The 1,114,129-nt window shown below is 41.9% G+C and overlaps 7 protein-coding genes, 3 non-coding genes and 1 pseudogene across 17 annotated transcripts; 7 read left to right on the forward strand and 4 right to left on the reverse strand.

Moving 5' to 3' along the window:
- Positions 1 to 6,342: 6,342 nt before the first annotated feature.
- On the forward strand, positions 6,343 to 624,209 carry PARD3B (par-3 family cell polarity regulator beta). Its single transcript, XM_074967987.1, has 23 exons — positions 6,343 to 6,711; positions 47,102 to 47,203; positions 220,820 to 220,991; positions 249,605 to 249,714; positions 287,998 to 288,089; positions 301,485 to 301,571; positions 305,737 to 305,862; positions 315,164 to 315,522; positions 319,838 to 319,977; positions 321,069 to 321,197; positions 337,765 to 337,950; positions 346,595 to 346,765; positions 352,502 to 352,631; positions 358,086 to 358,191; positions 359,667 to 359,782; positions 390,216 to 390,260; positions 442,890 to 443,096; positions 444,156 to 444,393; positions 498,508 to 498,618; positions 516,743 to 517,048; positions 555,749 to 555,884; positions 586,689 to 586,768; positions 619,787 to 624,209. The coding sequence occupies exons 1-23, from the start codon at positions 6,592 to 6,594 to the stop codon at positions 620,130 to 620,132; spliced, it is 3,615 nt and encodes a 1,204-aa protein (XP_074824088.1). The 5' UTR covers positions 6,343 to 6,591; the 3' UTR covers positions 620,133 to 624,209.
- Positions 624,210 to 660,202: 35,993 nt separating this feature from the next.
- NRP2 (neuropilin 2) lies at positions 660,203 to 781,780 on the forward strand. Of its 5 annotated transcripts, none has more exons than XM_074967988.1 (17): positions 660,203 to 660,699; positions 681,444 to 681,621; positions 700,501 to 700,682; positions 706,644 to 706,874; positions 707,562 to 707,717; positions 710,009 to 710,178; positions 713,463 to 713,618; positions 722,491 to 722,635; positions 723,228 to 723,577; positions 725,197 to 725,341; positions 730,102 to 730,218; positions 732,593 to 732,745; positions 743,878 to 744,140; positions 745,854 to 745,950; positions 750,103 to 750,144; positions 775,762 to 775,830; positions 778,255 to 781,780. In XM_074967988.1, the coding sequence occupies exons 1-17, from the start codon at positions 660,627 to 660,629 to the stop codon at positions 778,557 to 778,559; spliced, it is 2,832 nt and encodes a 943-aa protein (XP_074824089.1). In that variant the 5' UTR covers positions 660,203 to 660,626; the 3' UTR covers positions 778,560 to 781,780. The 5 variants fall into 5 exon arrangements, with proteins under 5 accessions (XP_074824089.1, XP_074824090.1, XP_074824091.1 ...); XM_074967989.1 differs by having other exon boundaries at positions 660,204 to 660,699; positions 750,103 to 750,123; XM_074967990.1 differs by lacking the exon at positions 775,762 to 775,830 and having other exon boundaries at positions 660,204 to 660,699.
- Positions 781,781 to 817,327: 35,547 nt separating this feature from the next.
- On the forward strand, positions 817,328 to 825,529 carry LOC141995856 (E3 SUMO-protein ligase KIAA1586-like; annotated as a pseudogene).
- Positions 825,530 to 879,098: 53,569 nt separating this feature from the next.
- Positions 879,099 to 935,624, reverse strand: INO80D (INO80 complex subunit D). The gene is made up of 11 exons (XM_074967993.1): positions 935,381 to 935,624; positions 921,722 to 921,816; positions 921,378 to 921,624; positions 914,035 to 914,783; positions 910,364 to 910,472; positions 900,584 to 900,808; positions 898,367 to 898,476; positions 895,531 to 895,664; positions 893,854 to 894,071; positions 893,121 to 893,278; positions 879,099 to 891,627 (listed from the first exon to the last, which is right to left on the reverse strand). The coding sequence occupies exons 3-11, from the start codon at positions 921,593 to 921,595 to the stop codon at positions 890,459 to 890,461; spliced, it is 3,090 nt and encodes a 1,029-aa protein (XP_074824094.1). The 5' UTR covers positions 921,596 to 921,624; positions 921,722 to 921,816; positions 935,381 to 935,624; the 3' UTR covers positions 879,099 to 890,458.
- Positions 899,603 to 899,724, reverse strand: LOC141996321 (small nucleolar RNA SNORA57). The gene has a single exon (XR_012641528.1). It is a non-coding gene; the product is annotated as a small nucleolar RNA SNORA57 (small nucleolar RNA).
- A 15,697-nt stretch (positions 935,625 to 951,321) lies between the features above and the next one.
- NDUFS1 (NADH:ubiquinone oxidoreductase core subunit S1) lies at positions 951,322 to 980,520 on the reverse strand. The gene is made up of 19 exons (XM_074967994.1): positions 980,376 to 980,520; positions 973,948 to 974,015; positions 972,223 to 972,314; positions 969,086 to 969,193; positions 966,682 to 966,758; positions 966,019 to 966,100; positions 965,765 to 965,895; positions 964,665 to 964,850; positions 963,974 to 964,108; positions 963,357 to 963,471; positions 962,215 to 962,360; positions 961,333 to 961,461; positions 958,138 to 958,267; positions 957,374 to 957,534; positions 954,298 to 954,452; positions 953,403 to 953,578; positions 952,469 to 952,603; positions 952,216 to 952,288; positions 951,322 to 951,736 (listed from the first exon to the last, which is right to left on the reverse strand). The coding sequence occupies exons 2-19, from the start codon at positions 974,009 to 974,011 to the stop codon at positions 951,645 to 951,647; spliced, it is 2,187 nt and encodes a 728-aa protein (XP_074824095.1). The 5' UTR covers positions 974,012 to 974,015; positions 980,376 to 980,520; the 3' UTR covers positions 951,322 to 951,644.
- Positions 980,521 to 980,800: 280 nt separating this feature from the next.
- EEF1B2 (eukaryotic translation elongation factor 1 beta 2) lies at positions 980,801 to 987,340 on the forward strand. Its single transcript, XM_074967999.1, has 6 exons — positions 980,801 to 980,958; positions 981,727 to 981,849; positions 984,080 to 984,203; positions 985,222 to 985,288; positions 986,247 to 986,372; positions 987,148 to 987,340. The coding sequence occupies exons 1-6, from the start codon at positions 980,879 to 980,881 to the stop codon at positions 987,300 to 987,302; spliced, it is 675 nt and encodes a 224-aa protein (XP_074824100.1). The 5' UTR covers positions 980,801 to 980,878; the 3' UTR covers positions 987,303 to 987,340.
- LOC141996322 (small nucleolar RNA SNORD51) lies at positions 985,070 to 985,150 on the forward strand. The gene has a single exon (XR_012641529.1). It is a non-coding gene; the product is annotated as a small nucleolar RNA SNORD51 (small nucleolar RNA).
- On the forward strand, positions 985,693 to 985,826 carry LOC141996323 (small nucleolar RNA SNORA41). The gene has a single exon (XR_012641530.1). It is a non-coding gene; the product is annotated as a small nucleolar RNA SNORA41 (small nucleolar RNA).
- A 3,166-nt stretch (positions 987,341 to 990,506) lies between the features above and the next one.
- Positions 990,507 to 1,022,255, reverse strand: CMKLR2 (chemerin chemokine-like receptor 2). Of its 4 annotated transcripts, none has more exons than XM_074967997.1 (3): positions 1,022,142 to 1,022,255; positions 1,019,599 to 1,019,690; positions 990,507 to 994,492 (listed from the first exon to the last, which is right to left on the reverse strand). In XM_074967997.1, exon 3 carries the CDS (start codon positions 994,474 to 994,476, stop codon positions 993,412 to 993,414), a length of 1,065 nt encoding a protein of 354 aa, XP_074824098.1. In that variant the 5' UTR covers positions 994,477 to 994,492; positions 1,019,599 to 1,019,690; positions 1,022,142 to 1,022,255; the 3' UTR covers positions 990,507 to 993,411. The 4 variants fall into 4 exon arrangements, with proteins under 4 accessions (XP_074824098.1, XP_074824096.1, XP_074824097.1 ...); XM_074967995.1 differs by lacking the exon at positions 1,022,142 to 1,022,255 and adding an exon at positions 1,019,795 to 1,019,890; XM_074967996.1 differs by lacking the exon at positions 1,022,142 to 1,022,255 and having other exon boundaries at positions 1,019,599 to 1,019,752.
- Positions 1,022,256 to 1,034,725: 12,470 nt separating this feature from the next.
- ZDBF2 (zinc finger DBF-type containing 2) lies at positions 1,034,726 to 1,063,037 on the forward strand. The gene is made up of 9 exons (XM_074968006.1): positions 1,034,726 to 1,034,799; positions 1,042,944 to 1,043,065; positions 1,044,771 to 1,044,822; positions 1,045,029 to 1,045,106; positions 1,045,398 to 1,045,449; positions 1,050,926 to 1,051,031; positions 1,052,974 to 1,053,101; positions 1,061,724 to 1,061,811; positions 1,062,990 to 1,063,037. The coding sequence occupies exons 3-9, from the start codon at positions 1,044,771 to 1,044,773 to the stop codon at positions 1,062,990 to 1,062,992; spliced, it is 507 nt and encodes a 168-aa protein (XP_074824107.1). The 5' UTR covers positions 1,034,726 to 1,034,799; positions 1,042,944 to 1,043,065; the 3' UTR covers positions 1,062,993 to 1,063,037.
- The last annotated feature ends 51,092 nt before the right edge of the window (positions 1,063,038 to 1,114,129 follow it).

Here is a 1,114,129-nt window from a genome sequence, read left to right on the forward strand (position 1 = left end):
TGCTGTAAGTAGTATGATGTTTCTGGTGTATGCTGTGTAGTTAGACTGGCAGAATTCATTTTTGCAAAAAATGTCAGTGGAGAATATCTGTTTATTTTTAAGGATTTATTGTTTTACATTTTCACAGTTATGCAACATTATGGGTTTTAAACATTTTAATTTTTTTAGAGAGCTAAATTTTCATAGTTATGAAAATGTTGGGGGGGGGTTGGATCATTATTTAATGACAGTAGACACTAAGATTCAAAAAGTTAAATATTTATAACCATTAAAACAATAATGCCTGGTCTACACTACCCAGTCAGGTCAACATAAGCTGCCTTAAGTCAACCTAACTCTGTCAGTTTCTCCACTGCAATGGTGCTCCCGCCGATGTAAGTCACCCACTCTCTTGACTTAAGCTATGTCTACAACTGAACGACAAAACTTTTGTCTTTCAGAGGTGTTACAAAAACACACCCCTGGAAAGACAAAAGTTTTGCCAAGGGCAAGCGCTGGTGTGAACAGCTCTTTGTCGGCAGGACTGCTTCCCTGCCAACAATGCTAAGGCCGCTCGTTGGGGGTGGAAGTTTTTTCTCCGGAGGAGAGCAGAAAAACAGCAGCTACACTGCATGCCTTTTAGCAATCTGTAGGAACACAGCCCTGTTGCTAAAAGCTTCGTAGTGTAGACATATCCTAAATAACTCCACCTCTATGAGAGGCATAGTGTTTAGGTCGATGTAGTTAGTGCGATGCAGTGTCCTTGCAGAAGTGGGTATTCACCCACGAAAGCTTATGCTCCAATATGTCTGTTAGCCTATAAGGTGCCACAGGACTCTTTGCCACTTTTACAGATCCAGACTAACATGGCTACCCCTCTGATACTTTACATCACCTCTGGCTGTCAGATGGGCACTGGGCTCACAGCTGGAGGCCCCCTGCCGCCCCCTGGCACCAACAGCCCAAGCTGTTATCCTGGTGCGTGGCTCACAGTGGGAGCACCCCCCTGCCCTGGGGCTGACAGCCTGAACTGTGAGCCTGGTCTGGGGCTCAATTTTACAGCAGGGAGCCTACCAGCAGTGAAATTGACATTCTTGTCAGTTTTATGGCTGCTATTATTTCACATTTCATCTCCGGCTGTCATCCCTGGGGAGGGGGGCTCCAGCTGTGAGCACCATGCGGGGCTGACAGCCAGAGACAAAATGTGCTGTATGTGGCTTGTGGTGTATTATGGTGTGTGATATGCTGCTGGATGATGTGTGATGGTGTGTAAGATGCGGCATATGGTTTGTTACACTGTGGTATGGTATGTATATACATTCTTTGCTGAATAGTGTGTATGGAATGGAGTGTAGTGTGTGCAATATGCTATGGTGAATAGCATGGTGTCTTCTGTGCTGTGGTGAACTCTGTGTGTGTGGTGTATACTATGTTGTGTGGTGAGATGCCATGTGGTGTATGCTGTGGCACATGTGGTGTGAGATGCTGCATGGAGTATGCTATGGTGTGTGCGCTAAAGCGTGAGATGCTGATTTGTGTGTTTTGTATGCTGTGGCATGTGTTGTGTGAGATGCTGCGGTGTATGTGGTCTATGCTGTGATGTGTAGCTGTGTGGGATGTGTGACCTATGCTGTAGGGTGCAGTACTGTGGTGTGTGGTGTGTAGCAGTGTGGTGTGTGGTGGGTATAGTGGTGCTGTGTGTGGGATCTGTGCTGTGAGGTGTAGCCTTGTGGGGTGTAGCTGTGTGTGATCTGTGCTGTGGGTTGTAGCTGTGTGCGATCTGTGCAGTGCGGCTGTGTGGAGTATAGCTGTGTGTGATCTTTGTGGTGGGGTGCAGCTGTGCGGGGTGTGAAGTGTAGGTTTGATGTGTAGCCGTGTGTGATCTGTGCAGTGGGGTGTAGCTGTGCAGGGTGTGAGGTGTAGCTGTGTGTGATCTGTGCAGCAGGATGTAGCTGTGCGGGGTGTGAGGTGTAGCTGTGCGTGATCTGTGCGGTAGGATGTAGCTGTGTGGTGAGGTGTAGCTGTGTGTGATCTGTGCAGCAGGGTGTAGCTGTGCAGGGTGTGAGGTGTAGCTGTGTGTGATCTGTTTGGCGGGGTGTAGCTGTGCGATGGGGAGTGAGGTGTAGCTGTGTGTGTTCTGTGCAGCAGAGTGTAGCTATGTGGGGTGTGAGGTGGAGCTGTGTGTGATCTGTGTGTGGTGTGAAGTGTAGCTGTGCGGGGAGTGAGGGGTAGCTGTGTGTGATCTGTGCGGGGTGTAGCTGTGTGTGATCTGTGCAGGGGTGTGTGAGGTGTAGCTGTGAGGGTGTGTGTGAGGTGTACTGTGTGTGATCTGTGCTGGGTGTAGCTGTGTGCGATCTGTGCAGTGGGGTGTGAGGTGTAGCTGTGTGTGATCTTTGCGGGGTGTGTGTGAGGTGTAGCTATGCAGGGGTGTGTGAGGTGTACTTTGTGTGATCTGTGCAGGGGTGTGTGAGGTGTAGCTGTGTGGTGGGGTGTGAGGTGTACCTGTGTGTGATCTGTGCAGGGTGTAGCTGTGTGTGATCTGTGCGGTGGGGTGTGTGAGGTGTAGCTGTGCAGGGGTGTGTGAGGTGTACTGTGTGTGATCTGTGCAGGGGTGTGTGAGGTGTAGCTGTGTGGCGGGGTGTGAGGTGTACCTGTGTGTGATCTGTGTGGTGGGGTGTGAGGTGTAGCTGTGTGTGATCTGTGCAGGGGTGTGTGTGAGGTGTATTGTGTGTGATCTGTACAGGATGTAGCTGTGTGTGATCTGTGTGGGGTGTGAGGTGTAGCTGTGCTGGGGTGTGTGAGGTGTACTGTGTGTGATCTGTGCGGGGTGTAGCTGTGCGTGATCTGTGCGGGGTGTGAGGTGTAGCTGTGTGGGGGTGTGTGAGGTGTACTGTGTGTGATCTGTGTGGTGGGGTGTGAGGTGTAGCTGTGTGTGATCTGTGTGTGATCTGTGCGGGGGGGTGTGAGGTGTCGCTGTGTGTGATCTGTGCGGGGGTGTGTGAGGTGTAGCTGTGCTGGGGTGTGTGAGGTGTACTGTGTGTGATCTGTGCGGGGTGTAGCTGTGCGTGATCTGTGCGGGGTGTGAGGTGTAGCTGTGTGGGGGTGTGTGAGGTGTACTGTGTGTGATCTGTGTGGGGTGTGAGGTGCAGCTGTGCGGGGGTGTGTGAGGTGTAGCTGTGTGTGATCTGTGCGGGGTGTATCTGTGTGTGATCTGTGTGAGGTATAGCTGTGTGTGATCTGTGCAGGGTGTGAGGTGTAGCTGTGCAGGGGTGTGTGTGAGATGTACTGTGTGTGATTGACAGAGCCAGAAGAGTACCCAGAAGTCACCTACTACAGGACAGGCCCAACAAAGAAAATAACAGAATGCCACTAGCCGTCACCTTCAGCCGCCAACTAAAACCTCTCCAACGCATCATCAAGGATCTACAACCTATCCTGAAGAACGATCCATCACTCTCACAAATCTTGGGAGACAGGCCAGTCCTTGCTTACAGACAGCCGCCCAACCTGAAGCAAATACTCACCAGCAACCACACACCACACAACAAAATCACTAACACAGGAACCTATCCTTGCAACAAAGCCCGTTGCCAACTATGTCCACATATCTATTCAGGGGACACCATCATAGGGCCTCATCACATCAGCCACACTATCAGAGGCTCGTTCACCTGCACATCCACCAATGTGATATATGCCATCATGTGCCAGCAATGCCCCTCTGCCATATACATTGGTCAAACTGGACAGTCTCTACGTAAAAGAATAAATGGACACAAATCAGACATCAAGAATTATAACATTCAAAAACCGGTTGGAGAACGCTTCAATCTCTCTGGTCACTCGATTACAGACCTAAAAGTGTCAATTCTTCAACAAAAAAAACTTCAAAACCAGATGCCAACGAGAGACTGCTGAATTGGAATTAATTTGCAAACTGGATACAATTAACTTAGGCTTGAACAGAGACTGGGAGTGGATGGGTCATTACACAAAACTATTTCCCCATGTTTATATCCCCCCCCACCACTGTTCCTCAGATGTTCTTGTCAACTGCTGGCAATGGCCCACCTTGATTATCACTACAAAAAGTCTCCCCCTCCTCCTCCCGCCGTCTCCTGCTGGTAATAGCTCACCTTAAGTGATCACTCTGGTTACAATGTGTATGGTAACACCCATTGTTTCATGTTCTCTATGTATATAAATCTCCCCACTGTATTTTAAACTGCATGCATCCAATGAAGTGAGCTGTAGCTCTCGAAAGCTTATGTTCAAATAAATTGGTTAGTCTCTAAGGTGCCACAAGTACTCCTTTTCTTTTTACAAATTTGTTAGTCTCTACGGTGCCACAAGGCCTCCTTTTCTTTTTGCGAATACAGACTAACACCACTGCTACTCTGAAACCTGTGTGTGATCTGTGCGGGAGGGCGGGGGGTGAGGTGTAGCTGTGCGGGGTGTGTAAGGTGTAGCTGTGTGTGATCTGTGCAGGGGTATGTGAGGTGTAGCTGTGCGGGGGTGTGTGAGGTGTAGCTGTGTGTGATCTGTGCGGGGGTGTGTGAGGTGTAGCTGTGTGTGATCTGTGCGTGGTGTGTGTGTGTGTGAGGTGTAGCTGTGTGTGATCTGTGCGGGTGTGTGTTTGAGGTGTAGCTGTGTGTGATCTGTGTGTGAGGTGTAGCTGTGTGTGGTCTGTGCGGGGTGTGTGTGAGGTGTAGCTGTGTGTGATCTGTGCGGGGGTGTGTGAGGTGTAGCTGTGTGTGATCTGTGTGTGATCTGTGCGGGGGTGTGTGTGAGGTGTAGCTGTGTGTGATCTGTGTGTGATCTGTGCGGGGTGTGTGTGAGGTGTAGCTGTGTGTGACCTGTGTGTGATCTGTGCGGGGTGTGTGTGAGGTGTAGCTGTGTGTGATCTGTGCGGGGGTGTGTGAGGTTTAGCTGTGTGTGATCTGTGTGTGATCTGTGCGGGGGTGTGTGAGGTGTAGCTGTGTGTGATCTGTGTGTGATCTGTGCGGGGTGTGTGTGAGGTGTAGCTGTGTGTGATCTGTGTGTGGGGGGTGTGAGGTGTAGCTGTGTGTGATCTGTGTGTGATCTGTGCGGGGGTGTGTGTGAGGTGTAGCTGTGTGTGATCTGTGTGGGGGTGTGTGTGAGGTGTAGCTGTGTGTGATCTGTGTGTGGGGGGTGTGAGGTGTAGCTGTGTGTGATCTGTGCGGGGGTGTGTGTGAGGTGTAGCTGTGTGTGATCTGTGTGTGGGGGGTGTGAGGTGTAGCTGTGTGTGATCTGTGTGTGATCTGTGCGGGGGTGTGTGTGAGGTGTAGCTGTGTGTGATCTGTGCGGGGGTGTGTGTGAGGTGTAGCTGTGTGTGATCTGTGTGTGATCTGTGCAAGGTGTGTGTGAGGTGTAGCTGTGTGTGATCTGTGCGGGAGGTGTGTGAGGTGTAGCTGTGTGTGATCTGTGCGGGGGTGTGTGTGAGGTGTAGCTGTGTGTGATCTGTGTGTGATCTGTGCGGGGTGTGTGTGAGGTGTAGTTGTGTGTGATCTGTGTGTGATCTGTGTGTGGGGGTGTGTGAGGTGTAGCTGTGTGTGATCTGTGTGTGATCTGTGCGGGGGTGTGTGTGTGAGGTGTAGCTGTGTGTGATCTGTGCGGGGTGTGTGTGTGAGGTGTAGCTGTGTGTGATCTGTGTGTGATCTGTGCGGGAGGTGTGTGAGGTGTAGCTGTGTGTGATCTGTGTGTGATCTGTGCGGGAGGTGTGTGAGGTGTAGCTGTGTGTGATCTGTGAGGGGGGTGTGTGAGGTGTAGCTGTGTGTGATCTGTGTGGTCTGTGCGGGGGGTGTGTGAGGTGTAGCTGTGTGTGATCTGTGCGGGGGTGTGTGTGAGGTGTACTGTGTGTGACCCGCGCCGGGGACCCGGTTGCCGTGGCGCCGCAGGCCCTGCAGCCAGTCGCTGCGGCCCCTTTAAGAGCCGGAGCCGGGCGCGCAGGCCAGGCCCGGCTGCGAGCGCAGGAGCCGGCACAAAGTTTTCCCCTCACGCCTCCGGGGCGCAGCGGCCCGGGCGGCGGCGGCACCGAGCGCGCGCGCGGAGGGCAGCCAGGGCCCGCGGGAGCCGGTGGCCGCAGGTAGGAGCCGCCCCGGCATGCGGAAGAGCCGCGGCCGCCGCATCCCCGAGCTCGGCCCGGGCTTCCCTTGAGAGCCAAGCGGGGGCCGCGCCGCAGCCGCTTCCCCTGCCCCCGCGGAGAGAGCCGCCGGCCAGCGCCCTTCCCAGCCCCCGGCGAGAGACTCCGCGCCTGGGGCCGGCCCCCGTTCGCGCCTGGGGCCTCCGGCTGCGTTCCCCGGTGCCCGCTGTGCCCTTGTCCGGAGCGCCCCAGGGAGGCCGGGACTGTGGTTAGTGGCCCTCTCCTCGCCCTGCCCCCGGGGCCGCCGTGGGGCCCTCACCCCCCAGAGCCTGGGACAGGCACCTGCTCCTGACAGCGGGACTCGCGCCCTCGCCCGGGGGGCTGGGTTTGTCTGGAGGTGTGTTGTGACTTCCTGCCCCACGGTTTCAGGGACGCACTTCCCACCTCCTGCTCCTCGGCCTGCTCTTTGTCACCCTTGTTTTAATGAGCGGCTGGGGTGAGTGGCTGAGATGAAAGTGACTGTTTCGTTTGGGAAGACGGGGATTGTGGTCCCCTGTAAGGATGGGCGGCTCCGTGTCAGAGACTTGACCCAGCAGGCTCTTCAGAGATTCCTCAAAACCAAAGAAAAGGTAAGGAAGATAAAAACTCACCATATCCACTTCACACCAAGATCACTTAAGAACAGGGCACCTTTAAACCAGACGGTCTGTTTATAGGGGAGCCTCTATGTACCTGTAATGTATATATTTTATTAGTACCCCAAGTATAAGGCTGGTTTTTTTTTTTTAAGGTGTAAATTTTGCAATTGGTGACTTCTCAGTTGAAATAGTAGGCGGATACGAGTGGGATGCTGAATCTGCAGGTCCAGAATGAGATGCAGCACAGTCACTGAAGAACAGAACTACTCTGTTTTGAAATAGAAGTTGGGGTTCAGTAGTTATTGTAATAAATAAGGACTAGAAGTCAGAGCTTGGTGGACTAGTGTTGTGAACAACACTGCCAAAAAGTTGCATGAACAGTTGATATAGACAAGCTAAAAATGTGTTCCCTTTAGTTACAGTGGCTTCGTAGAAATGTGTAAAGTTTCTTGTATTTTAGGTTGTATGCAGTGCTACAGACGCTGTGCCACAAACATAACTTATTTATCTACAATAAAGTCGACATAGTATGGTCAGACTTTGGTTCAGACCTTATGATCCTAGGGACACCGCATGAATAGAGGTGCCACTTTTCAGATGAATGTTGATCAACGCTTCTTGTACCTGGGTCTGGTTGAGATTAAAAATAGTAGGACTGGCCAGTGAATCAGTTCAGTATTGTACTGATCAATAGTTTCTGTTCAAAGACCTGATTTTGCAAACACTTATTCAGATGAATAGTTTGTTACTTCATTGAGACTGCTCACATGAGAAGGGCTTGCAGGGTTGGATCTTGAGAGTGAGGGAGATCTGAGTGCTAAAGGGCAACCCATGAGACTTGATTATCTCTGTTGCTGACTCATTCTGTGACTTTGGGCAAATCATATGACTTCTCTGCCTTTGTTTTCTCATGTGTAAAAATGGGATTATAATATTTACCATCCCTTCACAAGAGTGTTTTGAATATTAATGTATGAAAACATCTGCTGAAGTGCTAACTTTATTATTGTACAAATCTGTATTAACTGTGGTAGTTAGTGACTTCCATGTTTTCCTACACAAGCGCCTGTAGTGCTTTGCCTATCATGTAAAATACTTTCCTAAGTGAGATACTGTATAAAACAGTACTATATTCTTTCTCTCCATACTGGTACACTGTCTCTCTGTGTGTGTATATCACTACTGTAAACTGAATAAGTTGAGGATTAAATATTGTCATAATAGTGTTATGGAAATTAGCAAATATTATTTAGGCTAACCAGTTTATTTGAGCATGAGCTTTCGTGAGCTACAGCTCACTTCATCGGATGCATTTAGTGAGCTGTAGCTCACGAAAGCTCATGCTCAAATAAACTGGTTAGTCTCTAAGGTGCCACAAGTACTCCTTTTCTTTTTTCTTTTTACGAATACAGACTAACACGGCTGTTACTCTGAAACCTGTCATTATTTAGGCTGTGGGCCATCAGGATGCTTCAAACTGTCCAAATATGCATACACTTTGCTGAGGTTTTATAAGAAGCAAAAGGACTTTTGGCCTAGGTAAACTTTAAAAAAAAAAAAATACAGAATTCAGCTCTCTCCTTATGGCAGTGAAGTTTGGACTAAAGTGCTGAGCCATCTGAACAACTAATGAGGAAAGCTGTAAGGTGACCTGCAAAATTTGGCTTGTGCTCTGTCTGTGGTGTGTAAAGAAGGACCAAAAGAAAGAAGCGGGGAAAAAACCTTATTCTAGAACTGCATATCCTGGCTAGTCTAGAAGTCTTGCTGTGGTGGCTGGAGAATTAATGAAATGATTAACAAGTGTTCAGAATGAAGGCTGAACAACTGAGTGGAAAGGAATTTTTAGCCAGACTGTCACATTGTTTTGTTTGTTAATACCTAACTAGTTAATCAAGTGAGACAAGGTGGATGAGGTGATATCTTTTATTGGACCAACTTCTGTTGGGGTGAGAGAAACAAGCTTTCGAGCTTACACAGAACTCTATCTCTCTAGTATCCTGGGACCAGCATGGCTATAACAACACTGTATATAGTTAAGTAATGTTTCAAGAAAAGGAATTTTTTTGTTAACGATTCAACACCTCTACCCCCTTAAATTAAGGTGTGAGAACTGACACTATATACCTCTGAAACATCCAGTAGGTTCTTCAGCCAATCTTGGGGAAAACCAGACATTCTTGATATTTCTAAGAGAAAACGAAGCAGAATCCATTCTCACACTTCTCATCTCTTCTCAGACTTTTCAGGCTCTCTTTATACATCATAAGGAAACCAAAAAGGGCATAAGCCCAGTTTATTTTAAAACTCTGGTGAGTTTTAATGTTGGTAATTTGAAACTACAGTTAATACACATAATGGAAAAATCAAAAGAAAACAACATAAGAGGCTCAAACAGTAAGTACTGAGCAGATTTGGATTTAAATCTCTAATTCAGTGGCTGAGATTTTGGTGTGTGCTTTTTCTAGTTCACCTTGAGTTGCACAGTAAAATTTCTATGCACTTCTTTGAATAGCCAATAAGATTTGCCAGAAACCAGCTATCTTAGACCTTAATGCAAAATATTAGGTAACTTCGGTTTATTTAGCTAACTGTCATTGGAGGTTGTACTATTAGAAGAACTCTAAAGAATCGTTACTGTTGTATTTTGGCTTGTTTAATTATACAGTATCTTGAATTCACTAACAATTCTAGTGGCCCTGTGCTTTTGTTTGTTCATTGTCTAACATGGGTGGATTAGGCCTGTTATCACTTTGTTCCCAATTTAAAAAAAGTAATTAATACACTTACAGATATTAACATTAGTAAAAACTGGATACATACTGGGACTCTGTACCACTAGTCACTACCTGAAATCTGCTGTAAAGTATGGGTATATTATACATATGAATTTCTAATAGGTTTGTTATTAAAGATGTTTACTGACTTAAGTTTAAAAAATATGTATTTAGAATGTCTAGATCACTTTATTTGGACTGAAGTTAGAGTACAGAATAATAGTGATAATACTTGAAAACTGCTTCTGATATGATTACTGGGTATAAATAGTTTAAAATGTATAATGTCAAGTCGGGAAATTGGGATGAGAAAAGGGCCAGATGTAGCGATGGGATAGGGGAGGAGGAAAGTGGACCCAGGAAGGGAATGTACCAAAGTTTCAGAATGAGAGGTTTAGGAAGGAAGAGAGTTGGATAGGACAGACTTAGAGAAGAATTTTTATTTCTGTTTTATTTATATAAATGTACTGTGGTGCCATAGTTACAATACTCATAATGTGTACATAAGGTTTTAATTCCATCTTGGGGGTTCTACTGATCTAAACAGAGAACTTGAACTTAGCATTTGTTTCTTATCTTTCTATATTCAGTTGATGGAATTCTAGCCTTTGATAAAGCTGAGGGTGTGGGAGTAGTATTCTTTTTATTTTGTATAATATTAGTCAAATTCATAATGGTCTCAAGAATTCAGCTCCTTGTTAAACTATGGTTTTATAATATTTGTGATAGGGCCAAAATTGTACAGTAAATGGATAGCTATTCCACTGCAAAATGATTTTACAAATAAAATAGCTGAAAATCTTGGAGGCACTTTACTTGCTATAGCTTGCTGCATTTTATAACAAACTTGGACTAATCACATGGCAGACTCATAGCAAGATTTGACCATAAAGACTCATTAACGGTTACTGTTGTTAAGTCAGAATTATTTTATTTATCAGCTGAAAAGTCATGCAATAAGACAATTTTTCATTGTTGTGCATGAAGGTCAACTATTGGGACCGAATTCCCAATAAATCGGTGCAATTTTAAATGGTCAAACCTCTTGCTCTACATCCCAATTGACTCATCAGAGGTTAAAAAGAACTTTTCTGGACATTAAATTCTGCATAAAACAGAGGTAAATTCTCTCCATGAAAATATCAGTTAAAAAAGGCTATTATACTTAGGAATGTTATGTTCATGAAGGAGAGAATTCCAGATATTTTTGAAAAAAAGTGTGTGTGAGAGATGGGGGGGGGGAGAGGGAGAGAATTATAAGAATTCTAGTACTCGTTTTCTTGAGAATCAAAATTTATTGTTCTGAGAAGGCAATGTCTATTTTTGCTTCATCTCAGTCAATATTTACCTCTCAAGTAAACAAATCTTCAGTATAAGTCAATATCTGCTTTTGTTATTGTTTTGTAGTGTGTAAATTAAGGTTTCCTATGTGTAGTTATACCCAGTAGGACTAATAGCTCCACATAATCTTTCTGGCTGCCTTCATACCATCTCTTACTTAACTACTCTCTTTGTTTAGATATTTCTACGATCTTAGGATATGTCTTCATTGCACAGCTCACTTGAGTTACCTCTCTTGAGTTAGTCAGGCTTCAGTGAGAGAGGCCACACTGCAAAATAACGCTTGAGTTGCTGTGTCCATGCTGGTGCTGTTTGCGCTTGTGTGCACTGCTAAGACTTCTAAGGGTAAATATCATGGTAAGTAAAACTGAGTGAAATTCTTTTGGACTTTTTTTCATGCCAAAGCATGTATCTGACTGAAACATTTTGCAAATCTGTGACAAATTTGCTGAAGTGTTTTAGTTTATAACAAAAAAAAAAAAACCCAGACAAAAAACAGCACCTTAAAAAAAAAAAATCTAAATGTGTTTTGGCGCTTTTTTTAAAATAAAATGTTTTTAATTCTGATGCAAAGTGAATTTTTTGTTTCAGGATATTCACGTTTCAGATAAAATTACTCTAACACTTAAAATGGTCAAAATCTAAATGAAATGTTTAGTTTGACCCTAAATGATTATCTCTTTCCCCCCCGCCCCACCCCCGAATTGCCAGCAAATGGAAAATCTGTTATTTGCCTAGCTCTAACAGTAACCCAAGTCAGTTTCTGAATTCTTTCCCAATGAATTGGTGGAGAATTTGTCTGTCTTTTCAGGGCACGGGAAATTCTAGGAAGGTACCGTAAGCACTCCAAACATTTGAGTGCTGTTAGCCTGTGTCTGGACTGCAGAGTGTTGCGTTAGCTGATGCGCTGTGCTCACTTGAGTTTTAGCCAGTTCCCACTTTGGTGCCAGCCTACTTGAGTTAAAAACCCAGTGCACTTGAATTACAGGGAAGGAAGGAATTGAAGTTAGGGGCAATGCTTGAATTATGACTTGAGTTAATTTTGCAGTGAAGGCAATCCCTTAGTTAAGGCTGGACATTGAAACTTTAACTATAAATTGTTTTTGTCTTGTTAACTTTAAGTCAGACTTTCAATGGTATTTTAAAAACTTAAAAAATGATGAGTTTTTGTTCTCATGGATGTTCAGTAGAAAGGAACAGCAGTGAGCCTGGAGAATGCAATGTACAACAGCCCTTCTTCTAGATAAAGTGACATTTACTTTATCTCCCTTTGAAACAAAATTTACAGCATTCCTTTAAACTTTCTCACTTTCATAAAAGAACAGGCAAGTATGCAATAGGGAAGAGCCTTGCATGTAGATATGATCATATTCTGTTTGAATGCATATCAGTCCTCCAAGATAGAAACATTTATGTTCTGTCATCAAAACAAAGATGGACTGTGTCCATAATCCGCTTCTCAAATCTGGGATCAGTTTTTAACCATTGGATGATTCACTTTGCGGGACCACTTCAGAGGGTGACTAAATTGCTGTGCCAACTGAATGCTGGCTTCCGTCCTTGGAAAGCCTACTAGAGTGTCAGTTATGGTTTTGTGATATAGGTACCCACTGATTAGAAACTATACCGAAAACACTAATTTGTTCCACAGTAGTAGTGGTAAACTCCTTGACTACCAAACTGGATATCAGTGACACTGTGTGAAGGCAATACAATGGTCACACATCTCTAATTGGACAGGAAATAGTGTTTATTAGCTTATTTGTGTATCGTCAGCATTGTGCTCAAAGGTATTTAGAGGGTTAATGTTATAGGCTGACTATCTATGTCACCTTCAATTTTTTTCTAATAAAATATTTCTCTCTGTTGTAACTTCATAAACCTCTGTTCTCATGGCTGCCCCATAACATGACAATCACAGCTTTTGGAACAGTATGTGGCTGCTGCTAAGCAGCCAGCAGAAGGAGTACTAAATGTTCTTTTGCAGTTTCTTTAAAAACAGAAGCTTTAAAAAAAATATTTTGACCCAAAACTCAGTATCTGACTTGCAAAAACAGTCCAAGTTTCCACAGATACTGAGGAAGATGTCAAAACGTAGAAAATAAACGGTGTTTTGCACACTCTTCTGTTTGTTCAAGTGTTTGTGTTTTTAATTTATGAGCAAAGTAGAAGGCGGTTATGTGACATGTATAATAGAGACAGAATATTAATGGTAGTATTTGTACTGCTTGTTTCCTCTTCCAGAAGTAGGTTTTAGCTTTTGTGGGCTCTTCCATGACCAGGTAGATTATGTGCCCTAAAATGGTTCATTCTTTTTACATTTTAATGCCATTTGTATTTATCCACAATCTGCTTTCTACATCAGGAATAATTTACATATTTCCAAGCTCTGGTTTTAAACACTCAGATTTTTTTTTAAAATTTTTCATCCCCATATCTATATTAATGTTCTCTTGTCCTCTTATTAACTGCAGTTCATTATCAAGTTTCTAATATGTCTTTGGGACTTTGATATATATTTTTGTATGTGAAAATCATAATTAAGCTGTTCAGCATTCAAGTTTGCTCATTATGATAGCGCACTAATAAACTGGAGTATAATTTGGTATATTAGATTTCCCACGTTATTATGGGTGACTGGTTGACAAGTATAGGATGAGAAGTCCTCTTCCAGATAAGTAAGGGGAGAAAAAACCATATTATTTCACTAACCTCAGTATTAAACAGGAGTTCATACAGGGGCAACTTGACAATGGTATTACTATTGCCAGTAATAGTGGGGAATATAACCTTCTGTGGCCTCTTTTTTGAATCTTTTTAACACGCATATACGATTGGTTGAACTGAGGCACAAATTTGCCATTTGGAAGATTATTTCATGTTGACATTAGCTTTTTCTGTGACCAATGGTTTTATTCTTTCATTTTTTTGTTTGAGTGCTGGTAAAGACGAACCCATTGATAAGCACAATAGCTGGAACTTCTTCAATGCTTTGTATTTAGACTAGCATCATAGTTAAGATAGTAAATCTTTCTTGGCTGTTTAAAAACACCTGCTTTGGTATTTAAACAACACATTTGTGTGGGAATTTCTTTAGATGATGGTTTCATAGGAACAAAGATGCTTTTGATCTAGGGCTAACAGTATATTTTTAATACAATTTTAAAATTGCTTCCATATCCTAGTGTATTCCTTCAATGTCCTCATAATTTAATTTGTTGCCTCTTTGATAAGATGCTACCAGAACTATTGTTTCTAACTGCTCTAGGACATCATTCCAATGCATAATTTTTTGGGGGCCGGGGGGGAGGTGGAGGAGACATTTTAGCCATTTAATATCAAAGGTATTCTGTCCTCAATTTTGCATAAAGTCTTCATTTTGATTAGTCTGATAACTGTCAATTTGCAAAGTTATAGTTAAAACTTAAACATTTTTTCTGTGCAACATAGTTTATGGAATAGCAATAATGGTTCCTGATGCCCTTCATGACTCCCATTAATGCTGATATACGGTTAAGGCTTTTTTCCTGTTCCTTACCTGCCTATCATAGGTGTTTATAAGTTGGCTAGAAAAACTGCCTTTGTGCTGAAAATCAAACTTGTCATACAAGATGTTGTTCTGTAGGGTTTTCTTTACTTTAACTTAAAAAATAAAAGATCTTGCCACTTTTCAGGTTTGATCAGTAAACAGAGAGAACAGGTTATTGGCTTAACTTAATATTGAGTGCCTTGCTTAAAACATACAGGCATCAGGTAATCCTATCAAATAAGTAGAGATGGATGAAATTGATGAAAATGCAGTATGTCCATTCAGAATGACCCACCCTGGAAATACTATAAATGTGTATGCTACATACATGATGATTCTAGGATCTATACATTAAATCTTTGATCTTGTTTATCAAATTCAAAGTGTTAAGAGTTGTCTGAAGTGTTTGAGAGCTCGACTAGAATACTTAGCTTCCTTCTAGAACTCCATTTTCAATATCTATTAGAGGGCTTCATAAAGTAGTACATACTGATAGGTTACAATTCACCCTTCATTTGGGTAAACAGCAGTAGAAACCAATCTAGTCTCAATTGATTTACAGAAGATAGAGAGAGACAATTAGCGGGCAAAATTTCTATTATCCATTCACTTCTTCCAAATCAATGTGCACACACTCTCCTTCACTGATTACTTGCTTTATCATCTTCGAAAAAGCTTCTGGCAAAGAATGGAATTGAAATAAATGGATCGAAACACTTATTTCCCACAAAGGGGGAATATTTTTGCTTGTATAGAACATCAGTTTAACATGATTTCTAACAAGCAGTTGACAATGACAGGCAGTATGTATTCTATTGATATTGCATAAAATGCCAAACTATTCTTGAAAAAGTGGCTAAAGTTACTTGCCAATAATAGTTTGTACTTTCTATGAAATATGCTTTCCCCCATATTTGTTCTGTATGGTGCATCAATTGAATTGCACCATACTGTGCTGGGCCTTGTATCCTGCTGTTGAACGAACAGACGTCCTCCCACATGGAGCACAGCATTCTTCAGGCTTTCCTAATCAGTCTGATGCCATAAGAACTGCAGGTTTTGGTATAAACACCTGTCTTATCTAAAATATCCTCCAGTATTAATTAAAATGTCTGTCTTTTACTCTTAAAATAATAGTGCCAAAGGGCTATAGCAATGGATACAATGCAAAAGCTGTTTTCAGCTGTTTTCATACTTACACTCCTGCCTTTATAAATAGAAAGGCTCAATAACATTTTCCTATTTCAAGACAGCTTTTTAAAATCAAGTATGGTTAGACTTGAACATCTTGATGAGAAACAAATTTTTGAATGCTAGTGAACACTCAGATCCATAAATTCACTAAAGGAAGGGAGCAAGTCTTTGAAAGTCAGTCTGTACAGTACTACTTATCCAGGTATCATGTCCGTGTATCATTCTTTCCTCTTCTTGGGCATGCACACTTTTCTGGTTGCTCTCTGTGGAACCTTTTGCCACTGGTGCTGGCACAGTTTGCATGTGGGGTGTGTGCTGAGAGCCACTGAACTGAACTGTAAACCCTCTATATGATAGAAACAACGTCAAGCAAGGGCGTGCAGGAGCACCCCTAGTTCCAGCACCTAGGCCGGTGGCTAACTTTTCATACAAAGTTACTTTAACTGTGAGGAAAGGAGAATTGACAATAGTAAAAACCAGTGATTGGATTCGAAGGGACTTCTGCATCATGCATCCTTCTTCAGGGTCCCTCCTTCCCCCAAAAAGTAAGACTTTTTTTTCCGTAAATGTATATAATTTTTCCTTAGATACCTCTGGTGATTGTGCCTTAGACAGGTAAATTACTGCAAAGTCTGATCTTATCATCAGTCTTTGCTCTTATCTAAGATAAAACTATCATTTCTGCACCATCATCAGTCCTTGCATTAGAAGTGATGTCTGTTCATGCGGTGGCAGTACCATACAAAACCCTCACTTAATATTGCACCCTGTGATACTCCTGTGCTTTGAAGTCTAAACCAGTTGTTCTTTGGCTTCCCAAGGATAATGGTAGCAGCTGTTGCTGAATAGACCTTTATTTTTAATTAATAAAGCAAAATGTCATCAAATTTTTAAGACCAAAAAATGCAATCTGCTTGACTGCAAATCATATTTACAAGCAACAGCAGACTCGCACCTAGGTTTCTCCTTCCTTTGCCCCTTTATGAAAGGTTGTCTTTGCAGGTTACTATGATTTTAAATGGCTGATTGTGGTTGTCTGCAGGTGAGTCAGAACTTCAGTGGTGGAATACTTGCTCCAAGTCTGTTGGATTGCAGCCTAAAGGACTTTGTTTGGTTTTGAGTAGCTATGCCACTGCTGTTTATGGAGGGAAATAAATCATTTGTTTTTCTATGTGAGGTGTTGACTAATGGAACTCTTCAGAGAGGTGGGTGTACTGACCAATTCCAGAATGTCTACTATTTGTAAACTGAAAATAATGACTTAATGAAGTACGTGCCAGTGTGACATATTTGTAAAGGTTGAGTTGACCTTAGAAGTTAGATGTTTTTCTCCCTGATTCTGTGTTTGTGTGTTTTGTTTTGTTTTTTAATTACAAAGGATTAGGACCCTTTAACTTACTGAAATTTGAGGAGGACTCATTGATGAAGCCAGTTTTTTTAATTTACCTAAACAGTTTTAAATATTACAGTAAGTTTAGGTGTTCATTTCAAATTTAATTCCTCTAGCTCAGTGCTTCTCAAATTTATGACAAACATTTATTTTTAAAAAAAGTATTTTAAATAAAAATGTTTTTTTTTATTTTTTTTTTAAAATCCACCCACCAAATAACACTTTTTTACATTTTGCCTTGAGGACTCATGACCTGTGGTAACCTTTTCTTTTAGGTTAGTCACCCAACTGAGCATGACCACAAAAGTGGTGGTAATTTTGGTAGTTTTTTGGGATAGATATAGCAATATTCTGATATCTGGTTGACATGCTCATCAGCATGTTTTTCAAAAGGCAGATACTTCGTATGTCCATCTGGTATTCTAATTTTTTTCCCCCTCAATAATTGTCTCTTGAAAGCAAGAGGACCTTATCACTGACTATTGTAAAACATTCGGCGATGTTCTTAAACATCAGCCTAAATAATTTTTTACCCCTACTGTCCTACCCAAAACACAGAAAATCGGAAACCAGATAAGCTACTTTCAGGAAATGGTCCCTTTCTGAAAGGTTACTTCCCATTGGTCTCCTTGTATCTCGTGTGAAGGTAGAAAGAATGGCTGGGATTCCTTGAAGTAGCCTAAAGGAGAGAGATGTGCAACTTCCATTTAATTATGGCCTTTTGAGAAGTCCAAGTTGCTGCCAATTTAATTTTTTTTTTCTTGGTCCTAATAAGTTTCTGGAGAAGTTGCTCAGAATGTGCTCAAATCTCTGACATACAAAAGGAAAATTTCCGAAGAGTTGCAGGCTTTATGAAACTAGAATAGAAAAGTCGCAAGCCATCAATACACGTGACAGGCAGCTCACGGTTTTCAGTACGCAAGCTGAATTCCCTTCCCAGGCTGGGAAGGGAACTCCCTAGTTCAAAGTCTTTGTCTTCCAGATCTTCCAGGTATTGAGATGGAGGAGGAGAGAGGCCAAGTGACGATGTCACTGTCCCTCTTTTATACTTTCTACCAACTGCTAGAAAGATTCTTGCTGTGACATGGGGTCCTAAGCAGCTCTCATTGCATATGTGCCCTCTCCAAGGAGTCTCTGAGATATTGGATTCTTCTTGATGGGCCATCAAAGCCTGTCTGGCCAGTGATAGTTGCTCCTTTGTCGCTATTGAAAGGCCAGCTGTGGGCATCTCCCAATCTCACAACATATTTTAGTAACACATATAGCAAAAGAATTCATAACTTCACATACAAAGATAGTGCATAGAATTCAAGAGGCTGTTAAGGTTCAACTGATAGACTTTTGAAATAACTCACAAGGCATGGATTGTAAAAAGCATATCATATGACAGTGGTGAATATGGGGGTTTCAGGGTGCTACTTTGAGGTACAGAATGTTTATCCGCATCAGTGGTTTTCAACCTTTTTTCATTTGTGGACTCCTAAAAAAAATTTAAACTGGAGGTGCCAGACCCCTTTAGAAATCTTAGACACAGAGCAGTGGTTTTCAACCCGTGGTCCGCAGGCTAACAGTTGTGTTAGACACAGACAGAAACCAACCTTTGCATAAATATCCCAGAAATAAAATCAGTCACATTTGAAAATTTTATCCCCAGTTTTGACTTAAAATTGGCTTTTCTTATCAGGACTGTCCACTCTGTCCAACATTAACTTTGCTAAATAGGCAACAAGAGATGAGAGCAGAACCTGTGCTTGTAAGCTCTAGAAGAATTTGAACTCTGCTGGAAATATCCTATTGATAGACGGGGAAATTATTCCATAATAGGTACACAAAGCTGGCAAAAGGCTTATTTGATTGCAATCCACTTTAAAGTTTTTCTCCTATGTAATTTTTGGGACAACATCCTTCAACTTCAGGGGTCTCTCATTTACTGATTTTTCTCCGTTAAAACAAGCAAGTCCCTTAGAATTCAAAGAAGGTGGAAGAATCTGATAGCTTATTATCCTTTTTATTGCAGGTTTGACAATGTTTATTATTGACAATGGATTTGAAATGAGCATCTTACTAAATGCGAGTCTTGGGCCAGCCTCTGTCCCTTTGTCTTAAAGGTTTGAGAACAGATAATGCGAAAGAATACATTTGTTTCCAGATGGCTGCATGCTTGATGCTCCTTTATGTTTAGCTGTCATTCAGATGTGAATGCTGTGGTGATTATAAGTGTCTTCCATTTTTCTGGGTAGAAATGAAACCTTTTATGCATTGTGTATTAAGAGATTAACTGTTTGGCTGATCAATAGGGAAACTAGAACAATAGGAAGCAACTAGATGCTGTTGTTGTAGCAGAAGAATATTCTGCTAGCTGAGAGGTTGGGGTTCGGGAGGAAACTTAGGAGCTCTCTTCTCAGGTTTGGGAAGTTAGTTCTATTGGAGAGATGAGATTGGTTTGTATCATTGTGTTTCTTAAACTGTCTGTTGTAGTGTGTCACTGCCATCCTGTAAAATTTTGCCATATTCAGTCATGATGTTGCTAACTCATGCTTAACAACAAATTATACTAGTGCCCTGTCTGGGTGAAAATGTGATTGATTCTAGTTAACGGTGCGTGGGAAAAGAGAGTATAGAAGGTTTGATGTTAGAATGAAGCTTGAGATTCTTTTATGCGTGTGTGTGAAACTTTAGGTTTATACTGACTTCACTAGTGCTTTTTATATAGTCTGTTGTAAAACTAGGCATATATTTAGATGAGTTGATGTAATCCCTGGAAGACCACTGTGTACTACCAGGGGCACTTGTACCCTTGGATGAGAACCACTACTCTAGCAAGTGTGGTGCTCTTGGTAAAATCAGTGCAAGGAGATTAAAGCAAAGGAACATGTATAGCCACGTGAAACAGGGTGACAAACTAAGGCCTTCTCTACACTTGTTGGCCTCTGTTTCAGTCATCAGTGTATCTGTACCAGTGCAAACCACTAGCTTAAACAAGAAAAGCTGTTTGTGGAGTTTACCTGTCAGGGGGAGAATGACTGGGGCCGTAGGGGAAGTGCTCTGCCAGGAAACTGAATTTCATCTGAGGCAGCAGTCATCTTGAAAGACAAGCTTCTTAAGACTCACTTTACACCCATTTTTCACAAATTATTTGATATATATGGGTGTTCATGCAGATGACTTTTTTTTTTACATCACTATAAATGTCATCACAATATTGATTGCCTCTCATCTTGTATTCTGTCTGTAGTGACGAGTTCTTAGTATTTTTATATGTATGTATGTTTTGGAAAGGTTTATGTGGTCAAAAACTTGTTGTCTTAATGACTGTCCCAATTATAACCTATCCAAGTAGACTTAAAGAAGTGAAGCAGCAACCTAGGTGGAAATTTTGTTCAAATATAGAAACCCAACTTGTGAATTAGATTATTATTGCTGCATCTTGTACTTAAAAAAAATAATTAAAAACCTAGTTCTCCAAAGTAGTGTTAGCTTTTTGGTTAATTTGAAATACTTGGTATCTGATGTTAATATTGTGTTTCCAAAGGTTAGTGATGATTCTGTTTGCTGTTAGTGTAATATTGCTCAACAATAACCTTACTGTTGAGAGATCCCTTCTGGCTCGGCTTTTATATGTACATGATTACAGGGTTATCCATGGAAAAAGCCAGTGAATGCAAATATTTCACATACCTCTTCCATAATTGCTTCTCATTTTTCTTATTAAACTTTCAGGGCCAGATCTTGACCTTCAAAACATCATCATAGGATCAGAAAGTAGAATTTTGTGTTTTGAGCATATAGCAGCTTTTGTCCGAGGGTCATCTTGAAATCCTGATTTCCTGTTTGGTTTTGTTTTGTTTTTTTCTTTTTAAAAAAGTACATGAAAATAGCCTCATGTCTGTATTAAAAGGTCCCTAAAGTTGTTGTCCACAGTTTTTCCCGAAGTAGGAATCTTTATATCCTGCCATGCAAATATAACCCTTCTGCCTGTGAGAGTTGGCAGCAACAAGGGCCGGGTTCAGTATCTAGTTCCATTCCAATACACAATACAAAACCGGCTCGAGCCCCCACCCAGTGACCTGGGACAAATCTATACCACCCCCGCTGGGCGCCTCCAAGAGGCAATACTTCCCTGCTCGCAAGCACAGAGTCGGAATGTAGCCAAAAGCCTTTTAATAACAGAGAGAAACAATGTGGCATTATGTTGGGGAAACACCACCAACAGGATTCATAACACAACCCATGAGCAAAAAACCCACCCCAAGCAAATTGGGGCGTGTCCTTTCCCCTTGGTTCTTGAGTCCAGCAACCCAAAATCACCCAAAGTCCCAAAAGTCCAACGACCCAAAAGTCTCTGTCCCTGGTCAGGGCAGCCCCAGAGTTTGAAAGTTTATCTGCAGAGTTTATCCAACCTGGGTGGAGATGGGGGTGGTGGTGGTTAAGGGGCACCTTATGTGGTCCAGAGCTGATTGCCCCACCTCTCCATGGGGCTCCGCTCTGCCAGCCGCCCCAATGAGCTGCTCCAGCCGTCCTGCAAACTGCTCTGCTCCAAGAGCCACTCTGTTCCGCTCTGCCCGCCGTCCCACAAACTGCTCCGCCATATATCTTCAGGCTCCCCCACTACTTAACACAACACTCAGTGTTTTCAGCTTGTAGTAGGGGAGCCTCAGTGCTGGTGCACCATTAGCCCAAAGTGAATTCAGCTCAGCGGCCGGTAACTAGACTCCTAAAGGAATCAAAATTAGCTCTGATATTCCACAGTGGAGAGAGGAGGAAGTGCAACTAGCATGTAAGGCCCTCACCAGGGGGCCTATACCACCAAGTATTAATACCTGACCCCAGCCTCTCTCCATTCACTGGGTTTTGGAACCCATGATCCTTGCCTAGCGAGTGCTGCTTAGTTGATGGTGAGTCCCTCCATCATGACAAAAGGCCAAGTACAGTTCCACTGTCCTTGATTCACATAATCAGGTTAATAACAGTTTATTCTTGCCCCAATAACAGAGAAACTGGGGCTCCTACAGCAGCCAAAGTGACCATCTAGGCAGGGTGGGTGTGCCTATGCAAATGAGATCAGCCCCTGAAGTTCTTTTCCACAACCCACCAGGACTCGCCACCAGATGTCAAGGTAGAGCTCATCCTGACTCTGCTTACACAAACATCCATGTCGGAATACACTTCACTTTATTTCATGAACCAGTTCATAAATGTTCTCTGGTTCAGTGGTGGCTTCTTCAAAACTTTTAATGTCACTAGGAGGCTGTCAGTTTTCATACAACTTTTTTCCTCCATATACCCATACTCTACCTCTTCCCTTACCCCACCTCCAGAGATTTAAATGCAAAAATCCAGCTCTTGGTTGACATGGATTTTTGTTCTTCTCTTTGGGAATGTAAAGCATTAAATATTAACTTATTTTCAGACTTATTTTTCTGTCAGACTGCCATTTATATACCTCATCTGTATAAAGCAATGCATAAGTTAAAGTTAAAATTAAAGTTTTGTATTAAAATATCACATGTAGAAGACTGGAGATGACTTCTACAAATGTGAGTGGGGAAAGGTCCAGCATGGAGATGAAAGGTATTTATCTTCTTTGACATTCATGTTACATGTGTCTCACTACTATAGTTTAGGATAGGCTTGAGCATATAGGGAAATACTTCTGTAACCCCCAAGGAGATTACATAAGTTCCTGGGACTCTGTCTGCTGGCAACTCAAAGAGAGGCACACTGTCCCTGGTAGGGAGGGGGAGCCAAGGCAGACTCAGAGTCCACTCAGCAACCAATAGGGATTGAGAGGCCCTCCCTCTGTGGCGGGATTTACTAGCTTCTCCCACTTGTGAGTCCTTTGGGCTGTACTGAACCCAGTCAGCCACACTGCTAAACCACTGCAGAGAGGAATTTTGTGGTTATAGGTCATCAAGGGCGCCAGCAAAGTACGCGTACCAATGAGACAGTAATTTTACATTTGCTGCATCAAGTCACGGGTATTTGCAGTGTGTGCTGAATACACTCACCTCAGAATCTGGAATAAATCAAAAAATTCCTGAGTCTCTGCTGTCAATCCCACTTCCTTCTTGTGACTGACTGACATTGTGGATGGGCCCATCTACTACTGCTATCAGTCACTCTGATAGCTGAAGTGACGGAGTTATGTACTCTGGATCTGAAGGTTCCAGTCCTGCTCATTAATCATGTGAGAGCTGATATAATTCCATATGAAAAAAACAAGTGTCATCTTGATTTTATAAAAATATTCCCTTCGTATGTATGTCTTATGGTTAGGTTTGGAAAGATTAGATTTTTATTGGTCGATGTCGTGTGTGTGTGTGTGTGTGTGTGTGTATGTATATGTGTGTGTGTATATATATATATATATATATATATATATATATATATATATGTGTATATGTATATAGGCATGCAAGTGGTGAAGTCAAAGTTTACTGACATCTACAATAAAATATATGCATATGCACAGGCACAAAGTGATGGAAATATTTTTTCATCGATAAGAATCTAAACTTAAAAGTAAGAAAAATGCTGTTTGAGAAATTAATTTATTTTAATATTTGTTGTACATTTTGGTGTGGTATTGACAATTTGTGTTTTAACAATTATAAAGCTTTAACTTTTTGAATCTGTGTCTACTGTTACTAAATAATTGTTTGCCCTTCTTGTAACTTCCTGCAACTGTGAAAATTTAACTTGATAAAATTTGAAAAACTTCTAAAGCCCCATAATTTTGCACAACTCTGAAAATTTATAAAGTAAAAATCCATTTTTAAATGAAAAATGCTTAAAAAGCGTTATCATCTTTTGAAATTATCAAATTAAAAGCTCTAATTCTGCCAAACCTGATTATGGTATAGTCAACCTTAATTCTGGACCTTCCTAAGCTTTGAGTGCTTGACTTTGTAACTTTTATTTTTATGTTATGTATAAAAGAGGGTGGGGAGAACCCCGAAAGCCTAAAGTGGGCTTTGTCCAGACTGTAGGTGTTGCTCTCTTTTGGTTTCCCCTTGACAGCAATGGAGAATGTGGGTATTGGCGGTGTAAAATATTAATTCCAAAAGTGATGACTAAATTATTACCGTGGTTCAGGGTTAAAATATGAAAAAAATTGCCCAGGATTTCTTGAGGGATTCACGAGAGAATGATTTATGCTGCTCAAGAAATGACTGCTGGCATTATCGTGCATTATCGTACATCAGATAAAGAACAGAATGTTGAGAGGACTCAGTGAAGCAAACATGATGTAAGGCTTGCTTGACTGTTGGAAGACCTGCACATGGCTTTTGTGAATCCAGTTGAGATCTGGATTCCACAATTGCTAGAACTAGATCAGACAATAGATCCTGTGCATGTGAATGGGAGTTCCCAATATTTTTGTCTTGCTGAAAGCAGCATTTGTCATTTAATGAGTGCAGTGCAGCCTGCTCTCTCCCCACCCTCTCCAAGTTTATCTGGCCAAAGTGAAGGCAATAACTTTGAGTATTATAACTAAAATGCTTTGGGACTCCTCATTCTGCTGAGAACCTGCTGGGAGACTGGAACAAATGTTTGTTCTCCGTGAGGGAAAAATAGTGCATCATTGTTTTTGATTGTTGAAATGTTCAGAACAGGTGTAGGAAGAGGATATGACAATCTGCGGCATAAAATGAAGAGCTTTAGTAGGTGCGTTGTACATGGGGTAGGGAACATATAGTTGGAGAGTAGAAATATGTGGAGAACCTTGACCATGTTGGGCCCTGATGGTCAACAGTGGACTGGAAAGAAGTTCTCTGCCCGCAATAGCAGTATTAAGGAAAATAGTGAAACTAATATTCCATATAAGCTTTTTATCCATACATACTGAGTCACTTTTCAAATGAAGGTAAGTATCATTATGCTAAAGAGCTTTAGATCATCTGAGTTTTGATTTGTTTTTTTAATTGGCCCAGTGGCATCTGAATTGTATCTTAAAGGAGGATGGAATCAGCTACTGCAGTTGCATATTTGAAAATCCAGTTGTGCTGATTGACTGAAGGCAAGCCCAAAGAGTTGTAAATTAGATAACCTCAAACTGCTTCTGAATACAGGAGTGAGGCGTTGAGAACATGACTTTTCTTTGTTTCAGAACTGTAAACTTGAAGCCCTGTGTCCTTTTTCAGTATCTCAGTTGTTGTAAATCAGCATGGCTTTATTAACTTGAGTAGAGCTGTACAGATTCACTCCAGCTGAGATAATACTAGCCCTCCATTCTGATTAAATGTAGTGGGATTAGACAGTCTGGGTGCACAGTATTTTTAAAATTGGCTGGTGATATTACTGTACACTTGCTGATCATATTTAATTTCAGCTGACTCATAAAACCTTCCCAATAGAGTTTAGGAAGTGGTAACTTTCTTAATTACTATATTGTGAAGTGATGAAGTATTGGCAGATTTAAGAAACAGATCAAGTTTACAGTCCCGTATGATATTGTCATTATATTAACTTGGAATTTTGGAACTATGTCCTAACTGTTTTTCAGTAGAATTGCCTGATTTAAATTTTTTTTATTCTTGTAAATACTAATAAACAAACATTTTTTCCAAGGTATTTTCAGCTGCTTCAGAAGTTGGCCAATTTAGTGTTCACAGTACCATTAGTGAACATAAAAAACAAAAACAAAACCCAAACTCATTTGGCATACAAATCTTAGAATGCAAAAGCAACAAAATATTTGAAATGTTTTGGAAACGTGCAGAAGGAGTTTTCTTGGAGTTGTGGCTACGTTAACGTTTATTTTTCCAGTTACGTAAGATGTGTGTATCTTTGGAATATTTGCCTTTATGTTAATGATACAGTAATGTAGTTCAGCTTAAATACTAGATATGTATTTTGGTCATCTGGTCTGATTTTTTTTTCTCTGAAATACGGCAAGGTGGGGGTTTTTTGTTGTTAGCATCTTGTAAATTTCTCTCTGTAAAATGAATACCAAAAACTGGTATGCAGCTCAACCTTTTAAAAAAAGATTCTGTTAAAAGGGAGTTGGTGTTCCCAGGGTGAGAATTGCATGCCCGTGTCTATCTGAACCTGTGTTTGAATAGCCAATCTCTCTCAAATATTTGATTTTATTTTAAAACCTCATGTGTTTGGAAAAGAGCAGAAAGACTGGCTATATGATTACTTGGAGTAGGATACTGTTTGTCAGTTATTCTCAGGAAAGTGTGTTTCTCCATTGCTTATCCTCTACAGAGGATTACATTTTATTCCTCAATGTCAAGATATATGCTTATTTATTGTATGATTTAGTAGAGCATCTGTCTTTCTTTCTGAAAGATCTCAAAGCTGCAGATTGAATAGCAACTTGCAAGCAGCTCGTATTGGATCCACAAATCCATAGTTTGGCCACTTACCTCTTTTTAAAAACCCTGTGTTGGGGAGTTACCTGGCGACCTAATTCTTTTACCCCAACCAAGTGGTCAGTTCCTTGTGAGTCACTGCAGACTGTGCTTGCCCAATCTTTTTACATGGGGCTTGTCAAAGGAGTACACTGTCTCTTTTCCAAAGAGCTCCCCATGTATTGAGTGGAGACACATAAGGAAGGCTTTATAGTGAGAGGTAAGGAACAGCAGAGGAGAAAGGGGAGGAGAAAAAGAATTGTTCTCAGCTGAAATACTGTGTAGGTAGTCTTTTTTGTTTTTGTTTTTGTTTTTTGTTTTGTTTGGGATCTTTTAAGCAAAGGTGTGGATATCATACAATGGTGTGGGGAAAGGCAGGAATAATTATTAATCCCTGTTGTTTTGCCCTGTTGTTCATTTCCTTCTGATGTTGCTACTATGTGTCCTGCTTCTGTCTTTTCCTTCTTGTCTCTATCTCCTTTTAAAGGTAATGGAGTTATGGCTTTTGGCACTAGGCGGAAAACTTGGCCAGATCTGCCTGACCACGTATAAATACAAAGTATGTTAAATGGTCAAGAAATCATTAGATATGAGGCCTGATTAGAATGAACCATAATATGCTGTGTTTATTGAAGTGCAAAGATTATCAAAGAGAACATTGAGATGTAGTGTTCCAGGTTTGTAAAAGCGGCAAAGAGTCCTGTGGCACCTTATAGACTAACAGACTTATTGGAGCATAAGCTTTCCTGGGTGAATTGGGTATTCATGAAAGCTTATGTTCCAATACGTCTATTAGTCTATAAGGTGCCACAGGACTCTTTGCCGCTTTTACAGATCCAGACTAACACGGCTACCCCTCTGATACTTGTTCCAGGTTTGTGTCTAGCGACTTTTTTATACATTTCGAATATCTAGCAAGGTGTTGGGTTATCCCTTCTCTTTGCAGATATTGAGAGCAGGTCAGACCTGTTCACTGGTGATTGTTGCTTAGTCCCTCCTCTGCTGACCAACTGCAGAATTGCTCTGCTTTTCTCAAGAGGTACAATTTCCTTGATCTCTTCTAGAGCATGAGAAGATAGGACTATCCTTCCACTTCCTTTTAAACCAGTTAAAAATTAATCATTTGAATTGGATTGACATTGTAAAAGTATTAAACTTTTCCCTTTAATCTCTGGATGAGTTACATAAATAGGAGCCTTTTGACACCCCTTGGAAAGCACCACAGACATAGCTCCTTTCGCTGACTGAGTCCATCTTTAATACTCCTGACAGAAGTAAGGAAATTTTAAGCAATGCTCTGCATAGTGTATTACTTATTTCACTTTCCTCCTGCTGTGCATCAGTAGCCAATTCTGCCTTTCTGTCTAGGTACTTGTATGCTCTTCATCTTCATCATCTGTCTCTCAATCATTGAATGAATTTTTCCTCGAACATCTATTTGAGGTTAGGACATAGTGCTATCCTCATTTTCACGCATAAGCCAATGCAACTGGAGATACAGCCCTGGTCTACACTACAGAATTACTTCAGTATACCTACGTTGCTCAGGGCATGAATAATTTGTGCCCTAGAGTGACATAGTTATACCGACAAAGTGCTGTCTCTGCGAGAGAGCTTCTCCTGCCAACATAGCTACCGCCTCTTGCAGAGGTAGAGTTATTAATCTGATGGGTTTAGAGCATCTTCACCATAAGGGTTACAGCAGCGCAGCTGCATCAGTGTAAGTTTCTAGTGTAGACAAGACTCTGGTCCAGCAAACGTTTAGGTGTATACTTGACTTTATTCACGGAAGTAGTCCCATTGATTTCAGAGGGAAAACCTGGAAGCATTAGTGAAGAAATATGGTCTTGTGGTTAAGGGCATGTCTTGACTAGCAACGTTAAAGCGCTGCCGCTGTGTAGTCGCGGCACAGCGCTGGGGAAGAGCTGTCCCAGCGCTATTTTTAAAACAAAAAAACAAACACCCCCCCCCCCCCCAAAAAAAAACCAAAAAAAACCCAACAAAAAAATGGCCCACCACCACCTCCACAAGGGGAATAGCTACCAGGGCTGGGAGCTGCGGTGTCTACACTGGCACTTTACAGCGCTGAAACTTGCAGTGCTCAGGGGAGGGTTTTTTCACACTCCTGAGTGAGAAAGTTGCAGCGCTGTAAAAGGGCTTGTCTACACTGGCACAAGTCACTAAACTGGGGCTCAGGAGACGTGAGTATAGTCAGCCATGATCTTCCTGTGTGACCTTGGACAAACTGTAGGTTATGATTCTGCAGACATCTTTTGCTCTTTCCGATTTGACCCCTGCAGCTAACAAGACAAAAGGGGAGGTGCAGAGCTCAGGCGCTTTAGAGCCCCAGTGTGTTGGAACCAAGTTTGTCAACCCTAAATCACAGCAAACTAAGATGAATGAGCAGATTTTAAAAATATTATCGGAGTCTTCTTTGAAGACTCATTTTGGCATGTCCATTAGGAAGAGTGTTCTATGGTTGGAACTTTCAAGAGGACTGCTATTCCTTTTACTCCTTCATTTTGACTTTTGAGTTTGCTGACAACTGTAGTGTAAAAGCCTTTTTGTATTTAAAAAAAAATAAAAATGTGACTCACTGGTATTCTTAAGAGATCAATGCAGTCAATCTTGTATGAATTCCTAGAGCGCCCATTGCTAGTTTGTGTTCTGTTGAGCTTGAGAATGAGTTCTGCTGCGTTAACTCAATGGCTATGTTAAAGTGGCCTTGTAAAAATTCTACTCTCCCAGGCCTGCTTTATTTATTTTTGATAAATGAGGGATTTTTTCCCTCCATTCCCTCTCCTCTGTGTCTTTTTATCATGGTAAAAATCAGGTGGGTAGAATGTTTTGGGGTGATAATTTTTCATGACAATTTTGTAGTCCTGGTAAAGCCTGTGATTCTATAAAAGTCTGGCTTATATGAAGTACATGGTGTAGAAAAACTGGGTTTCAGACGTATTTTGCTTGCTTCAAATGTCTCGAGTATATTATGAAAACCAATCTTCTAAAATGTAGAAAAAAACGGATGTTCGTCCTTCTGTTGCATTGTACCATTTTACTTTTGCTTCAAATTATATTTGTTTATGTAGTTTCTCTACTAGATATTGTGGGGATTTCTATCTTCTGATTGTCATCTTGCTGAATGAATGAAGCCATTTAATTGTTTCTCTAACAATCAGTAGCCATATTTCGGCAGCAAACCAAGTAGCGCACACACATTATCTTGAGAGGTCTTCTATTCCATGACTTTGCGTATTTCCTAGATTTGATTCCAGACCTAGCTTATGTATTGTAGGCATGAGCAGATCACGTTTTCCAAAGTAATCTTTGTAGCTACAAACACCCTAGCAAAAATGGCTGTGTGACGGGGTTTCCAGGGCCACATTGAAATTGCCCAATCAGGGCAAACCCCCAAAAATGGGGAAGACGATCCCCAAAATTGGAGGTTCTTTCTAATAATTAGATTCACCAGTCCAGCAACATAACAGCTTTTACAACACCTTACTGGTTACCCAGAAGCCAAAAACAGTTTCTTTAAAACAATCCAGCCTTGGGCTCCCACCCAGACAGCCAAGTCATATACAATGAGGATTACTGAAAATCTTGTTAATCATATAAAAGGTCTACCAATCCAAAAGGATCGGACACATTACCCACCAGCTCAGATCTTACCCAAATACATGCTTACAGCAAATTCTTGTTAACTAAAGTAAGATTTATTAAAAAAGAAAAGAGAGTATTGGTTAAAAGATCATTATACATAGAGATATGAATAAAGGTTTTAGGTTAGTTTCCTAGTAGAGATGGTGAGTTTTAGAGTTGCAAAAAGTTCTTTCAGAATAGGTTCCATAGGTTATAGTCCAGTGTCCAATATCAGGAGGATCCAGACTGGTGCTGGAGATCTCAGTCTTGCGACTCAAACCTCCCCTGACAAAGTATAAATAGATCTGAGAATAGGGCCCAAGAGTTCTTTGTATAGTTCTCTGGCAGTCTGTTGACAGCATGCACTCCTTGGGTGAAGCTGTTAAGGTTCCCTCCCCACTCTGAACTCTCGGGTACAGATGTGGGGACCCGCATGAAAGACCCCCTAAGCTTATTTCTACCAGCTTAGGGTAAAACTTCCCCAAGGCACAAACTCTTTGCCCTTGGAGGGTACTCTGCCACCACCAAGTGATTTTAACAAAGAATCAGGGAAAGGACCACTTGGAGTTCCTATTTCTCCCCCCCCCCCCCCCCAAGCCCTTATACCCCCTTTCCTGGAGAGGCTTGAGAATAATGTCCTAACCAATTGGTTACAAAGTGATCACAGACCCAAACCCCTGGGTCTTAGGACCATAGAGAAATCAGTCAGGCTCTTAAAAGAAACAGAACTTTATTAGAAAGAAAGGTAAAAGAAGCACTTCTGTAAAATTAGAAGGGAAGCTAATCTCACAGGGAATCAGATTTAAAACACAGAGGATTTCCCTTCGGGGCAAAACTTTAAAGTTACAAAAAGAAAACCAGGACCACACCTTCCTCTCAGCACAGAGAAAATCGCAAGCTAAAACAAAAGTAAACTAGCGCATTTCCTTGTTAGTACTTACTAATTCTAATGGAGTTGGATTGCTTGCTTTCTTGATTTCTCTCTGGCAAGCACACAGAACAGACAAAAGCCTCTCTCCCCTCCCCCCCCACCCCGTTTTGAAAGTATCTTGTCCCCTTATTGGTCCTTTTGGTCAGGTGCCAGCTAGGTTACCTGAGCTTCTTAACCCTTTACAGGTAAAAGGATATTGTGCCTCTGGCCAGGAGGGATTTTATAGTAGTGCATACAGGAAGATTGTTACCCTTCCCTTTATACTTATGACAGAAGCATTGTGGCTTTGAAGTAGAATCACCTATTTCCTATTTATACACAGGTAACTAGTTTAATTCATCAGCATAAGGTAAATTATCCATTAAGCAATTCATAGATAGTTTACTACAAACTTCAAAGAGAAATATAGACAGTGAAATTTTTACACCCAATTTTCATCTAAATGTTAGTATTCCCTTTTGATCTCTGAATCAATAGATATAGTAACAGATAGGAACCCTCCGTTTATCTGATTAACATCTAAGAAGGTAAAAGTAAACACAGAGGACTACAATCACTATCTTCTTCCAATTCTTTAACAATACAAGTCTACATTTCAATGGTCTAGTCTATTTAACATGGCTTTGCTATATATAGCCCTAATTACCATTTACATACTTTTCTAATATGTCTTTAAAGGTAGAATTTGGGTCATTTAGCTTGCAAGTTGCTTAACCCTTTCTGGTTCATGTCACAGGTGGATTTTTCCCTCCCTCTGTTTTGGAGATCAGTGGGCTTGTAGTTTGTGGACGGTGTAATGGTTGAATCAAAATGCTATCTTTGTGTGTGTGTGTGTGTGTGTGTGTGTGTGTGTGAAAAAAAAAAATGCAGTTGTTTTGTTACTTCTATTCACAATTCACCTCCCTGGTTTTTTTTTTTCGCCAACTATTCGAGTGTAGGGTTTCTTCCACATTACTTTAGGCTGTCTATATATGTATCCTTTGAACATCGCCTGTATGCATGTTACTTCTAAAATGTACTTCCTTTTTCACTTGATATTATATGATCAGGTATGACTTTCACTCAAATTCTCTTTAATGCCATTAAACTAACCACTGTGAATAGAACAATAGGTGATGGGTGAACTTGAGTGTCTGGTATTGAATGAGGATATTGATGTAATAAGCATCACAGAAACTTGATGGAATAGTGATTATTAAGGCTATGATTTAGGTATATTTAGTAAAAGTCATGGGCAAGAAACAAAAAATCATGGCCCATGACCTGTTCATGACTTACCATAAATATCCCTGATTGAATCTTGAGGTGTGGGGGGAAGCCTGCAGGCCTAGCTCTGTGTGGGGGGGGGGGGAAGAGAAGAGAAGAGAGGGGCACGAGGGGAGCCTGCGGCATCAGCTGCAGGGGAGCCAGAGCAGCGGCTGATGTGGCTGGCTGCAGAGCCGCTCAAGCAGCGGTTGGTGTCGCTGTCCCAGGGCTGCCTGTGTATCTAGGGTCAGCCACACTGGGCACTGAGGTTGCAGGAAGTCATGGAATCCGTAATTCACATTGGAAAACATAATCTCAACTATGCATACAAAATTATGGGGTCTAAATTAGCGGTTACCACTCAAGAAAGAGATCTTGGAGTTATCATGGATAGTTCGCTGGAAACATCTGCTCAATGTGCAGTGACAGTCAAAAAAGCTAACAATGTTAGGAACCATTAGGACAGAGATAGATAGATAGAAAATATCATAATTCCACTATATAAATTCATGGTATGCCCATATCTTGAATACTGCAAGCAGTTCTGGTCACCTCATCTCAAAAAAGATCTATTCTGTACTTTCTCCAATTCTAAAAGGACAACAAAAATGATTAGGGGCATGGAATAGCTTCTGTATGAGGAGAGAGTAAGAAGGCTGGGACTGTTTAGCTTGGAAAAGAGACAACTAAGGGGAGGGGGGTGGGATATGATAGAGGCCCACAAAATCATGAAGGGCATGGAGAAGGTGAATAAGGAAATGTTATTTACTCCTTCACATAATGCAAGATCCAGGGGTCATGATATTGTATAAGAGGACTGGTTTCTCAAACCTATTTAACATTTAGTAAGGTTCTCCTTACTCATAATGTTAAACTTAATAGTCCTTACTACATAGCTCACTTTTGGGTGATGTTATAGGTGGCAGTGTAGCCAGGTATTTAAAAAACGTGATAAGCTACTTCTATCTGAATATATTATGCAAGTTTGGAAGAAATGAGGATCGGGGGGTGTGGCATGATTTTTCTCTTTTTATTTGGTTCAAAACAGTGTATATGAATAGGTCCCAGGCATTTCAAGCTGTAGAACTCCTACAATGAATGAGTAAACTAACTTGGTACACACAATGCAACTTTAATTAAAAAGACAAACCATGTACTCTTACGCTACATCCGGGCACTTTAAACATTTGCTTTTGACCAAAATAAATGAAATGTAACAATCTAGTACAAGATTATGTGCAACATCTTTGCTGTTGAAGTTGGCTGTTGCCATATAGGAATATTTTAATTTTAGCAAAAGCCTAAATTTATTGGCTGAGTGAAGCAAGGTCTTATACTCAATCCAAGGATATTTCTGTGCCTCCTTGTTGTTTGTGCATTCATGTGACCTGGCTGTAATTTATCATTTGGAAAATATTTGCATAGTAATTCCTAAAATGCTCTCCCTCGCATAAAGGAATAGACAATAAACAGCTGTTTGATGTTAAACATAAACATGGCTTGCAGCCCTACGGCAGAATGAATATTGAACAGTTGTATTAATGTGCATGTGTATTTGAGAAATGCTGAGGTGAATTAGACCAGGTAATGTCAATATTTTTTTCTTTAAATTTAGGATAATGCCTTGAGTAAAGGTATAGATAGACTGTATAACACATGTAGTGTTCCAGGGGATATACACCCCCATTCATGTAATTAGGATTTCAGGAGCTATTCAGAAGAGGCGGCTACAAATGTTTTTCTTAAATGACCCCATTAACACAGGAGTGCACTGAGTGACACAAGCATACTGTATGCATTCTTCAGCCCTTGGAAACAGTTTCTCTGTAGCTATTAATGTTTTTTATGTTTTCAGGATACTCGTTTTCTTGCTCCACTTAAAAAGGGAACTATATTTGGACTTGCAAACTTCCTGTCAGGAGGGCTTAGAAGGGATCATTCTAGCAGTAGATCTTCCTTAGAAGATAGTTACCAACAAGAGCTGTGAGAAGTAAACAACAACAAAAAACCCTCCACATTTCCCCCCTGCCCCCATCATGGCTTGTTATGTTTCTGAGTAGCCTTAGCAGTGGTCAAGTAACTTTTTCCTCCATTTTAACTTAGTGGAAAAACTTTTATCCTTTTGTCAGTGTTAGAACAGTTGAAATTTTCCAACTAGCTCTATCAATCTAGATAAATTCATAACAAATTTATAATTATTATAGTTGATTCAGTATCCAATAAACAAGTTGACCTCATTTGACTTGTTTTCAACTAAACTCATTGAAGTGATGCTGGTATGTGCACTGAATACTGGAAATCATACCATTTAACAATTACAACCCGTATGCAATTGAAAGTATGCAGCTCTGATAAATCTTGAGTTTGGCTTTGGTGTGGTGTTTTGATGATTTCCAGACTGTATTTAAGCTCCTGAAGGTGTTCCTGGCTTTATTGATTTTGTTCCGGATGTCCTGGCTTGTTCCTATAACTTTTTCCACAAACAATCACTCTCTATATATGCTTTCTGTCCTCATCCTCAAAGGAAACCTGTACAACCCCTTCAGAAGACGAGCCTCAAAGCTTAAATTCATAATTTTGCTAGACACTAAAAATCATGGACTGAACAGACACTGGATTTATGGATAATTACAACAATCAATATCCCCCTCCCCAGGACTGACAGGAGGGGTGTTAACGGGCCACTTCATCTTGAATGGTCCCTTAAAATATGTTTAGCTACTTACGCTAAACAGTCTGTTCCACCTTGTATTTAGCTGTGGCACTCTGACTGGTACATTTACCAGACCTGAAGAAGAGTTCTGTGTAAGTTCAAAAGCTTGTCTCTCACCAACAAAAGTTGGTCCAAGAAAAGATATTTGTAAATATGGTAAAGGGACTTGATCTGGCATGGGGATATATTATTTAGGGTGTGTTCAGGGGGAATGCACTGTCATTTTCCTATGGAGAGGAGGTGGTCCTTCCACCCAAATGGAGGGGAAGCGACAGTTGGAGAAGGGGAAGATGGTTGAGGGACTGAGGGAGCCCAAGGCAGGTCTACAATATAAACTTATATCAGTATAATTGTGTTGCTTAGGGGTGTGAAAAATCCACACCCCTAAGTGACATAACTACACTGACCTAACCCCCAGTGTAAACAGCACTATGTTGACAGGAGAGCTATTCTTTTGGTTTAGCTACTGCTCTTCACAGAGGTGAAGTGCTACAGCAGCGTAGCTGCACCAGTGCACCATTTTAAGTGTAGACCTGCTCTAAGTGTGTGTGTGTGGTGTGAGAGAGAGAGAAATAGTCTGTGAGTAAACAGATACGGGGGAAATCCGTTCTTTGTTCTTGATCATTGGTTCTGGTCGTCTGCTGTAATTGATCCATGTGGTCCTGGAGATGTGGAATAGGAGACCCAAAGGTACTTTAGATCCTGTGGGTCTGGTCTAATGTCCTCCCCCACTGGAGTCGAGTCCGTGCAGGGCCGGCTCTAGGTTTTTTGCTGCCCCAGCACCCAAAAAAAAAAAAAAAAAAAGCCAGAGTGCTGCTGAAGCAAAAAAAGGAGGGGGGGCCATAGTGCCGCCCCAAGCACATGCTTGGCTTGCTGGTGCCTAGAGCCAGCCCTGAGTCCGTGACTTCAGGAAGTCACAAGAGGCAAAGTAAAGCTCAAAGACGGCCTTGAGCTTTTGATAGTACCCAGCAAGATATCTGGGGAAAAGAGAATACAATTATAATTATCTATAATATAATAGCCTGTGCATACAGAGGTATAGATGTATTTCTTTATTTAGAGGATTATATGTAAGTAAGTACCCTTCAGTAAGTTATTGTGTGTGTGTGTGTATTTGAATTATTCTAAATTTTTATAATAAATATTCTTCTTCAATTTAATGAATCCAGGTGGAATCCAGTTCCATTTGTTCCAATTTAAATGAAATCTTTTTTTGTTTTTGTGGGTTTTTTTGGACACCAGTTGTTGTATCTTGGCTACCATTAAATAACCTTTTATCGTGGTGAAACTTCTGTTCTACCACCCCTTCCCCGCCAAGTAAATTGTATCACCACTGGGACAGACCATTACTAAATCTTAGTGAGTGGTTTTGGAATGGGGTGACCCGCGGCTGTATTTCGAATTATAACACAATAACTGTACTCTGAGAGGTCTGTTTACATATTGCCTCACCCACCTGGTCTCTCATCTCCTCAGACCAACGCAGCTACAACACTGCATATAAAAAATGGTAATATTCAGAACCTTTGGATCCCCACGTGAAGTTTCACTTTCAAACCACAACAACCTCTTCTGTAAACTCCAATTTGGTACATTTTAAAAAAAAACCAAACAAACAAAAAAAAACCCCAAAAAACCAAACAAGGCAATTGTGCTGGACATGCAGCCAGAAATACAAGAGGCAAGGGATGTGGATTAACTAGGCCACAACTGCATCGACTTGTTTGGAACGATCTGTCAGTAACTCAAACAATGGAAAGGTCCTGTTTCATTTACTGACCTGTTCAACCTTGTAGAAGGGCTGCTTAGCAGCCCATTGTGGTGTGGGTGAAAGGGTTGGGGAAAAAGGGGCTGTGTCCTTGCTGTAGCCTGAGCCCCATCCACCAGCTTCTTTAGGGAATGGCTTCACCTAATTCAGCTTCTGTCATAAATATAAAGGGAAGGGTAACCACCTTTCTGCATACAGTGCTATAAAATCCTTCCTGGCCAGAGGCAACATCCTGTTACCTGTAAAGGGTTAAGAAGCTCAGCTAAACTGGCTAGCATCTGACCCAAAGGACCAATAAGGGGAGAAGATATTTTCAAATCTTGCTGGGGGGAGTGGTGAAGGCTTTTGTTTTGTGCTCTTTGTTTACATGGTTGTTCTCTCTTGGGACTGAGAGAGGCCTGACAGAAATCACTCTTCTCCCACCCATCCTAATCCAAGTCTCCGATATTGCAACCAGTATAGGTAAGCCAGGCAAGGCGGATTAGTTTCTTTTGTTTTTGTGAATTTTCCCTGTGTTAAGAGGGAGGTTTGTTCCTGTTTTCTGTAACTTTAAGATTTTGCCCAGAGGGGGATCCTCTGTTTGAATATGAATACCCTGTAAAGTATTTTCCATCCTGATTTTACAGAGATGATTTTTACCTTTTTTTTTTTTCTTTTTTAATAAAATCCTTCTTTTAAGAACCTGACTGATTTTTCCATTGTTCCAAGATCCAGGGGTTTGGGTCTTTGATGATTTTTGTAACCAGTTGGTTAGGATATTATTCTCAAGCATCCCCAGGAAAGGGGGTGTGTAGGACTTGGGGGGATATTTTGGGGGATGATGTCTCCAAGTGGTCTCTTTCCCTGTTCTTTGTTTAAAACGCTTGGTGCTGGCAGCATACTCTTCAAGGACAAGGCAAAGTTTGTACCTTGGGGCCGTTTCTAACCTAAGCTGGTAGGAATAAGCTTAGGGGGTCTTTCATGCAGGTCCCCACATCTGTACCCTAGAGTTCAGAGTGGGGAAGGAACCCTGACAGCTTCTAATTCTGGTTTACCAAGGAGTGGGAGCCCCACTGCCTTGTACACCTGCCAACAGAAGGTGTCAGCAATTAGCTTGTCTGCCTGCCCTTCACCTCCTGCTGAGTTTGCAAATAGTTAACTCCATTTCTGATATCAGCCAACATATATATCCACTCCCTGATCAAAGAAGTGTTCCCCATCTTCTCTGCAAACTTGGGCACCAAATATTTTTGGTGGGTAATCACCAAACCTCCCTGCTTGCATATGAATGTAGCCACCTCCGAATTCACACATACTATGGCTTGCTCAACTTGTAAAGGCCTGCCAGGTCCCTCACATATCATCTGCTACAGCATTTCACTCCTGTTTACAGTTACCTCTGGGAAAAGGTCTCGTATCTACACCTACCCTAAATCTCTTTGCTCTAATGATTAAGGCTATGTCTGTATTACCTTACATTTTGGGCCATAGGAGTGTGAATAGCAGTTTGTACCAAACTGCCATGCTGTAACCTCCCCTGTGTGGACACTGTAGGCAGGAATTAAAAGGTTCCTAGTTTGCATTAATATAGTCCTGCTGGAAGAGGACTATGTTAATCAGGGTGCTGGAACAATTTGTATAGTGGGAGTGCTGAGAGCCATTGAACCAAATATGGGTGTCAGGTTTGTGTAATTTTTGGTGGTGCCCAGAACGGGTCCAAGCAGAGCCATCCCATCCATGGGACGGACTGGGGAAACCACCCTGGGCCCTATGATTTGCGGGGGCCCTGCGCTTCAGGGGGAACATTGTTATACCAATAAAATAAAAACCAGCAGGATCTTATTAAAGGAGAAAAGGCAAAATGCCACATGTATTGTGAATACAGAAAGAATCCTAGTAAGCAGTTAGTTATAGCTATAACATTCCATTCAATTTCATATTTACACACACACACGCGCGCACACACACACGTTCTGCAAGGTTGTTATCATAGTTACCAGCCTTAGAGTTGCTCATGCCAAGCCACTGGCCAGGTGGCTGGACATGAGGAGGGAGCAGGGCCTTGTCAGATGCTCATCTGATGCTCCTGGGAGTTGGTTTGCAGAATTGGACCCAAAAGTTCTCACTTTCTAGAGTCCATTTTTATAGGAATTTCTTCCTATGCCAGTCTATGGGAATTGCTTCATCATGCTGTTGCTGAATCAATCAGCAGATGGCACGTTCCTGATGGCTCTGTGCTGCCAGATGTTATCTTGTTCTTTGGTTCTCCCATTCTTGAGGCTGTTGGGTGGATTCCAGTCTGCCCTCCGGGGGTCCTCTGATTATTTCCACTTGACGCCTTCTTCAGCCGATGGACACTGGATTCTTAGGCTGGCGCCTCCCTTATCATTCAGTTGTTGTTCACACCAAGCATCCATCCACATGCATCCTCTATCTCTATTTTAATCACAATTGTTAACAAAGCAAGATGAATACAACAAAAGGGCGGGGAGTCTCTGGGTGCTGTTTCTGTTGTTACAGAGTATTGCTTTGAGTCTCTCTCTGTGTGAGTAGTTGTTACAAAGAATTGCTTTGAGAACAGACTCTGTCTCGGAATGTACTAACACAATTAGCAGCTTGCAAGTTTCACACACAGAGGGAGAGAAACAGTACCAAAAAGCAAGAGACCTCTTAGTTTAAATTCCAGGGTATTACTAATTATGGGGAATCAAACTCATTTGTGATTTTAATACAGAACTACTTTAATATGATCCAACAACATGGGGCCCAAGGTGGCCTGGGAGGTTAGCAGGGGGCCTGGCACTGGCTGCAGTGTTGCTCGGCAACCGGAAACTGGAAAGAGGCGGGGTGGAGGCTTGGGGGAAGGGGTGGAATAGGGTTGGGGAGGGGGTGGAGCAGGAGAGGGCTGGGGTTGCTACTGCTGGCACCAGGCCCCCCACTAACCTTCCAGGACCCCGTGTCCCCCTGAAGCGTGGGGCTCCCCAAAGCGTAGTAAGCCCGAACAGTGGTGGAGCTGGGCCCACGTTCCTAAATATTGGTGGAGCACGGGCACCACGGGCCCATATAACTAGTTGCTTATGGAATCAAACTGTAAACCCTGTATATAATGGAAACCACTTCAAGACAGGTGGTGCTGCAGCACCCTCCACACCGTTAGTTCTAGCACCTACGATGTTAACGCAAACAAGGAATCTTTTAGTTCGTGCTTGCAGTGTTCACACGAGGGTTACAATGCAGCAGTTTAGTACAAATCTCTTGGTCCAGACTGGAGGGCAGTGTAGACGAGCCATTACTCAACCCCTTTACAAAATCCAAAACTGTTTTCATGCAGGTGTACAATAATTTCAGATAGCTGCTTAATGGCTGCTGAGGAGGGGCATCTGCTGGTTCCATAGCATGTGCCTCTTCTTCCATGCCAACTCAGAATGACCTTACCACTGAGACCTAGTTGTGAACCTTCGGGGAACTGGCTTTCGGCCTGTGGGCCCAATGCACAAATCTGTCACTGGCTGTTGTACCCCATTTCCTTGCTCCTGAAAATAAGGTAAATAGCAAAAAGTTAACACATTCATCTTCATATGTTGTTTTCATTAAGGATATGGTCGTTGCCTTTGAAGAAGACATGGTTACTGATTTTTGGGTACAAACCTCATTTGAGTCTATCAATAAATATTTTGTATATTAATCCATCCCTATCTTGAGCAAAAATGGGGTGATGTATGTACCCTGTTTTTCATTTTATATCAAAATTAAAAAATTATTTGTTGATAGACTATAGTTTTTGAGTGTGTGGGAAGCAAGGTGCTACTTCAGCTAATAAACTTCACAAATTGTTACAGTCAGCCCTTCCTTGTGTATATAAACTGTATTTCTTTGGTACAGTCTGTAACTTTACTACTTAAACTCTAACTTCCCTACTGCAGTCAGGGAACTGTGCCTATTAACTCCGAATGAAAATACTTCTTCTAGTTCTAGTGCACCCTTAAAAAATGGTCTGCAACTCCAACGGTGGTACTCTTCAAAAAAAACTATCCCATGACATCAGAAAGACCAAGACCTTTAAAGTCCAGCACGACCCAAAGTATTCTTGACTCTCATAATAGAGAAGATCATATGGAACCTGTCTAATCAAAAAGTTTAAATAAAATAAACTTTCTAGATCTTATGGTTTATATTTTCCTTTACGGAAAGTTTAGATTCTTCAGCTGTTGACGGTACCATCATAGAAGTGCTGGAACTGCTTTCAGGCCTGTTCATACTCACTTTGAACTCTGGCTGTGAATTTTTTTGTTTGTTGTTTGCACTTATAGTCCTTCCCTTTTCTTAAAATAAAGGTGATGTTTTGGCTTCTTTAATGTTAAGGGATGGGCGGGAGGGTAGGGGTGGGTGTGTAGGATAGTTGTTCTCATGGCATTTGACTTCACAGCCACTGGAGGTGAATGGCTTGTGCCTAATTTGCAACTCTAGAGGTTGGAGTGGGGGAGGGTATTACATTTATTGCAACTATTTAGACTTTAGGTGGAAACAGTTTTTTCCTTCTTGTGCCATAAGAATGTTTGGAGTTTGCTGAGAGAGTAAAATATTCTTCAGACTTGAGATGTATGTGGAATGGATGGGTGATTTTGCAAATCTGACTGATTTATTTGCGCTTTTGGTGGTGAACCAAAAGAATTTTCTGCAATTAGAATTGTCCATAACAAGTTGATATTGTTGTTTTGTAAACATCAAATATGAACAACATCTTCTCTTCTCTTATAGCTAGGCTTAAAAGTCATTAGAAACATCAATATGAAATTTGATCTCTTAAAACCAAATGTTTAATGCAGCTGTCAAGGTTCCTTCCCCACTCTGAACTCTAGGGTACAGATGTGGGGACCTGCATGAAAAACCCCCTAAGCTTATTTTTACCAGTTTAGGTTAAAACTTCTCCAAGGTACAAACTATTTTACCTTTTGTCCCCGGACTTTATTGCTGCCACCACCAAGCGTCTAACAAATATATAACAGGGAAAGAACCCGCTTGGAAATGTCTTTTCCCCCCAAAATCCTCCCAAACCTGGGGAAGGCTTGATAAAAACCCTCACCAATTTGCCTAGGTGAACACATACCCAAACCCTTGGATCTTAAGAACAATGAAAAAGCAATCAGGTTCTTAAAAGAAGAATTTTAATTGAAGAAAAAGTAAAAGAATCACCTCTGTAAAATCAGGATGGTAAATACCTTACAGGGTAATCAGATTCAAAACACAGAGAATCCCTCTAGGCAAAACCTTAAGTTACAAAAAGACACATAACAGGAATATACATTCCATTCAGCACAGCTTATTTTATCAGCCATTTAAACAAAACAGAAACTAATGCATATCTAACTAGATTGCTTATTAGCCCTTTACAGGAGTTCTGACCTGCATTCCTGCTCTGGTCCTGGAAAAAGCAACACGCAGACAGAGAGAACCTTTGTTTCTCCCCCCCCCCTCCAGCTTTGAAAGTGTCTTGTCTCCTCATTGGTCATTTTGGTCAGGTGCTAGCGAGGTTATCCTAGCTTCTTAACCCTTTACAGGTGAATGCATTTTTTCCTCTGGCCAGGAGGGATTTAAAGGTGGTTAGCCTTCCCTTTATATTTATGACAGCAGCCTTCTTTGGAGGTTACTTTCTTGAGATCATGATGCTTCACCAAGTGCTGGTCTTCTACTACAGTGGTCTCCAAACTGGGGTGCACGAGATGATCCCAGGCGGTGTGCGGTGGTAATAGCGCCGCCAGACGGCACTCCGCCATGTTTTTCTTTGGCGGCAGCTCTGCACGTCCACGGCTGGTGTTCCCATCTGGCGGTGCGCCCCTCCGGCCGCGTGCCTGCGGCTGGTCTTCCGGTCTTCTTTCATTAGCGGCGTGCCTGCGGCAGGTCACCCTGGGGATGCGTGAGCCAAAAAGTTTGGAGACCACTGTTCTACTATATGGAAATGGCCAGAAGTGCTAGGCAAAGGAGGAAAGTAGCTCCTGCGCGCATCAAAAAATTATTATTTTTTCTGCTAATGTTGTTTAGTTGCTCATCTTTTTATTTTCGTGTAAATCTTAACAATTCCTTATGCTCACACATGTGAATACGGAAGAGTCTGTTAAAGTTACTCTTGAATGTCTTTATTTATTTATTTATTTATTTTTTGGTATATCTTGTTTATGAGAATGAGAAGCTAAATTTTATATTGGCAGTGTTTTGTCTTAGGATGCTTGTGGGGAAAATTAAACTCTGCTGCATCAGACTCGTGCAGGAATTTGCTTTCTCTTACTTATGGCCACCCACACAAGCGTTCTGTTACTGGGTTCTTTTTGTGGTCCCAGGTTACAGAAAAGTTAAGACTTTATTATGGCATGTGGGGGTGGCTTTTAGTTGTTGTATTTTGGGCAGCATGTTGCATTCTTTAGGACCACACAGCTTTTCTTCCTAAAACATTGGCATCTTGGATTATAGAAGCTATAAAATGTCAAGTAGACACAATCAGTGAAAAACACAAATATTTTCACCAGCTGTTTTTTCTTTAAAAGCATCTTAAAACCATGTACAGCAGACTTACGAAATAGCATAAAATTTATAACTTGTTTTAATATAGTTTGATATAAACACACTACCCCCAGAAATTTGTGTAATTTGCAAGTGTAATATTTAAATCAAAGGTCCCAGTTTTACTAGCTATGAATACATTTATGTGACCATTGAAAGGTAGGGGATAACCTGCTAATGATGCAGATCGAGTCATATTTTATATGTTTATTATAAGGGTCAAGTTATTCTTTTTACAAGGTTTCTGCATTAAACCAATTGTTTTGTCCATGAGATCACACATTTGTTTGTGATGGATACGTTTCTGCTTTGACTTTTTTTTTTTTTTTTTTTTTTTTAAATCTCAGAATCTGGAAGGCACATTGAAAATGCTCAAAACAGTTGAATTCTTGGCTTTAAAAAGTAATGTTTTGAGGTGTAATAGTGGTCTGAAATTCAGGCTAAGGTAATTAATAGACTGAATTTCATCATTATGCAAAGACAAAACCAGTATTGATATTTTTTAGTAGATTTTTGTCATTCAAGCGTTTTGATATTTAAGATGAACAATTTTGGAGGGTGGTTTCAATGCAACACTGGAGGATGAAAACTCTGCCAAATTCCCAGAATATATAGGAGTTTTGCAAATAAAGATATTTTTATTGAATTATTAGCTTGTTAAGCCACACTGCACCTTACAAACACCTAATCAAGGAAGAACAAGACATAATATTGAGTATATGGCTAGTGGTCAACATGTGGGAGTCACTGGACTGAGAGAGAGGATACCTTGACCATAGTGAGCATGCTAATGTATTGTATCATATTACCCTGCAGCTGAAGATGGGAGATAGACTGCACTAACCTGGAACTAAGATTGGGCCAAATATATGTGAAAATTGTAATGTTTATAATTAAAAAGATATAGATTGAGGTTTAAGTACAGAAAAAAGGTGAAATGAATTTTTGCTCAGGCAATCGGATATTAACATATGTGAAAATTCTCTTTGAGAGCTGTACCAAATACTCAATTTCATTTAAAATGGCATGTGGTAGTAAAGATGCTGTTAATTAGCTATTGAAACTATATAATGGGAAGTAAACTTGCCTATTAAGTGTTCTTATGGAAACCCTTTTTACTGGTTTGTAAACTTCCTTTTATTAGTATAAAATTAGTTCAGTGTACAACTTGTAGGTAAAGAGAAGATAGACAAGGTTGCTAGGGAAAAATGACTTGTTTAAACGTTACCTATGGCAGGGTGGAATTGGCTGGCTTCCCAGTAGATGTTTGGGTTTTATCAGAGAGTTTCTGTGGATGATTATGTGCTAAAGCTCTGAAGTGTGTGTGTGTGAGAGAGAGAGAGAGAGCGTGTGTCAGGATTGGGACTTCTTTTCACTTTTATGACTGTTTTGAAACTTACGGGTTTAATTTTACCTCTTCTCCCCTTTTGGGCATTGGGTCATGTTGTACCCAGTTTGAAATTTGCATGCCAAAAAATAGACTAAATTGGGTCCCCATATGCAAATTATATTGCAGTGATAATTTTGGTGTGACATCCTGTGTGCAGGATGGGTTTTGGGAATTGAGATGCTTGCTGCGTGAGAGAACACGGACTCACTTGGAAACTTCGCAGTGCAGACAAGGTGGTAGTATGTAATGGACGGATACCCCAGCCCCCTTCTGATTTTTTTTTTTTTTTTTTTTGAGGCACTTAGCACTTCTTGGCTTTGGTACAGATGATAAAAACAGGCCTAGTCAAAATTGGTCCATAATGTCCATATATAGTCAACCAACCTGTCATTAAGGTGTCTTGCTCATCTGCTGTAGGGTTTCTTCAGGTGGCCAGAATACGTAGGTTTTTATGAAAACTGTGACAAAATATCACTTTATATAAATATGGTGAGGGACAGTCTTAATTTTCAGGGTGTTATTTTGTTGCTAGTATCATAAGAGCACCCCAGCCAAAATTGAGTTTTCATTGTGCTAGATATTATACAAACTTATGGAGATGTTCCCTGCTTCAAAGAACTTAAAATCTAAATAGACATAATAGAGACAAGAGGGTGGGAGAAATGGTTACATTGCAGAAGAATCAGAATGGTGGGTGACAAACCTCTGGTTAGTTCAGTGCGATTCTTTTTTCCCTCCTGTAGCTTTTGTCAGTTTTGTGATTTTTGTGTGTGTGTGTGTGCGCATGGTGGGGGGGTGGGGTAGATTTAAAGAGTATAGGAAATGGGATGGAGAGGGAAGGCTGGAGGGGAAGAATTAATAGAAGCAAAAAAGGAGGGGAAAATGAAAGGAGTAGAGAAGGTAGGAAGAATGGTGATGCGTGTGGAAGGCAAGAAGAGTCAGGTTGGGCACATAGGTCCTGAGAGGGTGGGAGGAAGTTGGAGCAATCAGCTGATGACCAGAGTTGGGAAGTCAGGCCATGTCTACACTACAGGAACTAAACCACGATAGTTAGAGCACCATAGCTATGCTGGCATAACCCAGAAGGGGGTTTTACTTCAGTGTAGGGATACTACCTCCCTGAGCTATGGTAACCATGACAACAGAAGCATTCTTCTGTCCACCTATCTGCAGCTATAGTGGGAGTTAGGTTGGTATTGCTACGGCACTTGAGCATGCTTGCATTTCCCCCCACAATATTTCAAAATTTTCACTGTAGGTCAGGCCTCAGTCTGACGTTACCAACATCCAACAGGTTATAGAGGTACAAGGGAAGCCCTGGCTGGACTGCTTCTTTCTCAGCCTGTGATTTTGCTGTTTAGCACCTTATTGATAGGTGGTAGCTCTCAGTGCTGGTTCCACCCTTAAAGGAGCTGCTTTTGCTTTTAACTTCCCCACGGATTTAAAATTACCCAGTCTTCTAAGATGTGGATTTAATTATGAACTACTTTATTCAAATTCAGTGGGGTAACTTAAGGGTAGAATGGCATAATTTAACTAAGCAGGTTTGTCCTTTTTTTAGCCTGCTACAGAGAGGAGTTCCAGGCCCGCACTATGTCTGCCAACATTATTGATGATTAACTCTGGTTCAGTGCTTAACCTCAGGAATGACACTTGGAATTCTTTAGTAAGCAATTCCAAACCTTCTTCCATTGAAGTTCATAGAATATCAGGGTTGGAAGGGACCTCAGGAGGTCATCTAGTCCAACCCCCTGCTCAAAGCAGGACCAATCCCCAATTTTTGCCCCAGATCCCTAAATGGCACCCTCAAGGATTGAGCTCACAACCCTGGGTTTAGCAGGCCAATGCTCAAACCACTAAGCTATCCCTCCCCCCAAGTTGATAATTGTGCCATTGGCTTCAGGGGAAGCATTGTGTAGTGTTCTGTTAAAGTTGTGGAGGGGAAGGTGCTGTCTTCAGAGGACTGAAACTTGGTTCCTGTTGCACCATGTCAAATTACATGAGTAAGCTTGTTCATTCACAGACATTGTCTTCTGAATTTTGCCTCAGTGAATCCCATTATTAGTTGTCTCTGAGGGAGAGTCTTTTGTAAGCAGAAAATTCTTGGTGGATGGTGTAGGTGAGATGAGGTACGGTATGAGTGTGTGTTTTGCAAAACTATATAAATTTTCCCCAAGTTGTCAGGCAGCACATTTTCTTTAAATTACAGTGGTTTACAGTGATATATCATGGTTTCTTTACATTTCTTTCTTGTAATGTATAAAAATCTATCTAACCTCATTTACATTTGGTAAAGAATTAAAATGTACAGTAAATTAATGCAGATATACATATTGGACGTTATTCCACTGGTAGTAATCTGATGTACAAATAGTATGAATTTTTATCAGTAGATGTTTCTTTGAACTCTTCAACCAGAACTAGTCTGTGTAAAATGGAATATTTAGTAAAGATGTTTACTAAAGGAGAGAGACGTAAAAATGGAATACAAAAATCTTATTGACTTGATAGAGCTAAAAAGCTGAAGTTTGGTTTGACAAAATACCTTGTTTTTTTGTTGTTGTTCTGCAGGACCCTGCTTACTGGGTGAACATTCACCACCTCGAGTACACAGATGGGGGGATCCTGGACCCAGATGATGTGCTGGCAGATGTTGTTGAGGACAAAGATAAGGTAGATTAAAAAGGGAGAGGTGGTGGTGGTGGTGGTGGTGGTTGCAGAGTTTGAATTACAATATTGTACTTGCGTTTCCTGTGTACCTTCAATAACCATATGCCTGGTACTTGAGTACCAAGAGTGTGGTGCAGTATTCAGTAACTTTAAATCAAACACATCTGCCTAGACATGTTGCAGCTATGTTCTTCATTCAGCGCTACTGCAAAAGGAAAATGTATGATGAAAACAGCTGATATATTCACATAAGATTAGTATTTGATTTACAATTTAATCCGTTAATTCAGGACATTTTATGGTTCTCTTGTAGTTTTATGAAACAAGGGTGGTTTTTGATGAGGAGAGGATGTGGAGTTGGATGGGATATTGAATTTTATGCCAGTAATATTTCTAACTTTTAAAAAATCTCTCTAGAGGAAAGTTTGAGAACCACTCATGATAGGTCATGGATTAATGTGAAGAACTGCAGCAATTCTATCTTGTAAATCACATAGACTCAATTTGCTTCAGAACGGAACTGAAAGTCTGGGCAGGCCACACCCACTCCAGTTCACTCTATTGTGTGTTTTTATATGTATTCCCAAAGACCATGGGTGTCCAGCTTGGGAATTCCTGACCTAAGGTATCCTATATGTACATAGAAATAGCTCACCTAAAAATACCTAGTATTGCTGCTTAATTACCCTGGCAGACTAGTGTAGTTTAAGTGAATTCATCAATAAATTACTTGCCGTATATAGTCTGAAGAGTGTAGTTCAGATCCGATTAACATTTCGTTATTGTGTTTGAATTAAAATCTAAACCATAAGAGTATTGATGCCAAGAAAAAAATATTAAAGCAAAAAACTCATTTCTGTTTACATACTTCTAAAAATGTGAAATTTTGTTTTCCTATCCTGCAGAAAAAGCCTTTTCAATGTAGGACTCGTGTTCTCATAGGGTCATCTTTTCCCTGACATCAGAAGCACCAATAATAATGACAGATTGATTCATAGATTGCTAAGATAATTTATATCGTGTGTGTGTGTGTGTGTGTGAGTAGTGCTTATTGAAAGAAAACTGCTTGACGGTTACAGATGACTTGCTGCTTGGAATAATTCTGACTTCAAAACAGTAGATTGCTGTGTAACACTACAAAACATACTTTAACATCGGAAGACTAGAACTGCATAATTTTAAAGCTCAGTGTATACAGAGTGGCAGCAGCCAGGTCTTTCAAACATTTCATGTCACATTAGCTGTATTTCACTAAATTAACAAATGCAAGAAAACAGTTCCACTGTTGACATTTTGTTATAAAGTTGACATTTGTAATACATTAGATAATTTAGCAGTGGTCTCCCTTGAATTGTGCCTTGTTGTGAGATCTCATGAGGTTGCCACTGAGATCATGATGGGCCATCTTACCATGAAACCTTGTTTTAAAACAAAACAAAACAAAAAAACAATAGCTCACATTCAAAAGCGTTTCATTTTGATATAATGGTGGGAGTTTGGATAACTCAAGAAATGGTTTTGGAATTTAGACCCTTCACCTTTGTCACTTTGTTCTTTCTGTATCTGTGGTAGAAATAAGATTCAGAACAGAAAATGTTCCAGGACTTTTTAAGACACTTCAAAGAATGACAGGAGAATTATTGTATTATATGCTCAAATAATTGTTTCCAAGCATTTGCGTATCATACTTGTCCTGGTTTTATACTCACACAAATCCAAAGAACAATGCAGCACCTAAATCCTTCAGTTTGTCTTTCTGAATAATCATTGGAAACTTATTTTTACATCTGATATTGCTCAGAAGCAACTAGCAGTGCTATTGAGCCCTGCTTCACAAAATTCCCAGGAACATTTTTGTATCAAAACAGGAACAACAACTGGATGATGGTGGCATACATAAATTGCCAAGGAAGGACACAGCAATAATCTGAAGCACAGGGCCACTGGAATCCTTTTATACTTAGAGAAACAGAACCTCTCTACCACAGCTTACATGGATGCCAGGCAAAACAAGAGTCAAGGTCAAATGGCTTAATTTTCAAATGCTACCAGCAGGGAAGTGGCAAGCTAAAATAGGACATGTTTGATCTTTTGTCTCTTTGTGGCTTTCTTGCTCATCTAGACTCATTTGTAACTTAAAACAGCAGGCTAGTATTTTGCTCTCAATTAATGGAATACATGAACATAGAAGATGGACATCTTCACTTTTTTTATATATGTACTGGTATATACATTCTCTGAAATGACTTGGAAAAAAAGACTAAAGTATGTGTAAAGTATGTGTAAGTATGTGTAAAATTACAGCATATTGGCTTCACAGACTAATATTCACTAGGCTCTTAAAGATGGAAACTGCAAAACCAGGAAGCATCCAGTTTTTCAAAAGCTAGCTTTTTATCAGTACCCACTTATTCACCTTAAACGTCATAACATTTGAGTGTTACATGGATGCTCCTGTTAACTAACTAACTAACTAACTATCCTATTTCAAAATCTCAGAGATTTCCTACAGTTGGAGCATACAAGGATTTGCGGGGTGGGGGTCTTTGTCACCTAGCGTGTAGACTGAGGCCTGTCACAGATTCAGTTTCTTATGTGAGGCCTAAGGGATGAAACCTCAGTTCTTCATTGAGTAATGGTTCCTTTTGTATCCCACTGTGGGTTTATGCATGTGCCCAGAGCAAGAGAATTTGAAAGTAGAGTTTGTTGGTCTGCGCCTTTGCCCTGGCTCTCCTCATACTTTTGGCTGAGGGGATAAAGGGCAGGGTGAACTCTCAGTTTCTCCAGTTACTTCTCACTGCTGCATGTTCTAGGTTGGAACCTACAGTGTCGGTAGCTTTGTCTTCATCCTACAAGATGATAAGGTTTAGATTTTGCTTTGTAAATAGTTTTAACAGCTTATGTAGTTTAGTGCAGGGGTAGGCAACCTATGGCACGCGTGCCAAAGGCGGCATGCAAGCTGATTTTCAGTGGCACTCACACTGCCTGAGTCCTGGCCACCAGTCCGGGGGGCTCTATATTTTAATTTAATTTTAAATGAAGCTGCTTAAACATTTTAAAAGCCTTATTTACTTTTACATACAACAATAGTTTAGTTATATATTATAGACTTGTAGAAAGAGACCTTCTAAAAACGTTAATGCATTACTGGCACACGAAACCTTAAATTAGAGTGAATAAATGAAGACTCGGCACACCACTTCTGAAAGGTTGCTGACCCCTGGTTTAGCGTTTGGATTGTCTCTTTGGGAGACACCCTCCACCCATCCCCTTGTATCACGTTCAGGTACCTGACTATGCCCAGGACTCCAGGCTTCAAACTCTGTGCTTCTTGCCCATAATCCTTCTTAGTCAGCGATGTACAAGCCTGTACTGGCTTGGGGAAGCCCACATGGCGATGAGGTGCAATATCTGCTGATCGTTCTCCAGCTGTACCTGAAAAGAGTCGGAACTTTGTCTCTGGAAACACCTCATGGAAAAGGCCATGAAGCCTCAATCAGACCCAGGCCAGGGAACCCTCCCTCTACATCTGCCTGATTCAGCAAGGAGAATGCCTCCTGCTGCGAAGTTGAACTCTGGTGTGGGAGTGTCTACTCTCACAGGCCCACCAATAGAATTTTTGTTTTCTCACCTGCTCCCAACTCTACTGCTGGTTCAGGCCGCTTTTGAAAGGGCTGGACAGCAACATCCCCAGTCTACTCCTATGGATAAGGAGGGCAAATGTCTGGACCTGTTGGGGAGAAAGTTTTGTCATTTAGCCTCCAGTTCAAGGTAGCCAATTACCAGGCACTATAGCTAAATACAACTTCCTGAACTATGCCAAGTTTGCTAAGATTACTGACCGGCATCTGCAACAGGACACAGCTCCTTTCTAAGCTCTGATAGATCAAGGCAAAGGGATAACTAAGACCATGCTCCAGTCTGCGGTTGACAACTCTGTTACCTCCTCTAGAGCTATGGTTACTGCCGTTATGTGCACGGAGTCATGGCTCCATGCATCAGGGTTCCCTAGGGAGACCCAGAATACCATTGAGGTCCTCTCCTCTGGTGAATTGCAGCAATTCAGCCAAAAGATGGATGAGTCCCTCCATACCCTAAAGGGGACCAATTGATCCTACTTCCAAATTTTCCAGCTCTGGGTGTATAGTGCGCATGCATGTAGCCCACAGTGGAATACAAATAGGGACTACACATCTTGAAGAATCTTCAGTTGCAGATCAGTAACTTCCTCTTATCTAAAGGTTCAATTTTTCTACCCTCTGGTTTATTATTCAAGATTTTTTTGTACTCTTCCCACATCTTTTTTTTCAGAGCTATTACATAGTTGAGACTTCCAGTGGGACTCCTGCACTTCATCCTGGTTCTGCAGATCTTCAAAATACCTCTGTGTAATCTTCAAGAGGGTGCTTTGTCATATTTTTGTTCCCTTCCCTTCCTTATAGAAATGATGTCACAAGGGGAGAGTGTTGGGAGTTCTGTCTGTTAAGGAAGCCTATATTGAGTTTTTCCTTGGGAAGTTTGTTCCAGGTTCTAACTGGTACACAACCAACATACAGTTTCACACTTTGGATTTGGAATCAGCTTGCAATGTCTTTCTACACTTGAGTGGAGAGAATTGGGTATCTTCTTGTTTGTTCATGGGGATCTTAAATGCTTGAAGGGCTCAGTCTCTCTGAATGGACTAATTCATATATATCAAGCATGTAGAACATCTAGTAAGGCTTATGGATACATCAAAGTGCATTTCAGAAGGTGCTTCTCAAAGGCTTGGGCTGTGAAATCTAGAGCTTCGTACAAGGAGACTTGCCATTTGACAACTGGAAGTTTGCAATTACTTCACCAAATGGTACAATAATGACATTCTATCCTTGGGTTAGGCAGCATTTGGCCATTCCATCTTCTTCCCTCAATTTAAATTAAGGAAGGAAGGAAATTAGCATTAATTCTAATTTCCATTTTTATATTTCCTATGGGGTTTTGTGGCTTAGGATGTGAAGTTTTTTCCCTTTCTAGGAATTGTTTGGAAGCTACTTCCTATCTGTAATATCCAGACAAATGTACAAGAGGGAGAAAACTAGTTCCCTGGACTGTACTTTCTCAAAATGAAGGGCATTCATTGATCTGGGAAGACTCTCTCTGTAAAGTAAATGCTGCGAACCAGCTGAGCAGCAAACAGCAGAGCGACTAACAGAGGGAGTTTGCCTGGGGAGAGCCTGCTGAGGCTTACATCTGGCCGGCTTCTCTGAGTAGTTACTACAACTCCTGAGTGAGCTTGTAGAAGGAAGGTAATATGGAATGGGTGGTGGTCAGCTGTTGTGACCTGCACTGGATGTGCCATGTTTGTCTTTCTTCCAGAGGACAGAAGCGACTTTATCTGTACAAAGTGCAAGCTAGTCTCCATATTGGAAGAGAAGGTTCAAGGTCTGGAGCAACAGGTATCAACCCTGCGTTGCATAAGAGAAACTGAAGATTTCCTGGACAGACGTCAGGATATGCTTCTACGGGCACAATGTTCTGAAGATGCAGAGCAGGCTGTGCAGCAGGGACAGGAGGACGGTGAAGAAATTTGGCAGCATGTGACCTCCAGAAGAACAAAGGGGAGCGTCCATGTACCAGCAACGCAGATACAGGTAAGTAACTGTTTTCATGTTCTCTCCACAGGTACTAATGCGGAGAGTGGACTAGATGATACATCTGAGGGAAGGGAACAGAAGGAGACTCCGCCGATTGGAAGGCATGAGATGCACTGTCCTAGGGTTGGGGGTTCCACGATCACCGCTCCCAAGAGAAGGAGGCGGCTGGTGGTGGTCGGGGACTCTCTCCTCAGGGGGACTGAGTCATCTATCTGCCACCCCAACTGGGAAAACGGAGAAGTCTGCTGCTTGCCAGGAGCTAGGAGTCACGATGTGATGGAGAGACTGCCGAGACTCATCAAGCCCTCGGATCGCTACCCCTTCCTTCTTCTCCACGTGGGCACCAATGATGCTGCCAAGAATGACCTTGAGCGGATCACTGTGGACTACAAGGCTCTGGGAAGAAGGATAAAGGAGTTTGAGGCGCAAGTGGTCTTCCCGTGGAAGGAAAAGGCCTGGGTAGAGACCGTCGAATCGTGGAAGTTAACGAATGTCTACGCAGGTGGAGTCGGAGAGAAGGCTTTGGATTCTTTGATCATGGGATGGTGTTCCAAGAAGGAGTGCTAGGCAGAGATGGGCTCCACCTAATGAAGAGCGGGAAAAGCATCTTCGCAAGCAGGCTGGCTAACCTAGTGAGGAGGGCTTTAAACTAGGTTCACCAGGGGTAGGAGACCAAAGCCCTCAGGTAAGTGGGGAAGTGGGATACCGGGAGGAATCAGGAGTGCGCGAGAGGGCAGGGCTCCTGCCTCATACTGAGAAAGAGAGACTATCAGTGAGTTATCTCAAGTGCCTATACGCAAATGCAAGAACCCTGGGAAACAAGCAGGGAGAACTGGAAGTTCTGGCACAGTCAAGGAATTATGATGTGATTGGAACAACAGAGACTTGGTGGGATAACTCACATGACTGGAGTACTGTCATGGATGGATATAAACTGTTCAGGAAGGACAGGCAGGGCAGAAAAGGTGGGGGAGTTGCACTGTATGTAAGGGAGCAGTATGACTGCTCAGAGCTCAAGTATGAAACTGCAGAAAAACCTGAGTGTCTCTGGATTAAGTTTAGAAGTGTGAGCAACAAGGGTGATGTCGTGGTGGGAGTCTGCTATAGACCACCGGACCAGAAGGATGAAGTGGATGAGGCTTTCTTCTGGCAACTCACAGAGGTTACTAGATTGCAGGCCCTGGTTCTCATGGGAGACTTCAATCACTCTGATATCTGCTGGGAGAGCAATACAGCGGTGCAAAGACAATCCAAGAAGTTTTTGGAAAGTGTAGGGGACAATTTCCTGGTGCAAGTGTTGGAGGAACCAACTAGGGGCAGAGCTCTTCTTGACCTGCTGCTCACAAACCAGGAAGAATTAGTAGGGGGAAGCAAAAGTGGATGGGAACGTGGGAGGCAGTGACCATGAGATGGTCGAGTTCAGGATCCTGACACAGGGAAGAAAGGAGAGCAGCAGAATACGGACCCTGGAGTTCAGAAAAGCAGACTTTGACTCCCTCAGGGAACTGATGGGCAGGATCCCCTGGGAGAATAACATGAGGGGGAAAGGTGTCCAGGAGAGCTGGCTGTATTTTAAAGAATCCTTATTGAGGTTACAGGGACAAACCATCCCGATGTGTAGAAAGAATAGTAAATATGGCAGGCGACCAGCTTGGCTTAACAGTGAAATCCTTGCTGATCTTGAACACAAAAAAGAAACTTACAAGAAGTGGAAGATTGGACAAATGACCAGGGAAGAGTATAAAATATTGCTCGGGGATGCAGGAGTGAAATCAGGAAGGCCAAATCCCACCTGGAGTTGCAGCTAGCAAGAGATGTTAAGAGTAACAAGAAGGGTTTCTTCAGGTATGTTTAGCAACAAGAAGAAAGTCAAGGAAAGTGTGGGCCCCTTACTGAATGAGGGAGGCAACCTAGTGACAGAGGATGTGGAAAAAGCTAATGTACTCAATGCTTTTTTTGCCTCTGTCTTCATGAACAAGGTCAGCTCCCAGACTACACCACTGGGCAGCACAGCATGGGGAGGAGGTGACCAGCCCTCTGTGGAGAAAGAAGTGGTTCGGGACTATTTAGAAAAGCTGGATGAGCACAAGTCCATGGGGCCGGATGCGCTGCATCCGAGAGTGCTAAAGGAGTTGGCGGATGTGATCGCAGACCCATTGGCCATTATCTTTTGAAAACTCATGGCGATCTGGGGAAGTCCCGGATGACTGGAAAAAGGCTAATGTAGTGCCTGTCTTTAAAAAAGAGGAGGAGGAGGATCCTGGGAACTACAGGCCAGTCAGCCTCACCTCAGTCCCTGGAAAAATCATGGAGCAGGTCCTCAAGGAATCAATTCTGAAGCACTTAGAGGAGAGGAAAGTGATCAGGAACAGTCAGCATGGATTCACCAAGGGCAAGTCATGCCTGACTAATCCAATTGCCTTCTATGATGAGATAACTGGCCCTCTGTGGATGAGGGGAAAGCAGTGGACGTGTTGTTCCTTGACTTTAGCAAAGCTTTTGACACGGTCTCCCACAGTATTCTTGCCAGCAAGTTAAAGTAGTATGGGCTGGATGAATGGACTATAAGGTGGATAGCAAGTTGGCTAGATTGTCGGGCTCAACGGGTAGTGATCAATGGCTCCATGTCTAGTTGGCAGCCGGTATCAAGTGGAGTGCCCCAAGGGTCGGTCCTGGGGCCGGTTTTGTTCATATCTTCATAAATGATCTGGAGGATGGTGTGGATTGCACCCTCAGCAAGTTTGCAGCTGACACTAAACGGGGAGGAGAGGTAGATACGCTGGAGGGTAGGGATAGGATACAGAGGGCCCTAGACAAATTGGAGGACTGGGCCAAAAGAAATCTGATGAGGTTCAACAAGGACAAGTGCAGAGTCCTGCACTTAGGATGGAAGAATCCAATGCACCGCTACGGACTAGGGACCGAATGGCTAGGCAGCAGTTCTGCAGAAAAGGACCTAGGGGTTACAGTGGACGAGAAGCTGGATATGAGTCAACAGTGTGCCCTTGTTGCCAAGAAGGCCAATGGCATTTTGGGATGTCTACGTAGGGGCATTGCCAGCAGATCGAGGGACGTGATCGTTCCCCTCTATTCGACATTGGTGAGGCCTCATCTGGAGTACTGTGTCCAGTTTTGGGCCCCACACTACAAGAAGGATGTGGAAAGAGTCCAGCGGAGGGCAACAAAAATGATTAGGGCACTGGAACGCATGACTTATGAGGAGAGGCTGAGGGAACTGGGATTGTTTCATCTGCGGAAGAGAAGAATGAGAGGGGATTTGATAGCTGCTTTTGACTACCTGAAAGGGGGTTCCAAAGAAGATGGATCTGGACTGTTCTCAGCGGTAGTGGATGACAGGACAAGGAGTAATGGTCTCAAGTTGCAGTGGGGGAGGTTTAGGTTGGATATTAGGAAAAACTTTTTCATTAGGAGGGTGGTGAAACACTGGAATGCGTTACCTAGAGAGGTGGTGGAATCTTCTTCCTTAGATATTTTTAAGGTCAGGCTTGACAAAGCCCTGGCTGGGATGATTTAGTTGGGGATTGGTCCTGCTTTGAGCAGGGGGTTGGACGAGATGACCTCCTGAGGTCCCTTCCAACCTTGATATTCTATGATTCTATGAATTGTTAGTTTATTAAGTTTTCTAGTAGTTGATGTAATTTCAACTTTGGAAGTCATGTTTTGGGATCGGGGTGCAGTGCTTCAGAAGTTCAGCAAGTGAAGATCTGAACGGTGGCAGGAAGAGTGAAGGAATATGGAGCAACCTAAGTGGCACTGATTTGTGGTTGCATGAGCAAGTCTTGAGTAATATCTAGGGCAGGGAATGTTCTCAATGATAGAAAATCAGAAATATTTATCTGAGAAAAGTATGTAAGGAAACTCTCTCCACTGAGAAGTTCAGATATAGCCACCGCCACAGAGATTCCCTAATAGAAGATGCAATAACTGTACTAAAGGATGAAATAACAATCAGTAGAGGGAAAGCTGGTGTGAATTAAGTAGTGTTCCTGTGCATGTAAGACGACAATGGTGGTGAAATGTATACAAAATATAAGGTGGCTTCTATGCTGGAGGAGAATATGGAGGGCTTGAATGGCAATTGAAATCTTGCAAACAAACCAGAGAGAGACCAAAGGGAACAATTATCACGAGAGACAAAGCAGATTGAGACCTTCAAAAGGGAGAATATATGGGGGGAAAAATGAAGGCATGTTGAATCAAGAAAACCAGCATGTTACATGTTGGAAGAGCAGGGGGAAAATGTGTGTGCAGCTAATTAATCTTCATATCTATAGTAGGAGTGCTGACTTTGACAGAATTGTGGCTTGGCAGAGAGTCCAAGTGAGTTCAGTAGCCCAACCAATGATCAAAAATGCAATAAAAGGCAGCCATCAGAAAGAAAGGGAAAACTGTCCTAATTGGTGACGCTGTGTAGAGGAATGTCACCTGTGACACAGGAAAACGGCTGGCATGTGTTTCCGCCCCTCCCTCCTGGATGCTGCCACAAAAGGTGATCAGGGTGCTGGTTGTGCAGCAGAATGATGGGCAGGGTGGGGGTGGGGACACTACTGGTAAATTAGGCTAGACTATAAACTTATTTATTTATTGTACTACTGTAGCTCCAAGGAGCTCCACTCATGGGCCAGGACCCCATTGTGCTAGACACTAGCACAATGGGGTCCTGGCCCATGAGTGGAGCTCCTTGGAGCTACAGTAGTACAATAAATAAGCAGAGAACAACTTCAGGGCTCTCTAGGATTAAAAAAAACAAAACAAAACAAAAAAACCCCCAGGACTGATGCATGTGACTTTTGCTGACAACTCTCTGGTGAGAGGTGTGAATAAAAAAAGAAGACTGATACTAGAGACCAGTTTATGGGATCTGTTAATGACCAAAAAAAGTTTCCTCTTTATAACGTGTGTAGTCATTCTTCACCCACTACACTTGTCTTTTTTATTTATGTATTTATTTTGAGGTAGGGAATGAAAAATTATTTGTCTGGATGAGCTTAATGATCAACTAACAAATGGTGTTTGACTTATTTGAGCTGTGAGGAATGGTAAGAGTAACATCCTTTTGTGATAAACTTAACATAGCCCTTCTCTTAGTACCAACTCACTGGTAGAACTGCTGCCTTTGGATCCCAGGTTCCCAGCTATAATTCTGATTTGCAGTAATAGGCAGTACATGTATGCAGGCATGTCCCAGAACTTTTGGTTTGTCTAATTCAGTTTTAGTGTCTGGCAATTACCAGTGTCATAGCTGGCTATCTAATGTGTTTCTGACAGGATAAATCACTTTTTTTTAATTGGATAAGAAACATAGTTCTAAAATGTTCTTGAAGTCTGTCTTGCGCTTTGTGCATTCGTTTTTTTATTTGTTCACCTCGCTTCCTAAGATTCATAGGTCTTTAAGGTCAGAAGGGACCATTAGATCTAGTCTGACCTCCTGTATAACAGAGGCCAAAAAATTTCACCCAGTTACTGCTTTACTGAGCTTGATAATTAAGTGCTTGTATAGGAGAGAAAGTGTATTTTAGTTCAAAAACGAAGACCTAAATGTAGGTTATACATGTAAATTCAGACCAAATAATTTCTGTCTACAAGCAAAATCATGTATTCAGGTAATAATTTTATAAAAAGGAAAATTTGCTATATTGCATGGAGTAATGCCAGGGTTTTCCATGCTGAAGAGCACAGAGTGATTTTAATATAGCTATTAAATGGAAAGTGGTTTACGAAGTTAAAACTCTAGTTGCAAAGAAAAGGCTTCTCTATCCCAGTGCACCAACAATGAATGTTTACAAAAAAAGCGTACTCTGTGTACCTCTAATGGGATCCATATGGATGTGCTTAAAGACAAGGAGACTGTGCTTAGCATGGATTCATTTGCTTTCTGACACGTTTCTTTACTTACTGCAGAATATTTTTAGGCTGTTTAAAACTCATTTAATTAGAATCTAGAGAGACTTAGCACTGGAATCCGAAAATGAATGTTTACATGTATTAAGCATGTAGACAGATTTTTTTTTTGTGAGCAAGTTCTATTGTGGTATGTTAAATAATCAAAGCAAAGGAAGCTCTTTTTTCATAGTATCCCTGAAAAAAGGAAAATCAGCTTGTAACCAATTTAAAAGATACCTAAAAGTCCCGATACAGGAGCTCTTCAACTTACAACAATCGTTTGGTTAACAAGTCATATTTCACATTTTTCAAACTTAATATAAGGGAGAATTATTGTGGGTTTTTAAAAGTGTAGAATAAAAGTTTTAAAAATAGCAAGCATTAAAAATTAACCCTTTTTAAAACTTGGAAAAAAAATTTCAGCCACTTCTAATGTGAAAGTAGAAGATATTGCTGAACTTCAAGATTCAGACAGGGTTTTTTGGGTGCATGCTCATATATTATAATTCTTGTTTCGTTTTTTTTTAAACCAGAAGTTGCTAACAGTCTATACCAAAATGGACTGAATCCTCAAATACAAGCTCTTATTTCCCAAGGTTGGAAGTTTTACTTACTAAGCGATAGCACTTTCTTTCAAATGTTAAGTGCTTGACAGCCTTCTGGAACTGCCAGGAGTTTGGGTTCAGTGTCCCCTCCTCCTCCATGAACTACCAAGGGATCTGGGATAGGGCCCAGAGATTGAGGAGGCTCAGCTGCCTTTGGCAGCTAACAGGGAAAGATAGAGGGAGGAGTATGGATTTGGGAAAATAGGAACATAGAGGGGGGGCTAAGTGAAGTCTGGAGCTGGGCTCTGGCCTGTGGGTAGACCCGTCAAGTCAGGAGCCTATCCTAGGTGCTCCTTGAGAAACTGCTGTCCCAGTAAAGACAGCTTTAATACTCTTTTCAAACTTTCTGTGGGGAGCATCCTTTTATGGGAGCTGGGATGCTGTTCCTCTTGGTTTGGGTTCAGGCATCTCTATCCCCACCTGTTGCCAAGTAATTTGCTCCTAATGCAGCCTTTGCTTTACACAGCTCAGTCCCTCTCCAGCTACCTAGTGGCTGTCTAAGGAGCTCCTGGTGAAATGGATCACTTAATGGTGGTAGCATTGCTTTCCTAGCGGGTGGGGAGGCCAGCTCCTGAAGCAATCTTTTTTTGGAGGACCTTTTCAGCCTGCTGTTTGGGACCATCACCATTCGCTGTGATGCAGGAGAGGCTAGAATAGACATGCACATTCCCCTTCCCTGATTAGGTATTGGGCAGGTGGTTGTTCTGGTGAGGAAGATGCTGAGACAGAGACCTTAAGAAAGGCACAGTCAATGAGGACGACAGGAAGACCCCAATATTTACTTAGGTTGATCTTTTAAGTCTACGCTTGTAGAGCCCTTAGGGGCGGAGGGGAAGGTCTGCTTCTTACAGGACTGAGGGGTTGAGCTGTAAGAATTACAAGGTGCAATTATATTTCCTCCAGAAGGTATTCTACAAGTAGAGTAGGCCCCATTCTTTCTCTCTGGCCTTGTGCAGAGTCCCAGTCAGGATGGGACCTTCCCACAAGGAAAAGGGTATTGTGGTCTCGTCTCGGTTCCTTGACTCCTATCTTCCCTCCTGTGTCTTCCAAGAGGGAAGTCTCTCCTCCCACACGCCCAGTGGGAGAGCAAGCCAGAGGTAGGGTTGCCAACTTTCTAATCCCACAAAACCGAACACCCTAGACCCGCCCCTTCCCTGGGGTCCTGCCCCCCTGCTCACTACATTCCCCCTTCCTTGGTGACTCGCTCTCCCCCACCCTCACTCACTTTCACTGGGCTGGGTCAGGGGATTGGGGTGCGGGAGGGGGTGAGGGCTCTGGGGTAGGGCCAGAAATAAGGGGTTCAGGATGTGGGAGGGGGCTGCAGGTTGGGGCAAGGGGTTGGGGTGTGGGAGAGGGTGAGGGCTCTAGGGTGGGGCCAAGGATGAGGGGTTTGGGGTTCAGGTGGGAGCTCCAGGCTGGAGGGTGGGGCAGAGGGGTTCAGGGTATGGGAGGGAGCTATGGGCTGGGGCAGAGGGGTGAGGTGTGCAGGCTCTGGGGTGGGGCCGGGGATGACGGGTTTGGGGTGCAGGAGGGGGCTCCAGGTTTGGGGGGGGGGCTCAAGCTGGGGCAGGGGTTTGGGGCTCGGGGTTGGGGCACAGGCTTATCTCTTGCGGCTCCCGGTCAGTGGCGTTGGGGGGTGGGGGGGCGCGCAAGGCAGGCTTCCTGTCTGTCCTGGCATTGTGCACCGTGTTGCACCCCGGAAGCAGCCAGCAGGTCCAGCTTCTAGGCAGAGGCGTGGCAGGCGGCTCTGTGCGCTGCTCTCACCAGCAGGCATCTCCCCTGCAGCTCCTATTGACCGTGGTTCCTAGCCAGTGGGAGTGCGGAGCTGCAGCTTGGGGCGGGGCACCTGGTCATCTTAGCCAGAACACTGGCAACTGAAGGCCTCAAATACTTTGTGGAGGCAGTGTCCAAAGTTCATGATTTGTCTGAGGAAGATTCCCATAACAGAGAGTCATGATGCAGGGGTCTTTCATGACTCAGGAGTTACACCAGATCTAATCTTTTCTGGTTATAAATATGAGGAGATGCTGGAACAAATTGCCAGATTTAAAGAACAGGTGGACCACCAGAGCTTTATGGTATTCATTTAAGTGTTCTGAAGAATTTAAGAATGGGGTGGCTGGGGAACAGATTTTTAAATCAATGGCAGTTAGGCATGTAAATACCTTTTTAAAATCTGGCCCTTAGCTCCTAGCAAAATAATGCAGTCTCGTTAAAATCGTTACACTCCAGTCCTTTTATAGAGTATCAGAGATTGTCTTTTAGAAAAGACATTATGGTTATTCTTGGAATTACCAACCAGTAAATTTTGCTTCAGTACAGGTAGCCTAGTTGAAGTGATGATTTTAAAAAAAATAAATGCCCCTAGATCATCGTATGATAGCAATAAATGAGCACAGCTTCTGAAAAAGAAAACATGATCACTGACCTATTAAGTCTTGTAGTGTGTGAACAAAATAGCAAATAAGAGAATCAGCAGATATAACTTATTTGGACTTTCAAAAATCCTTTATCAAAGTCCTCCACAATAGATTAAGGAGACAAAGTACTCTTGGAGGTGAGAGGCAAAGTACTGTCATAGATCAGAAATTGGTTTAGAGGCAGAAAACAAAAAGAAATTTGTTTAGAGATGGGATTAAATGGTCAATGTTCAGAATTACAGACTGTTGACTGTGGGACTCCTAATGTGTATAATGGTGGTGGTTAGTATATTTAAGAATGCTTTGAGTAATGAAGTGACCCAAAATTATTTGGGTTGTTAAGATTGTAGAATGCTATAGGGGTGTTGAGGTACGTAAAAAAGCTAGCTGAATGAATGAGCAGCACAATGTAAGATGGAAATTAATTTTTGACAATTATTAGGTTGTTCACATTGGAAGCGATAACTTGAAATACTCAGATACGTTGCAAGACCCTAAATTAACCAGATGCACATGTGGATGGCTCAATGAAACATTTTCTCAATGTGAATTTTTCTATTCTCAGTGTCTGTAGCGATGAATTTGTTGTCAAGACTGGAGTCAATTGTTTAAAAGCTATTGGAATCTCAAGCTAGTTTATATAGTATCTGATGGGGTTTTGTGTGACTGTTTTAATGGTACGGTCTTTCTGGTTTTGAATTTTACATAACTTTAATAGACCATAACAAAGGTTTTTATTTTGTCTTTGGAAATATTCTGATATCTCTATCACATGCTAATTTTGCAAAATCTCACTTAAGTCACTGGTTTTCTCCTTTTACTTGTGGGGAAATAGCTTAAAAATAACTTAGTTTCTTTATTGAGGGCCACATTCAAGGGCAGAAAATTTGTCTGCAGTAAAAACGTGGGGGAAAATGCATTTTTTCCCCATAGGGCTGTGTATATTTTGACTGTGTAGACATTTGCATGTACTGTCCAGATTTCCATCACGTTTTAAAAAAAATGTAAATCTGTGTAAATACTGAAGATACAATCCTGCTCCCATTTATCTCAATTGCAAAACTCATATTAACTTAAATGGAAATAGGAATGGGTATTTAATGTCCATAATATGTCATCATTCTATTTGGAATTTTGAAGTTACGTTATTTGTTAACATTGCAGGAATAAGAATAAGGAACACAAGAGCCTATCTTCATGATGTTCTGTTTTGTAAATTTAGAATTGCCTAAATGCTTGCAGATTTTAAAAATGGCCCCGCGCACACACTTAAATCTAGGAACAAACATTTAATTCCCCCGATGAACTGTCTCCGATTTAATAGGGTTTTTCTTTGAGGGTTATTTTTTGTTGAATACTTGAACATTTAATTATTCACTTTATTTAGAAGTCTAAAGTTCCAAAGATGGAACAAAGGGCTGCACCAGAAAAATGAGCATTCATCTGATGGCTCCACAAAGTGATCATTTCCATGAGCAACTGGCACTCAAGATGCAGTGACGAGTTTTTAAAATGCAAATGACTGTCATGCACAAATTTATTTTTTATTTTTTTTTTAGTTGCAGTTTCCACCTTTTAAATGTTTTTAACTTCTTGTTAAACCTGTTTAATCTTATGAAGATATCCCCCTCCCCCTGGTGTCTGAATGTTGTTTACAGTGTTTCTGTTGTATACATGGCTTGGTTTTCCTCTGCGGGTAGAGTGAGTAGTTTAAAATGAAAAATTACATTAGGGTTTCCTGATAAGAAAATATAAACATAATCTCAATTTATACACTTACAAGTGGTGATTTTGCAGTCACTGAAAATTTAAAATTGGCATCTCCTTATTCAGTAGATCTGGTTTCTGTGTTTGTTTAAAACCATGTCGTCATGCCTCAAAGAGAGGTGTTTTTTAATCCTCCCCGTCATCTCCCGTTTTCATTGCAGTCTCATGCAATTGAGAGAGTGAGCAAAATCACGGTCTGTCTTGTATACGAGCAGAATTGGTTTTTAATTTTCAGGTATGACCAAATTAGAATGGTTAAGAGTGCACAGGTGAAACTGGTAGACAGAATTTGGGTTGTGGTTATTACTACTGATAATGCACAAGTCAGAAAGAACATGGCTTGACTTGAAGATTCCAAGGTGGGCTTGCAGGCTGGTAGTTAGAAAAATTATCTTGTAAACTAAGCATATTTCAACTTAAAGTTTTAACGTAATTAATATAGATCCCCAGTACTATTTTTTGTCTGTTTCAGAGCAGAATTTCACTTTGAGAAAAAGCTTATAGTATTAATGATTTAACATTAACAAACATTAGTGTAAATTCTTGTCAAACTGTAACAGAAACTGCTTTTTAAATTAAATATAATTGTATTGAGCACCTAAGAATATTTTTCTATAAGCATTATACCTATCCCTTCTTATACAGTAATGGTGTACATTTTTGCTATCGAACTTGACCAACATTTTTAAAAAGTGCCAATATCTATAACTTACTTTGCCCCACACTTTTCTGTTATCATGGAGCTTGTTTCTCACTCCCACTTGCCTCCTAATATGTATGGTTTTTTTTCTCTCTCCTCATCCACCTACCTTTTATTGTAGTCCTCATATCTCTGCATGTGAGAGAGGTATAATAATTTTTTAAAATTGTCTTGGGTGAGTGTGAGCCAAAACTTTCGCAAAAGATTATGTACATACCTGTTAGCCACGTGTAATATTTGCACTGGAGAAAGAAGTTGGTGTAATAGTCTCCTCAGTTTTTATGGAGGTGAGAAAAGGAGTATGACTGGCTGATGAGCTCTCCAGGCAGAACTGCCATGGGCAAGCTTTCATATTATGGGGTGTGAAGGAGTGTTAGTGTATGTGAGTTTGACAAGACAGTATTTGGATTTGCACAGGATCTCCTTAGGAGGTGGCATGGAAGGTGGCGATTGGGATTTGTCCATAGATGGCAAAGGATTTTTGGTAGCTGCTAGGATGGGGCGTGGGAGAAAGCAGTTGCAGAAGGGGTGCAGTCTTCCCCTGTGAATGAGAAGAAGAATGTTGGGGAAGAAGTTAAGCATGTTGAGTTGAAATGAAAAGAGTGTAAACATACAGACTTGCAATATCTTAGCAATATTCATGTCTATTTAATAACATTACTTGATTGTACATTCACTTTGCTGAAGATATACCAACAGTGCAACTGCATTACATGTAGTTCTTTAAGAAGTAGAAAGAAAAGGTTGCATGATTATAATTGTCACCATACTGATTCACAAGAACCAAGATCTTAATACTGTCTTAGCTTTTTATTTTGTTGTTTACATTTGAGTTGACATTTGACTTAAAATTTCACTTTTAAGTTCTAATTTTAATAGCAACATGTTTTCAAATTGAGTCACAGAAAAGAGACAGCATACAATTTATAGAGTTACCCTTAAAGAATCTCATAATAGCTACTGCTCTTAAGATGGTTACTCTGAGTAGATCAGATGAATGCAATAAACAGGGCGTGGTACAAAGGATGTCAAATAGATGAATGTTTTAACTGCTTATATATTAATCGTTAAATATACGAAACAGCAAAACCTCTATTAGGGTGATGTAAGGTTCTTGTATTCTTGAAGCAGCCTTCAACTCTTAGGGCTTGTCTACACCACAGTATTGCTCCTAACCCAGTTCCTGTCCACACAAAACTCTAGCTCACCTAAGTGGTGCTCAAAATTCAAGTTAGCTGGCCCGTCAAGGGATATTGGTTGAAGCTTGAGTTTTGAACTAGTAACGCAGTTAGGGATGCAACTACTTTGGGCTGCTGATCCATTCGCTTGCGTAGTTGGAGTGAACGTTTGTTTTACGGTGTGACCTCTCGAACTTGAGCTAGGGTAATGTGAGAGAAAGTAAGTTCAGTGTTAACTCCAAGTTGTCTACATTCAAGTGAAGATAAGCCGTAAGAGATCTCTGTGACATAAAAACCTTAATAACCGTATGTGCCATCTGAGGGGTTGCATTCTTATCAACCTTTAAATGTACTATGGCCTTATACCTGGAGAACACACAACTGCTGCTGTGCAGCTTATTCTCATGAGATTGCTCAGATCTCTCACAACCCAAATGAAAAAGGGTCTTTTTAAGAGGTTCCAGAGCACTATTCAGCCCAACTCAGCAATGAGAAAAGCCCACCATAAAAGACTGAGTGCATCTGACCTGATGCTGAGCCCCTGTGTCCATGTCAAACGTGCAGTTTGACAGGCAGACAAGGTCAGCAGCAGTTTTCTCTTACTGACAGGTTTCAGAGTAACAGCCGTGTTAGTCTGTATTCACAAAAAGAAAAGGAGAACTTGTGGCACCTTAGAGACTAACCAATTTATTTGAGCATGAGCTTTCGTGAGCTACAGCTCACTTCATCGGATGCATACTGTGGAAATTGCAGAAGACATTATATACACAGATACCATGAAACAATACCTCCTCCCACCCCACTCTCCTGCTGGTAATAGCTTATCTCAAGTGATCATCAAGCTGGGCCTAATAACATCAGCCACACTATCAGAGGCTCGTTCACCTGCACATCCACCAATGTGATATATGCCATCATGTGCCAGCAATGCCCCTCTGCCATGTACATTGGTCAAACTGGATAGTCTCTACGTAAAAGAATAAATGGACACAAATCAGATGTCAAGAATTATAACATTCATAAACCAGTCGGAGAACACTTCAATCTCTCTGGTCACGCAATCAGAGACATGAGGGTCGCTATCTTACAACAAAAAAACTTCAAATCCAGAGTCCAGCGAGAAACTGCTGAATTGGAATTCATTTGCAAATTGGATACTATTAATTTAGGCTTAAATAGAGACTGGGAGTGGCTAAGTCATTATGCAAGGTAGCTTATTTCCCCTTGTTCCCCCCCCCCCCCCCCCCGCCAGACGTTCTGGTTAAACTTGGATTTATGCTGGAAGTGGCCCACCTTGCTTGTCATGCACATTGTGGGGAGAGTGGTCAGTTTGGATGAGCTATTACCAGCAGGAGAGTGAGTTTGTGTGTGTGTGTGTGTGGGGGGGGGGGTGAGAACCTGGATTTGTGCAGGAAATGGCCCACCTTGATTATCATGCACATTGTAGGGAGAGTGGTCACTTTGGATGAGCTATTACCAGCAGGAGAGTGAGTTTGTGTGTGTGGTTTTTGGAGGGGGGTGAGAGAACCTGGATTTCTGCAGGAAATGGCCCACCTTGATTATCATACACATTGTGAAGAGAGTGGTCACTTTGGATGGGCTATTACCAGCAAGAGAGTGAGTTTGCCTGTGGGGGGGCGGAGGGTGAGAAAACCTGGATTTGTGCTGGAAATGGCCCAACTTGATGATCACTTGAGATAAGCTATTACCAGCAGGAGAGTGGGGTGGGAGGAGGTATTGTTTCATGGTATCTGTGTATATAATGTCTTCTGCAATTTCCACAGTATGCATCCAATGAAGTGAGCTGTAGCTCACGAAAGCTCATGCTCAAATAAATTGGTTAGTCTCTAAGGTGCCACAAGTCCTCCTTTTCTTTTTTCTCTTACTGCTCACTTTGAAGGATAAAACTATTAACTACATAGCTTCACGGGCTCCCTGACATGGAATATAAACAAAGACGTGGTGCCCTCTGAGAAACTCAGGTTGACGGACCATAATCCGGGTATGGTAATCGGACTAGGGTTCTCTTTAGTCCCATCTGCAACTCCTGATGAAGAGAAAGCTGAAGTTCTGAATAGTTAGAGAACTATGAGGACCAGGCCAATAGTAAAAGAAGCTCTGTTGTCTGGCTCTTTATTAAAAAAAGGTCTTTGCTATCCAGTATACGTTGTCTTTGAATAGCCCCTTAGCCCAGTATGGCTCAGGCTGAACACTGTGTATTCTGCTTAGCTGATTAGACTCTTCACTCATGACAGGGACATTTCTCTTCAAATAGCCTTGAGGCATGCCTATTATTTTAGCAGATGCTCTAATCTTTCCATTACTCACAGTTAGGAGTAGTCATTGGGAAGATGTTGTGCTGGTATTGTACAGTGGTTCTCTACAACTCTATTTGCTTTTTTCTCTTCTGAGTTGAGTACCCCTGCCATAGATAAAAGTGACAAGCACAATTGTCTGTGCATTGTAGTGCCACATTTATTAATATAGACTGTCTAGTAATGCCCAGTTTTTCCCCATTATTCTTCCTTGTATTCAGTTGTGCATTAGGGAGATTAGAGAGGCTATCAAAATAAAAAACCAAATAATAGTGGGGGATTTCAGTTATCCCCATATTGACTGGGTACATGTCACCTCAGGACGAAATGCAGAGACAAAATTTCTCAATACTTTAAATGACTGCTTCTTGGAGCAGCTGGTACAGGAACCCACAAGGGGAGAGGCAACTCTCGATCTAGTCCTGAGTGGATCGCAGGATCTGGTCCAAGAGGTAACTATAACAGGATCGCTTGGAAATAGTGACCATAATATAATATTTAACATTCCTGTGGTGGGAAGAACACCTCAACAGCCCAGCACTCTAGCATTTAATTTCAGAAAGGGGAACTATGTAAAAATGAGGAGATTAGTTAAACAGAAATTAAAAGGTATAGTGACTAGAGTGAAATCCCTGCAAGCTGCATGGACACTTTTCAAAGACACCATAATAGAGGCTCAACTTAAATGTATACCCCAAATTAAAAAACACAGTAAAAGAACTAAAAAAGAGCCACCGTTGCTTAACAACGATGTAAAAGAAGCAGTGAGAGATGGAAAAACATCTTTTAAACAGTGGAAGTCAAATCCTAGTGAGGTAAATAGTAAGGAGCATAAACACTGCCAAATAAAATATATAAATGTAATAAGAAAAGCCAAAAAGGAGTTTGAAGAACAGCTAGCCAAAAACTCAAACGGTAATAACAAAAGGTTGTTTAAGTACATCAGAAGCAGGAAGCCTGCTAAACAACCGGTGGGGCCCCTGGACGATCGAGATACAAAAGGAGCACTTAAAGACGACAGTCATTGCAGAGAAACTAAATGAATTCTTTGCTTCAGTCTTCACGGCTGAGGATGTTAGGGAGATTCCCAAACCTGAGCTGTCTTTTGTAGGTGACAAATCTGAGGAATTGTCACAGATTTGACGTGTCATGAGAGGAGGTTTTGGAATTAATTGAGAAACTTAACAGTAACACCGGGACCAGATGGCATTCACCCAAGAGTTCTGAATGAACTCAAATGTGAAATTGCGGAACCATTAACTGTGGTTTGTAACCTGTCCTTTTAAATCAGCTACTGTACCCAATGAGTGGAAGATAGCTAATGTAACGCCAATATTTAAGAAGGGCTCTAGAGGTGATCCTGGCAATTACAGACTGGTAAGTCTATTGTCAGTACCAGGCAAATTAGTTGAAACAATAGTAAAGAATAAAATTGTCAGGCACATAGAAGAACATAAATTGTTGTGCAAAGGTCAACATGGTTTCTGTAAAGGGAGATTTTGTCTTTCTAATCTGTTAGAGTTCTGTGAAGGGGTCAACAAACATGTGGATAAGGGGGATCCAGTGGACATAGTGTACTTAGATTTCCAAAAAGCCTTTGACAAGGTCCCTCACCAAAGGCTCTTACGTAATTTAAGTTGCCATGGGATAAGAGGGAAGATCCTTTCATGGATTGAGAACTGGTTAAAAGCCAGGGAACAAAGGGTAGGAATAAATGATAAATTTTCAGAATGGAGAGGGGTAACTAGTGGTGTTTCCCAAGGGTCAGTCCTCGGACCAATCCTATTCAACTTACTCATAAATGATCTGGAGAAAGGGGTAAACAGTGCGGTGGCAAAGTTTGCAGATGATACCAAACTGCTCAAGATAGTTAAGACCAAAGCAGACTGTGAAGAACTCCAAAAAGATCTCACAAAACTAAGTGATTGGGCAACAAAATGTCAAATAAAATTTAATGTGGATAAATGTAAAGTAACGCACATTGGAAAAAATAACCCCAACTATACATACAGTATGATGGGGCTAATTTAGCTACAACTAATCAGGAGAAATATCTTGGAGTCATCGTGGATAGTTCTCTGAAGACGTCCACCCAGTGTGCAGCGGCAGTCAAAAAAGCAAACGGGATGTTAGGAATCATTAAAAATGGAATAGAGAATAAGACAGACACTATCTTATTGCCCTTATATAAATCCATGGTACACCCACATCTTGAATACTGCGTATAGATGTGGTCCCCTCATCTCAAAAAAGATATACTGGCATAAGAAAAGGTTCAGAAAAGGACAACTAAAATGACTAGGGGTTTGGAACGGGTCCCATTTGAGGAGAGATTAAAGAGGCTAGGACTTTTCATCTTGGAAAAGAGGAGACTAAGGGGGGTATGATAGAGGTATATAAAATCATGAGTGGTGCGGAGAAAGTGAATAAGGAAAAGTTATTTACTTGTTCCCATAATATAAGAACTAAGGGCCACCAAATGAAATTAATGGGTAACAGGTTTAAAACAAAGAAAAGGAAGTTCTTCACTCAGCGCACAGTCAGCCTGTGGAACTCCTTGCCTGAGCAGGTTGTGAAAGGCTAGGACTATAACAGGGTTTAAAAGAGAACTGGATCAATTCATGGAGGTTAAGTCCGTTAATGGATATTAACCAGGATGGGTAAGGATGGTGTCCCTAGCCTCTGTTTGTCAGAGGGTGCAGATGGATGGCAGGGGAGAGATTACTTGGTCATTACCAGTTAGGTTCACTCCCTTTGGGGCACCTGGCATTGGCTGCTATCGGTAGACAGGATACTGGGCTGGATGGACTTTTGGTCTGACCCAGTATGGCCATTCATATGTTCTTATGTTCCCCCGACCTCAAAATATTTCTTGTGAGAGAGGGAATGTAGCTAAAGGCTTTCTGAGGCCATGGATGGTGAAGAAATAGATAACCTGCATGTTAGTGTTGGACCAGTTGAAGTGTGGCAAGGATCTACTTTAATACTATCAGTGTAACAAGACAAATAGAGAAGAGTAATCTGAACAATAAAAGTGATGTGGGAAAGGTACGATGAAATGAAATATTAACTTTGCTATTTTAGAACAATTTTACTCAACGATTCACTTGGGGAGACATAGACATTTAGACTGTTCAGGCTTTCTCTCTTTCTCAAACGGAAACTTCCATTTAAAGAAGGTAAACGTTTAACGACATTCACTGAACATAATGGTGTTACAGTTTATACTTGGCAGAAATTTTTGCCTGAAATGAACCTTATGCTCATATATAATACATACCAGTGTATAAAACCTTTCCACTTGGGATTTAAAGTCTAGTTTTTTGTGAGTCTGGGCTGGGTTCCTTGTAAACCCTTCTAATAACTAAGTCAGGTAGAAATTTATTTATTTAGTTATATTGTGCTAATCATATGCATTTTGAAAGTTCTATTAAAATATTAAAGTTAAATATTGAGAGATTTTTTTTGTGATTCTATGAATTTTTTTTCAACAATGGAGGTGTAAACTAGACTTTCTATTTATTCTGTTTTATCAGATTTTTTTCCAGTTACCCAAATCTTTCCTTTGGAAGGTACAACATTTTTCTTTCTCTCTCTGAAAGGCGCTGATGGGATGGTGTAAAGCAGTGGTTCTCAAAGCCAGTCCACCGCTTGTTCAGGGAAAGCCCCTGGCGGGCTGGACCGGTTTGTTTACCTGCCGCGTCCGCAGGTTCAGCCGATCGTGGCTCCCACTGGCCACGGTTCGCTGCTCTAAGCCAATGGGGGCTGCGGGAAGCAGTGTGGGCCAAGGGACATGCTGGCTGCCCTTCCCGCAGCCCCCATTGGCCTGGAGCAGCTTATGCTTAAATAAATTTGTTAGTCTCTAAGGTGCCACGAGTACTCCTTTTCTTTTAATGTTACCCAAAGAACTAGTAACTCACCTCAGGTCAATTGCACTTCAGATCTTACACCAAAGTCAATGCTTCTAGCCAATGCTACAGTAAACTAACTAAAGATTTATTAGCTGAGAAAAAGAAATTAGTTAACTTACAAGGTTAAAGCAGGTGTACGCATGCTCTCAGAAATGAGTTAGTCTTAGGTTCCAAAAGGTGGTAGAAGCTTCTGTAATATGCAAGCTCTGTATGCCCTTTAGGGCTAAGCAGCTGGAGGGGTCTGTTGCTTACTCTTGGAAATCGTGCTCTCTCAAAGTCCAAGCAGCATAGAGGTCCTCCAGTTTCTTCCTGTTGGGGATTTCTATTCCAGTCTTCCCAGAGTTCAGGCTGATGGGATGAGTTCACACACAGGTCTCCTCTTCATGGGGGGTGGGGACAAATGCAGTTAACAAAGTCTTTGTTCTTTGATGTTTCACAATGGCTCATTTGTTTTCAGCGGGCCTTCTTGGTGGGCAAGACCTACCACTTTCTGTAGGAAGCCAGCATTTTACATTGGTTAATTCTTCTGTCCTGTTACTGAGTTAGAGGTTTACAATGCAAACATTCATAACTTTGTAACATTGACAGGTTTCAGAGTAGCAGCCATGTTAGTCTGTATTTGCAAAAAGAAAAGGAGTACTTGTGGCACCTAGTGAGCTGTAGCTCACGAAAGCTTATGCTCAAATAAATTTGTTAGTCTCTAAGGTGCCACAAGTACTCCTTTTCTTTTTGTAACATTGAGTTATAGATGTTATAAGTGAGATTAATGCATGCAGCATCCTACAAGCATTTGATAAAGTTTAAACACATTTTTACATTTATAACCTCTATTTTAACACTGCTAACACATGGTTGAGCCACACTGGTTTCCAGCTGTTCATTGGTCAGTGTTTAGTTGACATGTAGGGGCGTTGGCCTGAGCTGGCATCAGGTCTGCCAGCATCACAACACAGATAAAATAATTTTATTATTATTATTATTTATGTATGATATGTATGTATGATGATTTATGTATGATAGTACAGGCCAGTGTATTGTAAAGCAAACTTTTGACTTCAATGAAACTTACACCAAACAAGACTTTTTTAAAAATTGTTTTTAATTTTTTATAAAGAAAATGAGTGCTTTTCCTTATTAGGTGTGGAATCCTGTTCTGGACTGAATTTTTGAGACACAATCTCTTATTATGACTTACAATTAATTTAATACCATAGCAAAAACATTGTTTTAACATATCTGCTTTCCCTGGACATTAAATCTGTTGCTGCAGGCATGCATAGAAAACTGATATGTGCGTCAAATTTTTTCAGTTTACTTTGGGCTTCTGCCAGTATCCTAGTTGTAGTCTTGAAAGTTTGAATGCCTTGTTTCAGAAAACTATTCTTCCAAGGGCAGTCAGTTCTTCTATTTTAAGTTTCTTGGTGCTAAAGAGATGATGCAGGGATTGCCAGTTCTAAAGTCAGGGATTTTCAGGATGGAAAAGGGAGAATGTAATAGATATGTAAAAAGAACCGATAAAAATCTTTCAAACTAGTTTTAAGTGTCATTTTGAGGCAACAGTTAATATCCCTGCCAAAATATGCTCCAGATATCAGCCAAAATGACACCTTGCTACTCAGTTCTTCGGAGTTTGCACTCCTATTTTGTGTTGCTTCAGTAACGATCTAATGAATGTTTTCCCCCTACATACGTGTAGCAGAGATTGGTAGCTAAAAATGTCATTTTTTTCAGCTTTTCTTTAAAATCAAAAGTCTACATAAAAAACTGTGTGTGATTATTCCTAGTAATATGACTGTAGCTTCTAAAAGCTATCATTCAGTATATTTGTCTGTGGTTCTCCATTCTGTATCTATATAATGTATGTGAGGATATGCTTGAGTTAACACCAATAATATAAGATGTATTAATAATGTAACATATGTAAGATGACGTTGTAATGTTGTTTGCCCATGAGTTTAAATACTCCCTCATGTTTTGCCATTTATTTAAATTTCTTGGGTTGAAAATCTTTTACCCATATTAGGAAAGTGTTGATAAATTGTATTTACATGTTCTTAACTTATTCTCAGCAATCAAAATGTAAAAATAAAAATGTTTTTCAGAATCATTTGCATATTTTAAAAAGTAGCAGTTACGTTCAAAATATCCTTCAGTAGGAATAAATATTATACAGTATGTAGTTACTAACTATGTAGCTGCCACTTGGGGATATCTTTCACTTAGAAGGAAGAGAATTGGAAGGAAGAAAATAATTTTAAAATAAAAAAATTAACCCTCACTACTCTTGTTTTAAAGCAGAAATACATTTGCAGGAGCCGTTCTAATAGCTCTTCCCAATATTTCATCAGTGACTTTAAATTTGATCTGGAAAAAGATTCTGACTTCTTGGAAAAAAAAAATAGAGCTGTGTGAATCTCCACACTCTTGGCTTGCGGGGACTCTGAGGACCTTTTTTCTCTCATCTTGATTTGTGTTGGATTAGACGTTCTGAGTTTGTCTCTAAGTTTTTGGATTTGTTTTAAAAACACAAAGCAAAACTCTGCTAAAACTAGTGATTTTTTTTTCCACTGGATTTTGTATTGAAACCACTGAATGCATCCGATGAAGTGAGCTGTAGCTCACAAAAGCTTATGCTCAAATAAATTTGTTAGTCTCTAAGGTGCCACAAGTACTCCTTTTCTTTTTTCATGTAAAAACTGTGAGTTCTGCATGATTTTGTGAAAAAATCATTAGGTCCTGGTTTGTTACCTTTTTGATGAACTAAGACAGAAGGTTGTTTTTTAAATTTATATAACACTATGCCTTGAAAAAGTCCTCTAGTTCCTGTTTTATATTTACCCCCCCCCCCCCCCCACCAAACCACACCATTTTTAAGTGGGGAGGAGGGAAGAGTGATGCTATGGGGTCAATTCTGCACATTTAGAGAACAGAATGTCTAGTTTAGCCTCTCTGTGGAAGGGTTGTGCCATGAACATAACTATATTTCAAATGTAGTTAGTCAGTTCGCCTGAGATAGGATCTGACCGATGGGTGCTAGAGGGGAAAAATTCAGCGACATTGAGTACTTACTGGACTAAATGTTGCTCAGTGGCTCATTGTTTGATGCAGAGTATAGATTATGAATTTCTGCATTTTTATGAAATTTGTTTTAATTTCTTGCAGCAGAGGTGCCATGCATTATTCAAGATTATAAAATGATTTGGATTTCAGGAGCAATTGGATTTGCTGATGAGGATTTCAAGCTGTGTAATTATGAAACTGTATCCACATAGGCTGGAAGTTCAGAACTCATTAGCCTAATCATTAAAATAAGTGTAGTATTAAATTCCAAGGTATGCAATTACAGTATCATATACTTCTTGGATACTGGAGGCACTCTTGTGATCAACTTCATGTTTCATAATGTGCTTCATAGTGTTTGTGGCCACTTAACTGTACAACTGGTCATATATTACTGCTTAGCATGTTAAAGAAAAATCACTTTTATAAATTTTAAAGCCATATTACAATTACTGTTTGAGTAAATTAACCTCTTCTTCATCCATTGAAGCTTTAAACTTCTTTAGGTTTAATGCTGTAAGTTCAGGTGACATGGTATTTTGTTAAAATAGATATTCTTGGGGCATGCTGCAAAGAATAATTGGTTATTTCAACTAAACTATCGGAAGCAAGTGTGATAGAAAGGACACTTATGAATGCCAACATTTTAATTTTTTTCTAAAGTTAATGTAATATTTTTGTACCATAAAAATCTTTTATCCCAAATTTTCTGTGAATTTTTTTTTAAAGGATCAGTTCAGACTGAGAAGGATCAAACATGTATCTTGAATAAATAGCAGCAAATATTTCAAAGCTCATAAATAGCAATTTGTACAATTAAAAACTTTGATCAGTAAATATGTCTGGTAAAAATGGGACTACCATGGATCTTTGACTGTCACTAACCATCTAATATCAGCCTGTTTTATTAGTTAACATAATTGGAATTTCATTGCCTGTTTTAAATGTGAAGAACAGGATTTTACATCTAGCAACCTTTCCATTTAAAATTACACACAAACCTTAATGGACTCTGAGAAGATAAAAAATATTTTCCTCAAATAATGCTTTACTAAGTTTATTTTTAAAACAAACAAGAAAAGTACTGATAGATGACACACAGATTTTTTTTTAATTTATTTTATTTTATTTTTTAATTTTTTTAGTAGGGAGAAGGTTGTGGGGCCAAGTCATTTCATTCTTGGAAAAATTCTAAATGTCAAAACATGATAAAATCCTCAGCCTAAAGACAGGAACACCAAGAACTGCAGAGAGCTTGAGAAAGTCTTCATGTATTAGTGTTTATTAGCATTTCCCAGTTTTAATGTTTTTTCAACTATTTATGTATTAAAGTGGGTGAGGAAAGGGGGGGAGGGGAAGGGAGGAGAAAAATGCATCATGAACACAACAGTGTTGAGCCCCAGTAGTGGGATCAATTGAAAAGTAATGTACCATAGAAACAGAACCTAAAATTTTGCTTGTGGAGTATGTAACACTTCATTTGTAAACATTATGCTTAAAGTCAAATAATATACACATTTGATAGTAAGTATTTTCCAAACATTTAAATAGGGGTGTGGTTTGTGACAATATATGCATTCATTCTGAGGGAAAAGACTTTTGAAAGATTAGATTTCAAATTCTCACTTTTAAATAAATTCAGTAGTAAAACACACATTTTTGCAAATATATAATAAATTTTCTTATATGCATTTTGAATATTTATAATGTGTACTACTACAGTATATTTCTTTTGGGGAGTGGATTTCAGTGGTGATCTAAGTGGGAATACTCGTGTGTTAAGTTATGTCTGTGCTTAAGTGTTTGCAATGGTACTTAATATAACAAGACTAATATACTTTGGCATAGCAACTGCTGCAGTATTCTTAATTAGATATAAGGAGGTATTCTGTGTTTTAAGCAATTAAAACATAATTATGTGATTTGGGCAGCTGTTTCACTGCCTACACTATCTTGTATTAGTATTGACATTCATATGGCTAAAAATGTATAGAACATTTGCTCTATTAATTTCCACGGGCCTTTTTGTAGTAAGCAAATATGGTGCTAATGAATCTTATGTGGCATTTGAAGTGGGAATACAAATCACTTTTACACTGTGGCAGGCATGAAGAGTTAGGGACATTTGCTTTGTGACTTTCCTCCTTTTAATGGAAGTATACTACGATTGGGCTCATGTGTAAGCATTATTACAAGGCAGATGCTTCATAAGAGAAAGCAAAGAACATCAGTTTTTGAGTTCAGGCTGAGACTACTTAAACTTAAAGAATAATGGACTTAAACTGTGTCAAGTTGTGAAGTAGATTAAGGCAGCATCGCGCTTCTCTCATAATATTTGCATAATCTTTTTCATAGTAACTCCCATATCTTATGTGACACTGATTCTTGCAGATCGCTCCCTTCAACTTAAATTGGTAAGTACAAATGAGGGGGCAGTATTTCTACTCTTAAATAGCTGACGATTGTCCCACAGAGGCCCAGTGAAAAGCATTTGGAGCAGAGTGAGCAGTTCTCTCGCCATGTACATTCTCCTAACCTGGTGGAATTCCATAAGGAAAGTTCCATAGCCCTCTTGGGAATGGGATAGAGATAGGAAGTTGTGGAGACATGGCAAGAGACCTGTTGACAGTGTGGTTCCTGCCAAGGCAGAAGACTTGGCCACTGTGCAGAAGGGACAGCTGAGGACACTATTGGCTCTTGAGCTGTGGAAAGGCAGGGGATGCTAGCCATGCTTATCCATTGTGAGTTTAGAAACCCTTTCTCCTGCAGGGGAGATGTAATTTCTCCTCATCCTCTAACTTCAGTCTCCTGCAATAGGTTTTTTTCTTGTTCCCTCTTGTAACAAACTCTTTCAATGTTGGTATTCACTAATGGTTAAGAGACCAATGTAGGTAAAGCCTGGGATATTCCTCAAAGTGTCTTATTTATTTCACATCGTAGTTTGAGTTGCAAATGGAAATATAAAAGTAGAAATTCAATATTAAACTTATTGATTGAAGCAAAATAGTTTATTAACTAGAATATTACTAGTATTTTATGCTGTCTGTATATTCAAAATGTACAGAAGAAAGCAAGTGGTTGTCTATAGCTCTTGCTCTCCCTTCCCACCATGGCTCTCCCCTCGCACCATGTCGCTCTCTGATACCATTAAATTTGTTAAATGATTAATTAACTTGCGCTATGGCAAAAAAAAAATTTGTTTTGGCCTGCAGTGTACTATGAGATTGAACAGCTATAGCTTGTTGAGACCATAGTTTTGCATTGGTTTCACTCTTCAAATCCTAAATTGAATTATGAGCTTTGTTTGTTTTGTTTTTTGTTTTTTTTTTCAAAATATGCAAGACAACATAAATTGTGTTGCTTTTAATGGCTGAAATGTGCTGAAAATTTAGATTCTTAACAATCCATAATGGCATATTGCAGAAGATAAAGAACATTTATATACAGTGTAGCCTGAATGAGAGTAAGCTGAAGGGCCTGGTTTACACACAAATAAGGTAATTCATAGTTAACCTATACTTTTAAATTGTTTTTGTGTCATATGATCTTTGTGCCAGACACTGAGTTATAGTATCCAGGCACAGTCGATGGGTCAAAAATGGCTAGAAAGCCTCAGCCTTTTTTCCTTGCTTTTCTGTCGTAAAAGACAGGGCCTTAATTTTAGTGTAAATCTTTTTGCCTTGGTTGAAGTGGTTAACTTTGTGTGAATTCCGCTGCATATTAAAAAAGAAATTACTTTTTTTTTCTTGAACTGAAACAAGTTTTAGGTTGCTGGACTGGTTTTCCTTTCAATCCTCCATTTCTAGAAAGTTGTGCTGAAGTCTTGATTTTACCTGTCTTTCACGTCACATGTTTTCTGAAGCAGATGCTGTTTTGTTACCCTTGCCACTGTTGAGGAACAAAAAATATTGGTATTGCCACTGTTGACAGCACTTGATCAATTAAGTGACTAAGCTTGTACCCTAAACTTTCTTGTTGTGTAGCTTATACTTTCAACACATGACTTCTTTGCAGTATAAACACTTTATTTCGCGTTTTAATTTTTAACTTTCTGCTAAAAAGGCTTTAGGAAAAAAAATTAACTTGAGATAATTTGAAAATTCAGGTCTTTCTCCATTTTGATTCCCTTCTGCTCCCCCCACTTGCTGTACAAGTGCAACAGTAGCTCCACAATATGGCTATAGTTTCCCATTAACAAACAAATGAACATAATTGCTGTTTTGAGGACCAGTGTTTAATGCTTCTTTTCTCTTGTCAAAGTTCAACTAATTATCTATAAAAAGTGAAATAAAAATCTCTATTACGTTTAAAATGTTATATCTCTTCATACAAGTAATCTGATATCCAGGAATAAAACACTTCAGCTGCAAAACAAAATCAAAAAGGTTAAAACATTCATAACTCCATGGTATCATAATAGCATAACACATGCATTACAATTCAAGAAATCTTGATTAGGCCTGTTCCTATCTTTTTTGTTTTGTTTCTCTGATGTAGCTCTGTACTTGGGGTGTAATCTCAATGTAATATAGCTAGCACTCTCGGATTCATTTTTTTTTTTTAAATAAAAAAGATATCCCCTTCAGACAGTTGAATTAGAATCTGGTTTAAAGGAAGCTATTACTCCCCTCTCAGACGAAATTCAGATAATCAAGAGGCTATCCAAAAAGGTAGGGGTTGCAGCCAAGGCAAAATAATAGACCATGTAAACAAGATGATGAGTGGAACAGCTGTGATAGGAACATAGGAATTGTTGCATCAGACCACTGGTTGGTTGATTTAGTCCGTTATCCAGTCTCTCTCTGACAACAGCCAGTCCCTGATTCTTGAGAGGAAGGTGTGTGGTTGGTTGGTTGGTTGATTTATTTATTTAAAAAAAAATCTATTTTATAACATTTTTTTTTTTAATCCCATCTGTTTTTTTAACCGATATACTGTGTAACTATGGATGTTCTCATTTACTCACTGTAAGGTGGCTTCGTGTTACCACACACCTGTGTCTTTCTCTGTGGAATCTAATACCAACACTTATGTCTGTGTCTCTGTACAAAGTTTCACTTTCCCTGAGTGTTGGCGTATGTCAGAAAGGTTGATTCCAGGCCAGAACTCTCACCTTGATCAGCCTGGAAGCAACACTGGCAGGAGCTAAAGCACAAGTGTGCTCTAGCCTCTTTCCCTGTGCTCCCATTGGTCCAGGGCTGAACTGCACCTGGGGCACTGCAGACGCCCCTCTACTCATGTGGAGCCTCCCTCACTTGGCCAAGGACTGTTTCAAAGTAGTTCTCAATGGCTTGTGACCCTCCCAGGAATGTTTTAGAGTCCCTTTTCAGCAGGCAGCCAGAATGGGTGACACTGTGGCACTGAGTGCTGTTATCTAAGGTGCGGGGGTTGGGATGGGAAGGCTGATTCATAGGAGGGGAGGTAGAGGGTTTTCCTTGATTGGGATGGGGCCTGTGTCTGGCAAATAGGGCTTTGGGGAGCCTGATTGCAGTTATTTTCTGCATCTCAGATGAAAAGATAGATAAATATAATTCTCTCAAATTTAAAAGGAGGAGTGGATGGGAGGAGGGAGACCAGAGCCTGGAGATTAAATGTTGAGACTACAGGGCCTGAGGCCACATGGGAAGAGAGGAAGGGGAAATGTTGAAGGGTCTGAAGAGGCCATGGGCTAGGTGAGCGGAAAATCCTTGGCCTGAATGGAAGGTGTGGGGGTCTGTGCTAGGGACAGAAACAACCTGCCACAGTAGCTGTCTAGGTGGATTGATGGTCTGGGCACTTTTTCCTGGTAGCAGAAGCCTTTCAATTACTTGTTTGGTTTGGGAGGTGGTGGTATTGGAATGTACATTGAAAGTAGAATTCTGAATGGAACTGCTGTCTGAGTAAAGTCTGCAGGGAATGTGGATAAAGGTGAGCTGGCAGATTGCACACAGGTGTTGTGTAATAGGCCGTTGCTGGAGCAGGGAAAAGACCGCTATTTCTGAGCTGCTATCCTGTTGCTGCCATCCGATATGGAGGAGTGCTAGGCTTGGAGACTATCTCCACGTTGTTCAGTTGAACCTTTGTCTAAACTACAAACTTATGTCAGTATAACTACATCACTTGAGTGTGGAAAATCCTCACCGTTGGGCGACGCAGTTATATCAACCCAACTTCCCGTGTAGACAGCACTACGTCGATAAGAGGACTTCTGTCGGCATAGGTAGCATCTTCACTAAGTGCTACAGCGGTGCAGCACAACTGGGGCAGCTGTACCACTGCAGTGTTGTAAGGATAGACAAGCCCCAAGCTGGAAGACACCTGGATGCCTTCCTCACCACCCATAATTTTGATTTTCTGTCCCAAGGGAAAAGTTAGGGCAAAAAGTATGAAAAGTCTCTTATAACGGGTGTAGGTAGGAGACAGTGACACTCTAGGAAGATCAGAGAGAGGAAAAGAGACTTCACTGGAGCATGCTCCATGTGTCAGACAAGAAGCATGTTTTTTAAACGTGTTACTGCTAAATTTGTTCCATCACATGTACTAGCAGTTTAGCAGTGGGGTAGGCTGCCTTTTCTGGTTATCGTGTGTGTGTGTGTGTGGTGGGGTGAGGGGGACTAAAGGGAGGAGGATGCAACACGGTGTGCCAATCAACTTCTGTTGCAGCAGTTGGGTAGCTAATACATAACATCACTATATATATGTATACCTGTTTGTAACAAATATACCATATTCAACATGAACAATTAAAGTATCTACGTGGGGAACAGAAATTTGAGAGAGGGCTATTCAAGCTATCAGACAAAGACAACAAGATAGTGTCTGAAAATTGAAGCTAGACAAATTCAGAATAGAAACAAGGTACACATTTTAAACTATGAAATAAATTGGTTAGTCTCCAAGGTGCCACTAGTACTCCTTTTCTTTTTGCGAATACAGACTAACACGGCTGCTACTCTGAAACTTAACTATGAAGGTAATTAATCATTGGAACAACCTACCAAGGACTGGGGTGGATTCTCCATTACTGGAAAGTTTTTAATCAAGAGTGGATATTTTTCTAAAAGACGTGCTAGTTCATAGAGACAAGGTGTGGGAGGTACTGTCTTTTATTGGACCAGCTTATGTGGGTGAGAGACACGCTTTCGAGCCCCACAGAGCTCTTCCTCAGGTCTGGGATCCCCAGAGAGTAAAAGAGAGTACCTCCCGCACCATGTCTCTCTAATAACCTGGGGCTGACATAGCTACAACTACATTGCACACAACATGTGCGAGTTCAGGCACAGCTTTTTGGACTTGAAGCAGAAATTAATACAGGATGGTCCTATGGCTGTGTTAAGGCCAGAAGGGACCACCATAATCCTAAAATCAGTGAATCTACGAACCTCTTACAGTCATTCACAAGACTTTAACTTGTGAGCAGTGCAGAGTAGTTCAAGTATATGGTAAAGTTGTTGCTGTTGATAACACTTCTCTGCATTAATTTTCACTAAATTTTAAAGGTCTAATTTTACAAGTTCCTGTTGTTCTAAGTTTTATTGTCAAATCTTCTAGCATTTTATTAGGAGTTGTCATTTATGGGTGTTTTGTAAAATATAGTTTTTCTTCACACAATTGGAATTTACATTTGTTTCATATCCATGCTTAAGTCTGTATTGGAAAGATGTACATAGTAAATGGTGTCTACCTTTATAGTTTAAGGGAACCCAATGTTGGTAAAACAAAGAACAGAAAAATGCTGCTTTAGAGAATTTATAATAGAGTAGTTTCTAAACTAAAATTACGTATTTCATTTATTATTGTAGGGCCTAAAAGCCCCAACTAGGTTTTGAAGCTTCATTGTGCTGGTGCTGTTACTGCCCCAAAGAGTTTATAGTCGAACTTAAGACAAAATAGCAAAGTTTATTTTAGTCAGAGTCAGGAGATATGATTTGTAAATGCACAGATGGATTCAGTTGAGAAGGAAGGTGTCATTTTATACAATCTCTTCTTCTCCAATAGAGTACTGAAGTAAAGCCAGCTAACTTCCATGCATCACTTTGGAAACACAAATAATTTTTCCTATTGTTGCTTACTTGACTTCATGCTGCTTTGTTAGAAAATAGTTTGTTTTTGCTTGTGTTGATAAAATAAAAGAATCAGTATTCTAAAATGAGATGGCCCGCATAAAAAGGGACATGAAAGAGGAAATTACCTGCTGAACTAAAGCTCTTCTCTACATAAAACTATTTCAATAGGTTACATTACTTATTTTTCTTTTAAAACACTAATTACTATTTCTTTTCTAGTACATTAATTATACCTTGCATCACTAAGTTATAACTGCAAGTGGATAATAAAGCTCTTTCAGGTAGACCATTGGTGCAATCCAGTTGATACTCCCTTTCTTGGAAGACATTTCATTACAGAAGGTGAAGACTTGATCATCTTTTGCAGAAGCAATTGTCCTCATTTGCTACTGATTTGAGGTCCCCGGCGCTTTTTTTTTTTAAAGGAATGAAAAGTGGTTTATTTTATACATAGATCTTTATTAAAAAGTAAGGCTGGTAGTGGAACTTTTAATTTTGATGCATAAACTTGATAAAAGTTGAATGTTACAGAAACGGTGTACAATGCTGAACAAACTTAAACTGCTGGGATTAGTAGGTTATGGGCAGTCCTTCTTTAAAGTTATGAATGCTTGGCCTCCTGGGACTACACAGTGATTAGTGATTGTCAAGGAATCAAAAAACAGTATTTCACAGTCCTGAGATTTTCCTGATCTCAGTGTTTTACATGTTAAAATCTACGGAGTCTTTTGTTTGGTGCAAATGTATTTTGTATTAAACTTTTTGAAAGTGTTCTTTAGATTGGTATGTGTTTCTTTTTTTCTTTTTTTTTTTTTTTTTTGAATTTACATTCAGCCTTTAAAGAATGTTTCCAGAATTTCCATTTATATCTAATATTATTCCATGGCAACCACTGTAAGTATGGAAAGGCTTGTATGGCCAGGAAGTCCCTGTAGCCTAATATAGCATTATGATGATTGGATCAACAAACAGTGAGGCAGCAGGGACCAGGTGTCTTAAGATATATTGCTGTGCCTTTTATGAAATTTAAGTTAACCTGTTGGAATAGGTAGAAAATACAGTATGTGAGCAGTTTTGATCACCATGTATAGGGCACTGAGTTTCAAGATATCAGATCTATATGAAATTAAAATGGCATTTTGATTTTACTCGTAACCCTTATGTAAATTTATGTAGTTCGGTCTTTCAAAACTGACTACAGTCATTGCGATAGTAGTGAATAGATCTAAGCAATCCTTTTTTTAGATGAGTGCCATGCTTCTGTTTTACCTTTCTTGTCCTAGAGACCCTACAACTTATTTCTCAAAATCTGTTTTGTTTTGATTGACACAAGTAATAGAGAAGGTACCTTTCTCAGCTAAAGTGATCTAAGATGAAAACCAATCTTGGTATAATTTTTATTTTGGTAACAGTGATTATTATTTGGAGACAGTGTATAGACCTTTTGCCACCATTGCCCGTACCTCTGCCCCAGGAACGTACTGTAGCTTTAATACTATTTTTCTCAGCTGTGTAGCATTATGTATTTACCAATGGTACAAAGTTGAGCTATCTTGTGACCAAGTTTTTTTTTTTGTTTTTTTTTTTTCTTTAAACAGATATTTATTAGTAGAAGAACTTATACTATTTAAGACATGACAAATGTTTTATGGGGGGGACAACAAGGGGAGCTTTCCAGTCCAAAAATATCAAATTGTTTGGTCCTGGTCCTGGTCCTGATCTCTGCAGTATGATTTACTCAAACTAGTTTTATCACCGAATGCAGCATATTGTGAGCAATGCTAGTGACAAACTGACATACATCATGCAAATTATCCTATTGGTATAGCACATTTATGCCACTGTGTTTTATCAGTAAGCAGAGGAAAACATAAAACATTTCCTTTTGATTTTCATAAGTATTTATCTTTGGTACTTTTAAAAAATTGTGCTCGAGAGCAGTTGGAGTCTCTCTTCATATGGTATAGTAGATTAGCCAGTGCCTTTACATATCAAACCTGCGTTGTTTGAAAAATCTTAACACTTAAGTCTTTCTTGTAATATAAGATGATCATACTGGGCAAACTGGTTGAAACTATAGTAAAGAACAAAATTGTCAGACACATAGATGAACATAACTTGTAGGGGAAGAGTCAACATGGCTTTTGTAAAGGGAAATCATGCCTCACCAATCTGCTAGAATTCTTTGAGGTGGTCAACAAGCATGTGGACAAGGGGGATCCAGTGGATACAGTGTACTTAAATTTTCAGAAAGCCTTTGGCAAAGAAAGCTGTCATGGGATAAGAGGGAAGGTCCTCTCATGGATTGGTAACTGGTTAAAAGAGAGAAAACAAAGGGTAGGAATAAATGGTCAGTTTTCAGAATGGAGAGTGGTTAATTGTGGTGTCCCCCGGGATATGTGCTGGGCCCAGTCCTATTCAACATATTCATAAATGATCTGGAAAAATGGGTAAACAGTGAGATAGCAAAATTTGTAGATAATACAAAACTACGCAAGATAGTTAAGTCCCAAGCAGACTGCAAAAAGCTACAAAAGGATCTCACAAAACTGGGTGACTGGTCAACAAAGTGGCAGATGAAATTCAGTGTTGATAAATGAAAAGTAATGCACATGGGAAAACATAATCCCAGCTATACATATAAAATGATGGGGGTCTAAAATAAGCTGTTACCACTCAGAAAGTAACAGAAAGAGATCTTGGAGTCATTGTGGATAGTTCTCCGAAAACATCCACTCAATGTGCAGCAGCAGTCAAAAAAGCTAACAATGTTGGGAATCCTTAAAAAAGGAATAGATAATAAGATAGAAAATTATGATATTGCTTCTATATAAATCCACGGTACGCCCACATCTAGAATACTGCCTGCAGATGTGGTCATACCATCTCAAAAAAGATGTACTGGAATTGGAAAAGGTTCAGAAAAGGGTAACAAAAATGATTAGGGGTATGGAACAGCTTCTGTATGAGAAGCGGTTTATAAGACTGGGGCTTTTCAGCTTGGAAAAGAGACAACTAAGTGGGGATATGATAGAGATTTATAAAATCATGACTGGTGTAGAGAAAGTAAATAAGGAAGTGTTAGTTACTCCTCATAAACACCAGAACTAGGGGCCACCAAATGAAATTAACAGGCAGCAGGTTTAAAACAAAAGGAAGTATTTTTTCACACAACGCACAGTCAACCTGTGGAAGTCCTTGACCGAGGATGTTGTGAAGGCCAAGGGTATAGCAGGGTTCAAAAAAGAACTAGATAAATTCCTGGAGGATATATCCATCAATGGCTATTAGCCAGGATGGGCAGGGATGGTGTCCCTAACCTCTGTTTGCCAGAAGTTGAGAATGGGTGACACGGGATGGGTCACTTGATGATTATCTGTTCTGTTCGTTCCCTCTGGGGCACCTGGCATTGGCCACTGTCAGAAGATGGGATACTGGGTTAGATGGACCTTCGGTCTGACCCAGTATGGCTGTTCTTATGTTTTTAAACCAATACTTTCATAATGAGAACTTTACTCCAGTAATATATCTTGTAGTTGACATAGTTGTATTCACAGTGGTTTCTTATGGTTGAAGGTAACACCATCAATCTCATGGTTTCCCTAGTAGAAAAGTGAGCATTATAAAGGGATTATTTATCACTTCAGACAGTGGCTTAAAATGGGTGCCCTCTCCTTTATATTTTGTGTTCTTAAAAGATACCACTAGGAATGTTTTAAATCTGATGTGTTAGCTTTGTACCATGTTACTTAACAATAGCAGGAACAATCTCACTTTTTCTTAATGAGTTAGCACTGAAGCATGCAATATAACTTGTGGATAATTTCAAATACTTGACCAGTTTTTTATAATGTAAGAAGGTGTCACTATTACACGTTGGCCAAAGAATTTTTAAGCAAACAGTCCTGTTACAAATGGGAACTTTTAGTTCCTATTCAGCAAGGAGTTTAAGCAGACTGATTGATTAAAATGGGATTACTCATATGCCTGAAATTCGGCACATACTTGATCCTGATGCAGCAAGATATTTAGTGCCAAAAGTCTACATCGGAGTTGTTTCTATGATATCTGGTGGCCTTGAGTCTGTTACCAGTTAGGCCAGGTCCTTGTCTGGTGTAGTTCGGCCTTGCTCTGTGGACATTAGCAGAACTGTGCAAATGTGTACCAAATGAGGATCTGGTCTGCTATATTGCTAATATATTGGCCAGTAATTGCAGAAGGGAAGACTTTGGTCTTCAATTATCCACATGCCATTTCCACTGGAATCTATTAGAGTTGCTCGCGTTTAAGGACCGAATTTGGCCCTTCGATTTTTGGTTCAGTAGCAGCATGGATTGACTTTTTTTTTTTTTTTTTAATTTAATTTCTAGATCACTTCCATCCTTTCTCTATCTAGTGAAACCTTTACTTGGGATACACTGAAATCAGACAGAAGGATAACCCGTCCTGTCAGTGTAGGTACTGTCTACATTGAAGCATTACAACAGCATACCAGGATCACTTCAGCTGTTCTGCTGTGACATTATATACCTCAAAGTAGCACCCTGGAACCCCCATATCCACCCTGGTTATATTATTATGATATGTATCTTGTGAGGTATCTTTTTAAAAGTCTTGATCTGTTGAACATTAATAATCTATTGGATTGTATGTACTATCGTATTTTAAATTATGAAGTATTGCTATATGTGTTACTGAAATAGTTTGTTTACACCCACAACCAGCCTTTCGGTTCCAACAAAGAAGTAGCCATCGATAGCCAGATGGTGTTAATGGCTCATCAACACACAGTCCACTATCCTCGAGACTTCTCGGAGGAGGCATGTTCGCCATGCGGGTGGACTAACATACATCACAGTAAATATCTTTTCAGCAAGCTGAAAGAAAATATTGGAGAGAGAGAGAGACATCATCACTTGGGCTCTATCATCCCCCAACTCAGCACCTGGAAGAACATCTGGAGGACAAAGACTTTGAACTAGGGAATGGTGCTACCAGGCTGGAAAGTAGTCCCATCCTGTGTATTGAGGAACTGTAACCTACTTGTACCATCTGTCAGGGTGAGACACTGCTTGATTCAAATCCTGCTCAGTTTATAAAATGTAGACTGTAAATTTATGTTTATTTGTTAACTAACCAACTTTGATATTTTGTGCTTGCTATTTATAATCACTTAATCTATCTTTCTGTAGTTAATAAACCAGTGTGTTTTGGTTGAAGTGCTTGGAAAATGTCAGCTCAGGTTAACAAGAGCTGTTGCCTGTCCAATACGCTTTTGTCAGAGTGGTGAGCTAGCTAATGAACTTACACTGGCCAGGCTTCTGACCGGTGCAAAACGGTACAGTTCTGGGGTGCAAGGAATTCGCTGGAGCCTCCCCATTGATGGTTCATGAGTGGCTGGGAGATCAGTCATGTAACAGTTGGGCATGTCCCTGCCTGTGGATGTCTGTGTAAGTGCAGTGCCTATCAGAGGCTTCTAGTCTGACATCAGTGTGGAGGATACTGCTGGCTTGTAGATTTTGGAGGGCTCTGTGGTCCCACGGTCTAGGTTGCACCTTGGGACCCCGTCACAGCTGCTGTGGCATTTTAAGTGTAGACATTTCCTCTATTTCAGGATTAATGCACTCTCTTTATAGTACCGCTGACGAGAGGAGTAAAAGCTTAATTTCAGATATTTTAATGTCAGTTTTAGTAGACATATTTTATTATTGAAAAGGTGACCTGAAAGGGGTGGGAATGGGGAATTGAGCTTGCACATATTATATGATGTAGAATGGAAAACAACAAGATTAAGTGTATTGTTCCCCTCCTGCCCTACTTTTTTTTTTTTTTTTTTTTTTTTTAAATTCTGCTCTTGAGGGAGCTTGTCTGAGACATCAAATGCTGGTCATATATGCCCTGCTCATTGCTTTACTTAACCACTCCCCTTTCCTCCTATCCCTTAACATCTATGGATATCTGTATTTGAACAATGACAAGAAGAGGAGATTACCTTGACTAGGGGTTAGAAACACAAATATCTACATAGAAATGTGCAGATTAAATCTGCACACACACACCTCCCCCCCACTTCCGGATTCCACCAACCTACTTTCTAGTCAGGTTTGTTACAGTCTGCTATGAGATTTTCTGATAAGTGAAGGAGCAATAAAAACCCTAAGTGGAACCTGTTAGCCAGCAAACCCTTCTCTACATGGGGCAGTGATATTGCAAAAAAAGTTCATGTCTCTACGGCTGGAAAGAAGAAAGGTGTTTTTTTTTTTTATACTCTTGTCTGGTATAGCATAAAGGGACTCACCGAAAACTAATGAGCCATTCCACTGCAGAGTTTAGGAAATTGAACAGTTGGCTATGTACAGAAAATTTGCGCCTAAAGTCAAACCATCTAGAACCCTGGCATTCTTACTTGAAAACAACTGATGGGAGTAGAAATGATTCCACAATATTATAAAGTAAAACCTATTAAAAATATAAGAGATACCTGGGGGTAGAGACTATAGGATCTGGATGGAAAGAAAACAATCAGATTCTGAAAATCCTCTTGCCTGCTTGATCATAACTAATATCTGAGCATCTAAAAAGCAAGAGAATCCCAGAATGAAGAAAGTTCATGTGAGTTTGAAACCAGTATCTTTCCCCCATCCGCTCCCATATTTGTGCAATATTATGGCTCTAGATGTCTGCTGTGATAAAGATCTCTTGAAAATTTCAAACAAATCCTTCTTCTGTCTATTTTCTTCTACTTTTTTTCCCCAAATGGAATTCAGTTTTTGTTTTCTGTTTTTTTTAACTGTTCCAACTGTCCCTATAACACATGAATAAACACTTCCCACTGTTCCCGGTTTACAAGCCATTTGATTAGTAACAGTGGCTGCTCAGTGGAGGATGGCTGAGAATATAAACAAACTTTACATCTGTTCTAGTTATAAAAGGTAACGTTATTGAAAATATCACAAAAATAGAATATGAAATTTTATTTGTAGTACAGTCAAATCTTAGGAATTTAAACAGTAGGTGTTACTGTGAATTATAATACTTGGAATTTTCCCCAGTGTGCTCTTTGCTTCAATTTTTAAAAAAAAAAAACCGTAAAGAAATTCTGAACATTGACTTGATTGTATTAGGAGAATGCTATGTTAAAGTTACCAAGTCATAGTCACTTGGTAAACCTCTTATACAGTACAGTTTCAAATAGTGTAAAATAAGTATCCATTCTCTGGAATGTAGAAATTGTTTACTACATTCTACTATAGAGAAAATGAAAATATTTATTAAAGATAATGAACTATTGATTTCCAATCTGTTTTGAATGTTCAGGAGGAGGAGTGTAAAATAAAAATATTTCACTATGGAAAACTAACAAATGCCTCTAATAGTCCTTTGCCATCTTTATTTGGGACAGAGGGATGCCTCCTTGTAGTGGTCCACTAATTTTCAGAAGGGCATGGTTTTTGTGTCACCCTATTCCATGTAACCTAACCATTATTTATTATTCTTTCAAAGCCTTTTCTTTTGTGCATTAACTTTAACTAAGATATTCTTGGTATGTGCCCATTTTTTCCCCAACACTAACCATCTTCCCAAGAGAAGATCTTTCCCACACAATTATAATACTTAGCAGTTTTTATATCTTTTTACACCTTCCGAGCTCTATTAACATTAACTAATCCTCAATGTACAGATTACAATATGGATGCAGTCAGGTTTTTAGGACTTTGCTGTAGAATATTCCAAAGTATATTTTCACCTTATTAAGGATGTTAACATTAGATTCTTTGTGTGTGTGTGTGTGTGTGTATATAATATAATATAAAAAAAAAAAAACAACCCCTAAACATTCCCTCAGGGTGAGTGAATGCAGCACTTTAAACAAAGTTACGAGATACTGGTGTGCTGATGAAGAACTTTTTAACAACTAAATTACTAAACTCAAAATTTTTTGGTTGCCTGATACATTACCTTTGAAATTACATTAGTCCCCCAAATAGCTTATTGTTAAACAAAGTATAGTTGTGTAGATTTGTATTATGCACAAAAAGTCATATAAGTGCTTGGTGTTTGTGGCTGCATCTGTACTGGTTATTGTGTCTGGTGATTAAGAACTTTGAAAAATAAAAAGGAGAAAGTGAATGTAAAAAACCCTGTTTCAGTGTACAACTACAATGTCTGAATTCCTTTTTAGTAATTGAAAAGAATATTTAAAACTGTATTAGCTAATCAGTGTCGCCTCAATCCCAAACTCGTCATCCATTCCCACTGGCACGTTAAAATATAGTGCCTATAAAAATGTGTTTTTTATGGAATTCATTGTTCCCTTTTTGGTTAGTTTCCATGTTTATAGCCAGAGATACGGACTAAGTTAAGTGCCTAGCACATCGCTGGTTATACGCACATATTTAAAACATTAAACTTTTCTTTAGGAGTTCTGATAAACTAAGTCTAGTCACATTGAGGCCTATGGGAATGTCTCAAGCTAGTGTAGTCTGAGTACTTGTTAGTATTTATTTCAATAAATTTTAAATGTGTTAATTTTAAGGCCGAACACTTGTCCGGTTTTATAATATTTACTTTAAGGATTCCATCAGTCCAATACATTTTAAAACAGTTATCACTTAACCTAACTTTTTCCATCGCCAGTTTAATTACAGTACATTGTAATTAAACTGTTTACATGTGTAATGTATTATGTCACAGCCCACATATACCAGTCTTTCCACCCTAGTCCAGGAGCACCACTTCTATGGACTCACTGAAAACAAAATACATTTCACATCTGTTAATAAACAAGTCAATAATGACTGACCAACAGTTAATACGAAGTCTGAGGTACATTTATCTCTTCTCCTTTATAACTTGGCAATTTGAGAGTGTAATTAAGGAAGGAGACTGTACCGTTCATGTACTGAGAGGATAACTATTTTTGATTTTAAGTTAACAAGTACTTAATATGCAAATATATACAGGGAATTATAATCCATTTGTAAAACCTGGGAAATGTCAAGAAAACAAAGACTGGAACACTTTTCAAACTGTTACACTAGTGATTTTGCTGCATTTTAAAATAGACATCAATTTGAATAACTCAGTTTTTTAAACTTCAAGAAAATTACAGCATAATTTAAACATGGCAGTTTTCGCGTTTGCAGTGTTGCACTGCTAATTAACTGACTAACAGCTGTTTGAAATAATAAGTGGAAAGTATGTTTTAGGTGATCGAGGTGTGTGTGTGAGAGAGAGAGAAAATAAGTGGAAGACTAAATGAAGTTTTGTAAAATTAAACTCTTTAAATGTTTGCCCCCATAGTACAAAGAAACTATCCTTTTACAAAAAGAAAAGGAGTACTTGTGGCACCTTAGAGACTAACCAATTTATTTGAGCATAAGCTTTCGTGAGCTACAGCTCACTTTAGCTCACGAAAGCTTATGCTCAAATAAATTGGTTAGTCTCTAAGGTGCCACAAGTACTCCTTTTCTTTTTGCAAATACAGACTAACACGGCTGCTACTCTGAAACCTATCCTTTTACAGAGAGCTGTATGTCTTAATCTGCCACAAAGATGTGAAAAACTGTCAGTGATGGCTCATGTAACTAGTAATTTGTTTATTTAGTTGGTCTTAGTGAGGAATGGTATAAATCTTCTTCTTTTTTTTTTTTTTTTTTTAAAGCATGGTGGGAGAGAGAGAAAGGGACTGAATTATGTACGTGGCTTTGCCTTTCTTGGGTGGCCATTGTATTTTGTACTTCTGTATTAACTTTCATCAAATAATCACAAAATGCTTTACCAAGTTGTAACTGACTTCCAGCCTTTCTATGAGGTAGCAAATTTTATCACTCCTGATTTGCATATGGGGTGGGGAAGTGAGTCTCAATGAGGTTGACTTGTCCAAGGCCGTGCAACATGGGAGCATCAGACCTAGGGTTAGCACCCAGGTCACTTAGTCCTGTATGTAACTAACTGTGAAGAAATACACTGTTTTCATGCATGTCACTTAACACCCTGGGGCCTCTTTCTCTGTCTTCAACATGCATACGTAATACGCACACACAATAGGAGTTTGTTTCTGTAGAAATTTGAAAATGTGTACATAAATGTTGTTTGAAATATTCTGTATATGTTGAAAAACGTGAGAACAGCACCGCATCCAAGAGAGCAAACCTCTCGCTTGTGTATCCTGGTTCTGCCGTCTTCAAAAGACTGAGATCTAGGACCCAGGGGCTAGAGATGTTAGGGGCATATTTTACTTCAGTTTTTGCCTGTCATCACTGTGCACCCTCCTTACAGAGTTTGATGCATGGCTGACCAGTATCACAGCTAGTTGACATGCTAAGTCCATGTATAGTGATTTCACATTAAACTCGGGGCTTGAGAAAAATACATAATGTTATCTCAGTATTTGCTGCATATTAATGAAGCAAAATTCCTTTTGTGTTTTCTATAGTAAGTATAGGAAATTACAGGGCAGTAAATCCCAAACTACTACTTCTGCTAAAATATAGTCCAAACTAAGAGGTGTGAGAACCTATGTTCAAGGAAATGCTATGAACAAACTACTTATCTAATGCAAAACGCTGACAAATTTAAGGGTGACATATGTATCCTGGTAGTTTAGCCAGTTACTAAGGTGCCTTGGGGCATCTTAAATGTCAGATGTTTTGGCACTTCACATACAACTGTGGATTTACTAAACCACATCAATTGCTGTTTATGCAGTAGACTATATGTGGTGAATTGCAAGGAGTAGACATTGTTTGAAAATGTCACAACCAAACTAGCATAGGCAGTTGAGGATTGAAAATGGTAAAATGTCCAATGCTTAGAGCAAGGAGAATATATTTGGAAGGTGGGTTCTTTTCTTTTTTTCCTCACTTTTCTTTCTTTTCCTTATTCCAGTTTTCTTCAATGTTCTATGTCTTTTTCAGTGTTGCTCACACCCTCTCTTCTCCTTTTGTCTATCTTGAGTTCTTTATCATAAAATCTCTCCTCTCTTCCGGTATGTCTACACTGCCCACGTTACAGCGTGGCTGCTGTAGTCACGCTTTGTCGCCGGGGAGAGGTCTCCCAGCGATTTAAAAAAAAAAATAAAATAAAATAACCACCCCGAGTGAGGGGTGGTAGCTTTGCACTGTCTATACTGGCACTTTTCAGCACTAAAACTTTTGTCATTCAGGGATGTGAAAAAAAGTTTTAATGTTGAAAGTGGCAGTGTAGACACAGCCTTCCCTCTTCCCTTCAGTGCCCTCCCTTGCCTTCAGCTCCCAGTTTTGCAGCATTCCTGAGGTTCAGCTTTTTCAGCCCCATGATTGTATAATCGTGGCCAACAGTTTCCTTGTCTTTAAGAACAGAGGCTGAGCCATGGTTCTGTCACCTTCTGCTCCAACTTCACTCCACACTTCTCAATCTGATCTTGATTTCTAGTGTTGCTCCTTCCCTGCTCCCTCATCACAGAGAGTTTAGAACCAGATTTGTTGGCTCCTCAACTCTGTGCTTACACAAATGTGGCAATAGTGCTGTGGCTGACTATTAAGTGAACGTTTTACTGCTACAAATAGTGACCACTTCAGTGTGCACTGACACTGCTGATTTTGTCAACATGATCTTACAGTGTTTGACAGCTGCTGCAGAACACTCATTTGTTGTGGACTTCGCCAGCTCCTGCTCCCCAAAATTGTTAGATTTCTTGGTTAGTGTTCTTTTATGTTTCTAATCTTAAAAGGCCGACAATTAATTATCTTTAAAATGTATCAGTTTGACCAGAAAATAACCAACAGCAAATTTTAACTTCAGAAGTTAGTACACTGTACCAAGGAGCCTGCTTTATGAATGCCTCTTAGTAATAATCAGAAGAAATAGTGCACTATATTTTTCAGTAGCATGCTGAAGAAAAACATTCCAGACAAAACAGACCTGGAATTTGAATTTTGCATTAGTAAGGGAAGCAATAAAGCAATGGATTCACTAAATTTATTTTCTCATGTTGAAAATATAAATTTTATGTTAGTTTACAACATAATTTTTGCATGTGTGAGGGCTGCTTTTATTTGATTTACACTGGTGTTGATAAACCCATGTTAGTGGGTCTCAGCATAGGCAGAGACTCATTTTTGTGTAGAGGAAAAATTTGGGAAGAACAAGGCATTTGCAACTGGTCTGTGAGACACCTTCATTTAATTTAGTAAAAAAAGCAGTTTTTATACAATTAGATTTTAATCTGCTCTTCCAAATTCTTAATTTGTACTTTATTTTAGCTTTGTTTTATTGCTACAGTTGCTCAGTTTCAAAGAGACAGAATTTAGATAAATGTCCAAATAAATAACATAGAGCATGCTTGTATGATGTGTTTTTTTTTTTTTTTTTAAATGTAGTACAGCTCTGGAAAAATATTCTGTAACGGATGATACTCTATTTCTTTGCTTATCTACCTGGAAAAGTTTGATAGCATTTTAAAAGTAGACCTTTAATTCCTGGTGGATTACAGTAGAATTCTTATTCAATTCTGTTCACATACTGTATCTTCCAAAATAATGTATCCAGTTTAAATATTTTCTACAACAACTATGAATGGAACTAATAATAAACAACAGCAAGGGATGTTTTAAATTTTCAAATAAACGGATCATTGAAAGTATTTTTTAAATGGAAATAAAAACTCTTTCCTTCAAATACTCTTTACTCTAATTTGTCTTTTTCTTTTTAAAAGAGGGTGTTTAGAAGGATTAAAACTTCTGGTCCCTAGACATGATACCGTTTAAACCGTGTAAAACAGTGCATCATAAACACTGCCTGATATCTGACATCGTTACCAGACCTAGTCTTGACCCATCTCTGGATTATTTAGTTTTTGAAGAATTAGTTCTGCTGTGCAGTGTGCATTGTGTACACTTTTTTTGGTTTGTTTTTTTGCACAGACTTTTTTTTGGATGTAGCTATTTTTGAAAGACCATTTTCAGTCTTAAGACCTACTAGTGTAACAATCAGAAATGGATATTGTACTCTGATGTCCAAAATGCTGTTGAAAGAAAGAGTGCAAAATCTGTTGGTTTTAAAGTATATGATAGATCTCTTTTTGTTTTATAACTGAATAGTGTGGTGGTTTTTTGGGGGGGTCTGGGAGGCATTGGTACAAGAATGATGTGCTTTCAACTATCTTGACCTTGAATGGCTGACTAGCAGAAATCCAAAAATGTGTTTACTAGTGGTACTGCTAATATATCAAATTTAGGAGTTTGAAACAAATGTTTCACAGTTTTTGTTTTATTTAATTGGAAAATAAGTACCGTTCTATTGGACCAATTTCAAAGAGCCTTCCAAACTGTGCCTACAAACATTGTTCATGCATCTGGTTGCTTATGAAAAATGGTTAATTGTGCAGATTGTGCCCGTAACTGTATGCACATATTTGGCTCCTCTGAGAAATTTGGACTTCTGTTCTAAAACAGTAACCTAATAGCCTGGAGGGTTGTACCTTTTTTAAAGAGTTAATTTTTTTTCAGGCTTTTTGTGCTTCATTAACTTTTCTTTTAAAAAAAAAAAAAATTTGAGCTTTGTACCTGATCACAGTACATGATGAGGGCTTCTAGGTGCTATGGTAATACAAATAATCAATAATAAATGTGTCTTATATTGGTTGCTGTAAGTGTCCCTTACCTACTTTATCATATATTTTGTAAATGTGAATTAACTGTACATCCTAGAGTCAGATGTTATCAAAAGATTATAGAGAGAAAAGCAGACTAAAACAAAAAGTCTGAACATTTTAACAATGTGATACTTCTTGGCTTGTTTTATGTCCGCTTAGATTTATATGCTGGAGTGGGAGGAGGGACCAGGCCTAAAAATCTCTTTTCCCCCCCCCCCCCTTCACGTTTTTATGGCTTATCCCCACCCTTCACACCTGCCTTCATGCTCCTTCTGTCACCTTCTTCCATGCCTAAAGAACTGAATGGAAATGGAGTGGAACACCCTTCCCCATTCTGGTATGTGAAGCTTCTATCCACTCCAAGCAAGCTGTGAACTGCTGATAACTTGAAGTTTTTGTTGGTGGTTCTTAATGTTCTTTCCCCGTACCTTGTATCTTCTCTATCTATTCCGTTCTGAATTTTTTGTGCGGTGGGGAAACTCTTTATTTTGTGTCTTATACAGTGCCCAACACACTCTCTTTTTGGCTAAAAATAAGTAAGAGACCCTTCAGGACTTAACTATGTTTGTGAAATAGAACCACGTGAACCAACAATGTTGAGAATTCTGTGATTTTTGTACTTGCCTTTACAAACTGATGAAAATTGGAATAAAAGTGGATTAGAAGTCAACTGTTAATTTGATTTCCAGTTGATAGCTCTACACTGGACTGCTGCTGTCTCTGATTTCACTTCTTTAAACACTGTTTTACAGCCAAGTTAAAAATAATTCTTTTACACGTGGGAAATATTGAAGTAATTAAACACATTTGGGTTTTATGCATAAATTTTCTAAAATTAACTGTCTTTTTCACACTAATCTTTCTTGTCTCTAATTGGGTTGAAATGTGTGAAAGGGAAAAAAACTTTGATAGGGAACTATTTTTCAAAGAGTAGCTTAACGACTGTATACATACAGGTGTTATTAGCTATGGTTTGAAAAAACTTCTCTGTTCACAGGAACAGTAGCTTTTGTATTAATATCTGTTGCATAAGTTTGAGTAAAAACCTATTATTTCCAGATTGCTGTAGCTTTCATTCATGTGAAAAACTTAGACATGTCTCATTTGAGGATCAAATACTGCATCATTTCAGGAATGAAGGGAAAAATTCAGGTTCTGTAATCAGCATGTCAATCACAGTAGATTTTCCTTCCCATATATTCAGAAAGTTACATCACATTGTTAGATACATTTATATTGGATTTGGTTAGTTTTTGCTATTTTTTTGATTGCATAGCAAAGAGCAGTCTACAGCAGTATTCCCTAGCCTTTTCAGTCCTTTAACCTGTCTCTAACAAATATAACCAACAAATGCCCCACTTACATGATAAACCATACTATAACATGTCTAATATTAGGAATAGATACATTGATTATTTTGTATCACAATATTGTTGTAGTTGAGTAATATATTGCAGTATAATGAAACCAGTGGTTGAAATCTTTAGACCAGTGAGTCTCAGCCATGGGTCTGGGGCCCCCTGAGGGGCCCAGAGCAGGTTTCAGGGAGTCCCTCAAGCATGCCGGCCCTGGCTTTTATATACAGAAAAACAGCTGTTATGGAATTTTTATAACATGTTGGTGGCAGGGGGCAGGTTAAAAAGAAAAAAGCCCTGCTTTAGACTATATCATCAGTTCTTCTGATTATCATGTTATTTAAGAACAACGAGGAGTCCTTGTTAAATTTGTTAAAAATTAACAAATTTATTTGGGCATAAGCTTTCGTGCGATATAACCCACTTCATCAGATGCATGGAGTGGAAAATACAGTAGCAGGTATAAATATACAGCACATGAAAAGATGGGAGTTGCCTTTCCAAGTGCGGGGTCAGTGCTAACGAGGCCAATTCAGTTAGGGTGGAAGTGGCCCATTCCCAACAGTTGACAGGAAGGGGTGAATATCAACAGAAGGAATAACAACGAGGAGTCCTTGTGGCACCTTAGAGACTAACAAATTTGTTAGTCTCTAAGGTGCCACAAGGACTCCTCGTTGTTTTTGCTAATACAGACTCACATGGCTGCCACTCTGAAACAGAGGGAAAATTACTTTTCGTGGTGCTAACTACGCCAATTCAATCAAAGTGGATGTGGCCCATTCCTAGCAGTTGACAAGAAGGTGTGAGTATCAACAGAGGGAAAATTATTTTTGTAGAGACCCATCCACTCCCAGTCATTATTCAGACCTAATTTGATGGTGTCCAGTTTGCAAATTAATTCCAGTTCTGCAGTTTCTCGTTGAAGTCTGTTTTTGAAGTTTTCTTTGGTTGAAGAATGGCGACTTCTAAGTCTGTTGTTGAGTGTCCAGGGAGATTGAAGTGCTCTCCTACCGGTTTTTGAATGTTACAATTCTTGATGCCTGATTTGTGTCCATTTATTCTTTTATGTAGAGACTGTCCGGTTTGGCCAATGTGCATGGCAGAGGGGCATTGCTGGGACACAATGGCATATATCACATTGGTAGATGTGCAGGTGGAAGAGCCCTTGATGGTGTGGCTGATGTGGTTAGGTCCTATGATGGTGTCCCTATGCGGACAGAGTTTGCAACGGGGTTTGTTGCAGGGGTTGGTTCCTGGATCAGTGTTTCTATTGTGTGGTGTGTAGTTGCTGGTGAGTATTTGCTTCAGGTTGTGGGGCTGTCTGTAAGCGAGGACTCGCCTGTCTCCCAAGGTCTGTGAGAGTGAGGGATCATCCTTCAGGATAGGTTGTAGATCCTTGGTGATGGGCTGGAGAGGTTTTAGTTGTGGGCTGTAGATGATGGTTAGTGGCGTTCTGTTACTTTTTGTTGGGCCTGTCCTGTAGTAGGTGACTTCTGGGTACTCTTCTGGCTCTGTCTATCTGTTTCTTCACTTCAGCAGGTGGGTACTGTAGTTTTAAGAATGCTTGATAGAGATCCTGTAGCTGTTTGTCTCTGTCTGAGGGATTGGAGCAAATGTGGTTGTATCTGAGGGCTTGGCTGTAGACAATGGATCGTGTGATGTGGTCTGGATGAAAGCTGGAGGCATGTAGGTAAGTAGAGCGGTCAGTAAGGTTTCTGGGATGGCCCCAGAGTATGCCAACATTTTTATGGCTGACTTAGAATAACGCTTCCTCAGCTCTCGTCCCCTAGCACACCTACTCTGCTTGCGTTACATTGATGACATCTTCATTATCTGGACCCATGGGAAGGAGGCCCTTGAGGCATTCCACCTGGATTTCAACAATTTCCACCCCACCATCAACATGAGCCTGGATCAGTCCACACAAGAGATCAACTTCCTGGACAATACAGTTCAAGTAAGCGATGGTCACATAAACACCACCCTATACCAGAAACCTGCTGACCCAGGAACCAACCCTCTGTTGATACTCACACCTTCTTGTCAACTGCTGGGAATGGACCACATCCACTTTGATTGGATTGTCCTCGTTAGCACTGACCCCCACCCACGTGGTAAGGCAACTCCCATCTTTTCATATGCGGTATAGTTATACCTGCTTACTGTATTTCCCACTACATGCATCTGATGAAGTGGGTTATATCCCACGAAAGCTTATGCCCAAATAAAATTGTTAGCCTCTAAGGTTTCACAAGGACTCCTCGTTGTTTTTACTGATACAGACTAACATGGCTACCCCTCTGAAACATGTTCTTTAAGTGGTGCACACGTTTGTTTATGGCAGAAACCCTAAGCATTTCCCTATGTAAGTCAATAGGAACAACTTTTCTCTAACAGTAAATGTAAGAGACTTCTTGCGTTTTTAAATTCTGGGTTGCACAGAGTAGGAAGCTTCATTGTGTTTCCACAAACAGTTTGCACAGTTTTCCTGGTTAACTTTTGTAATATGGGACTAACTAGAAGTGACTTTTCTAGTCTCAAGTCTCAGAGAAAATTCCTGACCCTGGTTGGTATTTTGGCCCAAAATGTAATTATGCTGAAATGCTGGAAGCTGCTTGAAATTTATTTCCCCATCCTCTGCAGTGGAGCCAAAGGTATTACATAAAAACCTAAAGGAGAATAAGCCAGATGATTCCAACTGTGCAAATGCTAACTGATAACATTTGATCTGCACATAACTAATTTCATCCTTCCAGCCAATTCATCTAATCTTTAGAAGTTACTGATTGAAAAGAGAAGGTCTGTGAATTACTGCTCCTAATAGAGATTTGATTTTTATCTGTAGATCTGTGATAGAGGTCAATACCACATCTTCAGATACTTTGGATCAAACAGCTGGGTAGCTCTTTAAAGGAATTATATGAGTTCTTAGTCTTGCGTGGTATTGTCTACCTACTATGTCTCACTATTACTTTTATTGAATGAATTGCTGTGCTCCTCTCTCTTCCGCACAAGTGTCCCCATGAGGCAAGAAGTTCTCTGGCTTACTAGACATGGTATCCAAACACATGCTTTTGACTCATAAGTCAAAAAAGAACAAACTTTAGCTTATTTAGCATATATTGAATTATAAACAAATTAGCTTTCAACCTCAAAAGCAGTTTTTGCCTAATGATGGATAAAAGCTCAATGAGATCCTATTTTATTTTGCTTTTTTATTTTTACAGTTTAATTTGATTCATGTGTCAATAGTAAAATATAAAGAACAGTAAGTTATAAATCACCAGTTTGTACTATAATGATTTACAGTTCACAGAAGCAGTTTGTAAGTATTCTGTATTTACTTTTGTGAGCTTAAGAAAATCCACAACGAATATCAAATAGTTTAGGAGAGTACTGTTTTAAATAGCAAAGCAGAAAGAATTTGGAAAAATCTTGTTTTGTTGTTTTCTCATTAAACCTTCTTCTGGTCTCAAGTCCATGTCTTAGCACTTTGTGCAAAATTATTTTGGTGTTTTAGCTGTCTTTGAAGTGTGTCTTTCATATATCTTTAGGAAAGTCCTCTTTTCCTTCTCTCCCTAAAGTAGTTGGCCTATGAATTGCTCTTCGTGTGTGCTCCATATGTTTCTCTCCCTTCCCAGGCTGCACAGTACCTTGACTATACTGTGGCATCCTCAGCAAAAGACAGGCTACCAATGCAGGCTTCTTTGCCTTCTCTTCAGAGACAACACACTGTGTAATTGCCCCAAGTGTAAGTTACCACGCGGATCATTCTAAGAAAGACCATTTTATTCTCAAGGAAAAAGCATTACAGAAAAAATATTAAAATCAATAAAAGAACATAAACACATGCTAATAAGTTTTCCAGAGATTTCTCCAACTCCAAGATGGGCGCTGGCAGGTGAAGAACAGTCCTTCAAAACCCCTCCCAGGGTTTTCCTGTAGTTTCAAGTTCATAACACCCTTTGCTCAGAAGAACAACGCCAGTGACTGAGGACTTGTCTACACTACCAAGTTTTGTCGCCAAAACTGCCATTTGTTGACCCAAATAATGAGTGCATACACACTGCGAGGTGACTTTTGTTGGGGAAAATGCCCAGATTTGGCGACAAAATACATCCACCATGAGAGATTTCTCTTTTTCCTCTACGTTTTTGTCGACAAAGTGGCAAGTGTAGAAACCGTGCTTCATTTTGTCGCTTTAATTGGCTTCCAGGAGGTTTCCCCACAATGCCCATCCTGACCGCTCTGGTCAGCAGTTTGACCTCCACTGTCCTGCAGCCAGCTAAACAGCCATCCACTCCTCCCCCTTAAAAGCCTCGGGAATTTTTGAAATTCCATTTCCTGTTTGCTGGGCGCAGAGAGGTCGCATCGCATCTTTCCAGGTGACAATAGTGGGTTATTGCAGCAAACACTCTCCCGCTTGGACCACTGCAGAGTTGTTGGATCTGCTCAGTATAAGGGGAAAGGAAGCTGTGCAGTCCCAGCTGTGCTTGGGCCATAGGAATTGGGATACTTATGGGCAGATTTCTCGAGGTTTGTGCAGAAAGGGCTATGATCGGGACGTACTGCTGTGCAGAGTGTAGATTAAGGAGCTGAGGCAGGCGTACCATAAGGGGAGGGAGGCAAACCGTCGCTCAGGTGCTTCACCTAAGATCTGCTGGTTCTATAAGGAGCTGGATGCTATCCTTGGTGGCGACTCCATCTCCAAGAGCCCCGTGGATACTTCAGAGGGCATGGAGGCAGTGGAAAGAGGACCTAACCCGGAGGACAAAGTTATTGATGAAGAGATGGAGTTCGATGAGGATGTGCAGCTCCCAGCGAGGTCACCTGGTGGGGCAGGCAGCCAGGAACTTTTCTCCACTCCAGAGGTGTCTAGCCAGTCTCAGCAGTTGCTCTCCGGTGAGCAAAAAGCAAGAGATCTGAGACTCCTGGTAAGTGACTGTGGCTTGTGTAGTGCGGAGGTAGGTTCAGGGCAAAGAAATGTGGGAGGCTGGCTGTGTTTCTGTGAGCTGGACGTTTTCTTGTGCAGCTAATCAATATGGTGGAACAGGGTGTTGATGCCCGCTGAGATCTCAGGGGAATCCTTCAGAGAGATCTCCAGGAAAGCTTCCTGGGAGTACTCAGCAATCCTCTGGAGAAGGCTCTGTGGCAGAGCAGCTTTGTTCCTTCCCCCATTGTAAGAAACTTTCCTGCGCCATTCTGCAATCACTTGTGCTGGAACCAAAGCGGCACACAGGCAAGCAGCATAGGGAGGAGGGGGGAAGCCACAAGCATGGAGTAGATGTACCCTTGTTTCCCTGCTTACCCTTAGCAGTGAGATGTCTGCTAGAATTACCCCTGCCTGTGGACAAGTGTGGGAGAATTTTAGAATTTGTTCCCTAGAATGCTGCCCCACTACCCTTGCAAAGAGTGTACTCTTTTCCCTCTCCCCTCCCCCTCACAAACACTCACCATGCTTTGGGTGTTCGCAGAGATGTGTGCCTGGCTAGGATCAGTGAGAAAGTGATGGCAGTGTTGCGAAAGGTGTATTTAACTGAAATGTTTCAATGCTGTGGGTGAATTTAGCAATCCAGTTTCTGTGCATTGTCCCCTGTACTTCACCAGATGTGGCCTTCAGGAACACCCCATGCACCCTGGCCAAGTGTCTCCATCAGATAAAAAAGTGCCCAAGATGCAGCGAAGAAGACATGTTCCGGGAGGTCCTGCAGTGCTCCAGTGCAGAAAAAAAGGAAGGAAAGGAGTGCTGGGAAGCCGAATGGCAGTACAGAAAAGAGAATCTCACGTTTAAGGATGCTACTCAGTGGATGATTAAAGTAATGGAGGAGTGAACGTAGATGCTGACGTCTTTAATAATGCTGCAGACTCAGCAGATCAGTGCTTGACCTCCACTGCAGCACATTCAGAATTTCTTTTCCATGCCCCTCCTCCACAACTCCGCCTGCACCTTCCTTTCCACTTTTCGGGACTTCTTGGCTTCCCCTTCACTCCACCCCCTTGGACAACTTTCACAATGATAGCTGGACCTACACACAGCTGTGAAAGTCTGCCCTTCCCTGGTTCCTCCTTTCCCGCCAAGCATGTGTGTGTTTGTGTGCGCTGTTCCTTGTGCAATAAAAGCAAACTTTTATAATGGTAAATCATCTTTATTTTTTTCTACAGGGTGAGATTTCAGGCACTGCCAATACATGCAGAGGCATTTTTATCACTTTATTACAGGAATATAAGGCCACAAATGTCACCATTGCCTCCTAGGAAAAGTACATGTAATGTAAAATTAAAGCAGACAGACAGAGATGTGTGTTACTGGTGGTCACTGTCAAAGTGCTGCCTCAAAGCCTCCCTGATTCGAATAGCCCCCCTCTGGGCTCTCTGACAGCTTCACAGAAATTAAGTAATGTACAATACGTGACTATGACCATAGGAATATTATCCCCAGTGCGGTCCAACCTGCCATAAAGGCATCACCAGCGCACCTTTAATCTGCCAAAGGCACAGTCAACTGTCATCTGGCACCTACTGAGCCTGTGGTTGAACTGCTCCTTACTGCTGTCCAGGTGTTCAGTGTAAGGTTTCATGAGCCGTGGCTGTAAGGGGTACGCTGGGTCCCTCAGGATCACTATGGGCATTTCAACACCCCCCACTGTAAACTTCTGGTTAGGAAAGAAAGTCCCCGCTTGCAGCTTTCTGAAGATGTGTGGGTCATTCACGGATATCAACGCGGGGTGGTCTGGGAAGGTGCAACACCCATGGTGATCCACAAGTACCTGCAATACCATGGAGAAGTACCCCTTCCTATTGATGTACTCTGTCGCAAGGTGTTCTGGTGCCAAAATTGGAATATGTGTGCCATCTATTGCCCCTCTACAGGTAGGGAAACCCATTTCTGCAAAGCCGTCCACTAATTCATGCACATTTCCCAGAGTCACTGTCCTTTGTAGCAGGATGCGAATTATTGCCCTGCACACTTGAATTAATGCAGCCTCAACAGTCGACTTCCCCACTCCCAATTGATTTGTGACCAACTGGTAGCAGTCTGGAGTTGCCAACTTCCATACAGCAATTTCCACACGCTTCTTTACCAGGAGGGCAGCTCTCATTCTGGTGTCCTTGAGCCGCAGGTCTGGGGCGTGATCTGCGCACGATTCCAGGAAGGTGGCTTTCCAAAAGTTCTGTAGCCACTGCTCGTCATCCCACACCTGCATGAGAATATGATCCCACCATTCAGTGCTTGTTTCACGAGCCCCAAAACAACAGTCTACCCTATGCACCTGCTCTGTGAATGCCAAAAGCAATCTAAAGTTGCTCCTATCCATATCACTCAGAATGTCGGGCACCTGCAAGTCTTCCTCAGTTAAGAATTTCACGATTAACTGCACTGCCAGCTGCGATGTCTTCATGACTGTTAACAGAGCACAGGAGAGGAGTGCGGTACCCATCCCTTTTCACAAAGATGCCGGGGTGCACAGCAAAGAAGGGCTATTGAAAAAATGCCGCGAATGAAAGCCAGAAGCCTATGGAATGTTGGGACAGAAAGCAATGCACCACGGGACATTTAGCACTTTCCCAAGATGCGCCGCCATCTGCTCCGTCGTCCCACAATACCTAAAAAGAAAAGGAGTACTAGTGGCACCTTAGAGACTAACCAATTTATTTGAGCATAAGCTTTCGTGAGCTACAGCTCACTTCATCGGATACATTCAGTGGAAAAGACAGTGAGAAGATTTATATACGCACAGAACATGAAAAAATGGGTGTTCTCATACACACTGTAGGGAGAGTGATTACTTAAGATGAGCTATTACCAGCAGGAGAGCGGGGGGAGGAGGGAGAGAAAACCTTTTGTAGTGATAATCAAGGTGGGCCATTTCCAGCAGTTAACAGGAATGTCCGAGGAGCAGTGGGGAACATGGGGAAATAGTTTTACTTTGTGTAATGACACATCCATTCCCAGTCTCTATTCAAGCCTAAGTTAATTGTATCCAGTTTGCAAATTAATTCCAATTCAGCAGTCTCTCTTTAGAGTCTGTTTTTGAAGTCTTTTTGTTTTAATATTGCGACCTTTAGGTCTGAGATCGAGTGACCAGAGAGATTGAAGTGTTCTCCGACTGGTTTATGAATGTTATAATTCTTGACATCTGATTTTGTGTCCATTTATTCTTTTACGTAGAGACTGTCCAGTTTGACCAATGTACACGGCAGAAGGGCATTGCACATCACATCAGCCACACTATCAGAGGCTCGTTCACCTGCACATCTACCAATGTGATATATGCCATCATGTGCCAGCAATGCCCCTCTGCTGTGTGCGTGGTTTTCTCTCCCCCCCCCCCGCTCTCCTGCTAGTAATAGCTCATCTTAAGTGATCACTCTCCTTACAGTGTATATGAGAACACCCATTTTTTCATGTTCTGTGTGTGTATATAAATCTCCTCACTGTATTTTCCACTGAATGCATCCGATGAAGTGAGCTGTTGCTCAGGAAAGCTTATGCTCAAATAAATTGGTTAGTCTCTAAGGTGCCACTACTACTCCTTTTCGTTTTGCGAATACAGACTAACACGGCTGCTACTCTGAAACCACAATACCTAGTGACCGAATGACTGACTGTGGGATAGGTACTCACAGTGCATTGCTCACACTGTTGTTGATGGTGCCCCCACTGTGGACGTGATCTGTTGACAGAGGGAGCAAGTGTGAACACGAAATTACGATTTTTATTCTGTTGATTTTTGGGTCCACATCATTGTTGTTGACACAAATTGGTAGTGTAGACATGGCCTGAAAGTCATTTGTCCTATTTGGTCTGTTGAAGAGACCTTGAATAGGTAATCATCCAGACAATGGTTTTCTGCTCAAGAGGCATCTTCAAAAGGATGGATTTGGAGGTGTCATTTGCATTCCCTCACCAGTGATTTTCTAGGGAAATCCACATCACATGTATTGTCCCAAAAGGTCTGCTGAAGTTCCTAATACTAATACAGAGATTGCATTAATCCTGTCTTCCACCTGAAAAATAGTCGATGCAATTCCACAAGAGTACATAGCCATTTGTATTTTTAACACAGTCCACTTCTAAAATACTTAATTTAGTAAGGTGTCACTAAATTCCGTAAGATTTGTCCAGTATATTGCAGGATATTCTCATCTGTCACACCTACTTCTAAAGGAAAAACAGAGTATGAACTTGTTCCGTACCAATCCTCTTGCGGTGTTGTTAACTAGAAAGAATTTCCATAACCCGCATTTATAAATATTTTATTTCAATAGGTTCATTTGTTTAGTTTTATAGCACTATTCATAATATTGTATATGCCTTCCATCTTCTAATGGGATTGCTTTGTTGTTGGTTTAAAAATCCATTGAGCTTGCTCAAAGAAGCAAAGCTTCCTGGCTCTGAAGCCTGGAAATATTTTTCATATTTGCACCAATTTTAGGAATTCTTAAACCAGGAAAAAGGCTTGCCTTGTAGCTAAATATCATCAAACTCTTTGATGTATTTAGATTGAGTTCACTGGCAGTCTGTGTAATGGGCTGATTTGTGGGGGTGGGTGTGTATATATATACTCACTCACTCACTCACTCTCTTGCTCTCGGTCTCCTAAAACTTTCCATATAACTGGGGAATAATTAAATATATATATATAGATAGATAGATAGATAGATAGATAGATATAAAAAATTATTCCCCAGTTATATGGAAAGTGAAAATAGATGTATTTTTTTTGTCCAGTGATATTTCAACTTTCACTTGGAAAACTTGTGCTAGTGTTGTATATTTAGTAGGGGGTTGGAGTACAATATCTGTACAAAGGAAAAATAGGGGAGGGGGAGACTTTATATCTGCCCCCTCCTGGTTCCCCATCTCAAGTGAATCTTTTCTATCAGAAGTCAGGAGGCCAAGCTGCAAGCAATCTCTTCTCTTCTCCCCACTTCCTCTGAGCTGTTGGGCTGCAAAACACTGGTAATTTCAAAATTACAGCAATGACAACTGATCTTTTCCTTTTTGCCTCCCATTGCTGTTGAAAATAAAAGAAATAGTCCTGAAGAAACAATGTGTAGTATTTACTTGTCCAAGAGGGAGTGGGAGGTGGAAGGAACAGTGTTGGCAGTCATTCTTGGGCAGTAAACTAATAATGGAAGACATAGCTCTGTCTCTATAAAAACCTGGTCAAGGATGAATACCTCTCTGTGGCTGCACAATAGGCATTTTAGTTAGACTGTGTTTCACCAGGCCATTGTGGTATCTGTTTTGCAAGACCTATGAAATCAGTGGTAATTTAAACAATTTAGAGATGACTGAACGGTGCTACTATAGTTATAGTTTGTGTCGGCAACAAATGATGAATGAGGAAGATGTGATTATTTGCATACCTGTGAACTTGTATCTAAAATACAAAAAATAGAAAGGTACATAATGTATAGAATACTGTATTGTAGATATACCTAGAGCTTTGTAAAACGCTTCAGGATTTAAAGTCTCTGTTCAGAAGGATTTTTAGTATAGCCCGGACAAATTTAAAAGACCAACAGTTCGGATATAAGATTGGAGAGACAAAGATGGTGAGAATAAACATTACTGGAATCTTAGAATTTTTTCCATATTACTTTAGGTAGTAATTGTAGATTTTATATCTTCTTCTAGACTCGCAAAATAGAAATACTATATTGAACAGCATTTGAATACTTAATATTTGCTTTATATATTTCTGTAGACAATAATAAAGGAACAGGCAGGCTTATCTACAAAATGAGCAACTTAACATTAGAAACAGAGTACTATCTAGATCTGTGTATGTGTGTAATGTGTTCTTAATATAATCAGACAATAAAATGTCGTCTCAGTGTCTAGGATTCAGAGCCTCTATGTTTCATGTTTCATAATTTATACTTCATTGTCAAAGCCTTATTTTGCTTTGCAAACTAACAAAGACTAATGATACTGATACATTTCTGTGGCCAAATTCCAGCCTTCGCAGGCTTTGAGATGCTGTTAGGTATATGTTAATTATACAAACCCAACATTGATATGGGCAAGGTGGGTGAGGTAACAGCTCTTGGTGAGAGAGAGAAGTTTTCGAACCACACAGAGCTCGTTTTCAGGTCTGGGAAAGGAACTCTCAGCTGTGTCGCAGCAAAATGCAAGGTGGAACAGATTGTTTAGCCCAAGTTGTTAGTACATACTGTAAGGGATAGAGTGGCCCATTAACACCTCTGCTGTCAGAAGAGAAAAAGAGCGGGTTAGTGCATTACAGATTGTTTATAATAAACCGTAAATCCAGTATCACTACTTCAATCCATGATTTTTGGTGCCTAGCAGAGTAATGAATTTAGGCTCCTATGCTCATCTTTTGAAAGTGTTGTGCAAGTTTCTTTGAGGATAAGGACAGATAGGTCAGATACAGAGTGATTGCTTTGCACAGTGGGCATATATTTGTTCCATGTGCAGATTATTTTTATAAAGGGCAAGAAGAAATCTGGGTGAGAGATTGGTTTCGGGTTTGAACTAAAGCTGCCCCTCTGCTGTGCCCAGAATGCACTCTGCAGATCTAGCCACAGAAGACCAAAGAGGCAAACAGTGGGGAAATCCAGAGAGGGGTTGCAACAGCTATGTCCCACTTGGCTGCCTCTCTTTATGTATACATGGAAGAGCAGCTTATATATAAAGAAAAACTAGTGGCTAAATTTAAAATATGAATTCTCTGAAACCTAGTTTAAATTCAACTCTTCGTTTTTCTGTTGGGAAGTTTGTTTTAATATCCATAAAATATTAATGTAACTTCTAGTAAGATGCCCCAGAATTTTAGAAAATGGTAGGTAAATTTGTGGTGGCAAAGCACAGTATTAAAAAAAAAAAATAAAAAATTTTACAGCGCTCTTGCTGAGCAGCGCTCCTGCTAAGGTGTGGTGTGGCTTTTGTGTCTCTTTATTACATGAATCTGTATGATGGTTTTGTCTCCTATTAACACACTTAATCTGCTATTGAAAAGCATCAGTAATGATTTTCCACTTTTTGCACAAGGCTATTTTTAAAAACAGTTCCTTTAAAAAAAAAAAATCGGCTGTACAATTTTGGCAAACAGCATGAGCCCTGCATTTGATAACAAAAGTCACAGATTGTAATGTTTTTGTTGGGGGAAGAAAAAAGTGCAATCAAAAAAAGAATTGAAATGATATAAATTAGCTTTATTGTTCAGCAAATTGCAAGAGTTAGGTAGGAATTGTAGATAAGAATAGCCCTTAGCCCTCTTAAGGATCACCAGAGACGTATGTGCATGCATGAGAAAACCAAGCCTTTGTTAGTGTCCTTTCTGAAATGGCTATTAAAATAATTACAGTAATTTATAGATTTTTTTTTTCCCCCCCAATTTAAAATGAGTTCCATTTTTTCTCATTCTTTGTCTTGATTTCCTGTTTTTGTGGTAGCAGTTGGGTAGCCTTTGAATTATCTATACCCATTGTGAATTAGGTGTGGTATGTAAAGAACTATAATGTTTTGTGGAGATTGGAGAGGTAGTTTTGTCAGCTTTACTGTCAGGAAGACTTGGTAATAATTTTAATGTACAGTACTGTGGTTTAATGGTTAATTATAGTTTGTCATGGGACCATTTAAAATTGCTGTTTTGATTTTAAGACCTATTTTAAGATGCCTTTAAAAAAAAAAAAACCCCAAACCTGTTCACAGCGATGGATTTTGCTATTATCCTTTGTTGCTTTTTATCATTTAATGTTGTATGGATATCAGAGCAGCATTACTTAATGTGCGAGGTTTTTAAGTGGTCTTTCTTTCTGTCTTTTAATATAACTTTAATATAATTTTCTAATATATAAAATGGTCTTAAGGCAGGTTTCTGTTAATATAATTAACAGAAACCTGCCTTAAGACCATTTTATATAATATAATATAATTTTTTAACTAGCATGCTAATCTGAGAACATTCTGATTTTTTTTCATTAGACAAACTTAAATCTTTTACATCGACTCTTTTAAAGCTATTTTTGTTAAATGGACAGCTTACCAAGCATTTGGACTAGGGAGAAAAATACTTTTTTCAAACATAATATAAAACATCTTAAGAGAGAGATGATAGCATATAGTGAGTGAAGTCGGGGTGTGTGGTGGTTGATCAGCCGTTTGCATTACTGTTTAATGTATTGGAGGCGGAGCACCCATGGGGGAAAATTGTGGGTGCCGAGCACCCACCGGCAGCCCCCCATCAGCACCTTTTTCTCCTGCCCACTGACAGGCCCTGCCAATCAGTGCTTCTCCCTCCCTCCCCGCACCTCCCGCCTGCCACAATCTGCTATTTTGTGGCATGCAGGAGGTTGAGTGGGGGAGAAAGGGTGCAGCATGCTCAGGGGAGGGGGCGGGAAGAGGTGGGGTGGAGTGGGAGTGTGGCCTTGAGGGAAGGGGTGGAGTGGGGGCAGAAGTTGAGCACCCCCCAGCACAATGGAAAGTCGGCACCTGTGACTGCAAAGCTCTCCAGGCAGGGAAGCCTTGAAAAGACCTTGCTCCCTAAGCGGGGGAAGAAGAAGAGAAAGAGAAAACTTGTTGTGTGGAATTAGGAATGGACTTTTTTTGGGGATTTTGAGTTTTATTTACAGTTTATTTTATATTAATAAACCTAGTCACAAAGGCGGGTTATTTTTGACCAAGAAAATGCTTGAAGGAATAGTTTTTATTTGAACAGTCCAAGAGGGGAAACTGAGGCAGACTGCCTGACGCATAACCCCAGGCCACAAGGAGGCGTAGAGGAGACAGCTATCCCTGTTACAGTGAGCATAGTTGGCAGGATCCTGCAGACCTCCTCCCATCAAGGAGGAAAATTGAAAGTGTGGGACTTGTCAGATGCAGAGAATGGAGGAAGCTGGTCATTTGTTGGCTGACCAGCAGCAACAGACATAGGCAGTTCTTCTGTGGAATGGAAGGTGCAGCAAAAAGTACAGACAGCAGGGTTAAAGGGCCCTGAAGAGGGGAGAAATTGGTAGCAGGGCACTGCACAGGGACTTCTGACCATGAGGGAGTGCTCAGGAGTTGGCCATCCCAGTTACACGCAGTAACCATGTTTACTGTTTTTTCCACTTAGTCCTAGCAGATAAGCATAATTATTGGTTAGAGTAATTCATAGAAGCCAACTTGCTTTTTGATCCCAAAGGATTAAGAAATTAATTATATTTAACTATTTTGGGTTTAAAGTTAGTACAGTGTTAACACTGAAATTTGTTTCCAGTGGCTTCAATTGCAAATTGATTGACTCCCAAGTTTTTGATAGGAAGCAAATGGAATATCAGGCTTGAGCTCAAGTGAGGTTAGTTCAAAATCTCCCATTGACTTCAATATGCTTTTGGATCAAGTGCATAGTCCTCTCCACTTGTCAGATATAGAATGTAAGGAAATTAGAGTATATATTAAGAAGTGGGGTAGCAGATAATATGCAGGAATAGTTTCGCACAGTTCAGCACAATTAGTGTAAACTACTTTTTAAAAGTTTTTAGTAAATGATGTTGCACTACATACATATAACAATAGAAACATCATGCATCTCTTCGGTTGTTTCTGACGAGTTATTCAACATATACTATGAACCTTTAAAGCAGAAATTTTAAAAGCATGGCTTTAATTTTGTGTCTAAAATATTCTTACATCTATTCTAATTTCACTTCAGTTTATAAAAATTGCCTTTTTGAAGCTTCTTGCTGTATGTTCTGAAAAAAAATGGACTCATTCAGTATTAATACTTTTGTCAAGTAGATTACCAAGCTTTGCTCTCACTATCCTTCTTTGTGGCATTATAGCGAGCATTGTGATACTGTACTTAATATATTTAATTTGAGATTAGGATGGGGTTACATGAAATGTTTTCTTTTAACTCCTATTTGAGCATGGATTTTTGTTCCCTCTCTCCAAACACTAAATATAATTTGGAGGAAGCTTTGCTGGATAGAAATCCTTAAACTGTATAGGGGTTGTATTTAAAATATATTCTAGATTAAGGGTTCTTAACCTTTTTCTTTCTGAGGCCCCCCCCCCCCCCCAACATGCTACAAAAACTCCCTGGTCCACCTGTGTCACAACAACTGGTTTTCTGCATATAAAAGCCAGGGATGGTGTTAGGGGGTAGCAAGCAGGGCAATTGCCTGGTGCCTTTGCCACAGGGCCCACGAAAGTATGTTGCTCAGGGCCCTGGGCTTCAGCCCCATGTGGTGGGGCTTCAGCTTTTTGCCCTGTACCCTAGCAAGTCTAACACTGGCCCTGCTTGACAGACCCCCTGAAACCTGCTTGCGGGCCCCCAGTTGAAAACCAGTTGAAAAACACTGTTCCAGATTATCTGGATGGGTCAAGTGGTTGGTAATGCAATGCAATATAGGGAGTCTTTCATCTCTAAAAGAAAAGGCGTACTTGTGGCACCTTAGAGACTAACGAATTTATTTGAGCATAAGCTTTCGTGAGCTACCGTATGGTAACACCCATTGTTTCATGTTCTCTGTGTATATAAAATCTCCCCACTGTATTTTCCACTGCATGCATCTGATGAAGCGAGCTGTAGCTCATGAAAGCTTATGCTCAAATAAATTTGTTAGTCTCTAAGGTGCCACAAGTACACCTTTTCTTTTTGCGGATACAGACTAACATGGCTGCTACTGTGAAACCTTTCATCTCTAAGTCATCAGTTCAAATCCAAACCTGATCTGTAGTGACCAAAAGTATTGTAATTACCATTTGATGTCTGTTGGTGCCATTGTGTGAAATAGGTTCCTTGTAGACAGGGTTCCATACAACAAATATTTGGCATATTTTTTTCTTGTAAAGTATTTTTTGGTTTTGGTAGATTTGTAGAGGAGGCAAGGGTGGACTGACGTGCATCCAGGCCAATCCACTGTCCCACTTAAGGGTGAGGCACATTAGTGAGCAGCTGGGTAAGCTTCCGGGGAGGAGGGGAGGGCACACTGGGGTTGCTCAATTAGGAAAAACTGCGAAGAATGGGGCAGACAATCCCCAAAGCTGGTGGTTATTCTAATACTTAGATCGCCAAACTAGCAACAGAACAGCTTCTACAGTTACTGGTTACACAGAAGCCATCATACTTGACTTGGGTGTCTGACTGGAAGCCAAAGGGTGGATTGCTTTGCTACACCTGTCTTATGGGTAAATAGCAGGGTAGGGGGGGTTCGCTTTTAAAAGTGAAAAAAAGTGCTGAAGTCCAAGTAATTTAAATATAATGAAAATGATACATTTTCAACCAAACATTTTTTCACTGAAAGTCTTATTTTCCCCTTCTGTTTGTCTCTCCCCACCCCCATACTTGTCATGGACTTTGAAGAGTTTCTTCCAGAGGCTGTGAGCATTCTGAAGCACTTTTAGAACCCCCTGAGAAAGAGATGTCTCTTCTGTCCCTTTTGAGCATCCACCTAGAGGTGCATTGATAGCCTCAGAAAAGAGCTCTCTTTGCTGGTAAGAACCTCTGGCAGAACCCAGAGCCTTTGATTGTAGCATTAGGGTAGGAAGGTTACGAGTAATTTAAGGCATTTGGGGGGGCCCTAGGAAGGTGCAGATCGTGTGCCTATGTAAGACGTGTTTGGGCAGATCGAGGCAGTCAGATATTTCTGAAGTGTGTTCCACAACTCTTAAGAATCCCAACCCATTTTTTTTCCTTTTTGCCAGCGCTTCATTGCTTACTTTTCACTTCACGTGTTGTTGGTTTTTTTCCCCTCCTTGGCGAATATCTGGCACAGCTGATGTAGGAATGTAGTAATATTAATCATTTTCAAGTGTTGTGCTTCCTTCTGTGACATTATATGCATGTGTGCAAAATGGAGTATATTTTGTTGAAAATATTGAATGTAGACTATAAAAATAATAAGACATTGAATTAAATAGCATGTGGTATAAAATGCAACAATCAATGCTAAAAAAATTAATATATCCTATGTGGATAAAACACTATCATTTACCCCCAAAATCTTTGATTCATGTTCACATCGGGAGTATATCTGATCTTACATTTTATATTTTCCATTAGTCAGGTGGTTTTGGTTAGAAAGTGCTGTGTGTTCAGCACATTTGCTATTTGCTGTTTGGAAGTTCCTTGAAGAGATGGCTTGGCATAGAGATGAAAACATCCTTGTATGCTATGTTTTGAGGGTGGGGGAGTGGTGCATAGGGACAGAGGACAGGACTGAGGTGCCTTTCCAGAACAGGATTATGGTAATTAGTTGGGCTGTGTTGGGGGGGAAAAGGATGTACTGGGGCTGCCGGCTGCGTACTCTAGTTGGCTTCTGCATAAGCAGAGACTTTCAATTCCCTGTGTTGCCAGAACCCAAAGATACACTTTTATATTTGTATTTGACTAGCTTATTTGAGGACCTGTGCTTAAAAATTTAGCTCTATTTGTGTTCTCTGCCACTCCAACAAGTGTTCTGTGCAGTGGGGGATTCAATGCTTTACCTCCTGCTAAGAATTTGAGGTCTTTGCCCAATTAATCATTAAATGTTGTCAGTCTATCATGATGTGGTTAATTATGAGCGAGACTGTATGCATTTCAGATAGTCATGACCCTTTCATGAGTAACTATAGAAACCTAAGCAACAGTAGTTATTAGCTAAAATTATGGAATTTAAAAGCATTTCAGCCTGTGAGTGTCTGTGGCTAAAAATTTGCAAGTCTGAAATAACAAAGAAAAGCTTTCTAAAAACTATATAATTCTGGCTCATTTCTTTTTTAAACAGTGAAGTTATCAAGAGATACATTTGTTGTAGTTTATAGATTTAGCTTTATAAGGTCTCCCCTTCTTGTCTTTCTGAGGAGTTACAAAGTACTTGAGTGAACTGTTGCGGGGTATCAAACAGCACAAGCTTCAGGCTCAGCAGCAGATTCACAGTTCCTGGAATTACCCAAATAGTAACTGAAAGTCTTTTATAAGTTTCTAAAACTTGTAGGATAGGAGGAAGAATACCTTTTAAAAAATGTATAAAAAATGTAGTAAATACGGTGGCTGGAACCTTGTAAAAAGCTGCAAGCAACTGTCTTCTCCTAGTGAATATAAAGGTGTCTCGCCAGAATAAATCGGAAGCTGTGGGAGAAGCTGGCCTGGCCTCTTGAAACTGCATCTGTCTGAAGAGGAGAACAGGATCTGGGGGGCCTAATTGTCAGTTTTCTCCCTATGAAGCACTGTCATCAGATTCTCTGGAGAAGAGTTTCTTTACTAGCAGGCCTGCTTGCCAACAAAAGCTCTAAGGAAGAACCTAGTCCACGACAGGTGAGGGGCAAGAAGAAAGGAGCTATAGTTTACATAGAGCATAAATATTTCAGAAAATAGGTGCTTACAGTATTGGTGTTCCCTCAGCAGTGATTGGTGGCGTTGGGTTTCAGGAATTTATTTTTGCAGTAATTGAGTCTCTCTAGTTCTTTATATGCCAGAAACTGTTATATTTGATGTGCAACTTAAGCCAAATATTTTCTTTACTTTTTCTTTCCTTTTGCAAGTCCGTTTACATTCAGGTGAAACATGAAGTGAGGAGAAGTGGAGCATTCTTCTATGTTCTAGGTGCAATAGCATAATACTAGATTATGGATGGCTGTTAATTATAGTCCCATGGCTTTTAATTCCAATTGCTTGTAATGAAACCATAGTAACATACTTACTATAGGGGTATGATACAGAAAAGAGAACTGATGTAATTTTTATTTTAAGGTATTGTTATAGTCAAAATGATTGGAAATAACAATGTGGAATTGTCTGTAAATTACAGTTGTTATTTTCCTGTGATCTTGATATATAAACTTTTTGTTCAGATGATAACCAAAACTTTTTTTTTCCCAACTGCCAGTGCCAGGCTTTGATATTAAGCCATGTTCTTTCTGCCTATTGCATCATCACTAGTCATAAAGATTCTGGAATCAGAATCCCACTGACAATTCGATTGAGGCAGAATGGAAATTTGCTCCCTTTAATAATAATAAATAAAAAATAAATAAATCTAGTGTAGTTCTGCAGTACTAATAGCGATGCAAATATGTTGAGTACTAGGTTTCTATATGAAGTTATTTCCTGTGTGTAAATGTACATTTACAAAAAAAAGTAATTTGCTTAGGTAAGAGGAATGTCTGTGAACTGAAACTCACTAGTCACCATGCTAAAAACACTGAGTATATTTGTTTTCTAAAATCAAGCTTTTGTTTAACAAGTCAAAATTTTTGTGATTGTGGACATCAGAAACTGGTATTTTTAGGAATATCTATACACTATGCAATAAAAGTTTTTTGGGGGGCTTTGTTACTTACATGCAATAACTCTATTTTCATTACATTATACAGTAACTTGCTTTGTAATTCTTTTAATTCTTCAGTAATAAGTGATATTTAAGATAACTAGATGTATGGTAACTTTTTAAAATTCACTTAAATCACAAATATACAGTGCTTGTGTTTAAATTTTAATTTGTAGAATGTAATGTGATGCTGGAATGGTGATCAGCCTAACTATCTGACAATCTTGTTGTGTAGTATGCTGTAGCTGTAACTCTTTCTTTGTGCCATATTCTGAATTTCATTTACGTTGTTATAAACCTAATATAACACCATTGAGGTCAATGAAATTCCCCCTTTTAAAGTGAGTGCAGCAGTGAATTTACACATTGCTTATGAACTTGAGAACATTTTATCTGATCACTAAATTACTTATGAGTTTAATTAATGGATGAATTGATGGATAATTAAAGCATTTTTTTCTCTACATGATGTCTGTCATACCTGTAATGCAGGTTATGGAGTAGCTTTAACCTAAAAATGGTTTCCTTATAGGGGAAAGAGGGAGACATTTCAGGATTTTACAAAGCCCTGGCTGGGATGATTTAATTGGGGATCGGTCCTGCTTTGAGCAGGGGTTTGGACTAGATGACCTCCTGAGGTCCCTTCCAACCCTGATATTCTATGATTTGGACATGGCCTATAAATATATAATTAAACGGTGGAAATCGTGCCACAGGATGTTGGTAAAATTGAACACGACTGGGGGGAAAAAGGGGGATTGGACGTTGATATGGAAAGCAAGTTACAATAATTAATGATTTTGGAAGAAATATTAAACATCATACTTCATGTTTTACATGAATCTCTAATTGTTTAGGGATTAGGAGGAACCTTTAATGCGGGGGGACAAACATTATCTCTCTGTTGCATGTGGTACTGACCACTGTTGGAGACAAGATACTGGACTAGATGGACCACAGTTCTGATACAGTATGGTAATTCCTGAATGATGCTATTGCAGTTAAAAGCTTTAAACTAGGGTCATTCTAACCCAGATTTGTGTACAGTGGTGTGGGTTAGGAAATGGGAATATATTGTAGCTGCTTTCTTCAGAGAACAAGAATTACACATTATTTTGAATATTGGCTCTTTAAGTAGTTTTAATCTGGTCACTATGGATATTTTGAGATCAGGTTTAATTCCTGAGATGAGGCTCGGGGGGTTCCAGGTTTAGGGGCAATGAGACTCTGCAGGGGATCCAGGTGGTGGTGGATGGGCTCAGTGGGGGGGGGGGGTCTGGGTGTGGGGAGATGGGGCTTGGTGGGGAGGTGTGGGGGCTTCGGGGGTCCTGGTGCTGGGGGAGTGGGGCTTGATTGGGTGAGGGTCCAGGTGCAGCTGGTTGGGGCTCAGTGGGGTGGGGGTCTGTGTGTGGGAGACTCGTTGGAGGGGTCCAGGTTTAGGGGGGCAGGGCTTGTCAGGGTGAAGATTCGATAGGCTCCCCCCGACGGTGATCATGAAGGCACACATGTCCAGCCCCTGTCTCTGAGGTTGTTCCAGGCATGCTGGAACAGACACGCTGCCTAAGCTGCTGGGGAAAAGGCACGTGTCCCCCCGGCAGATTTTTTTTTAATGCATTTTTCTGCTCAGGGAGCAGAAAAATGCAGGCGCAGAACTCCCCCAGGAGTAGATAATGATAGTTGACCTCCTTTGTAAAGCACTTTGAGATCTACTGATGAAAAATGCTGTGTAAGAACAAGATATTGTTATTTATTGATGTGCCCCAGGAGATGACTTTTTGCACCAATATATGGAATCTAATTTAACAGAAACCATTATTCTGAAGGGAAATCCTGTTACAGGACAGACCTGTGGAGTTGAGAGAGAACATTATCTGCAGTGGGATAGGACCGAATTGGCTGCCTACTGAGTCCGAGCGTTAGTTGCAAGATGCCGAGCATGAATAATTGGCATGGAAGGAACAAGCTAGCAGACATGAGTGCAACGTTTCATAGGCAGTCAGCATCTATCACTGCAGTGGGGAATATGGAGATTAAAAGATGCTGTTAAAGATCAAATTCATAGAACCAGCATGTGTTTGAGGTGCATCCAAATATTTAAGTTCCAGTAAAACTACTTATATCTTCTTCTAGTTAATTATCACTCTGAGCCCTTTGACTCAATCAGTTCGGGCCAGATTGTGACTCCTTTTGCCACACTGGAGACCTGTTACGCATGTGGTTCCATTGAAGTCAGTGGTACTATTTGTGTGAGTAAGGGTTCTCAGTCTGGCCGTGAGAGAAGCATTGATTAAGTAGATCATAAGTAGGAGTGCACTATACTGCATTAAATGCTCGTCAGAGAGAAACAGTCGTCTATACTATTGTGCAGGGGAGGGTTGGTTTTCTTTTGTTTCTTTTCGTTTTGTTTATTTCTATTTTTCCTAACAATATAGTTTATTATTATAGCATGGGCTGTTCTATGCACAGGGAAATGGATCGCTTGATGATTACCTTCTCTGTTCATTCCCTCTGGGGCCCCTGGCATTGGCCGCTGTTGGAAGACAGGATACTGGGCTAGATTGACCTTTGATCTGACCCAGTGTGGCTGTTCTTATGTTAACAGGAGCTTTTCTGGCAGAATGCCATTGGCTCACAGAAGAAGAGCTGCCCTCTAACATAAAAAATTACATCTCTCTAGGTGAAAAAGTCTCTCTGAATAACATACAATACTTTTCTAGGGTAGGAACAGTTCACAACCAACACCTAGTTTAATAATGACTCTCTTGCCCTCTCACTGGTGGTGAGAGAACCTAACTTCATTCTTGTGTGTCCAATCAAAAACAGTGTGTGTATGTATGCATGTAATATAATTATGTATTTAAAAATATATAACTGGTGTGTGTGCATATTCTGTATTTGCAGGTGTTATCCAGGTGGGTGTGTGTGTATTTCTGATGCACCTTTGAATGCGTCACTTGTGTTCCCCAGAATAATCTATCCACCTTCTTCCCTGGAATTTATTTCACCATTCCAAACAACTGAGAATTGTTAAATAGCCACCAGTTTTTTGTAAGCACCATTTCAGAGAAGCATTTCTTACTTTCCCCCTCATAAATATACCTGCCTGTGGTCCAAGTTAATTACAGTTCAAGGTCTGATATTTTGTGACCCTTATGTTGGATTTTATGCCTTTGGAATGGAGTAGATCTTCCCTTTTTTTAAAAAATGAAAACGAGCCCCTGCCTTTAGCACCACTAGTATTTTGATTTTTAGGTTTGAAAATGAAAAAGGATGTTTATATACATAAAAGCCATATTAGGTAATTCTTAAGAGGCTTTTATGGCTATCCCTATGCAGTTGGCTTTTTAGGTTGAGGTATACAGATTATAAAATTTCTGTGCAACATGTGCAATATTCAAAAATATATTATTGGCATGATGTTCATCACTTAGGGCTTTGCTGCTTATGAAGAATGAGACCATGCCAAGTGCATGCAGATAAAACCTTTATATACAACATGTATTTAGCATGTGTGCTTACCCATAGACATACATAAAATTTAAGATTCTCTGACTTTATATGTTTGTGTGATTTAGCTTGGAAGGATTAGATTTTTATCAGTAAACCTAGATAAACAATTTCACAGTACATACACAAACTGACCCCAAAAATAATTTTGATAACTTATTAGAGTTTGGTTTAAGGATATTTACTTTATGTATTTTGATGTGGTGATGACAATTTTGTGATTTAACTTTTTTAATCTCAATGTCGAGTCATTACATAATTGTGTGACCCTTCATAATTTCCTGAAACTGTAAAAAATTAAATTAAAGGGAAAAAATCAATATTATCCATCAAAATTAGAAAAAATTAATTTTAGCAAGTCTATATATTGCATTGACTCAAATGTCTTGCATAGAAACATATTTTCTAAGATGTGGGTAATTTAACACTTATTAAAACTGCATAGGTTTTCTAAAGCTGAGGCCCAGCCTGGACACCTGTAATAAAATAAATGGACGTGGCAGCATTCAATTTTTATTTTATTTTTATTTTGATGGATAATATGGATGTTTGTTTTTAAGCATCTTTTCATTTTTTATCTATTTAAATTTCCACAGTTATGAGAAATGGGGTGGTGATGGTGGGGAAATCAGACAATTATTTAATGACAGTAGACATTCAGATGCAAAAGGTTAAAGCTTTAGAACATTAAAACACAAGCTGTCAACATCACATGTCAAAATACACAAAGTAAATATCCTTAAATCAAACTCTTAAGTGTTCAAGCAGCATTTTTTTTTAATTTTGCTTTTGTGTAAATTTTGATTATTCTCAATGGAAATATTTTTTCATCGGTTTGTGCATATACCAATAAAAAATCTAATCCTGTCAAGTCTAAAAAATCAGCCAGCCAGCAATCAAATAATGGTATGTAGAAATAGTAAAGATCTGTAACTGGTAATTTCTTAGTCTCCTCATGTTGTATTTTACAGATACTTTAGTATGTTTGGACACTGTTCTAGGAGGTTTTTTTTGGGCAGGGGGGAGGGGGTTTTCTTATTGGAGAGATTCCTGATGATTTCTTCCAGTTCAGGTAGAGTTGTGGGAGATGGATCCTATTTCTCATTTATACTCAGAACTACTTTGTTGTTCTTTTACAAATGATTCCTTTTGGTAATTTGGTAGAAAATATTCAGTTCCTTTAGATTTTCCGACTTGTATTTTGCAGCGTCTAATAATTGTTTCTTGTTACTATTCCCTTTACCATTTTTGGGGCTGAGGGTTGCACTGGAGTTCACAATGGTATTTGTTTTCCTGATTCTTTGTGTATGTTAAATTTGGTCATTGCTCTAACCCTAGTGTCTAATTTTCTGTAGCACTCTTTCCATATATTTTATAAATTGAGCAATTTTGGCTGTCTGATCACCTATTTTTCAGTGACTGTGTGTCTGGTAAAGCTTGCTTCATTTCACATTCACAAGTTAGTTTTTCTTTGAAGTTATTTCATACAATATGTTTTTATTATATGACCAGATCCTAGGCTCAAATATCATTGTAAGTCATCTAGTTTACTGATATGAAGTGGTAATGTCCTTGCTCTTTCTAACAAAATTGAAACAAAGGTATATTTAATGTAGAACATGAAAATGTTTAATTGCAAATTGATTTTCCCCTCAATCAAAATAGAAACAAAAGGAGTACAAAATAAGGCAGATTCCATTGATTAAGGTGTTTAAAGTTAAAGTATCTTGGAGAGCCAAATTTAAGTATAAATTTATATTTCTATATAGTATATTTGGGGGTTTCTGTAGCTTTTGTGTGGATGCAATACAGAAATGGGAGGTAGTTGTGTAGTTGAAGTGGGCTCATGTTTCTGGTTACTGCTAATATTTGAAATTTCATCATTGATTAGGTTTTGGCAGTGATGGCGGAATTTATGTCCTAAAAAGTAAAGGAGGTGATGATTTAAAAAAAAAAATTTAATTTTATTTTAAAGTAAAAAGGTAGAAAATGGCGGGGGTGTTTAAGTTCAATAAAAATCAGTCTCTTGAGATTTGTTTTTACATACTATTTAAAGAGAAGTTCGAGAGTAATTACTGTATTATGTGATATTCTTGAAAATAATTTTACCAGTGCATACGTTAATCCTGTTTAAAATACAGTGCTGAGGGGGAAAAAATGAGAATATTACTAAAGAATAATTAGCAGAATGACATTGAGTTAATAGGTGCGACATCCAATTATTTTCTGCCCTGGAGATAAATATCAAGTGAAGGTTGAATATTACAACCTTAGTTTGGCACTCCTGCTTGTTCAAAGTCAGACTGAATGGATAGTAGCCATATTGTGTAAGGAAAGCGATTCACTGTCTCCTACCATTACTGCTATTGTGTGATTTAGACTGCTGCTTTTATGAGGAGTTCTTGCTTTTATTTGTTTTGAAGCTGGCATCATGGCAAGTTAATTTAAGTGTTTCTATGCTATGCAAGAAAACTATTCCAGGGACAATACTTTTGCAAAATGGTTAAGTCTTCCTTATCTGAGTAACAGTTTAGTACATTTGCACAGCAGATGTGCTTTTGACAGAATTGGTGAATCCTCGTGCATCATCTGTTGCAACTGAGGTGGTATCCCTGCATTCCTGATACACACAGTCCATAATTCCTACCATTATTATTAGGAGTGCTGGCTTTTGGCAATTGCTAAATACAATTGCACTGCATTATGTAGTGGAGTTTGGAGAATGGGACTAAGCCAGTGCAGCTGCAATACGTTGGCTTCCTGATCCATATTGAGGGGGAAAACACTATGGCTTGAAACAGGTTAGGCAGAACTGAGGTATAGGCCTCACCTTCATTACAACCAAATTGTACAACCATTGCTTGTAAACTACCATAGATAGCTGTGTGAAATTTATTTCAAGTTCCTCTGAAACATTAAACAGACCTTGACTCTCGGAAGTGAGATACATTGAATTTTATACATTTTGCATTTGCTGTTGGTGTGTTTTGTATATTTTTGTCAGTTTGCTAGTATTGATCCAAGAGTTGGTGTATGTGGACCTCAGTTCTGACTTCTGATATACTGCTAATGCAGTCTTTCACCTCCTCATCATAGACCAGTGGTTCTCAAACTTTTGCATTAGTGACCCCTTTCAGACAGCAAGCCTCTGAGTGCGACCCCCTTATAAATTAAAAACAATTTTTTTATATTTAACCCTACTATAAATGCTGGAGGCAAAGAGGGGTTTGGGGCAGAGGCTAACAGCTCACGACCTCGTGACCACTTGAGGGGTCACGACCCCCAGTTTGAGAACCCCTGGACTGTCAGATGTCAGACTGCGCCATGTTTTATGGAAGCTTTATAATGCAGACAAGTGTCCACTGGGGACTAGATTTGAGAACTTCAAACTCATTTGATTTGAGTGTAACACAGGCATACAGATGTGAAGAATAAGTTTATGAACTTAACATATAATTTCTAACACCAAACGATTTAAAATCTTACATGAATGGAAGATGCACTGAGTGAGACATTAGTAAGGAGACTGACATCCATCACTCAAATGGAAAAAAAAGTTTCAGGAATAATGGAAAGAATAACCTTGTCTTTCAAGTGCTACTTGGAAAATATGTAAATACTTCTGTAAAAATTAACAGAATTAATTTCATTTTCACTTTGCTTGGATGAAACTTCAATTCCCATACCTTTCAATTTTTCCTGTTGTATTTGTGTGGATCATTAACTTTTCTAGTAACTGGAAATAAGTGTTTGTTTGTTTCCTAGGAATAAACACAAGCAAAAAAAATCTGTGGTACTTTGTATAGAAATTTGAATAAAGCAATGATCCATACTCACTGTTGTTGAAATATTATTGTGTGTAGAACTAATGTAAGCAATCCAACATTAGCTGTGTCTTGCTGCATTTTTTTCAGATTTTGTCATATTGATTGAATAGGCAGAAAACCCCAGAGTATTCTAGGGGAATTTACTAAATGTATCCTCTGTTGCACAGGAAACAGGAATGGTGGTGAAGACCTGTTCATTTGTGGTAATGAAATTCTAATTCCAGTGCTTTCAGAATCAGTTCAAAAATGTATACAGAGTTCCATATAGAATAAACAAGCTGGGGAGAATTGACTATTGAGTTGTAATTTTTGGGAAACAAACCATTCCCTACGTTATAGGGTTGCCAGGTGTCCAGTTTTCGACCGGAATGCCTGGTCGAAAAGGGACCCCAGCGACTCCGGTCAGCACTGCTGACGGGGCCGTTAAAAGTCTGGTTAGCGGGGCTCCCTATCTGGCTCCATGTAGCTCCCCAGAAGCAGTGACATGTCCCTCAGCTCCTAGGCAGAGGTGCAGCTAAGAGAGCTCCATGTAGTGCCCTCATCCTAGCACTGGCTCCACAACCCCCATTGGCCGGGAACTGCAGCCAGTGGGAGCTGCCAGGGCGGTGCCTGCGGGCAGAGGCAGCATGCACAGCACAGAGCCACCTGGCTGCGCCTCCGCCTAGGAACACGTTGCTGCTTCTGGCGAGCCCCTCGAGGTAAGTGCCACTCGGAGCCTGTACCCCTTACCCCCTGCCCCAGCCCCTCAGCCCCTCCCGCACCCAAACTCTGTCCCAGAACCTGCACCCCCTCCTGAGCCCTCTCCCACACCCAAACACTCTCTCCTGGAGCCCCCTCCTTCACCCTGAACCCCTCTTTTCTGGCACCACCTGAGAGCTCGTACACCCAGCCCAGTACCCGTACTCTCTCCCACACCCCAACCCCCGCTATCAGCCTGGAGCCCCTTCCCACACTCCATACGCCTCGGCTCCACCCCCCAACCCGGAGCCTCCTCCTGCACCAAGGCCCTCATCCCTGGCCCCACCCCAGTGCCTGCACCTCGCCCTTTAGCTCAGCCTGGAGGCCCCCTCCTGCCCCCCTGCACCCATAACTCCTCATTTCTGGAGCCCACCCTGCCAGCCAGAGCCCTCACCCCCTCCTACACTCCAACCCCAGCCCAGTGAAAATGAACGAGTGAGGGTGGGGGAGATCGAGCGACAGAGGAAGGGGGGATGGAGTGGGTGGGACAGGGCTTCGGGGCAGAGCGTTGTGGAAGGGCCAAGGAAGGGGGCGGGGCAATCCTACCTATGTAATGTAAAGCTTTACAACTAATGTCTCTCTTGTGAAGTCCATATGTATCCCTGAGCTCTTCTTAATAGCAGTTACATACTGTAATGGTAAACACCTTAATTATACAGTCATACCTCTCGGAACTGAAGAATGAAACTCAAAGTTTAATCAGAATGGAGGGTGAGTTAATATAAAACCCCAAGACAATTTGACATTTGTTCAAAATAGATTTCAGTGTTATTCAATAAGTAGTGAACTATGAACTTGTTTTCTTGGAATTTCTGGCAACTGTTAATGCGCCATTGATTTGAGAATGTATAGCTTCCCCCCACCTTGAAAAAAACTGTCTCACCCACACACACTCTCTCTCTCTCTCTCTCTCTCTCTCATATTATGGGTAGATAGCTACCAGAATTATGAAATGTGAGACCATTTTTTAAAAATAGCCCAGAAACAAAACAAATCACATATTCTCTCCATGTCAGAAGCAGAGGCTCAGATGAAAGGAACCCAGCTATATTTATGGCTCATCCTGAAATCCTTACTTAGGAAACTCCCGAATGATCAGAGTTTTGTCTAAGAAAATCTCAGTAAGAACTTCAGAAAAGCCCTAATTATGAACAGTCCAAGGGCTTGTCTACACAGTGCTGCAATGTGCACTAGAGGGGTGTGATTTCTAAAGCGCACCAATGTGTTGCACACTAACTGGCCCATGGGGTCCCTGCTGGCATGCACTAAAAGTTCCCTAGTGTCGTTTACAGGATTATGTTAACGTGCACTAGGGAACTTTTAGTGCCCACCAGCAGGGTCCCCAAAGGCCAGTTAGTGCACAATATACTGGTGCACTTTAGAAATCACACCTTCAGCTTATGGGCCTTCTTGCCCTCCCTCTGCACAAACGAGGTGTCCCTTTACCTAGGGTCTTGGTCGTCTTAGCCCACCGAAGCACTTCTCCAAACTCTCTTCTTTGCTTCCCTCCAAACTGCTCTCTGCTCCAATACCAATCCACTCTGTTTCAACTTCTCCTCTTGTCTGATGGAAGCAGGGGGTTTTTATCATGTGACTGGCTTCAGGTGCTTTAATTAATGTATAGCAAACCTTCTTCCCTCTACAGGGAATAAGGCTCCCTTCTAACACTCTCCTGCTGCTCTCTGGCCATGCTGTATCACAACAGGTATGCAAGGAGAGATTGAAAACTAGCATCTTGAGTCTTGTTTTGGTAATATTTTTGTCAATCAACTCTACTAGGAGTGGATGAATACTGTTTCATCTCCCTTTCTATTAAAGTTGCCAGTTACTCTGTATAATGTGTTCATATATAGTTTTAAATATTTACAAGGAGATGGGTGGATGTCCTCAAGATCTAGAGAACCTTTGCTAAACAAAGGGGACTTCTTTCTTAGTTTGAGTTGATTCTGAAATCTGGGAGTGTTAACATTTTTTTAAACCACAAAACAACTTGTCACTTTGTAAAACTAACCCTAATTAACAAGCATTCAGGATAAGAGAAAAAGAAAATTCAAGGTTTCTTATAAGATTTGTTGGAACCTCCTAATCTGAGTCATCGTTAATGATTTCTCAGGTTCTTCCTTGGCAGCCATTTCCATGTGCTGTAACACTTCGTATATAGGGGGAAAAAACGTGTCTTCCTAAAGGGGAGGAACTTCCTTTTTTATGAAAAGTTTTATAAAACTTAATTGCTAAATGTTCCATGGTGGTGGTCCTCACTATATTTTGAAAACTTGGGATTTCCAGTAAAGTCTTTAAAAAAATTCCTTTTTAATCAATACTTACATTGTCAGTGTGTCTCAGCCATTTTTAAGAAGGTTCCAAAAAAATTGTCTGTGGGGACATCACAGAGTTCTGATGGTGGCAAATTCAAAGGCAACTGATTCCCCCTTTGCTTTCTCCACCTTGCTATCTTGCTCCCACCTAACACTGCGGGTAAAGTCTGTTAAAACCAATATTTCTTTCTGAGAGGAAGGAAGTAAAATACCACACTACTATAAAAGAGCTAAAAACACAATTTAGAGGAGTTGAGCAACACAGTTGTTCAGGTATTTGTTGACATTTTAAAAGTGTGTGTATTCTTGCTTTGCTTGAATTTACTAAATTGCATCTGAAGTTGTTAATGGGATACTTCAAGCAGGCAGAGATTAAGACAAATATGTATATATTTTTAATTCTTGAAGCAGTATAGCTTCACATCAGTATGTTAATATACACCATACATAACATATATATAGTTATATATATCATTGAAAACATTCTCATTTGCCCTTTTTAATTAACTCAGAGCAATAATAAAATGCACATAAATATTTTAAAAGTGCATTACGTTTGAGATAATGAAATGATAACCAGCTTACAACTTAACAGGAAAATCCAAAATGGTATAGGATTGCAAGAAGAAGAATACTTGAAGCTCCTGTTCATCAGAGATTTGTTTGTTAAATTATGTTTTCACTCATCTTTAGAGGGGAACTTTAAAGAACTGTGTTGATTGCCAATTTGTACGTAAGTCTACATTACCATGGCTTCTCACTCCACTGGATTCATTATTTTAACATGCACAGCTATTAAGATAGATCTGAGAGATATCTTGTCTTTTGTGGATGAAGGGACCCTTCTGTTCTCTGGGGAATTAGTATATCAAGTCAGTTTTTAAAAATCTTTTGTTTGCGGATCTCTTTTCAAAATATTTTCTTTTGTGTGTTATCAGTCATCAGGCTCACCTGGCTCATGTCGAAAATGCTATAGGCTCTCTAATGCAGGCATGCTTGATAATAGGCTCAGTCGGTAGTTGGGTTTACAGACACCGTTTACAGTATCTTAGTTCACAGAAATGGTTTGTTCTTGTGCAGCTTTCTTTTTTTTACTGAGGTCACCATTAAAAAATCAAGTTACCCCACATCTGAAATAAGTTATTTCCAATCCTTAGTTTCCAACTCTTAGTTTCTCAGATACAAAGGTGTGGTAACTTTTCATTTCAGCCTTCATTAACATAAACAATCCTTATGGAAAAGTCCTATAGAACTTTTCACATAGCTTTTCGGTAAGATATTTTTACCATTTATTTAGGGTAGTAATTAACATTTGCTATTAAATAGTATTGACTTTAAGCTCTCTGGGCAGGGACCATCTTCTTTACATGCCTGTGCACTGCCTAGCACAGGGGTGGCCAACCTGTGGCTCTGGAGCCACATGTGGCTCTTCAGAAGTTAATATGCGGCTCCTTGTATAGAGACAGACTCCAGGGCTGGAGCTACAGGTGCCAATTTTCCAGTGTGCCACGGGGTGCTCACTACTCAACCCCTAGCTCTGCCCCCTACTCCACCCCTTCCCGCCCCCTCCCCTGAGCCTGCTATGCCCTCGCTCCTCCCCCCCCTCCCCCCCCCGAGCCTCCTGCATGCTGCAAAACAGCTTATCGGGAGGTGCTGATTGGTGGGTCTGCCGGTGGATGGGAGGTGCTGGGAGCGGGGTGCGGGGGGAACTGATGGGGGGGGCTGCTGACGTATTACTGTGGCTCTTTGGCAATGTACACTGGTAAATTCTGGCTCCTTCTCAGGCTCAGGTTGGCCACCTCTGGCCTAGCATGATCCTGATCCTTGTATGAGGCTCCTAGTCTGTCCCGTAATACAAACAATAATATTAGTTTGTAGAGTCATTTCCACAGATTTTCTGACTTTATCCCTGTTAAATTCTGTAATATTTTTACATATGGGTACAATTTCTGCTCCAGCTATTCAATGCAAATTTGCATTCACCTTGAGACTGGAGGATTTGGTATCTTCACTGAGTGTTGCTGTGTGGCTGCAAATGTAACTGATTGTTTGTGAAAGGACACTGTTAAGATGGTGCTGTTTTGGCAGCTAGGAGCATCACTTAAGATTTGTACCAGCTTCAGAAGAGTCCTCAAACTTCTCATCTACCTGCATCTTCCATAGGACAGTGCATAACACTGCCACTTAAGGACAATCAGAACCACTTATGGCTTTGGGAAAAGTGGAGGAGGGTGCAAGGAGCCCTGTGATGTGGTGCTTGCACACCCAGAACTGTGAGCCATTGTGTTATCACTCTGCCTTAGCAAGAATGAGAGCTTTGCTGCTGCCAAGTTGTCAGTTCCCTGATGTACCAGTCTACCGGCCTTGCCAACGCTCTGCCAGTCTAAATCTTGCCTTGCAGATAACAGTCACTGAATCCAAGTTCTTGAGTTCCCCAGAGGTGTTTACGTGCAGTATCCAGGCCCTATCGTTGCCCACTCAGAAATTAAGTTCGCTGCCTCCAAAGAGACATAGCACACACCAGCCTGCTAGGTTAGCTGAAAATTCACCTTTCTTTTTAATGCACAGCACTGAAATGGCTTTGTAATAAAACCAGAATCAGTTTATTAACAAAGACTAAAGATTTGTGATGCTAAGCAAGAATAAAAGAGGTGGGTATGATTACAAGCAAAACAAAATATGCCCTCTGATGACTAAAACTTTATTTCAGCAACTTACAATCTTTATCTAAATAGGTCTCCTCACTTACATCACGTTTCCAGAAGCACTTGGCTTTCAGACCTACAATTCTGGCTTTCATAGGTGCAAAGAGTGCTGTACTCTATTGTCCCCTCAGTGATAGATAACTGTCTTTTTGCTCCCCTTACTTTACCCAAAATTCATTTTCTCTGCCTCAACAGCCAGGAATGATTTCTGGGGTGCAAACTCTATCTCTCGGTGTGCTCACAAAGCTGCCATTTGTTAGCTTGCTTGATTTGTTTGTTATATGTAAATATACTTTCATTGTCTGCACCCCGATTGTCACAAGTCTACACTCTTTGTACTCCTCATGCAGGGGCCATCTGGAGGAAAGAACTGCACGGGACTAGACCTACTGTTGGCAGTAATGATCCTAATAGGGTATCACCACCCATTCTGCCTTTGACTAGTGAACAGATTTGCCTGTTTATCCATGATTCCCCTCAGCACCTGGAAACTCGAGGAGACAAGCCTCCCTGAAACACAGTGACTTACAGGCATAAGAGTTCTCAACCACTTGACCCTGGAATATTTTCCTCATTAGTATTAAAAATAGAATGTAGTCAGTTCAGAGCTGATTGACAGCTCCTGTGGTTTATGCAGTTGATGGCTACTTAACAATATTAGATTTATATATAGCTGCGTGCTGAGAATATGCTACAGAACTAAATTGTTCATTATTTTAATGGTAGTATATCACAATCACAGCTATATGCATCACCTGTACAGCCATAACATTTGCTGTGCTAGCCATTGTTGGAAATAGGACACAAACGAAGAAATCACAAATTCAGGTGTCAATGGGTTGATGACACTTTTTAAATTAATAGATATTAAATATTTTAATAGGTTTTTATTTCAAAATTCATAATGTTTGAGGCAACTGGATTTGCCCTGTTTCCAACTACTGTTGCTTTATTTATGTTTTCTGAAGATCAAAACATCAAAGGTCCTTACTTGTTGATATCACATGGATATTTATGATTTAGCAAGAGTATGAGCTCTTTTATTTAGCCAAGATTTGCCAGAACAATAGCTGGAAAATGCATCTAACAACCTGTCCACCTGCTTCCAAATGGATTATCATTTTCAGCTTTTTAGCTGTTAAGCATTGTTTTTTCTTTCCTAAAACTGACAAGTCATTAAAAGAAAGTTAACAAGAAATATTTGATTAATAATGATATCATTTTATATTTATGAATGTCTTGTCTCCTGACCTTTAATGTCGTGTGTCTGGTAGCATCCAAAGTAAACTAACACTTTCCACTAACAACTTTCCCAAACTTGAAGACCTGATAGTGAGTTATCTATTGCCAACAGTATGGCTCAGCAGTCAAAGCTCATTCTTTTCTAATGTCAGTATCTGTGTACACAGTTGCCAGATTTTGTGTCTGACAAATTTATTCAATAAATGAAGAATTAGTGTCTTTTTAAAAGGCTCCTCTCAAGAAATCCTACAACTAATTCTTCAAGAATTCCAGATAGCATATTTTATATTTGATTTTAAGTCAGTGCTGCATTAAAATTATCCTGGATATTAATTTGTTGAGTACAGTTTCTCTACTGTGCATATTTTGTATATTGTCATCTCAGATGAAGTTCCCCGTGATGACATTGACTCAAAAATAGGTTTTATAAGATTAACTGAAAAATGAACCTGACAAGGAAAAAAATTGTAAAGTAACAGTCAATTTGGTATTGAAAGAAGCTGTGCAGTTCAACTAGATCTATCTACAAACCTGTCTGGTTTGTAGTGTTTGTGGGGTGTGTGTGTGTGTGTGTGTGTGTGTGTGTGTGTGTGTGTGTGTAACTGCATGTTGATGAAAACACCTTTGCAGAATATTAGTACACATTCTCTGGTACTGTAAACAAATGGCTTCTCTGTTATTTTTTAATAATAAATAATTTTGACATTTCACCACTGATACCATTTCTTTTTTCCTTTTAGATCAGAGTTAGCACTTGCATTGAATTAACTGCCTCAGTGCAAAAGCATGAGTCTAAGACTCAATCAGTGATGAAATTGATTTAGAAAGCAGTACAGTGGTGCTGCAGATAACTAAAGCAATTGGATTGGAGTGCTAGGGGGTAAGTCCTTTAGTGTTATGTGAAGGGAGTAAATAAAATTTAATCACAGACAAACTGGTTTGATTCCTGCTTTAGGTCTGTGCTGTGCTCATCGGCTGAACAGAGTACGGCGTTTTCTTGCAATATAAAAAAGAACAGACGATTGTATTTGGTATCATTTGGTTAGAACTCATTTCACATCTGTTTAAGTTTAGGGAGGGGAAAAAAAAAAGAAAAGAAAACCAGACTGAAAATGTTGTGATTGTGTATTAAACAAGAATTACAAAGGCAGAAAGCCATTTCTCTCAATCAATACGAGCTGCCTGATGGTAGGAGCCTTTCAGAATGTGCCTTGAGTACTGCAACCTGCTCCTCTCAGTCTTGACTGCATCAGTATTGTTCTTTTTTAGGTTAATTCAGAATGCTGCAGCTAGAGATTAAATACTTAATAAAAAAAAAATAGAGCAAAGCTAAATTGTGAACCTCTTTAAGGGTAAGAGCAAGAAACCTGTATTGATTATAACTAAGTTAGCAACTCCAGACACTTCATTCTTAAGGCCTGAACCAGGAAAGCACTTGCATAAGTGAAATCAACTAAGCATGTGAGTAGCCACACTGACTTCATTGAGACTACTGAGGACAAAATTCTGATGGCTCTTTAATTTATAACCTTCTTCCAACATTTCCTCCTTTGACACCTCAGTCGCTGACAGCGCTTCGCCCTTTGTTACTTGGAAAAAGTAGTATTAGAGAAGAAAATAGATATTTTTAGTATTGATAACTCTGAAAGTTGGTGTCACTACTATTTTCCAGAAAATGAAGAAGATTACATATTACTATACCCCTTATGGTAGTACAATATTTAGAAGTACTATCATGGTTCAACTGCACATGTGCCTGAACACTCAACCATAGTATCAGCTCTGAGTTTTGGTAACGCAGAGCCAGAGTGCTGTAGATACCAAAATTACAGCTCAAATCATGCATCAAGGCACCTCATATGTCCAACTAACTTTGTGCACAAGGGGTGTGAATTTCTTCCTCTTGCTCTTCCTCTAATCACAGGAGGCCAACTGTGATATTCACATGTATGGAATGCTTGCAGGGCATTTAAGGTCTGCTGTTCAGAGATACTGACCCCTCACGATGTTAGCTGATATCTATGAAATCTGCAAGTGTTCTGCACCTCAGAAAACCAGGCCCTTAATTATTGTGCTGTTTCATTGTAGCTAATGTGGACAAAGAGGCTGGGATACTAGTGTAACCCACGCAGCACCTCGGTGTGGTGCTCTGTCCCCTTCTAGTGGCACTGAGAGCACTTTAGAGATTAATGAGTCTGCCACAGCTGTAGCTAAGAGCCATGTGGCTTTTAGTTCATGCAGTAGAGGCTCATGCATTAAGCTTCTGAGGTCCCAGGTTCGATCTCTCCCGCTGACGGCCAGCGTCTGTCGGGGTTACAAGTGAGGGCTCATCTGGGATATTAACTGGAAAGTCTCTGAAGCTTGGGACGCACTTCTTCAGCTAGGGGAAGTATGTAACCTACACACCACCTGGGTGTGGTACACTGTCCTGTGTAGTGGCACTGAGACCACTTAGAAATTAATGAGTCTGCTACAGCCTTAGCTAAGGGCCATGTGGCTTTTAGCTCCTGCAGTAGAAGCTCATGCATTAAGCTTCATAGGTCCCAGGTTCAATCCCACCTGCTGACGACCGGGTCCGTTGGTGTTACACTAGCACTACTGCTAGTGTCTGTAGAGGGGTTTCTCAAACTTGATTGCACCGTGACCCCCTTCTGACAACAAAAATTACTACATGACCCCAGGAGTGGGGACTGAAGCTTGAGCCCACCTGAGCCTTTCCACCGGGAGGAGGGCGCAAAGTCAAAGCCCAAGGGCTTCAGCTCCAAGTAGGGGGCCTGTAACTTGAACCCTGCCGCCCAGGGCTGAAGTAGAAGCCTGAGCGCCGCTGCCAGGGGCTGAAGCCCTTGAGCTTTGGTCCCAGGCAGTGAGGCTTCGGCCATGGGCGATGGATCTCGGATTTCAGCTTCGGCCCAACACCCCAGCAAGTCTAATGCCAGCCCTGGTGACCCCATTAAAACAGGGTTGCAACCTAACTTTCCTCTAAGCTGCATGGCTATGCAGCTGCGCAGCTCCCAGTAAGTTCTGCGCAGGGGCTCAGGACTGCAGTGGGGAGAGATGCCTTTCCCCCAGTGCAGACCTGCTGCAGCAGCCGGGAGAGGCACCCACTGGCCCCAGAGCCCACACTCGCTACACCCCAGCCCTGAGCCCCCTCCCCCACCCCAATCCCCTCAACCCTGACCCCACCCCAGAGCCTTAACCCTTAGCCAGAGCCCTCACTCCTTGCACCCAACCCTCTGCCCCAGCCTTGAACCTGCCTCCCAAACCCCTCGGCCCCACCACACGGCACAAAACAAAATTCATTCTGCACATGGATGTAAAAAATTAGAGGGAACACTGGTTGTGACCCACTTTGGGGTCCTGACCCATAGTTTGAGAACCACTGCTTTGGAGAATAGTCCCTGTCTGCTGTATTGCAATCATGTAGAGATGTTATCTGCACTCGTCTCTCAGACTCATGCCCAGTAGCACTCGGATACTGATTCTTACTTTCAAGTAGTTATGATGATGTTATTTGTATTAAAAGGACCAAACTTAATGTGACCCTGTAAATACTGAGTTGGGATGTTGCAGAAAGAAACTTCTTTTCACTTAAATGTGTTTGGTTTCAGTGGAGAACTGTTAATAATACAATTGGGTAATCTTAGAAATTAATTTCCTAACATTGTAAAAAGTTGTAGGGATAATGTATGAAGCATAATGGTGTATGTGGAATTCAAATAAGCGAGGTAATAAAACTTAAATTGGTATTTTTTCAGTGGTCTTGTTAACTTCATAGACAATTTACTATCAGAATAATTTACTGTTGAAGACTGAAAATAACTTGAAATATTATGTTTTCATGGTTTCCAAGGGATTCTTTGGCATCATGAAAATTCAGAAATGTAAATATTGCATTTATTTTTCTCATGTTCTTTTTAATCAAGCCAGTCTCTGGTGTCATAAAGTAGGAGGCATACAACACCCAGGCGGGTACTAAATTTTAAATCTGTTAGCAATGTCAGAAGATAAAAGATGACTGAAGGATCAAATTGGGTTTATGTGCTGTGGAATTAAAAGTAAGACCAGGTTGTTTACTTGTTTGTAAAAAAAGAAAGTAAATCTTCTCCCAAATGTACAGAATGAAATAAGAGATGTGAGTAGTTTACTCACATTTGTGTGGAGAGTGGTAAATCATACTATGGATTAACAATAGAGGAAAATTTAAAAGCAAACCCAAAACCCAGCGAACAAAAAAACACACAAACAAGTTTTGGAAAATAAATACTTATGATGAGTAGGGGAGTGGAATATGTTAAGTTGTCTTCTGTTCATCAGGTTCCTAAATCATTATTTTCTGTATATAACTGTTTTTGTTGTTGTGTATTGGATGATGATGTGAACATATGTTGGTGGAATTTATAAAGGTTACTTATGAGTATAATAAATAAATCACTCTTGGTTTAGTATTGAATTTAGTAGGTATGTCGTTCAATTTTAGAATTATAAAAAGAATATAAGCTACTAAAAGTAGTCTAAGTAGTTCTGGAGTTAGGAAAAAACACATCCTGACAACCATAATGTCAGAAAATAAAATAATTAAAACACAGAGCACCTTTCACCTGAAGCTTTCAAAGCACTTCATAGTGGTGAATAAATATTATTCCTGTTGTTTTACAGGTGGGGAAAATGAGGCCGGGAGGTTGAATGACGTGCCTAAGGCCAAACAATGGAGACAGTGGGTGAAGTGCAGTTAGAACCCATTTGTTCCTGGCTTCCATTGCTGTATTTAGGCTGCTAGACAACGCTGTTTTTCTAGTTTGGCTTGCTTTTTAGAACAGTATAAATATACTGATGCCTTCATATTGTAAGTGTGAAGAAATGCATACATTTGATACATGTAAAACTCATACTTCAAATTTAAATTTATGATCAAGTGAAGCCTGGTTATCTAGAAGTCTTTTTATAACAGATCGTAGACCAATATAATTGATGCTCATATACCCAGGAAGTTAAGTCAGTGTTAACATACTTAATTTGACAGACAAATCTCAAAGACAACAAGTAGGAATAACCTGCTTCTGAATGGAATTTTAAAATCAAGTCAGAATCTGCTTAGTATTTTAAGATTTAACTGGTCTCCTTAACATTTTATTTATTTATTTATATATGTATATAAATATATATAAAATAAATAAGTAATTTGGAATACAAGGAGAATTTTGTATTCCTAGGCACCTTCTGAAATGGTATCTGTTAAACATTAATTATAGAGTTGGGCAGAGAAAGGTATCCTGTTTCAAGGAGAAAATTGAACCATCTCAGTGCAACTTTGATTTTGAGAAATCGAGTCATTTTTAATGAAGAAGTGTTTTGTTAGAATTTTTCCTATCAGCTTTAAGTACTTTCAGTCTTTTAGAGATGGTATATTCACCATGCAAGACCTAAAATATGTTTTTAACATGAGGTAAATTCACACCTACATAACTAGAAAATAGGAAAGAAACCTTAAATTTGAAAACGTTTGTCAAATTTTTGTTTGTAAGTGGTGTTAAAATACTTTAAAGAAGTTATTAAAAGCCCTTTATTTTAAGATTCACAGTGTTCCTTTTAATTTGTTCAAAATTCTTTTAATTACAAAAGGAAAGGCTGTGACCAAATCGCCCCTTCAAATATATTAAATAGTAAATTTTAGTCTATATATTTATCTTAACATAAAATGTACATGTCTGCTGTTTCAACTCAAAACATGAAACATGTCTGTTGTTTCAATTCAAAAGTTTCTTCTGCCAGTTAAAACCATTTATTACCTTGAGGACGGAAAAACCTTATTTATGCAAAAGCTTCAGGTCATGAAGAGAAAATCTCCACTTATTTACTAATACCAGTTAAGGTCAATCACTGATCAAATACAAATGGTTCCTATAAACAGCACAATTACCCAATAAGTCATTTGAAGTCATGGTGTTTCTAAAAGACCAAACAGTAAAATGCACAATTTAATTAAAGCACAATTTGAATCAATTAATCTTGAATTCAGTATGTATTTATGAAATGTGTTTAGTAATTTCAGTTCACTTGCACTTATACAGATATTTACATGTTGATTCTCCTCTTCTATTATATTGGACAGCCCTGGCAGAGAGACGTACCGAATTTAGACATGAAGCCTGAATTATTTTTCCTTATCCTGAGATGTGGTCCCTTTGATGTCTGTTCATGGGGCAGTCTGGTTATGAAGTTAATATACCTAATGGTAAATAAGGCCAGAGAGTAGAAAACAGCAAAAGTCTTTTACAGATTTTTGAACTCAACTGTGTTCTGTTGAAATGGCTTCTTTCAGTTAACATCATTGCAGCTAAAGTTTTGTATCTACAGTTGCTCTCTTCTTAAATTTCACTAAAATTGGGTGATTACATTTTATTATTTGATTTCTTGGTTCCAAGCAGTTCACCTACTATACCATGGAAAGTACTACTAACCATTTTTAATATAAAATTGCTGGTACTGTAGCAAATTTCTGTAGTACTTGCTTCATGTTCATTTTGTGTGTGTGTGTGTGTGTGTGTGTGTGTGTGTAAATATATGAGAGAATTAGCTTGTCATTCCCGCGCTTTGCCCTGATGCTTTAATACAAGGATGGCAGAAGCATATGTGCAGGTGTAGTTAAACAAACAAGTACTTTTCAAGCATAAGAGATTCAAGAATAAGGGCAGTTGACTTGACCTAAGCAGAGAATTTCTGTGGATTATTGTATTTCCCAAGAGGCTAAGTAAATTTCCTTTGGCTTGTGCCTTAATATACCAGACTAGACAAGTAGTAAATCTGCAGAAATGCAGTGCCCTAGAGTGTCTTATGTCTTAATTGTATAAGAGTTCTAATTATTCCACTCTAAGTGCTGACTTATTTAAATTTCTGCATGTAACTTAATTGGAATGTGAACATCCTGTATGAGTCCAGGTAAATCAAACGAGGCTCACAAAAGATGATTCTAGAAAATAGACTTAAAGGTATTTTAGAAAGTAGTAGTAGTACTTTACATAATGAAAGGAACCCTCATTGATTGTATTAAGGATATTATTTAGAGAATCTAAGACTTTTAAATTATCAAAATCTGTACCACTTGTTTCTATTATGCCACCAACTCTCCCTAGTTAAGCAGAGTCTGACCAAACTTCTATTTAGGACTGGAAAATTGCAAGGAACTGCTAGAGCTAGATGCATGCATTAGGAAGCAGTTATGTTGAGTCAGTAAGTATGCAGCATAGCTGTATCTGTGATAGTCCCAGGAGAGACAAGGTAGATGAGCAAAACAACGAGGAGTGGCACCTTAGAGACTAACAAATTTATTTGGGCATAAGCTTTCATGGGCTAGAACCCACTTCATCAGATGCATGGAGTGGAAAATACAGTAGCAGGTATAAATACACAGCACATGAAAGGATGGGAGTTGCCTTACTAAGTGGGAGGTCAGTCTAACGAGACAATTCAATTAACCGTAGGATACCAAGGGAGGAAAAATCACTTTTGTAAAGGTAATGAGTGGCCCATTTCAAACAGTTGACAAGAAGGTGTGAGTAACAGTAGGGGGAAATTAGTATGGAGGAAATTAGGTTTAGGTTTTGTAATGACCCAACCACTCCCAGTCTTTATTCAGGCCTAATTTGATAGTGTCCAGTTTGCAGATTAATTCCAATACTGCAGTTTCTCGTTGGAGTCTGTTTTTGAAGTTTTTTTTATTGAAGAATTGCCACTTTTAGATAGAGATTGCCCAGTTTGGCCAATGTACGCGGCAGAGGGGCATTGCTGGCACATGATGGCATATATCACATTGGTGGATGTGCAGGTGAACGAGCCCCTGATGGTGTGGATGATGTGGTTAGGTCCCATGATGGTGTCCCTTGAATAGATATGTGGAAAGGTGCCACAAGGACTCCTTGTTGTTTGTTTTTGCTGATACAAACTAACACAGCTACCACTTTGAAAGGTAGATGAGGTAATATCTAGAGAGATAGACAGAGAAGCTTTTGAGCCACACAGAGCTCTTCTTCAGGTCTGGGAAAGGTATTCCCAGGGTCACAGTAAAATGCAAGGTGGAACAGATTGCTTAGAATAAGTAGTTAGCATGTACTGTAAGGGACCATTGAAGGCACTTTTCCTTTGAAAACAATGCTCTAGCATGGTGTTTGGGGACATTACACTGCTGGAGTTGACATAGTTTAGATGAAACCTATAATCATTTTTACTGATTGTGATGATTGAAGAGTCAAAGGCCTGTTTTTGTAACAGTGTTGCTACTTTGATGATCAACTTCAGTAGCTTCTCATTGCAGTGTCAGGTGGGTACAGTAACTCCTCTCTTAGTCATCCTGGTTAACGTTGTTACATTGCTGATCAATTAGAACATTCTTGTTTAAAGTCTCTTATAATGTCGTTTGGCAGCCGCCTATTTTGTCCACTGCTTGCAGGAAGAGCAGCCCGTAGGAGCAAGCTGATGGGGGCTTGGCAGCTGCCCAGCAGGCTATCAGTTGCCAGCAGTTAAGCTGTCCCTCTCCCCGCTACCTTGTGCTGGTCCTGCCCTCTGCTTGGAGCTGCTCCCCAGAGCCTCCTGCTTGCTGTGCAGGGGTTGGGGGGGAGGAGGAAAGAATGGGGCTAATGTCAGGGTGTCCCCCTCCCTGCTGCTCCTGGCCCCCGCTTACCCCGGGGGTGGGGGGGAATGGGGGACATGACAGGGCTCAGAATGGAGGGAGCTTCCGGGCAGCAGTTTCTGTCTCAACTTGCTGATCTACTTAAAAAGGCAATGTACATAGAGTGGTGTCAGCATACTTAAAGGGGCAATGCACATTCTCTTTTTCTTTCTCTCTCTCTCTCTCTCTCTCATATGCTGTCTCTCCTCCCTCCATTTGTGCTGTCTTGTAGCGTGTGAGGCTACATTAACAACAATGGGTTAACCCTTGAGGGCTCAGCTGATTGCTACTTCATCATTTAGCAGTCAGGCATTCTCTGGGAAATATCCCACCCTCTGACTTCACCACCTCAACCAAGCTTCACAATCATCATCGTTGTGTACCAGTATTAAATTGTGTGTTTAAAACTTTGTGTGCGTGTGTGTAGTCTTTTGTCTGGTGAAAATAATTTCCCTGGAACCTAACTCCCTCTATTTACATTACTTCTTATGGGTAAATTGGATTCGCTTAACATCATTTTGCTTAAAGTCGCATTTTTCAGGAACATAACTACAATATTAAGCAAGGAGTTACTGTACATGTTATCTTCATTTCTTCTTCTGTAGTATTGCTGTGTGCAGTTAAAGCTACTTTGTGCTCTGTTCTAGTGGTAGCTGTGTTTATGGTGGCAGGTGAAGTGAACCTGATAATGATTACAGGTTGCCAGGAAATTACATAGGGTCCAGGACTCACTTTTAAATGTCAGGTCAGATGATGAGATTTATCATCTCAAATCCAAGAAGTAGAAGAGGAGTTGGAGCCTGTCAAGGTTACTCCCCCACTCTGAACTCTAGGGTACAGATGTGGGGACCTGCATGAAAACCTCCTAAGCTTACTTTTACCAGCTTAGATTAAAACTTCCCCAAGGTACAAACTATTTTACCCTTTGCCCTTGGACTTCCACTGCCACCACCAAATGTTTATCTGGGTTTATTGGGAAAAAGTGGTTTGGAAACATCTTTCCCCCCAAAATCCTCCCATCCCTTGAACCCCACTTCCTGGGGAAGGTTTGGTAAAAATCCTCACCAATTTGCATAGGTGACCACAGACCCAAACCCTTGGATCTTAGAACAATGAAAAAAGCATTCAGTTCTTGAAAAGAAACATTTTAATAGAAGAAACAGTAAAAAGGATTACTTCTGTAAAATCAGGATGGTAAATACCATACAGAGTAATCAGATTCAAAACATAGAGAATCCCTCTAGGCAAAACCTTAAGTTACAAAAAAGACACACAGACAGGAATATCCATTCTATTCAGCACAGCTTATTTTCTCAGCCATTTAAAGAAATCATAATCTAACGCATATCTAGCTAGATTACTTACTAAGTTCTAAGGCTCCGTTCCTGTTCTGTCCCCGGCAAAAGCATCACACAGAGAGACACAGACCCTTTGTTTTTCTCCCTCCTCCCAGCTTTTGAAAGTATCTTGTCTCCTCATTGGTCATTTTGGTCAGGTGCCAGCGAGATTATGCTAGCTTTTTAACCCTTCACAAGTGAAAGTGTTTTTCCTCTGGCCAGAAGGGATTTTAAAGGTGTTTACCCTTCCCTTTATATTTGTGACAGAGCCTCTCCGAGGTAGAGGGAAACTAGGTGCACAGACAGAGAGGGATCCCATGAGGCAAACCCTAGGAACAGCCAACCTGAGGAGAAAACCTCTGCCGAGGATGGGTTTTTGTTAACAATAAATTCAAATCCCGGGAAAGGTGCTAAGTTCAGCACATTTTTAGTGTGTACGTACTCTTTGTGGAGCAGGGTATGAATTCCACTTAATTACAATGCTTTACCTACAGAACCTCAGAAAGGATGGCAGGATACTTAATTAACTAATGTTTGTAAAACGGTTTGAAATCCTCCAATAAAAGGTTCCATTTATAATATACTTTGTATTATTTTATTGCTATGCTTTATAAGAAATAAGCCACCTCGTGATGATCTCGTGGTATTTTGTTTACTCCATCTACCCTTAAGTAACTCAATGAACAGAAAGCCAATTAAAAATAATAAGGGCAGAGATTTTGGGCCATCATGTTCTATTGCATGAGGGTGCAGTTCCATAAAAAAAAAGAACTGTCTGGTAGAGAATAATAATAATAATAATTTATTAAGCTTTGTTGTTGCTATGCAAGTTAATTGTTTCTGCAATGGTGGTCTAGGATTTCTCACTTGGAAAGTATCCATTGTTTTACATTCTTCAAAACAATGTCCTGAGATTGTATAATGCATCATAGCATCAAGGCAGTGTGTGCATTCATGAGAGAGCTCTCAGCGGAATTATTTTAAGACAGTCATTTCAAGTCCATAATTTTTGGTTCCCTAACCATTTAAATCACAGAACTAGCTTTCCCTAGCTCTATGGAATGCTTTTTTGATTTTAAGAAAGGTAGTATCAGTGCATATTCTTGTCTGCTCACTTTCTCAGTGCCTCTAACTCTGTCTGTGGCTAATGATCGTAAGTTTTCAGAAATCAAAATATCTCTACACCACAGGTGTCGACTTTCCAAAGTGCTGGGGTTGCTTAACCCAGGCTCTTCCCACCCAGTTCTGTCCCCTCCCCCCAAGCATGTTGCATCCTCACTCCTCCCAGATTGTGAAATCTGGTCTCCCCCGTGAAATCTGGCTATTGTAGGGCGGCTGTGGTATTGCCACCCTTACTTCTGCACTGCTTTCAGAGTTGGGTGGATGGAGAGCAGTGGCTGCTGGCAAGGCATTTCCCCCCCCCCCCCCCCGCAATAACCTTGTGACCCCTTTACCACTGTGATCGTCAGTTTGGGTTGGGGCCCCCACGGTTACAGCATCGTGAAATTTAAGGGTTAAATATCTGAAACCATGAATTTCAAGCTTTTTAAAAATGCTATGACCGTGAAATTTACCAAAATAAACCGTGAATTTGGTAGAGCTATAATGACTAGACCTTTGTTCTATATTAAATCTTTTGGTGGTGGGGGGGATCAAAACAATGCATTTTGGTAAGCACTTTATTGGAACAGAACACTTCCATTTTTTCATTTCAGAATGACTTTTTGTTTACAAACTGACATTGCATTGTATATTCATGAAATAAAATACTATAAAAACAATAATATAATAAAAATATACAACTAATGTATACAAAGTCTAAATTGAAACAAAACTAGATCCAATGTGAGTTTTTTAGAAGTTTTATTTTATGGGAAACAGAAATTACATTTTCCTCAGATTCAGAATGAATTTTTTTAACGTCAGCATTTCCTATGGAATGGAAATGCCAACTTTCGACCACCTTGAGTAATGAGTCTGTTTGTTTTGCCCTCAGCAGGGTAATCTATCTAGTTTTAGTGTGTTTAAGAGTATTTTAAAATTTTGAATTTTTTTTGTTGTAATTATTCAGTTTTCAACAGACTGAGACTCAATAGTTTCCCTGTGAAAGTGTGATTCTGGAAGGCAAATTTACATGTAGAACAGCCTGTTCAGACCAAAATTGCTTGGAAAGATGTTAAGTAATGTAACCTCCCACCTGACTGGTACTTAATTCTTTAGGGTTCTGTACATAAACAATTAAGGAAGTAATCACCCAATAAAATGTCAGGAAGTCCTCTTCTTTCATAAGGAAGTAAATCTGAATATTGCCTTAATTCAGGAAACACCTCTAAATAACTGAATATAACAAATTAGGTGGAACAAGTAGTGGCTGCATTCTGTCCTACCTAGGAAGGAGAGTAGCTATATTAATACAAAAGACCTTAAGTTTTGTAATTACTTCAGTCATTGCAGATGAGAGAGGATGTTATCTCTTGTTTTCTAGTATACTGGCAATAATGTCTGATGAGGGTATAGATCTCCTGATGAATCTCTCAATTTTCTACCGGATTTATGTACCAGTTATTCCTGTCTAACAAGTGAGTTCTTATTGGGAAAGACTTTAGTGCTGTGAAAACACAAATTCTATACTAGCCCCCTCCCCTCCAATTTCTAGACAAACAGAAAATCAAACCCTCAGTTCTGTCTTTGTGGAACAAGACTACTTCTATATCTGAAGGCTGCTAAATCCAAGTGGTAAAGACTTCATTTTTTTATGCCAAAGTACATGATTCCTCAAATAGAATACAATTTTTCAGTAAAAGTGAAGAAGCTTTAAAATATTTAGTTTCTAAGATAAGCGTGGTACCTGTTTCAGATGATGCACCAATATATGCAGGGGCAGATTCAGAAATATTTTAAAACAAATTATTTATCTTGGGGGTTTATACTGCTGCCTGTCATCACTGTATCTGAGCGCCTACCATATAAAATCAATAGCAATAGTGAAGTCGTTTCGGGATTTCATGGAGTCTCTGGCACCTCTCCATTTTCAGGGTAAAAACTCTATCTAGGATAGGGTTTATTAATAAATTTTTATCAAATTTATTTGACTGGTTTTGGTTGATTTTTTTGTTTCCGATTTTTTTAACTGGTTGGTGTGTTTTTTGGTAGAATGGGGTGTCAGTGTTGTCATTCTGTTGTGACTGTCATCATGTTGAAAGGGCCTTTTCAGAGAGGAAGGTTTTGCACTTGATGTTCTCATGCTGGTCTAGACCATGGAAGAGATGAGCGACTTTCTGTACCAGCCGGAACCTGCACATTATTTTCATATTAAGGGCTTGTTTCCACTACTGGGGAGATCAATGCTGCTGCAGTTGATGTAGCAGGGATCGATTTAGCGGGTATAGTGAAGACCCACTGCATCAACGGCAGAGCACTCTAGCTATCCGAGAAGAGTAAAGGAAGTTGACTGGAGAGTGTCCCCCGTCGTTGCAGCGCAGTAGAGACACCGGGGTAAGTCTACTTGAGTTATGTTGTTCACATAGATGGGGTAGCATAACTTAGGTCGACTTACCCCAGTAGTGAAGACCTAAGCTTCAGATACAGTGAATTACAGCTCTCCAGCCTAGAGATCACAAATTCGGGGATCACCATGGCCAAATTCTCATCTGGGAAGAAGGGACAAAGTTTCCTAGTGAGCTAGAGGTGAAAGGCAGAATTTTTAGAAATGGATGCTACCTTTTATCCAAGCTTTGTGAGGAGTCAGACAGCTTCTCAACACTTTGAATGGAAGCTATATGCCTTCATTGGAAGGTAGAGACACTGTCACTGCTAGCATCACTTTGTTCCTGCCCAGGTTGATTTTGATCCAGTTGCTCTTCATCCAGTACCTGATTTCTTGTGGATCTTTTTGACATCTTTGTTGGCAGTGTTGTTGTGGCCATGTTGGTCCCAGAGCAGGGGTGGGCAAACTTTTTCACTCGAGGGCCACATCTGGGTGAGGAAATTGCATGCAGGGCCAGGGCAGGGGGTTAGGCTGTGGGAGGGGGTGCGGTGAGCAGGAAGGGGCTCAGGGCAAGAGGTTGGGGCAGAGGAGGGGTGTATGAGGGGGCTCAGGGAAGGGGGTTGGGGTGCGGCGGGGGCTCAGGGCAGGGGGCTGGGGTGCAGGGTGCGGCAGGGGGTGCGGGGTGCAGCAGGGAGTTCGGGTGCAGGAGGGGTTTAGGCTCCGGCCCGGTGCCGCTTACCTGGAGTGGGTCCGGGGTGGCAGCGGCACGCACCGGGGCCAGGGCAGGCTCCCTGCCTGCCCTGGTCCCGGTCCCACACTGCTCCAGGAAGCGGCTGGCACCATGTCCCTGTGGCCCCTGGGGGAGAGCGGGGGCAGAGAGCACCGCATGCTGCTCTTGCCTGTGGGTACCTCCCCTGAACTCCCATTGGCCGCTGTTCCCCGTTCCTGGCCAATGGGACAAACACACCATGAAACCAATTATATACCTGAGATACATCAATGATATTTTTATCCTCTGAAGAGAGGGTTAAACTCCCTCATAGATTGTCCACAACTTCAGCAACCACCATTAAACTCTCTCTGGAACACTCCCACGCTAGCATCAACTTTCTGGGCACCATGATCAGTTTCACCAATAGAACCCTAGAGACAACTATATACAGGAAATCCATGGATCACCACACCTACCTTCATCAATCCAGTAACCACCCCAAATGCACCAGGAAATCTGTTATCTCCAGCCAGGCACTCAGTACCACAGAATATGCTCTGAGTAGAAAGTACAGGATACACTTGTTAACCCACTTTTTTCACCAAACAAGGACACTCCACCAGATAAGTAGATCACATCATGGAACGGGCCACCTGAATATTGTGAAAGAACCTGCTTCAATTTAGAAATAAACCCCCCTGCGACTGCACACTCCTAGTTGTTACCTACCACTCCACGCTGGAACCCATATGGGGTATCATTAAACAACTACAACCCACACTTGATGGGACCCCATTTTGAAATAAATCTTTCCTGATCATCCTCTTCTGGCCTTCGGTCAAAAACTGGAACTACCGTGTGCTGGGCTATCTACTAAATTACAGTCATTCTGTAGGTTTTGTGGAGAGATTTAAGGAAATACATTATAGGAATAACAATTATATATGATGCGAATCATAACACCCCTTTTAGTAGAGCAGTTGATCTTGGAAAGGAAATTGTAACTTAACATTGCTGCTTCCTAAGAAAAACTCAAGGCAAAGAAATTCAGTTACAATTTTAAACTCTCTTGCATGGCCCATAAGAGATTGGAAATACTGTATGGTTTAATATTATGTTAATGACCCAGATGTCTAACCCACAGTTGTAATGGAAGAAAACAAAAAATGATTTAAAAAAATTAAGCACTACAAATTTTTTCATTCATTCTTGGAACCTCTTACTGCAACACCAAGATAGGTGTGGGTTGTTTGTATATTTGGGTGATGTGTGTGGCGGGGGAGAGTCAAACCTAAAAATAACAGGTTACCAAATAGCAAAATACTATTAATTACTGAAAAACAAAAAGTACAATTTTGAACCAGATGTAGTAGATGTAGAGGAAGTTCTCAATTCGGCATAGGACCTTCCAAAAAGTTAATGTGCAGGGCCGCAGGTCATTAGGAGGAAGGTTTATAAATCCTTACAGAAATTTAATACTTCAAATATTTTAAAGATTTTATCACTTCTTTTGAACAAGGAAAATTGCCCCAAATCCAGTTTAGAGTGCCAGTGTAACTGTACTTCTAAAAAAAGGCTGAAAATGCCTTTATAAAAAGACACATCAGATTAATCCATATAATTAATTTAGACAATAAAATGTATCAGAAGTCTTAATAAATGTGCTGTTACTTGCCCTACTGTTATAATTCACACAGACCCATCTTGTTTTATTCCATGGGAAGCCACAAATCCTAATATTCAACAAGCACTGAACCGTTCATCACATTAAACGAGTAGATTAAAACGGTCTTCTGCCATCATTAGATGCAGAGAAAACATTCAATCGGATTTTTTTAAGGACTATCATTCTGTAGTAGTGAAGAAATTTAATTTTAAACATCCAATTTATGTCCTCCATCATACTGTTCTAGAATTTTCCATGTCCATTCTTTCATTTGAGCTGCTTCCAGACAGACTTTCTCTTTGGAGAGCAGCGCCAGGCCAGGCCATTTTTTATCACCATTCCTCTTTTGCTCCATTAGTTGAAACTTGCAATAGCTATCAAAATGCCCACTACAATGTCTCTACAGTCCAGTGCTGGCTGAGATGACACCTTAAACAAAGATTTGTAGCTATTTATTTGTCTTATTTTCAAGCTACGCAGGCATTTCTCGAGTTATTCCTAACATCGCCAGTAACTCTAATGGAAGATGTAATTTTCCATGGTGACCTTCTACAGTAAATTTCAGAAGTTCAAAATGTGACCTCTAACAATTCAATGAAATCTACTTAGCCTTAATAAAAATAGCCCTGTGGACTAGTTTGTGAAGCAGATTTGATTCTAGATCAAGTCACTTTGGATTTATGCTTTTATAAACATTTTCTAAAAAACAAACTTTTTTTGCAAGATCAAGTCCCTTGTTTTTTTGATTAACCTCAAACTTTAAAGAGCTTTGACCCTATAAAAGAATTTTTGGGAAATACGGAAAGAAAGTTCAGTGATTATGGGTACAAAGGGGAAAGGCTGTGGTTTTTTAAAAAACAAAACAAAACCCCACAAAACCACCTTTTGCCCCCTTTCCGACAATTGGGAAACTGAGTCATTATCTTAATTGTGGACCCTAAATTATGGATCATTGTGATAGACTATAGCTTGTTTTAAAGGCTTGAGTTCTGCTTCTGAATACAGTATCTGAAAGGTAGATATGGAACTGCATCATTTCTCACAAATGAGCCTGATAATGAGTTGACACTTTATTTCTGTGACAGGGAGAGCCAACTTTGCAATTTTCCAGATTTTACTGTTGCTGTGTTATTCTGGGACTTCTGATGAGCATCTCAGAAAACAATCCCTGAAACGATCCCCACTGATGTAGACATTAGATAAACTCATTGTAGTAACAGACCTAGAAAGAAATACCCCGGGGTATAATCCACAGCAAAACCTAAAACTCTCTTGCTTTAAGGAATTTCCTAGTAGCCTTAGGGAAGATATTAATGGAACTCCTAAGGTTTAACCTTGTTTTAAGACTATTATGCAGCCCTTGCTGTTCATGCTTTAAAGTGAGGTATTTTAAATAGATTAACATGACGAACAACATGGTACAGCATAAAGTTAGCATAACAATGTTGTTAATGTCCAGCTGACTTATTAATTATAAGCATACCTGCTCCTTTAAAATCATGCAGATCAGTTCCTGAAGTTTTATTCTTTTTGGTTTAAGGGAAATATTTGACCTTCACTTAAAGGATGTTTCTTAAAGAAAAATAAAGCAGTATGTATTTGATAAATTGTTTGGCATTTTCACTTTAATGATTTTAAGTATGAAAGAGGGAGATCAAAATATATGTAACTTACTCTAAAAGCATAATGTATTTGATTCTAATAGTAAATTAATAATTTACACAGAACATTTCAAAGTACTGTTTAAAATTTACCAGGAAGTGCATCAAACATTTCTTTGATACCTACGAATTGGGCAGCTAATTTCTTGGGGATACTATATTAAAACCGTTAAACATACAAGTGGGATAGTTCACAAGCACTCTGTCTTTCGCTGGGATTTTCAAAGGAGTCCAGGGGAGTTAGGTGTTCAGTACCATTACAAGTCAATGACAGTTGAGTGCCTAACTCCTTTAGGCTTCTTTGAAAATCCCAGTCCAAATCCAGAAATGCATATTTTATTTGTATTGGTGAAATAAAGAATAAGAAAAATACTAGTACCAGTAAATCATGCTATTGTGGTTTAAATCTTTCCACACGTCATTAGTTCTTGGTTTTTTTGTTCTCCCTCATAGTGGGTGGCTAACATGTAGTCATAACTAGTTACTTAAAAATTTGCTTCTAACCCTTCTAAACCCTTAATCTTTTTCAGTAAGGAGTGCATTTGTACATACTTTACATCACATTCTTTTTACTTACTGAAAGTATATGGTGACTTAAAGATTTCATTAAGTACTAATTTATGAGTAATTGTGATGTCTACACATCTGTATGAGTATTCAAATTCAAAACTGTTTTGTATCAACTGAATGCTTTGCTGGGTGGATCTAATTTAACAAAAGGAACTAGCGGAAGGTCTTTTTTATGCCTATCAATTGATCTATTCTGTACTTCTAGTATATAAAGCAAGACAAGATAGAAGGTGTGTTGAAACAAAACAGGAAGAATTAGAGCACAATTTCGCTACTCAAACACGAGGAGCATTGGGGTCAAGCAAGAAGAATTGGAAGTGAAGCGACACAAAATGATGAAGGATCTAGAGAACATAACAGAAATTTGGTTGGGAGGATTCTCATAACAAGTATGTCACTATAGAGTAAGTAATATGAGCTATAAAGAAGAGATTAAGTGATGAAAAGGAAGGATATCAAAATTATGTACAGTGCTATTGAGCTGCAATCTGCCAGTGAGTAAATTATTTCAGGAAAAATTTAAAGAATGAAAATAAGGAAGTGACTGAGCATCTGCTACAGACTACCAGGACAGAAAGGGAAAAAAAAAAAGGGAAGAATTCGCAGACCTACAGTCAATGTACTCTAAGTTACAGAGCACCATTTTATTGGGAATTTCAACAATTGGACATGTGGTAGAGAACAAACAGTCTGACGGTTTTCATCAAAGAAGTTTCTAAATTACAATGAAGGGAAGTTTGATTTGGAAAAATAAAGATTCCAACTAGGGAAGAAGTCATTCTGTATCATCTACTTACTGATAGGGAGTTTAGGACTCAGTGGCCATGAGTTTCTTGAATTCAGCATATTAAGGAATGAGTTCATAGTACTTTGCTATTATAGTTCAAGGAAACAAATTTTGAGGAATTAAGAAAGCTATTGAATAAGGTGGAGTAATAGGGAGAAAGCATTCAAACAATCAGTGCTGAAGAAGACTGGAGAATCCCAAAAGACCTTTGACCTTGGGCCCTGTAGACAACACTTCTTTGTTGCGGGAGATGGGGTGGGGAGTCTGGCCAGTCTGGCTTCAATGGATTGCTCTTTAATATGTATCAGTGGTTGTTGGGGTGTGTGTGTGTGTGTGTTAGTGTACTAAAATTTGAAAAAGGGGTTAAACAACAAAACAGGAATATCAAGCTAGTTCAGGCTTGCAAGTTAAAAGTGAGGGCAAAAAACATTGAGTTTATGCTAGCTAAAGTTAAGGGAAATTAAAATATGAACTTGTGGACAATTTTGAAAAACCCTCAACTAACTGAAGAATTAGTGGAAGTTTAGAAGAAAAGCAGATACACAGATTTCTAATGTGAGAGAGTAACTCACAGGATTGTTCTCTCTTTTATCTCCTATTACAAGTGGGAAAAAATGGAACGATTATTAAGAGGAAAAAATAGGCACCAGAAATGTATAAAGAATATGTTTGGCTAGACAAATTTATCCTTTATTGGTGGATCTTTGTAATTAGATCATAATTTAGTCGGACGGTGGCAGTCTGAAAGTGTCCAAATAGGAATTAAAGGATGTAAACCAAAGATTAGATTCTCTTTTTATCCAATAAAGGCATAGACTAGACCAGTTGGACAGGTAGGTATCTACTACCTGACCTGAGTGATCCATAGTAATAAAAACCTATTTCCATATAGACAACCCATACCATTCCTGATAGGGATTGGTAAATTCAACTTGGAATAAGTCACCTTCTTGACTTTCTAGAGCCCCTGCAACTGACTGTAGGGATTTCCACTGGAGTGAGAATGGAGTTTTTTATGTATTTACTGAATTTTTTTATCTGCTGAAGAAAACTTTATATAAACTGCAGTGGATTTGGTTTTCTTTTGGCATTTCTATGGTTAGATACATGAATTTGTGTTTGTAAAGATATACCACAGAGCCTCCCAAATTCTCACTTTGCTAATCTCTAAATAACCACAGTAATCATCACAAAGAGCATAGTTTCTGTCCTCTAACTGGTGCAGTCAGATCTTATGTTACTAAAACTGACTTATGCAAAATATACACAGCATGCTATGATTTAAAAATACTGTAAATGACCAGTGTAAAAATTAAGTAATGTAGTAAATTTTGTACTACAGTGCAAAACCCTAAGGTTTTTAATATTATTTGTTTGCTTATTGGATAGTTTGCAAAAGTCTGTACCCGACAAAGCATCTCCTAGTTGTACATACAAATCAGTGAAATACTACTCTGTTGTTCATAGTGAGCTCATCCTGTCTCACTATTTTATCTGAAATTATATCAGGAATCTGAATCTATAACAGTTCAATCATTTCTTTTGTAAGAAAATATGATGTAAAAATGCATGATTTTGACTAACTGAAGAATCTATCAGACAAAACTCTCCTGAGTCCAGCTTACACTTCTAATTAAATGAGTATCATCAAAAATAGAAATTGAGGAAAATAGTGATAAAGAATATTTTTTAAATGTTCTCTTTAACTGCTTAAGTTTTGCATACATTCTTACTGACACTTCCGCTTTCAGATACAACATAGAAGTAGTGGATGAGTCTGGCAGCAGAATGGCTAATCTAGTAAGATAGATGTTTCATTTTAAAAGTTAATAACTAATGACAGAGTCTATATCTTAGCTGATGATGTTTAACCCTTACGATAAACTTGCGTGCTAAATATTGGAAAAAGTGTCCTTGAAATAACATTTTCAACTGGAAACTAACTCATGTATTTGGGAGAACTTGGAGTCTTTTCATAGTGTTTTGCGGGCTGCATATTTCTCTGAGGCCTCAATTGACAGGTTGAGCAGTGCTCATCCTGTAGCTCAGTGCATCTAAAGCTGCTAGGTCACTGAGCATTAACTTTGGAAAGGGTTTGATGCTTTTTTTTCTTGTAGGTACAATGCATGTGAAACCAAGTGTGGTATTGCAGAGCATTTATAGGTTAAAAGCAGGAGAGTCCTAATTCGCTCCCTTTGTTTTGGCAAATGAAGGATGAATTTTTGTATATCAAGACTGCTACCTAAATGGAAAAAGATCAGAATGGAGAATAGTCATATACATAAAAGAAATGGTTAGAACCAATTGTTTCATTTAAAAAAAGTAAATTCACACCTATGCCAGTTATACAGTCAGTATTTATATTACATTATTATGTGCAAATGATGCTGAAATTTCCTGCTTCTGTATTTAGTTACTGCATTGAGTTCCGTTGTACAGAGCTAGATGGAGCTATAAGATCTTTTGTGGATAGATACAAGGCCAGGGACTTTTCTTCAAGTTCTTTTGTATCACCTACCAAAATTCCCATTTTAAGAGGTTTCGTGCCACCTTTCTCCTAAAAAGGGTGTCAGAAAGTGATTCTTGAGAGTTGCAGGTGCATCGTTCAAGTAGGAATATGATTCTGAATTTCATTATGGATCATTTGTCTGTGAGAAGCTTCTGAAAAGTAAAAACATGCACTAGCCAAAAAAGGTTCTCTAACTGAAGAGAGATTGTCTAACTCGCATTTTTTTAATCTGAAAAATGTGTTCCATTGAGGAATGCAGACATTATTGAAACTGACAGGAGAGTGAATGTGATGGTAGCATATATAGGGCCTGTCTGAAAAGTATGAGAGTGGAGGATGCTGGAAGTGCAGACAACTTGGAGAAGCTGATAAACAGCTTTTTCTTTTCTAAAAGCATTTGGTTGGTATAGATAATTAACTGCTCCATTCTTCATAAGTGTAGGGGCATGATGAGTAGTAGCAGAATGTCATTTGTCAGAACTGTTCTAGTAAACAAGTGCTTTCAGGCTCATCCTCTTCCCTACATTGAGAGAGCCATAATTTTGCCTTGTGCCTCGGAAAGCACCTGAGGCATGTGAGCGTTCAGCATGATGCACCGACTTTGTCTTATTACTTAAATAGGATTCCTGTGTATTTGTTAAGAGGGTAGTTTATTAAAGGTCACCTTCTTCCTCTGATAAATTGTAACAAATTACTGTGGTGGATGCTGTAACTGGATTAGTTATGTCCTTACACTATTTATGTATTTGGATAGTCATACTAGTGAGTTACTGCAGTTTTTTAATTTTTCAAGCACTATTGGAATAAATTATCTCTTATTGTGTGCTTTAGCTCTTTAAATGTTGGTACACATGAACAATACCAGGCTATAGATCAGGGGTGGGCAAAGAAAGGCCCACGGGCCGCATCCGCCCCGCCAGCTGTTTTAATCCAGTCCTTGAGCACCCGCTAGGGAGCAGGGTCTGGGGCTTGCCTCGCTCCAGCTGGGCAGCAAAGTCAGAGGCTGCTCCATGTGGCTCCTGGAAGTAGCAACATGTCCCCAGTCTGGCTTCTACACCTAGGGGCAGCCAGGGGGCTCAACTGCCCCTCCCCAAGTGCTACCCCCAGAGCTCCCATTGGTCGAGAACTGTGGCCAATAGGAGCTGCAGGGGTGGCGCCTGCAGGTGGGGCAGTGCAAAGTAGAGCCACCTAGTGAGGCCTCCACGTAGGAACCAGAGGGGGGATGTGCTGCTGCTTCCGGGAGCTGCTTGAGTTAAGTGCTGCCTGTAGCCTGCACCCTTGATCCCCTTCTGTGCCCCTGCTCCAGCCCTGATCCCCTCCCACTGTCCAAACCCCTCGGTCTCAGCTTGGAGCACTCTCCTGCACCCCAAACCCCTCATCCCCAGCCCCACCCCAGAGCCTTCACCCCCTCCGGCATCCCAACCCCCTGCCCTAGCCCGGAGCCTCGTCCCGCATCTTGAACACCTCATTTCTGGCCCCACCCTGGAGTCCACACACCCAGCCAGCACCTTCACCCGTCCTACATCCCAACCCCAATTTTGTGAGCATTCATGGCCCGCCATACAATTTACATACCCAGATGTGGCCCTTGGGCCAAAAAGTTTGCCCATCCCACTATAGATTCTTTGCAAGGTAGCAGGGAAAAGGGCATAGAATTTTTACAGAAATATTATTGTGGTGGTTTGGATGTTGTAATGTACTTAATTCTGATGTTGCTATGCTGATAGCCATGGCGACTAAAGTCCTCTATGTACAGAACATACAGTGACTGTGCAAAGTTCCCTAGATAAAAGATATGCTGTTGTCCCTCAACCCTGGAAGGGCAGCTTCTGAGTGTGAGTGTGTAGTCCAGTCTCCAATCCTCTGCTGGATTGCCAACAAGTGTTTCAATATTGGTGTTTTGTTTTCTGATGTGCACACATGTCCCACTGGGTATTTGACTGAGGCTTCTCTTTATGTAGGAACATAATTGCCACTGTGGATCAGATCCTTTTTATTTTTGTATTTTTAATTTGCTTATAGGGTTTTTGATGGCACTTACAATCTTAGTATGTGATTACTGTATGTGTTTCAAGTGGATTTGTTCCCACAAGTCTCCCCATGAGCGAGGGAAGTATTATTTATGTTTTACAGATGGGGTACTTGGGCACTTGCTTAATGTTACACACACAGTCTGTAACAGACACTGGAACAAAACATAACTTTCCTGAATTCCAGCCTCATGCCTTAACCATAAGAGCATTCTCCTTTTTCAGCAATGGGTCAGTGGTCCAACTAGTCTGATAGCCTGTCTCTGACTATGGCTACTATGAAAGGTATAAAATCCATATAATAACAAATATGAAATAGCTTGCCCATGGTTAAAATTTCTTTCTAATCCCCTGCAGTTAGTGATTGGCTTGTGCCTGAAGTATATGGGTTTATATCTTTATCCATTTTGATCCTTTCTAATGTTGTTGTGGATGTTCTCATTATCCATATAGACAGCTAATCCCTTTTTTAAAATTCTATTAAGCTGTTGGTTTCGGTATTTTATGGTAGTGAATTTCATAGGGTCATTATGTACTGTGTTTTAAAAAAATGTTTTATCATTTTTAACAGTTTAATTTCATTGATTGTCCTTTTTTGCTTTATGGTCCTAAATGAACCTTTCTATGCTACTCATAATTTTTCATAGCATAGGCCATCAGCTGACCATTAGATGGTGACAAGTTTTGGTCACTCTGATTTCGGACTGTATTTGAACTGATAACCTAGAAAAAGATTTCAAATCCCATTACCCATCTCATGATCCATCTAATTCCCTTGTTTGCGTAACTGTTATCCAAATATTACTGTATTACATAGTATAGGAACAGAATAGTGCTCAGAACTTTACTGTTGCTTCACTTTGTTTTAATTGCAGTTGTCAAGGTTCCCTCCCCACTCTGAACTCTAGTGTACAGATGTGGGGACCTGCATGAAAACCTCCTAAGCTTACTTTTACCAGCTGAGGTTAAAACTTCCCCAAGGTACAAACTGTTTTACCTTTTGGCCTTGGACTTTATCGCTGCCACCACCAAACGTCTAACAAGTATATAATTGGGAAAGAGCCTGTTTGGAAACATCTTCCCCCCAAAAATCCTCCCAACCGTTACACCCCCTTTCCTAGGGAAGGCTTGATGATAAAATCCTCACCAATTTGCATAGGTGAACACAGACCCAAACCCTTGGATCTTAAGAACAATGAAAAAGCAATCAGGTTCTTAAAAGAAGAATTTTAATAGAAGAAAAAGTAAAAAGGATTACTTCTGTAAAATCAGGATGGTAAATACCATACAGAGTAATCAGATTCAAAACATAGAGAATCCCTCTAGGCAAAACCTTAAGTTACAAAAAGACACAAAAACAGGAATATCCATTCCATTCAGCACAGCTTATTTTCTCAGCCATTTAAAGGAATCAGAATCTAACGCATATCTAGCTAGATTACTTACTAAGTTCTAAGGCTCCGTTCCTGTTCTGTCCCCGGCAAAAGCATCACACAGAGAGACACAGACCCTTTGTTTTTCTCCCTCCTCCCAGCTTTTGAAAGTATCTTGTCTCCTCATTGGTCATTTTGGTCAGGTGCCAGCGAGATTATGCTAGCTTTTTAACCCTTCACAGGTGAAAGGGTTTTTCCTCTGGCCAGAAGGGATTTTAAAGGTGTTTACCCTTCCCTTTATATTTATGACAGCAGTAGAATACTGCAGTATTTTAAGTGGTGGTGTAGCCCTCTTGGTTCTAGGATATGAGACAGACAAGGTGGGTGAGGCAATATCTTCTATTGGACCAGTATCTACTGGTGAAAGAGACAAGCTTTCAAGCTACACAATGCTCTTCTTCAGTTCTATAAAGCTTTTGAGCTACATAGATGTGAAGAAGAGCATTGTGTAGCTTGAAAGCTTGTCTCTTTCACCAACAGAAATTGGTCTAGTAAAAGAGATTATCTCACACATCTTGTTTCTCACAGTACTGTAAGACAGTAATCCTGTAACATTTTCGTAAACTTAAGTCTCCCCTTGCTTATTAGTTCATAAATACTTGTTACTGGTCCACCACCCAACTACAAATTAATAAATACACTAAATTTTCAACAAACACATGTAAAACCTTTTTGGGTTTTTGATAGTATGTTAATATATGATAAAGGCTATTTAGTTGTAAAATATTTGAATGTGACACAGTGTGTTTGTTTTGGAATATCCTAGTTATGTGATAACTAAATATGCAGACATAGCTAAAATTGGCTGAAGCATCTTCATTTAAGTATTTGTCATAATTCTGTTGCTGGACAAAATTACTATGATGCCTACCTTGAACTGATTCCGCTTTCTCTTATTTATAGACTATACGTTTGTCAGAATACGTTTACAATGGTTCTCACAGGAACAAAAGATTGAACACACATTTTAGCAGGAGAGTTGTAGGCAAGACATGAGAGAGAATTCTTCTGCTCTACTCCACACTGATTAGGCCTCAGCTGGAGTACTGTGTCCTGTTCTGGGTGCCACATTTCAGGAAAGATGTGGACAAATTGGAGAAAGTCTAGAGAAGAACAACAACAATGATTAAAGGTCTGGAAAACATGACCAGTGAGGAAAGATATTTTTTTTAAAAATTGGGTTTGTTTGGTCTGGAGAAGAGAAGACTGAGAGGGGACATTATAACAGCTTTCAATTACATAAAAGGCTGTGACAAGAAGAAGGGAGAAAAATTGTTCTCCTAAACCTCAGAGGATAGGACAAGAAGCAATGGGCTTAAATTGCAGCAAGGGCGGTTTAGGTTGGACATTAGGAAAAACTTCCTAAGTGTCAGAGTGATTAAGCATGGAATAAATTGCCTTGGGAGGTTGTGGAATCTCCATCATTGGAGATTTTTAAGAGTAGGTTAGACAAACACCTGTCAGGGGTGGTCTAGATAATGCTTCATCCTGGCATGTGTGCAGGGGACTGGACTAGATGACCTCCTGAGGTCCGTTACAGTCCTGTGATTTTATGATTTATCAGGAAAATTCTGGTTTTGTTACCCTATTTTATTTATAACTGAAGGCATGTTAATATCTAGCTTCTGTGTAGTTTAGCTCACAATATTTTAAATGGTTTTTGGTTTTGAAGTACTCAGAAAAGTGGCTCCACTTTACAAAAGTAGGTACTTTGCCAAAACTTTCAAACCTGGTTTCCTAGAATTTGGTCATCTGATTCTATATTTAAGCAGCTAAATAAGTAGCCTGACTTCTCAAAGATAAGCACCCACAGGTCCCATTTTCTGGCATCTCCATCTCCATGGGATAAATCAGGTCTCTCGCATAGGTGTTCAGATGCACACTTAAGTAGCTACCGTTAGCCACTCAGGTTTGAAAATGTTGACTGTTGTCCTTAAATAGGGCAACTGATTGATAGTTTGCATCGTGTTTTCTTTCTTCTTGGGTGGAGTCCTATAACATGATGTAATGGTGTTCTGTTTGTAGGATTGTTGCTGGGGGGGGAAGAAGAGGACCTTGACAAACTGAACTAATTAGTCTTTTGCTTTAATAAAAAAAAAAAAAAAAGTGAAAATTATAGCAATACCAATAATACACGCACAGTACATCTGCAGTACTTGTTTAGGATTACAAGAATAACTTTTTAAAAGAAGATTCTGCATTCTAAGCTAACCTGGAGGTTGTAATTGTTGGGTGCTGTAGCTGCCCTCTGTTATTTGTGCCACATCTACATCAGCCTACAAGAGTGCTGCTATAAATGTTCTACTCCTATAATTTTCATTGCTGCAGAACATTTCATTTTCAGTTAGTTGCCAGGAAAAGCGGTAAGCAAATGGTATATGGTAGCCTAATAAAATGATGGCCTTTCAATTTAAAAAACTGCAAAAATTAGCACATTTCTATATGGCGTGATCATTATGTTGTTAAAAGAAAGTAAGGTATAGTACAGATACTCTCAGTTTCAGAGTTTTTCATTGGAGTTGGCAGCAATGAAACTACTGTGTAGAAGTTGTGACACGCTTATTGCTCAATGGGGTAGTGGGTGTCTGTCTGGTCATCTAAAATTTTTTTCTTAGCATCACAATTGTAATCTTTTTATTGTTTAAAGGTTTTTATATGAAGGACGGGAAGGAAAATGGCAGTTTGATAAAATTGATGCAATTTGCCATTCTCTCCCCCGATCTTCTTTCCTCCATTACTTCTCTTCATTTCCTGCGCTGAGCAGGAAGCGGGACCCACAGGATTCATGGGGGATTCATGGAGCACCCACAAGATTCATGGAGGATAGATCCTTCAGTGGCTGTCAGGGACCCAACCCCATGCTCTGTGTGTCCCTAAACCTCCAACTGCCAGAAGCATCTGGCAATGGCCACTGTCAGAGACAGGATACTGGGCTAGATGGACCATTGGTCTGACCCACTATGGCCATTCTTATGTTCTGAAATTAAAATTGCTGATCCAACTCAGGCAGAAGGGAGATTTGAACCCCGGTCTCGTGCTCTAATCTCTGTGTGTGGATTTAGCTGTACTCTCAGCATGCCTGTGGATCAGACCCCAAAGACATTATAGGCAGGGAAATGCCTAGTTTGTGGGTCCTGATGGAGCGTAGATGTGTTCAGTGCTGAGCTGCTGGGCTGCTACTTAAATGGCTGTGTGCATGCCCTGCCCCTGGAATTTGGGCACCTCAGGGACTTTAAGTGTGGAAACTTAAGTGCGTAGGGACTTTAGGCACCTGCAGGGATAGTGGCAGCTGAGGAGAGGTTTTTGAATGCTAGTGGCTCCTAAGTGTTGAACTTTGGCAACTAAGTCCCCCTTGTGAATCTTACTTTTTTCATCACCTCATACGATTCCAGCATAGGCATGGCTTCCATGGGTGCTTCTGGGCTGGAGTACCCCCAGGGAAAAAATGGTTGGTGCTGAGCACCCACCGGCAGCCCCCTATCACCGCCTCCACCCCTCAACCCCCTCCCTCCCACCAGCGGGCCCCGTGGATCAGTACCTCCCCCTTCCTCCCCTCACCTCCTGCTCGCTACAATCAGCTGTTTTGCGGCATGCAGGCAGGAGGCTCAGGAGGGAGGGGGAAGGAGCGAGGACGCAGTGTGCATGGGGGAGGGGGCGGAACAGGGCAAGAAGAGGTGGGGTGGGGGTGGGGCCTTGGGGGAAAGGGTGGAGTGTGCACTGGGCCTGGGGCAGAGCCAGGGGTCGAGCACACCCCAGCACTTTGGAAAGTCAGCACCTGTGGCCTCCAGTGTCTAGGACTTTAAGAAAAGCATCAAATATCATGAGATTTGTGTTAAAATGTTGAGAATTGTCAGAATGAACTGCATCTTGGGCTGTTGCGTGTGTGTGCGCGCGCGCGCACACTAGAAGGATTCCATCTTTGGTGGCAACAGCTCTTCAGTATACTATGGCTTCTTTTGCTATAGTCTTCTGAATCCAGTGAGCCCTTTAGGTATCTGTGCTTTGACACCACATGCCTTTTAATAGATTTGTGGTTATTCCCTAAATTGGCATGCGACTAAACTTTTTCCACCTCAATCCGTCATAACCTGCTTATTCAAATTATTTGAACATTTAACTATTGTCTCTAGCTTTTAGATTTATTTAAATATATTTTAATTGTACTGTGTGTGTTTGGGGAGTGTGTGTGTCTGCATCTTCCAGAATATTTCCAGAAAATGCCTTCTGCTTGAGTGGGGATGTGGGTTGTCCTCCAGGAGGTCTTGTTAGAGAATGCAGATGGGCATGGGGAAGGGCAGAGAAAGATGGGGTGGGGGGAAGAAAGGTGGGAGGGAAGGGGATTCTGGATCTGTGAACAGGAAGGAGAGAATCTGTATGGGGAATACGAATGCCAGTGCTGTGTTGGTGCCAGATTTATTTAAGGTTAGGTAGACTTCACATGTTTAAACCTTTGTATGCCTAAGAAGTTCCGAGCAATCTGAGGTTTAACCAGTACAGTTTTAAAAAGATTAAATAGAAATTTGTATCTGATGATTCTGCCAGTAGAGTGCTATGCATGTTGTGATTTTGGAACTCAGACTGCTGATCATCTTGCTGGAACTCTTGTTGCTAGTACCAGATTAATTTTGGATGGGAGTTTGCCAACTATATTTCCAGGGGCCAGGCACTATTTAACTGGACACGTACTGATGTCTTTCAGGAATGTTAGTTTGGAGAAGAGAGACATCGTGCCTATGTGTTTGAAATAATTGGTGAGATTGTGGAATGTTTTCTTAGCCTTAAAAGGAAAAAATATTGTGATCGTATTGCTGTTGGATGCGTTTCATTTCTTATGTACAACAGAAATTCCCAGCTGGAGATAAATTGTATTCCTGGAAAGAGAGAGGGTGTGGACCATTACCTCTCTTTACCAAACCGCTAGCTGCTAACTGGCTTTTTCTGCTCTGAATCACTCATTTCTAGACAAGAGTTTGCCTGGTTTTAATATTTCTTGCTATTTAATACAGGGTATGGGAGACTGAAAGCATGTAAATGAAAGCTGGTGGTGACATCCCGAAGGAAAGAGCCTAGAGGAGGAGCTAAAGATTTAATGTAACTGTATGCCTTCAAAGTCATCAGCTCCTCTATATCTCCATCTCCTTTGGCTAGTTGCCTGAATGTTCCACACAGCATTTTGAAAATACTGGGGAGTGGTGTAAAAAGCCTCGTTATCTCTCAGAAACTTACAGCTGATGTGTAGCTGCACACAAATTACTTTCCCATGGACAGGATAACTAGTTTTTTTTTTTTTTTTAAATTTGCATAACCCTATAGGGAACAGGGGCTAACTAATGCAATAATTACTTAGGAGCAGAGCCAGCATCCTGCAATTATTTTAGAGAAAATATGCTGCAGTGTTTCTGTTTATTGATGTACTTCTCTTGACTTCTTGAATCAATGTTTTATAATCTTTCCTAAGGAAAATATCCAGTGATAGAGACTGGGGAGTGAAGTGGGCAGTTACCATATGTAGCAAGGATGGGAAATGATTCTTTGAGCCAAATCTGAGACATCTTTGCATAAATGAATTTTACTCCATATATCATTTAAAACACTTGATACATACATTTGTGTGCTGAGCTGAGACCAAACAGGTTCTATCAGGTCTGTGAATGAGGACAGAATAGAATTGGATGGAAATTTTGCTTAGAATTGTGATGGGTTACACCCCGTTCTGGCGTGCCACATGATGTACTGGGGTACCACTAAGCCCACCTATTCCACCAGCCTGGACTCCCTTACACTGTCCTACTGAGCCAGGCCTTTCAAGCCTCTTCCAGCACATACACAGGTAGGGGGACACCCAGCTGCAGAAAGACACAGACACTGAAATCAGCTCTGCATGGGAAGACTCAGCTAGAGAATTGCCCAGGACTCAAGTGCACACCCCCTCTGGGGTGCAAACCCAAAATTGCATTGTCTTGCGCTGCACAGAGAACTGTACAGCGTAAGCTCATGAAGTTCTCCCCCTACCTCAGTGTGGCGGAAGATATGCTCAGCTTTTTGCCCCAGTTGTGAATTTCACAAACTAGTTTTATAGAAAACAAAAACGAGTTAGGTTTTAAGTGATTATAAGGGATAGCAAACAGATCAAAGCAGATTACTGAACAAATAAAACACACACAAACTAAGCTTAATATACTAAAGAAACTGGTTACAAGTAGGAATTTCTTACCCTCAATGTTTTAGGCATTTCTTTCATAGGCCAGACCCCTTTTCAGCTGGGGCTCAGCTCTTCTCCCCCACTTTTGTTTTTGTTTCTTAGATGTTTCCAGCAGCCATCCTGGCGATTCAGTGAAGAGTGACCCTTGATTAAGTCACTGCTGGGCCTTAAATAGGTTTTACATACGGTGGGAACCCTTTGTTTTCTAGTGTGGTTCTCCTCCGCTCCCTGACCCCCACTGGAAAAGTACTGGTATTCTATCATGGAGTCCAGTACCAGGTGACATGATCACATGACCCTGCAGTGTCAAAACAGCCATAAGTCAAGGGCCATTCGCTGAATCCCAGGAAGGTGGGAGATTAACATCTTCAAAGACCTATTGTTCTCCCTAATGACCCATCCAGACTGATTACATTCTGTCTGCTGGGCATTTCCCAGGTATAAACCCACTTGTAATTGATACATAGTCAATATTCCTAACTTCAGATACAGAAATGATACATGCATACAAATAAGATAATCATATTCAGCAAATCACAACCTTTCCGTGATCTCACAAGACCCATCTTGCATAAAACCCATTTTAGTTATGCCATATTCATATCCTAACAATATCTCTATGAAGAATATGGGGTGTAGTGTCACATGACTGTTTCAAGGTTAGGGTCTAACCCTACAAACTCTTGAGCATTTACTCTGCCATGCTGAGTTTTCCCCAGTTTCCATTAAAATGGTAGAAATTCCTATGGATGCCTTTTGAAGTCATTGTGAGTTGAAGACGCTCTGAACCTTGCAGGATAATGCACAAGTTTTTTATTCACCATTTACATTTTTCAAAGAGTGGGATTTATTGTCTGATGTATTGCATCTGTATATAATATTGTCTAATTTACTGTATGCTGTATTAATATAATATATATAAAATGAATTAGTTTCTCATCTGTGTTCTTGTCCCTTTGCACAACTCTCTCATGAAGTGGCTGGAAAGGCCACTACATTTTACAAAGTGGGGATTCCCCCGATTCTGGGGAGTCCCCAGCTGGCGTGGAGCCAGCACCTCCAGCTCCTCTTGCAGCCCACAATGCTGGGGGTGGGGTGTGACTGGAATACTACTGTTCCAACTATTTTTAGGTGGTATACTGGCCCTTCAGGTCTATAGCTAGAGGGCATGGCTAGTTTCAGTGTAGAAATGATCTCAGGAGCCACAGCCAGCTCCTTCGTATGCAAAAACCTTCCCTGTGCCTGTACCCAGCAGGGAATCTAGAACTCTCTATCTCTCTCCGTGTATATGTGTTTATATCTATATAATCTATCTATATCTATACCTATACAAGAGAGATGCACTGAGAATATATACAACTACAGATAACCCATGATGATGATGCTTGTTAGGTCATGGTGTGTGTGTCTATATGTAGTAAGTGTTCATTATTTGTTTAGAACTTTTTTGACTTGTTAGACAAAGAGGAGTCTATAATGAGAGTATGCTGACAACTTCAGTACTGTGTAGTAGTAGTAATTAATATTTAGTGTGGTATATGGTAATTTTCAGCTTCAGTGCACTTCACAAACATTAATTAATAGTCACAACACCCCTGTGCAGTAGGTAAATGTCTCTTTTCCTGCCATTTTATACAGTAGGCCAGCAGCCCTGAGATTTACAGATTTGCTGGGTTTGACTTAAAGAGCTGCTTTTTTGGAGATTTTTTTTTTTTTAAGAAAAATTCTTCTGTTAAATTAGGATAATTTTTTATTGACACTGGGTAAGATCAAAGTGATTGTTGTATTATCATAGCATCAGATTCTGTAGGGTTGTCTTTCTCTGTTAGAGCCAACAGATTACCAAAAGAAAGCAAAATGTTTTAAAGATCATGATTGTTTTGTTTGTGTTTAGATGTCTTGTGGATGCTGAGTCACCCCTTCCTGAGCTTTTCTTTGTTTATTTGAAAAATATCAACTGAACACTGCTGAAACTGATATCTTTATTATGATTTTCAGTGGCATTTATACCCTTGCGTGTGGGTATCCCAAAAGTATTCCTTATCTCTTTTAAGAACATAAGAACAGCTATACCAGGTCAGACTAATGGTCCATCTAGCCCAGTATTTTGTCTTCCGACAGTGGCCAGTGCCAGGTGCCCCAGAGGGAATGAACAGAACAGGCAGTCGTCAACTGATGCATCCCCTGTTGTCCACTGCCAGCTTCTGGCAAACAGAGGGTAGGGACACTCAGAGCATGGTTTTGCATCGCTGCCCACCCTGGTTAATAGCCATTGATGGACCTTCCCTCCAGGAGGTTATCTACTACTTTTTTGAACCTTGTTATAGTTTTGGCCTTCACAAAATCCCCTGGCAAGGAGTTCTACATGTTGACTGTGCATTCTGTGAGTATGCAAATGCGTCTTTTGTTGCGTTTAACCTGTTGCCTTTTAATTTCATTGGGTGACCCTGACTACTTGTGTTCTGTGAAGGAGTCAATAACATTTCCTTATTCATTTTCTCTGCATCAGTCAAGATTTTATAGACTTTTATCATATCCCCCCTTAGTCGTCTCTTTTCCAAGCTGAAAAGTCGCAGTCTTTTTAATGTCTCCTCATATGGAAGCAGTTCCATACCACTAATCATTTTTATTGCCCTTCTCTGTACCTTTTCCAGTTCCAATATCTTTTTTGAGATGGGGTGACCAGATGTGCGCACACTATTTAAGATGTGGGCGTACTGTGGATTTATATGGAGCCATTATGGTATTTTCTGTCTTATTATATTTCCCTGTCCTAATGGTTCCCAACATTCTGTTAGCTTTCTTGACTGCTGCTGCACATTGAGTGGATGTTTCCAAAGAACTATCCACAATGACTCCAAGATCTTTTTCTTGAGTGGTAACAGCTAATTTACATACAAAACGATGGGGTCTATAGTGGGATTATGTTTTCCAATGTGCATTACTTTGCAGTTATCAACACTGAAATTCATCAGTCGTACTGCTGTTCTTTTTGCGGCTACAGACTAACTCGGCTGCTACTCTAAACCGATCAGTCGTTTTGTTGCCCGCTCAGCCAGTTTTGTGAGATCCCTTTGAAACTCTTTGCAGTCTGCTTTGGATTGAACTATCTTGAATAATTTTGTATCGTCTGCAAATTTTGCCACCTCACTGTTTATCCATTTTTCCAGATCATTTGTGAATATGTTGAACAGCACTGGTCCTAGTTCAGACCCTTGGGGGACACCACTATTTACCTTTCTCCATTCTGAAAACAGACCATGTATTCCTACCCTTTGTTTCCTATCTTTTAATCACTTACTGATCCATCAGAGGACCTTCTCTCTTATCCCATGACTGTTTGCTTTGTTTAAGAGCCTTTGGTGAGGGACCTCTTCAAAGGCTTTCTGAAAATCTGAATACACTCTATCCATCGGATCACCCATGTCCACATGTTGTTGACACCCGTCCCCTTCCCCCCCCCCCCCCTGCATTCTAATAGATGGTTGAGGTATTTCCGTTTACAAAAGTCATGTTGACTGTTTCCCAACAAATCGTGTTCATCTATGTGTTTGATAATTCTGTTCTTTTACTATAGGTTCAACCAATTTGTTTGGTACTGAAGTTAGGCTTGTAATTGCTGGGATCGTAATTCTGGGACCTTTTAAAAAAAATTGGCATCACATTAGCTATCCTCTAGTTATTTGGTACAGAAGCTGATTTAAATGATAGGTTACAGTTAGTAGTCAGTTAGTAGTTCTGCAATTTCATATTTGCTCTCCTTCAGAACACTTGGGTGAATACCATCTGGTCCTGGTGACTTTTTACTGTTTAATGTGTCAATTTGTTCCAAAAACTTCTCTAATGATGCCTCAATCTAGGGGAATTCCTCTAGAATTCCAGATTTGTCATTTAAAAAGAATGGGTCAGGTGTGGGAATCTGCAGTGAAGACTGATGTAAAGAATTCATGTAGTTTCTCCGCAATGGCGGAATGTTCCTTTAGCACCTCAACCGTGCAGTGGCCTGGCCCCACTGATTGTTTAGCAGGCTTCCTGCTTCTGATGTACTCAAATTTTTGTTTCCTGTTTTCATGCTCTTTTATTGGTTTTCGTGATGCTCTTGCCTATATTTATAAGTATATTGCTCCTCATTGAGTCCTGGAACTCTTGAGGTATACAGTGGAGTGTCCCTTTCTGGCCACTGTAATTGAGAAACAGGCTACTAGAATTCTGCTAATAAAACAATATTGAACATATACTTTTGGTGGTAAAAATCCAGCCACACATAAGTGACATCTCAGAGTCCTGAATTATATAAATCATGGCATGAAGTCCTTTGTACATATGTGCCTGGCTATTGTCCGCAGTCTTCTGTTGTTCACCTCTGTATAAATCTCAAGCATAACAGCTCTGACTGAAGACTTCCTGCTACTGTATTGCTTCACTCTACAATCCAGTTCTAATTAGAGCTGCTGACACCTTATGAAAGCATTTGAAAAACATTTTGCTTACAGGAACAATTCTACTGACATTTTCTTTCCTATCTTTTCATTATAAGTAGCATTTCCATGAAAACAGGGTCTCTGTTTATTGAGAGTTCACAGTCCTCAGTTTGACAACATAATCAGATCAGTGTTCAACTTTCATAATGGAACTAGATGAAACTCCCCTGATTTTTCTCACTAACCTGAAACTCAGGCCCAATTCAATGAGTTTGAAGCAAGTATGGCTCAAGTCATAGTTGGAGGTGGAAACCAGGCAAAAATAAAAAAAGAAACTTGAGGGGTTCACAGGAAACCCCCCTGCTATAATTCCATTTCTGATCCGTGTGATCCGTCTCCACAGCAGCTAATTGTGATGTCTTTGTAGGCTAGGATTTTAGGTGAGGAATAAGCAGCAGAAGCAGATGAACTTCAGAGCAGCAAGTAGCCTGTTATGCAGATGTAACTCATATAGTTTTAAAAAAGGTGGTGGGCTGGATGTGAAAAATCAGGGAAGGATTTACACAAAATGTGATCAAGGTAAACAAAATTGTCTGTAAATAGAATTTCCAAGTAAAAAGTGGGTCTTTAATAGCGAACAAAACAGCTGTCTTGACAGTGCCTAAATCTGTTGCCTCTGCCTCCCCTTAACACAGAAATCCCTAGTTGTTTGTGCAGAACACAGATGCATAGATATGCAGGATTCTGTATTTTATGGTGAATTTTTTTAGGAATTGTCCAGTCCACCCATGACAAAGATGTTTGATAGTGTGCAAATGTTTCTTCATTGCTCTTTACTAAAACTATTTGTTTATTAATTCACACATGCATCTTTTCCAAGCTGTATCTGGTGTTAGGTTTCAGAGTAACAGCCGTGTTAGTCTGTATTCGCAAAAAGAAAAGGAGTACTTGTGGCACCTTAGAGACTAACCAATTTATTTGAGCATAAGCTTTCGTGAGCTACAGCTCACTTCCGTGAGCTACAGCTCACTTCATCGGATGAAGTGAGCTGTAGCTCACGAAAGCTTATGCTCAAATAAATTGGTTAGTCTCTAAGGTGCCACAAATACTCCTTTTCTATCTGGTGTTAGTACTTTCAGAGGACTGGAGTGTTCAGTGCAGATTTTTGCACTCCTCTGGTTCAGATTAATACCTGCTGGGTTCTACTGCTTCCACAGTTTGGAGGGTTTTTTATTTTTATGTTGTTTGTTTTTTATTATTGTTTGGAGTACCATCTGTTATTTCTTCCAGGTAACTTTTAAAAAGAAACACAGATTAGTTACTGTAGTTTCGTAATCTTTTCCCATGATTATTTTTAAGGTGTGCAGTAGCAGAAAATAGCAAAGATGGGGGTGGTGGGTTTAATGGCGCTCTGCTTAGAGAGCTTTCTGAAAGTAGATTTTTGGATGGGGAGAAGGTACATACTCTGAAGGCTACAGTGATAGTATTGGAATGGCAGCAATATATATTTTTAGAAGCTCATGTTCTTCCATTTTTTCAGAAGTGAACAGTATAGTTAAAAGATTGCAAAACACTTTCAGTACTTATCGCTTCCTATGTCTATTTTTGAAATTGTAGAGTAGTGTCATATTTTTTGCTGTGTTCTAGAATGTTCTACCAGTGTGCTTCCATTTTTTTCTACATTTTTTTTCTACATTTTTTTCATTTCAAGGAACAGCTATCTGACTGTAAACAGATCTGCTGCCTTGTTACATAGCCTTGCAGTAAATTGTCTTCAGTCAAGTTATGGACTTGATCCTCTCGACTCTTACTCATGTGAGTAATGGTTTGCAGGATTGGACCCTATGACAGTAGCAAAAATGTAAACTCTAACCCCTTGTCATCTCTTTTATCTTAATGAAGTGTAAATTTCTTCTAAATGTAATTGAGATCCCTGATTTATGTTGTATCAAAGTCCCAGGCCCCAGGCCATCTGCGGCCTGGGAACATCCCCACTGCGGCCCGCGGAGGAGAGACGCATGCAGCCACCCTGCCGGCTCTGTCTGCTGCAGGCGCTACCCTCCCCGCAGCTCCCATTGGCTGGGGGAGAGGGACAGAGCTACCATCACTACTAGTTGCTGGGCAGAGTCAGCGTCATTTTTTTCCACAAATGAATATAAAATACCAAACACAACTATCTCATGCACACCTTGGTGCGATCCTGAAGGTTTCAACTACTCAGTCACTGAGGCCAAACATCAACAAACTGACAGAACTGAAGCGTTGCCAGGTGTCTGGCAAACACTAAAAACCCTCTGGCAGGCGAAGAATTGTATAAAGTTGTATGACAGTTTTATTATTTCTAAGAAATTCAAAATAAAAAATACAATATAAACGTTTTCTTTTCTGAACACCATCTTCAGTGACATTATTGGCCCACTGGGAGGATTTGAGGACTGGCACTGGCCCGAAGGTAAATTGAGTTTGAGACCCCTGACATAAATGCTAATTTTAATAAATATTAACATTTTCTAGCATTTCCCTTTCTTTTAAAAATAAACAGGGAGAACGATTTGCAAAGAGCAGTTCTTTTGGCCATTAAAAGGTTTCACTGTAATATTTTGTGAAGTACTCTGCGATGTTGAGATGAAATGTGCCGTGTAAGAATAAAGTGTTAGTATAAATTCATCCTATAATTAACGTAAAATCTTAATTCTTTTAACAGATGTACCACATGATTTTTCGTGAATCTAAATTAATTGTCTAAAAGTAGTTTTAAAACAATTCTATCTGTTAATTTTTACATTTTCCTGTGTTGTAATGGGCCATTTTGGAACTATTGAAAATAAATTGCTCTAATAGTTTTCTTAGCTTATATTAAGACAAGATACATTTTTGCTTATTTGCTATTATTTTTTAAATGGCGCTATAAATGCATGGGAATTATTTTAAAAGCTTTATTTTGTATGCATACACTAAAATGTTTCGTTGTTTTCATTATATACCAGCAGATATGAGATTGAGAGCTCCTGAAATGGTTTAGTTGCTGCTACAGATCAGACGAAACTCAAAGATAGTGACTACTTAATGTTAAATTTCTTAACAATGGAGTGGTACAATAGATAATTAATAGTGTGTGTGGGGGGGGAGCTCTGGTCTATACAAATTTGAATATTCAGTGTTTACATAAAACTTTGCAATTATCAATGTTGTTTATCCTTTTGATGCATAGTTTAAAAAATAATGGGTCACTGCAGGAAGTATTATCCAGGGCCAAGCCATCCCCCTGTAATTGCTTTGGGATATTCTCAGGTACTATATTCTAACTGCCTCTTGCAAGTGAAGCAGAATGAATAACCACATTTCCTTTTCATGTCTGTCTTATCACACCAAATGGGATTATATTCCTACTTGGTGGCTGCTGACAAAATTGCTGCAGCACCACTTGTAACATCCATGACTTGCTGGCAGCTCTGTTAATTCCTGTGATACAGCTGCACCGTGGCTATTTTTTGGGGAACAGTATGCTATTAAATACCTATATATCCAATTCATCTTCCTGCAGCTCCATTTGTTTGATTAGTATTACGATGGCATGACAAGGCAATGTATCAGAAGTAATCGATCTGATTAGTATGGAGATGATATAAACACAGATTGTATGGATGTTTAATAGCACAGGCACCCAGGTGCTGTCAATATTATAGACGTTTTATATGCTGCACAAAAGGGCTCTATAATGAAGAAGCAACCACAGCAGATTTTTGAGCCAGATGTTTTTCTGCCAAACTCCGCAGTAGGTCTTGAATAGTATATGACTCAGCTATGTTGGATATGGTGGCCAGATAAGCTTGCACTAAATGTTTTTAATTGGTTCTCAAAATATGCACACATTTTCACAATGCAGATAGTAATCTTTACTACTTAAATTTATTTACATTATTAACAGTTTATCGCAACACCGTATTCAATATTGCACACAGATTTACATGAAAACAAATGCCCTTTTTCATTATTTGTTATCTTCATATTATATTTCGATTTCCTATTTCCACTTCTAAATCTTGATCTGTAGAACGTTTTTCATATGAGGGGAAACATTGTTGCCCCCCTCCCACCCCACCTTCTTATTCTGTTCCTCTCCCTGCCCCCACCCCGGGGGGAAAAAAAACTAGTAAGAAAATGAACTATGGAAGATAAGATGTAGATAAATAGGATGAGGTCCAATAATAGTACAAAATATATATGGTAGCCTATTTTACAATGATCTCAATGAATAAATAGAAATTAACAAGAGGTGTGGAAATAGAACTATATGGTAAAATTATGGAATAAAGCAGATATATTTATTTACTTTGAAGAGGAGGAGGATTAATTCAATATTTAGTTACGAGTACTTCATTGGAATAATTATTTTAAAAGATAGGTTTCAGAGTAGCCGCTGTGTTCGTCTGTATTTGCAAAAAGAAAAGGAGTATTCGTGGCACCTTAGAGACTAACGAATTTATTTGAGCATAAGCTTTCGTGAGCTACAGCTCACTTCCTGTAGCTCACGAAAGCTTATGCTCAAATAAATTCGTTAGTCTCTAAGGTGCCACGAGTACTCCTTTTTTTTATTTTAAAAAAGAAAACTGAGATACAATTTAAGTAATGTAGAGTAGTCCAATTGCATTACAGAAACAGCATCCTTAACTATTGTGTACTGGCATCTGCTAATAGCACATTATAATTCTTATGGTTCAAAGTGAGGGGGTGGGGAAATCAGTGGTACTCTTCCAAGCTTCTCTCTCACACCAATCTCTAACCACCTGAGACACAGTATGAGATGCCTCTCACAGTGCAGGTGTAAAGATTATGTTAATATATGTCCCCTGGGCTCCTCAAAGTTTGCACTTTTTAGGAGAGCTAATATGCCCAGCTGGGCTACTCAGGCTTCATTCTGCGTTGGTGGAGAATCACTCAGATGCTGTCCTTGGACTTGGCTCAGTGGAGGTGCCCTGCTGGTCTCCTTTGGGATGCTTGATCTTGGCTCTGCTTTGGTGGGCTCAGATGCCCTTCTGTGCTGTGCCAATCCCTTCTGGCTTGTCTCCTTCGTGAGTCAGAGTGGGGAAAGTGCATGTGGGCTGGGTTTCTTTGTAACCATTAGGGCTAGAGACTTGCAAACTCTTTGAACTTCAGAATTTCATCTTTCATTTAAAAGTGGCATCCTTAAAAAAAAGAAAAAAGAAAAAGTCCACAGAGCTGCCACAAGCTGGCTCAATTTGAGCCCTGAGCATGCTGCAACTGACATACTCCAAAAAGCCATCTTCCTCTTGTAGTTCAGCCCTCCCCCACCCCCATTATATGACAGACAGACACACAAATAATGTATCCATGCTGCCATTTGTGTTTTCTGCACTTGAAATCTTTTCTAATTTTTTTCTATCAAGCTGGGTCTTTGGAGGAATTGCAAGAGGTGATTTTCCCCTTAGTTCTGACAGTGTCTTGGCATGGTTCCTCAAAACTCTAAACTAGAAAATCCAGATGAAAATATTATTCTTAAAATGTTACTGCAGTTCAAATCTTCCTGCTAGCAGGGGAGAAGGGAGCAGGTCCCAAGCTGCAGACTCCAGAAAAAGGATTGGTTTGTAAAATGGGAAGTTGTGTGGGAGGTGGAAGTGGAAATGAAAACAACACTTCAGGTCCAACTTTTATTAAGGTCTACATCTATGTAAAATTGTTTGAAGTTTAATATTTTTTCTTACTAATGATCGCTATTGTTCCTTTTACATTCAAGGGCCATAGCCAGTGCTGCCTAGTAGTTACTTCAACCCCTGTAAAATCTCTTATTTTTAATAAACAAATAATGTGCAAATAGTGGAAGAAAAAATGCTTACATTTCAAAGGTGTTGCTTGCAGATCCTATATTACCATGTTTAGCTTGACCATTTTAAATGGAAAGCCTTTTTCTTACCTGTCTATTTTTATAGCTATTTCTTATTTATATAACTGAACTGTTCTCTTGCTAACTTTGCTTTTAAAAAAAAAAAAAAAGTGAAAATTTTTGGATCAGATAATACCTAATCTGAACCAGCCGTCTGGTTACAAATTCAGTTGAGGGGGAAAAAGAAGGTTGATTTACCCAATTGCCTTAATATGATTGAATATATGTCATAATCTGTATTCAGCTACAAAATTGTTTGGAAACAGCTGCAGATCAGTGTATGTTTTCTATTTGTATAATTACAAACAAAAATAGTGACTGAGGTTTTCAGCCATTGATAGGAACTGACAGTTTTTTGGGTAGAGCTTTCGTGAATTCCTTAGCAAAAGGAATTTAAGGATAGATGGAATACAAATACTTGTGTGGCTAAGAAGGGAGTAAATCCATGTATATTAATTTAAAGTTTTGGTCTATAAAATGTAGGAGAGACTTGTTTAGGAAAACGATTCTTTTAAATAGCTGTTTTCCAGTGGCTTTTTTCCTAGATGAAAGGAATAATATAATCCAAGATATTTTGGGGTCTGAGTGGTTACGTTTTTTAAAAAAAATTATTGGGTACAATTCCTAATACTGGATTCAGCTTCCAATATTGTACCTTTGCCATTTAAGGAAGATAAACATATCGCTGTATTTGAGGGGAAAAGAGTACCCTTCAGGTTCTTATAGCCATCCTTGGCATGACATTTTTGGGTCCCTTCTTCAACCTGTAGAAAACAGTGCACAGTAAATCTTTTAAATATTAATTTTGGTGGAGGGATAGCAATGCTATAGTTAAGGACATGGCAGTATTCATTTGGCAGTGTTCATTTTAATGGGATAGTTTAAGCCTTCATTTTTAAATGTTTTTTTAAAAGAGGTGATAAATAAAACACAGAAATTACAATGTACATTATATTTGAATTTTCTGTGTTGCTTTCATGTGGTTCAGGTTCATACACAAAGACTAACAAGACTTCAGAAATTGTCACTATACAAATTTTTTAGTGGGGTGCCTCGCCATTTTTGTATCCTTCCTGCAAAACATCTGTAGGACTCACTTTCACATTATATTCTTTCTGTTTATGTAGAATATTAGAGAGAAAGAGAGAGAGAGAACGAACACGAGTGCTAGCTAGAACAAGAACAATTAGAAGTAATATTTTTTTAATTTTAAAAATTACTGTTAAATATCTTGATTTCACCTTATTAGAGTGGTGATGATATTTTCAGCAGTTCCTACAACAAAGTGTTTTCAGCATCGATTTTAAGTTAACATTAGACGATACTATGGCAGTCATTTACTTAAGATTTACGTATCGGAGATGATTTCTCTCCACCACCTGATCTCAAGGATTTCAGGTATTAGCGTCCCTTAATGGGGGGTAGGGATGCACCAAGGAACCCCTCTGCTCCCCTATTCTGAAAAGCAAGGAATGTTGGAAACTCACTGTGACTCAGGTGCTTACTTGGCTGTTGGTCTCATGCACAGGAGTCCCTCATCCATGTGCATCTGTGGCCTGCTGACCCTCAAACCCTGATTTTTGACTCCTTTCTCCATGATTCTTGCTGCTCTGGCAGATTGACCAGCCTTATTTAGGCTCCAACTGAAATGTCTTCACTGTGCGCGTGCATGTGTTTGTGCATGCTTGCATGTGTTTTAAGTCTCGAGGATAAATGCCGTTTAATCCGCAAACAGTCGTGTGGGAAAATGTTTTAATACACACATTTTGCTCCCTTCTCACACACTTAGAATGCTAGTCATGTACTGGCAGATTTGAAAGCTTTAGAGATGCATTTCACACTGGTAAAGATGGTGGACCCAGAAGGAGAGGAAGGAGAGCTCTCTGTTGCTGCAGTCACTCTTGTCCCATTTCCAGACGTGCATGAGAGTCGGCAGTATGTTCTGGGAAGTGAGTGATGATGCAGATTCCTTCACAGAGGTTCTCTTCGGCTCTCATTGCTGCTAAGTATGGTGGGTTGTTCCTGGTGTACATGCTTTCAATAACTTTAAGTAGTTATTTTAAACAAGGATAAAATGTTATAGATACAAAGACCTTCCTGACGCACATTTCAGGCTTTCATGTCTTCAGAAGGATTAATATATTCAGGAGCAACTTCAGAAGTACAGTTTATCCCTCCAATTCCCAGGCAGGTGCAGATAGCTGATGCAATCTGGAACATGAATTAGCCAGAACTAAATTGGCTGCACAGTAATGGTCAGCACCATATCCTATAACTCAGCGTTTCACGCCTATCTTCAAATGTCTCTGGTCACCCATCTTGAGTAACATTGCTAGGAACTTTTATCATGTGCTAAATGATGATACTGTTAATGAGTAAATTTATCAAAAATTATTTTGTATAGAAATAGATATTTATATAAAACAAGTGCTTTAGTGGATCATGTCACAATTTGGTATTTATGGTGTTACATTTTACTCAAAGTATAGAAAATTAAAAGTTGACATTGGAACTTCTTGTTTAAAATGTAGCTGTAGAAAAATGATTGGGAATGTCATTGTTATTAATATTATGCAATTGAAGAGTACCTATCTTCAGTTTTTTCATAAATCAATCCCCTTATGGTAACATTTTCCCAAAGAATTCATTTCAAAATGCAGTTGCAGTAAAGAAAGCAAATATACTGTGGGGATATATTGTTGGAAGGCTGAAGTGTGAATAAAAGGTAATTCTATGAATCAAAAATAACTGCCTGCCATTCAGCTCATGACTTCAGGTCAGTAACTCCCAAAGCTACTTCATTCTCAGCATGCTGCTTCTTTCCATTTAACAGTATTCTCCATGTTTATTCTTTCTTCTAAACTTTTTCTAAATTTAGCTGCATCTTTTCAGAGTGAAAATACCTATTGACTGCGCCGTTCTCACAAATCTTTTCAGTTGCCTAATTTGCAAACATGAAAAGTCCCTCTTCTGCCCTGAGATGCATGTACACAATCCTCATTGTCTTCACTGAGTGTTCCATAAGTTCATATGAGAGCAAAAGTCTCAATATCTTTCTCTAATTCTCATGCATAATTGAATGTGGAGATCCATCATTAATTCTTTTTATTAGTAATCATTTTCTAAGTTGGGAAGGTTCCATATATGCTTAAACCTTTGTTTCCTTACCTCAGTACTGTTTGGTATCTGCTTGTTTCAAGATTTCCTCCCCCATGTGGAATTCCGTCAACCATTTTGTTGCAAATCTATATCTAGAATTTTTCTGATTTATTCTGGCAGTAGTGTCCTCAAATAATTCCAACATTAGTGAGGCATGATCTTTTCATAAAATTGTCAGCGATCTTAAATTAAGTTTAAATGTGCCCATGACCGGTATAATGAAATAGTTCTTAAGATTGTCTACAACAACTGAAGTCCATAGAACAGGCCCATTATAAGCTTCATCCTGCAATGGGGCTGCTGTTCTGTCCTCAGAACAGTAAAGTACTTAAGCAAGTGCTTAACTTCAAGAATATGCGTAGACCCACTGACTTCAGTGGGATTGTTCATGTGTTTAAAATTGAGCATGCATGTAAGTGCTATGTTGGAATGGGGGCAGAGTGCTCAGCACCGTGGAGGATGGAGTCCCCTATTTCTTGGTTTATTTTTAATAATGTTGCATGGGGCTGGAAGTTTATTTAAGGTGAAATAATTGGCTATATGTGGTTGAATTTTAATTAAATATTTGTATGTGAAATTTCCCTCTAAATGAAGAAGAGCATTTTGGTGACACATCTCTTTGTCCCCCTGCAGTGCAGTGTTTCAGCTGTAGAGATTAAGGCAAATTTTTGCACCACAGCCGTTTTTACCCTGTTCAGAGAAATAGTCAGAAACACCAAAGTTTAAATACAGTTCATTATTTGGTGCAGATTACAGATCTCACAATGGAGACCATGTCCCTTCCAGTCTGTCTTGATACTTGACTGATTGGGTGATTTAGACCCAGCCTGTTGGAGAACAGTGTCTGATATATCGGATCTCAAAAGTGGAAACCTGGATAATTTTCCCTTCCCCCTCCGTAACTGTAATTACCAGCTTTCTGCATATCTCCTTTTTGTCTCTTACTGAGGCATATACCTGTGGCAAAGACTTCCTGATTAAAAATTTAAAATGCTGTCTGTATGCTATGCTCACTTGGGAGAATGGGTACAACACATTGTATGGTTCTGAAGCAACAGTGGGACTCCACTTTAGCCTGGTTAGGCTATTAAGCAGAAGTTATTAAATTACATTAAATTTCAAAGTAGATGAATTGTTTTAAAATTTTATGGGTTGCCTTAAATAGAGGTGGTTATGATTCAAGCATGTTTGGTGTGGGATGGAATGTTGTTTAATGAATTCTCTCCTAAGGGTATGTCTGCACTACGAAATTAGGTCGAATTTATAGAAGTCGGTTTTTTAGAAATCGGTTTTATATATTCAAGTGTGTGTGTCCCCACAGAAAATGCTCTAAGTGCATTAACTCGGTGGAGTGCTTCCACAGTACCGAGGTTAGAGTCGACTTCCGGAGCGTTGCACCGTGGGTGGCTATCCCACAGTTCCCGCAGTCTCCGCTGCCCATTGGAATTCTGGGTTGAGATCCCAATGCCTGATGAGGCTAAAATGTTGTCGTGGGTGGTTCTGGGTACATATCATCAGGCCGCTGTTCCCTCCCTCCCTCCGTGAAAGCAAGGGCAGACAATCGTTTTGCGCCTTTTTTCCTGAGTTACCTGTGCAGACGCCATACCACGGCAAGCATGGAGCCTGCTCAGGTAACCGTCACCGTATGTCTCCTGGGTGCTGGCAGATGTGGTACTGCATTGCTACACAGCAGCAGCAACCCATTGCCTTGTGGCAGCAGACGGTGCAATAGGACTGGTAGCCGTCATCGTCATGTCCGAGGTGCTCCTGGTCGCCTGTGTGAGGTCGATCAGGAGCGCCTGGGCAGACATGGGTGCAGGGACTAAATTTGGAGTGACTTGATCAAGTCATTCTCTTTAGTCCTGAAGTCAGTCCTATTGAGGAGGCAACGTCAGCGCAGTCACGTGAGTGATCAGGACATGGACACTGCTTTCTCTGAAAGCATAGGCCCTGCCAATGCATGCATCATGGTGCTAATGGGGCAGGTTCATGCTGTGGAACGCCGATTCTGGGCTCGGGAAACAAGCACAGACTGGTGGGACTGCGTAGTGTTGCGGGTTTGGGACGATTCCCAGTGGCTTGGAAACTTTCGTATGCGTAAGGGCGCTTTCATGGAACTTTGTGACTTGCTTTCCCCTGCTAATCCACTTGTCAGGGGTGGAGTAAGGAAATCGATTTTAAGAGCCTTTTAAGTCTAAATAAAGGGCTTCATCGTGTGGACGGGTGCAGGTTTACATCGATTTAACGCTGCTAAATTCGACCTAAAGTCCTAGTGTAGACCAGAGCTAACAGTTCTAGTGTTTGGTCATATGCTGATTCATGAAGAGCTGTACAAACATAAGCTCTTAACCAGGGAAAGTGTGAGGGTGGATTGTTTTCCATAATTTCCTTCTCGGACTTGTTGTAGTTTACATTTTGGAATATAAGGTTGTGATGGATTTTATTCATTATAATTTTGCTTTGTAATCAGAAGTGATTCATGTTCTATTGTGATCTTCCAAGATGCCTCCTGTGAAGTGCAGATCACAGTTAACTCCCGTTGCTGTTACTGGGAATTAAGAACAATTAACACTTCATTGGATCACACCCGGAAATTGGGCTGCAGTTATTGCTCTTTTTGAAAAATCTAGGCCAGATGTGTATCTAGTATAATAGTTCACCAAGATATTGTTACTCAAATAAAATTTGTTATTTTTAAATTGTTGATTTTTTAAAAAAAAATGCTTCAGTGTAAGGAGACATAAAATAAAATGAAAATATATACTATTTTATCATCAGTTTAACATTTGAAACACTATAGTCTTTGGAGCCTGCTTTTTTACTTAGGAATCTCAAGTGGCACCCTCAGCTCAAACCTACAAGAACTTGTAACAGTTTTGCTATTGGTGGCCACATTCTTTCTGCTCGCGATTCCATGGCAACTGACCTCAGATTGGCAGAACCAGAATGACTAACTTAAAATAATCACCTGAAAGGGTAAATGTTTTAAGGACTCTTGCCTCATTTTTGCAGATCCCACATTTGTTTCTGTGAAAACAGCAGTCGGCATCCAGAATTGTTAAAACTCTTCCACATTTCCTCTGGGGTTCCCCAATGAACTCTGAGAGTACTATATTTCAGACATCCACCTACAAACATTAAGATCCAGTAGACTGCTAAAGAATGCGGATTTGAACTTTACAAAAAGAAAGAACTGACTCGAGGGATGGTTAATTAGCTGACTAGGAAGTTATACTGGGGGAGGAGCATGGACTAGAGCTGGAGCTGGCCTGTGGGTGGAGAGGGAATGAGAACAGAGCTGGGTTGAGGATGGAGCAGGAGGTGGAGTGGAGCTGTGTCTGGTGCTGGAGCTGGACTTGGGGTGGAGTGGAGCTGCGGTTGGGGCCATTGCTGGGCTGGGGGAAGAGCAAGGCTGGGTGGTGCTTCTTTCCTCCCCCTTGTGAGGGCTGGCCCATTTCCTGCTGCACCCCTCCAAATGTTCCTCTGTTCCCCCCATAGAGGTGTGGGGACCGCTGCATTAGAAGGTGTTGGGGGTTTTTGTATTTTTCAAACCTGGAGAAGAGACCAGCAGCTGCAGAGGACAGAGAGAACAAAATAAGAAAAAGACAAGCTTGGGGCTTCTTCATGTCTTATGATCTCTGTTTGAACCACCATCCGCTCCTCCTTTCATGGCTACAGGGAAGTCTTTGTAGAACTGGGTACAACCAATTGCAGATTAAAGCCACATCTACGTATCTGGGACCTTGTGCTGCAAAAAATTCCCCGGAGGAATTCACATAATCAGTCCCAGCTCATTCATTAATATATCTCTGGTTACTACTGGCCAAGGTAACTGTTGATTCCTCTTCTTCTTTGTTGAGTAATAGTATTTTTTTGGGGGTGGGAGTGGGTTCTGTGCATTAAGGAAAGAGGCATTTTTAGTGCAACTGCCCCTGCTTGTGAATTTACTATTGTGTGGTGCTAAGTGTTTCATGCTACGTTATGTGATATCTATATAAAGTGCTTTTTAAAAATATGTACTGTTCAGTGCTGTGGCCATTTTTAAAAGTTGAGTTTTATCAACTGAATATTTTGTGGAAAATATTAATATATTTTTTATTTATGCTGATGAAATTGAGATTAGATTGATATGATTTATGGGAAGGCATACACACTTTGTCCACTTTTTTCCTCTCTTCCTATGTGCTCAATTCCTCCAAGCAGATGTTGAAACAATGATTAGTTCTGCTCTCTCTAAAAGTTTGGGATTGTTTATTTTTTGGTTTCTGGAAAATACGGTAATATTGTTTGTTTAATGCTGATTTTGGAGTACTAAAAACGTATAGCTTTTTAATAATGGGGATGGTTTAACTAACATTGCTCCCTTCACCCCTCTATTGAAGGTTATTTTCAGTCCTTTTAATTGCTTCTCAGGAGACAGAAATTTTCTTCTTGACTCATGAAGAAACCAAGGGAAGGTGCTCTCCCATGATATAATGAGATTGGAAAGCACAAACGTAGCCAATTAACACACACAAAATATGTTTAAGTAACATTGAGGTTTTGACACAACATGACAGATGCAAGGAAATTAAAAGGTATGGCTGACACTTGGTTCTTAATTCAACACATTTTGTCTAGATTCCTAGCATATATGATACACAGCAACATCATTTATTGCTTGAAGTTCCATGCAGTACCTCATGAATGGTGCCCATAATGGGACAGGTAGCCTTAACTTGGAATTTCCTTGCTTTTGTCTGTTTACATCATATCTTCATTAAATATTCCTGAGTACAATTTTTGTTTGTAAAGCTTTCAATGAAAAAAAACTCCTAAAACTATGAGAGTCTTTGTATTAAACCAGATCAACTTAATACCATTTATTGTCTAAGAAGATTAGAATTTAAGAAAATGTTTACAAACTAGATAAAGATGGAGGAAGCTACTTGTACTGAATTCTGTTACAATGAAGCTCCAATAAAAGAGAAACTGTTAAATTGACTTATTTAACTAATTTCAGAAAATTCCAGTTTTCATTCAAATAGTTGACACTGCACCCCATAGTCGTCATAGTAATATTAATAGCATAATTATGATGCATTTTGTATAAGATGGGTCATGTAAGGTGTCATTGGAAAAGTTATGATTTGCTGAGTATGATTATCCTATTTGTATGCATGTATCATTTTTGTATCTTAAATTATGACTATTGACTATGGATCTGTATTTCAAATGGGCTTACTCTGGGCCCTGGTCTATACTGGGTGGGGGGGATTGATCTAAGTTACGCAACTTCAGCTACGTGAATAACATAGCTGAAGTTGACGTACTTATACCGACTTACTGTGGTATCTTCACCCTGGTGAGTCGACTGCTGATGCTCCCCCGTCGACTCTGCCTGCGCCTCTCATGGTGCTGGAGTACAGGAGTCGACGGGAGAGCACTCAGGGATGGATTTATTGCATCTAGATTAGATGTGATAAATTGATCCCTGTTGGATCGATCGCTGCCTGCTGATCTGGAAAACACCCATCACCAGCCTTTCGGGTACAACAATGAAGAAGCCAGACAGTGCTAATGGCTCATCAACAAAGACCATGGGGTGTGGAATAGCTTAGCCTTGCTGAGAAAGATCCAGACAACCTGTAAGTAACGGCTGCTATGACTCTGCAAGGGCATGTGACCGGACCACATGTCTCTGGACTCCATTTTGGGTACCTGTATTTTTCCACAAACTCCATCCCGTCGTATGGTAAAGCTATATAAGGCAGGGAATGACATTATCTGTTCTTCATTTCCCCACAACTGAGTACCTTCTCATGCATCCGATGAAGTGAGCTGTAGCTCACGAAAGCTTACGCTCAATAAATTGGTTAGTCTCTAAGATGCCACAAGTACGCCTTTTCTTTTTGCGAATACAGTCTAACACGGCTGCTACTCTGAAACTTCTCTGAAAGAGAAGGACTTGGAACAGGGGTGGGGATCCCAAGCTGCAAAGCAAGTGCAGCTTGTGCCTTGAAAATCTGCAAGCCTGCTTGTATCATCAGCGAGGGTGAGAAATTGCTAATTCATATCCAGTCATTCTAGCACCTTAGACTTAGTTTGGGATTTTGTTTATTAACTAGGTAATCTGCTTGGATCTGTTTATTGTTACTTAAAATCTATCTTTTTGTAGTTTATAAACTTTTTGTTTTAATCTAAACCAGCGTGCCCTTGACTGAAGTGTCTGAGGAAAATCTCAGCTTTGTTTAACACAAGCGTATTGTGCAAATTCTTCTCCACATTGAGGGAGAGGCAAACGGGGTAATAAATTCATACTGGTTGGGGTTTCGATCAGGGCAGGACGGTACAGCTCTGGGGTCCTAGGCTATGGGACTGGGGATTATTTTGGCTGTAGCCTCTCTATTGTTGTTTCATGCAGTGGCAGGTCTGCCTGCATGTAACTGCAGCTGGGCGTGTCCCTGCCTGTGTGAATGCTGGAGGAAGTGCAGAACTGGGAGTGGTTTACAGCTGTTCAAAGCAGCACAATGCTGAGAGGGAGCCCAGGCTGGTGAGTCAGACGTCTCAGTGGTACCCCAGTTCCAAGTGGCACCTGGGGGGGAACCTGTCACAATAGTAAGGGCTTTCTGTTCCCCTGTAGATGTTGTTAAGGGCCTTTTCAATAAGAGACAAATTGACTGACTGTTTATACTGGGGAAACACTAAAAACGAGCCCAGTGGTGGCGGATGCACAAAGTTAACAAACAAGAGAAAAGTAATTGGTGGTGGTGAGACAAGGGGCTCATTTTAAAACAGCTTTCTGTCTTCTCAGTGACCAACTTTCTGCACAGCCTATCTGTCCCTCTCTTCTTGTAAAAGATTTACTGCAGTCATCCTGGTGTACTTTTGGGGGAAGGTAGAAGGAATAGGGCCTGCTGTGTGAAAAAATATGTATAATACAGCTTTGGAAAAGCTGAGGTGATTTGGGATGGGGCAGCTTTGCCTTCAGCCCAATCAAAACCCATCTTTCAACCGTAAATTACAGCTCTGTCTTGGATTCTAGGGACATTTTGTAAATTATTGGATCTGGTCATTCTTCTCTGCTCTCACTCTGCTGAGGAAAAACAGCCTCCTTACCCCAATGGTACTGTGGTTGTGCTGTCTACTTTGATCCTCAGCTGTCATGGACTGTGTTTCTGGGGAGGGAGGATGGATTGATGACCATGCTTGTGCGATTGTTCTCTACACATAATTCAGTTTTGTCTATGTGGAGCATAGGCAGACTGCCTTCTCTGAGAGCTATACCATGGAGGAGCCACTCCTTCAGATTCATGAAGTTTCCATTTGCTATTCTTATTAGAAGCAGCAGGTCCCACTGTACTAATTTCCATGGAATTCAGCGATGATCACATGCCAGATAGGTGTCAGAGTGATTCTACTCTGAAAAGTCTCTTTGTAAAAACTATATTCAGCTCCATAGTCATTGTATTCCACTGATTCCACGTGAAATTGGCTCAGGTTTAAAATAAATAAGTGGTTACTGTCCTGCAAACTTGCCTTATGCTCTGACACTTTAATCTCTTGTCATCATCCCCAGTAATGCAGGTTCTGCAGACAAAATTGGGCCCTCATTGACAGCTTTTCAATTTCATTGGGCCTTGAATCATTGAAGGAAGGATCAGAAGACAACAGGGTTGTTAAAGGTGTAGATGAGGGCCTATTTTGCCATGGCTTCCTAAGGCTGTACTGGTGGTGCATGAGGTTGGAAAAAACCCAGGATGAATTTGCAGGTCTATCAAAATATATATCACTGATATAATATTGAAATTGCAGAGTTTGCAAATTTGTGTGCATGTCAGTATAATTTCTTGCAAACTTCATAATTTTAATATAAAATCAGTGAGATACCATCTACTGTGTATCAGTGTTTTTCAACCCACAGCCCGCGGGGCCACTTGCGGCCCAATCAGCACATAGCCGCAGCCCATATCACATCCTCAGGACCATACAGGTAGTATATATATATTGTATGGATGCAGGCCACATATCACAGAGAGAGCTGCCTATGCGGCTCACAATGGTAAATAGATTGAGAACCACTCATCTATATAGAACACTATAGTACTATTTTCTTTTAGACTGTCACATTTTTAAGGTGTTCCTACATTAAATGCTGCATTTGAAGGTGATTGTCACCTTCTGTTTATCTTCAGCTATAGTAGAAGAGGAGAGAGATAGAAAAGAAGTTGCATTTATCACATGAATTCCTGACTCCTGGTCTTGATCCTGCTATTCTCAGCCATTGGTGAAGACAGGCTGATCTTGTCTTGCAGTGGGTGTGTTTGTTTGGGTGAGTTAACGATAAGGGCTTCCATAGCATCCTCGCATCTGTTGCTGCCACAGGTCCCTGTAGCTGTAGGGAATTAAGTGACCTTGCCACTGCTTCCTGAGTGAAGGGTAGTGAGGAAATCTTTCGTTAGGCAGGCCCATATTGAGGAAATCCAGAGCCTTAGGAGCATTAATGGGGCTACCTGTGGCTCCTCTCTTAACTCCATCTCTGTGCCATATCCCTGACCTCACTTGAGACTGTTGGTGGCAGAGGTGCAAGAGCATTGGCATATGCTCCCCCCTTTCCTTCCTGGAGTAGCAAAAGGGTTCTGTTCTCCTTTCTAGACAGAGATGTGTGACTGCAGAAGGGGCCCCTGGTATTTGCTTTAGCAGGTAAGGTGGTGTAGCTGTTTGGATGAATGGGCCAGGCTTGCTGCCATGCACAGACTCTTTTCCTGGGGTGGTGTTGGGGAAAATGAAAACACATGCACACGCTATTTTTCTTTCATGCTCTTTGCTGTTTCAGATATCCCGACATCTCCCACACTGTTTTCAACCTTTTGTTCACAACCATGATGCCTAAAACCTAATTTTTCTTTTAAATGAAAGTTGAGATTCTGGTCTAACCACATGATTCCAGGAGCTGTGGCCCGAACCACAGACATGCAGTGCCTATGCCTTAATCTACTTTTGCTGACCCTTTTCTTGTTACGGTGACACTTCACCTGTAGTGAAGTGTGTTTTGATTTTTAAATGTTTGGACTCACTTACTGTAGCAACTGTTTTAGTGTAGAAATCAATGCTGAAAATGAGCAGGCTCTTCCCCAAACAGAACTTCAACCCTTGTTTTGCAGCAGATCTGTATACCAGTGCCACTCTTGAAAATTTAAGAGAATAAAAAGTTTGTTTTTTTTTTTTAAACAAGAAACCTACCAGAATTAAATAGAAGATTAAAGGAGTAAAGAATGGTTAATTCAAGTCTTGTCTTATCTGTTAAGTGCTTGCTCCAGCATTACCACATTGCCTATGATCTACTCCTCAGCTCAGCCCTGTGCTGTAACGTTACAGGACTTTCTCTCACGCAGTAGTGGAGATGAAAAGGTATTATGAAAATGTTTTAAAATATAGAATTGTTAAATGAGTATCACGTCTTCAAATAAGCCAGTACCAACTGGTCATGCTTTTGTATCCAGACCAATTGTGAAATGCTAATTGGGCTATCTGTATAATAATAATTAACCTTTTCAAAAGTGTAACCACAACCCTCGTAAATATATATTTTATTCACAATATATAAAACCTATGAGTTGCAATAGCAGTTATCAGATCAGTGTTCTGTTTTCTTTAATACCATAATAATACGTGTAGTTAAAAAATATAACCAAAATTGTGCTGTTAAGATATTGTACAGCATGTTTGATCCTAGAGCAAATTTTGATGGTGCAGTTGTGAGGAATAATATAATTTTAACTTTAACGTTGCTGGTAGTGTCAAAATAAACTCTTATACCAGAGTATATGCTCCTAATGTGTTTTTAAATGACTGTTAACTATGTGAGGTAGGGTATCATTAATAGGAGCTGTATAGCTAAATCTCTGTACCAAGACATTAAGAATTTGCCTCTAACTCTTACTGGCCACATTTTCAGTGAGTTCTATTTTGTGCTTCTGGTATGTTTCCATATGAACAAATACCAGTTGGTGCATATAAATGATTGTGTGCACAAATATTGCATTCATGCAAGGGAGTGGTCAGATGAAAATTTGGTACTGTTAAGATTTTTGGTAGATGTCATCTTTTAAAGATTCTGATATATTCTGTGATTTTGTTGTCACTGATGCATATTAACATAGTCAGACAAACGAAGTGCCTTTCATAATTGCCCATTTCAAAGCATTGTAAAAATCCAATATGAAACAATTAAAAAATCATTTGAAGTTTATGGTTGTTATTTTGACTGATTAAAGGTTGAGAGATCAGTTCATAAATGTTCTTCGGTAGACTGAATTGTTGCTTCCCAAGGATATCACTTCTTCCCTCTGTTGGTCATTCACTGTTGATATTAAAGTGTCATATGAAGATATGCCCTTTTCTCGTTATCCAAAAAAGTTAAACAAAATATTGAGATCCATTCAGTGAGATGGAGTTCAAAAAACGAAAACTGGTCCAGACTTGATTGCCAATCTGGGGTACAGCCCAGGTAATATCTACCAATAACACTTTATTCTTTGTACTTTTGGACAGACCTGTTACACTCCAACAAAAGAGATTAAGATGACATTTAATACAGACTGTATAGCATATGCCGTCGGAGAAGGGTTCTCCTCTATATAGAAATATTTCAGGATTTTTGCTTATTAATGTATGTATTTAGAAAAAGCAAAATACAGTTATTCGTGAAAAGTAAGTCACCTGTGCAGTATGTTTTGGCAAGTTGTAACATATCCTCATCATCCAGTTGGTTCCTAGGCTACACTGCCACTGGGAAGCAAGGGAGAAGGTCATCCAGTATTTCTATTGTTTCCCTCAAAGGAACTCCCTTGTACATATCTGGCTGCTGGTGCTGTACTTGGGCTAGGATTTGGACCTTGGGCAGTTCCCTTCCCTTGGTTTCTAGCTAGCTGTTTGCAGGATCTATTCTTTCATATTAGGAAGGTTATCTTCATAACTGTAAGGGCTAGAAGCTTAACCTGGGGAGATGGAAAATTTAGGTTCTACAGAAACTCCTGGGTAAAACCCCTGCTAGCCTTTCTCCATGGGCAAGTGGATTTGTCAAGCCCTATTTTTATTTGTCAATATATTTGATAGCCTGGTTAGATAATGAATAATTAAACTATGTGACAGGATAAAAATGGCTGGATTAAAAGAGAGTTCATGGTTTATGGCCTCAATCCTGCATTGTGACACAAGCAGTCACCTTACCATGCCCACATGGAAACCTAGTAAAGTCTATCTCCCAAATCATGATGTATTCAGTGGGTCTCCGTATGCGTACTGCAGCGCACCTGCATGCTATCAGTTGCAGAATTGTAGCATAAATAGCAGCTATAAATGTTACAATCCAAGGTACTTTGTTTCTGGAGTTGCACAAAACTTTAATTTAGGAGCAGTGAATTGGTAAGGCTGGACCAAGTTAGCCATAGTTGTTTAACTAATTTGGCCAACATTTATTATTTTTGCACACCTATAAGTGTGCATATAGATATAGCCATGTAAAGGTATTATATTTTAACTTAGTATGTTTTTATTTGTGAAATGTTTAGCATCGTGCATAAATTATTTTTTTTAGTTAATCTGTATCAAGAAGATTCATTTCACATTAATTTTTTATTTTTAAATGTATTTAGGGTACTTTAAATTGACAGTGACATTCTTGTAGTCCAGTTCTGCTAGAAATTTTAAGGTGTAAAGAGATAACAGCCAATTAGTTTTTTCCACTATGGTTATCTTTTTTCTTTAAAAGTGTAGGTGTTTCTCAAGGTTTTCTCAGACGAAAGCTGATCTTTTTAGGATTGAATTAAATTTTAATATTTAATTTAATAGAATATTAAAGTTCACTATCGTATATAATATTTTAATGTTAGATAATGTTGGTGACTTGAAACAATGTAGCCCTGCAACAGAAGTACAGAACTGTATATGCCAGGTGAAATACTAACAAATGTTTCACTGTCTTTTCTCCTTTTAGAGGAGGCAGAAGGTATTGTAATTATCAAAAATCCTGAGTAAAGATGAGCGCAGTAATACTTTTTAGGCAACTTTTTAACAATAATTTTTTCTACTTTGGCCTTTTTTCATGGTTGTCTGTTTGTGAAGATCAGTGGTTTCATGTGCACAGATGCATCAACTGTTAAATTAGCTCAAAGTGCTGGCAGACTCACCATTGCTAGCTGTCTAGATCTGGAGAAGAATGGTTTTGTAGTTAATGCACTGGCTGAGACTCAGGACCTCTGGTTTAGTGACTGGCTTTGCCAAAGACTTCCTGTACAGCTTTGAGCACGTCACTTAATCTGCCTGTACCTCAGTTCCTTTTCTATGTAATGGGGATAATAATAATAATCCTTTTCTCCATCCTTTGTCTGTCCTGTGAGACTTAAACGGAATGGGCAGGGATGGTGTCCCTAGCCTCTGTTTGCCAGAAGCTGGGAATGAGCAACAGGGGATGGATCACTTGATGATTACCTGTTCTGTTCATTCCTTATGCAGCACCTGGTTTTGGTCACTGTTGGAAGACGGATACTGGGCTAGATGGAGCTGAGGTCTGACCCAGTATGTCTGTTCTTATGTTTTTATGGAAGGTCTTTGGGTCAGCATCTGTCTCTTAGTATGTGTTTATAAAGTACCTAGCACGGTTGGTCCCGAATCTTGGCTGGCGCTTCTAGGGCTTACTCTAATACAAATATCTAATAATAATAGTAATAAGGACCCAATATTCTGCCAGATTTTAAGTGTGGGGACCATTCTTTCAGTGTCTCTGAACCATATGTGAAAGAAGTGAACTCTAAATGTTTATGGCCCACAAGATATCTAGGAAGGGAGGACCATGGTGGATCTGATGTCACTGAACCACATGAAATACCAAAGCCTGAAAACCAAGTCTTTCTGATCTTTACAGCCTTTCACAAAGGAACTTCTTTGCTTCCATTGTGTGTCTCTGCATCCTGATTGTGTAGTCCCATCAGATTCCTTAGGTATGTGTCAGGTTATATTTTATCTTTCAGCAAGTACAGGTTCTTCTTCTTTGATTTGGCCTCATCCCTTGCCCCCCATACACAGTTACCAGACTTGTTAGTCATTGCAGAATCCCTCTAAAAGGACAGAGTCTGTGTGATCCCATGCTCAAACAACACTGTCATTTGGGCAAAATCACGTAGAGAAGCAAACAGTGCAGTTGCCACATAAATCCTGATGTTCTGGGCCATGGTCTCCTAGTGGCCAAGAATAGAGTTCTTTGGAAGCTTCAAAAACTGACATGTCTGGGGAGAGGATGCAGGAAAACTGTCCCCTCCCAGAAGGGGATTTCCATGCTCAAGTCCATTATCAGGCACACTTAGGACAGCCACTTCATCAGCATGTCCTTGATGCAGATCCTGCTCTTGTGTCAGGTTTTAATCCTATGGACACAGTTCCATTCTTGTCCTCTCCAATAACTCCCTTTGGCACCCCTTAGATAGACATTTTAATAACATCTACTGTTTTCTTTATTTGGCTTTTGAGTTCTTCATCTCACAACCTTAATGTTGCTCGAATACTAAAACAGTGTGTGTCTAGTGATCACAAGAACAGTTATAATGCATCCTTACATTAGCCACTCCTACTAAAGGCTCAATCCAGTGTGGTTTAAAGCAAGACATTATTTGATTTGATTAAATGCAAAAATCTTTTTTTCTCCTCTTATGAGCTTGCTTGCTTTTTTCCAGTGTGTGTATTGTATAGGCTTTATATTTACACAGCCAGATTGACAAGATTATAAATGAGAGTTGTATGTGGAAGCCTCTAATTTTTCATAAGTAAATGAATTAATTTATCATAGCTGTTGTGTTTTATTGCTGTCTCCATGCCAGGCTGGCAAGCTCCTTTATTCCCCCTTTTACCTTCTAAATACTGAATCCATGTCATTGTGTTTGACAGCTTTCTGATTCCCCTGTCAGATGCAATTTGGCACTAATCACATTTCCTTTGCTTAGTGTCAATGCTACAGGCCATGCATAATATTCCTGTATGTCCACTTACTTACTTGCCACAAAGCTGAAATGTCTTGGGCATTAATCTGATAGAGCTGCTACATTGAAATGCAAAATGATGCTTGAGTAGTAAGATAATGTGGAATGGCAGATGTGCAATAGATAAGTGAGACTAAACTGGTGATCTTCACCAAGCTCTGTTGCATTTTATTTATCAGTTTTGAATACCTTTCTGCAAAATGGAGACTCTAATCAGTACTGGTTCAATAGAGCCACAAAATTTATAACAGACTTTCTTCTGTGTGGTCAATATCTGAAATAATTAATTTTTATTCCTCCCCCTTTAAGCAGGCTATAGAATTTTTAAAATGTAGGGCAAAATGTTATAGATTGCTAACTAGTCACTACTAGCTATTTGCTTTTTGGGGTTGAAAATGAATTTTGACTTTAAAATTCAGTATCCTGCATTTAAAATTATTTCTTTCAAGTTTTAAGCTTAGTTCTTGCATTTTTTTACAGTTTTCTCTTCACAGCTGTTGTATTTAAGTGACTGCTATACTTTAAATATTTAAGTTTTATAAATATTAGTAGCATGCAATAGCTGGTGGCGGAGGTAGGTACTGTGGGTGCTCTTAGTCTGTTGAATTCCTGTCAAAGTTAGTTTGCAGCACATAGCCAAAGCTATGTTTTATATATTTTCTCCAGTATACTATTTACATTTTTGCTTTATGGGTAATTTTTTAATGTCTTTAACCCTTCAAAAGGAGATGGACATTCCTATGGGATGTGAAGCAATAGAATCCTTTGAAACTTGGTTCCCTGTGGGGTATATAAAAATTTAGGTAACTACTAATGAAAGTGTAAAATTATTTTAATTATGCAATTTCTTTAGTTTCAGCATAATTTACATCTGCCCTGAAATACTGGTGCCTAATATGATATTTCCTTTTAACAGCAGTGACCCCAAATGATGGGGCAACTCAATAAGATTATAGCTGCTTTGTGTGGTTACTGAAGATTTTCTCTTCTTTCTAAAAATGTATTCTTAATGGTAAAATTGGAGAAAGAGGACTTTTTTGGTGTGTTTGTGGCTCTGTCACCTAAATTGACTTTTTAAAGATATGTATATTTTTAGAATGTTTTGCACTTGTCATCTGTGCAGTTAGTTGCTTATTTAAGAAGTTTTCCTCTAACATTCGGTCTGTTTTCGTCTTCCATCCTATGACGAGCTTCAGTGAGAGGATTTATTTCTTTGAGGATCTGTACTGATGCCAAAGTGAGTACTTCACTATACAACAGTATAGTTCATCACATTTAAATCTCCTGTGCATGTTGACTCCTTGCTCAGAAATTCCAGGCTGAAATAGTGCCCGATGGAGAACAACCCAGTCATCCAAGAAGAGTAATATGAACTAAATCTCAAGTTCCAAGTATTTTAATGAAGTGGTAAGGGGATTATACAGCTAGAAGTTCCACAACAGTTCAGTCCCATGCAAAAATTCCCTGAAAGTCTCATAGCAACTCAGGAGCAATATTCATGAAAACTGGTGGTTCACCAGTTGGAAATATTCAATTAATCCCATTTGATGTTTCTTCAGTCTTTGCAGAAATTGCCCTTCAAAACCTGGAACAAAAATGCTTGGATCCTAGACCAGTAAAGTTACAATTAAAGAATGTGGATTAAAATGTCTAATCATGATCTGTAGCAGTAGTGTTTATAAGAAAAGGAGGACTTGTGGCACCTTAGAGACTAACCAATTTATTTGAGCATGAGCTTTCGTGAGCTACAGCTCACTTCATCGGATGCATACTGTAGCTCACGAAAGCTCATGCTCAAATAAATTGGTTAGTCTCTAAGGTGCCACAAGTCCTCCTTTTCTTTTTGCGAATACAGACTAACACGGCTGTTACTCTGAAACCAGTAGTGTTTATATCCACTTTGCTGATGTCTAGCCACTGAGGGTGCGTGACCATTGCAGTTTGTTGCTAACATATTTAATATGAGCTGCTGTACGTTTTTAATCTGCTACAAGTCTAAGACCTGCATATCTATTCCCAGTAGCTCACAAGTTTTAGGAAGCACAGTATTGTGTCTCAGATTGGCAGGTGAGCAAGCCTTTTCTGTAGTGGGCACTTGTGTCTGGATATCACTCCCGTGTGACTTCTGCCTAAGTCTGTTTCTGCCTACTTGTAAGAGACCCCTTTTAAAACTATGTATTTCTTAGTATAATCCTTTGTTTGTTTTTGGCATGGGAGTGTGTTCCAAACTGAGACTGTAAAATCTGAAAGGGAGTGTTGGTATCTAGGTGAATAAGATAGTCTTTCCACACCTCAGCTTTTGTCTAACTGGTGCCCATAATGTTAAGTGTATTGGTGAAGTGTGGGTCAGTTGAAAAGCTCGGTCCAGCTTCAGGAAGATAAAATGCTCACATTCATGTGCAGTATTGTCATTGTGTTTCGTATTTGCCCTTTGCAACACTTAAGTCCTGCTTTTTTGCTAATAGAAATTAGTTGCAAAATGTCATGGATCATTAGATTAGCTGAAGCCCCAATTCCAGTGGGAGGAAGGTCAAAGCACTCCAGGCAGTAAGAGCTTTTTAAGAGTTCTCCAACTCAAATCTTACATTTCTGGTGTGAAGACACGCTTTCTTTGAAACTTCAGTAAGTAATGTACTTGCAATCATTTTCTAACAATAACTGTTCTCATCATTAGAATTAATAAAAAACACAGGGCTCTGTGCACATATCTGCTTTGGGTAAAATTATCCCTAGCTGTAGATAAATGAAACCTACAAAGAAACTAGTGCAGATGAGTGAAGTACTGCATTGCATAGTTACACGAGCCGCAATTAATGTACAGTGGATTTTAATTGATGGGACCCTGTGTTATCGGAGCGTTTTTAAATTAAAGGAACTAGAATGTAGGTGTTTTGAAATATTGGTAAATGGAAATAGAGGAGGTTTAACTAATGAAGTGTGGGTTTATTAAACATTTGATCTATTAAGGGAAAAATTTGAGGAATTTCTGTAGATTGTCTTCTCTTTGCAGGCTTAAAAAAGTAAAGTATATAGATGACTTTGCGGATAGACTATTTTTGTTATAGTTTGTATAAAAATTTACACTATTTGTTCTACTAGAAACCTACATTCAGTGGAAAATCGGGAATATTTTTGTTTCTGTTAATTTAATATTTAGTTATTTGATTTATATTTACTTTTTTTAGACTATTATCAGTAGGGTAGATACTTAGGTACAAACACACTGATACTTCAGTAGTAGAAAGACTTAAGCTCAATTGTGAATTGCATTATTAGAACCAAAAATACTTTTTGTAGAGTTTAATAAAGTGAGCTCAGATTTATAGGACAATACATAGAGCTACAAAATTTGAGTGCTAACACTCTGTCCCCTTCATTGTTTAAGGTAACCATAATCCTGATATCTATGTGGTGTTTTTTATTTTATGTATTTGGAGTAAATTTAATAATCCTGAAAGTGTAAAATTGACATCCCTGTAGACCAGTCTTCTGTTTGGGAACCCTTTTTAGAGATAAAAAGATGCTTCAGTATCCATTCAGTACTTGTTCTTTCTGCTGAGACTCCCAGTAGTAGTGGTACATTTTGTAATGTGGATACTTGTCCATGAGAAATTGGACTGAGACTCCCAAATTTTTCATTTTGGCGATCAGCAGTCAAAGAGATTTCACATCCTTGCTAATGTGGATCAGGTTTGGACAAGTGACTTAGATAAGGCTCCTTAGCTACTAACAAATTCATGAGCCAGTTATACCCCTGGCCCTACTCGTGGTCCTGCTGCTCAAAGATAATGTATATTTGTGTTATTTAATGTCAGAAAATTATTAGTAGAAGGGTGATCAGCAGGGTACTGTGCTACAAACTGTTGTTCAGATACATATGCATACACTTCAGGAAATGCTAATTTATATTCAGTTTCATTTAATAATATCTGGGGGAATCCAGTTTTAAGGAATGTTGTAGACTAAGCAAGATGATCTCTACAGATCAAAGATGCAATGATGTTTCTCTAGAACCCTGGAGAGAGAATATGAGACTGGCATACACATATAAACTGTGAAGGTAGGTGAATTCAGTGTATGCAGTGCTGATTAGGGAATCTTGGACTTGCGGGATTGTGCGTGAGAGAGAACATGTAATGAATACTGAAAGGGGTTCAGATACCAGAAAAGAGCCACTCATCATCTACTAAAAGTTCAACCTTCCTCTAAAAGTAAAGTTTAGTTCTCCCCCACAATTTCCTATTTGTCCATTCTAAAGAGTGGAATTTTAGATGGAATCTTCCATGTTGTGAGTACTGGTGAAATTGTTTGATGGTAACTGGTTGATTTAGCCTCTTTTTTTCAACAGAAGATAAGTCTTTAGAATGTCATGTTTAGTCTTTTAAAGGAAAACTAGAAAGTCCATTTTGTGCTGAAGGATATTTGGTATAACAACCCAATGTTTTGGAAGAATATCATGATCAGGTTTAAAAACTTAAAGAAAACTTTCTAGAGGTATGGTCATGAAAGCCTCTTCGGAGGGAAAATACAAACAGGGATGCTGAAGAAACTGTTTGTACAACTGAGTTTGGTGCCTTCATTAGCAAATTCTTGTATATCGCATTCATGACAATGAGTTCATCCTGTTTTTGCTGGTGCTTTTGTAAGGGAAAACTTTCTGAGACAGTTAGCTGCATAATCAAAATGGCAAAGGTCACCTGTTTGCTTAGCCATAGTGTCTGCAATATCTTCTTCATTTTTTGCAAACACGAGTTAATATTAGAATTAATGTCTGATGATGGGCCTGAAGAATGGCTTTGAATGTTAATGCTATTATGCATGCTTTATCTACCCCTTTCTGCTTGCATTCTAAAAGGGTTGGCAAGAATTTTTTAGTTTTAATGGCATTTGAGAAGTTCTGTCTAGATTAAATGTGTGGGTATCCCATCAGTGATGCACAGTTTTGTGAGAAGCCCAGGTCCCCTCCATTCTCAACTTGCATGCACACACATACACACACCTGATGCTCTTATTTACTGCAAAGATGGAAGGTGCTAAGATTTGTTAGGATTCTGTCCCAGGACCGTGGTTGGTGACAGCAGCTTTTGTAAATGGCTAGTAGGATGTGTGATAAATTTGAACTTTGCTGCTCCAGGAGCGGATGAGTTTCCATTCTAGCATTTCCCTCGTCTGTAAGGAGGGGAGAGAAAAGTGATCTGTTTCTCCACCATTCCTGTAGCCATTATTTCTGTGCCCTCCTCACTGAGTAACACCTGTGTCTGCCTCTGCTAATGTCCATATCCTATGTTTACAGTTCATTTAAATGTTAAGATGTCCCTTTGATCTCGGAATTAACAGAATACAGCATAGACTGGGACTGTTTGATTACATTGTTGACCTCTACCAATAGATATATAAATACACAAAAACACAAACATTATCTACCATGTCTTTAAGGGTTGAATATGAGTCATTTATCCTGCAGGATGCTTAACCCTTTCTGGCTATGCGTCACAGTCAGGTTCTTAGGCCTGGTCTACGCTACAAAGTTAGATCAATGTAAGCAGTTTTGCATCAACTGAGTTGTGCATGTGTCTACACTTAAATTTGTCTCCCACTGATGTAAGCACTCCAATATGCCGACATAGTCATACCACCTCCATAAGCAACAATGAGCCATGGTTGATGCAATGGGAATGTAGACACTGTTACCTGTGTCAGCCCTTCCAGCAGCTGTCCCATGATTCCCGACACTGATTGCTCTGGTCACAGTTGTGAACTCCACTGCCCAGGAATTATGGCGACTGGAAGGCCTCCCCAACCTTTAATATCCTGAGAATTTTTTAAGTGTCTTTATTCTAATTGTCCCGCTTGGCAAGCACACCTGCGAGGTCTCCAATGTTGTGCGCAACTGCCCAGCTGACCATACTGTCTACACACTCCCTCCGTGCTCCGGCTTGGAGTAGACAGGAGATATTGTATCTCCTGGGCCTGTAGGGAGAAGAGGCTGTGCAAGCACAGCTATGGACCAACTGTAGAAACATGGACGTCTCCAAGCAGATTGCATGGAGGATGCAGGAGAAGATGAGAGGGATCAGCAGCACTGCTGCGTGAAAGCAAAGGAACTGCTGCAGGCATACCAGAAGGCCAGGGAGTCCAGTAGTCTATCCAGTGCCGAGCCACAGACCTCTGCTTTTACAAAGAGATGTATGCCATACTTGGCGGGGACGCCACCACCACCACCCCATACACCACCGTGGATACCTCGGAGAAGCCCAAGTCACTGACCCCTGGTGTGAACAGCGAGGAAACATGAGGAACATGTGACCGGGGAGAAGGGGGGTGCAGCAGTGCGATGAGCCAGGACCCATTTGAGACTCCGCTGCAGTCCAGTCAGTCTTGGCAGGTGAGCATAGGCAAACTTGATTCAGGAACAGGAACCTCAGGTGAGTGTGTAAATTTATTTCTCATTCCGGTGGTGGCACCCACAATGTAGCAGGACACAGCTATAGACTTTTCATTGATTTACTCTTAGTAGAAGAGAGAGCAGTACAACAAAGAGAGGCAGAGTTATCTGTTTTTCATTCCTGTGTTCAGTGAGGTGGGGAGGGCATGCAGAGTAGTTTATGTACACAGGGATATCTCTTGAATCCTCCTGAGAGATCTCAGTGAAACTTTCATGGAGGTACTCTGCAATCCTCTCCTGAAGGTTTCTAGGGATTGCAGCCTTATTTCTTCCTCCATGGGAGGACGCTTTCCTACACCAGTTTGTGAAAACTTGGGCAGGCACCATTGCAGTAACAGCAACGTACGGGCCTGGGATGCCTTAGGGACTCCTGCAGTAGCTGTGCTCTCTCTGCCTTTGTTACCCTCAGGATTGAGATATCATCTAAAATCACCACCACCTGTTGAAAATGGTGCCAGTATTCACTGCCATTGCCCTCTACTCATAGTTTCATGCAACTGAGCAATTCCCTCCTCATCCTGGTGGGCTATATTCACCATGGCTGGAGCCATGAGTGGCTTTGTGCACTAGCACTCTGGAGCAGAAGTGTCAACATGTCACCTGTGAAACTTCAGGGAAGCAAGAGAAGGGAGTTCTGAATCTTAACTTTCGCTTTCTGTTGTGACTGTACTGACAATGGTACCTCTGTATGTTCGTTATCTGTAGCTGCTGCTGTTGTGGCCTTGAGGGGTTTCTCCTCCCCTCCCCTTTCCTTCTTCTCCCCCTCACCCCCCCCACGGAACACCTGAGCCAGATAAGAATGAGAATGGAGATGACTCGGAATGACATGTTCAGTGAGATCCTGCAAGCCTGTGCGGCATCAGAACGTGAATAGAGGGCCTGGAGGATGAAAATTACAGATTTTATGGAGAAGGAAAGGGCAGACAGGAGAGAGGCCAAGGAGTTGGAGATGATGTACCAGGACATAATGGGGCTTCTGTGGCAGCAAAAACAGATGCTGCAGACTTGTGTACCTACAGGTTCAAAGATCAGACTCACCTCCCTATGCAGTCCCTGCAGAATTACAGTATAGCACGTCCCTACGCCCCTCCCCCCGACAAGTGGCATCAGGGACTGTGTCCCTACCACTCCACCGCAGCTTCACATACACTGACCTGTGAGAGCCATAGCTGCTGTAGGTGTAGCTAAAATGCACATGAATGTTCCTTCCCCTTCTTTAAGCTCTGTTCCATATATTTATTAGAAAGAAAAAAAAATGCACTCGTGATGAAATGTTCTCTGAGCTCATGCTGTCCTCCCACACTGACAGAGCACAGACGAATGCGTGGAGGCAAATAATGTCAGAGTGCAGGAAAGCACAAAATGACGGGGAGGAGAGGTAGCGGGCTGAAGAGAGTAAGTGGCGGGCTGAAGAGAGGGCTGAAGCTCAAATGTGGCGGCAGCGTGATGAGAGGAGGCAGGATTCAATGCTGAGGCTGCTGGAAGATCAAACTAGTATGCTCCAGTGTATGGTTGAGCTGCAGCAAAGGCAGCTGGAGCACAGACTGCCACTACAGCCCCTGTGTAACCAACCGCCCTCCTCCCCAAGTTCCATAGCCTCCACACCCAGACGCCCAAGAATGCGGTGGGGGGCCTCCGGCCAACCAGCCACTCCACCACAGAGGATTGCCCAAAAAACAGAAGGCTGGCATTCAATAAATTTTAAAGTTGTAAACTTTTAAAGTGCTGTGTGGCATTTTCCTTCCCTCCTCCACCACCCCTCCTGGGCTACCTTGGTAGTCATCCCCCTATTTGTGTGATGAATGAATAAAGAATGCATGAATGTGAAGCAACAATGACTTTATTGCCTCTGCAAGCGGTGATTGAAGGGAGGAGGGGAGGGTGGTTAGCTTACAGGGAAGTAGAGTGAACCAAGGGGCGGGGGGTTTCATCAAGGAGAAACAAACAGAACTTTCACACCGTAGCCTGGACAGTCATGAAACTGGTTTTCAAAGCTTCTCTGATGCGTACCGCGCCCTCCTGTGCTCTTCTAACCGCCCTGGTGTCTGGCTGCGCGTAACCAGCAGCCAGGCGATTTGCCTCAACCTCCCACCCCGCCATAAACGTCTCCCCCTTACTCTCACAGATATTGTGGAGCGCACAGCAAGCAGTAATAACAGTGGGAATATTGGTTTCGCTGAGGTCTAAGCGAGTCAGTAAACTGCGCCAGCGCGCCTTTAAACATCCAAATGCACATTCTACCACCATTCTGCACTTGCTCAGCCTGTATTTGGGCAGCCTGGACAGTAGTCAGGAGCTGTTGTGTATGGCTTCATGAGCCATGGCATTAAGGGGTAGGTCCCCAAGGATAACTATAGGCATTTCAACATCCCCAACAGTTATTTTCTGGTCTGGGAATAAAGTCCCTTCCTGCAGCTTTTGAAACAGACCAGAGTTCCTGAAGTACCCCTTGCGGTTTATGTACTCGGCGGCTTGGTGCTCCGGTGCCAAGATAGGGATATGGGTTCCGTCTATGGCCCCACCACAGTTAGGGAATCCCATTGCAGCAAAGCCATCCACTATGACCGGCACATTTCCCAGGGTCACTACCCTTGATATCAGCAGATCTTTGATTGCGTGGGCTACTTGCATCACAGCAGCCCCCACAGTAGATTTGCCCACTCCAAATTGATTCCCAACTGACCGGTAGCTGTCTGGAGTTGCAAGCTTCCACAGGGCTATCGCCACTCGCTTCTCAACTGTGAGGGCTGCTCTCATCTTGGTATTCATGCGCTTCAGGGCAGGGGAAAGCAAGTCACAAAGTTCCATGAAAGTGCCCTTAGGCATACAAAAGTTTCAAAGCCACTGGGAATCGTCCCAAACCCGCAACACTATGCGGTCCCACCAGTCTGTGCTTGTTTCCCGAGCCCAGAATCGGCGTTCCACAGCATGAACCTGCCCCATTAGCACCGTGATGCATGCATTGGCAGGGCCCATGCTTTGAGAGAAATCTGTGTCCATGTCCTGATCACTCACATGACCGCGCTGACGTCACCTACTCGCCCGGTATCTCTCTGCCAGGTTCTGTTGCTGCATATACTGCTGGATAATGCGTGTGGTGTTTAATGTGCTCCTAATTGCCAAAGTGAGCTGAGCGGCCTCCATGCTTGCCTTGGTATGGCGTCCGCACAGAAAAAAGGCGCGGAACGATTGTCTGCTGTTGCTATGACGAGGGAGGGGCGACTGACGACACGGCTTACAGGGTTGGCTTACAGGGAATAAAAATCAACCAAGGGGTGGCTTTACATCAAGGACTATTTCAGGCAGGACTTCATGGCGGGTTCCAATAAGAAATGGTGCACCTAAGTAATTGTTCTTATTGGAACAAGCAGGTTGGTCTGGCCTCTGATTGATACATGGCTAGATTTACCTTGCTGCACCTTCTCTGTGAGTGACTGCAGTGTGACTTAGAGGAATGAGTCCCGTAGACTGGCGGGGGGGGGGGGGGGAAGCAAATGAGTACAAAACAAATCTGGTCTATTTCTTGTTTTGATCCACTCCATCTATCTTTTACATCTTTGGCTGGCAGCAGACGATGCAGAAGGACTGCATGCCATCCACATCTCATGGCTGCTCGGCAGAAGATGGTGCAGTAGGACTGCTAGCCATCCTCATCTCTTGCCTGCCTGGCAGAAGATGGTACAGTAGGACTGCTAGCAATCCGTATCACCTGCGTGCTCACCATAAGATGGTTCAATAGGACTAACTGCAGGACTAAAGAGAATGACCTGATCAAGTCACTCCAAATTTAGTCCATGCGCCCATGTCTGCCCAGGCGCTCCTGGCCGACGTGGCCAGGAGCACCTCGGACATGACGATGACGGCTACCAGTCCTATTGCACCGTCTGCTGCCACAAGGCAATGGGTTGCTGTTGCTGTGTAGCAATGCAGTACCACGTCTGCCAGCACCCAGGAGACATACGGTGACGGTTACCTGAGCGGGCTCCATGCTTGCCGTGGTATGGCGTCTGCACAGGTAACTCAAGAAAAAAGGCGCGAAACGATTGTCTGCTGCTGCTTTCACGGAGGGAGGGAGGGAACGGGAGCCTGATGATATGTACCCAAAACCACCTGCGGCAATGTTTTAGCCTCATCAGGCATTGGGATCTCAACCCAGAATTCCAATGGGCAGCAGAGACTGCGGGAACTGTGGGATAGCTACCCACAGTGCAACACTCCGGAAGTCGACGCTTGCCTCGGTACTGTGGAAGCACTCTGCCGAGTTAATGCACTTAGAGCATTTTCTGTGGGGACACACACTTGAATATATAAAACCGATTTCTAAAAAACTGACTTCTATAAATTCGACCTAATTTCGTAGTGTAGACAGTCCTGTGCTTCAGGAGACGATTGAAGGCCCTGCACTCTTGCATGACAGTGGCTCTCACTGTGGAATTTCAAGCTCCAGAATGATTTCCTTCTGACCGGTAGCAATCTGGCTTTGCAAGTTTCCACAATATGATCGCCACTCGCTTCTCTGCTGTCAGAGCAGTCCTCATTTTGGTGTCCACGCACTGGAGGGCTGGAGTGAACTCGTCACACTGATCCAGGAATGTGACCTAGCACATCCGAAAGTTCTGCAGGTACTGCTCATCATGCCGAACCTGCATTATGATGCAATCTTAACAGTCAGTGCTCATTTCTCAGTCCCAGGAGAGGCGCTTCATCAGTTGCAGCTGCTTCATAAACGACAACAACAACTTTGAATTGGTTTTCACTGTGTCCCATGGCAATCTGTCCTCTACAAAATCATGATTTTCCCCGCAGCTCTTCTTGTGGCTCTGCAAATACTGGAGTATCATATGTCCTGTGCTTTCAATGCTTTTGATGACAGTGCAGAATTGTGCAGGGTCCATGCTTCTGTCACAGATGGCAAATAGTGACAAGTTCTGTGCAGGTTCATGGGATTTTCCAAATAGGCACACAAATTATAGAGATGGCATTATGGGGTGGAGAAAGTTGCATGATGGGAATTTGCGCCCTTGTTCCCAGTCACCTCTGTGTGACTTGTTTCTGCCCCACCATGCCTTGCCAAAATTTCCAAAAAAGACACTGTGCCTGGATGGTGATGAGTTGCACATTGGGATACCTACCATGGTGCATCATACTGTGCATGGGAACAAGCGTTCCTGATGAATATGTGCATTGCTGATGCAAGACACCAAGTATGCATATGCATGAGCCTAACTGTGGTGACTTTATGCTGACGTAACTTGTGTCGTCCAAAGTTTGTATTGTAGACATGCCCTTAATACACTATTTTATTAACCATAGACTATATTTCATAATTTGAAGCCTTTCTACATAATGTGCTGGAATATCATTTTTAAGATATGTTCTTTTATCCTTTAAAAACGTCATTAGTTTTATTGCTGAATCTCTACCACTGTAATATTTCGATCCACTAGAAGTGCTGTATTGCCGACAGAACTATAGTAGGTGAACGTACCACTCTAGGTATCTCCAGTAACTTCCTATACTTAGAATAGGAGGTAATTTAGTACAATGCACTGTGAAGTAGCAGATCAGTTTTTATTGGTGCCCTCTTGTACTATAATTAAGGCTACGATTTAGTCACAAGTATTTTTAGTAAAAGTCATGGAGAGGTCACGGGCAATAAACAAAAAGTCATGGCCAGTGACCTGTCCATGACTTTTACTAAAAATACCCCTAACTAAATCTTAGGTGCTGGGGGAGGCAGACGCTGCTGCTCTGGGCGGTGGGGAGTGGCCCGGGGCAGCACCCAGGATCAGTTGCCTGGGGCATCCCGAGCAGTGGCTGGTACAGCTGGCCCCAGAGCTGCCAGAGCAGCAGCTGGCCCCAGGGCCACCCCCAGCTGCTCAGGCAGCCCTGGGGTCAGCTGCTGCAGCTGTGGAAGTCACAGAGGTCTTGGAAAGTCACGGAATCTGTGACTTCCATGACCTCCGTGAAACACTCGCAAGCTTAACTATAATGAATACATCTGCAACCACTGAAATCTCCTGTCTTGTCTATTATTAATATTTATTTTTGGGAATATGATATCTGTTGTCTTAAATGAAATAGATTTTGTAACAGGTTGAAGTAATTAGGGATCTGATTGTGCAACCACTACTCACCTTGAGTGGCACTTACATGAGAAGACCCGTTGACTTGAATGGTTTACAGTAGAGCTATTTACATGCGTAAATGCTTCTCAACATGAAGAATATAGACAGACTAGAAAGTGGGAGCACTACTCTTAAGTTATAGTGACAATTTAAAATATTATCAAATACATATAATTTCAGGAACCGGAAAATTCTTCTTTGGCCAAAAATGTTTATCGCCCTGGAGGAACATGGTAGAGTTTGCTTAACTTTGGAACCATAGAATATTGGAGTCTAGTTCATAAATCATTTTTGTGCATGGGAGTGCTAAAAGTTCTGTCCATGTTTTATGAATAAGTTCTTAAAACAAATGGCCAGCAATTATCCTTTGAAGAAAACTCCATTTTAAATTTATTATGTGTGCACTGACCGGTCAAATGCGATTGTTCCCAAGGTGTGTCCTTGTTTTGTAGAGAACTTGAGCTAACTTGATGAAAAGTAAACTATTGCCTAAACATGCAAAAGTGTTACAATGATATGAGGTCTTACTGATCAGTGAGACTGATATTTTATCAAATAATAATCTGGAATTTGGATTACAGTTTTTTGCCAAGTGTACTTTTGAACAATGTTCTTGCCTAAATATTAGGCATTTTAGCTTGATTTAATTGGCAGATGTTCCGTATGTTGAGTTCATTGGTAAAAGTGTGCATCCAACAGGATTGTTTCCCTTTGTTTTGTTGCCTTCCTAGTTTTAACTGAGGAAGATGTTCTCTAACTTTTTTATGTAGATTTACAGTAAGAATAGTTTAAACCATTGTTCATACTGGAGATATACAGTATTACAATGCTCCACTTTTTATAACTAAGTCAAACAAAAAATGGGTACAAGTCTGAAGAATTCAGCAAAACACTTGAAGTAAAGGTACTGTGAAACAGCCTGGCATTTAGGAGCAATTAAGAATCTAGGGGAGAAGGGCAATTACAGCACAATTTAAGAAAGAAATTCTATAGTGTTATGTTTTGAATCCTGCATTTCATTTGGGATAAAAGTATTCCTAATACTGCTGTCTTCTGAATATTCATTATTCATCATACGTATTCTGTTTGGAAAGGAGATGTGCATGCTCTGAATATGAAATGCAAGTGCTATATCACTTGCAGTAAACAGAGGAAGTGGTGCATTCTCGAAGCCCTGCTCATTCACAAATATCTAACAGCATGTATGTATGCATATGCACATACAATATGTATGCCCATGCACACCTCTCTCTAACTTTACATCAGCAGTAGTATTCTGAATTCACGGTGAATTACATCAGTTTAAAATATCGTATTTAATATTGTTATGAGTTTTGGATGTGATGTCGACTTTCTAGTTGTTTACTAAGAAATTGTGAAATTTAACTATGAAATTAAACTGTAGGAAGCTAATGCCAGGGAAGAAAACTGACTGAAATTTGCAGCATGTAGACCATTCTTTTAAGGACAATAATAAGCAAAGCAGCAGTAGGATGTCTGCTACGAATTGATTGCTGAAGTGAGTAATTGTCACTGAAGGGTTGTGGTGGGTATTTTTTGTTTTGTTTGGGTTTTGGTTTTTTTTTGGTTATTGCTAGAGCTGTGACTTTATCTCTGGAAATGTTACTTTTAGTTTCATTATTTTCACAGTAACGCTGCATTAAGATGTTGAGTCAGAATAGTTTTTCAAGTCCTTCTTTTTGATAGTTTGTTTGAGAATTAATATTTCTAAAAATATAGTGTTCAGGATCACAATTCTTCTAAATAAAGTTTCTAAATGTCACATGATTTTGCATTTTATTGATCTCCTCCTAAGAGGAGCATAGCTTGACAGAAATTTTCTTTTTTGCCCATTCTAGACATATGGATATCTTTTTTTTTTTTAAATCTTTGCATTTAGAAAGAAAATAGATTATATATAAACACAGGTCAGCTGTGTGGGTCTGTAATTGAATATGCAGTCAATTACTAATTTATGTGGTAATATGAACCTTATGAACAGGCCAATTATTTAAACCAGTTCTGAAGATTTCTGTGCAATTCCTGTTCACTTTTTTCCTCTTATGACTTTTATCTTTCATGAAGAATGTATTCAAGGAATTATTAGATGGTTTCTTTAGGGTCATACCTGCCTGAGACAAGGTCACTTTTAGTGCACTCATAAGGGATAAGACTTTAGGGTTATTCCTGGTATGAGACTAGGTCACTCACAGTGCACATAAGACAAGAGGAAGTGTTTTTCTTGTTTCAAAAGTGTTTATGGTTTTTATAATAGACCAGGAGCCCCCCAGAATATCTTCTGGTGTTAGAGGGCCCTCAAAGATTTCTAGCATCATCTTACTATTGGATACAGCCTTGTCCACATCATAATGAGTCTCAGTTCTGTATAAACTGTCGGAGGCTGGGCAAATGGTACAGACTTTGGAGGTGGGGGGGGGAAGGATAGCTCAAGGGTTTGAGCATTGGCTTGCTAAACCCAGGGTTGTGAGTTCAATCCTTGAGGGGGCCATTTAGGGATCTGGGGCAAAAATTGGGGATTGGTCCTGCTCTGAGCAGGGGATTGGACTAGATGACCTCCTGAGGTCCCTTCCAACCCTGATATTCTATGATTCTATGACTTGCTAAACCAAACATCAGTAAGACTAATAGTTGTGGCCGCTGTAAATAACAAATGTTTTTCTGCATGAACAGGGATAGTGTTGAAGCTCTGTGATGTGTTGGCAGCATCCCAAGATTTATCACGTCTGCATGTACTAATGAAAGTTGTCATGCGTGTTGTGCTTTACAGATGATTTTATATTTTCTCCTAGGCTTGGCCAGTTTAAGTATTCTTTGCATTTCTTTTCCTTTTCCTTCTGTCCCTCAAGCTTCCTTATCTCCATTTCCCCTCCTCTCCCCTCCCCACTAAACCCTGGCATCAGCTGACAAAAAAACACCGCCACCAAAATCTTAATTTTATTTTCAAGGTTGATAGATGTTATTTCAATCTTACATACCAAGGATGACAAATGTGGCTTAAGGACAGACCATATTGTCACACCTGGTGTATACTTGAAGATTCATATATGTGTGTGGGGGGAGAATAGACTGCTAGAAGTTCCCCCAGGCCACTTCCGTCCCTCTTTATTTTAATAACATCTAGCTTCTATTTAAAGAGATTTTTGCTCTGGTTTTATGAAGATAACCAACAAAATCATTTGATGATTTTTACAAAAATGGGATTGAAATCTGTAAAGAAAATAAAACAGTAAAATTATAAAAGCTTAATTGATTAGTTTACAGAGAAGCATGGCAATTTTTTGCTGTTTTATGTAATAAATATTTTATGAACTAGGAAGGCCAAGTAAATAGCTGTGCAAAACCTACAGAGGCTTGGAGGAGGCAAATAACTGAAGTTTATACTAACTGAAAAATTATATAGTGTCCTTTTATTATAGCTCTTGCTTAATGTATACTAATGAAAAATTCTCACGTGTCTTAGTTGGAACAATCCTTATTTCCAAGGCTCTGCTTTCTTTAATTTTGTGTCCATAATGGAGAGAGGGTCATATGTTGATGAAAAACAGAACAAACAGGTATTTCAGTTACAGAAAAATAACTAGCACTGTACATAAGGCCAAATTTGGATTTGTTATGCAGATTTACAACCAGGTGCTTACACTTAGCTTGCTGTGGTTTGAAAAATCAGAACACATACTGTAAAAGGTACATACAGTTCATATTCTCTCTCTCTCATATGTATTAAATGGAATTATGCTCTCTCCAAATACCATTCAGTCCACTTCCTTTAGAATGTGCACTTTTGTGTTTCTACTACTTTTGAAATTCTTTAGTGCATTCCTTTGGAGGATCTCCTGACACTGGACTTGCATTTAATTTAGCATCAGAACAATTCTGTGAGATTGATAAGACTCTACGGTGACCTACTTTTAAGAAGTTAATATTTGCCAACAGGTAACCCAGACCACAGCATTTGAGGATATCTCTGTACTTTTCTATGTTTTCATGGTTACCAATTTTGGTTGGACGTATTCCTGGAGGTTTAATCACATGACATAATTTTTAATTAAATATTAATCTTTAAATCTTGAAGACTCCAGGACAATCCTGGAGAGTTGGCAATCCTAATAAAGATATAGTGATGTATCTCAGACATCATAATGCAATAAAAATTGCATGTTTATGGAAACCATTTGACAATCATACTTATTATAGCTAATATAGTCCTTACAGTCTGATTTGTATGGTGTATCTCAGTGTGACTTTAAAAGGTGTTCTCCAAAACCAGCCAGTCTTCTATAAAGTCCTTGTAGGTGACAGTAATCAGTTTGAAGGTAAATCAGAAAGCAAACAATCCATCTTGAATTTAATAGTGTTTCCTCTGTTTTGTTTTTACTGGGACAGATGAAAAATGAAAACAAAGGGCATTTCTTATCGAGCAAAACTCAGAAGCAGTATCACATGAAAACATAATGAGTATGACAGCCTACAAATAATACTGAATGTGAATTTTCTTACCCAAAAAAGGAGAGAGGTTCTTTGGGATATTTACTTCAATCAACACTAATAAGTCTTGCTTTATGTATTTTATGCATCTGCCATCATAATTTTAAATCCTTGACATTTTAGCATGAGCATTTATGTATGTCAGGAAAGCAGCCTACAGTCAGCCTTAAAGGAATGGCTGTATTGTTACTATAGATCTGCGTAACTGTATTAAAATACTTAGTAAGTGGTTTAAGAAAATTATAACTCAGTCACAGCTGAAGAGTTCATCAGCTAAATTTTGCCCCAAATCTCAGTTTTAACTACTTAATCTACTGTCAACCATGCTAACCAAAGCCAAAATTGGACTGAAATGAATAAATGCAGTCTCATCAATCAGTTAGATATGCACACCTGGCACATAAATACGATGGGTCAGAAGGTGCCAACTTTGGCCAGTTTTGAAAGGCAGTGTCTCAGATGATTTGAGAGATGAGAATTAGAAACATTGAATATTTTGTCTGTTTTGCAAATTAACACTTTATCACATTGTGACACACTTTTTAATTTGGTTTGTTGAGAAGATTTGAAGATTCCGCAACATGCTGTCTTTGCCATTTTCAAAAAAATGGTGGAATGTATTTAGGAAGTCAGTGGGGTGAATTATAAATGTCCGAGTTCACTGTCAATGCATGAAGCCCACCAATGATTCACAGATCTGTATGTAACCAGAATGTCAACAAACATGAGGACAACGGTGACCCAGTGGATATACTGTAATTCGACTTTCAGAAAGCCATTGACAAGATTCCTCACCAAAGGCTCTTAAGCAAAGTAGGCAGTCGTGGGATAAGAGAGAAGGTCCTCTCATGGGTCAGTGACTGACTGAAATATAGGAAACAAAGTGTAGCCATAAAAGATCAGTTTTCACAGTGTAGAGGTAAATGTGGGGGGGGGGCGGGGGCGGGGTCCTCCCAAGGATTTGTACTGGGACCGGTGCTGTTCAACATATTCATAAATGATCTGGAAAGAGGGGTAAACAGTGAGGTGGCAAAGTTTGCTGATGATACAAAATTAGTCAAGATATTTTAAATCCAAAGCAGACAGCAAAGAGTCGTAAAGGAATTTCACAAAACTGGGTGACTGGGCAACAAAATGACAGATGAAATTCAGTTTTGGTGAATGCAGAGTGGAAAAAATAATCCACACTATATATACAAAATGATGGGGTCTAAATTAGCTGTTACTATTCGAGAAAGGGATCTTCAAGTCATTGTGGATAGTTCTCTGAAAACATCTGCTCAATGTGTAGCGACAGTCAAAAAAGCTAGCAGAATGTTGGGAGCCATTAGGAAATTGATAAGACAGAAAATATCATAATGCCACTGTATACATTCATGGTATGCCCACATAGACTCATAGACTTTAAGGTCAGAAGGGACCATTATGATCATCTAGTCTGACCTCCTGCACAAAGCAGGCCACAGAATCTCACCCACCCACTCCTGTAATAAACCTCTCACCTATGTCTGAGCTATTGAAGTCCTCAAATCATGTTTTAAAGACTTCAAGGTGCAGAGAATCCTCCAGCAAGTGACCCGTGCCCCACACTTCAGAGGAAGGTGGAAAAACCCCCAGGGTCTCTGCCAAACTACCCTGGAGGAAAATTTCTTCCTGACCCCAAATATGGCGATCAGCTGAACCTTCACTCTTCTGGTTAGAAACCTTTGTCTAATTTCAAGTCTAAACTTCCTGATGGCCGGTTTATATCCATTTGTTCTTGTATCCACATTGGTACTGAGTTTAAATCTTGAATACCATGTTGCAGTTCTGGTTGCCCCATCTCAAAAAAGATATATTAGAACTGGAAAAAGTACAGAGAAGGCGAACAAAAATAATTAGAGGTATGGAACAGCTTCCACGTGAGGAGAGATTTAAAAAAACTGGGACTGTCCAGCTTGGACAAGAGACGACAAAAGGAGGATATGGGAGAAATCTTGAAAATCATGAATGGTATGGAAAAAATGAATAAGGAGGTGTTATTCACCCCTTCAAATAACACCTGAATCAGGAATCACTAAATGAAATTAATAGGTTTAAAACAAACATAAAGAAGTCCTTCACACAATGCACAGTCAACCTGCGGAACCTGTTGCCAGAGGATGTAATGAAGGCCAAAAGTATAACTGGGTTAAAAATAGAATTAGCCATTGATGGAGCTATCCTCCATTAACTTATCTATTTGTCAAAATGGTCAGGGATGCAGTCCTGTGTTCCTGAACTTCTGAGCGCCAGAAGCTGGAACTGGATGACAGGTGATGGATCACTCAATAAATCTCCCTGTTCTCTTCACTTCTTCTGAAGTATCTGGTATTGGCCACTGTTGAAAGACAGGATGCTGGATTAGGTAGACCATTTGTCTGACCCAGTGTGGCCATTCTTACGTTATGTTCAAACTTGCAAAGGATCTGATGGATTGGCAACTTGGCCAAACAAATGCATATCAGACTTCAGCAGAACTGCTAAGCCTCACAAAGGTATAGCAGGCATTGGAAACCATAAATTCACTACATGGAGCATCCTAATCGCTACAGAACTCTTGAGGCCTTTAGAGTCTGATACAGAGGTTCTGCATGGAATTCAGAATTTAAGAAATTTTGAGGTGCCCCTTGGAAAATACTTTGGTGCAGCTGTAACAAGAAGGCAAAGAAATTATGATGATTAACATGGCTTTCACCTAAAGGAGGGTGTAAATCTGTTGACATATTTGGATGTGACTGAGTGCTTCCATATGGCATGCATTTTTGTATTTTTCCTAGGCAGCTTTCACAAAAAGCTAAAGAAATTCCAAAACAAAACATCATTAAATAAGATTTAACATTCAAATACATGTCAATAACTTAGGGAAAAATACCTTCACTCTGAAGAAAGATATTAAAAATCCAGGAAAGTTTAAAATTAAATAAAAATGATGTGTGGTCACTGAAACCATGATATATTCTAGATCTGCAAACTTTCTTGCAGTGGACAGATTTCTTACTGGTGCAGTTACATGTTAGCTTGACTTTCAGGCTGTGTCTAAGGTCTCAGCAGAGCCATTTATGACTCTATCACCTTTTCTTGACACTAGGCACACCTGAGCCACAATGTCTCAGTACTTCCCAGATGCATTATTTCATAAGATGGGGAAGAACATGTCCTCTAGGGAGTTTCCTTTTCATCTTCCTGCCATCTGCACTAGTAGTTCTAGAAGGTAGAAAGGGTTCTTCTCCATCCATTCCCAGTTTTGTGATCTTGGTAGGAGATGTGGCTGCCGTGTAAAAGTACTGGAGCTGAGCTATTTATCTAACCAGCAAGGCTTCCTCCTCTTCATAAAATCCAAATCTGTGTAAATTGTGAAGGAATGCACTACACAGACCACCAAAGGGGTTCGTTCTAGCCAGCTGAGTCGAGAAATTTGTTATTAATAAATTCAGTATCCTCACTGATCAGGTTAAGATTTTGCCATCGTTATTTTCAGTAAAAGTCATGGACAGGTCACGGACAATAAACAAAAATTCATGGAAGCCCGTGATCTGTCTGTAAATTTTACTAAAAATAATGGGGGGAAGGGTTTGACGGGGGGACTGATGGAGCTGGAGGCCTGCCGGGGGTGGGGGGAGGGTGGAGTGGTGAGGAGAAAGAGCCCGAGCCTTGTTGTGGGGGAGGGAGGCATCTAGCACCCGTTGCAGCCCCAGCAGCTCAGAGCTCTGGCACCCCTGCCACAGCTCCAGGGTCTCAGAAGTCAGGCCTCCACGATCTGCAGCGGCTGACTGCTCCAGGGTCCTTGCGGTGCCTCAGACCTCCAGTATCCCTGCCGACCGCGGTGGCTGACAGCTCCATGGCCTCTGCCACCTGCGCTGCCTTGGAGCTCTGAGGCCTTCTACTATCTGTGGTGGCTGACAGCTCCAGGTCCCCCTGCTGCACCAGGGCTGAAGCAGAAAATATCACATATGTCACAGAATCCATGACCTCAATGACATAATCGTATCCTTAATTATAACAAAGTTCTCTGACTATGAAAAATATGACACCTGCCTCCTTAAATGTAAATGAGGCTAAGGGACAAACAGATGTTGTAGTGGTCTGAAAGAGATGGAGATACCAGGTATCTTACATAGTTAGGAAGGAGATGCAGGCAGGATCACCTGTTTAGTAAGAATGCAACTTGTATTGCAGTTTCGCTCTTAAAAAGTCAAGAATGGCTTTATAGAAATATAGTACAGAGAACTAATCTGACCACTGTTTAAATGGAAGACTATTAGTTGTATAAGCAATAAAATTACAATACCAGAGTTTATGCTAGAAGGGGACGACACACTGAGGATGAGACAAATGAACCCATTCTTCAGTATTTGCAATACATCCCAAGAATAACAATGCCAAGTTTAGTCCACATTTCTGCAGCTCTCACAGCAAAGTACTACCCCAAGCAGCTTTAGGTATATACTGAGAAACTCTGTCAGAGATAAGGTTATTTCAAAATGAGGAAAGATTGTCTATCTACACCAGTGGTTGTAACAGAAAAATAACTAAATGTCTCTTGGCAGAAATCCAAAAAGGTAGGTTTTTTGGTCTCTTTTGGGTGGGTTTGTTTGTTTGTTTGTTTTTTTAAACTATCCGAAGTATAATAATCTAGAACAGTCAAGGAGGACCTTATCAGATCCACTCACTCAGATGCTGCATAGATGAAGAATCTGTTTCAATTCACAGTATATGTTTGACTGATCAAAGACATCTCCTTTTTAATAAGCTCTTTTAGACCTCAGAATAACACTCAGAATCAAGAATCCCAGAAATCTGGAATTGAGATGCCAAATGTAGTCTGTTGGGTCTCCTGCCCCTGAAATAAGCCTCCGTGATCATTTCAAAGGCAGGAGACCCAGCAGTTTGGAAAGCAAAAATTTATGGAAGTTAATCTCTTACCCAGGATATTGAATGACAGAATCACCAATCTTTAATGATGTCTAAGGATAAGATTGCGTCACGGAGGTCACAGAATCTGTGACTTTCAGAGACCTCCATGACATTTTCTGCTTCAGCACAGGGGAAGAACTATCAGTCGGTGGAGGGCCCTAGAGCTCCAAGCTGCTGCGGGCGGCGGGGGGAACCAGGAGCTCTGAGCCGCGGCGGGAGGGACCCCACAGCCGTCAGCTGCCAAGGGTGGTGGGGGAGGTCTGGAGCTCTCAGCTGCTGCGGGCAGTGGTGGGTCCTGGAGCTCCGAGGCACCACGGGCAGTGAGGGCCACAGAGCAGTCAGCCACTGAGCCACTGGATGCCCACCCTCCCGCTGTAGGGCTTGGGCTGCAGACCCTTCCCCCTACTCCCCCCCCCCCGCCCCGTTATATCATTGGAATACTTCGGGATGTAAGGGGGAGGGGGGGGCAAGTGGCTCCAATCTACATTGCGTTTCAGAATGTTCAGAAGCTCACAGTGCAGGCGCCCTGATCTCACAAGTAGTAATATGCAGAGCATCATCTTGAAGAAGTCCGGTTACAGTTAAGTAACCTTCATTTATTTTTGTGAAGTAGGAAAGTGACAAAGTTGTATGAGACTGTACTGAACCTCAGCTTTTACTTCCATCATTTCTATGTAGGTCACAGAGTTCAATGGCAAGCCCATTGAACCATTCATTTACTATGTACCCACAATTTTTTTGTTGAAACATGAGTGATTCTTGATTGAAAATTCTTTGGTGAATTAGGAAATGTGTTTATTATCAGGCTTAAGATGTTGAGAAATAGTGTTCCTGCTTGACAGTGCTCCTTCAGGACTTGAACATTTATAGTTTGTTTAAAAATGAAGGTTTTTTTTAAAACTTTTTTCCCTGCAGTGTTTGCAGTCACAAGCATGTATCATCAGAACTGAAACAAAACTGATCGTAAACAAAGCAGGACCCTCTCTAGTATGCATTCATAGTCCAAACTGAGTGAAGGGCATTTAAAAAACCCCAACCAAACTATGACTGGTGAAAACTAATTGGAGGGAGATCAGGTTATCATCAAAGGCACAAAGGATAGTTAGTCACTGATCTCCAAATGAAAGTTAGTGGAAGTTGGGCACCTAACTCCTATTTGTGTCTTTGAAAAGTATTCCCCTGCTTCTTAAAAAATCCTTCCTTTTTAATCTTCTAATGTGCTATTAACATAGGTGTAAACATTTACTTTTTAAATGATTTTTAACCTGTCAGTACTTGAAAGCTGATGAATTTAATTGCATGCAAGTTTTGTTATTTTCCTTTGAGGTTTACACCAAAGTGGCACTATGTATATGAAGAATGTTTTGGGTTGGAGAGGAAATAGAAGTATCTCTTTAGTTCCACTTATGTTGGTTGAAATTAGTGAAGTCATATGTTTATGCCTGTTCTTGTACCATGAAGACTCTTATTAAAAAAAAAAAGAAAAGAAAAAAGATTAACAACACTAATCAAGTTGTCAAAAGCATTTTTTTAAAAAGAGAAGTCACGATGAAGTCTTTGTTTAACAGGGTATATAAAAAAGCCAGTTGCTGTTGAGGTACAGATAGACAAATGTTTTCAAATAAGTCTGCAATGTTCCACCATTCATTCAAAGGTGATAATTTGTTTTTCTCTCCTTGTGAAATTGTGAAACTTCACAGCATTATTTAGATTTAATTGTGCTTGGTTAAAACTTGTAACTAATCAGATTTTTCTTTGGAACCTATTATGTAGTTTACTACTTTTTATATTGTTGCATGCTAATAAATACAGTGTATATGATTAAAGAATTTGCATACTGTAGGTGTAGCAGTATATGTATGTATATGTTTATATACGCAAGCACACTCTGGAAGTGGGGGGTACATGCAGTTGCTGAAGGTTATTAGGGTAGAATGTAACCAGTTTTGGAAAGACTGATAGCCCTTGGGAAACATGCCATTTCTTATGGGGAGCAGGGATGAGGGAACATTTTATCTTTGGATGACTCTTAAATGAAACAGTCCATCAATTTTCTGCATCCTAGTGGGCCACTGATTCCCTTAGGTGCAACACTTTGCTGCTCTGTATTCAGTCCTTCTCATTCAATAGCATTATTTTCCTTCTATTGTTGTTTACCCTTCTTCTTGTATATGAGATTATATCTGTATTTGTTGAGTGCATGTTTGTAGCTCTGTGTTTCGGTATATATTCTCTAAACTTGTACACAAATTTTGTATTTTTCTGTAAATCATGTAATTGGAATAATTATAAAATGTTGATAGTTTTAGTACCTCTATCGTACGCCTTTATCATAGGACACCCTTACAAAATCAAAATTTGACTTTACTAATTTGCTTTACAATAAGCTTGCCACACTTCCTGGCAACTGTAGTGGTAATAAAATATCACTGTTCAGTGTTGCTATCTTATGGTGGGTTTTTGTCTACTTAAAATCCTTTATGTATAAAATAACAAGTAAGTGCCACAGGTTCGAAAATCTATTATTTGTCTTGGTGATTGATAGATTATTAAAAGGTGCTAGATTTAAACAAATTACAATGATGTGTGGAGTTGAAGTCCTAATTATACAAAAATGCCTTTTAAAGCTACTCAGTGATGACAAATACTTTTATATTTTTTCCTCAAGTCACTTTTTAAAAATGGAATTTTTTTAACAAATATACCAAGTGGACAATTTTTATCAATAGAATAATGGGATCACATTTCGCAGATTATTTGTACATATTGATGGAATAATCTTTTGATACACTGATGTATTTAAAAGAATTAGTATGCTGATCCACATAATGGCTTATTTTTTTAATATACTGAACTATTTAAAGAGCAACTTGACAGAGTGACCAATTGAAAACATGAGGATATTTGGTAATATATGTTAATGTAGGATTTTTTTTTTTAATCTTGCTTGGAGACCATCATTTCTTTCCTGATGTGAGAGGATAGTAGTCTTCTCCAATTAAAGAATTTTCCATACTGGAAATGAGCAGTCAATTACTAAAATTATTTTTGAATACCTAATTTGCATATCCTTAATTGTATTCATTCCTTTTTGAAAGGCTGAAGTTGATATTTATAATGTTTTGATTGATTAGTAATGCATTTGTAATGTTAATATGGTTACGAGCTAGGTGCTGTTGTAAATGGAGTCCTGAGTAGCTCTTCTGAATAAATGTTTTTAATAAATAAATTAGTTTTTGTTTCATTGGTGAAGGAAGATCTTAAATTTTTTACCTATTAGTATCCTCAGTTCATGAAATATCACCTCTTTTACATGGTGTAAAAGGTGGGAGTTTAAGTCTAGATCAAATAACTTAATTGGTGGTGACTGTTATACAAATGCCTATAAATAATTACTGTAATATAACAAGAATCTGACAAAAAGATGCACAGCTAAGAGGACTTCTAGACTCTTCATTGTTACTGGTTTCTCAAATAATGACAGGAGTAGAAAATACTTTTACTAATTTGGGCTGGGTAGGGGACTACAGTCCACTTTTGCATATAGATTTGGTCAGAATTATCGGCTCATCTGTAATCTCCACATCTGATTAGTGAGTTAAAACCCGGCTCCCCCTTACAGCTTTTCCATTGACTAAGGCCATGTCTATACTAGGAAAGTACTCTGATATTACAGAAGTCGATTTTTGGGAACAGATTGTATAAAAGTCGAGTGCATGCGTCCATACGAAGCACATTAATTCGGCGGCGGTGTGCGTCCACAGTACCGTGGCAAGCGTCGACGTTCCGAGTGGTGCAGTGTGGGTAGCTATCCCACAGTTCCCGCAGTCCCTGCTGCCCATTGGAATTCTGGGCTTAGCTCCCCGTGCCTGTTGGGGCCAAAAATTTGTCACGGGTGGTTATGGGTAAATGTTGTCAGTCAACCCTCCCTCCCTCCATGAAAGCAATAGCAGAAAATCATTTCATGCCCTTTTCTTTGGATTGCCCGAGCAGATGCCATAGCACGGCAAGCATGGAGCCCGTTCAGCTCACCGCAGCAGTTATGACCATTGTAAACACCTCGCACATTATCGTGCAGTTTATGCAGAACCAGCACCTGAAAAACCAGGCAAGGAGGCGACGGCAGCGTGGTGATGAGGTCATGAACACAGATTTTTCTAAAACCGCGGTCCCCGGCAATTTGGAGATCATGGTGTTATTGGGGCAGGCTCCTGCCGTGGAACGCTGAGTCTGGTCCGGGAAACAAGCACAGAGTGGTGGGACCGCATAGTGTTGCAGGTTTGGGATGATTCCCAGTGGCTCCGAAACTTTCTCATGTGTAAGGGTACTTCCATGGAACTTCGTGACTTGCCTTTCCCCTGCCCTGAAGTGCAAGAATACCAAGATGAGAGCAGCCCTCACAGTTCACAAGCGAGTGGCAATAGCCCTGTGGAAGTCTGCAACGCCAGACAGCTACCAGTCAGTCGGTGATCAAATTGGAGTGGGCAAATCTACTGTGGGGGTTACTGTGATGCAAGTAGCCAACGCAATCGTTGAGCTGCTGCTATCAAAGGTAGCGACTCTGGGAAACGTGCATGTCATACTAGATGGCTTTGCTGCAATGGGATTCCCTAACTGCAGTGGGGTTATAGACGGAATGCATATCCCTATCTTGGGACCGGACCACAAGGGCAGCCAGTACATAAACTGCAAGGGGTGCTTTTCAATGGTGCTACAAGCACTGGTGGATCACAAGGGATGTTTCACCAACATCAACGTGGGATGGCCGGGAAAGGTACATGACGCTCGCATCTTCAGGAGCTCTGGTCTGTTTGAGCAGACTGCAGACTGATCTGTTTGAGCAGCTGTTTGAGCAGTCTGGGAAGGGATTTACTTCCCAGACCAGAAAATAACTGTTGCGGATGTTGAAATGCCTATAGTTATCCTTGGGGACCCAGCCTACCCCTTAATGCCCTGGCTCATGAAGCCATACACAGGCACCCTGGACAGTAGTAAGGAGCTGTTCAACTATAGGCTGAGCAAGTGCAGAATGGTGGTAGAGTGTGCATTTGGACGTTTAAAGGGTTGCTGGTGAAGTTTACTGACTCGCTCAGACCTCAGCGAAACCAATATTCCCATTGTTGTTGCTGCTTGCTGTGTGCTCCACAATCTCTGTGAGAGTAAGGGGGGGATGTTTATGGCGGGGTGGGAGGTTGAGGCAAATGGCCTGGCCGCTGGATACGCGTAGCCAGACACCAGGGCTGTTAGAAGAGCACAGCAAGGAAGTGCTGCGCATCAGAGAAGCTTTGAAAATCAGTGTCATGATTGGCCAGGGTACTGTGTGACACTTATTTGTTTCTTCTTGATGAAAACCTGCCCCCTTGGTAGCCTCTAAATTCCCTGTAAGCCCTCCCTCCTTTGATCACAGCTTGCTTGCAAAGGAAATAGTCACTATCGTTTAAAAAACATGTATTCTTTATTAGTTGATTATAAAAATAGGGAGATAACTCACGAGGTAGCCCTGATGGGGGGTGGGAGGAGGGCAGGAGGGAAGGAAAAGGCCACTTCAGAACTTGTTGAATGACAGCCTTCTGTTGCTTGGGCTGTCCACTGGGGTGGAGTGGTTGGGTGCCTGGAGCCCCCCTGGCATTCTTGGGCGTCTGGGTGAGGAGGCTGTGGAACTTGGGGAGGAGGGAGGATGGTTAAACAGGGGCTGCAGTGGCAATCTGTGATCCTGCTGCCTTTCATGAACCTCCACCAGATGCCGGAGCATGTCCGTTTGATCCCGCATTAGCCCCAGTGTTGCCTCATGCCTCCTCTGATCTTCCTGCCGCCACCTCTCCTCACGTTCATTGGCCACTGTCCTGTACTCTGCTGTTGTGTCCCTCCACACATTCTGCTGAGCTCTGTCAGTGCCGGACGACTGCATGAGCTCAGAGAACATTTCATTGCTCGTGCATGTTTTTTCGCCGCCTTTTCTGAGATAGCCTTTGGGACGGAGGAGGGAGGCTTGAAATGTTTGCAGCTGCTGGAGGAAATAAAAGGACGTGAAGTATTTTAAGAGAGACATTTTACAGAACAATGGCTATACTCTTTCACGGTGAACAACACTATTCACATTACATAGCACATGTGATTTTTGGTACAAGGTCACATTTTGCATCTTATATTGAGTGCCTGCGGCTTTGGTGTGAGAGATCACACATGCAGTGCCGGGCAACAGAATTCAGCTTGCAGGAGGCTATGGTAAGCCATAGTCTTTCAGCTTCTGCAACCACAGTAACCCTAATTCGAAACAGCTATGTCGATTTCAGCACTAATCCCCTCGTTTGGGGAGGAGTGCAGAAATTGGTTTTAAGAGCCCTTTATGTCGAAAAAATGGCTTCGTTGTGTGGACGGGTGCAGGGTTAATTTGATTTAACGCTGCTAAATCCGACACAAACTCGTAGTGTAGACCAGGCCTAACTGTGTGACTGTATCTGGGAAGAGGCCGTTTCAAAGACATCCAGGGCCTGGCTTGTAGATAACTTCAACAATCAAGATTAATATCTTTAAATGATTTGATAATTGTTGGGTAGCCAGTGAGGTGAATGGAGCATGGGAGTGATGTGTTTTTGTCACCCTGTGTTGGTCAGCGGGTGATGTATTGCATGTTATACATGTGGAATTTCTTCACTACCTGTGGTTTTATTTCTCAGTACATTGCAATAATATACTATTATGATTACAGCTAATGTTTCATTTAATTTGTGTCTCACTTTACGGATGTGTAAACTGGGGATGATAATGCTTTACTCACCTCCTGTAAAATGCTTCAAAATCTACAGATGAAAAGTGCTATACCATTACATAGTAGTAGTATTATAAAAATCTATTGTAATGTGTGCTGTTGTATTGAAATATATTATACTATTGTCATGCACCGGGGAATGAAACCACAGAGAAACTCCACCTGATGCAACACAGAACAGTGTGCCTGTTGATTATCACATCACACTCGTGCTCCATTCACTTCACTATTTACCTATCAAATACCAAAATGAGTTTCAAATCCTGGTGTTGATCTTCAAAGCTTTCAGTGAGTTGGACCTGTGCTATCTTGCTCTCCTTCTCCCTCAGTAACAGCTGCAATCCTCAGGAATGAAGGAAAGTTATCATGGGAAAGGTGAGACTTGTAAGAGCTGAAGACTAAGCCTTCTGGGAAGCTAATTCACAACCGTGAATTTTCTTGAACTTGAATGATAGTCTTTACAACATTCATGAAAAAATGTGACACATTTTTGTCAGAGCCTTCCCATGACTTTAATGTTAATAGTTATTTAACAAACAAGAAAAGCAACCATACTCTTGGTCTTGATGTGCATGTTTCGCTTTAGTTCCCCCATTTGGATTTATCTATTTGGTAAGGTGCACAGATACTATGATGGTGAGTTTCCTTGTACTTTACTATGATTTACATTGCAAAAAAAGTTGTCTGTTACTAGAATAATATTTTCTAATAAGTTTAGGTTAAATACAAAACAAATTATGTGTAGTAAGAATATATGCGTGGTTATGGAAAGAAAACAGTGTCTAAAAAAGAAAGCAAGTTTTCTTCCTAATTATTCAGGGTTTTTTGTGTGTTGTTGGAATACGTATTGGTAAACATGAACTGACACATTTCTAGCAACCAAATTATAAATGAGTGGGAGACCTAAAAATGTCAGTTTCTTCCTTAGAAGCACTTCAGCTTTTTCTCCTCTTATTCCCTCCTTTATTTCGTGTCTCATTCCTTTATCTTGTATACTTCTTTATTCCCTTAGGCAAATGAGTGTCTTTAAATGTTTGTCTCTTTGCTTCAATATTTTACTTATCTCTGTGTATCTTTTTGACACAAATCTTCAAGGTATATCTATGTACACGTGCGCACACACACGCACTGTATATGTAATATTTATAAAAATTAAAAAATAACCCCAACCTTAATGCTTGGTTTTTGGAATGATCTAGAAAGTGATTTGTGCCCTTTACAAATTTATTCATAGACTAAATGAATCTCTTAATAAATCCTAAGTATTAACGGAAAAATTTGTACACCCTAAACTGCAGAAACCATTTCAGATGATATTCAGTGGATAACATATGTCAGTTTAAAGCATAGGATGAAATAACTGCCTCAATGAAATACACTGATTATGAAGTTAATACTGTTGCAGTCTCATCCTCTACCCTTGATGCCTGTGGATACTCTGAGAATGGATCAAAAGACACATGTGCCTTAAATTTAATCCCCAAAAGTTCTCTGATGTAAATGACACTGGGATTTTAAAACTGGAAAAACAAAAGAGGTTATTCAATGATATTTTGTATTCTTGAACGTGCTGTCTTATAAATACCTTAGGTTATTGTAAGAACACAATATTCGTCTATTGTCCTTTTTTATTTACCAGAAGATAAACCGAAAACAATAAAAAGTCATGTATACCTCACTTACGTGTACTTGCGTTGTACTCTGGGATCCCTTTTTTTTTTTTTTTTTTAGTGTTTAATTTTGGCCAACTGGATTTTTTCCCCTAATTTTAGTCTCTGAAAGTTAGCCTAGAAGAGCATGGAAGCAGTGCTTCAGTTAAGTTATTTTTTATGGCTGAAATAGGGATTTCTCTAAGTGGAGGTTTGTAATGAAAATCCTAAGAGAAATTTTCCGCTACACTAAGGTGCTAGCTAATGATGACACCACATTGTGGTCCTGATTCAGAAAAGCATCTCTTTTCAGGTCGCCGCTTAAGTCCCATTGAAGTTAGTGTGTTTAAGCACATGTTTACGTAGTTTCCTGAATCTGTGCCTTTATCATCTGTCATTTTCAAATCTGTTCGATACTTTTATCCTACCGTCAAGGCAATATTTGTATTGGAAATCAGTGTCAGCCATATTTTAAGTATCAACTGTAATATCTTTTGTTTTACAGCTGATTGCTGTGTATGATGAACAAGAATTGCACAATAAGATTGACAGCACCAGTGGCGGTTTGACAGACACACACAGCCCAGACCCTTTTGAGATGGAGGTGGCTGCCCAGCTGGCTGCCTTTCAGCCAGTTGGTGGTGAGATTGAGGTGACTCCTACTGCACTGAAATTGGGTATGTGCGCATTGTCTTCCAATTTTTAAAATGATTACTGATCATCATCTAGGAGGGGATATGTGCCATAGCCTCTCTACATTGCTGGTGTCTTGCCTCTTTATTTTCATCCTTCCTGTTGGTGTTTATTTGTTGCATGTCTTCACTGGTGATAATGCTGTGGTGAGGTCACACAGAATCTTTCAGAAACAGGTGACTCCCATTCTGGTGTGCCCTCAAAGCAGCAGCACTGCCTGACAGGTATCCAGAAAATTGACAGTGAGGGATGTTTTCCTGTTTTCTCCTAGAGATCACTAGTAACATCTTGAATAGAGAGGTCTCCTGAATAAACCAAGTATGAGGCTTAGAACACAAAAAGTAAGAAGTAAGGCTACTACCCTGCCTTACTTTACCCTAATGTGACTATGTATTGTAGGGGTCTCAGAACAGTGTGTGATTAAAATTCCTGAGCACAAGTGGGTGGGTTAAGGATGGAATTTAAGTCTTGGATCTGAAATGTTTGTGCCTTTGTTGGTTTAAAGTTAGACCACTTATGACTTTTTTGAAATTGCATGTTTTGCATTCTGTTTGCTTTGGTTTAATTTCGTTTTTAAAAAAGGAAAAGACTGATAAATAAACATTCCACCAACATTTTTTTGAAAAGAAAGTTAATGCTGTGAACAGAACTTAGTGTTCTAGTTTGTGCCTGTCAGGGAAAGCATTCAATTTTACTGAAGTCAATGAAACCTTCCAGACTAAGGTTTACATTATAATAGGTCATTTAGAATGTTTGTAATTTCAACCTTCTGCAGGATTTCTTCCAGCCTGTAGTCTTGGGAAATGATGTGTTCTTGCTGTAGCTTCCATATATTTAAGAATGTTATGAACTGTATTCTTGATATGTATGGAAAGGATTCATCTGTCTGAAGGACCTCTAATTGAATGAGTTAACATTCTATGTTACACACACAAGATCTAGCATGAAATGTAAAAGATATCTTAACATGTTTTGAAAAATAAATGCTATTTAGATAATCACCCTGATGCATATTTTAATGGACCAGTAAACATGCCTCGTCTTAGCTCCATACTGTATTCACATCTTGGGAGAAGGACGGAATTATATTTCATATTTTAGCCTTATGCAAACTTATGTAAAAGAACTAAATTGAATTTTTGTTCATAATGGCAATGCCAGTAGACCTTTAATTTTAGCAGTGCTGGAGGTCACCACTATGTCATTTACCAGACAGTTTCATTTTCATAACAGAAATGATGCTAGGATGTTCTGGAGTATTAAGGAAATGAAGATAGTGTAAAAAGATCATCCAATTATGGTCCCAGTTAATTTTCAATCTATACACATGTTTCTCTGGAAATAAAAGTGAATATCTCCTCTAAAAATGGAATATGTAAAAATGAGGATGTTGGGATTCCATATTTGTCTCAATGATTGCATTTCAAATTGGTTTCATTTAAATGAAGGGTTTTCTAACTGTCTGCCCTAAAAACTCAATATGAGTTCTGAAAGTCCACCTGTTTTCTTTCTGGCTATTGTATCTCATTGATGACAAAAATTCTGCAAAGCTAATTTTGCCCTTATTGTCATCTCTGCTAGTCTATTGTTTTCTGTCCTCCGTTACACTAGATCCAAATCCAAAGACAAATTGAATTAAAAATGCAAACAAAACATAGTTATGGATACTATTGATGTATGAGCCAGGTTAGAATATGGTGCATCCTCTTGATTCTGCATTGGCTACCAGCAGCAAAAGGTAGTAAAGTGTTTTCACTGAAGAAAGATATGATTCTGAATATACATAGTGAGCAAATTCCTGGAGTAAATCACTTTTCAGGGTAGGAGTGTACTTTAAGCATGTGCCAGAGTTCTCAGACTTTTAAAGAGTCTCTGAATGTACAAAAGATCTCTGAATTTACTTAAATAGGGATTATATCTATGTGGTTCAAATGGACAAAATATATAGTTATTGTGTGCTTTAAAAATTCATTGAAGAATCTATACTTTAGAAATCTGGGTCCACCATATTGTCCATATGATGGATGTGTTTTTAATGATGTCCCCAGAATAATACCTAGCATATGGGGCTGAATAAACAGAAGATACTAAATTATTTCTTTTACAAACATAAGGGAATCCATATAAAATTTAAGAAACTATATCGTAAGTGTTGGCTGATCAATCTTTATTTATACTAGATATGTTACAAGATATATCTCTTCTGTTATTTTTCCTCTTTATCTTAGAATTACTTATTTCATATCCCTTGTGATCGATGCATTCCAGATATTAACCAGTCCTCCTAATACTACGATTTTAGTTTTCCCGTTACTGAGTTAGTTATTCTTGGTTTTCTGTTAGCAAGTCACTTGAACTTTTGAAAATGATCCAATACTTATTTCAACAACAACCCTATATTTGACTTTAAAGCTAAAAGTACCTCAACCCCTATATTCTTTCCATATGTGCGTTAACAAAAAAATCCAAAATAGTATTTGGACCTTGGTTTTTATCTAATTGTTTTCATAATATTTAGCACTTATCTCTTTTCAGCAGTTTACAGATAATTATATAACTGGATTATTGTCAAATTTAATATCTTTTTCTGTTAAATCAAAATTATTGCATAGAGAAACACATGGAAGTATTTGCATGCACTGTTATAAAAAGCTAAACCTCTCTTCTGGTGTTGTCTTTAAGAAAATGAAGGGGAATGTGATGCCTTTAATTAGGCCACAGCGTCTAAATATCTGACATGCCCAAAATATGAGGTTAACTATTGGCATCTGATCCTAGACAAACATACTTGCACCACATGCACAGCAGAACTGAAGCAGGGTATCTGGTATTGCTGCTGACAGTGTCTGAATTCAGACTACAAAGCAAGTAAGTTTGTAATGGTTTCTTATTGCTAGAAGGGCTTTGCTGAAGTCTTTGGAATTTAGGACTGAAATTTACTGAGGGAACTGGAGTCATTTGCTTCAGTTAGATCCGTAAGTCATAATTTGGTCCTGGGCTTTAATCTTATTGGTTTCTTTTTAGGCCTGATTACCAAACAATTAACACTGAGGACGAGGCCTTTTTCTTAGTCTAATGTCTTATCCATGCAATAGAGGAATGATCTAGTAATTAGCTATGGCAACTTTGTACTTTTCTTTCATTCAGGTACAGATACATATGTATCTATATCTATATACAGATGTATGAAGATCTGACATACTTTCACGTGACCAATTTCCTTGCTTCTTCAAGAAGAGTAGCAATGTTATTTCCATTCTGTTGGGCGGGGATAGGACTGTAACAGGAAAATTGTGGTGGGACTGAGTTCATTCTCCCCGTTTCTTGCCTCTCTTTGTTTTGTGAAATGGAAAGTACTCCAGTATACTGCAGGGCGCTTGCCCCTTCAATTCATAACTCAAATATACTTCATAAGAATATCAGGGCTGCCGAGAATCACTAGCTACACTGAGTTGCCCTAAAACAAAACCTGCCTTTTAAAACTCATATTGACAATATTAATTGCAAAGGTACTGTCCAAAGTTAAGTAAATTTAAATCAGACTTTCAGAAATAAGTTTCATACCCATTTTCCAGTTATTATTCAGGAGGTGGGAGTGGGAGAGTGAAGAATTTTATCTTCTCCTCTTCCTCCTCCCTCCCCCCACAAACCCACTTCCTGACCCCTCTTCAGGGACCACTGTCATGAGGAAATCCTCCATCAGGAGGTGGACTCTTCCCTCTAGTGAGGGCTATAGAGCAGAGTTCCCCAAACTGTTGGGCACAGAGGAACATTTTGAGGGAGGGAAGTTGTTGCCCAGTCCAGCCCCACCTGGGGGTGGAGAAGATGCGCCATCCAGCTCCACTCCTGGACCCGACCCCAGCTGTTCACCCTGCCCCTCATCCCAGGTGTGGCCCCAGCCTCGGCCTCCCTTACTCCTGTCCACGTCTCCCGGCTCCAGCTGAGGGGGGGCTGCGGACAGGAGTAAAGGGGGGGGCGTGACCCCAAAACATTTGGGGACTACTGCTCTAGAGCAAGTGCAACCTCAGCATCAAGGGAAAAAGGTTTTTTCTCCCCATATTTCATAGTTTCAAAGAGAAGAGGAAGGTGGAGACCCATTCTTCATCTACACCAGTTGAATCTTTATTTGCAAATCTAAATTTCACTTGCTAACATGGGCATCAATAATTTCTTCCCTGGAGAAGGACAGATGGTTCGCGACTCTTGACATGAAAGATACTTACTTTCATGTGCATATTCATCTATCCCGCAGAATGTTCATCAGATTCATAGTGGGACAAGACCACTACTAGTATACTTCTAGCATACTTCTTGTTCAAGCTGGCAACAGCACCCAGGGCCTTCTCGAAGGTTCTTTCCGTGACGATGGCCCAGATGAGACAAAAAGGCTAGACTGTCTTCCCATAACTTGGATGATTGTCTCCCAATGGGCAGATCCAACCAAGAAGTTCAGTCAGCAGCATTATCCTTTATCCATCTTCCGGCATCATTGGGAATCTGTGTAAACAGAAAAAAGCCTCCTTTGACTCCCACAAATACTGTAGACTGTATAGAAGCAGCCCTAGACTCAACCTCAGCAAAAGTCTACCGCCCCGTGAACAGATTCCAGGCCATGAGCAGCCTGATAAAACAAGTAATCCTCTGACCTCCAACCACAGTCAAGATCTGCTTCTCCCATTTTAGGTCACGTGTCCTCGTGTACCTGCATAACACTGTTCAGCAGGCTTCACCTCCATTGCTTACAGGCCTGGCTCTAGTCTGTTTACTCTACAGGTAGAGACAACATGAATACCAAGGTAACAGCTCCTGCCAAGGTGATGGCTTCTCTCGTATGGTGGATGAACCCAGAACAAGTGCGTGCAGGAGTCCCTTTCTTTCCACCCACACCTGACACAACCATAATCAGAGGTGTATCCCTTGTAGTCTGGGGAGCACACATGGGTAGTCATGCTGTGCAAGACACATGTTCTCTTGTCAATCTCCTAGAGTTAAGGGCAGTCTGCATAGTCTGCAATGCATTCCTCCCACTTAGAGTCCTGTCGCATCCAGATAATGTCAGACAACATGGCAACCGTCTTCTATATAAACAAACACGGTGGGGCCAGATTTCTTCCTCTCTCTCTATATATAGAGGCAGTCAATTTATGGAACTGGTGCATCAGAAACCACAACACACTTTTGGAAGCATAGCTACCAGGTATTCAGAGCTCTCTAGCAGACAGTCTCAGCAGTCACTTCCTCACAGGCCAGTGGGAGATACACAGATCCACTATAAACAAAAATCAGCCCTTCCCTCCCTCCCCTCCCCACACACAATGGGAAACACCACCTGGGACCTTTTCAATTCCCAGATGAACAAGAAGTTCAGTTTATACTGCCACAGAGCAGCACTGGGTTGGGGCTCCAGGGGCAATGCCCTTCTGTTATCCTGGACAGAGCACCTGAGATGCACCTTTTCTCCAATGACACTGCTACCACAGATCCGGAAAATTATTCATCACAACAAAGCTTAGGCCATTCTCATTGCACCAGCTGGCCCAGACAGTTTTGGTTTTCTGACGTTTTACGAATGTCAACCTGTTCTCCAATCAAAATTTGTCCCTTCCTGGATCTATTAATTTCAGAGATTGACAAGATCAAGCATCTCAACCCAGACCCTCACCACCTCACAGTCTAGTATTTGGAGGGGCATGAGACCTAGAACGTTCAGAGTCAGACACCATTCAATCTATTTTCAATCAAAGCAGAGAATACTCCACTGGAAAATGCTGTCTCATTAAATGGAGGCATTTGTCTACCTGGACGCAATAGAACCAGTTATCCCCAGAAACAGTGGGTACTCCTGCTATTTTAGATTACTTCGTCATCCTCAAGGTATCAGGGCTTTCCATTTGCTTCCTGTATGCCTATCTAGCCGCAATCAGTGCCTTCCATCCTCTGGTTGAAGATTATTTTATTTTTAAATACCCCACAACAGTCACATTCCTGAAAGGTCATCTTTGGACCTTTCCACCGTGATGAAATGAACATTGCAATTGGACCTCATTCTTGTACTCTATTTACCAGCCCACACTTTGAACCACTGGCCAATTTCCCACCTATCCATGAAGGTTGCCTTCCTAGTTGCCATCATGTCAGCCAGAAAGGTGAGCAAATTGGGAGCATTCATGGTTGCCTTCCATATACCATATTTCATAAGAAGGTCATGCTATTTCATTCATTGAATGCAGAATGTCTTTAACAAAATAATACTGGTAAAACCCTGGACAAATTCAACAGGTTTAACAAATTTATTCCACTAAAATTAGTACCATTTTCATTTTGAAAGGGCACTTCATTTCCTTTCTTTCTCTTCAAAACAAACAAAAAATATTGATGCAGAACTACAAAATGTCTGTGAAACTCCCCCCCCCCCACTTTCCCCAGAGATGAACATTTTCTCACAGATCTTTACTAAAGACTGCTGAAAGCACTCTTGTAAAGCACTCTCAAAATGCTTGTCTAAAGAAGTCCTTTTAAAATGAAGTTACTACCATATAACAGCTCTATGTAGCCAGGTGCAGGAGAAGCACAATTTGAAAACTCTCATACAAAGGCAACAAAGATTTAAAAGAAAAAAAGATTGTTTGAAACCTGTGACATTATTATTTTATACTTCAGCCAAGTTTTTTTTTTTTTTTTGGCCAGTCAGTCACAGGGGGGAAAATGTGTTGATTGGTTCTGAAGCTAGAATATATTTATAATAAATGTATGCACTTGTGCACAATATGTCTCCAACTTTTAGACGAAATGACGCATTTTTCAATAGTGTGGGTGTCAGTTACAGGGCGAGCTGTGCTTTCGACCCCTTTTAGTCCCCCTTGAGTGCATCCATCGGGTAACAGGCTTAGCTTCTTTAACCTCTCTCAAAGGGTAGAACCCCATGAACCAATAACTGTTGGACTAGATCTGGTTTCTTAACCATGTTAACACAACAGGCCTAACTGTGTCTGGCAACTGTAAGCCCTTTCACTCCAGGGACCAGCAAGCTGATTAAAGTGACTCAAAAGCAACTTCTTCAAAACATTATTTATTTTTCCACTCACAGGTATATAGCATTCAGAGGGAATGGTTAAAACAATAAAAACCATATTTCCTGTACTTGATCCCTGATCTTTCCTTGCAAATTTTGGTAAGTTCCATTCAGCTCAGTTACCTCCATCTCTGGATTTCGAGAAGCAGACTGCTGCTGTAGAATGCTGTTTCTCTCAGAGACTAACCTCAAGTTGATGGCTGATCATCCTCCTTGCTGCCTAGTCTAGGATCTTTTTTTGTATCCCCTTGGATCCTAAATTCTGCATGGGAAGAATAAACCTTGCCAGATTAGTTGGAGCCAAGTTGTAGCTACCCTGTTGTTTCCCCACGGCCCCTAAAATAGTACCTCATCTTTGCCATTGCTGTTGGTTTCCCTCTCACAGCCTCCTTTAATGTTAAAAGGTAAACTGAGGTACACATTATATTTACAAAACATAATACAGATATTACCCTCATTTTCCGCAACAGGTATTCATTTTGGTGTCCTGGCCAAATTTCTATTTGGCTGATTAAAAATAACAGTAGTTAGGTATAATGGTGTGTGTGTGTGTGTGTGTGTTTCCTTCCCAGGTATCCAACATACTAACAAATGTTCAGAATTGATAAACACAGCGGGAATCAGAAACTACCTGTACAAAGCATTGTAAATGAGCTGTGGAATTAGTTATGAGTTTTATCAGCTCTCTGAATTTTTACATAATTTTTTTTCTATTTATTGAGTTAGTGTTTTTGATTTTTCAGTTTTCCATTTAGTGATGCTTCTTTTTGGCTAGTGGTGGTTTTCCAAAGACTTTATAGAAAAGGAACTAAATTCCTTTTGTAGATTTAATTGACTGGTACGCTTCAATCCTTGTTTTAAGCTATTGTTATAGTGGTATTAGACACTTAGTGTTGTCATGTTTCACCTTAGAGGTAGGTTCCCTTAGCAAACTATATACCTGCATTTCATCCATTACTTAAATGCTTTTCTATAGCTCAAGATGAAAGGGGTTATATAAATGTAATAGATACTAAAAATAAATAATCTACAGTACTATCGGAGTATTTTTTATGCTAAGAGATTGAGATGTTAAAGTAGATAAGCACTTAATCTCAGGACTATTAAAAAAATGAACCACTGACACAGGAAGGGGAAGATTTGCTTTCATTAGTAAAGAGGGGTCTAATGTCTTATATATCAATTGATTCCAGTACCACAAAAATATTGTCAACTCTTTTTTTCTTTGAGCTGCTTACCAGTATTGGACCCATATTGAGTCACTCTCTACAAATCTCTTCCAAAAGAAAGGCCAATCACATACAATACTGTGCTCATAATAGTACAGAGTGTTCATGAATTTTTTAAATCTCTATTGCATCTTGCTGCTAATCTAATATCTAGTGAAAATATGCTTGCTAAACACTCAGCTATAAGTATGGGAATACTTTCAGTGTGATCATCAGCTTCATCCACCAGGTGAAGCTTCCTGCTGTTCACAGGAAACTGATAGTGTTACCAGAAACCCCTCAGCACCTAACATTTCACTATATTTGCAATTGTCCTCTGCTTTCTAAATATTGTTACGTATTACTTAGAGTATAGTAAGGTTTAGCATTTCTATTTCTAAATGTAGCCACTCTTAAACAGAGGAATATCATATATGTCTGAGAATCTAACATTTGTAATTTATTCTGATCCCATAACCTTGCCTTGTAATTAGACATGTACCCACAAATGAAGTCATCATGAGCACCCTCCCAGTTTCCTCTTGTAGTTTTTATTTAAGTATTCTCAGCTAGTATTTTCTTCTGCAGAGTGAATATTGGAACTGAAAAGGTGAGTTAAAAAGTTTAGCTTTTTGTTTTTTTCTGATGTCAGTTGGTTATTTTCCCTTTCAGTCCAGTTGGGCAGAAAAGAGAGCACTAATATAATTATTTATGGAAGATCCATCTTATGGATATGTCACTTTGAGTCAGACATGCCTTCGTGATTTGCTCAGGGTTTTCTCATTTGTTTTATCTAATAGATGATGGTCCACTGTGCACGAATGTAGTTGTTTCCTTTCTACTTTGCTTCTCCTTTGCATTAAGAATCATGATTTTGCCCAAATTGAGAGAGAACTAGCTAATACTTGACATGCCTGCATTCTGAGGTGGGAAGATAAAGTAATGTGTGCTTAAGTGCCATCATGAGAATTTCTACAAATGGGCCTTTCCCATTCTTCTTTCCTCTTCCTCCCTTTTTTTTCTAATCAAACCCAAACAGGTACCACAAACAATTAATCGCATGCTATCTGATTTGCTGGAAAACAAATAAAGTTGGGTTTTCTCTTACAATACAGTTCTTAGTATATTGTTAAATGTACGCATTTATAAGTAATATTAGTATTTGGCAAAATAGAGTCCAGACAAAGATGAATCATAGGACAGGAAGGCACCTCGAGAGGTAATCTTGTCCAGTCCCCTGCACTCATGGCAGGACTAAGTATTATCTAGACTATGAAGCAGCCACACTAATCTTTTATGAGGCATCAGCAGCTCTTGATTCCATGAAGTTTTGTTGACTTATTTGTATCAGTGTGCATTCTCCTGCGAGGTCCTACAGAGATTTGTTTTATCAACTAATTCTGTATGTGAGATAGATGGGGGAAATAGTGAGACTGCTGATTACACTCTTTTACTCTTAGGCCTGTTCTACACTACACAGCTAGATTGATGTAAGGCATTTTACGTCGACCTAATTATGTCAGTAGACACACTACAGCCTTGTCCCGCCAATGCAAGTGCCCTCCTATACCGACATAAGTCCTACACCTCTTGTGGAGGTGGAGTCATTATGTCAGTGTAGTTAGGGTGATGCTGTGCCGGTGTAGACACTGTGTTACTTACATTGGCTATTGGTTGTCTTGTCAATTTCAGGCCTTCATGCTGGAGCCCTGAAATTGAGAAGAAAGCCAGGCAGCTAGAGCCCAGCTGCCCCTGGTTCCCCGCTCCCAGCCAGGCTTCACCCACCAGGCTTCTGATTCAAGGAAATGTGCACATGTATATCTTTTTTCTTAGAGGCTAGTTGGTTTTAATACAAATGTATTACAAAAGCATGAAACATTGTTTACTCTTTAAGAAAATATTACTTCGATCACTTTCTCTGCCTCTGGAAGCTTCTTAGTAGTGGTATCATTCCTGTGCATTGTTTGTTTAGAGGATTTATGTGGATGACAGCATGCTTGATAGCTCTTCTCCTCTGCAGCATTGTTTAATTTGGTTTTAAATAATTGTGGTGATCAATTAAGGCCTACTAGTGCTTTTTAAAACAAATGGTGCCTGTTTCTGGAAATCTGAAGGTTTGATGATAAGTTCTCTTTTCAGTCATTGTGTAGGCATGATGTACTTTGAGTTTGTGACTTAAGGTTGAGCTTGAATCATGGAGTTAAAGTTTGTACTAGCACAGGTGAAGTTTACCCTCTTGATAGAACTGGAATACTAATAATATAGTATTCCAGTTCTATTTATAAAGAAACATGGGAACAAGTAATATGTATGTCTTCTGGAACATTAAGTAAGGAATTATGACTTTCTGTCTTGACTTCTATCTCCTATCCAAAAGTGGCGCCATATCTGAAATGTCCAGGCTTTCAGAGCTTATAGGGTTTTTTTAAAGATATGATTATTTTTCTGTGGAAACTACAATGCATTTTCTGGGTATTAGGCTCCTTTTAAACATACGTTTTCTGTGCGGATTTTAACCTCACACAGATTGTGTTTCTTGATTCTCTCTTTTAGTGAGTATTATTGCATCTCTTGCTATGAAAATTGACAACTGTTCTTTTAAATACGAAGAAAAGCTATATTTTAGATTAATAATCGTAGAAGTATTGTTATATTGATTAATAATTTTTCTGCTGTTCTAGTCAAATTAAGACTGTCTTAGCAAAATAAAAACCCCTAAATAAGGCCAAAAAAAAAAAAAAATCTTGGCCTCATGATAGCAACCCCCTTTTTTTCTTTTTTAAATCTGAGTCCAGATTCATAAATTTTTATGTATATATTTAATTTGTATTAACCTATGTCTGTTTGCTATAGACATCAACATACCCATTGTACAGTTTGACCAAAATAAAATACAGTTAAGGGATTCACACAGTTTGCCCTCTGCCATATAATCCTTACTCACTTTCTATCATCCACTGTAACTGTAGCACTTTCAGACCCTCACATGTTTAATTTTTGTTAGCCATTGTCTTTGGGAGAAGCATCCCTTCGTATCTTGTTGGTTTTTAGGACAGACATTTAGCGTCTTACCCAGAACTGGAGAAAGAATCATTCATTTATTCTATTTTGGAGTACTTGGTTTTCCTTTTCCTTGATTCAGTCCACGGTTTCCCCAGATGCACTGTGAGCTGAACTTTATTTTGTTTTCTTCATAACTCTGTTACCCTAGTACCGAGAACTCTATTTTCAGTAGACATTAAGCAAATGAAGAATGCAACTGCAGGCAAAGATGTCTCTCTTTCATGCCAAGGAGCTCTCTGCATATGCTTAATGAGATCTGTGACAAGATGAAACCACAGAGAATATTTGGATGGAAAGCATAAGGGCTCTTATTACCCTTTGAGACTTGTTTGAAAGGGAGTAATGAATCCCTTCCCACACACTCCTTCACAAAGCCCATTGGTATTGCCAGGAGGAGTTCTGAAGCTATTGGGTCTGTTATCATTGCCATACTACATCCATGCCTAAAGCCAGTCCATAAGGTCCAAGTATGCCTATGAGATTGTGAATTGATTAGAGCAGCTCCAATACCAATTTAACCTTCCCTGAGAAATGGGAGATTAGACAAAGTGTAGCAACAGGTGAGGTTAAAAATGAGATTGGTTCAGGCAGGTGTTTGACCTGATTAAGGATAACTGGTACCCTGCCTTCACAAAGGGAAGTGGTTATTCTTGTCAATAATGGGCCCAGAACCTCCTTAGCCACGAGGAGGCAAGGGTCTCATTCAAGCTATGTGGAGCAAAACAGGATGAAACCCATCTGGAGACAACAGTTTGTTTGATCTGACATTCATGGTTTCATCCAAATAATCTTGGATACAATCTGTGTTTTCAGAAAAATCCATGGAAAATTTCTTATAGTAAGAAGCTTGATATTCTAATAAAGTTAAGGCAACTTGTTGGTGACATAAATGCAGACAAAAAATTATTTCCGTTCTCTCACCATCACACAGAAATGTGTAAATTTTCTATACCCAATTGATAGCACTTGGAGTGAGGTTTTTCACAACTAGTACTCTAGCCTCTTTCCTTGCCACTTCATTAACCATCGGTGTTCTATAACTGCTTGCCTACACATGAAATTTGTTGCAGGATAACTTGAATTATGTAATGTTTAAGTGCCTTATTTCCACAACCACATTTTTTTGTTACAAATCATCTGGCTTTTTAATATGGGTTATTAAAGTGGGGTTATGAGATGTGGGATGAGTTTATCTGCAGCAGAGTAGAGGTGGATGTACCCCTACCCCGGAACAACTGTTGCACATCTGCCAAGACCTCCCACTGTTGTTCCACACAGTGTTTCTGGCTACCTGGGTTGGCCTGTCTGTTTACCTATGTGGGCTATACTGTTCCAGGGTCATCCTGACCAGATGTCACCTCTCCGTTTAAATGCTTACGTGTAGCCAGGTGTTGCCCTTTGCAGTTCCAGAAAGTGGAGAGTTTAGATACCTGTGTTATACTCCTATTTATTGATCAGGCATGCCTCATGCTTCATCATGGTCTGATGCAGAGGTCCTGGACTTCATTGCTCTTTGCAAGAGGAGCATGTACAGGCCCATCTAAATTATAGCCACTGGAATGCACAACTATAAAGCAGCTGTCTGAGTAAATGAAGGAAAGGGGGTATAACTGGGACCCAAACCAGTGGCTCAGTGTGACAGCCTGTATTGCTATCATCACCTTTTTTAACAAAATGGTAGTGTATTTTGAAACAAAATATGCCTTGTGAGGTATTATTTGAAAACTCCTAATTCGCTGATGATTATTGTCCTGGTACAATATGTGTGGCAACATTGTATGTAAAGTTATAAGATTCTACTGTATGACATTAGTGAGAGATATTATAAGTCTGCAAAAATAGCAACAAACCAGAAACAAAAGGCAAACCGACACCTCAGCCAAATGTCAACAAGATCAGATAGATTATCACCTGGTCAACTGACCTCAGGTGGAGATGATTTTCAAAGAAAGCGAACTATAAGAATGGGGAACAGACACCCCAAAATATCTCTCCCTTCATCTCTACTCTTGGCATCGACAACACTTGAAGGACAAAGGAAGCATCATGGGACTGGGGAGGGATCCTGTCTGAAAGATTCAGCTAGTAACACTGCTAGAATATGAGGTGAGAGAGACCTTTTGCTTTGAATTCATTTAGCTTGTTACATTAGATATTAATTGCGTTTTACCTTTGATTTTCTTGTAACCAATTCTGACCTTTATGCATCATTTTCTGTAGTCACTTAAAATCTATCTTTCTGTAGATAATAAACTTGTTTTATTGTTTTATCAAAACCAGTGTGCTTGGATTAAAGCGTTTGGGAAACTTCATTTGTGATAACAAAATCTGTGCATATCATTTCCTAATTATAAAATGACAGACTTCATATGAGCTTGTATTGTCCAGGAGGGTGCTGGCGAGTACAAGATGTACATTTCTGGGGGAAAGTCTGGGGCTGGGAGTTTTCTGGTGTTGCCCTGCAGTGTAATTAATGAGTGGCTGGTTATAGCACTCATGCAGTATAGCTGTGAGCAATTTACATGCTGGAGGCTCTGTGTGGGCAGACCAGGAGTGGTTGCTCTCACAGCGAAGCAGTGTAAAAAGTCAGCCCCTGCTGGAGAATTGAGGGGGGACAGCTGTTTCACAGTCCAGATTGTACCCTGGGTAATGTGTCACTCAGTAAGGGAAAGAAGCTCAGTCTGGGTTATAAGAATGTGAAGGATAGTGATAGGGAGAGCTGTAAATTTTATATATATAAAAAAGAGAAGTTCAAGGGTTGAGATTTTTATGAACTCTTGTGTGCATCCCAGGGGAGGGATAGAAAGACAGAGGAGTGGAGGCAGGGGTTCCTGGAACAAGACAAAGAGAAAAGGACAGAAAAATGGCTAGATCCTCACAGGCACGTCTGCTGAGGATGGTATTGACGCAGACGCTCCTCTGGGCTGTTTTCTGATCAAGGGCTGCACCGCAGCTCAGGCGTCCCATGTAGCCTTCTACTTCTGAAATCTCCACATTCTAGGACACACCATTCACTGCAACAGTGCCCAGGAAAAGGGCCTTTTGGAGGCATTCTACACCACAGAACAACAAAGGAAAACAGGAGACAATGGACGTTCTCACCCACAAGAGAGAAGCTCTTCTATTGCCATTCCAGGATGCAGAGAGCAGTTTTAAGTGCCCTGTGTGCACACATTTGTGACCTCAGAAGTGCAAAATTGTTTTCACGCTACTCTTTACGACTTCTTAAGGTTTTGTTTTTTTCAATTTGCACATTATGTATGTGTAATAATATTTTTGTAGTGCTCTTAGAATGACTAGGGGAATGGCAATGCCATGAATGTCTATAGAGACCATGGGAGAAGAAGTCCGACTTGTAATGACAGCAAACAGTCCAGAGTTTCTAAAGGTCCTGGTATCCTGTATCTTTCCAGACCACCGTGCATTAATAGTGCTGAGCCTTCTTCAGTGATCAACCAGGTCTTGCTGTATCATGGAGAAATAGCCGTTTCTGATTCTGAACTCTGAGGCCTGGTGTGGGGGGGGTGGGGCAGGCAAAGAATAGACGTGTGTCCCCCCTCAATGACCCCAATGCAACTTGGGGACCGCAACAATGCCAAACCATTAATAAACTCCTGTGCATTGTCCAGCCTTATGACCTTTATGGGACAGCACCTTGTAGACAAGAGTGCACTCCTCCTGGACAACAGCCTTGATGGTTGATCTGTTAACACCAAACTGGTTAGCTACTGACTGGTAGTGTTCAGCTGTGGCAAGCTTCCAGATGATGATGGACATTTGCTTCCCGTGTTGAGGAGAGCTCTCTCATAGGTGTTCTGCTGCCGCAGCTCCCGGACAAATGCTGCATAGATTTCCGGGAAAGTGTCTTTTGATACCTTGCAGAACTGCCATCACTGCTGGTCATCCCAGGTTTTCATCATTATCCCATCCCACTAGTCAAGCCCCAAAACAGCGATCCATCAAGTGAAACCGCTTCAGGAAAAGATGTAGGAAAAGTGTCATCTGCTCAACTTCAGCCTCCTCCTCAGGTGCCCTCATTGCCCTGGTTCTGACGTCATTGCACAACTTTAGATATGCTTGCAACAGCCTGTTGATATTTGATCACCATGAGGCTTGCAGCTCTTGCCAATGTTTCCTCCAGGCTGGCTGACAGTGCTTTAAAAATGGTGCTGGCTCGCAAACTCCGGATGGATGATGGGAGGAAAGGAGAGTAATCAGGGGAATTATTTAGTTTGAGCTGAAGCCACTGAGTTCCATTGCCTTCTGGGAGGAATACCACAATGCGCAGTGAGAAAAGTCCCAGCATTTATGAAGCACAATGACAGAGCAATGCACTATGGGATGTCTGACCAGAATGCTAAGTGTTGATTTTGAACCATCGCTGTGCTTTGTGGCTGCAATCATATGGGACAAATATATTTTACTTGCGAAATGATGTGATGTGTATGCATTGCTTGTGCAACAGGTGTTGCGGATCACATGACATAACATGGGTACACCAAACAAGAAGTTTCAAGTTTAGACAACTGCCTATGATCAGCAGTGATTCAAGGAAGAATTGTCCCTCAGAGGCACCTTGAATTCAATTCAATCTATACACTTCCTCGGAGGAGCATTAAAAACGGCTGCTCCACGATGACAGAGGTGATCGTAGGCCTTGATATCAATCTGCATCTGGCAAATGTAGTGATTTAAACCAGGATCTATTCAAACTCCAAATTTTGGTCTTGAAGATAAGATCTCTTTTAAGCATGATACATTAGGGAGAAAAAAAATGTCTACAAGCAGCACAGTTATTGGTAATTCTTCTGTAAATGTGTAATGCCGTAAGATAAGGAGGCATTAACTTCTTTACATGCTGATATTTCAGTTCTGAAGTTTAAGGGTCTGGATTAACTGTACTACGGAAAATTTAACATCCAAGATTCTTGTACTAGTAGGTAAATGTGTGAACCCAAGATGATGTATTTTAAAACTTTCAATCCCTTAATAGTTCTATGATGTGCCACTCTAAACCGTGAGAACCCCAAAGCAGTTTGGCTGTGGACATATAAAGCATAGGTGCAATTACTGTGTTTTAAAAAAAGGAATAAATGAAAATAAGTGTTTTATAATGTATGTGACAGGAAAAGATCATGCTGTTGAAGCTTCTTTGGGCATCCTTAAAACAATATATAAATAAAAGGCAGCATTTGTTAAAGCCTCTTTAAGATTTTACTTGCACTTGCTTTTTCCTAATATGAAACCCCCCCCCCCCACTTCACTTGATGGGGGTAGGGTTGCTTTATGAATTAATCCAAACTGGAGCATACAAAAGGGTTCATACTACAGAAAAGGATTTACTTCCATTTGGAGGATTGGATTGAGTCAATTGCCTGATTGTTTGTTTGCCTAGTTCCAGTCTGTTAATCTAATTCTTGTACCCATGAGAATTTCAACATCACGGTGATAGGCACTCTAAAAATACCTAGGACAGATAGTCAAACATCTTAAATTATATAGATAGCTGCTATTATGAGTAATTAAAATTGACTTTAACCTAAAAAGTAGAGGCGCATTACATAAGAGAAAGTGGCATAGCTTTGTAATGAGGCTAGCATGGACTGCCTACTGAGAGTTACATTTTAAGTACATGTTAGGACAAATAAATGCACATTGCCTCAGGTGATATTAAGTAATGAGACTGAAGGCTGAGTGAATTTAACCATCCTAGTTAATATGTGCTGTCTTAAAATGCACTGACTGGCTGGAGTATCTCTTTGATTGTAACATGAAATTTCTGTAGAAAACTAAGGAAAATAGACCTATTTACTGGCTACTAAGGGTATAATATGTCACAGACAATCAAACTGGAGTTCTAATTGTATCTCGGGTTCTTAGGATATTATATAAGTTGTAGTAATGTGCTTTCCTGGATTAAAAGAAAATCTTATTTTGTAATGCTTGCTTTGTTTACAGTGGCTAGGTTGATTCATTATAAAACCAGTTTAAAAAGCCAGTGTGAGCCCCGGTTTGAATGGTGGTTGTTGTCTGTTTAGTACGCCAGATATTTTTCAGCCAATAATTATCCAACTACACTGAGACTGCAATTTCAGACTTATATGGTGTTTTGTATTTTTGTGTACGTTCAACACTGGATAAAAGTTTTGAGATTTGAGCAAAGGCAGTTGTAAAATTTCTAGGGGTGTGTGTGAGAGAGAATTTTTGTTGCCTGCTGTAGAATATGTAATGCAGAGCCAGTCAAAAGAGTAGTTGTCATTGGAATGACCTCTCCAATTGACAATTTGATACACACTTGATGGGCAGCTTTTTCCCATCACAGTCAGCCTTTTAGTGTGCAGGAACAAAATTTGAAATTATGACTTTAATTTTGTAGATGGTTTATTACAAATCTCCTTTCATCCAGTTTATGGTACTCAATCCAAGCATGTATGCTTGCTTCTATAGTCATTTTTCCTTTTTATTTGAACAAACCAAGGCATAGGCGCCGACTCCATGGGTGCTCTGGGGCTCAAGCCAGCACCAAAACCAAGTAGGGGTGCTCAGCACTCACCAGCCACAGCTGTTTGGCAGGGCTGCTGATCAGCTGCTTGCGGGAGAGCGGAGAGCTGTGAGGGGGCGCGCTTCGGGGTAGGGGGCAGAGCGGGATGGGAAGAGGCGGAACAAGGGCAGGGATATTGGGCGGGGGGAGGAGGGTGGGGGGAGGACGGGATCTGGGGGAAAGGGAGCAGTGGGGGTGGAGCACCCACTGGGAAAAATAAAAGTCTGCGCCTATGAACCAAGACACAATGTATTAGAGAGTTAAGACCTGCTAACATGATTTAACCATAGTATTAGTATTTTGTACATTTAACATTACTTCTCTGGGCTGTTTCATCCCAAACTAGTGGTGTAGCCACTTGGTTGTATTCACAATAACCAACAACGATAAAACTCACTTTCAAATTCACCATATGTGATTTGATATTCACCTATCCAGCACTGTGTTTGTGGTGGAGGTGGACAAATGCCACAGTGGACCAATACAGGAACTGGCTAATGATCTCTTCTGGGGACAAGGCCCCACAACACCTACCTGCAACACCAAGCCTAGAGGAAATAAAAAGGGAGGAATCGGATTTCAGAGTTGATGCAGAGAGAAACTAGACATTCTGCTGAGTAGTCGAGAGCAAAGAACTCTAAGGATATGTCTACACTGGCAGAGTTACCGCGCCACTCGGAGAGCGCTGAAGGGAAACCGCTATTGTGTGTTCACACTGTCAGCTGCCTGCGCAACAGCGTGTTCACACTTGCGGCACTTGCAGCGGTATTCGGAGCGGTGCACTCTGGGCAGCTAGCCCACCGAGCACCTCTTCCTCTTCTGCCGCTAAGAGTTGTGAGAAGACGGAGAGGGTCGCGGGGCATCCTGGGTCCTGTCCCAATGCCCCATGATGCATTGCTTTGTATCCCAGCAATCCCTGTACTTTCATCCACATTTGGCGCCATCTTTCAACGGTTTGTGTACTGCGCGCTCTGCCTCTTCGGGCTGCAGGAATGGATCCCGCACTGGTGACCAGTATTCTGCTCGCTCTCACTAACATGCCACGAGTGGCAGAGGGGTTATTCCTTAAACTACGAAGGCAAGAGGAGTTCGACATTAATCTCGCCACACGTAGTAGCTACGACACGAGATTGCTTGTGGCATTCACGGAGGTGCTGACCACAATGGAACACCACTTTTGGGCTCAGGAAACAAGCACTGAGTGGTGGGATCACATCGTGATGCACGTCTGGGATGACAAGCAGTGGCTGCAGAACTTTGGGATGAGGAAAGCCACATTCCTGGGACTGTGCGATGAGCTCGCCCCAGCCCTGTAGCTCAAGGACACGAGAATGAGAGCTGCCCTGCCATTGGAGAAGCGCGTGGCGATTTCACAGTGGAAGCTGGCCACTCCAGACTGCTACCAATTGGTCACTAACCAGTTTGGAGTGGGAAAGTCGACCATTGGACTTGTGTTGACAGAAGTGTGCAGGGCCTTAATCGCATCCTGCTCTGAAAGACTGAGACTCTGGGCAATGTACGTGACATTGTGGATCGCTTTGCACAAATGGGCTTCCCTAACTGCAGAGGGTGATAGATGGCACGCATATTCCAGTTCTGGCACCAGACCACCTAGCCACTGAGTACATTAATCAGAAGGGCATTTCTCAATGGTTCTCCCGGCGCTTGTGGATCACCATGGGTGTTTCACGGACATTAACCCAGGTTGGTCCGGAAAGGTGCATGACGCACGCATCTTTCTGAACACTGGCCTGGTCAGGAAGCTTCAAGCAGGGACTTTCTTCCTGGACCAGAAGATCACCGTAGGGGAATTCAAAATGCATTGTGATCCTGGAAGACCCTGCCAACCCGTTAATGCCGTGGCTTATGAAGCCATACATGGGGCAACTTGACAGCAGCAAGGAGCAGCTCAACAACAGGCTGAGCAAGTGCAGAATGACTGTTTGTGCTTTTGGCCATTTAAAGGCCCAGTGGCACTCCAGGGCTTTGTTCTGGGGTGCCATGTTCTCCTTTCGGTCCCTCTTCTCGCTGTCCCGCCACTCCTTCAGTTCTTGTTTTTCTGCCACGGAATGCATCATGATCTCACGCAGAAAGTCCTCTCTAGTTCTTTGTGGCTGCTTTCTAATTCTGTGCAGCCGTTCAGCCAGCAATAACAAAGCGGGAGGCTGGGCTCCCATGGTCATATCTGGGAAGCCAAAATGCAACATTTTACGGAAGCAGTATTGTTTGTAACACACAGACCACTGATTCAGTGATTTGAAACACAGCCGCTATTCACATACATGTCACTAACTGGCTGACCCCAGGCAAACACACATGAGCCACAAGATCCCCAAAATGGTGAGTAACCACAGGGGAAATCAGTGTTTCAGGACCATACTGTACACTGGGCACGTGGCTCTTGGGGAAAGCCAGCATTGTAGGGGGTGCTTTATAATCATTACTGTCCCCACATCTTCCACAGGCTGTGTTCATTATGGAAGATATCTTGCTGCTGAGGGTGAGCAGAGAATCAAGGGAGGGTCTTCTCCAAGCCTGTGGCTTCCGCCCTGGCCCTTATGTGGCTTACCTGTGTACAGCAATGGTGAAGGAGAAGGCTTGGAATAGACTGTTGTGTTATTGCTCACTTATGCTCTCTAAAGTCAGACACCAAGAAAAGTGTTGAGTTTGAGCCTACACAGAGCATGTGAATTGTGTCTTAGAGCAGAGGGGAAAGTAACCTGTTTAGTGTATGCATTCATATCTCATAAAAACATTTAATGAACTTTTTTCTGAAATAAAAATAAAGTAGTGCTTCAACGTATTCTGTATGGAGATGTTTCCTCTGACATTGTATTTATCCAAATGTTTCAGTTATTAATTGGGCTCAAATAGCAGAACTACTCTCCTCTATTTTCCATAATGTAATTAATTTAAAATCTATGTGTAAAAAGGGCTGTGGTTTATAACATATGCTTGTTTCAACTATTATTTCAGTTTAAAAAAAATTCTTTCCAAAACATAAGGGTTAGTGGAAAATGTATTGTTAACAGTGAATCTCTGTAGATACTAATCCTTTGGCAATGTGGTGCTAGATAAATTGAATATGATGGATCTACATTAGTTGAAACTAGATAATACACAGTTTACTTTAAGGGAGAAAGATTGCAGGGTGTTTTCTTATCAGCTTTGTCAAAGTTTAAATATATAATAATGTTGACACAGCCAAGTGTATATTAGAGCATTTAACATCCAATAGGATGCTGAATTTTTGGTTCTACATTAAAACTATAGAGTAGGCGGAAAATCCCTGTATTAATTGAGGTTATAAAATATGGTCACAAGGGGGCATTTGCAATTTTAGAGGTACATTTGAATTTGTCATCTGGAATTTGTGAATCTCACAGAAGATGAGATAATACTTTCAGTTCTTGAACATAAGTTTGGGGGGTTTACAATACCACCCAATACTTTACCTGCAAACAATAGTGTATCAAGATAATCTGATTACTTGACCTGCCCAGAAAAGGATGTTGTGTTTTGGCATTCAAAGAAAGAACTGCATTGTGTATCTGATCTTACATGGATTATTATAATAAATATTCAAAGCCAATGCCACAGCATAAGTAGAATAATATAGAAACATAAGGTATAAAAGGAGAGTAAGGAGGGGGAACTCTCCACCCCCTTAAATAAGACTCAATAAACCAACAAGATCACTTTGTTCCCTAATTGAGGTAAGGAAAAAGATGATAGAACTGCCTGTCTTTATTTAAAAAAAAAAAAAAAAGTGTCCAATTATCTAAACTAGTTCTGCACTGTATGGAAAAAGAATGATGGTGCTCAGTATGTATTATCCGTGTTCTCAGGGGGGATAGTAGTGAATACATTCAAGATAGGTATGTGTAATGGGCACACGCCATGCTTTGACTGAATCAAGGTACCGTTATCTATGTGTACTGTACCGCTAGGTTTGGAAGGATTCAGTTTTTATTGGTAACTGTTGGTAAACATCGATTTCACCACACACACACACACCTACCTATGAAAACATATTTCCATCAGTAATAATCAAAATTTACAGATAGGCAAAGTAAGAAAAATGCTGCTTGAGAATTTATAAAAATTTTATGTAAAGATATTTACTTTGTATATGTTAAAAATTTGTTGTAACAGTTATAAAGCTTTAACTTTTTGAATCTCAGCATTTACCGTCATTAAATAATTGTCTAACCTTTCCCCCATAAGTTTGAGGAACTGTGAAAATTTAAATAGATGAAAATCTAAAAATAGCTTTAAAATAAACATGGATCTTATCCATCAAAATTATAAAAAAACATTGAATTCTTCCAAGCCTATGTACATCCTTATTACAGTTCTTTAATTCTTGTTAGCTTTCTCAAACGGATTTTTTAAGTGTATCATGTAAAGTGACAGTAGACCCTTGATTTCCACACTATTTGTCTCTTTCACAGGGTAGTAGCCAGTGACTTAGTAGGAAAGCATTTTTATGAAATACCTGAAACAGTAAATGACATACCAAAATAGTATCTGGTTTTCCCATGGCTGGCCATTTAATTGCAGAAAACAAATGGCCTTGGCTTTATTTATTGCAATAAGATAAGCTTAAATAAATGCCACTCACTGGGTTCTGATTACTTTCTGTGGCTTTGTTCGCATGCTACTTAGCTGGGAAATAGGATCAGTTGTATCTGAAAAACTAGCATATGACTGAGGTTCCCAAACTGTGGGGCGCGCTCCCCTCGGGAGGTGCAGAGGAATGTCCAGGGGGTGCGGTGGGGCCTGGGCCAGCCCCCATGGGAGGTGGGATGGGAGCACCACCCAGCCCCTCCCCGTCCCCAGCTCTGCTCTGGCCTGGCCCTGCCCCCAGCCACGTCCCCAGCCCTGCATCTGTCCCCATCCCCAGCCTCGGTGCAGCTCATTCCTGCCCCCAGCTTGTTCCTGGCCCAGGGCCAAGGCTGGGGGTGGGGCTGGGAGCAGACCACACCTGGCCCCGGGCCCAGTTTCCAGCCCCGGGCCCAGCTTCCAGCCCCAGCCCCACCCGCAGCTGCAGCCCCTCCCAGCCCGTGCTCCAGAGGGGTGCGGGGGCATGGACAGGGTAAGGAGAGGTGCAACCCTCAAAAGATTGGGGACCACTGGCATATAATGCATGGCCAGTGTGTGGTACTGAACTGTTAAGACTATAGTTATCACACACACACACGCTTCAGATTCTTTACCACTTACGTGTACTGTAGCTTTGCTTGATCTTTAACCTTTTATTCCGTGAAATGAAGAAGAAAATGGAACACAGCCAGTACAGCAATCAGTTTTTGACTGTTTTTTCGTAGGTTCATAATCAAGGCTAAAACTGTAAACTTTTATGGGAGCTATTCTTATTACTGGACCAAATGATCCAGGCCATAGAGGCAGCAAAAGTATAAATGATATATCTTCCTCTAGTTTAAGTATGGTTTGTGAACCATGAGAAAATGCAGTTTGAGAGAGTGGGAACCACAGAATTGACTGGGTTTATTTCTCTGTTGCAAGTTTCCTTTCCCATTTTGTTGGATTCAGTTTGAGGTTGATGATGATCACCAACCTTTATAATGTTGGGACTGGTTGATGAGAGTTCAGTGGGAAATTTGCCCAAGTAAGTAGAAATATAAGCTAAATGTTGAGTTGATGCAAATTGGTGATATGCTTAGTGTATGAAAGGAAGAAAACAAAGTAGTAACTGCAGTAGTAATGGAGTAGTCATAGAGCTGGGTGGGAATGTTCTGCCAAAAAGCTCTAGAGTTGGAAAATGCTGATTCGTCAAACTGAAACTATTTGCAGGAAATGGTTGGCTTTAACAAATCTCCCAATTTGACATTAAAAAAAAAAATCATTTAAATGTCCCGTTGTGATGTTTTCGAAGCCAAGTGTTGTTTTTTGGTTCAAAATGACTTTTTTTTGTTTTGGAATTTCATGCCAAGAAAGGTAAACATTTTTAAAAGGTCAAAATTAAATGAAATGTTTCAGAATTATCAAAACAAAAATGTTTTAATTCACACAATCCAAATTTTTTTTGGATTATCGGTTTGTGAAAAAATTTGAGATTTTTTTGACTTTGTCCCAATTCAGGACTGGAAAAATGTTTGAAATCTTGAAAATTTTTGCAGAATGGGAAAACCATTTCCCTCCCAGTTCTTAAGCAATGGGCCTATTACACTGTTAAGACATGAGTCATGTGCCAGATGGCACTGTTACAAAGTATTTTTATTTAAGATGGGAGCACATATGAGAGCACCACTCAACCTTTTGAAGGAATCCTTTGTATTGTTAGTTTTTTTTTGTTGGGGTTTCTTTTTGGGGGTAGCTGTTGCAAACAGCAGGAAAGTTTGCCTTCTGCCTTAATATCACCAATTCTTGGGGGCGGAGCTGTTCCTGGAGAACCTAGCACTGCTGTCTGAGCTGAGATTTCTGAAGTATTTTAATGGGAAGAGGTCTCAAAAACAGAAGCTGTGGCTTGAGTAGAGTAGGGGAGATCACCTTGCAGCAGCCGAAAAGTTAAGGGAAAGGTAGAATAACAAACACACATTGATTCATCCTATTAGCCAAGAAGCTCTTGGATGAAAGAGAGAATGACCCTTCTCCCAGCAGTCTTGGGAGAGTAGAAACTTCAAATATGTAAGTTACTATCCAGAGACTGATATGGAAGATGGAGCCCCTGAGCAGGGGTCCAGCTACAGCAACTTGGTAGGGACACTAGCACCTTCTACTTTCACAGCACTTAGGTTTAAAGAGGGTGGTGTTGGCTCCTTTATGTGTGCATTGTTTTTGGACTGTAGGCCAGCCCATCTTTTGTGCATGTCTTTTGGCTGATAGGTCATCTAGCTATTTTCAGATAAACTTTCTAAGGCTTGTATGTGATTAGATAAGTGGGAGGGGATGGCTGAAATCCAACAGAAAAGCGAGAGACAGAAGTAATAACAGAAAACAGCCAGTTAAAATATGGGGGTAGGAAAGCGCGTACAATATAGGAAAAGATATGAGAAGATGATGGGATGACAAGGAAAAGACGAAGCAGCCACAGAAACCAATACAAAAAAGGGAAACATTTTTAAATGGCAGGAGGTGTGGTTTTGGAAGGGGGTGTGACCTAGGGGGCTGGGGCTGATGTTTTTCTCCCCTACTAATAGGTGTTGGGTAAATTCTTCCCTCCCTGCAAATCTTGATTTGTGACGCTGAGAGGAGGGAGTCATGAGGTTGGGATAGTGGCCTTTAAAGTATAATTGTGTTTTTAGCTTTCCTTTTAAAAAGTGTTTTGGGTAGAGTTAGAGTAAGAATCACTGAGTTTTGGAAGATACTAACAAAAATACCAATCTGACACTAGCCTTGGTAGTTTAGAGATCTTTCTTCTATGGTGTTTGCATTACATGAAAAGGGAATGGGCAATTATAAGACACCAACTGATTCAATTTTAATGTCTCAAAAGTTGTTTTGAAATCATTACGGAAGAGAAGAGAAAAAGGAAATTGTAGACAGCTCTTTCGAAACTGCCTGTTCCTACAAGGAAAAATTTTCTTTTAAAGAATAGGTAGCATATCTGAGCAATCAAGAAGTGGCTTGTTTGTTCAAGTCTGAGTGCTTTGAAGCTGTTGGCTTGTCTATAAAATAAATGTTTCGCACATAATTTTATCAAGACCGTTAGTTAATCTACAGTTAGGTTTCAGCTGGCATTTCCATTATGAATCCAAAGTTTCAGGTTTAATATTTCACTGTCATCTAACAAACTATCAATATACAAATGATCAACCACCATATTTTTATCATTCAGATAATTATCTAGTTAACTACTGTTGTGGTTCTTGAGGTTTAATATATTTTTGAATCCAGATCCGCTGTTTTACTGAGTGAGAGGTAATGCCCCAATGAGTGACCTTATGTCCTGCAGGATTCCAGAATGTTGACTGGCAGGGCTTGCTAACAATAGTTTCACTTTGAATAGCCTGACAATAAAGTTACCGCTACACAGCCAAATAATACTTGTAGAGAGAGTAAGAGAGAAAATGAGACATAGGCAAAGGAGGAAGATAATTTCAGCTGAGATTTGAAATAAATTGAGTCAGTGGGGCAAAGTGACATAGTAAGGCTAGTCCCGACATCCAAAGCTTTTGAGGAGAGCGCGGTATGCTCACGATGGTGAGACTGAATGAAGGGACAAAGAGGTTAATGCTGGGTCACCAAGAAAGGGTATGAAGAGAGACTGGGTCAATGAGAGAAGCTGAAGTATATCTATGGAGGGCTTTTTAAAAAAAGAGGGCCAGTTTGACTTGGCAGTGAAGTTGTCTGAGGATGGGAGGGATGTGGACATACATACTTCTCTGCACATGGGAGGAGGCAGGCAATTGCATTTGGCACATGATACAGGTTAGCTGTCATTTGGAGAGGCCACAGAAAAGGTACTGCAGTAGTTGAAGTGAGCGGAAATTAAGACATGAGAGATGTGGGAGACTATCAGAGTCCAGGATGATGCCAGGGTTACGGACCGTGCAGTTAAATGGAAGGTTAAAATCAAGGGAGATGAGAGTTTTTATGTAAGATTGAGGATGTTTCTTATGCCCACTACAAGCTCTTTTATTTTGAGATATCTAGCTAAAGGAAGTTGAGATGAAGATGTAGTTTAATTTAGTTTGTAGAAGATGTAGTTTGTAGTTTGAAGGCAGGCAGAGAAAGTGGATGGATTAGCGTTGGAGGTCAAAATTTGTACACGTAATATCGTTGGTATTAAAATATGAGTTAAGGGGAAAAATAAAGACAGGATGACCAAAAAGGTAAATGTGCCTATGGATAAAATAGAGCAGTGTTCTGAAATTTATGCAGTGCAATAGAAGAGGGGTCTTGAAACATACGTGGACTTGTCATTGAAGGTAGGTAGGAATTTAACCTTCACAGGAAAGAAACAAACATGGAGTCTGTCCAAAAGGACTGAATTGGCCAATTGCAGTAACTATGCTTAGGTCAAGGTTAGATGAGGAAGGAAAAGTAACTTTCATAAGCAGAAAGGTGTGTGACTAATTTTGTGGAATCAAGCAGATTCTGTGCTATTGATAGACCTGAAATTGGTCCAGAATGTTACTGTCAAAGGCGTCTAGAGAGAGGAGGAAAGCCTACTGTCTCAAGCACTAGGTATCTGGCTGGTGAATCTTGCCCATATGCTCAGGGTTTAGCTGATCGCCATATTTGGGGTCGGGAAGGAATTTTCCTCCAGGGCAGATTGGAAGAGGCCCTGGAGGTTTTTCACCTTCCTCTGTAGCATGGGGCAGGGGTCACTTGCTGGAGGATTCTCTGCTCCTTGAAGTCTTTAAACCACGATTTGAGGACTTCAATAGCTCAGACATAGGTGAGAGGTTTTTCGCAGGAGTGGGTGGGTGAGATTCTGTGGCCTGCATTATGCAGGAGGTCGGACTAGATGATCATAATGGTCCCTTCTAACCTTAGTATCTATGAATCTATTTGAGATATGACAGGTTAAAGAAAAGTGGTAAAGTTACAGGACAGATGTGAACAGGATGTTTGGAATAAACATCAGTTCAGATGGAATTTAATGTCACAAAAATATGTGTACTGATATCATCTTGGTCTTCTGGGGTAACCCCAGATGGAGTGCACTGGCAGTCATAAAGGCGTGAATAACTTTGGTGAGATCCAAATCAGAGAGAAGTGGCTGCAATAGGTGAGCCAAGTGCGTGCATAGATAGATAGATAAACTGCATTTGGCCACAGATGCTACCTTAGAATCCAGGCACGAGTCAGGGATCAAGAAGAACTGCCAAGGTTGTGAAACTTGTTGACAGAGGGACTAGGCATGCTCAGTAATGTGGAACAGATACTGCTACTACTACAATAGATGTAGATGCTGGCTACCACCACCTCTGTTTTGTCTGGACTGTGTGAGCCGCAGGCCCCTCCTGAGTCAGGCATTGGGAAAGCAGAAAGATTTAAGTCTTGTGGAAAAGAGACTTAGAAAAGTAAATTATTTCTCTGCTTGTGGCATTGCAGCCCAAATGGCCTCACATGCATGTTGAATAGGGGACTATAATCTTTCAGAGCATTGCATAAAAGGCTTGAGACCGATGAGTAATTGCCCATACTGCTTTGGGATACCTTTTGATGAGAGGAGAGAACTACTGGAATGTGATCCTGAGATCCCATTTTACTAAGCTAGTGTCTGTAGTAAAACAATAAAATAAAAGCTGGCCTGAGACATGAAAGGCTGTTGGTACATCTGAAAATGTCAGCCTGGACACCTAACCACTATTTATCACTAGAAACTAACAAAACTAGCAGAGTCTTTGTACCCTACGGGATTATTCCTTAAAGTGGGCATATGGTTTGCATATTGGAATGTGGTTATACATATGGCCATAAAGCCCTGCAGTGGTTATTTTATTGGTTTTGAAAGAATGTCACTTACCCCTGCTTTCCAGCATTTTTTTATTTTAGCGTATGTTTGGTCAATTTAGCATTGCCATAGTGGAGGATTGTGCAGTTGGGTCTACGGCTTTTGTCATGTCTACATGTCAGTGGATAATAAATGACAGAATGCTATCAGATCTAATAATTTACAGGCACCTATTGAAAAAATTAGATTGTGTGAAAAAGTAAGCTGTACGTCTTCTGAATTAGATTGCACAGAGCTTTACCCTGAAGCTCTTTTGACTCTTGACCTTTTATTTTGTCTTCTAGGCACACCGCTGCTAGTGAGGAGGAGCAGTGACCCAGCGCTGGGCCCACCTGCTGGCTTCCACCCAGGTGCTGCACACCCCACCGACAATAGTCTGAAATCCGTTGTGGCTGTAAGTATCATGTCATTTATATTCTTAAGAAGGGTGAAATTGTTTTTACTGGCACATATACATATACATATAGCTTTGCTTTGTGAACTAAATTAATTTGTCCTTGAAAAAGGGGTGTCCAGCTCATTCTGTGGAAAGGGCTGAATTCTATTTACGCTCTGTTAGATAGAGTATAATTTTTGGATTATATAATATCCTTAATTCACAGTGAATCTCTTCTCTTATTAGTTGGAGATTTAAGTAAAGAGTGTGACTAGACTATGACTTTTGTGCAGTAGCTGAACTTTTAGTAATTATCCTCATTCATTATTTGTTCAATACCATATAGTCCAATTCAGCATCACTCAGTGGCAAAATTCTCTTTTTTAGGACCACCGCTGTTTGTATCCTTTGTTTATTTTTCTTCATCCTCCTTTCCTCCTGCGCTTTCTTTCCTCCTGCAGCATCCAGTCACCATTCTCCGAGGCCTTCACTTCCACCCACTTCCTGATTTTACAGACTATTTAACTGCTGATCACTTTAATGTTGATATAGCTGTTCTCATTAGGCATTAGTGCTAACATACAAATAAGATGGCGAGGGAGTTTATACCTCACAGGACCATTGTTTCAGGCTGTGTGCTGTTTCATGAAAGCACCACAGTTCAGTTACAGTTGGGTCACATTTGGAAGGTTTTATTTGCAAATGTAAGGTAAAAAACTAAGACTAGATTCTGCAGAATTTGAATGTCAGATGGGTCATATAAACATATCATGCAGGAGAGAGAGAGAGTCTGTGGGCTTGGTTTTTGCTCAAAAAGCTCAATGCGCCTGATTCGGCACTCCTTTACTTTCTTTATATGCTGGTGTAACTAATGAGTTACAGCATTATATAACTGAAAATGACGGAGTAGAGAGTCAGAATACAGATGTAGTAATGCTATGTATACTAGTCTTAATTTGGCAAATGCTGCAGAATAACACTGTATTATCTCTTTTACTGGATATTATTTAGCTGTCCATCGATCCTGTTCATGACTCACTCTTTTTACATCCTATTTTCTCATATGCATCCTAGTTTATAGAATTGTTGTGTTGATTATTTGCAAAGTAGTATGGTTAGTGTGTGCCAGAGATCCTCATGTGTATAACATCTTGTTCAACACTCTACAAGGTCAATGTCCTAATTCAGTTGTCAGTTCTTTTTAAGCTGAGAGTTAGATTTTCCTTGTCAGATGCCCATTGCCAACAACAATGAATTAAAAAGGGTCAACTTTAGGTGACACACAAGAATTCTCAGTGCTTTAAAACACCTGGTTTTGTTTGAGTCCTTGAGTGGCCTGCAAAATAGGTACAGTGATACATAGTACCATCTGCGCTATAGATAGCTGTCAGGGGCAAGCTGGTAGTTCTGGCAGCTGAGTAGGGGCAGTCATCGCTTTTGGCACATGCGGAGCCGTGGGAGACCATTTTAGATTGTGAGGTAAGCACATTTTTGAATATTTCTGTTAAAATGACCATCAATGAAATATTTGAAAATGTTAGGATTCAAATGATCATCTTTGGGTTGAAGATTTAACACCCAGTTGAGGTGAATGGAGCAGCTCACACCCCTCAACTATTCTGTAGACTCAGAAAGGGTTTAACTCTACCATACCTCGCTATATCGCTCAGGGCTGTGAAAAATCTCTGGTACGTACTTAGGTTGATCTAACTCCCACTGTAGATGTAGCTAGGTCAATGGAAGTATTCTTCTGTTGACTTAGCTACTGCTTCTCGGTGAATTTACTGGAGTGACAGAAGCCCCCCCCCCCCCCCAGTGGTATAGCTGGAGCTGTGCTGCTGTGGCGCTTGTAATGTAGCCATACCTCTGTCCGTTCATATTGTCAGGGTTTTCTTTGCAACCACGAGGGCTAGAAAGATAATTTTTTAAAAAACTTAAAGGTGAGATTCTGGGGTAAAGCTTTGCAGCAAATGTGAATTTCATGGCATTAAAGAATACATGGGACTCCTACTTCCCCACTTTCTATGGATGGGAGAGGCAGAATGGTAAAGTGACTTGAATCAGGTCACACAAGATGCCTCTGTGCCTCAAACACAGGACAATCGCTCCCATTGTGCAATGAGAAAAACCAAACACCTAAGAATAGTGGGGAAGGGCATCAGATTTTTGAATATCATCTAATTATTGCTTAAAATCTCTTCTGGTGTCAAGAAGACAGAGAGGATAAAGGTAACTGTTTTGTGATATAAAAAATGTTCTGGTATAGTACTTAGTGCAGCCTCTTTTTGTTGCAGCAGCACGAACAAACCCCATTCCTAGAACTTGCATAGTTAATAGTGCTGATGCACAGGAAGATGCTTTGTCAAAAAAGTTATTGAATTAAAAATCGTTATTAGTTAAAGATTGTTTTAGAACACAGGGAGAAAAAAACCAATCTATGGCAAACTAAAAAATGCAGTATCAAAAACTTACTTTGAACATCTATAAGATCTTTCAAATGTATGCTTAAAATTATTTTAACAAAAATTACATTGTTCTGTTCTGCTGTTGGAAATCCAAATGATCTCTCCCCCCCCCCCCCATGTAACATTAATTTAATTTAAATTACCTTCATGAATGCAGAGTCAAAGGTAAGTTACATCTGGTTATCCCTAACAGATGATGCCAAATTAGAACACCTGTGTGTAATGCAAATAAGTATACATGTTCATGGCGCAGCTGACTTTCCTTAAAGCTTTACATTTATAATTGTGGTTGACTTTTATAATTAGCTTGGTTTATGCTGACATTTGGACTAAGAGTAGAGAGAAATAAAAGTTAGTGTAGAATATATAGTTCAAAAAGTTGTATTCATTTGTTATATGGATATGTATTTCCTAACACAACATTCTGTCTGTTAGTACTGTTATATTGGCATACAAATATATTTCCAGAACTTGAGAGGTGTATTATCATCTGAGTCCCAATGGAAGTGAACACTGATTTGGCTTACAAAGGATACAAACAGATGTGAGAGGATATTAAAGAAAATAAAATAACTAAGGTTGTCAAGTTTCAGAGTAACAGCCGTGTTAGTTTGTATTCGCAAAAAGAAAAGGAGTACTTGTGGCACCTTAGAGACTAACCAGTTTATTTGAGCATCAAATAAATTGGTTAGTCTCTAAGGTGCCACAAGTACTCCTTTTTTTTAAGGTTGTCAATTAATCTCAGTTAACTCAAACGACTAACTCAAATAAATTAATTGCGATTAATTGCAGTTTTAATCATATAGTTAAACAATAGAATACTAATTGGAATTTATTAAATATTTTGATGTTTTTGTACTCTTTCAAATATATTGATTTAAATTACAATACAGAATACAAAGTGTACAGTGCTCACTTTATATTATTTTTATTACAAATATTTGCAGTGTAAAAATGATAAACAAAATTAGTATTTTTCCATTCACCTCATACAAGTACTGTAGTGCAATCTCTTTATTGTGAACGTGCAACTTACAGATGTAGGGTTTTTTTTGTTACATACTGCACTCAAAAACAAAATAATGTAAAACTTTAGAGCCTACAAGTCCACTCAGTCCTACTTCTTGTTCAGCCAATCCCTAAGACAAACAAGTTTGTTTACATTTACAGGAGATAATGCTGCCTGCTTCTTATTTACAATGTCATCAGAAAGTGAGAACAGGCATTTGAATGGCACTTTTATAGCAGGCATTGCAAGGTATATACCTGCCGATATGCTAAACATTCATATTCCCCTTCGTGCTTCAGCCACCATTCCAGAGGACTTGTATTAGGTGAATTGAAAAATACTATTTCTTTTGGTTTTTGTAGTGCAAATATTTGTAATAAAAAATAAATATAAAGTGAGCACTGTACACTTTGTATAGTGTTTTGTAATTGAAAACAATATATTTGAAAATGTAGAAATCATCCAAAAATGTTTACAGGTATTCTACAGTATTATTGTTGAACATTGTGATTAATCGTGATTAATTTTTTTAATCGCTAGACAGCCCTAAAACTAACACACATTCAGTAATTTAATAAAAGGAAGTTCTATCTTGCAGTTCTGGTGACAAATCACGTGACAAGCTCCATGTTTGCTGTTTATATTGCCCGCAGGACCTAAATGGAAGTATTTGTATTACATGGTTGTTTGTCTGTAACACATATATAGAAATGAGTAAATTACAATATGTGATAACTGAAAATATTACAACTAATGTTTAAGCAAGACGTAATCACATAGGTTACAACAACTTAATCTAAAATATATTTTTCTTGAAATTCACAAGCTGCAGGTCAGAAGCTTCTATGTGATATCACATAAATATCACTGATGTTAAGTGTCATAACTTTCAAAGAGATGCCAACAGATATGTTAATATAAATTGTTGGAAGTGGTAGTAAAGGAATACTGAATACGTGTGAGTTTGCAATGGAATGCCTCAATGTGGGTATGGATTACATTTGGTGTAGCCAGTAGGCTTTACAGCGGTGGTGGCCAACCTGTGGCCCACGGTCCACACGCAGCCTGTCAGGGTAATCTGCTGGCAGGCTGCCAGACAGTTTGTTTACATTTGCACAATTGCCCAGAGCTCCCAGTGGCTAGGGTTTGCTGTTCTGGCTAATCTGAATCTGAAATCATTCTAAAAATATTGATGGATGAAATGTTCCAACCAAAGTCTGAATCCAAAATCATAACCCCATGGTATCTGGCATAAGATAGCATAGTTTGATAAACCCACAAACAAGGTTCACTTTGAGAAATCCTGGCCCCAATGAAATTAATGGGAGTTTTTCCATTGACTTGAGTGACACCAGGATTCCACCCACAGTGAACTCTCTGGCCTGATCTGGGGGCACATTATGACTTCCTTTATGTTGTCTTGGTCCCTGAGAAGACGTTTAGCTGACCTCTGAGTTAATCAATGGGCTGCTTAAATTGCATTTAATCCATATTTTAAAGATTAAGGAGTCAGATCAATTTAAGAGCTGCTCCCGTGGCTCAACCTAGTCTCAATTTTTTGCTAAACATGTCAAAACTGGTTTCATTTTATATATTGTGGACATGTAATTTGCCATTTTGGATAAGGTTCATATTTAATCGGAACCTTTTCATGTTTCAAGCCCTTGTTAAAAAGGGTCAAAACCTCCTCCAGTTCTTCCACCGTTAACTGTGATTTTATCAGCCTTTGTGATCAAGTGTCTGAAGATTAGCATAAAGCCTGTGTGTGTGTGTGCACCAGCCCAACTCAATTGTTTGTTCCCTTTACATATACTTCTATATAGATGTGTAAACACAGATGTAAATTAATGCTGCAATTCAAAGCTTTTATTTGAGGTAAAGATTTATCAATAGTTTTTTCCAAAATAAAAAGACATAAATATTATAAGAAAAAATGGGCAAATACTATGCTTTTTAATCTCATTATTTAAAAGCACTGCAGGACAGGAAAGGTCTTTTTGACGCAATGATTTTAATAATAGCTGTAGACTTTGTAAATCCAGCAGTTCAAGCTGGATTCTGATAAGACTAGAGCTAGGAGCCTGCATTGCAATGAGGCTTTTTCCTATAGCTTTGTTTTTAAAAGATGAAACCTCTGTCCGATATGTTTAGCGGGGCCAAACATTTACTCATGCTGGTCAGTTCAGGCAGTTTTAATTTCTGGTGTCTTTGTACATGATAGAATTTAAAGCTGAAATTCTTCCACGACTCCAGGAGCTGTGGCTTTAGGAAAGACACTAAATATCATGAGTCCTGTAATAAAATTGCAAGAGTTGGCAACACTGGCAGGGTCGTACACTTGATTTATTTCATGAAAGAAGGGAGAGGGAGGATCATATTTTGAGGATTTGTGCAATCAACTATGAGTGACACCTCACTTTACGATTACAAATGGGACAAGGACATAATGCCTTCCACTTCCCTGTTCTTCCCTGGGTCAAGAAGGAGCCTAGAAGGGCCCAATGGGGTATCTGAGGTTCCCTTTGCCTTGCACCCCCAATAGGGAAACCAAGGTTAAAAAGGACAGTGGGGCATATGAGCCTCAGAGGGGGAAAGCCAAGCACAGGCAGCCCAGTAGAGCGTGGGTGTCCATGGACCCCACTGAGTGCCAAACCCAATTTGTTCAGAGACCATGTGTAATTGTATTTTCAACTGCTACAAATTCTGCTGTAAGTGGCATCTCCTGTAGGCTGAGCCTATTGCATGGACAGAGTTTGAAAGCATATCACTAAGTTTTTTCACCTGCAATCTGCCTTCTGATCAGATATGACAGTATTAGAGACATAGATGGAAAGTAAGCAAAAGTGGGGGATATCTTTTTTGTGTAAACTGTGTTTTGAATGCCAGTCTGTTTTCTGCCAGGAAATCTAGTGGGGTGCTTATACTTATGTATGAAAGAAATGCAGCCAGGAACATCTCTTATTTCTTAGATCCCACCTTCCCTGGTACAACAACAAACAAAAAACTAAGTGGAACAATTGAATTGGGACAATCTGACACACAAAGCCTGGATCTGTGTGACCTGGGTCTGCAAACTGGTGTTTCCAACTCCATGCTTGAGCATCCATTAGTGTCATAAATACTAATTTCATTTCATAAAGCACCCTTTCACGTTATTGTACCAATTGTAGCAGCTAAAATAACACTGCACAAACATTTTAGGAAATCCTAATACCCACTGATTGTGTGACACCTCCCTCTCTTCCCAATTCGCATGGGCTCCAGGATGAAGAGAACAGGGCTCATGGGTGCTGGGTTCACAGGAAGGCAGCAGGGCCTCTCAAGTGCAGGCGGAGCCCCCAGGCAGGCAGCAGACCAGAGGGTTCAGAGTGAGGCACTCACGAGTCCACCAGCACTTTGAGGTCTGTGTCAGTCTGGTGCAGCAGGAAGTTGATGTGACAATGCTGTGCAACCTCCTCCAGGGTTGGGGGAGGCCAGGTCGAGGCAAGGTCACCCCCAGCTGGGACCAGCTGCTTTACTTAGACTCCAGCTGTACATTATGCTATGGGGGAAGCAGCACATCACTTGGGCAGGAACCATGTGAGGCCCAGCTCCTTGCCCCAGGAGGAGCTCTGATTCCCTCTGCCCCAACCCCATGCTGAGTGGAGCTCTGGTTATGCTCCAGCATCACTATGTCCCTGGCCAAAAGACAGGCTACTGAAACTTCCCGGTGCATTCCCATGCCTCATAGTTTGAGAACCCCTGCTGTATTGTAATCCTCCAAGAGAAACCCTCCGAGGTACCCAAGAAGCATGGTAGAACACTTTCTTAGGCAGGACAGTAAGGTTGGTATGAGTATAGAGGAGGCAAGATTCTGGTACACTGAAGTACTGCAGCACCCAATCCTCTCCACAGAGAATGGCAAGGTTATTAGAAGTTTATAAGACATGAAAAAATTTCAGTATCAAGTTCTCCTATTTAACTGCTACTCTTGAAACATTTGCCATTGCAGTGTACAGAATATTTTGGGGAGGTTTAAAAGATTTTTCTGTCACTCAGAAGGTAGAGAATTTCTTCTCTGAACTGCTCATGTGTTTTAAAATAGAATTCTGATTTAGATGAATCCCATTTTTAAAGTAGCAACACTGTGTGTGCATGTGTGTGTGTTTATGCTGTGGAAACATATATAGAATACTTATAATCAGTGTGAGAGCTTGTCAGTGTACTGTGTTTGATGTCTGATTAGATGATCATAGGGACATCTGGAGTGAGTTAGTTTTGAAGTTGTTGGCGTGAGGCACTGCAGAAGCCAAAGCTGTCTGGCAGTTTTAAACCACAAAAAAATGCTACTTTTAAAAGAATCTTTGATAAAGCATAGCATGCAACTAGCTGAGGACTGTCAAGTTAACCAAAGCTGCTCTTTCTTCCTGATTTTTCTCTTGTTTCTCAATCCTGTACTAGTTTTCCCTTCTACCTTTATTGTGCAGTGTGCTATGGTATATGTACTAAAAGGAAACCATATGTACTTCAGAAGAAAGGCTAGGAGATTTTAAAAATTATGTTCAAATATTCAACAAGATTCCAGTACAACGAATTGATTAATTGAAAAAGGAGGTGAAAGTGTCCTGTGCTAGGGATGGGGGGTAGGCGGAGCGATGCTTTTAGTTTTTTGTGATTGCTTGCACTATTTGAACATCAGATTTTACTGTTTTTTCTATGCTTTTGAGTACCAACTAGGGATTAGTGGAGATAAAAAGGCAAAAATAAATACATTTACATATGTTTCCTATTTGGAATGGGCAGCTAGACCTTTCTGTGATATTTAATAAAAGCTAGTAATTAACAGTTGCTATTTTAGTAAAATTATTAAAGTAATGTGTATGTTTACTCACACTTTAAATGTATACATCCAGTAGAAGCAACGGGCATTATCCATCATGAACATGCTACTTTCCATAGTTTGAGAGTTCCCAATGTGAGAAACATAGTTGGTTTTTATGAACATGTATGAACAAAAATATGTAATACATAAAAGCTTTCAAAGATGGATGTTTGCTTGGTGCTGGAGCTGTACTTATTGTTAGTTTTTTTGGGTTTTTTTTCCTGTTGTAAAATACTCACTGGATCTTCGCTCTTCCTTCCGAGTCCTAGGACCTGATTTATTACCACCTTCTACCTTGTGCAGTTGATTGATTGTACAAATAGAAGACAGTGGAGAATCAGGCTCCGTGCAAAAAAGGAGAGAGCATGTTTTGGAGAGAAAAGAATAAAAAAGCAGGTGAGGGAGGTGAGACCTGGCTGACCAAAAGCATGACTGTTTTTCTATGCTGTTTACACATTCCATCTCTCCCCACATCTTAGAGGTCCTACCAGATATTATTCCATCTGGGAAAGGTTTTTATAGGCAGCTTAGTTAATCGTGAGTTTCATAAACTGCACCATCACTGGCTTATTGCACAGATGTTAAAGTAAAACTTTAGTAAGTTACTTCACTGACAAGCTTGACAGTGAAATTTAAAAACTGAAGTGGAGAACAGTCAACATGTCTCATGCAGTTCTCTCGCCTACAAGCTCTAGAAACATTTTGTTAAAATAAAGTGGAATCTTACATGAGTCTGACCCAATAAAATGTATATTTGTCCATCTGCTAGTCCACTCTGAGAGTAGTGGCAGAGGTCTTACTGAGTGATGCATTGGTAACTTCTAAGAAATATATGGAATTTAAGAAAAACAGCTCAAACGTTTTAATATAACATAACTTAGTGTACTGAAATATGATGCTCATCTCTCAGATTCTAGGTCATTTCTGTATGCCATTGCAAATGGTTTCAGTGGCTTTTTTCAGTCTCTAATTGACAAGTGTACAGATACTCAGTGCTTAATTTGGCTCAATTAGCTGTGTGTGTTTGGGAGAGTGAGAATGGATTCATAATGACCTGTCCTTAGAGATTTTTCAAGTCTGAGGTTCAGTCACCATGGTACCCAATGTCTCCCCTAACCTGTAGTTACATCTCTTGAAATTATCATGTTGGCCTGCCACGGTTCAGCACATACATGAGCACTGGAAAAATCCTGATTCTTGGCAGTCATAACTTACTGTAAGTTCATAGAGCAATTTAGTAAAAACTGAAATTGGAATATTCCTCTGAAGATTCCAGTTTTTACATACCGTTTATACTTTTGATGTCACTTGCATTTGTATTTATACTAGTGACATACCAAAGCTGGAACTAATAATCTTAGACGCCTTTAAATTTGGAAGGCAGGTGGTGAAAAAGAATCAACAATCAGGATTTAGAGCCAAATGTATGGCTTTGCTTGCATGTCAGATCCAAAACAAGGAGGGGCCTATTTTCCAATTCCAGTTTAACTGCAGTTAAAATGTCACAGGAGAATACAAATTTTGGCCCAAAATAGGAGAATCTTGCCATAACAGCTGATATAATCAGGAGATTTCTGCAACTTTGGTTGAAAAATCAACTGGGAATAGCTATGAGATGTTGGTGGTGCCAGACATTGCGTTGACTCAGCCCATAAACCTCAACTTAATCTAGATCTGAATCCAAACACCTCGATCCCCATCTCTGATTTTTATTAGTAAAACATACAGATATGTAGGATCTTTTTCCTACTTGAATTAGTCATTGATCATACAATCATTTGTGAGTAATATTTTAAATGCATAAATTGCAAAACATAAGGGAATTTGAAAGAGTCTCGGGAGACCTAAAATAGTTCCATATTACTCTCCTGGCTAGTCAATAATTGTTGGCATCCAAACTATTGTCTATTAAGCAATTGGCTGAGACAGGGTAACATGACCCTGTAACCTACAATAAAAGAGCCTCTGCACAAGGTAGGTCTGCTACAGCTCATTGAAGGCTAAATAACCCCATATTTGAGGCAATCACCCTAATTCTACATTTAATACTCTTAGAGGTAAAATGGGCTCTTTTCCTTTCTCTTCTGCTGCTTTTTAGTATTATTACTAAAAAATTAAATAAAAATGGCATGAAAATAACATACATGTTAGCTTTTCTGAAAGAAAGGTAGGTCCTCCATTTCTGCTGGCCTAATGTAAATCTAGGAAATATGATGACTGCTCTTCCAGTCTGGAGTTGGGGGTTGGAGGGGAAGACTGTGCAAGATCTGCTGTTCTTCAGACAGCAGAATAGACATCAAATGGAAAATGCTGCCTTTGGGTGAGTGCGGTTCTGTGATCAGCAATGCTGAGCAAGGGCCAGCTGTTCTCCATCTTCCTCATCTTTTGACATTTTCCACAGGAGCCAACATTTAATTATTCGCTTCTGACCCAGGAGAGGCGTATTCCAAGGGGGATTTTATGGAACACTTTTTAGAGAAGTTGCAAGGACATTGGGGTAAGAGGAAGGTCAAGGAACAAGACAAAGATTAAGTAGTTTCTAAAATCATGAAGGAGAAATATTTCCATTTACCAGTAAAAGAAATGATGTTATTCCCTTCTACTTGGTCTGAAAGTCGACCCAAAACTTGAATGTGCCAGCAAGAAAGATGCCAAACAGCCAGTATTCTTAGTAACAAATGTAATTATAGTGGTCGGTCAAAAATTCATATTCCCCTTTGTGGCGGATTGGGTCACAGAGGCTCCCTTGGGACTGCCACCTGATGTGCTGAGACTACCTCTGAGCCCGTTTTCCCTGCCAGCTTGGGACTTCAGTACCCTGTCTTGTTGAGCCAGACACGCTAGCCTGCTGCAACACAGACCCAGGTCTGAACCACATCCCCCACAAGCTTCAGACTTAACTGAAAACTGCTTAAGAAGTACTCCTGTCTCCAGCACCCAGACACCCAGCTCCCAATGGGATCCAAACCCCAAATAAATCTGTTTTACTCTGTATAAAGCTTACACAGGGTAAACTCATAAATTGTCCGTTCTCTATAACACTGATAGAGAGAGATGCACAGCTGTTTGCTCCTCCAGGTATTAGTCACTAACTCTGGGTTCAATAGTAAGTAAAAGTGATTTTATTAAATATAAAAAGTAGGATTTAAGTGGTTCCAAGTAATAACAGAAAGAACAAAGTAAGTTACCAAGCAAAATAAAACAAAAACACGCAAGTCTAAGCCTAATACATTAAGAAACTGATTACAGATGAAATCTCACCTCCAGAGACCTCTTAAGCCAGCTGAAGACAAAATGGAGAGGCTTCCAGGGCCTTTTATATTTTCTCTCTTGTGGGTGGAAACCCCTTTGTTCTTCTGTACAAAGTCACAGCAATAAGATGGAGTTTGTAGCCACCTGGGCAAGTCACATGTCTATGAATGATTCAGCTTTTTGCAGGTCAACACCATTTACATGTTAGTTTGAACGTTCCCAGGAAAGCTCAGATGTGGATTGGCATCTCCCAAAGTCCATTGTCAATTAAGTGTTTCTTGATTGGGCACTTATTGAGAATAGTCCTTTCTCAAGAATCGCCATTTAAAAAACCAATAGTTTGAAAGACAAATTACTGCAGTATTCCACTAGATAAACCAAACAGGCATTTGTTATTGACAAGTAAAGAAAGAGACATTTCTAATACTAATAAACCTTTGCAAACAAACCATTGTGCTCTCACTTAATGCTCCCTTTGGTTTTTACTGAGGTGCCATGTACATAGATTACTCCAATTTTTGAGCTTTTACTCTGACTATAATATGTACTTAAAAATACGATGGTAAATATACAAAATATCAAATTATAGGTCTCTGGCCTGCTAACACTTATTACTCTATATAGCGCTTACTGCCGCAAGTGGTCTCATTTACCTATTTTTATGAGTTTCCCAAATATAAGTTTCACACACAGGGTTTATCTGTAAATGGTTTGTTTTATTAATACCTTGTTGGTGGCATCATTATACCCCAACCATGGAAACACTTTTTGGTTATTTCTTCAATGTATTAATTATTCATACTGAGTTTGAATCTGATTGTTCTTGCTATGAGCTCAGCCAGAAGGCTCCATATTTGGGGCTAGTTTGCAACTTGGAGGAAGTGTAGGGATAATACCCAAAGACACATGGTTAGTAAGTGAAAATTAAACCTCAGAAACTATATTTGTTGTTTTGATATGTACAGTTTACTGTTGATTTATTTTGCATTTTGAATAAGATTAAATAGTTTTGGCTTTTGGCTGGTGTGTATTAACTATCTCAAACATTGTTTGCAAGAGGAACATTTTTAAGTGGTATAATATAGATTAACCAGGAATACAAGTCCTTGCACTTATTGGATTCTGGAAACAAATCAGAGTCTAATAAAAATTAAAAGAAGACACTAAGAGCTCTGTTTATTGGTGAAGACATGCTACATCATTGGAAAACAATTCTAAGCAGTGCTGTCCTGTGACTTGTATCTATCAAGTGTGCATTCACCTAATACATTGTATTACCAAGATATATCGTAAATTCAGTTATTTTCTTATCTCAGATATTTTGTTTGACAAGAGTGGACTAAATGTATGTGTTTAGTTAAATTTAAAAATATTAGAAGATAGTAACCAACGCTGTGCCTTCATTAGTTATAAAACATAATTGTATTCTAGCAGCATTGAAATGATCATTCCAGCAGGAAATCAGTCAGCCAGACACTAACCAAAACTCTTTCCCACCCCTTCTTCATCTAGGAAGCATTCCCTCAGCCCTCTCCAAACACTGTTTCAAACTGGGGCCATTTGCAGTGTGCCTGAAGATCACCAAACATGGGCTATTTGGGGACAAGCGTGGGGGGGGACAAGTTCCAGGGTCCCGGAGCCCTCACAGAGATCAATTGAACAGCCACCCTCTCTCTTATAGTGAGGAAGATCCAGCTCAGGTGTCCCTGCTGACCTGCAGGTGTGTCATGGTGCGAGAGGCAATCCCTCAGGCAGACCTGTCCCAGGCCATATAGGACTTTTTATGTTCTAGTCAACACTTTGAACTCCACCCAGACACCATCAAAGACCATTTAAAAACTGTAAAGGCTTTTTGTGATGTGGAATCACTTTGGCCCTGATGCAGCGAGGTATTTTTGCATATGCCTAACTTTGAGCATGTTAGTGGTCTAACTGGCACATGCTTAAGTACCTTGCTGAATTGAGACCTTAATTATTTTTTGTGGGGGGTTTTCAGTTAATTCCAGTAAACAAGGGGGACTAAAATTTGGGACTAAACTTTGAGCTCTCCCTGTTGGTAATTCTAACCAGAATGAGTGTGAAAAGCTTGCTGTATTCTACATATAACTGGCATAGGAGAACAGAAGACTCCTGCAAAATAAGACAAATGGTACTGAAAGTGTTTAGCTTCTACTCTAATATGTTTTTCCCACTGCAAATGGCACTCCTGGGTTCATTATAGTGTGTACTCTTGTAAATAGTCTTTTCTTACTCAAGGCTGTTGTGCCTTGCAATTTAAAGCAGATAGAAGAAGCTGGCACATTTTTTCTGTTTTAATTTTACAAAGATGTCAGATACTGAAACTGTTCCTCCTACTGGAAGTGCTTTGAAGTGGGGAGATAAACAAAGAGCTAAAATAAAATTAAAAGGAACACAAACAACTTTTCATCTTAGTGCTTTTTGAATTAATCTGAATGGATGTAGTAGCCTTGTGCCACTGTAGTAAGTCTGCAGACGTTATCGGATCAATCTAAATTGAGTTAGTGTATATGCAGTAAGCAGAAACAGGTGGAAATTAGTTTATCTGTGCCAGACTCTTTCTATTTACTTTGAACAGTGCAACATAAACTAGTTTTTAGACCTGATTAGTTTTGTTTATTTTCAGAGATGGGTGGAGGCAGAGCATGTGCTAGATCTATACTAGCTATTAGGACAGGAAACCATTATAAAGTCATAGCTGCAAGTGCGACATCTGTAGATAAGAGGAAGGTCTTTCTATAGCTAAGTTTGAAATGAAGCCATGACCCTGGTCTTCCCAAGTCTCATTTTTATAAACAACTGGATTTCTCTGCTCCTTTCTTCATGGTATACTAACAAGGGGAAGAGAACACCACCACCACCCCCACCCCGGGATCTGGAAACATTAAGCAACTGTAGCCTGGAAAAAGGTAAAAATCACCTATGCCAGTTCTGCAGGTTTGCTTTTCTCCTCCATCCTCCACAGCAACCAACACAGGAAAGAACATGTTTAGCATAAGCAAATGGTGTTTGAGCATCAACTCTTATGTATATTTGTATACATATGTATATTTGTATGTATAACACTAATTTTTCAGCTTAATGGGATTTAGGGATCCAAATCCCTTAGACATCTTAGAAAATCTTAGCTATCCATATATAACCTCTCTCCAGCAATGAGAAGTACTCACCAGACTGAGCATCACAGACCTCCCAGAAACAGTGGAGTGGGTCACCTCCATGCTACCAGGAACTAATTTCACTTCCTGGGTCTGATAGTGTCATTGAAATTAGTAATTCGCACTTCTCCTTCACAGCAGGCAGCAGAGCACCTTCTCCTGCTCAGGCAAGAATCAGCACCACCATGGGACATAGGCTAAGTCTCCTACTACTCTGAACCTAAGGTGTGAAAAAACACCCCCAGAGTGACAAAAGTTTTGGCGCTGAAGAGAGCCACTAGAGACCGTGCTTTATTGCCGGGAGAGGTTTATCATTCGAGGTGGTTATTTTTTATCACCGGGAGAGCTATCCACCTAAAATCTCCAAACTATCCACCTTAGGTTGCTCATAGGTAAACTTTAGACTCTCATGCATTGCCATCTATACCCCGGCCTGTATGTGTTCATAAGAAACTCAAGAATTGTGTCTCCTTCTCCTTCTCCCCCTCCCCCCCCTTTCGGATTAGACCAATTCCTCCTTCAGGTGGAAATAGGAATTCCTCCCATTGCAAGACAAGAAGAAATCACCACCATGTTCTTCCCCTGAAACGTCTTGGGCTATGTCTACAGACTATGCGAGTATGAATTGCAGAGTGCACCAGAGTGGCTCTGACTGCCCCAGGTTGGCACTGCTGGCACAAACTAAAAGATACCTAACTTGCAGTAATGTAGTCCTGTTTTATTTCACATCAGTGGTGTTCACGCAGGGCAGTCTGAGCACAGCAATTTAATGCGCTCTGCAGTTCACACCCATGTAGTCTACACTGTGGTGCAGTGTAGACAAGCCCTAGGACTCCTAAATTACAAAACTTTGCCCATTCTAGAGGCGGAGGAATGAGCAAGCAGTACAATTTCTGGACTGCCTCCACTCAGCCCCTGAACTCCACATTTCTTAGAGTGAAGAATTATTTTATTCTGCACAGATTAGATCTGTCAGATCCAGGATGGCTTCATGGGTCACCCAAGAACAACAAGCTGAACATAGGACAAGAAGCACCATGTCCTCCTTTCAAGAATTCAGCTCACTCTCACAAATAGTAGTCTTGAAGCATTGATGGCATTTGGGTTCTCCACTGATGACTTTGACACCTGTTTATCTTGGATAGCAAAAGCAAATAATCTTACTAGCTGAGAGAATCAATGCTTCCTTTGGCAAAGGTGATCTATCACCACCCTAAAATGTGCAATAGACTGAAAAGTATTAATTGCTTGGCACTAATTACTTCCCAAACTACTACTTGCCACCAGCCTCCATTTTAGAAGCAAGCTAATTGCAGACTGGGTTTTGCTAGCTTCTCAACACCAGTAGTCAATATACAGACTCCTGTTTAATCAGGCTTCCAACAAGACTATGGTACAGATACAGTCCGTGTTGTTTTTGTGGATGACCACCTCCTGTCTACAGAGGAGGGAGGGACATTCATGCTCATTGTGTTAGTTCTCTGGCATTTGATACCATTGATTATCAAATACTCCTGCCCTGCCTTCAAGTGGTTGGGAAGGTGAACAGGAAATAACTTGACGTGGCTCAGGTCTTTCCCATCAGACTGAACCTAGAGGTGTATTATGGGCAACTGTTCCTCCACCTCTAAAGCCCTCACCTGCAGAGTCCCACAAGGCTGTGTTCTTTCCTCCTTTATATTATTCATCATCTGTATGAAGCCAATGGAAGGGCTGGTGAGGCCTTTGGAAGTGGAGGAACAGTTGTCCATAATGCACCTCTAGGTTCAGTTTGACGGGAAGGACCTCTGCCACTTCGGGTTATTGGGCTGAAGTTGCAGGTGACACAGAGGTCAACATCTTTATGTCCAATGTAAGCAACATTATCTCCCAACTATCTCATTACCTAGACAAAATCAGGCAAGATTGAGGTGTTGTTACAAGCAGAGAGAAGAACTTAAAGAATTTGGCTGCCTCTTTATTATCCCTCACTTTCAACAGCATCTGTGTTCAGGCTTTTAAGTTGGTCTGCTGTATTGGGGTCTTATTGGACTGCTTGTTGCTGTTGATGTGTGAATAGCCATAATGACACAAAGATCCACTTAAGTCTGATTTGCTAGAAGATTGTGCCCCTTGATATGGGGCTCAGACATAGCCATGCGTTCATGACCTTCAGGCTTGTTTATTGCAATTTATATCTAGGAGTGAAACCACATACCCTCAAAAAGATCCAGTTGGTACAAAATGCAGCAGTCTGTCTACTTAGCCACACAGTTCAGCATGATCACATTGCCTTAGTTCTCTGTATTAGCTATTCCCTATTGAATACAGAGTCCCATACTAGGTTTCTGTGCTGAATTTCAAAGCATTCAGTGGGATTATACCCAGCTACTTGAGATTAGTGCCTTTCCCTCCGTGACTGTGACTTCCACTGGATGTTACATTGCCCTAGAAATATGAAACTCCTGCACTCTCGAACCTTGATTGAGAGAGAGAGAGAGAACTTTGACAGGATCTTAGACTAGGGACCTGGACTGTGGAGTGAGTGACTACTATCCCTTGCCCCATTCAGAAGTAAAAATGCAAAACTAAATCCTTTGTCTTGGCTTTTGTTAAATAAGGGGTGTGTGTTAAATACACACATACGAAGTATTTAAGTTGTTTCTCCTACACACTGGGAAGAAAGCATGAGAGATAATATTTTTACTTATAGTTTTTAAATACATGGAAGGCATTCACATACTACAGTGACTTTTGTAGGCTATTATTTATGCAGATAAATAGAAACTATAGTGTTCACTATAAGCAAAACTGCAAGCAAAGTACAATAGCCCAAAATCAATTGCTCATACTATTAAAAAGATCTGTGGGAAATGCCTTACAATTCCATGAGGCAAAGTGGGGAAGCTTTAATGTGTGACCTCAGTGCACAAAACATTCTACTAGCTAATTTATTTTTACCAGGTGTTTGTTTCAATTAGTTTAGCATAGATATTCTTGTTTTCCAATAGGTGCATAGACATGTTGTTGTTCTTTCAGCAGTTCTGCCTGTGAAGTATTTCTAATTATAATCAGACCTGGATAATTCATGTTTGGTTTATCTGTAAGTAATAATATTTGAAATAATCAAGTGATAAACAAAACTGCACTATGTGCTGTGTATAAGCTTATTAATCTGAAGTTTTAAAACCTAAATAATTCACACACACACACACACACACAAACTTTAACTTAAGCAACCTTAAATATAAGTTAATTTCCTATCAACATAGTCATTACAAATCAAGGAAATCACCAGTTATGGCAACTTTAATAGTTAAGATGAACTTCAATCCACATTCTAAGCATCATAAGTACTCAGTCTCAGACTCCTTGTCACTTCCAACATCCACCCATCATATTCCTCAGTCACAGGCAAAACTTAAACTCTGACTGTGAAACTTTTTAAGGTGGTACTAGATTACAGGCTTCTGAAGTAAAAGTTTAGCAGTAAGATTTTGAGGAACTGGAAGGGTGTGCATTACATTTGGGTTGCATGTTGAAAGTGAGGAGTGTGGGGTTTTTTTGGCTGGATTTTAATTTCTGTATGAAGATGTGCTCGTTATATCATGTCATTACTCATTACTTCCTCTGTGCAAAACAAATCTTTCAATCAACCCTACCTTTCCCTGGCACACCTGCACTAAGTGACCATACTTAGGTTCTAGGAGCTACTTTGAACTTTAAGCTGCCATGCTTTCTTTTCTCTTCTGCTATTGCCAGGAATGAACTGATTTTAAAAATATAAACGAGCAGACAAACAGTATAAAAAAAACCACTTCAGACCAAGGTAGTTTGCAAACTAGTGGATATTAATGGCATACTCTTCTTCCATTTACTTCAGTAACACTTCGACTTTCGTCTGCAGCAGGGAAAGGAAATTGTCACTGGACTAGGGTTGCCAACTGTCTAATTGCACAAAACCGAACACCCTTGACCCGCCCCCTGCTTCGCCCCTTCTCTGAGGCCTCGCCCCTGCTCACTCCAGCTCACCTCCCTCCCCCCGTCACTTGTTCTCCCTCACCTTCGCTCATTTTTACTGGGCTGGGGCAGGCGGTGCGGGTGTAGGCTCCAACTGGGGGTGTGGACTCTGGGGTGGGGCGAGAAATGAGGGATTCAGGGTGTAGGAGGGGGGTTCTGACCCGGAGCAGGGGGTGTTTGGGGTGCAGGCTCCAGTTGGGCGGTGCTTACCTCAGGCATCTCCCAGTCGGTGGCGCAGCAGGGCTGAGGCAGGCTTCCTGCCTGTCCTGACTCCGCGCTGCTCCCAAAAGCGGCCGGCATTGCTGGCCCCTAGGCGGAGGGACCAGGTAGCTCTGTGCGATGCATGCTGCCCGCTCCCGTAGCTTCCATTGGTCACTGTTCCCATGCAATGGGAGCTGCGAAGGTGGTGCTCGGGGTGGGGGCAGTGTGCAGAGCTTCCCTGATTGCCCCTGTGCCTAGGGGCCGGACATGCTGGCTGCTTCCGGGAGCTGCGCAGAGCCAGGGCAGGCAGGGAGCTTGCCTTAGCCCCGCTGTGCCACTGACCGGACTTTTAACAACCCGGTCAGCAGTGGTGACCAGAGCCGCCAGGGTCCCTTTTCGACTGTGTGTTCTGGTTGAAAACCAGATGCCTGCCAACCCTACACTGGACTACAGCATTCGATATGCTGAACACAGCCCAACGTCTTAGGTACATTTAGTGGGCAGTCAGTGGAATTTCTCAGATGTGGCCTAAGAAGCTGACCAAAATATAGCTACCTGCGTCTAGTTAAAAAAAAATGTCATAGCACTTCATGGAAACCTGAACAGAAAATCACAAACATGTTAACATGAGCAGCAGTCTTATATGCTACTCAGATATAAGGCTTTTTATTATTATACATTCAGTGCATTAGTTAAGGTGATCCTAGCATGGAATTTGACTGACTGTCATGAAGTGATTTGTTTCGACTGAGATTTAAGTGCGGAAAGACCAAGTTGATAGAATGACAATTTAGTCAACACCTACTAACAACAGATTAGGAATTTGGTTTGATGATGTTATATGGAGCCAGAACGTTGGTAATGGAGGCTGTACTATGAAGTTCATTGCGTCTCTGAGATATGACTATCCCTTATTTGAAGGAAGCAAAGAAAAGAGGGTTACTCTGTCACAGTGGATGTGTTTCCATTGAAATTGAAACCAGCTTGAAGATCTCCTACAGAGGCGTGGGGAGATGATGGAACGAGTTAATGGCACTAGCGGAGATAGATTAGATGTTGCCTTTCACTTTGTATCACAGACGTCTGTACTAAATATGCTTCTGGGGATATCTTCTTTACAGGAAACCACCACTATAAGTGGTAACATTTACTTAAAAAACAGATACTGCTGCTGGAAGCCCATTTTATTACTAACTATCCTGACAGCTCTCTTATTTCCCTGTCTGACCAATGGGAGACCAGTGAGCCATAGAACTTTGCATGTTTGTGTACATACATAGGTACATACATGCATAGGTACATAAGAAATAGGAGATCTAATAACCTGTTCTATTGTCTCTCATATCGAATAGTACTCATTTGCTCATGTCACTTGTCATGCTTACCTAAGCAGCAACAATCTACTCCCTGACCCTTGCTCTTGCAATTAAGGATGCAGGTCTATTAGTTTAGAGCTATAGTGCAATTAAACCCTTCTATAATCCCAAAGAAGTGATTTCAGTCAATAAACATACCTGTATGATATGAAAATGAAGTTAGCGATGGGGATCGTGTTGTTATTTTCCCAAAATTAATTAGAAATCAGGCGCATTAGTACCAGGTCTTGCAGTACTTGTGATTGGTCCCTTTGTATTTATAATGTTTACCAGTAGGAGATATTATGCAAGACTCTGCTTGTTATAGTATTTCAACCCTAATTAATCTATGTGGCTTTATTATTGCTGTGCTGGTTTGTTCCCAGTGAATTTCCATCTGATGATCTGTCTTTGCTTAAAAAATTTCAATGCACCTTAGCTTCTCTCAATCATTTTTTTCATAAAATAATTATTTTGCTTTTTCCATTGCAATTTATACCACCATGCTGTCAAATTATTTACTCACCCAGGTTGTTACTTCAAAAAGGAGTTAATAATTAACATAAAACCAAAGGTATTTTACAAAAGGTTATTTTCTAGTGTATTTTTAAATCCTGAGAGAGGTTGAAAATACCTTCATGGATTCAAAAGGATTTGTTAAAAATTTTTTCTCAGGTGATTGCTCTTTGTGTTTTAAATTACCTTGTGGATTTAAGATAAGCCAGTAGTATTAATGTCTTAGTCATGTGAGTCAACTCCTATGGATTTATTATAAATATCCACTCATAAATGTATTGTAACACCACAGCTGCAATTTCAGATCTTAAAATGAGGTTTAGAATATTGCACGTTTGTATACAGAATTGTACAAAATTAAAATGCTAAAATTGAATTGTACAGAATTAAAATGATACAGAGTTGCCTTCGTTCCCATTGAGGATTAGGATCAAGATCAAGAGCTCTATCTAGGGCAGTATGTTTTCTTACGTTTACATGGCAATCCTTAATTCTTCGAAGGGATTCAGGCTTTCATTTAACCCTTATTATACCTGTATTGTGTTGGCTGTCTTAAACTCCCCTCCTTCCTCCACTCTAACCAAGGAGAATGTTTGATTGGACTTGCAGGGGGGAGAGACCCACAGGAGTCTTGAAAAGAGGGGCATGACTGTCTACTCTAGGGCTTCTCCCTCTCCCTGAGTAGCTATAGATGGATATCTTGCCTAAGTGGTGGTAAGCGGTGAGTATTCTCTACCTCTCCCCACTGCCATTGTTTAGGCTGGGGGTAGCTGATTGTCTCCCATACCTTTCCCTTTCCTGTATATGAAGTCCATAAGGCGTGCAGCGTGCATTCTGCTGTGGTTGCTTGTTGCTGCCCCACCCTCACACTTTTATGATGGAGGAGTAGCTTGAACTGGTGCTGCGGATCTGACTGCCAGCTTTTGGGATCAGGAAGGAAGTTTTCTCTCAGTGCAGGATTGGCAAGATGTCCGTCCAGTGGACTTTGCCTTCCTCGCCACATTTTGGAGGCCCAGATTTAGGTTAATAAAGAGTAAGAACAGGATTTAAATGTTGTAAGTGAGTTAATAATTAAAACACGGCTTATGCTGGGGTCCTATGTGGGTGAGAGGCTCAAACCTCCCAGCGCTAAATGTGAGACCCAGGAGATCAACTGGTGGACACTATTAGACTGGAGGAAGAGCATAAGTTTTTGCAGACTGATGTACCCTCATTCCACCTCGTAAAATGGGCTTGAATGCTATGGGTTAGGTTGACGAGGGCTAACCTTGAATTTGTGATTTGATATGGAGGCTATTTAACACTGCTCTGGACTTAAATAAATGTTTTATTGGTTATTTTCTTTATTTAGCCCCAGTAAGGCTAAAAGTGAATTGTCCTTCCACTTCAGAAATTTATCCCTATGTTTATGTCCTGTTCTCCTGCAAGTTTTGCTCAATACCCAGTTATCTGTGTGCACACTAGGCCAGGAAGATCACATTTGGTGAATTTCTTTTTTGAGGAATTCACGTGTCTTTGAGGATAGATTCTGCAAATATGAATGTGTTCAATATATTAGCGTTTAACAGGAAATACTTTTTTTTAACAAGCAATGTACATCCACAAAGTTAACGGAGGTATTGGCTGGCTTTACATTTCCCATATCCTGGTGCAGAATAAAGAAAAGCTTGGGACCCTGGGGATTTGTGTACTGTACTGGGAAATGTTGTGAAGCTTTTTATTGTCCTTATGTCCAGATATAACTTCGGGGGGCTTTTTTAGCTCTAGTTTTTTTAATTTCTTATGAGACTGAAGCCTCTTCTATAATTGGGAGGTAAGGGCTAAACTGTAAATGTCTATGGGGATCATGCTTAATGTGTTACAGATAAGCTACTTGCGTTGAAGTGAGCTGATAAATCTTTCATTAACTCAGTGCCTGAATCTACTGAAGAGCAAATACGTTTGCAGTCTACCCCCACCCCCCACAAGTGAATACTTATGAGGTAGGCATGAGAGGAAGGATGATCCAGTGGTTGGGACCTTGGATTCAATTCCCTGCTCCATGACAGACTTCCTGTGTGGCACTGAGCAATTCACTTAGGCCCGGGTCCACAAAACTCGTCCTTTAGTAATGTTTTCAATATTGCTTCCCTAAAGTGAGAGTGGGTGCCATACACTAGCTCAGAGAAATGTTTAGTGACTGACATTAATTGGGGGACAGTCAGACCGATGGTTTGAGCCTCAAGTGTTCTGAAAAGAAGTTATGAAAACCTTTTGATTTTTGTTGCTCCAATGACTCAAAATTTTCCCCACTAACGCTACGATGTACCCCCAGGAGGCACAGGAAATTACAAGACAATCCAAGTAAGCATGCAAATTTTAGAGACTTAGAAAACCTGACCTTTAAATAGAAAGCCATTCTCAACCTTAACCCGAGAGGCTGATACTGCAGCCAGGGGTCAGTGGTGTACAGGGACACCTTGGCTGTGCCTTGTTCCCTAGGCCACAATTCCTACATTGGTGACAGGGAAGAACAGATGGTATAGGAGCTATGGCATTAGAGTTAGATAAACCTATACACTGAGTTTATCCTTCCATGGCCAGGTATAGGACCATAATCTGCTAGCGATATAACGTAAAATAGCCTCTCTATACTGGAAGGTCAGGGCCATGCTGTCTGCTTCTTATCATTTCCAAGTTTTATCTGCTGAGTTTATTGACAATTGGCCACGTCACTTCCTTACCAACTGAACCTAAATCAATATAAGGGACTTTTAAAACAAAGTAAAGGCATCCCCAACCAGGGGATTGCGGTGATTTAACTAAGGGTACGTCTTCACTACCCGCTGGATCGGCGGGTAGTGATGGATCTATCGGGGATCGATTTATCGCATCTCATCTAGACGCGATAAATCGATCCCTGAATCGACGCTGGTACTCCACCTTGGCAGGAGGAGTAAGCAGAGTCAACGGGGAAGCCGCCGCAGTCGACTCTCCGCCGTGCGGGTGGCCAGGTAAGTCTAGCTAAGATACTTCAACTTCAGCTACGCGAATAGCATAGCTGAAGTTGCATATCTTAGTTCGGGACCCCACCCCCACCCCCCATGTAGCCTAATTTAGCTTCTAAACCAATTTAGCTAAATCAGCACAATTTTCTCATGTAGTCAGGGCCTAACTTTTGCCCTCCTTCGCTATAGGATATTAGGTGTTGAAGACATGATGTGCCTGAAAGACGAGATATTCTTCTTCTCAGCAATGCAGAACTAACAGAACAGTAGAAAAGCAGGCCACGCTATTTTGTGCGTCACAAGTGTTAAGCTGTGTCTGATTTTAGAATTGAAATCATTGGTGTGAAGTGCAAACAAAAAAAAATACATACCTTGAAATTTTAATAATGGGCAAAACTGGTGCTGGTTTGGATTTTGACATTTGAAAACCAAGCTCACTGCAGTTTATGGTGAGGGGGTGGTTTCAGATAAATGCTTTTAGCACCATCACTATTGATTTTCAGATACCAGAATAAGCTTGTGAGTGTGTTATTTTAAAAAAAAAAAAAGGAAAAAAGGAATTTGTTTGTTTGACTGTGAAATTCAGCTAAATTTGATAATGAGTTAACGGAAGGGAATAAAGATATAACGCTAAGCTGTCATTTGTACAACCAGTTTTCAGAATATAAGTGTACTTTGAGGCATTTCAGATTGCACTGAATGCACATTGGTTGCTGTTAAAGGGTTTAGATTTTAATTTGTCACTACTAACTAAATTTGTAAAGATTTTTCCATGTAACTGTATGTAATTTTGAAAATATTCCTTCTTTAGTCTCGTATGGTAGTACTAAAATTTGGACTCAATTTTTCAGTGATTGGAGATGTGCAATAGCATGCATGATTGCACAGATGCAATTTAGAACATTAACTAGATTAAATAAAATTTTGATAAAGAAATAATTCTGATTTGATTTGTATAGTGCTTTTAGTGATTATTTTTAAAAGGGATGTGACCTATTACTCTTTGCACAACTGACAAAGAAACCAAACTGTAGACTTGTAGTTTTCAAATCTTGTCTATACATAATGGCGCTGCAGCGGTGCAGCTGCACAGTGTATGGTAAAGATGTTTCATGCCGACGGGAGAGAGCTCTCCTGTTAACATAATAAAACCACCTCTGTGAGTGGCAGTAGCTTCTCCTGCCAACATAACACTGTCTACACCGGTGCTTATATTGGTGTAACTCATATCCCTGAGCAACATAAATTATACTGACATAAGCAGTAGTGTAGACATAGCCCAGGAATCAACTTTCCCCCACCCTCCAAATACTGTCGAGCCAAAGAAAAGTACCGTTCCCAAATAGTGCCATTTAGTGGTGTTTTCTGCTGCTTGTGGCAGAAATACAAAGAAAAAAGTACAGTAACTCCTCACTTAAAGCCGTCCTGGTTAATGTTGTTTTGTTATTACGTTGCTGATCAATTAAGGAACATGCTCGTTTAAAGTTGTGGAATGCTCCCTTATAACGTCGTTTGGCAGCCGTCTGCTTTGTCCACTGCTTGCAGGAAGAGCAGCCCATTGCAGCTAGCTGGTGGGGGCTTGGAACCAGGGTGGACCGGCAGCCCCCCGTCAGCTCCCCATTCCCCTAAGTTCCCTGTGTGGCAGCCGCCCAGCAGGCTATCAATTGCCGGCAATTCAGCTGTCCCTCCCCCCAGTGCCATGTGCTGCTCCTGCCCTCTGCCTTGGAGCTGCTCCCATGAGCCTCCTGCTTGCTGTGCAGGACAGGGGGGAGAGGAGGGGGAAGAGGGAGGCTAATGTCAGGGTGTCCCCCTCCCCCTGCTTCTGCACCCCACTTACCCCATTTCCATAGAGCAGATGGGGACAGGACAGGGCTCAGGACAGAGGGAGCTTCCTGGCAGCAGCTTCTGTCTCAACTTGCTGATTTACTTAAAAAGGCAATGTACTTAGAGTGGTGTTAGCGTACTTAAAGGGGCAATGCGCATCTCTCTCTCACACACATGGAGTGGGTCTCTGTCTGCCATGCTGGCTCCCCTTCCTCCATTCGTGCTACCTTGTAGAGTGTGAGGCTACATTAACAACAATGGGTTAACCCTTGAGGGCTCAGCCCAGTGCTAGTTCATCATTTAGCAGTAAGGCATCCCCTGGGAAATATCCCACCCTCTGGCTCCACGACCTCAACCAAGCTTCACAATCATCATCGCTGTGTACCAGTATTAAATTGTGTGTTTAAAACTTACTGTGTGTATATACACACACACACACACACACACACACACACACAGAGTCTCTTGTCTAGTGAAAAAAGTTTCCCTGAACCTTTCCCCCGCCCCCCCTTATTTACATTTAATTCTTATGGGGAAATTGGATTCGCTTAACATCGTTTTGCTTAAAGTTGCGTTTTTCAGGAACATAAATACCACAAGGAGTTACTGTATATCTGAAGTTCAGGAAATAAAATAAACTTATTGTTTTTTGGTAAGTCATGTATGCATACATATTGTTAATGTAAACCATTCAATTGCAAATATACTAGTTGTAAATATACTAGATAGATAAAATATAGATTTCCAGTGTGAATATTCTGAGCACCCTTCCACTAATTTTCATTGCTAAAGTCTTACAAGCAAATTTATTTGCAGTTTGTGCAAATGCTGAAAATGAACTAAGGTTGTCTTAGTGCCAAGATGCAAATAATAATAAACAAAAGTGGAGGATAAAAACTACCAAGTTTAGTTCTGTTGTTTAATGGACAGATGTCACAAACTGGAAATAGACTATCCACCCTCTCTAACTGATATGTCTCTAGATGTATTATACATATGTTTTTTCTCAAATAACATACTCCATTCTATGCCTTTAAATTCAAAGACGCTGCTTTATATTACAGTGGGGAGCAAAGGAAAATGAGCACAAAGTACCCAAAAGTAATACAAGTGCAGAGTGGGCAACATGACAGAATAATTTCCTGTTTCTCCTCCCCCATGCACTCAGCGGGAAAGTCCTTCATGTAAACAGTGTTTGGGGCTCTGGATTTTGAGGGGCTGGAGGTGGCATGTCAGGCTGGAAGGCGATGACATTAAGTTTTGTTCATTTGCTCTGAGACCAATTGGTGGATTTCCTGGCAGAAATATATGTGAGTTTTAATGCTAATTTTTGCACTTATTTATTGCCCCAAGGGAATTCCCATCCAGCTGGGAAAGAGGTAAGTGTTTATGGAGCCAACGTAGTTTCGGAGTGATCTTTGTTCCCATGTGAATGCTCCAAAACAACTCTGGTGGGAACTCAAATGTCCAAAGGTTATGCACCATACTTGAATACAAACCTCTCATGTCCAAAAGCGGGAAGCAGTGGGAACAGTAAATTTAAACTCATAATACCTGGTTCTTCACTGTCTTGCACTGTTTAGTGTTGGTACATATTTTCCATAAATAAATTAAGTCATGGATTTGCAGGGCTGTTAATCTAGCACATTTCTACTAAATCCACTTCAAATTAATTAAAAGACCAAAAGGTAAATAAGGTATTAAAATTAAAAAAGTACATTTGCACAGCTGGAACCATCCACAGTGCCTGCCCATGTGATATCTGGCTCTTAGCAGTGCTTTCAGTGCTTTATTTACACAAGCTCGAAAATCTACAAAGTAAAATCTATGTTGCTCAAAGATAGAGCAGTTTTTATTATCCATAAGACTTCTGCCTTAGGTCTTATTTTTATTTTTTCTTGAAGCACTTAGGGTAAGTGATTGATAATAGATTTATACGTTTTGAATAATTACTTTACTTTCTCCGTTAACATGCATCCCATTTAAAAAAAACAAAACAATTCTTTCTGCAGTTAGTTTGCTGATCTAGTATGTGATATAGTGCAGGCTTCTAACTGTGGAAAGATAGTCTTATTTAAAAAAATTATGTAGGTCTAATTACACACCTCTGCTTATTAGCCCTGGTCTACACTAGGACTTTAGGTTGAATTTAGCAGCGTTAAATCAATGTAAACCTGCACCCGTCCACACAATGAAGCCCTTTTTTTCCGACTTAAAGGGCTCTTAAAATCGATTTCCTTACACCACCCCTGACAAGTGGATTAGCACTTAAATCAGCCTTGCCGGATCTAATTTGGGGTACTGTGGACACAATTCGATGGTATTGGCCTCTGGAAGCTATCCCAGAGTGCTCCATTGTGACTGCTCTGGACAGCACTCTCAACTCAGATGCACTGGCCAGGTAGACAGGAAAAGAACCGCAAACTTTTGAATCTAATTTCTGGAGATTGCGGGAACTGTGGGATAGCTACCCAAAGTGCAACACTCCGGAAGTCGACGCTTGCCTCGGTACTGTGGAAGCACTCCGCCGAGTTAATGCACTTAATGCACTTAGAGCATTTTCTGTAGGGACACACACACTCAAATATATAAAAACGATTTCTAAAAAAACGACTTCTGTAAATTCGACCTAATTTCGTAGTGTAGACATACCCTTAGATTCATATAATCACATGACTGGCCCATTCTGTCTTCCTGGGATTTATTTTAATCTTCCAAATCCCTGAGCAACTTCAAACAGCTGCTATGTTTTTTTCTTTCCACAAATGTTTCCTTTTCTTCATCCCAGGCTGGGGCGGGGGAGGGTTGGGGTGTGGGTATGGGCTCTGGGCTGGGGGTGCAGATTCCAGGTGGGGCCAGAAATGAGAGGTTCAGGGTGTGGAAGAGGGCTTCGGGATGGGGCATGGGGTTGGGGTGCAGGGGGGCGGTCAGGGCTCTGGGGCGGAGGATGAGGGATTTGGGGTGCAGGAGAGGACAGAGTATTGGGTGGGAGTGTGGGCTCTGGGAGGACGTTTGGATGCAGGGGGGACTTGAAGCTGGGAGCAGGCTTATAAAAGGCAGCTTTTATACCACCCTGGAGACTGCTCATGTGTAGCCCTGGAAGCTCTCAAGTCTCAAGCCCTGGACTTAAGTCATGACATGTTTTATGTACAGAGGAGTGATGTGACATCATTTCTGATGATGATCACCAATATTAGTATTGATTTTTCTCTTCCTTTGAGCCCTGCGCTTAATTACACTAGGATTTGCTCTGTCTGTTCTTCCTAGCCTCCCTCAGAAAGCAACTGACTAAAAAAGGTGTGAACCCTAATACTATTACAGCTAATGGAGAATGTCCTTTACCTTAAGTGTTAAGAGGCCTTTGATTTTGGTGCTGAGGCCTTGTGTTTCATTGCCCTGGCAGCTTTTATACAGTTTGATGGCAGACCAATGCTGTGTGTACTAGTTACAATTCTCCAGGCCTGAAATGATCCCTGCTCTACTTAAATCTGTTTAAATGCATAATTTACTCTTCACTTGCATCATAATCCCTTTCCTTTGAAGGAGCTCAAATAATATTATTTCTACACCATCTCAGATTTTGTATAGTTCTGTACAAAGATCTTTAAGATACACATTGTTATACTACATTCAAATGTACACAGAACAGTATTTCTCTGGCCTTCAGTATTTTAGGGTGAGATATAAAGCAGCCTCTATCCAGCTTTTCATGTTATGATTATTTCTGCAAGTGTCATGATGCAATGCCTGAATTTTCAAATATTTACATTGGCCCTTGTGCAGTATAGCTGTGTAGAGTTTTTACTGTAGCAGAAACTTTCCAATGACAGCATGGTTTAATTTTAAAAGATATCTAACATACTGTATATTGACACAAAGCTCTGTCCTTGTGTCCATGGGTCCCACATTTCTTGGCAGATTTCACTAGCCTCAGAGGCTTGCTGTGACCCTCCACGTAATTCTTCTCTCTCTAGAGACAACGGTCACAGTCTACTGAGCCATTTTCATCATAAGTCAGCAAGGGAGGTGAGGAGAAGCTATCCTTCCTTGCACAGTCTCTGTTGTCTCCCAGTCTCCGTGATTAATTGGGGGTGGGGGACAGGGGAGCCCGGGCCCACCCTCTACTCCGGGCCCCAGCCCAGGGACCCTAATAGTATCAGCTATGGTAGCTGACCTTTTAGAAACATGACATGTACAATTCCCTGGGCTACTTCCCCACAGCAGCTCCCCCTTCCTCAGGCTCTACTTCACCCTTACCTCAGGGCTTCCTTCCTTGTGCCTGATATGGTGTGTACTGCTCAGTCTCTCCAACAGCACAACTTCCTCCCACAGCTCCTGACATCCACACCCACCTGACTAACTGGGAGGCTTTTAACTAGTTTCAGCCAGCCCCTGATTGGATTCAGGTTTCCCAGTCAACCTAGCCTTCTCCCTGCCTTCTGGAAAGTTCTTAATTGGCCCCAGGTGTCTTAGTTGACCTGGAGCAGCTGCCATTTAATTTATCCTGGTACCAGGGATTTGTTTAGCCTGGAGATAATATATCTATCTCCTGCTACTTTTCTATAGCCATCTGGCCTTGCCCTGTCACAATATGTATAATTTTATTAATTTAGAATTTAAAATTACTGACCATAGTGATTAATACTTATAATAGAGAAAACTCACAAAGAACGTGTGCAAACCCAAACTGATAACTAAACCCAGATTAAGATATTTTAAAATAAATACGGGCAGGATTTTTTTCCTTTTTTTTTTTTTTTTTTTGCATCCAATAAGTTTTTTTCATTTGAATTTTTGTTTCCTCTCCCCTTGCCCCCTTTTGTCAAGTTTTCCAGTGTTATTTTGATGATGGTACCATAACAGGTGTTCCTAACCATTACCTCTTTCCTTCCCTTTCCCAGTTCTTATCCTGGCACCAATTCAGCAAGGTACTTAAGCACATGCTTAACTTTTAAGCACATGAGTAGTCCCACTGATTACCTAAGCAGATGCTTAGGAACTGTCTTATTGAATTGGAGCCTCTAGTGGCACTTGCAGACATTCAGGAAATCCCTGTGTAGTCGTGGGGGGGAAATGTTGCTGTCACCATTTCTCGACTTACCACATGTTGCTGGAAGTCAAAATATATATGGCCTAAACATAGTTACTAAACATCAGATCACTTCTGTTAAGAACATCTGAAGAAGTACATTTTTTCTACTTTTTTAAAATGAGCCCTTTGCTTAATCAATCTACCAACTGGCCTCATTCTACTTTCCCAAATCATATCAAGTAGTCCAGTGGAATACATTTCAATTGACAAAAGTGAAAGAAGCTTTAAGATTCATGTTTTCATATTTGTTGTCTATGCCTGCCCTAAAATCATCTTCATCAAGTGATTAATTGCATTTGTAGACACTGCACAATTCCATCAGTTATCCATTTCAAATTAATTTTATTCTGAATGGTTAAGAGGATGATATAGTTTAATCAGTAAGTGAAATGGAAGTATTGCGGGCTGTTTAAAAATACATATCACGTTTTATGGTGGCAGAATCATCTACATTAAGCACTTCTGGAAAGATTGGAAAAGTCCAGTAGAAAATATTGCCATCTTTTCCTTCGGTTTAGCAGTATTTTATTGACTGGCATGTACATTAGTTTGACTAATTTAAAAAAGAGTCTAGTTGATGTTTTGATGGTAGTTATGATATGGGGCTCCTAGACGAATGGATGTTGTACAATTAGGAATGTTTCATTCTTTTAAAAATATATATTTACAGTTCTAAAAATATTAGTTAAAATATGGCAGATTAGATGTCCATCAGTCAACATCTTCATCTTTAAGATGGACTTTGCAATTAAGAGCATGCTCAGAAATACATTTTTCTCTGACTGTCTGTTTTTCAAGAGACTAGTTTCATGTTTGAATTTAGTGGAAGAAATAAATAGCAAGGTGTTAAAATGAAGCCAGAATTCTCTTGAAGCCTCTTTTAGCTCTACATATGCAGTACTAAACATTCTGCTTGCAAACATCTATTTCAGACAGCTCTTTTCTCCTTTTATTTGTTACTGTGTGGGTAGAGACAGACAGGGTTGTGATAGCCTAATGTTGAAAGATTTGCTGAACGGATGAAATGCTGATCTTGACTTCAGTAGTTTTTGTTTCTGGTACCTAAATGAGTTTAATCTTTTGTGTAGTCCACCAAAGTATATTTAATACACAGCAGGCTTGTGTTTTTTCTTTGCTGTTTAAAAATGTCTTCTTTTTTTAGTTGATGCATCCTTTCTTCTACAGAGATGGCAAAGAACAGATTGCTTATTTTGTAAAATACGTCATCAGTCAATATATTGTCTAGCTTTAAAATATCCTTACTCTGTAGAAGAAGAAATAGCTAATGGTTAATTTAATTTAAAGTAAATGTCTGTTTAATGTTCCTAGATATTAGCTTTCCCTGTGGTGCTTTCTTAATAACCAGTTAAAATTTACTCGGAATTAGGCAACTGGTAATATTTAACTGTAAGCTACTTCATACAGACTTTTATGTTGTTAAACTATTTGCCTAAATGCTACTGGATTAGGGCTGGACCTATAAACTTAAAATACCAGTAGAAGTTTTGTAGTAATAATGCTGCAGTAGTTAGAAATGAGCCTGAGATCAGTTATTTAGATTGGAGTCCTGAGTTTGAATACCTCCTCCCAATTATTTTTCCCACCTAAAACTGAGAAGTGTTGGCATCCAAGGTTTAGATTAGGCCCATTGTAGAATTAGGGACACTAAATGTGCAGCAGGACAACACAGACAAGGTTTGGATTCTGAACCCTTTCCAATATTTCTAGGGTTTTTGGATCTGATACCTGTAGTAGTAATGTAATAATAAAAGACACTGGTTATTGTAATTCAACAAGGAGTGCTTCCTTTGATTTTTATACACACACACACGGTGGAAAAAATGTTACGTTTTTCTGAGGAAATGCATTAAGACGTGGAATCATACTTTCAAAATCTTAAAAGCTGTACAGCAGGTGTTTTTGAACAGTTTTCAGTGGCACGTGTGTCTCTGTGGTTCAACTGATTTACATTAAGGTTAAGTTAAAATATTTTAAAATTAAAAAGGGAAAATTTATATTCACCCCTTGATAGTAGATTGGGCTTGTGCTCTTTTGTTTCTTATGTGCAGTCTGTAAATTGTTGGGTCTAGTCCTAACTAAATGTAAACACCTTTACTTTCTAGCTGCTGCTAATTGGTTTGGGAATATTTATGAAAGTGTTTATTTTTAAAGCTAAAAATAGTGCTGCGGTGTTTAAACTCATTCTGGCTGTCAAAAATGCTCTCCTGATCCTGAAAGTGTTGCTAAAAATGTTCACTTTTTAAATGTGGTAATTAAACTTGTCTGTGAGAGCAACAGATGATACATTTCCTGCATTTGTAAACTAAGTATCCCTTTAAGCCCACAAATTTCCTTGCATGTTTCTGTTTGTTAGGTTGGTAAGATCTGAACTCCTGCTGAACTTTCTTGAAAGGAGGGCTGTTATTGGCCAAATAAGGAAATAAAGAGCTATAACCTGCTGCTGCTGCTTTGTGACCTTTTACTTTTAGGATTAGGATTTTCTGGTACTGCGTTTCCTTTGTTAATAAAAGCCTGTGTCCTCAAGGGATGCAGCACTGTAAGCTTGAACTTCAAATAACTATTTTCATTTTTAACTCTTTCAATTAAAATTACGTTCCAAATCAAGATATTTCACTTTGGGCTTTGTCTATATGTACATAAACTCCCCTAGTTGATGCATATATTCATTTGCATTCTTCAGATTGATAAAAGATAGTGTTAAATGCACACCTTATGCTTTAGGTGCAAGGTGTTCCTGCTGCAGGGCTGCCACCTGGGGTTTTCTTCAGACATTTATACAGCACTACTCTCTCAACTCAGCATCTGATTCTGAGACTTGTTTTGGGAACCATCATCATCATGGCAAATCCCAACGGAATGTGGCCGCCTAGCAGACTGAGCAGCTCCCAGAATGATCTTTAGATAGGTTCTTACGGTAGTCTGGCTGGATATTCAGTTTGTCCATCCCTGGAAATCTTATCGCACCTCTGAAGCTTTTGGTGACCACCTGATCTCCAGCTGTGTAGCGGCATTCTTTGGTAAAGACGCTTCAGAATTAGTTGGACTTCCATTCTAATAACATGTCCATACCAAGAAAGCTGCCTAAGCCGAACCAGTGCTGATGATGGAGGCAATTGCTGTGTTTGGCTTAGAATATCCTCATTTCTGATCTCCTCCTGACACTTAATGTGGAGCAGTTGGCAAACACAACAAGAATTGAAAATGTCAATCCAATGCTCTTCAGACTTCGTCAGTGCCATGTTTTGCTGCTATGCAACAAAGTTGGTATAACCAAGGTTCTATTGATCTGCAACTTTGTAGCAAGCTTTGATGTTGTGGCATTGCCACAGAGGTTGCTGAAGGGCCAAAAATATGGTGGCAGCTGCTGCTATACAGGTGTCTACATCTCTTGAGCATCCTCCAGTACTGTCTATGATGCTGCCCAAGTCCTCAACAGTTACCACTTTCCCGATGTCCTGTCCGGACAGGTTAATACTGAGCTGGTTATAATCTGGAGCTGGAGGCTGCATGACAGTGATGGTCAGGGTCTTTGTTTTATCCTGATAAATAACCAGACCTATGCGTACTGCTTCTTGCCCGTCAAGATTGACCTGTCCGTGCAGCGATTCACCAAACTGAGCCAACAAGAAATGTCATTGGCTTATTCAAGATCTCAAAACAGAATAGTGCTCAGCTCAGCAGCATCGACAGCTGCCTCCTCAAGCTTATCCATCACCCACTCAATGCTAATATTGAAAACAATGGTGGCAGAACTCCTGTGGAGGTAGGAAACCACGCTGTGTCTCTGCCATTGACTGGAACACAAGAAGAAAATTATGGTTACTTGTCATAACTGTAGCTTTTCAAGAGTGATGTATGAGCATTTTCACACTGTCTGCCCATCTTCCCCATTGCCTGTAACTACTAATCTTACAGCATTCTTGGTTTACCAGGAGGAATTGAGGTAGTTGGGGGTCCTTTGATAACCTGAGCTCTGAATATTTCTGAAGTTGAGCATTGCTGGGTTGGGGACGCATTCCTCTCTAGTGTGACTATGCAGACACAATGCTGTTGAAGAATCACAATAAAAGGTAAGTAGCCATTTTATCATGCTAGCGCTGTAATGGAACATTTTTACACCTGTTTGCCTGGTTATCTCTAACATCTTTTCAATATTGTGTGTAATGTACAACAAGTCTAAACATGGTATTTTTTGTTGAGAAGGAAAGATAAGGGTTTCTGATATATCTCAGTCAATGGTTTACACGCGCGCTCTCTCTCTCTCAGGCACATGCAGGCGTGCACAATTTGAGAGCTGTAGATAAAGGAATACAAGAAATTTTCAAGCATTTGGGTTATATGTGTTTGTACAGGACTGGTCAAGAGGATAGGTTTCAAAGTTGACTATATTACGGAAGGCTTGTTTTCTCCCTTCTGGTTCTAATTTGAAAGACATGGTTTTTAACAGCACTTTCTTTAAATTTCTTAAATTGAAAGTAAAAATATTTTCCCTATTTTTAGATATGTGCAATTTCATGACTTTCCTTTCACCACGTGATTTAGCATGTTATACTCCTTATTTGCAGAATAAAACCTGTAGTGCTTTTGTATTATGCTGTCAGTTGACTCTGAGTAAATTATGTGGTGACACAGTTATTACTTCTGCTGCTGTTGAAAAATCTAAAATCAGCTCTGGAAGCATTATTGTGGGATTATTTATTATTTTTTTAATGGTTCTCATATTGCCATAAGCTTATGCGCTAGCATTCTCTCATTTGGGCCAGAAGGTGATGGGCTTAAACCTAGTACAGTTCTACAGGTTAGCTGAGGTATTATGTGGAATTCCCTTCTGTCCATTTCTGATGATTATCGCCCTGAAACAAGAGATTCCATGCCACTTCTCAGATTGTAAACTCAGTGTTCTGTTCCACCTTCCCTCTGTCAATAAGAGATTTTAATATGTAAGGCTGCGTTTGTACTATTTTTCAGCTCCTAATGATGACTGTTGTGATTGAGTGCCTTATGTCTTTGAGTTGAGAGTACAGCTCAAACAGAAGTACTGGGTTTGATGCAGAAATTACAGGGTGAGGTTCTAAGGTCTTTGTTATGCTGGAGATCAGGTGATCCAAAAGGTCCTTTATGTCTTAAAATCTAGGAATACTTGTGAGTAAAAGGTGCAGTATGAGATCAAATTCTGATATTTCTATTTGTGTTACTATTGCCAACCCTATACAAAGGCAAGAGCGTCTTCAGCACCAGTATTACCATGTTGTTATAGGGTTTGCTTTACTAGTGAGTTGCTAGATCTCGTACATTCTTGTTAATTAAGTTTGTGTGCTTGTGGACCTTATTGCCATCAAGGCTGGATTTGCTAGGAAGTAGAAGTCATCGCTTGGAGACTGTGCGTCAGATTTGCATCACTTACCCTTTGTTTGAGATTGCTTTGTTGATTTATGAGATAATACAGAGTAGGGAATTCTCAGAGTTTATCAGAGAATTGTCCCTTGAAGAGTGGTTCCACTATGAAAATGACTGCAAAATATCTGCCTCCTCTGTGTACTCAGTGTTATTTACTTACTTTAATTACAAAAAATAGCTTTTATTCTTATTAGCTGTATTGGTTTTGCTATTCTACATTGGAGTGAGCTGACTTCTATTCAGATTAGGCAACAATTCTGTCGCTATGTTAGATTCCACTTACAGAATAGTTCATGAACAAGATAAAACCCAGCTTGATCTACCAATTCCAAGCTTAGCTTGCAAGAAAAATCCATCTTTTTTTCCCTTGTTACTTATAAACTGAACAACTTGTCATAGAAATCGAGACACTATATATATATTGACCTCAACAATACCAGTCTTACAAAATCATATTTCTGAGAGAAATGGAAAGTTATAACATAGTTTCTTCTTAGGCCGTAAGCTCTTATTATTGAGAAATAGAATAACCAGTCCAGCTGCTATTGTTTTTAGATTTGGCATACAACCTTGCCACTCTGGTTATCTGAAGACAACTTGGTAACAGTAAGAATATACACTGGAAGAAAGTGTTCCATTGGGGAAAAAAATTAACTTTAGTTTTTATCTGGTTAAGATCAAACAATGAATTGAATTCTCTTTGTGTGCTGACATCTGAAGATTTATATCTTCCAGCTATATTCCTGTTACAAGAGCTGGCAGAAGTGACCTCTCCAAGGAAGGTCTTTGTTATGGATTTTGCTCTGTTTACATTATTGCCATGAGGGTCACAGTGAAGTACAGTACATTAAAGCTAATACATCACAAGCTGACAGTGGTCTTATCTCTTTGGTACCTCTTCCCCTTCCCAATAAAGAAAAAAGCAAACACAAAGAAGATGAGGTTCTGGAACAGAAAGTTAAATGATAGTTTCCAAAGTGCTTTGGCGTTAATGCCAGGTCCCTGTGTGCAACATATTTTGTGTCTGGTCAAATGGCTGCGTAACATTCTTTTCTGTGAGGTTGTTGCAAAAAACTGCTTTTACCACGTAAATATTCTCCTTGCTGTAGCACTATTGCAAAAGCAGATACTGAAGAGCCAAAGCTATTGGGTTTCTTCAAAGCCAGCCAGTTGATCATTGGCTGAGGAGGTGGCTCTGGATCAGAAAAAGTGAGAGTTTCAGGCCAGATCTGTACCTCTATGGAGCTCAGAAGCACCAGAAAAATTCAGCTTCAGGTACTTTCTTTCTTCCAGAGTTTCGGTGATTTTTCACAACCCTTTCCCTCCAGCCATTCCCCCTCATCCTCTGGCAAATAGCATTGGGGAAGCCAGAAGGCTTTTTCTGTTCCCAAGGAGCTTTTTGGGTATGCAAGCTCTAGTCTGCAGCTTCTGCACTGTCTCTTTAACTTGGAGAGCGCTGTGGGGGCCACATGAGTATGTTATGCCTCTGTCCGACTAATGAGGGTAGAGGAAATCTAGACTTGTGGGGCAAGATGGCCAAGTGAGCTGGGCACCAACAGAATCAGTTTTCCTCCTCTCTGATCCCCTTCCGTTCTGACCTGGCAGGCACTGAGCATATCTGAGTCACCAATGGACCATGTAAATTTGGGGAGGAAATGAGCCACTCAGGGAAGGGGAAGAAAATGAGGAATTAGGGCACAACCACAAGATGAAAGAGGAGGCGCCTCACCAAATCCCTCAACAAGCCAAATAAGTTTGGGCAGGGGAGATTGCCGCTCTATAATATAGACCTAATGTACTGTAGAATACATGTGGCCTTGATTACTGTACAGTATGTTAGCATTTGAGTTCTGAAAGCAGATAATGATGATGGACTTCCCAGAGTATTAAGCCAGAAAGTCATTGTAAGTGCGAAGGACTCTGTTCGGTAAGGAAAACACCTCAGATACAAAGTGCTCAGAGAAACAGCAGAGTGCCTTACATTCTATATATAGAACAGAACCTCTCATTTCCACTGCCAACTGGAATGCTGAGATACTTCTGCTTGTTCTTGTTTTCCATTTCAAGCGGAGATTCAAATATCATACAACTATTGTTTCAAACCCATCAAAATATATTTTATTTCAAAATGTGACTCTCTCAATAGGGTGCAACACAGTTATCTTTTGAAGATGGAGAAATGGATCTCACTGGGCACACTGAACAGCTGACATCTCAGAAGGCCAAGTTCACTTTCAGGTATGAGTATTAAACCTTCTATTTAATATTGATTCATGAATATGTTTCCCAGCATACAGGACAAGAAGACTGTCATTTTTATTTTAAGTACATGTGCTCATCATAGTGCCTTCCTCCTTTTTTCCTTTCCACCCTGAAAATTCACTCCACTGTATCTTTTACCTTGGATGATGAATGTTAGTGACTTTGACCTGTATTGTATGTTCTGACTGATTGTGGGTTATGGGGGAAGGAAGAAATATGCTGCTCTTTTATATGTTCGTGTTTTGCTTTTTTAATCAATTTCACAAGCAGCTTAAAGACTAAGATAGGTGGAGTGCATGTATCTAAACAAATAAAGACTCCTCTGATCCTTAATGTCCCACAAAAAGTAAATAATTTTCTTGGTTAAAATGCCATCTCTGTTTTTATTATTAAGGTTATTTCTTCAGTTGCTTTTTAGACTTTTATTATATTTGTAGATGCACTTTTATAACCGGTAAAATGCTATATCTAGATCATCCATTGTGCAGGATAGGCAAATTTGCAGAGGCACCTTTTGTGAGACCTGTTCTTCTAGGACAGTCAGATGAGTAACTCCTCTTTCTTTCAGTTATACTAGGCAGGAGATAGCTGGTGCAGAAGTCTAACACGGTTGTTGTGATCTAAGATGTCTGTTAGTTTTTCTGACTGTCTGGGAAAGACTGCTGAAAGGGTAAACTTAGGCCAAGTTTTGAGTGAAATAAAGATGATTTACAATTTGGGTTGGAAACCATGCAAGATTTGGTATGAAACTTGGGGAAACTAGGTGGTGTTTCACTTTGAGTTTTTGGGTTTCTTCCAATCTGAAATTCTAAGCAAAACTCAGAATGTGAACCAAAACAAAAAATAACCTTTGTGTAAACCCACTGAACCAAAGTCATCAAGTTTCAAGGTGGATCAGATCATCCACTAATATAACTGATGGCAGGCTGAACTTCATTAAGGACTTAGCCTAGTGAGTTCAGAGCAAAATGATTCCATGCTAGTGTTCACCTGTCCTTATGCCAGGTTAAATCTTAATCTTGAGAAGTTATTTGTATGAATCACAGTACTGTGAAGTCACTTTTTAGAATGTGAAATAATCTGGTGTCCATTAATATTCTTTATTGTAGAAAACTAGTTATGACAGTACATTGCCTAACTGTGAACTAAAAGATGTACTTTGGAAAACTAAACATGACTGCTAAGATATCATAATCAAACTAACAGCTCAATTTTGGTGAAGGCAAATAATCCTTTACTATAATTTTGCATTTTCTAGTCAGTTGTCAAAACTGTATGAACTAAAAGCCCTGAGCAGTATGTGTAAAACTCCATCCCCACATACGTTTTTGCTTTCATTTTGTTCTCTCTTTTGCTCATTCCACTCCGTGCCATCTCATTCATCTTTGCCTTCCTTAAGTCTGCTCCTATGCTTGGAATCACCTACTATTTCTGTGTACTAAGCACCTTCCATTTTCTACTTTTAAATACCTCCTTAAAATCTACTTCTTTCATGTAAGCTTATTACACTGATTCACTCTGAAATTGTCTCCGACTTCTTGTGACTAAATTGTTGTCCTGTGTTTCACACTTTAGCAGAGTTGGATAATAAGCTATTAGAAGCAGTAAACTTGTTTTTCTCCACATTTGTTTTGTACATCTTCTGTACCATCGTATGGTGCTCTAAATCTAAATAAAGATTTCCCCTTCCCTATCCTCCTTACAGAGTAGATGTATATTCATGTAAATGACACAGGATGCCACAGGGATATTTAACCACTGTTTCACACTCTTTTTAGGACCCTTCTGGACATATGACAGCCTGTTCATGGAATACTTTTTCCTCCTTATTGAGTAGTCTTTGTTTTGAAATCTGTTTTCTAATCACAGTATTGCCAACTTCTCTGATTTTTATCATGTCTAGCAATTTCGGGGTATTGTTTAACCTGTCTCATGAAAACGTGATGAAAGGCTGCCAATTCACAAATTTTCTCTTATTCAGAATGGCCACCATCTTCTATGACTGTCAATGGGGCTAAAGCTAGTAAGATAGCCACCAATCTCTCATGATTTCTGAGAGTCTGACTCATGATTTCTGAGCTCTTGAAATTTGCCTTACTGTAATCAGCATTGTCATGAAGATTTCTTATCTAATTTATCTGTCATGCTTATATGGTCCCCATCACTCTAGTACCTGAGCCTATCGCAATGTTTAATGTGTTGTTCTTACAACTCCCATGTGAAGTAGGGAAGCACTATTATCCCCATTTTACAGGTGGGGAACTGAGACAAATCACACAGTAAGGACTTGCCCAGATCACACAGGAAGTCTGTTGCCTGGCAGGGAATTGAACCCAGGTCTCACAAGCCCCAGGCTATCAGGTCATCTTTCCTTTTAGGGCACATCACCAATTTCTTTTTCCGTATCAATACAGATGCTTCTCTGTCTTTGTCATTTCATGTTGTGTCTGGCTTTCTCCTCTTTTAAGGAACATTGGGGAAGGCCGTGGTCTTCAACCCATCTGTCTGATTTGTTTTGTTTGTTTGTTTAGCCACCCTCTTTGGGGCCCTGGTCATCACCTGGATGGTATGGCAATTTCCAGTTTCTTTTTAAATCCTTTCTGGCATCAGTCTATTTGTAGAATGGTAACGTTGTTGTGAAGCGGTATCAAAGTTTTTTTCCAGCTTGCTATACACCTGCCAGGTCTCCAAGCTATATGCTTGCTGTTTAGCGTTCATCAGACATGTATTGAACCTAGTCAGCTTGGTTGCCAATGTTTTTTATAAAATTTAGTGAAAGGCTGCTACAGCCTGTTTCACCTGCTGTAATTATTATGCATCGCCAAATCTGTGCATTCATTTGTTTCTTTAATGTCTCTTTAATCCCAATTACAAATTAATGGGATCATCAGGCCCTGCTCACGATATATTCATGATTATATCATGAAAAGAAAAGATTATATTCATGAAAAGAAATCTGATGAGGTTCAATAAGGATAAGTGCAGGGTCCTGCACTTAGGATGGAAGAATCCAATGCACCGCTACAGACTAGGGACCGAATGGCTAGGCAGCAGTTCTGCGGAAAAGGACCTAGGGGTGACAGTGGACGAGAAGCTGGATATGAGTCAACAGTGTGCCCTTGTTGCCAAGAAGGCCAATGGCATTTTGGGATGTATAAGTAGGGGCATAGCGAGCAGATCGAGGGATGTGATCGTTCCCCTCTATTCGACACTGGTGAGGCCTCATCTGGAGTACTGTGTCCAGTTTTGGGCCCCCCACTACAAGAAGGATGTGGATAAATTGGAGAGAGTCCAGCGAAGGGCAACAAAAATGATTAGGGGTCTAGAGCACATGACTTATGAAGAGAGGCTGAGGGAGCTGGGATTGTTTAGTCTGCAGAAGAGAAGAATGAGGGGGGATTTGATAGCTGCTTTCAACTACCTGAAAGGGGGTTCCAAAGAGGATGGCTCTAGACTGTTCTCAATGGTAGCAGATGACAGAACGAGGAGTAATGGTCTCAAGTTGCAATGGGGGAGGTTTAGATTGGATATTAGGAAAAACTTTTTCACTAAGAGGGTGGTGAAACACTGGAATGCGTTACCTAGGGAGGTGGTAGAATCTCCTTCCTTAGAAGTTTTTAAGGTCAGGCTTGACAAAGCCCTGGCTGGGATGATTTAACTGGGAATTGGTCCTGCTTCGAGCAGGGGGTTGGACTAGATGACCTTCTGGGGTCCCTTCCAACCCTGATATTCTATGATTCTATGATTATTGTTGTCCTTACGCTGGTACCCAGTGTGTTTTTGATAATGTCACTTCTTCCCTGAGTCATATTGTTCTTATTTGACAACATGTTGCTTATCAAGATAACCAAGACCCTGCCTCTACTCAGGGTTCTTCATAATTGTCTGCATCTCCTCCAGCTATCAATCACTTGTCTTTTTGCATTATTGAGGTGCTTCCCGAGTAAATTAGACTTACAAAGTGAGGTCTCTAGTTCATGGAGTCTTCTCCACTTCTCTTTCCCCCTAGTAAAGGAGGCTATATTGTTTGTTTTCATTTAATCTCTGTATCCTGCACCTCATTCTGGTTGTGGTGTGAAGACTTTCACACATAGCAGGGTCTTATAGCATGCCCATAAACTGGTCAAACTCTGAATTAGTCTGACTTTGTCTGGAAGCTCATTTCACAGCCATTGAATGAGAATAGTTGATCTCCAGATCTTATATGATTCATCTTGAGTTTTGTAAACTCTCTGGCAGTTCATGGATGGAGAGATGCAATAGGAGTTGGGTCTTGATCCATTGAGGACTTTGAACATTGAAATCAAAGCTTGAACAGGCAGGGGAAGCAGATTAGGAGCCAATGGAGGGGCCAGAACAAAGGGATGATCTGTTTGTAACAAACTCTTTCTGTGTTGCTTCTACCTGCAGTCACACATACAGTGAGCTACCATATCCAGTCTGGGACTGATGAATTCAAGGATCATGGTGGCCAGATTTGAAAGCGGGGAGTAGGAAAGGGATCCTAATCAGATAAAAAGCTGCAGTAAATTAATCTTCTGGCAGAAAATACCTTATTCATGCGTATCACAATTTTAAACTTGTTTAAATGCAAGAGATTTGATGTATTTAAAAACAATACTTTCCCCCTTCCCCAAAATATTAAAATGAGGAGTCTCAAACTCTTCTCCCCATAGTTTGGAAATATGTACTGGGGTAATTTCTTGAGTTTTAGTGGATTTAAAGTAAATTCAAGACAAAGATTTAATTCTGAAAAAAAAAAAAAAGGTGCCCTGCAATTTCTGTGGAATTCAGCCAGATGTGGGTTATAATCTATTAAAAACTCCGAGCAAAATTTCAGTTCTTAAATTTCAAGGGCTTTCCTTTGTTTTCATACATGCTTTACCTTAGTAAAGAAGAGGAAGACTACCTGAAAAAAATTAAGTCTTTGCTCTCTAAACAACTGACTTCTAAAGAAAATAGTGAGAAGAGTACTGAAGATAAACTATCCACCTCAAATTGACTGGCTGAATATATTAAAAATATTAGCAATATTTGTAATAATAACAATTCTTGCAGAAATTAGCAAAATAGTTTTGTCTTATATTAAGTTTCAGATTAGATCATTTTACTATGTTATTTCTGGAACAATTATTTTCCTGTATATGCAAGTATTATTTCTTTTCATGTTTTGCTGTCTTCTGTTTTTTTCTCTTTAATTGTCTAAATGTATCTCATGTTTTTCTTGAGGACTTTCTAAATGTTCAAGACTCTAAATTGTTCCTGTCAGATGAGAATGATGTATCTGGAAATAACATGTTCAAAACAAATCCCACAAACAGTTGCCAAAGCCACCAGAACCCAAACCTTGTTGAATGCTGTTCACCATATTCGCAAACTGCTTTTTTTTTTTCCCCAACTGTGGCAAAATTGTTTGATTTTGAGTCATGCAAATGTAAAAATAAATAAATAAAAGTCTTTATGCATATGTTATGATTGAAATTTTATGACTTTGTAACTCAATCAGGTTAAAAGCTTCAGACAACTTGTTTTATACTCTTCAGTGAGGTAGGAAAAACTATTCCATTTGAGGAAAAGCAGTTCGTTTACTGAAAGCTATGAACATTTATGTGGCATCTCATGAAAATAGAAATAGAAGGTGCTGAGCACTTTCAGGTGGTGCTAAGAACCATATAGGATGAGGTATTATCTGCCTAGACTGTCCAAGCACTTTCCCTGTAAAGGTGCTTTGATACCCTGTGGATCTTATCCTGTAGGGTTCTGAAACTTTTGAGAATTGAAAGTGTTCGGCACCTTGCAGGAGGAGAACCTGTGTTCTATCACTGACACTTGCTAGGTTTTCTGTTTGTTTGGGTGGCATTGGGTTTGGTTTTTTTTAACTTACAGTATGAAGGGTAGAGTTTGTTACAATTCACTGTAGGTCTATTTTTTTTGCAATTTTTGAAGGTGTCATTTTTATTTTGGATCTGCTACCAGGGAAAGAAGGGGGTGTTTTGTTTGTATACAAGGTGGGGAAAATAATGGTCAAAGGGGAAGGAACAAATTGCATTGTTCAGTAATAAATGCTCAAATAAACATGTATAAAATAAAAGAAACACTTATTAAAATCAAATCCATATTTTTCTACTTAGAATGCAGATCACAATTTTATGGATTGTTATACAAGAACAATAATACATTTGTGCAGAAGAAATATGGTATTTCTCCTCACTACCATTCCTCTTTCCTGGCTGGATCTACTTGAGTGAAGTGGTTTACAGCTAACAGTAGGATCTCTGGACTCTACAGTAGTTCAGTAGGAATTTATCGCCAGCCCTGAAATTCCACCCGCTTGGCACACCATGTGGAAACAGAAGTGTTGTTTTTGCAGACCTCATTTAAAAAAGTTTTTCCACAGTAAAAATAACCCTGTTAACAAAAAATAAACCTAATCTATTTGAAAGTAGATATTTAGTTTATTAACATTGGATTACTTGGAATTCAGAGAATATTTCATACATGGATAATTCATTAAGTGTTTAATTACACTTGTTCCCTCTGGCCTTCCATTTCTTTTCAGCAGAGGCGAGGGTCACAGTTCCTTGACCCACTTGATTTAAACGCAGTGAATATATAAATAAAGCATATCTGTAGCACCTTCCTTCTCCTCCTCTGTTCACTTTGCTTATGTTCTTCTTTGTCTTGCTGTATCCTGACAGCCTGGAAAGCAGAGGTGGAGCATGTTGTTAAAACCTGGTGCCTTCAAGCTGTATGATATATTTCTGCATTTTTAGGTAGTTGATCTAATGTGAATTAAGCAAAAAACAGGTTTTTAGTGGACAGATTCTTGATTTTGGTGCTCAGTATTTTGAGTGTCTCCTACGTAAATACATTTAAGTTACATAAATGAGGTGGGGAAGGTGAGGGTTCTTTTTAAAACTGATTTTGGAGGTTTCTTAAATTCTTTCATATTTAATCTATTTATTTTTCCTTTTTTTGGAGGCAATTAATTTGTAGGGTGGGGTGACTGGAGCACTTCTCTCCTCTTTTGTAGGGGAGAATCTGTGGTCCTCTCTCTGGCTGCAACTCCCACACCATGCTCTGAATGTTCAGCTGCCTTCTTCATCTCACGACAATGTATTCTCCACTACCTTTTACTGTTGTTAAGATCTTTCCCTTTACCTTCCACAGCACTCATCCCACCTAGCATCGCCATCTACAGTCTCTCCTTTTGGGTCCTACGTCATTTTGGTTTGATTCTGACCATCCTTGCTTTAAAAAAAAAAAAAAAATCAATTTGTCTTCTGACTGAGTCTGTTGGAACCACTACTAGAAGCAGATGCTGACATCCTGGGGGCAGTATACTCTCTCACCCAGTGAGTCTCAGCTGGCAGCTTTTAAAAATTCCAGGATTGGTGTAGAAATTGAATTAGCATATGCAAATACATTGGTATAATATGTAAATAAAATATTGGGTCAGAACCATGTACATTCCCTATATGGATAAAATATTTATGCTTCCTCTGAAATTCCCATTAGTAATTGGGCACAGAGCATTTTTTTTTTGCCCGTGAAAAAGCACAACCCAGCGCATGCCAAACAAACAGCACAGCCAGTGTTTGTGAGTGCTTTACTTTGTGGATGTTTTCCCTTATGGAATGCTCATAGCAGCTGATGTGGCTGGATATGCTTGGGTAATGCAAACAGGGGATGAAAAGCACAGTTCCGTAAGTACGTTTAACCTCCCTGTCTTTAGGAGTAAACATTTCCTTTGCTTCTCATTTGTCTATGGTCACTGTAGACCCCACTGGGTATGCTCAGGATTGCAGCTCTGCATTCCTACTTGTTCTGGAGCATTCCATTCCAGAGGCAGCAATTTCATAATCTGCATTTTTTTCCTCTTACAAATTTTCATGGAATTTACAGTTATCAGCCCAAGAAATGCTGCCTCACCTAGTTCGGCCTGTGCTAAGGATTACTTGGCACACAGCCTGGACAAGGCTGTAACAGTACTCAAGCCGAAGGAATAAGTAAATAGCATGGTGGGTATTTGACTTTTACCTTATTTATTCGGTTTGTTGCTGCTTGTTGGGTTACACGCAATCTCAGATACGGTTGAATGAGAGAGGTTTTCTCCTGTCCTCAGTCTGGAGGGGAGCTTCTTCCAGCTGAGATTGGGGATACTTCCCCAGCATGTCCTGAGGCAAACAGTCATATGGGTCCAATCCATCATACTCCCCAGGAGAAATGGAATTCTATCACGGCACGGTTCCTCACATTAACTTTATGAAAGTCAAAAAGAACAGGCTTCATTAGTTGTCTCCGAACAAATCCCATACAGCATTCCAGATCAGTTCTCTGTGTTCTTCTGAAAAGTTTGTGTAGAATGCCTTAGCTTAAGAACACATCAGATTAATTTTCCCATTTTAAATTTCACAAAACATTAATTCCTAATATAGTATTTTGGGGGGTGGGGGTGGGGGGGACGGAAAGGTTCAGGTATCTGGCTACAAAGGCACTGAAGGCGCACAGCAACTCTGAAGATCAGGCTATGTACTTAGGCACCTAACATTAGGCCTTAACTTTGAAAATTTTGCCCTCGGTGTTTCAAATGAACTATTGGGCATGCATGCTACTACATTTTTTTAAATAATACTCATCAGCACTTTTAACAATGTGCCTGGAAGCCCATCCTTGTGATAGACTGTAAAGGATCTGGCAGAGATCAATAAATATAGAGCAATGAAGAATTTAAATAGTAAATGATAATAGCACCTTTGGTCCATGGTATGTCAGACTGTGGTCTCAGCTACCACAATATGGTAGCATCAGGGAGATATTCTCTTTTTAATATAGACCACCGTAGTAGATTTAGCACAATAGACTTAGAGACACACAAGCACATACTTAAATTATCCTAAATATGATTTTAATAGTGAGGGGCGAACCTTGAAAGGCTGGCAACTTTGATTCAAATAAATATCTAAAAAAGTGCTTGTTTATTTTGCATCGTATGAGAATTTATCTGTCCTTTTTTGTGTAGAAATTATTTTGAAAGTCTGATAAGGACTGTAATAGGTGCTATGGAACCTAGAAAGAACCTTCCATGCATCATTTGTGTAGGGACTAAATGCTCCAAAGTTCCCATTTGTAGCTGGAAGGCAGACTCCGTGTCTTGCTTTTCTGACTTACTGCGCCAGACCTGCTCTTTCAATTACAAATATATTACAATGCTCAAGATATGTAGGATGGATTTAAAACATGGTTAAGGCAAAACAATCAAACATCACAAACATTTTGTGAGGGTGTGTTTCCCGTGGCTCCACTGAGATGGAAGTGCTTGCTTACCCGTTTTCTGAGCCTTCACCCTTCTGTATACACTGGGTGGCACAGAGTCTATAAAGAGCCTCTCCTGTAGGTCCTACTCCTGGGTTCTTGTTTTGTGGGAAAACTTTTTCTCTCTCTGAATTTTTAAACTTCAGCTGTCAAGAATTTATAAGGCCTGTGAGCACATTGTCAGCAGAGCTTGTAATTGCTGTGAGCCCCTCAGTCTACTATATGTAACTGTGCCTGTGGAATTCATTAATTTCTGAGGCCTGAAATTTGGGGCTTATTCATGTGATCATAAGCTCCAAAAGCTATTTCAGCAAAATTTCTAACTATTGCTTTCTACCTTCCCTCAGGTTATTCACCAAGTGATATGACCTAATCTGCAGGGGCAGAGATACACCTATTTCATCTTTTTTTCCCCTCCTCAGTATCAGCTTGTGTACTGCTTGTTGACAAAACTGTGATCCCTTTTCAATCAAGGGCCTGAATGTGAAGGCTGTAAGCACCCGTCTTTAAAGTACCCAAAGATCCCTTCTATCCAATGTGGGCTGACTGGACGTGTGGAAGTGTAAACTGTTGTAATTCATATACTCTAAGGCAGTGGTTTTCAAACCTTTTTTCTGGGGACCCTGTTGTAGAAAATTGTTGAACCCAACAGAGCTGGGGATGAGGGGTTTGGGGTATGGGAGGGGCTCAGGGCTGGGGCAGAGTGTTGGGGTGAGGGCTGCAGGGTGGAACTGGAATGAGGGGTTCAGGGTGTTGGAGGGGGTCAGGGCTCTGCGGTGGCGGTGCAGGCTCTGGGTGGGGCCAGGGATGAGCGGTTTGGTGTGCAGGAAGGGGTTCCAGGTTTGGGGGGTGGGGCTCAGGGCTGGGACAGGGGATTGGAGTGTGGGATTGGGGTGCAGACTTACGTCTGGTGGCTCCCGGTCAGCGGCACAACGGGGTGCAGAGCCAGGCTTCCTGCCTGTCCTGGCACAATGGCCCACGCTGTGCCCCGGAAACGGCCAGCAACAGGGCCGGCTCCTAGGCAGAGAAGTGTAAGCGGTTTCGCGTGACACTCGCCCGCAGGCACCGCCCCCACCCCCCCACAGCTCCCACTGGCCGGTGCTTGGGGCAGAGGCAGTGCACGGAGCCCCGTGGCCCCTCTGTCTAGAAGTCTGATCCACTGCTGGCCGCTTCCAGGGTGCAGCGCAGTGTCAGAACGGGTAGGCACTAGCCTGCATTAGCTGGGTAGCACTGCCCTTGGGACTTCTAATGTCCCAGTCGGCGGTGCTGACCAGAGCAAGGCGACCCAGTGCCTTACATGCCGCGACCCAGTAGTGGGTCGCGACCCATAGTTTAAAAAACACTGCTCTAAGGGACAGACTAAAGTGACAGCTAGCTACTCCAGTCTGTGCGTACAGGATGCACACTTATATAGGGAAGATGTTGGAAGTTTAACTACAAATTTCTTGTGTCTGCTCTTCAGGATTTTTAAACCCATAAAGAACTATTTTCTGTTCTTGCACTGTAGCATTTTCATAGGTTGAATGAAAAGTAGAATTTGGTACTAATAGTCTATTAATGTTGTTCTAAAGGGCAATATCTTCTCATCTTTAACTTTCTCTTAACCAAACTGTGTATCTGGGAGTAAAAATTGATTTAGATAGGGACTATTGATCATTTTTTGGATTAAAATAGGTTTAAAGTATTTTTTCCTAGTGCATATATGAAATGTGCTCTTCCTGGTTTAGGCCTCAATATTGCAAATACTCAGCACACGGGTAACTGTTAAGCACATGCTTAAGTGTTTGCAGAATGGTGACATTAATATATTAGTTGTCCATCTCCTGTTTTAAAAACCTTGTATTTCTGTTAATTTGTTTTTATGTTCGACTTAAAAATAAACTTGTATGTTTTCATTGGCCTTGAGCCTAAGTTTTTAACGGTAAATATATTAATTTAAGGTGACAGAGAACCTATTTATCATGATTACCCTCACAGTGTTCCTCTATAATACATAGAAGGAACGGGAAGACAACACCTAGCCCACAGAACTTAAACAAAATAGGAGTTACTTGGAGAAAGCTGTAATTCTTGCTAATTTTCCCTCTACAAATCAAACACCAAAGTCACTTCTTGTGGTTGTCTTTTTTGGGTCTGTAGGAGTCAGCAGCTTAATTTCTTGGTATTCTTTGGTTCTGAACAAGTGTAGAATATCAGAAAAGTAGTCGTCTTGTATTTTGGTGATTCCACTTCTATCTGAAAGCAGGAATTGGAGGAAAGTCTGAATGGAACTGAAAAAAATTAACCAAACTTTTTCACACACAAGATTTTTATCTGAGTTTTTGACAATAGTTCTGATCAGACCTTAATTTTTCTGAACAATTTAATCAGTTAAATTCAGTCTATTAATTACCTAGAAATCCTACATGAATTTATACTAATACTTTACCAGTCCACCCCTCCCCCTCTAAATCTTGAAGGTCAGGTAAAGAAAAAGAGAGAAAATATGTAGCAAAATAAAGCAGACATTTGGAAAGTGTATTGCTTGTGACTGCTATAGGAATAAAATTCCACATAAGATAAAAGTATTTCATAGAAGACATTTATTTTTGGGACTGATTTTTTTAAGTGCTCTCCATTCTATTTTTAGAGAATATACATTTTTTAAAACAGAAATATTTTAGCAGTAGCTATATTGAAAAACAAAGTTGCAAAAGATTATGTGACAAGGCTACATTAATTAGCTTTTCATTTCCACATTATCTTTAGCAAACCAGCCTAATTTCTAAATCAAGTTGCTTCCAAGTCATCATTATGCAATTGAATAAAGAATCTTAACCAGGAAATTTACTTCATTAAGGGAAAAGAAATGCCTAAATCTGTCAACGCTCACTTGCAATCATTGTCCTCTTCCTGGTCAGAGAGGGTGGATGACTCACTCTTGGCAATATGTGAAGTGGCCCCCTTGGTTTAACTTCACACTTTCTCTAAACAGTGGATTAACATCCATTGGTTTATGTAACTTCTTGTAGTGTGATTAAATTTGGATCTGCTTAAGGTTGAAGAAACATCCAGCAGACTTTTGTTAGATGGCGAGCCTTCCCTTCTGCTCTTTTCAACACTGTTTTTGGAGGTTCCAACACCCTAAATGACATAAGGAAATGGAAATCAGACTGGCAAAGAGAGTGGGAATTTTTTTCTACCTGATTATTTTTCTTGAGATTTTACATCAATCCAGATGCCTTCTTTTTTCAGATTAGCAACTGCTGATGTATAGTTTACATTTTAATGCCTGCTGAGAAGCCATGTGTTTCAAGATATTCTGTAAGCAGGTTTCATGTGACCCTCATTGAGCCAGCAAGCAGCAAAAAAATATTAGCATCATCTCCAGCAGCTAGCAGGGAGGTACTATATTCCACATCTGAACCATCATAGAGGATCTCAAAAATTTTCAGGAAGGAAATATTTCCCATTTAAGTGGGCCAAATTGTGTCTTCAGAGGTGCTCACTGTGCCTTTCTAACTCAGTAGGGTTGCATGTATCTAATTGGTGGCACAGTGTATGGACCACTTTGTTGTAATTATATGTTGACTGTTTTTCATATTGGTTTGATATCCTTAAAATATGGTGTGCATAGGGAAATTGACTGAAATAGCTATTGCAGTCAAAGCTATTCCGCAGTATTTCCCTGTGTGGATATCCTGTTCTGAAACAAGTCACTTTATTCTGAAACAACAATTATTCTGCACTAAAACAACTTTTATTCCAGAATAGAGTGTTCACACGGGGAGGCATAGCTATTCTACAATAGCTGCTCCAGTCAGTTTCCCCATGTAGACAAGCTCTTGGGTAAATGACTACTAATGTAATGTCTTCCTTTCTCATTCAAAACATATAAATTCTCATCCAAAGATATGTCAGCCATTTCCAGTTGCAACATCTCTTATGTACATTATTGAGTTCTCCACTTAAATTCCTTTGACTGCCTTTCTTGTCTGTCTTAATGTGTTTTTTATAGATATTCCTCATGTATTCCTTAGTACAGGTTCATGTGTGTTTTTGCTCCCTCTTTCTTAGTGATATGACAAGAATAGTAGAGATTTCTGGGGAAGGTGGCCCTCTGGGGATACATGTAGTACCCTTCTTTTCATCTCTGAGTGGAAGGTAAGATGTTTTCCATATTTTAGAGAAGCATGGTAATGAAAAAGGCGTCAGATATGTTTGTTTATCTTAAAATATCTCTACTGTGAAAACATGAGGGGGAACTAAAACTGTTTTTTTAACAGCGGATAACCAAGCCCAGTATACTGTATTCCTTCACTGACATCTATGTTGTTATGTGTGTAAATTCAGAGAACAAAACCCATTTCTGTTATATGTTCATAATGTTTGTACTTTCAAGGATCTCTGAATTTTTTTCTGAATGAAAACATGGTAACATGGTCTTTAGTTAAGATTATTGTACTTCTTGAAAGGTGTTTTTTTTGGCCCAGATGGATTTTTCTCCCCTACTCCTTATTGCCAAATAGCAGAGTAGACATAGAAAAGTCAAAATGACTTGCTTGCTTAATTTTTTTTTTCAAGTCACCTTTCAAATTAGGTTCTTTAGCATTTATAAAATGTGCACTATACCGTGGATTTTTCTTTTGCATGGTAAGATTATTTTAATTGTAAATTATTTAACATAGTTTATTGAGATCACAAAAGACTACCATAGTGGAAAGTTCATATTGATGTACTGTAGTCGAGTATATGTCAGCATTTTCATTATAACTCCCTATTTTCCAAGTTATGTAACTCGGATGTAAAAATTTTCTCTAGACTGAAATTTGACAGATGAGGTCTCTGCCAAAGAACTAATTTGTAGTGCTGGCAGTATAAGAGCCCTGTGACAGGGATGGAAAATTGCTAGTGTCATAAATGGCATCACTTTATAGTAAAATGGCTGCTTCTAATATAAGACCAATTATAATTACAAACTTTTAAAAAGGTCACAGTCTAATTATGAAGAGAAATGTTTCTTAACTTACAAATTTTCAGACTGTTGAAGTGAGGAGGAAAAGTGTTTTTGTGTTTTTTCCTTTTTTCTTTTTCTTTTCAGGTAGTATATTGTTTGTGAATATTTTCTCAGCGGGATCTGAGACTTCAAATGGACTCAAATTAAACTGGGGTATTTTAGTTGCCAGATCAAAAAGCAGGTTGACCATCTGCTGCTGCTTGAAAAAATGCCATCACCTTATTTCAGGAGCAAGGGTTGGAAGTCAGGAGTTCTGAGTTCCATCATTGGCTCTGTCTCAGACTTCCTGTTTTACCTTGGGCAAGCCACTCTGTTCCCCCATCCCTAAAATCTAGGCAATACTTCCTTATGTTATAGGGGCATCGTGAGTCTTAATGTGCTAATTCTTCTTAAGTACTTTGAGACCCTGAGGTGGAAGGCACCATAAAATTGCAAAATATTATCAGTAATTTAATATTGCTGCAATACATGTGATGCTGGATTCTAACGGCTTAGGGTTCATCTTTAAAAGAATTCACTGAATAACCAGCAGAGCTCCTTGGTCTACTTTCTGTGCATGTTAATATTCTTGTTTACAAATGCTGTGGAGCATGGCTTACAACAAGCTATTTTTTGACAGACAGGCTGAGTGTTTACCCAGTTGTCTCGAGAAATTCTAATGACACTTGGCAGAATTATACTGGTGTCTTTATAAAATATCAGAATGGTTTAACCACTTGTTCCTGTTATTTAATCAAACAGAGACTAGTGCATACATTTCATAATTCATCAAAACACAAGAAAGAACAGAAGAAGCGTTTTCCATTTCTGTTGATGACAGGGCAGGTTTTATCAAGCATATTGGCCATCCACCGTGACTGGTATTTTTGTTGTAACAGTTTGTAGAAAACTGGTATTTTCTAATAAGAATAGTATTGATATTACACTAATACAGGTATCCATCTTGAGTGAATAACGTTTAGGCATTTTCACTGTAATCCTATTCTGTTTGTTTTTTCAGAAACAGTTTAAGCAAAATGCTTGGTGCTTAGGCTTTAGTATACAAGTGAACAACAATAACTAGTGGAAATAATTTCTTTCATTTTCTTTGCACTTTAGACTTACCATAAAAGAAAGGAAATTAAATTTAAAAATCACATTAACGTAATGTTAAAGTTGAGACTGCATACAATAAAAGTAATGACAGGTTTCAGAGTAGCAGCCGTGTTAGTCTGTATTCGCAAAAAGAAAAGGAGTACTTGTGGCACCTTAGAGACTAACAAATTTATTTGAGCATAAGCTTTAGTGAGCTCATGAAAGCTTATGCTCAAATAAATTTGTTAGTCTCTAAGGTGCCACAAGTACTCCTTTTCTTTATTTAATAAAAGTAATGAGGTTAGGCTGTCACACCATATTTAACTCAACCCACGTGTCCAGATAATGCAGCACATATGGGGAATATCAGGCCAGTCGGTGATCATATAGTTCGATGTGGCTGCAGAGTCTGGGCACAGTGGGATTAGTTAAGATCACAACAACAGACTTAATTTTCAATTTCTTTAATTTCATTATTTTTACTAGATTGAATCTTAATGTAATTATTTGAAATTAAATTGTAACATTTAACTCCTTGGCTGCAGCTAATTGGCTGTTTCTATTGGTATTCATGGAAATTGTCAATTTTTGCCTGCCCTCAAATAAAAAGCTTTCTTTATCACAGTACAATGTTATAAGGGGATCTTCTACATGACAAATTTATCACAATACAAAATTCCAATCTAGTAATGCTCATTAATGGAAAATGCACCCTTTAAAAAAAAATAGGTTTGTAGATAAACAAAACTCGCATCTTTTTGCCGAACTGTGAAGTTGAAAATTACATATTGGTGCTTTACTGAGTGAAACCAAACTTGATTGTCGAAAGGAAGCGAAAGTTGTTCCATGGGATTGTGGGATGCATTTAGTGATCTCCCAGTGCACAAGTCTCCTAAGGCTGCGTATATACTGCAGAGCAATAGGGCTTGGACCCTGGGTCTGACTTGACTCAGGTTTGGACCCACCACCCCTGTGGGGTCCTATGACCTGAGTCCAGGCCCTGGATTAGCACAGTTTTGTGTGTGGATGGAGGACAAAGGTAGGCTTGAGCCTGGTTCGAACCCTGATCTTACATTGAAGTGAAGACATATCCTAAATGTCATCTATGTTTTATGCTCATATGGCAGGTGTAGGTTAATGCATAAAAACCGGATTATAAGGGGTTTGTGTATACACAAAGTCTTCAGTTATATGGAATGTTAGACTAGTCTTGGTGACACCCCAGGTTTTTAATCCAGTCTCGTGCAAGTACAGTTTTCTATCTGAAATCCTTCCCATTTGCTGATTTAATTCTTAGCATGCTATGAGAAGGACATCAGCTTCTCTAAGGCAGAAGTCTGACTCTTTATATAATTTACTTTGCACTTCTACAACACTTTCTGTTTGAGCTTTTGAAAGCACTTTACAGATATTAATGTAGTAAACCTCACCATACCCCTGTGAGGTAGGAAATTAATATTGATCTCATTTGTCAGGGAAATGAGGAAACTGTGGGTCAGTGGGGATTTAATTAACTCAAGAAACGATGTATAGGAAGTCCACAGGAATATAACCCAGATCTCCTGACTAGGGCTTTTCAAAATTTCAAAAATGCACACTGCCCCTCCACCTGGATCACTGTGGTTTGCAGAGGTTCAAGGAACCCTAGGCCGCAATAGAGGCAAGGTTAGCCTAATTTCTTGGTTTCTTTGGACTTGACTACAAAGAGATTGTTCCTTGCGCATGTCATCCTTTCCTCAGCAGAAATGGGCTTCCAATTTCTTGTAGCAATGCCTCTGTATTTTGATTTAGTATAAATAGAACCACTGTTTTGCACTTAACTTTAACCTTTTCCTTGTAATTGATTCCATCTTATTTGTTAACATGTACCAATCCTGCATAAATTCTATCCTAACATTTTGTCTGAAAGGATGGGGCTGGTTTCCCCCTCCCTTTCTCCGACCCCTGATTAATATGGTTAGCACTTTCTGAAGTGTTAGGAAGGGTTACCAACAGTGTCAGCAGACTAAAATTATACTGGCTAGTTTCATATTCTTTTTGGAGTCCTTGTTCATTAATGGAAAATAGATTTTGGAAATCTGTCCTTTAGACTAATGACTTAATATGGTGTGATTAGTAGACAATAAGAAGAACTTTGTTCCTTCCTCAGTAGAGACCAATATCTATTTGTAATTATTATAAATGTCTTGTGTACAAATCTAATACAAAATAATCATCAGCTTTATTATTGCTTTTCAGGATTCTAGGACTCTTTATCCGTGGTATTGAGGAGAACAGCAGATCTAGGCGTGATGGTCTTCTCCATGAAAATGAGTGTATTGTGAAAATTAACAATGTGGACCTCGTAGATAAAACTTTTGCACAGTGAGTGCTACTTAATTACTTAATTGATTCTGTTAACCACCAGAATTTTATATAATGTTGTACTTATTGAGGTGATTAATGTAGCATGTTGCGAGTAAAATACCATAAAATATGTATATAACTAAAGAATCATAATTCTTTCTGAAACTTCCAAATGCAGTAATATATAGTTCCCATCGTAGACGCAAATCATGGAAATTATAATATTGGAAAAACCTTCACCTGCCAGTGAAGTAGAACTTCCTACAATATATTCTAAATTGTTTTGTCCACTCCAGTTTTAAAGAATTCCAACAATGGAACACTACTTCCTATGAGATACTATTCAGTGTTAGGAAATTTTTCCTTACATCAGTGCTATTGTATTTCATTACTCCTTATTGCATGCCTTTGGAACTTCCTAAATAAATCCTCTCCCTCCTTTGCGTTTACACTTCATAAAGTTATTGGCTTTACATTATTACCTACTAGTAATTGTTTAGCCAAACAATACTGTGCAGATTTAGTTTGCCTAACTTTTAAAAATAAGTCAGTCCCTTTACTCTCACTTACTTTTTTTCTCGTCTTTATTTCCTTCCAATTTTTTGAGATATTTCTAGTATTAAGGTATCCAAAACTGAACATATAGTAGTTTTGGTGGTTCCCACAACTTCTGAGTGTGATGTTTCTGTAAATATTTAAGAAGAAAGAGAGAATCTCTTGTGCTACAACTTTTCAGGTGTCTAAAAATGGTTAAAAATTAATGTTTTCTCACACAAAGTGTAAAGCAGTTGAACTAAGTTGCAAGGCTAACTTTGGGTTAAAAGCATAAGGTAATACATTTTATAGTTTTGACTTAAAATCTGTTGAAGTTATTATTCGTCCCTAATTGGCTTATGTAACAGAGAATACTTTGGATAATCTGTGCATTCAAGAAGACTTTGTTGCTGGAATGAATAGTCACAAATATTTGCTTAAAAATTAAACAGTAATTCATTTTTATTTTTAATCCCTATATTAAAAGACATGAGTGATATTCATCAGACAGTAAAATCTATTGAGGGCTCAGGGGAGTTGATGCTTAACATTTTAAACCAGAAGCCAAATGCTCAGTGTTTATGCTCAATGCAAAATTTCAGTGTTACATATGAATATGTGAAGCTCTACAGTACAGTAACTCTGCGCTTGACGTTGTAGTTATGTTCCTGAAAAATGCTACTTTAAGCAAAACGATGTTAAGTGAATCCAATTTCCCCATAAGTATTAATGTAAATGGGGGGGATAGGTTCCAGGGAAATTTTTTTTGTGAGGCAAAAGACTATACACACACACACACGCACACAAAGTTTTAAACAATTTAATACTGTACATAGCAATGATGATTGTGAAGTTTGGTTGAGGTGGTGAAATCAGAGGGTGGGATATTTCCCAAGGAATGCCTTACTGCTAAATGATGAACTAGCACTCAGCTGAGCCCTCAGGGCTTAACATGTTGTTAATGTAGCCTCACACTCTACAAGGCAGCATGAATGGAGGGAGGGGAGACAGCATAGCAGAGAGAGACAGAGACACACACCGTGGAGAGAGATGCACATTGCCCCTTCAAGTACACTGACCGCACTCCAAGTACATTGCCTTTTTAAGTAGATCAGTAAGCTGGGACAGCAGCTGCTGCCAGCAAGCTCCATCCTGAGCCCTGTTGTATCCTCCCCCAGCTCTATAGAAATGGGGTAAAGTAGCGTGGGGGGGGGGAAACACCCTGACATTAGCACTCCTTTTCCCCCTCCCCCCCACTCCTTGCACAGCAAGCAGGAGGCTCATGGGAGCAGCTCCAAAGCAGAGGGCAGGAGCTGCACATGGCAGTGGGGGGAGGGACAGCTGAACTGCCGGCAATTGATAGCCTGCTGGGCTGCTGCCACACAGGGAGCTGATAGGGCGGCTGCCAGTCCACCCTGGTTCCAAGGCCCCACCAGCTAGCTTCAACGGGCTGCTCTTCCTGCAAGCAGTGGACAAAGCAGGCAGCTGCCAAACAACGTTATAAGGGAGCATTGCGTAACTTTAAACGAGCATGTTCCCTAATTGATCAGCAGTGTAACAACGAAAAAACGTTAAGTGGGACGACTTTAAGTGAGGAGTTACTGTAGTTTGCTGAAAATAGTGCTGATTTTATGCTTTAGTGGTTAAGGTGTTTGTGGGGGGGGTCCCCCTTTTTCCCTGGTTGTACTTCGAACATGTTCAAAATATCTGAAGATAAACCTATTCCATGGTAAAGAGGTTCATTTTCATTTTGGTGATTGATAAGTGTCCAGAATCTAAACAATCTTTTCTCCCCTGCAGTGGAAAATAGTTTCCACATCATAACAGAGATCACTAGGGAATTCCCTCGCCCCATGCATCCCCTGCTCCCACCTGCCAAATGTTCACAGATGACGCTAGGAGAACCTGGTCACTTCAGCTTCACATCAGCAAAGTGTATGCTTAGGAAAAATCCTTATTCAACATGTTTAAGCACATGCTTAGGTAGAAGTATGTACTCACGTGCTACTGTAGTTAATGGGATTTGGCATGTGCTTAATTTTAAGGACCTTCTTAAGCGCTTTGCTGAATAGCTATGGACTGCTAAATCAAGGCATTGTCCCATAAAACTGAAATGCCGAAAAAGGTTTTAATGCTACATTTGAATGCCTTCTGCATTTCTAGTCCATGCCAGAAAAGTGAAATTTTGAGAAACATGAAATTTAGGCAAGAAAAACAATAGACTTAAATGTGATGTGTAAGTTTAAACATAAAACCCCATCAACCTATATTGTTTGTATTTTCATATGGATATTTTTAGCCTACTACATAGGTAGATATGTTTGGTGTGGTATTAAACAGGTAAGAATGCAAGTATACAGACGTGTTGCAGTATGAATGTAGATGTGGTCCAGCATTGTTGTACACAGGTAAACATATTGGGATTTGGTGCAGTATTGTTATACGCTAGTAATAAGTCAATAAGTAATTGATGTAAAGCTTTTATATATAAATAACGTAGGTATTTGTTGCAGATTAGTTTTTGCAAAATCAGTCCCTTTTACTTATTTAGTTATCAATTATACCACAAAATAATTTGATCCCTTGTCAAATGAATTTTAAGTTATGGGGTTGTAACCTAAAGGCCAGTGGTTTCACCTAGCAGCTAGTGTTTTGTTAAGAAAATAAAATACATCTTTCTCAAGTGATTATCAAATTATTTTTTGAAATTTTGAATGATTGTGTAGAAGTTTGTAGTCCCCTTCCTGTCTCCTCTGGAACATACTGTAGATTTTGAATGCCTCTGGGCCTGTAGCAATGTGGAGAATTTCACCCTCTGATTTCTCTGCAATACTGCTTGCTTTCTGGAATACTTGGAAGCACTGCAGTAACTGCCAGTTCTCTGTCAGTTTCCCTTTTAAACTGAGAGATTCAGGAGAGTTCACTTGCTCAGTTTTTGCCAAAGATTTAATTTTCTTCTGACACTGTGTAACCTACAAGAGTAAGATAATAGTCTTTACTTCCTGGCCCCATCACCTGAAATGAATCGGGGGTACAAAAGTTTGATGCCTCTGTCAAATGACAGGGGTTTATAGCCACATGTTCCAATGGCTACTGATACAGAAAGAGTAATCAGTTTGACTGTATTAGTGGTAAGGTCATGGTTCCTCCTGCTGATTGCAAAGGGTCCTTTAATAGTTAGCAAGACTGTAGTGATTACATGTTTTTTCAGTTTGTCTGTTTTAGATGGAAGTTTTTGAATACTGCTCTGAAAGGTTGCTTTTCCTCAGCTGGAACACTAGAAGGCAATTTGTTGTTGTTTCATGTTCATAATGCTTTTTTTATACATCTCTACTGTGAGTTTCCTTTTTCATTTAGTGTTGATAAATTCAGTTATATTCTGCTGTGTTTTGGAGATTGGAGCACTTCTTTTGGTTGAGTCTTTGTCTTTTATTTCTTTAAGTATGCATTTGGGGGCTCAAAGAATTTGACTTTCACTGCCCGTTACATTTTTCTTTTATTAAAAAAATTGTCCTGGCAGTTATTTCCCCCTCAGGTACTGCTTTTAGGTTTCCTACAGATTTACTGGTGTTCTCACCATTATTTTTAGTTTGTGAGACATCTCCTATTTCTATCTCTCTGATATGTTTAAAATATGCATCTCCTAAAAATGAGCTTTTAAGCCGCCATATAGTGTATTGTCAAGTGGCTGCTTGCAATTATATGAGAATGGGGAGTGATCTGAGATAAATTAAGTGAGGATTTTACATTCTTAAATATCTATTAGCTGGTGGTTTAGGGATGCGAAAGAAGTTTGTTTTGAAATAAACAATGTACGATACAGAAGCAGACATAAGCTACAGCGCTGATGTCTGTGGAGAATATGGACTGAGGGGCATAGTTCTTTCACTACTGTACTTAAAGCATTTTTGAGCTTTATCTTGTGTGTATAATAGAGTTGGGGCACTTTTAAACTCTTCTGCCCAGATTAATCTAGAGATAATTTGGTTCAGAGATCCAATTCAACATGTCTTTGAAAAATTGTGAAGGGATTTTTCTTAGTGAATATGTAAAGTATACAGTGGTTGTGCTTAAAAACTTTCCAAATTTTCCGTAAATAACTTGACTTTAAAAGCAGCAAAGAGTCCTATGGCACCTTATAGACTAACAGACGTAGTGGAGCATAAGCTTTCGTGGGTGAATACCCACTTCTTCAGATGCATAAAGTGGAATTTTCCAGAGGCAGGTATAAATATGCAAGCAAGAATCAGGCTAGGGATAACGGGGTTAGTTCAATCAGAGAGGGTGAGGTCCTCATCTAGCAGTTGAGGTGTGAACACCATGGGAGGAGAAACTGCTTTTGTAGTTGGCTAGCCATTCACAGTCTATAAGGTGCCACAGGACTCTTTGCCTCTTTTACAGATCGAGACTAACATGGCTACCCCTCTGAAACTTGACTTCAGTGTTTTTTTTATTTCCTTATTGTTATAGGATATATTGTCAATACTGAAATAAGATTATCTAAGGAAATTGACAAGTTTCTAATTGTGGCCATGCTGTTTAAAATCGGCAACTATCATTAGTTTTTCCTCATACTAGGATTGTTATCTAATTGCAAGCATTGGCTTGGAGTAGTAGGTTTTTGTTAATGAGATAGTCTGCTCTTCTTTTCCTGCTTTTACATTTAGCAAGAGTAGGACATTGCTTCTACTCAGGGCCCATTTGAGTTTTTCTTGTATGCCCATGCCCTGATTTGTGCTGCTGCTACAGGGTTCTGCTCTTCAATATTTGTTTTGGAAGCAGCTATGCACTTTCCTCTTCCAGTCCTCTGGAGAACCCTGCGGGAGAAATGCTAGGCCCCACCATCTTTCCCACTACAGTTCCTCTCCGGTTATGAGATAACTGTTTTAGTCAGTGTTCTCCTTTAGAGCCTTGCTTCCTACTCCTCCTCACCCATGTTTATGTCAGCTGTCTTCCCTGCATTGACTCAAACTTAGGAGTTTGCAAGTGGGCATCATTCATAGCAGCCCAGAGATCTTGCCAGCTTCACAAATCCCAGTTCCTATTCAAAGCATAGGAAAATATTGTGATGTAGCAAATCTTATTGCATGTTTACTGTTGACTTTTGAAAGAGCGTCACTTTACTTTGAAAAGTATAGTTATTTCTGTAGGTAGAATAAATGCATAGCTGTAAACAATTTCTAAGTATGCAGCAAGATGTGTAGAAATATTGCACAGTGTGACCCTAAGCACCCCTGTATTCAGACCTTAAACACTATTGTAGTAATCTTTGTACAAAATATGACTTATGAGGTACCATTTGAAAACTAATAACTCTCTGATCATTAATATTCTTGAGTGGTGTATGCACGTAGTGTGTGTTAAGAGTTTTGAATATACACTGCAATTAAAGTGTGTTTAAACTGGGCAACACAAGTATGTAGGGACAGAATTAGAAAGGCCAGGACACAAAACAAGATTAAACTAGCTAGAGACATAAAAGGTAAAAAGAAAACATTCTACAAATACGTTAGCAGCAAGAGGGAAGACCAAGGACAGGGTACGCCCATTACTCAGTGAAAAGGACGGGAGGAGGCATGGAAACAATAACAGAAAATGTGGAAATGGCAGAAGTGCTAAATGATATTTTTGTGTCAGTTTTCACCAAAAGGTTTATTAGCAATTGGACATCTACCTTAATGAATGCCAGTGAAAATGAGGTAGTATCCTAAATTAAAATAAAGAAAGAACAAGTTAAAAATTACTTAGACAAGTTAGATGTTTTCAAGTCACTGGTGCCTGATGAAATATATTCTAGAATATTCAAGGAGCTGACTGAGGAGATGTCTGAACCATTAGTGATTATCTTCTAAAAGTCATGGAAGATGGGTGAGATTCCAGAGGACTGGAAAAGGGCAAATATAGTGCCAATCTATAAAAAGGGGAATAAGGACAACCAGGGAAATTACAGACCAGTCAGTTTAAGTTCAGTACCAGGAAAGATAATGGAGCAAATAATTAAGCAATCAGTTTGCAGAAATGTAGAAGATAATAAGGTGATAAGTAACAACATTGATTTGTCAAGAACAAATCGTGTCAAACCACCCTAATAGCTTTCTTTGACAGAGTAACAAGCCTCATGGATGGGGGGGAAGCAGTAGACATGGTATATCTTGACTTCAGTAAGACTTTTGATACTCTCTTACATGACCGTCTGATAAACAAATTAGGGAAATATAACCTAGATGGAACTACTATAAGGTGGATGCATAACTGATTGGAAAACCATTCCTAGAGGGTAGTTATCAGTGGTTCACAATTGAGCTGGAAGGGCATATCAAGTGGGGTCCCACAGGGATCAGTTCTGGGTCCGGTTCTGTTCAATGTCTTCATCAATGATTTAGATAATGGCATAGAGGATAATACCAAGCTGGGAGGAGTTGCAAGTGCTTTGGAGGATAAGATTAAAATTCAGAAAGACCTGGACAAACTGGAGAAATAGTTTGAAGTAAATAGGATGAAATTCAATAAAGACAAATGCAATATATTCCACTTAGGAAGGAACAGTCAGTTGCACACACAAAATGGGAAATGACTGTGTGTAGGAAGGAGTACTGGAGAAAGGGATCTGAACGTCATAGTGGTTCATAAGCTAAACACGAGTTAACAGTGTAACATTGTTGCAAAAAAAGCAAACATCATTCTGGGATGTATTAGCAGTGTTGTAAGCAAGACATAAGAATTAATTCTTCTGCTCTACTCCGCGCAGATTAGGCCTCAACTGGAGTACTGTGTCCTGTTCTGGGTGCCACATTTCAGGAAAGATGTGGACAAATTGGAGAAAGTCCACCAATGAGCAACAAAAATTATTAAAGGTCTAGAAAACATGACCTATGAGGGAAGATGGAAAATTTGGGTTTAAGTCTGGAGAAGAGAAGACTAAGAGGGGACATAACTGTTTCCTCGTACATAAAAGGTTGCTACAAGGAGGCGGGAGAGAAATTATTCTCTTTAACCTCTGAGGATAGGACAAGAAGCAATGGTCTTAAATTGCAGCAAGAGTGATTGAGTTTGGACATTAGCAAAAACTTCCTAACTGTCAGGGTGGTTAAGCACTGGAATAAATTGCCTTGGGAGGTTGTGGAATCTGCATCATTGGAGATTTTTAAGAGCAGGTTAGACAAACACCTGTCAGGGATGGTCTAGATAATGCTTAGCCCTTCCTTGAGTGCAGGGGACTGAACTAGATGACCTCTTGAGGCCTCTTCTAGTCCTGCAATTCTGTGATCTATTTCAGCGGGACTGGGTAAACAGGTCTGCTTTAGACAAAGGAATGTATATTTGATTCTCTGACCAGCCTGGGTTTCAGGCAAAGACCATGAATATCAATTTTTACACATTAGGTAAACCGAGTTATTAAGATAACAAATAGGGGGAAAAGAGTATAGAGCTTCCTTCACCACCAGACTCCATGTCACCTTACTCACAGCTTGAGTAAACTTTACATTGTAGGTAACGTTTAGAAGAACCCATTTTAAAGTTTTATTGGTCTGTGAGGACTGGAGAGGAGGGACTGAACATAAGGTGACAAGCAACTGAATCAACTGATTTATACAATACTACTGTATTATAAAAGTGTACAGAGTGAGGTCTTTTCTGAAATAACACACTGGGGGTTAATATTATTGTGAAATGTATGGATTAACACTATATGAGGAAATATGGATACTTAATGATATTATGCTTTAAAGTCTGTGGCCAAACAGGGAGAAACTGGTTCCCTCTCAGAGAGGAGAGAAGGCAGCTATTTACCTGTCTCCTATGTATATTAAGAATGGTGAAATGAAAACAGTGGAAGCCCCATTAATGTACAGGGGGATGGGAAATCCAAAGGAAGGGAAAAACAGAATGAGGTCATCATGCCTCTTGAAATAAAGGCACTGAACTTTGGAAGATGTAAGCAAAAATAGAAGCCATCTTTGTCATCCCTCACTAGACGGACACTGGAGGCCAGAGCTCTTGCAAGCTGAGAAATATGAGTCCTTCAACTATGGAGGGTTGAAGTCTCTGGAAACTGAATATAGTTGAGACACTTAGGAAGAAAAGGGAAGCCAGTGCCTTGTCTTTTGTGGCTGTTCCTGACTGAGAGAAAGTCAACCATGGTTGGAAAGAAGGAAGACTGATGAGGGAAACCATCTAGAACAAAATGTATACCTTGCTATATTAAGTTTTAGACTTTTAGGTTTGTGTTTTGTTTGTATGTAGCCCTGTCTAGCTTTATTCCTTTAAATTGGTATCACTTAACCTATGTCCAATTGTTAATAAATTTGTTTCATTTTCATTATAAACCAGCTCAGTTCTGTGTTTGTAGAGAAGAGTGTATTTACCCCAGTTAAGTTAATAAGCTGCGATGTGCTTTTGTCTTTAGAGGAACAACAAACCTATTGTTTCTCTGAACTGTCCTGGAGAGGGCTGGACATTGCAGAACACATGGTTTTGGGAAAATTCAGTACTGGGAGTGCGTTGGGGTCACCCTGCAAGTAGTAACTGATTCCAGTAGAAATCCATGTGGGGCTGCAGACAGGCAGCTAAGGTCAGAGCTGCAGAACTAGGGTGTGACTTGCATGCTGGTAGGCTGGCTGTGAGTGACCCAGGCTGGAAGCTGCAGCAGCAAAGCATGGTAAGGCACTCAGGCTTGCAGGCAGGCTGTGACTCAGCCCCTTACTGGTCTGCATTGCACCCTGAACCCCATAACGCGTAGATTTTCTGGTTTTGATGTATTTGTTTTCATGCTTTTTCTTTAAAGGGCTCAGGATATCTTCCGTCAGGCAATGAAATCTTCAAGTGTCTTCTTGGAAGTGGTTCCTCCATATAATCGTGAACAATATGAAAAGTCTGCCATTGCTCCCCTTTGTTTGCTCGATAATGATGATGGAGTTCCAAAAACAAAGGTTCCACCTCCTGTTCTTATGAAACCAGCTGTGAAAACAGTAGATCTCTCTGGAATGAACAGCCTGGAGACAGATCTGCAGGCAACGCTACAACACACTAAGAGCCCCAATCTCCCAAGGTTGGGTAAGAAACCATCTTCACCATCCCTGTCTCCTGTGATGGGCTTCGGCAACAAGAAAAATGCAAAGAGAATAAAGATAGACCTTAAGAAAGGTAAAGGTTCAACAATCAGCACTGATGTACTGTAACAACTACATGTTCTCTGTATTGGTACCTTAACTTTTAACTGAACTGGTGACATGGGGCCAGCTGAGTGTTTAAACAGCTTAGTTATTGATACTTTACTAAAAGATAAACAAAATGTTCTGAATATGTCACTGGGGACTATTGCCAAGTTTTTCCTGCCCTGTTTTGTTTTTACATGTTGGTGTGACATCATTGTGGGAGGAAGTTCATATGAAGTGATGTTGTTGCATTCTGCACTTAGGGAAAAATGAGCAGAACAGGAAAAACAAATCCAAAATTTCCATGGCTTTGTCGTTAGAAGATCCAGTGGCAACCTAATCTGAAGTGAAGAAGAAGCTGTGTAGAGTGTGCAAGGGGGATAGTTTAAAAGAATGATAAAGTAGAGCAAGTACATGGGATGCAGCAATTAAATTTGAGAATGCGCAGTGCAGCCCCACAGATTAATTGGAGTGGAGCTTTCAGGAACTTCCCTGTAATTCATGGATTTTGAAGCCAGAAAGGACCATTATGATCATTTGGTCTGACCTGAGAAGTGATTCATGATATGTAACACAGGCCAGAGGAGTTCCTGTTATGAATGCATGCATCAAGACCAGTAGTTAGAGCACATCTTTTATAAAAACATCCGGTCTAGATTTTAAAATTTCTGGTGATCGAGAATCTCCCACAACCCTTGATAAATTGTTTCAATGTTTAATTACTCTCACTTTTACAATCAGCCCCTTATTTCTAGTCTGAATTTGTCTAGCTCCATCTCCCAACCATTGGCTCTTGTTATACCTTTGTTTGTTTAACTCAATAATTCTTTGTTCTCCCCGTGTAGATACTTATGGGCTGTGATCGGGTTACCCCTTAACTTTCTCTTTGATAAGCTTGCGTCTCTCACTTTAAGGCATGTTTTCCAGTCCCTTACTCATTCTTTTGACTTTTCTCTGAATTTCCTCCAATGTAACATCCTTCTTGAAATGTGAATACCGGAACTGGACAGAGTGTACCAGTAGTGGTTGCACTAATGCCCAATATCGAGATAAGATTACTCCCCTATTCCTGCTTGATATTCCTTGGTTTATATATCATGACCCCCTAAGTCCTTTTCAGAGTCACTGCTTCGCAGGATAGTGTCCCACGTCCCGTAAGTATGGCCTCCGTTCTTTGTTCCTAGATGATATGACCTTATATTTGGCTATATTGAAATCTGCCTGCACTCTCCTTGCTAAGCAATCCAGGTCTATCACCTTCATTTTTTACCACTCCCACAATCTCTGTGTCCTCTGCAAACTTTATCAGTAGTGATTTTATGTTTTCTTCCAGAGCATTGACAAAAATAGTAAATAGCTTAGAGACAAGAACCAATCCCTGCAGGACCTTGCTGGAAACACACCCTTTTGATGATGATTCCCTATTTACAATTATATTTTGCTATCAGTATGCTAGTTTTTAATCCATTTAATATGTGCCATGTTATTTTTTGTAGTAGTCTAGTTTTTTAATCAAAATGTCATGTGATACCAAACCAAATGCCTTCCAGAAGTCTAAGTGTATTCATCAACCAAACCTATTATCTCATCAAAAAATGATACTAACTTAGTTTGACAAGATCTATTTTCCATAAACCCATGTTAATTGGCATTATAAAACATTAATTCTTTATTAATTAAGTCCCACATCAGCAATTCTATTATTTTACCTGGGATTACTGTCAGGCTGGCAGGCCTATAGTTACTCAGGTCATCCTATTTACTCTTTTTAAATATTGGTAAAAAGTTATCTTTTTCTGGTCCTCTAGAACATCCCCAGTGTTCCAAGTCTTACTGAACAGAAGCAGTTAACGCTCGAGAGAGTTCCTCAGTCAGCTCTTTTAAAACTCTGCTGATTTAAAGATGTGTGACTTTAGCTGCTATTTAACATTCTGTGTAGTTATTGTTGGAATGGAAAGAATTCCATCATCGTGTGATGGGAATACATCATCTGACTTTTCCCTAAGTACAGAACAGAAATATCTGTTGAACACTTCTGTCTTTTCGTTATTATTACTGACAATTCTACCATTTCCATCGAGTAAAGGACCCTGATAGTTGACATCATTGTTAAGGTTTCTTTTATTTGGGACGTTTTCAAAAAAACACAAAACGCTTTTTTTTATTGTGCGGTCTCTGCTGGCCATATATTTCTGCTTGTGTTCTTTTTCGTCCCTTATCAATTTTCCACAATTCCTAGCATCTGACTTCTATTTATTGTTATTAGTGTCCCTTTTTTCCATTTATTATATATGGGGTTGTTTTTGTTCTGTTTATGTTGCTGCTTTTTTGCTTCTCTTTTGAACCAGGCTGAGGTTTATTTTTTGTTTGTTTTTAAACTATCATAGCCTGCTTTCTCAATTTGTGGCTTTGTGGGCATTGAGTAAAATGTTCTTAAACAGTTCCCAATTATCATTTATATTTTTATTTAAATTTTTTCTCCAAGCTGATTTGGTTCATAATTGTTTTCAGCTTTGAAATATTGACTCTTTTAAATTCTGTTTACACATAACAAATGTAAGAAAGTCATGATCACTTGTACTAAACAACCGCTAATTTTTAGTTCTGTGATATATTCTTCTTTAGCTGTCAAGCTGAGGTTCAATATAGAATTCCCCTGTTGTAGCTGCCACACTTTTTGTGTTAGGAAATAGTCATATATGGCTTTTAGAAATTACAAGGATGTTGTAGTACTGGCAGCATGAGAACTCTAATATATGTCACCCAAATTGAAATCGCTCGTGAGTTTTCGCTATACATTACAGATGGGTGCTTAAGGAGACAGTTGTCTTCTTCTCTCTTGATTTGGTGGTCTAGAGCAGACATGCATTAGCAGCTATCTTGTGCTTTAGCTGTTAAAACATTGATCCATAAGCATTCAAGATTGTTTGCTTCCAACATTGTCAGTGACTTGGAAATAGGCAATGCCATCATGACACACAGTGCTACTCCTCATCCCCTTTTGCCCACTTGATCCTTCCTTAAATAGGTTATAACCAGTGATGTTGACATTCCAATCATGCACATTTTTCCACCATGTTTCAGTAATATCAACAAGGTTGAATTTATGCTCATAAATGAGCAATTCTAATCGCTCGTTTATTACCCATACTCTTAGCACTGGTGTACAGGCAATTAAAAATTTTCTTCTCTTGGTGCCTTGATTAATTTGGTTCATGGCATCTTGATTTTGCGCTAAATAAATGCTCATTTGTACATCCTCCCATCGCTTCACTCGTTCCTTTTGTTTAACATCCTGCTGTCCCCTAGAAGCTTGGTTCCCCTTCTGCTAAAATGGAGGCTATCCAATCTATACAACCATTCTCCCCATAAGAGGTAGGTCAATGTTCCTCACAATTAAAACCTGCTACCTTACGCTACTTAGTCAGCAGTTCTCTACCAGAATCTCCTTCTTTCCGTCTTCCTTCACTTTTGGGGCAGAAAGGATCTCAAGAAAAGTCACTTGGACATAGCTCCTTCAGCACTCTTCCAAGTTCTCTGAAGTTGTCTGTAACTTGTGAGATATCATGTGAAGCAATGTCTTTAATGCCAATGTGCATGGCTGGCTTTGATAACCTCGATCTCCCAGACCCTTGCCAGACAGATGAAAACCTGTGTGTGCATAGATTTCTGCTTAAGATAATATTGAGTCATTCCACATTACTAAGACTTAAGTAGAGTTTTCCGTACGCTTTGAATGGTATAAAGTTTCTGTGCTCTTCATCACTGTCACCATATTTCTTCCTTTAACTTAATTTTGAGCATATTTTGGGCAACAATCATGCCATTGATTATAGGCACACAAGATGGTGTCAGTCAGTCCCCCTTCCTGTATCTGTGCTGCTTTGCCTAATTTTTTTACCATAATTTTCTTTGCTATACACCACTATACGCAAATATTTTATGAGATGATTTGACTCTAAAGGATTAATATCTAAAGCAGTCCCAAAACTACCTGGGAAAGAGGCATTATATTTAGAGTGAGCCCTCCATTTAGTTTCTGATTGGAGCATGGGTAATTCAAAACTATTTTAGTTTATGCATATTAACAGCAGGTCTGAACCTGTCTCTTCTGACAGTGTCATAATACTTACTCTTCTGGTCTTCCATGAAATCATGCTCAATGGCTGAAGCAGCTCTCATTGAGAGGTAATCTAAATGCTTGCTCTTGATACTTATGTTTTTAAATTTTACTGTTCCATTATTTTAATTAATATAATTTTCTTGTTGAAATTTACAATAAACCTTCTCTGTCTGCACTCTAGGTCCTGAAGGACTTGGTTTCACTGTGGTTACCAGAGACTCTTCGGTTCATGGCCCTGGTCCTATTTTTGTGAAGAATATTTTGCCAAAGGGGGCAGCAGTCAAAGATGGTCGTTTGCAATCAGGCGACCGAATACTGGAGGTTAGCAGAACTGGGAATATCAAACATCCTTTCCTTTCTCACCACTAAATATTGTTTATCGACTTTTCAAATTTATATTTTATATTTATTTGTATTTTCTGTAATTACTAGTGACCAAAATAACATAGCATGTTTCTAATTTAAACCCCATATTGTAGGTTGTTGGGGTTTTGCTTTTTTTAAACACAGTGCTTTCATACTGCTTGTTGACTTAAATACACAGTTCAGAATCAGGTGCCTGTGAAAATAGTCTTGCAAGGCATTCAAACAAGGGAGAGCAGATAAAATGGCTGCCCGATTTTGAAAATAGATACATCAATTGAAAAAAACAGTCTCTGAAATAATATCCAAGGATCTGTGTTTTCACTGTGAATGTTTTTCTAATGCACATTTTAAATCAGTTGCATTGTATTTTCTTGGTTTTAAATGTTCATATTTGTCTGACTTATGAACTCATTATCTATGGGGCTATTTTTACTTGCTAACCTCAAAGAGCTCTAATGTAAACAATATTAATGCTTAACTCTTGTTTAGTGGTTTTCACTTTCAAAGTGCTTTACAAACTGATTAATCTTCACAAAACCCCTGCCAGGTAGGTGTTATAAACCCCCATTAACAGATGGTGAAAAGCAGCAAAGAGGATAAGTGATTTGTGCAAGCCTGAGAGAAAACTCACTGTAGCAACCAAATTAAGGGCTTGGGTGCATGGCTCTGCAGCGCAGATTATGGGGGTGTGAATTCCAGCACACACTGAGGTGTTGCTCTGTAACTGCCCCATGTAAACCTTGCTAACATGAACTAGCAGGTATCTAATTTGTAGTAACGTAGTCCCAGAAGACTACGTCAATGCAAGCTAGGTACTTTGTGGTTCCAGCTAGTAGGGTCTACACGGGCAGTCACAGCTTAACACTTCAGTGTGTGCTGCAAATCACGGTCCCGTGGTCTGTGCTACAGGACCATGCAGACCGCCCTTAAAACTCAGCCTTTCTTGGTTCTCAGACCTCTGAACCACACCTCTCCCAGTTTAGAAAATCAAAGACCGCACTTGTTAGTCAGAGTTATTTTGTTTGTTTCCTAATTACATCCATTAGGTGAATGGCAGAGATGTCACTGGCAGGACCCAAGAAGAACTAGTGGCTCTGTTGAGAAGCACTAAGCAAGGGGAGACTGTCTCTCTGATCGTGGCTCGGCAGGAGGAAGCCTTTCTGCCTCGAGAGCTGGTAATGTTTTTTCCTCTATGCCAAATCAGACTAGTTCTCTGTTTAAAAATTGACCTAAGAAATACAAGTAAACTGTCGCTGGATGAGAAGCCAGTGAAGGGCAATTATTTAAAGCTGGTCTTGGAGAAGTATTTATATTTAATTTTACCCATTATTTAATACAATTCTTTGACATTTGATTTTCATCCCAGAAGTGACATCATAGGCATAATTCACAAGGGAATACTATAAATGAATTATGTAATGATGAGATTGAGCATGCCTGAAAATAAAGTACTCTTTTTTTTAGGCTTAGGGTTTTGTTTTAAGTGTACATGGTGAATTTCATTGCTTGTGAAAGTAATGGACTAATGACACTGGTTGCTGACAGGCTCTGAAGCTTCCCTACACAATTCTGACAATGCCTCTAAAACAGACATTGTTCAGTACTGGGCATCTCCTAAACTGGGAATGCCAATTGTGGCACATTATGTGGCGGTTATATGAGCTGAAGGGAAAATGCCATAGTCGTTCTCAGGGCTGATAGGGGAGAACCTTGCTTTCTTGGCAAACATTCTTTGATTTTAACAGAAAAAGTTCTAATATGTGCGAACTGTTCTTAAACTGTTTAACAGATTTCACATTCATTTAATAATAAAGCAGCGCTTTGGGAAACCTTGAATGTGAAATCATATTCCTTCCCACCCTAAATATACATAGGAGGAGTCCATTAATGTAGAGCTACATACTTGTTTCCTCTCAAAGAAGACCATCTCTTTTCCCTTATCTTGACTGATGCATATATTTGTCTTTTCAGTGAGAGCTCTGCAGGATAAAGGAAGGACAGCACTTCCTGCCTTTGTCTCATTCTATTTTCTTTAAAGAAAACAAATGGCCTTTCTTGTTTTCTTACTTGAAGAATGAGCCTTCTCCCTTTTGTCAGGACTTCGCTTTTCCTTTTGCTTTACCCCCTGTTAGCACCATCTCCTTCTGCAATCCACTTTGGTATGTTTTCTCATACTTTTCCTCATGTTTCCTTGTTATCACTTAGTCCTTGTTGAGCAAAGTGTGTGTGTTGCCTGCACTCCTATCGGAAGCCCTGGAATAGGTTAGTTGCTGTGATATGACCCTCTGTCTTTCTGCAGTTGCTAGCCACTGCTTCCTGTACATGTACTACTGATCCAGAGCCAAAATGAAGTGTGCTGAGCTAATCTATTTTTGTTTTAATTTTCCTTTTTGCTTGAGCAATTATGTAAGGGGGAAAATTAGTGATGGAATGCTATCAAACCCATCCCAGGTTTATTAAAGAGATAATAACATTGCTAATTAGTGGTTCCCAGAGCTGCCAACCATGCTGACCTTGGTGAGGCCCTATTTAGAAAGATCCTGAGCTCTAAATTCACTGTGTGTATGGGCATGAAGGAGAGAGTTTCTACATAAATGTACAAACCTGTCCATCATATTTAGGATCGGAACTCAAACGTAATTCTCCTTCCTCTCCCCAATTTTTTGAAACAATAAAGGGGAAAAAAGCAAACAGTTTTGTTATGTAAGTTAGAAAGTACCATTGCTTGAGAAGTGTATGGTTTTTTTTAAGTGTGCCATACTTTTTTTTTTTTTTAACCATTTCTGTGTCAATGTCTTTCCCACCTAGTGTTATGTTTTCTGCTTTGCTGTTGTATGCCAGATTATCCTGGAAATTACAGCAACCCCTTGTGGGTAAAAGAGGCTGTCGAAATTTTTAATGTATTTATAATTTCTATCTGCCAGGCTTGCTTGCTATTCAATTCTAGACCCTATAGCAAGGATTAGCTATATTTCACGAGTTACTCCTGACTGGCAAGATTGAGACGTAGAAGGTAGCCACATTTATCCTTCTGGTTTGGCCTTCACTTAAATTGCTTTCTCTGTGAAAGAGTGATGCTCAGATGGCCCTCAGAGCAATAGTGATGACATGTGAATTCTAATACGGTAGTGTAGGCCTTGTAAACCCATTGACCTACCATATAACATATTTTAGTAGCTGAAATTTGTGTTGGATGCTTTTAAGGAACATGTCCTTCTAATTTAGAAGCCTTTCAGTAATATCTACTTGGTAGCTTGCTATAGAAATATGGCTTACAATACTGCCAGGCTACCAGATGTTCAGATTAATGTGATGTTTGACGGAAGTCATGTGGCATCTGAAAATAGTCTCAGCAGAGATTTGAAAGGAATCAAAAACTAGCTGATGTGCCTTTGTTGTTGTTTTTAATTTTAAGATTGAATTAGAGTAATCCTCTGCCACCAACAATACATATTTGATAGAGGAGAAGAAAACACAAACCAACAAAATAACTTAGACTGTTTGTTTTTAGGAGGAAAATAGATGGTTAATCCAATATTTTCTAAGGATGATGTTAGCTACAGGCTGAGACCCTATGTACTGCATGTAGAATATGACCCAAAAGTTTGTTGTGGTGGTGATTTTAACAGTAGGGTAGAGTAAATGCTGCTACAGCAAACCTGTTCTTCGTTTGAGCAGTGCTCTGAATATATGAGTTCAGTTCAAGATGTTGTTGGTGATCTCAAAAGATCTGAAGGGTTTGGCAACCTTGCTGTTGAAAGGTCCAATTCAAACACTCCGTGTCCTCGTGGCAGACTGTCTTTCACAGTCTCCAAGGCATGGTGCAAAACACCTTTATTTTGTTTATCATTCCATTGTTTAAATAAACATATCGGCTGCTTCAGCACTAATCCCAATAGAAATGAGTAAAATAACACAGGGTGACATTCTGTTAAGTGCCTGCCCCCTAACAGTAGGAGAGTTTGTTATAAGGTAAGGTAATAGGAAGGGTAAAACAAAGCCTCTTTTTATGAAAGATTGCCTTCAGTAACATTTCAACTGTATTAGATTGCACAGGAGCACTGTTTGAGGGTTTTGCCATTCTGATCTTATGCTGATAATTTGCTATCAAATATAAAAGTTAGATATTGAGAGTAGTAAACCTTTATCCTGAGTGTCTCTTGCTGCTGGTATACATAAGGGGATGTTGTGAAAAAGGGATGATATTGGATTGCAGAGGATTGGGATTTAGTTATACTAACCCTGTCAAAGTTAACATCTGAGAGCTGCATGGTTACACTGTTTGTACGTTAGAAACATTAAATAAAACCGAAAGCACGCTCTTTGAGTTATTGTCATTACTCAAAAAGAGAATAAGGGGCTCTTATGAGATTTTCTTATTGAAGTAGATGAGGAGAGTAGAATTTGGACCAACCACAGACTGTCCAGTTAGCCAAAAGGTACTAGGAATTCCTGCCAGTTGTTAACAATGTAATAGATGAGTAAGGAGCTGGTTACAAACTCAGGATGAACTTGAATTGCTTAATTACCCCCGACTACAGACTAGCCTGTGATTAGTGCATACTACGGGTGCAGTTTGGATTTAAGCTATGCAATAGTGTGTATATTTTCTAAAGCATGTTTAAAGATTAGAGAAAAAATGACTCACTGATCAGGGTTGGATTTTCCAGCTATTATCAAAATAAATAAAACATACATCAAATGAAGGCTACTGTTCCATCCTATTCTGAAAATATACACACAGTTTTGATCATGTATTTATCTGTCTCTCTCTCTTCTCTCATTTTCCCCAGGAAAAAATGTGTGATCTTAAGGTGGCACTCTCTTTTTTTAAATGATTTAAAGATCGTTTTCCTTTTTCTCGAAGTTGGTAAAATACAAAGCCACTTAAATTAGAATCAGCTAAAACTTAACCCTTCTATGGCATGGCGCTGTTCATTCCCGGGGCAGTGGCTTTTACAAATGTTCTTGTTATTTTTAATGAGTGTTCAAGCTACGGGATGTGTATGCACAGAGGCAGAGAAGTGCCCTTCCACCAAACTTGTCACAAATAATAAAGCATTGAAAAGGTTAATATGTATTTTTATGTATTTTAAGCCTCGGCATGCACATTACTGTAAGCTTTGCATCTCTGTCATTTTAAAGATGGTTTTGAACAATCAGGTCTAGTTGTGATCATTATTTGTCTTGTTATTACACACATTACTTCATCCCTTGGGGGGAAAAACAAAGCACAACAAAAACAGTCGCACTGGTGTTTTTATAACAAATACTATTGGAGAAGAACCTGTGTAATTTAACTGTTGATCTTTAAATCTAGAATTCTCTCTTTTTACATATTTACTACACAGTGTGGAAGGAAGCACAGTTAGAGGCAAGTTCAGTTATGCTTTTTCTTCCTCTTGCTCTGTTGTGATTAACTTTTACGTTTTAGCTTTTTCCTAATTAATTCTTTGCACTACCCTGGAATTCTTCACCTAAAGGAAGATTTCTTGCTTATCTGAAATGTTGTCCTTTTTAATTTAGGTATTCTAAGCTTGATTTCTTTATTGTTTCTTACCTGTTAATCTGCAGGAACGACAGCACCAAATTTCAATGCAGCCTTAACCATTATTCGCAAAAAGAAAAGGAGTGCAAATACAGACTAACACGGCTGCTACTCTGAAACTTAACCATTATTGTGTCTCCAATTGGTTGTACTCACAATTTCAATAATTTATATGTTTAAAATCCCTGATTAGTAGATTAAATTAGGAACTCCTCTCATATACAAGTATCCTAAATTATGGTTCAAATAAATTAGTCACCTCAGCAATTAACTGTTCTCTCTCAAAAATGAAATCTAGTTTTTGAAAATCTGGCCCATGATACACATCAAATTTTAATTCGTAAAGAAATTGTATTATATATTCTTTAAAAGAACATTTTTGTACCTTATATAAATACAGGGGAGAAAAATCTTAAATGTATATAGAACCTTTCATTCCAAGATGCTTTATAAACTATATACATACCAAAATCACATCTCCCTCAAGAATTTCTTGTGCAGAGAGTCTCTCCTAGGCTGGAACAATCTAAAAAGTATTGACAGAGGGGACCATGCACATGCATCTTTGTACATTAGAACGTTTTGCACAAGGGTATAGTAGTCAACCTTTAAACTCTAGAGATTACATGAACTAAATTTATACACTTACCTCAGTATTTGCAGTATTAACTATCCTTACTATAGGTAACAGCTAGAGTACTAGAAATATTGTACTGAGGCAAAGTTACGTAGTTATCTTGTTCATTATCTAAAATGACTATCCCGTTTTTATGCAGGGGATCATAGCATGAAGTATGGAGAGTAGGTCTTGGTATCATCTACCTGTTTATTTCTGCTGCCTGTTTTGTTTTGTTTTCCTCCTTAGCTTAGAATAATTTGTTTGAGTTGTTGAGTTTTTTTGTTAAGACATTTTTTTTTTGTCGAGCGGGTGGGTTTTTTGCACCATTTTGCAGTAGCAGAGTGAGGTTTTGGCAATGCTGTTGTGTGTCAGTCTAGCTCCCATGAAAACAAAGAATTTCAGTTCGTTCCCAACCTTTCTCAAGGAGGGTCAGCAATATCTCTGTTGAGAGCTGCAGGGGAACTGACTTCATTTGGAAACTGGCATTGCTTTGGACCCAAATCCTTTAAAGATGTTTTAGGGTGGCTGTCTTGAACTTTGAATCAGGATAGTCTGTCTGTTTCCAAACACTTATGGAAAAAACCCTTGAAGATCTGCAGATAAGATCAGTGTATTTGGCATCATATACACTGCAGAGCTCAGAAGTCTTAGTTGGCATCACGCTTGAATCCATGAAATTAGAAACCAGAAAGACTTAAGAATAGGAGTGGAGACACTATAACATATGGTTCTCAACAGAAACTTAGTCTTTGTGTGCCTCAACTCCCAGCTATCTGGGCTACAATATTTATTTGCCGTAAAATCAAGATTTGCTTTGGCCATTACTTAAATCCACTTGGCATCTATAGGAGGTTACCATCTGAAAGCATCATCAGATCTGATTCATCTACCCATCAGAAATGATGATAATGGTCCCTTCTGGCCCAAAGATCTATGAACGTATCTATGAAAAAGTTCTTCTAGCACAGCGGTTTTCCAATGTTTTTTCTGGCGATCCAGGTGAAGAAAATTATTGATGCCTGTGACCCAATGGAGCTGGGGATGAGGGATTTGGGGTGTGGGAGGGGCTCAGGGCCGGGGCAGAAGGTTGGGCTGTGGGGGGTGAGGGCTGCGGGGTGGGGCCAGGAATGAGGGGTTCAGGGTATGGAAGGGGGGGCTTTGGGCTGGGGCAGGGGGTTGAGGTGTAGGGCGGGGCTCAGGGCTGGGGCGGGGGGTTCGGGCACAGGGTTGGGGCTCTGCGCAGCTCTCGCCCACAGGCACTGCTCTGCCCCCACGAGCTCCCATTGGTCGGTTCCTGGCAAATGGAAGTGTGGAGCCGGGCCTCGGGGTGGGGGCAGCACGTGGAGTACTGTGGCCCCCCCGCCTAGGATCCAGACCTACTGCTGGCCGCTTCCGGGGCGCAGCACGGTGTCAGAACAGGTAGGAACTAGCCTGCCTTAGCCGGGCAGCATTGCCAATGGGACTTTTAATGGCCCAGTCGGCAGTGCTGACCAGAGCCGCTGCGGCCCACTGCCTTACATTCCGTGACCCAGTACTAGCTTGTGACCAACAGTTTGAAAAACACTGTTGTAGGATATGACTTCTTATTGTGAACCTCTCTGGGATTTGAAGTGGGTAGACAAAACTATCTCTTTACCATCCCTACTTTAAAACTATAGCTATTAAGTCCGTTAGAAAAATTAATAAGATTTGTATGTGGCTGACCATCTAATAACAGTATTCCCGTAGAGCCTGGGTAATATCTCAGCACTGTGCTAAACTCTTCTTGAAGGTAGTGTGCAAATTTAGGCCCTGATTCAACAAGGTCTTCAACCACATGCTTGCCTTCAAGTATGTTAGATGTTAGTGGGATTACTTGCATGATCAAATGCCTGGCCTAAATGGGGCTTTAGTCTTAACTAGTTAATGTGCCTCCCAGTCTACTTCCCAGAGTCTCATCAAAAGGAAGTGAGGCTGGATAGTTAGGTGTTAAGAGTGCAGTTAGGCACTGAGCTATTACTTATGACAAAACTCTTTCACAAAGGGAAACCATTTTCTCTCATAACAATCACCGTGAGGTTTTGAATAAGTACACAAAGGAGGTTGAAGGATCTTGTTTTTGAAGTCTCCTCTGATGGAGTCTCACATGGTAAACTGTGAAATGCAATTCATCATCCTTGGAGGATTGAAGTGCTGAATCTGATTTGGTCAGTATTCAAAGCTGTGGTTCCAAGGCGTCTAGGTATTTCAAACTAAAGCCTTTCTATCCAACATGACATGAACTTGCAGTGCACTATATTAATGTGCAAAATATCCAAGCACAATATAACATTCACCTCTGGCCTTTTAACAGGAGGTACCATTAGTGACTATTTTTATCACAATATGGTAGGTAGATAAATGTAGATAAAAAGCTTCTGTAAAAGTGTGGTAAGGGATACATGCAACAGTGACTTCAGTTATTTACCACATTGTGACATTACATCAGACCATTACCTTGCAGCATTGTTTTCAGAAGCATTACAGTATATCTGCCACAACATATAGTGTTGGTTTTTATGGTTTCAGAGTAACAGCCGTGTTAGTCTGTATTCGCAAAAAGAAAAGGAGTACTTGTGGCACCTTAGAGACTAACCAATTTATTTGAGCATATGGTAACTCGCTAAATAATCAGCCACCAAAAGTGTGTGTATGTGTTTTTAAACTGTATCTAAGTTCTTATTGGAAGGAAGGTAAAGAATGGTGTAAACAATACGGCATGTTTTTTTCAAACCTTTCTGTCAAATAATAGTCAATGTTCAGAGAGTGCTCTTTAACCTGTAAGGTTTCTTGCAGAAAATAGTAGTGAAAGCATGTAAATGTCTTATTTCCTTCATAAGCCTTTTAAAATAATCCTCATGGGTACATTGCCTCTCACTCTGAGCTCTGAATGGCACTCAAGGGAGCTGGCATCTCTTATCAGAACTGAGCAGCCAGGCAAGGGGCAGCCAGCACATTGAGAGGCCATGATAGTGTGCTGGTCAAGGGCATCAGTCAGGTAGTGAAAGGCCTCTTGTTGTGTTAAACAAATGCTATTTCCTTCCTGGCTTCAGTGAGAACTAGGGTTTGGTTTTTTTTGTAAGCTTCTCTTGGCAAAAGAACAATAGAGATAAATAAGGCAGCCCTTCCAGTCAGGGAGATGTGCATTAGATTATCATAAATCCACAGATAAAAAGTGCAGTGGTCAATGAGAACAGGCGTTCTTAGATTAAATAAGAGGTTTAATTGAAAGTGGTATCTCGGGAGATGGGGGATTGAGCATAATGTTTAGTAGATACCATGGACCATATTGAGAAGAAATAACAGAATGAACAGTGCTTATTTTTAAAACCTTCCTGTTCTGTTTCTGTTGTAGATAAAAGACAGTTTCTAGTGTAGACAGTGGAGAAGACTGAAGATGCATTTTGACTGTGCCCTGTAGGTGTGGAAAGATATTAGACGTATATAAGTAGATATTACACTGTTTGAAGGATTATATATAGCTTTTTAATTAACAATGCAGAGATCTGTAACACAGATGCACTCGTTAAAGCTAAGTAAAAACCAATGGTAACACTTAGTTAGCTAGCAGCGTTCTCAAGTAAGTCTCCCAAAACTCTCAATTGAAGATTTTCCGTCTACTGCATTGACCATTGGTTTGCTATAGTTATAAGTTTTTCTGCTATTATGTCTAACAAGTTTACACAGTTCTCTCACCTGTTTTTGAAGTGCAGTCCTTTATGAACTTTGCTGGCCATTTTCTGACTAATTTGACTATTAAGTAAGAGTTTGCAGGAGAGAGGGCTTTGGGGTGTTTTTGTTTTGCTGTGTTATCAAACTCCAGTCTTCAATCCCAGGTTTGGGAGCAAAACTTCTCAAACAAGAGCCTTGGTTTTATTGATATAACAGTGAAGTCATTTGTATTTTGAGACTATTGATTCTATTGTTCAGTCATATCAGACAAATTATAAAATTGCTGCAGATTGCCCATATCCAATATATATTGAATTTTCGGAGGTCTGCGATAAGATTTAAGAGATTTGATTACAGCAAGTGTTTAATTTTTGGAAAATTACTGTTTTCACTTTTTTCAAATCCTGTAGTTGCCAAGTAATAATCTATGTATGAATATCAATGAATGCCTACCTCCACTGGAAAACTTTTGAAAAGGATGCTGCAATCAGATCTTACTGCAGATCCCAGGGACACTTTTCAGTTCTTCGTTTACATGGCCCAAAAATTAAAAATTGATGAATTTATAGAAGGAGAGACGTGCATTAAGGATGTCTGTCATTTTCCATGATACGCCCCTCTTTTCAGATGCTTATGTCCCCACACCCCCAATTTTTTTCTTATTGGGAAGTCTTTAACCAGATGAGTACCCATCTCCAGGACGTGAGTTACTGCTTCAGCCACCAGAAGTGGAATACATGGGGACAATCATTCAAAGAAAGGCCGGTTAATTTACAGTACAGTAACTTTGTCTTCAAGATGTCAGAGTGTATTCCATAATCTCCGTTCCTTCTCTGCTACTATGGAGTCATTGGCAATCTGGATTCTGTTTTAGTTAGAAACTGGAGAGCGGTTGTGGTTGCCCTTTCCTTTGTACCCTCAGCTACAGGGTGCTAGAGGGCCCCACAGATACTACTATTGAAAAGATTCCAGTTTCATAATCATGGAGCACATGTGCACTAGAAGAGGAATATCTATGGACAACACATCTCGAAGAACCACAATCACTGTAGGCTAAGTTACCATTCTTTACTCAAGCACATCCCTGAAGTTTGTTTGTTTCCTTTAGGTTCATGAATTTATCTAGGCAGAATTAAAATTCAGCACCTTTTGATTCCCCATACTTGTAATTTTAATATATATATATAAAAGGATACTAGGGACATCTTGTGACAGATGCATGATGTCGGGAGCCTGAAAACTTCAAAAGATTATTATATTGAAATGTGCCAAATACCGTAGGCCTTGGGAGTAGTAATACATTTTTGTATCTATAAATGTTATATATATCCTTGTGAACTAAGGATTGTATACTAACTCTATTGGGGAGGGTTACTGAGTTCCCCCAAGAAGTAAAATCAGTGGGGGATAATTACTGCAGACCCTAGGACTGCGAAACAACTCCAGAGAAGTACCACCTCTTGAGGTGACTTACATTTACTGGTTCAGACTGCGTTCAAGAGGTCCACAGACAAAGAGCTTGTGGTATAAAGGGCCAGACTGAACTGGCTGAGAAGGGCCCTCATTTTGATCCAAAAATGACATAGGATTGTAACCAAGAAGGAAAAACCCTGCTGGAAGGTTTTGAGGGACTGGAAACCTACCAGCGTCTCCGTGTGGAAGATGAGTGACCCTTAGTAAGCTTAGCATTCATATAGACTGTTTTTTCTTTGTAATACTTTTGTCCTAAAATAGACTGTATTTTGAGAAAGCTGGCTGGTCACTGGTAACTCAGGCATTGTTTCTGAGAGAACAATCTGCAGATGTTGGACTGATGTCAAACCTGCTGGGATAGTCGCAGTGAATTGCAGGGGACTGCACCTAAATCCCAGATCTGGAGGGAAACACGCAGGTCCTTTCCCATAGAGAGGTGAGGCCTAAGACCTAAAGAGCACCCTTGAGGATACTGTGGAGGGAGCAGAGGTGCAGTTAAACACAGAACTGACACCCCCCGTGCCACTGAATTGCTTACGTGGCTCTGTGGTGGAATGCAAATTCAACACGACACTACACTTTAAGAGATGTGGATGTATATTATATATATTGTGGAGGAAATGTCACCTTAATTACTGCCTGGAGTAATTCTAAAATATTGGTTGTGTTGAGAGAAACCCTAAGGTGATCCAGCAGAAACTCACATTTGTATCATTTTGGACACTCACTGTACTGTTTCTGGAACAGAAACTTGTTAGTGTGGCAGCTCATTTCATTCACATCATCCTCAAGTGAACTAGGATTATAGGATGATACCAATTTTGAAGTAAAGAACTGAGAGCAAAGGTATTTCTAATAGAATTGAAGACTTAGTGCATCAGAGTGGAGTTGCTTTACCAGACCGTAAGTCTTTCAGTCAAGGATTATTGCTCTGCTGTAAAATATTGATGCACTGGGATAGCATTCTAGCAATGTAAGGGAAATTTAGGATTTGGGAAAGTTGTTAGTAGCAATGAATAGTCATGATGTATGAGACTGGTTTCCCAAAAAAGGCAGTTAGCTGGACAAATTCCCTTACTTTTAGGAAGGTTGCAGCTGTTTATGGTCACCAGTGAAGGGACATCTATTATGAAGAACAGAAGGAGTATGAGGATGAGAATTTAAAGTTACTGGTATATTGAAAGGTTTCAGAGTAGCAGCCGTGTTAGTCTGTATTCGCAAAAAGAAAAGGAGGACTTGTGGCACCTTAGAGACTAACCAATTTATTTGAGCATAAGCTTTTGTGAGCTACAGCTCACTTCATTGGATGCATCCGATGAAGTGAGCTGTAGCTCACGAAAGCTTATGCTCAAATAAATCGGTTAGTCTCTAAGGTGCCACTAGTACTCCTTTTCTTTTTGGTATATTGAAGGAAACCAAACTTTTAGGAAATGTATTTGTATTTCTTCCTCTGCCAACAGAAATTTTCAGTAGGTTTTTCATTGCTGTAGTTGTCTGTGATGAATTAATTGCTACTTGCTATGTTGAGCATCCAAGCATTTGTGGTTAGATTCCATGGAATAGGTAAGGAATGGTATGTCTTAAGTGAAGAGATAAGGACAGGGCTACTGTAGTTTCATGCTGAGCTGTGGAATTGACTTTTACATCTGATGCAGCTTTCCTTTCACCTATCCTGTAAAGCGTTCTGGTCAGTGGGGTTTCACTTCATGGCTAGCTAGTGTGTGACATTACAGTTAAAACAAACCAGACTTAGTTTGGTTTTAAGTCACATTTAGCTGGATCTTAGTGTAAACGTCACTTCATTTTTTGACTTCTTTTCCAATTTACAGTGGATCAGAGGTGCCCAAAATTCTTTGCCACTCCTTCCAGTCCATGGCATGGGTTCGTAGGTCTTGGAGTTCAATTCCTTTTCTCTTCAAACTTCTCTTAACAGAGTCTTTCCACCGTATCCTTGGACTTCCATGTCCTTTTTTGCTGTCGTCTTCCTCTCATGCTTTCTTTGCTGGTCATTATCACATGTGCCGCCCACCTCAAACATGTGCTCCCCAGGCTTTCCATCACTAAGGGTATGTCTACACTGCAGTTAGACATACCCTGTCTGGCTGGCTGGCCTGTGTCAACTGACTCGGACTTGTGGGGCTTGGGCTAAGGAGCTGTTTGATTGTGGTGTAGACATTTGGACTTGGGCTCCAGACCCTCCCCCCTCGTGAGGTCCCAGAGCTCACTCTCCAGCCCCAGCCCAAGCCCAAGCCCAAACATCTACACTGCAATTACACAGCCCCATAGCACAAGTCAGCTGACATGGGCCAGCTGTGGGTTTTTAATTGCAGTGTAGACATACCCAAAGAGTTCCAAGTTAATCTCCCCACTGATTTCTTCCATGTGCCCTCTAACCTCTGCTTGTCTTCCATTCTCCTCAGTATATTGTTTTCCACTACCTGTATGTTTTTTTTTTCTTCCCTTTCTATCAGATCCACCCTTTCCAAACCGTAGAGCAGGCAGGGACAAACACATGCATTGTACATTTTTCCTTTCAATTTGTTACTTAAATGCTGGTCCCACAGTACTCCTGCCACCTTTTTCACTGCTGCCCATGCATGCTGGGTTCTTCTTTTCAATTCTCCAGATTTCTCTCCGATGGCAGTAAGTGTATTTCCCAATAAAAAATTCTTTCTTCTGATTCAGCTTCTGTCCTGAAACTCCTATCAACAGCTCTTTGTCCACCTTCGTTACTTGCATAACTTCAGTTGGCTTTGCATCTACCTTCAAACACAGATGCCCACTCTGATACCATATTTACCACTTCCTTTTAGCTATCAGCCAAAAGGGCCAGATTGTCAACATTCATTGGCTGGATCTTAAGGTAAAGCTGAATGTAAATATGCACCCAAGAAGGGGCAGTTTTTAACCAATTTAGTTCTACTGGATAAGGAGCAGTTGTGAAAGGTATTGGGGGGATTGTCTGGAGAGTTCCTTGAGTAATAGGTACAAGCAGCTGTTGTTTACATTGAACTTTAATTTACTGAGGTTTTCTTATAATAAAATTACTCGATCCTTAGAGTGCTGCAGTGAAAGGGTTGTGAAACTATAAGGATTCCAAACTGGGTATTGAAGGAGAGCTGAAAGAAACCTAATACTGAAAAAAATTAGTATTTATATCTCACTGAACATATTTTTAAGATCTCATTTGGTACAGATAGCATGTCTAGGCACTCAGACGATAACCCAATGGATTGGTGAAAAGCACTAATGCACAGAATACGTTTATGAAATAAACGTAAAAATGTTACACAAAACTTGAAGAGTTTGGTTAGCTTTTCACATGTTTTTAGCAGTCTACTTGTATGGGAATCTAGTGTAAAACTGAACTCACTTATATTTAGAAACAATGATACAAAGCACGTGTTTGTAGTTATTATTTATAGTGTATAAATGTACAGTAATTGTCTAGTTATTGTTGTCCACTAGAATTAACATCATTTTGTAACTTCTGTTATAAAATATTCTATCATTTGTAGGGACATGGCAAAAAAAGAAAAAACACTTGACAGAGCAGTTCAGGAGTGAACAGTCTGTTTTATCCATGCTGTCTCTCCTGTCATCATTTGAGGACACGAGCAATTTTCCAACTTCTTCACTATAAAGATCTGTCTTACAGCCAGACTTTCTTGCACTGTGCTGAGGGGGCACAAAGGTTTCAGTTGTACTGGCTTGATATGATGATAGGGAGTTGTTTTATGTTTTGTGGTATTTCAGCAACCATTTATTTTGTGATCCAAAAGGATGCTGACAGAAAATCCCAGAGAATATATAAGTGAATGATGTCAGCAAGTGCACCCAATATTCATGATGCTAAATGATGTGATTATATGAGGTGGTATGGATATTACCTGTCCATTTCCTATGCTGTTAGTTGAAAATAAAGCTCCTGTTTGGTGCAGCAAGCAAGTAGCAGGCAGAAATGTAGGTGATCCCATTTATATAAGGCGTTTGGGGTGCTATCATTGCATTAGGAGATAGTTAAGAAGTTTGCTGTGGTTGGGGTATATATTTCAGTGAGAAGTCATATTTTTTGGTTGGTATTTTACTTTGGATCCAAAATTTAGTGCCACTCCTCCCTTCCCTCCTCCCCACCCCCCATTTCAAATGCTATCAATAGAAGATCTGGTAATCTCTGTCTCCCCCCCCCCCCGCCCCCCATATATATATATATATATATATATATATATATATATATAATATTTATTTATTTATTTAGTGCCCCTATCTCCATAATATCTGAGTATTTATGCTAAAACTCATCCTCCCTCACACTGATCCTGCGATTGTCAGATTTGGGCTGCAGTTCATTCCATATCTAAGATTTCTTATGGCTAGGTAAGATACATCTTAGATGAAGGATTCCCTCTTTTGAGCCACGTTGTGGGATGCATACCTTAGCAGTAGATTCCTAGCAGCCCCATTGTGGTAATATATTTCATAACTACAAATCATTAATCAATAAGATCGAGTCTAATGAACTTCAGCTAGAGGGGAGGCTGTGGTGCTGCTCGTGAGCCATGTGATTAAGTGACTTGACTGAACTCCTATGATGAGTCATTGTCCCAGGCGACAATACAAATCCAGACATACAACCATATTCTCTAACCACTCTAGCTCAGTTTCCCTTATTTATTTTAATTCATTGGCTTTGGGAACTTTTACAGGACTGTTGCCTCCATATGTTATAATTTTGTTAATTACTTATGTAAGGAAAAAATGTCACAGAAAGTTGTGTACTTCAGGTGAAAAAAGGCAAGCGCACAGAAATGGAGCAAAAGTAGTGGAGATAAGCTAATGTCATCAAGACAGTAATTATCAGTGTCAACACCGTGCCATTTTTGTATTTTCCAATTAAATGAAATGAATTGACTTCCATGCAATTAATTTTTAATAAATATTTGTATTTGGTACATATTAGAATCAAGGTTTATGCTTCTAGCTCACTGAATAGTGTGACCCCTCCCTCAGACAGTAGTTACTTTCCATCAGCAATAGTGGCGTCTTAGATAAATGTAGGTGAATCATGTATTCAATTGACACTATTTCAATGATTGACATTCACTTACATTTAGTTTTTACCCTTATTGTTTTTGATCACACCTCTTGCTGCCCATGTAGGGTGTTAAATGTATTGTATAGTGGTCTCAGTCCACTGCCAGTTGGACAGAATAATAAACTTTAAGGTCATAAAGGAACCATTATGATTATCCAGAAACCAGCCCCACAACTGGCACACGTTGATGCTGTGTGGACAATCTCAGCAGAGACGGCAAGGATGTGGGGCGTGAACTTCCTTGGACCCATGGAGGTAGTACAGGAGAACCTCAGAGTTACAAACCCCTCGGGAATGGTTCGTAACTCTGAACAAAACATTATGGTTGTTCATTCAAAAGTTTACAGTTGAACATTGACTTAATACAACTTTGAAACTGTACTGTGCAGAAGAAAAATGCTGCTTTTATGCCATCTTAATTTAAATGAAACAAGCACAGAAACAGTTTCCTTACTTTGCCAAATATATTTTTTAAACTTTCCCTTTATTTTTTTAGTACTGTGCTGTATTTGTTTTTTTGGTCTCTGCTGCTGCCCGATTGTGTACTTCCGGTTCCAAATGGTTGATTGGTCAGTTCCTAATTTTGGTGTTTGTAACTCTGAGGTTCCACTATACCTCCAAGTTAGGTTTGAGGAATGTTGGCAGGACAGTGTTGAGAAGTTTCCACTCCCACTTCCTGTGTGGTGCCCATTCTGTGGATTAACAGAGGACTTCAGTCCAGCACCTTTGAGAAATGCTAACTTCACGTTCTGCTTTTTAAAATGGTATTTTTCTGCATATACCATTTTTCTATTAATTTTGTTTCTTACACTGCTGCTCCAAACTTTAAAAGAGATCCAAAGCATGCACCAATTCATCCACTAAGGGTGCAATAATTTTTTAAGGATTTAGCTTAGAATGGTGTGGAATTGAACCACACAACTCTATTAAAATCAGTGAGCGTACATGTAAAGGCAGTATGAATTATGAGAGTACGTTTTTAATGTAGCTGTTTGTATAAGTTTGAAATGCAGAGTCCTTCGCCTTAAATGTCCTGTAGTATCACACTTGTAGTACCTTGTGCTAAAGTGTTTCCATATTCCATGTAATCATATTTATAAATATTTTTAATAATCTATATTAGGTCACAGAATCATGTGACCAAATCATAGGCAATAGCCCAAAAGCTGTTGACTAGATAAAGGAACTATGGTGCAAAACTATTTTTAGTTACATGAACCTGTCCAAAGAATTAGATCTGGGAAACCTAGAATGTACTGTGTGTGTAATATTCTCTTTTTTTCCTCCACTGTTTTCATCTTTCAATTTCTCCAACAGAAAGGAGAGCCCAACTGCAGTATTCTTTCACTGGAGACCACAGAACAGCTGACCTTTGAGATACCTCTGAATGATTCAGGTTCTGCTGGACTTGGTGTCAGCTTGAAAGGCAACAAATCTCGGGAGACCGGGGCTGACCTTGGGATTTTCATCAAATCCATTATCCATGGAGGTGCAGCTTTTAAGGTATGGAAGAACTGTATTAGCTCTTGTCTGGTAGCATTCAGATGTTTACATGCTCTTCTAGGAGTTTTTCGTGAGAGAGTTCTTGTCTTCTAACTTCCAGAAAATTACTGGAATGCTCTTCTAAACTGTGCTAATTCCAACACATCGCATAATAATATCCTATGTACATTAACATATATAAATATATATATTTAGCTCACATACCAATATTTACCTCATAGTTAAGATTGCTCAAGTGTTTCTTTATTCTATAAAGAGATCTTACAAAGATGCATACTTGTACTGAAAAAAAATGTATACTTTTTTCTTTTTTTTTTAAAGTGATGTCAGAGTTAAGGCTGTGCATTTGAGTGAACTTTTGCAGAATTGACTGTGAGCTTTGTGGTTTAGTGTATTTTGGAGTGAAATAGGCTTTGAGTAGAATTTCCAAAAACGCCTAAGTGAAGGGGACTTAGGCCTCCTTCTTCACATAGGCATTTTTTAAAAGTCTACCCTATGTCTTAGAGTTGAGGAGTCTGTGATTGTATTTGGTGGGGGTAAGAGATGTGAATTGAGGTTGGTTTGGATGTTAATGTTTGCCTAAACTGGTGATTTCCTTGATTTTTTAATTTGTGCTTATAGGAAATACACTTGAGCAACTTTAACTGTACGTTAATGGCATCTTTGGTGTGAGAATTTCCTTGGTGTGGTGGTGGGTTTTTTTTTTTTTAACAACAAAAGTATTAAGTAGGCTTGGTGTGTAAGGACTGAAGGAGGAAAACTAAGCTCTGGTAGATGCCATGAGGTACACCACAGCAATGGTGGTTACTGCAGTGGGACTCTTCTGCTTGTAGATTTTTATATACGGAGTGTGTGTATTGGGGGCGGGATTTATAGTTTTGTGGAATGTGAAGGAAGGAAGATGATAAGGGCAAGCCTTTTTTCCAAGTTGAAAGTGCTAAACTTTACATGGTTAAAATGTCTAACATGGAGAAAGGTGTTTCTCTGTCCCTGTGCCTCCTATGCCTTCTTTTCATTCCATGTCTGTCCCTGACCCCTACAGGTGCCCTCTGTACCCTCTGAAGCTGAGGCTTCCTTGTTATCTGTCATCCTCTAAATCACCCATTCTCCTTAGTTTTCTGTAGACTTGCTAGAGTTTGTGACAGAAAGCCCTGAACTCTCATACCTAGCAAGGTCTGTCAGAATGAATGCCACTCTGGAAGGTGTTGAGACTCCACAGTGCAGTGGTGCAGTGTAAGAACCTGGATAGCGTTGTCAGATGGGGAGGTGGCCTTCCTCGTGACCTGGGAAGCAACCAAAGCTGGCTGTGAACATTCAGTGCTCTGCCAGCCTCCATGGTGCAAGAAAACCAACCAAAACAAAAGTTATAACAGAAAAGCCAAATCACATTTTTATTTTTATTTTTCCTCACAAATAGCTCCATGCTGGGCTTTAATGTAAGTTGAAACCCTTGTGAAATTGTACATTTGTAACTTGAGATTGTGATGTTATGTGACCCTGGGAAAAAAAAATCGGTGAAACCTGAAAAAAGCATTTTTTAAACCTTCTTGAATTGTACCACAAAGGCACTTAAAAGTGTGAAGTGCCATGGAAGATTACAGTTCTTGCAAAAGCCCATTTTTGAGAATGATTTCTGTGAATGTTCCTGTTTTAATTAAGGGATTCATACCTTGCTTTAAGTGGAGAACTCAAACAGCCTTAACTACTGAACCATTAGGGCAGTGATGCCCACACTGTGGTGCATGCCCCACTAGGGGGGAGCAGAGGAACATTTTTTGGGGCGGGGCGGGGGAGTGGCGAGGCCTAGGCCAGCCCCTATGGGAAGTGGGGATCGCTGCCACCAAGCCCCGCTCTGCCCCTGTCCACTGCCAGGCCATCTCCGCCTCGAGCCCCAGCTCCTCCCCCATTTCCAGTTCAGCCCCCAGCGTATTGCATGTAACATTCTCTCTGGGCTGCTTTTAGTCTGTCCAGAGTTCCAAGGGTGACACAGCTGGACCCATAAAGCAGTGTAAAGACAATGAAATTACAAACTCATTTAGCGTTTACAAGAATAAAAATTCAGCAAGCCTGTGAGATGGAGAATAATGTATTCAATCTGAACTGTCAATGGAAACCTAGTTTGTCATATTCTTTTTACTTGCCAATCAAAATATTGTTAGTATTATGGACAAAGCGTGCCTTAGTTGAGGTTAACAACAGTTGCATAGAACTGATGTCTGAGCTGAACACAAACTGATAAATCACAACATTATGACTTGTTCATCTCTCTCATGGAAGTAAGGACTCTTGTTCACTTTTTTGATTAAAAAGCACTTGAATAACTTGCTAATGTTTACGAAATTTATTGGCAGCAAGTTCACCAAATAAAATTTGAATAGAGATAGCTTTAGTGAAATTAAAAACAAGAGTCTTAATCATCTTGTCATGTAATACATTTAGCTGTTTTGGATCTATAATGTAATATTTTCTTTTGTGTTATCTCAGCAGATCCTAACAATTCTGTTTTCTGTAGAAACACCTTTAATTCAGTCTGTGTAATTTCCTCTACTGACACTAACGTACTGAGTAAGACAATTCACAACATTAAAAACTACACAACCACATATTTACAGATGGTGTTAAATGCCAGATGGCATCAATCAAGGCTTTAGCCTTTATATGACTGTTTAATACTGAGTTGTCTTTATTTACCTTTCTAAAAAAGGAAGGGGGTTGTTTTTGTGACAGCAGGAAAATTGGTTAACCAAGAAACAAAGTTTATTTCACTGTTGTTTTTTAGTTTGCTGGGGTTTTAAACATCAGAATTTTACGCACATGACCTACTCCCATTTTACCAACAATGGGATGAGCATTTTCCCCTATTCTCCAATTCTAGAATTGTGTGAGGGTTTTAAACTCTGTTTATTGTAGTACTGAGAATCCATGTATAGTTAGAAACATACATAGCAGATTTAAACTCAAATATTAACAATTAACATGTCCGCCAAATTCCTCCAACCATCTCCCCAACTCTTTCCATTGCTGTTGTTTATCACAGTACATTTCCCTTTGTAGAGGGTGAAATTATAAAGAACATAAGGGAAAGAATACATATAATTTCTTTCATTCTAGGGTCACTGTTTCTTTCTTTTTCCATCTGTATAGTTGCTAGTGCAATACTTCGGGATAGATAGCTATATCAGAAATGTATCTATGGAGGTGGTACTAAATTGTATGTTAAAGATATTTCATAGATTTTAATCTATGATAGTGCAGCCTGACTATGGTGCTATTTTCCTCATTTTATAGATGGGTCACTGAGAGACACAGTAACTTGGCCACGACCACAAAGGGTAGGGAATCCAGGTTTCCCAAGTCCTAGGCTAATCACTGGACCATCCTTCCTCTCACTGTACTTATATATGCGTGCACTATTAACTACTGAGAAAAATCTGCTTACATTGCTCTAGGAATGAACCACCCAAATGACCTGTTAACAAAAGTTCCATTTCACAAGTTGCTACGTTAGGGCCAGTACAGCCCTTAAAAACAGACCAGATACAAAATGTCCTTTCACAAGGAGGCATAACATGCCGCAGTGGAAGGGGGCAGTCCAAAAAGAGGTTGCTCATTGTCCACACCTGCTTGGAATGGAATGATAGATGAGTTTGACAAAGCAAACGTGGTAAGATAATGTAAAGGATATCAGAACTTATAGAGCTGTTGACATAAGGAACATAACTGTTGGAGGAACAAAGAAGCCAGGTTTTCCTATAAAGTCTAGGGACTTCCTCAGACAGACACACACACGCTGCTGCTGGACATACAACCCAAGCTCTCTGGCTACCAAGGGGACAGCTCCTCTTTCCTGTGTAAAGCAAAGACTGTGGGAACTTTCTAGGTACTATGAAAACAGCCTTCTACTGGCACAGATAGCAAGTCCCACAGTCATTCCCAAGTCTGGATCTTCTTCGAAGTAGCCCAGTACAATACAGCCAAGTCACCAGTCTGAATTGTGTTATGTAAATAAAGGCTACTCTTTCTGGGTTTCCAAGTCTCTGTATTCCTGTGGTTGGCTATCTTGCACAGCACAGTCGTCACCCAACTGTGAACAATTATAAAATTCCTTGCATCAATTTAAAGTGTGTGTGTGTGTAAATCAGGACTTCTAACATTTATGTTAAAAGCCTTGTGTATTGGGAATTTTAAATTCAAAGCTTTTATTTGCACTTACTCTGAGCATTTGCCCCTGCAGTTTATTGTACTAGATTCTAGAACCAAAAACACTTGGATTTAAGCACATGTATTGCTTTTCAGTGAACCTAGGTTCTTTTGTGATATCGTGACTACTGAAAAATCAAGAAGTTTATAACCCTTTAGGCATGAGAATGATCTCACAGTATCTCACTTTTGTGGCTGGAATGTAAAAATGAATCTGGTCTTTGTTATATTGTTAGATGTTACAGTTTTGAAAAACAACCTCCTCCCACACAATCACAATTTGTCTTCAGAAGAGCATGAATACAAGATTTGCAGATCAGCTTGAAGTCATCAGATTATTTCTTACCCTTTTACAGATCACATATACCAGCAAGAGACCAACGAATTTGTCTCAGCATTGCAATAGATGTAGTGCTACAAATTGGATATTTATTCACGGAAAGTGCCTTTTTATGCTGTCCAAATGTCTTTAATGTGTCAGAGTTTGAAAGACTTCTTTCACCGATGTCTCTTTTCCAGAATGAAAAGAATGTATTAGGTTATGTACAAAATGCAAACAATTTTGGTTGGTTAGTATTGTCTCTTATCAGTCTGGACAGAAGGTCTGAAGACAGGCCAACGTTTTTCAGTGACTTCTGAAATTTTAACACAATGATTTAACTCACTTGTTTTAGCAGGCAGTGAAGAAACCCAGTAAAGAAGTTGTGAAAAACGTAGGGGGAAATTGAAATCTTTAGGCTAATTTTTATATAGAAAATTGAAGTGTATGTTATAGATTTTAGAGAATCGCAACTCATCCAGTTTACCCACAAAAACCAGCAGAATACCTAGTGATCATTGGATAACTTAACTCCTTCGGCAGTTAATGTCTTACATTTTTCCATTGCACTATTTATTTATTTTTTAAGAATCCTAATGAATTTAAAGAACTGTACAAGATTAAACCACTATTATACTTGATGATTGCTCCTTGAAGACCCACATCAACATCCTTTTGTGATTTTTGCAAAGAATGTACTCTTTGGCTTCAATAGCTATAAGTGAGGTATTACTAATATTCATGACATTTGCAGTTATATAGCACCTTTCATCTGAGGACAAGATGCTAAAGTGCCCATTGGGATGAATGTGTTTAGATGCATCCTCTTACACTTTAATTGTATTGTTTTCAATTTCACGTCTTGTAGCATGTTGGCAATGCACTTGGGATGAAATCCCACTCCTACACACATCCTCCTCTGTAGCTAAAATGCAGTAGAACAACTACTGTAAGCTTTTTCAGGGCAGAGATTGTTTCTTCCTATATGTTTGTACCACACCCAGCACAATGGAGTCCAAGTCTCTTTGGAGGCTCTAGATACAATCGTAATGTAAATATTAGTAGTTAATTGTATGGGGTGGGTCAGGGAACAGAATGGCTGCACTGAATGCCAGGAAGCAGTTTGCTCAGAGGGAAGGAGGTCAAAGGTGGTCCCGGGTAGTGGCCAGAGTGTGATTTTGAGAGGGCAAACTCCATGTAGGAGAGTACAGTGCCATAGCCACTATTACAGTCAAAATGCTAAGTGTCCTGTGGCCTGCCTACAAATAGAGGTGGCCACAAATTTACCTTTTACTTTGATTCCCCACATAAATCACATTTACTCAGACTATGCCAGGGGACAATAATTTCATTCTTAATGATTGTGGCCCACTTGCAGGTTCAAAGATAGAATGAAAAAATACCGAATTTGTTCATACTCTAAAAGTTGTTTTCCTAATCAAAAGGCAGAAAGAAACCTTTTAGAGATAAAAGGAAAAGTACAAATATGTAGCCTGTCTTGAGCCAAGCGGATTATCTTGCAGTACAGTGTACTAACAGTAGACCATAACACCAGTAATGTGAAAATCTGAGTTTGAGAGTTGTTCAAACATTTTCCCCACTCTTCAAAATCACAGAAAGTCTCTGTGCTAAATAACTTTCTCCTGATGCCCTGCAAAAACAGTATTCATCTGCCTTCCAACTGTTTGTCTTTGGTGGGATGGTTCTGTAGTTATAAATGTACTGCGTTGTAAAGCATGTAGGACTGCTTTGCTTTTGTTCAGTTCATCAGATATGTCATGAGCTTTGCATTTAAGCCTCATTTAAAGAGGTCAAAAAAGCTTTTAAGAACTGAGTTTATAAAAGACAGCCAACATTTACAGAAATACTAAATCTCACATGAAAGGATTTCAAAGCAAAACCAAGAAAGTACTGGAGTTTCTAAGACTATACTGATTAATTTAAAATAATTTATTGGTATATTCCTGTATGTAGGCTAAAATTTGAAAATGTCTGTTGTATACTTGTACATATTTGTACAAGCATCTTCGACAGATTTTTAAGCAAAAGGGTTTATTCAGAGATATATCCACAGAACAGGAAAGAGACTATGGGATTGTATGAGAAGAATATGAATCTGTTTTTTTAAAAAAAAAAAAAAATCAAAATCATTAGAGACTTACAGATAGAAGGCTTTTTTCCCTCAAGCTCCCGTTGAAATCAATGGAATCATTCATTTTAGTGAATTTTATTAGGACACAAAGGGATTAAAACTGATGTGCAAGTAACAAAATGGCCCTGTCCCAAAGTGTTAATTCTTTTCTCTCCCTTCACCTTCACATATTCTCGGGCACCATTTTTTTATATGTGGTGGAAGGGTGGGGCTATATGTAAATTTATGTTGGCATATAACACAAACAATGGAGTGTTTTCCACTATATTCCTCCCAAATGGCACTACTGCTTCCTGTGCTCCTTTCCTGGCCCCTCTCTACGAAGGTCATAATCCTCCTTATTTTCTTCTGTCCTTTCACCCTCCCTCATTGTTTCACTCATCTTCCAGTCCTCTCCTTCCTCCTTTTCCCTCCCTGTTTATTTTCCTTTTCTGGCCTCTGTTGTTCCTTTTAATACTATGTCACTGCTTTCTAATTGTACCCTGCTCTGGTAACAGAGATTGATTCCCTGTTCCAGCAAAAATAATACTTAAGAAAACTGGGTTTAACATGGCTGCTGTCACTCACACAAAAATCATTTAGTTAGACTTGGCAGCAATGCTATAAGAGTTAATTGAATAACAGTGTGATAGAAAAATAAAGAGAGAAAAGTATATACATTTTGGATTACACAGCTATGAGATGTACAAACAGTTCTGACGAGGACATTAGGAAGAACACATGAGCTCATGATTGAACTGAATTCATGTAAAGCCAGCTAATGTTTTTTGATCCCACGTCCTTTCCTGCTATTCTTTCAGCCCTTCTTCCCATTCATGCTAGATTTCTTCAGTCTCAGCCCCTTTCTCTTCCTCCTTTCAGAGTTCTGACACCAACTTGATAGTTGTGAACTCTATGGGTATGTCTTCACTACCAATGTTAAAGCGCTGCTGTGGCAGCTCTTTAATGTGGCTGTGTAGTCGCGGGACCAGTGCTGGGAGAGACCTCTCCCAGCGCTGTAAAAAAAACCCACCTCCGCGAGGGGAGTAGCCACCAGCACTGGGAGCATGGCTACCAGTGCTGGCGCACTGTCTACACTGCCACTTTACAGCTCTGAAACTTGCATCGCTCAGGGGGGTGTTTTTTCACCCCCCTGAGCGAGAAAATTTCAGCGCTCTAAAGTGACAGTGTAGACAAGGCCTAAGAGAAACCTTCAATTCTTGATCAGCGGAATTTCTCTGTGTTTTTATTTCTCTGTATTCTCTGCGTACAGAAACGAAAAAATCATTCACAGATATTAATAAAAACAAGAATATGCCTACTAAAGGCAGAAAATAAGTGTCCATACGTTTATTATGCCTACAGCTGTCAGCAAACTCTGGCAATGAAAGTGAATGGATTTCTTCAAAAACACAAACCGCTCTAGATGGCACAACTTCAATTTTGTTATTGGCAGCAGGGTTAGCTGTTAAAATACATGAAGAGCTTTTCGTTATGATGTGGATGCTTTCGTCTTAGTGACCTTTCTGTATGAGAACACTTCCTTATATGGTGGCATATTCACTATGGCATGGTGAGCACTGTAGGACAGTGTCATTTGTGGAGCTGTATCGTTTCTTAGCAGATTCTGACAACGGAAGCACAGAATTTTAAAATGTGCTGCAGTGTTCATTCTTGGTTGTACAACGGATCTTGACAGATGTGGTGGATGTTCTCTAACCCAGAGTCCATATTCCCATTTTCTCCTCTTTAGGACTCGTACAAAATACAGTGTGGACGAAGAGGTGCTTGTTTTTGTAAATGTCTTGTGAACCATATTTCTCAAATACTGGGAATTGGCCAGCTTGAGCGATCTAGACTTTTTATGTAGACTTGGTGATATTTACAACTGGATTGTATGTAGCTTCTAAGAAAGAAACACATGACTGTATCTTGCTCTCCTATATATGTTGCCCCTACATTGTATTACTTTAATATTTTTGGTTGCCTTCTAGGATGGCCGCCTGCGAATAAATGACCAGCTGATTGCAGTGAATGGAGAGTCTCTTCTGGCGAAATCCAACCATGAAGCCATGGAGACACTGAGGCGTTCCATGTCTATGGAAGGGAACATTCGCGGGATGATTCAGTTAGTGGTTCTCAGGAGACTGGATAGACAAATGCAGGTAATGCAAAAAACTTGTTCATGAGTTAGGCCTCCTTGTGGTAAGCAAAGAATTGTATTCACAGTTTCATTAAGAATAGTTATTGGGGCAATTCTCCATCCACCATTTTGAAAATATCTTCCTATTTCTAAGTGTGTGTTAAAGATACTGGGTGAAATCCTGGCCTCATTGCAGTCAATGGCAAAACCCCTAATTGATTTCAATGGGGTTACAATTTCACTCACGGTTTGGCTTTAACTAACACTTAAAAAAAACTCATTAAAATTATAGTTCTGACTCCATAAACATGGCACATCCCTGCACTGATTCAAAAGAGCACATTAGTACTTGCATTAAGCAAAGCCACTTTTTAAAACATTTACTACAGTTTTGAGTCCTTAAATTTTTTGAACTCGGCTCTAGGAAATGATGTAAGCGATCTGTCTGTGTGACTCTACTATGCTTGTAAAGAAGTGTGCTGTCTGTCCTTGGCTTCTGGAGGTGCGTATCCACCCGTCACACTAATTTTTACTTTCACTTTTAAATAACTATTTTTTACTGGATTTTCAATATATATACTGTTCACAAGAAACAGCTACAACTGTGATTAAGAATAAAAAGAAAAAAGGGCCTTTAGAAATCACAGGATAGTACTCTGGGTGAATGTTTGAGAATAATATTTTGTGTGTGTATTTATACGTAAAAGATAAGAGAGAATGGTTGTTCTGGGGAAGGGAAGCTGTCTTCCCTTAAGCTGTGGATAGTTAACTCTATATTGTAGATTCCACTTCACTAGTTATATTTAAACTTGCTTTACCTCCCACCTGGATTGACATAAAAAAAAAAAACAAAAAACCCCAAACTTGCTAAATTTTATACTGTAACTGCACTGGGAAGTTGCTTTTCACAAAGGCTTTACACTGTGACATAGCAGAGAGGGAGACATGGAAAGCAAGTGTGTAGTTTCCCTGGGGCATTTTCTAAGATTATTGGCTAACATTTTCAAATCTTTTCCTGTAGGAGACAGACCCTTTATAGTCTTATTACCACAATTAGACAATCAATGGTGATACCGCTCTAGACAGGTTGAAAGCATGTTCTAGGGTTATTATTCTTAAATTTAAGAAAGCAAATTGATTCAACTGCTGTTATCTTTCATGGTCTGTACCTTATGTAAAACTAGTATTACACATTTATATTTATTCTGTGCTCTGATGAGGTATGAATGATAACCCACCTACAGCGAAAACTAGAAAGAAAGCTTATCATTGCTAGCTTCTATTTTTAAAAAGTCAACTTTGGCAAAAATACTACAACTGAATTATTGATGTAATAAAAATACAAGAAGCTGCTTTTCATCGTCAAAGTATATAGTTTTATACATTATCCAGATGTATGAAACACATAAACAATTCTGACACATGCCCTGTGAAGAATACATAATGAGCTCTTGATTGAATCAAATTCATTTTAAACAGAAATTAATTTTTATAGAATGTGCTCGAGGTTCAATTGTAATTCCATTTGAGGCTGGAGACTATAGGAAAATGGGCCATGACCCATTCTTTCCCTTCCCCAAAATCGTTTCCTACCTGCTACGTTCCAGCTTGGTATGAACAGAATATGTTTTAAAATCCATTATTTGTTTTATTGGTCAGGACACTAATGGAGGCCTTCCAAGACAGCTCTGTTTTACAAGCTGAATACTCTAATTAAGCTGGTTACTGATCAGTTGTTGGGATATCGATTGTGTCATTTATCAAAGAGCTGGAAAAGCAGATTTTTTTTGGTTGTTGTTGTTAATTTAAGGCTGCCTCTCCCAGTGGGTCCCCATCTTTAATTTAGTAGTAGTAGTTTGTATCAGTGCAGGGCTTGATTTAGCCGACAATATACTTCCAAAAGGTAATAGATGTGGATCACTTGGCATAAGGAATAAGTGGTAAATCTTCCCAATGTAACTTGAAGAATTCTGGTACACCAGAGGCACATACAATTGTTAACAATGGGTCTTCCCCATAATAAAGAGCCTCTGAATATACTATTTGACTGGCTGTGAATAAAGCATTGAAATGAGGAGGAGGGGAAAACAGACAACATGTTATTTGGCCAGTGGCTACTGAAAGAAAAGAAGAAGCTTATGAGACTAGGTCTGTAGCTGTCTCTGTGTTGTCACCAGTAGGCTCTCAACATTGATGAAGTGGTCTTAGTTAATCTGGCCTTATGGCCAGCCTGTCTTTCTCTGGGAAATCACTAGTCTTATAAGGCAAAAGAAGAACCATATAATGATCAATAGCAAATGGCGATGCTCACTTACAGATGTGAAAGTGAGAAGGGGTGCAGATGTTGGCAGCGACCACAACCTTGTGACAGCCTCAATCAAGCTAAAACTGAGAGGTGTGGGTCCACCAAACAAGGGACATAGACATTATGATATTGACAAGCTAAAGTCCCTTGAAATACAGACCGCCTTCATTCTGCAGTTAAAAAACAGGTTTCAAGCACTTGCAGACCTTGATGAAGAGGAGGGGAATGCAGATGACGAGATCAACAAGGAGTCGGACAAAGTAACAGCAATTTATAAACAGAGCAGTAAAGCCTGTCTAGGCCACAGGCAGAAGAGAAGGAAGGGAGTGGATTACACCCAGCACATGGAATGCCATAGAAACCAGACCAGTCCTGAAGAAGAAAATTTTAGACACACAATCCCAGAAACCAAAGGACAAATACCACAAGCATATTGCAGGGCACACCGGGAGGTCAAATGCCTTGTGAGAGCGGACAAATGGCATTATATTGATAATCTGGCAATACAAGCAGAGGATGCAGCTGCTTGTGGTGAACAAGGAACTGTCTACAAAATGATGCGGCTTATCAGTGGTAAAAGGCAGACAGCAACAAACACTCTCATCAGGAACAAACAAGGACACTTACTAACAACCGAAAAAGAACAAGAAATGCGCTGGACAGAGCACTTCAAATAATTGCTGAACAGGGAGCCACCTAAAGAGGAAGCAAACATCCAGGAGGCAGAAGAAGATCTTGAGATCAACACAGACACCCCAACTAAGGAAGAGATCATTCAAGCTATCGAATCCTTAAAAAATGGGAAATCTCCTGGCAAGGACAACTTGAATGCAGAATTGTTCGAGGTAAATCCTAAATTAGCAACATCTATCCTGACCCCTCTATTTACATCAGTCTGGGAAAGGGAAAAAGTGCCAGATGAATGGGGTTATAGTGAAGATACCAAAGAAAGAAACTCTCAGTAATTGTAATAACTGGTGTAGTATCACACTTTTATCTGTGCCAAGCAAAGTATTGTGTAAGATCTTAGTCCATCGTATATCAGAGGCAATTGATTGCATTCTGAGAAAAGGGCAAGCTGGTTTTCGGAAAGGGCGTGGATGCACAGACTAGATCTTCACTATACGAAACATAATAGAACAGTGCTTAGAACGGCAACTCTACGTAAATTTCATAGACTTTGTGAAGGCTTTTGATAGCATTCACAGGACCAGCCTATGGCACATTCTGCAGGCATATGGAATTCCTTTCTGTATAATGAACGTTATCAAAAGCTTCTATTTCAACTTTACATGCAGTGTTAATCACGGTGAGCTCAGTTTTGAAGTCAAAACAGGAGTATGTCAGGGGTGTGTCATGTCTACAATCCTCTTCAACATTACCCATCGACTGGGTAATGCGACGTACAACAGAAGATATGCCAAGAGGCATTAAATGGACACTCTTCTCATCCCTTGAAGACCTGGACTTCGCAGATGATGTTGCTCTCCTATCACATACCCAACACCATATACAAGAAAAAACAACTCGACTCAATACTTTCAGCCAGCAAATTGGACTGAAAATCAACTGCGATAAGACAGATATCATGACCTTTAATATTGCCTCACCATCACCAGTATGGATAGAGGATTATGTTCTCACCAATGTCGAAACATTCACATACTTGGGCAGCACCATCAGCCAGGAAGGTGGAACAAGCCAGGACATCCGGAACAGAATCAATAAAGTCAGGAACATCTTCAGGAACTTAAATACAGTCTGGAAATCATCCAAATACAACACCAAAACCAAACTCAAGATTTATCAGAGCTGTGTACTTTCAACACTGCTTTATAGTGCAGAATGCTGGGGAATGAGGAAGTCTGACATGTTCAAACTGTCTTCATTCCATACAACCTGTCTCAGAAAAATCCTCCATATCTTTTGGTCAAGAACAATCTCAAACCAAGATCTATTGGCGCAGTGCAGCGAAGAGGATCTGAGCACCATCATTGCCAGGAGGTGTTGGAAATGGATCGGTCATGTGCTTCGGGTGGAAACTGATTCCGTCACCAGAGTAGCAATAAGATGGACACCTGAAGGCAAGCGAAAACGAGGCCACCCAAAAACAACAGACAGGAGTGGAAGAGCTTCATCACTGCCCTAAACACCAAAGGTGTAATAGGAACATGATGATGATGATGAAACGTTTCAAAGGCAATTTAACCCAGTCTCTATTGCTTTGAGCATAACTTCGCAGGCATGCTCACATGCGTGCAATTTTCAGTACTATCAGTTGTGCGCATAGAAGATAAAAGTTATAAACACATCATCTGTGTGCACAAGTGATAGTACCTAAAAAGGGATGCATAAGTGTTGGTGCCTGTGTTACACACTCAGGACCAGACATGCTGTTTAAAACTGAAACATTTTATTAAAACTGTAATCAGAATCAGGCAAACACAGAGCTTGCAAAAGTCCACTGCAATAGTCTTCCAGGAGTGCTAGACTCTTCTGTCACCACACCCTGCTCCCTTTGACCTTTTCAGCACAGTTCCTTGCCTTAAAGGGACAGGGTATAGGGAAATATAGCCTTGGCATTCCATCCACTTCTTACAAAAACTTACAGTGACACTAAAAGATTCTAACATACCTGTTCTAAAATTTATAAGTGCTACACCTGTTATATGAAATCCACTGGCCCAGGTGAAGGCAGCTTTGTAAAATGGAGGCCAAGTGGAGGCTTCTTTCTGGTTATGTATTGGCTTTTCAAAGAAACGACAATGTTGAGAATATCATTCTACCTTTTAATAATTAGCCAAAGAATTTTACTGTCTATATTAATAATTTCCCCTGTACAACGACGACAGACGTGCCTTTTGGGGTTTGTCCCAGTTTGATAAATTGTGCATTTTTTAACAGCAACTGTCAGGAGAATAAATTAGGAGCTGCAATATGGATATGGGGGGAGGGGAAAATATCTCAAAAGAAAAACAGACTAGAGGTGTGGCAAAAGTTTGTTCAGCTGCCAGCCAGAAGACCTGGGTTTAGAGGTTACAAGTCTGCTTTAGTGTGTGATCATCAGAGCATACGCACTCAGTCTCTGAGCGAAGGGAACCAGCTGGCTGGCAAAGAAATATCACTGGCATTGCCTGTGCCCTTATGTTGACAATGCCACAAGCTGCCCTCACAGATGGAGGAATAACATGAAGCCAGTTGTGGGTCAGAAAAAAGAAGTCCTTTTCTCTGTTTATCATCCTTAATGATCATTTCTAATGTAAGGGTACTCTCTTGTTTCATGGTCAGCAGTGGTCTGAAGACATCTTTCATGTTTCTCATTGCAGAGTTAATAATGTGCAATAAAAGCCTGACAAATAATGCACAAACCCCAGTGTGATTTAGTGATTACTGTTCCTTGGCTCTGTTGGACATTTATTTTTTCAATTAAAACATGATTCTGTTTCTTCTTAGGAACGCTCAGATCATGGGTTTTTTCAAAAATCAGCACTTGAGGGCAGTCAGACCTTTACCACTATCTCCAGGCGCAATGATGCTATCCTGCAACAATTTGTAACTTACAGTCCTCAGGAAAGACTAAAAGGTATGTACTGTACATCCTTCTTCATGCCTCCCCCCCCCCCCCCAAAAAAAAGTGCTCTTTTTGTTTTCAGAAATCCACATCAACTAGAAAAACAGTTAATTAGAGTAAGTGCAGGCTCTGTTACTTTGAAGCTTGAAGATCCAGGGAGGGTGGGAGAGCTGACTCAGAAGTTGTGAATTAAATTCCTGGCACACGTTCCAGTTTAAGTAACAGTTTCTAGCTCACTGCCCAACACGTAAGTTTGGATAAAAAACAAATGATGGTTGCAAAATATATATTGTCAAAATGTTTATTTTCTATACATCCTTGATGGATACAGTAATTATTTTAAAAAGCAAATTGTCTAGTTTGTGTCCTGTTTTATAATCCAGTAGGAATTTACACTATACCCTAATATTCATAAGATTTGCTATTTTAGTTTACTGAGACTTAAAATATTTTAAGGTTAGAAACAGACCCTTAGTGTAAAATAGAATTAGGACATCATATTTACATTCCCCATTCCAGACTTTGAAACTTTTTTAGTAACTATAATATTCTTAGTCTGTAAATAGCTGACTAAACACCCAGCTTTAATACTGACACTTTATCTTCCTACCTCCTCCCCTTACCAGCAGAAAAATCCCACTGGCTGCTATGTATGGCCCTGATTCCACCAGGTATTTAAGCATATGCCTAATTTTAAGCATTTGAGAAGTCTCATTAAGTGTTGTCACCCATTCAGTGGGACTGCTCATGTTCCTAATCAGGCACTTTTAAAGTACTTAGATAAGAATCAGAATAAGGCCTGTTTGGAAGAGCTGTACTTTCCGAGGGATCCTAGCAGCAGAGGTTGCTAGTGTGTCTCTTTTTGTTTTGCGCGTTCTTTGTTTTGCATTTTTGAGGGGCAAAAGGAAGGAGACAACCCACCACAGTGTGAGGGGTGAATGGATGTTAGATGTTGAGAAGACACCACAGACATAGGGCAGAGAGAGAGAGAGAGACCCCTTTATGAGGGAAAAAAGAGAGAGACGAAAAACCAAGGCCTGGGAAGATATGGGTGGTGTCAGTCAAAGGGCTAAGGAAAGAGATTTTTAAATTTTACTGAGAAACTAAGTGAAGTATCTTTGTATTGTGACTTATGTTTAAAAAAAGACTTATTTAGTGAAATCAAATAGAATGCCAGCTGTGTGGGGCAGGCGGAAGAATGAGACATGTATTTGCCCGGCAAAAGACCTAGTAGAGGGCTCTGTATAGCAAAGCTGAAATCGTTCAGGTACATGTGAGCAGAGAATATGTCCCTAAAATAATACAGTGCACATACATGTAGCATGTATTTTGCTGTAAAATATTTGTTTAGTTCTGAACATTTAACCTACTTTAACCCACATTCCTATCAGCATTACCCTTTTCTCCACACCCACCCCCATATCATTTGTTACAAACACTTTTTGCATTTTCTTTTATAATAGGCTCCGATCCTACAATGGTATCTGCACACGTGAAACCATGCACCCCCACAGGGCCCCAGTGAACCCAAAAGTGCTTATGTGTCTTCCCACAATGAACAAGTTGCAGGATTATAGTCTTATATCAGATACAGGGATTGTCTCTTGATATATATTTTCATGGTGCCTTGCCCATTGGGGTTCCAGTCCTGATCTGAAGCTTTGGGTGCTACCATAATGTAAACAGTAATAAAAGACAGCAGAGATGTCAATACAATACTGTGCCCAATGCAAAAAATTAGTGGCAGAAGTTGAATAACTGAGAGTATGACATTTTATTAAACATAAATGTTTTCAAATAAGTTACTCCTAATGCTAGTCACTGCTCTACACATAAGACTGTTCTAGAAGCCCAACAAAAATAGATTGAAAAAAATAATTGGCTTATTAATACTATATTTTTTTTAAAAGGATCTTTTTTATTATACATGAGCAAGACCAAATGTAATGTCTGGGGAAAAGCTGTTATAGCCAAAACATTACATTTTGTCTTGCCTGTGGATATTTCAATTAAGGAGGGTTTTTAAGCCAATATTGAAATGCCAATGTTCAGTCTATTTTTTGCATGAATAATGCTTGCCACCCACAGGTTCCTGCTTTTTTTTCTTGCCAAGCTGTTGTGCAGAAATAGCAGTTTTAGAACAACCTCTTCGAGAAGCAATACTTCAGTGCCAGCAACTTCACATTTCTGGTGCTGAAAGATTACTGGAATCTGCCTCATCAGAAGCTCTTTTACATCCAAAAAATGATCAGGGTTGTAAGGGAATTGCTGTCATCTCTCTGGTTAAGAAATATTGTAAAGATAAAGTATCTACTCTACAATAGCGTGGCATGCTGAATCTCCATGGATGTACAAGTATCTACATTTAGAAGTGTAGCATGTGCTCATGAAAAGATTAATTGATATAGAAAATGACTATAGATGAATACATTAATTCAGGAAAGTCTAATAGCCCAATATACTGTAACTTCACCTCATTGACCAGTTCAAATGTGTCATCATTTTATGAATATTATATCAGTATTAATAGATTATTCCATGGCAGCTCAGCATCAGCCACACCAACCCTCAGATGTACTGAGTACGCACCATTCCCATTGAATTTCAGTGGAGTAAAGTCAGTGGGAATTGAAGGGCACTCACTATATTGCAAAATGCACTTGGTAACTCACAGGATCAGGGCCTTTAGGGAGGGAACCAAAGTTGTGGATTAGCTAGGAAGGAAAAAGGGCAGGTTGGAAGGATGAGGGAGTGAGAACATGCAGTGGAAGAAGTCAGTATAGTCACTAGTTTTTCTCCAGAGATGCTCAGTCGTGTGAGACCGGAATGGAGGGAGCACAGAATGGGAAGGTCACGGGTGGGGTTTACGGAGCATTCAGAATGGCGTGAGAGGGAACGAGGAATTACGGGGGGAGGGACAGAGTTGAAAGTGGCAATAATGATGCTGATGGCAGTTAGTGATGACAAGGAGAAAAGGTGAAGGCCAGGAGAAAAAAAAGTCAGAGATGTTCATAGACTGGTGATCACAAAGGGAGTAAGTGATAGGAAAGTACAGAGCACAAGGAAGAAATGATGGTGAAGAGGAGCTTGTCCATGTTCATGGTCGTAGACAGGGACTTTAGGAGAGAGGGAAGAACAGTGTTTTTTTGACAAGTCAGGATGGTGACTGAAGTTATGAGTTGGGTTTCATGGTTCAGGACAAGCTGCACCTTTCAGCCCTCTCAAATCTCTGAGTGCACCCCTTCAGGTGACCGTCCTCTTGCCTACAACTATTTTGTGTTGGAACCCTCTGAATTATCCCACTCTTAGACCAGGTCCCCAGGGTGTAGCACCATGTATACCAACCATGATTACTCAGCAGATCGAACTGAATTTGGCTACCTGCAAGACTTACCTTTGGTAGTTGACTGGTGTGTGAATTGGCATAGAACAGCCTTTCCAAACAAAGTATTGTTTAATCTCAAGGAACAAAGAGCAGAGAGGTTGTAACACAGCAAACAGTCTGCACATGTATCTGATCTGTCTAACCTGAAAGCTAGACAGGCCTGGCTTATGCCAAAGACCCCAGCCTCGGGGAGCTCAGGGAAGAAGGGCAGAATTGGTCAGCACCCCAGCAATCCCTGTGTCTCCCTCCATCTTCAGGAGCAGACATTTTATCAGTCCCCTCGTCTGTGTTGCCTGTATCTCTTGAAGCTGGTCAAACTAGTTTATGCAGCGCACTTGGGTGGGTCAGGGATAGACTTCCAAGCAATTCGTTGTCCTATAATTATCAGTAAACAGGTCATTATCAAAAGTTTGCCCACTTTTCTATCTAGATGCAAATTAACCCACATAGCAAAAAACACAATAACAATCAAACACATAGATGTACATGCAATATTAATAAAATATCATGAGCATCTTCCTCCTCTGTCATATTGGGTCAAATTGAAGCTTGGAAAGAATGAGGAAGTTAATGAGATAATCCAGAAACAGTAGAATTAGAGGTGCTGGCAGTGTGGAAACTGAAGAAACATGTTATGAATATAGAGTGAAGAGCTGAGAGTAGTTGGAGGCTGATATCAGATGAAGAAAGTGAGCCTCTCTGAGGGAGATGAAAAGGACCTCAGAAGAGGCAAAGGGGTAGAAAGTTGAAGGGATGGAATTGAGAGGTGGAGGGTGAAAGGCTGGAGCATACTGCAGTCATGAGATCGGGGCTGCAGTAGGAGGAGATGCAGCAATACATGGTGAGCTGCAGGGAGAAAGCTAGGTTTCAGTGAGTGTGAGGAGGTGCAAGGGCCTGGGGGATAGTCACAGATCTCGGCAAGCATGAAACATGGAGGGGAGACTAGAAGAAAGTAGAAGGAGAGAAGATGGGGACTTAGATGGAGAGAGTTTTTGGCTGGCAGGGTTAGAGCTTGATGAGTGAGGGAGAACGTATAGGAGGAAGAGTGTGAAGAATGGAAGGAAGAGGTAAAGACACTGAGGTGAAGATGAGAAGAGGATATTTGTTAGTAGCAAAGAATGTGCGAGATGGAGAGGAAGTGGTGATAGGAAAGAGGAAAAGAACCAGAACAAAACTTGTGAGTAATTGTGAAAGTGTGAATGTTGAGATGGCAGGGGTGAAGTGGAGGTGTACCATTTCCCTGGACACAATGAAATGAAGTTGCTGGCAACTGGGAGAAGGCAGTATGTTTGAGAGAGGTGATGGCCCACTGAAGAGTAGAATGGGGAGAAGAAAAAACGTGATTTGACCTTAGAATCTGAAGGTACCACTCTGGCTTCCACTCTTTGCTGCTGTTGAGTATACTGGGCAGTACTTCTTCCTAAATGAAGGAGACATTGACTCAATCTCAATTATCATGTACTCTAACATCCACAACAATTCTATTAAATATGTATTTGTTGTAATAATGGTTCGTTCAAGCATGATGACTACTTTAACACATGTTTCGGGGCCAAACTCATCCTGGTGTAAATTGATTGCCTTGAATGGCATGATAGGAGGAATTTAGACTGTGATCCAGGGCTTCTTGGTTAGCCCTCCTGTCATGGGACAGCAGCAACTTTTCTTTTCTTCTATTAAGAATGGGAAAGGAGGTGACGCCTGCAGGTTAAGGTGCCTTACTCCCTATCTGGGAGGTAATAAATGTTGCAAACCAAAAAAATTAAACCAGTTGAACTTACTATTAGTTACGTTAAAACTATATGACGGAAGTCAATATCCATTCAAATGCATTAAAGCGATTCAGGACTTGCACTGCACTTCACTATCAGCAGAGTTTCACTAATTATGCATCTTTAAAACAGCAAATCAACTCTTTTGGAATTCCCAAGGCATGTACTTTCTGCTTGTTATGATTTTAATTCTTGTTTAGTTTAGGTATTTGTATAATTTGTGGATCACGTCAGGCCTCCCTGTCCAGGTATGGATCAGTGACCTGGTGTCATGTAATCGCGGCTACTACTTTGTTTAACCCTTTTTAGGTTCAGAGCTGGCTATGTCTGATCGTGGTAGTGCTGAGACTGAAGTTCCACCTCCTCTGCCCCCACACCCCAGTGAGGAGCTGCTTTCTGAAGATTATAATCATAGGTTCGGATGTACTTTTTATTGCCGTTACTTTTGTTATTTATGGCTAGAATGGCTCAGTTCTCACTGATAATTGTGATGTTATTTTCTCATTGATTAAAAGCACTGTTGTTGTGTATGTAAATAGATGTGGAATCTGCACCACAATAGCTATGGTCAAGTTGACATTTCTGCAATATAAATCATGTTTGGTTATTTTTGGAATTTAATATCTTGTCTATTTCAGTAGTTTTCAAATGATGGCACATTTGTCACTGGTGATATGTGAGCTGTCCTCATTGGTACACAGATTTTTAAAAAATAAATTATTTTCATAATCATGAACTAGTTTTCTAAGAAAATGGTATATCATACAATTTTTTCTATAACCTTAAACCAGTGGTAGACATCCCGCGGGCCGCACTTGGACCGTCAGGGTAATATGCTGGCAGGCTGTGAGACCGTTTCTTTACAGTGACTGTCCACAGGCATGGCTGCCCGCAGCTCCCAGTGGCCGCGGTTTGCCATTCTCTTTTTAAATACTTGGGATATGCTTATCTGACATAATGATTGAGACTATGAGTAGAACTGGTCAGAAAAACTTGGAACCATTTTCTGTCAGAAAATGCAGTTGTAACTGAATTGAAATGCTTTGCAAAACTGTGTCTGTCTTGCTGAAATTCCCTTTGGGGAAAAAATGGGCCGGGGGGGGGGGAATCAAATTCTTAAAACATCCTTTTTTAACACTTTTTGAATGAAATTTTCCAATCTTTCATTTTGAAATGACTTTTGTTTAAAATAATCTTAAATTTTGAATGATATGTTTTAATATAAAATCAAAAAGCAAAATGAAAACGAAAAGTTTTCATTGAGCCAAAATTACTTTGGGGGTGGGGGGAGAGAGATTTTCCCTTCATAGAGAATTTTGAAATTTTCAGGTTTCATTCCAATTCTAAACTGAACCAAATTTCAAATCTCAGTCCTTTGTGAAACAGAACTTTGCTCCTCCATGCAGGTTTATTTATGGGGAGCTTCTGTGAAACGGTGATGGGTAGTGGTGGTCTTTTTAAATGCCATCATTCACATAGATTGTTGACATGTCAGGGAGAGTGAACCAGATGCAGGGACTGCATTTTGTGCAACCTATTTGGTAAACAATTCAGACAGGAGGTAGTTAAATAGAGCTCAGCAGAAGAGAAAACAAGACTGTTGGCACTGGATATTTCCCCTTCTGTTCTGTTAAATAAAATCATATTTAAATATTAAGCGTGTAAAAACAGCAGTTATCTTCACAAAGAATCTGTATTTAAATATATATAATTAAATACATGTGAGTAGAGGTGCTAAATCTCACAAAAGAAACGTGACAATCAGAGATTGATTTTAGATGCATGACTGCAAACAACTGGAGGGGAAAATACTTTTATATTGTGAAAGTTTTAATTACTTCACTTGGTTTTGCATTAGTGCCTAAATGTTTTGCATGGCTTTTTCCATAGCTCTGTAGTGGATTCAGCAGCATATTTAACAGATCAGAACATCAACTTCAGATCTTTGACACCAGCCAAGCAGCCTGAATCAATTAATCTGAAAGCCTCCAAAAGCATGGATCTTGGTAAGATGGAGGGGGGAAGGGGTCATCAGGTCATCGTTTTAGCCATAGCACATCTGCAGTATCTCCTTATTTTCTGCTTTTGTTATTTAAACAAATACATCAGCGAGCATATTCTTCAGCAGAGCTGCTGTGGTAGGGACTCCTATCACATCTAATCACAATTACCATTTTTACTGAAGTTGAATTAAGGATATTTTCTCCCAAAATATCATTTTGTGGTCCTGCATTGTCTTGAAATCTCAGCTGAAGGAAAGAGAGCTTTTGTGAAAATAAGTTAGAAGAATTGCCAGAGTTATGTCTTTAAAAAATCCATGCATGTCTAAGTCTATAGCAAAACAATAAACATATTATTTTCTGATAGAATTTAGAAGATTGCAAAACTGCATTAGGCAACAGTTGACTTTCTTACGACAAGATCATTGACAATAACAAAGTTGAACAATCAAAACATCACAGTAGGTTTTCAGAGATACTTGAAAAGGAGTAAGGTTATGGTCCACTACCCATCAGAGCTGTGCAGAAAACTTTGCAATGTGGGTGAAACTGAGAGAAAATTGTTTTCACAATATTAGCAAACCATTTGTGCAAGGGGTTTTGTTGGTTTTTTTTGTTTTGTTTTTACTCAAATACTTTTCTATGGGGAAAACTGAGTTGTATTTTAGCAGTAGCAAGGAGAAAAGTCTCCAAGCCTTTTAAAACTCAAAGAATCAGGAGCCAAGTAAAACCTTTTATATTTCTTCAGTGTGGCACCCCTCACTCTTTTTCTGGGTATTTCCTATTTAGGTCCTGATCCAGTAAGTTTGAGTAGTTCCACTGGTGTGGCGCTAAGCATGTGCTTAGGTGCTCTTCTGGATGAGGGCCTTAAATATACCATGAATGGTTTATTTATACACACACAGAAACGCACACCCAACATATTAAAACTTCTTAAATGGTGGTCGCACTGTATTTCCTTCTAACAGTGCAGATTTGTCTTAGAATTTTGTGTTCTGATTTTTTTTTTAATCCAGAAAATATGTGCATTTTCATAGTGGGCAGGAAGTGAGCAAAGGGGGCAGAGTCTTGGAGCGGGGGGGCGGGGGCCTGAGGGGAAGAGGTAGAGCGGGGGTGGGGCCTTTGGGGAAAGGGGTGGGGCACAGGGCAGAGCCTCGGGGGTCTGGTTACCAGCATTTAGAAAGGTGGCAACCCTAATAGAACTGTGGAGTAAGATTAGACATACTGAAGTCTGTGAGGAACCTTTACAAACATGCCTTGTATGCAGCTTTTTCCCTTTTAAACCAGGGGACTCCAATTTGAGTCCCTACATGGATACAATTGCTGCATTATCGCATGGTAGAGATAACCAGTCTCTTAAGTTGCAAGGTCCAAAACTATTTAAGGCTTTCACTGTCAACATTTAAATTCCATATACAACCAGTACAGAACATGGAGCTCTGGTGAAACAGTTTGAAAAGTCGCTAGGTGTAGCCAAATGTACAATACGTTACAATAGCCTAATCTCAAGATGACAAAGGCACACATAACTGCAGCAAGGTCTGCATCAGAAAGATCACCCAGCACAGAGGACATAACTATGTTGGGCACATCCTGCCTGCCATCTGGCATCCAGGAGCAACCCCAGACTGTGAACTTGTCTGACACATGCCCAAAATCCGGGATCCCAATACTATCCTCAACACTTCTTCTAGTTGCTTCTCCCTTCCCACCAACATTGTATATCTGAAGAGACTGGGTTATTTGCTTCATTGCACAAGCCAGGTCAAGCATGGAGAACAGTGAGTTGGAAGTTGCCATCATTCAAACACACCACTGCCCATGTCCCTTCACTGTCCCTCTCAACTAACTTGCATACGTGTTGATGGGGAGGGTGACAAAATATATTTCTGAGGTATCCTGCATGACAGAGCCCTTAGAGCAGGGATGGGCAAACTACGGCCTGGGCTGCATCTGGCCTTTCAGATGTTTTAATCCGGCCCTCAAGCTCCAGCTAGGGAGTGGGGTTGGGGGCTTGCCCCGCTCCGTGCATGCCGGGGTTCTGCGCGGCTCGCAAAAGCAGCAGCATGTCCCCCTTCTGGCTCCTACGCGTAGGGGCAGCCAGGGGGCTCCACACACACTGCTCCTGCAGCTCCCATTGGCTGGCAACTGCGGCCAATGGGAGCTGCAGGGGCAGCGCCTGTGGACGGGGCAGCATGCAGAGCTGCCTGGCTGAGCCTCTGCGTAGGAGCCAGAGGGGGGAACTTGTTGCTGCTTCTGGGAGCTGCTTGAGATAAACGCTGCCTGGAGCCTGCACCCCTGACCCCCTCCTGTGCCCCAACCCCCTGCCCCAGTCCTGATCCCCCTCCCGCCCCTGGAGCACCCTCCTGCACCCCCAACCTCTCATCCCCAGCCCCACCCCAGAACCTGCACCCCCAGCCGAAGCCCTCACCCCCTCACGCACCCCAACCCCCAATTTTGTGAGCATTCATGGCCCGCCATACAATTTCCATATGTAGATGTGGCCCTCGGCCCAAAAAGTTTGTCCACTCCTGCCTTAGAGCACAAGACCAGTTGTCCAAAACTATCCATTGGGATATCTCACAAAGACAATAACAGTTCTGCTTGTCCTGTTGGGTACCACAGATGAGCCCATATCTGATGATCAGAGGTATCAAAAACTGCTGACAAACAAAAGAATTGTCATGAATACTTCATCTTCATCCATTGTTAGCAGATCATCAGCCAGGCCACGTTCAGTCTTGTACCCAGGCCTGAAACTTGTGTGACTTGAAGTCAAGGAAACCTGATTGAAAAAGGATCATAGTTTCCCGCCAAAAAGGGAGATTAGATCCAGATGGATAGCTGTCAAGACTGTCCCTGTCAATAATTGGTTTTCTGAATTCGCTGTCTTACAAGAACTACGTTAAAATAAGTCACACCCTACTCCCTCTTCCATGTTTCCTCATCCCATAGGGAACAATCTTAGCCAGTACTGAGCCCAGTACTTCCCTACTTGCCTTCCTTTGCCACCAAGATGGGTCAGGGTCCAAATTACAGGTTGTAATCTGGAGCACCTCCCAGAATCAAGGTGAGCAACCCTGACTGAAACTGCAGGGGAAACAGTATTTGTAATCTCAAAAAAACCTGCCTCATCTCCATAGAGGCAGACAGCTCAGTTGTGATCTGACTAATTTTATTTACAAAGTATAATGAAAATTTTTCAGTGAAAAATATTCAGCTCTGATAGTGAATATTGTGCAGGCTAATCACCACTCAAAAAGATCTGTTATCTGAGAGTCTGCAGACGCTATGGGGGTAGAGACAAAGACAATCTTCTTTGCCTCCTGTACAGCAGTGAGAAAGACTTCAAAAATGCTTTGTCACTATCAGTCAGGCTCATCATGGGATTTCCACCATTGGTATTCTAGCCATCTTCTCACTCATTTCATTTGTTGCAGATCATTAATAAATCATAGCAGCCTATGGCTACAGATCCAACAAATGGTCATTTAGGATCCACAATATCAAAAGTCAAGGACATATGGTTATTATAATATTTTAGTAGTGGCTAGTGTGGTCTGTCGGCAAAATAGTATTCTTCAAAGCCAACTGGAATATGATATGCTCCATCAGTCTAGTAGGACAGACCCTCAGGTCTGTCACCATGATAGAAGAGGAGTCTTACCATTTATTAAATCATGACCCTCGCAGGGCAGCCTTTTACACAAGTTGGAGTTGAAGTGGGTACTCTGTTTTTATGTCCCAAGAAAATCAGACCTTGGTAAATCACACTCTCTCTCTTGGATATGGGACATAGTCCAAAGTGGAATCTGTTTCTGTCCTAAGGCTGTGTAAACTGACACCTCCTGTGAAGAGACTCATGTTACAGCAACAAAAGCTCCCAAGACTCATTTTACCAATGTTACGATAGCACAGCTACTGGGAGTTTTGTGCAGTTCTGCACATCATTGCTATTTAGCTGCAGAAGTTAGGTCAAATGCTTGCTTGTGGAATATCACTAAGTTTATTTCTCTGTCTCCCTTTGAGAGTTTACACCTCACTAGTCATCAAGGCTGGACATCTTAGATGCAAATGTTCTGATGCTTTCAAAAGTTTACTAGAATATGCTTTTAAATGATGCTTTATCTTATCCTCGTTATGTACCAGTGCTCTCTTTGTGCAGTTTACTTACAGCAAAAGGCAGATACTGCTTAATTGAAATACCAGAGAAACTGGGACACTGACATTAGTCATCCACAGAAAGTTACAGACACTTACTAAAATGTGAAAATCAGCAATAATAGTTTGGATTTCTGTGCAGTCATTGTATTAAAGTATGTTGTGTACCCACCGTTAGCTTTTATTGCATACACAGAAGTATCTCTGGAAGATAGGCTACATGTAGAAACCTGCATCTCAGTTGCACAAGGGAGACATCTTCCAGATATCAACAATAGTCTACGTCAGCTGTTTTTTGTTGTTTGTTCACTCGCCCGTTCCAGCTACACAGTCTTCACTGCGGTTGCCCAGGTGTCACTGATTAGACCTGTAATTGGAAATTAGTAAGCAGTTCTATTGGTGACACATGAAAGAGCAGAGCCTAGCTCACTACCTCTTATATGGTTTGCACTGTGGAGCTAACAAGTTTATGAAATAGTAAAAACCTTTTTGTCTCTAAAATGAGCTGATACATACACCAGGAGCAATTCTGTTGAGTAAGAATATGCTGCTGTTATATACTCACTTTTCCAAGAAGAATCATGCATAAAACTATTGCTATTTTCCCTTCACTTCTACTTTTTTTTTTTTGTAGGTCTGAAAATCTTTGTGGAAGACCAGTCTGTTTTCCAATTGTGGCAATACAAATTAAGTTAAATCATTACTAATACCTTTAGTGACTGACACTTAATAGCAGGAAATAAGAGGGAGTGATCAAATAATATAGGGGACTTAATATACAGCATCACTTTGTCATTTTCAATCTACTTTGTACAGTTGAGGAAGCTGCAGATATGAAGGTAAAGCTAGAGATTACTTACCAGTAGCTACTCATCTTTTACTGTAGTGCTGTCTCCTCATTTCTGTCTCCATCGCTGATTATACACACGGGCAGGAACTAAGGGGGTTGAGCCCTGGTACCTGTTTTTGTAGATGCAGCCTCTGTAATGCACATGTGATGAATCATGTAGTCTGACACTGAGGTGCATATGGTATAGCATTTGACTTCAAAAATGAGGATCTATGGAGATTTTATATTCGGAGAAGTCCCCAGTTACTTGTAGGATACCTAGTTTTCACTGGAATACACTAGCAGTGATTGAAGTGTTTATTGTTGGAAGTACTAACTAAATTTTACATCCTTGGAAGTCTGAGAAAAATCTACATAACAAGTGAGCTGACACTGTTTTTCAGGGAGGTGAGTGAAAGCGTACCTTTTCTGTGTTGGTACACAACATCCGTGTGTCAGGATACTTGTAGATTGTTCTGCTGTGTGTTTGGCTCACAGCCCTAGCCTCCATTATTGTAGGGTAAAAGTCAAGGGATCTCTCAAACCTTTTATTGCCACCACTGTAGCGGCAGAATGCAAAATGGTTCTAAGCCACCAGCAGATCCTAGTGACATTTTGCCTGATTCTGTGGTGAAGGAGCCAGAATACCTCCAGGAGCATAGGGGACGCTCACACAAGAGCAACACTACCATTTGAAAGGTGTGGTATATGTTTCTTTCCCTCCCCGCTCTGATTTGAGTCCAACAGCTGGTGCAGGAGGAGGGTAACAGCGTGATCTTTCCCCCTTTGTGGAGTCTGCCGCTCCTTGTGCTGCAGGGACACACACATTTGGTATGAGTGATGCCCCTTGCTCTGTTGTGCAAAGAGGAGGAGGGCTCCTTACGCCTTGCTTCCAGACACCGCTGCAAAGCCAGCCAAAATCTGATCAGGACGCTTGCACAATTAGATTTAGATTACTGGCCAAATTTAGACCTGTGCATTATGTACCTTTATAAACCCCAGCACAACAAATTCGGAACTGTAAAAATGAAAATGTGTTGGATCTTCCACTTCACAAATAAGTCAGACACTTATCTCAAAAGATAATGGCAGATGAGAAAGGAGAGGAGGCAATCAATAATTTCTTTGCAAGTCATTGAAAGAATGATTTTTCCCTCTCCTTTAACCACCACCTATACATGCTCATTTTCCCCACACAGTTGTATAGAAAATAACTACCATAATAACTCAACAACATCCATTTACACTAACTTCCCCCCCCTCAACTGTATTTTTTTCCAAAAGTAATAATATATGGCAACATGGAGTTTTTTGTTGCTGTTTGTTGACCTGGAGGGTGAAAATTAGTGTGCTTTCAAAGAAAAAGGAGTGGTTTATTATTTGCTTATAAACCCCTTTGATTTCCATAAATTGTTACACATAGGAATAACTTAGGCTTTGCATAAATATACTGTAAAAACTACGTCCATGGGAACTGTATGCAAAACACGAAAGTGCTCCTTGCTTTAACCTGCAGCCACATGAAATTGAAGGATATTAGTGTACAGTAATTTTGTTGTATGTCAGTTCAAGCAAAATACTCTGTAGCCTCGATATTTAAAGATCTCATTTTTATGTGCAACGCAACACCCATGACCGGTATCCTATGGTGCTGCTCAGAACACCTTTCTACAAAAAGCAACAACCCACAGACCTCAGCTGGTTAGGCTGCATGGCCTGGAAAAACAGAGAGGTTTTTCACCTGTTTTTAAATGTGGGTGAAGAATTAGCTGTTATAACGTCATTAGGCATACTCATAGAGTTCTTCTTCGAGTGATTGCTCATGTGAATTCCACAATAGGTGTGCGTGCTCGCCACGTGCACCGGTGTCAGAAGTGTTTCCCCTAGCAGTACCCATAGGGGGGAGCGCCCCCTGCGACCCCTAGAGTGGCGCCTGCCTGGCGCGGTATAAGGGGAGCTGCGCACTTCCCGCCACCCTCGGTTCCTTCTTGCCGCCAGTGAAGGTGCGTCGGAACTGCGCTTTGCTGTAGCTCATCCCCAGAACTGTTCGTTCGTTCGTTCAGCGTTAATACCTGTAGTTAGTTAGCTTTTTAGTTAGTTTAGTTAGTCAGTGAGCCTGGGCCGGGGCATGCCCCGGGGTTTAAGTCGTGCGGCTCTTGTAGGCGTTCTGTGCCAAGAAGTGACCTGCACGCAGACTGTTTGCACTGCTTGGGAGAAACCCATATCAGCGAAAGGTGCAGGATTTGCAAGTCGTTTAAGCCTCGGACCAAAAGAGAAAGAGACATTAGGCTCCGGGCCATCCTGTTGCAGTCGGCACTGGTGCTGACCCCGACCCCAGCATGCCACTCCGAACCAGTACCCGGCACCGCGGCATCAGTATGCAGCGACCCTTCAGTGCCATCGGCCAGTCGGCACTGCTCCCCTTCCACGGGGGACACCAAGAGGGCCAGGAAGACTCCCTCTTCGCAGCAACACCGAGGGAAGTCTGGGACAGAGACTAGGCCCATGTCAGGCAGTCCTCGATCCCCACCGGGCCCCAGGCCTCCGACTCACGTTGAGCGGTGTAGCCTGGCCCCTTCGGGACAGGCCTCTCCAAATGTCCGAATGCTGTCTACACCTGAAGCTCTCCAGTCGGCCTGGGACATTATGTCCATGCCGGTGCCCGGAGCACCGCCGATGTCGGCCCCACATTCCAGGGCAAGCCACCGCTGAGATCTCTGCAGTTGCCTCTGGCCCGGTCTCGGTCGAGGGAATGTTCCCAATGCCAATCACCACCCAGCAATCGCTCAGGGCAGAGTCCAGGTGGATCGCCCTCAATGCCGACCAGACTGGCTGGCTGGGTGTGGCGGTTCAATGATGAGACAGAACACAGGTTTATCCAAGCAAGCAAGCTGGTTAGCTGAAAAGGGCTGCCCCCTGTCAGCTTTCCACCTTCCCTTTTATTATATTTCTCCCCCCTGCGCATTACCTACTTCCACCGCAAAAAGACACAACAAAGGAATACATGACTTTGATTAATATTCTTATTTTCCAGCCTCTATCTACTACAATCCTAATTCTCAGGCCTTGAGGCCAGGCCAAGGAAGCTTCCCACGATTACTGTCCTTTAATTAACTTCCCAGGGTTCATATCTGGTCCTCGTCCTTGGATGGAGCAATGTGTTGCTCCTACACAACGGTCAGGGTGTGCCCTGACTGTTTCCAGGTGGATGGACTAAACATGAACCCTTCATTCCCCCGATTTTTGTTTAATTATACTCGGCCATCTCATGGTAGCCGTCAATTTGCTTTTGCAAGCAATTTAACTCCCAGACTGACAAGGACATAACTCGGGGAGCTTGCCAGGGCGAATCTCTACAAAGCCTTAGCAAAGAGGGAATACATTGTACACAGCAGCAGCAAAAAATAAGCCCAATGATCACAAACACAGCATAACCGAAAAGTTGTCGCAGCCATCCTAGAGATGGCAGCCAACCTGTAAGCCAATTCCAAAAGCCCTCAAACCCCACATCTTGACGTATGTGTGCCGTAAGATTGGCCAACTCGGCCAATCTAGATTCTATGGAACGACTATTATCAGTTAAATTAAAACAACACATATGCCGAAACGTGGAACAGCCTAGGTGATGTTTTAAGAGCAGAAAATCAATGGCTGCTCTGTTATCCAAGATTGCATCCCTTAATTCATGTTGCTCTGCATTAAGTAGGGCAATTGCCTTGGATGTTGTGTTAATTGCCTTCGCTGCAAAGCACGCCAGGGCATTTAGGGTTCTAGCTGTATAAGTGGCAAGCGCGGGGACCCCAACAATGGAGGCCGCTAAAGCAGTATACTCAGCGCGACTAAAAAGCTCAACATCTGCAACACAATTATCTGAAAGGGGTACACTTCTTTTACTGTGCCTTTGGCTGGCAAAAGGCAATATAAGCGTCATTCTGCTAAGACAGCAAAGGGTGCCATCACTTAAATTTGCAGGAATATAACTAAAGGTGCGTGAGCCACAGGTAAAAAACCACCCTGATGGTAGGATGATATGGCCATAATTGTATGAAACATTTACAGCGTGGGAACAATTTAAGAGGGGTTGAGGAATTTGCCGACAGCCCAAGGGCACCTTTGTACTAGTGCAATTAACCACACGCGCACAGGTGACATTGTTGGCCCCGGCCGGGTACGGTGTGTGGAGGGATATAGCCGTGTGAGGCAAGGTATAGTTGGCCGGGCCCCAATTAGCCATGCCAGAGTACTGGGAAGAGAGATTCGCATAAGCAGCGAGCATCGTCTCATTCCCTATTTCCTCAGGGTGATGACATACTGGTATAAGGCATGTACCTAACAATTCTCCGGCTGCTACAGAATCAGACAAACAAAAGTGGGTAACATTTGCTATTGAAGCCAATCTTTCCCATATGTTATATGTCATTCGGGCCCGTAACGGGGGAAGCGCTCCCGAACCAACCCCTACAGGAAATAGCAGACACAAAAGGCATACAATCAGCACAGAATTAGCAGTGATTTGGGCGAGAATCGCCACAAACAAAGTCTCAGGAGTCTCTGGCTGTTGATTTGCTGCCAGTCTTCGTTGAGCCGCCGCGACCAATGCTTTTACTGCTCCCCATGTCACGGGCTGGCTTGGGACGCTACGCCTCTTCCGTTTCCGTCCCGCCGTTGTCGACCCGGGAGGCACCACGTTCTCCTCTAGGGTCAGCTGAAACTCCGGTATGGGGTTCGACAGCCCCTGGCGCCACGCCATGCTGTTTCAGTGCTGGTCGCACACACCGGGCTGGAACCCACAACGGTCCTGCAGGGAGAGACACAGCAGCATATCCCCGACCCCAAGTGATTAGAGGTACTGGGCCCAGCCACTGCGGATCGGGCAGCTGACGGTAAAAGACACGCGGTCTTTCCAGTACCTCAGATTTGTGAAAATGGCGATCCGCGGGGGTCTGCTGATCTGCGTTCAGTGTTAAATTATTTAAAGTAAACAAAAGGATATGCATTTGTTGTTGAATGTCTCCTAAGGTTCGGAGACGCAGCTCCCCATGTTTTAATTGTTTATCAAGCAAGGTTTTGAGCGTGCGATTGGCACGTTCAACAATGGCTTGGCCCGTGGAATTATAAGGGATCCCGTGTTTAAGACGGACGTTCCATCGGGCGCAAAAAGTGGAGAGGGCTGTGGAGCAGTAAGCTGGGGCATTATCCGTTTTAATTTGGCTTGGGCGACCCATAACAGAAAAACAGGCTAGCAAATGGTGAATAACTTTAGCAGTGGCTTCCCCACGCTGTGGGGTTGCCCACAGAAATCCCGAATAAGTATCAACAGAAACATGTAAAAAGGAATAGGGGCGGAACTGTGGCACATGAGTGACATCCATTTGCCATAGCTGATTTGCTGCAGTACCTCTGGGGTTAACGGCATAAGAAAAAGTAGGAGCAGCAGCGGCACAGTGGGGGCAGGAACGAACAATGGAACGTGCATGATCAGCAGGAATGTGAAACTGCCGGGCCAAAACAGAGGCAGACTGATGGAAAAAGGCATGGCTTTCAATGGGGTCAGAAAAGAGGGAATTTACCTGACCACGTAACGCGCGATCAGCGCGTGCATTGCCCTCAGTGAGTGACCCAGGCAGAGGGGTATGACTGCGAATATGAGCAACAAAATAAGGGAAATTACGAGTGGAAATAAGATATTGCAAAGACAAAAATAGGCGAAGGAGGTCCACATCGACCTGAGGGGTAATGAGGGCAAGGGGTAAATGATCAATCACTTGATAAACATAATGGGTGTCCACAATTAAATTAAAGGGACAATCAGCGAAAAGTTGAAAGGCTAAAATAACAGCAGCCAGTTCTGAACGCTGCGCGGAACGCTGAGGCAGTGTAAAACGAGAACGCCAACGAGGGGGGTCACCTGATTGATAGGTGACGACACCTCGATGTGGAGAGCCATCAGTAAAAAGAGTAACAGCAGAAACAATGGGTTGAGAGCGGCTAAGACGATGAACAATTAGAGGCACCTTTTGTGTAATTACCAACCGAGGATCTTTTGGGGGATTATAAGAAATTTCTCCCACATAATCACAAAGAGCAACCTGCCAAGCCAAAGAGGTGTGGCACAAGGAATCAAATTCACTACGGGACAAGGGGAACACAATATCAACTAAATCAGTGCCAGTAAGTTGCACTGCACGGTGGCGGGCTTTACGAACAAGATCAGACAGGGCATCTAGATATGGGTAAATATTCCGAGGAGGAGTGGAGGAGAGGTACAGCCACTCTATGATAGAGACGGCTGTATTCGTACGGGGTACAAACAGAGCCGCAGTGGGCGTATGAGGGGTGGCAAGAAGAATCAGCCGTAGGGGACGGACCTCAGGGGGTCTGTCCACAAACTGCTGACTTAATGCTGCATTAATTTGTCGAATGCAGGCAATGTGCTCTTTAGTGATGGCAATAACTGCACCCGGTGCTCGGGCTCCACGTAGGAGCTCGAACAACGGCTGCAGCATTGAGGTGGGGAGACGAAAATAGGGCCGAATCCAATTTAAATGACCCAAAATCTGTTGTAATTTAACAAGGGTTAGGGGTTGAGGTAGAGTTAGTGCCGGACGAACCGGAGCAGCATAGGTTTGTAAAACCTTATGGCCGAGGTAGTGGTAGGGATAAGAGCGTTGGATTTTTTCTGGTGCCACCAACAGGCCATTTTGGCCGAGGATTTGAGACAAAGATTCAATCTGTTGTTCCGTGACCTGGGGACCACTAAGCAAAATGTCATCCATATAATGGTAGACCTTTAGCGTAGGGTACCGGGCACGAAAAGGGGTGAGGGCCCGATCCACAAAAAGCTGACACAAGGTTGGACTATTTTGCATTCCCTGGGGTAAGACCTTCCACTGATACCTTTGAGAGGGTTGCTGATTATTATATTGTGGCACCGTGAACGCGAATTTTTCGCGATCTTGTGGGCAAAGGGGGATGGTGAAAAAACAATCTTTTAAATCTAATACACAGAGCTGATCGGTTTGAGGAATTAAATTTGGATTTGGTAATCCATATTGCAAGGGGCCCATAGGTTGGATGCATTTATTTATTTCCCTTAAGTCATGTAACAGCCGCCATGCACCAGATTTTTTCTTAATAACGAACACCGGGGTGTTCCAGGGACTAGTAGAGCTTTCCAAGCGCTGTGCCAGCAAATGCTGCTGCACAAGCGATTGAAGCGCTTTTAGCTTTTCTAGAGGGAGGGGCCACTGGTCAATCCAGACGGGCTCTAAGGATTGCCATACCAAGGGCAATGCGGAGGGCAATGTGGGTGAGGGAGGATTTTGAGCCATCAGATATTAATATCGAGGGTGGTGTCCAGCTTTGCGAGTAAATCACGGCCCCAAATATTGAGGTGGACAGGGAGCACAAAAGGGCGGATAGTAGCAAGGGTACGGCCTCCCGGTTTAGAGACTGTGACCCAAGACAAACTCTGTCGCCCGGGTTTACTACCCCCGATCCCCCACAACTCTTTAGAAGGAACCGTAGGCCAACTAACCGGCCACTCCGGATCACGAATCACCGTAACGTCAGCTCCAGTGTCCACCAGCCCTGTGAAAGGAACATCATTTAAGAGAAGTGTTAACTGAGGTTTCGAGGGGCGGACTGACATTGTCAGAGCAACAAGTGGAGAGGACGTGCTGTGAGACGGCGAGTGAGACAACGTTGATCCAAAGTCGCCTCCGCCCCGAGTTCGATCCTCGGCAGCTGGCACCTGATAGGGGACTAAAATCAATTGTGCAATTGATCGTCCACGCGGGAGCGACTGTGGAAGATGAGTCCACACCTGAACCTTAATAATGCCGGTGTAATCGGCATCAATGACCCCGGGGATGACAAAAAAGCCCTGTTTCCCAGCATGAGAGCGAGGGAGAACGAGACCCACAAAGCCGGCAGGGAGAGGTCCCGTCACCTGGGTAGGTATGGCGCAGACCTCCCCTGGCAGCCGAAAATCAGTGTCCTCCTGCATGATCAAATCAAGCCCTGCACTTCCAGCAGTCGCCGCCCTCATAGAGTCTATGGATTTTAAGGCAGAGGAACGGTTGTCTGAGTGGGAAACACCCCCGTTTGGCCCTGGGTTCGGGGGGGACCCGCCGCGCGGTTTCCCGGCCCGCTACGACACTGATTAGCCCAGTGATAGCCCTTTTGACACTTGGGGCACTTTTTTGAGGGTCGGGCGGGTGCCTTTGATGAGCGGCACTCCCGCTGGAAGTGACCCTCCTTGCCACAGCGGTAACAACGCTTCCCCTCTTTTCCGGTTCTTTTTAGGGCGGCAGCCAGAACTCCAGCTTTATGGGCTTGTGTGCCGATGTTTTGGCACGCCCGTAGCATGTCTGAGAGCTCTAAAATGCCAGAGGCTTGCGCCGTCTGGAGAGCGCGGCGGCAATCCTCATTTGCATTTTCAACTGCCATTTTTAACAGGATTTCCTGAGCTGCCGCAGCGTTATCCACCTGTCGGAGGATAGCCTCCTGCAATCTGTTGGTAAAATCCAGAAAGGACTCTGATGCACCCTGACGGATACTAACAAAGCTTTTAGTAGGCTTGCCTGAATCCGGGACCTTCCGGAAAGCATGCTGGGCGCAGGTGGAAATAAGGGGGAAGAGGGCCTGAGGGAGTTGAGTTTGCATCTCAACGGTAGCAAACGGTCCCTCCCCTGCCAAGTGCTCAAAAATAATACCTTCCGCTCTATGAATCTGGGCCTGGCGTTCCGCCTCCTGCCGATACTCACTAATCCAAATAACATATTGACTGGGTGACAGCATCATGCGCAACAGCGCCTTCCAATCTTCAGGGATCAGGGAGTATCCACTACCTAGCCCTTCAATGACACCACGCACAAACGTGCTAGTCAGACCGAACTCGCGAATTGCTTTCTTTACCTCTCTAATCACCGAGTAAGGCAAACTGACCCAGGTTCCAACCGGGTTGCCCTGGTCATCGTTTTGCCAGGTCACCGGACAAACCGAGACCAGCTCAGCCAGCTCCTCTGCTGTAAGATCTGAGCGAGCCTTCGCTGCGTGCACCATTTGTTGCACCAGCGAAAGCCTCTGAGCAGATGCAGACGACCCCCTGGGGGGCCCCGAAGCATGGGGTTTCAGGGGGGGATGGTAATCACAGACCGGCTCTGGTGGGGAAGGTAAGGGAGGCGGTGGTAATAAAGGCACTGGGGGCGAAGCAGGGAGAGGGATGGCTGCAGGAGCCGACGGCGGTGGCGAAATCGGCAGCCCCTCTGTTGGTGCGGGAGAGGGTTCTTCCGAAGCGACACACTGTGTTGCATCGGTAGGAGGGGGGGTGGCTGCAGGAGCCGACGGGCGTGGCGAGATCACCAGCCTCGTGAGGGAGGGCCTGTCCGAGGCAACACGCTGTATCGCATCGCGGCAGAGGTGCCAGGCATGTAAAGCCTGCACGGGCGCCCGAGGCTCTTTATGCAATGTCTGGCCCAACCGCTCCCAGTCCGCTAGCTTAAGGGTTCCGGCTTCAGGGTACCACGGGCACTGGGCACTCACCTCCTGTAGCAGGAGAGTGAGTTCTCGAGCGGGGCAGTCATGCTGAGCCTTACGCAGCAGATACTGTAGCTCATTGCGGTGTTGCACTTGCAAAGCAGAGAGGGAGCTTCCCATACTTACCACAATGAAAAATACTCACCGGGATCCGCGAAGCGGATGAGTGACGCGTCTGAAACCCTTGCCGGGCGAGGTGAGTGCTGAGGGCCCCACGTTTGGGCGCCAGTTGTGGCGGTTCAATGATGAGACAGAACACAGGTTTATCCAAGCAAGCAAGCTGGTTAGCTGAAAAGGGCTGCCCCCTGTCAGCTTTCCACCTTCCCTTTTATTATATTTCTCCCCCCTGCGCATTACCTACTTCCACCGCAAAAAGACACAACAAAGGAATACATGACTTTGATTAATATTCTTATTTTCCAGCCTCTATCTACTACAATCCTAATTCTCAGGCCTTGAGGCCAGGCCAAGGAAGCTTCCCACGATTACTGTCCTTTAATTAACTTCCCAGGGTTCATATCTGGTCCTCGTCCTTGGATGGAGCAATGTGTTGCTCCTACACAACGGTCAGGGTGTGCCCTGACTGTTTCCAGGTGGATGGACTAAACATGAACCCTTCAGCTGGGTTCCTTCCAGCCGAGACTCGTGGCACTGCTCATCCTCAAGGAGCTAATATTGGTGGGACCGTGACGGGCGTCGCCATCTGTCTCGTCTCGGAGAGGGTACTGTACTTCCCGCTTGGACCCCCGCTCCAAGTCTCCGCCATGACATCGCAGCCCCGGGCATCTATCGTCGGCATTTCGCCATCGTGGGTCCGCCCGTCGAGGCCGTTCGTGGAGCAGCTGTTACCGCCGGTACCGGTCCTCCATGTTGAGATCGCGGTCCCGTGCCCATCGTAGATCCTGGCACTGCCGCCCTTCCCAGTCCAGAGACAGCAGCAGATCTTACGCCAGCCCAGTCTCCATTCGTAGCCGTCCTTCAGTGGGCCAGGCCAGCCAACCGAACAGCCGGCCCTGCCGGTGCCACAGCAGGTGCAGTGGCACCAAACGTCGTGGCCAGCCGAATGGTACCAGTGGGCATCATGGCCTCCGGCGCAGCCCCCAGTGGGAGCTTGCTCGGTGGCCGGAGCGTTGGAGGCACCGTTGGCCTCCCTCTCCAGACCCCCGAAAAAGGAGGCGGTGGGACATGCGTCCTCGGCACCGTGCCCGGAGTCCGACCAGGTGGTGGACCCTCTGGTGCTGGCCGACACCCAGAGCACCGCACCGGCCTCTTCACCCCGCCCGGAGAAGGCGATTGCGGCCCCGCCCCCCTCCGTCCCGCAGGAGGACTTCAGGGCCCACCAAGAACTCTTAAAGAGGGTGGCAGTAAGCCTCCACCTCCAGGCAGAGGAGATGGAGGAGCCCTCAGACTCCCTGTTTAATGTGTTGTCCACATTGGTAGGGTAGCCTTGCCTCTCCATGAAGGGGTGGCTAAGATTTCAAATGCCCTGTGGCAAACACCGGCCTCGTTGGCCCCCATCTCTAAAAAGGCGGAATGCAAGTACTTTGTACTCGCTAAGGGACAGGAGTACTTGTATACCCACCCGGTGCCCAACTCCCTGGTGGTCAAGTCGGTCAACCACAGGAAACGGCAGGGTCAACCAGCCCTGACCCCAGAGAACAAAAACTCTCGGAGACTGCACTCTTTCGGAAGAAAAGTTTATTCATCTTTGAGCTTCCAGTTACAAGTGGCAAACCATCAGGCTCTCCTGGGCTGGTACAAATTCAATCTATGGGGCTCCCTGTCCAAGTTTGAGGACTCCCTACAGGAGCGCGATAGGAAGGAGTTAAAGGCACGAGTGGAGGAAGGAGCAGCAGCCACTAGAGCGTCCCTGGAGGCAGCCTCGGATGCTGCGGACACGGCCGTATGATCAGTGGCCTCCGCAGTGTCCATGAGACAGGTGTCCAGTGAGGCGCAGTCTTCCATGCAGGATCTCCCGTTTGACGGGAAAGCTCTGTTTTGGGAGGAAACAGATACAAGGCTGCATGGCATGAAAGACTCCCACACGACCCTCCAGACTCTGGGCCTCTATGTCCCGGCTCCGGCAAAACCTAAGTTCAAGCCACAGCAGACTCCTGCCCAGGCCGCCCTCATGAAGTTTGAGGCCACCCTTAAGAAGCAGCGGGACTATCAGAGACGCCCTTGGAGGCAGTCTTGGCCTGCCCCCCAGCCTGGGTCCTCCACGGGCAAGCAGGTGGGAAAAAGGCGTTTTTGACGGGACGCTCGGGGGCACCCCACCAGTCCTCATCAGGGATCCACCCCCAATGACGTTTCCCTTCTCCAACTGGTTGTGTGCTTTCCTCCCGGAATGGTCACGGCTAACCTCGGACCGATGGTCCTCAACACCACCTCCTAGGGTTACACCCTCCAGTTTACTTCCTCCCCACCCAACCATGCCCCCGTCCCCCTTGGGGGACCCCTCGCACGAAGTTCTGCTCGAGCAGGAGGTGGGGCGGCTCCTAGGTCTAGGAGCGATAGAGGCGGTGCCCGAGGAGTTCGTGGGCAAGGGGTATTACTCCAGTTATTGCCTTATCCCGAAGGCCAAAGGGGGGCTCAGGCCCATCCTGGACCTCCGAGGTCTGAACCAGTACATGGTGAAGCTGAAGTTCCGCATGGTCTACCTGGCATCCATCATCCTCTCCCTGGATCCTGGGGACTGGTATGCTGCCCTTGATCTACAGGACGCATACTTCCACATCCACATATTTGAGGGGCACAGGCTCTTCCTCCATTTCATGGTGGGACAGAATCATTACCAATTCACGGTCCTCCTGTTTGGTCTGTCCACTGCCCCCAGGGTGTTTACAAAATGCATGTTAGTGTTAGCGGCCTACCTCAGACGGCGAGGGGTCCAGATATTTCCCTATCTGGATGATTGGCTTGTCAAGGGCACCTTCTGGTCGCAGGTGAGGGATCACGTGGTGCTCCTCTTGTCCAGGTGCACCATCTTGGGTCTGTTGGTAAACAATGCCAAGTCTACATTAGTCCTGGTCCAACGCATAGAGTTTATCGGGGCGCTCCTGGACGCAGTGTCGGCCAGGGCCTCTCTCCCGCCAAACAGATTCAAGACCCTAAAAGGTCTCATCAACTCGGTCACAAGGTTCCCGGTGACAACAGCCAGGGTTTGCCTACAACTCTTGGGTCACGTGTCGGTGTGCACGTACATGGTCCATTACACCAGACTCAAGATGAGGTCCCTCCAGCTCTGGTTGGCCTCAAAGTTCTCCCAGGCCATGGACAGGATGGACAAGGTCCTCATCGTGCCGGACTCTGTGATCACCTCCCTACGATGGAGCATGTTGTTTGGGGCGGACCACCAAGGGGGCTCAAGACCTCACCTTACATATAAACGTCAAGGAGCTCAGAGCAGTGTGGCTGGCCTGTATGGCCTTCCGCTCGCACCTGGAGGGCAAGGTGGTCAGGGTCCTCACGGACAACACGACCTCAATGTTCTATATCAACAGGCAGGGAGGGGCCCGATCCTCTGCCGCAAAGCCCTCAGGCTGTGGGACTTCTGTATAGCCCATGACATCAACCTGAAGGCCTTCCACGTACCGGGCGCCCAGAACGAGAGGGTGGATCACTTGAGCAAGGACTTTTCCTCGCAACATGAGTGATCCCTCCATCTGGAAGAGGCCCACTGGCTCTTCTGAAGGTTGGGAACTCCCCAGGTGGACCTGTTCGCGACTTGGCAGAACCGGCGATGCCCCCGGTTCTGCTCCAGGGGGGCCTGGGGAGGGGTGCTATCTCCGATGCCTTTCTCCTGTCCTGGTCTGGCCGGCTTCTCTATGCTTTTCCCCCGTTCCCTCTAATCAGCAGGGTCCTGGAGAAGAGAAAGACAGACAAGGCCCGGGCCCTCCTGACTGCTCTGGCGTGGAGCAGGCAGCATTGGTACAGGACCCTCACGGGCCTGGCGGTAGCTCCGCCATGGCCGTTGCTGCTCTGCCCAGACCTGCTCTCTCAGGACCAGGGCCGCCGCCTCCTCCATCCCAGCCTGGTGGCTCTTCACGTCGCGGCGTGGCTGCTCAGTGGTTAGGTGGAGAGGAAAGGATGTGCTCAGAGCAGGTTCAGCACATCCTCCTCGAAAGTAGACGGTCCTCCATTCACTCCACTTATTTGGCGAAGTGTTCCCGGTTTTCTAGGTGGGCGGTGGACCAGGGTGTCTCCCCAGTGACCGTCCTGATCCAGCTTATCCTTGGTTACTTTCTCCACCTGAGGGCCCAGGGCCTGGCGCCCTCGTCAGTCAAGGTGCACCTGGCAGCCATATCGGCCTTCCATCCGCCGGTGCAAGGGCACATGGTATTTTCCCATGCTATGACTGGCCGGTTCCTTAAGGCTTTGGACCGTCTTTTTCCGTATTCTAGACCCCTGGTCCTGCAGTGGGACCCAAACCTGGTTTTGGCTCATCTCACGGGGCCCCTGTTTGAACCACTGGCCATGTACTCCTGGTCTCACCTCTCGTGGAAGGTGGCCTTCCTGGTTGCAATCGCGTTGGCCAGGCGAGTCTCAGAGCTCAGGATCCTGACCTCCGAGCCGCCGTACACGGTCTTTCATAAAGAAAAGGTCCAGTTCAGCCCACACCCTGCATGTCTACCACATCAGTCAGGACATTTTTCTACTGGTCCTCTGCCCCAAGCCTCACGCATCCAGTGAGGAGCGCCGTCTCCACACACTTGATGTGAGGTGGGCTCTGGCTTTCTACCTTGAGCGGACCTAGCCATTCAGAAAGTCCTCGCAACTGTTCGTCGCCTTGGCTGAGTGCGTGAGGGGCCAGCCGATTTCCACTCAGCGACTTTCCAATTGGATCACTTTGTGCATCGGTTCCTGTTATGAGCTGGCAGGTGTCCCCCGGCCGCCCATTGTGAGGGCACACTCGACTTGGGCGCAGGCCTCGTCGGCTGTCTTCGTGGCCCACGTCCCCATCCAGGACATTTGTAGGGCCGCCACATGGTCTTCAGTTCACACGTTCACCTCGCACTATGCGATCATCCCCCAAACCAGGGATGCCGGGTTCGGCAGGGCCGTACTCCGTCCTGGGAACTTGTGAACTCCTACCCACCTCCAACAGATATAGCTTGGAATCACCTATTGTGGAATACACATGAGCAATTACTCGAAGAAGAAAAGACAGTTACCTTTTCCATAAGTGGTATTCTTCAAGATCTGTTGCTCATGTCTATTGAACATCCCGCCCTCCTTCCCCTCTGTCAGAGTTGTCTTGCAAGAAGGAACCGAGGGTGGGGGGAGTGCTCAGCTCCCCTTATACCACGCCAGGCAGGTGCCACTCCAGGGGTCGCGGGAGGGCGCTCCCCCCTACGGGTACTGCTAGGGGAAAAACTTCCAGCACCGGTGCACGTGGCGAGCACACACACCTGTTGTTGAACAGACATGAGCAACACATCTCGAAGAACACTAGTTACGGAAAAGGTAACTGTCTTTTTCTTAACCTTGTGGCATGATTAGTAGAGACACCAGCCAACTCCATTTATGTATTTAGGGGTAATTATTAAATGATGTGCTAAAACACAGGGTTTGGCATGTTCTGCAAGGAGACAAACATTTACCTAATTTAGCATTGTTCTGGAACCTTCCCTGTTACCTTACCCAGGGAAAAGGGACCTACTTAACCTGGGGCTAATATATTTGCCTTCTATTACTCTCCTGTAGCCATCTGGCCCGACCCTGTCACAGTATGTATTGATGTTGTGAACATGAAGGGACTGGTGGTAATCAAGTTTAAATTTTAGATCAGTTTCAAGATAATTGCATTATAAACCTTATTCCCCACCCAGTGGCTCTAACTTATAAATGACAGATTTGATTATGAACTTTTGGATTAACTCTGGGAGCCTAGGAGAAGTGATAATGACATAGTGTAGGTTTATCGTCAAGCTAGATCAGTATTAATGTTGTACTGTGTTTCATTAGAAAGAGATTCATCTGCTTTGGTAGAGGTTAGAGAGATTTAGAAAAGGCAGCTTTATAATGTTGATGGGTTGATATTGCCAATGGTATGTCAAACTGTAGAAGCCTGTGCCAAAGGTTTAAGCTCCCTAAGAGCTGCAATATCTGAATTAGCGGGTGACAACCGTTAATAGAAATATCATTAGGTTTGGAGACTGTAGGAGCACACGGGGAGCAATAGCAATGACCACAAAAACATTCACAAGTTATCAATCTTCCCTTTATTAAAAACCCTAATACACAGATAATCAATGTTTTATATACATAAATGAAGATGGAGGATTACCATAAAATGTCCAGCATCATAGTTTTCAGACTCACATCCGCAATGGTACCACTGAGATAGGTGGATCTCTCATCAGATGGTCGTCTGTGGCAGGTCTCCTGATGGATTTTTCCTCCCTGTTGATGCTGAGGGAACCCTTTTATTCTGTGTTACACTCACACCCATAATCATTATGCAGATGCAGGATAGTTATAACCCCCTTTCCCTTATCAGGACTTTGACACCCCATAAATGTTGGGGAGCCCCCACTTTCCATAGCCTATATTCTGAGTTCCCTGTATCATGATTAACATTTACATCAATAAGTTCCCATGGTAACTTGCAGTCACTGCAGACTTTTCCATGATGTTACTATCGCGCAGCTTGCGGTAATGACCAGCACGTGGTCGCATATTTTCCTGAACATCACCCATTAACACATCTTTTATGATAATCTTGCAACTTTACTGGTACAGGGTTACCCTTGGGTCAACTAGTCATGTCAACTTCTTTCAGGCCTAAGGCCTGATATGGCTAAGCTGAAATTTGACACATCTCACTTTACAGTCTTACCGTACTTGTATACCTAACACACTCTTACCAATAATATATGCTTATCAATCCTATACCCCTATAATATTATCCTACATATTCCTACACTATTACCTACAACATAAATCTGTTCATCTCACGTTGATTACATATGAATTAACCCCAACAATAGAAAACAATTAAATGATTATATAAGGTATTTAGCTGCATAACAAAGGTGTGAAATAAGGGGGATGGCCTCAACTGGCAGTTTTCAGAGTAACAGCCATGTTAGCCCTGGTCTACACTAGGACTTTAGGTCAAATTTAGCAGCGTTAAATCGATGTAAACCTGCACCCGTCCACACGATGAAGCCCTTTATTTCGACTTAAAGGGCTCTTAAAATCGATTTCCTTACTCCACCCCTGACAAGTGGATTAGCGCTTAAATCGGCCTTGCCGGGTCGAATTTGGGGTACTGTGGACACAATTCGACGGTATTGGCCTCCGGGAGCTATCCCAGAGTGCTCCATTGTGACCGCTCTGGACAGCACTCTCAACTCAGATGCACGATTGTTTGCTGTTGCTCTGACGCAGGGAGGGGCGACTGACGACACGGCTTACAGGGAGTTAAAATCAACAAAGGGGGTGGCTTTACATCAAGGAGTATTTCAGGCAGGACTTCACAGAGGGTTCCAATAAGAAACGGTGCACCTAAGTTATTGTTCTTATTGGAACAAGGAGGTTAGTCTGGCCTCTGATTGATACATGGCTAGATTTACCTCGCTGCACCTTCTCTGTGAGTGACTGCAGTGTGACCTAGAGGAATGAGTCCCCTAGACCAGGGGCGGGGGTTGGGGGGGTTGCAAATGAGTACAAAACAAATCTGGTCTATTTCTTGTTTTGATCCACTCCATCTATCTTTTACATCTTTGGCTGGCAGCAGACGATGCAGAAGGACTGCATGCCATCCACATCTCATGGCTGCTCGGCAGAAGGTGGTACAGTAGGACTGCTAGCCATCGTCATCTCTTGCCTGCCCGGCAGAAGATAATGCAATAGGACTGCTAGCAATCTATATCACCTGCCTGCTCACCATAAGATGGTTCAATAGGACTGACTGCAGGACTAAAGAGAATGACCTGATCAAGTCACTCCAAATTTAGTCCCTGCACCCATGTCTGCCCTCACAGAGGCGACCAGGAGCACCTCGGACATGATGATGACGGCTACCAGTCCTATTGCACCGTCTGCTGCCACAAGGCAATGGGTTGCTGCTGCTGTGTAGCAATGCAGTACCGCGTCTGCCAGCACCCAGGAGACATATGGTGACGGTTACCTGAGCGGGCTCCATGCTTGCCGTGGTATGGCGTCTGCACAGGTAACTCAGGAAAAAAGGCGCGAAACGATTATCTGCCCTTGCTTTCACGGAGGGAGGGAGGGAACGGGGGCCTGACGATATGTACCCAGAACCACCCGCGACAATGTTTTAGCCCCATCAGGCATTGGGATCTCAACCCAGAATTCCAATGGGCAGCGGAGACTGCGGGAACTGTGGGATAGCTACCCACAGTGCAACGCTCCGGAAGTCGACTCTAGCCTCGGTACTGTGGAAGCACTCCGCCGAGTTAATGCACTTAATGCACTTAGAGCATTTTCTGTGGGGGGACACACACTCGAATATATAAAACCGATTTCTAAAAAACAGACTTCTATAAATTCGACCTAATTTCGTAGTGTAGACATACCCTTAGTCTGTATTCACAAAAAGAAAAGGAGTACTTGTGGCACCTTAGAGACTAACCAATTTATTTGAGCATAAGCTTTCGTGAGCTACAGCTCACTTCATCGGATGCATACTGTGGAAAATACAGAAGATGTTTTTATACACACAAACCATGAAAAAATGGGTGTTTAGCACTACAAAAGGTTTTCTCTCCCCCCCACCCTACTCTCCTGCTGGTAATAGCTTATCTAAAGTGATCACTCTCCTTACAATGTGTATGATAATCAAGGTGGGCCACTTCCAGCACAAATCCAGAGTTTAACAAGAATGTCTGCGGAACAGTGGGAGGGGGGGAAAGGAATAAACAAGGGGAAAATAGGTTACTTTTTATAATAAATCAACCATTCCCAGTCTCTATTCAAGCCTAAGTTAATTGTATCCAATTTGCAAATTAATTCCAATTCAGCAGTTTCTTGTTGGAGTCTGTTTTCGAAGTTTTTTTGTTGAAGGATAGTCACTTTGAGATCAGAAATCGAGTGACCAGAGAGATTGAAGTGTTCAACTGGCAGTGTAACACTGAAGAATGAAGGGTTGATGTGCCACTAAAAGAAAGGGAAGAATTTGGCGACTGTGATGGTACAATGATGCTGCCAAATAAAAACTTTCATTTAAAAATAGAAATGTGATGCTTGTGTACGGTTCAGCACTTGAGTGTATATAGTTGGTTCTTTAGTAGTAATGGTTGGTGCAAGCAGAGGCTTGTGCTAAAGTATAGGATGTATTGCATCTACAATGTAAGGGAAGCTCTTCGAACATAACTGAATTAAGCTGTCAAGTTAATTACAGTCTTTCTTAAAAGAACAGTTTAGAGCAAAGCAGTACAGCTGTGAAAAAGAATCTGAGAAGTCTTTCAGATCCTTGGTGCTTCAGGCTCTAAGTAGCTCAGGTTGGGCACCCAAATATTAAGGCACTTTGGAAAATGTTGCCCTTTGTTATTACTTAAAGGCCGTACTTTATCCTGAGTCTTTGTGCAAACCTTTCATTATTCTTCATGCTGAGGGGTGTTGGGTGTCTGTACCTCCCATTAAAGTAAGCAGAGCTAGCCAGTGCTCAGCATCTCTCAGGATCAGGCCACTGCTTTCAGTAGGGGAAAGTGGTTATGAACTGTGGATAATTTATGTCTCTCACTTTGTAGACCTGGCCCATGATCACAATTAAAATGTAATATGGCCCTTGCCTGCTTTAGAGCATCACTAGAAACTGTAAATTCTAGAGGAAAAGAGGTATGAAATACGACCAATTAGGGAACTGATCTGAGTTTTCAGCTTGTATCCTACCATGTAACAGTAAACCATCCTCCCCAGTACAGAGGGGATAAAAGTCCACAGCACTTCTAAAATGTAGTAGGGAGATTCCAGATAAATGGAACAGCTAGCAAAACATTCAAAGGGATGGTTGGGAGCCAAAATTTGACACAGTCCCTGTGAGTAATTTACCCTCACGTCTAGATTGGGAGCCACTGCACCAAAAAAATAAAAGCTGCAAGAGAGTCATGTCATTGGCACTATCATTGACTAAAATTAATTGATAGTGCTATGTCTTTATTATGCTGAAAGGGCTGTGTAAGGATAACATCCATCTGGAAAGTCAGTGACCGATTTGTTGCCTTGTTTTACTGTAATATGTTTAGATCAGAAAAAGTGATTTATTTAGATTCTAAAAAGCTTGTAAGCAGCGTTAGCATATGTAGCTAGGGAGTAAGGTCCATGCTAATGAATTTGCTTATTATAAAAAGTTTTATGGTAGGCTTTCTCAAACAGAGAACGTTGTTTGAGGAATTAGTTTTCCAGGAAATTCCTTGATGTTTTATTGGTTTAGGTTTTCTTTTTTTATTTTTGTAATCAGAAATGCAGAACTGGTCTTCAAAAGCATGTGTAATTTTGTTCACAAGAAGTATGGTACTATAGCCTTCACACATTTTGAAAGGTTTTTTTAAATAGATATCGGTCAGTATGCAAAAAACATGATGTAAATTAAAGAGGCACTGTAAGTTAAAATAGTAATACCCTGCCTTTGGTAAAGAAGAGCAACTTGATTTTTTTGTACAGAACAGATTTATATTAGTTTGAGAAAAGAAAGGTATGGTCCTGAAACTGATCTGCAAAAAAGGAGGAACGTTGATTATCACTATTGGCAGATACATTGATTTTGATTTTCTAAATAACTGTTTGAAATTAATTTACTGACCATTAAGGAAAGTGTTATTGTATCCAGAGAAGCAAAACTCTTATGACCCTATTTAGAATATGCACTGCATGCTACTCCATTGAAAAGAAAGAAATTGATGTAAAACTCATAACTTGGTTGCCTTGAGCATGGCATGGAGATGCCAGTCAAAGGCTGAGTAGAAGGCAGTACACAAACATTTTTACCATCATGGCTACTTCTACTGATACTAAGCATTACATCATATTCTAGAGTGCTGCTTTACTTCAAGCATTTCAACATGAAATATTGGAAATCATACCATAATTGCATATTCATGTTATAGAGTTTTTCCACCTCTTGACACAGTGTTGGCATTGTAAAAAGAGTAATGCTAGCTGTGAGTGTTTAACTGGAGAGATTTCTGCTTATTAGCAATATGCCATCTTCTGTCATCAGAGGATGATCATGTGGGTCTTGCTAACTCCCCAAATCTGTACATTTTTATTAAGTGGTTGTAGTCCTTACTCGTCACTTACATTTCAATGAGCATTGCAGGTGCTGGCTGCAAACAAGTGGCTGGTTTCACCAACTATAGTTAGGGCTACGATTTTTTCACGGAATCCGTGACTTCCAGAGACCTCTGTGACTTGAGCCCATAGTGCCTGGAAGCTGCAGGGTTCCCCCACCACCCATGGTGGCTGGGAACTGTGGGGGCCCCGAGCTCCCAGCCACCGCAGGCGGCACGGGTGCCCTGGAGCTTGAAGCCGCCGCAGGTGGCCAGGGTGCCCCACAGTTCCCAGCTGCTGCAGGTGGTGGGGGTTCCCTGGGAGCTCCCAGCCCTCATCGGCAGAAGGGACCCTGGCAGCTCCCAGCCGCTCCAGGCGGCAGGAGTGCCTCAGAGCTCAAGGGCAGCTGGGATGCCCCAGAGCTTGGAATCACAGGCAGTGGGGAGATCCTGCAGCTCCAAGCTGGGGCCCTGGAATGGTGTGGGGACCCCGTAGCTTCCCAGTTCGTCATGCATCATGGGCTTCTGTAAATTTTTCTTTATTGCCCGTGACCTGTCTGTGACTTTTACTAAAAGTATGTGTGACAAAATCTTAGCCTTAGTTATAATGTATTTCTTGAGTTGGGCAAATAACTGTCAAACAAATAAAGCATATTATGAAAATAATCATAACATTATATAGATGTATCCTACAGTGATCCAAATGTATGTCTCTCTTTTTTTTTTTTTTTTTAATTCAGCAACAGAAAGTATCATCTTTAATGTGCATACATTTACTCCTGGATTCTGCACCAAAAAATAAAAACTCTGCTCACAATATTTTAAAATTCTGCAAATTTTAATTGTCAAAATAGCACTGCATAATCACACCAGTTTCAATTATTTTGATAATTTATTTCAAAATACGTGTCAGCAAATATGTCTGTAACAATACAGACACACACAAAAAAACCCCTATGACAACCTGGTCCCTGTTTCTCTGCTCCCTTCCCTGCCCCCCAGAGCCCAGCTGGGGGGGTGGGGCAGACACCCACAATCCCTCCCCCCAAAGAGCCCAGCTATGGTCCCTCCCCGCCCCAGTCAATACACCCAAACCCCCTACCCCTCAGAGCCCAGACTTGGCACCCCCCTTGCCCAGATAACCACATCCCCTCCCTCCCCAGCCCAGACACCTGCCCCCCCTTCCCCACCCAGAGCCCACGGATCTAGAGGGAGAAAGAGCCTGATTCTGGGTCCCAGGCTTGTGTGGAATTTCCAGTGCGCTCCCATCTCCTTCCCTCAGGGCAATACTTGGAACTGCAGCTGCCGGGAACCCTCTACTTCCCTCTCCCTCCCTCTGGCAGTGTCTTCTAAGTGTGAGCTGGGCTCTCCCAGGTCCAGAGGCCGCTAGTGGCTGCCAGCAGAACTGCAGCCCATTTTGGTAGGGAAAAGGAAATTCTGCACACACACAACATTAATTTCTGCAAAATTCTGCATTGCGCAGTGGCGCAGAATTCCCCCAGAAGTAATACATCTTTATACTGCTCATTTCCATTTGTTTGTTTGCTCCCCATTCCTTACTTCCTGGTCCCAGAGATAAATAGATTTTTTGTAGTTTATCACATTTAACTTTCTTACATTAAAAACATACATATGTCTATATAGCATTCTCATTAGGGAACGTTATAGTTGAATTTTTGTACTGTGTGACGTTTTCTGTATTCACTGCTGTCTTGAGATGCTCAGAACGTTTTCAAGCATTTCCCTCTTGGGCTGAAACTTTCCATGGTTAGCCTTTGTTATGATTTCAGAGGTAATTTCTTCTCTAAATGTTTCTTCAAAAATAATCCAGCCGTTATTAAGTTGGTAGTGATGTGGAGAGAGGGGTTTCCCTCCCCCAACTTTAAAAAAAAAAAATCTGATGCCTTTCTGCAGAGATATTCCAACAGTGGCTGAAGCTTAGAAATAAAACTCTCCATGTGGCTAGGCCTGGCTGAGGAAAAAGGAACACAAGTGGAAAATGAATGTTGCCATTATTGTGCAATACTCAGTGGATTAATGTTTTTTTATATTACTTAGGTGTGAGGCATTATGATGGAATACACCCCTTTATTCACACCCTGTACACTATTGTAATAATCTTTGTACAATCTGTGCCTTGTGAGACATCATTTGAAAAGTCATAACTTGCTGATTAGTAATATCATGGTAAAGTGCTTGTTTACAACATTATATGTAAAGGTATGAACAAAAGCTGAAATTATGACTGAAGTGTGTTTCCCAGTTAAGTCTGGAGAATGTTTAAACCAGTTTCTCAAAGACAAAGGGCAAGCTGACCGTATATTTTTGTAAGATTTTTCAGTTTATAATCATTTCACTCTTCCTTTTCCCCTCCAATATTAAAATCTAATTTTTATGTGTGAAGCCAGTATGTAAGGTATGCTTCAGTTATATGGGTTTGTGCCTTTTAATAATATAAACCTGTCTCCAGCAAATCCAATCATCAACAGAGTTTTTAAAAAATCTATGAATCTTGGTATCTTGTTTTTTTTATAGTTACCATGTACTGTAATACAGCCTGCTTCAGGTAATTACCATATATTATAGCGGTTTGCCATTAGTGACTGCTATAATTAAGGTTGCAAATCAGTTTCCATTATAATCCCTTGTTTTCACACAATCATAACTTGTCAAAACATTAACCTTTGGGACTGAAGTTTTCCATGCTTACTTTCAGCTTGAAGGTAGATATTTTGGGGGGCAAAGTTTGAAATATCATGCAGGAAACTCATTTCCAGTCTTTTTGAGTTCTGAGGGCTGTTTAACTGGGTAATGAAATGTGTGTCTGACACTCATCTCCTCCAGAGACCATGTGCCCTAAAAGAATGAGCATAGGCCCTGGAATCCAGAGCTCTTTTTGTGTTCCATTCCCACTTCGACCTGGCCTCAACAATACTTTGCACTTATACAGAAATTTACAAAGATTACTTGGCCCTGGCTACACTACCACTTATCTCAGCAAAACTTATGTTGCTCACTCAGGGGTGTGAAAAAACACACCCTTGAGCAACCTCAGTTACACCGACAAAAGTGCTGGTGCGTACAGCACTTTGTTGGTGGGAGAGCTTGTCCCGCTGACATGGCTAGTGCTGCTCATTGGGGTGGTTAAATTATGTCGACGGGAGAGCTCTCGCCTGTCCACATAAAGGGGTTACATCATGAGCGATCTTACAGCTGCATTGGTACAGATGTGCCGCTGTAAGCTCTGTTGTGAAAAACGACTGGGAGTATATCTACACTAGAGTCTCTCCCCATAAAGTAGTCCAAATTAAATTGTCGTTTTACTGATGAGGAATGTGGGCGGTGTGTGTTGAGAGTGTGGGGGACATAGTGGTCTAGTGACTTGATCATGGCCCTGTGCATCAGGCGACCTGGATTCTAATGCTGAATCTGACGCTGACTTTCAGGTTGACTTTGGGCAAGACACTTTACCAGTCTGTTCCTCTGTTTCCCATTTATAAAACTGGGATGATATTTACCTTCCTTTTAGATCTCCATTGAGACTTAAACGTTAAGCCAGATCTGACGGCTACATACGATACTACAGCTTATTGTACGGTAGTTGCTATTCAGTTTAGTCATTTACCACACAGTGGTGTCTAAGATGCTACAGTTGTTCTGCTTGTATTACAGGTCTTACTGTGGTCTTTCCTGCAACTGTGGGTAAACATTGAGTTTTTAATGGTGGTCGCAACAGGGAAGGTTGTATAATAAATACCAGTTTGTATTATATTTTGTATGACTTGACAATCTATTATGCTGTAAAGGGAGACCAGGCATAAGTCCAAAGAGGTGGCTAGGCAGGTAGAGTTAAGGATAAGCTATCAGCCTTAATGCTCATTTCTCTGCTTGATTCAAGAGCCTTAACATTACATTAGCACTTGTTCTTTTGCATAAAATTATTTTTAAGAAAAGGTGATTGGTTTTTCCACACAAGCTTCTGGGAGAATGTTTTAATTAGTTTCATGAGATATAGGATAATAAACTGAAGTATACTTACTATGCAAAATTGCAGTTTTTGTTAAGTTTAGAAATAGTTTTCCACTATTTATTCTGTATGCAGACTGACATGACTATATAGATCCATTCTTTGCAAGATGATGTAGGCTGTAAAGATATGAGTTATAAACCAGTTTTTTTTTCATAACATAAAAAAGCACAGATCCTACAAAGGGATCTGCTTCCAGGAGACCTGATGCCTGCACAGAGTCCATTGACTTCAGTGGGACTTCCTGCAGAAATGAGAATCCCCACTTGTGGATTCTTTTCCAGGATTTTGGCCTCTGACCTGAAAATGCTACAATTCCCTAAAGTCCTATGATTTTTCTGGCAAAATATGGTATTTACAAAATCAGTTGCCCTGCCCACAACTGAACTTCGAATGTAGAAATGCTATGGGCCTGATCCATGGCTCACTAAACCCCGAAGAAGTCATTCCATTGAATTCAACAGGCTTTGGATCAGGTGCTAGGTCTCTGAGGTATCCCAGGTGGATCAGAGAAAAAAAGCCTTTATGCAAACCATTACAAACTCAAAAATTAGTATATCATGTGTGTGAAATTATTTCAAAGACTACTGGTTTTAAAGGAATTTCTGATCTCTGTCTCTGTCTCTCTCTCTTTGTCTCCTCCAGTGGCAGATGAAAGCCAGGTTAGTTCATTGGCTGGACACAAACAAGGTAAGAACTTTCTTGCACCTTACTTCACCTGCCCTTCCCTGAAAAAACAGCCAATTTTTGAGCAACAGATGGATCTTGCTTCTAGCAACTGTGGTGGCTGAAAGGTTTGCAAATTAATGCATAACTTCACTTCCACAGTGATAAATTAAGGCTTACTTATTGCTTGGCAGTATATGTAGTTGCATACATAGGCTGCGATCACTTGCAGGAAAAGTAATAACGGTTTCTTTAAAAATATATCTATTGAACACTGAGTAGAGTGTAAGTTAAAATAAGTAAAGGACAAAACCTGTAATCTTTTCACGTGCCAATGTAGGCACTTAAACAGTGTAAATTATGAACAATATAAATGTCTCATTCTCTTTGTCCTCCTGGAAGAATTTCAGTTTTCCACTCTCACAGTCTGAAATATTGAAGATAGACAGCCCTACTGAAGCTTTGACTATTGTTTTTTCATTCCCATTTATTCATCTGCCGAAGTTGTCCTTTCAGTATGACAATACTAATGAAAGGATCCACTTTTTCTTAAAAAGAAAAGGAGTACTTGTGGCACCTTAGAGACTAACCAATTTATTTGAGCATGAGCTTTCGTGAGCTACAGCTCACTTCATCGGATGCATACTGTGGAAATTGCAGAAGACATTATATACACAGACACCATGAAACAATACCTCCTCCCACCCCACTCTCCTGCTGGTAATAGCTTATCTAAAGTGATCATCAAGTTTTGCCATTTCCAGCACAAATCCAGGTTTTCTCACCCTCCCCCTGAAGGTCGAAACAGCAGACTGGACTTCTACATAGAGTGCTTCCGCCGACGTGCACGGGCTGAAATTGTGGAAAAGCAGCATCACTTGCCCCACAATCTCAGCCGTGCGGAACACAATGCCATCCACAGCCTCAGAAACAACTCTGACATCATAATCAAAAAGGCTGACAAAGGAGGTGCTGTTGTCATCATGAATAGGTCGGAATATGAGCAAGAGGCTGCTCGGCAGCTCTCCAACACCACTTTCTACAAGCCATTACCCTATGATCCCACTGAGAGTTACCAAAAGCAACTACAGCATTTGCTCAAGAAACTTCCTGAAAAAGCACAAGATCAAATCCGCACAGACACACCCCTGGAATCCCGACCTGGGATATTCTGTCTACTACCCAAGATCCATAAACCTGGAAATCCTGGGCGCCCCATCATCTCAGGCATTGGCACCCTGACAGCAGGATTGTCTGGCTATGTAGACTCCCTCCTCAGGCCCTGCACTCCCAGCTACCTTCGAGACACCACTGACTTCCTGAGGAAACTACAATCCATCGGTGATCTTCCTGATAACACCATCCTGGCCACTATGGATGTAGAAGCCCTCTACACCAACATTCCACACAAAGATGGACTACAAGCCGTCAAGAACACTATCCCCGATAATGTCACGGCTAACTTGGTGGCTGAACTTTGTGACTTTGTCCTTACCCATAACTATTTTACATTTGGGGACAATGTATACCTTCAGATCAGCGGCACTGCTGTGGGTACCCGCATGGCCCCACAGTATGCCAACATTTTTATGGCTGATTTAGAACAACGCTTCCTCAGCTCTCGTCCCCTAACGCCCCTACTCTACTTGCGTTATATTGATGACATCTTCATCATCTGGACCCATGGAAAAGAAGCCCTTGAGGAATTCCACCATGATTTCAACAATTTCCATCCCACCATCAACCTCAGCCTGGTCCAATCCACACAAGAGATCCACTTCCTGGACACTACAGTGCTAATAAACAATGGTCACATAAACACCACCCTATACCGGAAACCTACTGACCGCTATTCCTACCTACATGCCTCCAGCTTTCACCCTGACCACACCACACGATCCATCGTCTACAGCCAAGCTCTGCGATACAACCGCATTTGCTCCAACCCCTCAGACAGAGACAAACACCTACAAGATCTCTATCAAGCATTCTTACAACTACAATACCCACCTGCGGAAGTGAAGAAACAGATTGATAGAGCCAGAAGAGTTCCCAGAAGTCACCTACTACAGGACAGGCCTAACAAAGAAAATCACAGAACGCCAATAGCCGTCACCTTCAGCCCCCAACTAAAACCCCTCCAACGCATTATTAAGGATCTACAACCTATCCTGAAGGATGACCCAACACTCTCACAAATCTTGGGAGAAAGGCCAGTCCTTGCCTACAGACAGCCCCCCAACCTGAAGCGAATACTCACCAACAACCACATACCACACAACAGAACCACTAACCCAGGAACCTATCCTTGCAACAAAGCCCGTTGCCAACTGTGCCCACATATCTATTCAGGGGACACCATCACAGGGCCTAATAACATCAGCCACACTATCAGAGGCTCGTTCACCTGCACATCCACCAATGTGATATATGCCATCATGTGCCAGCAATGCCCCTCTGCCATGTACATTGGTCAAACTGGACAGTCTCTACATAAAAGAATAAATGGACACAAATCAGATGTCAAGAATTATTACATTCATAAACCAGTCGGAGAACACTTCAATCTCTCTGGTCACGCAATCAGAGACATGAAGGTCGCTATCTTACAACAAAAAAACTTCAAATCTAGAGTCCAGCAAGAAACTGATGAATTGGAATTCATTTGCAAATTGGATACTATTAATTTAGGCTTAAATAGAGACTGGGAGTGGCTAAGTCATTATGCAAGGTAGCCTATTTCCCCTTGTTTTTTCCTACCACCCCCCCGAGACGTTCTGGTTAAACTTGGATTTATGCTGGAAGTGGCCCACCTTGATTGTCATGCACATTGTGGGGAGAGTGGTCAGTTTGGATGAGCTATTGCCAGCAGGAGAGTGAGTTTGTGTGGGGGGGAGGGGTGGGGGGGGTGAGAGAACCTGGATTTGTGCTGGAAATGGCCCACCTTGATTATCATGCACATTGTAGGGAGAGTGGTCACTTTGGATGAGCTATTACCAGCAGGAGAGTGAGTTTTTGTGTGTGGTTTTTGGAGGGGGGTGAGGAGGTGAGAGAACCTGGATTTCTGCAGGAAATGGCCCACCTTGATCATCATACACATTGTGAAGAGAGTGGTCACTTTGGATGAGCTATTACCAGCAAGAGAGTGAGTTTGTGGGGGGGGAGGGGGGGAGGGTGAGAAAACCTGGATTTGTGCTGGAAATGGCCCAACTTGATGATCACTTTAGATAAGCTATTACCAGCAGGAGAGTGGGGTGGGAGGAGGTATTGTTTCATGGTGTCTGTGTATATAATGTCTTCTGCAATTTCCACAGTATGCATCCGATGAAGTGAGCTGTAGCTCACGAAAGCTCATGCTCAAATAAATTGGTTAGTCTGTAAGGTGCCACAAGTCCTCCTTTTCTTTTTGCGAATACAGAGTAACACGGCTGTTACTCTGAAACTTTTTCTTAAACTGCTTAAGATCTATATTCGTTAGCAATGAAGGTTTATATCCAGCAGTGTTACCATAAAGTCTTGTAATGACAATTCTGTGAAACAAGTTGCAATACTGTACAAGATGCAGTTGCTTTATTACAGTAACAAGCCTTGTGGATAGGGGGGAAGCAGTAGACGTGGTATATCTTGACTTTAGTACTGTCTCGCATGACCTTCTCATAAACAAACTAGGGAAATGCAACCTAGATGGAACTATTATAAGGTGGGTGCAACACTGGTTGGAAAACCATTCCCAGAGAGTAGTTATCAGTGGTTCATAGTCAAGCTGGAAGGGCATATCACGTGAGGCTCTGCAGGGATCAGTTCTGGGTCCAGTTCTCTTCAGTATCTTCATCAGTGATTTAGATAATGGCATAGAGAGTACACTTATAAAGTTTGCGGATGATACCAAGCTGGGAGGGGTTGCAAGTGCTTTGGAGGATAGGATTAAAATTCAAAATGATCTGGACAAACTGGAGAAACAGTCTGAAGTAAATAGATGACATTCAATAAGGACAAATGCAGTGTACTCCACTTAAGAAGGAAACGTCAGCTGCACACACAAAATGGGAAATGACTGCCTAGGAAGGAGTACTGCGGAAAGGGATCTGGGGGGTCATAGTGAATCACAAGCTAAATATGAGTCAACAGTGTAACTCTTGCAAAAAAAGCAAACATTCTGGGGTGTATTAACAGGAACGTAGTAAGCAAGACACAAGAAGTAAATCTTCCGCTCTACTCCGTGCTGATTAGGCCTCAACTGGAGTATTGTGTCTAGTTCTGGGTGCCACATTTCAGAAAAGATGTGAACAAATTGGAGAAAGTCCAGAGAAGAACAACAAAAATGAGTAAAGGCCTAGAAAACATGATCTATGAGGAAAGATTGAAAAAACTGGGTTTGTTTAGTCTGGAGAAGAAAAGACTGAGAGGAGACATGATAACAGTTTTCAAGTACATAAAATGTCGTTGAACATGTACATAAAATTTATGTACATAAAATGTTATGAAAATTAATTTTTCATAAGGCTGTTGTTTTCCTAGTGCAAGTGTATATCTAATCATTTTTTGACCATTAGAGCAGTGGTTCTAGTAAAAAAAAAAAAAAAAAAAAAAAAAAAAAAAAATTAATCAGAATTTCTTCAGTGTCAATAAAATTCTTTCAACGTCTAACTCTGAGAAAAGTAGCAAATGAAAATTCCAGGCTCGGGCGGGGGGGGAATGTCTTTATGAAATGTCCATCACAGACCAGCATTTGCTCTACTTATTAGGTACAGTGACAATCCCTATGGAGTCATGAGCCTGGTTTGTCACTGATTGTCTCTCTCTGATCTGGCACAAGAAATGTCTGTGCCCGTGTTCTGTATCTTCTCACATGTGTGGAGAGCTCCAGGTTTGTTTTCTGATAGTTGTTCTCTCTATTTAGGTCTTCTGGTTTTCTCATGAGATGCTTTTCTCTGTCTGGAACATCCACTGGTGTCCTGATTCAGTGCTCAAAGAGTTACTGTGCAGCTTTCCTTACAGCCACTTTTGTCTCCAAAAAATGGATTTAAAGGCCAGTTAATAATGAGATTTCTACATGTTTATGGTGTACCTGGCCTATACAGTCTTACATGTCTGCTGTAGCTTTGTTAGTATACAGCTCTCTGATTTAGGCATTCCATACTTGAAGACCATTTCCTTAATTTAGGGTAAGCTCCCTTTAAATTCTTCCTCTGTCTTCCTCCCCTCGTCTGTGTACCTCAAATATTCTTTCTGAAACTGGAGGATCAGCTCATATGTCCTGGTCCTACAGCTGAGGGGGGAACATTTTCTTTCAGCTGCTTCTCCTTTGGGTATGAAAAAGCTTCTAAAAATGACTCATTGGATTGAAAGGTCTTTGGGTGTGAACCTTTTCTCCAGTTAGGAGAAGGTTCACAAATATTGCAACATCATTCAGTTTGCCAAGGATAAACAGAGGGTCTTCCTATCACCGAACACTGGAACAGAGCCTGTTGAGATCATAACTTGTTGGCAGTCAGTTGCTAAAAGGTGCTAATAACCTAGAATATCAGGTTCCTAAGCAGCACTTCCAATTTTCTTTACACACCCTTCTCCAGATTCTCTATAGATGACCTAATGAAAGATGCAGCAGTCCCAAATCTTTTATTGTTTGCGGGGGCGGGGAGGGGGTGTGTTAGACATTTCGGCCAATTTTAGGGGGACAAGAGTAACTGCTATCTTTTGGATTTATCTGACCTCAACATGGAAAGCAACTCTGTCAGCAGAGGATTGAAAAGCACTTTTTCCCATGGATACCAGCGTCTAGTATTGCCTAAACCACTCTTCAAAAAACCAACCAAACAAAAAGCACCAAACTCCTCCTTTCAGATTCTTAAGCACCTTCCTGCATTGTCCCATGCAAATAGTCATATTTGAAATTTGCTCAAGATCATGGAGTTATTTTCATACTGTTTCTGTTTGCCTGACACATTCTGTCACTTCAGACTATTGGGTCTTAAAGGTTGAAAGACCAGGGCTATACTTTCCTGTTTCATCTTCCATCACATACCCTTCCTAGGTTTCCCTTTTATGAGGAACTGTTAAGAAACCCGTAGCCATTTCTGCTGCAGGGAGCAAACAGCCTGTTATTTTCTCATTGCGAAAAGCAGAGATTCCACCTCATCCTAGACTTCAGGAAATTAAACATATTTCTCTAGTGAATTAATTATCACATACTGACAATCAATGCAATTATCCCTTCTCTTTTTCAGCATGACTAGTTCTATGAGATGTGTGGTTCAATAACTCTCTCGAAGGAAAAAGCCTTCTGGTATCTAGTGGATGGAAAACGCTTGCATCCTTTAGTCTTGCCCTTTGGTCTAGTTACAGTATGGATGGTATTTACTCGTTACTGGGTAGAAGTGATAGCACATTTTGGTTTCCTAGGTCTACCTCCGTCTAGGCAACTGGTTTCTCAGAGCTACGTCCCAAGGCAAGGCATTAGAAGCATGTGTGGCTATAGCCTCCTATTTCTATTTCCTGGTATATTTCACCCACAAAGAATAGTCTTTTTTTATTCTCTCATGAAAATACGTACTTTTAGATACATCCCTGGATTTCCCCAGGACTGAAGCATTCCTATCGGAAGATATCTCCCTGCAGGTGCCTCTATTTCACTCACATGCACCACAAACAAGAAGAGTATGACTATACATTCTGGTTATTGTGGCATTGTGCACCTTCACTGTGCGCGTTGGCCTGTCTGAGAATGAAGCTACTGGAAAACCTATCTAAGTTCTTAGAATTGCAGATGTTTTCTGCAGAAACTTCTGCTCGTTGCAGTGGAAAGAGAAGAATCCCTGAACTAGTGTGTTTACATGTCCCATTTAGTTTGCTCTGGAAAGAACCTGGATCTGCAAAGTGTGTGCATTGGGGTGTCCTCAAAATTCCTTCAGGAAGGCAGGAGTGTTTCCTTATCTCCACCTCCCCTTGTGGTTAACATAGTAAACTTTTTCCTTCTCTAAATCTCAGTGATAACAAAGTTGAGAGGGAGAGCGACACAAGCAGTGCCTCTTTAAAAATGTGAAAGACCCAAAAATATCCAAAAGGTCAAAATCCAGAGAATATTAGTTCAGTTTTGTATGAACTCTTCCTTAAACTTGTCTTTTTCATTTTCTTTCACTAGAAGAACAATAACAGGAGGAGGAGGAGGAAGATATTATTTACAAGATCCTGTTGATGTAGAAAAAATACTGCCCTTCCTTGATTTTATAAAAAGACCCAAATTATGTACTGGTAGCTTACAGCTATTTGTGTTTTATTTTCCTTTTTTCCCCACTTTCTTTTTCTATTTTGATTTACTGCTTGAAATTCTTTTAATATGTATTGACTGTCTGCTGAAGTCCTTGCTGACACAGCTCTTTAAGATGATGCAGTACTGGAGAAAAGCTGATGAGTTCTTCTTTATGAGCTTTGACATATTAATTAGTAAAATGGGCTAAAAAAGCTTTCCTATTTCTGTTTTAATGTCTCATTTTCCAAAACACCCATCTGTATAGATGTAAAACAGAAAGGCACCATAAAAGCACCAGCAAGTGAAAGGGTAAAGCTACTTGTTAGCAAGTTTATGATCTATGTTTTACTTTCAATAGTCTAGATCAAAAGATCAGGTTGAATGGGTGGATGGGGAAGCTGCAGTGTCGTCTTCTCATAAAGGGTCTTGCTGTTTTACAAAGCAAGTGATATCTGTGACACAGTTATCATTGTGGCTGGAATTTTCAAAGGGGCCTATGGGCACTAGGCACTCAGCTACCATGGAATTTCAATGGGAGATAGATACCAAAATGCCAGCCAAAGAAAATAGTTTAAATCACTGCTGACCCACTTGACACTTGCAGTTGGAAGCCCTGCTCTAAAGAGGACCTCACCACCATGTGACTGGAGGGGGGCAGTGTATAAAGTCCTGCCATTTTCTTTTAGTTGTGGGGGCTTGCTTTCTTTCTTTCTTTCGATGATGTTGCCCAGATGGGGGTCTCATTCTTGTTTGTGTGATTGGCTCTCTCAGGGTTTGAATCTTTGGACTGTGGGGTAATGTTGGATGACTTATTATTGTGCAGATTTTGGCAGATAATCTTGATGTTTTTTTCTTTACTCATGATGGATTTGTCTCTTTGATCCATTTTTTAAGTTCTGTTAAAGTTGGCTTCTCTAGGCATATTGGCACAAAGAAGAAGTTGTCACCTGAAAATTCACACCATCACATGCAACTGGGAAACCTGAAATAAGGGTAGCAGGGCATGAGTGAGGCCTCTCTTTCAGAAGTTTGCTTTATGGTTTTCTACCTCCCAGTCACGTAGATTGTGTCTCCCGTGGGATTAGAATCAATAGGTAGGTTGAGAAATAATCTGCTCAATCTGCAGCAAGTGAGATTTAGTTTAGATATTAGGAAAATTTTCTAACTAGAAGGATAATTAACATCTGGAGGATAGGGATAATTTCTTCTTGACAGGTATTTTGAGTCCCTTCACCCAGAGCTCGAGCTGTGCTGCGATGAATCTTTGTGCAAGTCTCCTTTTCATGGGTATGGGGGAAGCAATCAACAAAGTCTTTTGTCCACTGATGTTCCATATTGACTTATCTGGTGTCTATGGGCCTTCTTTTGTTGGAGAGGAGATGACACCTCTTGTGGTAAACTAGTATTTCACACTTGGTAATGCTTCTCTCCTGACTGTGAGGGTTTACAGTAGTAGAGAACACTTTTATAGTCACGAAGCACACACTTAAATATTATCCTATAGCATGGCATACAGACATTATAAGTGAGATTAATGCATAAAATCTGAACACTCAACACATGTTTATAAATCTAATACCTGTGTTGTTAATGCGAACACACAGGTGAGCTGGACTGGTTTCCATCTATGCATTTGTCAGTGTTCAGTGAGGCCTACGGGCCTTGGCATGAGCTGGGACTTGTTCTGCCTGCCTCACAGTATAACTACACTGATACCACAAAAAAAAAAAATCACACCCCTAACCCACATAGTTACACTAGTATAAAAACTGTGTGTACACCAAGGCCTAAGGGACAGGAACAGAGCAATACTGAACTGCTGAACTGTAAGAATCTTTATGGTATCTTAATACAGGCTAATGTTACATTTCATCAGAGACTGGAGGCTCGAGAGGCCTCTAACTTTCATTAGGTCTTAAGAAAGAATATGGATGAGATGATCCTTTACTTGCCCTAGTACTACAGGTACTGACTATCAAGTTTGAAACTTTTGTTATAGAAAAAACATGTCTTCCTACTCAAATTTTACTGATGCAATAAGCTGTTAATGAGTAAGCAGATTGTATATTGTTTGGACGGTGTTTGGCTCTGTTAGAGACCAGGAAAGTGTATAGAAGGATGCTAGGAAACAAAAAGACTAAACTTATCAAGTTCTAATGTTTCCTAATTTAGCAAGGGAAACTCAGACTGGGTATTCCAGATGTTGATTATTATAATGCTATACAAAAATTGGGACTGATACATCAATATTTCCCCCCTACTAAACTGTGTATTCTCTTACATGCTGACTTAAATTTTTCACTGACTCAAGAGGTGACAGGCTAGACACTTACTAGTTCTTGTGCCTCAAATTGTTAGACAAGAACTTTGAGTTAACAATATCTGCTGTATCATTTAATTTGAGTAAATAGCAACTTCTTCTTTAGAATCTTTTCTGAATGCATTGCTGGCAGTCTTCACTGATGAGCCTCACTGCCAGAGACTGGACTCAGGCTACTAGGAGATCCATTGACCTGCCCTGTTCACAGCACTCCTGGGTTACTTGGCGGGGTGATCTTCCACCATGGAAGAGAACAGGCAGTCACTTCAATCCTTACAAGGACATTTTTTTTTAACCTAAAAACACCTTCCCACCTCTAGCTTTTCTTGTCAAGAGTGCAAAGTTGTTTCTTGCCAGATGGTAATCAGTTTAGCCCCTTTTACGTTTTGGCATTTAGATGGAGAGAGAACTCTTGGTGAAATGTTTGCCCATTGAGGTCAATAGCACAACGGGCCAGTATTTCACCCTCTGTAAGCAACCTTCCCAGAGGAAGGGAAAGGGGGTGACAAAATGATGGACAAGCCTCAGCAAGAAAAATATGTTTCCTCATTTTTTGGTTTGCTAGAGCAAGGTGCCTGAAAAGATTTTTGTGCGTCAAGAGTCCCACTAACAGTGCTCTTCTCCTGCCCCTATGAATCAACTGGTATAGGGAGCATTGCAGGACAATAAGGATAGTCCAGCCTCAGCAGAATAAACCCTGATCTTGGGCTGTGTTTGAACTGTGCTCAGCATAACTAGAGAATGGAGACAAAGGGAGCTTTACAACACCTTTATTTACCTTTCTTCCTTCTACAGATTAGTCTCTGATGTAGATTGGAGAAGCTTCAGGTCTGCTCCAATTTATATAAATCTGCAAAGGGGTTGTTCTGGCATCCAGGGATTACTGGGGCAATGTCCCCTTTCTCCAGATATATCCCTATTCTGGGGGCTTGTAAGAGATGTTTTAGCCACTAGAGCAGTATTACACTACTCAGGGAATCCTCCACCAGTCTGTTAATCCAACTTTATAGCTTCCATGTGTTCCTGGAGCAGAAAAAGCAGCTGAAGACCTTGCTGTCTCCTGCCCCATGCTTCCTCTTCCTGTTTGGCCCCCTCTATTCCTGTGTTTTTCTTTATTTAAACCCCTTCTGCTCACCTGGTGTCTCTTGTTCTACTCCTGGTAAGTTTCTATTGCTCCTATTTTCCTGTTTGAGGAATCAGCTAAAGTGGTTTTCTAAGGAGGCAGCTCACCCACTTTTCCAGAGGTTTGCATTTTCTGTTGTATCTGTCTGATATGCACTTTCTACAGGGCTTGTCAGCGGTGGTAGATCCATGCATGTATAAGCACTGATAATACAGCAGTGTTTCATAATACAATTTCACAATATCAATCACAATTCATAAGTTGTACAGACGTAGCCCCCGTTCATCACAGTGTTTTTCTTTTATCTTCCCATTACATAAACTTTGCTAACCATATTTTATGTTGCTGGAATTTCTTCCTGTTGCTAGGCATTACTAGATGTTGTTCTGTATGTAATTCAGTGAAGCCAATCCAATTGGGGAGTGGCAAAATACCACAGGAGCATTAAAACAGAAAAATGTTTTATTAGTGTAACATTCAATAAAACCATTCAGATTTTTAAGAGCTGTAATTAATATTTCTGTTTCGCATATGGTCTGTTAGTGTTTAAAATGAACACCCCCCTCTTTTGAGACTGAATGTGTTGGCTGTCAGATTACAGTGGACTAAAAGGAGTCACACACGTAGAGGTCTCAATCTGTTGCAGGCTGAAATACTCATCCTGGGAATGGTGCAATGTCAGTATGAGTGATTGTAGGGTGCTCACTGCTTGCATGTTCCCGCTGAAAATCACAGCCCTTTTTCTTATTGCCTACCTGCACTTGTTCCTAGCCTGCCACATTTCATGTCCCCGCTGCAGAGTTCTGCTTTGAGTCTGAGCTTTCTGCTACAGGTGCTCGTCTATCATGTTCAGGCTTGAGGGCAGGACAACTCTTAAACACTGTGTCTCTGATTCTCCCTTATTTGTCTTGCACCTTGTTGTTGCAATTTATACTTGTGCCATGTGGATGCAAAATGCTGCCATTCTGATTTGGTAGCATTTATACCCACTTTGCACTGACATATATGAGAACCGAGTCTGACCTGCCTGCCACCCAGTCTGCTGGCAATGTGAAGAGGTCAGAGATTTCTCAGAGAGAGCTGTTCATCGAAACTGTCTTGGGGATGTAATATTCCACCTACCTCTGCAAAGTGAAAGGGACAGGGAACTTTCTGATCTGCCTTCAAAGCTTCCTGAATGCTGTGAAGGCTGTGGGGAGGTCTGCGCTACTATGCCACCCATACACACCTCACTAGAGCCTACTGGTTGACTGGGGGAGAGGAGAGAGAGAACACCTCAATTTTGGGATCTTCCTTCTCCATGAATATCTCCAGGCCCACCACTTGCTGCTACCCCTAGCTTTATCAAGCTGCTGCTTGATTCTTGTCAGTTTCACCTCTTCCCTAGAGGTTCTGAGTAGCAACTATTATGACTAGAAACAATTATTTTTAAATTAAACTTTTTAACTTCTGCAGAAATTAATACTTTATGGCCCCTGTAGCCTGCCAGAGACAGTGTCCCACATGCTGTGAATTAGGTTTTGGGCACACTCAGGGCTCAGTTTGTTGAATATAAGTCATAAACTGATATGTTTTCATGTGCATAGTATGTGCAACTAAGGCATTGGTTGGAACTACATGAAATGAAAATCAATAGAGATTAGATTGCTGACATTGCACGCACAGTTACAGGAATACACGCATACACACACGCAACCAAATTCTAAAATGATTTACGGCTGGTGCAATCACACTAGAAAGGGGATGTAATGGGATCTAAGTCAGCATAGAATACATAAGTACTTAATGCAGCTCTTTATGATACTCCAAACCACTCAATCTCTACTCCTAGCAGCAATGCTGTGAGTGAATGTGTGACGTTTCACTCCATATTCTTTCTGAAAATATATGATGTGAATATGACATAACTGACATATACTTTATGCAAGATGGCTCATGTGAGATATCATTGGAAAGGTTATGATTTAATGAATGTGATTATCCAATTTGTATGCCTGTATCATTTCTGTATCTGAAGTTAGGAATGTTAACTATATATCCGTATTTCAAATGTGTTACTTTGGGTGTCACCCGCAACCAGCCCTTCAGGTACAACAATGGAAAAGCCAGACAGGGCTAATGGGCCATTAGCAGAGACAATGGACTGTGAAAGGGTTTAGTCTTCCTGTGAACACTGGAGACAGCTTACGAGCAATGGCTGCCACAGCCATGCAAAGACATGAATCCGAGTCACCTGGTGCTGGATACCCTTTATCCTCTTTCGGAATGCCAGTAATGTTCCAGGAGAAGACAAAGGGTTCCCGCCTTACACAAGAGCTATATAAGGCAGGGGAGTGACATCATCATGGTTCTCCTCTGCCTCCCCATCCAAAGAGACACTGAAAAACACCTGGAAGCAAAAAACTGAACTGAGGGGAGAAGGGTTGAGCCCAAGCTGGGAGGGCGTCTAGCTTGTGAGTAGTAATACCTGAGGTCTCAAGAGGGAGACCAGTGCAGCTAAGTGCCTTTCAAGACTTTCTGTAATCTGCCTGCAACAATATCGAGGGTGACAAGTACTATTTGTAACCAATTTCTTTAGTGAAACTAGCTTAGTTTCCATGTTTGGTTTCATTTGCTTAGTAATCTGCTTTGTTCTGTTTGCTACCCCTTCACGCTGAGGGAGGAGGCAGATTTCATAATATATCTGTGGGTCTGCACTCCAAGGGAGGTGGACACCTGTGTGCTGGGGCCAGTCCCTTAAGCTGAGCCTTCCCAGAACTGATCTCAGTGTCTGTTTTGTTCTGCAGTTGGGTGTGGCCCTGCCTGTGTGTGTGTTGGAAGAGGCTTAATAGCCTAGCTCAGCAAGACAGGTAAAAAGGTTGCCCAAACTGGCATAACAGGCAGGCTCAGTGGTATCTCAGCACATCGGGTGGCATCCTAAGGGGGGCAACCTGTCACAATAGGATTAAAAAATAGTACCTAGAGTTTTTCTGAATGAGCAGTGATGGTAAAATCTTAAATATAACTGAGTCTGCATTAGCTGTAGCCAGAAGAAAAGGCCTGATATTTAGAAGTATTGAGGTCTTCCAGCTCCCATTCACTTCTGTTGGAACTGTGGATGCTCGGGACCCTTTAAAGTTAAGCGTCACCTTGGGAGCAGTCAATAAGGCGAATTTAACATTTAGAATCTTGGGGATTTTGACGTTCTGTTAATCTCTAAATCAAGGATCGCTTAACTGCTCGTTGCATCGTTTCATCTGAGCATAAGCAAAACGCTCCAAGGACCTGTATTTGGCTGATAAAACTTCAGTTCCTACATGGAAATCCTCTGATCTAAAGAAAACTGTTGAATCCTGCAAATGGGTCAGGCAGTTTCCATGCATTTATAGGGCCTTCTAAGCAAAGGGCTCTTCAAGAAGTGATGTTGATCAGATGTGGTGACTGATTACAGCAGGCAGACGGAGTCCATTGCGGAAAGCACAGGGAGTGGCTTGAGAGCCTGTGCCAGCCATTAGTGAGAAGAAACTGTTCACGTGATTCTAAAAACCATTGGGCTATATATTTACAAATGTACAAATTCAGATCTTACTGTGTACCCTCATCACCAGTCTTTCTTATCTGCCTCTCACTGCTATGTTTAGTCCCCCAGGTAGTGTGTGTACATTTCTCAAGCCCTGTTCATGACAACGGTCTGCAGATGTTTGGGAAAACTCTTGAGTGCATTAGGGACTGAAAAGCATTGGCATTTACTATCGTTCTTTTAGTTGTTCATTGTGACTGAAGAAACCTGCAGCCTCTGTTGAGTGCCTCATTTCTTAATCCTTTCCCTCCAGGAGTTAGGTTTTTATGGGCATAACCGCCAGTGCTGGCAATGGGCGTACTGAAATCACTGGCGCCAAGGAGTTAATGAATTTGGAAAACTTCCCAGATGATACATCTGCCCCTCTAATTTACAGTTCAGCGGATGAGGCAGTGAAGGAGGATTAGTGCACAACTGTATACCCCCTTTTTCTAGCTATGCAACAAACTTGGGGGGAAGCAAGAATGGGTTATTGGTGACTCGCTGGAAAATACAAAATGAAATAATTCATAGATTTACCTGTTTTTTTCTGCTCTAACTCCATTGCTTACCGTATGCATCTTGCTCTACTTTCTGGGGTTTGGGTCTGTGGGGGAGGAGGGATCTGTAATCCCCAGCAGAGTTGAGAATGTTTTATTATTATTATTTAAATCCTCTCATCTTTCTTTGCTAAGATGGAGGTTTTTAAGGGTAGCAGCGGGTAATTGATATTCCAACTCCAGCTCATTTCTCAAACGTTGTCTTATGTAGTATTTACTTTTCATAACATTTTAAATAAGGTTTTATTGTAAGAAATAGGTTGCCAGTACTATTAATATTTGTCTTTGCATAGTAAAAACTGTACACAGTAATATTACGCAGGGGAAAAAAACTTTGAAGAAAGAATTGTGTAGTTGCTCATGGAACAGCATCAATCATTTTTAGCAGTTCTTGCAATAATAATAATACCTAGCACTTTTCATACAAATCGCTTCCAAAAGGTTACTAAAATACTTTTTACCGTCTATAGACAGCATGCAAAGGACAGTCAGTCTTAATTGTATTCCTGTTTCTGCTTTGCATTTGTTTGATCTTTACCGTTAATTATGAAGGGTGGCACTGACTGGATTAAGCAGTAATCCTTTAAATTTAGTTATCTCCAGCAGTTCAGTTGTTAGTTAACCAGAAGAATTGAAGATGAAGCCAATGGCAGTTACTGCAGTTAACAATCAATTCTGGTTTCACTATAATAGTGAACAGTCTGTGTGTGCATGCAATATGCTGTTAAGGAGAAAGCCAGTTGTAGGTTGTTTTGATGATATCTGATTCCGTTAGAGACCAAGAAATAGGCTAGAAACAAATTAGAAAACACCAGCCAGGGAAGGTGAAATCACACTCTGAAGGCACAGCTCCAATTCTCTTTTCAGGGTTTTTCATTATTAACAAAAGGTTCAAAACAAACCCATGCATCCCAAAGCAGCCTCACAGCCCTGCAGGGTCTTACCTTTGCTCACATCTACAGGGCTTCCCAGCTCTTCCCAATAGCCAGTGCCTGTTCCCTGCAAGAATCTCCTTTTTATGCCCTTTGCCTTACAGATGTGGAATCAACCTCTCTCTAGTCTTTCCCTGACCTGGATATCCCCCTACCTGCTCTTATGTCTCAGAGCAGGAAGCCTTCCGTAGGGCACCTTACTAAGCGCAAGCAAGTGACCTACAATGACAACGCTCAGTTTTAAAGGGCTATAAAAGTTGTATTAGGATGTAACAGGCCCAGTGCCCTGTTACAATGAGTCTGTGTGCATATGTCTGTACGTATACAGATAAAAACATCATACGGTAATGTATGCATAATTGTAAAATAGATCATTGGAGCCAGACTCTTTGGTTGGGCCTAAAGGATAAGGGGTGAAAAGGCAGCTTTAAGCCACCTTTGCTTTGAATTTAGCCACCCTGTAGCCATTCTAGTACTAGTCCACTCCCGGATGCTACTTCAATGCAGCTCCGGTATAGGCTGCCCACAGCCCCAAGGGGCCATCAGCTAGGCCCAGGGATTATTGACTATGGTCTGATGCTTGCAGAGAATTCTCATTGACACTGTTAATACTGTATTGACTTCCTGTGCATGATCTCATGCGTTCTCGTTCGTACTAAAGGCATAAAGTGTGTTACTTTAAGTTTGAAAACTCGACAGAGAATATGAGGGAGATATATTGTGTTCATTTTTGAAGGGCTCATTAGGATCAAAGCACCTTGAGAGGAGAAGTTATTACAGAGACATAGAACCTAATCCTGCAAAGTACTGAATTTCCTCATCACCCACTGACTTCATGGGGGTTGAGGTTGCTCAGTGTCTTGTAGGCACAAGGCCAAAATTGTGATGCCACAATGAAGGTTTTCTTCATGAGGGCCAGTTCCTTCATTTCAGCCAGGCTACACTCTTATAGCAACCCTTTAGGGGCCATTACACGAGTGAGGATTGCAAAAGGAAATCCCCAGGTAACCTGCTAGGGCAGTTTTCCTGCTCCTTTGCACTGTGGGAGTAGTGCATAGGGGCCAGAAAAGGAACTGAACATCTAGCATGGATTTGTTTCGGATTTTGATGTAATTACAGTATTTGTAATTATATGTGATTATATGCTAGATATCAAGCAACAAATATCAAAAGAAGATAAAAAAAGATTTGGAAAAGGTGGCACGTTTGGCACTGACAAAAAACATGAATCTTTAATACCGTCATCATGTCTGTCCTCCTTTCTGGAGCAGAGTCAAGGAAACCTACATAAGAAATTGATAAGATCAATTCATTCCAAAATAAATGCCTGCAGATCTTCTGAGTCCATTGGAAAGAGTTTCTTGCAACTTCAGAAATTCTAAGTAAAGCAAACCAATCTAAAGTGTCAAATAGGGATAAGAATACAATGATGGACATGTTTAGGACATACTTTAAGGAGCCACCAACACAAGTTCTACGGCAAGTATATAGACCCCACCTGGAAAGAGAAAAAGAGGATGTCCTAGAGATGCAATGTACAGAACAATAGAGAAAGAATCCATCAATGTGATCATGAAATGGTAGAGCTCATGATTCTAAGGAATGGTAGGAGGGCGAACAGCACAATAAAGACAATGGATTTTAAGAAGGCAGACTTTAGCAAACTCAGGGAGTTGGTAGGTAAAATCCCATGGGAAGCAAGTCTAAGTGGAAAAATAATTGAAGACAGTTGGCAGGTTTTTCAGAGAGACGTTATTAAGGGCAGAAGAGCAAACTATGCCACTGCGTAGGAAGGATAGGCAGTATGGCCAGAGACCACCCTGGCTTAACCAGGAGATCTTCAGTGACCTAAAACTCAAAAAAAAAAAAAAGTCCTACAAAAAATGGAAACTCGGTCAAATTACAAAGGATGAATATAAACAAATAACACAAATATGTCGGGACAAAATTAAAAAAGCCAAGGCACAAAATGAGATCAGGGACATAAAAGGAAACAAGAAAACATTCTATAAATACATTAGAAGCAAGAGGAAGACTAAGGACAGAGAAGGCCCGTTACTCAATGGTGGGGGGGGGGGGGACAATAACAGAAAACGTGAAAATGGCAGAGGTGCTTAATGACGACTTTGTTTCGGTTTTCAACAAGAAGGTTGGTGGCGATTGGACCTCTAACATAGTGAATGCCAGTGAGAATGAGGTAGGATCAGAGCCTAAAATAGGGAAAGAACAAATCAAAAATTACTTAGACAAGTTAGATGTCTTCACCAGGGCCTGATTAAATGCATCCTAGAATACTCAAGGAGCTGACTGAGGAGATATCTGATCCATTAGCAATTATCTTTGAAAAGTCCTGGAAGATGGGAGACATTCCAGAAGACTGGAAAAGGACAAATATAGTGCCCATCTATAAAAAGGAAAATAAGGACATGCCAGGGAATTACAGACCAGTCAGCTTAACTTCTGTACCCAGAAAGATAATGGAGCAAATAATTAAGCAATCAATTTGCAAACACCTAGAAGATAATAAGATGATAAATAACAATCAGCATGGATTTGTCAAGAACAAATCATGTCAAACCAACCTGACAATTTCCTTTGACAGGCTAACAAGCCTTATACATGGGGGGAAGTGGTAGATGTGGTATATCTTGACTTTAGTAAGACTTCAGATACTGTCTCACATAATCTTCTCATAAACAGACTAGGGAAGTACAGCCTAGATGGAGCTACTAATAAGGTGGGTGCATAACTGGTTGGAAAATCGTTCTCAGAGAGTAGTTGTCAGTGGTTCGAAGTCATGCTGGAAGAGCATAACAAGTGGGGTCCCGCAGGGGTCTGTTCTGGGTCCGGTTCTGTTCAATATCTTCATCAGTGATTTAGATAATGACAGAGAGAGTACATTTATAAAGTTTGCAGACGATACCAAGCTGGGAGGGGTTGCAAATGCTTTGGAGGATAGGATTAAAATTCAAAATGATCTGGATAAACTGGAGAAACGGTCTGACGTAAATAGGATGAAATTCAATACAGACAGATGCAGTGTACTCCACTTAAGAAGGAACCGTCAGCTGCACACACAAAATGGGAAATGACTGCCTAGGAAGGAGTACCGCGGAAAGGGATCTGGAGGTCATCATGCATCACAAGCTAAATATGAGTCAACAGTGTAACCCTGTTGCAAAAAAAGCAAAAATCCATTGTGGGATGTATTAGCAGGAGTATTGTAAGCAAGACGCAAGAAGTAATTCTTCCGCTCTACTCCGAGCTGATTAGGACTCAACTGGAGTATTGTGTCCAGTTCTGGGAACCACATTTCAGGAAAGATGTGGACAAATTGGAGAAAGTCCAGAGAAAAGCAACAAAAATTATTAAAGGTGTAGAAAATATGACCTATGAGGGAAGAATGAAAAAATTGGGTTTGTTTAGTCTGGAGGAGAGATGACTGAGAGGGTACATGATGCCAGTTTTCAGGTACATAAAAGGTTGTTAGAAGGAGGAGGGAGAAAAATTGTTGTTCTTCACCTCTGAGGATAGGACAAGAAGCAATGAACTTAAATTACAACAAGGACAGTTTAGGCTGGACATTAGGAAAAACTTCCTAACTGTCAGAGTGATTAAGTACTGGAATAAATTGCCTAAGGAGGCTGTGGAATTTCCATCACTGGCGATTTTTAAGAGCAGGTTGGACAAGCACCTGTCAGGGATGGTCTAGATAATACTTAGTCCTGCCTTGAGTGCAGGGGACTGGACTAGGTGACCTCTCAAGGTCCCTTCCAGTTCTGTGATTCTATGATTCTAATGTGACACTCAGAAGCCTGAACACACATGACTGAAATAAATGGTGGAAACTGGTGGATGCTGAATATATGGTGCAGGAGGATAAAGAAAAAATTTAGTATTTGTTGCCTGTGTGCAGTTGGCATGATTCCGATGTTCACAAAAGGCTTATTTTTTAGTTTTAGATAAAAGAGAACTTAAGTAAAATATGGCTATTCAGATGCCTCTATTTTCATTGCTTTATTATCTGTTCAAATGTTTAAATTCTGAAAACAAAATAGCAAAATTGTTTGACTGAAGCCCTCTGGAACTGATACGTTATTTTAAAACAAAACACTTCCTATTTGTTGTACAAATACAGAAAATAGTAAAAAATTACATGTAGAGCTAAGTGTTTTCATTTATTATATAAAATAACTTGCTGCTTATTTTTGAAACCTACAACACAATAAAAATAAATGCAAATAGTAGTCAAAATATCAAACCTATCATAACTAAATATCTAACTAAAATATCAAACTAAAATATCTAACCTATCATAACTATCATAACTATCATAACTAAATATCCTAAATATAACTAAATATCAAACCTATCATAACTAAATATCTAACTAAAATATCAAACTAAAATATCAAACCTATCATAACTAAAAAAAAGTATTAGTACAGGGTGTCTAATATACATATTAGTGTATTCTTTTTAACTACTCATTAAAATTTCATGAGCCCTTTTAGCAAATGAGTGAGAAAATACAAATAAATTATACATTTTATTTTTTATATGGTAGATACTGTATTATAAGGTTGGTAAACAAATTAGAATGTAGAAAGATCCTAGTGCAGTCTATAAACAATATCTAGTTTAAAAAAATATTCACTGCTACTGAAATGAACGGTAGCTAACAATGAGGGTAAATGCATCAGCTTTTGAACAGTGTAGAGCAACAGAAGATAATTATAGAGTACCTCTTGCCATTGAAATAAATTTGTGAGATCATTACAAAATCAAGGGCCATGGTTTTCAGACGTGACTAGTGATTTTTGATGTACAACTTGACACATTAAAATGCATGTTTTTGAAAGGGCAGTATCACAGTTAACTGCACCTCTGCTCTCTCTGTGGTCTCCTCAAGGGTTCTCCTTTAGGCCTCAGACCTCCAGCTGTCACCTCTCTGTGATTGGGACCCATGTTCCTCTCCCTTCAGACCGGGGATTTAGGTTTGCAGTCTCCCTGCAATTCACTGTGACTATCCCAGCAGGTCTGACCTTAGTCCAGTACCTGTGGTTCTGCTTTTTCTCAGGTATGATGACAGGGTTACCAGTGACCCTCTCACAAAGTGCCATACATTGATTTTAGGATAAAAATGCTATAAAGAAACAACAGTCTACATGCATGCTAAGCTTACCTAAGCAACCCATCTTCCACATGGAGACCCTAGTAGGTTTCCCATCCTTCAAACAATTCCAGCTGGGTTTACTTTCTTGGTTACAATCTCATGTCATTTTCTCCAACCAAGGTTGGAGAAATTTTGACAGAACCATATTCCATTGGTATATGTGGTTCCATCGAAATTGGGTTGATTTTCACAGAATTTTGTTTTGGAAGAAAACTGGAGAAAAAAGTTCTGCCAGTGTCGAAGAACCTGTTATGACATTTTTGGAATAAAACATTTTGATTTTTATTTTGAAATGACTTTTTTTTTTTAGAATTTGTTAAAATTTTAATGTGTAATGTAATACAAAATAGTCAAAATCTAAATGAAACTTATTGATCAACCCGAACAAAACAATATGGGGATTTTCAGTCACAGTATTTTTCAGTTTTATTCCAGTTCAGAATGAAGCAATTTCAAAATTTCAAGTCCTCTGTGAAACAGAACTTCCATCCTCTTCACACATCTATTGAGCACTCTGAAAATCCTGTCCATTTAAGGGGTTTAAAGTTGGGCACCCAACAAATTAAAGCACCCAAAATCATGAGCCACTTTTAAAAAATCCTGACCAGGGCATTTACCTACTGAAGAAGTTAAACACACCAGAGGAAAATACTGCTTTGTTTTATGCCTCTATTTTTCCAAAGGCACCTGTGGAATGGAGGAAATTTAGATAGGCGCAGTGCATTTACCCACACATTTAAGAGCTCAGTGCCCAAACAAAATAATAAAAGAACTCTTAAGTGACTCCTATTCTTCAGAGTCATGAAACAACTTTCCTAGTAGCGTGTAGACTCCCAAAAGATTAATACCTTATTCTGACTGGAATTTCAAGATAAAGCCAGATTCTGACATCCTTTCACACGTTTAGTATCTTATTTTCACTAGGGGAATAAGGAACTCCTAGTATCTAACATCAGTGGTAAAATTGCCAGATATGTAGAAGCAGGATTTCCCTTTACACTTACAATATACAGAGTGACTCCACTTACACTCTAATTTACATAAGTAGAAAAGAAACTCCCATTTTGCGGGTTTTTTAGAAAATGGAAACCATGAGTGGATTCTTGAGTAAATAGAATCAGTAAACACTGAAATTAAGAACATTACTAGAATCACTAATGTTGAGCTGTGCTTTAACAATTTTGAATGTGTCCCCCAAGTGTGTGTTCTCTTTGATAGGGAATTATTTTTAATTTCAAATAGAATTTCTCAGTGTCTTTATATAAATGAATAGCCTGAAGTTTTCAAGATAACCAGTTTAATTTCTAAACCAGAATAAGAAAATCTAGTGATTGAAATGCAGCAGTCATACATTATATAGCAACATCAATGTTGGTTATTAATCAAACTAGCTGTTTTCGATTAAACTGCCGAAATACTATCCTTCCAATTTCTTCAGTGCGCTCCACTGAATTTGAACATCATTCAAACCTACTACAGCAGGCAAGAATGCTGACATTGAAGAGTTATATAGTTAACTATACGAATGTATTGATGCTGTGCCAAAATGTGAGCTACTGATGACTAGGCTGTCAGTGCTAAAGTAGATTACAGGCTTTTGATTAGAATGTACAGTATTAGGAAATTTACCCATTTTTGTAAAAGTGGAAGGGCAGAGCTATTAACACTGACTCAGAATAATTGATTCTCCAAAATTATATTAAATATATAAAACTCCAAAACAGTTTACATACCAACAGCAGAAAATTCTGTGCTTGACTTCAGGAGCCAAGCTGATTGTATTATTTTTCAGAAGAGATGAACCACTTGTGAAGTTGACACTGACTCAATTACAGGCTGACACTCACAACATTCATCTGAAATACTATACTTAACAACAATTCAGGTTCAATCTCAACATAAATCTGAGAGAATTAATTTTACATCAAAATAGTTGCTTATTTTCACCTTAAAGTGGAAAATATCTGAGTGGGCTGGAGAGAGAGAGACACGGGCATGTAGAGGTGACATGCTCATAAAGAGGAGGAAGGTACCGTATACTACACTTTTGCAGCTCATACAATGCTGAACAATCATCTGCAAGGAAAGTATAACCCTGCAAAGACAAGGAGACTACAGCCTAGCCATTCAAAAGGAATACTGTGCATTGAAATTAGCCAGGGCTGCAAAAGGGCAATGAAACACTCTAGGCTGTAAATGCTTTGGGGAAGTACCGTCTTTTTTGTTCTGTGTTTTCACAGCACCGAGCCCAAGGCGTTACTGCAATACAAATCATAATAATATAATCGAATGAAAAGTGTGAAGGGATGTTAGAAACAGCAGCCCCCTTTGTTGGTTGATTTTAGTCAGAAATTTCACAGAAGACGTTAAAGCAAGAAACTATTCCACCAAGCCAAGAAGCAAGAAAATCATAATAGAAGGCAACGAGATTGAGAAAAAATTAATGAATAATTGGTTATTTTTACGAATATCCTTGATTGCTGGTTTTCCCCCTTATTGAGAAATCAGTCTGCTCTATAGAATCTCTCGCACTGGGAAATTGTGTTATTCACTGAAATTTCTATTTCAAGCGGGAATTATCCAGGCAATACTGGATTTACTGTGCCAGCACTTCTAGGGGAAAATATCAGGCCCTACAATTGGAGCAAAAATATTCAGTGTTACTACTGAGTGGAATGTCCACTGTTCCATCATATTTGGGTTGCATCTCCTTACTTTAGAGATGCAGGAAACTAGAGCTCTCAAAGTGAGTGAATTAAGGGTTCCCTACAACCAACTTCCAGTCAAAAGTCTTTGTCTCTGCGAAGCTGCAGCCAACTGTAGTGGCTCCAATTCACTCATCTTACCAACCTGCAGGAAGACCTCAGTGACTGACTTTCTGCTGCTTTATTGTCTGAACTATTGCTTCATATTTTTTCTTTTTTCACTTGCTCTCCCCTACAGCACAGACTTTGGGGAACTCGGGCAGCCAGCATGTTAAAGACGGTAGATTTCCAAGAGACTTTCTGTTTTTCCCAGCGTGGGGAGTACATCCAGACATAGTTCCAACTGTCTCCACTTGCTCACAGGCACCTGAGGCTGACCTGGAACTCCTCAATTTGAAGAAAGTGAGTCTAGGAGTGGCCTGGTGCTTCCCTGTCAAGGTCCATGTGCATAAAGACTTCAGCTCTACCCTGATCTATAACTACATTAAATAAGCCTAGAGAGCTAATGGGATGGTAGCTTTGAAGGGGCTTAGAGCTTACTCGACCAAATCCTTTGGGACTTATTGGACAGAGAAGTCCTGTTCATCATTCGAAGAAATCTGTGAACCTGGTCCGTCTTACACACATTCATATACAATTATATACTGGATCTCCAAACTTCAGCCAATGCATCATTTGGCTTCTTTATGCTTTGGTATCTCTGTAATCTTCTTGTGCCAGTATTTTTAACTTGCCTCAGTTTTGTTTCACATCCCATTTGTGATGGATCAATGGGCATGTAACTTGGAAGAGAGACTACTTTTGTCTTGCCTGTTAAGTTCTTTTATTTTAGAGAGACATGCCCTGCCTCTTATCCCATGTCCACCATGCATGTACACATGCTTTCTTGACGGGGATATGATTCCGCGTGCTATAGTACAGTTGTTCTATTATTGGTGTCACACAAAATTAATCTTTATGTTCCAGATATTTGAGTTTAGCTTCCTGGTCTGAGGTAAACTCCTTAATATGCATACATATCAGTTGTGAGTTACCGGAATACTTGTTGAAACAGATCTTTAATGGCCCACAGTGGGGCAGATTGTTACCGGTGCCAATGAAACTTTGGATTCAATTTGCTCAGTGCACAGCAATTTATTTGAGAGAGAATCACACAAGCAGTAAAAGGTTATATAAGACGTCTCCCTAATAAGCTTCAATTCCCCAAGCATAAACCCTCAGTAACTATGTTGGCCTTACACAGTATCCTGATTGGCAAACAAAGCAGGTATTGCTACCAGTCCTAGATGAAGACTTCTTTTCCTCTCTTCTCTTACCCTCTCAAGTACTTGGTCTGTCAAATGTCCCCCGAAGCAGGGTCTTGGTTATCCTGAGGCTCTCTGTCTTACAGCATCACAGACCTCTTCAGATGTTAATTGGGGAACTACTAACTAACTTACTCTGCTTAGCATTTATACCTCTTGTTCTCAAAGGAGTCACATGTCCCAGAAATGTGCCCTGTGGGCATTTCATTACTGGTTTTTCTAATTAATATTTTAAAGGAGACTGCAAAACAGAGACCAAAGATCAGTTGACGTTTACCCTCTCATCAATCATTCACTTGAGCTCCTCGTGCAGTGTCACCCAAAAGGGGTTATTTTGACCTGGGTCAACCTGTACCAAGCCCACTGATCACGTGTTTTTGCGTTTTCTTTTCTTTGTGAGCTGGTCAATCAGCTGACATGTTTCAAAGTCTCATGTTGAAACATGCACAGATAGAGCCTCAATTAACCATTAAGTGCAATTCAGCACTCTCAGTAAATTTCCACACCACCTGTCTGATGCTAAGAGAATCCTTCTCCCAGAATCCTCTAGCAAATGGAGACATACCAAGCCATACGAAATTCGTGTTCACCACATTCATTCAAAACAATCACAGTAGTTCATAATAATAATTTGTTAAGCATAAGGAGAAAAAGCTATTGATTAATAGTAGTTAGCCATGCCATCGTAAAGTTTTGGAAACTTTATAAATATTGAAGTAATTGATCATGAGTTAGTCCCCAATCATAGTCCAGGTTGCTATTCTTTACCTTTCCAAAGAATTAGAATAGAATGACGTCTATAGATTAGCAAAAAAAAATCCTCTTATTTCTAGTGCAAATGATATATTTTATTGGTCTATAGAGAGAGATTGCAGGTAAAGAAAGAAAAATAGGATGCACGCCAAATAATGGAATACAGGTTCAGGTATTCAGTCTTCAGATACTTACAGAAGAAACAAAGGCATAAAATAAAAGAGTTGATATAATTGTATGGGTTACAAAAAGGTTTGATTAAGCTGATCATGGAACGCTCTAGAGAAGCTATTTTCCTCCACATTTGGTCAACTTAAAGTGCAATTTAAATTGTAGCAGTAGTCACAGTAACAAAAGGTACAATAAGATGTTCTGACATTGGAAAAGAAGTGTAGCAGAGCTGTTTAATATCTTTGCAATTGTTCAAAATGCTAATGTACGTTGTTCTTAATGGTTATGAGGGAGGTGTTAACTTTAGTGGAAGCAGAAGCTATAATCTCTGGTATGTTAGCGATATTGTCATTATTTAGTCTTAAGACTCTATTAAAGAGCTAGTAACACAAGTAATGACATCTAATGTGTATTTCAGACTCTTCTAACATTTAGAAATAAAATTGATGCATCCAAGAGGCAGCATATTACCACAAGAAGTGAAAGTTTGTACTTTTAGGTTGTAAATAAAAGTGATGATGGAGATAATTCAGATAAAGAAAGCAGAAAATATTTTAGCAAAGGCCTGTTAAGAGTTTGGAAGGGAAAGGCTTTATCAGGGGAAAGGAACATGTTGAGGAGCTTGAAGATATGGAGAAAGCAGTGGATGTGATATATCTTGACTTTAGCAAAGCTTTTGATATGGTCTCCCACAGTAGTCTTGCCGGCAAGTTAAAGAAGTATGGAGTGGATGAATGGACTATAAGGTGGATAGAAAGCTGGCTAGATTGTCGAGCTCAACGGGTAGTGATCAACGTCTCAATGTCTAGCTGTCAGCCAGTATCAAGCGGAGTACCACAGGGGATCAGTCCTGGGGCTGGTTTTGTTCAACATCTTTATAAATTATCTGGATGATGGGGTTAATTGCACCCTCAGCAAGTTTGCAGATGACACTAAACTTGGGGAAGAGGTAGATACACTGGAGGATTGGGATAGGGTCCAGAGTGACCTGCACAAATTGAAGGATTGGGCCAAAAGAAATCTGATGAGGTTCAACAAGGACAAGCGCAGAGTCCTGCACTTAGGAAGGAAGAATCCCATGCACTGCTACAGGCTGGGGACCGGCTGGCTAAGCAGCAGTTCTGCAGAAAAGGACCTGCAGAAAAGGACAGTGGACAAGAAGCTGGATATGAGTCTGCAGTGTGCCCTTGTTGCCAAGAAGGCCAATGGCATATTGGGCTGTATTCGTAGGAGCATTGCCAGCAGATCGAGGGAAGTGATTATTCCCCTCTATTCAGCACTGGTGAGGCCACACCTGGAGTATTGCGTCCAGTTTTGGTTCCCCCACTACAGAGAATCCAGCGGAGGTCAACAAAAATTATTAGGAGGCTGGGGCACATGACTTACGAGGAGAGGCTGAGGGAACTGGGGTTATTTAGTCTGCAGAAGAAAAGAGAGAGAGGGGATTTGATAGCAGCCTTCAACTATCTGAAGGGGGGTTCCAAAGAGGCTGGAGCTAGGCTGTTCTCAGTGGTGATAAATGACAGAACAAGAAGCAATGGTCCCAAGTTGCAGTGGGGGAGGTCTAGGTTGGATATTAGGAAACACTATTTCGCTAGGAGGGTGGTGAAGCACTGGAATAGGTTACCTAGGGAGGTGGTGGAATCTCCATCCTTAGCCGACGCCACTTCCCCCTGCGGCCAGTGGAGCTGCGATCGGCCGAACCTGCAGACGCGGCAGGTAAACAAACCAGCCCGGCCTGCCAGGGGCTTATCCTGGCGGGCCGCGTATCAAAGGTTGCCAGTCCCTGCCTTAATCTATCTCTCTCTGCCTCAGCTCCCCACCTGTAAAATAGTGATAATATCACCTTCTCATTTCAAGGGTGTTATGAAGATAAATTAATTGTTTGTAAGCCACTGGGATACTATAGTGATGAGCACCATAGAAAAGCTCAGGAGGAAATTATTCTGTCTTGAAAACAGGGTTTGAACAGTGTGCACTAAATAAGGCCGTGGGTCACAAATTGAACGAAGAGAAAACAAAATATTGACCACCTTCTCACACATTGTGTGTGCGTGTGTGTAGAGAGGGTGGGTGAGTGGGAGGGCAGCAGTTAGAGTCAGACCTGGAAGCCAACTGATAGAGAATGTTGTGCTGTCATGCGAGCACTAAGTAATCAGAATGTAACAAAGAGAGATTACTGGAAGGGGGAGCATTTATTTCTGAGAATGCTTGAGGATCTTATAAAGGACATTGTAAACTAAAATATCACACTTGTATCTCAAAATTTTATATCTACACCGAAATTTATATAACACCGAAAATTACCAGAACAGAAAGAGATAGGAGAAAAATATTTTTCCTCCCTTAATTCCTGCCATCAGTATTAGAAAAATAACTTTGTTCCCATAAAAGTGTTGTGGTGAGAGATCATGTCCACAACTTTTCCTCAGGCTCAGCAAGAGGGTGGTCACTGGGAACGGCAGCAGGGAAACTGAAGAGGCTACAAATAGGCATTTGCACTGAGAATGGGTGACCCAAAATATGTTGGAAGATGTTATCAGGCCAAAAAAAGCCATCTGGACGTCAGCTGAAGAGTAGGGAACCCCATATATACTGTTTAAAAGGTGCTCTTATCAAAAACATATTTCCCCAAAATAGACATTTTAAAAAAAATTCAAAATGACTGTTGTTTTTATACATATTGGAAATATCTTTATAGCTAAGAGAAAATGAAAACTAGAAGAAGAAAAGAATATGCAGAGAAGAACTTGCTGCAAATAGACTCAAAGAAATGAGTAGTTTGGCAAAGTCAGATAGCTAGACCTCACGAGAGTAGAGGAAGCAGTAATCAAGCTTACTTTCATGGAGTGTAGTTTGCAGGAGTGCCCTCACAGATGATGGTTGCACATGGTTATGTACTTTGAGGTATAGGATAATAATATTTCATGAACCACTGATAATCTGAGAAGGGGTAATTTTACACAGTTTTTAAAAATCTTTATGCTCTTATTTCTTTCCTCATGGTGTGAATTTCTTGAATAAATGAAAACAGAATTTACAGAACAGTAAAAATATTTTTGTGGCACTGGAAAAAGAAAAGCCTTGATTTCATGGTTATGGGGATTACCATAGCTTGACTAAAAATATTTTTTCTGGGGAACTAATATAGATGGCTTAGTGGATTGTTAAAGCAATGAAAAGCTTTTCACATATATAGTAGAACCTCAGAGTTACGAATACCAGACTTACTAACTGACAGTCAACCGTACACCTGATTTGGTACTGGAGATACGCAATCAGGCAGCAGCGGGGCAGAGGAGCAAATACAGTACAGTACTGTTAAACATAAACTACTAAAAATATAAATGGAAAGGTTAAAAAAAAGATTTGGTAAGGTAAGGAAACTGTTTCTGTGCTTGTTTCATTTAAATTCAGACGGTTAAAAGCAGCATTTTTCTTCTGCATAGTAAACTTCCAAAGCTGTATTAAGTCAGTGTTCATTTGTAAACTTTTGAAAGAACAACCATAACATTTGTTCAGAGTTATGAACATTTCAGAGTTATGAACAACCGCCATTCCCGAGGTGTTCGTAACTCTCAGGTTCTACCATAAGTCACTCATATGAATTCAACGCAGGCTATAGTTGTTAACATCTGATCTTTGTGGTCTAATTTATATGAAATGGGAAATGCTTTATACTCTGTCTGACTTCTTGTGGGCAGGTGTCTCCTGACAAAAAGTAACACCAAAATTTGGTGCCTGTATTCCAAATGTAAGCAGAGAGACCAAGGGTAAGATTCTCAGCTGGTGTAAATTGGTGTCACTTCATTGCAGGATGTGGATATCTGATGATTTACACCAACTGAGGATCTGGGCCTTGGTCTCCAGCCCTAAATATGGTCCCTGATGGTCTGGATGAAGGTCTATTAGGATAATAATTGTAGAACGGCCATCATCCACCCTTAGGTACATGAACTAAACAACCGTTTCAGTGTTCTCTGCTATTTATCTTTCATATGAATCATCTCACTTTAATGGGAGCAACAAACATTTCTGTGAACTGATTTTTTTTTTTTTAAGACCAGAAGGGATCATTATGATCATTTAGATTTGCTTTCTGTATTGCACTGACCTTAAAATTGCATCCAGTGATTCCCCCATCTTTGCATCCCAACAACTTGTGGCTAAACTATAGCATACCTTTCAGAAAGATATCCAACCTTAATTAACGATTTCAACTGAAGGAGAATTTATCACATCCCTGGATTAGTTGTAACTGTGACCTGTCCTCAAGGTTATTAATCATCCCACCAATATTAGTGTCACCTGCAAACTTTTTCCCTGAGTCAGGAAAACACTTTAAGTGCCTGGTTCAGTCCATTCCTTTTCAGTATTTAAGCACGTTTTACCAAATGAGGATGCTTTCCTAAATTTGGGGCCTTTAACTGGGCAGATGGATGGAAACATAGCACTCTCATACACACACAGAACTAAATGTTCTAAACTTTGCACAGGTGAAGTGCAGTGGAAGATCACAGTGAGTGACTATATATATTACATGAAGACATTCGTTTGCTTGAAGTAGTAGTCTTGCCCGCTGTATTTAAACCATGTACATAGGTGTGAACTATGCAAAAAGGGAGGGGATGGAGAAGGAGATTCACTCTTTTGGAGCAACAGTCCTACCCACATAGTTATAATTTGCAGTTAAAACAAGTCTTAGCAGTACAGAACTGTGTATGTATTTGTCAACTGTTTAAACACACAAGTAATTAGTAGTATGGTAAGGCTTATTTAACGGTTTTAAAAGGCAAACGTAAAAATCCTCTGAATAATAATATTGGGAAAAGGCTGTAATGGTAATGGAGACAGAGGAGACTAACAAGAAGAGATTTAGGAAGGCTTAACCTTTCAAGATGATATTTAGGGTTAGAGCATATTTTGTAAATGTGTCAGAGTGGAGTGGGTTTTACAAAAATACAGATTTGAGGAAACTAGCTTTATTTGATCTCTCATTCTCTCTTGCCAATTTCTTTTTAAAAATAACTTTTTTATTGAAGGAACACATCATGACATAATACAGGCCATGGGGGAGCTACAAAACTCTTTTAAGAAGGATAGTACCATGTACCCAAACAGATGTAAAACACAAAGTAATACATCATAGCATTAAGCCTCAACCTTAATCAACATAAGGTAGCTAAGGAGGTATTTTTGTTTTATTTTTAGTTGAGGCTTGGATTGTAAGCCAGTTGTGGATGCCAGCTAATCCCAATAAGGCTGCCAAATGTCATATTAGTCCATGTCTTTGCATATTGTATAATACTTTGTAAGACCTTCTGTTGTAGCTGCTTAGAAGAACTTTTTTTTTCTTTCTTTTTTTTTTTTTTTTTTTTTTTTTGGCCACTTTCTGCCTGATTTGGACATGTTTTTATAACAATTCACTTTCATGGAAAAAGCCACAAAATGTTTTTCATATTTTAAGGACGTATTAGATCAGTCTGCTCAGTACTAAAGTTTTTCTTAATTGACTTATTTTTCCCCCACGCCCCTTTTGCCTTCCAGAGTTTACCCTTGTATCTTATCAAATTTGTCGGTTGAGGAGCATTTGAGAGTATCCCTTTATAGCGGTGGGTGGGCGGATGGACAGATAATTGCTTATTAATTGCTCATCTAAGTATTGCTAACAATGAATCTGAAATATGTCTGCATATTCTCTTGCCTGTGGAAAATGTTGTATAGGTGCAAGATTATTGCCAAAATTACACAGATCCAAATAAAGTTAGAGGAAATAAACCAGACATGGAAATTAAATTTCCCTTCTCCCCAAATCCTAGAAAGGAATCTAGTTCTCAGGCTATTTACATGCAAAGTTTGGAAGACTTTCTTCAGTCATTTCTGGTTATTGGTGAACGGGGAAAGAGTATTACGCTTCTGGAAAAATGTTCTTTTTCCACTCCTCAGTAACTCAAACATAGTTGAAGGGAGTTTTATTTATTTTTCCTCCCATTTCCCCCCCCCCTAAAAAAACCCACCAAAAACAAAACAAAAAAACCAACAAGACTTCATCTCTGGGCTGGGACCATGCATGGAAAGTTTCAGGATAATTTCAAGAAATTGTCGAGCATTTAAAAAAAGAAAGAAAAAAAAAAAGGAATTATAAAAAAAGTCCTAATGTAACTTCAACTGTAGCTCCAGGTATTAAGAAAGCTATAATAAAAATGCTTTTATCAAACTTTTTAAAAAATCAGATAATCTTTGTAGAACACAGAAGGAGATAAAAAGGACCTTCTTTTGATGAGGGCACTTTTGTTGAAAACCTACATAATCCTTTCCCAAATCTTTTGGACTTTTTGAGAGAGAGAAGTACCAGAGAGCCCCTTTTCTTGATTAATAATAGGTCTGATAAAATTCTGTATTTGCCAGTTTAAGAGCTGTATTTTTGCTTTAGTTTAGGTACACTGGCTTTTTTAACACTTTTTCAAGAAAAAAATTATTTAATCTTATAAACTGTAATTTCAAATGCATCAATGTTTTTGTGAAGTAACCTGTGTATATGGGCCTCAAATGTAGCTGCATCTTTTATGTCAGGAATTTAAAGGCATCTTCTGGCAAAAAGTGTGATAATTTCCCAGGCTGAAACTTAACCAGCACATTTCCTCATAAACACATGTAGATAAGTACAGAAAAATGGGTTTGCATGATTACTCTTGAAAATCTAGCCACAAATTGAGCCAAATTTAGATTTAGGATTAAGGGAGTTGAAATCAGTTCTGTTCTTTGATTCTGTTTTGTTTTAAAGTGCAATGAAGATTAATCTGTTAAGGTTTCTGTACTACTGGACATACTAATTATTGCTATCGGTGATTTTGTTTGCATTCCGGGATTACAGTTAAGGGGGTAGGTGGCTGAAATGTACTAGGTTCAACTGTGAGTAAGCGCTTAAGTCTGAAAATCTCAATGTCCACTGGAGCTTTTATGCATAAGTGTTGCAGGGTCTTCACAGACAGAGGTGCATTTGTGTTTGTAGTCTGCTAATCTAGAAGTGGTTTTCTGATAAGGTTAATGCCCACATAATTCCTCAGGGCCTTGACATAGGGTTTAATTGCCACTTGGCCAACAAATGTTTGTTTTTTGTCCTGTGTGGAATTCAAGGGGACCCAGCAATGCAAACTATTGACTGATGGAGGACAAACAAAGTAAATACAGTATTTTATGTTCTTTTAATTCAGGTCCAAGTGGTTTTGGATTAAGTGTTTATTCAGTTTGCTGGCTGCTTCAGATGCTGTGGCATATTGATTCCTTTTATTACTAGCAGCCATTTAACCTGACCTCTCCCAGATCCAGTATTTTAAAAGCCATAAATTTTAACTTTACTTCTGAGCAAAGGCTGAAATGCTGTGAAAGCCTTTTTATTAGCCAAGCTTTCCCTTGCTCCGTGTTCATGTGTCACCCATGGCAACAATATTTAGAGCTTCTTAAATGAGAGTGGCTGTTGGGCAGTTACAGGAGAAGGGGGGAGCTGCAATAAAATGAACTCATAAACATCTCCAGTGTGTGGGATTCACTGATCAAGGAGCGGGCAGGTGTACATAAGAAACAGTTTATAAGCAAAGGCTTTCCCCCATTTATTTTGTTAGAGATTTCGTTTTCTGCTAGTCTTCTAATTCCTGCAGAAGAAGGGGGGGAAAAGGGATTATTTTATGCAATGATTTTTTTTTAATTGCAGGTTAAATCATCAGTAACATTGGAAAGTTTTTCTTCCCTCTCCTAACCCTGGCTTTTCTTTTATAATAATAATAATAATCTTCCCATGTTGCTATAATACCCTTGATTAATCCCCAAAATGATTCTTGAAAATTTTTAGCTGCAGAGCCCCATATCGGTATGTGTGTTTTTAAAAATGTATCCAGACTAAAACTTACTGTACAAAATTGGCTTGGCACTTCTTAATTTAATCAATTGTAAATAAGATGACTGATTTAAAAGGATTTTTTTTTGCATTCGCATGCAAATAACTCAGAAACAGCTTCAATTAGAAAACACTGAAAAGCTAGAAGTTCATAATCAGATTTTTTTTTATTTTCTGTTTTTAATTTTAATATAGATATTTTATAAGGTATGTTTTAAAAAAATCTGATTGCAAGATCGGAGCCTAAGATGGTTAAGTGGTTACTCTGGCCCTGATTCAACAAACCGTTTAAATACATGCTTAAATCCCACTGAAGTCAGTGGAATTTAAGAATAGGCTTAACTTAAAGCATATGCTTAATTACTTGGCTAAATATAGATGGATTTAAATATGTGTCTAAAGTTAAGCATTTGCTGGAGTGCTTTACCAAATCAAAGCTATAAATATAATTTCCATGGACTTGAAGTCAATGGGATTTTTACCTTTGATTCTAATGAAATAACATCAGGCTCCATATTTCCAGTCCCTGGGGCAACCGTGCTTTGTGTCACTCACCAGATCTCTGTCTTGTTCTACACTGAAATATCCCCATTTGTGGACCTACTGTGCTCTACCATGATTAACATTTTGAAAAGATGTTCCACTTTCTTTCTTTCTTTGGCATTAATCCACATCTAATACAGAAAATTAGGGCAAGCTTTTCACATTGAAGTCATTGCAAAAGGGGCAGTGTTCCCCAATGTATAGATAGCCTAAATTTAAAGGAACAAGGAAATGTCACACTGGGGAAAATATGCCTGTCTTAAAACAAATCCATGTACCTTGTATTTTTCTTTTTTTTTCTTTTCTTTTTTTAAGAAAAACTGCCTATTTTGCTGATTATCAGAGCTATGATTGTTTGAACAAGCGATTTCTTCCTTAGCCTATCAGCCCTTATTGTGTTTCACATGGGTAGCTCCCTGTGCCCACACGGAGCCATGTTGAAGCAGATGCAGGGGTCCTCCTGTGCATAATGCATTGCAGAATCAGGGTCTGAATTTGTTTCTGAGACAAGTCATTATTGTGGATTTGAGATATCTGTCATTTCCTTAGCAACAGACTGATATAATAAAAACAAGGTTATTACTTCACTGCAGTATCAAGCAAGAACAGAAGCTGAGTGAAAAGGCTCAAATGAAAATATTTGCACCTAAAAGACAGGGAAACTGAAACTAGCAAAGTAAATGGCATTTTGTATAAATGTCCACTTTTTTCATATTTCTCAGTAAAAAGAAGTTTCTCTCAAAGAAATGTGTCATCTAACTGATTTGCCTTATTTTCCCCCGTAGCATCCTTCCTCCTACAGTCTATGAAGAAGCATCCTGCTGTGCTCAGAAGTAAAATTTAACATTCTAGATAGCCCCATGTTCTCACATACTTACAGAAGTGAAGTTTCGTGAGCATTGGGCCCCTCATTTATTGTGCAGCTTTGGTTTGGGATCAAAAAGGTTGTTTTAAAATGTCTGTGCCTTTGTAATCTAGATCGATTTATCGAAAGCATCACGTTCTCTGCTCATCTGTAGCATGGAACCGATCTGTGATTTTATCAGAGAGAGGGGAGAATTGAAGTAAACAGGACACTGGAATTCTTACTTCTCTTCAGTTTTGGACTGATCAATTTACAAAGAGCCTGAACTCGGAATCATATTTTTTGAAACCTGGAGATTTTCCAGTCTGTTCGGCCTTTCCCATATGCATTCTCCACTCGTAGGTTGTAACAGCTAAATCCTAGAAAGCATTTAATAGACATAAATCATCCTTAGGAGAAATCTCCTGTTTTGAAGATGGTAAAGTAGCTTAATTTATTCCTAGGGTCACACTGACTGCAGGCCCCTAAATTTGCACCAAATGGGAAAAAAACACAAGTTATCTTGGGGTAGAGACTCAAATTCCTATGAAAACATTTTGCCGCTTATAGTGCTGTGGTATAAAGTAAAAGCTTGTGTCAGAGGTTAAACTGTGCAATCAAATAAAGAAAGCTAATTATTCTAATAGGTGGCATCAAATTTTGTGATGAGACTAACTTAGTTTGTATTTTGTCTAAAATGTTCATCACAAAACTAAATATGTATTTGCTTTAAACTAAATTTCTTCTTAATTCATACTCTTATTTCTGTGACTGTGTGAAGCTCATTAACGTTTTGCAGAGATGTATAGAAAAACTCATATTTAGTGACTGGCAGTTTTTCTTCTTGAAATATTAACACATTGCCTCACAACTGCAGTATCTGTTAGTGGTAGACTGTCAAAAATGGCTACACCAGTGTTCGTTCCCAACATAGTATCGTCCTGCATTTCTGACTTATATCTAGTGACTTCATTAGTCTGTGCATTTCCTCCTCAGCTAGTGAACAGCATCCTTTCCTGGCCTTCAAGATGTAAACCGCCATTATTCATGGTTGAAATTGTAGATCTTACAAGTATGAACTAATTTGCAATAATCATATACAGTAAAGTAGATTGAAATGTCAGTAAATCTAAGTCTGTAGCAAACTTTTTCAATCAGAGAATTTGTTAAATTCCCCGATGTGTTGATTTTTCTTTCTTAGATGTATCTGTCAGGTGTAACATTATTCAGCACTTGGTATTTCTGCTTCTAATTTAGGATACTTGGCTTGAAGTATAAACCAACTAGAAGATGCATGTTATCTCTTATTTGTGAGTGCAGGAAATTTAGCACATTTTCCTTGCTTTTATCAAGTCTTTCATAATGTCTTCCATGCTTACTAAATGAACCAGTGTTGAAAGGGCCATAGCATCATTAAGGTCTCTCTACAGAAATAGTCTCTGATAGCTACTTGCTTGAAAAGCACAAACTAAACAGTGCAATGACTTTGAAATCCCTCCTTTCCAAATCATTCTGAGCATCTGAGTAGTTGATGTTTCAGGAAGTTTGAGAGTGAGAGAGAGAGAGAAGTCCTTTTCAACTGTATACATTGTGACGCCTACCAGAAATATATGTAATCATATTAAACTAAGACTGTTAGCAAAAAAGTGAACATGAATTAACTGAGTCACTGTATAATCTTATGTGACCCTTGTGGGCAGGGACCATGACTATCTTTCTGCTTTCTGAAGTGCCTAGCGCACCAGGTTGTTGTTAATGACAGCTACTTTTTCTTGTGACCTAGTGCTTGTTAAGAGGGAAACTTACACTTTTTTTCTTTTATACATCAATTTATTTAGAGGAGGATTTTCACTGGTTGCCTACCTCCACTTTTGCCTTTGGAGATCCTCCCCCTGACCTTAAGTTGACCAAGTCTGTTGTTCTTGTATACTTTACTATAGTTTGAATACTTCTCTGTGTGATTTTTGGGAAGCCTGAAGGCACTGTTTTATGAGCTTGATACCAATACCTTAAGATTCTGTACAGTTGTAAGCCTGCCTTACTCTCCTTGACTGAGAGCTACGGTGCTTCTGTAATTCTGTTTTCCTTTCTGTATGCCAGCCTCAGCTCTGCTGTGTCAAGTTAAGAATAGCAATACATTGTCTGCTTATTGACTAGTGTAAATTAATCAGTTGACCAAACACATTTTTAGTTTAACATCAGCACACACATGGGTATCAGCAGCACAGTCATACAAAATTCAACCTATTCCATCAGTTCCTTTGCATGTAAGCAAAAGATCGAGGTCATATGCCCAAGTCAAGTCATGGCAAGTCAAGTTTGGGTCAGGTTATTCTCTGCCCAATGACTCTGTAGTTGAGTAGTCTAGCTGCTGGGAGTGGTTTTGTTAACAATCTTCACATTGTCCCAGTTTCCAGAGGCGTAAATGGTAGGATATCCACTCTCCTTTGGTAAAAATTCTTTTTTGCCTGTTCAGCTATAAAAAAAACATCCTCACCATACACCATGCAGCAGAAAGTAGTAATACATATTCAGGGTTTCAGTAAATCTAATTCCTGACCATTCATAATCTAATACAATATTGTATTTAATAATTATTCCATTCCCTTTTCCCTTCCGTTTTTCCTCAAAAATGGTCATAACCACATTATAGCTCTAAATACTCTCTCTAAAGTATGTTGTTATCATTTTTGTTATTATGAGGAATCACTATATAAAATTAATGATAAATACAAGTTCAGGCTGTTTTAGGGGCTTTTTTATTAACATGGCCAATACAGGTTGATACCTCTTCCTATTCCCCCTCTTTCTTCAACCCTCTTCCCCCCACTTTTCTGGATGGCCACTTCTCCCCATAATAGTTGCATTATTTACCTATTTACCAGTCTTTTAGGTGGCTGGACAAGGGGCAGCATGCTTGAACCTGGTCTGTTCCCATCCAGCATAAGAGATTAAGGGGTAGGTTTGTTTGCATGTTGGAGAGAGAGAGATGGGATGTGAATGGAAATGTGTGACCCATACAAAGATGGAAAGGTAGTAACAGGAAAAAAACTTGTCATCTATTTGTATATCAAAGAAGAACAGAGTCAGTAATGGTATTGGTGTCAAAGAATGAATCAGGCAAACAATAAAGCTACACCTGACACCATTTCCCTGTTAAAGATAATCGCTTTGACCAGGGTCAGTAAGAGGGAAATTGCCCACCTAACATATGGTCCAGAATAAATGTTGGTCTCCAAGGAAAGAAATCACTGAGATCAGAAAGACATGACCTCCAATACTTTGGAAGTTAGCCTAGGAGGTAATTATTCGAGCCATCATGGAAAGAAAGAAAGATCTGTATAGCCTAAGCTAAATTTAGATCTTGGAATATTGCACATAAACACTGTCAGAATTATTCATTTTGAATTGGTCCTGTTTATAAGCTATTCCTGATTTTATTAATGTATTTTGTTCATACGTATTCACTGCATCATCTAGACTAGCAGTTTTCAACCTATGACTTTACACAAATGATTCACCTACACCATTCATTATTTGCTGTTTGTGATGTTTAATTGGTCATCTAAGTCCCAGGTATTGTTTCTGGAAGAATAATGAATGAAGAACCCACTTATTTGAACACAAATATCCTGGTCTACATGTGAGTTCAGGTATTCATAAGAACAACAACCAGTACCCAAAGAACATTGTGGAAAAAAAACTGCTTATGAATACTGTATAAATAGCATGGACATTGTCAAACCAAACAGCCATTCATAACTCAGAGGATTTTTCACATATGCTGCTTATGCCATATTCAAACAGCTCTACTAACAGACGTTTTTTAAACTTAGTGTATTAGGAGCAAAACAGATTTATCAAGGGATATAAGAGAACCGATTCATCAGTAAGAAAAATCTAATAACAGACTATGACAATCTGAGTAAAGATGATCTACAAAGGATAATAGAGAAGGGTTCACCCACTTTTTGGATACTGCAGTTAAGTTCAGATCAGTCTATCACAAAAGGGTTGTGGCATCAACAGAAAGTGACCTGAGAGAGGTCAAAAATTGTCAGAAGAAAGGAAATATGTCCATAGGAGAGGAGATTTTAAAAATTAGGAATATGTATGTATGTATCTTAGATATGTATGTATCTTAAGAAGTAAAGGATTATAAAATAATGAAAAGTTTACAGAAAGTAAATCAGGTGCTCCTATTTACCCTTTATCATATAACCAGAACAGGGGAACATCCAATAAAATGAAAACACAACAAATTTAAAACTGATGATAGGTAATATTTAGTACACAATGAATTAACCTGTGAAACTCATTGCTTCACTATTTGTGACCCAAATCTTAATAGGAATCAGAAAAGAAATAAGAAAAGGAGTACTTGTGGCACCTTAGAGACTAACAAATTTATTTGAGCATAAGCTTTCGTGAGCTACAGCTCACTTCATCGGATGCTGCATCCGATGAAGTGAGCTGTAGCTCACGAAAGCTTATGCTCAAATAAATTTGTTAGTCTCTAAGGTGCCACAAGTACTCCTTTTCTTTTTGCGAATACAGACTAACACGGCTGCTACTCAGAAAAGAAATAGGTATTTACATGAACAATAAGAATATCTACAGTTATTGCATAGGATGGATTTTGTACAAGGGATATAAATTCTCATGCTGCAACATATAAGCCAATCATAAATTGCTGGGGGGGAGCGGGTAAAAGGAAAACTTCCACAAAGAGCAGTCTATTCCATAATTGTTCATTATGGGTTTTTGTGCATCTTAAAGCATCTGGTAATGGCCACTCTCTGTGAAAGGATACGAAAGCAGAGGGGTCATTGGTCTGCCTATTTGTGGCAGTTCCTACATCTCTTAACAAGTAGATTGACTAGCATGATTGTCACAGCCTCACAAAGAAAGATGAAGGAAATAAAAACTGAAATGGAAAAGGTGTTAACTGTAAAACTGTCTGAGAGTTAGACCTAACTCTTCTCTTAAAGTAAACACCTTCACTAAATATTCCCATTTTAATAAGGGAATAATTTAATAATTGATAGCACCATCATCAATAATGAAAAATTTAATCAATGTTCATCTGGATTCAGATATTCTTTCATTGGCAGATTTTAGTGCTAGAGTGGGAAGTTCCAATGTTGCCAATGAAATCTCAGACAAAATGATTATAGCCCGAGGAAAAGGGCAACTAAATGCTCAACTATTAATCTGTTCGAGCAGGGCCTTGATAAGCTTTTGAATAAATGAAGATACCTTTTAAAATGACAGAATATGGGGAGCTCACAGATGAAATTTCACTTTCATTTCTAGTGAGTGGGAAGTGTAGTTAATCTTTAGTATTTCACCACATTTTTTGAAGGTAACACAATATTTTATAATATTAGGCCATGAAATGATCACAAGCTATTGAACTTTTGCTTTAATTTTAGGGATATTAGCAATGATTTCAATTATTTAATGAAGCATTTGACTGACTTTACTAGATAAATAAATAGTGTTCTGGCTTTTTTTCTTTTTGAACAGCAAACCTAAATCACTGCCTGAAAGTGACTAAGTGTTCTCCTTGGGAAAAAAAACAGGAAGTTCCTAGTTATTGCTAAAATTAATTCCTCAGAGGGACTTTCACGGTAGGACAAGCTGGCAAAATATAGAATGCTCATACTAAAAGTTGCATACTTTGCCAATAACTTTGTGTTTCCCATGCAATTGTTGAAGATTAAAGAGTCTTCTCTCACAACCCAGATTGTACTGGATAATATGGAATCATGTAAGAAAGACTGCATCTTAATATGTGCACACAGACTGTCTGAGGGGGGTGGTGGGATGGGCAAGAGGTGTTGGGTAGAGTGATGGGCAGGAGTTCCATAAGGTGGGGTATAGAAACATGAGCAGATGAGGGGACAGGGTTAAAAGCTTGGGGACGGGACAAATTAAGGTTGTACAAGTAACTTTAATTCTGGCATTTCCTAACTTCTGAGTGCTTGACTTTGCAACATGAACAATGCTCTCTCTCTCTACGTAAGTGACTGCATTTAAAAAAAAACAACTTAAAATTTAAAAAATAACCGTCGTTTCTTTATATGGAATTATATTGACACCCACCCCCACCCACCCCCGCACATGGGTCATCTGTAGAGCTGCAATGTTATATCCATAGAACAGTCTTCTTGAGCTAATGGAGCAACTGGTAGCAGTAGAAGGCTGTTACCTTCTGTGTGGACAGGGGTGGAGACATACACTTTGCCAGTTGGCTTCACAGCTGTTTGCTACACAATAAAGGAGTATAGAGACTCCAGAATAGTGGGTTCAATTCCAAATTCTGTAACGGATTGCTCTCAAGGGGTTACAGAATCATCTTCTTGTGTCCCCTTCTGCTTCCATCCCAGCCCTTCCTACCTCTTTCCCCTCCTCTGTTGTGCATCCCCTTTGCCCTATTCTTGTTCCTATCCTCCTCCCAGGTTCCTACCCTATCTTTCTCCAGCTTCTGCCTCTATCATTTCTCTTGTTCCTGTCCCCCATCTGCTCCTGTTTTTTAACACACTGCCCTACTGAGTTCCTGCCTGTCATCCCACCCTCTACTTTTCCCCCTCCCAGATCCCATTCCCTACCCCTCTGCATTTGAGTCAGACTGTTTCCTCATCATCATCATTAGTGCCTAGGCACTGTGCTGTAGGGTAAGTCCTCTAGGGAGTGTAGAGATGTCACACTTGTACCTTCTTCATGCAGTCTTTGATTCCTTGGCACACTTCCTGCTGGTGGAGAAACTAGGCAGCCCAAGTTGGAGCAGTTGCAGGTTGCAGCTACACAGACCAGTAAGGAGTTCGTTACCTCTCTGCTGTTCATAGTTCCTGTTCATAATAAAGAGTGTATCTTGATGCCACTCTGCTCAGCAGTGAGATACAATGTGGTGCCAGGAATGGGGCACAGCGTGCTGGAAGACCTAGTGAGAGATAACATTGAACTGGCTATTACAGAGCATGTGCAGCTGCAAGTGACTCCTCCACCAGCCATGAGAATCAGTGGAAAAGCTGAATATGCCTCGAAACAATTCAAACAGCAGTATGAGCTGTGTATGAAAGCCACTGGGGCAAATAAACTGGAGGATGAGCAAAAGATTGATCTGCTCTTAACAGTGGCAGGCACAGAAGCCTTAGATGTATACACTGTGTTCCGTACAGATGGTGGTGGGGAAGGAGAGAAAAGCTTTGCAGAAAAAATGAAAATGTTTAAGGATCATTTTGTTCGTAGAAAAAATGTACTGATGAAAGAGATGTCCAGGATGAGACCACAGAATGAAGGGGAAACAACAAGGGAGTTTGTCAGACTTAAAACTAAAAAGTCAGTCCTGTGAATATGGAATATTAAAAGACTCTCTTTAAAGACCACATTGTTCTGGGGTGTAACAAAAACAAAGGCTATGAACAGTTACTAAGGGAGATGGATTTGACACTAGAAAGAGCAATATGTATGCCAAGCAATTTAACAAACAACAACAAAGCCTAGAGAAAGACACACACCACATAACTGAGAGTATCAGAACTTAACCAGCAAGGGAAAGTTCACAAAAAATAAATTGGCCAAGGACGGGCACATGGAAACCAAGAAGCAATGCCAGCGATGAGGCAACCAGCATATGTATAGGAAATGCCCAGCATTCAGGCAAATATGTAGAAACTGTAATAAGCCCAACCATTGTGCTAAAATGTGCAGAGAAAGTGCATGTATTGGGTGCAGAAAGGAATTCCTTAAGTGAAGAGAGAAAGCTGTTCTTAAGCACAATATTGGAGGAGGCTGAAAACTCAAAAAGATTGGCTAATGAAAATGTGCACAAATGGTGCTAATGTGAGATACAAGATAGACACTTTTCAGAGTAGCAGCCGTGTTAGTCTGTATTTGCAAAAAGAAAAGGAGGACTTGTGGCACCTTAGAGACTAACAAATTTATTTGAGCATAAGTTTTCATGAGCTACAGCTCACTTCACTGGGGCACAAGTAAATGTGATAACAGAAAATGAAATTCAGATGCAAGGAGCACAAGAACGTGGGATTTTGAAAAGTGTCCATGAAAGACTACAATGGAGGAACAATTCCAGTGCTGGGAGAAAAGGAGTACTTGTGGCACCTTAGAGAGTACCAAATTTATTTGAGCATAAGCTTTCGTGAGCTAGTACAGACTGATGCTTCAATACAAAGGGAAAACATAAAACTAGAGTTTGTGATAATGCACAGAGACAAGCAACCAGACTTTTGCCTACACACAAGAGATGTTTAGTATACATCCTCTTAACAAGACCATAGAGAGTCAGAAAGAAAACATAGAACTGGATATTCAAGTATTGCTATATAAAGCTGTATTCCCAGGAAATGGACGTCTCCCAGTAACATACAAGATATGGTTAAGAGAAGATGCAGGACCTGTGGTTCATGCTACATGAAAAGCTCACCAACCTTAAAAGGGAGGCTAGAAGAGGAGTTGCAAAACATGACATCAAATACTATCATTTGGAGAAAAGAAGAGTCAACAGGTTGGATTCGCTCTTTAATAATTGTAGAGAAAAAATGGCTGTGTTCAGACCCTAAGGAGCTGAACAGAAACATAAAAAGAGAATACTCCCAGTTGCCCACAAGGATGTGAACTGTTGTCTGAAACGGCAGGAGCCAAATTCTTCAGCAAGTTAGATGTATCGAGGGGATTTTGGCAAATCATCTTTTGAACACTGAGAGCTCCAAGATCTGCACTTTCAAAACAGAACTTGGCAGATACTGCTTCCTAAGACTGCTTGTTGGTGTATTTTTGGCTCAAGAAGTATTTCACCCTACAATGAGCCGTTTGCTAGAGGGTCTGGCAGGCATAAAAATGTACATTGATGATGTAATAATTTGGGCCAATTCTGTCATTGAGCATCAGGAATGAGGAGAGTACAGTAAATTGTCAGAGCTAATAACCAATTGAATAAGACCAAATGTCAATTTCAAACAACAGAAATTACATACTTGGGAGAGATTGACTTCCGAGGGGAGCTTTCCGATCAATCAAAGATTCACGTAAACCTGAACATGACTTTTATGACTTTCCCTATAGTCGGAGTGTCAGAGCAAAAACTCTCACAAACCACTGACTGCACTACACAAAAAGGTGCCTGGAGAAGCACCACCAATGGTACAGTAACTGCTTTTGAAAAAGAAAAAGTATGATGTAACTCTGGAGTGCCAGTTGTTTGCCAACACAGGTGTCAGCCCAACCCCGCTCAGCCCCAGACCCCACCTGCACTCCACCCCTTCCCCCTAGACGCCGACCCAGGCCCTAGCCCCACCCATCCCTTCCCCCTAGACACCGACCCAGGCCCTAGCCCCACCCACCCCTTCCCCCAAGATGCTGCACCGCCTCTTCCTTTCCTGCCCAGTTCCGCCCCCTCCCCCGTTCCTCCCCTTCCCTGCTAGTGCCTCCTGCATGCCGCGGAACAGCTGATCGTGGCGGGCGAGAGGCAATGGGTGGGGAGAGGAAGGAGTTGATCAGTGGGGCCACCAGTGGGCAGGAGGCGCTGAGGAGGGGGCGGGGAGGGGCTGGCTGCCAGTGAGTGCTAAGCACCGACTAATTTTTTTCCATGTGTGCTGGAACCCTGGAGCACCCACGGAGTTGGCGCCTATGGATGCCACATTAGTAAAGCCAGACACTCTCCCAAGAGCACAAGCTCCATCTGACAATACATAGCCTGGAACAGACAGTAAACACGCACGTGAACGTGACAAGTGGCAGGTATATGGGATGAATTGTATACAGAAACAGTTAAAGATGAAATGCTGCAAGGAGTGATACAAGCAATAACCAAGGGAGTCAAAAATCAACCCTTACCTCCTGCATACCCCTACTGTAAAAAGGAGGTTTCAGTGATCTCCGGAGTGCTCTTGAAGGGAACACAGATCGTGGTTCTCCAAGGGATGAGAAGGAAAATATTGGAATGAATACATGGAAGCATACCTGGGAATAACCAAATCAAAAAGGAGAGCTAGCGAAGTTGTTTTCTGGCCGCAGATGAATAGTGACATTGATGGCAAGCAGCTGTGGAACATGTCAGAAGTACAGAACTCCTCTACAACCGATGTACAAATACTCCATTGCCAGATAAAAACAAAGGATGACCAAGGCTATGGCTACATTACAGCATAAGTCGACATAAGTTATGTCACTCAGGGCATGAATTAGCCACCTCCCCCCCCCCCCCCCGAAGCAATATAACTTATGCCAACTTAAGCACCGGTGTTGACAGATGATGTCAGCGGGAGAGTTTGATTTCGCCACTCGTTGGGGGTGGATTAAGTCAGCGTCAGAGGTCTCTCCCATTGGCTTAGAGCAGCTCCACTAGAGAGCTCTCTAGCGTAGCCATAGCTGAAGAAGTCTGTCGATAGTGAGGAAAGGACTGGGAAAGCACGATCGGACAGAATTTTACAATAAAAGAGCAAGACCTTCCACAGTTAAGAAAACAAAGAGTCAGTGAGAAATGGGCAAGAAGGGCACTGGCCAGTCAAAGTTAAAGTATGGGTGAGGTGACTCTTCCATCACTCAGTGATCACAGATGAAGGCGCAATCTTACTAAGGAATCATAAGTGTCTGCTCAAAGATACCTGACAACTTGGCACAGATGTGTGTCTGCTCTCACTTCACTTAAGATTAAAGCAATTCATAAACTGACCCTGTTATTGACCATGAGATTGACCAGTCTGTTACAAACAAGGATTTGACAAAAGAGGGTGTGCAATACAGCAGATTGGGAAGACTGCTGAAATGCCCTAAGAGATTGAATGAGACATATTAGGGTTGTGTTTAAGTGACCTGAACAGTTGAGTCAGAGTTACTGTATTTGTAATAATTTGATAGTGTTTTGAAGTAAATCTTCCAGAAAGTGTACAGATGCCACACTTCCTGTACACTCTAGATACAGTCTTTGTTTTCTTAGATACACTGCACGGCTGGGGGCAGAAACAAAGAACACCAGCACAAGGCTGCAACTACACAGAATAGTAGGAAGTTTCTTGCCTCTTTGTGTACATAGTTCTATTCATAATAAAAAACTTACCTTGAAACGGGACTGCCCATCAGTGAAATAGAACAGGCACTAGCAATAGGGGTCGTTCACAGCATCGGATACATGGTTACTCTACTCTCAGTTCCAGCACTGACAGCCCTGTGTAACGGGATGACCAACTGCAGAAAAAGTCCTGATTCATCTCTGAAGATCTGAGATGTATCGTGCTCTGTGGAGATGGCATATGTGTCGTCCACTCAGTATGTAGGAGTTGTGAGAGGCTAGAACATGCCCAATACAATTGGAATCTTCAGAGAATTTAGCTGCCAGACTTTAACAAGTCTTTATTGAGCATGGGCTAACCAAGATTTTTCAGAGGCTTGTAACTTGACCAAATTAGATCAAATTTTCATGAACATGGTAAAACACAAGTCTGACAGCAGAGCTATTCCCCTGCCAAATTTCAAGTCCCTGCTCCAAAGCATGGAGGCACTAGAGCATCTCAGCTAAACAGCTGTAAGAATATTTTTAACATGGACAAAAATACCACGGTTCCCTAACCTTGTTCTCAAAAAAAGCTGAACCATTTTAGCTGAAACTTTCCAAAAATAAAACCAGCATGAGGCAGATACACAATGTAGGAAAATTCACCCTGAATGGTTATATTTAGTGTGATATAGTTTTAAATTCTCCATTTTCTCTAACCTCTCTCACAGTGCCTCAGTATAAGTGCAAATGCTGTGTAAAATTTCCTGCTTATTTGGAGATTGATTGATATGGACTTCACTGATCAGTTAAGGATAGTCTTCCAGCCTGAATTGCTTGCTTATTTCTATGTAAGACAACCTCTTAAGAGTATTTAAACCTAGTTTTTTATGTATTACTTCTTTCTTGTGGAGGTGGGAACTCTGTGCATAACCTTCTCCAAACCCGCTGTTAATGATGTTCTATTAATTATTTGCCAGTGATGCAGGCAGTAGCTGCTCCCCATGGAAATCAAAGGCATCACCTCTGTAATAATCTTGCCTACATTTGTCCAGACAGAAGTCCTAACCCTAGGTCTGCTTCATGGCCTTGTCCAGTTCCAGGGTTGTATTTAGTTTAGCTGATGCAGCGTACCATGCTCTAAGTTATTGAGAGCTGTGTAGTGGCTTCCTGTCCAAACCTAGCAATCAGAGCTGTTTTCTGACTGAAAAGCTCTTTCTGTGCTGATCAGAGAGGTTTTCACTTTGCCCTTTCTTTTGCAGTGATTATGCTTCCCTTGTCTCTTGTTCCTCACTCTCCGCCTGAGACAGACACCACAGTGCCTTTTACTGTTGCACACGTTTTGAGTGATTTTAAGCACCTTTATGTTGTATGCAAGTCAATGCTCTAAATCCATTTTAGCACTCACTAATTTGGCAATAATGGCAGTCTCCAGAATGGCAATTAATGAACAAAAGAAGGTTGCATTTCGTGACCTAGCAACCAGGTTTCCCTTAAACTGGGTTTCTGTCTTTTCATTTTTTTAACCTCATGTCAAAGTCCCTAGGGAATGGCAGTGTAAATTGCTTTGTGTAGACTCTTATGATGATTCGACATTTGGTGCCAATGCTTAGCTTTTCCCGTTTCTTTTAAGATTTCACTAATTTATTTTTTTATTTCTCAGCCCTTACTTTTCACACAGAAAAATGGATATTTAAAATGACTGAGACTTACTCCAGAATTGCTGCAATAACAGCATAATATCAATATTTCTGCTTTTCTTGTGATCCTAGACTCTCTTCAGTAGTGACAGTGAAATTGTAGGTGAAAGTCTCTTGTTCTGATGTCATCCAGCTACTTGTGGTGGTAACGCCTATCGACGCTGTTTTATCTGTTGTGCTTTTTAGTATGGCTTAGAGTACATAAGCTGCTTTTATTTTCTACCTTTATTGGTTCCATTTCCTGGCTTGTCATATACAAATTAAGTGAAAACCAAAATACTATTTCAAATCGAGTCAGATCTATGCATTTCCTACATTTGCCTCCTGATTCGTGTATCTCAGAACTCTCACTTTCTTTTTAGCTTTCCTGCCTCTTGAAATCCATTTTTGTAAGTGAAAAATCTTGGTAAATTGCAGTGCGGCACAGCTATTATATTAGCAGTAACCTCCCCAAAAAATTCTGTCAGCCATGATCTGGATATGTTCATAGACAGAAGACGTCTCCTAGGAATCTAGTTGATTTCTCCTGACAAGGAAAGAGGCCGCATCTCTGGGCAAATAAGTTTGTATTTTGTTTGTTTTGCTAGAAATTTTTATGCTTTGTTCCTGAAAAACATGCCGAGTGAATTGATAGCATAGCATAGCCTTCAGCTTACGTGACTTGAAGCGAAGGTTTTGGATAAAGACCTTGTAGGAGATCTGGGGAGATATTCTCACAAGAAATTTGTTTGCAAATAGCTACCGTTCATGCAATCTGAGCCATTCCAAAAGCCAAAAATTTGTTTTTCATAAGTATTTTTGTGAGCTCTAAGGATACGTCATCTCTAACAGGGACCTTTCAGCAGTGTCCTGAGTTGGGGTGATTGCTGTCAAAGGTATAGGAATCATTGCAAGCCTTATGTTTGGTCAGAGGGGAGCTCCAGAAAACCACTGGTAAAATGTCTCTTCCCCAAATCTTAGCTGGAATCTCTATAGAACTTTGTTTATCTTGATAGGTTTCCGAGTAGCAGCCATGTTAGTCTGTATTTGCAAAAAGAAAAGGAGTACTTGTGACACCTTAGAGACTAATAAATTTATTTGAGCATAAGCTTTCATGAGCTATAGCTCACTTCATCGGATGTATTCAGTGGAAAATACTGTGGGGAGATTTATATACATAGAGAACATGAAACAATGGGTGTTACCATACACACTGTAAGCAGAGTGATCACTTAAGGTGAGCTATTACCAGCGGGGCGGGGGGGGGGGGGAGGGAACCTTTTGTAGTGATAATCAAGGTGGGCCATTGCCAACAGTTGACAAGAACGTCTGAGGAACAGTGGGGGGGGTGGAATAAACATGGGGAAATAGTTTTACTTTGTGTAATGACCCATCCACTCCCAGTCTCTATTCAAGCCTAAGTTAATTATATCCAGTTTGCAAATTAATTCCAATTCAGCAGTCTCTTGTTGGAGTCTGTTTTTGAAGGTTTTTTGTTGAAGAATTGCAACTTTTAGGTCTGTAATCGAGTGACCAAAGAGATTGAAGTGATTGAAGAGATTGAAGTGTCCAGTTTGACCAATGTACATGGCAGAGGGGCATTGCTGGCACATGATGGCATATATCACATTGGTAGATGTGCAGATGAATGAGCCTCTGATAGTGTGGCTGATGTGATTAGGCCCTATGATGGTGTCCCCTGAATAGATATGTGGACACAGTTGGCAATGGGCTTTGTTGCAAGGATAGGTTCCTGGGTTAGTGGTTCTGTTGTGTGCTTGCTGGTGAGTATTTGCTTCAGGTTGAGGGGCTGTCTGTAAGCAAGGACTGGCCTGTTTCCCAAGATCTGTGAGAGTGATGGGTTGTCCTTCAGGATAGGTTGTAGATCCTTGATGATTCGTTGGAGAGGTTTTAGTTGGGGGCTGAAGGTGATGGCTAGTGGCGTTCTGTTATTTTCTTTGTTGGGCCTGTCCTGTAGTAGGTGACTGCTGGGTACTCTTCTGGCTCTGTCAATCCATTTCTTCACTTCAGCAGGTGGGTATTGTAGTTGTAAGAATGCTTGATAGAGATCTTGTAGGTGTTTGTCTCTGTCTGAGGGGTTGGAGCAAATGCGGTTGTATCGTAGAGCTTGGCTGTAGACAATGGATCGTGTGGTGTGGTCTGGATGAAAGCTGGAGGCATGTAGGTAGAAATAGCGGTCAGTAGGTTTCCGGTATAAGGTGGTGTTTATGTGACCATCGCTTATTAGCACCGTAGTGTCCAGGAAGTGGATCTGTTGTGTGGACTGGTCCAGGCTGAGGTTGACGTTGGGATGGAAATTGTTGAAATCATGGTGGAATTCCTCAAGGGCTTCTTTTCCATGTGTCCAGATGATGAAGATCACCAATGTGAAATGTGATATATGCCATCATGTGCCAGCAGTGCCCCTCTGCCATGTACATTGGTCAAACTGGACAGTCTCCACGTAAAAGAATGAATGGACACAAATCAGACATCAAGAATTATAATATTCAAAAACCAGTCAGAGAACACGTCAATCTCTCTGGTCACTCAATGACAGACCTAAAAGTTGCAATTCTTCAACAAAAAAACCTTCAAAAACAGACTCCAACAAGAGACTGCTGAATTGGAATTAATTTGCAAACTAGATACAATTAACTTAGGCTTGAATAGAGACCGGGAGTGGATGGATCATTACGCAAAGTAAAACTATTTCCCCATGTTTATTCCACCCCCCACCGTTCCTCAGACGTTCTTGTCAACTGCTGGAAATGGCCCACCTAGATTATCACTACAAAAGGTTCCCTCTCCTCCCCCCAGCCCCCGCTCTCCTGCTGGTAATATCTCACCTTACGTGATCACTCTGGTTACACCCATTGTTTCATGTTCTCTATGTATATAAATCTCCCCACTGTATTTTCCACTGAATGCATCCGATGAAGTGAGCTGTAGCTCACAAAAGCTTATGCTCAAATAAATTTGTTAGTCTCTAAGGTGCCACAAGTACTCCCTCTGTTTTTGTTTATCTTGATGTTGTTGTTAAAATTAATTACATTGGTTACATTGTATTTTAAAGCCACTGAGTGTAATGGATATGTACAGTTAAACATATATCATTGTTAGGGCTGTCGATTAATTGCAAATTAATTGCAAACTGCGATTCACTCAAAAAAATTAATCACGATTAATCGTAGTTTTAATCACACTGTTAGACAATAGAATCCCAATTGAAATTTATTAAATATTTTGGATGTTTTTCTACATTTTCAAATATATGGACTTCAATTACAGCACAGAATACGAAGTGTTCAGTGCTCACTTTATATTATTATTTTTTATTACAAACATTTGCACTGTAAAAATGATAGACAAAAGAAATAGTATTTTTCAATTCATCTCATACAAATACCATAGTGCAATCTCTTTATAATGAAAGTGTAACTTACAAATGTAGATTTTTTTTCTGTTACATACCTGCACTCAAAAGCAAAACAGTGTAAAACTTTAGAGCCTACAAGTCCACTCAGTCGTACTTCTTGTTCAGCCAGTTGCTAAGACAAACAAGTTTGTTTACATTTACAGGCGATAATGCTGCCCTCTTCTTACATGTCACCTGCCCTCTTTCGAATGTCACCTGAAAGTGAGAACAAGTGTTCGCATGGCACTTCTGTAGCTGGCATTGGAAGGTATTTACATGCCAGATATGCTAAACATTCATATGCTCCTTCATGCTTTGGCCACCTTTCCAGAGGACATGCTTCCATGCTGATGATGCTCGTTAAAAAAAGAATGCTTTAATTCAGTTTGCAACTGAACTTCTTGTGGGAGAATTGTATGCCTCCTCTGTTTTACTTGCATTCTGCCATATATTTCATGTTATAGCAGTCTCGGATGATGATCCAGCACATGTTGTTCATTTTAAGAACACTTTCACTGCAGATTTGACAAAACGCAGAGAAGGTACCAATGTGAAATTTCTAAGGATAGGTACAGCACTTGACCCAAAGTTTAAGAATCTGAAGTGCCTTCCAAAATCTGAGGGACGAGATATGGAGCATGCTTTCAGATGTCTTAAAAGAGCAACACTCAGATGCAGAAACTACAGAACGTGAACCACCAAAAAGGAAAATCAAACTCTGCTGGTGACATCTGACTCAGATGATGAAAATAAACATGCATTGGTCTGCACTGACCAATTTTGTATCGTTATCGAGCAGACCCCATCATCAGCATGGAGTCATGTCCTCTAGAATGGTGGCTGAAGCACGAAGGGACTTATGAATCTTTAGCGCATATGGCATGTAAATATCTTGCGACACCGGTTACGACAGTGCCATGCGAATGCCTATTCTCACTTTCAGGTGACATTGTAAACAAGAAGAGGGCAGCATTATCTCCTGAAAATGTAAACAACTTCTTTGTCTGAGCAATTGGCTGAACAAGAAGTAGGACTGAGTGGACTTGTAGGCTCTCAAGTTTTACAGTGTTTTATTTTTGAATGAAGGCTTTTTTGTACATAATTCTACATTTATAAGTTCAACTTTCATGATAAAGAGATTGCACTACACTACTTGTAATGGGGGAATTGAAAAATACTATTTCTTTTGTTTTCAAAAATAAATATAAAATGAGCACTGTACATTTTGTATTCTGTGTAGTAATTAAAATCAATATATTTAAAAATGTAGAAAACATCAAAAAACATTTTAATAAATGGTATTCTATTATTGTTTAACAGCGGGATGAATCGCTAATTGCGATTAATTTTTTTAATCGCTTGACAGCCCTAATTGTATTATTTTTATCTCTATGTACTTTAAATGTAAACATTAACTTTTCCTTCCCCAGAATCTCCTGGCAAAGATTTTGGTCCCACTCTGGGCTTAAAAAAGTCCAGCTCCCTGGAGAGCTTACAGACGGCTGTGGCTGAAGTCAGGAAGAATGAGCTTCCTTTCCACAGACCCAGGCCTCACATGGTCCGTGGTCGGGGCTGTAATGAGAGCTTCAGAGCTGCCATTGACAAATCATATGATGGACCTGAAGATGCAGAACAGGGTATGCTGTTTCATGTACTTATTTGTGAAACTTCCGCCTCTTAGTACAGACTAAGGCTCCATTAAGCAAAACATTAAAGGAGGTGCTGAAATCCAGTTGAAGGCATTAGAATTTAAGCATGTTCATAAATGTTCTGCTGAATTAGGGCCAAATTACTCTGTATGCTGTCCTAGGGCCTGAGCCAACTTCCACTGAAGTCTTGGATTGACTTCAGTGGTGGGGTGGATCACGCCCTGAATCCACAAAGTTTTGTGGAACTATTTTGTTTTCAATTTGTTTTAAGTAGCATCGGTCTTAATAACTTCTGCTGCTGTTTTGTTTGTTTTATGGCAGTGAGTCTCATCTTTTTCCTTTGCAGCTCCCTTTTCCATACTGAGACCACATCGGAACCCCCTTCCATCTAGCAGGAGCCCTGTTTAGCAATACAGGAAGGACAGAGTGGCCACAACACCTTGACCCCACTTGTTCATGACACCTATGGGGGTCACAATTCCCAGACAGAGAACCCCCTGCTTTACAGCATGAACTGCATCGTTAGGTTCAGTTCTTGAGTTCCTAAAGTGAAACTACACTCGCTCTCCCCTAAGCAGTCAGAGTAATTGTCTTGCTGTTCCTTTTAGAGACACCAGAAATAGCCTGAGAGCAAGGAGTGACTGCATTAGTTTTGTATAGTAGTTAGGATATGCAGGTTCTTAGAACCTCTTGTTGAAATAAGCTCTCGCTGTTTGTGTCCCAGCTTGTGGGCTTTCTTGACTTGATGGAGGTTAACAAGCCAGATTTCAAAAAGAAGAATGTTTTACTACATGTCAAGATTTTCATTCCAGAAATAATAACTAGAAAATAAGTAGCGATAATAATTCTGTGCTTAATTTACAATAGAGCCCTGCTTGAATTAACTAGATATGTTTAGTCTGCTTTTTAAATGATACAATTAAATGAACGTGCATTGTGAACTATTGCAGCACTTTATTCTACATTGATTCCATATTGCACGTTTGCATTTTCCTGATCATAAATGGCCCCTAACTCTTTTTACTGATTCTCTTTCTGTCTCTGCAGATGGTCTGTCTGATAAGAGCTCTCTCTCTGCTCAAGAAACTCAGAACTTTGAATTAGTCCCGCAAGGGAATCCTGAACTAGAAGATGTAGAAACCAAGGCAAAGAAAGACAAAAAAAAAAAAGAGAAGGAGAAGAAAAAAGGAAAGAGCAAAGCTAAAGTCAAAGAGAAGAAGAGGAAGGAAGAAAATGAAGATCCAGAGAAGAAAACTAAGAAGAAGGGTTTTGGTGCCATGTTGAGGTATGGTTCTTGTGCTTAAAACATATGCGCACACGCGCATACAGACACACACACAGATTTTCCTGAAGAAGCTCATGAAAATATTCTGTGAAATCACTGATGATCTCATGAAACAGCCAAAAATGTTTGTCAGCCAAAAATGTTTTTCAGTTAAAAAGAAAGCACTATCTATTTTTATGCCAAACCATTAGCTAAGGTAAAAGAACTTTAGCAGGCAAAAAAATTTGTGCCCCTGAAATTCATGTGCATTTGGCAGGAAAACTGTATGAGGTTTGAGGATAAAGAAAATGCATTTGGGGGCAATGTTTGCTGTTTCCAGGTATTACATTAAACTTTTGGAGGCTACTGGTATATTCTGGCCTGTAGGCCAACCTAGTATGGAAGAAAACCCTGGTGCAGAGTTTAAATGGAAGAAGTGTTTTGCTGTAACCTCAGAAATTCTACTTCAAAAATGCCCTACAGATCATGCTTTTCAAAATATAGAGATTGGGACATTCAAACTAGAGCTTTTGTTTCCTCTTGATGTCCTAGACACACAGCATAAGGAGTTTGTTTCTGAAGTGTTATGTGCAAGGACTTAGCTCTTTTTCTTCCCCATAATGTCAATACAAACCTACTAAATCTGTGCACACCATTTAGACATTTTCCAGGTGTTTACGGACTGCCAGGGTATGATTGTCCAAACTATACGTGCACAAGTGTATGCTTAATTTGCACATACAATTACCACAATGATTAATGAGAACAAGATAGCTGTCCATAAATGCACAGATATACATACTATTTGAATAATTATACATGCTAACTAAGTGTGCAGTTTGCACACACATTTGTATTCATCCAGTTTAAAGAAACCTGGCTTAAAATAACGAAGCTGTCATTTTTTTTTAAAATTAATTAGAATGGTGAGTTCTTCAACAGCTCTTCTCTTTGTGTATCTTTAGTCTCATATCTGCTTTTGTTAACCCTGTAGAGCTAATAAAGCTGTGAGAATGGAAATTGGATTGCACGCTAATTTGGCAAAACTGTCATTATTCTGGCTCATGCATCACCAGCAGATCTATTGACTAAGATCTACATTCCAAATCTTTATTACTGGTGAAGATGTATGCTTGATTTCAGATCCAAGGTCGAGTTTGTTCAGTTGGCAGTGTTATTGATTAACAAGAAACATGGAACCACAGGACTCTAGTACTACTGATTCACTTTTTAGAGTATAACTTCACTTCAAGCAAAAGAAATACTGTTTTTCTAGAGAGAGAAAACAACATGAAATCTGCATGTTTCATATTTTGACTACATGTATATATTATTCATCTGAACTTTTCCCACAGTTAGACTGAATTTTGATAGGGAGTCTTATTGACTGATATTTTTCATTATTACTGTTATTATTTATCCATCAAGCACCACAAAAGGACAGGACAAAGATGGAATTCCTGCCCCAAATTGTTTACAGTCTAAATTAAGACATACGGAAAATGGAGGAGACAAAATTAGGTGGAAAAGAAGGGAAGTTTGCAGGCAAGGACAGTATAATTGTGTACTCACTTGGGAAGTTTGTAGATGCTTCTAAAGAGTAACTAAGGGTTTTCTTTTTGTTTTTCTTTTGTTTTGTGTTTTTTAAAGCATGATTATAATTTATATCTGTTTTAATGTTAGGGGACTATCACTTTAAAGCTTTCTTGAAGAGTGGATTTTGAGAAGGGAATTGGAGGAGGAGCAGGTAGATGCATGATAGGTGGGGTCAGGAAGGGTGTCCCAGCCATAGAGGGGAGCATGAAACAAGGAATGGAGATGAGCAATTTGGGCTGAGCAAAGAGGGCATTTGAGGAAATAAGAGTAGGACTTAGCAAAGAACCTAAGTGACTCAGAACACGTCTTACTGACTCTCAAATCAAACCTAAATGGGGGAGGCCAAATGCAGACTAGTATCGGGGGGGACGGGAGCCAATTTGGATGGCCTTAGAAGCATGAACAAGGAGCTTTTGCGGCACAAGTGAAGGAATTTTAGAAAGAGACTGAGTATTGTGATCGCATTAGGTATCAGAGGTGATATTCACAGCAAGGTTTTGGATTGATTAGAGTGAGGAGTGTGTCAGGAGGGTCAGAAGAAGGGATTGAAGTAAGAAAGGTACAAGATGATCAAGGATTTTAGCAGCAGGAATGTAAAGAAAGAGGCAGATTTTTAAGACGTTACAGAGGTGAAGCTGGCATGATTTAGTGGTAAAATATCTGTAGGGGGAGAGAGAGAAGCTGAAGATGACACAAAGGTTGTGAGTCTCTGATACATGGAGGAAGGCTGATAATAGTTAATATTTATAGTGAAAGAAGTGGTGGGAAGTTTGGGTTTTTTTATAAAGAAAGTTGAAGTCAGTTTTTGACATGTTGAATTCCAGCTGGCAGCAGGACATGTCATAGGAGCTATCGGAAATACGAGTGCAAACAAGAAAGAGAAAGTTTGGATGGAGAAGGAAACCTGAGAGTCTGTTCTAGTTCTAGTTACGAGGTTGCCCAGAAAAAATGTAGAGTGAGAGGAGGGTGAGGGCAAAGGACATAACCCTGTGGTAGACTGACAGAGGAAGGGAGGAGGCGCCAACAGAGGAGACACTGAAGGAGCAACTGGAAGAGGTAGTAAGAGAACTGGAAAAGCATAGTTGTTGAAACCAAGGAAGGAATAGGCTTTAAGAAGAAAGGTTCTGCCATATTGAAGGTCCCAGATCTAGGAAAATAACAATGGAGAAGCAGCCTTGAGATTTGGTCAGGAAGAGATCATTGTTAACCACAACACAGGTAGTTTCAGTGGAATGGGAGGAAGCTAGACTGTAAAGAGAGAGTTAATGAAGAGTTGTTCAAGGCGCAAATTAATCCACTACCTACTAGGAAAGTTACACTAGACTGTGGAGGATATTTGTATGCACTACAGGTATACTTACTATGCTGTATATAGCAATTGCATATTTTTCATATCTGTAATATGTCCATGTGAGCTTGCTTGTTTCTCTTGTCACCAGCAGTGCAGCTTAATGTATTAAAACCACCCCTAACCTTTGTCTTTAGTACGAAAAAAGTAACTGCTGCTATAGCCTTTCTCAGCTGAGATTTCTGAACATACTGAAATCGCTCCTGAACACTCCCTCCCCCCCCCCCCTTAACAACAAAAAATATCAAAGCTGTTACCAGTTGCTAACAGATTTCATTTAGTTCCTCATCTGTTGCTCAGCTGCTATTTACTTGTGGATTGTGAGGTTTTTTTTAATTAAAAAAAATTGCTTTCCTGTTAAATTTCTAATGGATTGAAGTTTTATTTAGGTGGATATGATTCAGGGAGACCATCAAGCAAGCATGTTTTTATTGTTCTAATCACTGTTTAAAAATTCAGTGTTGTGTTTTACACAGTTAAACAGGAATTGTCAGCTTCCACGTTTTCTGTGATTACCCCTTTTGGCCAGGTGTGAGATTTTTAAACATAGCTGAAGTGGGTTCTCAGTTTGTCTGTTTTTTAAAATCCATAATAACGTTTGACAGTGTTTAGTTGCAGGACACTTTATTGTACGATGTTTGGTGTTCTACCTCTTGGTGGTAAGGGCTAGGTATTGTGGGTAGTGATGTATTTATGACCTCCCTCGGTATTAGCCCATATATGCACTATCCAAAGAACAACAGAAATCTATTTGAGTACAATGTTTGCATTTAGCATTAGCTCACATAGCATCATTTTGTCTTTTACCATACTCTGTTACATTGCCTCATAATGACTTATAAAGTGACCCAACGTAGGACAATGTAATGAAAGTCATTTGATGTTATATATCAGGTAATAATTACTGTATATTAAATATTGTCATTAATGGAGCTGTGATTGAATTTATGCCATAACGTCAGGAAAAGCCAATGTCTAGCACTAAGCAGTTATTCTTTTTGACTATACCAAAATATTCTCATTCGGTTACACTCTAAACTTTTATATATTCCATAGAGACCCGTAACAGCAGCGAGACTAGACAGTATCCCATTAAGTGCTCAGTTCAGCCCTTTCTTCCTGCACTAATCATTGTTTCAGGCCAAGGCAAGGTTTGGGAGGCGTGCTCTTCCTCAAGTCAACTCTCTTCATCTTGAGGGATTCTTCATTTGCATGAGAAACTGTATGCTGTAATGACATACTTTATGCTTTAAATAAGGCCATTGTGTCATTCATTGTTTCAGAATTGCATCTGAGCCCTTTCTAAATTACTCTTTTGGCTATTTTGAAGGGTTAATTAACTCCTTGGTGCAGGGCATTGGAATTTCCTGATGTTGAACATTAATGTAAAATGCATTAGCACTTAGCATTGGGAGCTCTGGACAGATCTAACCGAGAAGTTAATCTGAGGAAAATATCTTTTTCCAGAGTTTGCTAGGTGATGGACTCTAGATTCTTAATTTGTGGTCTATAGTTATTTAATTGTCCTGCCTGTCATTATAGACTTTCCCCACAAAGCTGGGCTTTAATTCATTTTTTAAATTAAGTTAAAGACTGAACCTTTAAATCACCAAGGGAATGTGACATCTGTCCTACTCTGACCCTGATCCCACCTCAGCTGCTACGGGCCTAGTATATAATAAATGTAACATGTCTATGGCCCTGTTATTACCTTTTCCACATAGTGGTTGTAAAATTTCTGGGTAGCCATTCAGCTTTATGGGTGAGAAGGTAAGTTAGCTAATGGACTGCAGCCGTGCCAGTGAAATTTTAATAGCTAGTTCCTTATAGGCAAAGGCCAACAGGCTGCAGTCATGATGTTTTGCTGTAGTACCAGACCAACTATGTACTTGATGATGATTCAGAAGCAAAAAGACAGCCAAACTGGCACTCACAGGGAAGAAGCTTCTCATTCTCTTTTCAGTCTGGGTTCAGAAGCCCACTGAAAAGAAGAACTCTTGTCTTAATGTAACACAGCTCCATTTGTACGGTTAGCTTTACTGGATTGGTATCAGTAAAAAACACTAGATTTGCATGTCAGTGGCCACTGCCGTTCACATAAGTGGTTCTATGTGCATGCCCATCTCTGAGTGCTGAGAACAAGAAATAGAAAAGAGAATATTAGTTACAGTCACTTTTTTCCTCTTTGGAAATGCTACTTTTCCTCACATAACAATTCATCTTAAATTATTTACTTTCCTTTCCACAATATGAGCCATGAATATTTTATTTTTTGTACTCTTAATTTACCAATTTTCCTTTGAGCTAAATGCCCTGGTGATTTTAAATTTTCATTTTAGTTGGAAGAGAGAAATGACCCTCCTTCCCTCTATTCCCTCCCCCCGTTATTACCATTAAAAGGCCTTGTGCTCAGAATGATACTTTTTATGACCAGTGGTGTTGATCCTGTAATGGTATTGCAGAGTAGATAGCATAATATTCAGATATGGACTTTCATTAAGTGTAGTGGTGTGATATCTTATATTATAATTTTTTTCTAGCCTGTGTTGCTCTGCAAAGTTAAGCATTTGTGAGAAAAGTTAGCAATATAATGTAGACAGATAGGGCAAATAATAGCTATATGCTGCATAGAGAGAGATTTAATATGTATGGAGAGAGTGATGGAAATAAATAAGTAGACATGGGTAAACAAAAAAGAGACAACTAGATTAAATTACAATCAGATTAATTTAAGGTGATTTTAGAGTCATTTGTATCTCAACTAACAGAGAAATCGGAGATACATTGTGTCCTTTTGCATTTGGTGGAGAGGACCAGCTGAGGTGGCCAGTGTTCTGGGAAGCTGTTAAGCTACTCTGAGACCTTAATTTCCTTTCGTCTGTTAAGCACATCTTCTGTACAAATATGTCAGTAAAATAAAACTGTTTGTTTTAGTGTGTACAGAAGGAGGAGGGGGTGGCTACAGCTAATGAATTTAAAAATGTATTTGTGGTTTGTCAAATCATTTTTTAAAAAAACCTGAATGATGTATGACATGTACTTCCTCCTCCTCCATACTATTGATGACTACTTAGGTATGTTTATAGTTTGTCCAAAGCAGAGACAAGTGGATTTTTCTGTACTAAAAATGATCATGCAGACTGCCTACTAAAGACTTATTTGTTTAATTAGGGGTCTGTTCTCCTCTTAATATGCATGCATAAATCTCATTAATGTTAATGAGACTTATACAAGTGCACTGAAGAAGAATAGACCCCTTATTCTCATTACTTCACTTGGATAATGAGATATTTGCTTAACAGATCAGAGCACAAAGTCCGGCTTGATTACTTTTAAAGACTAGAAATCATAAACTTATATTTTGAAATGCAAAATATACTTCTATATAATAGCTGCATCTCTACTTCAAGTTAAAATACCATTATGTAAGCTGTAATTAAATGAATACAATTGAGAGCTGTATCTTTAAAGGTCAATTTGCATACTCATTTCCATGAGATATCTACTTAAATATACACACACACGCTTAATTTTCATGTCTGTGTATGTAGTGTTTGTTAAAACAAATGGAAACACCAGTGCTGCTTAAAATATGTGCTCTAATTTAACAAGCAAGACTTTCCTGGGGATGACAAGCTTCTCACAGGCTTCTCTGGGCTTGTATGTTTGAGTTAGTGCATGACTGAGTCTACAGGGCACTAGCTTGCTGTGCACTAACTCGCCGTGTTGCTCCTGCTGCTGCATTCGTTATAGAACTAGTGTGCAGTAGCAAGGTCCACACAATGTGTTAATGCAGTGGTGCCCAAAACTTTCCTGTCAAGCCCGTCCCCTTCACAGTAATGCATCTGTCTGCGTTCCCCCTCCATTACTGCACAGTTGGCTCAGCAGAGAAGCTTGGGCTGAACTGGTGATGGGAGGAGCTGAGGCTAGAGACGGAGCTGGCCTGTGGGTGAAGAGGGAAGGAGGGCAGAGCTAGGCTGGGGGCGGAGCAGGGGGCAGAGTGGAGCTGGGGCTAGGGCTGGAGCTGGACGGGTGGCGGAGCAGGGTGCATAGTGGAGTTGCGGCTGAGGACAGAGCCGGGCTGGGTGGCACTCCCTCCCTACTCCCCGTGGGGGCTAGGCCAGGTGCCACCACATTCCCCCCCATCCTCCACGCTTCCCTTGTTGGGCATGCCCCACAGTTTGGGGACCACTGTGTTAATGCATGGCAGGCTAGTATGCTGCACATTCACACCCTGGTTTGAAGCGTATAAACCCACCATATAGACCAGACCTCAGGCTCCAATTTCCTTGTTTCCCAGAGTACTCCTCTGCGGAAGTGGCCTAATACAAACTGCAAGATGAGTCCTTGAAAGTGTTTCCTCATTGGGTACACTTTAGTGTTGTATTTATTCTTCATTCAATATACTTTTCCATTACTCATTTTAACAACCTTTATCAACAAGAAATAAATACGGTACAAGTACCAGACATTAATTCTACTTTTAAAGAACAAATTCAAGTATTTTTTCTTTGACTCATGTACTTCAATCATTCTTGCTACATAAATAAAGAAAAAATGCTTAACAGCAAATTTATAGAAATAAGGACATATAATGAGAATGCTAAGAGACTCCTTAAATACAAAGTTCTGGCAGGTGCCAGTTTAACAGGTATTGCCATTAACAGCCATCTGTACAGAAAGTGAAATGTACTTATCTCATTGAATTATGATTTATGCCAGACAAAGCAGTCAAACTAAAGTAATATTTATTTTATAATACAGAGACCTTGATTAAATGCACATGGCATCTCAAATCCAATTGACATTTTAAGTCGCAATGATTACAGACATGCAGCCATTTATTTAACTATTGCTTTAAAAAATATGTCTCACTGTTAATAGAAGAAAGTCAGGCCTTGCCAGTATTTTAGTAGGCTGACCTTTTGTTTTGCTGACATGTAAAAGGGAGCAAAGCTGACTTTTGGGTAATCATAATTTTAGAGCATGTGGAGTTACAGTGGCTTAAGAATACCAGACCCCTTTGAGCCACTCTTCCCCACACTCCTGCTCCTTTTTCTCAGTGCAGGATTTTAGAACAGGATAGTCCAGAGAGGAAGAATAATCCAGTGGATACAATATTAGCATGGGACTTGAGAACCCGAGATTCAGTTCCCTGATTATCTGTGGCACCTTGGGAAAGTCACATAGGACCAGATTTTTAAAGGTATTTAGACACCTAACTCCCATTGATTTTGATTCCTCAGTTCTCCACTTGTACAGTGGGGATAATATCACTTCCCTACCTCACAAGGTAGCTGTGAGGATAAATACATTAAAGATTGTGAGGTGCTCAGATATAACATTAATAGATGTCATATAAGTACTTAAGATCGTTTTCTTTCTTAAAAATATAAAATGATCTGGCATGACTGCCCGCAGCCCTTTTTCCTCCAGCTCCCTAGTATACTCTCCTCCTCTTCTCCTGTCACTGAGACTTTCTGCCTGCTTTCTTCCAGACTTTCATCTCTTTACCTCCATCGTCTCTACTCTCACCTCCCCTCTCAATTCTCTCCTCAACTTCTCATTCTCAGTAGGTTCTTTTCTCTCCAGGTATTAGCATGCTTTCAACTCCCCTATTTTAAAAAATGACCCACCCTCAAGCCATTACCCTGTCTTTCTCCTCCTCTTTGTCTCCACCTCCTTGAACATACTGTCTACAACCATCGTCTGAATCTCCTTTCTTGCAGTTTCTTGACCCTACCTAATCTGGCTTCAACCCTCTACAGTCCACTGAAAATGTTCTTGCCAGAGTCTCTAATGACTTCTTCTTAGCCAGTCTCTGGGCCTGTGTTCTTTTATCCTCCTTGACATGTCAGAAGCTTTTGGCACTGTTAAGTTCTGTCCTTCATTAGCTTCTACTCTCTCTTCCCTCAGGTTCTCGTATTGCTCTGATTGCTCCAGCAGAGTCTTGTTTCTTAATTGTCCTCTTCACTTTTTTCCCTTTCTCTGGGTATCTAGCAAGGCTCCATTTGTGGTCCCTTCCTCTCCCTCTGCACCCTATCTGTACATGCTCTGATCTGCAAAAGCATGTATTTGATTACTGTTATGCCAGTGGTACCCACAAGTCTCCCTCTCTGTTGATGAGTGCTCCCTCTATACCAATCCAGCATTGCAGCCTGGCTGTCTGACTTCTTTTCATGGACATTCAATTGTCATCTAGAACTCAACATGGCCAAAATTTAGCTGTTCATCTGCCCCAACAACAAGCCTTCCCAGCTCCCTCTCTCTTTGTTTGTCATTGTGAACAGCGGCACCATCCTCTCACTCACTCAGGCCCATAACCTGAGTATCATCTTTGACTCAGCCCTTCTTATAGACAGACACATTCAGGCAGTGGCTTAAATCTTGCCAATTCTTCCTACACAACATCTCTAAGACCTGGCCTTTCCTCTCTGACCACAGTGCTAAAACTCTTGTCCAAGATCTTATCATTTCACATATTGACTATTGCAACCTTTTCCTTTCTGGCCTTGACTTCTGCAGCCTAGCACCCCTCAAGACCATTTGAATATCTGTTGTTAAAATCATTGTCTTGGCTCATCATTCTGACTACAAAGAATCCCTCTGCTGCCCCTTTCCCCTCATAAATTTCCTCCACCTCAAACACAGGTTTCTTGCATTTCCCTTTTAAGGCCCTTCTCCATTTAGCCCCACCCCACCATGCTAATCTACTAACTTTCTTCTCCACCAGCATTCCCAGTCTTTACCGCCCAACAGTCATCTTGTCTGTTAAACAGCTTTGCACTTTCTAACCCAGCATGCATGGGGAAAACAGCTTGATACCACATCATTACCTTTATCCTCAGTCTCATCCTTTCTTCAGCTTCACCTCTGCTGTTATTCTTCCAAAGCCCTTACGCCTGCTGATTATAGCTAGGCAGATTGCGAGCTGTTATTCCTTCACTCCCAACTTCCCCATTCCTTCTTCCTGTCTCTACTCCTCATTAATAACAACAACATGTTTAATTGGCATATGTAACTAACAAAGCTGTGCAGTTCATCACCGTGTTCATTTGTTATATCCCCACCCTCTCCTGTTCATCTCTTTCGTATCTTTTCAGATTGCAAACTGGGCAGGGATTGTCTCTATGTATGATTGTAGAGCACCTAGCACAATGGGAGCGCAATATTGATTGCAATACTGGGCACTCTCCGAATATAAATATTTACTAATCTGCTACAACATACAAGTAATAGGAATGCCCTCCACTTTGGTAGCACATTCAATCTCATCACTCCAAAGCACGTTACAAATGTTCATTTAGCCATGATAATGTAAGGAAGGTAAGTAGGCATTTATAATGAGGAAACTGAGGCACAGAGAAATTAAGGCGAGGTCACATAGGACATCTGGCAGCCATCGCTATGTGGAACTCTAGGTAAATGATGAGTTTGCTGTATAATTTGTGGTGAGATATATATTGCTGCCTACTGGCAGTTGTCTAGGAACTTTAAAAAATGTGTTTTGAGTCTTGAAAGTTGACTCACAAGTTGAATAGTAGCCTGTCTATCTATAGTATTTGCTATACAAAGTTCTGAGGCTGTACTCTAGCTCTTCGCTGTTTAACTTCAGTGTTAGGTTTGAGTAATATACTGTAGTTTTGTGCCCTTTATTGTTCTGTATTTGAAGGTAGTGGACACCTGGCCTTGCACTAACCCCGGATTACCAGATTTATAGGTAATAAAGTGAAAATAGAGTTGTAAAAATTATTTTCCAGTGACAGGTGGATGGTAGAGTTGTATAGAGATGTATTTTTTCTGGTAAGAAAATAACAAGGTAAAAGGCAAGCTGTACTTTGTATTCTTTCATCTCCACAACCACGTTTTGTTTTTCCTTGTCTCGAAACCTGGATGCTTTTGCTGTTGGAGTTGTTTAATATACCTGACATACTAATGTTCTGCATTGAATTAAAAACTAGGTTGATGAAGTAAACTATTCAAAGAAATCCACTTTCCTCTCTTGTTGTGAAGGGGTGTGTCCCTTAAAGTGCCGCTCAGCCTCCCAGACAACCAACAAAAGGTGACTGTGAGAGTTCACTGTGTTAAAATGTATTTAGTCTTGTTAGTGATACATGTTAACACTACTCATTTTTTTAATGTGATGACACTATAAAATAACAATCCAAATGTGAGCGCTTTGTGACAAAAGGTGGAGATTTTGCAGTACAGTACTTCCCATTGCATTTCTGTAAAGCAATAATTCATGCTCCATGAAAGGAGATCATTTTTACTAGAACCAGGAAATGTGATATTTCCTTGAGGCGGGAAGTAACCTGTTTGACCTAAATTACTCTAAAATAAATTAGTAATTATTTCTTTCCCGTAAAAAGTTAAGAGCAAGAGATTAATTCACTAGCCTTTCTCCTCTGGACACAATTTTTCTTAGTGTCTACCTGTTTAGTCTTTTCCTGCTTCCTAGTGGATATTTGTCTCTTCATAAAGCCACCCTTCAGCTGGAACACTTGAGGCTTCTTAAGAAAGGGTTGGGACGGAAATGGTTTGAAAAGTTACAAGAGAAATTTTCAAGCATGGTACTCTGTGTCTGCCTATAGCCACTAGTGTTAACCACTTTCATCTTGTATAGTAAATATTCGCTGAATTCATTTAAAATCCTTCAAACCATAGATGAAATTGTATCTGTGGCATCCTTAATATGAACACCTGTGGTGTTTTGTGAAATCTCCCCATTACGAATTTTGTAATACTTGCAGACTGGTTCTGTGTGAAACTGCCTAATTTGTTGATTTGCATGTGACGTATGTTGTACCCAGTGACTGGTGAAAACCGATTTGGCATGCCGCTTCCTAGTTCTGAATGGATAACTGGCTTTAGTCCCTGCTAAAGTCCCATAATTCAGTGTTCTAGAAGGACCTTTCTGGATTTTTGGCAAGAAGAGAGAGGAAGCCGTGCTATGATGTAATATGTGATCTATCGTCCCAGTTAGAAGTGCATCACATTTTAGACAGTCTGAAATACACTAAAAATATTCCAATGGATCTGTGTGTGTGTGTGTGTGTGTGTGTTTGTATAATCCTTAACATTTATTTTAGTTGAAATACTGGCTTCCTCTTACCTTGTGAAAGTACTCAAACTGGAGGGAATGGGTTTTAGTCTTCTCTGGGTTTAGCGCAGAGTTACAATTTTTTTTAAGTGGATGATCCTGTCGTAGTGAAAAAATCACTACAGACTAGGGCCTACTGTTAAAAATTTATGTCATACCATAAACTGCTGTCCACACACTTGCTCCATTTTCAGTTGGGTACACAGACAAGTTAATCTGTCACTGGAGGAAGATTTTTTTTTTTAAACTACCAAAAGTAAAAAATAAAATCTCAGTGGGGTGAGGTTTGGATAGTTAAATAGTTCGGGACTTACCTCTGCAGTTTATTAACTTACAGATATCTCAGTCCAACACTGAGCAAAGGAATATGCAATAAATACAACTGTACTATCAATACATTATCTTTTTTTGGTCTAGATTTTTATTAAAACACTGTACATACACACATAGTAAAAGTCTACAGCAAAGCTAAAATTGGAGCATTTAGCCATCTCTTCTGAGATGTGTGTAAGTATATAATGTATAATTTAGAGTGAAGGTCCATAACATTGTTTTAAATTCCTAGCTATATTCACACAGAGACCTTGTGGATCAATATGAGTCACCTGAAATGTCATTAATTTAGTTTTCAGAAGAACACTACACATCTTTTTCTGAAAAATTAGGTATTATTATTCTGTCTCTTAACTCTTATATAATGCTTTGCATCAATTGATCTCAAAATGCCTAACAACCATTCATGTGTCTATTCTCACCATACCCTTGTGAGAAAGGGAAATGTTATTATCTCCATTTTACAGATATGTAACTGAGGCACAGAGAAGCTAAGTGACTTGCCCAAGATCCCACACAAAGTCTTTGGAAGAGCAGGGAATTGAACCAGGATCTCCCAAGTCCTAGGTAGTGCCCTAACTATCAGCCGTCCTTCATATCAGCGTTTGTTAGCAAGTACAGCACATTTGAGTTGTGGGATGTCAGTATTTTTTGTGGGGTTTTTTTGGTGTAGGAAGAATGCCTATCACAGAGAGACAAAATTAAGGAATAAAGAAACCAAGAATAATCTTGTGGAGAAGACTCATTATGAAGTGTTTCATTGGTCTGCCCACAGGAACTGATGGACCCAAATCTTGTAAGACATCTCTAAGGGAAGACACTGTATGGCTAGTGGATCTTTGTATTAGTGGCCTTGGGGGATATTGTAGCTGTTATTACAGTGATTCTTAATTGTCCTTCTCAGATATTTATTTATTGTAAATTGTCATCTCATCAGTCACCTTGGTGACCGCATGACCTGTCAGAATTTATTGGGAAGAGATTAGATCACTCATGATGGTTCTGTCACTGTGAGGCTCTTTGTGGCAGCAGTGTTTTGGTTTTTTTGACATCTGCAGAGCACTTATCATAGTTGTATCCAAGCATACAGGAATTAAAATACAGTGAGTGCAGCTGTTCCAGGTGGTGGGCAGCTTGGTGAATTTGGGCTCTCATCATTTGGAAACAGTCAAAAAAATTCATTGTGAAGAGTTTTCTGTCTTCTTTTTGCAGATCAGATTTAGTCTGGATCACTCACTTCTATAAAGGTGGGTCCATTCCTAGAAGGGGCAAACATTCCATCATCTCTGGTTGAGCTGAGATCAGTTTCATTCATAAGTTTCCATAAAATTAAATGGGAAAATAACTTAAACAGTTCAAAGGTTTAAACTTAATGAAGCAGGGAGGCAGAATATAGACTGAAAACAAGCCTTGCAAATATAAAGGTGTAGCAGAGATCTGTGCCTTAAATATCAGAGAGAATTCTAAACCTTAATCTTTAAAATCTAGAAGCGACCAGTGCCTGAAATGAGTAGTTTAAAAGAAAAAGGGAACAATGAAAATGCAATGGGCTGTGTAATGCTATACCAATTTATAAACCAAAAGAAGAATGTTCGTGAAGACTAGCAAGAAGATCATGCTTGTGATAAAGCAGAGATACACTCAAGAGCTTAGTAACAGAATCTATCAGTCAGTCTCCAGTTTTGGAAATATTTAGCGAATGCAATCTGAAGTTTCCAATTATTTATTTGAAATTTGAGTTTAAAAAGTCAGAGTTTAAAAAATACTCCCAAATGTTACAGTCTACAAACCAGTTAAACAGAAGGAAGTGTTTTTCTCAAAACAAAAAGACTAAAAGTAGAAAACTGGAAAACTTGTATAGCCTCCGTTACCTCATATTCTTGCTCAAATAAGAAGCTCATGCACTCAGTTGCAAAGATCAGCCAAAGAGAGAAACATTCTAAGGTAGAAGCCTTCAGAAAAAGACCCCCAGGAGGAAACAAACAAACACCCAACACCTAGAAAGAAATGTCAATTGACACATTATCTACATACAGATAAATGAAGCAATGAGATTTAATTAACCGCACCAAGTGACTATTGCTATTACAAATAAAGCAGTGGGCCCAGAAAAGAATCCCACTGAATATCCACAGGAAATTTAAAACCGCAAGATAAGAAAAATAATAAATTTACCACAAACTACACAGAAAAAGACATTACATGAGGAGGGACTCAAACCATAAGAGTGCAAAACTACTGGATATCAAATTTAGATGACAATGTATAAACCTCTTATGATCAATTGTATTGAATGGTGCAGACAAGTTACATAGAATCAACACAGATGACAATCCACATAACTGAGCAATAGTAAGATCATTATAGACCTTTAATAAGGCAGTGTCAGTTCAGTATCTATTCAGTCTTAAAATCCAGTTTTTAAATAATCATGTTGGTCTTTTGAAGAAACAGCAAAATTTGATTCTGGTCAATACACTTGTGCAATTTTGAGATACAGAACAAAGAAGTTGGGCAAAAATTACTGACAACATTCAGTTTTATATTAGACTTCTTTAGAACCGAGGCTAACAATACACAGTTAGATGCTGATGGAAAAATCCCAGAAACAAGGAACAAATTAATATCACCAGTGATGGGGCTGACAATAAAATAAGTTAATTGCGTCAGGGGAAAAAACAGAAAGAATAGGGCTAAGCTGAAAAATACCCATATTCAGCTTGACTACAGAACTCAAAACAGCAGTGTCAACTGCAGCTGAGTAAAATGGTCAGAATGAAGCAAAAGGTGCTAAAGGAAGCCATTGGGAAGCTGGATGCTAAATAATACCCCTAATCTAGCAGAGGGCATCCTGATGATGTTAGAGAAGAAATTAGCAAACTTGTCAAGCTAATATGTATTGATGTGAAACCATAAAACCAAGAAGACATTGCCTTAAACAGTGTCAAAGTCATTAAGGGCCAGGTTCAAAGCTCATTGAAGTCAATGGGTATCTCAGTTCACTTCAGTGGGCATTGGATCAGGCCCTCAACATTGCCATTGGTTATGCCTTTGTGATTCAAATGAACCAATATAAAACTGTTGTTTAGGACTAATGCATTTTCTTTTGGGTTACAAGGTTACAGTGGAATTTACTTGGAGTTCTACCAAGACTTCAGAGTGAAACTTTTCTCAAACTTCTTAGAAAGAGCTTAGCTTGAGATAGAGGACTCTCTACGTGCACTTCTTCCCTGAATAGTGACTCTAAAAGTGGCACAGTCAAGTTCTGTGTTTCTCTCATTAACTCCATATCAGATTTTCTCAGTTCACAAGTAAGTTTTAACTGCTAGCCCTGCGAACTCTCCCTAGGACGTGAAAGTCAAGACATTTCTTCCTGCACAGTCATTATCACCCAAATACAAAGGTTTTTGAGGCCAGGTGGTTATTCACTTTGTTAAATCTGTGCAATCCCATTTTCTTTAGTGGCATTTCACAGGTGTAATTCAGAGCAGAATTTAGCCTGTTAATTGGAATGGAGTTTGCAATTCTGTTGATAATTCACAAATGGGAATAAAATCCTGCTCTCCCTCTTTTAGCTGTGTTGGATCTGCTAGGTTAACCTAATAAAAAGTAGTAAAAACTTGTTTTATTTCTAAAGTAAACTGATATAACTGAATTTGGGGGAAGCAGTTATGTAAGAAGGTAACGTTTATGTAAGAAGGTAACGTTTCTCTTTTGTAGAGCTGGGCAAGGAACAGTTTTCACTCCCCACAAGAGTTTGAGATTGATTTCAAAAATTTTCCCATCTTGAAATGGGACAAAAAGTCAGTCTTGAAAATTTTCACAAACCAGTACTCGGGAGGGTTCCAGATTGGGTAAATTTAAATATTTTGTTTTTGATAATTCAGAAATTTTTTTTTCCATTTTGACCTTTTAAAAATTTTTTACCCTTTTTTTAGGGTAAGTTAAGTAACATTTCAAAACAAAAAGGCATTTTGAATTGAAAATGAAATTTTTGTTTTGAAAATGTCCAAACAAGGCATTTCAATAATTTTTTTTTTGGGGGGGGGGGGATAAAAAAAATCAAATTGGGAGCATCTTAGAAACCACACTTTTCCCTCAAACAGTTTCTGTTTTGACAACTTGACATTTCCCATCAAAAACATTTCATTTGAAAATGCCCACCCAGCTCTACTCTTGTGTTACTTTTCAGAGTAAAATTTACTAGCTGGGAAAGCAGAGGATTATTAATATGTTAGGAAAATAGCTGTTTTAATGTTGAACCCAAGAGTTAAAGTAATAAAATGTGTGCAAGATGTGGGGGGAGGACAAAGTATACAGGGGGAAAGTGAAGGATGGTGAATAACAGCTGTTCTCGGAGTATGGAGAGACTACTAAGCTTGAAACTCAGATTCATCTATTTTTCTTCTTTGCTTCCTCTCACTTTATTAAAAGATTGACTCAGGAAGAGCATAATCTTGATCTTATTTTTCCCCTTCCTCCCGAAAAGGAAAAAAAAATGATGATTTGAGGGCTTCCCAGTAACGCGTCTCATCTTTCTGTCACTTAGAGAAGGTCCAATGAGCAAACCCCCTGCATAGGGCGAGCTTTGCTGCAGGGAGGACACAGAGCTCTGCCATTCCCCTTCTCTATGGCACCAAACACAGTGGGCTTGGTTCCTGCACACATGTGTAAGGGGATTAAAGCTCCTTGCATCTGCTTTCTTTTTGCTGCCTCCTTCCCATGCAGGTATGGACACAAGTCGCAAGATTGGACTTGCATAACTGATCCCTCGCTGTATGAAGGGAAAACAAGCTTAGAGTTGGCTGTATTAGCCAATGTAAAGTGCCCATGTTAGTCTTCTAAAAATATTTAAACATTTAGCTAGAGAAAAGGTGTAAGTCATCTTCACTGCCTTTTCCACTTTACATAAAGGACAGCAAGATAATACATTGTGGGGTGGAGGGGCGGGGATGGCAAAGTCCTCTTAACATAACCATGGCTAGTCAATACAAAAGTCTACAAGAAAACACCAATATAATACATATGAATAAGTGAAATAAATATAATTGAAGACAAAATTCTAGGTAAATTAAGGACAGAATAGTCATTAAAAATGTGATTGCCCTTCATTACTTAACACTCATTTTTTTCTTAATTTTAACTTTCTGGCATGCTTTTCTCTTAGTCCAGGAAAGTACTCTCTTTATACTGTACCTCCCAGAATCCTCGATATGGGATTTTCCTTTGTGTTACTCACTCATGGATTTGTGTCCAGATCTCCTCCTCAGCTTGTTTCTAAAATGAAAGTGGGAATTATGCTTGTTGTTGTTCAGTTAGACACAAAGTGAAGCAGACTTTGAAAAATCATTTACAGAAGAATTGCTATGACTATTGATGGTTTTTGACAGTCTAATTTCTTCCTACAGGCCTTCTTGCTATCCCTGTCACTGAACAGCAGAAATATATGTGGGGCAGGGGAAAGGATATGAATCCAACTTTTAAGTATTCTTTAACTGACCTTAGGTAGACACTTAGATGGAGCTGAGTTTGCAGATGGTCCATATTAACAAGTCTGTTTATATTAGATGATGATGTGCTCTGAGCCTGGTGATGGAGTAGTCTTTTGTGGAAATGAGCATTTACATACAATGCATAAGGAACAGGCTCAGTCCCATTCATTCTTAAAAGAATATGGTGTAGGTTTCTCTTAACATAATCTAGTCCTTTTGATGAGGGGGAAGTTTGTCGCTGGTTTAACAGAAGATAGCTTTTCGGGGAAATGATGCTTAAAATCATAGGTTCTGCTTCAGAACCTATCTTTGTCGTTTTGGATACTGATATAAATGCCTTATGTTTTCAGAAAGAAAAGAACAAGAAAGTCTGGCGAGTCATGTAAAAACTGGATGTTTGTGGCTTTTGAAGTAGACAATATAACATAGGATTGTGATTCAAGCTAACTTTAAACGTTAATCTGAAAATTTAGCCACAAACTAGCCCATATAATGTAGCAGGATATCAGTAATACCATGAGCTTTATTGCTCACATTATGTCAACACATGATCATTTACCTCCAAAAACCTTCATTTTTACTGGGGTAATCTTTTAATCTTGAGTAGCTGAATTGTCTATGTAATTCATTACCCCTGAGCTGTAGTATGAATGGGATATGTTATGGGTTGTCATTATTCTCCATGGTGGCATGGAGAATAGACTGGGGATTTAAATTGCCTTCCACTGCATGAGCTAGATACATTCTGATGACTTGCTGTGAAATTGCATTTAGTTTTGGGATCTCTGATGCTTCAGAATATAGTACAGTCAGTTGTACTGATGAACAAAGGTATGTGATTTATATAGGTAGACGAGGTAAAATGAAAGAGGACTAGGGGAAAATAAAATTAAAATGTTAGTTGATGTTATTTTTAAAAGGGACTTGTTGAATACATGGAATGAGTAAAAAATTGATATCGAGAGGAACATAAGTGTAATAGCAGAAATATTATATAACTATGGATATCTCTATATATGTAAAGATATAAAATGTGAGACATAGTATAATCTTAACATTGACATTGTACTCTTATGACTGCAGTGGCTCATTACCCATTGCATCAAGGATCCTAAAGTGTTTATTATGCCATTTACCAAATGATTGTTATTTCCAGAACAACTGGCCTCTACTGAATGTACTTGTATTCTGTCCATCTTTAATAATGAAGCCTGCACTTTTCAGCAGAGAAATGATCTGCAGGAAATAAGAGAGAAATTGGTAATCTCTTTAGCTCTGCTGTTTTACATTTTCATTTGCTTCTCCAAGCGTTCATTTAGGGAACTTGGGTGTTATGGATCGGGCAGATGGATCTCTTAGTGGATATTTGAAAGCAGGCTAGAAAACAAATAATTCTCAAGTCAATTCTCAATCATATCTAAGATTTACCCTGTCCATCTTGGTCTTGTTATAATAATAATAATTAATAAACTACAACTGTATAGCACTTTATAAGCATTAATTAATCATTACAAGATCCCAACCAGTAAATAATTATTGTTATCACCGTTTGATAAATAAGTTAGGCAGGGCCAGTAGAGGTCAAGTGAGTTGTCAAAAGTTCAGGCAGTGGCTTAAGAGCACAACCAATTTAAGAACTCATAAAGTTCCTGGCTATATGCTGAGTCATAGATTATATTAATCCAGTGGTCATGGTGCTGTTATAATAAGCAAATTTCAGAAATTAGATGGAGAAAGTTAAACAGTTTTTTATTGTCATATCTCTTAAAAGTACCACTGATGTTTAAAAAAAATAGGTTTTAAAAAATGAATATATGTATCTTGGTTTCTAAACATACCTTAGATTAACACTGAAAGAACTTGAAAAATCCTGTCCGCTGTTTACCTTTTATGATGTGTGTTTCATTTTTTCCATTTCGCTCATCTGGGACATTGAGAATAGATGAGTCAATTTCACTTCCTATTCCTTATGCTTTAGGACAATGCCACAATATCTAAGCCTCTGCAAGGCTGTTTAGATCTAATTATAAAAACAGTTTTTATTTTATTTTAACATTCAGAAATATGTTTCTCATAAGTTTTGAGAAAATGCTCTAAATAAAACCTTTACTTTGGAACAATGTCATTTAAATTATATATATAAAAAAGCTGCAAAATACCTTCAATTGATGGGGAATGCATTACAGTGCGATAAATGAATATTTTGATTTTAATTTAGGATCTTTCTTTCTTTTTTTTCAGGGAAACAAAAGGAGAAATGTGATTAAATTACCCAATGAGAATTCTGGATAAATTTAGTATACCAAATTGCTGTGCGTGACATTTTGCAAATAATTCCAAATTAAATGCTGCTTACGATATGGTTTAGTCAGGAAAAAACGTGGTTTTTTCCTTTTTAAAAGAAAAGGTAAAAGGACTGCTTTTCTTCATAAAGAGTTAAACATGGTGCCTTTTGAGTCCTTTAAAACATACTGAGTAATTACACAAAACTAGTATTCTCAAGGTACCAGCAGTCAACTCTGAAAGTTGGTTGTTTCTGTGTAGGTGGAATACAGCTGGATCCTCTTCAGGTTCTGAATGTTTTTTCTCTTCTCAGTACTGTGTGTACTCATTGCTGTTGTAGTAGAGAGCAATGGTCTGGTTTGGGTTATTAAAAACTTGGGTTTAAGTTAAAAGTACATCAGAGACAGACATGTGTTGAACATTATTCTGTGTCTGGACTTTAAGAGCACTCAGGTATATTTAGGATTTTGTATGATGAGAAGCTGAATTAGGTTTTAAGGTACTTGAATCCACCCTAATTTTATTGCCAATCTTTTTCTTTACAAGAGATGTTCTCCAGCCCCTAAGTCTATGCATCTGCATTTGATAAGGCTGACAAATGTCTTTGATTAGACTTTTTGGAATAGCCATTCAGAAGCAATCTTCTCCTGTATTCTGTTGCTCATAAAGAAAGATTTTTCACATTATTAAAGCACTTGATTACACTGAAGCAACATAGTTCTGTGTTATAAACTTGTTTGGATTTAAAAAACAAAACAAGTGTTGCCATATTTTGTTCTGATTTGATTTTCTTTAGTTCCTTCTGTGTTGTTTCATCCATTCTGTCCTCTTAGAAGTTTTATCATGATACTTAAAGCACCTAGTAACTTCAAGGCAAGACGCAAGAGATCAACTTTTTCCCAGGCAAGATTCCACACTTGTACTGTGAATTTAGAATTGCTACAAAGGTTAGCTAGAGCTCTAACAGCACTTTTTTCCCCCGAAAAGAGAACTTAAGACAGCTATCATGTCTGGAAATTTCTGTCTTCGTAGAGGAAAATGTGTCACTACTGTGCATGTATTCTGACCTGGCTGTCCTGGAGATTTGTATTCCTTTTATCTCCTACACTCGTATATAACGAAGGAAGTCCTCGTAGGCATGATCAGCCACAGTGAGTGAGTGATACATAATGGTTTCAATCAAGGCTTCTGCTAACTCAAGTTAGTTGTTACTCCTTTAGTCAAAGGTGCTGGCATTCACCTTGGAAACTGAAGATAACGATTCTGTTCTCAGACATGTTCCTCGGATATTTTACTAGTGTGTACTATGGAGCCACTGATCACATCCTTACATTTAAACTTGCAAGATATTTTTCATTCTGAATCCTGTTTTTTTCCCTTTCTAAAAAATAACCTACTTGTGCTCTAAATTTGTTCTTCGTTTCTGGAATTTCGTGATGGCTTCCACTGTGCATACATAGCTAGATAGGAAAGATTTCCAAATGCTTTGTGTTGATCTGCCTGCATTCCAGATGTGTATGTGGTTGTTCAGGAGGCACAATTGTAGTTAACTGAGAGAAAACAGACTTTTTATACAGCAGATATCTTTCTACAACACTGAAATAGCTGAAGAAAGATTTACAGTGAAAAGTCTTAAAGCTGCTGCATGCAACACTGTTTATCATTACCAAGTTATCCCTAAGATCCTTGGATTGGTGTGTGTGTTATAAAAAGATGGTATTTGTAATTAAACTCGGTGTTCTGTGTAGTGGAGCTGGGTGGAAAAAAATAATTCCATTTTGCAGAGGATTTTGATATTTCAGAATTTGGTTTTGTTCTGATTAGGAACAAACCTCCACAGTTTTAAATCGTTGGCAAAAGGAAATAGAGCGACAGCTCCAGAGCAGTCCACGTGGTGAGCTGCCCCTGAAAGCCCATGTGGACTACTGCAGACCAGGCAGGCTGCTGAGGGGGTGAGCTGGCCAGAAACCAGGCAGTGTTTCGTCTGTCTGGGTTCCATTGGAACACTGGCAAAATCAGGCTATCTCCAGGAAAGGTTTTCATGCTGCCAAATCAGCAAATTCAGACGAAACTGTGTTTCATCAAAAATTTTCTGACCAGCTCTACTTTGTAGTGGCTGCAAATCATAGATTCCCTTATAATGATAGCAGAATGCAACAGCAAGCACAAACCAAGGACTGAATATTTAAACTTTATGTGTGTAACAGAAAATCACAGCAAAGCTTTTCTTTACATTGTACAGTTATGGATTATCTTTTGTGCTGGAAATTCATTGCAGACCTTTGTGGTTTCTTGTGTCCTGGATTACAGAGAGTTCTGTAAATAGGTTTCATATGGTTAATGCATGACTCTAGAAGTTTCTCTTTAAAGGTAGTTATTTTCATAGTTTTAGTTTGATCCTTTCTACCCAGAAAATGACTTATCTGAGCATTTGTTAGTGGCCTAAAAGTTTAACTTAAAATAAAATAGATTCTTTTGAATACTTTTCCCCTGGTTTTGGTGTAAATTATTTGACTATTAGTAGGGCGATCCAGAAGCTGAAAATAGTGTGAGTGAAATGGCCCTTATTTCTCTTTCGATTGAGTTTGCAAGAGCAAAGTCCAGCTTTTGCAGTTTGGAACACCATTGCAGTAAGCTATGCCTGTGTGTGTGTATATATAGATATTGACTAAAGGTATTAGCATTGATATAATATACTTCTGTTAAGACATTTGACTTGATACCACACAACATTTTGATTGAGAAATTAGGAGGACACAAAATCAACATGGCACACATTAAATGGATTAAAAATTAACTGATGGGTCTCAAAACGTAATTGTAATTGGGGAGTTGTCATTGATGGGGTGTTTTTTAGTGGCGTCCTGAAGGGATTGGTTCTTGGCCCTATGCTATTTTAACATTTTAGCAATGATCTGGAAGAAAACATACATTTATTACTAATAAACTTTGCAGATTATACAAAAATGGGGGAGTGGGAAATAATGATTATACTCCACTGATACAGAGTGAGCTGAATTGTTTGGTAAGCTGAATGCTGGCAAAAAATGTGTGTTTTAACATGGTCAGATATAAAGCCATACTTGTAGGAATAAAGAATATAGGCCATACTCTCCGGTTGTGAGACTCTATCCTGGGAAGCAGTGAATCTGTAAAGGGTAGTGTAATGTTGTGGCCAAATGGGCTAAAGCTAGCCTGGAGTGTAAAAACGGGAATATTCAGTAGGAGTAGGGATGTTATATTACTTTTGTATTTGGCACTGGTGCAACCACTATTGGAATGCTGTGTCAACATTGGTGTTCACAATTCAAGTAGGATGTTGATAAATTGAAGAGAGTTCAGAGAAGGGCTACAAGAATGATTCAAGGAATGGAAAACCTGCCTTATAGTAAGAGATTCAAGGAGCTCAGTCTGTTTAGTTCCATAAAGAGAAGGGTAAGGAGAGACTTGATCAGTCTATAAGTACTACTTGGGAAACATACATTTGATAATAAAGGGCTCTTCAGCCTAGTAGGCAAAGGTACACCAAGATCCAATGGCTGGAAGTTGAAGCTAGACAAATTCAGACTGGAAATAAGGCACAAACTTTTAGCAGTGAGGATAATTCACTATTGGAACAATTTTTGTGATGCATTCTCCATCAATGAAACTTTCTAAATTAAAATTAGATATTTTTCTAAAAAATATGCTCTAGTTCAAATGGGAAGTAATTCACGAAAATCTGATGATCTGTATTATACAGGACTTCGAATTAGATGATCACAATGGTCCCATCTGGTTTATAATCTATGAATCATCAATTGTTGTTAGACCCATTTTAGCCCTAATGATATATGATACATGGATGTTATTCTTACATAAGAAAGTGAGTAGTGCTCCCTTACTGCTTTTTAAAAAAGATGCACTTTGAAATTTGAATCTCTTCCATGAAGTTAGAAACTCCTTTCGCATCTCCATGGGCCACTGAACTTGCAAAAATCCTTCTTTCTTGGATGAAGACTCTTAATTTCTTTTCTCCTTCTCTGATGAAAAAAAGAACTTGAAGTTAAACAGTGTCACTTAGGTTAAAAAAATATTCAGTGTAGAGAGGTTATTGCATTAGAAGGGAAAAGATGTTTGGATGAGTGGGCAAAATTGGTAGTAATAATAAGAAGTTACATTTATGTACTTAAGAAAAAAAGTTTAAATCCTAAACTTTAACTTTTAATATGAAAATATCAGCAAATGAATAATGAAAGTGCCAGTATGTGCTGGATACCGATAAGACTCAGTATCCATATCAATTGTCTAGAAATGGACTGCAAACCCTTCTAACCTTTGATACTTCAAACACAGTTTTGTCCCCTTATGCATAGGTATTACAATACTTTTCTGAAATGAGCTTTTGATATGACTCTAGCTCATTCCCCCTGGTTCAGAGAGCGTCGGAAGGTAGTGACATCTTGGAATAAATTGGAGATAACTTTTTGTTTTAGGAAGTGGAGCAAGTAACCAGGGGGACAGCCATTTTAGACTTGATACTGACTAACAAGAAGGAAATGGTTGTTAATATGAAGGTTGAAGGCAATTTGGGTGAAAGTGATCATGAAACAATAATGTTTATGATTTTAAGGACAGGAAGGAGTGAGAACAGCAGAATAAGGATAGTGGATTTAAAAAAAAAACACCCCAGACTTTAACAAATGCAGAGAACTGGTAGGCAAGGTCTCATGAGAAGAAAGGATAAAGGAGTTCAGGAGCGCTAGTAGTGTCTCAAGGAGACAGTATTTAAGGCACAACTGCCAACTATCCCAATGCAAAGGAAAGATCGGAAAAATAGTAAGAGGCCAATATGGCTCCATCCGGAGTTTCTTTAATGCCCTGAAACCCAAAAAGGGACCCTACAAAAGGTGGAAACAGGTGAATTTCTAAGGAGATGTACAAAAGAATAACACGAGTATGTCGGGACAAAATCAGAAAAGCTAAGGCACAAAATGAATTACACCTAACAAGGTACATAAAAGGCATAGAAGAGGTTCATTAAATACATTAGGAGCAAGAGAAAGACAGAGTAAAGTGTAGGACCTGTATCTAGTGGGGATGGAGAGCTAGTAACTGATGACATCAAGAAGGCTGAGGTGTTAAATGCCTGTTTTGCTTCAGGTCTTCACTAAAAAGTTTAATGGTGACCAGATATTCAAAACAATTAATATTAACAAGAAAGGAGAAGAAATGCAAGCCAAAATTGGGAAAGAATAGGTTAAAGAATATTTAGATAAGTTAGATGAATTCAAGGCTTGATGAAATTTATCCTAGAATACTTAAGAGACTTGCTGAAACAATCTCAGAATCGTTAAGTTATCATCAAGAAATCATGAAGGATAAGTGAGGTCCCCAAGGATTGGAGATGGGCAAACATAGTACCTATTTTTAAAAAGGGGAGCAGAGAGGACCCAGAGAATTGTAGACCTGTCAGTCTACCTTGGATTCCTGTAAAGATACTGGAAGAAATTGTTAAACAATCAATTTGCAAGCACCGAGAGGGCAATCGGGTTATAAGGTACAGCTTGCATGGATTTGTCAAGAACAACTCATGCCAAACCAACCTAATTTCCTTCTTTGACAGAGCTAGTGGATGGGGGAAGCAGTAGATGTGATATATCCTGATTTTAGTAAGGCTTTTGACACAGTCCCACAATACATTCTTGTAAGCAAACTGGGGAAATGTGGTCTAGATAAAATTACTGTAAGATGGGTGGTTTGCTATCAAACTGGAAGCACGCATTTAGTGCAGTCACGCAGGGGTCTTTCCTGGTTCCGGTACTAGTCAATATTTTCATTTATGACTCCAAACTGGGAGGGGTTTCAAGTACATTTGAGGACAGGATTAGAATTCAAAATGACCTTGACAAATTAGAGAATTGGTCTGAAATCAACAAAATGAAATTCAATAAAGATAAATGTAAAGTACTACAATTAGGAAGGAAAAATCAAATGCACAACAAAATGGGGAATAACTGGCTAGGTAGTAGTACTGCTGAAAAGGATCTGGGAGTTATAGTGGATTACAAATTGAATACCAGTCAACAATGTGATGCAGTTATGAAAAAGGCTAATATAATCCTGGGGTGGATTAACAGGAGTGTTGTATGTGAGACATGAGAGGTAATTGTCCCACTCTACTTGGCACTGGTGAGGCTTCAGCTGAAATATTGTGTCCAATTCTGGGCACCATGCTTTAGGAAATATGTGGATAAATTGGAGAGAGTCCAGAAGAGAGCAACAACTACGATAAAAGGTTTAGAAAACCTGACCTCTGAGGAAAGGTTAACAAAAAAAGGCATGTTTAATCTTGACCAAAGAAAACTGAGTGGGGACCTGATAAGAGCCTTCAAATATGTTTAGGGCTGTTTTAAAGAAGATGGTGATCAATTGTTCTCCGTGTCCAGTAAAGGTAGGACAAGAAGTAATAGGCTAAATCTGCAGCAAGGGAATTCAGGTTATATGTTAGGAAACATTTTCTAACTATAAGGGTAGTAAGTTCTGGAATAGACTTCCAAGGACTGTTGTGGAATCTCCATCCTTGCAGGGTTTTAAGAACAGGTTGGAAAAACACGTGTCGGAAATGGTCTAGGTTAACTTTGTCCTGCCTCAGTGCAAGGTCCCTTCCAGGCATACATTTCTATGATTCTGTGATTGGTATCTCTGATCATGTTAAGATGGCGAACCGGGTGATGAATATATAGGTTGAGAATATACGTGCAATTTGTAGGCTTAATTGGTAACACTTAAACATCTAACTGCTGATAAGCAGCCCAAACAGTTAATTAGTGCTACCAATTGTGTCTCTAAAATTAGAAGCCATTGCTGACAATTAGGACCACTGGAGAAATAACCTAGACTAACCAACTGCATAATGAATTGTTATGGTTTTTTGTATTTATCTAATCTAGAAATGTGTGTGTGCTTAAAGAGGGAGGGGGAGATCCCCACAGACACATGCACATTTTAAGCCCCAGATCTCCCTTTTCGCAGCTGTACAAGGCCTCAATGTCCCTACGATCCTAATCCAAGTGTCATAAACTGTGTCTTGTAATGTGTGACCCAGGAAGGAAGAGCTGAGTTTTGGGAGGATTTTGGCAGTGGCGGGGAGTGGCATTGTGGGTTTAGAGGGCCCGATCTAACACCCTTTGAAGTCAATGGGCAACTTTCTACTCATTTCAGTGAGAACTGGATCAAGCCTGTATTGAGGCTAGAGAGAGGGAAATTAGTCTCCTGCTTGGGATTCCTATTTAAATATGCACATATTTAAATAAGGGAGGATTGCAAAATGTGGCTGTGTACATATGAGTATAATTATGTGTATATTCAAATATGTTCATAGCGAAGACAACAAATATTTACATACATACCCAAGCAGTGTGCCACCTCCATCCCTGCCTGGGGGATATGGTCTTAAGTGGTTATCTTGTCTCCACCACTGCAATGGAATCTTGCCTGAAGTGGGTGGGGAGAAGTGTTCTGTGCCTTTTCAGAGCCAGTGGGTGAGTTGCACTCATGGAGAGTGCCATTATTCATCTCCAAGTACCTGCTTCTTCTGCTGCCTGTTGTTTTCTGCATCTGCTATTGTCATTGGAGGTTGTAATTTCTGTTGGCACTAACTGACTCAGAACCTGGCAGTTAAGAATTCAAAAGTGAATAACTCTTTAATATATAAATCCAGCCTCTTCCACTGTGTACTTGAATGTATGGAGGGCTAAGTACGTGAGATATAAAGCAGATGAGTTAAAAGGTACCCATTATGTTTGCTTCTTTGTGTGATATATGCTACAACTTTCTGTACATTTTCCGAAAACCACATTTTTACACTTTAAAAAAAAAACTGAAAGGAGATTTATTTTTAAGTGACTATATTCACAACAGGTACTGTAGGGTCATCACTGGCCTTAGGATGCCTACATAGGCTCCATGGTTGATCCCCTACCTACCGCTAATACTAGCGGTAATAGTTCACCGAGTCTGCACACATGCTTACTTGCCCTCCGATAAGCTCACATGGAGGGTGGATTGATTTAAATCACCAGTTTGAATTGTGTTTTCCATTTGTACTATGCTACTTGCTAATTTGGTGCTTCTTTTTGCTAACCAGGAGGACACGCTATATCTATACACATTTATTTAAGCAATTATGTAGCTTTATTTATATTTATTCAGATTCTTAATTTTTCCATTTTTTACTATCTTAGAAAATGGTGATGCATTTCTTACTTGATGATTAAATTTTTACTTATGATTTGTGTCAAGCTCTACTTGGATGGAAATTCAAAATCAATTAAAAATGCACTGAAAGAGCATTTTTTATGAACTAAAAGTTCCTTACATGTGCTGGATATATTAGAAAAACATCAAAACATGTTTTGCATTTAAAACTAACTGCTTTATTAAACAAAGGAAGTATTATCTGTAGTTAGTGAATTGAACTGATTTATTTGGTCACTCTATCCTTCAGAAATTTAAAACTAGTAGATCTCATCCTCTCAACCTGCTTTTTATTTATGGATTGGAAGAGGAAAACAAGCTTTCCTGCTTTTCCAACTCCCAATTGTTTACTTTGAATGAACTCGTCATTGAACTGAACTAATTGAATAAACTGAAATGAAGAAAATATTCTCTCTGCATCTGCAGAAGAGGCTACTGCTGTCAAAAGCCAGTGTGGCACTTCAGCAAATTCTGCTTGCAGATGCTTAGCCAGTTCTTTAAAACTTGGCAGCAAATGTTTACTGCTTAGTAGTATTTTTGTATTTAATTTAAATTATTTGAATATATTATAATAAGTTTAGTACTTAGCCCTGCTTGTCTACTTCAAATAGTTTTTTTTAAATGTATCTAATTTAAATAATAAAAAGAAATCCTTTTTTCCTGCCCAAATGTATCCATCTTAATACAAGCACTGGTGCTTTCAGTATTCCTCTTGCTCCTCCATTAGCTCTGTATTAGCAGGAGCTCTGCAGGAGTAGATTTAAATATTTGTCATTCAACTGGTTTACCTAGATCCATAGGTGCTGGAACTAGGGCTGCTGCAGCACCCCCTGGCTTGAAGTTGTTTCCATTATATACAGGGTTTACAATTTGGTTCAGTGGCTCTCAGCACCCCCTGTATAAAAATCGTTCCATCACGCCTGCCTAGATCATTTGGGATGTCAGTTTCTGCTTAAGGCAAACTTCACGCACTTGCTCTTACTTAACCAGCTGTTGATGTTGTCCCACTGCCAGGATATGAAATGTGAGATGTTGGGGATTGTGGCAAAGGAGAATCTGAGCGCTGGGACCCTCCTGTGAATTGTGGTTCTTGGGAAGCTCTGTGAAACCAAGGCAACAAAGATGACTGAGTCCTGAGGGCAGGGCTTGGGCAAGGACTCCCAATAATGGCCACTCTTACTTTACATTTGTCTGATTGCTGCTCGTTCTATGGAGCACCTGATGATTCTACCCCTCCAACAGAGTTAATATGGGGGGGCAGGAAGAGCACTATGATAGTTCCATTAGTAGGGAAGCATGTGAGGGTGTTCTGGATATGTTTGCCCAGCTCCATTGTCCAAGCATACTGTCATGGCTGACTGTCAGGCTCTTGGGCAAGGACAGTCATTCTAGCATTCAGCAATGCCTGATTGCACCTACCATGGTAACATGGAAACCAAAGAGAGAGACAGTAGAAGTCAACAGGTGGTGCTGTTGCATCTACGTAAATCTGCAGGTAGCTCTCTTGCTATCTACAGGAATCAGCTAAACTACAGACTGGGTCCGGTGTGCATTATTTTAGAGAAAAGTTCAGCTGAAAAGTCCCCAGGATTTATGACCGTACAGGTAGCTGGCAGTGTAAAAGCAGTAGTTGGAGATTTAAATATTTTCATGGTTTCAACCTTGGCATGCACAATTTGCTCACAGTGTGAAACAGAAGCCCTACTATACAATTAAAGGCAGAACAAAATAGCCTAGTTTTATTCTGATTTTGTTTTCCATTGTTCCAGTTGATATTTATTCTTGGTGGTACAGCTTCTTGTTCAATACGTTATGCAGCACAGCTGATAGCTTGTTAAATAACTGTATATAGTCTCTTGAAATCGTATGTAAAATTTTGTAAATAAGTGAAAGGCTTGCGGTGAAGTTCACCTACTCGAATTACGCCAAGTATGTGTTCGTGTTTGCCAGGTTTAGGACAGGATATTGCAAAGATTTTGCAAGTGCCTTGAGGATCTAGGTTCCATCTTCCTTTTCCTCTTTGGCTTTACTAGTGAATTTCACTTTAGTGCAGCTGAATTGGTTAATATATGCTAACAAATCAAAAGTGTCATTGCCTTATGAGGCAAAGTGCAGGCTTTTTTAGGATGCTAAGAGATCTATGAAATTTTGTCACCCTTTGCCCGGGAGGGGCAAATTCTCTCATCAGTTTGTAAAGCTTAAAGAGGATGAATTCCAAGGGCAAAAAGAGGAAATGAACCCTCAACTTCCACCAATTCAGGGAGACCAAACTCCTTTTTGGGCCTTTGAATATCACACTATTAAAGCCAAATTTAGCATTGGGCAGGATGGGTGGAGCATGTTCCATGCCTATGTGCAAAAAGTTTTTAAGTTTCATTTTTTAATTTGTTTAACTTAAAGTCTTTAAAGCTGTAAAAGGTAAAAAAAAAAAAAAGTAAAAACAGTGTCTTACTCAGGGGAATTGAAAATGAGAGTCACAAGATGGTGTGTGGAGAGATCATGCTCTTTCCCAGGATGAGAATTTTATGGCAGCTGTAGGTCCAATACTTTCAAAGTGGTGGCATTGTAGTAAAAGTTCAGTCTGCATCACTCTCTGTCAGTCTTTGATGACTGGCTTTGCAGCTGAGGAGGCTGCTTGCACTTATTTATTTAGTAATGCTTAAAAGCATTTACTATGGTATGTACTTGCTTTTATAAAAAATTAGAAACCTATAAAATATAAAACTGCCCATAATCATTAGCATAAGCACTGCTACTGTAATGATAGGGCACATTCTCTTGCTTTTCCCTCACCTCCCTTTAAAAAAAGAAAGACATCCTTATATTGTGCTCTGAAGGTCACCTAACTCTTGACCTGGCAAAGAGCAACAGATTCCAGAGATGTGGGTCCTCAAGCAAGAAAGTCAGTCTCAGAAACAGGGCCAGCTCTACAGTTTTGGCTGCTCCAAGCAGTGAAAAAAACTGCTGCCGAGGATGGCAAAAGGGGAGAAGCTGTGGCCAATTTGCCACCGCGGATGCAAAGGGGAGAAGTTGCTGCTGAATTGTCGCTGCGGCCGGAGGAACTGCCGCCCCAAGCACCTGCTTGGAATGCTGGGGCCTGGAGCCAGCCCTGCACCGAAAGTAGAGCAGCCCAGCTGGTTTTAATTGCTGTGGTGAGATCTAAGGTGAAAAGCAGTTTCTTGGGTAGCCATGGCCCCGATCTGTGTAGTACTGTTAACACCACTTGAATGGCACCCAGAAGCGAACAGTGAGTCATTGCAGGGCCTGGAGCAGATTTGCTATGTGCTCATAGCAGGCCCCACCCAAACCCCTGCAGTCTATGCCAGTTGACTTCTTAGGGTACGTCTACACTGAGATGAAAAAATCTGTGGCACAGAGCATCAAAGCCTGGGTCAGCTGGAGCCTGAATGTCTATACTGGAATTTTATAGCCCTGCAAGCCCAAGTCAGCTGACTCAGGTCAGGTGCGGCCATGCCATGGGTCTTTTATTGCAGTGTAGACGTAACTTATCCTCTTCAAGGATCCTAAAGCAGACTAGCCTGGAGATGACAAAGGTGTGAATGAGTTATGAGGCCTGTATTAGGTTTTGTCTACGCTGCTCTTTTGTCGGTAAAACTTTTGTAGTCCAGGGGCTTGAAAAAACGCGCACACACCCGAACAGCAAAAGTTTTACCAACAAAAAGCACTAGTGCGAGCAGCACTTTGTTGGCAGGACAGTTCTCCCAGCGACAGAGCTACTGCCTCTTGTTGTGGGTGGATTAGTTTTGTTGGCGGGAGAGCTCTCTCCTTCCGACAAAGAGTGGCTACACTGCGCGCCTTTTAGCGGCACAGCTGTAGCAGCAGAGCTGTGTCGCTAAAAGGTGTATAGTGTAGACATAGCCTTGGAGAGGAGAGATTTCAGTCTCTTGGCTAGTCACCTATGTACAATGGCACTGTGGGCCACCAATGTGCCTTGGCGATCAGAGAGTGGTAATGGATACATTAGTGCTATAAGGCTGTGAACCATCTTGACAAAATGCAGACAACCCCCCACTGCAGAGAAACAAACACTGCCTTTCCCCATTCATCTCAACACTTTCCTTGGCAGACAATCATCACTTTTGACCTGTCGAGATTAAATTGCAGCCAGTTTCTTTCAACCAGATCCCTATCTTGTTCAGATACTGGGAAAGTAATGTGGCTGTGTGGTAAATCTAAGTTCGATGACCGGGGAGACAGAATGAGTATTGCTGATATGATCACTTGATAACTGCAGGACAAGCATAATATTTGAATTAGTTCTGAGCAGCTGTTTTGTAAAATGGTAAATTCTAGCTGTACTAGGGAAAAAAGATGCATTAGAGTGAGAGACTTTTTTGTGTCATTTGTCTCTGCCTCAGGGAAATGGAATTCCTCTGAACACACCATGGCTGGAGCCAAATAGACAGGAAAAGGCTTAAATGCCTACTCGCTAACCCAGACACACATGTGCGCATGCTCACACACACAAAACAATGCAACTACTAGAACTAGAGGATGGGGAAGGGAATTCCCAGCAAATTTATTGTTCAGACTTCATTACTCATTTCTTTCTATTTAATTGTATTGATAAAAATAAATTAGTATAGACTACCTAGAAAATAACTAAATTTAAAGTTGATGGTCAGATATAAATAAATCTGACTTCACTCTGAGAGTCACTATTCTGGGGGTCAGGGGTTGGCGATTCCTGCGCCAGCTTCCTTGAGAATAGTTCAATTTAAGTATTTTCTCCTCTTGTATTTTGTTTAAATTGAAGTGACATAAATAAGAGACTTGTTCCTCCCTGGTGTACTATTTTCTTTGTCCGTTATTGTTTAAGCCTAGAAATTACATCTGAGTCCTTTTGTGTTCAGGTGACAAAAAGCATGTTTTGCATTTCAATGCAGTTAAATCCTTAGGTTACTTCCTTTCTTAAATTGTCCAGGCATTTAAACTCTCAAACTTTCCATTCTGCCTCCTTGGTATTTCTGAGGAAGAGAAGAGCATTCAACTATCTCCACTGCAGAGGCTTCTGAGTGTCAATCTGTTTCTAAATAATACTGATCATATTACACGAAGGATGATTTTTCATTGTCATGTATTTCATATGAAGGTACAATGCTTAAAGTGAGGTTCTATCTGCCAGAAGTCAAGCAGAGCTGATTTTTCAAAGGAAATTGAACTAATCGTGGAAGGTTCTTTAGCCATATAATTAAAAAGAAAGTAAGGAAAGAATAAGTGGGACCACTGAAGCACCAAGGATGGGGTGGTGTTTAAAGATAATCTAGATATGGCCCAACAGCTAAATGAATATTTTGCCTAAATTTTTAATGAGAGTAATGAGGAGCTTGGAGACAGTGGCAGGGTGGGTACTGGGAACAGAGATATGGAAGTAGAAATTACCACATCCAAGATGGAAGCCAAACTCAAACAGCTTAATGGGACCAAACCAGGCGGCCCAGATAATTTCCACCCAAGAATATTAAAGGAACTGGTACATGAAATTGCAAGCCCAATAGCAAGGATTTTTTATGAATCCTAAACTCGGGGATGGTACCCTCTGACTAGAGAATTGCAAAATCAGTACCTATATTTAAGAAAGGGGAAAGAAGTGATCCGGGAAAGTACAGGCCCGTTAGTTTGACCTCAGTTGTATGCAAGTTCTTAGAACAAATTTTGAAAGAGAGAGTAGTTAAGGACATATAGAGGTAAACAATAATGGGGATAAAATAAAATCTGGTTTTACAAAAGGTAGATCTTGCCAGACCAACCTGATTTCTTTCTTTGAGACAAAAGAAATGCAGTAGATCTAGTCTACCTGGATTTCAGAAAAGCATTTGATACAGTTCCACATGGGAAATTATTAGCAAATGGAGAAGATGGGGGTTAATACAAGAATTGAAAGGTGGATAAAGAACCGGTTAAAGAAGAGGCTACAACAGGTTGTGCTGAAAGGTGAACTGTCCAGCGGGAGGGCGGTTACTAGTGGAGTTCCTCAGGGATTGGTCTTGGGACCAATCTTATTTAACATTTTCATTAGTGACCTTGGCACCAAAAGTGGGTGGATTTGTGGATGACACACATGAAGGAGGGCTGGAATACCATAAAAGAATATTTGTACAACCTTGAGAAATGGAGTAATAGAAATGGGATAAAATTTAATAATGAAGAGTGAAAGGTCATGCACTTAGGGACTAACAGCAAGAATTTTTGATATAAGCTGAGGACTTACCAGTTGAAAATGACAGACGAAGAGAAAGACCGGGGTGTATTGATTGATGACGGGATGACTATGAGTCACCAATGTGATGCAGCTGTGAAAAAGGCTAATGCAATCCTAAAATGCATCAGGTAAGGTATTGCCAGTAGAGAGAGTGAAGTGTGATTACCATTGTACACTGGTGAGACCTCTTCTGGAATACTGTGTGCAATTTTGTTTAAGAAAGATAAATTCAAACTGGAACAGGTGCAGCGGAGGACTACTAGGATGATCAGAGAAATGGAGAACCTACCTTAAAGGAGGAAACTTAAGGAGTTGGACTGGTTTAGCCTGCCAAAATGAAGGCTGTAGGGGAGACATGATTGCTCTGTAGATAGATAGATAGATAGATCACAGAGATAAACAACAAAGGAGGAGAGGAGTTATTTAAGATAAGGGCCAATGTTGGCACAAGAACAAATGGATATAAAGTGGCCATCAACAAGTTTAGGCTTGAAATTAGATTAAAGTTTCTAACGATCAGAAGAGTGGAGTTGTGGAACAGCCTTCCCAGGAGAACAGTGGGGGCAAAAAACCTAACTTGTTTCAAGACTGGGCTTGATAAGTTTATGGAGGGGATGGTATGATGAGGTTGCCTACATTGGGACATAGTTCATCTACAGCTGCTATTAGCAAATATCTCCAATGACCAGAAATGGGACACTAGATGAGTAGGACTCTGAGTTACTACGGAGAATTCTTTCCCAAGTGCCTCACTGTTGGGTCTCACCCACATGCTCAGGGTCTAACTGATCTCCATATTTGGAGTCTGGAAGGAATTTCCACCCAGGTCAGACTGGCAGAGATCCTGGGGTTTTTTGTATTCCTCTGCAGCATGGAGCATGGGCCACTTGCTACTTTGAACGAGAATAAATGGTAGATTCTCTGTAACTTGAAGTCTTTAAATCAAGATTTGAGGACTTCAGTAACTCAGCCAGAGGTTTTGAGTCTATTAGTAGGTGGGCAAGGTTCTGTGGCCTGCAATGAGCCAAAGGTCAGACTAGATGATTATGGTGGTCTCTTCTGGCCATAAAGTCTGTGAGTCTGTCTTTCCATAAAATTCACAGAGGCTCCAACTGACCTGGTAAATAAAGTGTTCGTTATCGGCTTTGGCTAAAGATTTCTAGAAATTGGCTGAAGATTGGAAATAACCCTAATAATGATGGAGAAGTTATTCAGTTTTAATATTATCTTTATTTTAGAGAAATAGGCAAGATATCTGTTGTTGTAAGAATATCTGGCAGCACAAAAGAGGCATTTGTTGAATTCAGCTGTTGTAACTGAACTCAGCAGATTTTATTTTCCAGGTATACAACTTTCCAGATACTGTAGTTCAGGACCTTGGATTTGACCATGATTTTTTGCTTCACACTCCTGTGTGCTGTTACTCTTCTCCTCCAAAGACTATTAGGCTATGAGTTTCTAAGGATAATCTCCCACCCAGAAGCAGCTGGGAAAGAGACACAGTGGTACACTTCAGCAGCTACTTTTGAAAGAGTGGAGCAGAAAGTGACAGGAAATTGTGTGACTGCAGAGAAAAGAATAGCAGTGACTTCATTCCCAACCCCTGGACCCAAGCAAGGGGCGGGGAAAACTGAGACCAGAGCGCTTTGGTTATATAATGCCATTATATAAATCAATAGTACCCCCTCACCTGGAATTCATGTCTGGACAGACTAACTCAAAGGATATAGCAAAAATATAGGGGGTCAATAGGATGAAGGAAATTATTAGTAATGGGAAAACTTCCAGATGAAGAAAGTTTGAAAAGGCTGAACTGTTAAGTTTAGAGTAGAAAAAGAGGAGGGGACATTATAGAGAGAGATCAAATAATGAATGAATGATATAGAGAAGGTAAATCAGGAACTGCTTTTACCCTTTTCATAATACAAAATCAAGGAGACATCCAGCGAAAATGAAAGCAAGTGTTTAAGTCTTTTCAGGATCAGGGCTCTAATTTGTTCTCCAGCCCAGATAGTTTCAGTGAGATATAATTAATCAACTGTGAATGGATGCATTACAGCTGGTCAAATAGTGTAAAAGCCTGTTCACAAACATTTGCATGGCTGAACCTTTGTTCATACAGTTGTTCTCATGCAGCAAATTTTGGGCCTATAACCAAAATATATTCAATCAAGAAATGAAGTGTTTAGGGAAATAGTTTCTAAATATTAGATCACCCAATCAGGGAGCAGAAACAATACTATGTGACCAATCACAGACAACAAATATCCAAAATGTTCAGTATGATGAATAACCTTAATGTGCAATTCATGGATAATCCGTTAACTAAATGTGTTCACACAAATGATTTGATGAACAAACACTGATAACTAACAAATTTAGGAGAACCATGATTGATTTGGGACAGTTTGAGACAAAAAAATTGTTAAATGAATTGACTACATTATTTACAAATAGTTTGCACAGCTTTGGTAGTTATCAATACAATTTCCTTGTCATTCTTACAGTAATAATGGTTTTTGACATACCATGTAACTCATTAAAAAATTTGTCTGAACTCCTCTGTCCTGTGTGTTGCAATCTCTGTTTTTAGAGATCTCACCACTTTTTTGCGGAGGGTAATTGTGTGCATAATTGGGAGGTTTTTATGTGCTCATACTGGCTGGTCTCTAAATAAAGATTAACACCACTGTATGAAGAAAAGGAGTACTTGTGGCACCTTAGAGACTAACAAATTTATTAGAGCATAAGCTTTCGTGAGCTACAGCTCACTTCACAGCTGCTTCTATGACCGCTGTATGAGTATCACAGAGAGTAAAATGGAATGAATGAATAAAATCTCAGATAATGCAAGGGGGAAAGTTGTGAACAGAAATCAAAGGGAAACCGTGGTAGCAAGCATGATGTCACTATATGTAAATAAGAAAGTAGCAGAGAGAAATTAGAGTTTTTAGTATATTGTTTCATGGAAAATAATGGCAGGATGTCACTGTAAACTTGTTAATAAATGCAATAAAATGAGTTAAAACAGATCTGTGTCAAGTAACCAAAGCATGATGGACAAGATAGTGCAGGGAGAGAAAAGATTCTGGGAGCCAGCAAAGCCTAGCCAAAATTAGAATGTTCATATTGTTTTAAGCTACCTTGTTAATATGTAGTTGGCAATACATAAGTACTTAATGTTTTTAAGATCTGTTCTACAAATTCTCCATGCCCTTGTCTATCAAAATGAATGTATCTGACTGTTAGCTCAAAAAGCAGGGCTTCTTTGATATTAAAGCAATAGAAATGATCAAGTTTTTATTGAAACCATATGTATTTGGTAAGCAATACCTGAAATATAATATTGAAATTATTGTGTCTACTGTATAGCAGTACTGGGTAGTTCATATAATAGTGGTCATAAAGTTTTCAGCTGTGACTGCAGCTTCCCATTGTTCTGAGATTTATTTTTGTACATAAAGCAGGCACTAAGAAAAGTGTTTAGTATGTGTGGCCTACTTTCTTCAGAGTTTGATGAGAGAATGTATTGTGTATCACAGATGGACAAGTCCTCCTGTGTCTTGAGCTCTATCACTTAGATGCCAGAGACGTCTTGTGATTATGGTATAGTCCTCAGCTTTTACCTTTATTGATTGGTCACTCTACTGTCATGAAATTAGCAGCAGAGTGACCAAAGAGTTATAAGTTGTACTGACTTGTTTTTATACACACAGTTTTAGATTATCCACAAGAGGAAATAACTAGTATCCAAAGCTACCATGAACTGAGTCCCTCCGTTGAAGGCACTTTGTCATTCTTTCCAAAACTTAAACAGCTGTAACTAACTAATTTGATTTCTAATAACTACTTTCAAAGTCCACATAAATTCAGTAGCAAAGGGTTAGGGCAAAGAGACGTTGAAATTTATCTGCTGTGCTTTTCCCTTAATGTCATCCTCCCAACAGGGAGCTCTCACCATTCTTGACATTTGACAATTGGCTTTGTGTCAACCATGGCAAGAGCTCCCTCTTGAGATTGACAATAGAGGTTCTTGTTTAATTAACTAGCAGAGATGCTGCCTGAGAATGACAGACTGTACCTCCCTCAGTCCCCAAAATGAGGTGCAGTTAATCTCCTGCAATATACAGTACATGGGAGCATGTTCTCCTCAATATGTTTGTATAATTCCTAGTAATACTAATGAGATGTACGTGCTTGGATCAAAGGGCAAATAGCTAACTCTGCTCCAGAGTTCTGTCCTAAATTAGGTTCTTCTAGTGAACAGTGTAATTGCAGCCTTCAGCTAGCTGTTTTTTATGTATTATATTTTTCAAACATTCCATTATTTCCTCTCCTATTTAGTAACACTGTAACTGTCTAAATGTTTTGCTAAGAAGTCAGCTACAGAAATGAGCCAGAGCCATATTTGTCAAGTTGTCCCATTTAAACTCCTTAAAACAGGAAGCTGTGGGTAAGGCTGTCAACGTTCCTCCCCCACTCTGAACTCTAGGGTACAGATGTGGGGACCTGCATGAAAAACCTCCTAAGCTTATCTTTACCAGCTTAGGTCAAAACTTCCCCAAGGTACAAAATATTCCACCCTTTGTCCTTGGATTGGCCGCTACCACCACCAAACAAATACTGGTTACTGGGGAAGAGCTGTTTGGACACGTCTTTCCCCCCAAAATACTTCCCAAAACCTTGCACCCCACTTTCTGGACAAGGTTTGGTAAAAAGCCTCACCAATTTGCCTAGGTGACTACAGACCCTTGGATCCTAAGAACAATGAACAATCCTCCCAACACTTGCACCCCCCCTTTCCTGGGAAATGTTGGATAAAAAGCCTCACCAATTTGCATAGGTGACCACAGACCCAAACCCTTGGATCTGAGAACAATGAAAAAGCATTCAGTTTTCTTACAAGAAGACTTTTAATAAAAATAGAAGTAATTAGAAATAAGAAATCCCCCCTGTAAAATCAGGATGGTAGATACCTTACAGGGTAATTAGATTCAAAACATAGAGAACCCCTCTAGGCAAAACCTTAAGTTACAAAAAAGATACACAGACAGAAATAGTTATTCTATTCAGCACAATTCTTTTCTCAGCCATTTAAAGAAATCATAATCTAACACGTACCTAGCTAGATTACTTACTAAAAGTTCTAAGACTCCATTCCTGGTCTATCCCCGGCAAAGACAGAATATAGACAGACACACAGACCCTTTGGTCTATCCCCGGCAAAGACAGAATATAGACAGACACACAGACCCTTTGTTTCTCTCCCTCCTCCCAGCTTTTGAAAGTATCTTGTCTCCTCATTGGTCATTTTGGTCAGGTGCCAGCGAGGTTACTTTTAGCTTCTTAACCCTTTACAGGTGAGAGGAGCTTTCCCCTGGCCAGGAGGGATTTCAAAGGGGTTTACCCTTCCCTTTATTTTTATGACAAAGGCTTTCTGGGGAAAATATCTCAAAGGGAGTTTGAGAAGACTAGACACTGATTCTCCTGGACTCTAGGTTGAAAAATCATAGTGCATTTGTGTCATGTGGGCAGATGTTTCTCCCACGGCCCCTCTGGCTCAATAGAAAATCACTCAGACCCATGCATCACTTGAAATCTCTACTACCACCAAGATATTTAAAGGAATTGTATTTATAGTTATAATTGATAGCCATTGTTTTGACAGGCAGATAGATTTCTCCTCCAAGTGACTTCTTGTGATTGGCCTCCAGTGGACCTTAACATTAACAGAATTCTCCTGAAAAGAGTCTACAAACGAACAATAAATCTCTAGGAAATGATGTTAACCACATTCTGCTATGTCTAATTAGAAATGTACAATAGCTCCATGGTTATGGCCACGGAGGGAAGGTATTTTTTTACCATGCAGCCTGATTTTGACAGTTAAAAATGCAAAAACATCTATTATTTATTATACTGAAACACATCTTTCAAATGATAACACAACAAATCTTTTTTTGTTGTTGTTTTTTGCTTTGTTCTGCATTAAAACTAAAAAATTCACATATACAAGAGACTGTGGGGTTGGAATTCGTAATGGCTAAACCATAAAAGTTCACTGTGGATCCTACTGTGAATCTTTTAACGTCTTCTCTTTGCCTATACTCCCTCCCTTTCCTGCTCTTCCTATCTATCTTTCCCTCTCTTACAGACCAATCACTGGAAGGAGACCCAGGAGCTCTGTTTTTCCTGCTTTCCGAGAATGATCCCTTTTTGTGGTGTCTCCAGCAGAAATTTCCAAATGTCAAAAACTTGTATTTCAATAGCATCCTTCACAGCCACATTTCAGGGCACTGTAGAATAAACCATGAAAGGGGAATGGAGGAAGTGGAACATGGGGAGAGAGAGAGAGGAGGGAAAGGGGAAATGAAAGGCAGAAGAGATTTAGAAAATGGAAAAAATAATAGTAGGGGAAAGAGGCACTTAAACTGATAGAAATGAGGAGGGCAGCGATGCAAACTAAACAGAGTCGTATCTATTGGATGGAATATGGAGTGGGAGCCCAGTATTTCTTCAATTCTTTTCCTGGCTATACAATTAAATCTCTGTGTGACCTTAGCCAAGTCACTTAACCTCTCCATCTCAATTTCTTCATTTGTAAAATGGGTATAATAAAATCTGCCTAATGGATGTTGTGAGGATTGATTGTTTCTGAAGCTTTTTGAAAGGTTTGAAGTGCTATGGACATTAGGGTGAACGTGTCTCCCTGAGAACACAGAGGAATGTCCTTAGTGTCCATGTCAGTTTTACGAAAAAAAAATATCACTGTTTTGTCCTGTTTTTGTTATAACCCTGCAGGCCCTGGGGGCTTCCAGTGAGCAGCCCCATTCTACAGAATCCCCCAAGCCGGCTCATCCCGAGTCAAATCCACAAGGTGGCAGAGAAGGAGAGAAAAGCATATGGCTTGGCTGAGGAGGGCAGTATTGCCAACCCCAAGAATTGGAAAAATTGTGAATCTGGAACCTCAAAAAATGATGAGATTAGCTTTAAAACTAAGATTTTTTTAAAATAAATGTTGGGGTCTTTTAATTTAATTCTGGTTTCTGAACCTTTAAGGTACACCCACTTCACATTTTCAGGCTGTTCTCCACAACCATGAAGGCTAGAAACTAACTTTCCTTTCAAATCAGAGTGGCGATTCTTGTGCAGTCTCTTGATTCTAGCAGCTGGAGCTTTAAGAAATACCATGAGACTTGTCAACACTGGGAGAGGAAATGTCTCCCTTAGCTGCAAATCCCCTCCTGTGTACATCTCGCTGATTCCCACCAAAACTATCCACAGTGTACCTGCTGTGACCTGTATCCCTGCTTTCTACTTAGAAATTCTGGTCAGCCCATATGTTAAGTAGGAGCAGCATTACTAATAGTAGAAAGAAAGTGAAGTGGAATGAAGGGGGGGGGGGGGAAACAAGGGAGACGTGGTAGATTTTTTAATTGTTTTATAGTTTGGATCTCTAATGGCTGTCTTATTGCAGCCTTCATATGACAACTGATTCTTTTCCTTTCCACACCCTCCAAACTTCTCTGACCTGTACTGTTAGGGGGTGGAGGCCTGAAGCAGAGCACATCAAGGAACAGTGTCCTGGTGTAGCCTATGTAAAGTAGAAATTACGCTTTGTCCTAAATTAGCCTAAGCGTAGAGAAGTATGGAAAATTGAGTTCTAGTGTGCGTAGAAGTTAGAGATAAGTTGGAGACAGTAAAATGGGGAAAATGGAAGTTAGCAAGGTTATGTTGCTGCAAAGTTTCAGTTACAACTGGTTTGAGCAAGGTTTTTAATGCGTGCTTTGGAGAATTGTGAAATGTATTGAAATGGTATCTGTATTGATGGTATTGGAAGGTCATTGGTGCAGGTGTTAATTTAAAGAACGTGTAATTTAAAGAGCCAGTAAGGAGATAGCAGAAATGTGAATATGGTAATGGGGAGGTTTAATGTTAACTAGTGTTATAATGGATTATAAAAGGGGTAGTTTTTGTTAATTTGGGGAGAGCGCCTGTTAACCTCAGAATGGTACTGTTAGGTTCCAGGGCTCTGAGGCTGTGCTTCACTCCGTTGTCAGTGGACTGATCTCCCACTGATACGCTATTTCATCTTTGAGTGTAAGTGTAATTGGACTATTGTGTAAGTGGTGATTGCATACCTGTTTGCTTAATTAATATTTTTCTTCTGAGTAAAGTTTGGTGTTATCATTCAAAGTGTCACCCAGTGGTCGTCTACTAAATACATTTTCTGTAACTGACCCAGAAGCTTGAACCTGAAAAATAAGTTGGGTTTTATTGCACCCTTATCTTTAACAACTTAATATTAACTGGGAACATTTCAACATAAAGAGTACAAAGCATTACACCAACTCAGCAGAATCCCCAGCCCCACCCAGAGGGAGCAGCAGATTTAGCAGGGAGTGACAGAGACACACCTCAACTTGAAGCACCAATTGATTGCTCTGTGAGTCTCTCTCTTCACCCTCTAGGTTCAGCCTTGCCTCCCTCAAAAGCTAACACTAGGAAGGACAGGCTCCAGTCAGAACCTTCATTTGTTTCCCCCGCCCCCGCATGAAACAGGGCCCCAGACTCCACAGAATGGAGAAAGGTAGGAGGCCATCCTGGCTACCAGCTCGTCCTGTCAGGATTGGGAATCCATTGTGCTGGGTGCTGTACAAATAGAATGGAAGGGCTGGGCCCCACTCCTAAGATCTGTTTAAAATTGGACTCAATCCAAAACTTGTTTAATTTGTGAATTGAGCTATTACTGTTTTGCAGTTGCCTCTATGACACAGTGCATTAGTGTATTTAGCTGTTAACTGAAAGATTGGTGGTTCGAGCTCACCCAAAGACAGTTTTCTTTATGGACCTGATAACAGTCTTCACATATGTGAAGGGCTCTTATAAAGAGGACGGTGATCAGTTATTTTCCTTGTCCACTGAAGATAGGACAAGAAGTAAGGACTTAATCTGCAGCAGGGGAGATTTTGGTTAGATTTTAGGAAAAACTTTCCAACTAGAAGGATAGTTAAGTTCTGCAGTAGTCTTCCACTGAAGGTTGTGGAATCCCCATTATTAGAATTTTTAAGAAGAGGTTGGACAAACACCTGTCAGGGATGGTTAGGTTTACTTTGTCCTGCCCCAGTGCAGGGAGCTGGACTTATGACCTCTCGAGGTCCTTTCCAGCCCTACATTTCTATAATGCTGCTATTCTATTTTGATCAGAACTAACTTAACCATCAGTACTTTGAAAAAGCCTTCCCCCTTCCTCTGTGGCTTTCTCTCCCCCACCCTCACTCACTTTCACTGGGCAGGAGGTTGAATGCAGGAAGGGGTGAGGGCCCTAACTGGGGGTGCAGGCTCCAGGGTGGGGCCAGAAATGGGGGGTTCAGGGTACAGGAGGGGGCTCCAGGCTGGGGCAGGGAGTTGAGTTAGGGTCTGGGCTCTGGGGTGGGGCTGGGGATGAGGGGTTTGGGGTACAGAAGGGGACTCCAGGTGGGAGGGTGGGGCTGAGGGATTCGGAATGTGGGAGCGGGTCTGCGGGTTGAGGCAGGGGGTTGGGGTGCAGGAGGGGATGAGGGCTCTGGGGTGGGGTTCCCGGCCAGTGGGAGTGCAGAGCTGGTGCTCGGGGCAGGGGCAGCACGCGGAGCCCCATGGCCCCTTTTCACCCCCTCTCCCAGCCCCAGGAGCCCGATCTGTTAGGTGCCAGGACAGGTAGGGACTAGCCTGCCTTAGCCCTGCAGCACCTCCAACTGGACTTTTAACAGCCCGGTAGGCAGTGCTGACTGGTGCCACCAGGGTCCCTTTTCGAATGGGTGTTCCGGTCGAAAACTGGACAGCCGGTCACCCTAGCAAGCACCGGTTCCTGCCGCCTGTAATCCCTGGCCACAGGCCCACCCCATCCCCAGCCTGGGCTCCAGCCACGGCGGAAGAGCGGCAGAGCGCCAGTGGGAAGCAGGAGAGGCCCTCGAGGGTGGAGCGTGGGCAGGATCACACAGGGCTGTTTGGGGAGGCACAGCCTCCACCGGTCTTCAATGCCCACCACTGATGTGAAGCATCATTCACTGGACCATCCCACTGACTAAGAATAAATTAATTCAAGTTCTATTACTTTACTACAAAATTAGATATAAATATTTTAGTAGAAATAAATACAGTTGTTATGGGGGATGGATGTTAGTGCACATAAAAATAAGGGAATGACAGCACTGAATGAGGCCAAGTACATATGAGCAGATGCTTTGCAAGCCTTATGCCCCTTACTCTGCTGGCATGTTTCAGTCCTGACCCACAAGAAGTTTGTGATTCCATCTCTGAGTGTTCTGAGGAGAGGTCACCAGTGGCGTTTAAATGTATCAGATTATGTTAACATTGATGTATAAGTAAATGTTCAGTGAGATTTAAAACCTCCAACCTCATTCCTGTTTGTGACTTAATCCAGATTTACCCTAGGTGTCCAAAAAGGGGGGCTGGGGGGAATAAACACAACAGCATATTAACTCACTTTGTCACTCAGCCACTGACCCAATATTAGGCATCAGCAAGGTAAGCAGCTCCTAGAGTGCCAAAATATTAGGGAGGGCTTCCTGTGAAATCTGCCTAGCTTTGTAGTGGCCTGGCACCAAAATCTCTCAGGAAGCTCTTGCTATTGGCCTTCTGATGCGAATAAGTAGGGGGCTTTAGTGATGCCTGTTATGCAACCTAGTTGTCAGCTTTATCTATTCTGACTCTGCCTACCCCCATGAACATGCCCACAGTCTTGCTAAAATGTACTAGGTATCACAGCTGATATGTTTTTCTGACCACAGATTTCAGATTCATTATATGATGCTTTTTAGGAGTTGACACTTAAATTTAATACCAAAACAGTTTAAAAACAATAATAAGGAGCATTTTCAAAGTAACATAAGTGACTGAGGAGCCTAAATCCCTTTTCAAAAATGACTTTTAGGCATTTAAGAGCCCAAGAGTTATTGAAAGTCAGTGGAAATTAGGCTCCTAAGTGCCTAAGTCATTTTTTACTATGGGACTTAGGTGCCTTTGAAAATGGTATTCCTGGGCTACCACAGGGATTACATTTGCGAACTCCATGTAGGCTAATATCTAGAACAGTATTTGCTTTCGCTTTCGATGTAATTACTTGCCTGTGTTATTGAACCAAGGGGAAAAAAATCAGCCACTGGTATGGGAAAGGAAGAAAATATAAGAATATATGGGAGAATGGTAGTTACACAGTCTAGTGGACAAGCAAATAGAACTTGGTGGATTGGACAGACTATAAATCAATTTCTGATTCCTCTGGTCAAGCTGTAAATCATAGCTGTGCCACAGTACTGTAGGCTTTTACTTGTTGATATGCTTGATGTGGGGGTATACACTGCTTGGAATGGGTGCCCCTTGCAAGAAAGAGAAAAAAACTTGAATTCGGAGATCTGAGCACTAGCGTATGCTGAACATGGAAATAGAAGCAAAGCCACCATTTGATGTCACAGATTTCCTATAGTTAGTTAATATCACAGGAAAACACCACTTAGTAAAGGCACAATTCCCACTCCCCCCCCCCCATACAGTGTGAATTCATTATCACTTGCCAGTTGCTCCATAAATAAATATCTTAAACTGTTGTTATCCTTAATAACCACCCTTTGTCCCTAGTATAACATAGCTAGAGATGCTAATGAGAGTTATTCCATGCAACTGATTCAGTAGATTGGCACAGTGCTTTTGCAGATGGCCTCTTCTAACACAGAAGACCTGAGTATGAGAGCGCTTTCAGATGTCTCTTCCTTTCTGGCTCTAGTGGAACTACTGTATTGCAGAGGTGTTGCTCGGCTTTTTCAGTGATGGGGGATAGAGCTGCCCTCCTAGATGCGCATTTCCTACAGCCAATTCACAGAATGTGGTATGGGGCTCGCTGCTATCTAAGTTGAGGGCAAATTCAACATTTAAAAGGAGGGATTTGAGGCATATAGAGATAAGGATGACGATTCTGGAGAAAAAAATTGTAGGGACCTGTCTAGACCACCTTTAGTCTGCAACATCCGTGGAAAAGCGCTGACTCTCAGAAGACTAGATGGGGTGTATTTGTTTATCTGATATTGGAGCTTGTATTCTGTCCAAAACACCAAAATCAGGAGACATTTAATCCTAGATGACCATTTTTTATTGTTTTTCACATGGATGCTACAGTATTAAGCTTCACTGTGTAATGTAGGTCTTGCATTTGGCATTTAGCTTCTGAATTTGATCCTCTGCGTTTAATATAGATATTTATTTGTCAAGTACTACAGCAAAGAAACTTCTCAGAAGATTTGATACTAGGAGTTTCTTGACTGACCCTTAAAGGTAGTAACAATTTTGGGAGCCAAGCACTTATATAAATGCTATTAAATATCCTCTCTGAACTCTGTTTGCTTCATTCTATTGATGCCTCTGAATTTACGTAAGCAGCAGTATGTAAAAATAAACACTTCAAGATTTGCATGTTCCAATGGAAAAGTTCTCTGCTGTGGCAACTTTTGAGGCAAGAGTCTTTTTCTTTCTAGAAGAACTTCAGTAGGAAAAATATTTCACTATTGGTTTGTTTTGTCAGGGAATTCAGAAGGCGGGTAGTATGGGATGTAGAAAGTTACATGGAATATGGAGGGTTAATGCTCTATGTTCTTAATTTTAAATTCCAGTAAATATGATTTCAGCTTTGATCCTATCAGGACTAATTCCTTTGTCACTCTACTAATTAATTCAGCATGCTGGAGAAAAGATGCTAATTTGGGCATCAAAGAAGTAGAGGGTGGGGGGTTTTTTTGTTTTTGTTTTTAATCAGAGTTGTTAAAACGATAAGTTTTACTCCCATTAGACTGAATCTGAAAGCTGAAAGTCATTTTAGTCTTGTTCCCAACAGTTGAATATAATAAAAAATATGTCCTTGTTTCTCTCAAAATTGGCATAAAAAACCAGCAGCAACCAATATTGGTGTTAATAATGTAGGCTTCTTTAATGAGACTGCTTCATCCTCAATAAAGAAAGAAATCTTCTGAATATCAACTTTTTCTGCTTAACCTTTCCTTTTCCTGTTGCCTGTTATCAGCTAAACCCCATTGTTTTATTGCTGCAATTGAACTCTCTCCAAAATGGATTTGAAGATGGTTAGCATGAGCATACTTTGATTTACCAAAATGTAGCTGAATTTAGAGCTTAATTTAAAAAATTCACATCAGATTTATAGTTACAGAAAATCTAATAAATCGACCTGGACCGCACATGACTAAATTCATTAGCCTGTGGCCAGATCAGTTTTCTCTTTCCACAGATAGTCTCAGCAGCCCTATGAATGCAGAGTTCGATTGTGTTTATTGCTTAGAACTACAGTACAGTACTTCCATCTGCAAATAATTCTATGCTCAGTGCAGCTTTTGAAGTGATCCAAAGCAGGTTAAATGGGTGTGAGAATCCCAAGATGTCTATGTAACCACTCCCTTCTGGCAAAAGAAACCAAATCTGCTTACAGATCCTATTGCTCCCTCATAGCAACCTTTTCTTAGTTTGTGGCCAGGGTGGTGCCAGTCATGAAAGAAAAGGAAGGCGGGTACCTGCCTTTGCTGAACAGGGGCAATTATTCTCTATAGTGCTTTATTTTAAACTATGACTGACTTGCACTGTATAGTTGTGTCGTGTGCACTTGTTCTCCAATCATGGGCTGCTTCTACTGAGACCTGCTACGTATTCTCTGTAATACAGGAGCTTCCGTAAAACCTTTTCTCCCAATAATACTATACGGCTTGCTTTTAGGTATTTAGAAAAACACTAAAAATATAAAACAAATATTTAATTAACATTGCTGTTAAAAAAAAAATATAAACATAAAATGAGTCCAGAGCAGTAATCACAAGCAGTTAATCTGACTCACTAAAGATCTTTACAGCAATGTCTAATATCCTGTATAAGTGTATGTATGAAAGTAATTAATCAAAGCACAGCATTGCTTCTAGAGAGTATTTCTTCTGCTGTAAAGCTGAGTGATAAAATAACTTAAAACTCATGGCAGTAGCGGCAGTTAATAAGCTTTTTATAGTCCCTGTGTGGACCTGAAAATCATACCTTATTAGTATCTTTATCTTTCTTGCTCACCCATCTTACTTGCATTCAGATTTAATTTTGAGGGTTATTTTTATATTTCTAGTCTTTCATAGTGGAGCTGCTTTAATAATCTCAGCATGGGTTTTTGGCTGTGAAATGGGTGTTTCTGTTATATACACTTTACAAATCACTCTAGGTTTTTTCCCAAATCGTTTCTGGAGATACCATGGCATTGTTGGGATATGTGCATGTTTGTTTTTTTCATGTCTTGGACTAGTTGAATTATTTTTCTTTCACCACAGATGTTTGCAATTCCGTTCTTTATTAGCTGCAGTGACACCTACCGATAGGGGGAACCTAATTAACTAAAGAATTCCCAATTGCTGAATTTAGCTAGCAAGCTGCTTGGGACTCTACCCAGCAGATGTTTCTCCTGCTTAGAAGTGTGGGGACTTTATAGACCTCCCTGCTTGTTAATCCATGAAGCAAATATCAACACATTTGAGATCTGGAAATTCACTGTTTAACACAGAAATGAAATGTTGCCATGACCACAGTTTTAGGTCTTGCATTTAAGACATTTTTCCCAGGAACAACAGGGCAGGACCATAGAACAGGAGGTTTGCTTTTGTCCTTGAAATCTTGAAATGTAAAAAGGGATGAAGACATTGACAGAATGAACAGTCCGGGAGCCTTTTTTCTCTATCTCTTGACATTCACTGTAGAAATATAAACATTCCCTCTTTATATACCAGAACCAATAATAATGTCATAAATATTCCAGTAAGAAATCACACATTTGGTATTCAAGGAGTTGATTCACTCAGTGTTTCTAATGGAAAATACCTTAATTATTCTCAGGACGTTGGTGATTTCTTTCAATGGGTAAAGCTAATACTAGCAAAGGGAAATCCATCTGAGTAGAACAACGTGTTTTCAAGAATAGTACGTGGGTTTTCACATGAGGATGACTCACTCATTTTCATCTTTCTGAGGGCAGTTCACATAAAGAAAATCCCTCTCTACTTCTGCATGCAGGAGTAGTGCGCTCAGAGCATTTGGAATATTGTCCTTGTATAGTGAAAAGCATACTAATGATTCTATGACTACAACTTCCTTCATAGGCATTACACCAGGTAATCACTATATTGCGTAGGACACATAAACGCATAACTTTGCTACATGTTTTTTTCCCCTCTATTATTATTTTAAGTGGTTTCATTCCACACAAAACAATCTAAGCAGATGCACACACTCTATTCATTTTTCAGGTCTTCTAATTATATTCCTCCCTTTGCTATGTAAGTTTTTGAATAAATAACAAGTGTGTCAGATAGTACCTTAAGAGAATTTCCCTACATACAGTGTAGTAGAAAGAGCTTTTAAAGATTGGTGTGCAATAAATTTATTCACTAATGGTTTTAGTCTTATATCAATCATTTTAATATAAAAGGCAGGTTTTACTGTAATCCAGTTATTTGTTGTCTGCAGATTTTGTAAGCCTTGAGGCCAAAAGCCATTCACTTTTCACAAAATTTTCATCTTAACTTGATTAATACCATAACTCAGTTGTTCCAACAGCCTTGTTCCCATACATTAAGCTCAGTGGGAGCTTAGAATCAGGCCCAATGTGAGGTTAGCAAGGAAAGAATTTTGTCCCCTAAACGTTAGAGAAATATTAAGCCTGGAATGCACAAAATTATGCAAAATTACAATAAGTAGAAGTTAATTTCATCAGCATATGTCTGTGGTAATTTAGAACACATCAGAGAACGCAGACCTTTGCAAATACCATAAATTTCAGGGCATGGTGTATTCATGCAGTCAGAGAAGATGCTGGATATTTTGTGGTTTTATGTAGTACATATGTTTTTTTAAATTGGTGTTGGATTTTTGCAAATATATATTTTACACACACACACACACACTCTCTCTCTCTCTCTCTTTCTCTCTCTCTCTCTGTCCCTTAATGTCCATGCTGGATTTTTGCTGTTCTGCAAAACATCGTGATAATAATAAACAGTAATAAGGAATAGGTTTTTAAGAGTTTAGTAATGAACGGAAGAGGCCAAAATCAGAACATTTTCCCAGCCTTAGGCAACATACTGTGTATTTAGTGTGGAAGGTAAATATTGTAAGCCCACACAGCTCCCGGGTGAAGTCAAAAATAGCAGAAAAACTTGTTTTCATCAAGACCAATCCACCATTGCTAGTTTATAATTAAATTTGACCTTACCAATTTGTGGCAACAGCCGCTATACTAGCAAACAGCAGTGTTTGTGCAGAGATTTAAAACTGGCACTTATTACAAACAAAATTGTCATTTTATTTAAAAAATACTTCCTTTTGTAAGCAACAAATAATACCCAGACTTGAAACTCAAAGGGGTTCAATTTTTTTTAAAAAACATTTTTGTATGCTACATATCTAACTTTACCTCCCTACAGCAACACAAAATGCCCAAGAATAATGTTTTCAACATCTATAAATACTCAAGACAAATACTAGACTCCACAAAGCCGTAATTGATACTATGGGGGAACTGTAGGCAGGAAGAATATAAACAAACTGCCAGAGTCAGATCAGGGCCAGGACTCAAGAGCTAATACATTCTCTCTTGAGGATACTGCCAAGCGAGATCCTCAGTGAATATGCAGGGGCTGGAAAACAGATTATTTTCCCATCCATCCTGCAGGTGTTGGACTAAGGTGTGTGCGTGGGTTTAGTTTGGTTTTTCCTTGCATTCCTATATGAAATAACATCTGCAAGGTCCCATCTAGCTCTTCTTTTCACCAGTCTCTGTGTCCATCCCTCTTTCTCTTTCTCACACACATGCTCTCTCAATCACTCTCTCACCTGTACATATACACACCCACACGCCTACCCTTAACCGTCTCTTCCTAGCTGCTGCGTTCTCCCCTCAGATTGTGGAAAACTCCCCATCACATGTATGCGGCTCCACAGTCTCTGGAGACCACAGGTGATAATGGAGCCAGAGTGTAGACTTTCCAGTCCTGAAGAGCGCAGTTATGAAATGTAATGATTCCGCTGGCCCCGTAGTGAGATAGGACTCTAGAAGGAGAATCAAGTATGGCTGGTATGTTTGAAAAAGTGGTATGTATTTTCTGGAGTAGCAGGCTATTACTGCTTTAAATAGGACTTGGGGCTGTGGCTGCTACTGCAGAGATGTGGGGAAGAGTAAGATGAGGTTTGTACAGACAAACCCACCATACCACCAGTATGTCCAGTCTCCCTCCTCATTCCATTGCAAAGAGCCACCCTGGAGCTCTTCTGTACCCTGTGCAAGGGAGGATCCAGTCCTCTTGCCTGGCACCTCTGCTGCTTCCCCCCTCCTTCTCCACCCTCACCATGTCTTTTTCTCTCATTCACTCACCCACGAACATGCAGTGGTGCTGGAGCATTTTCAGTTGTGGGGGGTGCTGAAAGCCAGCCCCCTGACCCCTGTCCATGCCCCTCCCCCGAGCTGAGGCTGGGAGCAGGGCTGTGTCTCTGTGAGGGGGGACCCGGAGAGGGGTAAGGGGGCTGAGGCTGTGGCCATAGCTGGGAGCAGGCGTAGGGCCAGGAGCAGAACCCCAGGCAGGGTCCGGCAGCCAGAACCCCACGTGGGGCCAGGAGCAGAGCCCCAGCCGTGGGGCCAGGAGTGGAGCCCTGGGAGTGTGGAAACCCAGGCATAAGGCCAGGGAGCAGAGTCCTGGCCATGGAGCCAACAGATGGGGAGTGGGGCACAGGGCCGGCCCCCAAGACCTGAACCTGGGGAGTTGAGTCCCGGGCACAGGGCCAGCAGTCCCACATAAAACCTGGGGGTGCTGCATCACCCCCCGCACCCGTACTTCCCTCGCCTGTGTAAATATGGCTGCCGTCATAACGGAAATGCTGTCTTTATCTGCAAGATTTGTCCTTTAGTGTACTAGTGACTTCATTTTTCTGTAGGCTCAGGCCCATTGATTAAATTCACGAGCAATCTGGATCATTACTTTGGGAGTCAGAGGGTACGTTTACACTTGGAGCCAGGGGTGTGATTCCCAGCTCACACGGACATACTCACACTAACTCTCATCAAGTGAGCGTGGCAAAAACAGCAATGTAGCTGCAGCAGCACATCCTAGTCACTCCAAGTACAAACCCCCTGGACCTTGTGGGTAGCTAGTCTGTGCCGCCACTCCCCACTGCCTCTGACACCAGGGCTATGCTACTGTTTTTAGTCCACTAGCTCGATGAGAGCTAGTGTGAGCATGTCTGCTTGAGCTGGGCCTCACACCTCTAGCTCCAAGTGTGGACGTCGTCCGACTGAACAGACACAGTTATTCCGCTTTGGTCAAAGGAGTTATGTGATTTACAACTGAAGTCTGTGTAGTGTACTTCAGCTATCGTACTGAAGGCAGTTTGGACTGAAATGAAAAATAAAAAAGAGTAAAGGAAAGATCTCCAAGGAAATGTTACTGACTTCCATAGAACTATTCAAAAAGTTGTGAGGCGTATTAATGAAGTTAAAATACAGCAAGCTCCGTGAAGAAATAATTTTTCTAAATCGTTAGCCTTAATTTGCATGTAAAGGCACTTGAAAGGTTGCAATATGATAAAAATGACTGATCATTTGTGACCTATAAAATTCAGGATTTCAAATTTGGGGGGTGGGGGGAGGGGTTAGCCCATAATGCTTTGTGTATCCAACCTCAAGATCTAACTCAATGAGAAATGAAATCTAGCTCTGTCACTTAATAACCTCTTGCAAGCGCTGCGAAGAAAGGAATATAATTTTGCATGTCTTTGCACAGTGCCTAATACAATGGAACCCCAGGAGTGACTGGGATCTCTGGAGCACTCTCATAATATAAATATTAAATAATAATATATTATTAGATAGAAAGTAAAGCATTTAAGAGGGGACTTTTGTGAAGTAGCTCTCTCTCTCATCTTGCAATAGGGCAAGATTTATTTTTCATCCTGATTGCACCTTCCTGTAATTTTAAACAAAAATCAACTCTATACCTTTAAATTAAAGCCATATGCGAACGAGTGACAATTTTTACCAATAGGAGTAGAACATATGGCCAACTCTGTATGTTGGCACATAAGATTGTTCTGAAGATTGTTTTCAGAGAGCCTATTCTCTGGTAAGAAGAACCTTCAGCTACTTCGAAATGTATGCTAATAATAGCTTAGCATCGCAGCTGCTTTTGTTTCAGGTCTTGCGAGGTGGTAATTTCTACAATGCACTCAAGGTTCAAATACAATTGTGATCAAATACTGTGTAAATGGTTCTTAGTCAGAATTATTGGTAATTTATTTTATTATTGCAATAGGGCCCTTACTCTAGGCAATCGCTCATTACGTTGTGATTGTGTAAATCTCCAGCTTTGTTGTGTACTCAGTAAATATTGCATTTTTCCTCTACTAATTCTCTCCTCTTCCCCTGACTCTTCCCTAATGTCTTAATCAGATTTGGAAAGAGGAAAGAGGAGAAAGGTGGGAAAGTTGACCAGAAGGGAAATCCAAAACACGGCACACTGAGAGAAGAAGAACTAGAAAAAATGAAAGATGAGCGTGAAAGGTGAGTAAATCATGTAAACATCTATGTTGATTAGAAGAACAGAAGGCAAGGACCTCCTATGTAGGAAGGAAAGCCAGGACAGTTGTTCCAGGCCTGGACCGGTGATATGCCCTCCCAGCCCTCCGCCTATCGGTCTCTGCAGTGCAACATTGTTAAGCCAGTCTTCTGGCTTTCCCTTTATGAGGCTGATGCCATGCTGGGCTACTGCATAATAACATCTATTCTGCTTCCTTTACTTCTGTGATAGTGCTTAATGCATTCTCTGCACAGCCTGGTGCAGCAGCTCCTCTTCAGGGCCCACACTACCCAATGCCAGTAAGGAGACCTTCTCCTGAGGCCTGGCCTCATTTCTCCTCCCCTCCCTCCCTCCCTCCCAATGCTACGTGAGCTGCTACTTCTGGAGCTCTGTGCACTGGGCTTCCCCTCTCCTCCATAAGGCAGTAGGAGCAGCTTCTTATGGGTCTCCAGGCTCCCTTTCTTCCTGCAACCCTCATAGTGGTTTCCAGCACTCCAGGCCTCTGCTGACTATGGTGCCAATCCATAGGTTTTCTGCTTTAAGTGCAGCTTTGGTATATTAATCTTTATGTTGTTTCCTCCTTTTTTGTGTTTTGTTCACTCAAGGTTATAGAAGAAATTAACCTCTTAGATTCGTGTTGTAATAATATAAAGTACACAAACGCTGAATATGCCTAAGGACAATGGCAATAAAGTAGTACCCAAAGGTTAGGGAATGTCCTGAGAGACTGAAGAACCATTGTAAACCAAGGGGGGTTTATTTTACTTCTGTTGGTTTTTTTCCTCTCTCATAAAATATGCCTGTCCCATCCATAATCTCAAGAACCTCGCTGCCTTTCCAGCCCAATAGAACTAATAGCTTTTACTCCTCCTGCCTCCCACCCTCCTGAGTTCCCACTCTTGAAAAGCCTGGAAAAATAGGTAATCCTTGCAGTGCTGCCCTGAAGGTGAGAAAATTCTTCTCCTGCTCCTCCCCAGTAAAGACTAGCCTTCTGGGTGCAACCATATTCCCACATGGTGGGTCTTTGTTCCCCTCCAGTAGATGGTGCATGTAAGAGGTTAATGAGTCTGCTAAGGCTATCCAGTTACTGCAGTACTGATATTGGATATAGTTACCCAATGTTTTAATAGGTAGTTTATCTAAATTAAATAATATCAGGGTAGGATTTATACCATTTGCTTTAAAATTTCTGTAGCATGTCCCTGGTTTTGCCAGGCAGTGGAGTGCCGCCTTTATTTTAAACTGCTGATTCCCAATTTGGATGCTGGCAATTTGAGAGGTATTTGTCCTTCATTTTAAAGAAGCCAGTGTCTTTTATTAGGATACTGGCAAGCAAAGAAGTATGTATCCCATCTGTTAAAGGGCCAGTGTCATTTACTAAAATGTTGGCAGACTGAAAGGAATGAGCCCTTCTGTCTAAAGGGCTAATGTTCCAATTGGACATGAGATAATTGTTCTTAACATTTCTTAAGTGTTAACTGCTTTTTAAAAATCCATAGTCACTGACTGACGGTAAATTGGTAAGGATGTATTAGAAACAAGCAGCCTAATGTCTTCATCATTCTGTTTTCTCTTCTCTAATAATGATTTAACTTTCTGCCCTGGAAGTGTTTGAACTGAAATGGAGAACAGCAGGTGTGTTGAGAAGTTGATGAACTTAGCTGATATTTTTAACTCACTTATTTGATTCTTCTTCCACATTGCAAATGAATAGAAATATCACCCTCTCTCCTTCAGGTAATTCTGCTTACATAAAAAAATTCCTCGTATTATCCCAAAAGTGGTATAACATATATTGTACATACAAGCAGGTCATGACGCTTCTCTAACTAAAACAAGAACATAGTTCTCTATGTTTGGTAGTTCAAGACTATCTACTAGTTGACTTGAACCCTGTCTTGTATTGCTAGTCACAGGGGGGCAAAGATTGTAGCAATGATAAAGGGAAAGTGCATACTGTAGCTGGTTTTCTCACAACACATTTCTGTGTAAGAATGATATGAGGGGTTGATTAAGATCAGCCTCAAGATAAGTAACCCAGTTTAAATGAAATTGAGTACTTTATATTGTTGTTGACTATTCACCGAATGATGATGCTTATGAAGACAGTATAGATGAGTTTTATAACTGTGTCCCAAGATTCAGTAATCCTATAATGTATAATGTAATTCAAGCCTAAGATTTTAATGCACATATTGGCAAAGAAAACCATGCGGAGAGCCTACACCATAGATCTCACTGCTACTATGACTTCACTAACTGCAATTCTGCATACGTTGTCTCATCTTTAACAAACCAAGCTTCACTAAAGATTTACTAGAATGTAGGCATCATATTTTCAACTGCACTCTTGTTTGGAGTGAAATGTATTTATGACAAAACTAACAAGTACTTGACTGTAGCGTGATAGACTACAGAACTGTAAACAAAACAATCTCCTAACTAACCTTGAGCAAAGTATTAATTACTTTTCTAATTTTGACTTTCATAAGTGATATTAATTACCTATCTAATTTTACCTTTCCATGAATAGTTACATAGTAATTTTTATTCTGAAGTCTCAATTCCATCCCCTAGAATAACAAACTTAGTTTGGCTGCTTGAGGTTGTATGTCAGTTAAATGCTGACTGCCTGGGTTTTTCAAAGGTCTACCACACTAACCAGTACCCCTTCACCACATGTGTGTATACATCGATCTGACACATTTTTTTAAGACCCTGAGCTATCTATATCAGGTGTTAGTGGCAGACGTCCAAGTTGTTGATTTTTGGGGTGGGTGGGATAGGATTAATGATCAAGGGCATTTCAGCATCCTAGCAGCTGTGTGGACCTTGCATGATGTTGGGAGGTTGGTTTTGCATGCACTGCACGTTTGGCATGCCTCCAAAGGCACAAGATCTCTGTGGGGTGTGTTTTCCAGTAGGAAGTGCATTCGCAGCTTGGAAGAGTAGGATTTCTTTTGGAGTTTTGCAAAGTGCAAATATCCCCCCCACCCAATAACATGATATTTCATAAAATCCAGTGGGCATCAGGCTGCACATATGACCCTTACGTACAAGGTGAAATGTTGTTGCTGTACTCATGTAAATCTTATTTCCATTCCACATCTTTCTTTTTTAGTCCTTTCTTTTCTGTGTTTCCTTTCCTTGCTTCTCTGTACCAGTTTTGTACCACCAACACATCCTACACTAAAATGTGAAGGTAAAACATCATTATTATTTATAGTGCTGGCTGGAAAGCAAGAATTTCATTCCGCAAAAAGAATTTGAGGTTTTGAAATTTGTTTTCATTCCACATCAGAACAAAAATAAGAGCTTTCAAAATTGTTCATGAAAAAACATGAGAGAGAACTAATTAAATGTTCACTGGGCTAGAGAGAGACTGACTCCATAGCCTAGTCATTGGGGCATTTACCAGCAATGTAGGGGAACCAGGTTCAAGTCCCTGCTCCAGGTTCAAGTCCCTGCTCCAATTCAGGCTGAGCAGGGACTTAAAACCTGGATCTTCCATAGCCCAGCCCTAACCACCAGGCTATTGGCTATTTTGGGGTGGGTTTCTCTGTGCTTTTGCTAGAAATTGCTTCCTGGACCTGAAAAACCTTCCCAACGAAGATGATAAATTTCTGCAAAAAGTTTTTTTTTTCGATAAACTGGCATGTTCTGTTGAAAAACTCTCGACCAGCTCTAATTATTTATTGTCTATGTTAGAAGTAGTCATTAGAGGTCCCAACCAAGATCAGGTCTTCGTTGTGTTAGATGCTGTAAAAACACATACCAAGTCTCAGACCTTGCCCCAAGAGCTTACAGGGTAGATATAAAAGACAAAGGGTGCGAGAAAGAAAATAGCATCATTATTCTCATTTTACAGATGCCAGTTCAGTAATTTGTCCCGGTTCACAAAAGGAAGTTTCTATCAGAGCTGGGATCTGCACCCACATTTCCTGATTCACCACTACTACCCTTTCTTTCTGAAACCTGGATTACATTCAATGATTGATGCTACTGTGGGCTTGAAATGGTTCATGGGAATTTAGGATGTGAGTTTTACTTTCTCAGTAATAGCCATATCTGTATCTAATTGCATATGAAGTCAGCACCTCCTGTAAATTTCACAGTTTATTCCTTTTTTCCACTCTCCTTCAGTCTTTCATTGCTCATAGTAGCACATACAACTAAAGCCTCACAGAAGAATGTCAGAACTTCATGGCTGTATTGTATTGGGGGGTTTTGCTTACCCGGCTATTTGATTCTCTGAGCTGGTAGTTTGGCCTTTCTAATGCAAGTCAACGGTTCATTGGACTGAGGCCCTATTTTAAATAAACTCATCATTTTGTTCGTGCTTCGGAGGCTTTGGCCATAATAAAACATCAGCTCCAAAGGTCTAGAATCTGCCCATAAAAGGAATAAAAGCAAATACTATGTCTAAGGCTGATTTATTTATTTTTTAATCTGAGTCAAATTTATATTTTTAGTGTGTTCAGAGTCAGTTACTACCAAATTGTCATTTTTTACATTTTAAAAACAAGCTGTTGTTTTAGTCAATTATCAAGTACCAGAAGAGGTGGTCATTTTATTTATTTAATTTTTTCAACCCAGGCTTTTCCCCTTCCCTTCCTGTCTAGCTCATGTTTGGATGCCTTTTAATTTTTTAACATTTGAAAACTATTGTAAAACAAACGAGAAAAATATATTAGGTACTTGAGTTTTACGTGTAGTAATTTATTCTCTTTTCAAATGCAAATAAAGTGAGTATCAGTTGAAAGAGAGCTATTTTTCCCTGTTTGTTTAGGATGATTTTACTGGAGCATCCCTGCTGAGACCAAAGTCTCCTTTCCAGCAGTCGAACATCTTACAGACGTTAGAATAAAATTTCCCTAAATGAAGCTCCTCATTGACACTGGGGTGATTTTAATAAATAACATATGACTTAGTGAGTATAAAGACACACTGGGTACAGACCAATGCTCTGCACTGGGTTCCTTATGGGAGGCACTAGTTTATTTTGTTAATTAAACCTTAGTTTTGTGTTTCTCACTGGAATTAATTGAGGAGATTTCAAAAGTAGCATTTAAGTTTTTGTGCAGAAAGGAAGAAAAGCAAAGGGAATGGCCCTTATTTTCAAAAACTGGCCTGAACTGAAGGTAGGTAAGAGCAAATCTCAAATTTGGAGAAAGTTAATTGGATTCAATCTCTACATTCAGGATTCTAAATTTTCCTTCCAAAAGCTGTGCGACCTTCTCCCTTGTCTTATCGGCTGCTGCATTTGTTGCCCATTCTCATAGTTTAAATCAATACATGTGTTTTTGATATTTGGCAAACTGAAATTTAATTTTGCAGCTGCGCGATCCCTTTAGAAACTAAATGCGTCTTACAGAAATAAAAACATTCAGAGAGAAAACATTTTGAGAGAATACTAGTTTAGTGAAAATCTATTCCTGTTCTATCAGCATTTATTTCATTTTATTTAATTACAGAGGATTTGTGTGTTACTGGAAATGAAAATGAAAACCGGAATAGCCAAATGAGCTGCAATCTGATAAAACAGCCAGCTATTGTTTGGAATGAGAAGTGCATGCTTGTGGTGTTCAAAACCAGTACATTTTAAAACCTACACACACAGATTGCTAACAAACCCATGTGGCTTTTGTGCTATAGTCTGCTAAGTCTTGGAGTATTATTGCTATTATAAAAATAAAAACCTGGAGATGGTCATATTGATTCTCTGATAAAATCTTGGTAATTTATTTCTATCACAGCTCAATTCTGGGACGACCATACCTGTTTGGGACTCCCGTGTTTTTTGCATCACTATTTATTAAGGGTTAATCCAACCTGGCATTACTGTTCATTGAATATTCCTGACTTTGCAGCACAGCTAGGTCCTGTGGTTTAGACAAAATAAAGTGTTGGATGGGATCCCAGTTTTAATAGTCCCAATTTATTATAACCATTGAACCCTGATCAGATCACAGATTGGATTAGATCCCAGTTTTTTAAATGTCCCAATTTATTGCTGCCTTGGAACCCTGATAAGAATATATATTTGATTAAGGCTTAGGTTTTAAAAAAATTCCAGTTAATTACTTGTAGATTCTTATTAGATCATAGCAGTGTAGCATGGTATGTAGGAGTTATGAAAAAATTACTGGATGAAGTTACACAGGTCAAGGTCAGCGCTTCATTTTGTGCTGACAGTATGAAGTTATCAGATTTCTGTTTATTACAGTGGCAGCACTTGCACTGGACAGGAGGACAGACGAATCCCATCCCATTGATTCTAAGTGATTCTCATTTTAGATCTGCTGCTGCTATACATACCAGAAAGTGTAATAAAAGCCTACCATTGAGCAGTGAGGGTCTGATATGTGACTATGACTGATTGATGTCAGGAATCCTCTCCCACCTTTCATAGGGCATGACATTGCATTTAAACCAAGTGGTGGTTTTTGAGCTTCTGTTTCCAATTTATGTTGTTGCTAAAACAGAATTTGCTCTGACAGACTCAGCAAGCTACATACTGCTAGTCCACAAAGAAGGACACCTTCAGTACAGTGCTGGTCTGTGGCTTGAACCCAGAATGTTCTGGCTTAGAGCTGAGTACTGTACTGGATGTGGGAGTCAGACTGATGCATGGTGTGGATTATTTGACAGATGATCCTTTTGTCCAGTCACCAGGTTTCTTTCCCAGATGTCGCAGTCCAGTCGGTACTTTCCAATACGTCATAGCCTGGCCCTCTAAAGAACCCCAATGTTTCATTCCCGTAGCATAGTCTCACTGGCTTCCCCTTCATTGAGACAATAATTTCACTATGATTTGGATGCTCTTCTTCAAGGACTATGCTCTCTGGCCACCTAAAGAGTCAGAACATTTTGTTGGTAATGGCCTGGCTCTCTCTGGAGTAATATGCCAAGCTGTGACACTTTTTTTTTTTTTTTTGAAGATACATCTTTAAAGTGATGCTGTAAAAGAGAATTATAACTGATTGCATTACTGACTGTTTACAAGCCAAAGGAATACTTCATAGGAAACATGGGATTAAAATGGAACTTGGAAAAGTAACATTTATTAAGAGCTATCAAGTTGTTTTGTTATTGCTGCTGGAAAGCTTAGTTGCAGAGACAGAGATTCGGAGAGATCCTCCACTAAGGGTAATTCTCTTTGGTACTGCTCAAGCAATGCAAAGGGCACTTCAAGTTGTCTTGATGTAGAGCTGTAAAGTGCTGTAAAGCTGGATCTACGCATTCTGCTGCACACAGGGGACATTCAAAGATGGGTCTCACACATGTCACTGTTCTAGTGATTCTGGACTCACAGAATGGTTCCTAGGAGACTGTTTCATCTGGCATAAGCTAGAGAAGTCTGCTGGCTGCTCTAATTTACCATTAGAGCTAGTTCGGCTTCTTGCCAATGCCAGGATCAGAGGAGGCAGAAAAATGGCTCAGAAAGCCCACTCCTGCTTTCCCGCTCAGTAGATAGAAATCTATATGACATCAGCACTTTGCGTGAGCATGTGCTTGGGGCAGTACCATAACTACAGACTTCCTCGTCACTCTCCCCCTCTCTGTCAGAGAGTCTAAGGCACATATTTGTAGGCATGGGCAGTTAGCAAGGGAGTTTTTCATAGGATCGTTGGACTGGAATGGAACTCGAGTGGTCGTCTAGTCCAGTCCCCTGCATTCACGGCAGGACTCGGTATTCTCTAGACCATCCCTGATAGGTATCTGTCTAACCTGCTCTTAAAAAGCTCCAATGATGCAGATTCCACAACCACCCTGGGCAATTTATTCCAGTGCTTAACATGACAGGAAGTTTTTCGTAATGTCCAACCTAAATTGCCCTTGCTGCAATTTAAGCCCATTGCTTCTTGTCCTATCCTCAGAGAATAAAGAGAACAATTTTTCTCCCTCCTCCTTGTAACAACCTTTTATGTATTTGAAAACTGTTATCATGTCCCCTCTCAGTCTTCTCTTCTCCAGACTAAACAAACCCAATTTTTTCAATCTTCCCTCATAGGTCATGTTTTCTAGACCTTTCATCATTTTTGTTGTTCTTCTCTGGACTTTCTCCAATATGTCCACATCTTTCCTGAAATGTGGCACGCAGAACTAGACACAATACTCCAGCTGAGGCTGAATTAGCACAGAGTAGAGTGGAAGAATTACTTCTTGTGTCTTGCTTACAATGCTTCTGCTAATACATCGCAGAATGATGTTTGCTTTTTTTGCAGCAGTGTTACACTGTTGAGTCTTGTGATCCACTATGATCCCCAGATCCCTTTCTGCAGTACTCCTTCGTAGGGAGTATGTGTCCAGCTGATTGTTCCTTCCTAAGTGGAGTACTTTGCATTTGTCCTTGTTAAATTTCATCTATTTACTTCAGACCATTTCTCCGGTTTGTCCAGATCATTTTGAATTTTAATCCTATCTTCCAAAACACTTGCGACTTCTCCTAGCTTGGTTATCATCCACAAACTTTATAAGTTTACCCTCTATGCCATTATCTAAATCATTGATGAAGATACTGAACAAAACCAGATCCAGAAATGATACCTGCGAGACTCTACTTGATATGCTTTTCCAGCTTGACTGTGAACCACTGATAACTACTCTCTGGGAACGGCTTTTCAACCAGTTTTGCACCCACCTTATAGTAGCTCCATCTAGGTTGTATTTCCCTAGTTTATTTCTGAGAAGTTCATGCGAGACAGTATCAAAAGCTTTACTAAAGTCAAGCTGTACCACATCTGCCGCTTCCTCCCCATCCACAAGGCATGTTACTCTGTCAAAGAAAGCTATTAGGTTGGTTTAACATGATTTGTTCTTGACAAATCCATGCTGACTGTTACTTATCACCTTATTATCTTCTAGAGGGTTGCAATTTTTGTTTGTGTGTGCAGTGCACACATTTAGTTCTCCACAACAGATTTAGTACTGGAAAACTAAAAAGTCCTGTGTTCAGCTTAGTTTTAAATTAGAGACTATTAATTAAAAAGTCAACCTTCCATTCCCAAACTCAGGTGAATTTGTCTCTCTTTCTTGTAGGTAGACTCTGTAGATGTGTCTATAAACATGAATTGAATATAATGTATAATGAAGAAATTTTTAGGGGAAAATCATGTCACAGGAATATCGTTTTGAATCTTCCACTCTTAGAATTTCTTTCAGATGGAGAAAAATAACCTAATATATGCACTCCAGTACTTTGTGCTGTGAGCTCATAAGATCTCACTAGCCTAAGAAAAGTTGTGACAGGTTAGCGTTTGGCCAGGAGACTTTCCAAGAACACTTAGCGCTACAGGAAATGGTGTTGGTGATTGAGTAAATGTCAGTCTTCCCTCTGAGTTGGTCCTGAACCAATGTTGCAGCATGAAGTTTCAGGCTCTGTCTTTTGAATGCAGTGTAAAATCAAAATCTTTGCATCCTGGGATCAGTACTGATCACATGGTATTTTTCTTTAGAACGGTGGTATTAACCTCAGTGTTTTTGCCAGATTCCAACTCTGATACTCACTAGAGCTGAGCAAATAATGTGCAAGTATATTACAGTTTCCTCACATTGAGTCATCATTCAACTTATCTGGTTGTTTACTTATGAAATGTTTACTTTATGGAAAGATCATAGATATTCAAACCTTGAGCTGTGTTGTAGAGCTGTGATTGTTCTGTTTCTTTTTCTTGATTGGTTAAATTGCAAGGACTTTGGAGAGAATATTTGCATCTGCAAATACTTGCCTTTTGCAATTCTCTTTCTATGGCTGTTTGCTCCAGTAAAAGTTGATCCCTTTTAAATTGACATAAACACACAAACACGCACGGGATAAAACCATGATCAAAACAAATTCACTGAAAAAAATGGAAATTACGTTAATGGAAAACCTTATATAGCCTTCACACTGCTGTTCAAAAAGTAGCAAATGTTCTAGGAAGTATGTTTTGCCTACCTAAATTTCTCCTGTAATTTCAATTCGACAGTGTTGCTGTACACTGTTAAACAGCCATGTTTCACCCCAGAGGTGGTTGCGCTTCAGTAGTGGACAAAGTAATCTCTCTAGTATGTATCTCCTAGCTACCTCACAGGAATGATGAAGCTTACTAAATTAATGTTTGATCCTACATAGCACAGGTTTGGGAGCAGGAGAGGAGGTGCAGGGAGTATGAATCTGCATTAAGGAGAGCGCTGCAAGCATTTCCATGCATCTTATTACAGTTACCTATAGTTATGCAAACTGGGTGTAATATACTCTACCAGCTTAGAATAGTAGAGTTTTACACTTGTGCAAGGCAATTGAAAAGAAGCCCTAGTAGTCAAGCTGGTTTCTTTCCTTTTTATGCTTGATATCTAGTAATAACAATACTGCAGGAACACTTACACTGGTCCAACCCAGTTGCCTTCAGATGTTACCTTCAGTTACCCATCGTTTTGGCGGGTTGAAGACTAAAGCACTGAATTAGGAGAAATACTTAACTTTCCACTTTAAAATATTGGGCCTGACCAGAGAATTAAAGATTGGCAAAACACAAATGAGACTTTTAAGGGTAACACATTCAAGTTATGAATAAGATTTGTTAATACTTGTATGAAAAGTTCATGCATGTTAATAATGATAAAATAAAAAGTTTAAAGCCTTTCACCAGATGCTGCCCTCAGATGGTCACATGAAATACTCAATTCACTTTGCATATGAAGGTCTAAAGGCAGAATTTCTTTGGTCCGCTTTTATGTAGATGAATGAAAATATGATGTTTTAACCACTGAAATATATTGTGCTACCAGATAGAAAAAAGTATTAAAACCTTAAACCCAACTGAAATCCGAATGACCTCCTGGGGCAATAGGGTACTTTCTCCTAGACAACACTTTTCTCAATCTATGTGTGAATTAGGGAAATGAGAGACAAAGGCAGAAATGTTATGTAAAATCACAGCTGAGATATTAAGACTCTAAATCAGATGTAAATTAAGTAATCATTGCAGTTTGGAGATCTCAGGCAGCATCACGTGAGTGGAAAAATGCAGTGGCTTTTATTCGGCTGCACACAAGGAAAGACCGAATGAATGGAAGAATGTGTATTACGCCAATTAACCAGATTAAAAGACTCACAGGATTGGGCCTTTTTGTGAAATTCGAGCTACATCTCAAGCCGCTTTCACAGCCACTCCCTTTTCACTATATTAATTGCAAATCGAATACTAATTATCGTAAATTACCTATGCCTCCTGCCTATCTATTCCTATGGTATCCTTCACCTTTGCTAGTTATTGTTCCTTCTCCTATTCTGCCTTTGGGAATTTCCTTCACTTATGCGCTGATGCTTGGTCAAATCGCTGCTTAAAAGACACATTTTCTGCAAAGCCTATCAATTTTTAATCCTTTGTATCAAAATGTTTTGCTGTACTCTATTAAAAATGAAACAACCCCTCCCCACCACCATTGTTTGGTCACCAGGTGTGTTTTCTGTTTGACTGTACTGTCTCCTTAGCTTGGCACGCTGGAGCGTAGATCGTGGCATTCCATGTGCTCTACCCAGCATTGGGGGCACAATCTGTACTCGACACACAATAAAACAGATTGTTGTACTACTTGTTGTATGTTTTCAGCAGGAAGTTTGTTCATGCTGGCTAGAAGAAAATAGTACATTCTCTGCCTTTTGGGATCCCTCAAGCCATTTCCGTGCTGTCAGTAGGAGCCTTTGAGCTGTGTCTACATAACCACAACTTTAACTGTAGCCTTTCTGCAGTAGCTAGCAATTTTTGTTCGTGTTTTCATTACAGATGGTAACTGGCAACATTTGGTTTGCATGCTGCACATTGTGCTAACCAGTTGTTCATCTCACCTGAGATGCACAACAGAGAAGAACTTGAAGGCTGGAATGTTCTGTTCCTTCCCACTAAGAAAAGATGTGGTTATTGAATAGAAGTTCCTTAGAGAGTTCATACTGGTGGTACACAAAAAAGGGGCCAACTATGGAATTTGTGTTAATGGATCATATTTAGGGCCCTACCAAATTCACAGCCATGAAAAACATGTCACAGACCATGAAATCTGGTCTCCCACCGAGAAATCTGGTCTTTTGTGTGCCTTTACCCTCTACTATAACCGATTACATGGGTGAGACCAGCATTTCTCAAATTGGGGGTCCTGATCCAAAAGGGAGTTGGTGGAGGGGTTGCAAGGTTATTTTAGGGGTGTCGCGATACTGCCACCCTTACTTCTGCGCTGCCTTCAGAGCTGGGCGGCTAGAGAGTAGTGGCTGCTGACTGAGGGCCCAGCTCTGCAGGCAGCAGCCTAGAAGTAAGAGTGGCAATACCATACCATGCCATCCTTACTTATGCGCTGCTGCTGCTGCTGAAGGCTCTGCCTTCAGAACTGGGCTCCTGGCCAGCAGCTGCCGCTCTCCAGCTGTCCAGCTCTGAAGGCAGCAGCAGCACAGAAGTAAGGATATCATGGTATGATATTGCCACCCTTACTTCTGCGCTGCTGCTCCTGGCAGGGTGCTACCTTCAGAGCTGTAAGCCCAGCCAACAGCTGCCGCTCTCCGGCCGCCCAGCTCTGAAGGCAGCGCAGAAGTAAGGGTAGCAGTACTGCAACCCCCCCACAGTAACCTTGCCCCCTCTGGCAACTCCCTTTTGGATCAGGACCCCTACAATTACAACACTTTGAAATTTCAGATTTAAATAGCTGAAATCACTGACATTTATGATTTTTAAAATCCTATGACCATGAAATTGACCAAAATGGACCATGAATTTGGTAGGGCCCTAGTCATGTTGGAAGGAGGTCTGAGGAATAAATGAACTTGTATACCATAAATTATTATTTTTGTGCTGAGCAGCCCCACGGTACTTTAGATATGGGGTAAAGTTTTCAAAAGCACGTACGTTCCATTTTTCAGAACTGACCTAGGCATTTAGAAGCCTAAGGCCCATTGACTTTCAATGAGATTTAGACTACTTCAGTGTCTTAAGCAACTTTTGAAAATGGTACTTAAGTTATTTTGAAAACTTTACCCATATTCTTATCAGGGTTATATAAAAAAGGACTATCTTTTCCTTGATCTGCAATGTGAGCGTTTGGCCTTTGCAGCCCAAAATTATTGGCTTATTTGTGGCTAGGAAAAGTTATGCATGATAGATTCTGGGCCATGGGACGCTACGGAAAATCTTTAGGCAGGAACTACATGTTTGGCTTTGGATGACAATTAAAAGAGAGAGGGATCACAGGAAGTTAAGAGGGCAGGACATGCTACAGCATTTCTAAGATGCCTGTGCTCTAGCTACCTAGGTGAGAGGGCTGTGTTTGCACAGATGCACAGCTAACGGAAGTTGATATATTTGTCAGGCAGTGATTTAACTGAATGCTTGGTTTCAGGTGGCAGAACAGAGTGAGCAGAATTGATATGGGATACAGAAGGGAAATGTCACTGGCTTCCTTCCATCCTATGTGGTTTATTTCCCATTCCCTCATCAGGAAGTTTATATAAACTTAGTATTAGGCTAAACTGTTCAGATTGTGACCTGTGCCTCTCCTCTTTAGTTTCACTGCTGGTGTCAGGGTGGTGAGTGACATGTAATCTCTTGCTTCCACTTGTTTAACCAGACCCATCCTGTGTTACATGTTGGGCTCTTCTGTAATTGTAGTACTCTCATTGTAGTTCAAGGCTGTTTGCTGTGACAATTCTGTTGATCGGGCAGATTTTTGTGATGAGGGTAAGAGATGGAACTGGTCTAAATTACAAGAAAAAGCAACAAAGAGAAGTAAGAGAAGGGGAACAGGGTGAAACACTACAAATGTGCAACAGTTAGCAGGTTTGGAAGGCAAGACAGAATGTGATATGGGAGAGGAAGGTAATAGGGTAAAGCAGGATAAAAGATTATTAGGCACTCATTTGGTATGTTTTGTAGAAAACAAATGTTCTTAAGGATTGGGTCAGAACATGGTGATGTTATGCAATCAGGATATTTAAAACTTTAGAAAATGGAAAATGGAAAAACTTTAGAAAATAGAAATGACAAGGGTAAGAGGAATAAAGGAAGGTTTAGTAAAATAGGTAGATACAAAACTGAAATTGTACAGCCGTGTAGTTCAATACTCACGTCGGGTAGAGCTTGGATTGAAATGAAAAACAGAAAGAGTAAAAGAGAGATCATTGAGCAGAAGTTATAGATTTCCATGGAAGAGTGAGAAAGAAACAAGAAATATTAATACAATTATAATAGCCCTCTTGAAAAGATGAGACATTGATCAGCAAGAAATTCACATAAACTGGCATTGACTGGTCAGCATAATATAGAAAGGGAGTAATTGTTCTTGAGCAGGTACAGATCATAGCAGTGAAAGTGATTGTAGGCTGCATTCATAAGGAAAATTTGAAGAAGCTAGGCTTACTCACAGTAACAAAAGAAAATTGTGCTAACCTAATTCCAGCTTTTGTTGCGCAGAAGGTACCAGTACTGATGGCAGAACAAATTACTTTCACTGTCCAACATGAAAGCAAGTTACACATGATGCCACTGTGTCATGCTACTCTGTTACCTTCAAGTCTGCAATCTCTAAGGGGTATGGTATGTATCAGTTCACAGTCCATTTCAGTTCACCATTGCAATTCCGATGAGTTTCTCCAAGTCTTCTCCTCTGGAGAATGTCATGTGCTGCTGCTTTTGCCCTCCCTCCCTCATCCAAGGAGATACAACATCCCATCCTTAAGGCTAGTAGAAAACCTGTATGTTATCCCACCTGTAGAAATTCCCTGATGTGCAACATAAAGGTATTGGGCTAGATGTTCAGCTGGTGTCAATAGGCGCACCCCCACTGAAGTCAATGGAGTTATGTCATTTTCACCAGTTGAGGATCTGGTCTACTGTCTTCAGTTTCCTGGATATATTTGCAAATGCTCAGCATCTCTCAGGGTTTGGCCCAATAGCAGAAATAGTCTTAATTGCTATAAAAGCATTTAATGGTCAAAAGGCAGAACTTTCAGAGACAAGGACTATAGAACTGATAAATGTATTGGGTCCAATAGCTATAAGCTATTTTGGGGGTGGGGGGTAAACAAATAAAGTGCTTTCACCTTTACATTTCTAAACGTAACGCCATGTGGGGCATGTAAAATATTAATCTTTCTAGAAGATGATTTCTTGTGAAGGCACTTTATGGATAAAAGACAGAAACCAGTGATACAAACTCCCTGCTGTATTGATGTCCATAGCTGAATTGCAAATGGAAATCCATCCCTGTCATCATAGTACAGTAAGCACTCCCTGACAATAGGATCCATACTGCACTCACCCTGGAAAGATTGTTTTGTTGCAAGAATTGATCAGGGTAGAACTTTTTCCAAAATTACTTAACATAAAATTTGGTGAGTTTGTTCTGGCGATGCTGACGCGGGCAGGCTGGGTCCCTCCTGCTGTGCAGTCTTTCTTTTATCGTTATTCAGGAACCCGCAGAGGATGAAGCCTTTTGCATATTTTCATCTACTCACTAATTCTTCGTGCTAGGGCTGTTCTGAGGTTTGACGCTACAGTATAGAAAGGAACACCAATCACTGCTTATTATTGTTTGTTTTCATCTGTAGTAATTTCAGCATAGACTTTAGTTGTATATCCATGCTTGCCTTTTTCTCCACCCCAGAGTACCCATGTGTCCCTGAATAAAGCAATGTTCCTTTTCCTCAATATCTGTCCCAGTGTCCCTGTCTGTTTTACAAAAACAGTCTTCTCCCCCACTTTATGTAAACTCCATCAAACTCTGACCCTCTGAAGGAGCCATAAGCCAGCTGAGCCAATGAAATGGACAACAGACTAGCTGGGAGCATGTGTGCCTCACTGACCAGCTCTGTTATATGTCAACACCATGATATACCCTCCATGAGACCCCCCGGTGAAATCTCCCATTCACATAGTAGCAGATCCATGGGGAATCAAAGACTCACTCTGAATCCTGGCATTGCTATGAGTGGTGAGCCTACAGGCTGGTCAGCCTCCACCATCTACACAAGGCTACTGACCTGGCTGGGCCAGCATGTGAATGAGAGGCAAAGAATGTGTGTGGTGTAATGAGAGAATGAGGGGGGTAGAAAAGCAGAGAAGGCTGAAGGGTACAGAGAGAACAGGACTGGATAGAGGAGAGAAACAGGAAAAGGCCAAAAGAAAAAACAAACCATAGAAGGTATCAGAACAGAAAGCCCAAGTGGTTTGAGGAACATAGTAGGATCAAAGAAATAAAAAAGGAAACATGAAATATGGTAAGAGTCAGAAAAAATAAATAAATGTAACCTTATCTGCAGATAAATTACAGAAAATGCAGTAAGTGGATCGGGGCTAGAGGACTTGGAGAAAACAGTAGAGAGGACACAGAAAACTACTGTTCTTTGATCCACCTGTTGCTGACTGTACATGTTAGGTTTTACTCTGAAAGAGGGAGGGTGACCTAGGAGAGGAGTGTTACATGACTGAGGAAGGGGGAGAGAAAAAATTGAACGCACTTTCCTCTTTTCCATCCCTTCCTCCTGCCAGCTGCCAAAACCGCAGTGTGAGCATCTCAGTGACACCCATCAGAGCTGTCTGCTGCATCATCCCACCCCATGACAAGATGCATCTTGGTTTTTCCTAATGAGATATATTTTCTAATGACTCAAAATAAAAATCCTCAGGTACATATTCCAGTTGGTGGCACATATCTGGAAAGAATGGATCAACTGGATGTACAGCAATGCATTAATATCCCAATTTGGTGTAGTCGTCTTATTTCTGAGGCTCCGTATCTCTCAGGGCCCTTCCAAATTTTCTCCAAAACCTCTTCTTTTCTCATCTCCAGGCTTTTGACTATTTGTCCTGCACACGCTGTTTGTGTGTTTTTGGCCACAGTCATCACCAATGTTTAACCACATTGAGTATTTTCCTACCTCCTATTCTTTCTATAGACTGAGTCACTGTATTTATCAAGTAGGGGGAAATGCTGCTATACTTCAGATACAGTGACAGTGGGCAAATGTTGACTTTTTAATGGCAGCCAGTGCAGGTGTGATGCATGCTTTTGCCTTGCATCTTTTCCTGCATCACACACTTCCATAAGTACAGTACCATTTACTCCACGGTATTCTTCATACTATGGTCAGCATGCTGCTATCATTCTTCTCTTTGTGTTTAATTATGCCATCTTAAAGAGGAACTGAACATTTAACAGAAGTTGCACATTCATGGAACTTTATTGTATTTTTTGATTCAGGAGTAAATGTTGAATCATTGAAGTTTGGGTTTGAAATTTACCTGAATCTGTTTTACCATTCCGATTCCCCACAGATTACATAATGGCACTGATTAGCAGAAGCGTTTTGTAATACCACTTAAGGCTTTATCACAGTGGAGCACTGCCAGTAATAGTCTTTAATTCACTTATATGTACCAATCCATCTCTGTCAGGTTTCTATTAATTTCTTCCCTGTTTTACTCTGTCCCTAGCCCCTATATAATGAGGCATGAGGTCTTCCATTTATGGAACAAATATATACATATATATTTATTTAAATCTCAAGCAAATTACTTTTGCTACTGCTTTTCAAACAACTGTGCCATCTTCACATTTATTTCACGTTTAATCCGCTTTTCGCAAGTTAATTTATTTAGAAGAATATGTGTGGGTCAAGAGGCCAAAGAGGCAATAATATTTTTCTTGGCTAATTTAGATGAAAAGTTTGAAGATTAGGTTAGATATTTAAGCCTGCGTTGTGGTTTTAACACAAACCTTTAGTAGAGATGTATTTCTAAAATATTAGATCTGTGTATGATTAAAGCGGTGATACAGTGCACGCATACACAAACAACACTTATCAGGAATACTTGTGAAAAATTGCACCCTACTCTGCAATAATCTGTTGTCAGAGTGCAGAATGACAACATGCCTTGTTTACAAAGCTGCATGCCAAAGGAATAGAACCTAGAGATTTCTGCTTGCATTGGAGTTCTACTGTCCTGAATTATACAGCTAGTTTACATTTATAACAGCTGAGAGATGTTTTTAAAATTTTGCTTAATGCATCACTGGTTTGCTGTCATTGCCGGAGTAAATCCAAACGTGTTGTTTGTTTCTTTGTTTCTTTCTAACGATTAGGATCGGTGCAAAACATCAGGAGTTACGGCAAAAGCAGGCAAGAGGGCTTGCTGATTACTCCACTAGTCCTGTAGGTCCACCACCTGATGATGATGATGATGATGAGATGGACCCAAATTATGCCAGAGTGAATCACTTCAGAGAGGCTTACCCAGCAGCAAATGTCTACAGGCCATCGTCTCCACCTGTAGCAGAAACCTTTGGATACCCACGGGATATCCCTTCAATACCAGGAGAGAGGGAGCATTTGGAAGGACTGTATGCAAAGATAAACAAGCAGCACCATCCACAGACTTCTGCTGACAGGTAATACTACCCAATGGCTGCAGATCACCTGATTTTTCAATTTCATGTGCACTTGTATTTACTGAGTAGAAAAAAATGGTTTTACTCTTGATTTCCATCATTTTAACCAAGAACAGCCTTTGCCCCAACAGTACCCCTGAAGCGTCTACATAAAGCAGCCGTCAAAGAAAAATCATTATAGAAAGGTCCATATTTCACAAACAGAATGAATGAACCGCCTCCAATCCAATTCCTATGCTGCTGAGAAAGTGTGTTTTTCTCTTTTAGATAGGAAAAGTTCTTATTTTTCAGCAAAACTCTGTTTTTCAATCCCTTTTGGTCCTGATGATCACCCAGTGCCCATTCGTAACAGGGTTTTGTGTGATAGTGTGATATATTGCATATGTTTACAGTTTACATTTCCCCAGCTGTGCAATATTATGCACTTTCAATTAGGTTGGGGAGAGAACTGGGAATCATGGCATTTTATGCAGACTGTAAAGTGTAGCTTCACAAGACTGATTACCTTTCACAGCCTTTCCAATAACCAAGTGAGAAAGAAGGAGCAATCTTTAATCCTTACTGTCAAGCTTACGGGTTGATAGCATTAAAGAAAGATGGTGAAGTTTTTCTTTGAATTAAAAAGAAAACCCTGTGATGCAGCCACCACTGTGAGGTTTCTAAAGCTGGTTACTTCTGGAGTTCGGGGGTATAAGAACTATATGATTTCATTAGTGGTCATGGTGTTAATAAATGTACATGGGATTTTTCTGTCCAGTATGTGACTGTGCAAGGAAGATGGGTGAATGGCCATTAGAGGAATTGGGAATATGAGGTGGGGAAGCAGTTTAAATATTAGTGAATGAATCTTGTACTGGGGCTTGTAATGTGGTTCCTCACTGCCTCATTCTATGCTGGATGTGTGTGAGAGGCTGTGTGAGCACAGACATGGGAGAGTTTTGAGTTTGTAGAGATACAATACTTTGGATATGTCTTAGGTCATTCAGGTACAGCTCATCAGAAGTTTGTGACATGAACAGAAATGTAAGTGTTTAGCAGGGAATATGCCAAATTCTCTTTCTCATTCATCTGAATACAGTATTGGAGAAAGCTCTCAATCAGATAGTCGAGAAGAAGATAGCTGCCATACAAAGGAGAGACAGCTAATTGGCATCTTTCCTTCCATACCATCAACACCCCATGCATAGGAGCCAGTTATGTCAACTCTATGCTAAATGTAGAGGATTCGAAATCCAGATCCAAATCTGAAATTTCTCACATTGAAACATACTTAGATTAGACCCATTATTAGGTGTGGTGCTAGCTGCACTAGACCTAATTAGGGTTAGAGTTCTGTTACAGAGTTCCATTTTAACAGGACCATTTTGTACCATTCACATTGAAACGAACGTTGTGGTATGTATTGCTTTTTTGTGAAGGTGAAAAGGAATGTACAGGTCTCTCCCATGAACATCTAGGATTTGGCTGGAGAGAGAGTGTCTTGCCACTAAATGAGACTTTGTTTGCTATTGTGATAAGATTGAGCTGCAAACTCTGATCCAAATCCAGGTCTGGTTGCAGTGTTTGGAGCTGGGATTTTAGCATGAACTCATGTCTAATTCCGAGCCATGCAAGCAACATTTACTGGAAAACTAAAACCAAAACTTAAACAGGAAAACCCCAACTTAAAAAAAAAGAAGTTGATGATAAGATGAGGCATGAGGCAGAGGTAGCCCTGGGTGAGCCTGTTCTCCCTGGGCTGGTCCATTACCAACCTACTAGCAGGAAAATCTTATTTGAATTTCTGGGGCTTGTAGAGCCTGCTTGACTATATTGGAGAAATTGGAATTCCTGTTAGACTGCCTTTGCCAGTATTAAATCTATCTTTCCTCTCTCTCAAAGACAAAAGTTTGTATTCACCATTAGAGTTGTGCCAAACCTGAATAAACGGATATGAATTTGTAGAATGGCTTATGACATTATAATCAACAGTTACTGAAAATTCTGACAACTGCAGGCAAGGAAATCCTGTCAGTGTGGGCTATTGAGAGTAGATGTAGTTTTTCTTTCCACATCTCCATTAATTACCAAACAAATCTATCTTAGGTCAGGTGTGAAAACAACCTTGTCTGCCTCAAAACAATGGGGAAGTGGAAAATGGATGCTTATTAGCCAAACAAAAGTTATTTTGCTTTTATGAGGGTGAACATTTATCAGCAGGTTGGTCATGGAATACTTCATGTTTTGCTAGGTTTCCCTCTGTGTGTGTGTCATGATTTTTTGCTGTTAATTTTTCTCCAGAATACTGTGGGGTTTTTTCCCTCCCACCTCTGAATCACAGCTAATGATATAGTGTGTGGGGGCTTGAGTAGTGACTAAAGTAAATGAGTTTAAAAAAAAATCTTTCTTTTTTGGTTTCAACAGCGCATAGATGATCTCATTTTAGTCTGGGAATTCCAGTTATGTGTCATTGCCAGAGAGAATTAAAACTCATCAGTTGAATCAAGCAATCAGATTTTTAAAAAAAAAGTGTTATCATTTTTATGACTTTTATAAAATTATAAGGCCACTTATAATGAGAGAATCTCTGTGGCCAGATAAGTGCTACTAATAGCTGATATATAATTAACCGCCTTTCCCTTCACCCACTAAAAAACACATAACGATCTCAATTTATTCTTTTACTGTAGTGGCCCACTCATGGGTTGTCCCATACCAACCTGGGAACCCTCTACAGCAGTGTTTCCCAAACTTGAGATGCCGCTTGTGCAGGGAAAGCCCCGGCGGGCCGGGCCGGGCCAGTTTGTTTACCTGGCACGTCCGCAGGTTCGGCCGATCGCAGCTCCCACTGGCCGCGGTTCGCTGCTGCAGGCCAATGGGGGCTGCGGGAAGCAGCGCGGGCCGAGGGACGTACCGGCCGCCGGCCGAGGGACGTACCAGCCGCCACTTCCCACAGCCCCCATTGGCCTGGAGCGGCAAACCGCAGCCAGTGGGAGCCGCGATCGGCCAAACCTGCGGACACGGCAGGTAAACAAACCAGTCCGGCCCACCAGGGGCTTTCCCTGAACAAGCAGCCTCCCAAGTTTGGGAAACACTGCTCTAAAGTGCACAGTGCAGCCAGCAGTGCTCTACACATGTGCTGAAATTATTACTCAGGTGATTAGGAAGTACATGATTAACCCCTGCTATGTAAATGCACACATCCAGGGCAGGTTCCTCTTGTACTTATTGAAAAGTTAACAATCGTGTCATGGCCAAATTCCAACATGCATACTTACATCCCTTCTACCTCAAACTCCATCTGTAATTTCAGTTTTGCATCGTTTTCTTTTCTTCTTGTTTTAAACTGCGAGGTAGCATTTCTGTGCACTGTTAAACAGTTGGTGCATTTCTTCTCAGTGATGGCTGCATTGCAGTGAAGGTGAAGTAATCCTATGTATATTTTGCCAAGATCTTTGGGACACGAGGTGCTATAGAAATTTAAGTGGTGGTTCTTCATGAATGTAGCCAAAGCATTAGTATGATCAGTGTACTGTGTGAATCCTAAGAACTGACATAAGTTAAAAATAGGAACACATTAACTTGAAAAAAATCACCCTTATTTCTTTGTCAATCAACATTTTTCTGTTTATTTCTAATCACCCTCAATTTTCGGTAATGCAACCTCTTGTATGTATCCGGGGCGATGCCTTTTAATAGTGCAAACTTTCTATGAGAAGGTAGAGGAGGGTAGGACCTCAGTATCAAAAAGCCATATAGTTGTCTCTTCAGAGGACACAGTCCATTCACAACCATGTAGTGTAAAATTTTCAGAAGTGTTGAAGGGTTTGTCTCCATAGGAAAAATCACCAGAGACCAGGAGGCAAACCCTTAAGGTATCCTTTACGTGATGAGAAAATGTCTTAGCCATTAGAAAGTTCACTCCTCCTTATAGTCCAGTAAACCTTTGCAATGTATTCTTCTGAAATGTATCCCCACAGAAAGCTCCTTTTCCCTGCTGGGTGTGGATGCCATGCTGTCTGGTTGTGATGGGGTGCTCAACTCACCACTAGGCTGGCACCTCCTCCTGGTCACTCTGGAAAATAGCTCATGAGGTCGATGCTCCTTTCCGCAGTGGCATGCTGTCTCTCTGCCTCTCTCTCTCTGGGTCTGCAACCCCTCTCTCGCTCCATGAGCGGCTGCTCCCTCTTCATGACTCAGCCCTCCGGCCAGGTCCCTATACATGTTTTCCTCTTCTGGGATATCAAAATCTCCCTTCAGCAGTCCTAGGAAGTTGTCCCATTCAGTGCCTCGGTACCATTCCCTCAGTGGCTGGCAGGGGAACCCGGGCCTACCCTCTACTCTGGGTTCCAGCTCAGGTAGCCTCTAGACAGCAGTCAAGGTCTGTTTCCTTTTAGTCCTTTCCCTGAGCCCCTTTCCTTACCGTCTGGCACTCTGCCATCTCTGGGTTTGCTGGATTCACCATTCCCTCCTCCCAGGGAGTAGCTGTAGGCTATATGTCTCTGCAGCCTCCAAACACTCCTCCCTTCTACCAGGGAGTGACTGCAGCATACTTCCCTACTTCCCCTTTCAGCAACTAATTTCCTGGCTTTATAAATCCAGCACAGCTCATTCCTCCTAAGCTGGGCTCCCTCCTTCAGTCAAGGGATTACTCAAGCCACCTGATTCCTATCAGCTGTGGCCTGTCTGGTTAATTGCCCCCTTCTTAGCCTATATCAACCCTTTCCAGGCAAGTGTGGGGTGAACACCCCATCACACTGGTACAGACTCCATGCTGTCTTTTCTGCTGCTGGTAATTTTTACAATACAAATTATCTCTTCCTGCAACTTCTGATACAAATGAATAGCCCATTAACCAGGTATGGCTAAATTCAGAGGAGTTAGCCTCTTTCCTTTGTCTGAAGAGAGCCTGTTTATCAACACCCCCTGACATACCTGGGGGGAATTTAAACATTTTTAGTCACAGACTGTGAAGCATAATATCAGTGAGTATCCATAAATCCACACACAACATTGTCACACACATTTCACAATGATATTATTGAACATAGTGGTGATAGTTTTCAGATGTACCTCACAAGGCATATTTTGTACAAATATCATTGCAGTAGTGTATAGGGTGTGAGTACAGAGATGCCTCAGGTCACTCTCGCTCACTGATTTTCAGTGAGACTTAGGCTGTCAAGACCAAGTCACTTAAGCATTTTAGAAAATTTTGCCCATTGTACTTTTAGAAGTACACTACAGCTAGGCAACTAGCATCGCATGTTCCCCTCCTCCTAAACCAAGTTTGATGATGTGTGATGTAGCTGATCTGCAGTTCTATGAAGAAAAGGAAGAAATTCTCTTTGCTTCAAATCCATGTCTTCACCATAACAAAACAAAATGTTTCTTTTGATAGACCAAGTTCCCAACACCTAATCTGAGAGAGAGGTCAACAATAGATTATCCCTGACAGTACTGATAAAAATGCCACTTATCACAGATGTGGGTCAACAGTATATACAAAAATGAAAGGAAGCCTCTTTCCTGTCAATACCATGGGATAGCTTGTATGGACCATGTATAGGTTGGCATGGAGAGTGAGCAGAGAACTTCCCTCAGTCCCTCTGGTATGCCCTATATAAGGACCAGCCACAGTTATGTTTATTGCATTGGGAGGAGCACAAGGTCTTCTCATTTACTGTGTCCGTATGCCACTCATATCACCCTACCAGCCTGTGGAATACCCTTAGCCTACCAAGAGAAAGCTATATCATAGCAAAGGGTGGTGCAGCCTGTTCCACCACCGGGTGCAGCTGGGGAACTCAGGAGGGGCTGTGCCTGAGAGAAATGCGTATTGTCTCAATATGCAATAGTGGCTGTAGTATTTTGTGGTACATATGTTACTGAAAGGAATAGTGAGTCACGCATCTCTTTACAGTGCTTAGTCATCTAGGCTGTGTCATAATATTGCTAACTTCTGCCATAGCGCAACCTAGGTGTCACCGTGCCGCAGTGAGGATTCCAGATTCAGGACAAACTGCTGAGAAATAGGGCAGACTCACCCTAAATTGGTGGTTATTCTTCCATAAGATATACCAAACCAGTAACAAAAGTAAACTTCTGTCTCACCACACTGGGTAACAAGAAGTCAGATATGCAGTATCCTTAGGTATCCTAGCCTTTGTTTCACTGTCCAGACACTACACTTAATGATGAGTGGTTATTTAAAACCAATTTCATCAACCAAAGGGTTCTTCTGATCCCAAAGGACCATCCACATACCAGGTCAATATATAATTTAGATTATATATATTATATATAATATATAATTTACTCAATAATCACGCTGTTGCCAATCCTTTAGTATCTAATATCCAAAGGTTTGTTTATAAGAGAAAAGGAGGAGGAGAGAGTTAAAATGGTCAAAGGAATCAAATACATACAATCATGGCAAAGTTCTTGGATCAGGTTTGTAGCAGTGATGGAATAAACTGCTGGCTTATAATGTCTCAGGTAACATCCAAAAGATTAGACGGTCCTCAGTCCATTGGTTGTAATACTCCTGTTAGTGTAAATCCATAATCCAGAGATCTGAGCCGGAATGAGGCAAAATGGAGATGCTTCCAGGGCCTTCTGTACTTTCTCCCATGTGGAGGGAAAACTCTCAGTCTTAGTTTGTGGAAAAGTACATGCACAAGATGGAGTTCACGGTCACATGAGCAAGTCACCTGTCCTTGCATGCTTCAAGGAGTCGGGAGCAGCCATTACCCATGTTCTGTTTGAAGTATTCCCATATTCAGGAAGGCTCATCGAGTGGGGATAAGCTTCTTCCTTGGCCCATTGTGTTTGTTGATGGGCCATCACAATGAGCTGGCTAGACTAGATGTAAACTAACTACCTTGTGGGTGTTACCACAGGCACAAACACATTTGAGACACAGGTATATCATCAATATTCATAACTTTAAGTACAAAAATGATATACACATACAATAGTCATCAAACCATAATTTTCCATTGACACCTTACGACACGCTTTGTACAAGTTTTGTTCCAGCTGTATAACAGTGGTAGCAACAATGATATACATGGTCATACTTTAATCAGGTGTCACACCATAGTCAAAAAGTGATATATACGACATTCCTATCCCTTACATGACATGCATGGTGCATGCTGCAACCCCATTTCACACTTTAAAAAAGCAATTTCCTCTTTTTCCTTTAAAACATAGTGATGTAAAAGATTTATGAAACACTTGATGTATCTCAGGAGCGGTGCTAAAGAAGAACAAATCGCTCAATGTGTTTGCTCAGCCCAGTAGTATGCATTTTAAAGTATGCCAAATTCATTGCCAAATATAGTTCTTTATTTATGCTACTTATCTTTGGAAATTTCAAAGTGCTAGTCTGAGGAAAATGAGTACAGTTTTCCTTTACATAACATGAATAACTTTGAAGCTGCATCTGCTGCAGATTAAAATTAACTATTTTATTTATATAGCAGTAAAGTCTAAAGCCATAGTCAGAACCAGTGTTCCTCTGTGGTAGGTACTAAGATGGTCACTGCCTGGAAGAGCTTACAATAATATATAAATTCTTACTGTAAGCCATCCTACTGGTTAGCAGACCTAATATCTCCTGGGACTGGTCACAAATCCGGCCAGGGACATTCTGAGTGCTAGGTTTGCATTTGGATCATCTTACTTATCGACAGATGTGTAAAATCTTATATACTGTAATCCAGCAACTCCCTAGGAGCTGCCCTGCTGTAGATGCTGATGAGCCTCAGTTATTGCAGATATGATGAACATTCATGTATATCAGATTTTTTTTCCTCCAGATCCACCCTTTCTTATGTGATAATACTGCCTGGTATCATTCTGTGATAACTCTGCCTATTTACTGTTAACCCCACGTCCTTTTGTTGCAGTCATTGGACACGCATGCAAAACACATGTATGTGTCTGAGCATCTGCCCTCGCTTATATTGGAGGATGGTCTTTCCAGCTTCTTAAATGTATAAATAAAAACAAAACTTGAGATCTTCCATACAGCTTGAATGGTATTATATGGCCCTGCATGTCTCTCTTCCATTGCTGATTTTTCTGGCTGTGGGCAAAAGGCCCCAATTTCTGTGTTGTACAGGAGGTTGTTTGACCAAAAGCTGGTTTTTGTACCTTTAACAAGCAGCAGAATAATCTGAGTATTAACTTTTCTCTGCACATTAAGTCTCTTTAAAAAAACTGCCATTTAATTTTAAATGCTAATATGTATGTGGTTAATTAAGAAGCCAAAATTGACTATAAGGTTGGTAAGCTCTAAGAAAGAGAGAGGGAGATCATTACGCTACTGCTTATGGATAGCTATTTGTGAACCAGCTGATAATGTGCAAAATTAAGATTTCGTAAGTGGCATTTTAAATGAATGGTTAATGGCTGAAGATTAATTAAACAGTCAGAGCTGTTCAAAAGAGAAGCTGTTAAAATCTTGTTTATAGGCCAGTCACTTGCATATTGAAAGTGCAAGCCTCTAATAGCCTGTGGTATTTCCATTTAGCAGGCTAGCTATTTAACTAAACAGTTCTTCTTGAACAGGAAAATCTACCTTAGTAGATGTGCAGCAAGGAAGTACAGTTTTTTTCTACATTTTTTTTTCATAATTAATAGCTGCACAATGGGAACATGAACAGAGAAATACATAATCTCTGGGATATTGGTAAACCTAAATAAAAATACCAAATCTAATTCTAATTAAAAAGTGGAGGAAATGATTAAAACTCTCATGTAATTTTATTTTCCCGCTAGTTTCCAGTGGTCTGTAGCTCTCAGCTAGAGCTGGGCGGAAAATGGTTTTCCTGTCCCACAAGACATTTTGAGATTTCAGAAATGTTCCTGTTCCACATCAGGACAAAATCGAGACCTTTTGAAGTTTTTTGTGAAAAATAAGAGAAAATGAGATACACCCCATACAAGCTCGGTAGTTCAGGCACTCGCTTGGGATGTTCAAGACCAAGGTTCAGCTCCAGGCTGATTTGGAGCAAGAACTTTAATGGCGTTTCCTACAGCCCAGGGGAGTGCCTTAGCCACCAGACTATTGGCTAGTCTAGTATGGGTCTCTTTCAGTTTCTCTCCTGCTGGAGCTGTTCCGCTTTGTATAAAAAATTGAATATTCATTGGGCCAGAGAAAGAGAGTGGGGCTGATTCTATAGCTCAGTGGTCTGCGTACTCACCTGGGATGTTGGAGACTGAGATTTAAGTCCCTGTTCCAATGTATATTTAATTATTTATTTTTTAAAAATGGAACCGCTCCAACAGGAATGTTATCCACCCAGAATAGCCAGTAGTCTGATAGGTAGGGCGCTCTCTTGGAATGTGGGAGATCAAGGTTCAAATCCTTGGTCTGAATCAGGCAGAGTCGGGAGCTGAGCCTGGCTCTTCCACATTATATGAGTTCCTGAACCACTGGACTGTTGGCTGTTCTGGGGAGGAGGGGTGTCTCTCTCTCTCTCTCTCTCTCTCACTCTTGTTTTGTCCAGAAATTGCATCCTTAACCTAAGAAACCTTTTCTGATGAAAGTTTAATCAAAACTTAGGCACTCCTGCAAAAATGTTGATTTTAGTGAATTGAAAATTCACAGTCATCTCTATTCTCAACTAATACTGGGAAGGATTCTCACCCCTTTCCTCCTCTTGGAGTCAATGGGAATTGTTGCCTCATTGGCCCAACGGGCTAGCCAATTTGTAGGACTTACAGGATTGTTTCCAATAGGGAGAGAAATGGATGATAAAAGTTATGTATATTCTTTGGTACAATCCTGTTTGTTTACAAAGACTGTTCACAAAGTCCTGTTTCCCTGAATACAGTAGGGAATGCCTTACTCAAAATTTCCACATCTGTCCCTCCAGTCAGTTATGTGCCTAAGCAGCTCTGGTTCTCTGCTCCCTCTAAAGGCCGGGCCCACAATTGTTACTCTCGCTGCCTGATGCGTTTTTTCGGTGGTGTGGAGGAGAGGGGGAAGTAGACACAAAATTGTTTTGCTGGCCCACCCCAAAATTCTAGCTGTGTTTAAGACAGCACAGAGATCAAGGCCAATAAATAGGAAGAACTGGTTCCTAGACTTGGCAAGGAAGAGTGACATCTGTGGACATGGATTGAATGGATTTGAATGAGAGAAAGTTGAGGTACCAGGAAAAGAGAACACAATAATCAAACTACATCTTGAATGCAAAACAAAACAAAAAAAAAAAGTTTTACCTCCATGCAGTTCTGGATGGGACATTGACTGCCAATAATATTTTCACTTTCAGAGTTGACTCAGACTCTTACTTGGGTCTCACTCCTAACTCTTCTCCTGTCCACACACACAATCTCTGACCCATGTTTAGTGGTGCTTTCAATCTGAGCTAGCTAGCTTGACTGGGGGTATAGGCTTAAGCTTGAGTGAGGACACCCACTTTGTAGTGAGGACACATGCTAAATAACTCGAGTGATGATAGTGCTCCAGTGTTTTCCCACAGTTCCCCCCTATGTGCCCAGAATAACAGACAAGTTCTCCCACGATTCATTGGGAAAGAATTATTGAGCAGCTCACCTTACTGCAGCACAAAGAACCAAGGAATCTACATTCAAGTGAGCAAAGCACCAGTGTGGAACACAGTGATGGCTTTGCAGTGTGGCTGCTAACCTGGGTGCGCAGACCTGGATGCCAATCACCTGAGTTAACTCTGAAGTGGAGGCATATCCCTAGGTGTCTATAAGTAGATAGAGTTCTTGCTCTATTCTGAGCAGAATAGACAGATACTGGATTTACAGTAGTACAAACTTATCCCCTTCTTGGGGCTTACATTTATTGTTAACTTAAATAATAGCAAAACATAAACTTCAGCCTAAGTTTTCTCCCCAGCTTGGCTGTTCTCTAGGATTTTCCCTGCAGGACCAATGAGTTTCCTCTGTCTCAGAGAATCAGTCAAATACTTTTATATCCTGGGCTAGAACTAATAGGATCCACCTGATCAGAACTCAGAGTGAGTCAACAAAAATAACACTGCATCTTTATGCAGGGTCAAGTGTGTGACATTAGGAGAGATCAATGGAAAAGCCTTATTATTCCTAAGCAGAGTCCAGGACCCTGATAGTGTCAAAATGTCATTGATGGAAAGACAAGCAAAGATGGAGTAACACTGCAGTAGTATTGATGGCAAATACAGACAGCAACAAAAAATTGGATCCTGTAGTCATTACAAAAAACAAGAATCTATCTTGTTTTTAAAATGTAGTCATTACTATATGTTACTAAGAAAAATATTTGGATGACTGAAGAGATATGGAAGAACTGGGTAGAGGAAAGATTCACTATAAAAAGAAAGAAATTGTGATACTGCCTGGCAGTTGTGCAGTGCATGCAGTTGACGATCGACTCAGAAACGTTATTTTTCTACCAGTGATCATGATGTCATTTATACAGCCAGTGGTCCAAAGGGTCACAGCAAACTTTGAGAGGCAGTGTGGTATCATTCTCTTATTTCTTCATCAGCTTAGGCACACTATTGATGTTAGAAGTGATAAATGAGCAGCTACTCTGGTAAAGACTCTGAACTGTTTGACTGCTTACATCTACAAAGGGAAGCCTGGCACCATATGGCAACCAAAGTAAGTGCTGCTGAGGGGCTCGACTCACTAACAGATTCTCTACCAGGTGTGACATTCTGCAGCAGATTTGTTTTTGACATTGGTAGTCCAATAGAATTTTGACCATTGTACAGAGACTGACACTGGGACTGCTACAGAAAGAAAAATAACTTGTTTGTAACCATACTCTGGATTGTATCCCAGAGAAAGCAAGGTCCCTTGTGAGGACCCAGGGACACGGGAAAGTCCTATTCCTTCAGCTACCCAGTGGCAAGTATCTTTATATCACTACACATCCTAGATATCTGGAGTCCATTTTTAGAGACCAACAGAGAACACTTACATGAAACATTTTGTGCTGTCCAGTTACCTACAAAACAGGTGGCTGCCTCTGTTTGTCACTCCTTCAAGCTGAAGGAGAAAAACTCTCAAATTAATATGAAAAAAAAATTTTTTTTTTAAAAAGCAAAGCGAACCAACTTTAGAAACTTCTGGAATGGTTTGAATGCAACTGTGAAAAAACAAGCTTATCCAGTCTTTGGCTCATTTCCTTCTTACCTCCCATCTCTTCCCTGATCATCTCTTCTTTTTCCCGCAGGCCGGCAAGGCTCTTCTCCACAGAATAGCAGTCAGACGTTGTGTTCACGTTGTTTGTTTGCATTGGAAGAATCCATGCTCTTCCCTCCCAGTTCAGTGTGGAGGGTGCACGTCTCTTCTTGACTTGTAGGGAGGGTGTGGAGTGGGAGCAAGAGAATAATGAGAAGAGGAGGGCTAAGGAAGCAAGGAAGGGCCAAACAAATGTTTTAACTTTTTAAACACTCATTTGACAGCCCATTTTTATGGTTGATGTTCTTTGTTCATTTAAAATTTCAATTTTAAATTAAAATGTTCAGTGTCGTCATAACTTGAGGGTGTTTCCTATCAATGTGGTATTAACTAAAGTACATCCTTCAGCCTCAGAGTTTATCTACCATAAACACGTCTGCCTTGGGCCTTAGAGTTGTATTCAGCCCATTATTGCCTCATAAATGGGAATCAGCCTCGGATAATCATTATGGTATCTACATAAAGTCCATGGAAAACAAATAATGAGTCTGAGGACAGTCTAGAAGTTTACTAGTCTAGAACACAAGTATAGTGTGAGTGTGTAAATAAACTTTAGGGGTTTAAAGAAAATCTTGAAAACAGAATAACCTGGTGATTCTCGTGCAGTTTTGTTATTGCCCAGCTAGAAAATGTACAGCTTTGATGGAGGGGTGAAAGCACATTCTATTTTTGAGGGCTATTTTCTATGTCTGAGTTGCTGTAATGCTCAATAATGGTCTGAAAGGGCTGCTTTAATTGAGCACTTGTATGCAGTAAGTGTGCTGCTAACCAGGGAACCTGAAGTGCTTCTGCTCTGTTCTCAGGTAATGATAGAGGAAGCTTGTTGCAATGCAAGTCCTTGCTTTACAAATCAGCAGCTACTTCCTTAATAATATGACAGGGGTATGGGTTAGTGTAGGAAGGCTTGGGGAACAGCATTAAATCAGCAAAGCGCCTGTTCCTAATTGTTATTGATTGTTAAGTACACAAATTACAGGCAGATGGTCTGCAGTCCCTCACCTGAAGAAAGTGTTGTTTTCTTTCTTTGAATTTTTCAGTTACTGCTATCCCTGGTTTGAAAAAATACAAGAGACAGTTGCTTTATGTTATATACAGTGTTTATGCAGCTGCTTCAGAAAAGGGAGAATAAAGGGGGTGGGTTGATCTTTTCCTTCTTTTCTCTGTAAATGCCACTGTCTATATCCGTGCTGATGCTCTGACCTCCTTGCTGCATAGCTTGAAAAGGCTTGTGCGCCTTACCGGCACATTCTGACTCCACCGCTAAACAGGCAGACATCTAATGATCATTCCGGAGCCCCACTGCCACCTTGCCCGCTCTTTACCAGTGACGCCCAGTATCTCAACCTATTGCCACCAAACCCAGTTCATCGAGACTAAATATTCCCATTTATCCCACGTGTCCATGTGACAAGCAATATTTATTTTGTGTCTTTGATCATCTAACCTGCACTCTGCCCGCTAATTCATCTCTGCTAGGACTACTTCTTATATGGCAAATCTCTGCACAGCTTCTAACAGCTGTATTTTTTTAAAAAATAACTTCACACAAACATGTATTTTCCTTTCTCCCTAGATGTGAAAATCTATCCCCTCCCATGGATCCAGACTAACAGTATTCAATTCTTGGCTAGTGAAAGGATTGAGGATATCTTCTGAATGCTTTCTCTCACTGGAGAGTGTTTGCAGTGACAACGCATTTTAATCTAGTCCTGTTTTTTCCCATAATGTATTATAGCACATGGCAACACCACTGTAGTTAAGGTTGTGTCAAGTTCTGTTTAAAGGCTGACCTTTCTAAGTCCTCTCAAATCAACATGCTTAGTTGGATTACTTTGAAATTTGGTGTACCTCAGGAGAGTGCAGAGTAGGATTTGTGACCCAAATTTTGGGTCATTTGAGATATAGGTTGCAAAGATATATGCCATGGAAAAAATAGCCATTTTTCAGACTATTTGGAGCTGGGTTTTGGGGGGTTTTTTTCTCAGAGCTAGGGATCAAATTATTGATGTTATGCAGGAAAAAATTGTCACAGTCTGTTGAGTTTTCCCCTACATAGTGCATGTCACCTACTAAATCTTTGGGGCACCCAAATTGAGAACGGCATTTAAGAAGATGTTCACTACTACGCTTACATAGATGTGTAATCTGGAAGGATTCCAGTGTGCATGCACCAATAAAGAGAAAACAGAGAGGGTTTCTAGGCAGCCCCTTTATGCGTGCCTGGGTAGTTCAAGAGAATGTGCTGATGCCATTACCCCGGTGAACACCCTGCCACTGATGTTTCTAGTCTGAACCTCTGCACACCTGTGTACTAAAGATTTATTAAGTCATGTTGCTTGCTACAAATTGTCTCAGTTATAATATAGAGGCTCAGACTAAATATATACCCCAAATCAAAAAGACAGTAGGAGGAGCAAAAGAATACCACCATGGCTAAACAGCACAGTAATGGAGGTCATTAGAAGCAAAAAGGCAGCCTTTAACATTTGGAAATCAGATAATACTGAGGAAAATAGGAAGGAGCGCAGACCTGGAAAGTAAATTGAAAAGAAAGAGTTTGGGCTTGTCTACACTGGCAATTCACAGTGCTGCAACTTTCTGGCTCAGAGATGTGAAAAAACACCCCCTTCAGCGCAGCAAGTTTCAGCGCTGTAGCTCCCAGCGCTGGGAGCCGTTCCCCTCGTGGAGGTGGGTTTTTTAGAGCCGCGACCACACAAGGCACGTTAAAGCGCTGCCGCGTTGCCAGTGTAGATTAGCCCCTAGAGAAGCAACTTGCCAAAGACTCAAAAACTAACAATAACTTTTTTTAAGTACATCAGAAGCAGGAAGTCTGCCAGTCAGACAGTGGGGCCACTAGACGACAAAGGTGTTAAAGGAGCACTCAAGGAAGACACGGTCATTGTAGAGAAGCTAAATGAATTGTTTTGCATTAGTCTTCGCTGCAGAGGATGTGGGGAAGATATCCCCATCAGAGCTATTCTTTTTGGGTGACAAATCTGAAGTTCTGTCCCAAATGGATGTGTCAGTAGAAGAAGTTTTAGAACAAATTGATAAATTAAACAGTAAGCAGCCACCAGAAGCAGATGGTATTCACCCAAGAGTTCAGATGAAACTCAAATATGAAATTGCAAAGCTGCAACCTGTAGTATGTAACCTATCACTGAAATCAGCATTTGGGTGAGTAGGCAGCAAAATGGCAGATGAAATGCAACATTGATACGTGCAAAGTAATGCACGCTGGAAAAAATAATCCTGACTATCCAGATACAATGATAGGTTCTAAATAAGCTTGTTAGCACCCAAGAAAGAGATCTGGGAATCACTAAGTTCTCTGAAAAATTCTGCTCAGCGCACAGCAGAAGTCAAAAAGGCTAACCGAATATTAGCAGCTATTAGGAAAGGGATAGAAAATAAGACAGAAAATATCATAATGGCACTATACAAATCTGTGGTGTGCCCACATAGATGAACATGATTTGTTGGGGAACAGTCAACATGGTTTTTGTAAAGGGAAACCATGCCTCACCAATTTATTAGAATTCTTTGAGGAGGTCAACAAACATGTGTATAAGGGTGATCCAGAGGATATAGTGTTAGACTTTCAGAGAGCTCTTGACAAGGTCCCTCACGGAAGGCTCTTAAGCAAAATAAGAGGGAAGGTGCGGTCATGAATCAATGACTGGTTAAAAGATAGGAAACAAAGGGTAGGAATAAATGGTCAGTTTTCAGAGTGGAAAGAGGTAAATAGTGGTGTCCCCTAGGGGTCCGTCCTGGGACCAGTGCCATTCATAATGTTCATAAATGATCTCGAAAAAGGGATCAACTGTGAGGTGGCAAAATTTGAAGACAATACAAAATTAGTCAAGATAGTTAAGTCCAAAGCAGACTGCAAAAAATTGCAGAGGTCTCACAGAACTGGGTGAGTGGGCAACAAAACGGCAGATGAAATTCAGTATTGATAAATGCAAACTAAAGCATACTGGAAAACAAAATCCCAGCTATACATACAAAATTATGTAAATAGTGCCAAGAAAAAATGCTTCTATTCAAAATATTTCCGAATACATTTTCGGAATGTAAAGTGTGACATGACATAAAATACATAACATAAGGTTTCTTGGCACTTGTTTGGGATGACCTAACTCACTTATTGTTTCACCACTTGTTTGATAATAATACTTAGTGTTTATGTAGCACTTCACATCTTGAAAGCAATGTACAAAACATTAATTCCCACACCAACTCTGCCTGATAAGTGAGAATACAATAGTGAGCCTGATTGAGCAATATGCACTGGTATAAAATTGGAGTAATGCAGTTGTGAATCTGGACTGGTATAATTTGCTTTAATAGAATAGTTTTTTTAAATGGACAGAAAATCAACCTGTTGATTTAAATTTAATATGTATGAATACACATATACTGGGAAGAAATGTGATAATCCAGTGTCAGAATGCAGGTAGGCATCTTTATAAATTTAGTTAATAAATACTATAGACAGTAAACATGTAATCACAGCGGTATAAGGTATGGTAAAAGGAATTACCACACTACATAACCACATACAGTAACATGTGAAATCATTATTGATTTCATTCTCTATTCTCTTATTTCGGCTAATATAGCATGCTGGTGCTTAAGGATGTGTATCTTTGAAAATCAGCAGGTGTGATTTTCCAGAATACACAGAAATGTGTATCCAATATCAGAGGCAAAAATGATCCATTAGATCTGACATCTGAAAAAATTGCAAATTATGTCCTTGTTACTTTTATCTAGTCCAGATGTTGTAGGTTTCCTTTGTGCAACCTGAAATGAAAATAATTGTTGCCTATGGACTCATATTGTTTGTTATGAAGGCTGAATCCTAAAATACAATCCTGACCTCATTGAAGTAAATGACAAAACTCCTGTTGATTACGATGGAAGGATCAGGCTTTCACCCCTAGTCCCTGGGATCTCCCTGTAAAGAATGATGAAGTGATGTTTTCTTTTCCATTTTATACTCATTAGTTTCACAGCCAGATTACTGTAACCTGAGCATTTTTTGCCATATTCCTGCAGGGCTGTTTTTTGTTAACTGTATTTTTTTTACCTTTTGACCTGTTCTTTTAAAGTCATGCTATTGGGGGAAAATGAGTTTTACATTGTTTTTAAAGTTTAGAACTAGTAATGCAGAGAAAATTCATAAGAAATTGTCTGCAACATTAATTGGACTAGACTACAGAATTTAAAGTAACCTGTTCTATCGTCCATTTACCTCCTATGTGAAATGAAAACTCTATTTTGATCTGAACTGTCACAGATAATTTCTGCACATAAAACACATCCAGGGACAGCTTTCAAATGGAGTTGTCACTTCTTGTTTAGCAGGCAGGGGACTCTCTATTGTTGTCAAACCCTCTTTGCAAAAGCATCACTAACACACTGATATGCACAGTTACGTGTAAGAGGGGAAATGATTGCACAGTCCTGTGAAACAAAAACCTGTGTGTATTGGATTCTCCTTCACTGTTGTAGATGCTAGTATCCTCTGGTCTCGCACGCATCGACTCTTTAGGGACAAATGCTTTTCAAAGTGTTTTACAAAAGTGATGGAGAGTAGGAAAATCTAGTTAAGTGTGAATAGATTAGTAGGTCTTTATTCATTAAAATATTTTTCCTTGGCAGTGATTTACAGTATGAACATTGTATGCATTGTATAGTATGCATTGGAGGATGTCAGCTTGAGGAATGCACTAATCAAAAATAAGAAAGTCAAACAAAACCCTCCTTGAGCAGAGTATGTTTGATTTCGTATGCATCCCTCTTTGTCAATTGTTTTCTTTTCATTAGATGTAATAATAATGAATAGTTCTTTGTGCTTCTGTAAAGAGAGTCTGCCATTTTAGGATCTGAACACAATTAGCAAATGTTACAGTAGTCTCTCAACTCGCTTTTGAGGTAGGTAAATATAATGTTTCTGTCTCCTGATTTCTGTTCCAATCCATCATTCATGGGCTTTGCCTTCTCTAAACTGATCTCTGAGGCAATTCATAGTCTAGGTGAAAATGCTCAGTTTCTTAGGAGTAAGAGTGTAGTCTGTGCACAGCATTAATCTGGATTTGAGGGATTGTGATGGTGTATCACGGGCTTTAGACAACAGCCAAGTGAAGGAAGCACATCTGACTGATGCACTGTATCTTACACTGGCTATCTATACATTTCTGGATCTTTTTCAAAGTGTCAGTCCTGATCTTTAAATCTCTTGAGGGGCTAGGTCCATATTGCTCAGAGACCACCTGTGTGCGTGTCTCTCTCTGTCTGCCTCTGTCTCTCTGTGTGCCCCATCATGGCAGCTATGATTAAACAAGACTATGCAGCTGACAGTCTCCAAGCAAGTTATCCAATCAGGTAGTAGAACATTCTAGACGAAAGGCCCTCCTTGGCTATGGAAGTACCCACAACTGGAGATCAGGATGAGTCTGCATATTAAGCATGCTATGAAATTCATCTCTTTATGTAAGCTTCCCTGCAATAGCAGATTGAGAACTTGTTGCTGATCTTTTGGAAAATGACCTACAGCATAAGAAACAAGGGAAGAGTTGAACTGGGTTTGTTCTATTCCAGACACACAGTTCATTGTGAATCTTAGGGCTTGTCTTCACTGCAGTGTTAACTTGAAGTATATCTCAAGAGTTGCCCATAACCTGACTCCTGTACACGCATAAAAATCTCTCGCACAAGTGGTGCTTTAAACTCGAGCTAGCTGACCCATCAGGGAGTCGGGGTTGAAGCTCAAGGGCTGCTGATGCTCAAGCTAGAAATGCTGTTAGAGCTCAGCTACTCTGTCATTGTCATTGACTTCCACAGGACCAGTATGTCACCCATAATCTTGTTACAGATTTTTAAGAATTCCTAAGAAAGCACATTGAGCGCATATCTGAATTATAAAATCTACCATCCAAGCATATATTCCAGCCAAGAAGCAATGAAGAGATGCAGATAAGAACTCGAGGAAGCTAGTTTCAAAACTGCTATTCTGATGCAGACCACCATCCTCTGGAACATCACAGCTATGAAATACCTGAGTAAGCTAATACATTCTTTGGGATATTATTTCTCTTTTAATTAAATGAAAAGTTGAAATACCATTCTGCAAGGATTCTATTTTTATACCACTTGCAAAGCACTGGAATATGATCTGTTTTCTTAAAGGAAATTTGCCCACGGGTCCAGATTGCACCCACATGAGTATATGCTGTTGGAATGCTCAGCTGAACTGCAGTAATATAGCACCTTTTACTTTATTTTTCTCTGCAGGACAAAGAATTGGCTGATTCTGCCCTAGGATTTAGGGATGGAGGATTTAGTTAGCATGATGAGTGAGCCATAGGCACTTCATCATTGTCTCCATGACTACCATAGGCAGTACGGAACTATTCGTAATGTTCTGTTCAGAGTGGTAAACTTGTAATTGGCACAATTCTCATAGGGCCTGATGTCAATGGAACCTTTGCCATTGTCTTTAGTGGGCACAGGATCAGGTCAATATTTTACAGGTGGTCACAATATTGCAATGCAAATGTGGACATATTGTCCTGTGTTTTCTTCATGGGTGTGAATTCTGTGGCTGTCTCCTTCATGTCAGTTGTTTTGTTTTGTTTCCTATATCCATAAAAAAGATACAGCAGAAATCTGGAATAGAAAACAAAAATGACAGTGCAAAGCAGCCTGAGGGATTAGGGAGAGCACATTTTGCAGCTAAACAGGAAACCCAGGACCAAGATCAGATTCTGATTTCCAAACTGAGTGCCTGAAGATTCAGGGCATATTCAAGAAGCATATATTCAATATGTCACAGGGTCTCCATTGGAGAGGGGTAAGATGGTAAGGATGTATCTCTGTTCTTGCTTTTGCCTGTAAATGGAGCTAATTCATGGAACAGCCTTAATGACTATTCCATAGGGAGCAGTGTGTCAGATAGAAAGAGAAGGAAGGGTAATTTTGCATATTAATAAGATCAGAAATCCATTTGATTATCGAAAAATGGGTTTCAAGGGAAATGAGAAATTTTAAGGTGATTGTGCTTTAGACAGTAATAATCTTCCTCCTTTGGGTCTTAAAACCACTGGTCATTACAAAATGCATCAGATGGAAACTTGATATCCAGGTTTTTTTTTCAGTCTGGATGTACAGTTTTTTATGACCCAGCTTTATTTCTTCCCTACAATTAGTGCTTGTGAAGGATGCTGGAGAGACAGCACTAAATAATGACATTCTCTGTCCACTGAATAGATACAGTCCGGTCAGCAGTGCAAATTCCCTCAATCCAATCTGCCAAAGTGCATCCTGCAGGAACATCCTTGATGGGTGATTCTCTGGCGTAGGAAGCTCTGATCTATTTGTATGCTTATTTGGTCCTTGATTTTTCTGCTGCGATTGCCAATTGTGATATGGGCATCTGTCCATCATTACTACCTATGCTGGGAAACTGAAATGCCTGAGACTTTACTGTTGGCTGACCCTTACACACTTCCCTTCCACCAAAGTTGATTTTTCCAGTTTGCCAAGAAAATATGTCAAGTTATTTAAAAAAAAAATCAAGAAAATAATATATGGTAGACTTTAAAGAGAATCCAGACAACAGTGGGTCTCAGGCTCATGAACTGTCTTCTTTGCGCCCTGCCTAGGCAAGACTCATCTCTCTTTCTCTTCTAATATATTCAGCATCACTGTCACACACATTGCTCACCAGTATTCATTGCTACCTTGTGCCGCCACCCCGCCCCATCTTCCTGTTGTATCCGTCTGCACCCGCATCTGCTGTTGTATGCTTCTTGTGTCATACTTAGATTGTAAACTCTTTGGGGCAGGGATGGCCTTTTTTGTTCTGTGTTTGTACAGCACAAGCCGCAATGGGGCTTTGTCTGTGACTGGTGCTCTTAGGCGCAACTGCAATACAAATAATAATAGTCTCTTTTATGTTTTGTACTACTGAAAACCCTAAGATTTTGTAAGCAGCTTCATGGGCCAGAGAAATTTCCAAAAGCCTGTGTTTAGGCAAGTATGCTATCCATTAGAAACTGGAGTAAGACCAGCAATGCATTTCACATAAATGACACTGAAAAACCATCTGATGGTAATGAATTTTGGTCACAATTGATCAAAGCCAGATTCAGATTTGTGTCCAAGAGGCGAAAGGTTATGTATATCTTATTATCCTTGAACTATACATTTCCCAACATAAACAAGGGCTAGTTTTAGTTGATCAAACCAAATAGAACCAGAGGAGAAAAGAGAAGCTAGGGCTGGAGAGAATGGGTGTGAAGGAAGGGAGGAAGAGAATGGAAGGGGGCAGTGAAGTTTATGAGAGAAATTGTAGAAAAACAGGAGCAAAGATAGAAAACAGGAGAAAAATTGAGAAGAAAGAGGAATGAAATGATTGAGAAAATGTGTGTGGTGCACTTCTTGTCATTGACAGACAGGGAGTTTAGCCTAAAGAAAAGTTAATTCAGGTATTGAAAATTGCAGGAGCAGTCTGGGAGACCTGAATTACATGATTAAAGTGAATTCTTGGAACAGAAACGAAGGTAAAATACTATGAGGGAAAGAGAGAAAAAGTGGGTATATATCTCTTGCACTTCCAAAATTATTACTCCTCCCTGTCAGAGCCCTTTAATAACATTGTAGCTACCTCAGACATGGTTAAATATTGTTTTTTAAATGTTCATGGATATTAATGTTAAATTGGATCACTCTGTTGGCATCTGAAAATATTTTTTTAAGTTATAATTATATTTCAGCCTCTGCATTTTCACAGCAACTTCTGTGCTTATCGAACACTGCCAATATCCATCACTGCAGTAAGAAATGTACCATTCAGTAGACATGCCGTGAGAATCCTCTGGTGAAGACCTGTTAAAGGTGTCTTCCAGTAACAAGAAATCCCATTCAAATGGAAGTGGCTGCAGCATCATTCATTTCTACGTGTTAGGGCAGAGGTGGGCAAACTATGGCCCGTGGGCCACATCCGACCCACAGGACCCTCCTGCCCGGCCCCTGAGCTCCCGACCGGGGAGGCTAGCCCCCGGCCCCGCCCCTGCTGTCCCCCCTTCCCCTCAACGCTCTCGGCAGCTGGGCTGCGAGCTCCTGGGGCAGCTGCAGAGCCCGGCCTGGCCCAGTGCTCTGTGCTGCGTGATGCTTGGCTGGCTCCAGCTGGGCTACAGCCACTGGTGCTCCAGGCAGCGCGGTAAGGAGGCAGGGAGCGGGGGGGTTGGACAGAGAGCAGGGAAGTTCGGGTGGGGGGAGTGACAGGGGTCAGGATGGTCACAAGGCGGGGAACAGGGGGGTTGAATGGGGGTAGGGGGCCCAGCGGGGGCAGTCGGGAAGGAGGGGGGGTTGGATGGAGCAGGGGTTCTGGGGGAGGACAGGTAGAAGGGGTGGTTGGATGAGGCAGGGGTCCCGGGGGGGCTGTCAGGAAGCAGGGGGGGCTGGATGGTGCGCCGGGGGGCAGTCAGGGGCAGGGGTTCCGGGGGCGGTCAGGGAGAAGGGGTAGTTGCATGGGACAGGGGTCCTGGGGGGGCAGTCAGGAATGAGAAGAGGGGTTGGATGGGGCAGTGGGGGGCAGTCGGGGGACAGGGAGCGTGGGGGGGTGGACGGGGCAGGGGTCCCGGGGGGGGCATCAGGGAACGGGTTGGATGGGGCAGGAGTCGGGGAGGGGGGCGTCAGGAGGCGAGAAGCAGGGGCGGGAGCCGGGCCATGCCTGGCTGTTTAGGGAGGCGCAGTCTCCCCTAATAGGCCCTCCACACAGTTTCCGAAACCTGATACGGCCCTCAGGCCAAAAAGTTTGCCCGCCCCTGTGTTAGGGTATCACCTATTGCATTTCAATATACTGTGTTTCATATTATTATTATTTATTGTTTGTATCACTGTAACCCCAGGAGCCCTAGTCATAGACCTGAACCCCATTGTGCTGGGTGCTGTACAAACAGAATGAAAAGACAGTCCTTTCCCCAATACCAAGTTACTTTCACTAAAAACTTAGTACTGAAACAAATATAAATGTAAATACAAAACTTCATACTGAGGGCCATATACGATGATAAAATAAAGGACATTCCCAACAATAAGGCAGCATGGCATCCTTAACCCAACCCAAAGTGTGTCTAAATGTTTAAGGACTACGTTCTGCCCTGATCTACACTCCGTGCAACCCCACTGCAGTCAATTGCATCACTGTAAAATGGAGGCACAATTTGGCCCTTAACCCTTTATTAAGCTCTATAAGTAGGGCCCTACCAAATTCACGGCCATGAAAAACATGTCACGGACCATGAAATCTGGTCTTCCCCACTCTGCCCCCGGGTGTGCTTTTACCCTATACTGTACCGATTTCATGGGGGAGACCAGCATTTCTCAAACTGGGGGTCCTGACCCAAAAGGGAGTTGCTGGGGGAGTGCAAGGTTATTTTAGGAAGGTCGTGGAATTGCCGCCCTTACTTCTCATTGCCTTCGGAGCTGGGTGGTCAGAGAATGGCGGCTGCTGACTGAGGGCCCAGCTCTGCAGGCAGCAGCGCAGAAGAAAGGGTGGCAATCCCGTACCAGGCCGTCCTTACCTGCGCTGCTGCTGGCGGCGGCGCTGCCTTCAGAGCTGGGCTCCCGGCCAGCCGCCGCCGCTGTCCAGCTGCCCAGCTCTGAAGGCAGCGCCGCCGCCAGCAGCACCACAAACCCTCCTACAATAACCACCCCCTTTCCCCCCACACACAACTCCTTTTGGGGGTCAGGACCCCTTACAGTTACAACACTGTGAAATTTCAGATTTAAATAGCTGAAATCATGAAATTTACAATTTTAAAAATCCTGTGACCGTTAAATTGACTAAAATGGACCATGAACTTGGTAGGGCTCTCTAAGGGGACTTCACAATGCTGGGGGATGATATGGCTCTGTACAGGCTACATTGCCTGCTAACACTGGAGAAGTGATTGCCCAGTGCCATGGTGGCATATCCCATTACTGACCATAAATGCTTGCATATGTATACCTGCTTCTGGAAATTTCCACTACATGCCTCCGACGAAGAGCTTATGCGCCAATGTGTCTGTTAGTCTATAAGGTGCCACAGGACTCTCTGCCGCTTTTTCATAAATGAGTAATATCAGCTGTTTGTTTTAAGTGCTTATTTCAGAAATTACCTTGGAGTGCGTGTCCCCAATAACCTTTAACATTATCCAAATTTAGTTATCAGTATTTAATTTTATGTATGTTAGCTCAGCAACAAGAGAAGAAGAGATTTCTTTGTTTTCCGATTCTTTGCCTGGAATAAATGTTACTTCAGCACTGTGTAACTCCTCTTTAACATTCACTATTCAGCTTCAGCTATGCTCCCAAAGGCTAACATTTCGATCATGGTATAATAAACAATGAGACTCATAGGCTTTGTGTTGCCACCAACACTTACATTTCAGATTGAGCTGAGCATCAAAGATCATGGTAATGTGTGATGATAATCCTGCATAAGAATTAATCTAGACTTTTTTTTTCTCTGTTCCACTTGGACTCTTATATCATCCCCATCATCGTAGTATCTGATTGACCAAGCAACTCTGGGATGTAGATAGCGAGAACCCCTCCAAATGTAAATTCATAAAGCAAATCACAGTGACCCATCGCTTGTTAAACTGTTAATGTGATATTTCCTTTAGCAGTATTTTCGGTATTATGAATGGAGGGATTTTAGGAAGAATAATACTCTTATCAGTTAAGGAAAAAAGGAATGTTAAACTCAAGTATGGATATTCTTATGACAACACAACATTAATCTGTCATGATCACCATCAAACCTTTTTGCATTTTTAAGAACTGTTTCTGTTAAAAAGGTGTGTATATATGCATACACACACATAAGTAGATATACACACAATTATATATATAAACACTTTGAAAGCCCACACCTTACTTGCTAGTCTCACGTTCAGTTGATAGACAGCTAACTCAGCCTCTTTTTATAGTCCATTTCTAAAATGAAACCATAAATTTTAAAGCTGGGCTTCATCATTGCAGAGAAAAAAGCTTTTCCAGCCTATTGATGAAATATAACATTTGATAGGATTTATGAGGCCCAGATTCAGGAAGATCATTTGCAGAGCACTTAAAACTGATTTTCCTGCCCTTTGCCTTCCCTCCTCTCAAATGCACATACCAAAAAGAAGCCATTAGTAATGAAAAATTATGAGGAAGATTTTGCTTGATTCCACACAAATGTCAGTTTAAGAGAGAGAGAAAAAAAGTCACAGGGATTTACAGTAAGGGGTCTGTCTAAACCCAGGCTGACTCTTTGTGAGAGGAATACTAACTTTGCTGCAGAAACAAGCACCTGGTATGTTTGTTTGTTCTAATAAATTCATATATACAGCATAGTGCAGGGTTATGAATTTATATTGTGCTCCCACCAACAGACATTTGCAGAGTAGCTTCCTAAAGTTAAAAATAAAATAAAATGATACCCTGCTTCTGTACCTTGATAATGTTTCCTTCTGGCTAGTTTTACTGGAACGATAATTTCACAGAGGAAAATACATTCTCTGTAACTTGTGATCACAGTATCTGTCAAATGGTAGGAAATGAAGAAAACTGCCAGACAGTGTCAGATTTATTAGCAGCTCTAAGAAGTCCAAAATTAATGCATTTTCTTGTCTTTGATGGGTGAGAGATCCATGTGCTGTACTTATCCTAATGGACACGTGAAGGAAGTAGCACTCGTCAATTAGCTATCTCATTAAGCTGACTGCAGCTTCAAATGGAACACATGCAGCAGTGCTACCTACTCACCTAGCCAGCCCTCCAATTTGTTGTTGTTGTGTAATATTTAAATTGTGGTTGTGCTCAGAGGTCAGAATCGGGTCTCCACGGTGCTAGATGTTGTACAAAAACGTATGATGATGCTGTTTCTGGTCCAAGAAGCTTACAGTCTCCAAAGACAGCTCACATGTGAAGAGTGGAAGAAGTATCAGTCAAATATATACCACTATTATTATAAGCAGAGATTGTAGTGGCACTTTCCATTATCAGACTCTGTTCTCACTTGCTTATGACTTCGCTGAACTTTAACCATTCAGATTAAACTTTCCCATGTTCGGTGTCTGCCTCAGGCTGAATTTTTTTGGAAAGCTAAAATAGTTTATCTGTTTTCACTGATTCCAAGGCCAAAAGGAATCATCGTGATCATAATATAGTCTGACCTCCTCTATAACACAGGCCGTAGAAGTTCCCCAAAATAATTCCTAAAATGTATCATTTTAGGAAAGCATCCAATCTTGATTTAAAAATGGTCAGTGATGGAGAATCCACCACGATCCTTGGTAAATTGTTCCAATGGTTAATTACCCTTACTGCCAAAAATTTCTATCTCATTTCCGGTTTAAATTTGTCTAGCTTCAACTTCCAGCTATTGAATCTGCCAGATTGAAGAGTCCATTATTAAATATTTGTTTCCCATGTAGATACTTATAGACTGTAATCAAGTCACCCCTTAACCTTCTCTTTGTTAAACTAAACAGACTGAGCTTTTTGTCACTATTTTGACAATGAGATTAGGGGAAAATATATTGTTTTGCCCATATTAAAAAAAAAAATTCTTGTTTCATTGAGTAAACTGTAGTGCCTCTGTGCTTTGGAGTAGGGGCTTGGAATTTGGAAGGGAAGTCAGTCTAGTCTCAGTGATGTGCCTTTTGCCCAGGAAAATCCACCCCAGTTTGGCCAAATTATAAGCCTTAGAAAGTTTGCAGTTCTCTAATACTCGATAGAGAGACAAGGGCGAAGGGGGAGAATTTCTCTTTTATTGGACCAATTTTTGTTGGTGAAAGAGAGAAACTTCACACAGAGCTCGTCTTCAGATCTTGAAGAACTTTTTCTAACTTTTAAGTGTTTGACTTGACAGTATTAATATTTTAATGAAGTTGTTGTTACTGAACTATGCACTATAGCCATTAGCATTTTAAAATTGTTGAGAAAGATAAAGGATGTGTCTACTATCCCCATCTGCCCCACAATCTAGCCATTATTAACCGACTGACTGCTTTATGAGTATCTCTGGAGAGATGGGTCTCCTGGGTGGATTTGAAGGCAGAGAGGTAGTCACTTCACACACTAGAGAAGGCTTTATGCGTAAGGCCAGCCTAGGGGAAGGGGAAGAGTTGGTGGGAGAAGCTAAAAAATGGGTGGATGAGGCTGGCATCGTAGCCTGCAAGGCATCCAGGAGGGGATGTCAGAAAGACAGGCAGAGGTGCAAGAAGGAGGGGAGAAAGACAAGTCAGGTATGGAAAGATAGATTTGTAAGTCATATCCCAAAGGATGGTCGCTGAAACAGTGTGATCAGATGTAACTGGAGAAGAGAGAGGGTTAAGGACAAAGCTCTGTGGGCGGGGGAAGGAAGACCCATTGAAAGATACTCATTAGAGATAGCCCTGAAGCAGAAGACTGGATCCAACCCTTTGGAGCAGTGGTGGGCAACCTGCAGCCCACAGGCCGCATGCAGCCCATCAGGGTAATCTGATTGCGGGCTGCAAGACATTTTACTGATGTTGACCGACCACAGGCATGGCCCCCCGCAGCTCCCAGTGGCCGCGGTTTGCCGTTCTCAGCCAATGGGAGCTGCGGGAAGCAGCGGGCCACAGGGACATGCTGGCTGCCGCTTCCCACAGCTCCCGTTGGCCGGAAACAGCGAACCACAGCCACTGGGAGCTGCAGGGGGTCATGCCTGCTGATGGTCAATGTAAACAAAATTTCTCGCAGCCTGCATTCAGATTACCCTGATGGGCCACATGTAGCCAACGGGCCGCAGGTTGCCCACCACTGCTTTGGAGTAAGTTCCAACTCAAAGCCAAAATGTGTGGCTTGTTCCTTTCTCTACAGTGGGTCATATCAATGCAAACACCTTTAACTTCGGGGAAATTTGGAATGGGGTCTGAATCCAGAGCCAAACTCTGTGGTTGGGTCCAGTTGTAGTTTACACATTTTTGACTGCCTGGTTTAATTTAACATTGTCATAATAACTATATATAAGAATGAAGCCAGAACATATGCCAGGGCAGATGTGCCATTGGGCAGGTAGAGGAACACATAAAAGGGGCCAACCGAAAGATTCCTTCCACCAAACAGTACTTAGAGAGGGAAAACTTTTGGGACTTAACAACATAAAGGAAATGGAAAGAGTAGCCCAGACAGGAATGCCCAGGAATGGCAAAGCCTTGTTAAGTTTCAAAATTTACCATAAAGTACATTTTATACCTTGAGATATGTCAGTCTTGTTGATGTGAACTAAGATGCTTCTAGAAAACGTGCATGTGCAACTTTGCACACTAGCTTTTGGGCACACAAGAGACAATGTTTAGATCTTACATGTGTAAAATCTATTTGTGCCTCAGTTGCAGACATAGCCCTTTGTCTATCATGTGCACACCTGTGAGAATGCATACATGTGATCCATAGCTTGAAAATGTGACCGTATCATTTTGACAGCTAAAATGAATTTGTCTTGCTGCACCATCCATGGCAGAGCTAATGTACTGCGATAGAGATTTTAGTCCCTTGAACTGCTGCTTCCCCAGGGAAGTAACTCTTTTAAGCCCACCTTATGTATTAAGTGTAATTTTGAACATCCATGTTGCATCTATATTAAAACCCTCTTGTATCATTTCAGTGATATATTTAAGATGAGTGCATTTTGGATCATTATATTAGACCTGGGATGTTCCAAAGATTTCCCGTAAATGATATGCATCTCCAATAAGAAGCCCCATGTTTCATAAGGGCTATTCTAGCATGCTTGGATACTACATAGTATGGTTTTATCTTGCCACACATTGCACTGACAGCTAATGAAATACATTAAAAGCTATTTCATTTGCTATTTACACTATTCCTCTTTGTTTTGTACTTAGAATATTATATTCTTCCTTGTAAGGTTTACACTTTTCACCTTACACATGCTGGTGGCTTATTGTCTTTCTATAGAAAATGTGATTTTCTCTTTTCACATGTGTTTGGTTGTACAGAAAAGTAGACTCTAGACAAAATTAGATGTATGTGAAGATGCACATCAAATTGGAAAGAGCAACAAGTAATATCAGCTCTTCTGTATTTCAGATTGTCAGGGTTCTGAATTGAAAACAAGGCCATGAATTCTCCAAATAACATCTTTATTTACACAGCAAGGTGTATCCGAGTACATCGTAACCTAGTTAGATCTCTGATGTTCTTAGGAATGGGCTGTATATCCACTACTGTCTCAATAGTCCAGATTTGTTCTTTCATTATATCGGGCTTGTTATACAGTGAAGCGTAGGAGAGCATTACTCCAGATGTCTTTATTTGTTGGCTCCCTTGACCATTTTTGTTGCTGTCAGCAGCAAAATTCAGTTACAGCTCAACAGTGCAAATTCCCTGTAAATCTTTGGATGCCCTAACCAGTTCAGTGTTGGACTATGTGTAAATGTCTGCACAGTATGGCAATTGGAGTGGCTGATGTAAGAGAAGCTAGAAAATGGCTCCAGCTGGGGAACATTCTTGAGGGAAGCATAAAATTCTTTCCAAAATATCAGCATGCCGCTCAGTAAAAACATGAGAACTAGATAATTCTTAGCCTGCTTTGCTTTCTTTAATGCACATACAGATGTCACCAAAGGAGGCAACTTTAGTTTTCAACAGTTTTTATATAAAATAGTCCTTAGGTTTTACTTCCATTTTTCAGTGTTTATGAATATATTTTTTCCATCTGGTCATGTGTGTAGTCTTAGTGTAGGTATATTTGTATAGATATTTAACACCATATGTGTTTTAATAAGTACTATGTATTTGTCCATTAATAATATTTATATGGAACTGAGAGCTTTGGTTCTTGTGATTTTTAATAAACATTGATGGTGTTACTAGTTTGTACTAAGCATTCAGTATGCTCCATCAAAATGGCAGCTCTAATTAGGTTCCTTGAATTAGCTAATGGATTTTGAGAAAGATAGCTTACGAAGCTCTTACAGCTGTCCAAGATATTCCTGCTATGGCAGAAAGACAAAAGGCCCCTGGAAGCTACAGACTTTAAAGCTCTAGAAATGCAGCTGACAGTTAAAGAGATAAATTACATTTGTATTTTTTTTTCCCGTAAAAGTCCTAATACTAGATTAATGTTATCCCAGTAGTGATCATCCATTAAAAAACCCACTTTATAATAACGATGCATTTTGACCATATGATCTATCTTCCGCCCTCCCCACCCCCCGACGTTTTGGGCAGGGTATAAATACTTTTTTTTTTTTTAAAGAAGAGAGGAGTACCTTATTTCTTCGACGGGGTTACAAACTCAGTGAATTGTAATTTTAAGTTTAGGGAACTTCACTGGTGACGTTTTAAATGTACAATATTTTCTACTTAGGCCAGGTATTGTAGAAAGAATCCACACAGTGAATTAGTTCCTGCTACTCTGCAAGTAGTATGGGTTTGCATGTGTGTAACAGAGCAGAACGTAGTCCCTTGTGAATAACTTGGAGAGGTGCTTTCTTTGACATAATAGATAAAAACAGCCCTGGGTTTGCTGGTTTCATCAAAATATATTTTAGGATGTGGATTGCATTGCTCACTATGCTTGAGCTCTCTGATCCTCAATCTCTTACTTCACATGGGAGCTCAGAAATTAATGCTTCAGTGTATTGTCACCCAGTATCCCTCCTGCTTTTGTTTTTTGTAGTAAGTGGCCTCCGAGAGGGCCTCTTCCTAGAAGTCTTCAAGGTGTTTTATTGAATTTTTCTGCCTTTTTAAAAAAAGGTTAATAAACTCGAGTGCAAATAAAATTTAGTAGTGCAGTAGTGTGCAAATAAAAAAAACTAGTTGCCAATTGCATACAGGTGTGATAACCATTAAGAAATGTAACTGTATTTCCTTGCAATGATTTAATATTCAGCATTTGCTTTGTTGAATTGTTAAAGCTGCTGTAAATGGGGTGGGAGGGTTGAAAATGTGCACTCTGTGTTGGTGTGACCTATACATTGCAAATATGCCAGCTGCTTTTCTTCAGTAAAATAAAAGAATAAAATCAGCTTGTAATACAAAGTGCCAAAAAAGGCAATTTAAGTACTTTGCCTTATAAATCCAAAAGAAATTACCTCAGAGAGAAGGCCCTCAATTATGCCTAGCACATGACTTTATCATGATGGATAAAACGCATAATTGATATCATCTTTACTGAAGAAACCAGAAACTTTTGCATTGTCTAGAGGCTACTGACAATACCAGGAAAGTCTGGTTTTCATTATTTTCACTGTGTATTGTTTATGGAGAGTTCAGTTGTTGTCAGCACCCGAGTCCCTAATCTTTCTGCTCTTCCTAACCCTTCTGAGACACATTCACATCTCAGACCAACAAGACAGAAGTAAACTGTTCACATGCCAGAAACTCAGGCATTACCGTTAGCTAGACTGAGCTATAAGCCACCTTTTTTTTTTTTTAATTAATTAAAATCTGGTGATTGCTTTCCCTTAACAGGCATATTCAGCTGAGCAGAACAAAACAATCACTTTCCATCACAAAGAATACATGCTTGTTATGCACAAGAAATGTTGAAAAATTGTCTTTCCCTCCCATTTGATCACAAATAACCTGTTTTAATTGGAATTACATATGTCTCTCTCTTTTATACCTGCCCATGATGAGGTTAACCCTACAGTATGCCAGCTTTGTTTTTCTAAGGCAAAAGGAGGCTGACTTCCCATTCTCATGTGACACGGTGAGAGCCAGCTACAGGTTGTAAAAGGAACAGGAATGGAGACAAAATGTGGCCCTGAATGAAGAGATGGTCCTCGCCTGAGTGGCTGGGCCATCAGCCACCACAAATAGGAAGAGGTGCTGCATGTCACGAGAAAGGAGGGGACAATAAATAGATGCTTCATGTCCAGTCACAGAGAGAGATTTTATAAACAGTTTTGATAGAACTTATCTATCCGTCTTAGTCTTCAGATAATTCTGCGAGGTTCCTGTGAACACATTGTCAGCTGGTTTGAGCAGGAAAAGCTTAATTCTACAGCTAATTGCCCTGGTAAGAATAGGAAAGAAAGAGAACTTTAAAAAAAAAATTAATCCACAGGAGCCTAAGAATATTATCTGCCTTCTATCCACTAAGCTTCTAATGTCAAAGGGTCAACAATAATGTTATAAGGTCAGCAGGGCTCAATTTACATCCTGACAAATGATGGTCATGTGCTGCTTGAGGAGTCTTTGACCTTTTGGACAGAAGTGGTTGTAGTGCTTTTATGTTACCCTGCCGAGTTGAAAGGTGACCACGTATGTGCAGCTGAGGAACTTTTATGACTTTTTCTTTCGGTATTGTAGAGCAAATTATGACTCAAGGATGCTCGTCAGAAATTTTAGTATGTAGACTTAAACTTATAAATGAAGGTTTCAGAGTAGCAGCCGTGTTAGTCTGTATTCGCAAAAAGAAACGGAGGACTTGTGGCACCTTAGAGACTAACCAATTTATTTGAGCATCAGCTTTCGTGAGCTACAGCTCACTTCATCAAGTGAGCTGTAGCTCACGAAAGCTGATGCTCAAATAAATTGGTTAGTCTCTAAGGTGCCACAAGTCCTCCTTTTCTTTTTATAAATGAAGTTCTCTCTAATTTGGTTTTTCTCTAATCATCTGTGTATGCATGCAGCTTGGGATGTATTTGTGCACGTTTCTAGGTATAGAGAGATATATGTACTTCCCTGTATCTATCTGCTATTTGTCTATCAACCTGTCTATACACAGACCTCTTAATATATCCCCATTCAAATGGTTAGGCAGAATCACAGACTTTGTTCCCAGGATCTGACAAGCATTTCACAGTTGCCAAATGAAGCATCCTGCGTGGCCCCTTTTCCACTGGTGAAGTCTGTAAGTACATACACACAAGGTACCTTCCTGCTCAGATCAGAAAAGTAAGTGCTGCCGAGTCCATCAAGCTCATGGAATTTCCATAAAGATTTATATTTCCCAGATTTGGTTGTCAGTGCCTGACGTATATTCCTAAAATTTGAGCTGTCTCCCTAAGAACCTTGAAGATATTCTATTATCTTGCAGGTTCTGGAATTGTCAATGAGAATTTTTCTGACAAGCTTTTTATTGGAATATCATTCATTTACTCAAGTGCAGATGTCGATAACAAAAGCTCGTTGCTTCCTAAACTCTCTTTCTCTTGGCTGACAAAGATGGACGTTGAAATATTGTAGAATTATGTTCTGACTATGGATGTTCTTCTTTTTGTCATTTTTTCAACCATTTTTTCTCTTCCCTCCTCTTATTGAGGTTGCTAAAACACCTTGATAAACAACTTAACATTTCAGCGTAGGGAAATAAATGCTGGCACCATATTGTATCCTTTGAAATGCTTTGGTCTTGACTTCTTAAATGAGAGGTACCATAGATGAACAGTACTAATCTACAGTGTGGTGTATTGTGTTTCTTTGTATTCTATATGTATGCTCAAGGCAGTAAATTCTTTTCAGTAGCTATGATATAATTAGTTTTGTGTTATAATAGTAGTGAATGGAAGATTCAGCCCATTCTTTTGAATCAACATGAGATTAGTTTTGTATTTTATTCATTTGTGAATGAAAGCTTCAGCAAGTATTCATTTTTCATAATTGTTGAAAAAAAAATTTAAATGTAACCACAAGTTGCTTATAGGCTGCCAGTCAACTGGGTAAAATTACATCCTGAGGTAAGTGGCTGAGAAGAAAAGCTTTGCAATATTAATGCATTTAGGAAACCCACTGGAAACAAAATGTTCATTGCCTTTCAGAAATATATGTATATGTCTTTAAATGATTCAGCGGAGTCCTTACATGCTACATTTGTTTGTAATTTTGCAGTGTGTTTAAAGAAGTGCAGAGACACAAATCTAGTGGAGCGCCCCCTCTTGGCCGCTCAGACGTCTGTGAGGGGATCCAGCCACTAAATCCCCAGCTGTCTTAGGCCTCTGGAATCTGAACAGAGTCCATGCACTGTCCATCTCTTAAGGGCCCTAGACACACTTCTGAGGTGCAGATTCTCTGTCTAGCACCCTCCCTTAAGAGCTTCAGCCAGGGTTTACTGACTCTCCCAGGGGGTCATGTGGCTCAACCCTCCAGCTGTGTGACTGTCACAGTCCTCTTCCAAGGCAACAAAAGCCCAAATAACCCAAGTACTAGGAGAGGAAAGCCAAATGCACAACTACAACATGGGGAATAACGGGCTAGGTGGTAGTACTGCTGACAAGGATCTGGGGGTTAGAGTGGATCAGAAATTGAATGAGAGGCAGCAATGTGATGCAGCTAATATCATCCTGGGATGTGTGTGTAAGACACCGGAGGTGATTGTCCTGCTCTCCTCAACACTGGGAAGGCTTCATCTGGAGTACCGTGTTCAATTTGGGCATCATACTTTACAAAAGATGTGGGCAAATTGGAGAGAGTCCAGAGGAGACCAATACAAATGTTCAAAGATTTAGAAAACCTGACCTACGAGGAAAGGTTTAAACTGGGAATGTTTAGTCTTAAGAACAGAAGACTATGGGGGGGAGCTAATAGGAGTCTTCAAAATTTTAAGAATTGTTATAAAGAGGACGGAGATCAATTGTTCTCCATTTCCACTGAAAGTAGGACAAGAAGTAATGGGCTTAATCTGTGGCAAGGGAGATCTAGGTTAGATATTAGGAAAAACTTTCAAACTGTGGGACCAGTTAAGTCTGGAATAAGCTTCCAAGAATCATAGAATCATAGAATATCAGGGTTGGAAGGGACCCCAGAGGGTCATCTAGTCCAACCCCCTGCTCGAAGCAGGACCAATTCCCAGTTAAATCATCCCAGCCAGGGCTTTGTCAAGCCTGACCTTAAAAACCTCTAAGGAAGGAGATTCTACCACCTCCCTAGGTAACGCATTCCAGTGTTTCACCACCCTCTTAGTGAAAAAGTTTTTCCTAATATCCAATCTAAACCTCCCCCATTGCAACTTGAGACCATTACTCCTCGTTCTGTCATCTGCTACCATTGAGAACAGTCTAGAGCCATCCTCTTTGGAACCCCCTTTCAAGTAGTTGAAAGCAGCTATCAAATCCCCCCTCATTCTTCTCTTCTGCAGACTAAACAATCCCAGCTCCCTCAGCCTCTCTTCATAAGTCATGTGCTCTAGACCCCTAATCATTTTTGTTGCCCTTCGCTGGACTCTCTCCAATTTATCCACATCCTTCTTGTAGTGTGGGGCCCAAAACTGGACACAGTACTCCAGATGAGGCCTCACCAGTGTCGAATAGAGTGGAACGATCACATCCCTCGATCTGCTCGCTATGCCCCTACTTATACATCCCAAAATGCCATTGGCCTTCTTGGCAACAAGGGCACACTGTTGACTCATATCCAGCTTCTCGTCCACTGTCACCCCTAGGTCCTTTTCCGCAGAACTGCTGCCTAGCCATTCAGTCCCTAGTCTGTAGCGGTGCATTGGATTCTTCCATCCTAAGTGCAGGACCCTGCACTTATCCTTATTGAACCTCATCAGATTTCTTTTGGCCCAATCCTCCAATTTGTCTAGGTCCTTCTGTATCCTATCCCTCCCCTCCAGCGTATCTACCACTCCTCCCAGTTTAGTATCATCTGCAAATTTGCTGAGAGTGCAATCCACACCATCCTCCAGATCATTTATGAAGATATTGAACAAAACCGGCCCCAGGACCGACCCCTGGGGCACTCCACTTGACACCGGCTGCCAACTAGACATGGAGCCATTTATCACTACCCGTTGAGCCCGACAATCTAGCCAGCTTTCTACCCACCTTATAGTGCATTCATCTAGCCCATACTTCCTTAGAGAGGTTGTGGAAGCCCCATCAATGGAGGTATTTAAGAACAGGCTGGACAAACACCTGTCAGGGGTGGCCTAAGCTTAGTTGGTTCTGCCTCAGTGTAGGGGACTCCTTCTAGGCCTACATTTCAGTGATTCTGTGATTCACGCCAGCCTCAGCCACTTCTGATTCAGTTGCATTAAATTAATGAAAATCATTCTGAAATCTGCTACAAAGTCTTCCGGCTTTGTATGGAGTAGGCAGTTCACTTGAAATCTTTTCTTGACAGGTGACAACTCCCCAGCCTTCTTAAATTTTTTGTGTGAATGTGTGTGATCAGGTGTATTGTATAACTCTAAGTGTGAAGAGCTTATTGGGTGAGAAGCTAAGTCAATGAAATTAACTATGCACTAAATTGTGTAAGCGGTGAAGTCTGTGGTCATTTCGAGCTCTTTCAGGAGGTGACCATCAAAATGTAGATTGGGCTCCTGCAATAGTTCAGTCTCCTTCACTCACAAGCCTAAATGAGCAGTTCCAGTGGGTTTATTTAAGATAAATTGACTTTGATGGGGATATTGTTTTTATATTTTTTCTGTAAGGTCAGGCTTCTTTTCAGCATAAGCAGACATGCATCCTAAGCATTTGAATTGGTATTCTTCCACTGTTCTCCTACTTGAGAACTGCTATCTGATCAAACCCATATTTTTTAATTATGTATTTATAGGCAGATGGGAGAATAGTTTACAGGCAACATATGATCTTCCCCACAAATGTCGGAAAATTGTGGATTTTTTTTAATATTGCCTTATCAGTTTCTTTTTTTTATTACTGATGACTTCATTCTGTCTGAATTCAATGCTTCAGTTTCTTTGGGGTAAACTAATAGATTATGTATGCGATATTTGCACAGCACTGATTGAATTCATCTGGTGAGTTTGAATGTGGTTCATATATTCACATAATTGTCAGGAGCCAAGTTGAAATTCGGAACTGTTGCATGAGCATTGGAGAAGGCATCATATTCATCTCACGTTACTCCAGAGTCAGTGAGACTGTGTTATGTTACACTAGCACAGCTCGAAGTTCTCTCCCAATAGAAAGGGGGGGACTTAGGCCTTAAAAAGCAAGGATCTTGTTAAATGTGTTGATAGAAAAATCAGGATTTTTTTCCCCTCAAAAGCTATGCTTATTGTTTATATGTTATGGATAAAATAGGGCACATTGCTGAGGTCTGCCTTTATTAAATGAGTAACTTTCCTTTCTAAAAAAGGAGGACTTGTGGCACCTTAGAGACTAACCAATTTATTTGAGCATAAGCCTTAGCAGATAAGAGCATAAGCAGATAAATTGGTTAGTCTCTAAGGTGCCACAAGTCCTCCTTTTCTTTTTGCGAATACAGACTAACACGGCTGTTACTCTGAAACTTTTCTTTCTAAAGCATCTTTAGCTTATATTTGCCTGTTGAATCTTATCGCTGCAAACTGCAGGTGAATTTGGTTTGACTCTTTGGTTTGCTAAAGAAAAAGTGCCAAATACAGTCTTTAACATATATCGGGGTGAAGATTCCCTGCACTGTGCCCTGGCACACCCATGCATGGTTCATGTGCTTATGTGATTAGCATCTGTATTGTTTTGCATACACACAAAATGGAAGAGTTAAGGTTGCAGGATAAGAGAATATATGATTATGTGCCTCAATATTAAGGTTTTGTTCCTATGAGCTGGAGTTTGGGGTGTCCACCATACTGCAGAGCCATTAGGCACATGTCTCAAATAAATGCCAATAAAACCTTTATTCTGCCATGTAGTCTGCATTTTCCATATACAAAATGTTACAGAAAAACTATTTTAGAAGAGTTCCATAGACTCGGACTAGCGGGGCTTGCGCTAGTGCTCTAAAAATAGGTATGCAGACAGTGCTTCTAGTGTACCAACCCTGGGAAATAGAGGGGGGGGAAGTCAAGCTATAAAATAGTGACATTATTATATATGGGAAAGTAGTAGCGGATCATTTTAAATGTTTGTCAAATGTATTCAGCCCTAATCCTACAAATACTTGTGCATGTGCTGAACTCACGCGTTGTCAGTCGCTCCATTGACTTGATTGCGACTATTCTCAGTACATAAAGTTCAGCACATGTGTAAGTCTTTGCAGTATTAGGGTCGAATACATTTTACAAACATTTAAAAGTACCAGATGCGACTCTTCTGTATGTAATAATATCACCATTTTATAGTTGGACTCTCTCTCTCTCGTGTCCCCCCGTACCCTCCATTTCTCAAGGCTGGAACCCTAGTTCTTTTTGTAATTGAGAGTGGGATTCCTGTCTTTTTTTATGGTATAGAACTTTTTTGTTCCTAGCCTTGATAGCTCATGAAATGTCAGACCAGAAAGCTTATACTGCTCCAGGTCTGAATGCTACTTACCTCAGCCAAATGCTATTTCAGGGAAAATTTCATATTTGGAGTAAAAAGTAAATATTTCTGTGGTAGATTATTATTATTATTATTATTATTATTATTATTATTGTTTGTTTAAGTATGGGAGCCATTTGTCATTGTTCACAGGAATGAATGTGCAGAGGGTCAGAGTTGCATGGTACGTTTATCACATTGGTATCAGCATTATGTGGAGGGTGGGGATTGTACATATGTAATTTATAATTTTATTTTCCAGTGGCTGTCCAGCTGGTGGGAATGCAGACCGTATCCAGAAGTTACGAAAGGAATACCATCAAGCCAGGCGAGACGGTTTACCTTTATACGAGGATGATGAGATGAGAACATGGCCATCTGATTATGATCAGCACTGGGTAGGTTCATAGCAAAATACTAGCCAGCAAAGGAAAAGCTTGCAGAAGACACCGGCTGGTTTGTTTTTGTTTTCGTTTTCCAGATACTTTGTCTCTGTATCAGTTTAACATGAATATTTGGGTAACTTCCAGCCCATCAAACAAATCATTTATATAATTTAAACTCTACTAAAGTGAGTCATTTCCAATGCTGTCATGTCCACCCACTGTTAGACGTAAGCACCGGCCCCAGATTTGCACCATCCCCGGGGCAACTCGCTGCACGTGGTCCCAGCCAGCATGATTCCTCCCGAAACATTCAGGCACACAAGGTGACACTAGGTCTCTTAGCAGGATGCAGTACGGTCCCTCTGCTCATCCTGCTCTTTCTCTTTGGGGGTGACGAGGGGATTAGGAGAACACAGACTCAAATTGTGCCTGGTTGCTGCATGGGAATGAGGAGACGCAAGTGTTGGGGGGCAAGGTTACATACACCCTCCACTTGCACACCCGTGCCAGGGCCATTAACAGTCCGGGCCAAACGCTTCCCCTGCCTCTCCTAGTTTCATGTTTTAAGTGAAAAAATTAATATCTTGCCCTTTTATAGAGCCTTCACTCAGCGGATCTCTAAGTGCTTTACCAATAGGATTGAATTTAGTCTAATAACACAACTGTCTAGCAGGAAAATTCCGTTTTCCCCATATTACAGCTAGGGATGCTGGGAAACAAAGTGCTATGACTGTCCCAAGGGCATACCTTGCCAGTGTGGGACAGAGCCAGCAATAGACTCCAGTGCTCCTGACTCCTCTGATGCCTTAAATATATAGAATGTCTTAATATCATAGGAGACCATTATGGGGTCCTGCAGCTCTCTGAGTTCTGCCTGGAGAAGAATTTCAGGGTTGCACTCGGTCTCTAAAAATAAATAAGGCCAATCAATGTTCAGACATGCAGATCTCTGGCATGCTGCACTACGTGGTGCAATTTAAACTAAACTCAAACTTCATTTTAAAAAACAAACGTAACAATTTAAAAATTGTTAAAACCCAAGTATAACTGAATTTTTGTAAGTACTAGCATCATCAATGTCTCCAGTATTCCCCAGACTTGCCAGACTATCATTTTGAATGAAAAGTTGAAATCTTCAGTTACTGTGCTTTGTGTTCCTAAAAAACAAAACATGGCTGTATCACAATCACAATTGTATATTACGCATGCGTGAAATTATTTTTCTAAGTTAATTTCAGAAATATCATCCCCAGCAAGATCCCTTAGAGCAATTAACTTTATTCTGTGGGCTTGAAGGTTGTGAACCAAATTTGGGAATCTGTTAAATTTCCATTCTTGGTTTTAAAAAAATCTTTTTACAAATTTATAATCTAAATAAAATATATCTATCTATCCAAGACAGAGGCTAAAGAAATAATCAGCGTCTTGGCAGATACTCCAGACCTGGCCAATGATGCGCCTAAAGCAGACTGAGGATTTCCACTTCTTATCTGAAACTGATAAGGCTTTATTACCCCTCGGAAGAGGTTCAGATTTATGGTTCAATATAATTTCCAAAGATTCACGAAGGTCCCTTGTAGGTAATCCCTTTTAAGCCTTTTCTATTAAATGTAATGCCCAAAGATTACCGATTTTCCAAAGCTTCGTTTTTCCTGTGAGGCAAGATGTCCTTAATCAAAGCACCCGAGAGAGCTTTAAAGCTCTCAGTCTTAGATTGATTAATATTAGAGGCATCAAGATAGTTTCTGTTCCTCTTTCTAAGTCATGAATTTTTAACTGTTTTTGTTGAGAGGAAGACCTGCTATATAGTGTCTGCTCTAAACTTTAACTTTACCTTCATGGCTGAAGTTTGTTGCAATACCTAAATAGTTCCACCAGTCGAAGTCGCTTGTAAAGTTTCAAAGGCCTTGAGTGCCTGACCTTCTCTAAAAGGTACCAACAACTGGGAGGATACGAGAGTGAAATCTCCTGCCTGCCACAATCTCTCCATCCCCAGTTTGGTATTGCACCATATTCTGGTCCAGGAAAAATGGTGGCCATTTCTCCTCACACTTGTTGGTAGTTCAAGAGCAGCCCTCTGATTTAGGGCCCTTACACTGCTGGTTTTAACACTGACCCCTGGCAGCATTATGGTAACACAGATTGAGCAACAACTGATTGTCTCTTTACTGGTGAACAGAGGTTGAGGAAATCTGATGACTAATTCCATCACTTTAAATAAATAAAAACTTACTTTAGTCTCCACTTTGTCAGATCTCTCCCCTAAAGAGGTAGCAGGCAGCTGAGCAGGAGGAAATCCTGCTGTTATGGGCTTTATGGGCTTTTCTTCTCACAGCTGGAGAAGAGGAGAGGCCTCCTGATGTATTTTTAATACTAGATAAGTTTAATACTATGCTTTTGTCAGTCAGCATGATACCTAAGCCAGCTTTCCTTTAAGATGTCTTGCTAATGTACAGCAGCTGCTGTAATCACTGTACACCATCTAATGAAACATTCAGATAAATTGAAAAATAACATAAGATAATTTAAGAAGACACTATCCACAGCCAAGCAGGAGGTTCAGAGATGGACGTCAGGGCTTGTTCTCCAAAAAATAAGTCTGAGAGCTCACGCCACACATTTCTATCTTATAAAGCTGACATTGACAAGTGGCCTTTAGCTGACACTATAATGGGACAGAATTTCTGGTGGAAAGGGTATTTCTAACAATCTACTTTTTAAAAAATGGGATAAATCAAGTTAAAGTGCAGAGCCAGCTGAAAAGCCAGCATTGTAAGGGAACATAATCTCATGACAGGCAATTGGGATCCATAAATGTTTTAAAAATAAGGTCAAAAATTCATTTTAAATAAGCTTGCTAGTCTCTCTTCATTCCTCCCCCAATCTCCAGGTTTTTTTCAATTCTCCTCTGTTCTTCTCATTTGTTGTTGTATATATTTTTGCTCTGTCGCTCCCTCGCTCTTTTTTCTGCTCTCCCTCTTTCTCAGACTGGTTTTTCTTTTTCTAAGGAACAGCTGAATAATTCAGTTTAGTATGTCTAAGAGATACATTTATATGGCACGGTTTGTTCTATCTAGCATAAAACTTCAAAATTATTTCCAGTTACTCTGTTTTTTGGGGTTGTTGTTTGGTTTTGCACTCTTTAGTGTCTCTCTCTCTCTCCAGCTTCATAATTCTGGGGGAAAATGAGAAGCCAGATTCACAAGGGGTAGATGGCTTAAAGTGAAACATCTTTGTTTCTCTCGGCCCAGCTAAGGAAAGAGAGATGTTGACTGTAAAGTATAAATATTTTCCAAGAAAAAAATGGCGGCTGTTTTATTTTCATTGAAAGAACTGAAATCCACTGGAAACAGTGGGGATGTATAATTGGAGTGTACTGGCTCTCCTGTCAGTGAGTGCGTGCATGCACGTATGTATAAGTCTTAATAGCCCACCAGTTAAATAATGCACGTTTTCATGAAAATATTGCTTTAAGAGCCTGATCAAAGACCGTTAGAGAGTCCCATTGACTTAAAGTGAGCTATTGATCAAATCCTAGGAAAACTTTGTTAGAGATGGGCCATAGGAACTTAGGACAGTCACTTTAGGAATTGGAGGGAGTTACAGCAGGCACATTTTATGGGTGCTGTCTTTCCCATTGCTTCACTGAAACAAGAAAACAAAAACAAAAATGTGAGGGGGGGAAATGAATGTTCAATCAAAGCAATGAAGTGTGTGGGGGGGGGAGAGAGAGAGAGTTTAAAAAACTAAGAATAAAAAACCTATTTGTGGATTTACTTGGTTTGTTTCACAGATTTCATACCAATCCTGTTATTTAAAACCTCAGTCCTGTCTTCACTATGACATTAAATTCTTCCTGCAGCCTTATTTTGTTCATGTTCTTCCAGGGACTGCGTATAATTCATTACAAATTGAGCGTGGTTCTTCATCTGTAGGTAACTGTAGCAGCCTGACGATATCCTATAAGATACCTTATATACAGCAGATCTTACAATTTTTTATTCCTCATTTGCAAATTAGATTTGTACGTTGACAAAAATGAAAGGAAAAAAATCCTTTCTTCAGCTATCTGATCTCCACTCAGATCTGTACATTAGGCCTTAATATATTATCTGTCAACAGGTTTTGATTGAAGCAAATTTGTAATGTAGTGAGTTTTGTCAGTTCCCAATTAAGGTAACGAAAAGAAGAATCATACCCTTTTGTGTTAAAGGCCAAGCAGTTTATTGTGCATCTGGCAAAGGTCCAAACCTAAAAACCAAACAGAGAAAAGGAAGGTTGAGAACTGCATTATTTTTCCATAATGTGTCAAAAGGTTCTATACTTACTTTGGAGTGAAAAGGGAGCTCTTTGTGTTTTAATGAGCAATTAATTCCAGCTTCAGGATGTTGAGTTTAGAGCAGGTTAGGTTCCCAAAAACCACAAACGTTTGTGTTGGATCATGGTTAAAAACCAAAATTCCAGCTTCTAGAATAATAACATTCTTGTCTTCTAGTGCAATGGGAGAAATGACAATTTTATGTACTATGGGAAACCATAGGAGAGCTCCTATGAATTCCAGATTTTCTGAAAGGCTGCTGACTACTACTCAGTTGAATACATTTAATTCTTTTTAGGGGAAAAGAAAACTCATTTAGACTAGAGCAACTTTGAAAACTAACATTCAGAAACATTTGTGCTGTTACGAAAGCATCATATGACTAATGAAGATTAAAACCTCCTATTAAAATGTGTTTTTACCAATCAAGAACTCTCCTTTGGCCAATGCTTCTATTCTGTCGGACCTGTGAAGAGTTTGGATTGGGATAATTCTGAAACGATGTCATCTGCTCTGACTAAGCAATGAGATTCTGATTTTTTGGGGATGCGGGAAGATTGTTGTGGTGAAATCTTAACCAAACCTCATGTGAAAAATAAACTGTTCCCCAGAAAGGACACACAAAGAGACCCAAATCTACCCATTATTAGTGGTAAGCGTGAGTGATTCCATAAACTTCTTTGGAGTCACTCCTAGTTATGCCAAGGTTGAATTAGGCACAAAATATCTAAATCAGAGCTGAATCTGAAATACTGATGTCTCTGAGCTAACGTTGTCAAAGTTCTCTTTACAAGGGAAGCAATACTTTTACATAGCATCTTAATCAACTCCACTGGGTAGCCGACATGCCTTAAAAATTATGTTGAGTTCCAATAATACGTAGTGTCGCTTATTCTGAAAATCAAGATGTTGCTTTTCACAATATTTAAATGTAGAAGTTGGCGTCTGAGGGGAGCAAATATTAAAGCTTCTCTGTTACGTCGCCAAGTAAATGATTTAAATAGAAGCAAATAATATCCTGTTTCTTTCCTCTGCTTACTGCTGTAAAAGACTACTACTTTGATACATCAGCAGTGCCTCTTGTATATATGGATGAAGTCATCTTTAAAGAGCTCCCAGCACACTCAGGAGAACTTTATATATTAACACATGCTGCAGTGGTCACGTCTCTTGCAGTTAGTGAATGATCATCTCGTCTCTCTCAAACTGAGAATTTGAGCACAGTATCACAAAAAACATGACAGCTGCTGCCGCATGTGTTGATGTATTATAAAGAAACCCAGAGGTTTTATTTTATAATTTTTAAGTACAAACTAACCCACTTAGCTGAAATCTTTAAGGGACATCAGAAACAAACATCTAATTGGTGATTTAGATGATCAGTGGAGTTACTGAATAAGTGATTATGCCATGGGATGTGTGAGCAATTACTGCCAGTTGTGTGCTCAACAGGCATTTGCATGTAATTTGGTGCATAGTTTTCTGCATACAAAAATGGCCCTTTAAAAGCTTGAACCTACGTGTATTTAGTTGTGGGTTTGTATTTGCTAGTGGGGCAATGTGGTTTACCTGAGTGGTAAGGTAGCTGGCTCTTTGAGAATTATTTCCTTTATTTTGGCAAACCATCTCTAGTCCAGCTTTTCCAATTTTCTAGCCACCTGCTGGCTTTTCTAAGAATCACTACACACATGAGCGTGTGTGCACACACTCATAAATATGCCAGCTCTCAGGCTGGCCTCATATGTGAGAGAGCGTGAATCATAGGGAAAGTGAACGAGGATTAGGGTTTTAACACTGAGCATTCATGAGAAGTTGTCAGAGCTAGTATTTCTCTCTTTGAACCTTCCCTTTCCCTTGCAGAAATGTATTCCTGGATGACAGCTTAATTCCTGACCTCCAGCAAGTCAATGCCCCATATACCATAGGATCAAATATAGCTGCTCACAACTCTGACTACAGTGGGGACAAAAAGTAGACTTCCTTTTAAAAATGATCTCCCTCTTCCTCAGGCCACTATTAAGGGACTTTTTCTTACTTCTGGAATGGGGACTTGGTCAGCAGAGCACTTAAATTTAAGCACCTGAAATCAGTGGGACTGTGCAGGTACTTAAGTATTTTGTTGGGTTGGGGTCTGAAAGATCTAAATCAAGGCTCAGTCAGATCCCCATATGGTCAGGAGTTGCAAAAGGTTTCACTTTTAATATTAAATATCTATTGTATTTTAAAAATAAATTGACATTTTTGGCTTCTAACTCTTGCAGTGTTGTATACAAATCTCTCTATATTGTATGTCTTCATTTTTATGTGATACTGATCTGTCAAGTTCCCTAAAATATCTTACAGAAGATCCAGAAAATTACCTAGCTACTTTGAATGAGAAGGTAAATGTTGTTCCATATCCCTGCAGTCCTTACGTAGGAAAACTTCCTGAAATCAATAGACGTTTTGAGTAAGGACTTTCAAAACTTTGTCCATTTAAGGTAATTGAAGGCAGCTTTCAGAATAACTTCAGTGCAGCGGCCCACAGTGGTTTATGCCTAGCTCATGGAATAAAGCAGAGGCCAAAAATGAGATGGGTCATGCAGAGCAACAATTTCATTGAGAGTGTGCCAAAGTACAGCTCTCTCATTTGTAAAATAACATAGCTATAGTTAAATATGTGACTACTGAAGATATTTTAAAATATATTTTCAAAATATTAATTTTTTGGACTGACCTTTTTATGATATATCTATATAGTTGGGAGGTTGTGGGGTTTTTTTGTTTTGTTTTTTGTGGTGTGGTTTGGGATTTTGGGGGGTTTTTTTTATGTTACAGCATAAGCTATAAGATGTATTTCCTTAAAGTTTCTCTGAAGGAAATGCTCACTGCAAAATGCATTAGCAGAACTGCTTGTTAAATTACATCATGGCCACAAGTCCAGTAGCACTGAGCTTTGAAAGTAGCGTGGGTATGTTGTTGTCAGGCAGTTGAGAACACTAGAGAGTTCAAGATTTCTTCACAGCAAAGATGTGAAAAGTAATTAGAATGTATCGCTGGATGTTGTGTATAAGCAATTATCTATGAATATATAGAGGCTTGATTTTTCTCAACAAACAGGCGACATTGTTATAATTATTTAGAATGAAAAATAAAGTCAGTGACTCAGACACCGAGAGATTGGGTGGATAACTTTATTAGTTCCTAGTGTAAGGTCTGAAGTGCAGATGCTAATCTAATAACAAGACAGCATTGAAATACAGTACAAAAAATGGGAGAAGAAAACTCCATTTACCAGGTCAGGCTGATGCATTTCATGACTTTGGTTCTTTTGTCCAAGACCTATTCTCTTTTTCAATTTTCAGTCCACATGTTTGTGACCAACTCTAGTTGTCAATGGGAGCTTGGAAAAAGGAGCACTGACCCCTTAATGCTAAAAATGTGATGTAATGAAAAGAGTGAGAAGGTGGGTGAAGTAAGATCTTTTATTGGACCAACTTCTGTTGATGAAAGGGACAAACTTTCAAGCTCCACAGAGCTCTGTGAAGCTCAAAAGTTTGTCTCTTTCACCAGCAGAAGTTAGTCCAATAAAAGGTATTACCTGACCCACTTTGTCTCTCCTAGCCTGAGTCCAGCATAACAACCACAACACTGCAAACATCTAATTAAAAATCATTCCCCCATCTAGTGAATGTGCTGCGTTAAGGAGCTCTGCAAAGAGTCTTAGTTAATTCTTTTTGTGTTTGCATTTCTAATTTTAAAATCTTTTTTTTTATGTGCATGTATACTTTAGTAAATTGGATTTTTTTTGTAAAGTCTCTGTGCTTAGGAATTTACCAGTACAAAGAAGGACTCTGTCTGAGTCATGATAACAGACACTTGTTCAAAGTAACCTGATCTGAGGGATCAACTTTGATGTTAAGCTGGTTTTTGTGTTTTTATGGTACTTGCTGATCAGCCATTTATTTATTGGGCAATTAGTGTGGCAAATGCGCAGTTTATGTTTTGTTACCTTTTTTCTATTGTTGTGATGTAAATAATGGTCTAACTAATGTGTATATGTATCACAGCCACTACATTGCTGCTGAATTTCATGTCCTATGTCCCACACTGGCAATAGCTAATGAAATTCTCCTTTAACTCAAGTGGTAGAGGATTGAATGCTTTTTGGGGCAGAAGGTTATGGGTTCCATAACCTCCTCCATTAAGGCCCAGGTGATCGTGGTGTATAATCTGTTAACCTTGAAGTGCTAGGTCACCACAAATGCGTTACCAATAGTATATTAAATTCTGTATTAATACCATCAGTATCTGCTAGTTGTGTGTGTGACTGTGTAAAAGAGAGGATATTCCAGGATTTCTGCTGACATTCTGTTTAGTCCAGTTTTGATCATGAGAACGTTGTTCTACCTATAAACGTTTCAGCATTATATTTGCTGTGCCAAAAGTAGTGATTGTCATAATTATTATACATCGTATTATTGTGAACAAAATAATCATATATTCAGCAGGCTATTAGATGTGCCCCCTTGTAGGTTATTGAAAGTATCTGTAATTAATGTGAGCGTAGTTACTTTGGGACATGGAGGCCTTTGGTATCTGAGAACAGAGTGAGTAAGTTTTACACATTAAGCTATTCCCAAGAACAAATCACAGCAGCAGCGGATGAAGATCAGGATGAAATCTTGACCCCGGTGAAGTCAATGTCAGAAGTCCCATGTCACCCAAGGTCATTCAAAACAAGCTAAGCAGAGCCTGACCCCTGCAGACACTATTGCTTCTATTCAATGTGGATACCTCTACTTGAATTACATTTAAGGCACAGTAATTTTACAACATATTTTCCAAAAAAATTCATACACATGTATCATCCAAAGTACATGACCTTGCCCTACGTCTCTGTCCTGCCGTCAGCAAAACAGAAATTTTGACAATCTAAATTCCGCCTTTCCTGAGGAATGATTTCACAGGAATTAATAAAGTACTTTTTGGTGGCTACCAACTAGCAGATCCACATTAACATTTCTATTTGCATTAGAAGCTAATTTTCAAAGTATTTTTCCGTTAATTTGCCAGGGAGATACCTGTCAAGTTAGCAATTAAACTGTAATTGGTCACCCAGGTGCTTGCAGGGATTAATAGATCTCTCCCTTCAACATATGTTCCCAAGTTTGAAATAATAGCTATACTGTATGGGAGCATGACCCCACTTGAGTCTAACAAAAAAAAAAAATCAAATTCCATCATATTTTAATGCAGATTTTACCTTTGTAAATGATGGCCTGAAAAGAAAGAGTTTCCATGGTAACCTTAGGGAACACATAACCTGTTTATCATAACTTCTCTATGAAGCAAATTGGGGGTGGGGAATATGCTTTGATGTGCTGATTTTCTATATTTTCTGATATGCTATATTTTCCATCAGACATCATTCTAGTGCTGAGTGTATAGATAATTTAACTAAGCGCGCCTGTATTTTCTTAAGTAAACTTAGAAAAAAATCTTACAAAATGGCATTGGAAGTAACTGTGGTATGCAGCATTCAGAACCACTAACTGACCTTTTTACTTCTGTCTCCAGTTTGATAATCAGGTCAACATCTTGAAAGACCCAAATCAAAAATTAATACTTATAACAGATCTCCTCCACTGCTTTCTCTCTTTTTTTTCTTCTCTCTCCATGCTTTGTGCTCAGTATTAAGGTATCCCTGATACTGTTCAGAGGCACTTAAAAGTTGTTGTTTTCTTGTTATTCCATTTTGCCACTAAAAATACTGTTTGAAAGCTGCCCTACTGTATCTCTGAACTTCTGTGTTGTGGCACTATCACAGAAAAGGAATATATTGATTATACTTCACATTCAGTCCTGACCGTAGTAGTTGAGGTGGTAGCTTCTGGAGCTGCCATTAGCCAGGAGTGAGTTTGATGTCTGCAAGCTGCTGGAAGGTTGTATTTTCCTGCAGATGTATTGTAACTCCTTGGGTAAAGGAAAGTATGACTATAACATTTTTTTAAGGTCATTAGGAGTAAGGAACAGATGTTGAGATTTTTCAGAGTTCTGCTTTGAAGTGCCATTTAGGAGTCCACTAACTGACAAGACTGACCCTCTCGGCAGTGATTTCGGGACTGGAACACAGGGAAGGCATTGCCCACAATACCCCATCTGGTATCCATCTGGTACCAGCAAACAACAGACAGTACCAGATCACAGAGAAACTATACCAACTGCTCAACTGGTATCAGCACGCAAGGAAGGTCGCCACCCAACAGCAGTTGCAAGCATGAGAAACAATGTCTGTAGCATTTGCAGACTGGTACCACAGGATCCAAAAGAACCTGATGCCAGAGCATATGGAAAGCAACTGCTCTTGAAACCTGCTCGTGCTGATGCAGTTTGCTCAGTATTAATCCAGGGATTTTTTTTTTTAGACAGATTGAATTGGCAGTGTGGAGAGCTTTTGTCATAATGCCATTGCAAGAGAGAGAGACTCTTTAGTCATATCGGTGTTTAACAGGATTAAGGTGGATTTAATACCCGGTGATGCAGACTAACCATTGAAATTCTAAGAAGGTTGTTCCAGTGTGCTGTTAAATCACAATAGAAGGAATTGGGGTTAAATTTTAACAACTTGATGATAACTGTTTGCTGTTTTCTTTAACATGAGCTGTTTGAGGGGCGGGATTGTGGAGGGGGTTTGTTTTCCACTTTTATCTGCTAGCTTGCTTGCTTTTTTTCTTCTGTTTTTCCCCCTCTACCTCCTTTTTCTTCCCTGAGGTAGTGCACTGGTTGGTATAGTAGCTAAGTGTTTAGAATGTAATAATACAAGTGAGAGATTTACTGCCTCTAGGCTACCCCTTCTACTCTTGAGGACCTCCAGCAAGGCAAGATTTTATAGACAATGAAAGGCTTTCTCTCCCCTGTGAGTCTGCCTAACTGTAGGAAGCTTTTCACTGTCTATTTCCACCACTTGCTCTGCAATTTCGTTCCATGCCCTGCTATTTCCCTCCCTCTCCAACACACATACACCACCCCCGCATCCAGCATCAACACCAGATGCAGGCAGATATGGCAGTATATCAGAGTCAGATTCTGATCGTTAAATACTACAAAAGCTGGACTGGAGACTTTAGCCTGCCATCACCATAATGAATATAAATCTTGAGATGCTCTCCTGTTTGCTCCCCAGGTTCTGACGTTACAATCCCATTTTCCCTCGTAATGCATGTGCTGCAAAGAGTAGCCATTGCATATTGGTATTGGGTGCTGAGAACTATGCTGACTTAGGTGAAGAAAGATGTTGCAAGCCCCTGACTTTGAGAAAAAAAATTCAATTCAATTTACTCCATACAGTGTGTCTCATATAAAGTACTGTATTTCAAAATGCTTTATATGAAGAGATAACATAATGAGAAAATGCCTGATAGAACTGGGTACACAGATAGCCAGTCAAAATGATGCAAGATGATGAACTGGAGTAAAAGAAAAGAAGACTGTAATTTAAAAGCGGTAATCATGTGGATAAGTAGTCTTGTAAACTAATTACAGTGAGGGGAAAAGCAAAGAATGCGAGACTGGGGAGGAGCCAAAAGGGGCTTCCTCTCAATCCTAGGCTAACACAAAGAGTTGGATTTAAGGTAGATTTTTGAAAAGATGGGAAGAACTGGCTCACAGCATTTTGTAACATACTTAAAAGGGAGATGGCCTGTGCTGCTTCCCCCCAATCCTCCCTACAAAAAAGTTAATCATAAGTTAAATGGCTCCTCTTCTCAGAGGTTTGGGATGAGACTATGTGAATTGATCTGTTTCCATGTTAAAGTAACTGAAATGCACCTACTGGCTGAGGAAGAAACAATGTGAATATGATATCCGCCTCTCTACTGAGGTTGGGGGTGGGGAGGGAAGGGTTAAAGTTCTTCTGTTACTAGTTGAAGGGTCTCTGCTTCTCTGTTTTAACCGTGAGTAGTAAGTATTGTGAGTGAGGATGCCACCAATCTGGTGTTCATTAAAGACAATTAAGAGGTGGAATTATCAAAAACACATTATAGGATTAATGGAAAGAAAAGCCACCCAGGGAGAAAGTCACGGGCCAGGAAATGATCTAATTTAGCATGGGCAGAGGAAACTGATAGCTCTCAAGGATCTGGGACCAGGGGATCGTTGAGCAGAGGTTCAGAAAACAGAATATCCACTCAGAGTGGCTACGCTCAAAACCTTTTTTAGTTTTGCCTTAGATAACTTCATCTCCCCCTTTGCTGAATTCTCTATACTTAGTTATAGGGGATACGGCAAATGATGAGATCAGGTTTTCTAGTTCGCTACGGCAGTTGCCATGTTTTTAAACACAACCACCGTATAGGATCAGCCTGTTTCCCTTTTAAAGTTCACTCTGCGTTTGTAGTCCCTCAGTCTATTGTCTTTAAAAAGAATTTTTCTCTGTATCTAAATCACAAGTTCACCTCAGTGAGTAAGAGCTAGGGCCTTACTGAGGAGAAAAAAACAAATACAAGTTAATCAGCCCTACTAGTTTCAAGTTTGATGCACAGTTGTCATTGATGTTTCATGATGGTTTTGGGATAAGGGAGAGGGATAGTGACAAACAAAATTATAGTATATCAGCAACACTACTATCTAAGCCCTATTGTTTATATCTCTTTTTGTTTGTTTGTTTTTACAAAAGAAGAAGGCTCATGAGATTAAGAAACACTTAATTGTCTAGCAAGCTGATTGTCAAATTAATATTCTGACTGCTTTGGCTGATCTTTTAAGCAAAACTGTTCGAAACCACTAACCAGGGAAACCAAGATCATCAGTAACTCTGATGTGCCTGTCTCTGTGCATTTTTTTTGTGGGAAAGAGGAAGGATGGTGTGATTATTATCTTTTCTTCTTTATACAAGAATGTTTTCTTCACCCAAGGGAAATGCATTCTAGCAGCATGAACATAACTATTAATCAACGCTTATAGCGATAATCAGTGAATGAAAAATGATGACCAGAAACTGAAAATGTGCTAGCATCGCTGCCTTGAAGTTCTTCCTTTGAGATCATGCCCTTGCATTTTAACATGGATAATTCTTTAAAATGGATAATTCTCACAAAATTAATGTTGATGTATTCTGAAATGCAGTGATTTAGAAAACTAGCGCTTATTTTTCACTCTGTGTGAAAAATGTATGCACACTAAGAGTGGGTGATAGATTAAGATCGTGAGAGGTAATGTTTTAAAGACATTCCAGTATATTACTTGCTGTCCTAAAAATGTTTGAGACAGATCATCAACAGGGGTAATCCGCATAGCCCCTGTGGATTAATTTGGACATAGGTTCTCCACTGTTAGAATGGTGGTTAAGTGTGTGCGGAAACATCTATGCTTCCTGCTTTAATTATATATTTTCACTGAAAGAAGGAAGTGAGCCTGAGGAGAGCTGCAGGTGTATCTCAGTTCTCAGGATTCTGCCAAGAGGAATTTGATGCTATTAAAATTATGACAAACATTGTCAAAAAATAATAGGCAAAGAAGGTATTCCTGTGCTTTTGGTAGGCGCTCGTAGTCATTGATCCTGCAAAGTGCTAAATACTCTGGCCTGGATTTGGCATGTAAACACACACCTAATTCTTTAAGCATGTGAGTAGTCCCCTTGAAATCAATGGGACTACAAATGTGCTTAAAGTTAAGCATGTGCTTAAGTACTTTGCTGGATCAGGTCCAGAATGTTCAGCACCTTATAAGCCTGAGCCCACAGAGCATTAATTTAAAAATAAGTGAGGCGTTGACCCTGCGCCTGGGGCTCTGTGCAGACACAGAGGTCAGCACGCACGCGGCCATTTGTTGGATCAGGTCCCTAAAATATTTGCTCATTATTTTGAGCTCTCAAGGAGATGCTAAGGCTAAGAATTAGTTGCCTCCCCACCCAACATAAGATATTCAGGGCATCATATAATAATTTAAGACACAAATATAAAATTACACCCCCCAAATTTAATCTAAAATAGAAACAAATGCAGGAAATTCTTCAGAAACCATAGTGCGGTTCCATGAGCACATAGAAAACATTGATTCCTTTTTCATTCTCCATATCGATCCTGTATGTAGGTTTAGCACATACTAGGGAAGTCAAAATGATCTCAGTCAAATAGAGGCAATTCTGAGGTTTTCCACTGAACCTCATTTGGGTTTGTCATCACAGCCACTTGAAAAAGAAAAGAGTATACAACGGAGAAGTGTTGAAGGTGCTATCCTATGTCCAAACAATGGCAGAGCGGTATTGATAGGATCATATAACACTCGCCCCTTCTTTGAGGACTGCTTCTGTCATTAAAATCAATGCAACTTAATTAAAGCAAATTATAGATAGATACATCTATAAATAAGATATTAAAGTGTGCTGCTGAATATGATAATTGCCGCATATTTAGCAATCAGCGTGTGTGTTCTGCTTTTGCCAGGAGGGATTTCTTTCAGTGAAATCAATGGAGCTTTATTAAAAACCATCCAAATTAGAGGGAGAAATGATGAGTGTTATAATAACGCAAAATCACTGTTTCAACTTTCATTGCAAAACCAGGAAACCAAAATACATCCCTTTTTCTGTATGTAAGGAAAACATCAGAAATATTCTTTTGAACTAGGGACACAGTTAGAATTTTTAAATTTAAATGTTTGCCTTTTGATTTAAAAATTAAACAGAGCTGGATGAAGGTCTTGAAAGACATAGTAATGAGGGTATCATAAAATTCAGGGGTGGAAAAGACCTGTTAGGCCACCCAGGCCAACTCCCTGAGTTCAGCAAATCCATCTCCCTGTATAACACCCTTTCTTCCACTTTGACTAGAAAAGAAAAATGTATCAAGTCAAATGGCTGTTTTTCAAAATGTCCAGTCACTAGAGCTGTGTGAATGGTTAAAATGCTGAAGGTAAAAGTGGTGAGTTTCGAATTTTGACCTGTGCACAAAACATCAAGAGGGAGATGGGGACAAATTCATTTTTACCTCCTTCAGTTTTTCTCAGTTTTCATCTAATAGAAAACAAAAACCAAGTGTGTCTCAGCAGAGGGGAGACCTGCAGGTCAAAGAGCAAATTCCTCTTACCCTGGCTCCTTTTTGCATGCTGAATGGCAACCCTATGTGATTAGAAGTGCTCACAGACAAAAGCAGAGCTTTGAGAAGGGAGCTCAGACAAGCATCTGGAGCAAGCTCTTAAACAGATAATCACAAGAAATGTACTAAGCAGCAAAGCATATAGCACACTATGCTTATTTTCAGCCTTCTGTCCAAAGATCTTAGGGTGCTGAGCAGATATTGGGTGGGCTTTTCAAAACACACCAACTGACTTAGGATCACAAGTCTCATTGAAAGTCTAAGGACTCATGCACTGGGTCCCACCCATTAAGTCTTACATCACCCTTGTGAGCGAGGTGAGTATAATTATTATTATGTCCTGTGTGTCCTACATGTGCCTGTCCTACCCCACCCCAGGTAGTGGCTTTGTATCATTGCCCTCCCTGGTGTAGTTCAGTGGAAGCTGCAGTTTCCAGTCAGCATGAAAGCTGTGTTACACTAGATTATAACTCCATTCTAACAAACCACAAGCTGAAAGGACATAGCAGGGAACTCCAGTAGCTCACCAGGGAATTCATGACCTATCAAATAGGCAAGGTAGAACCCAACAGAGAAGTAGAATGCCATCCAGAGTGCGATCTCCCCAAAAAAGGAGCATGGGAGTTATGGGAAGAGAATTATTATTATTTATATTGTGGTAGCGCCTTGGGACCTCAATCATAGCCCGGGACCCCTTCATGTTTGGCCGTGTACAAACACATAGACAGTCCCTGCACCGAGCAGTTTAATGGATTCCCTATGTCAATATATAGATTTTTAGAGGTTTGTTTGTGTACAAAAAATACCCAACCAATGTCAGAAGTGCTAACTGCCCCCCACATTGAACGGCATAGCCCAAATAGTTCCTGGTTAAGTAGATTTCTTAGCCCTAAACTTATGTTGAATTCAGAGAACAGACCATAAGTCAAGTCAAGTGCGGACAAGGAGGAATGAAATGAAACCCTTCCTGAGCAAAAGAAGTGAGACTACCGTTTGCAAAGTAGTCTCATTCTCAGCATGAAAGAAACCACTTGTCTACTTGTGGCCATACTCTTTTTTAGTACCACCACTTATTTGTAGGTAAATCCGAGAAAGTATTTCCAAATACCCAGTTAACAGTCAGTTCATGATAACACTCGCTGGCACGTGACAACTCAGGCCTTGTCATTCCAGCACAAGACCCTCTGCTGCCCTAAGATATTTGTTCACCAGGTTTAATCTATGTGTGCATATTCACATAATTTTTGGTTTGGGGGCAGTTTTCTTCAGAAGAATTGGCAGGTTTGGGAAATTATTTGCAACCAGCCTATCATTTTTTCTTCTTAGACGTCTCCAGTAAAGTACCATGCAGCTATCACAGTTGACAGAGCCATAGCTTACTGTGATTTTATCTGATTAAAATATGTCCATGTAGATCATTGTTGCAACCACTGTTATATATTTGCAGCAAATATTGTACAAAGGTGTAGAGTAAGATGTCTATGAAAAGATTATGATTTGCTAGTTATGATTATGCTATCTGTATGCATGTATCATTTTTGTATGTAAAAAGAAAAGGAGTACTTGTGGCACCTTAGAGACTAACCAATTTATTTGAGCATAAGCTTTCGTGAGCTACAGCTCACTTCATCAGATGCATGTAGCTCACGAAAGCTTATGCTCAAATAAATTGGTTAGTCTCTAAGGTGTCACAAGTCCTCCTTTTCTTTTTGCGAATACAGACTAACACGGCTGCTACTCTGAAACCTTTGTATTTAAAGTTATACATATTGGCTCTATACCTGCATTTCAAATGTTGGCTCCTGGGGTAACGCCCATGAAGTAATCATAGAATCCTAGAATATCAGGGTTGGAAGGGACCTCAGGAAGTCATCTAGTCCAACCCCCTGCTCAAAGCAGGACCGATCCCCAATTAAATCATCCCAACCAGGGCTTTGTCAAGCCTGACCTTAAAAGCTTCTAAGGAAGGAGATTCCACCACCTCTCTAGGTAACACATTCCAGTGTTTCACCACCCTCCTAGTGAAAAAGTTTTTCCTAATATCCAACCTAAATCTCCCCCACTGCAACTTGAGACCATTACTCCTTGTTCTGTCATCTGCTACCACTGAGAACAGTCTAGAGCCATCCTCTTTGGAACCCCCTTTCAGGTAGTTGAAAGCAGCTATCAAATCCCCCCTCATTCTTCTCTTCTGCAGACTAAACAATCCCAGTTCCCTCAGCCTCTCCTCATAACTCATGTGTTCCAGTCCCCTAATCATTTTTGTTGCCCTCTGTTGGACTCTTTCCAATTTTTCCACATCCTCCTTGTAGTGTGGGACCCAAAACTGGACACAGTACTCCAGATGAGGCCTCACCAGTGTCGAATAGAGGGGAACGATCACGTCCCTCGATCTGCTGGCAATGCCCCTACGTATACATCCCAAAATGCCATTGGCCACCTTGGCAACAAGGGCACACTGTTGACTCCTATCCAGCTTCTCGTCCACTGTAACCCCTAGGTCCTTTTCTGCAGAACTGCTGCCGAGCCATTCAGTCCCTAGTCTCTAGCGGTGCATTGGATTCTTCCGTCCTAAGTGCAGGACTCTGCACTTGTCCTTGTTGAACCTCATCAGATTTCTTTTGACCCAATCCTCCAATTTGTCTAGGGCCCTCTGTATCCTATCCCTACCCTCCAGCATATCTGCCTCTCCTCCCAGTTTAGTGTCATCTGCAAACTTGCTGAGGGTGCAATCCACACCATCCTCCAGATCATTTATGAAGATACTGAACAAAACTGGCCCCAGGACCGACCCTTGGGGCACTCCACTTGATACCGGCTGCCAACTGGACATGGAGCCATTGATCACTACCCGTTGAGCCCGACAATCTAGCCAGCTTTCTATCCACCTTATAATGAACCAGATATGCCATGTAAGATATCTGCAAAGATGTCATAATTTGCCAGATATGATAGTCTGTTTATGTGTTTGTATCACCCTTGTATTATGAGTTATAGATATGTATGTATGTCTGTATTTCAAACTTGTGCCATGCTTCTGGGTGACACCCCTAGACAGTTTGGCATCAGCACTGCCTACCCTGTTTGCTGGCCCATTAAGGACCATCAGCTACACAACTGACCCATTGAGAGAAGGCAGATACACCTTATGACTCAGCAAGGCATGCAGGGAAATGCCTCTGAAGAGAACTCTAAGGCTTCCAAGCTATGTGCTGGGCAGTTTGTGTTTGAAACAAAGGAAGCACAAGGCCGCATGGCAAGAGACTATAAAAGGCAGCTGCATCTTTTCCATTTTGTCTTCAGTCCTGCTTCTTACCTCTGGAGGAACTTTGCTACAAACTGAAGCTGTGAACAATGGACTGAATGACCCATCCAAGCTGTGGATGTACTCCAGAGACTTGACCTAAGCCAGCAGTTTATTCCATCACTAAGCCAAGAACTTTGCCATTTCTGTATGTAATTGAGTCCTTTAGCCAATTTTAACTCTCATCTTTCCTTCTTTCTTTCTTTTCTTTTCTTTTTATAAATAAACCTTTAGATTTTAGTTAATAAGAATTGGCTGTAGCGTGTATTTGGGTAAGATCTGAACCATTCGTTAACCTGGGAGGTAATGTGTCCGATCCTTTGGGATTGGTAGAACCTTTTCTTTTATATGATGAAATAAGATTTACAGAAATTTTCATCATGTTCGATGTGGGTACCTGGATAGAGGCCTGAGGCAGGATCACTTTAGGGGAACTGTGTTGTTTGGACTTCTGAGTAACCAGCAAGGTAATAAAGAAGCTGTTTTATGCTGGCTTGGTGAATCTAAGTATTGGAATAGCTACCAGCTTTTTGGGGTTTGGCTGCCCCATTGTTTACAGTTTACCCTAATTGAGTGACCACAGCTGGCTGCCCACTAGGACCTCGGTAACACTTACATTTACACATCTTTTTCTTTCATTACACTCACTTCCTCATTGTGGATTGAATTACAGCACATGTAATATGGACCTCTTCACAGTTTTCTTGCTCAGATCAAATTCAGATTCCACCTGCCCATGGAAATTAGGAAAATTCTGTGTTCTACTAAAGCAGTATCTTATGTCTATCTGTATTCATCTCATGCTAAAGTTTGTGAATTTAAAACCGTGAAAAGTCTAAGTATCTCCATCTTGTGTTTTAATCTCTTCCTCTAGTATGTTGGCATTTTTTTTTTCTATTAAAAGGTAGAGAGGAATCACTATGCCTTTTCTGCAAGTGAGTTGTTTTTACAGCAAAACCCTTGTTTGCTACTGGAAATTACTAATGGAGGAAAATAATGCTTGAACAGCAAGATTAATACTAATTATGCAGCAAAGAAGTCTATCTGGCACATGGCAGAGAAATGTAGAGATGCTATACAGGATCGGAGGAGTGGTCTATATAATCTGTTTTCTTGTCTCCAACAGTGGCAATTATCATATGCTTAAGAAAAACAAGTATAAGAAATTCTGAAGTGGGAAATTATGGTATAATCTACTAATATGGGAAGTTTCTTCCTAATCCCTTCAGAGATTGATTGATGCCCGGAAGCATGAAGGTTTATATCCTTTCCCGACTTTTAGAGATTTTATTATCTTTACTGTTGTAACTCTAGATGTTTTCATTATCCATACAAATTCCAATCCTTTCTTTAAAAAATCTACTAAATTATTGGCCTCAATTAAACCTTTGTGGCAATGAGTACCTCCGGTTAATTGCTCGTTGTTTTAAAAAAGTATTTCCTTTTATCAGTTTTAAATGTGCTACTCTGTCAGTGTGATTGAGTGCCCCTTCTTGGATTTTGAGAGAATAAATAAATGCTTAATCTGTCTATTGTATACAATTAGGGCTGTCGATTAATCGCAGTTAACTCATGCAATTAACTCAAATATTAATCGTGATTAAAAACATTAATAGCGATTAATCACAGTTTTAATCACACTGTTAAACAATAGAATACCAGTTGAAATGTATTAAATATTTTGGATGTTTTTCTACATTTTCATATATATTGTATTCTGTGTTGTAATTGAAATCAAAGTGTATATTATTTTTCATTATAAATATTTGCACAGTAACAATGATAAAATAAGTAGTTTTTTTCAATTCACTTCATACAAGTACTGTAGTGCAACCTCTTTGTCGTGAAAGTATAACTTACAAATGTAGAAATTTTTTTGTTACATGACTGCGGTCAAACACAAAACAATGTAAAACTTCAGAGCCTACAAGTCCACTCAGTCCTACTTTTTGTTCAGCCAATCACTAAGACAAGCAAGTTTGTTTACATTTACAGGAGATAACACTGCCCTCTTCTTATTTAGAATGTCACCAGAAAGTGAGAACGGGCATTTGCATGGCACTTTTGTAGCGGGCATTGCAAGGTATTTACGTGCCAGATATGCTAAACATTCGTATGCCCCTTCATGCTTCAGCCACCATTCCAGAGGATATGCTTCCATGCTGATGATGCTCATGTTAAAAAAAAAAAAATGCATTCATTAAATTTGTGACTGAACCCCTTTGGGGGAGAATTGTATGTCCCCTGCTCTGTTTTACCCTCATTCTGCCATATATTTCATGTTATAGCAGTCTCGGATGATGACCCAACACCTGTTGTTCATTTTAACAACACTTTCACCGCAGATTTGACAAACGCAAAGAAGGTACCAATGTGAGATTTCTAAAGATAGCTACAGAACTCGACCCAAGATTTAAGAATCTGAAGTGCCTTCCAAAATCTGAGAGGGACGAGGTGTGGAGCACGCTTTCAGAAGTCTTAAAAGAGCAACACTCAGATGCAGAAACTACAGAACCGGAACCACCAAAAAAGAAAATCAACCTTCTGCTGGTGGCATCTGACTCAGATAATGAAAATGAACGTGTGTTGGTCCACACTGCTTTGGATTGTTATCGAGCAGAACCCGTCATCAGCATGGACACCCGTCCCCTGGAATAGTGGCTGAAGCATGAAGGGACATATGAATCTTTAGCGCATCTGGCATGTGAATATCTTGCAACACCGGCTACAACAATGCCATGCAAATGCCTGTTCTCACTTTCAGATGACATTGTAAACAAGAAGCAGGCAGCATTATCGCCTTCAAATGTAAACAAACTTGTTTGAGTGATTGGCTGAATAAGAAGTAGGACTGAGTGGACATGCAGGCGCTAAAATTTTACATTGTTTTATTTTTAATGCAGTTTTTTTGTACATAATTCTACATTTGTAAGTTCAACTTTCATGATAAAGAGATTGCACTACAGTACTTGTATTAGGTGAATTGAAAAATACAATTTCTTTTGTTTTTTTTTACAATGCAAATACTTGTAATAAAAAATAAATATAAAGTGAGCGCTGTACACTTTGTATTCTGTGTTGTAATTGAAATCAATATATTTGAAAATGTAGAAAACATCCAAAAATATTTAAATAAATGGTATTCTATTATTAACAGTGTGATTAATCATGATTAATTTTTTAATCACTTGACAGCCCTATATACAATTCATTGTTTATCCTGTCCTCTCAAATGTTCATCTTCTCTCTACATTTAAACAGTGCTGATCTTTTCAATTCTTCTTCATAGGCTTCTTCATAGGCTGTATTTTAAAGAAGCCTTATTGAGGGCGCGGGAACAAACCATCCCGATGTGCAGAAAGAATAGCAAATATGGCAGGCAACCAGCTTGGCTTAACAGTGAAATCTTCAGTGAGCTTAAACACAGAAAGGAAGCTTCCAAGAAGTGGAAACTTGGTCAGATGACTAGGGAGGAGTATAAAAATATTGCTCGAGCATGCAGGGGTGTAATCAGGAAGGCCAAAGCACAATTGGAGTTGCAGCTAGCAAGGGATGTGAATAGTAACAAGAAGGGTTTCTACAGGTATGTTAGCAACAAGAAAAAGGTCAGGGAAAGTGTGGGACCCTGAATGAATTGGGGAGGCAACCTAGTGACAGATGATGTGTAAAAAGCTGAAATACTCAATGCTTTTTTTTGCCTCAGTCTTCACAGACTAGGTCAGCTCCCACGCTGCTGTCCTGGGCAGCACAATATGGGGAGGAGATGAGCAGCCCTCAGTGGTGAAAGAACAGGTTAAGGACTATTTAGAAAAGCTGGACATGCACAAATCCATGGGTCCAGATCTAATGCATCAGAGGGTGCTGAGGGAATTGGCTGATGTGATTGCAGAGCCACTGGCCATTATCTTTGAAAAACTCGTGGCAATCGGGGAGGTCCCGGGTGATTGGAAAAAGGCAAATATAGTGCCCATCTTTAAAAAAGGGAAGAAGGAGAGCCCGGAGAACTACAGCCTCACCTCAGTCCCTGGGAAAAACATGGAGCAGGTCCTCAAGGAAACCATTTTGAAGCACTTGGAGGAGAGGAAGGTGATCAGGAACAGGCAACATGGATTCACCAAGCGAAAGTCATACCTGACTAACCTGATTGCCTTCTATGATGAGATAACTGGCTCTGTGGATATGGGGAAAGCAGTGGACGATCTTGACTTTAGCAAAGCTTTTGATATGGTCTCCCACAGTAGTCTTGCCAGCAAATTAAAGAAGTAGGGATTGGATGAATGGACTATAAGGTGGATAGAAAGCTGCCTAGATTGTTGGGCTCAACGGGTAGTGATCAGCCGTGGTCTAGTTGGCAGCCGGTATCAAGTGGAGTGCCCCAGGGGTCGGTCCTGGGGCCTTTTTTTCCCAACATCTTCATTAATGATCTGGATGATGGGATGGATTGCACCCTCAGCAAGTTCGCAGATGACACTAAGCTGCAGGGAGAGGTAAATACACTGGAGGGTAGGGATAGAGTCCCGAGTGACCTAGACAAATTGGAGGATTGGGCCAAAAGAAAGCTGATGAGGTTCAACGAGGACAAGTGTAGAGTCCTGGACTTAGGACAGAAGAATCCCATGCACTGCTACAGGCTGGGGACCAACTGGCTAAGCAGACCTTCTGCAGAAAAGGACCTGAGGATTACAGTGGATGAGAAGCTGGATATGAGTCAGCAGTGTGCCCTTGTTGCCAAGAAGGCTAACGGCATATTGGGCTGCATTAGTAGGAGCATTGCCAGCAGATCGAGGAAAGTGATTATTCCCCTCTATTTGACATTGGTGAGGCCACATCTGGAGTATTGTGTCCAATTTTGGGGCCCCCACTGCAGAAAGGATGTGGACAAATTGGAGAGAGTCCAGCAGAGGGCAGAGAAAAATGATTAGGGGTCTGGGGCACATGACTTACGAGGAGAAGCTGAGGGAACTGGGCTTGTTTAGTCTGCAGAAGAGAAGAGTGAGGGGGGATTTGATAGCAGCCTTCAACTACCTGAAGGGGGGGGTTCCAAAGAGGATGGAGCTCGGCTGTTCTCAGTGGTGGCAGATGACAAGCAGATGACAAGAAGCAATGGTCTCAAGTTGCAGTGGGGGAGGTCTAGGTTGGATATTAGAAAACACTATTTCACTAGGAGGGTGGTGAAGCACTGGAGTGGGTTACCTAGGGATGTGGTGGAATCTCCATCCTTAGAGGTTTTTAAGACCCAGCTTGACAAAGCCCTGGCTGGGATGATTTAGTTGGTGTTGGTCCTGCTTTGAGCAGGGGGTTGGACTAGATGACCTCCTGAGGTCTCTTCCAACCCTAATCTTCTATGATTCTATGCTTCCAGTAATTTTTCACCATTTCTACTATATTCTGTAGGATAATTGAAAGTGAGCACAGTATTCCAGCTAAAGCCATAGCGTTGATTTATTTAATTGTACTATAAAAGTTTCTGCATAATTCTCTATCCTATTCCTTTTGCATTCTAATATTTTGCTTGCTTTTTTTGACCATTTCTATAAACTGAGCAGAGGTCTATAGTGAACTCTCCAGTGATGGCTAGGTCTTTTTTCTGAGTTAATACAGTTAATTATTTATCGTTAATACTAAGGCAAGCAAATACTGTGTTTAAAACTTACTGTGTACCAATGCTTGGACTTGAAGATCAACTTCGTTCTTACTAGTTGGTGCTTGATCTGATAAATTAGTCCTTCTAAAACAAATTTTTAGCCTAACTAATCCCAAAGAGCATAGAGACTGATACAGAACCATGGTTACTGTTCCCAGAACATAGCTAACAATTTAAAGAGGCAGACATTTCCAGTGCAATAACTTTTTCCTTTGTCTTTTCATCAGGTCAATATCTTCTTTCAGAAACCATTTTACTTTTGATTCAGTAATATATCATCTTTACTGATGTGTAGACAAATGGGAAAAAGGAAATGAGAAGGGATGGCCGAGTCTTTAATTAAAGACACGGAGTTTGCTCTTTGAGCTTATTGGACAGTTCTACATGGGGTGCAGAGAATCATCATAGAGCTCCATGTATTTCACAAATGTGAAAGAACATGAAATAAAACAAAAAACTAACCTCACAGCAGCAGCTCCTGTGTGGTGGGGCTGGGCTCTGCTCCAGGTGTTGTGACCTGGTGCACGGGGTCACACTGCCGCTCTGGGTTGTGCCGGCCACCCACCAGGATGGAAGAGTTGCCAGGCCAAACCTGAGCACAATACAGTGATCCCATGCACCAGGTCACACTGTCCAGAGCGGGGAGGCAGGCCCAGCACCACTGCACAGGAGCCACCACTGCACAGTGAGTGTCAGGCAGGCTCATTCTGCAACTGCAGGGCCTCCCGACCACCCCACCTGGGCCTCCCATGATAAAACAAAGTCAAACAAAATTCCCCCCTAATGAAATGAAAAACTATAAAATGAAAAAGGGTTTCACAGGGGTCTACTCATCCGCTACGTGGGGCCAAATTTGTGAAATTGTATCCACAATTAGTTTCTATGGTAACTGTATCTCAGAGCACAAACACAAACAGAACTGGCAGGAGGCACCTGATTTCATTTTCTCTGTTCAGAAACAATCAGAAGATTGATGTTTCAGGCTGTTCCAATGCACACATCTCATGTAAGTACTTCTTACTTAGATAGTGACTACATAAGTTCTTCTTGGTAAACACCCAGTAAATTTCATCATTTCTTCTTGCTGTACATTGACTGCTGTTACACTCTAAGGCCATGTCGACACTACGAAATTAGATCGAATTTATAGAAGTCGGTTTTGTATAAAGCGTTTTTATACAGTCGATTGTGTGTCCCCACACAAATGCTCACAGTGCAACCGTCAACTTCTGGAGCGTTGCACTGTGGGTAGCTATCCCACAGTTCCTGCAGTCTCCGCCTGCCCATTTGAATTCTGGGTAGAAATCCCAATGCCTGATGGGGCAAAAACATTGTCGTGGGTGGTTCTGGGTACATATCATCACCCCCCCCCCTTCTCTCTCTCCCTCCATGAAAGCAACGGCAGACAATCATTTCATTCCTTTTTTCCTGGGTTACTCGTGCAGATGCCATACCATGGCGAGCATGGAGCCCGCTCAGTTCACCGTCACTGTATGTCTCGTGGTTGCTGGCAGACGCGGTACTGCATTGCTACACAGCATCAGCTCATTGCCTTTTGGCAGCAGACAGTGCAGTATGACTGGTAGCCGTCGTCGCCGTATTCCAGGGTGCTCTTTTAGCCGACCTCGGTGACGTCGGTCAGGGGCACCTGGGCAAACATGGTAGTGATTCAGCCAGGTCATTTCCCTTTTAAGTTTCGTCTCATGGCGATTCAGTCCTGCCGGCAGTCCTACTGCACCGTCTTCTGCCGAGCACCCAGGAGATGATGATGGCCAGCAGTCGTACTGCATCATCTGCTGCCAGCAAGATGTATAAAGATAGATGAAGTGGATCAAAACAAGAAGTAGACCACATTTGTTTTGTATTCATTTTCTCCTCCCTTCTTCCCTCTCTCTGTGAAATCAACAGCGTGCTAAACCGAGGGTTCTGAGTTCTATCCTTGAGGGGGCCATTCTCTTTCTCCTTGATGCAAAACCACCTCCTTTCGTGATTTAAAATCCCTGTAAGCCAACCCTGTAAGCCATGTTGTCAGTCGCCCCTCCCTCCATCAGAGCAATGGCAGACAATCATTTTGCACCCTTTTCCCTGGATTGCCCGAGCAGACGCCATAGCACAGCAAGCTTGGAGCCCATTCAGCTCACCACAGCATTGACCACTGTAAACCCCTCGCGCATTATCATGCAGTTTATGCAGAACCAGCACCTGAAAAACCAGGCAAGGAGGCGATGGAAGTGCGGTGATGAGGACATGACCACAGATTTCTCTGAAACCACAAGGGGTACTTTTCAATGGTGGTGCAAGCACTGGTGGATCACAAGGGACGTTTCACCAACAACAACATGGGATGGCTGGGAAAGGTTCATGATGCTCACGTCTTCAGGAAATCTGTTCTGTTTAAACGGCTGCAGGAAGGGATTTACTTCCCAGATCAGAAAATAACTTGGGGATGTTGAAATGCCTATAGTTATTCTTGGGGACCCAGCCTACCCCTTAATGCCCTGGCTCATGAAGCCCTACACAGGCACCCTGGACAGTAGTAAGGAGCTGTTCAACTATAGGCTGAGCAAGTGCAGAATGGTGGTAGAGTGTGCATTTGGACCTTTAAAGGGTCGCTGGTGCACTTTACTGACTCTCTCAGACCTCAGCGAAACCAATATTCCCATCGTTATTGCTGCTTGCTGTTTGCTCCACAATTGCTGCTTGCTGTTTGCTCTGTGAGAGTAAGGGGGAGATGTTTATGGCGGGGTGGGAGGATGAAGCAAATTGCCTGGCTGCTGAATACGTGCAGCCAGACACCAGGGCTGTTAGAAGAGCACAGCAGGAAGCACTGCACATCAGAGAAGCTTTGAAAACCAGTTTAATGACTGGCCAGGGTACTGTGTGACACTTCTGCCATAGTCTTTCAGCTTCTGCAACCTTCATAACAGCAGCGCTGTTCTCTCCCATTCCAAGCAAAGCACGTTGAGTTGGCCATTTAGTGCTGCGGTTTTCCTGTTAACGTGCCGCAGCAGAAACCAAACTAACCCCCCCCCCCCCATCCAATTCTCTGGGATGATCACTTTACCCCTCCCCCCACCACATGGCTGGTATCAGGGAAGATCCCTGCTAGCCAAATGCGAACTGCTCAGCGCCATTGCCCCCCCTCCACCCCACCGCGTGGCTAACTGCGGGGAGGATTTCTTTTCAGCCACAGGCAAACAGCCCAGTAGGAACGGCCACCTCTGAATGTCCCCTTAATTAAATTCCCCTATTTCCAGCAGGTTACCATGAACGATATCACTCTCCTGAGGATAACACAGAGAGATAAAGAACGGATGTTGCTTGAATGCCAGCAAACACCGGGACCATACGCTGCCAGGTTTTGTCATGCAATGATACCAGATTACTTGCTGCTAGCATGGCATGGTAAAGTGTCCTACCATGGAGGACGGAATAAGGCTTTCTCCCCAGAAACCTTCTGCAAAGGCTTTTAGAGTACCTCCAGGAGAGCTTCATGGAGATGTCCCTGGAGGATTTTCGCTACAGACTTTTCCAGTAGCTGTACTGGCCACGAATGCATTCCAAGTGCTCAGGGCTACTTAATCATTAAAATACGCTTGCTTTTATAACATGTATTGTATTTAAAAGGTACACTCACCAGGGGTCCTTTCTCCGGCTTCATTGGATTGGGAGGGTATTTCAGTCAGGGTGATAAAACGATCCTGGCTGTCGGGGAGAATGGTGTGCTGTGTGCTCTCAATCTCGTCCTCTTCCTCCTCATCTTCCCCGTCCGCAAAATCCTCAGGCATGGCGGAGAGTACCCCATCATCGGAGTCCACGGACAGGGGTGTGGTAGTGGTGGCAGCCCCCCCTAGAATTGCATGCAGCTCAGCGTAGAAGCGGCATGTCTGGGGCTCTGTCCCGGAGCGTCGGTTTGATTCTTTGGTTTTCTGGTATGCTTGTCTGAGCTCCTTAAGTTTCATGCAGCACTGTGTTGCGTCCCTGATGTAGCCTCTGTCCCTCATGGCTTTGGAGATTTTTTGAAATGTTTTGGCATTTCGTCTTTTGGAACGTAGTTCTGATAGCATGGATTCCTCTCCCATACAACAATCAGATCCCGTACCTCCCGTTCGGTCCATGCTGGAGCTCTTTTTCGATTCTGGGACTGCATGGTCACCTGTGCTGATGAGCTTGGCTGGCCAAACAGGCAATGTGATTCAAAAGTTCCCGGGGCTTTTCCTGTACACCTGGCCAGTGCATCCGAGTTCAGAGTGCTGTCCAGAGCGGTCACAGTGGTGCGCTGTGGGATAGCTCCCGGAGGCCAATACCTTCAAATTGCGTCCACATTAACCCTAATTCGAAACGGCGATGTCGATAACAGCGCTAATCCCCTCTTTGCGGAGGAGTACAGAAATCAGTTTTAAGAGCCCTTTATGTCGAAAAAAATGGCTCCGTTGTGTGGACGGGTGCAGGGTTAATTCGATTTAACACTGCTAAATCTGACACAAACTCGTAGTATAGATCAGGCCTTAGTAGGCTTAAAAGTAATCACCAGGAAATTTGCATTCTGGCTTAGAATTTGGAATTAACTATCTGTGTGTATCATTTATCCTGTATCCTCTATCATGCATCACGCAGGTAGACCGTGTTTTACATGATTTTTATGCTCAGTAAACAAAAGCTTAAATCTGTTTTCTTTTCTTTGCTTTTCCGCAAAAAATAGCAAAAAGTTCTGGGATTGTCTATCACCTGAGTACCCATCTATTTAAGGAAAATTACCAAACCGCTCAAATTGGAAGTGTGAGAACAGCTGAAGTGACTGTGAATTTTTGTACTTACTTTCTGTATAAAGCGTGTGTCACTTTTACTGGTGGAAAAATGAACAAAATAATCTGTTCGGCCTTCTACTCTCCTTATGAAATCTAGGACAGTGATATTTTTTTCCCCTAAGTGAGGCACTATTAAAGTAGGTTTATTTCAAATCAGAGATGATTATTTTCTGGTGCTCATCAACCCCTTAAGGTCCCCTTACCATTTTGATTCAAATCAAGAGGCATTAGCCATGGGCCCCTCCAGAATAGGTTGTTCACTTAGCAAAAGACTGGATTATTACTAATATTAGCTCCAGAATATTAGGAGGCAGACTTGGCATAATGCTACTAGTCTACAATAATTCCTGAAACTCTCTCTGCCTAGCAGCTTAATCTGATAATACATCTGTTTACACTGGACTTGTTTTTTGTTATGGATTTCTCTAAGAGATATTGTACATGAAAACATTATATACAGGGGAATAAGCCTAATTACAACTCACTGCACAAACTTTCCATCGCGACAGGTTTTAAATCTCTTTAGTGAAACTGACGTATTGTGCATAAATGACAAGATTGACAGAAGGGTGCTCTCTAACCTGTAGAATGTGAAAAACATGTTACTTTTAGTTTGTGTTTCCTCTTTTTATAATCAGACATTTACAGAAAGCCGAGTGTGATTTATTCTTTTCTTCTTAATTAATTGTTAAGAAGTGTTTGAAAAGGCATTAAATCTTCCCTTCTGCCATTAATCTGTAAAGGGGGAAGGGGATTTTTAATGGCCTCACGGTATATTGCTTTATAAAACTGCTGATTCTAGCAGAGCCAGAATAGGACTACATACTAATGTACGAAACACTGAATGCAGTCAGTGAGCCTTCTGCATTTATGGAGGAAAAGACTAATAGCTCCATTTTAACAAGGCTCTTAACACTTGGGCCATCAGCAGGCATTGAGTGAGTGAAATTGAGAGAACTCCTATAAGCTAAAAGCGTCTAAGTTCAGCATTCTTACCTCAGTTTGAGTCTTCCTGATAGGATTTCACATCCAGCCAACTACAACTGCCATCTTGAAAACAAACCAAGTAGCAAGCTGATGTTTTCCCTGAGCGCATTAATGCTTCACTTCTGAGACGACACTAGAGCATGATAAATGCACTGACCTCCCTGTTGGATATTCAGCTTTACAACAGTGTTAGGGAAAGCTTCTGGATTTGTGTTATGAATGAAAGCAAAGGTTGTTTATATCGCATTTTTTACTGTAGAAAAATTGACAACAGATGATAAACAGATCTGGAACTAGTATGTAAACTCATTCTTTCCTTTGAATAATGTGTGCATTACTCAGCAATATTAAAATGCTTTTATTTAATCAGGTTTATCTCCTGATTTTGCTGAATTACAGGTGGGAGACTAACCTAAAAAGTTTACAGTATCCCTGCTGGCCTACTGCCAAGGGAACCGCACTGAGGACCTGTTCTAAACAGTCCTTTGATATGGAACCCTTTCTTGTTAGCAGTGATAAGATTAAGTATGGGATTTGTGGATTCTCTGAGCCCTTGCCTTTCTTTTGTTGATTTTGGCACCCTGCAGCATCATTTGTTCTCTGATTATCATTTTGAGATGCATTGTCAGTAACTGGTGTGTATAATTGATCTTCATCTCTAATTACTCTTCTCTCCACAGGTGTCTGGAAAAGGTCCAGATGGGAGTTCACACAGTCTCCACTTTGAAGGGATGGAAAGGCAATATGCATCCTTACCCAGGTACATCACTGAGGCTTCCTCGTGCACTGATTCTATCTGCATAGAACAGCCGTCTGGCTCTGAAATGAGAGATTATGTTGCAGTTTTGTCTCGCTGCCTTCTGCTGATGATTTAGTGCCATCTTTATAACTGTATTAATAATTTAGACAGTTGATTTTTAAAAAAATAAAGTCGTTCTCATTGAACATGTCAGCAAGAGTCATGATCCACAGGGAAAGAACATGACAATGAGGAAGCTTAGTGTGCTAGAGTTATAGCAGGTCTTAGCAGGGCATAACTGTGACAGAGTTTATAGTGCTAAAATCATAACTGGCAATGACAGAGCATTGCTGTGAGGCATCTGCACTGCAGCCGTGACAGCTCCTACAGCACCACCATTGCTGGAAGGAAAATTTGACTAACAATCCTGTTCCAATATGGTAACTATATACTGTAACTCAACTCCATTGGAAATGAGAGAGAATTCTTGGAGGTTTTGGGGTTTTTTTATGAATAACTTTAGTCTGGAATCAGCAGGGCGTGACAAAGAGGAAACCTTTCAAAGATTACAATCCAGGTTCTGTGAGAGTTCTAATAGCAGAGTGTGAGAATTAGCAAGCTAGAAAAAGAAATGAAGAAAGATTAGAGCAGTGGGGAGAAAATGAAAATAGAGAATATTTACCCTCCAAGCATGCTAAGCAAGAAAGTGGATCTTCGGTAGAGATGTGGAGGAGCAAGTTTTCCTAAATGAGGGTGAGACAATCAACTAGCCACATTTCCTGAGGACCCCAAAGGGCATGGCACATCAGTGCTGGTATCTGTGGGAAATAAATGAGCGTGCATTGTAGCTACATCTTTTCTTCTATTTTTTCCATTTGACTGTTTGTTTCTAAATGTGTTGTTGCAAAGGCTGATTGACCTTAATGTAATATGACATACCACTATGAACTAGAATATAGAGGTTTCAGAGTAGCAGCCGTGTTAGTCTGTATTCGCAAAAAGAAGAGGAGTGCTTGTGGCACCTTAGAGACTAACCAATTTATTTGAGCATGAGCTTTCGTGAGCTACAGCTCACTTCATTGGATGCATCCGATGAAGTGAGCTGTAGCTCACGAAAGCTTATGCTCAAGTAAATTTGTTAGTCTCTAGAATATAGAGAATATCTCAATGCTTGAAAATAATTAGATCTCTTTTCAAAAAGCTGTTCCACAAACTTCAGCATTGTTGGACTTAAGTAAGTACTTTTTAATGTGTGCTGTGTTGTTTAAACCACAGAATGCACCTGTGGTTCAGTGGCTGCCTATCATTGATTCGTGTTGGTGGTTGTTTGCAGTGGTGGTCTAGTGACATTGGTCCCGGGATATTAGCGAGATAAGGTGGGTGAGGTAATATCTTTTATTGGACCAACTTCTGTTGGTGGAGGAACATGCTTTCAAGTTCCACAAAGCCTCAAAGGACCTGAAGAAAAGTTCTTTGAAGCTTGAATGTGTCTCTCTTTCGTCAACAGAAGCTGGTCTAATAGAAGTCTCACCCACTTATCTCTCATATACTGGGACCAACACCGTGGCAGCAACACTGCTTAATAGCGTGCTGTTTGATTCTTAGCAATGGTTTTTATATTTTTTTCTGTTCTAATCCATATATATGTCCAATCCTTTTTTCTGAATCCTACTAAGTTCTTGTCCTCAGTTATACCTTTTAGCAGCAAGTTCCACAGATTAAGTATATGTAGAGTATTAAAAAAAAATTCACCTTTTTATCAGTTTTAAATCTTACTGCCTTTTATTTTATTGATCAGCCACTTGTTCTTGAATCACAAGAAAAACTTGAACAGCAATGCCCAATATACTTTCTCTGCCCCATTCATTGTTTTGCCTTCCTCTTTCATGTCCTCTCTTATTCATCTGCTCTCCAAACTAAACAATCCTATTCTTTTCAATCTCTGTAAATATGGTAGTCTTCCTATGCCTCTAATCACTTTAATTACCTGTCTCTGAATTCCCTCTTATTTCAGCTCTATCTTTTTTTGAGCTAGGATGACCAGAACTGATCACAGTGTTTCAGATATGAGCATACCATTCTTTTATATGACATTAGAATGTTTTCACTGCTATTTTCCAACCTGTTCTTTTTGCATCCTGTGTCTTGTTTGCTTTTGTGAGGGCAGCTACATCCTTAGTAGGCAATTCCTGTGAGCTATTCACAATGACACCCAATTGTTTTTTCCTGAGTACTTCCATCTGACTCAACCCATTAATCTCCCCATGTTCTTCTCAAAACCTCAATTTCAGCTAGTGGAAACTGGACTCCATACCCTAAATCTCGACAGGGCTTTGAGGGTTTAGCTGGATAGGACGGGGAATTTAGGAAGTTATCAAGACTTTCTATGGCCTTTGGGGATCAGTGTAAAGAGGGGGTCACTTCTGCTCAGTGCCTGTCTAAGAAGATTAGGCTGTAGCATGAGTCACACTGTACTTTAGTTGGGGTGTCAGTACCTCATGGTCTTAGCACCCACACTGCCAGGGATCATGCAATATCAGTAGTTTGCCTCCATAATGCTTCCATCCTGGAGAGAGCAGAGCACTGGAGTGACGTGCTCTCGACTGCATGTGTTGTTCAACAGACGGGCTGCTGTGTTCTGAACCAATTGTAAAGAGCTCTTGTAAGTTTACTTCTCTGAAAGCACCATAGTAATCAAGGCCAGAGATCATAAATGAGTGGGTCACTGGGCAAAGTCTGAATCCAGCAGAAGAGGCTGCAGTCTTCCTGGCAGCCACTAATGGAAATGAGGATTATTTTGCAGAGCTGGCCGTTTGAATATCCGGAAGTACAGAGGAGTCCAGGTGAAAACCAAGGCCGAGAACTCTGGAAATCTGCCTTCAGATCGTTAATAACCTATTTTACATGGAAAGCACTCAGCTACGAGGAGGAATGGGCAGCAGTACAAAACCTTAAGATAGATCGATGTCCTTATCGAGGTGGCATGTTCTTCAATGTATTTCCCTCTCCCCACCAGTATCCCCTCCTTTTTTCCAGGGCTCAGCTTTATTCACCTGCTGCTCATCCAGTTGTTGAATTCAGTCAAGCCATTGGACACCTGTGGGAGGGTGCTGTTTCCGTCTGATCTGGGTGTGATGTATAGCTGAATGTCATCTGCACACTGCTGGCATTTTATTCTATGCTGTTCTTATTCTCTATTAGAGATCTCGCTCAGCTGCCCATCACTGACTGCAGCCTGATTGGCCTGTCCCCAGCATTATGCAATCGTCTTGAGTTTTCCCAAAGCTCGTCATGGGAAAATGCATCCGATGAAGTGAGCTATAGCTCACGAAAGCTTATGCTCAAATAAATTGGTTAGTCTCTAAGGTGCCACAAGTCCTCCTTTTCTTTTTGCGGCTACAGACTAACATGGCTGCTACTCTGAAACCTGTCATGGGCAGTGTGATCAAACTGGGCATCTTGAACATTGTGGGAAATTTGTAAAAAATGTGGGCAGTCTGATCTAATGGTAAATTATCAAAATCCTTCTCACCTTCCTTTTATCAGCCAATCAGTGTAAAAAAGGTGTAATTGCATGTAAACAGCTGGCTTTTAGGGCTAGAAAGGGGTGGCGGAATGGGGTTGCAGAGACCATTTCCTAACAAATTAAGCACATTTCTAATCTTACATCGTTTTATAAAAGTAAGTCTCTGTCACCAGCCTGTGGGACTTACCTAAATTCACCAAGCAGACAAGTAAAGCTTCAAAAGTTCCAGGGAAGAGGGGAGAACACTTCTGCAAGAGGAAGGAAAGCATCCGGGCTTGGGCTGTGGCTGGTTTCTCTTGGGAAAAAAATCAGCACAATAGCTGGAATAATTAGATGCCCTTGCAATAAAACTGTTACTGCTACCTGGCAACAAGCAGGAGCCATGTTGGAGGGCATGAGAGATTGGAATGAACGAATGAATAGAGAACTTTGGCATCCCTCTGAAATGGTCACGAGAGAACTAGGGTTACCATCACATTATTTTGAAAAATATGCCGTATGTTCCCAGGGCACCCATTCAACTCTGAAGGTGTGCGAGGCTACCTACAAAGAAGGCATGATTGTCATTGGTAGCATACCCAAGCTCTCCTGCTATATCTTTCATTAAAGTTCAAATCCCAGTTTTAAAACACCCATGGCACTTTGCCCTGTGGCCTTATGTTTTCATCTCCCTTCCCTCTGGGTGCTGAGAAGTTTAACCAAAGCACAATGGATCAGATTCTTAGCTGGTGTAAATCAATGTAGCTTCACTGGCTCATGACCTCTATTTCAGAGCAGAATTAGAGAATATGCGGTTCTGTAAGTGTGTTTGCCTTTTCAACAAAAGAAGCAAAGAATTTAAAATATATGGAGGTAATCCTGTTCCTGTTGAGCTCAGTGACAAAAACCCTGCTGACTTTGATGGGAGCAGGATCTGTTGTATGTAAGGTTATTTTTTAATTAAAAGTTGAAATACTTCTGTCTGTTAAGAAAAGTAGGCAACAGCCTTAAAAGAAGCTTTAATATGTGGCTAGCTTAATCAGTAGCCAACTGAGTTATGTGGTCAAGTTTTTATCGAAGCTAGTATCAGATTATAGGCTTTATTTGAAAACATCTAGAGAGACACAAATGTTATCTACTGAATTATTGGTGTGTTACTATGGCAGGCTAGTGGCAGGTCCCCATATCATACTGCACTGTGCTATATCATCTCCGGATGGAAGCAAAATGGTAAAGGCAGAACATAAAGCTTTGCAAGAAAGATACAGTTCTTGGCACTCAGCAGCTATGCGATGCCCCAGGGCTAAGGCTGAGTAGTGCTGAATGGTATTATTAAGCAATGTTAAATCTTCAAGGACTTGATTCTTAGGCTCCGCGGGGGACTATTTGGGAAATAGGAGCATGGTTATAGTATGAGGAGCTAGAAAAATATTTTTGTTTGTTTGTCTTCAGTAACCCACCTCTCTCTCTTTCACATCTGAAGTATTTATTCGGTTAAACTAGTGGACAAATATGCACTTGAAGCTGGTTTAATTGCTCACAGGGTTTTTTTTTGCACTTCAATTTCATTGCGGTCTGTCATAACGTAAGCTATAATTTTGCTCATGGCAGCCCCAATTGGAGAAATATTATGTCCTAAGCATGAAGAGTTATTCCTTTCTCCTAATGGATTCGGAAGTAGGCTCTGACTAGTAACTAAGCTGTCAGTCACTAAAACAGACCCAGGGATTGGTGATGCTGTGATATATACCACAAATCTCAGCCCCCTTGCTAGTAAGAAATGCTGATGTCACAAAAAGTCAATGTTTCAGTTCCTCAAGGTTCTTCATATGATCCAAGAACAAGCATTTGAGGCAAAAAGAACATTAAAAAATAACCGTAAAGACTAAAAAAATAAATTCAGATTGTATCGATCATTTCCGTGGCCAAGGAGAAGAGGGCTGAGCAGAACGGCACTTTCACAAGTGTGTTTATGTTCAATATAATATGTACCCCAAAGATGGGAAATCTATTAATGTATTAATTAAAGAAGTGGCAGCGCAATGCATTGCCTTTGCCAGGAGACTCGTGTTCAGGATCCGCTATGCAACTTGCACTTCCTAAGTCAGTAAATAAAAAGGGTGTCATAGATTCCAAGGCCAGACAGGACCATTGTGATCATCTAGTCTGAGCTGCTTAATAACACAGGCCCCTAGAGCCTTACCCAGTAGTTTCTGCATCAAGCTCATAACTTCCGTTTGAGCTGTGCATGGGTGGCCAAACTGTGGATCATGAGTCACGTGCGGCTCTTTACCGTTATGGTGCGGCTCGCTGAGCCACCCCATTGTCCACCCACCAGACTTGGGGTGGGGGGAGCTCAGAACCTCAGCCTTGCAGTGGGGTGGTAGGGTAGGAACTTCTGTCCAGTGGGGAGGTGGGCCTTGGGGCTTGAGCCCCATAGCGCACCAGCCAGGCCTTGGAGCTTCAGCAGGAGTGGGGCTAAAGCCCCGAGCTCCGGCAGGCATCTCTTGTGGGGCTGAAGCCCAAAGCTCTAGCAGGTGTGCCCCAGCTCTGGAACTTCTGAAGATTGTCGTATGCAGCTCAGAGGGTCAGTAAGTTTGGCGACCCCTGAGCTATGGAATGTCTTATACAAAGATATTTAGTCTTGATTTTAAGACTTCACTGATGGAGAATCCACCACTTCTCTAGGTAAGTTGTTACACAGGTTATTCACCCTCAGGATTAAAAAATTGTGCCTTGTTTCTAGTCCAAATTTATCTAGCTTCAGCTTCCAGTCATTGGATCTTGTGCCTTTTTTGGTTAGATTAAAGAGCTGCCTATTGTCAGAAATCTCTGCTCAAGTAGGTGCTTGTACACTGTGATCACCTCATCTTTTAACCTTCTCGTGGATAAATTAAAGAGGCTGAGCTGCTTCCGTTTCTCACTAAAGGCATGAAGACAGCATCGCCAAAGGGGTTGGAGCCTTCCCTGCAGGACAGTTTGTGAGGCAGCATTGACAGTCATGTAGGCAAAAGCCATTTCCCACCATTCTGGGCAGAAGAAGAATTTCCGTAACAGCTGCCCTCATAAAGGAGGCCCTCACAGAGACAGACAAGAAGCGTAGGTTCCTCACCAAGCTCTACTGGCTTCCTCATCAAGTTCACACTAGTTGCCATTATTTCGAGTTGGTGAAGTCTGTTTTTGCTGACAAGTCTGCTCTCATTTTACAGCTCCATTGCTTTTCTCTTGGGTACTGCAAATAACTCCCCACCTCGCTTGTCCCTTCATAACCTTCAACTCTCATCTCATCTGCACTTCCGTGCTGCCTTCATCTTCTGGAATTGCCTCTCACTCCCATTGTACAAGGCAAAGACCCTCTTTCCATGCGAATAATTCCTTAAAATTCCTTTTTTGAAACCTGCATCAGTATTAACCTGCTTCAGTAAAAAGGTAACCTGCTAATTAAAAATGGCTATCTTCTTGGTTAGAACGGCCATGTGGCTCATCCAGTGCATTGTTTGTTTGATTTGTATTGTCTGTCCCATTTAAACTGTAAACTGCTCTCCTTTGGTATACAGCTAACCAAAAAAACATCACTGTCTCCTATGATATCATTCCTGTGATGTTCTACCTAGTTATCTTCTGACACCTTTCCTAGTGCTTAAAACTTATCTGCTCTTCTGTTTTCCTTTGTTTGTCTCTTCAATTAATATCTGCATTATACACTGCCTTGGAATTTCCATTTGCTTACTGCAGCATTGATATTACATTCAACAGATGTGTACTCCAAGTAATGCCAGTACTGATCATGGGCGCCACTGCAACTTTAGTAGCAATAACCTGGGACAAAGGAAAGTGCACAGAATAACCCATATGTTGTATGTTTATAAATGTGTCGCTATCGCCAAACTTTTACTAGCAATGAAATAATTTATTAATCCAAGTCCAGACAGATCTTGAGAATTATCAAAGGTCTGTTCCGTCATGGAGGCTGTGTTACTGAGTATATCTTACGCATTTGTACAAAGCTAATCTGTCAACTTCTGATGTTCAGTAGAATATACTTGCCTATTGCGGTCATCATAGAATTTGAAATGTTCACCTGGAGGCTGAAACAACTCCTTTTTAGCTGCATTTATTTTTTCCCACAAAATTCTGTAGAGAGGTAGGCAACTTTCTCATCTTGGGATAAGCAACAATTAATCTGTATCCCTCCCTCTTCCACTCCCTCTTCCATTACTGACCACTCTATCCTTTATCTAGCTTAGTGATATAGTACTAATGTATTTTGATGTCCATTCTTGTCCTTAAGTCACTGCACTGTAAACTGTTGATTGTCACACAGATTATGTGGTCACACACGTATCTAAACTCGTTAACTTGCCTCAAATCTTAACTTCTACTTCCACACATGACAAATCTTGAAAAATCAATAAAGTTCATGAACAGTGGAGGATTAAACTCCCTCATCCTTTCAATCAGTTTTCCCAGATAGAAAATACAGTCCCAAGCGCCTCTCCCTATTGTGTCTCCTGCCTATCTGAATGACATCTCTGACTCCACCTCACACCTAAGGACTACCTACACTACAGAAACATCTATAGCTCAGTGGTTTGTGCATTGGCCTGCTAAACCCAGGGCTGTGAGTTCAATCCTTGAGGGGGCCATTTAGGGATCTGGGCCAAATAATTGGGGATTGGTCCTGCTTTGAGCAGGGGGTTGGACTAGCTGACCTCCTGAGGTCCCTTCCAACTCTGATGTGCTATGATTCTAAGATGGTGGGACAATCCCATAGCCTGTTCTATAATAGGGTAACTCCCATCTACTAAAGAACAGTGTGGGAGAATATCACTGACTTTTGGGGGAAGGGATAGCTCAGTGGTTTGAGCATTGGCCCGCTAAACCCAGGGTTGTGCGTTCAATCCTTGAGGGGGCCATTTAGGGATTTGGGGCAAAAATTGGCAATTGGTCCTGCTTTGAACAGGGGGTTGGACTAGATGACCTCCTGAGGTCCCTTCCAATCCTGATATTCTATGAAATGTCAGAGGACTGGTTCCAACATGATTGTCCATCACTTGGTTAAAGTTTGTAGTGTGCACTGGGACCTAATAATGGTATAACTGGGCAAAGGTGTGGGATGTATATGCTACAATCACGCAGGGAAATCAGTTTGAGAAGGTCAAGTCCAATATTCTCAGTTGGGGCCAGGATGTGGGGCTGCAGCTCCTCCATGCCACGTGTGCAATCTAGCTACTGAAACCATGTAAACCTTGATCCTCTGGCCCCTTTCTTGGTCCCCTCTCCACATTAACCTATACTGGTCCCGCAGATCTCCCTTATTTCTTGTATTATTCTCCGAGCTCTCAATGTTTTTCTTTTTTATTGTCACTCTTCCATCTGCCTCCTATTGCTTTTTGATGGGGGAATCATTGTTCTGCTGAGTTTCTTGACTGTGCTGAAATGTTTTGCTCAATGTGCCACTCTCATTCTGCATACTTCTCTCTTCTGTCCTCATCTTGGCACCATTGTTTCTCAATCAGGGAGCTTGTATTCTATTTGGTGGTCTCATGAAGTCATCCTAATGTGATACTTATCTGATCTCCATTCTGCCTACCTCCTTCTCTATTACTTTTCTTTTCTGCTGCATCAAATAGCTGTTTTACAATACAAAAGGGAAAAAAAGATTATGATGATGATGGAACTTCTTGTAAGAATTAAAAAGCTTTCCAAGTCAAGGAAAGGATACTTAACTGTGCTAATTAAATGTGAGTTTACAAAAATAACACTTAATTTTAGATTTTAAAATGTCAATCTGCCTTTGGTAAAAAAAAGTACCCAATGATTAGTGGTTCATGGTAATTACAAAACTTAGCCACCCATTGTCTTGAAAAGCCAGGAAAAGAAAACAAACCAGCATCCGCAGAACAAAGGCTGCAACAAGGACTGTAAGGTGCAATGCTGACCCGCTGTTAACTTAATTTAGGCCCAGAATTTAGATCTTGTTAAAAAAAATAAAGTGTAAAAGGGGTGAATGGAGAGGAGGAGATTCCAAAACTTCTTATGAATAGAAATTTTATTTTACGTGTTTTAATTTCAGTGTTGCAAACCCAAGCACAAGAGTGTGTAACATTGGAAACTGAATGTAACGGGGACTAACTAAAAACAAAAGTAAATAGCCTAACTTAATATCAGAAATAAACAAGGAGCATTTATAATGGACCATTTGATTTTGTTTGTTTTCAGTTTTAATAATCTAAAGTAATGTTAGTAACTTGAGTAGGGATAATTTTAAATATGATTTTTATCTCAACAGTGGCCCTTCTATTGAAAATACAGCAAAATCCTAAAATCTGATATCTTCCCATGCAATGATCTCATTATAAGTGAAATATGTGTAGGGTTTTAGTTGGTTTTAAAGTCCTGACAGGTGCGTTCTGAATCAGTTTTAATGGGAATATTGGACTACTCAAGGACCTCCAGGAAAAAAGTTGCAATAAAACAGCCAAGAGGGAATACATGCAGAGAAAAAAGAGATTGGTCCTCCCTGATAGAGCACTAGCTTGGGAACTGAGCTGATGTGCTCATTTAAAGATTAGCTTAAATCCAAAATCACAGTGGAGTCTAACTATCTAACTTACTGTACTTACCACTGCCAGTAATAAAACTGATTACTACAAAAACTGCCTAAAAGCCAGAGCTATCAAGAAGGTCATTATGCCTCGAGGAGGACAGAGTCTAAATCCTGAATGGAATTTCTCATACCAGTGATAGTTCCATACAGGCCAACCATACAAAGCAGAAAAGTGGAGATTCTCTCATTTCTGCATATTGGTACATGAAGCATTTTATGGTGAAATCGTGACCCAGTATCACACTGATGGCTTCAGTCTTATTTTGAAACACAGAGTCAAAATCCAATCCCGAAAAAGTGCATAGAGATCATAAACAAGTGTATTTATTATCTTAAATAATGAGTGTCTTCAAATCAGGCATAGAAAAGCAGGCAGCAAAGTGGGAAGGTTGGTGTTTATTTTAAACATATCTCACAAAATGGGCTTGCAGCTAAGCAGACATGACTTCTCCAGAACTCGTGTGTAAAATGAGGCTTTAAAGATTGCAAACAGGATCATAGTTACAAAAATCTTATCGTAGAATTTGAAAGTGAAGAGGGTTTGTTTTTAGGAGTAATTTCAGCTTCCTTAAAAATAGAGTGGAACATTAGTTGAAATTAACAAGATGCTTCCTATGTAAGCCAAATTAGGTCTTTAATGCTGAAAGGCATTCTTTAAGAAGTCAAGAAGGTCAAGGGTCAAGACATCAAGTCACGAAGTGCAGCTGTCAGGCCACCTCTGCAATTTCCATGGGAGTAACTAAAGAAAATTTAGCAAAGAAAATACCTACAGCAGCAGGGATATTTCTTACAAAAAACCAAAAACTAAAAAACAGATCTCCCAGAAGAATACTTTGGAAGTGGACAGGGGGGCTGGCAGAGGTGGGTTTTGTCAGTTTTTCTAATAAAGCCTCTCAACTCCTCACAGCGAAGAGCCAGTTGATGCAATATGGAATGGTTTAAAAGTCAATTAATTTTTTGAAACTAAACAGCTGGCCTAGGTTGTAAGTAGATATTAGCTGGGATAAATAAATATTCTTTAAAGTGTCACATGTACAAAAAGCATGAGTCTTGTAGAGAATTTAGTGTATGTCAAGGCATAAGGGCTTCCCACTAAATATAAAGCTACTAAATTCTGCTTAAAAATAAAACTAGAGATCTAGGAAAAGGCTGTCTCCAAAGAGAAGCATTTGAGTTAATATTACATTACACATTTTGAAATTATGGAGACATGGCCTCATTAACAGAAAAAGAAGCAGTATTAGCCAGCCCTCCAATGAGTACAAGAACAAAACAAATTTTCATCAACAAAACATTAATGAAAGAAATAAGCATCAGTAAAAACGTTTTAGGTTGAGATGAAGGATCTGTGGAAAAAAGATAAGTGAATGCAAATTAAAAAGAGTGAGCTCAAATTAAAAAACAAAGAGTATGTCCCACAGAATACATCAACAGAGTGACATACTGAGTGAAACCTGGGGAATGAGATGTGCTACGAAATGCAAATGTATCCTCTGCATTATCAACATTGATGTTGAAATCGCCCAGGAGACCAACAGATCGGGAAACTCAACTGGCTGGTTTCTAAATAGAAGATCTTTATATATAGGGTGAAAACATAGCTGCTTAAGATGTATTATAAATTAAATCTGAAAAAGTGTAGACCTTGGATTTTTAAAGTGAGGAAATAGCACTTTATTTTGTCTTGAGGTTCACTTAAAATAAGTTGAGGAAAAGACAACTCTTCCAGCCCAAGCTCTTGAGATTCACTTTCTCTAGATAAATAGACCTGGAGGTGAGGTTGAGAGACAGGCCTTCACCAATTAAAAGTGGCACTAATACCCGATAGATCCCACCAGCAAAGAAGGAAGGAAAGAGTCCATCAATACATACCTTGGACACACAGAACGTAGTAGGTCCAACTTCGTAGCTTGCTCCATCAATATTCTTCAGCAAGCTTCTAACAGCATAATCCATGAAAGTCTCACCCAGTCTATCTAGATTCAGCTAGACTCCAATAAACGAATAGCTGTTCAACCATTGTACTGTTGGTGTCCACTAGTAAGGCTGGCTGCTGTTGGTTTTTATAACCTCAGCCCGTCACCTACCCTTTATCCAATCTTTACAGGACAGATGTGGTAGTTTAATTACAGCAAAGAAGGTGTTATCAGAGAGTTATGCTGTCATAGTAGCAAGATGCTGCCTCTCATAACAAACATATAAAGCGCCCTTAGGAACTATGCTATTATGGAACAGGAAAGAAGAAAATATGATGAGAAAATAGAAAGGTACTTTTTTGGTGGGCCATCTTAATTGGACATCTTACGAAAATTACAGGCCATGTAAACCTCAGCAACTGAAGTATCGTTCTGGTTCATGAGCAAATATGCAGCACACACACCACAAACACAAATGATACCACGCACTAAGAAAGCAAAATAAAATGGATGCCAGGAGGGATAAACTGAGCCAAACAGAAGCAGAAGGGCCAGACTTCTTAACAAAACTGAAGTTAGTGGTCACTAGTGTTCTCAGTGAAGCCCTTGGCCACCTTGTGGGGCGAGAGTTTAACAATATTAGTGATTAAAAGGTACCTAATTTGGGATTGAGAGAGATCACTAAAGAAGTTAATAGTAAAAGCAGTTGGTAGTGCAGCTGTCACCACACACCTCATGCAGGTGGCAGCCAGACTGCTTCCATTGCGTGAGTGAGGGATGTATTTCTCTGAACAGTTTAGATATCGGCCTACAAAAAACATGTCAAGACAGTTTTCTAAATTTAATTTTTCATCCATCTTTCTCTTCTTCCATTTATCCATCCAAGGGTCTTTTATTGCACCCATCAGTGTAGTATCCAAGTGTGGTATTTTCTAAGGACCTGATTCTGTCACACATTGAGTAATAGCAAGAAGTGACATTCAGGTCAACGTGGCCATGAACCAATGGCAGTTGAAATCACTGGAAATATTCTCATTGACTTCAGGAGGTGTTGGGTCAGACCTAAATGCAATCATGGAACTCATGGAATAAATTCCTTCATTTCTTCAACCACCTGGTAAATTCCAGAACAATGTGATAAACTCTGGAGCCATGTAACACACAGGATTTACACATTTGGTTTTCTCATCTGTTCTCTGCCCACCAACCCAGGAGTACTCCTAGCATTCCAACCTTTCAGATAGCAACTGTTTTGTTTTGTTTTTTTAACAAAAGAAACTTCCACAGCATTCTATCTATCTTCTCCCCAAATATGAATCAAGTAAAACCTGGACTGGAAAATTATTGTGGTCCAAGCTCCTATCCAGGATTGGTAATGTTCAGAGCAGTAACAGTATTGGTTAAGGCTAACATTAAGGTCCCATATCTCCTGGCAGCTAGGGGCTAGTAACACCTGTTGTGTCCCATTATACCATTAGAAAAATTGACATCCCTGATTACCTGTAACATGCAACATTCATTTCTAGCCCTGGAAAAAATTTGATTGTTTCTTGAGTTTTTAAATATATATATATATATATATATATATATATATATATATATATATATATATATATATATATATATATATATATATATATATATAATATATTCGGATTAATTCTTCTATCATTTGATGCCTGTACAAAATGTTCTACTGTACGTTTTCTTCAAAATGTGGGATAAATAAAATTCAAGATGGTGTAAAACGGCATAAAGGTTTTATTGACCCTAATTTGGGAGGATTTGCATAACTCATTTCTGGCTGCACCACAAGTAATATTAATAAGTTACGTGGCAAGGCCAATAAAAACTTTATTCATGTGTCCATGTGAGTATATATGTGAGCATATATAATATGTATACCATTAGACTGGAGTTTTAAATAACTTTGCATTTTGGAAACAGTAAAGATATTAAAAGCTTAACTGAGTCTTTAAGCAGCGTTAGTATCTTGTTGCACTTAACATCTTTATGTGCCACAGAGCAAGGTTTAAAATACAACTGTATCTGATTAAGTAGGTGTTAACAAAATTCATACTTGCTGCTGATTTAAATCTATATTAATGTGGGCCTCACTTTGCTAGCATAGTGCTCCTTTTTGGTTTTTTAAAAGCTGAGCAGGAAGTATCCCATTTTAGTAAATATTACTTTTTAAAGGGTTGATCCACTCTGATGAGCCATTTAATGGAAAAAGGGAGAGAGAGCTCTGCTTCAAGAAGACTCCAATAGGCATTCATTTAGATGTTACAGCAATTGATAGAGAGGTGAGAAGTAACGTGAGCTAGGAGCTGTTCCTCTGGTCAGCATCCTCTGAGCACAAAGTAATTGATATCCCATACTCCTGCAACAGCTGAAAAAACAAAGCAGAACATGGAAACATGTCCACTACATAACAGCCATAGGGAGTGAGAAAGGCGGGTGTTACACTTTAATAGAAAGTGAATTACCAACCATTTTGGTTCCACTTCAGATGTAATTCGACAAAGAGAATGTGAACTGTGTGTTAGATTCTGTCAGACTGAGCTCTGGAAATTGGCAGCCATGCCTGGTGGAAGAGAGAAGAACTAGCAGTCGCAAGCCTGTGTAAAAAGCCCCCGTGAAAAAGTGGGAGGTCCTCACATATTTAATAGTAGAAGCTTTTTTTCATTTAAAGAAAAAAAATAGCCTTTGTTGTTGAGGTCAAAAAAGGTACTTTGCAGTGCAATCTACTGTAGGACGCAACAAAATCTGGCAAGCAAAAACAATCTCAGCGGGATTTCACATCTAAAAATCCATGAGAATGACTTTTTGCATGGATCAAGGTATCAGCACGCTGTGTTCATATGACAGTATTTCACCCCTTTTGTTGAGATGGATTTGGCATTTTCATTATGAATTTTGACTCCATGTATTGAAAAACAGAGAAGCGATATATACAAAAAGAATGGTGTGTGCGCACTCACTTTTACAGGTCTGAACCTCAGTTAAAAAAACAAAACCCGCAGCCAATCAGGAGCGAATGTACTGTTACGCGGTACAACCAACAGCAAGTAATAATTCATACTGCGGATACAGCGCAAAACCAAAATAAAACTGTACAAAAGTAACACCAGAACGTTCTAATGTAAGAAAAATTGACATTTACACAGTGCCTTTCACCTAACAATCCCAAAACAGTCAACACGCTTTACAGCTGCATGTAAAGAGAGTAAAATGTTCAGCGTGGCTTCTGTGTGCTATTGTGGTAGCCGTGTTGGTCCGAGATATTAGAGAGACAAGACCTGAAGAAGAGCTCTGTGTAAGCTCGAAAGCTTGTCTCTTTCATCAACAGAAGTTGGTCCAACAGAAGATAGTGCTTAACGCACCTTCCCTCTCCATCATCACTTATGTTACTAAGGCATTTCTGAAAATTGTATCCAGAGATCACTTTACTTGTGGCTATAATGCAGTCACCTGGGGAGTGGAATGTGAAAGTTTAACAGTACATACTAATTCTACCCAACAGTTTGTGGCAGAAACTGAAGAACAGTGGAGCTTATCCAATTGAAACTACAGGGAATTTTGAGTAGGTAGAATGTAATTACAATTAGAATTAAGCAAGGGCTAATAACCAGGATTTTTAGGCCCAGCAAAGTAATTAAGCATGTGTTTAACTTTGATATTTGGTAGGAATTGGGTGCCTACCTCTCTTAGGCTCCTTTGAAAATCCCAGCCTAAATGCACGCTCAGGGCCCTTCGTTTTCAGTTTTTACTGAAAAATTCCTGGGTTCTGCAACGCTATTATTTGCTTTTTACTGATTTTCACCCAAAATTTGGAACACTCAAATACATGAAAATATTAATTTTGTTAAGAAAATCCAAGACATTACATTAGGTAGATGTGTTCATGTTAATAATAAGTTAGCCTCACATTTGCACTTAGACTATCTGTTAAAGTAAGGCAACGTAGAGGAAGACGCGTGTACACATGCATATTTGTATGTATTGTTAATGTACTGTTCATGGAAATAAACCACAGTACTGAACTTTTTACTTTCAATACTCTTATTTTTTTATTTGTTGCTTTTTTTTCTACACCCCCCCCCCCAATATTAACACAGTAAACTGTGATGTTAATTTTTTGCCTTTTTTTGGCCCATTTTTTAATTTTTATAAGAAACACTGATACATTCCCAGGAAATGTTAAAATAAAAACTGAAAAAAGGAGGGCCTGTGTCCATACTATAAAACACACAGGAGGTGCAAAGTGGCTGAATCAATGTTACTTGCAGAAACTTAACTTTTTGCATCTCCTAGTTTTTTTGCAATTTGAACTGTGCATCCTTAACATTGCATGAATGCAGTATTTTCCACTTAACATTGTAAACAATAATGAAACAAATTATTTGCTGAATTCTACGACTGTTTTTTGCAGCCACTTGTTAGCACTCTTAACGCAGAATTTCTTTGATATTATTGGAGTGAGTATCAACCCTAATGTCACTTTAACGTAATTCTTTTGTGTGACGAGCTGGCTGCTCTCCCTTCTCTTTTGTTATCGAACATCTAAGGAAAGCTCTGTTAGTAAGAGATTACTCCAGTGGTTCCTTGGTCTTACAGAGATTTCATCAGAAATGTTTCTTCTTTTTTAATGGACAATGGAAAATGTTCGACTGTCCGTTATTACACTTCTTTGTACACAGTCTACAAATATAAATGGAAATTATAATTACATCTAGTGTTGGGTCACAATGGAAATCACTTTAATCCCAGTGTGGAGGTGGGAGGGGGAGAATCAATAAAAAACCCTTAACCCTGATCTTTTCTTCTTAGACATTTCATTTTGAGTTGCATCAGCTTGCACCAGAAGTGTTAAAAGTTTAAAAGGACGATTTCTTCGGTACGCAGAGAGCCATTTTGCATCCTTAGAAAAGGAACGCTGTCTTGTACCATTCCCATGTAGAAAACAGCAAGAAGATCCTTTTTAAGCGTTTATCAAGTGTTTCATATTATGTGGAATGCTCCACGTGTTCATCCTTTGCTTAATTCAAAAAAAAAAAAGAGGGACCATCAAACATTTAAACTTTTCTACTGGAAATAGCACTTACTATGTTTGTACTATAGATGGGTGTGAGCCAAAACCGCAGATCAGAACAGTCCTGAACTTTGGAAAAGTACAGACCTGGGTGTAAACATAACAGTTGGCACTTACTTCTGTGATGAGCTTTGCCAGTTCCTAAAACTCAGACCTTTGAACTTCGGGTATGGATGCTCAATTCGAGATCTGAATTTTATCTTGTTGGCTCATCTCAAGATCTTACATTTAAAATCTTTAAAATCTGGGTTTTGATAACTTCCAATAGCACAGACTCTGCCGTTGAGGCGTGGCACCAAGTGTTCTGTTGTTCTGCAGCTTTGGAGCTATTTCTTACTGCAGAATTGTGTCCTGGAACCTATGGTTTCATTTTTTTCAATTGTTTGGGTTTTTAAAAATATTTCCTTTATGCTTTGGGGCATAAGCCAACAACTAACCGGTGAGGCTGGGAAGAAGCTTCCTTATTTGGCGGGTTATGCCATAATTGTCCACAATGGAATTTTGTGAAACTTTCTCAGAAAGGTTTGATTCTGGCCACTGTCAGAGATAACATATTGAAATAGATAGCCCACTGGTCTGATGATAACATCCATGAAATGTAATTGTTAAGATCCATTCAGTGCAATATCCTGTTCCTTCATGAGTCCATGCAGAATTCAGAGTTCTCTCTGGACAATGAACATTTATTTGAAAGTATGAAAATCATTGTACTTCAGTCTTTCTTTTCTTAAAAGAAAATAATGTAACAGAACTTCTCAATGTGTAGAAGGGGTTTTCTTAGCAATCCAAATCTAGTACTTTAGGGGGTTCACTTTCTCCATTAGGTCGTTGATTTTGAACCTTAACTACAGTACTTGCTGGGGACTCCCTGGTTACAGCTATTTCATGAATTTATTTGGTTCTTCTATTCTTAATATAATTTCCCTTTATAAAGCCCTAATCCAAAATGTATTGAAGTCTTTGGATCAAACCGCAATTAATTTATGCCACCATGTTCCACATTTCATTGCATTATTCTCCTTCTGGCCTCTGTTGTATTCAGCCATGGCAAAGCATTCTTTCTACCCTACCTCCCTCTGGGAAGCATCCTGGTGCTTTTTACGAACATCCTGCGCAAAGATACATTGCACTATATGGTCTAAAAATACATTGCACTGTGTTGTATCGAAGTGACCTTTGTTGTTCATTAGTGAATCAGCAGCCTGGGGAACTGTGGCTTTCAATGAGCTATTTTAATAGGTCTTTATTGTCAGTGATGATTTCCTTGATTTAAATATACTGGAGCAAGGATAATTCTTTGATTGATTCATTATGTAAAATATTTGTTTCAGTGTTAGAATTTAATTCTTTACATAGTAGTTGGCCAAATTGAGAGATTCCTTCTTTAAACCACTCTGATATATCTTCCAGATTCTTAACAGGCTCCACTAAGGAGGTGCTGTTTCTTCTATTTCCCTCACTTCTGGGCAAATCCTACCACTCCTCTTGGCATGGAGATTCCCTTATGCAGTGATTCAGGGGGTGCACATCTTATACATGAAATATAGATCTGTGAGGCTATCCAAGGTGGGCAGGGACTGGAGGATGTGTCTGGGACCAGTGCATTCACTTCTACACATATTCACTGGCTATTGCACTACGTGGACATGGTGCTCTGCATTCTGTAGGGGAAGATTCCCCGACACACACACATACACACCCACCCTGTGAAAATCCCCCGCACGCAGCCTAATACCTAGGAACATGCACTAAATTGTTTGTGTGCATTTGACTCTTTTAAACAAGGAAATTAAATGCAACAAAATGAAAAAAATACTTCCAGAACATTAATGTGGAGATTTTTAAGCACATAAAAGTCAGCAATTATGGTTTCCACATCTGTGAACAGGCCACATTGCTCATATATATCTAAAAGCATTAAAGTTAATGCCATGTATAGTAATAAAAATGCTACATATGCACAAAGGGCTGAGTTACAGTTGCTTGTGGGAACTATATCTTGCATTTCCTGAATTTTGTGCAGTTAAAGTCTCTAACATTGAATTGATGTTTCTCTCTCTCTCTCACACACACCCACCCACCCACCCACCCTATTACATTGTATGTGTTGAGGTGGCATTTGAAGAATTAAATGGATTCACAGCTGTTTCTCACTTTTCACTACAGTATGCTTTCTGCTACTAGAATTAGGTTCATTAAACGTTCTTAATCTAATCAAATAAGCAGACCATCCCAGGCTGCCATTTTGGAGAATAGCAAGGACTTTGTAAACAATGAAAACAAGGAAAACAATTGAATGGTAAGTTCACACTTCATCACACTGCATAACAAACTGATAACAGTTAATTACATACAGTATCTATAAAATGCATGCAAGAGACCAAGAATTCAGTCAGAGATGGGACACAAACACTCATTGCACAGATCCACGGGTTAACCTCTTAGTAGCCATATAATCACTAAAACAGGATTACAGCCTTCTAGTTCTGAATCCTGTCCGTATTACACATTTACTCTTAGCTAACATTTTACAATGCCTGCGGCCATATCTGAAAACTGCAGTTTTCAGAGTAACAGCCGTGTTAGTCTGTGTCCGCGAAAAGAACAGGAGTACTTGTGGCACCTTAGAGACTAACAAATTTATTAGAGCAAAAGCTTTCGTGGGCTACAGCCCACTTCATCGGATGCATAGAATGGAACATATAGTAAGAAGATATATATACATACAGAGAAGCTGGAAGTTGCCATACAAACTGTAAGAGGCTAATTAATTAAGATGAGCTATTATCAGCAGGAGAAAAAAACTTTTGTAGTGATAATCAAGATGGCCCATTTAGACAGTTGACAAGAAGGTGTGAGGATACTTAACATGGGGAAATAGATTCAATATGTGTAGTGACCCAGCCACTCCCAGTCTCTATTCAAACCCAAGTTAATGGTATCTAGTTTACATATTAATTCAAGCTCAGCAGTTTCTCCTTGGAGTCTGTTTTTGAAGCTTTTCTGTTGCAAAATTGCCACCCTTAAATCTTTTACTGAGTGGCCAGAGAGGTCGAAGTGTTCTCCTACCGGTTTTTGAATGTTATGATTCCTGATGTCAGATTTGTGTCCATTTATTCTTTTGCATAGAGACGGTCTGGTTTGGCCAATGTACATGGCAGAGGGGCATTGCTGGCACATGATAGCATATCACATTGGTAGATGTGCAGGTGAACAAGCCCCTGATGGAGTGGCTAATGTGATTAGGTCCTATGATGGTGTCACTTGAATAAATATGTGGACAGAGTTGGCATTGGGCTTTGTTGCAAGGATAGGTTCCTGGGTTAGTGTTTTTGTTGTGTGGTGTGTGGTTGCTGGAGAGTATTTGCTTCAGGTTGGGGGGCTGTCTGTAAGCGAAGACTGGTCTGTCTCCCAAGATCTGTGAGAGTGAGGGATCATTTTTCAGGATAGGTTGTAAATCTTTGATGATGCACTGGAGAGGTTTTAGTTGGGGGCTGAAGGTGACAGCTAGTGGCGTTCTGTTATTTTCATTGTTGGGCCTGTCCTGAAGTAGTGACTTCTCTTCTGGCTCTGTCAATCTGTTTTTTCACTTCAGCAGGTGGGTATTGTAGTTTTAGGAATGCTTGATAGAGATCTTGTAGGTGTTTGTCTCTGTCTGAGGGATTGGAGCAAATGTGGTTGTATCTTAGAGCTTGGCTGTAGACAATGGATCGTGTGGTGTGTCCTGGATGGAAGCTGGAGGCATGTAGGTGAGTATAGCGGTCAGTAGGTTTCCGGTATAGGGTGGTGTTTATGTGACCATCGCTTATTAGCACAGTAGTGTCCAGGAAATGGACCGCTTGTGTGGATTGGTCTAGACTGAGGTTGATGGTGGGATGGAAATTGTTGAAATTATGGTAGAATTCCTCAAGGGCTTCTTTTCCATAGGTCCAGATGATGGTGTCATCAATGTAGCGCAAGTAGAGTAGGGGCGTTAGGGGACGAGAGCTAAGGAAGTGTTGTTCTCAGTCAGCCATTACACATATTGAATCTGTTTCCCTATGTTAAGTATCCTCACACATTCTTGTCAACTGTCTAAATGGGCCATCTTGATTATCACTACAAAAGTTTTTTTTCTCCTGCTGATAATAGCTCATCTTAATTCATTAGCCTCTTACAGTTTGTATGGCAACTTCCAGCTTCTCTGTATGTAGATATGTATCTTCTTGCTATATGTTCCATTCTATGCATCCGATGAAGTGGGCTGTAGCCCACAAAAGCTTATGCTCTACTAAATTTGTTAGTCTCTAAGGTGCCTCAAGTACTCCTGTTCTTTCAACTGCAGTCGTGCTGTGGAAAGGAATGGGGCAGGACTGGGGAGACTGCTCAAGTAGTCTACATCCTCAGTGATCTTCCTAGCTCTGCTCTGTGGAGGCTTCCTGTTTCCCTAAAGGCATGGGGAAGGGTTGAGATGTGGAAGAGCTTGGATTGATCCATGACTAGGCAGATCCACTGACCATTTCCCTTCCACAGAAGGTGGTGGTGTTTACACTGTAATTTTTCTTTAACTCATCTTGCATACTGTAGTGTCTCTAGTGTAAAAAGTGGGCTACACCTGGTCTGATCTGTATTAGGCTAAATGGTGGTAAAACCCCCATGCCCTGCTCCTCAGTTTTGAGCCAGAAAGCGAACAAATGGCAGAGACTCCCTGAAGTCCACTGGGGACTTTGCTATTGACTTTACGTGGAAGATGCTCAGATACTACGGTGTTGGGTAACAATATAAAAAATGGTAATTCTGTAGGCAGTGTAAAACCTTTAATTAGTGTGTCTAATCTACAGTTGTTCCCCAGATTCAGCTGCACTTATGCTAGTGTAACAGTGGGAGATCTTAAGAATAAAGCTGGCATAAACACTACAGCTACTGTATGCATTGTGCGGAGGATTCCTGTCCTCTTTGCCTGGGAGATTCCCAGTTCACAGGTGTGCACTGGTTCCAGGATTTGGCCCCTGTTATTTAGGGCCAAACTTGAGGAGCCTCACAAAGTTTGTAACCTTGCTTGTGGCTGCAAATTGAGTAGTTGTCAGGTATAATTACCTGATTTGCCTTCAAAAATATGGAGATTTACACACCTTGTAAGTTCCTTAACTGCAGCTGTAAAATTATATGTTCAGTCACTTATCCTGTTATAAACCTTTAGATTTAAATTATTGCAGCTGATGTTTCCTGACTGGCTGAAGAGGGGGTAGTTAGTCAAGTGTTAATGGAGCACAGTATGTTGAGAAATCTATAGTCTACACCAGCAGTTCTCAAACTGTGGGTCAGGACCCCAAAGTGGGTCGCTACCTTGTTATATTGGGGTCACCAGGGCTGGCGTTAGACTTGCTGGGGTCCAGGGCTATAGCCTGAGCCCCACTGCCCAGGGCCGAAACCCAAGGGCTTCAGCCCAGATGGCGGGGCTCAGGTTACAGGATCCCTGCCTGGAGCTGAAGCCCTTGGGCTTCGGCTTTGGCCACGCCACCCAGGGCAGTGGGGCTCAAGTGAGCGCAGGCTTTGGTCCTCCCTTCTGGGGTCGTGTAGAAATTTTTGTTATCAGAAGAGGGTCATGACGCAAGGAAGATTGAGAACCGCTTATCTATACACATTTACATATGCTGGTAGAAGTAAATGTCTAGATTCAAACAAAATACAAATAGGGAATAAAGGATGAGTTTACAGTTTCTTTGAGTTGTTTAGGAACAAATCAATAAATCAACAATGTGGGTTGAAATAGCATCTGAAGAAAGACAACAAAAGCTTTTATGCAAAAGCAACTGTCAGCTTCCTTAGGACTTTTAGCTTTGGTTTTACTGCAAGGAAGAAAAAACAAAACAGGACGTCTCAGTGAGTTTAACTGAATCCAGAAACAAAAAGAAATGAAGGGGAAAATAACCAGCTACCATTAATTCTAACTGTATATCTCCTGTATTGAAGCATGATTTTACCACCCAGTTTGTACCATAGGAGGTATAGCTGACAGCCGTGCTCCATCATGGCAATGGGGGGAAAACTGCTAGGAATGCTTTAATTTAGATGAAGGATGATTTAAAAAAAAAAAAAAAAGCTTGGTAATAACATTAATAACCCATTCGTACAGGTTTTTACTAGCCTGCTGAAGATCAGACAGTTTGTTCAGATCCCAATGGCTGAATAGTGAAGACCTCAGCTTGGGGGGTTGTTACTTCGAAAGACTCTTTTAATGACTTCGATTATTTATTGAAAATCATTTTAACAACACAGCTGAATAATCACTGTGCTTTAAATTCATTTCATGTGACGAACGGAATGGGATTTCGTTTTAGTGTCTTTCAAAGCGCTGTGCGAAATGAGTTGGATACTGGTAGTTCAGCGAGTGTACAGACAAAAGGAGGAACTATTATATGTTCAGCAATAGCTCTCATGCGGCCCTGGACATTACATACAACCTGTGTGCTTTTTTTAAGAGAAGAAATTTTGGATGGGGCACTGGGATTACCTTTTTAAAAACACCATGGGACCTTTAATTTCCACCTTGGCAGCACCCAGAAAAGCAGCAGTACTAGGTAGGACACTGGACTAACCTGCGTTCTACTCTTGGTTCTTCCACTGACTTGCTGGGTGACCTTGGTCAAGTCACCTTACCCCCTCTCTGCTTCTCTTTCCCTGTTACCCTTTGCCTGATTTGTCTAGTTAGACTGTAATCTTTTGGGGGCAGGGACTCTCTCTTACAGTGTGTAGTACAATGGGGTCCCAATATTAACTGGAAGCCTTTAGGGGCTCATGTAATACAAATAACATCCAGAGAGACTTCGGTGTAACCTGGCTCACAGTAGTGGCACTGTTGCACCTGTTCAGTATTTGTCATCCTTGGGTATGAGTCTAAATCTAAATGGAGTATTCAGTGGGGTCCTGAGCTTTCTTTTCTTTTGCCAGCTTCAGATGTGTGAGCTTGATTCTTTTTTCTTCTAAATACTGAGTGACTTTTAGTGTATTGAGCTGATAATACTGAAAATAACCCTCTTACGTAGGCTTCATTTGTTTAAGGTTTGAAAATACAAGATTACTCATGTAAACATTGATTTAATAGATTTTTCTACACTCAGAATGTAACTTGATTCCCCCTCACCCCCACCCCGGGCACAAAATCTCCCCTTGGTTCACACCTGCCCACAGGTCGTAAGACCCCCGAGTTACAATAGTCAAGACAAGTGGGATAGGATTCCCATTAGTGTATAACTCCCTTGATTGGTCAGAGAAGTTATTGCAGTATGATGCAAGACAGTCTTGCAAAAGGCTGAGAACTTTTGTCTCTATAGTGAGCTTTCAGCGCTTGCTGATCTAGGAAACAAAAGGCCAAGGGGACGTGAAAATCTAATCCAGGCCTTTCACATGATAGCACATGGAGGTTCTTAGTGCAAGAGACACGACTGCCTAGTATTGAGTCTGGGTTGCTGATGCCAAGAGGTTAATGACTCACAAGGCATTATGCGATGTCTAATAATGAGTAACATTCGAAATGACATATGTGGTAACGGCTCACCACTTAAGTTACCGATCTCTTTAAGACCCCTGTAAGCTTGAAAAGATCACAGAACAGAAATGTCTTTCTCAATAGCCAATTGTTTATTCCATATACCCCACCAGAGGAGATGTACCACGCTTGAGAGCAGATGAACAAAATGAGAGGGAGTGAGCTAGGGAAGATTACCAGAGCAGTTGTCTTGTATCCGTATCAGGTACTTATAAAATACCAACCACTGTGCTTGGAGGTTTTTTTTAGTTTTTAACCTAATTACTTAATTATCATGGCTCCTGGTATTTGTAGGCTGGGTTTTATGGGTGGGATTTTCAAAAGTTGGCCTAATTCCTTCCACTGAAATAAATTGGAGTTTCACACTTACTTTCAGTAGGAGCAGAGTTTAGTCAGTGCTGAGTGTTTTGTGAAAATCCCTCCCTAAATTCTGATGCTGGCCAGAGTAGAGCACAGTTTATTCCTATTTTCTAGAAGAGGCTCGGTACAGTTGCCGTTACGGTGGTGCTCATAGGTACAAAAGGAATCATTAAGCTCCCTAGGGAAAGCCTCACATCATGTGTTGTTGTAATCTCGTGGTAGAAGTTTAAAACATTCTTTCAGGTTACTAAATTGCTTTTTTTTTTTTTTGTAATTATTATTCCTATACCTCTTTTGGCCTATGTGGAGAATTGTCATCAGTAGCTAAATTCTCTGTTTTGGTCCCAATTTTGAGAGGCACTGAGAACCTGATAAATATCTTCAACTCCTAATAAGTTCAGTGGGAGCTCTGGGTGCCCAGTACCTCTCAAAATGAGTCCCGATGCTGCTGCTTCTGTGGCGTCACCATTACAGAAAGTTTGCAACCAGGGAAGTCCATTCCCTGTGGTCCTCTGCTCATCTCTTTATGGACGAATACTCCTTTTAATCCACCCAGGATACCACATTGTCCATCCAAGACCTTATTTTTCTGCCTTATGTTCTTCTGCCATCAAGTTTCCTTTCCAGTGCCCATAAACAAGCATCACCCGCTGAACCCCTTAAAATGTGCCCTGCAAACATAAGCTATGTTTTCATAAGATCTCTGACTAGCATTTGTTGGCGTTCCAGTCATCTCCAATACTTTTTATTGGTTAGAGGCTATCCATGATATGCTTTCAAATAGAAAAAGGCCTGATTTTCCAGTCACTTAAGGCTGGTCTACACACAGTTTTTGTCCTGCTATAACTATACCAATATAAGCACACTTATATGGTCTAACTGCACACATATGTGGGAATTTACTACTTTATACTGGTTTCTAAACTATATTCAAAACTTTACCTCTGTTGTTACAGCAGCACAAAACCGGTGCAGACAAGCTCTTACACTAGGGTCAGTCGGGGTACCTGTTGAAGTTAGAGGAGTTTCAATAGTGTAAAACTGCTGTGAACGGAGGATCAGGCCCTAGGTATCTGCAGTTTCCACAGTATGCATCCGATGAAGTGAGCTGTAGCTCACGAAAGCTCATGCTCAAATAAATTGGTTAGTCTCTAAGGTGCCACAAGTACTCCTTTTCTTTTTGCTTTGTGTCTGTAATTTATCCCTGCCTGAATTCCCAGCAAACTGTGAGGGACCTCTCCTCCTTGCAATCCAAAGCAAACACAAGTAGCAAAAGTCGATGTTTTTCCATTCCCCCCCACCCCCATTAATATAGGTCATGAAATGATCATTATTTTTATGGGTCTGCAAAGCCTATAGAAATCAAAGCTATGTAATATGCATTGCAAAGTGTTCTGCTAATCCTGTCCAACCGCATTCGTGCCTTCACCAGCGATGAGGGGTCTGGTAACTGGAAACCTGACACTGAAGGAATTCCAAACAACAGTCCTCCAACTAAAAACAGCTCTCTCTGCATGGCATGTGCTACATGAGACACTAGGATTGTATTCGTTTACATTATCTGATTTTTCAGTCGTGCATTGTTGATAAAAGAACAGGAGGAGAAGGCACCTCCACCAGCTCAGCCCATAAATAATCTGTGTGTGGTGTGTTTGAGGTTAGTATGACATTGCTAGACATCTGCCTTCTGCTGAGAGGTACAGCCATCTCACTGACAGCAGCAACAGAGCAATGCCTTGTGCTGCAGTTTCCTCCTCGTGCTAGGATACAAAATTTGGTTTCATTCATTTAAATGCAAAAAACAAGATCTTAATTGATAACTGTTGGTTTGAAATGACACAGAAAATTTGTTTTAGGAGTAACCAGCCTGCAAATGAGAGACTTCAGTGACTTTTTTAAAACCTGCATTGACTTTTTAGGTATTGCACACCGACTATTAAGCTACTGAAGTTCTTGGTGCTCAGATTGAACCAGCACTGCTTTCTCTATTATGTGCCGTGACTTTAAATATCAGAGAGCGAGACTACATAGCCATTGAGCCAGGATTTTTTAAAAATATAAGTCGGAAACAGTTTTATAAGGTCCGCTCTCAGAAGAAACACTTCATATGTTTGTTGTAAGATTGTTTGCCTCATTTAGTTCCTAGATCTGTTCTTGGTTTTTGTCTTCTTCTTTAAGCCTTTATATGTAGTTAGGGCCCTTATCACAGAGAACAGGCAGCATTCCATTGTGATGCATATATAGAGAGTGCTTTGCTGACATCCTGGGACACAGACAGGGCTCTGTTCTCTTTGGCACTCTAATCACCACCTTTGGTGCCTCATGCCATCACCCAGGATCTCTCTAAGTCTTGCACAGACTAAAAAGTCATGGAAGAGGATGCAAAAGAGGCTGCAGCCAAGTATGGGTTTCCGTTGGGTACAAAGTACGTGACTTCTTGAGGTATATGTCAATTAGTACTTCCCACCAGAGTAGGAGAAATTTTTTTTCTTTGATAGCTGGAGAATTACTGAAATGGGGACATCACAAGACCCAAGAGAGCAGAAGTTGAGCAAGCGGGAGGGGAAATGATTTTGTAGTCCATTTGAAACTTTTTTTATTGACAGCCATTTAACGTCAATCACTAATTAACATTTTGGAAAGAGGAAGATCTTCCTTAAAGAATCTGCTCCTTTCAGTTAGGTTGTAAACAACCCTGAAAGCTCTCTGAGATTCATAGCAAAACCAGGGAATATCAGACTTGACATTCTTGATATTTCTAAGGTAAAAACAAGCAGGAAAAGAAAACATTTTCAAGCCTTCTTTATCCATCAGCAAGAACTAAAAAAGGGCACAAGCACAATATTTTAATTCTCCTTTGCAGGTCATCTTTAAAACAAGGGTTATATTGGGCTCCTAATTACAGAAATGGATCTGGATCAGAATTCCTAACTAATCAGTGTTTTGAAGATCAACCAGCACAGGTCCGAACCAGTAGGTTAAGGTTGAAACAAGTTGGCAGGAAGTGTGGGGAAGTTTGCATTACTTCTGTCTGTGCCATACCTTCTCTGTGGGGGTGGGGAATCGTATTTCCCATCATCACAATTCAATAAACAAGCTTTTGAAAGGCACTTTGCCTACATCATGTCACTGTTAGGGGAGAGAGTTTTCATGCGGCTCTAATGGCTTTGATTCCTTCCTTGAAGTCAGTGCTCCTGCCTTCTCTCTTCCCAGAACTTCCTTAACAAGAAGTGTATTGACGTAGCTGGTCCTGCATCTTCTGCTCCCAACTCCTTCACTGGGAAAAGGCACAAGTGAGCCAGTCAATAAAAGGCTGAGCTACAAGATCAGCACATCCCTGTGTGTAAGTTCCCCATCTGCAGCCAGCCATTAAGCCCGCTGGCCCTCTAGGTCAAACAACTGACCAGAAAGCAAACAGCTGAGGGTCAGAGCAGCTCATGCTCAGCAAGTCCTCTTAAAGGGCACACTCCTATCAAGCCCTTTGGACTGGCTGGACCTGCTTGACCCAATTTGTGGGGTTTGGATGGGTCCCAGGGGTCAGTGATTTTCCACTTCTAGTTGTTGGTCTGACCCACAAACTGTGGGTCACTGGGGAGGTGTGAACCAGCCTTCTGAACTCTGAACCCACCAGGAGCTAACAAAAACAGAGCGGGAGGGGGAGAGAATTTCATTAGGGCCTCTGCCGAGAGAAAATACAGAGTTGTTTTCTTCTACTCAGAAGTGAACACCGTGGCCAAGGGGCTGCAATTGAAAAGGTGTTTGGTTTGGCTTATGGGTTTGTTTGTGTTTTTAAAGGAAAGTAATAACATACACAAGCAGGCTGCATGAGGTCAGATGAAAATGGAGGTGCTTCAAAGTAGCTCTCTGGAATCACCATTATTAGAAATTGCCCCCGAATCTCCCTTTATTCGTGTGAGTGCAGCTTTTCCTGGGGACGACATTTCTGCTGCTGCAGGTTGGCATCTGTGCGGGGGGGGGGGGGGGGGAATGCCTTAAAAATACTGACTTTCTGTTCACTTTAAAAAATAATAAAATGGACGTTCAGGGTTGGTCAGGCGCCAGCTCTCTCTCCCTTTCTTAGTCTTACAAATTCTTAGCTGCTGGTTAATGTGATGTAGGGAGTGGGGGCTCCAAAAAGTGCTTCGAGCCGCTCTCTAACTCCCTTTTAAAGTCACTAATGCCAGCAGGCCTGGAGTTGGGAGGAAATCACCCATACTAAACCAACAAGCATGAAGGCGGGGGAGGGGAGGGGAGCGAGTAATAGAAACATAGAGCTTAAGGCCAGAAGGGATCATGAGATGATCTAGAATGAATCATCAGGGAATAGTTCAGTTTCAGCATTCAGGGCTTATTATAAATAGGAACAATGGCCTGGGTCATCCCCTCCCCTCCTTTCAGAAATACCCTGGGGAAGTGAGCTGGGTAAAGGAGGCTGACACATACACAAGGACCCTTTGTTGAGTTGTCCTCAGATCGTTCCCCTCCTGGGGTCGCCGGCGGAGCAGAATTGCCAGGGCTCCCCCAGCCTTCCCTGCTCACAGAGACTCCCTTGAAGTGTTCGGATCATGGCTTTTTATCCGAAGGGTGCAGAAGTATTAACACACTGGCTTTTCCGAAGCGTCTGTGTGAAGTGGACCCATGTACCTGGCTCTACCCACGCCTTCCCCAGCCTGACCATCCTCCAGCTGCCAATCCTGACCCCACAGGCATAGCCGAGCCATTTGTACTCCACCCCAAGAAGAGGGGCCTGGAGCGGGAACACCCTGCATGGGTAAAATTGGCCATCAAACCTAATTCCAATGCTCTGACGGTGGAACCTGGTTTCTTCCTTTCCAAATGTTACTCTGGACCGGGGGTGAGCAAGCTTTTTGGCCCAAGGGCCACATCAAAGTTGCAAAATGGTATTGAGGGCTGGGTAGAGAAGGCTGTGCCTCCCCAAACAGCCAGGCCCCTACCCTCTAGCCACCCCCTCCCACTTCCCACCCCCTGACTGCCCCCCTCAGAACTCCCCCCCATCCAACACACCCACTCCTTGTCCCCTAACTGCCCCCTCCCTGGACCCCGCACCCTTAACCGCTCCCCTGGGACCCAACCCCCTATCCTACTCCACCGTCCTCTGACTGCCCTGACCCCTGTCCACCTTCCTGCCCCCCGACAGGCCCCTGCTCCCTGTCTCCTGAGCACCCCTCTCCCCAAACCTCCGCCCCATCCGACCGCCCCCTGTCCCCTGACAGCCCCCTGGGACCTCCTGCCCCTCCCTCCCCCCACCCCTTTACCATGCTGCTCTGAGCGGCAGGACAGGCTTGTTGGAAAGCCTGGGAGGTGGGCAGGCGCAAGCCACGCTGCTTGCGTGGCGGCGTGGCTGCCGGGGAGGGGCCGGGGGCGAGCCTCCCTGGCTGGGAGCTCAGGGGCCGGGCAGGACGGTCCCGCAGGCCGTAGTTTGCCCACCTCTGCTCTGGAGGGTTCTACGCCCCCGGCACACTCAACTCTCCTGAAAAGAAGCCATTCCCTGTACGCTACAGCATAGGCGCCGACTCCGTGGGTGCTCCGGAACTGGAGCACCCACCAGCAGCCCTGCCAGTCAGCTGCTACCCCTCCCTCCCAGTGCCTCCTGCCCGCCTTGATCAGCTATTCAGCGGGGTGCAGGAGGCACTTGGGGGGGGAGGAGGAGTAGGGGCAAGGGTGGAACGAGGCGGGGGTGGAGCAGAGGCAGGGGCTTGGGGGAAGGGGTGGAGTGGGGGCAGAGCACCCCCTGGAAACAGAGAAAGTCAGCACCCATGCTCTACAGCTGCCCCTCCTCCAAGCTGTGTGGACACGTAATGCTCCTTCTTTGCCACACCCAGACCCTTGAAGAGTGAAGGTGTGTGGAGGGTGCAACTGGTGATGCATGGCAGCTTGTTCCAACAGCAACTCTAATTGCAGCTTTAACAGAATCTGTTTTCCACCAATTACATTTGAAATACTTTAAAACCATAAGTTCAGCTTTGCATTAAGGGCCCAATTCAAAGCTGCCCAGACTCCCACTGGGCTTTGCATCTGTCCTAAGCATGTTTGCATTATTTTGCTTTTTTTAAAAACACGATTAGCAAAAGTTCTGTCTAATGATAACAGCTAAGAAAAATTACATGAAAACATATGACCATTATCTTGACAAAGATCCTTTTACGCATTGCTCGTCTGTCTCTTGAGTCTTGAAAAAGGAAACTAATGCCAAGTATGACACACTAACATTTGTTCCCTCTTTTTATTCCTTGACACACAACTGCTTCCACTTTTAATTTCTCTTGCACATAAACACAAGCTTCCAGTTGCAAGATATGGTGTGGATGGCTCGTCAACCAGTCTTGTCGTCATTCCTACCACCTCTGATAGAAACACACGGAGCAACCCTTTGGTTTGCTGCGGAAGTTAGACTTTGTTGCAAGGCCTACGTGTGAGGGTAGAGATACCAGTTGTCTGAACACATGGGGGGTTAAGAGTCCTTTTAGTGTCTCAGAGGGTGGCTTCAACCCCTTCAGCACTTTGCCTGGACTGTCTCATGAAAAAAACAGGAGGGCCTGTCTTTTATAATGTTCTGTTTTTAAAGCAAAACGTCTCTGGGGACCGTAGGGTCCTAAAAGTCCAAGGCCTGGAATTCTTCCTTTCTCTCTTTCCATTTTAAACAGGAAACATTTGCACTAAGCGATTCCAGGGGGAGTGTTGTAGGTTCATTTCAAGGCAGATAATGTTTGTTCATTGCCTATGTCTGTGATTTACCCCATGGGCTTAAACGAGTGCAGCAGAAAACCACATGTTGTGTTTCACTTCATGCAAAACAATTTTCGATGGCATCTGGGAGGGGAGCCCGGGTTAAGAAATGAGAAGCATGCTTTTAAAATCCCTGTGTGAACAAAAGAGAGAGTTTGGTGGAGGAAGTGAAAGTCATCAGCAAATTTGACACCTGATACCTTTTACAATAGAGATTTTTTTAATAAATCCACAAACATTTATTTAAACAACAGCTGATGAGTTTAGTCCTGTGCCCCTAGGGCAGGTGTATCTAATTTACATTTTCCGTCTTCTCTTTGGGTCAAAATCCTGCAGTTCCTTCAGCTTGTCTTCAGGCAAAAAATTCCTCTGAAGTCAAGGGGAGGTTTTGCCCGAGTGAAGTAGAAGGACATTTGCAGTCCCAGCAGTAAAACTCTGAAACGTGCTGAACTGTTGTGGGTGCTGCAGTGGCGGATCTATGCAGAGCAATTATTTTTGCCATTTAGAAGTATCACGTTAAACTATTCTAGGGAGAAATATCAATCCCTCATTAGTGTAAATCGTGGAATTTAAGACACAGAAAGGTACAGAGGGGACTTTATAGCCCATCCTCTGGGATTACATGTTCACATGTTGCTTTTCACATGCACCAGAGCTTGCCAAGCCCTTATGGATACAGACAAGTTACAGAACAGACCTAACATCAGGCTCTCCAGCTCACGGGAGGAGGGGGGTTTGAAACCTCGCTGGCGGCTAGCCCATTAAACACAGACACTGTATCCTAACATCCCTTTTGTTTCTTCCAGGAGTTCCAAGATTTCCAACTATGGTGTTTTGGGAGTTTTACAGTCTGACATGTTAGAAGAAAAAAGTGGGCCAAGGCTGGGAGGTGTGATTATTTGTGCACATAAGGCTTATGGGATTTGCAAAGCTGTAGCCCAAACTCATCTGTTTATCCTCAGGCTAGATAAGACACAGTCAAACACCCATTGTTTGAAGGATCTTTGTTTCCATTATGGCAAATGGATCAAGGGAGGCTGGCTTTGTGAGCTGCAGAGCTCTTCTTCCTTTGTCAGTGGGCTGTGACGTGCGCAGGACCCTTGCGCTCAGTGTCCTGCGTATTAGAAGTATTGCACCAAGTTCTGTTTTGACTCACCAGGTCGAGTTACTGCTGAGATGGCATTTCCTGTCCCACATTACATGTAGAACTTTAACTACAGTGTGTTGCTGGCTTGGAATACTGCTTTATTTATCTAGATGTATTTTCTTCCTTCCCAGGTGTGGACCGGCAGAACCAATGGAGTATTTAACAGGGCCACGAGTACTATACAAAGAGAGAGATCTTCCATACTACCAAGGAGGGCAGCCTGCTGTCCACCCCTCTAAAGGAAACTACTCTCGTGCACAAGACATGAGGTACCCCCAGTATTACCCAGCCCAACAACTAACCACCCAGCACAAGGGACCCCTCCGCCAGGATGTCCCGCCTTCACCTCCCCAATCACACAGAGTGCCAGCTTATAATGAAATGAGCCGAACAGGACAGCGTGGGAGCAGCCCGGATCAATACCAATATAGACATCAGGATTCCAGGCAGAAGAATCCCATGACTGCAGCTGTATAGCCTGAAACTGGACTTTGTCAACATGGGCTGGGATGAAGGATTCCTGACATTCCCTTTTTTACAGTTGGTCCTAACAAGCTTAACTGCATGTAGGAATGGCACCTTAACTGGAATCATTCTTACTGAGCCTGCCTCAGGATTGGTTCGTTTTCCTAGGAATCTTGGGCCATATCAAATTAAGATAGTGTCTTTTAGGTACGTGCATTACCAGGCATTCAAATGTTTTTAACGCCAGTTAAAAATAGAAAGTGATGGCTGAAAAGTAAGTGTAACTGTTAGTACAGCTCAGGGCTATTTACCACATCTGGTTACACACACACAGACACACAGCGCGTCACAAGAGTCCATTTTGGATCCACACCACAGGAGTATTATATCACAGAAGCCTTCTAGTGACCTGACACATGTATTCAGTGCAGTGCTCCCTTGCTACAAGGCTCTTCGTGGGAGCAGAGAGTCTTGTGTAATCTAGTGGCACGTGCAGTGGTGAGTTCACAAATGACTTCCGTCCTGTTCCATTCCCACTCGAACCAGCAGTTTTATATTTTGAGAATGCTGTAGTCATTGATTTTTAATCTTGCCTATATCTTCCTCTTTCTGCTTCTTTGCTGGAGCATGCATCTGGTAGCCCCCCTTTTTTGTAGTTCTGCATCAAGTTTATCTTCTTTTCATATTGCAAATAATACAGTTGGACTAAAATGAACTAAACTTCCTCAGCCATACTTGGGCAGTTTGGACAGTATTCATAGAACTGTCCTACAGGATCATTAGGGGACGAGGCAACCATCTGAAGAATGTCTGTCTGTCTGTCTCTTCCCATGTGTGTGTATATTATGCAGAGCACAGCTCTTAAATGTAGCGCCTAGGGGCCAGATGCTCATCAGCTGTCAATGAGTGTAACTTCCTTGACTTCAGTGGAGCTAATCCTATTTATACCTGCTGAGGATCTGGCCCTAGGCATGAAGTACAGTAAGTGCTATTAAAGTTGTTACTTCATCAGGTATTCAGATGGATCAGGGAGGGCAGAGCCCATACTTGCCCCCACGCTAGTCAGGTTTGCATAAAGGCATCTGCTGGCATATCAGTTAATGAATTCTGAGCCTGCAGTTGTAAGCTTCTATCCTATCCTTCTGCTGTCACTGTGCATGGCTCCTGCCGTTCGAATTGTCACCTGTTAATGCAGGGCCCGCTGCTGATCATTGCAAGGAAGGTCAGGCTCTGGCAGGGCCGGTTCTGTGTGAAGTGCCAAACAATGCCAATTCGCCCAGCAGTGCTCCACAAGGCAACTGGAAAAGGGGAGGGGGAAGGAGCCTTGAGGCTTTTAAAAGCAACAGGGGATGGGGAAGAGAATGAGGATAACAGAGGAGAGATTGCTTTAGAAACGTTGGGGGCAAAGAGAAAAAGAACCAGGAGAATGGCTTAAACGATTAAGGCTTTTTAAAACAATTAGGTGAGGAGAGAAGCTGAGGTTGATGGAGAAAGAGAAGACGAGGGGAAGGACATGTGGGGAGGGAGGGAGAGAAGGTAGGAGAAGGACCTAGCTTCATTCCCCGAGCTCGCTGCAGACATTAGCTCAGGGCTGCTCTGCAGTCTCCAGGACTGGGGGGTGGCCTTAAGAAGGTAAAAGATGCTCTGCGGCGGTTTGAAATGTGCCTCCCAGCCATGCGACTTCTCAACTCCACAGACATTTGCTACGCAGTCTAACCATGCTTCAGATGCTTGGATGCTTTGCTCAATGATTTGTCATGCTGAGCATTGCTTAGGGAACCACAGAGCCTGTAACTAGGAACACATTTTAAGTAGCTTCTGAGTGTCCGTAATTCTTCAAGCTCTGCCTTTGGAAGTAACAGAAGCTAGTTTGGGCCCCTCTCCTCTAAGAGAGAGGCCTCGGTCCTGGCCTGGCTGACGCCCTTTGGTGTTCAACAAATGCGTCAGGATTCATTGCACAGGTCACCTCCCAGTTATAGATCACACGAAGGGTCCATTCATCTGGTGCGTATCCCTTTATCAGGACTGGTAAGGATTCATTTGATCTCTAGAGACTGGGGCACGGTGTATCTGAGTCTCACACAGGTTTGCACAGCTGCATTCCAAGGGGCTCTTCCAACCATTAGATGCATTCCCATTCCACTGTAAACACTGTGTAGAGTACATGCCACACGCAGCCTTGTACTTCTTTGAACAAGCTTTCTGTACTGGGTGGTATACTCGGTTAATAAAGATTTGGCAGCCACAGGGTAGCTGCTAGTGACATGAACGTCCACCTAAAGTGAAGTGAAAACAAATTAAAATACTTTCCTTTCCTTTTTTGAAATACAGCCCCAGATACATTTGATCCAGCTGTAAAGAAATTAATATGTTTGTGACAGTGGCTTGATCAAGCCAGACCACAATTAAGAACAGCTCTGAATATAAGCTACTGCCTTATCATTCATTACCTACTAACCCTTCAAATGCTCTGCAGCACAGCTTACAGAACTCATTTCCAGTGTTTCATGAGCCAGGGCCAAATAAAAACAGGATGGAAACAGCTTCTGGGTTATTTATGGCCTTTGAAGGGCTTGCTCAATTGTCTCTCTATAACCTGAAACCTCCTGTGAAAGCTCACATTGACTGCAATGGCACCTCTTGGTTAGGGCAGACAGATCAAACGAGCACCTTCCGAGCTGTTAATCTTACCCAACAGGTTACACAGAGGAGACTTTAAAAAAAAAAAAACATAGGCAATACTAGTATAATCTATGGACACATCGTACACGGCTGGAAGCTATGAAGGAGAAAACTTCTGACCTTGATGGGGGACAGGAGCAAAAAGTATCACAGACCATCTCGGTAATCTGTGGTGCTGGTCCAGGAGAAAACAGCAATTTGCTGGTTGAATATCTTGTAGAGGTACGGTATTTGCAAAGCATGGTATATAACTACTGTATATGTAGTCTGCTTCTGTGCAATGTATGATTTTAGCACCATATTGTGGAAAATATGTACCGTGCAAATTTCACGAGGTGCTACAACTGACAGTTGAAAATACACCACTTGCAAAATCCAAAAGAGCCGTTCAGTAACAGGTTGCTCTTTTCCCCATATGTCCATATGTTTTGGAGTGTTACGTGTCTGAAATGCTCTTGACACATAGTTGCCTCACACTCCTTCATCAAAAATGTGCCAATCCAGCAAAAACTTTCCTGCCGTGATCTGGGTTTGCAACGATAGCCCAGATTGCTGCAGGAGCCAGAACACTGTACGTTTGCACAGTGGCATGAGTCAAGATTAAACAAGAGCAACCTGCTTGCATGCCAGGAGGGCTGCTGTGACTCCTCAAGCCACTGAGTTGCAGCACTGGTTTCTGTTTCTTGTAAAGGGGCGGTTGGACTGTGAAGGATTTAGAGACACAAATAGAAACCGGTGACTTGCTGAGTGACCAAGCACTCGTGATCCACTGACATTGTCCTGTGAGGAAACATTACCACTGTGATAACTACTATTCTAAGGAGGCTCTGTGGGCACTCCTGCAAAGATGTCTTTGTGACAAAGGGAGGGGACCCAAGAATAAAAGCAACCCCGTCCCTAAATAATGCCTGTAGCCGTGGACACCAGCTCACACAAACGTCCTAAACTAGAAATAGCTTCACATGCTGCCTAATTTTTGTACAGAGTGAAAGTGCTACCTCCTCCTCCTCCTCCTAAGCATCATCAAAGATTTGGTTTTCAGAGAGAGAGGTCTGAGTGAATCCCATCTCATTACTCTTCTGGGGCCTGATCCTGAGGCTTCCCACTGAATTGAAGTTGTTCGCCTCCTCCCAGGATGAGGCGCTACCCGGCAGTCTTGATTGCCGTTGTTTGCGAGAGTATTCTAACCTTGCGTGCACACTCTGGAGAGTGCCGGTTGCTATCAATATATAATAAACCAGGGCGTATTGTTTATAAGTCACTTTTCTATTATTTCTTGGCTTTTTTATGATACCTGACTATGGTTGTGTGTGTGAAATAAAAAATACAGTGAAATCATCGTGGGGGGAGGATTCAACACCAAATTTGAGAAAAAATTTTGGTCCACAAATGATTTTGCATTTTTTTGTTATATATAACTATATACATTTTACCTGTTTTATTTTGCATTAAAATAAAGGCTTTAAGACTACAGACTACCATCTATTTGTATATTGATTCTATCACTTCTTTGCACTTCTGAAGGCATCATCTTCTTGGGTTGTGATCTGGCGTGGTCAGGATTAGTGGGAGAACTTCAAGGGAAACCCGGCATTGCTGCAGAAAATGGTGATAATAACTCATTACACTTAACTTTGATTCCCTCAGAGCCAGCTTTGAATCAGTGCCCCAGCATTGTGGTAGGGGATGCTCTGCTATTGGGCGTTCGATGTTCCAGATGAGTTGTAAAACCAAGGTCCTGATCCCATGGCACTTTTCAGAAAGATGTTAGCTTCTGTCACCTGCTGACTGACCCCTTTCAGAGGGAACAGCGTCCAGTGCAGCCGTGACTGATTACCTGCTGCCTGGTTGGGCTTAAGAGAAGGCACCTGAGCCTTGTAAAGGAAGCTGTAGCAGAGGCTGCGGAAGAGTTGCAGCAACCAGGAGGTGCCTGCAGGAAACCCTTGACTGGAGGAAGGGTTTTGAGGCTGGAAGCCAGACCTAGAAAGCTGAGCTCCAGCTAGGAAAGGCTAGGAGTGGCTTCATGAACATGGCTGGGAAAGGACAAGAGCTCTGGATGTGGCAGAAGACTCCAGAGCAGAGAATGAACTTTGCAGATGTGGAGACAGACTGTGTTTTGGAACCTTGAGTCTTGTTTTTGAACTGTTCCTGTTAGGCAGCCAGCCCCAAGCAGGGATGATGTCAGCCATAAAAAAGTCTGTGTGGAGTTCTTAAGGGCCCTGAAGAAGGGAAACTGAGGCAGGGGTCTACAGGGTCCCCTGGCCACAAGGGGGCTCATAAGAGGTGGTCAACTCTGTAACAGCTGTGACTAAATTCCAGCAGTTACATTTGGCCCACCTAAATTCCCTCCACAATTTCAATTCAAAGCAGAATTCATCATTTCCTGTTCTCACCTGAAGCGTAGTGTTGCTGTGTGTTATGTAACAGCCACCCCATTCCACCCCAGCTGAGGTTGCATTTCAATGAGATGGGTGCAGTGCTTCCTTTACGTGCATTTCAGAACCCTTGAAACTCTGATGCAGGTGCTTAACTTGAAGTATGAGAGTCGTCCAATTAAAGTCAATGGCAAACTACTTACATGCTCAAAGTTATGCAAACGTGGCAGCATCAGGGCCATAATTCGTATAGTACATTGGCACCTGTTCAGATGTAATGATGAAATTCTCAAAACCGAATATAAAGATGTTCAGTGTTTGGAAGAAAGTCACTAGGCCATGGAGCCACTAAAGATGTAGCACTTCTATGAATAATGTTCTCTGTGTTGCTTTTAAGAAGCATAGTAAATGGAGAAAGAGGACAATGAGACAGAAGGGAAACGAAGGCCTTACAAAATGGGGTATATCAAAAGTCGTGACCGTTTATTAAAAACGTGCAACGCTCAAGAAAATTCAGTACGAGTAAATGCAGATGTTGTCATGTATATCCAAGTGGATGGAGTAAACACCCTACACAGGCCCTGAATGGGTTAATACAGGCCAGAGGGGCCAGTTATGTCATCTGGCTGCACCTGGAGAGAGCGTCAGGCTTAACCATCCTGAAGCCCAGCTGGGCAGGAGCAGGCTAGTGAAAAGTGAGGAGGCTTGTAGCAGGACGGGTGCTGCAAGGACAGTCTGCAGTCACCCTCTGGTGATAGAGATGTGGTGAGAGGGAAGCCCAGGGGGAGAATAAGCCCTGGGATCCTAGCCTAACTCACAAACAGCTGAGAAGGTGTAAAGAAGCCCCTGGGATGGAGCAGGCCCTGGTGGTGAGCCCTGAAAGAAGGGCAGAATTTGGACTGCTTGGGAGAGAGAGTCCTGGGAGGTGTTCTGTGGAGGGACAGAATAAGGGGATCTGACAAGGCTGAGTAGGAAGGAGCCCAGGGAAACAGCAGAAAAGGAATGGGAGTGCGCAGACCTTGGCTGCTGGTTATAGGATCCCTGGGTTTGAACCCAGTATAGTGGGAGGGCCTGGGTTCCTCTTCCTCTGTGGCAAGGTGGCGTGAGTCCGGATAAGGGAACAAGGACATTGGAAAGCCCTGAGGCCAGAGTTTGAGGACAAGGGGCCTGGATTTGGGGCCAAAGACCCTCTTGTAAAGACATTGGACTGTTTTATATTGGACTTTCTGTTATCCTGGAAGTGACTGACTAAACTGTGAGCTGGCGAGAGGGCCGAGTTTCAGAAAGAGACACAGACCACCACAGCACCAGAGTGACCATCAGCCGGGGGAGAGAGCTGCTATGCCACACCTGGGCACAAGGAGACGCTCCTGTGGTGAGTGAACCCCTTTTCACCAGCATAGTCGTCAAGTCACACTGAGTCAGTTTTAGCACATATTCAATTCTAATCCATGCAGACACCAGTTTTGAAAGGGGATCCGGCCAAAAAAGCAGGACCTTTCGCTAAAGCTGGATGGGGAGATAAAGTTTTGATGTCTTAATTCCTCCTTTGCTGATGATAACCAGAGAGCTAGCTAGAGATAGTTAGAAGGCATAGTAAGAGCCGAAAACTCAGGAATCATGATTTCAAAATAGTTATCTGGCTTCCCTGGCTAATTGTTTTCCAAGGCTTCCCAACTGCAGCACTCTCCTCACCTGGGAACTGTGCTCCCAGGGTGTGTCAAGCCGAGTGTCTGTCTTCCAGTCACTGCTGCCCTTTGCAATAAGAGCTAGGTGGTGTTTTAGCCAGGTGAGTCCCATCCATTTTCATAAGCCATGCAGCTAGAACCTAGCACAGATCTTTATTCTAATCCTAATAACATTATTTTCTGTCATGCCTTTCTGTGTAGAGGATCTCAAGGTTGTGTGTGTGTGTGTGTGTGTAAAATGACATGGGGACTACTCACGCAGCACTGAAATGCAGTCACCTTCAGGGTGGAATGTGACAACAGGCTAACAGTGTGGTGCAACACTGCATTACATACTTCAGCATAGGAAGGACAACTTCAGGTGAAACTTGGGAGACTTTCAGGAAGCAAAGTGTAATTAGCTAAGCTGGAATTTAGCGAGGGACCCTGGGGTTGATACCATGAATGATTACAAATGGCCAGGAGTTCTCCTTTCTGTCTCATCCAGCAGGCAGCAGCTCCAGAGCCCTCGCACTGAGGTTGCACGTGCTTTACGCTCCTTTGCAATGCTGTGATATAACAGAAGAGAGAATTCTGGGGGAGGAAGAATGTATTGGACAGTGCTGGGCGAGGGGAAAGTTGCTAGAGAGGGCAAATGTGGTGGAATGGATTTATCCGAACACAAATTGCTTGTGGGAAGACAAGAAGTAAGGTGGGGGCTCCCGGGTAATCTGATTGCGCTGCCCAGGTAATTTTTGCTTTTGCCTCAGAAGTTGCCTAGTGCTCCCTGGAGCCATTCAGGTTAGGTACCTTTTTAAAGTACAAAATAATCCTTGCAACAAAGCCCGTTGCCAACTGTGTCCACATATCTATTCAGGGGACACCATCATAGGGCCTAATCACATCAGCCACACTATCAGAGGCTCGTTCACCTGCACATCCACCAATGTGATATATGCCATCATGTGCCAGCAATGCCGCTCTGCCATGTACATTGGCCAAACCGGACAGTCTCTACGTAAAAGAATAAATGGACGAAATCAGACGACAAGAATTATAACGTTAAAAACCAGTTGGAGAACACTTCAGTCTCTCTGGTCACTTGATTACAGACCTAAAAGTGGCAATATTACAACAAAAAAACTTCAAAAACAGACTGCAACGAGAGACTGCTGAATTGGAATTAATTTGCAAACTGGACACCATTAAATTAGGCTTGAATAAAGACTGGGAGTGGATGTGTCATTACACAAAGTAAAACTATTTCCCCATGTTTATTTTTCCCCCCTACTGTTCCTCACGCGTTCTTGTCAACTGCTGGAAATGGCCCACCTTGATTATCACTACAAAAGGGTTTTTTTTTCTCTCCTGCTGGTAATAGCTCACCTTACCTGATCACTCTCGTTACAGTGTGTACGGTAACACCCATTGTTTCATGCTCTCTGTATATAAAAAATCCCCCCACTGTATTTTCCACTGAATGCATCCGATGAAGTGAGCTGTAGCTCACGAAAGCTTATACTCAAATAAATTTGTTAGTCTCTAAGGTGCCACAAGTACTCCTGTTCTTTTTGAAAATAACCATTGTCACTTTAAAAGGTGGAGGGCGGATAAAATGGAGTGGCAGAGCCAAGCTAACTACCAGTTAGCGCTAAGCAATTGGTCATAAAGGAATTTGGCTGGGAGGGATAGTTCCTCTTACCAAAACTAAGTGCTTCTCTTCACCACATAATTATGCTGAGTCAGGATACATGCTCGAGGAATGGTATTAACTAACACAACCTGGACAGTCACTTAGTAGTCACTTTTCAGAGTAGCAGCCGTGTTAGTCTGTATCCGCAAAAAGAAAAGGAGAACTTGTGGCACCTTAGAGACGAACAAATTTATTTGAGCATAAGCTTTCGTGAAGTGGGCTGTAGCTCACGAAAGCTTATGCTCAAATAAATTTGTTCATCTCTAAGGTGCCACAAGTCCTCCTTTTCTTTTTAGTAGTCACTGTAGAGAGACAATGCTGATTATAACTTGTATCAGCTGGTTGTGGGTCAAATTGGAACCAAGCGGCTGATTGGTATCTCATAAGATCCTTCTCTCTTACAGATAAGTCCGTATGATTTAAGGTGAGACAAAGCTTCATCATCTCCGACCTGTCTAAATATCCCCAAGCAGCTCCTGGGAACAATGGTGTGATCACCGTGTTTAAGAGGGAAACAACTTTTGAATGGGCCTGAAAAGGTACTTGACAAGCCATCCACCCAAAAAGCCAAGGCTGGCAGTGCTCACAGCAGAAAACCTAGCCCAGAGGGGCTCTAAGTGGAAATTGCCTTGCATCGCTTTTCCAGAAGAACATCTGCGTCTTGGGAAAATAAAATAATATCTTGGGAACCATGTACAGTGGAGTAAAACTGCAAAATAAGACATTCAATTGAGAATTCTATATAAAACCCATGCCCTTTGCCTCCAGCAGGTAATGAATAAAAATGCTCTAAAGAAGCAATGAACAGTCAATGTTTTATATTTAAAATATGTTTTGTGAGGAAAACAATGCGCCATAGAAATGGGACTGAAAGGTTCTCAGAGATAATGCCAGAAACTGCAAGATGTTAACTGCATTGTCATATAAGTTTCAAGGTAGGATTTTAATTTTCTCTTATGAATAATAGAAGCAGTAGTGAAAGCTGCCATTAAAATTCATTAGAAGAAACGTAAACTTACATTAAAATCTACCCCATTCTTCTCTGAAGCCTTGGTCCTATTAGTATGAGCTGTCTTCTAGTCTGCCAAACCTTACCTACGTCGTGTGATTTAATCTAAGAGAGGCTCTGCTAAATTGAAGGTTTTCATGCATCACATCCTTGCATCCAGGGTAAAACAAAACACACAAAATACCCCACAAAACACTGCTCTAAATTGCAGCCTATGTTTTAAAACCAGCAAGCTCATGTTTTAAGAGACTGGGTATGCCCGTGTTTTTCTGTGCATACAAAAGAACAGGAGGTTTGAAAAGGTGGCTTGAAAATAAAAGGGGAAATATGTCTCTCTGCATATTTGCCCGCAAATCTAGTTGGCTTGTCCCAGCGATTTTCTCCAAGACACAATGAGCCCAGTTCAGGGATGTAAGATGCATGTCTGGGGATGTGGCAAAATGGTGCACAGTGCACAGATTTGGTATCGAGCGGGGTGCAAATGAGTGTGATTACACACCCAGTGCATGGTGGGGGGGGGGGACGTTTAGCAGCAAAAGCCAACCGGAAGATGTAAAGATGAAGCAGACTTTCCCCGTGCTGTGCGGTCCCCTGCACTTCCACTGAGCACCAAATGGAGGTAAGGGAAACGCATGTCCCACAAAAAGGGCCTGATTCTCTCTTGTGGGGTGGCTCGTGTACACTGCTTGAGTCACGTCAATGGGCCTCAAAGGCAACAGATCTCACCACCATCCCTGCTTGGGGACCTTGCCCAGGTAGCATAGGGCAGCTGCCAGTATGGCTCTGTGCTTGCCTCTCTTGCCAGGCACAGCGTGGATGAGGAGGAGGAGAGCAAGGCTGGACGGCAGTGCACTCCAGCTAGTCTCACCTGGCAGATAGCCCCTGTGGGGCTATTATAGTCAGTGCAGCCCTGAGGCTGCTCTACTATACAGCAGGGGGGGCTAAACAGTTCCCTGCCTGCCCTGGATAGGGCATATAAAGGCGGCTTTATACCTGTGTCAGGCCTTTAAATGGAGGCACAGATCACCATGACCCCACTCCATGCTAATCCAGCTGCCGTTTTGTATCTAAGGTGCAGAATATTAGAGAATGGGTCGCTGTGAGCTTGCGCCCTCTCGTTCTGTCGGTTGCTGTGCGCTTGTGCGCTCTCACTCTGCAGGTCACTGCTAGATCTGAAGATGAAGCCGTAATCGCTGAGATCACAGCCAATTTGATTACACAAGATGATGAGGGGGAAGTCAGTCACCTGCTGCATTTTTTTTAACTAGTTATTTAGGAAGTTTTAGCAAGTTTACAAATCCTTCCCACGTAAATATCAGAAACAAAACAATCATTACAACAGTGAGCTTTTGTTTAAAGAGACATTACACAAGAATACAGTCAGAGGATCTTTCTGCTTAACAGGGTGTCACCATATTACAGAGTGAGCATCATTACAACACCTATAATATGTCGTTTCTAGTGATTTTATTAAATTGACTGAAATCTCTGTAGGCACATATTTAACAGACCAGGTATGTCTATCAAATATTAATATTCAAAACAATTGGACAGGTGGGCTGGCTTTCTTGCAGGTGAATATACTTTGTGTGAGTACTGAATAAAAGGTAACCAAATATCTAAGTATTTATCTGTCCTCTATCTGTTTTGCTGGGTATATAATGGGTGTGTTAATTTTTCCATAACCACAACCTCCCCTATTTCTGTGAACCATTCCTCAATGGTTGGGCTATTTTTCTTTTTCCACTAGAAGGCTATCAAAAGTCAAGTGGCTACTAGCAGATGAGAGATGAATTCTTCATTCCCTTTTGTGTGATCATTTCCACTAGGAAGTGCCAGGAAGATTACTAAAGGCTCATTTGGTAATAAAGATCCAACAATTTGTGATGTTTGATTACAAATTGTATCCCCAAACTCTTGAATGACTGGACATGTCCACCATATGTGCATGTTTCTTTCACACGATTTTTGCAATGTTTATACCCATTCAATCTCTCTATTTTTCAACCCGACAGTTGTGAGGTACCATTAAACAGTATCTAAAAGAATTTTTTTTTTTATTGTGCTACAAACTGAGGTTGCTGGTCCTCTTTTCCAGATCAAATCCCATTCCTCTGAGGTAATTTGTTTATCCAGAATGTCATAGATGGTCACTTTTTTGGTAGAAAAGCTGTCTGCAAAGATTGATATAAATTAGTTATAATTGTTTTTTTTTCTAGTTGACCAAACGCCATTGCTTCTATTCAGTTAGGTTTCTGTATAAAACAGGTTTTCTAGAAAGTCAAGAAACATAATGTCTAACTTGAATGTACTTGTACCAGGAGAGAGTGGGCCAGTTAAAGTCAGCTAGAAAAGTTTCTTTTGAGAATAGATGGCCAACTGTGTGTATTGCATGGCTCTCGCAATTTTTGAAGCTCTCTGGTTTTCAGTTTGGAGTAAGAGCTGGAGTATTTGCAATGGGTGACATTGGCAAGGGAAAAGAACTGATTTTATCTCTAGTTCTATCCCAGACTCATAGAGTAGGCTTTGCTAAAGGATTTGTGTAAATTTCTGTGGTGACGTGATTTTTTTTTAATTAATCCATGGTAGCCTAGTGATGCCACAATTTTCTTGTTCAATGAAGACCTGGCGTTTGGCTGGGTAATAGGGCCCCCAATCTGTTACTGCTTTGAGCTGGCCGGCTTGATAGACATGCTGTATTTTTAATTAGTATAATTAGGAAGGCCTCTGAATAATGGACAGCTTGACATGGAGCCAGATCCTACAGGCCAGTTAACTTGTGTGCTTTTCAGGTTGACTCCTGTCTATACCCGTAACTCATGGGCCAGAATCCCCCTTGCCGTGCATCTCATGCTGTCACTGACATCCATGCGCAGTGGGTGTGAAATTCCACCACTCTGATTTGGTACCATTTTACACCCAGTGGCACTGGAATAAATGACAATGCAAGGTGCAGGGCAATGGAGTATCCAGCCCTATGCCTTCCAAGGAGGAATGATTGCAAGGTGCCAAGCTCCTTGGTTAATAAACCTGCCTTTTGTTCACAGCGCTCCTGTACTTCTCTGTTGTTGTTTGTAAATCAGACCTGCTAAGTCCAAATAGAAAATGAAGGATTTGCGTTTTCACTGAACCTTTAGTTCTGGGATCTGAGTGGCTTTACAGTGCTGATGAATTAGGCCCTGATCCAAAGCCCATGGAAGACAATGGGAGTCTTTCCACTGACTCCAGTGGGCTTTGTGTGACTCGCTGGCCAGTGTGTTACACGATGTCCCCACTCTGTGCCCGGTCCCCAGGGATGCCCCCAGCTTCCGTAGAAACTCGTGTTTAGCTCTAGAAATTCCCGGTGTCTGCCAAAATGGCAGCCATCACCTCAATGGGGATCAAGCTTTTAAGCCTCAGAACACTCCTGTGAGAAGGGAGATGCCGTGTCCATTTTTCAGACAGGGAAATTGGTGGTGCTGAGAGATTAATACCAAGATTTCCCAAAGTGGACTCTGATATGGAGTGCCTCCGTTCTGGGGGCCCTACTCTGAAACAACCTGGGCCTGATTTATCAGAGGTGCTGAGCCCCCGCAGACTTCACCCAGAGTTGTGGGTACTCAGCACTGCTGCAAAACCAGGCCCCGAGTGTCTCAGGCTGAGCACTCAGCATCAGAGACTCCCTTTGAAAGCTGGAGAGACTTGCCCGTCGGCACCAAGCCTGGTCAGTGGCAAAGCCAACAATAGAGCTGAGGATCCCTTTGGTGTGAGGCCACGAGGATCCCGGCTTCTGCCTCAGAACAGAGCCACGTCTATTAAAAATCAAGCACGTCTATTTAAAGGAGACCAACCTCTGTCATGCAGCAGCGTTGCGGACCTTTAATTGTTAGTATTCATTTCGTGCCAACAATGTGCCCTGCGCTGAGCCGGCAGCAGGGAGAGAATGGGAAATCCTGCTGTATTTGGCTGGGATGTTTATCCCTGACTCGTAATGACACTGCTCTGACAGGGATGGATGTGGGCTTTGCAGAGGGATGGGGGAGGGAGGCAGGGGCTGAGGATATGAGTAGGGGACTCTCCAAGTCCTGCTGGATATTATTCCACAGTTGGAAACACTTTGTGTAACCAGGACATTCAGGTTAATCCTCTCGCTGCAAGGAACCTACTTGGCCACGTTAATTTCTTAACCCTTTTGTTTAAAAATACATCCAAAGCAACCTCACCGACGAGCAGTGCTTTGCTTGACCTATAGCTCACCCTTCCCCTGCATCTCCCATTGCCAAGTGCTACAAGGTCTGGGCTCACAAAATGGAAAGCATTGCCGGGTGAAAACGTGACATAGCCCCAGTACAAGCCAAGCACAGACGGTCACATTTTTAGGATCCGTTTGGAGGCAGACAGATTCCTGACATGTTAATTAAGCTACAGGCTACCAAATGTTAAATCCTCTACTGAGTGTAAAATTGTCTGTGCGCTAAGGCCCTCCTGCATTTTCCTGGCTGGCGATTCTGATCCTGGTGGGGTATGTATGGAGTGAGTCAAGCATATGTAAAGTGGGTGTGCCTTTGTCTCAGTGCACATGGGTCTTGCACGTGTTTTGTGTCATGCACGTTTGTGACTGGATTTGAGAGGACGGTGCTATCTGATGGCCATGCCAGGTGTGGGCTCTGTTCACATCTACCCCTTCAGGGAGCGCTCGCCAAGGAAGATGTTTCAGCTTGTCCTCATCATCGGATTACTAGTGTTGCACGGTGGGAGTGTAAACACAGGAAAAGAACAAGACAAAAAGACACCCACAAAATTTCAGGCTGGTGTTGTGCAGCCAGGATATTTCTCTTCCAAGGGATCTCAAGAAAATATATGTGCTTGTTCTGTGATTTTTTTTTTTTGAAAGATTAGCTGGAAAATAAAACTCCAGAAAACTGGAGTTCCGAGAAATGAAACTAGACCATGAGGCATCAGATCCTTGCAGCTGTAGGTCTGTGGCTGACCCAACCCAGATAAGTAAACATTTCTGGGGCTAAACAGTGATGCATGTCTAAGGTTTCTGACAATCTCCCATCCTCGCCCACGCTGTTGGCACTCAGAGCCACTATGGGGCAGCGCTGATTGTGCACAGCTACTTGTGGTGATGGGTTCTTACCTTGTTAGCTGACACAGTGAGTATGTCAACAGCCTGGCCAGCGCTCTTACCATTGCTATCCCTCGCAGAGCTGCACCAGGTGATGGTGGGAGACTTCTGCAAGTTTGCCAGTGTAGAGTGGGTCCTTGTCCGTAATCTCAGATTGTCCCAGACCAAAAGAAAAAACTATCCCATCCCTCACCCCAGTGACCTGTTAAATCCCAGCAGGTAGGATAAGGGAAAACAAGGAAGAGTTTGCAGAAAGGGTGTTTATTAAAATCAGAGCCAGTAGCTGGCAATGGGAAACCTTGCCTTCCTTGTTCTGGCAAGGTACAAGAGGTACAAAAAGCCAGTGTAGTGGGGGAGGTCCGGGTATGTATGGGAGACACAGCTGAAGGAGTGGTGGGTTCTGAGGACTGGAACTCAACAAACATCCTGCCCTCCAGAGGGAGATGAGCAAGAGGTGGCAGGAAGAGCCTCGCACCCTGCCACTGGGTTATGAATACTGAATGGACCTACAGAGAGGCCGTGCTGGCGGAGGGGGAGAGAAGCCAAACTCATGGTATTTCTGCCCTGGTTGGAAGGAAGGAGCCCTGGACTCAGTTCCCAGGGAGGTTCCAGCCCAGTATTGATTTTGCAAAGAGGCTAAGGTAGTATGAGTGAGCTCTGGATAAACCCCAAGTGTCTGATTCCTCCCTGCTGGGTTGCACTGGAGTCTCACCAGTGTGGCACTTTGGGGAATCATGCCCCCAGACCCTCGGCTTATTAACCAAACACCTGAGCTGCAGCCACCACCAGTCTGTCGCTGGACAGGTTTGTGGATCATCAGTCGGGCCTCTGTTGAATGGGAGGTGCTGGAGAACTAACAGTGCTAGGGACTCTTTTGAGTGAGTTTGTCCTTTTCCTTCATCTGGTATCAATTCCAGAGGCACATCACCTCCACCTAATACTAAACACTGTTTGGACTCTGCAGTTTGTCCTTCTCATGGAAGATGGTGATATATGGACCTTGCTACTGATGAACCTTCTTTCAACCAGTCTTGATCCCCAGTGAAATCCTCCCTGCATGTGCTAAAGCAAAGCACATCTGCTGATCGAGAATGACTGATGCCAGGTTCCCCGATCTTGTCTAGAGGTACAAAAAGCCAGTGTGGTGGTGGGGAGGTCCAGGTATGTGTGGGAGGCACAGCTGAAGGAGCGGTGGGTTCCAGTCAGCTGAACCCAGACAAAGCCAGGAAGCTGATCCCACTCAGCCAGTTCAGGGAGAGCAAGATTTCCACAACAATAAACACATCTGATTACCAGGAAAACATGGTCTTAGAGCAGGGCCTTGCACACAAAGGGAGACTTGCTCCTGCGCCCTCTGAATGGGAAGTGGCCGCTGTGACAGAGCAGGAAAGAGAAGTGCACTGTCTCTTAGAAACTTTGATCAGCCACTCTTAATTATGCAGGCTCCGAAAACTGATGGCAACAACAAGATTCCCACTGGGGAGAGTTGGAATGTGTCTCTCTCCCACCTACCAGCCTCTCCGCTCTGCTTCTTTGAAATCCCTCACTGCCACCGGCATGGGGTTCCAGCAGCTGGCCATTCAGCCTCCCTGCGAAGTTCCTTCCTTCCAGCCCCCTTGCCAGTCTCCCTTCTAATCTGCTGCTGCAGGCAAACGCCATCAGGGTGGGACTCTGTTCTTTGCCTCCCCCCCCACCCCCCCGCGCGCACAAGGCATCACAGAGTGCCTTGTGTTTCTGAAGTGTACTCATCTGGGTCTCCCTGCAAACAAGCCCGAGCAAAAGAGGCCCTTTCATCCGCTCATTATCCTTAGACCAGACCGTCAAACAGAGAGACTTCATAGTGCCTGGCGAAGTTTGATTCTAATTTGGTAACAGATTGCGGATGAGCAAAGGCGGCAAAGGGCAAGTAATGAGAGCATCTTCCAGTTCCACCTCTCGTGGCGCTTCAGTCGTCTGTTCACAGTGACAGGCAGTCTGGTGTTTTCCTTCTTTTTTGGATCTCTCTGTTATTGTGTCTATTAGAAAAACAAGAGTCTCAGAGAAGGGGTCCCCGCAGTGCTATAATATCGGCTCAGTCTGGTGAGAATCATTTATTTAGCGGGACATTTTGAACGGCTCCTTCACCTCACATGGTGGACTTGCCAATAGTTATGGAGAGGCCTCTGCTGCAGTGCCTGCATTTTGATGGATTAGTATCACCCTCTTCTCCATTTATAGAAGGGTATAATTATCATGCGTGAGCACTTCACTGGGAAAGGATATCATTTGGCTGTTGTTGATAGCATTTTGCATCTTTCAATGGTCTGCAGCAGCTAACAACCAAAGCCTTCCTGCTGTAAACACCTATGCATGAGTAACTTTACGCATGGGAGTAGTCCCATCTTGTGCCAAGGGATTACTTGTGTGCGTAAAGGTTTGCAGGATTAGGGCTCACATATCTATTCCATTGGACCGCACTACAATAAACTGCAAAGGCGACCCTTCATGTAACTGTATTTGGCCCATGGCATCATAGTATATGAAGGTAATAACAATGCTTGACACTTAAAGTGCTGCTCATCTGAGGATCTCAAAGCACTTTACAAATGTAAATTAATGAATTAAACCTCTCACAGTCTTGTACGAGAAGTAAACATTAGTGCAAGTGGAATACAAGTGGGCAAACTACACAGAAAAATGCACTGACACTCCAAGGCAAAGTCAGCTAAACCAAAAAAAGTCACTGTTCTTCTGAATAAGAGGGTTCACATGGGGAATTATAGTGGTATAATTATACTGAGCTAGTAATGCCAGTAAATTTTCCCATGTAGACAAACCTGAAGGTCTTGTCTAGGTTATGTCTAACAGTTCAGATAACTAAATCTGAAAACATACATTAAAAATCAACTCCAGTCTTCACTTCTTATTCTGGGTGTTTGCTTTCTGAAGAACTCTCAGCTTGGATAAATTGCAGAACAGATGCAGTAGCTACAGGTTAACCGAAATGCAGCTTTTTGCTCTTGGCTTAGATGAGATGCAGAATAAGCCATTACAATGTCATTTTTGTTTGCAATTGTTTTTTTGTCAGTTTCATTTCCTGGTGTCTGATAGGAGCACAGGAGCCGGTGAATGTTTGCAGCCATTGCTACTTGCATTATCCTGCTGACGCACATGCAGGGAAGAGAACAGGTAGACGTATTCGGTCTCCCGTCCGGCTGTCAGAAATAATCTGAACCGTTCAGGTGCTGGGGAATGATGATGCTGCATGTGCTGACAAATGGACAACAGAGCCTCACATCAGGTAGGAAGGTAATCCACCTCCCCAAGAGGTGGTAGCAAGGTCAGTGGAAGAAAACTTCCATCAACCTAGCACTGTCTACACAGAGACTTAGGTTGGCTTAACTATGTCATTCAGGGAGGTGAATTTTTCATGCCCCTGAGTGACATAGTTAAGCTGACCTAATTTTCTAGTGTAGACCAAGCCCTAGCGGCCATTTTCAGAGTACAGCAGACCCTCAGAGTTACGCACACCTCAGGAATGGAGATTGTTCATAACTCTGAAATGTTCGTAACTCTGAACAAGACATTATGGTGGTTCTTTCAAATGTTTACAACTGAGCATTGACGTAATACAGCTTTGAAACTTTACTGTGCAGAAGCAAAATGCTGCTTTCCCTTTATTTTTTTAGTAGTTTACGTTTAACACAGTCCTGTGCTGTATTTGTTTGTCGTTGTTGTGTCTGCTGCTGCCTGGTTACATACTGCCGGTTTCAGATGTGGTCTGTGGTTTACTGCTCAGTTTGTAACTCTGGTGTTCATAACTCATACAGTACTTGGCACTGTGCAGTGCATAAAGAGTGTCCCTGCCCCAAGGACTTCATACCCTAAAATTCTCTTTGGTGTGTCTCCAGACTTTTCAAGATATTTCTTAACCGAGGGAGAGGGTGCCCCAGGAGGTAGGTGATGGAACAGGGGATCTGGTGAAAACAGGTTTCCTGGGTAAAGATTGAATGATAGGTAGGGCCCTACCAAATTCATGGTCCATTTTGGTCAATTTCACAGTCATAGGATTTGAAAAATTGCAAATTTCATGATTTCATCTATTTAAATCTGAAATGTCATGGGGTGGTAATCGGAGGGGTCCTGACCCAAAAAAAGGAGTTGAAGGGAGTTCACGAGGTTATTGTAGGGGGGGTTGCGGTGCAGCTCCCTTACTTCTGCGCTGCTGCTGGGCGGCGGCGCTGCCTTCAGAGCTGGGTGATGGGAGAGCAGCGGCTGCTGGCTGGGAACCCAGCTCTGAAGGCAGAGCTGCTGCCAGCAGCAGTGCAGAAGTAAGGGTGGCCTGGTACGGGATTGCCACCCTTCACGTCTGCGCTGCTGCTGGCAGGGTGCTGCCGGCCAACAGCCACCACTCTCCAGCCACACAGCTCTGAAGGCAGAGCAAAAGTAAGGGTGTCAATACTGTAACCCCCCTAAAGTAACCTTGTGACCCCCTGCAACTCCCTTTTGGGTCAGGACCCCCAATTTGAGAAACACCGGTCTCCCCCATGAAATCTGTTATAATATAGGGTAAAAGCACACAAAAGACCAGATTTCAAGGTGGGACACCAGATTTCACGGTCAGTGATGCATTCTTCATGGCTGTGAATTTGGTAGGGCCCTAATGATAGGGGAACAGAGGGATTTGGTGCTCTCCTGTCTAGGCTTTGAGATGTTAAATCAGACAAAGATCTAAAGGTCTGTGGTTAGTAGTGTGACTGAAAATCATTTCTCTAGCCTGATCCTAGTTAGAGGATACTCTGAACCTTGGACAATCCCAGAGGAACCCCCAGCTGGGGAGCTGCGTCTAGTCACAAAAAGGAAAAAGAGAGAGAAGACTTCTAGGTACAGCCTGTCCCTGCTCAACGTCATCTCTGTACATAAAAAAGTGGTGGGGGAAGCCTACAGCAATGCCCATTTGGCCTAGACCAGCCCACTGCATTGCTTTCCTAGGTTACATGCAAGGAATTATATACTTTCAGTAGGGTTAGTCAGTCAGAATTGTCTAGCAACAGCAACATCAGCAGCCATTAATCCTTAACCATTCTCAGCAGTGACTGCTGCTCAGAGGCAGACCAGGCACTAAGACCATGGTTTCTGCCCCAATTACAATATTTCTAATAGATCGGGGGGGGGAATTGCTTCCACTTCATGTGGCCCTTGTACGGCCTGTGTTGGTTGTTTACTGTTTATAATAGTGTAACTCCAACAACCAGCCCTGGGAAATCTGCACTCTGAATTCTCCAAGAACCAGAAAAAATTGAAGAGGGAGTTAAAAAGAAAGAGAGTGTTGTGTCACCTCCTCAGCAACTGTAAGCTCTGAAAAGAGGAAATACAGAATGAATTGTTGTTTATCCCCAGGAGTAGAGGGCCCAATTCCCATCTGCCCTGCATCTCTACTATCATTTATATGAGTGCAAAGCAGGCAAAAAAAACACCCACCACATCCAAATTCTCCCCTCCCCCCAGTAGTAGCACTTTACATCCACTTGGCACAGTCTAACTGATTTCACTCGATACAAGGCAGTGGGGAGCCAGGCAACTAATGTGGAAGCAGGAAGGGGATTTAGATTTGCCAAAGGAAACTCTGATAGCTCAGATATTATAAGAAGTTTGTGCCTCAAAGCAGCAAAATGTATCCCCAATTTGAGTCCTGAAAAATTGTGGCAGCAAAATCAGAATAGCAGCATCTTACATTTATACAGTCACTGCATTTCATCTCAAAGTACTTAACAACACTAACAAAACTCTACCGAAGGATTGCTTACTCCATTGCTTTACTTAAATTGTAAGATCTTCGGGGGCATGGACTGTCTCTTTGTTAGATGTTTACACAGTGCCTAGCACACTAGGGCTCTGAGCCTGGATCGGAACCCCCAGGTACTTCCACAATACAAATAATAAATGATAATAAGGTGCAGAGGCCTCTGGGGTGAAACATGGCAGATATTTAACAGTGCACAGCAACGCAATACAACAGTTCATGACAAGAAGTGAAAAAGCAAAGTGTCCACTTAAAACTGGTAGACAGAATGTAACGTGACCCAAGCTGGAATATGGCTAGCACACTGGAACTAACATCTCTGCTCTTATGAAAAGTGCCCTGGGAACACACTAGAACCACAAATAGTCAGGAGCTCAATTGTGTGTCTCATTGGACAGATGACACTTTCAGTAGCAAGAGCTCCCTAACATAATGCATTCATTCAGTACAATACCCCGTGAGGGGCATAAGCATTATCCCCTTTTTTCCAGCTAAGGAAAGCTGAGAGGCTTGCTTAAAGTCTCACAGAGGCAATCTGGCCAGAGAGTATGGGACTAAGTTAATGTCTCTTTAAATAATTTGTGAGCCATCTAGTGGCACTCATTGTGTTCTAGGTTTTAGAAGCCACCAGAAACTGGTCCCAGCTGTATGTAGGTAGGCCTTGTATGTTTGTACCTATTTTGTAAACATGGTTATTTGGGAACCTGCTGTTTCTGTGTTGGGTCTTCATGTTGTTTTTGTTGAATAACGAGCAAAAGACATCAGTGACTCACAAGCTTGTGCCTTTGGCTGCTCCTTTCCTCAGAGTAGGGGGATGTGGACATGGAATTAACAGAGTGACAACGGACGAGTCTTTCCTTCTCCTTTTTCTCTCTGGAAATTGCAATGGATGGATTTGTATGCAGTTAGTTCCAGGACTCACGATTCTATAGAGAGGAAGGCATGAGAGGAGCAGAATAAGGACTTCAAAAAAAAGCAGAGACTTGAACCAACTCAGAAAAGTGGTTGGTAGGATCCCATGGGAAGAACATCTAAGGGATAATGGAGCTCAGGAGAGCTGGCAGTTTCTCACGGAGACAATATTTAAGGCACATCTGTAAATTATTCAGATATGAAGGAAAGAGAGGAAGAATAGTAAAGGCCAATATGGCTGTATCAGGAGTTCTTTAATGATCTGAAAACCAAAAAAGAATCCTACAAAAAGGGGAAATATGGAGGAGTACAAAAGACTAGCACAAGCATATAGGACAAAATAAGAATAAGGCACCGAATTAGTTAAAAGGCAGTAAGAAGGGGTTGTATAAATACATTAGGAGCTAAAGAAAGATGGTGGAAAGCGTGTCTGTTAACTACTTGGTGGGGAAGAAGAGCTAATAACAGAGGTGGTTTTTAATGCAAATTTTACTTCAGTCTTCACTGAAAAGAGAAACTGTGACTAAACGCTTAAACACAATTAATATAAAAAACAAGGGAAAGGAACACAAGCCAGAGTAGGGAAGGAACAGGTTAAATAATATTTAGATAAGTTGATGTATTCAAGTTGGCAGGGCCTGACAAAACTCACCCTAGGGTACTTAAGGAACTAGCTGAAGCAATCTCAGAACCATTAGTGATTATCTTTGAGAACTCATGGAGGATGGGTGAGGTCCCAGAGGACTGGAGAAGGGCATATGTAGTACTTTGTCTTTAAAAAGGGGAACAAAGAGTACCTGTGGAATTATAGACCTGTCAGCCTAACTTCAATACCTGGAAAGATACAGGAACAAATGATTAAATAATCAATCTGAAAGCACCTAGAGGATAATAGGGTGATAAGTAATAGCCAATATGGATTTGTCAAGAACAAATCATGCCAGACCAACCTAATTTCTTTCTTTAGCAGGGTTACTGGCCTAGTGGATGGGGGGAAGCAATAGATGTGATATATCTTGATTTTATTAAGACTTTTGACACAGTTCCACATGGCATTCTCATGAGCAAACTAGGGAAATGGAGTCTAGATGAAATTACTAAAAGGTGGATGCACAACTGGTTAAAAGACCATACTCAAAGAGTAGTTATCAATGGTTTGCTGTCAAAATGGGAGGGTATACCTAGTGGGGTCCCTCAGCAGTCAGTCAGCAGCAGTTCCGGGTCCAATACTAGCCACCATTTTCGTTAATGACTTGGATCATGGAGTGGAGAACATGCTTATAAAATTTGCTGTGAGGGGTGACAAGCATTTAGGAGGACTAGAATTCAAAACAACCTGGACAAACTGGAGAATTGGTCTGAAATCAACAAGATGAAATTCAATAAAGACAAGTGCAAAGTACTACACTTAGGAAGAAAAATCAGATACAACTATAAAATGGGGAATAACTGGCTAGGTGCTAGTATTGTCGAAAAAGAGCTGAAGGTTATAGTGGATCACAAATTGAACATGAGTCAATGATGTGCTGTAGTTGCTAAAAAGGCTAATATCATCCTAGGATGTGTTTAACAGGGGTGTCGTACCTAAATTACAGAAGGTAATTGACCTGAGCTACTAAACACTGGGGAGGCCTCAGTTGGAGTATTGTGTCAGTTCTGGGTGCCATGCTTTATGACAGATGACAAACTGGAGAGATTCCAGAGGAGAGCAACAAGAATGATAAAAGGTTTAGAAAACCCGACCTATGAGAAGAGGTTAAAAAACTGGGCATGTTTAGTTTTGAGAAAAGAAGACTGAGGGGGGACCTGATAGGAGTCTTCAAATATGTTAAGGGCTGCTATAAAGAGGATCGTCATCAATAGTTTTCCATGTCTGCAGAAGGTAGGACAAGAAGTAATCAGCTTAATCTGCAGTAAGGGAGATTTAGGTTAGATATTAAGAAAAACGTTTTACGTCTAAGGATAGTTAAGTACCAGAATAGGTTACCAAGGGAGGTTGTAGAAACTCCATCCTTGTAGGTGTTTACAAACAAGTTAGACAAATAGGGATGGCCTAGGTTTATTTGGTCCTGCCTCAGCATGGGCTGATGGACTAGATCAGAGGTTCTCAAACTGTGGTCCGCAGACCACCAGTGGTCCACGAGCTCCATTCAGGTGGTCCGTGGATAGTTCCTTTTACGCTGCACACCTGGGTGGCCGCACATGAGAGAATGAAGGGGTGCCCACCTAATTAGTGGAGCCGCACAGGCATGGCTCCACTAATTAGGTGCCTGGACCCTGGAGAAGATGCACATGTAAGTTGAGGTGGTAGCCTTGGGGGGAATAGGGGATAGGTGGGAGGGGGCAGTGAGGTGGGGAAAATAGGAAGTAGGTGTGGGGGCAGTGGGCTGATAAGAGGGGGTAGGCGGAATTTGGGACATTCAGGGCTGCAGCAGTCAGAGAAAGAGGCAACTTTCTCCAAGGCTGCGGCGGCCAGAGAAAGAGGCAACTTTCTCCAGGGCTGCGGCTGCTGGGGAGAGAACCCACTCCTTCCCAGCCCAACTCGGTGGCTGCCATGGTGGGGGAGAGACTACTGATATTAAAATATGAGTTGTGTGATTTTATTTGTAGAACAAAAACACATTAATTATTATTTAGTTTTTTTTATATAGCTCTTTTATCCAAAGTGCTTTACAATAGTTAGCTAACAGTACAAAAAACATTTGGAAAGGTCATTAAGTGGTCCGCCAAGACCCTTAGCAATTTTCAAGGGGTCCACGGAAAAAAAAGTCTGAGAACCACTGGACTAGATCATAGAATCATAGACTCATAGAAGATTAGGATCTGAAGAGACCTCAGAAGGTCATCTAGTCCAACCCCCTGCTCAAAGCAGGACCAACACCAACTAAATCATCCCAGCCAGGGCTTTGTCAAGCCGGGCGTTAAAAACCTATAAGAATGGAGATTCCACCACCTTCCTAGGTAACCCATTCCAGTGCTTCGCCACACTCCTGGTGAAAGTGTTTCCTAATATCCAACCTAGACCTCTCCCACTGCAACTTGAGATCATTGCTCCTCGTTCTGTCATCTGCCACCACTGAGAACAGCCTAGCTCCATCCTCTTTGGAACCCCGCTTCAGGTAATTGAAGGCTGCTATCAAATCCCCCCTCACTCTTCTCTTCTGCAGACTAAACAAGCCCAGTTCCCTCAGCCTCTCCTCATAAGTCACGTGCCCCAACCCCCTGATCATTTTCATTGCCCTCCGCTGGACTCTCGCCAACTTGTCCACATCCTTTCTGTAGATGATCTTTTGCGGTCTCTTCCAGCCCTACATTTAAAAGATTCTATTATCTCAGAAGTTCTCTGGAGTCATGAGTCAGCAGCTAGGCATACTGAAGCATTTCTATGCCTTTAAGGAACCATTTTTCTTTTCTGGACCCTACTGGATTCCAAATAACAGACTCCTCTGTCTCCTCTCCTAGCTCCACTCCCCCCACCTACCCCCTCTCACTCCCTGTACCCCGATTTGGATCAAATACACAATACCCTGAAATTCTGACTTCTATTTACATGTTGCACAGAAGTTCCTCCTTCCTGGAATCTCATTTCAAAATGACTGATAGAGGAGGCATCTAAAATATACATGTAACAAAGCAGAGATACAGGAAGCAACTGGTTACACTGATTTTAAAGTGAAAGTCCAGGTGCAATCTCTCCAGTGTGGATACTGTCTGCCTTTCAACCAGATGTCTTCATGCAAAGCTCCCGCTGGCATCCCATTCCTTTTGTGTATCGGTGTACAGAGAACTAGAATGAGAGACAATATAAATTAATATCCATTGGAATGACAGCTGCTTGTGCCTCGCACAGCTCAGAACACGTGCCCTAGAAGTAGAGTGATTAGTTGTAAAACTGTAGAGTTGGATATTCATGCTTGATCAATTACAGAAAAACAGCAGATTGTTTTTCCCCTACTGGGGCAGGGAGGGCAGGGGTAACAGCATTTTCAATAGCCACAAACAATCTGGGACCTGTCTTGCAGAGGGGCTGAGATCCAGTGGCTCCCAACGAAGTCAGTGATTGCTGGGAATCCACAGGACCTCTGAAAATTCGTCCTGGGTTTGTTCTGCAAGCTTCCTCATGCAGTCGAGCTGTAGATGCTAATGCCCAAGGTTAGACTTAGCTGATGCCTCGTAATATCCAAGTAGGTAACAATGAAAAACATTATGCACTGGTACCTGTAGCCATAAGGAGTTGTTTAATTTTCCTTTGTTCCTAATTGTCTTTTTTCCCCCAGTTAAGCAATAAGGTGCTTGTCAGATGAGTGTCCAATTAGTAGCTGTAATGAGTTACAGTAATATGACGATGACTTCAATTCCCATTCCTTAGCAACTGTAATTGCAGAAACAGATTGTGTTCCCCTTCCCCAAAGAAGCTGAGTTACATTTAGCAATATTTTTAATGGAAATACCAATGGGGTAAACAGTAATATTCAGCCAGTCAATGACCAAGCAATTGCATTTGTGCTGGCAACAGAGGACCATCTAAACATTGCTCAGGTAATTCTTCCTCTCATTAGGAGCACAATAATTCATAGGCACAAATCTATAGGCATTTGCTTTATTGTTAAAACATCCATGGAAATAAAAAGAAACACATAAGCTTTCAAGTGGTACAGCATGTGCTAGTCATAAATCAATCCACAAGGGGCCTGGTTCTGCTCCCACTGAAGCCAGTGGGGATTTTGCCATTGACTTCAGTGGAAGCAGGCTGGGGTCTTAAGTCATTTTTTGGACTTATTTTAAACTGGGACTTTGTTGCTGTGGGAAACATTCAGTCCACAGATATATTTCAGTTCTAGGCTTGAACTCCAGTCTGTTCACCTTTCATGTGCTTACAATATGGGGCCTCTCACCGCTCCCCTCCTGTTTAACTCCACACAGTGCAGCTATCGGGCTATAGGTGTGACGGCGCCATTGTACCTATGCCATCACAGATGAAGAACGGGGGCAGCACTGTGGAACCAAGCAGAGGAGAATAAATAAGAACGTGGCATCTTTACGCGATGCCTTCCACCTGAGAATGCCAAAGACCTCTGAAGGGAGAAAGCCCCTCGTTCAAACTCAAAGGGACCACAGGAAAAAAAATGCTTTTAACTTGAAAAGGGATTAGTGTGGTCTACTAAAGGGAGGTCAGGAGACCTATGTTCTGACCAGACAGTGCTAATAACTGTCTGCGTGGTGCATATAAGGATTCCGTGCCTCAGTTTCCCCATCTCTAAAATGGCAGTATTACTATGACTGGCCCACCCTCCCAAACCACTCTGAGCCCTGCAGATGAAAGGTGCAATGGACCTTCCCACTATTATTAATTAATGTCCTTGTACTGGTATTGGTTTTTGTTTGCCCCAGGGTGAAGGTCCCCCTCCCCCACCCTTAGCCACTTTTTCTCCTCAGAGCCAGTACTCCCAGTCAGCTCCTTTCCACAGGAGTAACTTCGTCCCGCCCCCTCCCCGCCTTCCTCTCCTTGCTCTTCCTGCTCCGGCCTCCCAACCTCTGCCCTGCTACTCCGGCTGCCCACTCCGGCCGTAACCCTTGTGCTGCAGCTCCCTGCTATACCTCCTTCCCCTTGCGCCTGGCTGGCTAACTAATGTGTCGTCTAAGTCCCCTCTTTCATTATTCATCCACGACACCCTGCTCTTCTCTCGCTACACCCCCCTCCCCGGCGCCCCTCCCAGCTGCTGCTGCTGCTTTACAATCCACCCCTCAACACACTTCCTAAATTTTCCACCACAACAAAAACTTCAGGAATGAGGCAATTAAAATGCATTATTTCAATAGGAGAGTTAAAAACAAAGAGCTTTTGCAACAATTTCCCAGTCAGAACTGCAGAGACTATTGTGAGGCAGAAAACCTATGAAATGGCCGCTGTAAAAAACATTTAAAAGCCTTTATTCGCTGCTATTGCAATGTGGCAAAAGAGACCAAATACCGCTTTTCATTTGTTTAACTAAAAGCTGCCGTTCCTCAGTCTCTCTGATGATAATGATCCCCACGGTTACCATCAAACTCGCACACACTCACAAGACACTGAGTTTCATACTAACTTTGCTCGGTATCTCCTTGATTGCGAGGTTCACAGAACCGCCCGCTCCACATGCGGTCAGACTGACCGAGTTCTGAATGCATTACAGCTGTGGCTGATGCATGGAGCATCTCACAGTGAGAGATGAGGCACGAAGAAGACACTACAATTGCTATTGTCTGTCTTATGGTAGCACCCGTGCTAGGTGCTGTACAGGCAATAGAGTAAAAGACAGTCCCTGACATTAGGAGCTGCCAGTCTAATAAAGACAGACAACAGGTGAGAGAGGAAGTATTATTACCCCTAGTGTACAGATGGGGAACTGAGAGACTAAGGGTCCAATCCAGAGCTGATTGATTTCAATTGGACTGGGCCCCCGGTGACATGCCCAAGTCCCTCATGGAGTCTTGGCCATTAAATGCAGCTCTCCTGGTTCCCAGCCCAGTGCCTTAGCTTCCTTCCTCTCGGTGTGCCCTTTCTCCCTTAGTTGTAATTTTATTTTATTTTTGTTTACAAGTTCCAAGCACTTACGGGCAACATTTTAAAGCGTGGGTACCAAAAACTGGGCCCCTAAATCCACATTAAGACACTTATTTAAGTGGCCTGAATTTCAGATGGGCCGAATGCCTGCAGTTCCCATTGGAGTCAGCTTTAGGCACTTGGGTTGGAAAATATTGGGCCTATGATAAAATAACATTCAAGGGGCAGCCTGCTTGTTCTGTGCTATAAAGATAGACAGGTGTGGTTCCCTATCCCAATGCCCCAGGGAACTGTGCATTGAGTCCAGTATGACATAGCTCTCGATGCCTGGGAGCCATATCACGCCATTGAGAGCTAAGCAGGCTTCACCATTAACCTCAATGAGAAGTTCTGCTGAAAAATCAATGGCATAACATGGGCCGGGGTTCGGCATGTTAAGAGACGGTGCACATTCACCTCTGGGGGTGAAGGAACCACTCAGCAGTGATTAAAGAGCAGCAGTGACTGGGAGCCACATAACGTCCACCTTGACCAAAGGGGGGTGAGGTCTCAGGGCCTCCGAGATGGGGAGCAGGAAAGCAGGCAAAATGTGGGTCTGGTCAGGGATGAAGTCTCTTTGCGTGGGTGGGGCATAATATTTGGGGCCTGATTGAAGGGGCTTGCCCTTGTCAGAGAAACTCTTACGAGGGCAACCTTTACTCTGATACATCAGAGCTGTCTCATGTCAGACCACAGCATGGAGTTGATGTAACATGCAATTACCGGTGTAATATGCAGGTTCAGGCTGCTGAGGTCAGCCCCAAATGTAGGACCAAACTTTCCCAACACCTGCTGGGGGGAAGGAAGAAGGTTGGAGCTCAGGTTTTGGTTCAGGCCCATGCTAGCTATAACTTGAAACCTGGCTGATTTGCCCTCTTCCCCATCACCACCCCTCCTTTACCAATGGTGTGAAGGGCCTTTCTTTGGTTTGCTGGTTTATGTCAGCTGGCATATGGACAGCTTCCTTTGGGAGTCACTGCTTTCCTTGTTCCTTTTCCACCTGTGGCAGCACTAAGGATGAAAACTTGTCTCCAAACAGCACAGCATTCACTCCAGTGGATGGAAAGCTCTTAAATCTGATATTTGCAGGCTGGATGCGGCACGTAGACAGAGGGGAAAGGGTTAGTTTAGAGAAATTAAAAAACATGGCTGGAAGGAAAGCAAATCCGTTTGCACCTTGGGGCCTCCTGTTCTCTGCCTGTGGCACACAGTAGCTGACTCTACTGAGGGCAGTAATGCTTGGCTCTGACTCTGGTTGTTGGGTTTGCTCTGGGGGTGGCTGGGGGGTGTTTAGTGGCCTGTGATATACAGGAGGTCAGATTAGATAATCTGATCATCCTGTGACTCTAAACTAACCGGTTCTTAGATTGTGAGGTTCTCAGGGCATGGGCCATCCCTCCTTGAGTAGCTGGAAAGTGCCTAGTACGTCTACACAGGGATAAAAGACCCACAGCATAGCTGCATTGGGCCCGGATCAGCTGACTCGCGCTTGCAGGGCTCAGGTTCTGGGGTGGAAAAATCTCTATGTAGAGGTTCAGGCTCGGACTTCTCGAGACAGCAATTTTTTTCAGCCCTGGAGCCTGACCTCTGCGAGCCCGAGTCAGCTGATCCAGGCCAGCCCCAGGTTTTTTATCCCCTGTGTAGCCGTACCCTGTGACACAATAAATAAATAAAATTCTATACATTTCCCCTGTTGTTCTTGTTGTTTGTATTGTGGCCTCAGCTGAGATTAAGGCCCCATATGTGCTCGGCACTGCACACACATAACAGAAAGACAGTCCCTGCCCCAGGAGTTTGCAATCTACGTAAACGTTGCAAGTATAATTGATGCACGTGTCACATATGTTTTGGCTGGCTATTAGTTTCTATCTGGTCTATTTAGATGGTAAACTCTTTGGGGTTGTCTTTTATTTGGTGTTGGTACAGTGCCTAGCACAATGAAATCCCAATCTTTATTGAGGCGCTACTGTCATACAAATAATAATATAGGGAGCAAATGAAATATTTTTTCAAAAATCATATAAAGAAACCCAAAGCTAAAAGATCCCTTATCCTAATACTCCAGAAGAGGGCATTATCTTCTAGAGGGGTGTATATGAATCCCATTTGTGGCTGTGAGAGCTATGTGACTGCATCTCAAAGAGAATACACTGCAGAATGGGCATGAATATTAGAGGAGAGGAGAGGTCAAAAGCTAAAACATGATAAGAAAAAAAAAACATCTTTAAATATACACATGCATTTTCTTGCCAGGATCTATCAAACCAAGTGCCAGAATAATGGTAATGACATTTTGTTTATAAGAAAGAAGAAATTGCTTCTGGCTGAGAATTTGTTTGCCAAGTTTCAGGCAGGAGGGAGTTGAAGTGACCCTGTGATAATGTGGTTTAGGAATGCATGTGTTTTAAAGAGGTGTGAGAATGGGATTGCTAGCAAGCCCCCCTGTAACACTGTGCAGTTAGGGACCAGTTCTGCACCAGCACTTACTACCCATGTATGGTGCTTATACCCGTGAACAGCCCCGCTGAAGTCAATGGCGTGGCTTATAATTAGGATTTATTTATTATTTCTTTTATTGTAGCACCTAGAGGCCCCATTCATGGACCCAGACCCCATTGTGCTAGGCTCTATACAAACAAGGAACAAAAAGACAGTCCCAGCCCCAAGGGATTTACAGTCTAAGTACAAGACAAGAGATGACAGATGGAGACAGGCAGATGAGGGAACACAAGGAACAACAAGACAAAATTGGTCAGCATGATAGCACTGGGCTCTGCACACCAGCAGCTGAACTATTATCAAGTTTTGAGTAGGCATCAGAGCAAGGGAGAGTTTTGAGGAGAGATTTGGAGGTGATTAAAGAGGTAGCTTTGCTTACAGTGATCAGCTCTATGCTTCGTAGTGTTTGCAGGTCTGACCCCTTTGAGTCTGACCCAAATCTCAATGATGTCAATGGATGGCACCCCCCACCCCCTTGACTTCAATGGGCTTTGGATCAGGCCCTTAGTTTGTGACTGTAGCTGACTGAGTGCCCAATCCGACTCCTGTTCAATTCACTACGTGGAAGTTTTGCCATTGACACTACTGGGAGCAGAGTCAGTCTCTGGTTGTTCACAGGCAGAAGGGGATAAGGTGAGGCCGATCAAACACTGCAACATGGCTAGTGAACTTCATCATCATGTTCCTAATACTCCTCTGGTGTTTAGGGCAGTGACAAAGCTCCTCCACTCCTGTCTGTTTCTGGCAAGTCTTTCAATGGTTCCCCAGCTGTGCCCCGGGTTTTTCAGCTCGGCTTCCACAGCTCTTCGCCATGTTGTTTTCAGGCGGCCTCATTTTCGCTTGCCTTCAGGTGTCCATCTTATTGCTATTCTGGTGATGGAATCAATTTCCATCCAAAGCACATGACCGATCCATCTCCAGCGCCTCCTGGTAATGACGGTGCTCAGATCCTCTTGGATGCACTGTGTCAATAGATCTTGGTTTGAGATTGTTCTGGGCCAAAACATACGCTGGATTTTTCCGAGGCAGGCTGTATGTCGTGACCTTACTCATTGTTAAAACAGAGATGCTGTCTGTGGAGACCACAGGTCCCAGCAGGCAATGCGCCATCTTGGATCCACTTAAAGACGTGGGTCCCAATTCTCCTCTGTCATGCTGGGGTAATTCTGACTTCAAGGGAGTTAGCTGCACCTGAGTTAAAGTGGTGGAAGAAAGTCAAGGCCACGTCAAGGCCGCCAACACTGGGCAATGGAACTACTTGGGGGTGAGTCAGAGATGAATCAGTAGTCGAGTCTCTGCAAGTCACCCTTCCCCATTACTGAGGAAAATCTCTGCTACATACACCATTTCCTGCAAATGAGGGCCCAATCCAAAGTCTGGTGACATTATTGGGAGCCTTGCCAGTGACCTCAGTAGGCTTTGGATTAGGCCCTTAATGTGGTCCTTGGGCTCCTGGCAAGTTGCCTCTGCAGCCCTTGGTTGGGCAAACTCAGATGTCCCCTCTTTAAGGGAATTGGGGAATTCAGAATCCAGAAGGGAAACCCCAGTCCCATTATCTGCAGAAAACAGTCCCCGCGGGATAAACATCGCTTCCTGGCACCAGCTGCTATACAGAGAAAGGGGAACTAAAGAAAGGCTGTAACCACTTTGACCGTTCATCACAAAGAGATTGGGGGCAGCAGGAAAGTTCAGATCCAGCCCCAAACTTCCTTTTGGGGTTTTGGTTCCGTGACCGCTCTAACCATCAGTGTAACGCCAGGTCCTTGCTCGCTATTACGGTAGCGGAGGAGCCAGCCCCTACATCTGCGTTCCCTCTTCATTCCACTTCCCCTGCAAACCATCAACTTACAATCATCCCACTGGGGGTTGTTGCTGCCTAATGCACCCACCCAGTGGGGACCCCATCAAACATGAAAGCAGTGGATGGAGCCTTTAATGAAGTTAACCTGCTGAAACCAGGAGAGTGCATTTGGCTGAAGTACACCCGAAAGCCCTGGATTATACTGCAGCTGCTTCAAAAGAAATCCATTCCCTCCTTTCACAGTGCTGCCGTATTGAGAAATAATATGGCACCTTTCTATTCACAGCCTAATGTAGTCAGCTTGCCGAAGTCTGAAAGCTTTTTTATTAACTCTGAAGACGCAGCTTTTTTCCTCTAGTATCACAAACCCTTGCCATGCACACCAGTTCAGAGCAGGCTTTGAACAGCCGGGCTCAGAGTAGAACCTCGGGGTTTAAAGTCCTCTCAGAGAGAGAGATACATCTCCTAGAGCAAGGATGAATCATTTCCTCTGCTAATCCGATTATGTATTTTAACTCTATTAGTGCATTTTCTTTATTCTCTTTCACATTTCTTTTTATTGGTTCATTTTCCCATTCCCTTGTTGGGGTTTCTCCTTTTCTTCATCTCCCTTTTCTGTTTTCTTCATTTTTTGCTCTCCTTATATTTTCTTTCCTTATTTTCCTCTTTCATGTCTTTCCTGATTTGCCTCAGTATTTCCTTAATTTCCTCCTTAGTCTCTTCTTTTCCTTTCCCCTTTGTTTTCTCCGGCTGTGTTCTTTTTTGGTCACAGCTGCCCCCTGATGGTTCCCAGGTACATTACAGCTCAATGCTAGAAGGAAAAACATAGCAATGCCTAATATGGGTAATGATGATGAATGTGAATAGGGGTGGGAAATGCATGCATTCGATTTTAGTTTAAACACAATAAAGGCAGGGAAGCAAAAAGTAAGACTATCCTCTCCAGACAAGTAACTTTGTTAATTACAAAGTAAGCAGGGGAGGAGGAGACTCAACCCCAGCCACACAGTCTGAAGTTTGACTGGCATCTTAGTAAACTGTGTAGGAGTAAATATTGGAAGGAAGACTGAGAACTAATGACTAAAGTGGGTGCGAGTTGACCCCCCCGAAGCATCTTCAGTAGCAAAAGGTCAACGTCCCCAGCCCTACCCTTTCAATCACTATTTTCAGACTCAAATTAGCAGCGAATTGCGCTGACAATGAAACAATAACCAGATTGCTAACTTAGAAAAACTAGTTCACAAATTGTATTGGAGCTGGTCTCTATATATCTAGGAGTACAACGTCCCAAATGAGATTTTGACCCTATTTAAGTTCATACTCATAGGTCACTTGGTTAATTATTATTTGTGGCCATAAATTGGTCATAGATCGGATAGACTAATAGTAGTACTTAATATTTTGCACTTGTATAGCGCTTTTCATCTGTGGACCTCAACGTGCTTTACAAAGGTAGGGAAGCATTATGTTCGAGAGAGAGAATTGAGGCACAGACAGCTTAAGTTCCAGGCCTAACGTCACAGTGCTTCTGCAAGAGAACGCAGGCCTCCTGACCTCGTCATGTGCTCTAACTGCTAGGCTATGTGGCCCCAGAACCTTTGAATCGTCTCTCCCTTGCTGTTGGCACAATCTCTGTTTATATTCTCATGCAGGCCCAGGTATCAGTCTTTATTCTCAATTCTAACAGTGTTTCAGCCCTGCCATTTTGTTTGTTTGCTTTGCAATATTGTCAAGTGTCTGATGGAAATACGTCCTGGTAGAACAGTGGAAAGAACCTGTTTTGTCCCACTGCTCTGAGGCCCTGAGAGTGGTATAAAAATACGTGACACACCTTTGATTAATTTTTTTAATAAGTGTGAAGAGAGGTGTTAAGGTAAGGCTGAAGATTTCCTATCTTACTAGCACCTCCTGTTGGCCGGTTCATGGAGTGACATGGCATCAGTCAAGGAGAAAGCTGGGGCACCAATCAAAAAAAAAAAAAAGTGATTGGATGGCTGCTATTGAAAAGATGGGCTAATTAGGGGAAAGGGCAAAGCTAACGAGTGCCAGGGAAATCCTGCCTATATTAGCCCGTAGGCCAGGAGCAGAAAAAATGAGGAAGAGTCAGTATTTGAGGAAGCCAATGTTCTCAGCTGCAGAGGAGTGGGAGGGAGAGAATTCCATTACATCTAAACTGTAACCAACACTTCGTCTGTGAAATTCTTTCAACCAAATCTAATGCAGATGGTACAATAAATGATATATTAAAGTACAATTAAATTACATATTGTCTCATTTTCAGTGAGGTTTTGTGGATGTTTCTTATAGACAAATATGGGGAAAATGTTGCTATGCCCACTGCGTCTGGTGAATACTTGCTGAGCCTTAAAACTCCAGGGAAATGGCATAATGAGCCTGATGCTAAGAGCCTTCTATGAGCAGAGCTGCCGTTGAAGTAAAGGGGGTTCTACGTTTTGGAGAGCTTGCAAAAACCAGCCCTAAATTTTCCACGGAGTCATGCTCATTGTTGTGAATAACTATTGGCAAGTGATACACAGGAGGGCAGACTAGATGGTCTGTGGTCCCTTCTAATCTTTAAATCCATGTTAGGACTATATAGCTTCATCTCAAAGTAGGTACCTTCAAAGGGCCTGGTCCCGTATTGTGCGGGAATCAATGGCAAAGCTCCCAGTGGTTTTGATCCAAAGGTAATATTTGACCCACCCCTGCCCTAACTCCAAACTGGTAGATGCCACCAACTTGGTTGTCTTCATCTCCTGAAGTCACATAAGAACATAAGAATGGCCACACTGGGTCAGACAAAAGGTCCATCCAGCCCAGTATCCTATCTTCCGACAGTGGCCAATGCCAGGTGCCTCAGAGGGAATGAAAAGAACAGGTAATCATCAAGTGATCCATCTCCTGTTGCCCATTCTCAGCTTCTGGCAAACAGAGGCTGGGGACACCATCCCTGCCCAACCTGGCTAATAGCCATTGTTGGACCTATCCTCCATGAATTTATCTAGTTCTTTTTTGAACCTTGTTATAGTCTTGGCCTTCACAACATCCTCTGGCAAGGAGTTCCACAGGTTGACTGTGCGTTGTGTGAAAAAATACTTCCTTTTGTTTGTTTTAAACCTGCTACCTATTAATTTCATTTGGTGACCCCCTAGTTCTTGTGTTATGAGAAGGAGTAAACAACACTTCCTTATTTACTTTCTCCACACCAGCCATGATTTTATAGACCTTTAGCATAGTCATCTTTTTTCCAAGCTGAAAAGCCGCCATCTTATTCATCTCTCCTCATCTGGAAGCCGTTCCTTACCCCTAATCATTTTTGTTGTCTTTTTCTGAACCTTTTCCAATTCCAATTTTTTGAGATGAGGCAACCACATCTGCACGCAATATTCCACATAGTGGAAAGTGGAGTTTAAAGGAATTACTACATTGGACAATGCTGATTGGTATTCTAATTCTGCCTTTAGTGGAAATAGCACATTCTGGAGAGGATACTTCCAGGGATGATATTAAACCCTTGACAGCCCCCACTGGTGTGTAGTGTCCATGGAGAGGTACTGAAAAGTGGTTGGGAGAAATCTCTAAGGAGCAGCAGGTAACTTCAGATTTGATGGTTGATGTTTTCTCACTTACGTTTATCATCTTCTCTTACTCAGTGGCAGAAGAGTGCTACTACAGCGAAAACTCATTTACAAATATAGCTTTCCCTTAGACTGTAAAGAACCCAATCAGACAACAAACCCTCGCCAGATAAAACACCCAGTGAAATCAATGGGAATTTTGCTCACATACTGTAACTCTGCAAGATCAGGGCCAAAGCAAAGTCAGCTTTCTCTCTGATGAAGGCTTGGTAATCTTTCCTTTTTCTATGCTCTTTTGATACACATCTCAAGAGAGGAATGATTCATTCTGTGGATATTTGTAACACTCTGATATCTTTGTTGTGGTTTGTGAGAACTATTTATAACTAAAATCACACTTTGCTAGTTTGCTAGTCATCTAACCATTAGCAAGTAGTAAATAATAGTCACATATTTTCAAACTGGAAATAGAAAAAGGACAGGAACTAGTTCTGCTCCCGTTAAAGTAAATGGGAATCTTTTCATTGGCTTCAATGGGAATTTGATCAGGCCTCAGATGAAGACTCAAAATGAGGTATCAAAACACACAGAAGAAACAAGCACTGAATAACACTCATTACAGATGCTGTACCAACTGGGCCCAGTCCAGCACCCGTTGGTGTCAATGGAAAGACTCTCATGCCTAGACCCACAAAGGAACTTAGGCATCTCTCTCAGGCCCAATAACTATTTAAGTATTTATCCAAAGAGGAGCAGTCATTGGGCCAGAGAGAAAGCAAGAGAATGGCAATATAGGCCTGTGGTTAGGGCACCCCCTGGGAGGTAGGAGACTGAGAGTCCAGTCCCCCTGCTTCAATCACTCTTCCATTATTTATCCACAGTGGAACAGCTTCAACAGGAGCAACTGAGGGAGCCCCACATCAGACTATCCTCTAGCTCATTGGTTAGAGCAGGCTCCTGAGAGGTGGGAGACCCCCTCTTCAAATTGCTTCTCCCGAACAGGCAGAGGGGGGGCATTGAACGTGAGTCTCCTACATCCCACTGGGTGGTGACAGCAGCTCCTCCTCTGGCTGGATTTCCAAGAGGACCCGACGGAGGGCAAGTCTACACTACAGTGCTGCATTGGTGCAACTGCACCGATGCAGCTGCACCGCTGTGGGAGAGCATCTCCTGCCAACATAGTGCCGGTGTGGACAGCACTTAAGCCAATGTAACTTACGTCGCTCAGGGGGTCTTTTTCACACCCCTGAGCGCCATAAGTTGCATCAACTTAAGCAGTAGTGTAGACCAGCCCTGAGTGGGTGGTCTTTGAGCATGTCTCCCAGATTGGTCCCCACAAGATAGGTGAGTGAACACCTATCTTCCCTGGGTTTGTGAATTGCTCTGGGGCTTAGGTGGCAGATAGGTGTCCAAACATCTAGTGAGAGGCAGCAGTGCACATGCCCAGAAACAGAAACTTAGGCTCTGAGAGAACTTTCACTGCAGGAAGATAGGCACTGAGTCAGTTTAGGTATGTATAGGGTTTGGCAGGAGTTTTGTGCATGGCAATGGAGCCTATAAGTGGGACTTTGGTGCCGAAACCTGAGAGTTAGGCACCTGGCGTTTAGGATCAGGGCCTCATTGATTTCCATGATAATGGAACCAGTCCCTATTTGTGTATGTGCGTGCACATTGTGTTGTAAAGATTCTATTGGCATGAATTGATAAAATTACACATAAATTATAAGTGGTGGAACTCAAGTAAATTATGCCCATCACCCCAAACAAATTCCGATTAAACTTTTATACCCACCCCCCCTCCATTGTGTATTTGTTTCTATTGCCTTTTAGTGACCAACTTTTTTTATAATTGGAGCGTTTTGCTATTTTTCAGTCCATCTGCCTCAGGTAAACTGAGGTTACCTTAAATTACCATATACAAACCTCTGAGTGTTAGCAAATATAGCCTAGACTGTTTAAACGACTCTACAAATAGCTTTTCTGCATATCAGGGGGTCATGACTTTTGGGTTCACTCTACCTTTGTACTCTTAGCCTGAAATTCCAGCTCTCAGGGCTTGTCTACACTTTCAGCACTGCAACGGCACCCGTTCAGCTGGGCCACTGTAGCACTTAATGAAGACACTACCTATGCCAACAGCAGAGCTGCTTCTGTAGGCGGAGGTACCCCACCTCCTCAAGAGGCAGTAGTGAAATTGACTTTTGTGGCATCCCTTTTTTTTTTTTAAAGATGACTTCAAAGTTGCTCTGAAGTTTGGAATATTAAAGTCCTGCTGGAGATCAGGGAGCAGAATGCAGGTGAAGCAGTCAAAGGTGTGAAATAACAGCAGTTGAATGATTGTAGAATACAGACTAACGCTGCTGCTTCTCTGAAACCTGTAGAATGAATGGGATTCTTCATGTAGCTATCATTGCCACCTATGTGATATAATGTATATGGGATGAGGAAGAGAGTTTGTATTTTCTCAGTGTTATTTAATTTGTATTATGTATGGCTGGCCTTAAGCATAGGCAAAGGAAGCAGTCACTTGGTTTCTTATGTTATGGAAGCACTGGATTTCCCCCTCCAGCAGCAGATGTAGAGAGGAAGCAATTTGCCCTCAGAATTGCCCAGGGGCATAAGCAATTCTTGTCCTGATGCTTCCCCATCTGACATTTTTTCTGTGTCCTACTTTTGCATGGAGTCACACCAAAAGCAAGGCTATCCCCAGTGTTGTGTCATTATTTTATTCATTTTGGCTATTTACAGCCTTTGTGATAATGCAATAATGAATGTTTATTGAAGTAAGACAACTTGGAACCCACAAGCTCATCCTAAAATACAAAGGTGCAGCTGAAGTGTTTCAAAAACCCTTAGCTGGGGGCTCTGTTTAAACATTTTTTTTTTTTTTTGCATCTTGCTTTAAAAATAGTTAGTTGGCATAAATTGTCTCCTTCTTGGAACATGTGTGACTCTGCTATCATCAGGATAAAAGTTTCTTCAGGTCTTCGTTTGTCCTCTTTTCCAACGGGCTTCTTTCTGGTTTTTTGTTTTTGTTTCCCCTTGCACGAACAGTACCATTTTATACCTAGCTAAACTCCCACAAAAATGTTTAATTCCAAAATAACATTTACACATCAGCATGCATAGTTATTAAAAAAAATCTAACCATCAATTAATGCTTTCCTGATCATTATGAAAAATAAGTGTTTTAATTTTGTGATTATTTAGCAGCCAACGCAACGTTTTTTTTTTCTTTCATGGAATAAGGAAAAGTATAATGAACTTCTGAGTGTTTTGGCTTGATTTGAATCAGAATGTCAGATGAATTCAAGGCTGCTGACAGTTCTCTTTCTTTGGACGTTGACCTGGTCATCTGCGGCAGGATTGTATTGGTGCCTGCTAACCTTGGGTATAGCTGAGGTTACATCAAAGCAGCCACTACATCTGCCCATATCTTTGTGAAGAATTCTCCTTTGGGGGGCTAAAATGTGCCACGCTCGGTCTCAGCCTGGAGGTTCTGTACATATTGATTTTGCTGGCAAGGTTGAAGAGTGGCGGACAGGTCCATCAATGGCTATTAGCCCTGATGGTCAGGGATGCAACCCCATGCTCTGGCTGTCCCGAAGCCTCTGAGGGCCAGGGGCTGGGACTGGAAGGCAGGGGATGGATCGCTTGATAACTGCCTTGTTGGAGTCCTTCCCTCTGAAGCACCTGGCATTGGCCACTGGCGGGAGCCAGGATGGACCTTTGGTCTGACCCAGGGCTCTTATCTTCTAGCGAGTATGGCCCCAGCCTGGTGCTGCCAGTGGGCGGGAGGGGCGCATGGGGAGCCCAGGGGGTTGGATTAGGTGTCTGGAGGAAGCTGTGATGTCCACTAGGGGCCAGGTCCTGGTTAGCTGTCGGCAGCACACGCGCACCCCCGGCTTGAGTGGGGCGTGGGGGCCGAGAGGGGGACCCAGCTGGTGTGGCCCCGGGGCGGGGCGGCTGGAGCCGGGCTGGGAGCTGGGTGCCAGCCGGGTGGCCGCTTTCCGGGGGGGGGGGGGCACCCAGAAGGGGCGGGCCCTGGGCGAGCGTGTAATCGGATAGCTCTGCCTCCCCGCTCTGACATGCGGGCGCGGCGGCCTGAAAAGGCTGCGAGGAGCCGGGAGGGAGGCACAGGCAGGCTCCCCGCGCTGCGCGCCGGAACCTCTCCAGAGAGAGACGCGGAGGGGAGTGTGTGTGTCCGTGTGTGTGTCCGCGCGTGCAGGGGGGGGGACACGCGCGCCCACGACTCGCGGCGGCCCGGCCAGCCGCGCGTGAACCATCCCGTCCGGCGTGTCCGCCAGCCTCTGCCCCTGCCCGGCGCCCGGCCACCGCCACGCCGCGGCGGGAGCCGCCAGCCCCGGGGCGGTGCGATGCCCCCGGCGAGTCGTTCCTGCCGCGGGCTCTCGGGAAGCGTGGGGGGTGATGGCACCTTCACGGGAATGACACGCTGAGGGACTGTGGAGAGCAAACACGCGCGCACACACACGCGCACACGCGTGTTGCAGGCACGCGCGGTTTGTAGACTGGATTTTGGGGGGCGGAGGGGAAGCAGCGGCCGGCTTCCCTCGCGCCGGCACTGAAGGAGTTCCCGGGCTTCTGCTCCTGCGAGTGGTCTGTGCAAGGCAGGACGCCAAGGCACGGAGGAGGAGGAGGAGGAGGAGAAGCGAAAGACAACCCGAGACATTTGCCGAGGGAATTCTAAGGTGCGGGGTGAAGACCAGCGGGACTTCCAGTTCCCGAGGAAAGCCCCTAGCAAAGCCAGCGGGGGAGAAACATCCCCCCACCCCCCGACCACCCACCCCGCTAAAAATGGATACATTGCCTCTCGTTTGGGGATTTTTAGCTCTGTGCTTGGCTGGATCCGGAGTGCTGGGCGAAGCAGGTAAGACACACGAAAGTTAATTTCCTCAGCTGCGCGCGTTACTCATTTGCCTTGGAAAGCCTGCCGAGGAGGCGCCCGCTCTTCCCGTTGTTACACAATTCAACGGCAGGTTTGCTTCGCGAGAGCCGGGACTCTCTCCCCTTGCGGGAAACACAACTTTCCCCTCCCGGGATGCAGCGTGGTGAGGTCTGGGTGTCTATGTTTTGAAACACACTCACACGGAGACAGGCTTTGGCTGTGTTCAGATGTCACATATGGAATAAATCAAAAGGTTTTTTAAAAAACAAACAAACAAACACGACAAAGCCTTTGCATTACAGTTTTCAGGAGAGATTTTTTTTTTTAATGTTTTGAAGCAGAACATATCTCCCTGGTGGTTTTTGTTCCCTTCCCCCCCCCCCCAACCCAGCCAGAAAGGCATAAATAATTTATAGCCACTGGGTTGGAGATACATTTACCAAGTCTAATTAAATAAGGTTTGAATGGGCAAGGCAGGAAAGCAAAGTTTGTGTGTTTTTAAGCCGGGGTGGCGGTTTCAAAAAAAAAAAAAAAACCAAAAGCCAACCCCACCCACATGGCTGTTAGCAGGTCATTTTGTGCCTACTGTCTAATAAAATGTCCCGCTCTGTAGCAACTGGGGATGCTTCTCTCCCCCCACCCCCTTTCAGTGTCTGTGTTTCCAGGGAAAGAGGAGCTAGTCCATATACATTTTTATTAAGAAAACAAACAGTGCGGACCTCAGGGGTCTAAGGAGCCCTCTGAAGTGGTTAGAAACTTTTCTTGATGGAATTCGGTCCTAAGCAGTTGCCAAAAGAGAGAAATAATGGGGGGGGGGGGGGAGGAGTGGAGGGATGAGGACAAACTGTGTTGAGATAAGGGAAACGAAGAGACTCCGATCAAATTCCAATCCACTGTTTAATTCTGACAATCGGTAAATACATTTTGGGCTGCGCAAAACAGCCTTGGAGAGACTGGAGTGTGGCTGGCGAAATCCCTCCTCCCTGGTGAAGGGCACACTAAACCCGCTCGGCTTCATGACTCCGCCGGAGATCTGACAGAGCCCTTTCCAGCTCATTAACCGCTGGGCTGGGAGTGAAACCCTGATAAGACAGATCAGGCGGGGAGGGAGGGAGGGGAGGGACCACCGCAAAAATAAATATACAAACCTCACATGCCCTACTGTTTATCGTGGTTATTAAAATATGTGCAACTCCTGGAAGCCACTAGCTAACAGCCGGGAGGCGGGGTGAGCCGAGGCTAAGCTAGCATCACCACCTCCCCCCCCCGCTATATGTCAGTGAACATCATTATTTCATTCGTGCCACCCCAACCTGCGGGTCCTGTCACTGCGGATCCCCCCGGGCGGGCGCCGAGGAGGAAGGGTGTCTCTCATTCAGAACAAGTGCCTGGCGTTGGGAAGCCCGGAAACACCCTGGCACCTTCTGTGGGGGTGCCAAAGTCCGGCTAAGGTAAAAATGGTGCCAGGGTTTTGGACTTGGAATTGCAGCCGGGCTCGGGCTGCATGCTGGGGGGCGGCGGGGTGCCCCGAAGCGCTCCGCCCTGCCCCTGGGCTGTCACGGGGCTCAGCCGGGCAGAAAGGCAGCGTGCAGTGCGCCCTGGGCGGTGCACGTCACGCAAACGCACCGAGGGCAGCTCGGAGACCCTTCTGCGCCTTCCCCCGGCCGGGGGGCCGTGCACCGAAAGCCGTGCGGGCCCGGGGGCCTCTCCCTCGGCTGGGGCCGGATCCTGCTGCCAGCCAATCCACCGCGAAGCAGGATCGGGGCCGCAGCGGAGGGCGCCTGCCTCCTGTAGACCTGTTGGTGCTGACACCTCCTGCGCCCAGGGTCCGCCTGCTGCCATGTCCCTCCTTCACCTCTCCCTGCCGGCTCCGGGCCCAGCGGCGTGGCAGGAAAAGACCCAGCGCTAGGCAGCAGGGGAGAAACTTTCACGTGAAACCCTTGTAATGGGGTTTACACTCAAACCAGCTCCGAGGGGTGGGGGATCCGGCTAAAGCGGCCTCCCCCCCCAGCCTCTCCAATGCCGCCTCGGTTGTGCAGAGCACTGCGGGGGGGCTATAGGGACTGACAAGTGTTGGAGTGGAGGGGGGACGGCTTAGCAATGGAGCAGCACCCCCCGTCCCCATTCCTCTAGCGAGGCAGGACTTTCTGGTCCCTAGTGCTAGCGTCTCCCTCCCCCTGCTGCTGCCGCTGCCGCGGCTCTCGTGTGCACTGGCAGCCTCGGCACCGATCTGCCTGGGCCAGTGGAGCAGAGAGAAAGGCGGGGCCGGCCGTGCCAGCCCTGGCCGCGGAGCCGTTCCCCCGCCCAAGCCGGAGGCGAGACCGCGCAGCCAGAGACGCCCATTGACTGGAGGGAGCCTCTGCCGGCTTCCGCCGCGCCCTGCCACCAGCCCGTTCTGGTCCGGGCTCTCTGGAGGGGCTGCCTGCGTCGGGGGGTTGCATATGTCTCCCCCCCCCCCCGGTGTCAGAGAGTGAGAATTCGCTCCGCCACAGGTGATTTTAGTTGCAAATGAGCCTGAGGAAGTTGCTGCTTTTCCCAGGTGAGGAGGAAATTCTGGCTAATGCTTCATTTCAGCGGCCGGATTCCTCCCTAAAACCAACGTCAGGTAATAGGGGACATCAGAGCTGTGAGTAAGCTCCCGTTGGCCGGAGCTGGGCTGAACTGCGGTTCTTCACCGGCACCAAAGAGCCAGAGCCTAGTTTGGGGGCAGCACAGCAGTGGCTGGTCTGTGGGTGCACTAGGTCCTGCTCCCTTAAGGGGAAGTGCACTGGTAGAGGAAACTAGATCATTTATCCCAAAGAGATTGGACGAGAACAGTCCCGTTGGGGTTTGTTTTGCTATTATTTAAGAATCTTTTTTTCCCGTGAATTTAGTGCTTGTGAAAGGTAGGCACCGGCCTTCACAGCCCTGGCCTGACCCAGACAGAACACTGGTGTGTGGGAGTTCACAGTTCACAGCCCTTGGCCTTTCTGGAGGGCCTGCCCGTTAGCAGGGGTGATGATGTGGGCATCTGTTCACTTAGGAACTCGGCTGAGTGTAAAGAGTGTATGTGGTGCAGGGAGCGGGCACAAGTACTGACACACACACTTGCAGCGGTGGGACTAGAACACTGCCCTTCAGCTCCAAAACGACAGGCTTGTCCGCTGAAAGGAAGCCATAGCTGATTATAAGTAGTAGGTTCTTTCCCCCGTCTCAGGACAAGCCATTAGAGGGAAAAACCACACCCACCCTCTACTAGAGGGCAAATGTACACTTACACCCTCCCTATTAGAGGGCTCCCCTTCCTCCAACTATAGGACCATCTAACTAGCTCGGGGTTCTCAAACTTCATTGCATCGCGACCCCCTTCTGACAACAAAAATTACTACATGACCCTGGGGGCGGGGAGGGGACTGAACCTGAGCCCACCCAAACCCACCACCCCAGGTGGGGGGGTCCAAAGCCAAAGCTTGAGCCCCACTGCCCCTGGTGGTGGTGGTGGGGTCAAAGCCAAAGCCAGAAGGCTTCAGCCCCAAGCAGAGGGCCTGCAGCCTGAGCCCCATGGCCCAGGACTTGGGCTTCGGTCCCAGGTGTTTGGGCTTGGGCTTTAGCTCCTGGCCCCAGCAAGTCTAAGCCAACCCTGGTGACCCCATTAAAATGGGGTCACAACCTACTTTTGGGTCCCAGCCCACAGTTTGAGAACCTCAATTTAACTCATACCATATATGCCACAAAGAAGCTCAAATGATGCCCTGGTGGGGATTTTAGAGGTCTGCCCCTGACTGAGTTCATCCCTTTCCTGGACATCTCTGTCAGACCAGATTTATCCCTGGAGTTTCATAACAATGCTCCTGAAGAAGACATTTATTGCCTTTATTATGGACCAGATGGCACTAAATGACAGTTGTTTTTCTTAAAAAAGGTCTTGTGAAGAAATCCACAGGCCTCTCCTGCAAGTTAGGATCATAGAATACCAGGGTTGGAAGGGACCTCAGGAGGTCATCTAATCCAACCCCCTGCTCAAAGCAGGACCAATCCCCAATTTTTGCCCCAGATCCCTAAAGGGCCCCCCTCAAGGATTGAGCTCACAATCCTGGATTTAGCAGGCCAATACTCAAACCACTGAGCTATCCCTCCCACCCTGGGAGCTTATCAGTTGAACGCCCTGACCCATTGTGCCACAGAGACACATAGGTACAAGCCTGTAAGTTCTCCTGCTTCACCCCACCCTCTGCCCCACAAGCCTTGCACTTCAAATTACAAAATGGGAAGACTTCGCTCTCTGGGAGATTCAGTCGATGTTACTGGAACGACACCTACTTTACTCTCCCATGTCAGCGCAGGCACCTGTGGGAAAAGGGTTTTGTCAAAGTCTGAAAGGGGACATTGTGGGGGACGGCTTTGTTCGATGAAACAATTGAAATCAGAGGGGTGTTTGAATTTACAGGGACGTTGGAAAACAGCTGAATTGGCAACACACACAACTCTGATTCTTTTAGGTGCTGTGTGCCCTCATGTCCTTGAGTAGATACAGAATCAGGTTCCTAGAGGTGAAGGGCTCTGTATCCCATTACCATTCCCTAGTGCCATGCAGTTCAATAAAAATATTTGGGTGAGTGCCTTCCTCCTCCCCGCAATCCAGCCTCCGGTGCTGTTTGCATTTGCAATGAAGTTCTCATCCTGTTTGACATCAGACTTTTTGTTGTCAAGGAAATGGTTGTGATATCACAAATACTGGAATATGACATCATTGTGTAATCCAATAAGAGAAAATAAACTGTAACAGGGCACACACGCTGATTTATATACAAGTAGTTTTAGTAATTAGCAAACATGGTAAGAAAAACATGTCAGAGGTGGATGGATTTATATTGGAAGTCTGGTGTATTTGAAAGCTTACCCCCATTATGAAAGTCCCTCTTTAAGTTCCCCCAAGGGATGTAAATAGAGAGGGGAGAGATTTTTTAATAGACAATAATATGATAATCCACACAGAAAAAAACCTCTTGCAGTCATTTTTACTGTAAGAGATAAACAGTGCAGCTGCCAATTTGTTTGTAGTAAAGCAAAGACTAAGATAACTATGTAGGGAGTGGGTTGGAGACCCTGGAAAGATAAATCTGATGGTTGGACGTCTGTGTGTTTTTCATCTCCCCTCAGCTAGTTACAAAAGCAATCAAATAAGAAAGTAAAGGTTTTGAGTGACCCAAGAACAGAGTGATTCAGATGATGTTTATGCAACTCTGAGCAATGCTCACTTGTAAAGACTTTCAAATATTTTCCTAAAAGCTGGTATTTTTAGAAATGACTTCTGTAATCTAGCAGAACCAACAACCCACTTGCATGCACACATGCGTGGGCGGCACACAAACACTCATTGCTTTGCCTTTTAAAATCCTGTTATGCTGTTAACAGAAAACTTACTGGGAGAGAAAGGATTTTTAGACTAGGAATCCGGCAATTGCCAGGAGCTTCATTAAAACATATGAGTATGTGCTCAGTGAGGGACTATAACCCATGTCAAGGGAGTATTTGTTTTTCTAACTTTTTTTCTGGCACAGAATTATCATTGTTTGTGGCGTCTGCTGTAGCAGGCAGACATGCTTTTCCCCAGAGGGCTCTAGGAGACACTTTCCATCTCCATCTCCCGGCTTTCCCTCCTCCGATTATTTACTCTATGCTTTAGGTACATTGTGCCAGGCTAAAGGGGCTGAGATCAGAAAGCAAACTAGTTCCGTTCTGGGAAGCTGTGCTGAAGAAGGTGGATTTCCCCCACTTCAACAATATGTCACTTTGCACGGGCCATTGGATTGGCTTCCTAACCGGATCTAGTGCAGTTGGGTTACAGGACACAGTGGCCTTGTATCACGGATAGCCTTAGAGGAGAAAGCATCCTTCACAGGGTTTAGGAAGCTGTCAGGTTCAGATAAGGCTGGGATCCTATCCTGTGGGACCCCCAGTTGTATTAATAAGGAAAAATTAATTTTTAAGCGCTGGGATGGCTGCCAAATTATGTGACCTCTGACAGACCAGCTGTGCTGTATAAATACATCGTATATATCTGAACACCGTGATCCGATCTGAAGTTGAAATATTGGAGCAAGCATTTAGCAGGGATGGTGGGGGCCATTTGCAGCAGTGTGAGAGAAAACTGCAAGCTGCTAAACTCTCTTCCATTGTGATGTGAAGTCGCAGAGGCAAGTCTCACATCTTAGGATCTCCCGCTTGGGGTCTCTAATCCAGAAAGCAGGGAAAGATGACAGAATGTACACACTGGGGAGTGAGAGGGAGGCGTGAACAGCTCTAGTTTTACCCTCATCATACAAGAGCCCTTTGACCCATTTCTAATTGTAACAAAGGGATAACTAGGTTATTTTCAAAATCCTTCTTCACACACTCTGGCTGAAACTGTGGTAGCGGCATCCACACAGATCAGGGTTGCTGCTAGCACAGTTTTGCAGTGGTTTGGGCTACAGTGGCATGGTTTTAATCACAGTCAGAATCAAAGGGTCATCTCCCAGAAGTCAAGGTCACATCAAAGTCTCAAAGGGCCAAGATGTTCTCCATACTTTATCCCTGTGCAGTGATAGACACAAGAACTGACTTCAGTGGGAGATTTGTCTGAAGGAGGACTTCAGGAATTGGTCCAGATTGTTCAGCCTGTTCGTCTCCCCTCAAAACAAGGACTCATCCCAGTAAGCCTTTATTCACACAAGTAGTCCAGCTGAATTCAATGGGACTGCTTACTTAAGGGCTTGTAGGACTGGGCCCCAATCCTGGTTGTTAAACAAAGACTTGGTGTTTAAAAAAAAATTTGCAGGTGACCTGCTGTCATTTTGACTTCATCTACAAATTTTGTTTGGGGGAAAGGATTTTCTTTTGTGCCTTTAGGTTTTTTTTTAAAAGGTCTCTTAGAGTGGTTCCTTTTCCTTAGAGGGATGTAGAGGAAGTGATCCAAGTGTCGTGAGGAGGGATTGTGATGAAGATTGCATTAGCTGGCATGCAAAGTGAACTCACATATTAATAGAAGAGGGTGGACAGCACTGGAACCTTTTATCTGAATTACCCCTTTCCCCTCCAGACTTGATGATTCAAGAAAAATAGGACCCAAAGCTTGAACCACCCCTGTTTTGGGTCTTTTCTGATTTGCCCATTATGTAGGTAAGACAAAAGTGATAGCTTGTGTACAGGTTTCAGAGTAGCAGCCGTGTTAGTCTGTATCCGCAAAAAGAAAAGGAGGACTTGTGGCACCTTAGAGACTAACCAATTTATTTGAGCATAAGCTTTCGTGAGCTACAGCTCCGATGAAGTGAGCTGTAGCTCACGAAAGCTTATGCTCAAATAAATTGGTTAGTCTCTAAGGTGCCACAAGTCCTCCTTTTCTTTTAGCTTGTATACAGACACCCTGAGCTCTGGTGATTCAGAACCTGGCTCTGAACCACACTTGGTTTGGGTTTTGAAAACCTGGCCTTCTCTGGCCACCTCCAAATGATAGGGCTAATAAGCCAATAGGCTTCCATGCCAATAACATTCATTTTCACTTCGCTTGTGTTTCTTAGAGGGATCCCTCAGAACCTAGCCCTGCCCTGGAATTCTCTCTTCCAGAGTGGGGAGAGGGAGAGAGAGCTGTAAAGAAACATGTTCATTTGCAAGCCACACCCACCCTTCCTTTCCTCCTTTCCGTGACCACTGAATGTTTGCTCAGCAGGAAACAATGTATTTAAGGCATTTCCCAGAATGTGTAATAACTTCTCCTCTGGTATTAAGGTTTAGCAGTAGCTGCATTTGAGAGAGCCATCAAAAAGACAAAATAGCTTTTGCCCAGCAAGGCTCTTAAATAATACCATCTCCTCCTGTGTCTCCATAAAAGAACTATTATCTAATCCAGAAGAATGGGGGAAGATGACAGCAGGGGGATTGTGTCCAGTGTGGCGGTGCATATTAGCATGCTACTGACACACATGTTGGACAGCATAGTGCCGAATGCTCAGTGTAAAGCCGTTTAACTTGCTCAGTAGTTTCAACAGGACCTCTCATAAGCATCCTTCTCCTTGGAGAGCCTGGCCCCATGAAGGGGAGGAAGGGAATGGTAGTTGACTGGATGGGGATTGCAACAATAGGCGTTGGATACAGAAGGAAATAAGACATGATCCTGGAAGGTGTTATGGAGGTGGGGGTGGTGGTGGAGGGGTAAGATGCAGAATCTCCTTCTTGGCATTGTAGTAATAACAATAATATTAATTTCAGCTTTATATAACACCTGTCATCAGAAGAGATCAAAGCTCTTTACACGTGTATCCTAGGTGAATGCATGGTCCCTTCTTTAATTCATGGAGTCAATTGCCTCTTAATCTTCTTCCACCATCCCCACACCAACCTTTTTGCAGGGGGAAGATGATTACAGTATTTTGCTTATTATGTTCTGTGGCCCAGTTCTACTCCCAGTGCTGCGGTGTGACCTTGGGCAAGTCATTTCACTACTCTGTGCCTCAGTTTCCCCATCTGTACAGCAGAGGTTATGATACCTCGTGTGCAAAGTGCTTTGAGATCTACAGATGAAAAGCACTCTGCAGGCCCTAGATATCGCTATGAAACAGTAGTAGTCTTTTATGCAATTTCAGTCGCTCGGAATTATAATACAAAAGCAAGTGGAAACAGACGCTGTTCCTTGTTGACCTGAAAGTTTTAATGTTGTTTGTTCCTCCACTCCAATGACTATTGGAGTAGCCATGAATTGTAATTCCAGACCTATCACCAATGGTTCCAGAATTGCATTTGCAGTAAGGCCTGCAGAAGAGTGGACATAAATATAAACTAACACTATTAGATCAGTTGCCCTATTGGAATTGCATTTGTTTATGATATCAGATGACAAATAATGAGGTTAGTGCAGGTGGCATTATGTGAAATGGCTATGATGTGAAATCTCATCAAAGTAACATTTTTTTAAAATGAAATGAGAGTTTTTAAAGGCTAGGGGTCAGATCCTCAGCTACTGTAAATCAATCTAGCTGCATTGATTTACACCAGCTGAGGTTCTGGCCCTGTGATTTTCAGGGAAGAGTTTCTAGTTGTCCCAGCATTAGGTTTCTATTTCAAGTTCCTCCCTGGATTAAGGTAGCAAGGAAGGGTACAAAGATTGGAAATCTTTTAATTTGTCACTTTTAAAAAAAATTACTATGATTTTTCCTTGTAAAAGTTCACAGGGAACAGTTCCATTTGATCCGTTACCAGGAGGTCACCGTTCACTGCTGTCCAGTGCTAGGAAGTAAATATTTTGTATCCCTTCCCAGTTGCCTTAGGAAGTGGTCAAACGGCTGCATTCCTAGCCTGATGGATTGGCTCGTTTCTTTTTTGCTTAAGCCCAGACAGAGTTTTTATGAGGCTGTCTCGTGACAGGCTGAAGTCACTCTGAATAAAACAAAATCCTAGTTCAGATCACGGACATGCCCTTACAATCGGCTTAGCTGTGGCTCTAGCATGAAATTTAGTTAAACTCTGAGTGCAGCTTGTAGGGACCCAGATGAGATGGGGTGGCATCTGGGGAACTTCCCATTTTATAAAGTCCTGAACAGTTTGTGCGTGTGCTTAATTACTTTGTGATCATCTTACAGAAGGCGCTGTATAGCTAAATAAGTGCATTTACATGTGTGTGTATATCTGTATCTATTAAGTTGTTCAGGAAGCCTTTGAAACTTTATCCCACAACAGAAAATCAAACCAATGTGACACCTCAGTTAAATATGACCTGCACTTTTGGGCTAAAATAGCTAACCTTATTAGCTTTCCCCTGTGCTGCGTGTCTTTCCTTGACAGATCATTAAGCAATGCTTAAATCAGAGATATCACATTTGTGGTGTTTGATCCCTGTTCATGTTCCTAGATTGGAAGCTCCCTGGGACAAGGATCTTATCATATGGTAGGGGCTCAGATAGCACTGTGATGTGGAAGCCCATACAAACCTATACAGATACTTCTAAAGCACTGTGGACGGTGTTAATAATAATGAATCCACCAAGGTGTTAGAACACTAGTTTTTCCTACCTAGGCAAAGGACTTAAGCACGTGCTTAAGTGCTTTACTGAATGGGGTGGTTTGCTGAATTGGTGCTCAGAGTCTGATCCTGGGAGGCACTGAGCACCCCCAACTCTCATTCACATCACTGGGAGCTGAGGGTGCTCAGTGGCAGGATCCCTTTGTTACTGAGCTATAAGTGGATACGTGCTGGCATGAAAAGGAGTCTTTAGGGCAGGGGTTCTCACAACAAAGTTTTTTGTTGCCACACTGACATTTTTTCCTAAAATACATAATTAACTTTAGGAAAAACAAATAAATATACACGGATACACATCTAAATCATTGTAATTTATTTATGTGGGGTTTGTTGTAGCCTCAATAATAAAAATAATTCTGTGAAGTGAGATTTGTATGTTCATTAATGTCACTTTTCACAGCACACTTTTTCTCAACAAGCCCCAGGACAAATTAAGCCCTAAATCGGGGGTTTGAGGGGGAGGCAGCAGGGACCAGGGGCGATGGGGGAATGGCTGTGGGGCCAGGAAGGCAGCGGAGGTCCACGGAAATGGGGGATGGATGGGGGGGCTGGGGAGACAGCGAGGGCCTGGAGCAATAGTGGGGAGCCTGCATGGCTGGAGCCGGGGTCAGCACCTGCCGCTGCATGGTCAGAGCCAGGGTCCACACAGTTGAAGCTGGGGGTTGGAGCCTGCTGCCTCGTGGCTGGAGAGAGGGGTCAGCACCCAGGGCTGACTCCTGCTGCCACACGGCTGGAGCCTGGGACCTGAGCCAGGGGCCAGCATCCAGAGCCAGGGGCTGGAGCCCAAAGCTGAGGCCACATGGCCAGAAAAGCCCTGCAGCCAGGCTCCCAAAGTCCCACAGCTGGAGCCTGCCGCCTAACCACCGAGCGCCACCAAGGTGGGTCGAGAATTCACCTTGCTCCAGCAGCGTTGTGCCCCACATGTCGCCAGAGGTGGTGCAGGGCAGTGCATCCAGGAGCAATAGGAAGGGAGGGACGGGTTCCCGGTCACCACCCAGGAGGCTGTCATGGCTGCAGGGTGGATGCATTTGAGAAACACTGCTTTAGGGCATCTCTCCTTTGTGCTGAATTCCAAGGAGCAGAGATCTTTGGGCCTGTGAGGGAGGAGGGAGTGGAGCGTGGGCAGTGTTCATGGCATTTAAAAAAAAGTACATAAAGAATGCAGCTTGAGGGGATGGAGCCCTGACCGCCAATAAGCAACAACCGCTCGTCCTCCCCTCCTGTCTCTTTGCCCTCAGACAGAGATCTCACAGCCCACTTCTCGCATCCTTCTTTCTCCCTGGCTGTGGTTTCGGGGAACACTGGCTCTTTGGTCTCATTTATTCGTAACTCCGATGTACTTGAGCGATACTCCTGACCCAGATAAAGCTTATTTGTTTTCTGTGGGCCAGATGACAGGCACAGTTTGTAGGGGCGGGCAGCACGGAAACTGAGCCTACAGCTCCGTGCCTGGGTAACCCTGCTGTTTTGCAGATGCTCCCAATTTGGCAGCAAGGAGCTTTGACTCTCACTCTCCTAGGACTCTGGCATACAACAAACAGACTCAAAGGGCCTGCATGTCGCCCAGCTATTGGGAGCTCCTTAAATCAAGGCACTGGGACTTGGTAGGGAAGTACATAAACTTCATAGATCATTCATGTCTGCTCAGTGTGTGTGTTCACATGACTCTGGTTATGCCCCCAAAGTCCTGTCCCAGCATGCACTGGGCTCAGCCAAAGGCTTCTTTGGGCAGAAGCCTCCTCTTTGGTGGTTCTAAAGTCCTGGTTGTGACTCTCCACAAAATGTTACCTAGCCTGATCCTCACTCTTCGTGCAGGCAGAACTCCCACTGACTACCTGGTGCTGGAATGTCTCAGCTCTGTCACCTTCCTTGAATGGGTATAAGAGCAGGAGCTGCTCCTATGTCATGTGCTATTTTTGCATGAATGCATCTGTCAGGCTTCCTTCCCCACTCTGAACTCTAGGGTACAGATGTGGGGACCCGCATGAAAGACCCCCTAAGCTTATTTCTACCAGTTTAGGGTAAAACTTCCCCAAGGCACAAACTTTTTGCCCTTGGAGGGTACGCTGCCACCACCAAGTGATTTAACAAGGAATCAGGGAAAGGACCACTTGGAGTTCATATTCCCCCAAGCCTTACACCCCCTTTCCTGGGGAGGCTTGAGAATAATATCCTAACCAATTGGTTACAAAATGATCACAGACCCAAACCCCTGGGTCTTAGGATCATAGAGAAATCAGTCAGGCTTTTAAAAGAAACAGAACTTTATTAGAAAGAAAAAAGGTAAAAAAGCACCTCTGTGAAATTAGAATGGAAGATAATCTCACAAGCAGTCAGATTCAAAACATAGAGAATCCCTCTAGACAAAACCTTAAGTTACAAAAAGACACAAAACCAGGAATACACATTCCCTCCAGCACAACGAATTTCACAAGCCAAAAACGAAAGAAAATCTTACGCATTTTCTTGGTAGACTACTTACTAACTATAGGAATTGGATTGCTTGCTTTCTTGATCTGTCCCTGGGCAGAGGCATCACACAGACAGATAAAGCCTTCCCCCCACCCCAGATTTTAAAGTATCTTGTCCCCTTATTGGTCATTTTGGTCAGGTGCCAGCCAGGTTACTTGAGCTTCTTAACCCTTTACAGGTAAGAGGATTTAATAGTACTGTATCAGAGCTTCTTAACCCCTTCCCTTTATATTTATGACACGCCCCCCAAATCACAGATAGTGTGAAACACTGGCTTGATTTCTTCCTGGAGCTCTAGGAAAAAACAGAATTACTAAGACACATGCATCTGTAGATATACTACTAACTGTATAAAGACTAACAATATTTTTTATATTTCAAGGACGATTTTAACCAGTAGATTTTGGGAAACTTTCACGGGAGAGTGCATCAGCCACTTTGATCTGCTCCTGAGAAACATTGTCCTGACCAATGAGTTCTTTTTGCTCTTTATCTAATTCCAGATTCACTTCTGAGACATTAGACAGACATTCAGAAACTTGATTCACAGACAAACTGCTTTTTTGCACAGACAAACATTTGGAGAAACCCTCCACAGGCAAATCATTGCCCATAATAGACACAGGTTTAAGATCATTTCTTTCCTGTGACTGGTTACTGAACAAAGCTTTAACATCTTCCCCAATCCTTAGATCCTTAGGCAATAACTTCCTTACACCAGCTATAACTTCATGCTCAGTACCATTCCATTCAAGGTGAATTCTGGCTAAAGGCACTCTTACAGTAAACTCATAGAGGACTACAACATTCACACTCTGCTTTGGGAAGTAATCTTCCTCTTTGACTAGATCTGCTTTAACAAGAGTGATGTTAGAAGCCATAATTTGCCCTAAACAGCTTTTATGATTGTATAGTACTGTATCAAAGCTTCTTAACCCCTTCCCTTTATATTTATAACAGCATCGTAACCAAATATGACCCTAGTGAATCAAAAAGATTTATTGGTGGTTTCTTGTTGGAAGCCACCAACTCTGAGTGGCTGCAGCATATGTGTTTATTTTGAAATGCACCTCTTTGGCTAGGGTAAGTTTAAGTTACACATGGAGTTGGCCTTTGCTTTTTGCATCCAAGATCAGAGGATGCACTGAACCCTGCTCTTCTGATGTCAGCAAACTCTGGTGAGATTTAATTGGCAGAAAATTCACTCAGTGGGAGAACACCCTCTCGCTCAAGATTTCATAGCATTCGAAGGCGTCAGGGCACTCTCATATAATCTCTTAGGCAGATCCCTGGGCCCAACCAGCTGCTTTGATCCACATGTGTAATGCTTGCCATGCCAACTTCAAAGGGAGTGGTGTGCATATGCATGTGAGGGGCTGATTTTGGCCAGTGAATTTCAGCAAGGAGAGGTTTCTCCTAATTTTCCCATGGGGAGATGAGGGGAAATATGTTCTGCACCACGGAGTGGGCAAGGATCTCAGCTCTCCAAACCCAGCTGTGTGGGGAAACCTTGCAGTTCTCAGGACACCTTTGGAGGGCTGGAGCCTTTGTGCTGTCTCCAATGTCTTTATGTGATGCCTCAGGCCTTTGGTTCCCCACCAGTACATTGCACAGTACTCAGGGAGCTGTATTACCACGGCCTCCCCATCAACCTTCCAGGGGTCATTCCCAGTGTGGCAGGGGAAGCAGTGTGAGGTCATGGGGAATGATCTGAGGGAGGATGATGCCCAAGAGAGCAGCTGTCCCTGCCCCTACCAGAGCCATGGCAGCACTGTAGAGTTGGTTTAGAGAAGTTTCCCTGTGATTGAGGGTAGGGGAGGAGCAAGCCAGAGATCTGCTGCTTCCCCTGCTTACCCACAACCCTAGATCTAGCTCCCCTCCTCCAGCAAGCCTGGGAGGGAGCAGGGGAGAGCGGTTTCCAAACAGCGCATTTAGCTATTGAGTGGCGGAACATACTGGGCCCTTAGCAGATCTGGCTAATATTTAACATTTCATTTTAATTTTATTAAGTGAATTTAAGGCTGGTGAAAGCTGCCAGGGCATGCTGAAGACTGACGTCTTCTGTTTAATCCACACAACACACACAGCTTGCACAGCAGCAGTGCCCGCTTCCTTCACCCTGCCAAGCCTACGTGCCTCAAGTCCTGACCTGGGCTGGAAGGGTGGCTCAGGTCTTGTCCACACACAAACTTGCACCCGTTTAGTTAAACCAGCTTGAGTGGATTCTGTGATTTCGGTTTAAGCGTGTCTTATTTCTGTTTAGCTTAAGCCTGTCTAGCCCAGTGGGCTAGCTTGCCTTTATTATATTCATTGCTTTGCATTATATTCAGCAGTAATATAAGAAACCTACAGGCCTGTATCCTGTAAGACATTAGCTTCAACAAATTAGCATAAGTCTTGAGGCCTCTGAACATTGAACAGATAAACTTTGCACACATAAACGGCCCAACAGAAAACCCAAAGTATTTGGGGAGCTGAAAATAGGGTTTAAGGGGAAGTTCTGACCCCAGGTACATGAGTCAACCACAGAAGTTTCCTGGCAATGAACTGATGTACATAACAGGTACATGAGAGAGATACATCTAAGGTTAGCCTGCTTGCTTGCCTATATATCTTTTCTTATAAGTTTCTTATTTTCTTATGGGTTTGATTGTTTGTTTTATTATAGGTTTATATTATATCCTGCTTCTTCCCACCCCCGCTCCAACCCCGCCCCTCCTCTTCCCCGCCTCTTTCTGTATCCTCCCCCGAGCGCACCCCCTCCCTGCTCCTCCCCCTCCTTCCCAGTGCCTCTTGCATGCTGCGAAACGGCTGAGCTGCAGCTTTCAGGAGGCGCTGGGAGAGAGGGAGAGGAGTTGATTGGCAGGGGCCACTGGTGGGTGAGAGTGGGAGGGAGAGAGGGGAGCTGGCTGCCAATGGGTGCTATGCACTGGCTAATTGTTCTCTGTGGGTGCTCCAGCCCTGGAGCACCCATGGAGTTGGTGCCTATGCATAGGGGGCTTCCTAAGTTCATGGTGCATCACAGCTTGGAACTTGGAAAGAACCAAAAAAAACAGTTAGGACAGAAATAACAAATGTGATACCTACTCACAAAAGGGCCATGGTAATGAATTGACATGTATGATAATAAGTTGAGATCATTGCTATGCTAACTTCTAGGAAAAAGACACTGCACCATTAGTGAGGTGAGGAAATACAAATAAGGAAAAGGGGGAAAATCCCCTACTGAATATGCATCAAACATAACGGCAGTGTAACATACTATAAAAGTGGCATCGCAGCCCAGGGGCAGTAGAAGGAGGAGATGTAGTCCTTGGGAGGTGCCAGAATGATGGCCGTTGGTGATGAGGGGGAAGGTGATGGTGATGAGGAAGATGATGGCTAACACTTCAGGTTGTTCTACAAGGGATGATGTGAGTATATGGGTGTGCAGATGTAGATTCTGTAGTATCTCTGTCTACCTTACTGAGTTGGGGTGTTTGTGACTGTGCTAAATGTATTAATAAACTATATTTGTGAATATAAAAGAGTTCCTATACTGTGAGTGTTGCAACTGTGCACATCAGGGTTCCCAACTATAAAATCATTTGAATAATACTGGGCCTGATCTTGGGGCAAGAACCTGTCAACCCGCAAAGTGATAGCTGGGGATTCTTAAGTAATCAATATAATTAATACATAATCTAAAGATCAGGCAACTTAACTGACTTAAGCTAAATTGAAACAAGCTTGATTTTTGCTAAAATGCGAACACCCACACAGCCTTTTGCACCAGTTAAGCTGAACTGGCTTAAAATGACACCGTTGTTTCAATGCAGTATGTAAACTAGCCTTCAGTTTTCATGCACATCAGTGCTTGGCCTCTCCGCTGGGGCTGCCAACAAGGGGTGACCATTCTGATGGTGCATTTTTGTAGTGAGGGCATTTGTCCACTGGAAGCTGGACTGGCACCAGCGCCAAGTTGTCTAGCCACCCCCAAGGAGCCATTAGATCATTTGGTCAGGCAGAGTTGCTTTATGAGGCCTCATCTAGCTGATGTAATATCCACCGTCATAGTATCTAAGTGCTGATTACGGACCAGCTGCTGCTGTGGTGGATACCCTTTGCAACCCTGTTTATTTCAACGGGGCTGCTAAGGGAGGAATGCCACAGCAGCCTCTGGCCCTGTCAGAGTAGCAGGTGACATGTTCCTGCAGGTGTGGTGTTCTAACAGTAACAAAGAGAAACACAGTTGTCGATCTCCCTAGTATCTATGTAGCTGAGAAATGCAGCCCCCCACCCATCTGCTTGTTTGTTTCATTCAGTTCAATTACATTTTGTCTTTTAGACTGTAATCATAAATGGAATTTGGGTGTAAAACAGTCAGGCCTGATTCTGATCTCACCTACCTGGTATAAATCAGGAGTATCTCCACTGAAGTCAGTGAAAATACTCAGGGTTTAAACTTGTGGAAGATAAGAATCAAGCCCATGGGATCGGTCAGTCCTGCCCTGTCTACCTGGTATGGGTTTACACAGCAATGTGTGAACCCAAGATTTGGGGTGAAAGTAGGATTTTTGCACCTCATTTTATCAGCCAAGAATGAAAGACGAACGGTCAGATTCTGATACCCATATTCACATGGTGGATCTCCTTAATGCATGAGTCGTCTTATTGACTTTATTGGGACTTCCTCTGGAATATTCATTCTGTTATTCAGCGTGAGTAAGGGTGCTAGAATCCTGTGACTAGTTGGTGGCACCAGTCTAGTGGGTAAGCATGTTGAAAAAGCTGGAGAGAGGATGATGAGGAGTGGAAGGATTGAATTTGTTTTCATTGCTTCAAGACTTCACCCTTTCCAAGAAAAACAGTCTGCAGCTTGAATATTTATCTTGGTTAGAAGGGTGTACGTGTGTGCAAATGATGTGTGGATTTTTATGGGAGGGTGTGGAAGTGTGTACATGAGTGAAGTGTGAATCACACATAAATATCTCGGCGTCAACAGGTAGGTGAATTCTCTCAGTCGTGCGTGCGCGCGCCGATCTGTCTGCCTATCTGTCTAAAATCCACATAGCCACATGTAGGTGCATGTGCTTCAGAAGAGAGGGAAAGAGATCTGCGCAAGAATGTGCGTTTGTAAATATTTTTGTGTTGAGCAAGCTCTCTGTGGAACAAAACCAGATGTTTTTATGAGTCCTCAGCTCTTATCTGTTTTCTCGTGCTTTTTTTAGGATTTTATTTTATTTGGGGAAAGGGAAAGTCGCAGCGATGCCCTTGGAGGTGCGAGGAGAAAGCTATTTTTAATGAGGAATATGGTTTAGAACATCAACAACTAGCAGGGGATAAAAATACTCCTGTTTTGTGGCAAAGGAAGTGATTACTCCCTTGTGGGGAGGACAGAGCACCCCTCCTCCTTTGAGGAGGCTTCCTGTCGCTATTGTTCACCGCTGGGTCCGTATGTAGCACGTGCCCTTTCTTTTTCCAGGGAATTTGCAGGGAGGAAGCAGCAGGTTAAGTTGAAGTGATGTCTTAAGAACCGTCCCACCTGGCTGCATGGTTCTCATTGCAGAAAGACTGGCACGGGGCAAGTTGATTGCCGGGCTGTGGTTTTCCTGCCAAGAGCTGGCAGAGGAGCATACAAACTGGAAAATTACACCCTCTGCAGCGTATAGGGCAGCTGCTGCTCTACATTCAGACAACTTTAGGGCCAGATCCACAGCTGGCGTAAGTCGGAGTTGTTCATAGAATCTCAGGGTTGGAAGGGACCTCAGGAGGTCATCTAGTCCAACCCCCTGCTCAAAGCAGGACCAATCCCCAATTTTTGCCCCATATCCCTAAATGGCCCCCTCAAGGATTGAACTCACAACCCTGGGTTTAGCAGGCCAAAGCTCAAACCACTGAGCTATCCCTCCCCCCAAAAACAACTGTCACACAGAATGGCCCCCTCAAGGATTGAACTCAAAACCCTGGGTTTAGCAGGCCAGTGCTCAACCCACTAAGCTATCCCTCCCTCTATCTAACTCCCTGGCATCAGTGGAGTTAGGCCGGTTGGCACCAGCTAAGGATCTTGGCCTTAAATCTTCCCAAAGGATAAGCCTAAATTTCCAGTCGCAAGCTGTTACAAACCCTGTATGAGTGCTGTCCTGCGGTGTATGCAGTACACAGAGCACCCAGAGGGAATGTCATTTAGTCTGCTTAAAAAGGCACAGGAGTAACTTTCAGAAGTGGGCTCATTTGTGATGGGCTAATTATCTCTGCCTTTGTGTCAGACCTGGTGTAATTGTTCATCTGTGCTAGAGATCACACTCCCTCCTGTGCTTTGTCAGTGAGTACAAGATTGTGCATCCCCCTTAAAGGAAACGGCCTGGCTCTGTTTTGTGATCTAATGCAGATTAGCACAGCAGAGCTGGAACAAGGGGAGGCGGCCTGGCTTTACAGCCTCACTGTCCGGCTTTAGTGCAGTGCTACACGCGTGCCCTTTCTTTCCCCTCTGCATTTGCACTCTTGACAAGCTGTTCGTTTGTCTAAGGTGGAAATGGCGCAGAGAATAATATTGCCAGGCTGGGGAATGGCTGAACTGCACCTGTAGCGAAGAAGATCCAGTCCTGTTGGGTGGCTGCTGAGAGGTAATCTATAATTCACAAGGCCTTGCTGCTTCATGCAGATGGTGATATTGAAGCATGACTGATGCCAGCAGCGCAAAATCTCAGAGGCATTTCCTCCCCCCCTGTGCCCCCCCCGTCTTATTCTTTCCTCCTGGTTTGCTGTGGCTCTTAAATTAAAACCTTCCCAAGGCTAAGTGCTCCTGGTGCTGAGGAATTTCAGCCTTTACTCACAAACATCCCACATTTTCAGTGGCGGGTGGTACACTTCCCAAATATGGCTTCAGTGACAATTGAGGTCACTCAGTCCCTTAACAAGAGTGGACTTGGGCTGGTTTATAGCTTGGGAATGAGTGGATACACACATGCACTTGCTTCCACTGTGTCTATTTCATTGTTCTAGTCTGGGCTGGGTGTGGTAGGGAGGAGGAAGCCTGTCTTTGAACCAGGGGTCAGGCTACAGGAGTAACTTAACTCTTTGTTGTCTGAATAGTGTCTGCATCTGGGAAGGTGACACAAGCACTTTCCGTAGCCACTTGATGCTGTTGGCTTAGCATCATCTGGTTGGCAGCCCCCATTGGATTGCTATGGAGCAGGACCATCGGCTGAATGGAGCCAGCTGTGGCACGCAGTGGTGGCAAGGATGGCTGCTCTGCTGGGATTGGGGGAATCAAGGAACGTAAAATATAGATGCCTATTGGAGAAAGAGACCTTGTTCGGAATCTTAGTATGTTATCAATTGACTCTATGATGCAGATTTTCCTCCCAGCGAGTAATGAAATAATAAATCAGATTTGTGGTGTTCATAAGATTAAATGTTTTTTTGAAGATGAAATCGCCCTCTAGGGCCTGTTATAACCCAAAGCTGAAAGTGCTTCCTTTGCTCAACATGTAATTGTTACCAGGCCATTTCTGGGCCACAAAACCACCATTGTTGATTATCAGAGTCTGTAATTCTAACTGCTCCGCTGGCTTGAAGTGTTTCAAGAGGAGAGAGACAAAACTGAGAGGAGAGGTACTTAGAAGAGGGGCAGGAAGAAGGGAGTGGAAAGACTGTCTTGTGGTTTAAAGCACGGGACAGGGAGCCAGGCAAGTAGCAAGTAGTAGTTCCTGGCTCTGTCACATACTTTCTGTATGAACTTGGACAAGTCACTTAACCCTCTGTGCCTCAGTTTCCTTACCTGCAACATGAGGATGATGCTACTTCCCTAAGTTGCAGGGATATATTGTGCATTTTCATCCAGCAATGTTTGTACAGGGCCTTTGTGGTTTCTATGGAAGAGTGCCATAGAAAGCTTGTAAAAGAGCCAGTAGAGGGGAGAAAATAAAGGCAGCTCCAAATGATCTGATATCTCACTGCCTCTTCTTTAATACATCTGTAATTGCATAGGCAGGAGCGTTTATGGCCTTTTCTGGTCTGCCTAAAATGTGGTATGTGTGTGTGTAGAAGGGGGTGGAGGATTGCGGTATATAATAATCACCTTCACTGTACGCACCCAGTGATTAGCTTGATAGTTGTAGACCGCGCTGCCATAAAGGCCCGTTAAACATTCTTTATCAGACAACCAAAGGCATAAATGTTAACGTTTTGAAGTTCATAAGCCAGTTTCAGCCACTTGTTCTCTTGGTTATTTTTGCAGTTCAGTCGTGCGGGGGTCGTTTGAATTCAAAGGATGCTGGTTACATTACTTCACCTGGATACCCACAGGACTACCCCTCCCACCAGAACTGCGAGTGGCTCATTTACGCCCCGGAAGCAAATCAGAAGATTATCCTCAACTTCAACCCTCATTTTGAAATTGAGAAACATGACTGCAAGTAAGAGCCTTCCTCTTCTTCTTTACGAGATAATCTGCTCCTCCTCCTCTTCCTCTCTTAACTAGAAAGGCGAGGACCAAGCACACCCAGAAACAGGAAACTGGGTGGTGGCCCCAGTCTGCAAAGCATCCCTCGCTATGTCACCCTCCTTCAGAGTCTGGCTTACCTTGTAGCAGGCTGTCGTGTGACTCCATCGCACTCAAAGGGAAAGGGCTTGAATCCCAGCCTCGGATAGTGATCCTTAGCACATAGAAGGTGTTGGTTCTGTTCCCTGCACCGGTGCTGATCTGCTACACTTGGTGAATTCTGATTTTGAAGGAGAGACCAGGAAGCGGGTTATCCAGGAAAATCAATTAGCAGCTAGTAAATAATTAACAGCATCAATAGGCACCATTAAAGGCTGAATTAATGATGTGGTCTCTGTGGATTTATAATCCAGTATGTACCCTCCGGAGTCTGTGACCAACTATTGGGATGTCTGAAATGTGGAAAAGTTTAGAGTCTCCTAAAATGGAGCTGATTCTGCAGTCTTTCCACACGCAGTATTCCCTTTGATTTATGATAGCATCCACATATCAGACTCTAGGATCAGGTCCACTGACACAAAACAATCAGCACAATCTTAGGTGAATTTTTTGAAGATTGAAAATTATGGTGCCAGATCCTCAGCAGGTGTAAATCAGCATAGCTTCAATGGTTTCAACTGCTTTACACCCGTTGAGGATGTGGCCCATTCTAATCACATAGGCCCTGATCCAACCAGTGCTGAAGTCGGTGAGTGTTGAAGGAGTTCAGTACTTTGCAGGATCAGGGCCATGTACCGTAGCGGGCGGGGGGGGGGAGCAGGAACTCTGACCATGGAGATAAATGAACACAGGTGATCTAAGCAAAATAGTGAGGGACGTGATCATGGTTTTATTGTTGTGCGTTTAGGCAGAGCTGCATAACTTGCTGGTGGCTAAATGCAGTCACTCAAAACCCATGGTAATAAAAATGTTACAGTTCCACTGGACTGTGACCCAGGAGACTCGGATTCTATTTCTGCCTCAGCAACTGGCCTATTGGGTGACCTTGGGCAAGTCATTTCCCCTCTCTGGGTGACAGTTTGCCCTTTTGTAAAATGGGTACTGATCTCCCTTGCAAAGCACTTTGAGATCTACTGATGAAAACCCTATTAAGAGCTTGGTAATATTAGCTTTTAGTACATAGAGGGGAGTGTGATATGGCAGTAGGAGTTAAGAGTCCTGGTTCTGACACTGACTCGTTCTGTTGCCTTAGCCAAGTCAGGGCCAGCATTGCAAAAGTGCTTAACACCCACAGGCAGCCCCAGCTTTCAGAAGAACTGAGCATGTTGGAAGCTGAATGCTTTTGGAGATCTGGCCCTTTAGCAGTATATGTGGGAGCTGAGTTCTTTTTGAAAAGCTGTCCCCAGCTGCAGGTGTTAAGCACTTGAAAATCTGACCCCGAAACTGTTGCCCCACATTTTGCCTGTTTTCCCATCTATAAAATGGGGATAAGAATGCAGTTGTGGCAAGCGCCACCAGCTGTCACTATTACAGCTAGTTTTCCAAGTTCTTTTTCTTAGTGTGTGAGCAATTTTGTAGTCTTAGAAGAAAGGTTGGTGTTGGTACTTTTGGTTGCATAAGGCTCTAGGTGGAGGGAGCTCTGTGAGCAGCACGAGAATTCGCTGTCTGCAGTGGTCTCTAGTTAGAAACAATTCTTGAGGCAGAGTTGCTCCCTAGGAACTAGGTATCAGTGCTGGGCTGAGAATGCTGAAGTTGGGGATTGCCTGCATCTCTGTTTTAGGATTGGTGCATGCGTGTAAATAATGTAAATTACACTTTTGGAATATATCCACGCCACTGATTCCTCCTCCTCCTTCTCTGAGCTGCAAGGGCCTGGCTGCCTGCTCCTGCTCCACAGGAGTGCAAGGCTGGTGTCAGAATGGGATATTGGTGTCAGAAGGGGCACTAAATATGTGTTAATTCCTGGGTAAGGCTCAGTCAGTGAGCTTTCTGAGATCACTGCAAAGAAGTTTCTCCCACAGTGCTGATTATTTTAATTGTTTTCTCTTTTGCCCTTTTTTTTTGGAGGCACATCTGTTCAGTCCCATATTTCTTTTTCTTTTTTTAAGCTGTGTCCAGCCACATTAGGAAGTAACTGGGCCTTCTCCCTCCCCCATCATGAAAGGAATAATTTGGTGTAATTGAAGCCCTCGAAGGCCTTTCTCTTTCTCTGCTTCATCCCTGCTCCAAAGAAGCTCCTTAGTTTGGAAAGCACTTCAAAACAAGGAAAATTGGCCGTCTTCTGTTATTTTCTTCTCCTGTGTGTTAGTCACAGCAAGGATCTTAATGCTTGTAGGGTGGGCGCTTTCTAAAATAAAGCCTGGGAAAAACAGGCCATTGTCTGTGCTGCCCTTCCGACGCAATAATGCAGCAGTAAAGCCGGGAGCAAAAGGAGAAAGAGAAAGAGAGAAGCTCTGGTTAAGACCTGCCAAACTATTCGGAAATAATTGTAATAGCCCGTCTGCTCCCCGTTTCTTCCTCTCAGCACTGCAAGTGCAGCTGCCGTTTTCCTCCTGCTTCAGTCCCATGCAGTGGGATTGGGTATCTGCTATCTGAACCGGGAAGCGGTGTCCAGTTTGAAAAGAGCAGGCTGCTTTGGTGAAAGGTTGCCATTCTGTCACATTGCATTGCGTGCACATGCCAAGTTTTATTTTTGATCTCAGGAGAGACTTGAACCAGCCTCCTGTAGATGAGAAATGAAGATTATTCCCAGTCACGTGGCTGTTCTACCCAATCCTTCGTAATTGCCATTTCTCTGTTCAGTCTGTGCTGTTTGCTTGGAAAATCCAACTCAGAAGCTTCAGTGTTGCGTGAATCACTGCATTCTATAGCCACCTTTTCCAGTCATGAGTCCCTTCCCCAGCTACGTTTCTCTTTGGATTGTTAAAAGCCCCTTCCAGAGATTCTCTCCTGAAATCTACCATCAGCTGCTCTGCTGAACTAATGGTGCTGAAGGATTAGACTGGGCAGAGCTGCCTTTGAATTCCAAGTCTTTTCTGTATAAACAGGGTGGAAGCAGACTCATTTCACATCATAGTGGAACAGTCTTGCTCCCAAGACAGACAAAAGAACCTCTCATTTGAGTCATGATGGCTTAACCAGGAAAGCATTATCTAAAAATATACATACATAAAAAACAGCCCAGCATGTTTTTTCTGTCGACTTTTTCTGAACATGAAATGCAGTTGAATTATGAATAACCCAGTGGACATGCTGTCTCTGGCTGTGATGATTTCACATACAGTATTGGCTTCAACAAGAGTACTTGTAGCCCCCTCTGGTGGTATCATGCCAAACAAGACAAGAGAGTTTTGGTCCTTGTGAGAGAGGTGGCTGTTCAGAGAGCTGGCAGAATGAAAACCAAAGATGAGCCTGAGCTACCGAGTTTGGACCTTCCCCAGAATTTGGATCCAAAGGAGTGGCCTCATCTCGAATGAAAACTGGTTTTAGAAGAAGGGTACGGTAGAAAGTACTATGGGGAATTCATGCACATTTACCCTGATATGAGGAGAACAGAACTTAAAGGAACAGTGCTCCCAGTCTGGTGCTGACCTGCCCATAATTTAACTCACCTTACACATGTCTCATATTTTGTTTTAAAGCTGCTTTGCTGATCTTGGAAAATATCAGTTTCCCCAAAGGAGGGTAACCAGCATTGACTGATAGCCAAATTCTCTGCTGCTGATTAATTATTTGTATTACAGTAGCACCTAGTGTTCCCAACCAAGATCGGGACACGATTGTGCTAGACTGTGCCAACACAGAAGGGGAAACAGTCCCACCCCCAAAGAGTGGATGCTGTAAATAGACAAGACACACAAAGGGTGGGAGGGGAAAGAGGGGTGAAGTGTCTTGCCCAGGGTCATATAGTTCGTCAGTCAGGGAGCCAAGAGTACAACCCAGGGCTCATGACTCCTAGATCAACCAAAACACATCTCCCTTGCTACTAGACACCAGTGATAACAACCATGCTGCCGTGTGTTCCATTGAAGCCATGGGTGTTATGATGTGGGATGGGATCCCATTAGACACATCAAGCCAGAGTCTAGTTAGCCTGCAAGGTCTTGTTGTGGTTGCATGAGCCTCTCTCAAGCTGGGCACTGAAATAAGCAAACACAAATATTCTGCTTTCTTAGCAAGTAGTCTGAGTCCTGTAGATTTTAATATCCTGCATGCTAACAAGAAGAGAGCATGGCAGAGAGTCAATGCAAAGTGGGTGTGAGTGCCCACATACCAAACCACAGCTGGCAACTATAATTTTAGGCTCAGCACCCTTGACCAGATCCCTTCACACAAGAACATAACACTGCAGGAAGTCTTCCTTCCATCAGCAGGGGTTAAAGAGCAGACAAGACAGCAATTATAGGTGACTAATTAGTAAATGTTTTGAAAAATAAGCAAAATTAGCTCATTAGTAAACATTTTAGAAACAATGCCATTTCTTTCTGAATTGGGAAAATCCTAGAAAATAGAAATATATGAATAATGTTAGAGAGAGATGTGTTTTGAGGGGACGTAGTAAGCGACCACACTGGATCTTCTGTGAATGAAACAATGAGAAGGGTTCAACTTTAACCATGAAGGGAAGGGAAATCATAGAGGAAACATTCATGAAGGCATTTGGTTGCTTGTAGGTTTATGGGCTGGACAGGCAGAAACAGTGTTTTGAGCTGGAGCTGTTCAGACATCAGCACTGTCTGCAATGGAATCTGTGGTTAAACTGGGGCATACTGTAACCTAACTCTGTTACCATCCCAATCCCCAGTCATAATCCTTGGGTAGGTGGGTGCATTTGCCAGAACAATCAACAGCAAATGAGTCAACCATGTTGACATCTAAACATTCCATTAGTCTTCAGAGTTAACACCCACTGAATTGAATGGAACAGCTCACCTGACTCTTTGAGTTATTGTGGCCTGTTGACTGTCTACAGAAGCATGCAGCCAGCTCTGAATCTGTTTGTGCTTGTGTTCTTAAAGGGTAGTTTGAATTCTTCAGACACTGATGAGGCAGAAGAAGTGTTGCTATGGTTTATCCCACCACACTGTTTTACCCAGCCTGCTGGGCACAGAAAGGTCAGGATTTGGTTCTGTATGTTGTATCCCTGTTGGAATTGTTAGAAATTAAGGGCCAGATTGTGGCTTTAGACACTGCCCCTATGGGCCTCACAGCCATACTTCTGAGTCACCGCTCGTCTCCTGTGTCATCCTGGCACCTGGGGGTAGTGATTTATTGCTAGCCTATCTCCTCAATAAATTACTACTCACCCTGCACTGGCTCAGAGGAAGGGGACAGAGCCAAGGCCCTGTTCACCTATTGCAGAGAGGGAGTAGGCAAATGAATAGCCCTGCTTACTCCTGTGCACCTGGACCCAAGATCCAGACAGCCCAATGGAGCGATAAGGGGGATTCCTGCTGCCCGACCCAGGCATGTGCTTCAAGTCACACTAGCTCTAGCCCGACGGTATTTCTTCTGTATTTCCTCTTGTATCCTGTATTGACCACACTTAATGAAAATCCAATGTAAAAGTAATGAAGCAATCTCATTAAAACAAATGGACAATAACCACAAGAAGTGAAATACTAGTGACTGTGAGTCAGTGTGCCTGGGTTCTGTTGATGGCAATGCTCCAGACTTGCCGTGTAGCCTTGAGAATATCACTTGTCTCTTCTTTTTGTATCAGTTTCTCCTTTTACAAAATGGGGATAATAATGCTTACACATGTCAGAGGATTGTTATGAGGATTAGTGAATTATTACTTGTAGAGAACTTTGAGGCTGTATGAAAGGTGCCATTTGTTTAAAAATTTATTCTTTAAGGGCCTGATACAAAGCCTCCAGCTATCAGTATAAGCCTTTCCACTGACTTTTAGGGGCATTGGATCTGTCCTTTAATGAGATTCCAACTACCTTTGCTGCATGTAGTTTCTTAATTCATGTTATCCAGACATTTATTTATGTATGGGAGAAAGGAGGGGCCTGCAGTTAACATCCAGAACTGGGAGTTAGGAGATCTGGATTCTATTCCTGCCTGCTGCCTCCATCTTTGGCTTACTGTGTGACCTGGAGCAAATTATGTAGGGTGCTTCAGTTTCCTCACCTGTAAAATAGGAGACAATATTTAACTCATAGCCTGCTCCAAGCATAAGGAGAGGTGGAATTCCTGCAGATGAGGGAATTCTGTGCAAAGGATACCATGTCATAATAACACACAGCATCAGGTCAGAATGCTAAGCACCAGGCACACTGCTCATCTAAGAACAGAGGCCAAGAAGTCCTCTTCTGACCAGACAGGAGTTTCACCATCAAGTGTGAAATCTGCAATAAACAGAGGCAGCAGAATGCAAAAGCGTCACTGGAACCACAGGAGATTTTTTTATTCTCCAAGGTTGGCACTGATCTATTTGAATTAAATGAGAGAGATTATCTCTTACTAGGAGACTAGCACTCAAAATTTATTTGAAATGCAGCTGTTGCACAACACATCAAGTAGCAATGTAATAACACACTGAGTGTAAATCAGTTTGTTTGCTATGCAATTTCAGATGGGCTAATAACAGGTATGGCCTACAGTTCATAACTAGCTCATTTTAGCCACACTGACATATCAGTGCGAGCACACTGTGTCAGACCCTCACTATGCTGGTTAGGAGAAAAATCATTACAAATAGCAAAGAACTTGATTTTTTTTTCTTTAAAGAGAGAAGCCCTGGGAGATTCATGGGATCCACACAGAGCGTTGTTAGACTATTGCAACTCGGGCCTTTTATTTTTTAATAGAAAAAACAATTCAGAGATGAAGGTTGCAAGTATCTAATAAGCTTCTTGAGCCAAAGCCAATTAATCCTGAAGTAGTGGGGAAACTATCAGAACAAGATCCTGTATCAAGGATGTCAGAGAGTGACCCCTCTTGCAAGTGGGACAGGATTACATGCTACAGTTGCCACTGAGGGTCAGTCCTACAGGAGGAACAGAAGATCCCAAAATAAAACCAAGGAAGAGAGTGACTCTTTCTTGAGGACATTCAGAATTCTCCTTTGCTAACACAAGGAGCACAGGCATTGATAGTGAGAAACATCACCCTCAGCAAACACAGATGGTCGTTCACAGACCGTCCTTAGTGCTCACACAGGACATTGTAGGAGGAACTTCCATGAGAACAAGAAGTGGCCAGTGCACCAGAAATTCAGTGGGATTCAGAGCAAGTAGTTATTGACAGACCTCCAATGAGAGCTAAAATGTCAGGGAGTTCAGGGCATCTGCCCTGACTTCTTTCCTAGGACTGCTGTTTGTGCATGCTAATGCAATGTTTTATTTCCATTTTTAGTAAAATAAAAGGGGAAGATATAACAGTAGCCCCAGGAGTTGGGATACTGGCCCTGAGATTTGACAAGGGTGTTAATCTTTGGTAATCTTGACCTGTGGTAGGTGGCTATCAGCAGGAAATAAATACTGGTCCCTTATCAGCACGCCTCTGTGTCACATGATTATTACAGGGACAAGAACCCACCAGTATCCTGTGTTTGCTGTAGCTTGCTTAAAGTTATTTTGCTCCATTTGATTTCTTAAGATTTCCTTTGTGATCATTGTTTTCTCTGATTTTCCTGCCATGCGCCTTCTGGTTTCGGGCAGGTAAGTCAAGGAGTGAGACATCTTTCTGTCTCTTAAGTATGGCAGCTTGGGATACCCAGGACCTCTGATGCCCCTTCCTTCTTCTCCCTTTTCATCTGGAATCTGTAGATGTGAGCGCTATCATAATAGAGTGTCAGAGGAAGTAATTGATTCCTCACACACACACAGAGAATTCTCTTGCCTTTAGTGTCAATGGAGCTGAACCAAAGCCTTGGAGGGTGAGAAAGGCGTGTAACTCTCCCTGGCTGAGTTGTCAGGGCAAAACAGACACGCTGGGGGAGACTGAGTGAGAGAGTGAAACAAAGGATTGTTTTAATAGTAAAGGAAATAAATATCTCTGAACAAAGAAGTAGCAGGGCATTGTTTGTGTGGGGAACAGGGAGATTTCGGTTGCCTGGATTGATAGATTATAGTCACCCTACCTCCAAATCATCCCTCAGTAAGAGGAAATATATCGATCCACTTCACATTCTCACCCACTGCTCCTTCTGCTTTTCCCCAAGTCTCGGGCCTTGCTTCCATTAGACTGTTTTATCACTCATCGTGCTTCACGATGCTAACAGCAGATGCTGTACTCATGTGGTATGTGACCCGGCAGTATAAATGCTTATCTCTAGTCTGCACTCGTTCTTGGCCTGGTGCTAGTGTTTGGGGAGCACTAACCATTGGGAATGATGGGCAAGAACATTTCCAGTGCAGACACAACCTTTGAGGAAGCTGCAGTTTCGGCCATTCGGCTAAGGATGGATTTCAACAGGCACAAGAGATGTACTTTCTACTGTAGGACTTTTGAGAAGGGACACGCTTTCTCCCCACTGCAGATCCTATCCACATCCAGCCTCTTCTCTAGTGATACAGATCCCCAGTGTTCTTACCTGCTTTCTGGTGAATGGCCTGTATTTCTAGCTGGTGTGCAGAATTAACATTTGAAAATTGTATTCTAGCCAGGCCAAACTGCAGGCTATTTACCAGACAAGTCAGGATGCTTTTAGCATCCGAGTCACCCTGGCTTGATCCGTCCCTGCATTGCACTGTACCTAAGTGGCTGGGATGTTCAGGTTTATATGCAAATTATCAAATACATGATGGTGCTTTAGGGTATGGTGGAATACAGTAAGTGGCTTTCCTAATGTATAGACATGGACAATTGCACAACCTGTCCAGCCCCTAAGAAGGAGGAAGAAAGAGTAGATCTTACTGTGACAGGGTTGCCTTTAAACTGAGCAATGTCTTCTTAATTCATCTGACAGAAAAGGAGCCAGAATGTAAACTAGAGGAGAGTGAGAAACTGCTGAGCAAAAGAAGTTGGGTTAGCAGACCAGCCATTGGAAGACCTTCCCATACCATCATTAAGGACAGGACTATTACGGGGAAGGTGGGAAACAAACTGCTAGGAGGATTAGGGTGGGCTGATCATTTTTGGGTTCCCATAGTTTTAGGTTAATGTGGCTGGTGCTATATTTATTCCAAGAGTGAAACAAACAAAAGCCCATGCAGTAAGCAGCAAAGTGTGAATGGGTTCTAGGTAGTAGTGGGCCTGAGCTACAAACTTCCCACCTGACTCTGACTGTGAACGATTCCATCGGTCCTAGGTGAGGAATCCGGCCCAGGTCTGTGGATGTGATATGACGCCAACTTGGTCTGTCACTGAGTTTCTGCCTTGTAGTTTTCTTCGGTAAACCTTCTGCTACTTATTATTATCTCTTATTTATTATATTTCTTCTGCTAGTGAGCAAGCGCCAGTGAGTGGTGACAGTAAAATGAAATAGAAAACAAAGTCCAATTTTCTCCACAAATGGATTATAGCAGAAGCAGGGAGGTGCAAATGGAGTTTCTCAAGTGTCTGTGTGACAGGATGGGCTTTGAGTTGTTTCAATTCTATTACAGTATTAACAAAGTAGAATAGTGTGGAAGCTGGGGGTGATCCTTGAAGTATTTAATCCGTTTTATTCCTGTTTTCATTCTGATTTTCTTTTTTTTTTTTTTTTGGAATACTAAAGACTTCTTGCAACAAAAGAGCCCCGAAGCTAAAGATAGCAAGGTGAGGAATTTATAGAGATGGCTTTAGAGACAGAAATAAAATTAAACAGCCACATGTAACTCCTGAATAACAGCCTGCAGAAAACCCCTAACGTGCACATTAGCACATCTTATTTTCTTCTATAATGAACAGTTTTCCAGATATGTCCCAGATGCGAGCTCTTCTCTCCTCCAACACTTCTCTCGGCTGAGATCTGCCACAGGAATGTAGCCTGAAGAAGGGATGGTAACAAATGTGGGGGAAGTAATCAGAGTTCATTTTGGTGAGGGGCAGTGAATGGGAGGCAGGAACTAAATTCTCATCTGAGGCTAAACTTGCCAAAGAAGCAGTTTTAAAAATCTTTGATTCTCCTTTCTGCAAGATATATTTGGTTGGTTTTCACGTAATGTACAGTAACTGCTGGTAGAATCTCTACATTGGCACTGCTATCATGGCAGCGAAAAAGACAAAGATGATAAATAGATGTTATTTGTGGCTTCCATTTATTTATTTATTTATTTATTTATTTATTTAATTTTTGTCTTTGAGGCATTTTGGAAGCAGTCTTCCAATCTGTTTTGGGTTATTCTTTCTCTTCCTACTGCCTGAACTGGATGGCTAGTTTTTCTCTCTTCTCAGAAGTTCTGGTCATTTAGGTTAGGAAGAGCTGAAAGAATAACCCAAAACAGAGTGGAAGAATTGTTTGTTCATAAAGCCCCATAAGACCACATACATGCCACACAACGCGAGGCCTGATTCTCCTCTTACTTACACCAGTTTTAAACCACTGTAACTTCACTGACTCCAGTGAAGTCACTTCTGATTTGCACATGAGATGAGGATCTGGCCCTTTGGGCTTTGCTACTCCGCTGCCCTGCAATGAGAGCAAAGTGGGCACAAAACACTACCGTTCTGAATTAGTAGCATTCTGTGCCCATTTTGCACTGCATGAATGAGTATACAAGCCGCAGACTAGAATCACACCTTTTATGTCTACACACCCATTTATAGATACAAATACCGATACACATCAGGCCTGGTTCTGCTCTCAGACCCATGTAAATTAGGAGTGACTCCACATAAATTGATGAATTACACCCATGTAAAACCAATGTAAGCCAAATCCGTCTGCCCTATTTATAGTTAATGGCTACAGATAAAATCCCACCGGCAGCAAATATAAGTTCTTTGCTATGATGCCATCAGAAAGATTGCTTTCATACCTCTGACATCATGACCATAAAATATGCCATTTAAAAATCTCCTGCACCTTTTGCAACAGTTTGACTTGTGTTATTTGTATGCTACTATTGCTTAAGATTCTATAAAGGTCACTGGGGACTTTTCTCACGCTTCCAAAATGCTCTGTTTGATTTGAAGGCGGTTTATGGAAAAGTACAATCAGAGCAACTGACAGAGCATGCAGTTGACATTAATTGTGTCTGCCGCAAAACATCAGTGTTAGACTGAGTTGGTGGTTCACTTACCTCTTTCCCCACCTAATGCTGAGCTGTTCCGTAATGATCTTTAATAAAACTATTGATTCTCAGCTGTGACATCATCACCATAAAATAGGATATTCTTAAAGCACCTTTAAAAACCACCCACAACTTTCGGAGGATTTTATAAAAGGGATATTGTGAAAGAGCCAATTAGATTGGTTGGCAAAAGTTCTGGCTAAGCAGTCTTCCAATATACCTGCACTAGCTGGCAGTATATTAGCCCTTTCAGGTGAGAATTTGCAATATAATAGTGATTCACACACACACACCCTCCAATTTCTTCCTATTATGAGCAGTGACAGTAGGACATGCTGTGCTAAACAGGACAAAGGAGTGAGTGCCGGGCTGGGAGGCCCAAATCAGCATTGACCATTCCCAAATTTGGGAATGTTTGGATTTAATTTAAGTATCTGTCTGTCTTTCTGTTGGTCTGTCTGTGTATCCGAGACTAGTCTAATATAATATAATCTGTTTAATCAAGTCTGGATCCTATTCCTGGCTCCACTGCAAACTTCCTGTGTGACCTTGGGCAAGTCACCAATCCTCTCAACTTTCCTACCTCCCAGGGTCTTCTGAGGATACATTCATTAATGTTTGCCAGGTGCTGAGATATTGCAGTCACGAGCACCATGGAAATGCTTCTACTATAAATAAAACTAATAATAAAATGTGAGGAAAGTTGAGATTATAACTTCACAGCTAGTTCCCATCTCTAGATCACAAACGTGGCTTCATGAGATAGACTGCAAATAGGGTCGGTTTTATCTAATATCTCTCCTTTTTAAAAAGGTGAAAGTAAAAAATGTAGGGAAAATACCATCCGAGCTAAAGTTTTGCATGTGACCATTGCAGTTGGGAAACTAGCTAATTTTCAGGTTTTCATGGTAGGCACTGGGGTTATGCTGGGAAGTCGTGAAGGTTTTTCTCTGTCCTGCTTTAAGCTCTGCCTTCCATTCTCACCGACTGCATCCCCTCCTCCTCCTCCTGCTACCACTTGCTTACATGTCCCTGCAGTGTTATTTTATCACGGTTTGGATGACGGCTGGCCTCCGCAGCTAGGAGGATGTGGTTAACAGTAGGTTTGTTGATCCTTAATCTTGCACTGAGCAACATGAATTTGGGCTCTGCACTTTTGGCTGTGTTGCTCAGCAGGGTAGCTGCAGAGTGAGTCTGCTGGAGAGCCCAGAGGTATCCGGTTACATTCTTGCGAGGTGTATATTGATGTTTCTGGACTTTGTATCTTCCTGGGACCAGGCAAGGGTGGAGGTGTATGTTGGCTCAGATCGACTGTGAGGAGGAAGCACTGGTGTAGCTACGTCCCGAGGAGAAGCATAGCTCTTCGCCTGTCTGGGTGCCATTTGGGGGCCAAGCTGCAAGAAAGAACTGAGGTGCAAACTGCGGCAGCAGGACCTTGGTTGGTTTGTGATAGTCACACACTGATTCCACTGAGACCGCTCTTGTGAGCGCGGCAAGCTGGATTCACTCCCAACGTATGAACTGGTTGCCAGTGTAACCTTACAATGCTACACTACTGATGCCTACAAAACCAGACCTGGCCTTCAGCATTCTAAGGGCTGACACCAAAGCTGCTTGCAAACTGGAGAAAACACAGAGTAGCAAGATACTGAGCAATAGACAGGGCTGGCAATAGGAAAAAAGAAAGAAGGAGAGTGAGTAGTAGAGACATTAAAAGGCCTTATACTGAATTATAAAAACTCTCTTAACACTGGTAAAGCAAGGTCACTTTCTGTTAAGAAAGAATCTTTAATAAATTGCAACACCATAAGCGATAGATGTTTTCTGGCTCACTTTGTTAAACAATTTCAAGAAGAGTAGCTAAGCGTGTATTTCCCCCTCTCTCTGCTCTCTCCCATCATTGCCTACGTAGGCAGAAGCACTTCGACTTTCACTCCCTGCTTCACAAAACACCCAGTGATGTGTGTACAATGCTGAGAATAAACACAACCCTGTGTTTGAAACTGTTTCAAGTCCAATAACCCCCCTTCCTCCTGAAGCTGCTGTTGCCAGTGTTTGTTCCATTGGTGTAGACTGTGGTCTGCATCCATGTAAGAAAACATATGTAATCCCTTGACCACGTTTTATTCTAATGGGTGGTGACTGCTGGGCCAACCGTTTGCATCGCTGTCTTGTTGGGGCTTGGAATAGGAATTGGCTATGGTATTTGACAGTAGTGTCCTCTGTTCAGATATGACTTAGGAGTTCAGCTAACCAGTAAAACTGTGCCTTGTGTTGGGCTATTTCTACTTAACCAATGGAATTATAGTATTGCCTATGAATGAAAACCAGCTGACTTGTGATTGGCTGAGATAGTTCAGATGCCATCATGCCATTTCTCTGCTCCACCCAGCAATGAGCTGTTCCATAACCGTCTGGAAATGAAACTGTAAGTGCAGAAAACATCCAAAGGGTTCCCCCCGCCCCCGCCCCCAACACACTGGAAAAGGAACCAAGTCTGGAAATTGTGTTTAAACTCAACATAAACAAAGTTCTAGCAAAACCAGATTTTAACATGGTTTGGCCAGTGACCCCACCATAACAGAACTACATTTAACAACATGCTTGAGCTTGGGCGAGTGTGTGGGCAGAGCCTAAGTGTGAAAGAAAATGAGCAGTCTCCACTGCGGAAGTTAGCCTGGAGTCTCAATTTAGGATGTGAATTCTTGGAATGAACATATTTGCTCTTTTACTTTTAAGGAATCAAGCATGAAGTTTAACTAGTAAAGAAAGCAAATGCTCTTATAGTGCATTCTGGCAGAAGTAATATCCTGGTGTGAATACTCTCCCACTTTGCAGATCTGTTTATCAGTACTGTAAAAACATAATGAGAATTTTGCCTGAGTAAGGACTTCAGGGTTTGGGCCAAGATTTTTAACAACAACAACAAAAATCCCTTATGTGTTTGTATTAATTCCACATTTGGCAAAAACGATCTCTCGACCTCCTGCAGACTTATTTAGTTGGTTGTAAGATTTGATTTATTAAGGATTAGTTTCATGAGGAGAAAACTCCTCTTTAGGTGCTTGGATGAGGCCAAATGTTTTAATGTAGAGAGGAGCAATTATTTCCCAATGAATAACGCATTAGATGAATTTAGCCTTTTTTTCCTATTTGCAAATTGTCTTTGAGCAGATTGCAAAATTCACAAGTTTTATTTGTTTTTTGAAATTATTCACTAATTCTTGGGCTACAGGATGTTATAGATCTTGTCATTTCATAATGTGTTGGTTGATTTTGTAAGTCATGTATCTTTTCTTCTGGATACTGATTGGTTGATTTATGTCATGGAGACAGCATGAACTCAAAATCCCTGCTGTGCTGTTGAGTTATGTAAACAAGAGGACGGAAACAATGCGATTTGACTTTCGGGTATGTAAACTAAACTATTCAGCACCAACGGCAAATTTTACAATCAAATGTACAATTTGAAATCCACTTTTTATGAATATTCAAGAATTCATGCTCGTTAACTCGGGAGCACACAGATGTTCACTGAATGTGAAAGGGCTGCAAAGGTGGTTAGAAAAAAAAGGTTTCAGAGTAACAGCCGTGTTAGTCTGTATTCGCAAAAAGAAAAGAAGTACTTGTGGCACCTTAGAAGTGAGCTGTAGCTCACGAAAGCTTATGCTCAAATAAATTGGTTAGTCTCTAAGGTGCCACAAGTACTCCTTTTCTTTTTAGAAAAAAAAAAGTCGTCTGAATTCGAGTAGATACTCACTAGAAAAAAAAAAGGTCTCCTCTGTTTGCTGAGCTCTGGGTGAAACAAACAGAGAAACAAAACCCTACCAAAACAAAGCACTGCTCTGCCCACACAATTTTTCCCCTGAGGAGAGGATGAGAGAGAGAACAAACCGCATGTGACAGATGTTAATCATGTTGCTTAATGCACTAATGGAAGCTGCTTTAGATATCCCATGTGAGGCCAGATCCTCAGCTGGTGTAAATCAGTGTAGCTCCATACACCAGCTGAGGATCTAGCCCCATGAATGCTCTTCCTTTGGTAGATCACTCTTTTAAAAGGAGGCTTTAAATGTGATTTGGTTTCTTTCATGCTGGGCAGCCAAATTGTGTTTGTCACCAAATTATAGGCTGGCTAGTTACTGCTAACTCAGTGCCTGGCCCAGTATAGATAGCACTTTAGCTTCAGGCATTTTTCAGTTGGAGTCCAGCCTGATTAACTCCTTGAAAGGAGTGAGACCTGGCCTATTCGGACTGCCGTCCTTTCTGAGCAGCACATTTAGTTCTGGGGTTGTGGCTTAATGATGTATGTGTGTCTTGCAGGACAGGAATGAGTCACATGAGAATCCTTCTGTGTCCAACAAGCTGCTACTTCTTTCAACTCTCAGTTTCCAAATAGAGGATCTTGTGACGAAGCGGAAAGTAAGAAGCGTGGCAGTGTGTAACATTTCTGCGCTCTCCTGTCCCCTTGGAGGAGGAGATGCCTAGCATGTTGTTTTAACAGGTTGATGCTAAGCAAATAAACAGAGAAAGAAAGATGGGTAGTTTTCAGTAAATAATGGTAGGCTGGTCAGAGACTAAACACAGAAAGGAGAGAGAAAGTGTGTAAAGATTGCATGATGTTCATGTAAAAACTATTTATCTGCCACACAGCGATGCCAGTACTACCCTGCCACTAGACATGCGGCAAGATGAACACGCCAAAGGGTTCACTGGGAGTTTTAGATTCAGATCAGAATTTCACAGTGGGCTTTTATCTCTCTAATGGGGCAAACTAAAACCAGAATTATTATTTATTTGTAGTGCCTAAGAGCCCTAGTCATGGACCAGGACTCCATTGTGCCAGGCTCTGTACAAACACTGAACAGAGATACAGTCCCTGCCCCCAAAAGCTTACAGTGTAAGTGTAAGACAGGAAAGACAGGTGGATACAGACAGGGGAATGCAAAGAAACAATAAGATTATATTGGTCAGCATAATAGACAGAGTGGTCTTGGTACACTGGTAAGGATCCAACACCATTAAGCTTCGGATGATTTGAAATCTGTCGGTAGATCTGAATTCTGTGACTTGGGCCCATCTCTAATAACCTTGGGGGTTTCATTTCTCTCTCTCTATATATATATAGAGAGAGATACTTTGCATGGTGTCTGCTCAAGTGCTGATCACAGCAAGGTTCTGTATGTGATTAATTAGACCTTGTTATCAGCAGTCACTTTTATGTCACTTCTCTCAGCAGTGTGTGCGCCTGATAATGATTATGTGAATTACAGAGTGCGGTTTCCAAACTTTGGCACCCACACTGAGCGTCCAAATGCCTCGTCTGGGATTACAAATGTCCAGTTAGGCATGTCAAATGGAATTTGGGCATCTGTAGCCAAACAGCACCAAAATATAGGCTGCAGGTGCTTAATTTAGGCATAAAATTGCAATTGGTTCCCCAGTATTTGCATTTAGGGTTTCACCCAGTGCTTTAGGAGGAGTTGGTAGAGAAATAATAATAATACCCCGCCCTTATCTAGCACTTTTCATCCATAGTTCTCAAAGCGCTTTACAAAGATAATTATTTACAGACGGGGAAACTGGATTTACAGACGGGGAAACTGAGGCACAGGGCAGTGACATCACCTGGCAGGCCAGAGGCAGAGCCATGAATAGAACCCGAGTCCTAGGGCAGAGCTCTGTTCACTAGGCTACCCTGCCTCTATTTGTTATAATGTCACATTTGGTATGATATATATGTTGAACTAAATGGTTACACGGCCATGTTGTTTGAGCTATTACTGCTTGTCTAACTTTTCTACATGCACAGCCACATGCTATTTGATGGGTGTGTAGTAAATCAACATATATATATATATATATATATATTTATTTCCTTCCAGTTACTTCAATCAATCACTGGTTAATTAGAGCTTCTATTTAATTTGATCAAAACCTAAAGAAAGAAATAATCTGTGGTAAAAATAACCCAAATTCCACCCTTTATTTGGATCAATTTAAAGAGGTAGCATATTATTCAATCAGTGGCCTTGGGACATTCTGTTTAATTAATACAGGGAAGTAAACATTCTGAATGAAATCAAACAGAGAGCACCAGGAAGTCCCTTCTGATGATAAAAGATGAATACAATGACAAGATGTGTTGTTCAGCCATTGTTATCTATGTTGTTATAGATGGCCTTCGACTACTAAATTTAGGGGGTCAGATCCTAAGCTGGTGTAAATGGACATATATCTGTTGACATCTGTTGAGGATCTGCTTCCGGATATGGACCCGAATTGCCCAAGTTCTGAGGGTGTTTGGATCTGGAGTTTTGTCTTGGGCCCGTCTCTGCCTTCCGTGGACTGAGCTGGTGGGGTGTGTGTGTGTTAACTAATCCTTAAATTGTTACATGAACTTCCTTGGAAGCCAATAGGGGATGCGTGTTAAGACTTCAGGGTTAGGCACAAGATATGATACCTCCACCCCTACTTGATGATCATATGGATAATGAGATAATCCACTTAAGTCAATCGAAGTGAGAGGTATGGAAAACTGTCTAGAGAGTGTTAGAATGGAAACTCTTACCAAGTAGTCTAGAGGAATGAGCATGGGTCTGGGGGGTTAAGAGTGTTTTATTCCCGTCTCTGCCACTGCCCTCCTGTGTGCCCTTGGGCAAGTCATCTAGGGAGGGATTGTTAAATCCCTCGGGATTTGTGCTCCTAAATCACTTAGGTGCATTCAAAAATCCCATCTTTACCTCTTTGGCAAGTGTGAAATGGGGTTAATGATAGCATCGTACCTATTGTGCAGGAGTGCTTGGAGAGTGAATGATCCTTTGGACAGAGAGCAATATCTGAGAGCTGAATATAAATAACAAATAATACAACTTACCAGAGAGATCAAGGGAAGGAACTGAGGGAAAGGAAACACACAAGCTAGTTATGGAATGGGAGGTAGGTCTAGGAGCAAAGTTTCAGTAGAGGGAGGTGTTTGTTATAATTAATATTGTTTATTATTTGTATTGTGGGTAGCACCTAGAGGCCCCAGCCCCATTGTGCCAGGGCCTGTACAGACTATAACAAGAGATGACCCATGCCCCAACATTTAAGATGAAAGACAACAGGTGGATACCGCAAACTGATGGGAGAGCACAAGGAAGCAGTGAGGCCATTATGAACAGTGGAATAAGCAGTGATCACAGCACACCAGCTGTCTAAGAACTGTCAAGTGTTTTTTAGGCATCGTGGGACAGTGCCTTTTAAGAAGAGATGTAAAGGAGGATAGTGGCCTGGAAGATTTTTATAGGGAGCTTCTCCTTTGCATAGGTGGTAGCATGGGAGACTGCATGATGACCGCTTGTCTGAAAATTTGGCAAATGGGCAATCAAGGGTGACGTAGGCAGAGTGGAGGTGAGAGTTTACATCTGTCTAGTGGATTAGAGATCCTAGGTAGGACAGGCGTAAGCCATAAAGGGTCTGAAAGGTGAAGACAAGTAGCTTGTGCTTACTGCAGTGGAAATGGAGAGATGCAAACAAGGGGGTGACATGGTCAAAGCAAACAGCCAGGCAGATGCTTCTGTGAAGAATGTAGGCACATATAAGGTGGGAAGAAGGACTCATTTTGTTTGTGCAATACATTCTGTAACATCAACCTGTTTGTCATGTGTCTCTTCTGTCTCCCTTCCCACTCCCTCGGACAGATATGACTTTATCGAGATACGGGACGGCGACAGCGAGTCGGCAGACCTGCTGGGCAAACACTGTGGGAACATCGCTCCTCCAACCATCATCTCCTCAGGCTCCTCTCTCTACATTAAGTTCACCTCTGATTATGCACGGCAAGGCGCTGGCTTTTCTTTGCGCTATGAGATCTACAAGACAGGTCAGTGTCAAAGGCAGACTTTGGACTGGCAGTCCTACAGCACCTATCTTCCCAGCAGTTGACATTGGGATCATCACAGAGCAAATCCTGTGGGCCACATTTTCAGTAGGGTTTTTAGCATGTGCTCAGTACAAAGGGTTTTATTTTTTTGGCAAGTCTGTTTCATCATATTTCCAAGAAGGTAAAGATTTTAGTGGTGCGTTATAGTGCTTTTTGATTCGTATCTTGGCATGAAAAGCAGGTTTCCTCATTAAATTCTCTTGCATTCCAGAACTACAAACACTCTATCTTTTCTTCATGGCATGTAAGCGCTTGTTAAGTCAAGGCTAAGGTGAAGATTGTCCCTCCTTTAGAACTCTGTAAAGCTCCTGTGGATATACAACTTAAGCACTGATCAATGACTCTGTTTTCTCTTTCTGGAAGGCAAGGGTTTTTGTAACGGGTGGACTGCTCGTTTAAAGGGGCTGCTGCCTGCAGTGTCAGCAAGGGAGTCAGACAGGCGGCTGTTGAGTTCAGTATAACAGGAACTATTCATAATTCTGCTTTATACAAAACTATTCTGGAAGAAAGTAAAAGCTACTCAAAAGGCCTTTTTATGTCATCTCTGTCTAAATATTTGTCAGAACTGTATGCATGAGAACACGTAGTCTCAAGAAAATATGAAACTCTGTGTTTGTGTGTGTGCACGCGTGTGTGTGTGAGAGAGAGGAGAGATTGAGGGGTTGTACATACTTCCTCTTATGTCGGTATAACATATGTCACTCAGGAGTGTGAATAACATCTCCCCCCCACCTTCCCCCGAGCGATGGAAGTTACACTGACCTAAGTGCCTGTGTGGACAGCACTAAGTCGGCGGGAGAGCTTCTCCCATGGACATAGCTACCGCCTCTCATGGAGATGGCTTTATTACGTCGACGGGAGAGCGCTCTCCCATCGGCATAAAGCATTGGTGCAGCTGCACCGCTGTAGCGCTTCTAGTGTACAGTAGCCTTGAGAGAGAGCGAGAGAGCTTGTGTGCACATGAGGGGCATACGTATGTTTTGCACAAGGATACTCAAAGCTATCTGTCATAGGACCAGGCCCCCTGCCCACATTCCATTGCTAGAGTACTGGAAGAAAATACACGACTGTCACGTCATCGGCAGAATATGAAACGAATACATGAATATACTGGAGAATCAAAAATAGGCACAGCTTTGTTTGTTTCTTTTCCAGAATCTTCATACAGCCACATAAGTATTTAGTGGTTCAGAGCACAGTTATATATTATTTAGAGACAGATGCTTGTAAATACACAGAGACATACCCACATACAGACTCGGGTGCTGATGACTGGCTGACTGGGGATGGGAATACAAATGAAACAGGACTTCCTAACTTTAATTTAGAAGGGGAGGGGGGGTGGATTAAAAAAATCCATCAGTGTATCTATCTGTTCCTGGGGTGACTTGTTAAAATGGAGAATCGTTATGAGGTGGTGGCCATGTAAAGCCTCTGGCACACAGTTGAGCAGTTCTTTTTCCATCCAGTGGAGGGCAGTGGTGCACATACACACCAGCCAGGTCATGCCATTATTGTTTCACTTAATGGTTAGAACATTGACTAATCCTGAAGGGGTTAGTTAACCCATCAGGACTGGCTGTTTTCGTGGGATTTGCTGAGGGAATAGTGGACGCTGAGGCAGGGATCAGGATGAGTCTTTGTTCAGGAAGGAAGATAGTTGACTCAAACAGGGCTGTCTTGCCTCTTCCTACCCGTAACCCTTGGTCCTATCCCAGTCCTTCCTGTGTGCCTTGTCCCACTTGCCCTTGCTGTCAGTCCCATGCCCTGACTTTTATGTCATGAAGCAGTAGGACCGGGAGTAGTCCAGTATGCAGCAGTGGCCAGGATGAGGCTGAGCTGACAGAACCAGGCAGTGGTGCTGTGCCGAGAGGCCGCTGGCAGGGAGTGAGAAGCGCTCTGTCCATTGAGTATGAACCAGGAAGGGGCTAACGTCATGGGAAAAGACCATCAGAGGGAGAGGAAGTAGGGGCTGTGTCAGAGAGGCAGAAGGAGCAGGAGGAAGGCAGGAGCTGAGTCTTCTCATTTCCTGTCCCTCAGCTTGGATTCCCTAGACAAATATACTTCCCTTCAGGTAGAAGGCCTCGGGCTGGGACTTCATCAAGTACAGGCCTCCTTGTTGGTACTGAGTGCTGTTAAAATGCTCACTGTCCTCCCTGAAGAGGGCTCTTGGCTTGAAACCACTCTAGACAAAATTCAAAACATAAGCAAGGTTTCAGTTCCTGGAGAGTGGGAGGCACTGAAGCCAGTTGTTTACGCAATCTCAGAGTGCACACAGCCCACCTAGAGAGAACAGTGTCCCCTGAAACCATCTTCAGGGGTAGGAGGGTCTCTGGCCTCAGATCTGTGGAGTAAACAAATCCTGCCTTTTGTTTGTAGACAAACAGATAGGGCATGGATCAGAGCTAAGGGTCAGTCAGAACTGGTGCTTATCCGGTGAAGTTTCACTGGCTTTAAAGGGCATCCAATTAAGATACTCCATGTCAGTGACACACACACACACACACACACACACACACACAATTAAGAGAGGCACTGGGCATATAAACAGCTGCTTCCTAATGGTTAAGTCCCCTGGTGTTGTATTGGTCAGTTTTGCTGCGGCACCCCAAAAGATGACATCCAGGTCACAATTTTCAAACATGCCTAATGAGTTTGAGCACACAATGCAAGCGATGCAGCTTAACAGGGCCTGCATTTCAGAAAATACTGAGCAGACCTGTCCTGTGAAAATCAGGCCTCATTAAGGGTGTCTCAAGTTTGGCCCCCAGAATCATTACGCGTTTGAAAAGTTTGGCCCCATGACACCCCCTCATACCAAGGAAACTCTGCTGCCAGGTACATCCCATGTTTACTACCTGGTAGAGTTTTCAAAGCTCCTTTTTATTATTAAAAATGGAAGAAGAATAAATTAAGCACACTTTGAAAACCATTCCAAGAAAAGAAAAACGACCCACTCCCCTTTATGCAGGAGTTCATGTGTAGCCATGATATTGATGCCTTCCAGGAGAGATGGGTCCAAACCAACACCCTCTCACCAAATACTTTGGGAGAGATCAGATCTGAACTTTATGGCCCCGGCCATCCCTGCCTCTGGGGCGTGACAGTGAGAGCAGTTTGACTCAAACTGTCTTTAAGGGTATGTCCACACTGCCCGTATTACAGCACGGCAGCGCAGCCACGCTGTGACATGGGCAGTGTAGTCACACTTTATCGCCGGGGGAGAGCTCTCCCGGCTATGAAAAAACAACCACCCCAAAGGAGGGGTGGTAGCTTTATTACCGGGAGCGCGGCTCCTGGCGATAATGCGCTGTCTATACTGGCGCTTTTCAGCACTAAAACTTTTGTCGCCCCAGGGTGTGTTTTTTCACACCCCAGACCGAGAAAGTTGCAGCGCTGCAAAGCGCCAGTGTAGACAAGCCCAAAGTGGTTGCCTTTTCGTTGTTTATGTGCTGAATTGTTCTCTCAGCCTGGTGAGTGGGAGCATTTAGCACATATTGCTGAAGTAAACATGATTTCCATTTATTATTTGCAGGTTACCTTTAAAGCCAGTCATTGTTTGCTGGTTATAGTCAAGCTGTTGACAAAGATACTAACCGCTGCAAGCAACCTAAATGAGGAAATCGTTGCTATCTAACAGTATCACAGTTACATTTCTGTACAGTCCCTAGAGGACATTTCCTGACAGTCAACATCTGGTTTATTGAATATTTCTGTGCTTTCCTCCTCGGCTTGGAGTGTGTATTAGTCTCTTCATAAATCTGGCTGCCTTTTTATTTGATCAGGAGTAAATACATTCTTATTCTTGTTCTTTGTGTTGTCTTGCAATTTGTGCTTGGCCTCTTGTATTTCCCTCTGTATTATCACACCAGAGAAGCTGGCCGCTCTCCTATAGTCCGTTAAGAAGTTCCTCTCAATGTTCCTCCACCTAGGGGTACTACAGTAACAGGGGTCCAGCTGTTATCTCAAGTTGCTGTCCTAACTTGCGTAGGCTAGTGCAAATCTTAATAACAAGGCTCCAATTAGTCCCAAGAAGACTTGCACCAACTGGGTGAGTGGGAGCAGTGAGTTTATAGAGGAGAAGCGCAACATCCCTAGAAAACAAAAGTCAAAGCCTTAGTGAATGTTAATCCTGTGTTACAGTCATGGTGATAAAGGCCTCTGTAACACCCTCTTTGCCCCTCCGATGGCCCACAGGCTGGAGATTTCTATTGTCAATTGTCCACCCTCTAAAAAGCAGTGGTTTTAAAGCAGCCATGGTATGAATAGGACACAACCTCCTCTTCTCCCCCACCACCCTGAGGCACCTTGAGCTGGCTGTGGTACAAGGGAGGCCAGCGTCAAGGTCAGCAATAAATAAGTGGCAACATTGTCTGCCCTGTTGGCAATCAGAAAATCTTCCTCGAGAATAGAAATAACTAACATTTCTGGTGCAGACAGCTGAATAAGAGAGAAAGAGCGCTCTGTTCCTCCTGTCAACAGAATCTCTCTCACACACACGCGCGTGTGCGCGCACACACACACCAGTCCTCCCCGTCATCTTTCAACAGCCACAGTCTGGAGACATAGGCTGGACCAGCCATTTGCACACTCTACAGCTAGGGTGCTAGGCTTTGGATGATGCTGCAGAGAGGTTGCTCTACTAATTGCCGCTCCGATGGAAAATAAAATACATAATAGCGATAATGAATCATTGATAATTTACACTTTGCTAGCAATTGCCCATGGGAGGGGTTTGAAATGCTTTACATGCAGGACTGAAGTAAGCCTCACAACAGCATTGTTTCTAGGTAAGCATTAGTATCCCTATTTTGCTGATGGGGAAACTGAGGCACAAAAAGGTTATGTGACTTGCCCAAGACCTTGCAGGAAGTCTGTGCCACAGCTGGGAAAATAACCCAGATCTCATGACTCTCAAGAAGAAATTTTAGTTCAGATACTGCAGTGATGGGTGCTAGTGTTAAGTTCTAAGATAGATAGGCAGACAGACACAAAATCAGTAGGTCAGGGAGATCTCTTTTAAAAATTAGACAATTCCTTGGCCCTGCCAGATTCCATACCTTTCTCTTCCCCACCTAGGTCAGTCACCCTCCCTGACTGTGGGTCATGATTCCCTCAATTAGTTCCCCAAATATAGCCCAAGAGAGCTAGGTCTTTAGTCTGGCCATATATGTGTTTTACCCCTTGGGCCCATTTCTCCCCCCGCCTCCCCACAATATGTTGGGGGAACTGGTATATTATTTACATTAGCCCAGTTGCAGTCTGCTGAGCTGACCCCGAACATGGTGAGTCCAGGTCCGTTGTTGGTGATGGTATGTCACAAGAATGGGTGCATCTTGGAGTCTTCATGTCACAATGCCAACTAAGAAGACCCTGTGCGCCAAGAGCCCATCTGTAGACTGTAGGAATGGGGTGAAAAAGAACAGCAAACTCTTCCTCATGCCTGACTTACGACTGCTGACCATGCCCCGGAGCATAACCTCTGTACTGCTGGCATGCTGACATTATGACATTGTGTTGTGATAGGTGCTGGCACGTTGCTTTGCAGTGCAGCTTGGGCTTCTAACCTTTTGGGCTTTCCCATTCCCTTAATACCATTTTCAGAGTATTTGCAGCGGGATTAGCTATCGATTCTCGGTGAGGTTTTCAAAGCAGTCTAGACACACGTCTACAGTGAACGTGAGATGTTCAGTCCAAAGCCTGTCGGAATTATTTCACAATCTCACCCTCTGTCTTTATGAAATTTGCAAAGCTCTTGTGCCCCAAGAAGTTTCCAGCAAAAATCCTGACAACGCTCTGGATACAGAGCGAACACTGCCAAGCACGCAAGGAGGCGAGAGCTGTCAATATCAGCCATGTTGTTGTTGTTGTTAGTTACGTCCGCTTGTTCTACCCCTGCAGGCTCTGAAGACTGTTCTAGAAACTTCACCAGCTCCAATGGCACTATTGAGTCCCCCGGATTCCCTGATAAGTATCCCCACAACTTGGACTGCACTTTCACCATCATGGCCAAGCCAAAGATGGAAATCATCCTTCAGTTTCTGACCTTTGACCTAGAGCATGACCCCTTGCAGGTTGGAGAGGGAGATTGCAAGTATGATTGGCTGGACATCTGGGATGGCATTCCTCAAGGTAAGCACCGGGGTGACGTATCACCAAGGCTTTTCTCTATGCCTGGCTATTCTCCCATTAACCAGCAGTAATAGGGAGTCTGAAAAATTCCATAGAGGGCATGACTCGTTGGTATTCTGCAGCACTAACAAATGCAAAATATTGTTGGCCTTTTCTCAGCTGTTAAATATGGTGATGTTGCAAATCCTATCTGTTCCCAATACTGGGTTTGTCCTCATGGAGTGTCAGCGTAGACTTCATATTACTGATGAACCTACACCTTTAATTTTCTAATTGTATCATTGGATCATTTGCGTTAGAGATGAAAAAGATCTGTTGATCACCGAGTCCATCTCCCTGCAAGTACAGAATAACGTCTGTCCCACAGAGGCTGTATCAGATGTGTTATATAGTACATGCATTAGAAATGCAGGTAGATGGACACACAGATGTGCACTAGAAATGCGGAGAGGTGGACAAACTGATACTACACTTGATCTACCTCTGTTCTTGTAAAAAATATAAGTGATAGAAACGAAACAATCAAAAATGCCTTCATTTCATCCTGATTGGTTCTGTAGGGTGGATTATTACTCGCTATCCACTACCAGTGTATTCTTGCAAAGTAGTGCTGACTTGTCAGGTTAGCTAAAGACTAAAGAGTCCAACCAAAAGGCTGGAGCTACTTTGCTGCTCTTTCTTTTGCAGTTGGCCCTTTGATAGGCAGGTACTGCGGCACAAAGACACCTTCTGAGATCCGCTCAGCTACTGGTATTCTCTCGCTTACCTTCCATACTGATCTGGCAGTGGCTAAAGATGGCTTCTCTGCCCGCTACTACTTGGTCGAGCAGGAGATCCCGGAAAGTAAGTTGGAAATTTTACCGTCAGGCCTGTTTGTGGGACTCATGCAGTCATGTGGGCTTTTTATTGAATTTCTGGGAGTGTTTCCGTCATTCAGTATGTCTGTGTATGCAAGCATTTGGGTGAGTGAGCCAGGATGAGTGTTTTCAAGAGTGTTTCAGACAGCTGTACAGAGAGAAATGAAACTATGTATATTTTAGCTTCTGCGTGGAAACTATAGTTACTGATTGTGATGAGTTGGACCCTTCCTTCTGGGATGCCACCTGATGTACTGGGATTTCACTGAGCCTTCCCTGCTCAATCAGTTCCCTCTCCCTGCTTTGCTGAATTAGGCTCTCCGGCCTCTTGCAGCACACACACAGGTAGGGCCACACCACACTGTAGACACAGACTGAAGTCAGCTCTGCATATTTTCATAAAGAATATGGAGTGAAACGTCACATGAATTGCAGTTTCCATCTTAGTCTCACCTTTTCACTTGTTCCTAATGTTCTCATATTCCTTCTGTTCTGAAACTCTCCATGTCTGGTCTTGATCCAAAGGATTTTTGGAAAATTTGGGCAAAATTGGTGCAGCCATATTATTGATAGAGTGGGAAAAAATACAGTTTTCCCAAAATATACTTTCCCAAATTGCCAGTTGGAATTTTGCACTTGTCTAATTCAAAAATGCCTGAAGCTAGAAAGTTCAAACTTAATGTTGTTTTGATAGCCCCTGCTAAGGAAGGGGAAAGTATTTGGTTTGATAAAAATAAGTTCTGTTCTTTCAAAATTATGAACATTTAAACTCAGCAAGTTAACACATACATGTTAGAAATTTTTATTTTATTTTTCTTTGTGACATCCTTCACCTAAGATGATGGTCAAAACCTTTCTGTACTGTGATGCCATGTTACAACAGAAGATAGTTTCAGGACACCTCTCTCAGAAGTTTCAAGCCTTCCCCGCTTCCCCCCCCCAAGAAAGAAAGAAAGGGAGGGTGGCTATTGTCCCCAAGTTGAAAACCCATGGCCTAGAGCAGTTTAGAATATTGGACATGCACAGTCAGGGGCTGCTGTACTAAGGATATTTGCATTATGGCTGCCTCTGTGCAGTAGTCTTGCATTCGCTATGTCTCAGTTGGGAATGCCTCAGCTAGGGTTGCATGAGTTAAGGATGCCTCAGTTAAAGGCACTTCAGTTTTTCAAATTTATCCCCCCCCCCGATTTTTGTCCCCTTTTTATTCTCTTCTTTAAAAAACAAGGACATTAAATGTACACGCTAATGGTCAAGTTTGAAAAATCAAGGGGACTAAAGTCAGAAAATGAAAAATGTTTGCATCAAATCCTGCTCTCACTCACACTGGTGTAAACTGAGACTTTAATGGCACCGCTTAGAGCATAATTTGGCCCAGTTTCTAGTGCAGTGTTAACTCAGCCGTGTTCAACATATGGGACGTTAGTAGAGCTATATCAGTTTACACCAGCTTAGGGTCTGGCCCATGTAGTATTTGCTACTGATGTTTTCTTTGTGAAATGTATCTTACTGTTTGTTAGGAAACATATGCTGTAAAATATACATGACGTGACACATGGCTGAGTTAATGTGGATTTAAAAGCCTTAAAAGTGAGGAAATTCAAAAAGTTGAGTTCTAGATTTCTCAGTGTTAATGGTAGTGACCTTTTAAGCCAGTCTACCCCATGCAGACACCTATGGACCCACACTTTCCCAAAGGGCAACACATACCCACACATAGACATCTTTCAAATCTGAGTGCCATTCTTGATCACTCATGTATGTTCCCATCTGTTTCTGGCAACTGTGGGATATGGCAGAGAGTGCATTCCTCAGTGATTCCTTTCCTGCCTTTCCCAGCTTTGGCTAGAATTCACCTCTTGGCTTCAAGAGGTTATAAGTTGCCAAGGAGCTTCACAATCAGGTGCGGGGGCTTGGCACATCTTGAAAAGGGATTGGGGGAGTTGTAAACAGGGTATGGCCAGGGGGAGGGTTGTGGGTGCGCAAAGGTGAAAGAACCTTATTATAGAGGGGAAAGGATCTGGACTGAGCCCCCCACATGTGTTAATTTACAGAGGGTCTTGCAAACCTAAGGCCAGTCCTGTACTTAATGCTGAATAGTTTTTTGCATTGCATGTGTATGCAGATATTTCTATGTAAATCCAATCATTGTGACAGACATATGGGTTTGATCTAGGATGCTGGGGAGTAGTTCATGGCTTACTTCCAGTTGGGAGTGAAAGATACAGAATTTGTAAACTTGTCTCTGTGTGTGTGTGTGTGTGCGCGTGTCTGCTCCAGACTTCCAGTGCAACATTCCTTTGGGGATGGAATCTGGCAGAATCTCCAATGAACAGATCAGTGCCTCCTCCACCTACTCGGACGGAAGGTGGACCCCACAGCAGAGCCGGCTCAACAGTGATGACAACGGATGGACCCCCAACCTGGATTCCAACAAGGAGTTCCTCCAGGTTCGTACAGGTCCCCGTGACAGGAAGAGGAAATAGAGTGCTAAATTATCGAGGATGAATATTAAATCTTGATTTTATTAAGGCATTTGACACAGTCCCACATGACAAACTAAGCAAACTAGGGAAATGTGGACTAAATGAAAATACCATAAGGTGGGCACAAGTGCTTGAAGAATTGTATTCAAAGAGTAATTATCAATGGTTTGCTCTCAAACTGGGAGGATGTATCTACTGGGGATGCACAAGGGTCTGTCCTGCGTCCGGAACTAGTCAACATTTTCATTAATGACTTGGATCATGGAGTGGAGCTTATAAAATTTTCTGGGAGGGATAGCAATTTTTTTGGAGGACAGGATTAGAATTTAAAACTACCTGATAAATTGGAGAATTGGTCTGAAATCAACGAGATGAAATTCGATAAAGACAAGTGCAAAGTACTACACTTAGGAAGGCAAAATCAAATGCACAACTACAAAATGGGGAATAACTAGATAGGCAGTGGTATTGCTTAAAAGGATCTGGGGTTTATAGTGGATCATCAATTGAATATGAGCCAACAATGTGATACGGTTGTGAAAAAGTCTATCATCTTTCTGTGGCGTATTAACTGGAGTGTTGTATGGAGGATATGGGAGGTAATAGTCCTGCTCCACTCAGCACTGGTGAGGACTCAACTGCAGTACTGTGTCCAGTTTTGGGCTCCACACTTTAAGAAAGATGTGGACAAACTGGAGAGAGTCCAGAGGAGAGCAACAAAAACGATAAAAGGTTTAGAAAACCCGACCTATGAGGAAAGGTTTAAAAAAATAGATTTGTTTAGTCTTCAGAAAAGAAGACTGAGAGGGGACCCTGATAAGAGTCTTCAAATATGTTAAAGGCTGCTACAAAGATGATTGTCATCAATAGTTTTCCATGTCTGCAGAAGGTAGGACAAGAAGTAATCAGCTTAATCTGCAGTAAGTGAGATTTAGGTTAGATATTAGGAAAAACATTTTACCTCTAAGGATCGTTAAGTACCAGAATAGGTTACCAAACGAGGTTGTAAAATCTCCACCCTTGGAGGTTTTTAAGAACAGGTTAGACAAACATCTTGCTGGGATGGTCTAGGTTTACTTGGTTTTACCTGGTCCTGCTGCGTCATGGGGGGGCTGGACTAGATGACCTCTCAAGGTCCCTTTCAGCCCTACATGTCTATAATTCTATGATTAATGTGCTGTAGAGATGGGGAATTGCGGCTATAATACTGGGCTTAGCAACAGGTTTGTGTTGCCAGGCAGCTGCTGCAGTGTGCAATATTGAACTGACCTCTAGATCACTTTTGTCAAAAGCATGGTCTGCTAGAGGCCAAGCCAGCATTGTCCTCTGAGCAAGTGCTGAAAGGGCACACTGGCACTGGCAGGCACCGCTGTGCGGGCCTGGTAGCCAGCACTGGCAGAGCGACACTGTGAGAAAGCATCTCTGCTGGACGCAAAGCCAGCGTTGGCAAAGCCCCACCATTGCACTCCAAAACTTCAGCTTTCCTCCCTCCCCCGCTTTGAGCCACATTGACTGTCCTGCTGTTAAACTGACCCTTGAACATAATAAGGCTTGTGGAATATTTTATTGCCTTTGTGACATGCAGAGAGTCCACGGTGGGTGAGCTACTGTTTAGGGAAGTCAGGACGACTCTGCCTTTGTGAAAGGAGCCAGCCCTGCTGCTGGCCCATTAACATTCCTGCACAAGTCCTGACTTGACCTTATGCCCCCTGAACCTCCATGGACTTTCTAGAGAGCTGAGAGAGAGAGCAGTCTCCGGCTACTTACAAGGACCATTGACTCTGCAGCCACCCTGATGGCCGGAGTCTTAACTAAATGTTGGGAATGTGCAGCCAGAATAATACTGATTGTGCTGGAGATGTAGTGAGCATGGTCAGTGTGAAATTCAGGTCGGGATTTCAGAGCAAAGTCTTTCTTTAGGCCCTTCGTTAGAAACACATTGTCTCTCCACAAAGTGTTTCTGAGTGGCTCTATCGCTGTGAGATAGTGCGTGCTAATGGGCATTAAGAACTGAAGGTACTGAAATGTCATTGTCTGAAGCAGATGTCCAAGGGCTTGTCTACACTACCGCGTGGGGTCGATCTAAGATACGCAACTTCAGCTACGGGAATAGCATAGCTGAAGTCGACGTACTGAGATCTACTTACTGCAGTGTCTTGACTGCAGTAAGTTGGCAGCTGACGTTCTCCTGTCGACTCCGCTTGCGCTCCTCGTTCTGGTGGAGTACCGAAGTTGACGGGAGAGTGCTCAGCGGTCGATTTATCACATCTATCTAGACGCGATAAATCGACCCCTGCTGGATCGATCACTGCCTGTCAATCCGGTGGGTAGTGTAGACAAGCCCTAAATCTTCATTCCTGTCAGTGCTACCAAGCCAGATTGTGTGACCTTTTTTAACCCACATAACTAAAATAAACATTAAAAACATTGAAAACTGCTGTTCTTGCTAATTGGCCATCATGACTTTATTTTACATGGAAAAGCTCTGTCCCGTGGCTTCTGTCCCATTTAAAAGGAAGCAAGCGTTTAATTTTAGTGACAATCCTGTTGTCTGGTCTGAGGGGAGACTTTGTACTTTCATTTACGGCCAAACTTCAAAGTCCTTAATCAGTTTCACCCAGTCCTCACACTAGCTGAATTCCTGCTGAGGTCAAACCCTGCTTTTTTCCCATTGAAATCAATGGGAGTTTACTTAAAGACTGAGTACAAACTGAGAAAGGGCATCAAGATTTTGCCCCTTGTGATCAATCACACTTTCGTACACAGTCACTTAGCCTGCTTCATACTTAAACAGAGACAGAGACACCTGCAACGTACTTTCCCCTCTCTTTCCCCTGAAAGTATAAAATTGCATGAAAACGGCAGAGCATGAAACATTTGTTCTCTGTGTCATGTTCAGTTAAGTGGTCTGAAAATCAGCCCTGGAACAGTACTGCTGAGTTTCCAAACCAGTGTGACCCTTGTTGCACAGAACACTCAAGCAATGGCAGTGGCAAAAGCCACAGCTGTGTCTACATGCTCTGATGAAAGCAAATGGGATATTAGATCCTCCGCTGGTATAAATCCACAAAGCTCCAATCGCGCTGCGCCAGCTGGAGCCATGCTGGTTTGCACCCTCTGAGCAGTTAGCTTTTAGTTTTTAAAGATGAGGGGATGGTCCAGTCCACCGTGGGACTGATGGTAATCACCATTTTCTTCCTCGTCCTCCTTTCCCTTCTCTCCTCACTGCCCCCCACCCCCCCGATCAGGTGGACCTTCGTTTCCTGACCATGTTGACAGCCATTGCTACCCAGGGTGCCATCTCCAAAGAAACGCAGAATGGCTACTATGTCCGCTCCTACAAGCTGGAAGTCAGCACCAACGGTGAGGACTGGATGATGTACCGGCATGGTAAAAACCATAAGGTAAATGCATTGTCCCTTAACAGCTGCACTCGTGGGAGCCTTGCCAGCAGTGGAGGAGTGGGAGGGGAAAGGCGAGAATACATTTTATGGATTTAGGGATTTATTTTGTAAGGCCTGTTTTGCTGACGCTGCTGGTCAGGGCTGACAGGCTGCATGGGGAGGCCTTCTCCAGAAATGATCTTTCTCATCGATAGAGCGATCACTGTTCCTTAGAAAACCTGGCTGCTGTTGCGTCTTGCTCAGTGGAGAGAGCCTGCAGTATGTTCTTTGACTGCAAATGAAGGAGAAAATGCTTTTCACAGCCCGTATTTTGCCATACAAGATTCATTGAGCATTTATGGCTGGAGCCCCATCCCCATGCTGGGTTAACAATCACAAAACCACATGAAACTGCAATTCAGGAGTTATTGAGGCCTGGAAATGAAAGGGCACAAATCCTAAGAGGGGATCGCTGTGTCCCGGAGAACAAAACAAACAATAAATAACGAGGAGCAATTCAGTTTGTCAGGCATACGGGATCTGCAGTAGCAATCACAGTTGGCAGTGCTGCTTGTGCCTGCTGTAGCCGCAGCTCCTGGAGGTGTGTAGTGGGGTGGGGAGGTGGGTTGTGTGTAATATGGATGTTTGACCCTTGGAGATCTTTGAGCCTCCGATGCACCCTGAATGCACAATGAAGGGAACGCTCGTGAGGCGCTGTGTTTTTGAGGGTGAGTAGGGGAACAGCTGGCTGCACAGAGTGCAGATGTATATAAAACAGAAGTGATTTCAGGTAGGTGCGGCACTGTAATTCGCCTGGGCTGTACAGGTGCCCTTTAATTAAAGGAACTTCTGAAATGCCCCTGAGAGCTCGGTTGTGGTTGGCTGCGGTGTTGGCGTCCCCTAGTGGATCGTGTACATAGGCACTGTACAGTGTGGGGAACAGCAGCTGTTGTCCCCCAAACAAGAATTTCATCCACACAATCTGTTCTGTACATTAACTGCTGAGGGTTGGGGCACAAAACGGAGATGAAGGTGAAGTGATTTTGCTATGACTTTATTTATTTATTTTTCATTTTCCTGAGTGAGGCTCTCAGCCCTCCATTGGCAAAGGGCATGAAACCCTCTGGCTCAACTTCACAGCCATTTGTCCAAACATTTTCTTTCCTCTGTGTCCGCATGGTTTCACCTACTCCACAAGTGTCTTTCAGCATGTGTCTCAGGTTCAAACTAACTAAGGTGCTTATTTGGTCCCCATTACCATTGTATTAGAGCACCTCACACTGACCTATTTATCCCCAGAACACCCCTGGTGAGGTACGGAGGGGGAACTGAGGCAGAGAGAGGCTAAGTGACTTGCCCAGGTCACACAGAAAGTCTGTGGCAGAGCAGGCAACTGAATGCAGGGCTCCTGAGTCCTATGATAATGCCCTAACCATTGACCCACGCTTCATCTCAAAGCTTACTGCAAATCAACTAGCACCCCTTGGATTCACACTCAAATCATGAAACTCCACATTTCCTGAAGATTGGCCTGACCCAAACTCCCAAATCCAAACACCTTTGGGAAGATTGGATCTGGAGCTGCATGTGGCGGGTAGGGCCCATCTCTAAAATGTCACATCATTCCAGTACAAAACTATCTGGAGTCTGTGGCTGCCTCCCAGCTGGGCCCAGGTTGTCTCAGAAAGCTCCTAGGCCTTAGCAGACCTCTTGATGAACGTTGGCTGAGTTTCCAGACTGCAACAAAACATGTAATCAGGGGAGTTTGAAGTTTCATTAGGACCATTTTTGCAAAGCATACAGGGAATGGGCAAAACTAGGGTTAGAAAGATGTGCTCTGAAAAACCAAGTTGGTCAGGCTGGTGTTTAAATTGCCCTTTGCAGGAAATTTGCAAGTCAGTGTCAGTTTCAGCGTGATGCAGATTTTTGTCACCTCTGACTTTATCCTTCCCTGCCAGGGGACTCTGTAGACACGAAACCAGATCCTCGGCTGGTGTCAGTCAGGGCAGCTGGGTTGACTTCAATGGAGATAAGTTGTTCTACACCAGCTGGAGATCTAGTCCACAAAGCGTGAGACCCTTCGGCCCAGATCCTCAGCTGGTGTCACTCAGTGTAGCTGCTCAGCAGTCAGTGGAGCTGTGCTCCTTGACACCAGCTGAGGATCTGGCCCCTTTGTATGTAGAAAGACAGCTCAGCTACACAACCTCCTTCAGTATAAATCTCTCCCTCTTTACTCCTTTATGTTCATCCCAGTCTCTCTCCCTCTCCCTTTTGCTGGACTCAATTTAGCAGACACCTCCTGAGGCTGGTGGAGAAGTAATTGCTTTTTGGTGACCTGCCTAGCCCGAAATCAGGGTGACTGGTTTGTTCCCCTCCCCTTTAAATGTTCAGCCTTCAGCAGCTGAGCAGCAGCAGAATGAGTGCAGAATCTTCTGATTCGACTGTACATCCCTCAGCCCCGGAGCACGGCTCAGCGCATGGAGCACCAGCGAGCTGGCCGCGCTTTCCGTTTAACGTTAATCACTGCTGTTCTTTCATTAGGAAACCTCCCAGATGTCTGTATTTAATGTGCAGATTCCACACTATTCCTGGTGCGTCAGTGCAGCTCTCCGCACGGTTCACAGTGAAATAGTTGAGTGAACCGTGCCAAACAGATTTGTCAAGTCTGCCGCAGTTTGATTTGATGCCACGAGGAGTGGGGAGGGGCGGGGGACTCAGTATTCCTGCGTATACACGTATAGATGGATCAGCCCATCTCCCTCTTGCCTGTGTAAGGTGGGCAGGGAGCCAAGCTTAACTGGCGCTTCCCGCGAGTTGGCTAACATCTACATCTTCATCAGAGAGAGAGAGAGAGAGATACAAAAGAGGAGAAGGACTGAGCATAGGAGGGGTGGATGGCAGATAATATTCTCTCCAGAAAGCGGAGGGCAGGTATGACCTCCCCTCCAGTGCTTATGGTGCCAAGGAAGAGGAAAGGGTGGGTAGATGTGGTGTTTACTGCAGAATTTGAAGGCTAGACTTCAATTCCCTGGCTGCTCTCAGCGTTGATACAGTGTACCAAAGGCAAGGGAACAGGAAAAAGGAGAATAAAGTGGAGGAAAACAAGATTAATGAGAGCTCAAGGCAGCGGGGGACGACTGTTGTTGTCTTGCAGAGTGCTAATATATTTGGGGGAGAGGGAAGGGAGGGTAGCCAAATTGCAGACATGCTGCCTGAATGAGATCAGGACTAATCAGAGTCTTTCTGTTTCCACTCCTGTCCACCAACCTGCCTCCTCAGCCCAGCTGCTCCCAGTCAACAGGTGAGGGAGGCTATGCTGTGCTGAGGAAAGCGATTATAGCTTCGTCTGGGGCATTGCAGGCATGCTTCTCTCCAGATTTAGCCTAGAAAATTGTACACATAGGCAATACGTCCACATTCATTTACATGAATGTTGAACAGACGTGCCTGTTATACATTAGTCCATTAGTCTCTCTCTCTCGTACACACACACACGTATGAGACATGGGCCCAGGGTGCAAAATATGGATGCAAATTTCCAACGCTGCCAAATACATGGTTTATCTCTGTAACAGAGATAAGGAGCAGAGTTGGGGGCTTCCTCTCTGCCATGCACACACACTGTTTATAACTACACCACAAACCAGAGAATCAGTGGACCCAATGGGTCATATTTCCAAGCACAGTATAGTGTCCATTTATATCAGTCCCTTGTCAGGCATTTTTGTAAGCTGTAACAAAAAGTACTTGAACTCTCACTTTGGACATCTATGTTCAATGCTCTGGGTGAAAGCTCAGTCCTGTGGCTTCTTTATCTGGAGAGCTGCAGGGAAGATCTAGCCCTCAGCCCACACTCTCCTCTGCACTAAGGTACCGCACTGCAGATGTTTAACCCATCTCCCAAATCCTGACTTGCTTTCACTGTTTGTGTAGATGAAACGAGGATCACTTCGGATTTGTCCATATTTGGAAAATTAGGACCTAAAATTCACCCCTGGAGCTGCACCTGTGGAGAACTACAGGTCCCAGTTTTCCTAGCATAGCTGCAATCCTATGTTTATGGGGCCCAATTCATCCCTTGTAGCATACCAGTAGATCCCATTGCTCTTGGATACCAGCTGACTCCCTGATCTAGGATTTGTCTAGGTATATAGGATCCTATATTATATCTTTAATGGGAATAACTTTTGATCCAGTAAAGGGCACTCTCAGATGCAGAGATTCCGCCCCAGTGATGGTTCTCTGCCCAGTGTACACAGGGCCCAGTCTTGCATGCATTCCTCAGGAAATACTCCCAGGGCAGGCAATGGGAGTGAGGTGTAGAGGCTGAGGTGCACTGCTTTCTGTCTGGCTGCAGGATCATTTCTCTTTTACACCCCCAGTCTGCTATTCCTGGATTTAATAAATGCAGAACTATCCATCTCCTCTTCTCCAGGATCCTCACGCCACCAAGCTGCCCTGCTCCCCATTTCAAGTCTGGCAAGAAAAATAATCTCCCTGACTTTTCTCCTTCATGCTTCTCTGTCTCAAATCCTGAAACCCTAATCCTGTTAACGCGCTCTGTTCCAGGCCTCTGTCTCCATGGGGTAACCTAATCCTGCAGTAAATCTAGTCCATGCAGAGACAGACACACACACAGCTGGGGGAGGAGCGGCTGCTATCCACGCCCCCACCCTAGAAAACACAAAACCTCTCCCTGGAATGTCCCAAGAAATTGCATGATGACAAAAACAGCACTAAAAATAAATAAGGCAAGAGACTGTCCCCAACCATAAACTGCTTTTTGGATTTAATGGTGCTTTTCTCGCCTTTGCTTCACTTCTGACTTGGCAGCTGGTAGGATTCCTACACCCGGTGGAACTAATGCAGCTTTAAAAAATCCCCTAGCCGACAAGGGGAAGTTTTAAAGTGAAGAGTGTCCTGGGTATGATTTACAAGTGGAGGCAGGAGGTGGAAAAACCCACCCTGGCATCCTCCAGCCCCGGCATCCTCCCCCTTCCCTGTGTTTCTGCAGCAAATTAATTAAGCGAGTCAGCTCTCATTGATTATCAATTTAATTTTACTTGTAGACCTGTTGGCTGGACTAAAACGGAAGTAAAAATAAAAGTGTAGGGAGGGGACAGGCAGGTCTTTGATGCTGCAGTGAAAGTGGGTTGCCTTGGCCGCTGCTTAGAAGATGCTTTTAATTTGTTAATGGTTTTTACATTTGTCTTCCAACTCTGCCACCCTTGTGTGTGTATTTTCATCTATAACAGCCAGATCCTCAGATTGTGTAAATCATTGCAGATCCATATAAGTCAATGGATCTACCTTGATATACACCAGCTGTGGATCTGGTGCATCATGTGTGTTGAGTGGCTTGCAATGTACAGAGGTAGGGAGACAATGTGATGTTCTCATTGTGTAACAAAACATTACTGCTTCGTTGGGGCTCTGGGTTTCACAAGTGCTCCTGCTGGTTCTTGCTGTGCTATGAAAGTTAACTCAGGGCATGATTCAAAGCCTACTGAAATCAATGGGAATCTTTCCCTGGATCTCAAGGGGCTTTGGATCAGACTTTTAGTTAAAACAAATTCGACCAACAATAGGTTTCTCTCACCAACAGGTCAGCGTCCAGCATCTCTAAAGAAGGAAGGGGGCCTAGGTTTCCAGAAGTGATCAGGGATGGTGGGTGTCTCACTTTGGGGAGGGAGGCGTTCAACCTGAGACAACTTAAGGGGCCTGATTTTCTTAAAGTGCTCAGAAAATCTGGCCCCTTAAAGGTGTGCCATGCTGGACACCAAACCACCCCAAATCAGTCATTGCTTTTCATGCGCAGGCCATGCGCAGGTCTGAGGCTGATCCTGTCAATGCCAATGATAGGAAGATTAGAGGTAATGTGCAGCAATACGAGCTTCAAAAGGGGTTGAGTGTTTAGGAGACTGGCAAAAAACATCTACAGGAGTAATGCAAAGTAAGTAATCTTGGCGCAAGTAGCCAAAGTTAAAGGATCTGATCAGGGCAAGGATTTGGGACTTATTGTGGAAAAACCATTAAACCTGCCAACCCAGAGCAGAGGTGCAGGAATAAAGGCGCAGGAGATGCTAGGGCCAGGTCTACACTACAGAGACTATAGCAGCGTAGCTCTGGTGCGGTCGCTGTGCCGGCATAACCCCTTAACACAGACTCAGCCTACACCGACAGAAGGGATTTTTCCATCACTGTAGGGACACCACCTCCCTAAGCAATGAGAGTGAGGTTAACCAAGCTGCCTCTACACCCAGGGGTCGGTCACCCCCGAGTGCCATAGCTATGTTGACCTCGGTGTTAAGTGTAGACCAGGCCTCGGTCCTATAGTGTATCAGAGGTGGTATTGTTACTGATTAAAGCACTTAAAAGACATACCACAAGTGCTTCCTCCTGTCTGCTCTGTTTAGTATTAATCTCTGCGCAGTACCAAAGGGAGGATGCAGCAAAGGCATCAAAGATGCCAGCTGGCCTTAAAAAATTGGGGTCATTTCAGGCCTACGCATCCTTACCAGCCGCTCCTATTGACAGGAGTTGCACATAACTCATAACCAAGGCCCGGATCCAGCACAGTTCTGACGTGCGTGCCTAACTGGAAGCACATTCTGAAGTGCTTTACTGAATCAGGTTCTGTCTGGGGAAGGAACGTGGTCCTAAGTTCTGAAGCAAAATGTAAGGTCAAAGGACTCATCTCCTTAGAAACAGGAGGAGGATTTCAGGCAACCTAAGAAAGGTTTTCAGCATTACAAAAGAGATGGATAAAGTTGTAAGACCCAACCCTGGAATTTATTTCACGGGTGTAAATCCAGAGTCACGCGGCTGAAGTCAATGGCACCCTATACCGCAGTCAATTCAGAATTAGGCCCATGTTTTTCATACTGCAAAGGGAGTTCAAAAATTAGGTAACATAAACTAGGAAACAAGCCAGAATGGGAGTAATCAGCAAACGGGCCAGAATGGGGGTAATCCTCATATGGAATAGATTATCAGGAAAGGTGCCTGAAACGAGGAGGATATATACATCTAAAAGAGAGATGTAGACATGTGTTTGGAGAAGGAAGGGATTGATGCACAGGGTGAAAAAGCAGGAAACTGGGATTATATTAAACCAAATAAAAGGTGGTTACATTAGAGCCGGATAAACATTTCCTGTTCTCCTGTCTTATGTTCTTAGGTGATTTGCTGCACATCAGCTTTTCAGGTGACATAAAGCTGGAGCCTTTGGTCTAGAGTGGAAATATATCCTCTCACCCAGAGTGTGGGCCTTCTCCCTCTCTCCCTCTCCCTCTCTCACACACTCACTCACAGCAGCCACCATTTGTCTAGCCCTCCCGCTGGAAAAAGGGTGTTTGGTGACTGCTGAGCAAGGCAAGGATGGGAAGTGGGGGTCGGACAGGAATAAAATAGGATATTAAAAACCCATAAACCATGCTGTGTTGCTAAACAGTACCAGCATGATCTATAGTCTCTGGATTAGCATTTTTGTTGAAGTTCAAATCTACTCCAAATCCCAATTATCAACCAGATTTGCAGACAGAGCCTTGCACAGCCCCCCCTCTCCTCACCACCCCATAACTAATCCCGTAACGCCCGAGGGGCAGGATCCCAGCACTTTGCCTGGAGAGCAGAGTTCAGGTTGTGGTGCTGTGAACACTGACAGCAGCCGTCACGGGTTTGGTGCTGAATTACTCTCTCCCTGCTGTAACAATCTCCATGCCCCAATGTGCTGGATTCCAGGAGAGCTGCATTAATGTGTCCTGTCTGCAGGCTTTAAAAAAAAATCTCAGTGGGAGCCTTGCTCCTGTTCAAGGCAATGGGCCAGGTTACAGCCTCACTTGCTTTTCTCCAAATCGCAGGAATCTATGGTTGAATTATTTAACTCTTGCCTCTGACAGAGGTGAGCCAGTGCCAGGCATTTTCTTTCTCTACCCTCCTGTTTTACTCTCAGATAAACTTCACGGAAGCTCTTGTGCTTAGCAAAGCATATACAGGGTAGGAGAGAGCATAAAGCATAGCCAACGTTGCAGTGTCTATGCAGTTCCTGGCTTGCAACAGGTGATGCACTAACCCTGAAAGCCTGGCATACTCAGAGAGCAGAGCATCCAGCTTCTCTCTGGAAGTAATGACTTCAGCGCCCCAGGGTGGGCAGTTGTACGGCACAGAGAACCATTTAAAACTCCACTCAAGTTGGATGTTTCCTTTTTCACTTGTTCCCCCCTGATGGCACTGAAAACTGAGACAGAACCACAAGTATACCGTATAATAGAAGAGTGAGCGAAAGAGAAAAAACTCCACATGGTAGTTATTGATTATGGCCATCTGGTAAGACAGATGCTTGTTTGTACCATGCTGGATCACAAACTGCCCCTGAAAGCTTTCTTTTATGTGAGAGGCACGGGCGGTCATTGATTATAAAGAGGCAGCCACAAGTTGGTCCTAAATAATGATGCTTCAAACTTGCACACCGATGTTCTCTGTAGATCTCCATACACGTCACAAAGATGGGAAAGGGTTATTATCCCCACTTTATAAATGAGGAAACTCAGGCACAGAAAAGTTAAGGTCAAAATTGGCCTTTTATTTTATTTATTCAGATTTTTAGGGCCAAACATCCACTGTTCCAGATGAAGCCAGTGGGAAATGAGGCCCAACTGGGCACCCAAAATCAGAGGCCATTTTTGGCCTAAGCGACTTCCCCACAGTCACACAATGAATCAGTGGCCGCGCACCCTGCCCACTCCAGCCAGTCCAACTCCCTTTGCACTGCTCCTCAGTGCTTCCTGCTGCTAGGGCACTAGCCCATCTTAGAAAGCCCCTGCCTGTCCTTTTGCTTTGGGTGATTATTTTGCTTAGACAAGGACATCCTGATATTTTCTCCCCATTGCAGGTATTTCAAGCTAACACTGATGTCACCGAAGTGGTCCTTAACAAGATCCACACCCCAGTGCTGACTCGGTTTGTCCGGATCCGTCCCCAAGTCTGGCACAATGGGATTGCTCTCAGACTTGAGCTCTATGGCTGCCGCATCACAGGTTAGGAGATTTCCAGTTCTTTCCCTTCTTCCTCCCCACTCCTGTTCCTCTTGGTCTGTGTGAGCCTCTCCTATGTAAAGCAGAGCAAAGGACATTAATTCTGAAGTCCTCCTTAAGATCAGGTCACACATACACACCCTGCCCCTAATTCTGCCTGCCTTAGCCTCCTCAGCAGCTGGCAGTGCAGATGGCGTGACCCTGCAGAGGGAGGACACATCCAGGCTTTTTGATAGGACATACTTTTTGTAAAGGAAGGTGTGACCGTATGATCAGCAGCCAGGACTCTGCTATGAAAGAGATGTTTTTAACAGACTCAGAAGTGGATGTGGGTGAGAAACCAGCAACTGGAGTTAGGGGATGATTTGCACAGAACGAGGATGTTCTGAGGATGTTCTGAACGTCGGGGTTGAGAGGTTCCTGCAGCCTTTGAGGGCTGCAATAAAGGGAATTACAGCTGGTGTAAGTGTTTTGACATTTCAGTACCTAGCAGTTAAGTGCAGTGGGACATTGCCCTGTTAGCATAACGCTGACACACTTCAACATGTTATTGTATGGTTTCCCTCTCTCCCCTGCTCCTTTTCTCTCCCTGCAGATTCACCCTGCTCCAACATGCTGGGGATGCTTTCCGGCCTTATCTTAGACTCCCAGATATCTGCCTCCTCAATCAGAGGGTACGACTGGTCCCCTAGCATGGCCCGGCTGGTCAGCAGCCGCTCTGGATGGTTCCCACGAATCCCCCAAGCCCAGCCAGGGGAAGAGTGGCTGCAGGTGGACCTGGGAGTCCCTAAGAATGTGAAAGGAGTGGTCATCCAAGGGGCCCGAGGAGGAGACAGCATCACCATGGTAGAGGCTCGATCCTTCGTGAAGAAGTTTAAAGTGGCCTACAGCATGAATGGAAAGGACTGGGAGTATATACAGGACACCAAAACCATGCAACCCAAGGTAGGGCCTGTCTATCGGAATCGGACCTTTGAGAACAATGATATTGGGTTGGATAGCTCCACATCCAGCCTGTGCCCCACTCACTGTCCCCGCTTGCCTGTCTTTCTTCACAGTGGGGTTGGTTAGTCCTCAGAGAGAGCACAGCATGTAGGGGCTGTGGTGGTGTGCGGATTGGGCCATCAGCCCCAGGCTTTCATGACTTTATCCCCATCTTATTCCACGCCATACCTGCCCTGCCTGGGGAGGTCTGATTCCCTTCATCTCCTGCACCAGCCACTGAGACTGGAGAGCTCTTACTGGAGCTCCCATCCAGTGCCTGGTAGAAGCAGGCAGAGTTGCTGGTACATCAGGAGGAACCTTCCCCTCCAGGAGGCGTGACCATTACCCCAGCAATCCTCCCAGCTCCTACAAGTCGAAGGATGAAGGAACCCATCGGACAGGGCGTGGTGTCCCTGCAGAGAGGCTAAATACACCTTTTAAAGGAAGATGCCTTCTAAGTGTTACTTACTCCCTGAGACAAGAGGGTGATGTAGGACACATGATATTCTCCACCTTTTCTGTACCACAAACCTCTTTTTGCCTATGGGGACAATCCTGGAACCTCCCTTTCCCATCTATGTGGGACACCCACTGCCCCCATATGTAGCACATACGGGACAGGCAGGATGATTGTGACCCCCTCCCCTCCGCTCTAAGGAATTAAGTCATTGGATTCTAATGAACTTCTTCGTGCACATGTGTGTGGATGTTTCTCCTCCTGAAGGCTTGAAAGAGTCGAACTTTTTGCAACATGGTAACAATCCCAATCCCACAAATGAGTTTTGAGGGACTAGCTACAACAATAAATTTAAATTTGTTCCCAGTACACAGGCAACCGAAAGGGGAGATGTCTGCAATGCTTGGCCAGTAACCACTGCTTAGACACTGGGGAAAAATGAGAATTCAAATGATCCCAGACAATAGCCTCTCTATAAAGCCAGGGACAAAATGTGATGTCATGTGTGCTGGAAGCCAGTGGAGTAACGCCAGCCTTGCACCAGTGTGTAGCTTGGATGGGAATCTGGCATGGGCGATATAAAGTTTGGGCCGAGGCATGTTGTATGGTTTCGTTAGAAACAGACTCTGTGATGCTCGTGAGACTGAGTTGGGGACACCATATGTTCACTCACAGAGCTACAAATTGGAAATAAGACCGAGAGTAGTACAGCCAAAACTGTCTGTTTCAGGTACTACAGGAGATTGCCAGATCTGCGCTATCTAGGCTGTACCTGAGCTGCCTTCCAATGCAAGTTTGTTTTAGCATAGCCTCTTGTTTTCCTGCACTTCCTTCCCCATTTTCACACTTTTGTCCCTTATCTGTTGTACATGCATGGACTGTAGGATAGCGCCAAGTCTGGAAATCCTCCTCATGCTTCTGAATCTTACTGCTAAAGATACCTTGTTGTATCTACTGTACTTCAAGTTCTTTTGCTTTATGACAAGAGACAGTGATTTTGGACTGTGGAACACAAGGTTCTAATGAACATGAACTAGTAATTGGTTTGTCAGAATGCTTCATGTTCCAGGTTTGTTGATGGATAATATACATGATGCATAGATTAGCTTCTCTCTCTTTGCAGCTTTTTGAAGGCAACATGCATTATGACATCCCTGAAGTCCGAAGGTTTGACCCTGTTCCTGCACAGTACATCCGGGTTCACCCAGAACGGTGGTCTCCAGCAGGGATTGGGATGCGTTTGGAGGTGTTGGGCTGTGATTGGACAGGTATGAACCTTGCTTTCATTTCTATACTTGGTCAGTAAGACATGGTGATATTTCTTGAAATAGTAAAGTAGGTGGGATATAGTTATTTCTCTCTCCCTACATTCCCACAGGAGGTGGTGTTCTAATTCTGCAACCTCAGCAGAGGTAAACCTGAGCTATGAAGCTACAGTTTAGAGCATGAGCCAAATCCAAACTTTTCCATACTAAAATGTGGTCAGATTTGGTGCTCCGCTTGAGACCAGATCTCGCTGCAAAGTTTGGACCGAGATCCAAGCTTTCCCAAAGTTCTGCAGGATTCCAATGCGGGGTTTAGGGGCAGGTCCGTCTCTGATTCTCATTTACTATCTAAAGGGGGACCATTTCCCATTTTTAATGTTACTAATTATACTACACAGGTGTTTAGAGGCCCTAACCAAGATCAAGACTTTGTGCTAGTCATTGTACAAACATGTAGAAAGAAACAGTCTCTCTCCTGAAGAGACAAGATAAAGGGTAGGAGGGGGAATCAGAGGCACAGCAAGGTGCAGAAGTGACTATACAAGGTCACAGAGCAGGTCATTGCCAGAGGCAGGAATAGAACCATGGTGACTTGATTCCCAGCCCAGCGTCCTGTCTGCTAGATCTCTGCTAAGGAATTTTTTCTCTGCCGTGGAGTACCACAGAAATCCTGATGCTGATGCGTCTTGAGACAGTACTAGAACTTCTAGGACCAGGGAACCAAAAGTTTGTCCACCTTGTTTTCATAACTGGAACAGCTGCTCTTGCCTTGAATACAGAGGTATGACCCATGAAAACTGCAGAACAAATTCACTGAGGTCATGGGGAGTTGTGCCCATTTACACCAGAGCTAAATTTGGTCCTCTGAGTCGCAGTGTGAAATGGTCCATCTTGGTTCGTATCTGAATATACAAAACAAAACAAAACAAAAAAAACCAAAACAAACAAACAAAAACAAAAATGAATTCAGCTTGATGCTGTCCCTTTGGCCTAGAGGAATATTCCTGTGTTTTTTGGGTTTTTCTAAATAGTACAATGATCTATTTAAATCTGGATCTGGTCTCCAGATGTCAGTGATAAAGAAGTATGGTTTCTATGTAAAACAACATCTGTATAAGGCATTTTCTTGTAAGAATTCCTGCTCCAAGAACCTTAAATTATGTATAGCCCACTGCTAGCCTTTCACTGGGTTTTTACTACTCCTTTCTTCTATTATGTATGCAAAATATGTTACAATCATTTACCAGCAAATTATAAAACAAAAAATAGTAAGGGTGAAATCTTGCCTCCATAGAAATCAATGGCAAAAGTTCCCATTGAGTTCAGCGGGACCAGGATCTCACTCTACATTATTTAACTTTAAATAAAGACTGGATGTCTTTCTAAAAGATACGTTATAGGACAAACTGAAATTCCAGGCTTGATGCAGACACCTCATGCTGAAATTTTATGGCCTGTGATATGCAGCGGTCAAACCACACGATCATAGTGGTCTCTTCTGGCCTTAAGAGCTATGATATTTTGAAAACATTGATTCGCAGCCTGGGGCAGGTTTTCAGCAGAGTGCCCTCCCTTTTGGCAGGTGTAAATTGCACCCTCATTTGAATTTTGGAGGCAGATCTGAGTACTTTTGTCTTTGTCTGTTATGTAGTTAGACATCCACATACTCAGATGTGCTCTGGCGATGCATTTTGTGTGTGCAAATTTTTTAGGTGTAACCCCCAGGTCAGCATGTGTTGCGTGTCCCCCTCTTTGCCTGATCCACAGTAGATGTGAGTCTGTTACAGCACCCAGTTAGAGCCTGGCTCTTTGAGGCAAGCTGTAGAGACTCTTGCTTTTAACTAGGGAGATCCCTGCTCCAATCCCTAGTGTGTCTGCCAAGATAGCAGGCTCAGACAGCCACAATTTACACCTAGAAAAGAGAGAACAGGCCTTAGACTAGCTGAAGATTTACTCATTCTTGGCCAGATTTTCTCCTCTGCTCCATCACTTGTGTGCTGCTCTGACCATGCCAAGGGAACAGGAACTGGTGCTATCCCCTTTGAGACCTTCTCTGGCATGGAGGAGTCACCAACGGGTGTAGAGTCAGTAGAGCAAGCTCCTATGCCTCCTTCCCTCTGCAGCTTTCTGCTATCCCCAGATGACAGACAGTCCCTTGGGGACCATTGCCAGCTGGTGTAGCTTAGAGCAGCCCCCAGGCTACTCTTACTTGTGCTAAGCCAGGCAGAGAATTGACTCCATGATGTCTCTCCCGCCTCCTACCACAGCTTACTCTGTTGCAGCAAAGAATCCAGGCCATACTCTACAGTGCAGCTGTCTCAATCCTTTATGCTTTTTGTGTAAGTTCACCTGTATGGCTCTGTCCACAGCTAAAGCTTTGAACTTGTGCTAGCAACAACCATGTTAAAAAGGGATCGTCAAGCACAGTTTTTCCAAGTAGTGTCCTTGACCATCATTTCCCAACATGACTGTCTAGTCATTTGTAGTTTGCAACTTTTAAAAGGAAAACCTGCTGGCCATAAATGTGCTTAACTTAATTTATTTACAAGAATTCATCCCTGTAACGGTAGCATGGTTTGTAATTCTGGAAGTGTGGGGGCAAATCTTGTTACAACTGTGTTAACAAGCAATCTGGGGAGCGGAGAGTACCTGTGGTTTCATGTAAACTACAAAACCCAATGGGTTACAATGTAGCAATCCCTTGGTGTGACTAAAGGCTAGTCTACACAAACAATTACAGTGTGAGAAGCTGGGGTGTGACTCCACCCTGCGCTACCCTGCCTCAGTCTGGCTATCCATGTGCATGCCGCTGATCCTTGGAGCTCGTCCTGTTTCAAAGAGGACTAGATCAAAGGGCTCTAACAGCTGTCAGCAGGGTGCACATAGTTAGTCTGCAACAAGGTAGCGTGGGGTAGATTCACCCCCCAGCGTGCTGCAATCTACTCGTTTGTGTAGCCGAGCCTTAAGACATGGCTCTGTTCTGTAGGTGAGACCCAAACATATTACCAAACTGTGCTTAAGCCTGGCTGTGAAGCCCAAGGCTGTAGCACTTGCTTGGGAACAAGGTCAGGAGCGTGGTTAAAACACGACGATTTAAAATGTTTTCAAATAGGGTTACAAGTTGCAGCGTGGACCCTGCCCAACTGCCACTGTTTCTATCAATGGCTAGTGACTTTATCAATTCAAACAGGTAACTAATAGCAACTAGGCTCAAAAACAGGTTGTTGGCAGGTATCTAGAAAAAAGTTGAAGTGACCGGTCAGCAGCTGGCTCATATCAAAGACCTGCTAACATTTTTCCTCTGAAGATTGAAGATTGATGAACATTAGCTTGTGACTTCTCTTCTCTCCTTTGAAGTTCCACACATCTGGTTTCAATTGCCCAACAACTCTGCAGCATGATCAGCAGGTACCTCTCGCCGCACGGACACTGCCGGGTGGAAGAGAGACCTTCTCCTTCTCACTTTCCAGTCACACCCCACTTTGGCCCTGCGATTTTCGTTATCTCGTCTCACCATCTTGTCATGCTTGCATAGTCATTGCTACGTGCTGTGCTGGGCAGTGGAACGATACAAATTTACACCAGCCGAGCATCTGGACTGCATATGGTACTTTGCCTTTCAAGGTCCTTTCCCATTGTCACATTCCTACTATAAATCTCAAAGCCCAAGAACAGCAACAACAAAAACACATACCGAGTGGAAGTAACTTGCGGCTTTTGACGTGTTGCCTTCAGCTGATGTTTTTTGAGGGTTTTTTTTAATGACTGTTTTTGGGCCTTGCTGCTTGCAATTTGCTTCTCGGTAACATTTGGAGTTTTATGGGGTAGTAACAAATTTGGACTTTAATATTAGGAGGCTTTGAGGTTGTTCAGTATTTTACTGTGAATAAAAGGCAGCTGAAAGGAAAAAAGGAACCCAAGAGTTTATGTGCAGTATGTTCAATCACAGAAGCTGGGAAGCAGTGTATGGAAAATATTCAATGTATTTAGCCATTTCTTTCAGCTTCTGGCTTTATTAAGTAATATCCTGAAGGGTGCCGATAAAGAATCCTAATCACAGGTAATAGAGCAAAGAAACCTTTTTAAAACTGGGAAGAACAGTGGACTCTGCTGACTGCTCTGTTCCCCATGTAAATGGAGAGGAAGATGGAGCTTAATGTCATGTCATGTTGATCTTAATATCTTCTTGCTTAAATTTCCTTGCCACCTGCTTTTAGCTAGGTTCCCAGAGTCTATATGGAGGAGAAGGAAATGGTACAGAGCCACTTTAAATTGTCAGGAAGGTGGAGCATGAAACCAGACACTTTCTGCTTTGAGCCAGAGCATGCTAGGGATTCTCTGGGTCCATTTGTGGTTACATCATTTGTGGTGTTGAGTGACTTGTTTTTATAAGACTGGCACAACTGGTGGGAATATGTTTTTATGTTTTTATGAAAGAAAATAATGTGCTGTCTGGGATCTCTGTTATCCAGCGTAACAACAAACCTGCTAGCTAGTATAAAAAACAGCCTGTCGATTTAAAGGAGATCCTTATCCTGCAGGGTCCACAGCTCAGAGAACTCCCTATTTCCACTTTTGGAGGAAAAGAAGGCTCACAAGTGATTCAAGCCATGCTGACATTCGTCGCATGCTGGAAATTATTACCGCTTTCTTGCCCTCTCGTTATAAGATTCAGAAAGAAAGAGTTCTGTGTGGTTTCCTCTGTTGGGCTCTCTGAGAATGAGGCTCATTATCACCTGTTCTCCTTTATTTTCTTTATGCAGCTGTAAAACCCACTTCAGAGACACTGAAGCCCACCTTGAAGAGTGAGGAGACCACCTCTCCATACCCTACCGATGAGGAGACGACAGAGTGTGGTGATGGCTGTGGAGAAGGTGATGGTACGTACCAGACGCAGGCACCCTTAGCACAGTAAATGATAGGTTAACAGTTAAGTGAACACTCTTGTCTTTCCATTGGCTCCTACTCAGTGGGACTGAGTCCTGGAAACCTGTAGAATGATAGTACTAGTAAGAATCAGGGTCAAAGTCTGATCTGTTATACCAGGGAAGGATAGTACAGTGAGAGAGAAAGGAAGGACAATACTGTGGTAAGAAAACTAGCCTGGGACTTGGGAGACCTGGGTTCAATTCCCTGCTCTACCACAGATTCCCTGTGGTCTCTCCATGTCTCAGTTTCCCATCTGTAACATGGAGATAGTAGCCCTGCCCTACCTCAAACACGTGTTGAGAGGATAAAAGCATTAAAGGTTGTGGGATGCTCATATCCTATATTAAAGGGGCCACATAAGTACCATAAATATGTAGGGGATTGACTCCTCTGAATGCAGTGAGTTTACTCCATTGTAATTGGAAGCAGAGTTTGACCCTCAGAGTTGAGGGTTTGGATAAGTACCCAACAGCATGGACATTTATTCAGACCTCATGGATCGGTAAACTTTGACTAGAAATTGCATTAGAAGAGGCTTCCAGGTGAGATTTCTGACAGTGTTTTGGCCCATCAGCTTTAAGGCCTGGATGGAAACATAAAAGGGGAACCTAATGAGATCTTGAAAACAAGTTAACTCTTTCACACCGTTCATAATGTTTCAGTTCTAGAAATGTGAGTCACAGACACAGCACAGATCCTTGGTGCCCCAGTGTTACACCTGTTGAACTCCTCTGACGTCAGTGGAGTAACTTTGGAATTCAGGATGCCGTTTTTCATTAAAGGCACAGAAATCAGGAGTGCCGTGCAGTGCAGCGTGAGACGTACTTTCTACCTGGTGATACATTTTAACGTGTAGAGCCAGTATCCAGGATGTTCCCTTCATATTTAGCTGTGATTTTCATTCTTCGACTTCACAAGCAATGAGGCATATTTCTCTGGACCATCAGATTCAGGAGACTTTAACAGAAAGAGTCTTTCTCCCTGGGGAGCTAGATTAGGTTGTAATAAAAGGAGCCATGTCCACACTGCTTTATTCCGAGCTGGGACTCGGTAGGGAAGGGCTCTTTCCACTGTACAGTAGTGTTCACCTGATGGCTATTGCGTGGGTCACGGAGCTCTTGCTGACTGTCATTAACTTTGGGGGCGTGGCGATGTAAAACTTTCTCTTCGTTCAGGAAAGCTACAAACAAGCCTTTGTTATATTTGGCCCCTCCCCCGGTGCTTCCCAGTCAGGAGTCTATCCTCTGACATTCTCAGAGTGCTGCTTTAGAAGCAGACCCTCAGAGTAGGTCCCTTCTCTAGCCTTCATGCAGTGACTTCCCTGCTCAGATGGCATTGCAGCCTCCTCTCGCCGAGACTAAGCCTCCTCCGGGACTTTCATTGCCCTGTAGCAGTGTCCATACGGATGTTACTGCACAGCAAGCTGGCATGCGGTAGACTCACACACTAGCTTGCCGCGCAGTAACTCACAGTGTAGACGTGGCCTGAGCTTCAAGCCTCCTCTGACGCCCGCTCCTGTGGCCCAAGAGCTATCCCTGTCCAAAGTTCTGCTACCGAGGGCTCTGTTCACTTCATATAATGATGCTTTGAGCTGAGAATGAAATCTGTCCAGAGATTTCAAAGCACTGTGCAAAGGTAGGCAAGCATTGTCCTCATTTTATAGATGGGAAAACTGAGATACAGAGAGGTTAAGTGACTTGCTCAAGGTCACAGAGTGAGTCAGTGGTGGAGCTGGGAATAGAACCTAGCTCTCATCCCTTGGATTATTCCACTAGACCACTGCTGCCCCATAGCTGCATAGGTAACATTTTCATTAGTGGATGCTGACCCAGGGGTGACCATTCATAATTCCAGACATCCTGTTCTCTTCTGGCACGAATGCTTAGATCTGTCACTCGATAGCTGGGCTTTTGAGGCACTCGAGATTCTTCTTTTTTTGGAGCCAGGGTGGAACTACACTGCACCACAAGGGCACTTGGGAAACATTGGTCTCTGACATTTAAGAAGGAATTTAATATTTGGCCACTCCAGGGGATGAAGAGAAGGTGCTGATTAGAGCCTGGAAGCATTTGGTGCCTGCATTTATATTTGCTTAGTTTGGTGGATTAGCTGAAGGACTTGATGTGAGCATTTTGATGATGCAGAACTTAAGGCCGATCCTCAGAGCTGACGAAACATGAGATAGGTTGAAAGCATCCGTGAGAGAGAGATTTCATGCTTTCTTCAGTATTTATGACTTGCCAGCTATTTTAGTTTTTAAATAGCATCCCTCTATTGCAGGTTGTTCTCTAATCAAGTTTTATTTTGTTATGTTCCTTTTATAAGATGCCCAGCTTCCTGTAGGATTCAATTGCAACTTTGACCTCCCTGAAGACCTATGTGGTTGGTCTAATGACCCTGCAACAGATTATATGTGGTCTTTCCATTCTAGAAGCACCTGGTTCAGCAATTCAGGACCAAGCACTGGGTCCTTACCTGGTAAGCCAATTCATACATTGTAAGGGGAAGGGGGGAACGGCTATGGCATTTTCTCCATGGAAAAGATTATTGCAACGCTGCTTAACAGTGGCAGAGATTCTGCAGAAGTGGATGTTTTCCTTTGTTAATTCTTTGGATATTCTGCTTTGTTGGCTCTTTTCTTATTTACAGGTCCGATAACCATGTCACTGAATTGCACTAACTCTCCACTAGAGATGGGCTTGAACCAAGCAGCCTGGTGCTGAATCTTGCCCCCCCTGCCCGCCCAATATAGGGATGTTTGGACTTGCATCAAAATCCTGATCCAGATTTCCTCGCGTGGGCCCACCAATACTCCCCACAGTGTGCGTCCCCTCTTGCTATGTGCACACACATCGTAATAATTCCATGGCTGGACAGAGCTTGACTTCAGCTATTCTGCACCCTGTGGTTGCATGGGATAGACTTAAATCATTTGTTGGGGTAGAACTCACCAGGACCTAAGGATACAAAAAATTCTGCTTAAGTTTTACTCTTTATCTGTTCCGGCATAGGCCTGTGTTGTGGGAACAGAGGATTTGGTGTTCTAACTAGGGCTGAGTGAGCCTTGCAGGGCTTAGCTGAAGAAGGGTTTTGCTAAGATTTGTTTGCAGAGATAGGAAGTGAGACAACCCCTGCAAGTTTTCTTGGAGGCAGAAGTTCCTTATCCCTGTACCTTGGAACCAGCCCTGGGACCTGTGCCATCTTCTTACCTGAGATGACGTTGGAGGAGTGTTGTTGGGGGTACAAAGCAGGTTCACCAGCTTCCAAATAACTTCAACCTATGTTCACTTAATTTTGATGAACATGGACTGAGTTTTGTGCAGGAAATTCAAGGGTCCCATTGAGTCAACTTGAGGTACAGATGAATATTTCACCCAGCATTATCTCTGTTCCAGATGCCACATGGAGGCACAAGGATTTTAATGCCTGTATTTAAAGAGCATGAGGATTTGATGGATCAGGTTGACCTCTCCCATTGGCTCTTACCAATAGATTTGAGTGTTGAAACCAAAGCATTCAACCTGTCAGCCACATAACAGAGGCACTGGCCAGACTGACAGTTCTAACAGCCAATTGGAAGGCAGCATAGGCAGCACCTGGCAAAGCCAAAGAGGAATGCATATATATATATGAAATACATTGAATGATGAGAGTCCTCTACATCTCTACACACACCTCCCTCTTAAACACACATATGCGTACACACACACTCTTACTTATACACACACACACTTTTTCCCATTGACCGATGAGCCACCCAGATCTCTTACAACCCCCGTCAGTGCTGTATTAAGCATAGGCTCTCTGGACATCTGACAGATTCTTTGGCTTGACACAGGTCACAGTGTGAAAAACGGAGAAACATATTTTCATATTTTGAGTGTTTATCTCTTCAGCCTTTGAGTGCTTGAGAAGATTAATATCTGAAGATCACTGGGGCCTCAGGCAACAGGAGAGAACACTTACTGCCAGTCCCAGGCTTAATAACCCTCCCCATCTCATTCGCTGTAATAATGTTTAATTAATGTAATAAGCCTCCTGCAAGTAGGAAAAAAAATTACTTATTTTTATAACTCAGACTCAGTTTTTCATTTCATTTCCTCTCCCACGAGTCTTCCTACAATTAATTGACCTTTTTTTCTTAAAAGACTCGTGTGTGTTTGTTTAGGGACAATCTGGGATGAGTGATGCTCCTGCAGGGGATACGGCCTTCCCTGTGTGTCTGCAACATTAGTGGAGTTTTCTTCCTCTGTCCTTCAGTTTCTTACCGTGCCTCTCTTTCTCTCTGCTACTTCTGAATTGCAGGTCCCTTTAGCCCTTAGTGCCTGTTCCCCAGCCCATTGGAGCCAGTGGGAGTCTTTCCCTTGATTTAGTGAGCTTTGCAGCTGGCCACCACAGAGCGATTTCTCTAAGTAGTTGTTGTTTGCATTACAGTGGCAGCTAGAGTGTAGCTGTAGCCGTGTTGGTCCCAGGATATTAGAGAGACAAGGTGGGTGATGTCTCTTTAGTAGTGCCTAGAGTCCCCCATGGAGTTTGGAGCCCCATTGTACTAGATCCTGTACAGACACATAGGACGAGAGTCCGTGTCCTGAAGACTTACAGTCTGAACAGACAGGACAGACAGAGAGGAAACAGAGGCATCGAGGGAGGAAGTGATTTGCCCAAGATCACACAGAAGATCAGTGGCAGAACTGCGAATAGAGCCTAGGTCTCTTTTTGAGCCTGGAATGCTTCATGACAACAAAGGCTACTGAAAGGTGAGCTGGCTCCCCAAAGTGGTGCTGGCCCCTTCTCCTCCCTCTGCCCACACTCTCACCTGAAGCGTTGAGTCCGTGAGAAGAGCTAGTGGCTTTAGAATCACAGCTGGCCCTGCCACGTTGATCAGTTACACCCTGTTGTTTTGAGAAGAATGTCAGACACGATCATATATGAGCCACCTGGCTGTGAGCATGTCTGGCTTTTCACTGCATTGAAGAAATATAAAGGGATTTATACAAAAAAGGACCATGGGGTCTAACTTTGTTCCCGCTTTAAAAAATTAGGAAGGAAAACACAACACAAAGGGAAACAACTATTTGCTTTTTCCAGCTTTAAAAAGAGACCTGTAATGTTAAAAAGAGCCTCTTGTAGCCTGCTGACTGGGAGCAGAATACCTATATTGTTAGTTCACACTCCTTCATTCCTCTGATGGTTTTCTAGTCACCCCCTCCGGCATTTTGCTTCTACTTATAAAACTCATCGTCAGACACCAGGCAAGAAAGGATAAAAAGTCCTTTCTGTTCAGGGTGGTCTTTCCTTCTGAACCCCTGCTCCTACAAAGGGTGAGCAGTTGGGTGAAGGAGAGCAGCTGTGCTTAGTTTAGGGGCAGGGCACATGCTAATGGGGGGTTCAAAGTTGTTGGAGATCCTTAAATTTTTAATGTGCTAATCTAGAACTCTTGAGAGAAAGAAATGCACTGTGCCTTTAAGAGGTATGTGGAATGTGTTTCTATTTCTTCATCAGATGGCAAAACAAAAAAATTAAATTAAAAGGAGGGGCCCTGGCTGAGTGAGCATGGGAAGGAGGAAGTGGCTGTGCCGAAATATCATCTGAAAGGCATTTGATTGGAAAAGTCTGTCGAAAGACGAGCTCAGATTCCTTAGATATCTTCCCATTGCATTTTGTGTGTGTGCTCATAATTATTTCTCTTCTTTGGCATGGGTAATGGCTCCTTGAGACTGCCAAGACACCCTCTGCTTTCATTCCACTAGTTTTATTTCCAAGATACTCTCGCAGGCACCTTGGCGTTTCTTTTATCAGCACCATGTTCCTAGTGCTTTTAGCGACATGGATGGTCTCCGTGTCATCCCTTAAAACCTCCCGTGACAAATGCAGCTACCCCTATTGGCGAAAGTGGAGCCAAGCTGCTCAACTCAGCAGAAGCCCGTTCTTACTCCAGCTGCAATTTGCCTTTTTGTGCGGCAAAGGAACCCAGTTTCTTCCACTGTCGTGCCCCGAAAAGGGATTGCATTTTTTTCTCTATGGATTTTCACATGCTTCCCAGATTTCCCCTGTTAGCTGCCTTGATGGAATTTACCACAATTTGCAACATGATCAGGTTTCAATGAGGTTCTGATCTTGCTCCCCCGGAAGTCAATGGCAAAACTCCCATTGTTGTCAGTGGGGTAGGATCCAGGCCTTGAGGGACCTGAAGATAAACCCACTTATTCCAGTTGTTAAGCTGGGTGTCTTGAGACGGGTAGGTGCTGACGAGCCCTGCCAAAGTCGTCATCTTCACTGACTGCCAGGAGTCTAAAAGATACCGGGCATCATATTTCCAGCTCGTATAAATTGGTCTTGTTCCATTGGCATCAGCGGAATACACCAGCTGAGAATCTGGACCACGGATGTTTGGACATTTTTACGGTTGTTAAGGAAATGATTAGAAGATGTTACAAGAACACTGTCAGTTTAGAAATCCTAGGGCTCCATCGTCCCTCCCTTATATGTGCACTCCTATCTATCCAAGTGAGCAAAGGCTGTTCAGACCTACGTATGGGAAATAAGCACCTGTATGAATCCACCATTGCTAACCACACCTGTGACTCTACAAAACTAATGGGTAGGATTTTTACAATGTATCTTTTCCCCATTGTTGTACTTTCTCTGAGATTGAGCCATGAAAATCAATGGAGAGAATTTCACTGTGGTTTTTGGTCTGTAGCCTACTTCACTTTGGGGGGCAGAAGTGCTGCCATATTTTGGTTGCAGACCCAGCAGGGGAAGGTTTATTTGTTTAAAAATGTTTCCAATGGGGAAACGTTTGCGTTGCTCTGAGGTTTTGCAAGAGCTCATTTTGTAAAAAAAAACCCCACAAATATTGGGCCATAGTTAAGCTGCCAGTGATCCTTTTACCCTCCTTGTGTTATTCCCCTGGGGTTTTTAAGGGCTAAATTTTTATTGCAATCCATGAGAATTTAGGCACTCTGACTTCAGTCCTGCTCCACTGAATCAATGAAAGCTTTGCTGTTAATTTCCATGGAGTAGGATTGGGCCAGTCCTGCACATAGGGCCAGACTGTAATACCCTTACTTGTGCTGAATAGAGCCTGATGCCTTGACGGGTCCCAGTGAGGTTTGGGGGATTATTTGCAGTGTTATGTCCTGCTCAGTGTTAGTAAGGGTGACACAGTTTGACCCTTTGAGGCCAAGCCCAATCACTTTGAAGTCAGTGGGAGTTTTGCCATTGATTGAGTTGGAGCCAAGTTAGTCGTCCAGTCCTAACTTGCGTGAATGGACCCTGATCCTTGCGAGCTTTGCCAACACCCCAACTAAGGGGGAGGCGAGTAGCTGCACCGCCCCAAGAACAGACCCCGAACCACATAGTGAATTACAGTGTGATTGCTGATTCTTCCCTTGCTCCCAGCCCTATGCCTGGTGCTGATCCCTTCAGCTGGTGCACCAGCTAAGCTGCTCAAGCCACTCCCCATGCCCATGCACAAGAGGGAGAGCAGCAGCCCTGCAATGGGTGTTCTTCGTCCCCTCCCTTGCCCCTGCGATACCGGTAGCCTGAGCTAGGGAGAAAGGGAGTTCTTATGTCCCTTGCCCTCCTGCACTGCAGCACAGCCAGGGTCACAATCTGTCCCTGAAGGACTGGCAAAACTCCCATTAACTTCAGTGAAAGCAGTACTTGGCCCTAGCCTTATACACAGAGGCCAGTCTTCCTTTCGTGGCTTATACATGGATGTTTGCATTCCTTTGCTGGTGTTTGGCGCCACGTACAAACGCCCACATATTGCCTGTAAAACTGGGCGGGAGTATTCTTTGGAAAGCAAAGCAGATTTTTTAAAATGTTAGGTAGTGGACTGGCTCGTCCCATGGATTCATGAAAATGGCTCACTGGCTGGTGACTCCCAGGGGCAGGTTTTGAAAAGTGTGTGCACCCAACATGTGTAAACAAAAACTGATGCCCAGATTGTGCATGTAATACCTTTATTTGTGGGCTGATGCCTTTCGTTGTGCATGCATAAAAGTGTGGAGACACACAGATCAGTGTGTGGGAGCCTGGGTACACACACATCCGATTCATACAAAAGTGCGCCATTTCCATTGGTTTGTAAGTGGTCCTCATGCAAATAATGAGCAGAACATTTATCATAAACATCTGGCTCTAACTACTGCTTGAGCATCTGAAGCACTGAGCATCCACAACCAGAATTCGTATGGCCCTCATCACCATATTGGAGAACCCCACAGCCAGTATGAATTTTTAGCTTACCAACACCCCTGCGGAATGAAGAGCTAGGTACAGGGTCACACAGCAGGTCAGTAGCATAGCTGGGAATTAAACCTCAGATCAGTGCCCCCTCCACTGGACCATTTACCGCAAGCTTGGAAGAGCAGGAGCTAGATATAGATGCGTAGATACAGATGGAAGTGGTAGTTGTGAATATGACGTAGTGATGGAAATCACAGACAGCAAAGCTGTGTGGGTAGCAGCAGGACATGATGACCTGAAAGAGCGGGAGAATGTATTCACTTTAGCCAATAGGAGGCAGGTGTTGGTGTGGTGTGGTTCTTTCACTGAAAGTCCCAGAGGAATTAGCTTTGCAATAATGGTCAGTGCAATGACTTGTGAAAGAGGTCTAGGTGAATGCAAAGATCCTGCATAAGAGTAGCAACTGTAAGTCAACAATGTCCAGTGAAGAGGAAACTCTATGGCCTTTGACTGAGAATTGTGGTAATTGACTGTCTATATCCAAGCCAACGTGTTCTGTTGGAACACCTCCAGATGTGCTGCTGTGACCTGTCATTGTATCTGTTTTTCTTGGGAGCCAATTGTTGTGTATTCAGGAACCAAGTACAGATAGATTGACCTTGTGAGATAAGCTGCTGTACCAACTCATGATTTAAGCATGACCTGAACTGTGAGACTTCATCCCCTGCTGCACCTAATACTCTCTCAGATGGCTGGCTAGTAGGAGGGAAAGGTGCTAACCAAAAGAAGTGCGTGTTGGGCAGATGGTTTGTTTGGATTTCCAGATGGTTTGTTTGGAGGATCAGTCTTGTGATTGATCTGGGGCTCACTAAGGTACACATATAATTGATTATGCTGTGGTCTGGTCAGTGATGGTTGCATGTTCACGCTGCTCTTGCTCTACTAAATCCAGATGCATCCATAAATCTCCATGGAAAGTGACAGAAGCACCATTTGCAGAAACAGCAGCAGGCTAAGATGCCTGAACGTATTTGTCCTGTGAGCTGGTCTCTTGAACCTCCAATGCCAGTTCTGTGGGAGCCTTATCGACTGTGTCATTAGCAAGAACAGATGCTTTGAAGCAAAGATCCAGGGAAGTGGCTGAAATGCATTTTTTGATCCTGAAAGGATTGATCAAATCTCCTGTACAGTCTTTCTTCACATGTTTTAGCCACACAAGAGATTTTCTTTCAGGTGTCTTCTCTGCGCTGCAAGACTTCCATTAACTGTCAGAAATATCAACGACTGGAACAGCGAGGCTCAGACATGCTGAGTCAGCAATTAGCTCGGCGGTGGCCTTGTTTAGTTGGTCTCAGCATGTTCACAAGGCTTTTCATTAAGGTCCCTCCAGCCATTAGAATGACCCACTAGCTTCATGTTCAAATGGCATAGCAAGTAATGTCTGCCTTTGCTCAACTAGTCTCTCTCTAAACTGCCTTATAAAGCACAAAACCACATCCCAACAAAACCCGCTGTCAGCTGCAGGGAAGCAGTTGGTGGAATTGCCCAAAGAATGAGCACACCTGTGGCTCATACTACTTGGTATTGTTCAAATAGGTCAAGGCAGCACTTTATCACTCCAAAAAGAGACCAGCTGAAAGTCCTCATAAACACAGGGAACATAGAGTTTCAACAGGCTACTACGCCTCTGAAAGAGGTTGTGTTGAAGCGATATTGGATTGTTTTTGGCAGCATTTCAGAAGATTCTTTGATTACACAAACTGATGGAAATGGGAAGAGTTAACAGGTCAAATCAGCCCTGCTATATAAGTAGACACAATTCCACTGAAGTCAACGTATTCTCACCAGGCTGTTTAGCTCAGGCTGTTTTCCTGGCCCAGCGGTGGCGTGATGCAGAGCCAGATCAATGTGTGCGTGTGCACAAAGCAAGGTGCAACTATGTAATTTGTGCAACCTCCTGGTTTTTCAGAGCCTTTGACCATCTTCAAGACCTTCAGTGGGAGCTAGGGTTGCTCAGCACCTCACTCGATGAGGCCACTTTTATTTAGATGCCTAAATGAGGGTTGACTCTAGCTTTGGGAAGCTTGGTATGCAGAGGCCACATTTAGGATTGAGGCCCCCCTTGTGCTAGATGCTGTACAAACACACTGGAAGACATCCCTACCCCGAACAGCTTACAGTTCAAGGCACCAGTTCTGCAATTGGATCCACTCAGACAGCCCCCTGGTACCAGACAGAGCCCCGTTGACTTGACTGGGTCTCTCCAGGGACACGAGGATCTCATGGCAGGACAAAGTCTAAGAAGACAAGCAATACATGGAGGATGAGGATACAGTCAAATATACTCCATTTTCAGAAAGTGCTAAAAACTCAGAAATCCAAGTGGTGTTTTTATTCATGACTGGGTGACTTGCCTTGGAAGCAGTTTTAGCTTCAAGATAATTATACTGTTGCTGTTTGTTTTTTTCTTTTGAGGGTATTTTTTTGGGGGTTGATTGTTTTTGTTTTTCCTTTGAAAAGGCTGGTGGTGAATTATAGAAAGAGAATTTGAATTCAGGAGACCTTGGCCACTGATTATATCTTATCACTGCTTATGCGTGAAGTACAGCTTGTTCTTTTTGCTTCCTCCACTTGTTTATCTCTTGCATCTTCTCCTCCTCCACTACCACTCTGTAGTGAATCACTAGACCCCTCCTCCACTAGAAAACAGCATGGTACTTTTTCAAATGATATTCATTCAGCTGGGATTTGGCAAACACTCTTTGATCTTTTCTCTGCTGATGTTTGCCTTAAAGTGGACAAAGTGGACAAATTCATGTGAAGTCAGTGGAATTTCTCAAGAAATGAACGTGTCTCTGTTACTTTTTGATCATATGTACAGGGAGTACACAAAAGTTTAGTATTTTGTTCAGACAAAATTTGACTTTAACTTCATTTAGCTGATGCAGCAGCAGCACAAAATTGATTGTATGGGTTTTTTTTTTTTTGCAGGTGGGGGAGGAAAGGGATCTGCCTTCTGGTGTTTTGAAACCTGAGCTCAGTCAATCTACAGGTCTCTGTTTGAAGTTCTGGAGATGCATTTGGCGTGATTTTCAAATTGCTCAGTGTTGAGCTAATTCTTCTGTTGATGTTGGTGGTAAAACTTCAATGGGAGCAGACTTAGGCCAATTAAGAGCTTTTCAAAATCCCACCCATCAAGGTCAAAGGAGCTAAGACAGCAGGAGTGCAGTAGGGAGAGGAAACTACACATCTCTAAGTCGTGGTACCTGTGTCAGAGCGAAGGAAAAGAGAAAAGGGCTGTCACATGGTATGCTAATGACACATACCAGCCATAGAGTAGCTGTGTTCATTTTTGTATTGGATAGGCAGAAGAACTGGCACATAAAGTACAGTAAATATCAGCAGTAGCATTTTCCTTCTAAATGCAATATATTTCAGAATTCCAGGGCTTCCACATATTCTATTACAGGAGTAGCGCTTAGAGTGGAATTTATTTTGTGGAATTTATTTTAATGCCATGGGTTAGATAAAGATATCGAGTAGTCTAGATAAACCCAGACAAGTGCTATGCTGAAGGCCTTTTGCTGCTACATGCATTTCCGAGTCCAGTTACATCTGTGGACTTCGCCTGTGTGATCAGATGTGGTTGGCCTTTATACGTACCGCTATCTGTTCCCCCTCCCTAGGGACTGATATATGGTTATAGTCTGAACAGTGACTTGTGCATTTTAAAAAAGCATTACTGTACTCAACACACCTACTCCTGGAGTTTAATACTGTCTGAGTCATATTTGCTTATTTTTCTTACAAAAACAAGTTTGATCCCTTATTTGCACTTCAGGGCCAATCCAGCTACAGCATGGAAAAACTGAGAGCTGGGTTTATTCTGCCTCACGTATCATCAACAAAATTGTCAGCTCAGTTTTGATTGCAAAGTACTTACCACTGGTGATGAAAAGAATCACAAAGAACACAGCTTGATAAGCTTGATATCCAGATAGTAGGATGCGTTTGCAATGCTGGCAGTTAGAAAAATCATCTTCAAGCTTGTAAGCTAAGCAAATTTCAGGCAGAATAAATATAACTCACCCCCACCCCCCACAATGTCATTCTTGTAGAGTCATTTTTTCGGACTATAACTGCACTGAAACGTGTCCTAATTATGTCAATCTTTGGCTTATGCTTTCCAGTGTCATTATTGGTATCCTACCACACTATGGCTGCTGGTGAAAAAGACATCTCCCTTACTGCTCAGGCTTTGTATTTATACAGTGGGTATTTCTCTTCCAGACACTAAACTCCACAGAAGTACAGAGTTTATGCTTGATACAGCACAGGGTTTCTAACTCCCAGTAGTAGCTCTTGATTTATCTGCATTGTTTGCGATGTAGACATTCTTGGCAGGGCTAGTTTTGTCTCAGTCCCTGTAAAATCCTGATCTTTTCACAGAATTCTTCTCGCTAGAATTTTTCTGTCACTATTGGTTTTCACTTCACAGACATATGTCTCAGTTTTCCCAACAGCAGGAACAAAGTTTTCAGTTTATTTGTTATTCCAATCTCTCCCTCCCAACAGCTACCGCCATGAAATGGTGCTGAATGAATGTGCAGTAGTGTTTTTGTTTGTTTTTAAAATGAGAAACACCTCAGGATTGCGCTACTCATGGTATTTTGGTGGAATCCGTGTTGTGAATCCTCTGAGACTATGTTCTGGGCTAGTTCATGCTGGATGTACAGCAAGAACTGACTCACTCATTCTTTCTTCCCGTTTCAGTATCAGTAGAAATTAAGCCCAGTATTCATGTTCCGAATAGAAAGGAAATCCCAGTTTGGGGATCTGTTTGAAGCTGAACATGAAGTTCACCTGGCTGTATACAGCAAACGACTCACTAAACAATTGTGTGTGAGTTTCAATCACTATATGATATTCAAAAAGGGTGCCCCTTAATGTCCACAGTGTAGGTTCTAAGGACCAGCATACCCCATGAAGCAAAATATGAGCTGACGTCCTTTAGAAGAACCAAGAGATGAAGCATCACACAAAGAATATATTGTGGGCTTCATTTTCAAACCTAAGTTAGAGCACCCAACTTTGCCCGTGGGTACTCAAATCAACATGGGCACTCAAAGACCCCTTTAGGGCTCTTGTTCCCATTTGAGCATCCAGGTATAGATCCAAGTGCCCTAACTTAACTACCTGGGTTTGAAAATTGGTCCAATTAACAGGTGGAAATATAATCAACCCTGTGGGACAACTTTGGGTTCCTATGGGAGAACTTCTCCTTTGGATGAGAACTATGAAGTGTCATCAGCTGTGCTTGCTAGCATCTCCAGCTGAGAACTGGAAGGTGTAACATTCATTACAGATGCTAACAGGTGACTGGATCAGGTTCTACTTCTTTTCTCCTTGAACAGAGAGTAAAAGCTACTTGCGGCTGCAGAGCAGTGGGAGGAGAGCGGACCAGCGCACCCGGCTTATCAGCCCTGTGATCTACTTGCCCAGGAGTGCTGTCTGCATGGTGTTCCAGTACCACGCATCTGGCAGGAATGGGATAATGCTGCAGGTGTGGCGGGAAGCAAGCCAGGAGAATAAGCTGTTGTGGATCATCTCGGAAGACCAAGGGGATGAGTGGAAAGAGGGACGGATCATTCTGCCAAGCTACGATATGGACTATCAAGTAAGATGATAAAGGGCCATTTGTTCTGAGCTTCGAGTGGATTTTAGTGATACATATGTCAATATTTCAAAGGGCTGTGCCCATTCATCATTAGGGAACCTCCTCGAGCAGAGCTGTTTTCAATGTATTTCTTATGTTGCTATAGTAACTAAATAACACTCTATTTATTATTCAGAATGTGGCTGTCTTTATAAACAGACTTAGGTCTTTGTTCATCCTGTTGCCTTTTATATTTCTGAAATCTCCCCTTTTACAAATATTTTCCTTCCTTTTCTTTTGGATGATTATCAGGTAATCTAAGAGACACAAAGCCCTAAGGAGCAAACACAAACAAATCCTGCCAGCAGAAAGGTGGGGAGGTGGGAGAGAAGGAGCCCACTTTGAAAGAGAGAATGAAAAAAAAGCAAACACCACTTTCCTGACCTTGGCTCCAAGTCTGGGTGTTGGGGATGGGGGAGGGTGAAATCAGGTCTGTGTGACGCCTTGAGACCAGAAGGCATTCAAGGCAAGCAGATAATATGGACTTAAGGGCCCGATCCTGCCTCCATTGTGTCAGTGGGAAGAGGATTGGGCCCACATAGACACGACCCACGTGCCCAGTCCTGCAAAACCTTTCCAACGCCGCCAGCACCCCATTGTGAAGTTAATGAAAGGGTTTGCAGAACAGTGTATCAATCTCTTCTCCAGCCAAAGAGCAGCTACGGCTGGCTGGTAAGGCAAGGCAAAACTCAGCCAGCTAGCCAGGGAACATGTGCTGCCTATTCTTACTTATTAATGAGTCACTGTGCTCAGCACTGTCCAAAACAGAATGGAAAACATGGTCCCCACCCCGTGGAACTTGGGGTCTGACCCTGCAGTCTCGACTCCTGCAAAACTCCCTGTTGAGGTCAGGGAGAGGTTTCCTTGTGTGAGGACTGCGGGATTGGGCTTCAAGTTATCAGTGGAAAGGAAGCAATGGCTACAAACATGAAGCAAAGGTCTTTGTACCAGTATCCCTGGAGATGTATTGCTGGTATGTGTGCGTTCGTTTGGCTTTTTAATAAAATACCAGTGCACACAATGTGCTTACAGATAAGGGTACTTGGCGTTTAGGTAGTACTTGGCATGTTAAAAGTGATGAACAGCCATTAACTAACTAGCTGAATATTACTTAAATAATGCAGGTATTTTCACTCAGCATTTTTCACAGCTAACTATTATCCCTTTAAACTTACTCCAGGTAGTAAACCTCTTTTTTATTATGTCCTGTGTCCAGTATTCACTCAATGGGGAAGCTCCTCAGCTGGTATAAATCCATGTTGCTCCGTTGACTTCACTGGAACTATGCCGATTAACTCCTGCTGAGCCCATGATAACCAGTGAAACCCCACATCAGTTGTCCTGGTTTGTAGTCCCTGAAAAACGCATTTTATTCAAACAAACTGCAAGTTGGGAATCCAGCTGTCAATTGATGGGCCAAATGATGAACTCCCTGAGTTTTTACTCAGTCCCTACTCAGACAGAACTCTCACTGCCAGTGGAAGTTTTTCCACAGTGAGGACTGGTAAAACTGGGTAAGGACACCAGCATTTGGCCCCTTGCCATTAGCTTCTCAAGTGTGACTGAAAAGTGGGGAGCACATTTTCGGCTTTTTCTCCCAGGGGAACAAGGACTGCTTGCACTGCTTGGGAGTGGAAGCCTAACGGTAACATTTCTGTTCTGATTTGCTTGTAGATTGTGTTTGAGGGTGTTATACGCAAAGGACATTCGGGAGAAATTGCCATCGATGACATCCGGATTGGCTCCGATATCTCCCTAGAGAATTGCATGGGTACGTAAACATCTGTCTCGCGGACTTATAGATTTTTAGGGCTAGAATGGATCTTCGTGACATCTAGTCTGACCTCCAGCATAACGCAGCTCATGGAATTACACCCGGTGATTCTGGTATCCTCTCGGCTGCACAAAATTAGACAAGGAATCACTGTTGCATGCAGCAAAAGTAGTCCAGTTCATGAGGGCCTTTGTTTCTAGGATTCTGCCAAGGGACCGGAACTCTTCTCCTGCCTGAGCTATAGTGATTTTTTGGATTTCAATAAAGCTACTCTGCGTCTGAAGGAAATCAGGAAAAATAAGTCCCTAGGGAACATAGGTACTGGTGTCAAAGGCATCAAGGGGAATATATATGTCTACAGAGGAAGGCTGAAACAATAGGTGGGGTTATTAAAGAATACTCTGTATAAAAAGGACATGCACAAAATTTAAAAGGAAAGTGCTAGACACAGGAAACCAGCTGCCAGTCAGCATTACATGCTTGGAGGGGCTGATGGGTTCAATAGGAGCCTTTTCTAATGAGAAATAAATAGCAGAGGGGTTTTACAGCAGTGTTAACACAATAACGAAAGAGAAGGTTGTGCTAGAATTCATCATTTCCCAATCCAGGGCAAAAGTCAGGTAGACAGGTTCATTAAACATGAAAGCTACATAAGCTTTAAAAACGTTTATTAGGGGTTTACCACTGGAATGGTAATTCAACCGTTCATCCATCTAGCCTACCCATCCCTCTTTTGTATTTAGATAACGGCAATCCCCAGATAATGAACATGGGATAGAGTCTGACACGATGTTCATTTCCATTCATTTCAATGTCACGCAGGGTCTGGCCCTAGAGGAGTGGTGGGTGGAGTTGGACTACGTAAAATATCTAATTAGTAGGGCCTGCGTTGGCAGATGTCCATGGGCCTCCCATTCTGTACAGCAGCAGGAGAAGTGCTTGGCTGTTACACACCTCCTAAGGGGCCACACCCAACCGGCCTGAAATCAGTCTTTCCATTGGAGCTGGCCATGGCCCAAGGTGGACTTAAAAAGGTTCACATCAGCAAGACGTCTCTGCACAGGTTGCCAGGGGCCTCCTAAATTCAGCAAGATAGGTCACTAGGATGAGCGAGAAAATGAACCACACATGACAGTTGTTAGTCACCTTGCTTAATGCACCACTGGAAGGCTCAGATACTGCGGTGATAAGGGCAGTACAAGAACCTGAATAGAATAGAATAGAATAGAATAGAATAGAATAGAGGTCAACGGCTTGTCCTGGAGTGGTTCTGAGCTCCTTGAGTCCCAGTTTCTTTGAAGCTTTTAACTCTACTGACCGTTTGCCCTTGTGCCCAAAGAGCTAATTTTGCATGTGAAAAATTCTGTGTTGGCATTTGACAAACATGGCATGGCGTCCATAGCATAAAAAAGAAACACGAATGATGAATAATGTTAATAACTTTTTTCTTTTCTATCTTTTTTAAAATACTCAAACTTGCTTGATTAGCCAATATTTTGTTTTTATCTACATGTAAGTAAAACTTTAAGTGTTAAAACAAAGCCCTTTGTAAGTCATAAAGGTCCAAAAAATGTTAGACTAGCTCTAAAAATTGCTTCAAACTGCTACATAGATTTACTTGTATCTTTTCAGGAACTTAAATCTGGACCTATGAACCTAATAGTAAATGGTGATATTTTGGTTTTGATCATGCCTGACAAAGGGATTTTTAAATGGTTTTAACTGAAAAATGTAATGCTATCTCGGCTGTAAGGTCACTTCCAAAGCCACCATAGCAATATGAAACAATATGCACATACCACATTCCCTCTTTGTCAGCACCATAAAAGTAACTGACAAAGGTAACAGGCTACTGTTTTTAAAATGTAATCCTGGGAAGTAATCTGATTCCTTTTCAGCCTGAAAAGAACTCTAATAACTCTCAATAATTTTTTCCTTTGGAAAACCTGTCACTCGTGTTCTGAACTTGAGCGATGATTTCACAGTGCTCTATACAGCCACAGCCTGGTTGTATGACTCACAGGCATAATGCAGAAGTAATCTAAAAATACTCAGAAGTCTATTACTTTTGAGAACAAATAATCACTAATAAGCACTGATTATTGCTTTTCAGATCCAGTAATTTGTAACAGATCACTTCTTCAAAGTAACTTCAAAAATCACACTCCTTTGTTTATTGGAACTGTAAGACAGAGGGATGCATGGCTAGCCAGAAGTGACATGGCCTGTGAAAATTGAAACTAGAGATGGGCTGGAACCCAGACCCCAGATCCAAACACCACTTCTGAACTTGGGGCATATTGTACCCTGAAGTCTGGATCTAAATCCAACTTTTTAGTTCAGACCAATCTCAGACTGCCTATGATGGCATGTGGCCCATTGGTAACTACCAGTAGCAAATATTACCAACGGCTGGAGATGGGACACTAGATGGAGAGTTACTACAGATAATTCTCTCCCAGGTATCAGCCTTGTGGGTCTTGCCCACATGCTCAGGGTCTAATTGATCACCATATTTGGGGTTGGGAAGGAATTTTCCTCGAGGTCAGATTGTCAGAGACCCTGGGGGTTTTTTTTGCCTTCCTCTGCAGCATGAGGCACGAGACATCTGCTGGTTTAAACTAGTGTAAATGGTGAATTCTCTGTAACTTGAAGTCTTTAAACCATGATTTGAGGACTTCAGTAACTCAGCCAGAAGGGAGGGGTCATTACAGGAGTGAGTGGCTGAGGTTCTGTGGCCAGCAACATGAAGGAGGTCAGACTAGATGATCACGATAGTCCCTTCTGACCTTAAAGTCTGTAAGTCTATGAAAGAGGGGCTTCTGCAATATTGTGAAATCCACACCCCTGCTTCCACTGAGGGGCTCCTGTGAGCAGTGTTTCCTAGATATGGTTACCACCTTTTAAATTAAAAAAAACAAAACAAAAAAAAAACAGCACCCTCCCGGGCCCCCAAGGCAAGCCTACCACAACCCCAACAACAAGGTAACTCCACAACACCCCCTTCAACAGCCACTTATAGTATCTAGAGAGGTAATGATTAATAACTTCATTGATAACAAATGGGCATTTGTTTTATCAGGATATTTTGCAAGCCAGTCTTTGTAGTCTGTTTCGTTTAGCCCATTGTCACTGAATGTGCAGTTTCTGATTCAGACTTTTTTTTTTCCGGGCATGTAGTAGGATCACTCGCACCATTTCCCTGATCGTCTATTATTTCATGCCTCGCACATGTCCTGACTTTCGCGTGACTCAAACCCCCACTCATATACACGGGCAGACAGTTGCTGTATTTTCAACAAGTTTGATCCGTTATTGCTTAAACTGCAGAAGTGGGAACACTGCAGCATCTTTAGCTGGACACAGAAATTTTTAACATCAGCTATCGCAGTGTATTGTGATAATCATGCAAATCTTTAGACCCACACTAAAGAAACCCCGGCAGATTACATTATTTTTCTGGCAACTGGCAAATCCATAAAAAAAACTGTCCAGTCCGATTAAATTCTGGCCACTTGGTAACCCTGTTCCCAGACAGTGGCTTGTGGGCCCAGTGTGGAGGGGGCCTGGGTGAGCAGGTTTGGAGAACAAGCCCACCCCGCACTCACCCCACAGCATCAGCTCCTGTCCTGCTCCAGCAGCCAGGCCAAAACTGAGTGGCACTGCGGCCCAACAGGCCAGGTCACAACATCCAGTATGGGGAGCTGGGCCCGACCCCGGGAGACAAGAGCTGCTACTGCCAGTGGGTGCAGGGCGGGCTTGCTCTCCAAACCTTCCTCCTGCACCCCACCCTGGGCCTCTCCTCGACCCCAGGCCAGGATTAGGATTTCAGTGCCAGGGCAGAGGGTGTTGTTGCAGGTGGTGAGTGCTTCCTCACAAGGCCAGGAGAATGCAGTGGAGGAGGAGAAGGATGCTGGTGTATGATTTTGGGCCCCACCCAGGAACTTATATACAACAGGTGGGTCGCCTTACTAAAAAGTTTGGGAACCACTGGATTAAGGCTCCCCATTTAGTCCCAGGGATCACAGATGCTAATGTTGGGCCTGAGGAGATGTCACTGATAAGTAACTAGGGGCACATCCGACGTGATCTTCTGTTTGTTTTAAACATTCTCCTCTCTAAAACCAGAATATTTTTTTCCCTTTGCAGAACCCATCACAGCTTTCCCAGGTGAGAACTTCTACATTCCAGGTAAAACGGCACTTATTAGAATAACTTTTCTGATGGCATGATTTCATTTTTGGTTTTTATTTTTTTAATCAGTGTGCGTGCATATGAAAATAATGTGCACTGTTACGAGACAAGAGAAACGGTAAATGTGCAATATGCCTTCCCAACAGCACATGGCACTAGCCTATGCACTCTTCCTGGAAGCAGGGACGGGGGTAGCAGAGCAGGCTTTGCTACCTCATGTCTAATTAAAGTTCGGAAACCCATAATGGAGACAAATAAGACCAGATAAAGTGCTCTGCTTTGCAATGCCCAGTGAGGCGCAATAAAGCTTAAATGTAGGACCCAGGAGCAAAGAGAAACCACCGACAGATTTAACCAGAAAGATTGGTAGTGAGTTAAGAGTAAAAGGGGTGGCAGAGATTTATTTGAGCATGAAGATGGGTGCTTTCCAGCGGACAGATGCCAAAGCTATTAGTGAGGTACAGAGGCTGCAGACCTGCCTGCAAGGAGAAGGAAATTAGGAGGTAGAATTGGAAGAACAACTGCCACCAGGAGTTTGGAAGTTGACATTCAATGAAAGGGAAACAAGGTGAAATGGTGCATTTAATAGCGTAATGCTAGTCTAAAGAATAGCAAATGGGATTCTTCTCTTTGATAAAACCTACAGAGTAAAACAAAAGGAAAAGGAATTCAGAGATAGTGCCTGCTCATTAAACATGTTTCTGGTTCAGCGGGGATGCTGTTTTCTACCCTGAAAAAATGTGAGCTGTCCTCTTCTCGGGAAGGTTTTTCATCTCTTTCCCAGTGTCTGATGCTGGCTACCTCTCCGGGAGCGAATGCGTAGGTTGTCAAACTCCAAAAAAGGAAAAGCAGGAATCCTTAGTTTCAAAAAGTTCTGCCTATTTAGAAATGGCCCCTTTATTTTCAGCATATAATATCCCTCCTGACCATCTCTCCTAACCTGTTGCGTTGAACTGTTAAAAGGTGTTGGGTTTCACTCCAGAAGTAGCTGCTTTTCAGTGATTGGTGAAGCTGTTCCTTTGTCAATAGTTTGCAAAGGGCTTTGGGATCTATGGTTCCAGATGAAAATTATCCAAAGCCCACTGACGTTGCCAGAGAATCTCCCATTGACTTCAGTGGGGTTTGGACCAGCCTGTAAGTTATTAGCATTAGAAGAGGCACACTCAGAGTTAACGGTGAGCTAATGTTATAGTTATGGTAATATTCTTAATGTAAGCGTTCTAGGTATTTGGCTTGTTTATATATCCTTCCACTGAGACCCACGGCCTTGGTGAGAAGCTGGTACAGTATTTTAGCCCGATGATGTAAAGGCTTGTAACCATTACACAGACCATTCCTATATGCTGCTATATAATGTACTTTCTTTTCCTAAAGGCGCTAACCAGCCTGTGCTCTTGGGCTCTTTCCTATTACAAACTGCCTTTGAGACTGTGTCATACTGGCATAGTGTCTCAGGGAACCCAGGCACCACTGGACTCTCTGTTCCTTTTGCGGAGAACCTCTGCAGAGCATTCAGAGAGAGACTGGGACATGAACTAAAAATAAGGAGTGAAATCCTGGCCCTGTTGAAATCAGTGGCCAAACTTCCATTGACTTCAATAGTGCTGCGATTTCATTCAACACACACAATCCCCAGCCCATGTGCAGGCACAAGTAGGAGGCGGGTGGCACTGGCTGGAGACCCTCATCCACGAACAGCCTTCCCAGTAGCTGAAACTCAGGGAGGAGGTTATCACCAGCTAAATACCTCCCACCTGTGAGCTCTCCCAGGGCCTGGCTGGTGAGGGGGAAAGGAGAGGCAGATGGGCCAGACCGGCAGTAGGAGGGAGTGGGAACAAGGGCTTTCTGTGTTGCAGGGAGGAGAGTAGCCGTTTTCTGGCTGATTGTTGTGTCCCAGAGGTGATAGAAATACCAGCAGTTCTCCCCTCCCACCACCCTGTGTTCACGTGCACTGGTTTGTTCACTGTGACTTAACAGCAAATCCCAGTGTTTGGTTTCTAGATGGCGAAAGTGGTCAAGGAAGGCTGAGTCTCAGGCTAAACCAGAGGTGTCTAAAGAGCACTTTCTAATCTGAAGGCTGCCAAGAGAGTTCTATTGCTACGACTGTTATTACTCCATACGTGTGCTCTGGGCCACCATCTCCTTTACTGCTGAGGTACTGTTACAGGTCCCATCATGCACTGCTCCATCTCAATGCAGAGACTGGGCACACCGATCAAGATGGAGTGTTACATGGTAGGACCTGTGGTCTCCACAGCTCTCATCTCTATTTCAAGGAGGAGGATGGCTGGAATCAACCTGTCCTTATGCTAATTAGGTGCATCCCTTTGGCTCCTGGCAGGACAAAGTTCATGCTCCCCTAGATTAATGTCCTTTTAATATCCAGCAAAACTGCTTGCTCAAGGGGCAGATTAAAAAACCCAGATGGTTTAACAATGACCTGGTGTGTGTGCATGGGCTGTGGTAGGTCTAATGTACATCTCAGCAAGTGGGTCAGGCTTTGATAAGACCAGTCAAGTGTGCATAAACTATGACCCCATTTGAGATATGGAACATCTGACCCTGACAAAAAAGGCATTACAAGATCCAGTGTCTAGAAGCTGAATGAAGCTAGAGAAATTCAGGAGCAAGTTTTTAACCATTACCACAACTTTCCTGGGGACGTGGTAGATTCTCCATCACCTGATGGTGTTAGATGGTATAGTTATTCTACATCATTAAAAATGGATGTCTGTCTAGCTCTAGCTCAACCAGCAGGTATGGGCTTGGTGCAGGAGTCATTTGGTTGAAATACTATGGCCTGTGTTATACAGGAAGTCAGACTAGATAGTCATAATGGCCCTTTCTGGCCTTGGAATCTACAAAAAACCCTGCCATGTTAATAATCCATTTTGGCATATTTTTCAGTGATTTCTAAGTGGACCGTGTATCTGTGACATGGTTGTGGCACAGGGCCACAGACCACATTTTAGGGGTTCTAGACATATTATTTTCTACTTTTGTCCTTTATGATTTTTATTCTTACCTAACTAAATCTTTGGTTTTAATGTTAAATGCTGTAATTGCTGTGTGGCTGGGAGGGTGGGGTGGTAGTGGGTAGACAGCACAAGGGTGAACATCAGCACACGCTGCACACACACAAAACGTCCCAGAGCCTGTGGTCTGAATCAGACTTACAATGATATGCATCCCAAGTCATGCATAAAACAAAGTGCACACAAACCTGACGGAAACAGAAATGCAGGGGTTTTTTAGATCTAGGGCTCTAATGAATGAAAGAAAGGAGAGAGCGTGGGATGTGTGGGAGAACATAAGGGAGACCAGAAAAATGATGTAGTTAAGAGGATGGGTTTTTTTCATCTTAGCAGAGCACTTATCTATATATAAAATAAACTTTCAGAAAACAAAGGGCCAATAAAAACAGAGCTGATAACATCAGTGTACTCTATGCATGTACTGAATGACTGGCAGCTATTTTTAGCAGTCGACAGCATAAGGAAGAACTACTGTTAATGCTACAAGTTGGTTTTGTTAACGCTTGGAGACAAATGAGTGGGATTCCTTAACTAGTTGAGTTCCTAAATTGACTTCCCAGGCCTCTGCTATCTCCTCAGCCTACTTTGGGCCAGTGTGATGTAGTAATTAAAGCAAGAGATCTGGGACTAGATCCTTGGGACTGGGCTGAGCTGCACTCAGTACTGGACCTGAGTGGGGTGGAGCAGAGGTGGCTTGAAGCCATCTTTATGCCCTCCCAGTTCTGAGCTGGCCATGGCCTGGCTCAGTTTCTGGAGCAAGTTAGAGTAGCATAAGGGTTGGTCTAAGTTGCACTGGGGCTTAGCCTCAAAGGAGCTGGGTATCTTTGGAGTCCAATGGTGCTCTAGTCCCACTCTCTCTCCCCCCAGCCGTGCCAGCTGCACCAGTGGGGCTGGGAAGGGGTGGTATAGAATTGACTGCACAGGCCCTATACCATCTTCTGGGGTTAGGACTTCTAGTTTCTCTTCACATTTCTGGCCCCACCTGATGTACAGCCCTGGGTGTTAACCTCTCTGTGCCTCAGTGTGCTTCTCTAATGAATTCATGTCTGGTAGTCAGGGCCTCCTGGACTCCATGGCACAAAGAGACCAAACTCTGCAGCCACAACCCCTAAAATCCACTGTGACATTAACTGATCACCCTTCTGTTCCCCTCTCCTCAATCCCCACACGTGCGATGGCTCAGACCTGAAGGTGCTCAAGGATGTGAAATTCATGGGCAGTAGTTTTCAAGGATGGGTTCTTTCTCTGTACTTTCCTGAGAGGTTTAGCTCCCACGGTGTTCTTCAGGCAGCCAGGCTCAGAACCTCCTTTTCCCCTCATGCGTGCCAGGGAAGGGGGAGCTTATACCTATCTTCAGCAGCTCATTACCCTGGCTCCCAAGGTCCTGGCGGCTGTACTGTTTGTTCTCCAGGCCACCTGGCTTGCCAGCCTACACCTCTGGTTCCCCTTTGCCTGGCTGTAAGCTGGCCTCCAGCTCTGGCTTCCCACCTGCTGCCCAGTTACATGGTACAGTGCAGAGCATGAATTCCAATCAATGCCCTCTTGTGGAGAAATCTGGAGAGCAAGAGGCAGGTTCCAGAAGGGTGGGGAGAGAGACTCAAAATCAGGTGCTTGGCTGCAACAAAATGGCAAATTCTCCAGCAAAAATGCTGAACTTCAAGGGATCTTAGGAAAATGCCAGATTCCACAGATACTGAATTGCAGAGTCCACTGGGCTCTGACTGAGGTGAATGGTTCAGTTCACACCTCTCAACGCTGTTGTTTCAGACTCTCTGCAGACTCAGGCAGGCATTGCCGTCTTGGTTTACACTATTTGCATTTTAAGATTATATCTGCAAGCATAAAGGGACAAAACCTTTTTTTGAATGAACGTTGAGATTCTGGGCATGATTTCTGAGGCCAGGAGCAAATTCGGTGTTAAATTCCATTATGTACCTGGGGTCATAGCTCAGAGTAGCTATGTGAGGTGAAGTTAATTGTTTGTAACACTCTCTTCAATGGAAAGTGTTATGTAAGCACACCATATTGTTATCCAGGATATGTACTACTGGCCTTTGCACCCAGAATTGAGCCTTCAGTGTCTGAGAGGCAGCTGCTACGTTGCTACTTCTCAAGACCCATCTAGCTGTCAGATTAAAAGTAGGCGTTTCTGACCAAGCAAAGATGGTGATTAGACATATGTAAATTTGTTAGGACTCAGCTAAGTGGATTTGCTTTTGGAAACAGTGACTGGTTATCTGTGAGACTCGCTGGTATATTATACACCCTCACAGAGCTCTGGCAAAGCCCCCATCATTTAAAATTAAACAACTGCTCGGGTCCATTTGCCAGAGGGAAGGCAAGTTTCTTTCACATGCTTCTGCATCCTTCACCTAAAGAAAGTGCAATCCTTGATTTTAAGGAGAAGAAAGCAGCAAGGCTTTGGGAACGGAGAAGAGACCACTACTCTCTTTTCCAGCATGAATTTAAGGTATTTGGGGCCAGATCCTTAGGCCTCACTCCTCCCACTTCGATAGTGCTATGCTGGTATACACCAGCTGAGAATCTGGGCCTCAAAGTGCCAGTTAGCGCTAAACAGCCATAATTAAAACGTCTGTATGTTTCCATTTCTGTGCTGCCTGGGTGGCAAGCAGAGATCTCGTGGAGATATTTGCATCATTTGTCATTTTGCAGGACAGTTTGTACTTTTACACCCACCCCAAAGAGATCAGAAGTTTATTACTTGGGTATTGTTTTATGACCACTTTGTAAACTCTCTTTCTCAGTGCACCAGCCAGCTTGAAATGAGGCAGTTTTTCCACAAGAACATTAAATAAACATTCTCATTTGGAATTTTTTTCCATAGGCACGAGTGTGCACTTCCTTTTAGCTCCGTGTAGTCAGTAATCTCCCCCTACCCTGCCCCTCACACTTCGCACACTGCCTATCAACGACATCCCGTTGCCATCGGATAGCCACATGTGACCGCATGGGGCGCAGAACTGTGCTAGCTTCCGTTGTGTGCAGAGCATCTGTGCCCCTACCTTTGTGTGTCAGGAATATCCCAATATGGGTCTATTTAAAGAAAAAAAACTGGGGGGGGGGATTTTAGGACCCCTCCTCCAAATATTTGATAGGGAGCAAACCGGGCTCCCCCATGGTAGCAACTATGGGGAGGAGCAAGGAGCCACTGCAGTGGTGTGAGGTGACAACAGTGCCCAGGGCCCCTTATGGCCAGGTATGTGGGGAGGAGGGGGCAGATTGGCCAACCCCATCCAAGAGTCTTGGAGCGTCAAGACTGGCACCAACACCACCCCTCGCCCCTCAGGAACTGGCTCAGGGAGATGGACAGGAGGATGATAGTCAAATGGTGTTTATTATTTAGCATGAGTATTATTGTAGCTCCTAGCCATGTTGTGCTTTTCTTTCCTTGTCTTTCATGGCCCCACTACCATAGCCTCTGAGCACCTCACAATCTGTGATGTATTTATTCTCACCTGGGAGCTAGGTCCGTGCTGTTATCCCCATTGTACAGATGGGGAACTGAGGCACAGAGAGACTCAATGACTTGCCCAACTTCACGTAGGTCAGACCTTCTTGGCATCTCTGCTTATGCCCAGAACAGGCGCACCACGGGCAGCCACAGTACAGGCTTCGCCCATGCTGCCCTGCCCATGTCCCTCCACTCTGTTCTGGAGCGACTGCCTCTGGGGGAGGGTGAAAGGAGAGTTTTACCATACAGTAAATGGCCTCTCTGCTGAGACAGAGGCTCAGTTAATGATGGTTGTGACAGTGTGTGTGTATCAGGAGGGGAACGTACATTTCTTCTGAGAAAGGAGACTCTTTCTTGCCTGGAATTACAAACGCGTGGGTCGTTTCCAATCTCCTGCACCAAAGAAGCAGGATGTTCCCTATCAGTCTTTACCAAGCGCTCTGGATGTAGTTTTGATCCCTGTTTTTCACTCCCATCACTTTTTGTGACTAAGCAGCAACTGATCTCCTATGTAGGCTAGAGCAGAACAAAATTCTGCAGACCTACCACATAGATCACCACCTCCGTCTCGTAGGACACCTGGGGGAGGGGGGACTGTTATGGGAAACATCCTTGCTGTGTGCATAGCAGGACTCATCCTTCAGTATTTCGTTTTCCCCTTGGAATCTTCTGCGCATGCACTGAAAACAGACACAGAGCTGGTTGCCAAGCAGCGGTTATTATCAGTGAGCTGAATAATAAGTTGACACCAATTCACAGAAGCCCACAAACTATCCACTTTAAGATGCTCCTGGCAGCTCCGTCTGTGTGGGAAGAGTCCCTCTATTGCAGAAACGATAGCAAAAAGAGACGAGCGTCAGGCTGCCTCCAGAGAAATACTAAAATGTCTTTGTTCAACAACAGAACAAGTGAGCTGGAAAGTTTCCTCAGAGACTCTCGCCCGTGGACCAGCCAATCAATAAATTCCAAAAGTGCATCCCCAGTTAGATATGACTTGTCTCCAAAAGCAACATTTGAGCGGTCTGAGTAAGAGTTGGGTGAGCATTAGTGCCACCCTGCTTTAGTGAGATATGTGGGTTTTAGCCTAAACATACCACTTAGCATCTTCTGAGTCTCTTGGAGGACGTATGTGTGCGTGGGCTGGCAATAAAACAGTATTCGTATGGATGCTGTATTATCCAGACATGACCTTTAAAACAAATAGCTCGGCCACAAAACGATACATGCCTCCCCCACCCCTTCCTTTTTTTGTGTGAGATATGTGCAGGCACCAAAAGGCTTAAACATGGAGGAACAGTGAGTGCCCCAGACTGAATTCAGCAACACAGGTGGCTGACAGTAGTTTAGTTTTCAGCAGCATGGATTGTGCATCCCTGGCTTGCTAAAAGTTTGAAGATCGTGGTCTTGGTGCAGGAATGGCTGGGTGACAGTCCACAGCCTGTACTATGCAGGAAGTCGAACTAGATGATTGTAATGGTCCCATCTCTGTATAGATGTCTAGGGCACCCTGGGTGAGAGATCTTTTTCACTGTTTTTCCCTTAAGAATGAAGAATATTTCTCCCTCTGATTTCTTTCCTAGCATTCTATTGCAACTTCCTTATTGCTTTGCTATGAAACTCTACCTCCAGTTAAAACTGTAACGTTTTGTCTTCGCCTGACAGAAACTGTCATGTGGAGACAAGACCTAGCTGATTTGGGGAAGGCCGCCCTCCAAAAAAACCCCTGGATATCAAAAAAACCTGGAATTTGTGTTTAAATCCAGGTTGGCTAATTAATAAGCCGCTTTAATATGTCTGCTCATCAAACACCCAAATTGTGTTTCTCCCAAAGAGGAAGTTTCGTATCTGGAGCTGGGTCACATAACCTCACTTAATGCTGCGCTGTACTCTTGAAAGCATGTGTGTTTCTTTTTATTAGTCTGCATGCATCCCACCTAGCAACACTCTTCTATGTCTCTCCACCAGGGGGCACCCTTCTGCCAGGGAGCGAGCCCACAGTGGACACGGTGTCAGTGCAGCCCATCCCAGCCTACTGGTATTACGTTATGGCCGCCGGAGGTGCTGTTCTGGTGCTGGTCTCCGTCGCGCTGGCCCTTGTGCTCCACTACCACCGGTTCCGCTATGCGGCCAAGAAGAGTGATCACGCCATCACCTACAAAACCTCCCACTATACCAACGGGGCCCCTTTGGCAGTGGAGCCCACCTTAACAATAAAACTAGAGCAAGACCACAGCTCGCACTGCTGAGAGCCGAACAGGAGCAAGAACAAAACAAACAAAAACAAAATTTAAGACTTCAAATACGTTGCCTCGATTTTTGCACTTTTCTCCTCACCTAGCGTCTGTGTGAACTCTAGACATCTCTGTCCCTGTCCCCTACCTTTCCCAGCCTTTCCTGTTCTTTTACAACCTCTAAACTAATGCTGCAGCTTGGATCGCCAGAAGAGAGAGCCCGCCCATGTCACTTTGAAAGGGAATGCTCCTCTTTATTATTTTCAAAGACTGATTCTCCCAGTAGGCAACCTGCAAGGAAACTTGATGGCAAGTCAAGAAGCTGGTGTGCGTGCGTGCATATGTGCGTGTCTATATAAATATATGTATGTAAGTGTGCATGGGAGTGTGTGAGGCTGACTGACTGAATGTATATTTAAAAGAGGCCCCTTTTTAACTTGCTTGTATTGCTTCTGCTTACACAGGGAATGTGTTATCCCCTGTGGAAGGCCTGGGATACCATTTGGGATAAATATACTGATTTGTTTACTTGGGGAAGAGAACAATGCTTTTTGTTGCCTTATCTAGCTTTGGCTGGGTTTATATTTCATATCGTAACGTCAGCGGGTGCATAATGAAAAGAACAGGCCATGCTGGACAGTCCAAAAGACCCCCTTGGATGGTGGGAAGGATCCAGAGAGGTTCATCGCCATTCAAAATTAAGACCTGTCTTATTATTTCTTCAGCCAGCATAACACAGCCATTGTTTGGTAGCGGAAACCACCTCCCACCCCACCCCTGTCCAGAAGTGAATCTATTTCAAGTTGCCTTATAACAGAGAAGCTCATAAAGAATGTTTAGTTTATATCTGTTAAACCCAGCCTTGGAGTAATGTGTAGACTTAAAGCAGATCTAAGGTGGATGTTAAATACCGTAGTTTCTTGAATCTGAGGTTTATTTATTTTTTAAGGAACCTCACTCCGGATGCTGATGTTTTTATGTTTATCTTTTTGCAGGGGAAGTGGGAATCCTCTTCCTTGTCATTTTTATTAGAAATTTACAAAAGACGAGTCTAATTTACCTTCTGTTTTCTCTGCCCAAGTTCGTAGCTGCTGGATCATAAAATGGCTAATTGACTTTCTAGAATGTCAATTAGTTTTGCATTTGCTAATGTTCTGCTTCTTAGAGCATCAGTAACATCTAGCAAACAAAACACTAGCAGACAGGCCTGGTGAAATCCAGATATTGCTGCATCTTTAACTTAGGAGAAATAATGGAAACCAAGATACGCCTCCACCTATTGATTGGCTCTGAAGTAATGCAGTGAAAATGCCTTATATAAATTACCAAGCGATGACACGCAAAGGTGGTTTGAATCATTAAGTCTGATCTATTTGTGCAGAATGCGCCTCCATGCAACACAGTTCAGGCTTTTTCATGTTCGGTTGTGGCAAGTGATCAGATTCCCCCCATTAAGACATCCAGCCACCGTTTTTGCTCTCTGCCCCCAGAAACAAAGATAACAGTTCTGCTAACTGTCTGCAGTCTTGCTCATTCTGTCAGATCATGAAAGTGTGTCCTACGCACGCAGGGTTGGCACATATCATGACAGAGACCAGGGCTGCTTGAGTCTTAGCCAATCCCCAATGGCGCACGTTCTTGGGATTGTCACTCTTGTTCTCTCTTTCCCAGCCTTAGTCAGTAGCATGCTTCAGTGCATGCAGCAGTTTACTCTGCCGATTTTGGAGATGCCCGCTTAGTTGGTAACATCACACAGTGCTGCTTTGGTAGGGAGATAGTTTTTAAAGTGCACAACATCTAAAACTGATTCTCCGCATTGAGCATGTGTGGTAGTGGATGCATCTAGAAAGAAAGAGATGTGCAGAATTAACACACATCTGGGATTGCAAGCCTGGGGGCCAGGGGACTAAGTGCCTTCAACTCCCATTGCAGTCAGGAGGCACTCAGGGGCATCCATCACCTCTCAGGATGCGTTCAGTACCACGTGAGCCCTAGGAGAGCTTCTTCCAGCATGGAAGTCATTTATTAGTGAGCATCTTCATTATGTAGCACTGGCAGGATCGAACATATCACTTCTGCTATGATATCCCCAACGCTAAGTTATCATAGATAACAATGGACATAAAATATTGAAAGACTGTTGCTGCGTTTTCAGATCAAACCTACAGTTTTCAATAGGGTAGGGAAGCCTCTAGTAATATTTCTGAAGTTGGTACGACATCCCTGTGTAAAATTCTCCTCTTGGCTACACCAAGGCAAGCCTGCCGTGAGGGAGGGTGCTTTGGTGTATCTGAGAGGAGCATTTGAGGGCCAGTGTTAAAAATAAAAATCACCAAAGATGATGACAACAAAAATCACTTAAAGATTTTTACTCCCAATTCTCCCCTTCCTAGAACTGTGACATCCCCAGCATCGCGCAGTTGCCTGTGTGTGAAAATATCTTGTGGAAATTTGAAACTCTTTAAAGATGTATTGTGTGGAATGTAATAAAAGGATGATATTTTTATACAAACATCTGGGGAGGGTTTCTTTGTTTGTTTATGAAAACGACATTGGGCAAACTGACGTTTCATTACACGTTCCCTTCCGAGTGGTAGGGTTCTTTCCTTTAGCAACTAAAAGCTTGATTATGCTTCCATTCAAGTCACTAACAAAAACCTCATGGCAAGCTCCCCAGCTGGTGTACATGAAGTCAGTGTAGGTGTGCCAAGATTATAATCAGCTGAGAATCTGACCCCCCTATGCTCAGGATCAGGTCCTTAACAGTGGCTTTTAGACTCTCTTGTACCATTCCTAGTTAGGAGTTTGGGGCAGCTGAGCCAACACATGATTGTTTGGGGATTTTGCTAAAGTTACTTAAGTGCTAAATAAGCCTGGGACCTATAATTTCATAGTGCCCCAGGGGAAGCTGGCTAAATTGTGCACTTAGTCCCTACACGAGATACACACACTATACCATTAAAAGAAAATCGCAACAGGTTTTTAAAAAACCTTTCTGCTCCTCTGAATGTCAGCTGTACAGAAAAGTGGCAGCGGTTTGTTCACCATTGCCAGGAGTTTGTCACGTGGACTGGCACAGTGTTTAGAATTAAATGGTCAAGGCAGCGTAGGCCAGACCCTTGCTGGGGTCTGTGGGCACCACTCCATTAACACTAGTTGAATTGCGCCGGTTTACACCAGCCGAGGACCTTGACCACCCCCCCACCCCCCTCTGCATTTTGTGTTCAAAAGCACCCAAAGAGGCCGATGGCTACTGTAGAGATTGCTCTGGTCCTGAGGGGTAATGTTTTGTAGTTAAAGGACTCCATCATGTAATGGTTTTAAACCAAAGCTAAAATAGATAGTGAGGGCCAGAGCGTCAGCTAGCGTCAGTCAACACAGCGCAGTTGCCTTCAGTGCAGCTGACTGGAGCCCCAGGAAGGTGAGGGGTGATTCTCAGCTCACAGAGATGTACCTCTGCTCGAGCTAGCTTGCTAAAAATAGCAGTGTTGCCGGCGTAGTAGGGTGATGGCTCAGGAGAGCCACCCCAGTACAAAAGAAGAGGCGCTGAGCAGCCCTTGGGTTTAGGGTACATCCATGCCGCAGCTGGGAGGCGGAATTTCCTGCTCAGGTAGACGTAGATACTCTCGCTCTGATTAAGCTAGCAGCTAAAAAATAGCAGCGAGACCAGGGCAGCTTGGGCTAGCTACCCAAGCCTGGAGACCCTTGGTACGTATGTGGGTGACTAGCGTGAGCCACTGCAGCCACTCTGCTGTTGTTAGCGCTCTAGCTCCAGCAGAGCGACCGCGTGTCTGTCTATCCACATTGGGAAGCAGGGGCCCAGCTGCACTGTAGAAAGCCCGAGGATTAATACAGATGACTCTGGTGTAGTATTTCTCCTTTCCCTGGCCTTTATGTTGGCCTGTGTGTCTTACACTGTCTCAGAAGAGCCAGCAGCTAGGCCTCTGATTTAAAATCTATTTTGAAGCCAGTTCTATTTTTTTCTAAAGAGAACATTTATGTATATATTTATTTTCCTTCGGCATTAAGCTTCAGTCTGACATTCATGTAGCTTTGCAATGGCACTTCCTGGATTTACTTGGATTTCAGGCCAAAATCAAAGAATTCAGAGTTCAAATTTTGTCCTCTTGCTGTGGCTGTACAAATATAAGCATAGCTGAAGAGCTGTAGACCTTTTTTTTTTTTCTTTTTTTGCTTTAATTGTGCAGATCACTGGCACGCCAACACTCATAATTTGCATTTCGTACACTTCAGTGACCATCCAAGCAAAATGCAAAACAAACATGCACAAAAAAGAGAGCGCGAGAGAAAATATTGATGGTCTCACTATGAGCAAAAATCTTTAAGTAAGCAAATGAAAAGGAAGGGGTAGTTCGGGGGTTAATTACGCCTTATATACTTCACACACAAGTTGACCAAGCTTGAAACAGGAGCACATACAGGCTGGATGGGGAGCGTGTCATGCACAAACAGCCAAAATTAGCACGATTGCAAAAAACAAAGCGTACGTGCAATTCCAGTAAGCTCTCTTCAGCAGTAAATATGAAGCACTGAGTTCATCCCTAAAAAGCAGTCTCAAAAGGGTAGTGCAGGGGTGGTCAACAGGCAAACTGTGGGCCAAATCCAGACCACCAGATGCTTTTGAATGGACTCTGCAATCTTTTTATTTACTTATCGTTATTGTTGGAGGGTTTTTTAATTATTTTCTCTGGAATCTAGACATTGCCCATACCTTGACCAAGAAATTTGGCCCTTGACAAAAAATAATTGACTACCTCTGCGGTAGAGCTTTCCTGGGAAGGGCCAGCTGAACAGTGAAGGATCAGCGTTCCAATATGCAGCATTCCCTTCTTTTAGAGCAAAGAATGGAAGCAGCTCATGTCTATTGTGCAATAGGCAGAAGGCCCAGAGGCAGCCTCCGCAGTTATATACACAAAGTGATTGTGAGTATCTTTGTCATCATAACCACACCTTTGTGGATATAACCTGGAGCTGTACTCCTGGAGACATACCCTGAGCGTGCTGACAGATAACGAAATACAATCAGTCGTTGCATGATTGAAGGAAGACTTGAGGGGCTTGTGTTAGTGACGCAGGGCTTTGCCTACACTTTAAACACTACAGTAGTGCTTCAGTGTAGACACTACCTATGCCAAGGGGCGACTCCCATCAGCGCAGATAATCCACCTCACCCAGAGGAGGTAGCTAGGTCACCAGACTAATTCTTCCATCAACCTAGCGCTGTCCACTTAAATACGCCACTCAAGGGGGTGGATTTTTTTAAACTCCAACCAACATAGTTAAACCAACCTAGTTCTCTAGTGTAGACCTGGCCTTAGGAGAATAACTGCAATAGGTTATGGAGTTCAGTTCTCAGCTTCAGTATCAGTCCTGTAGTATGAGTAATATAGCAGCTGGTCACACAAGGCACCCATATATATGCTTGAGGAAAAGCAACTCACTCTTCTGTAGCATCAAAGAACACAGGTGATTTAAGGCAAGTGGTTAAGTTCCAATACATAAAGCTATCTTAGCTACAAAACAACTAGGTAGTTAACTTAGGGACCAGGGTCTGATTGGTTGTTGGCTAGGCCAATTTATACCAGCTGAAGATCTGGTCCTTAAAATCCCACTGGTCCTTCAGGACAGGAGGGAGGTTTTTTTGGTTTGCTTGCTTTTACAGGAACTCAAGGTTATTCAATGGAATTCACCCTGCAGGACAATTAGAATTTTGAAGTGCTAGGCTTCCATGTTGGTCTAAATCTAAGCTAAGTGGAGTTGACAAGTGTAAGTGGATCAGAAGCAGAACCACTGTCTGTACACGTCACTCAAAAATATGGCCAGAAAGGTTCATTTAAATGGTAGTATACTGGTGGGACTGTTTCTGTGTATACAATATGTAAGTACTTACTTAGTTTTTCCTCTAATTTAAAATAGTTCCATTTGTGGGTGAGTTTGTGAGTGGGTGAGTCCCACAAGGTGGGTGAGTTTCTTTGGTGCATTTGTTGCCTGTGAAACAGACCAGATTAACTATCTTGGAGGCTGAAACGGCCTGTTTAGCCACCAATGAATCACTGCACGGGTGTTTTCTGTGCTTGGCCTCTTTGCTGAGAGTGCCATTGTATGGTAATTCTGACAATAGCTTTTGATTGCTCTGTGATTAATTGTGAAGGATCATATTTATGCCAGAAAAGTATGTTCACAGTAATCAGCCTTTACGGGTGACTCTGGACACCAAAGTGAAGCCAAGGTATTTGATGATTGTATTTGTATTATGGAAGCACCTGTAGGCTGAAGCTCCATTGTGCTAAGGACAATAGGCACAGACACCATGCATAGTAAGTGTGCATCTGCCTGAATATTCTACTCATTGTAGGACAGGACAAAAGAAGCAGCAACAAATCACAGCATTAAAGAAGAAAAAAATCGTGGGCTGTGCTGTTGAAAGTTCTGGGCTGCTTCCTTCTTGGGCTACCCCTTCACATTGAGGGTGTGACTTAGATGAAGACTTGCACAAGATCCAGAAGGTGCAATAATTAGTCAGTCAGCAACATGACTGGACACACACTGGGCCAAATGTCTTGCTGGGAGAACACCACTGATTTCTGGGCAGCTCCCCCAGGAGTGCATATAGCAGAGAGCATCAATAATTGGATTTTGTTTCTCATGTGATAGGATACATGTGCTTTTCCTGAGCTGTGAACTGAGGAGGTGAGAGTCTGCTCTCCTTGACACTGGTTTTGCACTGCCAGACTTACAAGACTTCAGCACAGCTTTTCCTGATTTACACCAGAGTAAGTGGCAGCAGAATCAGGCTCAAAGACTCCAGGCAGGGACCAGAAGCTAGACAGCATCCTGGCTCTTGGCCACAGCACTTCCGTCAGTGGCTTCAGTGACGCTGATAGCAATCCCAGAAGTGACTGCCAGTTTGAGGGATAGCGTCAATACCCATTTTCCAAAACAACGGCAACAAAGAGGGAGATAAAAAGATCAAGAGGAAGCAGAGCAGCTCGTTTCTTTTCTCCTCACCCTTTTTAGTGTTCATGAAAGGTGGTGGCTTGGCAGCTCTAGCCACCAAACGTGGCCGAGCTATCTTCAGACTGCCCTGCCAATGCGACTCAGCCCTGTTCTGCAGGGAGCATCTGTCAATGTGAGATGATAGGTCGGTCTCCACGCACATTCAACATTCGGCCTCTCGGCTGGAAATGACAACCGGCAGCACCAACTTAGAGTTGTGTTTTCTCACGTGGGCAACTAACTGCACAACGGACATCAGATTGGAAACAACTTTCCCTGATCACCGCCCTGGGATGGCGTTGAACCAGTGACCTGCACGGGAAGGGCTCCATTAGGAACCACTTCGCTCAGCCAGCTGCCTAGATAGCTAAGCACAGCGGCACCAGGGGCACAACAGCAGCATAGTCTGTTGCTTACTCTGTACATTAGAAGGAGTGAGAGCAAAATATCTGTTAGCCATCTGGTTGTGTCGCCTCAGGAGACCAGGCAGTTTCTGATTATACGATTTGTGCGTGTGCACACCAGGGCAGGAGACAGTCAAGCGATATTCCAACACTGGGTAGCATAGCACAGATGTTGGTACGTCTGCTCATCATTAGACACATCTGCAATCTGCATCATTTCACCGCAGCTTTCATTGGTGATATGCAAAAATCAGAAGCCTTCCAGGAGCTTATGTGGAACCACTTAAGACTCTAATGATGGGGAGGGGGGGCCCTTCGTTTGCCACATATCTGCTAAAGTCAGCCCTGGCATGACATCATTGCTGAATCTCTCACATCCACTTTGTTCTTATTGCTTCCCATGCCAATTTGTTAGGGAAAATGTATGACCAACCCCCTGTCTAGAGGCCTGATCCCATACCATTGAAATGGTCGGGACTCTTGAGATTAACTTCAATGGGAGCAGGCTGAGGCCGTAGGGGAGGAAGCTTTCTGAAGAAAGAGGGATATGACTCTACTTCCTCCGTGCTCTTGTCCCCTCCTGTTTATCCTTGCACGTTTCTTTCTGAATCACCATTCTTTAGTTTTTCTTTTTTAGCGAAAATCCCTCTTTCTATATTTAACTGAAAACGCAAACTGACCCTGAGGTTCACACGGATTCAGAATGTAGCACACAGCAAGAGCAGGAGAATGTCCCCCTCGATCCATCTGCACAGCAGCTGACGGCTGTAATTCCCAGCTTGGGTGACATACCGAAGCTAGCTCTGCTCGAGCTACTGTGCAAACAACAGCAGCGTAGCTGCAGCAGCACAGGTGATGGGGAGGGCTAGCCACCCAAGTACCACCCCATCCGACATCCTAGGTACATACTTGGGCAGCTAGCCCAAGCTCCCCCCCATGGCCACATGGCTATTTTTAACATGCTAACTGGAGCAGAGCTAGTGCGTGCACGTCTAGCCAAGCCGAGAAATACTCCTCCAGCTGCTGTATAGGTGTGTCCATAGTGACATACACTGTCATGCACCCCATCCAACAAGGACAAGTGCAGAGTCCTGCACCTAGGACGGAAGAATCCCATGCACCGCTACAGACTAGGGACCGAATGGCTAGGCAGCAGTTCTGCAGAGAAGGACCTAGGGGTTACAGTGGACGAGAAGCTGGATATGAGTCAACAGTGTGCCCTTGTTGCCAAGAACGCCAATGGCATTTTGGGGTGTATAAGTAGGGGCATAGCCAGCAGATCAAGGGACGTGATCGTTCCCCTCTATTCGACACTGGTGAGGCCTCATCTGGAGTACTGTGTCCAGTTTTGGGCCCCACACTACAAGAAGGATGTGGAGAAATTGGAGAGAATCCAGCGAAGGGCAACAAAAATGATTAGGGGACTGGAACACATGAGTTATGAGGAGAGGCTGAGGGAACTGGGATTGTTTAGTCTACGGAAGAGAAGAATGAGGGGGGATTTGATAGCTGCTTTTAACTACCTGAAAGGTGGTTCCAAAGAGGATGGATCTAGACTATTCTCAGTGATAGCAGATGACAGGACAAGGAGTAATAGTCTCAAGTTGCAGTGGGGGAGGTTTAGGTTGGATATTAGGAAAAACTTTTTCACTAGGAGGGTGGTGAAATACTGGAATGCGTTACCTAGGGAGGTGGTGGAATCCCCTTCCTTAGAAGTTTTTAAGGTCAGGCTTGACAAAGTCAGTCTGACTGGGATGATTTAGTTGGGATTGGTCCTGCTCTGGGCAGGGGGTTGGACCAGATGGCCTCCAGAGGTCCCTTCCAACTCTGTTATTCTATGATTCTATGATCCCTTTCTGAGCTCTGAGCTTAGTCCCAAACCAGGGCTTCCTGGGAGGTGGTTTAAATACAAAGTACAGGAGTTACAATACCAAGCAAGACGGTCAAGCTGATACTAGGGGCTTTTTTCCTTTTATGTTAAGCTCTATCCAAAACACAGCTCTCCTTTAAAATTGGGCAGGGATTTAGTCTGTGTGTAAATTAAGTGTGTTTAGTGTTTGGGGGGAAAATTGTTTGGAAATGGTGAGGATACATCATTTTGAAAAACAGCTACTAAGCTACTAAGCATATGAGATAGTAACCCTTCATGCGGTGCGTGTGTTTGTGAAGTGTTTTTCCATTCGCTCACATTGGGACCTATCCACCTCACAACCATCTGGTGATCACATCTATAGAGACAACACTGCAGTGGGGAAGCGAAATGAAGCAATGGCAAGGTGGGCAGCTTCACGACGACAAAACAAAACGACGTACATTTGAGTTGTTATTCTGCTATTTAAAAAAAAGAGCTAGAAATAAACAACTGAAGGAAGTAAAAGGCTCGTTAAAAGGATGTTAAAAGTTGAGCCCTTATTCCTTATGGACAGAGAAGTTCTAGTTTTCTCGACAGCATTTTTGATATGGCATGCAAATACTGGTGCCCTGCTTTATATGGAATCTAGACCACCCAACATTACACAATGTTATAGGCCTTTGGGGGACATATTTCTGCAGTGTGGTCTCCTTGTGTGCCTTGTACTAGTATTGCACTCTATGTGTAAAGAACCACAGAGATTATATGATATCACCCAGTAATGTGCGACATTCATAGCAGAGGACCAAAGGCGTTGCAATGCATAGATACAGTGGAGCTGAGCTTATGGGTTCATGGAAATGACAGATAGAAGAGTGCTGGTAGTGATGACCTTTAAAAGCTTCTATGTTAGCTTCCCTCCTGCTGGTTCTGAGTCAGGAAGATACTTAAGCACACATTCTACCCCAGCTCTAGTCAGCAAAACACATAAGGGTGTATTTAACTTTAAGCTTTGCTGACCTGGGCTGCGTTTCCTGAATCAGGCCCTTAATCGATACCACTACTACTAATGCCTAGCTTATACATAGCACTGGGCAGCCATAGACCCCATGGTGCTTACAAAGGAAGTCAGTATCATTATCTCCATTTCCAGGGAGGGAGGTGACTTGCATCCCTCATAGGATGGTGGCAGAGCTGGGACTAAGACAGAGGTCTCCTGAGTTCCAGGCCACTACTCTATCCACTAGGCAACACTACCGCCGTAGTAAATGTAACGCAGACCTAGCAAACACCAAAAACACAAAGGCAACTGACATTCCAAAGACAGTTGTTGTAGGTCAGTTAGTCCATTTCCTGCCAATGCAAGGATTATTCTCTGCAGTACATTTCCAGCCTTTCCTTTATGAAAATATTACAGTAGCCTATGATAGTCCATTTTTCTGCTAGCACAAGGCTGGTCCCCACATTATATTGGCCAGCTCTCCCTTTTTTAAAATACTGGCATGATCCACATTCCTACTAAGGCAAGAGAGTATTGGCCCAAAACACTTGAAAACTGTAGGGCTTCAGATCATTCCTCTAAATATTTTTAAAAGAAATGGCTCTGTTTTAAATGGCTGAGGCAATAAAAGTTCCCAGGTGGGCAGGACAACTTTAACCCTGAGTGTCCATGCATGTACGAGTTTAATATATCAAGCTGTACTGTGCATTATTGTTTGGTCACATGGTGGTACTCAGTCTCTCTGGTCACCAACACTGCATTATAATCACTCATTTACAATTGCTCTCAATCTCTGCTGCCCACTCAACATGTTGTCTCTCCAGCGGATGGGGTAGTGATAAGTGTGTAAGTGGATGTGATGCATATGTAGGTGGATTTCTTTCTTCGGGGAAATTCCCAGTGCACTGAGTCAGCAAATCATGTGCTGTTATTTTAGGCGATCACTTTGGGATTCGATCAGATTTCAAAGTACACCAAGAATGCAAAATAAACTAGAGTAATTCAGATACTTTCTAAAAAAAAAAAGAAAAGAAATAGACCTTTGCATACATCACTGATGAGTGAAATGCAATGAAAAACTGGAATTATATATGAATCACCGTCAGAGAGCTCTGGCAGCTCACCTCAGTCTGATGTCTACAAAATCCCTACAAGGTTCTTCTAAGTAAAGTGTGTCATGTACATGGCAGATGTAGTATTTGGGAGCAGACAAACCCAAAGCAGCTCAGGTTCTGACGACGTGCAAAGGTCAGTGAACCTGGAAGCTTTCCTGCCTTGCGAAATAGTAGTGTTTGCATCATGACACTGCTACATTGTGAGCCCATGTTCTGGGAACCCATCCTCAGAGCACCAGTAGGGTTCCACAGGGAAAGCAGCCTGTCAAGTTGAGGTCTAACTGATTGTGAGCTCCCAAGGCAATGTTGTAGCTAAGAAAGCAAATGCAAACATTGGATCCATGAGCAGAGGGATATCAAATGGGAGGAGGTAGGTAATATTAACTCTGTATAGGGCATTAGTGAGACCCTTACTGGAACACTGTGTCCAGTTCTGGCGTCCACACTTCAAAAAGGATGTTGACAAATTGGAAAGAGTTCAGAAAATAGCTAGAAGAATGATTTGAGGTCTGGAAAACTGGCCTTCTAGACATAGAAACAGGCCCCCTAGAGAGAAATGTATGGGTGTGATGCAAAATTTACTGAGCGTGGTTCTGTTGTGGCCTATGTTGTAGGTAGGCATGCTGGTTTTGAGATGTCAGGTGTTGTGAACAAGTGTCATTCCCTCAACAATGCCACTGCACTGAAACCGAACTTCATAGACCAAAGCGGGGCTGGTTGGGTGGGCTTAAAGCCATTTACCCAGCACACTGACTGAGACATACACATGCATATCGACTCCAGACTACACTGACATCTCTATGCTGTTTTCACTTACAACGTAAGCCCAATCTGAGCAAAAGCAGCAAAAAAGGTCAGCACATTACCTCCTATGTCACATCCCCTGCAATCATTATGGTCAGTCACTTTTTTAAAGCAATGTACATTTAGCCTCCTAATGTCTCTGAAAATACCAACCTCTGTCCTGCTAGCCCCATGTCTTGAGCTGGTATGTTCATTCTATTTAAGATGTTTCAACTACATTGATTAAAACCTCCTCATCTTCCTTTTTCAGGATTCATAAATTAGCCTTTTAGCTTGCTGGCAGTGATCTCAGATACAATAGATAACCGTCTCTGCTAGGCATCCGGCCATTTCGAAAGCCATCACTTACGTTGGCTTCATCTTTACTGCTTTTCAGCGTGAATAGCTGGAGGTTCGTAGCCATAATTTAACACATTTTTCTTAAAAAGGGCCTTTCACACCGGGCAAAGCTTTCAAATGCATCATACTTAAATAGAGTTTCACTTAACTTTCTTGCATAACTTTCCTTAATGATTTTTTCATTTAAAATTTTCAAGTAAATTGACTACATGTGAAAGCTAGCAGATGGATAGCCCTTGAAGAATGAAAGCCTTCTGTTTATGCACAGGAGAGGTGAATTAAATCCTGTTTATGCACATGACGGGCGTGGCACAACACTTGGGCAGGTCATGGTTCTGACAACGTGCCTTGAACCTGACAGAGGGAGTACGTCCAAGGGGTCAGTTTTTATGGCCCACCCAGGTCTTCACATCTGTGCTGAGACTTGTCAACAAAGGTGCTAATTAATGCCAAATGCAGGGCTGTTTTCTGCGATGGGAGCACATAGCTGCTAGGAACTGGATGTGAGTCTAGTGGTCTCAGCGCCACGGGCCACCAAACAGCCAAGGCTGATTTTGCTAATTACTTGGTATGGAAAAAAGAAGGGTTTTTTTGGTTTCGTCCATAGACAGTGCATTGGAGCAGATACATGACATCACAAACAAGTTGATGGCAATAGAATGCTGTGTGATAAATAGAGGATCCTGGCTCTGCTACAGGACTATGCTGAAAGAGGAAATGGATTGTGTGGGAGAAAGCTCTTCAAACACAAATATCAGCAATATTAGCAAAGGGAATAGAGACAATTGCTAGCAGAGTAAATAGCTTTTTGTATAAACGTTCTCTTTATTCAAGTTTTCCCCAGTGTTCAGTTCTCCCTTTAAGGCTTGGAAAATTGATGTTCTTTCAAAAGTGTTGATTACCCGATACACTTTTAGTTCCGTCCTGCTCACCAAAACTAGTTGAGAAGAAACTAAAACAGAGTTCTTGTGGCACCTTAGAGACTAACCAATTTATTTGAGCATAAGCTTTCGTGAGCTACAGCTCACTTCATCGGATGAAGTGAGCTGTAGCTCACAAAAGCTTATGCTCAAATAAATTGGTTAGTCTCTAAGGTGCCACAAGTACTCCTTTTCTTTTTGCGAATACAGACTAACATGGCTGTTACTCTAAAACAGAGTTGAGTTTCTAATGCGTTTTCGGACAAAATGAATAGCCTTTGGAAGAGCCTGAGGCAGGCATCTACTCTGCTGCCTCAGTGAAGTCCAGCGATTCCCTTTCCAGGCCGTGGGCCAAATGCTAGCTTAATTTATGCTCATGCTATCTATGTTTTCAAAATGGTTGCATGGGTGAAACTGACAGCAGAATTTGACCTCTTGTCTCCTGCTTGATGATTAGCTTGAAGTACTTTCTGAGTGATTTTTGTACATGAACAATTCCAAATACTTGCACGAGGCCCTCAGGCAGTTCTTCAGATCCTAAAAGGTTTCCATATGGGTGGGTCAAGTCCCAGAAGTGCTCAGAAATCAGGTGAACTTGCTCCTTCTTTTTTGAAAAGCTACTGATAGCAGGGCCTCAGCTCAATTAATTGGGTCTCTCTCTCTCTCTCTCTACATTCATCACTGATCATTATGAGGGACACAAGCGGTCCCTTCTGTGTTTGTATTCCCATCTTCACTTGAAAATTAAAAGAAACATTTTTAACTACTTGAATAATGAGGGTGAAGGGAAATGCTGTGCTAATGACTATGTGGGAAAATAATAGCATTAACACCAATGTTAAGGACACTGCAATCAGTCTCCAATCTGTCCTTGGGAGCTGAAGTACTGCTGAGCCACCACCTCAAAGATCTAAGTTCAGCCTAGTCTGAGCATATAGAGCTCAAACCTGCATCAACTCCAGCTGCAAAACATTAGATCTGATCTCCTCCAAAGTTTAGGTGATTTGGACCTGAGGTTTTATATTGGGCTTATCTCTAGGTCTGGAGTGAGAGACCTGTAAATAGGTGAACCATTCCATTCTATATCCTTATGCTATGAAAGTTAAATCCCAAACTCACAGGCTTTTCAAAGTGTCTGTGTTATTGTTTCCTGCTAATAAGGTGCCTGATCCAAAGCCCGGTGAAGTCAATGAAAAACTCCCATTGACTTTAGTAGGTTTGGGATCAGGCCCAAAGGCTGGGGAACGTAGCTACTTCTGTTCCATCCAGGTCTCTCACCCTCCCTTTATGCCCGATTCAAACAGAGCATCTGAATTACCGTCTAGAAGTGCCTCTCTGCATTCTGACAGGTTTCAGAGTCACAGCCGTGTTAGTCTGTATTCGCAAAAAGAAAAGGAGGACTTGTGGCATGCTCAAATAAATTGGTTAGTCTCTAAGGTGCCACAAGTACTCCTTCTCTCTGCATTCTGTGACCTCTCCAGGCAGGAGCTTTCTATTTAAAGCCATGGTGCCCAATAAATGACACCATTTCGATGTGGAGCTCATTGCACTGACGATAATGATGGTGGTAATGAACATTCTTGGCAGGATTGCCACAGTGGCCTAGTGGTGGTGGTGCTTTCCCATGTAAACACCCACTGTTAAGTTCCCAGTTCTGGATTCATTTCTCCTGAAGAGGCCAGGAACTATGAGGAGAGACAGTGGAACAAACTACTTACACCCGCAGTTAATTTGGCCCACCAGGCCCTTGAAGGAGGGCATGCCTCATGCTGCTTAATGGCCCAATAAGCTCCCTTTTCTCATATTGCCTTTAAAGAAGCCTGTTTTACATAGGGTGAGTGCTCAGTAATTCTGGCCTCTTTAAGGCACCCCCACATCGAGCATCTCAACACTTACTCATTTGGCCCTGTAGGAGCAACATTGATGTGTTCGGAAGGAGAATTGCACCCAGTCTCTCCTTAACCAGAACAATGGTGGGGCTTTGATGGCGTGGTGGGAATCTAGGGATCAGTTTGGGACAGAGAGGAGGAGCTCTTGAGGGGGACAGTGCTGCTGATATACACCCAGGCTTCTAGGCTAATGCACATGGAGGCAGTGATGGATAGACTATTGATTGTGTTTTCTAAGGCACTGAAGTTCTTTCCCTCTTGATAAGTGTTGATGGGGTAACAGTTCAAACTACTGAATGGATGTGTGTATGTCTTTTTCCCCTTCTTGTCAAGCTTAGTCATGCTGCGATATAAATTGCCCTAACTCACTAAATGAATAGTATTAAGCTGGAGTTCTTAGTAGACTCCGATACAAATTTCTGAACAGAGGCACCTGTGTAACAGTCTCATGGCAAACACATTAATTTAAGTTTAATCAGTAGCTTGCAATTTTTGGAAAGGCCCTTAGAACTGTGAGACGTTGCTTTTTAGGCACACTACACTTCTTTGGCCTTGTCATTTTAGGTGATTTTTTTAAATTACATTGATCTCTTTCTTCTTTTGCAACTCGTGTGAGATACACAACAGTAGCTTATATTCTCAAAAGTGTCTCTTTTTGGAGTGTGCAACTTGAGACACTTTGTAGGAGTCTGATTTTCAGAAAGCTGGGCCCTCAGCAAGCTTGATCTTCTTTAAGTGTCTCCAGGTGGGCATCCAAAAATCAGAGCTAGTTTTGAAAAATGTAGGCAAGTTTAAATACAAAGGCATTTATCCTGGAATAGAGCTAATACTGGAAAGATTGCACGGCAAAGTAACTTAGCTCTACTCCGACTGTGGCAAGCACATTTGGTTAGTAGGGTTTGATCTATGCTGAACAATAAAAAGAAATATCACCACTAAAAGGCGTTTGGATCAGAGATATGTTAACATAAACGCCTGAATATGGACACCCAGTTACAAATCTCCCTGTCTCACTCTGTCTCAACCAGCTTTTACATTAAAACTTGTAATGATGATACATGACTTCCTTAAATTACTGCGAATTTATTTGAAACCAAAGAGAAAGTGGGTCATTGGGGCTTTGTGTCCACTAAGATGTATGTGGGATGATGAAATGTAGAGTGTGTTAAATGGATCTACTATTAATGGCAACTAATGATGGGCACTAAGATATTATTGAAAGTTATAAGTAGAATACCCATGACCATGTTAATAATGAGTTATGGCCATTATGAAGACAGTAATGACAATATTTCAATGGTATTCAGATTATCTGGCTTCTTTCTTTTTCCTCTGTTTCGTTTTCTTAAAAGCTGGTCATTTAGTGGGGAAAAAATGTGATGTGATGTACCATGAAGCACCTGTTCTGTTGTACACGCAAGATTATTCACTGGCTTTGGCCATAGCTGTGGAAAATTTTGCAATAGTTCAAACCTGGTAGGTCTCATAACAAAGTGACTGTTTTCAATACTCCAAAACCGTGTCTTGTCATTCTAGTGGACTTCCCAAGGTTAGAGGATGGCTTTGCAATCCCCGGGCAAGACACTGGAGATGACAATGAAGACGGTGAGTATAAAATGTTATGCAGACAATTTAGGGGGAAGCTTATGTTGTATTATCACAGTCTACTATTACTAGAGAAGGGTGCAATCCACAATTTTTGCATGTGGAGCTGAACTTTCCTCAAGTAGAGGAGTATTTGAATCCAATACTTTGGACCTCTACAGAGATAAGGGCAAGCTGCAAAACTCAATTAAAGATCCCTGAGATAGGGAATGTTTGGAATCTGGGATTCTGGTTCATGCCTATCTCTAATTATTACGTCTTCCAATCCCCAAGGGACCCATTCATCTCAGCTCCCCCTTCCTGATCCTAACAGCCCTTAAGAAAACATCTTATCCCTCAACTCCCTTTCCCCAATCCCAAACCGACTCTCTATATTTGGTAATAAACCATCATTGGGAGGATAGACTGTCAGGTGTGACACTGTCTCTCACAGTGATTCTCAACCAAGGATACATGTATCCCTGGGGGTACACAGAGGTCTTCCAGGGGGTACATCAACTCATCTAGATATTTGCCTAGTTTTACAACAGGCTACATAAAAAGCATTAATGAAGTCAGTACAAACTAAAATTTATTACAATGATTTGTTTTTAACTGCTCTATATACTATACACTGAAATGTAAGTATAATATTTATATTCCAATTGATTTATTTTATAATTATACGGTTAAAAATGAGAAAGTAAGCAATTTTTCAGTAATAGTGTGCTTTTGTGAAACTTGGGGGTACACAAGACAAATCAGACTCCTGAAAGGGATACATTCATCTGGAAAGATTGAGAGCCACTGGTATATCGGGTGGGTTCTGAACGGCTGGTCTGTTAAAATCTCACATGCTCCAGCTCTTCCCCCAGATCACAGCTTGTTTAGAATGCATTACCTCTGCTCTGAACTAGGAGCAGTGTACATTGCTTGCAAAATTTGAAGCAGCGGTGTGGTGTAGTGGTCAGAGCAAAGGACTGGGCATCAGGAGAGCTGAGTTTTAGTTCAACTCTGCTACTGGCTCTTTGTGTGGCCTTGGGCCAGTCATCAATCTCTCTGTATTTCGGTTTCCCCCTCTCCAAAGTAGGGGGTAATAATATTCTTCTCTCCTTAGTAAAATACTTTGAGATCTGCAGAGTATTACAATTAAGACAGCAGCCGGCCCAGTTTAAGAGACACTGGCAGAATTGCTGAGAGGTTGTTGGTGGATTTCAGCAAAGGAAGGAGACGCCCCTTCAGGCAGGGAGAGCTCGGTCTTAAATATAATTGAACTTTACAAATCTTCAAAAATTATTAGGGATTCATTTCAGGATTTGGGATGAGGTTTGGCCATTTTCCCCCCAAACCAGTCCACCCTCCCCTGTTTCCAGAGTTTATAACGTATGGAAGATTATCAAAATAACGGGCCAGATCTTCAACCGGTGAATCAGCGTAGTTCCACTGAAGCCAGCTCACGGCCCCTGAGAATCTGCCCCTTATGGCTTTGTGGAGCCTATGACTAAAGTTCACCTGAGCATAGGGTTTGAAGTCTGGAAGGCCTCACTGGGCAGCCTTGGGATAATAATACTTATCCCCCGGCATCACAGGGAATGTTGTGTGAATTAACAAATGTGTGTCCATACAGGGTTTTGAACACAAAGTGCTCTGTAAGTATTATTGTCTCAGTCACTGATAGAAATGTACCGCAATTGTCGTTACAAGTGACAGTCTTGTCTTCAGTGAAACCCAACAGTGACATTGCATAGGACATATGGGCCTGATCCTGTGCCCATTGACATAAATAATAAAGCTCCTATTGACACCAGTGGTGCAGGATAAGGCCCTGTGGGAAGAGTGCTTTCTATAGATGAAGAGTCCTTTCAGTCAAGTCAGATGTACTTAGTATGGGGAAGTTTATAGTGATGCTGCTTAACACCTTCTCTGTTTATTTCTCAAGGACTTAAAATGTGGTATGATTAAAAAAAAAGTGGTTATATAAAAACAGGCCCCTTGTTACTAAATGTATGCTGTCCTATTACTGTATATGTGCCATTCAAGTTGCATCTAAGTTCCTAAAAAATACAATTTTTTTTTTTTTACTGCTATCAGCATGGCAAAGTCAACAAACTGTTTTTGTGGTGGCGTCAACAGAACTGAACGTTCAAACATTAATTGGTGCTCACATTGCATCTTGACTTGTAAATGGTGCAAATTAGGTATGGGAGCTTCCACAGGCCACAGAGACCCTGAGAGGTGATTCCCAGAGAACCTGATTTCTGACTACAGCTGCACTTGAAAAGTCAGATTCTCAGCTGGTGTAAATTGTTATAGCGCCATTGACTTAAAGCTCTGCTGATTTACGCCAGCTGAGGATCTAACTCTGACCATCACAAATGTTGTTATTTACAAATAAGTTTAAGGTGAATAAAGATCTCCGGCTAATAACTGTCAATTATATTGCAGATTATTTTGGTCTGGATAACAACACCACACTGTTCTCTACTAACTCTCCAGTAACCCCAAAGCTGGACAAAGACAAGAGCTGGCTCTACACTCTGGATCCAATCCTAGTTACCATCATAGCTATGAGTTCGCTTGGAGTTCTCCTAGGGGCCATTTGTGCTGGGTTATTGCTCTACTGTACATGCTCCTATACTGGTCTGTCCTCTCGAAGCTCCACTACTCTGGAGAACTACAACTTTGAGCTGTATGATGGCATCAAGCACAAAGTCAAAATGAACCACCAGAAGTGCTGTTCTGAGGCATGACTGATTGCACCGGAATCACATGTGACATTTCATTCCAGCGAGAGTAGCTGGTGAAGATTACTTGTTTTCTATGGGAATGGATTGCCATAATCTCAAACCAATCCGGAATACAGAAGGGGGCATGGGCATGAGGTCCCTGTCATAAACCACAGTTGTAGACTCCAGTAAATGGATTACAATCTGCAAGGACTACAGTATCTGAATAATTATTGTAATTATGAGAACTGCGCTGGAACAAGGAAAGGAGCTCAGATGCTCCCTTGCCCCTTTATGTGAATGATTGAGACGTGTCCAAGGAAATGATGGTTTACCTTTTGGATGTGAGAAATAAAATGATCATTATTTCCCACTTCCTTTCTCGAATACGTGGCTGAAAATTCCTTAGCCATTCTGTCTTTAGAAATAACACACACACAAAAGCCCATCCCGCTTCTCTCCCCATTCAGATATTCTTTTGAGTTAAGGGATTTGTTCTGGGTGCACGTTATACAAACCTGGCGAGCTGCAGTTTCTACGCCTAAAATGAAAGCAGGTTGTTGCCTTTAACTTTCCATATCCAGGTGGCGTAGGGGGTGGAAAGAATTACACCAATTTTAGGGTCCAAGGGAAACAGCCGTGCTTTCTTAAGAGATTAAGAAGCAAAATAGAAAAGAAACCTTACATGTAGACGCACCCCTCAGAGAGAAGCTGAAGAGCCTTAAAGTGATTTATGAATAAGAGCCATTTATTAAATCCAGAACTTGGATTGAAACAGCAGTGACCTTCCTCAGAAGGGCTCTTTTTATTTCTTTTATCCTTTTTTAAAGTATATATATATATATATAGAAAATTGCAGCAAACAAAAGACACACAATTGTAAGGTTCCCAAGATTCTGGAGATGGCTTTTTTGAGAGAATGGCTTGCTATATATATAGCTATATATTTAAATTCTTTGCTACTATGATGGCCACTCAGAATAAGAAGGAAAAAATTAACTATTATCATGCACCATCCCATGGAGTGGGATGCAGTGTGGGGTGAGACCCAACACGCTTAGATTAATTGACTGCCTTACTAAGGCGGTAACCATTCTTTCTCCTTTGGGTTATGGTAATTCCTTCTGCTTTCCCTGGAGTCAGGTATGAGCTGCAAGACTCCAGTCTGGATATCAAGTAAACAGTTTAAACCAAAATGCGGTCATCTTCTCATCCCTTCAGAGCGAAGCTGCTCTGCTTCTGACCTGTTGCCAACACCAACAACAAAATTATGTGGTGTTTTGTTTTGTTTTAATCAAGTGCCTTAGAAAAACATATTGTTTCTATGTCTAGAGATCAGTGATGTATCAAACTACAGATAAGGCATTCATCCTTCCCCTCTTCTTCCTCTCTGTAATATATTCTTCATTGGCACTCTACTGGGTAGAGCCTAGTGGAAGAGTCTCGACTTTGTACTTGCAAGTGGTCTGGCTATATTTTCTCTCTGTGTCTGTGTGATCATGCCACATAAGAGATGTGTTATGACCGTAATGTAGTGAATGAAAAGGTTTAAAATCCCTGGTTTCACATCAATGAGGTTATTTCAGTTTTAATACAGCTGGGTTATCTATATGAATGTTTCCATAGTATTGCACATGGATTATCCATGTGAAAGCAAGAACCCAATAACCACGCCAGCAAATTTATTCTTAAAGTGCCCATATACCCTGTTGTTTTCATATAGTCTTCCAGGATCTTCCTGTGAGACACCTGACATGGCTTCGCTTTTCATTTCAGATATCAAAATTTTATATATATAATATCTCAAAGTTTTCTGGGCATAACCCTACATCGAGTAGCATTTGCTCTGTGTACTAGGAACAAGCCAGCCACTAGGACAAGTGCTCAGCGTGATGAGCAGCATTTGGAGTGAAGAGAAAAGAAGTAGCATGCATGAATGTTAATGGCTCTTGTTGAGAGTTTCATGAAGAGCTCACTTGGAAAAGTCCTCCTGAAAAATAAGCATGGACCCTTGTTGAGTTGGAAGCTGGCAGGCATGACACTTAACACACACACTTTGAAAAGTGCAGTCTTATCTAGTATGTGACTATTTCATGTCCCTTAAAAAACAAACAAACAAACAAAAAAACACATTGGCACAGAACCATCCCGGTTTTTTTATTTTGAAAAATTGGTCACCTTAACTTAGTCGTTCTCCACACACAAACTACCTGTTACTCTACCAAAAAAACAAACAAACAAAAACCAACCATTCACACAGTGATAGTAAAATGTATCAGACCATTTCAGAGATGGATTGCTGCTACTCATCAACTTTATCCCTCTTCTAAATCACACAAAAGGGGAAGAGTGAATGGGAAATGACCATAGCCACCTACCTATAAAAGTCAACTTATAGAAACAATAGTCACTAATATATAGTAATGGTAATGTTACAGTGTCTAGTAGGCAGCTAGAGGGGGAGAGATGGTATATACATAGAGTCAGCTCGATGTGTGTTTATGCACACATGAATTCTCTGTATGTATTGTGTACGTGAATGATTACGTGGGACTGAATAGTGTTACTGTAGCTCTGGTCTGGGGCAGGAGAGTACTGCTGATTGTGGCACTAATTTGGGTTGGACCTAGCCAAGCTGTGCGTAATGGAAAAGCACACCCCATAAGAGTCCTGCATTTCTAGTCCATGTGGGTTGGTACAGGGACCTGAATGTGCACACTTGCTGAGCAGAAACAGGCCAATACTGCTGCATAGCTGATACCTCACTTACTGCTGCTGTGTGCTTTACTGTTCTAATACAGATAACTGTGTTTGCTTGTAACTTTAACAGGGAAAATAAAATTGGTGCAGTCTAATCTGCAAATACGAACTATTTGTTAATCCATGTTCTCAAGCAATGCCCTTTCCAAACTACACTACTAACACAGTGTTAATAATGCCTTTGCTGAAGTGTGTTACCTCCACACCCTCCCAGTGTCAAGTAATCATTACTAACAGGCGTGTTTGTCATGTTGCTGATTTCATTTTGCAGGGAGGTGAGCATGGGAATTAACCTTAAGAAACTGTATGCAAAAGCTGAACTTTTCCAAGGTTTGCAGTGCAAGGTAGTCAACCATTCACTGGCTGAGCCAGGACATAGGAGCTTCAGCTCTTTTACTGTGATTCTTCAGTGTAAAAAGACAAATTAAACTGTGTTTATATGATTTGTATAAAAACCCTTTAAAATGCCTATTTAATAAACATTACAGTAGAGAGGCTGTTCCACTTTGTTTTGTAAAAGGAAAATTTAAAAGTAAGGGGTGGGGAGTGTGCTGAGGCCTTTATGTGGGTGTGTTGTGAGCCCCCAGTTGTTGGTGGCTTGGCCTGTTAAGGCAAAGGAACCCAGAGAAATGTAGTTTTGAGGCAGGGCTGAGGGGTGATGTAACCCCAGATGGAAATCACATGCTTTCGGGAATGTACACCAGGCAAGGCTATGGATCACTCTAGTGAAGTTTGGGTAGCAGTAAGACCAAGATCTCCATCAGGGCCAGATAGCTGGCCTGAGGCATGGGGCTTGGGAGGGTCCTTAGAGCAGGAAGGAGAAAGACTTTAAGGAGGGGGTCAAAGGAAAAGTCCTGAGGCAGTACAGTAGAGCTGGGCTAGAGGCCAACTGATGGAACTAGCATTCATTTACAGGCAGGAGGCTTCCCAAGGAGGAAGGACATCCTGCTTTCCTGCCCTCTCAAATCCAGTCCTGCAGGAATCTTTTAGGCCTGGTAAGGACAAACAACTGTTGATTGACTTCACAGAAGTCAGATCGTTACTAATGTGCTCTGGGGAGGGTGAAGCTGCTCTGTAAGGCTGAGAGGGTTCACCAGAGTGAAGCATTCCTCAGGCTGAGGTGGGCTGAACATCCAGCTTGTGTTTCCATTGGACTCTCCTTTAAACTCTGGGGGTGGGAGTGGAACTTCTTGGGTCTTCAACAGAGGGTCCAAAGTTTCCCATTGACCTACATGCCTGGGGCAAACTGTCAGCAGCAGGGAAACAAAGGCAAAGCTGCAGGACTCATGCTGGAGTGGTAAATCGCTTGTCTAAAGGGAGACTGGAGATTGGCTCTTCCGCCTCGATATTGCTAGTTTAATTTGCCCCAGCTCAGTAGTAACCAAAACTTCCTAGTATGGTGTGATTTGGTGTCGGTGAAGTGAGCTGTTGAGCTCAGTTAACAGCTGTAGATGGCACCAATGATCTTCACAGCTGGCACTAATCCCACTCTAATTGTCACACCCAGTCCTGAATGGCCAGGAGGGTTTGACTGCCTTCTCAGCCCTCTAGCTCAGGGAGGAGGGATGGTGGGGAGGCATTGTAGGACAGCATCCAATGCAGTTGCCCTAACTGCCCATTCCATGGATAGATCTGCGAAGCCTGATTTCCTTGGTGATCCTGTTATAGACACAATCCCTGTGCCACTGTGAGCCTGCAGTCACCTTTTACACGATTCCACATGCCTGGAAGCTGTTTGACCGTTGGCCTAATTGCTAATCTTGAGGACAAAAATAAGGTTCAGAGGAAGAAAACACGTTACAATTCTTGCATTTTTCTTTGCAGCTCGATGTCCTTGGGGCAGGATCTTTGACATTTCCACTGAATTTTAAGAATGCCTGCTGGCATGCCGCACTCCATTGTTTACAGAGAACATTTCCTTCTTATCTGCGTCCTGCTGAAGATGTTGACACAGGCGGAGCGTGGAAGGCTGAGCCAGCTTCAGGAATGGCAGAGGTCTGAAACTGGACCCAGTGCAGACGTGATTAGGCCAAAACATGGTCCAGCTGGATTCTGGGGCCAGTCTGGGCACTGGTGGCGGGGATGGTGATGAAGTGATCAAAGTGACACTTTGCCTTTCCATTCCCACATATTTCATGCAGTTATCTCAGCTGGTGCCAGAACAAATGCCTAGTTCTTGGGGTGGAATGCTCAGCTATGCTGTTCCCATCTGTGTGTTTGACAGAGGTTGTTACAACCAGCCCCTTGCCAGGGAGGCCTACACTAATCCCCCTCCCCCCTTTCATTAGAAATCCTCCTCCGCCTCCCGCAACCACATACACTGTGGGTCTTTGGTGTGGCTGAAAGATGGATCAAAACAAAAACTGTAGGACCATTTTACAGCTGCCGCCACCACCCCCCCAAAAGAGGGTAGACAAACTCTGCTTATCAGCACAGAAGGAACAACACTCTTGAAGGGGGTAAGCTCAAGTCTTCCTCCATGCTCACCTCTGCTCAGAGCAATTATTCCCTGAGCCCATTCTTTGTGGTTTGGATTGGGATCAGGGCCGGATTAACCTTTTGTGGACCCGGCGCCAAACATTTGTGGGCCCCCCTGGGGGCAATGGATCATGGCACGGGGGGTGTCGGTCAGGGGCATGGCATGGCAGGGGAGGCCCTGCTCCGCCCAGCCCAATGCGAGGACACTATTTACAAACTGGCAGTTGCCAGACGCACAGTGGCCCGCCTGGCCCTGTGCTACCAGCATGCCCCTTCCCCTCGGGGGGCGGGTCCATGCCGTGCCACACAGCCCTCCCCTGCTCAATACTGGAACACCCCCTCCCCAATTCTCTATGGCCAGAGCCCTCCCAGACCCGCTGTGCCCAGCACCCCCAACAGGACCCTGCCACAAATGCCCAGCGCCCTGCCCAGCGCTCCCCTGCCCACAGCCCCACCACAACTGCCCAGAACCCCACACAGAACCCCCACTCCCTGGTACCCCAACACACACAGTTCTTCCCCGCCCCCTCACAGCCCAGCACCCCCCCGCCAAGCCCCCATGCCCTGCCACCCAGCCACACTCACCGGCCCTGCTGGGAGGCAACTGTGTCTGCCGGACTGAGCTGGCAATGCAGCCAGGGCTCATCCTGGGGCGGGGAATAGCTCCAGCCCCTCAGGAGTGGCGCGATCAGCAAGCCCAGGGCCTGTCCCAGCCAGGCTCCCTGAGGACCCACTTGCCTGGAGGGGCTCAGCCAAGTCCCCAACCCTGCCCCCAAACTGACTGAGACTGGCCAGGCTTCTGCACCTCCTCCTTACACAATGGGGCAGACTGCTGTGTAAGCAAAAACTGGTCAGATGGATGTCTGGACTACATTTGCACCTGGGATAGATGGGGTGAGGGGAGTTTCAATGTAGCACAGTGAAGGATTTCTAGCTGCCTAATCAACCATGCTATGGTTAAAAAAATTAATTGTTGCCCCTTCTTCTGACACTAATGTACCTTTGCCAAGTGGTAGCAGGCACTAGGGCCCTTGCAGGTTGGCTTCCCAGCAGCAGAGAAATTAGTGACGTAAAAGTTGCATACATTCAAAGTAACTTACATGCACCCCAGTTCTGAAGCAGAGGCTGTCACAGACACAGGCAGTCCCCTCTTCCAGGCATACCAGCCCACACGCCAATACCTGCTTCCGGGGACATTCCCTGTCCCCAGCGTGCTGCCAAATATAAAGAAGAAGGAGATTAAACTATCTGCCACAGCATCTCTCAAGGATTTCTGTTTAACACCACCACAAGACAACACTTCTTTACAAGACTAAGAATTTGCTGGCGTGCTTAGACTACAGCAGTACCATCTGGTGACCCCTGGCAGAACATCTTGAGTTACCTGTTTACGCCAGCTCGGAACGTAACACATTACTCCCATCTTACGCCCTATCAGAGCACCTGCCTAGACCGGGCAAGTTGATGCCTTAGTTTTTAATGTCAAAGCTCCCATTATGTTAATAGTACAAATATTAGATTCCACTCATTAATATTCCCCACTGACTATTGCTTCCCATATTAAAGGCTCATTTGCCTTATGTGGAAGGTCACCAAAGAGTCAGTCAACAATCTGCAGCTGGATAGAGCAAGCATCATTCCTTAAAAGGGATTTCTCCCCTTCTCTGCTTCCCTAAATGTCATTCGTGTGTACATGGGCTGACAGCTAAACCTGGTGTCAAAGTCAAACGCAAAGGCAACCTTTGTTTTGTCAGAGCGTGAGACAGATGAACTTTTACTGGTACATTCTCCAAGACTCTTGGTACGTGTCGCTGATTCTGCTAACCGCCATGCTGTCTCTCGCCTTTGCAAAGCAGCCCCTAGAGTCTTCCTGTTCCAGACTTCAGCCTAAGGTGGGGCTGAACAGAAGTGGTTACTAGAACTACTTGCCTTATAGTATTACCAAAGTCCAACTAACAGCGAGGGATCCAAGCCCCTTTTTCACCAGATGCTGGGCAAAACGCATTCCCATGCCACAAGGAACTTACAGTCTAAATAGACAGGAGTGACAAAGGAATTATTCCTTTCCCATTTTAGAGTGGACCCTGAGATCCTGGCTTCCCCAGAGTCTGTGGCAGCTCAAGAAATTGAATCCCAAAGTGACTGTGTCCCAGTCTTGGGCTTTAATCACACCCACATAATACAGGAGGGGCCCACATGTGCTAGGACGTGGCTTGGTCTAACCTGTGTGGATAATACTACATCATATTCTTGTTTGGTCACTACACTGGTCCCTAAAACTAAACACTGCAGCCCAGACTAGCTCTTACACACAGTCCAGTGATGTGCTATCAAACCACCTAGCAAAATGCCCGTGCCGGACCTGAGCATTCCATCATGCAATGTTCCTTGGTGGGAAGGCGATTGTAGCTCTTGAAGGATAACGCCCCAGAGCCTTGCACTGCCTTTTCAGTGCTATGGAAGCTCCTTCAATATGCAGATTGTCTAGAGCCCATCCAGGGTTAGTGTCAGCTTGTTCATTTATCAGTACAGTGAAAGGAAAACGTCATTGCAGTTGGGACTGAGCTGAAAGCCAGGCTCATGTAGAGAGCGGATTCTTCCTTCCCCTCCCTTTACAGTGGGAGAACGTCCTGGCCGCTGCCTACTGGCATTTTAAAGCGTCTTGCTGGCTCTGTTTGTTCCAAGACATTTGCATGTCTAGCCCATCTTCAGCATCTCACGGCAGTAATGACATCACAATTGTTTCAGCTGCATCAGCCTGTCAATGACCGAGTTGGCTGCAATCTAAGCCCTATTACGATGACAGGGAAAAGCAGGGCTGAGCAGGGGAGGAAAATTCCTGTTTACTTATGGATGCCCTCACAAATTAAAGCCAATCAGGCCCAGCCACCTCCAAAGCAAATGAAATTTTGCAGAAGTTTCGACTTTTGCCATGTTCAAAGCATTGGCCCTTTGGGCGTAAAAAGACACTCTTTAAGCAATGAAGGGCAGCTGGCAGTTTAGATGAAGATGACAGTCAGAATGCAACCCTGACAGCTCTTCCCTCACCTAGGCATAAAGAACTGATGTGCTGATTGATACCTGAGGGAGAGGCTGTCATCTAGCGGGACACAGACGGGAGATAAGCAACTCCATCAGTGTCAGACCTGTCCTGCCATAACACAGCCTGTAAATCACTGCTGTTCAAGAGGCTCCGCTGCTAAAGTGGAGAGCAAAAAACAGGTAGGAGAAAAATGGAAGGCAAAGCAGTTGCATGTAAAGTATAATAGCTGGGGATACAGCTCTGCCAAACCTCCAGGGAGCATTAAACATCCACTCCATAAAACCAAAATCCTCTCATTTTCACCAGGAGCTAGGCTCAGCCTTTTGTAGTTGTTGCTACGGTTTTGTTTTTCCCCATGGAGATTTGAAACCGGGTGATGCCCCTTTTCTGTTGCGTTTGCGCTCCGGAGAACAAAGATGATACGCCACTGCCTGATCCTGACACCAGCTGCAAATGACAGGAAAGGGCGCGGGGGTGGGGGGGCGGCTTTTATTGTGATACAAGAGATATCACAGGCCTAACAATCTAATGCAATAGATTTCCCCATTTTCAGATTGCTCAGAGACTGGGCTCCAGCCACTCCAGAACGTATGCAAGAGCTGATGGCAATCTACCATGCTTTTTTGTTTTTTTTTTTTAAAAAATGCTTGGAGTTTTGTTTCAATGAGGAATTGTTAAATAAAAGACGTTCTCTAAGGAATGAGGGGGACAGGGAGGAGATGGGGACCCAACTCCAGGTCTGAACGAATGAATGGAGAATTAATTAATTACTGGCAGGAGCAGGTCACACAACCTGTGGCTCTGCCCTGCTTATTCACTTTCTCTCCCCTAAGATCTTGTCTTTCTGATTTTTAATTAGTTTCTTGTCACCTGGGCACTTCGTCTATCAAATATTCAAATGAATTAAACAAATACATTATGGCTATACTGGCTTTTATGCCAGAAAATACCTACCATTAACACCACTGGTGAAGTCACAGTCCTGCCTATGAGACCAACAACAGGAACACCAGAGGAGGTGGGCGGAGCTTTTTTTTACCCCACTATAATCTAAGGGTTTGTCTGCAATCAAGTTCCTTAACTCCAGTTAAGTGATTGCTAATGAACTGAGTTAGCTAATATGTGGGTTAGTCTGGACAGCCCACAAATGTTTATTCTTGGGCACATACATCTGTGGCTGACCCTAGGCAAAGCCCCGGATAATAGCTGCTAGCTGCCTACATTGCGCTCTAGTAAACCATAAACGTGGAGCTTGAGGTAACTGGCACTCCATTAATTGGAGTTAAACTCAAGTGTAGACAGACTCTTGTAAGAAGGGGGTTAGAATGTCAGAGGGCTTGGAAGACCTCCAAGGCTCTCCACCAATTAGCCATGGCCTACCTTTGAGATCATGGGTCTTATAGCCACAGTAATACCCACCTTCACTCTGCTGCCCACGATTCCCAGCTATCCCACACACTCACAGCTTGTGCTCTCACGCCATCCCTGTGTTTGGGAAGGACTCCTTGAAGTGAGCTGTAGCTCACGAAAGCTTATGCTCTAATAAATCTGTTAGTCTCTAAGGTGCCACAAGTCCTCCTTTTCTTTTTGCGAATACAGACTAACACGGCTGCTACTCTGAAACCTTCTCAAAATGGTGACTCGGACCACTGTAACTGCTAACTTATGCCTTCACCTGGCTCTGCTGTTACCGTGTCTGTAACAATTTAGAACTACAGTATCTTGAACGGATCATTGTGATCTCTGTATGCATAGTGTGTGTTCATTCACTAGGATTTGTGTGTTCATTCACTAGGCCAGGATTTGCGCCCAGAAAGTGAGGATGGGTCCCGATATTCACATCCCTTCCTGGCAAACTTTTCAAGAGATAAGACACAATGCAGAGCCCTCGGCTTTGGAGTGTATCTCGATCACTCAACTGGTATCACCAGGCACAGGAGAGAACCAAGACCATTGGCTGGTTTAAAAAGGGCGTCCCTGAGGGACAGGAGGGAAGACTGAGGCAGAGACGGTTGAGAAGCAGACTAGCAGCACCCAGACCCCAAGGTCGGGTAGTAAGATAGACATGCAGATTTTTTATTTTTTTTTTTTAAACAAAGCTCTTCACTTATGCTTTGCCTTGTTCCTATTGTTAAGAATAAAGAATACTTTGTTTTAAGAAAGCTGTTTTGGTCCCTGAATTCATTACTGGTTACAGCTTCCAAGGGGAAGAACCATAGGTAGCGGATCCAGTAGGACCTGCTGTGGGCAAGGTCTTTAGAGGCTACCACGAGAATAATAACTACTGTTGATGACTGGGACTCCTGTTCACACTAGCACACCCACCATAGTTACCCTGCAGCAGTTGTAGCTACCAGGGAAGTTTTACTGTTCCCTCCCTGTAGACCAGGCCTTAGGGCATAGCAAAACCAAGTGACTTGCTATGATATTTAATTGGAATTTCAACCACTTTTTTTTTTGCCCTTTTTTTTTAAGCAGGCATGAATCCCTGGGTTTGCTGAAGCTTTCAGGTCTATCCTTGGCGTTTTCTTTTACCACCTGGCTAATCACTCCCATATGCGTCAAGGAGTGGGATTTCTTCTTTATGCTGCCTGGTTGGGATAAGTCTCTGATCTTGTTGATTGCTTAACAGGCTGTGTAAGAAAACAAGCCTTGTACAACATCCAAGAACAATGCAGCCTCCTTTACCCCCAGCAGCCTCTCCTCCTATCACTCCTCACTGTAATTGATACTCCTCTCCCCCACAATGTTCTGGCTTCTTTATAGGCTGCCCATTTGGGTGCAGCCATCCCTTGATCTGCCAGGTTTTTTGTTTCTATTTTCCTTGATCTCTGTAATAACCATTTTAGCCCCTACATGAGTACAGCCAAGCAGCAGCGGCAACGAAAAAGGAAGCAGACATTCAAAGAGGAGGAGATACACAGGAGATATGTTTTCTTAGGCCAAATCTAAACATCACTGCAGAATGAATTTTAGCCAAAAGGTTCACATTTAGCTGCCTAAAACTGCCACTGAAAGCCACATTTAAGCCCCTAAATAACCCATCACGGGTGCTGCAACAAACCGTTCCCATTGATTTCACTGGTGGTTGTGATGCCTCGCCTTTAAAAAACAAAACAAACAAACAAGCCACTTACATAGGTGCTTAACATTTGGGCACCTACATCATTTCGGCCTTAATGTGCTGAGACACAAATATTGTCCTCTGTTTTCTTTCCTACGGAACCTGCGGCAAGTGAAAGGCACCTGGAAAAGGTGAACATCCATCGCAAGACACAAGCTGTTCACATCAAGCTCTTGTCAGGGCTTGTCTACACGGAGACTTAGCGCTGGTGTGAGTGCAGCATGCTAGCCGGCCACGCACTAAGTGGCCATGCAGCCCCTGCTACCGTTCACTAAATGTTCAATAGCGTGCACAGATGTATGGGCATTTCAAACAGCAGTAGGTCTTCCATGGGAAGCTCGATTTCATTTTTAATAATGTCATAAAAATACCAAGGAACTAGATCATAAAAAATACTGAGCATCTGACCTTGACAGTGCTTTGCTGAAAACTCTGAGCTGTCGCTTCATTATTAACTTACCCGGTTGTAGGTAGGTATCATGATGCAGACAGTAAATTGGCCAGGCCAAATTCACCACCAGCAAAAGGGGTCGGGTCTCAACCATTTCCTCCAGAGGTGAATTGAGCCCATTAGGTAACACCGCATAGGCACAGAGATGAAATTCACCCCTGTGCAGAGGGCCCGCAGGAGATCTGTGCATCACGTCCGTCCATCTTAAGCCCTATTTTGATGTGTAAGTGGGATATAAGTGGTGCATAGGCCTAGTGTCCCTCTTCACCAAGGTGAATTTCCCCCGCTGTCACTTAAGGACACTCAGGCCAGGCCTACACTTGGAAGGCTTTGCTGGTATACTCTGCCAGCGAAGTGCACCTAGTGTGGATGCAGCTTATACTGGCCCAAACTTGTGTTTTTTGCTGGTATAGCTTATTACAGCCAGCCTCCTCTGCCTCTCCACCCCCACCCCAGTGAAATAAACTGGGCTGGTAAAAGTGCACTTTGGCCAGTGTAACTGCATCTATACTTGGGGCTTTTGTGGGCACAGCTGTGTTAGTCACAGATCACAACTCTTCACACCGCAGGCTGGCAAAGGTTTGTAGTGTAGAGTTGGCTTTAGGCCAGAGAACTACATTCTGCCTATAGGTCATCCCGTGTCGGCCTCCAAGCACTCTCCTGTTCCCAGTGAAAACAATAGTTAAATGTTCATAGGTTAGGACACAAGCGTTCTATTCCTGGCGCTACCACTTACCCGATGGGTGACTTGGAACAAGTCACGTGAATTCTCGGTGCCTAAGGTCCCCCCTCTGTAGAGACCTACTTTATACAGCACTGTGGTGTCTACAGATGAAGAGTGCCACTTAAGTACATTGTACCATGCACTCTTACTCACAGATTCTGCTTACAGACTTCAGTGGTGTTATAACAGTGTAACTGAGGGAAGAAACTTTATTACTACATTTATGATCCAGACCACTACAACTCACAATAGTGATGTTACAGTGTTTTGGAACAGTCCTATAGATGATTGAGAAAAGTTACATTTGTCCTGTTCTTACAAGAGCACATGGAACACGTCACGTGCTGGCTATGTTTGTCATCTCCCCTGCCCGCCTCGTGTCTAGCAAATAAAGGACAAGAGCTTACTACTACTACGATCAGTTAGTGGGGGTCTTTGTTTAGAGCCAGTGGCCTGTGCTTTTGTCCACTGCCCCAGTGGCTGGAGATACTCCTTTAACTCTAGTGGTAACAGCCAGCACTCCAGGACCCAGGTTCAGTTCCAGTTGACAACCCATGCTGGGGCTCATTATTCTGATTTCAATCCCATCTCCTTCTTGTTCCCCTAGACTCCGGGAGAGCATTCAGGAGATGGCCCACTGCAATCGTTGAGCAATAAGGGACAGAGGTGTTGAGCCCTTTAGCACCCTTCAAGGACAGCGATTGCCAAATGAATTTCAAAACCATGTTTTAGGAAGACATCCAATGTGCTTAACGGAGCTGGGGAGCCCTTTATACCTTGGCAATAATCCAGCATTCTTCCACGAAATCCCAAGCACAATGTCACTTCTATCCTTTTCAATGGGGAAGCTTTATTAACTTCTGGTGTGGCAAGTTTCTAAAAGCCAAAGTCTCGCTACCTCAGAGAGAAATCAGGATGATTTAAGCAGATGTATATCGGAGGTGGAGAAAGAGTCCCCTGGCTGCTAACACATCGGGGGAGGGGGGCGGAAATGTAAGCCTAAAATGCATTTATTAAAGAAAGAAGTTAGGGATCTGCAAAGCCAACCGTTTTAAGCACTCACTGCTAGTATGTTAATAAAAAACACAACAATTCCACAGCAAATCATGGCTTTGAAGGGGAAAACGTCAATCCCTGTCAAGTTTTGAAGAATTGTCTGAACCTATGGAAAACTAAATTCATCAGTAATGCTTTGTTGCCCCCCCCCCGCCCCCACTCTCTCTTTCTCTCCCAGTCATATGCAATGAACAAATCCACTGCAAAACAGTTTATGAGAACAGCTGCAGATCACAGTGTATGTTGGGGCTGGGGGGAAATATTATCAAATACCTGAAAGTTCTACAGAAGGACCAAAGCTGAAAGGAAATAAAAGCTATAATCTCAGCATGACAATGTTAAAGGACCCGAAGAACAGCAATGACTCTGATTGTGGGGGGGTGGGGATCTGTCAGCAGTCAGACACATATGGCAGGAGATCTTGACAACTCATAAATCTGGCACAGGAGAAGAAATACAGCCCAATCAGACCCCAGATCAGAAGGGGGTGATAAAAAGAATTTAAGGCATTAGGGGGGGAAATAAGAGGGAAAAGGAGAGAGAGCAAAAGAAGCTAGAGAGGTGAAAGCAGAGATGAGATAAAAATAGGAGCAGCTATGGAAGGCGTATGTGTCAAATTGTCAAGAGTGCCTAAATGTTTTCAGCACCTAAATCGCATTAGAAATCAATGAGAATTAGGCTCCTATTACATAGGCACTTTTCACAAATTTTCCCAACATGGCTTATTTATTATTTTTGTTACACTAGTGCCTAGAGGCCCCAAATGAATTAGGCACTGGATAGACACAGTCCCTGCCACAAAGAGGTTGCAATTTAAATAGACCAGACAGTCAGTTAAAATATTAACTCCATTTTACAGATGAGGAAACGAGGCATGAGAAATTAAGTGACTTGTTCAAGGTCACACAGAGCGACTGCAGAAGATCTGGGAATTGAACTTCGTTTTCCTGAGTTGTGCTTAACCACAGGGCCATCACGTGGCAGGAGGACAACTTGAATTTGCTACTGGGATGGGAGAAGAAAAAAAAGATCTGAGGCTACTGTACATCTTAGAGAGACCCAGAATCAAATAGAATCAGCAGGGAGCGAATACAGAGAGAATAAACCTACCTAGTATTCCTTGTTAATCACCGAATACTCATAGTTTACTGGGGTTTTCACCTTGGGAAGCAGCATTCCGACACCCGGAAATACACTAATACATAATTCATAGATAGTGCTTTCCATTGATAAATCCCAAGGGCTAGACTCTGACTATGCACCCAAGTAAGAAGGGATAAGAACTCCCTTTATATCCTTCCATGAACTACCTGGCTCTTGGTTCTGCACACATAGGGTTAAGTGGGGCAGCTTACCCACTTACTCCCTCCCTGAAACCAGAGTCTTGGTTCCCTCCTTCTGCTCACAGGCCTGGGTGAGCCAGAGCAAGGAAGAGAACAATCTACTAGGATGGCCAGCAGTAAAACACCACCTCCTGGGGACAAGGCAAAAGAAGGGGAGGGATTGTGACAAGGATGTGGATGTCTGTAGGCTGAATGCCTCCTGGGGCTGTTCCTGGGGTAACTGTACTTACACACAACCCCTTGCTCAAGGCTATGCCTAGAGTCAGAGTCCAGACCAAAGTGCTTCACAAAGATGGGTAAATACTATCCCCATTGGACTGATGGGAAAATTGAACTGAATCCTGCACCACGCTGAGCACCCTCAACTCCCACTGAGCCCAGGGCAAAACCTGTATTGTGCAAACTAGCACCCACATGTGCAAATCTAGTAACAATGTACAAAATGGTGCTCAAAAGTGCAATACTTAATGTGGGTACTCAGATGCTAGGGGCATGCATGCCTTTTGCCTCATCTGTTGTATTAGGCTTTGAAAATAAATTGGCCCTTAGTACATTACAAAAGATTTCACAAGGCCATTCGGCTAATTGCACAGCTTATTAGCTCTGCTGGATACAAGGATTTTGCAGCAGTCCAGGCTCAATGTGCATGCCAACTCCTGCTGTAATTTTATGGCTTTCTCCCCTCATTGTCAGCGCTAGACACAAAATTAATGACTTTCAAGGAAGTTTCCTCATTGGCCAACGCCTGGCCGAAGTGCCTGAGAACGAAGCTGTCAAGTCAGCTCTGCCTTGCTGCCCTTACCCTTTCAGATGGAATGACTGATTCGGAATGAAAACTAAAGCTGGACACATGAGCGGAATTAAATGGGCCTGCTTTTGCAGGGGGCTCATTTACATGAGGATGAGGAGAGATTTCAAATCTAGATGGGAACTGCAGCCAAAACTATTAGTAAGTTGGGAAACAGGGTGCAGGGCAGGCCAGATTTATGAAACATTGTCTTTTAGCCAAACCCTCTGAAACAGTAAACAAAAACAACATTCAGATATATTTCAGGGGAAAACAAGAAGCATCTGGTTCCCTTCACTGGTGTACATAGCAAGGGAAGAGTTGGCAGTACATCTGATTACCATAAAAGAGAGAGCTATGCAGAAAAAGCCACATTAGAGTAGCGTCGACCAAAACAAAGTCAAATGTCTGAATTGTTGTGAATACATTTATGGTAGACATTTGAATAAAGGTCAGCCCAAATTAACGAAAACTGCAAATGAATTTGCTCGGTGGAAGTTGGTTCCTTGCCATGACATTTCACCCTGTGATTTTTGTTGTTGTTGGGAGATTAAATGACCTACAACATGCAGAAATACTTTAGGGCGGTTTCCTATCAGCAATCTTAGCAGCTTCTGAAGAGGGGATGAGGAATCACTTGTTCGCATATCTTCACCTATGGCCTGTGTTATACAGGAGATCAGACTAGATGAGCATGATGGTCCCCTTCTGGCCTTGAAATCTCTGCCTCCTCTCCCGCTTTTCTCCTCCCAAGGAAGCATCATTTCCAGGGCAACTGCTTCTGCCAAACTGGTCCATGGCTAACGGCAGTAGACATTCATCTGGCGGGGATTTCATTCAGGCAGGGAAGCAGCACATGTAGGGGACTAAGAGACACGGAGAACTGGACTCTTCCTGATTCTGCCACAGACTCATTGCGTGAGGTTGAGCAAGTCACCTGACTGCCCTGTGCCTCAGTTTCCTCATCTGTAAAATGTGCTTCATGAAACTCACCCATCATTGGAAAGCACCAGATGAAAAAGCACGATAGCTACAGAGTCTGTAGCAGCACGGTCTGGGGGATAGGGCACTCAGCTGGCACCCAAGGACCTGGGGGACCATTCCTTAATCTGCCACTGAGTTGCAGTGTGACTTGGAGCAAATCACTTCACCTCTGTCCATCCCACACCCTTTTTCTGTCTTCTCTACTGAGAAAGTTAGGGTAGGAACTGTCTCCTACTATGTGTCTGTACAGCACCTCGGACTGGGATCTCTAGGTGCTACTATCATACGAATAAAAATCATTATCACAGAAATAAACCACTGGATTTGACACCTCTTCTAAAGAAGTAGAACAGGCTCATCACTTTCAGAATAACACAGCCATTTTTAAGCCACTTGTCCAGCTCACTCTATACCATAACGGGTTTTCCTACCTTTATTTCTGATCCCCTAGCAGGGATTGACAGTGAAAACATTCTTTTAAAGAAACCAACCCTTGACAGCTGAGCCTCCTGCAAAGGAAATGCTGGCAAGCCAAACCTTGATTTTTCTGAACTTCAAATATACAAACACCTCCTCTGTCCAAACAGCTCTTTCCAACTTTGCATAGCAACACATGCTAAAAAGAGCTGAGTAAACAAGCCAAGGAGAAAATGATTAAAAGTCCAAAGAGAAAGGAGAAGGAGAGAAAAAGGTCTACTATTCTATTAACCCTTCTCGAACTGCAAATGGCACCAGTCTGTATGTTAATGTACCTTGGGATCTTCATAGGAGGGTGAGGAACTTAATAAATATTGTGGTTTTATATCATTATTGTTAGGCAGTAAAGGGGATCATTCTGTCACTGAAGGACAGCCAGTGATTCCTTTTACCTCCATCAGAAGGAGACTATTTTATGCACCCTTTACCCAACAGGAGGGAAGGTCTTGGGGTTAAGGCACTGGGACCTGGGAAGTCTGGCTCTGCCACAGGCTGCCTGTGTGACTTTGGGTAAGTCACTTAGCAGTGGCAGGATCTTTATTTAGAAGTGCCTAGGTAGGGGAGATGTGCCTAGGTAGGGGAGCCACTCATCCGGAGTCTCCAAGAACAGGGTTGTAAAGAGAACTGGAATGATAAAAACAGCAAGAGCAGAATGACATGGCTACAGATTTGCTGAAGAACTAAAAATGGAATGAACCGCCTACAAGTCACGCCAATATCAATCTGGAGTGACTCCGTTCAGGAGAATCCAGCCCTGTGCTGTCCAGCTCAAAGGGGCTGCAGAGAGGCAGTTACGACACCCGGGGGGAATATCCCTGGTGCCCGAGACCTTCTGCAGGAGCCGGAGCGGGCACTGACACAAGGGGCTTGTCTAGATGAGAAAACGACCAGTTTAAATGTAAATCATTTTGACCCCACACATAGAGTTACACTGAGTCGGTTATAGCCTTTTCTAAACAGTTGTAATATAACTGGCACAAAAACAACCCCTAGTGTTTAGACCAGCCCTAAATCATTACAAAAAAAACCCTACAGCAATTGTTAAATGATTGCAACATTGTGTATCGATCAGGCTATGGAACCCCAGAGCAGGGGCCACTGCACAGCAAGATGGACCAGTCCTGGGCCAGGACAGCGGAGGAACTGGGGGGGCTTGCCCTAGTCTGTTCCAGAGGCTGAACGAGCTCCCTGCAACCCAGAGCACGCAAGGCGCAAGCTGCCAGCTTTCTGTTCCTCCTGCTGTCCCCACTGCAAATAGAGATCGAAGGGTATGTCTCCACCACAGCTGCTACCGCTACACAGCTACCATGCTGCAGCTATGCCGTTGTGGACACTTCCTACATTAGTGGAAGGGGTTTTCCCATCAACGTAGTTAATCCATCTCTCCAAGAGGCGGTAACCAGGTCGACAGGCGAAGTCTTCTGTTGACCTAGCTGCATCAACACCAGGGGTATGGAATTACAGCACTCGGGGCACTAAATTTTTCACAGCCCTGAACGGCGTGGCTAGGGCAATCTAATTCCAGTGTAGACCGGGCATAAGTCTTCATCCATTTTTTTCCCTCTCCTGGAATCCACAGCTTTCCTGCTTGCTCAGAAGCCATGACAAATATCTATCTGAGTCACACACGACACCTCGCTGCCGCACAAGGGGGCCCTGATCTCAGCTGAGACCGAAAGGCAGTACGGCTCAGCTTCTTCACAGGTATTCAGACTTGCCGAATTCCCATTTTAGGTGCCTAAATGCCTTTGAGGATCTGACCCCACCATGTGACTGCTGCTGCTAACACCACACACTTTCCGCCATTTATACCACAGCCAGGCATATTTCGAGTATTAATTTGTCGTGCTTTGCAGAAAGAAACACCTAGATGGATACAAAAGGGAACAAGAGATACAGAGAAAGAAAAATGAAATGAAGACCATTCGTTGCATTAGTTGCCATCTTAGGCCCATTAAACCTGAGATTTGAAATTGTGTTAGCACATAGCTAAAGAACCATGTTTAAACAGGTATTGACACTGTTGCCCATGTCTGTGCATCCAAGGGCTACCTGGATTTTTACAGACCCTAGCTATGGGTTCCCATCCCCTCTAACATAGGTTCATAAACAAGCTTTTTAAAAGCTAGGCCGTGTGGACTTTGAGATCTCAAACTGCCGCAGCACCATTATAGAAGGAGCCACATTTCAGGGAAAGAGTCCCACTCTTCTAACATCATTTCAAATCTTGGCTGTAGCCAAAGAGTGCTATCAGTGATAATCCAGCAGGGGCACCAAACATCCAATACACTCTGTACACACAACAGATTAATTAGCCTCACTGACCGCTTTAAAAAAAACCAATTCCACATCATTGATCTAATCTACAAAGCTCATTAAAACATGCCAATGTCATACCCAGCAAAGATCTGCCTTAAAGCTTTTGGGTGCCGTGTTAAAAACATTAAAACAGCGAGCCCTAATGCATGAAGGATGCTGCCTTCTACATATGCTGGAGCATGTGGTGGAAAGGATATAAAGCAACAGATATGATAATAATGCTGCCCAAATGGCAGAGAGTTCTGTGGATGGTTCTAAGGGAGAAAAAGCTTGGAATGTGTGTGGGGTATTTTTGGAGGTGCACAGTACGATAAACAGGACATTGCTCAATGACTTAAGAAATGAACAACTCTGCCTCAGGTTATCATCTCCTGGATAATGACAAGGAGAAATTGATGTTGCCGAAATTGAACAGATTCAGTATTCTGACTCTGGAATAAGTTCTGATGATTCCCCCAGATACTCAGGGCGAAGTGGAGATAATGCTGATAAAATGCATGGCGTGGAGTGAGCAGTGTGAAAACAGTGACTCAACTGCAGCTGCCTCTGCCACTTGGCAGCCTATAAAATATTTTAACCCACTTAAACAAGCCTCCATCCATGTTTTCCTGATGCCTACAGGATACCCCTGTGAGGGCTGCTCTGACCTGGACAGGAACAAGAGAAAACTGGGGTTTCCCTGACTGTAAGGCCTGTTCGGGACTTTTGATAGTTTTTTGCAGCATTCAATCCTTCATAGAGACAGAGGGTGATCTGAGGTTAAGGCACTGGATGGGGCCTCAGGAGACGTGGGTTCAGTTCTCGCTCTGCCACTGTCCCCCTGTGCGACTTTCACCAAGTCATTTAATCTCTGTGCCTCAGTTCCCTCCCTGTAGAAAGGGCTAATCATAATCTTATCCCTTACTATGTGTCTGTACAACACCTGCCGCGGTGGGGCCCAAGTTCCCTAGGCCTGGCTGTAATACATGTAATAAATACTATCATTTCTAGCACTTTCCAAAGATAACCAACACAGTTCATGCTGTAAACCACGACACTCCTGCCCCCTGTCAAACCCAGGCCTGCCCCGAAACTACGTCCGGACAAAGAGCAGCACAGCTGTGAATTACTTCTCCCTTCCTGTTCACTTCAGGTAGGCGCTAGCATTTCCAATTAGGCTTTGAAATTAACATTATTGAGCAGGACAGACTAATCACCAACACTCTGCATAGGCTGCAAGCAAGTTACCTGCATGGCCCTAGTTCCTTCCATGACAGCTGCACTCTCCGGGAACCAGGCTTGTGAGAGCTGGAAACTGAGCGGTTTCTCAGAGATTGGCGTGCAGTAGTGAAGCTATCTTGGGAGGCTGATCTGACCATTGACCTATCAGATCCCAATGCAGGCCTCACCTCTGTGTTCCAGCTTTCCCTACTAATGAGCCAGATCCTCAGCTGGTACAAATCAGCATAAATGACTGCAATGGAGTGACACTGATTTACACCAACTGAGGATCTGACCCACTATATTTAACGTCTCCCCAAACCTTGGACCTCAGGTATGAAGTACACTCCTTACTTTTGGAAGCCAGTTGCTTTTAAATTAACTCAAGGGATTGGGCCAGACCTTCAGCTGCTGTGACTGGAAACACTCCACTGTAAAGTGTTGTTACTCCATTGACTACATCAGCTGCGTACCTGGCCCAGTCTCTTTAAAGCAAACATTCCACCTTTGACTCACAAAACACAGGCTGACCTGACAAAGTGACGTCCTGCTTCCATTATGGGCCCGTGATCATTTAATTAATGAACATAATCACTGAGCCTCCTTTAACCCTTACAGTTTCTACTTTGTGTACTCTAAATCCAGTTATAATAACCACCCTTGGATCAAGCTATCAAATAGAAACAAAGGATTAGCATTAGTCAGTGACCATTGTCCAAGGAAATAGGGGGTTCTCACCCTTCTGAACTGGAAACCCCTGTAACTATGCATCATGACTACTGGCAACACTTCAAATCTAGCATCAAATGATTCAACAGGATACGATTTCTTCTGTTAGAATGAGTTCTTTAGCCTCCTTTCGAAAATCAGAATGACCTAATACAGCTAAAACACAATCTTATTAGAACTGTATCCTGCCCCCCCCCCAAAAAAAAAAAGTGAAGAGGCTCCTAAATATAAAATACCATTTGATGACTACCACACTTATTATAAGACTTATCAGCCTGGAGATGAAAACAACATTCCAAGCACTATTGTCACGCTAAATTAATGACTTCCCTGCACCCCCACCCTGCCAGAATATATTCTGACCTTCTTCAGCCCACTATAGAAACAAACAAGTTCCCATGTCTGTACAATTAAAGGACTGTATAACCAAGCGGATCCAGCTCACTACTGGTATTTCATGCAACAGACATAGAGGAGACACCTTCACTGTACTCCAGCTCTGTGCTTGCTGGGTGTCAGCACCGAGGACAATGTCCGTGAGTGTGAAACTGATGTTATCAACACGTTTCCACTGATAGCTGATCTCAACTGCAGATGTCTAAAGCAAAACCCGTGTTTGACAACTGGAAATTTGAAATAATTAATTAACTTAAGCTTACATACTATCTACAAGGGCAACACAGCAAATCTGCTGGCATATGCTTCACTTATTCAGAGCATGCAAGCTTTGACTAGATCAGTACTCAGAGCCAGGTTTCTCCCACGCTTTACTGTACATGTGAATATGAAAACTATCCCAAGTTGGGACAAGCTCTCCAGATCTACAGTAGACTAATTCACAGTGTGAGTTTGGCACCTAAATATCTTTTAAAATGTGGCCCTCAGTCTCAAATATCCCACTAGGTGTGAGTATGGAACTTGGCATTAATGGATTAATTATTTCATAAATACTTACCCTGTCTTCCTGATTCTTAAATAGTCTGTATTCCCTTCAAGGATAGTAAATTCTAATTAGTGCAAGTGGAAATTAAGGACCCCCCTCCCCAATTCAGCATAGCATTTAGGTAGGTGCTTTGCTGAATCAGTGCCAAAATTGTTAAACCTAAACATTCATATTTTATCTTTGTTTAATTTACTTCTTCTTTATTTTTGTCTTTGTTGTTTTGTACAATAATTAGCATTCACACCCAGGAGTGCTTGTGCACTCAGTTAGTCAGGAAACAGTAACAATACCATGTAACAGACCTGGCCAATCACAACTAGCTCAAAATAAATTCAAGGTCAATCTAGACAGCTTAAAATATGTGACAATTGGGGCCTTTCCAAATCAGAAATATTGGAACCAGTGCACTGACATACTTTCACCAGTGCAAACCCCTAATGCTGATGCGCTGGACTGGTGCTAAAATGGGCTTTATACTGATGCAGCTTAATCCAGTAACTTTCTGGAGTAAACCACACAGAATAAACCCTGCCAGGCATTGATGTGGGCACATCTACGTGAGGGGTTTTCACTGCACCATTATCGTTACATCAGTGCAACCACTTTGTCTAATGTGGACTGAGCCTTAATTTCCAACGCAGACTACATCTGAGGGAACTGCAATCTGGTCATGGATATTCTGCGAGCAGGAAAAGATGCTAAATTCATTTGATAAATTATTCACTGTGAATTGTTCGCTCGTCTCTAAACGTGAGCCCCGCACAAGTCTGGCTGACTGATCTGCTGGGAGAGTTTGATCCTTGAAAAGATCTACAGCCAGCTCAGAAGAAAGAGACTAACAGCAACATCTGTGAGAGGAAAGCTCTGTGCCAAAGGGCGGCAGGGTTTTTTTAGCTTCCATTTTAAGCTTCTTTAAAGCATAGTCGAGAATAGCCCTTGGCTGTTTAGACTGAACTCTTCAAGCCTTTTCAACTGAATTTAGTGCCAGAGAGAAGGGCTCATTTGACAGCTGTGAATCAGAAGTTCTCTACACGGCGGTAGTGATGTGCTAGCCAGCACCAAACTATACTAACCAATACCCCAAAAAGGAATAAAATGGACCCCTAACTAGAATAAGATACATTGGAGCAGATCTTTAGCTGGTGTAAATTGGCTGATTTCAGTGGAGCTAAGCTGATGTCCACCAGCTGAGGGAGGATCTGGCCCACCATGCAGGAGCATATACTGACCATTTGCAGACAGGTTTGCTTCCAGGCATATTGGGAACCAGACAAAGGGGACCACAGTCCAGCACTGGAGTGAGTGTAGCCAGACACCATCCTCGTGGGAGGCCTGCAGATGGCCTTCCTCCTGGGCATCCCTCACTATAGCTCCGCCCTGTGGTGGTCTGTCCCTTGTTTGTGACTCAGCCCTCTGGCCAGGTCAAATGTTCCAGTCCACCCCTTTTGGGGTACCTACACACACACACACACACACAAAAGTCCAATAATGGGAAAGTCTTCAGCTGCCTGCAAGGGCTTCTTCCTTAGGTCAGGGACTTGGGGCCTGGACCTTTGCGTCTTCAGAGCCTTCCCCAGCTGGGTTCCCTGCTGAGGAAACTGGCTCCTATCATTGTCCCCTCTTTCAGGTTTGGTAGGGGAGCCTGGGCCCCCCTTCTCCACCGGGTGCCAAGCTAGGGCCCAATGGTGGGCAACTAAGTCCTGCACCTTGGGGCACTAAACAGCTGCCCTCCTGGATCACTTCCTAGCAGAGTCCCCTTTGTCCCATGGGGAAAATTAGAGCACGGAACATGAAATGAAGTTTCTGACCTTCAAAAGTCATCACCAATCCCTCCTTCACAGGCTTGCTTCAGTATTGCCAGGTCTCAGGCAACAATCGCGCCTCCTTCCCAAGCACACAGATCTGCTCCCTTCCACTGGCTGTCTGCCTCTGAGCTGCATCTGCTTCCCTTGGTCAGCTCCCCCTCTAGCATGCACAGACACTGCCAGACGGGACCACCTGGGTGGGGCCAGAGCGCCTCATTAACCCCACAGCCTCCAGTGTGGGGTTTGTATGCCCCATCCCAGAGCCCCAAGAGGAGCTCTGCCTCAGGCAGCCCGGCAGGAGGCACAGAGTTTGCAGGAGGCCCCGGGGAGCACTCCTGTTGGACCACCCTCGAGGGGAGTGCGACACAAGATCCTCTGCGCACGGAGAGTCAGCGCCACTGGAGGAGGGGTGACGGCCTCACTCTGGAGAAGCTAGTGCTGCCAGAGATGTAGTTCTGAGCTCAAGGACTGAAGCTGTGCTCCCGGGTGGGGAAGGGCACACACAAGTATTAGGCTGCTGGGGAGCAGGGGGATGAGAGTGAAGGCACAAAAGTGAGGCTTCTAGGGCAGCAAGGTGGGGGGCACAAGGGCTACTCGATTCCTGGGGAGAAGGAGGGAGCCCAAAGGTTAGTCTCCTTCTACCCTCTCCCCGCTCACACACCAGGAGAGAGAACAAGACCAGTCTGGCTCGAAGTCAGCAAGCAATTCTTGTCTGTGCTTTCAGTGACTAAGAAAATGTTCCTGAAGGCACTAACGTAGGGGTGGAAGCGTGGAAACAATGGCCACCAAAATCTAGTTACGTACGTCACGAGAACTGAACCGCCTCGAACGGGCTCATTGTCCCCAGTGGATAGGCCGGGTTTCCAACACCACCCAGCACTCTGTTCCCCACGGCTTTGTGACTAGGGCTGGGCAGGAAACTGCAGTTTTCCCATCTCACAAAAATCTCATAAATTGTGGGGGGGAGGGGGGGGGACTCCTGCCCAAATCAGGATGGAAAGCTGAAATTCTAAAAATTTTCATGAAGTGACAACTGAAAAAAAAGTGGTCCCACTCCATCAAAGCATTTCATTTCTAGCTTTCCTTTTCAGGGGTTTGGAGGGGGTGGGGGTTGGTCTAGAGATTTACTAAAATTTCAAAACAAAAAGTCATTTCAACTCGAAAACCCAAAAGCCGCTCATTTAGAAAAATGTCAACCCTCAATGTTGGAACAAATTTCAACACTCCCCTCCCCGCCCCACCCCCAAAAAAGTGTTTTTGAATTCGGAGAGTCATCAAAACCAACGCTGCTTTGCAAACAGGTTCCGTTTCAACAAGTTGGCATTTTTCAGCCAAAAAAAAAAAAAACAGTTTGTCAAAAAATTCGTCACCGGCTCTGTTTCTGAGCAACGTGCACAGGACTTGACCGCTTGCTTTCCTTAATGGGAGGAGATGGCTTCTGGACCTTGATCCAATGTCCGTTAAAGTCAATGTGGAGGCTTAACAAAATAGTAAGAGTTATTAAAAGCTTTTAAAAGCAAAATCCCTGTTTATGTTTCTTAGAAGAAGAAAACACACGCACGAATAAAAAATACATGGAAACAAATATATTAATTAACGAAATTCAATACAAGAGTGGATAGGAACTGGATGAGTCATGATGCTGATGCTCTTCTGAGTCATGTTGCCTTTACTATCATTGGGACACATCCTGATGACAGCATAATGGAGATTGAGATATTTACCGTCCTTTGCAAAATGCTTTGCGATCTGCAGGTGAAAAGCTTTATATAAGGGCCATCGTCACAGGCAAACTTGCCACTGAAGTCTATGGGAAGGCTTGTCTGCGCTAGAAATGCTTTGCTCGTATGGCTGCACTGCCAGAGCCCTCGAGCAGAGACGCAGCGGGAGCTGACAGGAGGGAGAGCTCCAGTGGCATGGTTAAAAACCACCTGCTTGAATGACACTAGCTAAAAGTTCCAGCTACAGAGGGGGTGTTGCCAGCCCAGCTATGTCTGCTAGCGGGCGTGGTTTCTTCACACTCCTTGGCGACTATGCCAGCCGAACTCTGTAGTGGAGACTAAGCTAGAGTTTTGCGTAGGGATTTGTTAGCATAATCAAGAGATGGCATTTTTGGTGACATTGAGAGGAAAAGCATTCGTACAAGAAGAGTTGTGAGCCACGGACCCGTGCCAAAGTCTCTCCCTTTGTACAGTATGTAAAGCAACATGGGGCACTCTGCCAGCTGTGCCTTCTTTCTAACCAGGGAGGTTTTGCATAATTAATAATGAAAACACATTCTGTGACCTGAACAAAAAATCTGGCCTCTTCCCAGGTGCCATATGTACAGTCTGTGACACTGTACAAAATCCAGGACTCTGCCAGCAAAGCGATCAAAGTGGGTGTGAGCCATCGCAGGGACTCTGCCAGTTTGTTGCACAGACCAATTGGAACGCGCAGTCGGGAATCATGAAAACACATCAGCAGGTGTTGACAAGGATTCGGGACCCTGCTGGTTGTGCAGCACCAGCCAATCAGAACATGCATAACCCATCAGGAAAGCTCATCCCGTGATCCGAGCAAACCTCTGGGCTCCTCCACCATGTTAACACGTCAGCCAGTGACAGCGTGCAAGACAAATCCCGAAACATTCCGTGACGGGGTATGAAAGCCTGGATGCTGCCAGTGCCCCACACGTACCATGCACGGCGAACATGACTAATCGTGAAGCAGATGTGACATTTCTGGGCTCTGCCACAGTTCCGTGCGAGCCAACTGGGATGTGCCAGTGAATAATGAATCAAGGGGCTGCATTTGGTGAGTATCTTGCACTCTGCCAGCGGGCTGTGCCAGTCAATCAAAGGGGCATGACAAATCGTGAGGCACGGTCCATGACACGTTTTTAAAATATCCTGGAGTCACAATCCAGAATTCGGTGGTTTTGCTTGTTCTTGTTCTTTTTTTTTAAACTTGTCATGGAATGTGCTTTTTGATTTGTCACGCTCACTTTGCTACCCCATCTGCTACCAAACTGAAAACCCGCTGCTGGACAGCGATACAGGACAACAATATTCTCGTCCTATTCTCATCAGTTACCTTTCCCAAGTAATCTCAGCACTAACATCATAGACTTTAAGGCCAGAAGGGACCATCATGATCATCTAGTCTCACCTCCTGCACATTGCAGGCCACAGAACCTCGCCCCCCCATTCCTGAAATAGACCCCTAACCTCTAGGGTGACCAGACAGCAAGTGTGAAAAATTGGGACAGGGGGTAGGGGTAATAGGAGCCTATATAAGAAAAAGACCCAAAAATCGGGACTGTCCCTATAATATTGGGACATCTGGTCACCCTACTAACCTCTGGCTGAGTTACTGAAGTCCTCAAATTATGATTTAAAGACTTCAAGTTACAGAGAATCCAGCATTTACACTCATTTAAATCTGTGAATGACCCAGGCCCCATGCTGCAGAGGAAAGTGAAAAACCCCAGGGTCTCTGCCAATCTGACCCAAGGGAAAATATCTTCCTGACCCCAAATGTGTTGATCAGTTAAACCCTGAGCATGTGAGCAAGACCCACCAGCCAGAAATCTGGGAATAGGGTGACCAGATAATAAGTGTGAAAAATCAGGGTGGGGGTGGGGAGGTAATTGGCATCTATGTAAGAAAAAGCCCCAAATATTGGGACTGTCCCTATAAAATCGAGAAGTCTGGTCACCCTATCTGGGAAAGAATTCTCTGTAGTAACTCAGAGCCCTCCCCATCTAGTGTCCCATCACCAGCCGTTGGAGATATTAGCTGCTAGCAGTCGCAGATCGGGTATATACCATGGTAGGCAGTCTCATCAGACCATCCCCTCCATAAACTTAGCAAGCTCAGACTTCAAGCCAGTCAGGTATTTGCCCCCCACTGCTCCCCTTGGAAGACTGGTTCCAGAACTTCACTCCTCTGATGGTCAGAAACCATGCTGCTGTAAGGGGCCAAATCTGGAGGTCCACACTCACGGTTTCATCAATCCTTCCTCAACTCAACTTCCTTTGAAGTCAAGGTCTGTTGGGTTTGGGCTGATATTTTCGAAGCTGGGTTCCCAAAACTAGGAACCTAAAGAGGCCCTAAATTAAAGAGGCCCCATTTTCAGACGCACTAAGGGGAGAGTTTTGAAGGCACAAAGCAGACTTTCAATAGGAGTTGAGGGCCAGATTTTTAAAGGTATTTAGGAACCTAACTCTCACTGATTTCAATGGGAGTTCAGCACCTCAATACCTTGAAAAATCTGGCCCTGGGTGGCTTTGAAAAATCATCCCAAACCCATTTGTCTGCTCTCTCTTTTACAGGACCAGCCTTTAAAGAAGCTATAAGCAGGACAGCTGGGGTACGTCTTAATTCCTAGTGCCTGCATTAACCCCTTCCTTACTTCTCAGGTGCATTCTCAGAATGTCACAAAAGGAATTAATGGGGGTCATTGCCCATGAGAAGAGAGAATAGATCCCTTCATAGAGTGCAACTGCAGACCCAGCATGACCTAGGCAATGGTGAAGAGAAGTTGGGAGGATGGTCTGAGGCAGGCAGGAAGCGGGAGAGAGAGGGAGGCTGTGGGTTATAGGTGGAGCAGGACACCTTGGATTAGATAAGCAGGACCAGATTCTCTGTGCATCCAATTTGTGCTGGGTGGAGAGGGGGGGTCTGTCACGGGGCCAGTTACAGCCCTCGTTTGCTGCCTGGCCCCTGGTCCTGAGTGCAGTTTAGAGCAGCCGTGGGAGCTGCACCAGTTGGCAATGACTTGTAAAGGACCAGCCACTGGCTGGAGATTGTCAGAGCACATTGCACTCCAGCCCCCGACGCAGGCATTCCCCAGCGCCTGGAGAATCTCCACCTCCCCTCCCTTTGTGCTGCCTGAGTGGAGCAGGGCAGGGCATGTGCCACAATAGGGTTCGAAACCGCAGCCCTTTAAAAGCACTCAGCTAAGAAGGAGAAAAAGTAAGTGCATCCTGAGCAGTGCTCAGCCGTTACAGCAAAAACGATCACCTGCTAACAGCAGCTAACAGTGTGCGGACGGGGAAGCCGCAGGGGCCCGCAGCCACCGGCGTGGCACATTGTGCTTCGTTTGCAAGGGAGCAGATTTCAGTTTCATATTCATCCCCCCGCTCACACACTGCGTATCTACCACATGCCACGCACACGAGAACAGCGAGTGTGTGACCCCCACGAGACCAGCGGGAGCACACAAGCCTCTGTGGCCTGGCAGACAGCAGAGCTAGTGGACTGGAAGGGCCTGTGTGCCACATTGTTTTAAGGCAAAACATTCAAATAGAAGAATTTCTCCAGAAAACAGACCTAGCCATTCCCAAAGCAGAAGGGAAGTGCAGTGTGGCCCTACACATCCCCTCACACTAGCTGTGTGAGTAGTGTCCCGAAAGATATAACTCATTCTCACTCCACCATCACGTTCTTGTTCTGGGGGAGCCAGTGGATTTTGTGCAACTTCCTTGGAGAGTCCTTCCATGTTTGCATTGCAGCCACACACATTTGGCACTGCCCCAGCCTGTCGTTACCCTTTTAGCACCAAATTAGGCCTTCCTTTCTGCTCCCACACAACGGAGAGGTACAAGTAATTGTGGGTGCAGTCTTCCACTCACATCACAATTCTCTGCGGGCAGCTACCATGCCTTGGACTTCTGCGGACTTGACTGCACTTGCGAACCAGGTTTTGGGACATGCAACCAGTTTGCTAGGACAAATGGAGACCAGCTTTTAAACACTTGGCGGGCGAGCCCAGATCTTCCAAGGTATGTAGGCATCTCACTCACACCTTTTCTGGAATTGCATTGGTCCCAACTGGTGGCTTTTATAGACTAGAACCTGAGCTGGGCCAAATTTACACTCAGTGCAGCTGAGGTGAGAGAAGGGGGATGGTGACTCTAAACCACCTTTCTGCTCCCCTGATCCTACGCCGACAGATGACCAGAATAGCCTCAGGGAGATTTAAAGCATTTGAGGGGCTGCTTTAAATTGCACCTATTGCAGTGGAGTGCTGTACCAGCTGGGGAATGGGTCAAATGCCATGTGCTCTTTCCCAGCCGCTCCGATCCCTGGAACACCCCTTACCCCACAGTACAGAGAGGCCAGCTGTGTCAGATCTCCAGCATCTGAGAATTTCTGCTCCCAGAGGAACCTTACCGCAAAACTGGTGGTGTCAAGGCCGAGAATGGGGCCTAGGTCTGGTCTGCATTGCTGGTTCCTGTGTCATGACACATTAGGCTCCTTTATCTGTGAGTGGGTGCTTGCTTTATGGGAGAGTCACACGCTCAGTCCTTGGCTGGCACTAGGGGAGGTAGGACCTTGCCCTTATTTTGTTCCGCTTTACCATTAAAATGACTTTTGAAAGAGTATTATTAAAAAATCCCACACACCTCTTTTTTTCCGCCAGCAGTAGCGATCCAGGATAATGAACAGCTGAGACTGTCATTCAAAGAGTTCTTAATGACAGTATTCACTGTCTGTGTGTGTGTAGCAACGGCGGCTCTCAAACCTCTCATTACGAATCATTTTCAAGATGTTTTGACTATTATCCTCTACACAGAGAAACTCACTGTTAATTGCCTATTTCCGGAGCTCGAACTGTCCAATACAGGATATAGACTCTAGCTAGATTATGGGAACCAAGACCCAACAGTGAGATCCTCAACATTACTCCAGCCCTTTACGGTCACATAAAAGGGCCGGCATGGTGTCAAAGCCCATCCTCCAGCCAGGGGAGGATTCCCTGGGTCAGACACTGCAGAGACAACCATACGCTGTCTTCCACCGATCTCCTGGCATGGGGGGGGGAGGTGGGAGGGGGTGTGTCAGGACAGGGTCATGGCACATAGCTACTGAAGATTGCAGACAGTGTTGTGGACATAGGGAAGCGCCAGGGATGCTGCAGTGATTTAGGCTCCTAGGAATGTCTATGTTATGCCCAGAGCCTTCCCAGCCTCTGAAGCAGCCCAGGATTGGGAGGGTGCAAAGGTGACTTAAAAAGACACCTTCTCCACCCTCTCCCCTGAGCTGCGGATCCTGCGTCACAGAAGCTCACGCCACATTTTCAAACCTGTGTACATAGAGTTAGGCTCCTGTATCCATATTTAGTATCTAAATATTGGTGGCCTCATTTTTAGAAGTACTGAGCACAGACAAATTCTGTTGAAGCCAATGAGAGCTATAGGTGCCAAATACTTGTGAAAACCAGGCTATTTTATGTAATAAATCATGAATAATAACAAATAAATATATAATATTTTGTTCTTACATAGCACTTTCATCCAAAGATCTCAAAGCACTTGCCAAAGGAAGGTCAGTATCCTTATGCCCATTTTATAGATGGGGGAACTGAGGCACAGTTAACGTGACGTGACTTGACCGAGGTCACCCTGCAAGTCAGTGTTAGAGCCAGGAATAGCATCTTGGCACCCTGACCAATTTTCAAGAGGGCTCAGAAGCGACCTTTTTGACTAGTAAGCGTTACAAATTGTTCCCACTGAATGCAATGATAAAACGTCCCTGGGGAGCAGAGTTAGATCAGCACTGAGCACTTCTGAAAATCCTCCCTTAATGTGGTTATAGGAACTTAACTATAGGCATCACATTTTGTCCTGTCTCTCTTGTTGTTCTTTTGTGGGGGATCCGTCCTTTGGGCTGTCCTCCCCGACTCATCCATCCTTTTCCTCGCCTTCGGGTCCTTGTTTCAGGATCACAGTCCTTTTGTCTCAGTATCGGTAATTTGCAGCCCAATAGTGCATCTTCTGAACCGCCAGCAAGTTCACCTTCTCCTCTAGGGCCGAGGGAGGAACAATGCCTTTTATTTCATACAGAAGCATGTGACAATGTGATGTGGTGCCGAGTGGTTGGGAAAGTTCAGGATTCCAGTAGAAGGTAATTCTCTTGGCGGGGAATAAAGGACTGGGCGGCTCGGTCCTATTGTTTAGTCTGTTTGCAGTATGGCCAGGGTTGACCTTAAATAGCAAAAGCAGCAGGACAGCTTGCCGAGCTCCAGAGAGTAGCCGCTTTCAAACCTCCAGCCAACCAGCAAACGCTGGCCCACACTGCTGTGTCAACCTCTTGCTCTTCCCCATGCACATTCAGATCCTGGGGACCCGAGCTGGCAAGGTTTAAAATCATACACTGTCCCCTCCCAGCGCTTGATCCCGTGGGATGCCAAGGGCTGATGAAGGCGGGGTGGCGAGGCAGAGCACTAGCCCTGAACACATGGCTTTGAGACGTCAGCGTGCGTCACAACGTTCCAGCTCCATATGCACCAGTTAGCAGAGAGGAGGGTGGCTTGCTGGGCTGGAGGGTGAGAAATGGGGGGTAGGAGACAAGGTGTGGACAGGGCTATCCTGGGCACAGGGCCACAAGTGCAAATGGCAGGTGGCAGCAGCCAGGTTCATTGTCCCAGGACATATCAGGAAGAGCTGACCTGTGGCCACGAAGCCTTGTTTCTCACCACCAACTGCTCAGTGCTTCCCAGTGCATGCTGGGTGTACACCCAGTGTCCTCCCCAGACGCCAGTTCATCTTCATCATTCTCCCGCACCCACTTGCCTCACCCCCGCTTCACTTCATTGCAGGGATTCTCAATCTGGGGCTTGCAAACAGGTTTTGAGGAATGGGAGGGCGATGACCCTCGATCCTTTATGGTTAGCGGGGAGGCAGGCCCCAAAGCTTTCTTCCTTTGCATTATGGAACTGTGGTATGGAAAAAGTTGAGAACCACAGCCTGGGCTATTTGGATGGCAAGTAACAAACTGTCATGCACAGCAGCCCTACTGATGGGATAGCCTTGTTCTAAAACACTCATCCACACCCCCACTCCATGAGCTGGATGCAGGTTCACATCCCATCCCAGAGATAACATAAATATATGTTCCACATCTTCCTCGCTTTTGAGCGCCGGTGTCTCTTGGCCACTCTGCCATCCCAGCTGTTAGTATCATGCTCTGAGCTGCTAAAAGTCTTCCAGAGGAGGAGAGTGTGTTCATGATTTGCACTGGTTCTGGTCCAACTATCAGCTACAGAGTAAGTGACACCACCTAGCCACGGTTGTTTTCTTCCCCAGCCCCTCAGGACAGAGCCAGAAGCAAGCCACCATGTCATCTACCGATTTTACTCAGAAAGTCACGGGGTGCAGCTTCTGACCCCAAAAGGTCCATACAGACTTATTTGTTGTGTTTTGGCTCCTGTGTCTAATGAACACTGTCAGGCATGTTAATGAGTCAGGAAGAGAGTCTGCCTCGAGGCCTGCTCATTTGGAAGTCACCACAGATGGCTATTAAAAATTAGCAGCAGAGGTTACAAGGTATCTGTGACGGGTTTCAAGACAGAGCAGGAGGCCAGACGCTGATATATTCTTTTTTCCGCTTATTTGCTGAATTTTGGATTTGCCTCCACACAGCTGTTGTACCAGCCTCAGATTACCCAGGAGAAAGCTCCCATACAGCGGAACAGATTTTACACGCAAGACTGAACAACCATCCCCGAATATTTATCCCCACCACCTTCGATGGCTGGAGGTACCAGGGGCCACACGACGGCATCTGTGAGTGTAGAACCTGTGACTGTTGCGTGCTGCGTGAGCAAGTGAGCTTTCATTCTCGGGAGCTGTGTAACAATGCAAACGTGGCAGAATTATTAATTAACGGGCAATTGTAGCAGCAGCCATTTTGGGGCAGTGGGCGCAGATATATTTCATAGACCAACTGGTCAGAAGGAGCAACAGTAGGGTCCCAGCCCCTCCGCTAGTAGCAATGATTGGAGGAGTAGGGGTTATGCCCCTTCCAAGTATAACTGTGGTGTATTAATTTCTCTCCTAGTACCAAGAGATATCTAGCACTGATGGCCCACCAGGTTACTATCTTTACTTTGCATTCTTTGGTTACCATTAGAGCTATGGAAATGTATTGACTTTCTCAACCTTTTCAACGGAAAATGATCCAAAGGATGAGTTTAAATAAAGCTATTTCATTTTGACTATCGAAACGTTGCATTTCCACATTGTCTTTTTGACTTTTATGTCACATTATGTTTTATCGTAGAACAGTCAAAATATTTCAACTTTTATATCATAAATGATATTATCCTGTAAAAGTAGAGTCAAAACTAAATGTCATTTTGATGTTTCTGAAACAATTTTGGAATTTTCATTCTGCAAGAAATTTTGAATTTCATTTAGAGTCAGAATGGGGGGGAAAATTAAAGTATCAGAATTTCCTATAGAACAAGAATTCTGGGTTCCAACCAGCTCTATCTATTATTTTCCTTTTAACTGTTGCCTTGTTGTTCCTTCTCAAAACAGCCCTGCAGTCTTGAAAAGATCATGCATATGTCACCCAGCTGGGGTTATTTTCTTTCCAGTTCGTATTTCCCCAGGCTACCTCTTCACTGAGAGCACAAAACACAGCAAGAACACCCATTCACAATTCTACCACAATCCATTAAAATCAATAGCTCGGCTACAACTCCAATCAGCTTTCCAATGGACTACGAGAGACAACTCACATCTCTCTCACCACCAGTGGCATCATTGGTAGCGTAGCAAAGAGAGCAGATGGCTCTACTCAGAGTTTGTGTTGTACCTAGATTGCACCACTCAAATACAGTGGGCCAGAGCCTCAGCAGTATGGCCTAGCACAGTGATAACTTTTTAAGCACAAGATAACTTTTTGAATTTAAATGCAACCCAGGATCTACTCCACCCCTTCCCTGAGGCCCTGCCCCCACCCTAAGGCCCCACCCTACTCCCTCTATCCCCCCTCCCTCCATCGCTCACTCTCCCCACCCTCACTCACTTTCACCAGGCTGGGGCAGGGGGTTGGGGTGTGGGAGGGGGCTAGGGGTTCAAGCTCTGGCAGGGAGTTTGGGTGCAGGAGAGTGTTCAGAGTCCAGGAGGGGGTATGGGGTGGGGCAAGGGGTTGGGGTGCAGGAGGGTGTTCAGGGTGCAGGAGGGGGTATGGGGTACTGGCTCCAGGAGGGGGCTCCGGGCTGGGGAAGGGAGTTGGGGTGCAGGAGGGTGTTCAGGGTGCAGGAGGGGGACCGGGGTGCTAGCTCCAGGACGGGGCTCAGGGCTGGGGCAAGGGGTTGGGGTGCAGGAGGGGGATTGGGGTGCTGGCTCCAGGAGGGGGCTCAGGGCTGGGGCAGGGGTTGGGGTGTGGGGTGGGGGTGAGGGGTGCAGTCTCCCGCTGGGCAGCACTTACCTTGGTCAGCAGCACAGCAGGGCTTAGGCAGGTTCCCTGTCTGCCCCAGCCCCACACTGCTCCCAGAAGCAGCCAGCAGCACATAACTGTGGTCCCTGGGCGGGGTGCACATGGCTCCACGTGCTACCCCTCCCTGCAGGCACCACCCCTGCAGCTCCCATTGGCCGCAGTTCCCCATTGCCAGCCAATGGGAGCTTCAGGGGTGGTACCTGAAGGCAGGAGCAGGGCACGGAAACCCCCTACCACCCTCCCCACCCAAGGGCCGTAGGGACGTGCTGCTGGCCGCTTCCAGGAGCGGCTCGGAGCCAGGGCAGGTAGGGAGCCTGCCTTAGCCCCGCTGCATCGCCAGACTTTTAGCGGCTGGAGACTGCAATCAACTGGCAGAGGTGCCACAATCGACCAGTCGATCACGATCTACCGGTTGGTGACTACTAGCCTAGCAGATAGAACATTGGACTCAGACTTAGGGGACCTGTGTTCTATTCCTGGCACTACAGCTGGCCTGTTGGTTGACCATAGGTTAATCACTTCCCCAATTTGTGCCTTGATTTCCCCATCTGTGGCATGGGGATTATGATACTGATCTCCTTTGTAAAGCATTGTGAGATCTACTGATGAAAGGGAGTGTATAAGAGCTGGGTGTTACCCTTAGCTTTTGTGAATTGGCATATCTCTATTGAAGCCAATGGAGTGACACCAGTTCAGACCAGCTGAGGATCTGGCTCATTATTCCTGCAATTCCACTCTCTCTGTTTTCAAGTGCCACCTTCCAGCTTGCAGTACCACTGTTGTCCCTACACGCCCTGTTGTCCCTACACCTGGTTGTTTCCCGCCCACTGGCAGGTTACCAGCAATAGTGTTAACACCCTGCAGAAAGCTTCCGTTCATGTACAGGGCAACTGGGAACGGCACTCAAAGCATTCTGCAGCCTGTCACCCCTGCTGACTGCAGGTGGGCCGGTGATGCAGAGGGCATGAGAAAATGAAGAGGCTCCAGCTAGGAGAACTGGAGATGAGAGCCAGTGCTGCCTGCTCCTCCTCCATACACCAAACCAACCAAGTTCGACAATGGCTATTTAGCCGGATTGTGGCTGAATTGGGTTATAAACCAGTTTGCCCAGTCAGTGTGAATGGGGCAAGCCTAAGTCCCTACCAGGCTGTCTCCCTGGCTTGGCTACTTTGGCTGCGTCTACGCTCATCATTTTTGGGCAGTCTCCTATCAGTGCAGACCCACCAGCGACGGCAATGTAGTGCTAGGGGAGACAGGTACTGCTACCTTCACCACCTTGTCCTCTAACCCTTCTTGGAGCAGCTGTAGATGACACAATAGTCACAACACAAGCGGCCTACTGAGCCTTGTCTACACGAGCACCTTCACTGTTGTTACTGGTGGAGCTGCACTCATGGGAGATTCCCCCCCAAAATCTAGTGTGAACAAAGCCAACCATACACCATGCAGCTGGACCAAACCATGTTATACTCCAATTCAGCCACAGTCAAACATCACCTGTTTTCATGGTGTAAATAAAACCACGGCGAGAGGTGGGTTGATACCTAGATGGGAAGGGCAGAGACAATGCTAAGAAAGGGAGGTGAGGAGCATCATCTCAGGACTGAGCTAATCATTCCAGCTACTGGGACACTGAGACACTGTGTGTAGCCCGGCAGCTTCCGTTCTCATAATATTATCTGCATTACCATAGTGTCCAGGAGCCTCAAGGCGGGACCAGGAGCCCATTGTGCCAGGCACTGTGCACACGCAGAGCAAGGAGCCGGTGCCTGCCCCAAAGAGCTTACAATCTCCGTAATCACATCTTTGGTATTTATACTGGAGAGCAGTTCTGAGCACTATTGCCCTCTGGCAGCATCATCATCTTCCTCGTGGGCATGTCCCCACCCCACCCCCCAACTCTACCTTTCCACCCCGACAATCTATTACCCCCTCCACAGAAGCCACGACCAACACACAAAGCTGCGTGGGCGCCAAAAAGCACCTCACAGCCATGTTCCCTGACTAGGACAAGGGGGCCCCGTAGATTCGCTTCCAGACAGGCACAAAGTCTGTCATCCAAAATCAAATATTCCCCATCGTCTGGTCCTAACGCGCTTCTCTCCTGGAAGTGCCACTGCACAGTGCACTGAAAGAGTTAACAGAGAAAAGCGAGGGGAAAAAACCCAAAAGCTCCTTGTCAGCCTGTCAGAGCACTTCACAGGGATAATGTAAAGTCTGGCATTTCCTTTAGATAGCAGAGTCTAAGGTAACAATTATAGAGACAGTCTGAAGGAAAAAAATACAGCTGGTGTTATCGCCACGTCGCCTACCACACAGCCCGTCGCACGCCTGCCTGAATAACCATGCCAGGGATTCTTAGCAATCAGCTCCATTGCGCAGGGCGAGGTTATGCACCCCAGCAGGCCCCGAAGCCCCACCCCCCGCTGTGTGTCATGGCCCTGCCCCTGGTTGGGGAGGCAACGGAGGGGCCACCCACACAAGAGCAATTTATCAGCACTCCTCTTCGGGCAGGCTGGCGCCTCGACACTCCTCCAACCCCTACTCTCCATCTTCAAGGCTCCTTTCCCAAGGAGGGAGAACTCACCCTCACCCTGACAAGTGCCAGCACCACCCCATCAGGGCCATGACTGTGGTGACAGCAAGAGTCCCCCCCACACACACGGGGTTGTGTCAGAGCAGCAGGGTACAGAGCTAGCAACCCATGGGGCTCTTCTGTAGTACAGAGAGCAATGCTACTGAATTTCCCCACCCTTTCCTAACCGCCTTGCCATGAGAGGTGAGCATATTGCCAAGGTGGCAGTTCAAATCACTTCTTGGAGATTGATCAGTTCCAGGTTTTGCTGTGCTCCGTGTCAGAGGCTGGTTTGTTCTTTGTTGTTGGGCAGCAAACATGTTTCGTGACCTCCTTTTTGAAAACGCTGCTTTAAAAAAAGGAAAAGAAACAGATGTCAGCTTCCAACATCCGGGGGGGAGGATTAAAACGACAGCGACGGGGCGTAAATCATTATTTAAATATTATGAAAAACACCTTGAACAGCATTTTTTGACTAAGAGCCCTTTGAACACTTGTTGCTTTGCTGAACAAGACCATATCTAAGGCTGCTATTCACACAGCTCCATAGAAACGCCATGGGATAGTGTGTGGTTCATTTTGGCAACTTGCTCAATATTCATGCTGTTTTCTTCATGTTTTACAAACCAAGTACAAAGGAATGTTGTTTGAATGAGAAAAATCCTCTGCTTTCTCTCCTTGTTCTCCACTCAGTGGGTTCCCTTTCCAGCCAGGTTAGAAAACAGTGTCATTTGAATGTAGAGGCCTCTTTGAACGCCGCACAGGAGGTATAACGAACATGCCTAGCTCAGACCTGGAACAGTTCCCAGACCCAAAACGAATGAACACCGTGGTGTCTAAACAGAAGTCTGGCTTTCTTTCAGTCCAGGGACTTATTAGGTTTGATGCTTCCCTACGACGCTTTGTTCTGCCTCTCTAAATCCTCCTTCTGAAGTATGATGTAGCAAATACTGAGGAGCATCGTCCCTCTGTCGCCATAGTAACCTGAGTGCACTCCAGCAAGCACTATGCTCCAGATGAAATGTGCAAACAATCCACAGTACCCCCAGCCAATGCACAGACCCTCACCCCCTGAGCCACGGAACAGGGTCATTCTATGAAACAAGAGTTGGCAAGAGCTGAAGAGTCTGCACCCGACTTAGGAAAATACCCGGCATCAAGATTAACCTTATGGTCCATCTTCAGTGCTGTATAGCCCTGTTTCTCTGCACCTCACTTATCAGAACCCCGCCCTGCTACTCACATCAGGGTCAGTCTTTAGCTTTAGGCCGGGACCCTGTGTCAGAGAACAGAGGGGTTTCAGAGAAGTGATGCCTGGTTAATCAGGAAAGCCAAGAGTCAGGATTGTGAGGGAAGCATTTAATTAAATCAATCTCACTCAAAATGCTGTGTTGAAAACCCTCTGCTAAACCATTTTAGTGTTGGACTTCAGCTAAGCGCTGCAGATCAGTTTGCACATGCTCTTCTTCGTCACATTTGGTCCTTAAACTGCCCACTGTTCCCTGGTTTCCTCTTCTTGAGCGTCTCCTGCCAGATAATCAGGAACACCTGGGTTTCCTATCATCGCGTCTGCCCTTCACTTTGGGACAGATCTGCAGCTGGTGTTAATTGGCCTAGGCCCATGGAAGTCGAAGGAGTTGTGCTGGTTTTTGAGGGTCTGGCCCATATGCTTTAATCTTTAGGTTCAGATAGCAAACATCAGGAAGATACTCCACCCACTAAAATTTACACAGAGACGATCTTGTGCCTGGGGAGGTGAATGGGGACATAGGTACTTTCCATCGAAATAACGTTTCATTTTGATTACATTAAACAACAAGGAGGTCAAGGCTCAGTGAGGCAGCATAGCATCTCCTCTCTGACAAGCTGCACTAACTGTGAAGACAAAATGGCTGCTGAACTCTGACCACCAGGAAAGTTTTGAGACACTTAGAGTACACACAGAAAAACCCCCACAAGACATCACAGTTTCATAGCTACAGACACCTCATGTAGCTCTAGAACAGCCCATAAAACCGGAAAACAAAGCTTATGAACATTTCAGCATGTCCTAGTTGTTTACATGTCTGAAATGGACCCATTTGTCCTGACATTTTTAAGACACCCTTTTTGAAATCATGATCAACATTTTGCCAAAACCACATACTCATAGCATTAGGACCCTGAGGATCCAAATACAAATCCGCAGTTTTCAGAAGGCTTTCGAACAGTTTCAGATGAAGTTCACAATCTCTCTAAGTCCTTTTATGTCCCCCATCACCACAGAATCTGAGTACCTCAAAATCCTGTAGTGACTTTACCCTCCCAACACCTCTGTGGTGTAGGGATGTATGATCTCCATTTGACACAGCTTGACATATTCTTTGTAGTTGTAAATGGTGTCAGCTCATCCAAACACCCCACTTCTAGTGTCAATGAATGCTGGTCACAGAATAATAAACAGACACTGAATTCTGCTGGAGTCAACTCCTAGATTTATTGACTGAGACAAACTTAATCGACTGAGGTTTCACCTCGCTCAATATGTATCTGGAGAGACAATAAATCTTGACGCTGACCAAAACTGAAAGTTCATATATGTGCACTGTAACAGTCTTCCCACTGGCACAAGTGATATGGATTTCAATATAGTTTAATTCTGAATTATCACATGGGCACAGCTTTCTAATGCATGTGGGAAATGCAGAGCTGGGAACACGGTGGCTATGTTTCCTCACTGTAATCCCATTGTCAGTGCGGGGTAGCTGTGTTTTGCATTTTGCATTTTTACAGACAGCCATCTATCAGGAATTGGGCTGCAGCAGGCCCATTTCACATGCAATGATGTCGTTCTTGTTGGGAGAGTTCGTTGAGTCCCTTGCGAATACCCACTGGGTATCTGTCCTGCATGAGAATCAATTACAGAAATGACAAATGGTGCATTATAAATGGTCACTTGGCATACATTTCAGTTGGGAGCTATGCTGTTCTGCTAAGCAACAATTGAAAGAAACCTCCTGGAGGTCACATTCCACTGGCAATTTTTTTTATTATGTGGGCAGTGACCATCCTGACAATGGTAACAACTACTTTGGCAGAAAATTGTAAACACTGTTTTTCCAAAGGGGCCAGACCTACACGGGTTGCTTGCTCTCAGTTTCATTCCTATGATATCTTGGTATGTTCCCAGGCACAGTCATTATAGCCAGGTGATAAAAAGACCGGTATTTGTGAAGAATGATTGCCTTAATAAAAGCTCCCAGCAGAAGTTTCATTCTGCACAGGGGAGAATAACTGTCTTGGGCTTGATTCCCAAAGCAGATGCATTTTCCAAGGCTACAAAAGTGACGAAGATCCCTGGTGCCATATTTTTCGAGCGTCACTCGCTGGCAGTCACAAAGCTTCGGAATGTTGAAGTTCAGGCTCTTAGACGATCAGAGGTTATGAATATCATCAGGTTTTTCTACTTCCACAGCCCACTTTTTCTGGACTTCCTCGGGGCTCCTTCTGGCATCTTGGCAATGGGGAGAGGTAGTTGCATGACCTCAAACAAGAGACAACTTTAGGCACCTAAGCTTTTTTATATGTATATCTTTTTCTTTTCCCAGTTGCAACTAGGAGAGAGAACGTTTAAAGCCCGCTTCTCTGAGACAAAACCTTCCTGTCATGACTAGCTGTTTGCACTATGACATCATGCGATACATCACCACATCATGAGGCATATATTGTCGCCACCTCACTGCTACATGATATCACCACGTGAGACCATATCACAGGGCCCAGCAACATTTTACCGTTTTACCATGTCCTGCAATCGTTGTCAATGCTTGGACTGTTGACAGGCTGACAGCCACAACTGTGTTCCTTCCTTACCTTGACTTGATCATTTCTGAGGTCAAGGATAGGTTATGCCGAGCTAATCTTCTCTGACCTTCCTGTATTTACTGGCAGAAAAAGCACTTTTAAGGGCCTGTTCCCAACCAAGGACTGATACAAATCACAAAGAAGTCAATGGGAATCTTTCCACTGACTTCAATGGGCCTCGGAGGTATTGCAGTACTCCCATTGACTTCAGTAGGAACAGGAGCCGGCCCACATTGACTTTGTGATTAATGAAAAATCCCTTCTACACCAGTCTCCTGGAAATGAGACGTCAGCACGAATGTCTGGCCATGTCACAATGTGCTGGCGATCTGGACATCGTCGTTTTGGGAGTGTGACTGTTTTTGCTCTTTAAAATTCTGTTAAAGATTTCTGGAAGAAGCTGTTACATCTCTCCATCTTGAGTGACTTCAGGCCTCAGAACACAGGGGTCAACATTTTAGAAAAACATCTCAGTGTTGGGAGTACTGGGTTAGAGATTCCCAACCCCCAGAGAGTCAGTCTGGGCTTTCAATTCATGTGAATCGCACAAGTAAAGAGTGATCCAGGGACAGCTCGGTGACAGAAAATGTATGAAATGTGTGTCCCTGCATCATCCTTCTCTTCTATTTCCTTTTTCGTCCTTGCGTACGCTGGGCCTGATCCAAACCCTACTGAAATCAAGAGGAGTCATTCCCTAGACTTCAATGGGCTCTGGACCAGGCCCTAACAACAGCATGTCAGTGGTAGAGCAGAACACTTGAAAAAAGGAGATTATATTCAATTTCACTGACATTGCTGCTAAACTGCGGTGAAATTCTCTCCTCTGCAAGAACCTGCTCAAGGGCCCACCAATTAAATCCCATGTAAACCCTTAAAATAGGATTTAAGTGGTGCCCTGGATGCAGAGAGACAGGATAGAAAAAGGGGGGTAGGAGGGAGCAAGGGTACAGTGTGTGTGTGTGTGTGTGTGTGTGTATGAGTGAGAGAGAGATGGGACCAATGGAAGGAGAGAGAGATTCACGAGAGTAACCGAAGGTTGGGGGGAGAGAGAGCCAACAAGAAAATGGAAATGGGGGAGTGGAAGAGACACAATCAGTGTTGCCGTCTCTTGCAATCTCACTGAGAGTCTTGTGATATTTGGAGTTTTTTCTTAAAGTCCCAGCTCCTGGAGTCTGGTGATTATGTAAGAATCTCAGCTTTCATATATTTTTTTTAAAGGAAGTCTCTAGCCCTCCTGGCTGCAGAGAAAACTTCAAAGATGTGACCCCCCCCCCTCAGGGCTCAGAAACTAGAAGACAAACAAAAACACCCCAAATTTATTCTTTTTTAAAAAATCTCATGATTTTTAAGCCAATTTCATTACTTTTGGAGACCTGACTCTTGATTTTTGAACACTTGGGATCAGCAGCAATGGACAACACATTTCTTTCCCTCTGTAACTATGTAGTCATCCTTCTCCTGCACTCCTTCCCCTCCCAGCACTTGTTCCTGGCCCCTGCTCCTGCCCAGACCTCCTGATCCTCTCTCCTAGATCCCCGCAACCACTGTTCCCTCTAAGCTGTGCACGTGTGCGCACGCACACAGATTCTAAACCCGGCGCACATGGGGAAACACCACACGCACGTTTGTCTCGCATCCTGACTGCACATCCGTCAGGATGCCCGCTCACCATCACCGCCAAAGTCCTGGGGCTGGTGTGGCAGCGCTTCCTGGGGCAGCTCCCGGTGGCGCGCCCGCCCGCCGGCAGGAGCCTGTAGTGTGGGTGGCTCCCTCCTGCCCAATCAGAGCTGCAGGGCCAGGGCTTGCAGGTGCCCTCCCCCTTCCCCCTGACCCAACCAGATCCTACCCTAAGAGCCAGAGGGACCTGCTGGCTCTTAGGGTCTCTGCGTGCCACCCACGCCTGCAAGCCCCACTCCGCAGCTCCGGCAGCTCCCATTGGCGCTTTTCCTGGCCAATGGGAGCCACAGAGCTCGCGCTTGTGATGGGCTCAGCACATGGAAAGTGGAGGACCCCCCCCCCCCCGCTGCTCTGACCCTAGGAGACAGAGACCTCCCAGAAGGGCTGGTGAGTGCAGCCAGAGAATGGGGCAAGGTGTGGTGGAGTAAGTGTCTGGGAGGTGTGTGGAGGGCACTGGGCAGTGGGGGAGGTTTGTGTGTTTTGGGGTGCTAGGCAGTGGGGGCCTGTTGGGGGGTGCTGGGCAGTGGGGGAGATCTGTGTGTGTCAGGGCACTGGGCAGTGGGGATCTGTGTGGGGCATTGTTTAGTAGTGGTGGTGGGGCTGTGGGGAAGGGCACTGGGAGGGAGGGAGGGAGGAGAAATCTGTGTGTATTGGGAAACTAGCAAGTGGGGGGTTCTGTTTGGGGTGCTGGGCAGCTGTGGTGGGGCTGTGGGTGGGGGGGCGCTGGACAGGGGTGGCAGTGTGCACAGCACTGTGCATTTGTGTCAAATGTAGGGAGTTGTGGGGGGGCTCTGGGCATAGTGGGTTCAGGGGTTGCAGGCCAGGGGAGCTTTGTGGCTCTCTTCTCCCACCCACCCCACCCCCCACTCGCCCAATGTGTCCTGATATTTCACTCTTGCAATCTGGTCACCCTATTTACGGGTGACTTTTGACATTGTTCACCCGCCATCTATCAACACAGCCAGATTCTACTAGCTGGCAAGAGGGGGAAAGGGAAAGGAGGGCAATTAATCATACCCCTCCCCGCCAGCATTTCAAACGTGGAACATTGATCACATCGGGACAGTCGGGAGTGGGGGACCCACACATCTCCTTGTAGTCTGTTCATTTGGCTGTGTACAAACTCAAGTACGTGCGAATAAGTCAAAATGCCTGGCCGTAGTTGCTAAGGAACTGCAAAGATTTCCCAGAAACGAACAAAGGTAAGTGTTGTTTTCGTGACTGAAATCTTTCAAAGGCTTTGGACTTCATACATTTACTCTTGATGTTTTACTATTTTCCCGTGTTTTTTTGCCGCAGATACATGGACGTGATTGGAGGTATGCACAAACTTCCGGTATCCTGATCTGAATGATCTCCCGTTTGCCCTTTTGTTGAGTCACGCTGTTAAGCACATTGAAATAGTAGCCATATAATAAAAGTATTAATTTTAAATAAACCAATCTGGTAAAAAATCAATCCCACTGTCACTGTCTAGAAGTCTAAAGCATAAAAGAACAGTGACTTCATTTAAATCTGGATGGCTGGATGAGACAATAGAGAAGGTTACACCCAAGACAGATAGTGTAATACTTGTTAAACTTTGTGAAATATTCACATATTCACATATGATGAAGACAAAGGAGTGGTTTGTGTATATTGTCAAGATGCCAGAGTTCCAGGAGAATTTTAAACAGGAAGAATGTGGAACGATGTATGGAAGTTGGATTTCTTAAAGCGTCATCTGTCAAATAAGTCTCATATAGATGGTGTAACAAGACTTAGAAACAAAAACCCTTCCTTACGGAGCGGATTGCTTAGCATGATACTTGAAATTCCAGCTGAAAAGCAAAGTAGGCAAATTAATCTTGAACGCAAGCGCTCAAACCCAGAAGAAATCAAGGTACTTATTGACAATGCGTTGTTGGCTATTCAAATGAACAGCTCAATGCTTTCTGTTCAGGATATTAATGACCATATGGAAAAGTATGTGCGCATACCAGCAAGCTGGAGAAATAAAAATTATGCTTTTGAATTTCTTGAAATTATCAACTGCATTGTCCAAAATGACCTCATGCGTGAAATAGCATCGGCAATGTTTCATACTCTAGCTGTTGATGAAAGCACTGATATATCCATTAACAGATACTTGATACTCTACTTTAAATATAGATCCATAAATTCTGCAGACTATAAAATTTCATTTGGTGGACTATTACGATTGCAAGAATGTAATGCTGTTTCAATAGTGTCTGCAATCAAAGATTTTATAAAAAAACACCAACTTGATCTAATGAAAATGGTGATGTTCACATCTGATGGTGCTTCCATGATGTTGGGCAAACTCAGTGGCAGGGTGGCTCAGCTAAAACATGATATTCCACACTTAGTCCAGCAACATTGCGTTGCACACTGGGAAGACTTGGGGATTTCAGATGCATGGAAAGAGGTCAAGCTGATAAGAGACATCAAAACCTTAATGAGAACTGTCTACATGGTGTTCTGTCGGTCATCCAGGAGAAAATGCAAATTTCAGGAAATAGTGGATGCTTCTGAATGTGAGTCAGTGGCTTTCAGGCCACTCAATGAAGTGCGCTGGTTATCTAGGCACTTTGCACTTAGAGCAATTATTCTCATCTATAATCCTCTTCTGGAATATTTTGAGCAAGACAAAGATACTGATCCAGTTTCTAAATACTGCCACAAAAAGCTGAATACCATGGAATACCGAATAACATTAGAAGTTTTGAATGATGTTTTGTCGGAGCTGGCTTCACTATCCACGCTGCTCCAGAAACGGGGCCTTACACCTCTTGAAGCATTTCACCTTGCCTGAGATAAACTGAACAAGATCAGAAGACAGTACCTTGGCGATTCAGTCTTATGGAGTGACAAAGTTAAGGCTCTCTTAGATATGAGCTCTCAAGAAAATAATGAAATTGATACCAGTTCCATAATAACTTTCATAAACATCTTGTGTGCACATTTGGCAGACAGGTTTCCAGAGGATGAAGTCCAGGAGTGGTCCACTTTTGATTGTGCAGCAATAGTTAAGTGTGACTTCAATTTTGGAATTCATCAGGTCAAATCCGTATGTCCAAAATACAAAGACTTTCTTGCTGAAGAGATTGTTATATTCAGTCAGTACAATGACTTCAAGTTTGCAGTAGCCAAAAGAATCAAAAGCCAATTGCTTTTAAGTTTCCCGGATATGGTGACATTTGCTCACCAGAACGAACAGTTTCAGGATCTTGCAGAGTTGATGGATATTGGAGGAACATTCCTAGCATCAAGTGCAGACTGTGAGCGTGGCGTTAGCTTAATGAACACTCTAAAAAACAAACTACTGAATCGTTTACAAGTAGATCATTTGGACATGCTGATGTCTGTTAAGAGTTACCAGCTGGATGGAGGACTGATAGATCTGGACAGAGTTTATATTGAATGGGCAAATGAAAAAGATCGCAGGGAAAAGCAGTAGGGTTAGTTTAGCAGTCTTTGACATTTCGACCAATAAGGAAATTAAAATGCATTTGTAATTACATATCTTATTCTTGGCGGATAATCATTTATTCATATTTTTTAGGAAAATTTTAAATTTAAAACACAAACTTTTGTTTTTCTTTTTTTACTTATGATGTCTCTATCTGAAAACCCATATAAATTGACACAAATTGCAAATTAAAACTTTTTAAATATATAAGCATTTTACTCGCTTAGGCGCATCTGCCTCATGGCGCACAAATTTGAACTCTGCTTCAAAAATTTGCACAGAAGAAATTTTTTGCACACTCGGCCTGTCAAAAATTATAGGGACCATTGCCCCCAACCCATGTATCCATCCCAGTCCCCTTTCCTGGCTGTAAACTCTTACTATTGGTTCTGGCGACAGTAACAGTAGCCTTGCACCATGCTCAATTCAGAGTTGGGGTTTCTCAAGTATTAGCCACTCAAGACAATAACTTGTAGCACTTGCACTGCTCTATGCAGATGGGCGGTATTTGCATTTGTCATTAGCACCCGCTGCATGTCTCGTAATTCATTTCAGGGAATGTACTTTGGCAGTGCAAAGCCAGAATGATACAGTACAGCACTGTGAATGTATTTTTCCTACATGATGGATAGGGATCTTATAGGTTTCAACTTATTGTTTATCATGTAAAGCCCTTATACCAGTGTCATTTCCACTCAGCCCTTACATCTATTCACCCGATCCAAGCACTTTACCAAGTTGTACATTTCTGCCTTTTTTCCCCTGGTGCTAGGATTTTCTGAATATAGCAGCCTTTGCTTGCTTCCCTTTTTAACCTTTTGAAATTCCTCATTGAATGAAGTTCTCATCATCTCCTACATATTCAGAGAACAGTCTCAGCAGCTTGATGATTGTGAAGATCTGGAGGGGGGGGGCGGGGTTAGGAAGGTGAGCTCTTTTTAAAAAAAGATGGGCTTTGATGCTATTTACATTTTTAAAACTTCATTTGGTCTTAAATTCATCTCAGTATAAAAGTTGCATTAGTAGAGAACACGCTTAATATCCCAGAAAAAATGCTCTCTAGCAATGAGGCCAAGGTCAGAACACTGGGGCTGGCGCTTTCCAAAGGGCCAGAGGTAGGTAGGCGCCCACCTCCCCCAGAATTTCAATGCACTTTAGGCTCTGTCGAAACTCCCAGCCAGGGCCAACGTCATCCCTTACTGAAGTTCACGGTGTTGCATCAGTGATGAATCTGAATCGGTATCTATTGAATGAAGCCAGGTCTGCTTCTATTTGTAGTACAATAGGTCTGGGTCCCCTGAACAGAGTTATCGCACCGGACCAGATGACCGCTCCAGCCCGTCCTTTAGCAGTGGCTAGCATCCTCCACTTCAGATACAGGAAAAAATCCTCCTTTTCTTATAGCTCAACTGGTGCCACATTTCCCACACGCTGCTTCCAGCACACTCCTGTACATCTTCGGCTAGGAATTCACTTTCTGCAGAGCACAGGAACTGGCAGTCTCTCACCCTATTCCCAGGCCTCTAAATATTGTTTTTCAAGTAGTTGAGGGTCACCGTTCTCAGAGGAACTACCATTTACCCCCTTGCTGTTGGGATTTGGGATCTCAGGACAGTAAGCCCCGACGTTAAATGCCTGAGTGCTTAGTTGCAGAAACTTCTGGCTGCTGGTGTCAAAAGAGGTTAAATAAGCATATTAACTAGATCCAGTCTGACATATCATGTTTACGGATAGGATGTTTGCCATGCTCTTTGATGACTTCAATAAGAGATTCTTTAAAGCTGAAGCCTCCACTTGGGAAATATATTTTCCAGCAGTTGCTCCAAACCAAAGAGTGCTTCATAGGCCTTTTGTCAATATGATTTTATGGTTTGTTTACAAATGGTTAAATGGCTATTGAATTTCTCTCACTGCCCTATCAAATCCCTCTGCAGCACCCACCCCTGCCACCAACTAAAAGTAATGACAAGGTAGGCGGCTAGGCAGCACTTCTGCTGTTTCTCGGATGTGTTTACTTATAGCTCATCGTTGATAAAGAAAAAAAATTGGGTTGTTCTTTTTTTAAAGTAAAATGTAACGGCTTCAAACCCATGTGGACAATTCCAGAGGTGTGTTTGGCACTTTGCACTCCAGCCTGAGCATGGGGCTGCCTGGCAGTGTCCTGGCGAAGGAGCCTGGCAAGGACCAGATTGTGATTTAGGGGGTGTCTGCTCTGCAAGCAGCGGGGTGGCTGCAGCACACATAGCCACGCCGCGCTAGCTTGGAGCTGGCTAGCTCAGTTACCAATAGCAGTGAAGCCTTGGCCGCATGGATGGCAGCTCAGGCCCACCCAGGACCTTGGGTGTGCGCTCAAGCAGCTGCTGCACCTTCATTGCTATTGCGAGATCAAAGCCAGCTCCAGTAAGTCTACGTGTGCCACCATCGTACCCCGGACGGCAGCGCAGACTGACCCTTAGGGTCACTGTTCCCTCTAAGCTGGGTGCGTGTGCATGTGTGCACACAGACCCTAAACCCGGCACACACGGCAAAACACCGCGTGCACAAACATTTGCACACAACAGTTTGCACAGAAGAAATTTTTTGCACGCACGGCCTGTCAAAAATTAGAGGGAACATTGCCTAGGGTATGTCTATGCTGCAATTAAAAACCTGCAGCCGGCCCGGACCAGCTGACTTGGGTCGGCGGGGCTCGGGCTAAGGGATTATTGCAGTGCAGTGCAGATGCTCAGGCTTGGTCTGGAGCCCGGGCTCTAAGACCCTGTGAGGTGGGAGGGTCCCAGAGCTCAGGCTCCTGCCCAAGCCCCAGTTAAACAGCCCCTTAGTCCAAACCCTGCGAGCTGAGTCAGCTGGCACTGGCCAACTGCGGGTGTCTAACTGCAATGTAGACATACCCCCAGACTCCAGATTCAGCCTCTGCATCCCCCTTGCTCCTTGAGGGGAGTAAGCAGAGTCATTTCTATTGCTGGCACAAGTTACTTCCCCCTCTGCACTGGATCAGCGGGTGAGGGTCTGGGCGGAGCCAATGGGAATGGAAGCTACCTTCTCCTTGTGCAGGGGCTGGAGGATGGAAGTAGCTCGTACAGGGGGACAAGGGAATCCTTACTCCCATGTGTGGGCAAGCAGGGTGAGCCCATAGCTGGCCTACATACACACATGTTCTGATTACTGTTTCCCTCACTTTCCCGCCCCCATTGCCCCCAGTTGTTTGTTACACCCACCCGTTGTCTCTGGTCTCGCAAGTTCTCCGAGGCAGGGACTGTCTGTTGTGCAGCACCCAGCACAATGGGCCTCCGATCCCAACTAGGGCATCCAAGCACTTCTGAAATACATATAATGAATCATAACCACCTAGGTACCCTTAGACCCACACCGCAACCAGGTTATTTTGCTGCAGAGAGAAACAACTATTGTTCATCATCCATGCTGATGCTGAATATCCATTGCCTGCAATGTCCAAGGAGTTTAACTCGGCCTTACAAGCGTTTTCTCCACACTGAATTACAGAACATAGCAACGGTGTGGAAATTCTCTCCTGCAAGATGCTCACGTACAGATCGTTTTGCCTGGTAATCCCATCCACATTCCAATCTATTTTATGTTGTGTTAGCAATAAATTGGGCAGCAGAGTTGTTAACCAAGTTTATTAGGACTTTCCCTTGCAGCTAAACCTATAGTTAAGGCTCGGTGAGACTTCAATTACTTCCTCTTTTCACATGGTCGTAACTTGCTGAAAAATTGCTTCTGGCACAAATGTTCCCTGCTTGGCTCCAAGTCCAAGCATGGTGGTTGTTTTTTTAATGTTTGAGAAAATCTATTTCCGAGTTGTGGGGAAGTGAATAATATGGGCGCTTTTGGGCTCGGAAAGGGTTACGATTTTTTTGTTAGTGTTCACGCATAACTCAAAACCAGCTGAAGTGACCCTGATGGGCTCAAAGCCTCACTGAGAACCTGCCTGTAGGCCAAGCTAAGAGATCAAACTTTGCAAACTGGCCATTTTGAAGCAGTTGGCTAGCCCATTCTGCACATGGGCTGTGAGAGAAATCACAGTAGTGCTGTGAACGTCTAGGAACTTGCTGGTCCGGAGCCCAAGCTGCAGCCAAAGAGGCTCCAAAGCACCTCAGAAGGAAAACTATTGTAAGGTCTTTGGGGCAAGGACTGTCTTTTTGTTCTATGTTTGTCCAGCACACAGAACAATGGGGTCCTGGTCCGTGTTTGGGGTTTCTAGATGTGGCCGCAGTGCAAATAGTAAATAAATAAACAACAAGCGGATGACTGGAAAAAGGCTAATGTAGTGCCAATCTTTAAAAAAGGGAAGAAGGAGGATCCTGGGAACTACAGGCCAGTCAGCCTCACCTCAGTCCCTGGAAAAATCATGGAGCAGGTCCTCAAGGAATCAATCCTGAAGCACTTACACGAGAGGAAAGTGATCAGGAACAGTCAGCATGGATTCACCAAGGGAAGGTCATGCCTGACTAATCTAATCGCCTTCTATGATGAGATTACTGATTCTGTGGATGAAGGGAAAGCAGTGGATGTATTGTTTCTTGACTTTAGCAAAGCTTTTGACATGGTCTCCCACAGTATTCTTGTCAGCAAGTTAAAGTATGGGCTGGATGAATGTACTATAAGGTGGGTAGAAAGTTGGCTAGATTGTCGGGCTCAATGGGTAGTGATCAATGGCTCCATGTCTAGTTGGCAGCCGGTGTCAAGTGGAGTGCCCCAGGGGTCGGTCCTGGGGCCGGTTTTGTTCAATATCTTCATAAATGATCTGGAGGATGGTGTGGATTGCACTCTTAGCAAATTTGCGGATGATACTAAACTGGGAGGAGTGGTAGAAACGTTGGAGGGCAGAGATAGGATACAGAAGGACCTAGACAAATTGGAGGATTGGGCCAAAAGAAACCTGATGAGGTTCAATAAGGATAAGTGCAGGGTCCTGCACTTAGGACGGAAGAACCCAATGCACAGCTACAGACTAGGGACCGAATGGCTAGGCAGCAGTTCTGCGGAAAAGGACCTAGGGGTTACAGTGGACGAGAAGCTGGATATGAGTCAGCAGTGTGCCCTTGTTGCCAAGAAGGCCAATGGCATTTTGGGATGTATAAGTAGGGGCATAGCGAGCAGATCGAGGGACATGATCGTTCCCCTCTATTCGACATTGGTGAGGCCTCATCTGGAGTACTGTGTCCAGTTTTGGGCCCCACACTACAAGAAGGATGTGGATAAATTGGAGAGAGTCCAGCGAAGGGCAACAAAAATGATTAGGGGTCTGGAACACATGACTTATGAGGAGAGGCTGCGGGAACTGGGATTGTTTAGTCTGCAGAAGAGAAGAATGAGGGGGGATTTGATAGCTGCTTTCAACTACCTGAGAGGTGGTTCCAAAGAGGATGGTTCTAGACTATTCTCAGTGGTAGCAGATGACAGAACAAGGAGTAATTGTCTCAAGTTGCAGTGGGGGAGGTTTAGGTTGGATATTAGGAAAAACTTTTTCACTAGGAGGGTGGTCAAACACTGGAATGCGTTACCTAGGGAGGTGGTAGAATCTCCTTCCTTAGAAGTTTTTAAGGTCAGGCTTGACAAAGCCCTGGCTGGGATGATTTAATTGGGGATTGGTCCTGCTTTGAGCAGGGGGTTGGACTAGATGACCTCCTGAGGTCCCTTCCAACCCTGATATTCTATGATTCTATGATTCTAAGCACCATGATGCAGAAGTTCAGGAGGAGGAATGCTATCCTGAAACCTGGGTCTTCTGTGCATCAAACCAGTCCTTCAGTGTCATTTAGAGCAGCCTGAAGGCTGCCCTAGATTATACTGGCTGCCAATGGCCTCAAAGGACATTCAGGAATTACTGGGGTACAGGGAAGACCTGGCCACGCCCCCTACGGTAGCTGCGGGGAGGAAGGATAGCATAGGAGCCATTACGCCAGCTCTACACCACGAGACGGTGCCCCTTCCCTGGGGTAGGTCTCCCATGGTCAGCTATACCAGCTTTAGGGGCATTTTATCCCTGTATCCTGGTAGAAAGTAGCCTTAGTCCAGGGAGAATTTGGACCATATTATGCATAATAATATCAGTATTAATGTTAATAGTTATAGAGGTTGATTTTCGGCTTCTGTTTCATTATCGAATCCTGGATTGGCGCATGCGTTTGATTATAACAGAATATGTGCAGTAACACTAATTGCAGTTTGGTTATAGTGGATGTGGGCATTTAACATTAGGTGTATGTTATATGGCTCCTCTGAGCCCTAATTCATCAAAGCACGTAAGTGTGGTATTGGGGACTCTGCCTTTAAGGGCTAAACTTCCCAGACTGAGACTCTGAGTGGGGCACTATGAAACTCTTGTTGCTCCGCACAGGCAGCTGGAATCAGACACAAAATAAAGGAGGTCACTTGCAAACCCCTTAAGCACTGTGGGATCACGCAACACCCCGTTAAGCACCCACTTACATCTCACTGACTGCAATGGAATTTAAGCACATGCTTAATTCTACGCCAAACTGGGACCATAAAGCATTTTGGTTTGGAAGAGAAGATGGATCACTGGCCAGGTCCACTTTGGCAATCCCTCAGTTCTTATTTCACAGAGATGTTTCTGTAATACATGGGCTTAGCGTGTATGGTCATGTGTCCCTCGGTAGCTGGTTCAAATCAGCTTGCTACATCTTTGTAGCTCAAATGGTAGAGACCTAGGACAAACTCCTGGCCCCTTTAAAGTCCATGGGGATTTTGCCATTGACTTCAATTTGCCATTGCCTTCAATGGGGCCAGGATTTCTCCTGGCAGGTTTTGATGTCTGAGTGTATGTGCCCAGTTTCTGTTCTATTTAATTAATACTTTGTTACATTTTCAGAGTAAGACACTTGTAATTTCTGATCTTTGCAATTTTTCCCATTTATAGATATCCATGCAATTATACATAGCTGTTCATAAAACAACACTGCTCAGAGCAAACAAAGCAGAAACCTGGTTTTGCTAATTTAACTGCTTTTCCTATTGACTAAGGAATTAACTAGGGAAAAAAACCCTGATTTTCAAAAAAGCATCCCTTTAAGCAAACAGATCTGTTAAAGGCTTTTCCACTTTTTCTCAGCAGCACTTCTTACACTTCATCAGCAATTTAATTTAAAGGTGACTGTGATCTGAAGTTGAAGTTTCACAGTTTATTTGGAAGATAATCTACTTTTCTTTCAAAAACCATCATTCTTACAAATCTCTCCAGTCTGAGAAAGCAAAGCACCGACTCCCCATCCGAAAACATTTGCTCGTGATAGTAAATATTTTGTATCATGCTGATCTAATTTGCATGTCATGGCGAGGCGCAGTCTGCGTGCGAGCAGTTGAGGGAGTCAGTTTGCACACAACACTAAATGAAGCCATATATGCTGTGAGAATTCAACCCCTTCCCGAGTCAGCACTTTCCTGGTCATTTACCTTCTGCCATTTTGGATGGCGGCCATTACCTCACCTTTGCCACTTTGGTATGGTGGAGTGGATTTTGTGTCAGGGTAAAATGGAGTACCTCCATTTACCTCAATGGAGTTATGCCAGTTTCCACCAGCTCAGGATCTGGCCCTTCATATTGTCTTTTACCACTTAGGAACATTTTCTAAGCAGCTGGGAATATCACCCTCCAGTAACACAGTATCCATTCCCAGCCCCTTGGCACCTCCTTCTTCCCAGCATGGTCTGATATTACATAGAGCAAATGCCATTTCGGCATCGATCCCTGTGGACCAACTCCAGATCCCAACAACATCAAGGGAAGTTTTGGTCACTGACTTCAACAGAAGGAAGAAATGATCCTTTGTTCTTGGGGCCAGAGTGTCAGATGGTGTAAAGGAGACACTCCAATTTACATCAGCTGAGGATCTGGCTCTTCAAATTTAGTTTTTTCTTAATTAGCTCTAGTGCCTAGAGATGGGATCATACAAGATGTATTCCAAGATCTGCAGTACATGGGCAAATGGAGTAAGTGGAAGACCTAGTGGCATTCTTACCCATTACTGGGGTTCATTTGACCTTTAATTGCTTCTTTATGTTTGCCCCAGGGTCCCTCTAAATCGCTCATCATCCCATTTTCCCCACTTTAAAAGTCTCTCTACCAAGGCCCAGCCAACACTGTGGCTTCCTTCCTCCTAACAGAGGACAAGTGGACAAGGGTCCCTTTGGAGACCAACTGTGCAGTGCTAGGCCATTTGGAAATGTTGATTTTCATTTGCCTGGCAGCCCAGAAAGGACATGTGCCCATAGAACAGAGAACTCATAAAACCAGGAGAGCTATAAACCCACTATCTGCTGAAATGCTCCTCTTCCAAGTGTTCCTTATCCTGGACTTATAAGTTGGGTGAGTGCAGTGGGAAGGAGTGGGTGTTGATCTTCTGCCAGTGGCTTGTGGAGTCTGCAGTTTTATGGACTTTGGCTCACCAGGCATGTTTACTTTCAACTGGATGAAAGCTGGTGTTTGCATGGTTGCACAGTGTCTTCTTAATATCCTTGGCATCACTCCTGCTTCTTAATCAGCTGTTGGAGTGGCTGGCTTGCTAACTGCTGTAGGTGTTTGTGACATTCCCCTCTGGTGTTGTCCAGACCAGTGATCTGCTAGGTCACTCCAACCCTTGACTCTGGGAGCCAGCCTTACCCTGCTCCGCTGTGAGAGCCCCCACTCCCGGGCTGTTCACGCACAGCCTCTGGCATGTAAGCTGCTCCCAGCTATTTGCAACCGAATGACACTAGCCAAAATCTCTGGTTCCAGACACAACCCAAGGAACCGCCGTCTTGCAGCGTCCAGGCTCTCCCCTTTGATCAGCACTTCAGTCGTTTGGCATGGTGTCTGTAAGTGTAGGTGGAAGAGAGAGGACGAGCATGGCAAATGTCTCTTCCTTTTATCATGTCCTTTCCTTCCTCTTGGCTTCCCCCCGCCCCCACTTCAGAGTCGGGTGAGCACTACTGAGTCTCTCCAAGCAAGGTTGAGCAATTTCCCTACTGTGGCCTCATGCAGGTGAGTCCTTGCACTGTAGCTCCCTTGCTGGACAATGGCTGTTGATGCATTGTTTGACACCTTGCCCGGGTGTTGGTTACTTTTCTTGCCGTTGCCTCTGGGGAGCTAATATCTGGCTGATTTCCCCAACTTACAGCATGTTTTAGTGGCAACCATAACACACAATCTGACTTTCAGCAGATCATAACCTTTCCCCGGATACCTTACAAGGCATGCTTTATATGTAAGATCACGATTATGTGAAAATGAGGAATATGAGGGTCACAGCACGTTTTCCCAAGGTATAGAATGTCACAGTGTTGCAGTCACAGAGCCCCCTACCCCTATCCTCTGTCTGGGGAGTAAGATGCTGGAGATGGAGAAGTCAGATGCTCTACTGCATTATGACAGTTCTATGCTGCTGTTGTTTCATTAAAATCAATGGCGTTTCACCAGTTGAGGACTGGAGTAATGAGCAGTAGAGAACCCGGGTCTTCTGTATGGCACTGTTGAATGCTATGACTAAGCCAGTGACCAACCTCTTAACTTGATTTTAATGGCCTGCAAGTGTATTCCGTGTGAAATAAGGCAGATTAGGGTATTTCAGCAAGGTTTGCAGTCAAAAGCAAAGTAGGTAGATATCAGAGCAAGGCACAGACCTCTGCCGTAAGGAAAAATTTAAAATTGGGAGCAGATACAGGGTCTGATTTGGAAAGAAAACTACCCTGATGTAAAGACACAAAGAATTATAGCTACATTCCATGGTCATTGTTAGACAAAGAGAGATCTCACTCATTTAAATTCATTTGGCAGTACAATTGATAAGCATGCACTTACCTTCATGGGAAGTGGTTGAAACGTCTTGTGTTTATTCATTAGATCGAAATAACTATCTTAGCGCAACAGAAGATGCAATGGACAGAATTCAGTACATAATGTCACTGGCAATGTGACTAAATGAAATCCCATCTCAAGCAGCAAAGCAGTAATCAGCCAGATGTAGCGTTCTTTCATGTAATTTCTCCCTCCACATTTTCCTCCCAGACCACTTTATTTATAAGTGACTTCATTCTCAACTAGTTGTGACCAGCTCAGTTGTACCATACAATAACAGAACCAGCATCTATTACCATTTAAGTTGGGATCTCAATCAGTACCAATGGATCACCAACTCCTCACCAATTTTGGATCCAGACTACCCTTTGCAAAACCAAAAAGCCACCAAGAAAGTCTTGCTAAGCCAGAACAGCCAGCTAGTCCCACCTATCTCCACTCATCTCCTGAGGGTGCATCGCAAACTAATATGCTCAACTTTCCTTTACTGGTGATTTGGGGTTAACAGGCTTTTTCGTAGCATTAGACATTCCCACAGCCTGTCCCAGGCTTTGCCACACTGATTAAGCACTCAACAAGGGCTGATGAGGTGTTCAATAAAATCAGCCCCTTGGACCTCACAGATTTCAAAGAAGTGCCACACCAGTAAAGAATCTTTTCTTCCGTCATTGGAAATACAGTGAGCCCTTCATTAAAAAATTGTTTGTAAATATTTCTTCCCTTAGGTGAGGCTGCCACACCATGGCAAACCCTTCTGCCCATCAACAGAGTGTAATCTACTGGCCTGATAAAGACTGCATCAATCCCTTGCACATTAGCCTGAGTAAATCTTTATCACTTCCTGTGCCTTTGCTTTGGACCACATTAACCACCAATATTGCAGCACTCTGCATATCCCATAATGCAGCAAATCATTTGTTTGGAGGATTAAACCAGTATAAATGGCAATTTAGCCATTTCCAGCATCAGACTATTAGTATTATTACGTTTATTACAGTAACACACACCAAGATCAGGGCCCCATTATCCTAGGCACCATGCAAAGACTGAAAGATAATCCCTGTCCCAAAGAGTCTAAATCGACAAGAGAGTGATTTATTTGCCCAGCTCTGTAGCAGAAATGGGACTAGAACGAATGTCTAGGTCAGGTCTCTAGCTCTGGACCACACTGCCTCCCAATGCAAATTGTAAAATATATAGCTATATTGAGGAGAGGGTTTTTGTCTGTCTACTATAGCCTAATCTCTAGGTATCAAAGAGCATCATTCATCACATGATAAAAAACAAGCAGTTGACTCCATTTGCAGCCATCCAAATTTCAGCAGGTTCAGAAAACTCATTGTGCCTTGAGATTTGCACAAGTTCAGTTATTTTTATTTTTAGTGTTCTGGCCTGTCATAAAAAAAATTACTGAGTGCAAATCCTTGTGTTTCTTTTCTTCCGGCATCATAACTTTCATATGTATTATTGCTGAGAGATTCCACTCTCTCTCCCAACAAGTCCCTGGAGAGACACACTAGCAGAAAAAAATGAACTTTGTACAGCTTCTTCATAAGAGAAAGTCAGCAATCCACTGGACCTAATCAGGTTTTCCTAGACATGACGGGGTGTGATCCTCAGCTGGTGTAAATTAGTGTAACCTCATTTAAGTCAACGGCGTTCTGCCAATTTACAGCTGAGAATCTGGCCCTTGATCTCATAAGAGAAGCACAGAAGAAGTTCCAGCTGTGTTCTTCCCCTTTGTTTTCTTTCTCCGTAGAAATTTCTTACTTCTCTCACTGCAAACTGTGATGGGCAATAGTGATGGATTGATATTGCAGCCTAGGAAGCACTAATAGAAAAAGAGTAGTGTGTAAGTAAAAACACTTACCAGGACTATAGATCTACTTAACAGGTCAGCCTGATAATGTAACAGCACAGCTGGAAGATGTGTAAAAAAGAACCCACGGTTGATTTAGGATAACGGTCTGGTAGCTTTTAGACTGCTCTTCTTGCTCAATAGCAGAGCACTAGTGCTAGAAATTTCAGCTCTAGTCCCATTAGTGACTGATCTCTGCCTTTAGGAGCTGTGTGATGTACAGGAGCAGAGTTCCATTTAGAAAGTGCACCATGGCCTCCAGGGTCATTTCACTTACTTTTAGAGCTAAAGGCATCCGTGGATGTGGTTACAACTTAGAATGTCAAAAATCATTTGAGAAGGTTTCTCATCATTTGGAAATTGTTGGCCTATGTATATTCAATTTCACTGGTAGGCTAAAAATGGCCAGCGTACTAAGAGTTAATAATAGACGGAGTCACCGAATATGGTATAAAGCCAAGCTATTAGATAGAAAACTGATGTCACCCTTGTAAAACAAACACTGGTGCAGGCTGTAGAAATCACTAAAAAACTGCAAAAGCTCTATCGTAATACGTTCATTTTGATTCACCCCAGGGCTGCAGGCTGGATGGGGGTGCAATTTTGCACTCCCTACTCCTACCAGGGACAGTGAGTGAACCCAAGCAAGGATTCACCTCCAGGGAGGGGGTTGGCAGTGGTACAGCGCCACACTCCACCACAGGGAATAACTTTAAATTGGGTTCTGTTCCCACTCTACCACTGCCCTGCTGGGCAACCTTGGGCAAGTCACTTCACCTCTGTTCCCCAGTTTTGCCATCTATAAAACAGGGACACTGATATTGATCTTCCTTTGTCAAGCACATTGAGATCTATGGACCAAGAGTGCTACATGGGCCTGATCCAATGCTCAGTGATTTCACTGAAAGCTGGATCACGACTTCAGGAACTGAGTATTATCCTCAAACTGGAGCTGGGGCCCTGGACAGTGTGCAGGAGACGGACTGAATCAACACTTCTTACCAGCCACTTGATAAGTACCACGGGCCAGTTGCAGTGGAGCAAGGCTTGGGGCAGCTTGCACCATTTTGCACTTCCCACAGCAGGACGTTCCCCTGCCAGGCCCAGTTGTAGATCTGGTGTGTTGGTTAAGACGGGTTATGTAGCTCTCTCTCCTTTCTTGTGTGATGTCTACATCTTGATCACTGCTAGTGGACAGGGTGAGGGGCAGGCGGGTATAGCTGATGTGTATTTACCGAGTATGAAAACTCCCAAAACCGCCACAAAAATGGATGGCTTCCCTCACCCTATATTTGGCTGGCAGTCTGTGTGCTGGATGGTCACGTATTATGCTTGTCTTCTTAGGGACACAATGTGGTACAGTTACTAACACCAAATGGCATCTTTCGCCCTGAGCAGTCCCACTGACGTCAGTTGGGTCACCTGCACAGGAAGGCGTTATTCAGGATGAGTAAGGGTATCACCATCTGGCCTGTGGGCCGTAAAACACGCTGGGGGCAGGGAATTGGTCTTCCTGGATGTAGCTCATTATAATGTGCAGGAGCTAGGACTCCAGAATGTGACAAATGGAACCCCGGAGAGCTAGTGAAAGCAAAGGTTAAACATACAGGGCCAGATCTCAGTTGGAGTAAACCAACAGCGCTCCGTTGACATCCATCTCCAAATTTCTCTCACCCAAACAGATGCCTTTGGTGGCAGACATTGTCCATGCTTGGCGTCTGTCCAAAGGTGACTTTTGTGTCTGTATGGAAAGGGAACCTGATGGAAAACAATGTCAATGGAGCTACCCCCATTTACAGCAGCTGAGGAGTTAGCCCACAGCATAAATAACTGAGCAGAGTTATTCAAGGAAGGCATCTCAAATGCAAAAGTGAGTGTTAATACAACATTAAGGTTGTGAAATCAAGGACTCAGCAAGTTGAGGGTTTCCAGTGCACCTAGAGGAGATCCGAAAATGGGGAGATTTTGCCACATAAACTTGGACTTTGAGTCTGAGAAACAAAAGTCAAATTTGTACTTCATCAACCAAATTCCTCCCCCTTTCCCCCACTCCCCAAAAAATTCAGTGGAAGACTGCATCTTTCTGTCTTTCTGACACAAAGATTGAACATTTTCTAGGAATGCAGACACTTGCCATGAAAATTTTCATTTAATCTAAACCCCAATTTTCTAACAAAAAAGTTTTGAAAGGAAAATTTTGACCAGCCCTAAATGCACCATTAGCTCAAGCCATACTGTAGGACCTGTTTAGCTTCTGGCACACATTTAATTAACAGTCCTGACCCATGACAGCTGCATCCCTCATGACCTATGTGGTCTGTTCAAGCTCCATGACTCAAACTTTTCACATACAAAAAATTCATCTCTGGGTAAAAACCAAACATGGAGAATTTCTTCTACAAAGGAATCTGTCCGTGAAAGCATGAGCCACTGAAAAATGAGGGTTCGAATGGAAACTACCCGTGTACAGTGTAACAAATGACATGACATACAGGATTGGTTTCCAGAGAAAGAAAGAATTGTGGCGTGTGGGGAAAAAAACAGAATCTGGGATTATCATCATCAGAAACTGCCAGCCAAATTGAGCAGTTCTGCAGCTACAGTTCACTACCAAGAATAAATCAAGAGTAGATGCATAGATGTCACGTCCAGAAGGGACTATTACATTGACTGCCTGTGTAACAGGCCACAGCATCTCAAGCCCAGAGCATGTCTTTTCGGAAGACGTCCAATCTTGATGTCAAGTCTTCAGGGAATGGAGAATCCATCATGTTCCTAGATAAATTGTTCTAATGTTCACGGTTAAAAATTTGTACCTTAGTTCTAGTCTGAATTTGTCTAGCTTCAGCTTCCAACCACTGGATCATGTTATGCCTTTATCAGCTAGATTAAAGAGCCCTCTGCTATCAGAAATATCTTCCCCAGGTATCATGGGTGGCATGTGAGCTGCGCCTTCAGAGTGGCCCCGCTCCTTGCACCCCAGGCCCCAACCCTACCCCCCCATCTGCTGGAGCCCCTAGCGCCCTCCCCCCACCGTTCACCAAAGCCCTGAGCAACCCCCACCCCAAGGCCAGAGGAGCCCTGGCCAAACTGTCCAATGCCCCCAGCCAGCACCAGGACTGGGCCATTGGGCTGTCCCAGCACCAGCCCTCAGTGCGGACTGCCATTGCACCAGCCGCCAGTGCCAGGCTGGCCTCAGCACCGGCCCCCAGCACCAGGCCACCGGCCAGTATCAGCACTAGGTGGTCCCCAGTGCCGGCCCGCTGGTCTCTGGCCAGCAGTGGAGCTGAGCTCCTGCCAGCTTGGGCACCAGACTGGGGGAGAGGGCAGAGAATAGGTGGAGCCAAGGCTTGGCTTCAGAGAGGCTTAGCCTCCCCTGGCCTATTATACCCACTGCCCATGCCAGGTAGTTACTTTTAGGGTCTAGCTCAGGGGTGGGCAAACTATCGCCTGCGGGCCGCATCCAGCCCCTCAGACCTTTTAATCTGGCCCTTGAGCTTCTGCCAGGGAGTGGGGTTGGGAGCTTTCCCTGCTCTGGTGCTCTAGCCGGGGAGCAAGGTCAGGGGCTTGCCTTGCTCAGCTCTGCAAGGCTCCCGGAAACAGGAGCAGCCAGGGGGCTCCGCACGCAGCCCCCGCCCCAAGCGCCATCTCTGCAGCTCCCATTGGCCAGGAACTATGGCCAATGGGAGCTGCGGGGGCGGTGCCTGCAGTGGCCCTGCCTCCGGACAGGCTGCTGTTTCCAGTAGCCACTTCAGGTAAGTGCCTCCCAGATCCTGCACCTCTAAGCCCCCCACCCCCCGCGCCTCAACCCCCTGCCCCAGCCCTGATCGCCCTCCAAACCCTTGATCCTAGCCCGAAGCACCCTCCTGCACCCCAAACCCCTCATCCCCAGCCCCACCCCAGAGTCTGCACCCCAGCTGGAGCCCTCATCCCCCCCCGTGTGCCCCAATCCCCCGCCCCAGCTGGCCCTCCATACAATTTCCATACCGAGATGTGGCCCTCAGGCCAAAAAGTTTGCCCACCCCTGGTCTAGCTACACTGAGATAAGAGACCCACAGCACAGCCTGAGTCAGCTGACTTGGGTTCACAGGGGTCAGGCTGCGGGACTATACAATTGCAGTGCAGATGTTCCAGCTCTGCCTGGAGCCCAGGCTTTGAGACCCCGTGAAGGGGGGAGGGCCTCAGAGCCTGGACCCAAACATCTACACTGCAATATCTAGCCCTGCAGCCCAAGCCCAAGTCAGCTGACCCAGGGTCTCAGACTCAGTGCCATGGGCTTTTTATTGCAGTGTAGACATACCCAGAGATGGTGATCAAGCCACTTTTTCAGCTTCTCTTTCTTCTGCTAAAATTAACTTTAGCTTCCTCGCCGTAAGGCAGGTTTTCAAAACCTCAAAACATTCACCCAGCTCTTTTCTGAGCCCTTTTCAATTTGTCAACATCCTTTGAACAGTGTGGGCCCGGGAACTGGACCCAGCGTTGCAGTAATGGTCTCACTAATGCCATAAAGTGGTAATAATGGTATCAAAGATGTTGAGATTAAACAGGAAGTTGAAACTATAATTGTCTGGTAGGCAAGTAAGGACATGTTCTTATCCTGTTCCCAAGGCTTTCCCCAAAGCTATTTACAAGAATATATTGGCTTCCAACCTGGATGTACTAAGCGATCCATCTGAAAGAGGGGCAATGGAAAGGAAATGTCATTCGTTCTCTACTTAACAAACATTGCATTTCTAATGCTGGAGGCACCAGCATGAGCAGCTGATCTTGGTCTTATTCTCTGCCTGAGCACCCTCGTCTCCCTAAGGATGCCTGACAGCAGGTTGACAGCTCAAGCACTAATATCGGTTAGTTAACAGCAGGGAGAGCTCATGGACGGTTTTTATATGTGGTTCACCAAAATTCTGAATGTCGATTTCGTTTGTTCACTGCTTCCTTGGCAACCAACTGATGGATTTCAATAAAAATCTCCTGTTGCCGACTAGATAATACTTTTGGGGCCAAAGAAAGTAGATAAGAGTCCCTTTATCCTTGCTTTGAAGAAAAGGTTCCAGCAAAAATCTTTGTGCTTTCTCCTATGCCTCCGCTTATGCATGGAAGGAGCTCCCATAAATATTCACAAAGCACCTCACCGTCCTCCTTCACACTCTCCTCTGTGGTGACTACAAAGCACTCAGCATTGGTCAGGCAGCTGACGCACTGTTTTTCATATTGACTAATATCATCTCGTGGTTTCCTTGTGCTGCGTCATCTCTCGCAGCTACCTGTTGTCTATTAGATTGTGGGCTCTTCAGGGCAAGGAGACTGTCTTTTTGTGTGTACAGTGCCTAGCACAATGGGTGTTGCCTGTTGGCCCTACTGTAATACATATATTAGATACTGTCAACAAGGCAGAATAAGGAAGGCAGAAGTAGACAGAAAACATCACTTACAATAAAGTTTCTCCCATTTAGCCAGAGGTTCCTATATTTTTATATCTCCTCCTCGGAAAAATGTCATTATGACAACAGTTTGCACCAGATAATGCATTTTTTTATCAGCATCACCATACCCTGATCCATGGCTGCTGACACAAGCTGGTCACTATGCCCCATGGGCAAGTCAGTCTGCAGAAACTGGGGAAGGTGGCAAGGAAGATAATCTTAGCCTTTAAACTCATTTGTAGTGTTGTCATAGCCATGTCGGGCCCGGGATATTAGCGAGACAAGGTGGGTGAGGTAACATCTTTTATTGGACCAGCTTCTGCTGGTGAGAGACAAGCTCTCAAGCTATACAGAGCTCTTCTTCAGGGCTGGGAACAGAGCGTCACCGTGAAATACTAAGTGGAACAGATTGTTTAGCATGAGTAGATGTAACCCTTCTGCCCGTCAGAGTTGGCAGCAACAAGGGCCGGGTTCAGTATCTAGGGGATCCATTCCAATACACGATGCAAAACCGGCTCGAGCCCCCACCCAGTGACTTGGGACAAATCTATACCACCCCCGCTGGGCGCCTCCAAGAGGCAATACTTCCCCTCTCGCAAGCACAGAGTCGGAGTGTAGCCAAAAGCCTTTTAATAACAGAGAGAAACAATGTGGCATTATGTTGGGGAAACACCACCAACAGGATTCATAACACAACCCATGAGCAAAAAACCCACCCCAAGCAAATTGGGGCGTGTCCTTTCCCTTTGGTTCTTGAGTCCAGCAACCCAAAATCACCCAAAGTCCCAAAAGTCCAACAACCCAAAAGTCTCTGTCCCTAGTCAGTGCAGCACCAGAGCTCAAAAGTTTATCTGCAGAGTTTTACCTCCCAACCTGGGTGGAGATGGGGGTTAAGGGGCATCTTATGTGGTCCAAAGCCGATTGCCCCACCTCTTCATGGGGCTCCGCTCCACTCCACCAGCCATCCCACGAATCGCTCCTCTCTGCCAGCCGCGCCCCATGAGCTGCTCCAGCCATCCCACAAACTGCTCCGCTCCACCAGCCGCTCTGCTCTGCCAGCTGTCCCACAAACTGCTCCACAATATATCTTCAGGCTTCCTCACTACTTAACAGAACGCTCAGTGATTTCAGCTCTTAGTACATTTAGCTCTTTTGTGATTTCAGCCTGTAGTAGGGGAGCCTCAGTGCTGGTACACAATGGGCCCAAAATGAATTCACCTCAGCAGACTGTAACTAGACTTCTAATAGAATCAAAATTAGCTCTGATATTCCACAGTAGAAAGAGGAGAAAGTGCAATTAGCATGGAAGGCCCACACAAGGGGCCCCACACCACCAGGTATCAATACCTATCCCCAGCCTCTCTCAATTCACTGAGATTTGGAACCCATGTCCCTTGCCTAGCGAGTGCTACTTAGTTGATGGCGAGTTCCTCCATCATAACAAAAGACCAAGTACAGTTCCACTGTCCTTGAATCACATAATCAGGATAATTACAATTTATTCTTCCTGCCCCAATAACAGAAAAACTGGGGATCCCACAGCAGCCAAAGTGACCATTTGGGCAGCTATGGGCTCATGCTAAGCGGGGTGGGTGTGCCTATGCAAATGAGATCAGCCCCTGAAGTTCTTTTCCACAACTTGCCACAACTCACCACCAGATGTCAGGGTTGAGCTCATCCTGACTCTGCTTACATCAATAACACTTATTCTAAGGGACCATTCAAGGTGAAGTTGCCTGTTAACACCTCTGCAATCATATGACCAAAACAACCCCGTGATGACTATGTCAATGAGGCCAACCAACAATTCTCCTATACCACCTGCATTAAAGAACTCAAAGAAGACCTCGCAGGAATAATTTATGCAGGAATTTAAGGATATCGTCAAATCCTTTCCCAAACAACTCCAAGAGAAACTCTACAATCTGATCCCTCACAAACCCACTCCAGGGACCTTCTGCATGCTTCCCAAGATACACAAACAAGGGAACCCAGGCAGAGACCCATCATATCTGGCCACGACACTCTGACTGAAGGAATATCAGGACTCATAGAAACCATCCTCAAACCACTCACCACACAAAGGACCTGTTTCCTCCAGGACAAAACTGACTTCCTCCATAAACTCCGCAACATTAACAACCTCCCTTGGAACACCATCCTTGCCACCATGGATGTCACTTCCCTGTACACCAACATCCCTCACAATGATGGCATTGCTGCCTGCCTCAAATATTTACAAGATAATGGACAGTCCTCAGATATTCACCCCAAACACAGTGCCAAACTCATCCATTTCATCTTCACCCATAGCATTTTTACATTCAACAACAAACACTTTGTCCAAGCCATGGGTATAGCCATGGGAACTAGGATGGCTCCTCAATAGGCCAACCTCTTCATGGGCCACCTTGAGGGAGAGTTTCTGGACAATTGCACCTTGAATGACTCCCTTAGAGTATGTTTGAACTACTTATGCTAAATAATCTGTTCCACCTTGTATTTAGTTGTGATACTACACAGCAATTAAACATCCGCGGCTGGCCATGTCAGCTAACGCAGGCACGCAGAGGCGTAAAATTGCAGTGTAGACGTTCAGGCTCGGGCTGGAGCCCGAGTTCTGGGACCCCGTGGGGTGGCGTGGGGTCTCTTTCACCAAATGCAGTTGGTTCAATAAAAAATATTATCTATTATCTCACCCACCTTTTCTCTTTAAACTCGTGACGTTTCTCCAACAGGTGAAGGAGAGCATGTTGTGTGAAAAGCTACCTGCTGCAGACAGGCCTAGTGAGGTCAGTGGCACGGTTCTTTCACCCCGGCCAAACCACCTGGGAGGAACGGTTAGGCCCTGCCTTTGCAGCTAGTCACAGCTTAACTGTGGCTTCTCTTCACTGCAAGAGTTGGCTCAAATTAGTACCAACTCCGCTAGCTGGAGCGAGAGCGACCACTCTGCGAGACAGGACTCTGCACAGAGCGATTAGCAGCACAGCGTGACTGGATGAGCACGTGCATGAGTTGTTGTAGTAATTCAAGCTGCTGCATCCCCACTCCATTGCTAGCTCAAGCAGCAGCCGCCGCAGATGAGTTCACACAGAGCCCCATGCACACCTCTGATAGGCCATCTAACTTTCATTTAAAGCACTATTTAACTCAAGCTAGAGATTTCTGATGTGTGAGCTAACACTGCAGGAAAGACAAGCCCTATGGCTTTTAGGTACATGATCATCTCTGCATACTTCCCAACACTTCAAGTGGCTAAGCGGGGAGCAGCCCCACTCCAGTTTGGCTTGTCTACCCCTCCGTAGACAGAAGCTGGGACAGGCCAAATTTGACTGGCATCATGACCTAACGCACACTCAAATGCTAATCAAATTTGGCCTGATTGCCCATCTGTAAATGGAGATGGGTCAAAAGGGCCAAACCTGAGTGGCTATGCAACCCTGTGCACCAGGTCGCAATGCCCCTCAATTTGGGGTCCCTATCATACGGTGGGCCCCGGGAAATTACCCTTTTTCCTTTCCCCTCCTCTGGGCAGCCGTGAACATGGGAAATGTTTTGCTTCAAGTGGGACAGGAGTCTTGGGGGTGGAAAACGGGACAATTGGGAGATCTGGCCTCTGGATGCAGATTAGCTGCCGTAATAAGCTGCTGGGAAATGTTCTTTGTTCTCTGTTAAACCTCCTGCCTAATGAAGTGATCAGGAGATCACGGCTTCTCTGGGATTTGGAATTAACACTAATACCTGTTAAAGAGACACGGTGGGGGAGGCAATATCTTTTACTGGACCAGCTTCTGTGGGTGAGAGAAGAGACCAGCTTTCGAGTCACACAGAGCATTTCTCCAGGTCACCAACACCTGCTGCAACGCTTCGCTCCAGCTTCCGCCAGTGCTCATTCACTCCAGGCTCTCAGGACTCGCTGACAGTCAGTGAAAAACAATGACGACCAGTTCCCCCTCACCCGGCGTGTATCAAAAGGCATGAGCATGACTGGGGGAGTAGTCAGTCAGGGGACGGAAGCACCATCACCCGCTCTTTGGAGGCTGTGCTTCCCTTCAGTTCAATGGCAAAGGACACAAGAGAAGCAGCTGGCCCGTGGACTCAGCCTTCACCTGTTCATGAACTCAGAGCTCCATCTAGTGGAATGTTCGAAGAACAACAAGAATATTAATTTTTTTCATTATTAAGTGTTAGGCGCTGGATTAAAGTTGCTGCGTCCTGATGTGTTCCCTTTTGCAAGATGCTTCTGAGTCCTGGCAAAACTCTTCCTAAAATGTGAAGCCAAACTCAGAGACTTTCCAGGGGCATGGTTCCTACCCTGTTCAACGAGGCTGACGTATTATGTGAATTTCTAGCAAGAAAATGGATGTGACAGAGCATGTGTTGCAGATTATTACAAATGCCAACCCCTAAACATTTCTGCTCAAAGCTGGAGATGCCATGACAAATGGGTCCTGATATACCGTATATCAGCAGTCTGCTGAAAACACAATCGAAGCTAGAAAGGAGTTCAGCTCCACAATTCCCATCTGCTCCAGGCATGTGCATGAGCGTCTCATGTAGTAATGCCAGAAGGTTCTGGCAATAGAAGCAATTGGACCTGATCCAGATCTTCCTGACACAGGTGTAAATCATAGAAATGGCATGGAGTCAATGAGTTAGAGTGGTGTGAAGCGAATCAGAATGAGATCAGAATCAGGCCAAGAGTTTGTGTTTTCCTCTTTAAAAAGACACCATAAAAATAGATCTCGCAGTATGGACTAGCACAAAGTGAAATGAAAAAAAGCTTGATTGGGGAGATTCACTTGAGTTGGCAATGATGGAATGTTCCTACACATCAAATTTAATCACTTCTGAAATGTACCAGAGATGACAACAAACAAAACAGTATCTTCCACAGTCCTCATCTTTCATGCCAAGTGTCCCAAAGAGTCCTTATAGAACAGAATTGAAGCAAGTGCTGAAATGAGAATGCATGCACCCTGGAAAAGAACATTGTGCAGAGAAGCACTCAAGCCAAGATGGTTCATGCAGTCAGAGATGTGTAAGTCCCATTAGGTGAATGAGGTAAGAGCTCGGGGCGGGGGCAGCTACCGAGCGGTGACGAATGAATGGATTTCCCCTCCTTTCTAAATCCCAATGCTTTTAGCAGGTGTCATTGTTGTAAGATTTATACTATGGCTCTTGTAAATTGCACTTTGCCTCTTCCTCTCCACCTACCCCTAATGCCACCTCCCTCAACATTTTCTCTCAATAAAACATGGATGGAACTATTTGGTGGTTGCTTTTCATGTGTTTATAGGTTACTTATGATCTGCTGCCCACGCAGGTACAGTTCCTTGAACAGTGCTCATCCCTGGAAAGTGCACAGCTCTTGTTCTGCAGTTGAATCCCTGTGTGGAATTACAAAGGCATGTCCCTACCACCAGAATCGAGTGGTTAACCGGGGTAATAATTACCTAGGGGAATGTCCATTGCCTGAGGAACACAGTGTTGCTGTGTTTTTTTGAGAGATAAACCCAATTCAGGAGTAGGGGCTGGAGTCCAAGGTTTGCATTCAAGAGCCCAGGGTCCTTTACCCTGATGTCTACAAAAAACTTGTCAATGATTAGTCTGTGGTGTGTTGAGAGCATAACCTGTCATGCTGACCAATATTGTCTCATTGTTTCCTTGTGCTCCCCCGTCTGTCTGTATCCACCTGTTCTCTGTTGTCTTATGCTTAGATTGTTAAGCTTTTGGGGCAGGGCCTGTCTTTCTGTTCTGTGTTTGTCCAGCACCAATGGTCCCGGTCCATGACTAGGGCTCCTAGGTGTGACAATACTACAAATAATAAAATAATGATGAAATCTGCCATCACTGGCTCTTCTCCAATAGGCCTGATAAAAAGCCATTTGTAAGGAACTAAACGTTAGCAGATTCTGCGGGGAGGGAGCACTGATTTCAAAATGTTGTCTACGTTGTCCAGCAATTCCCGACGGCTGTACAGCTACCACGTGACTTGTATGTTAGAGCTGATTGGCTAACTCACTGTCTGTCCCTGAAACTGAAACAAATGTAGCTGACGTTTCAGCTAACTGGAGGGAATTACTATTTCGGTTTCCCAACACCCCATCTTCACACACGCATTTCAGGATTCTAGCCAACTCCCACCTGCTCCTCCCACTTGTGAAACCAGTTTAAATTGCCTCATGCTATTTCTGACAGATTACATATATTTACCTAGCATATATGTATATGCCAGGAGTGATGCAGCTATCCCAATGAGTATCCGTAAAACTTTTTGCCAAACTACCACTCGGTATATCCACAGACAAACTCTTTTAATAATATTTTAGTAAGTGTACGTTTTTTATTGGTGCTATATTATGTATCCTTCCACCTATAGTGGCCAGGTATTTTGAGCTTGATCCAGTTTTGCTGAAGTCAACAGGAAACTTTCCATTGTTTTTCATGGATGCTAGATCAGAAAATTAGTTACCATGGATAGGATTTCGAAAGGGGCTGAAGGGAATCAGGTCTCTAACTCCCAGTGAATTTCAGTGGGATTTGGCTACCTAACTTCTTTAAGCTCCTTTGAAAATCCTAGCTCCTGAATCCAACTGAGTAGGGTTCTGAGGAAGCCAAATGACCTACAACAGCTGCTCTAGATCTAAATATGTCACAATTTTGAAGTCCTTTATCCAGGGTCGTATTTAGGGGCAGGTGACCCAGGCAACCACCTGGGGTGCTGGGCCCAGGGGCCGCTGGGCTCCGGGTGCCGTTTTTGTTGTTAGCAACAAAAGGGAAAATACAATGTTTGAAGTAACATGTTTCAGGAGTTCCATATGCGGATTCATTTTTCACTAACCTCCTAGAATGTTCTGGACCTTTGTAGAACCTCATGGAACCTTCCAGACTTTCTGAGAACTACATTTTCCTCAAACCTCCTAGAATGTTATCAGCCATGCCCTTACGGATATATAAGGGACAGGGTGTCACCAGTCAGTCAGTGAGTTATAAGAATGAAGTGAATTGAAGTAAGAGCCAAGCTGCGATACTGTGAACCTTGTTTTATTGTGTAATTGTGAAAGTATATTTGTGTTTTAAGACTTGAAGAGAGTAAGCAGTGACTAATAAAGGACATGTTTGGTGAGACGCCAGATATATCTATCAAACCCCTGTCTATGCAACATATAAAGGAAATAGTGACTTCTTCTGTCATGTTTAATACATAATGTTTGATGACTTTCTAAGATTGCAGAACATACTTTTGCTCTCCCTAATGTGGCCTGTTTTTCCCTGTAGACAATAAAAGATAGCCCCGAAGAAGCCTTCAGGTGCTCAATATAGGAAGTGAAAAGCGCAGTTGCAATCTAATTTGCAGCAAGGGCAAATTTGATGGGAAAATATCTGAAACAGAACAACACAGCCTGGACTTCAGGCAGTAGCGATTGTCCCAGTGCAGAAGAAATTGAGGAGTAAAGCTTAAATGATGAAAGTCCTAATACCAAGGAATTAGCAGATTTAGCTGAAGATAAGGAATGGAAATGTGAGAAAAGTGATATAGAATCATCCAGTTTTCCTGGTGGCATAGAGGAGAGTGATGATAAAGAAGAATAGGGCTCACATGAAAAGGAGAGAAATGGTAAAGAAGAATCAGCCTTGTATGATGACAGAAAGAACAGTGAGAAAAATTGCACACCACAAATTGATACATCAGATCCTGCTTTATGGCTGGTGATCCTAAACTCTGCCGATATTGATCAGGCCAGGCAAAATCAAGGATATGACGTTTCCAGTAAACGAGCAGAAGGGACACTTCTCAAACTGCAGATGAGTGCTCGAGAATGGTGAGAAACAGAATTGGGGCATTATTAACGTAGAAACCCAGCATTGAAGGAACGGGATCGAACGTCTGATCTCAATTACCCTTTTCCTTGCAAAGAATAATTTGGTTTTCCAGGGCTCATTGGATAAATTGTTCACTGAACATAAAGGTAATTTCCTCAGTTTGGTAGAGCTGCTTGGGAAATACAGCGGTGTCATGCATGAGTACCTATATTGAGTAGTTCCTAAAGAAGCTATGGACCATTACTGCAGCAAAACAATTCAAAACTAATTGATTGACCTTATGGCAAGGAAGGTGCTTGATAACATATTGACGTGACTTGGCAAATCGAAGTACTACGCTGTAATAATGGACTGTACTCCCAACATTAGTCACAGTGAAAAGATGCCATTTACGGTAAGGTTTGTTGACGACAAGGATGGCTGTATCCAAACAGAGGAACACTTTCTCTGTTTCCGATCTGTGGAGGACTCTACTGGAAAAGGCCGAGCAGAACTGTTCATGAACATTTTGAATGAGAAGAAAATAAAGCATCGGGAGTGCTGCAGCCACGGCTCCGACAACGGCATGAACATGAAGGGAAGAAACAATGGTATCTGGGTCAAGGATCCTTGCACTGAAACCAACAGCTTTCTTTGTGCCTTGTGGCTGCCATTCACTCAACCTGGTTGTGTCAGATGCAGTGTCATCTTCTTTAGATTCAACATCTCTCTTCAGAGTACTGCAAAGGATACACATCCTGTTTTCAGCATCAGCTATCAGGTGGAAGATCCTCATGGACAATGTTATAAATCTGATCATGAAGCCACTAAGTGACACTCGCTGGGAGAGCTGCATTGACAGCATAAGGCCAGTGAGGTTCCAAGTGACTGAGGTTTACAATGCCCTGATGAAACCGGCGGAGTCGGACATGAGGCTGGACTCAGACATGAGGCACAAAGCCTGGCAAACCAGATCACTGACTTAAAATTTCTGGTCTCAATTGTGGTTTGGCACGATATCAAGTTCCAACTTAAATGTATAGCCCAAATTAAAAAACATAGTAAGAGATCCAAAAAAAGCCACCGTGGCTAAACAACAAAGTAAAAGAAGCAGTGAGAGGCAAAAAGGCATCCTTTAAAAAGTGGAAGTTAAATCCTAGTGAGGAAAATAGAAAGGAGCATAAACTCTGGCAAATTAAGTGCAAAAATATAATTAGGAAGGCCAAAACAGAATTTGAAGAACGCCTAGCCAAAGACTCAAAAAGTAATAGCAAAAAAAATTTTAAATACATCAGAAGCAGGAAGCCGGCTAAACAACCAGTGGGGCCACTGGACGATCCAGATGCTCAAGGAGCATTCAAGGACAATAAGGCCATTGCGGAGAAACTAAATGAATTCTTTGCCTCTGTCTTCACGGCTGAGGATGTGAGGGAGATTCTCAAACCTGAGCCAGTCTTTTTAGGTGACAAAAAGGAATCTGAGGAATTGTCCCAGATTGAGGTGACATTAGAGGAGGTTTTGGAACAAATTGATAAACTAAACAGTAATAAGTCACCAGGACCTGATGGTATTCACCCAAGAGTTCTGAAGGTACTCAAATGTGAAATTGCAGAACTACTAACTGTCATCTGTAACCTATCATTTAAATCAGCTTCTGTACCAAATGACTGGAGGATAGCTAATGTGACACCAATTTTTAAAAAGGGCCTCAGAGGTGATCCCGGCAATTACAGGTCAGTAAGCCTGACTTCAGTCCTGGGCAAACTGGTTGAAACTATAGTCAAGAACAAAATTGTCAGACACATAGATGAACATAATTTAATGGGGAAGACTCAACACGGTTTTTGTAAAGAGAAATCATGCCTCACCAATCTGCTAGAATTCTTTGAGGTGGTCAACAAGCATGTGGACAAGGGGGATCCAGTGGATATAGTGTACTTAGATTTTCAGAAATCCTTTGGCAAGGTCCCTCACCAAAGGCTCTTAAGCAAAGTAAGCTGTCATGGGATAAGAGGGAAGGTCCTCTCATGGATCGGTAACTGATTAAAAGATAGGAAACAAAGGGTAGGAATAAATGGCCAGTTTTCAGAAAGGAGAGAGGTAAATAGTGGTATCCCCTAGGGTCTGTACTGGGACCAGTCCTATTTAATATGTTCATAAATGATCTGGAAAAAGTGGTTAACAGTGAGATGGCAAAATTTGCAGATGATACAAAATTACTCAAGATAATTAAGTCCCAGGCAGACTGCGAAGAGCTACAAAAGGATCTCTCAAAACTGGGCAACAAAATGGCAGATGAAATTCAATGTTGATAAATGCAAAGTAATGCACATTGGAAAACATAATCCCAACCACACATATAAAATGATGGAGTCTAAATTAGCTGTTACCACTCAAGAAAGAGATCTTGGAGTCACTGTGGATAGTTCTCTGAGAACATCCACTCAAAGTGCAACGACATTCAACAAAGCGAACAGAATGTTGGGAATCATTAAGAAAGAGATAGATAATAAGACAGAAAATATCATATTGCCTCTATATAAATCCATGGTATGCCTATATATTGAATACTGCATGCAGATGTGGTCACGCCATCTCAAAAAAGATATATTGGAATTGGAAAAGGTTCCTAAAAGGGCAACAAAAATTATTAGGAGTATGGAACAGCTTCTGTATGAGGAGAGATTAGTAAGACTGAGACTTTTCAGCTTGGAAAAGAGACGACTAAGGGAGGATATGCTTGAGGTCTATAAAATCATGACTGGCGTAGAGAAAGTAAATAAGGAAGTGTTATTTACTCCTCATAACACGAGAACTAGGGGTCAACAAATGAAATTAATAGACAGCAGTTGTTAAAACAAACAAAAGGAAGTATTTCTTCACAAAATGCACAGTCAACCTGTGGAACTCTTTGCTAAAGGATGCTGTGAAGGCCAAGACTATAACAGGGCTCAAAAAAGAACTAGATAAATTCATGGACGATAGATCCATAAATGGCTATTAGCCAGGATGGGAAGGGATGGTGTCCCTAACCTCTGTTTGCCAGAAGCTGGGAATGGATTTGATGATTTGATGATTACCTGTTCATTCCCTCTGGGGCACCTGGCATTGGCCACTGTCGGAAGACAGGATCCTGGGCTAGATGGACCTTCAGTCTGACCCAGTATGGTCATTCTTATGTTCTTAAGTAAACAAAGCATTATAAATTCAGTCAGTGGACATCACAACCGCTCCTACTTTGATAAGAAGCTGACTTGATTTTGTTGTGGCCGACAGAGACAACGGATTTGAAGATGCCTTCACTGCTGCCAAAGAAATGGCGGAAAACTTAGGAGTTGAGCCTGTCTTCAAGGAAACTTGTATTCATTGAAAGAAGAGCCAGTTTGGTCAAGAGGACAAAGACGAGGTGATGGGATGCTCAGAAGAAAAATTCAAGACGGAGCTTTTTCGCTCGTTCATTGACACTGCTCGAGTGTCCGTTGAAGAAAGGTTTGGACAAATGAGGCATTACAAAAAGACCTACGGGGGGATTGCATGAGCTTAGTAAGCTGCTGGTGGACAGGAAAACACTCTTGAACAATTCGCCAGACACTGACACATGTGGAATGTTCAGATGTCAATGATAAAGACTTCTGTGTTTAACTGGACAATATCCATCACATTTTGCAACACGGGAAGCATTCTCCACTTCAAGTTCTCCAGTTCATTCATGATGCAGAGCTGAAGGACACTTTTCCTAATGTGTGGATAGCTTTGAGGATTCTGCTCACACTGTCGGTCATAGTCTCGAGTGGTGAGTGCAGCGTTTCAAAGCTCAGGCTCATTAAAACGTATCTTCAATCAATGATGGCCGATGAGAGACTGACATCGCTATTTTGAAAATGCCATTGGCCAGGCTTTCATAGAATCATAGAATATCAGGGTTGGAAGGGACCTCAGGAGGTCATCTAGTCCAACCCCCTGCTCAAAGCTTTGGATATCTCTGACACTGTGCTTCAGTTTGTGAGGGCATAAGCTTAGAGGAAACACATTTTTTTTATTTGCTTATATATGGCATGAATAAATACAGACTTACAGATCCTAGCGTGCAAATTTATTATCTTATGTGACAGGGATAAATCATGCATCAAAGTTGTGAAATGGGCTACAAATGCAATAAAATATAAGGTATTCAAAAGCTTAACAAATGGAGTGGGGGTGCCGAAGATGCTCCTCGCCTAGGGCACCATTTGCTCTAGGGCCGGCCATGCCTTTATCTCAGACCTTGCAATGTTAGAGGCAAGTGGTGGGTTCTATTGGGAATCTGAAACTCCCCTTTCCAAGAACATAAAATTGCCCTTTCTACCCCTGTGGGGGTCACAAGATTTTGTACTTTAAAGTCACACCATTGTTATGTGAAGAAAAATCTCACATTGTCCTTGGACTGAATTTTGCCCGTTCTGGCCCTGGGTAGGTGCAATCTAGAAAGGAAAGTCGATATTTGAGAGGAGGAAACATTTCTGTGACAGGCTGCTTTTTGAGAAGTGGCAGCTGTTTATTACTAGTATTGTCATACTACCTTCCCAGATGCTGCAGATTTACATTGACACGCCTGTGCTCACACCTAACCAAATTCATCCCTGGTGTAACGCCATTGGCTTTCACATCTATGTCATCAAATTTAAACGTTACATATGCCCACTAGACTACAATTTGCTCAGTTACATTTGAGCAGTCCCTCTGAAGTCAACATGGGCACCGCCAGGTAACTGAGCATCTGAGTGTGTGTATGTCTTGTCTAGGTAACCCACGCCAACTTCAGTGTGGTGCTCTGTTGCCCTCTAGTGGTAGCTGGGATACAGAGGGTGATGAACTTGGGTCTTTTAGTTTAGGTAACAGAGGCTCATGTTGGTAGATGACCCACCCAGGGGTATGGCATTACATGTAGTTATTAGAAGCCATTGCTCTTTCAGATAGGATTACACCTCCCACCCCCTTTGTTATCATAACTCGTGCTGCCAAAGCTGTGAATGGATGACAGGCACGGAAACCATAGCTATTCTATGTCCCAGATGCGCTTTCAAGTGTTTTTCTTGATTAGCCATTCCCTGCTGCCTGCTAGTTCAATGCAAATTGTCACTGCATGGAACCTTCACTTTCATTTCTTCTGCTTCATACTTTAAAGCATCTACATTCCAGATGCCTGGGATCCAAAGGCTGAGAGTAAATGTGCCTATTTACCGGCTTGGTCACTGTGTGAAATTCAGCTAAACTTGGCAGGAATTAGGGTTCTGGTCTCTCTGGAGAGTCTGAAGTAGCTCTTTCCTCTCAAATAAAACCTGTACACAGCTAAATCAACGAAAAGTACCTCCAGAATATCTCTGTCAATAGATCCCTGTTCTAGGGGCAGAAATGGCACAATATCAAACAGTTTCTTATCTGGGGTGAGCTGATGAACTAGGACTGGTGCCCTCGTCCCCTTCCCCACACCAGCAACAAAATATTCCTCCAGCAGTGAACAAATAATTCATTTCACAGACAGTCACAAAAAAATCAAAAGCTCAAGCCAGTTATTAATATCTTAGCGCTTCTTCCCCAGAGAAGGCTAATGTTGAGCTCTTTATCTCCTCTGTGTTCCCGCTTTCCCCGAGACTCTTTGATTTTTCTCAGTTACAGGTAATTCCGTTCTGTTTGATCAGGGCTCACTCAGGTGTCTAATGATTTCAAATTATCTATTTATTTAGCTAGCCAACCAGATTTCACTGCACCAATTTGACTAAGGACTCCCAGATGCCTGGCCTAGTCTCTTGTCAGCAATTTAGCCAGAGATACTTTCTGCCACTGGAGAGAATGGAAAAAAGAATGAATTCAAAAGCTGGGAAAGGCTTAATTAATTGTGCATCCCAAGTATCTCTCTGTCTAGTCATTTCTAAGAGTGTTTCCATAACTGCTACTTTCACCGACCCTGATCTTCAGCTGTAACAGCCTCCTGAATGGTGCAGTGGGACAGATTCCTAACACAGACACACCAGTCTAGGTCCCACATCATCCCATTGAACCAAGTCCACTGAAGTTACATTGGACTAAAATCAATGTAAGTCAGATCAGAATCCAGTCTGGAGGGCCCTCTCCAGTCCCCAGTGAAACCAATCAAAGGGCTCCAACTTTGTATTTCTGAGGATCTGAGTAGCAGCACTGGCTGGAGCCTGCAGACAACATGCAAGTTTCTTTCCACAGCTTTGCGAACACAAATATCCTGGCTAGTCCTGTCTTGAGCTTTCACAACTAATAGTTACCAAGTGGGCCTGCCCATGCAATAATTTGGTGATGTGCACATAAATTAATAATAATGCCTACCTCTTGGATAGCATTTTCCTCAGTAGCTCTCAAAGAGCTTTACAAAGGAGGTCAGTATCATCACCATTAAACAGATGGGGCAACTGAGGCCCAGACAGGGGAAGTGACTTGCACATGGTCAGCCAGCAAAGCAGTAGCAAAGCCAGGCATAGTAACCAGTCTCCTGAGTCCCAGTCCATGAACTCCTAGGCCATACTGCCTCTCTAAAGGAGCTAGGATGAGACCTCCAACCTGTTTCACTACAAACCACAGGCACGATTTCAATTCTCGTCTCCAGGGATGAAAGGCTAGTGGCGCTACCTACAGCACCATCATATACTTGTTAAGAAAATAATTGTTACTGTTGTTAGTGATATTTAGGACTGGGGCACATATTGCTTTACATGTTCAAAATACTGAGCAAACAACAGTGACTCAATCCCCACCACACCCCTGTGCAGGGCTCTCAGTGAAGTCAATTGGAGTGGTGGATACCCAGCACCTGCAAAAATCAAGCCCAGTGCCTCCATTTTACGTATGGGGAAACTGAGGCAGGCTAGTAGGCTGGACACAATACATCGTAAGCATTTCTGGTACTGACCACCATGGCTCTCTAAGGACACCAATCAAACCTGGACGGATCACCTGTAGCTGTGAGGGTATCTGAGTCTTCAGAATCAGGCCGATTCAGTCTTGTCTCCCAAGTGGGGTGCCAGCTGTTATTGGTGCTTGTGACACCCATGTGACACTGCACCCCATATTCTTCATAGAGATATTATTATATGAATAGGACAATTATAATGTAGCTTATGCAAGCTAGGTCATGTGAGATGGCATTGGAAAGGTTATGATTTACTGAATATGATTATCTTATTTGTGTACATGTATTATCTTTGTATCTGAAGTTAGGAATATTGACTATAGATCTTTATTACAAAAGTGTTTACACCTGGGGAATGCCCACTAGGCAAAAGACTGTCAGTATAGATGGCTGGTTGGGAAGGGCTCATTCAAGTTAATGAACCATTAGGGAGAACAAAAGGCCTTGGAAGAAGCTTATTGACGACCTGGGAGGGAGAGGGTGGTTCCTGAGGACACTACAAACAACCACTGACTCATGACTGCTATGACACTACCAGGTCACCTGGTACTGGACTCCATCTTGGAATACCAGTGTTTTTCCACTGACCGGGGCGTGGGAACCCAGCTTTGAGACAAAGGGTTCCTGCCATATGCAAAAGCTATTTAACGCAAGGGAGTGACATCATCATGGCTCTTCACTGACTCCCCAACCAAAGAGATTCCTGGAAACACCTGAGGAACAGAGACTGAACTTCAGGGAAGTGCTGGACTCAGGCTGAAGGGATTTTGAGCCTGTGAAAGGAATACCTGGGGTTTTTAAGTGGTAAACAAGTGCAGCTGGCCCCTTAAGATTCTCTGCAGCCTGCTTGAATCATCATTTAGGGTGAGAGCTTCCTACACATATCCAATCTCTTTAGTATATTAAGCTTAGTTTGTGTGGGGTTTTTTTTGGCGAGGTAATCTGATTTGATCTGTTTGCTATCCCATATAATCATTTTAAATCTATCTTTTGTAGTTAATAAACTTGTTTTTGCTTTGTCTAAAACCAGCGTGTGAGGGAGTCATAACTTGGGGCAGAACGCTGTGTATACTCCTCTCCACATTGAGGGAGAGGTGAATTTCATGAGCTTTGGCAGATAACCTAGCAATTAGCTGACAGGAGCCCTGTATCTAATTCCTTTATAAAAGAAAGAAAATTAAATAAATATTAGACCCACTCAGCTCTAACAATAACATGTTCTGACATTTTGTGGCAAGTCACTTAAGGGACACTAGTTAGGTTTAATGTATATTCTTACTTTATTACTAACTCTGTGGAGAGAAAGAGAGACCGTCAGGACTCCTTGGTTCTATCCCAGCTCTGGGAGGAGAATGGGGTCTAGTGGGTTACAGTGGGGAGCAGATACATCTGGGTTTTATATAAGGACATCAGAATGGCCATACTGGGTAAGACCAATGGTCCATCTAGCCCAGTATCCTGTCTTCTGACAGTGGCCAATGCCAGGTGCCCCAGGGGGAATGAACAGAACAGGTATTCATTAAGTTGCCCTGTTGCCCACTCCCAGCTTCTGGCAAACAGAGGAGAGGGACATGCAGAACATGATGTTGGATCCCTGCCCACACTGGCTAATAGCCATTGCTGGACCTATCCTCCATGAACTTATCTATTGGAACCCTGTTACAGTTTTGGCCTTCACACCATCCCCTGGCAAGAAGAGTTCCACATGTTGACTGTGAAGAAATACTTTTTTGTTTGTTTGTTTTAAATCTGCTGCCTATTAATTTCATTTGGTGACCCCTAGTTCTTATGCTATGTGACGGAATAAAAAACATTTCCTTATTCAATTTTTCCACACCATTCATGGTTTTATAGACCTCTAACATATCCCCCCCTTAGTCATCTCTTTTCTAAGCTGAAAAGTCCCAGAATTTTTAATGTCTCCTCACACAGAAGGTGTTCTATACCTCTGATGATTTCTGTTGCCCTTCTCTGTACCTTTTCCAAATCCAATATATCTTTTTTGAGATGGGGCAACCAAATCTGCAGGCAATATTCAATATGTTGGTGTACCATGGGTATATATAGAAGCAATATGAGATATTTCTCTTATTATCTCTCCCTGTTCTAATGATTCCCAACATTCTGTTAGCTTTTTTAAATGCCACTGCACATTGAGCAGATGTTTTCAGAGGACTGTCCACAAATGACTCCAAGATCTCTTTATTGACAGGTTCAGCTAATTTAGACCCCATCATTTTGTATGTATAGTTGAGAATATATTTAGCTAAGTGCATTACTTTGCATTTATCAACATTGAATTTCTTCTGCCATTGTGTTGCCCAGTCACCCAGTTTTGTGAGATCCCTTTGTAACTCCTCGCCGTCTGCTTTGGACTTAACTATCTTGAGTAATTTTGTCAGGTTTCAGAGTAGCAGCCGTGTTGGTCCGTATCCGCAAAAAGAAAAGGAGGACTTGTGGCACCTTAGACACTAACCAATTTATTTGAGCATAAGTTTTTGTGAGCTACAGCTCACTTCATCAGATGCATGCAGTGGAAAATACAGTGCGGAGATTTTATATACAGATTTTATATACAGAGAACATGAAAGAAAGGGGTGTTGCCATACATAACAAGAGTGATCAGGTAAGGTGAGCTATTACCAGCAGGCGAGGAAAAAAAAAAACCTATTGTAGTGATAATCAAGGTGGGCCATTTCCAGCAGTTGACAAGAACGTGTGAGGAACAGTACTGGGGGAAAATAAACATGGGGAAATAGTTTTACTTTGTGTAATGACACATCCACTCCCAGTCTTTATTCAAGCCTAATTTAATGATGTCCAGTTTGCAAATTAATTCCAATTCAGCAGTCTCTCTTTGGAGTCTGTTTTTGAAGTTTTTTTTATTGAAGAATTGCCACTTTTAGGTCTCTAATCGAGTGACCAGAGAGATTGAAGTGTTCTCTGACTGGTTTTTGAATGTTAAAATTCTTGACCTCTGATTTGTGTCCATTTATTCTTTTATGTAGAACCCACAACCTCTTAAGTCCCATTCCAGTTCCTGAACCATCAGGCCTTTCTTTGTCTCCAAAGAACAAACATCAAATCCTGACATCAGAGAGAAAACAGAGTCTCTCTCTAGATCCTCCATCTTGGACTAACCAATAGGGGGAAGAGTCTCCCAGAGTCACTCTAGGGGGCTTAACACACGCTGAGAGGTGCAGTACAGAGAAAGACCAGCTTTACATCCTTCCCCGCAGCCTAGCCAATGCTAAGAGCTCGAGCTCAATCCTGCGTTTCTTGAGTCAGCTGTTTTTTAGCTGTGCAATGACCCCTTACTCCCAAGAGCACTTTTCACCGTGCCTTATGCTGACAATCAGTTTTCTGATGATGGTGCAAATTGACTTATTTCCTATTCCATAAAATATTTTGGGGAAAAATTGAGTGGTGAATAAGACGGAGAGTAAATGGTCTCTGCCAAAAGTCCTCAGCAGGTAGCTCTTGGTTCTCTGTATGGAATCCAGCTGGGGAAAGACTACGATTAAGCCAGTAGCAAGTTTTTCTTGTCTTGGCCTGTTTTGTTTTTGTTTTTAAACTAAGCAAATTTAAGATTGAACAAAGGGAATTCTTTTTCACAAAAAGCACAATGAGCCTGTGGAACTCATTGCCAGACGAGACTGAAGCCAAGGGCTGAGCAGAATTCCAGGAAGAATCACACATTTATATGGAGAACCAGAACATTTAGAGTTACAATGGTAAGGATTGATTTATTTTTAAGAAGGGGCACAAACCCTCCTGCTTGAAGGCATAAGTCAGCCACTAACTGGTGGGATGAAGAAAAACTTCCCGATGGGCAAATTACCCCAAACCTGCTTACCTCTTTTTTCTTCTGCCTTCCTCTGAAGCAGCTGGTGCTACTTTCTTTTGAGACTGGATATTGGTCAGATCCAGTCTGTCTAATTTCTGTTGAGACTTTTGGATTAGCAGTATTCTGTCCAGTCTCCTGCCCTATAAATACTGGTGGCTGATTTCATATGTACACTTGGAATGCTGGTCCTTGATATGAAAATCTGAGTTGTTGAATGTTCTTTGTTGGTTTAAATTATGACTGCTTCAATTCTATTATTGCCTCAAGGACAATCTTCACCATCCCCAGATGGAGGACATTTTATGAGATTATTATTCTTATTTCTGTTGAAGAACTTTTCTCTCTTGGAAAGTCTAAGTAGCACAGATTGTTGTCATGATCTCTTCTAGACAAGAAGGACCAAACACAGCCCTTGTGTAAGTGGGTGTAGTTCCTACTGAGGCTGTGCTAGGCTCAGCTATGCACCACGGTAAATTAAAGGATCCGATTCTGACCTCATTCACACCAAGTATAACTCCACTGAAGTCAACTGAGTTATATTAGCATAAACCTGGAGTGAAATCAGAATCAAGCCCCAAGCACTAAAACATGCTGCTTATTTATTGATAATAAAGCACGTCCAAGGAGTATATAGTAAACAGTGGCGCTGGAACATTTTTAGTAGTAAGGGTGTGTAAAGATGCTGGTTCTGGTGGGACCCAACTGAGAGCGCCAATTCAGGACAAATTGCTTAAAGCAGAGCAGTTACAGCCCAAGGCTGGGGTTTCTATGCACACCAAGGCAAACCAAACCAGCCAGACCGAGAAGACTTTGGTGTTACCCCACTGGCTAACCACAAGTCAGACAAGCAATTCCCTTAGACACACCAGTTTCCCAGTATCCCCACCAGTGCCACTCGTTATGGGGACAGATGGTTATGAAAACCAGTACCCCAGTAAAAGAAAAAAGGTTCTCTCGATCCCAAAGGACCAAGCCCCAGAGCCAGGTCAACATACAAACCAGATCTTACCCACAAATCACACTGTTGCCAGTCCTTTAGAATCTAAAATCTAAAGGTTTATTCATAAAAGGAAAAAGATATAGATGAGAGCAAGAATTGGTTAAATGGAATCAATTGTATACAGTAATGACAAAGTTCTTGGTTCAGACTTGTAGCAGTGATGGAATAAACTGCAGGTTCAAATCAAGTCTCTGGAGTACGTCCACAGCTGGGATGGGTCTTTCAGTCCTTGGTTCAAAGCTTCAGTGTAGCAAAGTCCCTCCAGAGGTATGAACCAGGATTGAAGACAAGATGGAGATGAGGCATCAGCCTTTTATAGTCTTTTCCAGGTGTAAGAACACCTCTTTGTTCTTACTGTGGAAAATTACAGCAAAATGGAGTTTGGAGTCACATGGGCAAGTCCCTGCATACTTTGCTGAGTCACAAGGCGTGTCTGCCTTCTCTCAATGGGTCAGTTGTATAGCTGATGGTCCTTAATGGGCCATCAAGGTGGTTAGGCAGAGCTGACACCAACTTGTCTGGGGTGTCACCCAGAAGCATAGCATAAGTTTGAAATACAGACAATAAAGAGCCAATATTCCTAACTTTAACTACAAAAATGATACACACATATGGACAGCATAATCATAACCAGCAGACCATAGCCTTGTCTTAGACACCTTCTTTTATACAAGATTTGGTGCCACTACAGGACCTTGGTTGCAACAATGATCTATACGGTCCCAGATTATGTCAATAATGTCACAGGGTGCTGAAAGCCAGCCCCCTTATGCCTGTCCACACACACACCCCTGAGGCTGGGAGCAGGGCTGTGTCTCCGGGATGGGGGGAACCAGACAGGGATAAGCGGACGGAGGCCACAGCTGGGGGCGGGCATGGATGGGGCCAGAAGCAGAGCCCCAGGCAAGGGGCGGCAGCCAGGATGCCATGTGCAGGCCCAAGAGCAGAGCCCTGGCCTTGGGGCCAGGTGCGGGACCCCAGGAGTGGAGCCTGGGAGCGGGGGCCCAGGTGCACTGCCGGGGAGCAGGGCCAGCAGCTGGGGCCCCAGGAGCAGAGCCCGAGGCACGGGGCTGGGAGTGGGGCAGGCCCTGGGAGCGGAGGCCTGGGAGCAGGGTGTGGAGCCAGGCACGGGGCCCCAGGCACGGGGTTAGCAGCTGGGGAGCAGGGCCGGCAGCCGGAACCTGAGCCTCAGGTGAGGTGAGGGGTTGGGGAGCGGAGCGCGGGCATAGGCGAGAGAAGCACCCCCAGGTTTTTGCTCGGAGTCAGCGGCTGAGGAGTAGGGCCAGTGGTCCCAAATAAAACCTGGGGATGCCGCAGCTCCCTCTTCACCCCTACTTCCCACGTCTATGATAATAAAACATCTCTATCATATTCACAGGAGAGGAACATACAAAGATCAAAATTTTCAAAAATAGCTTCCAATAGAGGAGGTATAATTTTGTGCCCACAAGTGGACCCTGTTTGGCCCTTATGTTGGGCATACTTACACATGTGCCTAAGCACATGAGCAACTCAATTAAACTCACTGGGAATATTTACATGCTTAAAGTTATGTACATGCATAAAGGTTTGCAGGATTGGAATCCCTTAGATTCCAAACTACCTGACTCAACTTGCAAATGAAGTAGCTAGATACAGAAATGTGCATAATTCACAGGTGCAATTAATTGTACCCACAATTTGGTGCCTGCATTTAGCTTCAGGCAAAACATTTGCTGACATAAAAGAGCACTTGCAGTTCTGGGGGCTGATTTGAGACCCACCTAAAAATCAGGACCAAAATAAGGTAACTAATGAAATATACAGAAGCTCCAAGTGACAGACACAATGGGCTTGATTCTGAGCTCACAAATGCTTGTTTAAATCAGGTTCAGTTCCACTGGAATTGTAGAGTTGCAGGTATAAAAATGGTGCAAAAGTAGAATCAGACACTCTCGTGCAAGAACCTTTTATGCTGAAAATCCTACCACTTTCCTCCACAAAATTTTTTTCCCCCCTCCTAAATGTAAGCTCTGGTGTTGAATACAGAATAAGAGTTTCTGATGACAAAAGGGGGAAAAAAAACCCTGAAAACAGTACACTCATCTAACAATGCTTCCTTTTCCATCAGACTGTCATTTGAAATGCCAAAAAATGTTCAAAGCTGAAAATGAGATGAGAGGAAGCTTAGAGAGGTTCATTACACCTGAAAATGAGATATATGATCAGAACACAAGATAGCAAGGTAGTACCATCAACAGATGTTTGGAGGGCTCAAGCATACAAATGGGCATTGCCAAGTCTCCCCTGGTGGGGCTGGTATCTAATAAGGGGCTTTTTAACTTTACCACAAAACATGTAAGAACTTTTAGAGAGGCGTGATGAAAGAAAAACTGAATGGAACTGAGGCTTTCTATTATAAAAGCGAGCATGGGGCTTAGTTTCATGCTGCCATTTAAAAGTTGCTCAAAACCAAAAATGAGAAGAGCAGAGCGGAGAAAGGCTCATTATGCTTGAAACATGAGATTTCTAGAGTGATTAGATGACTTGAATGACAAGACAGCCTTTTAGATAGGTGGGGCTACCGCATACATGTGCAGAGGTGACTTCAGTCCTCTGGGGCTGAAAGTCACATAGAATAAAATAAGGGCGAAAGATTTATACGATCTTATCTGTGGTACTTCTGTCACCCACATTACCACGAAATCTGAGCACCTCACAATCTTCCTCCTCACAACACCCTGTGAGGTAGGGAAGTGCAATTGGGGAATCGAGGCACGAAGATACTGGGTGACTTGGGCTAAGGGAGTCTTTGGCAGAGCAGGGAATTGATCCCAAGCTCAGGGCTTGCTCCCTATCCACTAGACCATCCTGCCTCAGAACTTGAAGCTTCTAAAGACAACTCCAGAGCATCGTATAAATTACAGAAGAAGGGCCAATTCCTGCATGGGTGTAAATCAGCATAGCACCATCAAGTCAATATAGTTGAGGACCTGGCTGAAAATACACCCATCAGTTATACAGTCCATCCCCTTCCAATGCAGGCTTGTTCCCTATAGCAGTGCTTCTCAACAACTGGTCTGTGGACCGGCGCCAGTCCTTGAGATCTCCCTGGCACAGTTTAGCAAGGCTGCAAGCCGGTCCCTGGTATCAGAAAGATTGAGAAACACTGCCCTGTAGTATATCTTTCTAAGGCTTTGTCTAGTTTCCTGTCTTAAACAAGCTGTCCAGTGACAGCTTCTATAAAAGTTGTCCATAAAAATTATACTCAAAAGCAGACCTTAAGACAAAATAATCACAATGATCTTCGTGCCTCAAAAATGAGCCTCAAAAATAATTGGTATGTTGTTCTGAGATAGGCCAGTCAAATGGCATTTTTGATCAACTGGAGTTCAAGTGTCACATTATGCCCCATTGATATCAAAACTTCATTGACGTAAGTAAAAACAAAACCGTAAGGTTTGGAAATGGATCCAAACATATGGAAGACGGATGGCAGAAGTCTTGAGAAAAACGTTTGCTGGGCTGCTAGAAGAAGCTTTACGCAGCGAGTCTGGAGCTGTCAAAAATCTGAGTTGTCAGGATAATTGAAGAAAAGCAATTTCCTAAAGAGTAATGAGCCAAAGAGACGGAAATGTATTTCCTCGGCTCTGGAAACAGGATATATGGAATTATCACATAGTGAGGGGTCCTACTGAGACATTTTGACGTACGTCACTCAGGCATTGCATCCTCCTTAGGATATGAAGTGATGATGGTGAATAAGAATAAAGGGGAATGATGAAAGGGAGGATGAAAGGTGTGTGCATGTGAATGCTTAGTATTATTTGGGACTTGCAGCCCAGAAAACATAACAGAAAACTCTGACGAAATATGTAAGCCTTCACTTGAACAGTATCGAGCAAGAATCAACCCAACATAAAAACACAAATATAGAAAAGGAAACACAAAAGGAAATGAGAAGTGAACAAGAATCTTCCCTTTAAAAAGTAATAAAGATATCCCAGTTCCCTGCTCCTCTTCCCTTATCTCATCTGTCTGGCCACCACCAGTTCTGTATGAATTAGTATATATGCACGAAGTCATTTTTATTTCTGAAAAGGCCAAAGGATCATGAAAACTAAATGTATGGGCCAGCTCCTCTGCTGGTGGAAAGCAGCATTGCTCTGTTTAAATCACCAGCTGAGGATCTGGACCCAGTTACTGCAGGTGTAAATCAGGAGTAACTCCCCTGGAGCAATGGAATTACACTAGGGTAAAGCTGGTGCAAGTGAGAGATTTCAGGCCCACAGAAAATTTTACTGGTAGAGTTTTATCACTCTGTATTCTAAAACACCTGCTCGTGTCTGCAATGGGACTAGGGTGGCAAGTCAAGGAGATGTGTAAAATCAAAGCTGATAGATGTTCACAGCTCTGTCTATATATCCTGCAGGTAGAAGTCGGTGCAGCTCCATTGTAGTCAAGAAAGCTGGATGACAACCTGGCCCTGTGCCCTTTGTTTTTTCCATCCAAAAGGTCAGTTCTTCATATATGGACTGATGCCACATTCAGCCCTTTACACTTGCTTGCTGATGACTGTGCTTCTGACGGAGGTTCTTTCATATGTCCTGGGTCACAGCACATGGACTTGTGGGGGAATTCAGATGTGGGTCTGAATTTCAGAGCTTGGACTCATTTTTAGTTCAAACAAGAGGAAACAAACAAGGCAGCATACAAGAGGCTTGTTACTCTTCCAGAAAGCTTCAATGGAGTAAAAAAAAAGTCTAAGTCATTTAATGTGAAGCTTTCAGATCCAGACAGACAGCCCTGACAGATAGAGAGTTTGATAGGTGGCCGTCACACTAAGGTGCTCTCTGAAATCCTCAAGTCAAATAAGAGTTGGAAAGTTAAAATGATTCAAAAATATTGCTTAGAACCTGGTTCAGGTTTGCAGCAAATGGCGTATGCCTAAGGCAAGAACGTATGACATTGCTAGACCCTTGCCGCTTTTGAATCTACATCTAGGGCTGTCTCCTGCCATCAGGATCACACACACTATGCACATACCTTTTTAGTTTTAGGTTGTGCCCCTGAAAGTACGCTTCATGAATTGGCTGAGGCCAGATCCTCAGCTGATGCAAATCACCACAGCTCCATTGAAGTCAATAGCACAACATCAATTTACACCAGATTTCTTGTGTGGAGTAGGCGGCTTAGGGATGCATTTGTCTCCTGTGGAATTATTAATGACTATTATTACTGACATTTCCTTTATCATCTTTAAGAAGGAAGTTGATTGGGAAACGAATAAATGAGAAATGTAAGTCCAAACAAAGCAATTAAAAGGTGAAAATATGTTCGGGAGGGACTTGTTGGCTCAGGGGACTGGTGAAGGGGTACGGAATATTCCACCTCTCAATTGTTGGTTCAAATCCACACCAGGTCTGTGGTGAAAATAATTTCCATTTGGTAGTGTCTGTGAAATGAGTTGGCAGTCCAGTTCCTAATGCACCACTGGCCGACTCACCAGAAAGGCCAACAGTTGAAGGTGCATGCCCAAGAGTGGTCCCTCAAGTGTGTGTGTATAGCTTACACATCCATTACAGAGAAACTTGGTCTAGTGCAGAGGCTCTCAACCTTTCCAGACTACTCTACCCCTTTTTCAGGAGTCTGATTTGTCTTGCGTACCCCCAACTTTCACCTCATTTAAAACTACTTGCTTACAAAATCAGACAGAAATACAAAGGTGTCACAGCGCACTAGTACTGAAAAATTGCTGCCTGTCTCATTTTTACCAAATAATTATAAAATAAATCAATTGGAATATAAGTATTGTACTTACATTTCAATGTATAGTATATAAAGCAGTATAAACAAGTCATTGTCTGTATGAAATTTTAGTTGTACTGACTTTGCTAATGCTTTTTATGTAGCCTGTTGTAAAACTAGGCAAATATCTAGATGAGTTGATGTACCCCCTGGAAGACCTCTGCGTACCGCCAGGGGTACATCTACCCTTGGTTGAGAACCACTGGTCTAGTGGAAAGGGCATTGTACTGAGCCCCGGGGAACATAGATTCATTTCCCAGCTCTATAACAGCCTGGCTGTGTGACCTTGGACAAGCCACCAGATCTACTTTAGTTCCCCATCTGTAAAATGGGGATAATACTTCCCTACCTCACATAGCAGTTGTGAGGATCAGATCCATTAATGAGTGCGAGGTTCTCAGAGACTATGGGCATGAGGACCATGTGATCCTTAGATTATGGATAACCCATTCTGGGGATAAAAGAGAGAACCTCATTCTCCGCTACTGGCAAACTGACACCTTTCACAAGAAATTGCAGGCATAAAACCACAAATTTACAATGCAAGCATCACACAATAATATCTCTTTTAAGTAATTTCCCCATAGTAAACTGAAGCCTGTGAAAACATTTTTCTCTGTATAAAGATGACAAGAAAAACAATCCAAGAAAAATGTCCAAAACTAAAAATAAAATCAGATGTGTTGATTTTCTAGACCTGGACGAGACATAAAACATAATATTCCAAGTACAGAAGATCGATGTAGCTTGTTTTGGTGTGTATAGTCCTTACATCAAATAATACATTTCCACTGCAAATCACGCCATGAATAGCTGATGGGAAAAGCAAGAGGCAGAGGGGAAACTAGACTGAATTATGAATGATATGAAAGAATACATTTATTTTTATGGCACTGAAGGATTTATAACAGAGGTAAGCATATGCAAAAAATAGAGGATGGGGTTTTTTTTATGGGTTTTGCTTGATTTAAGAATTATGCAACACACGTCATATTCTAATTGCGGGACCATAAAGTAATATTAATGTGAAATGGCATTGAAAGAGCATGACTGTGTTCCTTTAGAACATAAAAGCTAGACCTGGGGGGATAGATATAACTGGAGGGTCAGCAGCTTCACAGCAAGAGCAGGGCAAATTGAAGGCTGATGGGGTTGGCTGAATGGCTGGAGGATGAACCAGATACTACCATTTAAGAATAGTCATTTGGATCACTGATAGCAACAAAGTGAAACCTTGGGCCACATGAGATAAGTTGCTCATCTCAGTCCAGGGCCTAAAGGACAATTACCAACATAATAGAAGACAACAGAACAATAGGAACTAACAAGACTGCTGTCTTTTTAAAATATCTTATGGGAAGCAGTACCTGATAGAGTGCTAAAAAGATTACGACTATATGATAGATGATTGCTACTAGTAGCCAGATTTGCAAGGCATGCATAATGCCATAGAAGATTTGCTTAGGTTTCACTCTGGAGGTCTGGAAGAGATTGAAAATAATGTTGATAAACATTTTTTCCCCTCTAACTGATCCAAAGTGATCTGCTTTAATATACATTCTGGCTCTCCCTTTTTGATATATAAAACAGCTGCTTCATGGAATAATTCTGCAGCTCTAAAGACAAATTCTTCTCTCAGTTACGCCAGTGTAAATCAGGAGGAATTCCACTGACCACCAGCGAAGGCTGGATTTATATCTGAGAGCAGAATGTGGCTCGTGGCTTGCAGTGCACAAACATTTCCTTTGCTTTCTAATGCAGGGGTGGCCAACCTGGGGCTCCGGAGCCACGTGCGGCTCTTCAGAAGTTAATATGCGCCTTGTCTAGGCACCAACGCTGTGGCTGGAGCTACAGGCACCAACTTTCCAACGTGCCGGGAGGATGCTCACTGCTCAACCCCTGGCTCTGCCACAGGCCCTGCCCCTGCTCCACCCCTTCCTGCCCCCTCCCCTGAGCCTGCCATGCCCTCACTCCTCCCCTCCCCCCCCCACCCCCCAGCCTCCTGCATGCCACGAACCAGCTGAGCGGGCGGCACGGGGAGGGAGGGGGAGGCGCTGATCGGCGGGGCTGCCGGTGGGTGGGAGGTGCTGGGAGCAGGGCAGGGGGGAGTTGATGAGGGGCTGCTGATGTATTACTGTGGCTCTCTGGCAATGTACATTGGTAAATTCTGACTTCTTCTCAGGCTCAGATTGGTCACCCCTGGTCTAAGGAATCTGTCAGAATCCCTGGGCAAAATGTAACTTGGAATGCGAGACTTGGGGCAGATCTACTTGCATTGGTGCAGCTGCACCGCTTCTGGTGAAGACCTTCTGAGCTGACGGGAGAGAGCTCGCCCATTGGCTTAATAACTCCACCTCCATGAGAGGGGTAGCTATGTTGGCAAGAGAAGCTCTCCTGCTGACATAGTGCTGTCTACACGCTGGGTTAAGGTTGGTAGAACTATGTCACTGAGGGGCGTGGATTTTTCACACCCCCGAGTGACGAAGTGATACTGAAGTAACCGTGTAGTGTAGCCCTGGCCTAGGTGTGTTTGCACACTTGTGTAACTCAGAAGTCACTCCACTCAGAAGTAAATGGCACGCCCACGTAAATACTGGTGTGAGCAAGAGAGGAATCAGGCTTGATGGAGTTAAAACCCAAGAAATTTAAGGAGAGGAGAAGGAAAACTATTTTGTCTCTTCACTTCTAATTTTGCCTGTCAGCCCCGCTGTGATGTTAATGACAACCATGAAAAGAAAGAAGAATGCTACAATGGGGGTGGGGGGGAGAGAGGGGATTTTAAAGGGGGAGGGCAGGAGAACACAAGAGCAATAAAGAAGCTAAATGGTTGACTCCATTAAGAGAACGTTAGGCTACATCTACACTATGGACCTTACAGTGGCACAGCTATACCGCTGTAGCTGCGATGCTGTAAACTCTCCCCTGTAGCCGCTCTAGGCCCATGGGAGAGAGCTCTCCCGCCGGCCTAATTAAACTACCCTCAACGAGCAGCGGGAGCTATGTCAGCGGGAGAGCTTCTCCCACCAACATAGCACTGTCCACACCAGCGCTTTGGTCGGTGAAACTCTGAGGCAGGGGGGCATTTTTTTCACACCCCTTGTCAGCAAAACTTGTGTGGGTCAAAGTGTTAGTGTAGACGAAGCCTTAGTCATTAGTGGTTTCTACAGGAAAATCTATTGCACCTAAGCAGTTTAATTACATCAAGAAACAAGAAATTGGAAGAAGCAAGTGCTCTCACAGATTTAAGTCAAGTGGCTTTCCTGACTCCAAGCAGCCAGCCAGCCAGAAAATGCTCTTTGCTAAAGCAGCCATGTCAAATATATGCAAATTGCTAGTAGAAAAATTATAGGAGACTAAGCATTTGGGAAGAGATACTCGGCTAATGTTAATGTGTGTTATTCTATTGACTCGAACAGCTGATCTGAACTTCTGCAGCAAGAGACTGGAGGGGGAGAAACCCAGATGGCCTAGTCCCAGCTCTGCTACTGGCTTTCTGGGTGACTTCGGGAAAGTCATTTTAACCTCTCTGTGACTCACTTTCCCCATTAAAAAAAAAAGGGCGAACGGGATGTTAGGAATCATTAAAAAAGGAATAGAGAATAAGACGGAGAATATCTTATTTCCCTTATATAAATCCATGGTACCCCCACATCTTGAATACTGCATACAGATGTGGTCCCCTCATCTCAAAAAAGATATATTGGCATTAGAAAAGGGCAACTAAAATGATTAGGGGTTTGGAACGGGTCCCATATGAGGAGAGATTAAAGAGGCTAGGACTTTTCATCTTGGAAAAGAGGTGACTAAGGGGGGATATGATAGAGGTATATAAAATCAAGAGTGGTGTGGAGAAAGTGAATAAGGAAAAGTTATTTACTTGTTCCCATAACATAAGAACTAGGGGCCACCAAATGAAATTAATGGGCACCAGGTTTAAAACAAAGAAAAGGAAGTTCTTCTTCACACAGCGCACAGTCAACCTGTGGAACTCCTTGCCTGAGGAGGTCGTGAAGGCTAGGACTATAACAGGGTTTAAAAGAGAACTGGATAAATTTATGGAGGCTAAGTCCATTAATGGCTATTAGCCAGGAAGGGTAAGGAACGGTGTCCCTAGCCTCTGTTTGTCAGATGGTGGAGATGGATGGCAGGAGAGAGATCACTTGATCATTACCTGTTAGGTTCACTCCCTCTGGGGCACCTGGCATTGGCCACTGTTGGTAGACAAGATACTGGGCTGGATGGACCTTTGGTCTGACCCAGTGTGGCCATTCTTATGTTCATATGGGGCTAAAGATCCTGACCTCTGTAAAGAACCTACTGATGAGAAGTGCTATATAAGAACTTGGCATTATTATTATTATTAGGCCTGCCCAAAATTGCTTAGAACAGCCCAGTAGCCTACAGGAGAAACTGGCTACCTGGATTCTAGCATATCCAGCTGACCAGTGTGACAGAGGTTGGGAGATTGTCATGGTCTGCGTGTCAATATGTAGTTGTGTGGACCAACCAGTGGTATGTTTGTACAAATTATTCAAATATTTAGTAAGAAGACACACATGAGGGGACACACAGGGCTGATTTCAGGCCAAATAGAGGCACATATTGGGCCTGATTCTGATCCCCTTTACACTGGTGTAAATCAGGATTAAGTCTACTGAAGTGACAACAGTATAAAGGAGAGGAGAAATCAGACTCATTGACCTAAGACTAAACTTCTGCAGAGTATGAGCCAGATCCTCAGCGGGTGGGAATCGACATATTTAAACCAGCTGGGGCCACGGCACTTCAGATCTTTGGGAGGGTTACATCACTTCCCCTGCATTAGCTGGGATTTGTCTCCAAACATACATTAATGCATACCACCGCTTTCTGATGTACATCTATGCTGACAAAGCCACACATGGAAGAAATATGCAGCCTGAAAATGCTCCAATGCAGTCCAAGTATAAAGAAGGAAAAACAACGAGTAATGACAGTGAACAGGAAAACAAGTCAGATAACTCCTACAGCACTGACTATTTCATGGGAATGTAACTTTCCACATTTTGTTAAGACAGCAGCTGAGAGCTGGCTCCAGCAGGCCAAACAAGAATTGGAGGGGAGTGCCAACAGAAAAACATACATCGTTGGCAAATGAGGATTTATTCAAACTCACTCAAGTTTTTAAGTCAAAAACACGGACAAATATTTCCAGCATGCGAGAGAAAAAAATCTGTAGCAGGAATAGCCAAAACCATGTGAAATGTGAGGTCCAGCAGATAAGGCACTGGACTAGGAGCCAGGAGAGGTGAGTTCTACACCCAGCTTCACCAGTGGGCTATGGTGATAGGGCCCAGGTTGGTGGTTCCCCCTTGTGGCCCAACCAGGCACTACTCACCCAGCCATGGGGTCTCTGACAGTCGCTTACCGGTTCTCACAGGGTCTGGTGCCACTTTGCTTTAGCCCTCCAGCTGAGTCCCACCCCTTCCGGGGTATTAAAGTCCAAAAATAAAGGAATACTATGAACTTCAAAGCCAAGGTCATCCGAGGAGTCTTCAGCAGAATCCCATCCTTTTACTCTACTATTTCTTTTGTTTTGTACAGTGCAAATATTTGTAATAAAAATAAATTTAAAGTGAGCACTCTACATTTTGTGTTCTGGGTTGTAATTGAAAGCAATATATTTGAAAATGTAAAAAACATCCAAAATATTTAAATAAATCGCATTCTATTATTAACAACAGCACAATTATTCATGATTAATTTTTTAATTGCTTGACAGCCCTGCAAATAATAAATGAATTGAGAGGGCTCCAGTAGTGATGAGCATAATAGCACAGTCTGCATAATGAAAACCATTGCCACGTCAACCAGCACCTTGGCAGTCTCAAACAAGAAGCAAAGAATGAATGGGTGCAGAGTCCACACAGCCCTCTGACTGCTCAGAGAGGTGTCAGGCATACTGGTGGGAAGCTTGCATTGTCTACAGAGGGGAGGGTAGCAAACAGAGGAATTCAGAAACCCCACACCCCCCTCCTGGCTTTCTGGCTGGCACCTTCCACAAGCTCACCAATAATTAAAAACAAGCCAGACATCTCCAGGATGGCCCTCATGCCAGGAAATGGGATGGTTACAAGTTAATATTTTTCTAAAAGGAACAACAATCACACAACATTTAATTCAGATGGGACATTTGGAAAATGCTGTCTCCCCATGTGTGGCAGGGTCTGCTGTATTGTGAAGATAATTTCATTCTAAATTCCTCACTGCAAGGCCATATTTTTCGAGTTATTGCTGGGGTATAGGATTCCTAATGGAACGTGGTAATCTAGCTGAAAGGACAGCTGACTCGAGCCTGCACAACTGGGTAACTCAATGGTTTATAAAGACAGCTAAGCTCCCTCCATTCCATTGCTTCCTGGCATATACACATCAGCCATTGTATCCCTACAGTAATAAAGGGAGTCATCTGCTTTTCAGGTAAAGAATTAAATCAGCTTTTCTACAAAAACCATTGCCAGCTATTAAAAAGATTTGAAGCTCCTTGAGGAGCATCACAATACATGCAAGTAGGCAACACAGTCTGCTGCCTTTCTAAGAAGTTAAACAAGATCCCTCTGTTTGGTCTTTGAAACACAGAGCTAGAGAGATGGTAGGTTCAAAGCAGGTTGTTTTGAAGACTCAAAATGTGTCATTGATTTTAAAAAGCAGTGTAACAGCTTTGATGGTCACAGAAGTTAGAGATGGAAGAAGCCTACTAGATCAGCGGCTCTCAACCTTTCCCCCTTTCAGGGGTCTGATTTGTCTTGCGTACCCCAAGTTTCACTTCACTTAAAAACTCTTTGCTTACAAAATCAGATATACAAAATATGAAAGTGCCACAGCCCGCTAGTACTGAAAAATGGCTGTCTCATTTTTACCATATAATTATAAAATAAATCAATTGGAATATATTGTACTTATATTTCAGTGTATAGTAGAGCAATATAAACAAGTCATATGAAATTTTAGGTTGTACTGACTTCACTAGTGCTTTTTATTAGCCTGTTGTAAAACTAGGCAAATATCTAGATGAGCTGATGTACCCCTGGGGTACACAGAGGTCTTCCAGGGGGTACATGTATGCCTGGTTGAGAACCACTGTACTAGATCATTCACTTCATCCCCCTGGGTCAACATAGAGTTCCCTCTGTTTTCTAGCGTTTTGTCGTCATTTTAGAAATCCAAATCTTCCCCCATTTCCCAGCCCAATCTTACCGGCAGCATGTACCTGATATGCAGTCTAAGTCTTTGTTTTGTTGATTTCCTACCTTCTCACTCCTAACCAAATCCCATATTGAACATCTCCTTGGTTTTCTTGGTCTTTTACACCCTTCAAATACTGGCACTGTTTATGGCATAGCTAGCCATATTTCTTTTCTTATAAATCAATCCATTCAACCCCTCACCGTTTTTGTTGTTCTTCTCTGAAGGGACTCGCGAGTCTCATCTTTCTAGCAGTGTGGTGCCACATTGGCACATGATATTGCAGAGCCATTCCGCCTAGCTCCAAAAGGTCATGTCTGTGTGTGCAGCCCAGAACTCCACTGGCCTTGGCACATAGCAAAACTCCCCACTGTCACCTTCACCCTCATTAGGTCTCTCATAATTTACAGCTGAGCAGGTTCCTCAACATGAGCTGTCGTTTTGGATTTTCCCCAGCTGTATTAGTTAGCATTTTTTTCAAATTAAATCTCCTTTTGTTTTTACCTTCATGCCTGATCTTTCTAGATCCCTTTGTACCACTATCTTGACTGGTGTTTGCACACCACACTAATATGTAGTTTACTCCTTCTTCCAGGAAGGCAAGATGTTAAAGTGTGAACCAGTATCCTCCTCAACTATGCAATATGACAATACAGTGCACAAGTGTTAACATACAAGCTGTATCACTCATCACTTATCAAGCTAACTCTTGGATTGCACTACAATCAGACACCAAGAACAGCAGCTGTAATTATGCTTTGTAGAATGCTTCAGGCACAGTGTACTAAAAAAAGTCAAAGTACTGACATGAATTTCTACTGTTATTATTCTGATCATCAGTGCTATATTACTATAAAAAAGTTTATGGAAGATGGGAGATGAGAGTGTTTAGGGCATTAGTGCTTTTCACCTGCAAGTCACAAATTCAAGTCCAGTCAGTCAGCAATAACTGATATCAGCAGGAAGAATGTACTATATGCTCAGGAATAAGAAAGGGAAGACTAGGAAAAGACAGTACAGGAATAAAAATACTTACCAGAGAGCAGAGAGGGAGATACAGCAACTAGCAGTGAAGTAGCCACTGTATAGTTCCAGCAGCTCCGCTCTGACAAATTTCAGGATCAACCCCAGAAGGGCATGCTGGGACAAAAGCTCTCACAGGAGGCCTAATTCTGCTCTAGGGAGTTAGTGGGGGCCAGGCAGTCACAAAGGAGGGGCCAGCTTCTGTTTGTAGTCCACCACTATGTTTCACACCATCTGATGGCTACTCAACAACCTATCTCTGAAACAATGTGGGACCCAGCAGCCCTCATTCTACTGCAGAGCTCTCCACATCAAGTGTGGCAGAAAATGACAATTAGTGTATATTAGTGATTCAAGTAATTACAATACGAACCCCTTTGCATGGCCTTGTTGAGCGCCTATACGTAGAAATCAAAAGTAACCCTATCATGAGTGGCCTTCTCATGAGTGGCACTTCTGAAGAATTACCTCAGATCATGAGTAACCAGTTTGTGTGGTTAAGCCTACTGTAACACAATGTTTAAAATTATATATAATGGAAGGCCCTGTAGTATGCTAGCTCTATTCTATCCATCCTCAGATTGTACTTCAAATTATGGTTCACTTAAAAGAATCTTAAAAAAAAAATCCATTTTCTGGGATCACTGTTCAGTTGGACAATCCTGAAACTGGAATCTGGAGTAAATCCTAAAGTCCCAATTCTCATTTTTGAACTCAGAGTAACTCCACTGAAGCCAATGGAATTACAAATCAGCATAAAACTAGTGAGAGCAGAATCAATAGATCTGTACCTACACAGGATACATAGAAATACAGTCATTCATCTATAGGAAACTGATCTATACTTAAGATTTTTATGGCCCGGGCAATATTCATACACCTTGTATTCTGCAAAATAAAATAGTACGAATAGTCTCCATGAATTCACCAGTAATACCTTGGGAGGGGATTTTGCTATAGTAAACAAGGCTACTTCACAGCAAGATTTATTAATACATCCAAAAGAAAGAAAGAAAATCATTTTGTCACACTATATACAGATAATACATACAGTGTTTTATACACATATTACATCAGTTTTTACACAAGAAAAATATACATAAAAATGTAAACTTTTGTATACAAAAACCCTTAAACAAATTAAACAAGGACCAGATAACAAAAGGAGACCAATCTATTATCATTTCATTGATTTTTTTTTTAAATGGTAATACAGTACATTCATTGAGAAGAATGAGGAACATGTGAGCTAACTCTTCCTATTTAAAGGGAAAGTACAAACACCAACGTGGCTACCCACCCCTGGAATGCCGTCCTCAAGTGCTCCAGCACTTAAAAGCATTAGTGTAAGTTTCTATTGATGCTGGGGACTGTATGTGAAATGACTATTCTTCTCAAGCATCCCCATCCACCACATTCTTTAAAAGCAATGTATCTGCAGAAGCAAACTGGACTGGGCTTTTTTTGCATATTAGCTAGTCTTCTAGCTAATACGATAGAGGATACAGCAGTGCAAGTTTGTATGTTCCCTTTAAGCAGTTAATGTATTTATTTGTAGGTTATTCCCCCCCCCACAATGTATGGCATGTTAAACACATTTGTGTGTTGGGGGCGTGAACAATCAGAGGGGTGTAGAGACTGCTAGTCCTTGCTACCATGCAGTTATTTCAAAATCAGTTATGTTTACAAGCTGTGATTCACTGGCTTCAAAATGCACTGCCTCATCTTTGCCTTCCCACTGCAACTTGTTTACATTTTAAACTTTAGTGACCAAACAATTGCTATGAGGCTCTTTGTCACAAGGCTGTTTCTGATATCAAGCTGCAATCAAGCGACCTTTTAAAATGACACAAACACCAACTTCTTTAGGACAGTCAGAAGCATTTCAACATTTCCGTATTGTTCATTTGCTGTCTTCTTTTCCAGTAAATCTAGATAAAGATATTTACTGATAATTGTCCAAACAAACAATATTTTACTTGTGTCCTTCATTTCTCCCCTACCTGTACACAGACATACTGTTTGGAGATGGGGGGGAAAAATTACATGATGGTGAACAGCTGCAGAAATTCTTTGAAAAACATAATTCCTTCCTGCTGAAGGCCTTTCATATTAAATAAGTTAAAAGCTTGACTCCAGGCATCTTTATGAGAAATTCACCCTCTACATGGAATGAAAAGAGTAACAGAATAATAATGAACTGACAAGGTGGGTGAGGTGACCAACTTCTGTTGGTGAGAGAGGACAAGCTTTTGAGCTTACATACAGTTCTTCTTCAGGTCTGGGAAATTTACTCAGAGTATCACAGCTAAATAAAAGGTGGAACAGGCTGTTTAGCGTAAGTAGATAACACATATTCTAAGGGACCATTCAAGGTGAAGTCGCCTGTTAACACCTCTCCAATCATGGAGAGGGAGAAAGCTGCGGGGCGGAGTTAGTTGATTATAGGTTATTGTAAATCCATAAATGCCATAACTCCAATGTCTCTATTCAGTCCATGATTTTTAGTGTCTAGCACAGTTATGAATTTAAACTCCCAGGCTCATCTTGTGCAGGTTTCGTTTGAGGATGAGTACTGAGAGGTCAGATATGCAGTGATCACTTTGTGAAAAGTGTTCACCCACAGGTAACACAATGTTTTTGTCTTTATTTTTCTGTGTGAGTTCATCCAAGAGCATAGTGATTGTCTCATTTCACCTACATAGATGTTATTGGGGCATTAAATGAAACAAGACAATCACTCCGCTCTTGAATGAACTCACACACAAAACTGATAAAAGACAAAAACACCGTATCACTTGTGGGCGAACACTTTTCACAAAGCACTCACTCTATATCTGATCTCTCAGTATTCATCCTCCAATTAAACCTGTACAACACCTTCCAATGACGAGCCTGGGAGCTTAAATACATAACTTTGCTAGACAATAAAAATCATGGACTGAACAGAGCATTAGATTTGTGGCTCATTACAACAATATATAAACCACTAACCTCCCGCTCCTTCCCCCCATGACCGGAGGGGTTTAAATAGGCCACTTCACCTTGAATGGTCCCTTGAAATATGTAACTACTTATGCCTCACAATCTGTTCCACCTTATATTCAGCTGTAAAAAGAAAAGGAGTACTTGTGGCACCTTAGAGACTAAACAAATTTATCTGAGCATAAGCTTTCGTGAGCTACAGCTCACTTCATCGGATACACTGTGACACTCCGAGTAAGTGTCCTAGATCTGAAGAAGAGATCTGCATAAACTCAAAAGTTGTTTCTCTCACCAACAGAAGTTGATCCAATAAAGGATATTACCTCACCTATCTTGTCTCTCTAATATCCTGGGACCAATATGGCTACGACACTGGATATAATAATGAATTGACATTTTTCCTGCAAAGGTGGGAGAATATTAAAGCCTCCTTAGTGAAATCAATATTATTGAATGTATGAGGCAAACAATGCAAAAATATTTGTGTAGAGAAAGTCTGGAGGAGGAACATTTTAAGGAAAATGTGAGTCTTTAGCAGTTTAGTTGAACAGAAAGGAAAAAACCCTGATTACCATATGCCTCAGCTTCAGAAAAACCAAAAAGAACAAAAACCAGAAATTAGTGTCTTAATTTCTTTCTGATGCCTTTATGATGAACGGCAGTTTTTTATAACAACCTCCTTCTAGTTAAAAGACTATTCAAATGGCTTTGGATAATTAAGAGAGTCTCCTTTTCAAATAAAATTTTGATGATTATTTTCCGTTCATCTTATATAAATGCAGTTTCAGTGAAATTATTCCATAAGGGACAGCATTTTGCTAAATGTAAAAAACTGCCAACCAAAATTCACACATATACACATGTGTATATGCAGTATATCTACACTCTATATACATGTTTAATACACATATGCATGAGTACATATCAGGAACCTATGAATGTGTTCTCCACGTTTATGTAAATTGAAATACTGTGTGTAATATGTGTGTGTATATAAATATACACACACACACACTCAGCACACAGATATACCCATACACACGACCCAACATATGTATTACAGAAGTCTTCATGTGACAGCACAGATGGAACATTACCATAAGGTTACATTTTCCTACAGAACTGCCTGGAAGACAAAATTCCATAGCTGAATGGTGACAACATAAATATTAAAAATACTGAAAGCAATAAGACTTGAAAACAGAATCGGAAAAACTAAAATACTAGTTAGCCAGGAGCAGAGTTTTAACTGTCACTTTCTGTTAAAAGGTTATTGAATCCAGATTTCGCTTAAAAAGGTGAACTAAAATACTGTTTTAAAACAAGAAATACAAAAAACTTTGAAAAAGCCAAATCATTTAATACAAGAGTAGACAGAAGATTTTAATTCAAATATCCTGAAGGGTAACTCTGATTTATTTTTTGAAGTCTTTTTAAGTTTGAATTTAGAGATCTGCGTTTCTCGAGACATTTGATGAAATCACCAATACCTAGAACAGAGCACAAAGCTGCATTCTCAGCATTGCTTTAAGCATCTGTGGATTCAGAACATGGAACTCTCCTTTTGTCAGAAAAGTAAAAGGAAGCCTTGATTTTTCACTATTTTGTTGTACAACTCTGAATTTTTAACTCAACATGCATCTGACTCAACATTCTGGGACACTGAACAGCTTTGAATATCGTTTTCAAAAAGTATTTCAGTTCACATTGCAAAACAAAATGACCACAGTCACATTGAAATCAGGAGAGCAGTGTGTGCGCGCACAGGGCCAGATTCAGCTGTCCCTGCAGTCAATCAAAATCTTTCTATTGAGTACAATGAGAGCTGGATCAGGCTCTAAAGCGGACTGCTGATGGAAGTTAGATTTTGAAATGCTGGGGTAGGAGATTAGTTAGGATGAAGGTAATGGTGTAGAGCAGCATAAGAGGTGGGTATTGGAAGAGGCCTCACAAAACATTAATATAGTAAAACATAAGCAAAATTGTACCAGGAAATTCCATTTTGAGGGTTCAGGTAACAAGATCAATAGTTACAACACTGAAGTCATAGCAATTTATGCCATTCAAATTCCTCACTGGAACTATAACAACTTCATTTGTCACAGTTGCTTAATTGTTAAACACGCATTTTGTGGATATTATACATATCTGCATCTCTCTCTCTCTCACACACACCACATTTTGTGTGTATGAGATTGTATGTACATTTCATGTATTTATATATAGATTTAGATCTGCTGCATTCATATGTATGTACTGTACATCATAAGGGCAATTCCACGTTCAGCAAAGTGCTACCCAGATCTCATATACATCTCTCTATACAGGTATACACAAGAGGGCTCTATTCTTCCCCATAAATGCATAAATTTTTTTATGCTGGTAACTCCCATTATGCTCAACTAATGGGAGGAAAAGGCCTCAGACAACTTCCACCTCCCTGCCCTTCACTTGTAGGCATATGTACAAGAAATATCATTTAAAAAAACATATAAACATATTTGAAAGGCTGGGGATGAAAAAAAAACCCTAGTTCAACAGCATAAAAAAGGTCTGGATTTGCAACTATTTTTTAAGGAAAAAAGTCGCCAAAAACAAATTAGAAATATCTGTAATATTGGAAGCTCTGTTCTAATAAACGGATTTTTAAAGTTTCAGAATTTTCATGATTCAAACTAACAGCAACAGAGCATGCATCATTTAGGATTTTATTCTCTCCAGCCTGGATGGTGTAATGATGCATATCAGGATGAGAAGGAGAATAAGTAGGAATGTTTTGGGTTTCCTAGGTCTCTCAGGTAAGAACTCCCATACAGATAGATCATCTCCCTCTCAAATTATGAATAAATTTAAATGCCCATAATTCAGTTTAGAATTCACAGCACAAATGAAACTCTCAGGCTTTTGTTTTGTATAAATTTGTAAGTTACATAGACCCCTTTAGGAAAACAAATCAGATAACTTTAAAAATGAAACCCTTTAAAGAGAATGGAGACCAGTTTAAAAAAAAAATTAAAAAAAAATATCACCCATGTCAATACTTTTTAACTTGAAAACGCAAGGATGACTCATTGACAACATATTCTAAGTCAGAGTATGAGAGATTCTGGTATTAACTTGAAAATGGACATTAATTCCTACATCTCACCACCCTAAATATAAATCTTCTCATTTCAAATTCTTTTTAAGAATTAAACTCACCCCCCCCCACCACTTTTTAAGGCTGTTTTGGGAGCCTGGGATTTTCATGACATTTTAACAGGGCTCAATGCAATTCAATTAAAAAGAATAAAATCAACATGATATCAGAGTTAGCCTTATAACAGAAGACTATGTAGCAGAGAGAGTTTGGTTATCTTTACAATAATGAGGACAGAGTAACCCCCTACTAAATAATCACATTTCTACAAGTACATTCCATCACCTCTCAACTACTTTTCTCTTTACAAAAACTATGACCTACGTACAGTATACACATTCATATCACACACACAACCCCCCCAAAATGCATATTTTTGTGTGTGTATATAATACATACATGCACACAACCAGTCTAATTCTATTTATAAGTCACAGTGGGAATTCCTCTGTAAGGAAAGGAGGGGGGAAAGTTCCTCAATAAGACACTGTGGATTCCGAGATTTAATGTTCTGTCTTGTCAAATTCCAACTTGCATAACTGGAAACAAATACATTTAAAAAAAGAAAAAAAAAAAAGTTCTTACAAACTTGGTTCACAACTTCCAGCTACAGTAGTTGGATTTTTAATTTGATCTATTTACCCTGTAACTAAACATCTAACCATTACAAACCACAGATAAATTATTGCAGAATGTAACAAAAAAACAAAAAGAAAAAAAAAAACAAAAACAAAACAAAAAAGAGAGTTATAGGAGCAGTACTATACGGGTTAACAAGAGATCTATGTTTTGTTGATACAGGATACCATTTTATTTGTATATATCTGCAAGGTAGCAAAGAATAGCTGTACACCTTGACACGGCAAAGATCCAGTGTAAAAAGGTGCTTTACTAGTTTTTGTTTTTCCAAAAAAGCTTGTATATAATTTTATAGCTATTAAAAACACATATGCAACATAATTCATTACACTCAATACAGCTTTAGTATAAAACTTATAATTTATGAGGTGATGTTAATAGCATAAATTAATATACCTTTTCTCTTAAAATCTACAATAAGTATTCTGAAAGCTCATCGGGGAAGGGTATCTTTAAATAAAAGTTTAAAGCTGAGCGTGATGGAAAAAGATTCTGTATGCTGAATTTGAGATGAGCACCCCGAGAAGAGAAGAAGTCCCTAAGCCGGACACCGTGGACTACAAAACTGAACAAGATTTCTCTTTCTTGCGCTCTCATTTAGATGAAGCTCTACCTTAAATTATTATTTACTTTTAAAACTATTTACTTTTTATGTTAACTGCCCTTATTTCCACAAGGAATCCCTGAGACATACCCAAAATTGTACAGTGAAAATAATCACTGTTCAGAGAAACTGGTTCAACCCCTTCTAAATAGATGTAGATACTTTGTATGAGAACCAAACTGTCCATCACTTCAGAATGGATCTATTTCCACTGGAACCAAATTGTACTTTTTAAGACGTAGGTTAGAGAGTCATTTCAGGGTAAATCAGTCTACTCCGAAGTATAAGCAATGGTGTAGCAGTCAGCTGCATTAAAGCCATCTGCATCACAGTTAAAGTTTTCCAGGAGAGATTTGGGAGCATTACCTACCCAGAGTTTACTTCAGTGGGGACTGAAGGTGGGAAACACGTTAGTTTTACTAGACCAAGTTCAACATCTGTATCCAATTCATACACATACAATCTGTGTGTGTGTGGTCGTGTGTGTGTTTTGGGGACCAGGGAGAGGCGGGGGAAATGAAGAATGCACTTTTCTACACTGAGTATATACAGGCTTAAAAAAATCAAAAGCCTATTTTTTTTATCCTATTTGTTTTCAAATTGAATTGTATGAGCTAGGGAAGACCAAAAAAAAAAAAAAAAAAATTGTGCCAACTCAAGACTTCAGGATACCTAGGAAAAAAAAGGAAAACTTCCAAATGCCACCTCCAAACTTCAATTCAAAGTCTGTTTCCTTCTTTCATGCTTCCACTACATAACCTTGTTCCATGAGAATTGGAAAACTAGAGCATGAAAAACCGCAATAAGGTGTGTGTGTGTGGGGGGGGGGGTACAAGAGAAATAACTGAATCATGACACAGCCAACAGAGTTACAGATGTTATAGACTTGCTTAGGAAACACTCCTGAGAATCCAGTCATTTTCCCCATATAGACCCAGCCACGAATGATCACAGAATTGCCTTTTGATATGTGGTTGCAGTTTGCTTTCTTCTGTCAATGGGTAACTTTTTCTACCCCAACCTCTGTTAGTTCACACAAACATTATATTTTACGAGTGTTTTTTACCTTTTGATAGAGCCAAAGTCCTTCATGAACCAATTCTGAAAGACCTGGGTTAAATCCTAATGAATCTGAATTTTGTTTTCCCATTATCATAATCATCGTACTTTAGTGGGGTTCTTCTTGAGGGTATTTTATCAACTGTTTTTTAAAATCAGGCTAATTCCACCAGTTTTTCCAGGTAATTTTCTACTGGCAACTACCTTTAAAACAAAAGGAATTTATGGGAAGAAAAAGATTCCCTGTAATGCTCCTGAGCATACAGAGCTCTCTCTCAGTGACGACCACAGTGATATTCTCAGCAGCTAGCTCACACCTTACTGCTAATGCCATGTGAGATCACATGGTATTTTCATTTTACTCCATATTCTGTGAATTCTTACACAATATCCTATTGCACTGTAGCTCTGGCTTCTAAACTTCTATTATGACTCACAGGAACCTCTCCAAATCCTTTTTTTAAACAATCAGAATATTTGCTCATTATCAATCATACAGGATTTTAAATGATTGGCAATTTTAGTGTCGGGGTGGTGGCAGAGAAGAGTGAAAAAAGATGGTGAAGAGAGTGGGAAAGAGGGGATGAAATTTAAGGAGGCAAGCGGCGCAGCCCAGAACACTCGTCCGCTCTTAGCCTAAGTTAAAGGGCCTTATGAGGAGGTTCTGAGGGCACAGCAGCTTGAATCTATTCTTTCAGTTAAATATGCTGCCACCAAGATGGGGCTTGGAATTCTGGATCCACAACTGATCTGGGCTACTTCAGTTTGCCTGGGGGCTGTGTTAAAGGCTCCTTCGCTGGCAAGAAGAGAAACCAGCCCATTGATAAAAGCAACTGCTGAAGAGGAAAATTAGGCTAAAGACACACCCACTCATCTCAGTGTATGTCTTCACTACAGAGTTAGCCAGTGTTCTTATTCAGGTGTTGCCCCAACTCCCCTCCTGGGCACACACAAAAACCGTCATGCACAGCTGGGGATGTGGGTTAGAGCCTGTCAGTTCTCCAGAACCCTCCCACGTTCCCCTTACCCCACCTGCTGTGTGCTCACAACGACAGACAAACTCTCCCACAATTCCCTGGGAAAGAATCAGAGCAGCTCAGCTTACTGCAGCACCACCTGCTATGCCCCCAGCCGTTCTAGCGACACATGCAGGGGAGTGCAGCGTGGCTGCTCACACCCAGTCTACACTAGCACAGGTGCCCAGACTAGGATGCCTGGGCTAATTTTGAAGTGAAGGCATACTCTCAAAGGACTAATTTTCCTCTTCCTTGGTGAACTTAGTTTTCCAGCTGGGTAATTCAGCGGTCAGAGAAAGCTTTAACAAACTCAATTCTGTTCTGTGTTCCTGGTTAGACTCTTGCAGCCAGAGCCTTAGCTCTGGTAAATTAGCACAGCTTCAATGAAGCTGATACAGCCATGTTTATCTACACCAGCTGAGAATCTGACCACTCAATGTCTAAATATTAGGATCATGATCTCCAAAGAAAGCAATTCATGAAGCCAGTAATATAGCTTTCAATAAAGCTACTATTTTTTAAAAAAAGTTAGCTTCCAATGCCCCCTCCCACTGAAGAACAAACACATTCTTGACAGCAAAAATATTTCTCTTGCACTTGCACTCTCATCTCCAACGTTGGCTGGCAGACTACAAGCTTCTCAAGGAGGGAACTTAGAAACGCTTATCAAATGAGAACCTGAAATTGCTTAAGAAAACAGTCCTTTGTTTCATTAACCTATGACATGAAACTGGAAAGTCCTTCTACGGCATAGTCTGGCACTCAGCAGGGTAAGCAGAACTGCAGTAAGTTATTTTTGAACAGATGTTCTTTGTTAAGATGTGCAAATGCATAAGGCAATCAACAGAGGCAAGGAAACAAACCAATGTCTTGACCAAAGGAAAGGTGGATGATGTTCAAAGGTGCTTCTCATAATATAGCAGCTAGTAGAGCCACTGGACCAGACTTTAATTTCACCCCCTCTTTCCCATTAAATAGCCAACGGGAGCGGAGTCCACTTACGCCAGTTCTAAATTTGACTAATAAACTGAATGGTCAAGGGAAATTCTCACAGTATGGAATATATACATTAAGCGTAACTGCTTTATAAACCAGGTCAGCATCATGCTGTCCCTCACTGGCCTCCATAAACTGTCCAAGCAAAGTTAATCTTTGTCAAGAGTGTAATCTCCACCAATTCTTATGCCTCTGCGCTAAGATCACCTGACATCACATTACTACCCAAAAGGACATTATTGCTTCTAAACTTCTCTGTCAAATGCCTTCTAATTCTTTAAAACCCCACATTTATATAAAGAACATAATTTTTAGTTACTAAACTAGGTTTATTCTATTCATTTCATGTATTAGTGGCACAACAGATACTGATCATTTCAACAAATGGATTGGAATCGCTACACTGACTCTTTGGTGAAAGGGTAATTACTGCTAATTGCTGTATTATAGGAGATGCAACCTGTTCAAGACAGCATGAATGAGAACCATATCAATGGCAGCCCTAAGAACCAAGACAAATCCCACATGGAGCAAACGTATTTCCTGGTGGAAGAGAAGTGAAGTGTCTGGCTGCATAAACCTGTGTTCTTGGGTCCACTACTCATCCCACAACACTATGGTGCTGATCCTGCACTGAACGCTATGCAGGCAGACTCCTGGTGAAGTCAGTGGGCTTTGTGTGGGTATAGGGATCCATCTGCGTGGTGCTCATTGCAGATTTAGGACCTAAAATCAGAACTGCTTCCTTACTAGGATATAACTAATTTAATGAAGTTACACTTCAATTAGATGCGGTGAAGCTGCAACTGGCAACAATCTTGACCATTTCAAAGCTCCGTACTGGAAAATAGATAGGGATTCCTTTTCTAACACGTCAAATGGAACAAACTTTTTAAAGTAGTGCAGCTTTTTTGCAAACTCAATCTGCTCATGAAAAATGTTATGCGGACAATGTTTCGGAAAAATCCCCCACAGATCCATAAAGCTGAGATCTAAAGGGTGAGACTTCCGGAGTCTGGGAATCTGATTTCAAATGGGAATTATGCACCTACATGCTCTTGGGCATCTTGGAAAATCCCAGCCTAAATAAATGATCAGATTAAGAGCCAGATTCTATTCCAAGTTAAATGGGGGTAAATCCAGAGTAACTCATCTGGCTAAAAGAATTACTCCATGATTTACACGGATGTAACTGAGAACAGAAACTGGGCCCAAGTGTTTTCTCTACTGGTAGGTAAGGGGAAGTGATGAACGGGTGGGAAGAAGAGAACAGGCTGCTGTTCCATTACACATTTTGATGAGCACGAGAAATATTCCATAAATCAAAATCCTTAAACTAAATCAGTAGAACATCCTGTCACACGACATTTAATACTGGCAGATTTAACAATTGATCATTTACCCATTTGGCAAACTAGGTTCACCCTTCTTTTTCAATCAATCAATCATCTCAATACACTAAAGAAGGTATATTAACACAATGGAAAATAATGCAAATCAAACATTTGTCTCCTCACAAGAATGGGGGGAGGGAAGAGGACAGAATAAAAAAAACAAATGTCCTATCAGCTTTTCCTCATTTCACAATTATCAGTGGGCATTCCTCAATCAGCGGGACAATATAGTGGGGTTTTGTTAAGCTTCATTTCAATTTATGACATGATTTGAAAACATTTAAATCAGTTACAGACAAACCTAGACCACTCAAGAACACTGGGATTTATTATAATATTAAGCCCTGTTTTACGAAGTATGGGAATAAGGATTTCTCAATAATCAAAAACCTGAAAATAAATGTTTCCCCCTCCACGCACATATGCTTGCAATTTCAGCAAGGGATGTACCCATAGGGCTCATTCCTTTATAATTAAAAAAAGGACAAAGCTTTTGAAAAGAAGGGAATGGCTATAACTAGTGGGATATAAACCCAAGATGGGCTGCACCCGGGAAGTTTGGATCCAGATCTCAATCCCTACCCTCAGGAAATCTGGGAGCAGAGGTTTGGGCCCCATCATCACTCACATAAACAGAAAACATAAATTGAGGGAAGATACATTACTCTCCACATACTAGGGAATAACTGAACTCAGTTGAATAATCCCTTGCTCAAAGAAATTATTAACCCTCTTATAATGAAACTGCCTTCATGCGGAGAGAAAGATTTGCTTTGCTTTTTCATCTTCTCTCATATGCATCTTAGAAGCAAACCAAACAGTGGAGACTTTTTATAGCCATCAGGTAGGAATTACTTTCACATAGTGTCTAGCTAGAGCCTTATAAAGTCACAGTTTTCTCAAGCACTTCCCCCCACCCTTTTTTTTTTTTTAGGGGGGAGGAGGGAAGGGAGAAGAGGGAGATTAAATGATTCAAGCAAACTCCTTGTGATTTTGTTGTTATTCTTTAGGGAAGAAACAGATATAAGAGGAATCCACTGCCTTTATAAGGAGCTGACATTATGACCAAGGAGACTTATAACCATTTTCAGAAAACAGGCAATAAAAGCAACAAGGTGTTGTGGAGAGAAGGAATTTCCCTATTTTGCTTCAGTAAGTTTGGTTTTGGTTAGTGGTAACCACAAATATGCACCCGCCGGTTCCCACATACATTCAGCTTCATATACAGAGCATCAGTCGCACAAGTGTCTCAAAAACGGTATGGCTCCTGGTACAAAATCACTACTATTATAGACAGAGTCTCAGCAGCAACAGATAGTTTGAGAAATTCCGTTATTTTAAATTTACCAAAGGGGCCTGACGTAGATTTGTTCAAATGGGTAGCATATGGATACATACCAATAGAATTCTTCCAGTTTCAGCTAGGAAACTCCTGCTGTGCAGAGTTCTGGACACAGCCACATTTGAAAAGGCAAACCATCAACACTACAATGCCACAGTAATTCAGCACTGGTGGGAATTTCTGCAAGAGTCTTGACTAGACCATTATTTATTCCAGTCTTTCCATTTTCTTGTCTTTTCTCCCTGGGTTAACCTCTGAAACAGCAAGACCGCTCAGTGCCCTGCAAACAGGTAAAACCTATTTGCCCTAGTCAGTCAATCCCCTCTCTGCTCAATGAACGTAAAATAAAGAAAATAAATCAACATTCAGTAAGAACACTGACCAATTTCGGAAGGGGACACAGCTACTATTGTCTCAGCAGCAGACAAGGAACTGCTGCTCTCCCAAACACACACACGCCCACAGAGGAGGTCAAAAGACTATTTTTAAGGAGCTGTCAGATGAATAATTGAACCATGGTCTTGAGTGCTTCGGTGCACCATTACCAAACCCGAGTGTGGAGCCAACTTTCCATGCCCACATGCTACCTTTTTAATTTTTTTAAAACCAAGAGACTTTCCCCCGCTATAAAAACTTCCTACATGACATGCTAATGGGATGGAAAGCACTGATCTGAACCCTAGGAAACAGTAACGTGCATTGGTAATTTGAGGTATCGTCCCATTTCTAGGTCTTACTGCTAAGGTCAATTACATCCAGTAACTGTGCTGTATCCTTAAGGAAATTCGTGGGGTACGGTGAACCTGCCAGTAATAAATGAGCACCAGTGCATAACCAGCACATGTGAACACTAGAGCGAGGTTCACTAAGGGGCCACCCTGGTCTGTACGGAAGCAGGAGGTTTATTTTTAACCCCGTTTTTTATTTAAAAAAGAAAAACAAAAAATCCTCCTCAAAGGGAGGGGAGGACAATAAAGAAGAAAAAGAAGATAGAAAACACAGGGTCCCCATCTGCCTGCAAATACACAGACAGATCAGCTCAGTCAGAGGTGGTGAAGGGAGCAGACGCATTATTGGTACTAGTAGCTGTGGCACCTGTTACTGTGAAGCCTGTGGGAGGAGCTATGGAGCTGTGGCTAGGCTGCAGGTCCTTAGGAATGCCACTGTGTGAGCTCAGCTGATGGCCAAAGGCTGCGCTGAACTGAGGGAGTTGCTGTTTGGGGGAAGTGGAGGCCATTAGTTCAGCAGAGGCAGGACCCATGCCACTAAAACTGGTCCGTGGTAACCCCGGAAGCACACTGGAGCTGTTGGGGGTCACAGTGGCGAAGGCAGGCTGTGTGGTCTCTGAGTGCGATGTGGTAGGTGGTGTGGACAGGGAGGTGGAAAGAAGGTGTCCATCAGCACCAAGAAGGTTGCTAAACGGAGAGGGGTCACCAAGATTGACAGGGAGATTTCCCCAGTGAGTTCTGGGGTTCGCCACCCCACTAAGTGGCACCTCCAGCTGCGGTGGGAGCAAGTGCTGTGCCATAATGGGCATCTCTGCTGAGAAGGTAGCTGCCAAGTTATCACCAGAATAGGATGTGGCATGGGGGGATGTGATATGGTCGCTGTAGGGAGACGGCACATGCTCACTATCGTAATGGCTTCCATGGGGTGAGGAGTGCGAATGGTCACTGCTGTATTGCTGTCGTGAGGTGATTAGGTCATCTGCCTTGCTCAGCAGCTGGGCAGAGTGTGGCCTCTGGGAGGCATGGCTGCCATCATGAAGTCCATGAAACTGTCCTGGGAAGGCTCTCTCCCCAAGTCCACTCTGGCTTATCAGAGTGGCAGAAGTAAGGCCAACGTTGGCTGGGGCGGAGAATTGCCCCTGGATCTGCCCTGCCAGGGGCGTAGGTGGGTTAGACAAGGTAGCAGAACGGAGCAAGTTCTCATCCAGCTCCAGACTGGAGAAATTATCATGTACTATACGCCCATTCAACAGCTCCCCCAGGTCCGTGTTAACCTCTCTGCTCAAGGACTGCATTCCTGGAGCTCCAGCACCCGTGGTGAATACCCCTATCCCTCTATCTGATAGCTCCTGAACTGGCACACCGTCTGTCTGTGTAAGTACTCCAATGGTACTCAGGCACTCAAGAGAAGTTACAGCCTGCAGAGCCCGTTCCAGTTCCTCTGCCTCTTCTGTAGTAGGAAGGAGGTCTCCATTTTTACCTACAGAAACAAGAACAACAGAAGTTAGTTTGCTTTTCAGAGATACGCCTCATTCTGTGGCCCTAGGAATACAGCTATCCAAAAAGTTCAACAGGATTTCTACTGGAAAATTATAACAAACTTCCAGAATGGCTCATGATATGACTGAAAAAAAGAAATTCACGCTTCCTGTCTTAGTTGGAAAAATTTTTCCAACTGCATTTTTTTTCAGTGTAAATGCAAAATAATAAGCCTTAAACATTTGCTGGATTTACATTAGCCTATAAAACAGGGGTGGCCAAACTGCAGCTTGCGAGCCACATGAGGCTCTTTTGCAGTTGAAGTGTGGCTTGCAGAGCCCCCCGCACCCTCCCATTCTCCACCTACCAGACTGGAATGGGGGGAGCTTGGGGCTTCTGCCATGCGGTGGGTTGGTGGGGCTAGGGGCTTCTGCCCAGTGGGGAGGGAATCCAGGGGTTTCAGCCTGTGGGAGGCACCTGCCAGGGCTCGGGGCTTTCAGCCCCGCTCTTGCTGAAGCCCCGAGCACTGGCAGGTGCCTCTCACAGGGCTGAAGCCATGAGTCCCACTACCCTGCCGTGGGGCAGAAGCCCCAAGCAAGCGCACTCAGCTCTCAAACTTCTGAAGATTACTGTATGTGGCTCGGAGGATCAGTAAGTTTGGCCACCCCTGCTATAAAAGCTTAAATGTCTTTTCAAAGTGTAATGCCACATAGTGCTAGGATCAGTCTACAAAGTCCATTTTGCTTATTATGTTATAATAACTACTTAAAAATGTGGATGGTTTTCAAAAGACATGTTCTACAAATTAATTCAGGGAAGTTCTGTGGCCTTTGCCATACAGGAAGCCAGACTATATGAACATAATGGTCCCTTCTGGCCTTGGACTCTATGAATAACCTAAATTTTATTAACAGGATTAAAACGCCAAATTCTGATATCACGTCAGCTCAGAAAAGTGACAAAAAGCGCAGCAAGAGGTTTCCAAAATTCCTGGTTGTTCTCTTTCAAGCCTTTTCCCACCCTTAGTGGGTGCTGAAGTCAAACACACAGAAATTCAGATGTATTTCAGCTCACGAGCAAGTTTCACAGGTATTTTTTTAATTTCTGTTTTCCTTTGATAAAAAGACAGACATTGATAAAATAGGGTTGTAATCCCAGTCACAGAATGTTCTCTTACTGAGAATTTGGTTGATTAAATCGCAGTTGTCAGTGACATGCAGAAGAGCACAAAATCAATTATTAAAATGTTAAATCCATCAGGACTTCCGTAGCACTAAGTATACAAACAAACAAACAATCACACATGCATGTCTTCTAAAACATGCTCTTTCTTAGAGGTCATGTATAAGGAGTGGGTTGAATGAGCGCTCTTTGTCTAAATAGTTCTCTTCCCTGCAAGAAAGCAGGTGAACCCTCAAATGCACATTTTAGACTGTTCACTTCCTCACCTCACTATTTGTATTAACTTTCACATAAATTAAAACAAAAATGTACCTTCAAAGAAATCAAAATCTTGCAAGTCATCAGGAAGCCGTGGTAGGACATCAGAGAAGTCCTCCTGATTCAATTCCAAGTCATGTGGAATGTCTGTGATTTCATTGGCGATGTCATCGGGCAGCTCATCTGTACTCAGCTCCGGTGTGGAGGGGCTCCTGGAGAGACAGTGTTAGTCACACTCTTAAATCCTCATTTCTCACTACTGCAGCATACTTTACGGAGGGTCTGTTTCAGTGTCTGCTCTCTCCCGCCTCGTCCCCCTACCCTTATTATGTTTTAAATCAACAAGTGGAAAGAATGCCTTTTAGACAAGTTTCATTAAAAAACTATTCAATTTGTTCAACTAATGACACTTGTAAGTTGTGCATCAGCAACAAAACATTTTATCCATTTAACCAAACCTTTGTTGAGATCTGAAATTAACATTTTTGAATTTTTCCTTTCAGCAATGACAGAGATACAAGACACTTGAAGATGTTCATTTCAGTTCAAACACCTAACAAATTTGGAAGGTCAAAATATTAAGTGGTGGAGAAAAGAAAAAGGAAAGTTCGCCCTTCCTCATCTATATTTAGCAGACCTAATTAAGCCCATAAAATTGGAGCTGAGGTGTGTCCAGCTTTCATTTATCCATAACCTGTACAGCGTACTGACTCTGCCGCCTTTTCCTATGTTTCATTTTTTAATTAAAAAGTTAAAATAAATAGAATGAGGCGCCACTGGCACTGACCGTATGTGGGAGATCTCCACTGGCAGTGAGATGCTGGTGGGCATGCTGAGGTTCCCTTGGGGCACTGCAGGAGGAATAGGTTTCTGGGGCCTACGTGGTCCCCTCCTTCTCTTCTTCTTGTGTTTTTTGGTAAGTGCAGGTGGCTTCGTTTTTTTCCTGGGTTTCCTCTGCTGCTGGTGCTGAACTTTACGGGAGCTGTCCCCTCTCAAGAAATTATCCTTTTAGAGAAAGAATGAAGGAAGAAAGGACACATTAGGATCCAATGCAACTTTCTTTTCTTGCCATTCCCAAACATTGAGACATAAAGGTGAGTGAAGAGAGGATCTTTCTAACCGCCAGCCTGCAAATCCAAGCATGGATATGAAAGCCAAGTTGCTTCCTCTCCTCCTCCTGCATCATCACGGAGAACAACGAGCACGTACGTTACATCCTTAGTTACACCTATGCAACCTCTCTGGACGCAAATGGGGTTGCACAGGTTTAATTGAGGGCACAATCTGAGATGTTTATTACTGGTAATAATGAGTGAGAAAGAACGAACCCAGCTTAATTCTCTGATCGGGTTTGCAGAGCTGGCAGTCAGAAAAAAATCCTACACTATTTGCATCACCGCGGTACAGCAAATATGGAAGCCCACAGTGTCATTTTTAATGACTGTGTCAGAGTAGAACCACAGTTTAATGTACATAAACTCCATAGTAAAAGATTTGGAACACCCCAGGTAAGTATTAAAAGAATGAACAATATTGGGGTGACCTGGTGGCAAGGATTTGTGCAGCTAGGTGTAAACCAGAGTTCTAGTCACGTTCCCACTGCTGTAAATGGCTGAGAGCACTGAAGAGACATAGTAAGTGCTGTAGGACTGAGAATTGGCAGGGGATGCAGGTGCACAGCTGCAGGGCCTTGTACTCCTGAAGAGCAACCCACTGGCCAATTACAAAATGAGCGCCATTTTACAGGCTCTGAAGCAAGTTGGATTCAGTCTTCCATTTTGATTATGATGATTGTGACACAGGGCTTTGATGTGCCAAGCAAAGGAAAAAATGGGGGACAATCTTCAGGCCTCTGATAGGGACACTGAGGATTTACCTGGAGAGAGAGAGAGAGGAAAAAAAAAAAAACTGGATTAAAACTTTAAGGGTCTGTGTTACACCAGTAAAACACAAAGGGAACCTCAGAGTTAAAGGTGACCCAAAAATATTTTTGAAAAAAATGAAATGACAGGGGCTAAGAGGCAGCGGGCACATAAATTATCCTAAAAATGCTGCTTTTGGGGGAGGTAGGTGAAGATCAGAAAAATCAAGGATCTTGTCTCACGTTCCACTGGTTCCCAGTCTGTTGTTATGCTCCAGAATACACCATGCTGCAGGGTCATAGCTACTGCGATCCCACAGTCATAGGCAACCTTACATATTGCAGCCTGACGCTCTCTCACTAGGTTTTACTATATTATGATTTTATGGAAAGGTCAGGTCAATTTCTATTTTATAGGATATCCCCTTCCCCTGCAAAAAAAAAAAAAATGTATATTTAAAGCTATTTTATACCCTTTGGGATATAATTCTGGGGAGGGAGTGGGTGTAAAATAGCATAGCAGTTGATAAACCCAGGCCAGATATACAGAACTCCTGGTGACCCCAATTTGTTGGAACAGTTACAGCTGTGGTTTATACTTACCATTTTTTTGGCATGTTCTTCACACAGAGGTGTCTGGTGTGTAATGTCAAAAACTGGCACAGAGCACTGCTGTCCATCTGCAAACTTGGCTGTGCAACTTGAGAAGAGCTGCTGAGAACGGTTCAATAGGATATCTATGCGTTTCTGGGTCAGGAACAACACACCAGATGGTGATGGAGAAATGCCAGTATGATAAAAATCAAAGCCTTGAATTCTACCAGTCCATCAAGATGTTATTTTTAATGAATATCTTAACTTTGTTATTTAAGTTGAAAGCTAGGTATGGCTCAAACCCAACTTTTCAAGTAAAAAATTGCATTAATGCAGCATTGCTAAGGATTTTATCATTTGTTATGAAGGGTTCATTGATGCAGCTATTTTGCTAATGAGTTCTTAGGGGAAAAAAAAAAAAAAAAGGTATTTGTCTTGGAGACTCAATCAATAGTATCAGTTTGGAGCACTGTAGTCAACAGGACTATTTCCTGCTGACTGTCCCTATTAAAACATAAAAAAGAATTTCTTAATTTCATCCTTTAACATAATTTTTGGTATTTACCTTTCTTTCTCGAGAACACAAAAAGTTTTAAGATCCTTCCTGCTCCTCTGAAAGCAGATATGTAATCAGACTGAAAAGGTCAATTAAATCTAAACTGAAACTTGTGTTTTCAGACGTTACTGAAAGTCAAATACGTATTTCACAGTGGTTTTTTTCTTTCTTTTTCAAATAACGTTAGCATCTTTCCTTCTGCCCAGAGTAGTTCATAGTCAAACTGCTGCTAGCATCATAAAAGCACAGGGCTGGAAGGGACCTTGAGAGGTCATCAAGTCCAGCCCCCTCAGCTGAAGCAGGATCAAATAAACCCTGACAGGTGTTCTTAAAAACCTCCAACGATCGAGATTCCACAACTTCCCTTGGAAGCTTATTCCAGAACTTAACTACCCTGATAGAATAAAAAAATATAATATAGAATAACAAAGGAAAAAGGGAAAACCTAAGATTGGATAAGGCAGGAAACAAGTATCTGAAAATCATGGAAAGACTATTTTCTTTGTGGGGGAGAGGAGTGGAGGGGAGAGAAAAGCAAAATCAAAACATTCTCCATTTCTCTGAACTGGACTTGACACATTGCAGAATAATATTTTTGTGGGACTGGGGGAGTGGTTGTATTTGTATATATGTATACATATATAATATACACACACCCCCTAGATCCTTTGGGTGCAGAGCTCTTTTGAAAATCTGACCCCATGTATCTAAGCCTTGTAATTGCCCCACATTTAGGCTCTTGTTCACAGAAATCTGTATTTTTAAGATATAAAATTAGAAATCAGCATTGTATTTTGCAGCCATTGCAGGGACAAGTAACATGTCCCGCAGAGCTGCACTACGTCTGTGGGGGCCAAAGTGCACCATCTAATACCCACCCACATCTGCCTTATTACCTGAACTTTGCAAGGCCACACAAAACTGTCAGCTCCTTTCAGATACAGACAAAGACGCAGCATGAGATGTAACTTCCCGCTGCCCGCAGATAGTAAGTTACAAAAGCCCATTAGCTCATCATGGACAAGCCTCAAAGCCCTTTACAATGTATTGGTACCCTCATTTTACAAACAGAGAAGATAAGACATAGAGAAGCAAAGCGATCTGCTTAAAGCCAAACAGCAGCCCCCTAGGCCTGACTGAGGGCCCTTGGAGACCTGGAAGCTGAACCTAGATCTGCCCAGTGTGCCTTCCACTGGACCATGATGCCCACATTGGATAAGACTGTCAGTGGCCACTGATAGCTTTTGATTTCAACTGACATTAATGTATCTTAAAAATGTATAATAATAAGAGCCTAAATGGGCCAGGAATAGTCTGTGATTTCCCCCTCTCAGAGGAACTGGTTTTAAAAGCTTTTTATGGTAACTCAGTTTTACACCCAGCATTTTAAGAGACTTTGCTTTTGTCCTGTCCATTTAGATCTTTTCTACCCTTTGTGTTCACTCCCCCACCCTTATCATTTTGCAGCACTCCTTCGGTTCCAAAGGGGGCTGTGAATTCACACCTATAGTTCTGAGGGGAGGAGGAGAGGGAAGAAAGCTTCGAAAAGATGCAAGTGGGTCTTTCCGGTAAGAAAGAATACTTAAAATAATCATTAAAAAAAATCACGATAATAATCAGCCTCTCTAGCCTCCAGGTTCAGATATGGAAGTTGGTTTTGACTCTTACTAGGTTCCCCCACACATACACACTTTTTGAGGAGAATGCTACACCTCCGCAGATCACATTTCTTTAAGGTTTTCCTGAAATCCCACGCATTCACGTACAGGTTCTTCCTCACCCAGAGCTATGTCCTACGGACTTCTCATTCTTCCCCTGCACAGTCTCATTTAGCAATGCAGGCCATTAGAACCTTCACCATTCATGCACGCTAGGCTACCACTTTACTCCACAGTACTCCTAGTTTCTGCAGACACAGCTGAATCCTGTAAGACCATCCAGACATTCTATGGAAAGCTACCACCCTGCACAAGAGCAGTGCAGAGCACACCCTCCCATCGAAGAATGAGATCATCGGTAAAGTTGCTGACAGGCACCACGCTGAGCTCCGGGGATGTGTAACAGTGTAACTTTGACAAATACCAGTACCTTGAACTCTGGGTCTGCTCTGCCTATTGTGAATAGATCGCATCCCACTACCTGTAAGGAGACAGACACAAAGACAAAACGGTTCCGGAGACATTCGCAAATAAGTATTTCTGATGCAGCATTATCTGTCATGCTAAAGAATGAAACTTTATCAAGGGTGTTTCCTTGCTCAATGAGCATAGAGGGGAGGTTAGAGGATACGTTGAAAACAATGCCTGGTGAATGGAAGGGCCTTGTTAGTGCACTGTTCACCCTTCACAGTTCCACTACACGTTGTTGGTTCTGCATCTCTCTGCTTGGCTTGGCTTGTGCTGAAACAAAACACACATTACAGGATGGAGTTTAAAAAAAAAATCCACTGCCAGCAGATATCCTGGCATAACTGTAACACTAAACATGACAAAGTGAACCAGGACACTCTGGATACATCTGTGTGGTTTACAGTTCACATTTGTGTAGTTATTTACTCTCTAGAGCTGGATACAGGAAAATATAAACAAGGGGCAAGGGTGACATTGGTGTAACAGCATTACAGAATGAGGCAAGCAAGACTTCCTCACAACTGTTGTTTGTTCATAGCATCTGACACAACCAGGCCCTGAACCTGATCAGAGACTCCAGGCATTCAATGCAAATATTAAATGACAGAACCCAGAGTTGCATTCTCACTGAAATCCACCTCAGATGCAGAAGGTTTGCACAAGGCCTGTGCAATGCAGAAATGTACTATGTAAGACCTCAAAATAGGACTGGCCCTTTGCATGGGGTGAATTTCACCTTGTATGCATATTATTCTCAACGCTAATTGAAAGTTCTTTGCAGACATTCCAGCTACTACCCTTAGGGCTTCATCAGCTGTTTTAAGCTAGATCACAAAACTAAGCAAAATAACTTTAGCAAATATTATCATCCCCTAAGGCCAACATGCAATATTTGGAGTCACAAAATCAATTCAGTTCCTACACTTCATGAAATTGGAGCAGTGACTATAGAGCTCTATTATTTTGCTAGACTACCCCTGATTTTTCATTCACTTCTAAATTACACAACTAATCTATTTGCTACAGATTAGACTTTACTTAGGTTACCAAATAATCTGACCAAGTTGCACTGAATTAGCCTAATAATTCTGGCAAGGTTTATCACGTAGCTTAAGTTGGAAGACATTTATTTGTGTATTTATTTTTAAAAGTTCAATTAGAAACCATTTAATAAAACTGAGGTTCTGAGCTATGCTTACAAAATGGGAGTCTTTTCTTCCAGCCTCAATGTATCCCCCACCAAAAAGCAGAGCCCTTAGTCCTTCTTTACCCCTCCAAAGGAGCTTAGAGCACCCCCATGCAGAGTGCTCTGTGTGAGGAGGGTAGAAGCTGCTTTAAGCCTACTCCGGCCACCTGCCCCCCGCACCCATAATTCTCTTCAGAGTCCCCCAGAGCCACATGCCTTGGTGAGTGAGGATAAAACCAAGCAGAGGGAAGCTCCTGGTACCGAAGACATAACACCAGGATTTGCACAAATATTCTATACAAAGCAACTCCATGAATTACAAGAACTGGAGGGATGTTGACATTAACCAAAAGGAAATCCCACAGAAAATAACCTTCAGAGTTGTTAGAGGATATTTGTTTCACTGTTGAATCTCATTTAATGTTAGATTGAGTCAAATCTAATAAATTATGAGAGCGTCTGATGATATGCTAGAAAGAGGTAAAGGGAACACAGACTTTTTTTTAAAAAGTCTGAATTGCTGAGGGAATTTGCAGAGAGGAGCGTATGTTTCTGTAAAGCATTTAACTAAAAAAACCCCCAAGACACGTGGGTGGGTGATCAGTTACAATGACAGAATCAGTAACAAAAACCAGAAGCTAAAATACTCCAGGTGAAATCCTGACCCTAATGAAGTTAATTAGAATTTTGCCATTGACTTCACTGGGACCATGATTTTATCCTAAGGAATTAAAATCGTGGGTGTGTGTTACTGAACAAATGATGGGGGGAGGGATAGCTCAGTGGTTTGAGCACTGGCTTGCTAAACCCAGGGTTGTGAGTTCAATCCTTGAGGGGGCCATTCAGGGATCTGGGGCAAAAATTGGGGATTGGTCCTGCTTTGAGCAGGGGGTTGGACTAGATGACCTCCTGAGGTTCTTTCCAACCCTGATAGGCTATGATTCTATGATCCACCTTCTACACTGCACAGCTGAAAAATGCCTAACCTTTTAAGAAATAAACTGTGCTTTAATTTACTGTACTCTACTGATAGGCCTTTTAATGTCAGGAATATTTTGCCTTCCACATACAGGGTCCATGTGGGTATTAGGTTGAAAGTTCAACATTTCAACTTAGCCGGCTTGTTTCACTGCTGATTCTCACCCGGCCTTGCCTACTACTGCAGGCAGGTTGGCGTGTATGGGCTCTAACCTGGTCCAAGTGCATGTAGCTCTTCGGAGTTCCTGTATCAGTTGCCCAGCACGTTCCGGCTCTCTGCTGGCTGCATGCAGCAAAGCTTTCCGGAGCGTATGCCGGCATTTCTTCTGACGAGATTCTGCCCGCTCCAGGCGGCAGAGGTGCTTATATTTCTGCTGAAAGTAAGTGCAAAGTTGGGTCACCCTGGAACTCCTGCTATCTGCATCATCGTCATCTGACCTGTGAAGAAAACACAAAAACAGATGGTCTTTTTCAAAGAGAACTAAATTTATAACTCTCTCAGAATTATTCAACAAACATCTTTCTTCTAATTCCACACATAGCTAAAGGCTAAAAATAGCCAGGGATATGTTCCCTAAGAGAAACTCAACCAATTCAAACTGTGGGAATCCTTTTAAATTTTAAAAGGTATTTAATCTTCTTGGTATGTCAATATTAGAGATTACATCAATTTATCTTTGAGTTTGAGACATCTAAATGTCTGGAACTTGCTGTTAAAAAGAATATTGTTAACCTTTATTTACTGTAAATGTCTCAGCAAATGAAGCTACAGCTTGATTTAAGCTGCAGTTATGGAAAAGAGAAAACACTCAGTGGAAATTGATGGAAGAAAGGTCATGCCAGAGAAATATGGTTGAATTCTAAGAACACAGTACCAGACAGTTGACCTCTCTTCATGGATGATTTTACTGGGTAAACTTTTTTCTCCTATTTCCCCAAAAAGCTGGCTCCAAGTTCTGCTCTAACCTGCCCTGGGTTTACATCAACGAAATTCCAGTGACTTTAATGAAGTTACTTCAGCTTTACATTGCTACAAATATGATTAGAATCTGGCCTCTGATATTTACTACCCAAATTGACAGGCACATATGTTGTTCGCAGTGTTACTGTAGTTGTGTTGGTTCCAGAATATTAGAGAGACAAGGGGGTGAGGTATTATCTTTTACTGGACCAACTTCTGTTGGTGAAAGAGACAATCTTTCGAGCTTATGGTCTTATATAGCTCTGGAGTGAAATCCTGGCCTCACTGACGGCAGGGGCAAAATTCCCATTGACTTCAGTCGGGCCAGCATTTCACCCCTGGTGAATGAGAATAACGCCAAAGTCCATGTAGAGGCATCCATCTGTACCTGAGATGATTTTTTTCCCTTTGTCTTTAGTACATTGGGCAATTTTTTAAGTAGTAAAACTACGAAGCTGATATTAAAGACCATTGATGACTTCCCTGTTATGTGCTGTAATTATGAGATACAGTAAAAATCACACACAAAACACACAGCTATGCATTAGGTATTTAGTTAGAAAGCAGAGTTTACTACAGCGTTAATACACAGGGTAGTGAGAGAGTGATCTGGGTAGGCCTATGCAAGAAACTGAGTAGAAGCATAAATGGGGAGCACCCAATCAGTCAATCCCCATTTACTCAGGAAGGTTTTGCTTCTTTTAGTTTCTTTTTCTAAATGGCAAAGGACACACACCATAAAAATACCCAAACCTGCCAAACATGCTCAGTAGAAGTAATAAAAATCATCACTGGAACTTTTTTAAATCTAGGATCTCTCATGGTACCAAGCAGTCAGCTTCATCCTGATAACACTCAGCAAAACAAGGTTTATGACCAAGGAGCACTGGAGTGAATTTACTTCAAATAAGATATTCTCTCTTCAGTCTTCTCTGGAGAAAATAAAACTTGGCAATTTTTGCTAAATTTACCAAACCTAAAGCAAAGGAGTTAAAAACTGAGGTACAAAGTGCAGAGCTTGATCAGCAAGATCAAATACATTGAAATCCAAATCTCTGAACAACAAAGTGTATTGCAAAACTAGTTAAGGGCAGCGTAGATGCTGACCATCAACTGCAATATTAAATAAAATAAGATCCAGAAATGTCAGAGTGGTAGGTGCCCCTCTTAGAGAAGGGAGTTCAAATTTAATTTCTTTTATGGAAACACTTGTGCCAAACATTCTCAGTTTAGATGTAAAAGTTCCTCTCTGTTTGGGAAAGCCTACTTAATACCCATCAGAAAAGCCCATAAAAACTTCCAGGGAGAACGCATGATCATAACAGAAAAATAAATCCACCTATCTATTTTTATGAGAAAAACTGACCAGGTTAACACTTCCCCTATTAAATGCAATGCATATTATTCTCAAGAAACAGCCATTACAAGAACTTAACCAAATATATCCACTGCTAATTAATAATTATATTAACTGATAATATTTTCAATTTAACAGTATCCCTTAAAATATTTAGATAATGATTACAACAAAAATAAGAATGCAATGAATGGGTTAAAATATCAATTTGATCTATATACAGAATTGCATGGCTTTTTAATTATTTTCTCTTTCTTTCTTTCTTTCTATTTTAAACAACAAGCATGGGGGAGGAAGATGGGTGAGAGTGAGTACCTTCTCCTTATATGAGGCAGTCAACACAAAAGTATGTAATACACACATATACTTATAAGCTCCTAATATTTATATTACTTAAAATAATATTATTCGCAACTGACCATTAGCCTTAGAGAAAGGAAACAGTCCACGTTAGAAAGTGAAAGTGGTTTTGGAAACATTTTGCTTTCTGATTTGAGTGGCCTTCTTTCAGAGAACGTCTTTACAATTATAATAAACCTTTGACTCACCTCCCATGCAGCTGAACGTAGAAAGGTCAAAATATGTATAACTCCTTTTGACTGATGAGATGATTCTGAAAATCACAAGTTAAGAGGCACACAGAGGCCCAGAAAGCACTGCAGGAGTGGCTCTCGTACTTGCTGGGAGACAACCAAGTTTTAAATACTACTTAGGACTTTCACTTTCAAGCAAGACTAGCCAAAACATATTTATACATCCCAAGAGACTTTAAAACTGCAGTCACTTCCACCGTTTTTTGTGTCAAAATTCAAAAACACATTTTATTTTCACCCTTCTATGATGAGCTATTTAACCAAATTACTTTTGATTTATTCTCATTAAGCATGTGTAACAGAGTACTATGAACCAGGATTTAAAGTCTGACATTTCACTTTTACAGTATTGCTGAAACTGCATGGAAGTCTTTTAATGAACAACCAAACATACCGTCTTTCTTAAAAAAGTGAAATTGTGACGGCGTAGACTAGGCCCGGAGGCCCCTGCCATACTCGTCCCAAGAAAGGAGCAGTGGAGAGGTCCTCCAAGTAGGTTAGAGTGGTTGCAAGGGAAGCAGCCAATCAGAGAGGCTGCAGGGAGCAGCCAATCAGGGCCTAGGAGGGCCTTATAAAAAGGAGTTGCAGCACCAGAGACAGGCAGTTCCTTGCTGGAGCTAGAGGAATGAAGACAGTGTCCCTGGCTGGCCAGAGGGAACTGTAGCACAAAGGACAGCTCAGTGCTAGTAGGGACTAGGGGAGCAAAGAAGCGCTCCTGGCTGGCTGCTGGGCCTGAACACAGAAGAGCCCTGAGCTAGGGTAAGGCGTCAGTGAAGGCTGGGGCTGCAGGGAAGTGGCCCAAGGAACTGAAGGCAGTTTTGCTAAAGAGACACAGTGGTGTGTGGCTGCTATTCTTAGGGTCCCTGGTCTGGGACTTGGAGTAGTGGGTGGGCCCAGGACCCCCCATAGGCTACTGGGGAAGGGCCTACAATTGGACAGTAGTAAACCCCTAGAAGAGGGCCGAACTGTCAGAAGGCCTAGCTGGAACCATTGCCTCCAGGGAGGAAGCCCTGGGGGTATGGCCCGATACCAGGGCCGAGACGGATTTAAAGACCACGGCCACACCTGACCAGAAGGGGGTGCTCGCAGAGATGGGTGCCATGCCATTACAGGCATGTTCAATGGCACGTACAACTCAGAAGTATTTAACTCTGAAGGAATAAATGTTGACTGTCTACCATGAAAAATGAAAACGGCACTACCCTATAGAAAAGAAGAGCAAACAGGTGGTGTCCACCAATCCAGTACTGCTAAAGTCAACAAAGGGAGCCTCGGAGAGTCCATAGTGTAAAAAATGTCAGACTGCTGGAAAAGGTATCCAAACTAGTTTAGAGGGAGGTATCTGATTTTAGGAGAGCCAATACTCAGTAATCCAACATACAGAATGTCCTCTGTTTTTAAAGTACTGTGATAAACAGCTTCTCTTCAAGCCAATGAAAAGTTCCTGACTTGAGATTAGAAGTAAAATTGATGCATATGCCATAACCCAGTGGTTCTCAAACTGTGGACACTTTATTGCTGAGAAACAAGAAATGTGGAGTTGGGAGGAGTCCTTAAGATGGTTCTCTTTCATGAGGCAGCATTCAGAATAAAATGAGCTGGAAAAACTAATAATCCCAGCATTACCACTGTAGAATCTGCAAAAGACGACATAGGCCTAACTGCATTCTCTCCATATGCAGCCATACTTTGCCAACTGAAGCTCTATGATGGTTGCTATTGCACCTTCTGAGGAGGGTTTTAATGAAGACTCTTATGTGGGGGTAAAATCTGGCAGGGGAGAGAACAGGGCATGCCAAGTAGCATGAAGAAACAGACAGGACAAAGGTGACTTTCTCTACAGGGTTTGCCATTAACTAGCTTAGTGTAGTGACCTCTTGTGAATTATTTGCAAAGGCACCACACTACAATGGAAGGTGAAAATATACAAAGTATTTTTTAATTGGAAAAAGTCATCCTGCTATCGGAAGTAACAAACAAAGGAACCACCCTTTGTACTGTTATTCTTTACTACAGAGTAACCAAGAACCCTACTCTTCCCTCAAGAGGAGATCTGGACTATGGTACAGGCTAGCAAAACACAGCTGTTAAATAAATATATAAATAAAATCACTCCAGTGTAATTCTTTTGAACATTATAGGAAAGAATCTTTAGAATCTTTCCACTCTTCCTTCTGCCATTTCTAGTACCTCTTTTTTAAAGTGTAGAGGCTGTATTTATTTGGTGGGTTTTATTATATGTTATTGCCATGCAGTATGCCAGAGGGACGGTGTGAGGACGAACACTAATCATCTCATTTGTTTGTTCTGTTTTTTAAATTCCAAGGAAGTACCTTGGTGTCAGAGGCTGGCTGGCCCTTTACGATAAGGCAGACTCTGCCTTGCCTGTGACCAGACAGTTACCCCACTGATGGGTATGATGGAGACTTAATTATAATTCCTGATCCCTGCTGTGGTGGGATCAGAGGGAGGACTACTGAAACAGAGCCGTGAACTCAGTCAGGAGACCCAGGAGAGGAGCAAGAGAAGTTCCCTCACTCTGGGAAGGGCCTGATAAAGTCAGGCTGGAGAAGACCCACTGGTGAACAGGACAGGCCCTGGGGGGCCTGAGTCAGGACCTAAAAAGAGCAGGAAGATCCCTAAGGTAAGCTGCCAGAGTCCCTGGGGATGAGAAGCAATGGGGGAAACTTGCTGGAAAGCAGCAGCATAGGAGAAACTCTGCAAGGCCCACACATACAGGTAAAGAGCAGAGAACGTCAATGTAGCCAAAGAGGGTGGGAGAATGATTAGTTTGGATTTACTTGGATTCACAGTTGGATTTTTGTTACACCAGAAGAAGGCTTCTCCTAAGAAGCGTCCTGACTGGAAGACCAGGCCATGGAAGATCCAGCAACAGAGAGTGACCACCGCAGGGCTGAGGAAGCCATCAATAGGGGTTCTAGAGGCAAAGTCCCCTGCAGCATCACATCCTGACACCAGTGGGCGCTATGGCAGTGGTTGCAACTGTATACGCTGTGGTAGTTTCAACACTTCTGCAGCGCTGATGGCTGTAGGCTCACTTTTGAAGGCTACTATCTTTCTTGTGAACTGATAGCTATGATGGAGAAAATTTACTTCCCATTGCTTTCAGTGGCAAAAACAGTCTATTCTGACCATTTTAGACAAACTTCAATATATACACTGCCAACAAAGTTGTTCAAATCTGGATTTTGTTTTAAATAAGCTTGTTTTTCCTTTATAAGCAGATGAGGGCCAAGGTCAAATCATCCATGGTGTAGCTTCAGGGAGGGCAATGGAGTTGCAAGCAGGGACCACTTTGGTGTTAGCAGTTGTAGATGAAGATAAGGACTGTTCATGTCTCACCTCCCCCAGGAACCAGTGTTCCGATGAAGAATTTTCCCCGGCTGAAACAGGTTTCCCAGCAAGTCAGCTACTCTTGATTTTAACTCTAGTGTTGCTAACTCAGAATTTTATCAGAGAGTCTTGCAATATTTGGTGTTTTTCTTCAAGGCCCTAGACCTGAACTCCTGTGAATACACCAGAATCTCAATTTTCATTTTAATAATAATAAAGTAAGTGTATGGCCCCCATGTTTTACACACAAGCTTCAGAATGTGACCATGCAGATTAAAAAAATAGAAAGGCAAACAAACTCCAACTGTTTTATTTTCAAAATCTCATGAATTTTAAGCCAATATCATGATTTCTGAATGCTGAGCCATACCATCACTGAAAACTCTAATTGATCATTACAGAGGAAATTTTTCCCTCAGGGAGAAGTATTGAAAACAAGCCAACCCGGTGAATGCAGAATTGCACTCAAAGTCAATCACTTGCTTCTATGGGTACGTCTACACAGGGTTGGAAGGGACCTCAGGAGGTCATCTAGTCCAACCCCCTGCTCAAAGCAGGACCAATCCACAGCTAAATCATCTCAGCCAGGGCTTTTTCAAGCCTGACCTTAAAAACTCCTAAGGAAGGAGATTCCACCAACTCCCTAGGTAACGCATTCCAGTACTTCACCACCCTCCTAGTGAAATAGTTTTTCCTAATATCCAACCTAAACCTCCCCCACTGCAACTTGAGACCATTGCTTCCTGTCCTGCATCTGCCACCATTGAGAACAGTCTAGATCCATCCTCTTTGGAACCCCCTTTCAGATAGTTGAAAGCAGCTATCAAATCCCCCCTCATTCTTCTCTTCTGCAGACTAAATAATCCCTCACCTCTCCTCATAAGTCATGTGCTCCAGCCCCCTATTAATTTTTGTTGCCCTCCGCTGGACTCTTTCCAAATCCTTCTTGTAGTGTGGGGCCCAAAACTGGACACAGTACTCCAGATGAGACCTCACCAATGCCGAATAGAGGGGAATGATCACGTCCCTGGATCTGCTGGCAATGCTCCTACTTATACAGCCCAAAATGCTGTTAGCCTTCTTGGCAACAAGGGCACACTGTTGACTCATATCCAGCGTCTCGTCCACTGTAACCGATAGGTCCTTTTCTGCAGAACTACTGCCTAGTCACTCAGTCCCTAGTTTGTAGCAGTGCATGGGATTCTTCCATCCTAAGTGCAGGACTCTGCACTTGTCCTTGTTGAACCTCATCAGATTTCTTTGGTTAGCTTGCTATCAATTTGAGTAGCTATTTAAATTAGTAAGGCAGAGTCACTTTAACAAAACAAACTCATCCATGGAAAAGTTTAAATTAATATATACTCAGAAACAGAGAACATAGTGCAGAATGTCAAAGTAGAACAAGGAATAGATGTTTACTTAATAACAATCTTTACTGAAGCTTGACAAATAGAAATACAATTTTGAAAGATTGGAAACAAGAAAATGTGTCAATGTTTATTCATAAACAAAATTAGAAAAGGTGCTGAAGAGTAGAACTCGGCAGATTAAATAGAAAAGTAAGAGTTGCAAGTGCTGTAGAAGAATTGATCAGTTATGGTCAATGAAGAGGGTGTTTTAGGTGAAGTGCACAAAACGTTAAATGAAATAGAAAATGTCAATTAAAGTTCATACTTTTGATCAACATGCGAAAAGAACATGGAGGATTCAGCGAAAGAAAAACAACCAACCAACCCAAAAACAAGCCAAGACTCAGAAGCTAATGTGCAACCCCCTTAAAAGGTGAAAAAGAAAATGGGATGTAAGTAACGTTCCAATCCAATGTCAAGGAGGGGGACGAGTTCTTTGATTGGACACTTCACCTTTTTTGAAAGTTATATTCAGTTTAAAAGATTAACTGGAAAACTATAGTCAGAATGGAAGTATGTCTATTTGATCCCTAAAGTTATGTTCCCTAATAGCCAGGCTGCGAGGAATAATCACCTGAAAAAAAGCTATACCATAGCTATATTTTAAAAATATTTGTAACTTCTATGAAAGCTCGCTGTTTTTCTGCTTAGTGATCCCAAAAGGGCAACCAACTTTCATGCCAGCTAAAAAAAAAGTGTTTTTTTATTTGGGGAAAAGGAATGTTAAAGGGATGTTTTTGGTCTGCTGATTGTTACCAAAGTTTGGCTTGGTGAGGGCATTCACCATTCTCTCAATTTTGATTGCAGCTTTGCCGTTCACCATGAAGATGCCTTTACAAATTGGTATGGTTTTCTGCAAGCTGGTGTCCTCGCCATTCAGTTTTGCGGTTTTAAATAACACATTTGCAGGGGCACTGAAGTATTACCACCACATCCATCCATGTCTTTTGGAAGAAGGTGCAATGCTTTTAGACACAAGAAAAATATCTGGTTGTGTACTGAAACTGAATCATAATATAGAAGCTATAACAAAACTTATCAAGGCTGTGATTTCATTTTGTGATTAATATGGCTCAAACTCCTTTCTTCTAGATTATCTCAATTTAACTACAATACTCTGACTTTACTCTCTGCGTGCTAAAATGACATTAACAGAGACATATATGATCATATCCTGTTGCGAGACTGCACAGTCATGGATTAACAATGTTTACACAACATTTTAAGCCATTCTGCACCAGCAATACAAATGTACTGCCAGTTTATAATCAAAATCTAGAACATGATGTTACTGGTTAGCTGATGGAGGCATAATACCACTTCGCAATTACCAATGAAAAGAACAGTTATACAAACTATCAATCCCATATTCCTCTTTATTGTATCACAAACAAACAAAAATACTACTAAAAGGTAGTAAAAACAGAAAAGATAAGTTCTGATTTTGGCCCCAATACACAAAGTCATCCCTATTCAACAAAGCATTTCAGTGTGTGCTTAAATCCCATTAAGTGGGATTTAAGCATGTGCTTAGGTGCTTTTCTGAATCTAGGCCTTTATCCCTGCCCTGCTTCAGCTGCAGACTGCAAAAATGGCACTTCTCCAGTGGTTCTGTGGGACTGAGTCAGAATTGTAGTTCTTACAAATAAATGAACTGAAACAATCCTCATGGGGGTGTGTGTGTGTGTGTGTGTGTGTGTGTGTGTAAAAACCTTTGCAGAATCTTAGCCCCCGTTAAAATAACTTCCATTCTGTCCTGGGCATCGCCTGAAAATGACATTTGATCTTTTTAGCAGGATTATGATAAGACCAAACTCAAGACCAAAAATGAACCCAATGTCTCCAGAAGCAAAAGAACAATTCAGTGACAAAATTATTGATTAGTACAATTTTCAAAAGTCAGAAACAACAAAAGATTTTGAAAAATACTATGCAGGGCTACTATGATAAGGTTTAAAATTCATGCTCCCATTTTATCTACTAAGCGTTACTCTACTCTCTTGGTACATTAGTTTTTTTTAATTAGTCTCTTCTTCCAGAGAAGAGATCAGGTTTATGTCCTTATCAAATGTAAAATGGAATTTAGAAGTCTACTCACAGTCTGTTACTGTGATTCCCGATCTCATTTCTGATATCTGGGGCACAGCTTCTGGATAGAGCTCAACAACTAACAACATGTTGACCTGGTTCTGCTGTATAATAAAAGGTCTTGATTCAGCAAAGCACTTAAGCCCCACTAACTTTGCTTAAAGTAAAGCCCATGTTTAAGTGCTTTGCTGAATTGGGGGCCAATACAAACAATAAAAGAAGGATACTTACTCATGTCTTTCATATCTGAGAGTTTCCCGGATAGACCATGCAACCTGGTATGGGGAAGTTTGCTCTGAATCCTCCAACTCTTCTCCACTGTCTTCAGACCAGTCCAGCCCTGAGTAGGGGAGAATTGGAAACATGAAGGCTGGATGAAGAGAGACTGTAATCCTCAAATATCTGAATAACCTGTGGCAATAACCACTATCAACAGCCTCTGCCTATTCTAGGTCGTACATAGCATAGCAGTGAGGATACATTATATTAGATTCATCGTGTAATTTTCTCAATAACCTACGGACAGTTATGAAAGCAGCTTCATTACAATGTACAAACAGCATTTATCAGCATTTTTCAATGACCGGTTTGTTACCCCTTTAATATCTTTATTGGCCTTCTTTGTCCATAAATATATTAAATAAAAACCAAAACTACCATCAGTCTTATGTAAAGACAAACATTTTCTCTGTTGTGCTCAATGTTAGATTTTTTACAAATGATAAAGAGGAAGCCCCTACCATGAAGAGCTGACAGTCCAATAATTAATAGTCTATGGTCTAAATAAGTTACATAACCCGGTTTCTTATTTCTGTACATTATAGAGTATAGACCCTCTGTTCCCCCAGCTGAAAAGCATGGAGAATAGCAAAACCATGGGAGAAAGCTACAGGGACAGAGCTACACAGTATGTGTTCCTCTGTTCTTTTCTGTGTAAATCACCTGCCATCTCCACCAGATATCAGTAAGAAAGGGGCTCCTTCTGCTCCAGGGGGAAGAGACAAGAGCTGGGGTCAGTCACTCTTAAGCAGCATGTTCACCTTCCTATACAGCTTAAGTACACATAAAAATACCAGATTAATTAACGATTTTTGGAGCAGGATCACTTCATTCTGTGATTTTTGTGTCTCTCATTACCAAAGAGCCCAGGACAGCATCCTACAGCACTGCAGGACTTTGCTGAAAAGGGCGACCAGGAAGGACCATGGAGGAAAGTCCCTCCAGATGTCTGGGCAAGATCAAGCCAGGGTTCCTATAGATTCTCATCTTCTGCATCTTTTCATGGCCCCACCCTATCCTTGCTAATCCCTTGGAGCAGGATGGGAAAACGCAGTCTCCCTTCCAAACCAGCTGTTTTTTTTGTTCTTCTCTCATGTGTTTTTATATATGGCCCTAAATACAGAGCAGGAGTAGGGGGCAGAGTGTTAAGGGCCATTTAATTTTTTTAAAGCTTATTACTGTATTTTATCCAAGAAGATTTTGGGCCACGTTTCCAAACCAGGTGTCTAGAGGCTGGCACTCTAATCAGTATTCAGGCTCCTTTGTGTTAATTTAGGAGCCTAAATACAGATTTGGGGTAAAAATTTCAAAAGCACCTATGTGATTTAGGACACAGGACTTTGACTTTTGAAAATGTTACCTTTGTGCCTATTTTTAGACATTCAAGTTTGGCCCAAGTGTAAACGCTAAGAAACTTGAAAAATTTCTTACACTTAAATTTATTTTACTTGAAAAATAAACTAGCTAAACTGACGTTCCATAAAGCCACATGCACAATGGATGCAGTGTAATCAATTTTTTGGCACAAATTAAAAAAAAGTCATAAAAGATTTAACAGCCATACTTAACTCCTAAAAAGGGAATGGGGAGCATTGGACCTTTTTTCCACTTTGTTTATACAAACATCAGTTTGCATAGTTTTACTAAAAATTAAGGGTATCTTTTTAAAGATTCTGAAAGTAAGATTCATATCTTGTGCCTGTCAACTCTAGTACTAGGTATTTTCTTAAATAGAAATCCCAGAAGTTTTCCCACCAGGATAAAAAAGTCTCTAAAAATAGTCCATAATGTGAGCTTTCAAGTACGTACTTATCTACTCCCACACAGCTAATGTATAATTAAGTTCATTTTGTTAATTAGCAGTTATAAAATGCTATAATCTTATCTTCATTTTCACATTTATTATAGCATAACATTTCCACAATTTTATATTTATACATCTGATGAAACATTTTCCTAAAACCAGGTACAATAGGAAAAGTTATTTTTATAGGAAGTGTTATTGTAGAATGTGACACGCATCACACATAGAATGCTACTCTTACGCAGGCTCATGAGAACAGGTGACTTTCTAACCTATTTGGAAAAAAAAAAAAAAGGAGTACTTGTGGCACCTTAGAGACTAACCAATTTATCTGAGCATAAGCTTTCGTGAGCTACAGCTCACTTCATCGGATGCATACTGTGTATATAAGGTCTTCTGCAGTTTCCACGGTATGCATCCGATGAAGTGAGCTGTAGCTCACGAAAGCTTATGCTCAAATAAATTGGTTAGTCTCTAAGGTGCCACAAGTACTCCTTTTCTTTTTGTGAATACAGACTAACACGGCTGTTACTCTGTAACCTATTTGGGAATCTTGACACTTGGGATGTTCCTGGTATCCTCATTCCTCAAATTAACTGCATTATCCAGAGAATCATGAAACAGTTCTTTCAGAACATCCTCCTTCAGAGACATGCTGTAGGATACTCATTAGCTTCCCAACAAACAGCCAAATTGTCCCAAAGGTGCCAAAAGGCAAATCTTAACAGCAAATTAAAAAAGATTAATTGAAACAGCAAAAATTACAGATGTTTGTGATGTGTGCCACTAGTTAAATAATTGCCCAGACATACTAGAAGTAATTTTTTTTTTTTTTAAAGACACAAATGGTTTTCTGTTTCTGTTTCTATTGTTTTGCATTTCTGGTTCTTGTTTCTCTTATTTACTGCCCACTTTCTTACCCCTGTAAAACTAAACAATAATCTAAAGCTAAATTAAAAAGCAAAGTAACATTAATGGTGTATATATCTCAACCTTCATTTACAATGGAGGCAACAAGCCAACACCTTATCCATATTCGAGTGCCTCTTAAAATTGCAAAAAGCCCTATTTCCACACGCAGAAGTCCGTAACATAATTTAAATTAAAAACAAACTTAACATATAGGCAGTTAACACAATGATTAAGACTTATTACTGTAGTGTTGGGATAATAAGTTAATAATAGTATATATTAGTAATGGGTAAAATGGACAACTTCTGCACTAAATCACGGAAAAACCGCACCTCCAGAATCAGCTTCTGAATCCTCATTCTCTAGTGGAATACAACACTAGACTTTCTTTTACTGAATCAGATCCCATATCTTAGCAGTTTGCACTCAAAATTCCCAACGAAGTCAACTGCTGTTTTGGGTGTGCACAGAATGCACAATCAAAGCCTCAAAGTTGTATCTGCATTTTCATTCAACAATCTCCTTTTTTCATTAGTTTCATATTTGGGTTTTACAACACAGGCTCTAGGTCTAACATGGTCTATATACTCAGTCTAGGAACAAACAGGACCATTGTTACTGCTTCACTTGAAAATGTTGTGATTTAAAAAAACAAAAACACACACACACACCTGAGAGTGAGTTATACCTCAGTTTGGCCTCTCAAGATCATTAACTAGCATTTTTTTTTTTTAAAGTTATAAAGAATAAAAAAAAGTTGTAAAACAGATGTGACCTGCCTATACATCTCTTGACATATTTCCCCCTTTTAGAAAGGTATAAGTACATGTCCTGATGAATTTAAAGGCATATAATCTCATAGCAACCTGAAAAAACAGTACAGTGATGTATGTAATTATCTACCTACCTAAATGTGGAAACAGATCAGTTTCCAGCTGCTGTTTTCGAGTGCACAGTTTCACCAGTCTCTGTAGCCGGCTCATGCAGGATGAGTGTGGAGAGAAGGCTGTGGCTTTCATGAGGACCCGATCAGTCCTTGGTGGGTCCACGACAGGAGCCCTGGTGGGTGGCAGGAGAGGCAGGGGTCTCTTGTTAGACATCTGCCTTGCTTGTGCTATAGTGTGTGTGGTGGGTGCCACTCCCTGCATTGGTAGGCTGGTGTTCTGAGGTTGAGGTGACTTGCAGACGAAGCCCTGCGGTAGCCCTATAGGCTTTAAAGAAGTTGATAAAGGTGGCAGATGGGAGTGCTGCTGCTGCAGTGGCTGCTGCTGCAAAGGTGCAGGAAGGGGGCTAAAGTGCTCTTGGTGAACTTTTAAAATCTCTGTTTCTCTCTGGCGCTGCCGGTTTTGGGCCAACTTGCTCTGCAACTTTTTCCTCACCGTTGCCCCTTTCTTTAAGTCATCATCCTCTTCGTTGAAAGCAAAGGGATCATCTAACTCTGCTTCCAGGTAGTGGAGAGGAAGCCTAGCCCCCGGTGGAGACAGGGACATCCCATCCAGTCCATTGGACATCTTCAAGGCCAGTGTGGGCACTGTCAGACTGAAGGCCATAGCATCCATCTGGTGCCTGACCTTCACTTCCTCTATTGGATCATTCTTTTTCTTCCTCTCCTTTTTAGGTATAAAGCCAAGTACCTGTAGGTGGCTGTTGCAGTACCTTCAAAAGTGAAAACAGTAAGTTCCTTTTTTCTCTTCTTTTAAACAAACACACTTAAGAAAGCAAAAAAGATGAAACCACAGACAGGAAACCCCAACAACAACAACAAAAACCATCTGACCTGCCAATGAAAAAATTAGATTATTAACTCATGTTTGTGTATTAATGAGTTTCTACAATCACATCCCATGTTCCAGGCCCATGATATAAAATAAAAACTTCCACATGAGAGAATTTATCATTTCTGGATTTTTAAAAAAAGTCTGAGAGCCAAATACCTATCCTTTCAAAAAAAATAAAAAAATAAAAAAATAAAATTATCCCTCATATCCTTAATGGACACATGGCAAGATGAACGAGGCAAATGGACTGTATGATACATTAGACTAGAGGTTCTCAAACTGTGGTCCGTGGACCACTAGTGGTCCGCAAGCTCCATTCAGGTGGTCCGCAGATAGTTCCCTCTAAGGTGCACGCCTGGGCGGCCGCACACAAGAGAACGAAGAGCCATTCACCTAATTAGTGGAGCCGCGCAGGCGTGGCTCCACTAATTAGATGCCTGGTCCTGGAGAAGATGCACATATAAGGTGAGGTGGTGGCCTTGGGGGGAATAGGGAGTAGGTGGGAGAGGATAGTGGGGTGAGAAGAGGGGGTGGGGGGAATTTGGGACGTGCAGGGCTGCGGTGGCCAGAGAAAGAGGCAACTTTCCACAGCCCCAGGGCTGCGGCAGGGGAGAGATCCCCCCCTCCTTCCCAGCCCCAGCTCAGGAGCTGCTGCGGTGGGGGAGACAGGGAGAGACCCCCCCCACATTTCTTCCCAGCCCCAGCTCGGGGACTGCCACATCCATTGCATTAGAAAGGTCAGAATACTGATATTAAAATATGAGTTGTGTGCTTTTTATTTTTAGAACAAAAAAAACCATTAATTATTGGGTTTTTTAATATAGAGGTTTTATTCAGAGTGCTTTACAATAGTTAGCTAATGGTACAAGCAACATTTGGAAAGATCATTAAGTGGTCTACCGAGATCCTCAGCAATTTTCAAGTGGTCCGTGGGGAAAAAAAAAAGTTTGAGAACCACTGCATTAAAATATAAATTAAAGGGCCCTGATAAGAAGAAAGTTATTAAGGGCCAGACAAATGGAACCATTTTAAGGCATCCCACATTTAAAAGTATAATAGAGACTACTACCCCTGCTATCAGGCTATTCTTTCACTATGAGTGAATTTGCATGGTTTTAGTGTGGTGTACGTTGTAAAGATAGAGTTAATATGCTTCTGTAATTGAGAGACAAATTACAAGACGCTTTTTCCATGGACAGTCTTGAATTGGAGATCTTTGCTGAGAAGGGCCACTAGTTGTGTCTGATGATTAAGCAACTAAATAAATGGCTTTAGCTGTATGCTATTTTCCATGGTTAAGTACGTATCATAAAGAGCAACTGAGTAAATCCGAGCAAAAACTATATTAATATAGGCAAAAAATGTCTATCCTGTCATCACTGTGCATTGCTTACACACACATTATAACAAAAATGTGTATTTCAAGCTGCTATAAGATGAACTCTTTTCTAGTTAATTTTACTTTAAAACCACTGAAAGTCTCTCTCAGATATATTAACACTAAAGGACTAGGGGTAATGATGATCTATAGTGACAGATGACATACCTAATTAGGGGATCTAACAGATAAACAATTAATTCTAGGCTGCCTAGATACTCTCGAACCATCAGGTGATTGGGAAATAGCGACTATGATTTCTCTGTAGTCAATGGAGGTCTGCCTATTTTAAGTTGCAGGATTGGGAACCATAATTCTTATATTTAAAAAGAAAGATTCAAGGAAGGAGGTTGAAAATTATGGGCTTGAAAGTTTAACATCTATATTAAAACCTGGAGATATTTATTGATAGCTTATGGACATGTTTGGGGAGGTACTATTTAACAGCTATGAGTCAGTATGCATTTTTAAATGAAATTATTTTTGGTCTATGTGGAAAGTAACCAATTGATTTAATATTTTCAAAACCTCATGACAAAATTTAGCACTATAGATCAGCGGTTCTCAAACTGTGGGTCAGGACCATTTTAATAGGGTCACCAGGGCTCTCTTAGACTTGCTGAGGCTCGGGGCTGAAGCTGAAGCCTGAGGGATCCAGCCCTGGGCAGCGGGGCTCAGGTTACAGACTCTCTGGCTGGGGCTGAAACCCTTTGGCTTCGGCTTTGACTTCTACTCCGCCCAGAGCAGTGGGGCTCAGGCTTTGGCTCACCCACCCTGGGATAGTGGGAATTAGGCGGACTCAGGCTTTGGTCCCCCCTCCTGGGGTCGTGTAGTAATTTTTGTTGTCAGAAGGGGGTCATGGTGCAATGAAGTTTCATAACCCCTGCTGTAGATTATTGTTTAAATGTAAGTTAGTTAATAATTACAAAAGGTAATGAATTAATAGGTGGAAAGCAGAGGGCTGATACTAAATGTGTGCAATCTTTGTGGAAAACTGTGAGGAGATTCCTGCAGAAGGCATACTGAGAAGTATTTTTTTTTTTATTGACTGCTGTAATAGATAAAAGTCATTCAGGACGTAATACTGCTTCCGTTAAAGTCAATGGGAGTACTTACGTGCTTAATATTAAGAAATTAAGTATTTTTAACTAATATAGGTGTCAGTCTAGCAAGACACACTGTCAGAATGATTTAAGGAAAAAAAAAAAGTACAAAATAAGCACAATGGAAATGTTTTCATGGTGGTTTTTTGTTTTGTCTGTTATTCCAATGAAAATAGTTTTTTTTGGTTTAAACATTTCCCTGTAGTGTTTGTATCCCAAACAAGGCAGCCCTGTACTTGGGCATGAGCCAGAAGGTGAAACTGACTAATCTATTTTTATTGCCCAAATCAAAGGAAATACAAAAAATAAGTAAGAAAGGATAGGGAGTTTGATTGCAAAAAATTATCAGTTTCAGGCTATTTGTTTTTATATAAATAATTTTTAATCTGACATTCTCTCTTTAATATGGGAAAGGCTTTGGATCTTTTAAATCCTTAACGGATAATGCTTCAGGATTCAAGGTTAATAGAACATTTACTTATACAGGTAATCTCTCTGGATACAAATCCAAAGATATCAGGCTATCATTTCATGAAACACTGGTTAGACCACCACGTGCAGGCCATTCCTATGCTACAAACAAAGGGTGAGTCTGTTCTTTAAGCTGTGTGTATTGTTAGGGCTTCTGTTTTTCTAAGTTTATTAATTTCATTTGTGGGGGGTTTATTTTTAGCAATTTGTGAGTTTTATATAGATGTCCAAAATTGGGGGGAGGGAGAGGTAGTTCAGGGCTCTCTTTGAATATATTGTAATGAGTAATCTCGGTAATGTTCCCTTGTGTGCTTTAACACAGTACTGTTTCAAACACAGCACTACATTAAAGTACACTAAGGAATCTTTAGTGCACACCAGCAGGGTCTACATGGATCAATTAATGTGCAACACATTAGTGCAGTTAAAATCATACCCCTGTAGTCCACATTACTGCTTGTTGTAGATTAGCCCTTATATACAAATAACCATTTCCGATGTTAATTGGATAAACACTAATTTCTATTGATGGGTAGTGTTTTATTGATGTTTATCAGTTAAAACTGAATATCAGAAGCCCTAAGTATTTTATACTGAATGTCAAATATGATCATTTCCCCCTCCCTGCCTCAAAATCAGTGATAAACACATCTGTCACTCTGGCGTAGGCAGGGTGAACGGTGATCAACACACACTGGAAGGGAATGCAGTTGATCTCTATGAGAACTAAGAGTCAAACATGGAGCGTACAAAGGATATTAAGCTCCACTGGCTTCCAGCAGAACAATCCCTTCAAGGGTGAAGGGATTAGGGGAGCCATGTTTACACCTGATGTCTAACACATTCTGCTTTCTAGTGTTTTCAAGACCTTGGAGTAGTGTTGAGTTCCAATTATTTTATTTAAAGAAAGATCTAGTTAAGTTAAAGAGTATCATGTATGTTAAGAAAGATGACAAAATGGAAAGGAGGGACTTACAAATCAGAAGAGACTGACAGATGTGGATTTACTTCATTTTGAAAGAAGACGATTAAGAGATGAAATGATGAGCGTTTAATCTATGTAAAGTGTAATAGCAACATAATTAAAATAATAAAATTGAGCTTCCTTGTCTATTTGCAGTACTTGGACAGGTCAGAATTAGGGGACAAATTCAAAGTTAAGAGGGAACATGTAATTTTACAGAGAGGCTTGAATAGGCAGAATAGACTTCTAATTGAGATGATGAAGTCGTGTACTAATAGATTTAATTTGAAGAACTTGAATGCTTAATAATTAATTTAATAATTTAAAGGAATATTAACTATTTTTCTGCTTGGGGGTCGGGAAATAATTTAGTTTATTGTCTCCTGATCAGATCTGAGGCTTTAGCTTTTTTTGCCTTTTGCGCGTGCTTTTGCCCTCCTTTGTTGTAAGTTTTTTTGTTTTGTTTTTTATAAGCTTCCAAATTATATAGGATAGAGATGAGTTATCAAAATGTTCTGTGGCTCACTTCTGATCCTACGCAATTATGTAACAAACTGTGTAATGAAAATGAGTTGTCTGATGTCAGATGAAATAAAAAGTCTTGGCACAGAAAATTAAAGGTGGCAAGCAAAGGATGAAGAAATGGCAAATATCTTCATACTGAACTGAGTGTGAAAAGTAAATCTCCTAGGATACAGATATATCACCATCAGCCAAGAACTGTCATATTGTGCCTGTGCTCTAAACTTATTATTGGAAACTCATGAAACCCTATTGTTAAACTGCAAACTCTGAGATGCAGTCTTTGAAAATATTCATTCCAACATCTCTCATTTGAGATTAAAGTTTTATTCCCTTCTTCACACACCGGCTGTCCTCAACTTTCAAAGGCTGTAATGCGACGCTTGTCATGCAGTTTAATTATTCTAGTACAACACACTCCAGAAGTTATCATAGTGTACTATGCACATTTTGATACATTTTATTTTACACAATGAATTGGTTTCACACTTGAAAGATTAATATCAAATTACATGGGGACACATGGGACCTAGGAACTTTCACTAAATTTTGGAGGTTTTATAGAAAGTCTGATTAGAAGGTGAACAGGGATTTTGGCACATTTAGTTCTTGCATCTGAAATGACAATGTATCATTTGATCTGACAATTTCCATTATGATTTTTTTTAAACTTATCTCCAGTCTCTATTGGATACTAGCAGAGGAATGGTCAATGTTTATCAAATCATGGCTTGAAATTATTCATACTGTGCCATCTGAGCATTTGCCCTAGAGCTTTTAACAAACATTCTTCTCACTTCATCAGTCTCCTCAACTGAAATGGCAGGTGAAGTGCAAGTTAATTTAGAGCACAATCCAACCGTTGTTTCAGACAAAAGAGGGAGCTGTGAACCAAAACGGAAGTTATATGAAGGGTACAGTGGGAACACTATTAATAATGTGAAAGGTTAGCAAATGGCAGCTAATAACATGAAAAGTCAGCAGATAGCTGTCCATTTCTTTTTTGTCATATTCTGTTTACTTTTTTGGTTAAAAATAATGATTTCCATGGAACAAATCCCAATCTCAGATAGCTAATAAACACTTTATTTCAAAGGATGAAATACCATACTAGTGGTGAGAAGTGTGATAGTGGCTCTTCAGAAATAAAATGTCGTGGGCACCATGCAGCCAAAATTAGAAGTCAGACACATTTCTGACCACAACGTGTATGCAAGTCAGACACAACATAAGGAAATTAAAACCAAATTCTGCCTTTACTTACACCCCATGCAACCCCAGTCTTAAATTGCGAGGATGAATGGTCTTGTGGCTAATGCACCGGACTGGGATTTTGGAAGTCTGGTTCCAATTCCTGGCTCTGCCACAGACTTCCTATGTAACCTTGGGCAAGTCATTTAATTTCTGTGCCTCAATCCTCCTACTATGAGATATGGATAATACTTCCCTTCCACACAGGTATACTATGAAGATATATTTATTAACAAGTGTGAGGTGCTCAAAGAATATGGTTATTGGGGCCATGTGAGTACCTGAACTTGGACTCTGCCCTGAGCTCCCCAAACTTTCACCAGGAGCCTATGCACTGTTGCAACTCCCCCGCTATATGTTTTGCCAACCCCCCCCCAACCCAGATGTCCAGCCACAATCTTCCTCAAGCAATTCAAGCACCTTTTAAGAGCATCAATTCCCAGATATCCTCAGTAGCTAAACAAATGAAGTAGAAAAAGTAAGTATTATGTAAAGGTTTGATCAGTAGAGTTTGAAGTGAAATTTGAGGAAAAGCAGTAATCTTGCTTGCCTATATCCTTGGAATTCTTCCTTTTCCCCTATCTGATTCCCCACAAATAACAAAAAAAATATTGGTCATAAAAAAAAAAAAAAAAAAAAAAGGCTTACAGAAACATAACTGATATTCAATCTATTTGACCCCTTTCTCCCTAACCATGAAGACAGTTCCCAATCAGAAATACCAAATTTGTAGCCAAGCTGACTGAAGCTATTTCTAATTCATTGGGGGCCACCATCACTCACCTACGGTCCTCAGATTTGGGGATAGGGTTGGTGCAGCGTTGGCTGTTATACTTGGCCACATATTCACATTGCTTGAAGGGGGCAGTCTTGTCCTCCAGAACGTGTCTGATACAGAAGGCGTAGCCGTTAAGTCGCCTCTGCTTGCACAGTTTGGGGCTATATGAGCACAAGGGCTTATTGTCAACCTCAGAGAAGTGTATGTGTTTGCCTTCATACATCACGTGACTCTATTCCTTGTGAACATCAGCTGAAAGAACCAAAAATATTAAAATAAATCACATGGAAAAAAGATGCATTAAGTTCTGCATTTTGTTTTTGTTTAGGGGAAGGGCACATGACAGTACCTGATTTTAAATCTTCTGTACCATATCAATGTTAGGAGAGAGCCCCAAGGAGACCACTATCCTGGAATGATGACGAGTCAGATGAAGCAGATTGTCTAAGAAAAATATCAAAAAGGGTCCAAGTCAGTCAAGAGTAAATCAGACAGGACCATTTTGCATAGTAAGCAAGGTGTTGGATGTTGCTTCTCAGCATGTGGCTCAGCCAACACCCAACAAATTGGATTAATTAGATAATCCACATTCAGTTATTAACTGGAACGTAGACATATCACTAACCCAAATTTTTGCACGCTGGTATTCAGTGGAATACATTGCTCAGAATGAAAAGGAGTACTTGTGGCACCTTAGAGACTAACCAATTTATTTGAGCATAAGCTTTCGTGAGCTACAGCTCACTTCATCGGATGCATACTGTGGAAAGTGTAGAAGATCTTTTTATACACACAAAGCATGAAAAAAATACCTCCCCCCACCCCACTCTCCCGCTGGTAATAGCTTATCTAAAGTGATCACTCTCCTTACAATGTGTATGATAATCAAGTTGGGCCATTTCCAGCAAAAATCCAGGTTTTCTCCCCCCCCCTCCCCCCAACACACACAAACCCACTCTCCTGTTGGTAACATATCTGTTCAGGGGACACCATCACAGGGCCTAATAACATCAGCCACACTATCAGAGGCTCTTTCACCTGCACATCCACCAATGTGATATATGCCATCATGTGCCAGCAATGCCCCTCTGCCATGTACATTGGTCAAACTGGACAGTCTCTACGTAAAAGAATAAATGGACACAAATCAGATGTCAAGAATTATAACATTCATAAACCAGTCGGAGAACACTTCAATCTCTCTGGTCACGCGATTACAGACATGAAAGTTGCAGTATTACAACAAAAAAACTTCAAAACCAGACTCCAGCGAGAGACTGTTGAATTGGAATTCATTTGCAAATTGAATACAATTAATTTAGGCTTGAATAGAGATTAGGAGTGGCTAAGTCATTATGCGAGGAAACCTATTTCCCCTTGTTTTTTCCTACCCCCCACCCCCCAGACATTCTTGTTAAACCCTGGATTTGTGCTGGAAATGGCCCACCTTGATTATCATACACATTGTAAGGAGAGTGATCACTTTAGATAAGCTATTACCAACAGGAGAGTGGGTTTGGGGGTGGGGGGGGGGTAGAGAAAACCTGGATTTGTGCTGGAAATGGCCCAACTTGATTATCATACACATTGTAAGGAGAGTGATCACTTTAGATAAGCTATTGCCAGCAGGAGAGTGGGGTGGGGGGGGGAGGTATTTTTTCATGCTTTGTGTGTATAAAAGATCTTCTACACTTTCCACAGTATGCATCCGATGAAGTGAGCTGTAGCTCACGAAAGCTTATGCTCAAATAAATTGGTTAGTCTCTAAGGTGCCACGAGTCCTCCTTTTCTTTTTGCGAATACAGACTAACACGGCTGTTACTCTGAAATTGCTCAGAATAACCTTTTGAAGATAGTAGCCCTGATATGTTAGAATTTAATTTTAGCACTCATGCAGCTCAGAAAGTTTTTGCTGTAGCTGCATGGCCCACATCTGGTGTACGGTTTTCAGAATTTGTAGTCCCCACAGACTGCATAAATCTGTAATCAGCCTTTTCCAAGGCCAACGAGATTTTTCTTACTTGTCATACTTATTGGGTGAAAGCCTGGCTCTACTGAAGTCAATAGCAGAACTCCCACTGGTTTCAGGAAAGCCAGGATTTCACCCATTAGCTGTAGCAGGGAGTCATTTTTTAAATGCAGAAGTTACTAAGGTATATGGAAAGAAATTTGTGATCTCACATGCCACCCCTTTCAATTCTGGATTCCCCACCACTCTGGAGTTTTTAGCAATCACTTCCTTCTACTCCAGAGCAGCTTTCAATTAGGTTCAGCTCTACATACATAATGCAGCTGCTTTGCTAATGCCCAACTTACATTGTGAAAAATCTGTTTGTAATGATCACGTTCAAATATTAACTAAACAAGCAACTCTGAAGAATTGAAATGCAGTCCCGAACTTGGTGTGCTCCATTTTTTCAATTATTAAGTTTTGTACACCATGTACATAGAGGTGCTATTCATGTGATAAGTTGATTTGTCATATGCTTGTGTAATTTAACACATACCCAGGACCAGCTGACTTACCCTCTTCTCCCACTAATCCTTCTTCCTGGGAAACATTTTAATATTGCAAACCACCGTGGAGCTACAAAGTCTGCCAGAGAAAGGTTTCCTCCACCCCACCCAAAAAACTGCACTCCTATCTGAAGCCCAGTTCAGTCCTGGGCCAGAACAGCTTTTCTATAAATGAAAATGTCATAACTTAAAAGTTAATTATCCAGTGGCCCCACAGGACTAGAAAGGGAGCTTTATATATTGGAAATGGGAGCTTCCCACTATGGTCTAGTGATCACTTCCAGCCTGATAGCTCCCTGAGAAAACTACTTTAGTGTTGTGACATTTTTAGGTCTAGAAAAGCTGTTTTAAGTCATTTTTGAGAGTGTGAGTTAAAATGTCTCTCACACCAAGCATTGCACAGTGGTACTTAGGGTAACAAAAGAACCTAGATTTACAAGGAAAGGGATACAAGAAACAATTTCAATAAACTAAACAAATACTACAAAACACTTCTGACATAGTTTTACATCTAACATATGTGACGTACGCTACTGAATACACAATGGGGTAATATGCCGTAAAGTGTTTACTGATAAGTTTGGGGGGAGCTACATAACTCATCTGTGAATAACGAGGGCCATTCCAAACACACGCAATAAAACTTTTATACCAGATCACTCTCTGCGCGCGCACACACACGCGACGTTAGGACTTCATTTTCATCAGAACAATGAAGCACGAATATAAATCAACATCTTATCATACCCCAAATTAATTCCAATAATTATTTATACTATTCAAGCCAATATCAATCACTTTAACCAATTTCTCTGAATGTACCGAGGAATGAGTACTACAGAAATTCAAAACCAGTCACCAGAATATATCCCATCAGAATGGATTGGAGATCTATTGTTTCCTTGTACTTCTCAGTCTGTCTGTATCCATCTGTTGTCTCTTGTCATAGTTAGATAGTAAGCTTTTTGGGGCAGGGACCATCTTTCTGTTCTGTGTTTCTACAGTGCCTAGCACAATGGGGTCCTGGTCCATGAATAGAGCTCCTAGGCACTACAGTAGTACAAATAACAACAACAATGATAATGATACTAAAGCAAAGACTGTTAAGGCACTGGATTTGCTCTTTAAAGCCATAAATGGTTTGGATCCCAGCTATTTGAAAGATTGCTTCATCTATTACTACGGCAGTTGAGATAATCTGAGGTGCTCTAGTTAACTGCCTGGTAAAAACAGAAGGGGGGGGGGTGTCCTTTGCTCTGGAATTTATTTCCCTCCTTGGTTAATCAGAGCTTGGATTTGGTGACATTCAGGACAAGCTGCAAGTTCCAACTGTTCTCCTGGGCTTTTGCAGAGGAGGATGTGGGTTAATTAAGATTATTTAACACAAGTTTGGTAATCCATTTAGGCAAATCCTTGAAAACTTGGGATGCCTAATGTTAGGCAACTAAATCCACATTTAGGCACCTAAATAAGTAGCCTGAGTTTCAGAGGTATAGAGCACCTGTAGCAACCACAGCCACCTCTGAAAACTGGATGACTCACAAAGAAATTATTTAAACTATATTTTTATACCATTTCCTGTAACAAAAAACGTAGAGAAAAATATTTATTTCTATTTGAAATTTGAACAGTTTTTAAAACTACCAACTTACACCTCCCGTCCCCCCCAAAATTAGTTCTATTAAAGAAACAGTTCCGTTGCCGATGCTAAGATGCAAAGACTGCAGACACTGGGACTTACTCTCCACTGCCTTGCATCTTGGACAGTCATTTACCTGTGTAAAATCAGTGTAAAATGCTATGAAATCAGCAGCATTTTATGCCTGCTTTTCATTGGCATAGGTGACCGAACAAGGAGCAAGGCAGTGAAGAATCAAGTCCACAGTAGGGAGAAACAGTATTTCAGCAAAATGATCTCACGAAAGTGGATTAATCAAGGGAAAGATGTTTCTATAAAACACGCTTAAGTAGCCTTATGAGGAAGCCCTTACCAAATATTAAGACAATAGGATTCCCTTTTGAAACTACGGTTTGGAAAGTTATCACATTTTCAAACTGTTTCAAAAGCTTTGCACTGAAATCAAAATCACACTAACTATACAGTGTTCATATACATACGACTGACATGGTATCAGCATGAGAATCATTCTCTGCATCACCCAAAAACCTGTTAGCCATTCTCAATACTTCATTTCGAGGAACTAATTTAAGACAATTTTTATAAAATAAAAATAATCTTTCATCATAAAATCAGCAATCCAGATAATGCATTTGTCATATAAAGTATTTTATTCATTGGCTGGCTTTGTTCTCTCTCTCCGATAAGCATTTGTGGAACAGAAATAGAGGTGATAAAAGTGATTTAAATGTATTCAAAAAATAAATACATTTTAAAGAAAGTAAAGCTTTATGGAGATCTCAAACATCTTGGTAGGAACAGGAGTGTTTTGGTACAGATTAGGAAGTCTTGTTCATACATCTGTTTTACCCCAGGATAACTCTTACTGATGTCAAATAGACACAATCAACTTAAAAAAAAATCAGACTTTTGTCCAAAAAGCTTATTCCTACTATTGTTACGAGGAAAACCCAAGGTTACTAGAACAGAAAGCAGCTGGGAGCTGCAAGGGGAGGGGGGAAATTGTGACAGTCTTTCATATGCACAATGGAAAAGTTTTTTTTTAAATAGGAAAATGTGACTGTAAAACCACAAAAATTAGCATGGGACCCTCCCAACGTAAGTTTAACTCATTTTACTGACAAGATTTCAAGTCGATCAAGTCCTGAGTGTAAGTGAGCTCAGAATAAGGTTTGTGTGTCCACAACAAGCCAGATTTCTGTTCTTTAGTTATTCCTTCTATAACCATTAGTAGAACACTGTATGCCAAATTCTGCCCTCAGAAACATCATACAAAGCCAATGGAGTCAATAAGGTTTCAGGTGTATAACAGAGAGATGAATTCAGCCCGATAGGTCAACTTTTTCTTCCCTCCTGAGAGGGAAACACACATACATACGACTGTCACAGAAATTTCACTGCTGCTGACACTGCTGGCTTCATTACTACCTATTGCCCCATCTCATCCCCTTCCCACTCAGCCACAGAAGTCACCCACCTAACCACACCCATTGTTTTCTTCTCCTATTAATTTCTTCGTGCCTTCTTTTCAAGCTGTCCCCTTTGACCAGTGAAAGGTTAGTCAAGGCATAATCATCTGCTCATTCAAATCTCGCCTCACAAATTTATTTTGTGAAGATTTTCAAAGTTGATAGACCAAAGAAAATCAAAGTTATTTAAAACTTTTCCAACATAACTAACAAGAATACCCTAAACAGCCAGTTTCATTGTTGTAGTTTGCCCACAGCCAATTTCCATGAATTGAATTCCCTTCTCCATCAAGATACTTCCCTATCACTTTTCCACTGAGGTCTGTTATCGTTCTCGCTGTGTTTCTGGAATTAACTTAAAATGTAAGCTCCTCAAGACAGGCACAGTATTTTCCTTTTTATGTATGTGTAAGGCAACATGCAGAACTATGATGTCATATAAAGTATAAACAATTAATAACAGAAAGCAATGGATCTTTGGGGGGATGGGAATCACCGTAAAGTCCCAGGTCTTGAACCCAGGACTGGGCGTCCCCAGACAGCTGCTGGATCCTCGCCCTCCACCCAATGTCTGCTGAAATCTGGTGGACTGACAAGCTAGTAGCACTACAGCAGGGGTTCTCAAACTGGGGGTCAGGACCCCTCAGGAGGTCACGAGGTTATTACATGGGGGGTCGCGAACTGTCAGCCTCTACCTCAAACCCCGCTTTGCTTCCAGCATTTATAATGGTATTCAATATATAAAAAAGTGTTTTTCATTTATAAGGGGGGTTGCACTCAGAGGCTTGTTATGTGAAAGGGGTAACCAGCACAAAAGTTTGAGAACCATTGCTCTACAGCAGCAGTCTCCAAACTTTTTGGCTCGCGCACCCTCAGGGTGAAGACCGGAAGACCTGCCGCAGACGCGCCGCCGGAGGGGAACACCAGCCATGGACGTGCAGAGCTGCCGCTGAAGAAAAAAAATGGCGGAGTGCCGTCCAGCGGTGCTCCTGCTGCTGCGCACCCCCTGGGATCATCTCGCGTACCCCAGTTTGGAGACCACTGCACTATAGTGTTAGCAAAGGCACCCCCCACAGGAGCTCTGATTGGAGGATTGGTTGGCTCCACCGATTGGTCCAACTACACTATTTAAGTCAGAAGGAGGCACAGAAAGTTTGCCCAAGCAACAAGATGACTTCCTGGAATGGCTGCACTGGACTCTGCTTGTGCCTGTCTCCTTCGCCTAACCTGCCTGTTCTTGATTCCTGCTCTGTTCCTGGCTCCTGCTTCACCCCTGCCTTTGCTCCTCTTCCCACTGTGCTTCTGCTCTGTGCTTGACCCTTGCCTCTCCTCCAGTTGCTGCCCTTACACCTTGCCTCCAATCATCAGTTACCAGTCCTGGGTCTGACCCTAGCTTCTGACCCTGGCTTGACCCTTGGCTCTGGCATTTAGCATCTAACCTCAGCTCTGACACTCAGCTTCAATTCCTGGTTCTGACTCTGACTTGATCCCTGGCTCTGGTAATTGGCAGTTGACTCTGGTGCTGACACTTGGCTTTGTTCCCCAAACTGGATACCTGCTTGCCCTCTAGACCTGACTCCTGCTCTGACTACTAAGCCAGACCACATACATCCCAGTCCATAACAATCACTGAGTTCAAATTACTGGATTCTGTGCATATGCACCAAGACAAACTCATGTGAACAGTACCTTGTGAAACATTCTGTCTGACAGAAAGTGATCACCTGCATCACTGTAATCATATAGCAATATATTTAATAATATACAACGGTAACAAAAACAAATCTATCCATTACATAAAACTGTAGCAGTTGCCTATAGTCTTAATCTTGCAATTTGATCTTCAGGGGCAGACCCCAGTGCCCATACAGAACTCCACTGAAGTCAGAGGAACTGTGGAATCTGCCCACATGGGTCTGATTGCAGGATCAGGGCCTATAATAAACAAAATGTAACCCTGAATCTAAAGAAGCTTTTTCTTTTTACTACCATAGCATACACATATTGTAAGAACTTTATATTTTTTCATTTTGATCTGAACTTGTATTTTACAGTGAATGAAATATAGCTCTTTTTTACAGAATATTTCTTGCCACTAAATAAGCAAGTAGAGCAATACGTTGCAATAAGCACAAGTAGCTTATCTGAAAAGAACTGAAACCATGTTTGTTAAATAGTGGGTGGACGAGAAATTTTTTTTGTCCCACAAAACTCAGTAACAGATGAAGACTCTGAAATGTGGACTTCCTCTGGAAAGCTAAGTGCTTTGCACCAAAAATATCAGGGCATAAAACCTTCTGAAACTTGATTTGTATCTTTTGTGCCTATGCTAGAGACCGAGTCTTCAGACCGCTTCAACTTTCCAAATTTGTGCCTGCAGTTTCCCATGTATGCACAGAAACTGCTACTTAAAAACCAGAAGTCACTTTTTTAGAAGCATGGGCTATATATTAATAGACAATTTTAAAGAAGTGAGGTTTAATATTAGTCAGCGGCAACAGGGAGAAATACACAAGAGGACCCAGAAAACAGATGATAGCAAAATACAGTTAGTTGTTTGCAGTGTGACCTGAAGAGCAGCTCTGTGTAGCTCAAAAGCTTGTCTCTTTCTCCAACAGAAGTTGGTCCAATAAATGGTACTACCTCACCCATTTTGTCTCAGCAAAATACAGCAACATTTCAAATCCAGGACCATATCATTCTCTCTATGCTTTGCTACTGAGAGGATGAATAAAAGAGAAAACCTGTTCCTCTGGTAAATATTCTGTCTGTGTATGTGAGAGCTAACTCAGCATTAAGAGGGAATATGTTGTGAGACTGGGCTGAACACAAGGCAAAGCCACTCTCTGTGGCATGATCCCCCAGCAAACTGGCGGAGATTTCCCCTTGTAAAATCATACACTGAATGTCTGTATTATCTTATGCAGAAACGTGATATGTGCTCTACTCTAGGATGGAAATTGGTGGCCCAGTCACAGAAGGAGAGCCCATGGGATTCTAGCACACCAAGGATACTCTTAATTTTGAGAAGACACTTGTACTGCAAATATTATAATAATACTTTAATGCACATAGATTAGTTACATAGATTTTAAAATGTATACACATAGATTTTAAAATGTATGCTTGGAGTTAGACATTTCTACGTGCGTGAGGCACATTTAGGGAATGGAATCCTCAAGTGCATTGTAAATTGGATTGCAATTATCTGTCTGGGGCTAAAAGATGTATAATTATGAGGACTAAGTTTAAAGATTCACATTGTAGCTTCCATACACTTGTCATCATCAAAGATGTCACTTCAATTTGGTTGTTTTGTATTTTTAAATGTGTAGTGTGCATTTAGTGTTATGATACTGGTCCATGTGTACGCATGACATAAGACAAATGCATTTTCCATATAGGAGTTTCTAAAATGTGCCAATTTGATGGCCAGAGAGACCAAAGTCCTCTGTTTACTCACAGAACAATACAGCGTGCATAGAAGTTGTGCTAGCTCCAACGCTGCTCCTAAACCCTGACCTGGAAAGCCCACCTCTAGGTATCAGAGGTTCGGCTTTCACACCTGTTAAATCTTTAGCTTCCCTGCTGAGACTGCCAATAAGCATAGCAATTTTGGTGGCTTGTGTGACACGGCTCTGATCTACTCAGAACTGGACTGACCCCACCGAACTCATCACACAGCCCACCATACAGGAATAACTTCCAGTTGTTACTGATAGGGCTGGATTAGAATCAGTGACAGAGCTGAAATGTTCCATTTCATATTACCAATCTTTCACCATCTAGTCTTTCCTTAAAGAGTTTTCTATTCTATAGAGAAAAGTCACACCACACCTCATTTTGATCTTCGTTAGTGCCATAAAGCTACAACCCTTTATTCCCATACTAGGATCTAATCATTACTTTAGTTTAATTCCATTTAACAGCTCAGGTCACTACTACATTTAGTCACAAAACCAAATCTGCTATAATTCTGGAAACAACCACAGAACAAAATTAAAAGACTCCAATAGCCAGATAGAACTATCTTCCATCTTCTGACAGAAGAGACTTCCAGTAGCATGGAGGGAATGAGAGTCAGCTACAAGAGTTAACAAAACATAATTAGAACATCCCTGGCCCTCATCTGTGAGGCCTTTGAAGAGCCCTAGCAAGAGCAGCAGTGCTCCACATGAGTGCCAGTGTTCACTCAAGATCCATTTGCAGGATCAAGGCTCACTGGGATACAACAGTGACTGACCAAACATGTACATATACACAAACACACACTCCCTAGCTTGTGTTACTGAATTATCACTGCTGATATAAAATGTATTGGCTAAAAAATGTTGCCATGATTTAAGCAAAAAATATTTAACATTTGATGCTAAATGTCATTTTAGGAAACAAAGTGATTCAGGCCCTACATGGCAGCTGCACAGTCTTGCTTTCCATGTTGGCTCTCAGATTTTAGAAACATGTTAATTTAATCATAATAGCATTTTTCTTTAATTATCTGTAATTCTATATTTAACTATTTTTTCATATATTCAAATCTACCTAGGAAGCCAGAAGTGACAACATTGTCCTCATTCTGTCTTCTCAGAACGGTTAGGGCTCCAAGTCTGCACAAAGCGGTTGCATGGAACCAATATATACAACGTGAGAACGTGGCACCTTTAGGCTCAGTACTAATCAACAGAATTACATTTTAAAATATACTAAAATGTAATCCAATAATTGTGTTACTCTGATTAATAATGGTCAGACAATGCTTGGATTACAACTGGCAGCAGCAAATGAACCTACTTAGAAACTAACTTGTATAGATACAAAACTGAACTGATTCGTCTATTTATTCTCCTTTGGAAAGTGCACAAAAGTAGGGGTTTTAATTCTAGCCAAATAATTTTACCCAATAGTCAGCACATGGAATAAGTAGTACAGAGATACACAAACTTTAAATATCCACCACCATTTAAGATGGGGAAGCAGGGAGTTAAACTGATATTTAAAGAAGGGGAGATATGTACAGCAAAATAGCCTGATGCTCCAAACCTTACTCAAGGAAGTATTCCCATTGACTTCAATGGGATTACTCATGTCAGTGAGGGTTGCAAGATCAGGATCTAGGTCTTCTGAATTATCATTAACACAGACTTTAGCATTTATCTTTAAATGCTGAAGCCCCAATCCTGCAGTGAGACCCACAAAGGGAGAGCTATGTGCCCACCCAGACCTACACCAACTTCTACAGGGCTCTATGCACATATGGTGCTCTGCCAGAGCAGGCTGTCTTTGCAGGAGACAGGTTTTTGGAAAAAGGAATAAATGGGATCTTTTAGCCATCATAACATTAAAAAACAAAACAAAGTTATTGTACAGGTACACTATAAATGTCAAAACAAACCAGAATCCAGTGAGAAAATTTAGAGGCTAAGGACATACCATTAAAACCTTGATAACTAGAAATACTCTCCTGAAAGCCTCCTTTATAACTTTAACTTGCATGGTTTGAAAGTGAACTAATTGTCTTTAGAAAAATTCTGCAATACATCTAGCAGCTACTCTACGCCTGCAGGGAGAGGGCCATGACATTATGAAGTACTTATTTTAAATAATTCCAATTATGCACTTGCGTATAAGGTTTAACAAAAATCAAATATGCACTTTTATTCCCAATGCTGCAAAGACTTGCACATAAACTTATCTTTACACACTGAATAGCACTACTGATTTCAGTAGGACCACTCACAGTGTGTAAAATAAGTCACTGGGGATACTTACAGAGCAGACTCTCAGCTGCTGTAACTGTCATAGCTTCACAATGAAGCTTTGGTAATTTACACCAAACAACGTGTAAAAGTAAGCACATGCATAAACATTTGCAGAATCAGAGCCTAAATTTTCATGAAAATGTGAATCACACATATTAAAAGAAAATATAGATATAGATAATTTGGGATGTTTTCTTTATGTTGTTAGTTTCTATAATTTTTCCAAAAACAAGAATAAAAATAAAAAGTAGAAACTTTGTATAAATAAAAATATCATTGGGATCTTTCACTCACAAGTCCATAAGTCAGCTCTGACAAAGTTATAGCTGTCCCATTGGTTTCCAAGTGCCAGTTTCTTACAACAGAAGAGCACTCTGGAGGTTGGATTGTCAGTCAGCGTAATACTTTGCCAGCAAAGTCCAAGCATGAGCTAATGTTGATACAGTGGAAGGCAATATATGGACAGGACATATTGCTCTAAATTTACAAACAAACAAAGAATGGCAAATCAACTCTCAAGAAGTGTCCACAATGGAGAACACAGACATTTATTGCAGATTGCTACGTAACAAAATTAGGGCTAACTATAACTTGGTTAGTCTGAAATCAGAAAGTGGAATAGCAGGTGTCAAGTCAAGCTTTTTTTTGCTTTTAAAAATGCTTCAATGTTATTTGTACAAAGCAATTAATAAGTATTTTTAAAATGCACTGGAACAAATCACTGGTATCTTTAGCTGTTAAAAATCAGAGCTATTTTACCTATGCTGTGAAAGATGCAGGTCTCCCACAGTAGACCCTCTTCTCAACTATAGGTAACGCACTTGACTTTCCCCAGGAAAACTGCTTTCATTTTCAGTTTTATGCACTAGGATTGTAAAGAGGGTTTCTGGATAAGAATTATATTCACATCAAATTAATTACTTGCCACTATAAATGACTGATAAATCAGGCCCTGATCCTGCAATTAGGGGGTGAGATTCCATACAGACATACAGTATGCATCCGATGAAGTGAGCTGTAGCTCACGAAAGCTCATGCTCAAATAAATTGGTTAGTCTCTAAGGTGCCACAAGTACTCCTTTTCTTTTTGCGAATACAGACTAACATGGCTGTTACTCTGAAACCATACAGACATAATAATCTGCAGACAGATTATCAGATTTAGACTATAGGATCAAGATCCAAGTTTGAAAACACCTTTGGATGCAAAAGTTTCTCCTTCCTTGTTATCAAAGAGTGATCTGTGGAAACATCTTTCCCTAGACTTCTTATACAAAACTGACCAACAGCCCCAACCGGCAAACACATCATTACCAAGCATAGGGCTTACTTAAAGTACTCCTGGTAGTAAACCGTACACAAGATAATAGTCTGCAGGATCAGACCTCAAATAAGGAGGAGTTTACACACCCCATTCACAAATCTAGAGTCAGACCAAGAATGCTGCACGTGTCAGTGTGCTTGGACTATCAATGACAGCACCTGCAAAACTCTCAAGAAGACACAGAAGTTAGCTGGAAAGATATAATGACACTGCAAGAGTAAATAATTCAGAGGAGCACTAAAGGAGGGGGGAAGATTTATTCACATTCAAAATTACAGAAGGAGTTGGAGTCAAATGATGCAAGGCTGCTTCTCATGAGACCAACCTATGTCCATCTAACAACTCCCCAGGTCCCCAAACCTTTAGTCCCCACCACAAACCAAGGGCGGGTGGGGGGCCTAAAAAGTTATAATTCAAACAAAATAACTCAAAGCAAAATTGACATGCACATGGTCGAGGAGGCTATAAGGAAACAGAAAGGAGGGAGACACGGGTTGGTTGGGGGCGCGGGGAAGGGAAGGATTTAACCCCCCACCCCATTTAGTAAAGAAGACAATACTCTCCCCACGATTTTACTTATAAGCAGCAGGTATAAAATGGGCAGGTTATGGGGCGGGGGGGGGAAGTGAACCTTAAATTAAACTTTAAAGGCCGCCGGCTACTGTTAAATCTACCCCTCCCCCCCACCGACCGACGGCGGGACCCGCCTCCCAGGCTGCGATGGGGGGGGGGGGGGGACTGTCATTCTCCAGCCCTAATTATAATTAAAATAAACTTCAGTAATTATATGATCCCATGAAATTCCGCCCCCGGGGGGGCTCCGCTCCGCTGCCCCCACATCCCCGTCCGGCGGGCGGGGGGAGGCTCCAGCCCCTGCTGCGGCCTCGGCGACCCCCCCAAACCCGTGGAGCCCAGTGCAGCATGCAGGGCAGGAGCAGCCCGCCCGCCCGCCTTCGTGAGTGGGGGGCCGCAGCGGGGGGACCGGCGGGGGCGGGGAGCGGCTAGGCCCCGCCGGGCTGAGGCCTACCCGCCCCCTTCGCCGCCCTTAACCTTACATTCAAACACACTGAGGCGCCGCTTCCCGTCCCCCGGGATCCAGCGGCCGCTTCACCCCCCGTTTCCTGCCTCCCTAGCGCCCGAAAGTCTTAACAATCCCTCCGACACCCCTCACCTCTACTGCGGCCTACAGCACTCCGTCGAATCCCCGGGCTCGCGTAGTCCGCCTGGCCGCCCGCCCTGCCCCTTGCGCGCCGCCTGCCGCGCTACGCGAGCCCGAGGATGCAGGCCGGGCCTGGCTTACCTTTCCAGCTGCTTTTTTTTTCTCCTCTCTCGCCTCTCCCCCCTTTCCCTCTGCTGGGCTGACAGATCAGAGTTTCCTCCCCAGCAGAGGGACCGGGAACAGGCTCGGGCTCTGTGCTGAGCAGCTGCTGCCCCCCTGGCTCTGAGGAGATCCTGCGTTTAGGGGGGAGAAAGCTTTGGGGAGCTTTTTATTATTTTAAAAGTACAAAGTGCTCAGAGGGTAGGTGATTATTAAGGGGAATCCCTGAATATATTCTCCAGCAAAGAAGGCAGGGCTGCTGGGGCTGCTCAAGAAGAGAGCCAGCAGCCTCCTACAGCACCACTACAGGCACTGAGAGGACATAACATCAGAGAGCAGCTCCTCTGCCCTCCAAAACAACAACTTTCCTACCATCTTGGAGGTAGTAGAGAGGGGGGAAAAGTACAGAGGGTTTTTATAGAAAGTGTCAGTTTAAAAATAATAACAAAAAAGGACGTTATCTATTTGTGTGACTTAAAAAAAAAGAGGCAGGTGGCTTAGGAAATATTTTCCTTTATAATCAGTGAAGATCATTTGTCTGAAAAAAAAATTTAAAAAGAAGGATGGTCAAAAAGAAAATCTCTTCTTAGTAAGTTTATTTGTTTGATTTATTTTTAATTAAGAGTGAGAGGTTGGGTTTTTTAAAATTATTTTATTTTGTAGTCCATAAAGTACAAAGTGGATAACTTTTTTTTCTGTCTCTGGGTGGCAGTTTTTTTTAAAAATTGATGTCTGGAAAGAAACTCATTGGTATGACTTGTGTTATTATGGTACTCTTATTCAGAGTAAAAGCTGAAACTGATGTGGGATAGTCTGGCAGTTATGTATCATGGTGTCCTCTCTGTCTCTCTCAAGACACTGTAAATAAAGCAGATTGAGTGTACAGGTAGGTAGATGCAGCTATTTAGTTTTTTCACAGTGCAAAGAGATATGTAGAGAGGGTTTTAATACAAGTAAGTGGAACCTGTCACATATCTATGTTGGTCCATCGTAATTTTGTGTTGGTCCATCATAATTTTGGCATTGTCTGTCCATAAAAGATGGGAAGTGAAAAATAAAACTTAAAGCAACAAATTTTAATACAGTAGTTGAGTTTTGTTTTGTTTTTTTAAATCAAAGCATTTTGCAGCCTTTTAAAATCTGTTTTGATTCTTTTTCAGAGATTGCTTTGATTTGGGTGCTTTGTTCCTGATATTTATGAGTAATGGTATCCTTGACTTAATTTTGCAAAGTCAAGAGACAATATTCATTTATTCTATAAGATCTTTTAAAAATACCTCTATTATTGAAAGGGTTTTTTTAAGGTGCTTTGATTAGACTGAACAAAATGTATGAAATGCTGTTAAAGTAATGTGAGATGCCACTAGGTATCTGTAAGTGAAAACATTCTCACTCAGTTCAGCAGATGAGTGATAACATTGCATGCAGTGAGATTCATCAGAGTCCTATGTAGGGATGAACAACTGCAAATACATCGTTCTGTTTTGTCTGCATGGAGGAGGACGTAAATAGAAAACTAAGGAGATATATAGTAAAGAACTGCAAATTTTGCAGCTTTGTAAATGTTATTTATATGATGTGGGTTCTAGGTTGGCTAAACTGCAGTTTGAAGTAACATCAATGCTGAAATTAAATTGGCATAGCCCACTGTCTCTCTCTTTAATGAACTCTGAAATAAATCAAGAGTTCTCTGAGTCCTCCACATTTATAGTGGTTTCATATTTCAGACTGTCTCAAATCAGGTGTTGCAATATCTCCAATTTTTGTAGCATTCTGATTCCTGAATTTAAAAGAAGTTGCTTTTTGAAAACTTACTTGGATATGGATTTTCTGAGCTAGCATAAGCAATGATGAGTCTCATTTTGTGCATATATAGTGGGTCTTCCATTTGGAGGTCTGAGTTTTAGAGTTAAAACATAATAAAGAACCTCCTGGCCCTTGCATCAAGAAGAATATTTTGTTTTGGCTATTTAAAAAATACTGTTAACTCATTATGGTAGACTAGAAGGTTGCACCCTGATAGAATGCATGGAGTAGTTACAAAAGAAGTGCTTTACTGATTCAAAATATTGATCCATTAAATCCAGTATCTTGCTCTGGCAGTAGAAGTTTAAAAACAAAACCATAATGCACCTAACTCTTTGTGCAAAATTGCATATAGGGTGATGATGGGATAATCAAGAGCTTCCTTCTGACCCTTCCAGTGTGTCAGTGATCATCTTATGCCTTGAAGTATGAAATCTGATTATCTTTATCATAGTATGTTTATAACAAATATTTTTGAATATTATACCTATAAATGTACAACGGTTACAAATGTGATTGATCATTGTTATGTTATTATACAACCTTTTAAAAAAATTCAATGACCGTGTTTGACTCAATGACCTTCTGTGGCAGAATTCACAAGTTATGAACTAGTATTTACTTTCATTTTATTCTAAATTAATGAAGGGCCAAATTCTTCTATTCTTAGTCACCAATCCTACAACTGTACAGATATTTAACTTTATTCACATGAATTGGTCCTATAAAATCAATGGGGCTACTCACAGGAGTAAAGTTAAGCAATGTATAAATGTTGAAAGATCAGGGCCTTAACTCAGTACTTACTTGTATAAATCTCCCTTCAAGTCAATGGGAGTTTGCCTAAGTACAGAATTCAGGATTTCCCCATCAAGTGATCTGTTGTTTTTACCCTTTAACATAATACTAGAACAAGGGAATGATTAGTTTTCACTGTACCTTTATACTGTCACTATGGAATACTCAGTCAAGTCCCATCTAACTCTTTTTTTCTCCAGGCTAATTCTAGTTTTTGTAAACTTCACATCTTGTTTGTTGCTATTGTTATGCTATGAACAGAGAGGTTCTAATAAAAGGCAGTATTTTTCAGTATTTTACACTGGGAAGGATAATATGCACCACTGGAAAAGGCTCAGATTCCAGAGAATACAGCAGTGTTAACTGTCTGTCCCCATGGATTTGGGTTTCCTGGGTCTTTTTAAAATGAAATGCACATGATGCACTATGTAACAGAAACACCTTTTAAAACATTTTGAGGTATCTTGAACATAGGATTTATATTATTTCTTTCTCTGTTGTCTGGCCCAATGTAATTAACTTTGCAGGCTTTAATTTTTCACACATACATGCCTAAACTTAAATATGTATGTTTGCAGGATGGAGCTTAAATGTACAATGCTACAGTAACTATCCCTGCAATATCAAACTGTTTGCAGTATGGCAATTACAGATGGCCACAACCTGTGAAGGTTTTAATGCCCCTTCCTCTCTTCTGTCCTCCCCAAAATCCAAAATAATCAAACAAATTTCAGAATCCACTTTGAAAAGTATAAAACTGAAAGGGATGCTGTTTGAGTAGTTTGACTTTTCTTTGAATAGGAATAAAATGATGAAGAAAATTTCACTAGATTTTCATACTAAAAAGAAAAAGAAAAGGAGGACTTGTGGCACCTTAGAGACTAACCAATTTATTTGAGCATAAGCTGTATGTAGCTCACGAAAGCTTATGCTCAAATAAATTGGTTAGTCTCTAAGGTGCCACAAGTACTCCTTTTCTTTTTGCGAATACAGACTAACACGGCTGTTACTCTGAATACTATAAATAGTTATCTTTCAATCTGTTGCTGACAAATGTAAATCAGTGGAGTAAACTAATAGCAGGGAAGTTGTTTTAACTAGTCAAGAAGATTAAGACAAATGTCCATTTTTCAATAATATTTTGTATAACATGAAACAAGTGATTACTATAACTAAATCACTTTTTATCACAACAGAATATTAAATTGTAGGGACCAAAGTAAATTGGAATATTGCCATATTCATAGGGGTAAGATAAGCAGGATTTCACTCTAAAACTGGAAGTAAGACCGAGTTATTTTGGTGGTTTGATTTGCAGTGCTGCCATTCTTCCTGCTGGAGAATAAGTACCAGGTTTCTTGACCCTCTAGAAGATAAAGAACAGAAGTATAAATCCAAAGGAAAACATATTGTGATGTTCCAGTTTAAGATGCAAAATAAAGATTTAATTCTGGAGCTTGTAGTCTCTGCCTACCTCCTCATTAAAGATGAGAGTAGATCCAAATCCATAGACCCACCCAAAGAAGTGTGCTGTACACCTGGGCATCTCTCTGGGATGGCAAGAGAAAATAATCTTTCGGTTTCAGCTATGGAAATAGCCTCTGCTAGTGGGCACAAGCAGTGGAGAGGACTAGCTGCTGCAGAGAGAGGTGTACTTTGACTGTGCCCCATTTGGACTACTATAGAGCTGGGCTCTATGCCACGGAATGCATGTGCACCCACCTTGTGCACCCTAAGTCCTTTTCTCTCTCTGTAGTCATGGAAGTGTGGTCTGTACGTGCTGCTTGGAGCTTATCAAGTGTGACCTGGCACATAGCTATTGTGACCTCAATTGGGCAAAATGTGGGTATCCCAATATAGTTCCATAAAATTATATACACACTCAACCTGAATGAACATCCTCAATTCCAAAGTCTTCAAATGCTTTTTAACCTTGGTGAGAGCCTCTCTTCTTTAGAAATCCATGTGAATATTAGGGGAAAAGCCCTAAATAGACAGTAGCTCTAATTCAGAAATCTTCTTGCACAAAGCCAAACTTGAACTAAAGGTCATGTTTTTGAAAGGATTAAACTCGGAGGAGAGAGAAGAATTGTTTATGGTGCTCTAGAGGGCAGCTAGGAGTAACAGGGCAAAAATAAACAGTTTAGGCCAAAAGAGAGAGAAGTTTAGGTCAAATATCAGAACATATTTCCTTATGGTGAGTTTTAGTAAATTGTAAAAGGGTTTCCCAAACCAGAAACAAGACTGGATAGAGCAATGGAGAATATATTCTAAGGAACAATTTTGAACTGGTTCAGTGTGTGGGTGCGGGTGATGTTGGTGGCCTGAGATATAAAGGAAATCTGACTAGATGATCCGGTGCTCCCTTCTGGCCTAAAACTCTATGACTCAGTGAACTGGCCCCCAGTGAGGTGATCTAGGTGAATGTTTAGGTCTTTTCTAGATCTAAATTCTGATAAGATATTGCACTCTCTTATGATGCTGCTTTCAGCTTTTGAGTTCCATAATGTGGTTTGTTTGTATTTTCAGAGGCAGTACAAGTTTTTATTAAAACTTTAACTAGAAATTCAAACTTTTATATATTATTGCTAAAAAAATTATTAATTAAAATATTTCCTCAGTTAATGTATAGACTTTATTTGTTTTGCAAAGGTTACTCTTGAGACTTCTGCATATTATTATTTATTTTATATATTGCATTAGTATCTTGAGGCCCTAATCAGGGATCAGAGCTCCATTGTGCTAGTCACTGTAAAAACATCTACCTGAAAAAACCCTGCCCTGGAGAGTTTACAATCTAAGGGCTTGTCTTCAGTAACAAACTCACTAGAGTTATAGCACAAGTGTTCACATTAACTCTTTTTATTCAGACACTAAACCCCCACAATCATGTGTTGCTGGTGGTATCCAATGAGGCAGCTGGCACAGTTGGGGATATATAGGGTTGCCAACTTTCTAATCCAGTGGTAGGCAACCTATGGCCCATCAGGGTAATCCGCTGCCAGTCCACGAGACCATGTTTATATTGGCCATCTGCAGGCACGGCCGCCCGCAGCTCCCAGTGGTCACAGTTCGCCGTTCCTGGCCAATGGGAGCTGCGGGAAGCGGCGTGGGCCGCAGGGACATGCTGGCCACTACTTCCCGCAGCTCCTATTGGCCAGGAACGGCAAATTGCGACCACTGGGAGCTGCAGGCAGCCGTGCCTGTGGATAGCCAATGTAAACACTGTCTTGTTGCCTGCCAGCGGATTATCCTGACGGGCCGTATGCAGCCCGCAGATTGCCCACCACTGTTCTAATCACACAAAACCGAACATCCTAGCCCTGCCCCTACCCTGAGGCTCCGCTCCTGAGTCATTACATTTCCCCTCCTTCGGTGGCTCACTCTCCCCCACCCTCACTCACTTTCACTGGGCTGGAGCAACGGGGTTGTGCTGTGAGAGGGGGTGAAGGCTCTAACTGGGGGTGCAGGCTCTGGGATGGGGCCAGAAATGAGGAGTTCAGGGCGAAGGAGGGGACTCCAGGCTGGGTCAGGGAGTTGGGGTGCGGGTCAGGGAGTTGGGGTGCGGACTCTGGGCTGGGGCTGAGGGGTTTGGGATACAGGAGGGGGCTCCAGGCTGGGGGATGGGGCCAAGGGATTTGGAGTGTGGGAAGGGGCTGCAGGTTGAGGCAGGGGATTGGGTTGTGGGAGGGGGTATGGGCTCTAGGCTGGGGGGCAGGGTCTGGTCTGGGCTGGGGCCAGGGATGAGGGGTTTGGGGTGCAGGAGAGGGGTTTGGGGAGGGGCCGAGGGATTCGGAGTGCAGGATGGGGCTGCGGGTTGAGGCAGGGGGTTGGGGTATGGGAGGAGGGCTCTGGGTTGTGGGGGGCTCAGGGCTGTGCTTGGGATGCGGGCTTACCTCGGGTGGCTCCCAGTCAGCGGGGCTAAGGCAGGCTCCCTGCCTGTTCTAGCTCTGCGATGCGCCCTGGAAGCATCCAGCAGGTCTGGCTCCTGGGTGGGGGGCAGGGCCAGTAGGCTCTGCGCGCTGCTCTTGCCTGCAGACACCACCTCCCATTGGCCACGGTTCCCAGCCAGTGGGAGTGCAGAGCCCCATGGCCCCCCGTCTAGGAGCCGGACGTGCTGGCCGCTTCTGTGGCGCAGCACAGTGCCAGGACAGGTAGGGACTAGCCTGCCTTAACCCTGCAGCACCGCCAACCAGACTTTTAACAGACCGGTTGGTGGTGCTGAGCGGAGCCGCCAGGGTCCCTTTTCAACTGGGTGTTCCGGTCGAAAACTGCACACCTGGCAATCCTAAATATAGGCAAGGCCTTGAGTGCGCCTCAGTTAGGTTGGGCTACTTCACACCTAGCTGTAACTGCCATTGCAGTAGTACTTGACCTGTGGCAGAGGAAAGAGGCCCACAAGGCTAGACAATGGTATTCCAAGAACTGACACTGAGCAAAGAGCACCAAGCATAATGTTGTTGAATATCTCTAGAACCAAGCGTATCCGCTTTGTGATGGAAGCTTGACTGGGAGGTGATTATCCAGAGGCCTCTTGGACACACTAAACCACATTCTTCTTCCGTTTTTTTTTTTATAATCTTCATTTCTGAAATAAAATACTTTTAGAACTACCGTTCACATATTGCAAAGAGTAAATATTTTCTGGGGTCAAGGGCATTAACTTTTAACTGTTCTTTTACTGAAATTGTTGCATTGCAGTGCACAGATTAAACAGCAAAGCGTTTTTCTTTTGCTTTGTTTTAAACAAACACTGTGATCTCCCTAGTTATGAAAATTAAGCCCAGCAAGCAGGAAGAGGTTGCAAAGATTTCAGAAGAGATTGCTAATTTGTGCCTTATAGCAGACTTTTTAAGTTCTTGTGCACTGGAATACAGCCCTCAATGGTTTAAACAGATGAGATATAGTTTCTTTTGAGTATGTTTTAGCTATGGAATGCCATTATCATTGTAGTTATCCTCTTTGCTGACAAACTCTGTAGTCAGTGTAAAGTTTGTCAGGGATGGAAGGCCAGCGTACCATGTAAGCCTGCGTGGGGCTGTACAGCAGGAATTAGAGAGTGGGTAACTTCTGCGGCTTGCAGAAGGAGATTCCACACTGGCCCCAAACAGGGCAGGCATGGGATAGCCAAGAGAAAAGCCATGGTACTCACATGCGTGGAAGTAGCATGGTAGGCTAAGGTTACAGCTGTTACATCAGCCCAGAGGCCCAAGCAGTGGCTGTGGTGAGGCTGTTCTGCAACCTTTGCCCTGGTGCCAGATTTTGGGCATGAATGGATTTCACCTCTCCAGCACAAAGCTACATTACTGAGGTTTTAGGGCCTCAAAGACATTGACTTTATGTGCCTTGACCCTATGGACATCAGTTAAATTTCAGTGTGAGGGTTTATATACTTGTAGTGCACAGTCTTGGGTGGGCCCTCTGTACAGGAATGTGTTTTTGTTTTGGGGAATTGCCTTTTATTTTTAAGCAAAGCCTTCTAACTTCGTACCAAACATTCATACAAATAACAAGTATCTTTGGCTTATCTGTTTTTCTAAGTACATGCTTTTCTAACAGACTTGGCTGTCAAAGGTCTGGACAAATTTGTGACTATTAAGGATATCAAACACAACATTTGAAAGGTAATTTTCTCTTACAAGAACCTGACAAGAGACATGGCAGACCAGCAAAGTAGTTTATAGCTGTCACTAGAGTCTGGTCCATCTGGCCTGCTAGGAATTGTGACACTGTCAAGGAAGAGAGGAGCCCCAGCTCACCTGAGTTAAACCAGTTTGAAAAGCTGCAATTGTAAATGAATAAGTAGTTATGTGCTATCAAATATATCCAGAGCCTTATAGTTATTTTTACTGCAAATATATTCTTCCTTTTAATCCAGTAGAATTCTTCATGCTAGATAACTATTCTGACTGATGACTTGTTGATCAAGTGTATGAACGGGATCCAAGACCCATACAAAGGGATTATTTCCATTAACTTTGTTGGGCTTTGTATTAGGACCCATATGTAGTAGCAAACTGACACAAAGAAAAGAATTAGTGAACTGCATGTCCATCGGCTGTTAAGTCTTGATCCTATTCCGTTGAAATCAATGTGTATTTTGATATTGATTTTAATGGGAGGATCAAGCTCTTAGAACTTAACAGTTTAACCACTTGGGAGTAGGCCTACATTCTAATTTCCACATAACTGAATTAGTTGATAATTAATTGAATAGTTATTAAAAACATTAAGTAGAACCTTGCTAATCTGCACTTCATTAATCAATGCACATTAAAAAAAATATTAGCACTGTCCCCCTAAATCTCAGCAAAGATGTAATAGTGTGAATACTACTGTGTTTTAATGTCTTCCAGATCATGAGGTGGGCATCTATTGAGACTTTTGTAAATTGAAAGTAAACAAGGTAATGAAATCATAGGAGAACACTGTAATGAGGTCTCATGTTAGTAAAACTTCCATTTTGTAATTCAAATATACTAATGTATTTACTAGAACATTTGTATACATTTATTGATATTTCCTAAATTAAAATCACTGCAATTAATAAACTACATTCTTTGCCTTATTATCCTTTGTGGTTTTTTTATTCTACTAGTTCAACTATGCATTAAATCATAAATTTCAGTCATTCACAGTGGGTGTCTCTGTCATTACTGCAAATTAGGAACATCAGAATTCCATATTGGGTAAAGCCCCTGGCCCATTTAGTCCAATATTCTGTCACTGACAGAGACCAGTACCACATGCTTCAGGGGACGGTATAAAATGCTCCATAACAGACCATTTTATAGCAAACTGCCTACAGGGGAAGTTTCTTCATAAACTGTTAAGAGATTGGTGTATGTCCTAAAGCATGAGGAGTAGCCAGGTTCTAGGAGGCAAGACCTTAATGGTCCCTTTTGTGGGTTATTTGTTAGATGTAAAGGCCCAGATCCTCAAAGGTATTTAGGCTCCTAACTTAGAATGAAATTAATGGAAGCTATGAGCTTAAATACCTTTGAGGATCTGGGTCAAAGTTTTCTGTTCTTAGCTGGATTTGTCCCCTGGATGCACTTGTTTTTCATTTATATGCTAATTCAGACAGGCCAACAGGTGTAGGGAAGGGTGACAAGAAGAAAGTAATTTGAATCAAGTATTAATTTCCTTTGAAATTGTATTTAAGCATGCTCAAAACTGTATTATAATACTAAAATAAAATTTGGAATCTCTCTTGATCTTAAATGTAGATTACGCTTCCCCAAAGCGTTCTCCGTTTACGTAACTACTATATGCCTCATAATGACTGTTTTAATGGAAGCAGGTTTGAGCAGGGAAAGGCCTCAGAGTCTCCAGGGCTTTCTCAGCTTTAGACACTGTTGCACTGTAGCAGAATGGATGAGTGTGCCGCCAGAAGAAAGTATATTATTTAGTAGCAGATTTATTTAGCATTACTGGTTATGGATGCATGCACAAAGTACATACATAAATATCAAGCTTTCCACATAGACTCGTAAACTACTAATCCAGGCATGAAAATATTTAACACTAAATTTTTAGGAAGTATAAGCATCTACTTTTAAATATCTGGATTCCTTGGAACCACAAGTTTTACTGAACTCCATCATTTCAAAGGACAGAGATTGTTGCACCATGTAATATACCATGTAGTGTCTTTGGACAAAATTTTGAACATCCACTCTGCACTGCATAGCTCTTAAAAAGACACGTTTTGAAAGAGCAGGAGGCTTGTCCTTGAACAAAATATTGCCTTCCTCCCCACTGCAGTGCTGTGCAATAGCAGCCTATATCCCTCCACCCCTGCATTTCATTGGTGTTGTGTGCAGATTGTTGGAGGTGAGAGTAATCTACATATGTAAAAGATTGTTTTATGCCAATAGTAACTGCCCTGAATGGCATAATTTCTTAACAAGTTGTCATCATTCAAAGGACACTTGGATTAAAAATGTGTCCTGGTGTATTAATACCTTAAGGCTATTAATAAGTGAAGGCCTTGAGTCTCATGTACTGTTGATACTCCTTACCTGCTCCTTGACACTGTCTTTCTTTGGCTTTTATGCCCCTGGCCTCTCTTGGTTCCTCTCCTATCAATCTGCCCACTATTTCAGCATATCCTTTGATGGTTATTCCTCCTGCCCTCCCCCTCTTTGCATCCGTGGCCCTTAGGGCTCAGTCTTCAGTCCCCTCCTTTCCATCCTACGTGACTTCATCTGCTTACATAAATTCAGAAGCCAACTCTAAGAATTAATGTTAAGAAAATGTTTTCTCTCTCTCAGGAGAGTACGTTTTTTCTGGGGGTTAGCTCAGCCCTCTCTTGCAAATATTGTGTGGGGCATGTGTCTGGAGTCAAGGTTTGAGGTGGGATTTTGCTACCTCTCCCCATTGACCTAGGGGGAGCTTGCATTGTGTCTCTTAGGAAGAAGCTTGAGGGAAGGCTTGGGTGAGTTAGTTTACTCATCTATATTTTTTTCTCTTTAGTATACTTCTAATTCAACTTATTCACTGTTTGACACTGACACAGCCTGCAGCAGAAGTAACTGGGTGAGGGTGAAAAACCTCCTTGTCCTCAGAGAGTACTAGAATCCTACCTACCTTCAAACCCTTCTCAACCTTCCTTTTCCTCAGTACATCTTTCCTTCAGCCTTACAGGCTGTGTCTGTACTAGGGAAAAAAGGTGTGTTCTTAACTCAAGATAAAATGCTAGTGAAATAAAGGCAGTTTCAGAGTGGTAGCCGCGGTAGTCTTATCAGCAAAAACAACGAGGAGTCGTTATGGCACCTTAGAGACTAATAAATGTATTTGGGCATAAGCTTTCGCCCACTTCATGAATCCACTTCATCAGATGCATGGAGTGGAAAATACATGAAAAGATGTGAATTACCTTACCAAGTGTGAGGTTAGTCTAATGAGACAATTCAATTGACAGCAGGATACCAAGGGAGGAAAAATAATGTTTGAATTGAGAGTGGCTTATTTCAGACAGTTGACAAGAAGGTGTGAGTAACAGTAGGGGGAAATTAGGTTTAATGACAACCCAACCACTCCCAGTCTTTATTCAGGCCTAATCTGATGGTGTCCAGTTTGCAAATTAATTCCAGTTCTGCAGTTTCACAAGATCTGAGAGAGTGAGGGATTGTCCTTCAGGATAGGTTGTAGATCCTTGATGATGCATTGGAGAGGTTTTAGTTGGGGGCTGAAGGTGATGGCTAGTGGCGTTTCTTTGTTGGGCCTGTCTTGTAGTAGGTGAATGCTGGGTATCTACAACCTATCCTGAAGGACGGTCCCTCACTGACCTTGGGAAACAGGCCAATCCTTGCTTACAGACAGCCCCCCAACCTGAAGCAAATACTCACCAGCAACTACACACCACACAACAAAAACACCAATCCAGGAACTAAACTCTGCAACAAACCCCGGTGCCAACTCTGACCACATATCTATTCAGGGGACACCATCACAGGACCTAACCACATCAGCCACACCATCAAGGGCTCGTTTACCTGCACATCTACCAATGTGATATATCATGTGCCAGCAATGGCCCTCTGCCATGTACATTGGCCAAACTGGACAGTCTCTATGCAAAAGAATAAATGGACACAAATCTGACATCAGGAATCATAACATTCAAAAACCAGTAGAACACTTCAATCTCCCTGGTAACTCAACAACAAACCTAAAAGTGGCAATTCTTCAACAAAAAAATACTTCAAAAACAGACTCCACCGTGAAACTGCAGAACTGGAATTAATTTGCCAACTGGACACCATCAGATTAGGCCTGAATAAAGACTGGGAGTGGTTGGGTCATTATAAAACCTAAACCTAATTTCCCCAATACTAATTTCCCCCTACTGTTACTCACACCTTCTTGTCAACTGTCTGAAATGGGCCACTCTCATTACCACTTCAACCTCCCTTGGTATCCTGCTGTCAATTGAATTGTTTTGTTAGACTAACCTCACGCTTGGTAAGGCAATTCACATCTTTTCGTGTATTTATACCTGCTCCTGTATTTTCCACTCCATGCATCTGATGAAGTGGGTTCTAATCCACAAAAGCTTATGCCCAAATAAATGTGTTAATTTCTAAGGTGCCACAAGGACTCCTTGTTGTCAAGGCAGTTTATAATTTTTGGAAGTTAGAAAGCCAGTTAAAGACTGAGGGAGCCTAGTATTTAACTCAACCTGCTAACTCGTGTGAAAACAACAAACTGTCTTGTCTTCACTAGCATTTTACCTTGAGTTAGTTAGCAATACATCTTTTCCTAATGCAGAAAAGGCCATATGAGGGAGAAATTTGAAATGTGGCAGGTTCTCCTCTACCCACCCACCCACCCCCAATATGTTCTTTAAAATCACTGACTGACAACTGCATTTACCTGATGATTTGGTGGGGGAAGAGGTGTTTGACTATTGGGCAGATGAGCATAAGCATGAAGAGAAAGGCAAAGCTAGTCTAAAGTGGTCATGTGATAGGTAATGCTGCTCGTGCAAGATCAGCAGACAGGAAATGCAGATGCTGTATTCTGGGAGACGTAGTCTCTTTCAGCTCTGTTAGCCAGCGAAAGCATTTCTGAAAAAAAGATTAAATGAGACATATCCCAACACTTAGTGCCTCAAACTGCTGCAAAGTATTAACATGTTTCTGGTGGGAAAAGAACTGGGCCCAGGCTGGAAGGGCATCTGGCCTGTGAAGAAGATTATCTGAAAGACATTTAGGGTGAGAACTCACATGTAACCAGTTTCTTTAGTGTATTAAGCTTAGTTTGCATTCTCTATTTTCTTCGTAATCAGCCTTGTTCTGTCTGCTACCTCCTTAACTACTTAAAATACACCTGTTACAGTTAATCAATTTATTTTTGGTTTATAATATAACCCAGTTTATGCACTTTCTAACTGGAGGGGGGAGGGGGGGCGAGAAGTGTGCACATCCCTCTTCCACACTGAGGGAAGAGGCGAATGTCATAATATATCTTTGGGTCTGTACTCCAAGGAAGTTGGACATCTGAGTGCTGGAACAAGGCCCTTAAGATGAGTCTTCCCAAAACTGATCTGCAGCTGGGTGTGGCCCTGCCTGTGTGTGTGTGTGTTAGAGGAGCTTTTAAGAGCCTGCCTCAGCAAGACAGGTTAAAAGGGACCTATGCTGGCAGAATGGGTAGACTGAGGGGTATCGCAGCACATCAGGTGACACCCCTGGGAGTCCAAACAGTAACATCAGTACTAGGAAAACAAGGGACACATTTTAAAGTATTTTACATCCAATCCTTTCCTTTTAATGCTAAGGGCTATAAACTTCCTTAGCAACTGAGGAGCACTAGGTACATCAGTTTTACTAGACCTTGGCTGTATCCTTCTACACTGTATCTTCTGATACGTTTGAGTTAGAAACATGTCTAGGATTTACCAGTTGGGTGTGTGCTTTCTCTCCCACCCTCCCCCCTTTACAAAAAAGCCACATTTCACAACTATAAAATAGGGGATTTTCTTGCTGTAGCAGTTGATACACATTACACAGCTCAGGTGCTGCCACCATTTGTGACAGTGGAAATAGGCATTTCAATGCATTTCTATATGTCTCACGGAAACCCACCCCAAAAAATCATTCTAAGAGGTAAAAAAACAGAAGGCAACAAAGAACGAACAAGCAAGGGGAGGAAGAGAAAAGATTAAAACATGTGAATACAATCAGTAGAGCTCTTATTGGTGACTATTTCAAAGATTATGGGTAGAACACAGCTTTACATTGTAAAGCCATTCACTTGGCAGGGAAAGATGTGGGACATTCACGATCACTTACCTCTGCCCCTTGGCTGTCCATTTGCACATGCAATATACGCATGCAACTCAATGTAAAGTTACCTTCTTTTTTAATCAATCAGGATGGGGCTTCAGATTGTTCATCCCTTTCCTAGAGCTGTTTTATTCTAAGTTAACACTACATAAATTCATGTTCAGAATATTATCTTCAAATTTAAAGGCTCAGAACCTTTACGAGCTTGCATACTACAGGAGCAAGGGATGAGATTTTCAAAAGTCACTTAGGTGACTTTGAAAAATCCCACTCCAGATGAATATAGCAAGTGTCTCATGATGCAATAGTTTGAGACTTACTACATAACTAACATGGTTTTTACCTTTGGCTCAGAAAAAATAAAGCTATGCCCACAAGAATATGTTTATACGAGGATAAAAGCCCCATTGCATGGCTGCGGCTGGCAAAGGTCAGCCGACTCAGGCTCTCAGCGCTCAGATTGCAGGGCTAAAAATTGCCATGTAGACATTCAGGCTCAGGCTCGAGCCTAAGCTGTGGGACCCTGGGAGGCTGGAGGGTCTCAGAGCTCAGGCTCCAACCTGAGTCTGAATCTCTACCCAGCAACTTTTAGCCCTGCAGCTAGAGTCAGCTGACCTGGGCCAGCTGTGGGGTTTTTATCCCCCTGTAGCCACACCCTTTGAAAGCAATTCAGCCTGCACATAGCAAACTACAGGATAGGCTACTTAACTTTTGCCCAAACTGCTGTAAATGCCTTTCAGTTTCAGGAACCTTGCCTGGAACAATATTTTGTCAGCCAAGGTGCTGGTGGTACTCAGTCCAAGACTGAATTTGAAGGATGCAGAAAATCACTGACTTGCAGTCTTTTTTTTTTTTAAATGATTTCAAAATAAGTTAGTATGCTATTTATTTTTGACACATTTAATGAACGTTTTCAGATAATGCAAACTCTCCTTTCTTTACCTTGCAAACTGGCAGCTTTTGGGGCTTCAAGTTGATGCGACTTAACACTTGAAGTCACTCTGAAGCTACATCTTTTATTGCTTCTATAATAGAATGGAGTAATGCAGGGAGAAAAGAGATCAAGTCCAGATTTAAAGTACTCTAGGAATAAGCCCCTTCTCTAATCACTGCAACCTCCCTCATGGTAAGTGATTCAGGTTTTGTTCTGAGGGCTTTTTTGTGTGTGGCAATCTTCCACTTTTTCTAAATAGAGAGCAATTTACCTAAGAAAGGCATCACTGAAAGACTACATGCCATACAGATTTTATTTCTTGCACGTATTTTCCGATCTTAACCAAATGAAAGAATACAAGCATCGGCAAACCTATTAGTTCTTAGTGCTGAGAGTTGTAAATGGGTGTATTTGAATGAAGAGGAAGGACATGTGTCACTCAGGGCGGTAGTACATGGGTTTTGCCTTCTGTATACAATGGTAGAATCTTTGCAACTACAACGGATGTTTAAAAGTGTCAAATAATTGAGATTTCCAGATGCACTGGAAGTAAAAGATTGGTTTCCAGAATTTTTGTCACATTAAAAACTTGGTTTAAGATTTATGTTTAAATCTTTATTTTTATGCAAGAGAATAACAAGCCATACAAACCATTTACATAGGAAATGAACTGATTTTAATAATCTACCATGTTTGTACACAATCACCGTACTCATATTTTTTTAGGTCCAATAAATTGAGTGTTGTGTTTAATTTCCAAGCACACTGATAGCCCCATATTAGGTGATCTGAACTGTTTTCATGAAGATGTGAACATAAAGTGTAACACCATAAAATAATTGTTTTTTGAAAGTTAGTCATACCAACATATTACTAGAATATCTGATGGATTTTGGTAGCGGTGTGTTTACATTCTTCAGCAGATGGATGGCTCTTCTACTGCCTGAGCACCTTCAATGACTGCTTTCACACACTTGGCCATTGTCTGGGATGCTCTACTGATTGGATCTGCAAAGACATTTATTTTGGTATTGAGTGTTCATTTCAGAACACAACCAATAGACCTACAGAGAGACCTAAAGTCATAAAACCCCATGGTTTACTAAAAATCTTTATCTGGGGAATATAAAAAACCCCACACACACTTAGTTGAAAATACAGGACCAAATTCTAGACCTTACTCGTACAAGTTTCCATTGAGCTCATTGGGAATTTTGGCTGAATAAGGATTACAAGTCTGTAGCATTCAGCCCTCTGATCTTAGATGTCTCAGGTAAGAACAGTAGGTACAAAGTTTTCCAGACAGAAGCATGGTGTATGTGGGTGTCCCTTTAAGGGGTCTTAATATTCTGGAAGCACCTTTACAATTAATTAATTATGCATCTGTGTGTTACAATGTAGCTCTAATGAAATAACGCAGCAAAGCTATAAGAGTGAGATGAGTTAATACAATTCTACTTTCATCAAGTAAGGCTATGACCACATACCTGTCATATAGAAATCTCTAATTGTGAGCTGAGGTGGAACAAGAGGGTCAGCAAGCAACTGTTGATTCACTAACTGCAATGGAAAAGAAAGAAGGTATATTAGGAGATTAAGCAGTCACCTATGAGGCAGGACTGTGTTACCACAGTACTTTTTTGACTACGCTCTCCTGCTGTACAGTGCAGTGTGTGCTTAGTACTACATATAAGCAAGCCTCTTACATAGCTTGATGCTCATAGTTTAAATGTTCAATACCTTGGAGAGCTCATTCGCCTGGCTGAAGTAGTTAGCTTGCTCTACATCATCATATCGGACCAGGTTAGGAGAAACTTCTTCCAATCTGTTCCTTACTTGATCGAGGTTATCGTAAGGGAGGGTCACACCAGTTAGCTTTAAAAAAAAAAAAAAAGCCACAAGACTCCATCAAATCTAGTCCTCTGGCCAATACATATTAAGTATTTAAACATTAACTCAAATATCTACAATGAAGCAGGGAGAAAAGCTCCACTAATTTGAGGAGTGAATGACTAAAGTGCTAGTCCTGTGCTTAATTTGCAAAATATTATGTTGATCTCTTGATGCCAGTAATTAAGTTTTCTGGATATTAAGAGCTGGAGTCTGTCTGTTACCCAAGGAAGAGGCGAAGGACAAGGACAGAAGTGTGGCTTCTCTTCTACCATGCAAGCAGTAGAGTCAGATCTCTCTGCAGCATTCAGGACAGCTCTACAAGAGACTGTGGTTGATAAACCATATCTCCTAGGGCCAGTTAGGATGCGTTCAGCCCTACCAGACGTTATCAGCACACATACTCTCAGGGGACCCACACTGTTCCTTTTCGGGGAAGCAGTAAAGCATGCTCCCAGTCTGTCTTCCAGGTTGCTCTAGGGAATCCTGCCTTGGCTAACAGAATTTGCTGCAGTTAAAAGTCATCCATTATACATTCTCAAAGCATATCTAGGAGCTATAATAATGTCAAAATCTCAGAGTGGAAAACACAATCCCATTTACCCCACAGACATCATTAAAGGCAGTCTTGCTTCATATTAATTCAGTCCCACACATACTCCCATGAGACTTTGTACCTACAATCCTGAACACAAATCTGCATTCTAAAAAGGTACTGTAAACAGTTTCCAAGCTCCATTTAGATTCTTACTTGAGCTTTCAATTTCTAATACAGTTACAGTACCTCAGAGATGGCTCTAATAATTCTCCAGTCCTCTCTTGCCATGCCAGGAGGTGTTACTGCTACTTTTGTCTGCTGGGCTCTGCCCTCAGTGTTCACATATGTTGCAGATTTCTCTGTGTAAGCTGCTCCTGGGAGAATAATATCAGCCATCGGAGCGCCCACATCACCATGATGTCCTGAGGGAAAAAAATGGGAAGAGGAAAGCCAAGTTCTGACGGGAAGCTACACAGGAATAACTATAGGGCATCTGTAAGCATAATTCAAGAGGAATGATGTATGAACACATTAGAACTACTGTATTCCTCTTAAAAAGGAATTTTTCTTCTGAACTTTTGCTTGAGTAAATTTAGTGTTCAGGAAAGACTGACAGCTCTGGAGATTAAAGTCCTACTTGTCCATAACATAAGCAGCCTAGCTGGACCACAACCAGTGTCAAAAATGGAGATTGAACTATCATATCCATTCGATTCTTGGCCTTAGCTAAGACTGCTGTGGGAAAACATGGGTATCTAGATCATTGGTAATTACTACTTTTGTGACATGGACTGGAATGAGAATAGCCTTCCATTAGTAGATTTGACACCATGATCAAGAGGGTAAACCAATTTGTATTTTTTTGCCAATAACCCCAGGTATCCAGCTCATGGGAAGGTTTGTTTTCCTAAAATATGAAATAGTCACTTCTCCCTGCAGCAGTTAAGTTCAAACATTTTTTCCATTTCCCAACAGAGGTGAGAAGGAGGAATGTCAGTGCCGTGTGAGCATATTAAGTTTAAAAATATTTTGCGCTAAAGCTGATGATAAAAATAAAAAGCATGTGAAGTCATATTCATAATTGTGTCCTATTGGTTAGATTGTTTGAGGCAGTATTTCTTGAATTATTTGTTCTAATTACCCTGATAGATGATAATGCAATCCTTTGGCAAATCTTGACGTGTTATGCAACCTGCATCTGCCCCCAAAAGATATAGTACTTTGGGAGGGTTCTTCCGGATTGCATCCACTCCTGGTTTGAAACCTAGATCCAAAGCAGCTACTTGGCTTGCAACCCTGCAAGGACAGACAGACTTATTACAGATTATAAAGTGTCAGGTTCTCCCCCACAATTTCCTTTTCAACTTTGAAATATTTTAAAAGGGGCATACATCTCAATTTGACATTTAGTCTTTTTTTTTTTTTTAAACACAGTTAAAAGTAATGCTGATCTGAAATTTGATGAAACATTTATTGGAAAATACTGATTAGCTGAAACACACAAATTAAGTCAGTTTTGATTACTTTTGTTAGGAAGGTCTCTCACATCTAAGTCATAACCAGAGAGCTACACCCCAGTGGTTAGAGCACTCACCTGGGATGCAGGAGACCTACGTTCAAGTCTCTCTCCTGGATCAGGCAGTGCAGGGACTTAAAAGTGGGTCTCCCACACATCCCAGGCGAGTATCCTGACCACTGGGCTTTTGGCTATTCTGGAGTGCGGCTCAAAATTGTGTACAAAAAATATAGCTAAAGATCGGTCTTGTCCCGATGTGAAATGAAAAAAAAAGGGTCAAAACCAACATTTCACAACTGAATTCTTATTTTCTGGCCAGCCCTAGTAAAAGAGTTTCTGTAGTACACCTGCAAAATGTCACGTTCTCCATACAGAGTGTTGTCAAAGACATTAAATTGGAAGGAAAAAAAAAGTCTATTTATACGCTTATAGTAATATTAGGTGTTACTTGTACTAATAGGCAAACATTTCAAAAAGAAAAAACATAATTTTTAAGTTAAGTTGACTCTGTCCCATTAATGCAGCCTTGCATTAATCTACTCACCCATGATGAGGAGGAGATTAGGTTTGCTTTTTTTGTTAACAGGGTAATGCTGGGGAAAAAATAGATTTAAGCTTAGATCAGCTATTTTTTTGGACAGTTTTGGAGGCTGTGTTAACATTGCTACCCCTTTTGGAAAAATGCACAGCTTGTCCTCCATCCAATGATCCCTATATGGAATTTCCAAATACTTTGGTTTTAAAATCAAGGAAACTGACCTTTACACCTTTGAGCCCTTTTGAGTGCCCTCCACCCCATTTAAAAATAAATAAAATAAAATAAGTTACATATGTTTATCTGCTACAATTACAAATGCAGCTTTTGTTGGAGCACCTAAACTTTCTTATGATTGAACTTTCTTATGGATTTCTTCAGTATGTGCATGAAAGTCTTAATACAGAAGAGACTACCCAAAGGTACCTCATACTACATGCCTTTTTAAATGTAGCATTTGGAGAGAATGACTTATTTTTGTTTCACCAATATTTTAATGTGAATTTTCTCTCTTTGCTATCAGTGTTGTATATTTAATTTATATTCAGCGGACCAAATTCTTCCCTCATTATACCAGTGTAAGTCTATTGACTTCAATGGAGTTACTCTCTCCAGATTTACACTCATGTAAAAGAGTAACTTCACTCAAGATATTCTCCTTTACAGGCATTGACAAACAGGTGTTTCAGATTTAAAGTATCTCAGTTACAGTCTTAAGCAGAAAACAGACTAGATGGAACTAGGGTTCTTGTTATCCTTAGCCCTGGTCTACACTAGGACTTTAGTAGAATTTAGCAGCGTTAAATCGATGTAAACCTGCACCCGTCCACACGATGAAGCCCTTTTTTTTGACTTAAAGGGCTCTTAAAATTGATTTCCTTACTCTACCCCTGACAAGTGGATTAGCGCTTAAATCGGCCTTGCCGGGTCGAATTTGGGGTACTGTGGACACAATTTGATGGTATTGGCCTCCAGGAGCTATCCCAGAGTGCTCCATTGTGACCGCTCTGGACAGCACTCTCAACTCAGATGCACTGGCAGGTAGACAGGAAAAGAACCGCGAACTTTTGAATCTCATTTCCTGTTTGGCCAGCGTGGCAAGCTGCAGGTGACCATGCAGAGCTCATCAGCAGAGGTGACCATGATGGAGTCCCAGAATCGCAAAAGAGCTCCAGCATGGACTGAACGGGAGGTACGGGATCTGATTGCTGTGTGGGGAGAGGAATCTGTGCTATCAGAACTCCATTCCAGTTTTCGAAATGCCAAAACCTTTGTCAAAATCTCCTAGGGCATGAAGGACAGAGCCCCATCAGGCATTGGGATCTCAACCCAGAATTCCAATGGGCAGCGGAGACTGCGGGAACTGTGGGATAGCTACCCACAGTGCAACACTCCGGAAGTCGATGCTTGCCTCGGTACTGTGGAAGCACTCCGCCGAGTTAATGCACTTAGAGCATTTTCTGTGGGGACACACACACTCGAATATATAAAAACGATTTCTAAAAAACCGACTTCTATAAATTCGACCTAATTTCGTACTGTAGACATACCCTAAGTGGTAGTTAGTTCCTGATAGCAAACAGGCTCATTAGCAAGAATTATCTTAATAAGTAGTTTAAATGACTATCTGGATAATTTCCGGATCTTTTAATATCAAAGCGCAAAAGAATACACCTGGTTAACAGGGAACACTAATTTAGTAGACCACTTGATTAAAAAAGGCAAAAATCTTACCTGGAGAACTATACAATGCAGGAGAAGTATTAATTACCAGTCTTCTTAAGCACTATTGATATTCTGCCTTTCCTCTAAGTAAACAGTATTTGCTTACCAAGTAGCATTGGTTGTCTGTATGTCCTGCTAGGCACGATAGTGTATTATATTGTTAACCCCTCTCCTATTCTAAACCCAAAATTGCCTCTGTGCTAACAGTCCCAGTGACTATCTGAAATGCTTGCTAAATCATGAAACAGAGGTTATGGAAGCTTTTCTGCTAGGTTATATTGTCTCTTAGTTTTAGGTGCTGCTTTATTCCACATATAAGCCTTGGCAAGCTAGAACCCGTGTGTTTGTACTGAGAAGTCTTCACACTTGGCATAAAGAGTTTAATATATACCACAGGTAGGTAGTAAAGCAGAAAGACTGTAGAAATGCTGTAGAACGAACCTATGAAGGATGTTCATAACTTTCCAGTCAGTACCAACTCCACTTTTTGTCCTAGCATTTTGTGCAATGCTGGAAACTGCAGCATGGATAGCTGCTCCATCACTGCGCTGAAGTGCTGCACTGCCTACCACCACCATTGGTTTTTTGGCCTGGTTAAGGACCTGAGGGGGAAAAAACCCACAATTTTAAAAAAAGAATGAATTCTCATTCTAAGGCAATGAAATTGAATTTTGGTACAGAACAGGATTTCCAAGAAATGACTTATGAATAGTGTTACAGTAGTATGGAACATGAAAGAAAACAAATCCAGTGTTTTTAAAACACTATCCTTTCAAGCAAGCAGGGCTGCAGCTTTGAAATCATCCATCTATTTTATCTCTAGCAAAAACCTACAGATGTTGCTATAGCAAAGACTTATGTTATCTCGGCCAAAGCAGTGTTGTTCTGGGCCTTTTCCAGCTAGAAATTGTTTAACTGGAAACAACAGCGGCTGGAAGGGACAACTCAGCTCACTCAGAAGAGGACACGTGCTAGAGATTTATGATCATGAACGTTTCAGTTTCACACATTGGAAAGAACTTTCAAACCTCAGCTTTACGGTGAGCATATTAAACAATTTATAGAGAAACCCTGCTTTTTAACCATTACTACATCAGTGAATGTTATAAAACCGCCCTCCGAAACAGCTTCTAAACACTGCACCCGTGAAAGATATAATTATATTCTGACATATCTGAATAGGTGCATTATTAAGAAGCACATACCTTGATGAAGGAGTGTTTTTCTGAAGCAATGTCCTGGAGTATCTGTGGGGAATCTCCCAGATGATCATACGTGTAGGTCAGATCCACTGCACTGCCCACAAGAGCCACCTGCAGATCATTGTGAAGCCAGCTGGAAATATAGCAAGAACAAAATACAGTATAATTCCAGTTCTGAATTCCATTTATACAAAAATATATCCAAATCCAGTGTCTCCTCTACGTAGCCCTGTTGATCACCCTGTTAATAACTTCATTTAACCTCTCAGTGCTAGTCAATGAGTTTGTATCTGTATAGCGGTTCCAAACGACTAACTACAATTACTGAGGCCTGGTCTATACTAGGAAGGTAGGTCAGTATAACTGCATTGCTCAGGGGTGTGAAAATCCACACCTCTGAGTGACACAGTTAAACCAACCTAACCCCAATGTAGACAATGCTAAATTGACAGAAAATTCTCCTGTCAACCTAGCTACCATCTCTCAGGAAGCTGGATTACCTATGCTGATGGGAGAACCCCTCTCATCGACATAGGAAGCATCTTTGCTGAAGCAGTGCAGCTGTGCTGCTGCAGCATTTTAAGCGTAGACAAGCCCTGGGGGCTTGTTTACACAATCAGTTCACAGCAAGCTGAGCTGTAAGCCTACCCCACACTAACTGACCATGTGAACCCTGTAATGCACTTTGATCTCAGAAGCAGATGAAAGCACAAACTGTTAATGCGCATCAGCACGGTCCACACGGATAGCTAGTCTGCAATAGGCTAGTGCTGGGTAGAATCACATGCCACTTTACCACTAATTAATTGTTCAGATAGACCAGCCCCGAGACCGAATTCTGTTTCAGCAGAAACAGCAGCTTGGCAGGACTAGATCAGTGAAAATGCAATTCAAAATAGCACTTCTGTTTATCTGAATGCCTGGTTATTCAAAAGTTTTAGATGTCCCCAGGCCAATGGGATTGGGCTGTACTGTTAAGACATAGGAAAGATTGTTAGCCAAATCCAGTAAGATGATGATTCTAATGACAAGGCATACTGATGGAATTCTACAGAAGTTTTTTTTTTTTAAATCTCACCTTTTTCTGCACATGTACGATTAAGTGCAATTTTGTGATTATCATGTAGATAATCTTTTTACTATAATTGTTTTGCTTCAGTAATAATACATATTCTGGGTTCCGCACTCTGAGTGCCTTCGATGGAACATTTGCACACGTGTACACGCAGCATTAGGCCCTATGATTTTTTCTTTGGTACAATGATATCATTGTACAAGAAGGATGTGGAAAAATTCGAAAGAGTCCAGCGGAGGGCAACAAAAATGATTAGGGGACTGGAACACATGAGTTATGAGGAGAGGCTGAGGGAACTGGGGATGTTTAGTCTATGGAAGAGAAGAATGAGGGGGGATTTGATAGCTGCTTTCAGCTACCTGAAAGGAGGTTCCAAAGAGGATGGCTCTAGACTGTTCTCAGTGGTAGCAGATGACAGAACAAGGAGTAATGGTCTCAAGATGCAGTGGGGGAGATTTAGGTTGGATATTAGGAAAAACTTTTTCACTAGGAGGGAGGTGAAACACTGAAATGCGTTACCTAGGGAGGTGGTGGAATCTCCTTCCTTAGAAGTTTTTAAGGTCAGGCTTGACAAAGCCCTGGCTGGGATGATTTAATTGGGGATCGGTCCTGCTTCAAGCAGGCGGTTGGACTAGATGACCTCCTGAGGTCCCTTCCAACCCTGATATTCTATGATTCTATGATATCCTGTAGTCTCAGAATGCTACTAAATATATTCTTCTGCGTGACCTACAGCTCAGCTCTTAACTGCACAGAGAGTGAAGATGATATGCAGTAGGGAAGAGTTCCTGGAAAACTAAGTAACCTATACATTTCTGTGAGGCAGCACTCACCCTCACACTTTTTAGGGATTACCCATTTCAGTGCGGGGGGTAGGAGGGAGAGGAGAGGAGCGGGCGAGGGATTCAGACTAGAAAGAAGATACAATCCTCCAGAGATTTCTTTAGTTTCTTGCAGCCTCTCATTATACTAAAATTATAAAAAGCCATTAAAAAATTCCATCAAATGCAGTTATAGAGATTTTCCCTTTTTCTATCAAAATTTTATAATCACCAAATTTAAAAAAAAATCAGTTAAGTGCATTGGGTCATCCCAAAACAGTGAGGAGGATTGGCATATCGTTAAATGATGACAAAAAGGTACCAGGAAATCGAGGTTTGCAAAAATTTAATTGTACGTATTTCCTAAATTTGCAATTTGTATGTTTGCCTCTCTCTAAAGAATTTAAGGTGTTCCCCCACTCTCTCCCACACCTAGTCAAAGGCAACTGATGAAACAGATTCAAATCTGGCACTATTATTAGGAGACTGGAACCTATTGCTTTACATTAAAAAAAGTAAGCAAAAGCAAGTACAACTCAAGATAAGAGATGTTGCCATTTGTGGCTTACCTTACCCCAGCCAATTGTTGGCCAGTTATAGAAAATTACCAGTGCATATTCTATTAATAACTAATAAGATATAGGATTTAGGTTATGTAATTTTTCTTGAATCCTCTTAAATTCTAGAATTTAATATGGTAAATTGGATGAACTAAACAACTGAGTTACATTTAAAATCCAAAATGTATTTTTCCAAATCAAAATGGATGAAATTCTAACCTTCATCTGATTGAAAAACATTTTATTTTCGAAGACAGATTAATCACTTATCTTATTCCTATTTTTCAAGCAATGAAGTCAACTATATCATCACTTATTACAAGTCATCAGGTCACATTTACTACAGCAACAATAATTTTAAAACTTCACTCTGTGTAGTGATAGCACTAAGCAGCACCCTTTTAGGAATTTGCTTCAAATAACCTTCTATAAAAATTAAATCTGAGGATTTTTTATTAGTCTGTTCTTCCCTTGATGCAGGTGAACTCCCATTAACGTTGAGGCAGTTAATGGCATATAATCTATGCAACGAAGGGGGAGGTGGGGAAAAGACCCTGTTGCCTGCATGTGCGCGCACACACCCACACAGACCCCTCACAAAAAACTAGGATTACATCCTGCAAATGGATCTGCCTGGGTAAATGCTTGCACCCACACAGAGCCCCACTACAGTGGTGTACATGGGTGGCTCTAGCCCCTACTTTGTAAGTATGGACTACCTCATCTCCATAAAGATACAAACCTCTTTCTAATTCTAGCATTAAACAGGGGTGCCTCAAAGCGTGGATTGGTGCCAACCAGAAGCAGGACATCTGCCTCCTCCACTCCAGCAATCTTGGTATTAAGCAAGTAGTTAGAGCGTAGGTCTGTGCTATAATATAAGAACACAAAGAAATTATCTTTATGTCAGAAAAACAGGAGGAGTGGGGACAAGGAGTTGTAAAGTCAGTAGCAGGGATGACAGTGGAGTGAAGTAAACTTAGATCTACAAATTATTTTTTTCAGACAGGAAAAAGAACGAAGAGAATGCTCAATGCCAATGATACCACACCAAATCCAAAACAAAAACACACCCACTTACAGATGGGTAGCAGTAGGTTACTACAATGTAGACATTTTCTGCTGTCTACCAATATAAGATGCTGTCAGCCTTCGTAGACTGGAAAATGCAACTTCATTGCTAGATTTATGTCAATATCAACACAGAGTATTATGGCTGCCCTACAGGTATAGTTCTCACAATAGCACACAAAAGTAAAGCTGGCTAAAGAGATCAGTTTATAGCACAGTAATCTAATGGGACAGCAAAAAGCTATTGTACTCTACTACCGAACTGCGGTTGTCCCATATTTATCAGATTTGCACCTCTATTACTGTAGAACCTACCAGTCCATCCACTCTAACATGCAGACTCAGAACAGAAATATTCTAGATGTGGTCTACTATTTTATTTCATGTCTCTACCCCTGGCAGATTTCAGAATTTTATCATGAAACGATTCATAGTTTATCAATATGGCATTGCTACTGGACAATTCATATGCAAGATCTCTAAGAATGTATTAATACTCTCTAATTAGAAAACATAATTAAGAAAAGTATAAACTTTGGCTGTGTTATCTCACCCAGCTCCAGCATTAGGGAAGACCTCTTCAGTGCACAGAGTGTCAGAGTTTACTCTATTCAGTAAGTCTTTTAGAGCTACCAGTGCTTCTGCATCCACCAGTCCTCCTGCAATTGCAGCCACATTCTTACCTTGGACATCCTGCAGCTGTACAAAGAGGAACAAGATCTGTCTGACATATCTGTAAGTAACAACTGAAAACACATGCTCTCGCTCTCACCCACACACACTCAAAATGATAAGCTATGAAGCAGAGACAGCATCTGAGAAAGTACAGATAGCATCACTGTTCTCCTGTAAAAATGCTACGACGTTTAAGTCAGAATTTTGACCTGTCTTTTCATTTTTTAAAAAGTGAAATAAACTGCAGCTTAGTAGTAGACAAATCCTCTATCACCACCACCACGCAAAGTACTCAAAAACGAGAACAGATAAACAAAGGTGTAAGAATAGATACAATTATTAAAGAGCAATAAAACATTCATGCAGTATAACATCTTAACAGAAGAATTAGTGGCACAGAGAAAGTTTTAAACCAGACCTACCCAATCCACAATGTAACTGTTTTGGGAGGTTGGGGATGGGGGAAGATAGCACAGTTTAATTCCATGAAAAAAATCTTCAGATAGGCACTATCTCGGTAAATAGATTTAGGAATAGTCACTTCCTCATATTGTACTACTCCTGTAGAAATTTAGTTTATTTAAATTAAAACTGAGTTAGCATAATTGGGAGGAGAAAAATTAGCCTCGTATAATCATTAGTGTACAATCTAATCTAGTACCTTCACTAAAAATAATCCAAAAGATTTTAGACAGTATCTAATGAAAAAATCTTTATAAAGTTATTCCAGAACAGAGGACCAAAAGTTCTCCAAAAAAAATACCACACTTGAACTCAGAGTAATTTTTTCTGAATTTCTTCATTACCTATGAATTTTGTTAAGTGGAAACAAATTGTCTTCTAAGCAGGTATAATTCTCCAACATTATTCTTACAAAGTAAGACATTAACAGTAGATGGTTGTCTCCAGTCTTCATTATTTGATTTCCTAGGCTTCAGATCAACTGGTACAGTAATTTGCCCAGCTGCACAAAAGTATATAATACCCTAAAAAAGAGAGAGACATGCAAATATTTCTTACCACTCCAGCAACACGAGTCAGGGCATCTTCCCAGGAGGTGTAAACAAACAGCCCTTCTTCATTTTTGACCATTGGTTCAATAAGCCGCTGGCGTTTCAAACCATCGTACGCAAACCTGGATGAAGAAAGCCAAATGAGCACTATTAAAAACACTAAGAAGAAGATGTGCTTTTCTAGTACAGCCAATATCATTAATTGTGACGCAGAGGTCTACAGAGTGAGTGAAATGTGACCAAAACCACAGCAGCCTTTGGTTCAGATATCACAAACAGTTGGAATGAATAACCTATCATGAAGACAGACTAATAAATTACCCAAAGGTCGAACCTTTTTAATGGAAATAAAATGAAGGTGTCAACTCTCCCTTTTCAACATATAAAAACAAATTTGTCAGTCACAAAAGCTTTAAACGTTACTACAGTCAAGGACTACAAAATATAAAATTCTAGTGCATGGGTTGGTTAATATATATATTTACAGCATCATATAAAAAATTCTCAGTTTGCCAACAATGCCTTTAAAATATCAAGTGTAGAACTCAGAGGTCAGTGCTATAGACAGTATTTCTGTTACACTGTGAAAATGCCCCTTTAAAAACAATACATATATACTTGTACCTTGTTTTGTCAGAGATCCATTCCTCATTGATGTCTTCATGCAATCTTGGCAAAATCCTCATCACTTCTCCAGTCCTTGTGCTCACCACAATGTTACTTCCAACAGCATCAAGAACATCAATGGACTCAGTCTTTCTGTGGGGAGGAAAAGGCACAGAAACCTACAACTCATGCATTGGTTAGGTGATTGTTCAAAAAGCAACAGAAGTCTATAGTCAAAGGTCACAAATGTTGTGTGTAGGTTTCCAGCATTATCAGATATATCTAACATTAAAGATTTGTTTCCTAAGATATATTGTAAATCAGACTTTCACCAGTCACTGGACTGTAGAATTTGATCTTTCATTTAAGCACCGTAGATTCAACCGCTGGCACAGTTTAGGGAGACCTGGAAGTCTGAGACTATTTTGATCCTCCTGCCTCCCAAATTGCTAGAGATATAAACATATGTAATTCAGAATGACCAACATCTATAGGATGAATGTACTCCTCAATTTAATTGACTTGGCATCAGTCAAAGTAACTAACTCAATCTATATCAGAGACACACTCAAAAAAATTAAGTGTTTTACAGCACTTTCAATTTCTCTTACAATAGTAGTATAAATATTTATAGTGAGTGAATATTAAAGAGCATATGAAAGATAAACAGACATTAACTTGCATTCAATGTACCACTTAAACTACATACCGTGTCTCCCAGGGACGGGCAGTAAAGGCATATGGCTTGGAGGTAAGGGCTCCTACTGGGCAGATGTCAATAACATTGCCTGATAACTCAGACATAAACATTTTTTCAACGTAAGTGCCAACTTGCATCTCGTTTCCTCTGCCTGTTGTTCCCAAGTCATCTACCCCTGCAATCTCACTAGCAAACCTGTTGGATGCAAATAAAGTGCAAAAACCAAAATATGTGTATCAATATTACATGTTTTTAATTCTTAATCTTTTTATCTTTCAGTATCAGTCTCTGGAAGAGAAGACATACCTACAGAAAAAAAAAGGACAGGCATCTAAATAGATTAGAAAGTCCCTATGTATGTAGTACAATGATTCTATGGTACTAATAGTTGGAAATAGTAAAAAGCAATTATACTGTGTGTGTATAAACACAAAGACATATCCAGCAACAGTTCACATATAGGAATACTAGCTTGCTGAATTTCATTGGGGTGGGAGGAGAAAGGTGATTCAAGGAACTGGCAACTGGTTTAATGGAGTTTGATTATCAGTTTGAATAGAACCCAGCTAAGCAGTAACCAGAATTTCTCACACAAGATAAGCAGAGAAAACTGTGTCTGATCCATACCTGGATAAAGTTCAGGTTCAAATTAAATGATGCTGAAATCTAAAAAGCTATCCTCCTGAGATTTTAGCCTCAGACTGCTGTCACCTTGAGGTCACAATCTTGGGACAATGGCTGTTTCAGACTACAGTTTCATACAAACCAGACCTGAAGAAAAGGTCCCTTCATATTTTGGGACCTGCTCTGGAATATAAACCACAGGGCTGGCTCTGAATTTGGAGTTTCATTCAATTTTCTTGCTTTGGTCATCTCTAGTTGTTACTGTCTGACAGTTATTTGGTGGTCTGTGAGAAATCAGTTGGTTGTCTCCATCAGACACCAAGATGTCTCCTTGCACCTTGGTTGCAATCACATAAGAGACCAAGGATTGAATGCCATTGGTTTAACATTTTTCATGATGCATTAGCAACAATCAGTATTTTAAAGATAGTATTCTCTCCAATGGAAAAATATAACGGGGGAGAAACTAAGCAGAAAGATATTACCTGATACACCGAGTGCACTGTATACACCGAGTCATAATTGTTTTGACTAGTGGGCCAATGTTCTTGTCTTCAACTGCACGTTTTCCCTCTAAAAATCTACTCCTATCATTGCCAAACATCATTGATTGGTCCTAGAATAGGTAACAAAAAATAGTTGAACCCATGTTACTGAGAAATGTAGTTTCACCTAAGACAATTAAAGAGATAAATGTTAGTAAATAAGAAGTGTAAAATAATTGAACTGGGCTTTGTACCTGGAGGTCACACTCTCCTCCCTGATCACAGATTGGACAGTCCAATGGGTGGTTTGCCAGCAAGAACTCCATTACACCCTCTCTGTTGGTGTCAGTAGTTACAGAGTTAGTGTCACAGTTATACATTTTTACCCTGCAGTCTAGACTATTAATGGCAGACAAAGCCTCCAGAGCATTAAAAACAGATACTTGTGTCATTATCACTAAAATGCCAATTTGTGTTTAAAAAACAACAGACTGGGCTAACTGAATGACCTGGGTAACAGTAATGAGAAATGGGCCTTCATCTCCAGGTTACCGTTTTGTGTTTGCCACAGTTTGGAGGTGATTAAAAGTTGTTACAATCAAATGGTTATGTAGTAGACTAGCCACATCACAACACCAGGATCATCACTACCACCCTTGTTAGCATTCTCAGCCAAGAGACTGGGAAGAATTGTATGGACATGGATTTATTTTAAAATTTTAACTAGAAAGTAAACTCTCTCTACAGACAGCTTTATAGTACATTGCAAATAAAGTTAAAAGCAGTACTTTAAGTGCCTTTATTTAAAAAATAAAATCAAAGCTGAATACTGCATATTTGTTAAATTAGGCAATAGACCACACAGCCTTCTCTTCCAATAATAAAATAAGCAGCTACATGAAGTCAGATGCAGATACCTTGCTTTCCTGGACTTCTCAGAATTTGTCAGTATGTTCCAACCCTTCATTACTGGCATTGCACAAGCAGCTACTGGCTGCAATCATAATAGGAAAATGCATCAAGAGATCTCCTCTTACAGCAAAGAGTGAATTATTCATACATATACTGGTTATTAATCCAACATCTTGTAGAAAATACAGGATACAAACATATTTGCCACAAAACATAGAAAATCTACCCAATGTAAAAACATAATTGACTTTGGTTTTGAAGTCTTCTCTCACATTCTTTTTGAGAATCTGAGACTTAAGCGGTTAATTTTGCCATGATCATTAGGAGTTTTGATTTCATTTGTGGTTTTAGCCTATTTTGTTCATTTTAAAAAGAAAAAAAAAGTTACACTGCACCAAAAGGAGAGAATGCAACTCTGAAAAAGGTTGTGCTGTTGGCACAGGGCTCACCACTGAATCCTGCACCACTGAAGTCAATGGGAGTTTGGCACACAGACTTCAATGAACACATAATGCAGTAACACAGAGGGCTAGTAAGTAAACTGCCATTTCAGTCAGGGACAAAGTTGTAGGCCCCAATCATTCAGTTAGATCCATGCAAGATCCAGGGCAAGTTCAGGGCCCTAGTTTGTACATCAAATGGCCACCTGCAGCTACAGTGTGAGTTTTGTAAGATTATAACAAAGTATAAACATGTATTTCTGAAAGATATACAATAAAGTAGTAGTTTCCAACCTGTGGTCTGCAGACCCCCAGGTAGTGCAGACTACGTCTAAGGCAGGGGTGGCCAACCTGAGCCTGAGAAGGAGCCAGAATTTACCAATGAACATTGCCAAAGAGCCACAGTAATAAGTCAGCAGCCACACCTCCCGTCCACCGGCAGCCCCGACAATCAGCACCTCCCTCTCGCTCCCACCTGCCGCAATCAGCTGTTTTGCAGTGCGCAGGAGGCTCTAGTGGGGATGGGGGAGGAGTGAGAGTATGGCAGGCTCGGGGGAAGAGGCAGAGTGGTGGCAGGACCTGGGGCAGAGCAGAGGGTTGAGCAATGAGCACCCCCAGGCACACTGGAAAGTTAGCATCTGTAGCTCCGGCCTCGGAGTCAGCGCCTAGGCAAGGAGACGCATATTAACCTCTGAAGAGCCGCATGTCGCTCCAGAGCCACAGGTCGGCCACCCCTGGTCTAAGGGGTCTGCGAAAAGTGACTATGAGCTGGTCTATGCTACCGCTTAAGTCGATTTAAGGTATATTGCTCATGGGTATGAAAAAGACACCTCCCTGAGCAACATAAGTTACGTCGACGTAAGCAATGTCCACACCGGCGCTATGTCGATGGTAGATGCTCTCCTGTCGGCATAGCATGTCTTCACCAGATGTGCTACCGCGGTGCGGCTGTATCGGAGCAGCTGCACCGATGTAGCCTGGTAGTGTAGACTTGCCCTATGAAAATAAAGTGTCAGATGCCAGAAAAGGCACTCTGTTTCTCTAATCAGTCAAAAGAATGCAAATACCCCCACCTACAGGTCAAAACCAGAAGTGGTGTTGTTACCACAGAATCCCACAGTTTAGTGCCCTTTCAAATGCAGGGTGGCGCGGGGGGAGGACTTGTGAGGTTACAGCCACTCAAAAATTTACTTCAGCCCCCCCCCGGTAGCAGCTGCCACTCTCTGGCCGCCCTGCTCTGAAGGCAGAGTGCCTGCCCAGGGTGCCCAAGAGCAGCCTCCAGTCCATGTCCCTGCCCACTGGGATGCACCACTCAGCACAGGTGGAGGGCCCAGGAATCCCCACAGCAGCCTGGACTGACCCACTCCAGCACAGGTTCCTGGGCCCCACTCCCTGCAGTCACTGCTCCCAAGGGCTCTGCCAGTCCTGGAGCTGGGTCCCCACCAACCCAGGTGGCTGTGAGCACTGCCCAGCTCCGGCCTCCGATGGGGCTGGGAGGGGAAGGAGAAGAAGGCATGGAGAGGAGCAGGGCCTGGTAGTAAGGAGGGGCTAAGGCCCATGTCAGTTCCCCCACCAGGAAGAGGCTGGTATTGCCCCTGGTCAAATGGCGTGCTGAGCATGTACAACATTTGTAGCTGAATTCCATTCAGACAGTTTTCACTTTAAGACTTCTATGACAGGGGTCCACAGACCACGTGTTGAATTTCTAAAGAGGTCTGCACCTCCATTTGAAGTTTTTTAGTGGTCCACAAATGAAAAAAAGGTTGAAAACCACTGCAATAAAGCATTGCCATTCTTTTACAAATGGACATAACATTTTGGGGTGTAGATAAATGCAGAAAAATAATCTTCTTGCAACATCCACATTATAACTACAAGTTGTTTCGCAATTACTCACTCTCCAAGTTTTCAGTAGAGTCCTGCAAACACTTAGAAAATAATACAATTTCAGTACAGAAGAGCTACATACCTTGGGTGCTTTCTCTATCTCCACAAGGCACATCCTACAGTTTCCCGCAACAGACAATCGATCATGGTAACAAAAGCGAGGTATCTGCATTCCAACCTTTTCACAGGCCTAGAAAAGGAAGAAATAAAGAAAATTAAGTTACAGAATTAGCTCTTATGACCTTGGTTCAACTGAAATGCAACTGAATTTTCAATTGTAAAATTTCTCATCAAAGAATTAAAAATTGTTTTGATTTTCACAGAGTGTGTGCTCACTGTATATCTCTTCGGCTTATGCAGGGTTAGTTCCAGAAGTTTGCCCAAAGGGGAGAGTGGCAAGTCAATAATGATAAATAAGGAGCTGGGGAGTAACAGAAAAATTGGACCCAAGGAGAAAGAATTCTTCTCCCCTTTTCATTAGATAGTGTGTTAAGAACTGTAGTAATAAAAAGAATATTTGTATTTTGTTGCTCTGCAGTAACAAACTCACAAGAAAGTATGCACTATATCAAGAAAGGTACACAGGGGAGGAAAGCTCCAATAAGACTTACAGGAAGAAGGAAAGTAAGAATGAATTTGGAAAGTGATAGAAGATATGAAGTAAAAAAAAAAAAAAAGACAGGCATAAGAAACCCCAAAACAGTAAAATATGACATGGATGTTCACTATAATCTCACTGAGTGCCCTGAAGATTATAGCGGTTCAAAGTGCCACCTCACACATTCACAGAAGAAGCCCAAACCCTGAGAAAATTTAGTAAGGCTTTTGACACCGTCCCAAATGACACTCATAAGGAAACTATGAAAATGTGAATTACATGAAATTACTACAAGGTGGGTACAACTGTTTGAAAAACTATTTAAAGAGTAATTATCAATGGTTCGCTATCAAACTGGGAGGACATATCTAGTGGGATTTCACAGGAATCTGCCCTGGGTCCAGAACTACTCAACATTTTCATTAATGACCTGGATAATGGAGTAGAAAGTATGCTTATAAAACTTGCAGATGACACCAAGCAACTTTGGAGGACAACATTAGAATTCAAAACAACCTTGACAAATTGGAGAATCTGTCTGAAATCAACAAGATTAAATTAGATAAAGAAAGCGCAAAGTACTACACCTTTCAGGAAGGAAAAATCAAATGCACAGATAGGGACTAACTGGCTGGGCAGAAGTACAGCAGAAAAGGATCTGGGAGTTGTGACGTTTTGGAGATTACGCAGATCAGTAAGGAGTTCTGTAACTGCCTGCCCTGTAACGCTGGTATGCCTTAATGCTGTGCTCAGATCCCTGACACCGGGACTCTGCCCACAAGCACAAGGTCTCACCCTGGCTTCCACCAGCCTACTTATTCCTTTCTTGGTGACACCAACAGCCTTTCCAGTCCAGAGTCTCCCCAAATCCATCCTCCCCAAGTTCTTAACAACTAGACACTCAGACAGTTCCCCTTTGGTTCATCACCCAGAACCAGCGCCCACTATTATACCAGCTCACTTTGGGATACACACTCCATAAAGTTTGTACCAGAGACTTGCTAGGATTAAAAATAAACAAAGTTTATTTAATCGAAAAATGACATATTCAAAGATGAAATAGTAAAGGAAAGCAAACATACAAGTTACACAGAAAAAAACAAACAAACAAACAAAGATGCAACCTCAGGTTTTACACTTCTATATTGTATTAGAAAAAGGATTTTATCTAAGTTACCTTTTGCCTTTGAACAGTTTCCCCAGCATAACCCCAAGCCCAGTGGTATGCAAATTGTTCCAGTCACGCTCCCCTTACCATTAACAGAATCTATCTGTGCCATCCTCCCACCCCATTACTGCACAGCCAAGGCTTCCTCAGCAGTGAAGCTTGGGCTGAAGGCGGAGCTGGGGAGGGGGGAAAAGCTGGGGCTAGAGGCAGAGCTGGGCCTGGGGGCATGATGCTCCCTCTCCTCCTCCTCCTCCCCCATGAAAAATCCTGTATTTAACTGGATCCTGGATTTACACTAAACAAATAACACTGCCACTAGATGCTGCAGAGGTATTCAAAATGAAGATAGATGTCACTTTATTAATTATAATTATTATTAAATTATTAATTCATTAATATGAACTTTTGGTTCACTATCAACTTCTACAAAAAGAGTCTCATGTCAGTAGAGCAGAGAGATAAAGCTGATTAAGCAGCAATGGAGCCTAAGAGAAATACTGCATTGGGCTACTAGCTGGGAATTGTAAAGCCACAACCATCTTAATGTAACTTGCATCCAAGGCACAATTCTGCCCTCTGAAATGAACCCTGGCTGCATACTTTATGTGCCATTTCTCCATATCTGGTCCCTTCTCATTGCTCCTAAAAAGTTAGTTTAGAAAAAATTAGTGGCCCAGTTGCAATGCTAAGCATAGCTTTGAAAAGTTTGAATCCCATTTTGACTTCAGACTTTTTTTCCCCCTCAGGCCAGGAAGAGTGAAACTACAGCAAAGGCATGCATGGAGTTCTGAGCTACAAGAACTGGGGCAGGAAGGGAAGCTATATCTTGCATATCATTTAATTAAGTATAGCACAGAGTAGAGGGCTCTCAAAGAGTCCAGCTCCGTCCACTATAAGAGCAGTAACCATATAAAGCGTGGAAAGACAGTGGGTGTGACCCATATAGTTCTGACAAGGACACAAGAGAGCCACCGTAACTGTTCTACCTGCACCATCTAGAACAGCGGTGTCCAATAGAAATTCGATGCTAGCCACACTTGTGGTTTTGAATTTTTCTTATTAGCCACATTCTAAAAAAAGCTACAATTCAATAGCGTATTAGCCATGTGTGGCTAGTGGCGAACGTATTGGACACCGCTGATCTAGAATTTAGTTAAAGCTTGTCTGAATCCATTTATAGCACTATAGTGGTTATCAATTTGAATTCCTCCTGACACACCTTTCTTTCAGCTAATGAGGTCAGATTTTGCTTTCTCAAATGTAAAGCTTCTACAAGGGATCATCCCATATTAAGTTCTCTGGTGGGCAGCAAAACCACCTACACAGAACTGCCATGAGACACGCAAAGTGTTCAGTTACATGAAGTGTAACACAGTGACAATATACTGTTACAAATTGGGGGGGGGGGGGGGGGGCAGCAGGTAGTCAGACGCTGGTCTAGAATTTTTTCTACCTGAAGCACTGTAGTTCCTGGTTCTACCAAGACAGGCTGCCCATCAACGAACACCTCTATCAGGTTGCTGGCTGCTGCAGTGGTTGTATGCACTAAAAGATACAAGAAAAAAAAAAAACTGAGAATTTAAGTTACTGCTAAATGGGATACGCAGTATTCTTGGTATCTTTATTCTAATTGGTTGACCAGAAAGGTTAACACCCAAACCTGTGCTCCAAAAGTATTTTATTAGTCAGTTGTCCACATACTGGAGGCTACTTTAATTAAGAAGTTGGCATGTAGATATCCTGGTGATGGGCACCATAAAAATCCATAGACAGGATTACTGCAGGCAAATTTCTTAGATGATACTTACTAATGTTTTGACAGTTATGCCACCTATTATACTAGCTATTTCAAGAATAAACCAAACAAAAAAAAATATAACCCTGATTTCCATTAGCTTATCTAAAATTCTTATTCCTCATTGCATCTCATCTAGCACAGTTGGCATTGCTATGTCTTCAACCATTATGAACTAGGATGCGACCAAAAGCTTATAATATATTATTTCTTCAATTCTTCATTATTTCTTCAGCATTCCTATCAAAACTCTAGGTATATGATCATTATGTAAAAATACAATATTGCAATAATTAATGTAAGTTAACAATTTCAAAAACACCACCAAACAACAACAAAGTGGATATTCCCTAGGGCTGGTATCACTTGTGAAGCTCAGCGAGACATTATTTCTAACATGAGAGAGGAAAAATACAGAGAATAGCTGATGGTCAATTTTTAAAAGCAAATTCATGATAATTCATGTGTTTTCTTCTGCACTATCTTTCACACAAATTCACTGATCATTGCAGATTTAAGGTATAATATAGCTTTATCCCCCACAAAATGGCTTTTTAAATGCATGCCACATAAAATATTAAAGTGTGCTCTCTTTTTACTTTGACAATTGCAATGTTTTTCATATGGCAAATTATGGGGATTTTAAAAAATACGTCAAAGTGGCTAATATAACACACCTGTAAACATTCAGCCATTCAGACTGCTTAAGTGGTTTAGAGTTTCTATCTCTCTCCTGGAAAGTCAATCTCTAGATACTCCAGTGCATTGTTAGTGGTGTGGGGGAATGAGGGAAATTTTAAAGGACATTAGTACCAATCACAGTCAAGACATTCTTCTTTCACATGATTCAGTGTAGCTTTAAATGGGAGGGAGCCGCGGACAGGGCGTTCTCCATGAAGGCCCCTTGGCTATGGAATTCACTTCCTACTGGGCTCTTACAAAGCCAGACTTGTTGTTACCTTCCAGCCATACCAAAAGTCCATTTTTTCTCCTCAATGCATTTGGAAAGCATGCAGGTTGAGGGGTACAAGGATTTTATTGTTATGTTTGTTGGCAAGTTAATGTTAATAATAAAGGGTAGTGTAGTATGAGCAACTTATTGAGGGATGTTTCACATTATTTAACATTGTTAACTTCAGGATATGTAAAAGCTTCCAAAGCCTAAGATGGGTGCTTAGTTATTTGTATTTATAAAACCAACTATAATAGCTAGTACAATCCAAACACCACCAGCAACAAGAGCACTATATAAAACCCAGAGAATGGTAGGAAATTTGTATAATAACCTCAATATACAATGCCTTCTTTACGTGCATTGTATCACTCTGTATAAGTAGGGAAAGGCTTCTCATGCACTTGTGTATAAAATGCAGGCAGACTCACCACATCCTTTGGTGGACTGAGTGACACCAGCTAAGGCCCTGCGGAGAGCAGGTAGTCGCAGCATGATGCTGAAAATTAATACAAGAGAAGTTAGTGGGTTAAATTTTAGCAATTAAGATCTATCCTGATATTTCTATGAATGTGGATAAAATTAAATAATTTAAATTAAATACAGGCTTATTTTTTTAAAAATAAATCTATTTAAAATTAAATATGAAGTTAACATCTATGTTAGGCCTAAATTATATATTTTATTATGTTGAAATAATTTAAATTAAATACAAAAAATATTAAGAAGTATCTTTGTGCCAAGTTTTAAAGACAGTCAACAACTGAACAGGTGGAAGTTAATGACTAAGCATCAGGAACCAGAGTTTGCTGAAGTGCTACCCCAGCTTTTGACAACAGTGCCGCCTTCTGCAGGCACAGAAAGCACACATTTTTCATTTCAGTTTGTTCAACTAGCTCAGTTTAATGACAAGTACACTCAAAGTTAAGAAAGCACCTGGAGGTTGTAAGAGCAGGCAAGCTTGTTTTCCTTTTCCAATCTATGACTAAATACTAGATGTGAGAATGAGATCTACTAGTTCTAAAATCTTGAAGGACATGGTGACCAGAAACAATCAGTTCAATTCACTAGCTACAGATAATACTTCCTTTGTTTAGTGAAGTTAGTATTAAATGCAAAACATGTTTTGATAAACTTTTTCTCTTAAACAAAATTAAAATGTTTTTGTGCCCTGACTTTGAATTTCCATCCAAACAGAGCTTGAAACACACAGCAAAAAACAAAAACAAAAAAAAAACAAAAAACCATTTAGTAAGAAGTTAAGCGATATAACTGCTTAAATATGCGTGTTTAGATATAGCGTATTCCGCTGGATATCAAAAAGAAGCAACAAATTTAGAGTAAAGGCTATATTTAGCTGAAAATCAGCATGTTTTAACAGTTACCAACCAATAAGAATCAACTTTTTTTTTAATAAAGGAAAGCAACTAAAAAATGCAAATACAAAGCATGATTAAAATCGATGGATTTAAATCAAAATCTGCTTACTGATTTAAATCATGATTAAAAAGGGTGATTTAAATCAGCTTTAATTTAAATCAATCTTAAATTTTTAATTTGTATGCGAGACTGTTCCATACAAAACTACAAAAACTTTTGTATTATATGTCCAAAGCAACGTGTAGATGACAGGACCAAGAATTCTTGAGTTCTAATCCTGGCTCTGACAATGATTACCTCCATAGCTTTGGGCAAATCACTCAAGCTCAAATTTTCAAGTGCCCATTAATTCTGAGTGCCTAACTCAACACAGCCTAAGGCTAGAGTTTCAGAGGTGCTGAGCATCCGCTTAAGTCAACGAGAGTAAAAAGTGAGTACTGCTCTTCTGAAAATTGTGCCCCAAAAACTGAGGCATTCAAAGTTAGTGGACATTTTTGAACATGTGAGCCCAAGAGATTTAATACAGGTCACACTGTGAATCAATAGCAAGGATGCATAAAAAGCCAGTGTCTCCTGATTTTCAGTCTTGTACCCCCACCAACTGGTCAATGCTGGCTCCATATTCCAAACTAACAGGGAAGCTATCAAAATAAGAGTGTTTCCATTAGCATGCATGTCACTTTACAGAAAAAAGGTAGGATGACAAAATCTCTTCCATAAACCGCTCACAGACTAAAACAGATTACTTTAACAAAGGAAGAAATGACAGACGAATAAGAAAAAAAGAAAGGAAGCGGAAAGAAAAAAAAGACTGCTCTTGGAAAAGCACTATTTGTAATTAATTGTTTCTGATGTGTTGTTTTTAAACTGAATGTTTGTTTCTCCTTAGCGTCAGTCTGAATTGGGCTACCGCAGCTTCCTAAATACATATAAACATCTCATTGTATCACCCAACTACAAAATAGTTGGTCTGTAGTTTGGAGTGACTCACTACCCTCATAACAGGTTTCAGAGTAACAGCTGTGTTAGTCTGTATTCGCAAAAAGAAAAGGAGTACTTGTGGCACCTTAGAGACTAACCAATTTATTTGAGCATAAGCTTTCGTGAGCTACAGCTCACTGCATCGTATGCATCCGATGAAGTGAGCTGTAGCTCACGAAAGCTTATGCTCAAATAAATTGGTTAGTCTCTAAGGTGCCACAAGTACTCCTTTTCTTTTTACCCTCATAACAACGCTATCCTCCAAAGCCAAGGAATTTGAAAGTTGAATGAGGTGCATTCTTTTATGAAGAATGAAAGTTAAGAGAATTAGGACTTGGCTACATGGAATCACAGTCCGTGGTACCATGTAGACAAGCCCTCAGAAGCTAAGCTAGGAGACAAGATTCAAGTGATCATAGAAACTTGATAAAAAGAGTGAAGAGTATTTCAGAGTTAGAATGTAACCCATTTTATTTTTCCAAGGGTACAAAACACTGTTGCAGTACTAAAATGGACATTGTCCTCATGGCAGGTTCTATATTCAACTTCCTTTTTTCCCCCTCACATCTTTGCAAGTCCATGGTATTCTTTGTTTTCTTGCCCCACAACAAAACACTTCAAAGTTGTTTTCTAAGCCCTGGTCTACACTATGAGGTTAGGTCAAATTTAGCCGCGTTAGGTCGATTTTATAAGCAATGCGTCTACACAACCAACCCCATTCCATCGACCTAAAGGGCTCTTAAAATCGACTGCTGTACTCCTCCCTGGCGAGGGGAGTAGCGCTAAAATCAACTTTGCTGGGTCAAATTTGGGGTAGTGCAGACGCAATTCAACGGTATTGGCCTCCGGGAGCTATTCCAGAGTGCTCCAATGTGACTGCTCTGGACAGCACTTTCAACTCTGATGCACTAGCCAGGTACACAGGAAAATCCCAGGAAATTTTGAATTTCATTTCCTGTTTGGTCAGCATAGCAAGCTCAGCAGCACAGGTGATCATGCAGTCTCAGAATCTCAAACGAGCTCCAGCATGGACCGAACGGAAGACACTGGATCTGATAGCTGTATGGGGAAAAGAATCTGTGCAGGACGAACTCCGATCAAAAAGAAGAAATGCTAATATATATGCCAAAAATCGCGCAAGGCATGGTGGAGAGAGGCTACAACAGGGACACACAGCAGTGCTGCATGGAAGTTAAGGAGCTGAAGCAAGCCTACCAAAAGACAAAGGAGGCAAATGGTCACTCTGGGTCAAAACACCATACATGCCGCTTCTATGATCAACTGCATGGCATTCTACGGGGGGACCCTACCACTACCCCACCACTGTCCGTGGACACCTGCAAGGGGGGAGTCTCACGCAACAGGGAGGAGGATTTTGTGGATGAGGAAGAGGAAGAGGAGGAGAACGCGCAGCAGGCAAGCGGAGAATCCGTTCTCCCCAGCAACCAGGACCTTTTCATCACCCTGCAGCCAATACCCTCCCAAGGCGGGTTCCCGGACCCTGAAGCCAGAGAAGGCACCTCTGGTGAGTGCACATTTATAACTACACTACAGGGTTTAAAAGCAATTGTGTTTAATGTTTGATTTGCTCTGAAGAATTGTGATGCATTCGCAGCCAGTACAGCTACTGGAAAAGTCTGTTAAAGTGTCTGGGGATGGAGCGGGAATCCTCCAGGGACATCTCCATGAAGCTCTCCTGGAGGTATTCTGAAAGCCTTTGCAGAAGGTTTCTGGGGAGGGCTGCCTTATTTCGTTCTCCACAAGGTAGGACACTTTACCACGCCAAGCCAGTAGCAAGTAGTCTGGAATCATTGCAGCACAAAGCATGGCAGCGAATGGTCCTGGGTCATTCAAGCAATGTTCCGATTTGCCTCAACCTCCCACCCCGCCATAAACGTCTCCCCCCTTACTCTCACGGATATTATGGAGCACATAGCAAGCAGCAACAACAATGGGAATGTTGGTTGCTCTGAGGTCTAACCTGTCAGCAAACAGTGCCAGCGAGCTTTTAAATGTCCAACGGCACATTCTACCACCATTCTGCACTTGCTCAGCCTATAGTTGAACCGCTCCTAACTACTGTCCAGGCTGCCTGTGTATGGCTTCATGAGCCATGGGAGCAAGGGGTAGCAAATGGGTCCCCAAGGATAACTATTGGCATTTCAATATCCCCAACAGTAATTATCTGGTCTGGAAAGTAAGTCCCTTCTTGCAGCTGCTCGAACAGCCTGGAGTTCCTACAGATGCGAGCGTCATGCACCTTTCCCGGCCATCCCATGTTGATGTCGGTGAAATGGCGCATGATCCACCTGCGCTTGCGACACCATTGAGAAGTATCCCTTTTGGTTTATGGACTTTTTGGCAAGGTGGTGTGGTGCCAAGTTAGGGATATGCATTCTGTCTATAGCCTCACCGCAGTTAGGGAACCCCATCGCCGCAAAACCGTCCACTATATCCTCCATGCTGCCCAGAGTCACTACCCTACTTAGCGGAAGTCTGTTGATTGCCCTGCAAACTTGGATCACTACAGATCCCACAGTAGATTTACCCACTCCAAATTGATTCCCCATGGACCAGTAGCAGTCTGCAGTGCAAGCTTCCACAGAGCAATCGCCACTTGCTTCTTCACTGTCAGAGCAGCTGCCACTGATCATCATCCCATAGCTGCATAACGATGCAGTCCCACCAGTCAGTGCTTGTTTCCCTGGTCCAAAAGAGGCACTCAACCATGTCAAAGTGATGTGTGACTGTCGCCAGCAACTGTGAATTGCTCCGCTCTATGGCTTCCAGCAGGGCTGCTTGCATGGCGTCACATTGTTCTGTGCGGCGGCTCCTGTATCAGCTGTGTAAATACCGCAGGATAAGGCGCGAGGTGTTTGTAATGCTCACAACAACAGTGTATAGCTGAGCAGGGTCCATGCTTACCATGATATGGCATCTGCACGGATAACCCAGGTTTACGAAAAAGGCGCGAAAAAGGCTTGGTTTGTTTGCTGTTGATTTCAGGGAGGGAGGAAGGGAGGTAAGTGCATCATGGGAGGCTAACGCCTTGTTTCTATAACCACCCTCGCAAATGTTTTGGTCCCATAAGGCATTGCAAACCCAACACAAAATTTCACTCTGCTACATGTGCTGTGGGATAGCTACCAACAGTGCATTGATGCGAGCCCTGCTAGTAAGGATGCGCTCCGCCAACACAATGAGCAAAGTGGGGACACGCAAGATCGACTTGCTTAAATTGGAGGCTCAACATCAATTTACATAAAATTGACTTAACTTTGTAGCATAGACGTGGCCTGAGAATGAGAATCTTTCATCCCTAATCCCCATATTCTTGTGCCACGAGGTTAAAGGAATACTATTAACTATAATCCTAAAATAACGTTCTTAATATTTCTCCTTGTGCTATTAACCATAACTACTGATTGTTAAAGCTTTGTTTAATAAACTGTAATTGTAAAACAAGATTTACTTTTCTTCATGTATGCTGTTTACTTTTGTCTTTTCACTCAGTTTGGTCATTGAGAACTCTTCCTTAAAATTAAATCAATTCTTTGTAATAAGACCTCAAAAAAAAAAACCATCTCTTGATCTTTCACAGTTATAACCTTCGCCTTACCATACAAAACCTCCACCTCTGCTTTTGTTTACTGACAAGCCTTGCTGAGTTATGTCCAGTATACACCCTGATCCTGCAAATGCTCATCTATGTAACCTCAACAAGACTATTCATAAGTGTAGAGTTAAGAATGGGTGTGAATCTTTGCAGATTGCAGCGTTAGACTGTAAGCTACCTGAGGCAGAACCCTGTCATTTGTGGGTTTTTAAAAGGGACACACACACTGTTATTGTCCAAAACTCTTGTCCTGTCAGTGCCACTTTCCCGGCCTCATTCCCTACTACATACAACAGCGCACAACACCCCAGTAAGGGCCCCGGGTGCGGCTGGGGGATAAACAATGACAACGAGGGACCTGGATCAGGCCTGGGAACGCACAAGTTCTAGGGGTCAGACACTGCTCTCAGGAGCAGACCCGGGCTCTGCTCCCAGCCGGCCAGGGCCCCGCTGGAGACCCTGGCCTCATGTGTCACTCGAGCACCTCTCTGGGACCCCCTGTACTGTAACCCCCCGCAGGCTCTCAGAGCGGCTCCGGGGGGGGCGGTGTCCCACCGGCGCTGCCCCCCAACCTCTCCGGGCGCCCCCTGGGACCCCCCAGGCAGCAGGCGGGGAAGAGTCTTGGGCTGGCTTATTTAACGCCACGAACCCCAGTGCGAGGCCTAACGGGCCGGGTCACCTGCTCGGCGCCAGCACAGACAAGGGCAGGCCCCCAAGCCGCAGCCGCCACCGGGACCGAGGGAGCCGGAGCCCGTGAAGGGCATCCACGGGACAGGGGGGAATCATCCCCCGCCGCAGCCCCGAGCAGGGAACTTCGAACCCCTCGTCAGCACGGGGCCTCGCCCCGGGGCAGGAACACTCGTAACAAGGCGGCCGCGTTACCTCCTCGTACTGCGGGGACCAGCAGCAGCACCCGCTGCACCGGTTGGCTCTTCTGAACCAGAAAACGCTCCGCCGCTCTCCCACCCAGCTACTATGGCGGCCGCCTCGGCAACTTCCGTCACTCCCCGGCGGCACCTTCGGCAATTTCCGTCACTAGCGGCCTCGGCAACTTCCGTCACTCACGCCCCGGTGGTGGCGACTTTCGAAAATTAGCCGCGGCGGAACCTCCCAGAACATCCTCATTATTAGCCGTTCACTACATTTCCGTCCTTCTAGTTTCATTTCCAATCCGCCCGGCTCCCTGTACTAGGTGGTGTGTGTGGCGGGGGGGTTATTTCCAGGTGCTTCCCCGCGGAGGGATAATCTCACGCCAGCAACGGCGGTGTGGCGGAGGGATACAAAGCACTCTATATAAATGCGGCGCGGCGGAGCGGCGCTCTCTTTTTGCGGCGGGTGCTAGGGGGGTGTTTTGTTTGTCTGTGTGCTGCACTGCCGCCATCATCATGGGCTTCGGGAACCTCAGATCCGCTGCCGGCCTCCGGCTCCTCAATGACTTCCTGGCCGACAAGAGCTACATCGAGGGGTGAGCGGCGGGGGGCAGCGGCTAGAGCCCAGTGCAGCGGGGCGCGACCCTCGGCGGTGGGGGGCGCAGCCAGCCCGCGCGCTCGGCGGTTGCCGGGCGAACGAACAGCCCCTCCCCCGCTAAACCCTGGGCACTGCTGCGACGCCGGGTGTCTCGAGCCGGCTTGCGTGTGGGGCGTTACTGGCCGCTGGACCGCGCGTGCCTCGCGCCGCAGCACTGCCGCGCGGGCTGCGGGCCTGCCCCCACCCCCGAACGGCCGTTGAGTCCGTTGACCCGCCAGGGTGGAAGCCCGAGGGTAATAACCCCAGAGCCGCCTGGCCGCCGTGCCGCTCCTCCGTCCCGACCTGCGCCGCTGGTGGTTGCGGGATGGATGGGGAACCTCTACAGTGTGTGTAGTGTCCTTATGATCCGGCTGCAGGGAAAGCTGGTCTTCGCTGTGACATTAGCTCGGGTATGGTCTCCAGCTCCAATCCCAGCCACAAGCAAAAGTCCTTACCCCCACACCGGCGTTAACTCTAGCTGGCCCGGCCCCTTGGGTGCCATGCACCGGGGCAGTGGTACTGTGGACATAGGCGTATGAGTGCTGGGCAGTGTGGCCATTCTCATTTGAGCCCGGCTAACCTGTGAGCAGCCACGAGTGTCTTCTGCAGGGAAGACCTAGCCAAGTGACTTGTTAAGCTGTGAGTTATTTCTCACACAACTTCTGTTATAACTGGTACATTACCAAAATCAATTCGTTTTCCTATTGGAATGTGTTCTTTTCTATAGGTATGTGCCCTCTCAGGCTGACATTGCCGTTTTTGAAGCACTGTCTGCGCCGCCTCCTGCTGACTTGTTCCATGCTCTCCGCTGGTACAACCACATTAAGTCATATGAAAAGCAAAAGGCAAGGTATGCTGAACTTAATGCACCAGACCCCAATTTATATTTATAGGAGAGTAGTTAAACATCATAAGCTTTGCAGTTTCCATTCGATTTTTTTGAACAAAGTCTGTTGTGTTTCGTTGGGAGTGTAGCCAGCAGTTTACCTAGCTTTTTGTCTTAAAGTTTGTTTGAGCCTCTTTGCTTTTGAAAAGTGTATGCTTGATAGCTCTGAACAAGGGAGTTCTTTATTTATCCATAGAACTGGTACAGTGCAGGCAGGAGTGTAAACCTTCCACGCTGTCTTGCTAATGCACCTCAGTTCTGATCTAAATGTCAAGAAGCTAATTCTGTCTTCATGCCCACTCAGTTGTTGGGATGGCTGCTTAAACTTCAACAAGGCACCATTTGTGGTGATGCTTTTATGTAGACTGTGGTTCTCAACCCACCGGCTCCTTGTGGCCTCATCAGTACACAGTTGTGGCCCACATAAAAACAGTGAGAGCTGCAGATGCATCCCACAGTGGTAAATAGGTTGAGAACCACCGATGTAGACCCTGAGCTCTAGGAGTTAGAATGACACTGACCTCATGTAGATTATCAGAATAGTGATTTAAAGTTGATACCACCTGGGCTAGATTTGAACCATACCCCAATACAAATCCCATACAATCAAGCCCCTGTAGATTTAAATTTGAAACTTGTATACGTACACCAGCTTCTTTTTTTGCCCAAAGTGTAGCTTGAGATAGGAATACTAATAAACAAAATGATCGACTATATATTGGGAGCCCTTTCATTCAAACCATCGTCCTGAAAGCTTAAACCAAATTAAATAGTGACCTGCAAAGAGGCCTGAAAATGAGGGGGAAATGTGAAAGCAAATGTATTCTTTTCTCTTTTAGTGAATTTTAGTGCTCATGAAAGTTGCCGTATTGACAGCCATGGAGACTGAAGTCCTCTAGAAAAGGTACAGCATAGGCAGTGTCAGTGTATGCACCTTCACACTGCCTCACCATTGTGCCTCTACCCTGTTCTGGGGGGAGCCTCCTGTAGAGTTGAGTGGTTCAGTCTCCTGACCTTTGGCTTTTTTGATGCTACCACTGATTTATACCACTTGTGATGGTTTCTCTACTTGGAACTAGACTGAAGTTGTAAACTTACTTCACAAAGCTCACGAAAAATTCTGATATGGTAACTACATCTAACTAGTGCCAGTCTAACCAAATTTAAAGCAGAAGTGAATATAGAAGAGTGTAATCACTAAGGCTAGTATTCTGTCACTGCAGTTCATAAGAAATAGCAGTCTAATAAAAATGCAAATAGTCACAAATAGAAATAAAAGCTTAAAATAACAGACCACACTCTTATGGCTTTGGTAGCCACCATTAGAAAAAAGACAGCACAAAGTAAGTCCTAGTTAAAAGTAAACAAAATGAGGTACTCTACCTTTTATGAGGAGGCTGTGGAAAACTGTAGGCTGAAGTCTATATATTTTCAAGCAGTAGATGGAGCTATTTGACGTGTCTGGGATTCAGAAGTACAGTACTTAGTCCCAAACAGGTTCTGTTGGTTCTTCTGAAATAACATACAAACCTGCTTATGGTTATATGTTAGGTATTAGAAAAACTAATTCTCAAACAGCTCCATAGCTTTTAGCACTCACTAAAACACCAAAATCACAGAATTAATTACCCTGTGACAAAGCTAGCTTTACTCATCACCATGCCTACTGAGCGGCTGTTAATCCTCCACCAAAAGCAAAGGTTTTCAAGGAAGCATTTGGGTGGAAAGTAGGGAAATTTACTTTGTTAATGAGACACAGTATATTGTTAATTATAACTTGTTTCAACAACCACTAATCTTTCTCTGAGGATATATTCTGTAACATCTCTGCACATTAAAAAGAAAAACAAAACTTACCAAAGCACCCAAGGGCAAAATTCCAGGCAAGTGCTTCATTTTGGTTGGCTGCTGCTAAGTGGTATACTGTAGGAAATGCTGCTAGCAAGGACAAAAACAGTTTGCCATTTAGCTGCTTATGCACATGGGATTCACTATAATAGTTGTCAGTTTAACTATCATGCTGTGCTGTGAGTGCACTTTTGGGATTGTTCTGGTGTTTCACTTTTGAAACTCTAGTGTACTTCATTGCTACCACAAGTAATTGTTACTGTAGGTTCACTGATCTTAAAAATGTTAGTATCTGAAATTAGGAGTATATTCATTTTAAACTAATATTATTTTGCCACTTCTTTAGTTTGCCAGGAGTAAAGAAGGCTTTAGGGAAATATGGTCCTGCTGATGTTGAAGACTCCACAGGTGCAACCACAGATAGCAAAGATGATGATGACATTGATCTCTTTGGATCTGATGAGGAGGAGGTACTGGAGATATTTTTTCTTAAGAAATAGATTTGTGAATTTTTGTTTTATTTTTGTTTTTAAAAGATCATAATTTGATTGAAATACTCCAGAAATTTATTATCAGAGCCCTGAAATGCATCTGACTTTGCATGATAAACAGGAAAGAACCTGTGAGGAGATAAATAGCTAATGGGGTACTGACAAACGTATTACTGTAATAGGTATGAACTCTACTGGAGCAGTAGTAAAAATTAAACTGAGGAAAAGCATTTTACTCATGGAAATTTGCATAGGAAATGAGGGGAAACCTCTTGTAAGCTGTTGACCTGATCTGTAAGGGACTCTGGTCTTCAGAGTGATTTTTTTTATATGGTTTAAACTTGTAAAGTAGAAAGCATTTTTCATATGTCCATTGGATCAACAGGAATGTCCATGGGCAAGACTAAATATAGAGTAAAATTTTCAGTAACCTAAATGACTTAAGCACTTAGAAATCTGTCTCAGATGCTCATGAAAATTTTACCCATAGTCTGCCAAGTGCTCAATACCATCCATGTATTTAAGCTTTTTTTTCATTCCGTTCTCATGCTAGTAATATTTTTGTTCTAAGGATGCAGAAACATTTTTAGGTGACAGAAGCAACGAAGGAATCTTACTACAAAATTCTAGTAAACTTTTAATGGGCTTATTAAAGCAACAACTTAAGATCACATTTAAGTTAAATTGTTTTCCTATTCTGTTGGAGTATTAGAAAAAATGCTTAAATGATATGTACAGACCCCACTACTGTGTATTGCAAGCTATGCTCAGCCTTTGTCACATAAAGATGGTAGGAGTTTTGTGAACTTCTAGCAAGTTTGCATGAAGTGCCTATTTTTAACTGACTGGTTACATGATGAATAAAACCAAATCACCATCTTTCGGCTGATCTTGTGATGATTTGTTTTTATCTGACTAAAAGCCAGTCTACTCTTATTAATAGTGGATAAAGAATGTCTGTCTTTGCCTTGTTGTGAATCTGTTTTTTCTCTTTCAGGAAAGTGAAGAATCAAAGAGACTGAGAGAAGAGCGTCTTGCTCAATATGAATCTAAGAAGTCCAAAAGTATGTCTGGTAGCTTTTTTTAATAGCCTGTTCTATGCACTTGAGTTGCAATATGCATGGGAGACAGGAAAATCCCTTCCTACCCTCCCAAATTATTAGCTGGAGTAAATATGATTTGCTTCGATCAAGTACATTTGAAATAGTACAGTTTCTCACTATGTTGTGATAGAGCACTTTTATCACAAGCAGGCTTTAGTCACTGCTTTGAGACTGCTGTGTCAATAATGAGATGTGACTTGAGTTTGGGATTTGCTTCTAAAGATAGAAATGCAGAGTTTAGGTTCTCCATTAATGGCTAGATATGCATCTACTTTAGACACTATCAGGATAACATAATTGTAGGAAGGAAGATTAGAAATCAACCTTTTATTTTAATATTGCAACCTAATCATTTCAGTGTAGGATTCCACAGTTACTGGTCTGGAACTGTTCTGAAATGTAGCAGTTGCAGTATTCCATCTGTGGGAAATAAACCGTTACACTGTGTTATGCTCCTTTTCAGGTCAGCTGAAAAGGACTTTCTATGTAACAGACAAGATGACAACTTTGATGCAAACTTGATGACAAATTTGATGCAAATTTCTGAGTAAACTTGGCCTGATGACACGATGACTTCCTATAACAGAAGTTGGAAGTACATGTGTCTTTTAACATTATGCTAATTTACTGGAAATTTTGTGTTTAAAAAAAAAAACTGACAAAACAAATCTTAATACAAGAGATTTTCCACGTAAGACTGGAAAGAGTAAAGTCTTCTGCATTGACGGATTCATACATTAAAGCATTATTGTTCATCTGTTTTGACTGTTCTTTTGCTGCTGCATTTTGTATAGGTTCGCAAACAGCTTTTATGAAACGCCTTATAGCCTGGGAAATGTCCAGAATATCTTAATTTTAATTTATTCTTGCTTCATATTGCCTTCTCTTTTCTCCCTCACCATCTTTTTGCTTTTTTTAGAACCAACTCTTATTGCCAAATCATCCATCTTACTGGATGTGAAACCCTGGGATGATGAGACTGACATGGCCAAATTGGAGGAGTGTGTCCGAAGCATTCAGGCAGATGGCTTAGTCTGGGGATCTTGTAAGTAGGAGATAAACAAGAATGTGAGAGCAAGGGGATGGTAGTACAGTTTGTGTGTGTGTGTTTAAAAAAAACATGCTGCACGCAGAGAGATACTTCAAGGCATAACTTCATGGTATGTAGAAAAAATACAGATACTAATACATAGTATGTTATGGACCCATAGTAGCCTTTATATAGATCACTGGTGTCTTAAAAATAGACAACTAGATCACTGTCCAAAATGTAGATTAGTCTAGTTTGATTTGAGAAGTTAATAAGTTGTGGATTGCAGTGCTACTATATATTGTCTGCCTTGGCAAATGTAATAGAGCAGTAATTGCTGGAGACTTGAACTTTAATTTTAGAATAAAACTCTGGCCTTCCTTATAGAGACCTCAAAATTGTTCATGCTGAGTTGTGGGGAGGAGCTTCTCAGTGATGGAGAGGAGTGGGTATATTTTCTGGTCAGCTTCCTGTTCTCCCCCCCCCCCCTTCTGCCTCCATGTGGACTTCCTGAGGTTATCTGAAGGTCCTCTGTCAACAGCAAACAAATCTCCCTTGTGATTAAGCAAAAGTAACCTGCGTTTGAGTCTGTGTGTGTTTAATGGCCATGGGGTTGATTAGGTGATGTGTATATGGAGTATGCTGTTTGTTTCCAGGTGTTTTTATGCAATTCAGTATTTTGAATGGGTCTAATTGGCATTGTGTAATTAGTGCTTAAAGTGATGCTCTGCTGAATAGGGTGTTTGGTTAATTGACTCTCTTAATCACCACATATTTCTTTCTTTGACAGCCAAGCTGGTTCCAGTTGGCTATGGTATCAAGAAGCTTCAAATTCAGTGTGTAGTTGAAGATGATAAAGTTGGTACAGATATGTTGGAAGAGAGAATAACAGCCTTTGAAGATTATGTACAATCAATGGATGTAGCTGCTTTCAACAAGATCTAAACCCTGCTACATTTGGAATAAAAGTACTTGAAATTTTATGATCGCTCTGTTGTAGCTTATTCCAAATCACTGAATAATCTAGCTCAATTACAGTTCAAAAAGCTTTTGTTCACCTGTTGAAGTGAACTGCACAGTAAAAATGAAAACTAAATTAAACTGAGATCCTCTACCCCAGGATGGATGGTAGTGGATATCTGTACAGAAATCTGGGTTGGTTCTTGGTACTGCTGTAAGGAGTAAATAATACTCACAGACCATTCTAATGCAGATACCAGTGAGGAAGGGTGGTTAAGGTCAGAAAATCTGATTTCTGTGCCTAGAACTTCTCCTGAAATCTTGTGCAAGTCACTTGTGCCCTGTACCTCAGTTTCCCCATCTGTGAAATGGGAATACTACTTCTCTACTTCACAGGGGTGTTTTGGCTAAATTTGTTAATATTGTGAGCTCCTTGGGGCAGGGTCTAGGGACATACAATCCAAGATGCAGAAATTCTGTCCAGACTTGGTTTGATAATGGATACCAAATAAGTAGCAATGTGATATGACTGTGTGAAAAGCCAGTGCAGTTTTGAACTGCATATGTAAAATCATGTCATGGAGTTGGGAGGCAAAGCGGGAACACTAGGGGCAGCATATCCCTTTCAGTCTACTTAAGCATTTAATTGAAATACTGAGGGTTTGTGAACCAATTCTTGTGTATAATTAAGGGTTAATAGGGATTCCAGTTACTTTAGATTATAAATAAAACAAAATGAGATAATCTGTTTGGACAGGAACTACCTGCTTTAATTGAAGTCAAAGCCCACGCCCCTAAGTGGCACAGTGCATTCTCTTTCAGAAGGGAAAAATGTGATATCCCATGAGTACTACACTGAAAAAGCCAAGGATGGTTAAGCTGCACTCATGAGAATTATAACATCAATCAAGAATTTATACTGCATACTTTTGTTTTCTATATAACACTTGTATAAGCAGATACACCTTTAGCAGAGTTCAGCTTGCTTGTATCAGGGCTGAACTTGGCCATTATAGATGTGAGGTCCTGGGGTGGGTTTTTTTTTTTTCCCCAGAATTTATTCTAATTGCTTTCTCAGCCAGGACTATGTAAATCTGCATATTGCCTGTTTAGGGTTTTCTTCATAAGCCTTCAATTAATGAAATTTCTAGTCCCTTTTGTTGTGCTAGGTAATGTGAAGCACTGAGTTGCCTGGAGGCTGAAACAGTGGCACTATAGTGTAATGTCATTCATTGCAACTGGGATAGGTTTAATGTGGAAACCTGACATTTTATTTTAAAATCTTAACCACTTCACTTCTACTAGTTCTGTTGGAAACACTGTGCTTACCTGGGGTGGCAGGACTTGTTGCTCTGTTTGTTCAAAAGGCTGTTGTACAGGAAAAAGGTTGCAAATGCTTTGATTTATTTTGTTATCCTCCACAAAGGATGCCCTATGTCCCAACAAATGATTAAATAAAACCATATCACAAGCCTTTCCTCCTTTTCTCCCTCCCCCACAACAAAATCTTTTAATTCCAGTAAGGAAGAATTAGTATAAAAACATGTAATGCTGACTCTTCCCTTGTTTTCCTAATGTTCCACCTAGTAGTTCCTGTCATAACTCATTTTTTTTAAAGATCCTCACAGGTACTGTGAAAAATGAGAGAGACTGGGCAAAAATATGATGCTTGGCAGGAGCACTGTTACAAGGTCTACTGTCCCTAGTCATCTATCTGCAATAATCTTGCTTTTATTATCAAAAACACTTCAGCTGCTCAAAAACTTTTACTTAGACCTTTAAACAGTTTTCTTGAAAGTATAGATCCATCCAGTTGAGTGACTTGCAGATTGTAACACTTCGGGAGATATTAATTACACCAGCCAGCCACCTGCAGTGTCAGTCTGCACTGTTGGTGGATTGGTGCTGTTTTAATACTCTCACCCTGCTACTGCAGAAGTACTGAAGATTTTTATGAAATGTCTGAAAATATGGCTGAATTGAGACTTGTGTAAAAGAATGGGTTCTGGGCTTGTTTCTCAGTTGGTATTAGGACAGGAGTAAACACGGCCTGTTGAAGCATTAAGGAATAATTGGGAAAGTAATATTCTACAATCCTGCCATAACATATATAGAGCTGGGGAAAGCCAGTTGACCACAGCTTGATTGGTTTTCTGAACTTTTTGAAGTGGTATATTTCTTAGTCACAAGTTCCAAAGATGAAGGAAGTTACTTCTCAAAGTAAGTCAATAGCCAATCTTTAATAAATTCCTGGGGCAGATTCTGCCCTCAGTTGGAATAGATGCAAGGTGCTGAGCAACCCCCAATTCTTGTTTAATGATGGGGCTGTGTATTAGAATTCCATTGTAACATCAAAATCTGGATTATTGTGGATTGTTCTACCCCTAAACTGAAATTAGCCCTCTTTGGTTCCACAGAATATTTGCAGCACACGTAACCATTTTGTCTGCCTGAGGGAAGCAGCTGAGAGCACTGCTATCTCCATACACGAGGGGGTGCTGCTACCCCTTCCTTCTCAAACCACTCTAAATTGCTGCTCCATTTTTCCCCAACCCAGCTTGTTTAATGTTCCAATCTCCCTCAGGGCAAGTTCCCTCCTCTTTCTCCAGTGCATGGTGCCTCGAGTTGAACTGGGCAGTTTTTTGGCCAACACTGTTTTGGGGGGGGGAGATTCCTATGTTAACCAAACCATTATCAATGTGTCAAATGTACTGATTTGCTCCAGCTGAAAAAAATCCCTCAAACATTTAAACACTGTTCAGTGTATATTTTGATTCTAAATGACTAGAAATTTCCTTCAATTTTATTTTTACACACCTTCAAAAATAAATTTTTTTTAAACTGTTTGATTTGCTGAAAATTTTGAAAAGTACATTTGGGGACGGGGGGAGAAACCTGCTAGTAAACAAAAATCAGTTATTCACACAGGTCTAATCAGGAGCCAGAGGCTCCTGCTGTATTGTTCTGGCCTTGTCTTGGAGAATGAAGATCCTTCTTCCAGCCTAAGGAAGAGAAGAATATCTGCCCCCAAAACACAGCACTCCAGAAGGATCAATGAAAGGCACAGTAAATTCTGGGTGTAACAGAACCAGGAATAGGGGAAAGAGATATGGGGTCAGGATTACAAAAGTTTAAAAGGTAAAAAATTGCCTTTTTTTATAATAATCCAGTGGTTACTGTACAGCTTCCCTTTATTGAAAAATCAAGCATAATATCAGCAAAAGAAACAGCCACAAACTAATCCAAGTACTAAACCTCAGACTGCTTAGGAATGTCAGAGCAGCTGATCAGATGAGAGGACTGTTCTACTTCTTATCCAGACATCTGTCAATAGTCGTTATCCTTACATCTCAGGCTGGCTTTCCAATCAAACAGCCCTTCTTTCCCTTCTTAGGACAGTTCATCCTGCAGTGGCCAGTATAGCTGCTGAGATGGCTCTACCATCTGCACCGGGCATTTGCTGCTCCTGCTATTTTTCCGTAGTCCGTGACTTGAGTAAGCATCTGTCATTTCGATCAGCATACAGACTCCGTTACCATCAATCTCACTGTCCTCAGAGAGCCAGCGTCCTCCTTGGTTTTGTTTAGATATCTTCTGTTCCTCCTGTAGAAGTGGCTCATGCAGTAGTTATGATACATTTGCCTTGGTGTGAATTAATTATTTGGGCTGGTTGCGGGTTCTTTTTATCCCCATCCAATGGCAGTAACTGACATTCTTGTGCTTTGTCTTCAAATCTGTACCTCTCTTATAACTATTTCAGGGTTGTCATTAGCTCACGAAGCTTGCTACATGTTGGTAAAGTCCTTCTGTCCCATGGGTCACTGAACTGCTGTTCCTAATAAGCCATTGTGATAGTCCAACAATACTAAGCATGGATCTCTTGACTATTCCACAGCTTTAAAAAAAAATTAAATTATTTACTGACTTCTTTGCTAAGCCCATAACACCTTGCTGAGGCACTAGTTCTATAATGACTCAGGAAAGAGGGGTACCTAACCAATTAGCAACATCATATTTTGTAGCATTTAGGTGTATTTCTGAGATGATACTGATCCAGCCTAACACTGATCAGCTCATGAGGCCTCATGAACTCAGACCAAAATGTGGCTGCAGGCAATATTGATCTATTCATATTTGTGCAAATATAGTTCAAAGTGATAGAATATTTTGTGTAAAAGAACATTATGTATGAATCTATATATAGGGCCCCATCTACACTGTAAACTTTACTTGTGTGGACAAGACCATACGGTGTTATAACCATGTTACAGCCCTAATCTTACATACTGAGGCAAGAATGTATATATAGTTTTGTACATGCATGTATTCAAGCTGGCTGAAAATATACCTTTACTGGGTATACATGAGCTAATAGGAAACTCAGGGCCAAATTCATCCCAGCATTAACTCCCCTAAATTCAACAGGGTTATATCAAGGACGAATATTAGTCTATTTAGTGTCTGTGTATATATGGATACATATATAATTCTATAGCAAGCAATAAATAAAATAATTTTATCAAATTCTGCCCTTACTTGGCATCTGAACATAAGAACTGCGATTCTGGGTCAGAAAAAGGTCCATCTAGCCCAGTATTCTGTCTTCCGACAGTGGCCAATGTCGGGTGCCCCAGAAGGAATGAACAGAACAGGTAATCATCAAGTGATCCATCCCCTGTTGCCCATTCCCAGCCTCTGGCAAACAGAGGCTAGGGACATTTGCAAATCCTTACCCGTGTGAGCAGACCTTGCTCCAAGGGACATCAAATTCTGTCCTTTCTTACATTACACTGAAAAATCATGTAAAAATATCGTTTATACATTTTATCCATCATTGGAAAGGCGTAATAATGGACAGTGGGTTTTAGAATGTTAATTATTTTATCTTTTGACTTTACTTGTGAGGGGGGTGGTATAGGGTGGCTAAGTGTCTGGTTTTCAACCACAACGCCCGGTTGAAAAGGGATCCTGGCAGCTCCGGTCAGCAGTGCTGACCAGGCCATTAAAAGTCCAGTCAGTGGCACAGCCGATGGGGCTAAGGCAGGCTCCGTGCCTGCCATGGCGCCGCGCAACTCCCAGAATCAAAGGCATGTCCCCACTGCACCCCAGCCGGAGCCCTTGCCCCCTCCTACACTGCAAACCCGAGTCAGCCCGGTGAAAATGAGTGCGTGAGAGAGGGTGGGGAGAGCGAGTGGGGGGGAGGGGAAATGGAGTGAGCAGGGGCAGGGCCTCAGAGAAGGGATGGCGCAGTGGGCAAGGTTGTTCAGTTTTATGTGAGTAGAAAGTTGGCAACCCTAGTGTGATAGTAGAGGGAGGCAGGGGTCATCCAATCTCTACTATAACTAGAAACAAATATTATTTCTTTATGTTTCCAGGAGAGGGGAAAAAATTTAAAACATCCCCTCTTCGCTGTAAGACATCAAAAACATGGACAACCAGGAAATGAAACTGACTAGAAAGCCACAATGTATCAGACCAGGGTATCTGGTTGTAGCAGTGTGCAAGGAAACACCAACCACTAAACAGAGGACTTAATTGATTTTTGTTGTAATAATCTACAGCACTTGTTCAACCTTTTCCATATTTGGGACCCCTTTCCTACTCAGACTGGGCCTCCTCCCCCTTCCAGCTACCTGGGATCTAACTAGGAGTTCCCCTTATTTAGCACTATTGGAAGCATGGTGTGATCATGACCCCCGACAGCTGCGAGTGAGCTCCAGGCTGAGAACTCCTGGATCTAAGGTGTTACGTAATTCAACAGACGAATATTTTTGTTATATATGGTTATGTTGAGAAGGTGTCACTTTAAACACCTCTTCTGGAATTTACATAACAGGATTAATAGTGGGAATGTTCCTCTATCTGTTCCAAATCCCATTGATTGCAGTGGGCTTTGTCTCAGGCCCTTTATGCATCAAACTAGCATCCTATCCAAATTCTGCATCCTATAAAAAAAAAATTTCAGCTAAAATGGGGTGCAGCATTAAATTGATTGCAATCAACCCCCTGTTCTTTTTCATAGCTAAGATACACATCTGTTTGATTGTGAATCTAGTGCTGGTTATATGCAGTGAGGGAGATTTTTAAGAGCTGGTCACTGTGTGGTTTCACAATACTGCACAGCCAGATGGCTGTTGTCAGAGTTTCGCAGTTGTTCACTGACTGTCGCAGACCGGCTGACCTCCCAGACTGCAAGTTTTAGTGCCTCAGAAACTGTCGCCCTGACACGGGTTTGGAACTTCTTGCTAATCAGAACATAGAGGATTGGATTGAGGCAGCTGTTGATGAAAGCCAGGCCAGTAGAGAGGGGAATGCCGCTGAGAAGCAAGTCATGGAAGTGTTCATTATGGTGAGCAGATAGTTCCAGAATGGTAAATATGTGATAGGGGGTCCAGCAAACAAAAAAAGCTACAACTACCGCAAGGATGGTCCAGAAAAGCCTGCTGGAGGTCAGCATGGTTCTCTTCTTCACCTTCAGAACCAGAAATGAGTAACAAAGGACCATGGTCACTAGGGGAAAGAGATAGCCACAAACAAGCCTCACCCAAATGAAAATATTATGCCTCATCAGAATGAGTTCTTTGTCATGCGGATGGAAGTTGTTATAGCAAATGGTGGAGTTGTGAACTGTAATTGTGTCTCTGAAGTGTAAGGCAGGGGCACCAATAATAGCAGCTGAGATCCAAATAATCACACTCAGAATGAGGGTGTTCCTTAGGGTCCGATATTTGTTGGAAAAGACTGGGTGCACCAGGCGGATATAGCGGTCAAGACTGATGACAGTCAGGAAGAAGACACTGGCAAACATATTCAGTAAAGCAATGAAGGAGTTAGTCTTGCAGAGCCATTTCCCAAAGGGCCAATGGAAGCCCATGGCCACATACGTAATGTAGAGAGGCAGGAAAAGAACAAAGATGAAGTCTGCAATAGCCAGGTTGAGGAACCAGAGGGTACTGACTGATTTATCCCATTTAAACCCCATAAACCAGATGACTATGGCATTTCCTGGCACCCCCAGGAGAAATGCCATGCTGCATAAGGAAAGAGAGATGATGTGTGCAATACTGAGGTAGGACTGGGGTGGTTCATCTTCCTCGTACTCATAGAAATAGGAGTAGTTGTCAAAATCTTCACTCAGCATCATTTCAGGAAACCCCATAGTGTATGGCTACTTTCTGTGGAGAAAAGGAAATGGAAAACTTAAAGGGAAACGTTCAGGTCAAATCATATCTTTAAAAAAAAAAAAAAGCTTTAACTCTATTACTAATACCACCATCATTTCATTCAAGGTCTTGGACATCAGAAATAAGTGTGAGTTTCACGGCTTCAAGTGTATCACTTTTTGGCTGTCCAATGCTAGCACAATGCTCTACCCTTTGAGTTGCAGAAACTGCAGGGGAGCATTCACATCTGGACAAAGAAACTATTTACAATGACACTTACAAAAGCCTCATGAAGATGTCTTTGTGACACGTATATATGTCATTTTTCTAATAGTCTTAGTCTTGCAAAAACCCATAAACAAAACAACCCTATATTTAGAAACTAAATTATCTGGCACAGTCCCTTAAAAAAACAACAACAAAAAGCCAAAACTAAAATGAGTGCATTTTGTATGTCCCTGTAAGTTTGGACCTGCTCCTGTTCCTGTTGAAGTCATTGGGAATCTTGACCTGTGTGGGAAATGGGTTGAGCTCTGTGGGCCAGATCCTCAGCCAGTGCAAACCCACCTATGTCAATAGTTATACTGATTTACACTGGATGAGGTTGCAGCCCTTTGTTTCCAGGATCATCGTTCGGAGTCATTCACTGTGAGGTGTTGCTTTGTACTTTTTAAATAGAAATGAAAGTAAACACCAAAGCTTATTATATTAAAATTTAAATTACTATTTAATATACAGGGGCAGGACTGTCTTGTGGCTAGAGCACAGGCCTGGGAGTCAGTTCCTCACTTTGCCACTGACTTCCTGTATGATCATGGAAACGTGGGGCTGAAAGGGACCTTGAGAGATCATCAATTCCAGCCCCCTGCACTGAGGCAGGACCAAGTAAACCTAGATCATCCACAACAGAAGTTTGTCCAGCCTGTTATTAAAAATCTCCTGTGATGGGGATTCCACAACCTCCCTTAAAAGCTTATTCAAGTGTTAAAGTACCTTTATAGTTAGAAATATTTTCCTATTATATAAACTAAATCTCCCTTGTTTCTGATTAAACTGATTACTTCTCCATGACTATCTAAAATAGACAATTTATCACAGTCCTCTTTATCACAGCCCTTAACATATCTGAAGATTGATCAGGTCTGCCCTTCTCAAAAAGAAACATGCCCAGTTTATTTAACCTTTCCTCCTAGGTCAGGTTTTCTGACCTTTTTATCATTTTTGATATTGGCCAAATTGCTTAATCTCTCTGCATCTGTTTTCCCACGTGCAAAAATGGGGTGTTAAGCAGGTGAACTCAATACTGTTGGGAGATACTCCGATGGAAGACATTATAGAAGTGCAAAGTATTATTCTTTCTTTTTGAGTTTGGGATGTTACAGCTTCTGTCTTCCAGTCCTGTTTGAAATAGGTTTTATTGGACGACTGTGGCAGAAATCAGAGAAGAGCCAGACGTCTGTGTAGGCAAAAGGGTGCAATTAAAATGCTAGGGAGCCAAGTTTCTTGGGGTTTTTTGTTTTGTTTTGTTTTAAATTGCTAAAAATATGATCTGGAATATCGAGGTCATAGTCTGACGATTTAAAGTTCAGGGGTTTATTCCACTCTGACACACACATTTTTACAATGAGGAATGCTGAGGCTCAGAAAAGTTAAACAGTCCAGACTTCTTAGGGCCAGATTTGAACACCCGTGCTCTTCTTGAGTAACATTTTGCTCCATGAGGAGTCCCACTGACTTCAATAGAGTGAGGCAACATGCAGAAGGCTATCAGAATCTGGTCCTTATTAAAGAGTTTATTGTACGAAGATAAAAAAACAAAATTAACAGTGGGCTAGGTCCTCAGTTGGTGTAAATCAACTTCGTTCCAGTGACGCCTCTGCAGCCGTAACGGTGACACTTGCCGGGGGTCTGGCCCAATTTTGTTTTCTTTCCAAAAAGGGGCACTTTTCTCTTGGTTTGCTGAAACAGGAAATTACTTATATCCAAACTTCATCAAAGGTGGATTCTCGTTATAAGGGATCAATCAGATACCTTATAATGGGCAAAAAGGAGGGGTTTTTTACTGCGTCATTAAACTAAAGCCATATATGTTGCTGAATTTTCCTTGGCAACCAGTGAAGTGACCAATTCAATTACTTTAAGAAAAGTGCTAGTAAAGCATTTCTTGATTTAAGTGGTGGACTCCAGATTTACACAGGTGTAAATGAGATCTGCATCTGGCCTTGAGTTCTTATCTGTGTCTTGTACATTCTGGAGCATGTTGCCAGCGTTTCACGTGAAATTACCACATAGGTGCCAGATGCAGCATAGATCCATTCCAGGAATGAAAACAATTTGTTTGGCCGATAGTAATGAAACCAGTTATTAAGAAAAAAAAGTCACAACAAAAGGCATCATGGACCAAACATCTTTGGCTGGCTAGCAGCTGTAGCTTTAATATTCTGACAACATAAATGGTTTCTTTTCTGGAACAAAGCAGTTGATGCAGCTCATCCTAAAGAGGGTTTATTATAGAGCTATGCACAAAAAGCCCTTGAGCTGCTTGGCTTGTAAATGCCCTAGCTAGACCCCTTTAAATTGACTCGTGGTATGAAGCAAGGCTGACACACTGTATTTCTTTGCAGACTCTTTAGAACCCTTAGCATACATGACTAGGGGTGACCCCCTCACAGATGGGAAGCCCCTCTCTGTGGAACACAGATGGTCTTGTGGCTTAAGGTACTGACTGGAATTCAAGAGAGCAGAGTTCAGTTTTTGGTTCTGCCAGAGACTTCCTGGACAATGTTAAGCAAGTCATTTAATTTCTCTGCACTTCAGTACCCCTGTCCCTTCGCTTCCCTACCTCACAAGGTGTTGCAAGACAAATGTGTTACAGTTTGGGTAGCATGCAGATACTATGATATTAGGGACCTATAATTACCTAGATAGCATGCCACTGAATCTGGCCCTGTTTAGCTGACAGGATAGCCTCTACAGGAATTCAGAGTAACAGCCGTGTTAGTCTGTATTGGCAAAAAGAAAAGGAGTACTTGTGGCACCTTAGAGACTAACCAATTTATTTGAGCATGAGCTTTCGTGAGCTACAGCTCACTTCCGATGAAGTGAGCTGTAGCTCACGAAAGCTCATGCTCAAATAAATTGGTTAGTCTCTAAGGTGCCACAAGTACTCCTTTTCTTTCTACAGGAATTATAACTCTTTCCTTGCCCATTTTGACATTTTAAAGTTTTTCGGCCATTTCTCAAACAATGAAGAAAATGCGACCAGCTCTGCACTGTCTCTCTATGCACTGAAGCATGTGCATAAGTCTAATCCTATTCAGCAAATCACTTAAACAAGTGTTTATTTTTAAGCTTGTGCTTAAATCCCATTGGTTTCAAGTACTTTACTGAACAGGGATGGATTTATGCACGTTTAACTTTAAGCAGATGCTTAACTCCTTTGCTGAACTGAGACCTAAGGGACAAGCTTTAGAAATTAATGGACTTACATTAGAGTAAAAATGGACTAACACAGGGGTGAATCAGGCCCACGAGTTTCATTCGATAAAATACAAATATGTTGGTCTCTGGTGAGCACTTGATTTTGAGCAAAGACTAAGCATGGAAAGTTTCAGGCCAGAAGTTAGAAGAATGTGAAAAAAAATAGGAAATATTTCATCATTTTAGTTAGAGTGATAGCTACCAGAATAATTGCTATACAGTAAAGAAAGGATATTCCTCAGCAGAAAGTAATGTCCAACAGGAAAGATAAGGAAAATATGACATGTGCACTCATCAAAGAGGGATCTGAGAAATTAACCCTGTGCAGATGGAGGAGAGGAAGTGTGACTAAAGCTTCCCCAAAGAACAACAGAAAGTGCTATAACTAGAAATGATTCCTCAGCAGCAAATGCTTGGCAGGTTAAAAAACCTCACACACAGTTTCTCAACTTCCCTCTGTTGAGACAGCTTCTGGACTTAAAATCAGACCATGATTTTCTGGGAAAGAGTCTAAAAAGGAAGGGTAGGAAAAACAATAAAAAGAGCCTAGCAAAATAAAACAAAGGGAAATGGATAGTAAAAGGAGTTTTAGAGGGAGAAAGGTTTAACAGCATAAGGGATGCTTAGAAATATTACATTCATTTTGTGAGACCAGCTAAACTACTGATGGACAGCAGAGATGACTATAGCAGTCTTGTTTTGGCTGATTTGTGATCAAGAGTGATTTGTTGTGTAAGCAGCGTCAGGATGAGCTCCACCCTGACATCTGGTGGTGAGGTGTGGCAAGTTGTGGAAAAGAACTTCAGGGGCTGATCTCATTTGCATAGGCACACCCACCCCGCCTAGAATGAGGCCATAGCTGCCCCAAATGGTCACTTTGGCTGCTGTGGAATCCTCAGTGTCTCTCTTATTGGGGCAGGAAGAATAAATTGTTATTACCCTGATTATGGGAACTGTGCTTGGAACTGTACTTGGCCTTTTGTTATGATGGAGGGACTCACCATCAACTAAGTAGCACTCGCTAGGCAAGGGTCATGGGTTCCAAAACTCTGTGAATTGAGAGGTTGGGGGACAAGTATTAATATTTGGTGGTATGGGCCCTTGGGTGAGGGCCTTACATGCTAATTGTACTTCCTCCTCTCTTCACTGTGGAATATCAGAGCTAATTTTGATCTTATTAGGAGTCTAGTTACAGGCTGCTGAGCTCATTTTGGGCTAATGGTGCACTAGCACTGAGGCTCCCCTACTACAAGCTGAATTCACCAAAGAGCTGAACTGACTAAGAGCTGAAATCACTGAGCATTGTGTTAAGTAGTGGGGGAGCCTGAAGATATATGGTGGAGCAGTTTATGGGACAGCTGGAGTGCCTTGTGGACAGGCTGGTGGAGCTGTTCATAGGACGGCGGGAGCTGCTTGTGGGATGTGGAGCGGAGCAGTTTGTGGACTGGCTGGTGGAGCAGCGGAGCGCAGCCGAGCAAAGCAGTTCGTGGGGCGGCTGGTGGAGCGAAGGCCTATGGAGCTGTGGGGCGGTCAGCTTCAGATCATGTAAGGTGCCCCTTACCTCTCTCTCCCCCCCATCTCCACCCAGGTTGGGAGGCAAAGCTCTGCAGATAAACTTTCGAACTCTGGGGCGGCCCTGACCAGGGACAGAGACTTTTGGGTCATTGGACTTTTGGGACTTTGGGTGATTTGAGGTTGCTAGACTCAAGAACCAAAGGGAAAGGACTCGCCCCAATTTGCTTGGGGTGGTTTTTTTGCTCATGGGTTGTGTTACGAATCCTGTTGGTGGTGTTTTCCCAACATAGTGCCACATTGTTTCTCTCTGTTATTAAAAGGCTTTTTGCTACACTCAGACTATGTGCTTGCGAGAGGGGAAGTATTGCCTCTTGGAGGCGCCCAGCGGGAGTGGTATATATTTGTCCCAGGTCACTGGGTGGGGGCTCGAGCCGGTTTGCATTGTGTTATTGGAATGAATCCCCTAGATATTGAACCCGGCCCTTGTTGCTGCCAACTCTGACGGGCAGAAGGGTTACAGTTGCATTAGTGAAGCTCTGATCAAAAGAGACCAGGTTCTGCTCTCAGTTACACCTACAGCTGAGTTCAGCTGTACTGCATGGGTGTAACTGAGAGCAGCTTATGTATGGCCTACTGGATGCAGTAAGAATGAGTTTATTGGTATTATTTTCCTGAGGACTAGTTCTGGGAAGGAGTTAAGACTCAGCATGCAGATTTGGAGCCCAGTTCCAGATTTTTTTAATTCCATTAATGTTTGCCTGATAAAGGAGAGCAGGAAAAGGCTCTTGAGATATTTTGCTCATTGAACCACATCTTGCACGGCTCTTTGTCTTCAAAGGGACTACTCACTTGAGTAAAGTTATGCACATACATAAGTGTTTACAGGATCAGGTCTTTAATGTGTACATGGATGAAAAAGTATAAAATAAGCAGAAGACTGTTATACATTGACATATTCATGTTATAAAGTATATAAAGAAGAGCTACCCCATTTCATCTAGTGAGAGTGATAACTTCTGCCCTTTCTAGTTTACTCAGCCTGAGGGAATTTTATTTGTGTGTGTTATTCTGGTCAATATACGTTTTGAAAAAAAAATTAAGTGAGCCACATTTATGTAATTAAATTCTACATCCCACTGGGGTGTGGAATCTGTACAAATACCAGTACCACCCAGCTGAGTCATTTTTCAAAAAAATTGTATCATCTGCAAGAAGAACATTATAAACATGAGCAGTACCCTTAACAGCTGGAGTAAGAGTAAGTTTGAGCCAACAAGAGAACATTTTTAAAAAATCTTGAGATGACCCTTTATGTTTATTTTGAATGCCCTTACCTGCATAACAAATAATACCTTAGATTAAACTAAAATAATTTTTAAAAAGTGAAAAGTAAAATTTTACCATCTATTGCTGGTAACATTCTGCATTTCAGTTGCCAAACAGTTCACTTTCTGGTTCTCAAGTTACCAGCACAAAGGAGCAATATTTGAGTTGCAAATGCCCCACAGAAATGTTTGAATCCAAACAACTTCTTTAAAATTGAAGCTAAAAATAATACTGAAAGACCATTTTAATATGAGGTTTTGTAAAACCTCTTAAAACTCCCAAATCTTAATTTGGAAACTAAATCACCTGACAATGTCTATTCTATGTTTAGATCTTCAGAGATGCTGCCTAACAGGAGAAAAGACATTTATCAAATATCTATGTATTTCTAGTGTGAACGAAAACACACCAAATAAAAGACCCCTCTAGCAAGAGGGCCTATCTTTGTGATGTGCAGTATTGTAAAGGTGGTTTGAGGAATTATAATTCCAACGTTATGCTTTGCCCAAATACTTGATCTCTAACTCCTTTCCTTACCCCACTCTCCCAGAGGCAAAAGGTTTTTACAAGCCTGGCGTCCCTACCCAGCAAACACACGTGAGCTGTCTCACAAAAGGCATGTGCATTAAGAGTTTGCAGAGTTAGAGCCTTGTTGTGGTTTTATAAGGAGGAGAGTTGTGAGAAAATATACATAACGTTCATCTGCTAATAGACAAACAAGGGTAGAAGAAAAAAAGCAGGATTGTGGGTTGCCATTGCCGCCTGTGGACAGTCCTTGATTGGACCATCAAGAGTTGATGTAAACAGCTGCACAGAGGAAGCCATTTACAATGTGTGACAAGACTACTGGTCATACAAAACCTAGGACCATCTACTGGCACCTTAACTATTTACATATACAGATCTAGAGTGCTCCTCTAACATGTGTCCTGTCTCCCTGTGGGGGCCCCCAAACAGAGCCAAGGGAAGCATCAAGAGCTAGACAGAAGCCGTGAAAATGGATAGGTCTATGAGAGAACTTATCTACAAACAGAGGTTCAATAAATATTGCAGGCCGCTGGACAGCAATTGCTGTTAGGGCTTTCTAGTCTGTGAATGGTCGTTGCCAGAGTGGGGTGAGGGTGGGATTTGAACACTTCAAATATGCAGGCTCACTCCCTGCTGGGTTTTGGGTTGCACAAAGCAGCAGGAGAGAGGAAAATATTTCTCAATAAACTGGAAAATGTGGTTAGAAGATTGGCCGATAGTACTCAGGGACGGGTAAAAGTTACAAAATTGCTTTTAATGCATTAAAACTGACCACGTTTTAAAGATGATTATGTCTGTCAAGAGGTTTTTCAAACAGTAAACAATTCCTTTCTGCAAAGGGCAGGCAGAACACTTGCTCCCTTTGCTGTCCATTCATACTTTCTGAGGTCACAAGCCCCTCCACAAACTGAGTCCTTTTAATTTGGTTGCCCAACTAAATTTAGATATAGGTGCCTAACTTTAAGCAATCAAGTGTGAAAATGTTTAGCCTGTGTGTCTAAGTTTCCCTGTCTGTAAAAAAGAAAATAATAATTAAGCTACCTCAGAGCAGCATTATGAGCTTGGATTCATTAATGCTTGTGCCTTGAGATCCTTGGATGGAAAGAGCTAAAGAAATGCAAAGTATTAATAAATGTTTCTAGTACCCAAGAGATTTTACCATGTGCCATGGGCGGTGGTTTTTCTACACCTCTCCTCAGCTGATTCCAAGGCCAGATTCTCAACTGTTGTGTAAATCAGCAATGGCATAGCTCCAGTGACTCAGTGTCTGGAGTTGCATTGCTCTGTTACTTGTATAGTGTTACCCCCACTAAGCTTCAATTATGTAGATAACCCATTTTTTACATTTATTCATAGATTCCAAGGACAAAGGACCTTTGTGATCATCTAATCGGACCTCTTGTGTAGCACAGGCCACAGAGCTTCCCCAAAACCTTAAAGTGTATCCTTTAGAAAAACATCCAATCTTGATTTAAAAATTGTCAGTGATGGAGAATGCGCCATGACCCTTGGTAAATTGCTCCAATGGTTAATTACTCTCACCATTCAAAATTTCCAGTCTGAATTTGTCAGCTTGAACTTCCAGCCATTGGATTGTATTGTACAGAAGATCTCATTATTAAAAATTTGTTTGCCATGTAGGCACTTATAGACTGTACTCAAGTCACCCCTTAACTTTCTCTTTGTTAAACTAAATAGACTATAAGGCAGGTTTTCTCACCCTTTAATCATTCTCGTGGCTCTTCTCTGAACCCTCTCCAATTTATCCACATCCATCTTGAACTGTTGATATCAGAACTGGACACAGTATTCCAGCAGTGGTCATACCAGGGCCAAATACGGAGGTAAAATAACCTCTCTACTCCAATTCAAAAGTCCTCTGTTTATCCATCCCAGGATCACATTACCCCTTTTGGCCACAGCATCACACTGAGAGCTGATTACACTGAGACACTGAGTGTTCAGCTGATTATCCACCAGGTCATCTTTTGTTTTTATTTAAAAGTTTTCCTCTGTCACATGAAAGATGGGTTTTGTAGTTATAAAATGGGACTTGGAATTTGGCCCTGTGGGTTCTATTCCTGGCTATGCCACACATTTCCTGTTGGATCTGGGGGAGTCGTTTGACCTCTCTGTGTCTCAGTGTTGAAATCAGACTAAGGTTTTCAGTCTAAAATAGCAGATGACAAACAGACAGTTACAATTTCAGTTCATTTTGTACTGTGTGAAGTCTTCTTAAAGGATCAAAGTTCTCCTAAGACCAACAACGTTTGGGCCCTAGTGAATTATCTAGGTAGCTTATTCTAGGAATTTGGGATGCAACCATTTCCCAGATTCGACTCTCATCACTTAAAATCAATAGACGGGGTCAAGTGAAGGCTTGTTTGCAGTCTGTGTTTGTTAAAAATAAACATGAATATATGGGTGGCAAGTCCATTTATTCAGTTTTGTAAACCAAGGTCACTGCACTTGCTTGGGGAAGATTTGGCCAGTAAAGTTGATTGTAGAGGTCACAATGTTAGATCCTGTCACAAGAAAGTTGAAACTAGCAGAGCTGGCCGTCTCTCTGCTGTTAATTTTGTAACAAGAATTGTATTACAGAGACCCTCTTCTAAATACTCATGAAAGATCCTGGACAGGGCTTAAATTCTCACAGAGTATTTCCCGGAGCCCTGGGGCTCGGGGCTTCAGCCCCACGGGAGGCACGCCAGGGCTCGGGGCTTCAGCCCTGAGGGTTTGAAAATATTTACCAGAGCTCCACTCCAGATAGCTCCACCTGAATTTAAGCGCTGGTCCTAGACGTTTCAAATTCCACATATGTGATCTTATGATCAAATAACCACATATATGTGCTTAGAGAAGAATTTGCAGAAGTTCTTGGACTTAGGAGGCCTCGGCTACAGAGGTGAATCAGATTTTCAAAGCAACTAAAATTTTCAAAAGGTTGTCTGATGCTTGTTGGCCATGCCAGGTTTAAGACAGATTTTGGTCTAGAAATCTGTTTCACTCAAGAGATGTCAATGCAAACTATTTCAGACTCTCTGAGAATTTGAAGTGCTTATTTAGGCAGTTATTCTCCTCCCCAAAAAAGGGAATATATCAAGTTCCCCACAAAGTTCACCCACAAAGTTCTCCAAAGAGCAGATGGGCTGTGTACAGTTCGTCAGAGATATTTAGCTCCGACAAACTACTTAAAGGTAGGGGATCTTTGACAAAGGTCCACAAAGGCACCTTTGGAGATTGTAAACCCCACCAGGACTACTGCTGAGATTACAAACCCCCATGCATGAATAGCTGTGCATGTTATTCATAAACAAGAGCAAAACAAAGAGGAATGAATCTCATTTTGCATTTGGTTTCAGGTACTTAACTAAGATAAAAATATTTCTTAGAAGAGGCATCCCTGGGTTTTAAATAGCTGAGTTGGGACAGTGATTTGGCTTCCTTGGTTTCTGCATTGTGAGCCAGGTAGTCACTGCAGACACTATAAATAACTAGCAATCTCAGTTTGGCAAAAATGTTGCCATACGTACAGAGAGGTACATATAGCATCTCAGAGTCAAAAGAAGATATGAGAGATGGAGCAGAATCAGACTTATCATGATAATGCTATTTGGAATTTGCATTTTCATCTAGTGATGTGGGACCTCATTCTGATTTCATTTGCTCCAGTGTAAATCAAGAATAACTCTACAGAAGGCATGGAGTGACAGGTGTAACACAGGTATGTGCGGAACAGAATCAGGCCCACTACATTTGTCATGTAAATAGTAATCAAGATTACTGTTCTAGCCTATGCTAGATGACTGATAATGATGTGATTCCATAGCCTGTAGCTGGACAACAAGAATGGGCTATGCAATGGACAAAATGGCTAAACAGAGTCCCTTACAGACATGGGTAAGTTGCAGACAATCATTCGAGCAAGCACAGGTCTGAATGTCTGTAGCAGTCTCTTCATTACGTCTCTCTGAATGAAGGCGCATTCCATGTTCATGTACAGCATGTTATTTCCTCATCTCCTAAATGCTGTTATGTCAAAAGCAGCTTTCTTTGAACAAGGCCAGGCATGCACTGTTACCTACATATCTGCCATATTCAAAACACAAACCTGTTTTGCCAGGCATCAGAAGTCAGGTCTAAGCTTTAAGAAGTTTGCCAGTATAGCTATACCAGCGTAGTTAAACTGACAATCCTCCCAGAGTAGACAAAACTTACTGGCAAAGTTTTACTGATTTAGCTCATACAGTTCACCAAGCAAAATAAGATATACTGGCAAAACCATTTTTTTCCCTGAAAGAAAAGGAGTACTTGTGGCACCTTAAAGACTAACCAATTTATTTGAGCATGAGCTTTCGTGAGCTACAGCTCACTTCATCGGATGCATCCGATGAAGTGAGCTGTAGCTCACGAAAGCTCATGCTCAAATAAATTGGTTAGTCTCTAAGGTGCCACAAGTCCTCCTTTTCTTTTTGCCAATACAGACTAACACGGCTGTTACTCTGAAACCATTTTTTTCCCTGGTATAACTGTGTCTACACTAGGGCTTTTGAGCAACACAGACCAGTGGTTCTCAACCAGTGAGACGGGGGTACACAGAGGTCTTCCAGGGGGTACATCAACCTATCTAGATATTTGCCTAGTTTTACAACAGGCTACATAAAACTAGCAAAGTCAGCACAAATTAAAATTTCATATAGACAATGACTTGCTGAGTATATACTGCGCTATATACTACATCAGCAGTCCTCAAACTGTGGGCTGTGACCCCAAAGTGAGTCATGAGTTTGTTTTTATGGGATCGTCAGGGCTGGCGTTAGACTCGGAGCTGAAGCCCAGACAACTTAGCTTTGTGGGGCCCTGGGCAATTGCTCTGCTTGCCAGTCCTTAACACCGGCCCCAAGAGTAGGAATACACTCAATGGGGAGAAAAACATAATTGCTGCAGTTGTTTCACTGCCTCCCAGAATGATAAGGCTCCCAGTGAAAAACAGGCTCAAGTATCACACTGAAATGTAAGTACTGTACAATATTTATATTCCAATAGATTTATTTTATAATTATATGGTAAAAATGGAAAGTCAGCAATTTTTCAGTCATAGTGGGCTGTGACACTTTTCTATTTTTATGTCTGATTTTGTAAGCAAGTAGTTTTTTAAGTGAGGTGAAACTTGGAGTACACAAGACAAATCAGACCCTGAAAGGGGTATAGTAGTCTGGAAAGGTTGAGAACCACTGTCACAAACATACCACAAATACTCCCCCTCTCCCCACCAAAAAAATTGGCATTGCTATACCAGCAAAAGCTTCTAGTGTACACCTAACCTGACTGAAAGAAGTCATCTGACCACTTGTCACAAGGGAACAATGTATCTTTCCCATGCTCAGGGAACTCAGAAATAACCACAGCCATAATTCTGACACTATCAGAAGTGATTTATCTTCACACAGGCCCCAAGCACTGAGACTCCCAGAAAATATAATAAAGCAGGAATTCTCCACCTCCATGGAATGATTAATGGCGGTTTGTGGAAGCTGGTGGAGTCTATGGTGTTGGCTCCTCCTTGCTTCCACATGTTAAAAAATATGCAAACACCTTCTTAACATTACTTTTCTACGTATGGAATTGCTGTAGTTGCTACAGGTATGTTACGGGATCAAGAATAATAGAAGTGGTCGGCATGCTTATGAACTGGAAGGGAGAGGGCTATGAGACAATCTCTGTTAAAGTGTGGCCTAGTTGTGAATAAAGCATGAGAACCTTTACAACAGTATCTAAAAATAAGAGTTTAGGGGGAAAGGGCCATTGCAATTTGAAATATAGCATTGTGCCTACAGTACATGCTACGTGCCAGAACTAAGTACCTACATGCCCTATCTATAGGAGCTGAGCACCTCACAAGCACTAGTGAATTTGACCTCACAAGGGAAGTAACATTATCCCCATGGGAACTGAGGCACCGAGAGATTTCAGGTTTCACAGTAGCAACCGTGTTAGTCTGTATCCGCAAAAAGAAAAGGAGGACTTGTGGCACCTTAGAGACTAACAAATTTATTTGAGCATAAGCTTTCATGAGCTACAGCTCACTTCATCGGATGAAGTGAGCTGTAGCTCACGAAAGCTTATGCTCAAATAAATTTGTTAGTCTCTAAGGTGCCACAAGTCCTCCTTTTTTTTAGAGAGATTTCAGTGACTAGGTCACACAAGAAGCCCTATGATAAGAACCAGGAATTAAACCCAGAGTGCCTGTCCCGTATCCAAACCACAAGACCCTTCTCTCTTTTTTAAACATAACCACTAACCACTCATTTGCAGTGGAAGGAGGGAGCCACAACATCCCTCTTCTGAGAATATATCCCTACCCTGAGAAGAGGTTATGCTGTGTTACAGCAAGTCCTGCCCACCCCACTCTTACTGTCCTTTATGGGGAAACTGGACCCACCTGGAAAGCAGCTGCAGTTTTTAGATGGTTTGCCAGATCAGAGCCAGTAAGCATACGTTAGAAAGACACACAGCATGTGAATTCACATCCATACCATCTCAACAGGAAATCCCACACTCCAGGTGCAGGGTTTGCCAGAGGTCCAACTAATCCACTCACCAGCTGACAAAGCCCAGCAGTGGAGTGCTAAATGAACCTACTTAGATTACTGCACAGTGGCATGCACATGAATGATTATTTCAAACAGGTTGGGAGTGCCTTCCATTCATCCTAGAGCCCCAGCAATTCCTTCTTTGGATCACAGCCACAATACCTACACTCCCTCCTGATGGAGCTACCCGCTGTTTAATTTTTCAGCACCTGAGCTACAAAATCAGCTAACTGCTGTGATGTCAATATTCTGATCAAGCATGATGGACAGTGCAGGAAATGTTTTCCCATGACTCTCTAGGTGATGGGTGGGAGGCATATAGTCCTCTTGCTTTACAATTGGGTGGTGTCCAGCAATGGAATAGGATTTTGTTTATCACTTATATAAGCATTACATTGCTTTGAGCACAGTCTCTTTTCTCATGATTACACCTGTTCAATGAACAGGTGCTTTCACATTATAGAGATCCTCTTGCTATGGTGGGGAGCAGACGGGGCTTATTTCTAGGGTCCATGTATTGTACAAGGCCCCAGGACATCCATCAAGAACAGAGGTTTCTTTCATACTTTCTTTATCAATAATCATCCTCCAGGAGGGCTAGACATTTACTCAGCCCCCAAGCCTAGCATGGCATTGGGAGCTTTCCCAGCCACTGAAGAGCAGGGCCAGTGCAAGGATATTTTGCGCCCTAGGCAAAACTTCCCCCTTGGGCCCCCCCCGCGACAACCTCCGAAAACTAGTAAACTTAGCATTATAAACAGCCTGTCAGAACAGGTAACAGCTGTTGTCAGGGGCTGCGAGTTATATACACTCATGGTGCCCGCGCTCCAGCAATATTCAGGGCCCGGGGACCCGGCTCCACCAATGTTTAGGGCTGAGTCTCTCCCCCGGCCCCATCTGCCACCTCCCCCGAACGTCCCCCAGCCCCCACTTGCTGCCCCCACTCACCTCCCCTGGCCCCAGAGCCAGCAGCTCACGCTGACTCTGCTCTGCCGGCTCCCCGCATCAACTGCTGCCGCAGGGTCCTAGTGCCCCCCATTCCCTAATGGCAGGGCAGGCTGCCCTTACCCTGCCCTTCCGCCCTAGCCCTGAGCGTCTCCAACGCCCCAAACCCCTCAACCCCAGCCCCAGACAGAGCCCTGATCCCCCCACACCCTAACCCTCTGTCCCAGCCCTGAGCCCCTCCCACACCCCACACCCCAAACCCCTCATCCCCAGCCAGAGCCCTTATCCCGCCACACCCTAACCCTCTTCCCCAGCCCTGATCCCCCTCCCACACCCCAAACCTCTCATCCTCAGCCCCCACCCCCTCCTATCCCCAAACTCCCTCCCAGAGCCTGCACCCCTTCCTCCTTCCCACACACCCCCTCCTGCCCCCAAACTTCCTCCCAGAGCCTGCACCCAAACTCCCTCCCAGAGCCTGCACCCCTCATCCCCTCCTGCACCCCTGCCCCAGCCTGGAGCCTACACCCAGCACCCAAACTCCATCCCAGAGCCTGCATCCCTCACCCCCTCCTGCACCCCCACCCCTTGCCCCAGCCCAGAGCCTACACCCAAACTCTATCCCAGAGCCTGCACCCCTCACCCCCTCCTACACCCCCACCCCCTGCCCCAGCCCAGAGCCTACACCCAAACTCTATCCCAGAGCCTGCACCCCTCACTCCCTCCTACACCCCCACCCCCTGCCCTAGCCCAGAGCCTGCACCCAAACTCCCTCCCAGAGCCTGCACCCCTCACCCCCTCCTGCATCCCCACCCCTTGCCCCAGCCCAGAGCCTACAGCCAAACTCTGTCCCAGAGCCTGCACCCCTCATCCTCTCCTGCACCCCTGCCCCAGCCCAGAGCCTACACCCAGCACCCAAACTCCATCCCAGAGCCTGCACCCTACACCCCTCCTGCAACCTAATCCCCAGCACAGGGTCTGCACCCCAGACCTCCTCCCCTCACCCAAACTCCCTCCCAGAGCCGTAGGCAGGTGGGGGGAGGAGTTTGGGGGGGGGGCAGGTTCTGGGCACCACCAAAATTTCTACAAACCTGCCACCCCTACTGTTGTAATGTTTCTTTTTTACCTTTAAGGCGTTTCAGTTGTTTGCCATTGCCTCTGATGGTGTCCCATTCAAAGTCTTACTAACGTGCAAAGCTAAACAATTGAGCCTTGCATTGTATCACCAGCCAGATTAGGCAGGGTGACAAATCCCCCTTGCCCCAAAGGGCCATTATCCCCGGGTGACTAATTTCTACTCCAAGTCTGTAAAGCAGACTTTTAAGGTAAATACATTATTCCTTCAATATTACCCATGCACACATCTCACAAAGATTCTCACTCTTGACAAGTTACCAGCCTTATGTAGATCCCTTCCACGTTCCTCTTTGTGGGTAAGTGCCCTGTAAGACACGTGTGGGGTGCAGTGAGTTTGTCAGGCCTGTGGTGACAGCTGTTTATGAAGATCGGGGGGCCTTTGTCAACGGGTGCTGGTGTCACAGTGAGCTTGGGGTGGCTGACAGTATGGGGCAGGGCACTGAGGCTGGTGGGGCAGGTAACACTCACTGGGCTGGGGGGGCAGGCAGTGCTGGGATGGGGCAGAGGCAGGTACCTGTCAGTCTCCAGTGCATGGGCAGCTTCAGGGCCAGCAGCCTCTTCACCTCGGAGTCTCCCCTGCTTGCCCGGGGACCACCCCTCCTCTCAGGCTTCCCGGCCGCTGTCGCCACGGCCGCCCAGGAGGAGGCAGGCCAGGGGTGCCGCCGTGGAGGAGACGCAAAGGGCCGGGCTCGGCTGGGGCTCTGCACCTGCTGGCCAAGAGCAGCAGGAACCGGCCGCCGCTCGCGGGGGGGAATCTGGGCGGCCCGAGCCCAGGGAGACTACACTCCCCTCCTGCCCCTTGCGTCTCCTCCGTGGCAGTGCCCACCACCCCCGGTGGCAGCGGCCGGGGAGCCTTAGAGGAGGCGCGGCCCCCGGGCAAGCGGGGGAGACTCCAAGGTATAGAGGCTGCTGGCCCTGGCGTGGCCCAAGCACTGGAGACTGACAGGTATCTGCCTGTAAGCAATAGTGTAAAAATAAATGTTGGGGCACCGCTTTTTGGCACCCCCAAATTTGTTCCTGGTTCTGCCACAGGCTTCCTTGGGTATTTCACTTTCCTTCTCACTTAGGGCTCAGCTCTGCAGGGTACTGAGCAATTCTAAAGATGGGAGTTCAGGGAGCTGGGCATCCTGCAGGCTAATAATACTTCACCATCTCCCAGAGATTGTAGGAGGCTGAGTTCATTCACCTGGGATCCTTTGAAGGAAGGAGAGACAGGTGGATAAAGTATTTCATTGCAAACAGCTGCATTTGCTTGCTGTTCACTAATCACCACTGCTCCCCCTGCTTTTTCATTTGGTAGACTTCAGATGGTGTACAGCGCTTGCAGTGCCATGATCACAACTGTTTGAGGAGATTAATGTTTATAGAAGAGTACATAGAGGTACCAGCTGAGATCAGAGCTTCATTGTGCTAGGTTCTGTACATACACATAGTGAGAAACAGTTCCTGCCCTGCTTATAGTCTAAACAGACCAGACTGATGAAGGATGGCAGTGGAGACAGAAGTGATGCCCAAGGTCATACAGCAGGTCAGTGGCAGAGATGCAGATAGAATCTGTGCCCCCTAAATGCCAATCTAGCTCCTACTAGACCAGACGGGTTGAACTCAGGGTGAAATGTTTTAAGTATATTCAAGAAGCAGAGGCAACATTTCTGAAAAATTCTGGGGGAGGCAAAGCTGTGTCAGCATATAAAATATTACAATATTATATTGTATCTTGCAAAAGTTGGGAGAGGAAGGTGGAGCACAGAGACCTATGAAAAGTCGGGGGGGGGGCAACTGTCCCCCTTCTCCCATAGCAAATAACACCCCTGTTAAGGAGGCTGTTGGCCCTCCGTACTGGTGACTATTTAATGTCTATTTACTGGGAAGTACAAGGCAGAGGAACAGGAGTGGGGCTTGGGAGGACAGTGAGGAAAGAACATTTTGAAGGAAGGAGAAGAAAAGACGAGAGAAGTGAGGAGATAGTGAAGAGGGACAGGGCAAAATGTCAACGGAAGTCTCCAACTATCTACTTCCTCTCTGTCCCCCTTAATCTTCCTGTGGTCCTAGTAGCAGGCCACAGATCCTGTAAATTAAACAGTGAAAGCTCTTTTCCTCTCACCAGAAAGTACATACGCATGAAACAGAGAAGTAATTGAGAAGTGGGCAATAACCCAGTGCTCCAACTCACACACCACTACTCCTCCCTCTCTCTGCGTGTGCTGGCCAGATGTTTTTCAGATGCCTTAAACTTCACTTGCCAGAGTTAACCTGCCCAAGGGAACAGAGTCAGAGTCCAAGCAAAAAAATAAATAAATAAGAGGAACAACTATTATAGTCTCTGGTACACCCCCCGTCCCAGTTCCTTCCACCATTTGGACTCCATTCTTATGCAGGCAAAACCTCACTACTGTCAGGGGGCGTTTATACGTAAAACCTGAGCAAGGACCTCAGTATTAAAGGGCCTGCAATAATGAATCCATGAACTACAGCAGCACTCAATGGCTTCAGTCAGGCAAAAATATAAGAATGAATGATGTTATCCCTCTGTTCTATTGAAAGGCAAAATGCTCCTCTGGCCAAGGAACCACGAGCAGATGAGTAGGATCCAAGGTAGAAAAAGAGATGAGGAACATTTTCTGTGTGCTTCTCTTCTACCTCTGCAGAAGCCTGGGGGTGAAGCCTGAGAGTCTTGTACCAGAAGGGCAAGGATCTAGCCACATCTACCAGTGCAGGAGGAACAGTCAGAGAGACTAAAAACTGAGAGGAGGTGGTAGTTGGGAATAATGTGTTTGACCAGGAGCTGACTGCTTTGGCAGATGAGTCCTGCAGAAGAGAGGGAGGGGGAAGCAGGTTCAGCGAGAAGCCAAAGGCAGACAAAGAAGGAAAGATGGCGACTCTGTGGGGAATGAGCTACGAGGGCATTGCAACCCTTTTGGACCCATTGCTGCTGATGGGGATGGCAGAGAGCTGCAGTGCCTGAGACTGGATTTACCTGCAACTGAGTCAACTTTGCTAGCCTGAGCTGCAAGAACTGGTGTCGTAGGCATCCCTGTGAGCCCCATCGCTGGAGAAAAGTTACATCTGAGTTAGAACTGGTCATTTTGTTTGAGGGATCTTAGTGCAGTAAAGTAAAGCCTCCATATGCCAGTCTGGTGGTGTTAAGGGGCTGTATTGGAGCTGTAACTAGACAGGGGAGAATTCTCCCAGTACAGGAGCATCCTAGGGCTGATGTGGGATCTTATGCTTCCTGCCACCCTGCACGTGCCCCAGCAAAGGGGGCATGCTGGGGACAGTGCTGAGGGTATATAATTATAGGAACGGAATAATAGCTCTTTAAAGTAGTTTGAGCCCCCTAGTGACCCTCACTGTCTTCTGTTGCAGAAGCCACCAGAGCTGTGTCAGAGCATAGGGTTGTCAGCTGTCCAGATTTTCCAACGACTGTCCCTTTTTTGAGGTAGCTGTCCTGGAATATCTGCAAGGATGTTCAATATGCACTGCCAGCTGTCCAGTTTTATGGACTCAGAATCATCCCGCAAGTCCTGATTTTTGTATCTCAGAGGTGGCAACCGTAGCAGTAGCGTATATATGGAGTCAGGCCTGTTATATAATCAGTAAACACTGTGCCAGTTGTGGTTCTTTCATATTGCTATGTTGCAGGATGCCAAAGGAGAAGGCCTTGCCTTCCACCCTCTTTTCCCTTTAGTACAGAGCACAGGGGCAGCCATAATGTAGCCCTGCACTGTTGTGAATTTGTTAGCTTCTGAGTGACTGGATTTAAAACAACATGCTCTTGGAGCCAGTGAGTGAAAATCAGCCAGGTATCTGTTCATTAGAACAAGAAACACATGGCTAAGCTGTTGGCACAGATTCTGTATTGTGTAATGAATAAACAGGCTTCTACCAAGAGCAGTACACAGAATACCACTCTGTAAACAGAAAAGGAGTACTTGTGGCACCTTAGAGACTAACAAATTTATTTGAGCATAAGCTTTCGTGAGCTACAGCTATAGCTCATGAAAGCTTATGCTCGAATAAATTTGTTAGTCTCTAAGGTGCCACAAGTACTCCTTTTCTTTTTGCGAATACGGACTAACACGGCTGCTACTCTGAAACCTGCACTCTGTAAACAGTAGGTCAGCATTGTCTGGAGGTATAGAACATCCCCATTCTTTAGGTGAAAACAAGAGTAATAATAGATCTAGAAATCCAGGTGGAAAATCTGTTGGCATAGGCAGAAGGGAATGCATAAAGACAAAGATTTTATTATTAGCAAGGACAATTATAACTTCACCTCTTTGAATCAAGCTAGCTAGCTGAAATATGAGTTTCCTAAAATAGTAGTTAATAGCATCCCAGAAATTATTCATTAGCTTGTCAGATCAGAAGCAACAGTGCAGAGTAAAAAGGAGAATCTATACTAGTCAGCATCTTAGTCACGAAGAGCATCATTAGTGATTAAAAGCCCCCACCAGTTCTAGAACTGGGAGGAAATGTACGGCAAGAACCTGACTGACTTCAGTTGCCCACCTATTTGGATCCAGCTACAGAATTCAGCCTCTCAGGACCAAATCCTCTCAGCTGCAGTGCCAAGCTTGAAAAGGAGGAAGGAAGGAACCCTACCTCCCAGGCCAAAGAGTGACACTAGAGGCCACTCCATGCTGGCTATAGAAGCCTCAAAACTACAGTAACTGGTGCTTAAAGTGGTCTGAAAAAGGTGTGTAGGTATGTGGGGGGTGACAGACAGGGAATCTCTCAACCTCAGAGCAGAAGCTTTAGTAAGACAATGCTTAAAGTCCACCCCTCAGCAGGGTCTTTGGCCCATTGCAAGCCCTCCCCTTCCCCCACTTTAAGTACTGTGTAATAGGGTGGCCACCACCAAAGCATCCCCAGGGTGCCTTTGCAGTCTTTGCACCTGATTCTTCAGGGCTCCTGAGACTATGTGGGGTTTGTTTTTCTCCTTCAATCACAGCCCGTTGCGGGGGGGGGGAGAGGTCTGGTTTTCTTTATTTACAAAGCTCAAAAAAGCAAATGCAAACAAAAAAGGCATTTCCCTAATCACTCACACAGTCCCCAAGAATCCGCAGTCTCCCTCCCTGCCCAACTGCTTCAGGTCTTGGAACCAGCTGCCGGAGGCTCCTTTCCTGCACCAGGTGTCTCTAGTTGGCTCATTTAGCAAGCCTGCTCTAGTTCTTCAAGTCAGGCAGGCTCCCTCACTCCCTTTGCTCTCACATACCCCTCACCACTCTGAGTGGCCTGTCAGAGCACTCACCACCTGGCTCACCACCTTTGTCCGTCCTGGACAGAAGGTCTGAAGTCTGGTGGCTCTTGCTGGGACAATGCTGTCCAGGAAAATAAAAGGGAAGGGTACCAATGGGTAACCCAGGCATTTGAATCTCTCATCATCTGGAGCCATCAGAGCAGCGCCTGGTCAGTGACAAGGAAAAAGGGAGTCCAACGCAGATAGCGGTGCCGGGCTTCACTGCCCAGCATTCCTTCTCGAGGACCAATACCACGTTTCACAGTCCAGGAGTTTCCTACTTCTACAGGATAGGATGTTCTTGAGTGTGAAACTTCTAGGACAGTACTGCTCCCAGGACCCAGTGTGGTTCTATCTGGATGGGAACCAGGAAGGGTCTTAAGGCGTTTCTTGCTGGCAGGTTTGAGGTCTTATCCTACCTGCCAAAGTGACACCCTAGATAGTCACGCTCCATCATGGGACACTCTCACTGCCTATGTCCCAGCTGCCTACAGCAATAACATATGATCGGTCTCTCTTGAATGGTCAACAAAGGCCCGCTTGGATCCTGGGGTCTCAAAGCGCCTCTGACTGGAGATCTCCAGGATGGTAGAGGCTCTGTCCCTTGAGGGGGGCCCAATACCAAGGGCACCTCCTCATTCCTGGGGTGCCGAAACCTGGAGCAATGCCAACAACCCTTGAGTTATTGCAGGGTGGGGAGAGGGTTAGGAGGTATTATCCTAACACCTGAAGCTTCCGCCTCTAGAAACCGCTCTGTCGTTTCTACAGCCTCTGCGATGGTTAATGGGGCAGAACTGACAAACCCTAAGCTCGTACTGCTATGGGGAGAATTTTTAAATGCTGTTCCAAAACAATGCTATCCATCAGGTCACCCATGGGGTCAGCCAGTGAGTGGCCAAGTTGCGGAGCCGTTGGATGACAGCCCCTTTTTAGAAATGGTTCCTCATGAAACTTCCTATCATAGATTTTTGGAATGAGTCCAAGCTAATCCAATACGGCCACCTTCAGGGTAGAGTAAGATTGGGCTTCATCTGTACGCAGGGCCCTGCAAGCAGCTTAGGCCTCCCCAGGGTGATCAGGTGACGGGGAGGTGAGGTGGGCAGGGGAGCGGGGTGAGGAGGTGAATGAGGAGGTGAGCAGCAGGTGGGCAGGCGGGGGCAAGGAGGAACTCCCCCTACCAGAACCTCCCCCTCCCCCCAGTACCTCCCGCCTGTCGGCAGGCCCCACTGATCAGCGCCTCCCCCTCCCTCTCAGCGCCAACTGCAGATCAGATGTTTTGTGATGTTAGGAGGTGCTGGGGGAGAGGGCAGAGGAGTGAGGGTGCAGCGTGCTCGAGAGAGGGGGTGGAACTGGGAGTGGGAAAGGGGTGGAGTGGGGCTGGGGTCTTGGCAGAGCCAGAGCGGGAAGCAGCCCCCGGCAGATTAGAAACTCGGCCCCTATGTCCCGGGCCCCGCATCCCTGTAGGGACAGTCCTGGCCAGAAGTAAGCCCGCGCCCCACCCACCAGCTTGGAGTTCTCTCCTGCACCCCAAGCCCCTCATCCCCAGAGCCCACACCCCCAGACAGAGCCCTCATCTCCCTGCACCCCAACCCCTGCCTCAAGCCACAGCTCCCTCCCACACCCTCAACCCCTCATTTCTGGCCCCACCCCAGAGCCCGCAACCCCAGTTAGAGCCCTCACCCCCTCATGCACCTCAACCCCCTGCCCCAACCCAGTGAAAGTGAGTGAGGGTGGGGGAGAGCATTGAGCAAGCCACCGAGGGAGGGGGAAATGTAGTGAGCGGGGGGCAGGGCCGCGGGGCAGGAGCATGGCCACAGGGGGATGGGAGGGGCTAGGGTGTTTGGTTTTGTGCGATTAGAAAGTTGGCAACCCTAGCCTCCCCATGTAGCTAAAAGGGTGAGCGGAGAGGCTTCTCTCCCAGGCCATGGTGGCTGCCACCCACTCAGATGTCAGGAAGGCTCCCGGGTCAGTAGAGTTAGCTTGGTTAGGGTGGGTCCTGGGAGAGCCTCAGCAGGGAACACCCTTGTAAGAGCACCCAGCTAACCTAGCACAAGCACTCTGGCCACCTTGGCCTGGAACTGCCAATTCTGTTCCTGTTCAGCCAGTTAGGCCTCCTGTGTGTGCTGCTGGGTGGCTAGTAAGACCTGGAGCAGATGATTTTGCTCCTTCTCTGCCTGTTGCTGTTGTATCATTAATTACAAGACTTCCTCCATGGACCCTCTTGGAGAAGGGGATGCTAAAAGTCCCTGCTCAGGTGCCAGGTGTATTGGGGTGGCCACCACCTGAGTGCCCCCTCATGGCCAGAGGAGACTTTGCAGTGCCCCACCTCTGTTTTCTTCTTCTTCAGGGCTCCCTAAACAAACCCCACACAGTCTTTCTCCTTTCAATCACAGGCCTTCTTGGGAGTCTGGTTTTCTTTATTCACAAAGCTCCAAAAAACCAACCCAACAAAAAAAAAATTCTCCAATAATTTACAGAGTCCCCAGAAATCTGTCCTAATCTGTATCCAGCACTAGCTGCCCTGCTCAAGTGGACTCCCTTGGACATTCTCCCAGTCAGTCCCTTTCCCTGCAGAATTCCTTCAACTCTTGTCACGAATGAGCTCCTAGAGCAGTGGTCTCCAAACTTTGAGGGTTGTGCCCCCCTTGCCACATCCAGTGCCCCACTCTGGAGCCAGGGCGGACAGGGGTAAGGGTCCCAAAGCTTGGGGTGGGGCTAGGGAATGTTTCTCAGCACCCTGTAGGGGGGCACGCCCCACAGTTTGGGACCACAGTCCTAAAGGTTTCTTCCCTGCACCAGCCGTCTCCGGTTGGCTCATTTAGTAAGTGTGCTCCCGGCTTCAAATCTCCTGCAGACAGCTCCCTCACTCCCGGTTTTCTTTTACATGCTCACAGCATCTTTGATAGGAACTGTTCCCTGTCTGCCCTTCCCTGACTTATGTGGAGGAGGGGGAATTAGGTTGGTGGAGATTTACAGTTGTGTAGAAGTGACACTGGATAGATTTAGAGCAGGTTATCAGAGGCTTGCACTTCCTATTTTAAGACAGGTGAAACAATAATGAAGTTAGCTAATCAAAGTAATTTAAATCCTGAGCAAATGATTAAATATTTACAATGGTCCAGGTATACTTAATCCTACCTCGGTGCAGGGGAGATGGACTAGAATACCAGATGACCTCTCAAGGTGCATTCTAGTCCTACATTTCTGTGAATTCTCAAGTCTTTATTTAGCAAGGTATGTAAGCATGAGCGACCTCATTGAAACCTAAGGGCTGAGTCCAGCCTGCAGGATTTGACCTATGGAGTGTAGACAATGTGCTACAGTTTTCCAAATTTGGTGTGTCCATTTTCTTCCTTTAGCCTGATGATCTCTCTCCTCTCCCCTAAAAGATGTAAACTATTGTAATAATTTTCAAAAGTTATTCAACAATATAACTTTTTATTTAAAAAATAAATTCTCCTGTACAGAGTTTATAAAACTTCTTGTTTCCTTTGTTTACATGGTTAGTTCAGAGATTCAGTTAATAGGATTCTGGAAGGAGTTTAAGTTAAATATAATTGATTTTGTGAAATTTTTGTTTTTATTAGATTTCACTTAGAAAAGCTATGCATGACAATTCTGTGGTTACTGCAAATATAGAAGTGAATCCTATCCTGTACTACTGTATAATGACACTAACAGGCACAAGTCTAATTTGTCTTTCACTGTCCGCTGCCCTGATACACACATTTTCTTAGTCACTTCACCAGAGCAGGACAAGACTTTGCTCATTACTAATTACTTCCCAATTCTGACATATGGAATGATCTTATTAATCGATTACCTGAGCTCATGAGGATTCTTGATTTTTTTTCTAGAATTACCTCTTCAATAAGGCTTTGGATCAGGCTCATACTGTCAGTGGAAAGATTCTGTTCACTTCAGGGGGCTTTGGGTCAGACCCCCTATGCTTATTTCCAGTGAGGTTGGAATTGGTTTAGAGATGTGGCAAATTTGTGCAATCCCTAAACAATTCTAACTCATTAAAGTCAAAACACAAAGCACAGACAGAGAGAGACTGATCCTGATTCTTGTTTACCTTAAGGTTACATTGCACCACTCTGGCAGCATAAATGGGACTTAGAGGGGTGTAAATGAACTTTAGTAGAAAGCTATTAAAAATGTAACTCACTCCCACTTTCAGATTCCTTGATGCTGCCAGAGTAGTGTAAATGAGATTCAAGCCCTTTCTTCAGAGAAACCTTTTTAGTCAGCGGGTGTTCTCCCATGTTGCTTGTTTGTCTTCAGGAATCATATTGCTGGAAAACTCATTAGCTCAAGACAGTTAAAATGAACAAACAGAAAAATCCACATACCAATTTGCTTCTGTTGGAAGAAAATACCTCTGTGATGGATGTAACCTCCACAGCTGAAGGAAGACTGAAGTGCAGAGTTCAGAGTGACTTCCCTAAAATGGAATAACAGTGTTTAGCAAGAGGAAATTGGAAAACATTTCCAGACTTCTGGACTTGTTTAGAAATATTGGCTGTCTTTATAAACCCAGCATCCTACCAAAAATAAATTCTAGCCATATGAATGAATCACTTTAGGTCACTGTCTGCAGGGAAGCAGAGGGAGTTGTTGTTGAATGGAAATAGTTGCATGTGTAGCATTCATAAGGGAATGTTAAGTAACACATGCTGTTTTCTGATATGCAATGGACGGATTGCACAGTATGTCTTTGGTGTGCATTTTGGTTCATAGAAAGTAATTTTAAATGAGCAGAAAAGCACTACAATGAGGTTAAATCATACATTCTAGTTATTTACTGAAAATAGGTTTTTTTCTTTGTGTCTGAGATGCATGAAGCCAACAGATACCACAGGTCAAATCCTCAACTGGTAGGCAGCATGTTCTAGTAGATAGACCACCAGGAGGGGACTCAGGTGAGCTGGGTTCTTTTCCTGGCTCTGTCACTGGCCTGCTGGGTGACTTTGGGCAAATCACTTCACCTCCCTGTGGCTTAGTTTCCCCATCTGTAAAATAGGCAAAATTATATTGAGCTTCTTTGTAAAGCACTTTAAGATCTATTGGTGAAAAGTGCTGGGTTTTATAAGAGCTAGATGGCATAATTAAAAGTCAGTGTGCAATCCTGCTTGACACCAGCTGAGGACCAGGCCTCCTATTGTTACACAAAAACACCCAAACACAACTCACCAGTAGACGCTTCCTGTTAATATTAGCATTAATACTGGGACACATCTTGAAGCCCTTATTTATTTCTTAATCTCTCCTTACTCAGGCAAAACTCCCACGGGGTAATGGGAATTCTACTTGAGAAAGAAATGAATAAGAAATAAGGACTTCAGGATTTGGCTCCTTTAGTTGCACCCTCTGTGTCATTGAAACATTTCCTCCTTTCTCTGTGAAGTCAACGATAGATGTGCCTTGTAGATGTGCCTCCTTTAATAGGCATTCTTTTATTCTGGAAGTGTTTGAATGGGAAAATATAGGTCTAGTTGTGTAGCAGATCTCTTCAGTATTCTGCTTGGAGTGGCACATAGCATGTCTGTGGGGTACAATGCCAAATTTTGGTTATTGTAAGGCATATAGTTCAAGGGCCAGATTCTTGGTCCTGCTCCAATTCCCTCTGTGCTGCTTCAGCAGTGCAAATGGGGACTTAAAGCTGCCTTAATCAGACAACTGAAGATTCTCCCAGTATAAGGGAAACCTTGGCTGGTGTAAAGCCAGTGTTGTCAGGGTAGGAAACATTCTGGGGTATGTCAGAGTGCAATACTGTTTCAGTCAGCATAAGTTAGAGCAGCCCTGTGACTGCTCTAGTCAAGGTAGATAAAATCGGATTTTAAAAAATATATTTAAATTGGAGTTTTTAAAAAAATCTATTTAAAATTAATTTTGGAATAGATAACCTATGCTAAGGCCTAAACTAATAATCTATTAACATCATTTAAATTAAAATTTAAAAATATTAAGCGGTACTTGTTTTCAGCCAAGTTTCAAAATTAAACCACTGAACTGGTGGAAGTTACTGGCTAAGCACCTGGAATCAGAGTTTACTAAACCAGTTTTTGACAGCTGACACCTCTTCTGTAGGTGCAGAGAGCATATTTTCTTCATTTCAATTTATTCAACTAGTTCAGTTCAGTGACTAGTTCATTCAGAGTTAAGAAACTGCCTGGGAGTTGGAAGTACTGGAAAGCTTGTTTTCTCTTCCAATCTTTGAATAAAAACTAGATGTGAATGGATGAGATCTACTAGTTCTAAAATCTTGACAAGGTGACCAGAAACAATCAGTTCAATTCACTAACTACAGATACTATTTGCTTTGTTTAATGTATCAGTTAGTTTTAAATGCAAAACATGATTTCATAAACTTTTTCTCTTATGTATTCAGCACAGTTAAAGTAGTTTTGTTTAATAAAAAATTAAATGCTGTTTTTATGTGTTGTAATTTAATTTGAATTTTCATTAAAATAGAGCTTGATACAAATTGTAAGTAAATTAATCACCATCTAGTAAATATGAAATATATTATCCACCATTTCCTAACGTAATAAAAAAGGTAAAAACTAAGAATCTGAATAAATCTACGTTAAGCTCTATAATTGCTTAAATAAATGTATATAGATACACTATATCTTCCTGCTTAGCAAAAAGAAGCACCAAATTTAGTATAAAGGCTATATTTAGTTGCCAGTCAACATGTATTAATGGTTACCAACCAACCAACAAGAATTAACCTTTCTTTAGGAAAATAACTACAAAGTAGAAATGCAAAACACAATTAAATTTGATTATTTTAGTTCAAGGTTTCCTATTTGTTAGTTTAAATCATGATTTTAAATCAAAGATTTAAATCACTGATTTTTAATCGATCCACCATGGCTTTAATATGTACCTGGAGTGTGATTTGGCCCCCATCTACATCCAAGATCAAATGAGGAGTAAAGGTGGTTTACAGTCATTTTCCCAACCACTGTATTGAGCGGGTGCACAATACAGTTAAGGATCCAGCCTGTAGTTAAAAGTATACAAACATTAAAAGAAAAGAGGATTTTTTTTTAAATAGTGGTCCAATATACTCAGATTTTCCATCACATCACTTGAAATCAAAGGGATATTTGCCCGTACTTAGAACTCACTGCCATGCAATAGCCAGATTTGGCACAGTATATCCAAACACATAGGATGTGTCCTCATTTGACACCTTGGAAACAAAATAATCAGTGTGTGTGAGGACAGAATTTGGCCCTGTTTCTGGCAGAGTACAATCATTTTATTCACAGTCTGGGGTTTCTTGGGATCCATTTAGAGGTAAACAAGCATCTTAACCGTCTATAACTTCCACTGACTTCAGCTGAAATCTCAAGAGCCCAGTGAATATAGGACTGGGCCCCAAGGCTTTACTTGCGTTTTATTTCCTTTCTGTATCCAGACCTAGTGAGAAAGGCATGGTGAATCTGCACTATTTGGGCCTTTCATTATGGTTTCATGCAACTCATTAACTGCTGCTAGCATTTCTACAGTGTGACTATTAGATAATGTTATAACAGTTTAAAACAAAGTTAATGAAAAGCCCCGTTCTTCATTTGCTTTCTTGTCCTCTCCTGTTATTGCTGGGAAGTTCTTTTACTTTGCCATGTCATTTGTGTTTCTTTGGTGAAGCAGGATCAGTTAATGAGGCTTTGGGGCTTTTATTAGACACAATAGTAAGAGTGGCATTATGCCAGGACTATTTTGATCAATTAAATGCATTCATGAGCAACACAACTCATGGAAATTTTTTGGAAGGGAGAGAAATACTTTGGGTTCTATGTGATGAGGAAAAGACAAAGGGGATTATTTTCATGCAAATTACAGATCCTGGGCTGTTCCATAGTGAATAAGATGGTTATATTGAAAGGCAAATGAGTTATAATGGCACCATCAATGCTTTGGTTTAAAAAAAAATTCATTTTATTTATTACACATTTCAAAATAAAATGCAGCACAGAAGACATATGGGAGCTAAGATGCACAGAGAAACAACCCTTCTGAAGGAGATACTTAATGAGTGTCAGCCAAAGTACAGATTATAGTTGAGAAGTCGGGTAAAATGGTTACTCATCAGGAACACGAACTATTCTCAGGTAGTCCTAACAATTTTTTCCCACTGTGGGGGTTACTGATTTTAGGGAAATGCTGATTCTTATTTGCAAAAACTCATATAATATTTTCTAAATTAAAGCACACCAACTGCCAAATTCAATGGAGATTAAATCGATTCAGTTGTACCAGGAATGGATTTGGTCCAATGAATTTAAATCTAAACTCTTATCTTTATGAACTGAACCCTTTTAAAAATTTGCTTCGTTTTTGCAGGGCTAATTTTAGCCACGCAAGACAATAAAACAAATTATTTTTAAAATCTCTATGCTGCTTTATGACTCCTGCAATGTCTGTTCTACTGTCCTAAGAATTTGGATGTTGGTTCTTGACTGATATCCACCCTGGAAAGGTAGATTTTAACTATCTGATAACCTGGAATAGGATAATATCCTCTTTCTGAGAAATGAAACAAATTACTACTTCAGGTCAGCTCTCTGAATAAAGCAGACGTATTTACTAGTGCTTAACTGTTCTTTATGTGCCCTACTCGGCAACTATCTGAGTGACACCATCTTTGGCATGGTCCAATGACACGTTTAATCTAAAACATCTGCTTAATGGAATGTTAAGGGTCATTTAGGCAGGTCCACTCCCTTCCACCCATGTCAGTATTAGAATTATGGGTGTTTTTAAATCTAATATGTTGGAGAAGCTACAATTAACTCTCTAGATGATGTAAGTTGACTTTTCAGATCAAACACACACACTTATAAATAAAGTACTCTCTCTATATATATATATATATATATGCCCTCTGATATGGTTTGGTGGGATTTTTCAAAGCAGTCTCGAGTTTTAGCCTCATGTTTGTACAGCCCCTAACATAATGGGGTCCATGACTAGGGCTTTGTTGTAATAATGGGGGTCTAACATGTCTACCCCAATTGTGAGCTCAACTGTGGGAAAGTAGATAAAAGTTTATAAAATTTTCCAGTCACCTATAACAATAAATGATGGGGAGAAAATACAAAAGGAAGACGAACAGACTGAATTAGTCCAACAGAGTCCTTGAGTTATAGTAGTAGGCCTTCTTGTTTGAAATTATACGTGTAAACAAGAGAAGTGTGAGACCAGAAATCAATCGATCAAAATTGGTGTGTCAGAAATTAGGCCTAATTGGTGAACTCAGTAATGAAAGCATGGACTATTGCACCCACCACTCCCTTTTGGGGTCCTTAAAGAAAAAAAGGCTTCAGGGGCATAGGTGCTGGAGCACCCATGGAGAAAAATGAGCGGGTGCTTAGCACCCACTGGCAGCCAAGCTCCCCCCCTCTCCCTCCACCCCACAGCAACTCTCCCCTGCCAGCAGCCCCGATTATCACTGTTCCCCCTTCCTCCCAGCACCTCCTGCCTGCCGCCAACAGCTGTTTTGCGGTGTGCAGGTCAGCTCCTGGAGGGAGGGGAGGATCAGGGATGGGGCGTGCTCAGGGGATAGGGTGGAAAGTGACGGGGAAGAGGTGGAGCAGGGAAGGAAGAGGTGGGGAGGAGGTGAGATCTTGGGGGAAGGGGTGGGGTGGATGGCAGGGGCAGAGCAGGGGCGGGATGAGGCAGGGCAGGGGCTTGGGAGAAGGGCTGGAGTGGGGGCAGGGTCTGGTGTGGAGGCTGAGCACCCCCGTGTAGAGGGGAAGTCGGCACCTATGTTCAGGGGAAGATCAAATGCTTGCTGGCTGGGAGACGGGTGGACTAAGAAGGAGCAAGCTTCACCATCATGGCTGCCACCCCCACCAACTCCTGGGACCCCAGGATCTACTGTGATACCATTGGACCTTTGTTGTTCTGATCCTGAGACATGTCCTGACTAGACCAGGCCAGAAGGAGGAACCCAGATGACATCACCACCTCCACCGGATCCAGCTAAATCCCAAACAGCACCTGGGATATGAGACCTTGTCACACACACCCTTCCCAGATGTGTCCTTTTCATTCCACCCGTTATTCTTATTCTTTCCTTTTGCCTTCTGTCTAATAAGCACCTGGCTCAGCCAGCCATGACTATATATTTTGCAATACTGTTGTAGTCCTGTAGAAAGGCCAATAAAAGGAATGCCCTGAACAGCCGACGGCTGGTGCGAGTTTGCCGGTCTCTGAGTGCCTAATCAGACCATGTGCTGGACCTGTGATTCTCCTGAAGTGAGGTTGCAAGTAAGAGACAGCACCAGAGATGGAACCTGTGTTTTCAATCTTTGCTCTTCTTTTCTCTCCCCCCATGTGCATGCTTCTTTTGTTCTGTTTTCAAGGGAATGGGATAGAACTTTAACAGCTCCGCCCACTTCACCTAACTTCTTTCCCCCCCAAAAGGAGAGTTATTACCATCTCAAAGGCTGTCAGACAGCAAAAGGAAATAAAGGCTATTGTTAAAATGAAAGCCTTAATACTTTTCATTTCAAGTGCTTTAATTGTTCTGCCCCTTTTCCGTATCTTTAATAAAAAGATTAAAAGGATTTTTAATGGTATGTTTGTCAAAGGACTAAACAAGTAGAGGTCTCTACTCAAAACCATATTTAACTGTTTAGTGTTGTACAGAGACGGGGTCACATTAACACCTTTGACTCTCTGGGGCTACTTATTCCCTTGAAGTTAGCACAACAGCTCCTAGGCACTACAGTAATACAGACAAAAAATATTTTTCAATAAAATGAACGGAAGATTATGTGGCTAAACTAAATCCCTCAGATGATTTTAATAAAATATATTTAAGATTTTTCCACAGACATTACTATAAAAGAACAACTAATCTAAAATATAATAGGTGGCATAGTTCATGACCGGCTCTGCTCTTAGTTAAATCTCTGCCACCTCAGGGAATGAATTCATGGCCTGCTCTATTCAGTTAAATCATCAATTTTAGCATGCAACTTAGATGAGAGGGAAAGAAAAGGGTGCATCGGGCAATGACAGATTATGACATGGAAAAGTTACTTGTGAGAAATGTCCAGTTTCCCATGAATTTTTCATTGATGTTTATGATTTTTTTCAGTGTTCACAAATATTTGGAAATGGTTTCAATACAGACCTTTCAGATCACAGATATTTCCATTCTTTAGTAGTATAATAGCAAAATAGGAACGAGATGCCAGAATCACTCTGTGACTGGCAATCCAATCACTGTTCAGTCCAAGATTCTTGAACTTATGCATGTAATAAACTACTTCTCTGGTATTTTGTCAAATATCAGAGACTAACTGTTGTTATCTAATGAATACAAATAACCAAGCTGACAAGATCGTGGTCTAGTAAGAATGCTTTTCACACAATGGGGGTTCTGCCTCCACCAATGCAGTGGGATACTGGTGTACGGAAAAGTAGTTTCAGAAAGAACCATGGAGATATCAAGAATTAGCAAATGGGCATGCCAACTACAATTGTTTCACCAAGTATTTCACCAATCTGCACTCCTCCTACATGGAAGCCTCAATACGTATTAGTAATCTTTTTCAGCTGGTGTGAAGTGGCATGGATCCACTAAAGTCACTGAAGCTATGCCAGTATATATCAGCAGAGAATTAGCCCACCATGGACCGCAGCAGGCACATAGATGAGAGGAGTATAAGTAAATTACAATTCTGTTCCTCAGCTATGCTGCTGTGAATCAGGAGTAAATGCATTGACTTCTATGGACAAGTATTACATTTAGAATGACTAGACTGAGAGCAGAATTGCACTCCATGCTTCTTATCAAGAGATCATGGTAAATGATGGCTGAAGTTCTTTCTTAAATTGTATTCAGTTCTTACTTCTTTCCACTGAGTCTGAAAAGTTTTGTCTGAATAAGGACTCCAGGATTTGGCCCCCTTTGTATGACAAGAAATCTTTGGGGAAGTTTTTATCTTTCATACCAAACAGCTAAATGGGGAAGCATATGCAATGCACTGAGGATGGAAGAAATCAATATGATTTGTTGTTGTTCAGCTTAATGTCATGCAGGAAGTAAGCTGCATTCTGATAGACATTTCTCCAATTCAGGGAAAACCCTTGAAATTCTCTGTCCAATACAGGTCACTCCAGTACTTTGTCAGCTCTAATTCCACTCAAGACATACCAAAAGGGACAAAGGTTCCAATCAATCCCTTACTATTTTTTAAGAACATATCAATAATCTGACTGCATGCCTTAAATTCAGCTCCCAGTAGGGTCATTTCACATGGATAAAGAGTCTAGGATGCGAACATTTCCTGTACACACTATTTAAGTAGCTGTCTCTAAACTTATCAACTTCTGCTCTAGGCTGGGAGTATACTACCAGTCTCCTTGTTATGCTTATAAGAAGCACATGGAATCTTTTAAAGGGGATAAGGCAATACACTGCATTTATTGAGAGTACAATTTAAGCATTAAAATCAGAATATGCTTCCATTCACATACACACACACAAAAGGTTCTGCAGCTGGATCTTATAGTTACCAGTCCTTAGTGTTGCTCGGTCAGTTCTAGTGGCCAGCTGAAACTACACCCGAGGGATGGGGAGCTGGGCTCTGTCGAACGTGTTCGAAGCTCCGATGTTGATGCAGAGCGAACCAAAAGTCCCATGACAATACATCCTTCTTTTATAGTAATAAGTTCCCATACAAGTCCTCTGGAACTTGCTGTGTTACACTGGAGCTGTTCAAGGTTGATTCCATCAGCATTATTTGGGTTGTTACTGGGAGTTATCTGCAGTTGTTTCCCATCTCGTCCCTCTTGCTTCACTCTTTATCTTGGCCTTGGGGTGTATGCCTTTGCTTTAGGGTCGTCAATTTGTCATGCAGGTGAAAGTTGGTGGCTCTCGACTCCTCCACTCCCTTCTTGACCATCTGGCCTAGCTGTCCGTTCTCAATTAATTACCATACATTCTTCACTCACATCAAACAGTAAATAAGGCAATTACAGCTATAAACTTCTATCCTTCTAAAAACAATCAATAACACAATCAGTAAAGAATAAATGCAGAACAATTTCTTCTTACTAATTCAAAGCGAGCAAAATGGAGCATAAAGCAAAATAAGCAAAATGGAGGACAATTTTACTTGAGACAATTTCTTTCCATTAGGCTTTTGCTTACTTCCTACAACAAGAAATTTACTTCCATCTTTTTAAAGATGATATTGCTGAAATGATTTGAGTGGAAAATGACAAAGGATGGAGTGCTAGGAAGGTTTTTTGTGGGTTTGGACATCTGTCCTCTACATGCAAAAGAGCTTAATATTGAGTTGCCATAAGAAATTGTGGCTTTGCACAATCTGAACTCCACTTTTGCTGGATGAAGAGACTCCCATGCTGTGCTCCACTCCTCTCTCATGTTCTCAGTACAAAGTCTAAATGGAGGCTAAAGCTTTTGAATGTTGACTATCCATTCATGTGATTTGACTGTCCAATAACATGGATGACAACATCACAGTAAGTAGCCAATAGCCATATTATTTGAGTGCTATATGAAAGATTCTGAATACCTTCCCTCTCGGGGCAGCTGTGTACAAACTGCATACTATCGAGAAAGTGGGCTGAAACTGCCAATACATTTCACTCAGGCCACTGGACAGCCATCAGAGATTAAGCTCAGCCCTCTGTTGACACAGTCCTGATTTAAAACAGGGATCTACTGGAGAAAGACCTCATGTTCCAAAATTAGTCACATGAGACAACCAATGGATTCAATAAATTCAATAAATATATTTAAAATCTTTGCTTAAGAGTGATCAGTACAGGGAAGAAAATGTTTGATCCTGAAGTACGATGGTTTATCTTGAAAAATTTGATTCAACATTTGCCTATCCCAATTTTTTAATAGAATTCCACTCCCCCGCCAAATCATCATGGCAAAATACTGATGAATAGATCTTGAGTTTAACCTGGTAAACTTTCATGACATTTGCCAGGCTGCAAAGAGGACTGAAGAAAACAAAAGTCTGAAAAATAATGACCAGAAATTGGATGAGGGTGAGGAATACATCAAATTTTTTTAAACTTCTTCGTCAGTCTTCTATATCTGCATTTTATTCTGCAGGGAATTTATAATGCTGATTTTGGACCCAGTTGTGAAGTAAATGAGAATTCTGCCCACAGGATTGGACCATTTTGACATCTCAAATGTTTCCAAGGCAATTGACTGTTACATGACTAAGTTATTTGATACTTCTCTCTAGTTACATGGCCCCCACTACTGCAGTACTTCACTCAATACACCCTTGTGAGGTAGGAAAGTGCAATTATCCTCCTTTTACAGGGGGGGAAAAAACTGATGCACAGATTAAGTGAACTTGACCAAAGTCACACAGCCTGTGTGGAAGCCAGAAAATGAACTCAGATCTTCTGAGCCCCAGTCCAGGATCCTAAATACAATACCAACCTATGATATGACAGAGGTTTATGACTTTATTGCAGAATCAAAAATCAAGAGGTCAAGTTCATACAGTAGTTTCTTTGAACAGCAGGGGAAATGCTGAAAACTACCAGTCAAATAAATAGATTTTTGTTCAAAAGTTCTTTTCACCATCTTCCGGTTTGCCCAGGTGCAAAAGTCCCTACATTTTCTAAATGAAAAATGTCTTTTCTCTTACAAAGGCTAGTAGTTTGGCTTATCAGCATTTTTATCCTGTAATTAAGTTTTGTTGTTGGAGAAAAAACAGAACTTCTCTATTCCTGCTTTTTTCTTGAGGGGGAAATTTTGTTTTTTGCTTCAAAATTACTCACAAGATAACAGAGAGTAAAAGAGCTGGCTTGGCTTCAGATGTGAGGAAAATTTCGTGACATTTACTCTAGAAACAATAAGAAACATAATACAGTAAAAGCTTTGTTATTCGGCATGTTGGGGGGATGGGAGGGACCATTAAAATTCCAGTTAACTAAGAGTTATACTTACCAATGGAGGGAGGGAGTTTGGGTGCAGGAGGGGGGCTCAGGACTGGGGGTTGGGGTGCAGGGAACAGGCTCTGGGAGGGAGTTTGGGTGCAGGAGGGTCTCGGGGCAGGGTATTGGGACACAGGAGGGGTTTCGGGGTGCCGGATCTGGGTGGTGCTCACCTCGGGTGACTCTCTGGAAGAGGCGACATGTCCCTGCTGCTCCTAGGTGGAGGCACAGCCAGGCGGCTCTGCACGCTGCCTCCGCCCATAGGTGCCACCCTTGCAGCTCCCATTGGCTATGGTTCCAGGCCAATGGGAGCTGCGGAGCCAGGGGGTAGGGGCAGCGCACGGAGCCCCCTTGGCCGTTCCTCTGTCTAGGAGCAGCAGGGACATGTTGCCACTTTTGGGAAGCCACACGGAGCCAGATAGGGAGCCTGCCAGCCCCACACCAACTGGACTTTTAATGGATATCAGAAATGCTGGTTTCTAGAGCTTTCCGGTTGGTAAACTGCTGGATAACACAGCTTTTACTGTATGATTCAGAACAACCAACATGAATGTGAGAGAAGGGAGGGATGCTTACCTATTTTGAGGCCCAGTTCCAATTTCCCCCTTAAATCAACTGCAATATTTGCATTGACCCCACATAATTACATCTTTGGAGTTCTCTGAAGAGGTTAATTCACCAAAGGAGATTAAAAGTTAGGGCTGGCTCTCCAGCTGATGCTGTAGTGTGACTGAAAAAAAAGTTAAATAAAAACACAACACAATTATAATTGTGTCTGTGATCACAGGTTTGGGCTAGATAAGCTTTGCTTTAAAAAGCTCTGTATTGTGGCAGTATATGGGACAATTTGAACAAATTTAGTAACAATTTCAAATTAAGAATACATGTAATAATTAACTCTTTCTTTTGACTTGGGCCAAGATTAACAATATTCTACCTATGAAAACAAAGTAAGAAATTGCCCCACCTCTTACAGGGTACTAACTTTGTACGTAAGAATACAGGTGATCAGATAGCCCTCTAGTGGAACATAGTAAAACACAGCTGAGTTAAAACAAGTTAAAAATGGAAACAAGGTTGTATCAGGTTTGTATCGCTTTTCTTTCTTTTAACCATTGTCTGCTGTCCTGAGACTTTTCTGAATCCTGCTGAGTTCTTAGAATCAATAGGCAGTAAGCTCCATAGGTTAACTATATGTGGTGTAAAATTGATTTAAATTTGTTGCTTTAATGCTTTTCAATATTTCATTGAATGTTCCCTTATTCTTGTATTGTGTAAGTAAGGGTATATAGGAATGCCTGCTTTTCCTTCTCTTTACCATTCATTATTTTATATTTCTCTATAATATTTCCTCTCCGACCAAACAGTTCCCATTATATGAATCTTTTCCACACCTCCGATTTTCATCATCCTTCTTTCCATCCCTATTTCTGTTACATATTTTTTCAGCTGGGGTGGCCAGATCTGAACTCAGTACTTAGGGTGAGGTTATACCAGTGATTTATATAATGGTGTTGCAATGTTTTTCAGTATTATTTTCCATCCAAATCTTCATACATCCTAGCATTTTCTTCCACTTTTGCTGCTCATATATATACGTGCATGTGCATGTATATCTATACAATATGATTCTAGGATTGTCACTCCGTGTGTCGCTCTGAAACCTGAGAATGTCTTTTGAGTCAGTATGAAGTGATGGGAACAGCTACAAGCATGGTTGGGAGCTCTTTTTGTTTAGAATATCATGAGGTTCTGTCATCACTGGGACTCACGATCTGTTACCATCCACTTTTTAAGTTTTTACCCATTTTTGACTTTTTTTCAGATGACTTTATGACAGCCTGGGTCAGCTACTAGCGTAAAAGGAAAAACAATGAAGCATCCCCCTTTAAAAAAAAAAAGTCCTATGCTATTTTACTGTATAATTTTCTGTATTACTTCAATCCTGAGTATACATTCCTAAGTTTGCTCTGCAAGATTTCCCATAGTATGGCACTTTCAATGTGGCTTCACATGTGCACAAGGGTGCAGTTAGATGGATCACACTGCAGAATCCAAATCTGTATTTACAGATGTTGTGATAAATGAAGGGGAGTGGGGTGCAGTAGCTCCATTTTGTGGGCACCCAGCAAGCCAGTTAGCTATAAAATCCCTCTTAGTAGCTGTTCTCCGCTTGCTTTACCTGTCAAGGGTTAAACAGTCCACAGGTAAAAGGAAAGGAGTCGGCACCTGACCAAAAGAGCCAATGGGAAGGCTAGAACTTTTTAAAATTGGGAAAAACTTCCCTTTGTCTGTTCTGTTGTTGTTCTCCAGAGAGAGGGGACAGAGCAAAGACAAGGCTGGGACTATGCTGTAAAAAGCTTTTTGTCAGGTATGGAAATTATCAGATCATACCTAAAACCTACTCATAAATCAGAAAATGTCTAGAAAGACGTGATTAGGTTTATTTCTGATTGGCTTGTGGATTCCTCTGTGCTAACCCCAAATGCTTTTTTCAGAGTAGCAGCCGTGTTAGTCTGTATTCGCAAAAAGAAAAGGAGTACTTGGTGGCACCTTAGAGACTAACCAATTTATTTGAGCATAAGCATCCGATGAAGTGAGCTGTAGCTCACGAAAGCTTATGCTCAAATAAATTGGTTAGTCTCTAAGGTGAAACAAGTACGCCTTTTCTTTTTGCAAATGCTTTTTGTTTTGCTTGTAACCTTTAAGCTGGACCTCAAGAAGGTTATACTTGATTAATTTTTGTAATTGGGTTTTTTAAATCTAGCAAAGGCCCAAGTTCCAGATGTATTTTCTTTCTTTTTGTTTTTAATACAATTTACCTTTTTTAAGAACAGGATTGGATTTTTGGTGTCCTACCTCGAGATTTGTGCATATGTTGTTTAATTAGCTGGGGGAAACAGCTAATTTCCTTTGTTTTCTCTCTCAGTTCTTTCCCGGGGGTGAAAAGGCTTGAGGGTACCACACAGGAAAGAAATCCCAAGTATGCCTTCCTGGATTCCAAGGGGTTTTGCATTTGGTTGGCGGCAGCATCTACCCATCCAAGGTCAGAGAGAAGCTGTAACTTTGGGAGTTTAATACAAGCCTGGAGTGGCCAGTATTAATTTTTAGGATCCTTCTGGGCCCCCCACCTTCTGCACTCGAAGTGCCAGAGTGGGGAATCAGCCTTGACAGATGTCTTCATAGGTAAAGGCTTGGGCTTTGACATTGTTTGCATTTGGCCGTACTACCATAAAATATGAGGACACACACTAAAAATATTGACCCAATGCCAGGAAGAGACTGCAAGGGGGAAAGATGCAATAGCTGGTCACTCAAAGGAGTATGAAATGAATTAAAAAACCCTAAAGGTTAAAATAAATAGAACATCAGCTAAGCATTGAGTTTACTATTTTTAACCATTCATGCTCTTCCATATAACATGAACAGTCTTAGCTATAATTCAGCCATTAAGTCAAAATGGGACCTTCATCTTTGCGATAAGGTTTGATGGGGCAGATATGATACTTAATGAAAAACAAGCTCTTTGTTGATTGACAGAAATGTCTTTATGTCCTAGTCTTTCTTCAGATGGTGTAAAGAAATTATGTGTTTTAGGGGGTAAGTGCTCAGCGTATTTCTTAGAAAGTAGAAATTTTAGTATTGCCAACCCCAAGCATCCAAACATCATGAGTGAGATTGAAAAACATTGATCAAAAGCATACATATTTGGGGGGTTTATTTGCCTTCTATTTGTTGAGCCTTTAAGTCTACAGTCAGGTCACACTTTCAAGTTTCCTTCCACAACCACAAGGACTAGAAACTAATTGTTTTTTAAAAGAAAGCTGAAATTCTCATGTAATCACTTGACTCTAGAGGTGGGTGAAGAAGAACAGAAAATATCATGAGACTCGCAATAAAATCATGGTTGGAAACAATGTATGGCTAAACATTGCAAATGCGAGTACTGTATCTCCCATGTTAGCATGGTTATAAATCCAGACATAACACAAGATACACAAAAACTGATGTTTGACTTGGATGCTATGCAGGAATGTAACTTTTTTGTAAGAAAGGGCCAGGTTTTAAAAGGTATTTAAGCATCTAAGAATGCAAATAGGAACCTAGTGGGATTTTCATTGGGTCTAGGCCCCTGACTCCTATTGAAGTTGATGGGCGTTAGGTGCCCCAAGTGCTTTGGAAATCTCATTAGGTGCCTCTTCACCTCTCTAGTGAGAGAGGGCCCCTGCAGAAGTAACCCTTCTACCAGATGAAGCCAGCAGCAACAAGGGCTGGGTTCAGTATCGAGGGGTTCCTTTTCAACACTACAACACAAAACCGGCTCAAACCCCCGCCCAGTGACCTGGGACAATTACACGCTACCCCTGGGTGCCTCTAAGAGGCAATACTTCCCCTTTCACAAGCACAGAATATGACTGTAGCAGAAACTTCCTGCAAATGCGATGGGCCCCGCCTGAGCCGACCAATAGAGGACGCAAGGAAGCAAGAGTCAGGCTCCGGGGCCATAACCCGGAACAGGAAGTGGAGGCGTCTCGCGTCCTCTGACCCCGACGAGGTACGGAAGGGAAAAAGCAGAAGCGGCTGAGGTGAGAGTGGGGCTGTTGGGCAGGGAAGCGGTCGGCCGCCGACACAGCGGTCCGAGAGAGGGACCAGGACCGCCACTGCGGGGAGCGCCTGGGCGGCAGCCGCCGGGGCCGGGGAAGCCGCGGCCGTAGCGCGCACGCTGGGCGGGGCTTCACCGCTGTTTACAAAACAACTCCTGGCGCGCCGTCCCGCGTGTGCAGGTGCGCGCGCGCTCCCGCCCCCGCGGGCCGAAAAGTAACGGTGCCGGCGTGCGCCCCGGCTTCCCCCTAGCTGCGTGTGGTCAGGGAATGGGGACCGGCGGCCGGGCGCGGGCCCCGTGGGGGCGGGCCTGGGGTTGGCCATTGTCATGCTGGCATAGGCCGTGGGGCAGGGGACGAGGGTCCCTGTCTAAACCCCAGCCCGACATCCTCTTGGGGCCGCCCCACGCGTGGCAGGGCAGCTTCTGAGGGGGCTGCGATTTGGGACGCGAAGGGGGCAGGGAGGGAAAGGGCGTTACTCCCCAGCGGCTTACTCCCCAGTGTGGGGCTGGTCCCCCGCATGTGCCTGGGGGCACCCCGCGACCCCAGCGGCGAATATCCGTGGTGAGGTACCCAGGAGCCTCATGGGAGCGTGGAAGAGACTTGTGGGGCCTGAGGTTGGGATTGGCAGTGGCCAGTTGCGTGGCATGGGAGGCCATTGCCCTGTGAGGAATTTCTGTTATCTGGGTTGCAGCACCTCACTTGCCTGCCCTCAAGCGTCACCGTCCTTACGCTCCTGTCCCGAGCGAGCGGGTATTTAGTTACACTGGCAAGTGCAGTGCTGGACTGAGAGTCCCCACTCCTGGGTTCTATTTTGCCTCTGCAACACGCATCGCTGTATGACCTTGGACAAGCCATTTGCCCATCTGCGTGTGAGTTTCCTGCTCCTAAACAATGTGTCCTTCTTTCAGAAGTGTGTTGTGAGGCTTAACGTTGGTTAAACAGAGCAGGATACTCCAATCAAAGTTGCTATACAAATGCTTGCCTGCTCTCTGCACCCAGTTCAGTCTATCACCACCAAAACCTTAGATTTTTCTGTTCCCTTCCATGGAAGGGGTAGGCTATCCCTTTTATGGGTTTTTCTTCCCTGTGGTTCCCCAGTGCCTAAGTTAAAATTAACCCTCTCTTTCCTACACCACCATCTCTATGTGCATTAAGGCTTTAATTATCTAGCTGCCCCTGAAACACATAAACAGAAATATTTCTGGGAAAGTCATTTTGTATTTAGTTTGTAGGATTTTTTTCTTACAAGTTGCTGGTTCTGAAGTACCACTAGCACAGACCATTGCCCAGGTTTCTTTGAGAGATAATTTATATGTACCATAAGAGCCAACCAGCACTCTCATGGCCGATAGCCAGATTATATTGCAGTTATCACAATTGGTGCACAAAAATATAATTATTTATTCTAGTATCTAAAACCGAGGTAAGTGCTTTACTGAACAAATAAAAGACAGATCCCTGCCTCCAAGAGTTTGCATTCTGTATGTTAGACATGAAGCAATAAGTCAGGGCAGTGAACAAAAGGGAGTGATGGGTGTAAAGTGAGACGAGTTATATGATTAAGATCTCTGGTCCCTCACTTTAGGTTGGTGTACATTTTGGTGGTTCTTTTATTACTTGTTTTTAACTTGCTGGTAGAACAACATGGTAGAAATAAATTTAGGGTTTTTAATGAGAAGAGAATGATAGCTTAGGGAGTTGGGAGGTTGTTTCATGCATAGGGGATGTCCTGGAATTGGGAGGGGGATGGAAGCAAAGGGGGGAAGAGGCACCCTTGGGGAACAGAGAGGTGAGATGGGAAAATGAGAGGAGATAAGATCAGAGATGTAGACTGGAACTGAATGATATGAGGCCATAAATTAAGAATAATAGTGAACAGTAAGATGGGTAGCTAGTAAAGGGATCCAAAACATGATGTGTGACCAAGACATGGTGTGAGCAAGAGGTGAGAAAGATAGACTTTAGTGGTAGTAGATTTCTGCCAAAATTGTTAAGCACAACAGGATCTCCTCTCTTGGCAACCACCTGACTGTAAAAAAAATATTGCTTAATCTGTAAACTCTGGCATAGGGACTGTCCCCACTTGTTAAAGCAACTCCCATCTTTTCATGTACCGTGTATATATACCTGCTACTGTATTTTCCACTCCATGCATCTGTTGAAGTGGGTTTTAGCCCACGAAAGCTTATGCCCAAACAAATTTGTTAGTCTCTAAAGTGCCACAAGGACTCCTCGTTCTTTTTGTCTTTATTTTGTTTTTACAGCTCCTAGCACAAAGGGGTCTGGTCCATGATTAGGGCTCCTAGGAACTACAGTAATACAAATAATAATGGTAGTAGTGGTAATACTGTTGGAAGATGATGGGTCCCTTTTAAGAGAGAGTTTTCCTCCATTTCTCCTCGGTTTCCTAGACTGGAGGATCAAAAGAGGTAGTTCTCAGGTGTCCTAGCTGGAACACCAGATTTCAGTTTTCATAGAAACCATAAAAATGGAAGGGACCTTCAGAGTCACACTACTCTGGCTCTTTTGGGTAATGTTGATTGCTAATTTGGTTCCTGAACCACTGAGGTCTGAGTATCACTGACCTACACCATCCTTGATAGTGGTTGTCAAACCAGTTCTTGAAAAACTCCAATGATGGGGTTTCCAGAACCTCCTTTGGACGCCTGTCCCAGTGCTTAACTGTTCTTATAGTTGGAAACTTTTTTCTAATGTTTAACTTAAATCTCCCTTGCTGATTACTTCTTGTCCTACCTTTGGTGGACCTGGAGAACAGTTGATCGCTGTCTTTTTTTTTTTATAACAGATCTTCACATAAAGTTTAAGACTTATCAGGTCTTTCCTCAGCCTTCTTGTCTCAACACTAAAGATGCCCAGATTTTTTAACCTTTCTTTGTAGGTCAGGTTTTCTAAACCATTTTAAATTTTTGTTGCTCTGCTCTGGACTCTCCAGTTTGTCCACATGTTATTAAAGTTTGGTGCCCAAAACTGGATGCAGTACTCCAGTGGAGGGCTCACAGGCGCTAAGTATATCGGAACAGTTGCTGTCTGGGCCTTTCATAGGATCCTTCTGTTAATACACCCCAGAATATTAGCCTTTTTGCAACTGCATCACATTGTTGACTCGTATTCAGTTTGTGATCCACTATAACCCCCAGATCCTTTCCAGCAGTACTACTGCCTACCCAGATATTTTCCATTTTGTAGTTTTGCATTTGATTTTTTCTTTGTCCATTGCACTTGTTTTTATTGAATTTCATCTTGTTTATTTCAAACAACTTCTACTCTAATCCTGTCCTTCGAAGTGCTTACAACCCCTCCCAGTTTGATGTCATCATCAGGTTTTATAAGCATACTCTCTGTTCTATTATCTAAGTCATTAATGAGAATATTAAATAGTACAAATTCCAGGACAGAACCCTGCAGGACCCCACTAGATAAGTCTTCCCAACTTGACAGTGAACCATTTGGTAACTACTAGTTTTGCACTTTGAAGTAGTTTCTTCCAGGTTACCTTTTCCTAGTCTTGCTTATAAGACTATCTGAAGCTTTACTAAAATCAAGATATATCACGCTACATTTTCCCCTATTCAGTATGCCAGAAGAAGGAAATTAGATTGGTTTGACAAGATTTTGACAATTCCATGGTGGCTATTACTTATAACCCTATTATCTTCAAGGCACTTCCAAATTGATTGTTTAATCATTTGTTCTGCTATCTTTTGAGGTATCAAAGTTCATCTGATTGATCTATAACTCCTCAGGTCCTCTTTGTTCCCCTTTTTAAAGATAAGGTCATATGTTTGCCCTTCTCTAATTCCGCGGGACCTCACCTGTACTCAATGTATTCTGAAAGATAATTGGTAACGGTTCCAAGATTGCTTCAGCTAGTTCTTTCAGTATCCTAGGATGAATTTTGTGAGGTCCTGCCAACTTGAATGCATCTAACTTATCTATGTAAATGGTCTACAACCTTCTATTGCCCTATTTTGGCTTGTGTTCCTTCTCCCTTGTTAATATTAATTGTGTTAAAAATCTGGTCACAATTTGCCATTTTAGTGAAGATTGAAGCAAAATAGACATTCTGACACCGCAGCCTTCTTCGTGTTATCTGTTGATAGCTCTCTTTCCCTCTGAGTGGAGGACCTACACTTTCCTTCATGTTTTTTTTGCTCCTAAAGTGGTTATAGAACCTGTTCTTATTGCCTTTTATGCCCCTTTGCTTTTTGATTTTGTCCCTCCATGTTTGTGCTATTTTGCTGTACTTGTCCTTAGCAGTTTGTCCGTGTTTCCTCTTTCTGTAAGATTCCTTTTTGATTTTCAAGTCATTAAAGAGTTCCTGATGGAGCCATATTGGCCTCATTATTCTTCATATCTTTCCTTTGCATTGAGGTAGTTTGCTGTTGCACCTTTAATGTTGTCTCTTTGAGAAATTGCCAGCTCTCCTGAACTCCTTTTCCCCTTATATTTTCTTCCTATGGGACCTTAGTTACCAGCTCTCTGAGTTTCTTAAAATCTGCTTTATTGAAGTCCATTGTCATTCTGCTGCTCTCACTCTTTCCTTTTCTTAGAATTATGAACTCTATCATTTCATTATCACTTCCACCCAAATTGTTTTCAACCTTCAGATTCGCAACCAATTCCTCCCTGTTAGTCAGAATCAGGTCAAAAATCTCTGTCCCCAAGTCATTTTCTCTACCTTCTGAAACACAGAGTTGTCCCCAACACATTATAAGAACTTACTGGACATTTTGTGTTTTGATATATTACTTTTCCAACACATGTCTGGGTAGTTGAAGTCCCCCATTACTACCAGGTCTTGCATTTTGGATATTTCTGTTGTGTGTTCTAGAAGTGCCTTATCCATTTTCTCCTCTTGATTTGATGGTCTATTGTAGACCCCCTACCATGACATCACCCCTGTTTTTTCCACCTTTTTATTTTCACCCGGAGACTTCAATGTGGTCTGCCTCTCACCACCTTCTGCACCTCAGAACAAGTGTATATATTCTTGATGTATACAACACCACCTCCCTCAGTCATTTTGATCATCATCTCCCCTTTGCCCCTTTTTGTTTCTAACTTATTTATTGCCTGGGAAGGCTGAAAGGGGTCTCCAGAGTTTCTTTGATGTCTGTGACATTTTTATGTGCTATCGAAATGAAAATGCTGATTTTTTTTTTTTTTTTTTTTTTTTTTTTTTTTAATTTTTCTTGCCTTGTGGTCATCTTTCTTTTGGTCTCCTGTCAGTTCTCATTAGCTCCACTTGTTCAGGACTCCTTACAGTTCTTCATGCTCAGTGACTGCTGTGTGCCATGTAATTCAATAAAACTAAACAAGAAATATCTCTCTCTAACTGCAAGAGACAGCTACAGTAGCCCTATGGGTTCTAAATCTGCCATATCAACCATTCTCAGTTGATGCCAGTCATTACTATGTTTGCAACATAATACAGATTTTTTACAATGTTGAAATATTATTTTGAAGGAAGATTATACACGTAATTTATTTTTAAGCAGTAATTGGTATTATTGTATTACTGTTACATTGAGCTATTTCAAGTTTAGAGATTCCTTAACTGAACAGGTTTCAGAGTAACAGCCGTGTTAATCTGTATTCGTAAAAAGAAAAAAGAAAAGGAGTACTTGTGGCACCTTAGAGACTAACCAGTTTATTTGAGCATGAGCTTTCGTGAGCTACAGCTCACTTCATCGGATGCATAGCATATCGTGGAAACTGCAGAAGACATTATATACACACAGAGACCATGAAACAAAACTTCCTCCCACCCCACTCTCCTGCTGGTAACAGCTTATCTAAAGTGATCATCAAGGAGGGCCATTTCCAGCACAAATCCAGGTTTTCTCACCCTTCCCCCCCCCCCCCCCCCACAGACACACATACAAACTCACTCTCCTGCTGGTAATAGCCCATCCCTCTTTGAAACCTCTCTTTATAATGCGCATGATAATCAAGGTGGGTCATTTCCAGCACTAATCCAGGTTTTCTCACACCCCCCCCCCCTTCCCCACACACACCCCCCTCCAAAAACCACACACACAAACTCACTCTCCTGCTGGCAATAGCTCATCTTACAATGTGCACAGCAATAATCCAAGTTTAACCAGAACGTCTTGGGGGGGGTTTGTAGGAAAAAAACAAGGGGAGATAGGCTACCTTGCATAATGACTTAGCCACTCCCAGTCTCTATTCAAGCCCAAATTAATAGTATCCAATTTGCAAATGAATTCCAATTCAGCAGTTTCTCGCTGGAGTCTGGATTTGAAGTTTTTTTGCTTTAAGATAGCGACCCTCATGTCTGTGATTGCGTGACCAGAGAGATTGAAGTGTTCTCCGACTGGTTTATGAATGTTATAATTCTTAACATCTGATTTGTGTCCATTTATTCTTTTACGTAGAGACTGTCCAGTTTGACCAATGTACATGGCAGAGGGGCATTGCTGGCACATGATGGCATATATCACATTGGTGGATGTGCAGGTGAACGAGCCTCTGATAGTGTGGCTGATGTTGTTAGGCCCTGTGATGGTGTCCCCTGAATAGATATGTGGGCACAGTTGGCAACGGGCTTTGTTGCAAGGATAGGTTCCTGGGTTAGTGGTTCTGTTGTGTGGTATGTGGTTGTTGGTGAGTATTCGCTTCAGGTTGGGGGGCTGTCTGTAGGCAAGGACTGGCCTTTCTCCCAAGATTTGTGAGAGTGTTGGGTCATCCTTCAGGATAGGTTGTAGATCCTTAATAATGCGTTGGAGGGGTTTTAGTTGGGGGGAGAGTGAGTTTGTATGTGTGTGTGGGGGGGGAAGGGTGAGAAAACCTGGATTTGTGCTGGAAATGGCCCTACTTGATGATCACTTTAGATAAGCTGTTACCAGCAGGAGAGTGGGGTGGGAGGAAGTTTTGTTTCATGGTCTCTGTGTGTATATAATGTCTTCTGCAGTTTCCACGATATGCTATGCATCTGATGAAGTGAGCTGTAGCTCACGAAAGCTCATGCTCAAATAAACTGGTTAGTCTCTAAGGTGCCACAAGAACTCCTTTTCTTTTTTCTTCTTAACTGAACAAGAGTTGTTCTTACAAAGCCTGTGGATGAAAGAACCCATTATAAAAATATAGATCAAATGGAGAAATACCTTTTGACTTAGCTAAATTAGAAATTAAATGAGACTGCATTACCAAACGCATGAGGATTTGTGCTCCTTTCCCCATCTCTAGATTTTGGTAGGGGCCACGCAAGGCATCTAAGCACGAGCTTTCCCTTGCTCTACTGAAGCTGAGACCCGAGCATACTTTCAGCCTTTAGGATGGTGGTAAGCAATCAGGATTTAAATGTTTTAATTTGCCTACCAATATCCTTAAACATTCTTCTTGTCTTAGGGATATATTTGTCTCTCATGCTTCAACTATATACAGCAGAATCTTGGCAAACAATCTCCTCTGAAACTGATATTTCTCTGACAGCTATTAGTGGTGCTTGAGGCCTTACAAATTTACACCCTACCCTTTGTGAGTGAGAACATCTGGTCCATGACACTCCCTTGCAGTGTGAAAAGTGAGAGATAAGAGCCACACTGGACTTACCTCACTCTGGTGTTAAAATGTTTAAATTAATAACACTTATAAAGTGCTTTGAACATATGAAGTGCAGTGAGAGGGCCAGTTAATTTACTAATTTAGCTGGTTTACACAATATGAGCAGAAGAAGTGATTCTTCAAAGCATGTTGGTGGCTTTATCCATAACAATCATCTCAAGGCATAATTTGCTTTATATTTAGAAATTACATTTCATTTACTGATAGACATGTAAATGCATGAACATTAACATCCTAATAATATACGTTGAATAAGGACTATGAGAAGAGGAGTGAGGTCATCATATGGGAAAGCACTGGGAATGCTAAGGAATATATAAAAAGCTGTCTGTGTTTAGTAAGGAATCTCTGTCAAAATTAATTTCTTAAACAAAAATGTTTAAAAAGAGCTTTGTCCATCTTGTGGACCAAGTTGCTGGCAGATCTATTCTATGTAGACTGAAACCTTTTCTCCTTTAGAATATAGAACAAACACATCAGTAACGAGCTAAAAAGACCCTTAATTTCATTATTACCAGATTGCCAGTGGAGATGAGAGTGGGTGAGTGTCATGTGGAGAAAATGGCCTCCTGTCTGAGATCTAGTGTTCGACAGCCTTGAAATCAGCTTTTGGTGGGGGCCAAAGGTTGGCAACACCAAGGTTAGTACCTGAAAGTTTATTTTAAGTTTCAATTGCAGCATTGTAAGCCTAATGTGGGAAACTGTGGAGCTCTTTTGTATTCTCTGACACAAAAACATGAAGTTGGATGTTTTTGCAGTGTCATGTTTCTGTCTAGATCAGTTTGTGGATTGGGCATCAGGAGATAATGCTGAGCAATAAAGGTAGCTTTTCAAGCCTGGATGATTATCATATTTGTTCCATTTCATTCATGGCTTCTACTATATAGGTTTTTGGTCTGTGTTTTAAGTGTAGCTGAAGCCATTAAGCCATTAAATGAATTTGGCAGGAACATTGCATTGACCTACTAAGTACTTTAAGTTCTGGATACATAAGGATAATGTTTATCTATTATGGGAGGAGACATTTCCTGATCTAATGTACAAAACCAAAGTGCAAATGTTCCTCTCCATAGAAATCTTTTGTAAGAGGAGATAGATGTATATGATTTAAAGCTGCACAGTTTGTGACTGTGACAGGGTGTGCTGGAGACCTCACAGTCCTACCACACCCTGTCCCAGAAAAGTAGCAGTGAAAGTGAGTCCTCCAGGCCTGCCTAGAGTGGCTGCAGGGAAGCAGCCAATCAGAATGGAGGAGGCTCATCTAAAAGGAGCTGCAAGGTGTGAGCAGCTCAGTTGCTGGCTGGGACCAAAAGGATGAGGCAGACTTGGAAGGCTGTGAAACTCTCCAGGTGAGGAGGCCTGAGAGACACCCTACTCAAGCAGGGAACAGGCAGAGAACTTCAGCCCAGAGGAAATGGTAAAGTAGAAGCTGCTACGTGGGAAGTGGCCCAGGGAATAACAGCAGCAACTATTACAGGAAGTACCATGTGGCTGCTATTTATAGGGACCCGGGATCAGGACCCAGAGTAGTGTGTGGGCACAGATCCCCTCCACTGGCAGAGTGGCCAAAGTCCCAAGAAGGGGACAAGTCTAATTTAAAAGCCCAAGTAAAGGGCAGGACTTAGAGTCTCCAGGGAAGATGCCCTGAGGGCACTACTCTATAACAGGGCAGGGACGGGCTTAAAGCTAGCCCAGAAGGGGCTGAGAACTGAGCCCAGAGACAGGGCTGGAGACATTACCAAGGGCACAGGGACAGGCCCTATTGGACCTTTTACCCCAAAAGGAGTGTTTGTTCATGCATTTGACAGTGTGACTTAGTCCTCCAGCTGAAGACCTGCCTGACAAGGGCAACAGCCAACAGGGGGCACCTCGAAAAAAGAGAGTGCAGGTTCTTGCTCACGCACGGGGAGGTGCTCACAAGAGGTGAGTGTGCACTGTCACAATGACCAAAGCACTAGATTTTGGGTTTGTTTTTTTTTGTTTTGGTTTGGTTTTTTTTGCTTCCCTGGCAGATAATTTTCTTTTGAATAAACTGGCCTGCTGCATGCAAAGCCTGCATCTGCAGCTCTCTAGGTTTGGGTTGATTAAGAAGTCTTCATACAATGACTGGGCCCTTGGATAGTGGATAGTATGTGGCATTTGTAGAATAATCTAATGAAACAGGAATTTGTTTTGATCATGAAGATTCAGTTGAGATTAAATTATAATCCTTATCTGAAACAGTATTGTGTTTTCACAGTGATGTCATTTTCTTGGGGCTCAGCCATGCTGACATTGAGAATGGGGTAAAAGCCAAGACTATGCTTTTCATATTTGTTTTCAATGGTTTTTGTATTGGTTTATAGATGTTTGACAGGAGCAAGCCAACTGATGAAGCCTCTGCTTTTTCAGCACAAGGTAAGCAAAATAATTATTAAAACAAAAATATTAACCTTCAAAGCACAATAAAAGCATCTATTTTAACTGTAAAATATCAATTCCCCTTGTTTCAGTTGGGTTAGTAGTTTGTCAATTCTATTCTAATTCTGTTCTAAATTCATAGAATCCTAGATGTCAAGGATAGAAGAAAGACCTTTTAAATTATTAATTCAACTTCTTTTTAGGTGCAAGGAATTGTTTTATAGTGAACTGTTCAACACCTGCTGCGTTTTACTCCAGAGGTGACTGCATTATGGTGACAGGTGAAGTGATTTCAGCATACAGGGCCTAATCTTAGTCCCGATTAAGTCAATAGAAAAATTCCCAGTGATGTCAACTGTAAAAAGATAAGGCTTATAGTTTATGCAGCTCTTTGGGGGTGACTGATTCTGTATAAATGCAAGTTTTCCTAAATTTAATCAATTCTACTTTTGGTGTCCTATAAAACACATTATTTTTGACGCTGACAACTTAGTGCCGTGGTAACAATGAGCAGTTTTGATTTCTTCTGCCTGGTTTTCTATCTTTGCTTTTTTCTTTTTCTTTTTAAATAGGTATAGAAAGACGAGGTATTGAAGGATCCCTACAACAGGAGAGCAATAGCAGGTGAGTTAGATTATATAATTAGCATCAGACTTTATTGCTTACACTAAATGAACTAGGGAGAATCTAGGTTTTGACATAAAATTTGACCCCGTACAACTGATGATGCAATATTTTCAACTGTAGGGTTAATGGTCTCTTTATCCTGTGTATAGGTATCATTAAACATGTACATTGCAGTTGTGCCCTTTGAGCCCTCATTAATATCAGCAGTGAGATTGAAGGTCAGCAAATTTCATTTTTGGCTTCAGAATTCCAGAGAACCTGAAAAATACCCAGCAGCCAAGTAGCCCAAAGTCGTGTTTCAAGATTAGCAGAAGGTTTAAATGTGACTTCAATTCCTGTTACCCTCTCTTTTTATTAAAAAATAATCATGTAGACTGGCCAGGGTTTCTGATGGCATTTATCTGTGGCTACATTAAAAAGATTCTTGATTTTTTTTAAAGTACTTCCTAATAAGAATTTTATATAGAAATGTTGATATTGCTGGGATAGAATTGTTTCATTTCTGAAGTTAAAAAAACCTATCTCTTTTGCTGCTACTTTTGTCTCCCTTCCTCTTTTTCCCCCCTCATCCCTAGCTTTTGCAATCTTTTTCTGCTCTCAGTCCCTCTCCTTCTCTCTATTCTCCTTTTCAGTTTAATTCTGAAGTCCAGCTGCATCTCTTCCGTCTCCATTTTCAGCTCAGATCTCCCATGTGTCTCCTCTGTTCAAAATTGTTGCGTCATTGCTGACTCTGTGCTCTCTGTTCCCATATCTCTCAGGTCTGTAGATCTCTCTGTCACTTCTTCTGCAGGGCTACCTGTGCATATCATTACCTCGATTTCAGTGCTTAAAATATTCTTATCCAGGCTTTCATTTTCTTTTGCTTGAATTATTGTTTCCTTCTCTGTGGCCTCCCCAAATCCCAGCTGCTTTTCTCTAGCATGTGGTCATGATAAATGTAGGTACTAGTGACACAGGGAAAGGTTGGAGAGAGCTGTTGTAGGTCAAATGTAAGTTGCTAGATAAGAGAGTAAAGTCCAGGACCTCTTTGATAGCATGCTCTGAAATGCTTCCAGTTCCATGCACAGGGCCAGAAAGACAGACAGGACTTTAGGGTCTCAATGTGTGTATGAGATGATGATGTATGGAGGCAGGTTTTAGGTTTATTAGGAACTGGGGAACCTTTTGGTAAAAGAGGAGCCTGTACAGGCAGGATGGGCTCCACCTAAACCAAAATGGAACCAGGTTGCTGGAGTGTAAATTTTAAAAGATTGTAGAGGTTTTTTTAAACTCAGGACTGGAGGGAAGCTGACAGGTGCAGAGGAGCATGCGATTCAGGCAGAGAAATCCCTAATGGATGAGTTTATTAAAGGAGAAACTCTGTGTACTAGTAAAGTACCAGGCAAATTGGTTGAAGCTGTAGTAAAGAACAGAATTATCGGATACATAGATGAGTTGGTGAAGAGTCAACATGGCTTTTGTAAAGGGAAAGCACGCCTTACCAATCTATTAGAATTCTTTGAGGTTGTCAGCAAGCATGTGGATAAAGGTGATCCAGTGGATATAGTGTACTTGGACTTTCAGAAAGCCTTTGAGAAGGTCCCTCACCAAAAGCTCTTAAGCAAACTCAGCAGCCATGGGATAAGAGGGAGCATCCTCTGATGGATCAGTAACAGGTTAAAAGATAGGAGACAAAGGGTAGAAATAAATGGTCAGTCTTCACAATGGAGAGAGGTAAGTAGCGGTGTCCCCCAAGGATCTGTACTGGGACTTGTGCTGTTCAACATATTCATAAATTATCTGGAAAAAGAGGTGAAAAGTGAGGTGGCAAAATTTGCAGATGATACAGAATTACTCAAGATAGTTAAGTCCAAAGCTGACTTCAAAGAGTTACAAAGGGATCACACAAAACTGGTGACTGTGTAACAAAAGGGCAGATAAAATTCAATGTTGATAAGTGAAAGTAATGCATACTGGAAAGCATAATCCCAATTATACATTATAAAATGATGTTTTCTAAATTACCTGTTACCACTCAAGAAAGAGATCTTGGAGTCATAATGGATAATTTTCTGTAAACATCTGCTCAATTTACAGAAGCAGTGAAAAAAGTTAACAGAATGTTAGGAGCCATTAGGAAAGTGATAGATAATAAGTCAGAAAATATGATAATGTCACTTTATAAATTTATGGTACGCCCACACCTTGAATACTGCGTGCAGTTCGGGTCACTCAGTCTTAGAAAAGATATATTAGAATTGGACAAGGTGCAGAGAAGGGCAACAAAAATTATTAGGAGCATGGAACAGCTTCCATATTAAGGGAGATTAAAAAGAATGAGATTTTTCATCTTAGAAAAGAGACAGCTAAGTGGAGATATGATACCGGTCTATAAAATCATGAATGGTATGGAGAAACTGAATAGTAAAGTGTTATTTACCCCTTCATATAACACAAGAACTACGGGTCACCCAATGAAGTTAACATGTAGCAGGTTTAAAACAAAAGAAAATACTTCCTCACACAACTCTGTCAACTTGTGGAACTTGTTGGCAGGGGTTGTTGTGAAGGCCAAAGGTGTAACTGGATTCAAAAAAGAATTAGATAGCCATTGATGGACCTAACCTCCATGAACCTATTAGCCAAGATGGTCAGGGGTGCAACCTTATGCCCCAGGGTTCCATAAGAACTTCATCTGCCAGAAGTTGGGACTAGATTACAGGGGGATAGATCACTCAAAATTGCCCTATACTGTTTGTTTTCTTCGGCACTGGCCACTGTCTGAAGACAGCATACTAGGCTAGGTGGGCCATTGGTCTGACCTAGTATGGCCATTCTTACGTTATTTTCTTACACTCCTTAAACAACTCCATTGGCTTCCCATTCATTGTACAGTTCAGATCAAAATTGTCTTCCTTTTAATAAAAATCGTTCAAGGGCTCACTGCAGCCTATCTTATGGGACCATGTCTTTTTATTCCCCTCTGAACTGGCTGCCTCCATGTCTTGCTGCACATTCTTGCCACTGTCAGAACCCCTCCTCTGCAGCTGCTGGCTGCACCAGTGTTCTGATATTGTTTTTCTTCATCAATTCTCCATCACATTTTCAGAAGAGATTGAAATGAATCTTTCCCCACTTCTGTTATCTCTTGATTTCTCTCTCTGCTATTATTTAACTCCCTAAGCCAAGGCTTCTCAAACTTTTTTATAGTGTGGACCACATATAATTCGAGATTTTGTCTGATGGACACTGTCCTTTCCTCTTCTTCATTCTTTCTTTTCATTCTTCCCTTCTTTCCACATTTTCTCCCCTTCTCTTCCTTGTCCTCTTGACCTCTTTTTTAAGTCTTTAGAAGGTGCTTAGATTAAAAGTGAACTGCAAATATTCACAAATTGCAGTGGCAAGATGGGTATTCAACACAGTATTAATTTTAAATAGTTTCTTCATTTTTTTCATGCTCCCACACAGCTACATTCTGTGCATTCGTTTGATTTTTTTTCTCCTCAATAGTGTTCCTACTCTTCAGGAGAAGTATGGTTTTCACTTCCCACAGCATGGCAGTCATTTTGACATATAAATCTAAATCATATCAACTTTCTTGACATTTATACGATGGAAAATATTCAGGAGTTGATTTAATCTGCTTCATTAAAAAATGTCTCTATTAAAAACATCTTTTGTGACCTGAGAGCATTCAGCACTTACATTTCAAGTTACATTTGATAGTTATTTTTGGGTGACGATTTAATCTCTCATTATCTTTATTTCTTTAATTTTTATAATTATCTCTGGCCAATACCATCTATTAATAGTGGGGTTATGACTATAAACTTGTTGTAAACACGTGTGGGTCCCTGCATAATCTGTACGGTTATATAAGTTCTTCCAGGCAGAAAGAGTGCTTTGGTAATTTCTAAAAAGAAAAGGAGTACTTGTGGCACCTTAGAGACTAACAAATTTATTTGAGCATAAGCTTTCATGAGCTACAGCTCACTTCGTCGGATGCATTCGGTGGAAAATACAGTGGGGAGATTTATATACATAGACAACATGAAACAATGGGTGTTACCATACACACTATAACGAGAGTGATCAGGTAAGGTGAGCTATTACCAGCAGGAGAGCGGGGGGGTGGAGGGGAACCTTTTGTAGTGATCATCAAGGTGGGCCATTTCCAGCACTTGACAAGAACATCTGAGGAACAGTGACGGGGGTGGTGGGGGGGAATAAACATGGGGAAATAGATTTACTTTGTGTAATGACACATCCACTCCCAGTCTCTGTTCAAGCCTAAGTTAACTGTATCCAGTTTGCAAATTAATTCCAATTCAGCAGTCTCCTGTTGGAGTCTATTTTCGACATTTTTTTGTTGAAGAATTGCAACTTTTAGGTCTGTAATCGAGTGACCAGAGAGATTGAAGTGTTCTCCGACTGGTTTTTGAATGTTATAATTCTTGACGTCTGATTTGTGTCCATTTATTCTTTTATGTAGAGACTGTCCAGTTTGACAGTTTGTCCAGATCTTGTAGGTGTTTGGTGCTAATAGGCGATGGTCACAAACACCACCCTATACAAGAAACCGACTGACCGCTATTCCTACCTACATTACAGACCTAAAAGCTGCAATTCTTCAACAAAAAAATTTCAAAAACAGACTCCAACGAGAGACTGCTGAATTGGAATTAATTTGCAAACTGGATACGATTAACTTAGGCTTGAATAGAGACTGGGAGTGGATGGGTCAAAGTAAAAAGATTTCCCCATGTTTATTCCCCCCCCCAGTTCCTCAGACGTTCTTGTCAACTGCTGGAAATGGCCCACCTTGATTATCACTACAAAAGGTCCCGTCCCCCACTCTCCTGCTGGTAATAGCTCATCTTAAGTGATCACTCTCGTTACAGTGTGTATGGTAACAACCATTGTTTCATGTTGTCTATGTATATAAATCTCCCCACTGTATTTTCCACTGAATGCATCCGATGAAGTGAGCTGTAGCTCACAAAAGCTTATGCTCAAATAAATTTGTTAGTCTCTAAGGTGCCACAAGTACTCCTTTTCTTTTTGTGGATACAGACTAACACGGCTGCTACTCTGAAACTTGGTAATTTCTGTAGCCCCTGCATTCTTTTTACAAAACTTCCCTGCAGTATTCTGAGGGAAGAATCTTTTATTTTTTAAATTGTATGCATAATATCATGAGTGCTTGAGAGAGTATGGTGAATTCTTGCTATACATGACTGGCTTTCTTTTTAGGTTTGCATATGGTATTCAGGAAAAACTTCAACACTTCAGCAGCATGAGTGGATTTTAAGCTCAGCACCATGAATCCATCTAAACGATTATGCTAGAATATACATTCTATATATGAAAAAATACATTTTTGATAGTATAAGTCTTAATGTTTTATTAAACACCTGAAATATAATACATTTTATAAGTCTGATTTTTCTCACTGAAAACTACTAGTAATATCAGTAAACTTTTCTTCCGTCAGTGTAAGCATACGAGAGCCAGAGCAGGCTGGACCTGGGTTATCCAGTGTGCAAAATAGACAAGGCTATTGCAACTGCTGCCACGTGCACTACAGCAATCTTGAACAGGTAAGACATTTGCAGCAGAGTAGGAAATTCATAGATACTAAGGTCAGAAGGGACCACTATGATCATCTAGTCCGACCTTCTGCACAACGCAGGCCACAGAATCTCACCCACCCACTCCTGCGAAAAACCTCTCACCTATGTCTGAGCTATTGAAGTCCTCAAATCGTGGTTTAAAGACTTCAAGGAGCAGAGAATCCTCCAGCAAGTGACCCGTGCCCCATGCTACAGAGGAAGGCGAAAAACCTCCAGGGCCTCTTCCAGTCTGCCCTGGAGGAAAATTCCTTCCCGACCCCAAATGTGGCGATCAGCTAAACCCTGAGCATATGGGCAAGATTCACCAGCCAGATACTACAAAAAATTCTTTCCTGGATAACTTAGTTCCCACCCCATCTAACATCCCATCACAGGCCATTAGGCCTACTTACCATGAATATTTAAAGATCAGTTAATTACCAAAATCATTTTATCCCATCAGACCATCTCCTCCATAAACTTATTGAGTTTAATCTTAAAGCCAGATGGATCTTTTTCCCCCACTGCATCTGTTTTTCATCTCTCTAATTCTCACATCATCACGTCCTGTATTAAGAGATGGTTGAAATAACAGGCGCTCAGTAGTGTTGCCTGACCAGCTTGTTCAAATGTGTCAATCTCTAATATTGAGCATCTTTTTTTAAAGTCAGTACTGAATGGAACCATGTTGACCATTTTGATAGCTTTTTCTATCATGGGTGGTTACATCATAGGAATCTATCATATTATGTGCTTATTAGGCTCCAATTACCTTAGTATCTGAGCACCTCCCAGATTTTTAAAAATAGAAATATCCGTTTCTCTGTTGTTGTTTTTTTTCTTCCTTCTTAGGCTGTAGGAGAAGTTATTTGATTAGTTTGTGGGATTTTAAAATATGTAATGTGTGTGTGTGTGAGAGAGAGAGAGAAGCTGACTGAAGAAAAGCTAAGTGAAAGAAATGAGTTGTGAATTTACTTCTGAAAGCGGTGAAACCTGTGGCCATTCTTTTGTGACCTTGGGTTCCATAGTCTTGGTCCAGCTCCTGTGATACAGTCATGCACTGTTGGTAGACAGTTTCATTATGTGGAGCGTAGCTGTCACAGTTGTAGAGTGAAAGGTCATCTGTCAGGTAACTTGTTCCAGACAAGGACAGAGACCTTGAACTAAGCTCTGTGTTTAATGGGGAGCCGAGTGCAAAGAGTGGAGCAGAGGGTTGATTGTTCTCTGTAGCCTGTGTTGCTAAGCTTACAGGCTGCTTTGTTTTGCACATACTAAGCTTTTTCAAGGGGAATGTCTTCATTCCTAGGATCACTATGTAGTATGAGCTAGCAGTATGAATATGTTCAATATATAAACTGCATTGCATATCCTAAGGACATGAGTATTTGATATTTTTTTCCCTGTTCTTTAACTCTACCATGGTCTGAAAGTGTTGTCTTGTGGGCCAATGATAATCAAATAGCAGGAATCTGTTTGGTCTTCATCTGCCTCTGTATTGGGTTACAGATAATTTAAAGGTGTGTTCCCGTTGCGTTATGGGTTTATATTTCCTGAACATCTGAAGTTAAGAAGTTATTTTTCCCATCATCATTTGTAGAGACTGTGTACCAAGCACAACAGATGCTGTAAGATGTATGCACATTTTTGGAAGCTGTTAATTATGCTTCAGTTCTTCAAGATGCTTAACACATGCCCAACTTTGAGTGCATGAGTAGTCCTAATGACTACCCATTGGCTTTAAACTTAGGCACGTGCTGAAGTACCTTCCTGAATCAGGTCCGTAAAGTCTAGAAGAGGAGAAAAATTGTTTTTCAACATTTTTCATTGCAACATGGAGAAGTTGAAACTTAGAAGATGAAAGCTACCTTCCTGGATAGATCCCTTAGTCGGTCAGGATACCAAGCTAGTGATGTGGTTTCTGTCTTTTCAGCATGTTTTCAGTTCCCAGCACAGACATTTCACCATGTACTGCAGGAATCGCACAGGTACCACCACCCTGATGGAGCGTTTCCTGCAAGATGTTCTGCAACATCATCCCCACAGATACCATGACAACAGGTATACTATACAGTTTGTTTTTATCTATGTGTTGGTATAATGCATATGTGGTTCAGCACAGAATCATAGAATATCAGGGTTGGAAGGGACCTCAGGAGGTCATCTAGTCCAACCCCCTGCTCAAAGCAGGACCAATCCCCAATTTTTGCCCCAGATCCCTAAATGGCCCCCTCAAGGATTGAATTCACAACCCTGGGTTTAGCAGGCCAATGCTCAAACCACCGAGCTGTCCCTCCCCCCGAGGGAGGGATAGCTGAAGAAATACAAAACTTCAACTACATTTTGCCCATTTTAAGGTAGGAACTTCCACACTGAAGCAACTTTAAAACAAAAGGCTATTTACGAAGAAGGAATAAACGTGGCTAGTGTTTTAGGTATTCCCTTTGCACTTATTTCAGATCTTTCCGTTTTATCACTTTATTTAATTATTTTAATGTAATCATCATGGTAGCATCTGGGCATGCGACATTAAATGAAAACAATCCCCATATTAAACTAACAGACCACACACTTACAAACCCTTACGTCGTGTACATCAACTGTATACATACTAGACTGACAGTAAATTATTGATGCATTTGTTGAAAGAGTTCAGACGTATGCCTTTTTGATTAAGATAATTTTGGATTATGTAAACTGAATTTTTACATGTCAGTGTTGTTACCTGAATGTATGAACTGTAAGGGTAATGGGATATTTACGTAAACAATCCTAACTGGCTTCTTCAGTATTTCTTAATGCTTAGGTTTTGTATAGTACTGTTCTTTTTTGTGTGTATGTAAATTGCTAGAACAACCTTAACTGTAAGGTATTTTGTGTAAGATTATCAGACTGTCCAGCTGAAAGGAAACCAAGCAGGCTTCACTCCTGATTTAGTCTTCAGTAGGCACTCAGATACCACAGTGTTGGGCACAGTATAAGAACATCAATAATATTGTACCTTAACACCCACCTTTCTACAGTCCAGAGAGTTAGCACCTTAATGCCAATCTCTCTGCTCTTCCTCAAGACAACTTTCTTTTGTAGAGAAAGTTGTATGTCCCCAAATAATACATTCAGATGAAGTGCTAGAACTGAGGTGGTAGGGAGTCAGTCTGTCTTGTCAGGAATTGGTCAAGTTGATATTAGAAGAGGATATGGCAGAACAATCTTTCAGGCGTGTCCTTGTCAAATTAATTGTGACTGCACACATCAGGATAAATAAAAAGTACTATTTCTTGTTTGAGTTTGAAAATGCTTCTCATTTTCTCATGAAGAAAATATGCAAAGAACTTTGAGGCAACACCCGAATGGACATGTTTTGATGAGCTGATGAAAATGCAAGATTAGTACATTTGGGGAACAAAATGTACTTGGTAGAAAGAAGCAGATCCCATTAAGTTGCAGAAACAGAGTGGGATGGGAGAAATAGTGGAAAAATTAGTTAAGTGGCTGTGGAAAAACACAGCCCCAAATATAGATGGTGTGGGTGCAGTGACCCAAAGAAGAAAAAGAAATAAGTACATTGCTTTAAGTACAGTTGTGCTCTTCAAAGGGACTATGTAAAAATGGCAGATTCTTAACTTTCAGATCAGAGAGTGAGGTGAATACATTCTTTAAAATCAACCAAATTGTTTGCAAAGTTCCAGTCAGCTACACCTGTGGAAACCCAGTAAACACACTGAACGTGTCTAGGCAACATTGAAAGCACAGTGTGAAAATAATGTGGTTGCATGGATATGTCTGGGGTGTGACTTGGCTTGTAGAACTTGTACTGCTGATGATGATGTGTGAGAAGGAAGACCCCAACATAACTTTCAGATCCTAGGATGAGTTTCCAAGGATGATAGCTATACAAACCATCTCTTTACTTAAGCCCTGAAATTTTGTCATTAATTATAATAATTCTGGGAATTCTCAATATTCATACAAATATCCAGTCCTCTTTTGGATTTTTCTATGATCTTGGCCTAAGTGTTTTCGTGGCAGTGAATTCCACTGTCATAAATATGTATTGTTTTATCATTTTTAATTTCCTGCCCTTTATTTTCATTTTCTATCCCCTTGTTCTTGAGCTATTTTCAGTCTCTCTTCATATGAGGTTTTCATGTCCTCAGTCATCCTTAGAACCCTATTGAATTCTGCAACATCCTTTTTGTGATGGGGTCACCAGTATCGGTGATCCAGATGAGGCAGTATCATTGATTTATATAACAGCATTAATAATATTTTCTGTATTGTACTCCATCCCTTTCATATGCATCCTAACATCTTAGCTTTGTTTGACTACAGCTGTGTGTTGAGTAGAGGTCTTAATTGAGCTGTCTATGGTGATGCTGCGGTCCCTTTTCTGAGCTGATACAGTTCATTTAGAATCTTATATGTTGTATGAGTAGTTTAGTTTAATTTTTTCCCCTCCAATTTGCATGATCAATTTTGATAAATTCAAGAACTTCATTTGTTGTGGTGGTGCCCATTCACTTCATTTAAGTCTCTTTGAAGCTCCTTTCAGTCCTCAGTCTTGTGAATTGTGAAAGAGTGTACTCAACATTTGGCGTGCTCCCTGCAGCTGCATGTAGCATAGCAGACTTGTTCCCCATTTGGCACCCCCTGTTGATGGTTGTCTCTTTCCTTGTAATTAAGCCCTCCAGCCAGGTCACGTTCAAATCTACCCCTTCTGAGATAAGTGTCCCACAAATAAACAGTCCCGTGCTCTTACAAAAGGTCTTCGGCTTTGACTCTGAGCCCTGTGCGCCTTGTGCTGTCTAGACTCAGGGTTTTGACTGTCCTTATCCCCTTATTATTAGGGGCACCTTCACACCACCTTCCCCTGGTGGCTAGTAAGGAAACCCAAGCCCACCATTTCTGGGTTCAAGACCAGGGATCCTGTAGTGAGCAGGCAAGATCTGTCTATTCATATCTATGCCTGCTATTTCCCTGGGCTTCTTCCTGTCATAACCTTTTAGCAGGCCTTCTCCCCACAGCCTCACTGTATTCACCCTCCTCTGGAATCCTCGAACGAAATCCCAAACTAAAAGCATAAACTTAAACCAACTTCCTCCCTCCTCGGGCTTGGCCTTTCATGCCACCTATTCTTCTGCAAGCTTCTAGCTTCTGATATACTTAGACTCTCTTGTTTATTTTTACATCTTCAGCTATTTGCTCTTCAAAATCCTTTTTGTCTCTTTTCATTTCTTTCTCGTATATTGCCTACTGTTCCTGTTCGTTGGCTTCATTAGGGTTAGATTTACAAATTTTGAAGGATTTCTTTTTGACTCAAATACCCTCTTGAACCGTGTTATTTAGCCATATTGGTTTACTCTCTTTCTTTCCTTCCTTGTAATTTTTTTAATGTAAAATATATATGTGAATAATATACAGACGTATGCACATACACACACTAACTCACAGTGCACATTTTATATATAACGTGTACTGTCTGTTCCCCTAGAGAGGAACATGACACATTAGATGTGTTACAAGCATTTGTGTATGTGTATAATATAGAGACATACATGCACACACACACACCCCTGCATAACACATTAACTAGATGTGTCATGTTCCCTTTGAGCAGCTGATTTATATCTGCTTTATAGCCGCAGACCATGTTTGCGGATCAGAAGCGGACACAAATTTTGTATATGCACAGGGCTCTAAAGATAAGACCTGTAAATTTTAATTTTGCAATTTAATGGCCAACCTCAGCCAGTATACTGACTGAGCCTTAACTATGAAGCCACTACCAGTGGTTCCATAATAATCAATTCCTGGGGTGAAACAAACATCATGTAAGCACATCATTCACGTGTAACAACCCAGAATCAGTGAGTAGGTCACCCTAATGAGTGAAGACTAAAATAGTATTTCACCCTGGCAACTGATATATATTATTTATAAGAAGATAGTGAAAGTGTTTTATGACTGTGTTTTAGCCATTATGATTTTCTTACGTGCTGCATTGATGGAAGGAGGAATATTTCTGAAGAATGTTCCACACTATTGACAGTTTTCTTTCAAGGAGACAGTGCATTAATCGCTATACTGTGGGATGCTGTCACAAATCTGTAACATTCTGCGGTACTCTCTAAACAGTTGACGTTCCAGTGTTTGTAGAGCATTAATTTGTGGTTTGAAATTGGTTTCCTCATGTATAAAGGGATAGCTCAAAATAAAGAAATGATGTTGACATAATGCATATAACACTTCGTTTATATTTACAACCCTTGACTGTTTATCTGTCTGAAAAATTGAGGGCATTTATTTATTGTGCAGTCCGTGTGTGCACACGTGTATATACATATAGTTCCTGTGTGCATATGTGTATGCTGTATGTCTGTGGACACACTTATATTCCTGTTGTTCCTATCCGGCTATTTATAATTTAAAGACATGAGCAAAATTATTTGCTTCCTTTGCACAAGTGCTTGATGACCACAGGCTACTCTAGCTGCAATGCTGCAACATTACATTAAGCTTTCCTGCAGCATGGTGCTACCAATCAAATGCAGTGGAGCTAGCTCAAGAGGGAGCGGGCAGATTCTTTTCTGTTTTTGCTGTCCCCAAAATAAAATTTTATAAACAGTTCTCCCCCATTGCTCTGGTAGGTCAGAGTACTGTTAATCACGGTGATACTGATTCTTGGCACCGGGTGTACTTCTGGGAATAGTGCTGCAGTCTCTTGTATGCAGCAGATTCTCCAGGTCTTTCCTCCCCCTCATACACTGTATTTACATTCACAGACTGAAAACTAAAAATATATATTTAAAGAATGTTTAGGTTTCCATGAAATTAAAAATTCAAACCTTTAATTCATGATGTCCTGGGGAAAGAATAATGTGAGTTTAGGTCAGAATGTGAGGTTGAACTATTATCCGCCCTACATTTTATTTAAATTCAGAGTTAGAAAACAAAAAAACCCAAACACCAACATTAAGGTTTCCATGGCATTCAGTTGTTTAATTCATTGTATTCTGAGGAAAAAATAGTGTGGGTTAAGGATGTTTTGTGAGTGTGAACTTTGATAATCTGCCTTTGGCTGGTTTATGTTACAACCTCAATACTATTCGTCCATTTACTTACTTTTACTATGCTCATTAGCATTATTTAATTGTAGTACATGTGTATTAACTTTGTCAAAGTTCTGTAATTTTAATTTAAAAAAAGCTAATAAGTTTAAAATCTGTTACTTCCTTTATAAGCCAGTTTATTAAGTAAACAAATTCACTATCCTGATCGTACTAGACTTTTTTAAAAGGATAAATAGTTGCCCAGTATCACAGTTTACAGATTGTTAGTTTAGTTTTTATTAATGTAGTGTTTGAGTCATAGGCCACTGCACGTAATACAGTAGATATAATTTTTAAATCAACAACTCAAAAAACCAGATACAAATTTTAGAAACACAAATTAATATGCAAGATTAACCCTTCCCTAACATCAGCACCACTAAAATGATATACAAAAACAAGAGAAATATATTAGAACACTATTTCCTTTTGGTCAAAAGTAGCCTAACTTTCACATACTATTTTCATATTTTTGTCTGACCAGACAAATAGGGCAGCAGTCCATATGACTTGACACACTTTCATTGGATAGCAAGTATTCTAATTTCTGAGCTGATATGGTAAAAGGTATCTGCTCCAGGAATGGAATTAACCGTTTATTTCTTGGGTGGCTGTAGAGGTTACAAGATCATAAATAGTGTAAAATATCAGAGGGGTAACCATGTTTGTCTGTATCCACAAAAACAACAAGGAGGCTGGTGGCACCTTAAAGACTAAGATTTATTTGGGCATAAACTTTCGTGGGTAAAAAACCCCGGTTCTTCAGATGCATAGGTGAAAATTACAGATACAGGCATAAATATATATACTGGCACATGACGAGAAGGGACTTACCTTACAAGTGGAGAACCAGTGTTGACCAGGCCAATTCAGTCAGGGTGGATGTGATGCACTCCCAATAATTGATGAGGAAGTGTCAATACCAAGAGAGGGAAAATTGCTTTCGTAGTGAGCCACCCAGTCCCTACTCAAGCCCAAATTAATGGTGTTAAGTTTGCAGATGAGTTGTAGTGCTGCAGTTTCTCTTTGAAGTCTGTTTTTGAAGGTTTTTTTGTTTTGTTTTAAATCTGTTATTGAATGTCCAGGGAGATGGAAGTGTTCCCCTACTGACTTTTGTATGTTACCATTCCTGATGTCTGATTTGTGTCCATTTATTCTTTTACATAGAGACTGTCCGGTTTGGCCAATGTACATAGCAGAGAGGCATTGCTGGCACATGATGGCATATATCACATTAGTAGATATGCAGGTGAATGAGCCCCTGATGGTGTGGCTGATGTGGTTGGGTCCTTTGATGGTGTCGCTAGAGTACATATGGGGACAGAGTAGGCAACGGGGTTTGTTACAGGGATTGGTTCCTGGGTTAGTGTTTCTGTGGTGTGGTATGTAGTTGCTGGTGAGTATTTGCTTCAGGTTGGGGGGCTGTTTGTAAGTGAGGACTGGCCTGCCTCCCAAGGACTGTGAGAGTGTAATATGCCTTCAACCTGGCTAGACCTGCATGGACAAAGACAATTATGTCTCTCCATACCAGCCTACCTCCCTCCAAATAAGCTCTTTGCCTAGTACAAATTAATATGTATTACTTAACTAGTGAGTATTACCAGTTCCTTTAGATCTTCTATTGTGTCCTAGGTAGATATGCATTTCAGTACTGTAAGTTTGTTGCTTTTGGACGTGCACCTTTGTTAGTAGTAGGCCTTGCTGACCATTTAAGGGCCAAATGCACTCCTTACTTGGGGAAAACTCTTGAGTTTGCTGTTATAAGGAGTGAAGGATTGATCTGTGGATCCATATTTAACATTTTTAAAAGTAGATTTAAAAAAAAATTGATAAAATGATTCATTAGAACTATACACACCTATCAGTGAGGTGTATCTCTACTACTGAACATGTTAAAATCTTTATAAATGCTTAGATTAAAGAAATTGCATGTTTCTAAACAGGATAATTAGACTGTTTTTTAATGAATTAATGGCATGTACTTTTTAGTTTCAAAATTGAAACACTTTTGAGCTATATAAACATTTTGATTGTTACATACAAATATAATTTTGAAAAAATAGCCAAACTGAATGTTTTACTGTTGAAGGCAATAATTCTCCCACGCTGAGAATTTGTCTGCCAACTTTCAATCAGCAAACATTTTAATGTCTGTATTGGAGTAAATCCTTATGGTGAGACTGTACAATGAAACTTTAGGTAGTGAGACAGTACAATGATTGTACAATGAAAAGTGGCTAGTTAGAAATGCTTGCTCCTTATTCGACAGATTTGCTCCCTCTGTGGAACTCCATGATGATATTTGCAGAGTGATATTTCAGAGAACCACTCTTAAAAGAAGAGAGTTTATGTACAAAGATGCTTATAAAGCACTGTACAGCCGCATGATTAGTAGATCAACTATACATTTATACAGTATACATTATAAAATAACTTAATTGTTCTTTATAAATCAATGGGATTAAAAGAAGAAAAATATTTTCTGTTCCCTTTCTCTGCTATCATTTGTAGAATAATGATACTAATATGTTTTTAGCCATTCTGAAAAGCTCCCTGCTAGGAGAGGGTGAAAATAATATCTACCTGATCCTTTATGGCAGGAGTGGGCAAACTACAGCTGGTCAGACCTTTATAACTGGCCCTCAAGTTCCCACCGGGGAGTGGGTTGAGGGCTTGCCCCTCTTGGCGCAGCTCCAGAAATGTGCCAACATGTCCCCCATCCTACGCATAGGAGCAGCCAGGGGGCTCCGCACGCTATCCCCGCCCCTCCCTTTGGCTGCGGTTCCTGGCCAATGGGAGTTGCAGGGGCAGCGCCTTTGGACAGGGCAGTGCGCAGAGCTGCCTGGCCGCTACTCCGCGTAGGAGGCAGAGGGGGGACATGCTGCTGCTTCCGGGAAATGCTTGAGGCAAGCAATGCCTGGAGCGCCCCCCCCCCGCAACCCCCTACCCAGCCCTGATCCCCCTCCCGCCCTCCAAACCCCTTGATCCCAGTCCAGATTCCCCTCCTGTCCACCCAAAACCCCTCATCCACGGCCCCAGACCAGAGCCCTCACCCCCTGCCCCAACCCTGATTTCCCCCTCCCGCCCTCCGAACCCCTCAGTCCCAGCCTGGAGCACCCTATTGCATCCCAAACCCCTCAACCCACCCCCTGCTCCAGCCCGGAGCCCCCCTCACACTCTGAACTCCTAATTTCTGGCCCCATCCTAGAGCGCCCCCCCAATCTGGAGCACTCACCCTCTCCTTCACCACTACCCCCAATTTCTGAGCATTCATGGCCCACCATACAATTTCCATACCCAGATGTGGCCCTCAGGCCAAAAAGTTTGCCCACCCCTGCTTTATGGAATCAGACAAATGCCCAGTTTGTCTTCTGTCTTTGGGGTGCTTTATGAAACATTGTCTTTGTTTCCTTTCTTTTCTTGAAGCTTTGCTTTGAAAAGCACTGTAGGTAGTGATTTGAGTTTGTTCTTAGTCATAATGCACTATACTTAATAATGGTTATGGAACTCTTAATTCCTTTGTTTGAAAAGCTTTAAATGTATTTACAACATTTATACAGTTTGTTTTTTCCAGACCAACATATGATGACATGCCATTTCCCACCTCCCCAGTGGTTCCCCGGGATGTTTTCCTGCTTCCAGAAGAGGAGGAGAAAGAGGTGGTAAGAAGCATACGGGAGATGCCTGGCACAGACCGTGAATCCATTGTTAAATCATGCTCCCCTTCTCCTTGCAGATCTCAGGAGGGCATAAAGTCAATTTCTGTGCCACAGACATTTATCCAAAAACTAAAGATGGGACAGGAACACATCTTAGAAATATCCCAGCAAACTTTGGACATCTGTAGCAGCGAGAAAAAACATACAGTAACAGATGGTGCTCAAATGGCAAATAGTAGCCGTGATGGCCAGTTTACAGCTGTGAGCCCAGTATCTCACCATTTGCGTAGCACTCCTTTATGTCACAGTTCTCCTGTTAGCCCTGTAATTGCAAAAAATATTAGATACTCAGCAACATCAAATTTGATTCCAAGTAGCAGATATGATCACATGCAGAAAGATGTATGCCATAAGGATGGATTATTAAACACAAATCCTAATCCTGTTCTGGCATCAGTCCACCCAAAAAACCCTTCATTTTCACATCAGAGTCCTACCTGCAACCAAGGCAACTCTTCATATATTATCTCAGGTCAATCTTTTTTTAAACTAGATGGTTTACAATCTCAGGATGAAACTTTGGTGTCTGACTTCTGTCTCAGGGATCTTGTGGTTACTAGCAACTCACTAAGTTTTGGGGCATCCCCACAGTTAACAAGATACAAAGACATCAAGGTGAGCAGGGTTGATGAAACTTCAGTAGATAGGATAATTGAAGAAGTCATTCTGAAGTACTGCCATGGAGCTCCACCTAATAATTTGTCTTGCAAAGATGAAGAGAGTAATTCCTATTTAAATATTTCATCACTTATGGATCACAATAGTCTAGAGGGCTCTGAAATGAGTTTTAATTGTGAGGCACCTGTTTGCTCAGGAGCAGGCCTACCCAAGGCAGCTACAAATGATATAGAATTCCTAAAAGAGGTCCAAGTAAACCTGGAAGATAGAAACTATGGAACCCAACTTAGTTCTGTTCTAAAAGGTGGTTCAGTGGAGCAAACAGAAGCAGCAACACAGGATATAATAATTCATAATGAGGAACCAGTTCTTCCAGCTCTGCCTCATGTGCCTCCTTCATTTGTGGGAAAGACGTGGTCCCAGATAATGTATGAAGATGATATAAAAATTGAAGCACTTGTGCGTGATTTCAAGGAAGGTCGTTTCCGTTGTCATTTCAACAGTGAACCCTCTGCCAACTGTACAGGGAAGAGGATGAGGAAGAAGCAGAAAGATGAAAGGAAGAGTGACATTGTTACAGGTAACAGAACAGAAACTTCATCAGTTAAAGCATTGCCAGAATTTAATGATGCTGTAAGTGGTGGTTCTGATTTTGATAACTTGTTGGCCTCTGATACACTATGCAACCCACAAATACTTCAGATACCTAGAAAGAGGACGTGGCGCCTTGCTTCAAGATGCCAAGTGGTCAAAGTCAGCCATGGAACCCAAACCAGTTTAGTGAACTATCCAGTAGTAAAAAGAAAAATCATTAGAAAGGAGTCTGATCCACCAGATCAGAAAGCAAACATTATTTGGTCAGAGAATGAAAGAATTTCAAACATGAAAACCAGACTATGTGCCCTCAAGCTTCCTGAAGCATATACCAAAATTATGAGCCCTCTGCAGCCCAAGACAGTGGTTTATGTCCTTTCATGTCCAGAGATTAAACAATATAAAGGCAAATCCATAGATGCTCCCAAAATGAGGAGAAATCACAACTCCACAGACAGCAAGGACTCTGTAAGGTACAGATACAAACAATGTTCTCTTAAGTATTATGACCCACTGACAAATCGAATTCTGAAAACACCTCCCAAGAGCACAGTTAGAGAAAAAGCCAAAAAGCCCTCCCATGTTCGACAACTGTTCAGGAGTCTAAGCCTCGATGCAAACACGAAGAAACTATCTGATACACAGAAAGAATATACACCATCTAAATCCTTCAATTGGCCAGGCTTCTATAGTTCCTCTTCAGCGGCTTTCCTGTCAGATGCAGTTAAAGGGAATGATATGAATTCAAGTCTGAGGATCGATGGATCTTCCATTTCCACAGAAAGGTCTGATTTTCCAGTGTTTGTTCACTCAGAGAAGTCCTATAAACACTTAGTCATTTCACCTTTCAACTCCCATCAGTCTGAGATAGAAGGAGATGTTAGATTAACCCCAATTAATAGCAGGGTTGCCAAAACACCTTTGAAGTCAATCAGGAGCGAACGGTTGGAGAGGGAGAATTCAAAGACAATGTGGAAGAGGAAAGAAGGCACTAGTAGGGAACCAGGTTTTTCCAAAAAGGCTTCAGTACCCATGTCTGTCAATTGTGGCCTTGTGAGAAGAGGAAGTAGAGTAGCCCCATGCAAACAAGCATCCAGAACTAAAAAGCGAAAAAAGGAGCAGATAAGAGGGAAGCTCTCCTCTTGTGCCCAAAAATCTTCTTCTGTCTTCTCCATCCATAGGCACCAGACAAGGAAACCTGCTTTGGGAAAGCACCTCAAAAAGGAAAAACTTGATGCTAAAAAGCTAAATGTTAGGAGGAAACCCAGGAGGACGTTTTTGAACTCTACAATCATTTCAGGGATTACTGAAAAGAGGCAGAAAATCACAGCAGGGTCTTTTCCGAAGAAGCCAGAACTAGCTTCTTCCAAAGTTAGGAGCTGGGAGATAAGGGTCTCCCCAGCATTGTGAAATGGCCCTCTGGAAGAACTTCTAGTATACCTGTATTGGGAGGCTGTCTTGTTTTACCAGTAGATAGCTAGCCAATAAAACAACAACAAACTTTTACTTACCCAACACCTGGGAATAGGCTGAGGAAAAAGAGAGTGAACAGAAGGTAATTATACAAAATCCAGGTGATGTGCCAGAACTGCAGATACAATGGATCAAAGGTCCAATAATAAACTACTGTAGTAACAAACTAATTTCATGTTGTTGGAATATGGGCACACTACATATTGCACTGTTTGAGTGATGGTCCCTATTGAATTCCACTGAGAATTTGCATGTGTGCCATGCGTCTGGAGCTGGAGAGTTTGAATTAGTAGTGTCCATTGGTCTGTGCATGCACCCTTGCCTTGCGGATTCATCCTAGGTGATAAAGGGTCGGGTGGACGGACTGCATCTCCAGTTCCTTCTCACAGCTGCATGGTCCAAGTCAGAGCTGCTAATGTCCTCTCGTCTCTGATGCACTTTTAAAAGAAAAATGTTTTAGAAATTGTCTATAGTTAGTTTTTTATTCTGCTGTCATTACTGTTTCTTAGGTAGTTAAGTTTTTAGTAATAGTTTTTGTAGGATTTGGACTTTTGGGGGAATCTGTTTTTTTTAATCCCCAGCAACCCCATGCACCGGTGCTAGATTATGCCAAAAATGCCAGGATTCAGGATTTGCACTTCCTGCCCCCGTTTTGTTCTCCGTCAGCAATGAGCACCAATGCTGCTTCTACTGCTTGGGAGAAGCCCATATTTCATCAGCAGTATCTGCCAGTCCTTCCCAAGTCATACCTGAGAAGGCTGGGCTGTCCTCCTCAAGAAGCACCTCATGGAGGTCACCATGAGACTGCAGTTGGACCCAGTCCAGTGACCCACCCCTGTACATCTGCCTGAGAAACCCAGTAGTGTGCCTCCAGCCTCGGAGCTTGAACCTGGCTCTGGTGGTACTGCTGCTATGGACCCCATGCCAGGGCCTAGTTGGGAGACAAGGAAGCATGCACATAAGCATGGAGGTAAGTCTTCCTCCAAGCCAAAAAAGAATGATGTGCCTTCCATGAGTTCCAGCCACAGAGAAGCAGCGTGTTCCAAGGTGTCCACGCATGACACAAAACTTATGCAGACCAACAGATTTGCCGGTACAGAGAACCAAGCTGCACATGCCTTCAGTGTCAGCGTCCTTTAAAACAAGGGATCCACCACTTCTTGGACAGTCTTCTGCTCTGGTGCTGGCTACAGAACAGGAACCGTTGACACAAGGATGCTTGGAGAAAGCACCGGAGTCACATGAGCGGTTTGCCGTGGCGGAACCAAGATGTTTGCACCTTCCTCTGCCACCTGCACCTAGAAAAGCAGTGAGAGATAAAAAGGTATCTTTTAAAAAGTGGAAGTCAAATCCTAGTGAGGTAAATAGAAAGGCGCATAAACACTGCCAAATTAAGTGTAAAAATGTAATAAGAAAAGACAGACAGGAGTTTGAAGAACAGCTAGCCAAAAACTCAAAAGGTAATAACGAAATGTTTAAGTACGTCAGAAGCAGGAAGCCTGCTAAATAACCAGTTGGGCCCCTGGATGGTCGAGATACAAAAGGAGCACTTAAAGACGATAAAGTCACCACAGAGAAACTAAATGAATTCTTCATGGCTGAGGATGTTAGGGAGATTCCCAAACTTGAGCCGTCTTTTGTAGGTGACAAATCTGAGGAATTGTCACAGATTGAAGTGTCACTGGAGGAGGTTTTGGAATTAATTGAGAAACTGAACAGTAACAAGTCACTGGGACCAGATGGCATTCACCCAAGAGTTCTGAAAGAACTCAAATGTGAAATTGCAGAACTATTAACTATGGTTTGTGACCTGTCCTTTTAAATCAGCCTCCGTACCCAATGACTGGAAGATAGCTAATATAACATTAATATTTAAAAAGGACTCTATAGGTGATCTTGGCAATTACAGACGGGTAAGTCTAACATCCGTACCAGGCAAATTAGTTGAAACAATAGTAAAGAATAAAATTGTCAGACACAGAGAAGAACATAAATTGTTGGGCAAAAGTCAACGTGGTTTCTGTAAAGGGAAATCAGGTCTTACTAATCTGTTAGAGTTCTGTGAAGGGGTCAACAAACATGTGGACAAGGGGGGGTCAAGTGGACTTAGTGTACTTAGATTTCCAGAAAGCCTTTGACAAGGTCCCTCACCAAAGGCTCTTACGTAAATTAAGTTGTCATGGGATAAGAGGGAAGATTCTTTCATGGATTGAGAACTGGTTAAAAGATAGGGAACAAAGGGTAGGAGTAAATGGTAAATTTTCAGAATGGAGAGGGGTAACTAGCGGTGTTCCCCAAGGGTCAGCCCTCGGACCAATCCTATTCAACTGGAGAAAGGGGTAAACAGTGAGGTGGCAAAGTTTGCAGATGATACTAAACTGCTCAATATAGTTAAGACCAAAGCAGACTGTGAAGAACTTCAAAAAGATCTCACAAAACTAAGTGATTGGGCAACAAAATGGCAAATGAAATTTAATGTGGATAAATGTAAAGTAATGCACATTGGAAAAAATAACCCCAACTATACATACAATATGAGGGGGGCAAATTTAGCTACAACAAATCGGGTGAAAGATCTTGGAATCCTTGTGGATAGTTCTCTGAAGACGTCCATGCAGTGTGCAGCCGCAGTCAAAAAAGCAAACGGGATGTTAGGAATCAGTAAAAATGGGATAGAGTATAAGACGGAGAATATCTTACTGCCCTTATATAAATCCATGGTACGCCCACATCTTGAATACTGCGTACAGATGTGGTCCCCTCATCTCAAAAAAGATATACTGGCATTAGAAAAGGTTCAGAAAAGGGCAACTAAAATAATTAGGGATTTGGAACAGGTCCCATATGAGGAGAGATTAAAGAGGCTAGGACTTTTCAGCTTGGAAAAGAGGCGACTAAGGGGGGATATGATAGAGGTATATAAAATCATGAGTGGTGTGGAGAAAGTGAATAAGGAAAAGTTATTTACTTGTTCCCATAATATAAGATCTAGGGGCCACCAAATGAAATTAATGGGCACCAGGTTTAAAACAAAGAAAAGGAAGTTCTTCTTCACACAGCGCACGGTCAACCTGTGGAACTCCTTGCCTGAGGAGGTTGTGAAGGCTAGGACTATAACAGGATTTAAAAGAGAACTGGATAAATTCATGGAGGCTAAGTCCATTAATGGCTGTTAGCCAGGATGGGTAAGGAATGGTGTCCCTAGGGTGGAGATGGATGGCAGGAGAGAGATCACTGATCATTACCTGTTAGGTTCACTCCTTCTGGGGCACCTGGCATTGGCCACTGTTGGTAGACAGGATACTGGGCTGGATGGATCTTTGGTCTGACCCAGTATGGCCATTCTTATGTTCTTATAAGTCTGATCTCCTGTCTGGCACTTGCCACAGTCAGGCCCCACTTGGATGCCTCCTTCTGTGGATTGCACACTTCCGACGGTACTGCCATTGGAACCAGGATCTGAGTTCTCGTCGTCCTTGGATTCTGACAGAGCACGAGAGCTGCCCATTCCCTACTGCCAGTATGAGTACCCAAAGGGACTGCCAGTGGAGTGGTAATACCCCCCCCCCCCCAACAACAGAGAAGCCACTGGTTACCTTCAGCATGGGGCCCTCCACAACATCCACAGGATCAGTCTTTCTGGCCCTATTGAGGGTCCTGGTCTCAGTATCTACCCTCAGAACCTTCCTGTTCCACGTGGGAGGCTTTGCCTCTGTCCCCGTTGGGGCACCCTTGAGCAGACGCTCTGAACAAGTTATGGAGGATGAACTACTCAGTCCTGTTCCAACGGTACCGCTGGAGCAGGAATACTTCCCTTCATCCTCTTCAAATGCTGCAGTCACTTCAGCCTCCCCCTTGTCTCCTGGTGATTTTTGCCAGTTCCAAGAACTCCTGCGAAGGATGGCGGACGAGCTTCATAGTCCACTGGAGGAAGTACAAGACAAGCTGCATCAGCGCCTGGACATCTTTCATTCCTTGGTACTGAGCAGGGTTGCCCTACCAATCAACAATGCTATTCTTCAGCCAGCTTGAACGGTTTGGCATACCCCAGCCACTTGCACACAGAGAAGAGATACTACGTACCAACGGAGGGGTCAGAGTTTTCTTTCCCCACCCCAATTCTCTCATGGTGCAAGCAGCAACAGAACGCTCCAGACAGCAACCTCTGTGCTCCACCCGACAGATAAGCAGGGCAAACGTTTAGAGCTTCTGGGATGCAAGGTCTTCTCTTCAGCAAGCCTCCAATTCCAATTTCAAACTACCAAGCCTTGATGGCCAAATAACAATGGTAAAGTGAGGGACTTTACTGAAAAGCTGCCTCAGCAAGATTGAGCATGTTTCCAGTCTATCCTGGAGGAGAGTAAGCTGGTGGCTAGAATGGTGCTTCAGTCGGCTGTGAATGCTGCAGATACGACTTGACGCTCAATGGCCACAGGCACTGTCATGCGAAGGGAATCATGGCTTCACTCATGCAGTTTTCCCAGAGATGTGCAGAATACCATTGAGGACCTTCCTTTTGATGAGTCACCTGTTTAATCAGAAAACCGACAAATCCCTCCATTCCCTCAAGGATTCCAGAGCCACACTTAGATTGCTGGGTATCTATACACTTGTACGCAAGCAAAAATTCTACTGCCCACCACCCACAGTGATTCACTTCTCCGTAGTTCTTCCATCAGAAGCCATATAAACCTCCTTGTAAGTGCCAGAAGACCCAACGAATCCCACCCTCCAGGCCCGGCTTCTCCGTCTTTGTCATCTTCCATGCAGTCCTCTCCAAAGCAATATTTCTGTGTACCACTAGAGAACTGTCAACCACCAGGCCCTCTGCCATGGAACCAACCCACCCCCTTTGGGGGTCATCTAGCACTCTTCTTACCAGCTTGCAGTGCAATAATAACTGATAAGTGGGTCCTGGATAACATCCACTATGGTTATACAATCAAGTTCACCACACTACTTCATCCAGATCCCCTGCCTTGATCCCTTTTCAGGGACCACTCTCATGACAGCATCCTTGCCCTAAAAATAGACTCTCTGTACTGCAAAGGGGAGCAATAGAGCACATTCTTCCAAACTATCAGGGCACAAGGTTATTCCACTTACTTCCTGGTACTCAAGGAAAAGGGTGCCTGGAGACCAATCCTGGACCTACGTCACTTCAGCCACTTCATCTGCAAGCCCAAGTTTAGTATGGTTACCTTAGCAGCCATCATACCTTCTCTAGAAAAAGGCATGTGGGTTTACGGCTCTATTTTCACATAGACATCCATCCAACCCACAGGAGATTCCTGAGGTTCATGTTGGGTCCTCAGCATTTTCAGTGCAGGGTCCTACCATTTGGACTCACCACTGCTTCCCAGGTCTTCACCAAGGTTTTCTCTGTCATGATAGCCCACTTCAGGCATACAGGGGTCCTTATTTTTCCTCTTCCTCACACTCAGTGGAATACAATAAGGACCATGACTTGAAGAAGAACAGGTTACTTACCTGTAACTGGAGGTTCTTTGAGATGTGGGTCTCTATCTGTATTCCACTTTCCCCTCTGCTGTGGATCTATTCGATTTGCGGTGGAGAAGGAACTGGAGACATGGTCTGTTTGCTCCACCTTTTATTGCCTTGGACAAATCCATGAGGCAAGGGAAGGGTGCATGTGCAGACCAAAGGACACTACTACTTTCAGTTTGTCTGGCTCTGGACTCGTGGCATGCATGCATAAATCCTCTGCAGAATACAGATAGGGACCACCCATCTCGAGGGTAAGTAACCTCCTCTTCTATTGTGTAAAGTTACAGAAATTGTGTATTTGTTTAAATTAAGCACTTAGGACCCTATTTACTACACTTCAGTGCACCATCACCCTTTACAGGAGACAAACTGTGAGCTTGAATTGTATCATATTGTATTGTGTGATACTAAATACAGTGCATTATGCTGCATTAGACTATAATAAAGTAACATGTAGAATTAACATTATTTATTGTGCCTACCTTTCCTCACAATTGTAAAGTGTAAAAATATGATTAAACAATTGTGCTAGAAATTAAATGGAGTAATATTAAGTTGTAGGGAATATGTATTTGTGTTTGTATGTGTATATTCACACCTAATTACACATACAATACATTTTAAAGACTGTTTCAACAGCAGTTTAAATTAATACAGTATGATACAAAGCAGATCAGTGCAATGGTGTCTTCAAAAAATATACAATTACAGTATTGTAGCAAGTTGTGTAATTTAGTATTTTTCTAAAACCATGTCCAGCTTTACTGGACAAAACAAGAGCACTGTGGACTTTCACTCTAGCAATAATGAATGGTGTTGGTAAAGAAATAATCTTTCCAGTGCTATACAAGCAACATGGATGGTCCTAATGAAACCTCAAAAACCAAAAGAAATTTAGAGTTAAATCTGAAAATTTAGCTTAATGGTTTGTTTCATAATTCACCTTTGCATTCTTGAATAGATCAGAGAAAAAGTTTGTCCTAGTGAGAGTGAATAGCAGTGGGTTATCCTGAATTTCAGCCTTAACTGTGAATCCCTTTTGGTTTTTTTGTGTATTTAGAGCAGACCTGTTTTTACTTAAACTTAGTTTACTGTAGTTGAGAGTTTCCTTCTTTTTAAAACTTAGTAAAATATTTTTAAAAACAATCTAAGGCCATGAGAGTTTAGTCAGCTAAGGACTATTTTGTAAATACTTAACTGCAGTTTTTAAATAATCCTACTCCATACTGACTTATGGTTGGTTATTAACAGTCTTAATAATTCCACATATCTCTAGGTGGGTCCCTACCAAATTCACAGACATGAAAAAAACACCATGGACCGTGAAATTTGGTCTCCCCTGTGAAATCTGGCTATTGTAGGGTGGTCACAGTATTGCCCCCCCCTTATATTTGCACTGCCTTCAGAACTGGGCGGCCAGAGAGTGGCAGCTGCTGGCCAGACGTCCAGCTCTGAAGGCGGAGCTGCCACCACCAGCAGTGCAAAAGTGGGAGTGGCATAGTATGAGTGGGGTCATCACTTTTGGGGGCAGCAGAGCTGGCCTTACGGTGGGCGATGTGGGTAACCTTCCAGGGTGCCATGGTCAGGAGGGCACTGTGCTCTCACCCCCGTCCCCGCCATTAAGACCGCTTTAACCCCCAAGCACTGGGCCCAGAGCTGGGGAGGGGTAGGGCTGTGGGAGCCCCAGTCGGGGGCTCCTACCATGCGCTGGGTTCCAGCTCCTAGTTCTGGCTAGGGTGGGAAGGGATGGGACTTCCTCTTCCTCTGCACAGGTCACACCACCTCTGGGAACTTCTCCGGGCTGCAGGAAGTTCTATGGCTGGTGGCTGGGAGCCCAGCTCTGAAGGCAGCGCCACTGCCAGCAGCAACATAGAAAAGAGAGTGGTAATATCATGTCATGCCACCTTTACTTCTGTGCTGCTGCTCCCTTCAGAGCTGGGCTTACAGCCAGCAGCCGCCACACTACGACCACCCAGCTCTGAAGGCAACAGTGGAAAAGCCCATAGCCTTTTTTCTTTTTAGAACTATTATAGTGACAGCAAATACTTCTGCACTTTGAACTTCACCTGGGTCAAGTATAGCATGTACTTATAATATCTTCAGGATCAGCACCTTAATTTGCAGATTTACAACTCAATAAACCATACAAAATTGTTTGGAATCTTCTGAAATCCATTTGAAAATTAAACAAAAAATAGCAGTAATTTGGAATGGAAAATACCCATCTAGCCTTATTATACATCTTCTTGCCAGTGCACAGGATGATTGTGCATATGCAAAAAGAAAAAGTTTAAACAACTGGTTTATTTGCATTTTTCCAAAGTGCCCATGGTCACTAGTTTGAGTTAGGGACTTAATGGACTTCAAAATATTGGTTTTAAAAAACACCATTTTTGAGTTTTATTAAATAAAAAAGCACCATAAACAACTAATAGGGTTTTTTTAAATTAATACTCTTGGCATCTCTTCTTTTGATGCATGTGCATAATTCCCATGTTAAATAAGAGGTTGCATGTATTTACATCACCAGAGATTAGATTCTTTTATAACTCATGGTTATTTTTTTTAACTTTAGAAATAGCTTTTATTTTCCCAGAGGCCTTCTTATACACTTGTCAGTTCAAGACAGAATCTTAGGACCATGTTATAAATCACTGGAAATAAGGGTTTCTTTTTTAAAAAAAGAAAAAAACCCACCACTGGTAGCCCCATTAACTAATTGTGCCTCTATAATTTGATATTTTGTCTAATAATGTAACTGATTTTTTAAAAATCAAAGTTGTAAAGGAAAGATTTTTATAGTAAAGTTAATTTTTAAATAAAAGTTTTAAAGCAAAAGGGTTTTCTTTAGAGGTAAACTTATGTTTTAAATCGAAGTGTTAAACTAAGTTAGTACCTTAGATAAATCTCATGCTGACATATATTTTTATGGTATAAGAATGTCCTCTCTACCTAACCTGTTCTGACTCGTTTTCGGATACGCATAGTTCTGTTTGTAAATAGGGTTTTGTGCACATTCTACTTGAGAACAATTGTGTTTTTATTTATATATATAAAATTTTTTTTACGGTCAGTAAATGGACTGTTCTTCATGTTATCAGCTGTAAACTTGTGCTTTTCTCACATACACAACTTTCCCTTGGAACCTCGTAATATCCACATGTTGAAGACTTTATAATATAAAAAATGTTATGCATTTTTTCATGAAAAGCCTTTTGTAAATAGGGCCCTAAGTCAGTGATTTTTTTAACAAATTAAATAATTGACTATATTTAAATAAGAGTTTAAATAATTATATATTTTCCTTTAAAACCAGTATGAAGAGTAACAGCTTATTATTTTTTTAAAGAAAAAAAAAGTACTTGGAGTATAAGTTTTGGAAAACTATTGCTGTAATAGTGGCAAAATCACATTTATTGTATGTAAAAACTTCTTTATATACCTGACTTCTGACTGTTAAAGACCTTTTCTGTGCATGCTCACTGAATATGAAAGAAAGAGAAAACAATGACATGAGAGGTAAATATAGAAACTCGGAAAGAAAGCTGAGGAGAGGACGTGGCAAAGGATGCTCAGAGGAAGCCAATGTGTGTGTGTTTGAGGTTGCTGAGAGTCATTTGTTTAAAAAGAGCAGGGCTGACATTTTCAAAGTGGTTGAGATGTGTTCCCTAGATACACATCTCCCATTAAAATGAATGGGTCAGATTCTGCTACCATTATTCATGTTAAATAGTACCTTATTTCATGAGTAGTCCCACTGAAAACAAAAGACCTGAATAAAGATGGTAGAATCTGATCCAGTGAAAATGGGGGAAGGGATGTGAGTGAAATTCTGATCATGTTGAAGGCAATGGAAATATTCTTTCTGACTTCAGTGCGGCCAGGATTTCACCCAGTGTATCTAAATCATTTGCACACACTGAAAGCCTCAACCCAGATTCATGCAGGGAAGCAAAAAAGGGGGAATGGCCTGGGGGGTGTGTGTGTGTATTTTTATATATAATATATAGAAGTGGTTTTTTTTGCTACTATTCATTAAAGTAAATTTAGTGAAAACTTCTTTGTCTAACAGCCAAAAGAGAATAGTTCCGAGCCCTGTTTCTTGGTCCATGTTTATATATAATTGACTTTTACACATTTTTTCACATTTCATTGATTAAAACAAATTTGTGACTTGTCTGACTTCCCTGCCATGCTCTCTCCACCATTTAAAACCTGGCTTTTCTTCCCCACTGAAATTTTTATTATTTTTGTTTATTTGCATTACTGTAGCATAAGGGGGTCCAATTATGGACTTGGATCCCATTGTGCTATGTCTAAACATAGAACAAAAGGATAGTTCATGCCTCAAAGAGCTTACAATCTAATATAAATTTAGCAATTTCCCCCTCCAATTCTTGTTCTGTTTTGATTTTTTCCTCTCCAGTTCTTTCTAGCTAATTTGCCTGTATTAATTTGTATATGATCTCATGACCATAGTATCAAAATGTTCCTTTTTGAGGCCCTGATTCAGAAAGGTATTTAAGTATGTGCATAACTAAGTGAACAGAACTACTCAGAGTTACACATGTATTTAAGTACATTGCTGAACTGGTGCCCAGCTGGGTACTGTCATTTTGTGCTTAATATTTTCACATTATTTTTCTTATCTTTATTTTGAATTTTCTCCTTTGATGTTGTAATTCTTTCCCTCTTTTCTGTCTCTGACTCTTCAGTCACTTACTGTTACTGTTATTACAAACTCACTTTGTCTTATGTGTTGATTGCTGGCCTTGTGCAATGCTGCAGTTTGATGGCTTTTCCATTGTATTAATATTTTTCTTAATCCTACTGTTTTTTCAGATTTCCTGTTTTTGCTCATTTCCCCTTAAGGCATCTTTGTTTGCGTTAGCTCCTTTTTTGCATTTTCTGCCATTAAAATTTTTTATCTTCTATCTGGAAACAAATAACAGGAATGTCTAGTATGGGACTAAATGAACTAAGAGTTATTCCAGAAGAGGAGAGAACATCCTAACAATTGAATGCCTGTTTATAATTATGGATTGGATTGGGAAAGTAAAGTAAAAAATATATCATTTTGTAATGTATGCAGAAATTTGTTTTGTGCTGTCAGTTGATTTGTTATAAATTACAGTATTTTAGATCACCTTTTCCTGGAAACTTTCCAGTGGCATAGGTCTGAGCATGCCCAGAAAGCAAAGGTTTTCTTTCTTGTTTGTTTTTAATGTTTTACAGATATGAGTTTGTTCATTCCTCCAACCACAAAACATCACATGTCCTGTTCTAATAAAATAAAGACTGAATTTTGCATTTTTGTTAGTTTCTTTATTCATGAAATATGATTTAATATATCATCAGCTGGCACTATTTATTCTGGAGAGATCAACACAATTTATTCTTTTTCCTAGACAACCTCTTGTCTCATGGCTGGCCCAGTCATAATTGATGTGGACATTCATAGTCTCATAATTAGTGACATCCTGGCCCCATTGAAGTCAAAGGGAGTTTTACCATTGACTTCAGTGGAAACAGGATTTTACCCCAAGCTCCTGGGTTAATGACAGCAATTGCTTACATTGAAAGAAAGATTTTTAGGATAGCATTTAATATATATTCTAGGTGTCTTCAGCTGCTAAAATGCATTTAGAGATTAGGAGTACCAGCCCCATATGACCTGCCAGCTTCCTGCAGACCACCAGCCAGTTCTCCACAGGCCACCAGTGGCCCATAGACCACAGCTTGAGAACCTTTAATTTAATGAGCTAGAGCAATGTTTTAGAGGTGTTACAATTTTATGTAGCCTTCCATCTTGGGTAGGACCACTTGGCTTTACTCTGCAATCCTGTAGATCAAACTAGAACTGACCATGGAAATAGATGAACCAAAAGCACCTTGTGCATAAATACTTCATTTTTCTGGTAAACAGAATTTTATATCTTTTATCTGGTTATACTGATTAAATATCTTTATACTCCCTGCTGCCATACCTCACTAAGAAGATGTGCTCTTGTAGGGTCTTACAAACTAAACTGTGTCAGGTTGGATCAATAAACAGATAGCAAGCTTTTAAAAAACATTGCAGAAAACAGTGGTTTGGTTCAGTAGGTGGTACTCCTTCTTATGGCCCCAAATTCATCACTGCACTTAAGCATGTGCAGAAGGTTAGGCATGTGTTACAGAGTTTAAGGCTAGAATGGAACACTAGATCATTTAGTCTGATTTGTATATCACAGGCCACCAACAGTACCTAGCACCCACACACTAAACCCAACAACCAAAATGAGACCAAAGTGTTACAACTCATAGGAGACTAGACTATTATGTGCCACAAGAAGAGAGTAGGACTGGGTGAGGTACACCAGTGCTCAAGGCCTCTGCAATGGCAGGTAACTGGTTCAGTGAGACATACCCAGATAATCCTGGCAAGTGATCTGCTCCCACACACTACAGAGGAAGGTAGAAACACCCAAAATTCTCTATCAATCTGGCATGGTGAAAAATTCCTTCCTGATCCCACATATGACTATCAGATCCCAAGCATGTGAGCAAAAACCAACCAGCCAAGCACCTTAAAGAGAGAATGCTCAGTGCCACCTTAAGGGTTTTGATGAATCAGGGCCTAAATTGTTAGTGAACCAATGGCCCAGAATCATGATAGGAGGCACAATTGGAGGTGCCGTCAATGAAATAGAAAACAAAAGTATTGACCATATGGTCATCAAAGGTCCAGTTATACTTTTGTAAATGTAGAGGTGCAAAGCCTGTATCCTAATTCTGACTTGTGTAATGATATTTGCATATGATATTTGTAAGCTATTCAAGGTGGGGACCACCTCTTACTATGTGCTTGTACTTTGTATCTAACTCAGTGGCCCTGATCCTGGTTGGCGCCCTTGGTTGTCACAGTAATACAGATAATCATATCCTTTTAGTTTCAGCTGGATACCGTAGAATTCTTCAGTATCTGTCCCAGACTGTTATGTAGAGCTTCTGTATGCTGCTAAACGGCTGTTTCTCCCCTCCACTCCCAGCTATCAAACTTATTTTATGTATATTAATTAAAGTGTCGAGGGGTCCACTGGTGGGAGAAAAAGTATCCATATAAGGTCACTATTATATACACTGTGGCCAGAGGCCAGGTGATTTTAAAGCTGTTTCAGTCTGTCATTGCATTCCCTTCCTAAGGTGCAGAAAAACGTAGTCAAGTCTCCTCTAATTTCCCCCAGAAATGAAAAAGGTGTAGTTGATAGTATCATGTACTACAGCTGGTTAGTTTTCATACTTGCTGTTTCATTTCCATTTAAGAATTAGCATGGGTTGCAATTTAAGATGTTGGGCTTAACCTGTTTAAGGACTAGCATTGGGGCAATAATATTGTACAAATATATTACAGGACCAAATCATGTCCTGGCCAGTTCATCAAGGGGAGCAGAGATGCTGCTTTATCCTCTAGGCCATACACACGAGTAGTTAGTGAGAGTCATACTCGCTCCTGAATGCACAAACTACCGCCTTGTGGATGTGATACAAAAGCAGGACCCACTTCTTAACACACTCTCATGTTGTGATGAGGAGAGGTTCTCTGCTTATTTTCCTCACTCTGTAACCTTGGTACCAGTGCAACAGAAGGCAGGAGTTAGCCTATTGGATGGTTAGAGAATCTGTTGACTTGAACATAGTCTCTGTTTTGGCTGAACTTTTACTAAGAAATGTCCAACATCCAAATAAATCCCCATGGTAACCTCCCTGCTCTACATCATTTCTAATTCAGCTCTTTCGTGCTCCCAGTGTGTTATTTTACATAACTAAATTTAATAATTAATAATTTTTACTGTCCATATCATCCTTTCAGCCCCTGCTATGAGAGAAAACTAGCTATTCTGAGGGGCTGCGTCACATTTCTCTGGTTCAGAGTTAAAGATAAAAGTATTAAAGCAATATGCTGCCATCAACGGATTTTGCTGAACATTTAAAGCCCTGTAGTTACAACTTTGCCCTGACTAATCAAGACTAAGTAGTCGCATGCTTAACTGGTGGTGGAAACCCTTGTTTAAGAGATTAGAATCTAATATCCTAAGTTATGGACACAATTGAACATAGACTTACAAGTTTTCCATGACAGATGTTTATGGCTTTTAGATTCGCCAGTGTGTCTCTTTAACACCACCATATTTTTCAGTTTGTTCTAGAAAGCTGTCATTTTTGAGTTGTTGCAACATACTGTACCTGTTTTATTGAGTGTGAGGTCAGGATAATGTTGCAGCCAAAGTCAGCATATTTTCATATATATTTTTATACCTTCCATAATGAGTTAATGTTCATACAGTGCTTTGTGGATGTAAAGAATTCTGTAAGTGGTAAGTATGGTTATCAAGAATTATTTTAACATTTCATCCGTTTAACACTCTCTCAGTTTAGACTTAATTATTCAGTGTGCATCACTTATGAAATGCCATAGCAGAAATCCTACTCTCTTATACGGCACATCTTTGCAAGTGTGGCACATTAATTATCTTGGAGATTCCAAAAGGACAGTATCATGAAGCTCAAAGTTTTTTAATGTATTTATTTATTTGTTTATTTTTGGACTCTCCATTTTTAAAGCTTTCTTAAAAGCTTGAAAAAGATCTCCATTCTTCTTTTTCTATTTAGCATATTCTGCCTTGCAATTTCCCCCTAGTACCTTTCCATTTTTAAATAGAAATTAGTCCCTGATGCAAAGGTCAGATCCAAAATTTCCCAAAGTTTAGGATGAAGGGGTGTCATTTGGATTTACAATTTTGATTCGGCCCCAGGAGGTATGTAATTATATAACTATAAGACTGTTCTCTATCCATGTCACCTTTAAGAATAAGGGCCCCACTATCATGTGTGCAAGGGGCACTCCCTGTCAGTCTAATATCACTGCTGTGTTACAGAGTGAGTCATGCATGCTCTGCTCTCATGAAGGTTACTGTGACCAGGGGACCACACTGGAGTTACTCTGGGTGAACTGCAAAGAATGGGGCAGACAATCCCCAAAGCTGGTGAATATTCCAATACTTAGATTTACCATGCCAGCACAAAACAGCTTCTGTAATACCTCACTGGTCACCCAGAAGCCAACAACACAGTTCCCTTAAAGCAACCCAGCCTTAGGCCTCCACCCAGACACCCAAGTCAAATATGATGAGGATTACTGAAAATCTTATTCATCATATAGGAAAGTTCTACCAATCCCAAAGGATCAGATTCATTACCTCCCAGGTTAATGAATATTCCAGATCTTACCCAAATACATACTTACAGCGAATTCTTATTAACTAAACTAAAATTTATTAAAAAAGAAAAGATAGAGCATTGGTTAAAAGATCAGTATACATACAGACATGAGTACAGCTTTCTTGAGATTCAGATTCATAGTAGAGATGGTGAGCTTTGTAGTTGCAAAGAGTTCTTTCAGAAATAGTTCATAGGTTATAGTCCAATGTTTATATTCACGGTGATTCCAGGTTAGGATTGGAGATCTCAGTCTTATGACTTACTCTTCCCCTGCATGAAGCATCAAGCAGGTCTGAGATGAAAAGGATCAGGACCCCAGACATACAGTTCCAAGTCGTCTTTGACAGCTTGGAGTCCTCAGGAGAACAATAGGCAATTATGGGGACTTTGAAATACACCTATTTCCTAAGCATCACTAGTAATTAGCTATATGGATTAACATAAGTCAATTGCCCGTTTTCCACCATTCTCAGGTGATATGCTATACATTTCAAAGAGAGATGACTACAGTGATATTACTATGGTTGCAGTTCATTTAAATAAAATGAGTACTTGTGGCACCTTAGAGACCAACAAATTTATTTGAGCATAAGCATTCGTGAGCTACAGCTCACTTCATCAGATGCATGCAGTGGAAAATACAGTGGGGAGATTTTATATACACAGAGAACATGAAACAATGGGTGTTACCGTACACACTGTAAAGAGAGTGATCAGGTAAGGTGAGCTATTACCAGCAGGAGAGAAAAAAAACCTTTTGTAGTGATAATCAAGGTGGGCCATTTCCAGCAGTTGACAAGAACGTGTGAGGAACAGTGCGGGAGGAAACAAACATGGGGAAATAGTTTTACTTTGTGTAATGACACATCCACTCCCAGTCTTTATTCAAGCCTAATGTAATGGTGTCCAGTTTGCAAATTAATTCCAACCCAGCAATCTCTCGTTGGAGTTTTTTTTCTCTCCTACTGGTAATAGCTCACCTTACCTGATCACTATTGTTACAGTGTCTATGGTAACACCCATGGTTTCATGTTCTCTGTGTGTATAAAATCTCCCCACTGTATTTTCCACTGCATGCATCCGATGAAGTGAGTTGTAGCTCACGAAAGCTTATGCTCAAATAAATTTCTTAGTCTCTAAGGTGCCACAAGTACTCTTTTCTTTTTGCGGATACAGACTAACACAGCTGCTACTCTGAAACAGTTCATTTAAATATTAATATTTCCTTTTGACCTCTGAATCTATAGCTATAGTGTCAGACAGGAACTTTCTGTTTACATGGCTAACATCTAACATGATACAATTAGTATCACCTTCAATTCTCTAACAATACAGGTTTGCATTTCAAAGTTCTAGCCTATCTAGCATGGAGTGGTCCTAATTACCATTCGCATACTTTTCTAATATGTCTCTAATGGTTGACTCTGGATCATTAATTCTGCAGGATGCTTAACTGTTTCTGGCCATGCGTCACACTCTGCTCTCTCATGAAGGTTTCAGAGGATTGCCAAACTTCCATACCATCGTAAGTGTTGTTGTAATCCCAGGATGTCTTCTTGATAACTGCCCAGACCTTTTGCAACTCCACAATGTGGGCCACTGTCTTCCTTTGTCAAACTGTTTATCCATTTGTTTAAATTTAGAGCTGGTTGGGAAATAGGTTGGGTTTTTTTAATCCATGGAAAAGTTTTTGATGGAAAAACAAAACACAAATTTTGTCAAAATTTTCCATGGAAAAGTTTGATTGTTTTTTCACCAAAAAACAAAAAAATCCCTGAAATATTTTAGCTGAAAACCGAAATATTTTGCTTTGGAAATGCTGCTGTAGTTCTTCATGGGAACTCTTCTATGGGCCAGGCTTCATGGCCAGACTATATCTCCCATGATGCACCACGACTTCCTCTCATGGTAAGGGGAGGTGATATCATTATGGGAAGTCCTTGGCCTTGATGTATCAGGGGAGATGTAGTCCTCTTGTGGAGCTTGGCCCACAGGAGAATGGGGACATGCCAAACTACAGCTCACATGCGTTACCATTGCAGAAGAGCCAAACTGAGATACTTGGTTTTCGGGCATTTGGCTTTTGATGAAAAATCAACATTTTCTGAATAAAACAGACACTTGTGAAAAACACCAAGTTAATAAAAACCCCAATTTTCTGTCAAAAAAACGATTTTGACAAAACATTTTCAAACAGCCTTAGTTTAAATATTTCACATTACATCTGTGTTTGCTGGATGTAAATTTGTACTGCATAGTTACTGATATTATTTAAAGCTTGGGTGGTACAATTTTACACAGTCCACATTCCTTCCCTTGCTTGTATCCTGTCTCTTTTCTCTTAGTTCTATTACATTCTTTAATTATTTGTTTTTGAAGTCAGTATTTTGTTCTAACTGACCTAGTCCTATCTGGACATGGTTGACATTTTACAACAAATGTAACAGTCTGATCGGTTCACCAGGGTCTCATAACTCACTTCTTTTGATTTTGAATATATATCCCTTTTTGCCAATTTGAACTAGTGTGTGCATGCCAGGCTGCCCCTTCCTCCATAAATTGGGTTGCAGGTGGTCGTGATTAGAAAGAGGCTCAGGGAATAGAAACTGAAACAAAGGGTATGTCTGCAGTGGCAAGTTTCTGTGCAACAAGTTATAATGTTATACTTAGAAAATAAAAACCAACAGGATTTTATTCAGGGGATAAGGCAATATGCCATGTTTATTGTGAATACAGAAAGAATCAGAGTAAACAATCAGTTATAGCTATAACATTCCATTCACACACACACAAGTTCTGCAAGGTTGTTGTTATAGTTACCAGCCTAGGGGTTGCTCGTGCCAAGTCACTGGCTAGGTGGCATGAACACGAGGATCGAGAAGGGCCTTGTCAGATGCGCATCCGATGCTCCTAGAAGTTGGTTGCAAATCCAGACCCAAAGTCCTCAGTCTTCAGGGTCCATCTTAATAGGGATTCATCCTCATACAAGTTTATGGGGTTTGCCTTATCATGCTGTTCTCATGTTTGAAGTGATAATCCATCACGCAGATGGCACAGCAGTGACAGCTTGTTATCTTGTTCTTCGGCCTCCCCTGTCCTTGGGGCGATTGTGGATAGATTCTGGTGTGCCCTCAGGGTTATTGGGCCATCTCACCCAGCACATTCTTCGGCCAAATGGTCCTGAATAGTTGTTTTTCTTATTTTAAGGCTGGCACCTCAATCTTTTATTACTCATCCAAACATACATCTGCAATCACACACTATTTCACTTAACATATTTTCTTATTACATTTACATTTTATTACCTATTCATTCTTGAACATAACCATTCTAAAATAATTGGGGCATGACAGACTTCAATAAGCCCATTCATAATACTTGTTACATATAAACAAGCAAGATAGGAATGCAAGCAGCGGGGCAGGAGTGTTTAACAAAACTTATTCCTGAGCTCCAGAAAACCAAAGTTGTAAACAACAGCTGTCCTTAATGGTTATCTTATCACTTTAGAACAGACTTTCTGTCTTGGGATGTTCTCCTACAATTAACACAGACCTTGTAAACTGATAGGCATGTTTCAATTAGCACAGACTCAGCAGGCTGGCTGAGAGACATATTTCTTTCTAATGGTCAGGCCAAATCCGGGGTCTGTTCTGGAATCATTCTTTCTCACATTTTCCCAGAACAGAAATGTATTAATTAGTTATTACTTTAATCCAATAATACCACTTTTATTAACGAGCTAGAATTAAACCACTGTTGCGTGTCCACACTGTACTCCTTGTGACTGTGGAGCGCATCCACGTTAGCAGCTCTTGCAATGACAAAGAGAGCAGTGCATTGTGGGTAGCTATCCCACCGTGCAGTTGGCCGCAGGGTGCTTTGGGAAGGGTTTGCAATGCCTCATGGGGCAGGCACAGCGTCACATGATGCAGGTTTCCCAATCCCATTGTTCCATGGGCATCCGACTACATTGCCAGCTGCTTTTCAACTTGAAGTGGAGGTGGGGAGAGTGTGTAACAGAGAATGCGTGTGTGTATGGATGGGGGAAGAGAGAGTGTGTGTTTTGGAGGACAGAGAGTGTGTCAGCATGCTGTCATGTTAGTTCAGACAGCGGCAGGAAGCAACCAACACACACACACCTCGGCCTCTGTGTTCAACAGCACGGGCATTCCACATGAATGGTTTGCTTTGTGTCCCAGAGCAGATCAGCACAGCACGCAAGGACTGTCAGAAACAGAGCTTTGAAAGGGGAGGGGTGCATGTCTCCAGGGCAGCTAGCCTAATTCAAAACAATGAGCAGAGCAGCCACTTGAGGGATTATGGGACATTTTCAGAGGCCAATTGATTGCTTTCTGTGCTGTAATGTGTTTACACTGCCAGTACAGCGCCGGAGCCTCTGCACTGTAAGGTTTACAACTCTCGTCGAGGTGGATTTTTGCAAGGCGGCAACTGAGGAGTTTCTGCGCACAAAGTGGCTTGGCAGTGTGTTCACCTCGGGAGTTACACCGCAGAAAGCTGCTTTACTGCACAGAAACTTGCCAGTACAGACAAGGCCAAAGTGTTCGTTTGCTGACAGTTGCCTGCTCTAGGGTAGGAAACTGCTGTTGTGGCAGGGCTTTGGCTGCATTACCTTTGTGGGAGTTTTAGACAATTTTGTCTTGCCTTGTTGCTTGAGCTACCTAATTTGCTACAAGCTATAACATACCTGTATAGATACACATTTCTCCCTCTCAGGAGAAGATGGGAGAACAAACAACACTTGACAGATATGGAATTACGTTGGTTAATGCTCATATACTACCCAGATGAGAGTAGTATGAAAACCGATACTGAATAGAATGTATGTTGTAAAATGTCTAACATTTCCAGTAATGCTGGACAGGTTAGTTTAGCAAGCTTTCTGTTGCCAAGATGATAATTTTTCCAGTCTTCTTCTGCTATATGTCAAGGCTTGATAAATTAATATTTAGAAAAGCTGAAACTACATATAATCCTTATTTTTGTTTTACTTACCTGCCCTGATTATCTCTCAGGTGCCATTTTGTTCTCACTTCTTTCCTACCTGAGCTCTGCCGCATGTCTGTATTGTGAGTACACATCCTGCCTCTTAGTTTGACAGAGGTAGGATGAAAGTCTGACACTTTCTTCTTTGTAATTATCTTAATTTCTCTGACATTCGGCATGTCTACACTTACGGCGGAGCGATCGATCCACCGGGGGTCGATTTATCGCGTCTAGTGAAGACGCAATAAATCGACTGTCAAGCGCTCTCCCGTCAACTCTGGTACTGCACCGGAGCAAGAAGTGTAGGCAGAGTCGACGGGGGAGCTGCAGCAGTTGACCTACCGCAGTGAAGACACCACGGTAAGTAGCTCTAAGTACGTCGACGTCCGCTACGCTATTTTTGTAGCTGAAGTTGTGTAACTTAGGCACTCCCCCCCTGCCCCCGCAGTGTAGACCAGGCCTAAGAGATAACATTTTCAAAGGTGCCCAAGTGACCATGGAGCATAAGCCCCATTGTTTCTGTAACAAGGTGGCTTATGCCTTTAGGAGCTTGGAAGCCTGGGCTAGTGAGCCCTGTTCAGTTAGTCCCACCCTGCCACACCTGTTGTAGCCGTAGGACTTAAAAAGGGAGGAAGCCCAGCAGAGGGGGACCTGAGGGAAAGCTACAGGAGCGGAGCCGGCATTTGTAGTGGGTCCTGGAACAAAGGCTAGGCTCCAGGGAGGGAGCTCTGGGATTGGGAATGAAGAACAGGCAACTGAGGGACAGGAGGAAGTGATGGCCAACTTTTCCCAGTCCACGGGAGACAGGGGAGCTATAACCTGACTCCGGAATAAGGAAAGGTCCCAGTGGAGGAAAAGGCCTGAGAGCCAGCGTGCTGATAAATGGTAAGAAACACTGGTTTAAAGTAGAGTGTGACTGAAGACCAGGAGGGGCAGAAGAAATTTTTATTATGTTAACTTGGGACTGTTGTCAAAGATGGTGTTTATTTTGGACTTGGAATAGCCTGAAACGGGACTGAACTCTGAAAGTGACCCAGCTGCAGGGCTGAGCCACGGAGGCCCCTGGGAGAGAGGGAAAATGCTGGAGAGGGGAAACTGAGGCAGGTGTGCTGCAGGGTCACTTGATGCCATGAGGAGGTGACCCCATAATAGTCATTCTTGTACCTAAGCCACCCTTGAAAATGGGCCTTAGGGTTGTAAATCACTTAAGCTCCTTTGAAAGTTTTACCCAAAATGTCTAATAATTAAGGCTATGTTTTAATCACGGGTATTTTTAGTAAAAGTCAGGGACAGGTCACAGGCAATAAACAAAAAGCACAGTCCCATGACCTGTCCATGACTTCTACTATAAATACTCCCGACTGAACCTTAGGTGCTCTGGGGGCCTCCAGGGCACTGCTGCAGCTCTGTGGGGGTGGCCCAGGGCCCCAGTGCTGCTCCAGGAGGAGTGGGCAGCCCGGCTGCTCCAGGGGAAGGGGGACTGCCTGAGGTGCCCCAGCTGCTCTGTGGGGAGGGGGCTGCCCGGGGCCCCGCGGCTGCTGTGGGACCGCTGCTGCTGCGGTGTCCCCTGGGTCAAGTTGCCTGGGGCTGCCCAAGCAGTGGCAGGTACGGTGGGCCCGGGTTCAGCCACTCTGCTGCTGTAGAAGTCCCAGAGATCCCGGAAAGTCACGGAATTCATGACCTCCGTGACAGACTTGCAGCCTTACCTATAATTATTACTAGTTAGTTATTTCCACCACCAACTAGGTGCTCGAGAGACAGGAAAGCCGACAAGGTCATTGACCAAATGACTTGCAGCCTAAACACAATGCGTATAAAGAAAAGTCAGGTGGTGAGGAGGACGTGGGATGTGATGGGTTGCGATTGGCTGGTGAAGTTTGGCATAAAGTGTATTAGTCCCACAATTTGATGTTACATCTCATGTTTCTAACGCTTCGCTATGGAGAGAGCTAATGTTATAGTCACAGCTTCCGATGGAATTCCTAACAAAGTCCACACTTTGTGATCACATTGTGACTTAACAGAGGTTTACAGATTTTGTGTGTATATATATATATATATATACACACACACACACACACAATATTATATATATATGTGTGTGTGTGTGGCCAAGAGTTAAACACACACAAAAAAGCACTTAAAGTCAGGCTCCAATGGGAGCTGGTGGGTGCTCAGCGCTCTTGACAACCAGGGCACTTAGGTGCCACAGTGTAGATTTAGGAGCCTGACTTGAGCTTCCCATTTTTAAAAATCTTGTCTTTCTATCTAAATACGTGTTTGTATGTCTAATACGTAGTTGTCTCTTCTATCCAAAAATCCTAAAGAAAGTGCCTTGTGAACTACCCCAGAAACCAAATAAGATTTTCAAAAACCAGATAAAGCTGCTGATGGCTAGAAACATGGAGGAGCAGTTGTAAGGCCATAGCTAAGGTTGCATCAGAATTTTCAGTGTCACGGGGTATCTTGATATGTTAAAAATGCTTGGAAAATAATAAAAAAACACAATCGAGCGATGATCATTTTGAAGGAGCTCTACTTTTTTGTCAGGTTTCAGAGTAACAGCCGTGTTAGTCTGTATTCGCAAAAAGAAAAGGAGTACTTGTGGCACCTTAGAGACTAACCAATTTATTTGAGCATGAGCTTTCGTGAGCTACAGCTCACTTCATCGGATGCATACGATGAAGTGAGCTGTAGCTCACGAAAGCTCATGCTCAAATAAATTGGTTAGTCTCTAAGGTGCCACAAGTACTCCTTTTCTACTTTTTTGTGTACTTGTTAGATAGAGGTGACTTTTGTTATGTGAAAGATTTGTGTTGATGTTTAAAAATGGGTCAGAATATGGATTTGGTCCTCCATGTTCCTCCTTTGTTCTGAATCCTTTTTTATAAACCTGCCAGGGGGAATTTGAGTCAAATTCAAGCTACTAATTAATGTGTGTGTGGAGTGAACTCCAGTGTGAATTTTGTGTTTGTATTAGGGGGGTAGCCGTGTTGGTCTGTATCCACAAAAACAACGAGGAGTTCGGTGGCACCTTAAAGACTAACAGATTTATTTGGGCATAACCTTTCGTGGGTAAAAACCCCACTTCTTCAGATGCATGGAGTGAAAATTACAGATGCAGGCATATTTACCCACGAAAGCTTATGTCCAAATAAAACTGTTAGTCTTTAAGGTGCCACCGAAATCCTCGTTATTTTTGTGTTTGTGTGTTGTTGGGGTTTTTTATGGAATTTGGATTTTTTTTTAGAACTGCCGGATAAATATTAAAAGGAAGCTTAGATTCTGACACACATTCTGTAGCAAGGGAAGAATTCCATTGCAAATTCCATGTCTGCAGAAATGAGGAACATATGGGATCCTTTCCCATTTGAACCTGCATTAGGTCAACCTTCATAGATTCCAAGGCCAAAAGGGTCCATTGTGATTGTCTAGTCTGACCTTCTGTATAGCACAGGCCTGTGATACCAAATTTTCCCTATGTCTCTGAAGCCAAGCAAGCACTAATGTAGCCATCAGTATTCCTTTTAGATGCCTTGGCTGGGATACCTTGTGAGTTTTCTCCTCCTTCTCTTATTACCAGATAGAATAAATGAACTGATTATGTCTAGGGCCCTACCAAATTCACAGGCCATTTCAATTTCATGGTCATAGGATTTTAAAAATTGTACATTTCATGATTTCAGCTATTTAAATCTGAAACTTCATGATGTTGTAGTTGTAGGGGTCCTGACCCAAAAAGGAGTTGGGGGGGGGGTTCACAAGATTATTGTAGAGGGGGTTGCGGTGCTGCTACCCTTGCTTCTGCACTGCTGGGCGGTGGCTCTGCCTTCAGAGCTGGGCAGCTGGAGAGCAGCGGCTGCTGGCTGGGAACCCTGCTCTGAAGGCAGAGCCGCCGCCAGCAGCAGCGCAGGTAAGGACGGCCTGGTACGGGATTGCCACCCTCACTTCTGCGCTGCGACCTGCAGAGCTGGGCCCTCAGACAGCAGCCGCCATTCTCCGGCTGCCCAGCTCTGAAGGCAGCAGTGCAGAAGTAAGGGTGGCGTGGTACGGTCTTGCCACTCTTACTTCTGCGCTGCTGCTGGCGGGGTGCTGCCTTCAGAGCTGGGTGCCCGGCCAACAGCCGCTGCTCTCCAGCACCCAGCTCTGAAGGTAGTGCAGAAGTAAGGATGGCAACACTGTGACCCCCCCCCCCAAATAACCTTGTGACCCCCCTATAACTCCCTTTTGGGTCAGGACCCCCAATTTCAGAAACACTGGTTTCTCCTGTGAAATCTATATAGTATAAGGTAAAAGCACACAAAAGACCAGATTTCATGGGGGGTGAGCTGGTTGGCACCTTTCAGGGGAGGCCCACCTAAACACTGAAGATGCAAAGAAAACAACAAGAGAAGGAGGCAGTGTTGCCAATCCCAGGCATTCAACAATGTGCATTTTTAAAAAAGTAATAAATTTAGACTCTTTTATTTGCCTTCTGGTTTGTGAGCCTTTAGGATGCACTGCGTTTATCTTTTCAAGCTTTTCTCCTCAACCAGCAGGGCTAGAAATGTACCTTTTTAAAATGAAAGCTGAGTTTCTTGTACATTCTCTTGGTTTCAGGAGGGTGGGGCTTTAGAATAAAAAGACCAAATAGCACAAGACTTGCCGTAAAATCTCAAAAGTTGGCAACACTGATCTCTCACTGTAAGAAGAATATTAGGAAGAAAAGGCAGACTGTTGGATACATTCAATTCATTATCTCTCTAAATTTTCTGGAACAAAATCTAAAACAGATTTAGCTGGACGTTAGAATACCTACTGAAGGATTAGCTAAATTTAATAAATACTGCAGGTGCCACCAACCATCAGCTCACCGGTCCCACATCAATTTTTCCCCCCCAACAAGTTACAAAATACTGGAACAATACATACAAAGGTCAGTCTATATTTCTGAATGTAAATATCTGCCCTTCTCCAAAAGTCTGTATCCTGGAATTAGTGCAGAAATTACATCGTCCAGCAAACACCAAGAAATGGGTATGGATGCATCTATGTGAAAATCTAACATACCGCCAGTGTATTCAGGATGGGTAATTAAGTGGTAAAACACAGTTCTGACGGAGGAAATAACTGTGTCACCTCCAGAATGGAAAAATAATCAAGGTGGGCTATTTCCAGCAGTTAACAGGAACGTGGGAGGAGCCGTGGTGGGGGGGGGGTGGGTGGGAGGGGAAATAAACATGGAGAAATAGTTTTACTTTGTGTAATGACACATCCATTCCCAGTCTCTATTAATTAATTCCACTAGTATTCCTTTTCTTTTTGCGAATACAGACTAACACGGCTGCTACTCTGAAACCTATCTTTTAGATTATGGCCCCAATCCTGCAATTCATTGTGTGCAGGTGGACTGTTGTTTTTGCATGGAGACCCAGGATTAGAGTCTGCATTTGTAACTAGTACACTCGGAATTAATGGTCATGCAAAAGACCTTTCCTGTGTCCAGATTAAAGAAAAAGAGGGTGTGTGTGGAGGGGGCAGACGGGAAATCCCAGAAACAAAAGTGATAAAGCAAAACACTTGTATACTTGCAGTCCTTCATCCTCAGATCAGTAATATGTTCATTACATTAATTTAAAGGTCTTCCTTTCTGCATTGGTTTTGTTTGTTCTTTGCATTTCTCTTGAAAAATGAGTAACAAATGTAAAAATAGACGAGGAAAAATTTTAGATGGGACATAAAAGGCTGAACAATGGTGAAAGGAGGGCTTCTAATAATTTTACAGCAACATGCATTGGACCTAATCCAAAGCTCATTGGAGTCAATGGAAAGATGATTTCAATGGGCTTTGCATCAGACTCAGTGATTTTGCAAACCCATACATCTAGACACCATGGTCTTTGGTGCGGTGAAGATAAGCCAGTTTGCAACAGTTCATTGAGCCGTACCTTATTTGAAACTGCCATCTTGTGCCCCAGAATCCAAGATTTCATTTAAAACGTTGTCTGTAAGCTTTTATGAATGCAAAGAGTTAACATGTGAACTGAGCATAAACTGGTATAATGATGCCTGAGTCTGCAGACGGCCTGAAACAATATCTAAGAGGTGTGTGCTGCTTCTTTAATTCTGAAACATAGTTATCATACTGTAAATGTTGACCATGTTAACTCTTTCAGCACTGATCAAAGCACACAAGAAACGAAGGGATAGCTCTTACAAAGAGCTGTACAATCATATGTTAAGTGGCATCTTGTAGCACAGGGGTGGCCACCCTGAGAAGGAGCCAGAATTTACCAATGTACATTGGCAGAGAGCCACAGTAATATGTCAGCTGCCCCCCCATCAGCTCCCCTCCCACCCCCTGCTTCCAGCGCTTCCCACCCACTGGCAGCCCTGCCAATCAGCGCCTCCCCCTCCCTCCCCACACCTCCTGATCAGCTGTTTCGTGGCGTGCAGGAGGCTCTGGGGCGGGTGGGAGGGGGAGGAGCGAGTGCACTGCAGGCTTAGGGGAGGGGGTCAGAAGGGGTGGAGTGGGGGCAGGGCCTGTGGCAGAGCCAGGGGTTGAGCAGTGAGCACCCCCCAGCACATTGGAAAGTTGGCGCCTGTAGCTCCAACCCCAGAGTCGGTGCCTAGACAAGGAGCCACATATTAACTTCTGAAGAGCCGCATGTGGCTCCGGAGCCCCAGGTTGGCCACCCCTGTTGTAGCATCTCAGAGGGATGGAGATCGCTTTGTGGGCAGAGCGCAGGAGAGCTCTCTTTTTATTTCCATCTAGTTCAACCTCATTGGTTTGATCCAAAGCCAGCTGAAGTCACTGGAAAGACTCCCATTGATTTCAGTGGGCTCTGGCTCAGACCCTAAAATAGGGTAGGGTATGGTATGCTACAGAGGCACTATTTTTGCATGTTTCTCTGGTTCTTCAATGTATTAATTACTTTGACAGGCAGTTATTATGGGTGTGGAAATGCCGCACATCAACATAAAATATGCCCATTTATATACATAGACCTATCTATCTCCTACCAAAACATCCCCAAAAGCCAGCTGCACTAAAGAGCTCCGTGGCCGTTGCCTCCAATGTAGACATTCTGTATTTTCTGTAACTTGAGTTCAGTTATGGCTTGCATAACTGGCAGCATAAAATCAAAGGTCACTTCCTCTCACTCTGCTCCGAGCTAACTTACTAATTCTTTCTATATTCTTAACTGCTGTTTTGACAGCTTTGTCACAACACAGATGACCACATCAGACCGTGCTATCAGAGCGCCCGCTCATTCCAACAGCAGTGCTGCCTCAAGCAAGCTAGCTATAGCCTTGTTTTGGTGATGCATATTTAAAGACCATCTCTTTGTCAACCATGTTAGAAAAATTATAGCAGTAGGAAATGTTCTCTATCAAACATTTCTACAAGGTGCCCAGAACCCCAAAATCCCATATTTATAGCTTTAATTATAGAAGCAGTTTGTCTAATGAAATAAGGACATGAAACCCTATTAAATAATGCATTAAAGTTTGAAACATCTTAAAATTATATGGGATGGATTACAGCAGACATAAAACACAATTTTGGTTTTATTTACATATTTCCCCCCTAGGGTTAAGAATGAGGAATATAGGGATACACTAACCACGTGAAAGAATATACATATTACTACTAATTGGCACTGAAATAATACTTTACATTTTTTAAATGTTTCCAAACATTTTAAATTAATTCGCAGAACATTCCTGCATTGTAGTTAAGGTGGGGAAACTGAGGCAGGGAGGTTAAGGCCAACATTTTCAAAAGTGCCCACTAATTGTGTGTGCCCCAATGTTTGGATTTCCAACTCAAGACAGGTGGGCCCTGGTTTTTAGATGGGCTGAGCATCCAGGACTCCACTGAAAGTGAATGGGAGCTCCAAGTGGTCAGCGCCTCTGAAAATCAGGCTGTCAGGGCCCCAAGGTCAGTACCCAAAAGCATTATTAGTGGGCATGTTTGAAAATTTGGTCAACAGTGACCTGCCAAGGGCCACAGGGGGAGTCAGTGTTAGAGTGTCAGGGAGCATCAGTGACAGAGCTCAGGCATCATGACTCGTTCCTGTGTTCAGATCACTAGCTTAATGGCAATGGCCCCTGACTTCTCTCCTGCCTCCAGCCAGACTTGCACCTGTGTAATTAAATGCAGTTTGGGCCCTAGTTATGTAGGGCCAGATTCCACACCCCACCCCCCCCGCTCACAATGAGTAAAAATTAATTCTGTGAGTAGCCCCATTGAAATCAATGGGACTACTCTGGAAGTAAGGAACTACTCAGCATGAGCAAGGGGTGGCATGGGGCTTATGTGTGCACTGTGCTAATGATTTTGAAAATGTTTTCTTTATTAACTAAGAGTCCTGTCTCTCTCATGAATTCTCTCTAGCTAAGCGATCTCTTTAAATATAAATGACTCTGTACCACATTTAGTACTATCAGATTATTTTGTTAAATTATTTACCCATTTTTATCATCAGCCAGAGAACTTTTATAGAAACGGGAACAGGATCTTACTCCTGGTTATTTTTAACATGTGCCACCATAAAATCTTATCCTTGTGATGGGGCTCGTGAAGCCTCGCAAAGCTGTTTCATTGTGGATTTTAATAGAATCACAGAAACTGGAAATGAGGAAAAAAGTTCTATGAAGCCTCCAGCTCCACCCAGTCTTGGCCCCTGCAGTGTATTTTTGCAAGTTACTATTGAAGTCAGTGGAAGTTGAGGGTGCTCAGCACCTCTTGATATGTCCTAATCATATTGCTGGATCCAGTCCTTAGTCTGTGAACTTTAAACAAGGGGAAAGCTGACATTTAGGAAGGTTTAATTTAGCCTTATGCATGTTTTGCTTTGAAGTAAGACATGAACTGGCAAACAGGCAACATGTCTTATTATTTATGTATTATTTGTATTAGGAGCCCCAGCCCAGGATCAGAACCCCAATTAGTTAGGCACTATGTGCAGATGAAGAATAAGGATGACAGTTCTTACCCCGGAGAGCTCATAATTAGAGATGGTTAGAATTCCTCCAATGGAACATCTTTCTGCTGAGTGTGTCAATTTGTCTAAATTGAGAAGTTCCATGGAGATGTTTCGATTTTGATGAAAGTCTGATGAAAAGCAGGCAGGGTAATGATGGAAGCCTGCCTTCCCAACAGATTTCTGCTGGAAATCTGTCTGGTTTCCTGCCAGCTCACCTACCCAACTCCTTAGCAGCCCACCTGGTGGGGTGAGGGAGAGGCAGGAGTCTGTAAACCATGGGAGGGTCAGCTCTCAAGCTGCCAGCCTCACAGTTTGTTGGCACCTCAGGCTTCCAGGGTCCTGAGACAGCCAGCCAGGTGCACTGTCTCAGAGTTGGGTGCCTCAGGTCTTCCAGCGTTCACAGCTCTGGGGCAGCGTCACAAGGTTCACTCACCATTCACTCCCTCTGGCCGCTCTAGGGATAAGCTCTTTCCAGGTCTGACACCCCCTTCTTCCATTCATCCGCACTCCCTACGGCCTCTCTCTCTCTCTCTCTGACTCCAGGTGCTCTCTCTTTGTGACATAGCCCTCTGGCCAGGTTACTGTACAGTCCTCCCGTTCCAGGGTATCAGAGTGCCACTGGATCAGCTGTTTCAGGCAGTCTTCCCTTCTTCCCAGTCTGTGCCACTTCCCCAGTGGCTGATATGGGAAGCTGGGCCAATCCACTTCTCCAGGTTCATAAGGGTTCCTTATGTCCAGCAACTATTGTCTGATTGCTCCCAGACTCTGTTGCTGTTTCCCTAGACTCCTTCCTGCTTCTCTGCTCTTATCTCCTGGCCTCCCCCACTCTCTGGGTTTATCAGCTCAAATTCCATCTTCCCCGGGAGTGCCTGCAGACTACCTAACTCTGTAGCCCCTTTCTGCTGCCACTTTCCTGGCTTTATGCCAGTCCCACCTGTTCCTCTTCCCCAGTTGCAGCCTATCAGGTTAATTGATCTCACTTAACCTGCTGTGCCTCGTGTGGGGTGGATGCCTCATCACAGGCACCTAGCCCACTGACTGCCTCCAAATCTATGGCTCTGGGGCAGCCAGCCAGTGCGACTGTCCGGAAGCCCTGGGGACACCAAGGTTTCCATGGTCTGCAGCTTTAGGGCAGCTCAGGGGCTGCCCTGGAGTCAGAGCTCCATCCTCTTTTATGGAGAATTTTGAAATTTTTGGTTTTTGTTGCAAATCGGAATGAAACTAAATTTTCTCTGTGCAACTCTAATCACAATCTACATGACAGACAGGACACAATAAAGAGACAAAACAGACAAATAGTGTGGGGAAGGCTTTGATAACAAAAGGAAGTGAGTTGAGAGGACATGAGCACTCTCTCTCCTGGTCCCCAGCTCTTTTCTCTATCCCACTTGAAACAGCCACCTGAATTTATTGTACAATCCAGCTCCTCTTGTCAAGCCAGGCAAGGACTGGATGATTAAATACGTAATTATTCAATCAGCATACAGAGCTGTCATTAAGGTGACATGTGGGATCTTTCATAACTTAAATAACAGTATAATTTTTGTTCCCCTTCTGGGCTCAATATGGCTGAAATTAAAAATTACGATGTCGTGAAAAATCCCTCTCTCTGTATCTAGTTCTGATGTGGTACATTTCAACTTCTCCATTTGGTGCTAATCAGAACTGACATTTTTTTCCTATGGAAAACTAAGATTCACTGGAATGTATGTCTGGATTAAATTAACAATTCTATGTTGGAAATGCCCATTTTGTAGTTGATACAGTAGAGTGACTACAACCACTCTTCTAACTTTTTCAGGTTTTACAGGTATATAGAGTGTGTCCAGAGGATGGCAGAGGAAGGGTTAACTTCTTGCCCTAGCTAGAGGAAGAATTACAGCTGCCTGCCTTGAGTGCAGGGATTTGTAGGGCAGACCATCTTGGAGAACTGATTAAATATCCCACCATGCAATGGATCTGACACAGCTGCTATTGAAGTCACTGGAAAGACTCCCATTAACTTCAAAGGGAGCTGGACCAGGCCCTAAAGGCAGGCAGAGTCAGAGAAGAAAGATCTCTGGGGAGAGGTCTGGGGAGGATGGAGAGCTGGAGTAGAGTGAAAGTGACTTTTCCCTCTGGTACATGGCTGAAATTACCCACACATTACTGATTGTTTGGACTTGGCTGAAGCAAGCCAGTTCTTATAACTTTGAATTTTGGCCAACGGCAAGCCTTATTATATTTCTGCTTGGCTGTTCAAGGAAAAGGACATCCTTTATATTCATTTTTCAGTTTTATGCTAAAGCACACCACAGAGGTGTGTACATTCTACATAGGCACGTTGTCCATATAACATGTTCTAAGAGTTTTTGAGCCTGCTGCTTCTGAAATTAAACAGCAGTAAAGCCCAATTACCACAGTGAGGTGATTCCCAAGGTTGCGGGTAAAAACACAAGAGATCGTAGTTTTATACAGGAGATAAAACTTAATTTCTGCAGCTTACGAGCCATAGAAAAATGTTTTACCACAGACTGGGGTAGTCAATTATTGTTTGTCAAGGTCCAAATTTCTTGGTCAAGGTATAGTCAAGGTCCAGACCCCAGAGAAAATAATAATAATAATAAAAATAATAAATAAATGAAAAGATTTTGAGGTCCATTCAAAAGCATCTGGTGGTCTGGATTTTGCCCTTAGTCCACCTACTGACTACCCCTGCCACAGACCATAATTATATATCCTCACAACCAGCTTTCATTATAAATGTTTCTAGAAGGCAAGGTAATAGACAGTATGTGTGAGGGATTATAAACCACTGATGGGATTAAATTGGTTGTTTACTGATATTGGAAGACAGAGCGCACTAGCTTATATAATAATAGCCCAGAGGCTTGAAGCTCTATAATACTGAAGAGTATTTGTAATAAAGCTGACAGTAGAACTCTAGAAATGTATCCACCTCTCTCTCCAAACAGTTTTTCTGAGAGCTCCTAAAAGGCTCAAGAACTTAAGTAGCTCTAGTGATGTGATGTTGTCCAAATGCATAACTTGTCTAGAGACAGGAGGCAGAGCTCAGGTGATTCATCCATGGTTGTGGTCCAGAAGGCAAGGCAATCTGGGAGTTCCACTGGTTCAACAGTGGAATTGTTACAAAGCCTAAACAGCAGGTAAATATAGTGGTCCTGAAGCTCTGTTCATTCAGGAGCTGAGATGGTCCAGAAACCAGACATTTCAATGGCAGAAGGTGGAGCTGGAATCCAAGAGGTTATCAGGAAGCTTCTTCCATGAAGGTCAGGAATACAAATGTGGACAGCATTTTTGGAATGTGGACGATGATTTGTCTTGTCCTGTTTTTATGCTGAAGCCATCTGTTGCATGTGAAGGAGAGTGGCAAGAGTTAAATGAATCAGCATTCCAACATTGGTGTTGCCACATTCTATTGGAATTCCACTGAAATCAAAATGGAACGTCATGAAATAGCTGGCATGGCACCTAATGAACTGCTTCTTGCCTGATAAATGTGACCACACTATGTGACTGAGTCAGGTGAAAGTAACCAAGAGAATTCAAGTCCTTCCAGAGCTGTTACAAAGAAGTGGGGAACTACAGTTAAGAAGAACCACCCCACCCTGGAAATATGGTATTTAAATCACCTTACCCAGAACTGCCTTCAATGTTGGGGAAACATAATTTGCAAGAGAGAAAGGGAACTTCGTAGTTTTAAACACTCTAATGGAGAGACTAGACACTCTCCAGAATAAAGTGACAAACCATCCCAACATTTAGGGTAATCTGGCTACAATAAATATTGTTACTTGGCTTATCAGGATTATACTGAATGATCTGGATGCTTAGATGCCTATGATCTGTCTCTCTGTAGCTCTCTGAAAAATCCAATCTGGGTCTTGGAGGAACACACGGAAAGCTGTGCAGTGTTCCCTGATAGAGGAATACAAGTTCTTGGGGTATTGTTATGGATGTGCTCCTCTGCAAAAACCATTGACTTTTCCCAAGGGAGGAGTATCGTTCATGAGACTAATGTTAAGATATTGACTGTGATCTCATGTTTGTAATCTTCAAACAGACATAAACTCTCTGTGGGCATGGTCATATCATTACATAGTCTAATTTAAAGGAGTTAATTGAGTCTCAAATACCTCTATAAAAGACAATGTTACATATCCCACGATTATAGTATAGAACAGTGGTTCTCAACCTATTTACCGTTGTGGGCCACATCCAATACTACTTGTATGGCCTTGAGGATGTCACATGGGTCGCAGCTCTGTGCTGATTGGGCTGCAAGCGGCCCACGGGTCACAGGTTGAGAACCACTGGTATAGAAAGAGTTTCAGAGAGGTAGCCATGTTAGTCTCCATACATCTGAAGAAGTGGGTCATAGCCCACGAAAGCTTATGCTCTAATACATTTGCAAGTCTTTAAGGTGCCACAAGACTCCTCGTTGTTTTGGTATAGAAAGATGGCCACATCATTTCTGATACTAAAATGAATGTAAATATGTGAGGGTGTGACACAAATCAATACTTCAGTTACTGGAGTTATATTAACTGATCCAGCAGTTTAGATTGTTCCCTATACACATGCATCACACTGAAAGCTGTGAACTGGATCTTGGAGAATAACATTCCCCAAAAGAGGAGTACTGTACTTGGGATATTCTTCTGGCTGCATTCCCCTGCTAGAACCACGGACTTTCCCTGAGGTAGGAGTATCATCCATGAAACTAGTAGTTTCATTTATGAGAGAGCAATGATTTAATCTACAATGAAACATCTCACTTCCCATGAATATGGTCACTTCTTTTACACAATCTAAGTGATGTCAATTGAACCACACATATACGTACAATTGCAATACTTCATATGTCTCTATCACATAAAATGCATCTTAGCATTTTAAATTCTAACTGACCATTCTTTGGAGATGTTCTTCTGACACGGCACTCTTCATAGAGAAGGATATTGGATCAGGAAATGGAGTGCTTTTGAAAAACCCAAGTCCAGTAATACACCTAACTTATAGTATGATTTTTATACGTTATTTCAGTGTGTGATCAAGTTGCAAGGACTATTGCCTTCCAGGACTATACTGACTGACCTGGCTGGCTTAGTGATGTCCTTGTAACCTTTCCGTGTGCATCAATTATAAAGCTGCAGGCTAAATAATACAGGATGACATTCCCTGACAGAGAAGTACGGTTCTTGTGGTATGGTTATGGATGCGCTCCCCTGCTACAGCTATTGACTTTCCCTGAAACAAGAGTATTATCCATTAGATTAATGTTAGGGTATTGACTCTGATCACATTTTTGTAATGTTCAAACAAACCCAAACTCTCTGTGGACATGGTCATTTTGTTACACGGTCCCAATTAGGAAATAATTAGGCCTCAAATACCTGTATAAACACAGATTTCTACATCTCAGAATTGCATGACAAAATGTGGTCTTATATTTTAAAATGATGTGAAAATGAATTTTAAAATGTGTGGGAGATCTGGCTGTGACACATCACCACTTGTGTCACCAGTGCTAAGCTGACTGATCTGTCAGGTTAGGTGGTGGCCCCCTCACCTTTCATCTCATCAGATGAGAGTTACCCCATTCAGTACACAGTATATAATGAGTCTCCTCTGTCCGCCTAACAAACTATTCAGAGAATGAACAGAAAGAGCCTTCTGTGCTTATCACTAACTGTATGTACTATTATTTGCACTAGTCATTGAAATTCATAGGAATTGTAAAACCAGCAAAATGACACACCAGCTAGAAAAAAATCTATCAAGGAGGGAAGAAAAACATCATCCAAACTTCCGAACTGTTGAAATTACTTTGTCACTTGTGATCCACCACATCTGTGATATTATGTTCCCGTGTGTTAAATCTCCTTCACTTCTGCTTCTCCCACACATCATCCAAACTCAGCTAACGGGAAACTAACAGAGAGGCTCTCAAGACATCCCCTGTTCCTGTGGTTCACAGAGTCTGGGGTGTTTTGCTGCTGCTAGACAGCAGCAATTAGCAGAAGCCAATCGTATCCGCAGAACTGTTGCATCATCAGGATGGTGATGAACACCACAGCAAACCTCACAAACAATACAGTTAAGGTTGCCATGGCCGCTTGGCTGATATTTTACTTGTGCATCCAAACAGAACCACCCCTTGTGTTAGCTCAGCTTTGCACTACTCCACTTGTGCAAAGCTGCCCTAAATCTGCCTTACCTACCCAAAAGAAGGTAAGGGAGATCCTTGGGTAGCACAGAGCTCATGTGGCAGTACCCCTTCCTCCCTGCTCCCAGGGCAGAGGCTGTGGCTGGGGATTTTTTTTCATTTTTGTAAATTTTTCTGCAGAACACCCTATTTTCTGACCAGCTCTAATAAAAAGACATGGCTTGTATCTAAGTGATAAATACCCTTCACCTCTTTCTTACGTTCTAACCTAAAGCCCACTGGAGTCAGTGGGAATCTTTCTGACTTCATCTCATCTTCATCTTCAGCGTTAGGCCTTTCGTCTCTATTCAAACACCAGTCAAGTCAAAGGGATGGCTCACGGCTAACTTCCCAAGGGGTAACCTGCTCCTCTGATTTCCCAGGTCTGGAATGGTGTATTGCTGCTAGGCAGTCTCAGCTGGCGGAAGCCAATGGCATCAGTGAGTCTGTGACATCATCATCAGCAATGTGCTCACTACCTAGCTGACATTTAATTGGTGTATGAAGACCTTCTGTCTGAAGAATCCCTGTCCAACAGGGCGGCCGGCCCTTCTGGGCTCCGGAGGTCTCAGGGAAGAGACCCCACCAGAGGGGAGAGACTGAACCAGGTGGCTGGTCTGTTGCCACCACGCCTGGATGGGCTACCAGAGACTGGTAGGCCATCAGGGAGGCTGGGAGGAATCCTGCTCCAGCAGGGTGTGGACAGTAAACCCAGGGATGTGGGGAAAATCCTGAAGGAAAAGAGGAATATCCCAGCCCATCGCTAAACAGAAGTGCGGGACCCACCAAGGCAGAGAGGAAGCTCTGTCACACATGGATAAGCAACTGTGCTGCTATGTTAACACCTCTAGTTTGTTCTGAGTGAAAAATATCCTTCTTCATATTCAGATCTTGGCATATCTAGTTTTGAGGGATGCAAGCCAAAGGAATGTCAATTGATACATTTATTTAAAGAAGTTTTTTCTCCCTCTGCCTTTTTACATTTTAACTTTCATAGATGCAAGACATAAACTGTCAAATAGCAGGCTTGATTCCCCAGCTACAGTTAGAAGGATTTGCTTACTAGAAGGATGGTACATTTTCTGCAGCCAGCCCGTGTTTACTTGCTAAGTATAGCCATGACAGACAAAGTGACAAAAGTGTTCCAGATAGCCCAGCTGAGCAGCCTGTTCCTGCTTCTGTTGTACATCTTGTTAGCAAATGACAATCTGGAGAAGAATTGGAGTATTTGGAGTCAGTAATATGGTATTTCTGCCTTTGAAGGCATAAATCCTTCACTGCCTGGCTGTATTTTTTTGTCTTACACAATGGGCAACATGCAGTAATTTAAAATATTGCTAAAGAATTTTAAAAGCCAATTTATAAAACCCTCTGGATATGAATGCTCCATTACTTGCCCATGCCTAATAGAATGCTTTATTCATCACACAGGAGTAGGCAGTGAGTTTATTCTGAAATTACAGCCTACCGTGATTTATTTAAATTGCCTCTTTCTTGGTGCCAGAGATGACTTAGTGATGCTATTTCACCTGGATAGTAATTTCAGTGCAATTAAAAAACCCTCTGACCTGATTTCTGTTGGTAGCAGAGATGATTTCTCTCCCTGCTGAATATTGGTGAGCTCTGCTATTTTTCTCAACCTACTTAATTCACCCACTCTTCCCCACCAAGATTTCACTGAGTCAAGAAAATTTAGATGACTCCTGTCAAGGTTCCTTCCCCACTCTGAACTCTAGGGTACAGATGTGGGGACCTGCATGAAAACCTCCTAAGCTTATTTTTACCAGTTTAGGTTAAAACTTCCCCAAGGTACAAACTATTTTACCTTTTGTCCTTGGACTTTATTGCTGCCACCACCAAGCGTCTAACAGATATATAACAGGGAAAGAGCCCGCTTGGAAACGGCTTTCCCCCCAAAATCCTCCCCAAACCCTACACCCCCTTTCCTGGGGAAGGCTTGATAAAAATCCTCAGCAATTTGTACAGGTCAACGCAGACCCAAAGCCTTGGATCTTAAGAACAATGAAAAAAGCAATCAGGTTCTTAAAAGAAGAATTTTAATAGAAGAAAAAGTAAAAGAATCACCTCTGTAAAATCAGGATGGTAAATACCTTACAGGGTAATCAGATTCAAAACATAGAGAATCCCTCTAGGCAAAACCTTAAGTTACAAAAAGACACAAAACCAGGAATATACATTCCATTCAGCACAGCTATTTTATCAGCCATTTAAACAAAACAGAATCTAACGCATATCTAGCTAGATTACTTACTAAATTCTAAGACTCCATTCCTGTTCTGTTCCCAGCAAAAGCATCACACAGACAGAGAGAACTTTTGTTACTCCCCCACCTCCAGCTTTGAAAGTATCTTGTCTCCTCATTGGTCAGTTTGGTCAGGTGCCAGCGAGGTTATTCTAGCTTCTTAACCCTTTACAGGTGAAAGGGTTTTTCCTCTGGCCAGGAGGGATTTTAAAGGTGTTTACACTTCCCTTTATATTTATGACAACTCCTAATTAGTCCACATAGTCTGAGCCATAACTTGGGAGTATATGACACTCATGAATGGGTTAATTTGTATAAGGCTACCATTTCCACAAGCAGCTAGCAATAATGTCATGCTCTTGGTGTGTGGTTAGAGCTTCTGTTTTTCTGTGTTTATTTAATTCCATTTTCTGGAGCTTATTTTTAGCAATTTTTGAGGTTTATGTAGATATCCAAAATCTGGAGTTGGGGGGGGGGCTTTCTCTTTGTATATACAGTAATGAGTAATGTATACCATATACAGTAAATAAGCTAGGAGTAGGCATCATGGTGCTGGTGTATTTTGCAAAGATTTGTTAAAGTTTAAATTATTCATGCTAATACTTCATAGAACACTGTAAATGTTCCACAATAGATTTTATGAAAGTAATTAAACTTCAGTAATGTGAAATCTCAGTACTGCCCTGTATCTGCTGTTAAATCTTTGCAGAGAACAGGGAAAGGCTACTGTTTTGGGATACAAATTATGGTTTGTGTGGGTTAGGTAAATGTCAACGAGTGAGGTTCTACTGTAATTTGACATCCTTTCTGGAATTACTGCTTTACAAGCCACTAGCATGGCTAATCTTTTTCCCTGGAAGTATTACTTGTGTTCTCTTAGGACAGCATTAAATTAATTACTTTTAATGGTTATTTCAGATTGGTTGGTGTACTCAGTAGTCAACACATCAATCCTTCATGACCACAGTCCAGTCCTTCCTGCACTATGACACCATCTGCTGATAATATCTTGAATCTTGCTCCCACTTGATTACTATAGGGCTGTGTTTAGCAATTGTTACTAGTGTTTTGATGATTGTTAGAGATGCCTGTTGTCTTGTATTGCGCTATCGCACTTAGTGCTGCAATGCCAGTTTTACATTGTCTAACTGATATGTCTTCAATTACCACTCCTTAGTGGCTTTATTACTGAAGTATTGTTCTATGCCCCTTGTGGCAGACAACAAACAATGGAAATTGCATATTGAACTGAATATTTAGTGCTCTGCTTTCTTCATTCACAATAAGCAACGACGGTGATCACCATTAGTTTTATATATGGAATTTGAACAGATTTTTCTTGAACAGCCCTGTTGTCTGATAGATACCAGAATACAGGAGATAATTCATTACCTGAACATGTCTCATTTACATTGTATTTGCAGCAGAAGAATTTGTTCCTTCCATCTACCTTCTCTGTGATTGACAATGTAGGAAAAAGCTGTCTTGTTTTCTACAAGATGTAGTTCTCTGGCTGCCTGGGAAGAAGTGTTGGGAGCTTAAACAAAGACTATTTAACCTTTATTGGAAGACAGAGATTTTTCCCTAAAATTCCAGTAGGACCCACTCCCGAAGTTCTCACTCAGTTCTCACTTAGGCAAAACTCTCATTGAGATCAATGGGCGTGTTGCCTAAGTGAGAACCAAGGACATATAGGAATAGGACAGTTAGGACGATAAGGCCATTGTGGAGAAACTAAAATAATTCTTTGCATCGGTCTTCATGACTGAGGATGTGAGGGAGAGTCTCAAACTTGAGCCATTCGCTTTAGGTAACAAATCTGAGGAACTCTTTTAGATAGAGGTGTCATTAGAGGAGGTTTTGGAACAAATTGATAAACTAAACACTAATAGGTCACCAGGACCAGACGGTATTCACCCAAGAGTTCTGAAGGAACTCAAATGTGAAATGCAGAACTACTAACTATAGTCTGTAACCTATCATTTAAATCAGCTTCTGTACCAAATGACTGGAGGATAGCTAATGTGATGCCAATTTTTAAAAACGGCTCCAGAGGTGATCCTGGCAATTACAAGCCGGTAAGCCTGACTTCGGTATCGGACAAACTGGTTGAAACAATAGTAAAGAACACAATTATCAGACACATAGATGAACATAATTTGTTTGGAGTGAGTCAACATGCCTCACCAATCTGCTAGAATTCTTTGAGGGGGTCAACAAGCATGTGGACAAGGGGATCCGGTGGATGTAGTGTACTTAGATTTTCAGAAAGCCTTTGACAAAGTCCCTCATCAAAGGCTCTTAAGCAAAGTAAGCTGTCATGGAATAAGAGGGAAGGTCCTCTCATGGATCAGTAACTGGTTAAAAGATAGGAAACAAAGGGAAGGAATAAATGGTCAGTTTTCAGAATGGAGAGAGGTAAATAGTGGTGTCCCCCAGGGGTCTGTACTGGGACCACTCCTATTCAACATACTCATAAATGATCTGGAAAAAGGAGTAAACAATGAGGCAAAATTTGCAGATGATACAAAACTTCTCAAGACAGTTAAGTCCCAGGTAGATTGAGAAGAGCTACAAAAGGGTCTCACAAAACTGGGTGACTGGGCGACAAAATGGCAGATGAAATTCAATGCTGATAAATGCAAAGAATGCATATTGGAAAACATAATCCCAACTATACATATAAAACGATGGGGTCTAAATTAGCTGTTACCACTCAAAGAGATCTTGGAGTCAATGGGGATAGTTCTCTGAAAATATCCACTCAATGTGCAGTGGCAGTCAAAAAAGCAAGCAGAATGTTGGGAATCATTAAGAAAGGGATAGATAATAAGAGAGAAAATATCATATTGCCTCTATATAAATCCATGGTACGCCCACATCTTGAATACTGCGTGCAGATGTGGTCACTCCATCTCAAAAAAGATATATTGGAATTAGAAAAGATTGAGAAAAGGGCAACAAAAATGATTAGGGGTACGGAATGGCTTCCTTATGAGGAGAGATTAATAAGACTGGGACTTTTCAGCTTGGAAAAGAGATGACTAAGTGGGGGATGTGACTGAGGTCTATAAAATCATGACTGGTGTGGAGAAAGTAAATAAGGAAGTGTTATTTACTCCTTCTCATAACACAAGAACTAGGGGTCACCAAATGAAATTAATAGGCAGAAGGTTTAAAACAAACAAAAGGAAGTATTTCTTCACACAATGCATAGTCAACCTGTGGAACTCTTTGCCAGAGGATGTTGTGAAGGCCAAGACTATAACAGGGTTCAAAGAAGAACTAGATAAATTCATGGGGGATAGGTCCATCAATGGCTATTAGCCAGGATGGGCAGGGATGGTGTCTCTAACCTCTGTTTGCCAGAAGCTGGGAATAGGCAACAGGGGATGGATCACTTGATAATTACCTGTTCTGTTCATTCCCTCTGGGGCACCTGGCATTGGTCACTGTCGGAAGACAGGATACTGGGCTAGATGGACCTTTGGTCTGACCCACTATGGCCGCTCTTATGCAGTCTAGAATCTTCCAGGTCAGGTCAGGTAATACATTCACAACATTTTCTTCATCAGATGTTGAAAAAGAATTTGATTGTGTTGAATGATTGGATCTTTTCTCTACCATTGAATTTATAGAATAAGACTACAATTTCCTGACTGGGTAAGACTGATGTACTAGGCACCCATAGCCAAGATTCTTATCAATAGTTTTGCATCTATATTCTTTGATTTCAACCATAGAATGAAGCCATGTCTAGAGCTATCTCTCACTATGGAGACTTTGGCTGATCCTCAGTGCAGATAAGACAGGCAATGGTAATAGGTTAGGGAAAACAACTGGAAGAAAAGGTGAGGATTATATCTGTCACCCTCACTGAAGATGGGTATCTGCCTTTTGTAACTTGAGTTTGCTTTCTGAGGTCCAGGAATGTCCCTAGCTAGTGCTGGAGAATCAGATATCTGCAGCATCCTGGGCTGCTTCTATTCATTTGCAACTGCCTGGGAGGCTGCAAATGCTTCTGTTGGATGTAGATGTTGCTACCATGATCCATGCCTTTGTTAGCCCAAGATTAGACTATTTCAATGGGTCTAGATGGGGCTACACTTTAGAACTGTTTAGAGACTGAAGTTGGTACAGAATGCAGCTGCCATCTTGTTAATTGGGGTATCTCACCACAAGCTCATTATAGAGAGTTGCCAACTATCTACTCACATAAAACTGAACACCCCAGCCCCTCCTCTGTAGCCTTGCCTCTTCTCTGAGGCCCTACCCCCTCTCACTCAATTCCCCCTCCCTCTGTCACTCACTCTCCCCACCCTCACTTGCTCATTTTCACCAGGCTGTCTGTGCACTGCCCTGTTCGCAGACACTGCCCCCGCAGCTCCCATTGGCTGCGGTTCCCAGCCAATGGGAGCTGCAGAGCTGGCACTTGGAGCGGGGGCAGTGTGTGGAGCCCGTTGGCTGCCCCTATGCCTAGGAGCTGGAGAGGGGACATGTTGCTGCTTCTGGGAGCTGTGCGGAGCCACAGAAGGCAAAGAGCCTGCCTTAGTCCTGCTGGGCCATCGACCGGACTTTTAACGGCTCAGTCAGCAGTGCTGACCAGAGCTGCCAGGGTCCCTTTTTGACTGGGTGTTCCCATCGAAAACCGCTTTTTGAAGTGTAGGTTTTGAGCTATACAGTCATAAGTGGCTTAGGACCTGTCGGCTTGAGAAACTGCTTCTCTCCGCATGATACAACTACAGTAGAGATCAGTGGGAGCACTTCTGTGGCTCAAAAGACCCTAGAGATGCTTGCTTTTCCCCTTGTTCCGAAATAGCTCAAGTCTATTGACCTTTAGGGCATGCTGCAAAGCCTATTTTTTCCTATTTACTCTTTAATAAATATGATATATATATATAAATATGATATATATATATATATATATATAAACAAAAACCCATAACACACTATATATAAACTTCTCATAACATTTGCTACCTAACCTACTTGTAACACTTGATTATATATAATATAAATGGTTAAAATATAAATCAATTATTTGTATTACACAGTTTACAAACAAACAACATTTGTTTATAAAAATCCAATTAGTTTTAATCTTATTCTGCTTTATCCTTATTTTATGTATAGAAAAATTGGTGGTGGTGGTGGTGGGATTAGAATATGATAAAGAACAGAAGCAAACTTCAGAGGAGGGGAAAACAGAAGAGGAGGGAAGGAAGTGGGCAGAGAAGAGGCAGAGGCAAGGGCAGGCCCCTACATTTAAAAGAATCATTCAGATACTTCCTGGAAAGCATCCCATATCTTGGGTATTGCTGTTATGGTATATAATTCTTTCCATGGTGGCCAAGCTTATGATGTCTATTCTCCAATCTCTAATTGTGGGTCGCTTTTTGGATTTCCATGTTTATAGCACTAGTTTTTCAGCAATTATTAGTGCTCTGCTGAGCCAGTTTTTCATATTTATCCAGGTTCCAATTAACATCCATTAGGTTTAAAATTACATGTTTATTTTATAACAATTTTTTCCTATAAAATAAAATTGTAACTCTGTAATCAAGTTCTTCCCAAAACATATGCGTGTAGGAGCATTCTCATGGCAGATGGGTTAAATTAGTGTCTACCAAATCACAGTGACAACATTTGTCTGACTTAGTGGCACCTGTTTTGAACAATCAGCGGGGGTTCCAATGCAGATTCCATATGATTTTCTGATGGATTAACCTTAACTGGTGGTCCAAGAAACAGTTCAGAACACTGGCCAAAATTTGTTTCCATTGGTTTGCAGAGAATAATTGGCTCAGTTCTTCCTCCATTTCTTTATTAAGAAATCCGTGTTTAATTCAGATTTGCTGGCCTTGGGTGCATATAATGTTGCTGTAGGTCTTGGTAATCTGGGTAATATGTGAAGAAATGAAATATGGATTGGGTCGGGATAACGCATGTATCAGAGCTAAACTCATGAGAGATGGCATGTGTAAGTTGGATATATTGCCATTCCTTCTTAGTTTCTAGAGTGAATCTTTCTTTTAATACTTTAAAAAGGAGGAAGATATCATTTTCAGTAAATTGGCTGACGGTCAAAATCTCTTTCTTAATCCAGTCAGCCAAATGATGGAGTTGCCTGCTGTACAGAGTTTGAGTTCCTGCAGATAGAGGCCTTGGTATGTAGAAGGGGGTGATTTTTAAATTGAGTAGACATAGTACACCAAGTATTTCTGGCTGCCACACTAATTGGTAATTGCTCTTCAGGGAATTGGTAGTAGTCCGGGTGCAGCACATTGGGAAGGGGTAAAGGAGCAACCCACTCTGCTTCCATCTGGAGCCAATCCAGGGCTCTACAGCACAAGGGAATGAGCCATTGTGCAGCTTGGCTAAGAATTATTGCCTGATGGTAAAGTTTACAGTTGGTAAATCTGAAACCACCTGCTTTGATAGGAAGCTGTAATCTGTGTGAGGAGATTCTGGGCTTGTTATTGAAAATGCCTATCTTTATCCTCCTGGCTTTTTTGGAGGATGGGATGTATAAGAATTGACAGTTTTATAGGGTGAGGTATTTCCAGCATTCACATTGCTTGGCGGGTATATTTTCATTGTATATGATGGAAATTAGCTTCTAGACTTTTTTTTTAATGTATCTACCTTGACATAAACACACACACATTGGAGGACCAGATAACGGGACTAATGTGAGATGAGAATCTGGCGTAACGATTCTCGGAGTGCTTGATGGCAAGGAACTGCTTGGCCAAGTGGACTTTGGGGGAAATATTTTGGGAAAATGAATGTCAAGGAAGACCCATTTTATACAGAAAACTATTATAGATTTCACTGTAGACCTAGATAAGGGAGAAATCCCAAGAGTGGGACATTACCTCTGATGCTTTCAGATTTCCTGTCATCCCACCTAGTGTTTTTTTTCTTTTCCACCCGTTGTGTATCATCATATGCTTAGATTGTGATCTCTTTAGAGCAGGAACCTTCTGCCTAGCATGATGGGGCACTTTTGGGGGATTCCATGTGCTAAAGCAAGTAAATAATAACACTACTGCTACTACTCAACAATTTGTGTGGTAATGATTTGTAAAATTGCTTATCTTTTTAAAAGAAACAGTTATCAGAAAATAACTCCTGGGACAGGGAAAGAGTGTTAAGGAAGGTGAGAACAAAGGGGAGAAAATCCATATATTCCTGGAACTGCATGCAACACACAGACTCGGGCTAGGATGAGGGAACTACCAGAAATAAAGAAGGAAGATCAAAAAGAAAAGCAGAAACATCTTTATTATTACCAAAGGAGCAAGTCATGCACCAAAATAAAACATGCCTATTTTGGGATGCTAAAGACTGTTGGGTGAAATATGTGCTGAGCGCTTGAAAGCAAAACTTCTCTCTGATATAAACTTAGCTTGAAGGTTTTCTGACTCCTGGAGTCATAGAACAAGTACAAAGACACAGGTTAATTTTGTGCTACCCCTTTGAAGTTATATTTATCTTAGCAAATGTTCATCATATTGGTAGTTTATTCTGGGAATGCTGGACAGCAGTAGGAGAGGTTAGAGGCACTTAAAAGGAACTGTATGGAACCTACAGTTTATGGTCCAGATCCTCAGCTGCTGTCTTCAGTGAAGCTATACTAATTTACAACAGTTGAGATCTGGCTCCGTGTCTTCTTAATATATTAAATGTGTCCTATAGATTTATTGCACAATATATTATGCTTTTCTTTCTTTTATATATACTGTTTTTTATATCCTTTGTTGCCCCCTCTCCCGCCCCAAACAACCAATCTGTAAAGAGAATGAAATTATGATTTATAGAAGGGTGGAGACAGACATACCTCTTACTTTCAGTGTAGTCAAACATTGAGGGATTTGGATAAATGGCGCCATCTGCTCTTGTGTAGGACACAGTCTACTGCATCATGAGCGTTATTTAAATGACAATCCATTCGAGGAATAGGTTTACGTAACTTTTTTTTTTTAATGAACTGTTTGCTCTCAATTTGACTCTTCTGAAAAATGTAACACAATCCAGCTATCTGGTTGGAAAGAGGGAAATGGCACTTGTGACATTTTGGGGATCACCCAGACCAGTAAGATTCTGTCACCCCGTGCCTTGTAACGCTGGGTGTCTTAATTCTACGGTGCTGTGGTTCAGAGCTCTGACACCAGTAGTCAGCCTACAAACATAAAGGTTTCAATCCCAGCTTCCACCAGCCTAGTTACTCCTTTCAGAGTGACCTCAACAACCTCCTCTGATCCCAAGTTTTCCTAAATCCATCTCCCCAAGTTCTTAACTACCAGACACTTGGACTCTCTCTCTCTGGTTTGTCACCCTTTAAAAAAGGAAAAAGATTTGAAGTGAAAGATATCCAGAAAATGAGGACCAGCATCAATAGAGTATGTCTACACAACAATGAAACAGCCCTGCAGCCCAAGTCCCTTGAGCCTGAGTCAGCTAGCATGGGCCAGCTGCATGTTTTTAATTGCAGTGTAGACCTACCCTGTGATGCTGGCCCTCAGTTTCTGGATAGCCTTCACTTCAAATCCTCTTCCTTTTTTAACAATGTTTACAAGTGCTCCCCTAAGCCACTTAAACTATGGTAATTCATGGTTACACTGAGTGGGCAAACTCCCTCCTTTCTTCGTTTTCCAAGACTGGGCTTTTCTTTTCAGTTGTAGTGTCTTTCTATTAATTTAATGGTCCACCACTGTCTTTCCCTAGGTTGCACAATGTTGTTAGTTGCAGTTAGTTTCGTGTAAAATGGGAGATGACACTCCCTGCCTGATTACTTCACTCCACGTTGTGAGGTGATGCTGCTGTTGCATGGGATGCAGAGATGATTTAGTTGGGGATTGGTCCTGCTTTGAGCAGGGGGTTGGACTAGATGACCTCCTGAGGTCCCTTCCAACCCTGATATTCTATGATTCTATGATTCATGCTAGTTACAATTACAATTGTATACATATGTAGATATACATGGATACATCTGTAACCATAACCTGCATACATGTCTCCTAAAGAGCAAGTTCAAAACATTACAAGCTTTCATAAAAGACCTTACTTGACATATATTTCTACACAATAACATTGCATACAACCCTTTGATTCAATTGCTTATTCTCTGGGGTTCAGATCCTGTTTTCTCCTTGGGGTGGTTGGCCCTTGATTATCACAGAAGTTTTCTTTTAGATTCAGCTTCCAAGCACTGTGGAGTCTGGCTGGGTCAACTACAAGGAGGAAACAGGTCAGTTTAAAACTACCTACCCAATGTGAGTGTTTGCCCTTTCAGCAGCAGTGCATGGTCCTCTTCTAACTCTCCATTTAATGTTTAGAACAGAAAGTGAGAGTTGAATTGAATGTGACCAGTGGGCCACAACTGCTACTAGGGGCAGCTAGGGAATAGAACAGGGGAAGAGGACTGTGAAGAGTCCAGGAAATCTAAGAAAAAGTTGAACCCACCAAATATACTGGCAGGTCCAATAGGAGTATGCTATATGAAACATACTATATAGTATGATATACCATAGTTAGGAAGTTAAGTACTAGAACAAATTACCTAGGGAGGTTATTGAATCTCCATCATTGGAGGCTTTAAAGAACAGTCCGAGATGATCTAGACAATACTTAGTCCTGCCTCAGTGCAGAGGACTGGACTAGATGACCTATCAAGGTCCCTTCTGGTCCTCTAGGATTTCTATGACATCAGACCTGCCAAGAACACTGTTATGCCCTGTAGACTACACACACTAAGGCAGCATCTGAATATTTCCTTTATACACCTGGCCTCTTTGGTGTAGAAAGGATTCTGACGCAGGCTGGGGAGGTGTCAGAGCAGGAGGTGCAAAGGACAGAGCACAAGTTACTCCAGAAATCCAGGCCAGCAGAATACTTGTTGGGGAGCTATTAGCCACAGGCGCAAGTTAGAGCAGCCTCAGAGCTGTTCTATCTTGCACTAAAGCCAGCTCAGAATCTGGCAGTCTCCAAGGTTGGAAGTTAGAAAAGTGGTGGGAAAACCTCCCATCATTCTCAGTTGTACCAGGTGTTGATCTGGTGCATCTTGGGGCCTTACCCAATAATTATAAATTATCTCCACTCTACATGGTCAAATACCTTCTACATATTGAATGAACGCCCAGCATCAGGGATCTAGCATATGCCCAGAACTGAATAAGCTACAAATATGATACTGTCAATAGTATGTCTTCTCAACAGAAACTTGATCTGATCTAAATACATTAATTCAGTTCCCAAAAACTTACTTAAGGTTGACCAGCAGTGCCATGTCTGCTTCCAGAAAGTTAAATGCAGCTATATTTAAACCTCTGAAAAACTGGAAGTACAGTGAAAGTACACACTAGTCCTTCCCTGCAACATTAACTCTGCTCCCTGGAGCTGGCAAGAGAGTTGAGCACCTGACAGAAAGCACAAGAAATCTTCTTTAGGACACCTTATTGTCACCAGCTCTGCCTTCTTCCTGGCCCCTCCATATTTCCTGTAGGCCTGGAGGGACATAAGGAGGGGACAGGGCTGTCCCTAGCTATTCTGGGGCCCTATGCAGCCCCCCCCCAATGGGGTGGGGGTGGGGGGCCCCACGCCTCCACCCAGGGCAGGGGCTGGTCCCAGGCCTCCGTGGGGGGGTGGGGCTGGCTTGGGGGGCAGGAGGGAACCACCCCCCAGCACTCACCGGTGGCGCGTCTGGGGCCAGGTCTCTGGACTTCCCGCCGCTGGTGAGTGTAGGCCTGGCCCTGTTGCAGTCCTCAGGGGCAGGAAGAGGCGGGGCTGGTGCAGAGCAGGGGTGGGAAGGGGCAGAGCAGAGCAGGGCTAGGGCTTTGAGGAAGGGGCAGAGTGGGGGCGGGGCTGGGGCAGAACAGGGGCAGGGGCCCTGGGGAAGAGGTGGAGCAGGGGCTGGAGCAGCATGCAGCTGCGCAGGGCAACAGGAAATGTGGTGTCCCAAATTTCCTGGTGCCCTACGCAGCTGCATACTTTGCGTATGGGTAAGGACGGCCCTCGGAGGGGAAGGAAGGTGATAATTCATGTGCTGTAAGGAACACATCTACCATTTGGAGGCAGCAAGGGGGAGTGGAGGGAAGCCCTAAACTCCATGCTCCACTTGGGCACTAACGAAAGAGGGAACAGGCTATGCTCAACCCTCTGCAGCACAGAGGGATTTCAGAGGTGTGAAATGACTTGTTCATTTTAATGAGAGGTTCTCAGACGACTCAGAACATCCCTGGAGATGAATACATTCCGACACAATAGCTCTGAGAGGTGTGAACTGACTCATTCATCTCAGTGGGCGTTCTCTTCCTCCCTTTCCCTAAATCCATCCCAGCTCCTGTTGTGGAATACCAATTTTAAGACAATCTTGCTATGCATGTGGGTTTTAGAGCAACTTGAATGCTAAAATCAGCTTCTTATTCAGGGGGCCATATCTGAGGATCTCATTGTCCAAGTTACTCCAAACTGGCAGCAAGAAGTATATGCCACTACTGTTGTGGCATATACTACTGAAGATATTCTCACTATGTATGCAGATGTTAGAGCGATTTGAAAGTTTTTAAAAATCATAATATGGGGGTGGCTGTATATCAGGAACCCCTTCACCAAATGACCCAAAATTTGTATTACAAACACTATCCCATCCCCTGTCATGACATGCCAGTTTTCAAGACAATATCTTTTGTGGATGTGGATTTTAGATCATTTTTTAAGTTAAAAGAAGCTTATAACATGGGGGTGGACGAGTTGTATATCAGTAAGCCCTTAACCAAATAACTCCAGATATTCACTGCAGACTCTACCCTAGCCCCTTTTGTAGCATACCAGTTTTCAAGATATGCATGTTATTGTCTGTGCACTTTGATTATTCACATCTGCTCCTTATTGGAGGACTGTATCTGTGGAAGCCCTTGAGCAAATTATCTCAATTTTCACCACTACGTCTACCCAGGACCCTAATATGACACAGCAATATTATGGTGAGATGGTAGTGCCACCACAGTTAAGCTTGCATCAGGATTTCCATTTTAATAGGGGTGAAAAAGGTGTACAGAACTTCTGTCTTTTCAGCTGTTGTATCATTTTTAATTGTTTTTTTGTAGTTCACCTTTTCATTTTTTTATAGCAGCTTGTGTGGGAGAGGAGGAGAATCTCATTTGAGGTTTGCTATGACTGTTCTAAAAAGGGCTGTATGACTAAAAGTTTCTAATAATAATAACAATAATACTTAGCTTGTATATAGATCTCAATGCGCTTTACAGAGGATAGGGAAGTAAAATTGATTTGGATTGGTGATGTGAAAAGTCATGACAGAAAGACACTATGTAAAAATAGCTAAACTTGTATAAA

The sequence above is a fragment of the Natator depressus genome, chromosome 11, assembly GCF_965152275.1.
Source record: "Natator depressus isolate rNatDep1 chromosome 11, rNatDep2.hap1, whole genome shotgun sequence".
Taxonomy (NCBI): domain Eukaryota; kingdom Metazoa; phylum Chordata; order Testudines; family Cheloniidae; genus Natator; species Natator depressus.

Coding starts and splice junctions, on each gene's coding strand:
- CMKLR2 (XM_074967997.1), bottom strand. CDS start 994,476: ATGGGGTTTCCTGAAATGATGCTGAGTGAAGATTTTGACAACTACTCC.
- EEF1B2 (XM_074967999.1), top strand. CDS start 980,879: ATGGGCTTCGGGAACCTCAGATCCGCTGCCGGCCTCCGGCTCCTCAAT. Junction 980,959..981,726: donor GACAAGAGCTACATCGAGGG/GTGAGCGGCGGG, acceptor TCTTTTCTATAG/GTATGTGCCCTCTCAGGCTG. Junction 984,204..985,221: donor TTGGATCTGATGAGGAGGAG/GTACTGGAGATA, acceptor TTTCTCTTTCAG/GAAAGTGAAGAATCAAAGAG.
- ZDBF2 (XM_074968006.1), top strand. CDS start 1,044,771: ATGTTTGACAGGAGCAAGCCAACTGATGAAGCCTCTGCTTTTTCAGCA. Junction 1,045,107..1,045,397: donor TGACTGCATTATGGTGACAG/GTGAAGTGATTT, acceptor CTTTTTAAATAG/GTATAGAAAGACGAGGTATT. Junction 1,051,032..1,052,973: donor ACTACAGCAATCTTGAACAG/GTAAGACATTTG, acceptor CTGTCTTTTCAG/CATGTTTTCAGTTCCCAGCA.
- NRP2 (XM_074967988.1), top strand. CDS start 660,627: ATGGATACATTGCCTCTCGTTTGGGGATTTTTAGCTCTGTGCTTGGCT. Junction 710,179..713,462: donor CCAACAAGGAGTTCCTCCAG/GTTCGTACAGGT, acceptor CCCCCCGATCAG/GTGGACCTTCGTTTCCTGAC. Junction 722,636..723,227: donor CTATGGCTGCCGCATCACAG/GTTAGGAGATTT, acceptor CTCTCCCTGCAG/ATTCACCCTGCTCCAACATG.
- PARD3B (XM_074967987.1), top strand. CDS start 6,592: ATGAAAGTGACTGTTTCGTTTGGGAAGACGGGGATTGTGGTCCCCTGT. Junction 288,090..301,484: donor AAGGCCAAGTTCACTTTCAG/GTATGAGTATTA, acceptor CCTCTTTCTTAG/TGATATGACAAGAATAGTAG. Junction 555,885..586,688: donor CTGATTATGATCAGCACTGG/GTAGGTTCATAG, acceptor TTCTCTCCACAG/GTGTCTGGAAAAGGTCCAGA.
- INO80D (XM_074967993.1), bottom strand. CDS start 921,595: ATGTATGAAGGCAAACACATACACTTCTCTGAGGTTGACAATAAGCCC. Junction 898,477..900,583: donor GCTACATGCACTTGGACCAG/GTTAGAGCCCAT, acceptor GTTTTGTTTCAG/CACAAGCCAAGCCAAGCAGA. Junction 895,665..898,366: donor CACCAGGCATTGTTTTCAAC/GTATCCTCTAAC, acceptor AGAAACGCATAG/ATATCCTATTGAACCGTTCT.
- NDUFS1 (XM_074967994.1), bottom strand. CDS start 974,011: ATGCTGCGACTACCTGCTCTCCGCAGGGCCTTAGCTGGTGTCACTCAG. Junction 954,453..957,373: donor GTTATGAACATCCTTCATAG/GTTCGTTCTACA, acceptor CTGTCCTTGCAG/GGTTGCAAGCCAAGTAGCTG. Junction 951,737..952,215: donor TAGAGATTTCTATATGACAG/GTATGTGGTCAT, acceptor ATGTCTTTGCAG/ATCCAATCAGTAGAGCATCC.